This window comes from Heterodontus francisci, chromosome 38 (assembly GCF_036365525.1).
Source record: "Heterodontus francisci isolate sHetFra1 chromosome 38, sHetFra1.hap1, whole genome shotgun sequence".
Classification (NCBI taxonomy): domain Eukaryota; kingdom Metazoa; phylum Chordata; class Chondrichthyes; order Heterodontiformes; family Heterodontidae; genus Heterodontus; species Heterodontus francisci.
In genome coordinates this window covers 13,594,114-14,747,546 of record NC_090408.1, presented here as the reverse complement: position 1 = coordinate 14,747,546, position 1,153,433 = coordinate 13,594,114, and the positions used below count along the sequence as shown (strand labels likewise).

The 1,153,433-nt window shown below is 43.0% G+C and overlaps 4 protein-coding genes across 8 annotated transcripts in view; 2 read left to right on the top strand and 2 right to left on the bottom strand.

Moving 5' to 3' along the window:
* Positions 1 to 12,756: 12,756 nt before the first annotated feature.
* LOC137352307 (lamin-B3-like) lies at positions 12,757 to 88,581 on the bottom strand. The gene is made up of 12 exons (XM_068017593.1): positions 88,068 to 88,581; positions 78,911 to 79,067; positions 78,699 to 78,824; positions 70,511 to 70,681; positions 55,458 to 55,583; positions 51,149 to 51,369; positions 45,946 to 46,159; positions 45,218 to 45,325; positions 28,096 to 28,209; positions 26,578 to 26,706; positions 14,455 to 14,501; positions 12,757 to 14,148 (listed from the first exon to the last, which is right to left on the bottom strand). Exons 1-11 carry the CDS (start codon positions 88,412 to 88,414, stop codon positions 14,496 to 14,498), a joined length of 1,719 nt encoding a protein of 572 aa, XP_067873694.1. The 5' UTR covers positions 88,415 to 88,581; the 3' UTR covers positions 12,757 to 14,148; positions 14,455 to 14,495.
* Positions 88,582 to 188,498: 99,917 nt separating this feature from the next.
* Positions 188,499 to 912,370, top strand: adamtsl3 (ADAMTS-like 3). Of its 5 annotated transcripts, none has more exons than XR_010969700.1 (32): positions 188,499 to 188,760; positions 189,245 to 189,336; positions 253,950 to 254,069; positions 482,691 to 482,818; positions 501,212 to 501,257; positions 587,754 to 587,990; positions 602,993 to 603,119; positions 614,072 to 614,146; positions 660,382 to 660,539; positions 694,055 to 694,166; positions 694,976 to 695,114; positions 706,166 to 706,216; positions 723,610 to 723,814; positions 724,294 to 724,441; positions 726,389 to 726,473; positions 730,118 to 730,416; positions 737,251 to 737,380; positions 777,475 to 777,685; positions 779,015 to 779,194; positions 781,963 to 782,116; positions 783,539 to 784,655; positions 834,123 to 834,250; positions 844,894 to 845,022; positions 845,972 to 846,154; positions 848,442 to 848,561; positions 859,854 to 860,066; positions 867,058 to 867,241; positions 894,110 to 894,317; positions 896,554 to 896,663; positions 905,722 to 905,936; positions 906,216 to 906,763; positions 911,232 to 912,370. XR_010969700.1 is itself a non-coding variant. In XM_068017732.1 (31 exons), the coding sequence occupies exons 2-31, from the start codon at positions 189,277 to 189,279 to the stop codon at positions 906,329 to 906,331; spliced, it is 5,388 nt and encodes a 1,795-aa protein (XP_067873833.1). In that variant the 5' UTR covers positions 188,499 to 188,760; positions 189,245 to 189,276; the 3' UTR covers positions 906,332 to 912,370. The 5 variants fall into 5 exon arrangements, 3 of the variants coding, with proteins under 3 accessions (XP_067873833.1, XP_067873834.1, XP_067873835.1); XR_010969699.1 differs by having other exon boundaries at positions 908,140 to 912,370; XM_068017732.1 differs by having other exon boundaries at positions 906,216 to 912,370.
* A 34,949-nt stretch (positions 912,371 to 947,319) lies between these two features.
* Positions 947,320 to 1,026,575, bottom strand: saxo2 (stabilizer of axonemal microtubules 2). The gene is made up of 4 exons (XM_068017591.1): positions 1,026,423 to 1,026,575; positions 985,146 to 985,325; positions 950,459 to 950,661; positions 947,320 to 949,181 (listed from the first exon to the last, which is right to left on the bottom strand). The coding sequence occupies exons 1-4, from the start codon at positions 1,026,458 to 1,026,460 to the stop codon at positions 948,196 to 948,198; spliced, it is 1,407 nt and encodes a 468-aa protein (XP_067873692.1). The 5' UTR covers positions 1,026,461 to 1,026,575; the 3' UTR covers positions 947,320 to 948,195.
* Positions 1,026,576 to 1,026,702: 127 nt separating this feature from the next.
* efl1 (elongation factor like GTPase 1) overlaps positions 1,026,703 to 1,153,433 on the top strand; it is a 348,427-nt gene continuing 221,696 nt past the window's right edge. Inside the window, exons 1-12 of the mRNA XM_068017730.1 lie at positions 1,026,703 to 1,026,802; positions 1,032,456 to 1,032,559; positions 1,046,270 to 1,046,337; positions 1,049,213 to 1,049,297; positions 1,050,167 to 1,050,300; positions 1,050,628 to 1,050,765; positions 1,069,135 to 1,069,349; positions 1,090,152 to 1,090,275; positions 1,091,610 to 1,091,689; positions 1,099,095 to 1,099,231; positions 1,103,976 to 1,104,098; positions 1,133,061 to 1,133,160. Of these exons, the coding sequence (XP_067873831.1) occupies positions 1,032,469 to 1,032,559; positions 1,046,270 to 1,046,337; positions 1,049,213 to 1,049,297; positions 1,050,167 to 1,050,300; positions 1,050,628 to 1,050,765; positions 1,069,135 to 1,069,349; positions 1,090,152 to 1,090,275; positions 1,091,610 to 1,091,689; positions 1,099,095 to 1,099,231; positions 1,103,976 to 1,104,098; positions 1,133,061 to 1,133,160 (1,295 nt within the window). The 5' untranslated portion in view covers positions 1,026,703 to 1,026,802; positions 1,032,456 to 1,032,468. The remainder of the gene's footprint in view (positions 1,026,803 to 1,032,455; positions 1,032,560 to 1,046,269; positions 1,046,338 to 1,049,212; positions 1,049,298 to 1,050,166; positions 1,050,301 to 1,050,627; positions 1,050,766 to 1,069,134; positions 1,069,350 to 1,090,151; positions 1,090,276 to 1,091,609; positions 1,091,690 to 1,099,094; positions 1,099,232 to 1,103,975; positions 1,104,099 to 1,133,060; positions 1,133,161 to 1,153,433) is intronic.

The window sequence follows — 1,153,433 nt, the reverse complement described above, 5'->3', positions numbered from 1 at the left end:
GAATATAAGAGCAGGGAGGTTATGATGGAGCTGTATAAAATGCTAGTTAGGCCACAGCTGGAGTACTGTGTACAGTTCTGGACATCACACTATAGGAAAGATGTGATTGCACTGGAAAGGGTGCAGAGGAGATTCACCAGAATGTTGCCTGGGCTGGAGCATTTCAGCTATGAAGAGAGACTGAAAAGGCTAGGGTTGCTTTCCTTAGAGCAGAGAAGGCTGAAGAGAGATATGATTGAGGTCTACAAAATTATGAGGGGCATTGATAGGTTAGATAGGAAGAAACTTTTCCCCTTAGTGGAGGTGTCAATAACCAGGGGGCATAGATTTAGGAGGTTTAGAGTGGATTTGAAAGGCACTGCCTGAAGAGGTGGTAGAGGCAGGAACCCTCACAACAGTTAAGAAGTATTTAGATGAGCACTTGAAACGCTATAGCATACAAGGCTACGGGCCATGTGCTAGAAAATAGGATTAGAATAGTTAGGTGCTTGTTGGCCGGCACAGACACGAAGGGCCGAAGGGCCTCTTTCTGTGCTGTATAACTCTATGACTCTATGACCAAAGAAAACTGCTGATTTAATTAACCTATTCAGTGATTTGTGTCCAACGTAAGCTTAAGCCTAAGTATGGTGCCAAAGTTGCTAAAACGAGCTGAGATCAAGATGGCAACAAAATAAGATGAGGCGCTACAACTATGGCAGACATTTTACAGTGGGTGGACAGGAGCCGGTCACCAACATAAAAGTCGGTAGCGAAGCTGTTTCCGCCTTGTCTGGGGATCTGTTCCGTACTTTACGGGGCCCCAGGCTTTAAATGTTCCAAGGTGGGACTTCCACCCACTTGAGGGAGGTAGTCCCGCCTCATTGAGCTGCCAGCCAATCAGCAGGCCAGCAGCTCTTAGCCCCAGCAGCGCCATCGGGAGCGGTGGCTACTCCTGGGACTACATATCAGCATGAAGACAAGATGCCTGGGGGCCGGGAAATAAGGTAAGTTTTGATTGCTTCGCCAGGGATATTGGTTGGGCCCTGGCGAGGCAAGGGTGATGATTTAGGGGAAAAGGGGCGGGTGTGTTGGGTCTCGGGGGTGGTTGGGGCAGCGAGGGCTGCCCTCCATTGGGCACACTGTGCCTGATAAACAGGCCCCCACCCCCCACCCCCACCCAAGACGACCAGAAGCTGCCTGCTTTTTCCAGGCAGCTTTTCCCGCTCCAGGATGCCCGTTTGCCTTGCGTAAAATCCGGATGGAGGCTGGCGAAGGCCCTTAAGTGGCTGTTAAGTGGCCACTTATGGGCCTTGATTGGCTACATAAAGGGGGGTGGAGGCGGGAGCGGGTCAGGAAAGCCTCCTGGAGCCTCCCACTCCATCTTAAACAAACCCACCCACCACCATCCGGCTTGCTGGGGTGGTGTAAAATTCCGGCCTATGTATGGCGGCTGTGGAATCACAAAACTGGAAAAACGTGATCGAGAGAGTGTCTGCATGTGAAATCACTCACACACTACAGGATCTTCATAATGTTCAAAATGAGCTCACTGTTACAACCACACCTGATCTCATGTTATGCAGCAACTGTATTGTCATTCCACACTCATCAAGGGAATGTTTGTCGATACAGCACATGAAGGACACCAGGGAATAGTCAAGACCAAACAACTCCTTCAGGAAAAGGTATGGTTCCCAGGAATTGACCGTATTGGTAAAGCACAAAATCATTCAGTGTTTGCCATGTCAATCAACCACGAAGTCAATTCCTCGTGACCCTCTCAAGATGTCTGAACTACCTCCAGGACTATGAATTGAAGTTGGCGTTGATTTTGCAGATTTGCCCACAAGTGAACACCTGCTCGGTATCACTGACGACCACAGCAGATTCCCAATCATGGAAATAGTTGTGTCAACTTCAATGAAATCAGCCCCAAAGCCTGACCAGATCTTTGCCTGGTTTGGAATCCCTCAAACGGTAAGAAGTGACAATGGACTCCCATTCAACAGTGATGAGTTCAATAAATTCGCAAACTACCGAGGGTTCACACATTCAAAAATTACACCCCATTGCCCAAGAGCTAATGGGGAGGTCAAGAGATTTATACGTACCTTGAAAAAAAGTGATATGTACAACTACAGCTGAGAGCAAGTCGTGGAAGAAAGAGGTATATTGCTTTCTTCACAATTACAGAGCGACTCCTCACTTGACTATTGGAAAACCTCCAGCTATGCTGATCTTTGCACATCCTATACATACATGTCCGCCTGAGCAACCCCGCGGAACTAACGATGAACAAATACAGGAACGCGAGCGAGAACAGAAGGATCGAATGAAAGTAAATGCAGAATGAAACATAAAGTTTAGAGCTACACCACGAAAGCCAGGAGATAAAGTACTTGTGAAATGTGATGGTCTTGTTGGAAAGCAAACAACCCCTTCCTTCCTTCTTCTTTGGCCTCCTTGTCTCGAGAGACAATGGGTAAGCGCCTGGAGGTGGTCAGTGGTTTGTGGAGCAGTGCCTGGAGTGGCTATAAAGGCCAATACTAGAGTGACAGACTCTTCCACAGGTACTGCAGATAAAATTGGTTGTCGGGGCTGTTACACAGTTGGCTCTCCCCTTGCGCTTCTGTTTTTTTTCCTGCCAACTGCTAAGCCTCTTCGACTCGCCACACTTTAGCCCCGCCTTTATGGCTGCCCGCCAGCTCTGGCGATCACTGGCAACTGACTCCCACGACTTGGGATCAATGTCACAGGACTTCATGTCGCGTTTGCAGACGTCTTTAAAACGGAGACATGGACGGCCACTGGGTCTGATACCAGTGGCGAGCTCGCTGTACAATGTGACCTTGGGGATCCTGCCATCTTCCATGCAGCTGACATGGACAAGCCATCTCAAGCGCCGCTGACTCAGTAGGGTGTATAAGCTGGGGATGTTGGCCGCCTTGAGGACTTCTGTGTTGGAGATATGGTCCTGCCACCTGATGCCAAGGATTCTCCGGTGGCAGCAAAGATGGAACGAATTGAGACGTCACTCTTGGCTGATATACGTTGTCCAGGCCTCACTGCCATAGAGCAAGGTACTGAGGGCACAGGCTTGATACACTCGTAGTTTTGTGTTCCGTGACAGTGAGCCATTTTCCCACACTCTCTTGGCCAGTCTAGACATGCGCTTGTTTATTTCTGCATCGAGAGACAGGTTACTGGTGATAGTTGAGCCTAGGTAGGAGAACTCTTGAACCACTTCCAGAGCGTGGTCACCGATATTGATGGATAGAGCATTTCTGACGTCCTGTCCCATGATGTTCGTTTTCTTGAGGCTGATGGTTAGGCCAAAGTCGTTGCAGGCAGCCGCAAACCTGTCGATGAGACTCTGCAGACACTCTTCAGTGTGAGATGTTAATGCAGCATCGTCAGCAAAGAGGAGTTCCCTGATGAGGACTTTCCGTACTTTGGTCTTCGCTCTAAGATGGGCAAGGTTGAACAACCTGCCACCTGATCTTGTGTGGAGGAAAATTCCTTCTTCTGAAGACTTGAACGCATGTGAGAGCAGCAGGGAGAAGAAAATCCCAAACAGTGTAGGTGCGAGTTTCACGCCACTCACGATAGGAAAGGGGTCTGATGAGGCACCGCTATGCTGAATTGTGCCTTTCATATTGTCATGGAATGAGGTGATGATACTTAGTAGCTTTGGTGGACATCCGATCTTTTCCAGTAGTCTGAAGAGACCACGTCTGCTGACGAGGTCAAACGCTTTGGTGAGATCAATGAAAGCAACGTAGAGGGGCATCTGTTGTTCGCGGCATTTCTCCTGTAGCTGACGAAGGGAGAACAGCATGTCAATGGTCGATCTCTCTGCTTGAAAGCCACACTGTGCCTCAGGGTAGACATGCTCGGCCAGCTTCTGGAGCCTGTTTAAAGCGACTCGAGCGAAGACATTCCCCACTATGCTGAGCAGGGAGATTCCACGGTAGTTGTTGCAGTCACTGCGGTCACCTTTGTTTTAATAGAGGGTGATGATATTGGCATCGCGCATGTCCTGTTGTACTGCTCCCTTGTCCCAGCACAGGCAAAGCAGTTAATAGAGTGCTGAGAGTATAGCAGGCTTGGCACTCTTGATTATTTCAGGGGTAATGTCGTCCTTCTCAGGGGCTTTTCCGCTGGCTAGAGAATCAATGGCATCACTGAGTTCTGATTTTGTTGGCTGTACGTCCAGCTCATCCATGACTGGTAGAAGCTGGGCTGCATTGAGGGCGGTCTCAGTGACAACATTTTCCCTGGAGTTCAGTTCTAGATAATGCTCAATGCAGCGGTCCATTTGCTTGCATTGGTCAACCCCTTATGACATCTCAAAAGGATGAATGATCACTGCTCAGCGCAGTTCGCAAATCATCACGAGAAACGTGTCATTCTTCAAAGCACTGAAAACACCACTTGCAAGCATCAAATCCAATTCCAACATTGACACCTCTGATGAAGAATATGAGTCAAATGATACTACACCTGATGTCAGATGATATCCTACTCGTGAGAGAAAACGTTCACCATACTTAAGCAACTATGTTACGAAATGAACTATTTATGTTTAAGTTTATTGTTTACACTTTTGGAAACAGACCATTGAAACATGTTATGCCTCTCATTTACTAAGAGGGGGAGGGATATAGTGTTTTGGGAATTGCATTGTGCCTTTTGTCTGCTTAAGGCTACCATATACACAGTTACCTGCAGAGGGAGTTGGAAAAGAAAGTATAATAAAGGAATTCATGTTTTTAACAGGATGCAGCCGTTCTGTGTTTCTTACTAGCTCTGGCTGAATCTTAGTCCCAAAAACTTCACAACGCTATCTACAGGGGATCTGAGACCAGTGTGAACAGGGCAAAACAACAGCCTGTCTCTTCAACAAATCAGATTGAGGTATGCAGAGTCTAAACCAGGAAGTGTACTTTAGAATATTTAATTCATTGTAAAATCAGTCACAGAAAGCAAAATAAAGAGAGGGAAAAAAGATGGGATTAAGAAAGAGATATAAGAAAGACAGAACAAAGAAGTTTTATAAGTTTTTCTTTTAATTTTTTAAAAATCTCCAGCAAGAATTAAAATCTGAATGAATGAGACTCTACAATTGTAAAATTAAACTTTCAGTTTATTGAAATTGAAGTGACACATTACCGCGAGGTCCTTTTTATAGTAGTCTTATTTTAAATCAAATTCTGAGAGCTCAGCATCATGTGAGTCAGCTACCATTATTTATGCTGATAAATCTGCTTTCTGTCATCTGGCAGAAAACTCATGGACCTGGGTAAAATTGTTTTCATTGCAAATGATACAATTCAAGTCAGTACTAGCTTCTATATTTAACATTATAAGATTTGTCATCACTTCCTGTTTGGCACATGTCTTACACTTTAGGCATTGTACATTGACCAATGCAACGTTCTCTCTCAACACTTTTCAAATGTCTGCATTCATCTAAATTTTAACATATAGATAAACTTTCTATGCACAAAAAGTTACCAGAACCAAACTGGCTGAAGGCTATTTCAACCAACAAAGCAAGGGTTGTAATCTCTCGCCTCACTGTCAACAAACTATTCAATAAACTCCCCCGGTGGTGACATATTATATCAGTTGAACTTTGTAGCCATAAAAGGGCACACAGCTAATCTGTAGCAGCAGCGTAATGCATGATGTTTCACATGCTAAATGATCTCCTATTCTCATGAAACAATGCATTGTTTCCCTTAACATGAGCAGCAGCCTGGGAAATTCACAAGTATTTTTTGCAACAGCTGGGCAACAGGCTGGATGGTTGTGAGAATTTGTTACTGATCTGAAAACTGCATAGAACAATCCATATAGCACCAATCACAGAGCATTATAAACACACTGGTAGCCTGAAAAATGTAACTTGATACAGTTTTTTTTTCAACCTATGTACATATAGGTTGGGGTGGCATAGTGGCGCAGTGGTTAGCACCGCAGCCTCACAATTCCAGGGACCCAGGTTCTATTCTGGGTACTGCCTGTGTGGAGTTTGCAAGTTCTCCCTGTGACCGCATGGGTTTTCGCCGGGTGCTCCGGTTTCTTCCCACAGCCAAAGACTTGCAATTGTAAATTGCTCCTAGTGTAGGTAGGTGGTAGGGAATATGGGATTACTGTAGGGTTAGTATAAATGGGTGGTTGTTGGTCGGCATGGACTCGGTGGGCCGAAGGGCCTGTTTCAGTGCTGTATCTCTAAATAAAATAAATAAATATCAATTTTTCCAGTGGCTCAAGGATCCTGCACTGCAACAGAAGAGGAGGATGCTATGTGGAGACATTATTTGTTTTCTTTTCATTACCCTCTTGGCCAGTTTGTCGGGCTGGCTGTGTGTCCAAGGAACAGTTGACCATTTTTACTTCAGTAGCAGTTGGACTTCTTATCCTTTTAGCTGTCCTAATTACAATTTACCTACTCTGGACCACTGTGAGTATCTTTTATAAATGCATGTGCAATTCATTTAGAAGTATATTTCTATACATATAGTAAATTCATTCTAGTGCTTAATGTTTTGAGAGCCACTGTCACAGGTTTATAGAAGATGCACAAATATCAAATTGCTAAGTAGGAGTTAACAGGACACAACTTGGATTTACAAAAATCTACTAAACTGATAAAGTGCAAAACTGATTTAAAACCTAATATACCTTTCTTACTTTCGGCTACAGGCTTCTTTTCGATACCACATTCGACGGCTCAAAGAATGGAGACGGATCAACCAGAATTTTAAATTGCTTATTCCAAAATCACAAGGGCTACTTAGCAACCAACCCAATCTTCTGGCTCGAAACTCGAGCATAATTGTTTCTAAAGAGACTATTGTCTAACTTTTTAAAGAACTTCCTTGAATGTTGAAGTGTACTCTGCCTGAAAGAGGGAGCAATCTTCTGGATTGTTATAGAAAATAATATGGATGTATTTTTGTCAATGTGAAGATGGGTGAAGAATGTAGATGAAGCAGTTGTACTGTGACTTTTCAATGAACCTTGCTAGTTTTAACCAGCCTTTCCTCTGCTGTATTTGTATTGATTTGTATTGGGGATTGTTTGCTATTACCATTTAATGGTAACAAAGACAAAGATGGATGTTAGAATTGGTGGGAAACCATCAGTTCCTTTTTTCTTTAGTGCACCAGTCCATGTTTTCCACCTACCAAAAATGGAAGTGAAATTCTTCATGATTTTTTGAGAATACTTATGTTATTTGATCAAGCTTATTAAGGTGCGGTGAATTAGTTTTCCGAGTAAAGTAATTTTCTCATGGAGGTAATTAAAATGACCAGGTATCAAGTATCTTGCCACTGGTGTTAATTTAGATATGGAGCCATTAAATTCTGGCATGATACATGGATTTTGCTGCAACAGGTATCTTGTCTGGCATAGGCTTAGCAATGGTGGGAGGAGCTGTCAGGGACTGCAATGCTCCATTAGACACTAACCACCCATCCACAATTGCCTTTGAGGCTTTCAAACAGTTTATTGAATGCTACACACTGGCACTTTAAACAAATGAGGGCAAGTCAAATAAGTTAAATACATAATTTATGTGAACCATACAAGCAACTGATATACAATTGTTAATATTTCATTTTAACCCTGGTTTCAGTTTTCCAAGCTCAATAGTTTGGTGATAACAAAAGAAGAGCTATTTTAGTTCCAATGCCTGTCGTTCTATAAAAGATACTTTCAAAGTCTGGAAATGGTTCACGCTGCTTAATTTCCTAAATTCATCAGCTAGATTCTAGATGATGGATTAATGACCTTGTCTGCTTTTTGTCCACTTAAGTGATTGCAAAGCCAATGAGGCTAATGAAGTCACATCAAATGAGCACACAGCAGTGGGCATTAAATAATTAGCATTGCTTTGCTGTTAAAATTAAACATTGAGAATGGTATCCTGGTTTAAGAATAAAAAAAGTAATGTGATATGTGGAATTGTTTTTTTGTATGTTTGAATAATGTTAACTGGAATGTAAATATACTAGCTACAAGGGCAAGGAACAATCTAGAGTCAAACATACTTAATTGGGGCAGGGCCAATTTCAGTGGAGTGAAAACAGATCTGTCCCAAGTAAATTGGTAAGATTGGCAGGCAAAACGGGACAATGGAGGAGGAGATGGTTCAGGTACAGTTGAGGTACATTCCAAGAGGGGGAAAGATAGGGCAAACAAAGCCAGAGCTCCCTGGATAATGAAAGAGATAGAGAGTAAGATGAAGCAGAAAATGTGGGTGTATGACAGATGTTAGGTTGATAATATAAGTGAGAACCAGGCTGAATATAGAAAGTTCAGAGGGGAAGTGAAAAAGGAAATATTAGAGGCAAAGAAAGAGTACACAAGAGACTGGCACCGAACATAAAAAGGAATCTAAAGTCTTCTCTGAGCATATAAATAGTAAAAGGGTAGTAAGAGGATGGCCAATTAGGGATCAAAAACGATCTATGCATAGAGGCAGAGGGCATGGCTGAGGTACCAGATGAGTACTTTTGCATCTGTCTTTTTCAACGAAGAAAATGTTGCCCAAGTCATAATGAAAGCGGAGATAGTTGAGATACTGAATGGGTTAAAAATTGATAAAGAGAAGGTATTAGAAAGCTTGACAGTGTTTAAAGTTGATAAATCACCAGTACTGGATTAGATGCATCAAGGCTACTGAGGGAAGTAAGGGTGGAATTTAAGGAGGCACTGGCTATAATCTTCCAATTCTCCTTAGTGGTGCCAGAGGACTGGAGAGTTGCAAATGTTACCATTGTTTAAAAAAGGGTGCAAGTATAAACCCAGCAACTGTAGACCAGTCAGTTTAACTTCAGTGGTGCAAAAGCTTTTAGGAACGATAATCCAGGACAAAATGAACACTCTCTTGGACAAGTATGGATTAATTAAGGAAATCTAGCACTGATTTCTTAAAGGCAAATCTTGCTTAACTAACTTGATAGAGTTTTTTGATGAGGTAACAGAGAGGGTTGATGAGGTTGAAGTAATGTATATGGATTTCCAAAAGGCGTTTGATAAAGTGACACATAATAGTCCTGCCAGAAAACTTGAGGCCCGTGGAATAAAAGGGAAAGTGGCAGCATGGATACAAAGTTGGCTGAGTCACAGGAAACCGAGAGTAGTGGTGAAGATAAAAGCAAAATACTACGGATGCTGGGAATTTGAAATAAAAACAAAGTGTTGGAAATACACAGCAGGTCTGGAAGCATCTGTGGAGAGAGAGAAACGGTTACCATTTCAGGTCTGTGATCTTTCATCAGAACGGTAGTAGTGGTGAAGAATTGTTTTTTGAAACTGAAAGACTGAAAGTGTGTGATCCCTAGAGGTAGGTATTAGGATGACTACTTAAAAAAAAATAAAATAAAGGGTCCAATTCTAAAGTGGGTGCAGGAACAGAGAGAGCTGGGGGTATATGTATGCAAATCATTGAAGGTGGCAGGGCAGATTGAAAAAGTGGTTTAAAAGGTTTGTGGGATCCTGTACTTTATAGATAAATCATTAATATATAGTGTGAATAGCTGGGGTCCTCGCACCGATCCCTGCAGTAACCCACTAGTCACTGCCTGCCATTTGGAAAAAGACCCATTTATCCCTACTCTTTGTTTCCTGTCTGGAAGGGCAGACTCTGACTGACACTAACCAGTCATGAACACCCTGAAGGTAAAGTCACTCACATGCACAGCACAACTCTGCCAAAAGTCCTGCATTAACCAAGTTGGTGATGAGTGAATCTAGTACAGTGCTGAACTTGGATATCCCTGAAAAGGGCTTTGGTAAAGAGGCATTCCAGCCATGACCCTGTAATGTTCATTCACATGCTGAAGGTAGATGTAATGAAACAGAGGTTGGTAGCTGCTGCTGCTGAAGCTTTGCACCTCCAATTGTAGTATGGCGTGTGTCTGTGCTGCAGTCAGCAGGATAGTGACAGTACATTTCCGTTTGATACTGAACATTCTGCTTTGTTGCTTCCGAGGTGCTCTTGGTATTGGTATTCATTAGCAAGGACTAAAACCTGCACTTGTCAGTTTAACAACCAACTGGTGACTATCCTCCTTGTGGGGAAGCTAAGCAGTAGAGCATGGCTACTCGACCCAAACCCGACAGGACCCGATGATGTGTCAGGTTTGGGTTGCTCTTCCGGGTCCGGCATTCGGGCTCGGATCGGGTCGGGCCAGGTCTGACACACACTATCACCCACTCTGGTACGTGGCTGCAATCTTAATGTACTTTTCAAACAACCTTTCAAGTCCAGTTACAGTTTTTGTTGCTTATCTGCACAAGCTTAAAAAGTGAAAAACAGAAGCTAGATTCTGAATGTTCTGGTGGTCGGGTCGGGTCGGGTCAGGTGTGGGAAAAAAATGAAAGGACTCGGGCCGGGTCGGGCTCAGGATGGATGTGGTTCCGTTGGGCCCGGGTCGTGTTTCATTTGCAGACGCGAGCCGGCCTTTACTAAGTAAGTCTCTTTGGGGGCAAATTAGATCCAGAATGACACATTTGGCAATGGGTGTTCAAAATTAAAACTTGAAAAAGGACAAGGTACACAAACTGTGCCAATATAAATAGGGGCGGCACAGTGGTTAGCACCGCAGCCTCACAGCTCCAGCGACCCGGGTTCAATTCTGGGTACTGCCTGTGTGTGGAGTTTGCAAGTTCTCCATGTGTGTGTGTGTTTCCTCCGGGTACTCCGGTTTCCTCCCACATGCCAAAGACTTGCAGGTTGATAGGTAAATTGGTCATTATAAATTGCCCCTAGTATAGGTCGGTGGTAGGGAAATATAGGGACATGTGGGGATGTGGTAGGGATATGGAATTAATGTAGGATTAGTATAAATGGGTGGTTGATGGTCGGCACAGACTTGGTGGGCCGAAGGGCCTGTTTCAGTGCTGTATCTCTAAATAAAAATAAAATAAACAACTAAATTGAGCAAACTGTGAATCTAACCCAAAACCTATGAACAAGAACTGGTCTAATTAGACAGAACATGAACCTTGGAGTAAGGAACGTAGTCCAATTGCTGTGGGGGAAAAAAAATTGAACTGGTGCTATTGTGTAGGTCACAGGAATAGAGAACCACACCACCAGTCTGCCCTCGCCCTGCTTTCTACACATTAAAATCACAACATTTCAAAGAATTCTTTTCCATTAAAGTGCTAATCTACAATCTTCAATTCCTAGGGGCATCACAAAATATTCAGCCAGTTCTACACACTTTGCTGCCTCTCCAGAATTGCTGTCATTCTTACCATGTGTGATACTGCAGATTTATGAATTATATGTGTTTGCATTGATGTTTGGCACTGTTATTTAAATTATACATGATACAACCAGTATAGAATAATGAAAACTTGACAGGTAGCCAGTAATAAATTCTGGGTCTCATAGGACACGTCACTGGAACCCATGGTTGTCCAACATCCGGCTCGCCAAAGGTTTCCATCCAATCCGTGGCTGAAAACTGGACGCAGGGCTATTCTGCATCCTCAGCGGGGGTCGGTGACTGGAGATAAAAAATTCCGCATCGTCAGAACAGCTTTTAAAGAAGATGGTGAATCAACTTCACAGCTGACAGATCCTGACATCAGGAACAGCAGTTTCTGAACTTCGGGCAGATTCTGAGTTTTTCTTAAAAGGCCGCTAGAAAACCCCGAATCTATCAGACGTTCAGAAACTGCTGTTCCTGATGTCAGAATCTGGCAGCTCGAAACTGACTTGCTATTTAAAAAAACTGATCAACCACCAGCTGAGCATTTCCGCTATCTGCAACTGTCTGAGACAGAGGGAGAGAAATTGGGATAGAGAGAGACAGAAAAATGGAAAGGGGGGCAGAGAGAGAGAGAGACAGAGAGGGAGAATGGGGGCAGAGAGGGAGAGAGAGAGAGAGAGAGAGAGAGAGAGAGTGTGAGTGTGTGTGTGTGCGCGTGTGAGAGTGGGGGGGAAGCAAGACAGAGGAAGAGAAGGGCAGAGGAAGAGAAGGGCAGAGAAAGCCTGGCAGAGAGAGACATCTATCCAGAATACTCCACATTGCTACATGTGTGTAAGTAAACACTGACTACTTGTGCAAGCAAAAACATGCCAGGTATCTAAATCAGTATCCAATATAGTGACCAGAAAGTAAGTCAATAAATTGGTCTTCTCATTTAAAGCTTCTTCACAAAAATGCACCTTCGTTGTTGTTTTGATGAATAGGAAGATAAATGTTTAATGCCTTTATCTTTCTGAAATTTTCTCACCGGCCCCCAATGTAAAACAAAAATTGTAATGTGGCCCCCACATGAAAAACGTTGGATAACCCTGCTGTAATCCATACATAAGGGAATGATGTGGATTTGAATCTCTAGATTAGTTTGAGCTTGGTATGCAAACCTAAGGATCGATTTTGTGTTAAAACTCATTTTTGTCAAGACCTTGCATGAAAAAAAACTTGCCCCCTCAGACTAGCATAGAATGGGGGCAGTGAGAACAAACCAAATCTAGTGATCGACACTACTGCTGGAGATTGGACTCTCCAATGACAAGCTGCTTGCTGGGATGTAGAACTATATTGGTGTGAGGATATTCAGTGACATAGCAAAACCAATACATAATTTCCACCAAGTTTAAGCTCCATATAAAAATAAGGAAAACAGAGGTAAAAATGAAACAGCACAGTATGAGAGAAAAGATATTTATTAATGTAGCAAATTTGAAACTTCAAGTTAATATTTCATAAATAATTTGAATACATTGTAAAATCCTCATTTACATAACAATTTATTCATAGGTACAAAGAATATAGAAAAAAGACACCCTAATCTTAAATCAATGACAACATATAAGCTCACTACAAGTGGATTTGTGCATCCAAGGCTGATTTTCATTTGTAATTCTTTTTCCTGGAATATGAGGGTGGGAAGGCAAGGGACAAGCAAGGACAGAAGAGGGGATTAAAAAAAGTAAAGTTGAGATTTTAGTAGGTAGTAGGTAACACACAGGCGGACAAGCACACAAATTTAAGAGCTGGCTGAAATTGAAATATCTGATTTCTGGCAAATGTTCATGAAGCAGCAATTTTTCATTAAGAGCTCATTGATTATTATTGCACTTGAAGTTTGTTCTTTAATTCCTGAAATTTTGAATAAAGAAATGTGTCACGCACATCCAAACACAACTTCTAAAAGGCGACAGCCGATAGATGGAAATTGAATGTATGTGTTGGGGAGGTGGCGGCACTAATCAAACAAAACTGACCCAAATGAAAATAAAATTACTGAGTTGAAACACTTTTAAAGGCCACTTCAGTTATATAATCAGAGTCTTCATATAATTTCTCCAGAGTTTATCACATTTGTTGGAGCAATTAATATTTTATTACACTTGTGCATCATTTTCATTTATACAGACGTCTAAATGAATAGCTAAAGTAAAAAAAAAGAAACTTTACAACTCAGCAGTATTTTGACAAAAATGTATGACGTGACATGACTTAATGGGACTCCATTAATGAGAACATCTATCTGAAGGAAAATTTACTTGGAAGGATTCATTTCTCTCGCATCTAAAATGGAAAGATTGACAGTTTCTATTAAGCAGAAACAATTTAGATTGGAGTTGCTAGCGTTGGCTCCATTTCAAGCCTGCACTGTAATTGATTCAATGTTGGATTACATTATGTGCTAAATAAAATAGTCAAAGTTTCAACTCGAGATATCCAAAGGACTGTGCTGTTATCCTCTGGAACGAATGAATGCTTAGTAGAGTTCTCAGAAACTGAAAGTATAAGTTAATTGTTTAAGTAGATTTTTAGATACATTGCTTTTTCACATAGTAAACAACTAAATTAATATAAATTTTTCTTGCACTTACAGAATGCTTCAGATCACCTTAAGAATGAATCTTTTTAAACATTACAGTACTCGGATAATAGAAACCTTTTGATGCCAAGATTACTTCATTTAATGAGGTGTTCAGCAGTCACTCATTTTTTAAAATCAAACATTTCTTCTGAAACTGACACAATTCTATGTTCCAAGTAATCATTAAAAAAAACTAAATCAGAAATACATTCATCTGCTGAAGGATTCGGCCCTGACCATCTGTGGCTTTAGCTGTTACATTATAGTACAGCTTGGGTCTTCATTCTCAGCATGACTCTGGAAACCAAATAGACAGCATTCATTCAAATGTATGCATTGAATTAAATAAAGGTTAAGATCTCTTCTAATAGTTCAGTTAGCAATGATAGCATGTAGCAGGATATTGATCATGAAACAAGAGGTTCAATTTCAGGGTTACATTGAACTAGATGATCTCAGCAGAAGTAGAATTAACAACTCAATTAGTTTCAGTAGCTTTTGATCAGTGGGGGAGGGAGGGGGGAGGGGAGAAATCAGCTAAAGTTTCAGCTTTTGGTGATCTCTGCTGGAAAGTGTGCAACCTACTTATAACTTCATACTTACACCCAAATTGATAAAGCAATGCAGAAAACAGTTAATGAGGATCACATCTAGTAGGAATAAATAAAACAAAATGAAATAACTATGACATCAGAAAAATATGCAAACCTACAGAAACTTATACATGAACAGAATTACCAAATATAAATACAGTTCCAGGAATCAGCCCTCCCCCCTCCAAACCCCAATGTTTTAATAAAAATTTTAAAAGGCATCATCGCAGTCCCGAAAAAAAAATCCAAGTAGTCTCTGGACACACAATGAGACAACTGAATGTTGCCTTTTTTCACAAATGGTATTTTACCATTTTAAAAACTCTGCATTTTTAACACCACTTGTAAAAGTACCAATGTTTATTGGTGATACAACTTAGAAATCGGGAAGCTTCCAGATTTTAAAATCAGGGAGCATGAAAATCACCAGAACAAAAAGCATGGTGAACAGAATTCATCAGATAGCTTCGAGCCAATAATTGATCCCTTCCAGTGACTTCTGACCATAATTTAATTTATTGCAGGCTGTGATCTCATCAAATCAAAATTATTGCTTTATAATTCACTCAGGCATTTTTATGCAGCTAGAATGTTCTAATATGAAACAAAAGTACCGTATGTGCTGGACCATAAGACACACTTTTTTCTGGAAAAAAAATTCACCGAAAATTGTTTTATGCTGTATGGTCCAAAGGTTACATCCAAATATTTCCTTTCAAAATCCTGGTGCATCTTATGGTCCGGCAAATCATCTTCTTTGGCCTCCTTGTCTCGAGAGACAATGGGTAAGTGCCTGGAGGTGGTCAGTGGTTTGTGAAGCAGCACCTGGAGTGGCTATAAAGGCCAATTCTAGACTGACAGACTCTTCCACAGGTGCTGCAGATAAAATTGGTTGTCGGGGCTGTTACACAGTTGGCTCTCCTTGCGCTTCTGTCTTTTTTTCCTGCCAACTGCTAAGTCACTTTGACTCGCCACTCGTTAGCCCCGCCTTTATGGCTGCCCGCCAGCTCTGGCGATCGCTGGCAACTGACTCCCACGACTTGTGATTAATGTCACAGGACTTCATGTTGCGTTTGCAGACGCCTTTAAAGCGGAGACATGGACAGCCGGTGGGTATGATACCAGTGACGAGCTCGCTGAATAATGTGTCCTTGGGGATTCTGCCATCTTCCATGCGGCTCAAATGACCAAGTCATCTCAAGTGCCGCTGGCTCAGTAGTGTGTATATGCTGGGGATGTTGGCCGCCTCGAGGACTTCTGTGTTGGAGATACAGTCCTGCCACCTGATGCCAAGGATTCTCCGGAGGAAGCGAAGATGGAATGAATTGAGACGTCGCTCTTGGCTGACACACGTTGTCCCGGTCTCGCTGCCGCTGTTCCATGTCAGTGCGTCATTTTCCCACACTCTCTTGGCCAGTCTGGACATAGCGGTGGAAGCCTTTCCCATGCGCTTGTTGATTTCTGCATCGAGAGAGGTTACTGGCGATAGTTGAGCCTAGGTCGGTGAACTCTTGAACCACTTCCAGAGCGTGGTCACCGATATTGATGGATGGAGCATTTCTGACGTCCTGTCCCGTGATGTTTGTTTTCTTGAGGCTGATGGTTAGGCCAAATTCGTTGCAGGCAGCTGCAATCCTGTCGATGAGTCTCTGCAGACACTCTTCAGTGTGAGATGATAATTTAGCATCGTCAGCAAAGAGGAGCTCCCTGATGAGGACTTTCCGTACTTTGATCTTCACTCATAGACAGGCAAGGTTGAACAACCTACCACCAGATCGTGTGTGGAGGAAAATTCCTTCTTCTGAAGACTTGAACGCATGCGAGAGCAGCAGGGAGAAGAAGATCCCAAACAGCGTAGGTACGACAACACAGCCCTGTTTCACGCCACTCAGGATAGGAAAGGGGTCTGATGAGGCACTGCTTTGCTGAATTGTGCCTTTCATATTGTCATGGAATGAGGTGATGATACTTAGTAGCTTTGGTGGACATCCAATCTTTTCTAGTAGTCTGAAGAGACCACGTCTGCTGACGAGGTCAAAGGCTTTGGGGAGATCAATGAAAGCAACGTAGAGGGGGATCTGTTGTTTACGGCATTTCTCCTGTAGCTGGCGAAGGGAGAACAGCATGTCAATGGTGGATCTCTCTGCTCGAAAGCCACACTGTGCCTCAGGGTAGACACGCTCAGCCAGCTATCAAAACACATTTAATGCATGTAGTTGCCAATCATGTTAAAATATCTTGTGACCTTATTCTTCTAAGGTAGCCATATTAATTCAAAAACACAAGCCATTTTACTAAAAACACAATGAACAAAAAGTGCACATTGTCTAGGTAAACTCAGAGGAGCAGACTGGGAATTAATAAATGGGAAACAAGGAAATGGCAGAGACTTTGAACAAGTATTTTGAATCCGTCTTCACAGAAGACCAAACAAATCCCAATAGTAGAAAATCAAGGAGCAAAAGAGAGGGAGGAACTTAAAACAATCACTATCACTGGAGAAAAAGTACGAGGAAAACAAATGGGACTAAAGGCTGAAAAGTTCCCTGGACCTGATGTGCTGCATCCAAGGGTCTCAAACAAAGTGGCTACAGAGATAGTGGATGCATGGGTTGTAATCTTCCAAAATTCCCTAGATTCTGGAAAGATCCCAGCGGATTGGAAAACTGCAAATGTAACACCTCTATTCGAGAGAGGAGGGAGACAGAAAGCAGGAAACTATAGGCCTGTTAGCCTAACATCTGTCATTGGGAAAATGCTAGAATCTATTAAGGCAATAGTAGCAGGACATTTGCAAAATCATAATACAATCAAGTAGAGTGAACATCGTTTTGTGAAAGGAAAATCATGTTTGACAGATTTATTTGAGGGCGTAACAAACAGTGTGGATAAAAGGGGAACCAGTAGATGTAATGTAGTTAGATTTCCAAAAGGCATTCAATAAAGGTGCCACATAAAAGGTTATTGCATAAGAACTCATGGTGTTGAGCATAATATATTAGAATGGATTGAGGATTGGCTAAAAGGAAACAGAGTTGGGTAAACAGGTCATTTTCAAGTTGGCAAACTAACTAGTGGGGTGCCACACGGATCAGTGATGGGGTTTCAACTATTTACAATCTATATTAATGACTATATTAAAGTTGTGAGGAGGACACAGAGTCTACAAATGGATATAGATAGGTTAAGTGAGTGGGCATAAGTTTGGCAGATGGAGTATAATATGGTAAAAAGTAAGGTTGTCCGCTTTGGTGCAAAGAATAGAAAAGCAGATTATTTAAATGGAGAGACTGCAGAATTGCAGAATGCTGCCGTACAGAGGGATCTGGGTGTCCTCGTACGTAAATCATGAAAAGCTAGCACGCAGGTACAGCAATTAATTATGCAAATGGAATGTTGCCCTTTATTGCAAGGGGGATGGAGTATAAATATAAAGCAGTCTCGCTACAACTGTACAGGGTGTTGGTGAGATCACACCTAGAGTGCTGCATACAGTTTTGGTCTGCTTATTTAAGGAGGAATATACTTGCATTGGAGGCAGTCCAGAGAAGGTTCACAAAGGTTGATACCTGGGATAAGAGATTGTCTTCTGAGGAAAGGTGGAGCTGGTTGGGCCTATACTTACTGGAGTTTAGAAGAATGAGAGCTGATCTTATGGAAATATGAAAGAATCTGAGGGGGATTGACAGGGTAGATACTGAGAGGATGTTTCCCTTCATGGGGGAATCTAGAACTAGGGGATACAGTTTCAAACAAGGGGTCTCCCATTTATGATGGAGAGGAGGAGGAATTTCTTCTCTGAGGACTGTTAATCTTTGGAATTCTCTACCCAAAGAGCAGTGGAGGCTGGGTCATTGAATATATTCAAGGCTAAGCTGGTCAATTTTTTGATCTAAAAGGGAGTCGAGGGTAATGGGCAGCAAGCAGGAAAGTGGAGTTAAGGCCACAATTCGATCAGCCATGATCTGACTGAATAGCACAGCAGGCTCAAGGGGCCAAATGGCCTATGCCTGCTCCTATTTATTATGTTCTTATGAGGACACCCTCAGCTATTTGTGCTAAACTATAGTGCTAACTCAAGAAACTGAACAATTTTTCATCTTGCCAGCCATATTAGGAAAATAACAGGAGACAATAAGTTTAGTTTAGTTTAGAGATACAGCACTGAAACAGGCCCTTCGGCCCACCGAGTCTGTGCCGACCATCAACCACCCATCTATACTAATCCTACACTAATCCCATACTCCTACCACATCCCCACATTTCCCCACCACCTACCTATACTAGGGGCAATTTATAATGGCCAATTTACCTACCAACCTGCAAGTCTTCTGGCTTGTGGGAGGAAACCGGAGCACCCGGAGAAAACCCACGCAGACACAGGGAGAACTTGCAAACTCCACACAGGCAGTACCCAGAATTGAACCCGGGTCGCTGGAGCTGTGAGGCTGCAGTGCTAACCACTGCGCCACTGTGCCGCCCTTCAAGATCAAGGAGTTGGATCATTTTTCCAAACAGGTTTATATTGGATCAGCCCAGCTTCCTTTGCGCAGCAGATTTCTTCCCCATTTGTTCCCAACCCAAGCCCCCATGAGCTGAATACCAGCCTCAAGAGGACAGGTACTTTGCCAGGCTCTGGAGAAAGAGTGGGGTAGTGAGATTAACTGCATAGTTCTTTCAAGCATCTTGCACATGCATGAGGGCCAAATGACTGCCTTCTGTGCTGCAGGATTCTACAATTCCAGAGCCACCTTCTTTATGATTGCTACCATTCCAATTTTTTTTCAATAAATGTGAAAGAGTAATCATGGTGACTCATTCTGGCCTTTCTCCCTTGAGGAGAAAATGCCTCCCCCTCCATGTACAGTCTTCAGTCATGCAGCCAAGACTGTTAACTCACGTTCACAACTATAAATCTCATACAAGTCCCATTATTCTGTGGTGTAGCTTGGAGCACAGATACATGGCACCACTATCACCCTTAATTTAAATACCAACTATTAGCTGAAGGGTTTTGCATAAAATGGTTAACATTTTTTTCGAACTTAATTTGATGACAAATACATAGAGGTGGGGCGGCGCAGTGGTTAGCACCGCAGCCTCACAGCTCCAGGGACCCGGGTTCGATTCCGGGTACTGCCTGTGTGGAGTTTGCAAGTTTTCCCTGTGTCTGCGTGGGTTTTCTCCGGGTGCTCCGGTTTCCTCCCACAAGCCAAAAGACTTGCAGGTTGATAGGTAAATTGGCCATTATAAATTGTCACTAGTATAGGTAGGTGGTAGGGAAATATAGGGACAGGTGGGGATGTTTGTTAGGAATATGGGATTAGTGTAGGATTAGTATAAATGGGTGGTTGATGTTCGGCACAGACTCAGTGGGCCGAAGGGCCTGTTTCAGTGCTGTATCTCTAATCTAATCTAAACAACTAATAACAGTGCTTTACTGAGAATGAGTTAATTGGTTTACTGTATAATCCTTGTATTCAAAATAATGACTTCAAACATTTACTAGCTGTCTTGGGACTGAATCACCCAGACTGGCCAAGAGGGTGTCGGAAAATGGTGCACTGACATGGAACACAAAAGTCCGAGTGTTTCAAGCCGGTGTACTCAGTACCTTGCTCTACGGCAGCGAAGTCTGGACAATGTGTGTCAGCCAAGAGCAACATCTCAACGCATTCCATCTTCGCTGTCTCCGGAGAATCCTTTGCATCAGGTGGCAGGACCATATCTCCAATGCAGAAGTCCTCGAGGTGGCCAACATCCCCAGCATATACACCCTACTGAGCCAGTGGCGCTTGAGATGGCTTGGCCATATGAGCAGCATGGAAGATGGCAGTATCCCCAAGGACACACTGTGCAGCGAGCTCGTCACTGGTTTCAGACCCACCGGCCGTCCATGTCGATGCTTTAAAGATGTCTACAAACGTGACATGAAGTCCTGCGACATTGACCACAAGTCGTGGGAGTCAGTTGCCAGCGATCGCCAGAGCTGGTGGACCGCTATAAAGGCGGGGCTAAAGAGAGGAGAGTCGAAGAGACTTAGCAGTTGGCAGGAAAAGAGACAGAAGTGTAAGGAGAGGGCCAACTGTGTAACAGCCCGACAACCAATTTTATCTGTGGAAGAGTCCGTCACTCTGGAATTGGTCTTTATAGCCACTCCAGGCGCTGCTCCACAAACCACCGACCATCTCCAGGCGCTTACCCATTGTCTCTCGAGACAAGGAAGCCAAAGAAAGAATAATCCTTGTATTCAAAATAATGACTTCAAACCTCTACTGGCTGTCTTGGGACTGAATCAACAAATGTTATCTTTTTATGTAGATCAGAATGAAATAAATTCATGGAAATGTGGAAAGAGAAAGTGGAATATCAAATATGTTGTTTGATAGAATGACAGAAGGGTGGGAAAGGCTCATTCACAAATACTGACTTAACAAAACTATTACAAAGGAAGACAATTGATCAAGTAGATAATTAGCATGACTGCAACAAATCTATTAACACCCCATTTTATTCCTTCCCACCTGAATGCAATTGTGCACACTAATTAAAGCATAACCTAGTCTTCCACCTCCCAATTCCAAAATACACCTGCATTGTTTGCACACCGGACAGTGGAAGTTGTTTTAAAAAATGAAGATCCCTCGTTGCAAAAACAATACCAAGAACAGAAGAGAAAAAAAAAGTTTTAACCCACATTTATGTGGCACATTTCATATCTTCACGATGTTCCAAAGTGCTTCCAATATCTTAAATACTTTTATAACGTGTAATACAGGTAACTGTGGTACCCAATTTGTGCATAAAGGTTTCACAAAGTGCAATGACAAATGATCAGGTAACTGTTACAGTGATATTTGCTGATGGAGGAAAGTTGGTCAGGACACCAGGAAATCTCCCATCTCTTTTTCAAAGAATGTCAATAGATCTTTTACAGTCACTAAGCAGGTGGACAGGACCTCTATTTAATGTCTCATCTGAAAGACAGCAACTCAGGCTGGCTTGAACCCAAAACCTTCTGACCTAGAGGCAAGAATGCAACCACTGAACCAAGGCTAAGTGGGAATAAACTTAGACTGTAAAGATCTATGGAAGGGAGGGGGGGGGGGGGGAGGAAGTAAGGAATTCAAATATTATTCATTCATGGGATATGGGCATCATTGGCAAGGCCAGCATTTATTACCCATCCCTAATTGCCCTCGAGAAGATGGTGGTGAGATGCCTTCTTGAACTGCAGCAGTCTTTGGGGTGCAGGTACGCCCACAGTACTGTCAGGGAGGAAATTCCAGGATTTTGACCCAGCGACAGTGAAGGAACAGCGAAATAGTTCCACGTCAGGATGGTGTGTGGCTTGGAGGGGAACTTGCAGGTGATGCAAGTTGCTTCCCTTGTCTTTCTAGGTGGTAGAGGTTGCGGGTCTGGAGGGTGCTGTCGAAGGCTAGGTGAGATGCTGCAGTGCATCTTGTAGATGGTATGCACTGCTGCCACAGTGCGTCGGTGGTGAAGGGAGTGAATGTTTAAGGCGGTCAACGGGGGCCAATAAAGCAGGTTGCTTTGTCCTGGCTGGTGTCGAGCCTCGAGTGTTTTTGGAGCTGCAATCATCCAGGCAAGTGTATTCCATCACACTCCTTATTCGTGCCTTGCAGCTGGTGGACAGGCATTGGGGAGACAGGAGGTAAATTACTCGCTGCAGAATTCCCAGCCTCTGACTTTTTATGTGGCTTGTCCAGTTAATTTCCTGGTCAATGGTAACCCCCAGGATATTGATGGTGGGGGACTCAGTGATGGTAATGCCGTTGAATGTCAAGGGGAGGTGGTTAGGATCTCCTGTTAGAGATGGTTATTGCCTGGTAGTTGTGTGGCACAAATGTTACTTGTCACTTATCAGCCCAAGCCTGAATATACTCCAGGTCTTACTGAAGATCTGGAAAGAATGAGGTATAGTAACAATGCAGTGAATCTCTATTCCAACAGGATACCAACAGGCACAATTTCACTCCATGTGTCCGCTCATCATTCACAAGAAGAACAAAAACAAAGAACAAAGAACAGTACAGCACAGGAACAAGCCATCGGCCCTCCAAGCCTGCGCCGATCTTGATGCCTGTCTAAACTGAAACCTTTTGCACTTCCGGGGACCGTATCCCTCTATTCCCATCCTATTCATGTATTTCTCAAGATGCCTCTTAAACGTCGCTATCGTACCTGCTTCCACCAGCTCCTCCGGCAGCAAGTTCCAGGCACTCACCACCCTCTGTAAAGAACTTGCCTTGCACATCCCCTCTAATCTTTGCCCCTCGCACCTTCAACCTATGTCCCCCAGTAACTGACTCTTCCACCCTGGGAAAAAGCTTCTGACTATCCACTCTGTCCATGCCACTCGTAACTTTGTAAGCCTCTATCAGGTCGCCCCTCCACCTCCGTCGTTCCAGTGAAAACAATCCGAGTTTATCCAACCTCGCCTCATAGCTAATGCCCTCCAGACCAGGCAACATCCTGGTAAACCTCCTCTGTACCCTCTCCAAAGCCTCCACGTCCTTCTGGTAGTGTGGCGACCAGAATTGCATGCAATATTCTAAGTGTGGCCTAACTAAGGTTCTGTACAGCTGCAGCATGACTTGCCAATTTTTATACTCTATGCCCTGACCGATGAAGGCAAGCATGCCGTATGTCTTCTTGACTACCTTATCCACGTGTTGCTACTTTCAGTGACCTGTGGACCTGTACGCCCAGATCTCTCTGCCTGTCAATACTCCTAAGGGTTCTGCCCTTTACTGCATACTTCCCACCTGTATTAGATCTTCCAAAATACATTACCTCACATTTGTCTGGATTAAACTCCATCTGTCATTTCTCTGCCCAAGTCTCCAACCGATCTATATCCTTCTGTATCCTCTGACAATCCTCATCACTATCTGCAACTCCCCAGGGCTTGATGGGATCTACCCCAGAATACTGAGGGAGGCAAGGGAAGAAATTGCTGGAGCCTTGACAGAAATCTTTGTATCCTCATTGGCTACAGGTGAGATTCCAGAGGACTGGAGAATAGCCAATGTTGTTCCTTTGTTTAAGAAGGGTAGCAAGGATAATCCAGGAAATTATAGGCCAGTGAGCCTTACGTCAGTGGAAGGGAAATTATTAGAGAGGATTCTTCGGGACAGGACTTACTCCCACTTGGAAACAAATGAACTTATTAGCGAGAGGCAGCATGGTTTTGTGAAGGGGAGGTTGTGTCTCACTAACTTGATTCAGTTTTTTGAGTAAGTGACGAAGATGATTGATGAAGGAAGGGCAGTGGATGTTGTCGATATGGATTTCAGTAAAGCCTTTGACAAGGTCCCTCAAGAAAAAGCAACTTATTTTCCCCGAAAGGAACCGGGCATCCTCAATATAAACCACTTAGATAATTTGAAAGACACAATTGGAACTTGCTGGAGCCCGTATCCTCGAAGATCCAGCAAACATACCAGGAGTGAATAAAACTGGATGTCAGAATTTTAGATTGTTCTTTGCCAAGATCATCAAAATTAGAAAGAGAAAGGAGTCAAAAACATCATTTTTGTTTTTAGCAGGGAGAAGAAGTGAACTACGTTATATAAACTATAACAAAATTGGATTTCTGAATACACGCCTCCATCTAAATCACAGTCTAAACACAAAACGTGGCTAGATCTGCTGAATAGGATATTTATACAACTAGTGAACAGGACATTATACAACACGAATCAGTCATTTGTTATTAGTTAACCTTACTCATTATGTAACCATGTCTCCTCTATATCACCCATGATATTTCCAACAGTAATTGCGTCTACGGCAGTATTGCCAGAAAAAACGTGGAATGTTTGCATATATATCAGCTCCCTTATTCAATCACAGCTGGCATGATCCAACATTCACTGACTTTCTGACTTAAAAGGAGAGAGTGTCACTTCTAAGCCAAGGCTGATTAGCAATAAGCACACCAGGGAGTGAAGCAGACTTTTTCCCCTCTTTCTTCCCCTTTCCAGAACTGTTGTTTTAACAAATATATCTAAAATTTTATGAATTTCAATTTAAACTGGACACAGCATTCACTAAACTCAACTGTTGTGATCCAAAGCCATCAGTGGAGTTGTTAAAATGCAGCCTCTTAGTTATCTCACAAGCAGCTTAAATAGCATGCATGTAACTGAGTCACAACACACCAGAAGATTCAATTCCTGGTGTTTCTGAGTTTGCTCTTCTGAGCTGGGTTGGCAGTAAGGACATGTGAAATTGGTCCCAGCATTATGTTCGAGGTTGTACAAATCAGTACTCAGCAATCCCCGTTACCCAGTGCATGTGGATGCTGTCAGTTGAGGACAGGATTGGGCTTAATTGTGATGTTCACTATGTGCAAATAATCTCCACTGTTGGGATTCACACAAAGAATGCTCTGTTGAGCAAGATACAGGTGTTGAATGACAGTTAATGTACCACAGTTTAACATGAGTCAGCGCTAGAAAATTATGGTCTGGATTTTCAATTGGGGTTAGGAACTGGAAATGGGGGCTGGTTCCGGGCCCTAATCCTGCATGGTGTACTTTAAGCACACGCAGAGGGATTTTCAAATTCTCAGCCAATTAATAGTCAGGGAGTGGACTCACTGTCCCTGAATGCTGGACAGCCAATGGGAGGCCCTGCAGCACTCCGTGATTGGCACCCCCACCGACTGAGGTGGGAGCAGCCGATCTGAAGCTGGAGGCTAGGTAAGTTTATTTGATTTTTTAAAAACTGCCACAGCGGTCTGGCCATAATCTTCAAGGGTCAACCCCTCCAGGGGAAGCCCAGCAGCTGCAGCCCGGCAGCTGTTATGGGTCAGGTGGCACGGGAACAAGGCCCTTTAATGTTAATCAGCCTCTATTGGCTGCCCTCCAGAAAGTGGCCTGATCTGACCCTGAGCCACTCATTCAAAAGGCTCCGGGTCAGGATCGTGGCAGCAAACTGGCATGGAGGCAGACAGCGCCAAAATGTGCATTTGCCCAACTCAGATCCCGACCCCAAATGCATTTAAAAATCCAGCCGTACAAGTTCACAATCATGAATTAAATTGGACTTCTCAATATTGATTTGAACCGCATTGGTAGCAGTTACTTTAGAGTTTTTGTGGGGCTTCCACTCAATAGCCTTGCTTCTGATTGCTATCCAAAGACATAACTAGAAATAACATGGTTATGCAGCAAGGTACAGATCATGCTCAGCTCCCAACTTTGTCTCCAGAACAAAATACCAAGGACAAGAAGAAACCTAGTGTCAACAATTCAGGGAATGCTTTTCTTATAACCTTGGAATAAATAGATCAAATAACAGAAAGGAGGAGAGTAACCGAAGTCACAGCATTCAACTGATTTTTCTGGAATGACTCGAGGTCTTTTTGAGAATCACAGAATCTCGCAGAGCAGAAGTTGCCCATTTGACCAAATATATATCCAATTCCACTTTGAAAGTCACTGCTGAATCTGCTTCCATTACCTTTTTAAGCAGTGCCTTACAGATCATCACAACTCACTGCATAAAAAAAATTCTCTCCTCATTTCTGGCTCTTTTGCCAATGTCCTCTGGTTACTGACCTTTTGCCAATGGAAATTGTTTCTCTTTACTTACTCTATCAATAACCTTCATGATTTTGAACACCTCCAATCTCCCCTCAACTGTCTCTGCTTCAAGGAGAACAATCCTATCTTCTCTGGTCTCTTCACATAACTAAAGTCCCTCATCCCTGGTATTATTTTAGTAAATCTCTGCTGCACCCTCTCTAAGGCTTCACCATCCTTCCTAAAGCTGTTTGCCTTGGACATCATGTCCAAAAGCTAATTTTATGCCTAGAAGACTATAAGAACAGCTTCTAGATGTGAGTCCTATTTCTGGCCCAATTTTATTGTCTAATTAGAAATACTATTTCAAATTGATCTCGTGTGTTATTTATGATCTTAAACATCATTGTGACAGGTTATTAAAATGGGGGCCAATAAATCTATTCCATTTAGCCACATATTCTAGCTTGCTCGGATTACCAAATTTGCTTTCTATTACAAATGCAAGATCACCAGCACCCTTTAGAGCTGCATTTTGTGCACCTGAAGATAAGCAGCATTCTCCTGAATAATCATACCGTTGGACTATACTGAATCCGCCGCCGAACGTGCTCACTGGGATCGTCACCGTCTTTGTCTCCGTCCTGATCTCCAGATTGACCTCCCAATATTCCTGGTATTTTCACAAGAGTCCATGTAGCCACCTCCTGTGAAATCAGCATTGTTAGTTGAAGTAGGGTTTTTTGGCCAAAAGGTCATGCATTCATCAGAACTAAGAAAAGGCTGAAGAGGGTCCCTTAAGATGCTATTATACAGGATTATAACATCTTGTTAAATTATCCTGAAGGAATTCTTGTCTGTTTTATATTTAAAAAGGGACTCTAGGCTTACGCAAGCCCATAAATGGATTCCAGCCCCACAATGATTCCAGTCACTGTAGATTTCCAATATAATTTTGTTTTTTTAATTTAACTTTGTGCAATGAGAATTAATTGCTCAAGGCTAATTTCCCACCACCCGACATCAAATTATGTGAAAAGATTACTTATTAGAGGCATCAGTTTCAAACATTTGCTTTTTATATTAGAAAGTTGCAAAATTTACAAAAGTATAAAATGGTACAATGTCCTGGTAAATTAAACAGGTTTCTTGTACAACTCAATGAACAATTCCACATTTATCTCAAAGGAATCATTTCTGCCTTAAAACATTTTAATCAAACTACTTTTGGTCATCTGCCCTAATATCTCCTTATGTGGCTCATTGTAAAATTTTGTTTGATAATGCTCCTGCAAAGTGCCTTGTGACATTATACGGTGTTAAAGGCGCTATATAAAATACAAATTGTTCTAGGAGAATCAGAAAAGTGGTTCACTAATTGAAAAAAAACAGGAAATTATTGGAGAAATCAAAATTCAAGTCAATAGCTGACCTCACATGCTTAACAAGTGACATAATGGAAATATTTCCATTTCAGGAGATTTACAGATTGTATTAAATCAGATCTATTAAGCTCCCAGGGTTTACATTAAAACAGTCAATGGTAATGGAGAATTTGCACAGGAATGTTTTGAAAATAGAACAAAATTCAGCTTTAAAAAATGCATGCTTTCCTCAGTTATACCTCTATAAATTCAAAGTTGATAATTTTCCAATTCTTTTCAAAAAAAGTTTTTTTTTTTTTACACCATCTCACCACCAGCTAAGAAAATATTACAAAGATACTTCTTTTTTGACTCAAGGCACCATGAATTTGCATCGTTACCAATTCAGCAAAGCATTCATACATTACACTTCTACTACTAGATGCTGACTGCATTGTGTAGAGGTTTAATCGTTAGCATTCTGCCAAAACAATTTTTTCCAAAAGGTTACTAAAACTTTTGGTGTCTGCCGTGGCAAATCAGAATGGTATGAAATGAGCAATGAGCCATCTTAAATCCGCAGATTAGTAAAGCGGACATTTAAAATGGAGTGATACAACTTTTAGTATTTAAGATTGTGTTACCGCTCACATACGGTGCATTTATATCAATATATTTTGCACGCACATCTCTCTGCTTCCATTACATTTACATAACACTTATTGCACACACCTCTTTATCAACATTGAGGACAGCCACCCGCACATCATCTCCTATTCCCCAAGATTTTTGGTTCTTCCACACTAAGTCATTTGGAGTACATTGGGCAATACTTGCAGCCCAGATCTAATACAAGGAGAGAATAGTTAAATTAGTTACTTCAAGATTCACACTAAAAAAATTTACATCAGTCAGAATTATGCATTTCAGCAAATGTAAAAGTAATTGTAGCAAAATCCATTGTCTTCATCCTTCCCAGCCCCGCCCCACCACAACCAGTCAAGAACTTCACAAGACAAGCGAAGACGGTCAGCACTCAGACTGCGCTTTTCGATATTTTCTTACATAAGTTTAAAAGTATCCATTTATAGAAGATGGATTAAAAGTATCCATTTATAGGAGATGGATTAAAAGTAGATTACCTTAAATATGCACCAGCATAGTGCATTCTGATGGGTTCTCTGGGTCAAAACAACCACTAAAGCATTAATGGAAACTGAATGTTATGTTAAACTCATTCATCTTATTATGCAAATTCCTGAAGTTACTTATTTTTTCCATTTATCAAATTCTTTGTGGCCCTCAACCGTGTCCGGCCCATTTCCTACACCTCTACCCTCACCCCTTCCCCTCCCTCCCAGAACCGTGACAGGGTTCCCCTTGTCCTCACTTTCCACCCCATCAGCCTCCATATCCAAAGGATCATCCTCTGCCATTTCCGCCACCTCCAGCGTGATGCCACTACCAAACGCATTTTCCCCTCCCTTCCCCTGTCAGCATTCCGAAGGGATCGTTCCCTCCGCAACACCCTGGTCCACTCCTCCATTACCCCCACCACCTTGTCCCCGTCCCATGGCACCTTCCCCTGCAATCGCAGGAGATGTAATACCTGCCCATTTACCTCCTCTCTCCTCACCATCCCAGGCCCCAAACACTCCTTTCAGGTGAAGCAGCAATTTACTTGTACTTCTTTCAATGTAGTATACTGTATTCACTGCTCACAATGTGGTCTCCTCTACATTGGGGAGACCAAACGCAGACTGGGTGACTGCTTTGCGGAACACCTCCACTCAGTCCGCAAGCAGGACCCTGAGCTTCCAGTTGCTTGCCATTTCAACACTCCCCCCCCGCTCACATCTCTATCCTGGGCTTGCTGCAGTGTTCCACTGAACATCAACGCAAGCTCGAGGAACAGCATCTCATTTTCCGATTAGGCACACTACAGCCTGCCGGACTGAACATTGAGTTCAATAATTTCAGAGCATGACGGGCCCCCCATTTTACTTCTATTTAGTTATTTTTTCTTTTTTCTTTTTTACATTTTTTACAATTTTTTTCTTTTGTTAATTTCATTTCATTGTAGGTTTTTCAGTTTGCTTACCCACTATTTTCTTTCATGTTTGTACTTGCTGCTATTCAATCCTCAGTTCGTTAACACCCTATTTGTACTAATGCTTTGTCTTTCAACACACCATTAACATATTGTTTGCCGTTGCTCCATGACCTCTTGGTCAGCTATGTGGCCTTGTCCAATCTACACCTTCTCCTTTGTTATCTCTTGCCCCACCCCCAGCTCACTTGCTTATAACCTTTGACATTTCTAATATTTGCTAGTTCCGAAGAAGGGTCACTGACCCGAAACGTTAACTCTGCTTCTCTTTCCACAGATGCTGCCAGACCTGCTGAGTGGTTCCAGCATTTCTTGTTTTTATTATCTTTGTGGCACTTGTTCTATTCATCATCAACTTTCCTCCCTGCAACACCCGCCCCCCCGAACTTTCCCCATGGCTGTCACAATGCAGTCCCTCTCTCTCTTCTGACTCTTCATTCACACTTAGATTGAAAGCAAAACATTATAAATATACAAAAGAGGGAACAGCAAGCCCAAATAACTGCAGACCACTAACTTCAGTGGGAGAATTGGCAGAATCCATTATTCCAGCAGAGTAAATGAGCACCTGAAAAAGTACAAACTCAGAGAGCGTGGGCATGGTTTTGGGAAAGGTAGCTGATGTCTAACTAACCCAATAGTCTTTATGGAGCTGAGAGTAGAATGGATTGTTGGTAGATGCAAAGATTTTCAGAGGGTATTTGATAAGGCTTCATGCAGCGATTAATAGCTGAAATTGCAGCATGTGAAATCATGTGGTGTAGTATAATATAATACCTTTTGTATACTACCTCTCTGTTGGGAGGTGTAAATAAAAAGTTTTTCCAACATGACTGCTCTCAGTTAATACCTCATGTTAGTTTTATTCTGAATACGCAACAGCAACATGAGGAAAGGATGGCACTGATTTTTTTTTTTGCATCTCATTCGAGCGATTACCGTTTGAAGAACATTCTGACACTTTTTGGAACTCCCAAAGTCGATTTTGAGGAAGTATGAGCAATTTGAAAGATCGCTTCGTGTGTCTGCAATTCATGTTCAAATATAACTCAGTGAGTACATAATAAAAATATGGCACAGAGGACATATTTTGGGAAAATGGGGGAATTCAACCCTAATAAAAAGAGGACTGGTGAAATTATGAACGAAGGTTACATATTTGGCTGCAAGCTAATAAAATCCTAAAAGATGATAAAGTGAATATTTTCCTGACCATAATAAAGCCGAATGCTTTTGAGGTGGTGTTTTATCAATGTTGCCTCAACTGTTGTAGCTCAACTGTTACGACCTGATAAGAAAGGAGTCTAGGTGTCCCTCTCAGCCTTCACCTCGTCTTACCGCAATGGGGTTTAATTTTAAACACACTGCGTTTTTAGCTCCCCTTGGTGAATCCATGTTCACCGCTTTCCAATTATAAGGCAAAGAAACCAGCACAAACAGGTTTTCTCAGGTTTAAAGAAGAAAAATTGAAATTTATTAAACTTAAACTCTAATTCGGTTAACGACTATCGATACACAATGTGCCCATGCTAGCATGCATTTGCGATACACACATGCAGATAGAGACAGAACAGAAGAAATAAAGTGGAAAAGTCTGAGGCAATCTCTGAAGAGGGTTTTGTTACGGTTCTTCGAGCTCACTGTAGAGTCCTTGATTGTAGGAAGATCTTGCTTTCCGTTGGGGCCCAGTATTCTTCTTAAACCTTGTTTGCTGTAGGAGACTTTTCTCTCCTGGAGTTCATGTGTCGTCAATGGATTCAGATGCTTGTGAGAAAGAGATGGGAGCAGGCAGGAGAGATCTTCGCAGTCCAGGAGCAAGCAGTCTTTGAGTTCAAACTGTTGGTACCATTCAGAAAACCCCAGGTTGCCAAGCAGGTTAGTCATGTGACTAACGGGTCTGACCATGTCTTAGCTCTGTGAATTGTATCATCTTAGCAGGGCCTGGAATGCGCTTCAAATGTCTGGTGCTCAAAGTCCATTGTGGGTTAAATGGATAAGGGAAGTAACCCCTCTTGTCCCTATTGGTATGTAAAATTCTTGCAGCCAAGTGGCTGGCAGCCCTTGAAACAGGCCTGCTCTTCTTTCCAGCAACAATTTAATGTTCACATGATGAAATTAATATGCTTCATTCTTGGATATAGCTCTTGGGGCAAAAAGGATCAAAGGATATGGGGAGAAAGTGGGAACAGGTTACTGAGTTGGATAATCAACCATGATCATAATGAATGGCGCAGCAGGCTCGAATGGACTACTCCTTCTCTGTTTCTATGTTGGAAGGTGGGGGTGGGGGGTCCAGCATGATACAACTAAGAACAAAATTGCACTTCGAGATACATTTCGTGGAAGGATGCAGTTGCCAAGTGAGTCTATTGCAGATTATATTCTTGAATGAAAGAAAATATCTAGTCACTGTGGTTGTGGTCCCAACTTAAAAGTCAACCTTAGAAATATGTTTGCTGGAGGTCTAAAGAACAGCAAAATCCAGGCCAAGCTTTTGTGTAAAGGCAATAAGCTGATGTGGAAGGAGGTCTGTGATGAGGCTACAGCCATGGAAATGGCAAGAGATAGCTTCAGATTGCAAGAAAGTTATTTTCCTGACCCGGATGGGAAGGTCCACTGGATTTCAGCAGGAAACAGGCAGCCAAGTTCACAGACTCAGTCAGAAATATAGAAGCTATCGTTGCCATGGTAGCCACCAACCAACTAAATGGTCCCATTTCCAGTCAAAGTGCTTTGGCTGTGGGAAATATCCAGACAGCATGCAGAAGAGGAAGTGGTAATGCTCCAGGTCACAGCAATGCATCAGGTCAAAGTCATGGCAGACCAAAAGTTAGATCAGGCTCCTGGAAGTTCACAAATGTGCAAATGATGGATATGGAAACAGAAGTTGATGTTATCGAGCAGGAAGATCAAGAGTTGTACTCAGTCAGAGGGCAAGGAAAACAGACTATGGATGTTGAGAGAAACAAGGCTGAAGACAGAATTCCAGCACCCATAGTAAAAATAAAAATCAGAGATTCACAACTCACATTAGTCATCGATACTGCTGCAGCTGCATCTGTTACCTTAGAAGAGTACAAGAAATCCCTAAGTCACATTCCCTTACAAAAAATTGGTGTGAAACTGACTAGTTATTCCAATAACAGTATTCTACTTTTAGATGAAGTGAGTGCAAACATGGAATACAATGATGCATCCCATTACTTACCATTGATAGTAGTAGGAGGGAACAAAGTCTCCCCGATGGGAAGAAATTGGCTTAAGAACATACATTTAAACTAGGCAGAGTTATTCACAGCAAGGGCAGTACTAAGTGGGATGAAAGGAGTGTGCGGTTTCTTGAATGACATTTTTATTAGCACTAAGACAGCGAAAGAACACATTGTAAGGTTCAACTAAATCCTGGATTAACTTCGAGAGTATGGCATTAAAGCTAAAAAGCACAAGTCTTGCTTCATGGTGTCAAATGTAACATGCCTGCGTCACCAAATAGAGGGTGAAGGTATCCACCCAGCGCAGGAGAAGGTTCAGGGGATTTTAAAAGCCAAGAGATCAGAGAAAGAAGAACTTAGAACATTCATAGGAATTGTTGTGTATTATTCTAATTTCATCCCGGACTTAGTGAATATGTTCACTCCATTTTATCAACTGCTCACAGATGGAATAGATTGGGAGTGGTCTGTGGAATGTCAGAATGCATTTGAAGAAGTGAGGCAAGTACTGACTAGTGATCCTGTTTTGATCCACTACGATTCCAAGAAAACATTGGTTTTAGCGTGCAATGCCTCACCACAGTGGTTAGGTGTGGTGTTCACATAATGGAAGACAGCGTGGAGAAGCCTGTAACATATGTTTCACGTACTTTAACAATGTCAGAGCAAAATTACTCAAGTTGAGAAAGAGGCTTTAGTGATAATATATGGTGTTACAAAGTTCCATAAATACCTGTATTTTGTTAACTGACCTTTTTGCTTCAAAAAGTAGGAAGTACTATTGTTTGCAATAGTACGGCTTCAGAGATGGGCATTGATTTTGATGGCCCATCAGTAGGATATTAAATATCATAGGTCAGCAGATCATGCAAATGCAGATGTTCTTGTGATTTCCTGTGAAGACTGATTCATTTTTAACCCAATCTGTTACCTAGAAATTACGTACACAAACTGCATGCCACTGTCTGCCAGAGAAATTTCTGAAGAAACGCACAAGTATGTGGTGATCAGTAAAGTACTCAATTACGTCATGAATGGCTAGTCTAAAGAATGTGATGATGAGAAATTGCAAGAGTATTTCACAAGCAGAAATGAGCCAAGTGTAGATCAAGGCTGTCTCCTATGCGGTTTAAGAGTCATGATTCCTCCAAGGGGGAGAGGTTTTTAGAGGAACATCATCAAGTGCATACAGAGTCTGTATGAAAGCAGTAGCAAGAAGCTATTTTTGGTATCCAAAAGGGAGATAGAGATATTGAAGAGTTGGTGAAAAGTCGAAGTGTGTCTCAGAATGAGAAATTGAGCAAAATTCCTTTTATTCCATGGCCAAACAGAAGAAAACCGTGGGAACGAGTACATATTGATTTCTTTGAAGCGCAAGGTAAAGAGTATTTTGTTTTGGTCAATAGCGATAGCAAGTGGATAAATGTTGAGTTTATGAACAATACCACAAGTGCCATAACTATTGAGGTTTTGAGAAGTTGGTTTGCAATTAATGAGTTGCCAGAAGTGTTGGTGTCAGATAATGATCCACAGTTTACGTCAGAAGAGTTTGAAATATTTCTGAGCAAGATGGAGTCAAACACACTCGAATACTACTGTATCACCCAGCATCGAATGGTGCTGCAGAAAAAAGTGCACAAATTGTGAAGAGGTCTTTGCAGAAGTATTTGCTAGATGACAAGCTAGGCAGTAATGCCCAGGTTTCTCTTTGACACAGGCTAGACAATTTTCTGTTCTGTTACGGAATAGCCCCACAGTCTACAACCGATTGCTCACCTTACCAGTTAGTGTTTAAACATGCTCCTAAGACAAGGTTTAGTTTACTTAAGACAGACATCAATAGCGAGGCAAGTCAAAATCATTTCAGAGTGAAGATGAGCCATGATACTCGAGGCATGAAACTTTAGTGCAGGTCAGAAGGTAATGCTGAAAAAGCACTGGAGGTGATAAGCAGTGGTATGCATTTGGAGTTGTTGTAAAACGACTAGGTGTATTCACATATCTAGTGAAGGTTGGGGAGAGACTCAGTATTGTGTAGATCATTTGCTTGAAAGAAAAATATCTGACAAAGGAAGAGCATGGGAAACGTCCTATAAAAACTCCCTTCTTAATAGCACTGTAGGTGTACCTACACCACATGGACAGCAACAGTTCAAGAAGGCAGCTCATCACCACCTTCTCAAGGCCATTTAGGGATGGGCAATAAATGCTGGCTTAGTCAACGATGCTCACAGCCCATGGAAGAATAAAGTCCTAGTTCCTACAGTTCCAAGTGAAATTCAGAGAGAAAGTGAAAGTCAAAGAATCTTTGATTAAGATTAATCAATCAATTTGTAATCATTCAAGCTGTATAAAATGCTAGTTAGGCCACAGCTGGAGTACTGTGTATAGTTCTGGGCATCATACTATAGGAAGGATGTGATTGCACTGGAGAGGGTGCAGAGGAGATTCACCAGGGTGTTGCCTGGGCTGGAGCATTTCAGTTATGAAGAGAGACTGAAAAGGCTAAGGTTGTTTTCCTTAGAACAGAGAAGGATGAGGGAGGACATGATTGAAGTATACAAAATTATGAGGGGCATTGATAGGTTAGATAGGAAGAGACTTTTCCCCTTATCGAAGGCATCAATAACCAGGGGGCATATATTTAAGGTAAAGGGCAAGAGGTTTAGAGGGGATTTGAGGAAAAAAAATTTCACCCAGAGGGTGGTTGGAATCTGGAACACACTGCCTGAAGGTATGGTAGAGGCAGGAACCCTCACAACATTTAAGTATTTCGATGAGCACTTGAAACGCCAAAGCATACAAGGCTACGGGCCAAGTGCTGGAAAATGGGACTAGAATAGTTAGGTGCTTGATGGCCTGCACAGACACGATGGGCTGACGTGCCTGTTTCTGTGCTGTACGACTCTATAACTATGACTCTAATTTTACAGACCCAACCATTAAGTGGAGTTGGTAGTCAAAGTTCAGGGTTGACACAATCTGTGATGTTGGAAGAGCAGAATAAAGCTAATGAAAATGGAAGATACCCAGACAGAAAGAGAAAGATACCAGACAGGTTAATTGCATGTACATAGGAAGGAAGGAAGGAAGGAAGAAGAAATAAGTTGTTCTTTTCAGTACTTCTTGGTGATGATATTTTTGTTAAAGACATACTTGTGATTACAGTAACAAGTGTGCAACTAAAGAGTGAGTGAGTGAGTGAGAGTTATACAGCACAGAAACAGGCCCTTTGGCCCATCGTGTCCATGCCGACCATCAAGCACCTATCTATTCTAATCCCATTTTCCCGCACTTGGCCTGTAGCCTTGTTTGCTATGGCGTTTCAAGTGCTCATCTAGATATTTTTAAAATGTTGTCAGGGTTCCTGCCTCGACCACCCCTTCAGGCAGTGTGTTCCAGATTCCAACCACCCTCTGGACGTAAAAAAATTTCCCTCTTAAACCTCCTGCCTCTTACCTTAAATCTACGACCCCTGGTTATTGACACCTTCGCTAAGTGAAAAAGTTTCTTCCTATCTACCCTATCTATGCCCCTCAGTTTCGTATATCTCAATCAGCTCTCCCCTCAGCCTTCTCTGCTCTAAGGAAAACAACCCTAGCCTATCCTGTCTCTCTTTATAGCTGAAATGCTCCAGCCCAGGCAACATCCTAGTGAATCTCCACTGCAATCACATCCTTCCTATAGTGTGGCGACCAGAACTGTACACAGTACTCCAGCTGTTGCCTAACTAGTATTTTATACAGCTCCATCATAACTTCCCTGCTCTTATATTCTATGCCTCAGCTAATAAAGACAAGAATCCCATATGCCTTCCTAATCACCTTATCTACCTGTGCTGCTGCCTTTAGTGATCTATGGACAAGTACACCAAGGTCCCTCTGACCCTCTGTACTTCCTAGGGTCCTACCACTCATTGTATATTCCCTTGCCTTGTTTGCCCTCCCAAAATGCATCACCTCACACTTCTCAGGATTAAATTCCATTTGCCACTGCTCTGCCCATCTTACCAGCCCAACTGTATCGTCCTGTAATCTAAGGTTTTCCTCCTCACTATTTATGACACCACCAATTTTCATGTCATCTGCAAACTTACTGATCATACCTCCCATATTCACGTCTAAATCATTAATTTACACTACAAACAGCAAGGGTCCCAGCACCGATCCCCGCGGTACACCACTGGTCACAGGCTTCCAATCGCAAAAACAACCCTGGACCATCACCCTCTGCCACTAAGCCAATCTTGGATCCAATTTGACAAATTGCCCTGGATCCCATGGGCTCTTACCTTTTTAACCAATCTCCCATGCGGGACCTTATCAAAAGCCTTACTGAAGTCCATGTAGACTACATCAACTGCTTTACCCTCATCTACACATCTAGTTGCCTCCTTGACATTCAATCAAGTTTGTTAGACATGATCTCCCCCTGATAAAGCCATGCTGACTATCCCTGATTAATCCCTGCCTCTCCAAATGGAGATTAATCCTGGCCCTCAGAATTTTTTTCCCAATAGTTTCCCTACCATTGATGTTCGACTCACTGGCCTCTAATTACCTGGTTTATCTGTGCTACTCTTCTTGAATAATGGTACCACATTCGCTGTCCTACAGTCCTCTGGCACCTTTCCTGTGGCCAGAGAGGATTTGAAAATGTGTGTCAGAACCCCTGCTATCTCCTCCCTTGCCTCACATAACAGCCTGGGATACATCTCATCTGGGCCTGGGGGTTTATCCACTTTTAAGTCCGCCAAAACCTCCTCCCTTTCAATGCTAATTTGTTCAAGTATATCACAATCCCCCTCCCTGATCTCTACACCAACATTGTCCTTCTCCATAGCAAACACAGATGAAAAGTAATCATTTAAAACCTCACCTACGTCCTCCGGCTCCACACAGAGATGGCCACTTTGATCCCTAATGGGCCCTACTCTTTACCTGGTTATCCTCTTGCCCTTAATATACTTATAAAATGTCTTGGGATTTTCCTTTATCCTGCCCACCAGTGTTTTTTCATGCCCCCTCTTCTCTCTCCTAATTACTTTTTTTTTTTAAGTACCCCCCTACACTTTCTATATTCCTCTAGGGCCTCCGCTGTTTTCAGCTCTCTGAATCTGCCATAAGCCTTCATTTTTTTCCCTTATCCAATCCTCTATATCACATGACATCCAGGGCTCCCTGGACTTGTTGGCCCTACCCTTCACCTTTATTGGAACATGTTGGCCCTGAACTCTCACTATTTCCTTTCTGAATGACTCCCACTGGTCTGATGTAAACTTTTCCTCCAAGTAGCTGCTCCCAGTCCACTTTGGCCAGATCCTATTTTATCATATTGATATCGGCCTTCCCACAGTTCAGGACCTTTATTTCCGGTCCCTCTTTGTCCTTTTCCATAACTACCTTAAATCATACACAGTTATGGTCAAACTACCTTAAATCTTACACAGTTATGGTCACTATCCCCCACTGACACTTCTGCCACCTGTCCGGCTTCATTCCCTAGGATTAGGTCCAGTACCGCCCCTTCTCTTGTAGGACTTTCTAGGTGTTTAAACCTCCTACCAAAGTCAATTGACTCACATTTGACTATATTGAACTTCATACACCATTTACATGCCCACTCTGCCAACTTGTTTGTCTTGCATTTGAGGCCTGCTACCTGACCCGAACCGGACGACGTGTCGGGTCGGGCCCAGTCCAGATTGAGTCGGGTCGGACACAAAACTTGTTAAATTTCAGGGCTTTGTTATTGTGTTTTGGGAAATGATGTACATGTACCATTTTACACTTACTGCATAAGTTGTTTTTTAACGTGGGGAGGGAGTGTGGTATATTGTAATACCTTTTGTATACTGCCCCTCTGTTGGGAGGTATAAATAAAGTTTTTCCAACATGACTGCTCCCAGTTTAGATTTCATGTTAGTTTTACTCTGAATACACAACACACGGCACGGACAGAAAAGTAATCAAAAGGAATGAGGTGGAGCGTATAATAGAAGCATTCTTGAATTAGCAGGAATTACAAGTGATGCCTCTCAGGGACTGGTGGACAGAGTCAATACAAAAGGATTTGGGAATAGAGAGAATATCCAGATTACAGAAAAGGTTATGCTAGGAGGTACTATGAAGAAGAGAGAAGAACATTACCAAATAATTAAGCAGATTCCTGGTAGATGCAGTACGAGGTTGTACATTTGAGGATAATAATGACATGGGATTTTAATATAAAATTAAAATGGCTAGGCTATAAAACAAAACGAAAGAGATGGATGAACTGCAGAAGATAAAAACAAAATACCGCTAGTTTTATACTGCAGTGGTCATTATTGCTTTCTGAGTACTGTGTTCAACTTTATCTTAGAAACAATACACAGTCCTTGGAGGGAGTCTAATGACCAATCACGAGGAGAATACCTGGGCTGAAAGTACTTAATTATGAGATTGCATAAGGTGACCAGGTTAACCAGTGGTCTGACTATGGTACTTAGAATAATAAAGAGAATTGCCTGGATAGATGGGGAACAACTCTTTAGTAGGCTGGCTGGGAATCCAAAATAATAATAAAATTAGAACTATACCAATTAAAAGCAAATTCCTCAGAAAAATTCTGACAATATTTCAGAAAATGTGAATTGCACTCAAGACATCAGAGAGCCATTTGAGGTGTTTAAGAAGGGAAATTGCTCTCATTTCCCAAGTAATTATCAATTAAAGAAATGAAAATGAGCAGAGATTGGAAGTAAAAAGAAAATAGTCCACCAAGCCGAACAAAATACATGGTAAACTTGATTAGCTGAATGGCCAACCATTGTTCACGTGTTTCTCACTTTTTGACAAAGCTGCTTCTGCTCTACGTCTCCTGATTTTACCGAGTGACTCTGATCAGGTTTCTTCAAACAGCTTAGCTCTATTTTTTTTTTTTAATTAAACTTCTATCTTGCAGCATGCAACAAGATGGTATCCAACATGTACCAAGTAGGAGACGATATCCAGATCATGTGGGAATCAGCTGTCTGGAATCCATGAGAACAGATGATTCGAGTGAGAAAGTGGAAGCTGGGGCTTAGGCCTGGAAGGGGTAGAGGGCTTACAGCCAGGAAAGTGTGCACGGGGCTGGGGTTTGAACCACGGCATATATCAGAGGAGCCCCACACCAATTTCTAGTGGTAGTTGCGGATGGCGAATGGGCATTTATGTCTGGGAGTACTTTGATGGAGCCGGAGCTCACTCAAGAAACTAGTAGCAGAGATAGGGCAAGGAGATGTTGAAAACCTTTTGGAGATGGGGTAGAAGAGCTTGTACATATTGCATAAGTGCAGAGACTTCAGAAAAGGCTTTGAAGAAGAGCTCTAAATGTGCATGGAAAGGCTTAAATTCAAAAAGATGAAGCATAGAAAACAGAGTGATATGCAAAGAGGGTGGAAAATTTGCAGTGGAAAATTGATGCAAGGCATTTGTAACAAGAAAGTTTTGTATCTTTTAAATGAAAAGTTTTGAATTTACCTTATAAAGCTTATTTTTAAGGGAAATATATACATAATATATCAGAGTAGGTACAGAATCGAAGGAGTTCAAAAGAGTATTAAAATTCTTTGACCGGCTTGATTGGTCCATTGTAGTGGCTCATGACTGGCTACTTAGGGAGTGGATTTTTTTTTTTTAAATTGAAAGATTTAGGGGGCTAAATTGGATAGCCCCCGAAAAACAGGCACGGAGATTGTGGCGTGCGATTAACTTGCAGCCATTGATTGCAATGCAGGCAGTACACCAACTTTGTGCTGCTTCCTCATTTGAATGATCTCTGCATCCAGTCAGCACAAACCTGCTATTCAATGGCTGGACACAATCAGCAGGGGGCTAATATTGTGAGTAGTAAGCACCACTTAATCTGACCTGGAAAAGTGTGAGGAATGACAACGCAGGAGAGAGAGCTGGCTCAAAGGTTTCCGCGCATTGCATTGGAGGTATTGATGGAGGAGATGGGAAAATATCCTGTATCCGCAGTGGAGCAGGTAGCTGTGGAAGGCAAGGCCAGGAATCATGCTGGAGGATCTGGATGCAGTGCCACAAGAGGTTCAATGATGTCATAGGAGTGGTCAAGGTCAGCGAATGCCTTTTCAAATGTCACATCCTACCTATTGCACCTGTAACCTCAGCCGCTGCTCAATTCGCCACACTCCCATCACTCCCCTACCAATAACCTCTATCAACAGACTCAATATTTAACTTTGTTACAATCCACTTTGGGATCAAACAAAAGAATAGCGTTCAAATGATCACAATGGGAAAAAAAATAAGAGATTTCACCTTATTTTGTATTTTAATTTAACAGTCAAATCAAAGTCAATATGAATTATACATTATAAAGTGGATAAAACAAAGTTAGACCTTGTTTTCGTTCAGGTCGCCTGCTAGTGGGCCATGGTGAATGTTCTATTGCAATTACGTCGACCGTGAGCTCACATATAGGCCAAGTGCCTTATGCCCAAAGAACAGGAGGGGAGATGAAACTCTGACTGACCAAAACTCCAAAGGCACAAAACACCAAATGCCGCCACTAATATTCTCCAGGCGAATCTCCAAAATGGTGCACTGCTCCCATCCAAACAGGTTTCCCAATCCAGTACTATTAAAAGCTGCAGACAAAGGTTGACATCCACACAAAAGGCAGATGTTCCAAAAAAAAAAAACTGGCAGCTTCACAGACTGACAAAAATTCTGATGATGATAGCCTTCCTTCAAACATAACGGACGAAGAGGACAATCTCCACCATAGCCTCCGAATACTATTAGATGAGGGGCCCCTGCCTTTTTAAATAAAAAAATATAGTAACCTTTATTGCAACATTAAACTATCCAATACAAGGCATCAGGAGTAAGGTAGAAGGACCTCTAGTTACAACCAGAACATGGCTCTTCTAACCTCTGTTATACCTAATGAACCGGACTTCCCTGTATGTGCAGTCCCTTATGCGTTGACTACATAGCTTTGCAGCATATTAACAATTTAGACTTTCATCACAACATTCTTTTCACCCTCACACACTTAGCGCGACTGCAAGCTTTACACCCACATATCACAGCTTGAACACACTGCCAGCTATTCAACCATGAGAGCCACATCAGCCAAACAGATGGCACAACATTCACTGACACACCTCCCTTTATCTTGCAGGACTTGCTGGCACACAACCCGATGCAACAACAGCTAACTGGAGGAGGATAGGCGTGCCTCTATGTCCAAACTCCCATGGAGGAGGCAATGCTGGCCATTATTGAGAGACTCATTGCTGAGGCTATGGCTAGCTGAGGGGCTGAAACCAAAGATGACGGTATCCTCATACCTAATCCTCCTTCTCACATCCCAATTCCCCCTTATCCCACAATCTCTGATTTGAAAGCTGCAGATGATGTAAGTATGCACCTATTACGCCCCCTCCTGCACCACAATCTTACCCTTGTGCCTTTTTCCTTCCATATCCCAAGTGCAATCAGGCCAGGCAGCAGAGGAACAGCAAGACGACAGTGTTGTAGGCTCAGAGCTCACTTGATTTCACACTCTCAGTCATCAGATACTGGCAATGCATGTATCTTAGAGGATAGAGCCGTGACCTGCACGTGGTGAGATATGGGCATACTGGCATGTGTGCATTGCTGGCTGGTCAGGGACAAAGACAGCAGAGGTTTCAGCTCACCGGAGGGAGCTGTCACACATATGTTCTCATCTGACTCCTCTGCAGCAGAACCTAAGAAATAAGAGCTGTAAAAGGCCACTGGCCTTTCAAACCTGCTCTGCCATTCAACACACACACGACTGATTATCTACCTTAACTAGGGATGAGGTACTTCAATTATGTAGATAGACTGGAGAAGTTGGGACGGTTTTCCTTGAAGAGAAGAGATTGAGAAAAGTTGGGATGGTTTTCCTTGAAGAGAAGGTAATAAGAGATTTAATAGAGGTACTCAAAAGCATGAGGGCTCTAGACAGAGTAGATAGGGAAAAACTGTTCCCATTGGTTGAAGGATCACGAACAAAAAGGCACAGGTTGAAGGTAACTGGCAAAAGAAGCAATAGTGACATGAAGAAAAATTTTTTCATGCAGCGAGTGGTTAGAATTTGGAATGGACTCCTTGAAAATGTGGTGGAGGCAGGTTTGATTGAGGCATTCAAGAGGGAATAGGATTGTTATCTGAAAAGGAAGAATGTGCAGGGCTCAGAGGAGAAGGCAGGGGAGTGGCATTGGGTAAATTGATCTTTCAGAGAGCCAGCACAGACATGATGGACCAAATGGACTCCTCTTGTGCTGTATCCCTTTATTCCCAAAAATCTATCCAATATGCTCAATGATTGAGTGTCCACAGCTCTCTGGAGTAGCGAATTTCAAAGATTCACAATCCTTTGAGTGAAGAAATTTCTCCTCACCTCAGTCCGAAATGCCCGACCCCTTAATCTGAGACCTTGACCCCTCATTCTAGATTTCCCAGCCAGAGGAAACATCTTCTCAGCATTTGCCCTGTCAACCCCCTCAAGAGTTTAGTATGCTTCAATTAAATCACCTCTCTTCCTTCTAAACTCCAAGGAATATAGGCACACTTTGCACACTCCCTCCTCATAGGGCAATTCCCTCATCCCAGGAACCAGTCTAGTGGTTGCACTCTTTAGGTAAGGAGACTTTGTGGCCTCACCAATGCCCTATACAACTGTAATGAGATTTCTTTACTCTTCTGTTGCAGCTTCCAACGTCTCAGTGCTGCAGTGGAAGCTCAGACTGAAGTCATGCAAGGTCAGCTTGCTGCCACGCAAGCTCAGACAGCTACCATCATGGCTGTAGATTACACTGTGCAAAAGGGCTTGCAGGACGTCACTGCAGGCCAGCACTCCATCCTCCAACAGATTACTAGGATTGCTGAGGCACTGCCCAGTAGCTCCATGCAGCATGAACCTGCTGCCCTCTCTCAGGAAGACAGTGCTCAACCTCCCACCCCACCTGGCTGTTGCCCGTCAGCCATCCCAGACCGCTTTCCCCCATGCCGAGATGGAGCCATCCTTCCAGGCTCAGAGCTGCTCAAAGATGTCCATCTGAACACTCCCTCACTGAAAGTCAGCAGCATTCCACCTGCCATGCCGCAGCCACTGCGGTAGTATTGCAAAGGAGCATTAGGATAAGCAGAGGCATATGCAAGACAGGATCTAAGGGAATCCACAAGGGTGATTAATTGACTTTTGTATGCATTATGGCATGATTTCATTTATAAATTTGGTTTGGGATGTTTATTTTGTGGTGACTTTTATTCTGCATTGTGGCCAAGTAACAGAGGGAATGCAAGATGTGGGACTTTTGGTGAATAGAGATTGTAGTTATTGGTATCGCACTCAGGTGAGTTCTTCACGGACATCCCAGGCAGAAAGGCACTGTCTAGGTTCCCTGCTCCCTTTTCCACTAGTTTGTCGTACTCGGCATGCCCTCTGCTCAAACTGGTGCACTAGCCTAGTAGTGCACCCATGTTTGGAAGCAAGTGGCTTGTGCAGAAGCTTTTAAGTCAGCAAAAATTCCTTCAACATGTCACACCACTCACTGTAGATTCTTGCAACTTGAAACAGCTACAGAAAGCACCAAGTACTTGTAGAATTGTAGCAACAACCAGAAGAAAATCAACTAGCAACCAACTTGTAAGTAGTTGATGATCCCTTTAAATAGCAATGGTGGAGTCCCACGCTGCTGCTGAAGGTGCATTGAACTGTGCGAGGTTATTAGAGGGTGTTGACTGCGGCTCCAAAATGGCACCACTGATGTTAAATTAGTGTTTGATCAAATGTCCATGCAATAAAAAGGAATCAGCATGATTCACACGCTATGTCCTTCCATGTCCCATGAACACTTTTTTCATGACAGATCTGCCTCTTGCATACACCTGGCAGACACTCACTGCACATACGCTAATGCCTAAATCAAATGTGTGCACCTGCCAGGATGCCCTTTTGGAGCACTAAGGGCACTCAGTATCCCAAAATGGGTACCAAAGAGTCCAATTTCCTGCCTTTTTTTGTAAAAGATAATGGCTTCTGATGAAATGCCAACATTCTACAACCTTTTTCCAAGCCCTATGAACATTTTTTTTCCCATGTCAGATACTTATTGAAAAAAAAAGCTAGGAAATAGATGCATGGAAATGATTACAAGATTAATTCATCTAAGTTGAGATGATGGTTGGAAACTCAGACAAATTCATTAGTTATCCTAATACCTACATTATTCACAGTACTCTGAGTGCAGATCTTCCATGCAGAAATTTCTCTTTCAATGTCAGACTGATTGTACTTTATGGAAACATATAAGCATTGTGTAATGCTAAAGAAAAAAATATTATTCAGGACTTCAACAAAATGCAACTGAAAAGGGGAAATGTGAACTTCTCAGTACAATTTTATGTACAAAATAATAAATCACATTCATTTTGTAGTAGAAGCAAGCAGTATGGATTGCTTCTGCATGGATATTTTATATGCAAAGTTCTAGGTTAATACTTACAGTTACTTCTTGCTTAGCTTTAAGTATATAACGTGCAGGAAACTTGTATCTAATCTCGGGCAAACCCTCAAATTGTTTTCTTATAGTCCATCCACCTATTGGCTGATCCTACAAGGATATTAATAAGTATCGTACTTTGAAATTCCTTGTAATGTATTAAAAAATAATAATTTGTATCCAATACTGATTTTTCACACACTACTTAAAAATACCTTTCATTAAAAAAGTAATTTGATCTAGTTTTTTTTTTGAAAATATATTTCAAACCTAATCATGGCTTAACTTAATAACTCACACCCAAAAATATTCAAACATTACATTTCAATAAGCTGTAACAGAAAATACTGTAAATTCAGAAAATAGCTTACAATTCTGTGTATTGTATTGGACAGCAGTGCCAAGGCACAACCTAGAGGTCACATTTAGCCCCCAGTTTTGTTACTTGTGCACGAAGACCTAATTGGTTAAACCTAATTGGGCCCAAGGATGAAAAAACATGCACTTGACCGATGCAGTGGCAGCTTTTTGCTGAAATCAGCAATACAGGTAAATACTTAGTCCTAGTACCAGAAATCCTTTTTAAAAAAAAAAGTTCTCTTTTGCTATTATCAGGAGAGAGTAAAGAAACAGTAAAGCAAGCCATTCACCTAAATGTGTCAGTGCCTTCAAATGCAACTACATTTTTGGTGCAGTAAAATAAAGGCAACTAACTCTAGATGGATCTTTACCTTATTGGAAATGTTCTTTAATTTGACAAATTTCCCTTTGCTGTCAATTTCTTCTAAAATAATTTTTCCTGTAGAAAACACATGTTCACGTGTTTCACAATTGCAGCCGGCAAGCTCAGCTTCTGACGATTTCCGTTTTTTTCCTCGAAATGAAGTGATGCGACTTGAGGGGCGTCCCACACTACGTGAAGATGGACTGGGAGTCAAATCAAGTCTGTAATATTGGACAATGTTGAAAAGGTAAATATTTTTGCTATGTGCAGGCTGAGCAATTTCACTTTCTACACAGTTTAATATTTCCACGGTGCATTGACAGACCAAAGTTCACTAAGAAATAAATCACATTACAGTGTGAATAATCTTCCTTGCACTTGGCACACAGTAAGAATTTGCACACCCATCATTTAATACTAGAGCAATTATTACACTTTTCAGTTCTTCTAACAAAAATTTTGATGCAGGCTCGGGCTATTTTACCATGCTGACTTTTCTACTGGAGCTATGTAGTCACTTCCCTCAACTTTCCACAGATCCTTTAGTATTTTCAACTTTTTTCTTATTCCCTTTTAAATGGTCTCATTGACTCAGCTTCAAGAGCCACTTGTGGTAAATTATTCTATATCTTGATCACTCTTGGCACAGAAAATATTATTCCTACTTTCTCCTTTATGCTTTTGGCACAAATTCAAAATTAAGGATTGATTTACTGATTAGTGGAATTACATGCTTGTTGAGTCTTTGTCATTCTTTGATGAAAGCAGGCTTCCTTAACTGTAGGAATCTGGCCATCCTTGCGTAATCTGAAGAAAGGTCTTCTATGCCTCTGTAATAATACAAAGATTACCCCTTCAACTGACATTCCCTCTCGCTTCTGTTATACTCAAAGGCTCGGGATTGTCTAACAACTCAGTTCTTTTTGATTGAAATAGCAGGATGAGTGAAGGGATAGTTGAGAGGAATCATGCTGAAGGATGTCATGATTTGAAGATGGAAGATCCTATAAAAAAAGGTACGTAATCCCACTTTCTTCGTCATTCTAAATTGTCATTATAAATGCAGGTCTTTCATTCTTATAGGAATCCCTCACATATTATAGGAACCACACCAAAATACCAGATTTGTAGTAGTATGGGATGAGCAGAAATTTCCTTCAACTAAATATTGGGAAGACAGATGCCATTGTCTTCAGTCCCCATCACAATATCTGTTCCCTTGCCACTGACTCCATTCCACTCCCTGGCAACCATATGAGGCTGAACCAAACTATGTATAACTTTGGTTTTATATCTAACCCAGAGATGAGCTTCCTACCACATCCACACCATCACTAAGACCATCAAATTCCACCACCATAACGTTGTCCAACTCTGACCTTGCCTCAGCTTAGCTGCTGCTGAAAACTTCAACCATGCCTTTGGCACCTCTAGACTTGATTTTTTTCCAATACACGCCTGGCCTAAGTCCCTACTTCTACCCTCCGCAAACTTGAGTCATTCAAATGCTGCAGTTCAAGTCCTAACCCACATCAAGTCCTGCTCATCCATCTCCCCTGTGCTCGATGACCTACATTGGCTCCTGATTAAGCAACGCCTTAATTTTAAAATTCTCATCCTCATTTTCAAATCCCTCCATGGCCTTTTCCCAATCTCTGATCTCCCACAGACCTAAAGCCACCACATGATCCCACAACACCCTCCAGGATCACTGCGTTCTGCCAATTCTGGCCTCTTGAGCATTCCTGATTTTAATCACTCCATTATTGGTGGCTTCAGCAGCCAAGGTCCAAAGCTCAGGAATTCCTTCCCTAAATCTCTCTACTTCTCTTTTCCTCTTTAAGCCACCCCTTAAAACCTACCTCTTTGACCAAGCTTTTGGTCATCTGGCCTAATATCTCCTTATGTGGCTCAGTGTCTAATTTTGTTTGATAATGCTTGTAAAGCACCTCGGGATGTTTTATTATGTTAAAGGCATTAAATAAATACAACTCTAGTTAGGATGCTCCAATCCCTGTTGCCAAAACAGATCCGCAAAAAACACTGTCTTGAGTATTAGCTCAATTTGGTGAAACTGCAATAGTAGGCTGTGCAATTGTTGTATAAGACACAGTCAATGGAAAGTGGATTTGAGAGAAGCCAAAAAAAGTACCTGTGGAATGGTAAGAATCGTTTTAAACTGGGTCCCTGGGATATTTACCAGTGAAATGTTACAATGCAATAGTTATCCCATGAGCTATTTCATCAAGTCATTCGAGGTCTTCTTACCATATGAAGTAAATAACCAATGAGACTACCTATAATCTTGGGCTTATACAAACCAAAGCTACCTTCTAGGTAAGAAACTTCAAATTACATTTGCAAGCAGTTTTAAAACGACTTATAAAAGGGACTACATTCAGTTATCAATCAGGAGTTAAAGGAGTTCTATTGAATGCAACTTTCATATAGCCCACATAAAGCCAAACCACAAAAGGGGGAGAACCTCCTGGACCTGATGCCAATGGTTCCGGAAAGGCAGTCTTGCCAGTCAAATGCATAAGAATGAATTGGGTTCTCAATGCAGCTCAAATAATCACTGCCAATATTCTGGAATATGGTGTCCACAGCAGGCAGAATAAACTCATCATACATCATTGAGCAAACTTCTGACACTTAACCTAATAAATTCACATAGTTTAAGTTTTCCTGGAGTGGAACAGGATATCAAGCATTGACTAGGGAAGATGCTACTGGACTAGAAACCAGAGGCTCCAACTAATATTCTGGGGACACAAGTTCAAATCCCACCATGGCAGCTGCTGGAATTTAGTTTAGTTTAGAGATACAGCACTGAAACAGGCCCTTCGGCCCACCGAGTCTGTGCCGACCATCAACCACCCATTTATACTAATCCTACACTAATTCCATATTCCTACCTGTCCCCACATTTCCCTACCACCTACCGATACGAGGGGCAATTTATAATGGCCAATTAACCTATCAACCAGCAATTCTTTGGCATGTGGGAGGAAACCGGAGCACCCGGAGGAAACCCACGCAGACACAGGGAGAACTTGCAGACTCCACACAGGCAGTACCCAGAATTGAACCCGGGTCGCTGGAGCTGTGAGGCTGCGGTGCTAACCACTGCGCCGCCCCAAATTTAAAATCAATTAACTAATAAATTTGGAACTAAAAGCTAGTCGCTGTAATGGTGACCATGAAACGACCAGATTGTCGTAAAAACCCACCTGGTTCACTAATGTCTTTTAGGGAAAGGAATCTGTCATCCTTATCCGGTCTGACCTGCCTGTGACTCCAGACCGACAGCAATATGGTTGACTCTTGAAATGCCCTCTGAAATGGTCTACCAAACCATTCAGTTGTACAAAACTTCGATAGAAAAGTCAACAAAGAATAAAACCAGATGAACCACCCAGTATCAACATAAGCAGCGGAAACCACAGCAGCTCACCCTGCCCAGTCAACCATGCAAAGTTCTGAGGATTTGTACCAAAATTGGGAGAGCTAGCTCAGACTAGACAAGCAACAGCCTGGCATAGTCATACTCACCAAATACCTTACAGCCAATGTCCCAGACACCTCCATCACCAACCCTGGGTATGTCCTGTCCCACCAGCAGGACAGACCAAACAGTGGTGGTGGCACCATGGTGTACAATCAGGAGGGAGTTGCCTTGGGAGTCCTCAATATGGACTCCAGACCCCATGAAGTCTCATGGCATCAGGCCAAACACAGGCAAGAAAGCCTACTGCTGATAACCACCTACCACCCTCCACTCGGCTGAGGAATCAGTGCTTCTCCATGTTGACCATCACTTGGGTACCATGGGCACAGAATGTACTCTGGGTGAGGGACTTCAATGCAGCCATTCAAGAAGGCAGCTCATCACCACTTTCTCAAGGGCAATTTGGGATGGGCAATAAATGCTGACTTGGTCAGCAACACCCACATCCCATTAAAAAAAAAATCTAGAATTTGACCCTAAAATATCACTGAACAAAATAATTTTAGCTCTGCATGCAGAATCTACACCCTTTACCACCCCCCCCCTCCCCATAGTAACAGCTGATGACACCGCTCTATTCAATATTCTATAATGGTTGTGTACCTGTGGCTATATTTGCTTTGTGAGAAGAATCAAATGAACCTGACAAAGAAAAATCTGCAGTTTCAAATCTGAAGTGCAAGTGTTTATCAGCATAGCACTTTAAATTACCAAGCAGCTCTTCATTGGATTTAAATCATTTATTGTGAGGCCACCATGTTTCATGTTAAAAAATACTCTCAATATTTCTAGAGAATTTGGGATAGTGGTAAAGACAAATTGATGGAAGCCGGCTGCTGGCCAAAATGATCCTGGAATCTGATACTCGACATCAGGACTCAGACAGGATAGGGAATGGAGGACTAGCGCAGATTTATTTTAAAAATTCATTCTCGGACATGGGCATCTGTGGCGAGGTCAGCATATATTGCCCATCTCTAGTTGCCACCAACTAGATGGTGGTGGACTACCTTCTTCAACCAATGCCGTCCATGTGGTGAAGTTACTCCCGCAATACAGTTATCCAGGAAGTTCCATGAATTTGACCAAATCAGGATGGTGTGTAACTTGGTGGGGAACTTGAAGATGATGGTGATCTCATGCACCTGCTGCCCTTGTGCTCCGAGGCGGTGGTCACTGATTTGTGAGGCCTTGTTGAGGAAGCCATGGCGTGTTGAAGTGCATTTGTAGACAGCACAGGACACACTGCAGCCATGGTACACCAATGGCGGCAGGAGTGATGGTAAGCCAGTGAATGGGGCAACAAGCAAGTGGGCTGCTTTGTTCTAGATCGAATGTCAAGCTTCTTGAATGTTGTTGGAACTGTACCTGCCCAGGCAAGTGGAGAGGATTCCATCACACTCCTGACATGTGCCTTGTAGGTACTAGAGGGCTTGGGGAGTCAGGAGTGGAGCCACTTGCTACAGAGTTCCTTTAGATAGAGATTCAGATTAGGAGAGAGTAAGTGCATAAATTAAAATAAGAAGACTTTGTAGAGAATTATAGAATGTAGTCTCATGCTGTGACTGTAGAAGGAGCAATGCTTAACAGTAACATGGAAATAAGTACCTCCTTCAAATAGTTTGAACAGGTTAATTTTGCTTCGGATAGATCGTTAAGCGATGAAACTTCGCCAAAATCAAATAAACAAGGAACTTACCTTTGTTCCTCTACCTCCAGCATTTTTCTGTAAGCGTTTATCTCCATGTCCAATGCCAGTTTCACATCAAGTAGTTCATTATACTCATCCAGCTTCACCAACAGTTGATCGCGAATTTCAGCAGTTTCTTGGTCCTTGTCTGCCATCTGCTTTTGGTTAGCTGTCTTCTCACGATCTAACGTCATCTCCAAATCCTGAACTTTAGATTGCAGAGCAGAAATCTGAGAAAATTAGAATAATAAAAAAGGGAATTATAAGAAAAAGACAATAACAAAGAAAATCAGTTTGCTACAATGAGAAACCTCCTCCCAAAACAAAGCTTCCATCCTGCTGGGATATTTAGATAGTAAGTGGGAAGATTCAATGCAAGAAGCGATAGGCAGAAAGGCTCATGACTTGACAGGGGACAACAGCAAGATCTTAGGCTATTGTCACCGACATCTCAACGACAAACAAATTATGATTCCATGTTTACTTGTGGGAAGGGGGCAAGGTTCATTTCTCTGGACTTAAACAGTATTTGATAGGTGTAAAATTTCTACTTAGTCACATGTCCACTTATATTCTATGGGCCCGACATCACTTTTAAGGGTACAAATATGGAAATCATCAGATAATTGATCATTCTGGAGGAAATTCCCTTTGGTAATTATTTACCACAACATGCTCATTAACTTTACCTGAAGAGATATCAACATTTCTGATGAAAGGTCACAGACCTGAAACGTTAACTCTGCTTCTCTTTCCACAGATGCTGCCAGACCTGCTGAGTGATTCCAGCATTTCTTGTTTTTGTTTCAGATTTCCAGCATCCGCAGTATTTTGCTTTTATTATAGCCTGACATCTGTGGTGGGCAAGTTGCTGGAGTCTATAATCAAGGATAGGGTGACTGAACACCTAGAAAAATTTCAGTTAATCAGGGATAGCCAGCATGGATTCATAACGGGAAGGTCATGCCTGACAAATCTCATTGAATTTTTTGAAGAGGTGACTAAGGTAGTGGACAGGGGAATGTCTATGGATGTTATTTATATGGACTTCCAGAAGGCATTTGATAAAGTCCCACATAAGAGACTGTTAACTAAGGTAGAAGCCCATGGAGTTGAGGGCAAATTATTGACATGGTTAGGAAGTTGGTTGAGTGGTAGGCGACAGAGAGTGGGGATAATGGGCAAGCGCATGGGTAAGGCTTCCACTGCTATGTCCAGACTGGCCAAGAGAGTGTGGGAAAATGGCGCACTGACACGGAACACAAAAGTCCGAGTGTATCAGGCCTGTGTCCTCAGTACCTTGCTCTACGGCAGCGAGGCCTGGACAACGTATGCCAGCCAAGAGCGACGTCTCAATTCATTCCATCTTCGCTGCCTTCGGAGAATACTTGGCATCAGGTGGCAGGACTATATCTCCAACACAGAAGTCCTTGAAGCGGCCAACACCCCCAGCTTATACACACTACTGAGTCAGCGGCGCTTGAGATGGCTTGGCCATGTGAGCCGCATGGAAGATGGCAGGATCCCCAAAGACACATTGTACAGCGAGCTCGCCACTGGTATCAGACCCACCGGCCGTCCATGTCTCCGTTATAAAGACGTCTGCAAACGCGACATGAAATCGTGTGACATTGATCACAAGTCGTGGGAGTCAGTTGCCAGCATTCGCCAGAGCTGGCGGGCAGCCATAAAGACAGGGCTAAATTGTGGCGAGTCGAAGAGACTTAGTAGTTGGCAGGAAAAAAGACAGAGGCGCAAGGGGAGAGCCAACTGTGCAACAGCCCCAACAAACAAATTTCTCTGCAGCACCTGTGGAAGAGCCTGTCACTCCAGAATTGGCCTTTATAGCCACTCCAGGCGCTGCTTCACAAACCACTGACCACCTCCAGGCGCGTATCCATTGTCTCTCGAGATAAGGAGGCCCAAAAGAAAGAAAAGAAAAGAAAGAAAAAGAAAAGAAAGTCCGATTGGCAGGATGTGACTACTGGTGTCCCGCAGGGGTCTGTGTTGGGGCCTCAATTATTCACATGATTCATTACCGACTTGGCTGATGCCATAGTAAGTCATATATCCAAATTTGCTGATGATACAAAGTTAGGCGGCATTGTAGACAGTCTAGATGATTGCATAAAATTACAAAGAGATATCGACAGACTAGGTGAGTGGGCAAAACTGTGGCAGATGGATTTCAATGCGGGCAAGTGTGAGGTTATCCATTTTGGAGCAAAAAAGGATAGAGCAGGTTACCTTCTAAATGGGAAGAGGTTAAGTACAGTGGATGTCCAAAGAGACTTGGGGGTTCAGGTGTATAGATCTTTAAGATGTCACGAGCAAGTGCAGAAAATAATCAAAAAGGCTAATGGAATGCTAGCCTTTAGATCGAGAGGATTGGAGTATAAAGACACAGAGGTTATGCTGCAGCTGTACAAAACCCTGGTTAGACCCCATTTGGAGTACTGTGAGCAGTTCTGGGCACCACACCTTCGGAAGGATATATTGGCCTTGGAGGGAGTGCAACATATGTTTACAAGAATGATATTTGGACTACAGGGGTTAAGTTACGAGGAGAGATTACACAAATTAGGCCTGTTTTCGCTAGAATTTAGAAGGTTAAGGGGTGATCCGATCGAAGGCTTCAAGATATGAACAGGAAAAGACAGACTAGATAATGATAAACTATTTCCACTGGTTGGAGATTCTAAAACTAGGGGGCATAGTCTAAAAATTAGGACCAAGCAGTACAGGAGAGATGTTAGGAAGCATTTCTTCAAACAAAGGGTGGTAGAGGTTTGGAACTCTACCACAAACAGCAGTTGAAGCTAGAACAGTTGCTAATTTTAAATCTGAGATAGACAGATTTTTGTTAAGCAAAATATTAAGGGATATGGGCCAAAGGCAGGTATGTGGAGTTAGGCCACAGATCAGCCATAATCTCATTGAATGGCGGGACAGGCTCGAGGGGCTGAATGGCCTACTCCTGTTCCTATTTTCCTATGTCCTATAACCCCTTTAAATCGATAACTGGAAATTAGACGCAATTTGAGTGTTCCACCAACACGTAGGCGGTCATGTGTCACCTTTGGCATGTTTCCGGCAGTTCCTGCAGCCATACTGGTGCCAAACGTCGTGTCCTGCACTCCTTTGGACCCCACCAGAAAGGCCGAGAGGGGGGTTTTGACGACTGGGCAACTCTCAACCTCCATAAATTTGCCCAGGCATGCGCCATGGAGAGGTCACTCCAAAATCACTGACCACCTCCAGGCGCGTATCCATTGTCTCTCGAGATAAGGAGGCCCAAAAGAAGAAAGAAGAACCAACACCAAGTTAGAGACAAATGAATACAGGATATGACCTGAACCAGGCCTTAAATCCCAGCATCATTAGAAAGAGTGGGTGTAAAGAGGAGGCTGTCCTTTGGCGATTCTATTGTTACTGTTGGTTATTTATTATTCACTGGCTGCTGCTCCTTACCGAATGAATTGAGGAAATCCACAATCTTTTTAATGCTGCTGGTGATAACCTCAATGTCCACCCTGTTGGCCCAGTCCCTGCACAGGATCATTCTGCCCCACCATGTCTTAAGCATGACGATAACCCGACCCAAGCAGTAATCTTGCATTACCTGTCCAAAGTACCAATAAATCAAACAAGAAGATTGGCTAGATCGAAGTCACAATTGTGAGTTACACAAAGATTAGTGGCCAGGCAGGCAGGCAGCACATTGAGACGATGGATGAAACAAGCATTTCCACTTGTTAGTTCCAGTGGCCTCCTCGAAACCTTCTCATGGACCCCGAGGTAGCTACGGCCCCTGGTTGAGAACCCCTGTACTGGATTATCCAACTTCTTATGATACATTAAAAAAAAAAGAACTCTAATATAGTAATATGTGGCAGGCAATGCTAATTAATATCCAAAGAGAATTAGAACTTCTGCTGATAGTAATCAGAAGGATTGGTAACTAGATGACACAGCTTTATGACAACTGGCAAAAGGATCAACGGCGAGTGAGGAAATAAAATTTATGCAGTGAATTATGATCTAGAACGCAGTGCCTGAAAAGGTGGCAGAGGTAGGTTCACTAGTAACTATCAAAAAGGAATTGGATATATACTTAGAAAAAAAAAAGAGAAATTTTTAGGGCTATGGGGAAGGCACAGGGGCATGAGACTAGCTCTGCCAAAGAGTCAGCATAGACACAATGGATCGAATGGCCTTCTTTTCCGATGTATGATTCTCTAATCACCATTTTCATGTAAAACATTTTTTCCAAGTTTGAAACTTTGGATATATTCTAGAGAATAAATTGAGGTTTTACCTGATTACGGCATTGCTGAAGTTGAGATGTTAGTGTGTCGATCCTCATTTTTGCTGCGTCCATGTCTTCCTTTGCAGCACTAGCAAAATCGCTGTTCTTTGCAGCAGCCAGCTGGGCACTTTCAAGCTGTAGTACGTGGAGAAAGAGAAGTGACCAGCACATTCTGAACAGGTCAAGGTCCTCAAGGTAGATGAGCTCATGATTTTTTTTTTTTTGCTGAAGTAAACTACTAATTTTCAAATTCAAAACACTTTCCAGCAGTTCTGTTCCTAGATTTATGCAGATTCCTGCAAAGACCATGGAATAAAAGATTTATTTTTGCAGGGAAAGAAAGTGAATTGCTAGTTGTGAATGGTATACAATTATAAAAGTTGTCAATTTTAAAAGTGACACAGGTCTGACAACATACAATAGTGACAACACTTCAAAAGTACTTTATTGGCTGGTGAGTGCTTAGGGGCATCCCGAGGTCATGAAAGGCACGTTTTTCTTACCTAGTGGAACCACTGCTTTAGCTGTATAAGCTGTGGCTCAGTTGGTAGCAACTAAAACAAATTATCTGATCATTCTCTCATTGCTATTTGTGGGACCTTGTGTGCAAATTAGCTGCTACAATTTCTACACTCTTCTTGGGCCTCCTTGTCTCGAGAGACAATGGGTAAGCGCCTGGAGGTGGTCAGTGGAGCAGTGCCTGGAGTGACTATAAAGGCCAATTCTAGAGTGACAGACTCTTCCACAGCTGCTGCAGATAAAATTGGTTGTTAGGGCTGTTACATAGTTGGCTCTCCCCTTGCACTTCTGTCTTCTTTCCTGCCAACTGCGAAGTCTCTTCAACTCGCCACTCATTAGCCCCGTCTTTATGGCTGTCTGCCAGCTCTGACGATCGCTGGCAACTGACTCCCACGACTTGTGGTCAATGTCACAGGACTTCATGTCGCATTTGCAGGTGTCTTTAAAGCGGAGACATGGATGGCCGGTGGATCGGATACCAGTGACAAGCTCGCTGTACAATGCGTCCTTGGGGATCCTGCCATCTTCCATGCGGCTCACATGGCCAAGCCATCTCAAGCGCCGCTGGTTTAGTAAGGTGTATATGCTGGGCATGTTGGCTGCCTTGAGGACTTCTACATTGGAGACACAGTCCTGCCACCTAATGCCAAGGATTCTCTGGAGGCAACCAAGATGGAAGGAATTGAGACGTCGCTCTTGGCTGACATACGTCGTCCAGGCCTCGCTGCCATAGAGCAAGGTACTGAGGACACAGGCTTGATATACTCGGACTTTTGCGTTCCATGTCAGTGCACCATTTTCCCACACTCTTGGCCAGTCTGGACATAGCAGCGGACGCCTTTCCCATGCGCTTGTTGATTTCTGCATCTAGAGACAGGTTACTGGTGATAGTTGAGCCTAGGTAGGTGAACTCTTGAACCACTTCCAGAGCATGGTCGCCGATATTAATGGATGAAGCATTTCTGACGTCCTGTCCCATGATGTTCGTTTTCTTGAGGCTGACGGTTAGGCCAAATTCGTTGCAGGCAGCCGCAATCCTGTTGATGAGTCTCTGCAGACACTCTTCTGTGTGGGATGTTAATGCAGCATCGTCAGCAAAGAGGAGTTCCCTGATGAAGACTTTCCGTACTTTGATCTTCGCTCTAAGACGGGCAAGGTCTGATCTTGTGTGGAGGAAAATTCCTTCTTCTGAAGACTTGAACGCATGTGAGAGCAGCAGTGAGAAGATCCCAAACAGTATAGGTGCGAGAACACAGCCCTGTTTCATGCCACACAGGATAGGAAAGGGGTCTGATTAGGCACCGCTATGCTGAATTGTGCCTTTCATATTGTCATGGAATGAGGTTATGATACTTAGTCGCTTTGGTGGACATCCGATCTTTGCTAGTAGTCTGAAGAGACCACGTCTGCTGATGAGGTCAAAGGCTTTGGTGAGATCTATGAAAGCAACATAGAGGGGCATCTGCAATTTCTACATTACAACTGTGATTATACTACAAAGGCCCGTCATCAGCCAGAAAGCACAATTTGTGAAAGGTGCCATATCGATGCAAATTCTTTCTACCTTGTCCGATGCCAATTTTCGTAGATAGACCTGCATTTATAGAGCACTTTTCACAACCACTCTATAAAGCACTTTATAGCCAATGACGCATTTTTGAAGTGAATTGTAGGAAATGCGGCAGCCAAATTGCACACAGCAAACTTCCACAAACAGAAATGCAACAATGACTAGATAATCTATGTTCGTGATGTTGATTGAGGGATAATATTGGACAGGACATGGGGAAACCCCCGTGCTCCTTGAAATAGTGCCATGGGATCTTTTACGTCCATTGAGGGCAGACATTGCCTCGGTTTAATGTCTCATCCTAAAAACGGCACCTCTGACAGTGCAGCATTCCCTCAGTACTGCACCGGCGTGTCAGACTTGATTTTTGTGCTCAAGTTCTGGAGCGGGACTTCAACCCAGAACATTGTGATGCAAAGGCGAGAATGCTACCAACTTCCCTTTGCTCCATATCTTTTCCCAACAAAAAACTATTTACTTCAGCTTTGAATTTTTCAGTTGATCTAGTTTCAGCTTTTTGTGGGAAACCCTTTGTGTTAAGAAGTGCTTCCTTGTATCATCCCTGAATAGGCCATCTCTAAATATTAGGTTATGCCCCCTTGTTCGCAATCTCCCCACGAACAGAAATAGTTTCTATTTATCCTACCAAATCTATTAATCATCTTAAAGACCTCAATCTTCTATACACAAGAGACTACAAGCCGCCTTCCCTCGTATATCTAATCCGTAGAGTCCAGATATCATTCTGGTGAATTTGCACTGCATTCTCTTCAAGGCCAATACAACCTTCCTGCGGTGTGGTGCCCACAACTGATCACTGTACTCCAGATGTGGTCTAAGCAGAGTTTTATACAATAATAGCATAATCTCCATCCCTTTGTATATCAACCCCCTTGAGATAATTACAAACACTCCATTAGCCTTTTGATTATTTCTCAGAATAATGTACACTGAGCACTGGTTCCACATTCATATGGTCTAAACTGTAAGCATGCTGTTTGTTGTTACTTGAATCTCCATTGTATTATTCATTTTCTTTGCCTATAGCTATCACACAAACTGATTAGTCAGTTGTGTGTACATAGGTAGAGTTTCAAATACGAACACACGAATTAGGAGTAGGAGTAAGCCACCTGGCCTTTTGAGCCTGCTCTGCCATTCAATAAGTTCATGGCTGAACTGATTGATCCAATTTCCCAACTACCCCCGATAACCTTCCACCCCCTTATCAAGAATCTATCTACCACTGCCTTAAAAATATTCAAAGACTCTGCTTCCACCACCTTTTGAGGAAGAGAATTCCAAAGGCTCATGCCCCTCAGAAAAAATTTCTCCTCATCTCTATCTTAAATGGGCAATCCCTTTTTTTTAAAAAAAAAACAGTGACTCCTAGTTTCTAGATTCTCCCACAAGGGGAAACATCCTTTCCACATCCACCCTTTCAAGACCTCTCAGGATCTTATATGTTTCAAACAAGTTGCTTCCTACACTTCTAAATTCCAGTGAATATAAGCCTAGCCTGTCCAATCTCTCCTCGTAAGACAACTCGCTAATTCCAGGTATTAGTCCAGTAAACCTTCTCTGTAGTGCCTCCACGCATTTATATCCTTCCTTAAATAAGGAGACCAACACTGTACATAGTACTCCAGATGTGGTCTCACCAATGCCCTGTATAGCTGAAGCATAACCTCCCTACTTTTATATTCAAATCTCCTCACAATAAAAGATAACATTCTATTAGCTTTCCTAATTACGTGCTGTAACTGCATGCTAACTTTTGCGATTCATACACTAGGACACCCTCTGCAGATGCAGATCCCTCTGCATCTCAGAGCTCTGCAAATCTCACACCATTTAGATAATATGGTTCTTTTTTATTCTTCCTGCCAAAGTAGACAATTTCACACTTTCCAACATTATACTCCATTTTTCAGGTCTTTGACCACTCCCTTAACCTTTCCCTTTGTAGCCTCCTTACATCCTCTTCACAAGTGACTTTTCTACCTATCTTTGCGTCATCAGCAAATTTAGCAATCATACCTTCGGTCCCTTCATCTACATCATTTATATTGTCATGGTCCTGTGGTTATTTTTTTCGGAATATGCGGTTTGCCTTTAAAGTTTGCAAGGGATCAGTATTGCTTTAAGAGCCGGCAAGCCTCAGGAGTTATAGAAAAGTGCATTTTCGTTGCCTTAGTAACAGCCATTTGGAAACAGCCATTCAAAGGGTGCATTCTCAATACCATGGAAACAGCCACTGGGAATGAGCCTGATGCAATACATTTGTTTCAATTCAGTTTGAACTGGCTTTTAGTGAGACAGTTTGACCTAACAGAACACACTGACACAGACAGAAGACACAGCTGTGCTGTCAGAGCCTGGAAAAAGAGCTCTCAATCATTTAAACTGAAGGAATAGGAATTTAGTCTGTGTAATAATTATCTCTCAAAATTCTGAGGAAAAAAAATCAAGCCAAAACAGAGATCTCTGGTAATTTAAATTGAAGAAAGGGAGATTAGACTGTGACAATCTTTTATCCCTCAAAAACTCTAAAGTCAGATTGATTCTGTTGGAAGTGTTTGCAAGTCGTTAATTGTTGAAATTCACTGGACTTCGAACAACATGGACTGTAAATGTGCAATGACTCTAATTTTTCTATTTTTAAATGTTCATAGTGGTTAAGAATTTAGTTCTTTTAATTAAAAGAGTTAATTTGTTGATTTAAAGACACCTGGTTTGGTTAGTCTCATTTGGGGGTTAATAGATGTTACAATTTTGTGGGTCTTTCTTTAATTTGGAAAGTTTTTAAATGATATGTTAGCCAATCTGTGGAGCGACAGGATTGAATTAACAGTGCGTTGATCCCACCACAATAAGGATCGTATATTTTGATTGGGGGCTTTGACAGGGGTGGTCTGTCGTAACAATATAAATTGTAAAAAGTGGAGGCCCCAGCACAGATCTCTGTGGCACACCACTCGTTATATCTTGCCAACCAGAAAATGACCCACTTATGCCTACTGTCTGTTTCCTGTTAGCTAACCAATCTTCTATCCATGTCAATATGTTACCCCCTACACCATGAGCTCTTATTTTCTGCAATAACCTTTGATGTGACACCTTATCAAATGCCTTCTGGAAATCTAAGTACATTACATCCACCAGTTCCCCTTTATCCACAGCAAATGTAACTCCCTCAAAAGAACTCCAATAAATATGTTAAACAGGATTTCCCTTTCACAAAACCATGTTGACTCTGCCAGATTACCTTCATTTTTTCTAAATGTCCTGCGAGAACGTCTTTAATAACAGCATCTAACATTTTCCCTCTGACAGATGTTAAGCTAACTGGCCTGTGGTTTCCTGCTTTCGGTCTCCCTCCCATTTTAAATAAAGGAGTTACATTCGCTATTTTCCAATCTAATGGAAATAAAGTAGAAACAAAGATTACATTACTTCTTCAGAATATTCAGAACAGTAGAACCAGAGAACATGGCCCGTGTTTGAAGGAGGGTAAATTAAACACTAATTTGAAGATTTCAGTGAGTGAGTATTAAATCCATAGAACAGACTCCTGAGGGTTATAGTGGAAACATAGGGCTGGATTTTGCCACTGAAGTGGAGGCAGGATAGAAGTTGGATGAGCTGGCAAATTCACACTACAGCATGGTATAGCCATTGCCCAATCTTTTGGCGCCTCCGCACGATTTTTCCAGAATCAGCTTCTTGGGGAGGACGACAACCAATCGGTAGCGGCAGCCAGGCAGTTAGCCCAATTAACGGCCCACTTGGGAGCAGGTTCAGGAGACCACTGGGAAGCTTCCGACACAGACCAACATTCCCCCCTTCCCCAACCCACCCCCCACTTAGTCAAGATGCCAATGGCAGCTTGGAGGCAGCCTCCTCATGGTAAACTGTAGTAGGAGCATCGAGGCGTTATCCCACTGGCTCCAGGAAGCGGCCACAAAAGTGTGAAGGCTGCAGTGTTGGCCAGAACCCTTCATGTGGAGGAGTTTCCTCTCCACAATCATGGCCCTGCAACCTGTGAGCCCTTCACATTTTAGTATATTAATAAGGCTTCCAAGGGCTCCCCTACCTTCTTCAGCAGCGCCCACCTCCGCCAGTCGGCTTGCCGTTGGTCCAGTGTTGCGGGCTATTCAAGTGGGCCTCCTGGCTTGGGAATCTGCCCACTTTCCTTAATTGGATGGTGAAAACTGAGACAGCCTGTCAATTGGCTCCTCCCAGAAGACTCCATAATTGGACAACAACTCCATTGTCATTCTATCTTCTGACTATAAGGATTATAGAACAGACCTTGATTTTTTTGGTCTAACAATTCCTGTGCTCCCATGTTTAGGCAATACACTTCCTACAAATAAATGTAATCTGGTTTCAGTTGGATCATATTTTAATAACCATGAATAACTATGAACATAGAACATAGAACATTACAGCGCAGTACAGGCCCTTCAGCCCTCGATGTTGCGCCGACCTGTGAAACCGTCTGACCTACACTATTCCATTTTCATCCATATGTCTATCCAATAACCACTTAAATGCCCTTAAAGTTGGCGAGTCTACTACAGTTGCAGGCAGGGCGTTCCACGCCCCTACTACTCTCTGTGTAAAGAAACTACCTCTGACATCTGTCCTATATCTATCACCCCTCAACTTAAAGCTATGTCCCCTCGTGTTTGCCATCATCATCCGAGGAAAAAGGCTCTCACTATCCACCCTGTCCAACCCTCTGATTATCTTATATGTCTCTATTAAGTCACCTCTTCTCCTCCTTCTCTCCAACGAAAACAACCTCAAGTCCCTCAGCCTTTCCTCGTAAGACCTTCCCTCCATACCAGGCAACATCCTAGTAGATCTCCTCTGCACCTTTTCCAAAGCTTCCACATCCTTCCTATAATGCGGTGACCAGAACTGCACGCAATACTCCAGGTGCGGCCGCACCAGAGTTCTGTACAGCTGCAGCATGACCTCGTGGCTCCTAAACTCGATCCCCTTACTAATAAAAGCTAACACACCATATGCCTTCTTAACAGCTCTATTAACCTGGGTGGCAACTTTCAGGGATTTATGCACCTGGACACCAAGATCTCTCTGCTCATCTACACTACCAAGAATCTTCCCATTAGCCCAGTATTCTGCAATCCTGTTACTTTTATTTAAAAAGCCATTTATACATTCACTGTTTGTTTGACTGGGTTGAATAAAAAAGACAGGCTTGCATTTATATAGTGCTTTTCACAACCACCGGATATCCCAAAGCGCTTTACAGCCAATGAAATGCAGTTACTGGTGTAATGTAGGAATTAGTGATTATTGCAACATGCAAGTATATTATGCATTAAAAGTCTGAGTAGTCATTTACTCATTAACGGAAAATTAAATGGAGTATGATACCAAGTCTTTTTCGCCCAAATGTCAACGGAGAGCTGTTCAAAACATCAAGTTCTGAGGACAAGTGCCAATTTTAAAGAAACTATGGGCTAGCTTTTCTGTGACATCGGGCCTACATGAGGGTCCCGAGGCTGCTCGTGCCCTCAGTATGTGCACCCTAACTGGCTGCCTCCACGCTTGCCATTCTATTGAGGACAGTGGGTGAGTCCCAGAGAGCCTGCAGCAATATCAGATTAGCAACTGGGAGAGGTGGGCACTGCTGAGGCAGGCAGGCTAGCACAAGGGGGCCTCATCATGGAGGCACCCTCGGCTGCCTGCATCGATGATGATATATTAAAGAGGCCGGAAGCCCCTCCGCAGGTCTATTCTCGGACGGGGCTGTGACTTTTTATTCCCATGTCCAGGTCAGTGGGGCATGGAGCCTCGGATGGTCCCCTGGCCCGCCACCAGGAGGCTGCCTTAATTGAGCTGGTGGCCTTTGCACAAAGTGGGGAGGAGGGGGCTCCACGCCATTAAGATACTGGCACAAAAGTGCCCTAAGTGAGGCCTTAATTGCCCTAATTCAATTTAAGAGTCAGAAATGTTCAGGATGGTGACATGATCTGTGCAACTCTGCAAGCCATTTGAATATTGTAACCAATAATAGGTTCTGTCTATGGGCAATAATCTTTGATTCACTGCTGCATGACATCCACTGAAGACCATTGCTCATACCTTTTAGTGTGAAATAGCAAGTGCTGTTCAGCAAATTGTGATTGTGGCTTCAGACCAAAGAACCTTAGATTTTCACTTTACAACTGTTGAAGGCAATAGCTTAACTAATGGTAATGCAGTGTTAAAACAGCCTTCGTGTCACTGAATGACAAATGGTTAAGGTGTCAGAGGCACACATAATTGTACCGCACATATTTTTCTAGGATTGACCTATTATTTATATCAACTAGTTTTGTACTGAAAAAGGAAGGCAATGATTGAGCGAGGTACTTGGCTTCTCATTTTGCATGAAAATGAATGTCAAAACTTTTATCCTTGTGAAGTATCCAAGTCTCTGATAGATTACAGCCAAGGACATTACATTCCATAGTCAGACAAGGCAGATTCAGACTAGGGGATTATAGAGGGGCTAGATTTTCCACTCAGAAGTAATAAATACAATTAAAGTATATTTTTGAACTAGCAGTAGCACAAGGCGTGGAATAACCCCCTTAATAATCCCTCCCCAGTGATCAGGGTGTGAAAATTTATTGCTATGTATTTGGGAGGAGTAGAGGTTTAAACTAAGGGGAGAAACAGATAATCCCAGCACATGGCTTTCAAACCAACATAAAACACTGAGAAATGAGTTTGCACCTTCATTATTTTCATATCAATGTCTGAATAAATCAAGGGCAAACAAAACCAAATATTTTTTCTCTGCTGCCCAATAGTGGAGTATCAATGTAAAAGTTGTATTAAAACATAGGCATTTTTATAATCAAGACCCTAATAAAACCGTCCTCTCAAACATCAGTGGGAAAATATGGACCTTGTCAACAGGGGCTACATAGCATGTTCATTAAGTATACAGAAAGTGACTAATGCTATACTGATGACAAGAAGAATTCACAGAACCCTAAAAACCTCCCAATTTCACAGCTGATACCACTGCAAGGTGATACCATACCATAATGTGCTAAAACAGATAGCACTAGAGCACCAAGAACAGTTCTGCTCCAAATGCATCTTGATTCATTCATAAGTAACAAAAAAACACAGCAATACATAGAGCAACAAGTAACGCTATAGTTCCAGAGTCAATTCAAATTACTTTGCTTCTTATCCTATCTTCTATCATTGCTCTACCTTCGTGACTTGATGCATTTGTTTCTGGCTTTCTACCTTTCCTGTGATCCACTTCAGTGTCCCTATGTGTGTCTGCGACTGATAGTCTTCACACAGCTGATTTATCATTCCTGCACCTCTGGCTTTTCCAATTCTCCAAAATATCTGTTTCTACAATGCAGGTCACACAGATTTTATATTAATACAGACGTGGAATTGTACTCATTCTGCCCAAGAATAGGAAGGGCTATTTGATTAAAGGTGGACCTCCAACTAGAATGGCAGACTAGACTGGACAAGACAATATTTTTAGCCCGCTTTATAAAAGTCAGCTCTCTCTGTAACAGCATCGTGGGAGAACCTACATACAGACTGCAGAGGTTCATGAAGGCAGGGCTTACCGCCATCTTCAAAAGAGCAACTAGGGATGGCCAATAAACATGGACTTTGCTGGTGATGCCTTTATCCCAATAATGAATATTAAAAGAAAATAACAAATTGAAATAATTTTCCAAATATAACATGTACCCAAATATGCACTACGATTTTCATGATCGAAGACTCAAATTTGTCTCATCACCATGAATAATGCACATCTAGATTTTTGCAATATTGGTCTCTTATTGACAAACATAGTGAGCAAATCTGACTAAACTAAAGGGTCTGTCCCATGCTAGTTTGCTGAACGACTGGCTCCCATCCTCACTCAAAATATGTCATACTCCTCAAGTAGACCAAATGAGCCAACAGGGTTTATCCATCTATCGAACATAGCACATGACACACAGACAAGGTTCTCAGGGCAGCAAGGCGGAATTCTTTGTACTAATGGTTGGAGTTAACATTTTTAACTGTTAACAAGGCAGAGAAAATAACAAGTTACATGGCAGCTTTCAAACTTAAGGTGACAGAAGTTTCTGAAAACCATGGTAAACAGAGCTATAGCTGTAGAGGAGCTGTGTAAACCAAAACCAAATCATATTAACCCAAACAGGAAGTTAAAGGAGAAGGGGCGGCACAGTGGCGCAGTGGTTAGCACCGCAGCCTCACAGCTCCAGCGACCCGGGTTCAATTCTGGGTAATGCCTGTGTGGAGTTTGCAAGTTCTCCCTGTGTCTGCGTGGGTTTCCTCCGGGTGCTCCGGTTTCCTCCCACATGCCAAAGAGTTGCAGGTTGATAGGTAAATTGGCTATTAGCAATTGCCCCTAGTATAGGTAGGTGGTAGGGAAATATAGGGACAGGTGGGGATGTGGTAGGAATGTAGGATTAGTATAAATGGGTGGTTGATGGTCGGCACAGACTCAGTGGGCCGAAGGGCCTGTTTCAGTGCTGTATCTCTAAACTAAACTACTTGAGAAGAGTGATTCAGACACAGCTCCTGTACACGTAAATGAATTTTTAAAAAATCTCAAGACTTAGCTTCTTGAAAATTAAGTTTATAAATGCCAAAAATTAATAAAAGCAAGAGACAATTCTCATTTGTGCCTTAGAAACAAGAAGAATTTAGAAGAAATACCATGGAATTGCAACATTTCTAGTAGGTATGTGTAATAAGTCAACGTGTCTGGAAAAGATGCTTTTGACTGGCTGCAAAAAGGAAATCCCATTTTGATTTGTTACCAAGTATAATGTGTAACCCAACTTCTAGCTAAATGTTTTAGGGAAACATTTATATTATATGTGGAAAGTTATGGTAGCATTCACTGCAGGCAATTTCCTCAGCAGATTCTCCTGATCAACTTTGTCACAAGATTAGGAGAAATCCCATTTTCATGGTGTTTCCATCAAAATGACAGTGATCATTCAGAAGAATCCTTCAGGGAATTCCAGGCACATATCTTTAATCCCAAGGAAACTGGCCAATGTAAACATTTAGGTGTGGCATGAATTATGAATAAACTGTAAATGAGTCAAGTTAAGGAATGTATTTTATTGAATAGCCGGTTTGTCTCCCACACTGCAGAAGAGTATCACTATGTTGGTGAATTTTATTCAAAATTGCACTACAGTAATGGTGCATCGACAGTGTGTGCTATTATGGAGCAGGATCTGACTTGGATCTGTATAGGACATCGGCTTTGCCACTTCCAACTTGCCACGGTTCTCACTACGGCACGTTCAAATGAGTACTTAATCAAATTTTGGCGTAATTTACTACTGGAGGATTGGTGAGCTCCGTGGTCTAATGTATGGCACGCGTCAACAATATTGTCATTGCACCGAATTCAAGGTCAATGAATCAAAGAGATTGTAAAAAGGACTTGGAACAACCTCTCAATCATCACAAACAATTCCGAAAGTCAGGACAAAGCAGAACTTCATCAATCGTGCTCACATGAGGCCCGATAAGATAATTACAAAGCCCTTAGATTGTAAATGTAGCAGTTGACTGCTTGGCGATCAATGTTATTTCAATCACCTGGGTGGACTTAGCATCTATTGCTTTTTTTGTAAAGGAAAAAGAATAGATCAGTGTTTAATGACACATGCACTCACTTAATCAATCACTATTATTTTCCCTTGGCTGGGTGGGAGCTGACAACAAACAATCAAGATCAGTACATGTTATACATTTGGAATCCGTCTTGGATATTCTCCCAGGTCCTGCGTCATCTGTCACTTCTGTAAGTGCACCAATTCCCTCAACATCAGGAGTTGATTTTGCTGCCCAATATTTAAATCAGTGGCTCTCAAACATTTTTGGCTAAAGGAAACTTTCAAATGCATTCGTAATCATGGACACCCTCATCTTAATTAAAATAATCATAATATGAAAGAACTGCATGTGAAGTGTGTTTTAATAATTCTTTTTAAGAAACCAAGTATTTCCTTGCAGATACCAGTTAGATAGGTGTGCCTGCTTCTCACTGCAGAGCCCGTCTATCCTTAGCAGGAGCTCGGAGAACAGGGGAGAGCAGAAGCACTGTAGGAGCACAGCACAAGAGCATGGAAGAGTATGGAAAAAGCAGGAACCCAGAGACAGCAGAGGAGAAATGGGAAGGGGAGGTGGTGAAGAGTGCAGAACACAGTGAGAACACTAGAGCAGCAACAGCATGTCTCCAGCCACCGCTCACTCACACTTCATGCAAATCCCCCACCCGCATAAGGCCGACCCTGTGTCGTGGACTCCCTGGAAGGTCTCTATGGATCCCCAGGGGTCCATGCTCCCATTCAACAACCACTGATCTAAGTGCACAAAAACATGACCCAGGAGTGTGACGATATGCTGCAGCACTGGTGACCATATTCTCTGCTCATACCATTGTGCACTTCTCCAATCTTCAGGAAGGCAAACTGATTCACAGATTAGTAAAAATATGAATTAAGTTTCTTTATTTACAGACAATAAGTGCATGCACAGCGTAACATTTATAGCAATTCTCACCTTATTTCAAACTACCCCAGTTCCTCCTCCCACCCAAAAGAAAACAAAATATCTCCCAGCTTGCAGTCTATGTAACACTTTTCTTTGGCCAACTGCATCACTGAATCAGACCAAGATTTCGCCTCTTTTCTTAAAGAGGCTGGTCAAAGCCTACCTGATTCTCAGCAGATCTCAACAATTCACCCGAACATGTGGCACTTTTAAGTGACCTCTCCCGACATGACATTTGCAGTTGGACCCAACTCAATCGTTACAGTGCAGAAGGTGGCCATTTGGCTCATCGTGTCTGCACTGGTTCTCTGAAAGAACAATTCTCTCAGTTCCATTCCCCCGCCTTCTCCCCATAACCCTGCACATTCTTCTTGTTTACATAACTGTCTAATTCCCTTTGCAACTGAACCTGCCTCCAACACAGGAAAGCCTTTCTCGTTCAGATTTTGGGCACTAGAGCCACTAATTAAATTGGCTCCAAGCCCTTCCAGAGTTGAGGCTTCTTCAAACTAGCTCCTGCAGGAACTCCAGAGGGTAAAATATACCAATCATTAATGAGTGAATATTTACCAGAAGCTTTTGACTAGGTGAATGGATTATCCTTTAGTTTCCATCAGATGAAGATAGCAATTTCAATGTTTGGTTCATTAGCTCTTGTGTAAACCCATTAACACACTTCACTTTGTCCCCAGCCCAGCTACCTCCATCAAAGTGGGAGAAAGGAATCTGAATCTTGGTGAATTAACATTTAAAGATAAAGCATAAGCGTGAAGTAACTGCTCTGAAAAGAAAACTCCGCTATATTATATTTATACATTATATAAGTTTACTTGATACGTTTTGCCTAATTATTTACATGCTAACTAGTTTCATGGTAACATAGTGGTTATGTTTCTGGACTAGTAATCCTGAGGTCTGGACTAATGATCTGGAGACTTGAATTCAAATCCCACTATGGCAGCTGGGAAATTTAAATTCACTGAATTAATTAAATCAGTAATGGTGGCCACGAAACTACTGGATTGCCATAAAAACCCAACTGGTTCACTAATGCCCTTTAAGGATGGAAATCTACTGTGCTTACCTGGTGTGGCTTATATGTGACTCCAGACCCACAGCAATGCGGTTGATTCTTAACTGGCATCTGAAATGGCCGAGCAAGTCACTCAGTTGTCAGCACCAGCTTCTCAAGGGCAATTAGGAATGGGCAATAAATAAATGCCAGCGATGCCCACATCCCATGAATGAATAAAAAGTTAATACATCTTCCATTACAAGACGGTCATTTTCTCCACATTTTGTCATGGTCCTGTAGTTTTTTCCCCCTGGGAATATGCGGTTTGCCTTTAAGGATCAATATTGCTTTAAGAACCAGCAAGCCTCAGGAGTTATAGGAAGGTGCATTTTTGTTGCCTTAGAAACAACCATTTGGAGACTGTGATTCAAATGGTGCATTCTCGTTACCATAGATACAGCCAATGGGAGTGAGTATCAAGCAATACATTTGTTACAATTCAATTTTGAACTGGCTTTTTAGTTGAAGACAGTTTGTTCTAACAGAACACAGACACAGAGGACACATAGGCAGACTGCTGTGGTGTTTAGCACCTGAAAAAGAGCTCTCAACCATTTAAACTGAAGGAATAGGATTTTTGTCTGTTAATTATTATCTCTCAAAATTCTAAAAAAGTCAAGCCAAAACAGAGATCTCTGGTAATTTAAACTGAAGGAAGGGAAGTTAGACTGTAACAATCTTTTATCCCTCAAAAACTCTATAAAGACAGACTAATTCTATTGAAAGTGCTTGCAAGTCGTTAATTGTTGAAATTCGATGGAGAAGGAAAGCATCACCTACTGCTGGAGTTGGACTACAGACTGTACTACTGTGGAAGAACCATTTTTTTTCCACATTGGACGGCTGTGAGGATTTCAAGTAACATTCTGTGAGGGCTTCAAGCAACACTGGACTGTAAATTTGCAAGGACTCTAATTTTTTCAATTTTTAAATGTTGTCTATATCTTCATAGTGTTTAAGAATTTAGTTCTTCTAATTAAAAAGAGTTAATTTGTTGAATTAAAGACACCTGGCTTGGTTAGCCTCATTCAGGGGTTCATCGATGGTACAATTTGGCTGGGTCTTTAATTTGGAAAGTTTTAAATGATATGTTAGGTGATCTGTGGAGCGACAGAATTGAATTAACAGTGCGTTTTTCCCACCACAATCAGAATCGTATATTTTGATTGGGGGCTTTGACTGGAGCGGTCGGTCATAACAATTTCTCCAAGCAATAATTCCATATGGCCAGAACATGACGAGTGTTTTGAGTGTTAGAATATTCTACAGAACTTGAGAGACAGTACAAGTTACCTTGGCATGAAAGTTTCTTTGCAATTTCTCCTTGTATTCTTTGATTTGTTCATACTGATCTCCCCTTAGCTGCTGAAGTACCTCAGCTAGTTTGCTGTCATATTCCTGTTGACTACCAGATTCGATTTCCCGTAGTCTATTTTCATGCTTCTTCTTGATTTCAATCAACTCCTGCATGAACAAACAACGCAAAGTTAGTCAAACAGTTCTGTGGATTCATCATAAATGTACCAAATGTGCGCTTTTAAAACAGGTTATTAAATATAAAAATGCACTATAAAGAACCTTCAGACCTCTAAAATTCTGACCATTTTTAGTTAATTGCTGGAATTTTCTACAAGAAAACTTTTTCAGCATGATGACACTGGATATTAAATCACCAATACCAGGCACTATGGAACGGGAGATGCAGATTAGGTTATCCACTGTACTTAATTGCCATATTGAGAAAGAAAGGAAAATTGGCAGCAGAATCAATGGACTATTGTGCTGATCTAGGAGCAGGTCACTCATCCATCATTCTGGTGTCATAAGAACTTCTATGCAGGGAGTGGAGGGTCAAGCGGGGCAGAGAGAGATGGATGTTAAAAAATATAATTATATTAAAAAGCGACCTTCATAATCCAGCAAATTGAACAAAATACAATTTGTTTAAAAATGCTCGACAGATAGCTTCCTCAAAAATCAGATCTTATTCTTTCAACACACAACTCTGCTGGTTCAAATAGGAAAAAATAAAATGTATCTGTAAACAAAACAAGTTCTTTTACCAACACAGTAAGCTAGGTTTGATGAAAAGAATCCAAGTCTACATCTTCTGGTCTGGGACCTTGTTGGTGTATGCTAGCAATGAGCACTTTCACCCCAGAGGTCACAGGAGCAAAAGTAGGCTCAAGGCACTGAATGGCCTGTTCTGCCATTTAATTAAACCATGCATGATCTGCACCTCAACTCCATTTACTGCCTTTACTCCATTTCCCTGGATACCCTTACTGAATAAAGATCTATTAATCACAGTCTTGAAAATTGCAATTAACCTCCAGCAGTCACAGCCTTCTGGGGAACAGTTCTAGATTTACACTACCCCATGTATAAAAGGGCTTTCTGATTTCACTCCAAAGCTCTAAATTTTAAAAGAATATGACCCCTTGTTATGAATTCCCTCACCAGAAACCAGTTTATCTATCTACTGTATCAAATCCCTATCATTTTAAAGACCTCAATTAGATCACCCCTCAGTCGTTTAAATTCAAGGGAATATAAACCACGTTTATGTAACTGGTTCTCATATTTAATGCTTGAAGCACTACTTTCATTCTGGTGAAAACGCACCATACTCCCTCCAAAGCCAATATATCCTTTTTGAGGGGTGATGCCCAAAATTGAATGCAGGACTCCAGATGGGGTCTGACCAAGCCTCTGCAGTAGCTTTTAGGAATTTGTGTACATGGAAATCCAAATCCTTTTGCTCTTTAAGTTTATCACCATTAACAACTAAAGTGGATGACCTCATACATTCCCACACTGAATTCTGTCTTCCACAGGTTTTTCCATTCTCATTTAAATTGCTCTATGTCCCTTTGTAACTTCCTGCTCCCATCTGCACAATGTACTGTGCCTCCTAACTTAGTCACCTGTCAACCTGGATATACAACTCTTTATTTGTTCACCCAAGTCATTAATACATGGTGAAAAGCTGAGGCCCCAGCACAAAACTTCAGAAACTTCACTCGTCAGATCCTGACAGAGAATTTTCTCTTTCACCCTACTTTCTGTCTTCTACTTCTCAACCAATTACAAATCCATGGCACAGGAATTTCTTGAATTCAGTGTATTTTCAATTTTGCTAACAATCTCTTGTATTGAACCTATATGAACTTCCAGGAGGCATTTTATAGGCAACATAAAACACCGAAATAGGTGCAGAAGTAGGCCTTATGGCCTCTCGAGCCTGTTTCACCATTCAATGAGATCTTGGCCGATTCTCTAACTCAACTCCACTAAGCTTTTAGGACGAAAACCATCAAGTCCTAGAGACTTGTCTACCTTAAGTCCTAATATTTTCTCCATTACCATTTTCTTAGTCCAGTAACTTCCCTCCTTGGCCTTATATTTTGGTTCCCTTGTACCAATGGTATTTTATCCTCTTCTTCCACTGTGAGGAGGGATGTAAATTGTTCATTCAATATGTCTGGTATTTGTTTGTTGTCTATTACAGTCTCACCGCCACCTACCTTTAATGGGTTTCCACTAGGTTTCATTGATTTTAGGTGATTGCCCAAAACCTGATAACCAGCACAAAGGATTGCAGAAATTTAAGTGCAAAATACATTCAATGCAATCTAAGTTTCCACGATCTTCTGTGCTAGTTTAAAAAACATCATGCTGGAAGCCAGCCCCGCTCACAAAACTGGGCATGAACCCTCCCCACCCGCCAAACTCACGGAAGAATTAATCATCATTGTGACTTTCCTCTAACTGCGCCCATTTACAGGCCTTCGAGGCTCTAAAAATTAAACTGATTTATTGGAGGCAAGGACACCAATCGGTATAATTTAAAAGTTTTTGAATGTAACTTAATTAAGCAATTACTGTGCTCCAACATAACTAGCAAACAGTTCTGTATATTTTTCTTCAAAAAAAAGACACTCAGTAATTTAAAATAGAGTTTCTCATGTGGTAGTGTCAATCCTGATTAAAAATGCTTAATTTTAGCTATATTAGTTGTTACGAGGATTTTATTTTGGTATTAAAACTTAGGATTTCAATGTTTTAAAAAAAAACCTGAAAAAGGATTTCAGTGGACATTGAAATACCTGCAAACAGTTGAACTTTATGGATGTTTTGAAAGGAAGTTCAACAAAAGATGAACTGGTAAACAAGGACTGTAATGCAGATAATTTCAAGGAAACCAGCAGGAGGTCGGTCTCAGAGCTACCCTCTGTTATGACAGGAGAGAATTTATAACTGGGCATGTGACCTGCTTCCGAAAGGTTTTGGTTTCAGTATGGAACTTTTAAAAGCCAGATGTTTGGACAAAAAGCAGGCATTTGAAATTTGATTTTGACCTGCCTGGAGATCAGAAGACGACCCAGAAAAAGTACTCTCTCTCTGTAAAGGAATCCTGCATTTCTAGAGAAGAAATGCTGAATTTCCAATGTGGCAGATTTCTATTGCTTCCTGTCTCTAAAGAATCCCTGCATCAAGTGTGGTTCCTGTTGCCTCCTGGGTTTAAGAAATTCTGAATATTGGAAGAAACCTTTTACGGCTGTACTGCTGCTGTAAGACCTAAAAAGATCCTTATTGCTGCACACTTGTGAGGCTGTCTACCGCTGAAGCTCTTTGAACGCCTACCCATCACAGACATCAACCTTGCCTGGAAAGACATCATCTGGCATCCAACTACTCGACTTTGGGACACCTCACCAAACCAAAGAACCTCCTTCCAGATCATGAAAGTCGAAGTTTCTTTTATTCCTTTCATTGCTATGAAACAGCTGTAAACCAAAATCCTTGTTTCCCGGTTAACCAGTTTTTGGATGCATGTGCATGAGGGCTAGGAAAAAATAAGGAGCTCTAATGTCTCAATTTATATATAGATTTACTTCATTATTGGTTAAGACTCGGTTTTATAATAAACAGTTAATTGTGTTGTAGATTGAAGAAACCTGGTTGGTGTGCTTTATTCAGGGACACAGAGTATCTGAAATAAAAGCAAAATACTGCAGATGCTGGAAATACTCAGCAGGTCTGGCAGCATCTGTGGAGAGAGAAGCAGAGTTAATGTTTCAGGTCAGTGACCCTTCTTCGGAACTGCGACACAGAGTATCTAATTGGCTGTTTTGGTAAGTGGGGAAAATTTATTGCTATGCTGTGACCTGTGGAGAAGTGGGACTGAATTAACAGCGCACTCCTCCTGCCTCGGTCATTACATAGTCAAATTGCACCATGTTACCACTGAAATGTATCAAGGAAGTATTTTTTTCAAAAAAGAAAAACCTATGTTCAACAAAAAATAACGTTTTAAAACCCTGCCCGATTACACTGGTTCATACCAGATTGTGTGTTCAAGGATATAAAAATGAGTTTGAGCAGAAACTCGAGGAAGAGAATTTCTCAAAACCCGTGCAATTTTGGGCACAATATATGCCTGAATCGCCAGCTGCACCCAAAGGAGAAACTCTACCCCACAGTACTTCAATCCTCCTGTTGCAACCTGCGTCTACCCTGGCCACATTCTGACAGCCATTCCATACAGTTGACAAATCACATTTGCACAACGTGCCTACTATGCCTTACCATCACTGTATTTATGAAATAAAAACAGAACATGTTTAAAATACTCAGCAGGTCAGACAGCATCTGTGGAGAGAAACAGTTAATGTTTCAAGTCGATGACTCTTCATCAGAACAGTATTATGAAAATTTTTCCTGTTAATTTTAATATCCCTTAAAGGTTTGCATATCCCTTTTTACAGCTCATTTCTTTCTATCCCTTTGGCTTTTTTTTGGAACTTGTCGAGTTCGCTGGATTTCCACTTTTCCTTGTATTTGCGTGAGCCTTTTCTTTTAGCTTATTATCTCTTACCTTATTTATTGTCCATGGTTGCTTAACTACACAAGTGGAGCTTTTGCCTTTGGAAGTTATGTACTGATCTTGTACAGTGAAACCTGTAAATTCAGGATACCCAAGAAGCTTATGTCAGGTGTCTTATTTTCAGGTACCCTTATTTTCAAAAGGCTGAATTTGTTGAAAATGCAAACACTAGGTGGCGCAGTACTAGGACATGTGCAAGTACAGCCTCTTCCACTGGAATGTCATTGTCTGCGACGTTCAGGCAGCTGCCAGGATTCAAGATGGCACCGCTCAATTTATCACAGAAAAAGAAATGCAACCTGCAAATCCACTCAATGGCTGCCATCGCCACCTCCATCCCACCCCCAACAGGCCCCAGCTCCCTTCTGCCATTGAGCTTCTCTCGATTGGTCCCTCCTGCGCCCGTCTTCTCACCGTTAGCGCCCCGCTGCCTTCCCTTAAGCAGTCGCTACAACATCAACGGTTCCCCCCTCCGTCAGCCCACACCTCGCCACTACTCCCCCCGACCCCCACACCCCGTTCTCCAGCCGCTCATTCCCCGTCTCCCCCCCAAGAAGCTAGCTCCAGGCTGCACCACTTCGCTCCTCTCGTTCATCAGAACAGTATTATGAAAATTTTTCCTGTTAATTTTAATATCCCTTAAAGGTTTGCATATCCCTTTTTACAGCTCATTTCTTTCTATCCCTTTGCCTTTTTTTTTTGGAACTTTTCCAGTTTGCTGGATTTCCACTTTTCCTTGTATTTGTGTGAGCCTTTTCTTTTAGCTTATTATCTCTTACCTTATTTATTGTCTATGGTTGCTTAACTACACAAGTGGAGCTTTTGCCTTTTGAAAGTTATGTACTGGTCTTGTACAGTGAAACCTGTAAATTTGGGATACCCAAGAAGCTTACGTCAGGTGTCTTATTTTCAGGTAATCTTATTTTCAAAAGGCTGAATTTGCTGAAAGTGCAAACACTAGGTGGCGGTGTACTAGGAACGCTACCGCGTTCAATCGTTTTCCGTACGCCACCCGAAGAAGCAAGTCGGGCTGTGTGGGGCAACGGGGCAAACACAGGAGCGAGTAGCAAAGAGGAGGGAAGTGGCGTGGCCTATAGCTAGCAGCTGGAGGGGGAAAAAAAAAAAGAGGAGAGGGAGCAGCTGGAGAGTGGGAGCGCGGGTAGTGAGGAGCAGGGAACAATTGGCCGAGAGAAGCAGGGGATCAGTGGTGAGGTCTGGAGTGAGCGGCTGGGGGGTGGGGGGGTGGAAGCGGCCGTTGGGGAGGAGCGGGAGGGGGAGAAACCGTCGAGGTCTGGAACGAATGGAGGGGGTGTGTGGGGGTGGGGGGGGGGGGTGGCAGGGTGTTGGGGAGTGGTAAAGGAGGAGAGTGGCCAGAGGAGCAGGAGTGAGTAGCTGAGTTGGGGGGAGTGAGTAGCGTGGATTGAGCTCCAGCCTCAAAGTCCCCCATTCAGCCAGAAAAGACAACGACTGCGATCGCAACGCAACCTCTGCTCTTTTCACTTTCAGAAACTCGCGCCGAAGATTGACACATGTGAACACCAAAGCAGCCGAGACGATCTCAGTGGAAAAGGCAGGAATTGATTTTGTTAAAATGAATACACTTCAACCTTGTGGCTGACTCACGTGTCAGACTGACTATCATTATTTATGGTACCTCAAAAGTTTCTCATGTGGGCGCACTACCATGGGAAATTTATCTGCCAGGCTTTTGGAGGCAGATTTCGGGATAGGAACCCGATTCCAGGAAACTGCGGAGTGATGTGATGTTCCTCATTACACTTTCCAGCTTCTATGGAATGGGGAGTTCTTCACCCAGCATCCACAGCAGGGAAACTGCTCTAAACCTGGGATAGGGCCTACTAGCATTCAGTTTTAGAGATGGAGTACTTTCTCTGCTGCTATGGGTGTTGCATAAGAAGATCTCCATTTTACAAAAGCTGCTTCTGTCATCCTCTGATACCTTGCATTGACAAGTGTGTCCCAAGTTTCAACTTGTAAACAGACTTGATGTATTGATGGCTGTCCATAGTTCGTAATTTGCAAGAGTCCGCGGTTTTAAGGTGCAGCTTGTGTCTATTACAACGTAAATTACTTGCAACGGTCAGCAAGTGCCAATTTTTTGCCGGTGTCACTGTATGGTGCCAAATATATCTTTGAACACTTCCCACTATTTGTCGGCTTATCGATTAACATTTCACCCCAGTTTATTGTGGTCAGTCTATTTCTCAACCAATTGAAATTTGCTTTACTCAAAGTTAAAACTTTTCTGTCTGTCTTTCCCTTCTCTCTCTCCAACCCAATATTAAATTCAATCACATTATGATCACTCTTTACAAGATGTTCCTCTACAATCAGATGGTTAACTAATTCTGTTTTATGCCTCATTAGTAAATCTAGTACGACCTGTTCCATCACCTGTTCTAAAAAAAACTCTGCTGGAAAACAGTCCTAAATATTGTTCTATTTGTTACCTTTATTACTTGAGCTGTTCTGCTTCTCCCAATCGATATAAAAATTAAAAGCACCCATCATAACCACATTGCTTCTGCACCCTAATCTTCATATTTATATGCCCCCCAGTATATCACTAGGTTAGCAAGCAGATCCTAGCAGTCATGCATTTGTTGCTGTTCCTTATTTATGCTCATACTGTTTATATTGCTTCTTCACCCTTACTGAAATCCTCTCTTTCTACTGCTGTAATTAGGTCTTTTACCAATATTATTCCCCCTCCTACTTTCCAAAGATCTAATAGCTTGTAATATTTCTCAGATGCAAAGCTGTTGGCCAAGTGGCTACAACGTCCAGAACATCATGCCCTTTAAACAGAATATATGCTTCTAACTCACTTGTTTGATTTCTTACGCTATGTGCAGGCATACAACAAAGTATTTGTGGCAAAGAAACAAGCCATTCGGCCCAATGTTTATACTCTACTCAAGCCTCCTGCTGCCCCTCTTCATCTGACCTTACTGAGATCCTTCTTTTCCTTTCTTTCTCAAGTTAATACAGCTTCCCCTGGAATGCAACTATGCTATTTGTCTCAACTACTCCCCGTGGTAGCGAGTTCCATGTTCTAACCACTCTCTGTGTAAAGAAGTTTCTCCTGAATTCCCTATTGGATTTTTTGGTGACTATCTTAGAGTTATTGATTCTAGTTCTGATCTCGCCTGTAAATGGAAACATCTTCTCTATGGCGACCCGGTCAAAGCCTTTCATAATTCTGAAGGCCTCACTTGTATCAGGTCCCCCATCTCACATCCGGGCACAAGTTTCCCAGACATTCACCAATGTTGCCCTGCACACGTACCCATAGGAAACGTCCTACCTGATTAACAAAATTCTGTTTGCGACTTTGTATTGGTTGTGCATGCTTGAATGCCTAATATAAAAAGGACAGCAAGGAAATCTGGCTATAGTACTTCTGTAACGTAAAGGAGGTGGGCGATTCTAGTCAACTGAGCCGTTCTGGAATTTAGCACAACTTCATGATCTTTAAACACAGCCAGTGCCACTGATCAATGAGAGTTGATCTTATCAAGGGATCTCGCACAAAAACAGTTGTAACTGCTTTAAACATCAGATGCATACCTTCGCATAAAGGCTTTTCTGAAAATCTAACTCTTCCTGCAACGTTTGTAGTCTGTTTGTCAAGTCGCATTTTTGTAACCTTTCATCTTGTAGTTGTGTTTTGGCATCATTTGCAATTGAATTAACCTAAAGTAAAATGAAACAGATAACATAAGTATCAATGTCTTTTTTGAGGAGGGGAGGGATCAAGGTTGCTGGTGCGCCAGGCTTACTTTTGCAAGCTGAACTTGGGCTTCAGACAGCTCTTTCTCCACGTTCCTCTTCTCAATCAGGTATGTTGCCACCTCAGCCTCTCTGGAATTCAGAGAACTTTCCAGGTCTCTTACCCGGGCCAAAGCAGATTTCAACTCCAATTCCTTTTTTTCATTTCTGAAAGAATAGAACATTACACACAGTTCAACTGATTTTCATTTCAATTATTTCTACTTGGACTGGAGTTAATTTATTTTACTAGTTCTAAAATTTGATATTAAAATCAAAGCACATCTGCTGCTTTTGTATCGAAGCAAAGGACTTGCAAAACAAAACACACTTCCTCACATTTAAAAAAAATCTTTCTTACAATTACTTTAAAAAGCACCTTTCAGCAGATCAGGGCTGCAGTAAAATTTGCACCCACAGATAACTAGAGGCCCAACTAATTTGCCTTGCATAATACAATGATAGCAGAGTTGCTGACTAGTTATTGTAATTAATCTCTCTCAATTAGTTTACAACACACATGACCTGGGAAAATGCAAGTGGTGGAGAGCTTTGACAAACACAGGTTCAAAGTCACCAGCTGCTTCCAAGCACGCGACACTGAAATTTCGCAGATATTGGGCTGGATTTTACAACAGACTGGTGGAGGGGGGGGGGGGGGGGGGGGAGAAACAGAACAGGTAAGTTTCTCTATGCGGGGTGGGGGAGTGGCATCATAGTAATTTAATTAGTCTCGGGAATGGTGGGAAGAGATAAAGCTTAAGGTGTGTGAACTTGGTGGGGGTTGGGGAGAGGGAAAATCATGTGCACCAGATAACTGTTTGGGGGTTGGGGGGGGTGTAAAAAAGAGGGCAGGTACTTAATTTTATGGTTATTGGGGGTGGGGTGTGGGGGGGGGAGGGGAGGGTCAGGATCAAACATTTAATTTTTTTTTTTAAATGTCTCTTTAAATTTTAAATTGCAACGTAGAGTTCAAAGCCCTTTAAAAATGGCGTTGGTAGCTGCACAGTGACGCCTGACTCCGTTGCCGGGACGGATTGCCCGCCCCCTCCACATCATCAGGGGGGTGGGGGGGCACTCCGCCCCGGCCATTTAAATGAGTCGCTGCGTTTAATATTGCAGCGGCTCTGAAGTACCGCCCGTGTGTGCAGGCCCCCATTATTTATGGCCACTGCCGATTTCAGCGGCGGCAATGTAAAATCCAGCCCACTGTATCCCAAAATGTTGTTTTCTGAAAGAAATCTGTTCGATCTGCATTTGAATTAATCGATATTAATGGCTTCCACCATCTCCCTATGGAGTTTATTGCACTGATTATTTCAGGTTCTACTGTTCTGGGCAAGACAGAATTTCTTATCAAGGTCTTGATTATCTCGTCCCTTTCAGATCCTACCAACAGCAATCATATCAGCTCGAAACCTTCTACTTTCCAGTCAGAACATGTCCAATAACAATCAGATTTTTTAATCCTCTTTCATCATTCCGATTCCTCTATTCTGTATCCTTTCAATTGTTGCAATATCTCTTTTTGCATTATGACAACCAAAACTGTATTCCAAGTGCAGTCATGCCAATGATTTATAAATAGGCAGGATTACCTCAATTTCAGCTCAATATTGAACGTTTAATCCATCCCATCTGATTTGCTTTACTCACTGCTGCTTAGCATTGTTGCAATACCATCAATATGCTGAATGGCTTGAAGCTAACATGCTCGAGGAATAAACAACAAAAGTAAATATAAAGTTTTGCGAAATATATATGTGATATGTAAACTAAAAAAACCTTTAAAAGGAATCATATTGATATACCATTTGTACATATTTTAATCTGCAAACAGGTTTCAATCAGCAGCTGGACCAGGGGGTCAGATGAATGTTCTACAAAAATATTTTGACTGCCTTCCCAGCAAAATGCCTGAAAAGCATCAATTCTGATGAGATAATGAGTGCCAATGGATGCTGTTATGAGTCAAACCAACTAGAGGCAGGAGGGCAAAATGCATTGCTTGGGAAGCAATTCCATATACATAATCACAAGCTACTTATGTAAATATGGGTTTATAATTATAGTTATAGTTATCATGAAACTGCAACTCATATGGATGACAAAATCCCATCAACAACAGAAATGGATGAGCTGGCAAACCTAGGACATGTTGAGATTTGTAAGCCCATGAACTCAGACACATCTATGAATAGATCAGTATGTCTACATGCATTTCCTGTCATCATTCCCCAAACCCCCCAACTCCATCATTATAAATTCCTCTTTCCATATTTATACTGGAAGCTGCCTCTTGGAGACTTGCCACTAGTGGCATATTGCCTCTAATGTGATGCTGCAGCACCATCACAGACAGAATGATGTAAATATAAATGTGACATGTATAATTTATGCCAAGAAATGGGGATACAAAAATTCACCTGGGGATTGCACTTGGGCTTAATTCTCTGTGTGTAAAGTCACATAACATTGACTAGCAAATGAAATCAAACCACAAAATTTAAATATGGAAATGACAGGGTGACCAGAGAATATGAAACAAGACTAGTTATATCAAAAGCTTAATAAATAGAATAGCCCATCAACTCTACGCTGCATCTTGGTAATGGGATAACAGTAGATTAGTGTACATTTCATCATTTCAGAACCCTAATTCTCCAAACTCTGCAAACAACTAAACAGAAAAATTTACTAAAGACTTTTGCTGTATTACAAACACCTTTGACGTATGTGTTAAAGTCATTTGCTATTTTTAGTATGGTACAGTTGTTTTTTGAAAATGAAAATCATGGACCCAGTTACATTCCACCATCTCATTAGCAACCACTTCAGCCAACAGAATCTGCAGTTAGAATGATGAAATAAAAAGGTGTCCAAATTAATCATTTCAACTGAATTGTGGTATATATGTTTTAGCAGGCTATTGGGCATTTGATTACATTTTACCAGCTGAAGAGGGTTGATAAGCTTTCTTTGGAACAGTTGTACTTCCACTAAGAGCAATGCAAGCTTAAGATTGGAACAATTACTTTGTTTTAAGTCCCGGAGTTTAGTCGGGTGCGCAATTGATCATCTAAAATTACTCACGGCTCTAGAGACAAACCTGCAACCATCAAATGTTGAATTCAGCAATAATCCAATCGAATTTGGAAGACAAAAGCTATTGTTGCACTCCCTCGTGTTCATAAGCAGCTGTATGAAAATGTCATGAGCTAACACAGTACTTTAATGGAAAGTCAAGTGACATTAATGGAACCAATCCCTTTTAAAAAAACAATCAATCAATGCCAGCTGTGGCTCAGTGGTGGTATTCTCACCTCTGAATCAGAAGATTGTAGTCTCACTCCAGAGACGTGAGCACATGGGATGCCCTGAAGTCATGAAATGTGCTTATATAAATGGAAGCACATAGGATGCCAACTTTAACCCTCTGAGACAACTAATTTAATTAGGTTAGAACAACATCATTCAACACATTTGCATGGAACATTCCAACTCTGGCCTAACTAATACCTTGTTCAAATTCAATATTGTTTCCTAGGTTTTTTTTATATTCAAAGCTCCTTTGCCTTTTAATGTTTAGTTGGCCTCTTTCTGTGCCTTAAACTTACTATGATTCTATGAATGTCTGCAATTCCACTCTTTATACATCTAGCAAAATAATGTACTTCACACTACTCTAAATTCAACTGAACCTGTTGCTAATCTGCCCATTCTGGAAACATGCCTGCATTCTTCTTCATGGCAGGCCATGCCTCGAATTTAGTATCAGAAAACTTCAACACTATTCTTCCTGAACCTGTGCCCAAATTATTGTTATAACTGGAATACAGTTAGCAACTGTAATAAAAAAGTGGGTAATTAAACTACAGATTTCTTTACTGCACAAGAAACTGATTCTTGTTGTAATTTGACCGAGTGTGGCATCAAGGAGCCCTAGCAAAAAACTGTGTCAATGGGAAATGGGGGAAAAATCTCCACTTGCTGGAGTCATACCTACAACAACAAAAGATGGTTGTGGTAGTTGGAGGCCAATCATGTTAGCCACAGGATATTGCTCCAGGAGTTCCTCAGGGTAGTGTCCTAGGCCCAACCATCATCAGTTGCTTCATCAATGACCTTCTCTCCATCGTAAGGTCAGAATTGGGGATCTTTGCTGATGGTTGCATAGCGTTCAGTACCATTCACAACTCCTCAGATACTGAATCAGTCTGTGTCCGCAAGCAACAAGACCTGGACAACATTCAGGTTTAGGCGGATAAGTGGCAACTAACAGTTGCACTACACAAGTGCTAAGCAATGACCATCTCCAACAAGAGAGAATCTAGCCATCTCCCCTTGACATTCAATGACATTACCATCACTGAATCCACCACCATCTACATCCTGGGCTTACCATTGACCAGACACTTAACCAAACTAGCCATATAAGTTATGTGGCTACAAGAGCAGGTCACAGACAAAGAATTATTCTGCAGCGAGTAACTCACCTCCCGACTCCCCAGAGTCTGTCCACTGTGTACAAGGCACAAGTCAGGAGTGTGAAGGATTGCTCTCCACTTGTCTGGATGAGTGCAACTCCAGCACCACTCAATAAGCTCAACACTATCCATGACAAAGCATTCTGCTTGATCAGTACCCCATTCAACATCACAACTTGCCAAGGCTCCTTCAATAGTACTTTCCAAACTCATGACCTCTGCCACCTAGAAGAACAAGGGCAGCTGGTGCTGTGGAACAACACCACCACCCGCAAGTTCACTTCCAAATTATACACTGTCACTGTTGCTAGGTCAAAATCCTGGAAACCCCCACCACCCCACCCCCCCCACCCCGCCCTCCCCAACAGCACTGGGGGTGTACCTACACCACGTGGACTGCAGCAGTTTAAGGCTGCAGCTCACCACCCACCGCCTCAAGGTGGGCAATTAGGGATGGACAATAAAGGCTGCCCTTGCCAGCAACGCTCACATCCCAAGAAAGAATAAAAAATTAATTCAGATTTTAAACTCCCCTGGTCTTTAATTGTGCTATAATCTTCATTGACAACTAGTAAATAATATACTCAGTAACCTCATATAAACAACCCTGTTGCAATGTCTATGTACATTATATACTAAATATAACCATTACTCAGTACCATTTTCTAAAATTCATACCTTTGGGCTTTCAATAATTATTACAGGTTTCTTCTAAAAAAAATACTCCTAGTCTTTGTTTCATCCTCAACTTAGTTTTCAAAATAAGAGTAGTTTTCTACTCAAATGACGATGTTTCTCTAAAATACCTTCAGAGTAATTTAAATTATTCACAAAAGTTCTATAATTCTAGCCAGATGGTTCCTGTAGAAAGAATATGGTAAAATAGATTGCCTTCTCACTTGTTAACGCACATCATGCTGTCCTCAGACAGATCAATGAGGAAATGACCACCACCCACATGAATTATGACACCAGGCAGGCTATTGAAGTTTAATCAAGGGGTACAGTGAGTGGGCGGGAAAGTGGAGCTGAATCCCAAGATCAGACATGATCATTTTGAATGGCAGAGCAGGCTCAATGGGCCATATGGTCTACTCCTGCTCCTATTTCTTGTGCTCAAGCATGGAGCCAATTCCTAATATCACACAGCTTGTAGTGTCTCACACAAAGACATGTAGATCGCAAGGACAGCCAGCACTCAATTTTTACATTTGCATAATACAGACATCTACATTCACAATACAATCACATACAAACCTGCATATCCCACACCTGTTCTATAAAATTACCATATCTGAATCCATCTCTCAAGTCTTGGCTTTGGTAATGTGATAGTTTCAACATCTAGCAACAGCTGTTGTCCTGCTTCGAAAGACCAGTTAAAAAGTGAAACTTCGTCTCAATACAAAACTCTCAACTTTACTTTCTGCAATTTTGAGAATTAGAATGTATATCAGCAAGTGCATCTATCAAATTAATTTTAAATGGTGAAGAATTAATTTTATTTAAAAAAGTTATAAAAAAGAGATCAAATGGAAGAATTTGGGACTTAATCATTTTGTACATTTAAAATAAAATATCAATATTCAAAGAAAGTTGAACATGGAAAACGTTGGGGAAAAAATGAACACTTTCCCCACAGCCAGTTCATGGTCCATTGCTCAGACCCATTAATCCATCATTCAATGGTAGGGTCAAATCTAGTTTTCCACTCTACCATAACCAACCAATAACTGCATTACCAATAAATGTCCTGAACCAATGATAGGTTAAGCTCTAGGCAAGGGTAGAATAGATAAATTTTACAAAATCATCACAAAGGAGTTCCTAAGAGTACTAAAAATGACCATTTGCTTAAAAAGAGAGATATTAATCTGCCAACTGGGTGGACCTTTAGACATGCCCATGGTGCATGGAACAATTAACACTTAACCCTTTCACATCTTCAGCAAGTGCTATAGAGACAATGATTACAGATATCACCACATAAAGGGTACAAGGAATGTAGTAGATATCTTGAAGGGAGTAAGATGGAGGCTGGCTTTAAAAGAATTTTTTATACTAGTTCTAACGAATTTGATCGGCCCATGCAAATTGACTATATCATGATGTCATTATTGTTATGAGAATCTCCTAAAAAAATTAGTTAAAAAGTATATCAGATCTCAATTACTATTACTAGTTTTCAGTGATTAATGCAATATTAGTTATGACTGGTTAATTCCATGCACATTAACTCAAACTTCACATGATGTAATGATTATAAGACAAAAAATGATAAGAAAGCACTTTTATCACTCACTGTAAAACAGCTGGTAAATATGTAACAGACTTGTTGACTTTCTCGGAGCACAAAATATAGTGCCATGCATGGAAATGTTACAAAAGCAAAGTCAACATGGAGATAAATAGCTCCAAGGGATGGCGTCAATTCTTCAAAAAGTCATCTTGGTGAACGATAAGGAGACAGTCCAAAGGGAACAGAATGTTCTCCACTTGGGAGCATTTTGAGAGTTAAAATGGGTGATTATCAGTGGGTATAGGGTAGACACAAAGAGCAGATATATACATGTTAGCAAGTGATTGAAGGAATGGTCCATTTTGATATGATAGGAATTGAAGAAAGGAACATGTACTTTCAAATCATGAAAATGAAGGGTGTTTAAATCTTTTGAATAAACTGAACAAGAATAGGGGCGGCACAGTGGTTAGCACCGCAGCCTCACAGCTCCAGCGACCCGGGTTCAATTCTGGGTACTGCCTGTGTGGAGTTTGCAAGTTCTCCCTGTGTCTGCCTGGGTTTCCTCCGGGTGCTCCGGTTTCCTCCCACATGCCAAAAGACTTGCAGGTTGATAGGTAAATTGGCCATTATAAATTACCCCTAGTATAGGTAGGTGGTAGGGTAATATAGGGACAGGTGGGGATGTGGTAGGAATATGGAATTAGTGTGGGATTAGTATATATGGGTGGTTGATGGTCGGCACAGACTCAGTGGGCCGAAGGGCCTGTTTCAGTGCTGTATCTCTAACTAACTAACTAATACACCATTTCAGGTCATTCCCTCCAAGGACTATGTTCAGCTTTGCCCGTTATAGACAATGCCTAACACACAACATTTCCTAATGACTGCAACCAACCAAAATCTTCACATCGAGTTCTGAAATATTCCATCCTTATACTTTCAGTCCAATTTCTAAAAGATATTTAAAAGCAAATTACTGTGGATGCTGGAAATCTGAAATAAAAACAAGTAGTGCTGGAAATACTCAGCAGGTCAGGCAGCATCTGTGGAGAGAGAAGCAGAGAGTTAACATTTCAGGTCAGTGACCCTTCATCAGAACTGAAGTTCTGTTTCAGTTCTGAAGAAGGGTCACTGACCTGAAACGTTAACTCTACTTCTCGCTCCACAGATGCTGCCAGATCTGCTGAGTATTTCCAGCATTTCTTGTTTTTATTTCTAAAGATATTTGTTAGTTTCTCTTTAAAAAAAGGAGATAATAAAACCAACAAATAATTTCAGAGCATGACGGGCCCCCCATTTTACTTTTATTTTTAGTTATTTTTTTCTTTTTTGTGTTTATTTTATTTTAGTTTGTTTCTACTGTGCCTACCCACTGTGTTTTTTTCATGTTTGCGCTTGTGGCTGTTCAGTTTTCAGTCCATTAACACCCTATCTGTACTAATGCTTTGTCTTTAGGCACACCATTAACATATTGTTCACAATTGCTCCATGACCTTCTGGTCAGCTATTCTGTGACCTTGTCATATCAAAACCTTCTCTTTTGTTATCTCTTGCCCAATCCCCACTTTACTTGCTTAAACTCCATTACATTTCTTATATTTGTCAGTTCTGAAAAATGGTCACGGACCTGAAACGTTAACTCTGCTTCTCTCTCCACAGATGCTGCCAGACCTGCTGAGTATTTCCAGCGCTTCTTGTTTTTATGATAAATAATTCTGCTATGACTCTTTCTTCATCTGCTACTCTGGGAGAAAATACATCTATTCTCTATTTTCATTTGCAGGTTGGCAGTTTTGTGCTTTTTTAGTTCACACAAACATCCAAGTTAAATAACCTGCCTATGTCCACTTTTGCAATGGTTCTCATCATCTTATGGAACCAAATTATATCCCCACTCAAAAACCCTCAGTGTCCATGTCTCTATAACTTTAAAGTCCCAATCTATCCAAAGTGCAGGCCTCCCAAAATTTGCAAATGTGGAATGAACAGTTTGTGACCATTATTGAATACCCTTTAGATACATCATTGTGTGCCATCACATTGACGTTTAGAATCTCATTTAGTCAACTGGCTGGTGACCACTTGACAATTCTTTTGATTTTTTTTTTTAAAAGGCTACGTGCATTTAAATCCTCTTGTGTTTCCTTTAGACTTTAAAAGTTCTACCAGGCAAATTTTTGAGAGGTTAAGGATGAAGGCCTTTTCCCAGTGGATTAGGAATGTCGAGGCCTGACTGTTGGAGATCCCATGTCTACCGGTTGGGTGACAAGAGCAACAACTATTAACTTAGTTCTCCACATAATTTGTCAATTTATATCACTTCCTACCATTTATAATCAGAACGGAGAAAATAAATGCTAACTTTTTGTCTGAAGGAATCCAACAGCTGGGAAGCACTGATGGGTTTCAATTGGGTTGAGGTGCCTGTATTGTTCTCACCTGCCCTGTAAGTTGCGGTGCTCCTCGTTGACCCTGTCCAGCTCGATCCGCAGCCGATCCCGCTCGCTGGCCGCCCTGTCCAGCGCCTTCCTGGTGTCGGCCAGCTTGGTCTCATAGCGGGAGCGGGTGATGCGGAATTCGGAGCTGTCCTCCTCTTGCGAGTCGGCCAGTCGCTGCAGCAGCGTTTGCTTCTCGTTCTCCAGCGAGAGGTTCCGCTCGATGCAGGCGGCGAGCCGGTCATTGAGCTGCTGCAGATCCTCCTTCTCCTGGAGCCGGCTCATGCGGATCGGGCTCTGCTTCACCCCGGAGCCCGGCCGGCGGTGCGGAGTGGAGGCTCTTAGAGCCATTTCCTTCACAGTTTGAGATCAGTTCTACCACCCAACCCGCAGTGCAACTGCATTAAATAGCTCAATAAAACACCGCTGTTCGTCACGGTATCTAAGATTAAAGGTCAGAAGTTGCACTTCCACCGAAGGCCATCATCACTGCGGCACGTCCAGACCAGACCCAAACAGAACATGTTTCTGTCTGGGAGGAAGGATAGGAGAGTAAGATCCCATTGGGTAGGTTTATATTGTGTCACATGGTTTTACTAAAGGATCTTCTATTCACCGTTAGACTGTTAGCATCGCTGCACCGTTTTAAAGTGTTATTTCTAACATGTTAAATGTGTTTGAAATAGAGTCAAGGATAATCCACGTGGTTTAAAGCCAACATTGGACAGATTTTGAGTGTGCCTATTTTTGACAGACGAGTAATGGGGAGTGTCATGAACAGGGAAACTCCACAATGCCTTGCCATCTGAGGAGGGAGCCCAGCTTCTGCATGTCTTTTCTCATCAAACACTTTGGGTTGCCACAGTGTCATCAAACAAAGCTAATCCCCCTCTTCGAGGGGCGCAACTAATAGTAAGTTAGATAATTTAAAAATCACAAAGCTTATCGAATTTAGTATTATTCCCTTTGTCAACTGTGCCCTCCAGTTCCTACGGTGCCCACCAGTCACAGAAGACCTCAAGCGTACCAGCATGTACCAACATGCTGCCTCTCCAGGACCACCCAGGTGTGGACAAGGCCATGGAAGATTGGGAGGCAGCCAGAGCAATCAGATTCTGGGTGTGAGATTTTAAGCTACCAGCTGTAAGCAAGATTTGATAATCACACAATTACTCCATGTAGCACCTCAGGACAAAACTTAAACATTTATTATTTCTAGTTTGCTGCCCCTGTTGTCACTGATATAAAAACAATGAAAAAGACTGCATTTATATAGTGCCTTTCATGACCACAGCATGCCCCAAAGTGCTTTACAACCAATGAAGTACTTTTGAAATGTAGTCACTGTTGTAATGTGGGAAACATAGAGCCAATTTGAGCACAGCAAGCTCCCACAAATAGTAATGTGATAATGGCCAAATAATCTATTCTGGTGATGTTTATTAAGTAATAAATGTGGCCAGGACACTGGGAATAACTACTCTGCTCCAACTTTGAGATCGTGCCCTGGGATCTTTTATATCCACCTGAGAGAGTAGACAGGGCTTTGGGTTTAACATCTCATTTGAAAGACTGCATCTCTGACAGTGTCGCACTTCCTCAGTACTGCACTGGAGTATTAGCCTTGATTTTTGTGCTTAAATCTTGAAATGGGACTTGACCCCACAACCTTCTGACTCAACAGTAAGTGTGCTACCAACTGAGACACAGCTGACACTGTAAGGTTCCAAATGACTGATTTTCTTCAGTTCTTAATTGTGTCTTATGCACTTTCACTCCACAAATGGAAAGCTGAAACTGTTTCATACCAGTGCTAAACATGAAACACAAATCAAGTGTGAAAGCTTAAATTTCCTGAAGTGAAGCAGAGAATTCCCTCCCTCAGGGAGTCTCTACTTCATTTCAGTGTTAGTCAGGCTCTGACACCAGTTTCTGGCTACATTTACAATATAACTGCAATGTTGGTACAAAATGGAATCGCTTTAAATTGTTGTCTAAATGCATCCTTAGTCTCAGCTCCCGGTAACTGTGGGAATCTCTCACCTATCAGAAATCATAGCTTTTGAGGTTTCCCCATATGTCAACCATTCACGTCTTAATGATTAAAAAATTTGATCTTCTGCTCAAGTATTTTTAATTATTATGAATCCCACTAGCACAGTGTTTTGTGCATGCATTTGAATACGTGTGTATGAAACTCTGGCACCTTCTACTTCACATCAATGGAGTTGATGGGCTGAATGGCTTTTCCCAATCCATGTTCATTTACTTTTTTTTATTCACTCATGGGATGTGGGCATCGCTGGCTAGGCCAGCATTTATTGCCCATCCCTAATGGTCCTTGAGGAGGTGGTGGTGAGCCGCCTTCTTGAGCCACTGCAGTCTTTGGGGTGTAGATACACCCACAGTGCTGTTTGGAAGGGAGTTCCAGGATTTTGACCCAGTGACAGTGAGGGAATGGTGATATAATTCCAAGTCAGGATGGTGTGTGACTTGGGGGAGAACTTGCAAATGGTGATGTTCCCATGCATCTGTTGCTCTTGTCCTTCTAGGTGATCGAGGTTTGGAAGGTGCTGTTGAAGGAGACGGTGAGGTGCTGCAGTGCATCTTGTAGATGGTACACACTGCTGCCACTGTGCGTTGGTGGTGAAGGGAGTGAATGTTGAAGGTGGTGGATGGGCTGCTTTATCCTGGATGATGTTGAGCTTCTTGAGTGCTGTTGGAGCTGCACCCATCCAAGCAAGTGGAGAGTATATCATCATACTTGTGCCTTGTAGATGGTGGACAGGCACTGGGGAGTCAGGAGGTGAGTTACTTGCCGCAGAATTCCCAGCCTCTGACCTGCTCTTGTAGCCACAGTATTTATGTGGCTGGTCCTGTTTAGTTTCATGTCAATGGTAACCCCCAGGATGTTGATAGTGGGGGATTCAGTGATGGTAATGTCATGGAACATCAAGGGGAGATGGTTAAATTCTCTCTTATTTGAGATGGTCATTGCCTGGCACATTTTGTGGCATGAATGTTAATTGCCACTTATCAGCCCAAGCCTGGATGTTGTCCAGGTCTTGTTGCATCTGGACACAGGCTGCTTCAGTATCTGAGTCGTTGTGAATGGTACTGAACATTGTGCAGTCATCAGCGAACATCCCCGCTTCTGACCTTATGATGGAGGAAAGGTCATTGATAAAGCAGCTGAAGATGGTTGGGCCTAGGACATTACCCTGTGGAACTTCTGCATTGATATCCTGGGACTGAGATGATTTTTAAGATGTCACATGAGTTATACTTTAAAAACAATATAGAAATATATAGAGATAAAACTGATAATGATGCAGTATGTGAAGGTAGTTGGTATGATTTGACAGATACTATGGAGTTTAGTTTTGATTCTTTCTGTGGTACATTCCGTGTCTAGTCCTATTATACATCACTTGTTTTGCAATTTCATAGCACATAATGGAAGTCTATTGGGAATTTGAAATGGCAGTTCTTTCACCAGACATTTCCGTGCAGTGCTAATGTTAGTCAGCTACAAAATTACTAAAATTCTCTATATTGTGAAGCACAGCAGTCTGTAATCTGTTATATATATAAAGTTATAATATGGAACGTGCACATTACAAAGTAATCTGTCAAGGGGCTGATCACAAACCTGGGGAGCAAAGTTTGTGTAGTCTATATTGTGACAAAAATGAAGCAATTTTGTATTAGACTTAGAATGTTGTTGGTTTCTTTAATTCCATCAAGGTATGTAAGAAAAAAACAACTTCAATCACAACAAAGATGCTGTGGTTTAGTTTGGTTACAATAGTTGCAGTAACTAATCATTTTATTTTATCCAAATGTCTCAGGGAGGGACCAAGCCATTTTCTTCAAAGATGAACATATTGTGAGATTGGCGCAAATTATTGGTTTAACAGTCACTTAAAGTTGTTTGATCCTGGTACTATTCTGGAAAATATTACTCAGCCTGACTGGATCAAATCAAGACATCTGCCTTTGGAGAATGGTATCAGGCCAGATAGCTTCTGTAGATGAGGATAAAATAAAAAGAACTGGCACATAAAAATACCTCGTTTAGCACAGCAGTTACAACTTTCAGCTATTTTCTAGTTACTCAAAGAGTTAAGTTTAATAACAATGGTAAGACTTTAGTGCGTACTCATTCTTTTTCTGTTTGATACATTTGTTTGAAGTTTAAAGCTCATATTACAATCTGTAAGGCACCAAATAATTGAGGAGAGATTTTTCGAAGCAAATCGCTCCTCCAGAACACCAGTTGACCCACACCGTCTACCCACCTTCTAATGTCTTCTAATAGTTGGAAGGTGGGGGACATCTGGAACCCTCTTCCACCAAAAGCTGTTGATGCTAGGTCAATTGAAAAGTTCAAAGCAGAGATTGATTGATTTTTGTGATACAAGAGTATTAAGGGATATGGAGACAAGGTATGTAAATGGAGTTCCAATGCAGATCAGTGATGATCTAATCAAATGATGGATCTGGATCGAGGGGCTGAATGGCATACTCCTACTCCTATATTCCTTCCTATGTACCTAACACTACGACCTCACATGTCTTCCTCCTACATAACTATGAATATGAAGATGACCAGCAAGCCAAGCAAATGAAAACTGTTTACTTTATCTCATGCACATTTTCTATTTTACAACTTTTTCTTCTCTTCATCCATGTGCAATCACTTTGTGCCTGGTAATGGGGGCCATTGACCTATTATAGACCTCGTACAAAGTTTTCGCCCTGTTGAAAGAGCGTGGGAGCTGTGAGTGTTATATCCTGGTGTTGGCTGGGGTAGCACCTGTTTGGGACCAATAAAGGCACTGGGTCAGAAGCTGGCAGGGGAGCAGGTGTGCTGTCATCCAGAGAAAGGAGAGCATGAGCCTCTGCCACAGAGCCAATGCCACTGTCATGGGGCTGCATTTCTACATTGCCTCTGCTTTATGTGAGAATAGAGCGAATGAGTGTTGTGATGCTCTATCTATGCTCTCCTTGGATTGACAGCTGGAGAGATGCTGGATCCCAGAGCCATGATGGCAGCCATCTAAGCACCTAGTGAAGCTGTCAGAGTTGAGACCGATGCTCGCTTATTGTGGGCCCCACTGCAGTACTCATAGAGTGAACTACTCATTCCACGATTGACTGAATAGTGTCCATGTGGTGCTGTGTAATCACACACAAGCTCGAGCTGGATTCCTCCGTGCTCTGTGCCATTGCATGCAAGATCTCTGGCAGGCTGCCTATTGTAGTTCGAAGGTGCTGGTGTATAGGGATCATTATATTGAAGTGATTTATGACTTTAACCCCTTATAGGGACTAAACCAAATCAGGAGTACATCCCTATGAATCTCCTTTAATTAAGTTCAAGCCAGACAAACTCTTACACATACTTATTTGGGTCCAAAGAATTGAACAAGCTTTCCCTCAAAGAATGAAAACTAAGAGAGAATATTACCATCTTTCGGATAGACTATTTTAATAATTATGGCTAAGTCATAAATATCCCAGATATTATAAGGGTCTGGGAATCTCTCTTCAATACATATCTCTCCACTTAAAGAGACATGGACTGGAATTTTACTGGCATTAAACGTGTCTCTTCGGAGGCGTCCGGATGGTAAAATGAAGCGCGATGACGTCTGGTTGTGTCCCCGGCGTCATTACGCGCAGATGTCATTTTACCAACGTTGAAAGTCGGGCGTGAGCGAGTCTGCGCTCGCCGCCCGACTGAAAGTAATTGAAAGGTAATTGAGGTCCTTTAGAAAGCAATTGACTGCAATTTTACGTCTGAGGTCTGATTTAACGTCCGTAAATCAGCTCGTGGGGTGTGTCGGCCAGCCGGCAGGTTCATAAGGGCTGCAGGCATTGATTCAGGAGGGAGTTGGAAGTACAATTTTCAGTTTTACTCTGAAATAATTCTAATGCTATTTGTATATCCTGACAAGGTGTGTGACTTGCAACTAGTGCTGAAGGAATCATCTGAACGTTCTGCACTGCTGATGGGGATTTATGTGGTGAAAGGAAGGGGATCTCATGAGCCAATCCTAACTGCTGGAAGCTAATACCTGTGGTCAGAGCATCTGGTGAGTAGTACAGCAATGGGAATTGTTCAATCTGGAGGTGGATCATCAGATAAGGAAGACCTTGCCCCTATGAGGGACAGAAGGACAAATGGGCAGGGGAACGTGCAACAAGCTGACCCAGTGCACCATCGTGATGTGGGAGGGAGAGCAGGTGGCAGAGTCATCCGGGAGCAAACACATGTCAGGATACGTGCCTACCCAGCAGGAAGGGCATACCGGCCGCGTCTGAGCTACCTGCAGCTGTCAGATCGCCAGTGCAGAAGATGACTGCAGCTGTCACGGGAGACTGTCACATCTCTTTGTGAGATGTTGGCAGTGGATGTTTCCTCAAACTGTATCGGAGACCATCCAATGCCGGTCGCTGTAAAGATTACAATATCTCTTAACTTCTATGCGTCTGGCTCATTCCAAGCATCAGCAGCAGACTTGTGCGGAGTCTCACAAGCAGCAGCACACCACTGCATCAAGGTTGTGACTGATGCATTGTTCCAATGTGCTAACCATTTCATCACATTCAAGCCGGACAACACTAGTCAGGCTGAGAGAGCCAGAGGCTTCAGCACTATATCTGGGTTTCCAATGGTACAGGGCGTGATTAACTGTACTCATGCGGCCCTCAGAACCCCAGCAGGCCAGTCGGGGGCATTATCTGAGGAGTTGCGAATGGAACTGAACACTATGTAATCATCAGTGAACATCCCCACTTCTGACCTTATGTTGGAGGATGTGCAGCAGCCCTGTTTTCAGCCACTGTTGGGGTCTTTTTAAACAAGTTATTTTAAGTCCATAAACAGTTCAAAAATAACTTTCCATCTGACGAAATTAATAGATCTTATTTTGGCAGGTGTGGTTTCCATCACACACTCCTGACTTGTGCCTTTTAGATTGTGGACAGGCTTTGGGGAGTCAGGAGGTGTTATTTGCCACAGAATATCCAGCCTCTGACCTGCTCTTGTAGCTGTCGTATTTATATGGCTGGTTCAGTTAAGTTTCTGGTCATTGGTAACCCCCAGGATGTTGATGGTGGGAGATTCAGCAATACTAATGCCGTTGAATGTCAAGGGCAGATGGTTAGATTCTCTCATATTGGAGATGGTCATTGCGTAGCACTTGTGTAGCGCAACTGTTACTTGACGTTTATGAGCACAAGCCTGAATGTTGACCAGGTCTTGCTATGTCCAGGTATGGTCTGCTTCATTATCTGAGGAGTTGCGAATGGAACTGAACACTATGTAATCATCAGTGAACATCCCCACTTCTGACCTTATGTTGGAGGAAAGGTCATTGATGAAATAGCCGAAGATGGTTGGGACTAGGATATTTCGCTGAGGAACTCCTGCAGCGATATCCTGGGACTGAGATGATTGGCTACCCACAACCAGAACCACCATCCTTTGTTCCTGTATAAGAACAAAGAAAATTACAGCACAGGAACAGGCCCTTCGGCCCTCCAAGGCTGCGTCGATCCAGATCCTCTATCTAAACATGTCGCCGATTTTCTAAGGGTCTGTATCTCTTTGCTTCCTGCCCATTCATGTATCTATCTAGATACATCTTAAAAGACGCTATCGTGCCCGCGTCTACCACCTCCGCTGGCAACGCGTTCCAGGCACCCACCACCCTCTGCGTAAAGAACTTTCCACGCATAACCCCCCTAAACTTTTCCCCTCTCACTTTGAACTCGTGACCCCTAGTAATTGAATCCCCCACTCTGGGAAAAAGCTTCTTGCTATCCACCCTGTCTATACCTCTCATGATTTTGTACACCTCAATCAGGTCCCCCCTCAACCTCCGTCTTTCTCATGAAAATAATCCTAATCTACTCAACCTCTCTTCATAGCTAGCGCCCTCCATACCAGGCAACATCCTGGTGAATCTCCTCTGCACCCTCTCCAAAGCATCTACATCCTTTTGGTAATGTGGTGACCAGAACTGCACGCAGTATTCCAAATGTGGCCGAACCAACGTCTTATACAACTGTAACATGACCTGCCAACTCTTGTACTCAATACCCTGTCCGATGAAGGAAAGCATGCCCTCTTGACCACTCTATTGACCTGCGTTGCCACCTTCAGGGAACAATGGACCTGAACACCCAAACCTCTCTGTACATCAATTTTCCCCAGGACTTTTCCATTTACTGTATAGTTCACTCTTGAATTGGATCTTCCAAAATTCTTCACCTCGCATTTGCCCTGATTGAACTCCATCTGCCATTTCTCTGCCCAACTCTCCAATCTATCTATATTCTGCTGTATTCTCTGACAGTCCCCTTCACTATCTGCTACTCCACCAATCTTAGTGTCGTCTGCAAACTTGCTAATCAGACCACCTATACTTTCCTCCAAATCATTTATGTATATCACAAACAACAGTGGTCCCAGCACGGATCTCTGTGGAACACCACTGGTCACACGTCTCCATTTTGAGAAACTCCCTTCCACTACTACTCTTTGTCTCCTGTTGCCCAGCCAGTTCTTTATCCATCTAGCTAGTACACCCTGGACCCCATGCGACTTCACCTTCTCCATCAGCCTACCATGGGGAACCTTATCAAACGCCTTACTCAAGTCCATGTATACGACATCTACAGCCCTTCTCTCATCAATCAACTTTGTCACTTCCTCAAAGAATTCTATTAAGTTGGTAAGACATGACCTTCCCTGCACAAAACCATGTTGCCTATCACTGATGAGCCCATTTTCTTCCAAATGGGAATAGATCCTATCCCTCAGTATCTTCTCCAGCAGCTTCCCTACCACTGACGTCAGGCTCACCGGTCTAGAATTACCTGGATTTTCCCTGCTACCCTTCTTAAACAAGGGGACAACATTAGCAATTCTCCAGTCCTCCGGGACCTCACCCGTGTTTAAGGATGCTGCAAAGATATCTGTTAAGGCCCCAGCTATTTCCTCTCTCGCTTCCCTCAGTAACCTGGGAGAGATCCCATCCAGACCTGGGGACTTGTCCACCTTAATGCCTTTTAGAATACCCAGCACTTCCTCCCTCCTTATGCCGACTTGACCTAGAGTAATCAAACATCTGTCCCTAACCTCAACATCCATCATGTCCCTCTCCTCGGTGAATACCGATGCAAAGTACTCGTTTAAAATCTCACCCATCTTCTCTGACTCCACGCATAACTTTCCTCCTTTGTCCTTGAGTGGGCCAATCCTTTCTCTAGTTACCCTAGATATATGAATAAAAGGCTTTGGGATTTTCCTTAACCCTGTTTGCTAAAGATATTTCATGACCCCTTTTAGCCCTCTTAATTCCTCGTTTCAGATTGGTCCTACATTCCCGATATTCTTTCAAAGCTTCGTCTTTCTTCAGCCTCCTAGACCTTATGTATGCTTCCTTTTTCCTCTTAGCTAGTTTCACAATTTCACCTGTCATCCATGGTTCCCTAATCTTGCCATTTCTATCCCTCATTTTCACAGGAACATGTCTCTCCTGCACGCTAATCAACCTCTCTTTAAAAGCCTCCCACATATCAAATGTGGATTTACCTTCAAACAGCTGCTCCCAATCTACATTCCCCAGCTCCTGCCGAATTTTGGTATAGTTGGCCTTCCCCCAATTTAGCACTCTTCCTTTAGGACCACTCTCGTCTTTGTCCATGAGTATTCTAAAACTTACGGAATTGTGATCACTATTCCCGAAGTTTAACATAACTTCTTCACTTTTAAATTCTACTCCACTAGAAACGAACTCCAGTCCTTTGCGTGTATGTTTGATGGCTTTGTTAACGTGCATTGCTACTTTTAATGATGTGTCAGTCTGTACACCTAAATCCCTTGCACCTCTACCCCACTTAGACTCTTAGTTTGCAAGGAGTGAGTAGGCTCCTTACTCCTCCTTTGGATCAGTCTTTAAATGTAGGCCACACCCTTGTGATCTTCATCTCTCACCTCTGCAGTCAGACTAGGATGCAAGCTCTCCCTTTGGCTAGCTACTTCCTGGACCGTTACATCCCACTGCACCCTAGCGCTCAGTGAGTCTGCCAATGGAGACTTCTCTCACCTAACCTCTAACATATGCGCAGTGCTTGACTTTGAGCTGGTGTTGCTAAAGTACAATCAAGTGACACAGTGCCATCTTCATGTCAGCTCCTCATCCTCTGGGTGCTCTATATTTTGTTGACTGAAAGTGAAGAGAGGAACAAGGATTAGTGTGATGGCTAAGCAGAGTCATCCCTGGTGAGACCCATCCCCACGATGTCTATGACTTGCTCTTTAAATGAGGAGAGGATCTGAATGGGATGTTTTGCCTTCTTCCGTCCTTGCTCCCTCCCTACTACTGTTTGCGAGCTTTGATTGGAAGAGTAAAGAGAGAATGTTACTGGTAGCCTTGTTGGAAGTTTTGTGATGTGCACATCCCAGGTTGAAGAGTAGTGCTGGTGTGCAAAGGGTGGCTGTGGTGTGATGGGCAGTAATAAAGAGAGTAGAAGGGGCAGAGTGTGGCATTAGGAGTAGACAGAGGTAGAGTGAAGAGTGATTCAGTGAATGGAGGTAAATGCTGGTACTTGGAAGAGTGGTGATGACAAGAACTTCAGATATTACAGGATTTAAGCAGACAGTGATATGAGATTGGAGTTAGGAGTTACCTTATTAACCTTGCTCAGGTTATTAAAAATCATCCTACATTAGAGCCAGGTCTGTGGGGTGATACTTCTGGAGCTGACACACATAACTACTTAAGCCTAAGTGTACCTCACCTTGAAGAGGTGCAGGCTGCTTTTAAATAGTGGCAGGAATGCCATAAACTGAAAGCTCCGATTAGGCAAGTTGCCAATGAACAGCGGGACTAACATTGGCACCCCGTGTAATTATAAAGAGGGCACCTGACCAATTTACAAGTCTTGCCCCACCCACAGTGACTAACCAATATTGGCCTGAAGAAAAGGCTTTACAGAAATTACAATATTTAAATCAATCCTTGATCCATGCAGATGACAATGTTTACTGTTGTCTTCAGAGTACATTTTCATCTTTACTGCCTATTGGAGCGTAGAGTGAAAAACCTGGTGGGGAGTATCGTGTGACTATTACAGAACCCGCCGAACCTTGCTTTCATTAGTTTACAGCTACTGTCATTTGATCCTTATCAGATTTCCCCCTCTGTTCTTGTCAAGCCCAGTACAGGCATGTCCTATTCACAACTTTAACCATGCACTATCGTCAGCACAGCATCTTCTGGAAATGAATTTTCCTTTTGTTTTAAATGAATCTCAATGGACTTTAAAAGTGGACATGAGTTGCAAAGATGGCCACCAAAGGTCAGGTGACCTTGCCCTGTGTGTTCAAGAACTGAGTCACTGTCTGAAACGACCAAAGAATACCTTCCAGACTAAGAGGTGTCATCAACGCCCATCTTGAAACCATAGGAAAAACCATAGAAGCATAGAAAAATTACAGCACAGAAGGAGGCCATTCAGCCCATCATGTCTGTGCCAGCCCAATAAAAACTAGCCACCCAATCTAATCCCACCTTCCAGCACCTGGTCCGTAGCCTTGCAGGTTACCGCACTTCATGTGCATGTCCAGGTACCTTTTAAATGGATTCACTCAGCAGGTCTGGCAGCATCTGTGGAAAGAGAAGCAGAGTTAACGTTTCGGGTCAGTGACCCTTCTTCGGAACAAGGGTTCCGAAGAAGGGTCACTGACCCGAAACGTTAACTCTGCTTCTCTTTCCACAGATGCTGCCAGACCTGCTGAGTGAATCCAGCATTTCTTGTTTTTGTTTTTGTTTCAGATTTCCAGCATCCGCAGTATTTTGCTTTTATTTTATTACCTTTTAAATGGGTTGTGGGTTTCTGCCTCCACCACCATTCCTGACAGTGAATTCCAGACACCCACCACCCTCTAATCCTTCTACCCATCACCTTAAATCTGTGCTTCCTGGTAATTGACTGCTCTGCTCGGGGAAACTCTATCTAGGCCTTTCATAATTTTGCATACCTCAATTAAGTCACCCCTCAGCCTCTCTGTTTTAAGGAAAACCACCCTCGCCGATCCAATCTTTCCTCATAGCTGCAACTTTCGAGCCCTAGCAACATTCTTGTAAATCTCCTCTGTACTCTCTCCAAAGCAATTATGTCCTTTCTGTACTGTGGTGACCAGAACTGTACGCAATACTCCAGGTGTGGCCTGACCAGTGTTTTATACAGTTCCAGCATTACATCCCTACCTTTGTATTCTATACTTTAGCCAATAAAGGAAAGCATTCCATATGCCTTCTTCACCACTCTGTATACCTGTCCTGCCATCTTCAGGGACCTGTGGACATGCACTCCAAGGTCACTCACTTCTTCTACCCTTCTCAATTTCCTCCCATTTATTTTGTATTCCCTTGCTTTGTTTGCCCTCCCCAAATGCATTACCTCACACTTCTCCAGATTGAATTCCATTTGATACTTTTCCGCCCAATTAACCAAACCATTGATATCATTCTGGAGTCTACAGCTATCCTGTTCATTATCATCCATATCGCCAATTTTTGTGTCCTCAACAAATTTCCCAATCATGCCTCCCACATTTAAGTCCAAATCGTTAATATATATCACAAACAGCAAGGGATTCAACGCTGAGCCCTGTGGAATGCCACTGGAAACCACTTATTTGCAAAAACCTTTTGTTTCCTCTTATTGAGCCAATTTTGGATCCAACCTGCCACATTCCCCTGTATCCCATGAGTTTCATTTTTCTAACCAGTCTGCCATGCAGGACCTTGTCAAATACCTTACTAAAATCCATGTCGACAATATCCACTGCACTACCCTCATCAATCCTTCTTGTTACTTCCTCAAAAACTTCAATCAAGTTCGTAAGACATGACCTTCCATTAACAACTCCATGCTGACTATCCCTGATTAATCCATGCCTATCTAAGTGGCAGTTTATCTTGTCTCTCAGAATTGATTTGAATAATTTACCCACCACCGAGGTCAGACTGACTGGCCTATAATTATTTGGCCCATCCCTCACACCATTTTTAAACAATGGTATAATGTTCGCAGACCTCCAGTCCTCTTGCACCTCGCCCGTATCCAGTGAAGATTTGAAGATGATCCTCAGAGCATCCGTTATTTCCTCCTTGGCTTTCTTTAACCTGGGACAACCTGGTGATTTATCCACTTTCAAGGATGTCAGACCCTCGAGTACTTCCTCTCGTATTATGCTTATCGTATCCAATACTTCACACTCCTCCTCTTTTACTGCAATGTCTGCATCATCCCTCTCCTTTGTGAAGACAGAGAAAAAAATCTCATCAAGAACCCTGCCCACATCTTCTGCATCCACTTGTAAGTTCCCTTGTACATCTTTGATAGGCCCTACCCTTTCCTTAGTTATCCTCTTGCTCTTAATGTACTGATAAAACATCTTTGGGTTTTCCTTGATTTTACCTGCCAATAATTTTTCATGTCCTCGCTTTGCTTTTCTAATTTTATTTTTTACTTCACCCTTGCACTTTCTATATTCCTCTAGGCTTTCTAAAGTATTAAGTTTTTTTGTGATTGTCATAAGCTTTCTTTTTCTGCTTTAACTTACTCTGTATGCTTCTAGATAACCATGGGGCTCTAGATTTGGCCATACCACCCTTTATCTTTGTGGCGACATGCCTACACTGTGCCTGTAGAATCTTGCTTTTGAATGTCTCCCACTGGTTTGCCACTGATTTTCCTTCAAGTAGCTGTATCCAGTCCACTTTCGCCAGATCATCTCAGTTTCATACAATTTGCCAATTTTGAACTTTTACTCCTGTTTTATCTTTTTCCTTTTCCATGATTATGCTAAAACTAACTGTATTATGGTCACTATCTCCAAAATGGTCACTCACTGCTACTTCATCCACTTGCCCAGCTTCATTACAGAAGACGAAATCTAGAATTTGTTCTTCTAACTCCCTCTCACTATTTGGGGGTCTATAGTACACTTCTAGTAGTGTGGCTGCCCCTTTTTTATTTCTGAGCTCAACGCATATGGCCTCAATTGATGATTAATTTAGCATATCATCCCTTCTCACAGCTGTTATTGATTCCTTAACCAATAATGCTGCTCTGCCTCCTTTTTTTAATCCCCCTCTATATCGCCTGAAAACTCTATATCCAGGGATGTTGAGCTGCCATTCTTGCCCCTCCTTAAGCCAAGTTTCCATTATGACAATGATATCGTGTTGCCATGTGTCTATCTGTGCCCTCAGTTTATCAGCTTTATTTACAATACTTCGTACATTTAAATCAATACCTTTTAACACTGCCAAATTCCTGTGCTGCACACTTATTAACCTTAGCTTCTTCTGTCTTTCAGAATCACTTGTTAATTTTCGACCTCCCGTTCCCTGCCCTGAAATTGTCCTATCTGAAACTGCCCTTAGGTTCTCATCCCCCTGCCAAATGAGTTTAGACCATCCCCAACAGCGCTAGCAAACATTCCTGCAAGGATATTTGTCCCAGTCCTTTTTAGGTGTGGACTGTCTAGCTTGTACAGATCCCACCTTCCCCAGAACCGGTCCCAATGCCCCAGAAGTCTGAAGCCCTCCCTTTTGCACCATCTCTCCAGCCACGCATTCATCTGGTATATTCTCCTATTTCTATACTCACTAGCATGTGGCCTTGGGAGTAATCCAAAGATTACTACCTATGAGGTCCTGCTTGCTAATCTCTTTCCTAACTCCCTAAACTCAGCCTGCAGGACCTCATCCCTCTTTCTTCCTATATCGTTGGTACCAATATGAACCATGACCTCTGGCTGTGCAACCTTGCCCTCCAGAATGCTCTGTAGCCACTCAGTGATATGTATGACCCTTGCACCAGGGAGGCAACATACCATCCTGGAATTACCTCTGCGACCACAGAAACACCTATCTGTTCCCCTAACTATAGAATCCCTTATAACTATTGCTCTGTTGTCTTTTCTCCTCCCTCCCTGCACAGCTGAGCCACCCACGATGCTCTGGTCATGACTCTCACTGCACTCTCCAGAGGAACCCTCTCTCCCATCAGTACTCAGAACTGAATACCAGTTAGAAAGTGGGATAAAGTCCGGCTGCCCGACCCGAACCTGACAAGACCCGACGACATGTCGGGGTCGGGTCGGGTTGCACTTCCGGGTCCAGCATTCTGGCTTGGGTCGAGCCGGGTCGGACATGCTCTGTCACAGGTAAGTGGCTCCAATGTTAATTTAATTTTTGGACTAGAAAGGTGGTTTTGTTACAGTTATTTTAAGCTTGTGCAGATCAGCAGCAAAGTGAAAAATGGAAGGTAAGTTGACGGAGGGCCGGGTCAGGCTCGGGTCGGATGTGGTTCTGTCGGGCTTGGGTTGGGTTTTTTTTTTGCAGATCCGAACAAGCTTTTAAAGTGGGATGCTCTCTGGGGACTCCTGCACTTGCTGCCTTGTCTTTCTTGTCGGTCCCTCTCTGCCTGTGCTCTCTTAAGCTCCGGGGTGATTACCTCCTGAAACGTGCAATCCACATAGTTCTCTGCCTTGCAGATGCACCACAGTGATTCTAGCCACTGCTCAAGTTCTGAAACCCGGAGCTCAAGCTTCTGCAGCCGGTGACACTTCCTGCAGATGTGTTTGTCAAGACACATGGTGTGTCAACGACTTCCCACATACCACAGGAGGCACATTCCATTTGGCCAAGCTGCCCTGCCATTACTAAGCTTTACAAACTAATTATTGCTAATGTAATAAGTCGAATAACTTGCCAGTTACTTGCCAATCAGCTTCTTCCCTGTACTATGGAGGCTAAAAAGGCAGAAAAGAAAAGTAAGAGATCAAAGATCACCTCCTTCCCCTAGTCAGTGAAATCCCTCACACACAATTCAGCCTCACACTCTATCCAAACAACACTTTCTAATTACTAATTATTAATAAATTACACTAACTAAAAACCTTAGTAGTACTAACCTTACCACTTAGAATTGAGCTATTTGAGTGTTTTTTAAAAATAACTTTTTTTCTCTCTCTGATTTTTTAAGTTATTTACAATAACAGCTGTAACTTATCAACCAATCAGTTTAAGGATTTTTCGTGATGTCACTGTTAGTTTTTTCCCCCACTTTTCAAACTCGTGCCTTCCTCCCAGGTCCATCAACTGCTGCTCCGCTCTTCCAGGTAAGTGAGGGTCTTAAGCCATGCTCTCAATTTTTATCTCCCACTCTGGTCCCGGTTCCTCCCAGGTCCGCCGACTGCTGCTCCGCCCTTCCAGGTCCGAAATGGAATGTTTTTTCTCCTGTAACAAAGAAGGTGATTGTCTTAAACCTCCTCAGGATGAATGTCTTAGAACAAATAAACAAATGTTGTTCCCTTGTTCAAGAAAGGGAATAGGGATAACCCTGGGAATTATAGACCAGTCAGTCTTACGTCGGTAGTGGGCAAATTATTGGAGAGGATTCTGAGAGACAGGATTTAGGATTATTTGGAAAAGCATGGTTTGATTAGAGACAGTCAGCATGGCTTTGTGAGGGGCAGGTCATGCCTCACAAGCCTTATTGAATTCTTTGAAGATGTGACAAAACACATTTATGAAGGAAGAGCAGTGGATGTGGTGTATATGGATTTTAGCAAGGCGTTTGATAAGGTTCCCCATGGTAGGCTCATTCAGAACGTGAGGAGGCATGGGATACAGGGGAAGTTGGCTGTCTGGATACAAAATTGGCTGGCCCATAGAAGACAGAGGGTGGTAGTAGATGGAAAGTATTCAGCCTGGAGCTCGGTGACCAGTGGTGTTCCGCAGGGATCTGTTCTGGGACCTCTGCTCTTTGTGATTTTTATAAATTACTTGGATGAGGAAGTGGAAGGCTGGGTTATCAAGTTTGCCGATGACGCGAAGGTTGCTGGAGTTGTGGATGGTGTGGAAGGCTGTTGTAGGTTGCAACGGGACATTGACAGGATGCAGAGCTGGGCTGAGAAGTGGCAGATGGAGTTCAACCTAGAAAAGTGTGAAGTGATTCATTTTGGAAGGTCGAATTTGAATGCAGAATACAGGTTTAAAGACAGGATTCTTGGAAGTGTGGAGGAACAGAGGGATCTTGGGGTCCATGTCCATAGATCGCTCAAAGTTGCCACCCAAGTTGATAGGGTTGTTAAGAAGGCGTATGGTGTGTTGGCTTTCATTAACAGGGGGATTGAGTTTAAGAGCCGCGAGGTTATGCTGCAGCTCTATAAGGCCCTCGTTCGACCACACTTGGAATATTGTGTTCAGTTCTGGTCGCCTCATTATAGGAAGGATGTGGAAGCTTCAGAGAGGGTGCAGAGGAGATTTACCAGGATGCTGCCTGGACTGGAGGGCATGTCTTACGAAGAAAGACTGAGGGAGCTAGGGCTTTTCTCATTGGAGCGAAGAAGGATGAGAGGTGACTTGATAGAGGGGTACAAGATGATGAGAGGCATAGATAGAGTGGATAGCCAGAGACTTTTTCCCAGGGTGGAAAGGGCTATCACCAGGGGGCATAATTTTAAGGTGATTGGAGGAAGGTTTTGGGGAGATGTCAGAGGTAGGTTCTTTACACAGAGAGTGGTGGGTGCGTGGAATGCGCTGCCAGCGGTGGTGGTAGAAGTAGATACATTAGGGACATTTAAGCGACTCTTGGATAGGTACATGGATGATAGTAGAATGAAGGGTAGGTAGTTAGTTTGATCTTAGAGTAGGTTAAAGGTTCGGCACAACATCGTGGGCCAAAGGGCCTGTACTGTGCTGTACTGTTCTATGTTCTAAGATGAGGCTAATCAACCTGGACCCCCACCATATTTGGAAAAGGAACTGTGAGAAGTCACATGCTGGGGCAGCCGTGTTGGTCTCCTTTTAAAAATCTTTAACATACCGACTGCAAATAAAAGCAGTTCACAAACAGACAAGGCAGAACCATCGTGCCTTAAAAGAACTGGAGACTGTAACAGCTTAAGGTCTCCTAACCTATTCTTTTTCAAGTCCAGCAGTACAGAAAACCAACCTCTTAGTAATAGGTCGACAAGCAACTAACTTCATGACCTGCTGAAAATCCACCTCTGAGAGAATCCTGCAACAACTTCGATATAATACTTTGACTATCGAATCCACCCGACTACATTTCAGGAGTGAATACGCCTTCTTCATCGGGCTCGCAATGCCTGCCTTTTCTACAAGACGAGCCAAATCACGTGACTTAAGAACTATTCCTTTGCTTGTGATTTGTTAAAGTGCACTATACTTTTTAACAGCTTTCTTTCTCAAGTGTGTGAGAGTGGTGAGTAACGTTGCATTAGACTTTCATGTTGAAAGTGTAAATAAAAATAATCCTCTTTATTTAAACCCACAAAAAACGTACTGCAGTTATTCAACTTGGCCATACACGTAGGGGTGAAGAAACACACACATCTTCCTTTTCAAAAAACACTGATTACAGATTTAAAAAAAGGAAAAGAACTGGGGTTTCAGTTCTCTCTCAATTCTGTCTGTAACAGCTCTGTTCAGGTGGTACTTAACACCCAGATGGTAAGGGGGGAAATCTACTGCTTGGAATCTTCAGCTGCAGAGATGGAATTAAAATCAGCTAGGACCCTCATTCCTGAATGCTCACGAAACAACTGAGAACTCGATAAATGAAGGATTTTTGGGATGAGGACATGATAACAAGTCTGATAAACACTGGCATGAACCAGTTGGCCTGTTTCTGTGCTGTACAGTCTATATAATTCCACGATCAGGCTCGAGTGTGGTACCCATGATGGAATAGATTCCTGACACTCACTGTCGACTCTTGGGCACGAAGATCAGGTGCCATGTTAGTTGAACTGTAACTCAATAGGAAAAATGATTTTTGAAAGTTGAAGAGCAAGGAGGAAAATGTTTAAGAGAATAAATAAATTTGAAAATGATTAGAATATTTAATTATTGTCATACAAACAAGTGCAGCTGTATTTTTGCATCCCAGATGTAATCCCTTGTCTAAATATTGCAAGCTGTCAACATTTGTGGTCTGTTCATTTAAAGCTGATGGAATGCACGCTTTTCTTTATTTAATTCTCAATCTGGAGGCTGTGGTAGTTAACTCACATCCACACAGCTGACTGACAGATCTAAATGTAAGCAAATACAGCAGAGTTTACTTAACTGTAGCTCAGCAATTAAAGGGAATTTGAAGTGTAAAAAAAATCCAGAAAGTTTATTTTGAGAAGGACTCGGGTAATACTGTGGAGTTATGCATCTTTAAATGTGCAGCAAGAACAAATACTTAGGCAGCTGAACCTTTGCAACACCAGAAAATTAATTATTTATCTATTCTGGAAGTTCCTTTAAAGAATGGAGCCACCGTTCTTAATTGATGCAGAGATAAAGGAACTCAATTGGAATGGACCACATATTGCCTGTTATATGCTTGCTGTTAATACTACAGAACTGCACCAATTTTGTTTTTTGTTTGAAACATCTTACTTGTAGAAAACCTGAAAATACAAAAACCAAGAAGCTTTCTATATTTTATCGATTGTCCTATTTATCCTATTTCCCTCAAGTAGCAAACAGGTGAGTGCTCACATAAATATTTGCAAGTACTGGCCATCAAACGTATCAGAGTGAATTAAAGTTCATTGATTAATAGCAGAATATGCTATAAAGGTGGGCAGGGTGCCCGCAAGACTGATGGCAGAGGGTACGTTTGATTCAAAGAAAGAAACACTTCAACCTGTGTAGCATTCTTCACATTCTCAGGATGTCCCTAAGTGCTTTACAACCAATTAATTATTTTTTAAGTGTTGAATGTGGGCAATCACAACAGCTAATGCAGGCAAGGTGCCACAAACAGCAAATAGATGAGTGATCAGAGAAATTGTTTTTGGTGGTGTTGGTTGAGAGAGGAATGTTGACCGGGGCAGTAGGACACCTGAAACAAAAAACAAAAAAATGCTAGAAATACTCAGCAGGTCAGGTAGCAACCGTGGAGAGAAAAACAGAGTTAACGTTTCAGGTTGTATTGCAGGAGGACATTTCTTTGCTTTTTATCAAATAGACATACACCTGAAAAGCAGGTAGTACTTTAGTTAACGTCTCATCCAGAAAACAAAATGATCAGTTTTGTTTTAGGCGCAGATAGAGTGGGAAGTGAGCCTGGTCAATATGGATGATCTGGCCTCATTTAAATATGAGTGGTGAGCTGCTAATGCCAATCACACTGATTTATAATCAGATTGCCATTTGGGAAGGTGGGAAATCCAAGAGGCCCACCACTTTTCAAAGCCAGCTTGCATCTCTTAAAGGCGTGGTGTATGGTTCATTGGCAGTGTGAGCTAAGTACATTTATGGAGCAGAGGCATAATGTCCACAGCTAAGTCAACCCGATTTTCTGATAGCGCAGTGGAGGAACTTATCGAAGAAGTCAAGCCAGGAATGTGTTCCCATTTCCCTCAAGTAGCAAACAGGTGCAACGAAAAACAAGTCAGCATGCATGGAGATGTGGCTGAGTAGGTCTGAGCCAGCAGCATTCCTCCAGTGATCTGGCTGCAGTGTCACAAAATGATTAATGGCCTTACCAGGACTGGAAAGGTAAGATTCTTCTACACACACCTTTTATTCTGAAGACAACTCTGCTTAACCACACTTTTCCCATAGCAGTATCAATCCTTCCCTCCCTGCTGTACAAGCATCTTCTCCAATTACAACAGAACACCTCATTATATATCCTTCTGCTCTCACTGACTCACTTAACACCTGCTACTGCCCTCAAAACTGGCAAACAACTTTCTGCTTTTCATTTGTTTGCACTTGGACTAATTCTCACATTTCCGTTAAGTTCTTTGACACTTCACACTGTATACACTTTCTTTCATCCAGTAACTTCCCTTCTTGCACACTATGTAAACCTGCCGCACAATATTTTCACAGGCCACATTCTATCCCACTTTGATTCTTCTTGCACACAACAGAAGGGAATCTGGAAGAAATGGGAGAAATATAGCTGTATTGTAAACTCTTACTGTAATGGTGGACACCTCTATTGATACCATTAAGGCAGAATCTGCAGTGCTGGAGATGGTTTAGGCTGGATCACCACAATTTCACACATTGTGCCTGTACTTGGACTCTCCACCCTAGGACTCGAGACAGACTGATGATCGCTTTCGTTCCCAGCTGGTTACATTTATAACACTTAGAATTGCCCCTCACTGATTTGCAAGTCTCTACGGTCTTTAGCTCAGGTAATAACTGTTGTGGAATATTTAGCTTGTCGGATCCCAGTGCTTGAGAAACTGCATAACTTAAGGTTCTGATCTCTTGATCAACCAACCAACAAATGATTACTTAACATTAATGCAGACACTACATTCATTATGTACTCTCAAACTAATTACCATTTCAGTAACATTTCATTTTCATCACCAATTCTCTATAACTATAGTCATGAGCTTTCCATAACATTTTAAATTTGTACTTAGATTAGTCAGTCTCCTCTGGTGTTGTAAATGATGAGTCAGATAGCAAGATTAATTTTTTTACCTGTCTGTGATGTCTCTTCTATCTCTCTTCTGTTCCTATTTCTCTCTCTCTTTCCTGCTGCTCCTCGTCATTTTGCTGCTCCCTCTTTTTCTTTCAGGCGGGAGGTGATAGGTAGAATGATGCACTGTGGTGGGTAGAAGGGAGTCAACGATGGCTGCAGGATGGATTGAGGGTGGAGTTTGGGAAAATTATGGGCCTTATCAACTTTCTTTCTGTCCCCTCTGCCAATCACTCACGTTACTTCCATCCCCTCACTTCCATTATTCCATCACCTTGGCCTGACTCGTAATTCTTCCACTTCTTCCCATGCCCTTACACCATTACTGGTCCTACTTCTTTCCCTTCAAAATACCTACTTCAGCCCTGTATCCTTACTCAATCACCTGTAACTCTTCATCCTCTTGCCCTCAATCCCACTCACTACCTCCAAGAGCAGGTGGGAGGAGGTTTCCTTCCTCTTTTCCCTCTCTCCATCCATTCTTCCCTTCCTACCAGTTTCTCTCAAAACATCTTTGTTTGGCTTGAAAATGTAACATAAAAAAAAATAGAATGAAGACATTTTCTGCCTGCCTTTCTCACTATCCATCTCTCTCTCTTTCTCATTTGGATCTCTAAATAACACCTGCAAGAAATTAATAATTATCTCTTGAACTGTTAGCAAAAAAAAAAAGACCATTTAGTTGGCTTCAAGCTTCAACTTTAAAAAACAAATGAGCTAACATTAACGTGAAGTTTCTTTCTCTCTCCTCTCCCTTTCCCCTCCCTCTCATCCTTTGTTCTGCTCCAGTCTCTCCCCTCTCAGCTTAATGTATTTTCGGATATTTATAAACCATCAAACAAAAAAGTTATAGATCTGCATTCAGAACACTTTCTTTCGTGCATGCAAGAACAGCCTATCATTTTTAATAAACTTTTTATCTCAAAGCTTTTAAATGTGGTCTCTTATTTTTCAAAATTATTTAAAGAAAAGCTAGTCAGTAGTAAGTGCTTGCAAATACTTTCAAATGACTCAAAAGACAACTTAGTGGATAAATCTAATATCGGCTGACAAGTCAGTGACAAGCCCGTCTCCGCAGGACCTAGGGAGCCATGCCAAATTTTTCGCTCCCCAGGCCCTTCATTGGCCTTGGGTGGGACTTCCACCTCCTTGAGGCAGCAGGCCGGCAGCTCTTAGTCCCAGCAGCACCATCGGGAGTGGTGGCCATTGCTGGGACTACACCCAGCCAACGGCAGAAAGAGGAAGGACAGTCCCGGAAAGCAGGTAAGTGTCCCTGGCGAGGCCCCAAAAAATCGGCCAGGCAATGTTGAGGCAAGGGGGGGTTAGTTAGAGGGGTTGGGAGGGGTGTTGTGCATTGGGGGATGGTTAGGACTTCAGGGGCAGCCCACCATGGGGTACAGGCTGCCTGATTAGGAGGGCTCCCTCCCCAGCCCGCAAGAAGGCCACCAGGTTTTACTTGGCGGTGTTCTTGGGACCTTTGCTAGCTGTGGGTAAAATACCTGCGGAGGTAGGAGGAGGCCCTGAAGTGGTAGTTAATTGGTCACTTAGAGGCCTTGATTGGCCTTGGGCAGGGGAGCTGTTTCTCGCCACCGCTGCCCCGCGTAAAATTGCAGCAGAGATGGGAAACCATCAGGAACGGCATCCTTTGTCTCCCACTCAATTTTTTGGCCCCTGCCCCTGCCACCAGCCCACTCGTTGGGGGGGGGGGGGGGGGGACGTAAAATTCCGGCTATTGTTTTGAAGTATGTACTCTTTATTCCCTTAAAGTATTTGGACATCAGAAATATCAGTTGCTGTAAAAGGCAGATGAAAAACATTCAAAAAGAATTTTGAGATCTTTGTGATCAGATTGTGCAATGACAGGGTAATATCCTTGAACTACAGTGAAACCTCTAAAAGCAGACACTCCCAAAAAATGAATATCTGCAAAAAAAAAAGACACTTATTGGCAGACCCAATTATAGATAAAATCCAGAAGAAACACTCTGATACCACAGACACTCTCAGATTACCAACACACCAAGTTCTTTTATAAATTAAAACACAGGAGATGTGGGTCAGCATAATGTGGTGGAGGGTTTAACGAAAAGAAACAGTTTTTGTGGAATGGGAAAATCTTTACCCAGCATCCATAGTGACAGAGAAACCACTCTATCTCTGGGATTGACTGCTTGCATAGCGCTATCCCAGGGATAGAGTGGTTCCTCCATTGCTGTGAATACTGGGTAAAGCAATCCCCATTCTACAAGAGCAGTTTCTTTCACAAAACCCGCTGCTGTCTCATGCTGACCTGCATGCACTGACCTCACCAGGCTCCTAAATCAAGGAAAGACATTGCAAACAGTAGGAAGGGCTGTCTTTTCCTGCCCCAGCGCTGCATTTTGTTGTATAAGATAGCAAGTATCGTGCGCCAGACAATGCAAGCAAGAGCTTTAACTGTGAGCTAACCTGTGAACTGTGACTGCCACCTGCAGGAGTAACAGATACTGCAAGTGCTTTTAGTGAATTTTTAACATACATCTGCCAAATCAAATTCAATATATAAAAGATGTTTCTGGCTTTAGTGCCTTACTTCTCAGTGATAGTCCCAACTGGTTCCTTATGCATAGCCCTTGTGGACATTATGCCCTGTCTGCCAACTCACGGGCACCACTTTCCACTTTTACTCCATTGCTTGTCTGTATTTTTTAATCTTGTATTTGTGATACACCACTTATACTTTTGTTGCTCTATCTTCATCCTTCTGATTCTGCTGCCTCTCTTTGTTCCAGAGCTGTTGCTTTCTTTGCTTACTGCCCATGCCTGTACCCCTCCATATCGCTGCTTTATGCACGCCTGGTTCCTATCAGTACTGACTTCCAGTCTCTGCCAGATTCACCATTTGTAACTTTATATACTTCTTGCGGATTAGTTACTCATTGTAATTGTCACTTGCTACTGAATATTTATTTTAATTTATACTTTGAATGGCTTGCTTGATCGGAGTATCATATTTATCACAAGTTAGCTGCTGTCACGGCAACATGTTATGTTGAATGATAATTTTTTTCAATCCACTGGCTGGAGACCTGAGTTTATATATTTTTTTAAGATAAAAGGTGATTTTGCGAGCAGCTTAAGATGGCCACCTAATTTACAACACTGTATCCTACAATGCAAGGCTTGTGAGGTTGGAGACGAAGAGTCTGTCCCATCCCAGCAAGAACCAAGACCTGGGAAATTTAAGGGAACTGCCTGTTCCCATTAGCAAGGCATCAAAATTATTACTTCAACAATGGAACCCTGGTTACAATCAGAAACCCCTTGAAGGAAATCATCTACATCGCTGTCTCCAAGAGACCCACCAAATCAGTCAACTGTCTCTTCAAACCGGAAGCCTCAGGATGACAGAATTCAGCTAGAAGCCAGCCAAATCAACTAACCCCACAGACTGTATACCTTTTTTTCCTATGAACTCTAACACGATCAGTCTACCCTTCCCCACTCTGTAACCTATTTGTGTATGTGTGTGTAAAAGTTGGAGCATAGTTTATTATTTTACTTAGTTCAGTTTAAGTGCAATAAAATCAACTTTATTCTTTGTGAAACTCAAGAAAATTAGTCCAATTAGTTCTTGTTATGATCATAGCGAGTAAATAATCAAATACCTACTGAATTGGCCAGTGTATCCACTTTAAAAAAGAATTAAAACTGTTGTGGTCAAACAAGGAGAAGAAAAGAGGGAAACCCTTCAACCCCTCCTCACCTGACCGTACCACTGTTCATAAAAGTGTTGGGGGATAAAGCTCAAACTATATTATGTTTACAGATAGATGACAGCTTTTGTTGTTACAGAGTGTAATAGCTTTGTTGTAAGTAGCTAACTGAGAAAGTTGAAGTCATTAACGCAGCGTTGAAAACCAGTGTGAAAAGGGGGTGTTGCTATTGTCTGAAGGTGCAGCCCGAAGCTCGGTGAAAATTGAACATTTGCCCTCACCTGTATAAGCTACTAAACTGTGAATATACTGGTGTAGGCTTGGTGTTTCCTCGGACCCAGATTGTTTATGCTGATCTACATGCATTTGCACCCGTAGTTTGGGCATATTCTGACAAGATTTGGAGGGCACTTAGATGTAACTTGACATCAGCAATATGGACGCGACCTTGAGCACGTTTTCAGGTCTAACTTCCGGGTTGCATTCAAGGAGGCAATTCCACATCATATTGTTTTTGTTGGCTCACAATTCAACATTGTGCTTTCTGACTCAACTTTCACATATGACCAAAAATCAGTTCTGAGTAGGTAATATACAAATCAAAAGAATATATTGTAAATCAATCCAGAAAACCAAGTCTGAACTGGAAGGAAAATCTATTAAGAAAACAACACTGAACCTGATATAATAAAAATTATTCTGAACTTGGTTTGAGCTCTATCTTGAATGTTCCCTCTGTTAAAAATTTGCAGATAATATTACAGCCTAATTTATAACTGAATAAACTCAAAAATAAAATTCTGAATAACATTCTCTCTCTTACTTTTACACTTGCCCATATGAGATGGAGTATTTCCTCCCAAAGCCTGTTAATAGCTACAACATGCATTGAACCGTTCCCTGGATCCTCTATTATTTACTACATACTGCCTCCCATCCCATTTTTTCTTGCTAAAAGAGCTCCGAGTCATGGGCAGTCACATATGCATCAAGCCGCTTATATGCTTTGCAATGCTGCTTGTACAGAAAGCCCTGAAATCCTATCTTCTGAAACTGTTTAAAAAAAAATCCCCACCCAAAGTTGATCTTCATCACCTGGTCCCCACTTCCAACTGTTTGGTCCCCTGCTTGAAGTCTTCCTTTTATTACCCTTTTATCCCAAATCCTGCTACTTTACCTGCTCACCAACCAGATTCCCTCATCACCATTCACCTGCTCATTGATTTGCCTTCATCTCCCCATTATTATCAAAACATCCAACCTTGTGTCACTTCTGCTTCTGCCATATCGGGATGAATTTTATTAGCATGCCACACTTCACGGTGGCGCGCTTTGAAGCCGGTGGCCTTTCCGATGATGTATAGGGGGTGGCCGTTCCATCCCTGGCAATGCCGTCTGGCGCAACCGTGCAGACGCCAGCACCATTTTTAAAGGGCTTCAAGCCCTTGACAAAAATTTGAATGTTTAAAGAGAAAGTACTTTGTTATTTAAAAAAGTTAAAAATCAAAAGCAGGAGGCCCTTTCCCAACCGCACCCCCCCCCCCCCACCTCCATGGTTGTTTTATATGCCAATATGACAGACATTAATTTTATTCCCATCCTGAACTTTCCCCTCCAACCTTGTCACTATTGCCCTTCAACCCCTTCCCACCATTCCCAAAGCCAATAAAAAAATGTTTTCCCTGCTCCCCCTCCCTCGCTCCCTGATTATTCCAGTCCTCCCCCCTCCACACCAGCGTCTCAATTCGGAACTCTGTATGGAGTTCTGAAGGCGCGCGAATTGTGGCCGATGGCCATAAAATCGCCGTGGGACGGCCGCTGGGACCATGTAAGTTCATTTCAATATTTATTCTGCTAATTTTAATATTGAAATGAAGGCCCCGCTGCTTGGCCACGGGGGCCGCACCGAGGCCTCGCTGACGCCGCTAATATGCAGTAGGGCCTTCTCAGTGTCGTGGGTCATGGTGGGCCGCTCCTGCAAGCTTTTTATGGTCCTCTCCGCCATGATCCGCGATATCGAGGGGCTGGTAAAATCTAGCCCATTACTTCTAGCTCACCTAACCTACCAGTAATGCCATGGGAGATCAACTAAGTTAAATAAAATATATGTACCATTCAGGATGAGAATTCTATCATTGCCACAAGATCACCCATGCATTCAAATTCCAGCAGGGGAAACAGTGGAGTAGTGGTAATGTCACTGGACTAGTAATCCAGAAGCCCAGTCTAATGCCCTGGGGACACAGGTTCAAATCCCACCATCGATTATTGTTGTTACAGCTAGGTGAGGAGGGGGTCACAGGCTCCCCTTCCCCTCCCCGTTTGACCACGACAGGGTTTATCCTTTTTTTTTTTGACACAGTGAGCGCTTGCCCCTGTTCCTCTAATATAATTGCCAAAGAATCAATCAGACAGGTTTTCTTGAGTTTAAACAAGAAAGATGCAAGTTTATTATTCTTAACACTTCAAATCAGTTAAAATTACTAAAAATACGCTATGCATTCAAGTACACATTCAGACAAGAATCGCACACACAAAAATAGATCACAGAGGGATAAACAGTTTTGGTGGTTGGAGTAGAGTCTGAAATAAATGGAATTTAAATACGGTACATCGGTCCCAGAGTTCTCAGTTCAAATTGTAGTCCTGAAGTCCTCGCTGGGCCACGTGCATGGTTGCTGGCTTGCTTCGCAGGGCTCCTGAAGGCAGAAGAGGGGGTTTGATCCTTCTCCCCTGTTGGCTGTGATGGTCTGACTGGACAGTGGCACAGTGGTCAACACCGCAGCCTCACAGCTCCAGCGACCCAGGTTCAATTCTAGGTACTGCCTGTGTGGAGTTTGCAAGTTCTCCCTGTGTCTGCGTGGGTTTTCTCCGGGTACTCCGGTTTCCTCCCACTAGCCAAAAGACTTGCAGGTTGATAGGTAAATTGGCCATTATAAATTGCCCCTAGTATAGGTAGGTGGTAGGGATATATAGGGACAGGTGAGGATGTGGTAGTAATATGGAATTAGTGTAGGATTAGTATAAATGGGTGGTTGATGGTCGGCACAGACTCGGTGGGGCCGAAGGGCCTGTTTCAGTGCTGTATCTCTAAAACAAAAAGAGAGCTGCTTCCTTGATGGCTTACAGTTATACCCCTCTGATGTCTGTGTGATAAAACTTACAGTCTCCCCAGAGCCTCACAAGCAGTCACATGACATTACCAAACCTCTGTGTTTTAATAGGGTCCTTCTGGAAGCTTCTGATATTCAAGGCTCTCCCCCTCAAGCTGTTCAATCCTACTTTAAGGGGGTTGGCTCTTTCAAAGTCAATGGGTATCGAAGGCCCTTGACAACTGTACTGATCAGACCATTTCAAATAATTTAATCAGAGAGCACCTCATTGTTCTGCCGAGGTTGAGTCAGTCGTGTTGTCTCCAGTCTGGTCTTTTGGTGTTTCAAATGTAAATTGCAGTGGCCATCTTGGCTGTCAGTGTCCTTTTTTTAAAAAAAAGCTAGTTGTAAAAATTTCCAGTAAAAGTCTCAGGCAAGGTTCCAACCAATGAAATTAATATTTCCCAATTTGGCATTTAGGGTTTTCGTGACATCTCTGTACCACACAGAATGAAATGCAGTGATGGGAGCATTTCATTACAGGAGTTGAAAAGAAAACAAAGGAAAACACACATTCACTTTTCATTCAATCAGAAATCTTGGAATTGTTGCAACTTGTCTGTTTTCTCTCTGCAGCAGCAAGGCTGATTTAATTGCCATTTTTTCCCTTGAAGTTTGTCTGGGATGGTTATGTGTTGTCCAATGGGTTTAACATTTATTTATCAATTTGTGATAACCTGGGGATGGGCATCTCAATAACCATGTGGTTGGGGAAGCTTGGTGTCTGCAAATTTCCATGATTGTCTCGGGTAGTTCTCCTGCATGCACAAGCTTTAACCCCTTAGCTGCTGTTTCTGCAACACTTCAGGTTCCCGTACCTTCCTAATTTCTCACCCTATGGTGCTATTGGGTAATAAATTGGTTTTAAGTCCCTGTGAGCTGTCTGAGATTTCCTCTGGGCCCTTGTTCTTGCTGGAGTCTGAAGTGAAGTTGCGGGATTTGATTAGCTTTGGGCTTGAGCCCTGATTATTGAACTCTGCAGTGGATAGATCCACCCTGACCTCACTTTGAGTGTTCTGGTGTCTTACAAGTGCTGCTCACTTCAGGGCATTTTTGTTTCCCTTTTCTCTTTACTGCAGGGAGGGTATCTTGTCTAATTCCCCCCTCCCCCATGTCCTCTGGGATAAGCGTGCTCACAGGCATCTGTGCAGCTTCCACTGCACTCCCCTGTGGCATTTTGATTAGATGTGGCATCACCCTCACTGGTGGTTTGCCTTTCTGGGAACTTTCCTTGTCCCCGTAAATGCTGTTAGCAGCCTTGGGAAGGTGCTTCTTTGGTCTGCATTTATGTAGGAGGGTAAAGGGTCTAATTTTTCCAACATTACAGAGTTTGCTGACCGGACAGAAGGGGGTTTCATTCGGGAATCCTCCCGGCCCTCCTTTAACCTGTCCTCACTGCCCTTTTTGTCTCCTTCCTCCCCAACTGTCTGCCAGACCTGTGCTTGTCTGTCCCCTTTTGTTTTCGGCAGGGGTCCCTCACAATTCACCAGCCCTCTGCTGGAGGGTTCCTCAGAAGCCAGTATAGGAATTAGGGGTGCAGATTTTACTGCAGGTTGGGGCTTCCTCACAACCTGGCACATGTGGCAAGTTTTATAGAACTCCACCACATCTTTGTGGAGTTTTGGTCATCAAACTGCTGTCTCATGTAGCCTTTGGTTTTTCATACACTTGACACGTACAGCCATTGTAAGCTCATGGGCCATTCTTAATATTTCTTTCTGGTCCTTTGGTGGCACCACTATCTGATGAACCACTGTCCACTCTGTCTGCAGGTCTGTGAGGAGAACTCCACTTCCTCATCAGCACCTCATTCTTTACACAGTAGCCATCAGGGACTCCCTCTGCTTCAGTTTCAGGTTGGGCAGCCTGTGCTAACTTCTTCAACACTGGGTCGGCTTGTTGAGCCTCAACTGGGGAGGATTGGTTTAACCCATTCCTTGGGTCCTCTAACTCCCCAAAGAAGGTTTCAGACAATCGGACAGCATGGTCAACCGTCTGCAGCGCCAGTTCAGTCTTCTTTCAGGGAGCTGGTTTGGTCATGGCCTGAGTCACCACACAATCAGGGGAAATGCAGGGGAGCGTCTCCCGCAACTGCTTCGTCTCCCTGATCTTCGGTCTCTCTACCACTACTGGGGAAGTGATCACCTTCGCTCCCACCAGATCATTACTCAGGAGCAGGTCGACCCCGTCCACAGGCAAAGTAGGAACAATCCCTACAGTCACCAGTCCCGAAACTAGGTCACACTCCAAATGCACTTGATATAAAGGTACGGGCATACACTGCCCTCAGATACCATTCACTAACACCTTGGCAATCACTGCACTCTCTGGGAAAAGGTCAAGCAGAAGGGATTGGGTGGCCCCTGTATCCCTGAGTATGACAATGGGCTTGCTTGCCTTACTTGAGGGGTTTGGAGTTACTCCCCCTTTGGATACAAAATCCTGATAACCTTCAGGGATCTTGTTAAACTTTCCGACACCCACAGCAGTACGTTTCCTTGGTCTTCCTGCTGTTGTAGTTAAAGCCACAGCCTGTTCTGCTGTGCTTTCCATCAGGGCCCTTCTCCTGCACTGTTCAATTGTGTCCTGATTAATCCTACAGGCTTTCCCATAGTTTCCAGCAGTCAGCTCGGAGGTGACCTGCCTTGTTACAGTGGAAACGTCTCCAGGCCTCGCTCCTGCTCTCAGCACTATCTTTTTTGGCCTGAGGAAGGCCCCCTGCATGTCCAGTTTTCCTGTCTCTCTCCCAGGACTGTTTGAGTTCCTATCACCTCCCATCTTTTATTCTTTTTGGGATTGTGGGGGTGTCTAGGGAAAGGTTTTTCTTGGGATATGGACTTGTAACTGAGAGAAAATTCATCGGCCAGAACTGCCTGGTCCTTTGAACCTTTTCATTCTCTACGTGAGTTTTTATAGAAAGGGGAAGAGAGTTTTTAAATTCCTTGAGAGGAATCACCTCTCTGAGGTTTTCATATGTGGGCTGTATTTTAAGTGCCCTTATCCACTAGTCGAAAGCCAGCTGCTTACTTCTTTCAAACTCGAGGGAAGTTTAATCAGGCTGCTTCCGGAGGGTTCGGAATTTCTGGTGGTATGCTTCCGGTACTAACTCATATGCCCCGAGGATAGCATTTTTAGTCAATTCATAGTCTGATGAAATTTCATCTGGCAATAGTGAATAAACCTCACGGGCTTTTCTTGTTAGCTTGCTTTGTAACAATAGGGTCCAACTCTTGGCTGGCCACTTGTAGGGTTTTAAAATGTGACAAAAAATGCTTCCACATCTCCCTCATTGAACTTTGGAATCAACTGGGAGAACTTTAAGAGCTCAGTCCTGAGTTAAGGGAAGCTTCCACACTGGCCACACTTTCACTAGGTTTACCATATTGCCCCCTATTTAATGCAAGCCACCTTAGCTCCCTTTCCTAATGCTCCTTCTGGAAAATTCTCTCTCTTTCCTTCTCCTCTCTCTCTCTTTTTCCCTTTATTCCAATTCCAATTCCCTCTGTTCTAATTGTATTTTAGCTAAAATTACCCTGTCTGAGTCTGGCTCCATACCTGTTTCTGAATCTTCAGGTCTGAGTGAAAAATGGTTGGCCACAAGTCTGAGGATTTCGGATTTCTTAGCTTTTGTACAGAATGTAAACCCAAACTGCCCAGCTACATTCCTCAGCTCTTCTTTAGATAGGACCTTTCATTTATCCCAAGTTACTTCACCCTGGCTTGGGAAGGTACTGGCCTCGGATGTGGACATGTTAGTATTCTAGCAGCAAAACCACAAGGAAAGCTGTATTGAAGACTTTTTGTGATAGGGATCAATTTGGTTTCCCATTTCCAACTTGCACGTGGTACTAGGAATAATCCGGAGATTACTACTTTTGAGGTCCTGCTTGCTAATTTCTTACCTAGATCCCTAAATTCTGACAACAGGACCACATCCTTCTTTCTACCTATGTTGTTGGTTCTGATGTGGACCACAACTGCTGGCTGTTCACCCTCCCCCTTCAGGATGCTCTGCAGCTGCTCAGTGACATCCTTGACCCTGGCACCAGGAAGGCAACACACCATCCTGGATTCATGTCTGCGGCCACAGAAACACCTATCTGTTCCCCTGACTATTGAATCACCTACCACTATCAATCTTCCAGTCTTCACTGTACCCCCCTGTGCAGCTGAGCCACCCGTGGTGCCATGGACTTGGCTGTGGCTACACTCCCCAGATGAAGCATCACTTTCCTCAGTATTCAGAACTGAATATCTGTTGGAGACTAAAATGCAATCAGGGGTATCCTGCACTACCTGCCTGATTCCTTTTGACTGCCTGGCAGTCACCCATTCCCTCTCTCCCTGCAAAGTCTAAAGCTGTGGGGTGACCACATGCATAAATGTGCTATCCATGTAGCTCTCATCCTCATGAATGCACCGCAGTGTCGCCAGCTGCCACTGAAGTTCCAAAACTTGAAGCTCAAGCTGCCGCAATTGACAACACTTCCTGTACAAATGGTTCTCTAGTATACGGGCAGTATCCTGGAGCTCCCACATAACACAGGAGGTGCACTCTCAAGGTTGAAGCACCCCTGCCATTTCTTTATTTATTAGTTGATCCTTTGTTACTGCTAAAAAAAACCTTATCAATACTACAACACCTTGGATTAATCCAGTCTTTCTTTCCCTCTCTTTATTTTGCTTTCTGTACCTGATTTGAAATTCAATTCACGATTCTAAACTTAGACTTCCTTGTTCAGACTGTGCATTGGTGAATTCTCAATCCATTAATCTGATTGGTCAAAGAGACATAACTTCTTGCCCTGTGCACACAAGCCCCAAATGTCCTGTAGAGGGTGTCGCATCATTTGGATCTCCAATTTACAGCAACTTCCACTGCAAAAGGTCATAGAAATTAAATGAGCAAAGGTAAATTTGGCAAACAATGGGCACTGTTTGTTCTCCAGCTTCAGTAAAAGTTTGGTCAAAGAGGAAGGTTTGAAGGACCATCTTAAAGAAGAGGAGAGAGGTGGACCAATCTCTTTAACCAGGCTTTAGTCACCCCACTTAATATCTCTTTATTGGCCTTGGTGTCAATTTTGTCTGATTATGCTCCTGCAAAGTCGAAGAGACTTAGTAGTTGGCAGGAAAAAAGACAGAGGCGCAAGGGGAGAGCCAACTGTGCAACAGCCCCAACAAACAAATTTCTCTGCAGCACCTGTGGAAGAGCCTGTCACTCCAGAATTGGCCTTTATAGCCACTCCAGGCGCTGCTTCACAAACCACTGACCACCTCCAGGCGCGTATCCATTGTCTCTCGAGATAAGGAGGCCCAAAAGAAAAGAATGCTCCTGCAAAGTACCATGGCATATTTTCTTACCTTAAAGGGGCTATATAAATGCAAGTTGTTGTTGTTACTCCTCTTGTCTTCAACCACCTTTGTAATCTATTCTTACATACACCATTTAATTACATTGTCTGCATTGAAGATTTGATATAAATGCTCCTTTTCACAGCTGCTTTCAATCCCTTTCCACTGAAACTGGAAAAATAGCACATTTTAAAACTAAAATTTTTAAATTATTGAGGAGTCAACATATTGATACAACCCTTTCTGTTTATGAACTAAGATATATTTCTGTTCTTTAGTTCTTCATTTCCATAAGATATGCATGCAGCAAGTGGCTTCTTTTATGCCAAGCAATATTTGAAAAGGAGCTATACAGATCATAATTTACATTCTTATGTTGTATTTTACTAATCATTAACAGCAAGTAATTATTCCAAGTAATTTACAAAAATTGTGCATTGTTTATAAATCTTAAAGTGGTTTGAAAATTATTAACTCCCTAAAGAGGTAAATATTACAGAAAATTCATATTTAGTCAAATAGATATGAGAATTGAGATTGAGGGTAAGGTAAATAGAATGAAATTAATGTTCAGAAAATTGGAAACACTGTGAGTCAGACATACTGACCTGTACATTCAGTTCTTCTGTCTGTACTCCCATTGAGCAAAGTTCTGTACCAGAATCTCACTGTATCAGGGCAATGACATACATGGTAAATATCCAGAAACTGGCAGCTTGGTTTATTATCTGGACCACCTGGAATAACTAGCTTTTGAGTCATTGTGCACTAATGGATTACAGCTGAGTTTAGTACAATGTGGAAAATGTAGACTGCAGTTAATTTGCATTCTAAGTAACATTACTGCTGGCGGAATCATGCCTTTATGAACAGCAACTTTGTTAACATTGCTACAAGCATAATGATTTCATCCTTTGTGTTGAAAATGGCATAGAATAGCTGAGCGTAACATCATTTGAAATAACACAAGTAGCCTTCAAAATGTTTAAAGTAACTGGGAACATATTTTCACTTGCAAAGCTTTCAATTAACCTGTCACTTACTTAAAATTAATTACTTACATTTTAACTGATTAAATTAATCCCCCCCCTCTCCCAAAGAAACAAAATTGACAGCTAACATTGATGAAAATCTAATCAGTGATATAAAGAACAGCTGTAAGAGGGCACGAGAGATCAGTTTCAAAAACAAATCAATGACAGAAACAATAATGCTTTCAAAATAGATTAAAGTTAATTTTAATCTCCTGAGATGTTTTCTTTTCCAGTTCAGTAAATCTGGAAAATCTCTTGTCCTTGACCACTTGGTGGGTGGAATTTTTCCAGGTCTGTTTTATTTGTATATTGGTGAATTTATGTGTATCGTGTTAATACTTTCCTGTGCTTCAAAACCACCTCGGTCAATGAAAAATATAATTTGTAGCATGTGGTGAAGGATCGAAACATTGCAACTGGGCTAAAGATGGATTTTAACAATGGCAAGAAAGATGCATAAATAATCTTTACACTGTCCAGAATAATATAGAAATAAAGAACTGTTTTCAGGAAACCTTAAAAATTACTTAGTTAATTTTTCTACCATTGTGAACCTAGCTCATTTGATATCGCTCTCCCCTCTGAGTCATGAGACTATGTGTTCAAGCCCCACTCCAGGACTTGAATTCATAACCTAAGAGGTGTTAGCTCAGTGAGGTACTGAAGGTGTGCTGCATTGTCTGTTGACTGAGGAAATTAAACCCAGGCCCTGCCTGTCTGTTCATGAGTGTGTAAAATGTTCCATGCACCATTCAAAGAGAAGTAGAAAGTTCTCCCAATATCCAGTCACATAATTATCCCTCAACCAATGTCACTATAACAGATGATCTGGTCATTTATCTTCACTGGTGTTTGTGGGACCTTACTTTGTGCAAAATCACTTCCTTTCATTACAGCAGTAACAACAACTCAACAGTAATTAATTGGTTTTGCAACACTTTTGGACACCCTGAAGTCATACAGGGCATTGTGTAAATGCAAATTCTTCTTTATGGTCATTATTTTAAACTGTACATCGTATGCTTATTTTGTATTAAATGTGACAAATATTTCTTTCTCAATACTAATGCAAAGACAACATAAAAATAAGAAATTCCACAGCATCATTCAGTATCTTTAAAATGGGTAAGAATGGCATCACAAAACAGTTTAAAGAAAGTTCTGCACAACAAATTACAGATTCTGTTTGGAAGAATGCAATAAAAGTAAGCAGGAATGCTTGGCTAAAAGTCACACATTCCAGTTCTTAGAAAATAAGCCAGACTAAAACAATAAATGTTGGAAATGTACTCAGGAAATTAGGCACTACACACCATATGTGAGTGGAGGAGAGTAAAAGCCCGGAAAAGAAAAACTGAGCAGACAAAATCCCTTACAAATCCTCCTTTATCCTTTCCAGGAGACACATTTGTCAATGTTATCTTCAATGAAGACCTTGGTGCACTGTTCACAATTATTTATTTTTATACTTTCTGGAGACTGTGCAGTTTAATTAAATGGAATACTTTTTAATGCTTGTAAAATATATTTTAATACTCAAAACCAAATCTCCCTCCCATCCAACCAGGTCATACATAATGTAACAAGAGCCGTGTTTCTCGTAGACTATCTTGCAAGAGCAGAGCAGTGACTGTCACTGATGCTGAAATCATGATATGGTCACTGCTGGAAAGTAAAGTTAGCTAGTGGCTACCTTTTAAAAAAAATTAAATCTAAAATCTGACACTTGAAAAATCAAAGCACCACGATATGTACAGGTCAACAAACTCTTCAAGCTGTTACCTTTATCATGTGAGCAAAAGGTAAATCACTGGTCCCCTCATTTTAGCACTTCTCCCAAAATCCCTCCTTGCTACAGTTGCTGCAGTTGTTAGTAACACACAATCTATCTGTTAAATGCTTTTTTAAGATGTGCAGTCTTTTGTAAATACCAATGATGGCTTCCTGATGCAGAATCCCCTAGTCTGATAATCAACACATATTATGAGTATGTCCAGCCCACTTAAAATAAATTTTATCTACAGCATAAGGCGATCACTGTATTCCTTAGCTACATAGTTGAGCAGTCTAAATCAGGAACACCTGATTGCCAGTGGATTATTATAGAGGAAGATCAATGGAAGAAATAGGAGAGGAGAGCACAGGAGCCGAAAGACCATCAGAGGTTGACTACCTTGCTAGAGAAGTTACATGGGCCTCATAAAACAACAGTGCTTCAGAAGCGTATGCTTCAAGTGGGAGGGAGTTACTGTGCTTTGTCAGAACAACTTACCTTATTGCGATCTCAAATATAGTAAACATCCTAAGGCTACACAGAGGGAAAATTGATGCCAAAGAGTTAGAAGAATAAGTTTGAACAGAGCTTAGAAAGAGGTACTTACATTTTGAGAGAGAAGAAGCTAAGCAGAAGGTGTAGGGAGGAAATTCCAAAGATTCAGAGTGAAACAGCTGTAGGCTCTGCCACTGATGTTGGAGCGGGGTGTGGGGTGGAGCTCAGGAGGCTAAGGTTGGAGGACCAAAGGAGAGGGTTTGAGATGTAGGAGTGGAGGAAGTTACAGCTCTTGGGAGGGACAAGGCCCTAGAGGGATTTAAAGACAAAAAACAGGATCTTGAATTTAATAAATGATGGAAGAGGGAAGCAGTAGAGTTTGATGTGGGCAGTGGTGATGGTGAATGGGATTTAGTATGGGGACAGAATGTGGGTCCTTAACTTTGGTTGGAAGGCCAATGATGAGGATATTGGAAAAGCTGAGTATGGAAATAATAAAAGCATAGCTAAGGGTTTGAGTTGTTGGAAAGATGAGTTCTTCTTCTTCTTTGGCCTCCTTATCTCGAGAAACAATGGGTAAGCGCCTGGAGGTGGTCAGTGGTGTGTGGAGCAGCACCTGGAGTGGCTATGAAGGCCAATTCTAGACTGACAGGCTCTTCCACAGGTGCTGCAGAAAAATTTGTTTGTTGGGGCTGTTACACAGTTGGCTCTTCCCTTGCCCTTCTGTCTTTTTTCCTGCCAACTGCTAAGTCTCTTAGACCCGCCACACTTTAGCCCCGCCTTTATGGCTGCCCGCCAGTTCTGGCGAACGCTGGCAACTGACTCCCACGACTTGTGATCAATGTCACAGGACTTCATGTCAAGTTTGCAGATGTCTTTAAAGCGGAGACATCGATGGCCGGTGGGTCTGATACCAATGGCGAGCTCGCTGTACAATGTGTCTTTGGGGATCCTGCCATCTTCCATGCGGCTCACATGGCCAAGCCATCTCAAGCGCCGCTGACTCAGTAGTGTGTATAAGCTGCGGATGTTGGCCGCCTCGAGGACTTCTGTGTTGGAGATACTGTCCTGCCACCTGATGCCAAGTATTCTCCGGAGGCAGCGAAGATGGAATGAATTGAGACGTCGCTCTTGGCTGACATACGTTGTCCAGGCCTCGCTGCCATAGAGCAAGGTACTGATGACACAGGCTTGATACACTCGGACTTTTGTGTTCCGTGTCAGTGCGCCATTTTCCCACACTCTCTTGGCCAGTCTGGACATAGCAGTGGAAGCCTTTCCCATGCACTTGTTGATTTCTGCATCTAGAGACAGGTTACTGGTGATAGTCGAGCCTTGAACTCTCAAGATGGCTCCCCTCCTGAGAGGGGAGTTTTGACGCTTGGGCAACTCTCAACCTCCATATATTCGCCTAGGCATGCGCCATAGAGAGGTCACTCCATAGTCGCCTCACAGTGACTGAAATAACACGGAAAGATGAGTTAATAGTAGAGGAAATGATGTAGCTTTGGTCGAAGTAAATGATGATGTTGCTGATGGATAGTGTTACGATCAGGTGAGGAAGGGTCGAAGGGTTCCCCTTTTGTCCCTCTCCTTGTTTGACTGCAACAGGGTTTATTTCTTTTTTTAAAGTGGATATGCTTGCCAATTCAGTGAGTGTTTAACTATTTACGTGCTATGATCATAAAAGAACCAATTGGACAGGTTTTCTTGAATTTAACAAAATAAGAGGTTAGCTTTTTTGTACTTAAACCGACCTAAGTAAAATAATAAACTCTGCAACTTTTACACACAGGCACACACACACACATACACTCAAGGTTCACACACACACATACACACACTCAAATAGGTTACAGAGTGGGGAAGGATAGCTTGGTCGTATTTGAGTCCAGAGCCGTAAAAAAAGGGTATACAGTCTGTGCAATTTGGTGACTCAGCTTCTGGGTGAACTCAGTGGTCCTGAGGCTTCCGGTTTGTAGATATGGCTAGCAGATTTGGTGGTCCTCCTGTAAACAGTGAATTGGATGAGTTCCTTCACAGGGTCGCTGTCTGCTGGAGTGATGGATTTTGGTGGTTACGGACAGCAGGCAGGGTTTGAAACTTGCAAGATGGACTGGAGAGAGAGAGAGAGGGACTCCACTTGTATCTCCTCTGCTCAGTGTCCAGTTGCTTGCCTGCTGCAGAGAGAGAAAACCCAGATTAAAATACACAGATGGTGGGCCTGTCACAAGATGGCTCAGTGTGCATTTCCTCTTGCAACTTAATTAGTTGATGTCTAGGAATTTCCTTCTCTCAACCAGAGTCTCATTGTTCAAGTGATTATCTTTGCATGCTTCATCTCCACTATGTTAATGTCCCAAGTGTTTGTCTTTAAATGTCTTGTTAATAGGGACTGGCTAGGTGATTCACTCCAAACTTCCCAAGTCATTGTTCTGCAGGGGACTGTCTAGACAATTCAACTCCCTCTCAATGCATTGGAATATAGGGGATTTTGATGCAAATTTCGGTGGCTATTTTAGCTGCTAGCAGTCAGTTTAAAAAAAAATTAGTTCAGGTTTACAGCCGATGGATTAAAAAATCATCATTTGGCATAGCACATGTCCGTGACACTAGGATATGATGTCTGACTCTCAGCTCAGATCAGGACACAGATACTTTCTCACATCAACTCTCCACTCTCTACTAAAGCCTTTAACCTCTGTGCCACTGGGTCTTTTCAGTCACCTGTAGCATCGGAACTGTAACAAAGCCATTTTTTGCTGTTGCTGTACCTACAATTCAACAGAATCCACCATAAGTAGCAGTATGCCAAATTTTCCAGGGTGTAGAAACATGCGTCCATTCAGGCACCATTTTACAAGTTCATAGTCATCTGAACTGAAAAGGATTTTATTTGATAGATTCAAGAATGGGGGTGTGATCATTGGCATAAAATTATGTTTGCAAATGCCAACTTTCCTGGGAGCACACATAGCACCTATATCTTCAGCCAATCAGTCCGTCCATAAAAGTTTGAAGATGGGAAACAGTTAGATTATGATGTTCTGGTAGACCTAGCATATCTCCAAAATCCTACTTGATGATCTTACTTTGCCCTTTTCCATAACCCAGCAATACATTAATAGAACAAAACAATAATGGTCACTGAACAGATCCTGGCATTCTGAAGTAATTCTTCATATACTTAGAGCAACTGAGAGGAATGTTACGACAGTCTTCAAGATAACTGTGCTGTGTTCTCCATAATATCGTAATAGGCAAAAGCCTCAACTTGGAAGATGCTAAAGGACTTGGTACTGGAGTAGGAAAAGGATATTTCGTCTTAGAGGCACCAGCAGGTGGAGATGGACTTCAGAAAGTACGACTAATACGCAAGACCATAAGAACATAAGAACTAGGAGCAGGAGTAGGCCATTCAGCCCCTTGAGCCTGTGCTACCATTTAATAAGATCATGACTGATCTGATTGTGGCTTTAACTCCACTTTCCTGCCTGCCCCCTGATAACTCTTGACTCCTTATAGATCAAAAATCTGTCTTTTAATGATTTAATTGTCAGAATCTTTCATGAAACAGTAGATGTGGCCTTTTAGGGGAGGCAGTGGAGTAGTGGTATTGTTACTGGACTAGTAACCCAGGGTTTTGCTCTAGGGACATGGGTTCAAATCTCACCACAGTAGAAGGTGGAATTTGAATTCAAATAGCAAATCTGGAATTAAAAACTAGTCTACTGATGGCCATGAAATGATTGTCGTGCAAACCCATCTGGTTCACTAATGTCCTTTAAGGAAGGAAATCTGCTGTCCTTACCTGGTCTGATCTACATGTGACTCCAGATCCACAGCAATGTGGTTGACTCTTAAATGGCCTGGCAAGCCATTCAGTTGTATCTAATCAAGGGCAATTAGGGATGGGCAATAATTGCTGTCCTAACCAGTGATGCCCACATACCATGAATACATTTTTAAAAAGTTGTGGTTCAGACTAACTAACCAATATTTTCCATGTACCAAACACCTGTTATGCAGGGCATCTTTATATGCTCTCTTAATATGACAATCGATAATTAAGATAAAGGAAAACAAATTGCTTGAATGTAGGCTTCTGTATTTGCATGGAAATCTTTGGGCATTTCTGTGAGGCTCTATTAAAAGCATTCCGTTTCACACACAAAGAGGCCAGTCAACTCTCTTGGGGCTAAGCTTGGGTTATGGTGCAATAGAGGCGATATCAATTCAGCCATCTATTAAACGTGCATTTGGATTTTCAATGGGAGAGATATATAACCGATAGCTGAATTGATATTGTCCATTTTACACTTTCACCCAAAGGCAAAATTACCTTCATTGTGTCTGTGCTGAACCGTGAAGTGCCTCTGAGATAACCACAATGTTAACTACTCCTAAGGTTATCATGGAGTAAATGTGTTGAGTGGCTCCAAGCTCTGGAAACAAGCCTGCTGAGATTTAAATTGCCCCTGATCTCATTGTCCTTTGGACTCAGGGAGATAACCATTTGTACCTGATCTGGCTAAAATATCCCTCTGTCAGTCACAGTTAATTGGCACATTCTCCAGGGCAATGCCTCTACCAATCAGAGTTCACTTGCCAACCAATCAGCAATCTCTTCTCATACAGTATAAATTTGTTGTTTTCCCTTACATTGATATTCTTGCTGATTGTCCTGATGAGTACAAAACGAAAAGCTTTGATGTAATGTCTCTATTTTCAGCAATGCTTATTGAATTCTTCCACAGGTATATTGTAGATAGGTATAGTTACAATGATGCAGTCCAAAGTCGCACTGTATTTTTATCAATCTGCTTGACAAAGTTCCATCGCATTTTCCTTGCACTATTGATATGTTGTCCCACATAGTCAACACAGGCCATTGCTCATTCACAAACTTAATGATGGCTAATGATCTCTGTACTTGCCGTATGTCAATGCAGATGGCAAGGATAATCTGACATTGCAGAGTACAATGTGGAGAACTCTTGCTCCATCACAACACAAACCTGCAAAGTGCATCACTTTGCATTATCCCTACACATTGTAGCATCTGTTCAGTTTTTTTTTAAATTTGTTCATGGGATGTGGGCATCACCTGCCAAGCCAGCATTTATTGCCCATCCCTAATTGCCCTTGAGAAGGTAGTGGTGAGCTGCCTTCTTGAACTGCTGCAGTCCATGTGGTGTAGGTATACCCACAGCGCTGTTAGGAAGGGAATTCCAGGATTTTGACCCAGCAACAGTGAAGGAACGGCGATATAGTTCCAAGTCAGGATGGTGTGTGACTTGGAGGGGAACTTGCAGGTGGTAGTGTTCCCATGCGTTTGCTGCCCTTGTCCTTCTAGTTGGTAGAGGTCGCGGGTTTGGAAGGTGCAGTCCAAGGAGCCTTGGTGCGTTGCTGCAGTTCATCCTGTAGATGGTACACACTGCTGCCACTGTGCGTCGGTGGTGGAGGGAGTGAATGTTTGTAGATGAGGTGCCAATCAAGTGGGCTGCTTTGTCCTGGATGGTGTCGAGCTTTTTGAGTGTTGTTGGAGCTGCACCCATCCAGGCAAGTGGAAGTATTCCATCACACTCCTGACTTGTGCCTTGCAGATGGTGGACAGGCTTTGGGGAGTCAGGAGCTGAGTTACTTGCCGCAGGACTCCTAGCCTCTAACCTGCTCTTATAGCCACGGTATTTATATGGTTAATCCAGTTCAGTTTCTGGTCAATGGTAGCCCCTAGGATGTTGATAGTGGGGGATTCAGCGATGGTAATACCATTGAATGTCAAGGGGAGATGGTTAGATTCTCTCTTGCTGTAGATGGTCATTGCCTGGCACTTGTGTGGTGCGAATGTTACTTGCCACTTATCAGCCCAAGCCTGGATATTGTCCAAGTCTTGCTGCATTTCTACAGGGACTGCTTCAGCATCTGCGGAGTCATGAATGGTGCTGAACATTGTGCAATCATCAGTGAGCATCCCCACTTCTGACCTTGTGATTGAAGGAAGGTCATTGATGAAGTAGCTGAAGATGGTTGGGCCTAGAACACTACCCTGAGGAACTCCTGCAGTGATGTCCTGGTGCTCAGATGATTGACCTCCAACAACCACAAGTTGGGACAATTGACAGCTAATGCTGAAACAGCAGAGTTATATGCAGATCTGTAAATCAGAACTTGGGGGTGAAGCATCATGGCTAATAATTGTGCTGGACCTCTCCCCTCTGCTGGTCAAAGGCACTTGCCTTTCCTCATCCATGTTTTGTGGCTCGCTCTGTATTTCTTCCTGAAAGCACTACAGTGATCTTTTGTCATCTATTACGTGAGCTGGAGGTATGTGGAGGGTACTGTGCTGTGAGAAGTTAATGGCAAAAGCCAACATTGGAATTGATGCTTTTCTGCAAAATTAAAAAGAATCACATTTTGCAAATTCAAGCAGCACTTTCAGAACATAACCGTCAAGATTACTCAGGTGCTAACGAAAATTATGGTTTAAGCTTCACAGTGGCGCAGTGGTTAGCACCGCAGCCTCACAGCTCCAGGGACCCGGGTTCGATTCCGGGTACTGCCTGTGTGGAGTTTGCAAGTTCTCCCTGTGTCTGCCTGGGTTTTCTCCGGGTGCTCCGGTTTCCTCCCACAAGCCAAAAAAGTCTTGCAGGTTGATAGGTAAATTGGCCATTATAAATTGTCACTAGTATAGGTAGGTGGTAGGGAAATATAGGGACAGGTGGGGATGTTTGGTAGGAATATGGGATTAGTGTAGGATTAGTATAGATGGGTGGTTGATGTTCGGCACAGACTCGGTGGGCCGAAGGGCCTGTTTCAGTGCTGTATCTCTAATCTAATCTAATCTAATTGCGAAATCTTAAGTTGATGTTGCACAGCATGACTTTGCACACGTAGTCCTGTTTTTGCCATACCTCAAACACAAAAATTTAAAGAGACACTTGTTTGTATTGGGTATGCTGCTCCCTCTGCTGCTCCTGGTCCTGTCAATTGAAGGCTATAAACTCTTGCAAATGACGAAATTATGCAACGAATAAAGGTGCATTGTACAGTTGCAATGTAACTGTCAACACAATGTCACCATGACACCATATATGGTTCCAGAAAATTACCTTCCTAGCTATGTTACAGAATGTTTTCTTGGCTGCAAAGACACTACTGTCAAGTCTTTCTATTTCTGCAATCTTCTAATTGCTTTTGAATGCATAAATACCTTGTGATATGTTGTCTGGCTATATCCATTTATTTCTATTGTTAACATCTTTACTTAAGTACTAATCAACTTCAAGTCAGTTTTCTTTCTAAAAGTAATTTAACCATATACTTTAACCAGCTGTTTCCTTTTCATTCCTACTTATAATACTATTCTGTAAATCATAGTAACAAGAATGGTTTCCTTTGGCAATTATCTTGAGGTCAATCATTTTCTCTAATCTATTTTTATATTCTGCAGGTATGTACAATGTGCACATTGTCGCCATTATCTTGGTTGACATTCCACAGTTGAGGGAGTGCTGCACTGTCGGAAGTGCCGTCTTTCTGATGAAACATTAAACCGAGGCCCCATTCACCCTCTCAGGTGGGCCTAAAAAATCCATGACACTATTATGAAGAAATGTTCTCCCTGGTGAGCTGGCCAATATGTATCTCTCAAACAAACCCTTAACAACAGATTATTTTGCCATTACAACAATGATTACACTTCAAAACAAAAGTACTCCATTGGCAAAATGGGTTCTTTAAGGCTACTGTCTCAACTTTGCCCAGGAAAACTTCACCTGTATTTTCCTCCCAAAAACTACCAACCCGATTTAAAGTCCACCTGTAACACTTAACTGCCCATGTCAGCAGGATCAAGTGGCTGTGCCAGTCCTTCTGATCCTTTCCATTCTATCTCCACCCCGCCCCAAACCTGCCCCAAGCAATTAATGCCACAATATGTTGTGGCAGTTGAGGCAAATACAGCCTGGAGGAGGATATTTTGTGTGTTCATACTGAAGGTTGGTGCTTCTTTACCTGCATAGCATTTTTTTTAAGTACTTTGGGAGTAGAGTCAGGACACTTACTGCTATTATTACTCAGCTCTGCTCAAAGTGCTGCTTGGCAGCCTAGACACTGATTTCCATATGGGAATATCTTTATTTTTGCATTATGAAGACAAGGAGTATGAGGACATTCAAGAGAAGAGATTAGATGCTCTTAGAGCCATGCAGCAGAGCAGGCATCTCTTCTCAGCATGTGGACTCCCACTCATCAGGATCTGGAACAGATCTTAACTTGGACTCTTCTGAAAGTTTGTGCTTCCATCCTAAGGCTATTGGGGAAATACATCAAATGCTGGCTGAAGTCTGGTAGCACATTCCCAACGGAAGAACCAATCCAGGTCACCAGTGCTTTCAATTTCTTTGCTTGTGAATTCTTCCAAGCAACATCTATTGGCCTGTGCCACATTAGCCAGTCAGCAGCTTACCACTACCTCATGAAGGTCACTGATGCTCTCTTCAGAAGGGTGGCACAATTCTTTTTCTTTAGAAAGGAACCGGAAAAGCAAAGAGAAAGAGCTAGCCAGCAATAATAGTCATCTGTCTTCCCTCAGGTGCAGAGAGCAATTGATGAAACTTGTGCCATTCAAATGCCCCTATGAAAACCCTATCTTTAGGAACAGTAAGAGCTTCCATTCCATCAACACACAGTGAGTGCACAGTGGTAATTACCAGATCCTATATGTCAATGCTAGATACCTGGGGTACTGCCATTACTATCTGCATTATTATGTCATGCACCAATTCACCATGCCAACCCCCACAGCCATGTATCAGTGTGATTGCTTGGTAACCAGGGTATTCCTCATAGTTGATGACTCCAAAGAGGCAGTCACAGAGAGACCTTGAGAACAGACGTAATGATGCTCATTCAGAACAAGAGGTGTCCTGGAGCAGACTATAGACATTCCAAAGTATTGTTTTAAGTGCCTGAATAAATCCAGTAGAACACGGCAGTTTTGCGTGGTGAAAGTCTCCAGGATCATTGCCGCATGTTGGTTGCTTCATTACATTGGCATGAAGAAAGGATAGCTGCTTCTGGAACTTGAAGGAAAGCAATGATGATGATGACAGCAACAAGGGGGAGGAAACATCCCTTGTCCCACAGCACAAGGATCGTGGGCATGATTTCCTTCCGGGTAGGGAAATGAATGTTGGGACTCTTTCTGGGTCCAATTAGCAGCCGTGTGGGCGGAATGGAGGCGGGACTAAGTGAGTACAGGCCCAATTTAAACAGACCAAGGCAGCCATTACTGTGACTGTTGTTTATCATCCATGATGCAAGCACCAGGGATTCCAGAAGAGAAGCAGAGGGCTGGAACACAGGGCAGCAGCGCCCTGCACGTCGCAGATGTTGACCTGGAGGTCCTCCTTAAGGCAGTGAGGGAGAGGCGGGAGATGCTCTTTACGGAGGGTGGTAGTAGAAGGTCACCCTCCCAAACCAAACAGGAATGGATTGTGGCAGCTAAGAACATGAGCAGATGAAGTGTGGTCAGGAGGTACTGGGTCCAGTGCTGGAAAAGGTTCAATGACCTTCTTCACTTGGGCAAGGTGAGTGCAATGACAGACCCTGATGACAGGCTGCTGGGTATTCAAACTCCAGCAGGCACACCAGCTGAGGAGACTGAACATGGGAGGAATGTGTGCACAGGGTACTTACTGACCCCTCAGGAAGGCGCTCAGAGCCATTGTGCTTTTGAGGATCTGCCAGCACTGATATATGCAGCTTCTTGTATCAATGAGCTGCTGGCATTGGCCATAGAGGCCAGCAGTGCCTTATCTCTCTCTCTCTTTTGTCCTTGCAGGAGGAAAGAGCACTTAATACCTGAGAAAGGGCACAGACCGGAGGAGGAGTGCCCAATCTACACATCATCAGCATCGTAGAGGAGGGAGCAATGGAGATTGCCAGGGTGGCTGACCATGAGAAAGTTGAGGAAGGCAAGATGGGCATCCCTGGTGGAGACAGTGAATAGATACGGCAAAGTGTAGATGAAGGGGGTGCAGTGCAATCCAGCCATCTGACAGCATTTCAAGGACTCAGCTGCTTTGGAAGCCTCTCCAAGGCTAGTTTTGATGATCTCTTCTTGTGTCTCCCACAGGTTCAGATGTCGAGAGGGAAGGACAGATTCCTGTGTCTGCACTGGGAAAAGTGCATCCAGTATGGTTCTCAAAGCAAGCACTATCACACCTTACAAGCTGAACTTACACCAGCTCAGATACGGTAACCTCAGTGGGTCCTTGCGTGCACTTAATTAGGGTGGCACTGTGTGAGGAGCATGTCACAGGTGAGCAGGAGGAGGTGAGAGAGGCTGAGCAGCTATAGGCAGTCCCCTCAGAGAATGGAGGACAGACACAGCCATGCTCAGCAGGGCGCAGATGCAGGGCCTCAAGAGTCACAAGAAAGGAGGCTCTACTTAGATCTGCAGCAATATTTGTTATGCTTCCATTTGTCAGAGGTACCTGAGGCAGTGCAGGGTCATGGGCTAAGAATGGAGGAGTCCATTCAGCTTAAGTGCACTACCATGGCTCAAGGCTTTGAACACATAAGCTCCTCCATTGACAGAGTGGTCAACCTCATGGACGCCCCGTGTGAGGAAGCACTCGGATTGCACTGACATTCACAGAATGCATGTCACACTCTATAGCATGGACTAGTCAGAGTCGCTGTTGGCACAGAGATGTTTGGAGGGAATGCCAGTTGCGCCCCAGCTGGTGCTCCCTCCAGCCTTCCAGAGCATCAGCCAAGAGCTGAGGCAGTCACCGAGGAGGATAAGAGTGCCACCCCTCACGAGGCACCATCATCATCATCATCAGCCTCCTTGGCCCCTCTGACTGAGGGAACATTTGTGCAGCAGGGCCGAGTGATGGAGGCTGTCCCTGCATTGATGCCAGTGTCGCAGTCTCTAGAGGCTCCCCCACTGGCACGTTCACGACAAGTGCATCTCAGCCACAAGCCGAGACAAGTGAGCAAACTGCCTCCACCTCATCTGAGGCCACAAGGGGAACACCACGCAGAAGCGGTGAGAGCTGATGCCACCGTGTCAGGCAGAGCACTGAGTTAGTCACTGGAGTTTGCCTCACCTGTAAAGGTGCACTTGTTGCATTTTTCAACACTATGTAAATATTAACACATGACGTCTGACGTGTGAACTTCCATTCTTTAATGGCGAGACAGGTAAGGAGGGATGAAATGGTAAAGGGAAGCAAGGGTCCTTGAAGGGGGCAGTGAAACTCTGGACAGACGTGCATCATTCATTGGTAGTAAGAGTGGATCGATTCCAGGCTGAGTCTTCAATGGAAGTATTTTCACAGGCAGCTCAATGTACGTTCTAGACCATGCTGTCCTGCTAGGTGAGAAGGGCTCAGATGAAACATGCCTGGATCAGATGATCCCTGATGCTGATGGCATTCTGATGAGACCCTTGAGTCCTGCGCAGGCCCCAGCTACTTCCCTGTGCTGTCAGGGCACCTCTATGCTCTGCATCTTACTCCTCCTCCTCTGATGAGCTGTGTCATTCCAGGGCCTCACCCTCTTCAAGGTCCACATCTTTCTGGAGGCCCATGTGATGGAGAGTGTAGCAAACCACCACAAAGTGTGAGACCCATGCAGAAGTGTATTGCAGTGTGCCTCCTGACTGATCCAGGCACCGGAACTGCATCTTCAGAAGTCCAATGGCCTGTTCAATGTAAGCACATGGCTGTGGTTGTAACGTCTCTGTGGCTCCATCTCGGGGTTTCATAAAGAGGTGAGTAACTATCTCTTCAAGAGTTAACTCTTGTTCCCTAGAATCCATCCATGTAGTTTGGGGGGTGGAATGAAGAGCTGTGGCACCCTGAACTGCCAGAGAATGAAGGTGCCATGGAAGCTGCCTGGAAAGCAAACACACACATGGAGGATGCTCTTGTTGTGGTTTCAGACTGGTTGAACATTGATGGAATGGAAGCCCTTCCTGTTGATGAATCTCACTGACTGGTCACTGGGTGCCCTGATGGCAATATGTGTGCCGTTGATTATGCTCTGCACCTGGGGAATCCAGCGATGGAGGCAAAACCTGCGAAGTCCCATCTGTCTGGAATTGAAAGTACTGTCCAGCTCTCACAAATAGTGACCAGCGAGATGCAGTGGTGTACAACCGTTTGTGAGTCACCACCAATGTCCACAGCTGATCCGTGGCAGGAGCCAGTGGTGAGGTAGTTCAAGGCTACAAGTGTCTTTGACGGCTACTGGCAGGGCATAGCAAGTGGCGCTGTGCGGTGTGAGGTCTTCCGCCAGGAGGGCACAAATCTCTGTGACCATCTGCCTGGAGAGTCACAGTCACCTGTGGCACTGGTTATTGGTCATCTCAAGGTAGCTCCTTCTTTGCTGGTACATCCTATGCTGGGGTATGGCCTTCATGACCATCTTGCCCCTCGTCCCTCTCAGCTGCCCTCCTGATGCCTGGGGCTCTGTCCTTCCTGTGCAGGATGCTGCTTATCGCCATTGGACCCGAAATCTGAGAGTCGTACTCCCATTGCCAGCTGCTGCCTTCCTTACACTCAGATGGACTCCCAATTGTGACTGGAAGACCCTCCTCTTATCCCCTCGTGATGCCAGAAGGGTGATGATCTCCTGCACTGCCCAAGCATGTAGTCAAGACTTTCCCCGCAGCTTATGCACACCCGATGGCATCTGTGGCTTGCGATGGATAGAAAATTGGTTGGCAGACAGGAAACAAAGAGTTGGAATAAACGGGTCTTTTTCCGAATGGCAGGCAGTGACTAGTGGGGAAACCGCAGGGATCGGTGCTAAGACCCCAGCTATTCACAATATATATTAGTGATTTAGATGAGAGAAATAAATGTAATATCTCCAGATTTGCACATGACACAAAACTGGGTGGGAGGGTGAGATGTGAGGAGGATGCAGAGCAGCTTCGGTGTGATTTGGACAAGTTGAGTGAGTGGGCTAATGCATGGCAGATGCAGTATAATGTGGATAAATGTGAGGTTATCCACTTTGGGAGCAAAAATAGGAAGGCAGATTATTATCTGAACGGCTATAAACTGAGAGAGGGGAATATGCAACAAGACCTGGGCGTTCTTGTACACAAGTCGCTGAAGGTAAGCATGCAGGTGCAACAGGCGGTAAAAAAGGCAAATGGTATGTTGGCCTTCATAGCGAGAGGATTCGAGTACAGGAGCAGGGATGTCTTGCTGCAATTATACAGGGCCTTGGTGAGGCCACAACTGGAATATTGTGTGCAGTTTTAGTCTCCTTATCTGAGGAAGGATGTTTTTGCTATAGAGGGAGTGCAACAAAGGTTTACCAGACTGATTCCTGGGATGGCGGAACTGACCTAGGAGGAGAGATTGAGTTTGTTAGGATTATATTTGCTGGAGTTCAGAAGAGTGAGGGGGGATCTCATAGAAACCTATCAACTTCTAACAGGACTTGATAGAGTAGATGTAGGAAGGATGTTCCCGATGGTGGGGGAGTTCAGAACCAGGTGTCATAGTCTAAAGATACGGGGTTAACCTTTCAGGACTGAGATGAAGAGAAATTACTTCACCCAGAGAGTGGTGAGCCTGTGGAATTCGCTAACACAGAAAACAGTTGAGGCCAAAACATTGTATGTTTTCAAGAAGGAGTTAGATGTAGCTTTTGGGGCGAAAGGGATCAAAGGATGTGGGGGGAAAGCGGGAACAGGTTACCGAGTTGGATGATCAGCCATGATCATAATGAATGGCGGAGCAGGCTCGAATGGCCAAATGGCCTACTCCTACTTTCTATATTTCTATGAAGTGAGTTTTGTGATGGTCAATTTGTCATTCGTCATCTAACTGTGTTTCAAGATTATAATTCAGTTTTTGGGTTTGGTTTGTTCGTTCTTTTGTTGGTGTCATCTTCTTCCCAGAAGGTTGACTGTCATGAATCTCCACCTCTGTCTGTCCTGTGCCGTCCTTACACATTCTGCATCAGTCAACTGCATCCAGTCCATTATATCTGTCATCCATTTTCTCCTCTGCTTCTCTCTCCTACATTTTCCGCTGATCTTTCCTTCCAATAATTATCTCTATCTACCTTGTATCTTTCTCTCTTTGATGGTATGCACTAATTTCCTCTTTTCTCCAGCATTTCCAGCACTTCCTCATCAGTCTTTCTGTCTGTGTAGGATATGCGGAACATCCTCCGATATGTCCATATCTCGAATGCATTCAGCTTATCAATATACTCTTTATTTGTTGTCCATGTTTCTGAGGCATATAACATAGATGACAAAATGTAGCACCTCAGCATTCTTTTCTTAAGATTCAGGGTCATTTTCTTTGATGTTAACAAGTCTTTCATTCTGACAAAGCTGGTCTTCGCTATCTCAATTCTTCTTTGGATCTCACAGTCAAATCTCCCATCATCTGTGATAATCTGCCCACGGTATGTAAACCTTTTCACTTGTTCCAGGACTTGTTTGTTTACCTCAATTTTCCAGGGTTCGGTCCCTGCTTATCACCATTGTCTTGGTTTTCTGCACATTCATTCATTATCCATATTCTCCACTCCTTGCATTCACTTTGTTCACAATTTCCTGTGGGGCCTCTTCTGACTCTGCAATCCGTGCAGTGTCATCTGCGTATCTCAAGTTGTTAATGTTCAACCCACCAATATTGCAACTTGGTAGATGTTCTATGTCTCTGTAGATAGTTTCAGTGTACAGGTTTCTTGGGGACATAACACAACCCTGACGCACTCCTCTGTTGATTGGGTAACTGTCTGGCAAGCTACTATCAAGTCTCACCACCACTGATTGCTTTCAATATAGATTCTAAATTATCCTTTTTTCATTTCTGTTAATTTCTAGTTTGTTTAAGCACTCCATTATTTTCTGATGGTAGACTCTATCAAATGCCTTCACATTGTCTATAAAGCATAGATACACAGGTTTTTGTAATTCCAGATATCTTTCGATCACTACTCTCAAGTTAAAGATGCCCTCTCGTTCCTTTCTTTGGTCTGAATCCTGACTGATCATCTATCTCTGCTTCTATAGATTGGTCATTTCTTACCAAATGATTATTAAAATCATTTATATCACATGGCTCATGAGGCTTATTGTCCTGTGCTCTGAACACTCCAGTGCTTTTGGTTTCTTTGGGACGTTAATGAACACTGACTGCATAAGATACACAGGTATGAATCCTGTTCTGTAAATTTTGTTGCAGAGGTCTGTCAGTTTCCCAATGCTAACACCATTCAGGGCTTTCAGGCATTCTGTTGGTACCTCATCGATTCCAGGTGCTTTCTTTGCTTTCATCATTTTGATCGCTGCACTGACTTTTACCTCTATTATCTCTGGTCCTTCTCTTCCCTCTGCTGGTAACAATTCATCTCTGGCTTCATCGCCGTGCAGCTCACTAATGTACTTCCTCCAATGTTTCTCTACCCTTTCTCAAAGAGAAGTTTACCTTCCTTGCTCCTTATACAGCCACTATTTGTGGCTATTTTCTTCTTTTCTGCAAGTGCTTTAAACTTTCTCATGCAATGCTCCCATATTATGCCTTTTCTCCAGTTCTTCTATTTCCTTGCAGTGGTCTTCATACCACCATTCCTTGGCTGCTATACATACTTTTCTTATTTGCCTTTCTATTTTGTCATATTTTTCTTTATTGTTCTTATTCTGTCTCCTTTTCTCTATCCTGTCTAGTATTTCGTCAGTCATCCACTCTTGATGTTTCCTGTTCTCTTTCTTTGGGACTGTCTCAGTAACTGCATATTTCATGCTCTGTTTCAAACTTTCCCAATGCCTTTCTGTTGTTTCCACCTCACTAAGATCTTGCACTGTTCCTTCCTGAAGTAAAACTTCATACTTGATAGTAACCACCGCAGCATACTTCTTCATCACATCTTCCCCTCTCAGTCTGTCTACGTTGGCTTGATTTTTCATGGGATTCCTTTTTGGGATTTTCTGCCTGATCTTCATCTTCATTTCAAGCAGGCAGTGATCTGAATTGATGTCTGCATCAAATAAGTGAAGGCATTCTTGATGCTGTTCTTGTATCTTTCATTGATAATCAGAAAATCTATTTGATTGCTGTGAACATCTCCTGGACTCTTCCAGATGTACAGTCTTCTTGGGGTTTGTTTGAAGAGTGTATTCAAGATGACCAAGTAGTTTTCCTCACAGAACTGTATCAGGCATTCACCTCTACTGTTCTTTGTTCCTAGTCCATTAGCACCTACCACATTTCCATGCCTCTCCACCAAGGTTTGCATTCAAATCATCCATGACTATCAAGATGTCTCCACTCCTCAGATGCTTTTTGCACCTCCTCATAGAATACTTCCCCTTCTTCATCACTGTGATCCTGTGTGGGCCTGTACCATTGTAAGCACACAATGTTCATTGGTTTCCCTTTAAATTTTGCCATAATCACTCTCTCTGATATTGGCCAATACCCCTGCAACGTTCTTGCTACCTTGTTTATCATCATTATTCCAAAGCCATTCTTACCTTCTCTCCCACCTGAGAAGATCATCACCTGCTTACGTTTATTTTCCCAGATTTCATCCATCTAACGTCTGCTAATCCTAAAATGCTGATGTTGAGTCTTAACATCTCTTTCATGCAGTTGTCTATTTTACCACTCTGGTACAGTGTCCTCACATTCCATGTTCCAATTTTCAAGAGTTCTTGTTTGGGTTTGAGAGTAGCATCATCAGATGGTGGCCTTTCTTCTGAGTTTGCGCTGCCCTCGTCATTCATTTGACTATTCCTACTTCCTAGCAAATCCTCTTCTTCCCTGTTCCTATGTAAGTTAGACATCTCTGCAGGGGCCCAGGTCTGTCTACATCACTAGCACTTTTTAAACTATATTCCATGACTAACTATGGGTGAATACTTAGTGAGTACTCTGACTCTTCTAAGGTGAATGGCCATTTGTCCTTAAGTGTCATGACTCTGCCCTAGATGTATCACACATTTTGCAGTTGCACTCTCTGAGCCATTGAATCTGAATAGCGAGTTCTTCTGCCTCAGCTGCCAGTCCAGGCTACGTGCACTTGAAAAGGGTGACGCCCCTTGAACAGCATCTTGTGAAATTGCTGCTCCCCTTCACGCCAGCTGAGGCGAGGTCCCTGGGTGTGCCCACTGGTGTGCACTACCATCTCCTTGGAGGCATAAGTAAGAGTTGCATAGCAACGGGAGACCAGTGCTCCTTGTCCACACCCATGCTGTCATGACAAGGGTACAAAGGGACTACTCCCCACATACTACACCGTAATTTTGTCAAAGATTCAGTTGACTGTGGTTTAGGGTTGTCAGCATAAAACCAATTTATCAACTATTACACTGTGGTAGCTTTCATGACAGTTTGAAAAACTATGTTGTCAATGTTTTACCGTGTTGTGAGGTTTTGACATTAGGAGCGCATCCCTCTTATCAGAAGCTGCCTTTATGTTCTAAGATGAGGCAAGCTTTTTCACTGAGGCTTCTAGTATTATAGAAATGAATATTTTTAACCTTTCAGGAAGATGAATCTCTTATTAAATTTTTTAATGCCTCATTCATAGAGAAATAATTATTTTAACCAGTCTGAAACTTCAGGGCAGTACTGATGAAGTGCTGCACTGCTGCTGTTGCCATCTTTCAGATGCCCCATCTGCTTTCTCAGCTGGATGCAAAAGATCTCATGGCATTATTTGAAGAAAAGCATGGGTGTTCTCCAACATTGATCACTCAACCAACAATACTATAACAGATTTATCTTAGCATCTTCCTCATTGTTGTTGGTGGGAGCTTGCTATGCACAAATTGACTGCCATGTTGATCTATGCTGCAACAGTGACTATGCTCCAAAAGTGCTTCATTGGTTGTAAAGCATTTTGGGACATCCTAAGGAAGTAAAAGATATTATACACAGATATGTTCTTTCTGTCATTATATCCTGAATTAAGCAAAGGTAAGAAAAAAGGAACATGTATGTTGGATCCCATTAGTTACACAAAGAGAGACGAAGTCCGACTGTAGCTTTCAGAAACTTTATTGCAGTACTTCTTGGTTACATCATCAGCAAAGCAAATTACAACAACACCTTTGCCTCCACCTTTCTCCGGGATGGTGCAGGGAAATCAAGCCTTTCTTATAGTTCTTCATACACATCAGTGATACCCCCTTTATGTTCCCAATTGGTTTACAAACTCTGCAGTTTCTTGGTGTCATGGCCTGATTGGGGTCCTGCCTTGTCAATTTGTTGCACCTCCTTACTCTAGCAGTTTCTCATCCCCCTTATCTCCTTGTGAACCGTTAGGCTGACTGTTTTACAAAGGGTTATTATTAAGCAGCCTGCAGCTGTCCTGCTAGTTTTGCTTGCTAGTCTACTCCTACCGATAAGCTGTCTGTGCAGCCCTGAAGCTATGAAGTCATTCTGATAAGCTGTCCCTATAGCACTGAATGGGCTACTATTAATTTCTGATAAGCTGTCTGCTGAAGCTCTAAAGTTAGTTTATTAGTAGTACATGATTGATTAATTATTTCACCTTAAATATTCCCATATTATTCTGTTCTCGAAAATTCTGTTCTCACAATGTGCAAGACTCGTACAGCAAAATTGGGAGACATACAGATGAGAGAGTAGACAAAAGGAAGCTTATAGAGAGAATGAGAAAGAAAAAGTGAAGAAAAAATAAAAACAGAAAGACACAGATGCAGAAAATTGTGTGATCTGTACAAAGAGACAACGATAAAAATGATTCAATGAAAATGAAAATCGTAAAATATACTTATCAGGTGGTTGAGCTGATATTGTGTGTTTTATACTATTATCGAAAGTCAAAATTACCCCCATTGTGAGGGCCGCAGAGGAAAAAAAGGAGAGCCTGGGAAAGAAACAGAGGAGCAGTTGCAGGAAGAGAGACATTTTTTGTGCCTGACCAATGCAACAGGCACACCACTCCTGTAACAAGAGTATATTGTGACAGAAACCACAATGGAAACATATTAATTTAGTCAAATGGAACACGACTTGAACTTTTTACTGGGCATTGAACATGACTTGTTTAAGAGGACCACAGAACTGAACAGCTAAAACATGGTTGCACATTTGCATTCTGACAGACAGTTGCATAGAAAGACAATGGGAGTGCTCACTGATTCAATTAGCGAGATGGGTTTTGTCAATAATGGTGATCAAAAGACATTGAGAGCCTCTGGCTTTGTAAGAGACTAACCTCCACCCCCACTGTGTGTGACCAGAGAACTTTTGAAATCAACAATCCTGTTTCAAACAAACAGCTGGTCACATGACTAACCTGCTGGTCAACCTGGGGACTTTTTGAATTGTGCCACACAGAAAGGACAGACTGCAGTTTGAAGACAAAAGAGAAGGAAGCCAGCTCCCTCTCTCTCTCTCTCTCAAGCCAAGTCCCAGGGAGCCACTGAAGCAACCTAAGCTCAAGACAGAGGACCGCTTCAGCCTTTGGGTACCAGGGAAGCAAGTTTGAAAGTGTGCATTAGGCCCCAGCGAGAACTACAACACCACAATTCCAACCAAAGACTTTACAGAAAAACTAAAGACAGTAACTGAATTCCATCTACTACTCCAAACCCTCCCCCTTTAATTCTCTCTCCTCCTCTGTATCTATTTGCGTGTGTGTTTATCTTGTATGCTTGCTAGCATGGTTGTGTTGCGTATTTTTAGTAATTTTAACTGAGTTAGAGTGTTAAGGCTAATAAACTTACATCTTTCTTGTTTAAACCTAAGAAGGCCTGTCTGATTGGTTCATTTACAATTACAATTAGAGAGCAGTGAGTAAGACTCACTGAGGTGAAGCTAAAACACCGTGTTTTTAAAAGTTAAATCCTGTTACGACCAAACCAGGAAAGGGGCCAAAGGGGAGCTTGAGACCCCTTTCTCACCCGGTCGTAACAGTATTCACTGACCCACCATGAGCAACACCATGGGAGATTTGCCAGTGTAACATATACCAACTGGATATATTCCAGTCCTTGAGATTACTTCAATTTCTACTCCAGTTTATTTTCAGTTCTTGGATTACTTTCCATTATGCTGTTCAATTAGATTTTGTTTTGTTCTCCCTTCAGTACCTGATGCCTGATCCCGACACTAACTATTCTCTCACTCACTATTATGCCAAACACTATACTTTTTCTTTCTATATTAGCTACAAATAACAGATTTCTCAGCTTGCTTTCAGTTAAACTCTAAATCCTAGTCATCCCCTCATTACTGCAACTTATTATAACAGTTGATATGCACCAACATCAGGGAATGCAGCCATTGAATTTCCTACTAATTATCCTTTCAGCTGGTAAAAGCTATTTCCCATTGATGGGCAGGAACCTGCAAGTAGAGAAACTTTAATCATTCCTCCACTGCCTTATTTATAGTGAACCATGTTGCCGGAATCCAGTTTAGTAATTAACTCTTCAAATTCCAATTGAGAGGAGCTGCCCCATTTATGCATTCAGCTCTGAGTAGACATCAAGAACATATCCTTTTCAGGATGTATACATCATGATCCAGCTCTTAGTGTACATTAACTGTACAAATATATGCCCATTACTTTTCTGCTTATGTTGTACAGCAGGCAGGGACGATGTGGCTGCAGTTGCTTTATATTGGATCCTGGTATAAAACTGAACAAAGGCTAGTTATGCTCTATGCTAAGATCAATTGGAATAATAGAGCCACAATCCCAGTTTATTTACTCCCTCTAGATAACTGAAACTTCTCTTTCCCCCTGTCATTCTAGCAAATCTCCTCTGCACCCTCTCCAAGGCCTTTCTAAAGTCTGGTGCCCAGAATTGGACATTGAACTCTAGTTGAAGTCTAACCAGCAGTTTATAAAGGTTTAGCATAACGTCTTGCTTTTATACTCTGTAAGTTTGATCCTGTAAGCTTTTCAACAGCTTTATCAACTTGTTTTGCCAACCTCAAAGATTTTTTTATGTTAACTCCAGGCTTTAAGCTCCTGCATCCCCTTTAAAATTGTAGCATTTAGTTTATATTACCTCTCTCCATTTTCCCTTCCAAAATGTATCACTTCACACTTCCCTGCATTAAATTTCACGTGCTGCATGTGCCTGCCTATTTCACCAGTCCGTCTACATCCTCCTGAAGTCTGCTACTATCCTCCTTACTGTTTACTACATGTTTGTAATCAACATGTTGAAATCTAGAGGAATTTGGTAGTGATTTTTCATCCGGAGTGAAGATCACCTTGTATAAAAGGTAAGCACTGTCTCGCATTGATCAGAGCCAAAGTGGTCTCCTGAACCAGTTTTGATTGCTTAAAGGGATTGGAAAGGAATTTTCCTGATTTTCCTCCCTAATTTTTCTTGTTTTTTAAAATCTTTTCCAGGGAGGTTACACAGCTTTCAGGGATGGGAGTGTATATATTGTAATGCACAAGGCATTGCTGTTCTCAGGGACAGGCTGGATGGATCAGTGGGTCATTTCCTGTCTGTCATTTTTTTTGTATGAATTCCTAATTAGAATGTAAGTTTAATTGAAAGCTGATCAAACATCTTTAGCGAAGTAACAGAGATGGTTGATGAAGGTAATGTGGTAGATGTTGCATATGTGGACTTTCAAAAGGCAATTGATAAATACCACATGACATACTTATTTGGAAAATAGAACCACATTGGATTAAATGTATGGTGGTAACTGGATACATAATTGGAACTTCCAATAGGCAATTCGACATGTACATGAAAAGGACTAATTGCAGTGTTATGGGGAGAAAATTGGGGAATGGGACTCAGTTGGATAGCTGTGTCAAAGCACTGGCACAGGCACAATGGATTGAATGGCCTTCTTCCGAGCTGTGGGGTTATATTATTGGGGAGGAACAGGCAACATGAGTTTAAACCACATAAGAGTAGGAATAGACTGGATTTTGGGTGATTTCTTCTTTTCCACAGGGAATTTGTTCGTCAGGTAGCATGATGAGTGATGACTATCAAGGTAGGAGATGGACTGGTTCCTGACTAGGGAATACATTGCATCATATAGAGGTTAAGTATCTTTATAGGTAACAATTGATCAATATGATCTCCTGGAATGCGTTTGATTACCAAAGGTGGCCAGAGAATAATATTAGAGTATATTTCCCCCTAATTGGCCCTAGGTTTTTCTGGGGGGAGGGGGGTTTTGCCTCTGTTATGACACGACCGCTCAAGACAAAGCCCCCAATCAAAATATACGATTCTGATTGTGGTGGGAGCAACACACTGTCAATTCAGCCCTGTCACTCCACAGATCGCATAGCATATCACTTTAAACTTTCCAAATTAAAGAAAGCCACAGCCGAATTGAACAATCTATTAATCCCCCAGAAAGAGGCGAACCGAACCAGGTATCTTTAGATCAACAAATTAACTGTTTATTCGAAAAATTAAAATCTTAAACACCACTAAGATAAAAACAACATTTAAAAAAAAAAGAAAAGAAATAGAGTCCTTGCAGGTTTACACTTCCCGATGATCAGTCCTCTGATTCAAAGTCCACTCACAATCTTTCAGGGTCCGATGAGGAAAGGAAAACATACCAACATCTGAAGCTTCAAAGTCTTCTTTCTTCCAGCGATCAACAACTCACAACCGCTTTCAAAAGAGTCAATCTGGCTTTAGGATTTTGAGGGAGAAACAATAGTCACAGTTTAAATCCTTCCTTCCATTTAAATTAACAGAGATCTCTGTTCAGTTCATGCTGGCCCAGCTGTCTGTCTACTAAAACAGTCTGTCTCTGCAAAAAGCCAGTTTAAAAGTCAATTGCAACATTGTGTATCGAACCTCAGTCTCTGAATGGCTGTATCCAAGACAACCAGGATGCACCTTCTGAAGCTGGTTGGTTAACCCTCTCCATATGGTTGTATCCAGGGGCAACCAAGATGCACCTTCTGAAGCTGGCTTGTTCTTAAAGCAGTACTGATCCTTTTCTGTCTTAAAGATACACCACATATTTCCCAGAAAAAAAGTATCATAACACCTCTCTCAGGAGATTTTATGACTGCATGGGTGGGTTGAGGGCCAAAGGGAGAAAGGAAGGAAGGAGTGTTCGGCGATTATGGGTGAGCCATAAGGATGGGACCAGCGGGTCTTTTCCAGCACATTATTTTCACATGCTGGTATGATTCTATGAACTGGCGATCTCCCTGTCTTTTCTCCTACTTTCTATGTAAAAAAGAAAACATTACACCAATATCTAGAATTGCTTTAACACGTTGACCCTGAATTTACTCGATATTTTTGATGAGTTTGTCCCTTACAAAGAAAGACTTGCATTTATATAGCACCTTTCATGACCGCAGAACACCCAAAGTGTTTTACAGGCGAGGAAGTACTTTTGAAGTGTTGTAATGTAGGAAACGCCGCAGCCAATTCGTCCCACAAGCAGCAATGTGTCATTGACCAGATAACCTTTTTTATGGTGATTGAGGGATAAATATTGTCCAGGACACCAGGGAGAACTCCCCTGCTCTACTTTGAATTGGTGCCATGAGGTCTTTTTAATATCCATCTTGAGAGCATAGAGTGGGGCCTTGGTTTAAGTTTTCATCTGAGAGACAGCACCTCTGACAGTGAAGTACTCCCTCAGCACCATACTGGAGTGACAGCTTAGATGAATGTACCAGCACATTTAGTGATGAATTCTGGGGTAAGACCCACTTCTGATGGATTTCCGCCCTGTAATAGGAACATTGTAGTTTCCGTCGCAATTTGGAGCCTCCCAGGTGTATGCAGCTGATGCTTCTGGGAGCTAATTATAATTTATTAAAATGAGGTTGGAAAACCATTGCAGGACTGGAGAAGTGGGATTTCAGCCTTTGGAATATTTAAAGCAGAGGTGGTGATCTGCAATAATCTGAGAAGGGTGGTGCAGGAAAGTATGATTTAGATTTTAGAGATACAGCACTGAAACAGGCCCTTCGGCCCACCGAGTCTGTGCCGACCATTAACCACCCATTTATACTAATCCTACAGTAATCCCATATTCCTACCACATCCTCACCTGTCCCTATATTCCCCTACCACCTACCTATACTAGTGACAATTTATAATGGCCAATTCACCTGTCAACCTGCAAGTCTTTTGGCATGTGGGAGGAAACCGGAGCACCCGGAGGAAACCCACGCAGACACAGGGAGAACGTGCAAACTCCACACGGGCAGTACCCAGAATTGAACCCGGGTCGCTGGAGCTGTGAGGCTGCAGTGCTAACCACTGCGCCACTGTGCCGCTGTATGATAGAGTTCCACGAAGGGAAGGAGTCTGGGAGTACTCATGGAGCTGTGATTTGACACCTGGGAGCACGCAGAATATTTTGTGGGGTATTGGTGATTTGGAAGTATTGGAGCTGAATGAGACCTGTGAACACTAAATTGTTGTGGGGAGGGGATGTTGGGTGCAAGGTTAGAACCAATAAGCACTTGAGAGGGAGCGGGTGTCAGTGAGCACTGAAGCAGTGAGGAGCAAGGATGCAATTAACAGTGGTGGGATTGGAGTCTATGATCTGTCTTAGGGAAAACAGTGAGTGATTAGGGTAATGGGAAGTGGGGGCACTGAGTCCTCAAAGGATATGAGTGCACTGAGCATACACGGAAAGGGGGTCACTACTAATTTAGTGAAGTAAAGGGCAGTAAGGGCACGTTTAGTGAATTGGTCACACCGCAGATTAGGATTGCTGAGGGAGAAAGGGAATGGGTGACCAAAAGGCAGAGAAAGAGCAGGAAGGCAGCGCAGGAGTCCCCTGCGGTCATCTCCCTCCAAAACAAGTATACCGTTTTGGATACTGTTGGGGGAGATGGCTCACCAGGGGAAGGCAGCAGTAGCCAGGTCCATGGCACCGTGGCTGGCTCTGCTGTTCAGAAGGGCGGGAAAAAGAGTGGAAGGGCTATAGTCGTAGGGGATTCGATTGTAAGGGGAGTAGATAGGCGGTTCTGTGGTCGAAAACGAGGCTCCCGAATGGTATGTTGCCTCCCAGGTGCACGGGTCAGGGATGTCTCAGATCGGCTGCAGAACATTCTAAAGGGGGAGGGTGAACAGCCAGTTGTCATTGTGCATATAGGCACTAATGATATAGGTAAAAAACGGGATGAGGTCCTACAAGCAGAGTTTAGGGAGTTAGGAGCCAAGTTAAAAAGTAGGACCTCAGAGGTAGTAATCTCAGGATTACTACCAGTGCCACGTGATAGTCAGAGTAAAAATGAAAGAATAGTCAGGATGAATGCGTGGCTTGAGAGATGGTGCAGGAAGGAGGGGTTCAGATTTTTGGGACATTGGGACCGGTTCTGGGGGAGGTGGGACTATTACAAATTGGACGGTCTACACCTGGGCCGGACTGGAACCAATGTCCTTGGAGGTGCTTTTGCTAACGCTGTTGGGGAGGGTTTAAACTAATGTGGCAGGGGGATGGGAACCAATTGAGGTCAGTTGACAGTAAGGAGGTAGTAACAAAAGCCTGTAAGGAACTAGATAATGAAGTCAGTGTGACTAAGGGGAAGAACAGGCAGGGAGCAGATGATGAATATAAAGGGACTGGTGGTCTGAGGTGCATTTGTTTTAATGCAAGAAGTGTAGTAGGTAAGGCAGATGAACTTAGGGCTTGGATTAGTACCTGGGAGTATGATGTTATTGCTATTACTGAGACTTGGTTGAGGGAAGGGCATGATTGGCAACTAAATATCCCAGGATATCGATGCTTCAGGCGGGATAGAGAGGGAGGTAAAAGGGGTGGAGGAGTTGCATTACTGGTCAAAGAGGATATCACAGCTGTGCTGAAGGAGGGCACTATGGAGGACTCGAGCAGTGAGGCAATATGGACAGAACTCAGAAATAGGAAGGGTGCGGTAACAATGTTGGGGCTGTACTACAGGCCTCCCAACAGCGAGCGTGAGATAGAGGTACAAATATGTAAACAGATTATGGAAAGATGTAGGAGCAACAGGGTGGTGGTGATAGGAGATTTTAACTTTCCCAACATTGACTGGGATTCGCTGAGTGTTAGAGGTCCAGATGGAGCAGAATTTGTAAGGAGCATCCAGAAAGGTTTTCTAGAGCAGTATGTAAATAGTCCAACTCGGGAAGGGGCCATACTGGACCTGGTGTTGGGGAATGAGCCCGGCCAGGTTGTTGAAGTTTCAGTAGGGGACTACTTTGGGAATAGTGATCACAATTCCGTAAGCTTTAAAATACTCATGGACAAAGACGAGAGTGGTCCTAAAGGAAGAGTGCTAAATTGGGGGAAGGCCAACTATACCAAAATTCAGCAGGAGCTGGGAAATGTAGATTGGGAGGAGCTGTTTGAAGGTAAATCCACATGTGATATGTGGGAGGCTTTTAAAGAGAGGTTGATTAGCGTTCAGGAGAGACATGTTCCTGTGAAAATGAGGGATAGAAATGGCAAGATTAGGGAACCATGGATGACAGGTGAAATTGTGAGACTAGCTAAGAGGAAAAAGGAAGCATACATAAGGTGCAGGCGGCTGATGAAAGACGAAGCTTTGAAAGAATATCGGGAATGTAGGACCAATCTGAAACGAGGAATTAAGAGGGCTAAAAGGGGTCATGAAATATCTTTAGCAAACAGGGTTAAGGAAAATCCCAAAGCCTTTTATTCATATATAAGGAGAAAGAGGGTAACTAGAGAAAGGATTGGCCCACTAAAGGACAAAGGAGGAATGTTATGCTTGGACTCAGAGAAAATGGGTGAGATTCTAAACGAGTACTTTGCATCGGTATTCACCGAGGAGAGGGACATGACGGATGTTGAGGTTAGGAACAGATGTTTGATTACTCTAGGTCAAGTCGGCATAAGGAGGGAGGAAGTGTTGGGTATTCTAAAGGGCATTAAGGTGGACAAGTCCCCAGGTCCGGATGGGATCTATCCCAGGTTACTGAGGGAAGCGAGAGAGGAAATAGCTGGGGCCTTAACAGATATCTTTGCAGCATCCTTCAACACGGGTGAGGTCCCGGAGGACTGGAGAATTGCTAATGTTGTCCCCTTGTTTAAGAAGGGTAGCAGGGATAATCCAGGTAATTATAGACCGGTGAGCCTGACGTCAGTGGTAGGGAAGCTGCTGGAGAAGATACTGAGGGATAGGATCTATTCCCATTTGGAAGAAAATGGGCTCATCAGTGATAGGCAACATGGTTTTGTGCAGGGAAGGTCATGTCTTACCAACTTAATAGAATTCTTTGAGGAAGTGACAAAGTTGATTGATGAGGGAAGGGCTGTCGATGTCATATACATGGACTTCAGTAAGGCGTTTGATAAGGTTCCCCATGGCAGGCTGATGGAGAAAGTGAAGGCGCTTGGGGTCCAAGGTGTACTAGCTAGATGGATAAAGAACTGGCTGGGCAACAGGAGACAGAGAGTAGCAGTAGAGGGGAGTTTCTCAAAATGGAGACGTGTGACCAGTGGTGTTCCACAGGGATCCGTGCTGGGACCACTGTTGTTTGTGATATACATTAATGATTTGGAGGAAAGTATAGGTGGACTGATTAGCAAGTTTGCAGACGACACTAAGATTGGTGGAGTAGCAGATAGTGAAGGGGACTGTCAGAGAATACAGCAGAATATAGATAGATTAGAGAGTTGGGCAGAGAAATGGCAGATGGAGTTCAATCAGGGCAAATGCGAGGTGATGCATTTTGGAAGATCCAATTCAAGAGTGAACTATACAGTAAATGGAAAAGTCCTGGGGAAAATTGATGGCCAGAGAGATTTGGGTGTTCAGGTCCACTGTTCCCTGAAGGTGGCAACGCAGGTAAATAGAGTGGTCAAGAAGGCATACGGCATGCTTTCGTTCATCGGACGGGGCATTGAGTACAAGAGTTGGCAGGTCATGTTACAGTTGTATAGGACTTTGGTTCGGCCACATTTGGAATACTGCGTACAGTTCTGGTCGCCACATTATCAAAAGGATGTGGATGCTTTGGAGAGGGTGCAGAGGAGGTTCACCAGGATGTTGCCTGGTATGGAGGGCGCTAGCTATGAAGAGAGGTTGAGTAGATTAGGATTATTTTCATTAGAAAGACGGAGGTTGAGGGGGGACCTGATTGAGGTGTACAAAATCATGAGAGGTATAGACAGGGTGGACAGCAAGAGGCTTTTCCCCAGAGTGGGGGTTTCAATTACTAGAGGACACGAGTTCAAAGTGAAAGGGGAAATGTTTAGGGGGGATATGCGTGGAAAGTTCTTTACGCAGAGGGTGGTGGGCACCTGGAACGCGTTGCCAGCGGAGGTGGTAGACGCGGGCACGATGGAGTCTTTTAAGATGTATCTAGACAGATACATGAATGGGCAGGAAGAAAAGAGATACAGAACCTTAGAAAATAGGCGACATGTTTAGAGAGAGGATCTGGATTGGCGCAGGCTTGGAGGGCCGAAGGGCCTGTTCCTGTGCTGTAATTATCTTTGTTCTTTGTTCTAAGCTCTCAAAGGGTCGTTGTGTGCTGGTGGCAATGAACATTTAGGGGGTGCTGAGCACTTGGGGGATGGGAGTAGAGAAGAACCACCAAACTCCGGAGCAGACATGTTAACTTGTTAATTCTGTGTCAATGGTTTGATTCTCTTTGGCCTCCTTATCTCGAGAGACAATGGGTAAGCGCCTGGAGGTGGTCAGTGGTGTGTGGAGAAGCGCCTGGAGTGGCTATAAAGGCCAATTTTAGAGTGACAGGCTCTTCCACAGGTGCTTCAGAAAAATTTGTTTGTCAGGGCTGTTACACAGTTGATCTCCCCTTGCGCTTCTGTCTTTTTTCCTGCCAACTGCTAAGTCTCTTCGACTCGCCACACTTTAGCCCCGCCTTTATGGCTGCCCGCCAGTTCTGGCGATCGCTGGCAACTGACTCCCACGACTTGTGATCAATGTCACAGGACTTCATGTCGCGTTTGCAGACGTCTTTAAAGCGGAGACATGGACGGCCGGTGGGTCTGATACCAGTGGCGAGCTCGCTGTACAATGTGTCTTTGGGGATCCTGCCATCTTCCATGCAGCTCACATGGCCAAGCCATCTCAAGCGCCGCTGACTCAGTACTGTGTATAAGATGGGGATGTTGGCCGCCTCGAGGACTTCTGTGTTGGAGATACGGTCCTGCCACCTGATGCCAAGTATTCTCCGGAGGCAGCGAAGATGGAATGAATTGAGACGTCGCTCTTGGCTGACATACGTTGTCCAGGCTTCGCTGCCATAGAGCAAGGTACTGAGGACACAGGCTTGATACACTCGGACTTTTGTGTTCCGTGTCAGTGCGCCATTTTCCCACACTCTCTTGGCCAGTCTGGACATAGCAGTGGAAGCCTTTCCCATGCGCTTGTTGATTTCTGCATCTAGAGACAGGTTACTGGTGATAGTTGAGCCTAGGCAGGTGAACTCTTGAACCACTTCCAGAGCGTGTTCGCCGATATTGATGGATGGAGCATTTCTGACGTCCTGTCCCATGATGTTCGTTTTCTTGAGGCTGATGGTTAGGCCAAATTTGTTGCAGGCAGCTGCAAACCTGTCGATGAGACTCTGCAGACACTCTTCAGTGTGAGATGTTAAAGCAGCATCGTCAGCAAAGAGGAGTTCCCTGATGAGGACTTTCCGTACTTTGGTCTTCGCTCTTAGACGGGCAAGGTTGAACAACCTGCCATCTGATCTTGTGTGGAGGAAAATTCCTTCTTCTGAAGACTTGAACGCATGTGAGGTTTGATTATATGCAGGTAAAGGGTGTTAGTTGGGGTCTGAGTTGAGCACTTCTAGGAAGACACTCACTGATACTGTTGGAGGGTTTGAGTGAGGAGCTACATTTTTGTAATCCTTTTACTCTGCACAACAAATATGAAACTGAACAAATACAGGCTCCAGCATTATCCTTCCATAACAAGCTTTCTGTAATTTAACATGGTAGCAGAGGATGGTTGCCTAAAGCTGAAGGTTGCAAAATAGGAAAAATATTTTTGGATAGAAAACTAAAATCTCAAGGGCTATTGTGGAAAATATATGGCAGAAAGCAAGTGAAAATTGTCAGGGTATGTTTACCCTCTGGTGTTCTGGGAGTCTGAACCATATGACCAGTGGAAGAATGAAGTGGATATGTGGACACGGGTTACATTCCTACCAAAGAGGAAACAAGGTATGGCCTTGGCGTTGTCAAAAGTAAAATCAGAAGTAAAGTGTTTTCTGAACTGGATGCTCGTCAGTTGAATACTGATGAAGAGTTGGATCTTCTGTTGGAATTCTTGGATGAAATTTACAAGAAAGATGACCTATTGAATGTGTAGGAAGAGTGGTCAGACTTTGATAGATTTCAGAAAACTGATGGTTATTCAATGGAGAAATATATCATGGACTTTAACAGACTGTATAAAAGATTGAGGAAATTCAATTTGGAGATCCCTGGTTCAGTGCGAGTTTTTAAATTGCTAGATTGTGCTAGGGTGTCACATATCGACAGGCTCCTGGTTCTAATTGGGGTTCACTTCTTGGACAAAGACTCACTGTTGGACCAAATGTTTGCAGCCTTAAACAAATTCCTGGGGAAACAACCATTTCCTGCAGTCCTGGTAGAACAAGCCGGGCACTCTGCGGTGATACAAAGAATGGAAGACTCAATGTTTACTAGATTTAGAAATAATCCAGATATTGGAAGCAGGCCTAACTATAATGGAAGAGTTAAAGACAGGAGGAGTGAGGATGAAAGCACCTTTAGCAGGTCTGACTATTACAGTGGAAGACAGAATGGGAACAACAATCATAGACGAATGAATCCCAGGAATGCCCAAGGAACAGTTAATAGGTGCTTCAGATGTGACTCAAAGTATCATCATGCAATGAACTGCCCTAAGCTGAGGGGCAGAATCTTTGAAGTAACACACAACACAGGAAATTCTGAGGCAGTAGAAGAAGATACAGATGGATCTGAATGAATTTTACTAGTCACAAGGAGTTTTAGTCCTGTGATGTATGTGTTGGTTGCGGATTCGTTCAACTGTGCTATACTGGATAGTACTTGTAAGTCGACAGTATGTGGAACTGATTGGTTACAGTGTTATCTGGATTCACTCAGTCCTGATGAACGATGCAAGGTTAAGGATTATAAACATACTACCAGTTTAAGGTTTGGTGATGACAACACATTGAAGTCACTGAAGAGAGTAGGTATTCCATGGAAAATAGCTGGGGTAAGCCACTTTATCAGTACTGATGTAGTTTCCAGTGAGATACCTTTACTGTTGAGCAAGCCTTCAATGAAAAAGGCACAGATGAAACTTGATATGAAGCATGATAAGGCAATTGTTTTTAGGAAGCCAGTGTATTTTCAGTTTACCCAGTCAGGGTATTATTAGATCCCCTTAACAAAACCTAATATTTCTAGTCTAGAGTTTTAAAAAATTCATTCATGGGATATGGGCGTCACTGGCTATGCCAGCATTTATTGCCCATCCCTAATTGCCCTTGGGAAGGTGGTGGTGAGCTGCCTTCTTGAACCGCTGCAGTCCATGTGAGGTGGGTATACCCACAGTGCTGTTAGGAAGGAAGTTCCAGGATTTTGACCCAGCGACAGTGAAGGAATGGTGATATAGTTCCAAGTCAGGATTGTATGTGACTTGGAGGGGAACTTGGTGCTGTTCCCATGCATTTGCTGCCCTTGTCCTTCTAGTTGGTAGAGGTCACGGGTTTGGAAGGTGCTGTCTAAGGAGCCTTGTTGCGTTGCTGCAGTGCATCTTGTAGATGGTACACACTGCTGCCACTGTTTGTCGGTGTTAGAGAATTATTGATGGCATCAGGTGTTACGAATCAGAGAGGTAAAAGGCAAATTGTCTGAAAGTTACACAGACAATTTGCTCACTCTTCCTGTCAGAGATTAAAAACCCGACTAAAAGATGCAGGTGTGATTGAAGAAGAGTATACGAGGATACTAGAAGAGATTAGTGAAAAGTGTGACATTTGTAAAAAGTATTGCAGGACAGTATCACGTCTTATTGTTAGCCTTCCTCTGGCATGTGACTTTAATGAGGTAGTTGCCCTGGATTTAAAGGTATGGGACAAAGACAAGAATATTTCATTCTACATTTTATAGGCCTACCTTTTGGGCCTCCTTATCTTGAGAGACAATGGATACGCGCCTGGAGGTGGTCAGTGGTTTATGAAGCAGCGCCTGGAGTGGCTATAAAGGCCAATTCTAGAGTGACAGGCTCTTCCACAGGTGCTGCAGAGAAATTTGTTTGTCGGGGCTGTTGCACAGTTGGCTCTCCCCTTGCGCTTCTGTCTTTTTTCCTGCCAACTACTAAGTCTCTTCGACTTGCCGCATTTTAGCCCCGTCTTTATGGCTGCCCGACAGCTCTGGCGAACGCCGGCAACAGACTCCGACGACTTGTGATCAATGTCACAGGATTTCATGTCGCGTTTGCAGAAGTCTTTATAGCGGAGACATGGACGGCTGATGGGTCTGATACCAGTGGCGAGCTCGCTGTACAATGTGTCTTTGGGGATCCTGCCATCTTCCATGCGGCTCATATGGCCAAGCCATCTCAAGCGCCGCTGACTCAGTAGTGTGTATAAGCTGGGGATGTTGGCCGCCTCGAGGACTTCTGTGTTGGAGATACGGTCCTGCCACCTGATGCCAAGTATTCTCCAGAGGCAGCGAAGATGGAATGAATTGAGACGTCGCTCTTGACTGACATACGTTGTCCAGGCCTCGCTGCCATAGAGCAAGGTACTGAGGACACAGGCTTGATACACTCGGACTTTTGTGTTCCGTGTCAGTGCGCCATTTTCCCACACTCTCTTGGCCAGTCTGGACATAGCAGTGGAAGCCTTTCCCATGCGCTTGTTGATTTCTGCATCTAGAGACAGGTTACTGGTGATAGTTGAGCCTAGGTAGGTGAACTCTTGAACCACTTCCAGAGCGTGTTCGCCGATATTGATGGATGGAGCATTTCTGACATCCTGCCCCATGATGTTCGTTTTCTTGAGGCTGATGGTTACGCCAAATTCATTGCAGGCAGCCGCAAACCTGTCGATGAGACTCTGCAGGCACTCTGCAGTGTGAGATGTTAAAGCAGCATCGTCAGCAAAGAGGAGATCCCTGATGAGGACTTTCCGTACTTTGGACTTCGCTCTTAGACGGGCAACTAGGCCTAGCAACTAGATTTAGTCTTTCTACAATAATAAATAGTAAAGATAAAAGTGTGATTATAGACAAAATAATGGAGAAATGGATATGGACTGGGCTTGGGGCACCAGCTAAGATTCTGACTGATAATGGAGGCGAATTTGCCAATGACGAGTTCAGAGGTATGTGTGAAAACATAAACATTATGGTTATGAATACTACAGCTTAAAGTCCTTTCCACAGTGGGCTTTGTGAAAGGAATCGCACAGTGGTTGATGAAATGTTACATAAAATCTTAGCTGACCAGCCAAACTGCAAGTTGACAACTGCCCTGGCTTGGGTGATTCATGCGAAAAATTCACTTCAGGTGGTTGGAGGATATTGTCCCTATCAATTGGTCTATGGGTGGAATTCCAAATTGCCTTCTGTACTGTGCGACAGTCCTCCTGTTTATGGAAACTGAACAAATGCATCTATGGCCTTAATGATACTTCCAGGGTGTGGTATTTCTCAGTGAGATTTGTTTAGTTCAAAATTGGTTGTGTTCAACTAAAAGCAGATCCTGCGATGTTTTATTGTTATCATAAAAGGAACCTTTCAGGCATCTTCATGATGCATGTTGATGATTTCTTATGGGGTGGTACTGCAGATTTTGAGAAATATTTTAATAAGATTAGGGCAGAATTTAAGATTGGGAGTCAGGCCTGTGGGGCCTTTAAATATATAAGTTTAGATATTAAGCAGACGAAGACTGGAATAAGTTTAAATCAGCAATCTTATTTAGAGAGTGTTACTCCCAAACCGGTTAATCATGTTAGGTCATCGCAGAAAGATGATGATCTATCTAAAGCCAAGGTTGCAGTGCTGGGCTGAAAAGTGGCAGATGGAGTTTAACCCTGAAAAGTGTGAGGTCGTCCATTTTGGAAGGACAAACACGAATGCAAAATACTGGGTTAACGGTAGGGTTCTTGGGCATGTGGAGGAGCAGAGAGACCTTGGGGTCTATGTGCATAGATCGTTGAAAGTTGCAACTCAAGTGGATAGGGCTGTGAAGAAGGCATATGGGGTGTTAGCGTTCATTAGCAGAGGGATTGAATTTAAGAGCCGTGAGGTGATGATGCAGCTGTACAGGACCTTGGTAAGGCCTCATTTGGAGTACTGTGTGCAGTTCTGGTCGCCTCATTTTAGGAAGGATGTGGAAGCCTTGGAGAGGGTGCAGAGGAGATTTACCAGGATGTTGCCTGGAATGGAGAATAAGTCTTACGAGGAAAGGCTGAACATTCTAGGCCTCTTCTCATTAGAACGGAGAAGGATGAGGGGTGACATGATAGAGGTTTATAAGATGATCAGGGGAATAGATAGGGTAGACAGTCAGAAACTTTTTCCCCGGGTGGAGCAAAGCGTTACAAGGGGTCATAAATTTAAGGTGAAGGGTGGGAGATATAAGGGGGATGTCAGGGGAAGGTTCTTTACCCAGAGAGTGGTCGGGGCATGGAATGCCTTGCCTGGGGAAGTTGTTGAGTCAGAAACTTTAGGGACTTTCAAACGGCTTTTAGATAGGTATATGGATAAAGGAGAATGATGGGGTATAGATTAAATTGTCCTTGACAGAGGACAAAGGATCGGCACAACATCGTGGGCCGAAGGGCCTGTTCTGTGCTGTATTTTCTATGTTCTATAATGAGCAATTATGAAGCTTGGTTGGTCAGGTAAACTGGTTGTGCTCTCAGACTAGGCCTGATGCTAGTTTTGACGTGCTGGAGTTAAGCACAGTGATGAAACATCCAAAAGTTGAGAATGTTTTAAGGGCAAATAAAACGTTAAAAAAACTAAATCTGGAGAAATGTGTGCTGAAGTTCCCATCCTTAGGTGACCCAAAGAACATGAAGCTAATAATTTTTAGCGATGCTTCACATGCTAATCTTGCTGATGGGTATTCGAGTGCAGCCGGCTTCATAATATTTCTGAAGGGTGAAAATGGGAAATGCTGTCCTTTAGCTTGGGAATCTAAGAAAATAAAATGGGTTGTTAAAAGCAAGTTAGCTGTGGAAACATTGGCTCTTGTGGAGGCAGTGGATATGGGGATCTATTTATCAAATATTTTGGGTGAAATTCTGAACAAGGGACTTCCTGAAGATAGGATACCCATTGAATGTTATGTGGATAATCGTTCTTTGTGGGACAATGTACACTCGACAAAAAGTGTGAGTGAGAAAAGACTAAATATTGACCTTGCTGGATTGAAACAAATGTTGGAGAGAAAGGAAATCTCCCAGCTTAAATGGGTAGATGCAAGCCATCAACTATCCGATTGTTACTCAAAAAAAATGCGAGTACAAAGTAAAGGCCTGCTCAGGTTGGGAAAAAGAACCCGACCGATCCACAGTGGACTCGAGCCCGACCCGAGTCCCTCCAATTTTGCCCCGAGCCCAACCTGAGCCTGAACCCGATTCAACCCAACCCGAACCCGACCCAACCATCCCTTTACTTACCATCCGAATGGGAAGCTCCACGAAGCTGCAGCGCATGCGTGATGATGTCATAGTGACATCGCTCGCTCACAGTGCAGACTCAGTTTTGTCCTGGACTCCCAGCTCAGGTAAGTTTTTTATTTTTAATACTTACTGGCAGAGCACTTACCGTGTGTGTCCGGCCCGACCCCGACACGGCCGACCCAGAAGAGGGGCCCGACCCGACCCGACCCGACTCGACCTGAACCCGACACATGTCACCGTGTTCGAGTCGGGTAGCAGGCCTTTAGTACAAAGAAATTGTTGGAGGTGCTAGAGGAGGGGTACCCAATATAGAATTAATTAATTTTGATTTATTTTGAAATGTTCTTTGAGCATGTTGCTACTTTGTGCATAATATGGAATTTATTTTGAAATGTTGTTTCAGCACGTTAATCCAAGTTGTCTTGTAAAAGAAAGAAGGGAATCTGTTAATGGTGTGTCAATGGTTTGATTATATGCAGGTGAAGGGTATTAATTGGGGTCTTAGTTGAGCACTTATAAGCAGACACTCACTGAGACTGGTGGACGATTTGAGTGAGGAGCTAAATGTTTGTAATCCTTTTACTCCACACAATAAATGTGAAACTAAGTAAATATAGGCTCCAGCATTATCCTTCCAAAACAGGCTTTCTGGAATTTAACAGACATAGGGCCCAGACAGTGTAGCATTACAGAAGGAAAGGAATGGCCACAGGGTGGGAACAGCAGCATTGACAGCAGGAATAGGAGAGACAGCTGTGACTGATAGATGGAAGTGGTAGCCAAATTTGGACAATTGCTAGCAGCAGTTAAAGCACAATTTGGAGAAGGTGTCAGGAGCAACAAAATGTATCCCAAATCTTAAAAAAGCAAAGGCATGAAAACTGCATCACTTGGCAAGGGAATAAGAGTTAGAACATACAAACATACGTATTAGGAGCAGAAGTAGGCCTTTCGGCCCCTTGAGCCTGCTCCGCCATTCAATAAGATCATGACTGATCTGTTGGTGTCTCAAATTCCACACTCCTATCTACCCCCAATAACCCTCGATTCTCTTGCTTAACAAGAATCTATCTACCTCCGTCTTAAAAATATTCAATGACCCCGCCTCCACCACCTTCTGAGGCAGAGAGTTCCAAAGTCGCACAACCCTCAGAGAAAAGATTTCTCCTCATTTCTGTCCTAAAAGGGTGACCCCTAATTTTAAAACAGTGCCCCTTAGTTCTGGACTCACCCACAAGAGGAAACATCCTTTTCACATCCACCTTGTCAAGAACGTTCAGAATCTTATAAACTTCAATCAAGTCTCCCCTCACTCTTCTAAACTCCAGTGAAAACAAGCCCAGTCTTCCCAATCTTTCCTCATAAGACAACCCACTTATTCCAGGTGTCAATCTAGTAAATAAAAGCAAAATACTCGAAATGCTGGAAATCTGAAATAAAAACAAGAAATGCTGGAAATACTCAGCAGGTCTTTCAGCATCTGTGGAGAGAGAAGCAGAGTTAACGTTTCAGGTCAGTGACCTTTCATCAGAACTGGCAAAGCTTAGAATTGTAATAGGATTTAAGCAAATAAAGCGGGGGTGGAGCAAGAGATAACAAAAGGGAAGATGTTGCTAGAACAGGGTCAGAGAGAATAACTGACAAGAAGGTCATGGAGCAAAGGCAAATGGTATGTTATTGGTGAGCTGACAGACAAAGGGCTGGGTTTTACCTCGGGCGGACGGGAGCTGGCCACCGACGTAAAAGTCAGTGGCGAACCTGCTTCCGCCTGGCCCAGGGATCCATCCCCCATTTTACAGCTCCCCGGGCTTTAATTGTTCCGAGGTGGAACTTCCACCCACTTGAGGGAGGCAGCCTACCTCGTTGAGCTACCGGCCAATCATCAGGCTGGCAGCTCTTAGTCCCAACAGCGCCACCAGGAGTGGTGGCCAATGCTGGAACTGCAGCCCTGCCGAGAATACGGAGCCAGGGCTTCAGGTAAGTTTAGTTTAGTTTAGAGATACAGCACTGAAACAGGGCCTTCGGCCCACTGAGTCTGTGCCGACCATCAACCACCCATTTATACTAATCCTACACTAATTCTATATTCCTACCACATCCCCATCTGTCCCTATATTTCCCTACAACCTACCTATACTAGGGGCAATTTATAATGGCCAATTAACCTATCAACCAGCAAGTCTTTGGCATGTGGGAGGAAACTGGAGCACCCAGAGGAAACCCACGCAGACACAGGGAGAACTTGCAAACTCCACACAGGCAGTACCCAGAATTGAACCCGGGTCGCTGGGGCTGTGAGGCTGCAGTGCTAACCACTGCGCCACTGTGCTGGTAAGTTAGGGTTGCCTCTCTGGGGTGATCAGTTGCATCCTGGCGAGGCAAGGGTGGTCGTGTGGCAGAAAGGGGGCGCCTCAGGTCCCGGGGGTGATTGGGAAGCGGGGGCAGTCCTCACTTCTGCACCCTGTGCCTGTTTGTCATTGGGCGGCCTTTTACCTCACCCGGTAAAATCCCCATGGAAACGGGCGAAGGCCCTTAAGTGGCCGTTAAGTGGCCACTTAAGGGCCTTGATTGGCCTAGGGTGGGCGGCCTGTTTCACGCCCCCCCCCCCCGCCCCCAATCACCATCCAGCGTGTTGGGGTGGTGTAAAATTCCGGCTGAAGCGCTAGTGCTGAGAGGGTGTTTATTGACAGAAAAATGAACAGCCCTGGCCCAAAGCACAAACATGAAAAAAAACCAGTGGGCAGTCACATGGTAAAAAAGTAGAATGATGAAACAAACTAAACTAAAATAAAAAGAAAAAAGAATAAAGAATTAAAAATAAAAAGGGGGGCGCATCATGCTCTGAAAAATCTAATAAACCTAGAGTGAGGATAATCTCAGGGTATCAGGATCTGAGGCATCAAAAGATTGGTATTTCATTTCTTCTCAGTGTTAATACATCACCTGAACTTGGTCCCTGTGGGAGGCCTGCTGAAGATCTGTGAACTGGTGTATGCATGCAAGCTTGAAAGCTATCTGAATGAAAGACTTAATGGAAGAAAGCAAGCTCCAGGAAATTAAACTCGGGTCAGCCTTTGCTGTAAAATTATTGGACAGATTTCCAACAGGACTTGTGCCATTATTTGGATAAGCTTAATGATCTGTTTTGTTGGTTTAATGTATGATTCTAACTCATGACTGTTAGGTTTCCCCACGTATATTCTCTATATCTTTGAATAAATCACCATGGTCTACTGAACAGGTGGTGGTTATTTGAGCCTATTAGATAAGCGTGATAACATTTGTGATGTTTTGTAGCTGTAACACTCTGAAGTGCGATTTACACAATGCATGTGTAATAATAACCACAACTTGCAATTATGCAGCGCCTTTAATGTAAACAAACATTCCCAAGGTGCTTCTCACCTTGTATTATGAAGCAAAATTTGACATTGAACCCATAAGGAGATATTAGGGCAGATGACCAATTGCTTGGTCAAAGAGGTAGGTTTTAAGAAGTGTCTTAAAGGAGGAAAAAGGCAGAGAGGTTTAGGGTGAGGAATTCCAGAGCTTAGGACCTAGGCAGCTGAAGGTACGGCCACCAATGGTGGAGCGATTCAAATCAGGAATGCTCAAGAGGCCAGAATTAGAGGGGCACAGATATGAGGGTTGTATGGCTGGAGGAAATTACAAAAATAAGAAAGTCTGAGGTCATGGAGGGATTTGAAAACAAGGATTAAAATTTTAAAATCGAGATATTGCTTAACCGGGTGCCAATGTAGGCCAGCGAGCACAGGAGTGATGGGTGACCGGGACTTGGAACAAGTAAGGACATGGAGAGCAGAGTTTTGGATGACCTAAGGTTTATGGAGGGTAGAATGTGGGAGGTTTATTCTCCTGCTTAGTAATGCCAAGTTATTCTTCCTTTTTCTCTTAGTTTTGCCACTTTAAGGGCCTCCTCCTGCCGTTGCTGGTGTATTACCAGCGGCATCCAGGCACTTTGTCAGCTGAGGGAGCCGCCCAGTAAAACCTGGCAGCCTCCTTGCAGGCCCGGAGTGGTGGGGGGACCTCTTGATCGGACACCATGTGCCCCGCAGAGGGCCCCACACAGCAGCACAAGCCACACCCGCTGGAGGAATTCCCCCCGCCCTCTTGATTGACCCCCACCCCCCTCTCCGGGGCCCAGCTGATTGTCCCCGGCAAGGCCTGAAACCCCACTTCCCTTTCTCGGGTCCAGCATCCCTCTTGCTCCTCAGGCTGGGTGCAGTCCTTGCAGTGGCCATTGCACCCACTGGCGCTGCTGGGACTGAAGAGCTGCCAGCTCGCTGATTGGCCAGCAGCTCTTGGTGGCAGGACTTCCTGCCTCAAAGGGATGGAAGTCCCGCCCAAGGCCAATTAAAGGCTTGGGCCGCGTAAAATCGCTGCGTGGCTTCCAGGCCTGGTGGAGGCGGGCTCACCAACTTTTAAGACGGTGGGCAGGGCCTCTGCCACCACATAAAATTCCAGCCGATATTTCGAGTCTATGACCATTCATCAGAATGATGGTTCATTGATCTGAAACATTAACTCTATTTCCATTCCCTCAATGCTGCCATACCTGCCAAGTATATCAGTATCTGCAATACTTTGCCCTTGTGCTAGTGTTTAATTCATTGCCCCTTCTCTTCCAGGAATGCCTTTTTTTAAATTTAGAGATACAGCACTGAAACAGACCCTTCGGTCCACCGGGTCTGTGCCAACCAACAACCACCCATTTATACTTCTCTTCTCTTTGGCTTCTTTGTCTCGAGAGACAATGGATACGTGCCTGGAGGTGGTCAGTGGTTTGTGAAGCAGCGCCTGGAGTGGCTATAAAGGCCAATTCTAGAGTGACAGACTCTTCCACAGCTGTTGCAGATAAAACTGGCTGTCGGGGCTGTTACACAGTTGGCTCTCCCCTTGCGCTTCTGTCTTTTTTCCTGCCAACTGCTAAGTCTCTTCGACTCGCCACTCTTTAGCCCCGCCTTTATGGCTGTCGGCCAGCTCTGGCGATCGCTGGCAACTGACTCCCACAACTTGTGATCAATGTCACAGGACTTCATGTTGCGTTTGCAGACGTCTTTAAAGCGGAGACATGGACGGCCAGTGGGTCTGATACCAGTAATGATCTCGCTGTACAATGTGTCCTTGGGGACCCTGCCATCTTCCATGCGGCTCACATGGCCAAGCCATCTCAAGCGCCGTTGGCTCAGTGGGGTGAATATGCTGGGGATGTTGGCCACCTCGAGGACTTCTGCGTTGGAGATACGGTCCTGCCACCTGATGCCAAGGTTTCTCCGGAGGCAGCGAAGATGGAATGAATTGAGACGTTGCTCTTGGCTGGCATACGTTGTCCAGGCCTCGCTGCCATAGAGCAAGATACTGAGGACACAGGCTTGATCCATCGGACTTTTGTGTTCTGTGTCAGTGCGCCATTTTCCCACACTCTCTTGGCCAGTCTGGACATAGCAGTGGAAGCCTTTCCCATGCGCTTGTTGATTTCTGCATCGAGAGGCAGGTTACTGGTGATAGTTCAGCCTAGGTAGGTGAACTCTTGAACCACTTCCAGGGCGTGGTCGCCGAAATTGATGGATGGAGCATTTCTGACGTCCTGTCCCATGATGTCCATTTTCTTGAGGCTGATGGTTAGGCCACATTTGTTGCATGCGGCCACAATCCTGTCGATGAGTCTCTGCAGACACTCTTCAGTGTGAGATGTTAATGCAACATCGTCAGCAAAGAGGAGTTCCCTGATGAGGACTTTCCATACTTTGGTCTTCGCTCTTAGACGGACAAGGTTGAACAACCTGCCCCCTGATCTTGTGTGGAGGAAAATTCCTTCTTCTGAAGACTTGAACGCATGTGAGAGCAGCAGGGAGAAGAAGATCCCAAACAGTGTAGGTGCGAGAACACAGCCCTGTTTCACACCACTCAGGATTGGAAAGGGGTCTGATGAGGCGCCGCTATGCTGAATTGTGCCTTTCATATTGTCATGGAATGAGGTAATGATACTTAGTAGCTTTGGTGGACATCCGATCTTTTCTAGTAGTCTGAAGAGACCACGTCTGCTGACGAGGTCAAAGGCTTTGGTGAGATCAATGAAAGCAACGTAGAGGGACATCTGTTGTTTGTGGCATTTCTCCTGTAGCTGGCGAAGGGAGAACAGCATGTCAATGGTGGATCTCTCTGCTCGAAAGCTGCACTGTGCCTCAGGGTAGACATGCTCAGCCAGCTTCTGGAGCCTGTTTAAAGCGACTCGAGTGAAGACTCACCCCACTATGCTGAACAGGGAGATTCCACGGTAGTTGTTGCAGTCACCGCGGTCACCCTTATAGAGGGTGATGATATTGGCATCGCGCATCTCCTGTGATACTACTCCCTCGTCCCAGCACAGGTAAAGCAGTTCGTAGAGTGCTGAAAGTATAGCAGGCTTGGCACTCTTCATTATTTCAGGGGTAATGCCGTCCTTCCCAGGGGCTTTTCCGCTGGCCAGAGAATCAATGGCATCATTGAGTTCCGATTTTGTTGGCTGTACGTCCAGCTCATCCATGACTGGCAGAGACTGGGCTGCATTGAGGGCAGTCTCAGTGACAACATTTTCCCTGGAGTACAGTTCTGGGTAGTGCTCCACCTAGAGGTCCATTTGCTTGCGTTGGTCAGTGATTGTGTCCCCTGATTTAGATTTGAGGGGGGGGTGGCGATCGTCTTGATGGTTGGCCCAAAAGCTCTCTTAATGCCATCATACATTCCTTTGATGTTTCCGGTGTCGGAAGCCAGCTGAATATGGCTGCATTTGTGTTGCCAGTAGTCATTTGCAGAGTGCCTGGCTGTTCTTTATGCAGCGCTTCTGGCTGCTTTAAGTGCTATGGATGTTAACTCACTGGGAGCTTTCTTGTAGTTCAGCTGTGCAAAGTGCTTAGCGGCTATGACAGGTTCCAGCTCTTCAAAGTGAGAATGAAACCAGTCTGCATTCCGCTTCACACGTTTGCGATAGGTGGTCATTGCTGAGTCACAGATGGCGTCTCTGATGTGGGCCTACTTGGTCTCTGCATCCCCTGTAGGGGTGTTTTGAAGGGCTTTTTCAAGTGAATTTAGAAACTTATGTAACAGCTGTGGATAAGAAATTCTGCTATTGTTGATGTGCGGGCGGCCCTTCTGCTTGGAGTGATGCAGCTTCTTTGGTTTGAGTCTAAACTTGCTGCACACCAGGGTGTAGTCGGTGTCGCAGTCCTCACTGTGGAAGCTGCGTGTGATTTGAACGCTGTTTAAAGAGACTTGCCTTGTGACGATGAGGTCCAGCTGGTGCCAATGACGTGATCTTGGGTGCCTCCAAGAAACCTGGTGACAGGGTTTAGTATGAAAAAACGAGTTGGTGATGTAGAGGCTATGATAGGTACACAACTCTAGCAGTCTCTGTCCATTCTCATTCATCCTTCCAATGCCATAGCGCCCAAGGCAGGAGGGCCATGAGTTGGCCCCAACCCTGGCATTAAAGTCCCTCAGCAGGAACAGCTGTTTGGTATTGGGATGCTACTAATGATATTATGGAGTTCCTCGTAGAACTGGTCTTTAGCTTCAGGTGGGGAGCAGAGTGTTGGAGCATAGATGCTGAGTAGGTTTATGATACTAATTTATACTAATCCTACATTAATCCCATATTCCCTACCACATCCCCACCTTCCCTTAATTCTCCTACCACCTACCTACACAAGGGGCAATTTACCATGGCCAATTTACCTATCAACCTGCAAGTCTTTGGCTGTGGGAGGAAACCGGAGCACCCGGTGGAAACCCACGCATTCACAGGGAGAACTTGCAAATTCCGCTCAGGCAGTACCCAGAATTGAACCCGGGTCGCTAGAGCTGTGAGGCTGCGGTGTTAACTGCTGCACCACTGTGCCACCCTTTGAAGAAGTTCAACTCTTATCTCCATTGGTTCTGAGAAATGTCATTAACCTGAAATGTTAATTCTGTTTCTCCATGTTTGATCTGATGCCATGAGACTTCATGAGGTCCAGAGTCGATGTTGAGGACTCCCAAGGCAACTCACTTCCTACTGTATACCACTGTGCCACCACCTCTGCTGGGTCTGTCCTGCCGGTGGGACAGGCCATACTCGAGGATGGTGATGGCAGTGTCTGGAATTTTGTCTGTAAGGTATGATTCCGTGAGTATGACTATGTCAGGCTGTTGTTTGACTAGTCTGTGGGACAGCTCTCCCAACTTTGGCACAGGTCCCTAGATGTTAGTAAGGAGGACTTTGCAGGGTCAACAGGGCTGGGTTTGCCGTTGTCATTTCCGGTGACTAGGTCGATGCGGGTGGTCCATCCGGTTTCATTCCTTTTTATTGACTTCGTAGCGGTTAGGTACAACTGAGTGGTTTGCTAGGCCATTTCAGAGGGCATGTAAGAGTCCTGTGGGTCTGGAGTCACATGTAGGCCAGACCAGGTTAGGACAGCAGATTTCCTTCCCTAAAGGGCATTAGTGAACCAGATGGGTTTTTACAACAATTGACAATGGTTTCATGGCCATCATTAGATTAGCTTTTAATTCCAGATTTATTAATTGAATTCAAATTCTACCTTCTACTGTGGTGAGATTTGAACCCATGTCCCCAGAGCAATACCCTGGGTCTCTGGGTTACTAATCCAGTGACAATACCACTATGCCACTGCCTCCCCTGATGCTGCCTGACCTACATTTTCTCTTTTCATTTCAACTATTGGTCATTGTTTGTGTGAAGAAATGTTTCCTGATGTCTGTCCTCATTTTTATAAATATTTGTTCTTGGGATGTGGGTAATGCTGATAAGGCACCATTTGTTGTCCATCCCTAGTTGCTGAAGGCCATTCAGAGTCTATCACATAGCCCAGGATTGGAGTCACATATTGGCCAGACCAGATAGGGGTAACATGTTCTCTTTCCTGATGGACATTAGTAAACCAGTTGGGTATTTACAACAATCCAGCAGTTTTTACAATCACTTCTTCTAATTCTAGCTCATAACTTACCAAATTTATGACTAGTCACAGTGAGATTTGAACTCATGATTTCTGGGTTGCTTGCCGAGTACCATAAAGTGACCATACCCTATTCTTCATCACCCTAAAACTACAAATGTGTCTTGCCTACAGATGAACATAATGAACATTTGTGTTTATCAGTAAAACTTATATTATTTCAGAATGAATACATAAACAGCTTTAATTACATTGTGGAGTATTGTGAAGGATGATGTAGCAAGGAAGGTAAAACTATTGAAAATATCAGCTTAATCCAAATTATATTACATATGCAAAACAGGCAAAGACTGCAGGAATGCATTTAAGGAGAAAGAAAGAGTTGTATATATATATATAGTGCCTTTCATGTCCTCAGGATGTCTCAAAGTGCTTTACAGTCAATGGATTACTTTTGAAGTGTCACAGTTGTAATGTAGGAAATGTGGCAGTCAATTTGCTTAGAAATGGTCCCACAAACAGCAATGCAATAGTGATCAGATAATCTGTTTTAGTGATGTTGGTTGAGGGAGATATTTTAGCCAGGACACCAGGGAGAATTCCCCTGCTCTTTGAAATGGTACCATGGGATCTTTTATGTCCACCTGAGAAGTCAAATGGGGCTTTGGTTTAACATCTCATCTGAAAGATGGACCCTCTGACAGTGAAGTCCTCCCTCGGTACTGAACTGCAGTGTCGTCTAGATTTTATGCTGAAATGTCTGGGGTGGGACTTGAATCCATAACCTTCTGTCACACAGGGAGAATGATACTCACTGATCCATGGCTGACACAAATGAAATCATCCCACGCTAACGTGTCTTGCTCCCATCTCATGAACAGAAGTGCTTTCCATTGCCTCCATGTTGATGAAGATAAGTTTTCTTTGTTTTAAACCTTTGTTTAAAACCTATTAGGTTTTTTTCAGGTGAAAGGACCCTCTTTGGTGCTCGTTCTAGGCCTCGGGTTGTAAGCCAGCTGTTCCTGCAAATGTAACAAAAGTGAGCAATAGTACAAGGTACATCCAATAACGCTGAAATAATGCAGCATTAGGTCAAGGCATTATCAATGCAAATATCATGAGATACCTCTTTTTAAAACTTCCAGCTTTCTTATGACATCTTTATTCCATTACATAATCCATGTGAGTGCAACACCATGACTTTCCATCATTAATTTAACAATTCCTTAAGCTATCACATTTAGGTAATCCTTTGCTATTCATTTTAAAGCAGACAGTATGCGCAGATGTTGTTACCTTTGTTGGTTGCTTCTATTTGTAGAACTGTTCCAAGATCGTGTCATTTCTCAGCTGGAGTTGGGATGCTCAGCAACCTACATCTTGACACTGTGCTTCAGAACCTCCTTGCCCTGAAATGATCATCCTGCTTATTAAAGAGGATATCAGTGAGGTTATCAGGTCAGAAAATTAGGCTTTGAAAACCAACAGCTCTGGCCACTGCTGCAACCTTCTAATATTCTCTTTGCACAGCTGGACTTTATGGCCAATTCACAATGATGCCAACGCAACAGCTTGGGCAGTGTGAAACTGGCCATTGATGCAGGAGAGATTTATGACTTGAAACAACATGAAATCACTGTGAGGAATCCCAAGCGATCTGCTCATCTGATCGATGGGTGCTAAACATGACCAGGAAAATGGAACATTTAACCCAAGGAAAGGAAGGAGAAAAAATATTAAGGACAAAATAGAAACAAAGAACATGGAAAGACTGTTAGGGTAGCAGGATATAGCTGCAGTCCTGCCAATGCAGGAATCTTAAATACAACTATGTGAAAAAAAAACCTTTCATTTATGTTGCTCCTTTGATATCCTCAGGATGTCCCGAAGTGCTTCACAGCTAATGAATTATTTTTGAAGTGTCGTCACTATTGTTGTTGCATAGGCAAACCATCAGAGAATGGCTGCTGAACAAAGCACAAATTAAGCTGGGAAAGAGGGAAAATAAAATCAGCACGCAAAGCACACCACATTTCCATCAGTCACCACCTGAATAGAGTGTTTCATATGTTCGGCCTCCCACATGAAAAGGATGCATTCCAGAACCTGAAAATGAAGAACCTAACTTGAACTCAAATTGAAGTTTGTTTTTTTTAATACTTGAAGAGGGACTACAGTAATTTTAATACATAAAAAGTACCTTTTCTTAATTTATTCATTTATATGCAAACCACATTCTTGGAATTTTAAAAATTAATCTTAAAACCTAGTGGGGAACCACAGGTTAATAACTTAGCCTTGTCGCTGTTGGCACCGGAGCTTGCTTTCATATCCACTGAAGTAGGAATATTATTGGTTTTTGTGGGTCAAAGGATTTACATTTGTTTATGGTTTGTGGCTGCCCACATATTTGGCTTTTGATTACACATTCCTACATTGAGGTCTCAATAGAACTGGTCTCTGGGTTTTTGAGGAAAGTCTTTTAATGTGAGTGTGCACATAAGATTGCAATCAGAACCTGTTGTAGTCTATGGTTAAATTGCTCTTTGCAGAGCCTCATGAAATTATCTTGCTACAAATTGCCCATTTGCTTAAAATTTTAAAATGCAGTAGGTAAAACAAACTAAAGTTTAAAATTCACAAGGCCCTCCATGGCCTCATTTTTCCCATTCTCTGTAACTTCCTCCAGTTCTACAACCCACTGAGAACTCTGTTCCTCCAACTCTGGTCTCCTGTGCATCCCTACTTTCTTTGCCCCACCATTGGCAGCCCTGCCTTCCCCTGCCTAGATCCTAAGCTCTGGAATTCTCTCCCTAAAATCTGTCTGCCTCTCCCTTGCTCTCCTCCTTTTAAGATGCTTCTTTAAACCTACTGCTTTGACCAAGCTTTTAATCACCTGTCTTAGTATCCCCACCTTTGGCTCTGTGTCAATTCCTCTCTAATAATGCTCCCTGATAGTGCCTTAGGATGTTTTCCTATGTTAAAGGCGTTATGTAAATGCAGATTGTGCTTGTTGCATATGTTTCTCTCATCCCTACATACAAAAAATACTCTTTAGAAGGAAGGAGAGCAGAGGCTGTGCAAATGTGCAGTCCTTGCTAAGGTTAGCTCTTCACAATGGTTTCTATAATGGTATTGCAAAAGCTGAGTTTGCCTTCTGATATTGTGTGCAAATGTACATGCCTGCCACTATGATCAGCAATGTGCCACCATGGGTATAGTAGTCCCCTTCCTGTTTTCAGTCTACTTATGCACAACAAATGAAATAGCTTAGGGAAAACATGCATGAGTCAATACAATAAGAATGTCTGAGCTTAATAAAGTATTTCTCCAGCCAAACTTGGCAAATTGAATATCAGCAATGCTGGGACTTCTATATTTAGGTAGCTGCTGTTATAAGGACCTATGTACACTATATCTATAAATTTTCATTTATTTCAGATTTAGGCTAAGTACAGCAGTGATGAAAACATCCATCAAAGCTTATTTTTATGAAATGAATTTCATCTGTAGAATGCCAGTGGCATGTGTACGAGCTTTCGCTGTGCAGTTTAAGATAACAATGCAGACGTCAAAATAACATTCTTTCCATCATCCACAGCCAGTTGTTCCACTGATATCAACGTTATCCAGAATTTGACAGTAGGAAGAACAGTTCTAAATCCGGGTTCATCATAGCAATCAGCTTTTTGACTCACACAACTGTTACAAAACATCATTCTTCTCTACTTTTACCTGTATTTGCACTAAAACACCAACTTCTCCTATGTTGGGTTATTAGATTTATTTTTTTATTTTCAACCATAAACACATCTGTTTAAATATCTTACTATGAAGCAGCAGTTTACTTCAAAGTAAACAATGGGCTGCATTTTAAGAACCCAACACCTAAATATTTGCGACCCACATGCACGGGCTGCACGTCGCAGAGCCGCCGTGATCCCAAATGTGACGGCTCATTGCCGAGTCCGGGGCGGCCCCCCGATGATGTGGAGGGGACGGACAAGCCGTTGCCAGCAACAGCGTCCGGTGCCAATGTGCAGGTGCCGGTGCCATTTTTAAGGGGCTTAGAGCCCTAACTGAGCATTTACATTTTTATAGGACCAGTTATTGTAAATTGTAAAATTGTATTGAAAAGTCCTCCCAGGCCCTCTCCCACTCCCCCAATGGCATTAAACTTCATTTCAGCCCTTCCCCCCCCACTCCCGGAATACCTAATGTCATTAAATGACCATCCGCCCCCTCATCCCCCACCACCACCAAAGTTCAGACACTTTGTCCTTTACCCCTTCCCATCACCTCCCCAACCAATCCAAGGAGTTTGGCCCCGCTCCCCCCCTCCCGCAATGAGAAAGGTTCCTCCTCCCCCCTCCCACAAGAGTCGCGTTTCATTTTCCCGAATGGGAATTCGAAGGCGCAGCAATGCTGGCCGCCTGAATGAAGATACCAACCTGCTGGCAGAATCGCTGTTCACTGCATATTCATGAGAAGTGAGTAGGCATTTACATATTTTAATGTGGCTCCCGTTGCCGAGCAGCAGGGCAGTCGCCACGAGGCCTCGCTGCCGAGATCAGTACAGGGCCTGCCGGCGTTGGGGTCGGTGGCGGGCTTCCTCCATTGCAATGTTTATTGCCCCCCCCCACCCCGCCACCATTCCTGGCGTCGGAGAGGCTTTAAAATCCAGCCTAATGTATTTCATTGAGCGCCAATTGGAATAACAGCTGAAGTAATGCTGTCAGAATATATTTAGCAACATGTTAGATGATTAAAATTTATATATGAGTTCATAATGCCAGTATAGAAGTTGTAGGGTTGTTGATAATTAAAGGAGCTTTTGTGCGAAGCCGCTGAGTCAAAATCCTGGAACTCCCTTCCTAACAGCACTGTGGGGATACTTACCCTAAATGGACTGCAGCGGTTCAAGAAGGCAGCTCACCACCACCTTCTCAAGGGCAATTAGGGATGGGCAATAAATGCTGGCCTCGCTAGCGACACCCACATCCCATGAATGAATTTAAAAAAAGTAAAAGTATACAATAATTCTACAATTGTTATTCATGAAAAGTTTAATCTTTTAATGTACACTTCACTGCAGTTAGATAAGACAAATAAAAGTTCATACCTGTTGGGTTGATAATGGCAAGAAACACTGCATGCATTCATGTTCCTCTGAATTTTTGTGCAAGAATTTGGATATGCACTTTGGCTTTGTGGTTTGGTAGCCACATCTGGTAAATAAATCATGATGGTGAGCATTGTAAAAATATGAAATGAATGAACTGAAGGATCCTTGCTCAAAACTCCAAAAATATAGTGCATAATAGATTTAGTACATTTCAAAGAAAAGTGAATAGATGAAAGATTAACATGAGTGGAATTGGCAAAAACTGCATGCTGGCAGATCTCTCATTGTGATGCTCACAGCTACTCCAAGACCTGGAGTGTAGTTTCTGATATTTACATCCCACAATGGTCTAAAGGCATATATGTCCACTGGTCACAGCTGTACAGTATGTTCATGGAAGCAAAGTAGTACTGGTTTAAAATGATTTAATTGTTCATTTATTCTTGACATCTCAAAAACCGTATTCTTTCCTCAGTTACGTACATGGTCAAAAAAAAAAACACCCTTACTTATGGTGAATTTGTAGTTTTTTGCTGAACTGTTGTTGTAGGATTATGCCAGGGATTTCCCACTACTAATGAGTCTCCAGTGACTGACACTTACAACAGGTGGTCATTTGCTATAGCCTCACGAACTGATTGACGAATGTCCAAATTCAGCATCAAAGCACCTCAAACATCCTCCTCTGGCCACAGTGAGAACATTAGCCTCTTTCTGAAACACTGGGAAACTTCAACACAAACTCAAAACTTTTACTTAATGGCTTAAACTAGATAAAACACAAGAGTTAAATCTGTTTATTTTTAGCAATTCATCCTTCTACTCCTGCCTCGCAGTTGATATTTATAACTTTTCTGGCTAGTTGTCATGTGATTTGGGTTATTACAGTACAGTTTAGATATTGTGGTTCCATAATCAGTGTGAAAGCTACAACTCCCTGGATACATCTCTTTCGCATACTCAGAATTTGTTCATATCATCTGGAAGTCTGGCTATTGGGTACTATCTTGTTGTAAGTTGAGGGACCCCGTACAGTGACAGAAAGGTACACATCCTACAGCAACACTTCATGACATGTAAACTTGGGTCTTTTACCTGATATATTGGTGCTTTCATAAGCTGTGCTATCTTCTTGCACATCTGTACCTGCTGATACTGGAAATCGTTTTGACAGTTTCCCATAAATTCCATTTCCTGTCTTCACATTTTTTGCCGTCTGCTGGTCTTTGCTAGCCCCCTCTTTGGAAATGTTCTCAACAGGTTTAAGAGGCTGCATCCCTTTATGGTCTGTCTGCAGACCTTTAAAGGCTGCCAACACGCAGAATATGTGACTCTCCTTCGACAAGCTCCCAGTTGGGGCCCAATCCATGCCAGAACTCACCTTGACTATTAAAGGAAGGCCAACCCGAGAGGATTCAGTGGAACTGGCCATTTTCTACATATACAAAGGCAAAGCTTGCAGTGAATCAGTCCCACAGCCTCAAGGCCAGGATCAGAACATTTTCTGTGTTGTTTAAAACATTGATCCTGAAAATCCATGGGATGTAACTCCAGCAGTTATGCCAGAATCATGCCATCCAATGTACTCCAATGCTGCCACAGCTGGAGTCCAGGAGGTCAGTGGAAGGGCATCTGATTTTCCTGGGGCTGGTGAGTGAAAATGCCAATACAGGTGGATCTCTGGTGCCTACTGGTACCAAGCAGCTGGAAAGTCTGGTGCCTCCCCAACACGGGAAAGCTTGTTTTGCCCTGTCCTCCCTTCCATAGACTCCAGTCAAGTGCCCTTCTGTCTCCTTGTAAGGAGCCAGTCAGAATTTTAAAAAAAATGTTTTGTCTGTTTAATGGTACCAGATAGAAATGCTAAATGCTTTAGTTTGAGAGTGCATGAAGCAGTTCTGCAGAATCCTGAGAGTCAGAATGACAGAAACTTGGCTATTCAGCACTTGTCTGCAGTATGCTCATTTTTTGCCTCTCAGGTGCCTTAACAGCAATTTATCTAATCAATTAACAGGCAAGGGCATAAATCTAGCTCTGCAAAGTAGGAAATTATAAGAAATGAAACTGAGCCCTGAATCCACTGATCCATTTCCAAAGATCCAAAGCATTAGAACCAAAGTAATAAAAGCCAATGCTGGAAATCTGAAATAAAAACCGAAAGTGCTGGAAATACTCAGCAGGTCTGGCAGCATCTGTGGAGAGAGGAACAGAGTTAATGCTTCAGGTCTGTTCCTCTCTCCAATAGAACCAAAGTATTTGCTCTTTTGTATGTAATCAACCTCTGAGTTTTGAAATCAGAAACCAAATGTAAATTATATTTCAATTCTTAAAAAAAGGTCTGCGTTATCTATTTGTGTAGTTTGTATCATAAAATGCATTTACATTAACTTGTTGGTTAGTTTGGTTTCCTTTGTTCTTGACACACTTTAGCTATCCAAACCTTGAGATTTTCAATTTCTGTGCAGGGGAATGAAACGTGCAGCTAAGATTAGCCATGAAGCTTTTCAGCAATTTACTGCTGAAAATTTCAAAATATCCTTTAGCTGAGGCTGCTCAGCTGCCGAGTGCAAACTGTTTAATAGATCAGTGATACCTTGTGGGATGGGTGCTTCATTCTTGGTAAAGCTTGCATTTCTCTGGCAATTCTTTCTTACCAACAGCAACACTGCACGAATGAATTTAACAATTGTATCACAATTCACATGGAACAGGTGCTTTGCCAAAGAGTTTACCTGCTCTTTCATTTAATTAATCTGGGGTGCAAGTAAATTCATACCTGAAAGCTCATTGACAAGCTACAGTACATTTTTCAAAAAAAAAAGTCTCAATTTTGCACTCCCCCTTTTAAAGGTGGAAATATGAGAAAAGGAAAATTTGGCAGTTGAAGCTTATCTCCTGGTTTGCCACCAGATTTAATGCTCACCTCTGTCATCAGTTTCATTGAGGTACATTGCAAAGCAGCCCTATATGTTTTGACTTCTCCAGTTATGCGCAGAACCTTCATGATTTGTACTGGTACAGTAGTGTTGCACAGAGGGTAGTGTCATACTTATGGTACCATAGCAGCATAGGAAGGAAGTTCAAATCCCACCATGGCATTTTGTTAATTAACTTCAAAAAATTTGTGAGCTAGCACAAGATTATTATAAATCCCAGCTGACCCACAAATCTGCCACCCATATCCAGTCTAATCTACACATGACACACTACATGGCTGTCTCTTAATGCTCTCTGAGATGGCTTGGAAGATACTCAATTTTGAAACACTCCCTCAGGAAGAAGCCTCACCCTCACCATTTCAGACCAATTAGGGTGGGCAATAAATAATGCCTTTCCCACATCCTGAGAACAAATTGAAAATGATAGGCCAGATTTTTCTGTCAAAATAATGGTGAGGCTAATGGCACTCAGTGTTATTTACGTGTAAATGGTACATCAATTTCAGGCCGGGGTAGGTGCACAGTCGAATGTGAATCGCCAAACTTGGCTGTCCGAGTTGCTCTGCTCTGCCATCACCTTCACGAAAACAGCATTTTGCTGTCTGTCTCATCGTTAACATAAATTGCACATTGTGAGGTTGCTGAATGTGCACAAACTAAACTCACCACAGACATTTAGGGCTACTAATTACAAGAGTAAGTACCCTTTTAATGGTGTGGTCAATGTTATTGACTGTCAATCAATGCCTTTGGCGCTGAAAATGAACTGTTACAAGTGTGGAGTCTCATTTATTTAGGTTATGAGTTGTTTTAGAAGATTATAAAAAAGTAAAATTTACATTTTTCCTGTCTCTTTTTTTTCCTTTCTCTCTTAATCCAATCTTTCTTTCCCTCTCTTTATTTCTCTTTCTGTACTTGATTTGACATTGAATTCACTCCTCTAATTCACACAGCTTCTCAGTTCTGCTGTTTATTTCACAATCCCACAATCTGGTTGGTTAAGGAAATGCCCTTGCTGGTTTCTCTGTTCACTCAGGTATCAGATGCCCCAGATCCCTCACAGCACTATTATCAGCTCACACTTTCAGCAACATAGTGTGCAAAACAATTTGTAAGGAAGGATGCAGGAGCAAGTCTTACTCACATTAGATGCCATTGATGCCTTGCCACAGCAAGTCTGACCTGATACATCTTGCATGTCATTGTTTCTTTTTACAAAATTGCATAAATCGTCAATGTTATTTGTCAGCAGTAACAGATTGTCCACTAATTTTTGCCCATGTTCCTAAAATTCCTCAATGGAGTAATGCAATTTAATGCATGTTAGCACACAGATCCAGCATGAACATTTAGTTTTGTCTTGATAAGATTTTGTTAATCAACAATTGAAGGCAAATGTGCAAATTTTCTCCCACTTGTCTTTAATCCCACATAACTTCAACAACATTCATTATGAAGATTGTGCTAAGATAATGCTGAATGTCACCAGATATTTAATAGAAACAGTGTGAAAGAGGTTGTAAAAGTAGCATGTGTAATTCAGCAAGTCGCACTTTCTGAACACTTATGAGGAAGAGGAGGAGGAAGAACAGAAGACCAAGGAAATCCAGGCCATAGAAGGAGAAATACCAGAACTCCCTGTTCTAAATGCCTCTCATCTACTGTAGGTCAAAGTGCTGGACCAACCATGCTGAGAAATACTATATGAGCAGGATGGACCTCATGAAGGAAGCTATAGATGAATTATGCCATCTCCTGCAACCAGCCTTGCAGCCAAGTAGTAAAACATCACTGCACAGCTAGTAACAGTAAAATTCACAATGATAAGCAATGGTTTTGACATCAGATCCTTCGAGGCCATGGCAGGAGACTTGCCAACGATCGGCCAGTTTATGGTTCACATCTGTATAATTGAAGTCACTGATGCTACATTTCAATGTACTGACATCAATATGCAGGCAGAGCAGCAGCGAGACACAGTTTATTTTTCCAACTATATGGCATTCCTATGTGAGAAACTGGTATTTATTACATCCATGTTGTCATTTGATCACCAGTGCAATGTTGCATTGTGTTCATCAGCAGAAAAATATACAACTTTGTGAAGCACCAAATAATGTGCAACCATTTCCCAAGAATTATGCATGCAGAGCAAGGTCCTACTAACAGTAAAAGAGATATACAACTAGCTAATCTGTTTTGGTGGTATTAGCTGAAGAAGGAATATTGGCCAGGACATCAGGCCCTGTTCTTCTTTCAAATGTGTTATAGGATCGATTACATCCACCTGGACAGGCAGAGGGAGTCTCAGTCTAACATCTAATCTGAAAAATGGGACTTTGGACCATGCAGTGCTCCTTTAGTGTTGCATTGAAAATGAGTCCATATTAAATGTTCAAGTCTTGAAATAGGTAGGGTTGCTAACCCTCCAGGATTGTCACGGAATATTCTGGATTTAAAGTCCAGGCAGAATCAACATGGTTTTGTGAAAGGGAAATCATGCTTAACCAATGTATTGGAGTTCTTTGAAGAAGTAACGTGCTGTGGATAAAGGGGAACTGTACTTAGATTTCCAGAAGGCATTTGATAAGGTGCGACATCAAAGATTATTGCAGAAAATAAAATCTCATGGTGTAGGGGGTAAAATATTGGCATGGATAGAAGATTGGCTAGCTAACAGGAAACAGAGTAGGCATAAATGGGTCATTTTCTGGTTGGCAAGATGTAACCAGTGGTGTGCCACAGGGATCTGTGCTGGGGCCTCAACTTTTTACAATTTATATAAACGACTTGGATGAAGAGACCGAAGGTATGGTTGCTAAATTTGCTGATGACACAAAGATAGGTAGGAAAGTAACTTGTGAAGAGGACATAAGAAGATTGTCCATTTTGGCAGGAAGAATAAAAAAACATATGATCTAAATGGTGAGAGATTGCAGAGCTCTGAGATGCAGAGGGATTTGGGTGTCCTAATTCATGAATCACAAAAGGTTAGTATGCAAGTACAGCATTAATTAGGAAAGCTAATAGAATATTATTGTTTATTGTGAGGGGAATTGAATACAAAGGTTATGCTTCAGTTATACAGGGCATTGGTGAGACCTTATCTGGAGTACTGTGTACACTATTGGTCTCCTTATTTAAGGAAGGATGTAAATGCATTGGAAGCATATCAGAGAAGGTTTACTAGAGTAATACCTGGAATGGGCGGGTTGTCTATGAGGAAAGGTTGAATAGGCTAGGCTTGTATCCGTTGGAGTTTAGAAGAGTGAGAGGCGACTTGATCGAAACATAGAAGATCCTGAGGGGTCTTGACAGGGTGGATGTGGAAAGGATGTTTCCACTTGTGGGAGAATCTAGAACTGTTTAAAAATAAAGGGTCGCCCATTTAAGACAGATATTAGGAGAATTTATTTCTCTCAGAGGTTCGTGAGTTTTTTGAACACTCGTTCACAAAAGGCAGTGGAAGTAGAGTCTTTGAATCTTTTTAAGGCAGAGGTAGATAGGTTCTTGATAAGCAAGGGGGTGAAAGGTTATTGGGGGTAGGCTGGAATGTGGAGTTGAGGTTACAATCAGATCAGCCAAGATCTTGTTGAATGGTGGAGCAGGCTTGAGGGGCCGAATGGCCTACTCCTGCTCCTAATATGTAAAGAAGCTGGCTGAGCGTGTCTACCCTGAGGCACAGTGTGACTTTCGAGCAGAGAGATCCACCATTGACATGCTGTTCTCCCTTTGCCAGCTACAGGAAAAATGCTGCGGACAACAGATGCCCCTCTACGTTGCTTTCATTGATCTCACCAAAGCCTTTGACCTCGTCAGCAGACGTGGTCTCTTCAGACTACTAGCAAAGATCAGATATCCACCAAAGCTACTAAGTATCATCACCTCATTCCATGACAATATGAAAGGCACAATTCAGCATAGCGGTGCCTCATCAGACCCCTTTCCTATCCTGAGTGGTGTGAAACAGGGCTGTGTTCTCGCACCCACACTGTTTGGGATCTTCTTCTCCCTGCTGCTCTCACATGCGTTCAAGTCTTCAGAAGAAGAAAATTTCCTCCACACAAGATCAGGTGGTAGGTTGTTCAACCTTGCCTGTCTAAGAGCGAAGACCAAATTACGGAAAGTCCTCATCAGGGAACTCCTCTTTGCTGACGATGCTGCAATAACATCCCACACAGAAGAGTGTCTGCAGAGACTCATCGAATGGATTGCGGCTGCCTGCAATGAATTTGGCCTAACCATCAGCCTCAAGAAAACAAACATCGTGGGACAAAACGTCAGAAATGCTCCATCCATTAACATCGACAACCAAGCTCTGGAAGTGGTTCAAGAGTTCACCTACCTAGGCTCAACTATCACCAGTAACCTGTCTCTTGATGCAGAAATCAACAAGCGCATGGGAAAGGCTTCCACTGCTATGTCCAGACTGGCCAAGAGAGTGTGGGAAAATGGCGCACTGACACAGAACACAAAAGTCCGATGGATCAAGCCTGTGTCCTCAGTATCTTGCTCTATGGCAGCGAGGCCTGGACAACGTATGCCAGCCAAGAGCAACGTCTCAATTCATTCCATCTTCGCTGCCTCCGGAGAATCCTTGGCATCAGGTGGCAGGACCGTATCTCCAACGCAGAAGTCCTCGAGGTGGCCAACATCCCCAGCATATACACCCTACTGAGCCAGCGGCGCTTGAGATGACTTGGCCATGTGAGCTGCATGGAAGATGGCAAGATCCCCAAGGTCACATTGTACAGCGAGCTCGTCACTGGTATCAGACCCACTGGCCGTCCATGTCTCCGCTTTAAAGACGTCTGCAAACGCAACATGAAGTCCTGTGACATTGATCCCAAGTCGTGGGAGTCAGTTGCCAGCGATCGCCAGAGCTGGCCGACAGCCATAAAGGCGGGGCTAAAGAGTGGCGAGTCGAAGAGACTTAGCAGTTGGCAGGAAAAAAGACAAAAGCACAAGGGGACAGCCAACTGTGTAACAGCCCCGGCAACCAATTTTATCTGCAGCAGCTGTGGAAGAGTCTGTCACTCTGGAATTGGCCTTTATAGCCACTCCAGGCGCAGCTTCACAAACCACTGACCACCTCTAGGCGCTTACCCATTGTCTCTCGAGACAAGGAGGCCAAAGACGAAGAAAGAAGAAGATGTAAAGATTAATTTCCTGAGAATGGCCCAGGACAAAAATCATAGGGGCATTAAAGAAATTGTTTTAAAATTTAATTTGAATACTTCCAATTATGAGTTATATCAATATTGGTGATTAATTGACTGTTTGATTGCTAAACCTCCAGGAATATGTCCAACCAGAGTGAGCAACCCTAGAAGCTGGGCTTGAAGCCATAACTTCTGACTGTTAGCACTTTAAACTAAGCTTCTTGTGAAGGAAAGCTATAGACTGTAATCTTCTCTGTAACTTTCTCCAAGCCTCTGAGATATCTGCGCTCCTCCAATTCTGGCCTTCTCCACATTCCCTAATTTAATCACGCCACCATTGGCGACCATGCTTTCAGCTACCTGGAACCTTAAATTCTGGAATTCCTCCCAAAACTTCTTCACCTCTTTCTCCTTCTTTAAGACATTCCTTAGAACCTAAATCTTTCACCAAGCTTTTGGTGATCTGTCCTAACATCTCCTTATGTGGTTTGGTGTCAAATTTTGTTTGATAACACTCCTGCGAAGTGCCTTGGAAAGTTTTACTGCATTATAGGCGCTATATAAATGCAAGTTGTCATTGTTGCAGCCCAACCAGCTTGGGTAAGGTGATAATTACCAAGTAGTGTGTGCACATAGTTCATTCATCAGGGTAAAATGCTTCCTCCATTGATTTCAGATATTTTGCAGCCTGTAAGATATATTGTACTTAAGGAATTATATTCATGAATATGAACCCTCCCCCCTGCTAGTGACCTTTGTTGACCTGTTACTGAAGTTCGACATACACCTGAAAATATCACAGAGGCGGGTGACTGGCCCTAGAGCTCAGGTGGTTGATGACTTGTGCACCGAGGGCTCATGGACCTCAGCCTGTCATCTGCCAGGTAAGTGCCAAATTCCATAAAACAACGTGTAAACTTATTAAATAGAAAGATAGTTCCTAATGTATCTGCAGTACAGCTCTGCACTTTTCTAATGACATCCCTGTGAGGGTTGGATAGAATTTGCTTTGTTTCTCCTGCAGTATGTGGAGGCTTTCATCGGCAGAGGGCGCTCACAGGATAGGCAGCAACTTCTGAATGGGAGGAAATAAAAACTAATGGATTAAAAAGAAAACCCAAAGCTGAATATTGTCGACATTCATGATCCCCTGTTAAGGTTAACGTGCCTTTAATGCATGCCAATGACTTGTAATTAAAAGGTGTGACAGCCTGCTGGAGCGGTACTTGATTGATCGCTGCTCAGTAAACTCGTGCAAAAACAGAATTAAACACCTCACTCATTCTCAAACATTTTTCCCTCTGCTGTTTTATGTAGAATTTGTTGAGAATGGGGAGCCTTGAAATGAAAATCTTTTAAAAACAAAGTTGCAGGGTGTTTTTTCTATTTTAAGTAGCTCATTAATCATTGACCTCTGTCAAACACCTTTCAGATTTCCCTTCCTACTTTTGCCTTTTGTAAAGTTTTCTATTCTTCGAAATCACCTGGTAAGGTTCTTTACCAGTTCAGGCTTCTGTATTGGTAAAGCAATTTGCACGGTTCAGTAATTACTGCCCGTTATAGTTTCTATTATAGCAGAGGATACATTTATAACTGTAATTACAGGGGAATTACACCAGTCTTTATTGTAAGATTTGTATTCAGATGTTTGCGGCCACATTTCCCTTCGCGTGACAGGGTGGATAAAAACGATCTGTTAAAGTTTATTAACCCTTTTAGGTATTGAATTGGGCGTCCATAACTCGGTATTGTAGTCACCATTAACTTTTATTTAATACCTCGATCGACAAGTTTCAATGTTGTCACATGGTATTCGCAATTTCAAGTTTTCTAACAGGTTCACAGCTGATCATTGAGTTCTCAAAGGTTTGATTGGGCACCATTGTCAAACCAGAATTATGTTAGTAAACAATCGACACAGTAGCATAGTTTGCCTCATTGTGTTGTTTTAGTGTCCTATTGTATCCAAAATAATATATGGATCTTCACCCTCTCCATTTAGCTTTTATTTGTTGATTAAACCCCTCTAAGGCATCTTAAATCAAATTATTTCATCAATGTAATCTGATAAACAGATTAGATTATGGAACTGATTTCATCCTTATCTGCTTTGGTATAATTTTATATAATACTTGTATGTTTATATATGTGATGCATACATTTTTAGTTGACATACAATTTGCGATTCATTGGTTATGGAAGATTGGGAATTGGATTACTGGACAAAGAACATACCAGTTATTAATGCCCTATGTCTGGGAGTATCAGGTGTTTTGTCTTTGTGAGCTGTTTACATGAATACAATGTTTAAATACATTGTTCTCATTAATTAATATATCAAGTTGTAAAAACCCACAGATCAGAGAAACAGAGAATCTTACAGCTCAGGAGGCCATTGTGGCTGTCGTGCCTGTTGTGGCTCTTTAATAGAGTTGTCCAATTTAATCACATACCCCAGCATTTTCCCCATAACCCTGAAAATTAGTTTTCTTCAAGTAAATTTTCAATTGCTTTTAAAAGTTCCTGAGGAATCTGATCCCACCGACCTTTAAAGTAGTGCATTCCAGGTTTTAACAACTCTGAATAAATTTCTCCTCATTTCCCTTCCAGTTGTTCGCCAATTTAAAAAAATTTATGACCTCTGGTTACCAACCCACTTGCCAGAAGAAATAGTTTCTCCCTACTTGCTCTATCAAAACCCTTCAGAATTTTGAATACCTCTCTTAGGTCTCCTTTAACCTTCTCTGCTCCAAAGAGAACAATCTAAGCTTCTCCAATCTCTCCATGTAACTGAACTCCCCCATCCCTGGTATCATCCTAGTAAATCTCCTCTGTACCCTCTCTAGGTCCTGACATTCTTCCTAAAGTGTGGTGCCCAGAATTGTACACAATACTCCAGCTGAGGCCTAACCAAAGATTTGTAAAGGTTTAACATAATTTCCTTGCTTTTGTGTTCAGTGTTCCTATTTACAAAGCCAAATATCCCATAAGCTTTCCTAACCACCTTATCAACTTGTCCTGCCACCTTGAAATATTTGTGACTATACACCCCCAGGTCCTTCTGTTCTTGAACCCACTGAAAATAGATTATGATGGTGTTCTAATGTAGGATTTAACCACCAGTGAAGCAACAAAGCTAAGAACATCACTTTGTAAATCTTCAGACCCAGAAAATGCAAACAGAACAAATCAGTAAACAAGAAGGATTAATTTATTGATTGCATATAGAACTTGTCTATTTTTTGTGCATATTAAGAGGTTGTGTGAAGAGCGATAATGGGTTAAATTTGTTTTATTGAAAACCTGGAAAAAATTATTAACAGGTGGAGGTAGTCTGGAAAACATTTCGGTAAAGTAATGAACCAAAAGATGTGAAAACAGTAAATGAAAAGAACTGCAAGTGCTGAAAATATGAAATAAAAACAGAAAAATAGTTGGTCCAAGCAACAGGTCATCACACCCGCCCCCCTGCTAGCAACAATGTGATCTCTATCAATCACCCAAAGCATTTCGTAAATAATAGGAGCAGTGTATGGTTTGCCTTTCAGTGATAAAATGTAACTTTCCCAAGTAGAAACACCAAGATTATTTTGCTTGGCCTCTACAAAAGATTTCGCTAATCTTAACAGCTATTATGAACTTTTTTATTTTGGCATTATTTTCAAATTAAAAGTTTTGCTCGATTCTCTTTTAACTGAACTTTAGACTAACAACTCCATTTTAAATAGAAACAGAAAATGCTGGAAATATTCAGCAGGTCTGGCAGCATCTGTGGAGAGAGATCCAGGGTTAACATTTCAGGTTGATGACTGATGAAAGGTTATTGACGTGAAACATTAACTCTGTTTCTCTCTTCACAGATACTGCTGGATCTGCTGAGCATTTCCAGCATTTTCTGATTTTATTTCAGATTTCCAGCATCTGCATTATTTTGCTTTTGTAACTCCATTTTAAAATAAGTTCATCAAATAAATATACAGTTTTTCATTAAAAGCACATACTTATGTCAATTTTTTTTTTGCTTTTTCAGATTGTGATAATGAGGCTGGAGAAACCAGGCCAAGAAAATTATTTGAAGGACTGAACTGCCAATAGCTTGTACTATTAATGCATAAATGTTATTAATTTTTTAGGCAAAGCAAAAGTTATTGCTAGGATAATAAAAACAAGAAGTTCTGATGAAGGGTCACTGACTTGAAACGTTAACTCTGCTTCTCTCTCCGCAGATGCTGCCCGATCTGCTGAGTATTTCCAGCATTTCTTGTTTTTATTTCAGATTTCCAGCATCTGCAGTATTTTGCTTTTATGTAAGTTATTGCTAGGGAATGGAATACTTTTGACTTGGTGCACCCATTGTCAACTTCAAGGATGCCATGGTCAGCTGCAGAGTAAAGCTTGTTTTACTCAGCCCAACCCATATGTTTCAGCACCATCTTCATTGGGACACTGCCATCATATCAGTTTTCATGGCAGCTGCCTATGAGCTTTCTGGGTGAGCTTGCCAAATCAGTACTGAATTATGGGCACTTTGGGACCATGCCTACTTGGAACTGACTGTCCACAGTATTGTAACCTATTAAAATTCAAAAAATATTGTAATATTTTCCATAAGTGTCCTAGAATTTTGACAGGGGGTGAATCATGAGGTTGACCTTGGTTAAAGAAATGTGTTAGTTGTAACTTTAAAACAAAATTTTGTATAGATTTAAATTTGACCAGAACTACACTCACCTTTCCTCCCTGATACCATTGTAAAATTATGGGACAATTTCACACAAAAAAAGAATTGAGTCACCCCAGTCCTGATGTGGTTGAGGAAGTTGGTGTGTAACTTAAATGCAGACCTGGAATAACTCGGGCAGGATTCTTAGTCTGTGCTGTTGGTTGAGCTCAGAGAAGTAGCAACAAGGGCTGCTAAGATTAGCCTGGGTATTCCTGGGTTCAAGGAAGGATAATTAGCTGGAGTTTGACTGCTGATGGGTATCCAATGACACACTGGAAAGTGAACACAGGATGATGCTCCACTGTTAGGCTGTTGTGGTTGATAACATATGAAAATGTCAGGGCTAATATACAGTAGTCAGCCCATGGGCAGAGTGTACTTGGTACCGTATCAGTTACTTAAGAATTAGATAAGGGGAAATACAATCTTATAAAGATTTATATCTATCCATTTATTCCGTTAACTCACATTCACTTCCTTGAAGAATGGATTATTGATTGGGCACGTTCCTTGCGGTGACAAACAAAACGATAGCTGGACAGGACGCACGTTGGTTAAAAGTAAGCGCGGTAATAGTGGAGCTCAGATTAGTTTTTGAATTTGTTTTTGAAATCCATATTCCTCACATCGTTTCGGGTTCAAGTGTTATTGCTGGTGATCTTGAACGTGTCGCTGCTGTTGCTGATCGGAATATTTTTTGACTTGTTTGGAGATAAGTTGGATTCGAGCTGCACTTTCTCCAGTACATCAGGGTTGGCGGGAGGCAAGAAGAGGACGGATCTGTGCAGTAACACCCACACAACTTCACTACAACTTCAGTATCCACTCCAACACTGGGGGAGCGCACGGTTTGAGGACTCGCCCCGGACCTCGGAGCTCCAATAGCCCAGTGTGCAGTTTAGACGGGTTGGTGCAGTTCTGGAGTAGCTGCAATGTAAAAGAAAAGGTGACAGTGATAGGTGGAGGAAATTTATTGCACTGCACTTTAGATAATTCGGCTGCGAATCTGTAGCCTTAGGAGCTGCTCAGTGAAGCCCCGAAAAATAAATGCATTGGTGGGAAAACGTCCTAACTCAATTGAAAGGTGAGAGTTTAGTGTTTTATTATAAATGGTTCCTTCTTTTTTGCTTGCAAGATTTTGGAATCGGTATCTAGAATGCATTGACGCACGACTGGCGGACGATTAACATGAGATTGAATGTCAAAGCCACTTATACATCTTGTGTACGTTAAAGAAATGTAAATGGTAAATTAATCGGGCAGTTTCACTAGGCATGAAGAGGCTCGGTGAGGGCGCTGATGCTTTACGAGTAGTTTCCAACCTATCTGATTATTGGTGGACAGTAAAACGAACACCTTATGAAAGCGAGAGGGAGCGCTCTTGATAATTTTTTTCCAGGTTCTGCACCACATCTGTAATTTTTTTTTTCGCCACTCTCAATCTGCGGGTTCTACGGACTGAAAGCAATCCTTACTTTTCATATTCTTTTTGCACCTTGTTTAGGGGATGAAATAGGATTGAGACACGGGCTTTGCTGAATTGTTTTTTTTTTAAATTTAAATCACAGGCTGAAAACAATTGGAAACCGAACTTTTGGACATGAGGTTAACCGAGCAAATACCCATATATACACTTCTCATTGTGTTTCCCAGTGTACAGGTACAGTTTCTCCGTTTGGCGTTAGTTTCCCCTCTTTTTTATGGGGAATTAAAACCTGCATTTTAAAGTTTTGCGTACAATGTTTACTGTTAAAATGACAAATGTATTGTAAGCTTCTGACTTATCAACGAGATAATTGTTTCTTGTAAAAGACGCGCCTGCCAGTTTTGGTATAATTGTGCACAAACAGCATAGAGGCTGCAACAGCGGTTGTACACAACTGTAGTTAGCTTAAAAACAAAACTTTAAAAAAAATACAAGAAACAAGTTCGTAGATTTATTTTTTTTTTGGGGGGGGGGGGGACGTATTAATACCAGCAGGGATGTTATAAGTTGTAATCTTTTTAAGGATTTCGATAAATTGATTGACACACGCTTCCAAGATTTCCCCATATCAGCATTATTTGGCAATCTCACTCAGAGAATGTTTGGTATGGGAAATTCAGAAAAATGTCTGATATAATAGATGCTGAGTTTAAGGTATGCGGTTGAGGTTTATGTTGGATTTAATGTACAGTTGAATTGGGTGACCTTGATGGTGACTGGCAGATGCCTGAATAGATTATGATAGCATTACATCCCATTTTGATAAAAATTAAAAATGATAACCATTTCAGTTTAATTGGTGGTGTTTCTTTGATCTGATAATGTTGCAGGCCCTCTTTTGGCACTAGTCCCTTACTTTGACTGGTCCAAGTTGGCAGCAGCAGGTTACACTGCTGGCTGCACATTGTTTTATTCTTTAATGCAGTGGAGTTTTCAACATGTACTTGAATGCATACGCCGAGCTCCCCTCACTGGTGTAGGGTTTTTCGAAAGAGTTGATATTTGTTTAGCACTTTGGGATTTCCTGAGGTCACGAAAGGCACTTGACAGCCAATGAGCTTTTTCTTTTAAGTGTGGTCACTTTCAATGTAGGGTTTAAGGTCACATGCAAAAGACAACACCTCTAACAGTGCAACCCTTCCTCAGTACTGCACTGAAGTGCCCGCCTTGATATTGTGCTCAAGACTCTGGAGTGGGGTTGGACCCAGGGCTTTCTGACTGAAAGGTTCTGAGTGCTATCACTGAGCTAACACTGACACCTTTAATAATTTTAAGAAAGGAATCTTGTCAGCTCTTTATTGATGTTAAAATGTATAGCCTGCCTAGCAATTTTCAAATATTGGCTTTGCATTGTTTGGAGTCATATTGCAATTGATGTGACAAATACCTTTTAGAGGTAACCTTGCAGTGCTTGTCCAAATTTGGATTATACCATGATCAGTGACAGATTAGAATTAATGTAATCAATATATTCCATTACGTTGCTGAAATTGCAGATTAGCTGCCCAATTTCTTTAGTTTGTCAGTTTGTCACTTTTCACACTTGAACAAGGGAAGGTGTAATTCCATGATCTGTGCCAATTGCAGGATCTTGTGCTCCCAGTGAGTATGGGTTGGAGGCAGGAGGCAATGTAGTTGTGACTCTCTTGACTCTTGGCTTCTCCTGCTGGGAGTCTATGGTGGCAAATTGTCCTTAAAATTATCATATACACATTTAAAAGTAGCAAAAGAGCACCAATTAGGAATAAATAGCCAGCAGAAACTGAGCAACTAAATCCCTCAATTTACTTTTCAAAAGCTGTAAACTAATAAATGTCATAAAACCAATCGATCAAATGAACATTGTCATGCAGAGAGTGGTTAGAATGTGGAACTCACTACAACAACGAGTAATTGAGGCGAACAGCATAGATTCATTTAAGGGGAAGTTAGATAAACACAGGAGGGAGAAAGGGCTAGAAGGTTATGCTGACAAGGTTTGATGAACAGGGGTGGGAGGAGACTCACGTGGAGCATAAATGCTAGCACAGACCAGTTGGGCTAAATGGCCTGTTTCTGTGGTTACATTCTATGTGAATTGTTTTTGTAATTTTCTCACGTTTTGGCTGTGATTTTCCCTTTTTTGCTCATCACATTATCCAACTGGAAGTAACATCGGTGAGATTAAAATTTAGGTGGATTAAAATATCATGACTTGCCTATAAAATTCTTCTTTTAACATGAGAAATTCCTGCAAGACATTTTCCCATGTAGGCCTGTGGTGCTGCCTGGAACCAGAGCTTGAATTGGAAAATTCACCTGGGCTCTGGGTTCCAGGGATTTCCAGTAACCAGAAAGATTCGGTGTATGTGAGAGGAATCATGGAAATTGTTGACTTTAATCCTGCTGCTGTGGAATGTACCATCTGGCAACCAGGTTGAAAAGACATAGAGAGTTCTACATTCTATTGGTAGGTGTGTGTGTGTGTGTGTGTGTGAGAGAGAGAGAGGTAATCCTGGGCCTTTGAACTATGTTACCAAGGAATGCACTGTGATAACCAAACAAAATATTCACAAATAACAAATTCAAGGTGCATGTGGCTCAGTTTGGTCGCATTCTTTCCTCTGCGACCAGAAGGTTGTGGGTTCAAGCCCCATTCAAGTCCAGGACTTGAGTACAAAGTGCAAAAGTTAAGGTTGACAGTAGTACTGAGAGAGTGCTACTTTCAGAGGGGGTGCTGTCTTTCCAATGAAACGTTAAACCGAGACCCCATCTTCTGTCTTAGGTGGACGTAACAGTTCCTGTGGCACTATTTTGAAGAAGAGCAGGGGTGTCCTGACCAATAATTATCCATCAATCAACGTCACTGAAACAGATTACCTGGTCATTATCACATTGCTGTTTGTGAGAGCTCTCTGTGTGCAAATTGGCTGCTGCATTTCCTACATTACAACAGTGATGACACGTCAAACAAGAGAACTTGGTTGGCTATAAAGTGCTTTGGGATGTTTTGTGCTCCTGAAAAGCACAACATAAATGCAATTTTTTTTAGTACTTTATATCATTTAAGCTATTAAATAAAAAGTCCGAGCTCTTCGTTGGTTGGGATGCAGTTATTTTATGTTCACGGGAAGCTGATTTTTGCCACAGGACAAGAGCAGGCTGTTTGAGCTGCTTCCTGCATCAGATGTAGTGACTCAGGTCAGTCATTAAGGCTGAGACCATGATTAATTGGTGAACTCTTCAGATAGTGGTCATTGGAGGCTTAACAATGGGGCAGAACCCCTTGGGCAATGCAACACCAACGCTAGCCCAACAATCACTTCATATAGAGCTGTAAATCCAATGTGGAAGTAGGCTGCATTTGCTGACAACATAACCACTAGGTGGCACACTTACTGGCACATGCGCAAATGCAGCCTCATCCACTGAAATGTCACTGTCTGCAACGTCTCAGGCAACTGCCAGTAATAAAGATGGCGCTGCTCAATTCGTCACAAAAAACAAATGAAACCCAAACCTCCTCAATGGCTGTGATCGCCACCTCCATTCCACCCCCAACAGTATCCCACTCCCTCTTGCCATCACGCTTCTCTTCACGGCTCTGTCCCACACCTGTCTACTTGCCGCTCGCTCCCCACTTCACCGCTGCCTTCCCTCAGCCACTCGCTCCCGTCCTCGCTGCGTCCCCCCTCTCGGCCAGTCACTCCTGCATCACCCCATCAGCCCTTGGCTGCTCGCTTGCCTCCCTGCTGCTTCAGTGGCTCGTTTCTTGCTCTGCCCCGGCCACCCCCGCTGCTTCTTCGGGTGCCGCGATGGCGAGCGATCACCTGGCATGGGGGGTGCGGGGGAACGAGTTGCATGGTTGGGTGGAGGGAAGCAGCAATTACGGGAGTCAGTGGCCAAAAGGTGGGAAGCAGCGAGGCCTGGAGTGAGTGGCCGGGGTTGCGGGGAGGGGGGAGTGAACAGCGTAGGGTGGGAAGCGGCGAGGGCAGGAGCAAGTGGCTGAGGGGGGTAGCGGCGAGGCCTGGAGTGAGTGGCCAGGAGAAGCTGGGAGCGAGCAGCTGAGGGGGGGGAAGCAGCGAGGGCGGGAGCGAGTGGCTGAGGGTGGTAGTGGCGAGGCAGGGAGTGAGCGGTGAGCAGACGGGAGCGGCAAATTGAAAGCGTCGATTGAAGCAGGGATGGCGGTAGGAAGTGGGGTACTATTGCGGGAATGGAGGCGGCAATCGGAGCTATTGAAGGGTGAGGGCGTCATTGCATGGTGACATCAGCGTGTGCATGCACGCATTCATACTGGCAAGCTGGCAAATGTTTGCACGCACTGATGACGTCCGCAATCACTCTGTGCATGCTCTGTGTTGTCAAGAGTCACTGGTGGAAGTAGTGGAAAGAAAAAGAGAGAAAAAAAATCTTAAATTACGTAAATATGTGTCACAGAATCACAGAATTGTCACAGTGTGGAAGGAGGCCATTCAGCCCATCATGTCTGCACCAGCTCTCCGAAAGAGCAATTCACTTAGTGCCATTCCCCCTCCTTCTCCCTGTAACCCTGCACATTCTTCCTTTTCATATAAAAGTCTAATTCCCTTTTGAATGCTTCACTTGAACCTGCCTCTACAGTCAGGCAGTGCATTCCAAACCTTAACCACTCACTGCGTGAAAAAGTTGTTCCTCATGTCGCTTTTGCTTCTCATCAATTATTTTAAAACTGTGCCCTCTCGTTCTCAGTTTTTTCAGAAGTGCAAAATTTCCCCCGATCTACTATGTCCAGATTCCTCATGATTTTGAATACCTCTATCAAATCACCTTTCAGCCTTCTCTTCTCCAAGGTCTTCTCCAAGGTCCTAATTTCTCCAATCTATCTTCATAACTGAAATTCCTCATCCCTGGAACCATTCTCGTCAATCTTTTCTGTACTTTCTCCAGTGCCCTCACATCTTTCCTAAAGTGCAGCACCCAAAAGTGGATGCAATACTCCAACTGAGGCCAAACTAGTGTCTTGTATAAGTTCAACATAATTTCCTTGCTCTTGTACTCTATGCCCCTATAAATAAAGCCCAGGATACTGACTGCTTTATTAACTGCTCTCTCAAGCTGTCCTACCACCTTCAATGACTTATGAACATATATACCCAGGTCCCTCTGCTCCTGCAATGCCTTTAGAATTGTATCCTTTATTTTATATTGTCTCTCCATGTTCTTCCTACCAAAATGAATCACTTCACATTTCTCTGCATGAACTTTATCTGCCACCTGTCTGCCCACTCCACCAACTGATCCTTTTGAAGTTCTACACTATTCTCCTCACAGTTCACAATGCTTCCAAGTTTTGTGTCATGATTAAGCTGCTGTGAGTTTGTGGTAAACATCAGTAACTGCCCTCCAGGGGAGGTTTATTGCTATTAGGAAGGTTTTATTCAAAAGAACTGACATAATGGAGCTAAATAAGCATATATATACATGATGTGACTGCTGCAGCGCCTGGGTGAATGAAACTTTCTGCATTAATTCAGCTCTTTCATATTGTTAATCTTGGTGGCTGTTCCCAGTTAGTTTTTTTCTGATGTCATCACATCCTGTTTCAACATGGATACCTCAAAAAGATGTAAATTATTATAATTGTTTAAGCACGTAGTATTAATGTAGATATTTCTCCTTGAAGCTACCATTTCTTAATTTGCATGACTGTTATTTTAGATGAAATGCTAATGCAACTTGAAACCGGAATAGTGCAATAACCTCCATGCAGTGCATTAGCAGTCACTAGACTTGTTACATTTATTAGATATGGTTTATCCTGACTATTTCTTTGAGGAAAAAGCTTGTTAAAGTGAAATCCTGTTAAGGTTATTGGGGCTTGTTGCTTGCAAATTCCAAGTAACAGCAGAAACCCATTGAAATTAATATGTGTTGGACTTCATATGCATCATTTAAAACTACAAGTTTCAGCTACTCCTTTGTTAAATGTTAAAAATTAGGACTTTATTGAAGTGGCACGGAGATGAACTTAAGTTGTAACGTAGTTTTTCAATTCCCTTCCAACTGTTTTGTCATGGTTGAAATGTGCATGCCTGAGGCAGATGTAATATGGTCAGGGGAATTTTATATTGGCATCTGTTATGATTCTGACATCACAGTGATAGCCACCTTATTTAAATTTCCAGTCTGTGCAATGCTGTTCTGATGTGACACATAATTCCTTTGCAAAATTCAGTAGCAACCTGAGAAAGATAACCGTGAAAGAGAAACATTGCATTCTATACTTGTACAGCTACAGTCTACATTCGGTTCTTTGAAGAACCATTTCTTTGAAAATTAAATGCAATATTAAATATCAGCACATACAACAGATGTAACATAAAACCAGATTATACTTGATACCGTGCTAACTAGCCCATTTCCCCCGCCCCCTCCAAGGTGTTGATATCCTTGCATCTGCCTTGTTGAGAACTGCAGTACTGTATTAAATTTTTGGGTTGAGTTGATTTGTAAGAATACAAACTGTAATTTTACCTTGGTTGAAGTTGCCCCAAATGATGCTAGCACAAGGAGCAAATGTTGAGAAGATTGGACTATCAAACTATTAGGGAGGAGTCATTGTATCAATGTGAAAAATGATATGTTATGCAAACGATTGATAGCTGTTCATATTGTCCATCAAGGAGGAAAGTGAATCTTGTAAAAAATTTCTTTCAAAAAGAGGACTTGGATGAGGTCACCTTTTGGGTCTAATTTTTTTCAGACAATGGTTGTGTAACATTACACTGAGAGTCACATCTGAAAAGAATAGCAAAGAGGTGGAATTGAGGTTCTAATTTGAAGGAACAATGACAATGTCAGTTGCCTCAAACATTCAGGGAATTGGTCAGGGCAAGGCATGTTGGGAGGAAAATCAGGAAGATGTTCAAGCTATGATGTAGAAACTAATAGGATGGTACTTGATCTGTCACTTTTCGCCATGCCGATTACATGGGTTTGGAGGAGAAACATTGGTTGTAAATGGAATGTGAAGTGAGATGAGGATGTAGAAAGATCAGTACGATGTCTGGAAACAGTCTAACTTTATAAGTTGTTGCTAGATATTTTGCTGGAACAATGAAAATAGCTCAGATGGAAAATATAAGCCATTATTTTGATCAATATATGTGTGGATTCCACACTCCTAGTGGGACTCTGGATTTTGTTGCAACCCTGCAGTGGCATTTGTCTGCCAGGCACTCCCTTTGAGTGAAATGGGATGCATGGGATTTGTGAGTTTGCTTTGCAGTCAATAAGAGTTGGTTTGGGGCAAAAATGGGATACAATTGAGACTCTGCACCAGTAACCAACTCCCAATTAATTTGTATTATTACGTATCTCAGCTAGTTTTTATCCTGTCTGGTTTGTGGGAAATACCTGTGTCAAAAGCAAGGTATCAGCACAGAAGAGAAGGTTGTTAGCAAAACACCGTAATGTGTGTGTGAAATCACAAGTGCAACTTCAAAATAAAGCACTGCAGTAGGAGGTGTAAAATTACAAGAAAACAATCTGCATGTTCTGACATAAGAAAGGAGAATCACATGCACAACATACTTTAACCAAAATACTTACAGAAAAATCTTATTCCGGAATTAGATATTTTAGTATAAGGTTTCAGTCACTTTTTCCCCAATATAACAATTTGTTATCAGGACCTTATATATTTTCTATATGTAAAAAAAAAGTCACCATTGATTATTAACTGTATAAAATAATTTAGTATTCTATTTTTTAAGTTCCTTTGCAGGTGGACATTTTATGATAGGTGGGTATTTTTACCAGTTGTAACTCTTTGGAGGCTGCATTGGAACAAGCAACACTATGGGCTGGATGTTGCTCTCAGTGGTGAACAAATGGCACTAGCTCTTCATTATGTTTACACTTGCTGACAAACTTTCTATTGAATTTTGCACTGGAACTTGCCATAAATTAAAGAGCAAAAGCAATGCAGCACCCTCTACAGGGGTTCTAAGACCTGTGCAAACTGGGCAAGCAATGGTGTATCTTCTTAACCAATCTGATTGAAGAATCATTCAATAAGCAGGATAGAGTCTGATCGAGGAAATGTCAGTTAGAATATTTCATTCGATGTCCATTCAGGTACAGAAAGAGAAACAGAGGCAGAAAGAAAGATGGGTTTGAGAGAAATTAGAGACAAAGGCCAGAATTTTACGCCACCTCGATGAGCGGGATGGTGGTGGGGTGGGGGGGGGGTGGGTGGGGGCAGGGGGGAAATGGCGTAAAATGGAGGCGGAGGCACCAGGAGGCCTTCCTGACCCACTCCCGCCTCCACCGCCACTCTATGCAGAGCGGTGGTGGCAAAAAACGGTCCGCTTGCCCCAGGCCAATCAAGGCCCTTAAGTGACCACTTAAGGGCCTTCGCCCACCTCCACGTGGATTTTACGCGTGGAAAGCGGGCATCCTGGTGCCGGGAGAAGCTGCCTAACGAAAGCGGGTGGCTTCTGAGCATCCTGGGGTGTCCCTCATTGTCGGGAACCCTGTACCCAATGGAGGGTCACCCCCGTTACCCCAACCACCCCCAAGACCCCCCAATCTAGCACCCTTGCCTTGTTGGGTGCCGACCGATTACCCCTGGCGAGGCAACCAAAACTTACCTTCCTTCCTGGCTCCCAGGCAGCTTGTCATCATGCTGGGCTGCAGTTCCAGCAGTGGCCACCGCTTAAGGTGGTGCTGCTGGGACTCAGAGCGGCTAGCCCGCTGACGAGCCGGCAGCTCTATTAGGCGGGACTTCTTACCTCAAGCGGGTGAATACCCCGCCTCATGACAATTGAAGCCTGGGGACCCACAAAATACAGGTCAGATCCCCAGGCGAGACAGATGCGGGTTCGCTGCTGACTTTTCTGTTGGGGGTCAGCTCCCATCCACCTAAGGTAAAATCCCGGCCAAAGAAAAATAATTTAAAAAAAATGAATAAGATCTGAAGGAATGAGACTCCACACTTATAAAAGTTAATTTTCAGTGCCAGAGAGATTGTTTGGCAGTAATTAAGACTTAAGCCATTAAAAATATACCTACACTGGAATGGACAAGCCCTAAGGTTTTCTAGTGAGTTTCGTTGGTATATATCTTATAAGTAAAGCAACTTCACACTGTTCCATGTATTTCAATGCCATGTTTCTCAATGGGATACCGTTCTCGTACAGCTTCTACAGGAGCAAGGAAAATCCAATAGCACCTTCCTGATTTCCACGTTTAACCCTACATGTGCAGTTGCTGGAAGTTGCTGTTTGATTTTTACTTTAGTTATGCTGGGCACTGTTAACCTCACCATTATTTCTACAGCTAAATTCAGCCCATACAGTTGTCCTTTGTATTCCTGCTGATGTATTTTACTTGGTCCTTTGTCTCTTGGTTCAATAATATCACATTCCTCACTGGGGTGTTGTTAGGATATAATGTAAAATAACATAATCATTATTGAGATGGTAGAGAATGTTGGAAATGCAATGTTTTGGAAGTAGGGATTTTTTTTTTTAATGAATACTCATTGATCTCCCATGGTGGATCAGAGATTACATTGTTGGATGAGGGTGCTGGGACATAGGAGAGGGCAGAATATATTTAGTTTTTGAAAGAATTTATAAAGAGGTGCAAGAAAAATTTGAAGAGGCAAGGAAGTAAGTATTTTTCATTAGCTAAAATTTCCCAGAAAGCAAAAATTATGAGAGCAAATGTGTCAGAAAATTGCCTGAAGTGATTGATGATCTAGATAGTTTTTGGCAGTGGAACTGAAGCATTTTTGATATTTTATGCATACAGTTAGTGTCAGCAGCAGCAATGATGTAAGCATAGTTTATTTTTGAGTGGCCTGATTAATATTAATGAGACACTGACCTATTACATTGTGAATCAGACTTTTCACAAATGTAATTCTCCAAAGAAGACATAACTAGGCATTGCACAGCATGGAATTGGTGGTTTGAAATCAAAGTTTATTTAATAAAGTGTATCATGTAAAGTAAGGGAAGCGTCATCAGAGAAGCAACTGACCTCTGAATGAATAATATCATTGAAATAAGCCACCATCCAAAAAATTACTATGTTATTTGATTTACCATTAATTAAGTTTAGAGGAAACTTGCATTTTAAAAGGCTAAGAACTATCTATCCCTTTGAGTTCCTGCACACACATTGTCCTCCTTATATCAACTCCAGATGGGCAGAACTACATTACCAGTAATTTGAATTGAAATGGTTCATACAAGGTAAATTCTGTAATGTAATGTGGTTCTTTTATGGAACAGATACATACCCAAAATTTAGGATGCTTGGCACTTCAAAAGGAATTTCATGAATGCTGAAATTGAATAGGAAAATTAAGTCTAGGTTATGCCCCCTAGTTAATCCTTAATTTATATTGTGACTCCCTTAGGACTTGTAAATGTCATGTCAGCATCACCTGTTGCTTTACATTCATAAGGCAATGTTCAAAGCTCAAGATTAGTCAAAAACAGCAGTATGAGGTTGGAGTATGTTCGTGAATAATCACCCTGGTCATATATTGTGCTTTGTTTACAATAGTCACGAAAAGAAACTAGGAGGAGAATGATATTTAAATTAGCCACAGCACTTTTTTCACATCCACCTCGGACAGGATTGCACTGTATAGCCTTTTTGCCCCATTGGGGTTGGCCTAATAGGGGCTGCATGTGTGCAGGAACTCATAAAGGGATAGTTTTCAGCCCTTTAAAATTTAATTTTGAAGTACGTTTTCAGTTCTTTTGCACTTTTTTATGAGTCTGGTTAATGTATTATTTCCAAACATATTCTGAATGTTCTTGTGATAACACATACTTAGAGAGATACAGCACTGAAACAGGCCCTTCAGCCCACCGAGTCTGTGCCGACCATCAACCACCCATTTATACTAATCCTACACTAATTCCATATTCTTACCACATCCCCACATGTCCCTATATTTCCCTACCACCTACCTATACTAGGGGCAATTTATAATGGCCAATTTACCTATCAACCTGCAAGTCTTTTGGCATGTGGGAGGAAACTGGAGCACCCGGAGGAAACCCACGCAGCCACAGGGAGAACTTGCAAACTCCACACGGGCAGTACCCAGAATTGAACCCGGGTCGCTGGAGCTGTGAGGCTGCGGTGCTAACCACTGCGCCACTGTGACCAACCAAAAACAGATAAATATTTGCTAATTCAATGAAATGCTGACAAACTTTAAGAATTTTGCAGGACAGCAAGATTGAAAATAAAAAGGACCTGAAAAATGCAGCTTTTGTAGCATTATAAGATGCTAGTTATGCATGTATTTGTGTGGCTATGTGCATACTTGAGTACAAAGGCAGGTGGAAGATAGCATGAGAGCAGGGGAATCAACCATAGAGTGGGATGGTATGAGCCCTGAGATTTGGGGAAGTGTGTGGCATCACTTTCCCTTATTCCTTCCATGCTCTTGGATACATTAATGCATGGGTTGGCACTTTCAAGCAAATCAGGGCTAGTAATTTCTGAGCCCAACCCCATTTCAGGTCTGTTCCTTATATTATGGGGTTTCCAGTCATGCAAGAAGACAAATGGTCCACAAATGTAAATTAAAGAAGGACTTAAACATTGACAGACACACACTCAACCTGCAGTCCATTTTGTGACTATGCAACTAAGCATTTATTGCAATAATTTTGTGTGTACAAATCTTTCAAGATGAATGTGCTAAAGCTTTCAATTGTAAGTTGTATCTTGAATGTGTACCCTGCTGGAATATGAGTAAGCATGATAAATAATGAAAGAGCTATAAGCTTGAACACGGACCTGTTATGGGCTAGCATTGGAGCAGAGTGGCCAGCCATACTTTGTGGCATGTAACTGGTATATGGCAGTCTTGCCTTTTTGGTTTCCTTAAGGTGTGCCATCCTGTAGTCTGTGGGTTGTACGAGTAACGTAGGAGACGCTGAGCCTGGAAGCCACCTTTTGGCAGGCATGTTTCCCCAGTACTTTGTGGGGAGGGTGTCAGGACTGGCAATCAGTGCAACCCTCACTCATCCCCCTGTTGTAGTGGCAGCATCACAACATCGCCAACCATCGTACAAGGAGGTACAGGCACTGCAGCACTTCATCACTTAAAAACAGACTTTTTTTTTTCCTCTACATTTATTTTGCCTTCCCTTGGTTTTTGCCAAACGCTTCTATTCCCAATGTAGCATTTGGAAAAGCTGAAAAATTAATTTAGTTTACTTGGAAATATCTTTTCCCCCCCATATGTGTCCACTTACCTATAATTGGCTGCATTTTTAAAAATGTTGCCTGCAGCCCTTTTAAGGGCTGATCAATTGTATAATTTGCTGTCCTTCTCTTTGGAGGGCTCAGAGCACCAGATCCAGTCTGGGACCCTGGCTTGCCTGGTTAAGGTCAGCTTTGGGAAATCTCATGTGTTTGGTCCTATACAATGTTGGCAAGTACGAAGCTCGCTGAGCTACAATATCCACTGGTACCCCATTGAGACTGGAAAATTCCCTCGACTGAAATGTGACTCAAATTGGGAACAATTCATAAAATATTAGGATTGGCAGTGAGATTTTGTTCATTTGCGGGAATGTTTGAATTTTCAGGTAGAATTAGTAATACTGATTGATTACACATATAAGAAAATGTACTTTGAAATTGTTCTGACCGAGGCTGGAGGAGTGCACTGTTTATTCTCGACAGGTCACAACATACATTTAAAATTTTCCCACTTCCCGATACAGTCAATCATAGGGCTTAATTTTGCCGGGCTCCCAACCTCAGAGGTTGTCTGGGAGAGGCCTATCACGGGCCTTGATGCCGGGAAGGCCCTGCCCATGTTACCGGTGGTGGTGAGGCCTTGTGGCAGCCCCCCCCACCAGCCCCCCCCCAACTCCCACCCCCCCCCCCCGCCACTTGGCGACGGGAGCCTCATTAAAATATTTTAATTTATTTAAATAAAAGAATAAATACGTATCTCATCACTCCAGCCGCCCCGCTGTAATATTCCGGCTGGTTGCCGGAACTCTCGCGCCTTCGGATCTCCATTCGGAGATCTGAGGTGGAACAGTGGTTGTGAGGGGGGAGCAGGTAAGTTTTCAGGGCGGGAGGGGGGGGGGCGGAGCGGTGAAACCCATTGCGATTGGTGGAGGGGATGGTGGGAAGGAGTTGAAGGTTAAAGGTTCTTAATTTTGAAGGGATAAGGTCGGGATTGCGAGGTTACTTTTTTAGGCGCGGAGAGGGTAATTAATAAACTGTTTCGTCATGCGGGGGGTGGGGTGGGAGAGGGGATTGAAACTTTGAATAACTTTCTTCTTTTAATTTCTTAGTTCATGTTACTTTAGCGGGAGGCAGTGGTGTAGTGGTATTGTTACTGGACTCGTAAACCAGAGACCCAGGGTATTTCTGTGAGGACATGGGTTCGAATTCCACCACAGCAGAAGGTGAATTCAATTAATAAATCTGGAATTAAAAGCTAGTCTAATGATGGCCATGAAACCATTGTCAATTGTTGTAAAAACCCATCTGGTTCACTCATGTCCTTTAGGGAAGGAAATCTGCTGTCCTTAGCCAGTCTGGCCTACATGTGATTCCAGACCCACAGCAATGTGGTTGACTCTTACATGCCCTCTGAAATGGCCTAGCAAGTCACTCAGTTGCATCTAGCCGCTACAAAGTCAATGAAATAGAGTGAAACCAATGGACCACCTGGCATCGACCTAGGCACCGGAAACGACAATGTCAAATCCAGCCCTGTCGACCCTGCAAAGTCCTCCTTACTAACATCTGGGGGCGTGTTCCAAAGTTGGGAGAGCTGCCCTAGAGACCAGTCAAGCGACAGCCTGACATAATCATACTCACGGAATCATACCTTACAGACAATGTCCCAGACACTGCCATCACTATCCCCGGGTATGTCCTGTCCCACCGGCAGGACAGACACAGCAGAGGTGGCGGCACAGTGGTATACAGTCGGGAAGGAGTTGCCTGGGAGTCCTCAACATCGACTTCAGACCCCATGAAGTCTCATGGCATCAGATCAAACATGGGCAAGGAAACCTCCTGCTGATTACTATCTACTGCCCTCCCTCGGCTGATGAATCAGTACTCCTCCATGTTGAACACCACTTGGAGGAAGCACTGAGGGTGGCAAGGGCGCAGAATGTACTCTGTGTGGAGGACTTCAATGTCCATCACCAAGAGTGGCTCGGTAGCACCACTACCGAGGTGGCTGAGTCCTAAAGGACATAGCTGCGAGACTCGGTATGCGGCAGGTGGTGAGAGAACCAATGAGGGAAAAACATATTTGACCTCGTCCTCACCAATCTGCATCTGTCCATGAGAGTATTGGTATGAGTGACCACCGCACAGTCCTTGTGGAGACGAAGTCCCGCCTTCACATGGAGGATACCTTCAACCGTGTTGTATGGCACTACCACTGTGCTTAAATGGGAAAGATTTTGAACAGATCTAGCAATGCAAAACTGGGCCTCCATGAGGCACTGTGGGCCATCAGCAGCAGCAGAATTGTACTCAACCACAATCTGTAACCTCATGGCCCGGCATATCCCCCACTCTACCATTACCATCAAGCCAGGACACCAGCCTTGGTACAATGAAGAGTGCAGGAGGGCATGCCAGGAGCAGAACCAGGCATACGTCAAAATGAAGTGTCAACCTGGTGAAGCTACAATACAGGACTACTTGCATGCCAAACTGCATAAGCAGCATGCAATAGACAGAGCTAAGCGATCCCATAAACAACAGATCAGATCTAAGCTCTACAGTTCTGCCACCACCAGCCATGAATGGTGGTGGACAATTAAACAACTAACTGGAGGAGGTGGCTCCACAAATATCCCCATCCTCAATGATGGGGGAGCCCAGCACATCAGTGCAAAAGATAAGGCTAAAGCATTTGCAACAATCTTCAGCTGGAAGTGCTGAAGCGATGATCCATCTTGGCCTCCTCCTGAAGTCCCCATCATCACAGATGCCAGACTTCAGCCAATTTGACTCACTCCACATGATATCAAGAAACAACTGAAGGCACTGGATACTGCAAAAGCTGGACCCTGACAATATTCTGGCAATAGTACTGAAGACCTGTGCTCCAGAACCTGCCCTGCCCCTAGTCATGCTGTTCCAGTATAGCTACAAGACTGGCATCTACACTGCAATGTGGAAAATTTCCCAGGTATGTCCTGTACACAAAAAGCAGGACAAGTCCAACTTGGCCAATTACTGCCCTATCAGTCTACTCTCAATCATCAATAAAGTGATGTAAGGTGTCAACGACACTGCTATCAAGTGGCACTTGCTTAGTGACGCTCAGTTTGGGTTCCAGCAGGGCCGCTCAGCTCCTGACCTCATTACAGCCATGGTTCAAACATGGACAAAAGGGCTTAACTCAAGAAGTGACGTGAGAGCGACTGCCCTTGACATCGAGGCAGCATTTGACCGAGTATGGCATTAAAGAGCCCTAGCAAAACTGAAGTCAATGGGAATCAGGGGGAAATTGCTCCGCTGGTTGGAGTCATGCCTAGCACAAAGGAAGATGGTTGTGGTTGTTGAAGGTCAATCATCTGAGCTCCAGGACATCACTGCAGGAGTTCCTCAGGGTAGTGTCCTAGGCCCAACCGTCTTCAGCTGCTTCATCAATGACCTTCCTTCAATCATAAGGTCAGAAGTGGGGATGTTAGCTGACGATTGCACAATGTTCAGCACCATTCGTGACTCCTCAGATACTGGAGCAGTCTGTGTAGAAATGCAGCAAGACCTGGAAAATATCCAGGCTTGGGCTGTTAAGTGGCAAGTAACATTCGCGCCACACAAGTGCCAGGCAATGACCATCTCCAACAAGAGAGAATCTAACTATCTCCCCTTGACATTCAATGGCATTACCATCGCTGAATCCCCCACTATCAACATCCTAGAGATTACCATTGACCAGAAACTGAACTGGGATAGCCATATAAATACTGTGACTACAAGAGCATGTCAGAGGCTCGGATTCCTGTGGCGAGTAACTCACCTCCTGACTCCCCAAAGCCTGTCCACCATCTGCAAGGCACAAGTCAGGAGTGTGATGGAATACTCTCCACTTGCCTGAATGGGTGCAGCTCCAACAACACTCAAGAAGCTCAACACCATCCAGGACAAATCAGCCCGCTTGATTGGCACCCCATCCACAAACATTCACTCCCTCCACCACCATCGCACAGTGGCAGCAGTGTGTACCATCTACAAGATGCACTGCAGCAACGCACCAAGGCTCCTTTAGACAGCACCTTCCAAACCCGCGACCTCTACCAACTAGAAGGACAAGGGTAGTAAATGCATGGGAACACCACCACCTGCAAGTTCCCCTCCAAGTCACACACCATCCTGAGTTGGAACTATATCGCCGTTCCTTCACTGTCGCTGGGTCAAAATCCTGGAACTCCCTTCCTAACAGCACTGTGGGTGTAACTACCTCACATGGACTGCAGCGGTTCAAGTAAGCAGCTCACCACCTCAAGGGCAATTAGTGATGGGCAATAAATGCTGGCCTAGACAGCGATGCCCACACCCCATGAATGAATGAAAAAAAAAATTAAATCGAAATGAAGGGCTGGAAGCTCTTTAAAATGTTGCCGGCACCTGCGCAGTGGCGCTGGACGCCATTGCCGGGGACAGAGCACCTGCCCCCTCTATGTCATTGGGCAGTGGACGGTCTGCCCCAGACTTGTAAATGAGCTACCGCGCTAAATATCCCGCGGGCAAATCCCGCACATGCGCCCTGCCCTCTTTGAAGCTCGCCGCCGAGATCGGTGGTGAGCTGGAAAAATTCTGGCCATGTGCTCTATTTTTCCCAGAATAGAACACACTAACCAGGTTTCTTTAATGAACAACAAAATTATCAGTTTATTATAAAGCAAGTCTTAACCAGTAATGAAGTAAAGCAGAAACACACAGATTAAATTTTTTACTTTAGCCCTTCACACTCACACACACATATGTACACTGGTTAACCGGAAAAAATAAGAGGGATTTTTTGTTTTAGAGCTCTATTACAGACAAAAAAACACACTTGGTCTGATTACTTGCTCATTTTTGAAGAAAAAGCAGATGAGATATGTTGATCCAAAACTGGCATATACCCTAAGCCTCCTAGCAGACCTAGCCAAGTCTTTTAGTAAATGCATGGGAACACCACCACCTGCAAGTTCCCCTCCAAGTCACACATCATCCTGAGTTGGAACTATATCGCCGTTCCTTCGCTGTCGCTGGGTCAAAATCCTGGAACTCTTTTTCTAACAGCACTGTGGGATCTTTTAGAACAGTTCTTTCTAGCAACATTGAGAATTAATTTAGCAGGCTTTCTTCGAACTTAGGAAATGAGATGAATTGACACAATGGACTTCTCAGAATCTTTTAGAGAGTTACTGGAAAACGAGATGCATTGTGGTCTTCTCTCCTTCCTACACTTCTTCAGCAGTAGGCTCCCTTTATCAGCCACTCACTCCAGAAGGTAAAACACACTGACACTACAATCAAAAGCTTGTGAGCTTTTCTGTCCTCTCAGGTGCATTCTGCTGCTCTCTGGCTTGTCCTATCAAGGGGCGCGAGTGTCACTTCTCTGCCCACATCTTCCCCTGTTACCAGAGTTCCTGTCCTATTTTTAACTTGAGTTATGTGACAACCAGTAAACATTGTTGCCAAACTAGTTCTTTCAGTGCCGTCTTGAAAAAATAACTGGTTCAACATTTATTCTGTTTGACTATGAATTCCTCAAAAAACCCCCAAAAAACCATCACTTCCATAACAAGATGTACAGAAGCAAACGTGAGCACAAAACCAAATCATTGAAAATGGGGCAGCACAGTGGCGCAGTGGTTAGCACCACAGCCTCACAGCTCCAGCAACCCGGGTTCAATTCTGGGTACTGCCTGTGTGGAGTTTGCAAGTTCTCCCTGTGTCTGCGTGGGTTTCCTCTGGGTGCTCCAGTTTCCTCCCACATGCCAAAGACTTGCAGGTTGATAGGTAAATTGGCCATTAGCAATTGCCCCTAGTATAGGTAGGTGGTAGGGAAATATAGGGACAGGTGGGGATGGGGTAGAAATATGGAATTAGTGTAGGATTAGTATAAATGGGTGGTTGATGGTCGGCACAGACTCGATGGGCCAAAGGGCCTGTTTCAGTGCTGTATCTCTAAACTAAACTAAAAACAAAACATTTTAACATATTCCTTACTGTATTTAGTGCATAATCTAGTTTTGTTTTAAACATTCTTAAGTTGAATCCATGAAATGCTTGTAAGTTCAGGGAAGCTTCAGGAACACCTGCCCGCTCCAAGCCCTAGTTGTTTCTGCCCACAGTTGCTTCATACAAGACAGTGATCCAACTATATCTCTATTTTAACTTGGGCCTGTGACCTGCTCTATCCATGTTCCAGAGCTGTTCATTCAACTGCTCCACTCCCTTGTCCCATGTTGCATTCCCTGTTCAACTGTTCCTCTCCTCTCCCCATGCTGTATTGTCCATTCAACCACAATAACTTGCAGTCTATACCAATCATAGTTTGTTAGAATTTCCTGTGCCTAGCAAGTCATTTTTTTTCCATTGCTGTCTGTCAAGAGTAAAATATTGGACTCTGATTGGTGTATCATCTTCCCTGCCATCCAGTCAATCATGGTTTTCCAAAATTGATATTTATAGTTGCAAATCTGTGACTGACTCGTCTTTCCTTAATTAGATGCACTTCTCATGGATGTGCCATTAGCCTGACTTGCAGCTCACTACCAGGAGGACCCATGGGCTGCCTTTCGTCTGGCTCCAACTCTTCAACCTGCCTGGCTTGGGTGGCCATAGCAGGAGTTATACCTTCACCGGTATAGCTCTCAGCATCATAGGGGCAGGGAAGCTTTTCTCCATGTCAAGGTGTAATCTCTTGAGCATATAGGCAGGAGAAGGGAAAATGGGGATGGTTTGAGTGGGAGTCCAAAGGCATGGTCAAAAGGAAAGGTTTTGATGAGGCTTTTTAAAGCAAAGAGGGCAATAAGTTGGAAAGATTTTTGAGGACAGAGGTATAATGGTTGAATAAGATGCCACCATTGTTTGAGCTGAAGGAGTGGGGGGACAAGGAGTTTCTTGGTGTTAAAGGAGTGGAGTTGCACATGGGATAGAGGCTGGAAAAGCTGACTGATGTAGAGTGGCATGAAATTCTGGAGGAATTTAAATGTGAGGATGGAAGTTTTCTCAAGTTAACTGGGGTAAGAGGGGCCACTGGAGTTTAGAGAGGCTGGGGTGATGGAATTGTGGGACTTCGTGCAGGTGAAGACTCGAGCTGCAGTGTTCTTGTAACTTTAGGGTTAAGGTGGCGAGATTGGTTCGATTAGTGTTTAAGCCTCTCTGTAATGAATGCATGGCTTTGATGGTGATGAGAGAGAGGAAATGTGGCCACGGTCAGAGAACTTGGTGTTGAGCAGCAGGAAGTTCTTCACTTCCTGATAGCCTGAGGTGATAGATGGGGAGGTTGCTGTAACTGAAACACGTTCTTGATTTCTACTTTAATGGAGCAATATAGAGCAAAGCAGCTAACTTCCGAGATTCCCGTGTGGGTGCCTGCGACGTCCCTGCTCCATAAAGCTTGAAGCTATCAGTGACTTTTGCTGTCACCAGTATGCTAGTGTGGATGGTTGACAGGCCCTGCATCTCTGCTTTGAATGTTCCTGCATATTGTGTTAAACTTGTGGAACGTCTGAATCACAATCTCCACACCAAAAGCCGCCTCACCATAAGCTTCCTCACAGAAATGGCTTCTACCCACTGTGTTTCTGGATTGTGCTCCTGTCTTCCGATACGGTGAGATACTTTGGTCACTGCACCCGTTCTCTTTGACAGAAGGCTGTGCTCTGCATTTCTGCTATTTCTGTGACAAGTTCTAATTCAAGCTCACTAATTCCTGTACAGAACATGATTTTGCATATATTTTTGTTGCCAGTCTTTCAACAAGGCCTTAAATTGGGCTGTTCAAACTTAGTACAAACATTTTTAGAGGGATGGGAGTCCTCAGAACTGCACTAATAGTCTGTTAATACTTTCTAATGTCATTACAATATTACAACACTTTCAAAAGTTCTTCATTGATTGCAAAGCACTTTGGGCTAGTCCTGAGGTCATGAAAGGCCCTATACAAATGCAAATCTGTCTTTCTATTACAGGATTCATTCTTTTTTGATAAAATCAGAGAAGACAGGTCCACAAAGTAGAAACTTGTTGCATTTTAATTCTTAAATGTAACCAGTGTCATGCCAAGAAATTCTATCAGAAGGAAACATTTCACTGCACCTATGTCCCACTGCCCTGGCGATGTGTTAACTCTTCCCTCCGACAAATATTAATTGGGTGTTTTTAAAAAAAACATACATCTGATAGGTTCACCATGTCTTTCATTGGTGTATTTAAGATTGCAAATTACTGTTAGGGAGATTTATGCATGAATACTTACCCTGTTTGTATGACATTCTGTTCTCTTCTGTTTTAATGTAGGTGTAAAAACTGTTCATTGTAAAGAGATTAATTCCACCACTAGAATAGCTGCAGAAGAAATGTTTTCAGATTGTGTGAAGCTTTTACTTGCAACTGCTGCCAACAGTAATTTCTAGGCTTTAGTAACTCATCATTGAAATTGGGAATGAAGAGTAAATTTTCTTGTGCTGTCACTAGAAGTCACTATTCAAAAACAGGGTCGAAACATAGATTACCAAAATGTTTGTATTATGCAGGATCTTGAAAAATGTGATTTTACAAACTGCTTTGGAAAAGTAGCTATTGATATTATTGCTGTGTTTGTGCATATGTTCAGAATGGTAACCTCTTACTTCTATCTTAAATTAAATTTAAGAACCAGTATTTTCTGTTTGTCATTACTGGATAACTGCGGAAAACAATTGGTAGTTACAGCAGATTTAATAGTCAGCAATTATTTTGGTTCCCTTGGCAATGACCTGTATTTGCCACCTGTCCTTGAATTATATTCGTGCAAGTTGAGGCCTCATCAAATGTGAGGTTTTATCATGCGGTGTATGGAGGCTTTCAGTTGAAGAACATTTTTTTTTGTTTTAAAGGATAAGAGTAATCCTTGAAGAGCACAATTTACATTCAGTCAAAAATCTGGAAGAAGTAAAGGCTTGTTGAGCGAAGTTCTGACATATTTGTTACCTCGAATAGAATGAAGAATTTATTTAAGTACAGTATTAACAGTTCTTTATTTGGGACCAGACAGATCTTTTCAAATGCTCTAATCATTAGCAGTGTTTAGAAACGAGAATTCAATAAGCAGCAGAAACTAGTTTTGTTACTATACCTCCAAGCATTTTATGGGACAAACTGTTAGCCAAAGACAGAGGAGCTTGGCTTTTTCAAATTGACTGGAAAAGATATTAATTTTACAGCTGAGTTGCATCAGAGGCTGGGGTAAGACAGCATCAATTTGACTCTTAATGTTTTTTGAAAATATTTCAGTCGCTGGAAAAAGTCTATAGGTACTGTACTTGCATTGTAGTTTAGGGTGCATAAAATTAGAAATGAATAGTGAAATATGCCAATTTTGTACTCTTGTTTTTAAATAGTGGTAAAGCCTCTAAATCTAATCATGGGTCATCCCATTAGAAGAGAGAGTGTGTGTGTGTGTCTGCATGATTACACTCACTACTTAGAGAGAAAGTAGGAGTGTGTTAACATGTTTTAACAGCTGCTGTTTTTTTTTAAGTAGTTACAGAAAGAACTCAAGGTGCTTTTGTGCTTCAAGCTATTACTGTGAAACATTTAAATGTTTAGATATAAAATCTTTTTGTGTGTGTATATTTTCCTCCCCAGCACAGAACATTAGTTCTAATGATTTTTACAAAAGGTTTAAGGCAATTATGGCAGTTAAGATGTATTTAGTAATGACAAAATTTTACATAATATATAATGTTCAACGATTGATATACAGTATGTGAAAATAGTTTCTGAATTATTCCTATGCAGAGACTTGTTTCAGTTGCACAGTATGCTGTACTAGAATGCTTTCCTGAGAGTAATAGGAATATCTGGTACTGTGCCAAAAGCTACAGGCCACGTTTAAAATTTGAGCTTAAACGTGCAAAACAACATAATGGTGCAATAAATATAGGCTTCAACAGGAATTAGACATTTTAAACAATGTAAAGGGGGAAAAACCTAGTTTTAAGTTCTTTGCAAGTTCAGAAATCTTGTTGAAATAATAATTAGATTAATGTTGCAAGTAGACTTGGAGAGTTGGAGACCTCTTTGGCAAATCTGAAGTATTGGAGCTTAAAGTTGCACTGTCTTGCTGAGGTGGCGTTTGGAGCTCCAATTGCCCCTGCTGTTACTGAGCTGGAGATAAGGTTGGCAATCCCAGATGTCTTTTTGTGATCCAGGAATTTTGGGATTCTATCTTGTAAATCCAGATGTCCATCGGTATGTCAGCTATCATTGCTTTCACCTTGCAGCCAGGACCTCTGTCTCTTGACCATTTCCACTCTAATATTTGTATGCATCTCATTTCATGACCAGATAGAAGTGTCACAGCTCCCAACAATATTCAGCCAGTACAAGGTGGCAACTACTTAACTCAGCTGCTCCAATAACGTGTCTTCTTTATTTTTATTTCTGAAGCCTGAGACTATTCTGGTGCCTGCTCATAAATACTTCTGGAGACTACAGTTCGTCATACCTCTTGTGTTAAAGATACCTTTCATATTTCCCTCAGTCGATCTCACAATCCAACAAAATCTTTATGGTTCTGATTCCTGTTCCTACTGATTTAAGTGAATAAGAGTTTTATTGTTGAATCTTTCTGCAATCCTGAGATTCTCAGGCTGAGCTGCATCGTCCCGACCAACATGCATGATACGACATTTATCTAAATTTAAATGCTATTTATCAAGTGAGGCCCACTCTACTAGTACATCTAAAAAGAATTATAGAGACATTATGGCACAGAAGGAGGCCATTTGGCTGATCTTTATAGAACACTCCAGTCAGTCCCACTCCCCCGCTTAATCCCCGTGGCCCTGCAAGTTTATTTCCCTCGAGTGCCCATCCAATTTCTTTTCAAAATCATTGTTCGTCTCTGCTTCCACCACTCTCTTAGGCACTGAGTTCCAGGCCATCACCTCTCGCTGTAAAAAAAAAATTCTTCTTCACATCCCCTCTGCATTTTTTGCCCAAAATCTTAAATCTATGTCCCTGAGTCCTTGTACCTTGCTAATGAGAACAAATTTTCTTTGTCTCCTGTATCTAAACCTGTCATAATCTTGTACACGTCTAGCAAATATTCCTTCAATATCCTTTGCTCCAAGGAGATCAACCCAGCTTCTCTAACCTAACCTTGCAGCTAAAATCCTTCATCCCTGGAACCGTTCTGGTAAATCTTCTCTGTACCCTCTCAGGGACCTTTACATCTTTCCTAAAGTGTGGTGACCAGAACTGGGCACAATATTTCAGTTGTGGCCTAACCAGGGCTTTATAAAGGTTCAGCATAACTTCCCTGCTTTGTACTCAACACCTCTATTTACGAAGCCCAAGATCCCATATGTTTTTCTAACCACTCTCTCAATATGTCTGGCCACTTTCATAGATTGGTGCATATAAAGCCACAGGTCCCTCTGTACCTACATACTCTTTAAAACTGTGCTAATAAGTCTGTATTGTCTTCCTCTATCCCTCCTGCCAAAATGCACCTAACACTTCTCTATATTAAATTCTGTCTGCTCATTCTGCTAGCCTATCTATGTCCTCTTCCTGTTGATTAGGTATCATTCTCACTGTTTGCCACAGATTCAAGTTTGATATCATCAAATTTTGAAATTTTTGCCCTATTCCAATATCCAAGTTATTTATACAGATCAAAAAAGCTGTGGTCCTAGCACCCTTGGTGAACACCACTGTCTACCATCCTGCAGTCTGAAAAACAACTATTTTAGATGTCTCTCTGTTTTTTGTCGTTAAGCAAATTTTTTTAAATTCAAGCTGATACTGACCCCCTTATTATATGAACCTCAATTTTCTTAACCAGCCTTTATGTGGTACTTTGTCAAAGGCTTTCTTAAAGTTCAGAAACAACATCCATTGCATTCTCTTCATCATTGCATTCTCTGTTACTTAATTAAATTCAATTAGGTTAGTCAAGAACGATCTGCCTTTTACAAATTGGTGCTGGCTTTCTGTAATGAACTTGAACCTCTCCAAGTGTCTGTAGATTTTCTTTTCCTTGATTATTGTTTCTAAAACCTTACCTACCACTGATGTTAAACTGAACAGCCTGTAGTTACTAGGAATGTCCCTTTCACATTTGTCACTTTCCAATCCTCTGGTACCCCCCTCTGTATTTAGGGAAGATTGGAAGATTATGGCAAGCCCTTCCACTATCTCCACCCTCACTTTCTTTAGCAACCTGGGATGCAAGCGATCTGGACCAGGGGACATATTCACTCTGAGCAAAGCCAACCTTTCCAGTACATCCTGCATATCGATTTTCACCCCATCCATTACCTTTACCATCTCCGCTTCCACTGCTATTTTGTCAACATTCTTTTCCTTTAGTAAATACGGATACAAAGTACTCATTAAGTATTCTAGCCTTGCCCTGCACCTCTAAGCGTACCTCATCATCTTTGTCCCTAATAGGACCCACCCCGCTCTTACTACCTGCTTACTATTTACATACGATAAGATCTTTGGGTTCCCTTTTATGTTGACTGCCATTCTATACTACTTCGCCAGTCTTATTTTCCTCTTCACTTCCCCTGTCAACTTAATGTATTTGACCTGGTTTTCGCTTGAAGAAGTCATCTGACATGCAACATACATCCTCTTTTTCTTTGTTTCATCATATTAGCTTCCTGATCATCCAGGAAGCCTTGGCTTACGTTCCAAACTTTTCACCTTGCTGGAATGAACCTAGCCTGCATCATCTTCTCCTTAAAGATCACCCATTGTTCCATTACAGATTTTTCTGCAAGTCTTTGGTTCCATTTTATCCTGGCTTAGATCTACTCTCATCCCATTGAAGTTAACCCTTTTCAAATTTAGAAGTTTTAAAAAATCTTTCATGGGATGTGGGCATCGCAGACTAGGCCATCATTTATTGCCCATTCTTAATTTCCCTCGCGAAGGTGGTGGTGAGCTGCCTCCTTGAACTGCTGCAGTCATGTGGTGTAGGTTCACCAACAGTGCTATTCCTTTTCTTGGATACAACTGAGTGGCTTGCTAGGCCATTTCAGAGGGCATTTAAGAGTCAATCACATGCTGTGGGTCTGGAGGCAGACATCAGATTTCCTTCCCTAATGGGCATTAGTGAACCAGATGGATTTTTACAGCAATTGTCAATGGTTTCAAGGTCATCATTAGACTAGCTTTTAATTCCAGATTTATTCATTCATTTCAAATTTTACCATCTGTTGTGGTGGGATTAGAACCCATGTTCCCAGATCATTAGGCTAGGCCTCTGGATTACTCATCCAGTGATATTACCACTATGCCACCACCTCCCACTTCAGATTAGTTCGACTTTAGATTATTCCTTGCTCTTCTCCATTACTAATCTAATCCTTATGATATGATGATCACTCATACCCAAATATTTTTGGATATGTTGCACTCCCTTACCACCTTAAGCCTTGCACATATTTTGGACTCATATACAAACTTATTTACTGTACTTTCCGTGCTGCTGTCCAGGTCATTATTAAAAACCATGAAGAGTAGCGGGTCTGGGACCAATGCCTGCATAACACCACTAGCAACACGTCTCCAAGCTGAATCACATCTGTTAAATGCAACTTGTTGGCTGCAGGATTGGAGCCAATTTCTAATCCAGTGTTTCAAATTTTTACTGATACCACTATATTCCATCTTGCAAAACAACCTAGTGTGAGGAACCTTATCAAAGGCTTTCTGTCTACTGGTTTGCCCTCATGCACTACTTTAGTGACTTCCACAAAAAAAATTAAATTTGTTAGGCATAACTATTTTTCAGAAGCAGTGTTGTGAATCTCTAATGGCCCCCTCCCTCTGAATGCTCTTAAGGGATATATTTTATGACCGCTTTTAGTATATTCCCAGGAATGGGTGTCAGGCTGATTGGATCTAATTTTCTGGGTCTGATTTTTTTTCCCCCCATTTTTTTGAAAATAGAAATTATTTCAGCTAATTTCCAGGTTAAGGGAATTATCCCTGACTTTATTTAACTATTGAAGATACGGGCAAGGGGCTCACAGAGCCCATGTTCGATCTGTTTAATCACCTTTGGAAAGAAACTATCTGTACTTGGAGTTTTATCAATTTTGAGCTTTCCTAATCTATCCATAAAGACATTATTATCTATTTTAATATTAAAGCTGTCCAATACAGAGCACCCCACCTCGGGAACATAAGAATCATCCACAGGAGTAAAGATTGATGTAAAATAGTCATTTAGCAGCTCAATCTGAGAATCCGTTTGAATCTTCCCTGCCGTATCCTTAGGTTTGGCTATCATTGCCACAGTTACCCATGATTTTCCTTTCCAGAGATCTGTGACCATTATGACCACAATAATGTCTACACATGCATTTTCAGTGGAGGTTACTTAATGATCTGGAGCAGAAACTGTAGCCACGGTTGTTTATGTTCCAGTAACCTAAGAATTTAAGGGAGTATGCTGCTCTGGGTGTGAATGACTAACTCAGTCTGCGATCTACTACTGTATTCTGCTAAGATTATATCAGCAGTGTGATGTTGACAATATTGTCAAGTGGACAAAAATTATGAGATCTTATCACTTTTTCCAAATACAGACATCTTAAATGTTAAGGGACTTTACTACACGCACGCATGGGCCGCAATTTTATGTTGGGCTGGAGACCCCGCCCACCAGCCTAAAAGTCGGAGGTAAGCCTGCCTTCGCTGGGCCTGGGGATCCGGGCCGGGAATTTCCGGTCCCCAGACCCTTAATTGGTCTTGGGTGGGACTTCCACCTCCTTGAGGCAGGTAGTCCAACCTAATGGAGCTGCCGGCCAATCTACGGGCCGGCAGCTCTTAGTCCCAGTAGCTGCTCTGGGAGTGGTGGCTGCAGCTGCAACTACTCCCAACTATCTGAGGCAAGAGGAAGGACGGCCCCGGAACTCAGGTAAGTTTTTAGTGCCTTGACGGGGGCAATCGGCCGGGCCCCGGCGAGACAAGGAGGGTCGGTTGTGGGGGTGGCGGTGGAGTATGGTGCATTGGGGCTTCAGGGGCGGCCCTCTATGGGGCACAGGGTGCCTGGTCAAGAGGCCCACCCACCCCTCCCCCGCAGCCAACCCACAAGAAGGAAGAAGGCACCTGGTTTGATTAGGCAGAGTTCTTGGGGACTTTGCCGAGCAGCTGCCAAGGGCAAAATACCCCAGGTGGTCCGGTGGGAGGAGGCCCTTAAGTGGCAGTTAATTGGCGACTTAAGAGCCTTGATTGGCCTGGGGCGGATGGGCCATTTCTTGCCATTGCCCCGCATAAAACTGCAGCAGGGGCAGGGGATCGGGAACGGGACCCCTCCCCACCTCCCACTCAATTTCACGCCCACCCCCCCCCAACCACCAGCCACCAGCCCACTCATTGCGGGGGGCCATAAAATTCCAGCCATGATCTTCAACAGCAGAAGTTTATTTTTCACGCAGTTCGTCTAACAGGGCCTTGTTAGTTTATAGCTCTGAATTCTGTCTTTACTGTTCCTTAAAGGTTAGTTTTTAAATGTGTATGCATGAAATATTACAGTTTCCTAAAAATAAACAGACTGACCATTTAGTCCATTATTTGAGATGTTCCCACTTACTCTCACACCTGTACTTTGGTTGAACTTTAAAGCAAGGCTTTGTCATAATAGGTTAAATCTCAGAAGGGTAATTAAATACCACTACAACTGTGTTTGTGATTGAAGATTTTTACTGAGTGTTCTGCAACTCTTAAAATAGTAGAATATCATCCGATGTACAAAACCCATAAAATCCCATCTGTTTGTGTGTTTAAAAAATACATTAAAAGAATTTTGCTAGAATCATGTTACATACTTTTATTTTTAAGAGACACTGACTTGATTTCAGTTCAATGCAATGATTTTGCATGTCTAAAACTAATGACATGTCTATCAGTAACATTGATCAGTTATACATTTTCCCCCACCACTTTTAAAAAAAAAACTATCAAACATTTATGTAATTATATTAAACAAATCTGAAATAGTTCAAGTGCAACCCTTCCACAGTTGATCTGTATTAAATGTAGATTATATAGTACAGGCAATGAAACAGCTTACAGCAAAAATCATGTCATCTGTACATGGTCGTTTACAATTAGTAATTTCCTACTGCAATAGGCTCCCCCATTTTCCTACAGCTTTATCGTTGAGTGGAAGTTGTTTTGCAAATTTACATGCGAATAGTTTTGCAATCATAGTATTGATTTAATGCTGTTCAAATTGATGCAAATTTAAAGGGGGTCTCATGGGATTTTATCCCTTAGACATTTCCAGGAGCAAGCTTTCATGCAGCTGTAGAGTAAAAGCAGCCAACATGCTTCACTTAATCTGGAATCCTAGCACAAGATGTTAATAAACCCTAACTGTACACATGCAGTAAGAGCTGGAAAAGAAGTAAATGTCTTTTGCATTTAAGAGAAGGAAGGTTGTTCCGGTCATCACAGATGAGGAATGCTTAAAATTTATTATTCTGAAGAATATGGCAAATGTCAAGGGAATTGCCATCTGTATATTTTATTGAAGATCTCTACTGTACGCCCCAGATAAAACACATGATCTATATTATCCCTACAAGCGTGACATTTATTGATTAGCCAGATTGAGTTGTTTTCCCTACAAGTGCAACATTTCTTTGGTCAATTCAATGATCGGCATCGTGCATTTTTAAAGAAAAACTCACATTTGAATTACCTTTCCACTGTTTCCATCATTCTGTTGTCCAGTTGTTTCAAAATCTCAAAGATCTTGGCCATGAGTATGAAATTTTGCTGCCAACTTTGAAAAAAAAGCTCAAACCTAAACTGCCGAGTTGACTCTGGGAATTCTCATTCGAGAATTGGTTGCTCATGGGAGAGAGCACTGTTTAAGCAAATTTACAGTTTTTGCAACCAAGCACTTGCAAAACTGAAGATTCCTTTCTTTAAATTTGAAATTGACCTGTTGTATAACATTAAAAATGAAATAGACATTGTGCGTTCCTTTTTGTTCAATGTTGTCTTTTTAAGTCGTTGCGCAAAACAGAATCGGTTAGCTCAAATGTGTGTTCACTTTTTTTAAAAATACAAGCGAATGATAATGCTGTATGATTTTTCCATGACTGTAGGTTTAAGGAAAGGGTCAGTTTGCCATCAGTGCCAGTGCTAACTGAGAAAACAGGTGTCGATTTAGGTTTAGTGTTGCCCTGATTTCAGTCCTCAAAAATTATACAAATGGCTTTGCCATACCAGCTTGCGTCATTTCATGGATTTTTCACTGGGAATGTGCTGATGGCATGAGGCTCGACAAAAGAGTTTTAGTGTGAACAGTTCTAAAGTTCAATTCCATCAGCACCTTCACAAGTTGGCTTTTCTGTAGTAATGCACTCAAATTTTGCTTTTTTTTGCGCGTTTATTTCTGATTACATGAGCTTCTGGTTTGGATTTTGACTTTTTACCTATTTGCAATTGTTTTGGGGAGTGGGCTGTATTTTGTTCCTTGGGAGCTGCAAATTAAGTTGTCACAACCACATTGGGCATCCTACTGGTTGCCCATTTCTCTTGCTCCTTTTGGCAAAGGAAGAAGGAGTTCAAGGGGCAATGAAAGGGTGATGTCTTTACACCTGAGGAGAAATGTCCACTCCTGCCTATCTACCCACTTTCTGTGGTTATACTGTGTATAATCTACAGGATGGGTTCTTGGGGGCCAAGCTTGTACTCTTTAGCCCTGTATCATGTCCATTGAGAAGCTACAAATAGAGCTGAACATTGATACAATGAGACACATGGCAAGCAGGATCCTGGTCAAGATATACCATTTATGTGCCGATGCTAGGGATGGATTGAAGGTTGTTGCCATGCAGCTTCATCATGCTCTGAAGACTTACTACACAGAAACAGGCCATTCAACCTGTATAGTCTGTACTTGTGTTTATGTGCCACATGAGCCTTCTCCTTTTCGATCTACCTCATCTATAATAGCCTGTATCAGTTGGTTGGATTTTTGCACTTTGGGTGTGTTCCTATGTTAAAGGTATTATGCCAATGCAAGTTGTTGTTCGTAGCTTTGCTTTAGACAGAGTCACTACTATGGAGCAGGTGGAAGAAAAGGCCCATCCAAAGCCATCTGGAAAAAACAGAGGTTGAATCTTGAGACATTTCTCCTGAACCACTATTGCAGATGGAAACAACTGTAGGTGAGCTAATATCCTGTTTTGCATAAACAGTTCTATTCACTTGTGCTGAATAAGGTGAACTAATACATTACACCTACTATCTGTGCTCTACTAGATACCAGTTCATTCCTCTGCTATTTAAATCTGCCCTATACACACAAAGGATTGAATTTTATGCTCCTCTGGAAGGAAAGGTTTTAGGGTTGTGGTGGGTGCAGATTAGCAGATAGGAGTCATCCGCCACAGAACCTGATGCCGTAATGCTGTGTTCCGATTTTGTCAGAGATGGCGAAGTGCCGTGGGGGCACTACCGCGACAGCATTGGCATTTACAAATGTTAAACACTCTTTAGCATACATCTGAATGCAATTTATAGCGATCTCACCAGGCGTTTGCAATCTTGTGTTGGACATGTGGTACTCATGTTCCTTCAATTTCACGTCTTTAAAGGCTGGCGGCACCGAGCCAAGAGTCCTTGGTGACTCAGAAGGGTCATTTACTATTGTTATCTAGAGGAAGTGGTTGGTTGGCAGAACTCGTCAACTGCATTGTCTGAGGGGGGAGTTGGGAGAACTCGGGAAGTGCAGAGGTGGTTGGCTTTTGGAAAGCCAGTGCAGGGCACTGAAATGTTTGTTTGCTCATGATGGCTCCCAAATGTTGCGGGTCCAACATCAATCCATACCATGGAGCTCATGTAGGATTCCTGGAACCAAAATTCAAACATCTCTTTGCCCAGGTTGGTAAACTTAACCTTTGAAGGAAGCCAAAGGTCTAAGGAGGATAGAGATGGATATGATGCACCCTGTTTTCTTGGATGCCCGTGCTGTGCTGAGGCGAATCTGCCAGATGCGAGCCCAAGAGGCAGCTACGGCACAAGAGGGGCCTCCCAGCTGTGAGCAGCAGTAGCTGCAACGCAACAAAGAGCACAGATACATAGCGCGTATATAGAACTCACCTAATGTACCTGTGGCTGTCCAGAGAGGCTGTCACAGATCTCTGCACACTGCTAAATGATGATTTGCAACCAATGGGTTTTGCTGATCATCCTATGCCTGTGGCCCTGAAAATTACTGTGGCTCTAAACTTTTATGTCTCTGGATCATTCCAGGGATCCACCAGGAACATGTGTGGGGAGGGGGCGTTTCTCAATCCCCAGTACACCACTGCATCAAGAAGGTGACCAATGCTCTGTTCAGGAGGATCGATGACTCTGTCGGGACAGATCTTGAGAGTCAGGCTGAGAGGGTCATTGGATTTGGGGCCATTGCCGGATTCCCACAGGTCCAAGGTGTGATCAACTGCACGCATGTGGTCATCAAGGCTCTCAAGGACCAACCAGCCACTGCCTTCAACAGAAGAAGTTTCATTCTATTAATGGCCAACTTGTATGCGACCACAGAAGACACTTCCTACAAGTGTGTGCCTGCTTCCTGGGAAGCTACCACAACGCATACATACTTCGGCAGTCCCATGTGCCACATCTTTTCACTCGACCTGTTTGCTATCAAGGGTGGATTCTCGTGGATAAGGGCTACTCATTGAGGACATGGCTTCTGATGCCTGTAAAGAACCCTAGTAATGATGCAGAACAGCATTACAACGCTTGCCACGGCTTGACCAGCGCGACCATCGAGCAGGCCATTGGTATGCTGAAGATACGGTTCTGCTGCATCGGTAGATCTGGTGGAACCCTTCAGTATGCCCCACAGAAGGCTGGATGCATCGTTGTGGCCTGTTGTGTTCTACATAACAGCACTACAGAGGGGGGAGGCATTGCAAGAGGAAGACATGTGGCAGTGTGAGACTTCCTCTGACAAAGAGGACACAAATGACCAAGCAGCCAATGAAGAACCTAGTAGAATGATGGAGGGCAGACATATTGAGCAGCGCAAATCAGAGCCTTATAATGGACCGTTTCCAAAATCAATGACTTGCAATGAATATATTTCTGACCAAAACTCACCCTCATGCGTGTAGTATCAGGTTTTCTGCCTCCGTATTATCTTGCCCTCCAGCATGAATGGCAACATCCAATTCAGCTAGTGCCCATGTGACATCATTTGAGTAATGAAACAATCATGCTCATTGGCATGTTAATGATGTCAGTAGTCACTTTGCCAGTGTGGTAAGGTGTTTGAGGGGATTGCAGTAGTTACACTCACACCATAGTGAAATGCGGTTTTCCACCAATGAAGGCTGAGGATTAGCACCAATGAACTTTTAATTACATTAAACATGAGAGATGTTTCACCTGTGAATACCCATGTGTGACGAGATGTCTTTTTTTATATGTTTGCATGTGCTCCTGCATGATACATCCTCTGTGATGGCAGCTGGACTGGAGGCAGGCTGCTAATCATGATGCCTCTTGGCTTGTGATGACTTTGGTGGGCGTCCTCTGGGTGCCTGAGGCCTGGAGGCCCCCAGCTGCCTGAAGGCTTCCTGCACTGGTGCAGACATGTACTCCGGTGTCGTGGCTGCTGAAGCTTGGCTCACTGGTGGAGGGGATGAGGAGCCAGTGTGCATATTCGATTGCCCTGAGGGGTGACCCGAGATGTGGAGCACAACCTCTCCTCCTCCCCCTCAAAGCTCCATGGAACCTCTCTGCTCACTGGAGAAGGACTAGGAGCTGGAGCATTTTCCCGCCTCCTGGAAATTCTCTCGCCCTGCCACTGCTGGGTGGATGTCATGGACAAGGCGAAGGTTTGCAGGTCAAGGTGTATCTGTGAAATGTGGCTGTCCAAGAGGGTTGCCAACCGCTCCATGGATGAAACCATGTGCTCATATGCCTGTAACATGGCAGTAGTCATGGCATGGATGGACTCCCCATGTCTGCTTAAGGCTACACATGGCCTCTGGTATCTCCGCCAGATGTTGCTTTACCTCTCTCTGCAACTCCAGCATGCCCAGTGCTGCCAGAACCAGAGGCTCGTCATCAGCCTGGGGCTCAACATGGGCCTGCTCACCCAGAGTCCTCCGACTGTCAGGAACCTCGGCTGTCTCAGCCTTAGCCAGCTGCCCGGGTGCGTGTGTGGTGCTCTCACTAGAATGTAAAGCTGAGCGGTTACCCACCAAGGTGAAAGTATCTGCGCTGGTGGAAGGTGCAGGAGAGTCATGGGATGATGCATCCACTGAGTGCTCCTTGTCCTCATAGGTTATCGTCAGTCTCTCGTGGTTTGTGGTCTCCTGCGAACAGCAACCTGCAAGATGCAATGCAAGCGACATAGGTGTGGGTCAGGCTACACATATCCCATTAAGGACAGCATGCTAGAGCTAACTCAGCATGACTGTTGCATGTTTATCTGATCGACAATAATCAGTCTCTTGCACTGGGACCCTGAGCTCCATGTCTGAGATGGTGCATCGTCTTTGGCTTCTAGCTAGTTCCTGTGCCGCATCTTTGGCTTGACTTAAAGGATGCAGGTTGGGCACTCCGCCACCGGTCCTGGCTGTTTCATTCCTGTTATGGGCAGATATTGAACATTGCCAAACATCAACATCACGATTCTACTTACATGGGCACTTCATCAGTGCCTGGGGGATGCTTTGCCTGGCATACTGACTCAATCTGTCATGGGTCTAACTTGGTCTAAAGCATTAACAAGGGGGACACATGTGCAGCCAGTCATCTGCCATCACTCTGCTATGACCTCCCTGTCTTTAAAATGGGAGTGACATCCATGTGGGATACCATGATGTGACAACCGGAACACACCAAGCAATTTTGGAACCTGCCAATTACCTTTGCTAAATACAGGATGTCAGTGATCCTCTTCCTATTGTTATAGCCAGGTGAGAAGGGGGTCTTGGGTTCCCCTTTCGCCCCTTCTCTGGTTTGACCGCAACAGGGTTTATCCTTTTTTTTAAAACAGTATTTGAACTTACCATCTCTGTCAGCGCTTGCTCCTGTTCCTCTAATGTAATTGCAAATGAACCAATCAGACAGGTTTTCTTGAGTTCAAACAAGAAAGATGTAAGTTTATTACCCTTGAGACTATTTGAGTCTCAAGTCCTCAGCTGAAGTTGTATTCCTGAAGTCCTCACTGGACCACGTGTACAGTGGTGGGATTGCTTTTCTCAGGGCTCTTGAAGGCAGAAAAGGGGTTCGATCCTTGTTCCCAGTTGTTGGCTGTGGCAGTCTGCAGCTTGAGGAGTTTCTAGTTGCAACCGGATCTTTTCGTGACCTTTACTGGGTAGAGAGCGAGAGACCTGATTTATTGATGGCTTTTCAGTTGCACCTCTCTGCTTTCTGTGACAAAACTTACAGTCTCTCCAGAGTTGTGCAGGCAGTCACATGACACTATCAAGCCCCTTTGTTCTGTTAATTAGGCTTTTCTGGAATCTTCTCTGAGATTCAAGGTGCTACACCTTAAGATGTCCAGTCACACTTGGAGGGGGTTGGCTCTTTCAAAGTCAATGGTGTAGATGGCCCTGACAACCATGTTGAAAAGGCCGCTCTAGGTAATTTAATCAGAGAGCACCCCATTGTTCTGGCTAGGTTGCATGAGGCTTGTTGTCTCCAGTTTGATCTTTTGGTGGTTCATATGTAAATTGCAGTGGCCATCTTGGCTGCCAATTTTTTAACAAAGATACTTGTAAGATTTTCTAGTGAAAGTCTAATGTAAGTTTCCAACCGATTAAATTAATATTTCCCATTTGGCATGTAGGGTTTTCATGACATTATGCTAGACCCAGTTTTATCAGGTGACCCACAGCTATTAACCTCCTCTGCGATCTCATCCAGGCTTGCTTTGTCAGGTGGGAGGACCTCTTCTTGCTGTCGCTGGGGAAAAGGACCTCTTGCCTTTCCCTTGCAGCCTGAAGGAGAATAAGCATGGAAGCATCACTGAAACATGGGACCAACCTTGCTTGGACCTCTGATATGACCAAAAGAATGCGCAGTGGGGCGGTTTGCTGAGTTTAAATTTTTTGGAAGAGCACAAAAGTGTTGCTTCAGTAGAATGCAGGGAGACAGTGAATGTGAGGCTGGCAGGCTTTTAAAGATGGTGCCAGCACCTCGTCCTACATTAGGTGACACTGTGAATGCCATTTCCATTTCTGCCCACGCCACGTGATTTGGGGGGGGGGTGGGGCGGCACAGTCACCTCCATTATGCAACAAAATGGCCGACCGCCATGTAATCTCGACAGCACGGCCGATCACGGGACAAGCTGGAGTGCCGCCATTATGCGCATCCGCCGGTGTGATTATTAAATTCAGCCCATAGTCTTGAATTTTTTTCTCAGCTAGGTTACATTTTATTTGTTCCAATATTGTGAGGTGCATCTGTGTTAGCCAGGGAGTCACAATCCCACATAGGCAACTCTTAGAATTTTTTTCAGAATTGAGGAATTTTGTTTATTGGTTTCATATGTTATAAATGGTAAATTGATCTGCCAATGTTCAGCTAGGGGAGAATACAAAATGGTATCTCAAAGCAATCTAACAATGGTTCTCCTATTAACCTTGTGAAATTAGCTGATTTCGGAACAGATCTGATCCAGTCCAGACTGAATAACTCTGTTGCAGGTTTTCAATTCTGGCCAACAATAGTATGAGTTCAATTTCTCCCTGTTGGCACAATTTTACCTACCATCTCTTTTTCTTTTCTTTTACGTAGATAGGGCCAAGGACATCAGCCAGCTTGGGCAGTTGTTTTCTTGAAACACTTAGACCCAGAAGCAAACTGCATCTGGCTAACTTGGTTGTAGAATGTTTTTCATTATGTTGGTCAGCAACCACCAGGAAAACTTGAAATCCATTTCACTGATCCCTTAACATAATGGGCCAATATACAGTTGATTTCTTTTTGACACCATCTGCAGTGTAAGTATGTGAAGTAATGCATATGCTTTAACAAAGCATTACTGTATTAAACTGACCGGTCGAGATGACAAGTGCTTTGATGCTGCGGTACTCTGCCAGCCTCTGCATTAACTCAGAGAATCCCATCCTTGTTCTTCTGTTTTGCTTTGACATAATGCACATGTGTATGAAGATTGAATGAGGAAAAATATTAGATAACCTGTTAGCTATGGTCTTCCTCATTCTTTGAATGGAGATCCATCTCTGGACACAACTGCCTCTCTTTCTGACTCTCTGCAACTTTACAAGTTCCTATTTGTGTGTTTTAAATTGCTTTCATACCAATGTGGCCTCTCTACTGCTACTGCCGTCCTCAAAGATCATTGGAAGTACAGAAGTGCTTGAGGCCTAATTTTATTTAATGTGCAAATAACTAAAAATTAAACAGCAGCAAAAATGCTGAAATGTCAGCTGTCTTATCTTATGCTTTACTACCGTCTTAATTTTTCTCCCACAACTTTATGCTGAGGAAAGGCTTGTAAAGGACCGCTAACAGTACAATTAATAGGCGGCAAATGGGCAATCAGATGCTTGAAATCCACTCGACTGGAAATACAGCAGAATTGTGCCAAAAAAGTTTCTAAGTGGGCAGGATAATGTTGGTACAAATGCCTACTTGAAACAGTTGGTGATGGCAGGGGAATTTCTCATGTTAATATTTATATGGGGGTTGTTGGGTCCTGAATGTGTTGTGCTGTACTTGTAGCAATAGCACCCCTGGATTAAAGAGCACCATTTTTAAAATGGGCATGATTTTTAGCTGCAGGTTAATTTAATAATAGCAGCAGAAAGGATAGTTTAAAAGTTTCTGAACTGTCCTTTTTTGTATTTCAATTTTTTTCCAAGTTGGTTCTTAGGTTCTTCCAATGGATATGAATTATTTATTTCTCTTCCCTAGCACCACGACTGGTGCCAGTAGGCTTCCCTATGGGAATTCCCCCTAATGGACAGGTCCTCCCCTTCTTTCAGATATATGGAGGGATGTAGGCTACGTGAGAGATGCTCTGTGCCACCTAATGGTACTTGCATTTGCACAGAATTTAACTTGAAAAATTATGAGCCATTGTCCAGGCATTTATGACCCCTGGGAGCAGGCTAGGAGGCAAGGGCTGTAAAATCAAGTAGGAGGTGGGAAAGTGCAGTGCCCATCGCCTACCCGCCCCTGCTGGTATTTCACCAGTGGCAGGGGAGGTGGCATTAATTAGTGGTCACTTCAGGGTCTATTCCCACTGGTATTTCACCAGCTGCAGATGGACACTTCCCCAGCTGAGGAGGCCGTCCAGTAATACCTGGTGGCCTCCTTGTGGGCTGGAGGTGCCCTCCTGATCGGGCATCCTGTGCCCCACAGAGAGCCCTCACACCAGCATACGCCACCCATGCTAAAACTAACCCCCATGCCTTGCTGTCTGACCCCCATTTACCTCTTTGAAGCTCCTGGTGGTGCTGCTGGGACTGAAGGGCTGACGGCCCTTTGATTGGCTGCCAACTCTTGAAGGTGAGACTTCCTGTCTCGGAGGAGTGGAAGCCCCGACCTCTTCCAATTAAGGTCCTGAGCAACGCAAAATTACAGTGTGGCTTCCAGGCCCAGCGGAGGCGGGTTCTCCCCAGTTTATCAACCAGTGGGCGGGGCTGCCGCTTCCTCGTGAAATCCCAGCCATTATGTCTATTAATGAGAGCATTTTCTCCTTTTGTTTTTTAAAAAAAAGGACTTAAATGATCAGCATGGCTATTTAACATTTTACTCAGAAAACCTTGATTTTTTTTTTCTTGTGCAATGTAAATATTTTGCAGTATTGAGAGGTTCATATGTGTTTTATTTTTTTTTGTATCAGAACACCTTAATTGAGTTTGAGTTCGAGTTCTGTAACTCCATCCACAGAATTGTAGACTGCGCAAAACAGAAACAGATCAGTCAGGCCAAAAGGTCTCTGTTTTTGCCCATTAAATACTTGAGTATAATTTTATGACTTTATGCTGCCAGTGGGAAATTTTACCCATCGAATGACTGGAAACAAAAACGTGGGTAATCTACAGTTGAACTTCAACTATGTGCTCCCTTCTAGTCTAATACCACTCTAATCCAGATATTTACCATTCTGTATTTTAGTGATACTTAACCTTTCCATAATAAGGGTGGCTCAAAGTTTCAACAAAAAGTGTAGTTTACAAATTTTGTAATGAAAAATCAGAAAATTCTTTCTCCTGGACCTGCTTGGCAACTCCTGCTAACGGTACTGAATTTCAGTTTTTTTTATACCAACTTTGTGTTGTTGAAGGCAGAGCGTACAAAACCAGGGAGAATTACCATTTTTTTTTTAAAAAAGCAATAAATTATAAATGAAGGAGCAACTGTGCATTTCAGGAGTTGTAGTGTTGATTTATAAGAATCTAAGACCAGAGTTGAGCATGCTTTGTGCTCTGAAATCCACTAGATGTTTCAAGTTTGTACTCAGACATGCAAACTTAAGCCTGTTCATGGATGCTGTCGCTTCCCAAGATCGACTGTCGTGAATAGAGATTTGCAAGTGACCTTGCCAAGGGAGCTGGCTTTTCCTTCTGATATTCCAATGTAAAATTTCGAGCAGATGTGCCACCTGAATTGATATGCCTTGGTGCTCTTTCAGAGTAGAGCTCATATTGGTGAGCAAGATGCCTTCGCGGCACCTGAATTTTGTTGTGGCCAGTAGGGAGCAGCTTAGCTCTACTGTCAACTTTACTCAAATTCCTTCTATTTCCACCACAATGGACAAGCCTGTGGACAGGGAAACCAATTGTATCATCCCAGGTTCTATACCATTTGATATCTCCAGGTTCTGAACTGACCGTACTTCAAACCTAGAATATTCTTCATTGTGTGGCTCAGGGAAATGTTGTATGTGTGTGGAGAGCTTTTCAGAATACCCACCTCTTGGACGTTTTGCTGTCCGTGACATGAGACAAACTGTGGCTGTAGGTGTGAGCAAGTCAGTTTCTAAGAAGGAATCTTCTGTGAAAACTACCAAGGCTGCAAGTAAAATATTAAAGAAGTGAATATCACCGCTGAGCCCTAGCATTCAGCAAACCCTGTTGAGACTGACTTCACGAAAACATTTATTCATGAGCTAAGAGGATTGGGGAGGATCCACATAATATATTAGGTTGTTTCAACCTACCCTTTCAAAGGACAGTGTAATCCTAGAAGAACAATATTTGATCATCAATGACTTTCTAAGCTGGCAGGCCTGTTTTGATTTTCAGCCAATCTCTGTTCATATGTGGTGTTTTCGAGCAGAATTAGAATCAGACGCGTAACATGTTCCCAACAACAAGCATGTCATGTTTAAAATCAACATTAAGGGCACTGTTGTCTGTGTTCATGGACGAAAGCCAGTGTTACTCCAAGTGGTTGAATGCTGTTGCACCTTGTGGGTTGCAATTCTCACATCAGAAATTCCTCCCTCTAGAAGAGATTGGAACAGGTAACCACAGGAGGTAATAGCTGTAAACAGTGCTAGGTGGGGGAGGAGTCAGGAGTGGAATCTTGTGCGGGGCTACGGGGTGGAAAGAGGGTTGTAATGGTATTGTGGAGCCACTGAGGCAAGTATCGCTGTAAATTGGGGAGGGGGAAAGGACAATCTCAGCATAAACTGGACAGAGGGGAAAAGAAGGGTGGCCCAGGCTAAAACTCTGGGACATGGGTTCGAATCCCACCACGGCAGATGGTAAAATTTAAATTCAGTTAATAAATCTGGAATTTTTTAAAAATGCTAGTCTAACGGTAACCATTGTTGATGGTTGTAAAAACCATCTGGTTCACTAATATTTTGGGAAGGAAATCGGCAGACCTTTCCTGGTCTGGCCTACATGTTACTCCAGACTCACGGCAATGTGGTTGACTCTTAAATGCCTGCTGAAATGGCCTAGCAAGCCACTCAGTTTCTCGAGGGCAAATAAGGATGGGCAATAAATGCTGGCCTAGCCAGTGATGCCCTCATCCCATGAACGAATAAATAAAAAAAAGCAGAATTTTAAATTGATTAGGAATGGGGAGGAGAGTGAGGTGGAAGGGAAAACAAAAGAAAGAGAAAAAGAAAGACTTACATTCATGTAGTGCCGCTCATGACAACCAGACATCCCAAAGTGCTTTACAGCCAATGAAGTACTTTTTTTTTTGACGTTTAGTCACTATTGTAGTGTAGGAAAAGTGGCAGCCAATTTGTACACAGCAAACTCATATAAACAGCAATGTGATAATGTTTTTGTGGTGTTGATTGAGGGATAAATATTGGCCAGAACACTGGGAATAACTCCCCTGCTCCTCTTCGAAATAGTGCCATGGGATCTTTTACATCCAGCCGAAGGTGTAGATGGGGCTTCGGTTTAATGCCTCATCCTAAAGATGGCAGCTCTGACAGTGCAGCACTCCCTCAGTACTGTTCTGGAGTGTCAGCCTAGATGGCTGTGCTCAAGTCCTGGAGTGGAATATGAGCCCACAACCTTTGACTCAGAGGTGCCACAGCTGACGCAAAAGGAGCAGTTTAATTTGCATAGAATGGGAAATGAACAGTGCCATTGTGAACGAGGGGTGAGAACAGAAGGAAGGAGTATTTCTTTGAATTGGGAAGGACTTGAGAAGACGACCATGTGTCCAGAACTAGGGTGGGGGGGGGGGGGGGTGGTGTGGGGGAGGGGGGGGGGGGTATGTTTACCACATTTCAACAGTCTTGCAACAGAGATTTCCAATTCCTATCCAACCATAGACTGTGATTTCACTGCAAGAAGTGAGGGAAAAAGAGCGGCAACCTTTGCCAGTCTTCCAGCATGCAAATGATGGCATGCTGGGTATCGCTCCAACTAAGCTATGATGACCTTGCACTGTATTTCACTTTATGTATCTTGTATGTTAAAGCCTATAGCTCTCGATCTTTTATGTTGTCAACGGTTTTTGAAGCCGTTGGTCAGTTTTTGCGAGTTTACCAGGTTGGCAAGGATGCAAATAAGCTTTAGGATGCAAAGAATTCTGAGATATTAATGTGAAACCCACAAGAGAGTTGGAACAGTGTCTCATCAACAACTTCTGTTTATATTGTGCCAAGACACTCAGACATGTTTCACACAGGATTGCCTCCCCCTTTGACATGTTGCATTTCTCCAATGATGTGGATATAAATATTCCAGGAGTACTGGCTTTGCTGCTACATCTCTGTATCCCTATGAATAACCAAACGTGCTTCCTATGGGTTTGGGAAATCTGTACAAAATGAATGTTTGCTCTTGGAATCTATCCTAAGTAGCCTCTAATTTCTTTCATCCTCCCTTCCAGTATGATTACCTCAGGGTTGTTTTTGATGACATGCTTGCATCAGCGAGTTTCTAACTCATTCCATGGTGTATGCTTTATGAAGCTGTTTGGGTGAAACCTTAACAAGGTCAGTAGCGACCTTGCACATTGCCTTTAATAATTTACTGTCACATAAAATGCTCAGACACTTTTAGGATTGTCAGTCTCTGGTCTCTTGCTCTAGCTATACCTGCTTATTTGAGTTGAAAAGTGGAATCATGAATTTCTCTCACCGTGACTTCATTGGGGAACATTGTTCATGAGAAGTGCATTTCAAAAAAAATTAGGGCACAGGTTGCATATAAATTTACCGGAGATAATGATTGGAAAATCATGTGCAATACATGTCTAGATTTCCAATATGTGCTACTGGTGGGTATGGCTTACACTGGCTGCTCTAGAGTAGAATTTTCGAAAGTTGAGTCTATTTCTGTTCCTTCCGATGAATATAGTAGATTTCCACCAAGCTTTCCAAATTTACGATAACCACCCTACTTAAAGCAAGTCTTCTGATGGGTTGCTGAGCCAAATGTTACTTTAAAACATTTTTTCCAGATGTGTTCAGCTTTGGAGGTTCAGAAAATAGTTTGGTTAATACTAGATGAATGTCGAATTAGCAGTAAGAGGCATCCCTCTATAATTAGACTATTTTACTTGAGCTAAAAGTGTACTCTATTTCAATCTCACTGCCCCATCCCACACCAACCCACCCTCAATCTCCCAACATGATGTGGATTGAAGGGAAGTTGTTGCAAGGAAATTACTTTCTTTCTTGCTCTCAGAACCCTAAATCTTGTTCTACATGGGAGAATACAAAAAGGCCTTGAGGTTCCCTTTCATTATAATCCAGCCTGGGTCACCTCAAAATTCTGCTCCGTGGATTTCTGAGATACAGATTTATACACAGTCTTCACCTAAGACATGCGTCTCTTTGACCCTTTCCTGAAGGCTGTTGAAATAATGTTATTTGGCAGGAAGGATTAAATAGTTATGTTGTAACGATGAACTGGCTGCAAAGGGAAAGTGGTTAAAAGGTAACGTAAGCCGAAGCCAAAGCACAAGTGAATTAAAGACTCCTGCAAAGACGCAGATTCATAATCAAATTCATAAAATGTTCTTTCTGTTGTTAACCCTTGAAAACTTGATTGCCAAGGATGGTGTGATATTGGGTCATTGTGAGGTATACCCACTGAGCTTTTTTATATATTTTTAATTAGGAGGGAGAAATTACCTGGCTTTTTTAAAATAAAAATTGTTCTTGGGATTTGGGTGACATTAGCAAGACTGAATTGGTTGATGGGTTGCTTTTGATTTTCCAAAATTCCCTACATTTGGGACCATTAGATTGGAAAATAGTGCATGTAACTCCTTGATTCAAAAAGGGCAGGAGACAGAAAGCAGGAAACTACAAGCCAGTTATCTTAACATCTGTCATAGCGAAATGTTGGAAGCTATTATTAAAGACGTTATAACAGGGCATTTAGAAAAATTCAAGGTAATCAGGCAGAGTCAACATGGTTTTGTGAAAGGGAAATCATGTTTAACCAATTTGTTAGAGTTCTTTGAAGAAGTAACATGCTGTGGATAAAGGTGGATGTACTGTACTTAGATTTTCAGAAGGCATTTGATAAGGTGCCATATCAAAGGTTATTGTGGAAAATAAAAGCTCATGTTATAAGGGGTAACATTTTGGCATGGATAGAAGATTGGCTAGCTAACAGGAAACAGAGAGTAGGCATAAATGGGTCATTTTCTGGTTGGCAAGATGTAACGAGTGCTGTGCCACAGGGATCAGTGCTGGGGCCTCAACTTTTTACAATTTATATAAATAACTTGGATGAAGGGACCAAAGGTATGGTTGCTGATGACAAAAAGATAGATAGGAAAGTAAGTTGTGAAGAGGACATAAGGAGGCTACAAAGGGATATAGATAGGTGAAGTGAGTGGGCAAAGATCTGACAAATGGAGTATAATGTGGGAAAATGTGAAATTATCCATTTTGGTAGGAAGAATGAAAAAAAAGCATATTATCTAAATGGTGAGAGATTGCAGAGCTCTGAGATGCAGAGGGATCTGTCTGTCCTGATGCATGAAACGCAAAAAGTTAGTATGCTGGTACAGCACGTAATTAGCAAAGCTAATAGTATGTCATCATTTATTGTGAGGGGAATTGAATACAGAGTAGGGAGGTTATGCTTCAGTTATATAGGGCATTGGTGAGACCACATCTGGAGTACTGTGTACAATATTGGTCTCCTTATTTAAGGAAGGATTTAAATGCATTGGAAGCAGTTCAGACAAAGTTTACTCGACTAATACCTGGAAAGTGCAGTTTTTTTATGAGGAAAGGTTGGACAGGCTAGGCCTGTATCTGCTGGAGTCTCGAAGAGTTAGAGGCGACTTGATTGAAACATATAAAATCCTGAGGGGTCTTGACAGGGTGGAATTGGAAAGGATTTTTCCTCTTTTGGGAGAATCTAAAACTAGGGGTCACTGTTTAAAAATAAGGGATTGTCTATTTAGGACAGAGGTGAGGAGACATTTTTTCTCTCAGATGTTAGTGAGTCTTTGGAACTGTCTTCCTCAAAAGGTGGTGGAAGCAGAGTCTTTGAATATTTTTAAGGCAGAGGTAGATAGATTGTTGATAAGCAAGGGGGTCAAAGGTTATTAGGGGTAGGCAGGAATGTGGAGTTGAGGTTACGATCAGATCAGCCATGATCTTATTGAATGTTGGAGCAGACTCGAAGGGCTGAGTGGCCTATTCCTGCTCCTAATTCGTATGTTCGTATTTATTGTCCATCCCTGGACACCCAAGGGGGGACCTCTTTCTCAACTGCTGCAGCCCTTGTGGTAATGGACCTCTCTTACTGGTATTCAATAGTGAATTCCAGGATATTGACTGAGTGATGATAGAACTGCAGGAATATGATTTGGAGGAGAACATGGGAGGTGATGATGTTCTCACAACATTGCTGCTGTTGTCCTTGGTGATAGAGACTTCAGGAGTGAAGCATGCTGTTGAAATAACCTTGTGTGCTATAGCAGTGCATCCTGTAAATTGTACATAATGCAGCCATAGAATACCAGTGGTGTGGGGGTTGGCGGGGGGCGGGGGGCGGTGGGCTTTGCTATTGAATCGAGCACTAATCAAATAAACTAATCTGTCCTGGATAATGTTGAGCTTCTTGAGTTCTGAAACTGCACCCATCTAGGAGGATAGTGAACAGCCCAACACACTGCTGGTTTGAAGGGGTCTGGAAGTGAGACACTCATTGCAGAGCATCCAGCCTCTGCCCTGCTGTTGGAGCCACAGGTTGGAATGGCTGGTCCAGTTCAGCTTCTGGCCAGTGGTGAAACTCAAGATGTTGGTGATGGTTCTTGAACAGTCAAGTGAAGTTGGCTGGACTTGCTCTTGTTTGAGATGGCCAGTACCAGGTACTTACATGACGTAAATGTTGCCTGCCACTTAGCAGACCAAGCCTGTATCTTAACCAGGTCCTGGGAATGGGTAGCTTTACAGCTGAGATGAGTGGTGAATGAAGGTGCAGCTATGGACCATAATAGCAAACATTATGGCAAAGAAGAGGTAATTAATGAAGCTGTTGCAGCTGGTTGGGCTGAGGATTTTCCCCTCGGCAGTGACATCTGGAGACTGTGATGTTTGGCCTCTGACAACCACTGCCATCTTCTGTTTCCATCAGATATGATTCTTTTCTCTCTAATCCCAACGATCAGTTTAGCTAGAGCTCCTTGGTGCAATTTTCAGTCAAAAGCTGCTTAATGTTCAGGACATCTTCTCTCTTCTCCTCTGGCATTCAGCTCTTGCATCCTGTTTGAATCAAAGCTGCAATGAAGTGTGGAGCCAAGTGGGTGAGGTAGAACCCAAACAGAGCATTGATGGGCAGGTTATTGATGATTGTGGTGTTTAGTGGGATGAATAATCACTCCTTCCATCACTTTTTACTGATGATTGGGAGGAGGCCAATAGATGGTAATTAGTTGGGATAGATTTATCCTGAGGCTTTTTTGTGAATATGAAACTCTTGTGTAGTCTTCCATATTGTAGGGTAGATGCCAGGGTCGTCATAATCATAGAATGTTTACAGCACAGAAGGAGACCATTCACCTGTCATCTCCATGCTGCCTCTCTGCAAGAGAAACTCAGTTATTCTCACTCCCCTGCTCTTTCCCCATCGCCCTGCAAATTTTTTCTTAGATGCTTATCCAATTCCCTTTTGAAAGCCACAATTGAATCTAGCTCCACTACACACTCAGTGCATTTCAGATCCTAACCACTCACTGCATGAAAAAATTTTACCCTCATGTTTCCTCTGGTTCTTCTATCAAGCACCTTAAATCGGTGTTCTCTGCTTCTCGATCCTTCTGCCAATGGGAGCATTTAGTCTCTATCTAGTGTCTAGACCCCTCTGATTTTGAACACCGGGACAACTTGGCTAGATCAGTGGCTAGCTTTGGTGCATTACAGTTGATGCTTCAGGACTGATGGCCTTTTCTGTGTCCAGTGCACTGAACTGCTGCTTAATGTCGCATAAAGTAAATTTAATTGATTTCTATGATAGTGCAGGATCATCTACTCGGTACATTTAGCTGAAGACACAGGCAAACACTTACAACTTGGGTGACCATGTGGGAATTGTACTGTCAAGTTCCCACATGATCATTTAGAAATAATACACATCCCTTGGCACTCATAGTTACATTTGTACACAATATCGACTCGAATTTATGACTTGCACCTGGTGAAGGCACACTTACACTTACTTAACCTATCTAATATATTTATGTTGGGTTAAGTAAATTGAAACTAATTTGGTTTGGGTCCCTCCATGATTAAAAGGATAACATTATCTCTTTAAGGATAATTTTTAGATTGATTCTTGGGATGAAGGGGTTGTCTTATGAGGAAAGGTTGAGCAAGTTGGGCTCTACTCATTGGAGTATAGAAGAATGGGAAGTAGTCTTATTGAAACATAAAAGATTCTGAGGGGGCTTGACAGGGTAGATGCTGAGAGGATGTTACCCCTCATGGGGGAATTTAGATTTAGGGGGTACAGTTTCAGAATGAGGAGTCTCCCTTTTAAGACGGAGATGAAGAGACATTTCTTCTCTCAGAGGGTCTTTAATCTTTGGAATTCTCTGCCCAAGAGAACAGTGGAGGCTGGGTCATTAAATATATTTAAGGCTGATCTGGACAGATTTTTGATCTTCGAGGGAGTCGAGGGTTATGGGGGGGGGGGGGGGGCAGACAGGAAAATGTTGATGCCACGATCAGATCAGCCATGATCTTGTTAAAGGGTGGAACAGGCTCAATGGGCCAAATAGCCTACTCCTGCTCCTATTTTTTATGTTCTTGTATTGCCTAGATTTTAACCTGATTTGAGGATCGGGCAAAGAGCATGAAGCTTTATTAACCCAGAGATGATGTTCCCAGGAAGGATATCTTGTTTCTGGGTTTCCTTTTGTTTGCATCAAAGTGTTGACAGTTACATTGATAGTGATGTGCATGAGCGCCAGCACAAACCAGGAATAGCAAGTAACTTCAGGAAGGCGTGCCACTGCTAACTGGGCAGAGAAACACACGACACCCAGATCTAAGCAGTATGGATATTGAGTGCTCAAGTCATGATCTTCAGGTTGCTTTGCGAGGTAGTCTGACTGTTGTTTCTCCGTTGTGCAAGCCGTTTCTCATTACTGTAGAATGTAGGTGAATTGGTGTACTTTCTGAATGACGTTGGATTCGTGTCAACTTGGTGGCAGCTATTATTTGTCTCCATTTTATCCCCTGGCATGGGGTCATCAGTTGTGTTGCATACAGTTCAACTAATCAACCACTCTTCATTTCAGATTCCAAATGATGCTTGACTTTTTTTTCTTGTATTTGCGCATTAGATGTGAGTGACATTTATTGCCTATCCCTTGTTGCTCTGAGGATAGTAAGAGTCAACCATGGGATGTGGAAGTGGATTTGCATGTAGGCCAGACTATATAGGGATGGCAAGTTACCTTCCTGGAAGAATATGAATGTAACAGTTGGGTTCTTACTCTAATCTGCTAGGTTTTGCGGTCACTTTTCTGGAGGTGTTCCACAAACTACCAGATTTTTCAAATTCGATTTGAAGTCAGGATCTCTGGGTTTCTACTTCACCACTATAATAACTGGGCTATCATATCCTTCACAATTATTTGTGGAGAACATCAAACCCAAACCCAAGTCACTGTCCATGAACTCTTGCCAGCAGGAGGTTATTCGATAGCAATTATGGGAGGAACTCATTCTCCCACTAGCCTAGATTGGGGACACTGAGACCAATTATAGCATTTGAACTGCCAGTATGGATAACTCTTTTTATATTCTGGACAAATTGAGGCTGTCCAATTTGATTTCCCTTGGGGCCCCTAATGATCATCAGAAAGAGAAGATGTTTATCCCAGTGGTCTGGAATAGACTCAAGACCAGGTGCCAGATGTGAAAAGGCACTGCGCTTAAATAATTGTACTACCAAGTTCCCATAAGATCACTTAGAAATAGCATGTAACCTTTGGTGCTCACACCCACGGAATATCAACTGTTAAGACAAATTTCGGATATTATTCATATTTACATCAGTGACTTCATTCTCTGGCATAGCATAAACTAGATGTTGGAATAAAACTTCTTGTATTCTACCTCAGCAGTGTGCTTTAACAATAACTGCCGACAGTAATTTCACAAGGCTTCACTACTGATTTAAAGCCTTTCTAGACATGGCCATAAGCTGAGGATGAGGCTATGGCATTGTAACCTTGACTATCTGACCCATACTTGTAACTTGTACCAGCAATAGCACTCCATAAGTGTCCCATATTAATCCTACTTGTGAAATTTAATCCACTCAAAGGCATCATCCATTTATTTTTAGTGAAAACCTAGAAGATGTGGGTGTTTATTTATTGCCTGTCCCTTGATTTTCTGAGTTCATACAGCTGGTGATGGATATCGAGAAATCATGGGTAGTGTAATTGGTAATTGAATATTATTGTTTGTTTATACAATGCATCCCAAACGCTTTACAGCCAGCGAAGTAATTTTGAAGTGTAGTCACGGTTGTAATGTACAAAATACAGCAGCCAATTTGCACACAGAAAGCTCCCACAAACAGCAAAATGATGATGACCAGATAACTGGTTTTAAGAATGTTGGTTGAGAGATGGGTTTTGTTACAGCCATATCAATAAATACTCTTCTTAATGTTGGAAAGATGCCTCTGATGATTTAGCAATCCCTTGGTGCTATACTGAAATGTCCACTTAAATATGTGCTTAAATCCTGGTGTGGGATACAAACTCATTTCCTTCGAACTTGGATGAGTGTGCTACCAAAATGAGTCAAACTGACAGCCGGGATTATGTGTGGCCCCCTGAGGTGGGGGGTGGGGGCATGGGGTATCGTGACAGGTGGTGTGGAATTGGCGGAGGACCCATCGCCTCCATGTCAAAGAACAAAGAACAGTACAGCACAGGAACAGGCCATTTGGCCCTCCAAGCCTGCACCGATCTTAATGCCTGTCTAAACTAAAACCTTCTGCACTTCCGGGGTCCGTATCCCTCTATTCCCATCCTATTCATGTATTTGTCAAGATGCCTCTTACAAGATGTCAAGATGTCACCAAGCAATCTTCCCAGGGGCGGGATAGGCGAATGATGGCCTTCCAGCCCAGAGGCCAATCGAGACCTTTAAGTGACCTATTAATGACCAATTAAGGACCTCTTCCCGCCGCCGTTGGGATCTCTCATTCGTGGGCAATTTGTGGCCCACGGAGGACCCCCACCAGGAACTACATTACACTGCTATGGTTGAATATCCATCTTGCTTTTGAAAATATTACATCAAAGTAATGACATCAGAACACAAGTGCTTGAAAGTCGATAATCTGTGCATAAATGGAGGGCAACAGCATTTTTCTTTTTGGTTCATTATAACAAAATATAGTTGGATTGCACAAGTATTTATGTTCGAAATGGCTGTCGATGAATAGCAAGGATTTTGACTAACATTGGAAATTTTTGCAGCTATAATAAAAGAAGTAAATGTGAATGAAGCCTGGATCTATTTCCTGAAAATGTTTATATAATTATAAGTCTAGGTAGTTAGTGCAGGTCTGTTTCCTGAAAGGTGTCTCATCTGAAAGTGCTTCCTGAGCAGTATTGCACTTCAGAATGTCACACTTTAGTACATCACCTCAAAGCCTCACATTTCTATATTGAGATTAGCTGAAATAAAGTCTTACCTGCTGAGCCAGCGATCAAAAAGGCAACTTTTCTGAATGCGAAAGGCAATTTAATTTAATTTATTAGAACCAATGGGGAATGAGTATGTAAATAGCAGAAAATGTGTTTCTTTCCAAAGGTACTCATCCCAATGTGGCAAATAATAAAAATCAAACAAACAAATCATCCAGATAAAGATGTAAACTTGGTTTGAGTTGTCTATATTTTTCAGCCAGCAGAAAATTTACTCATACAAACACCATAAACCATAATAAATAAATAATTCACTACCAAATACGACGATTTATTCATGCAGTTGCATGTGTGATGATGTAAATTTCTGGAAAGCATTTTATTGCAATGGCTTCCTTTATGTCAGGAGTCTAAGACTTGATTTGGAATATTTAAATGGAGCTCGAATGGCTTTATTGTCCATTTTCTTTCATCGACTGATGAACAAAGAACAAAGAAAATTACAGCACAGGAACAGGCCCTTCAGCCCTCCAAGCCTGCGCCGATCCAGATCCTCTATCTAAACATGTCGCCTATTTTCTAAGGGTCTGTATCTCTTTGCTTCCTGCCCATTCATGGATCTGTCTAGATACATCTTAAAAGACGCTATCGTGCCCGCGTCTACCACCTCCGCTGGCAACGCGTTCCAGACACCCACCACCCTCTGCGTAAAGAACTTTCCACGCATATCCCCCCTAAACTTTTCCCCTCTCACTTTGAACTCGTGACCCCTAGTAATTGAATCCCCCACTCTGGGGGAAAAAGCTTCTTGCTATCCACCCTGTCTATACCTCTCATGATTTTGTACACCTCAATCAAGTCCCCCCTCAACCTCCGTCTTTCAAATGAAAATAATCCTAATCTACTCAACATCTCTTCATAGCTAGCGCCCTCCATACCAGGGCAACATCCTGGTGAACCTCCTCTGCACCCTCTCCAAAGCATCTACATCCTTTTGGTAATGTGGCGACCAGAACTGCACGCAGTATTCCAAATGTGGCCGAACCAAAGTCTTATACAACTGTAACATGACCTGCCAACCCTTGTACTCAATACCCCGTCCGATGAAGGAAAGCATGCCGTATGCCTTCTTGACCACTCTATTGACCTGCGTTGCCACCTTCAGGGAACAATGGACCTGAACACCCAAATCTCTCTGTACAACAATTTTCCCCAGGACTTTTCCATTTACTGTATAGTTCACTCTTGAATTGGATCTTCCAAAATGCATCACCTCGCATTTGCCCTGATTGAACTCCATCTGCCATTTCTCTGCCCAACTCTCCAATCTATCTATATTCTGCTGTATTCTCTGACAGTCCCCTTCACTATCTGCTACTCCACCAATCTTAGTGTCGTTTGCAAACTTGCTAATCAGACCACCTATACTTTCCTCCAAATCATTTATGTATATCACAAACAACAGTGGTCCCAGCACGGATCCCTGTGGAACACCACTGGTCACACGTCTCCATTTTGAGAAACTCCCTTCCACTGCTACTCTCTGTCTCCTGTTGCCCAGCCAGTTCTTTATCCATCTAGCTAGTACACCCTGGACCCCATGCGACTTCACTTTCTCCATCAGCCTACCATGGGGAACCTTATCAAACGCCTTACTGAAGTCCATGTATATGACATCTACAGCCCTTCCCTCATCAATCAACTTTGTCACGTCCTCAAAGAATTCTATTAAGTTGGTAAGACATGACCTTCCCTGCACAAAACCATGTTGCCTATCACTGATAAGCCCATTTTCTTCCAAATGGAAATAGATCCTATCCCTCAGTATCTTCTCCAGCAGCTTCCCTACCACTGACATCAGGCTCACCGGTCTATAATTACCTGGATTATCCCTGCTACCCTTCTTAAACAAGGGGACAGCATTAGCAATTCTCCAGTCCTCCAGGACCTCACCCGTGTTTAAGGATGCTGCAAAGATATCTGTTAAGGCCCTAGCTATTTCCTCTCTCGCTTCCCTCAGTAACCTGGGAGAGATCCCATCCGGACCTGGGGACTTGTCCACCTTAATGCCTTTTAGAATACCCAACACTTCCTCCCTCCTTATGCCGACTTGACCTAGAGTAATCAAACATCTGTCCCTAACCTCAACATCCGTCATGTCCCTCTCCTCGGTGAATACCGATGCAAAGTACTCGTTTAGAATCTCACCCATTTTCTCTGACTCCACGCAAAACTTTCCTCCTTTGTCCTTGAGTGGGCCAATCCTTTCTCTAGTTACCCTCTTGCTCCTTATATATGAATAAAAGGCTTTGGGATTTTCCTTAACCCTGTTTGCTAAAGATATTTCATGACCCTTTTTAGCCCTCTTAATTCCTCGTTTCAGATTGGTCCTACATTCCCGATATTCTTTCAAAGCTTCGTCTTTCTTCAGCCTCCTAGACCTTATGTATGCTTCCTTTTTCCTCTTAGCTAGTCTCAGAATTTCACCTGTCATCCATGGTTCCCTAATCTTGCTATTTCTATCCCTCATTTTCACAGGAACATGTCTCTCCTGCACGCTAATCAACCTCTCTTTAAAAGCCTCCCACATATCAAATGTGGGTTTACCTTCAAACAGCTGCTCCCAATCTACATTCCCCAGCTCCTGCCGAATTTTGGTATAGTTGGCCTTCCCCCAATTTAGCACTCTTCCTTTAGGACCACTCTCGTCTTTGTCCATGAGTATTCTAAAACTTACGGAATTGTGATCACTATTCCCAAAGTAGTCCCCTACTGAAACTTCAACCACCTGGCCGGGCTCATTCCCCAACACCAGGTCCAGTATGGCCCCTTCCCGAGTTGGACTATTTACATACTGCTCTAGAAAACCCTCCTGATGCTCCTTACAAATTCTGCTCCATCTAGACCTCTAACACTAAGTGAATCCCAGTCAATGTTGGGAAAATTAAAATCTCCTATCACCACCACCCTGTTGCTCCTACATCTTTCCATAATCTGTTTACATATTTGTACTTCTATCTCACGCTCGCTGTTGGGAGGCCTGTAGTACAGCCCCAACATTGTTACCGCACCTTCCTATTTCTGAGTTCTGCCCATATTGCCTCACTGCTCGAGTCCTCCATACTGCCCTCCTTCAGCACAGCTGTGATATCCTCTTTGACCAGTAATGCAACTCCTCCACCCCTTTTACCTCCCTCTCTATCCCGCCTGAAGCATCGATATCCTGGGATATTTAGTTGCCAATCATGCCCTTCCCTCAACCAAGTCTCAGTAATAGCAATAACATCATACTCCCAGGTACTAATCCAAGCCCTAAGTTCATCTGCCTTACCTACTACACTTCTTGCATTAAAACAAATGCACCTCAGACCACCAGTCCCTTTGCGTTCATCATCTGCTCCCTGTCTACTCTTTCCCTTAATCACGCTGACTTCATTACCTCGTTCCTTACAGGCTTTAGTTACTACCTCCTTACTGTCCACTGACCTCCTCATTTGGTTCCCATCCCCCTGCCACATTAGTTTAAACCCTCCCCAACAGCGTTAGCAAAAGCACCCCCAAGGACATTGGTTCCAGTCCGGCCCAGGTGTAGACCGTCCAATTTGTAATAGTCCCACCTCCCCCAGAACCGGTCCCAATGTCCCAAAAATCTGAACCCCTCCCTCCTGCACCATCTCTCAAGCCACGCATTCATCCTGACTATTCTTTCATTTCTACTCTGACTATCACGTGGCACTGGTAGCAATCCTGAGATTACTACCTCTGAGGTCCTACTTTTTAACTTGGCTCCTAACTCCCTAAATTCTGCTTGTAGGACCTCATCCCGTTTTTTTACCTATATCATTGGTGCCTATGTGCACAACGACAACTGGCTGTTCACCCTCCCCTTTCAGAATATTCTGCAGCCGATCTGAGACATCCCTGACCCGTGCACCTGGGAGGCAACATACCATTCGGGAGTCTCGTTTTCGACCACAGAACCGCCTATCTACTCCCCTTACAATCGAATCCCTTATGACTATAGCCCTTCCACTCTTTTTCCCACCCTTCTGAACAGCAGAGCCAGCCACGGTGCCATGAACCTGGCTACTGCTGCCTTCCCCTGGTAAGCCATTTCCCTGAACAGTATCCAAAACGGTATACCTGTTTTGGAGGGAGATGACCGCAGGGGACACCTGCGCTGCCTTCCTGCTCTTTCTCTGCCTTTTGGTCACCCATTCCCTTTCTCCCTCAGCAATCCTAATCTGCGGTGTGACCAATTCGCTAAACGTGCTATCCACGACCTCCTCAGCATCGCGGATGCTCCAAAGTGAGTCCATCCGCAGCTCCAGAGCCGTCATGCGGTCTAACAAGAGCTGCAGCTGGACACACTTCCAGCACGTGAAGGAGTCAGTGAAATCAGCCGTGTCCCTGAGCTCCCACATTGAGCAAGAGGAGCTTGGTTTCTCCTGATTGGCAGCTATCAATGCATGTTGAGGCAAGAACCTACCATCTTTTGACATCACTGACTGTTCTGAAGTTTGGACTACCTTTTCTCTGTCTCCTTTCAGTGGCCTAACCCAGCTGTTCCCTTTGCTTGCTTCTCTGTTCTGATCCAGTTCAACAGCCCATGAGACCTGCCTCAGCCCTTTGCAGCTTGGCACTCCCCAAGCCACTGCAGCCCATCCAGTGTCATTCCTCGCCAAAGCACATGGGCATCTTCCCTTATCTTTTTGCTATATTGGCCTCCTCTATTTTAACATGTTGGAACTTTATTTTCTTCCCTGCGGCAGCTTTGGAGGCAGGGCGAGCATATAATTGGATGGGATGATGGCGGGTGGGGGACCCTGCCACCTCCTGCCTCCACCAAAATTAAATCCAGGGTGGGAAGTCCCTATGAATGGCCTTCCTTCCCCACTGCCAATTGAAGCCGTTAACTGGGCAATCAATGGCCAATTAAGAGCCTCATTCCACTGCCGCTGCCATTAGCCATGCGGTGGGTGGCTCTGTTGTTGCGCAGGAAGTATGGCAGGCATAACTGTGCAGGCTGCTTGCTGGCTCCAGCGTGGTGCAGCTGGGGGGGGTGGGTGGAGGAGAAAAGAGTCCCCTCATTAAAAAACACTTAGTGCCTGAACGAGGGACCCAGCATTGGGAAGAGAGCGTGCCCGCTGAGAGCCACCCAATGCCCTGGCTACTGACCCCCCTATACCCTCTCCTCCACAACCACCACCCCGCAAGACCCTTCCTGCCGTGACCTACCTCTGGCCTGGGTCCAGAATTGCTCCTGGGCCTCGGGTGGGCGGTGCACTAGCAGCAGTCATTGCCTGCACAGTGGCGCTGCTCCGTTAAAGACCTTCCAGCCTCTGAATGGCCGGCAGCTCTCAGAGGGCGGGGCTTTTGTCACCTGGTCCTTGATTCCGTGGAAATCCCGCAGCTGTCCAGTTAAGTACCTGATTGACAGTTGATTTTGCAGGCTTCCCACAGAAGAGGCGATGCGAGGTTCTCGGTTTGTTCTGGACATCGAGACCTCCGTCAGCTGGATAAAATCCTGGCTGTAGACTGTAATTGCCATTTAAAAAAAATTCATTCATGGGATGTGGGTGTCGCTGGCTGGCCCAGCATTTATTGCCCATCCCTAATTGCCCTTGAAAAGGTGGTGGTGAGCTATGTTCTTGAACCGCTGCAGTCCACGTGAGGTAGGTATCCCCACTGTGCTGTTAGGAAGGGTGTTCCAGAATTTTAAACCAGCGACAGTGAAGGAACGGCGATATAGTTCCAAGTCAGGAAGGTGTGTGACTTGGAGGGGAACTTGCAGGTGGTGATGTTCCCATGCATTTGCTGCCCTTGTCCTTCTAGTTGGTAGAGGTCGTGGGTTTGGAAGGTGCTGTCTGAGGAGCATTACTGCAGTGCATCTTATAGATGGTACACACAGCTGCCACCGTGTGTCAGTGGTGGAGGGAGTGAATGGCACCCCATCCACAAACAATCAAGCAGGCTGCTTTGTTCTGGGTGGTGTCGAGCTTCTTGAGTGTTGTTGGAGCTGCACCCATCCAGGCAAGTGCAGAGTATTCCATCACACTCCTGACTTGTGCCTTGTAGATGGTGGACAGGCTTTGGGGAGTCAGGAGGTGAGTTACTCACCACAGGATTCCTAGCCTCTGACCTGCTCTTGGAGCCACGGTATTTATATGGCTACTCCAGTTCAGTTTCTGATCAATGGTAGCCCCTAGGATGTTGATAGTGGGGGGATTCAGTGATCGTAATGCCATTGAATGTCAAGGGGAGATGGTTAGATTCCAGTCTTGCTGGAGATGGTCATTGCCTGACACTTGTGTGGCACGAATGTTACTTGCCACTTAACAGCCCAAGGCTGGATATTGTCCACATCTTGCTGCATTTCTACACAGACTGCTTCAGTATCTGAGGAGTCACGAATGGTGCTGAATACGGTGCAATCATCAGCGAACCTCCCCACTTCTGACCTTATGATTGAAGGAAGGTCATTGATGAAGCAGTTGAAGATGGTTGGGCCGAGGACACTATCCTGAACCACCACCAGATTGTTTCAACGCCTTTAGTCTGCAATTACAGTAGGAGATTCAGATTCTTGATTCCTTGAATTCTGCCCACCTAGTCCAAGTGCTTTCTTGTTTACCTGCTGGCTGTGCTTCCCACAAAAGTTGTTGGCCTATTTCCTTGTTCAGCCATCTTACTATATCAAGTGCCTCCTAGTAGACCTACTTGCTTACTCTTTCGATTGAAGGGCTTCTTGCTAGTTTGTTCTACCTTGAATGCTTTCCAGTCCTGCTGTTCATTGCCATCCCCAGCTTGGGTGCAGCTTGTTTTGGGCATCAGTCTGAGTTCTTACTAGCCTATCTGAAAGTGGAAGAAGAGAATTATGGAAGGCTGAAGGGAGTAAGGAAAAGAGAGTGAGAAGTGAAGAAATGCAAAAAAGAACAAATAGGTGGAAGCGCAAGGAGGCAAGAATGGAAGGAGCTGAGCCAATCCCCAAAGTCCTCTCGGGCTCCAAATTGTAATCCCGCCATGTTGCCAGATCCAGCCCTCCCACACAGTGTCCCTCATGGTTACTTCCTGATACAAACCTCTCTCCAGTTGGACATCTGATCCAAGAATTTTTATTTCTCAGAAGAGTTGTGGTGTTCATTTGCTACGTTCCAGCAAGTCTCTACTTCTCAAGGTCCATTTTTTCCCTTCATTTTTAAATTCTGTACGCTGCTGCTTGTTTTGTTTCCCATTCCAAACTGTAATGTGCTTTGCATCCTGCTTTCCCTCTCACTGCACACTGCTGTCTGTTTATCTCCCATATCCCAGTTTACCTCCCCTTCCCCTCAACCCCTGTTTATGATCCATTCCCTCCATTCTCTGCACTCCTTCAATTTTGCCTCTTGCACATCCCTGATTTTATATGCTCAGCCATTGGAGGCCATGCCTTCAGCTGTATGGGTATAGTGTATATGTTTAGACCTTCATTTCTGTTATCCATAACGTCAAATTTTGGCATGAGTTAGGGTGTTAGTGAATATCTTGAGGGACTTCTGTCCAATTATAAGGACTTGATTTTGTAATAGATGTTTAGTGTGGGCTATTACAAGTTCAAAAGCTGATCGCTGAGAACATGCATTGATTTGTAAAGGGTAAGCTATGTTTATTGAACGTGGTTGCATTTTTTGAGACAGCAACTAACATTTTTTTAAAAAGTTCTCCAATGTAAATGCAATGAGGATATCGGTACTTCGAAAATGAACAGTCCGAAAGGCTGAACCTAGGCTGGGTTGGAATTTCTTCCACCAATATTTGGATGCTTGTTGGGGGATGGGGAATGTTACATTTCTGGACTTCCAGAAAACATTCATCAAGGTTGACAAAAATGTGAGTGCATAGAGATGAAATCTATTAGCTTGGAATGGACAATTGGTTAGTAGGTAGGAGAGAGAGAGCAGGCACAATGGGTATGCCCTTAAATCAGCAGGATGTGACTAATGATGTCCTTCAGGGATCTGTGCTCGGGCCACAGCCTTTCACTATAAATGTCTTGAATGAAGGAATAGAGAGCCGAATGGCTAAGACGTCTGATGATGCTAAGTTAGCTGCCGCAGAAATAGTGTAGATGGGAGCAGAAAATTGCAAAGGGAGCTTGCTAGATTAAGTGAGTGGGCAAAAATTTGGCAGGTGGAGTTCAATGAAGGGAAGTGTGAATTTGCATCCAAGAATGATAGATCAGAGTATTTTGTTTATGGTGAGAAACTGGAAAATGCGGATGAGTAGAAAGCTTTAGCGGCCCAAAAGCGATAATCATGAAAAGCTAGTGACAGGTATACAAAGTCAATCAAATGGCTAATAGAATTTTGGCCTTTATCTCAAGGGGGCTGGAATACAAAGGGGTGGAAGTTATGTTACAGCTGTGTAGCACTCTGGTTAGCCCTTAGTGATATGCAGCAATTGCTGCTCCAAAGAAGTGTCCACTGTTTTCGGCTCCATCGACAATGGTGAGAACATCATCCTTGAGGGTTTGAGGGGAGATTCCAACTGCACCCTTGAGGCGATGAACTGCTCTGGTGCCTCACACAGCCTGGCGGTGATGAGGAAGATGAGGGATGTGGTTGGGTCCTTGGATTTGGTGTACTTACGATTAAATCTCCACCCTGACTCCAGTGCTTTTGCTTGCGTGAGGTCCGGAAGAGGAAAGTCCTGAAATCGACCACCTTTACATTTCCTGAGCATATATCCCCTGAAGTCTGGTGGTTTCCATGTGGCTGGCACCATGCTCAGACCACTGCCTGGTCTGAGTAATGCTGGTTTGCTCTGCTGGCCGGTGGAGACTGCATGCTGCACTTCAACAACCTGCTGCTGGAGGACGAGTATTTCCAGGACTCGTTCCATTGATTCTGGAGAAGGAAACTGGTGGCTTCCCATCCTCAAAGGTATAGTTTAAAAAAAAAGGAAGGCTCACGACTACATGCTCTTTCAGGCATATGTGAGGGAGTCAACCAGGAGACAGACTGCCAAGGTCGGATGATTGATTGACCTGGAATCCCGTCTCAATCATACCAAAGACCCGGTATTGTGGAATGTGTACAAAGAGAGTAAGGTCATGCTGAAACTCGTATGGTCCCACATGAGGTCACGGATCCAATTTCTGCAGGACCTATATCGTGACTGTCTCCCCTTCTATTGCCAGAAAAAGGCAGGGGTCCATAAGCAGCTATCGGGGCTGCTGGCCAGTGATGGATCCGTAGTCTTGTATCCAGAGGGCATCAATGCTCAGGCCTAAGCCTGTTACGGTAGTCTGTTCTCTCCAGATCTGTCCAGCAAGGATGCTTGCAGAGTTTTGCGGGAGGACCTGCCAAAAGTTGGCCTGGAAAGCACAAAGTGGTTCAATGCTTCACTCAGCCTGGCAGAGCTGACCGGTGTTCAAAAGGGAGAATTTCCCTAGGGCTGGACAAACCGACTAGTGCTCTTGAGCAGAAAGTACCCGGGGCTGGGCGGGCTGACCGTGGAGTTCCACAGGGCGTTCTGGAACATCCTGGCATGGGTCCTGGGGGTAGGTTTGGTGACCGGGGAGCTGCTCCTGTCTAGACATGGGGCCATCATTGTCCTGCTGCTGAAGAGGGGCAATCTCCACCTCCTAAAGAACTGGCTTGTGGTCTACCTCCTCAGCATGGATTGCAAGATTTTTGCTGGGAACACGTCTGATTCCCTTGGCACTTTGTACTACATTACAGAATGCCTGATTAAGGGTAATGGGCCTTTGCTTCACTTCAGGAGAGGATTGTATCAGGAATGTCCCATATCTGGGCTATTACATTTCATCTGCCTGGTGCCTTGTAGCTCTCGAGGAGGTTGACGGGTCTGACTCTGCACTGGCCTGGCATAGAGGTCGTCTTCTCGGCTTACAGTGATGACATGTTTCTCGTGGTCAAAGATCCTGCTGACTTGTGGAGGATGTGAGAATCCCACCAGCTCTTCTCCACCATGCCTTCCATGAGGATCAACTGGAGAAATGTTCTGGACTCCAGGTGTGTCAGTGGCAAGTGGAATTCGTACCTGAGGAGCTTAGGCATTTTGCCTGGAACTACAACCCACCTTCTCTACCTGGCAGTCCACCTGAGCTCTGCCAAGGAAAGCTGGCTGGCAAACCGGCAAGACCTGGAGGCCACAGTCAAAGCTTACCTGGGTAATGGACTGGATTGCTTAGAGTGCTGTCCTATAGTGGGTGAGTGGTGGTTGTAAACCAAGTGGTGGCCACTATGCTCTGGTACCGATTACTTACTTTGATCCTTCCCCCGACTCTGTCGCCAAGGTACAGAAATAGCTCGAAGACTACTTGGGCAATAGGCCTCTGCTCCGGCGCTGTGTCTCCTGCTTAGGGAGGGCAGTTGGCGCTGGGATGCCTTTGTATCCAGGTTGAACATTTCCACCTTCAGACCCTGCAGAGGTACCCGTACATCGAACATCCTCTTAGATGGTGTGCGCTGGCAATGTACTTCTTCTGCCAGCAGCACAGACTGAATTATGACACACGGCTCTTGTTTGTAAACTTGGGGTGAACCAATGTCTCCTTGCAGGAGCTGCCTGTCTTCTATGGGGAATTGATCAGAGTCTGGAACATGGCTGCTGGAGTTCTCTCCTGTCAGAAGCAGCTGCTATCCTCCAGGAACTGTTGCCAGATATCTGCACCTCCACAAGCACAGAATCATGTGGCTGGTGGTGGGCAGGTTCCTGGCTGGTGAAGTGGCCAGATTCAGGGACATACTGGATGGTGGAGGAGCTGGTTGGATATCTCTGGAGGAGCTGGCAGGGTGCATGTCCTTGGAGTGATGTTTGGCTGGCGGCCAAACATTAAAAATGGTGCCCAGTCCTGACTCCACTGGGAGTATCAAGGAGCTGAGGTGTTTGGAGCGATCTCCTTTGGATGGAAGTTCTCATTGGCACCATGCCCTAAAACCTTCCTCAGGAGCTGCGCCTCAGAACTCTCCTATGTTCTGCTTCGTTCTGTGTGGAGGGTTTTCCTGTACAGGCTGTTCCTGCATACCCTTCACCTCCTCACCCTTGTTTGCTATCCAGACATGCCTGGGTGTGCCATCTTGGCATCTGGAGGAGGCAGGGGGTCCCCAGGCGGGACCTCTTCCCCTTTTCCATTGGAGATTTTACGCGAAGAGTGTTGCACAGGGCAAACCCTGCAATAAATATTTTAAAAGATTCATAGACTCCTGAACTGTCTGCAATTTGTACGACCTGAAGGAGTCTGTATTTCATGTATACTTGGGGCTGGATTTTAAGAGCCCCCCGCCGATCTCGGCAGCTCAAGGGTGGGCCGCACACCAAAGAGCTGTCGTGATCTTGAGCGTGGCATCTCATTTAAATAGCCAGTGGCTCGGCGTCCCCAATCTCGTGGAGGGGGTGCGCTGCCCGTCCCCGGCAATGGCGTCAGCTGCCTGTGCACAGGCACTGGCGCCATTTTTAAAGGGCAGCTAGCCCTGCCGCCCAAATTAAATTTTTAAAGTCCTACCCCCCAAAATTAAATAAATTTCTAACGTCCTTACCCCCCCGCCTAACAATTACAATAACTATTTGCCCTTTCTCCTACAAAATACTTACCTTTTACATCTGACCTTCCCACCCCCAAACTTTGTAAACCTCTATCATGTCGCCCCTCCACCTCCGTCGTTCCAGTGAAAACAATCCGAGTTTTTCCAACCTCTCCTCATAGCTAATGCCCTCCAGACCAGGCAATATCCTGGTAAGCCTCCTCGCTACCCTCTCTAAAGCCTCCATGTCCTTCTGGTAGTGTGGCGACCAGAATTGCACGCAATATTCTAAGTGGTGGCCTAACTAAGGTTCTGCACAGCTGCAACATGACTTGCCAATTTTTATACTCTATGCCCCGACCGACAAAGGCAAGCATGCCGTATGCCTTCTTGACTACCTTATCCACCTGCGTTGCCACTTTCAGTGACCTGTGGACCTGTACGCCCAGATCTCTCTGCCTGTCAATACTGCTAAGGGTTCTGCCATTTACTGTATACCTCCCACCTGCATTAGACCTTCCAAAATGCATTACCTCACATTTTTCCGGATTAAACTCCATCTGCCATTTCTCCGCCCAAGTCTCCAACCGATCTATATCCTGCTGTATCCTCTGACAATCCTCATCATTATCCGCAACTCCACCAACCTTTGTGTCGTCCGCAAACTTACTAATCAGACCAGCTACATTTTTCTCCAAATCATTTATATATACTACAAACGGCAAAGGTCCCAGCATTGATCCCTGCGGAACACCACTAGTCACATCCCTCCGTTCAGCAAAACACCCATCCACTGATACCCTCTGTCTTCTATGACCGAGCCAGTTCTGTATCCATCTTGCCAGCTCACCTCTGATCCCGTGTGACTTCACCTTTTTTACCAGTCTGCCATGAGGGACCTTGTCAAAGGCTTTACTGAAGTCCATATAGATAACATCCACTGCCCTTCCTTCATCAATCATCTTCGTCACTTCCTCAAAAAACTCAAACAAATTAGTAAGACACGACCTCCCCTTCACAAAACCACGTTGCCTCTCGCTAATAAGTTTGTTTGTTTCCAAATGGGAGTAAATCCTGTCCCGAATAATCCTGTCTAATAGTTTCCCTACCACTGATGTAAGGCTCACCGGCCTATAATTTCCTGAATTATCCTTGCCACCCTTCTTAAACAAAGTAACAACATTGGCTATTTTCCAGTCCTCTGGGACCTCATCTGTAGCCAATGAGGATGCAAAGATTTCTGTCAAGGCCCCAGCAATTTCCTCCCTTGCCTCCCTCAGTATTCTAGGGTAGATCCCATCAGGCCCTGGGGACTTATCTACCTTAATGCTTTGCAAGACACCCAACACCTCCTCCTTTTTGATAATGAGATGACTGAGACTATCTATACTCCCTTCCCTAGGCTCATCATCCACCAAGTCCTTCTCTTTGGTGAATACTGATGCAAAGTACTCATTTAGCACCTCGCCCATTTCCTCTGACTCCACACATAGATTCCCATCTCTGTCCTTGAGTGGGCCAACCCTTTCCCTGGTTACCCTCTTGCTCTTTATATACGTATAAAAAGCCTTGGGATTTTCCTTAATCCTATTTGCCAATGACTTTTCATGACCCCTTTTAGCCCTCCTAACTCCTTGCTTAAGTTCCTTCCTACTGTCTTTATATTCCTCAAGTGCTTCGTCTGTTCCTAGCCTTCCAGCCCTTACAAATGCTTCCTTTTTCTTTTTGACTAGGCTCACAATATCCCGCGTTATCTAATTTAATCATTGAAGATGTTTAAAGCATTTGTTAGTGTGGGTAGAGCGAAACTATTCTCTCTGGTAGGAGAGTCCAGAGTAAGAATGTTTAATCTTAAAATTAGAGCTAGGCTGTTCAGGAGTGATGTCAGAGAGCACTTCTTTAAATAAAAGGGAGTCGAAATCTGGAACTCTTCCCCAAAAAGATGTCGAGGCTGGGCTTTAATTGAAAATTTCAAAACTGGGATGGATGGATAGATTTTTGTAAGGAAGGGGTATTAAAGGGTAGGGTACCAAGGTGGGTAGATGGAGTTAAGATAATGATCAGCTATGTCTAATTGAATGGCAGAACAGGCTCAGGGGCTGAATGGTCTATTCGTGTTCCTATATAAAACTGTTGGAGTTTACTAAAGCTATTTTGAACTGCTGCTCAACCCATGTCTATAACATTGAGACATTTTAATCCGGGAAAGGAGGAATGCCATTTGTAATGACATGATAATCCATGCTTCTGTTTGCTTTTATCACTGATGATTTACTGTAAGGTGTAAAATGGAAACTACATTTACATTTACACTTACTCCAACTAGCTTATTCCAATAAAACAGTAAACACTGCAATTGCAAAACAATAATTGTGTAGTTCAGACTCGGAGCCTGCATTTGAAATGTGAAGCTAAGTTTTCATTTTTGAGATGTTGGCTGGAATTTTATGTCTAGGCGGAGGTCCTGTCCATCAGCCAAAATGTCGGGGGGTGAGCCTGGCTCTGCCAGGCCTGGAAGTCATGCAGTGATTTTACGTGGCCCAGACCCTTAATTAGCTTGGGGGGGACTTCTGCCCCTCTGAGTCAGGAGATCCCGCCTCCAAGAGCTGCCAGCCAATCTGCGGGCCAGCTGTTCTTCCGTCCCAGTAGCGCCACCGGGAGTGGTAGCCACTGCTGGGACTGCACGTGGAAAAGGAGCAGCAATGGAGGAAGCCCCGGAATTAAGGTTAGTGTGTGGGGCCTCGCTGGGGACAATCGGCCAAAAATGACACCTCGGCGGGGCTCTGGAGAGGCAAAGGCAGGGGGTGGGGGGGTTAGCTGGGGAGATGCTCCAATGGGTGGCTTGTGCCATAGGGAGGCTCTCTCTGGGGCACAGGGTGCCTGATCAGGAGGGCCCCTCCCCAAGCCCACATGGTGGCCACTAGGTTTAATTGGGCAGCTTTCTCAGTTGGCGAAGTGACCATCCACCGCTGGTAATATCCCAGTGATGGCAGGAAGAGGCCCTTAAATGGAAATTAATTGGCTGCTTAAGGGCCTTAATTGGCCTGGGGCAGGTTGGCCGTTTTTCACCTCCCTACCGCTCATAAAATTGCAGCACGGGTAGGAAGGTGACAGGAACAACTAAAACTGCAAACTGTCATTGCCAGGCAATCATCATATTCAATTGTTTTTCAGATTGTATGCACATGACCTGCTTGGTATTCACAAACTCATTTTGAGCTTTAAGTATATCTTGAGACGTGACTGACCAGATACCTTGAAAGTAATTTCGAAGAGGAAATTGTGCTAATAATGATGGATGATATTAAGTGAAATGGGTTGACGTGACTGGAAAATTGGAGCTATTAGAATAATACCACTTCAAAAGTCTTTGTTAATATTTAGTTTCTGCAATGGAGAAAAAGAAAAATGTTATGCTTATTCATTCATTTTTTTTTTCAGGGAAATGGGGAACAATCACAGACTGTCTACTTCCTTCCCGAATTTGCACTTTCTCCACAGGGGAGTTTTCTGGAAGACACAACAGGAGAACAGGTCTTGACTTACCGCTACGATGATCAGGTCAGTGCAAGGTTTCCTGAAACAGCACTACTTTTGAACAAAGAGCAATTTGACAAAAGCCAGATGATCTGAAATCAGACATGTAATTATACATTCTTCAGAGAACTTCTCTGATCATTGGTAATGCATACGATTATGCTTAATTTGCATGTATACTTAATTTAATGTTCATCCAAAGTTCTATTTTTCAGAAATGAGCACTGAACGTCATTGTGAACTGATTCAGTGATGTTAATTACCATTGTTACTAAATTCAAGTGTTATATATTGAAATATTTTTTTAAAAGTAGGCCATAAATTTAGACTTTAGAATCAGCTGAACCCCACCTCGATATATTGCACAATTCATTTTCTCCTGCAAAAACATACCTCTTTGCCTTTTGAATCCATTATTATTGTTCCCTTCAATAGTTATACAAATCTGTTGCTCTTTGTGTTATTTAAAAAAAACTTGGACTTCCCTTTCAACTTATTCATTTGGAATGTGTGACCTTGGTTTCCTTGACCACAGTGAGAAATGTGGCTGAATCAAATTTTTCCATCGTCTTCAATTCGGTCATATTGATTTTTTTCTATTCATTCACAGGATGCGGGCATCGCTGGCAAGGCCGGCATTTATTGCCCATCCCTAAATTCCCTTAGCTGAGTGGCTTGCTAGGCACTTCAGAGGGACGTTAAGAGTCAACCACATTACTGTGGGTCTGGAGTGACATTTAGGCCAGACCGGGTAAGGACAGCAGATTTCCTTTCCTAAAGGACATTAGTGAACCAGATGGATTTTTAATACAATTCACTGTTACATGGTCACCATTAATGACACTAGCTTTTTATTCCAGATTTGTTTGTTGAATTTATATTCCCCAGCTGCTGTGTTAGGATATGAACTTCTGTCTCCAGGTTATTAGTCCAGGCCTCTGGATTACTAGTCCAGTAACATAACCACTACGCTACCATTTCCCAACCTTTTTTCAAAACTGAACCCATGCAATGTCCTTAACCTCTCCTCAAAACATAGATTTTCAATACCTAGAATCATATCAGTTCTTCTTGAGGGCAATGATATCTTTCCTACAATTGGGTGAGCAGAATTGCATATTGTACTCTCCATGGAAGTCTAAGCAACACCTTTTCCGGTAACAGTGTGGCTACTCTGACACTGTGGCCCACTTCTGTCCGCTATGCCAGGGCACCAGTCAGAAGAAAGAAAGACAGGACCTTTTACACAGAGTAACAGACTTGTGGAACAAGTTAGCGAAGAGATCTATTCATGTTTCTCTGTAAAATTAATTAAATGTACTAGGTATAGAGGTTCATAAAAACTGTTGGTACTATTGTTATACTTTCAAAAGATGCTAATATGGGAACTTCTTGGCACTAAACACTTTTGGAATTGAATGCACGTTAAAGTTAGATTCATACAAAATTGTTTAAATAATTAACAGAAATGCTTCAGAATGTATTTGAAGAAGGTCTGAAAGAAAAATGAGAATTGTTAACTCATGAGGCAATTTATTTCCTATTTAACTATGAAAGTATTAGTGCACCATAACAGTATTGATATAACTCAGGTAACATTGCTTACTGAAAAAAAATTCCCCAAAAATTAAGTTGACATTCTTGAGGTGAGCTAATTTTATATCTCCGGCTAGTTCTAGATAAGCCCCAGTTTCTGTGAGCTCAGATAACTTTAGAGATTTTATCCATCTGATTTATCTCAGAGTAATGCAAAGATGACACTGGTTCTAAATCAACAACTAGCTTATTTACAGCACTTTAAAATATCTCATTACTTTCAAAATTTCAGTACAATGTCTTTCAGAACACTGTTGTGTTTACTAGAGCATTCCAGTCTGCCTCTTTAGTTTCAGGTTCATAAACTCTTAAGCTCCACCCATCGGCTTAAGCAATCAAGCACAGTGAACGCTGATCAGTGAACAGACTAATGCAATCAAACCCAGATCAATTAACCTATTGAACACTGCAAATACAACTTAACCAGTGTTGGCAACCCTATTTTAGCCTCGTCCAGGACCAGGCTTATATTTCTTCAGGAAACAGAAGCTTCTCATAATGTATTTACCTCAGAATGCATGACCTGGGTAGTTACCATTAATGGCGACCAATTTTTTGGGGGGGATAAGATGTGATTAGTTATTTGTTGCAATGTGATGAGATTAGTTGATTTTGAGCGATGTGATTGGTAACCAAAGTGGAAAATAATCAATTAAAAATCAGGAAAACACAGACATAGCAAACCCTATGGACATAATAGACTTCAAAATATTATTCTCTTATAAATAGATATGTCGGGAGATGCGATGTAGATTATCAACAGCTTTTCTTGAAAATCATCAGTAAAATGACTTGGAGCCATAACTATTTCATCAAAGGCAAATTTTCCTAAAAAAAAATCCTTTTATTGCAATCTACACTGAAGCAAATCTACAGAATGACTGAATAAATCTGCCAACGGTACATGGTTGCTTTTGAATTGAAAGTTGTTAAACATACCCAATGGATGTTCAAATAATTGTGTAAAAATCAGCTTGGAATGCCCTGCTCAATTAACCTGTTCAGATCTTTGTGCAGAAGCAGGTGCTGACGTCAAACTGTTTCACTGTCATTGTGGGTTGGTGATATTTCACAGTGCAGTATTTTCAACAGAGGTTTGAACAATGATCACAAAATAAAAGCTTGCAATGATCTCTGCATTCTAATGATTTGGATATTGGAAAACTCTGCAATAGATGATCTGGGATTATATTTGCATGACATTTCATAATAGAGCAATGAAAATACCAATGTAATTAGCTTAATTTAAATATGGGCTCTTAATATTTGTCTTCGGTCGTTGAAATTTTGTTTCTTGGCAAAGGTTTTAATAAAGAGGAAGGTTTGTTTTTGACAATCTGAATACTTCATTATTGTGGTTATGTTATGGGCACCTAATGCTATATCTGAAATAGAGTTAAGAAAATGCCAGTCCATATTGAGTATTTTATCTTTCAGTAACAAAGCTGGTTAAAGAAGATTACATCCAACATTTTTTCCTTTTCTCTGACTCATGCCTGTAGTTGAATATGTCAGGAGGTTATTTCAACTTAAGTATCCATATTTCCATCATTTCACTGGAGTGTATATAGATCTAATTATATAAAGCAAATAATTTTAATGAAGTGAAACACAATGAAGAGTTTCCTGTAAATTTAATGAAGCAGAAGAAGAAAACTGGCCATTTATACTTGCATTGGTTCGTCTCTTATTGTGGGAATCAGGATAATGAAGACTGGTTTCCTATTGTACGTGAAGCATATATCGCAGTAGGCAATGAATAAGATACAGCTGCTATGTCAGTGGAGATTCTAAAAGAACTATGTTTCATATTATTTAAAGCAGCAGTCTATTTTTAATGCAGCAAGTCAGTCAGCATTCGTAAAGAGAAAAATGCAAGTAAACCTTTTGTGTGTATACCTTTCATTAGAACATCAAAATATGTTATCAGCAACATAAGATAAATGCAAGTGATGGGAACAAGTATGTAAACCTTGTGGCTCTGAGGCTACACATCCGTGCTACCCTACAAAGATAAAAGCTTGGACATGCTTGACCTTAGCAAATTCGTGACATGTTTTTGTCTGAGTCAGGTGATCACCTCAACAACAACTTTTATTTATGTAGCGCCCTGACGTAGTGCGACGTCCCAAGGTGCTTCACTGGAGCATTAGAAAACAAAATATGACATTGAGCTACATATGGCAATATTAGGTCAGATGAGCAAAGGCTTGGTCAAAGAGGTAGGTTTTAAGGAGTGTCGTAAAGGAGGTAGAGAGGCAGAGAGATGCATGGGGATATTCCAGTGCTTAGGGCCTAGGCAGCTGAAAGTGTGGCCACCAATGGTGATGTGATTAAAATCAGGGATGCTCGAGCCCAGAATTAGATGAGCACCACTGTGTTCGCCCAACTGTGTCACACACTTGGTGTTTTTTTTTCTCCCATTGTTTAACGTATTGTCTGTTTCCATTGAAATGTTTTTTGTCTCTCACTGTGCAAGTTTCTTTTTTGATAACTCCGCTTACCTCCCAACATTCCAAGAATCCTCGTGCAGTTTTAAAGTTATTTCACTTCTTCTAAAGTATTGCAGAGGTTTAACATTCTCTTGACCATTGATGTTATTTTGTTTCAGTTGACATCTGGTATTGCACCAGAAATTCAACTTTGGCTCTGGTAAATTTTATCTTTGGCGCTCTGTTGACACCAACTTTCAATTTCAGAATATGTGTTCAGTATTATGGATCCTTTAGTGTGTATGAAGCCAATCGAATGACCACCTCATTTATTAGGAGGCTACCCTGGTTTCAGTCAAGTCCAAGCCTCATTACTGCAGGTGGAAGTAACTTGGATTTCATTTCTGTGAAGAAACTCACTACCAGCTTCAAAGTCGGACTGAGTTAAATGCACAAAAAAAGCTACTATGTTTGGCGAAGGCGAATGGTCCAATTGATGGGAGGAACCAGCTGTCTTATTTAAGTCTTTTGGTGCTTGTAGGAAAAATGTTGTCCTGAACCACTCCATTTTACTGCCTGGTAGTTGATGCTACATGGGTCATGGACATCCAAAAGTATTTATTGCATTATCCATAGGGTTAAAGTGAAAAATTGATTAATGCAGTTGCCATCAAGCTATAGTCCCATTCTTAATGTGCTCTTTTGACCAAATTGGAGCTAATACTAAGATATCCACAAATTAACTTTGAATAAAATTCCCAGATAATTGAGCTTGTTTCCAGCGAAGCTGAATCTGCATGGGTCACTGTTTACTGGAGTTCAATGCATTGTCAGATCATTAAGTTCACTGCCTCGTTATATTGATGTTTTTGTGAAAATCATGGAAGATTGACACAAAACTGGGTCATTAAGAAACATTTGGGTAAACCTGGACCAGCTGCTTATGTAAAAGCTGAATGTGGAAATTATTGAAACTACTCAGGATTTGGACTTCAATGATTTGATTCATTGTGTGCCACCACATATACACGCAGTACACAGTTAACCAGGAAGTGATATGAGTGAGCTGCAGCCTTTCATTCAGTAGTTAGGACAGCTGTCTGACTAATGGAAAACATGGCCAGTGATACCATTTACAATACAATTACTTTTCTTCCCAAGGTGACCCCAGCTGTAGAGAGTACGGAATCTATGATCAGATCTATAGTACTGTGCTGTTCCCATAGCTAACTTGTTCAAATTAATCAATTTTTTTGTATCAAATGCAATGATTGATTTGACAAGTGTGGATTGTTGCATTTGTATTTACAGGCATCAGGTGATGTATTTGTAGCTAAGAGCTCCAAACCTCTGGAGGAATCTGTATAACTGTCCCAAATGCCTAGTGGGTGTTGACAAATATCTGGTGTACTACTGAGCCATACAGAGTGCAAAGTCTCCGGCTTGATTCCTGATCTAAGTTAATTTAACTGGTAGCTCAAATAGTACAATTGATTTGCATACCCTAGTGATGCTATGCTGTGACTCTTGCTCAAAAGCACGGATGTGTGGTGGTTGGTATAGATTGATTGGACTTGACTGTTCTGTCATTCATGGTTAAGTGGCCCATCGCCTCTTTTAAAAAATAAAAAGTTGGTGAGGAAAATCTATGATCTACTGCCAATTGAAGATACCATCAACGGTAATAATTTTTTTTTTGAAACAAGGATTGTATCTGGAGTTAAAAGGAATAAAATACCAGGCTTAATCTTTGTTACTGGATTAAGTTATTTTTACATAAGTCAGTTGAATCAGTGGTTTGGAGAGCAGAAAGCAAACAGCATGTGTTGGCCTGATGTGAGTTGCCTTTCTACAAGCAAGAATGTCTGACAATATTGCAACAATATGGCTTTCATTTCATTATGATTGAGGTCTAGATGTGGAATCATTCCTCAGTTGAACATGATGATATCAGTATGGGCTTAGTTGTGTTATTTATTGGACCCCAGTAGAGACAGTTATTGCTGTGTACTCCCAACACTGCTTTAGTGGAGGTATATAGCTTATTATATTGCCTCATAACCCAAAATGTTGTAGAAAGCTATTTGTAAACTTCTAAGTGTAGGACCTTTGGCCTTCCTCTGAAAAGCTGGCCTGATGTTACAGGTTTCGACATTGGTAATGGAATCTGGAAAATGCTAAAAAGCCTAATTACCTGCCTTCTACTTCTTTTGAAATGCGAGAATGGAAAGTAATGACTATTAATGCACAAACTGTGATCCTGAAATTTAACCACCATTCTGAAAATATTAACAATGAAATTGTACTAGCAAGAAATGTTTACACTTTATTGTCTGCTAGCACATCGATCTCTTTGCTGTGAAACTGCACATGGAGAATCAAAATGCAGTATAGCTTTCAGATGAAGCATAGTTGGAAGTCAGGAGATAATTGCAAATGTAATGCAGTTGCCATTTTGAATACCTTGATTTTTATTATACAGATGAAGAACAAAATATTTACCAATTTGGGGAGCAACACAATAGTTGTTAGAGCACAAGAATTTCACTTTGGTACAGCTTGAGATGCTAGGAAACTGAGGCATTACAGCACTGCCATTGGTGAGAAGGTGTAATTGCAGTGTGACTAGTTTACATTGGCAGTTTTCATTATGTATGTAGTCATAAGAATTTAGAATGGAAAAGTTGACTGTACATAAGATTTGTAACATTATATGAGGGAAAATATTAGAATCATAGAATGGTTACAGCACAAAAAATATTCTAATTCTAATTCTAATTCTAAAAGGAGACCATTCAGCCCATCATGTCCAGTTCTCTGCAAGAGCAACTCAGCAAGTCCCGCTCCCTTGCCTTTTCCCCGTAGCCCTGCAATTTTTTTCTCTTCAGATAATTATCCAGTTCTCTTTTGAAAGCCTTGATTGAATCTGCCTCCACCACACTCTCAGACAGTGCATTTTAGATCCTAACTACTCGCTGCGTAAAAAAAGGTTTTTCTTATGTCGTCGTCGCTTCTTTTGCCAATTACCTTAAATTGGTGTCCTCTGGTTCAGGGTCCGTCGGCCAATGGGAACAGTTTCTCCCTATCTACTCTTTTCAGATCTCTCATGATTTCGAACACCTCTATCAAATCTTCTCTTAATCTTCTCTTCTCCAAGGAGAGCAGCCCCAGCTTCTCCAATCTATCCACATAACTGAAGTTCCTCATCCTTGGAACCATTCTTGTGAATCTTTTCTGCAACCACTCTAATGCCTTCATATCTTCCAAAGGTGTGGTGCCCAAAACTGGATACAATACTCCAGCTGAGGCCGAACCAGCATTTTATACAGGTTTATCATAACATCCTTGGTTTTGTACTCTATGCTCCTACTGATAAAGCCCAGGATCCCATATGCTTTATTAACTGCTTTCCTAACTGTCCTGCAATCTTCAATGATTTGTGCACATATACCCCTAGAGCCCTTGGCTCCTGCACCCCCTTTAGAATTGTACCATTAATTTATATTGCTTTTCCTCATTCTTCCAGCCAAAATCAATCACTTCACACTTTTCTGCATTCGATTTCATCTGCCACTGATCAGCCCATTCCACCAACTTGTCTATGTTCTCTGAATTCTATCACTATTCTCCTCGCAGTTCGCAATACTTCCAAGTTTGTGTCATCACTAATATTGAAATTGTTCCCTGTATACCCACGTCTAGGTCGTTAATATATATATCAAGAAAAGCAGGGGTCCCAACACTGACCCCTGGGGTTCTCCACTACATACCTTCCACCAGTCTGCAAATCAAAGTTCACAACAACTGTCTGTTTCCTGTCACACAGCCAATTTCATATCCATGTACGACTGTCCCTTTTATTCCACAGGATCTAACTGTACTGACAAGCCTGTTACGTGGCTCTTTATCAAATGCCTTTTGGAAGTCCATGTACACCACATTAACTGCATTACCTTCATCAACTCTGTTTTACCTCATCAAAAAACTCAAGCAAGTTAGATAAACATAATTCACCCATAACAAATCCATGCTGGCTTTCCTTAATTAATCCATGTTTGTCCAAGTGACTATTAATTTTGTCCCAAATTATCATTTCTAAAAGCATTGCCATCACCAAGGTTAAACTGACTGGCCTGTAGTTGCTGGGCTTGTCCTTGCACTGTTTTCTGAATAAAGGTGTAACATTTGCAATTCTCCAGTCCTCTGGCACCACCCCCTGTACCTAAGGAGGATTGGAAGAATATTAAAGTTTGGCTGTGCCATTTTGCATTAAATACGTTCTCACGCCAATGTGGAATTGTTAATAGCAAAATGGTATTGATTCAATGGTACTGCTACCAGTTTAAAATGCTACAACTTTTATGTTTTAGAAAACACAATTCAGCACATGTTAATGTACTCAAGGCCGAATTAATCATCTTGGGATTGAAGTATCATGCAAAGGCATAATGGACCCCCTTCAAATTCCTCTTATTTTAACAGAGGCATTAACCAATTTAACTTAAATATATACAATAAATAGAGGAGCACAATTTTGATTCAAGCACATTAGATGTTAGTACAGTAATTTCACCAAGTGATTTTTAACTTGGTGAATGGTGTGATGTTTGTTTTCTCTGGATGTGGACAGTGCCGATAAGGCTGCTCATCCCTAGTTGCTCTGAGGTGATCATGGGCCTCTTTCCTCACCATCTGAGTGGTTTGTTTGGCCGCTGCAGTGGGAACATGTACTACAGTGTTGGACTGGAGTCAGGGTTGCTCCCCAATGAGAGCAGGGTATGATCAGTGAATTTACAAGATAGTTTTATGTGCTTGTGAATCTCTCATGCTGTGCACATTTCTTTAAATAGAATTACTGATTGGCGGCTGTGGAAAATGCAGACATATGTGGCAGTGGGTGAGATTAAAGAATTTTGCAAATCCTTTCTACACTGCAGCAGAGTTTTACAAATCATTTCTGTACAGTGTACCAGAGTGAATGATTCCAACTATTTCCTGCATTTACATTGTGTTTCTGATTAGTTATTTTCACTCCTGTGGATGTGGCACTTCTGTTGCAAACTAAATCTTGACTTTGTCACATCAGAAACCAAGGTACAGAGCCATTGTAGAAAAGTTTCAAACTTTTAAACTTTTTCATGTATGTTTTCAAGTCAAGTTTCTGAAGTAAAATTAATTGCATGTAATGAGATTTATGATAGAGTCCACTGGCAACAGTGGTACTTGAGTGATTTTGAAGAAATAAATCGTGCCAAAACAAATGATGAAAACTGGTTAGATATATCTAAAGTAATAAATAATTCAAATGGAATATATGCACAAAATACTGCCACTTTGATACATGTGCCGTGGATCTCATCTATAATCTAACAGATCAATAATAAATAAAACCTTTATCCAAGAATAACATGCTTGTAGCCATGCAGCAAAAACAATCATGAAGTGGGCAGGAGGAGTAGGTGGAGGGAATCTTTAGTTGACATAATCATTTGGTTCCAGAGAAACAAATCTATGTGCTTGTCAACTGCAATCTCTTTTCGTTTCATATTACAGCTAGCTTCTGTGGGAAATTTTCCTTTTGTGATGTTGTCAAAGATGCTCTGTTCCTTGCTGTAAGTGGCCATATTAAGAGTGACTGTTTAAAAAGGTGGTGCTGCCCAAAGCTTAGAGTCTTTCAGGGTGGGGTGAGCACCTAATAAATGAATTTATCCAGTAATTCAACCCCACCATAAATTAGTCCAAATAAGAGGTACAAAGCTCTCATTGTTACTTATACATCCAATGCAAAACACCTTGTTTTACCAGAAGTAATGGGTTGAATGTAATAATTATTAAGGAAGATTTGTAGATACATGAATATCTGAAATATAATCCAACTGAAGTGATGAGTGTTAAAACAAAAAACTTATTTAAAAAAGATTGTAGTTTAATGAGTTGTTTGTACAAGCATCAGTCAGATCATGAATACCATTGTTAAGTTTTGTCACTTAAAAAGGGGAAATAACATAAAGCACAAAGCCTTTGAAATGAGGGGCATGGGGCACACACCTATTTGAACCTAGTTTTTCTGAGACTTTGCTTTAAATCTTTAAAATCTGTTCTGGCAGAACTTAAAACTTCACCTTTACAAGTTGAAAGATGACTAACCAACAATCTCTACCAAGGATTTTTTTTTTTTTTACTTTTTGGAGTAGGGAAATAAAGAAGGAATTTTTGAAACACGATCCTGAAAGTACTCTACCACTTGTGCAACAGTTTTATTACCGAAAAGACGTGTACAACTCCATTCGAAAGTACCACAAACACAGATGAGAGCTGTTGATTCCCAAAGACAACCAATCAAATTAAAGTGGAAGAGCATGTGTTGATGTAATTTAGCATAGCTAAAATACCATTGTACTACACATTTAGCACCAAATTTGTGCATCATGAGTGTGAATTTTAATCGTATAATGTAAAAAAGACTACTATCAGCACATCTTGCCTGCTTCTGGGTGAATCAATAAATAGTCGAATTGATGGTGGAGTGACACTTTGGTGGTTGCGGTGTAAAATCATGGCAGGCTTTGAAGCTTTCATTCAAATATCTTGTTGAATTATATTGTACCTCATAGCAGCTCTGTAACTGGATCCATGGGAAACCCCTCGAACTGTATCGGGAAAATTTTATGTGCTGTAAATGTAAAAATGTAATTGGCATGACAATGAAATGGAAGGGTTGTGAGGCAACTCATGATTGTATAGAAGGAAACTGATCAGCTTTGCACTGTTTGCATTTTTTGACTTGATGCTGTTTTAAACTGTTTGGGAATGTAATTTTTACAGATTTTTATGAATAAAGTATATTTTGGAAATAAAACAAAAATAGCAGCTCTGTAACACAGGAGTCTGTGCTCTACGGGCTGTTCCCAGGGACGCACACCGAGAGAAACGTCAACTGCTGCTGGAGGACTATCAATTCGGTGAAAGACGCCCTTTGGTCTGCCCGAAACTTGCTGGTCTTCCAGCGCAAAGAGTTGTCCACGACCGAATGTTGCAGACTGGCACTTTCCAAGGTCCAGGACTACGTGCTGAGGGATGCACTAAAGCTTGGGGCAGCCGCAGCAAAGGCTCAATGGGGAAAGACCACAGTGTAAGGTCCCCCCACCAAGCTGAACTGAGGGGCTGGATCCATGGGAACTGTATTGGGAAAATTTTCATTTGCTGTAAAATGTAAAAATGTAATTGGCATGACAAATGTGAAATGGAAGGGTTGTGAGGCAACTCATGATTGTAATGAAGTAAACGGACCTCCTTTGCACTGTTTGTAATTTTTGACTTGGTGCTGTTTGAAACTGGTAATGTATTTTTTACAGATTTTTATGAATAAAGTATATTTTGGAAATAAAAAAAAATATATATGTTTGGTAACAAACAATGCAGACATTGATTTGAACCCTTACATGTTCAAGAACACTATACAGCTACAGAAGTCCAAGAATTGTAAAACAAATGTATATAATTGTGGGGCTCTGATCAGTGTTGTACTGCTCTTTCTCAGAAATGGTTGCTGAGGCATTTTGATTTTTGATACAAGCCACTCCCAGACCAGATTCCTTTTTCATTCTACACCACAGAGCAAAACGAGCATTAAAGTTTAGGTATAAAAACAGGAAACGCTGGAAATACTCAGCAGGTCTGGCAGCATCTGTGGAGCGAGAAACCGAGTTAACGTTTCTCTCACAACAGCCACTGCTAGACCTGCTGAGAATTTCTAGCATTTTCTGTTTTTATTTCAGATTTCTAGCATCTGTGGTATTTTGCTTTTGTATGAAGGTTTAGGTTTTTAAGAAAGAGCCAATCCATCAAACAAAAGATGAACTTTCATTGAATGTTTGCACATGTTGCATGATAAAATGATCCACACTGTCCTACAGCTGGCTGTCATCCACTAAACAAAGAAGATAATCTGAGAAACATCCTGTGATGTTTGAAATGTACATGAAGTCCCTATGATGTCCACCCACCATGGGAGGGATATGGAGTTGGGGGCAGTGCGGGGGTGAAGTGACTGAATAACAACGGACTGCCTCAAGCTGCTTATCTTTTCTTATTGGCACATATACAACTAATAAACCTTGCATGATCATTTAAGCTGCATTTAGAATTGGATAAGCAATACATCATATGGGTCCTGGTGTGAATTGACTTTGATGTACTTCATGGACCCGTGATCTTAATGTATTGTCATTGGCATCTTGTGCTGTTAAACTCTCGACCCTATGTGCTGCCATCTTCTGCAATATTTGTTCTGTTTTTTTGCCAAGTTACAATGCTTAGATATGATGAACAATAAGCCTGTTAAAACCCCTTATCAACTTCTGTCCCACTTGCAGTCGACACAAGTCTCTTGCCTTTACTTCCTAATATGCTGTGCATTTGATTGTATTGAAGTTAATTTGTCACTGATTCACTCAGGTACAAACCCATTTGATCTCAGACAAGGCTTTGGCTGACACCAGAGAGACCATAGTTTCCCCTCCCCTCCCCCGTACCCTTCCCCCCCACCCCCCCCCCCCCCGCCCCCTTTAGCTGAGTGTTAACTGTAAATTTAATTACTTTGCATTGGCAATGCAATTCCAGGTCATTTCACTGTACTGGATACATGAAGGATTCCAGCACACACTGTTGGGATGCCCCTGTCAGTGCTTTTCTTCCATTGTACCCTTGCTTCTCCTATGACCACCCTTCTCTTGAGTCGAGTTTTACTGATCTGTGTCTTGCCCTTGATTCACTGACCTTATTGAGTCTCACATGGCATTATAAACAGTTAAAGTAAAAGTAAACAGTATTAAAATAATACTCATGAATAGATTTATGATATTGCTGTACTTTATGACCAGACCAATCTTAAAATTGTGAAACCTCGGGGCTATGTGCTGATGCCCAGCATCTGCCTCACCAAACCTTTCCTCATCCTCTTAGGATGTCAATTGTTGCTTCTTCATTGTGCATTTCAGGATGATGCCACATGTATTGGCAATCTTCTCTATTGAATGTCAGCTTCACCTGTAAAGAGGGAAAAGGGGCAACTTTTGCTCACCGTGCCATTGGGCATTGAAGATGTATGCCTGTACCAGTATTAGTCTTCTGTGCACTTCGCCTAATCTTATCACTCTCATATTTACTCCTATATGGCTTTCTTTAAGTCTTCATGCGTGTTGGTGGTCATGTGTGCTCATTGGCAACTTGAAATCACCATATAATTTGCATATCTGCTGAGAGCTGCTGCATACCAGTAGATTACAAAGAAAAGCATATTTTTTTTTATATTCGTTCATGGGATGTGAGCAAAGCTGGCAAGGCCAACATTTATTTCCCATCCCTAATTTCCCTTGAGAATGTTCTTGATCTGCTGCAGTCCATGTGATGTAGGTACACCCACAGTACTGTGAGGAAGGGAGTTCCAGCATTTTAACCCAGCAGCGAGGAAGGAATAGTGATATAGTTTCAAGTCAGAATGGTGTATAACCTGAAGGGGAACTTGCAAAGCGCAACACCTAGCAACATGGCCTGCGCATTCCAGCTCCGGGACACTGAGAGCAAAAACACGTCTGGCGCACCTCAGCTCCGGGAAGCCGGGAGCAGTGATGTTTTTGAGGAGGAACAGAGGGCAACAGCAGAGGACAGCCCAATCCTTGCTGCCTACAAGACCGCCACCCACCCCCCCCCCACCCCCCGATGTCACCCCAGCGGAACAAACCCTGCATGAAAAACCAGGAGGGGTTTCTGAGCCCAGCGAACGTGAAACAGCTTGTGCACACTATGGGTATGCAGGAACATCCCGAAGGACTGGGACTAGCAAAGACAAATGGTATGGGAAGTAACAACTAACTTTCAAAAAATGGGTATAACGATTGCTTCAATTAATGTGCGCAGCATTAAATCCACTACGCGATGTGTTTCAACCTTGGATTACCTCGCCAAGGTCAAAGCCGACCGACTGTTTCTGCAGGAGTGTGGAATACCACACCTCAGCACCTACAGGCAGTGGTTGTGATGGTGGTCCCACGGGCCATCGATCTGGTCAGGGGGTAATGATTCCCGTTCCTCCGGCCTGGGTATTCTGCTGTGGGGAGGTAACTTCACCATCTCCGAAGTTAAGGAGGTGGTGGGCGGTCGCCTCCTCGTAGCAGACGTAATGTACAACAATGCTCCGCTCTGGTTGATCAACGTGTACGCCCCGGTTCAATGCAGCGAGCGGCTGACCATCTTCCAGCAGCTCCCACTGCTGCTGGCGACGTCCAAACCGGTCATCCTAGGCGGTGACTTCAACTGCATCATCGACGCAGCTGGACGATCCGGAAGTGACGACAGCAAAGTGGACGCTACGTCCAGATTCTGAATAGAAACAGTAAAAGATGCCAAACTGCACGACGTCTTCAGCAAACCTGCAGATGGAGCGCAGCGTGGTCAAGAACGGACAGGTCTGCCCGTTCCAGGATTGACTTCCTGTTTGTGTCCCGTGCTGTCACGGTTAGATCCACTGAGGTCAAGCCGGTGTACTTCTCCGACCACTGCCTCTTACTGGCCGACTGTCACTTACAGGACGACCAGCGGGTTGGCAGAGGGACGTGGAAGCTCAATGCTACACTGCTAACCCCAGAGAACGTTGAGGAACTCAAAAGGGATTACAAAGGTTGGAGGACCGTGAAACTCCTCTTTGAGTCTCCAGTTCACTGGTGGGAAGCGATCAAGGGGAACATCAAGAGGTTCTTCATCCACAAAGGTGTTCAGAGGGCGAGAGAGAGACAGAGGGAACTGTCCCGACTCCAGAAAAGTATGCAAAATCTGCTCCGGCTGCAGTCGATGGGGGTCGAGGTCAAGGAGGACCTCCATGAGGTAAAGAGCCAGCAGGCCTCGCTCTTTGCCACGGAGGCCTCCAAGATCATCTTCCGGTCCAGAGTCCGCTCCATTGAGCAGGATGAGACGTGCTCGCATTACTTCTTCCAAAAGGTACACAGAGAGAGCTCTGTTATCAGCAGCCTGAAGGAAGAGGTTGGCTCAGTAACGTCTTCGCAGTCCGACATACTAAGGATCAGCAAATCCTTTTATGCTGGGCTGTATGACGCGAAGCCCACAGACAGCAGAGCCACCCAGTCCTTCCTGTCATCTATCACAGAGGTCTTAGATGACAGCAGGAGGGAGAGACTGGACAAGCCGCTAACTCTGGATGAGCTGACAAAGGCCGTTGAGTCCTTCGAGACGAGTAAACTCCCAGAAGCAATGGCTTACCGGTTGAGTTGTATTCGGCCCTGTGGGACTGGGTCCGCCCGGACCTGCTGGAAGTATACGAGAGTATGCTCCTGGCCGGCAGCATGTCATAATCCATGAGGAATCATCACCCTCGTGTACAAGCGGAAGGGGGAGAGGGCAGAAATCAGAAGTTGGAGGCCCATCTCACTGCTTAATGTTGACTACAAGATTCTGTCCAAAGTCATAGCCAGTCGAGCCAAGTCTGCTCTGGAGTTGGTGATCCACCCTGATCAGACCTGTATTGCACCCGGCAGGAAGATCTCCGATAGGCGATTGTATCCCTGAGTAGTGTGAGGCTATGTACGGGACAGGAGGGTGGACGCCTGCCTCGTCAGCCTGGACCAGGAGAAGGCTTTTGACAGGATATTGCACACCTACATGATGGACGTGCTTTCCAAAATGGGGCTTGGGGGAGGGAATCTGCAATTGGATCCAACTGCTCTGCACAAACATCAGTAGTGCAGTCTCAAACAATGGGTGGGAATCAGAAAGTTTCCCGATCCAATCTGGAGTCAGACAGGGCTGTCCTCTCTCTCCGGTCTTGTTTGTTTGCTGTATTGAACCCTTTGCTGAGTCTATTAGGAAGGATGCGGGCATAAGAGGAGTGACAATCCCAGGCAGTGGAGGCACTCAGGTTAAAACCTCCCTGTACATGGATGACGTTGCTGTCTTCTGCTTGGATCCGCTGTCTGTTCGCAGACTGATGAGCATCTGCGACCAGTTCGAACTGGCCTCGGGAGCCAAAGTTAACCACGGCAAGAGCGAGGCCATGTTCTTTGGAAACTGGGCTGACCGATCCTTTGACCCCTTCACGGTCAGGTCAGACTACCTGAAGGTGCTGGGGATATGATTCGGAAGGGCCGGGGCGTGCACCAAAACCTGGGAGGAGCGAGTAGCCAAGGTACAACACAAGCTGAGCATGTGGGAGCAGCGATCTCTCTCCATTGTGGGTAAGAACCTGGTCATCAGGTGCGAGGCGCTCACGTTGTTGCTGTACGTGGCGGAGGTCTGGCCCATACCCCACTCCTGCGCTGTGGTGGTCCCCCGAGCCATTTTCCGCTTCATCTGGGGATCCAAAATGGACCAGGTCCGGAGGGACACGATGTTCAAACCTCTGGATAAGGGCGGGAAAAATGTACCCAACGTTGCCCTCATCCTGATGACTACCTTCGTGTGCGGCTGCATCAAGCTGTGTGTAGACCTCCAGTACACAAACTCCAAGTGTCATTACGTGCTGAGGTTCTATCTGTCCCCGGTGTTGCGAAGGATGGGCCTGGTCACATTGCCGCGGAACGCTCCATCCAGTTGGACTGTTCCATGCCACCTATCCTTCATGGAGCAGTTTCTGCGGAAAAACACCTTTGACCACCATCAGGCAGTGGTCTGCACGGAATGTCCTCAAGGCCCTCCGGGAGAAAGAGATGGTGGATCCTGTCGGATGGTTCCCCAAGCAGACCGCCAAAGTCATTTGACAGAATGCCTCATCACCAGAACTTTCTAACAAGCACCAAGATGTAGCTTGGCTGGTGGTGAGAACAGCCCTCCCCGTCAGATCTTCCTGCACGCCCGAAGTCTCACCCCCTCTGCACAATGCCCTCGAGGTGGCTGTGGTGGGGAAGAGACGGTTGCCCACCTCCTTCTGGAATGTGTATTTGCAAAGCAGTGGTTTTTGTTGAGGTTCATCCCAAGCAGCTCTGTAACGCAGGAGTCTGTGCTCTATGAACTGTTCCCAGGGACGCAACCTCGATAAACATCAACTGCTGCTGGAGGACTATCAATTCGGTGAAAGACGCCCTTTGGTCTGCCCGAAACTTGCTGGTCTTCCAGCGCACAGAGTTGTCCACGACCGAATGTTGCAGACTGGCACATTCCAAGGTCCAGGACTATGTGCTGAGGGACGCACTAAAGCTTGGGGCAGCCGCAGCAAAGGCTCAATGGGGAAAGACCACTGTGTAAGGCCCCCCCACCAAGGTAAACTGAGGGGCTGGATCCATGGGAAACCCCTCGAACTGTATTGGGAAAATTTTCATGTGCTGTAAAATGTATATGGCATGAAAAATGAAATGGAAGGGTTGTGAGGCAACTCACTCCTGTATTGAAGGAAACTGATCTCCTTTGCTCTGTTTGTATTTTTTGACTTGTTTTTTGGAACTGGTTTGTCATGTATTTTTTCCATATTTTTATGAATAACGTATATTTTGGAAATTAAAAAAAAGGAACTTGCAGGTGGTGGTGCTCCTATACGTCCGCTGCCCTTGTCCTTCTAGGTGGCAGAGGTTGCTGGTTTGGAAGGTGCTGTCGAAGTTTGGTGAGTTTCTGCAGTGCATCTTGTAGATGGTATGCACCATTGCCACCGTGTGCTGGTGGTGGAGGGTGCGCATGATTAAGGTTATGCATAGGGTGTTGATCAAGAGGGCTGCTTTGTCCTAGATGGTGTCCAGCTTCTTGAGTGTTGTTGGAGCTGCAATCATCCAGGGACAAGTGGAGAGTATTCCATCACACTCCTGACTTGTACCTTGTAGACAATCAACAGGCTTTAGGAAGTCAAGTGAGTTACACACGCAGAATTCCCGGTCTCCTGATCTGCTCTTGTAGCCATATTATTTCTATGGCTGTCTGAGTTATATTTCTGGTCAATGGCAACCCCCAGGATTATGTTGGTGGGGGATTCAGTGATGGTAATGCTATTGAATGTCAAGGGCCAAGCAGTTAGATTCTCTCTTGTTGGAGATGGTCATTGCCTGGCACATGTGTGGCACAAATGTTACCTGCCATTTATCAGCCCAAGCCTGAATGTTGCCCAGGTCTTGCTTCATGTGGGCAAGGACTACTTTTAGTTTCTGAGGAGTTGTGAATGGTAATGAACACACTGCAATCATCAGCGACTATCCGCACTTCTGACCTTAAGTTGGAGGGAGGGTTATACAAGCAGCTAAAGATGGTTGCGCCTAGGACACTGCCCTGAGGAACTCCTGCAATGATGTCCTGGGGCTGAGATGATTGGCCTCCAACAACCACAATATCTTCCTTTGTGCGAGGTATGACTCCAACCAATGAAGTGTTTTCTTCTTGATTCCCATTGACTTGCCTGTGTTTGACCTGATACCATAAGACTTCATGGGATCTTGAGTCAATGTTGAGGACTGTCAGGGCTACACCTCCTGACTGTATGCCACTGTGTGACCACCACTGGTGTAACTGTCCTGCCAACATAAAATATCCAGGAATGGGGGAGTCTGGAGCATTGACTGTAAGATATGATTCAGTGAGTATAACTGTCAGGCTGTGGCTTGATTAGTCTGTGGGCAGCTCTTCCAATTTTAGCAGAAGTGCCCAGATGTTAGTGAGAACTTTGCAGGGTTAACTGGGCAGGGTGTGCCTTTGTCATTTCCTGTGCCTAGGTAGATACCAGGTGGTCAGACTTTTCTGTGGCTTGATACAGCCGAGTGGCTTGCTAGGTAATTTTAAAATGTAGTTAAAAGTCAACCACATTTCTGTGAGTCTGGAGCCCCATATAGGCCGGACTGGGTAAGAACAACAGATTTCCTTCTCTATAGGGCATGGGTTATTCATTAATTGAATTTAAATTTCTCCAACTGCCGAGGTGGGATTTGAACTCCTCACCGGAGCATTAGACCAGGCCTCTGGATTACTAGTTCAGTAACACTGTACTACTGTTCCCAGTACTACTTTGCATTTCATTATTTCATCAGTAAAACGGGGCGGCACAGTGGCGCAGTGGTTAGCACCGCAGCCTCACAGCTCCAAGGACCCGGGTTCGATTCCGGGTACTGCCTGTGTGGAGTTTGCAAGTTCTCCCTGTGTCTGCGTGGGTTTTCTCCGGGTGCTCCGGTTTCCTCCCACAAGCCTTGCAGGTTGATAGGTAAATTGGCCATTATAAATTGTCACTAGTATAGATAGGTGGTAGGGAAATATAGGGACAGGTGGGGATGTGGTAGGAATATGGGATTAGTGTAGGATTAGTATAAATGGGTGGTTGATGTTCGGCACAGACTCGGTGGGCCGAAGGGCCTGTTTCAGTGCTGTATCTCTAAAGAAAAAAGAACAAGTGATGATGTTTACAGCATGACTTGACTTAATTGGATACTTGCTGTACATTCAGTAAAACATTGTTTAAGAATGTTTGCCACACTTTCAAACAGTTGCAGTTGTGGTTGTCTGTAAACAGCTTTCACACTATCTGTTGCTGCTTCCCATGCTCCTGATCTGTGCTATGGTGTTGTCACCTGGCTGGAAGACCATGTATGCCTGTTTTGTGCTGCATTATAAGTGTCTGGAAACCTGTATTGGAGTATCACATTTTGTGCTGTTGCCTTATGGTTGTCATTGCCTACTGATAATGCTCATTCCTCAGCTATTGCCATGAACCTTTCAGGTATTAAACACTACTGAAGTGCCTCAATATTATATTGAGGTAGTTATGAACCCTTATTGCAACCACATTGTGAGCGACTGCTGAGAATTTTGTGTCATAAAATCTTAGCTTGGTTTCAGCACAGGAGGAGACCATTTGGCTTGTCGTGTCTGTGCCAGCTCTCTGCATGAGCCACTCATTTAGTCCCACTCCCTGTCCTTTCCCCGTAGCCCTGCAACATTTTTATCCATACGCTTATCCAATTCCCTTTTGAAAGCCACAATTAAATCTGTCTCCACCACACACTCAGGCAGTGCATTCCAGATCCTGACCGCTCGCTGTGTAAAAAAGTTTTTCCTTATGTCGCCATTGGTTCTTTTGGTATTCATCTTATATCTATGTTCTGTTGGTTCTCGGCCCTTCTGCCAATGGAAACCGCTCTATCTATTCTTCTCAGACCCCTCGTGATTTTGAGCACCTCTATCAAATTTCCTCTCAACCTTCCCTCCTCTGAGGAGAACAACCCCACCTTCTCCAATCTCTCTTCCCTGGAACCATTCTCATAAATCTTTTCCGCTCCCTCTCTAAATCCTTTATTCTCTCCTAAAGTGTGGTTCCCAGAATTGGATACAGTTCTCCCATTGAGGCCAAACCAGTGTTTTATAAAGATTCATCTTAACTTCCTTACTTTTGTACTCTGTGCCTCTATTTATAAAGCCCAGGATATTGTATGCCTAATTAACCACTTTCTCAATCTGTCCCAACATATTAAAGGATTTGTGCACATATACCCCCAGATCTCTCTGTCCCTGCAGTCCCTTTCGAAGTGCATCCTTTATTTTGTATTGCTTCACCCCATTTTTCCTACCAAAATGTATCACTTCACACTTCTCTGCATTAAATTTCATCTGGCACGTGTCCACCCATTCTATCAGACAGTCTTTGTCCTCTTGATGTCCATCACGATCCTCCTTGTATTTCCCAATACTGCAATAAGAAAAAACTGAAGCTACTTCAACTTCATTGCTGCAAGCAGTACTTTAATTTAATGATGGATTTGACACATACTAAGGGTAATTTGTAGGTGCCTGCTTATGTAAAGGGTATCCAATTAGAATGTGTATAATACCTTGCTTATTCCCCAAGTTATCGATGTTGCTCTAATACATGGAATAAACTAGCCAATTCTGCATTCTACACTGTATATTCTGTTTATGCAGCTTGCACAGGCTTAATTTTATTTAAAAGTAAAGCCAACAGTTTGGTACCAAACATGTATCCTTTCCATTTATTACCAGCATTGCAGAAGTCAATCCGCTCCAGAAAGAAAGAAAAATGCAATTTTGAGCATAATATGGATTGTGTAAGAAAAGTCAATTTGTACTATAAAGATTCTTTCAGGTTCATTTCAGAATAGCTGAAAGTGTAACAACTTAAATTTTAATTTTTGACAACAGATTCCAGGAGGCGATAGCACATTAAACCTAAGAAGAAATTTCATGGCTGTGTGCTTATATATTGACACACACACGCACACAAATGGTTTATCAGCAAATACCTACAGAAGTTGACACTTAACATTTTATTATAAGCGACAAGAATTCAAATCTTGTATGTTGCCTGCAGTTTGTTCTGGTTGCATGGTGCGGCAGACAGTATGCCATTGTTAAAGGCTACAGTGGTGACATTGATAAGTTTCTGTTAGAAATAGAAAGTGACAAGTGCTGAAAGAGTTGAAGTATTTACTGTACAGCCCTGTGGACATGATGTCAAGTCCATGGGTGATTTTACATTTCCTGCTTGAGCTTTCAGGATTGTCAGAGTACGCATTAAATCTTCACCCATAAATCTCTTTAGCTCATTGATGCAGATTCTTGGGATATTTTGTATTGATTGTTACTTGTTCTGAAGGAGAGAAAGCACTGTTTGAAAATGTAATTTTTATTGTTCGTAATGCAACATCTTTGCAATGATGCATTTTCTTTTTTCTTTTTGCTACATTTTGGCAAAATATAGCCAAAATGAACTTTGTTCAAATATGAAGAAATGAAGGGTAATACCATTGTGAAGGAACAAAGCTTTACACAGTAAAAATTCGAGTCTTGTTGCTCTTTTCAAATCTATTCTGATGGCTGCCAGGGCCTTGTGAATCAAAATTAAAGTAGGAGGATATGAGGGTCCTGCAGCTAATTGGAATGAGCTGAGGTGATTCATTAGCAGTCGGCTTTATGCCTGTAGGTGTCAGTCTGTATTGGGGTTTACTACATATACTAAATGTTAGGCAATAGAAGATCAAGTTTCATAATTCCAAGCTGTAGAAAGTATAGAATAGTATCAAGTGAATCCAGTATCTATCAGCATTTCCTTGGTTAAAGAATAAACGATATCAGCAATGATTGATTGTCAACAGAATAACAAAAGTTAAATACCTTTTCCAATTCAGTGGCCAAAGCTGCAGTTTTGTATTAAAACACTTTGGCCATGGAGTTACACCACAGTGGCGCAGTGGTTAGCAGCCTCACAGCTCCAGCGACCCGGGTTCAATTCTGGGTACTGCCTGTGTGGAGTTTGCAAGTTCTCTCTGTGTCTGCGTGGGTTTTCTCCGGGTGCTCCGGTTTCCTCCCACAGCCAAAAGACTTGCAGGTTGGTAAGTAAATTGGCCTTTATAAACTGCCCCTAGTATAGGTAGGTGGTAGGGAAATATAGGGACAGGTGGGGATGTGGTAGGAATATGGGATTAGTGTAGGATTAGTATAAATGGGTGGTTGATGGTCGGCACAGACTCGGTGGGCCGAAGGGTCTGTTTCAGTGCTGTATCTCTAAACTAAACTAAACTGAACTAATAAGTACTGGTGTGAAGCACCTTGGGTAGTTCTGCTACGTTAAAGGAGTAATACAAATGCAAGTTGTTATTTGAAAGCTTTGAGTGTTCTGGTGAGTCATGCAAGTATTGTCCAATTTCGGGCATTTTTGTTGCCTTTTTCTCTTTACTGTGGGGAGGGTTTCTTTTCTAATCTCCCCCCATGTCGTCTGGGACGTTCCTGCTTGCAGATATCTGTCCAGCTTCCAGTGTACTCCCCTGTGGCACTTTGACTAGGTGAGGCATCACCTTCACTGTTGGTTTGCCCTTTTGGGAACTTTCCTTGTCACTGCAGGTTTCTGTAAATGTTTTTAGAAGCCAGGATAGGGTGCTCCTTTGGCCTGCATTGACGTAGGAGGGTGTGGGGTCTAATTATTCCAACATTTCAAGGTTGGCTGACCAGACAGTAAGGGGTTCCATTTGGGAATCCTCCCGGTCCTCCTTTAACCTGTCCTCATTGCCCTTTTCATCCCCTTCCTCCCTAACTCTCTGCCAGATCTGTGCTTGTCTGTGATAAAAACAAGAAATGCTGGAAATACTCAGCAGGTCTGGCAGCATCTCTGGAGAGAGAAGCACAGTTAACGGGCTGAATTTTACGCTGCCCCAGCGGGTCGGATGATGGCATGGGCGCGGCTTAAAATTGAGCGGGAGGCTCCAGGAGGCCTACCTGCCCTGCCCCCCCCCCCCCACCCCGGTGAACTTTACAGTGGTTGGGCGGGGGGAGGAAATGGCTCGCCCGCCCGAGGCCAATCAAGGCCCTTAAGTGGCAACTTAACGGCCACTTAAGGGCCCTCGCCCACTCCATGGGTATTTTACCCATGGCAAGAGGGCATGCTGGGTACGTGAAAGACCTCCCAGCGATAGCTGCCGGCCTTTCCGCGGCCGGTGTCGGGGGGGTGCATGGCAGTCAGGCACAGGGTTCCCTATTGAGGGCCGCCCCGCATCCTTACCCACCCCCGGGATCCAAGACTCTCCCCTCCCCCCAAACAACCACCCTCACCTCACCAGGGTACAACTGATACCCCCTGGTGAGGCAACCCAAACTTACCCACTCTCTCAGGTCCATGGTGTTGGCAGGGCTGCAGTCCCAGCAGTGGCCACCGCTCCCGGTGGCGCTGCTGAGGCTAAGAGCTGACGGCCCGCTGATTGACCGGCAGCTCACTGAGGCAGGACCTCCTCCCTCAAGCGAGTGGAAGTCCCGCCTTGGAACAGTTAAAGCCTAGGGATCTGCAAAAGTTGGCGGCGAATTCCCGTCCGCCTAGGGTAAAATCCAGCCCAACGTTTCAGGCCAGCAACCTTTCATCAGAACTGGCAAAGGCTAGAGGGGCGGCACAGTGGTGCAGTGGTTAGCACTGCAGCCTCACAGCTCCAGCGACCCGGGTTCAATTCTGGGTACTACCTGTGTGGAGTTTGCAAGTTCTCCCTGTGTCTGCGTGGGTTTTCTCCGGGTGCTCCGGTTTCCTCCCACAGCCAAAAGACTTGCAGGTTGGTAGGTAAATTGGCCATTATAAATTGCCCCTAGTATAGGTAGGTGGTAAGGAAATATAGGGACAGGTGGGGATGTGGTAGGAATATGGGATTAGTGTAGGATTAGTATAAATGGGTGGTTGATGGTCAGCACAGACTCGGTGGGCCGAAGGGCCTGTTTCAGTGCTGTATCTCTGAACTAAGATGTAATAGGTTTTAAGCAAATAAAGCGGGGGTGGGGCAAGATAACAAAAGGGAAGGTATTGATCGGACATGGTCACAGAGAATAACTGACAAGAAGGCCATAGAGTAAAGGCAAACGGTATGTTAATGGTGAGGTGAATGACAAAGCGTTAGTGTAGAGAGGGTGTTAATTGTCTGTGCTTGTCTGTCCCCTTTTGCTTTCGGCTGGGGTCCCTCACCATTCACCAGCACTCTGCTAGAGGGTTCCCCAAAAGTCGTTACAGGAATTAGGGGTGCAGATTTTACAGCATTTGGGGCTTCCTCACAACCTGGCATGTGTGGCAAGTTTTCCAGAACTCCAGTCGGTTTAGAGTGTTAAGAGTAATAAACTTGCATCTTTCTTGTTGAAACTCAAGAAAATCTGTCTGTCTGGTTTATTTGCAATTATATTAGAGGAACAGGAGCAAGTGCCTTCTGAGTTGGTAAGTTCAATCACTGCTAGAAAAGGATAAACCCTGTTGCGATCAAACCAAAGAAGGGGCAAAAGGGGAGCCTGAGACCCCCTCCTCACCTGGCAGTAACATTGCCTTTACTCCATAACCTTTGATTTCCGTAACCAACAAAAATTTATCAATCTTGGTCTTGAAAGTTTATTGTCTCAGTATCCACAGCCTTTTGTGGGGGGAAGGGGTGGGGGATGGGCTTGAGTCCCAGGTTTATATTACACTTTTGTGAAGATGTTAGAGGGGCTGAATGGCCTTTCTCACCGCACTTGGTGAACTCGAACAATTTTGTTTCACTGTCCTGACGTGCATCAATCAACACCATATCAGAATGCAAGTGTTTGGTATATTAAAAACAGAAAATGCTGGAAAGGCTCAGCATCCCAGGCAGCATCTGTGGTGAAAGAAATGGGGCTGAATTTTACAGGCACGCCGCAATTCACGGTGGCGCACTCCGATGGCGGTGTGCATCCCGCGTGGATGTGCCATCCCTGAGCCGTGATATTTCGTGCAGGGGCTCATTTGAATGGAGGGGCCGGAGCAGCCGCCCCTGATGACATAGAGAGGTGGCCGCTGGGCCACGGTGCAGTTCTTAAAGGGCTTCAAGCCCTGATAGGACATTAAAATTCTTAAAGAGAAAGGATGATGCAAGTTTAAGTATAACATGCCACAACATTCTCAGTCCCCTCACACACATCCCCAAGGAAGAATCGATGGATTTAATTGGACATTCCCCCCAACCCCCACCCCAACAAACTTTTGTGCTGATCCCAACCCTCCCCCCCCTCCCCCACCTGACCTTTAGCAACTTTAAACCTTAGCCTCTTCCCACCATCTCACCCCTCATGAATCAAAAGTGTTTCCCCCACTCCCCACCCCCTCCCCCGCCCTGAAATTTTCACTCCTCTTCCTGCCCTACTAGTGAATCACTTCGGAACTTCATATGGAGTCACGCGAGTTGCAGACACCGCCCGTAATATCGCCCTGGGACGGCTGCCCGGCCCAGGTAAGTTCATTAACATTTATTTTAATGCATTTTAATATTTAAATGAAGACTCTGCTGCCAAGCGTTCGGTGAGGGGGGAGTGTGCACCGAGCCCTTGCCGATGCTGGTAATATGCGACAGGGCCTTCTCGATGTTGTGGGTCATGGCGGTCCTCTCCTAAAAGTATTTTACAGGCTCCCCTCCCCCCCACGGCATCAAGGGGCTGGTAAAATCCAGCCCATGGAGTTAATGTTTCAGAGCAACGATCTTCCATCAGGACTGAATGTGTCTATTGATGTCTTTAGGCACAAAGTTGTTTTCATTGTCTCGGCACAGAAGATTTTTTATTAGAGAAGAAGAATAAACAAAATTCTCATTTTTATGCTTGCCAAACTGCAATTGGGCAAATAAATATTGAACATGATTAATCGGAGATCAGTCTTCTGCAATTTATTCTTGAGTCTTACGTGTTGGACTGTTCACTGACTAGGCCAGGCTTCATGGTTACCTGCTTAAAATAAAAGCAAAATACTGCAGATGCTGGAAATCTGAAATAAAAACAAGAAATGCTGGAAATACACAGCAGGTCAGGCAGCATCTGTGGAGAGAGAAGCAGAGTTAACGTTTCAGGTCAGTGCCCCTTCTTCAGAACTCCAGAACAGTTCTGAAGAAGGGTCACTGGCCTGAAACGTTAACTCTGCTTTTCTCTCCACAGATGCTGCCAGACTTGCTGAGTATTTCCAGCATTTCTTGTTTTTATTCGTGGTTACCTGATTTGTTTTCACCGTGCACTATTATATCAACCGGTTATCTTGTGCTCTGGAAACACCTAGCTTAGATTTTTAACTTTTTTTTCTTTTTTCAAATACCATCTCTTGGACTGAACAGATTCAAATTTATTTCTTCATTAAATGTATTATGCACCTAGTTGGTTCATACATACTCTGTGTGGATAGTTAAAATGAAATGTGTTTAATAGCCAAAGCATGTGAAATACTGTTGATGATATTAGTGGATGGATGTTTAGCAATATTCATATAACATTCTAACATAACCCCTTTAGAATGAGTTAATGGTTAACACTATACTGAAATAGTAGACAAAGTAATGTCACATAAGTCTGTTTAGAACTTATCTGTTAATATATTCGACAGGATGGACTGGCAGAATGCCCTGTTACTGTGCTGTATATGCTATGCCATTTCTCTACTGTCATTTTAAATTTTCATTTGAAATAGTCATGGGCTTGTATTCAGCAATCGACATTGAGAGAGAGTTTTCGAAAGCAAGTCTGATTAATCCGATTGTTAGGCCGTACCTGTTGTGCGAGAATAAAAAGCAGTTGCATTTAAATCTCTGATTTATTTCTGAAGTGGAACTATCTGAAGACTTGTACTGCTGGGCCATATATCTTAATGAAGGCAAATTTACTTCCTGTTGACCCGGCTTATTTCCTAAGGTTATGGATGATTGTGCACAAAATGTCAAATCTACTTCTGTAGATGGGGCTAAATGATGATTTCTAAATGGTCACTTGGACATTCAAGAGTCATCAGATTTAAAGTTGGGATGTAACATTGATCATAGCACTCAGAATACTCAAACTCCTCTTTTCACAAGTTAATGTTGCATGAATTTCAGATTTTTAAAACAAATAAATATATACTTTTTAAAAACAGAGAGGATTTTTTTCTCAGCTGCTTTCTATATCTTAGGAAAAGATATCTGGAAAGGAACTAGGACAGGTTCCAGCCACTGCCAGAGCCTTGCAGGACTTTCTATTTTATTCAATATGTTGCTGTTTGCTTCTTTGATAATTGAATTTTAACTAACAATGAAGTTATTGTTTTGTATGTAGAATGTTGTGTACTCTATTTCTGTTGAAATCAATGGATCAGTTCAACCCATGCTTGTTCTTCAATTTCAACAGCAGTACTTAGAGTCCAGCTGATTATTCTGCTACAAGAAATCTTTGTTGTCTGGCATCAGCCATGCGGTTTTTTCAATTGCAATAAATTGGGTTTTATCTATTCGTTACACAATGAATATAATTGAAAGTCTGCTTAAAACCCATCATTTCAGCTTTCAGTCATCTCTCTTGATTTCTCCATGTCTGTTTTCCCTTTCTATCTCCATTTCTGAAACACCTTGGGACTCCTTTACATTGGCAATATTATATAAAAACAAATTGCTGGTGGTGGGTGGTCGGACGTTTACCCGTGTGAATAAATGAATGAGGGAAAGAGATGTTGCAGAAGGAATTTTTGTTCTTTAATCACTTACTTTTATCAACAGTAATCCTAAAACATAATAAAGCAGATTTTTTTTTTAAGAAAGCATTGAGAGAAATTTGCACGGCAGAAATGTTCATTTATGTATTGAAGGAAGATGATTCATTTCTTTAGTCTTGGATTTTATGAATAGGGAATGACACAATCTACTGGATCAAATAGAACCCATTGATGACTAGTATTCTAAACATGCACAGTCCTGCTGAAGAGCAGCATAATGAGGCTTGTCAGCTCACTAGGACCGCAGTTGAAAGGGCTGTTGGTATGCTTAACTTGGTTCTTGAGTGCCTCCACCTTTCTGAGTTTGCTAAGGTATGATTGTTATAAGGTTTTCTGTATTTTAGTGCCTGTTGGGCTTCACAAACTAATTGAGGAATTGTAGAGCAGTGACCCAAAAAGAGAACAATCCGCATCTGTAATTGATTTATTTAACAGCATGTGCCTATTGTGGCTTCAGACCCTACTATGGGAGTTTGGGAATTGAATCAAATCAAGAAGTATTTCTTAAATTTATAGTTAGTGCTCTTTTTGAACATTAACTACTTTCAGTAATTAACTTGCACCCATTTTGCCTTGATCCAGTCTTTGTATCTTTAGGGGTGTTGGTAGGTCACTGTTAAAAGAAATAGCTGAAAACAAAACATAATTTTGTGGAAAGGTGAATACTTTTGAACAAAATCAGATTTAGTGATCCTTGTATGTTGTCCAAACAATCTTGCGGTTCCTAGGCCCTTTTTTCTTCCCCTGCTGGAATGACAAGATGTGGATGTCCAGCTCCTGTTGCTTCCATAGCTAATTGGTGTCAGACTCCTATTGAGATCAAGGCTCGCCAAGGGTCCTTCAACTGCACCTTCCAAACCAGCGACCTCTACCACCTAGAAGTACAAGAGCAGCAGACGCATGGGAGCACCACAACCTGCAAGTTCCCTTTTAGGTCACACCCCCATCCTGACTTGAAACAATATCTCCATTCCTTCACTATCATTGGGCCAAAATCCTGTAACTCACGCTTTAACAGCACTGTGGGTGTACCTACACCACGTGAACTGCAGTAGTTCAAGAAGGCAGCTCACCACCACTCTCTCAAGGGCAATTAGGGATGGGCAACAAATGCTGGCCTCACTAGCAACACCCACATCCCAAGAACAAATTAAAAAAAAACTCTCTCCCATCTGCAGAAAAATTGCTTACTTTGATGTTAGATGATGTTTGGCGGGTGCATCTGTGAGTTGTTTCAGAATACTAATAAGTGCTGTAGTAAGGGCGGCACAGTGGCACAGTGGTTAGCACCGCAGCCTCACAGCTCCAGGGACCCGGGTTCGATTCCGGGTACTGCCTGTGTGGAGTTTGCAAGTTCTCCCTGTGTCTGCGTGGGTTTTCTCCAGGTGCTCCGGTTTCCTCCCACAAGCCAAAAGACTTGCAGGTTGATAGGTTAATTGGCCATGATAAATTGTCACTACTATAGGTAGGTGGTAGGGAAATATAGGGACAGGTGGGGATGTTTGGTAGGAATATGGGATTAGTGTAGGATTAGTATAAATGGGTGGTTGATGTTCGGCACAGACTCGGTGGGCTGACGGGCCTGTTTCAGTGCTGTATCTCTAATCTAATCTAATCTAATCTATTCTCATTCAGTGCAACAATGGAATTATTCATTTACCATGAATGATAGTTATAAGGTACTGTTCTGTGATGTAATTGGATGGCTTCCAAGCCTAACAAGTTTGGGCCAACACCAGAATTAAAATGGTCTCTGTGCTGGTCCATACTGTGCCTTCCAGATACTTCGGTCTAATCTAAATTTCAGATCGCGGGAGATTCATTTAATTCTGAATAGTTGACTGACTTGATCACTCCAAGCTGAATGGGCTGTCTGCAAAAGTGCTAAATGTGTGTAGCTCAATTCAACCTGCTTTTGGACACTTGGACAACTTTTTTTTAAAAAAGAGAAAGACTTGAGTGCAAAGAACATAATGAGGCTTTTTACTGTCTCTGCTACTTCAAAGGATTGAAGATGTGGGATTCTTCATGGTAGATTTTAGATGACTCTTCCACAATACTACCAGTTTCAGAACAATTCTAGTCAAGAAAACTGTATGTGGCCTGGCTTCTGGACATGGTATGGGAGGCATGGAGATAGGGTTGATCAGATCATGTTGTATTTCTTAACTGTATGGTAAAATTTCTTTCTAAACATTCATGACTTTCAGTATATCTCACGTTTCACTTAGATTTGGCCTTTTAAGTCTGCCCTTAAGCTGAGCACAAATGCAGATCTTGATTCTCCCTTAAGTCTGTTCTGTGTGGGGTGAATTGAGTCAGCTAGCTGGGGGTTCTTCATAGGATTTTCTTGTTTCCCCTAACTTACATCCATTAAGGATAAGGGAAATTGAAAGAAGCACATTGAGAATAACCTGCTCTTTCTGTTTGAGAATAAAACAATACTTGCGAGTACAATTGATAGTTGTTAGGTAGTAGACAATTTTGACACCTGATAAATAGTTATCTGTACAAGTTTAGTATTTTTCTCCAGCCTAACAAATTGGAGTACAACATGGGTCATCATGACTTTAAGAAAGATCTGTTTCATCGTCAAAAATAATGATTGTAGTGCAGAAAGCCAAGGCTTATATTACTGCTTCTAAAAGTGAGTGACATTCTCACTATTTATTCATTCTCAACTAATCGGAAAGGCCAACTATGTGGAAAGGAAGATATGAAAGAGGTGGCAGAGTAAAGAATTTGAAATTTTAGAAGTTAGTATTTTATGTGTGCTTGATAAAGCGACTGTGGAGAAAATCGTTTCCATTGTGGGTGAGAACAAGGGAGCATAAATATAAGGTAGCTGCTAACAGATTAATTAAAGAATTTAGGAGGACTTTCATTTCACAGAGTGGTGAGAATGTGGAACTCGCTGCCCAACAGAGTGGTTGAAGCTCATAGCATTGATGTATTTAAGGAGAGGCAAGAGGCTTGATGCATGTATGAGGGAGAAGGGAATAGAGTGATCTGGGGACAAGATGGGAAGAGGTCATTTGAATTAATAAGAGTGGGAAGAAGATTGTGTGGAATATAATCTTGGGTATAGATCAGTTTAGCCAAGTAGCCTACTTCTGTGCTGCAGTTTCTATTTGAACGGTATGTATGAGTTATGCCAGGTTGAAATGTAGCCAGAGGGCTAGGTGAGACAGTGAGCAAAAATATGAAAAAATAGATGAAATTAAAGAGCTGGTTGTTGCAAGATTGTTTTCTGCAGCGTTGCACAGCGATGTTTTGGATCAGCGTGCTCTTCAGTGTGTGGGAGGTTTTTAACATTGTTAGTACTGTCCTCTTGACTCTCTCCACCATGCCATGGAACTGGCTCTGGTTATTGCCAGGGATAGTCTAGAGAAGATACCACCTCCTAATGTGCATATCAACTGCATGTGTGGGCCTTCCTCATGTATGATCACTTTTATACTCATATCAGCACTTTCTGTACTGATTTTTAAATTTTTACCCTTTCATTTAGATGCCCCTTGTGATTGACTTTTCCTTTATGCCTTTTTAATTTCAAGGAATTAATTATTTGAGCCTCTACATCTCCTTCTTCATGCTTTGAGCATCTTTGCAATGAGTGTATAGTCCCATTCCTTTCCACATCCCAAAATATGTCTCCTCATACTTATCAACATTGAATATCTGCTGTTTGTCTTCCCAGTCTGCTAACTTGCTTGTGTTTGCCAAAACCTCTACAACTGCATGTTTCACATATCTTGAGATTGTTCAAATTATCTAATTTTACTAAGAACAGAAATAGACCTTTGGGATACACTAACCGAACCCTTCAGTAACAGAGAAACACCTACCGCTTGGCTGTTTGTTCTCAGTCTGTTAACTAGTATGCTGTCTGTGCTGTTACAGTTTTTGTACCACATGTCTGAATTCTTGGAACAAGACTCTTGTGAAATATCTTTAGAATACTGCCTGAAAATCAGTATACATTATATGTGCTACATTGCCTTTATCAATTCAATGAGACACTTCTTCAAAATGAGAGTTTGCTTTTTAAAAGTTGTCAAAAATTATAAAATCAATGATTTTCTTTTTTAATTATCAGGACTGAGCTGGATCTCTGCTCCTAATGTGATGGCATCATTTTTTATTTGAGTTTTAGATGTATTTAAAAAGAAAAAAATCACATTGCGTCTTGATATGGTCACTCATCAGCATGCCTGCTGTAACTTAATACTTTGGGTTGTGTAAATACTGATCATCTTTAACAAACCATTTTTGACTTTTTGTTACTCGTGTCTATATTTCGTGTTGAACCCGAATCACCCATTTCTGTCCCTCACCATCTCCTCTTCTCCCACCTGTTCCCTTTGTCTTTACTTCTATTTCAGTTGATGTAGAATTCTTTTTGCCTTCTTGCTGTTCACTTACATTTACATTATTGTGAAACAATGGCTCCTTCTTTCACAATGTGTATTGAATGTTCTTGGAAAACTGGCAAGCAGCAACCTTGAGGTACTTCTTGCTAGAATATTCTGAGCAGTCACCCCCTACAGCACTGCCAAAGAAAGATAAGACAGTGAGGGAATGAGAGAGATTTCACACCAAACAGAGAATTTTTTACTGAAGAGATGGAAAATCCCACTAGGAGGATTTTCATAGTTCATTAATTTCAAACTTTAATACTTTAGGCACGAGATTGAGATGGTTTGTGGAATCATATGTTAAACATTTTCCAGAGAAAAAACGTTGATCATTATGTCATGTCAGGCAAAGTCACATTGTACACCCACTCCTATGTTATATGAAACTCCAAGACTTTAATTAGTTAACTTTAACTCATTAGTTAAAAGGTTTGAATTACTATAACATCAGTTACTTTTCTGAGTGTAGCATATATAAACTGTAGTCTCATTATTAAATTAGATCATTGATGCAGTAAAAAGACTTACTTTCGAATCATATACACAAAACTTTTGGCAGCTACACAAAGAAAAGTGAATGATATTTTGACCTTTGTCACCTTCAAAACAAAAGCTTGCCCACTTTCATCATTGTTAAATTTAGTGCTAATATGGGTTAGGTTACTTTGTATATTATAGTTCTGAAAGAGGTCTGTTGGTATAGTCTTTTTTTTTCCTTTACTGAGAGTATTTGACCTTTTTAAAATTCTAAATTGCTTTTTTATAGTTTCCATGGATTTCTATCATGATTTCCAAACTCAGGACAAAACCATTTTCCTGTAATACAGGAATTTGATAGTCACACTAATTCCTTGTCTAAATTTTGTTCTGAGGGTGTGTGTGACTTTGTTTATGTTGGATAGTTAGGGATTGGAATCAGCACAATAAACACTCTTCAGGATTTATTGCTAAATGTCTCTGGCATACAGACTTGTACTTGATGCACTTGTCACTGATGCTGTGAGATCTTATTGTTGGCTGGAGTTGAGGAGAATCACTGCAAACATTTTGGTTTCTGACTCCGTATACTTAGTCATATGGGAAAATGAACAGTGTGTGGTTTAATTTGGTAATCATTGTTTCTTCTTTGTATTATACTTGCCTTGTCTGAACATCTTGCTTTCCAGTATTTCCTTGTCAGGGGAACTGATTATATGTGGTTGAAAATCAGTAAATTTGAATATTGCTCAGTATTAGGTGACGTGATAACTCCTGTATAATTCATTCTCTCTCTCTCTCTCTCTCTCGATATCTCTCCCCTCCCACTCCCTCTCTCCCTTATCACTTGGTAGATTCACCAGGGTGTGAGAATGATGCTGAAAAGGGTTCACTATCTATAGCTTAATCTCTTCCAAATGTCTTAAACCGGCAAATTTGCAAATGCAAACTTGAAATTAACATTTGAACTAAAGTATTCCCACTTGCAAGTTCAGTATGCTGTTACTGTTTTTATTTCAACATGCCTTTTCTCCAAAATAAGCAAACAATGGACATGCCTTTACTTGCTCTGCCACCTTTCTCCCTGCCTGCTGACTAATTTGTCTTGGCGTCTATCTCCCATCGGAGGGGAAGAGGACGTCCTTCATGATGTTTTCTTGGTCAATGAGCATATCCACCACTGCATCTGCGTACCTGGGGGCCCCAATTTGAGTCACCATGCCTGCTGCTGCACAATTTCACAGTATGTAATTGTAAATTGCAACTTCCTTTTAAGGAGCTGCAGGCTGTCTTTAAGTAGCAGCTACCCGACTGGGTAACCCACCCTTCTGATCAGTGAGGTGCCTATAGTGAGCGTGCTTCATGCTATTAGACTGAAATGGGGCCCCACACTAGTTCCTTAGAGTAGGTGGAAAATACGCTTAACCCTCTGCCTGCCTGATGCATGTACGAAAATCACCCACAATATACAGAAGCAAAGCTGCATACGATTTTTGAGTTTCGTACTGTAATTAGTTTGTATCTTTCGGCATTTAGAAATCACCCTGAAAATAACTGGTCCCCTGAGGGAGACAAGAGTTCACCTTTTGACCGTGTCAGCTGTCTAAGGGTTTAAATTGCACACTAAGGGCATTTAAAGCTGGATTGGTGAAGTGGGGGGACGGAAAATTGCATTGGAACTGTCCGCCCAGAAATCCGATGCCGTGACGTGGTTCCAGACTTTGTCAGTGACAAGACAGCACGCCGCCCCGACGTGACAGGAATCCATTTTAAATTGCTGAGAATTTGATTGTAATGCACTTGCATTTAATTAACTTTGATTTAATGGTGGGCTTGTGATTTAGTGGACGGCGGGCGGCACTCACGTGTCTTCAGGCTTCCGACCATTAAAAGCTGGCGGCACTGAGGCGAGAGGCTTTAGTGCTGCAACAGAGAGGCAGCCATGACCAGGCTGCATAGGCGAAGATGGGGGTGTGGAGGCCATTGTCGCACTGTGTTGTTCTGTGCTCTGCAGTGGGGAGGGGTGGGGTCGGTGTATTGGACGGCGGGGTGGTATCAAGGTCCCTGGGTCTCGGATGGGGGTGTCTGGGTCTCGGTTGCTCTGCAAGGGGCGGGAGGGGTGTGCTTGGGTTTGGGGGCTGTATATCGGATGACCAAACTGCTGTGTGAAATGTTTGTTTGCCCAGACTGCTGGATGAGAGGGTCGGCTATCGGCAACAGTGGGCACTGAAGGCCATCAGGGAGTCTGCCAGGAGACTTTTCAAAAGTTCAGTTGCCAAGGCAGGGTCATCTCTGCATTGACAGTGCTGTGTAGGGCCCACTGGTCGCCTGGTATGGGTCTCATCCACCCTATCTTTCTGGACCCCTGTGGCTTGATGCAGCGCCTCCAACGGAGGGACGGCCAGGAGGCACCAGGCTGCTGCCAGGAAGGACCCACCTGTGCCATAAAGTGTACCAGACTCGAATAAGCTACCTCCAAATGTCTGAGTGCCATTGTCAGTGAAGTCTATAGCTCTCCAGGAAGGTCGTCACCGACTTATGCACCCCACTTCCAGCCACCATGATGCCCATTCAGAGAAATCAATAAAGACTCACCTCAATACATGTAGCCTGTCACCTCCTTTCCATTTGTGTTCCCTGACTTCCACTCAGCTGCAAATTCAGCTCGTGTCCGGGGGAGACCATATGTTAATGAGGGCCTTGGTTACATTGGCATTCCATTAAAGGGAAGAGTAAAGTCAGCAGCTCATAATTAAGGCATGATGGCTTTCAGACAATCATCATTAATGACTTACACAGAAGAACTTTATATTCATCAATACATGTAAGACGTCAGACACCTGTGATGTGTATGTCAATGGAAGCCAGTACTTACTCTCTTGCGTCGGGTCTGCAGTCTCTCCTTCTGATATGGCGCAGTCGCACTGTGTCCCTGCCAATTCCAAGGCCTCTTCCTCTGTTGTGCTGAGAAGCTGCAGATGCAGTATGCCTCTGCCGGATCAGGCTGTCTTCCTTCTGTTGTGGGCCCTGTGGTCCTGCAAAACTAAAGATGGAGATAATAAGACTTCGCAGTGAGATCAACGCAACTTTTCTGCTAGTGTCAGCCCATCGTCCCCGACTGGGTTATCAGATTATATTTCATACTGCTACATGTTGTCAGGGGAGTTAATGGGGGTGAGCTGTGAAAGAAGGTGGCCTATGGCTGAGATCCAGCCATGCATCTGTCAAGATGAGGTGATGCCTTACTCCCTCTGCCATCGCTGTGGTAGTGCCCCCCCTCACCATGCACCGTGTGCTGTTGCATAGCCACGCACTCAGTTATGGAGAGTTAAGGAACACTCACCTTGGCAGAATGCAAGAGGTCATTGACCCTGTTACGGCACTGCATCCAGTTCCAGATGGTGACCCCATGGCTGCTGACCTCCTCAGTGATCTCCATCTAGGCTTGCTTAGTCAGGCAGGAGGACCTCTTTTTGCCTTTGCTGGGGAAGAGAACCTCCCACCCTTTCCTTGCAGCCTGGAGGAGAATCTACAAGGAAGGCATCATTAAACCATGAGGCCACACTGTGTCTTGGCTCGGCCGTCCTGTGTTATCCTGTTCAGGGAGTTGGGGTCCAGGAGTCAGTCCAACACCATTCTCAGTAGTGCATTGAAAGCTGCAAATGACTCCAAGGTGGGAGTGAATGCACAGCTGGCCGGCCTTTAAATATGGCGCCAACACCTTCTCCAGAGTCATCTGATGCTGTAATCGGCAACTTGTCTCCGCCCCTGACGCGTGATTGGATAGGCCCTGTGCCTCCACTATGCAAAGTGGCTGTCCGCTGTGTGATCGCCGTGAGGTGGTCACTCACTTGGCACTTGGGAACGTTGCCCATTTTGGTGGCGGGCTCACTAAATTCAGCCCTCGGTGTGAAATAGACAAGTATATCTAAATTCTTTTTATGTTACTAAGAACAGAGGGAATCAAAACTGAGACAGGCCTATCCTCATTGCAGCTTTCACCAGTACAATGTTATACTGCATTATATACGAAAGCAGAAATCTGGTAAAAACATTATAATACGAGGCTGAAGTACAGTGGGTAGAATAACAGGAAAACTGAATAAATAGGAGCTCACAGGGAGCGTGTTAAGATGTTGTAACATGACTGAGAGTTTTTGTTGGCTTCGTAAGTTACATGGGCATGAAAAGAACATTATAAAATTATCAGATCTCCGATTCTGTGACTTCTCACAGTTGTCATTCTGCTGATCTTAATATAAGATAATTGATCTTATGTCACTTCAAACTTGAAAAAGGTTTATGTGTGTATATTCTGCTGCCACTATTGGGTTTCCTGTTTGAATACATCTTTTGTTAACATTACTGTGATGTTTTCTTACAATGCGCACTCTGCGTATTTCAAGATGTGTTTAAAATATGGTGATCTACATTTATAAGCTACTGTTCAACACTGCCATCGAAATATGAGATAAAAACAAGAAATGCTCGAAATACTCAGCAGGTCTGGCAGCATCTGTGGAGAGAGAGGCAGAGTTAACATTTCAGGTCAGTGACCCTTCATCAGCATATGAGATCCCTTTTGAGGTAACAGAAACCTCACTGTGCTGGTAAATGCTGAATTTTCAGTTGTACCATCATAGGTTTGTGTTGATACGTTTCCCCATGGTTTGTACAAGAATATTAATGTAGAAAGTGAAAGGAAAATTATAAAAGATAGGTAGAATAGTGTCCTGGACTAGTTTGTCATGTTTTACAGAGGTCAGACACCATTTTTCCAGAAACAAAAACAAGAAATGCTGGAGTCACTCAGCAGGTCTGGCAGCATCTGTAGAAAGAGAAGCAGAGTTAACGTTTCGGGTCAGCGACCCTTCTTTGGAACCGTTCCGAAGAAGGGTCGCTGACCCGAAACGTTAACTCTGCTTCTCTTTCCACAGATGCTGCCAGACCTGCTGAGTGACTCCAGCATTTCTTGTTTTTGTTTCAGATTTCCAGCATCCGCAGTATTTTGCTTTTATCCTACCATTTTTCCAGATTTTGTTTCCTTCACCCCACCCGTACTAATTAGCCTTAGTTTTTATCTTTGTTCATTGGCTTTCCCAGGAGATTACTTCACTGCTGGTTGGATCAGATGGCATTTTCCAGCATGTCATTTTTGTATTTTTTTATACTCATAAGTGGTGTGGAAGTTTGTTGATTTTTATTGAAATACATGTTTCAGTGTAGAATAAACATGACCGAAGGCAAAGTATAAGATTTTGGTAGAGCTGCTCCATCGCAAAATAATTAGTGACACAACGGGCAACATTAATGCAGTTTGTCAGTGAAACGAGCAGCAACATTGACGACGTTTTTAACTGAAACTGTTGAGCGGGTGCAGTGCTGGTTTTACATCCCGCCTGGTTTTACTTTCTGTTAAAGTCAATGGGGAGTGATATTGGGTGGAATGTAAAAGTGACATTCCACCCCAGCCCATGAGTTTCCATCTGTGGGGCTGAATTTAGTGAGCCTAGCAGTGGGCCCGCAAATGGGCGCGGTTCCCGTTTGTCATGCGGGCGGCTGCCCCACTGCGTTCTTGCAATGGGTAGCCATTTTGCATAATGGAAGCATGGGACCCCCCCCCCCCCCCCACACCCAATCACACAGCGAACCAGGTGGCAAGATGCTGAATATAGCATCAGGTGACCCTGGAGCAGGTACTGGTGCCATATTTAAATCACTGCTTGCATTTCTTCCTTGCAGTCACTTGCTGCTAGCTGCTCAGATCTGTGACCCGTTCTGCATTATTCTGGACCTTACCACCACCCCCTCCCCCCCACCACCCTGCAATCCCCTGAGGCAGATCCCGCAGGATGGCCGTCAAGACATAGGGTCGCCCCATGGTTTAGTGAAGCCTCCCTCCAGATTCTCCTCCAGGCTGCAAGGAAAAAAGCAGGAGGTTCTCTTCCCCAGTGATGGCAAGAAGAGGTCCTCCTGCCTGACCAAGCAAGCCTGGATGGAGATCGCTGAGGAGGTCAGCAGCCGTGGGATCACCCCCCGGAACTGCGTACGGTGCCACAGGAGGGTCCATGGTGAGTGCTCCACACCTCTCTTTTAGTAATTGTGAATGCTCACTCAGGAGAAAGTAGGACATGAGGAGGGTACCACTACAATGGCAATGGCAGAGGGGGTTAGGCATCACCTCACCCTGACAGATGCATAGCTGCATCTCGGCCATAGGCCTCCTTCTTTCACACCTCACCCCCCACTAACTCCCTTGAGCTACATGTGATACCCCAGTAGGGAACGAGGGGCTGACACTAACAGAACTGTCCTGTTGATCTCTCTGTGAAGTATGATTATCTCCATTCTTCCTCTTGCAGGACAAGAGGGCATATAACAAGGGTGAGGCAACATGAACAGGCGGAAGCATTCTGAACCTTCAGCCTCTCACCACAACTGAGTAAGAGGCCTTGGAATTGGCAGGGACACGGGGCGGTTGCGCCATATCTGATGGAGAAACTGAAGTCACCGTGCAAGAGAGGCAGGATTGGCTTCCATCGACATAGTTCACGCCTGGAGAGCCATGTCACGTATGGTTGGCATGCTGAGATTTTCACAGCCTGACCCACACATTTGGGATCTCTCATGCAGGTCGGCGTACGCAGGAGACTCCAGCTGAAGGGGGACAAATATCCACCTCTGGGGAGGAGAAGCGCTTTGTCCCATGACTCTCCTGCACCTTCTACTGGTGCAGACACTTCATCTCGGTGGGTTTCTGCTTGGCTGCAGAATCAGGGTCACAAGCTAGTGAGAGCATTGCACATGTGCCCAAGCAGCTGGCTGAGACAGCCGAGGTCTCCGACAGTCAGAGGACTGTGGATGGCTGGGCCCATGCTGAGTCCCAGGTTGATGATGAGCCCCCGATGTTGACAGCACAGAACATGCTGGAGTTGCAGGGAGAGGTAAGGCAACATAGGGCAGAGATGCCAGAAGCCATGCGCAGCCATGAGTGCTGCCATGTGTCAGGCATGTGAGTGCCTGGTTTTCTCTATCGAGAGGTTGGCCACCCTCATGGACAGCCAGATCCTATGGATGCGCAGAGACCTGCACACTATCATCATGGCCATTAGCTCAACACAGCAGTGGCAAGACGAGAGAAGGGCAAGCCACTGGAGTCTTCTCCAGCTACTCGACCTTCTCTGGTGAACAGGGAGGTTCAAGTGAACCTTGAAAGGGAGGAGGAGAGGCAGGCCTCCATCACTAGGCGCTCCCCGCAGGGCACTCTGAGTCTGGACACTGGCTCCTCAGCCCCCCCGCCACTGAGCCCAGCTCCAGCAGCCAATGCAGGAAATCCTCAGGCAGCTGGGGCCTTCCAGGCCTCGGCAGCCAGAGGAAGGCCACGAAGTTATGACAGGCCAAGTGGCAGCCTGATCAACAGCCTATCTCCAGCCCAGCTGCTAGCGCTGGGGTCACTCCTCATAGAAGCTCTCGCAAACATATAAAGAAAAGCAACACACTTGGGGGTTCATGGGTGTTTAATATCTGACATGCGAGGGTTAATATAAAGTTCTTTAGTTCAAGCTATGAATGTTCATTGTGAAAAATTGATTATTCTATCCTTCCTCAATTGTGAGCTGTTGACTTCACCCCTCCCCCTTAGTAGAATGCCAATGTAATCACAGCCCTCATTAACATATGGTCTCCCATGGGCACTAGCGTGTGGTTCAGCTGGGTGCGAAGCACAGAACATGAATGGAAAGGAGTTTATAGACTACATGCATTGAGGTGAATCTTTATTGTTTTTACTCTGAGTGGCCATCATGGAGGCTGGAAATGGGTAATTATGAGATTGTCTCTTGCCTCCTTGACCCGTCGCTCAATCTGCCTGGCCTCCGGTGCAAGGGCTTCAACATCTAGTGCTGTTTGCTCTTCTCCTGTCTCGGCCTCCTCTTTGTCGGTGGAGGAGTGATGCTCAGGCATCCCATCGCCTTGCAAGGCCTCCCCACTTTGCAGTGCTAGTTTCTGTAGAAACAGCAGACCGCCATGATAGGGTAGGGGGTGTCGTAGTGGTATTATCACTGGATTGGTAACCCAGAGACCCAGGGTATTTCTCTGGGGACATGGGTTCGAATCCCACCACAGCAGAAGGTGGAATTTGAATTTAATTAATAAATCTGGAATTTAAAGCGAGTCTAATGATGGCCATGAAACCATTGTCGATTGTTGTAAAAACCCATCTGGTTCGCTAATGTCCTTTAGGGAAGGAAATCTGCTGTCCTTACCTGGTCTGGCCTACATGTGACGCCAGACCCACAGCAATGTGGTTAACTCTTCCATGCCCTCTGAAATGGCCTAGCAAGCCACTCAGTTGTATCTAACCGCTACAAAGTCAATAAAAAGGAATGAAACCGGACGGACCTAGGCACCGGAACGATGCCGGGGCACCGGAAACGACAACGGCAAACCCAGCCCTGTCGACCCTGCAAAGTCCTCCTCACTAACATCTGGGGGCTTGTGCCAAAGTTGGGAGAGCTGTCCCACAGACTAGTCAGCAACAGCCTGACATAGTCATACTCACGGAATCATACCTTACAGACAATGTCCCAGACACTGCAATCACCATCCTCGGGTATGTTCTGTCCCACCGGCAGGACAGACCCAGCAGAGGTGGTGGCACAGTGGTATACAGTAGGAAAGAGTTGCCCTGGGAGTCCCCAACATCAACTCCGGACCCCATGAAGTCTCATGGCATCAGGTCAAACATGGGCAAGGTAACCTACAACTGATTACCACCTACCACCCTCCCTCAGCTGATGACTCAGTACTCCTCCATGTTGAACACCACTTGGAGGAAGCACTGAGGGTGGCAAGGGCACAAAATGTACTCTGGGTGGGGGACTTCAATGTCCATCACCAAGAGTGGCTCGGTAGCACCACTACTGACCGAGCTGGCCGATTCCTAAAGGACATAGCTGCTAGACTGGGTCTGCGGCAGGTGGTGAGGGAACCAACACGAGGGAAAAACATACTTGACCTCGTCCTCACCAATCTGCCTGCTGCAGATGCTTCTGTCCATGACTGTATTAGTAGGAGTGACCACAGCACAGTCCTTGTGGAGACGAAGTCCCGCCTTCACATTGAGGATACCATGCATCGTGTTGTGTGGCACTATCACTGTGCTAAATGGGATAGATTTCGAACAGATCTAGCAATGCGTAACTGGGCATCCATGAGGCACTGTGGGCCATCAGCAGCAGCAGAATTGTACTCAACCACAATCTGTAACCTCATGGCCCGGCATATTCCCCACTCTACCGTTACCATCAAACCAGGTGACCAACCGTGATTCAATGAAGAGTGCAGGAGGGCATGCCAGGAGCAGCACCAGGCATACCTCAAAATGAGGTGTCAACCTGGTGAAGCGACAACACAGGAATATCTGCATGCCAAACTGCGTAAGCAGCATGCGATAGACAAAGCTAAGCGATCCCATAACCAACGGATCAGATCTAAGCTCTGCAGTCCTGCCACATCCAGCCGTGAATGGTGGTAGACAATTAAACAACTAACTGGAGGAGGTGGCTCCACAAATATCCCCATCCTCAATGATGGGGGAGCCCAGCACATCAGTGTGAAAGATAAGGCAGAAGCATTTGCAACAATCTTCAGCCAGAAGTGCCGAGTTGATGATCCATCTCGGCCTCCTCCTGAAGTCCCCAGCATCACAGATGCCAGACTTAAGCCAATTCGATTCACTCCGCGTGATATCAAGAAATGATTGAAGGCACTGGACACTGCAAAAGCTATGGGCCCTGACAATATTCCGGCAATAGTACTGAAGACCTGTGCTCCAGAACTTGCCGCGCCCAAAGCCAAGCTGTTCCAGTACAGCGACAACACTGGCATCTACCCTGCAATGTGGAAAATTGCCCATGTATGTCCTGTACACAAAAAGCAGGTCAAGTCCAACCCGGCCAATTACCGCCCCATCAGTCTACTCTCAATCATCAGTAAAGTGATGGAAGGCGTCATCAAAAGTGCCATCAAGCGGCACTTGCTTAGCAATAACCTGCTCAGTGATGCTCAGTTTGGGTTCCGCCAGGGGAACTCAGCTCCTGACCTCACTACAGCCTTGGTTCAAACATGGACAAAAGAGCTGTACTCAAGAGGTGAGGTGACATTCACTGCCCTTGCCATCAAGGCAGCATTTGACCGAGTATGGCATCAAGGAGCCCTAGCAAAACTGAGGTCAATGGGAATCAGGGGGAAAACCTTCCGCTGGCTGGAGTCATACCTAATGCAAAGGAAGATGGTTGTGGTTGTTGGAGATCAATCATCTGAGCTCCAGGACATCACTGCAGGAATTCCTCAGGTAGTGTCCTAGGCCCAACCATCTTCAGCTGCTTCATCAATGACCTTCCTTCAATCATAAGGTCAGAAGTGGGGATGTTCGCTGATGATTGTACAATGTTCAGCACCATTCACGACTCCTCAGATACTGAAGCAGTCTGTTTGGAAATGCAACAAGATGTGGACAATATCCAGGCTTGGGCTGTTAAGTGCCAAGTAACATTCGTGCCACACAAGTGCCAGGCAATGACCATCTCCAACAAGACTGGAATATAACCATCTCCCCTTGACATTCAATGGCATTACCATCACTGAATCCCCCACTATCAACATCCTACGGGCTACCATTGACCAGAAACTGAACTGGAGTAGCCATATAAATACTGTGGCTACAAGAGCAGGTCAGAGGCTAGGAATCCTGCGGCGAGTAACTCATCTCCTGACTCCCCAAAGCCTGTCCACCATCTACAAGGCTCAAGTCAGGAGTGTGATGGAATACTCTCCACTTGCCTGGATGGGTGCAGCTCCAACAACGCACTAGAAGCTCGACACCATCCAGGACAAAGCAGCCCACTTGATTGGCACCCCATCTACAAACATTCACTCCCTCCACCACTGACGCACAGCGGCAGCAGTGTGTACCATCTACAAGATGCACTGCAACAATGCACCAAGGCTCCTTAGACAGCACCTTCCAAACCCGCGACCTTTACCAACTACAAGGACAAGGGCAGCAAATGCATGGGAACACCACCACCTGCAAGTTCCCGTCCAAGTCACACACCATCCTGACTTGGAACTATATCGCCGTTCCTTCATTGTCGCTGGGCCAAAATCCTGGAACTCCCTTCCTAACAGCACTGTGGGTATACCTACCCCACATGGACTGCAGCAGTTCAAGAAGGCAGCTCACCACCACCAAGGGCATTACCTTGAGCTTAACTAAGTGTGAAACTTTGTCAAATGGTTTTGGAAACCAGACTTTTTTAAAAAAGTGACATCCCAAGTGAAACATGTCATCAAACTTTCATTGTAGGGTACTAATATGCAGATAATCAATTTATCTCCTACTAATCATATCCTTTTTTTTTTGCACAGTGCTTTTTTTATTTACTTGTGTTCAAGATATGGGTGATGTTGGCAAGGCTGCATTTACTGCCCATCTTTAGTTGCCTTGAGAAGGTTGTGATGACTAGGTGTTCCTTGATGGCACCTTCCATCATTTTACTGATGACTGGAAGGAGGCTAATTGACCAGATTAGCTTTATCCTGTTTCTTTGTGGCTAGGTTATGCTTGGGCAACTTTCTACATTGTTGGATAGATGCCAGTGTCATACCCATATTGGAAAGTGTGGCGAGGGTGGCAGTTAGCCCCAGGGCACTACAGCAAGAATAATGGGCTTGGAGTTGCATCTGTCTGCTTTGTTGCCCTTTTCAAAAATAGGCACCAATTTAGTCTATTTTCAATGTAATGGTATCTCTCCAGAGCTCATCAGCTCCCTCAGAATGACCACCAATGACTCACAATTCTCCTCCCTATTCTCCCTGAGTACTCTCAGATAAACAGTATCTATCCCTGAAGGTGTATTTGTTTTGAGTGCTTCAGCCCAACAATGAGAATGGAAGGATGTCGTTGCTTTCATTCCTGGTCAGATGAGTGCACTGAGGATTTTGTACTGTGGGGAAAATGGATTTCATTGTTTGGTAAACAAAGATGCTGCCTATGAAGGTGGTGGAAGCAGAGACAATGATTGATTTGAAAAGGAAATTGCATGGGCACTTCAGGGAAATAAACTGTAGGGCTATGGGAAGAGAGCCAGGGAATGGGACTGACTGGATTGCTTTACAGAGAGCTGGCATGGACACAATGGGCCAAATGGCCTCCTTCTCTGCTGGAATGTCTTTATGGAGAAGCAGACGAGTTTAGGAACATGGGAATAGAGCGAAGCCATTCACTCGCTTGAGCCTGTTTTGCCATTCCATTAGACCACGGGTGATCTTCACCTCTTCCATTTACTCGTCTTTGCTCAATATCCCTTGATACTGATACTCAAAAAATATTTACTCAGCCCAGCCTTGAAAATTTCAATTGAACCAAAATCCACAGCCTTTTGAGGTAGAGTGTTCCAGACTCCCACTACTGGATGTAGTGTCTGTGTATGTGTGAAAAGATGCTTCCGATTTCACTCCTAATTTCCATGGTGCTCATTTGAAGATTATGTCTCCTTGTTCTGGATTCCTCCAGCACAGGACACAGTTTCTCTCTATCGACCCTAAAAACTCCTTTTTATTATATTAAAAACCTCTCTCAGATCACCCTCAACCTGCTAAACTCAAAACAATTACAAAGCAAGTGTACTCAACTTCTCATAATCTATCCCTTTCAAACCCTTTCCGAGGCCAGTATAGCCTGGAATAATCCAGATAGGATCTGACAAAGACTCTTGCACTATCCCTCACTTTTGAGCTCCAACCCACCTTGAGATAAAAGCCAACATTCCAGCAGTCTTTTTGATGACTCTTTGTGCAATAGCTTTTGGTGATTTGTGTATATGGACACCTCAATCCCTTTGCTCCTCGACAGGTCTTGGTCTCAAGAAAATATTCTGGATTTCTCTTGCTCGCATTTCACAATTCCCCACATTGAATTCAATTTGCCATAGTTTTGCCCACGCATTCAGTCTATGTTCCTGCTCCCATTTACACAACCTACTGTGGCTCCTAATTTACTTGGACAGACAACTCTCTACTCCTTCATCCAAATCATTAAGAATGAAAAATTTAGGTAGGGAGGGAATTGTAGAGCATGGCGTCTAGATGGCTGAAGGCAGAGTCGTCAATGTTGGGGTGATAAAAGAGGCAATGCAGAAAAGGCCAAAGTTGGAGGAGCAGATGAGGAGGTGTTGTAGGGCAGGAAGAGATTGTGAGGGGCAAGGCCATTAAGGAATTTTAAATGCATTGGATATATTTGAAATTGAAGATGTTGGAAAACCTGGACACAATGTAGGACAGCAGGAATAGATATGATGGGTGAGTGAAACAAGTTTTTTTTTCATTTTCCTTATTTTTTTCTTTAACTGGTGTGTGTGTACGTGTGTTATTTTAGACGGGTATACTTCCACATTTCAAACTGTGGGCTGGATTTGGCAGCCTGAAGGCATGGGCCGTGTGCCGCTGAGCTGCTGCAAGCTGCCACGATCTACCGCGTGGCGGCTCATTTAAATACTTAGATGTACCCCCACTAATCACATGGAGGGGGTGGGCTGTCCGACAACAGCCTGTGCATAGGCGCTGGCGCCATTTTAAAAAGGCAGCCAGCCCTGCCGGTTAATTTAAATTTTTTAAGTCATTCCCTCATCTCCCCTGTTGCAATAAAAATTCCATTGCCCCTTTCCCAACTCCAAAACCAAAAACATTAAGTATTTGCCCTCCCTACCCCCCGAAACGCTTATCTTTGCAATATGACTTCCTTCTCCCCCACACCCAGTCTGTACAAAGTTCACCCTTTCTCACATCCCCGACACTCATGACGATTATTTAACCCTATTTTCACTCCCCCCGTACGACAAATCTGATCTCCCCCACCCCTTCCTCACCAGTGTCGCGTTGGCTTTCCTCAGACAGGAAAGTGAAGGCCGGGAATGCTGGCAGCCGCACTGAAGATCGCGGAGGGCCTATATGATCCCAGTTAAGTGCATGTTAATACATTCATTTTATTCATTTAAATATTTAGATGTAGATCCCGTCACCCAGTGGTGGGGTGGCTGCCACGGAACCTTATCGCCACCAGGAAGATCGGGCCCAGCCCTCCCAGCGTCGGACTCCATGGCAGGCCTCTGCCAGAACAATCTTCCGTCTCTTGCGCCCCGCCCCGTGCCACGGAGCCCGATGTCGGGAGCCTGGTAAAATCCAGCCCTGTGTGGTAATAAGCTTTGCATCTTTGTTGAATAATTCTTGTTTTATAATAAATCAAAAATTTTGTTTATTAAAGAAAGCTGGTTGGCGGATTTTTATTCTGAAACGAATATCGATGAAGTATCGGAAACTGGGTACAACATTGGACTATACGTTGTGATCAGTGGAGTAGTGGAACGAGAGAAAGTCAGTGCATTCCTCCAACCTCAGTCATGACATTCTCCTTAATCATGATAACTTCATTTCTTTAGTTCCTTATCTTTCTTGAACACCTGGTATCCAGGAATATTTAGTACCCAATCCCTCCTTTTGTTGAATCAGGTCTCCATTATCGCCATGACATCATCTTCCCATGTGGCTATTTCCCTAATCAAATTATGATTCTTTAAGTGCTCTGTTACCACATTCCTAATAACCGATTCTAGCATTTGCCCATGATCTGACACTTCAACATCCGAAATTGGGGGCATTCTGCGAAAAATATCTGTCTCACACTCCCATTTCTACATCTACTGTCACAAGTACTTTGACTGACTGTCGTGTGGAGGATACTTTATTAGGAATAAACAGCTGCTCAGCCCAAATAGGACCACTCAGGTTGCGAATGTTGCCTTGTCACTATGGTCTGTGTTTCAGGTCTGGGTTTCAACCCCCAGCACCCACCTTAAATGGCCACAAACAGCTGGCAGGTCTTATATGGGCGTATGATCCAGGGCCACATCACAACTGAGGGGTGATGTATCACAATGAGCACCATGGCAACACAGAATCTGCAGGCTGGATAAAACACAGCAAAGTGGTACAGACTGTACACTTGTGTATGAGAGAGCATCACGGTAAGAATTAAAACCAAGTGCGTTGATCAAATCCATCCAAATCTTCAAAGATTACCTGGGAACATCTTAATTATTCCAGGGAAAGAAATCAGGAGTCATCATTGTAAAATCTGATTTCAGTGTGAACAAAGACAATCTCCAAATCTTTAGTCATCGAAAATATTTAATTCATTTATTTAGATTATTATAATTTATCGTGTAAATTAGTGAGGGAGCCATATTTAACATCAACTGCGCTATTGACAGACGGATAAATTGGACCTCAGCATGAATTCATTTTCAACTGTCCTTGCGAAGATTGCGGCGGCAAGTGAGAATTCTGAGCAGCAAATCTCAAAAACCATCCATGAGATAGAAGAGGGGATCAATTCAAGCGAAGACCATGAGCGACAAAGAGCCATGAAAACGACCTTACAGCTTCTGACAGTTTACTCGGAGAAGCTCGATGTCAGTAAGGGAGTGACTGAAAGTGTTGTGGGGAGTCTGATCGGAAGACTGATGCCAGGCTGTGCGGACTATTCGCTTCCCGTTAGATAGATGACCCTGGACGGGGTGTATATCAGCCTGTCCATTCAGTTATTGTATGCAGGGGCCAATTCTGATCAACAACAGGAGCAGCTAAAGGCTGTGAAAGCACTCCGACAGAGTTTGTCAACCCTGATGTTTCAGTCCTCCTTCACAAATGCTGTCAGATCGCAGAGGTCATTTCCATGTGTTTGCCCCATGACCAGCTGGGCAACTTGCTGTTCATGGTCTACAAGGAACTGTCCAACCAACACCCCAGCTGTTCCTTAGCAGCTGCTATGCTCATAAAAATCATCTTTATAAGGTGAGGCAGTGAACTTCGGGAGCAGGTCTTAAAGATCCTTCATATGCTCAGGGTTCAATGGGAATCCCTGTCTTACGAGGAGGTGAAATGTCAGGTTCTACAGAGCATTGCCATTTTGACCTCACACAACACGGCAGCAGTGGTATCCTGTCTCCATACCGGCTTCCCTTTGGACAAGTTCATCAGACATGTGTGGACCCTGGGAAAAAGAACCTGCCCTGTCAGTGGGAAGAGAACAGAGTATTCCATTGATGTATCCCTGGCTGCTGTCTGTGGGCTGAAGGAGATAATCTCGAATCCCAAATTGGCAGAGGCACTGAATATGTTATTCCCGTAGATATGCAGTGCCCTACTTGTTTCGTTAACCAGCTGTGTGAATGTATCTCTGAGCAGTGATTCTGCTTCTGAATTGCAGCAAAGAGAATTCACAGCTGAGTTTGAGTCATCTACAAGTAGGGATCTGTTTGACAACTGCGTGCAGGCACTGCAACTCCTACTAAATCAGACAACAAATCGAGATGTGTTTAGATATGTGCACAGAAATGGAGGATGGTACCTGATGGAGAAGCTTGACGAATTTGACCAAGGGGTTGTTCTGCTGGCCAGAGGAATCGTGGAACATTCTGGCTACACTCTGCATTGTATAGTGAGAGAACTGGCTTCTCAGATCCTTACGGCCCAAGACAGTCAGGCACTGACTTCGAAGAGCTGATAAAAGATCCCTGGGTTTCAGCGCTGCAGTTCACAACAGCCACCTTGGTGAACAGTTTATTAAGCTATCTGCAGATAGCTTCTCCTGCTACCCAGTTGCTGGCTGTCAGGGCCCTAGGAAATGTGAAATTTGGACCTAAGAGACGATCGCAGAGCATGATGCAGTCAATGACGAGCCTGTTGGGGAATAAGCAGAATCCAGATGTTCTAACGCTTGCAGTGCTGCCCTGCTTGCGTAAGATCATCAATCAGTCAACAGCAAACACCATCCAGCCCTTTCTGGATTCAATCCTCAACAGAATTCAGCCACTCTTCGGGGCAGAGTGTGGGAAAGTGCGGGCGGAAGCGTTCTTCCTGTTGGGCATCTTGACCAAGTGTGGGATTGGAGGATCCAGATCTTTGTTCTACCAGCAGATCCAGTCCAACCTGGTGCGTTTGTTGTTGCACTTGGATGGACAGAGTGAGGAGATCACCCGATCATGTAGCTTAACACTGCAGAAGATCTTCCCACTCATTGGATCTGCCAAGGGCTCCTCCATGATTGACAGATATCTAGAGGAGCCCAACTGCAATTACTTGAACTTCCTTAAACGCATATCACACCACTTGGTTCAAGATTTCCCAGACAGGGTGAATTGCTACACCATGGATTGCTCATCATTCTTCAACACCGACCAGGAGCAGCTCCGAGATCACGCCGTAGCCTTTTCAGCCACACACCAGACATGGTAAATGGTTATTTTTCAGGCTGGAGGATGGTAAATAGTGGTGTTCACCAAAGGTCAGTGCTCGGACCGCTGCTTTTTTGCAATATATTAATGACTTTTATTTTGGAATACAGAGTGGAGATTCAGAATCTGCCTGTGATAACAAACAGTGGCAAACCCTGAGGATGATACAGAACACCTGCAACAGGACCTAGATAGGCTAGCAGAATGGGCAGACAAGTGGCAGATGGAATTTCTTACAGAGAAGGAAAATGTGAACATGTCCACCTTGGCAGGAAGAATAAAACAGCAGTATATTTTTGAAATGGAGAGAGATTCCAGAACAGAGGGATCTGGGTGTTCTGGTACATGATTCACAAAAAGTTAGTATGCACATACAGCAAATGATTAGGAAGGCAAATGGAATGTTGTCTGTTGAGAGGTAGAGATAAAGATAAAGAAGAAAAAATGTGCTTATGGCAGATATCAGGTCAAAAATACTATTTGAGTAACAGGCTGAACATAGAAGGTCCAGAGGGGAAGTGAAAAAGCCAATAAGAGAAGCAAAGAGAGAGCATGATGAGAGACTGGCAACTAGCATTAAAATAAATACCAAAGTTTTCTACAGGCATATAAATATTAAAAGGGTGGTAAAAGGAGGAGTGGGGCCGATTATGGACCAGAAAGGGGATTTACACATGGAGGCAGAAGGCATATCTGAAGTATTAAATGGATACTTTGCATCTGTCTTTACCAAGGATGTAGATGCAACCCAAGCAATGTTGAAAGAGGAAGTAAGTCAGACACTAGAGGGGGTATAAAATTGATAGAGGAAGTATTAGATAGATTGTACTTAAAGTGGATAAAGCACCAGGACCAGATGACATGCATCCAAGGATGGTGAGGGAAGTGAGGGTGGAAATCGTAGAGGCACTAGCCATAATTTTTCATTCTTCCTTAGACTCAGGGATGGGGTGCCAGAGGACTGGAGAATTGCAAACGTTACATCCTTTTTCAAAAAAGAGTGTAAATATAAGCCCAGCAATTACAGGCCTGGCAATTTAACTTTGGTGGTGGGAAAACTTTAAAAAAAAAAAATTCAGGACAAATTGAATAGTCACATGGACAAATGCAAGTAATTAAGGAAAGCCAGCATGGATTTCCTAAGGGAAAATCATGTTTTACTAACTTGCTGGAGTTTTTTGAGGAGGTAACAGAGAGGGTTGATGAGGGCAATGCTGTTGATGTGGTTGACATGGACTTTCAAAAGGCGTTTGATACAGTGCCACACAACAGAATTTTGAGCAAACTTGTAGCTCATGGAATAAAAGGGACGATAGCAACATGGATACAAAATTGGCTGAGTGACAGGAAACAAAATGTAGTGGTTAATGGATGCTTTTCGGGCTGGAGGAATATTTGTAGTGGAGTTCCCCAGGGATCAGTGTTGGGACCCTTGCTTTTCCTGATGTATATTAATGACCTAGACCTTGGTGTACAGGGCACAATTTCAAAGTTTGCAGATGATCGGAAATTTGGAACAGTTGTGAACTGTGAGGAGGATAGTTAGAACTTCAAAAGGACATAGACAAGTTGGTGGCATGGACAGGTGAATTTCAATGCAGAGAAATGTGAAGTGATTAATTTTGATAGGAAGAACATGGAGAGACAATATAGAATAAAGGATACAATTCTAAATGGGGTGTAGGAGCAGATAGACCTGGGTGTATATGTGCATAAGTCATTGAAGGTGGCAGGACAGCTTGAGAGAGTAGTCAAAGCATACAGTATCCTAAGCTTTATTAATAGGGGCATAGAGTACAAGAGTAAGGAAGTTATGTTGAATTTGTATAAGACACTAGTTTGGCCTCAGCTGGAGTATTGCGTCCAGTTCTGGACATTGCACTTTGGGAAAGATGTGACGGCTTTGATTGATGAGAATGGTTCCAGGGATGAGGAATTTCAGTTATGAAGATAGATTGGAGAAGTTGGGACTGTTTTCCTTAGACTGTTTTCAAAATCATGAGGGGTTTGGACATAAAAGATAGTGAGAAACTGTTCTCAGTTGACAAAGGATCGAGAACAAGGCGGCACAGATTTAAAGTGTTTGATAAGAGAAGCAAAAGTGACATGAGGAAAATCTTTTTCACGCAGCCAGTGATTAAGGTCTGGAATGCGCTGCCTGAGGAGGTCATGGAGGCAGGTTCAATTGAAGAGTTCAAAAGGTTATATGAAAAGGAAGAATGTGCAGGGTTATAGGGAGAAGGCAGGGGAATGGAACTGAGGGAATTGCTCTTTTCGGAGAGCCACAGCAGACACGATGGGCCTCCTTCTGTACTGTGACGATTCTGTGCTTCTGTGATTCAGTTATTGCAAGGGGAATTGAGTATAAAAGTAGGGACGTTTTGCTACAGTTGTACCAGGCATTGGTGAGACCACATCTGGAGTACTGCGTGCGTGCGGTTTTGGTCTCCCTACTTAAGAAAGGATATTATTGCATTCACAGCAGTTCAGCGAAGGTTCACTCGACTGATCACTGGAATGAAGGGGTTATCTAATGAGGAAAGGTTGGACAGGTTGGGCCTGTATCCACTGGTGTTTAGAAGAATGAGAGGTGATCTTATTGTAACATATAAGATCCTGAGGGGATTTTGACAGGGTGGATGCTGAGAGGATGATTACACATCTGGGAGAGACTCGAACTAGGGGACACAGTTTAAGACAGTGATGAGGTGAAATTTTTCTGAGGGTTGTTAGTCTGTGAAATTCTTTTCCCTAGACAGCAGTGCAGGCTGGGTCATTGAATATTGTTAAGGCTGATTAAGATAGATTCTTGATTGACAAGGGAGTCAAGGGTTATAGCGAGTCGACAGGAAAGTAGACTTGAAGCCACAATCAGATCAGCCATGATCTATCAAATGGCGGAGCAGGCTCGAGAGGCTGAATGGCCTACTCCTGCTCCTAATTTGTATGCTCTTATGTTTCTATGTAAGTGTGAGGTAATATATTTTGGCAGAAGCGATAGGGTGAGGCAATGAAGACTTAATGGCAAGTTCTAAAGAGTTTGCAAGAACAGAGGGATCTTTGAAGGTGGCAAAACATATTGAGAGAGTGGTTAACAAAGCAAAAGCGATCTTGGACTTCATAAATAGAAGCATTGAGTTCAAAAGCAGGGAAGTTATGCTAAACCTTAATAAAGCTCTGGTTAGGCCCCAACTAAAGTAATGCATCCAGTGCTGATCACCAACCTTGAAGGATGTGAGAGTCCTTGAGAGGGTGCAGTGGAGATTTACCAGAATGGTCCGAGGGATGGGAGATTTTAGTTCCAAGGTTAGGTTGGAGAAGCTGGGGTTGTTCTCCTTGGAGCAAAGGAGAGTGAGGGGAGATTTGACAGAGGTGTACAAGATTATGGAAGGCTTAGATAAGGTAGACAAGGAAAAATTGTTCCCATTAACTGATGGTACAACAACTCGGGGACACAGATTGAAACCTTTGGCCAAGAGGTTCGGGGGAATGTGAGGAAGAATTTTTTTACACACTGAGCAGTCGAAATGGAAACAATCAATGATTTCCAAAGGAAATGGGATGGGCACTTGAAGGAAATAAACTTGCAGTTTAACAAGGATCGAGCAGGGGAATGACACAGAGAGCCAGCATGGATTTGATGGGCCAAATGGCCTCCTTCTGTGCTGTAAATGAGTCTAGGACTCTTAAAAAAATATCCCTGCTGCAGCAAGTGTATTGAGCGATTTGTCTAATATTTACCATTCTATGGTTTATTTTTGTAATTCTGTTAGGGCAGCAGGACATTAGCTAATGCAGTCCCGTTTAATGACTGTGAAAATATATGAAGCCCAAAATTCTGCTCTGTACTCCTGCTGTGGGCCTTTGCTTGCCAGACCCCATTGTGTGCTATTTTCCATCATCAATTTTAAAAGACCAGGAGCACCATAATGCTTCTCCAATTTCTATTCCCTGCAAGTGCATGAAAAATGGAATAATGGAATTTGGAAACAAATTGGGTGCCTGGGACCAGAACTGCTGCTCCTGTGGAGGTTAAAACACCAAAATGAATTGTTTGGCTCAAACTGCCTGTTTCCATTTTTTAATTCTGATACAATTGTTCGACCTTACTACACCTAGAGAATGTAGAGGCTGCTGTCTGCTGGGAGCACCCTTTTCTAGACATCTGGACACAACATGCCACCGACCCCCCCGCACTTACCCCTAACCGACCACCCTTGCCTCGCTGGGGCCCGACCGATTACCCCCGGCGAGGCATCCAAAACTTACCTGGACTCCTGACTCCATGTCTTCGACTGGGCTGCAGTCCCAGCAGTGGCCACCGCTCCCTGTGGCGCTGCTGGGACTAACAGCTGCCAGCCCGCTGATTGGTCGGCAGTTCAATGAGGTGGGACGTCCTCCCTCAATCGGGTGGAAGTCCCACCTTGAAACAATTAAAGCCTGGGGACCCATAAAATGCGGGACGGATTCCCAGGCGAGGCGGAAGTGGGTGCATCACCAACTTTTATGTCGGTGGCCAGTTCCCGTCCGCCCAACATAAAATCCAGCCTGGGGTGTAAGACTCGTAAACAGGGACTCTTACTTCCCTCTGAAGTTTGGACCCTGTACTAAGTATCAATAACATGATACAGACTCTGGATACAATTTCAACTTTATGTGGAAAGCCTTTATTAACCAATGAAACAATAGTATATACTTACAACACCAGTTGCATCCTTAGACCCACGTACAGGAGCTCATTCCCGGCTGGTCGGTCGACTGAACAAATTTTTCCACGTGATTCCTGTAACTGACCAAGTCACACTTCTCAGCTGCAACAACAATGGCCTTGTGGGCTATTGGCTTTATACCCCTTTCTGACACTGGTCCCTTGACATATAATGGAATATCTCGAATTGGGTCATCTGATTGGGTTTTAGTGCCTTATCAATCCCACCGTGGCTATGCAAGACCACTAGTAGGTGGTTATTTCCTGCCCTCAGTGGGGGTGGGAGGGGTGTCTTATGTGCATACCAGGAAGGAAACCACACATATTATTTGAGGCCGTTGTCTGCAAGTGTTGTTGTAGATTGAGCATCTGATGTTGTAATAGTCTGGGTCACCATTTTAATGACGTCCTAACACGTACGTGTGTGTGTGGGTGTGTTCAGTTTGTTCGTTTGTTCATGTCATCTTCTTCCCAGAAGGTTGACTGTCATGGATTTCCACCTCTGTCTGTCCTTACACATTCTGCAAAGGTCAGCTGCATCCAGTCCATTATATCTGTCATCCATCTTCTTTTCTACTTCCCTCTCCTACATTTTCCATCAGTCTTTCCAATAATTGTCTCTATGTGCTGTTGCTCTAATAATGTGACTGAAGTGTTGTGTCTTTCTCTCTTTGATGTTAAGCACTAATTTCTTCTTTTCTCCAACCATTTCCAGCACTTCCTCATTAGTTTTTCTGTCTGTGTAAGACATGTGGAACATGCTCTGATATGTCCACATCTCGAATGCATTCAGCTTATCAATACTGTCTTTATTTGTTATCCATGTTGTTATAAGTGAGGCAGGAGGAATGCACTGTCTTTTCTAGTTCTACGTCTCGACAGGTCAGAACATAATTTTTTTTAAATGCTTACCCAGTTACTGATGCAGTCAATCATATACTTTACTCTTTATCTCAGAATTTCTTTAATAAACAACAAAATGATCAGTTTATTCTAAAGCAAGACTTAACCAGCAACAAAGCAAAGCATTAACAACAGACTGAAATATGAAAGTTCCCCTTTTTAAATTCCCCACACACAAACACACACACATGCTGAAAAAGGATACAGAAATTTTCTCTGCGGAAGTCTGTTACAAAAAAGACAAAGACCACTTTGGCCAAATACTTACTAATTCTTGTAGAGAAAAGAGAAGATTCGGAAAGATGTCAGTTGTCCCTTTTTGGTCTGGCATCTCAAATACGCGTCAGACGGCTGTCACTGGGATCTTTCGAGAGCAGTTCTTTCCAGGCGACATTGAGGATCAGTTTGGAAGGCTTTTCAGGAGAAATGCAGCATCAGTTTCTCTATTTATTACACTTGATTCTCAGGAAGTTCTCAAAGAGATGGAAGAGAGTGAGCTGATGGTGGCTGCTCTCTTGGCTGGTTTTCTCCAACTGTCCTCAAAACAGTTCACACCCCAACACGCTGTCCAAAGCAAAACCAAAAACAATATCTCAAGAGTCAAGCCTCCTGACCCCCTATAAATCTTGACCTGTCACTTCTCTGTAAACATCTTCCCCAGGTCACCAAGGTTCCTGCTGTTCATTGCTTAAAGCACATGACATCCAGCAAGGCTGTTTTTAAACAACACCACAGTGTCCTTTCAATGAACTGTCAACAACAAAACAAAGTCCAGCTTCTGTGAAATCTTCAGCCTTCCAATGAATCCAGCTCCATTATTTAAATATAAGTCTTCAAAAACAAATACTTAACAAAAAGTATAGAAGCACTTTCATAACAATGGGCTGGATTTTAAAGCCCCTCTGCCATTGGGAATGGCAGGGGGTGGCAATGAAGATCAGTGCGGCAGAGGCCTGCCATCAACCCCAATGGTGACCGGCCTTGTGCCGATCTCGGTGGCGGCAGTCAGGCCTCATGGTGGCTGCCCCACCACTTGGTGATGGGACCCCATTTGGATATGTAAACTAATTTACGGACCTGATTTAATGAGGGTTCCATCACCTCCTTAATTGTTGCACTGATCTTCGTTCGGGTGGCTGACATGGCCGCGCCTTGGAATCCCCGTTCGGAGAAACGTGGCACAACACCTGTGGGCAGGGGGCAGGAATATTCTTTTTTTTGTGCGGGTGAGGGGGAATGGGGTGACATCGCTGTGGATTGGTGGGGGAGTGATGGGAAGGGGTGTAAAGGGCAAAGGTGCAGAAATTTTGATGGGGTCGGGGGAAGGTCAAATCTTCATTAAAAAATTCTGGGGCGGGGGAACAGCAGGAATGTTTTGAAATGCCATTGGGGGAGGGGGCAGTGGGCGTGTGAAAATGAATTTAATGGTAATTGCATTCTTTTTTTTGGTCATTAAACTGACCTGGCCCTTTAATTTTCAAATCTCCAGTAACGACTGTAAGTCCATTAAAAATGGCACCTGCGCATTAGTGCCAGACGCCATTGTTGGTGAAGGCTTGCCTGTCTCCTCCACGTGATCGTGGTGGGGGGGGGGGGGGGGGGTGGGCTCCGCGGCCATGCAATTGAGCCGTCGCATTTGAAATCACGGCAGCTTCTACTTCAGCGGCAGACTCTTAAATGCAACCCAGTGTCTCTGAGGCATATAACAGATGACAAAATGTAGCACCTCAGCATTCTTTTCCTAAGAGTCAGGGTCAACTTCTTTGATGTTAACGTCCTTCATTCTGACCAAGCTGGTCTTGGCTATCTCAATTCTCCATTGGATCTCCCAGTCAGATCTCCCATCATCTGTGATAATCTGCCCAAGGCATGTAAATCTTTTCACTTGTTCAGGACTTGTCCATTTACTTCAATTTTCACTTCTGGGCTTATCACCATTGTCTTGGTTTTTTTCACATTCACTCTTAACCCATATTCCATACTCCTTTGTTCACAATGTCTTATCATCTCTGCTTCAATAGATTGGTCATTTCTTTCCAAAATGATTATTAAAATCATTTTCATCACATGGCTCATAAGGCATATTGTCCTGTGCTCTGAACACACCAGTGCTTTTGGTTTCTTTGGGAGCTTACTGAACACTGACTGTGTAAGATCCACAGGTATGAATCCTGTTCTGTAAATTTTGTTGCAGAGGTCTGTCAGTTTCCCAATGCTAACATCATTCAGGGCTTTCAATCATTTTGTTGGTATCTCATCAATTCCAGGTGCTTTCTTTGCTTTCATCTCCTTGATTGCTGCACTGTATTCTGCCTCTGTTATCCTCTGGTCCTTCTCTTCTCACTGGTGGTACCAATTCACCTCTGTCTTCATCGTCATACAGCTCACCCCTGTTCAGATAAACTGTCTTTATTTTTAAAAAGTCCAATATGATCCCCAGCGATGATGTCTTCAGTCAGAATTCTTCTCCCTTTGTCCCGGTGTCCTCCGCACTCCCTGTTCCTACCACCCGGTGAGCTCCACACGCTGGTCCACACCACAGCTGGTTGCACTTTACTTAAAAAAACAGAAATGTAAGAAATATTAAAGATGCCTTACAGCATCGCAGAAATACAAGAGATATTAAAATGCCTTACAGCATGGAGACTCACTTCTGGGGTGGTTGGTTGTGTGCATGTGGAGGAGTCTTTAATTTGGTAGCTTGAATTATTGCATAATCATGTGTTGCCCTGTTACTGGTTTTTGCTGCACTTCTCTGCGCCAGCTCCAAATGGTTGATCATTCCTGCTTTAAAACATGATTTATTCCTATTCCATTTTGTTCACCTTAAAATTAGTTTGAACAAATGCATTTTGTTGTAAGATTAAAAAACGCTAATGTTATTTAGTAGAAATAATAATTGCAGGAGATAATAACTGTAGTTTGATATTAGTACTCAAAAATAGTTTTTTCTCAGCAGTGTTAAAAAATTTGTATGTGCTCTGCTTGAAGTATGCATGTGAAATTGATTGTTAGTGTAGGGCTTTAATGTGCCTTGACATCTGTTTTTAAATGCTTTCATCAATTTTGGACATGTGCCTCCCCATCACTATAAAGTGACTGGGAGATCAGCCTCTGGGCCAGCTACAACGTTAGTTAATGCAACATCTGGTATCTGAAATGCAGTTGGATCTGTTCTTCGCTGCACAGTAATAACAATTCAGTATTTGAGCCTGAAGCACAGTAACAGTGTGAGTGAAATGACAGTTTGCTTTGTGAGCGGATTCTGTTTGGAAAGGACAACTCTGTTCTTGGCTTGCCTGCTCTTGTCAGGAAAATGGAAACTGTTAGGAAAGTTTAGAAATGGTGATTTGATGATACTGCGGGCAGTTGTGGAATCATACACTGTGTCTTATTTGATCAAACAAGCCTCCAGGGCGTATCTTCTCCTTGGGGAGATTCTTTCCACTGGAGCAGAAAGGGAACTATTATGCACGGAGACCAGCTTTATACCCGATCCACGCTTTTAATAGGCACCAAATGGATCCTCCGTGTAGCTGCTGGGAGATGTACTGCATGCACCTGCACCTGGTGAAGTAGCTTACTGTATATTCAAGCAAAGCAATCCTGGGCAGTCGTTACTCATATAGAACATACATTGATAATTAATTCACATGCATTGTCAATAGAAGCTTTTACACACTTGCACTTTGTCTGTGAAGTTCAAAGAAGCTTTTCTGGTGAGGGTCTTTGGGCTTCTCCAGAAACATTCCTGATTCTGTTCAGTCCTATGTAGGGGAAGTTTCAGTAAGGTACACTGTTAGAGCTAATGTTGGACAAAATACTTTGGAAGATCGCATGTCTGCTGTGCACAATTTTCCATCTGTTGATTGCAGTTTGCACTGCTGCATTCTTCCAGTAATAAGTGCATATCATACTTGGCCAAACATATTATTTCATAGGTTTATGCTAAACACTTTTAAGAAATGTGCCATACTTCTTATAACTGATTTTTTGTGACATATAAACTTATTCTACTGCAAATCCTGTTCCTCCAGCTGGTGATTTGCAAATTCCTTTGGATACATTGAGAAAAACAAAAGGCTTCCATTTATCTAGCATCATTCATGATTTCAGGATGTCCCAAATCGCTTTATAGCCAAAAAAGTACTTTTTGAGGTGTCGTCACTGTGGTAACGTAGGAAACACAGCAGCTAATTTGTGCATCGCAAGCTCTCACAAGCAACAATTTGATAATGACGCGATAAAGCAGAAGTGGTAATGAGCAAGCTAATCGGATCACTTTAAAAAAAATCAAGTCATTTTTTCTGTGCCATTTTTTACCATAGAAATTGAAAATTTTTAATGTCTGAGATAATAACATAAAAAATTACATCTATCAAAATAAATTTGCCTTTCAAGTTTGTTTGAGTATTTTAGTAGCTTCATTCATATTTTACTTCAGCTTATTTCGGAAGTCTGAACTTGAAGTTGGTGTTTTAATCCATGGCTATCACTCTGAGCTTCAGTGAGATGCTTCAGTCTGAATGTTTGTGGCATACAGTTTCCCACCATACATCATCATGATTTTCTCACTGCAGTTGAACAGCTGTTTGTGCTGTGACAGGAGTTCTGATTGACTTTCTTCCAAATGATCCCAAAAGCTCACTGGGGAACAAACTTGCAAGTTTTTTCTTTATGTAATATTTACATTTTAACTGCTAACAGCTGCTGAATGAAACTACCAAAACCTCACCTCAGAAAAATCCAGATGAGAAAGAGAGACACACAAGCAAACAGTGGTTGTCCATTCTGTCACATATGCTTACCAAGTCAATAAATTTTTCCCTCAATTGAAAGTTTCTTGCGTCTTTATTTTGCTGCGATGCAGTGAAGGTTCTCTCTTTTTTTAGTCCAATGAAGACTCATAAGGCCAGATTTTGCAGTCAGCAAGTGAATCTATAGTAATTACATTGACCTGTAAGAAAGCTGCCCACAAAGATCTAGTGATCTCTGGTGTAGATTTTACCTTTCTTGCTGTTGATTTGAGTCTTTGGCCAAGTCAAGGGGATCTCCAGGCACTAGCAACAGTAATGCCATCAATTGGGTATGTAGCCAATCACATTAAAGTATTCTCACAGACAGCACAACAGGAAGTAAAATGCACTGATTATCATTCACTTTTTATAAATATTTTACGGAGTGAAATAAGTGATTGGGACTTGCAATTAAGAAGCTAAAATATCATAAACTTAAAAAAAAATTAAACTTGGAAAAGCCTGACATTACATAAATATAAAATTAGTTTTCCAGGGTTGCAAAGGTTGTTTAGCAGTCGTTATGACTTAGTACCCTGGAAAAAGCCCAGTTAGAACCTCATTAACTTTTTGGGTGAGTTTTAAGAGTATGATTACATCGTAAAAGAGTAAGTTCTCATCAGTTCATTGATTTCTATGTGACTCTAGTCTAGTTGGGGGGTGGGGGGTGCAGTGGGGGCGGCGAGGGGACTTCAACAGCACCACTATATGGAGAAGAGTAGAACCACTGACAATAACCTCTGGATTTCCACATTTAACTGCAAGTGTACAGAGTGCAGAAGTTGCTGTCCATTTCAGAGCAGTGATGATAGTGAGTGCTACAGGTTTTGCCATTGTTACCTTTGCAAAATCTGGGCCATAGTGTTACGTGGCAAAATATGCATCAGAAGCGAGATTAAAACCTTTCTGACCTGTTTTTGTGTGTGTCTGCGTGTTTGTGTGCGTGTGTCAGAAAGAGAGGCAAAGACTGGGAGAAAGGGGGTAAAGAAAAAGATAGTTAATGAGAGAGCAAGAATGAATAACAGCAGAAAACCAAGTCAGCTTGTTCAGGTGGAAGTAAAATATGTTGTGGTAATATTATCTGAAGAGCAGAGAATTTCGCACTGTGTTCTGGCCAATACTTATCTCAACTACAATTGGATGAACAAGATAAACTAACAGAGGATAATACTGAAATGACTGGGATAGTGAACAGATACTTTGTTCAGTGTTCACTGAAGAGACTAATCAAGAAATGACAACAGAAGTCATCAAGTTCAAATAGAAATAAAGGAAATATGGTTTCCATATTATGCCACGACCAGGTGAGAAAGGTGTCTAGGGGTCCCTTTTAGTCTGCACCTGGTCTTATTGTAACAGGGTTTAATTTTAAACACACTCTGTTTTGAGCTCCTCCTTGGTGAATCTTTGTTCACCGCTTTCCAATTATAAGGTAAAGAAACAAGCACTAACAGGCTTTCTTAGGTTTAACGAAGAAAGGTGAAATTTTATTAAACTTAAACTCTAATTTGGTTGACGCCTACGGATACACGATGCGCCCACGCTAGCATGCATACATGATACACACATGCAAAACACACATGCAAATAGAGACAGAAAAGAGCAGAAGAAAAATAGAGTGGAAACGTTTGAGGCAATCTCTGAAGAGTGTTCTTTGTTACTGTGCTTCGAGCTCGCTGTAGAGTCCTTGATTGAAGATATTGTTGGGGCCCAGTATTTTTCTTAAATCTTGTTCACTGTAGGAGACTTTTCTCTCTTGGGGTTCCTGTGTCTTTAGTGTGTTTTGGAGTTCTGTGAGAAAGAGATGGGAGCAGACAGGCAGATGGGATGTCTTTTTCAGTCCGGGAGCACTCTGCTTTCTGCCAGTTCAAGCACTGTCTCTCCAATTTAAAACTCCCCAAATTGGCCAGCAGGGTGGTCACGTTACTGATGGTTTGACCAGGTCTGTTCTCTGTATTGTATGGGAGCAGGGGATAGCTCCTTTGTTCCAACACTGTCTGCTAATATGCAAAGATGTATTTCCGGCCAGGGCCCCGGCAACGGACCTTTTCTTCTTCCCAACAACAATTTGAAATTTAATGTCCATGTGGCGAAATTAATGTGCTGCATTCTTGGTAGGTCGGGGTCTGTATGACACAGAAGCACTGACTATGATCTTCCAATCCTCCTTAGATACAGGTGTAGTGCCAGAGGACTGGAGAATTGCAAGTGTTACACACTGTCAGTTTAACCTCAGTGGTGGGAAAGCTTTTAGAAATGATAATCCAGGATAAAATTAATATCACTTGGAGGAATGCAGATTAATTAAGGAAAGCCAGCACCGATTTTTAATAGCAAATTGTGTTTAAACAATTTGAGTTTTTTGATGAAGTAACAAAGAGGGTCAATGAGGGTAATGTGGTTGACGTGTACATGGACTTCCAAAAGGTTTTTGATAAAGTGCCACATAACAGGCTCATCAGCAAAGTTGAAGCCCATAAGTCAGTGACAGCATAGCTACGAAGTTGGCTGAGTGACAGGAATGGTGAATAGTTGTTTTTTGGACTGGAGGACGATATATAGTTGGGTTCCCCATGGGTTGGTATTAGGACCAATGCTTTACTTGATCAATATTAATGATCTAAATTTCAAAATTTGCAGATGACACAAAACTTGGAAGTATTGTAACCCATAAGGAGGATAGAGATAGACTTCAAGAGGACATAGACAGGTTGGTGGAATGGATGGACACGTGGCAGATGAAATTTAATGCAGAGAGGTGTGAAGTGATATATGTTGGTAGGAAGAACGAGAGAGGCAATATAAAATAAAAGATACAATTCTAAAAGGGCTGCAGGAGCAGAGGGACCTGGGGTATATGTGCACAAATCGCTAAAGGTGGCGGGGCAGGTTGAGAAATCAGTTAATAAGGCATATGGATTCTGGGTTTTATAAACAGGAGTGTAGAATACAAAAGCAAGGAAGTTATGGTGAACCTTTATAAAACACTGATTTGGCCTCAACTGGTCTATTGTGTCCAGTTGTGAGCACCACATTTCAGGAAGGATGTGAAGGCATTAGAGAGGATGCAGAAAAGATTTATGAGAGTGTTTCCAGGGATGAGGAACTTCAGTTACATCGACAGGTTGGTGAAGTTGGGACTGTTCTCCTTAAAGAGAAGGTTGAAGGGAGATTTGATAAAGGTGTTCAAAATCATGAGGGGTCTGGACAGAGTAGATAGGGAGAAACTGTTTCCATTGGCAGAAGGGATGAGAACCAGAGGACACTGAATTAAGGTGAAAAGAACCAGAGGAAGCTTTTTTACTGCAAGTGGTTAGGATCTGAAGTACGCTGCCTAAGAGTGTGGAGAGGCAGATTCTATCATGGCTTTCAAAAGGGAATTGGATAATTACCTGAAGAGAAAAGATTTGCAGGCTATGGGGAAAAGGTTGGGGAATGGGACTGGCTGAGTTGCTCTCGCAGAGAGCCGGCACGGACACAACAGGCCAAATGGCCTCCTTCTGCGCTGTAACCATTCTATGATTCCATGAATTCCCTCCTGTCCTTTCCTTAGTCATCTTGGTTTTTAACTGAATCTCACTCCTGACATTTGTCATAAGCTTCCTTTTTCTGTTATACTTTAACGTTATTTCCTTTATCATCCAGAATGCATTAGCTTTGGATGCTCTACTTTTTCCTTTCAAAGGAATATGCTGAGTTTGTACGTGAACTCCCTCTTCCCTGAATCCCCTCATTGCTCCATTACTTCTTTACCCTGCAATCGACATTTCCAATCTACCACAGCTTAGGGTCCCTTCTTAAAATTACTGAAATTTGCTCTTCCCCAGTTGAGCATTTTTAACTTCAATATTTTCTGGTCTCTTTCTGTAAATTATTCTAAATTAAATTATGTTGTGATCACTGTCCACCAGATGATTTCCTATCGTAACACATTCCACTTGCCCCACTTTATTTCCCAGAACCAGATCCAATGCTGCTTCATTCCTTGTTTCACTGGACACATATTGATTAAGTTCTCCTGTACCCATCAGAAATTCCTCTCCTTTCCTATCCTTAACATATTTTTTAGACAGATTAAAGTTCCAATGGGATACCTCTATTTCCTGCCACTCCCAGTACCATAAAATAACAAACCATGTCATTGCCACTATTCTGGCTGGAAATTCACTTACAAGTTAACTGTGCCTAAGCTAACAGTATTGCATTCCCTTGAGTATAGAAGGTAATCCAATTGAGGTGTTTACGATGATTAAAGAATTTGATACTTTCTCTTTATCTACCCTATGTCTTATGGTGGGGAGTCCAGAACGAGGGGGTATAACCTTAAAATTAGAGCAGGTGTTCAAAGGTAATGTCAGGAAACACTCCTCCCCCCTCTCTCTCCCCCTGCTCTCTCTTTCCCCCTGCTCTCTCTTTCCCCCTCTCTCTCTCCCCTGTCTCTCCTCCCCCTTCTCTCTCCTCCCCCTTCTCTCTCCTTCCCCCCCTCTCCTTCCCCCCCCCAGTCTCCCCCCGTCTCTCCCCTCTCCTCCCCCTCTCTCTCCTCCCCCTCTCTCTCCTCCCCCTCTCCTCCCCCTCTCCCCCTCTCTCTCCTCTCCCTCTCTCTCCTCCTCTCTCCTTCCCCTGTCTCTCCCTCCCCCGTCTCTCCCTCCCCTGTCTCTCTCTCTCTCCTCCCGTCTCTCTCTCTCTCTCCTCCCCCGTCTCTCTCTCTCCTCCCCCGTCTCTCTCTCTCTCTCTCCTCCCCCGTCTTTCTCTCTCTTCTCCCCCGTCTCTCTCTCTCTCCTCCCCTGTCTCTCTCTCTCTCCTCCCCTGTCTCTCTCCCCCTCTCTCTCCTCCTCTCCCCCTCTCCTCCTCTCTCTTACCCCCCCTCTTTCTCCCTCCTCCCTCCTTCTCCCCTAACTCTCTCCTGACTCTCTCTTTGTCTTTCAGCTTGAACTACTTGTTGACGAACAAAAATAAGTTATTTGAAGCATTAACTGAAAACATTATCTTTGTGTTCCAGTTGTACTTGACTCACTTTCAAAAAAGAAACGGAGGTATTTCTATATACAAAGCCACAATTGTTCTTTTCCATGGAAAAAGTTAATTGTTTTGGAATTCAAAGGTAAAGAAAAGAAAGCACAGCGGTGCTGTGACTGCAGCCTGTCATATTTGATCTCCATCTGTTTATATTCCTCTCGGTCAATCCTCTGTTTTTTTTGATTAAAGTGTCGGAGATTTGTACTCGTCACAATTTTGAGAATGCAAAAGAAGCAAAATTCTGCTGATTCATCCTGGAAATTGTGCGCTGCAAATAGATTGATGGCTTGGGACAAAACCTGTTATCTTAATTGATTTCCTTCATTGCCTATGATAAAATTGTAATTAATAAAAGCATACCTCTGCCAATCAATTTGAAGTAAGTTGAATTGAACTGGAAGAAATTTTAATTCCAACCATCAACTGCCAGACATTGGGATATAATTCATTTACATATTTTGAATGTAAGAAATGTGACACTGAAATGTAACTGGTCTGATGCCAAATGTGACACATCAGGCTGGATTTTACAAGGCCCCCAACGTTGAGCTCTGTGGCAGGGTGGGGGCTGGAAGATCATTCTGGCAGTGGCCTGCCGCGGAACTCGACTCTGGGAGGGCTGGGGCCGATCTTCCTGGCGGTAGCGAAGCTCCGTGGCGGGCCCCCCGCTGCTGGGCAACGGCACTTAGATTTAAATATGTTGATAAGAAAATGAATAAATTAAAATACACTTACCTGCCATCTTACAGGCCCTCCGTAATCTTCGGCACTCCCGTGCCTTCACTTTCCTATCTGGGGAAAGTAGGCGCGACACTGGGGGGAGGGGAGGGGAGGGGGGGTGCGAAATGTAAAACTTCTAGTGCGGGGGTTGCGGAATGGGGTCAAATTATCGTCAATAGTGTAAGGAATGGTGGGAAGGGGTGAACTGTGAACTTTGTACAGTTTGGAGGGGGAAGGTCATATCTGTAAGGTAAGTGTTCTGGGGGAGGGGGGAGGACAGATACTTAATTTTCATGTTTTTGGGGGGTGGAGAAGGGCTGTTTAGAAATTTGATTTCAACAGTGAGGGGTTGGTTCCCTTTAAAAATTTAAATTAACCGGCAGGGCTGGCTGCCCTTTAAAAATGTTGCCAGCACCTGCGCACAGGCAGCTGACGCCATTGCCGGCGTTGGAGAGCCCACCCCCTCCATGTGATTGGGGAGGGGGTGGTGGGGGTGGGTCGACAGGAGTACTTAAAGGAGCCATTGCGTGGTGGATTGCGCGGCCCGCACATCCAGGCCATCTCTTTTGGCGGTGGATGCTTAAAATCCAGCCCATGGTGTGACAAAATCAAGTGATAGACATATCAATGCAAAAGTAAAATAATTGCAGATGCTGGAAATCTGCAATATTTTCTGATAGATATACTATCTTTACTATATAAATATATTGATAGGCATGAAACTGACTAATGTTTAACATCTGTCTGTTTCATTCCAGATGTCATACTTTGTATAAGATGATAATGAAGCACAACAGGGTAATCTTAATGGGGCTTCGTTTTCTATACTTCATTTCCTGTTGTTTTTCTGACCTTGCGATAACCTGGAGAAGTTATTGAGATAACAAGGAGCGTGAAGCAGCTGCCAATATAGAGAAAAGTCCAGCAACAATATTTTATTTTTAACCCAGGACCAATTCATACCTCTTCCTCACAGGGAGTAACCAAGCAGTTCTCTTAAAGGGACAGGCCATGGAAGGAGCTAAAACCTGATTATCCGTGAACGGGAGCTCAGCTAGCGTATTATACAAATTTGTCATCTGCTTGTAACAAATTATTTTCTCCCCTACCTTAATAGAGACATTAAACTATTTTTAAAAATTTGTTCTAGGATGTGGACGTCTCTGACTAGACCAGCATTTATTACCCATCCCTATTTGCCTTCGAGAAACTGAATGGTTTGCTCGGCCATTTCAGAGGGCATATTTTTAAGAGTCAACCACTTTTAAGAGTTGCTGTGGGTCTGGAGTCACATGTAGGCCAAACCAGGTTATGATGGCAGATTTCCTTCCCTAAAGGACATTAGTGAACCAGATGGGTTTTTACAACAATTGGCAATGGTTTCATGGTCATCATTAGGCTAGCTTTTTTTTTAAATTCCAGATTTATTAATTGAATTCAATTTTCACTCTCTGCCGTGGTGGGATTCAAACCCATGTCCCCAGATCATTAGCCTGGGATCGCGATTACTAGTCCAGTGACATTACCACCTCCCCTTTACTATATTAAACACTTTAAGCTGTCACAGAGATGGATTTGATAATGTGTGTCAAGTGTTCATATGGTAACAGTAATTCTCAGGCTTTTCTTTCAGTGCTACAGTTCAGACTTAAACATGTTTTTAGTGTGAGTTGTCGGTATGCACAAAGATCCACTAAAGCTTTTGTTATAACTCACATCAGCAGAGTGAAACGTGTTGAATAATGTTGAGTTAATTAAACAATTAAGCGCATTGTTTAGATATGAACAGGTGGAGTACTTATCCAAATATTATTAGCAGCAAAAAACCTCAGCAACTGCAACCACATACTGGAGGATCACTGGGACACTATCTGATGTGTACTGATGATGGATAGTTTTCCTGCAGATTTGAAACATTTTTGCCCAGTGCCTTAAAGTGCATCTTGAACTTAGAGGCCTGAATCTGAAGAAAATGGCAGCCGCCATGCATGGGCCCCACACTGCCGTGATCTTGCATCCAGCTGCCTTTGCTGAGACATGGTGACTGCCCCCCCCCCCCCCACCAATCACGTGGCTGGACACGGCCTCGGCGACGCCTTTACGGTGTCACCTGATAAAGGAGCAGGTGCTGGCACCATTTTTAAACGGCTGCCAGCCCTCCAAACAGCGCAACGTAATGCAGAGTTGACCCCTTCCCCACCTTGGTGACGCCAGCTTTCCCTGGACGAGAAAGTGAAGATGCGCGAGTGTCGCCGGTCGCACTGAAGATCAGGGAATGAAGGCAGGGATTGTTGTGGGTTACATTTTAATTAATGCATAGATATAGTTTAAATATGCAAACTTGGGTCCCGTCGCAGAGTGGTGGAGGGGCCGCCACGGAGCTTCCTGCCGCCGGGAAGATTAGGCCCGGCAATCCCAGCGTCTGGTTCTATGGTGGGTTGCTGCCGCTCCAATTCTCTGCCCCCACCCCGCCACGGAACCTGACGTTGGGCTGGGAACAAAATCCAGCCCATAATGTGTGTTGGATGTATGTGCTGTGTCAGTTTCAGGCATTGGACTGGAGCTAAAGCAACAGTTAACCCACCCTCTTGGGCATTGTGTGGTAAGTTGGATCTGAAATTGGCTCAGTGACAGGTAGCAAAGGGTAGTAGTCGACAAATGTTTTTGTGAATGGAAAGCTGTATCCAGTGGCATTCCACAGAGTTCAGTGTTGGGTCCCTTGCTGTTTATGGTATAAATTAATGATTTGGACTTAAATGTGGGAGGCATGATTGGGAAATTTGCTGATGGCACAAAAATTGGTCATGTAGTTGATCGTGAAGGGGATGGCTGTAGACTCCAGAATAATATCAATAGTTTGTTTGAGTAGCGGAAAAGTGGCAAATGGAATTCAATCAGGAGAGGTGTGAGGTAATGCACTTGGGAGGGCAAATAAAGCGAGGGAATGCACAATAAGCGGGAGGATATTGAGAGGGGTAGAAGAAGTGAGAGACCTTGGAGTGCATGTCCACATGTCCCTAAAGGTGGCAGGAGGTAGATAAAGTGGTGAAGAAGGCATATGGAATGCTTTCTTTGATTGGTCGAGGTATAGAATACAAAAGCAGGGATGTAATGCTGGAACTGTATAAAACGCTGGTTCAGCCACAGCTGGAGTATTGCGTACAGTTCTGGTCGCCACATTACAGGAAGGACATAGTTGCTCTGGAGAGGGTGCAGAAGAGATTTACAAGAATGTTGCCAGGGCTTGAAAGTTGCAGCAATGAGGAAAGATTGGATAGGCTAGAGTTGTTTTCCTTGGAACAGAGGAGGTTGAGGTGTACAAAATTATGAGGGGCCTAGATAGAGTAGATAGGAATGAGCTGTTTCCCCTAGCAGAGAGGTCAATTACCAGGGGACACAGATTTAAGGTGATTGGTAGAAGGATTAGAGGGGACATGAGGAAAACCTTTTTCACCCAGAGGGTGGTGGGTGCCTGGAATTCACTGCCAGGATCGGTGGTGGAGGTAAAAACTCTCAATTCTTTTAAAACGCACCTGAACATACACCTGAAGTGCTGTAACCTGCAAGGCTATGGACCAGATGCTGGAAGGTGGAATTAGAATGGGCGGCTAGTTTTTCGGCTGGCACAGACACGACGGGCTGAATGGCCTCCTTCTGTGCTGTAATTGTTCTATGGTTCTATTCTTTGGAGACAATCCAAGTCTGAGCTGCTTTAGCTTTGGCCCCATGTCTTTTATTCTTTGGTTATAGATATACCATTGGAAGGCATCGTAAAACTTCAATTTATTAAAATATTAACCTAGATTTAAATTTAAAGCTTCTTTATGTCCCGCGACAGAAATTTGTTGAGCTCGTAAATTTTAAAAAAAAGAGAAAACAATATTAGTTTTTACTGTAGAACAGAGTGAGCCTTGATCGTAAAGGTAATCATGCAATGTAAGAAAAAAGCTTGAATTAATGGAATGCATTTGGACTCTGTTCAAAGGATTAACATGCTTCCACCTGTCAATCTCGTGTTTCTAGAGAAAACTAGCCTACCATTATTGAGGGTAATCTGCCCCTTCTGATCTTTAAAAGCATCTTTAAATTTGTTTGGGTATTGCTCTGGAGTGATAGATTATGAGCTCAAACCTTCTAAACCACGGGTGACGGTGCTAACAACTAAGCCAAACTAACATTTTAAAGTTTCTTTTGAGTCAAAGACTTTATTTCTTCAAGATATTCCAAAGAGCTTCAAAACAAATGAATTTCTTAGTGTGGTGTAATCACTTTTATGTAATGGTAATTGGTAAACGTGCCAATGTTTGTACAGCAGTACCCACAAACAACAAATACATTTGTGACTAGATTATTTGCTTTTGGTTGAGAAACACATTTTGACTGTGACACCAGGAGAACTCACTGCTCTCCAAGTAGTGCCAAGGCATTTTTTAAATGACAAAAACAGGCAGACAGGGCCTTCCTTCATTTGTTGCCTCATCCAAAAGACCACACCTCCTGACAATGAGGCACTTTTTCCATGCTGCATTGAAGTGTCAGCCCAGATTATGTACTGTAGTCCTGGAATGGGGCTTGAATCCATAATGTTCTGACTTCTTCAAGGCATGTGTGCTGTGACTGAGCCAAGTTGACACTATGGGCCAGAATTTACTGTCAAAACAACAGCAAGTCTAATGGTGCTTGTCGATATTTATGGATAAATGTACAGAAACTTCAGACAAGGGGCAGATGCGCGGTTAAATGGGAATATCTAAAAATTGCCTTCATCATTAACTTTACGAAAATGCCATCTCGCCCTTAGCCCCTCCAGTTTTTTTGTTAGGGACTTGCTATATTTGTACATTAATTGCCTATTAGACCCATCACAGAAAGGTAAATCTTGTCATTACAAGAGTAAACATCATTTTAATGATGTGATATTGTCAATGACTGCCAATCAACTAGCACTGAAAATTAACAAGTGTTAGTGCAAGTGTAGAGTCTCGTTCCTATAGTTATGAATTATTTGAGGACATTTTAAGTTTATTTCAAAAAAATTTATCCTATCGCTGTTTCTTTTCATCCAAACTATTTTTACTTCTGTTTCTCTTTCTGTGTCTGATTTGCCATTGAATTCACCTCCTCTAATTCACACTGCTTCTCAGTCCTTCCTTTGTTTATTTCCCAATCCTTCAATCTGATTGGTTAAGGAGATGCCTTGTTCACGCAGGTCCCAAATGCCCTGTTTCTTTCACTGTGTTGTTAACAGTTCACACTTCCAGCAACATTATTTAAGCTGAAGGGTGCAGGAACAAGTCAAACTAATGGCAGATGCTACAGAAAATGCTGGTTCAATGTAATTCACATTTATGGTGCAAATACCAGAGTTTGACCAGCAGATGCATTATTATTACTAGCCAGCCAATACCTCTACTAGATTAAATAAAACAACTGCAACAACTTGTTTATATTGTGTTTCTAACATTATAAAATGCCCCAAGATGCTTCACAGAGGCATTATCAAACAAAATATAACAGCCTAAGGAGATATTAGGGCAGATGACCAAAACCTTGGTCAAAGAGGTATGTTTTAAGCAGTGTCTTACTTAAAGAGGGAAGGTGAGGTAGAGAGATGGAGAGGTTTAGGGAGGGAATTTCAGAACTTAGGGCCTCGGCAGCTGAAGGCACAGCCATTAATGATGGAGCGATTAAAATCAGAGGTGCTCAAAAAATCTGAATTCATGGAGTGCAGATATCGTGGGCTGGAGGAAGGTTTGTAGCGGACTTCCCCGGGGTCAGTGTTGGAATTCTTGCTTTTCCTAATATATATTAATGATCTAGACCTTGGTGTACAGGGCAGAATGTCAAAGTTTGTGGAAGATACGAAATTTGAAAGTGTTATGAACTGTGAGGAGGATAGTGTAGAACTTCAAAAGGACATAGACATGTTGGTGGAATGGGCGGACAGGTGGCAGATTAAGTTCAATGCGGAGAAATGTGAAGTGATTTTGGTAATAAGAACATGGAGAGACAATATAACATAAAGGGTACAAATCTAAAGGGGGTGCAGGAGCAGAGGGACCTGGGCGTATATGTGCATAAGTCATTGAAGTTGGCAGGACAGGTTGAGAGAATGGTTCATAAAGCATACAGTATCCTGGGCTTTATTAATAGGGGCAAAGCATACAAGAGCAAGGAGGTTATGTTGAACATGTATAAGACACAAGTTCGGCCTCAGCTGGCATATTGCATCCAGTTCTGGGCGCTGTGCTTTAAGAAAAATGTGAAGGCATTAGAGAGGGTGTAGAAAAGATTCACAAAATAGTTCCAGGGATGATGAACTTCATTTATGAAGATAAATTGGAGAAGTTAGGACTGTTTTTTCCTTGGAGAAGAGAAGGTTGAGAAGTGATTTGACAGAGGAATTCAAAATCATGAAGGGTCTGGACATCGGAGATAGAGAGAAACTGTTCCCATTCATGACAGGAACGAGAATGAGAGGGCACAGAATTAAAGTGATTGGCAAAAGAAGCAAGATCGACATGAGGGAAAACGTTTTCCACACAGCGAGTGGTTAAGGTCTGGAATGCGCTTCCTGAGAGTGTGGTGGAGGCAAGTTCAATTGAAGCATTCAAAAGAGAATTAGACTGTTATAGAAAAGGAAGAATGTGCAGGGTTCCGGGGAGAAGGTGGAGGAGTGGCACTTGGTGAAATGTTCATTAGGACAGCCGGTGCAGGCACGATGGGGTGAATGGCCTCCTTTTGTGCTGTAACAATTCTGTGATTCTGTAACAATTCTGTGACCATTCGCGAATCCTCAGATACTGAAGCAGTCGGTGTAGAAATGTAGCAGGACCTGGACAATATCCAGGCTTGGGCTGATAAGTGGCAAGTAAGAAGTGTCAGGCAATGACCATCTCCAACAAGATAGAATCTAACCATCTCCCCTTGACATTCAATGGCATTACCATTGTTAAATCTCTACAATCAACATTCTGGGGGTTACCATTGACCAGAAACTGAACTGGAGTAGTCATATAAATACCGTGGATACAAGAGCAGGTCAGAGGCTAGGAATCCTGAGGCGAGTAACTCACCTCCTGACTCCCCAAAGCCTGTCCACCATCTACAAGGCACAAGTCAGAAGTGTGATGGAATACTCTCCACTTGCCTGGATGAGTGCAGCTCCAACAACACACAAGAAGCTCGACACCATCCAGGACAAAGCAGCCGCTTGATTGGTACCCCATCCACAAACATTCACTCCCTCCACCACCGATGCAATGTGTACTATCTACAAGATGCATTGCAGCAATGCACCAAGGCTCCTTAGACAGCACCTTCCAAACCCACAACCTCTACCAACTAGAAGGACAAGGGCAGCAAATGCATGGGAACACCACCACCTGCAAGTTCCCCTCCAAACTACACACCATCCTGACTTGGAACTATATCGCTGTTCCTTCACTGTTGCTGGGTCAAAATCCTGGAACTCCCTTCCTAACAGCACTGTGGGTCTACCTGCCCCACGTGGACTGCAGCGGTTCAAGAAGGCAGCTCACCACCACCTTCTCGAGGGCAATCAGGGATGGGCAATAAATGCTGGCCTTGCCAGCAATGCCCACATCCCATGAATGAATAAAAAAAACAATTCTGTGATACAATGTTCACAGCAGAAGGCTGTAAAGTATCTAATTGAAAGTTGAGGTGCTGTTCCTCTCTTAATAATGCTTAACTTGATCTCCACTTCTCTTATAATATTCATAGAGTGCAGGTAGCAACAGCAGCACTCTCTCAACATTTAAACCACTCTACTGGATAGTGTGAAGCTGTGCTCAGAGGTTCCTTGAGCTTCAGACAACCTTTGAAATCAGGGATAACATTATACAGCAGAAATTCAGGGGTCTCTGGCTTTGAGAGACGGGTTAATTGCTGACTCCAGAGTTATACTGGAGATTTAGTGCTGCTGTAAACTGGAAAATGTGTTACAGAAAAAGTTGTAGTGTAGTGCATAGTATATAAGTGCAGTAAAGTGAAGGTCATCAGATTGGGATGAGAGGGTTGTCCTATGATGAGAGGCTGAGTAAATTGGGCCTATATTCTCTGGAGTTTAAAAGAATGAGAGGTGATCTTATTGAAACTTACAAGACCCTGAAGGGGCTTGACAGGGTAAATGCTGAGAGATTGTTTCCACCGGCTGGGGAATCTAAATCATGGGGCACAGTCTCAGGATAAGGGAACGATCATTTTGGATTGAGATGAGAGGAAATTTCTTCACAATTCTCTACCCCAGAGGGTTGTGGATGCTCCATTGTTGAATATATTTAAGGCTGGGATGGAAAGATCTTTGGTCTCAGGGAATCAAAGGATACAGGGAGGGCGGCGAGTAAGGGAAGTTAAAGCCCAAGATCAGGCATTTGAATGGCGGGACCAGCCCAACAGGCCAAGTGGTTTACTCCTGCTCCGATTTGTTATGTTCTTATAATGTACCCTAAATAATGTTTCATTTGTGAGGGTTTTTGATGTTGCCACTGAAAATCTTAAAATAAATATAAGATTGCAATTCCATAACCAATTAAGCAAATATAAAATGCACTATTGCTTATTTAAAGTATGTTTTTGTGACCAGAACAATTGTCTTCAATCTATTGGTATTTGTACAAGTAAAGTCACTACAAGCTGGTTACATGGGATGATTTGGTGTGTCCAATAGCTTCAACAGGGCAGCACAGTGGCGCAGTGGTTAGCACTGCAGCCTCACAGCTCCACACTGCCTGTGTGGAGTTTGCAAGTTCTCCCTGTGTCTGCGTGGGTTTTCTCCGGGTGCTCCGGTTTCCTCCCACAAGCCAAAAGACTTGCAGGTTGATAGGTAAATTGGCCATTATAAATTGTCACTAGTATAGGTAGGTGGTAGGGAAATATAGGGACTGGTGGGGATGTTTGGTAGGAATATGGAATTAGTGTAGGATTAGTAAAAATGGGTGGTTGATGTTCGGCACAGACTTGGTGGGCCGAAGGGCCTGTTTCAGTGCTGTATCTCTAATCATAATCATAATCAATTTACTATATTTCTTCTGTGTTTTTTGTTAGGGAGAATATTCTTGGTCTCCTTAGTTCCCAAAGTAGTGTGCTGGTCAAAGTCTGGGATTTTTACAATGAAAGTCTGGCAAACTACTTGCCACTTGTTTCCTAATCAGCAGATATTAGGTTTGTTAGCCTGCCATGCTACTTCCTACCAGGAGGGCTGGCTAGACATAATAGAAGGGTCACAAGTCCACTGCCATTGGATGTGAGTATCCCACTGGATGTCAACCCAGAATTTAGAGACTGAAGCCTTGATGTCCTGCTCACTGGGGCACTGATAATATTTATCACACCGAAGAACAAAACTGAATTAAACAAGTAATAAAAGCAAAATACTGCAGATGCTGGGAATCTGAAATAAAAACAGAAAGTGCTGGAAAAACTCAGCAGGTCTAGCAGCATCTGTGGAGAGAGAAGCAGAGTTAACTTTTCAGGTCAGTGACCCTCTTCAGAACTGGCAGATATAAGAAATGTAAAAGATTTTAAGCAAGTAAAGTGGGGGTGGGGCAAGAGATAACAAAAGAGAAGGTATTGATAGGACAAGGTCACAGAATAGCTGACCAGAAGATCATGGAGCAATTGTAAACAATATGTTAATGGTGTGCTGAAAGACAAAGCATTGGTACAGATAAGGTGTTAATGGACTGAAAACTGAACAGCCACAAGCACAAACATGAAAAAAACACAGTGGGTAGGCACAGTAGAAACAAACTGAACAAACTAAAATAAAATAAACAAAAAATAAAAGAAAAAATAACCAAAGATAAAAGTAAAATGGGGGGCCTGTCATGCTCTGAAATTATTGAACTCAATGTTCAGTCCGGCAGGCTGTAGCGTGCCTAATTGGAAAATGAGATGCTGTTCCTTGAGCTTGGGTTGATGTTCGCTGGAACACTGCAGCCATCCCAGGACAGAGAGGTGAGCATGAGTGTAGGGGGGGGTGTTGAAATGGCAAGCAACCGGAAGCTCGGGGTCATGCTTACGGATTGAGCGGAGGTGTTCGGCAAAGTGGTCACCCAGTTTCCATTTGGTCTCCCCAATGTAGAGGAGACCACATTGTGAGCAGCGCATACAATATATTACATGGAAAGAAGTACAAATAAATCGCTGCTTCATCTGAAAGGAGTGTTTGGGGCCTTGGATAGTGAGGAGAGAGGTGGTAAATGGGCAGGTATTACACCTCCTGCGCTTGCAGGGGAAGGTGCTGTGGGAAGGGGACGAGGGGGTGGCGGTAATGGAGGAGTGGACCAGGGTGTCACGGAGGGAATGATCCCTTCAGAATGCTGACAGGGAAGGAAGGGGAAGATGCCTTTGGTAGTCGCATCACACTGGAGGTGGCGGAAATGGTGGAAATGGCGGAAAATGATCCTTTGGATATGGAGGTTGATGGAGGTGGAAACTGAGGACAAGGGGAACCCTGTTGCAGTTCTGGGAGGGAGGGTAAGGGGTGAGGGTAGAGGTGCGGAAAATGGGCCGCACACGGTTGAAGGCCCTGTCAACCACAGTGGGGAGATTCCTCGGGTTAGGAAAATGGAAGACATATCAGAGGCGCTGTCATGGAAGGTAGCACCATCAGAGCAGATGCATTGGAGATGTGGAAACTGGGAGAATGGAGTCCTTACAGGAGGCAGGGTGTGAAGAAGTGTAGTCGAGGTAGCTGTGGGAGTCGGTGGGCTTATAATGAATATTAGTGGACAGCCTATCCCCAGAGATGGAGACAGAGAAGTCGAGGAAGGGAAGGGAAGTGTCAGAGATGGATCATGTAAAGGTGAGAGAAGGGTGGAAATTAGAAGCAAAGTTGATGATGTTTTCCAGTTCGGGGCGGGAGCAGGAAACAGCACCAATCCAGTCATCAATGTACCGGAAAAAGAATTGGGGGAGGGGGCCTGAGTAGGACTGGAACAAGGAATGTTCTACATATCCCACAAAAAGCCGGGCATAACTAGGATCCATGCGGGTACCCATAGCAACGCCTTTTACTTGAAGGAATTAAGTGGAGTTGAAAAAGAAGTTGTTCAATGTGAGAACAAGTTCAGCCAGGTGGAGGAGGGTAGTGGTGGATAGGGACTGGTTGGGCCTCTGTTCAAGGAAGAAGCAGAGAGCCCTCAGACCGTCCTGGTGGGGGATGGAGGTGTAGAGAGATCGGACATCCATAGTGAAGAAGGGGCGGTTGGGGCCAGGAAACTGCAAATCGTCAAAATGACATAGGGCATCAGAAGAGTCATGGATGTAGGTGGGAAGAGACTGGACCAGAGGAGAAAAGATAGAGTCAAGATAGGAAGAAATAAGTTCAGTGGGGCAGGAACAGGGTGAAACAGTGGGTCTGCTGGGACAGTCCTGTTCGTGGATTTTGGGAAGGAGGTAGAAGCAGACTGTCCAGGGTTGCAGTACTATGAGGTTGGAAGCTGTAGAGAGAAGATCTCCAGAGGAGATGAGGTCAGTGACAGTCCTGTGGACAGTCACTTGATGTTCGGTGGTGGGGTCATGGTCTAGGGGGAAGTAGGAAGAAGTGTCTGAGAGTTGGCGCTGAGCCTCTACAAGGTAGAGGTCGGTACGCTATACAACAACAGCACCACTCTTATCTACAAGTAAATTAAACAAGTAGTGGTAATGTGCCATACCTTGATAGCGAGGACTGTACATTAACTAAGATGCCAGAACTAATAATTCCGAGTTTAAAGCTGAAATATGCAACAAATCTCTCTCTAATTACAAGCCTATGGTAAATATTAATAGTAGCCGAGAGACTTGCCACCTGTTGTAGCTCAGCATGAAAGTAGAGACAGGCAAGTAACTGTTTCACAGCATCCCTCCAAATAATGCAATGTAACCACTGTTAGATGCTGATACTAGAAAACTGCAATTTGAACTTGTTAGACCTCATGCAACTTAAAATTGGTTTTAAAAGGACATAACTTGAAATCATTTTGGAGAAAGAGCATTGGAAGCTTGAGGGCACTCTGTCCATGTTGAGATTGTGTTCTACCGGTTCCTTCATGCACAGCCGAACTGCAAGGTGTTGACTGAGCTATTTTATAGTTTGTATGAGGGAATCTTGTCAACTCATTCAAAGTTCTTCCAAAGCATTTACTCAGCGAGGGAACGTCAAAAATGTTTGTGATGATTTTTCTTTGAATTGCCATCCAATTAGAAAAAGAAGCCAGTCATACTTTCAGAGGTATGAAAGCATTGCTTGCAATGCCTGCTGTGTGTTGATAAGACACTTTTGACGTAAGTGCTTAGGATATTAATGAATGAAAATATAAAGTCATGGGAAGTATTATTTGAAACTGCCGAAGGAAGGAGCAATTCAAGAATATTAGTGCCTGTATTTTTCAGCCCTTGGCAGTAGTTGGGGTGGCCCAGTGATTGTGTAATTTGTCCTTTCAACAAGGGTCTTGGCAACATGCTGCTGCTGTTAATGTGCGTTTTACTGATCTCAAGAGTGACTGTTTGTTTACTCTGGTAAGGCCTCCCCTGAAGGTTATAAGTGATACTTTTCTCTTTTGATTCAAGTTAGAATTTTTTACAGTTCATACAAGTTTTGTATTTGTATTGATTGTAGCACTTCAGCAATTTTCACTTTTTGAATTTATATTAAGGTTAAGTATTGATCCAGATGTAATATCACCCAGGTGATTGTGAATATTGAAAAATAACTGTTAGAAGAATTAGTAAAAGAATCCATTAAAATACATGAAACTATTCATATCCCAGGAATAATACAGATAAGTAGCAAAGTTTTTATGTCAAAGTTTTCTCCATTTACTTTAATGGTAAATCCGATCAGCAAACTTATTGTTTACAATGATTATCAGTGGGAAAGAGGTTTACACTTTTCAGGGATATATGGCCCTTGGCTTTTTCAATTGGGGCTTAATAAACATAATGCAACAGCTGCACAACTGTTATGAAGAGCTTACAGCTGAGAATTTTCTACATAGGCAGAAAATTTGCTGTGGAAAATGCAACTGTTAAAGCTTACAAAGTGTTTCAAAAAATAAGTTTTAACAGCCAAGATGACCAACACATAACCTTTTGTAAGTATAATTTTACTGCAATTCTATCAGCTCTCACATGGCATTGCTCACAGTAAGTTGAATAATGTGCTGTTTTCTGAGGATTTGTGTTCTTCCTTTTCATGCACATTGTATAATTAAACTAAGGTAAATATATCTCATTAAAGATACCATACTTTAAAGTATGCGCAGGCTCGGGTTGCTCAGCATTAAATTGTTTGGTCAGGGAACTTTGTAGATTGAAAACTGCTTGCCCATTTCAGGTGGGCAATCACAGGTTCTCAATTTTTGAAGATGGTTTTGCTCTGTCATGGGTCATAGAGGGAGTGCAACGGCGGCTCACCAGACTAATCCCTGGAATGGCGGGATTGTCTTATGAGGAGAGATTGAGGAAACTGGGCCTGTATTCTCTAGAGTTTCGAAGAATGAGAGGTGATCTCATTGCAACTTACAAAATTCTTTTGGGCGTGACAGGGTGAATGTAGATAGGATGTTGCCTCTGGCTGGTCAGTCTAGAACCAGGGGACACAGTCTCAGAATAAGGGGCAGGCTATTTAAAACTGAGATGAGGAGGAATTTCTTTAGTCAGAGGATGGTGAATCTGTGGAATTCTCTACCCCAGAGGGCTTTGGAAGCTCAATCATTGGGCATGTTCAATACAGAAATCAATAGATATCTGGATACTCATGACGTTAAGGGATATGGGGATAGCATGGGAAAGTGGCATAGAGGTAGATGATCAGCCATGATCTAATTGAATGGCAGACTAGGCTCGATGGGCTGAATGGCCTACTCCTGCTCCTTTGTTTCCTAAATTGATGTTTGACTTCTATGTGCCGTGACAATTTTTAACATTTATTACTGGCCATTATAATTATTGATTAAGGATTTTGTATAGGGTTCTCACTTCCTGTCTGGTACCTACTGAGTGTGTTGGCAGACCCACGTTAAACTACTGTCTACTCTGTTGCTTGCTGTCCAGGAGCAAGAGAGTTTTGCCTCCGGCCTGCAGATATGCAAGTGGGGAACTATCTTTATTGGTTACTAAATACATATTAAACTTGCTGCTATCTCTTCCCTTCGATCATTAAAATATTAAAAATGATGTTTGAAAGGTCCCTGAATGGTCCAGTAGATGGTGTGGCAACTTTTTAAACATGGCTTTGCATGGTTCTGCCATTATAGTGCAGTCAATATGAAGCCCAATCTGTCTGATATGACCTCCTGGAGGTTGTCTCACAGCTGTTGCTTGTGGCTACTTCAGGTGACTTTGTTGCAAAATTATTCTACACATTTTGTATCTATGGGTGTTTTAACAGTGTTATAGCACAGTTAACTTGGATAACTTTTCTTTCAAATGGCTGCACTCTATGGTGTAAATGATGACATTATCCTTACAATGTTGTAGACCCATTAGAATGTGGAGTTTTCAATTCTGCTGTCAGGAGATGGGAGGTAATTGTAGCAATGTAAATGAAGGGAGAGGGGCATGGCAAAGGGAGAGATGGGCTGGGTAAAGGAAGGAGAGTTTACAAGGGGCACCAGTATACTGACATCAGTCTCCTGCAAATTCAGCTAAAAGCAACAAACCTCCAAGTGTGTGATTTAACAAGATTTTTATCGTTTGAATAAGTAATGACCAGTAAAATTACTATGGCTCCCTGAAGGTTCCGTGACCTTTCCAGTCAATCACTGAGCCACATGGACCAAGATATTCTCGGGTTTAATCCTGGGTAAGGTACCCAAGGCCAAACAACACATGTGGGACATAATTGAAATAGGAATGAAAGTTTTCAGGAGGGAAGAGTAAAAGTGAAAATAGTTGTCACTTTCCTGTTTGCCGTAAATAATACTGTCATAGTAACATACAGTACCAAAGCTGATAAACTCTTAGGAAGTAGAGTGCATTCTCAAGTAAATGAGAATAGAATGATAAATAGCACCATTAAATTACTTGATAAAATGCGAAACCTCTATTATTTAACAAGTTGATTATCCAGGAAATGTGTGTTCCTTCTGCTGTGCTTTCTTAATCCTGAAAGGAGCTTAATTTAGAAATAGGAACCCAAACGATAAATATTCAGTGTCTTTTACATGAGAAGTGTATTTTTTCCTTCCTTTTCTTTCCCTTGCCTCTCTTTCTCAAGCCAGCAAATTATATGCTTATGTTGGGATACTTGGCATGGGAAGAGGTATTTAAACTTAAGGTGCATCTATACTGTCACCATCAATCTCAAATTAACCTTGTTTGTACTGGCTAGTTGCAATTTGGAGTGTTGGATCAAGGAAAATGTGTGCTTGTACGTATCGAGAGCACAGGTGGGAGAGTACACACACTCAATAAATTTAAATAAGCTCTGGGTACATTTGAAAAATGAGCACGGCCTTCATAATTTTTTAAATTATAATTCATGTGCTGTGAAACCCAAGTGGCATGACATTCTCTTCTCGAGGAGTTGCAAAAGTGCTCCCTTGAAATTCAGTTCGGTATCTGACTCTCGAGTTATACTGTATCTTTAGCATTGGTGAAAAGTATGAATATGTTCTTTATTAAGTGTTCTCATTTGCAAAGGAAGTTCCATTTCTTTTAACAGACTAGATATGAGCCAAAAACTTAATTGTGGCTTCTGTTTTACTCCGTTATCTTTTGAGATATCTCTAGAAAGCAGGGGATTTTATGCAGTTTTTGTCTCATCCTTTCATTGCTTTTTTATGATTTTGATATTGGTGTTTTCAAGTTAATGACAGAATAAACCTCAAATCTATAACAGGTGTTTGTTTTATATATTACATATATATAATTTGACCAGTGAAAATTTCAGAGTACTCCATCATGGATAATAAATATTCCAACTAACGCTGAATGTGAAAACTGAGCCTAATGAGTGTGTGGTTCCATTATATTACCTCTTCTTGGATAACTTATAGGCAAAACATCCTTAATTAAAAACTGATGCCACTGGCACTTGGCCTCTTCCTTGGCAACACATTTTTATTCCCCTCATGACTCTTTCCTGTGAGATCCTGTAATAACCAAGGGCCATTTCACTGAGTGTCCAAAATAAGTTGCCAACTATTTTAGCACTTGTGCTTTCGTACCCAGATGTTTCAAAAAATGTCAATTAATTGTGTTTACATTCTGCTACTAAGGTAATATACAACAGCTTACAACCATGGGTTGCTTTGCTCCATTTTGTGTTAAATCTTCTGTAAGTTGTACATTTTAAAATATTATTTTTGCCATTTACTTGGATTGTTTTACATTGGTACCTTTACCTTGAGAGTACAGGTAGGCTCCCAGATCCCAGGTCTCTGTATGTCGTGATGCCAGTTCTGGATTTAGTCAGTGGTGGGAAAGCTGCAAGGTGGTGTCGCCGCCCTGAAGTGACAGGACTGCCATTTGAATTGCTGAACAGGTAGTTGTAATACATTAGCGTGCAATTGATCACGATTCATTTGGAGGGTTTGGAATTAAGTGAATGGTGGCAGCCCTCAAGTGCCTTTGGAACCTCAGCCGTTGAAAGGTGACAGCACCAAGGTGAGGCCTCAGTGCTGCGATGGAAAGGCAGCCTAGATGAGCACTGGATAGGGGAAGAGGGGAGAGCAGAGGCCATTGTTGGCCTGCAGTGCTGTGCACTCTGTACGGGTGGGCTTGGTTTCGAGTGGCAGGACCGGGTGGGCTTGGTCTGGGGTGTGAGGGTTGGGTGGCCACAGTACTGGCTGACACTCAGCAAAGGTGGGCACTGAGGGTCATTAGCACGTGAGCCAAGGGGAGTAGCAAAGGCAAAGATGCCAAGGTCACTTCATCTCTGCAAGGACAGTGCTCTGGAGGCCTACTGATCAGCTGGCATGAGTCTCCTGCACCCAGTCTTTCTGGATCCTCGTGGCATGATGCAGCACCTCCAAAGGAGAGGGGCCTGGAGGCAGCTGCGCCCGCCCGTGAAGCTTCATGACGAGAGCGACAGCAGCCGGCCCTGCCAAGAAGGGCCCACCTGCACCAGAGAGTGTATCGGACTCAACTCAGCTACCTCCAAATGCCCGAGCAGCAGTGTCAGTGAAGATTACATCTCTCCAGGGAGGCTGTCATAGACTTATGCACCCTGCTGCAGGATGAGTTGTGATTCGGTGGTCACCCTATGCCAGTGCCCCTATAGATCACCATGGCAGTCGACTGTTATGCGTTTAAATCTTTCCAGGGACCTGTGTGGGGTCTTGCAGGCAGCAGCCACTGCTACATCCAGGAGGTGACCAAAGCCATGTTCAAGAGGGCTGGCAACTATGTGGATGACCAGATCGACCATGACAGTCAAGCAGAGAGGACCATCGGCTTCGGGGCCACTGCTAGATTCCCCCAGGTGCAAGATGTGGTAGATCGCACGCATGTGGCTTTCAAGGCTCCTATGGACCAGCCAGTCACCTTCATCAACAGGAAGGGTTTCCATTCCATCAACGTTCAACTGGTCTGAGACCACCAAAAGCATTTCCTGCAGGTGTCTGCCTGCTTCCCGGGAAGCGGCCATGACACCAACATACTTCGACAGTCTCAGGCGCCACAGCTTTTCAGACCCCCCCGCCTCGCCTTCAGGGATGGATTCTTCAGGACAAGGGCTACCTATTGAAGATATGGCTACTGATGCCTGTGAGGAACCCTCGTGCTGCAGCAGAGGAGAGGTACAACACTTGCCACAGCTCCATCTGAGTGACCATTGGCTGCTGAGGATGAGATTCCAGTGCCTTGCATGAAGAGGACATGATTGATCACCAGTCCTCAACTGACAAGGAGGATGTGGAGGAGGCTAATGAGCAGGATCTTGAACCCCTTGCACTGGAGGCCAGGCATATTGAGCAATGAGCCAGGGAGGCAAGAGACAGTCTCATAATTAGCTACTTCCAGCCACCATGATGGCCTTTCAAAGTGAACTCAATGAAGACTCACCTCAATGGATTCACTTTGTCGCCTCCTTTCTGTTTGGATTCTGTGTCTAGAGCCCAGATTAAACACACTCTGGCACATCTGAGATGATTACCAAAGGAGGGCTGTGCATACACTGGCAACCTTATGAGAGAGGAAGGGTGAAGACAGGATCTCACAATTAAGTCATGAAAGAATAAGCATTTTTCAACAGTGACTATGAACTGTAATACTGATAGAACTTTATAACACATTGCAAATGGCAAATGTCAAACACCAAACGTGTCTAGGTGCTTTTCTTAATATGTTTATGAGTACTTCTACGAAGTGTGACCCCTGTGACAGCAGCTGGGCTGGAGACAGGCTGTTGATCAGGCAGCTGCTTGGCCTGTGATGACATCAGCGGCCATCATTTGGCTACCTGAAGCCTGGAGGGCCCTGGCTGCCTGAGGGTTTCCTGCACAGGTCCATGACTCTCCTCGGGTGTCGTGCTAACTGGCGGAGGGGCTGAGGAGCTGCTGTCCACACTCACAGTACCCTAAGAGGAGTCTCCGGCTGTGAAGGTCAGCCGCTCCTCCACTCTTTCATGGCTGGCTTGAACCTCCCTGCTGACTAGAGAAAGACAAGGACCTGGAGAAGACTCCAGGTGCCTTGTCCTTCTCTTGCCTTGCCACTGCTGTGTTGAGCTCATGGCCAAGGCGATGGTGTGCAGGTCTGCGCGCATTTGTGGGATCTGGCTCTCCAAGAAGGTCGCCAAACTCTCTGGGGGAAGCCGTGTGCACACATGCCTAAGGCATGGCAGCACTCATGGCATGGATGGATTCCTCCATTGTCCACTCATGGCTGTGCAAGGCCTCTGGTAGCTGCGTCAGATGTTGCCATACCTTTTTCTGCAATTCCAGCATTCCCCTGTGCTGTCAACATGGGGTGGAGGGGGGTGGTGGGGGGGGAAGGAGGGGGATTGTTTGGGGTGGGGAGTGCTGGTCGTTAGGGATTGGGTTGATAGTGGGTGGGGCGGGAGTTGGTGGTCCCAGGAGCTACAACTCCAAGTCCAGCAGCAATCCGTAACTCTCTCAAAGGCTGCAATGCGAGCAGGGTTGGCAGTGCTTTAAATATGGCACCAGCACCTGCGCAGAGTCTTCTGACAATGCAATCCGTGCCTCGAAGCCCATCCCCGTCAGGTAAATGGATGGGCCCCGTGCCTCCATTATGGTAAGGGGCTGCCCGCCGCATGATCGTGGTTGGCTGGCCGCACATGTCTCAGGCGGCGACGGCTCCTGCTTTCGGGTCTGCCGCCAGGACCCACAATGGGAACACTAAATTCAGCCCTGCATTACTAGTTGGTACATAAATGTAATCAGGCAAATTTAGTCAGCTTTTTTTACTAATCAAATATATTCTGTAAAGATTTTAAATATTGGCAAAAAATGGATTCAGAATTAAGATATTTATTTCCACTGCAACATTCAATTGACCAAATGTGGGGATAAAGAGTACCAAAATTTGAATAACAAGTAACAGAATCATTTGGTTCGGATGTCTCAAGTTTTTTCGTTAAAATCCATTTTTTACATCCTGAAAAACTATCCATCCAAGAATGTCCAGGGAATTTTGCCAAGTTTGAGTGAGTCATTTCAGTTTATTCATGTTCCATAGTTATCTGCACAGTCAGTGAAGTTGAAGAAGCCTTGAGCTTCTGACACAATTCTCTTGGATAATTATTATCATCATCTCCATCCAAGTGGAATTAAACCTATTCTGGATTTTCTTGGCATTGAATGTGCAATATGAATTACTCAAATGCTGCTTATTATATGATCCATTAAAGGAATTGCCACTGCCTGTTGTGTTTCTGTCGGAAGAATGAAAATTGAAGATGCCTTGAAGGGAGCTATCTTGTTAATGGCCAGCGATTACAAATGATCCTAATCCCTAATAGGTCCTATCAAGTCACTTGTAAAGACTGTCAAAATTATCTGACATGTTTTCTGTGTCTGCATTTCTTAACCCAATGTTTCATAAACAGTATTGGGGTTGAGTTATTTTCTTAGCTAAATTTAAGGCTAAAGTTTAGTGGAATTTGTAATGTTTGTTCAAAGCAAACAGCTGTGTGAAATTTAAATAACAAAAGAATCTGTAACTGTCAAATAAAAGCAGCTTAAAGTAAAAGAAGAGCAGCCAATACACCAAAACATGGCTTCAACAGTTTATCCTTTTTTTCTCTAAATGACTGTGTATCTCACAAAAATATTGCAATGTATTTAGGAATACAACCTGTCTAAGCAAACATCACAAGAAAAGAAAAATCGAAGCAGTACTTTCCAACACTTCCTCCAGAAAAATGTGGAATCAAACCTAAATTTTCTTTGTTCATCCTTCGATTTCGGTTTGCCATTTTTTTTCCCTCAAATTTGGAGTTTTGGTTTATTTTTTTGCTCATCAAGTTGAGCAGCATGTATGCTGGGGAAAGAAAACAGTTTCAACTTTGGCCACCCCGTGTCAGCACCGTGCACTACCAGATCAAACATAACGCAGAGTCCCTCGGAAAACTCTCTGAAGTCTACCCCAGCAATTGGGTTGACGTTTTCAAATTTGCTTATCTAGCTCGATGGAACAGTACTTCCTGCAACACATTCCTTTCACACCCCTTCCTGTTGTGCTTTTTCTGTCACATTGTTTCCATCTTATTGACATATTTCACTTTGATGCAATGATATTTGCCTCTGATTTCATCCTGCAAGGTTGGTTTCCACAGTGGGCACAGCTGTTCCTCACTTAATTCTGACCCCGCTGTTGCTACCTGTGACTTCTCCTTGCTGCCACTCATCTCAGAACTAAAACTTCCCTCCACACTGTACTTCCCCATGAAACCCAGTCCATCCCCCTCCTTCCCCCAACTGTAAACCCTAATCCAGTCTTAATTCTGAGCCCCCAAACCTGCAAGCTACTCATCAAGAAGATTGAGGCATGGAATATTGGCTTTAAAGTGCTTTGGGACATCATGAGGTTGTGAAAGATGCTATATAAATGAAAGTTAATTCTTCTGTTTGATTTCCCTTCTCATTGGGATGTAATGGTGCAGGAGTGCTATCTTGCTCATTGAAGGAGTAAAGGGACTAAGTGCAGTTCACACTGGTGTGGGGCTGGTAGGTAGAATTCTTGCTCAGAATGTGGGGCCTTGAGTGTTGAAAACCTGCTCAGAGGCCAATGGGGGATGGCATGAGCGCTGAGGCGACAATATTCAGCTGCTGTCTTGGTGTCTTTCGGTGACCCGTTCTCTCACGGAAGTTATCTTCAAAGTGCTTCATGATAGTTCACAGGAGCTTTAAGAGCCTGGAAAATAAAGTATGATTTTTCTCTGCTGCTTTATAAGGTTTATTCTGCTACACTTGTGCACTTGGATTAATGAACTTACCAAGATGTCTACTGATACAAAAAGTTCATCAGTTGCTCTGCAATCATTGAACAATTGTCATTATAGGCAATTTATAACATTACAAGATGATAATGTCACAAAAGATACTTCTATGTAATTAAATTTACATGTAAAATTTCCATTTGTATTCTTGAGTGCAATTGTTACTTCTTTGCTCAGTCTCTGGGACTGATTTTAACTCTGTGCAAGTGAGTGGCTTTTGAATGAGTTAAAATCTCATCCTCTGTGTCTAAGAAGCTGATGCATGGATTCACCTGAGGCATAGTTCAACTCTACCGTGCCATTCATCTTAATCCTTTTCCAGACCACCATTTTCTATAGGTGCTCCTTCCTATACTGGTCTTTGCCACCTTCGACTACTGATCCCAATTGCTTTTCATTGCTCCCTTACAATCCACCATTTCATCTGGTTCAAGGCAGACCTTGCTTCTGTTTGCTGCTGTCCCATTATGTTCTCTCCAGTTGAACCTCCTAATTTTGTTGTCTTTTCCAGATTCCCCTACTCACTTTCCCAGGCTTCCTTATGCTTCCAATAATAGTTATTCAGCCCTCTCTATAATGTTTAGTTTAGTTTAGTTTAGAGATACAGCACTGAAACAGGCCCTTCGGCCCACCGGGTCTGTGCCGACCATCAACCACCCATTTATACTAATCCTGCACTAATTCCATATTCCTACCACATCCCCACCTGTCCCTATATTTCCCTACCACCTACCCATACTAGGGGCAATTTATAATGGCCAATTAACCTATCAACCTGCAAGTCTTTGGCATGTGGGAGGAAACCGGAGCACCCGGAGGAAACCCACGCAGAAACAGGGAGAACTTGCAAACTCCACACAGGCAGTACCCAGAATTGAACCTGGGTCGCTGGAGCTGTGAGGCTGCGGTGCTAACCACAGTGCCACTGTGCTGCCCAAAGTACCAAATGTACCAAAGGTGCCACCCTACTCCTCAACCTGATCAGACCCCCATGGCCCAGTTTGCCATACTCAAGAATGGCCACACTTAATCTACAACCCTGAGAGTTTCAGATTATGGCCACAGTCTGAAGTCTTCTGCCTTTTAAAGGAAGCATTGAAAACTCCCTCATCACCTCCAGACCCAAAGGTGTGACTTCCGCACCCATTCCCCCTCCCCCCACACGTTCATAACTCTCTCTCACCCTGAGATTCTTCATCAGGAATCTGATACTCTAGGATTGATCTCCCCCAACAACCATGATGATGATGATGACAATCACCACAGTGACAAAGACAACCACCACGATTTCGAGGTCTGCACCCACATTTAATGTAGAAATATGTCCTAAGGTGCTTCACAGAAGCATAATCACATAAAAGCCATCACTGAGCCAGACGACGTTTAGGAAGTGAATTCCAGAGCATGGTGTCTAGAAGAATGAAGACACAGCAGCCAGTGGTCGGGCCAGTGAAGTGTGCGATGCACAAGAGGTCAGAGCTGGAGGGACACAGATGTCTCAGAGAATTGTAGGAACAGGAGTCGGCCATTGAGCCCTTCAAGCTAGCTCTGCCATTCAATCAGATCATGGCTGATCTGTAAATCAAGTAAATTTACCTGCCTTTAATCCATATGCTTTAGTACCCTCCCCTAACAAAGATCTATCAATCCAGCGCATGCAAATTTCAGTTGACCCAGCACCCACAGCCTTTGGGGGAAGAGAGTTCCAGATTTCTGCCTTTTGTGAAAAGGTGCTTCCCGATTTCATTGTTAAGTGGCTTATCTCTAATTTTACGATTATGCGCTGTTGTTATGGATTTCCCACCGTAGGAAATGGTTTCTTTGTATCTACCATATTGAACCCTTTAACATTTTAACCACTTTGATTAGACCATGCATCACCATCTAAGCTCATGGAAATAAAAACATTTTTGCAAACAGTCCTTGTAATTTAACCCTTTAAGCCCTAGTATGATTCTGAAGAATCTTGACTCCTCCAAGGTCGTCATATTCTTCCTGAGTCATGTTGCCCAAATTTGAATGCAATACTCCAGATGCAGGGGGCATCAGCCAATTCGATTCACTCCACATAATATCAAGAAATAGCTGAGTGCATTGGATACAGTAAAGGCTATGGACCCCAACAACATGAGTGCTGAAGACTTGTACTTCAGAAGTAGCTACACCCCAGCCAAGCTGTTCTCGTGTAGCTCCAACACTGGCATATAAATGTCAAAATGGAAAATTGTCCACTTAAAGCAGGGTAAATCCAATCGGGCTGTTATTGTCCCATCAGCCTATTTTGAATCATCAGCAAAGTGATGAAAAGTGTCGTCAACAATGCTATGAAGTGGCACTTACTCAGCAATAACCTGCTCAGCAATGCTCAGTTGGGTTCCGTCAGCAGCATTTGGCTTCAGACCTCATTGCAGCCTTGGTCCAAATTTGGACAAAAGACCTGAATTCCGTAGGTGCAGTGCCCTTGACATCAAGGCAGCATTTGACCAAATGTGACATCGAGGAACACTTGTAAAACTGAAGCCAATGGTTATTCGGGAGAAAAGCCTTCACTGGTTGGAGTCATACCAAGCACAAAAGAAGATGGTTGTGGTTGCGGGAAGGCCATCATCTCAACCAAGGACATTACTACAGGAGGTTCTGAGAGAATACTGTCATGCAGGCCTCCACCTGCCAAGACTGAGCCACACATTATTTCGCTACATGAGCATTAAAATTTAAAATTGTGGCTGGGAAGAAAAGAGGGCCTATCACAAGGAATTGCAAAGCCCCCGACTGGAAAGACATTTGCATGCCAGCACACAGTGTTGGAACAAGGGACCCAGTCCTTACTTCCCCATTATACAGAAGAAGTGGTCAGACCAGTTTAGTCACGTGACTACCTGACGTGGAGTTTTTTGAGTTTGAACTTGCTGAGAAAAAGAAACTCAGAAGGCTGTTTGCTCCTAGACTGAGAACATCTCTCTCCCGTCTGCTCATCTCTTTCTCATGGAACTGAAGCCCCATTGAAGACACATGAACCCCTGAGAGAAAAGTCTCCTAAAGTGAGCAAGGTTTGAGAAGAATACTGGGTCCCAACGAAAAGCAAGACTGCGTACAAAAGCACTACAGTGAGCTCGAAGCACAGTAAAATCCCTCCTCAGAGATTGCATCAAACCTTTTTACTTCATTTTTCTTCTCTCTTCTGTCTCCATTTGCATGTGCGTATTGCGTATGCATGCGAGCGTGGGGTGTGGTGTGTATGTGTTAACCAAATTAGAGTTTAAGTTTAAGGTTTAACAAATTTCACTTTTCTTCTTTAAAACTAAGAAAGCCTGTTTATGCTCAGTTCTTTGCGTAATAATAGGATAGTGGTGAACAAGGATTCACCAAGGGGGAGTTCAAAACAGAGTGTGCTTAAAAATTAAACCCTGTTACAATAAGACCAGGTGAAGACAGTAAATGACCCCTAGGCACATTTCTCACCTGGTCGTAACAATACAAATACACAAATTAGGAGCAAGAGTAGGCCACTAAGCCACTCGAGCCTGCTGCGCCATTCAACAAGATCACAACTGATCTGATTGTAAACACAACTCCACATTCCCACCTACCCCCAATAACCTTTCACCCCCTTGCTTATCAAGAACCTATCTACCTCTGCCTTAAAGATATTCAAAGACTCTGCTTACACCGCCTACTGAGAAAGAGAGTTCCAAGGACTCTCAACCCTCAGAGAAAAAAATTTCTCCTTATCTCTGTCTTAAATGGGCTACCCTGTATTTTTAAACAGTGATCCCTAGTTCTAGATTCTCCCACAAGGGAAAACATTCTTTCAACATCCACCCTGTCAAGACCCCTCAGGATCTTATCTGTTTCATCAAGTCGCCTCTTACTCTTCTAAACTCCAGCGGTTACAAGCCTAATCTGTCCAACCTTTCCTCATAAGACAACTGGCCCATTCCAGATATTAGTCTAGTTAACCTTCTCTGAACTGCTTCGAACGCATTTACATCTTTGCTTAAATAAAGAGGTCAATACTGTACACTGTACTCCAGATGTGGTCTCACCAATGCCCTGTAAAGCTGAAGTATAACCTCCCTACTTTTGTATTCGATTACCCTCGCAATAAAAAATAACATTCGATTAGCTTTACTAATTATTTGCTGTACCTGCATGCTAACCTTTTGTGATTCTTGCAGTAGGATGCACAGATCCCTCTGCATCTCAGAGCTCTGCAATCTGTCACCATTTATATGATATGCTTTTTTAAAATTCTTCCTGCCAAAATGGACAATTTCACATTTTCCCACATTATACTCCATTTGCCAGGTCTTTGTCCACTCACTTAACCTATCTACATTACTTTGTAGCCTCCTTATGTCCTCTTCACAATTTACATTCCTACCTATCTTTACGTCATCAGCAAATTCAGCAACCGTACCTTTGATCCCTTCATCTAAGTCATTTATATAAATTGTAAAATGTTGAGGCCCCAGCGCTGATCCCTGTGGCACACCACTTGTTACATCTTACCAACCAGAAAATGACCCATTTATGCCTACTCTCTGTTGCCTGTTAGCTAACCAATCTTCTATCCATGCCAATGTGTTACACCCTACATCATGAGCTTTTATTTTCTGCAATAATCTTTTATGTGGCACCTTATCAAATGCCTTCTGGAAATCTAAGTGCAGTACATTCACTGGTTCCCCTTTATCCACAGCACATGTTACTTCTTCAAAGAACTCCAATAACTTGGTTAAACATGATTTCCCTTTTGCAAAACCGTGATGATTCTGCTGATTACCTTGAATTTTTCTATGTGCCCTGCTATAACGTCTTTAATAATGGCTTCTAATACTTTCCCTATGACAGATGTTAAGCCAACTGGCCTGTAGTTTCCTGATTTCTGTCTCACTCCCTTTTTGAATAAAGGAGTGACATTGGCTATTTTCCAATCTAATGGAACCTTCCCCGAATCTAGGGAATTTTGGAATATTAAAACCAACGCAGCAACTATCTCATTAGCCACTTCTTTTAAGGCCCTAGGATGAAGTCCATCAGGACCCGGGCACTTGTCAGCCCACAGCTCCAACAATTTGCTCAGTACCACTTCCCTGGTGATTGTAATTTTCTTGAGTTCCTCCCTCCCTTCCATTTCCTGATTTAGAGCTATTTCTGGGATGTTACTTGTATCCTCTATGGTGAAGACCAATGCAGAATACCTGTTAAATTCATATGGCATCTCCTTATTTTCCCTGATTAATTCCCCAGACTCACCTTCTATGGGATCAACACTCACTTTGTTAACTCTTTTCTTTTTCAGTATCTATAGAAACACTTAATGTCTGTTTTTATATTTCTATCTAGCTTTTTACCGTACTCTAATTTTCCCCTCCTGATCAATTTTTTAGTCATTCTTTGCTGTTCTTTATATTCTGTCCAACCTTCTGACCTGTCACCCATCTTTGTGCAATTAGAAGTTTTTTTCTTTAAGTTTGATACTATCTTTAATTGTTTTTGTTAACCATGGATGGTGGGTCCACCCCTTGGAATGTTTCTTTCTCATTGGAATGTATCTATTCTGTGTATTCTGAAATTTCCCCTTAACTGTTTGCCACTGTATCTCTATTGACCTATCCCTTAACCTAATTTGCCAGTTCACTTTCACTAGCTTTCATAATTGCCCTTATTTAAGTTTAAAATACTAGTCTTAGGCCCACTCTTCTCTCCCTCAAACTGAATATAAAATTCAATCATATTATGATTTCTGCTGCCTAGGGGCGCCTCCACTATGAAGTCAATATTGGTTAATTAATCCCACCTCATTGCACAGTACCAGGTTAAGTATAGCCTGCTTTCTGGTTGGCTCCAGAATGTGCTGTTCTAAGAAACTATCCTGAAAACATTCTATGAACTCCTCATCCAGGCTACTTCTTCCCATCTGATCTTTCCAGTCTATATGTAGATTAAAATCCCCCATGATTATCACCGTACCTTTCTGACAAACTTCCATTATTTCTTCCTTTATACCCGGTCCTACCATGTGGTTACTGTTAGGGGGCTTGTACACCACTCCCATGAATGACTTCTTGCCTTTAGTGTCCTCGGTCCAAACATCTTTGGCTGCTTCATCAATCACCTTCCCCCCATCAGGCCTGAAGTGAGGATCTTTGCTCATTGCGCAGTGTTCAGTTCCATTGGTATTCCTGAGATAATGAAGCAGTCCCTGCCCACATGCAGCAACACCTGGAAAAAATTCAGGTGTGGGCTTACAAGTGGCAAGTGACATTTGTGTCACACAAGTGCTAGGCAATGACCATCTCCAACAAGATAAGAGTCTATTCACCTCCTGTTGACATTCAGTGGCATTACCATTGTTGAATCCCCCACTATCAATATCTTGGGGGTGACAAGTGACAAGAAACATAAGTTGTGTGGGTACAGGAGTAGGTTAGAGGCTGCATATTCCATGGCAAGTGACTCACCTCCTGTCTCACCAAAGACTTTCCACCATCCATAAGGCACAATTCAGGAGCGTGATGGAATGTTCTCCTCTTGCCTAGATGGGTGCAGCTCCAATAATACTCAAGAAGCATGACACCTTTCAGGGCAAAGCAGCCTGCTTGACTGGCATTCTATCCACCTCCTTAAACATTCATTCCTTCCACCACTGATGCACAGTGGCAGCAATGTGTACCATCTACAAGATGCACTGCAACAACTCACCAGGGCTTCTTCGACAGCACCTCACAAACCCATGACCTTTACCACCTAGAAGGACAAGGACAGAAAATGCACGGGGACACCACCACCTGCAAGCTCCTCTCCGAATTGCACATCATCCTGACTTAGCAATATATTGCCGTACCTTCATTGTTCCTGAGGCAAAAACCTGGAACTTCCTAACAGAACTGCGGGAGTGCCTTCACCACACAGACTGCAGGAGGTTCAAGAAAGCGGCTCAACAGCACCTTCTCAAAGGCAATTAGGGATGGGCAGTAAATGCTGATGTTGGCAGCGAAACCCACATCTCATGAATGAATTTTCAAAGAAGATAGTTTAGAAAAATTATGACTAACATATCCATGTCTGCCCCTACCAGTTCTCCCAGACCTATGAACCCTGCTTGCACTCTAAATAACCCTGTTACCTACACACCGTGAGACCTCCCACCTCTGACACCTCAACACTTCTGTCCAACCTCCCTCCACCTGTAGCAAACGCTACATGTTCCTCAGAAAGTCTTCAAACTCTAATTAAATGGAGGTTCTGCATAAAATATTAAGAATTAGACTTTTTTTTATTCATTCATGGGATGTGGGTGTCGCTGGCTATGTCAGCATTTATTGCCCATCCCTAATTCCCTTGAGAAAGTGGTGGTGAGCTGCCTTCTTGAACTGCTGCAGTCCATGTGACGTAGGTATACCCACAGTGCTGTTAGGAAGGGAGTTCGAGGATTTTGACCCAGTGACAATGAAGGAACGGCGATATAGTTCCAAGTCAGGATGGTGTGTGACTTGGAGGGGAACTTGCAGGTGGTGATGTTCCCATGCATCTGCTGCTCTTGTCCTTCGAGGTGGTAGAGGTCCTGGGTTTGGAAGGTGCTGTCTAAGGAGCCTTGGTGCGTTGCTGCAGTGCATCTTGTAGATGGTACACACTGCTGCCACTGTGCGTCGGTGGTGGAGGGAGTGAATGTTTGTGGATGGTGTGCCAATCAAGCGTGCTGCTTTGTCCTGGATGGTGTCGAGCCTCTTGAGTGTTGTTGGAGCTGCACCCATCCAAGCAAGTGGAGAGTATTCCATCACACTCCTCACTTGTGCCTTGTAGATGGTGGACAGGCTTTGGGGAGTCAGGAGGTGAGTTGCTCGCCGCAGGATTCCTAGCCTCTGGCCTGCTCTTGTAGCCACAGTATTTATATGGCAACTCCAGTTCAGTTTCTGGTCAATGGTAGCCCCTGGGATGTTGATAGTGGGGGATTTAGCGATGGTAATGCCATTGAATGTCAAGGGGAGATGGTTAGATTCTCTCTTGTTGGTGATGGTCATTGCCTGGCACTTGTGTGGCGCAAATGTTACTTGCCACTTATCAGCCCAAGCCTGGATATTGTCCAGGTCTTGCTGCATTTCTATACGGACTGCTTCAGTATTTGAGGAGTCTCGAATGGTGCTGAACATTGTGCAATCATCAGCAAACTTTGCCACTTCTGACCTTATGATTGAAGGAAGGTCATTGATGAAGCAGCTGAAGATGGTTGGGCCTAGGACACTACCCTGAGGAACTCCTGCAGTGATTCCTGGAGCTCAGAGGATTGACCCCCAACAACTACAGCCATCTTCCTTTGCGCTAGGTATGACTCTAACCAGCAGAGAGTTTTCCCCTGATTCCCATTGACTCCAGTTTTGCTAGGGCTCCTTGATGCCATACTCAGTCAAATGTTGCCTTGATGTCAAGGGCAGTCACTCTCACCTCACCTCTTGAGTTCAGCTCTTTTGTCCATGTTTGAACCAAGGCTGTAATGAGGCCAGGTGCTGAGTGGCCCTGTCGGAACCCAAACTGGGTATCACTGAGCAGGTTATTGCTAAGCAAGTGCTGCTTGATGGCACTGTTGATGACACCTTCCATCACTTTGCTGATGATTGAGAGTAGGCTGATGGGGCGGTAATTGGCCGGGTTGGATTTGTCCTGCTTTTTGTGTACAGGACATACCTGGGCAATTTTCCACATTGCCGGGTAGATGCCAGTGCTGTAGCTATACTGGAACAGCTTGACTAGGGGCGCGGCAAGTTCTGGAGCACAGGTCTTCAGTACTATTGCCGGAATATTGTCAGGACCCATAGCCTTTGCAGTATCCAGTGCCTTCAGTCGTTTCTTGATATCACACGGAGTGAATAAAATTGGCTGAAGTCTGGCAACTGTGATGCTGGGGACTTCAGGAGGAGGCCGAGATGGATCATCAACTCGGCACTTCTGGCTGACGATTGTTGCAAATTCTTCTGCCCTATCTTTCACACTGATGTGCTGGGCTCCCCCATCATTGAGGATGGGGATATTTGTGGAGCCACCTCCTCCAGTTAGTTGTTTAATTGTCTACCACCATTCACGGCTGGATGTGGCAGGACCGCAGAGTTTAGATCTTATCCGTTGGTTATGGGATCGCTTATCTCTGTCTATTGCATGCTGCTCATGCAGTTTGGCATGCAAGTAGTCCTGGGTTGTAGCTTCACCAGGTTTACAGCTCATTTTGAGGTATGCCTGGTGCTGCCCTTGGCATGCCCTCCTTCACTCTTCATTGAACCACGGTTGCTCTCCTGGCTTGATGGTAATGGTAGAGTGGGGGATATGCCGGGCCATGAGGTTACAGATTGTGGTTGTGTACAATTCTGCTGCTGCTGATGGCCCACAGCGCCTCATGGATGCCCAGTTTTGCATTGCTGGATCTTTTGGAAATATATCCCATTTAGCACAGTGGTAGTGCCGCACAACACGATGGACGGTATCCTCAATGTGAAGGCAGGATTTCGCCTCCACAAGGACTGTGTGGTGGTCACTCTAATACAGTCATGGACAGAAGCATCTGCGGCAGGCAGATTGGTGAGAACGAGGTCAAGTATTTTTTTCCCTCTTGTTGGTTCTCTCACCACCTGCCACAGACCCAGTCTAGCAGCTATGTCCTTTAGGACTCGACCAACTCGGTCAGAAGTGGTGCTACTGATCCAGTCTTGGTGATGAACATTGAAGTCCTCCACCCAGTGTACGTTCTGTGCCCTTGCCATCCTCAGTGCTTCCTCCAAGTGGTGTTCAACATGGAGGAATACTGACTCATCAGCTGAGGGAGGGCAGTAGGTGGTAATCAGTAGGAGGTGACCTTGCCCATGTTTGACCTGATGCCATGAGACTTCATGGGGTCCAGAGTCGATATTGAGGTCTTCCAGGGCAACTCCCTCCCTACTGTAGACCACTGTCCCGCCACCTCTGCTGGGTCTGTCCTGCCAGTGGGATAGGACATACCCAGGTTTGATGATTGCAGTGTCTGGGACATTATCTGCAAGGTATGATTCCGTGAGTATGACTATGTCAGGCTGTTGTTTGACTAGTCTGTGCGACAGCTCTCCCAACTTTGGCACAAGCCCCCAGATGTTAGTAAGGAGGACTTTGCAGGGTCGACAGAGCTGGGTTTGCCGTTGTCGTTTCTGGTGCCTAGGTCGATGCCGGGTGGTCCGTCCGGTTTCATTCCTTTTTATTGACTTCGCAGCGGTTAGGTACAACTGAGTGGCTTGCTAGGCCATTTCAGAGGGCATGTAAGAGTTAACCACATTGCTGTGCATCTGGAGTCACACGTAGGCCAGACCAGGTAAGGACAGCGGATTTCCTTCCCTAAAGGACATTAGTGACTTTGTGGCCTTTAAGAAACAGAGCTCCTTCTTAGCTGAATAATGTATTATGCATTTCATGGTATGATGTTTTTATCCTTCTTCCTTCATTTGTTGGTGTCAGCTTCTTCCCAGAAGGTTGACTGTCATGGATCTCCACCTCTGTCTCTCCTGTTCTGCCCTTACACATTCTGCATAAGTCAGCTGCATCCAGTCCATTATATACATTCATTTTCTCCTCTGCTTCCCTCTCCTGAGTTTTCCATCGATCATTCCTTCCAATAATTGTCTCTGTCTACCTTCCGCTCTAATGATGTAACTGGAATATTGCATCTTTCTTTCTTTGATGTTATGGACTAATTTCCTCTTTTCTCCAGCCATTTTCAGTACTTCCTCATTATTCTTTCTCATTCGTCTTTCTGTCTGAATATGATATGCGAAACATCCTCCAATATGACCATATCTCGAATGCATTCAGCTTATCAATAGTCTTTTTGTTGTCCATGTCTCCATGGCATATAACATCGATGACAAAATGTAACATCTTAGCATTCTTTTCCTACGATTCAGGCTCGGTTTCTTTGATCTTAACACATCCTTCATTCTGACAAAGTTGATCTTAGCGATCGCAATTCTCCTTTAGATCTCACAATCACATCTCCCATCGTCTGTGATAATCTGCCCAAGGTAGATTAACATTTCAAATCTGTGACTTTTCATCAGAGCGTTCTGATGAAACATCACAGACCTGAAACGTTAACTCTGCTTCTCCCTCCACAGATGCTGCCAGACTTACTGAGTATTTCCAGCACTTTCTGTTTTAATATGTGAACATTTTCAATTGTTCCAGGACTTGTCCATCTACTTCAATTTTCACTTCTCGGGTTAGGTCGCTGCTTATTAGCATCGTCTTGGTCTTCGGATTCATTCTTAATCCCTGTTCCACACTCCTTCCATTCACTTTGTTCACAATCCTTCTAAAATAATATATTTTCTGATTCACTCTGAGTAATGACATGCAAGATACACTCTTGTGTCTAGTTTTGAGTCGATCATAATCCAGTGTCATACTTCAGATGTCACACTTGAATCTGTAACAGATGGAGAATAATTTTTTTTCCCCAAATGCCAATCCTGCTAAATTTCCTGACCTTTGGGTGAAGCCAGGAATTTTCAGCCACCTGCCAATCTACAGAAAAATAACACCCTTTCAATGACCTTAGGATATGCCTAAGTGGAATTGACCTGCCACTGACTTGAGTATTTAATTAAGTAGGTCTTGTGCACTTAAAGGGACACTGCTGATGCTAACCAGCAGAATAATACATTTGTATTTCTTGGTTATAGTGCTTCTTTCCTTATGAACTAGTGTATTCTCTAATTTATCATGCACAATACTTTTTAAGGAATGTCAGCTAGTGTGCCTGAATCTAACCTTAAAAAATAGCAGCACCCATATTATACCCCATGAATATTTTTCCAACACCAACCATCCTTAATGATACATTTTATGATTTAATGTTGGCAATGCAGTGCTTTACATGGTTTTACATATTAGGAATTTGGCTGCAAAAGTCAATAAAAAAGATAGTTGTTCCACCAGTGCTTGTGTTTGGGTTCTGCTGGTATTGGGATTCTTTTGTTAATTCGCAATGGCTGTTTTTGATGAGTCAGCCTAGACAGTAAATCTCAACATTTTCAGCTCTATGAAAGGTGTTGTAGTTGCGCCTGATGTCATCACCATGTGCAGTTTCTAGCAAGGCTTGTTGTAATTTAGGAGCAGAAATCTTGGTTGATTTATTACTCATCCACCAATGTGAGAAATATGAAACACATTAGATAGTTGGAAGGGAAGACTCTGGATTGGTAAACATCTGAAGGTGATATACGTAATTGTAATTTTTAAAAATTACATTATAAAATTAAATATTTATATGGAATGTTTATATTTTTCCCAGAAGACTGAAGTTGAATTCATATAAAAGCATATAAAAGTGAGGGGGAACTAGTAAATAAGGCCAGTAAGGCTAAGAGGAAGAGCAGGCAGGGAGATGTTGCTGAGCACAGTGGGACTGGTGGTCTGAAGTGCATTTGTTTCAATGCGAGAAGTATAACAGGTAAGGCAGATGAACTTAGAGCTTGGATTAGTACTTGGAACTATGACGTTGTTGCTATTACAGAGACTTGGTTGAGGGAAGGACAGGATTGGCAGCTAAATGTTCCAGGATTTAGAAGCTTCAGGCGGGATAGAGGGGGCTGTAAAAGGGGTGGGGGAGTTGCATTACTGGTTAAGGAGAATAACACAGCTGTACTGCGGGAGGACACCTCGGAGGGGTCATGCAGCGAGGCAATATGGGTGGAGCTCAGGAATAGGAAGGGTGCAGTCACGATGTTGGGGGTTTAATACAGGCCTCCCAACAGCCAGCGGGAGGTAGAGGAGCAGATATGTAGACAGATTATGGAAAGATGTAAAGGTAACAAGGTTGTAGTGGTGGGTGATTTTAACTTCCCCTATATTGACCTGGACTCACTTAGTGCTAGGGGCTTGGATGGGGCAGAATTTGTAAGGAGCATCCAGGAGGGCTTCTTGAAACAATATGTAGATAGTCCAATTAGGGAAGGGGCCGTACTGGACCTGGTATTGGGGAATGAGCCAGGCCAATTGGTCGAAGTATCAGTAGGGGAGCATTTCGGTAACAGTGACCATAATTCCGTAAGTTTTAAGGTACTTGTGAATAAGGATAAGAGTAGTCCTTGGGTGAAGGTGCTAAATTGGGGGAAGGCTAATTATAACAATATTAGGCAGGAACTGAAGAATTTAGATTGGGGCGGCTGTTTGAGGGTAAATCAACATTGGACATGTGGGAGTCTTTCAAACGTCAGTTGATTAGAATCCAAAATCAGCATGTTCCTGTGAGGAAGAAGGATAGGTTTGGCAAGTTTCGGGAACCTTGGATAACGAGGGATATTGTGAGCCTAGTCAGAAAGAAAAAGGAAGCATTCGTAAGGGCTAGAAGGCTGGGATCAGACGAAGCGCTTGAGGAATATAAAGAAAGTAGGAAGGAACTTAAGCAAGGAGTCAGGAGAGCTAAAAGGTGTCATGAAAAGTCATTGGCAAACAGGATTAAGGAGAATCCCAAGGCTTTTTATACGTATATAAAGAGCTAGAAGATAACTCGGGGAAAGGGTTGGCCCACTCAAGGACAGAGGAGGGAATCTATGTGTGGAGCCAGAGGAAATGGGCGAGGTACTAAATGAGTACTTTGCATCAGTATTTACCAAAGAGAAGGACTTGGTGGATGATGAGCCTAGGGAAGGGAGTGTAGATAGTCTGGGTCATGTCGTTATCAAAAAGGAGGAGGTGTTGGGCGTCTTGCAAAACATTAAGGTAGATAGGTCCCCATGGCCTGATGGCATCTACCCCAGAATACTGAGGGAAGCAAGGGAAGAAATTGCTGGGGCCTTGACAGAAATCTTTGTATCCTCATTGGCTACAGGTGAGGTCCCAGAGGACTAGAGAATAGCCAATGTTGTTCCTTTGTTTAAGAAGGGTAGCAAGGATAATCCAGGAAATTATAGGCCGGTGAGCCTTACGTCAGTGGTAGGGAAATTATTAGAGAGGATTCTTCGGGACAGGATTTACTCCCATTTGGAAACAAATGAACTTATTAGCGAGAGGCAGCATGGTTTTGTGAAGGGGAGGTCGTGTCTCACTAACTTGATTGAGTTTTTTGAGGAAGTGACGAAGATAATTGATGAAGGAAGGGCAGTGGATGTTGTCTATATGGACTTCAGTAAAGCCTTTGACAAGGTCCCTCATGGCAGACTGGTACAAAAGGTGAAGTCACACGGGATCAGAGGTGAGCTGGCAAGATGGATACAGAACTGGCTCTGTCAGAGAAGACAGAGGGTAACAGTGGAAGGGTGCTTTTCTGAATGGAGGGCTGTGACAAGTGGTGTTCCGCAGGGATCAGTGCTGGGACCTTTGCTGTTTGCAGTATATATAAATGATTTGGATGAAATGTAGCTGGTCTGATTAGTAAGTTTGCGGACGACACAAAGGTTGGTGGAGTTGCGGATAGTGATGAGGATTGTCAGAGGATACAGCAGGATATAGATCGGTTGGAGACTTGGGTGGAGAAATGGCAGATGGAGTTTAATCCGGACAAATGTGAGGTAATGCATTTTGGAAGATCGAATACAGGTGGGAAGTATATAGTAAATGGCAGAACCCTTAGGAGTATTGACAGGCAGAGAGATCTGGGCGTACAGGTCCACAGGTCACTGAAAGTGGCAACGCAGGTGGATAAGGTAGTCAAGAAGGCATATGGCGTGCTTGCCTTCATCGGTTGGGGAATAGAGTATAAAAATTGGCAAGTCATGCTGCAGCTGTACAGAACTTTAGTCAGGCCACACTTAGAATATTGCGTGCAATTCTGGTCGCCACACTACCAGAAGGACGAGGAGGCTTTGGAGAGGGTACAGAAGAGGTTTACCAGGATCTTGCCTGGTCTGGAGGGCATTAACTGTGAGGAGAGGTTGGATAAACTCGGATTGTTTTCACTGGAAGGACGGAGGTGGAGGGGCGACATGATAGAGGTTTACAAAGTTATGAGTGGCATGGACAGAGTGGATAGTCAGAAGCTTTTTCCCAGGGTGGAAGAGTCAGTTACTAGGGGACATAGGTTTAAGGTGCAAGTGGCAAAGTTTAGAGGGGATGTGCGAGGCAAGTTCTTTACACAGAGGGTGGTGAGTGCCTGGAACTTGCTGCCGGGGGAGGTGGTGGAAGCAGATACGATAGCGATGTTTAAGATGCATCTTGACAAATACATGAATAGGATGGGAATAGAGGGATATGGTCCCCGGAAGTGCAGAGGTTTTAGTTTAGACAGGCATCAAGATCGGCGCAGGCTTGTAGGGCCGAATGGCCTCTTCCTGTGCTGTAATATTCTTTGTTCTTTGTTTTTGTTCATACCATAACCATACAGGGCTGAGGATAACATGGTACTTTGGTCTGACGGCGGTTTGGGATCGCAAGAGAAAAAGCCACAGTTTCATTCACAATTATGCTGATATATTGCAGAAGAACAACCTGTTGGTTCTCGAGGGCAGGAGTGATAAAATGACATAAGGGATGATGGTGTCATTCCCAACTACTTTTGCCTTACAAGTACAGAAAGAAAAGATGGGTCTAGAGGAACTGTCAATGGCAACAGCAGAGCCATTCCCAACATCTGCTGTCCAAAAAAAATGGGAGTAATGGTTATGTTTTAGTGCTAAAGCAGCACTGAATATAATGCCTAAATAACATTTACATTGCTGTAAGGTGTGACATTACCATTGTTTTCTTTATCCTTCCCCTCCTCGCTCTCTTCTGTTTCCCTTGTGCTTTTTGCTTGCACTCTTTTGCCTGCACTCTCCTTTTCCTCTTCTGTACTACATTTCTTTCACTCATTCTCTCCCTTCCTTCTCTTTCTTTGTCTGTCTCTTTCTCCCCCTCCTGTCCCTTCCCTCACCTTTGCTACACAGACTCACTCACTCACTCTATTGGAACGAGTTGTTTCAAGCCTCACTGAGAATGAAATAAACATGTCTGCTTTGGAAGGAACACAGATTGTTAGTCAAGAGAATGTGGTGTTTTATTGCTGAACATGGTGTTCAATCCATCGACTAAAGTAAAATAAAAACAGATTTTGGGCATGACCTTCTGAGTTTACTTCCAAAAATCATAGAATGGCGTAACTTGTTTTCTTGGATACAATCAAGTAAAATATTAGCTGTTTATGGTATACCTAAGGCCAGACATTTGAAGCCTTTTTACGGGATAGGTCTTACACAGACATAGTAAAACAACTAAAAAAAATCATTTGGCAAGGTATTATTTAATATTTTCACACACAGTTTTATTGGTTTACCTTTCATCAAGTTCTTTCTAGTTTGGGGAAAGAAAATAATCATGATATTTTTGCCAAAGTACATTGAGATATAGAAATGCGATTCAAATTACTTTTATATGACAGCATTGTCATGGCGATTGGCTTTTTTTGATGATTTAAAACTACCAAGCAAAGAAAACAACGGAAATCTGATGTAAACTATAAATAAGCTGTGTGCATATATATCCTTTTATTTAAAAAAAAACTGCATTGTCTGGATTTATTGGATGATCGGCTTTCTAACTATTCTTATTTTGAAAAGCAATGTCCCAAAGAACGGGAAGATTTTATGCATTAGCGCTGTGGATGCAGAGGTCTGTGTAATGGGAGCATGTGTGGGAAATTTGAGTGCAGAGGTGAGTCTGCCTTGCACAGTTTTCCACCTGGTAAAGATAGTGGATGGAAAATTATATGCAGCGCATTTATATCGTGCTTTTCACAACCACCAGATGTCTCAAAGCGCTTTACAGCCAATAATGTACTTCTTGAAGTATAGTCACTGTTGTAATACAGTGCAATGACCTCCATATCTGAATTCCCAGTATGTGGTCTCATTGCACCAAGTGTTGCATTTGGAATATTAATTTGTAAAAATTTACCTGGATATGTATGTGCTGCAGAAAGGAGTTTCAGTCCCGTCTTGAAGTTTGTTTTAAAGACTACTTTGCCTACATTTGGATTAAACTAATCGGATCTTAGTACACTTTAGCTAGGCACAGGGAAAGAATATTTGTTGTTATTTCTTACCGTGGTGTTGCCCATGGAAAGTCAGGACAAAACACGTTTCTCTCAAGAGTGCAGGTATAGGTGTGGGGATCTGCAGCTTCAAGACCTTATGAAACGCCATCTACTGGTAGAAATGTCTGGCTGCTGATGTGGCTGACTGACAGAATGGTGATGCCCAAATAAGGACATGACAGACATCGCAAATTGAATATATTGTAGCTTAACTTTCCAAAAAGAAAAATGGTGAACTATTGAACAGTGCAGGGAAGAACATCATGGGGAAAATGTTTGTCTTCGACACTGGGGATTTAGCGTGAAGGAAATTGGTCAGGGTCCGACACTCCTAGTCACTAGTCAATTTCTATTGGACATTTCTATTGGAATTATGCCTTTGTGAACCTTGTGCAAGGACAGAGTTGGGTATAACTGTGAGGCCCCTGGAGTTGAATAGTTCGCCTAAGACACTCCAATTGGATTTGTACTTTTAAAAAAATGGCCACTGTAGGAAACTATTTAGGTATTTATAACCAGCTTTTCTAACCAGACAAAGCTTTCCTGTTCAGAGTGCTTGTTATAACATATGGAATGCTCTAAAACTATTCCACTGTCTTACTCTAGATATTAAGGTGTTCTGGCATTAAGGTTTTACATATTCAGGAATGAAGGTCAGATTTTTCTTCTCATAACATACTGATTTATGGAATGACTTCCTATAGGAACAAAAAATGATGTATCCTCTTTTTAAGAATAATCAATCTGCAGATCAAAGTATTATGATATGCTAATCACAACTGAGCAGTGGTCAGAATACTGATATTGGAAATTCTCGGTGTAATTAAATTTTTGAGTAATTGCAGCTTGTTTCAATGGAAGACTATTGCAAGCATGTCCTGCAAGTAACAAAGCACAAGGTTTTAGTAGAACAGAAGCTCTGAAAAGAGTAACTCAAAGGTTGAGAGGTTTCTGCCGCGCCTCAGCTCATCTGCTGCTGAAACCATCATTCGTACCTTTGTTACCGTGAGAAAGGACTATTCTAATGTTCTACTGACCAACCTTCCCTCTCCCATCCTCCACAACTTGAGCTCATCCAAAACTCTACTCCCATATCCTAATTTGCACCAAGTCCTGTTAACTCATTATCCCTGTTAACAGTGATTTATGTTGGCTCCTGGTCTGACAATGTCTTGTTTCGTAAAATTTCCATCCTTGTTTACAAATCCCTCCATGTTCGTGTCCCTTCCTATCTCTGCGCCCTCCTCCAGCCCACAGCACTCCTCGATCTCTGCACCATTCCCTGTTCTGGCCTTTTCTGCATCCCGGATATTCAGCATGCCACCATTGGCAGCTGTGCCTTCAACTGCCTCAGCCCTAAACTCTGGAATTTTCAGCCTAAACTGCTTTGCCTTCTCCTCCTTTAAGACGCTTCTTAAAACCTACTTCCACCTGTCCTAAAATCTCCTTATGTGGCTTGGTATCAAATTTTATTTGACAATGCTCCTGTGAAGCATCTTGGGATGCTAATTGAACTATATAAATGCAAGTTGTTGTTGTTTAACTGCCCAGTTTGCATTTCTGATAACTTAACCTGGGCAGATTGATTTGAGCTAAGTCAGCAGTCATTGGGCTTTAACTGGCCTCTGTGCCCTTGGTCTATAGAAGAGGTTTTCTTTCTTATATATTCATTCACTGGCTGTGAACATCACTGGCAAGGCCAGCTTCATTGGCTATCCCTAATTGTCCTTGACAAGCATTGGTGAGCTGCCTTCTTGAACCGATGCAGTCCATGTCGTGTAGGTTACACTGACAGTACTGTTAGGGAGGGAGTTCCAGGATTTTGACCCAGTGATGCTGAAGGAATGGCAATATATTTCCAAGTCAGGACAGTGTGGGATTTGGAGGGGAACTTTTAGATGATGGTGTTCCTATCTGTCTGCTGCCCTTGTTCTACTGGGTGGTAGAAGTCTCTGTTTGGGAGATTTAAATAAGTCTTGGCAAGTTGTTGCAGTGCATCTTGTAGATGGTACACACTGCAGCCACAGCATGCCTGTAGTGGAGGGAGTGAATGTTTAAAGCTGTAGATGAGGTGCCAATCAAGCGGGCTGCTTGTCCTGGATGGTGTCAAGTTCCTTGTATGCGGTTGGAGCTGTACACATCCAGGCAAGTGGAGAGTATTCTATCACAATCCTGACTTGTGCTTCTGGATGGTGGAAAGGCTTTGGGACTCAGGAGGTGAGTCATTTGTCAGAGAATACCCACCCTTTGACCTGCTCTTGTAGTCATAGTATTTATGTGGCTGATCCAGTTCAGTTTCTTGTCAATGGTGCCCAGGACATTTATGGTGGGGGATTCAGTGATGGTAATGCCACTGAATGTCAAGGGGAGATGGTTAGACACGCTTTTGTTTGAGATGATCATTGCCTGGTACTTGTGTTGCACAGATATTACTTGTCACTTATCAGCCCAAGGCTGGATGTTGACCAGGCCTTGCTGCATGTGGATACAGACTGATTCAGCATCTGAGGAGTCGTGAATGGTACTAAACACTGTGCAATCATCAGCAAAGAGCCCCACTTCGGATGTTAAGATGGAGGAAAGGTCATTGACGAAGCAGCTGAAGATAATTGGGCTTAGGACTCTGCCCGGAGAAACATCTGCAGTCATGTCTTGGGGCTGAGATGATTGGCCTCCAACCACCATATGACTACATCTGACTCCAACCAGTGTAGTGCTTTCCCCCGATTCACAGTGACTTTAATTTTGCTCGGGCTCCTTCGTGTCACACTTGGCCAAATGCTACCTTGATGTCAAGGGCAGTCGCCCTTGCCTCACCTCTGAAATTCAGCTCTTTTGGCCATGTTTGGACCAAGGCTGTAATGAGGTCTAGAACTGAGTGGTCCTGGTGAAACTCAAATTGAGCATCTCTGAGCAGGTTATTGGATTGAATTTGTCCAGCTCTTTATGCACAGGACATACCTGGGCAATTTTTCACATTGCCGGGTAGATGCCAACGATGTGGCTGGACTGAAACAGCTCTTAATAGAAATCTGGTTAGTTCTGTAGCACAAGTCTTCAGCACTACAGCTGGGATGTTGTTGGGGCTCATAGCCTTTGCTGTAGGCACTGTGCTTGGTTGTTTCTTGAAATCGTGCAGTGTTTCGTATTGGCTGAAAACTGGCTTCTGTGATGCTGGGGACCTCAGGAGGAGGCCAAGATGGATCGTCCACTCAGCACTCTGGCTGAAGATGGTTGTGAATGCTTCAGCCTTGCCTTTTGCTCTCATATGATGGGCTCTGCCATGACTAGATGAAACAGAACTGAAGAGCCTTAATCTAATCTGTTGGTTGTGAGGACACTTAGCTTTGTCTATAACATGCTGCTTCTGTTTATTGAGCATCCATTTAGTCCTGTGTTGTAGTTTCACCAGGTTGATGCATCATTTTTAGGTATGCCTGGTGCTGCTCTTGGAATGCGCTTCCACACTCCTCATTGATTTATTTATTTATTTAGAGATACAGCGCTGAAACAGGCCCTTCAGCCCACCGAGTCTGTGCCGACCATCAACCACACATTTATACTAATCCTACATTAATCCCATATTCCTACCACATCCCCACCTTCCCTCAATTCCCCTACCACCTATCTATACTAGGGGCAATTTACAAAGGCCAATTTGCCTATCAACCTGCAAGTCTTTGGCTGTGGGAGGAAACCGGAGCACCCGGCGAAAACCCAAGTGGTCACAGGGAGAACTTGCAAACTCCGCACAGGCAGTACCCAGAATCGAACCCGGGTCGCTGGAGCTGTGAGGCTTTTTTCTAAAATGTGAAATCCCTGTAACCTGACCCTATTTTTATTTAAACTCATTGAGTTGGGTTAGTTGCCAGGCTGGATTGTAATGGTAGAGTGAGGGATGTGCTGGGCCATGAAGTTACAGAATGCGATAGAATGCAGTTCTGTTGCTATTGGTCAGGTCTCTTGTTTGCAATGACTGACTGCAAAGATATTATGGATGAGAACTGGATCTGAGAGATCCCAATGGCAAAACAGCTTGTCAATGCTCATTGACTTAGCTTGCATACATAGGAGGACATTGGAACATTGAGCAATGGTGTAAAATGGACAATATTGAATTGACCATCCAGTATACACCCTGTCCTATTCAGCCTTCCAATTATTTCAATCAAAAGGAAAATCATGCATGTTGCACAATGGCGACCAGTACACCATCACCCAGTGTTAACATTACCCCCATAGAGTGCCCACTTGGATGAATTACTGAAAGTCTGTTGGCATCCATTAAACTCAAGAGCAGCAATTGCCTCAGGAGAAGAGGATAGAAAGTTGCAATAAAGATTCGCATTTACATCATTAAATACTCCTACCCGCATGCATGCACGCACATTATCATATTGGTACTTGCATTATCACAGACAGGGCACTGTTGTCCTAAGGGGCTGGATTTTACCTTAGGCAGACGGGAATTCGCCACCGACGTGAAAGTTGGTGGTGAACCCGCTTCCGCCTAGCCCGGGGATCCGTCGCGCATTTTACGTGTCCCCAGGCTTTAATTGTCCCAAGGCGGAACTTCCACCCGCTTGAGGGAGGAGGTCCCACCTCAGTGAGCTGCCGGCCCGCTGATTGCACTGGGAGCGGGGGCCACTGCTGGAACTGTAGCCCAGCCAAAGCCATGGATCCAGGAGGGAAGGTAAGTAGGGGCATGCCTCACCAGGGGGATCGGTCCTTCCTTGGTGAGGCTGGAGTGGTCGTTTGGGGGGAGGGGGGTGTCTTGGGTCCTGGAGGTGAGTTGGGAGGAAGGGGGGGGGGCCCTCAATCGGGCACCCTGTGACTGATTGCCATGCCCCCCGCCCCACCCTGTCCCGGGGCGCGGAAGGGTCGGCAGCTTTTGCTGGGTGGCCTTTCATGCCCCAGGATGCCCACTTGCCACGGGTAAAAAACCCGTGGAGGCGGGCAAGGGCCCTTAAGTAGCCACTTAATTGCCTTGATTGGCCTCAGACGGGCGGGCCATTTTCCATCCCCCGCCCAACACCGTAAACTTGGCCGGAGGCAGAAGGGGGGCGGGTAGGCGTCCCTGAGCCTCCCGCTCAATTTTACCCTGCCCCCACGCCACCATCCGGCCCACTGGGGCGGTGTAAAATTCGGCCCACAGTCTTTTCTTTTTGCATGCGCAGACTTTGTATAGTTGTCCATATAGGAGACTTTCTTATTTTGTCCATTTGAAATATTCCTTTCCTTAAAGGAATCTAGTGTCTGTAATTGATCTCTTTACGCAACTTAATAAATGCTCGAATCATCATATATTTGCTGGGTGGCCCAGTTGGAGTGTGCAGGAATTGAGATAGAATGTTCTATCTGTTTTTTGGCTCCCTGCCATATATAATTGACCTTTAATACCAGGGTAAATTGTTCTTGCAGCAAATCTGGAAGAGCTTTATTATTAAATGTAACTGCACCCTGTTGCAGATCCCTATTTTGAACTTGTGAATTCCACTATGCTCTTACCCAACCAATAGCATAAAATTATTGAATACCAATCATCTCCTGTCCTAGCGGGAATCATTTTTTAAAGTTTAACTGCTTGAATTTTGACTGCTGTGAAGAAAATTGTTAAAATGAGTAAAGCAAAGCTTTCAAATCTATTAAGATGAAAACCCCACAAGTGACTCCAAAAGTTCCATTCAACTTTACCTGACCGCAGCTGAGGATCCCTTTGAGTATTGTTGAAAAAATTAGGAAAATCAGGAAGTAGTGACTAGATCATGCCAAGTTTGAGTTTTAAAATTCTGATGACTGTCGGAAAGACAGAAAGAGGCAAGAAGTTGCATACTTCAGAAGCCTTGGCAAAAATAGACTTGGAGTCAAAGGCTGTGCAACATACGGAGCAGGAAGTGTGTGTAGCACTGGGGACTGTATTTTTTTTAAAAAGTAGTTTGGAGGCATACGTCTTCTGAACCATGCGAGGGAGGAATATGTCAGGATCAGAATTTCACTGGCGTCCAAAGGATTGCCTGATGGGATAAATTTCAATGCTGCTCGCAAAGGTCAAACAGAACGGAACAATGGAGGAAGGTTTTTTTGTGATGAAAACAGAGATTAGAGTTGGTGGCTAATGGTATGTGAAAAAGGTCAGCTTTGTTTTAGTAGAGGCAGTAATTGCATGTCAGAACTGAAGAAGGGTGGAACGGAAGATTCACACAGGTTGCAACAGATGACTTTGGCAAAGAACCAGAAGGAGTAACTGTTGGATTTTGTATTTTTTTCTCCCTGCTAATACTTTCCATCATTAGTCATGCTAGCTGCTGGAATTTAAAAAAAGCAACACACAAAGTGGTTGGTAAGCAGCGATGCGTGTTTTGAGCTCTGAATACTGGGTTGATTTGCAGTGGTGACCCCTCCACTCTTTCATTACCCCCCACACCCCTGTATCTGACTCATTCTCCTGATAGGAAGTTGTGAGCCAGGCTAATGACCTGTTCATGTAAAAAGGAAATTTGTAACAAAAACAATCCAGTGCACAATCTGCTGGATGCAAAAGCCGTGGAAGAACTGGGTTCCCTCTTGTGCTGCTGGATATGATAATGAAAGAATAATAAGAAAAATAAGATGGCATAGAACTGTGAGGACAGTTATTCCTTTGGGGTTCCAGACATGTTGTAAAGATGAGATGAGCATGGCCAACAAATACAAGTGCACCATCTCTTTGGTATTTGCCCACACTTGTCCCTACCTTGGGTCCGGTACTGTACATGTCAGTGGTGGCCTTATTTTCATGACCTCTGCTTCACCAGAGTTGTGCCGTCTGTTGCAAAATGACCTGCACTCAATTTCTGGATCAAGAACATCTCCCCAAAGAAATTAATGTTACTGCAGCATGATGTTTTCATATTAGCAGATGCATCCATAGAACCATAGAAACCATAGAAAAATTACAGCACAGAAGGAGGCCATTCAGCCCGTCGTGTCCATGCCGGCTGAAAAAACTATCCGCCTAATCTAATCCCACCTTCCAGTACCTGGTCCATTGCCTCGCAGGTTACAGCACTTCAGGTGCATGTCCAGGTACCTTTTAAAAGAATTGAGGGTTTCTGCCTCCGCCACCGTTCCTGGCAGTGAATTCCAGACACCCACCATCCTCTGGGTGTAAAAGCTTTTTCTCATGTCCCCTCTAATCCTTCTACCAATCACCTTAAATCTCTGTGGCATGGACCAGTGAGGGTGTTTAACAGTAATTATGAAGTTAGTATGCTGTTGAAAACCCAGTTACACATTAAGAAGTCATGAAGTCATTACGGCACAGAAGGAGGCCCAACCAGTCCATGCTGGCGCTCTGTAGAACAATCCAGTCAATTCCCTTCCTCTACTCCATCCCCGTAGCCCTGCAAGTTTATTTCCCTCAAGTGCCCATCCAATTTCCTTTTGAAATCATTCAACAAGGTGTAACTTTTTCAAGGGTTTTTACAATTAGACTAACAGCATAAAAGTGGAAGTTTTCGTCAGTGTGCTGTTTAGGGATTCTATTCTAGGGGGACCTCAACAGTGCACCATCTGGAGGAGCGTAGAATCCCTGACAGCAACTTCTGGTTTCCGTGTTATTCTGCGCCTGTGTGGACTCCCAAAGTTGCTGCCAGTTTCAGTGGAATAAAGATGGCAAATGCTGATGGTTTCGCCATCATTACCACTGTAAAATCTGGGCCAGTGTTGCGGGTCAGTGACTGTTTTCATCAGAATGAAATGTTCTCTCAAAAGATCATCAACCTGGAATGTTATCTCCGTTTCTCTCTCCGTAGATGCTGCTTGACCTGCTGAGCTTTTCTTGCATTTTCTGTTTTTATTTCCGATTTCCAGCATCTGCAGTATTTTGCTTGTGTAAAGCTGTTTCCATCCCTGGTTACAATATCTATTGGTGAGCCAGTAGCACAATCAAATTTTAAAAATGTTGTTGCTTCAATGATTTTTGGATAGGGCTGCTTCTCAAGGAGAGCAAGATTCTTTTGGCATCAGTTTACAGTCAACCATCTGCTGATGATTCTCTTTCCACTTATCTGCCACATACTATTGACAAAATTAAACATTTACCTTTAGCTCACAGAAACTTGCTAACTTTTAGATGAAACTCTCTCTGTAATGATTCTTCCCATATTGACCAAGGTTACAATACATTCTTTTCTTGCTTTGAAGGCTCACTGTCGGTCAGTTTGGCCCAGCCACAGTACTATTGTCTTTGAATCAGAAGACTTTGGTTCAACTCCCACTCCAGGATTTGAACACATAATCTAGCCTCATACTGCAGTGCTGTACTGATGGACTGCTGTATTACCTTATGAATGAAATTTTTATTCGAGGCCCTTTCTATGTGTTTAGCGTACTATTTGAAGACTAGTGCGAAGTTCTCCTCGTGTCCTGATCAAAGTTCACCCGTGAACATTCATCTGACAGCTGCTGGTGGGCATTTGCTGTTTGCAAATATACTGTGTAGTGTGAGGGAAACTTTTACATCTGCCAATGCAGGCAGACACAGCCTTGGTTTAATGCCTCATCCAAATGACAGCACCTCTAGTAATGCCGCAATGCCACATTCCTTCAGTACTGCACTGAAGTCTTAGCCTACATTATGTACTCATATGTTGGAGTGGGACTTGAATCCACAAACTTTGGACTCAAAGGCAAGAGTGTTACCACTGAGCCAAGGTTGACAGAGTGATCCCAAGATATGTAGCCAAATTGGCTGAACATGCATCACTAGAGCTTGTTGCTGAGGAAACCGTGCCAAGAATTAAACAGATTCAGTTGTGCGAGGCTGAGAGGGGGTTCACGAACTTTGCATGATGTAAACACCAACTGGCACTTAGGAGCCTTTCACATTCCTTGGTCTGAGAGCTCATTGATTCCATTGACATCAAAAGAACTGGCATCAAGACATGAACAACACATTGACACTGAGTTCTAGGTAAACTCAAGACTGAATGTGCCCAGTCCCTCCAAGAAGGTAACTGTTGGTATAGAAATGGAGACTATCTTCAAACACATACCTCAAATCTTAGTGATCCGGCTATCATTTGAAACGTTAGTCATGAAGTAGCCACTATTGTTAGATAACATCAAACCATAGTCCCTCAAAGACTGTCAAAACAAATATGCCCAATAGACATTGGAGCTATTCTGAATCATTATCCAAGAAAGCATGTTTACATGAGACTAGTTTTGACCTGGTTACAATTTCCTACTACACCATTCTTAGTGCAAGTTCCATCCTCTAATACATCAGCAGAGACCTGCTGGATTTGAGCAAGCAAAGCTGAGCCTGAAGAATTTGCCAGAGGAAATATAGAGCCCATTGGATGATAAATTTGACTGTCAGGGATTTTGCCGAATCTGTAAGAGTCATTCACGCTTTAGTGGGATGGCAGACCAGACCCTCACAGCCAATGAAATCCTATTGCCTCACTTCAGAAGTCCCCCAACTACCCATTGGGAATAAATCCTTGGGGAGAAGAGTGGGGAGGAAATTATAACTTGAGGAGGTGGATGAAGCTGGTGATCAAATGCCTGAGGGTGTATTATTGGATTAAAACTCCAAATACATAGAAGTGTCTTAACGCAAGTGCTGTCTAAAGTTTCAATACACTGAATCCAAGTTGCTCCTGCTTTAAAATTAAAGCCTTCATCTGGTTTTCACATAGAACATATCAGGCCATAGCACCATGGCTTGCAAGCACAAATGTTCAGGTTAGCATACATGGATTATACAATTCTAAAATAGACTTGAGTGTACATAGTCCATGGCAATTCAGCAGAACTTTTGCATAGTTGCTGACTTGACAATGGTATTTCTTTTCCCGGCATGAGAAATCCAGCATATTGGAGATGAGTTTCGAGGAATGAGAGGTGATCTCATCGAAACCTACAAGATACCTCAAGAGATAGACAGGGTAGATGCAGGTAAGATGTTTCCCCTGGCTGGGGAGTCTAGAACCTTTCGAGACAATTTCAAAATAAGGGGGAATGCCACTTCGGACAGAGATGAGGAAAAATTTCTTTACTCAGAGGGTTGTGAATCTCTGAGGGCTGTGGAAGCTCAGTCATTGAGTATATTTAAAGCAGAGATTGACAGATTTCTAAATATCAGTGACATGAAGGGATATGGGGATAGTGTGGGCAAAAGGCATTGAAGTGGATGATCAGCCATCATCTGTATTGAATGGCAGAGCAGGCTTGATGGGCTGAATAGCCAACTCCAGCTCCTATGTTCCTATGAGTCCTGATGTGCTCAACCAAAAGTTCAACTGGATGGATGCAGTTGATGGACAAATCAACCAAAAGGGTTATATCCAGGTTAGGGTGGTATTCCATAAAGTCCAGGAGCAGAATCTGCTCACAACTCCAAACAGCCACAAAAATTGGTAAGGGCATTTTTTTTAAAGTCAGTTGCTGTCTTGATCATTTTGTTCATGAGATATTGGCAAACCTAACAAGGCCACATTTGTTGAACAGCCCTAATTACCCTGAGCTGGTGGGTTGGCATCTTCTCCTTTGAACAACTACTGTACTTGAAATGCTGATGGTTCCATGATTGTGTTGGGTAAGAAATTCTAGGATTTTGGCTCAGTTATCATCAAGAAATGATGGTATATGTCCAACTCAGGATGGTTTGTGACTTAGAGGGCAATGCAGGACCATAGAAGTTGCCATATTTGCTTAGAAGTGCTGGGAAATTGAAGGTCAGGTATCAACATTTGCATCACATTATAACAATCCAGTCAAATAAATAAAAATTGGACACAAGATATTTAAATATATAAAGTTCCTCTCCAGAAATTATATTACAACAACTTAATTTATGCAGTTGGCTGGGCTTGGCTTTAGAATGAACCAATCAACTGTGAAGTTCTTAGCTTAGAGCTCCAGAAATGAAGCGAGATTCTTGCTGCTCCACAGACCATAATTCTAGTGACCCTTGACATTTCTTGGACTCTTTTCAGGTCGCTCAATCTGATTGAGAAATTAGCCTACTGTGGCGTACCTGCTGAGCTGTTTAAACTAGGCATGTAGCTTCCTTAAGGTTATTAATGAATGGATATTTGTTGTATTGGAATACTTATGTAAGGAAGTGTAATTTGCCCTATCATAATGCTTTTCTTGATCAGTTAGTTGATGGATGTGATTAGAAATTGAAATCCATTGCTTTGGTGATGAGGCTACAGTTTATAGAGTGACTTTCTTCTAATTTGAGCAAATTCAAGCAGATAACTAGAGGCGGACAGTAAACAAAAAAAACCTATGTCTCAACAACAGCTACTACTTGCATTTATATATCATCTTCAGCACAGTAAAACACCTCAAGGTGCTTCACTAGTGTTATTGGACAAAACTTGACACAGAGCCATGTAAGGAGATATTAGGACAGGTAACCAAAAGCTTGGTGAAAAGTAGGTTGTAAGGAGTGCGTTAAAGGAGTGGAGAGGGGTAGAGAGGCAGCAAGGTTTAGGGAGGGAACCAGTTGATAATTTTGTTCAAGGGTCAAAGCCATGTAAGTCTACTGTTGGGAGTAAGAGCAATAGACTTATTTTATGATATTGTTCTGCTAGAGCAAAACCTCATGTAATGGGCATGAATTTTCGGAATTTGGGCATTGGTCAGTGATCTGTGGAATTTTCCATCATTAAAATGAATGGATTTCTCTTGCAGCAGTTCTGCTGCTGCTTTCATGTACCTGAACATTATTGTTTGTTGAATTAGTCCTGAACATGAAGTAGATTTGTTTTGATTTAAATGCAAAGACTTGAATAGACAAATGTGAAGAAAACTTGCGATTTAGGTAAACCTCAATGAAGAAAGTCAGGGTGCTGCTGTAACCAATATGGTGAAGATTAATCTGCAACATAAAAAGTCCAAGGATATGCAAGATTTGCTTTATCTTGATAGCAGCCAATTTTCAGTCTCCTCGGATGTGTTTGCAATCTCGTTTTTGCATAAGTGTTATATAAATCAATTGTTACGATCAGGTGAAGAGGGGTCAAAGGGCTTTCTTTTCATTCCCTTTTCCTGTTTGACCACAACAGGTTTAATTTTTTAAAGTGGATATACTGGCCAATTCAGTAGATGTTTGGTTCCTGTTATGATCATAGCAACTCAGTAATCAATCAGACAGGTTTTTTTGAGTTTAACAAAGAAAGAGGTTAACTTTATTATACCTAAATTGAACTAATGAAAATCATAAACTTTCACTCACAGACTCAAACCAGAGGTTTATCACACACAAATAGGTTACAGAGTGGGGAAAGGTAGATTGGTTGAGTTAGAGTCCATAAATAGGTATACAGTCTGCGGGGTTTGGTGATTCGGCTGGCTTCTAGCTAAATTCAGTGGTCTTAAGACTTTTAGTTTGAAGAGGTAGATATCTGGTTTGGTAGGTTTCTCAGAGACAGTGATGTGGATGATTTACTCCCACGGGGATTCTGGTTGTAGTCGGAGTATGCAAAGGTAGTCAGTCAACAGGCGGGATTGGAAGCTTGCAAGCTGGAGTGGAGAGTGTGTGTGTGTGAGAGAGAGAGAGAGAGGTTCCCCTTTTTTTATTTCCAAAATATACTTTATTCATAAAAATCTACAAAAAAAAAATACATTACAAAACAGTTCCAAAAAGCACCAAGTCAAATAATACAAAGAGTGCAAAGGAGATCAGTTTCCTCCAATACAGGAGTGAGTTGCCTCACAACCCTTCCATTTCATTTTACATGCCATGTTCATTTTCCAGCAAACAAATATTTTCTGGCTACAGTTCGAGGGGTTTTCCATGGATCCAGTTCACCTTGGTGGGGGGGACCTTACACAGTGGTCTTTCCCCATTGAGCCTTTTGCCACGGCTGCCCCTAGCTTTAGTGCGTCCCTCAGCATGTCATCCTGGACCTTGGAATGTGCCAGTCTGCAACATTCGGTCGTGGACAACTCTTTGCACTGGAAGACCAGCAAGTTTCAGGCAGAGCAAAGGGCGTCTTTCACCGAATTGATAGTCCTCCAGCAGCAGTTGATGTTCATCTTGGTGTGTGTCCCTGGGAACAGCCCGTAGAGCATAGACCCCTGTGTTACAGAGCTGCTCGGGATGAACCTTGACAAAAACCACTGCATCTCTTTCCACACCTGCTTTGCAAAGACACATTCCAGAAAGAGGTGGGGTTCCCCCCACTTGGTTCTGCACGTGCCCGAGTCCGCTGCTTCTTGCTGCTGCACAGAAACACAAGCTTAAACCCACTGATGGGGAGGGGCTTGTCAGATGACAGTCACCCAGTGATTCAAACATGGTAGCAGTGTTTCTCGTTTTGCTAAAAGGAACAGGTAGTTCCCTTAAACTTCCTGGGTCTTGGTTCTTGCTGGGATGAGCAGCCATTCCGTCTCCACCTCACAGGTCTTGCAATGTAGGATACAGTATTGCAAATTAGGTGGCCACCCTAAGCTGCTAGCAAAGTCATCCTTCATCTTTTCTCTCAATTTTTGTCAAAAAATATAAATTCAGATCTTCAGTCAGTGGATTAAAGAAAATTATCATTCAACAATGCAAGTTGGCGTGACACCTTCCCATTACGTGAAATAAAATGTGATGACAGCAGCATTTCATTATGAGGTCGCAAACTGAAAAAGAAACTGTACACACACACTCATCAGTCTCACTATCATAGCCATGCTCTGGTTCAGTTTTTTTTTATACGGGATTGGGCATGAGCACAACTGAGGAGCTCCAACTACTCTGACTGGGCTCAAACAGATTGTGCTCCAGCATATACTGAATTTTCTCCAGAACCTGGGTCACTTTCCTAGGACCTAGGCAATCGGGATTTCGTTTTATGGGAATGGTCTCTCCTACATCCATGCCATGCAGGGTTAGAGTTTGCACCCTGGTCTGTCCGTGCTGTGAGTAGCCTTATTAGGGGTCTCTGTTCTGTATTTAAATAGGAGAGTATGGTGTCTAATTTCCCTAACATTTCAGTGTTAGCTAACCGGACAGTAGGGGTTTCAATTTGGGAATCCTCCCAGCCTCCCTGTAACTCATCCTCACTGTGACTTTCACCCTCCTGACAGATTTGTGCTTGTTTGTCCCGTGTCCGGCCGTGATACCATTTTTAACATATAGATGTGGCACAGCCTTTGCTTTTTCCTCTGATCTGGGGTGTCAATTTATCATTTACTTGGCTAATTCTCTTTACTGCTCTGTACGGGCCACTGAACCAGGCTTTCAGTGGTTCTCCCTGTATTGGTAATAGCACTAACACATGGTCTCTGGGCTGAAATGTTCTGGCCTTGGCATGTTTATCCGCCTGCCTTTTCATAGCTGTCTGGGAGGTTTTTAGGTGTTCCTGAGCCACCGCACAGGCTCTTGTAAGCCATTCTCAGAATGTGGAGATGTAGTCTAAGTGGGAAGATTTGTCCCTGTGTCGCAAAAACCTCTCCTTGATTAGTTTTACAGGACCTCTCACTTCATGTCCATAAACTAATTCAAAGGGACTAAAGCCAGTGGACTCATTGGGTTAGTCTCTGGTAGCAAACAGAAGAAATCTCAGCCCTTTGTCCCAGTCATGGGGTACTCATAGAAGTATGCCTTTAAGGTTTGATGGTACTGCTCCAAAGCCTGTTGCGACCCTGGGCGGTAGACTGAGGACTTTAGAAGTGTTATGCCCAGATTACACATGACCTTTTGAAAAATACTGGACATAAAATTTGTTCCCTGATCCGACTGGATCTCAGCAGGAAGCCCATATCAGGTGAAGAATTTGGTTTAGCCCCTCCACCACTACTTTGGCAGAGATAGAGGGATAGCCTCTGGCAATCGGATACCACATCCAATAATGATGAGAAGATACTGGTAGTCCCCTTTTGTTTTCGGCAGGGACCCCACATAATCTGCCAGCACTCTGCTGAATGGTTCCCCAAAAGCCGGTATGGGAAATAGGGGTGCAGGTTTTATTGCAGGTTGAGGCTTCCCCACCACCTAGCACATGTGGCAAGTCTTACAGAACTCCACCACATACTTGTGGAGTTGTGGCCAGTGAAAATGCTGTCTGATGCAGGCTTGATTTTTTCTATTACTGACATCTTCAGCTATTGGAATCCTGTGGGCTATCCTCAGTATGTCCTTATGGTACCTTGGCGACTCCAATACCTGGTGAACCACTGTCCAGTCTTCCTCTGCAGGTCTGTGAGGAGGTCTCCATTTCCTCATCATCACATCATCCTTTAAATAGCACTCAAACTCCCTCTGCCTTAGCTTCAGTTTGGGCAGTCTGTGCTAACTTTTTTAACCCTGGGTCGGCTTGCTGAGCCTCGACCAAAGAAAACCTGTTTAACCCATCCTTTGGATCCTCTAACTTCCCAAAAAAAGTTTCAGATAACCAGACTGTAGGGTCATTTGCCTGCAGTGCCAATTCAGTCTCCTCTGATGAAGATTGTTTGGCCATGGACTGGGTCACCACACAGTCAGGAAAAATGCCAGGGACCTCTGTCGCCCTGACCACTTTTGGTCTCTCTAAATGTGACCCCATCCACAGGTAAACTAGGGACAATCCCCACAGTTACCAGTCCTGAAACAAGATAGCACTCCAGGTGCATCTGGTATAAAGGTATGAGCACATGCTTTCCTCCGATACCGTTTACTAGCACATTGGCATTCAATGCACTCTCTGGGGGAAAGGTCATGCCTTTTCCCAGCAGAAGGGACTGGGTGGCCCCTGTATTTCTGAGTATGACAATGGGCTTACTCACCTCACCCGAGGAGTATGGAGTCACTTTTCCTCCGAACACAAAATCCTGGTAACCCTCAGGGATTTTATTATATTTTCCCACTCTCTCAGTGGTAGGTTTACCGGGTTTTACTGCCAAAGTTAAAGCCACAACATGGAGCTGCTATGCTTTCCATCAGAGCCCCTTTTTCTGCACTGGTCTGGTGTACCCTGACTAAACCTGTAGGTTTTCCCATAACTTCCAGCAGTCAGCTCGAAGCTTACCTGCCTTGTTACAATAGAAACATACAGACGTTCGGCCGTCACTTCCATTCTCAGCACCTGCCTCTTTAGCCTGAAGATGCCCCCCTGTGTTTTCAGCTCTCTCTCTCGCTCATGGCTATTCATCCTCCTATCACTCTCCCACCTTCTATCTTTTTCAGGATTTTGAAGGTGACTAGGGAAGGGTTTCCCTTGTGGCAAGGGCTTGTGAATAAGTGTATAATCGTGAGCCAGGATTGCTGCCTGCATGGCTCTTGGAACCTTTTGTTTCTCCACGTGTTTTTTTTATGGAAAGGAGAAGCAAATTTTTGAACTCCTCGAGGAGGATCAACTCTCTGAGGTTTCATAGGTGGACTCTGTCTTAAGTGCCCGTATCCACTGGTCAAAAGCAAGCTGCTTAACTCTTTCAAACACGAGGTAAGTTTGTTCGGTTTGCTTTCGGAGAGTTCAGAATTTTTGGTGGTACGCCTCTGGTACTAGCTCATATGTGCCCAGGATAGCATTTTTAGTCATCTCATAGTCTGATGAACTTTCATCAGGCAACAGTAAATAAACTTCATGGGCATTTCCTGTTTGTTTGCTTTGCAATAACAGTGTCCAGCTCTCGGCTGACCACTTCAGCTGTTTTGCAAGCTTTTAAAAAGAAACAAAAAATCCTCCCGCATCACCCTCATTAAACTGTGATATCAACTGGGAGAAACTGAACTGGAGTAGCCATATAAATACTGTGGCTAAAAGAGCAGGCCAGAGGCTGGGAATTCTGCAGCGAGTAACTCACCTCCTGTCTCCCCAATTCCTGTCCACCATCTACAAGGCACAAGTCAGTAGTGTGATGGAATACTCTCCACTTGCCTGGATGGGTGCAGCTCCAACAACACTCAAGAAGCTCAATACCATCCAGGACAAAGCAGCCCGCTTGATTGGCATCCCATCCACCACCCTCACTGTCGCTGGAACTTCCTTCCTAACAGCACTGTGGGTGTGACTACATCCCAAGAACTGCAGCGGTTCAAGAAGGCACCTCACCACTACCTTCTCAAGGGCAATTAGGGATGGGCAATAATTGCTGGCTGAGCCAGCGATGCCCACATCCCACGAACGAATACAAAAAACAACGGTGGAGGGATGGCGACTGGGAGAGCTTGGCTACCTGCTGCTGCCCTGGCTCGTGGCACCATTATATCAATGCCGAACACAGGGACAGTGAAGCTCAAGCTTCATCTAGAGTCATTATCACGCTTAACATTAGTTTGTTAAATGCCTTGACTAATCAGGGAACCACTGCAGTAACAATACTGCCAATGTTTAACAAATATTTTTCATCTGCGATGTGCTGCATAGCGTTTGCCCTGCAAAGATGAATTGCATTAGCAGCTCAAGAACAGGATGCCAAAGCCATGGCAGAACAAAATGACAAAAGTGACATGAGGAATTAGCTGCTGAACTATGAATCTAGAGAGCCAAGTGTGCTGGACATTGATTCAAAGTGCCATTTAGTGAATGCCAGAACTGCACTATTTATAATGCTGTGATCTATAGTTGCATAATAACCTTCCACAATCTACCTTCTCCTAACATTTTCCAGCACAGTTCCTCAAAAACTTCCAGCTTTTACAGAGCAGTATTGTCAACCTGTTGAGATTTTGATGGCCCGAACACTCCTCTATCATTGAGGCATGCACCATGGAGGACTCTGCAGCATCTGGCAGAAACAGGAACGCTCAAGTATGCGACTGCAGTCGGCAATTAAGGCAGTCTTTCACATTGCATAGATCTGGGTATTGGATTCATTCCTTTCTTCTCCGAACCATACAGTTACCAATTATTATATGCATGGCCCCAATAACTCATGTAGATGAACCTGTTCAGAAAGTATATTCTGTTTCAAGAAGACCATGATAGGACTGAATCCCTAAGTGTAGCAGTAGCTGTAGAAGAGTACTAGCTTCAACAAGCACCACGAATTGCTCTCCTCACATGTGTAATGTGACTCGATCCTGTGCTACCTTTAGCCTTACAGTCTAGTTCTTCTGATATGTGTAGCTATGTTACTGTTAAGCATAAGTGTTAGTTGTAAATCAGTCTTGGACTGCAGCAGTTCAAGATGGCAGCTAACCATCACTTCAAGGGCATTTAGGGATGGGCAACAAATGCTGGCCTTGCCAGCGACGCCCACATCCATGAAACGAATAATAAAAAGTCTTATGAGCTGTTGGCTTGCTTGGGTTCACTGGATGTAGCTGTTCCTTTCCAAAATAACACCACAAAGCAACACTTCATTTTCTTCATCAAAATTTCATCCTCCCAAAACCATGTTTAAGCACTACTTTCATTGCAGTATATTCCATTGCATATGTGACAATATTATGAATCCATTTTATAAATTGGTGTTTCCTAACTGGAGTCTCAGAGTATGGAAGTGCACATCAAGAAATTGCATGGAGCATCAGTGTCTGAATTCCCAATCTGCATTTCCGTCACTGCACTGGATACACAATGTGAACAAGAGTGTACTAGCCAAAAGCTTAGGCTATGCATCTGGCTTCACCATCCCCCACTTCCTCAATCCTGTCCTTCCCTGTCATTTCTCTGAAGTAGTGGTTCAAATTGCTTGGTATCATATCCTATTGCAGTCACTTTGTCCTGCAAGCAGAGTATTAAAAACACATAGGACACTGAATGTGTGATATAGTTGCACAGCTTAATTCACATTGTGCATACAACAAATTAGGGAAACATATTTTCTGTTGAAGTCCCTATAAGAATTATGTACACAAATTGCTGTGTAAGCTTTCTGATAGCGATTTAGCATACATTCTAAATGTTTCTGTGTAATATTCCATGCTCTGGTTCCGTGGCAGTACTGCATATAGAATCAGAGAATGATACAACACTGAGGGAGGACATTCAGCCCATCGTGTGTGTGTCAGTGCTTTGATAGAACTATCAAATTAATCTCATTCACTGCTCTTTTCCCATAACCCTGTAATTTTTTTCCCCTTCAAGAATGAACCCAGTGCTGCTATTGAATCTGCTTCCCCACAAAGAAATATGTTTCCTCATGTTGCCTCTGGTTCTTTTGCCAATCACCTTAAATCTGGGTCCCCTGATTACCCACCCTCCTGTCACTGGAAACAGTTTTTCCTTTTTTACTTTTATCACAATGATTCATGATTTTGAACACCTCTATCAAATCCCCTCATAACTTCTCTGCTCTAAGGAGAACAATCCCAGCTGTTCCAGTCTCTCCACATAACTGAAGTCCCTCAACCCTGGTACCATTCTAATGAATCTCGTCTGCCACCTCAGCAAGGCCTCGACATCCTTCCTAAAATGTGGTGCCCAGAATTGAACACACTGCTCCAGCTGAGGTCTGACCACTGTCTTAGAAAGGTTCAGCATAACTTTGTTGCTTTTGTACTCTAATCCTCCATTGATAAAGCTCAGGATCCTCTTTTTTTAAACAGCCTTCTCAACTTGTCCTCCCACCTTCAAAGATTTATGTTTGAGAACTCCAGGTTTCCCTGTTCATGTACCCCATTTCAAATTGTTCCATTTAGTTTATATTGCCTCTCCTCCGTCTTCTGACCAAAATGTATTACTTCACAATCATTCTTTTGTTAAATGTAATTTGCCACGTGCCTGCTCACTTCACTACTCTGTCTCTGTCCTCCTGAAGTCTTTTACTATCCTCATTGTTTACTACATATCTGAATTTTGTGTCACCTGCAAACTTTAACATTATTTTCTGAATGCCCAAGTCCAAGTCACTAATATATGTTAAAAATAGCAGAGGATCATAATACCAACCCCTGGGGAACACCACTGTACGTTTCCCTCCAGTCTGATAAACAGCCATTCATCACTACTGTCTGCTTTCTGTCCCTGAGCCAATTTTGTATCCATGCAGCCACTTTCCCTTTAATTTTGGGCTTTAATTTTGCTAAATAGTCTGTACAGTTAACCTACTCTTGCTGTTTATTATCTCCCAACATTAAAAGATTAAGCTGTTTTCAGAGAGGACCTCCTTTTACATGGGTACTCAGGGAAGAGTTTATCTCGGAAAGAGAATTCATGAACTCTGGCATCTTCTTGATGTCTTTCCAACTCCTGCAGGTGTAGGAGGCAGGATTCAAACTTTCTGCCATTACTTCCCCTGTGTGCTACACCAGGCACTTTGGGGAACAGATCCGTCTATTCCATGTATGCTTCCAGGAGACCTCCAAGCCTGCTCTGTAAATCTGAGGGTGGGATAGGCCGACAACGGACTTCCTGCCGAGAGGCCAGATGAGGCTCTTAAAAAGTGGCCTATTGACAGCCAATTAAGGGCGTCTTCCCGCTGGGATCTGTGGGCAGGGTGCCTTGTAAAACAAGGTGCCATCCCTGTAGGCTTTGTGGGGGGGGGGGTCCCTCCTCCGTGGGCAATCTGTGACCCACTTTACGCCCGGGGACCACCCTCTACCAGGACTGCATGACCACCACCTCACCCCATTCCCCCCCCACCTCACCAGGGACTTCTGGACTGCCCCCGGTGACCCTGCCTCACTTACCTGAGCTCCAGGGTTCCACCACTGGGCCTGGGTCTGAGGCCTCTGCAGTACCAGCAGTGGCCACCACTCCCAGCAGCGCTGCTGAACTGCTGGCCCTCTGATTGGCTGGCAGCTCTTGGAGGCGGGATCCCTGTCTTTGAAGGATGGGGATCCCGGCTCGTGAAACATCGAGCTTTAAAGACTGGAGGATCGCTCCGGGAGGCAAAAAGGCCGCGGCAGGGTTCCCCCACCTTTTCGGCCCGGTGTTGGGAGCCCCACCTTCTCCACAAAATCCAGCTCTTAATTTAATCCTTATTATTGCGCCAATCGTGATTTTTATTAAGAAAGAAAGATTTGCATTTATATATGAATATCTTATGGCTGTAAAGCGCTTTGGGACAATGAAGTACTTTTTGTCAGGTAGTGGACCAGTTGTCTGTTGGGGAGCACTTAGGTAAGAGTGATCATCGTATTAGAATCGTTACGCAGAAAAACAAGGATCGAATTAAGGTAGAACATTTAGATTGGAAAAGGGCAAATTTCAGTGCAATGAGAAGGGATCCAGCCAGGATAAAATGGAATCAAAGACTGACAGGAAAAGTTATAATGGAACAATGGGTTATCTTTAAGGAAGAGGTGCTTCAAGTACAGGCTAAGTACATTCCAACAGGGGTGAAAGGTAGGGGAACCAAAAACAGGGCTTCTTAGATGATGAGGGAGATGGATATTATGATGAAGCAAAAAAGAAGGATGTATGATGCATGCCAGGTGAATTCTTCAAGTGAGAACCAAGCCAAATACAATAAGTTGAGAGAATATAAAAATTGTACGTGGGAAGTGAGAGGTGGAATGCGGCCTGTTAGGGACAAAGAGGGTAATATATGCTTAGAGATGCAGGGCAAGGCTAATATACTTAATGAGTACTTTGCATCGGTGTTTACTATGGAAGAGGACTATGACAAAATATTGGTAGAATTGGAGGGAGTAGAGGCAATGGATTGGGTAAAAATTGAGAGTGAGGATGTACTGGAAAGGCTGGCTATGCTTATGGTAGATAAGTCACCTGGTCCGGACGACTTGCATCTCCCAGGTTGCTAGAGTGGGAAGTGGGGGTGGAAATAGCAGAAGGGCTTGCCATAATCCTCCAATCTTTCAATCTTCCCTGGATACGGGGGAGCGGGGTGGGGTAGGTGCCAGAGGATTGGAGAATGTCAAGTGTGACACCCTTATTCAAAAAACGGTGTAAGGACAGTCCTAGCAATTACAGGCCAGTTGGTTTAATGTCAGTGGTGGGTAAGGTTTAGAAAGACTAATTAGGGGGAAAAGATCAACAGAGACTTGGAGAGGTTTGAGTTAATTAAGGAGAGTCAGCATGGATTTGTAAAAAGCAGATCATGCTTGACTAATCTAATTGAATTTTATGATGATGTAGCAGAAAGTTGGTGAAGGGAATTGTTATGTTTTCGCTGGTTTTCTGGATATTTTATATATCTGATTTATCTCCGAGCAATGCAGAGATGACACTTGTTCTAAATCAACAATGGATTTATTTACAGTACTTTAAAATGTCTCAGTATTTACAAGATTTCATTCCAGTGTCTTTCAGAACACTCTTGTATTTACTAGAACTTTCCAGTCTCTCTTTTAGTTTGTGTCAAAATACTGGGCTTAAGTAATCAAGCACAGTGAACACTGATCAGTGAACAGACTAATACAATCAAACCCAGATCAATCAAACCATTGAACACTACAGGAATGCAATGGCTGTTGTCTTTAAGAAAGTGTTTGATAAAGTATGGCTGGGGAAGCCATTATAGTTCAATATCAAGCTTAACAATCTATTCAAGGGCTTCAGCTGATGCAGTGTGAATGATTGTGATTCCTCCAGGAATGGATCTCTCAGCCCACATAATGAACTCTTGTCCGATGGTCTGACTTGGATGGCCACAGTCACAATTTGAGCTGGTCCTCATGTTTCACTTGTGGAGCAAGTGGCCACATCTTCCCTGGCCCATCCTCGAGCAGTTGAGGGTTGTCCAGATTTTCTGTGGGAGGCTGAAACCTGGGACTTCACACTTGGGTCAGTTACCAGCTTGCGACTGGTGATGTTAACAGTCAACCAGGAGGTGCGCCATCGAGAGGTGGGGCTGTTGTATGTTTATAGGATGTGGAGTGTGTTCCAGTAGGGGCTATGAGATTTCAGGCGAGTGTATGGGGGAGACAGCAATCTTCATGTGGTCCTCCTGTTAAAGTAAGTTTTCCAAATTGAAAACCTTTGAACTAATACTGTCAAGAAGGCAATCGAATCCCGGTTACTGGGCTCCCAGTCCAAGCAGTAAAAATCCACTGGAAAATGAATTCTCTCAGTACCACATAAAAGGCTGGTTAAAAAAAATTGAGGCTCATGGAAGGTCAGCATCCAATTGGATAAAAATATTGGCTCAAAGATAGAAAACAGTGAGTCATGGTAGATGGTTGCTTTTCAGACTGGAGCATGGTAGACAGTTGTGTTCCCAAGGGTCAGTGCTAGGACCACTGCTTTTTTTGCTATATATAAATGACTTGGATCTTGGAATACAGAGTATAATTTCAAAATTTGCTGATAATACCAAGTTTGGAGGTGTGGCAAACAGTGAGGATGATATGAACTGCTTGCAATAGGACATAGATAGGCTGGCAGAATGGGCAGACAAGCGGCAGATGGAATTTAAAACAGACAGGTGTGAAGTAGTGCATTTTGGCAGAAGGGATAGAGCAAGGCAATATAGACTTAATGACGCAGTTCTAATGAGTGTGCAGGAACAGAGGGACACGGGTGCATTTGTAGGTGGCAGGATATATTGAGAGAGTGTTTAGCAAAGCATATGGGATCGTGGGTTTCATAAATATAGGTATTAAGTACAAAAGCAGGGAATATATGCCGAACCTTCAAAAGCTCTGGTTAGGCCCCAACTGGAGTATTGCATCCAGTTCTGGTCATCACACTTTAGGCAAGATATAAGGGCCTTTGAAAGAGTGCAGAGGAGATGTACCAGAATGGTTGCAGGGATGGGGGATTTTAGTTACAGGGTTAAGTTGGAAAAGCTGGGGTTCTTCTCCCTGGAAAAAAGGAGATTGAGGGGAGATTTAGTAGAGGTGTACAAGATTATGACAGATTTAGATAATTTAGACAAGGAAAAACTGTTTCAATTAACTGATGGTACAAAGACTAGGGGACACAGATTGAAGGTTTTGGACAGGATATGCAGGGGGAATGTGAGGAAGAATTTTTTTTACACAATGAGTGGTAATGACCTGGAACTTGTTGCCTACGAGGGTGGTGGAAGAAGAGACAATCATTGATTTCAAAAGGAAATTGGATGGGCACTTGTAGGAAATAAACTTGCAGGGCTACAGGGATTGAGCAGGGGATTGGGACTGGCTGGATTGCTTCAGTTGAGTGCTAGCATGGACTCGATGAGCCGAATGGCCTCCTTCTATGCCGTAAATGACTCTATGGCCGGAATTTTACCGCTCCCTACACGAGCGGGCTGGTGGTGGAGAGGGGGCTGTAATATTGAGTGGGAGGTGGGGGGGTGCCATTCTCGATGCCTTCCCCAGCCGCTGCAATTTTATGTGGGGCAGCGGTGGCGAGAAACAGCCCACCTGCCCCAAGCTAATCAAGGCCCCTACGTGGCCAATTAACTGCCACTTAAGGACTTCCTCCCGCTGCCACTGGTATTTTACCAGTGGCTGTCGGGCAGCTCATGCCCCAGAATGCTGTCAGGTCCTCAATGTCCTCAAGGCAAATCATTTCAGAAAACAAAATAGAATCAGAAAAAGCAACAGTTTGTTTTTTTGTTTATCAACGAAAGATTCAGATGAAGGGTCATCAAACTGAAACGTTAACTCTGTTTCTCACTCCACAGATGCTGCCAGACCTGATCAGTATTTCCAGCATTTTCTGCTTTTGTTATTAATCTGTATGTAGTTTTTTTTTTAGAAGAGCACTGAAGAAGTGATTACAGAACTTGTACATTAATTAGATGGATGTAAGGGCAGCAGCATAGAGGGATGTTGAGGCTTGGTTTATACTGAAGTTTCATCTGAAACTCCTTTTTTAAAAAAAAGTGGACTTTGATTATGTAGATCTGTTAAGGACCTCGGAACATCCCATATCGCTTTACAGCCAATGAAGTACTTTTGAAGTATAATCATTGTTGTAATGTAGGAAATACAACTGCTAATTTGCCAGGACCCACATATAATAGTATGATAATGACCAGATAACCTGTTTTCGTAATATAGACTGAAGGATAAATATTGACCAGAACACTGGGGAGAAATCCCCTGCTCTTCTAATTGTGGCATGAGATCATTTATGTCCCAGGTGCCTTGCCTCAACATCTCATACGAAGGACAGCACCAAGTTAGACTGTCATTTTGAAAGTCTACAATACAAAACTATATTTGTGGCTCCTCTCGTCAGAGAAACTGTAGGGATAAAATCTAAGAAATATGAAACTGAGTTTATGATGTGCATGGCCCATGTCATGGGAATGTTTGAAGTAGACATTATATTTTAAAAGTGGAGCAGTGTCCTAGATCCCAAGCACTGATATCCCTTGTCTTTGGCAGCACAAAATTCCAGCCAAAAAAAGTTTCCTGGGGCCTTCTTTCCTTGCTTTATCTCATTTGAAACTGGACTGGAAGGTCCACAGTTTTGTCACAATGAATCCCGTACTCTGTTTTCTGTTGCATGACTGAAGTTTTAAAAATGTTTTGCTGTATTATGCTGCATATAATGATAGAAAAAATGTAGTATTGATGTTATCACTGTGGATTTAAGCTGCTTCAGGTCAGATGCAACTGATGTAAATGAGAAAGCTGAGTACAGCTATTCTATAAGAAATATATATCTCTTCCTTTTGACACTGATATTAACTCTGTTTCTCAATTCATAGCAATAATGAAATCCAGTTCATAAAACTAAATCCCTGTTTAGTTCTAGTAAAAGGCTTTAGTTACCTTTATGGATAGTGGGAGTGCCCTGGCTCTCTAGCTGCCAATTGCTTTCTCTCATTTTCCAATGACAATTTCCAACGACAATAAATCTAACCACCATTGGTGTTGACATCAAGTTGCATGTTGTGTATATAATCCATCTGGAGCAAATTTGTATTTTCATTGTTCTTGCATGTTTCTTTCCCACTTTTCCTTCAAAGTGAAAACATTTAAATAGAGAGAAAGGAGCCAAATGCAACCGAACTGATTAACCTTACCACATTTAGATTTAGCAAGTCCACCTTAAAGACAAAAAAAATCCAATTAAGAAATTTGCAAGCTGTGCAATTCTCCACAACCTACTTTTATCAAATGTAAAAACGTAGTGTTGCATTACAAATTTTTGATCTGACCACAATAAGCATTCAGTAGTTGATCTTGACGTGATGAAAAAATATATACTTTTAATTAGCATTCTGCCTGGGATTGCTTCATTTAATTCTGTCATGGTGCAGAACCAGTTAGAAACCAGCTTCATTCAGAGAAATCCTGACCGGACTTAACTTGATAAAATGTTGCGATGATTTGTTGATCACTTGGCAGTTCACCTGAGGGAGAAGCCAGGCAACTCGATTCAAATACAAACGTGACCAGTGATTTGTTAAGATACGTGCCTAATCTATTTTTTTCCAGCGAACATGAAGTTACTTTAATGTTGATTGATTCTGGTTATTATTTTGTGGAGATTTATCAGCCTGCTTTGCTTGGATCACTGAATCTGTCTCGGAATTTTGAAGAAGTAAAAGGCTTTCTGGAATCTTAATAATGAATCTGTGTGAAATAAGCCATCTACTTCTGTAGTTAGTGAGATATAATGTTAATTAAGATTTTGCTTAGTATTGTAGTTGTGAAATCATTTGTATCTGATTTGTTACAAGAAACCTGTTAAGCTTACTACTATTGTAAGTATGTTACAATGCTAATATTTATTTGTTCATTTCATGAATTTGTTGGATAAGATCTGGTATAATTATTCTTTTACCTTTTGAAGAAAGGGAGTGTAATGGAGTTCATGGTTTGCGAGACCAGTAGTGGAGCATGTACAAGCTGTTGTCTGAATGGATGACTTGTTGGATGTTCTGTTAGGTACACTGACTCTGGTTTCAAAGATTGTTTTTTGAGACAGTCCCTAACTAAAAGTGAAACTAAAAACTTCACGGTTCTGGGGAGACAGAGTCATCTGACCAGCGCCATCCCCGGATCATAAGATTGGAGAGTTCAAGCAGGCTGCAGGCAGAGTTTTTCAGACAAGCTGCAGAGAGTGGGAGCTGGTCATTGGCCATTCTTTTTCATGCAGTCTAAAACAAGAGTCACAACATTCATGCTTTCCCCCTATTCAATTACCAAACTTCCAAAAGTAGGATATATTTCGAAGAAGTCATCTAAAATCACAAAGCACTAGATGGATTCCATATCGATGTCCCTGATACTGTGGCGCTTCAGGGCCAAATTGGAAAAAAACAAGTATTATGAAAAATATGCAGCCCAAAACTTTAGTGGTTCCAATCCTGAGATAAAATCCTGTAATGGAATTGAATACTTTGCTTCAGTCCTGAGTAACAGAGGAGGTCCCCATGGTTGGGAAAAGATGACTCTCACTTCTTTGTTATCCCCAGAAAGCCATGAGGTTGCAGAAAGACTATGGCACCAAAACGTTTGAAAATATTTCTCAATGGAAAAAGTGAAGATGATCACTTTGCCAAACATAATGCCTACGGAATTGTGTGGCAATGGAACTCAATTCTAGGCTAGTCGTGTTGCATCGACTATGTTAAATTCAAGGTTAGATTAGATAAATGGATGAAGGGATATGGGAAGAGAGTAGGTAAATGCGATGAAGACTGTTTTCTTACATGAAGTTAAGCACAGACTGGTTGAGTGAATAGGTCTAGTTTCATGTTGTGACTTCTCTATATAGAATTCTATATTTGTGTGTGTGTGTGTCTATAAATATGTAAATATATTTCTATGTATGCACCCAAATTTTACAGTTCTTGGTATCAAGTGTGTTGCTATGCGCAACAGGAAATCACTGGCATAATGCACAGCAAGTCAATGGAAGTACATCCATGATTTCCCCAGCATGAGTGTACTTTAATTCCTTTTAAGCACTCTTGCCAGTTGAAGCTCCATGTGAAAGTGTGAGTTTAGATTAGATTAGATTAGAGATACAGCACTGAAACAGGCTCTTTGGCCCACCGGGTCTGTGCCGACCATCAACCAGCCATTTATACTAATCCTACACTAATCCCATATTCGTACCACATCCCCACCTGTCCCTATACTTCCCTACCACCTACCTATACTAGGGACGATTTATAATGGCCAATTTACCTATCAACCTGCAAGTCTTTGGCATGTGGGAGGAAATCGGAGCACCCGGAGGAAACCCACACAGACACAGGGAGAACTTGCAAACTCCACACAAGCAGTACCCAGGATTGAACCCGGGTCGCTGGAGCTGTGAGGCTGCGGTGCTAACCACTGCGCCACTGTGCCACTTGTCTCTTGACATGTTAGTTCCACAGCTATGCTAGGAGATCTCCAACATAATTATTACCAAGTGCTTGGTGGAATATAAATGCATCCTAAATGTGATGAGGTGCTGATCACGGATACAACGAGATTTTGGACTATAAATGAATCATAATAGTCCAATTATAGGCTCACATTTATTGCATGAGGCTCTGTACCATCAGCAGGAGCTCAGAAAATTATCCTGAGATACTAACCAGGAGCCGTAGGTTTCTACAAAGTGCATTGTTCAGATTTCCAGAAGGTAATATTGTCACAAGTACTGGAGTTTCCATGGCTATGGAAAGAACTATCAATGCAGGGAATTACCTTTGGAATCACTCTGCTCCCAGATTTCACAAAATATGTTTCATTTGAGAAAGTACCTTCCATCTATATTGTGTTTTAAACATTATCTCAGAAGGTTGCCAAGACAGCCATTATACAAGCTTTTCAACCTGTAGGCAGAATTGGTTTTCCCAACAGGAACAGATTTCAGTTACAGTTTACATGAGATCTGAAATAATAGGAACATTTGCTAGTTTCCTTGGAATGGTCATGCTCCCAGGCAATTGTCGATCATTACATTCAAAAATTTAAGCTTTTTATTCACGTCCCAATAAGATACAACTTCAGGATCCTGAGGTTAATGGCAGCATCTATCTCTATAGTTGTGTGTTCACATCTCCCTGAGATATCAACAACTCGAGTTACTCTTCAAGTAGTCACATGATCACCGACCTCTAATGTGTGACTGATGGGTCATAGCAGTAATCTTACAAATGGAACCGTGCTTGCTGGTAGTGTATATTAGAAACTTTGGTATTGATTTCCCATGATTTTTCATCAATTGCCTTTGATGGACAGAAAATAATAGGGAGTAAGCACCTTGAACTCCTTTTGAACACTCCTGGCAGGCAAAGATCGTAGCTGAGAGTGTGATTTTGTAATATTATAACTTCAGTCTGTGATATTTTAGTTCTGCTGACATAATATACTAGGAGGATTCCAACATTTATTGCTACCACCTTCTGAGATGTTAGACCATGTACTGTGTGTGATGAGGAACTAAATTCAGATGCAGAAAGCTTTTTTGGGACTGTGGATCACAACACATGGACATTGTTACAAAGGAATAGAAACCCTCTGATTTTGTTAATTGTGCTATAATTGTTGGCGCAATTATCTAATTTTGACACATGGAACATATTTTAGTGCTAAAAATTCAGTTAAAAATATGTACTCATGACGCCATACTGTGAATCTCAATTTTGTATCCTAATAATTTTTTTTAAAAAAGAAGCATCTCTGTTTATATCATTTTTAAATGAAACCAAGATGGTTAATGTTTAATGTATCAGTATGCCTTCAGGCAGCTGCACAACAGATGTACTTAGACTCCTCTTTTAAACCAGAAAGTAATGTGAGTATATTAACGTTCCAGAATGTAAATAACAATTGTTGCATTTTATGAAGAGTGGCTGTATTAGACTGCTGGCCTTGATTGTAAAAATATTGGCAATGAGTAGGTTTTTTATTAATGTATGTAGTACATGTTTTATGCAGAACTTCTGAGACAATAAACAAGATTATTGTCTGCCTATTGTAAGTAATGTTATATGAAACCACACATTTTGTTGTATGCAGACTGGAGTCTGCTTTCTGCCACTGGCTATAAATATAGGGAAATGGTGTACAGATGTCAGGTTTTCACTGTAGTGAACAGATTGATAGCCTTGATGCGAATGCTCGCTTTCAGCTTGTGGAATTGCTAAATATTAAGCTCCCTATCCATGGTGTAAGTAGAACATTTAAATATTATAGATATTTAGAAGGGATGTGTCAGGTAAAAGGAGGCAGGGAAATTTCTCCAGTCTTTAACCTTGAAACACTATTTGCATGCAAGAATATTTGATTGTGGAATAATTGTGGAAATTCTTAGAATTGCTTACTTTTTTAAAAAAAATTCTGTTGGGATGAAGAGAATTTTGCTCCAAAGGACCTTACCTTGCCAGCTGGTGCACTAATGACATTGGGAATGCTTTTGGAGTAGGTATAGCCACTGATTGGTCACTGTAAGAAAAATCAGATGCAGCCACAATTGGTAGCAAGTAAGCTTTTTAAGCTCCACCCTGCAGCTGGGGTTCTAAGTACAGTGTGCCTGGATCTGCAGGCTTGGTTTCAACTTTCAGAGATGCGGAAGTCAAAGCCCACCTTTATCAGACCATACTTAAATATGAATAGTAATATACTTTGTTATGAAGTGGTCCCTGGATCTTCATGGAGTGAGATCCATAATCTAGAAAAATGGAGACCAGCTGTGGTACGACTTCATTCCTTGAGGACAGAAGAACATGGTGACAGGAGTAAGCCATTCAGCCTTGCAAACCTGTTCTAACATTCAGTCAGCTGATCTGTACCTCAGCTGCATTTATCCACCTGAGATCTATATCCCCTGATACCCTTACCTTGCAAAAATCTGTTAATCTGAGCTGTGAAAATTTCAATTGACCCAGTTTCCAAAGCCATCGAGGGAGAGTTCCAGATGTTCACTGCCTTTTGTGTGAAAAATTGCTTCCTGATTGCCCTCCTGTATGGTCTATCTCTAATTTTATGATTGCTTTTTGGCTCTGTATTCCCCTCTCCAAAGGAAATAGGGGCTGGAATTTTTCATTGGGCAGGCGACCCCGCCCACCAGCTGAAAAGTCAGTGTCGAGTCCACCTCTGTCTGGCCTGTAAGTCAGGCCGGATTTTCCGCTCCCTCGGCCCTTATTTGGTCTTGGGCTGGACTTCCACCTCCTTGAGGCAGGAAGTCCCGCCTGATGGAGCTGCCGGCCAATCGGCGAGCCGGCAGCTCTTCGTCCCAGCAGCACCACTGGGAGCGACAGCAACTGATGAGACGACACCCAGCCATCGCAAGCAAGGTGAAGGATGTCCCTGAAAGACAGGTATGTTTTTAGGGCCTCTCCGGGGCAAGGGCGGATCAATTGGGGGGCTGGGGGACTGTTGTGCGTTGGGGTGGTTGTGCTTTGGGAGCGGACCTCCGTGGGGGACAGGGAGTCTGATCCAGAGGGCCCGCCCCAGCCCGCAAAAAGACCTGGTTTTACCAAGCGGGATTCTTGAGACTTCTGCCATCTGGCCACAGAGGGTAGAATACCCGCGGTGGTGGGAAGAGGCCCTTAAGTGCCAGTTAATTGACACTTAAGGGCCTTGATTGGCCTGGGGCGGGTGGGCCGTTTCTCACCACCGCCACCCGATGTAAATTTGCAGCGGGGGCAGGAGGGTGTCGGGAAGGAATCCACTCCCCCCACTGAATTTTACGGCCCCCACCACGAGCCATTTGGGGGCTGTAAAATTCCGGCCAGGTTCTCTTTATCTACCTGAGTAAACCTCCTTTTCAATTTAAACACCTTGATTTGATCATTCCCCCATCTTCCAAACTCAAGGCATTAGAAACTGATTTTATGAAACCTGTCCTTATAACTTAGCCCTTTACACCCCAGTTTCGCTTGGGTGAATTTACACTGTCTTCTCACCATAGCCAGTATATCCTTGCTGAGGTGTGATGCTAAAAATGCAGCAGTCCAGATGCAGTCTGACCAAGGTTCTGTACGACCGAAGCATAACTTCCTCTGCTTTGTATTCCAGACCCCAGTATATCTTAATCTCCCTTGAGGCTGTGTCATTTATCAGCTGTCATTGAACATGAGAGCAGGTTGTTGACAACAGGCTCCGAGTAGTCGTTAACACTATCCAATATAAAAGAATTGGCATTTATGATTCTACTCGTGTTGGCAATTGACATTTTCATCAGTCTGTGCGATGCTGTTGGAATCCTCCTTCTGATGCCCCTTCCTGATAAATGTACTAAGTTGGATTTGTCTGTCTCTGTGAGCATCGTGACGTCATCATTTTATTCTCAAAGGTTAAAATACTTCAATACAACAATGCAATTATTTGACAATAATGTAAGAGTTGGTTAATGTTCCGAGCTAGGAACCTAATATCCAGTTAAAATTGAGCCTTGATGGAATGGTGTTGCCTTAAATCGCTGCAGTCCTTTGGTGATGGTGTTCCCATAGTGCTGTTCTGGGATTTTGATACAATGACCAGGAAAGAATGGTGATACATGTCCAAGTCAGGATGGTCTGTGACTTAGAGGGGGGACCTTGTAGGTGGTCCCATGCACCCTATGCTCTTTGTCTGTCTAGGTGCTGAGGATTGCGGGTTTGGGAGGTGATACAAAAGCGTGACATTCCTCTTTTTGGTTTATATCTGTCAAAATAGAGGCTGAGGGATATTACTAAAAGTAATCTCCAGAATACGTTTATGAACCTTTTTGAAAATTTCTAAATATTTTGTTGAAACAATACAGAATTCATGAGACATATATGGCTATTTCCATTTATGTAAGGCATGATATTTTCTTTGTATACATGCATTTTAATTTTGAAGCTGCCAATTCACATATATATATTATATAAAAAATAGTCATTTGGTAGTACAGAACTTGAGCCAGACTTCCTGCCTATCACACAAATGAGTAATATGATATATGAATTTCATGCTAGGGTGATGCTAGGTATATAGGCCATATGTCCCAAAGACTGACGGATCGTATCAAACAACATGTCCCTTCTGCTGTTCGCAATGGGCAAGGTACAGGCCATACCCAGCCAGCCTGTGCTTGCAAAACTCAAAACACAGTGTCCAACATTAGATGTGATTCTGCAATTGGACAATGTTTGCTAAATAATCCTCAGTATGATAAGAATTACACTGACAACCAGTTTAAGATTGTCAGTCAAGCTTGCAGTGCGGCGCATTTGCACATACTGGAAGCTACATATATTAATACACAGGGCCCTATTCTTTGTAGACAGAAAGAACATGTATACACATTGTGCCTATTTCAGCTAAACAAAATAAGTGACTGCCATTCGCTGGTTCATTCCTCAGCGCAATGCCTTGGCATATCAGAGCAAGCTGCCTGGTTTAAATTTCAAACAAAATTTGGCAGTTAACTATCAGCCACCATAAACTGGTGCATTCTCCATGCAATGCTCTACCAATCAGAGTCCACTTGCCAACTAATCAGCACCCTCTTCTGTTACAGTATAAATTTGTTGTTTCCCTTACATTGGTATTCTTGCAAATTGTCCTGATGAGTGCAAGCTGAAAAGCTCTGACAAAAGGTCTACTTTCAGTAATACACACATATATAAAAGATGTTAAATACTATGTCATTTTTATAATCTAGATCAGTGAAATGTGGAGAGCTCACTTTTTCAAAAGCATAAATCTTGGCATCATGTATGTTCTACATAGAATGATAATTAAACAGGGTTCTTTTCTGGGACAAAAGGTTTGTTTTAAAGACATGATATTGGCTATAGCTCTGTTCTGCTTCAAAGCATTTTTTGTGGAAAATGTGTCAAACTAACAATTATGGACTTTTACATCAAAGGGTATGATTAGTTATTAATAAGTGAGTAGATTTTCCATAGTTTATTTTGAAAGCTACTGATCTTACATTTTTCATTTCTGGTGACAGAAAATCATGACACATCATTTGATTAAAATGCTCAAATTGTTATGCTGTTTATCTTATTTAGCAAAAATTAAGAAATAAATGTACTTGCGTCTTCCTTTCTTGAGTAGGTTTATTTATTTTTATTAAGTAATTAATTTAATCAGTGAGTACTGTAAAATTCCATTCACGTGGAGCAAAGAGACTGGGTCGCAAAATAATGTGAATAAGATTGTCTTATTTTTGAAACTACATGCAAACTTTTGTTGCTTGCTCCTACTGCACACTTGCCATCATACATATTCCTTTTAGTGATAGAACAAGTGCAACATACAGTTACTTTGTGTGGATAGTTTAAACGCTTTGAGAATTAAAAGGTTGAAATCAGTGCAGTGATGAAAGCTTGCTGTACATCTGACTTTTTTGACCTGTTGAGTGTACAAGTACTTGCAGTTCAGATCAGATACAAGCTGATATTGTAAGGCACCTTTGTAATGATATGCACTTGTCATTTTGGCTTTGGTTCATAAAATAAAGTCTTGGTCCAGTAGAAGGTAATTTTGTTTTCTAAATAGTATAGCTTCTTGAACTGGTGGTCAGTTAGGATCAGTTTGTGCAGTGACTACATCAATGGAAGCTGGATTAAGATTTGTATGCACTTTCATATTAACTAATGATTCTTATATACTATTCTTAATAAACTTCATTAGTTAATTCTGGATTGATACTACTGTTACCCTACTGATTTGGCATGTTGATTGTTAAAGAAATAAAAAGAAAGACTTGCAATTATGTGGCACCTTTCACAATCTCAGGGCATCCCAAAGCACTTTACAGCCAATGAAGCCCTTTTAAAGTGTTGTAGAGAAACATACCAGCCAATTTGCGCACAGCAAGGTCCCACAAACAACAATGTGATAATTACCAGATAATTTGCTTAAGTAATGTTGACTGAGAGATAAATATTGGCCAGGACACCCGGGAGGACTTCACTGCTCTTTTTCAAAATAGTGCCAGGGAATCTTTTGCATCTACCTGAGAGGGTAGATGTGGCCTCAGTTTAACATCTCATCCAAAAGATGGCACCTCCGACAGTGATGCTGCATTGGAGTGTTGGCTTTGATTTTCTACTCATGTCTCTACAATCTTCTACTGCAACCTTCTGATTCAGAAGCAGAAGAGCTACAAATGAGCCATGGCTGAAATGATTTTAAAATATTTTAGTAAGCAGCTATATTTGTACACTACAGGCAGTATAGCTGAGTAAAAATAGCAGTGTGATGTTCCTGTCAATCATTGTACTGCAGAACATGTAACGCTGAAAGACCTGTTTAAGCAACGTTTCAGTTACATGTGCCAATGAAAATATCAGTCTCCTTTTGAATGACAGACCTGTCATTCTGAGAGTGTTGATTTAGATTGTGTCATTCATCAGTATAATTAAGAAGCAGACAAAAACTTACGATGCATGGAAGAAGGTTGGACTTCAATTAATGCTCTAGACTAAATTATATAGGGAAGGCTGTTCCTTGTTAAATCACGGTTAACTCTTAGATTGCTGGCAGTTCAGAGAAATTCTTGCCTCCCTGGACTTAACTGCTTTTGTAACCTTACTCTGCAACTGTACTGTAACCTGACCCCCACTAATACATTTAAAAGATCACTCAAACATCAGAAATGGCTTGATATGGTAATATTATCTAAAACTGCAATAGCAAATGTAAAATGCCATTTTTTTCCCTCAATGATTGATTTTCTTGGAGAAAATCAGTTTTATTTACCAGTCATTGGTTAGTAACCAATGATATCTTGAGTGTCTTTGGCATGTTATCCCTCTCATCCCTCCTTGATATCTCAGTGTCCTTTTGACTTTAAGCTGCTCTTCAGCTGCTCACTCATTGACCATTGCCTCTTTTTTCTGTTGTCCACTTCTGCAACACCTTTCAACAATCTATCTCCTGAATTCTCATTTTCTCTGGTATTTCAATGTATTCTCAAAGTTCCAAACTCATCACCCTTTTGTTTTTTTATATATATGTGGTTCAGTGATATTACCTGTAACCATAAGGACAGCTTCAATATCAATGCTACTGATAACCAGCATTACCTCTCTATTACCACTCTTGATCTCATGACTATTGTAGTGCTGTCAGACTGCCTTTCCAACATGGTCATATTTGAGCTAGAACTTCCTCTAACGAAACATCGGGAAATGAAAGACATTATTTTTGTTCTTGCCAGAAACACCACACTTTGGCCCCTGATTCTATCCATTTGCTTGTTCAAACTGAAACCAACAGTACTCAACATTGCTGCCTTGCTTGGCGCTCAGCAGAAATTCCAACCCCAGATCCATCCGATCATGAAGACCATCCATTGCCAATTTTAAAATAGTGCATACCTCCATCCAGACTTCAAATCCACTGTTTCGGAAATCTTCAGCCATAACTTTGTCCTCTCCAGGCTCAACTTTAATACCCATAAACACCCACTGGCCTCAGCACACAAAGTCCAACTCATCCTGGAATCTTCCACCCGCATCCTATTCTGTTCCTGGTGGAACCTGGGTTGTAAAAACCACTGTACTTATTTCTGCTGTTTGATAGTAAGCTATTGAAGTAATTCAATACAATATGAGTGGAGCTTGAGTGCAAGCATGCTAAGTACAATCCATTGGCAGAAGGTTTGGCTGTTTCTTTTCACCTTGCCTGTTCCTATAAAGCCATTCAACGTATTTCTGTACTAAGTGACGACGTGTGAGGTTTCTCTGTTGTCACTGTCCCAGGCATCATTTTCCACTTGCCCTGAGCTGCTTCCTGGTCTGTCTGTTACAAACATTGCCTCCCTATTGTCCTTAAACTCCTGCAGGGGCACTTCTACATAAGAATCAGCAAAGCAGAAGACTTTGCACCTTGCAGCAACCTTCTCTGACATTTTCAGATTGACAAACTTCTGAGATTCCTCTGAAATGATGATCTATGTTGTGTTTTTGTGGTGCTGCAGGCCTCGAAGATGCTATTTTTCACCTCCAAATGGTTGAGTGCCTAATGAGAACATTTCCAATGCCTGCAGCATGCTCTAATTATGTGGATGATTCTGAATGCAGAAACTATGGTGGGGTCAGCTCTAATATCATTAAGTAAGCAGACTTTCTAGGGCAGCACAGTGGCGCAGTGGTTAGCACCGCAGCCTCACAGCTCCAGCGACCCGGGTTCAATTCTGGGTACTGCCTGTGTGGAGTTTGCAAGTTCTCCCTGTGTCTGCGTGGGTTTCCTCTGGGTGCTCCGGTTTCCTCCCACATGCTAAAGACTTGCAGGTTGATAGGTAAATTGGCCTTTATAAATTGCCCCTAGTATAGGTAGGTGGTAGGGAAATGTGGGGATGTGGTAGGAATATGGAATTAGTGTAGGATTAGTTTAAATGGGTGGTTGATGGTCGGCACAGACTCGGTGGGCCGAAGGGCCTGTTTCAGTGCTGTATCTCTAAACTAAACTAAACTTTCTGCTTTCTCAGTAGGGATCACTCTCTGACAGAAAATCTTGGCTAAATTGTATTATTGCATTTACTTTTATAAATATGCCCTAGGTAAGTTCTGCCAGGCCATGCACCACCAATGGGCACAGTCTTGCACACAGTCATCACTGGTTGAAAAATTAGATGCGCAGACTCGCAAGCCTGAATTATTTCCAACACATAATTGGGGGCCAAATAATGGGTTTATGCCACGATCAGATGTGTCCTCATTTAAATGTTAACATTCCATTGTACAATTGTCGGCCTCGAATTTTGAGTTTTGGGTGAAGCTGTGCCTACAAACAGAGTTCCACCTACAAAAAAACTGGGTGCACAGGAGTCCTAAGGAACTCAAAGGCCTCCTAAAGCAATAACATGTCTTTATAATTTTTTTTCAGTTTTATTTTTCTTTTCGTGCAATTTGCTTCATGCGTTAGTTGGTTCTGGTCCATCAGCCCTTTTTTTGCATTTCCACTTGCTGCTAAAATTTTTCTTTTTTTTTAAGTAGCATTTGCTTTATCATGGTGCCTTATTAAGAGATGAGCATTGGGTACTTCTTTGAGGGTTCAGAACATACTACATAATTGGGATGAGGAAAAAGCTCATGTAGGGCCATTAAGAGCAGATGCAATATCCCTGAGATATTCTGGCCACATCAGTCAGTGTTCCAGGATCTGTACCTGGACAAGGCAGAGGAGCTCTGTCTCTGCCACTAAAGTGGGCTTCCTCTGAGTTGTCAAAAACACTGGAATGACTTTGTGCCAGTTGCTGTGCGGTGAGCTGCATACAACATCTGGATTGGGGACAGGTTTTCTCGTAGAAGTTAAGGGTACAACACCATGTATTTCCTACATTACAACAGTGATTACACTTCAGAAGTACTTCATTGGCTGTCGAACACTTTGGAAGGTCATGAAAGGCACTATAAAAATACAAAATTTTCTTCAGCATGAAGGCCATGGAAATAATGCATCTTCACAAGCTAACATGGGAGACATCTGTCACATAGGTAGTTTTGAGCACACATATGTATCCGGTAAATGACAGCTGAAGCACTCTAAAGGAATAATGCCTTTATTGCTTGTCCTATGATAAGAAGGAATCAGGAGGAACCAGTATTCACTGGTGGACAGGCTTCCTTTAAGTGTGATCGCATATGCTCCCCTTATGGGCATCAGGGCTCTTAGTAATACCATGATCTTCATGAACAGAAAGAGTTTTCACTGGTGATATTTGACCACAGAATTTGCATTGTAAACGTAAGTGGCTGTTATCCAGGAAGGAGCCATGTTATCTTCATTATCTGGCTATCCAAGGTTCCAGCATTATTAGAAGGGATGGATAACTCTTAAGGTCTACTTTTTGCTTCCTCATGAACTGTCACCACCAAAAATGTTCTGGATACTTTGGTATTTGTTTGCTGTTCCTTGGCTACCACCTCTACATGTACAAAGTACCGTGCCTGACAGTTCAGACACAATCAGAGCATGTGGAAAAAATCAATGATTGTTTGTAATGCTGGAAATGATACCACTTGTAGCAGGATGGTAGTTCCCAACATAGGTTTGTGCAATGCTTGATGGGCCCTACAAGAATTGTGTCAAAAGTGAGGACTGCACTCGCCTTAGCCATGCTACTGATCGCAATAAACATTTTTTAAATTTATAGTCAGGTCTGAGAATGTTGAATGACTGCACGGACAAGGTCGGAGAGCTCCCTTTCTGAAGGTGCCAAGTGCAGCTGGCTTTCAACCCGACCTGGTGCACAGTATTGTGACTGAGTGGTGATTTATGTAAACATCATGAAGCTAATGGCGCAAGGGGAGAGCCAACTGTGCAACAGCCCCAACAAACAAATTTCTCTGCAGCACCTGTGGAAGAGCCTGTCACTCCAGAATTGGCCTTTATAGCCACTCCAGGCGCTGCTTCACAAACCACTGACCACCTCCAGGCGCGTATCCATTGTCTCTCGAGATAAGGAGGCCCAAAAGAAAGATGAAGCTAATCTGATGCCCATGTTCAAAAAAAGGTACAAACAGATGAAGGGATCTATAATTTCCATTCCACGTAAAATAATGGGATTGATTGTTCAAATAATCTTAAGGATCATCTGTATAAAAATAACCTGGTTAACAGCAGTCAGCATGGATTCAAAAGGGGAAGATCTTGCTTGACCTCTTCTTTTTTTCTTTCTTCTTTTTCCATGGCGCATGCCTGGGCAAATTTATGGGGGTTGAGAGTTGCCCAGTCGTCAAAACCCCCCTCTCGGCCTTTCTGGTGGGGTCCAAAGGAGTGCAGGACACGACGTTTGGCACCAGTATGGCTGCAGGAACTGCCGGAAACATGCCAAAGGTGACACATGACCGCCTACGGGGTTCCGCTCCGGATTTTCTGTTAGGGTTTACTCCCTTAGCCTTGGTCTCTCCCGAGACGCCCACAAGGCAGTGGGGTTGTTGGGGCCCCTACACAGGTGTAGGTGTCCTACATAGGTGTAGGACCACTCTTTAACATTCCAGAGGAAATTACAGCCCTAACCAAATCTTAAACTTTCCAAAGGCTTCGATAAAGTTCCACATGATATATTATTGATTAAACTCAAGGACATGATGATTCACAATGAACACAGAGAATGGATAAGAAACTGGCTGAAGGCTTGGAAACAAGGGGTGGTGGGAAGGGACAAAGTGAGTGGGGTGCTAAGGACTCAGTGCTGGGACCACTACTGTTTGTAATGTATGTATATGAGCTGTTTTCAGAAACCCCATGTAAAATGGTCAAATTTGCATGTGATGTCAAACTAGATGGAAGGGTAGGATCAGAGAAAGCAGCTCAGAAATTACAGAATTAGTTGCAGAAAATATGTAAATAGGCTGAAGAATGGAAGATGAGACTTAATATAGACATGTGTAAAGTACTACGCGTAAGGAGAAGAGATAGACAATTCTCATACTTCGTGAATGATGTTGAAATAGCAAAGGATGAAGCAGAAAGAGATCCAGGAGTCTGAGTAGATTATAAAACACAGGAGGTAATGATCGAACTACATAGTGCTGAGGTGAGATTGTACCTTGAGTACTGCATCCAGTTCTGGACAGGAAGAAGAAAGAGACACATCCAAGCACCAGAGACATTGCAGAGAAGATTTGAAGTAAGACCAAGTAGCCTTCAGCTTGTCAGCTGAGAAAGAGATGCCTGATTCCACGCATAGCAGGGATAATATGAATGTTACTGAGTTTTCTGCATCTGAGAGGTGATTTTTACAAAGTTATACATGATTGTTCCAGTTAGAGAAAAAGTTTTTCTGGAATATTACTTCAAATGAAACTGTAGAAGTAAAAAACTGAACGCTGGTTCAAATTAGTAAAAGGTAACTTTAGGACTGACCTGACAAAATTATTCTTCATGGAAATGGTGATCAATATGCGGAATACACTTCCAAATAGAGTAGTGGAGGCAAAATCTCTGGAATAATTTCAGGAACTAAGATGGGGCAAATGACCTTCATCCATGCTCATCTCCTGATCCTGTGAACAATTGTAACTCCCTGTGTACACCCTGTACAGTGCATCATTTTTATAAGTTTATAAAGGCAAAAAGTATAACGGCCCAGATTTTGTAGTCAGCGGCAAAGGAATGGTGATCTTCGTTTGCTATGCTGATAGCTACCCACAGACTATTGTGGTCTTTTGAACGGTGACTTGCTGTCAAAGGGCATTTGATCCAGTGAGGTGCCCTCGATAGGGAATCTGTGGTGTGTGTGAAGAAGAAAAGCAATAGAGAGGCTCATCAACCAATCTGATTGAAGAATCCTCACTGTGAAATCTGACATTGGGGTCAAAAGGACGTCGCAACCCCATACTTGGGGAGGAGAAACAGTCAACTGGCAGTGATTTTCTCCAAAATGGCTGAAGTGGCCAGAGGGCAGGCTCACTATCCAATTAGCGAGTGGGCGGGTTCTCGAAGCTGAAGGGCCAATCGGAGGCTGTCTACCTCAGAAGGAGATGGAGCGAAAATCCTGTCTGCAGAGTCTAAACAAGGAAGCATAAATTAGATTTATTTCTTATTTTATTTTATTTTTTGATACAGCACTGAAACAGGCCCTTCGGCCCACTGAGTCTGTGCCGACCATCAACCACCCATTTATACTAATCCTACACTAATACGATATTGCTACCACATCCCCACCTGTCCCTATATTCCCCTACCACCTACCTATACTAGGGACAATTTATAATGGCCAATTTACCTACCAACCTGCAAGTCTTTGGCTGTGGGGGGAAACCGGAGCACCCAGAGGAAACACACACAGACACAGGGAGAACTTGCAAACAGGCAGTACCCAGAATTGAACCCGGTGCTAACCACTGCGCCACTGTGCCGCCCATGCATAGAAAGTAAAATAAAGTAATATAAACAAAGTGATTCCTGACAACGCTGGCCAGCGCCGACGTCATCAGGCTGCGCCGCGGTGCGCACATGCGCAGACGGTCTCCTGCTCTCTGCGCATGCGTTGCGTTCCGGCTTGCCAGGACCAGTTTGCGCATGCGCTGGTGATGTCATCGCGTTACGTCGTCTTACTCGGGCAACGCGCCAGGTTGGCCTCTGCGCATGCGCTTCATGCAACGCCACCGGATATTCACGCATGCGTAAATCTTCCGATATTCATGCACGCGTCAAAGCTTCGGCGCGAGTTTTTGAAAGTGGAAGGAGGAGAGGTTTCGTCGGGCATTTTCTCGCATTTTATCTCAATTATTTAGTCGTTTCGGAGATTTGCTTCATTTTTATTAGACAGAGGAGATTGTTCCAAGGTAAATTGCTCTGAAAACATTTCCATTGTCTGGGGCACTGCATGTGCTCCAGTCCCTGTTGTAAGTTGCTGTGTGCAGGCAGTACATGTACTCCAGTCCCTGTTGTAAGTTGCTGTGTGCAGGCAGTGCATGTGCTCCAGTCCCTGTTGTAAGTTGCTGTGTGCAGGCAGTGCATGTGCTCCAGTCCCTGTTGTAAGTTGCTGTGTGCAGGCAGTGCATGTGCTCCAGTCCCTGTTGTAAGTTGCTGTGTGCAGGCAGTACATGTGCTGCAGTCCAGCGAACAACCTTCCATCTAAACGGTCACTTTCGTTTTTGTAACGTTTCAATGGAGTGCATTCTGTATTTCTTATCTCATCTCATGTATCCCGTGTGGTCCCTTAATAGCCTTCCTGAACTTCCTGAACATATATATGCCTGCCTGTTCAAAGCTCCACTTCCCCCACCTGCGGTACCCTCTCCTTGCTGTTCAGTTACACAGTCACTTGTTCCTGCACCCATCCGAGCAGTGCACATGGACACACAGCCACCTCATGCCGTGTCCAGTGGTAGCACAAATGTGAATGCTCTTGCTGCGTACACAACTGGTGAGGTGGGAGTGCAGCCACATCATTCTCCATCCTCTGTGTTGCTTTAAGGCAAAGGTAGGTAAGAGTGAAAGAAATGGAAGGTGATGCTGATAGTAGTAGGCAGGATTAAATGGGAGCGTATGGGAAGGCGCAGGAGTAGCATAACCACTAGCAGGGAACAGCTGGGCTAAATGGCCTGCTTTATGTTCATAGTCCAAAAGAAATGTGCTTCTTTTTCCAGCACCCTCACATCATTCATGTTTTCCCTGAGAGCAGCATTGAACCATCACGAGACAGGGGCAGTTACATCATCCTGACTCCTACAGCTGAGGTGGGTACTAAGTGATTCATTGGCGGTGTTATCAGTACATGCCTATCCTGCAGAGCATAAAGCATGCGCAACAGTAATTTCATAGGAGGGAGGGAAGCTCTGACACTCCTGTTCTTTCCTTATTTCCTTTCATGTAAAACGTGCCCTTGAGAAAACAATCCTTGAGACTTAAGGTCAGCATTCAAGCAACGAAGGCAACTGGATCATGCTGCGGAGCTTGACACGATGTGGAAAGGAACCTTGCATTTATGGATGAAGTGGGAGTGCACATTGGGATGCGCTTGGGGAACATTCACCAAGAATAGACTGAGCTCAGACTCTTGTGACTTTGCCTTCTTCACATGGACAATACAGTAGTGGAATAGAGAGCCAAGCGTTCATTCACCACAAGGCTCTCCAGGAACAATCTCTTTAGCTGTGCATAGCAGAGACTCGGCCTGTCTGTCTCACGGGAATGCTGGACACAACACTCATGTATCCACGCACAGCAGTTCCTCGGATGCTTAATGAACTTAATAAAACTTCTCAATAACTAAAACCAGAATTGTTGAGGTTTTGTTTTGCATGCTATTTCCCCGACTTTGCAACTGCACTTCAGATATTCAACTGTGGTGGAGGGGTAGAGGGAGGGGTGCAGGTAGGGGGTGGAGGTAGGGGGTAGAGGGAGGGGTGGGTGAAGAAGGGGATGGAGGGCTGGGTGAAGAGGGGGTTAGAGGGGTGGGTGAAGAGGGGGAGGTTAAGAGGGAGAGGGGGAAGGGGTGGGGAGAGCGGGGAGGGGTGGGGAGAGGGAGCATGCAAAAGGCAGGGACCAGACAGTTGCAATGCCTGAAGTATTGTTGCGAAGTAGGGGAGAAAGCAACTGGGTAGGGGAGAAGGCAACTGGATTGGGCATCCGCAGCTGGAAGGAATGGCTGAATGGAGAGGGTCGGAAGCGAGAGGCCGTAGAGAGCCGCGGGGAGCGAGCGGCCGAAGACCTTGGTGTCGCCGGGTGCAGGGACTGGACGGTAAGTCTTTTGCTGTTGTGTTTATGGCGCATGCACAGAAAAAGGCACTCCTCTTCCGCTCCGCTGCTCCCCACCACCACTCTCCCCCCCCCACTCTCCCCCACCGCCGCCCTCCCCCCACCACTCTCCCCCACCGCCGCCCTCCCCCCCACTCTCTCCCCCCCCGCTGTCCCCCACCCTCCCGCTCTCCCCCACCCCCCCGCTCTCCCCCACCCTCCCCCGCTCACCCCCACCCTCTCCCCTTCCTCCCTCTCCCTCTCCCCTCCTCCCCCAGTTCTCCCCTCCCTCTTTCCCCCCTCCCTCCCTCCCTCTTTCCCCCCTCCCCCTCTCCCTCCCTCCCTCTTTCCCTCCCTCCCCCATCTTTCCCTCCCTCCCACTTTCTCCCCTCCCTCCCTCTTTCCCTCCCTCTTTCCCCCAGCTCCCCATCCCCCCGCTGTCACCGCTGGTCTCCCCGCCCCCCGCGCTGGTCTCGCCGGCCCGCTCCACTCTCTCACTCTGGCCATTGTATGCTGCCACGTGTTTGTTAGGTTGCCTCTGTGTGGTTCTTTGACCAGCGCCATCTTTAGTCCATGCAGCTGCTACAGTCGCAAGCTGTGACGTTTTAGTGGCACATGCTGTATTTGCGCATGTGCCAAAACAGCGCCACCTACCGCTGGCGTTGTCAACAAATGCAGTCTAATATAAAACATGCATAGAAAGTAAAATAAAGAGACTAAGAAAGGTGGATTAAGAGAGAGAGAGAGAGAGAGATAAATGAGTCAAACAGAAAAAGTATAAAAGAAAATAATTGAATTTGAAGGATGATGTAGCTTGTGGAGGAGCAGGGTAACTCAGACTGCAACTTCCAGATTTCCGTGGTTTACTCTGCATGTGTGTAATTTGGAAGTTGTTGTCCAATTTACTCCATAATAGTGGTGAGCGCAGTCAGCCTCACTGTTATTGTCAGTGCAAAATCTGAGCCATTAAGTGATGCACAAATTACTGGGTGGGTATATGCTGGAAATATGTGGAGCCACCACTGTGGGTTTTTCTCTTGCAAAAAAAAATGCACTAATCTATTGTGCACAAAATTTATATGCAGGATTATTCAGAAAGTAATTTATAAAAAGGTTCCTATCACTTTATCATCGTACCAGACTGACTGTGACTTTGAATTATACCATTCACTTGCCCAGTCTCATTTTTCAGTTTTTTTTTCAATCTCTGCAATAGAGAATAATGAAATGAAGACTGAACTCCTTCATCACTCAGTGCTAAAGCTGCTTCTTGAGCCACTTGAAGCATATGAAAGTGGATTTTAGTGACTTTGACTTCTGACTGCTGTGCCTGGAAGGGAATGCCTCCATCAGTAGCAAGGTACAATTGATGAAACTTGAGAAAATGCAAGTGGATAATGAAGAAGTTTGGTCGGCAGTACAAATAATTGGCAAAGCTTAGCATCAAGAGTTGTAGTCTGAAAACAATACTGGCCTGGAATGAAATCAATCGAAGTTACCATGAATTTACTCCAGATAGCAATACAATTTAATCATCATGGCTGGATTTCTGTTTCTCCAGACTGTCCTTGTTCCTTTCCTTTCCCCTCCATTTATAATCAACTCCACTTGCATTCTTAAGAAAATAAATTGATTGCATAAATATACTTAACAATAACAACTTGCACTTGCGTGGCATCTTTTTAATGTATTGGAAAAATATCCCAAGGCACTTTGTAGAGGTGTAATGCAAAAAAAATTGTGGATAAAACTTATATGCATTTGGATTATTCAGCAACCAATGAAACCTGAAAAATTGCAGAAATAGACCATTTTTAAAGAAAGCAGTGGAAACCAGCTGCATTTCAAAAATGCATATGCAGCTTGTAGGCAATACTCAAGTGTACCTTAGAGCTGCTGTGCCCTGTGCTCATGAGCAAAGAATGCTATACTAAAGAATTTTTAAGGGCTGTCCAATCATTTGAGCAAAAAAAAGTGTGCAACAGTGCAACATTACTGAATAGAAAGTGCTATAGATCTAATTGTACATGGTTAGTGCTACTGAAGATTGACTGTACCCAATAATGGGCTTAATAAGGCCAATTTAATTAGTTGAACACCAATCATGAAAACCTTTTGAAGAATTGTGTAATAAAGGGGACAATAAAAAGAGATTTATTGATCTCCAGATCAGATCTAGAGTTGGTGATGTTATTGTAGCCAAATATTTCAAAATATCATCACAACAGTGGCAGAAGTAAAAATGCAAAATAATTTTCTTCCCCAGTTTTCAGATACACTGACAATTGGCAGCTATCTCAGTGCAGCAGCAAGGGGTGGGGGTGAAAGCCTAGAGAGGATCTATTACAACAATCAGTTACCTGGAGATAATGAAGTCTCAGTGCTTGTGTAGAGTGCACGAATAGGTTGAACAGGGAGGATGTGACTGAGGTGGAATCTGAATGAAGATGAAAGAAATGTGGTAGCGGGGGTATTGCCTCATTTCATGAAGATGCCTTGGGTGTTGTGCATGTTTGTTTCTTCACTATTGCGAAGTTGTCAAACAGGCCATGATTATTTTGGACCCCATAGCTGGGTTCAGAAGCACCAAACCTGAGTGGACAAAGCAGTGAATTGTTTGCTTTATATGCTCCACAGTAGTTCTGGTTGAACCTTGTATGCCATTGTATTTATGTGCTGCTGTTTGGAAGTTTCACAGTGGAATCAACAGCCTGCTATAGAGGGATATATCAAACATTCCTTGTTCCAGTCCTACTCAGGGCCCCTCCCCCAACTCTTTTTCCAGTGCATTGATGATCATATTGGTGCCATTTCCTGCTCCCGCCCCGAACTGGAATAATTTATCAACTTTGCTTCTAATTTCCACCCTTCTCTCACCTTTGCATGGTCCATCTCCAACACTTCCCTTCCCTTCCTCGACTTTTGTGTCTCCATCTCTATGGATAGACTGTCTACTAATATTCATTATAAGCCCAACAACTCCCACAGCTACCTCGACTACACTTCTTCACACCCTGCCTCCTGTAAGGACTCCATTCCATTCTCCCAGTTTCTCCATCTCCAACGTATCTGCTCTGATGATGCAACCGTCCACAGCAGTGCTTCTGATATGTCTTCCTTTTTCCTCAACCAAGGATCCCCCCCCACTGTGGTTGACAGGGCCCTCAACTGTGTCCGGCCCATTTCCCACACCTCTACCCTCGCCCCCTTCCCCTCCATCCCAGAATCGCGACAGAGTTCCCCTTGTCCTCACTTTCCAGCCCACCAGCCTCCACATCCAAAGGATCATCCTCCACCATTTCTGCCACCTCCAGCGTGATGCCAGTACCAAATGTATCTTCCCCTCCCTTCCTCTGTCAGCATTCCAAAGGGATCGTTCCCTCCATGACACCCTGGTCCACTCCTCCATTACCTCCAACACCTCGTCCCCTTCCCACGGCACCTTCCCATGCAATCACAAGAGGTGTAATACCTGCACTTTTACCTCCTCTCCTCACTATCCAAGGCCTCAAACACTCCTTTCAAGTGAAGCAGCGATTTACTTGCACTTCTTTTAATTTAGTATACTGTATTCACTGCTCACAATGTGGTCTCCTCTACATTGGGGACACCAAACGCACTTTGCGGAACACCTCCGCTCAATCTGAAAACGTGACCCCAAGCTTCCAGTTGCTTTCCATTTCAACACACCACCGCCTGCTCTAAAGCCCACATATCTGTCCTGGGCTTGCTGCTCCAGTGAACATCAACCCAAGCTCAAGGAACAACATCGCATTTTCCAATTAGGCACGCTACAGCCTGCCAGACTGAACATTGAGTTCAATAATTTCAGAGCATGATGGGCTCCCAATTTTATTTCCAGTTTTAAATTTTTTGTATTTTTATTTTAATTTTATTTTAGTTTGTTTCATCATTCTTTTTCTTACCATGTGCCTGCCCACTGTTTTTTCATATTTGTGCTTTGGGCCAGGGCTGTTCATTTTTCTGTCCATTAACACCTTCTCTGCACTATTGCTTTGTCTTTCAACACACCATTAACATACCATTTGCCTTTGCTCCATGACCTTCTGGTCAGTTATTCTCTGTGACCTTGACCTATCAACACCTTCTCTTTTGTTATCTCTTGCCCCACCCCCGCTTTACTTGCTTAAAACCTATTACATTTCTAACCTTTGCCAGTTCTGATGAAGGGTCACTGACCTGAAACGTTAACTCTGTTTCTCTCTCCACAGAATGCTGCCAGACCTGCTGAGTATTTCCAGCATTTCTTGTTTTTACTTCAGATTTCCAGCATCTGCAGTATTTTGCTTTTATATTATTATGCTAATAGAGGATAGCTCAGCTGTTCTATGGGCCATCTCTCCAGGCATTGGAAAGCTGCAAATTTGGAATGATTTCCGGATACCAGGCATTTATATATATTATGATTATGTGGTCAGCCACCAGGTGTTGAATGGAAGCTCTTTTTATTTAAGCCATTGAGATGGTGTGTGGAGCCTTATTGTTCACATTGGGTACCATCTGTTATGTCCTGTATTCTTTGGAACCCTAGCATCATAGAAAAGTTTTGTACCCTATCCTATTAATAATTGCCTGTCAACGGGAAAATGATGTAAGTATTGCCCCTTGCAAACATTGCATCTCTCTTTTTGATACCCCTTTTCTCATGGCTGATTTGGCAGGCCACCCCTGAAAGGATTGGCATAAATCCTGAATGCTGTGGTAATCTTCATAGCTACAGGCCTACCAGCCCCTGTTTTAGACGTCGTCTGTATGTAAACCAAAAGGCGATAGCATAGTTTTTAAGCTATTCTTAAAAATTGAGTTCCAGCTTGTGTATATTTTGGAACAGGCCTTGATATTCCATTGTAATTTGCTCGCTGCATTAGCTGCGAGTTTTGCATATTGAGATATACTCATATGAAGCCTAGATAGTAAAGACAAGACTGACTCCTCCGATGTGCCTAGGTAATAGTGTGGGGTCTGTAATGGTGGGCCGAAGGGTACTGACAAGTAGAAATAACCCCAAGATGTTGTGACACCTGCATTTGATGTCCCTCATGAACCCATATTGCTCATCTGTTGTGCAGCTGTTTAGGAACTCGAAAAGGAATTCCCACTTTGTTTGCTACAAGTTAAATTGCTGCAAGCAACAATACTATAAGGAATTATGGGTTTTTTTTCATAAAAGGTGCAATCTTTGTCTTTAAAGTTAATAAAAGCAGCGTGGGTTGAGGCAGGGTGGTTTGGCCCACATATATTTTTTCCAATAATAAATCTTCTTTTCCATCATAGGATATCTGCATAATCCTATTTTCACTATTACTGCGATTCCTTATCCGTCCTCATCACTCTTAGTCACTCTGCAGCCTTTGAGATGGTTGACCACTTTTGTCCATGGCCTGCCCTCTGGTTCACCTCAATGGCACTGCTATTTCATTTTGCTTTCACTCATTCCTCTCTCAACATGGTTTCTTCCCACTCATCTGCAGATACCTTCGGCATGCCCAAGATCCCATCTGTTATTTACAGATTTTTCCATGGCTTCACTCCAACCTATTTGTGCAAATCCACCAAGCCAAATGTCCCAATTCTTACCTTCTGCTCTTCTGAGTCTGGATTACCTATCCCTCCACTTCATTCTCATTGATTAAGATTTTGTCATAGATTAAATCAATTTACCTTACTACATCTCTGCCCGATGTAGTTTCCTCAGAGCCAAATGTTTTCAACATGTCTTTTGAGCATCTTCATTATCCTTCTCACTTGCCTTTGACCCCATCCTGCTTCCTAGCAACTGGCTGCACTTGAATCAGAGTGTTCACAAGCTCAGTATCACATTTGTCCCAGAGATGAGCTTTCAACCATATATTGGGGAATTTTCAGATGACATAAAAAAATTTTCACCCAGTGGATGGTGGGTGTCTGGAATTCACTGCCAGGAATGGTGGTGGAGGCAGAAACCCTCAATTCTTTTAAAAGGTTCCTGGACATGCACCTGAAGTGCTGTAACCTGCAAGGCGAGGGACCAGGTGCTGGAAGGTGGGATTAGATTGGGCGGCTAATTTTTACAGCCAGAGCAGACACGATGAGCTGAATGGCCTCCTTCTGTGCTGTAACATTTCTATAATTCTATGATTCTATATCGCGCCATCACTAAGACCGCCTATTTCCACCACCATAACATCAGCCGGCTCTGTCACTGCCATAGTTCTGATGACAGGTCACAGACCTGAAACGGTAACTCTGTTTCTCTCCCTACAGATGCTGCCAGACCTGCTGAGTAATTCCAGCACTTTCTGTTTTTATTTCAGATTTCCAGCATCTGCAGTATTTTGCTTTTATTTCTGCCACTGTCTCAACTCATTTTCTCCTGAAACACTGATCCATGCATTTGTTACCTGTAGACTTGACTATTCTAACACACTCCTGGCCAGCCTCTCATGTTCTATCCTCCATAAATTTCAGGTAATCCAAAACTCTGCTGTCTGTAACCTAATTCACACCAAATCCCATTCACCCATCACCCTTGTGCTTGCTCACCTACTTTGGCTCCGGTTAAGCAAAACTTCAATTTTAAAATTCCTCCATGGCCTCACCCCTCCCTATCTCTGTACTCTCCTCCAGTCCTACAACCTCGGAGACATCTACACTGTTCTAATTCCAGCCTCTTTAGCATCCCCAATTTTAATTGCTCCATCATTGGTGGCCATACCTTCAACTGTCGAGGTCCTAAGTTTGAAATTCCCTCCCTAAATCTCTCCGCCTCTCGACCTCACTTTCCTCCTTTAAGACACTCCTTAAAACCTATCTCTTTGACTCAGCTTTTGCTCATCTGCCCTAATATCAGTGTCATATTTCATTTGACAATGTGAAGCACCTTGGGACATTTTAAAGATGTTATATAAATATTAGTTGTTGTTCTAAATTTGGGTCTGTTTTTGTTAAAATACAGGAGGTGACAGGGGAACTTGATGAAGGCATTTAAAGTTATGAAGAATTAGGACGGAGTACATAAAAACAGATTGTTTCCATTTGTTGAGGTGTTTAGAGCAAAGGGACATAGATATAAGAATAAATGCAAGAGATTTAGGACAGATAGCAGGAGAAAACCTTTCTTTTGCACAGGCTGTGAAATGTTCTACTAGAGTTGATGCTTGATATAGAGATCACATCAGTATTACAAATAAGTTAGATGGGTGATTGAAAGAAAGAGGAATAAAAGGGATTTGGGAACAGACAAGGCAGATGGGACTAGGACTAGTGCTCACATGGAGGATAAGCACCAGCATGGACTGGTTGGGCCAAATGTCTGTTTCCTTTTTGTAGTTTCTTTGTAGTTTGTCATTTCTGCTTGGTGTATGTGAAGTCTCTTCAGAATTTTCACGACATTAATGGCACTATATAAATGTACATTGCCAATTCTTTGCAAACATTTCTCTGTGTGAGCACAGTATTTTTTAGATCTATCTTTAATGACTTTGACTCTCCCTTTGCTGCTACTTCTTGCCTTGGACTTGTGTGTTTTGTTTACACTTGCTCTACATGTCCCGCCAGGTTGCCATAGTCGTGCGCACAGAATTTAATTTCCGTGTGATGTTTGTTGCTTCTGTAGCATATTTGGCAGCCTTCTGTCATACCAGAGAGGTCCTGCCATTTTTTTCCATAATGTGGTTTATGGGGGCATGCAATGTTACTTAGGGAAACGATTTATAAAAATGTTTTGTACAGCAAGCCAGATTGAATTTCTGGACATTCATTTTATGTGTTAGGTAGTTCATGAGCTGTGTCAGCAGGAGTTGAAGGAGCCTGTTTAGGGGTGTTTAACAATTGGTTGTACACCTCGCCCTGGCTCAATACCGACCTCCCCATAAGCCACACATTTTACAATTGGATGTTTCTGTCGGTCATGAATGCTTAAAAAATGGGAATTTATTCAATTTTTCCCAGAAAAGTAAGAGTAGAGCACTAGATTCTTGTGTTTCTTTTGTAGTTTTATGTAAAGCAAGCTCCATTTTAATCATGCAGGGTAACTTAAAATGATTTGTCATTTGTTTTCTTCCTTTAGCTCTTCTTCCCTCACAGAGTCATGGGTAAGTTGCTGAGCATGAAAGTGCAGTTTATACTGCTGCTTCCAAGATATATATTCCCATGTATCAGAGATCTGGACCTCAACCAGATCTGCTTGTCATCAAATGTCATCGAAGAACTTACGAACACCGAGTGCATCAATGTTTTCTTACAGACCAAATTTGAAACTTTCTAATTACTGTGGACCACAGGCACACCCTATGTTCATGCTAAAAGAATGCTTCAGAGATAATAATAGATAAATAGCCCCAAATAGCTGTTTCATTGTAGCATATGGCAGTGTACTTCCTAATGCACTTTGCCAAGCTATGAAGTGTTTCAACAAACTTACAGTATTGAAGATTAGAAATAACTATGGTGTTTGATGTTGTTCCAGTCAGTTTGTGATGGGAATTGATAAGAAGCTTTGATGCCTCAGCCAAAATATGTAAGGACCAAATTATTCACTTTTGATGCGTTAATACAAAAACCTAGCTGAGCTGAAACATACCTCATTCATTTTATCTAAATGTTTCATTAGGGAATCCAAGCTATTTTAAGATTAAAGTGAAAATATTGTAATTGTCTGATGATCCCTGTTAAATTTGCATGGAAAACAACTTGCCGCATAACTACTTCCTTTTGTATGATTCATTTGTGTTTACTAGCCAAAGGTAGAAGGCAAGTTAAGTAGATAATTGATGGTTTTCTCTTTTGAAATCTTAATTCAGGAATGTGCAGGTTATACATTCTTTTAAACTCAATTAATACAGTAATTCAAATTGAATTAACATTAATATTGTCACAATGGTGCACACTCAACTCTGCCAGATCTTTGGGTAAAGCATGTGGTTGTTAAAGGATTTTGTTAATCAGATGTGATATTTTGGCTGGCAGTAATGTAGAGAAGTGGTATCTCCAGTGGCAACCTGATTTTCCAATTGGCAGTAGTAATAAAAATGCACAGGCACCAGGTTTATCTACCCCTCCTCCCACTCTTTCACTCTCTTAGAGCTCAGTTAGAGTTCCAGTCAGAGCCTGGGAAATGGAGTGGCTCAGTGCTTTTTATCCAGTTGCTTTTTAATCTTTTGATTCCTTGTTGCTGGTGCTGTTGTCAACAGGCACAATGCGATTTGAATTTCTGCTTCATGCAATATATCCCACACCAAGTCCTGCTTACCGATCACCCTGCCCTTTGCTGATCTACATTATTATAGCTATTGTCTCAGTTTCCTTTGGCAAATGTTTGAAAGCAGCCTTTTTCAACCTTGTGAGGATTTCAAATTGGCAACTTAGATGTGTTTGACAGCACGTCAAAAGATGAAAACCATCACTATCCGCAGTAGCGACAACAAGCTGTGGTGGAAATAGCACATGTATAAAAGAGAAGTTTTCAGGTGGAGGTCCTGTGACAACTACTGTACATGTGAAGGTCTTGGAGGACAAAAGGAAAGGATATTATTTAGTCATGGCAAAGTCGTAATCTTGACGATCACTATAGATCAGTCTTCTCATAGTTCAGTCATTTTTGAAATGATGTCAGCACATGTGTATCGGAGGCGTTTGTAATTCTGTCACCAGATCTCTGTGAGCTCACTGTCTCTTCATCACTGAGAGTGGCGCTGGATGTGCTACTTATCTCCATGGCAGCCTCCTCTGCATCTGTAAGCTGGACTATTTGTGATGGCCTACCTCCAGTCCTGTTCCACTCCCTTGTATTTTACACTCCCCTCCTACAAAGGGGTGAAAAAACAGATCTGTGAGTGAATGAAGGTGAGCTATGTCCCCATGAACGCAGTGCTTTCGATGAAGGTGACCGAGATAGATGCATCCCGTTGCATAAAGATTGGGGTGAGTTGCAACCTTGGATGGATAGATGGGAGCTGATGAAGTGCAGAGAAAGTGAACAATGGGTGCTGCTGAAAGTTGAGTAGATGTGAGCAGTGATGTGATGCTGTCTTGTAAAACGTTCGCTGTGAAAGGATGGGGGTAGGGGGGAGCTTAAAACACAGGATGCAATTGAATCAGCAAATGCACTCGCTTTTCCTGACTTGTTTCGGTCATTAAACCACTTCCTTCATTATATTAATGACTTGACCACAATGCTGCTGTTGCTCACCTCCTCAGCAACCTCCAACCACACCTTATTGATGAGAGCTGAAGGTTTCTTTCTCCCTATGCTGGGGAATAGTTTGTCCCGCCCTCCCTCCTGACTGCATCCAGTGCAATTCCAGTGAGTTATCACTGAATCTGGGTGCTGACCTTGCTCTATGTTCACCATCCATTCTGAACACCTCCAATTTCCATTTGTGGATAGTCTCTTTAAATGCAGATGAAATTGTGTCATGCGGGTGCACATCACGTCCACTGTTGCTGCTTGGAGACATGAAACCTGGAAGTCGAAATTAATACAGTTGAGTTAAGATTGTGGATTCCGACCTGCTCAATTGACTTCTGGGTTTTCCTAGGCAATTTCAACACTCCTCACACCCTACCGACACCCCCCTCCCCACCACCACCCCTCCCCACCCCGTCCCCGCCACCCCGTACCCTCTCGGCACAGAAGCCACCTTCAGATTAATATCGGTGACTATGTAACTCTATGTATCATATATCAGAAAATCGCAGCTTGTGATTTTTTGATGAATGCCACTGGTGGCTGAAGTTCCCACAGCCAGCCAAACCTGCAGTCTTGAGATGTAGAGTAGACCCTTTGTCAGAACTCCTTGTTAAATGGTGTCATAGACACTCAGCATTATAACTGGTTCTACTATGTAAAACTATATTATGGTTATCTAATATTTAATTTATTGCATTCAAATTGACCAGTTTAAAAAAGGTTGTGCATTTCTCATTGTTTCAGTGGCTTTTCCAGACTGTGACGTCAGTTCCTTTTAATCGCAGAATTGGTCAAGTTAACATTGCATGATGGATAAAAATAGAATAAAAATTAGTGTTTTTTTTAATGCTATGTGTACCTTTTAATATTGGAACCTAGAATGTGCAGGATTGGAAAAGACCATTGTAGTTAATCCAGTGTTACATTGAAATCTTGCCTCTAACTATATCAGTTCACTGGTTTGGTGGCTTGATACAACAAAATAAAATCTATGATTCTTGGTTGAAAAGGTAGGCAATGATGTATTGTGTTTCTTTGTTCCGAGAGTGAGCAAGAACCTTGCTCCAGGAACCCTGCTAATGTTGCTGTCACAATTGTACAAAGTGGCTTAAGTTAACTTCTGATCTGTGTTTTCCTTCCACTGATTATCTTTTCTTAGCCACTCAGCTAATAAGAAATATTAGGCTAATATAAATTATATCCTACCATACTACTTCAACATGAATGTAATTCTTGTCAGTCATATCATAAACGCACACTGCCTTGGATGTGTTTCATCATATCCATAAGCTACAATTATAATCAAAACATAATTTCACGGTACATACCTCAGCCAGAACCTTCTGAAAATTTGTCTGTGTTTCCATATGTTGACATGCTGATAATTTTCCTAACACTGAATCTGTGCCATACTAATTATGGACAATGGACTTGTGGCAATAATCACCTTTATGCCTATTTCCCAGTCCCAGTTGGTCTGATCTCTGGAAGTGATCAGCAGCAATTAAATGTTCTTAAAAAATAGGAAACAATAAATTAGAACAAGGAATTTTTCAGCCTCTGTTGCACATTACAACTTCAACCATATACTGCAGCAACTCACCAAATCTCCCTCGACAGCACCTTTCAAACCCACAACTTCCACAAGCCAGAACGACAAGAGCCACAGATACATGGGAATGTCACCACCTGTACCAAATGGAGTGCAGCGATTCAAGAAGGCAACTCCCCACTACCATCTCAAGGGCAACTAGGGATGGGCAACAAATGCTGGCTTTGCCATTGATGCTCACATCCCATGAAATAATTTTTTTTAAAAAAACTACCAGTAACCAAGTTCAGAGCAGGTTTATGTACATATTAGAATGACATTGCAGCATGAAGAAAAAAATGGACATACAGCAGGAGGGAAGAACAGAATTAGGAAATGGGGCCTGCATGATTTTGCCAAGCATTGAAAAGATTCCAAATCTATTTCTAATGAACTTCAACACCCACTAAATTCTCCTCATTTGGTGAGACTTTGAAAGCAATCCAGATGGAAGTGTGGCAGAGGGATTTTGGGAATCAGTTCCAGAAGGCAGGGACATGGTGGCTGAAATTGAGTGCAGACATAAGGAGCAAGGAGTGGGCCAATGTCAGTGGTCTTTCAACTGCCCTGTTGTCTGAAAATGGGCATAAGGAGAAAGGTCTATGGTCGAAGAATATCTTTACAAAGTGGAAGATTCGTCCTTGAAAAAGTATGTTGTTGAATTCTCAGAACTTTAGAAATATACTGCCAGTAATAAAACCTTATCAATATTGTAGGAAATGCAACAGTAGCATTACCACCAAACTTATAGATTCTCCCCGGATACATGAGAATGATAGGGAATTACTACTGTCTGTTAGACAAGGAAACAGGATGTTTCAGAATGGAGCAATAGAGAAGCAACTCGTATTTCAATTTTACTCTTTTACCAACTTTGGCAGAGAAAATGCCAACCAGCAGTGGCTTTTATGTGTCTGAGACAGTTTTATTTATTTACTTGAATGAATAATTTATTTCCTTTTGCAACATGAGTTTCAATTCAAAGGAGGAATAGGAATTTGTACACAGGGCATGATTTTGCCAAACATCAAAGAGATTTCAAATCTATTTAGTAAGAACTTCAACACCCACTAAATTCTCCTCTAAAATAGCCATCACGTTTGGCAGACATTGTTTTAAATTAGAAACAAATTGTATTGGTGGACAGTTTACAGGAAATAATCATTTTAACCTGACTAGATGTTGAGTCTATTTCACTGACGCAGACACCACACTGCCAGGCAAGTAATGTCACCGACTCCTTTAAACTAAAATTGTTAATTCTTAACTCACTTATAGTTTTGATATTCATTTCAAGAGTAAAAAAAATCTATGTATGTGGCTTTGATTTAGGTTATTTCAAGCAGTGGGAAATTTTGTCCTTTGCCAAGTTTGTGTGGTGCACTTTGATTGACCTATACCACATTAATTTCACAGTGGTTTTACCTCAGTAATACCACTTCCAAAATTGTACATCCTGTTTATGAGCAATTGTGATGAGAAGCATATAAAGACGGCAGGAATGGAGAAATTTGCACCTTTTTTGGGCATTTTTGTGACAAGTTGTGGTGACAGTTGAAAGGATGTGTCGTTAATGTAGGTTGTAATTTTTAACACAATGGCTCTTTCATTCCAATTACAACTCAAAACTGTGGTATGTTGAGTATAGTTTGTATATATTGGTAGTGCACCAAGTTCTTTCCAAATACTAATATTTATTTTTTCAAAGTACAGAAGGTGCCAAAGAAAAAAACATCAGAATTAAAATGTCAAAGACCCAATTCTAGTTAGTCAAATTTGTAAGAAGACTCAAATGAGACATGTAATATTGAATAGCTGAAAAATAAGAGCTTGGAATAGAAAAAAAAGTAGACAATAAAAGGAAACAAAAAGGTATTTTTAAGTGAAGTGATATATAAGGTACTGAGAAAAGGGGGAGCAAGGCAAAATATGCGATAAAAACAAAGTGCTGGAAATACTCAGCAAGTCTGGCAGCATCTGTGGAGAGAAAAACAGAGTTAACGTTTCAGGTCTGTGACCTTTCATCAGAACAGAAATGAAATGTGGTTGATGACACAGCAATAAAAATTCAGGTGAAAAGACGAAATATTTTTTTTTATTCATTCATGGGATGTGGGCGACGCTGGCCAAGCCAGCATTTATTGCCCATCCCTAATTGCCCTTGAGAAGGTGGTGGTGAGCTGCCTTCTTGAACTGCTGCAATCCATTTGGGGTAGGTACACCCACAGTGCTGTTAGGAAGGGAGTTCCAGGATTTTGACCCAGCAACAGTGAAGGGCTAGATCTGTTCGGAATCTATCCCATTTAGCACGGTGATAGTGCCACACAACACGATGGACAGTATCCTCAATGTGAAGGCGGGCCTTGTCTCCACAAGGACTGTGCGGTGGTCACTCCTACCAATACAGTCATGGACAGAAGCATCTGCGGCAGGCAGATTGGTGAGGACGAGGTCAAGTATGTTTTTCCCTCATATTGGTTCCCCCACCACCTGCCGCAGACCCAGTCTAGCAGCTATGTCCTTTAGGACTCGGCCAGCTCGGTCAGTAGTGGTGCTACCGAGCAACTCTTGGTGATGGACATTGAAGTCCCCCACCCAGAGTACATTTTGTGCCCTTGCCACCCTCAGTGCTTCCTCCAAGTGGTGTTCAACATGGTGGAGTACTGAGTCATCAGCTGAGGGAGGGCGGTAGGTGGTAATCAGTAGGAGGTTACCTTGCCCATGTTTGACCTGATGTCATGAGACTTCATGGGGTCCGGAGTCGATGTTGAGGACTCCCAGGGCAACTCCCTCCCTACTGTATACTACTGTGCCACCACCTCTGGTGGGTCTGTCCTGTCTTGCAATGGATATAAATTAGAAATATAATTTAAATAATATTTTTAATGTTCATGACAGGAGGAGGATTATAGACAAATTAATAATAAATCAGGGAGTGACAGAATTCTCAGCTCAGTAGTGGTTAATGGATGTTTTTCAGGCTGGAGGAAGGTTTGTTGTAGAGTTCCCCAGGGTTCAGTGTTAGGACTCTTCCTTTTCCTGATATATATTAATAACCTAGAACTTGGTGTACAGGGCACAATTTCAAAGTTTGCAGATGGTACGAAACTTGGAAGCATTGTGAACTGTGAGGAGGATAGTGTAGAACTTCAAAAGGACGTAGACAAGTTGGTGGAGTGGGCAGAAAGGTGGCAGATGAAGTTCAATGTACAGAAATGTAAAGTGATTCATTTTGGTAGGAAGAACATGGAGAGACAATATAGAATAAAGGATACAATTCTAAAGGGGCTGCAGGAGCAGAGGGACCTGGGTGTATAAGTGCATAAGTCATTGAAGGTGGCAGGACAGGTTGAGAGAGCAGTTAATAAAGCATACAGTAACCTGGGCTTTATTAATAGGTGCATAGAGTACAAGAGCAAGGAAGTTATGTTGAACTTGTATAAGACACTAGTTCAGCCTCAGCCAGAGTATTGCGTCCAGTTCTGGATGCCACACTTTAGGAAAGACATGAGGGCATTGGAGAGAGTACAGAAAAGATTCATGAAAATGGTTCCAGGGATGAGGAATTTCAGTTATGAAGATAGATTGGAGAAGTTAGGACTGTTCCTTGGAGAAGAGAAGGCTGAGAGGTGATTTGATAGAGGTATTCAAAATCATGAGGGGTCTGGATCGAGTAGATAGGGAGAAACTGTTCCCACTCATGAAAGGATCGAGAACGAAAGGGCACAGATTTAAAGTATTTGGTAAGAGAAGCAAAAGTGACATGAGGAAAACTTTTTCACTTAGGGAGTGGTTAAGGTCTGGCATTGCACTGCCTGAGAACGTGGTGGAGGCAGGTTTAACTGAAGCATTCAAATGAGAATTAGACAGTTATATGAAAAGGAAGGATGTGCAGGGTTATGGGGAGAAGGCAGGGGAATAGAACTGAGGGAATTGCTCTTTAAGAGAGCCAGTGTGGACACTATGGGCTGAATATTGTGAAATTTGTGAAATTCCACTTTTCATGGGCATTTAACAAGAACTTTTTATCAAAACAGTGTGCAGATAGAATTAGAGGACAAGTAGCAAATAACACATGAGAAATATTGGGGCAATAAAAATGTCATGGCAGTTGCTGGGAAGATGGGCACTGGTCTGCATAATGCGCTGCTGGTTATTATGCCCCAGTTGCACATTACTAGAGTGGAAGGCCATGCAATTCATGAAGGCAGTTTGATGGAATCTACAGGGGCACATGGATGTGGTCAGTGATACCCTGAATAGCCTCCTTCTGTACTGTCAAGATTCTGTGATGTGAAAGAATGAAAATAAAATCCCCAGATGTTATAGGCTGGTTGATCTGATGTTGATGGTAGTCAGCACTTTTGAATTATATGTTATACAGTTTCTGGCAAACTGATTTTCTGAATGTACACTGTTGGAGGCTGTTTATCCCCTAACTGCACATATTGGAAAATCAAATGCAGTATTCCAATAATGCTAGCACTGGGAGAAGCTCTGGATGTAGTCAGTGATACCCTGGACTTGGAAAGGAACCTGCAATCTGTGTTTAGCCTTTTTGCTTCTATTTAACCATGGTGAAGATAATAAAAGTGTCTGCTTTAGTAAATTTGGCTTCGGTCACCTGCTTAAGCAAGCAGGACCTGCAGACTGACGAATGCCAAAGGCAAAGAAGTTCAAGGTAGCAGTCACCTTGTTCTGCATTAGCGGTGACATAGATAACAGGTTATGTGGTGACACAGCTCTGTGACATCTTCGATCGAGAAGCTCCTCAGAGAAAAACGGGTACGTTGTCATGGGTCCACTGACTCTGCTGAACTGGTGAGGATTCCTTTGAACATTATTTCTTCTATTTGTTATTAGTGAAAGAAATAGCTTGCATTTATATAGCACCTTTCATGGTTTTGACACCATGCATTGCTGGTAAGTTGTAATGCAGGAAACGTGGCAGTCAATTTGTGTACAGTTGCAGCTGCTTGCTCCTTCCTCCTCCTTTAGCTAAAAAGACATTGCCAGAAGAATCCTCATAAAGAAAAATGGTGTTTCCAAAAGTCTCTTAATAGTCCAGAACATTGTACAGCCACTGCCAATTGTGAAAAAGGCCCACAGTGTGATACGCAAATTATCTCCCTAAACTTTACAGCATTTTGATTGACTGACAGTAAGTAAGGAGTCATTTCAAAACTACTTGCAATGACCACCTCCTGACTTACACCACCCAAGCTTTGTGGGCGGGTTGACTAACCAGTGGTTGCAGTGCAATTAGAGATGAAAATAAGGCTGCCATCTTTACTCCATCGTTTGGCCCTGATTGGCAAAAATTAATGAGACCCTTGCCTATTTCTAGTGGGAGCTCTTGCCATATAGATCAAAGCCTGCCTGGAATATGCAGCAGGTAGACAACCATCGGTAAGTTGATGGGCCAATTTTTAACTCACTCTTCCCTCACTTTGACACATAAATGGGGTGGTAATGAGATAAAAGTTGCCCCTTGATTGCATAGCGTTTATATTATAGTAACAGCTGTGTGAAGCTGTCTTCATGTTGCTCAAGATCCTTGTCCATTTAGAGATGGGTGTCCTATTGCTCTGAATCTATAGTTTTGGGTGGTTAATGGCTAAAATGGGTACTTAATACGATTGTTGCCACTGCTGTATGCTAGTCTATCAACAAAAAAAAATCAGTCTACGTAATTCAATGTCTTGTGCATAGTGCCATCACACATTCAATCATTGAATGATGTGTTAGGTTGTCTGTAGCAGAGAAAAAGAATTAGAAAGGTAATTTAAAAGTTTGTACTGGTATTAGGGACCTTATATTTCAGAAATATGTGGACACAATGTCCATGATTTTCTGGCAGTGAATGGCAGATGACCCAAAAGCACTCTCATGGAGATTGGTTAGGATGTGCAGGATGAATTGGTCTTCTTTCCTGCCTCCCCTGTACTTGAAGAGTTTCCACTAATCGGGATTGGAAGCAAAATAGGCTGCTGTATTTTGTGTGGGCCGTTAAATAGTGTCAGTGTCAAACATCTGTTGCTCTAACACGATTTAGCAGCAACGCAACTGAAGAAAAATCTTGCCTATTTCCTTTTCTGTAACAAAAATATTTTCAGCATAATCAGTGTCTGTTATCTGCTCATGGGAAATGCAGCAAGAGTTTCAAATTTAAACTTCTGCCAGTGTGATTGAAAACTGATTTCCTTCAAAGCACAATATAACAGGAGAAGAAATTGTCATTCAGTAATCAGATTGAACTATAAAACAGCTTTTTATGTTGATTCAACTTGTGCACATAGTTTCCCTGACCAGTTTGATTGTTTTCCACTTTTTAACCTGCAGGTTTAGTTTTAAAGTGGAAAATTTTTACTAAAATGTTTGTGTTTATGTTTAAAGATTCGGAAAGTTTCACATTTGTCAAATTTTTCAATTTTTCTCCGGGATAGAATCGTAGAAAATATGGCCAGGTGTTTACCGGCACGCACTGAGCCTTGATTTTGGGACCCAATATGGTTCCCAAGCCCATGAGGTCCTGCGGTGGGATGATGGCGGCAATTTTACTGGTGGCGGGCAATTAAGAGGCCGCTGCTGGGACCACCATCCCATTAAGGACAGCAGCTTGCCTCTCCGAGCTGCCAGACCAATCAGAGGGCGCGTTGCCCTGCAGCATGGCAACGCCACCAATTGCGGCGGCCGCTGCTGAGGCTGCAAGGGGAAATAGAAGGCTTCTTCATACTGAGGCACCCTCGAAGGGCTGGCAGAAAAAATATTGATGTGCCAGGGCAGACCCTGCCGATGGAGGGATAAACCCTCTCGTGGTGCAGTCAGGGCCCACCATTGCTGCCACTGACCCCTCTGTGGGCCATGGAGCCTCCTGAAAAGAAGACCCCACCCTCTAGCAAGCCACTAGGAGGCCACCTTGATATAGCTGGTGGACGCTTCATGCATTAGGGTGACTGTTCTGATGCCGGTTAAATGCCTGCTGGGTGGTAAAATAGCGATCAATAGGCTAATTAATGACCCTGGTTGGCCGCATGCCTCGAGTGGGCAGGCGGCCAAGATACTGCCATTCCCACCTTTGGTAATATCCAATGGCTGCGTAAACACCTGGGCTTCCTTCCCGATGCCTTCCGCCGCCATTTTGCCCTCCCGCCTCCCACCCCATCTCCAAAGAACTGGTAAAATTCCAGCCTATATTTCAGAGGGAAGCCATTTGACCTTTACTGATGTTAGTTCACCTAGTGCTGTAAACTCTCATCCCAATTCCTTCACTTCCCCGTATCTTATTATATTCTTCCTTTTCAGATACTGGCCTTTTTTTTTTCTAATGTTGTATTCTTTACCTTTTGTAACTCCTTGTGCTAAGGCACTCCATATTTGTGAAAACATTTCTTCGAGTCTCCCATTTTGTTCTTCCAGTGATAATCCTCAATCTATGCCTCCTTATTGCTGATTCACCAGCCACTGGAGTCAATCTTGCAATATTTGTACCTCTCAAAACCTTTCATGGTTTTGATAATTTCATGGATTTGCCCCTTAACCTTTGCTTTTCTCGTGAATGTCACATTTTTTGAAATTTTCTTCACAGCTGTAACTCTTTCCCTGTATAATCCTACTGAAGCTTCATTGTACCTTTCCGCAGCTCCAATATCCTTTAAATAATGCAGCTCCTTCAACTGCAAGCTTTGCGTGACTCAATCAATTTCTATTACATTCTCAACATTATTTCATTGCTTTTATATCTATTGCACCAATGCATAAAATTCTAAAACCTATACACCTATTCTATCTTAACTTTCTTCCTCAGAGGTCTGTGTGAGTCATGGCCCTTTGGTCTCTGTTCCTTCACTCTGCTCAGGTTCTTATTATTTAAGTTATATTTTCTTTCCCCAAAATGTACCAATTCACAATTCTCTGAGCAAACTGTATCTGTCATTGAGCTGCACACTCTACTAACTTGTTTTAAATCTTTCATGGATCTCCAGAATACCATCTTAGTTTGCATACTCCCTCATTTGATTGCCTAGCCATCCCCATATCCATGCAATTACCTTCTCCCTTATACTATGTCCCTTAGTTTTTGTACCAAATGTGGCACCCCATCAACCAGCTTCTGAGGCTCCATACATTCCCACAACTTTCCCTTTTCTTCCATGTGGATTCCTCAAAAATGTAATTGTCAGTTAAGCATGACCAAGCATTTAAAGCCGGGCTTGGGTATAAATTTAAAACCCGACCTGGGCCCGACCCGACCACAGCCAACCCGAACCCGAGCCCTTTAATGTTTCTTCGTGCCCGACCCAACCCGACCCGGCACGAACCTCCTTCATCAGTTCTGGCAGCAGGCTATTCTCGCAGCTGGACTTGTGGTGAATCATGGGTAAGCCTGATCCTGTGACCTCCCGGAAGCAGTGCCCAGCCCGACCTCACCCAAGCCCAAATGCTGGACTCGGAATTTCGACCCAAACCCGAACCCAACACATGTAGTCGGGTCTAGTTGGGTTCAGGTTGGGTTGCCAGGCTTTACTAGCATTTACAAATCGATGCTAACTGTCTCATTAAGCTTATGCCCTTCTCATAGCTGCCTAATTTCACCATGTATTATGAACTGTAGAAATTTACTTTCAACCCAGACAAACTCTTTGGATTAATAATAATTATACCTTATAACACCCTACCACATTCATTCCTTCTGTAGCAAGCACAAACATATCCACCATAGAGAAGTAAGATAGTTTGATGAGAACAGGCCATTAATTATGCTCTGGCCTCTGGGGAATTCTCAATATGCAGAAATTGCAAGGGGAATATGATGAATTTGTTTGCTCTGATGAACAGTGCCTCAGTAACTTGCTAGATGCATCTACATTCCATTGATAGAAGTTATCTGCAGATAGGATTTGAGCCAATGGTGCAACTTTTTCACTGCCTCCTTGCTAAAGTGGAGCCTATAAGGTTTTCTTTGGGGTGTTCCTAGGTAAGTGTGACTGGACCTATAGATAATGGTGCATGGGTATCACTGGTTCCTTTGACCCTAACTTGCATTCCTGCTTTCATCACAAAGAAAGGAAGCTCCATCAGAATTTCCATGCCCTGAAATTTACTTGCAGTGATGATGAATCTCACTGTCAAAGATATGGGACAAATGCCTCCAAAAAATAAACACGATGCCAGAGGGGAGGAAAAAACCCAAAGAATTCAGCTGTCACAAACTCAAGGTTAAAGTTCATTTTCACATGCGTTGCAAATAAGCTGCACTCAGCAATGAATGTCTCATGCTGATTGTCCATTTCATATGAGTGAGTGGAGTGCACAGTGCATTCGGTGTATAAAAATTATGGAAGCGCATTTAGATGAATTTCATTGAGTTTCACACGTGTCCATATTGAAGTGAGATTCTTACTTTTTTTGCTTGCCTGAAGACCATTCCAATGTGGTGCCACCAGCCCTTGTCTACTGTAATAGATCAGTTATATAGCTTTTCCCAGTCAAGAATAATGTATGAGATTAAGAGTTCACATCATTAATTAGATACAAATTTATTGCATCTGATATTAAATTGGATGTACCATATGTGCAGAGTTAAATCAGAATCAAAATTAATTGTTGTCAAGACTGATGATCTGATCAAAGAGTTAAGTGTGCATTGTTTTTATCTGAAAATTGAATACATTTATCATAAATTCCACAAAAGATTCATATACTCAGAAACAAACATGCATTTTTCAGACAACCGGAACACTGATACATATTTTTACATTTAAAAATGTTGCAGCCAAAAAAAATGTTTGAGAGGTAGGCGTACTTACAATTGTGTACTTCCTTTCACAACCTCAGGATATCCCAAAGTGCGTTACAGCTGATGAAATACGTGTTTGAAGTGTAGTCACTGTTGTCATGCAGGTAGCACGGCAACCAATTTGCACACTGCAGAGTCCCTCAATTAGCAATGTGATAATGACCAGATCATTTGCTTTAGTGGTGATGTTTGAGGAATATTGGATAGGGCACCCAGGAAAACTCACCCTGCTCTTTGATATAGTGCCATGAGTTCTCTTCCATCCACCTGAGAGGGTAAATGGGGCCTCAGTTTTAATGTCTCATCCAAAAGATGCACCTCTGGCAGTGCACTGAATGTCAGCCTAGATTTTGTGCTTAAGGTTCTGGAGTGGGATTTTGAACCCACAATCTTCTGCTTCTAAGGCAAGGGAGCGACCACTGAGCCACACTTGACACCAATGTGGGTGCATATCTAGGGCTGGATTTTGTGGCGTGGCAGGGCTCCCAGTGCTGGGCCGAAAAGGCGGGGGGCTCCCCGCCTTTCCATGGTCTTGCGTTATTCCAGCATTTAAGTTGCTGGCACTGGATCCCTGTTCCTTTAAAGATGGGAATCCAGCCTCCAAGAGCTGCTGGCCAATCACAGGGCTGGTAGCTCAGCAGTATTGGCAGCGCCACTGGGAGCAGAGACACTGCAGAGGCCTTGAACCCAGGGCCAGTGCTGGAGCCCCAAACCTCAGCTAAGTGAGGCGGAGTCATCGGGGCCAGACCGCAAGGCCTGGTGAGGGAGGGTGAGCATGTAGGGGAGGGGGGGTCCAGGGAAGTGTTTTTTCTCCTGGCAGGGGTCCTCCGTGGGCGACACATTGCCCAGGGAGGATGGATTCCCCCCCACCAAGCCCACAGGGAGGCACCTTATATTACTGGGTGACCTCAGCACTTGGCTAAATCCCAGCGGCAGGGTGGTGGCTGTTAATAGGCTACTTAAGGACCTCAATTAGCCTCTGGGCAGGAAGGCCATCGTCAGCCTTTCCCAACCCTGACAAAATCGCTTGGCGATGGGGAGGCGATGTGCCCTCCGCCACCACCAACACCACCCCACCCCCTGCCACCCGTCACAATTCTATGGGCACCCCTAACTCTGAACCCACCTCAGGGTGGCTCATAAATTCCAGCCCCTGAAGTGAAATATTCATGTGAGTTTTTAACTTCAAGGTTATCTTCTCTTTCATTATGCTTCACTTTATTTATAATGAAATTAGAGTTTGAACATTGCATGATTAAATCAGCATTGGTCATTTGATTCTGATCTCAGGATGTTTCATGGTATTCCACTCTTACTTTCTAAAGTTCCATATGAAAGGTGTACATTGGCCAGTCATGAAATATGGTAAATGTCTTTGAAAGTAGATCTGATGGTATAATTTGTCAGTGGCAAGACAGAAGATCTATTATGGTTAAGTCTATCCAGTATTTCCACATAACCAATCAATGAACAAAGTATGCATGTCACAAAGAGTTTCCTCTCGATTTATTACACCTTGACTGGGGCTACATGCAAAACACTCAAAGAATTTACAGCTGATTTAGAGCTTAAAATCCAAGCCTGTACTGCAGCAGGAGAAATGGTCAAAATGCAACTTATAACTGGAACTAGAGTCGCATTAGCATTTGTGAAGATGAGCACACAAAGCAAGTTTCCAACAAAGTCTAACTGCATGGTGCATGTTCACTTACCTTATGCACATATTCCATTATCTGAACTTTGCCCCTGTCTCAGCTCATCTGCTGCTGAAACCCTCATTTGTGCCTTTGCTACCTCTAGACTTGACTATTCCAATGCACTCCTGCCTGATCTCCCACATTCTACCCTCCGTAAACTTGAGGTCATCTAAAATTCTGTTAGCCTTGTCTTAACTTACACCAAATCCCATTCACCTATCACCCCTGTGCTTGCTGACCAACATTGGCTCCTGGTCATGCAGCATCCTGATTTTAAAATTTTCATCCTTGTTTTCAAATGTCTCCATGGTCTCGCCCTCCTTATCTCTGTAATTTCACCAACCCTATGAGATGAGATTCATCAATGTCCTTCCTTCCAATTCATCTAATTCTGGACTCGTGAGCACCCCTGATTTTAATCGCTCCATCATTGGTGGCCGTGCTTCAGCTGCCAAGGCCCTAAGCTCTGGAATTCCCTCCCTATGCCTCTCCACCAAGCTTTCCTCCTTTAGGACACTCCTTAAAACCTACCTCTTTGAGCAAGTTTTTGGTCATTTACCTTGATATTTCCTTACGTGGTTCGGTGTCATGTTTTGTTTTGTAATGCTCCTGTGAAGCGCCTCGAGACATTTTGTTATAGTAAAGGTTCTATATAAATACAAGTTGTTATTGAACACTACTTCTTTGCTTGCAACAGGAATGGGTAAACCTGCATGAGCTCTACCTGTCCAACATCAATCCCATAGATGTTTTTGAAGTGGCCTTCTGCAAGTCCTGAGTCAGCAGAGGGGGTCGACAGAGTCCAGACAGAGGCCTGTAAGCTAGCGGTAGTGGTGATCATTCTTGTTCTGTCTTCACTAACTCACTCATGAGGATCAGGATATTAGTTTTCTTCAGGGTAGTGTCCTCGGCCCAACCATCTTCAGATGATTCATCAATGACCTTCCTTCCAACATAAGGCATAAGGTCAGAAGTGAGGTTGTTCGCTGATGATTGCGCAGTGTTCTGTACCATTCACAACTCCTCAGATACTGAAGCAGTCCATTCCGGCATGCAGCAAGACCTAGACAACATTCAGGCTTGGGCTGATAAGTGGCAAGTAACATTCATGCCACACAAGTGCCAGGCAATGACCATCTCCAAAAAGAGAGAATCTAACCATCTCTTGACGTTCAACGGCATTACCATCTCTGAATCTCCCCACCATCAACATTCTGGGGTCACCATTGACCAGAAACTTAACCGGACCAGCCACATAAGTACTGTGGCAACAAGAGCATGTTAGAGGCTGAGAATTCTGCTGTGAGTAACTCGTCTATTGACTCCCCAAAGCCTGTTCATCATCTACAAGGCACAAGTCAGGAGTGGGATGAAATACTGTCTGTAATATAATATAATATAGTGGACATTGGGTTGTTACTGGGAAGATTATGTAAATAAACTATGCATCATCACAGCAAGTGATGTAATGTAATCTGTGTAGAACCTCGTGGAGCGTTATAGATGAAACCTTATATGCAAAACGTGTAGAATAAACTCCCATTATTTTAACCGTCTGACTCTTATATATTCTGTACTAAGCTTTGATAGTTATTACAGAATATTAAACTCTCCACTTACCTGGATGAGTGCCACTCCAGCAACACTCAAGAATCTCAACACCATCCAGGACAAAGCATCCCGCTTGATCGGCACCTCATCCATCATCTTAAACATTAACTCACTTCACCATCAGCACACAGTGGCAGCAGTGTGTGTATTATGTACCAGATACACTGCAGCAACTCACCAAGCCTTCTTCGACAGCATCTTCCAAAGTCACGACCTCTGCCACCTAGAGAACAAGGGTAGCAGACGCATGGGAACACCACCACCGGCAGGTTCCCCTCCAACTTGCACATTATGCAGACTTGGAACTATATCACCATTCCTTCACTGTCGCTGGGTCAGATTCCTGGAACTCCCTTCTGAACAGCACTGTGGATGTACCTACGCCACATAGACTGCAGTGGTTCAAGAAGGCAGCTCACTACCACCTTCTCAAAGGTAATTCGAGATGGGCAACAAATGCTGGCCTGGCCAACGATGTTCACATCCCACGAATGAATAAAAAAAATTAGAAGCGTACATTCCAGCATATCGCCATGATGTACAATAATCCCTATTTGAAGGAATGTCTTACAGCTCGCATTCGAGCATCCTTTCCTTCTGTTTCTGTCAAAAAAAACACCCAACCTGCCATATAAATGGACCAAGCTACAGCCTGCATCACTCAATCCAACCATTGCAAGCATCCAACACAGAAATCGCCACTACAGGAATTTGAATAGTCTGTGGAGAGTACATCACAAGATATGGATGAACAGGACTATGTGGTGATGGCAAATCGAATAACTGGGGCAGTAGATAGGGCTTAAGAACAGTTGCCTGCTCATTCTGCTGCCTGTGTTATGAGGGAAAATGAAGAGGTTATTTGCTCTGATGAATATTTCGATTACCTACTTGAGGATTGGTTCATGCTTTTTCTGGTAGCTTGAATAGATCCCAAGGTTGTGGTGACTTTCGCTGTCACTACTGTCCCTGTGGAAGGAGTTGTCCACCAACCAGATTTCAGCAGATGACCTAACTTATTTTTAGTCTCCCTGGTGAAAAAAAGCTTGTGACCTCAGCTTCCCTTAGGTCTTCCTGGTTAGTTGTGTTGGGATCTCTTTTGGTAAGGACAGGTACAGGGAGCCCAGATCTGGAATGAAGAAATGAGTCTTCCATTCCTCATTTCATCCTCTTCAAAAAAAAAATCTACTGGGGATTGCCATGTTTTAATTATAGCAAGTAAAAGGCTTGCAGTCAAAATCTAGCAGCCCCCAAAGATGTGGAAAAAAAACACCCACCGATCAAATCTCCTGCATTTCAAGAATTTACAATTAACCTTCTCAAAGCCCAGAATGTGCTTGGTCTAAGCTGAGAAAATCAGAGGTACAGAGTGTGCGTTCACTTAAGTACAATTTCTATGGATATACGTAACAAAATGAAGCTTTTGCATGGAATGTAGGAGACTGGAAAATTAAGTAGTGCAGGATTTGGGCAAGAATGCAGTGATAAAGTTCACTGCCCGATTCCCTAGCTTTTCTCTCGTTCTGTATTGGCACAAATGGTACTGCTACTTGCACTGAAAAAGTGTACAGTGTTATCCTTAGACAGTCACAGAATAGAGAATTTGTGTGAAGGAGTCTGAAGCACTCCCTTTCCTCTACTGGACTCATTTGTTAGAGCTGAATAGGGACAACATTTTCTGTTGGGTCGTTAAATTCATCATGTATCTGGGCATTGCAGTAGTCTGTTATTCCAGCTGCATCACAGATTTAAACTAAGATCCTTCTGTAAATAAGCATCAGGAAGACCTTTTTTTGTGGCAAGCTTAATACTTTCATTTCATGGACAGGCAAGCAGCACAAAAATAATTAATGCCTTGACTGAACTATCTCCCAATTAAATGCGCTATCAAATCCACCATGGCAGCTGGTGGAATTTAAATTCAATTAATTAATAAAAATTCACTTAATTAATAGAAATCTGGAATTAAACGTTAGTCTCAGTAATGGTGCCATGCAGTTATACAGGGCTTTGGTGAGACCATATCTGGAGTATTGTGTGCAGTTTTGGTCTCCTTATCTGAGGAAGGATGTTCTTGCCATGGAGGGAGTGCAAAGAAGATTTACTAGGCTGATTCCTGGGATGGCATGATTGACGTATGAGGAGAGATTGGGTCGACTAGGCCTACATTCACGAGAGTCTAGATGAATGAGAGGGGATCTCATAGAAACATATAAAATTCTAACAGGACTAGACAGGCTAGATGCAGGGAGGATGTTCCCGATGGCTGGGGAGTCCAGAACCAGGGGTCACAGTCTCAGGATATGGAGTATGCCATTTAGAACCGCGATGAGGAGAAATTTCTTCACTCAGAGGGTGGTGAACCTGTGGAATTCTGTACCGCAACAGGCAGCAGGCAGAAGGAGATAGATATATTTCTTAATGCCAAAGGGATCAAGGGATATGGGGAGAAAGCGGGAACAGGGTACTGAATTAGATGATCAGCCATGATCTTGTTTGAATGGCGGTGCAGGCCCAAAGGGCCGAATGGCCTTCTCCTGCTCCTATTTTCTACGTTTCTATGAAACTATCATCGATTGTCATAAAAACCCAACTGGTTCACTAATGTCCTTTAGGGAAGGAAATCTGTTATCCTTACCCAGTCTGGCCTACATGTGATTCCAGACCCACAGCAATGTGGTTGACTCTTAACTGCCCTCTGTAATGGCCTAGCAAGCCACTCAGTTCAAGGGCAATTAGGGATGCGCAACAAATTCTGGCTTTGTCAGTGACACCCACATCCCAGGAAAGAATTTTTTAAAATGTTTTTGAAAGTACACAAATCAGTCCATTATCACATGCATATTAGAATTTATTTTCAGCTCAGCCAGCAAAATGGAGCTGGAACCCACATACTCTGATTCGAAGGCAAGAGTGCAAACCACTGAGCCAAGGCTGACATTGTGAAATTCCTTTACTGTTGCCCCTGTAAAGTTCCTAATTTCTGTGCAGTCCAGAGTCTGTGATAATGAGTTACTTCCTCTTATGAATGACATTATAGTAAGTAATGCAGCTGATTTTCTTAAAAATTCAACAATATTATAATGCCATTCTTTGTACAGCACTTCAATAAATGGCCAGTCTCTGAAGCTTGCCCATATATTCCTGGTTTGTGCAAAGAACGACAAGATGTACAACACAGAAACAGGTCATTCGACCTAATTAGCTGGCAATAGGGCGGCACAGTGGCGCAGTGGTTAGCACCGCAGCCTCACAGCTCCAGCGACCCGGGTTCAATTCTGGGTACTGCCTGTGTGGAGTTTGCAAGTTCTCCCTGTGTCTGCGTGGGTTTCCTCCGGGTGCTCCTGTTTCCTTCCACATGCCAAAAGACTTGCAGGTTGGTAGGTAAATTGGCCATTATAAATTGCCCCTAGTATAGGTAGGTGGTAGGGAAATATAGGGACTGGTGGGGATGTGGTAGGAATATGGAATTAGTGTAGGATTAGTATAAATGGGTGGTTGATGGTCGGCACAGACTCGGTGGGCCGAAGGGCCTGTTTCAGTGCTGTATCTCTAACTAACTTAAAAAAAAATAGTTGCAGCTTTACCCTGCATACCATCAGCATAACAACCATTGTAATTTCTTTCATTAGATAAAGGAAAAAATAAATTTTATTTATATTAATAAAAAAGACTGGCTGTTAAATTTACACCAGTAAATTGGCACTATGTGCATGACTTTCTGTCCATAATGTATGGGAAATCATGGGCATCGTACCTGCGGTTTTTCAGAATGTGTGTGTGTGATTGCTTGGCATTGGTCACTCAGTATTTAGTCCTCTGTCCTCTGAGTTAATCATGGTAAGATAGTGAGCCATGGATGGCATCCACATGTGAACAGATGCTCCAAAAATTGCGAATTGGCAACTCACTAGACATTGCTAAGATGGAAAGAATGTCAAACAGAAGTAAGAAGAGACCACAAGTGCTGGAATAAATCTGGATAAACTCTTCAAGGTGCAGAGGTATGTTTTTTGTAATAAATCCCAAACCGCTTAAGCCTGGATCCATCAGATAGCCCAGTTGTCGCATACTACATGCTACATATTTAGTGTTTACAGTGGGCTTTTACACTGCTGTGTAGAAAAGTAATTTAAAAAAAAAATCAGTTTCTATTTAACCAAATAAAAATTGCAGCTTGTTCCTCCCAACCATTTTTTTCACTCAAAGTTTGAACCTCAATTAATACTGAGTCTGTGCAAAGAGTAATTTTACTTCCAATGTGCTTCCAATGGAGGGGAAGCTCATCCTCAGAAGAACACATAACTAAAACCCTGGCACATTGTGCTTGACATTAACAACAATTTAAACTTATGATCAGAAAGTCCCGTGCAGCCTACTGGAATTTTTGATGAGCGTTCTCAGTTGCTGAAACTCCTTGCTGGCAACACAAAGCTGAAAAATTTCCCAATAATATTCATATACATATTTTTGTCCATTGCCTCCCCTTGGTCTGACCTTCGTCCCCTAGCAAGCTATTGATTATTGTTAGTTATAGTTTGATAGCTTCCCAGCCAGTTTAACGCATATTCAGAGAGCAATTTGACAAGAAGAACTACCCAATATTCAGGAAAGTTCATGCGTGTTGCATTCAGCACTTTCTCTTCAAAAAAACCACACAATTTAAAGGGATTGTTGAGTGAAGTCTCACACGATCAAAAAGTGTTCAGATCGAACCACAGATTTTGTGCTCTTTTCCTACAGACGCCTCTCTACTGAAGGTGTTTCCTATTCTATATTTAGGAATTCTTCTATTCGTGAATAGTCATGAGCTGAATGAATTGTGCTATAATCTGAGAGATCTCTCCTTGCCCTCATTCGGATTGATGGATTGTCAAACTAAAGATGTTACTTGTGGTGTTGATGGTGATGAAGATATCTGGCAGTATTATTCTTTACTCTGGGCTGACAGTTTAAGGGTCAATTCACTCTGAAGGCAACAGTATCAAATTACAGTTTCTTTTTAAAACCATAAAGAACAGATATTTAACAACCTTCTAGATACTTGCAAGGGACAGTTTTTGTCATTCGTGAAATGAAGTTACGTGTTCTTACTCCTGATTCTATCTGGATTACTGATTCGGGAACTTTTAAAACTCAAGTTTGGAATTACCTGATTGTTATTTCTTCATTTCCTTCTTCTTTTCTCTTATTCTATGATGTGGAATTTGACCATTCACCTTAGTTTCTCAGTAAAGATGTCATGCTTCCTTTGAATTTTTTTATATATACAAAAAAGATGCTTAAAACACATAATATTTAATTAAAAGGCAGATTTGGAGCTGATCTAATTACTGACTGACATGTGGGTTAAACAGTGGTATGCAGATAAGTGATTGAAAAGCAGTAATCTCCTTCTGGATTTCACACCATACTGTAAAGCATGATATCAAAGCTTCATTAGATTATAAGTACCATTTGAATTATGAGATGAGATTGCAGCCCTGGAGATAACATTTATGTATCATGTATTTTCATATGTACTGTAGAAATTATGGATAGTATTATATGATTTTCGCTCAATATTCTTCGTAGCAAGTATCATACAGTATAGTTATCTAGTTCTTCCCTGGCCCTGAACATGCATTTTCTCTAGTTTCTCTCCTATCTCCCTCCATGCCTTCTTCAAGCTCATCTTGTCCACGAGACTCACCTCGTGCTCCCTTGATGCTATTTCCACCAAACAGCTGTACACCCAACTTCCCTTCCTAGCCCTCATGTTAAATTATATTGTTAATGGTTCCCTCTCAGGTACTGTCCCTCTCTCCTTCAAATCTACCATCATCAACGAACTCCTTAAAAATAATCCACCCTTGACCCCTTTGTCCTGGCAAACTATCGCCCCATCTCCAACCTTCCTTTCTTCTCCAAAGTCCTTGAATGTGTTGTTACTTTCCAAATTTGTGTCCATTTTTTCCATAATTCCAGCTTTGAATCCCTCCAATCGGGTTTCTGCCTCTGCCACAGTACTGAAACGGATCTCAAAGTCACAAATTAGATCCTATGTGACTGCGACTATGGTAAACGATCCCTATGAGTGTCAGCCTAGATTGTCAACATTTATATAGTGCCTTTAACACAATGAAAAGGCCCAAGGTGCTTTACAGAAGTGAATATTAATCAAAATGAGACACCATGCAGCACAGTGATATCAGGCCAGGTTACCAAAAGCTTTTTGAAAGACGTAAGTTTTAAAGAGCTTGATAAAAGAGGAGAGAGGTAGAGATGCGAAGAAGTTCAGGAAGGACATTCCGGAGCTTAAAGTCTAGGCAGCTGCAACCACAACCTACTGACTCGGAGGCGTTACCACTAATGCTTCTCTTCTATGAAAATCTGGCAAGAATGAATGATTCATTTGGCTTTGTAGTACTTGTTGGTTCATGAAATGTACATTTGACACACTGAGGAAGTTGATTACTTGAGTCTCTGCTGGCAAAAGCAATATTTTTCTTTGCTAACTTGTATTTGGCAATTTATACCAGTGCATTTTCTAGCTTTACTATTTACTACCAGATGTGTGGTGATGTAAAACATCCAGAAATATGCTGCTTTTCTCAAAGTCTAACATGTGTCAATTGTCTTTTCAGTTGAGGTTTTATTTCTTTCAAAATTAGGCCTTTAAAAAAATACTCACAAACAATATGTTAGGGGGTGGTGCAGGAATAGCGACACAAATCTTTGAAGATTGCAGGACAAGATGTTAAGGCTGGGGTCTTTGACTTTACATATAAAAGGAAAGAGTACAAAAGAAAGAAAGTTATACCCTTTTGAGTATATATATGCCTCAGCTAGAGTATTGTGTTCAATTCTGGGCACCATACTTTGGAAAGGATGTGAAAGCCTTCGAGAGAATGCAGATATTAACTGGAATGATACCAGGGATAAGGAACTTCATAAATTTGGAGAGATTAGAGAAGCTATGATAGTTCAAAGAGTAGAGAGTAGGGTAATTTTAATCAAGGTGTTCAAAATTATGGAGGGTTTTGATTCAGTGCATAGGAAAAAAACTGTTTCCACTGTCAAGAGTGTACCCAGAGTACACAGATTTAAGGTAATTATCAAAAGAACTGGAGGGAAGATGAGAATTTTCTTGTACAGCAAGTTGTGATCTTGAATGTACTGCCTGAAAGGATGGGAGAAGGAGAATCAAACAGTAACTTTCAAAGAGCTGACACAAGTGTGATGGACTGAATGGCTTCCTTCTGTGCTGTACATGATCCGACAGTGCATTTTTAAAAACTACTACTACAAGGACAAAGTTAATTTTGTATTTGTGTACAAATATTTGCAGACCAGTTGAACTAAAAATAATAACAGCCGATAGTGTCTGCAACAGACTGAAAACATCTGCCTCCCAGTGCATTGTTTCCATTTTAAGATGGGAGTAAAGCACCTTGCATGGCATTAGGCTCAGCGATGCAGTTGGTAATATCAGTGAATGAACGCATGCTTTGTGGATATAACATTCTCCTACCCACCGTTTTAATAATGGAGGTGTTAACTCATTTAAAATAAACAGGTTAATGCTGGCAATATAATAGCAGAACACAGGCATGTCAGAGGAATGTGTCAGTATTTGCCCATGAGATTGTAAACTAGCACTTAAATTTAGTTAACCTCATACTAGAACTAAGATTTAATCTCTATATATAAATAAGTTGACCAGTAACTTTGAGAACAAAGTTCAATTCTTGCTCTGAAATTATTCTAGTTTTGGGTCCAGCATTGGAATGGGAGAGTCCCTTTCCCAATCCAGCTTTGGGAAGATCGAACCCCTTCCTTCCATTTCCTAGACTTAGTGGAATGGACAGATCTACTAGGTGAATCATTGATGGAATGTTTCGCATTCAGATGCAATTACATAACATACCCTTAAGAACAAGAGTGGCGGGTAATAAATGAGGTGGTAAGTCAAAACAGCTCGGGTGAACAGTAAGTTTTTAAATCGGGCCAATTTTTAATAAATACTTCTGACTAATGGTTGCATGTGGTGATGCTGTATATTGAGTTGGTCAGTATCATTTTATACCCGTAGCAGTGAGGAAGAATCAAACTTGTAAAATAAAAAGCAGGTTCAGCTTGGGTTTGTTTTGCTGCTCACATTTAAAAGAAAAATAATGGTGGAAGTAAGCTTCAGGATTACTTCTTTAATAGTTTTTATGCTGAATGAAAATTGTGCTCACACACAATTTTGATAATGTGAATGGAAGTTATTAGCACCAACTCCAGTCTCCATGCAATCTCTCAATACCTGTTTTCAGTGAAGCAAACTAGAGGTACTTTCCTAGACAAGTGATTCATGTGCCATTGCCCAGCCTTACCCTAATGGGTTTCTTTTGCAGTGGTCTCATTCCATTTCTCAGAGGCACAACCCTGCTTTTCTGTGGTCTCGTCAACCAACTAAATTTACCGCCGTCTCTTCAATAAAACGTCCACTTGTTTTCCTGGATGTCACTGTTAACCAGAATCAGTCATCACCACCTAACCGTGCATCCTTCCAACCATTTATTTTGGCTCTTGAGAGCATTTGTTTCCTTGCAAGGTTTCACTGAGCTTTAATGTTCGGTAACTGGTGAATTACTGAAGTATGTGCCTTTAATTTTGGGAAACTTACGTCTGGTTTAATGTTCATACTGGTTATTTCAACAATTCTCTAAGGTTTATGAAGAGAACATCAACTCCTTACTCTGAGCCACCGACATTTACAATTTATATTTGAAATGTATTGGTTGCACATATTCTTGTAAGTATGGGTTGCAGTGTGAATAATGTAACCCAGGTATACTGTGTGGGTTTTTTTTAGACCTAATGCAACAATAGGAACCTGTTGTTGTCTGACAGTGCTCAGAAATACTGAGGTCTAGACATTTCTGACTGCCTGAATATAAAGGGCCACATACATCTTTCTGGAAATATAATGGCGAGTTCATGACACACTGTCATTAATACACAAATCGGCCTGCATATACACCATGAACATAACATAAGAAATAAGAGCAGGAGTAGGCCATAGGGAAGGGAGTTTCGGGATTTTGACCCAGCAACAGTTAAGGAACAGCCATATATTTCCAAGTCAGGATGGTGTGTGACTTGAAGGGGAACTTGCAGGTGGTGGTGTTTCCATGCACCTACTGCCCTTGTTCTTCTAGGCGATAGAGGTCATGGGTTTGGAAGGTGCTGTTGAAGGATCCTTGGCGAGTTGCTGCAGTGCATCTTGCAGTTGGTACACACTGCAGCCACTGTGTGCCGAGGGTGGAGAGAGTGAATGCTTAAGGTGGTGCATGGGGTGACAATCATTCTGTGATCTTGCTATCCTCAGTCCCACCTCCAAATGGTGTTCAACATGGAGGTGTACCGATTCATTAGTTGAGGGAGAGTGGTAGGAGGTTTCTTGCTCATGATGCCATGACACTTTATGGGGTCTGGAGTCATTGTTGAGGACTTCCAAGGCCCCTTCCTCCCAACTGTATACCACTGTGCCGCCACCTTAGGTCAGTCTGTCCTGCTGGTGGGACAGGACATAGCAAAAGATGGTGATCAGAGTCTGGGACATTGACTGTAAAGTATGATTCTGTGAGTATGACTGTCAGGCTTTTGCTTGAGTAGTTTGTGGGACAGCTCAACCAATTTTGGCACAAGTCCCCAGGTATTAGTCTGGAGGTATTTACAGGGCCAAAACGACTGGGTATGCCTGTGTTGTATCCAATTGCTAGGTTGCTGCTGTGTGGTCCATCTTGTTTTATTCTTATTTTATTTTTCCATAGCGGTTTGATACAACTGAGTGGCTTGCTAGGCCATGTCAGAGGGCAATTAAGAGTCAACCAGGTTGCTGTGGGTCTGGAGTCGCATGTAAGCCAGACAGGGTAAGCACAGCAGATTTCCTTCCCTAAAGGGCATTAATGAATCAGATGGGTCTTTACATATATTCAGTAGTTTCATGATCACCATTACTGAGACTGGGGCCAGACAAGGGCCGGAGTTTTACGCCCCCTGCCCGGGTGCGGGCTGGGTGGTGGGGGGGGGGGGGGGTGCATAAAATCAAGTGGGAGGTGGGTGCTGTTTCTGTCGCCTACCCGCCCCTGCTACTGTTGTACCAGCAACGGGGCAGGTGGCAAACGGCCTGTCCACCCCAGGCCAATTGAGTCCCATAAGTGGCCAATTACTTGCCACTTAAAGGCCTCCTCCTGCTGCCGCTGATATATTACCAGTGGTGGACAGGCACTTCAGCAATACCTGGTGGCCTCCTTATGGGATGGGGGCTCCTCGTTATTGAGCACCCTCTGCCCCATGGAGGCCCCCACTCCCCCCAGCAGCAGAAGCCACTCCTGCTGGAACACCTTGTCCCCTCCCTCTCGATTGACCCCTGCCCCACTTCACCAGGTCCCAGCCAATTTTCTCCGTCAAGGCCCAATCCCACTTAGCTATTCCAAGGGTGACGTCCATGTTGTTCCTCTCGTGAAGTGCAGTCCCAGCAATAGCCACCATTCCTGGTGGTGCTGCTGAGACTGAAAAGCTGCCGGCCCTCTGATTGGCCTGCAGCTCTTGGAGGCGAGAATTACTGCCTCAGAGGGGCAGATGTCTTGACCGAGGCCAATTAAGGGCCTGGGCCATGTAAAATTGCTGTGTGGCTTCTAGATCCAGCAGAGGCGGGCTCGCTCCTGACTTTTTAGCCAGTGGGCGGGGCCACCGCCGCCACGTAAAATTCTGGCCTGTTTTTTATAATACCAGATTTATTTAATTACTTGAATTTAAATTTCCCCAACTGCCTTGTTGGGATTTGAACTCATGTCTTTGGAGAGTTAGTTTAGGCTTCTGGGTTACAGAAGTAACTAGTGCAATAACATTACCACTACACTGGCATTCCCACTCACCCGTTCTATCCTCTTTGACATGTGATATTTTTCCCTTTAATTATTTATCCAATTCTCTTTTAATGTTACTATGAATCTGCTTTGACCACCCTCTCAGGCAGTGCATTCCAGATCACAACAACTCACTGTGTTTTTTAAAAAAAAGGTTCCTCATGTCACCTCTGGTTCTTTTGCCAATCACCTTAAATCAGTGTCCTCTGGTTACCGACCCTTCTGCCACTGGAAACAGTATCTCTTTGTTTCTGCGTATCAAAACCCTTCATGGTTTTGAAAGCCTCTATCAAATCTCCTCTGAACGTACTCTGCCCGAAAGTGAACAACCCTACCTTCTCCAGTCTCCACGTAACTGAAGTCCCTCATGTTGCATGATTACTTTTAAAAGTGAGGTCCCTTTAAGATCTTAGTATGCTAATGAACTAAGTACCAGGATGCAGTGATGTGACTCAGATCCAGAGTCACTCTGCAACTGTAACACCTAGAGGCAGGTTCTGTAAGTAGTTAGCTCTGTACTTACTTTATTTTTTATTTATTTATTTAGAGATACAGCACTGAAACAGGCCCTTTGGCCCACCGAGTCTGTGCCGACCAACAACCACCCATTTATACTAATCCTACATTAATCCCATATTCCCTACCACATCCCCACCTATCCCTATATTTCCCTACCACCTACCTATACTAGGGGCAATTTACAATGGCCAATTTACCTATCAACCTGCAAGTCTTTGGCTGTGGGAGGAAACCGGAGCACGGGGTGGAAACCCAAGCGGTCACAGGGAGAACTTGCAAACTCCGCACAGGCAATGCCCAGAACTGAAGCTGTGAGGCTGCGGTGCTAGCCACTGTGCCGCCCATAAATAATAGCCCCTTATTATTGTTATTTACGTCATAGAGAGATACAGCACAGAAACAGGCCCTTTGGCCCACTGAGTCTGCACTGACCATCAACCACCCATTTATACTGATCCTACATTAATCCTTTTTCCCTCTCACATCCCCACCTTCCCTCAATTCTACTGTATAATAGTTTAGCTGTAATAAACTGGTTTTCAGATCTTCAGCATAACTGGACTTCAGGCATCTCATTTATGTTGCATCAGATAACATAAAAGAACTCATTACATGGTGGCAGCTGTGGTGAGAAGACAAAGTCTAGGCTTGAAGACCACAGGTAAAACAGCTTTGAAAACGACCCTTCCTGCAGCAACTGGAAAGAAAGTGAAGGAAATAAGTACTGGTTCAAACAGTTAAAAAAAGGCTATAGAAGACAGAGCAGAGAATGACAGGCTGCAGGTAAATCAGGTGAGTCATTGTGCTAAGGCCAAGGGACACTGCTTTTAAAAAAAAACTCTAAAGTGCTTAAAAAAGTGATTTTTTTTCAAAAGCTCCTTATTAAAAAAAGAGTAAAACCTGAGCCCCCTCCCAGGCTGATCGAGGTTGGCGCCATTACAGGAGGCATCCATTATACAAAACATGGTAAAACCCCTAACTCTGCAGAACATCATCCACGCAGCCAAATTTTAGGAAAAACCCATTAAACCACTCGAGCATGAATAAGAGCTTCCATTCACGAAGCCACAGTAAAAAAAAGCATTATAACCACTTGAGTATGAAGAACATTAACAAACTATAGCAGCTAGTGAACAGCTGTGTAAACAGACCAGCTTAAGTGCTATATGAAAAAAGCTCTTAAAAAAAGCAATTGAACTGCCTATTGAACAGCCGTGTCAACAGAATAGGCTTAAGTGCTGGATTCAAGATAAACACAGCACTGCAAAACACCTGATCCTGTCAATCAAAGCAGCTGGTCTAAATAACAGGGAGTTTCTTAAAGGGGAAACGGTGCAGAGTTATAGAACCAAGTCTTAAAAAAACAAGTTTTAAACAAAAGAACAGCAAGAATATGGATACCAAATTTCCCAGAATGAACTGACAAGCCTTGGATATCCTATCTGAGTTCCAGCTGTTCAAAGAATGCAGTTATGCTTCACAGACCAAGTAATTGCAGAACCAGAAAAACAGGCTGTGAAAATACTAATAGCCGATGCAAATGAGGGATTACACAGAACCAATAACTCGGGCATATCTGATGAGGAGTAGAAAGATCCCACCAAAGATATGGAAAGCGATGGAAGATCAGCTCCGATTACGAGTGAATTTTAGAATTCATCACCTGGAATTGATGTCCTACAGGCAACAGCCACAGGAATCAATGGACCAGTTCGTCAGGAGATGCCAGAGTAAGGGCAAAAAATGCAATTGCTCAGAAACTGAGATGTCAGAGCGACTAATGGAGTTGGTAATTATATCAACACCCATTGAAGTGTTTCAGAAAGACCTCTTGGGGACAAAGAAAGGTCACAGCATTGATGTACTGCTGGAAGATGGCAGCAAATATGAAGCCATTGTAGCTGGACAACAGTACCGACAGCACCAGGTGTAGCCAACAGTATCAGCACCATAACCAGGTCAAAAAGGGCAAGCAAGCTATGTGGTAAGTGTGGTTGGTCTCACTCACAGCAAAGTTGACCAGCATTTCAAGACCAGTGCAAGGCGTGGGGTGCAAAATGACACTGGGCCCGTCTGTGCAAGAAGTCTGGCTGCAGCCAGACGCAGCCAGATGTCACAGCAGGACACGGACAAACAGGAGACAGGTGCAGCAACAGTGGCAATGAGAGCTCCAGAGACCTGTGGAAACGCAAGCCGTTACACGTGGTCCACAGCTAAACAGACCTGAGACAAGATTCAACCAGGGGTCAGAAGACGAACAGGCATGGGTAGGCGGTGGCGTAGTGGTATTATCACTGGACTAGTAACCCAGAGACCCAGGGTATTTCTCTGGGGACATGGGTTCAAATCCCACCACAGCAGAAGGTGGAATTTGAATTTAATTAATAAATCTGGAATTAAAAGCTAGTCTAATGATGGCCATGAAACCATTGTCGATTGTTGTAAAAACCCATCTGGTTCACTAATGTCCTTTAGGGAAGGAAATCTGCTGTCCTTACCTGGTCTGGCCTACATGTGACTCCAGACCCACAGCAATGTGGTTAACTCTTACACGCCCTCTGAAATGGCCTAGCAAGCCACTCAGTTGTACCTAACCGCTACGAAGTTAATAAAAAGGAATGAAACTGGACGGACCACCCGGCATCAACCTAGGCACCGGAAATGACAAAAGCAAACCCAGCCCTATCGATCCTGCAAAGTCCTCCTTACTAACATCTGGGGGCTTGTGCCAAAGTTGGGAGAGCTGTCCCACAGACTAGTCATGCAACAGCCTGACATAGTCATACTCACGGAATCATACCTGACAGACAATGTCCCAGATACTGCCATCACCATCACCGGGTATGACTGTCCCACCAGCAGGATAGACCCAGCAGAGGTGGTGGCACAGTGGTATACAGTAGAGAGGGAGTTGCCCTGGGAGTCCTCAACATCGACTCCGGACCCCATTAAGTCTCATGGCATCAGGTCAAACATGGGCAAGGTAACCGCCTACTGATTACCACCTACTGCCCTCCCTCAGCTGATGACTCAGTACTCCACCATGTTGAACACCACTTGGAGGAAGCACTGAGGGTGGCAAGAGCAGAAAATGTACTCTGGGTGGGGGACTTCAAAGTCCATCACCAAGAGTTGCTCGGTAGCAGCACTACTGACCGAGTTGGCTGAGTCTGAAAGGACATAGCTGCTAGACTGGGTATGCGGCAGGTGGTGGGGGAACCAACACGAGGAAAAAACATACTTGACCTCGTCCTCACCAATCTGCCTGCTGCAGATGCTTCTGTCCATGACTGTATTGGTAGGAGTGACCACCGCACAGTCCTTGTGGAGACGAAGTTCCGCCTTCACATTGAGGATACCGTCCGTCGTGTTGTGTGGCACTATCACCGTGCTAAATAGGATAGATTTCGAACAGATCTAGCAAAGAAAACTGGGCATCCATTAAGCGCTGTGGGCCATCAGCAGCAGCAGAATTGTACTCAACCACAATCTGTAACCTCATGGCCCGGCATATCCCCCACTCTACCATTACCATCAAGCCAGGAGATGAACCCTGGTTCAACGAAGAGTGCAGGAGGGCATGCCAGGAGCAGCACCAGACATACCTCAAAATGAGGTGTCAACCTGGTGAAGCTACAACACAGGACTATCTGCGTGCCAAGCTGCGTAAGCAGCATGCGATAGACAGAGCTAAGCGATCCCATAACCAACGGATCAGATCTAAGCTCTGCAGTCCTGCCACATCCAGCCGTGAATGGTGGTGGACAATTAAACAACTAACTGGAGGAGGTGGCTCCACAAATATCCCCATCCTCAATGATGGGGGAGCCCAGCACATCAGTGCGAAGGATAAGGCAGAAGCATTTGCAACAATCTTCAGCCAGAAGTGCTGAGTTGATGATCCATCTCAGCCTCCTCCTGAAGTCCCCAGCATCACAGATGCCAGACTTAAGCCAATTCGATTCACTCCGCGTGATATCAAGAAACGATTGAAGGCACTGGACACTGCAAAAGCTATGGGCCCTGACAATATTCCGGCAATAGTACTGAAGACCTGTGCTCCAGAACTTGCCGCGCCCCAAGCCAAGCTGTTCCAGTACAGCGACAACACTGGCATCTACCCTGCAATGTGGAAAATTGCCCAGGTATGTCCTGTACACAAAAAGCAGGACAAATCCAACCTGGCCAATTACCGCCCCATCAGCCTACTCTCAATCATCAGTAAAGTGATGGAAGGTGTCATCAACAGTGCCATCAAGCGGCACTTGCTTAGCAATAACCTGCTCAGTGACGCTCAGTTTGGGTTCCGCCTGGGCCACTCAGCTCCTGACCTCATTATAGCCTTGGTTCAAACATGGACAAAAGGGCTGAACTCAAGAGGTGAGGTGAGAGTGACTGCCCTTGCCATCAAGGCAGCATTTGACCGAGTATGGCATCAAGGAGCCCTCGCAAAACTGAGGATATGGGAATCAGGGGGAAAACCCTCCGCTGGCTGGAGTCATACCTAGCGCAAAGGAAGATGGTTGTGGTTGTTGGAGGTCAATCATCTGAGCTCCAGGACATCACTGCAGGAGTTCCTCAGGGTAGTGTCCTAGGCCCAACCATCTTCAGCTGCTTCATCAATGACCTTCCTTCAATCATAAGGTCAGAGGTGGGGATGTTCGCTGATGATTGCACAATGTTCAGCACCATTCGTGAGTCCTCAGATACTGAAGCAGTCCGTGTAGAAATGCAGCAAGACCTGGACAATATCCAGGCTTGGGCTGATAAGTGGCAAGTAACATTCGCACCACACAAGTGCCAGGCAATGACCATCTCCAACAAGAGAGAATCTAACCATCTCCCCTTGACATTCAACAGCATTACCATCGCTGAATCCCCCACTATCAACATCCTAGGGGTTACCATTCACCAGAAACTGAACTGGAGTAGACATATAAATACCGTGGCTACAAGAGCAGGTCAGAGGCTCGGAATCCTAAGGCGAGTAACTCACCTCCTGACTCCCCAAAGCTTGTCCATCATCTACAAGGCACAAGTCAGGAGTGTGATGGAACACTCTCCACTTGCCTGGATGGGTGCAGCTCCAACAACACTCAAGAAGCTCGACACCATCCAGGACAAAGCAGCACGCTTGATTGGCACCCCATCTTCAAACATTCACTCCCTCCACCACCGATGCACAGTGGCAGCAGTGTGTACCATCTACAAGATTCACTGCAGCACTGCACCAAGGCTGCTCAGATGGCACCTTCCAAACCCGTGACCTCTACCAACTAGAAGGACAAGGGCAGCAAATACATGGGAACACTACCACCTGCAAGTTCCCGTCCAAGTCACACACCTTCCTGACTTGGAACTATATCGCCGTTTCTTCACTGTCGCTGGGTCAAAATCCTGGAACTCCCTTCCGAACAGCACTGTGGGTGTACCTACCCCAAATGGACTGCAGCGGTTCAAGAAGGCAGCTCACCACCACCTTCTCAAGGGCAATTAGAGATTGGCAACAAATGCTGGCCTAGCCAGCGACGCCCACATCCCATGAATGAATAAAAAAAAAAATTTCACATTGTGAACCTGACATATCGGGCTGGATTTTAAAGCCTCTCCGCTGCTGGGAACGGTAGCAGGCGGGGGTGGACGGGGGGTGGTGGCAATGAAGATTGCAACGGAGGAGGCCTGCCACCAACCCCGATGGCGGCAGCCCCTGTACCGATCTCGGCGGCGAGGCCTCCTGGCAGCCGCCCCACCGCTCGGCGACAGGACGCGCCTTAAAATATGTTAATGCCTTCTTACCATGCAGGCCACAAACATTCAGCCACCACGTTGCAATCTTCATTCTGGCGACCGGCAATGCTGCGCATTCGAATTCCTGTTCGGGGAAACGAGGTGCAACACCTGTGGGGAGGGGGGAGGAGATGATTTTCTCTGTGCTGGTGGGGGGAGCGGGGTTAGAATGCCTCGGATTGGTCGGTGCGGGGTGGGGCGGGTGATAGGAAGGGGTAAAGGACAAAAGTTCAGAACTTTTGTGGGGGGGCGGGGGAATATGTCAAATTTTCACGTTAGGGATTCCGGGGGGGGGTGGGGGGAAAAGGGCTGGAATGTTGTGATATGCCATTGGGCAGTGTGGGAGAGGGCATTGAAAACTTATTTTATTCATGTTTATAAAAATAAAGTCCAATGTACCTTTAAATTTTAAATGCACATTGAGGGCAGTAAGCCCTTTAAAAATGGCGCCAGACACTGTTTCATGGCAATGGCTTGTCCGCCCCCTTCACGTGATTGGGGCGGCGGCCGCCCCGGACATGGTAATGAGCGTTTGTAATCACGGTGGCTTCACAACGTAGTCCCCGTGCGTGCAGGCCACATTTTTGTACACACGCTGCCTATTTTGTTGGCGGAGTCTTAAAGTGCAGCCCATCATGTTGATGAAGTCAGACAACCGGAAGCTTTCACTGCTATTAACATCATGTGCCCAAATAAAGCTGGCAAGCATACACTTAAGGTCAAGATTGACACTGGCACCAGTGCAAATATTCTACCAGTCCGAATCTTCAAAAATATGTACCGGAGTCATTGGAAATCAATGATACAATCAATAAATGCAAAGTTATCTGCAAACAACGGGTCACCCGAACACGCACAAGGCAATGCAGCTATGGCGAGTTGGCATGGACACCACAAACATTCTGCCTAGTAGACACAAGCGGATCAGCAGTGGCAGGACTACCAGCGTGTAAGGACCGCAACAGCGTGACTATCCACAAAGTCACCAATGTACCCATTACAGCAGAAGAGACCAAAGCATGACCTACAGCAAATATACCTGGACAGGTTCGATGCCACAGGAGATTTCAAAGGCGATGCCATACTGCACCCTCAGAGACGACGCAATTCCATCAATCGAACCTCTCAGAAAGCGCAGCTTGCACGTACAAGAAAAGCATAAGCACGAGCTAGATAATATGTAACGCAATGGCATAATCCGTCAGATGCATCATCAGACAAACTGATGCAGCCCAATTACATGCATACCGTAGAGGGATGGAGCAATCAGAATGTGCCGAGATCCAAGGTGTCTAAACTTCTCCTTAAAGAGATGCCCCCACAAGATTCCAACACAAGAGGAATTGATTCCCAAGTTCACAGGAGCCAATTTGTTCTCCAAGTTACATGCTAAACATGGATATTGGTCGGTACACCTAGCTAAGGAATCTCAAGAAGTCACCACCTTCAGAACGCCATTTGGAAGATATTGCTTCCAGAGACTACCCTTCAGCTTATCTGTCAGTTAAGATCTGTTTCAGCAACATAGGGACAGAATTATAGAAAACGTGCCTGGCTGTATGTGCATTGCTGATGATATTGTGGTAATGGGCAAAACCAAAGCAGAATATGATTAAAATCTTCACTCACTGTGAAGGGCTCATTTTTAACAGCAAGAAATGCCAGGTGAATGTCAGTCGGATCAATTTCTTTGCTCCATTTATTTCGGTTGCACAATCCAATCTGACCCAGGCAAAATCGAAGATGTAAGGTATATGGTTACCTCACAAGGAAGAACTCCAGAGACGTCTTGGATTTTTCAACTTTTTGCGACCATACATTCCAAATTTTTCTGACAAAGCATCATTGCTGAGAGAGCTCCTAAAGAAAGACATACCATATGTTTGTTTGAGTCTCTCAAACAAACATTGTCAGCAGAAACCTGTACCCTGCAACACTGTGATCCAAGAATGAAGAAAATCTTGGAAGTTGACCCCTCACAGAAAGGACCAGGAGCATGCATCCTCCAGGATGGCAAAACAATTGCATTCAGGTCCAAATGTTTATACTCAGCACAGTCCAATTACTCAAACATAGAGCGTGAAACACTTGCTGTAGTGTTTGGGATTGTAAGGTTCTACACCTACTTGTTTGGTAAGCAGTTCACAGTGGAAACTGACCACAAACCACTGGAGATGGTCTGGCACAAACCATTGACAAGCGTACCACCTCGACTACAGCGACTCTTAGTGCAAATACAGGGGGTACGACTTTGACGTCTGCTACAAACTGGGTACCAAAATGGTCACCTCGGATATGCTGAGCAGATTGCCAAACTCAAGCAAGAATGAAATAGTTCCACTGGATCTACAAGTGGACAGCACGGATATCGAGGTGGACGATGTGCTCAAAATCGATTTATTGCATTTTGGTCAGCACAAATGTGACCAACTACAATCAGAAACAGCCAATGCCCCACAACTGAAGGCACTGTGGAGAGTCATCATAGAAGGATGGCCTGATATGGTAAAAGAGGTGCCAGAAACCCTCAGATGCTTTTGGCCTTACAGAGGTGAACTTGGTATCTTGAGAGGCATCACCTTCAAGGAAAACAAGTGATTATGCCCAAAGCTATTCAACAGGACATCTTGTCACAACTTCACCAAGGTCACATGGGCATAGAGTGAACAAGACGACTGGCATGAGACACTTTATTGGCCAGGAATGAACAGTGACATCGAAAGGTTAGTGAGGTTGTGTGAGGCATGCCAGAGCCACCAGCCACAACAACGCAAAGAACCTCTACACCCTCACGAGATTCCGTCAGACCCTTGGTCCAAAATTGCCACTGACCTGTCTTCCATTAATGGAGATGACTTTATCTTAGTCACTGATTATTTCTCCAAATTTCCAATTATCAGACAGTAAAAGACACTTCAAGTGCAGATGTCGCAGACACATTGTGCGCCATATTCAGTCTATTCGATGCACCTGAAGAAATTATTTTGGAAAATAGGTCACGGTATACGGGCAGACCTTTCAGGGATATGTGCACCAAATGGCGCGTAAACCATTTGATGTCCTGAGAACATTACCCTAGATCTAATGGTCTTGCCGACCAATTGGTTTGCACAGTCAAATCAGTTACACTGAAGTGTAGGACAATGAAACAAGATTATTGTGTTACCATGCTCCACTTCAGAGCAACACCTATGGATATGGGCTTACCGTCACCAGCAGAGATCATGTTGAACAGACAAGTGAGAACGATTCTGCCAAACCATCATCTGGCCAAATTCTGCGAGATTTAGATTTTAGATTTAGATTTAGAGATACAGCACTGAAACAGGCCCTTTGGCCCACCGAGTCTGTGCCGACCATTAACCACCCATTTATACTAATCCTGCACTAATCCCATATTCCTACCACATCCTCACCTGTCCCTATATTCCCCTATCACCTACCTATACTAGTGGCAATTTATAATGGCCAATTCACCTATCAACCTGTAAGTCTTTTGGCTGTGGGAGGAAACCGGAGCACCCGGAGGAAACCCACGCAGACACAGGGAGAACTTGCAAACTCCACTCAGGCAGTACCCAGATTTGAACCCGGGTCGCTGGAGCTGTGAGGCTGCGGTGCTAACCACTGCGCCACTGGAAACACTGCTTGAAAAACAAGGGAGAATGAAGATGGTGCATGACCGACTTGCAGGAGCGGAACTACCTCAGCTACACATCGGAATAAGGTCAGGGTCATACACCCCACAATGAGAACATGGTTACCCACAGAGGTATCCAAAATTTGCAGTGAGCTGAGGTCCTATGAGATTACAACACCTAGCGGAGCGGTGTTGAGACCGAACCATAGCCAACTAAGGGAAGTGTGCAATACTCCAACGGCACACAGCGGACTCAAAAGAGCACACCCCGATGATGAGGGTGTGACAGAACAACAGGACAACAACCGACACATTGACAACATGCCTGCAAACCAGAAACAGCCAAGGGTGAAATCCACAGAAGGTTATACCATAACCAGATCTGGTAGAGTTGTCAAATCACCGGAACGATGTGTGGACTCTTAAGCCTCTGCATTTGTAAAGGTCGCAATCTCTATCCATGTGTAAATAATTTTGATGTTATATGTTTTTACTTTTAGCATACAAGGCTTATCTTTGGAAAGAAAGGGGATGTCATATGATTGCTATTAAGAGTGATGTCCCTTTTAAATCTTAGTATGCTAATAAGCTCCATATTAGGACGCAGTCATGTTACTCTGATCCAGAGTCACTTTGCAACTGTAACATCTTGAGGCAGGTTCTGTAAATAGTTAACTCTATACTGTATAATAGTTTAGCTGTAATAAACCTGCTTTGAGATCTTCAGCATAACTGGACTCCACGGGCTGAATTTTATTAGCGGGCTGCAAATCAAGGCAGTGATTTCAGGCACGGATGCGCCGTTGCTGAGCCCCCACGATATTTCACCCAGGGGCTCATTTAAATGGATGACATAGAGGGGGCAGCCGTTCTGTCCCCAGCAACAGTGTCCGGAGCCACCGCGCAGACGCCGGCACCATTTTTAAAGGGCTTCAAGCCCTTAGGAAAAAAATGAATTCTTTAAGTTAAATGTATGTGCATTTTCTTCATAAAAATAGTTAAAAGATGGAGGCCCTTTCCCAACACCCCCCACAATGTTCTTTTTATTGGCCTACATATCAAAAGTTTATTTGATTCCCAACCCAAACTTCCCCTGCAAACTCGTCACATTTGCCCTTCAACCCGTTCCTACCATCCCCACAGCCAATAAAAAGTGTTTTTCCCACTCCTCCCCCCTCCCACCCTTATAATTTCACTCCTACCCCCTCCCCACCAGTGTCTCGTCTTGAATCCCCAAACAGGATTTGGAAGGATTGCGACTTCCGGCCACCAGCCGCAATATTTGGTATGGGACGGCCACCCAGTCCAGGTAAGTTCATTAGCGCTTTTTTTGAATAAATTTGAATAGGCAAATGAAGGCTGCGCCACTTGGCGGTGGTAGGGCCGCACCGAGGCTTCACCGCTGCCGGTAAAATGCGGCAGGGGCTTCTCGGGCCTCTCCTGGAAGAATTTTTCGGGCCCCCTGCCACGACTCCCAATGTCGGGGTGGGTGGGGGACAGTAAAATTCGGCCCCGCATATCTCATCTAATGTTGCATCAGACAACAAAAGGACTGATTACACCTCATCCCTGGTACCATTCTAGGTAATCTCCTCTGCACCCTCTCCAAGGCCTTGACACCCTTCCTCAAGTGTGATGCACAGACCTGAGCACCACTCATCAGCTGAGGCCTAACCAGTATTTCATAACATCCTCTATTAATAAAGCCAAGATTCCATATGCTTATTTAACAGCCTTCTCCACTTGTCCTGCCACCTTCAAAGATTTGTGTACATCGACCCCCAGGTATCTCTGTTCCTGCACTCCTTCAAAATTGTAGCTCTGTCATATATCTCCTTAACCCCCTTTGCTCTAAGGTGAACAACTTCAGCTTAGCTAGTTCCTCTACTGCACTGTAGTCTCCATCCCTGGTAGCATCTTAGTACATCTCCTCTGCAACCTCTCTAAGGGCATGACATTGTTTCTAAAATGTGGTGCCCGCAGTTGGACACAATGCTGGGGCTTAAACAATGATTTATAAAGGTTTAACATAACATAGTTTATTTTGTGCTCCAGGCCTTTGTTTATGAAACCAAGGATCCCATCTGTTTTTTTAAAATTGTGTTATCAGCTTCTCCTGCTACCTTCAAAGATTTGAGTGCAAATACCCCGAGGTCTCTCTGTGCTTGAACTCCCTTTAAAATTACACTCTGAAGAGAATATGGGTCAGAGACTCCATATTTCCTTTCAACAGACCTCCCTCACCAGGAGCACAGAATCTGTGAATTCACTGATCCCGTGCTCCAGGATCATAGAGTGCCAGTCACAGTGAATGCCCTATTGCAAAATATGATCCAGTTTCGAATAGTTGGCAGTTAAGGTCCTTATGTACGAGAGAGTGAGAGAGAGAGAAAACTGTGGTAGACGTTTATAATGGGAAGGGTGCATTATCCTTTAAAGAAATTAAGTACAGAATTTAATTTAAACTTAAAAAAATCACTGTCTCCATGCAGATCTGAATAAAGTAATGACAGGCTGCTATTTATAATGAGTGGTTCAAGGTTTTAGGCTTAATAATCTAATTTTATAATTAAAATTAAATAGTTTTGAAACAGCAAGACCATGTTGAGTGGGAGGCTCACATCAATGAATCTTAATGACGTTTAACTTGGTATATCAGTTTTCCTAATGCTGTTATCTTGCTAGTAATTCTTGTTATCTGATACTTTGTTCTTCCTTTCTAGAGATCGGACATAATGTTCTTTTTAACCTTTTTTTGTCTCTGTTTATTTTTTTCACCTTACTTGTTATCTTGCAATAAAAATGATTTAAAGAAATACTGCAGGAGGTAGGTACTTAGAGTTCATCCTTATGAGTAACAAAAAGGATTTTAATTGGACAGGCAACTTCATGATTGGGCTGGGGTGTTCACCGCTCAATGACCCTTTCATTAGTTCCACTTGATTGAGTAGCAATCCACTCTTCCCAATTTTGAAAGAGAACGGCCTTAGTAAAGATTTTGATTTCTTTCAAATTGAGCATTTGTCAAGATAGGAAATTTGAAGTTTGGTCCCTGCAGTGTGTCACTCCATTTCTATTTGTGAAAAATAGTCAGCAGTCCACCAATTTGAGGGTTCAGATTTTGCAGTCGTAACGAGGGTGAATTTGTCAGCGTTCGCCGTCATTAGTCCTCTGAAATTGACAGCAACGTCTGAAGCCCGCACATGCACAGTTAAAAACGGAAATCCAGAAGTTGCTGCGGAGATTCTACGCTCTGCAGAGCGTCATTGCTGATGTCCTCCACAGACTGCTATTAGTGCTGCTGCAAAAACCCTTGTAAAAGTTACTCATTGTTGAATGAGGTTTATAATTGGATTTGGAACAATATACTAACTTCATAATTACTGCTGAACAGCCTCACACGGCACTGAAAAGCTAATTTTATATTTGTGGAATGTCCAATTTCTCCATTATGATAAAAACAGTTACATTTATTTTTTTAAAAAAAAGGTTTGTTTATGATATTTCAGACTCAGCCTTAATTTCATGTGTATGCCCCAATCATTTATTTTGCTGACTAAAATTTTAATTGAGTGGAAAATTCAGTGCATTGTGCTTCCTGATTTGTTGTCAGTGAGAATACTTCAGTGTGACTGGCTGCTTACCCCGTTTGATGATATCATTGTTGCTGGGTGTCTGGAGATCCCATTGACTTGGCACCAGATTCAAACTGACATCAGGAAAGGGGAAATCCAGGCCACAGAGACTGCTAGATCTTTGTGGGCAACTTTCCTCAAGGTCAGCAACGAGTGCCATCACTTCACTGCTGACTGCAAAATCAGGGCCAAAATGAAAACATAAGTCTGTTATATGTGGGCTTTAATGAATCAGGTTGCAAAATTATGGTTGAATAGTCATCAAATCTTCATTCCATGAATGAATTTTAAAAAATGCCAGAGGCAGAAAATTTATTGAAGGTAAAAGCCCAAAAAGCAACAGCTCTTTTTCCCGATTTCCTTCGCTCCACTATTGGCGACTGTGTACTCAACTGTCTAGGCCCAAAGCTCTAAATTTACTCCCTAAATCTTTCAGCCTCTCTTTTAAGATGCTCCTTAAAATCTACCTCTGTGACCATGGCCGGAATCTTGTGCGGCAGCAGGGGCCCCACCCACCGGCTTAAAATTCAGGGGCAAGCCCGCCTCTGCTGAGCCGGGAAGCCCTGCAGCAATTTTGCGTGGCCTAGGCCCTTAGTTGGCCTCGGGCGGGACTTCCCTGGTGAGGGGGCAGGTGCTGCGGCGGGGGGCAGCTTGTGTCGCTGAAGGCCCCCCATTGGGCATAGGGTGCCCGATCAGGAGACCCCCATCCAGCCCAGAAGGATGCTGAATGATCCTCAGATGCTGAAGTGCCCAGCAGCAGCAGGAAGAAGCCCGTAACTGGCAGTTAATTGGTCACTTGGGCCTCAATAGGCCTGGCGCAGGCAGGCCATTTTCAACCTCCCCTGCTGCTGGTAAAATGACAGCAAGTGGGAGCGGGGGGGGGGGGGGGGTAGGCAATGGGAATGGCAACCCCACCCACACCCTGCCAGTGCCCACTTGATTTTATGCCTCTCTCCCCACCTGCAGTCCACTCCCAGTGGTAAAATTCTGGCCCACCTATCCTAATATCTCCTTGGATGGCTCTGTGCCAAATTTTGTTTGCTGCTCCTGGGAAGCGCCTTGGAACGTGCTACTATGTTAAAGGTGCTTTAGAAATGGAAGTTGTTATTTGTAGCACCATACTGGGAACCCAGTTGGCCGCTGTGTTTATCTGCAGTAACTGTACTTCAAAGAGCAATTGAATTGGAGGTGAAACACTTTGGGATGTCCTGAGAGACCTGATAAGGCAATTTATGAATACAAATTCTTTCTTTCTGGCTAAGTGCTTTCTAATGTTAGAAAGGCTGAATGATCAGAAAAGTTGCTTGTGTAACATGGAACATAGAACAGTACAGCACAGTACAGGCCCTTCGGCCCACGATGTTGTGCCGAACCTTTAACCTACTCTAAGATCAAACTACCTACATACCCTTCATTCTACTATCATCCATGTACCTATCCAAAAGTCGCTTAAATGTCCCTAATGTATCTGCTTCTACAACCACCGCTGGCAGTGCATTCCACGCACCCACCACTCTCTGTGTAAAGAACCTACCTCTGACATCTCCCCGAAACCTTCCTCCAATCACCTTAAAATTATGCCCCCTGGTGATAGCCCTTTCCGCCCTGGGAAAAAGTCTCTGGCTATCCACTCTATCTATGCCTCTCATCATCTTGTACCCCTCTATCAAGTCACCTCTCATCCTTCTTCGTTCCAATGAGAAAAGCCCTAGCTCCCTCAATCTTTCTTCGTAAGACATGCCCTCCAGTCCAGGCAGCATCCTGGTAAATCTCCTCTGCACCCTCTCTAAAGCTTCCACATCCTTCCTATAATGAGGCGACCAGAACTGAACACAATATTCTAAGTGTGGTCTAACCAGGGCTTTATAGAGCTGCAGCATAACCTCGCGGCTCTTAAACTCAATCCCCCTGTTAATGAAAGCCAACACCATACGCCTTCTTAACAACCCGATCATCTTGAGTGGCAACTTTGAGCGATCTATGGACATGGACCCCAAGATCCCTCTGTTCCTCCACACTACCAAGAATCCCGTCTTTAAGCCTGTATTCTGCATTCAAATTCAACCTTCCAAAATGAATCACTTCACACTTTTCCAGGTTGAACTCCATCTGCCACTTCTCAGCCCAGCTCTGTATCCTGTCAATGTCCCGTTGCAACCTACAACAGCCTTCCACACTATCCACAACTCCAGCAACTTTCATGTCATCAGCAAACTTGCTAACCCAGCCTTCCACTTCCTCATCCAAGTAATTTATACAAATCACAAAGAGCAGAGGTCCCAGAACAGATCCCTGCGGAACACCACTGGTCACCGAGCTCCAGGCTGAATACTTTCCATCTACTACCACCCTCTGTATTCTATGGGCCAGCCAATTCTGTATCCACATAGCCAACTTTCCCTGTATCCCATGCCTCCTTACTTTCTGAATGAGCCTACCATGGGAGCCTTATCAAACGCCTTGCTAAAATCCATATACACCACATCCACGGCTCTTCCTTCATCAATGTGTTTTGTCACATCTTCAAAGAATTCAATAAAGCTTGTGAGGCATGACCTGCCCCTCACAAAGCCATGCTGACTGTCTCTAATCAAACTATGCTTTTCCAAATAATCATAAATCCTGTCTCTTAGGAAACATAAGGTTTTGTTATCCAACCAGCAAACTACTCACATATCTTATATTTTCACCAATATATGATGAATAGTTGGTAGATTGAAATGACATGCCTCAGGACTGTTACTATGTAAGAACGTTGCAGCATAATTTCAGTATATAAAAAAAACTTGCATTTATAAAGTGCCGTTCAGGACCTCAGGACGTCCCCAAGTGATTTTACAGCCAATTAAGTACTTTTAAAGCATAACCATAAGAACATAATAAATAGGAGCAAGAGTCGGCCATTTGGCCCCTCGAGCCTTCTCTGCTATCCAATAAGATCATGGCTCATCTGATCATGGCCTCAACTCCATTTTCCTGCCTGACCCCTCAACCACTGATGTAATGTAGGTACTTAATGCACAGCAAGGTGCCAAGAGCACTATACAGAAGTTTGTTCTTTAAATAGTGAAATATACTGTAAGTACAAAAATATATCTTGAGTCACTTAAGCTATTTTTCCACAACAAATGGTTTGAATCAACAAGCTTTTAACCAAGTGGTTTAGAGACGGCACTTTGCAATTGTGAAGGAACTTTGGCAAGGGTTAGAGGAGCAATCCAGCTTTGATCATCTGAGTTCTCTTTTGGAATCACTTGAAGTTACTAAAACTAGCTTTTATCAACGTACTCAATAAAAGAAACAGTTGTATATTCTATTGGGTGCCAGCTGGAAAGGCATCTATGAAAATCAAGAAGTCAGGGTATTGAATGGGCAACCATCAAATGTTGCATTGCCAGAAGGATTCAAACTGGGATGCCGCAGTGATTTATGTTTTACCCAAATGGCTGACATTGAATTCATTGAATGCTTCAATGATAAAATCTCATCACATTATTTCCTATGGATTTTTTTTCCCTGCGCCAATTTTCCCACCCCTCTGTTCCTGGAGAGTGTTAACTAATTTCTACGGTACAGTTTTGAAGGCTGCAGTTGCTTAATGATAGCTCAGACAAGTGACCATTTTTCATGTGGGAAGTATCAACGGGGAGTTTTAATAGATTGCTCGAGTGTTCAGGCATCACCATAAGCTTGATTGCCAGGATCACACAACAGCACAAACATGCACCTCCAGCATGGTTGCTATTAGAGATTAGGGCTGGGATTTTACTGAGTTCCCGACATCGGGCTCTGTGGCGGGGGTGGCTGGAAGATTGTTCTAGCAGCAGTGGCCTGTCACGGAGCCTGCGCGGTGAGTGCTGGGCCCGATATTCCTGGCAGTGGCATGGCTCCGTGGCTGCCCCCACCGCTGCTGGGTGACGGGACCTGGCTTTCCAGATTAATAAAATGAATACATTTGAATAAAATTAAGAGCAATCTTACCTGCTGCCCAGGATCTTCCAAGCAACGATCGGCACTCATGTGCCTTACCTTCCCATCCTGGGAAAGCAGGCACCACTTAAAGGCCTGCTACCCAACCCAAACCAGACGGGACCCGACAGCATGCGTCAGGTTTGGGTCGGATCGGACTTCCGGGTCCGGCATTCGGGCTCGAATCAGGTCGGGCCGGGTTGGACACACTCTATCACCATCTGAGGTAAGTGACTCTAATGTTAATTTACTTTTTGGACTTTAAAGGTGGTTTTGTTACAGTTATTTTAAGCTTATGCAGGTAAGGAACAAAGTGAGAAACGGAAGGTAATTTAATGATGGTCAGGTCAGGTCGGGTGTGGGACATAATGGAAGGACACTGGCCGGGTTGGGCTCGGGGTCGAATGGGGTTTTTTTAGATTAGATTAGAGATACAGCACTGAAACAGGCCCTTCGGCCCACCGAGTCTGTGCCGACCATCAACCACCCAGTTATACTAATCCTACACTAATCCCATATTCCTACCAAACATCCCCACCTGACCCTTTGTTTCCCTACCACCTACCTATACTAGTGACAATTTATAAAGGCCAATTTACCTACCAACCTGCAAGTCTTTTGGCTTGTGGGAGGAAACCGGAGCACCCGGAGAAAACCCACGCAGACACAGGGAGAACACAGGGTTCTGTCAGGCTCTGGTCAGGTCTTATTTGCAGACCCGAGCAGGCCTTTAGCACCACTGTGGTGGAGAAGGGGAGATTTTAAGATTATTAGTACAGTGTTGGGGGGCAGGGGGGAATGGGTTCTGATCTCCATTAATAGTGTAGGGGAGGGTGGGAAGGGATGACCTCTGCACTTTGATCAGTTTGGGGGTCGGGGGAGAGAAGGTCAAGTGTTGCAGGTAAGTGTTTTAGGGGGGAGAGGGCAGCCAGTGCATTTAGTTGTTATGGGGGGGGGCGGGGGGAAGTTGCGATAGTTTTTTGTGCGTTACATTGTGGGGGAGGGGGTAGGACTTTAAAAATTTTAATGAGCCCACAGGGCTGGCTGACTTTTAAAAATGGCACCAGCGCCTGCGCATAGGCAGCTGGCACCATTGCTGGCGTTGCAGAGCCCGCCCCCTCCTCGTGATTGGGGGGGGGGCCTGACCAGCACATTATCCTGGGCCGCCGCGAGGTAGATCGTGGTGGCACGGTGGCGTGGACATTTTCTTCGCCCGCCACTGGGAGCATCGGCGGGAGAAGAGAATCGAACCTGAGGAGTAGGATTCCTAATCCACCCCTCCTAACACAATGGCACTGTCTAATTGTAATGACATGGCAGTGTTAGCTTTTTTGTACATCATGCTGCCAAAATGCAGGTTTTACATCAGCACCCCAGTGCATCACTCATCATATTTTTAAAATAAACCTTGCTTCCCCATATACTCGTGTTTCTTTCCAAACATAAGACTTTACAGAACCAGATGCAATCATCTCTGTTTGTCAGGCAGTTCCCAAAGATCAGAGACCCATAACCTCACATCGCCCCTGAAACTGGCAATTTAAAAAATGTTCTTTCGGTTACAAATCTTATTCTGGACATTCGGAATGCCAGTTATTGCATAAAATACCGTTTGAAATGTTTTGTCCAAGTATTTTGAGGGATTTGCTTGGTTCATCTCTCTTTTATGGACTGTCATGCACACGAAAGGAACAGTTATGAACTAAAGTGAACTGGAGAAATTATGTACTGTAAAAATGAACTGGTGAATTAAACTCCAAAAAATGGACACATTTTGCTGCAGACAAAATGGAGTAGGAGGTCAAGTGACTCCTCCTGTACTACAAATATACATTGTGTCTTTTGGAGACTAAATCCATCATCACGTCTGAGCTGGTTCTGGGCAAGGCACATTAAAATGCTAAAGAGGCCATTCAATGCTAAATGGCTCCTATCTTCAAGAATTGGGTTGACAAAGACCTTTACAGTCAGGGCGACTCCGGATTCAAAGCCAAGGTACTAAGTGGGACATAGGGGAGATGGTGGCGTAGTGGTCACTGGACTAGTAATCCAGAGCTCAGGCTAATGCTCTGGGGACATGGGTTCGAATCCCACGATGGCAGATGGGGAAATTTGAATTCAGTTAATAAATCTGGAATTAAAAAGCTAGTCTAATGGTGACTATGAAACCATTACTGATTATTGTAAAAACCTACCTTGTTCACTAATGTCCTTTAGGGAAGGAAATCTGCCATCCTTACCTGGTCTGGCCTACATGTGACTCCAGACCCACAGCAATGTGGTTGACTCTTAACTACCCTCTGAAATGAACTAGCAAGCCACTCAGTTGTACCAAACCACAAGCGCAGTTCAGCAGTTCATGAAGGCATCTCACCACCACCTTCTCAAGGGCAATTAGGGATGGGCACTAATCCTGGCCTGGCCAGTGATGCCCACGTCCCACAAATGAATTTAAAAAAAACAATTTATCAAGTTAAGTCACATTCAAACCCTATTGTGTAACAACGGCCCCATGTTCAAAAACATTGTATGAACACAGCAAGGAAGAGCATCTGTGGCCACCTGACCTAAAACAAACTGATAAAGTTTTTCCTTAAAAAAGGGATTTCTCTGAAAAGACAGAGAGAGAGAAAACCAGCAACTGAGAGATCCATTCCAGCCAAGAATAAGACCCTGGCTGTAACATCATTAAACCACTCAAGCAGAGACTGAAAAAGGTGACTTTGAAAATGCCCCATCTGAGAAATTTAAAGCAGATTGTCCACTGACACCAGAGGAATCTGCAATACTTCAGAGACCCAAGAAAAGGAACACCAGGCCTGCATTGCTGTTAAAATTTCCTCCCGGAAAACCAAAAAGGTTTCAAAGTGAACTCTTTTTACCACAATCAGACTTCAATGCATGTTATCTTCTAACCTCTGTCTTTTCTTGTGTGTGTGCATGCATGTGACAGTGTGGGCTGAACGTTACCGCCCCTTGACGCCGCGGGTCGCAGCGCAGGGGCTGGTAAAATTCTGTCGGCAGAGGCCCGCCTCGACCCGCGACGTCGAGAAGGGCCCACCGCATATTACTGGCGGCGGTGGGACCTCTGTGCAGCCTCCCCGCCAGCTGGCGGTGGGGCCTTCATATACATATGCAAATTACATTAAATGAGATGCAAATATACTTACCTGCAGGCGGTGGCCATCCCATGCCGATTTTACGACCGCCGTTCGTGCTTCACGCGCCTTCGGAACTCTGTATGGAGTTCCGAGGCAAGAACCCAGTGGGGTGGGGGGTGGAATAAAATATTAAGGGCGGGAGAGGTGGGGGAGTGGGAAAAAGACTGTTCATTGGTTGTGTGAATGGTGGGAAGGGGTTAGAGGCTAAATGTTAGAAGGTTGGGGGGAAAGTTCAGGAAGGGAATAAAGCATTTTTTGACAATAACTGCCACTTAAATAACCATGGGGGGGGGGGGAGGGGGTTGGTTGGGGAAGGGCCTCCACACCTTTATTAATTGTTAATAACAAATCTCGAATTATACACCTGTAAAACTTAAAGTTAATTCTAACGGCTTAAAGCCCTTTAAAAATGGTGCCTGTGCCGTGGCATCGGACGCCGTTGCTGGGAATGCAGTGGCCTTCCCCCCCACATCATTGGGGGCAGCCACACCGCCCCCTCTATCTAAAAGAGCCCACACACGTAATATCACGGGGGCTACTCGGCGGACCTTCCGTGTCGGCGCAGAGTGCACGCACGATTAAAATTCAGCCCTGTGAGTGATTGAGGTTGCTAACATTTTCAGGTATTGCTTAATAGTTATCTTTCTCTTTAAACCAATGAGGAAACCTATTGTTTGTCCGTTTATTTGACACTTAAAACACTCGGGGACTAAAATACTATTTTTAAAAAAGCACTATCTGCAGTCATTTGGGAGGTGAAACATGGAAATGGCCCACACCATTTCCTCTCTGTCCATAACAGGATAGTCTCCCTCGGCTGGTTGTTCGGGATTGGTTGTTTTCATGAGCCCTTAGCAGTTTCCACACTTCTGATTCATACATTTCATGGAATCATAGAAAAGTTACAGCACAGAAAGAGGCCATTCAGCCTACCATGTATGCGCTGCCTGAAAAAACTAGTCACCCATTCTCATCCCACCTTCCAGCACCTGATCCGTAGCCTTGCAGATTACAGCACTTCAGGTGCAGGTCCAGGTACCTTTTAAATGAGTTGAGGGTCTCTGCCTCCACCTCTGGGTGAAAAGGTTTTTCCTCATTTCCCCTCTAATCCTTCTACCAAGGCCCTTAAATTGGTGCCCCCTGTTAATTGACCTCTCCTTTAGGGGAAAACAGGTCCTTCCTGTCTACTCTATCTAAGCCCCTCGTAATTTTGTACACCTCAATTATTTCACCCCTCAGCCTCCTCTGTTCTAAGGAAAACAACCTTAGCCTATCCAATCTTTCCTCCTCGCTCAGTTTTCAAGCCCTGGTAACATCCTTGTAAATCTCCTTTGTACTCTCTCCAGAACAATTATGTCCTTCCTGTAATGTGATGACCAGAACTGTATGCAATACCCCAGCTGTGGCCTAACCGGTGTTTTATCAGTTCTAGCATCACATCCCTGCTTTTGTATTCTATACCTTGGCCAATAAAGGAAAGCATTCCATATGCCTTCTTCACCACATTATCTACCTGTCCTGCAACCTTCAGGGACCTGTGGACATGCACTCCAAGGTCTCTCACTTCTTCTACCCCTCTCAATATCCTCCTGTTTATTGCATATTCCCTTGCTTTGTTTGCCCTCTGGAGTCTACAGCTTTCTTCTTCACTATCAACTATACAGCCAATTTCCCACCTCTTTATTAATGAGTTGGTGCTTTCTTTTTAAAACTTTGAACCATCAGCAAACTGTGATGGTGAAAGTGTGATATTAAAGGAAGTGTTACACAACAGGCAATGTCTGCAGGGGCAGGGTCTTTAATATATGACATATTAAGCAGATCCTCTGTGGTGTTGCACATCAAGTCAAATGATGTGCTGTTGGATAAGAACTGGATTATGATTCTTACTTTATTTCTCTTAAAAGATTGTTGAAAGACATTTGTCAAAAGCTGCAAGAATTGTGTCTAGAAAAAAGATTGCCTGTAATTACAATTATAGGAAGAGAAGTGTGACACATGTGATGTGATGGGCGGAAATATGCATATTTTAAATATATTACTAGCATATTCTGTGGCATTGCTTAGAGTAAACCGGATGATACACTATATATACAGACAGGATTGCTACAAAATATAATGAGTAATGTCTAATTCTATTCCTAAGGTGTGAAATTACAGGACATTAATGTCATACAGCAGGAAGTACATGCATATGTCAGATTGAAGTGAGCATTACTTTAGTTTGTTCTCATGGTCCATTAACAAGCTACAGACTTTATGGGTCTCGCTGTGTTCACTGATCTACATTGGCTTCTGGTCCGGCAATGTCTCTATCTTAAAATGTGCATTCTTGTTCTGAAATCCCTTCTTGGCATCGTCCCTTCCCTTACACAGTAACCTCCTCCGGCCCTACAATCCTCCGAGATCTTTGTGCTTCTCCAATTCTAGTGTATCCACAATTTTCTTCTCTCCATCATTGGTGCCTATGCCTTCAGCTGACTAGGCCCTCTCTACCCCTTTCTCTCCTTTAAGACATGCCTTAAAACTTACCTCTTTAACCAAGCCTTTGGTCCCATGTCGTAATATGACTTTATGTAGCCCGATGTCAAACTTTCTTTGGTGACGCGCCTGTGACGTGGCTTGAGACTTTTTACTATGTTAAAGGCACTTTCTAAATGAAAACTGTTGTTGTCTAATATTTCAGCTCCTGGAGAATTGGTATATACAAAGTGATTGGGGATAATTTTCAACTTTGTCATCTCAGCCATTAACTGATGGATCAGATCATTTGCCCAGTGCCCATTTTGCCCAACTTCTGGCAGATTCTACACCTAAAGAAACAAAACATGTGTCCAGAGGAGTCGTGAATGGCAAAATAATCAACAGCTGATGCATGAAAGCAAGATCAACAGAAAAATAAGATTAAGATTAAAACATGCTAAGTAAAGGAAACAAAATGGGGACAATGATTATGGTCTGAAATTATTGAACTCAATGTTTAGTCCAGAAGGCTTCAAGTGCCTAATCAAAAGATGAGGTGATATTCCTTGAGCTTGCGTTGAGCTTCATTGGAACACTGCAGTAGGCTGAGAAGAGAGAGGGCAGTGTGAGAGCAAGGTGGAGAAATAAAATGGCAGGCCACTGAAAACTTGTAGACTGAGTGAAGGTATTTTGCAAAGCGGTCACCCAGTCTGCGTTTGGTCTCCCCGATGTTGAGCAGACCGTATTGTGCGCAGCGAATAAAATATAATAATTGAAAGAAGTACAGGTAAATCACTGTTTCAGCTGGAGGGAGTGTTTGGGGCCTTGGACAGTGAGGAAAGAGGAGGTTAAAGGGCAGGTGTTGCATCTCCTGCGCTTGCATGGAAAGGTGCCACAGGAAGTGGAGGGGGTATTGAAGGTGATAGAGGAGTGGGCAAGAGTGTCGCAGAGGGACCGATCCCTTTGGAATGCTGAAAGGGGAGGGGAAGATGTGGTTGGTGATGACATCGTGCTGGAGATGGTGGAGGATGATCTGTTGAATACGGAGGCTGGTGGGGACAAGGTGAATATATCATGGTTCTGGGAGGGAGGGGAAGGTGTGAGAGCAGAAGTCTGGGAAATGGATTGGACACAGTCGAGGGCCCTGTCAACCATGGTTGGTCGGGGGCGCTGGTACGGAGTTCCTTGCTTGAGGAAAAAGGAAGATATATCAGAAGCACTGGTGTGGAAGTTTGCATCATGAGAACAGATGCGACAGAGATGGAGAAATTGGGAGAATCTAACGGAGCCCTTACAATAAACAGGGTGTGAGGATGTGTAGTCAAGGTAGCTGTTGGAATCAATGGGCTTTTCGTGAATATTTGTTGGTAGCCTAGCTCCAGAAATGGAGACAGAGAAGTCAAGGAAGAGAAGGGTAAGAGTCAGAGATGGACTGTGTGAATGTGAGAGAATGATGGAAATTGGAACCAAAGTTGATGAAGTTTTCCAGTTCAAGGTGAAAGCAGGAAATGGCACCGGTATAGTCATCAATGTACCGGGAAAAGAGATGAGGGAGGGGACCCGGGAATGACTGGAACAATGAATGTTGCACACATCCCACAAAAAGGCAGGCATAGCTAGGACCCGTGTGGGTATCCATAGCAACACCATTTATTTGGAGGACGCGAGATGAGAAAGGAGAAGTTGTTCAATTGAACTTGTCTTCCATCAGGTGGAGGAGGGTGATGGTGGATGGAAACTGGTTGGACCTGTGTTCAAGGAAGAAGTGGAGAGCTCTCAGGCTGCCTTGGTGGGGGATGGAGGTGTAGAGAGATTGGACGTTCATGGTGAAATGGAGAGGGATAGGGCCACGAAATTGGAAACTGTTAAAGTGACAGAGGCATCGGAAGAGTCACGGATGAGACTGGACAAGGGGCAAAAACATAGTCAAGACAGGAAGAAATCAGTTCAGTGGGGGAGGAACAGACTGATATGATAAGTCTACCAGGGAAGTCCTGTTTTGTGAATCTTGAGAAGGAGGTAGAGGTAGGCTGTTCAGTGTTGGGGGACAATGAGGTTGGAAGTCATGGAGGGAAGATCTCCAGAGGAGATGAGGTCTGTGATGCTCTCGGAACCAATGGTTTGATGTTCGGCGGTGGGGTCATGGTTCGGGGGAGGTTGGAGGAATGCTCGGAGAGTTGGAGTTCAGCCTCTGCTAGGTAGAGGTCAGTTTGCCAGACAACAGCACCACCCTTGTCAGTGAGTTTGGTGGATTGTAGACTTGCTTTCTATGGTTTACCATGTATAAGCAGATCTCTGTGGGTCTACAGAGATCAGCGCTCCTGTTTGAAAGTTTGAGCAAGAGAGCAGTATATGAGCCTTGCGCTCCCAAAACACATTGTAGTGTCAGAACTGCCTATTGTAAACATATAGCTTGGACATGGGTACATTACTAAAACATTTTGATATAAAGTAGCAGAATTTTATGCCCCCTGCCCCCCAGCAGCAGGTTAGAGGCTGGGGGTGGGGGGGTTGGGGGGCGTAAAATCGGGTAGGAGACAAGGGGTTCCCGTCGCCTATCCCCGCCCCCTCGCCCTGCTGCTGTTTTACCAGCCCGCCCCAGTCCAGTTGAGGCCCTTAAGTGGCCAATTACTTGGCACTGCTGCTGGTATTTTACCAGCGTGGGCCAGGAACTTCAGAATCTGAGGAGGTTGCCCTGTAATACTGGTGGCCTCCTTTTGGGCTCGGGGCCGGGGGGGTGGGCGGGGTGCCCCCTCCTGATCAGACACCCTGTGCTCCACACAGGTGCTCCCAGCAACACATGTCGCCCCCTGCTGGAGCACCTCCCACCACCCTCCTGAGCAACTTCCACCCCCCTCGCGAGGTCCAGCCGATTGTCCCCGGTGAGGCCCAAAACGCTCGCCCATCTTTATCGAGGCGGAAGCCTCTCTTCCTCTTCACACTGCGTGCAGTCCCAGCAGTGGCCACCACTCCTGGTGACGCTGTTGGGACTGAAGAGCTGCTGGCCTGCCGATAGGCTGGCAACTCTTGGAGGCGGGACTTCCTGCCACATAGGGGCAGAAGTCCCGCCCGAGGCCTATTAAGGGCCTGGACCACGCACAATTGCTGTGTGGCTTTCCGGCCCAGCTGAGGCAGGCTCACCACCCCTCCCCCCTCCCCACCCCACCCTTCTTTAAAGCTGGTGGTGAGGCTTCCGCCTCCACGTAAAATTCTGGCCTATTTTTATTATTAATTCACCCTGGAAACTTTTTACAGGAAAATATTCACTTCAGATAATATGGCACTGATCAGATTTGAAAATTGTAATTATTTTGGATTATGACCATAATATGTATAGCATTTCCATTTGTCATGTTTTGATTGTGTCTTGATTTGAATTTGGAATAAGCGATATCGTGGATGACAATGTATTTTACTTTTTGTGATTATGTCAGGTTATGGAGACCTTTTACTGCTCATACTCACAATTGAAGGAAGTTCACAGTTCAAGTAAAAACTTTAAAAAGCCATATTTTTAACGCCAGGCGTATCACATTCCTTCTGTACAGAGTAACTAATCTTAGGACCTTGTACATCATTGTTGACAGACACAACACTGAATTCTGTTTAAATGAGGAAGTACGGGAACATATTCCTTTCAGCTGTGTGTGTTCACAATTATTTCTATTTTAAGTATTGACTTAGAAGTGATCCACTGGGATTTTCTTCACCTTATTTTAAGGATAGGAAAAAGTTGTATAATAAACTTTGTCAGCACTTGCAGGCAGCGAATAAGCAGAGCTGAATGCAGCATGTTAATATTTTATTATTAACTTTGTATAAACAGGATTAATTCTCCCTACACTGCTATCGTAGGTCACATGATTCATTCTCCTATAGTAATACTAGTGGTGCTTTTGTAACGGAGGAATTTGATGGATTGTAAAGTCTCCCAGATCTGGGGAGGGGTAATTTGTCTGTCATCGGACCAAATACTATAAGGAAAATAGGATCAACCTTTAGGGTTGCTGGGTCTCAGAAGCAGCTTTATTTCTGAACTGGCAAAGGATTGATTAATTTATTGAAGTCCTGAAAAAAATTACTGCGACAAGGGAGAGAGCCAAAGTGAGTGAGAGTATGAGAAAAATGATACTAGATGGATTTATATATACCGAGTACAAAGTTCTTAAATGATGTAAACAATAATAGGAGCTTTAAACACATTTAGCAGCAGGAGCTATTTTAAGCACTGAAAAGTTCAAGGATAGTTTCAGGTTGAAAGCTAATGGAAGAAAGTTGCCTGGGTTACTCTGTGTATGAAAGAAATGTACTTTATTTTTGTTTTAAATTGGTAACTGTAAAGAATTCCAAATGCTAGTTCAATATTGACTATGCCACCCAAACAAAAGACTTTAGTGGGTGTTTTCTTGCAATATGTAATGTCCAAAATTCTAACAACCCAAAGTGTAAACTTGCTTGAAGTGAGGGGGCTTCTCATTGTTCACATATTGCGTCAAATAACAGCAATCCACCTGGACATTCTTTTCCCCACTTTTCCTGTTGCGTAGCAGCACTGAAAAAGGCACAGACACACAGCCTCCAACAAATCAAAGTAAGGAAGGATTTGAAACAGCAGTCAGAAAGCAAAGTCTGGCACCCAATCCCCTCGGCAGTCAGCAGACAGTCAACCCATAAATTAGAAGGAAACGCTGTGGTGTCATATCCATCATTTTGTTTTTGTTGAGTTGAAAGGTGGAATGTTTGAACTAAAAATGATAACAGGAGTCCATGGGATCTGAGCAGTTTTGTATGTTGTAATGAAGCGTCCACTATAGTCAGTGTTTCAATCAATTGGTATAAAATGCACTGTAACTAAGCATTTTATAATGAGGGATGGATGTGGTTTTCATTAATCACCTCCCGTGACTATGAAGGAGTGGGTTAAGTGCTATACAAGCAAAGAAAAACATTTTAGAAGATAAATGTTATATATTTGTGGGCCTGGAGTTTCCACTAGGTTTTGTGGACTTCTTGGCAGGATTTCCCTGACATTGGTCGGTGCAAAAGATTGCAGAATTTTACTCTCCAATAATGTTCAGCACAAACTCACATTTCCTGATCTTTTGCACTAGTTTTAAAAACATTGTGCGGGAAGACAGCCCCTGCCACAAAACTGGCCACGCCCCCAAGGTGAATTAAATATCATTGGGAGTTTCTACTAGTTGCATTTGTTTCCACGAGGAGGCTCCAAACATTAAGCTGGATCCTTTGGACACAACATAGGTATGTTTTGAAAGGGTTTGAATGAATTTTTATTACTGTTTACCAAGGAACTGTCTACTGTACTCTTTTTGGAAATTAGTTATGTATATTTTTTCAAATCTTATGAGGTAAACCCAGGGAATTGACTGCATCATTTTCCATAGGTGATCTGGTTTAGGACCATGATAGTGAAAGAAAGAGGTTGCATTTGTATGGCACCTTATCACATTTTTGGTTGTAAAACCCTTTGAGATATCCCAATGAATTAATTCTGAAGTGCAGTCACTTGTATTTATGTAGCTACATGTAGCGAAAAGTTTGCAAATACCTGGGCCAGAATTTTACACAGCCTGGGAGGCGGGGTGGTGGGGTGGCGTAAAATTGAGTGGGAGGCGGGGACAGCATTCCCATCACCTACCCACTTCTGCTGGTATTTTACCAGTGGCAAGGGAAGTGGCAAACAGCCCGCCTGCCCCAGACCAATTGAAACCTTTAAGTGGCCCATTAATTGCCACTTCAGGGCCTCCTCCCGCCTCTGGTGATATCTAGCCAGCAGTGGATGGGCACTTTAACACCCGACCAGGCTGCCCAGTAATACCTGGCATCCTCCTTGTGGGCTGGGGTAGGCCCTCATTGTGCCCCACAGAGGGCACTCCCAGCATTACAGGCCGCACCTGCTATACAGTCCTACAGTCCGACCTTCACCCCCCTTGCCAGGGCCCAGCCAATTGTTCCCAACGAGGTCGATCTCGATTCCCCTTCCTGAAGGGGCAACATCCATCATGCTCATCTTGCTGGGTGCAGTCCCAGCCATGTCCATCGCTCCTGCTGGTGTTGCTGGGACTGAGGAGCTGCCGGCCCTCTATTGGTCAGCTGCTCTTGGAGGCGGGACTTTCTGCCTCTGAGGGACTGAAGCCTTGACCAAGGCCAATTCAGGGTCTGGGCCACGCAAAATTGCAGCATGGCTTCCAGGCCCGGGGGAAGTGGGCTCTCCCCTAACTTTTTAGCCGGTGGGTGGGGCCACAACCATAATGTAAAATTCCGGCCCTAAGTTTCACAAACATTTTTTCCCCAAAAATACTTTATTCATAAAAATCTGTAAAAAAAAATGCATTAAAAAACAGTTCAAAACAGCACCAAATTGACATTCCAAAAAGTGCAAAGGAAATCATTTTTTTTCAATACTGGAGTGAGTTGCCTCACAACCCTTCCATTCCATTCTACATGCCATGTACATTTTACAGCAAACTCATTTTTGGTGTATACAGCCCAAGGAGTTTCCCATGGGTCCAGCCCCTCAGTTCACTATGGCGGGAGGACCTTACACAGTAGGTCTTTCCCCATTGAGCCTTTGCAGTGGCTCCCCCAAGCTTTAGTGCGTCCCTCAGCACGTAGTCCTGGACCTTGGAATGTGCCAGTCTGCAACACTCGGTCGTGGACAACTCTTTGCGCTGGAAGAACAGCAAGTTTCGGGCAGACCAAAGAGGGTCTTTCAATGAATTGATGGTTCTCCAGCAGCAGTTGATGTTTATCTTGGTGTGCGTCCCTGGGAACAGCCTGTAGAGCATAGACTCCTGTGTTACAGAGCTGCTTGGGATGAACCGCGGCAAAAACCATTGCATCTCTTTCCACACCTGCTTTGCAAAGACACATTCCAGAAGGAGGTGGGCAGCAGTCTCTTCCCCACCATAGCCACCTTGAGGGCAACGAGTGAAGGGGGCGAGACTCCGGGCATGCAGGAAGGATCTGACAGGGAGGGCCCTTCTCACCACCAGCCAAGCTACATCTTGATGCTTGTTTGAAAGTTCTGGTGATAAGGCATTCTGCCAAATGACTCTGCTCGGGGAACCATCCGACAGGATCCACCATCTCCTTTTCCCGTAGGGCCTTGAGGACATTCCATGCAGCCCACTGCCTGATGGATTGGTGGTCAAAGGTGTTTTCCCGCAGAAACTTTCCCACGAAGGATAGGTGGTATGACACGGTCCAACTGGGTGGAGCGTTCCGTGGCAATGTGGCCATCCTTCGCAACACTGGGGACAAATAGAACCTCAGCATGTAGTGACACTTGGTGTTTGCGTACTGGGGCTCTACGCACAGCTTGATGCAGCTGTACACGAAGGTGGTCATCAGGATGAGGGCGACGTTGGATACATTTTTTCCACACTTATCCAGAGGTTTGAAAATCGTGTCCCTCCGGACCCGGTCCATTTTGGTTCTCCAGATAAAGCGGAAAATGGCTCTGGTGACCGCCACAGCGCAGGAGTGGGGTATGGACCAGACCTGCACCACATACAGCAACAATGTGAGCACCTCACATCTGATGACCAGGTTCTTACCCACAATGGATAGAGATCGCTGCTCCCACATGCTCGGTATATGGTGTACCCTGGCTACTCGCTCCTTCCAGGTTTTGGCGCATGCCCCGGCCCTTCAGAACATATCCCCAGCACTTTCAGGTAATTTGACCTGACGGTGAAGGGGACAAAGGATCGGTCAGCCCAGGTCCCAAAGAACATGGCCTCACTCTTGCCGTGGTCAACTTTGGTTCCCGAGGCCAGTTCGAACTGGTCGCAGATGCTCATCTGTCTGTGAATGGACAGTGGATCCGAGCAGAAGACGGCGATGTTGTTCACGTACAGGGAGGTTTTGCCCTGAATGCCTGCGCTGGCTGGGATTGTCACCCCTCTTATGACTGCATCCTTCCTAATGGACTCAGCAAAAGGTTCGATACAGCAAACAAACGAGACAGGGGAGCGAGGACAGCCCTGTCTGACTCCAGATTGGATCCGGAAACTTTCTGATTCCCACTGATTGATTGAGACTGTGCTACTGATGTTTATGTAGAGCAGTTGGATCCAATTGCAGATTTTTCTCTCCAAACCCCATTTTGCAGAGCACGGCCATCTTGTAGGTGTGTGATATCCTGTCAAAAGTCTTCTCCTGGTCCAAGCTGATGAGGCAGGTGTCCACCCTCCTGTCCTGTACAAAGGTGATCGTATCCCTGAGTAGCGCAAGACTATCTGAGATCTTCGTGTCAGGTACAGTGCAGGTCTGGTCAGGGTGAATCACCAACTCCATAACAGACTTGACCCGACTGACGATGACTTTGGACAGAACCTTGTAGTCAACATGAAGCAGTGAGATGGTCCTCCAGTTTTTGATTTCCGCCCTCTCCCCCTTCTGCTTGTAGATGAGGGTGATGATGCCTTTCCTCATGTTTTCTGACATGCTGCTGGCCAGAAGCATACTCTCGTACACTTCCTGCAGGTCTGGGCCGTCCCAGTCCCACAGGGCCGGATACAACTCAACCGGTAAGCTGTCGCTTCTGGGAGTTTTACTTGTCTCGAAGGATCTGACGGCCTTTGTCAGCTCATCCAGAGTTAGCGGTTTGTCCAGTCTCTCCCTCATGCTGTTATCTAAGACCTCCGTGATAGATGACAGGAAGGACTGGGAAGCCATGCTGTCCATGGGCTTCACGTCATAGAGCCCAGCATAAAAGGATTTGCTGATCCTTAGTATTTCGGACTGCAAAGACGTTACCGAGCCATCCTCTTCCTTCAGGATGTTTCACAAACAGCAAATAAATGAATGACCAGTTGCTCTTTGAGATTTAGATGAGGGACGAATGTTAGCCAGGAGACAGAGAATTCCCTGCTCCTCAAAGTGGTGCCATGGGGTCTTTTATATCCACCTGAACAGTGGAATTAATCGCCCAGACTTAGCAGTAACAATAGCGGTGAGGCTATCAGTGCTCATCGTTATTATGGGATAAACTGTACTGCAGATTCTGCTGTCCACACATGCAGATAAACTTGGAAATCCAGAAGTTACTGTCAGAGATACTTTGCTCCTCCACAGGGTGCAACTGTTGCAGTTGTTGCCAATAGACTTGGCACTGAAATGATTGCAACAGAATGAGCTTGCTGTACTTGCTCACTAGTTCTGCACTAAAGATGGCTGAAAAAGTTGAGGCTGCTGCAATCAGGAGTAAATGAGTTTTTAACAGCACGATAAGTGATGAGTTGAAGTTTTTTTCATTGCGAATTGTCTTTTTACCTTTTCTGACTTTTTTTTCACTCTTAATCCTATCTCAATCTTCATTCCACTTCCTGTACATCATTTAAATATAGTTTAGTTTTCCCACTTTATACTTGCTGGTTTGGACTCGCGGCTCAGTGAGGATTTTTCAGTCTGATTGGTTGAAGAGCGTGGCTGTTTCTTGCCCTGCTCACACATGCGAACGTTCCCTGGTAGAGGGCACCGCTCTGGACACCCGATGAGAGGAAGTCTGTCCTCCAAAGCTGGTCAGATCTTTGTGGGCAGTTGTCAACGAGGTGAATGCGACGAGTGTTGTTCCTCCGCCACTGACGGCGAAATCCAGGCTACTGTATCATCCAAAAGACAGATCACATTCCAAACCTCAGCAATGATGCTAATCTCCAGCAAAGCTTTGATCACTTGCTTTACATTAGTATTGTTAATAATGAAGAAAAATATTTTTCTCTGAAAGAGAATTAATTCTCGCTTTTCTCATGAAGCTATATAATTATATAATATTGTTATAATCCATAACCGCCTCTGTTCTATATTGATTTACCGAATCATTATATAATGTAGGTACATCAAGTAGGGATTCAGTAAAGCTACACAGAGCATCACCTTGGACTAGGGTGGCCATTCGTCTAGTTTTATACTGGACAGACTGGTTTTCAGGTGGTCTATTCCCTGTCCGGATTCAATTTGAACTGGACACCTTATTGTCCAGTGTTTTTATTTTGAAGCACTGGCCTCTAGGGAAGCACTTATAATTGAGGTTATTGGTCATGCCTGTGCATGTGAAAGCCCAGCCCATGGCCACCGTAGCAGCCCTGCAAAGATTCTATCGGGCCTATCTATGTGCGTATCCTTATGACCCTCATGCTACATCACCGCGTCGCTTGCTCTTGAGTAGCTGCCATGAGGAGATATACAACAGCAGCCTGGTTTAAAAACTCACCATGTCTGTCTGTGCCTTGTTCCTATTCTCAAACTGGATATTGCTGCCCATAAAATGGATCAGGCTACTAGGTACCTGTGCACACAGTTCCTCATTAAAAGCATCACGCTTTTTTCTTCACCTGCTTTAGTTCACACAAAGGTTCATTATAAGCTGGAAATGTACAAGCTTCCCAGGTTTAGCTCACTCGAAGAAACTAGGTTCATTATGTAAGATATTCTCACTTGTTTGGGAAAAAGCTTTAAATCAATAGTTGTTTATTTTAATAAAAAGGTGTGCAAATGCATGTCTGCATGGGGGTTGGCAGGGATGTCTGATATTCTTGAGGTCTGTCAATGGCCATCCAACCTTGGACTTTCTGGCCTGGATTTTGCGGTCAGTGCTGTCCAGTGACCTCAAAGGAAGCTGTCCACAAGGATCTAGCAAGCTCTGTGGTGTGGATTTTAGCTTTCCCGATATTATTTTTATTCTGCCACCATCTATAAGGGATCTCTGGCATCTAGCAACCCTGATTTCATCAAGCAGGCTGAGCAACCAATCACAATGAAGAATTCTCACAGACAGCAAATCAGGAAGTAACAAGCAGGTATCATCATTCACTTTTTATAATTTTACAGAAAATGGAATAAAAATTGGGACATACACATGGTTGAAGCTGAAGTATCGTAAACTTTTTTTTAAACAATGTTATTATTTTAATCTATCAAATTTTTATCACAGAATGGAGAAATTTAACAATCCACAAATATAAAATTACTTTTTCAGGAACAGAGAGGTGGTTCAGCAATAATTATGACTTAGTATGCCATTTAAAATCCCAGTTACACCTCATTCAATGAGGCATAACTTTTACAAGGATTTTACTGTGAGAATAATCCCGTAAAAAGTGGAATTTCATATCAATTCATTGATTTTCATCTGTGAGGACTTCAACAGCCCACCTATGGATGAGCAGGATATCACTGACAGCAACCTCTGAATTTCTGCATTCAATTGCCATTTCAGGCTGGATTTAATGCCCCCCCCACCCCACCACCCCGGAGATGTGCTAGAATGTGGGGGCCCATAGAATTACAATGGGAGACAGGGGCTAGAGTACCCGTCACCTTCCCATCACAACAGATGAAGGCGGGACGTGAATGAATGAAGATGGCCTTGCCATCCTGAGGCCAGTTGAGGCCCTTAAGTGGCTCTCCTTGCCTTTTCAGCCCAGCGCTGGGAACCTCACCAGCATGACTAAATCCAGCCCTTCGTATATCTGGGGGACCACATGTGTAGGAAGTGCCTCCAGCTGCTTCAGCTTGAGCTCAGGTTTTCCATACCAGAAGGGTAGCTGGAGTCACTGCGGAGCATCAGGGAGCAGGAGAGTTTCCTGGATTGTACTTTCCGGTAGTTCGTCACCCCACAGGTTAGTAGATGGGTGGCCATCGAGAGAAGGAGGAAGAGGCAGGAGGTGCAGGAGTCTTTGGGGTGTGTGCCACTCTCAACCCGATACTCGGCTTTAGAGACTGCTGTAAGTTATGACACCTTGAATGAGTGCAGTCCAGGTTATGGCACCAATGGGGAAGAGACTGCACAGCAGGGAAGATCAAAGAATAGAAATGCAGTCGTTTAGGAGATTCCATAGTTAGGGGGACTGAAAGGCATTTCTGAAACCATCATCATGAGTGTCGCATGGTGTGTTTCTCCCCTGGTGCCAGGGTAAAGAACATTGTGAGGGATGGGAGTGGGCCAGAAGTTGTGGTACACATCAGTACCAACCACATAGAGAGGGCAGGTATTGAGGCCCTACAGTCAGATTATCAGGAGCTAAGGAGGAAGTTAAAGGAGGACCTTGAAGGTAGTAATCTCTGGATTACTGCCAGTGCCACCTGTCAGCGAAAGTAGAAATAGGAAGATAGAGAGGATCAATGCGGGGCTTGAGACATAGAGCAGGAGGGAGGGCTTCAGATTCTTAGGACATTGGGACCAGTTCTGGGGCAGGAGGCACCTATTCAAAAGGGACAGGTTACACCTCAACAGGACTGGGACCAATGTCCTCAAAGGGAGGTTCAGTAGTGTGGTTGGGAAGAGTTTACATTGGCAGGGGAATGGGCACCAACATATAAAAGTAGAAAAGAGGAATATGGTGCATAAAGGAGTGAGAGTGTTGGATCGTGCTAGAGAAGGAAGTAGTACCATATTAGATATGAGCAGATTAAGAAGGACTGTGAGGAATAGTGTGGTGAATAGGTTTGGTGAGTTACAAGCACAAATAGCTGTGTAGTGATATAATGTAGTGACAATAACAGAAACTTGGCTTAAAAATGGTGAGAACTCATTGCTTAATATTCAAGGATGCAGAGCGTTCAGAAAAAAAAATATAGGGAAGGCGGGGATGTGGGGATAAGGGAATACATGATAATGTTGGAAAGGGAGGATGCCCTTGAGGGGGCAAAGACAGAATCCATTTGGTTAGAACTGAAAAGTAAAAAGGATATGGTCAGACTACTGGGAATGTTCTATAGGCCTCCAAACAGTGAGAGAAGAGAGATAGAAGAGAAAAACTGCAGGAAAATGACAGAGATGTGCAAGAAGTATAGAGTGATGATACTTGGGGACTTTAATTGCCCAAATATCGATTGGAATGATGTTAGAGTAAAGAGTAAGAAGGGGGAGGAATTTTTGAAGTATGTTCAGGAGAACTTCCTTGACCAGTATGTTCTCGGTCTCACTGGGAAGGAGGCATTGCTGGATCTCATGCTGGGAAAGGAGCTGGGCCAAGTGGACAAGTGTCTGTGGGGGGAACACTAGGGTAAGTTGATCTTTGTGTCATAAGGTTTAGATTAGTAATGGAGAAGAGCAAGGAACAATCTAAAGTAGAACTTCTAAATCAGAAGAGGGCTAACTTCAATGGGATGAGAGGTGATTTAACCAGGGTAAAATAGAACTAAAGAGTGACAGGAAAAGCTGTAATAGAACAATGAGCAGCCTTTAAGGAGGAGATGTTTCAGATACAGGCTAGGTACATTCCAACACAGGCAAAACGTAAAGGAACCAAAGCCAGGGATCCTTGGATGACGAGGGAGATAGAGGATATGATGAAACAAAAAAAGAGGGTGTATGATGCATGTCAGATGAATTCTTCAAGCGAGAACCAGGCTAAATACAATAAGTTGAGAGGGGAAGTGAAGAGGAAATTAAAACTGGGAAAGAGAGAATATGAGAACAGAATGGCAGTTAACATAAAAGGTAACCCAAAAGTCATCTACCAGCAAGTAAATAGTAAGTGGTGGTAAGAGGAGGGGTGGGTCTTGTTAGGGACAAGGAGGGTGATAAATGCTTAGAGATGCAGGGCAAGGCTAAAATACTTAAGAGTACTTTGTATTGGTGTTTACTAAGGAAGAGGATGCTGACAAAATATTGGTTGAAGTGGAGGTAGTAGAAGTAATGGATGGCATGAAAAGTGATAGGTAGGATGGACTGGAAAGTCTTAGAGTCGATAAGTCACCTGGTCCAGATGGCTTGCATCCCAGGTTGCTCAATCAAATGGGAGTGGAGATAACAGAAGGGCATGCCATAATCTTTCAATCCTCCCTAGATACAGGGGGAGATGCCAGAGGATTAGAGAGTGGCAAATAAGACATCCTTGCTCAAGAAAGCATGTAAGGACATTCCTAGTAACTACAGGCTGGATTAACATCAGTGGTGGATAAGATTGTAGGAATAATATCCCGGAAAAAAGTCAGTAGACACTTGAAGAGGTTAGGCCATAAATAGAGGATTGTGTCCAGTACTGGTCACCAAACTTCAGGAAGGATGTGAGGGTTCTTGAAAGCGTGCAGAGGAGATTTACCAGTATGATTCCAGGGATGAGGGATTTTAGCTACAAGGTTAGGTTGGAGAGGCTGGGGTTGTTCTCCTTGGAACAAAGGAGAGTGAGGGGAGATTTAATGGTGATGTGCAAGATTATGACAGGTTTAGATAAGGTAGACAAGGAAATGCTGTTCCCATTAGCTGACGGTACAACGACTAGGAGATACAGATTGAAGGTTTTCGGCAAGAGATGTGGGGGGGATGTGAGGAAGAACTGTTTTTACACAGCAAGTGGTAATAACCTGGATGTTTTAAAAATAAAATTGGATGGGCACTTGAGACAGATAAACTTGCAGGATAATGGATAGAGCAGGGAAATGGGACTGATTGGATAGCTCTGCAGAGAACCAGCATGGGCCTGATGGGCCAAATGGCCTCCTTTTGTGCCATAATGACTCTATGTGCAGACAGCAGAGGTTGCTGTCAGTTTCGCAGAATAATGCTGGTGACTGCTGGCAGTTTCACCATCACTACAACTGCAAAATCTGTGCCTATGTTATTTGATATAATAGATTAACGATTGTTTTTTTCCCTGTGTCACACCATCAGTTCCTCTTTTAAAAATAAATTGTATATAAAAAGAATTGTAAGTAACATCAATACTGTCTAGATCTGTCCAAGGCGGTTAGTTTATGAGTACTTTTTGCTTCAGTATTAATTGCTGAGGACATGACAGTAGAGTTACTATTTTGACAGTGAGAGAGTTGAATTAACAGAGAAGCAGTCAAAAACACAGGAAAGATTTGGCATTAAGTACAATTTCATCTGAAGCGCTCTCTGCTATTCTTCACCGTGAGTGCTAAATGATGACAGTGTGGCCTATGCATTAGTTGGCACTGCACCCATTGTTCAAACATAAAAGGAATGCATAAGCTTTCACTCTGATGAGCGGTGCGTACATTCTGGTCCTGAAGTGCACCACCCATCATAATGGCAAAAGCTCTAGTAAAGGTACCAGGGCCATGCAATAACAGGCATTAGACCTTCTGCATGTGCAAATAGGGGGCCTGGCACCTGTTTTGAGGACCTCATCCAGCTTTCACACTGCGATGTGTATTCTTGGGTACTCAGCAGCCAAACTGACAGTCCGCAGAGGGATGCCACCTCCAGAAAGATATGTTTATATTTTTTGTTTGCCTTATAGTGGAGCTGGGAGGAACAGGGTCCACGTTATGCGTGGGCTTCTGCCTGTTGCCACTTATCCCTCTTCCCCACCCCTCCCAACCCCTGCCCGCCACAACATCCCAAGTGGACGCAACCCAATTACAAGGCCTGGGTTCCAAAATTAGAAAAAGAAAAGCATTTCTTCGCACTACTGTACTTGACAACTTTTCCAAGCTAGTGTCCCTTAATATTCAGTACATACAGCTAAACAGAATGTTTCTTGTCAATTATAACACACATGACCAAACTCAGGGAAGTTAGCCGCCTTTGCATTTTTTTTCAAAGGCATCTTTAGTGCACTTATCCAGACGACCATCATTTTCATCAAGGTCTGGGTTAAAAACTAGCCCAGACTCAGCGGATGTACGTTTTCTCTCCACCCTATGCAGATGGTTTTGAGTCCAGGTTAAATTTTTAGTTTCAGTTGAAAAGGCTGCACGTTGGCTGCTGATGGAAATGCCTTCTGAAGTTGGAATTTGAGGCACTTTAACACAGGACTGATGCTCTACATCTGACCATTCCACCTGGGAGTGCTTGATTTTGGTAGCCCAAAATGCAATAAAAGTGATTGATTCCCAATCATTGATTTCCTTTGGAGTGGGAATTTTACAAGAATTATTTCAAAAGAGCGTTCTGAAAGAATGTTGTTTCTCAATTGCATTGTTGCAATGAAGTGTTGAGGAAAGGAGGTTGAGGGATTGAAATTTCCAGCGTTAACCCTTCTTCCATTTTTTATAAATATTTATTTTTCCTGGACTACTAAGGCAATGAATTGTCTGTAACCAAGAGAGAAGGCAGGGAACCTACTTACAGGCTTTTGACAGTGTAACTGAACCAACAGGAAGGGGACAGGGTATATGACTCCCTAAATTTCTCTCTCTCCACCATAAAAGCAAATGACCGAGCTAATTTATTTTGCTTATTCATCATATTGTGTATATTGTAAGTCGGCACAATTTCTTAACCTGCTGCAGTGCTGGAGGCTATGTATGGAATACATTATACAAATGGAGGGGTTAGTATGTCATTAAAGAGGCAGTAATGTATGTAGTAATTTGCAATTTGAATGAGGCCAGGACTGTTGGCTTTGAAAGCTTGGAATGACTGAGCATAGAACCCAATATGAACAGCAAGAATATCTTTGTTAAGTGTCAGCTTCTGGATCTTAAAACCGCTACAAATTAGGCAAAACCAAAGAAAACAATTTTGGGGTTAATTTGAGCTCCTGTTCGAAACCTAAAATTTGCCTCCCAGCAAAAATGTATACATGTTGTTTATCTCAGCAGTTGCAGCCAAAAGTGTTTCATTTAAGCGCTTATTTACCAGCTGTTTTAGCCCCTACATCATTTCATTAGCACAGTCTACATGCTGGTTCTGATTGCCCTGCTGCCCGTGAAAAGTGCTGTCTCTTGAGGCCTTTTGATGATGTGCAGGTGCAATAGCTTGCTGGGAACCTCAACCAGTAGAATGGAAAGCTTTTTAAATTAAATGCTCAAGAATTATAGCTGTTTATAAAATCTAATGATTTTGTGCAAATCAAAATGTCAACACTAAAGCATAAATGCAAATTTTGCAAGAAAAAAGCTGCAATCGATTTTAATTTCCAGACTGCAATCAGTGGTTGCTAAACATTTTTCTTCAAAAGCCAAATTACATGGCGAGAGTTTGAAAGGCTGCATTTGTGACCTGAACAGGAACTGCAACCCCTTAGCCTGAGGCAAAGCTTCTTTCAGCCATTAATAGTGGAAGGGATTTTTGTTTTTGTTCTATGACTTGAGAGGGATTTAGGAATTGCCCCTTGCACTTGATTTAAGTCCAACTGGTTTCTGATACTTCATTTATGATTCAGAAGCAGCTCTGCAATATGATCCAGGTGTTTGTTTTCCAATATCACCATCTTCTATACAGTGGGGCAGATTCTGGCAACACCAGAGCAATTGCACAGGATTTCTTGCAGTTGTTTGAAGACGGAATTCATGTCTTTATCATTCTCAATGTAGACCTTCAATAACATCAAATAGAACTCCTTCCTCGCCAGCAGTATAAATCTTGCACTTGTGAGCTAAAAGCTCAATCTGTCAGTGGGCAGAATAGAATGGCAGTTTTATCGAGGAAAAAGCATGGCTAACTCCTATTTATCTTGCTCCTTGTGATGTTTTCTCTCTAGAGGCAATAAACAAAAACCATGTTGTGAGATAATATTTCTTCCTCAGGAGATGTCAATGCCGCCTCATAAATATAACAGCAAGGCTGTCTCAGGAGAATGCACTGTAATATAAATAGGATATCGATTGTAATTTGATGAGAAGCTTTGTTCTCAAACTGGGTTCCTGAAAAGGTGGCTTTGAGCAAGTCATCTGTTTATTAATAAAACATTGATGGATTATGTGAGTGAGCTGCCAACAAAATACATCATTTAGGAGTGCCAAAGAGTATATTTTGTAGATTAAAGACTAAATGACCTATTTTAAAAACTACTATATGAAAGGCATATTATCTCTCTACTATGCTACTACAGAATGATAAAGCTAGGATCCATGCTATAATTGCCCACATGGCAAATTTTGACTACAGTTCTGCAGTAATGCACAAATTATGTAGAAATTCAACATGGAAACAGACTGTTTGGCCCAACCAGTCTGTTTCGATCTTTATCTTTTATCTGAGCACAGTATTAATGTCGCTTGCCCATTCTGTTCCTGTACTCTTCATACCCTATTCTTCCAATCTAACCTATCTAACCTATTCTTAAATGTTGACCTGAGAGGCGCCATTAAATCAGGGTCAGGTGTTTCCCCACAGTGAGCGAGTGCAAATTATCCTGGACAAATCACATACACTTCCTTGTGTCCAACTGGAGTTTCTCTGGCTCATAGAACAATTCCAAACATTGAGAAACCAATGTAGCAATGCAATTTTCTTTAAGAAGCACTGAACAAGTTGAAATACAATCCTAAAATAACAATAGCAAATTAATAAAAAAAAAAGTAGGCTATCTCTGTCTTTCCTTCAGTTTGTACGTCTGCATAGAAAAATCAGTACATTATTGTCGCTAACTACCTTGAAAAACACAAAGTAAATCTTACTTAAGTACTCTAGAGCCAATTTTATTTTTGAGTTTGGTTAATTGTCTTCCTGCATTAATTCTGATTTCTGCATTTTCACTCCTGTATCCACCCAGCAGTAAGTTAAAATCTGTCGCAAAAATATTTTATATTTAGCATTTTTAAGTAATATATTTCATGCCTTTCCTGCAGCTTCTTGCAGTAGGGATCAACTTAGACTGACAGAGCATCACAGATATTTTTACATATCACAGTTAATATTTTTTAAAGTTTGTTACTAATGAAAATGCAGTACATTAAAGAAAAAATCTTTATTTGGAAACAATGGTAAATTCATCAAATTATTGTACTGATTATTGAAAATTCTTCATGTTCTGATACATGATCACTATTGAATGTACATATTTGGATTTACTTTGATTCCCAGCATTATAAAGTAAAAAGTTACACAAATTTCATAATGAAACACATGCAAAGGCTAAGTTTTAACTGCAAGAAAACCAAAAGTTCTGGCACTAAACATATTTCTTGACTTTAGAGAAGGCCACTGCTATTTTAATATCTCACTAACAATGGACTGGATTTTGCAGTAAGTGGTGAATAAATGGCTGGCACATTGCTTGCTCTTGCCTGTGAAACTCTATGGGTTTTTGCACTGGAAGTAATTGTCAACGAACTTATGCAAAAAGGTGTAGCACCCTCTACAGCTGTGTGAACAAGACAAGCAACTGTGTATCTCCTTAACCAATCAAATTGAATAATCATTAATGAGCAGCACAGGATCTGAACTAGGAGGTATCAGTTAGAATAGTGTACTCAATGCCAAATTAAGTATAGAAATCACAATAAAGAGAGGGAGAGAGAGACAAAAGACAAAGAAAAAGTTAACAAAAATTAATTTAAAAAAAAATCTCCAACAATAAATAAAATCTGAATGAATGGTCAGTGCCAAAGAGGTTGTTTGGTAGTAATTAAAGCTTACTACACCTTTAAAAAGGAACTTACACTGGAATGGATAAGCCCTAACCTTTTCTGACAAGTTTAGGTCATGTCTATGAGGTAAACACAGAAACTTCATGCTGTTCAATGTCTTTCATAGGGGAGCCAGACAGTGAAATGCTATATTTGGGAAGCTCTTGGAGGCATGTTGCATCTAGGTTAGAAACTTCTGGACTTCTGCGTTTAGCTGTGGGTGCATGGTTGCCGGAGATTGCTGTCTGATTTCCATGTAGCTAATTTTATTTCAACTGCAAAATCTGACCCAGTATGTATTGAATGGGTACCAGCTAAGAGGTCAGAAATGCAGTGTTGAAATCTCGAGCATTGGTCAAAGATCCAGAGAAGAGTGTCACTTGATCTCTGCTGATGAAAACCACTGCAATACGTGGCAGTACGTTAAGGCCCTGGGTTGGTTCCCTGCAGTAATAGATGTATTTTCAGAAATTAATAGCAATGTGTGAAATATAAAAGTCAATATTTGGTGAGAACCCACAAATATTTAGGGTAAAGCTGGTATGTATCGTATTATTTGCTGTCGTTGAAGAAAAGCAAGGGGTGAAAGTAATGGCCTAGTGCGTGTGTGTAATTTTGTACTGAAATAGTGCATTGAAGAGTGCCAAAGAATAAGTACAAAAATGTAAACTGGGTGATGTGAACAGCTAAATTATTTCTTCTCCGTCATTAGTTAACGCACATTAAAATAGTGATGTAGCAGCTCTGTCTATACATACCAACTACCTGAAATGTTCCTTCCAACAGTTATATCACCTCAAACATTTAGAATGCATGTATAATTCTAACATGGTATTCTTGCCAAATGTCGTTCTCGGTTTCAGAACACTTTGGTTTGGTATCAAATTTTACAATAAAGTGCCCTTTTTAGTGAAATCCTCGAAGAGCCCAGCATGATCATGTTCTTGACAAATCATAGTACACTTGCACATAATATTGGGCTGCAATTTCCTCATTGTGTATACTCATGTGAAAACAGTGAAAGGCGTAAGTTGGAGCGGAATGCTGTTGGACCATTCATAAATTGGAAATTAACAAGCCTCCACCTAGTCTTGAGATAATTTTTAATGAGGGAAATATGGTTCAGATTCCCGCCTGAAATGGTTAATATCAATTAACACCTCTTTTTTTAAAAAAAAAGTTTCCAGCATATGTAATTAAAAGTACATGTAGTTGAAGATTTCTATTGATAAATGCAAATAACACTGAAAAATGCTTTTTGCAACATGAGCATTTGGAACATTGGAAATGGTGAAGCCAGAAACATCACTGGTGAATAATGTGGGCTGCAAGGATAGGTATTTGTGATTTTTACCTTTGAAATTCAGCAATTTTGAGTAAGACCATATGAAATGGATCAGGTTATTCCTCACTGAAAAGCTTTCTTAGCGAAAAATTTATTGCACTGACATATAAGGGAATGTTTGAGTGCTCGCCCACGGAAAGTTAACTGGCTTGCTGTAAGTGTGGAGCAGAAAGTGACGGGCAGCATGCCAGCAACTTTTCAAACCATGCTCATAGCAAGCCAAGTACCCTTCATGGGTCAAGACTTGGAGAAGCTACCCTTCAAATCAAAATACAACATTAATGTCATTATGTTCATACTGTATCATAGATACCTTACAGACAACTGGAAGGATTTTCCCTCTTTTATGAAGCACGGTGGTGAACTTATTCAATGTTATTTTACTCTCTTGATTTTATAGACATCAAGAATCACACGTTCAGATGAGGATAAAGATTCTGGCTGGGATGCATGGGGATCTTGGAGTGACTGTTCCAGAACGTGTGGTGGAGGAGCCTCCTACTCCCTGAGACGATGTTTAAATGGCAGGTGAGAACAAAATTGTTAAGTCGGAAATAGTTTACATAACACCTTATCACATGTCTCTCAAACATTTTAAAATGCTTCACGTGCATTGAGTTACTTTGAAGACAGTAACTGTTCTGTAGGCAAACAGGCAGCCATTTGGTGCACAACAAGATCCCACAAATAACAATTAGATGAATGACCAGTTAGTCTGTTTGTGGTAATGTTAGTTGAGGCAAGAATGTTGACCAGACTGGAGAGATTTTTGCTCTTCTTAAAATAAGGACCTTTAATGCTTACATGAACGAGCAGATTTAATGCCTTATCGATTACATTGCTGAAACCCATTGGAGGAACCATTGGAGGATTGTACTGATTCATATTGCAGTTGGTAAATGACCACCAGCATCATGTCATTCAGGTCAATGCCTGTTTCCTAGGCAGTGGGCACAATGCTTTCATTTTATGACAATCATCTGTCCAGGCTTATTTGAGTGTTAAAGCAAGAATGGCTTCAAAGAGACTGAGATTATCGGCTTTTCTAACGGTTGAAGACACATTGCAGCAGCATGGATGGAAGCAAAGAGAAATATAATGAGTCACATGCAGTTACCAAGATCATGGTCGGGCATTTCATCCACATCTGAAGTGGAACTGCACGTGTCTCAACAGATTGGGGGGGTCGGGTAGGTTGGAGAGGGAGCCTTGCAGTGTATCTCCAAGGTTATCATCATCTACTGTATGCAGCAAAGCTTTGCAATACCAAAAAGGCCTAACTTTAGAGGGTATGGAGGATAAAAAAAGGCAACCAAGCACTCATTGAAGAGACATTTAATGAAGTACATGAGCTGTCCTTTTAAGGAACCCTCCTAACCAAGAAAATGCTCGTAATTTCTCAACTGATAACAATGCCTTCCATTTTTTCTTTTTTTATTTGTTCATGGCTGCGGGCATTGCTGGCTATGCCAGCATTTATTCCCCAACCCTAATTACCCTTGAGAAGGTGATGGTGAGCTGCCTTCTTGAACCGCTGCAGTCTTTGGGCTGTAGGAACACCCACAGTGCTGTTACGAAGGGGGTTCCAGGATTTTGACCCCGTGGCAGTGAAGGAAAGACAATATATTTCCAGGTCGGGGTGGTGTGTGGCTTGGAGGGGAACTCGTAGGTGGTGGTGTTCCCGTGCATCTGCAGCCCTTGTCCTTCTAGGTGGTAGAGGTTGCAGGTTTGGAAGGTGCTGTTGATGGAGACTTGGTGAGTTGCTGCAATGCATCTTGTTATATGATTGTTATGACCAGGTGAGAAGGGGTCTAGCGGTATCCTCTCAGCTGTTGCCTGGTTCAACAGGATTTAATTTTAGAAACACTGTATTTTTAGCTCCCCCTCAGTGAATCCTTGTTCACTGCCCCGATTGCAAGGCAAAGAAATCAGACAGGTTTCCTTAGATTTAAACAAGAAAGGTAGAAGTTTATTAATCTTAAACTCTAATCCAGTTAAAGACTACAAATATGCGACGTGACCATGCTAGCATGCATACGTGATAAACACACACGCAGATAGAGACAGAAAAAGTAGAAAAGAATAAAGAGGAAAAGTTTGAGGCAATATCAGGATTATAATTACAGTCTTTTGTTGCCAGTAAGACCTGTTGTTGCCAGTAAGACCTGGGGTCCAATTCATGCTTCAACCTGTTTCGATGTCGGAGTCGTTTCTCTCTTGAGGTTTAAGTGTCTTCCGTGGGTCTGGTGACATGGGAGAGAGTGAGAGAGAGAGAGAGAGACAGTCAGGAGAGAGGCTTCCTTGTTCCAGCTTCCGTTGCAAACTGCCTCTCAATTCAAACTGTCCTGTCTCTAGTTCAAAAATCCTGGATCAGCAGGTTAGTCATGTGACCAGCTGGTTTAACCAGTCCTGCATTTGTGGATTTCAAAGCACTCGTGGGGTGGGGGAGGTGTAGGGCTGTCTCTTAACTCTGACAAGATGTGGATCAGTATTGCCCAGCCCAATCTCTTTTAATTGAACAAGTGAGCAATTCTTTTGTCTCTTCAAGCACTGTCTCTTAGTACGCAAATGTCCTTCCAGCCTAAATGTTTGGTGATCTCTTTAACAAGTCATTTCTTCACTCCAGCAACAGTTTATAATCAATGTTCATATGACCAAATTAATATGCCTCATTCTTGGTAAATGGGGGTCTGCATGACATGGTACACACTGCTGCCACTGTGTGTGGGTGATGAAGGGATTGAATGTTGAATGGTGTGCCAATCAAGCAGGCTGCTTTGTTCTCGATGGTGCCAAGCTTCTTGAGTGTTGTTGGAGCTGCACCCATCCAGGCAAGTGGAGAGTATTCCTGACTTGTGCCTTGTAGATGGTGGAGAGGCATCGGGGAGACAGGAGTTGAGTTACTCACATCAGAATTTCTGGCCTCTGACCTGCTCTTGTAGCCACAGTATTTGGTCCAGTTCAGTTTCTGGTCAATGGTAACCCCCAGGATGTTGATAGTGGGGGATTCAGCAATGGTAATGCCATTGAACGTCAAGGGGAGATAGTTAGAGTTTGCTGCCTCCTTCTACATGATCAGAAAGAAACTGTGGACACGCTTCAAATACATTGCACCAATTTATTCCCCTACTTTGCATAATATGTAATGCGTAGACATTCTTCTCTCTAAACCCCACTGACCTCATAATGCTCTACTTTGTGCTAGGGTGTTGTATAATTCTTACTCTTAGCCTGCAACCTTCAAATGTTTCTGTAGTGATAGGATTAAGTATGCTATCACGCTGCTGGGTTTTAGTGGGAGCCAGTTTGCATTCAGGTAGTCATAATATATCATAACCTTAAAAGGTTATTCAAGAAGGAGATTCAATCATAATTATTAGGGAATTGAATATACAGGTGAAAAAGAAAATTTTGCAGGGATGCGGGACTAATTGGATAGCTCTTTCAAAAAGCTGGCACAGGCACGTTGGGCTGAATTGTATCTTTCTGTATAAGATTCTATGTGCTAACCTTGTGCTGGATCCTGAGATTGCTCAACAACTAAATCCCAGCATATGGACAAATGTGGCTGGTTCAGTCTGCCTGCTTTCTGGCAAATTAATTGTCACTTTTGCAGGAGGACGCAGATAGACCAATGCATGGCATTGAGATTCAACAGTGTCATCTGTGGCTTCTCTTGCCACACCCCTGCTACTGGATATTCCTTTGGCATGCCTGATCTGCATGGGCAACAATGAGGCCTTTGTGGCTTTGCCTGAAGATTCCACTCAATTTTGTCCCCAGCCTGTTGAAGCCAGACAACAAAGCCTGCCTTGGAAGGGCCGTTGTAGTAACAGTATTGGTGTTCACAACAGATACTTGCACTGTCACACTGGAGTGTTTGCTGCAGCCTGCCCTGGAGCTAACATCAAGTCTGTGGTGGACTGGAATCTGGAGAAGCCTTCCAATATGACTGCAGAGATGCAGCTAATGAACTTTTCCACACTCCAAGCCAGATCTTGCATGGTATTTTGGATACACTCTAGAAACGGGGATCGAGCGGGGGAGTGGGACTCCATGGAGAGCTGGCATGGACTCGATGGGCCGAATTGCCTCCATCTGTGCTGTAAATGACTCTAGATAATGATGCTGCTTAGCCAGTAATCTTTTATAAGCAGGCCTGATATGTTTCCAATCTCTCGTAGCTCAGATGAGGTAGGAACTGAATTGGCTCTTTGGACAGAGCCTCCTGTTTCCCCACTGCCATCATTCCTTGTTCTATTCTCATGTTTTCACTGAATGCTATTTCTTCAAACTAACTACCCACATCCTCTGGGGTGGGAGTAGCTGTGCTTCTGCTCGTGACAGTTGGTCAGAATGGTGCAGGGTGATATGAGGTTGAACAATTCAAAATATGTCATGGAACGTAAATTGAAAACATTATTATCCAAGAAAGCAAAATTTATTCTAAGTGTTTTCTTATTGAAAAATATATGGTCAGCTTGATACATAAAATACTAATGCATTACAAAAAATTGCCCTTATTTTGCCCTGGTGCCCTGTTATAGACTTATGAAAAGTGGACATTCTGGCAGATTGCCTCCTGATCACTTTAATCAAAGATCCTCTTTATTGATCTCTATATCGTATAAACCTGGGGGAATAGTACCCACTGTATGATGTGACAATATAAAGCTAAAAAATAATGTTTGGGTAGACTATAGGTTTGCTTAGGGAGATCCTACAAAAGACCATCAGTTGATAGATCATGACCTGGGAGAATGTATTATGCATAAAAGCTTGAAGCTTTACTAAGCCCGTGCCACAGCTTTAGCTGTGCAAACGTCTCCAGTTTATTTGTTTGGATAAGGTCATGAACCGAGACTACTCTGTGGTTTACTCAGAGGGGGAAAGAATGATTGGTTACACCAGACTGCAAATCAGGATGTTTAATCATCAGCCAAGGAAAGAAAAGCCAAAATCTAACATATTTGTTGGGTCTCCTTGAGTTCCACCCATCTGCTAAGCAGTCCGTTCTTTCAACGATATAATAAAAAAAATTGCAAAACCAGACAGTAAAAATGCAGCTTTGGGTGCTGGTGTTTCAATTTTATTTGTTTTACATCCTGATTCATGCACTGTTTTATATTCTGATTCATGCACCACATCCTGATTCAGGCACTATCAATTGCCAGATTCTCCCAGTAATTTCCCTCTTGGACTAGCTGCCACCTGAAATGCAAAGGGAAACAAAAAATTCCGCACTGACAGGCACCTGGCCTCTGCTCAACTGTTAACAGCCACTGTCCTGCATTGAACCCCCTTTCTGCTCAATGCCTTGGTCTTTCTGTTAGCAGGATTACTTCAGCCTGGTTGCAGCTCTGCAGCATGTGGGAGCTCCTGAATGCCAGTGTGATCCAGGGTATGCACATCTGCAGTAAATGTCTGCGGCTCAAAGAGCTACGGCTCAGAGTCATTGAACTGGAGTCCGGACTTCAGGCACTGCAACACATCAGGGAGAGGGAAAGTACCAGGAGGCGGTCACACCCCTTAGGATAGGGTCTTCTGATTTGGTCATTGGTCACGCACAGGTGAGTGTGGCTGCAGCTGAGGCAGGTAAGGGGACCCAGAGGGCAGGAGTGCAGGAGCCTCAGCCTTTGCGATTGTCCAACAGGTTTGAGGTTCTTTCAGCTTGTTTGGATGAGAGTGGGGGCTGCAGGGTGGATGAGCAACCTGACCATGGCACCATGGTACAGGAAGCCATTCAAGTGGAGGGAGAAAAACAGAATTTAGTGGTAGTAGGGGACAGTATAGTTAGGGGGACTGACACTGTTCTCTGCAGCAAAGAGTCCAGATGGCTGTGTTGCCTGCCCCCTGGTGCCAGGATGCGAGACATCTGCTCAGGGCTGGAGAGGAACTTACAATGGGAGGGGGAGGATCTGGTCGTCGTGGTCCATGTAGGTACCAAAGACATAGGCAGGACAAGGAAAGAGGTTCTGTATAGTCAGTATGAGGAACTAGGCAACAAATTAAGAAGCAGAACCTGAAAGGTAATAATCTCTGGATTATTACATGAGCCACGTGAAAATTGGCATAGGAAAAATAAGATTAGAGAAATTAATGCGTGACTCAAAGACTGGTGTGGTAGAAGTGGGTTCTGGTTCATGGGGCACTAGCACCAGTATTGGGGAAAGTGGTGGCTGTACTGTTGGGACGGTCAACACCTGACCCGTGTTGGGGCCGGTGTTCTAGTGAGCTGCATAAGGAGGGAATTAAAAAGGGTTTTAAACTGAATAGTGGGGGCAATGGATCAAATTTGGGAAGATATGGTAAATTAAGGAGTAGAGACAAAGCAAGAGAGAAAGGTATTAATATGGGAAATGATAAACAGACTGTGAGAGGAAGGGACAGAGCACACAAATCTAAGAGTAAATCAACAGATAAGGCTAGATGTTACAAAAATAATAAAAGGACAGAACTAAAGGCTCTGTATCTGAATGCACGTAGCATTCAAAACAAAACAGATGAACTGCGAGCGCAAATAGAAATTAATAAGTACAATCTGATAGCCATTACAGAGACATGGCTGCAGGATGACATAGATTGGGACCTGAATTTTGAAGGGTACATGGCATTTAGGAAAGACAGGAAGCTTGGAAAAGTTGGAAAAAATGTGATGTGGCTAAAGGGAAACCGGTGGATGCATTGTACTTAGATTTCCAGAAGGCATTTGATAAGGTTCCACATCAAAGGTTATTGCAGAAAATAAAAGCTCATGGTGTAGGGGGTAACATATTGGCATGGATAGAAGATTGGCTAGTTAATAGGAAATAGAGAATATGCAGGTACAGCACATAATTAGGAAAGCTACTAGAATGTTATTGTTTATCACGAGGGGAATTGAATGCAAAAGTAGGGTGGTTATGCTTCAGTTATACAGGACATTGGTGAGACCACATCTGGAGTACAGTGTACAGTACTGGTCTTCTAATTTAAGGAAGGATGTAAATGCATTGGAAGCAGTTCAGAGTAGGTTTACTAGACTAATACCTGGAATGGGCGGGCTGTCTTATGAGGAAAGATTGGACAGGCTAGACCTGTATCCACTGAAATCTAGAAGAGTAAGAGGTGACTTGATTGAAACACATAAGATCCTGAGGGATCTTGACAGGGTGGAAAGGATGTTTCACCTTGTGGGAGAATCTAGAACTAGGGATCACTGTTTAAAAATAAGGAGTCGCCCATTTAAGACAGAGATGAGGAGAAATTTTTTCTCTCAGAGGGTCATGAGTCTTTGGGATTCTCTTTCTCAAAAGGCAGTCGAAGCAGAGTCTTTAAATATTTTTAAGGCAGAGGTAGATAGATTGTTGATAAGCAAGGGGTGAAAGGTTATCGGGGGTAGGTGGAAATGTGGAGTAATCAATTCAGCACTTATTGAATGGCAGAGCAGGCTTGAGGGATCGAGTGGCCTACTCCTGCTCCTAATTCGTATGTTCATAGGTCTGTCCGACAGCAAATTGTAGCAGATAGCATGGATCTAGATCATGAAATTCAAGTTGTACTGTTTTTGTATCCATATCGAATGATGCGACTTAAATACTGGAGGAAATGGGCTGAGGTCATTTCTGGAAAACCACGTATGATTCTAATAATACTTCTGAATAATAACTGACAGTAATTATTGCTTCCGAGTCAGATCATAGTCACAGGGCTCTTGTACAATTATCAGACCTCATCACAGGATGATTCCACATCTCCATCTAGACTGTATTTTGTTAACTCAAAGCCCCATCTACCCCCTCAAGTAGATGTAAAAGATATCATGGCACTAATTCAAAGAAGAGCAGGGAAGCTCTCTAAGTTCTGCCAAATATTTATCCCTGAACCAGCATCACTAAAACAGATTATCTGATCATTATCGCATTGCTGTTTTTGAAACCTTCCTGTGTGGAAGTTGGTTGCTGCATTTCCTGCGTTACACCAATGACTACACTTCATTTGCTGTAAAGGACGTTCCGAAGTTGTAACTTGCTTCAAAGTGAAGTGAAACAGTTGTATATTTTCCAGCCTTTTCCCTGATGTTGTATATCGTAGCAGCATAGCCAATAGATCAATGCTGATACAGAATTAACATTGACCAAATCTGCAGAACTGTATATGTTATAATCAGTTGTTGGAATTTAATATTTTTGCTTGCAATAAACACACTGAACAAGATAATTTGTACTCCTTGACTTGCCAAGTGGTATACTCAAATTGTGAACTCAGCACCACTTTGTAACTAAATGGTTCTAAAGGGCAAGTTTTAATTTCAACACCTTCCAGTCTTCAGTTTAGGGAGGTTCAGTTTTACAGAATGGAATGTGAAGATTGTGCATGTATAGCATTTTTACATTTTATGAACAGAAATATTTGCAACTGTTGTTAATCCCAGAGTTCTGGTCGAAATGAATATGATATAAAGATATGAGAGAGGAAGAAGTCAATCCAGCCAAAACCTTTGATGGTTTTTATTTGGAATTGCTAAGTAAGAAAGTAACCATTAATTAGAGCAGTTATGAACTTCGGCTTCTAGTTCATATCAGTTCCAGATAAACACGTGCCTGATCCATTATACATGTTCCATTGTTCACTTTGTAAAATCCTTGATCCAAACCTAGCAATTAAGTTTATTTTCCAATTATGCATTTCATCAGATTCAGCACTTAAATGTAGTCAATTTGCTACCAAATACCACAGGGCACTAGTTCAGCTCCCCAGTGATTGCGGATAATAAGAATATTAAGCCAAGTGTGAAAAATGTCCATTGAACCCATTTGCCCCACTACAATGGAGAGCGCATATATAATTATTTGATCATGAACTCCTCTCCCTCTCCCAACCTCACTCCCAGTCACTACTAACATCTCCTACTTCCAAATTCTTTACTCTACCCCAACCAATGATACTGAGTCACACAGACTGGAAATGCCATATTTTTGCTGAGCTGGCTGACCTTAATCCAAAGTGACAGTGGGAGCATTAAAATTGGTCTGTTTCCTTGGACGAGGAAGTGGGGGAATAGCAGCCTAGGCCACCTGCTCTTAATCACCATCCAGTTATACCTGTTGAAAAGTGCAAGTGTGGTCTTTGGGTGAGAACATGGTTGGCTTAGGCTGTGGTCAAATAATATGCTGATGCTTATCTCGGCTCACACAGGAATAAAGGCCAGGTACAGATGGTTGTTGGTGTCCAATTAACATTAATGCTCACAGGAGAGGTGGAGACATAAAACAATGGGCCGAATGGCCACCTTTTGTGCCATAATGACGCTATGACTCCTTGACTCTATGACTAATGAATATTATATAAAGTACACTTTATTTAAGCATTCTAAGTTGCATTTTTATAGTTTGAAATAAATAAACTGTGATTTTTTTTTTCTTTGGCCTCCTTATCTCGGGAGACAATGGGTAAGCGCCTGGAGGTGGTCAGTGGTGTGTGGAGCAGCGCCTGGAGTGGCTATAAAGGCCAATTCTAGAGTGGTAGGCTCTTCCACAGGTGCTGCAGAAAAATGTGTTTGTCGGGGCTGTTTCACAGTTGGCTCTCCCCTTGCGCCTCTGTCTTTTTTCCTGCCAACTGCTAAGTCTCTTCGACTCTCCACACTTTAGCCCCGCCTTTATGGCTGCCCGCCAGCTCTGGCGAGCGCTGTCAACTGACTCCCACGACTTGTGATCAATGTCACAGGACTTCATGTCGCGTTTGCAGACGTCTTTAAAGCGGAGACATGGACGGCCGGTGGGTCTGATACCAGTGGCGAGCTCGCTGTACAATGTGTCTTTGGGGATCCTGCCATCTTCCATGCAGCTCACATGGCCAAGCCATCTCAAGCGCTGCTGACTCAGTAGTATGTATAAGCTGGGGATGTTGGCCGCCTCGAGGACTTCTGTGTTGGAGATATGGTCCTGCCACCTGATGCCAAGTATTCGCAGGAGGCAGCGAAGTTGGAATGAATTGAGACGTCGCTCTTGGCTGACATACGTTGTCCAGGCCTCGCTGCCATAGAGCAAGGTACTGAGGACACAGGCTTGATACACTCGGACTTTTGTGTTCCGTGTCAGTGCGCCATTTTCCCACACTCTCTTGGCCAGTCTGGACATAGCAGTGGAAGCCTTTCCCATGCGCTTGTTGATTTCTGCATCTAGAGACAGGTTACTGGTGATAGTTGAGCCTAGGTAGGTGAACTCTTGAACCACTTCCAGAGCGTGGTCGCCAATATTGATGGATGGAGCATTTATGACGTCCTGCCCCATGATGTTCGTTTTCTTGAGGCTGATGTTTAGGCCAAATTCATTGCAGGCAGCTGCAAACCTGTCGATGAGACTCTGCAGGCACTCTTCAGTGTGAGATGTTAGAGCAGCATCGTCAGCAAAGAGGAGTTCCCTGATGAGGACTTTCCGTACTTTGGACTTCGCTCTTAGACGGGCAAGGTTGAACAACCTGCTCCCTGATCTTATGTGGAGGAAAATTCCTTCTTCAGAGGACTTGAACGCATGTGAAAGCAGCAAGTGATTTAATAGTCTAAATAATGGGTATGACAGCATAGTGGTTATGTTAGTGGACTAATAATCCAGAGGAAAGGACTAATGATTGGGAGATATGAGTTCACATCTCTCCATGGGAGTTGTGTAATTTAAATCCAGTTAATTAAATAAATCTGGAATTAGAAAGCTATCATCAGAAATGGTAACCACGAAACTACAAAATTGTTGCTGAATACCCATCTGGTTCACTCATGTCTGTTAGGGAAGAAAATTTGTGATCCTTACCCAATCAGACTCCAGATCCACAGCAATGTGGTTGACTCTTAACTGTCCCCTGAAATGGCCTAGCAAGCCGTTTGGTTGTGGCTCACCGCCATCTTCTTGAAGGCAAGTAGGGATGAACATGAAATGCTGGCTTTGCCATTGAAACCACATCCCACAAATGTTGAGTTCTGTAGAAATCTTGACCCAGACAAAACATTTTCTGGGAAATTAGTTATGCATTTGATTATGATTCAGCTGTAGTAAGTTGTGAACTGAGTCCCTGGACTGTGTTGTTTGAACTTAATTGCATTGGTTGAGAATTTGATGCTTGTTTGGACAGCAGTGATGACAGCAGATTTAGAGAAGTCCACATTACAGACTTGCTCACTTTCCTAGCTGGAGGGCAATGTTTGATGGTAAATGGACGCTTTTGGTGAAAAAAAGAAAAGAAAAACTGACAAATATGAGCTAAAATAGAACATAATTATATTATTTCTGTGTGACGCAGTAAAACATTAAAATGACTTGCATGCTTGTGTAGTATTCAGACTTTTCTCCAATCTAGTTCATACTCTTCAGATTATTCTACCAAACTGGGGCCCAAAAAGCCTGTGCTGCTTTTGGTGAAGTAGCAACATAACTTGGGCATGCCATGTTATCAGCAGATCTGCCTGGCAGAGGTGCTGCATTTAAAGATGCCAAAAGCTTGGAATTTATTCTTTTTGGGATTTTCTCACACCAAGTCCTGTTTATCCATCGCCTTGTGTTTGCTGACCTACATGTCCCCTAATCTGGCAATGCCTCGATTTTAAAATTCTCATCCTTGTGTTCCAATCTTATGTCTTATGAGGAAAGGTTGGATAGGCTAGGCTTGTATCCGTTGGAGTTTAGAAGAGTAAGAGGCGACTTGATTGAAACACATATGATACTGAGGGGTCTTGACAGGATGGATGTGGAAAGGATGTTTCCCCTTGTGGGAGAATCTAGAACTAGGGATCATTATTCAAAAATAAGGAGTCGCCCATTTAAGACAGAGATGAGGAGAAAGTTTTTCTCTAAGGGTCGTGAGTCTTTGGAATTCTCGTCCTCAAAAGGCTGTGGAAGCAGAGTGTTTACGTATTTTTAAGGCAGAGGTAGATAGATTCTTGATAAGCAAGGGGGTGAAAGATTAGTGGGGGTCGGTGGAAATGTGGAGTTGAGGTTACTATCAGATCAGCCATAATCTTATTGAATGGCAGAACAGGCTCGAGGGGCCAAGTGGCCTACTCCTGCTCCTAATTCGTATGTTCATAATCTGTCGATGACCTTGCTCTTCCCTATCTCTAACTTCCTCCAACCCTACAACCTTCCACCACCTGAGACTGTGTGCTTCTCTAATTCTGGCTCATTGCATGTCCCTGATTTTCATCGCTCCATCATTGGCAGTCATGCCTTATGAAATGTCCCTCCCTAAAGCTCTCTGCCTTTCTACCTCTCTCTCCTCTTTGAAGTCGCTCCTTCAAACCTACCTCATTAACTAGGCTTTTGGTCAGCTGCCCTAATGTCTCCTTACATGGCTTATCAATTTTTGGCTGATAACTCTCCTCTGAAATTCTTGGGATGTTCTAGTATGTTACCCATGCCTTATAAGTGAAAGTTGCTGTTGCTCCGAGGGAGCAATGTGACCAGGCCATTCAGTCTCAGTATGTTGCTGGTTCCCCCAAAGGTCAGGGGCAATAGATGCCGTGACAGAAAGTAAAGGAAGCAGCCACAGAAACTACTTGCAGCATTCACACAAGATGAGATGAAGGGTGGTTTCTGGCATAGCACTTTGCTCTTCCAGCGAATATTGGCATCTGTTTGTAGGAGAAGTTCGCCCTTAACCATCTTGAAAGAGTCTGATCAGCAGCAGAACTTCCAAGCCTTTTCCCAGTCAACAGACAGAATGAAGATGGTCCTCAATTGTGGTTAGAGACTGCAAACTAAATCACCATCTTCAAGGGCAATTGGGTTTGTGCAATAAATGCCAGCTTGCCAGGAACTTTCGCATCCCATGAATGAATAGAAAAAAAGTCCATTAAGAGAGTAGGCAAGGAGAGCTTGGTGTCTTTGTGTGACCACAAGGTTAGTGCCCTTTTTTTGCCTAATCTTATTGCTCTCTTTGCAAGCTCACTCATTCATTAAATGCTGGCATATAGTACGGCTCATCAACATGGGATGCAAGGTCTTGGCCTTCATTAAAAGCCTTTTCATATAGTAACCAATGTAATGCAGTGCACTTACATGAATCAACCAATCTCAAGTAACATACAAAATTCAAAGCAATAGGTGCCATTTGCTCCACACAGAAGTTTAGAAATATCCAAACCAATGAACTTGGACAGTGAGGCATTGAAGTGAGCACAAGGCGATGCATACATAGTGAAGAGGAGAAAATTGAAGTAGCAGCTGAGAAAACTAAACGAGGCTAACTTTAGATTTTCCTCTGCTGCAGAACCCATGGTGCGAATCTCATGGGAGCTGCCCATAGAAGAAATCTTGCTAATCAGCAAAAACACTTCTTGTAACTTTTTGATTATATTTACAACATTTTTTAGGATCTGTCAAACAATGTCAGAACAACTGGTGCAGGACAGATTCATAAACCTTCAGGCCACTGTGGAGTGCACGGCAACTCCATATCCATTTGGGGTGGATGTCCTGCAGGCAGATATGCAAATTCCAAGGGCAGCTTCTGTTGTTGCTGCGCTGGAGTTGTTGAAATCTTGGCTACAGTCCTCAGGGTTTCTCTTCGGGCAAGGAGACAGCCTACTGGGGAATTGTTAAAACTCAGCTAGCCAGGCAGTGAAGGATCAAACTGAAGACTAGTCTCTATACACTGAGAAGCTTTTATTTACAGAAGCACACATATTCTGCAGTTCCAATCTAACAACCACAGTTTCAGCCTACTCCTGTCTGTATGAGCACCGATGAGTTCCCCAATTAATACCCACCCTTACAATTAATGGATCAATTAATGAATCAATCAGAAGACTGATTGCAGATGTGAAATTTTTCAAGAGCTATCCAATGACCTGTTCCAGTGCAGAAATCTGGACATGCTGAAGGACAGCCTGAAATTTGGACTGGAGGAAGCTATGTAATAGTGTTCCCCAAGGGTTGGGATTAGGACCACTGCATTTCTTGATCTATATTAATGATCTAGACTTTGGTGTGCAGGGCACAATTTCAGAATTTGCAGATGAAACAAAACTTAGAGGTATTGTGAACTATGAGGAAGATAGTGATAAACTTCAAGGGAACATAGGCTGGAGGAATGGACAGACACAAGGCAAATGAAATTTAATGCAGAGAAATTTGTTTTTTATTTGTTCATGCAATGTGGGCATCGCTGGCCAGGCCTGCATTTAATGCCCATCCCTAATTGCCTTTGAGAAGGTGCTGGTGAGTTGCCTTCTTGAACCGCTGCAGTCCATGTGGTGTAGGTACACCCACAGTGCTCTGAGGAAGGGACTTCCAGGATTTTGACCCAGTGACAGTGAAGGAATGGTGATGTAGTTCCAAATCAGGATGGTGTGTGGTTTGGAGGGGAACTTGCAGGTGGTGTTCCCATGCATCTGCTGCCCTTGTCCTTCCAGGTGGTAGAGGTCATGGGTTTGGAAGGTGCTGTCGAGGGAGACTTGGTACGTTGCTGCAGTGCATCTTGTATATGGTACATACTGCTGCCACTGTGCATCGATGGTGGAGGGAGTGAATGTTGAAGATTGTGGATGGGGTGCCAATCAAGCAGGCTGCTTTGTCCTGGATGGTGTTGAGCTTCTTGAGTGTTGTTACAGCCACACTCATCCAGGCAAGTGGAGGGTATTCCATCACACTCCTGACTTGTGCCTTGTAGATGGTAGACAGGCATTGGGGAGACGGGAAGTGAGTTGCACACTGCATAATTCCTAGCCTCTGACCTGCTCTTGTAGCCACAGCATTTATGTGGCTGTTCCAGTTTAGTTTCTGGTCAATGGTAACCCCCAGGATGTTGATAGTGGGGCACTCAGCGATGGTAATGCCATTGAATGTCAAGGGGAGATGGTTAGATTCTCTCTTATTTGAAATGGTCATTGCCTGGCACTTGTGTAGTGCTTATGTTACTTGCCAGTTATCAGCCCAAGCCTGTATGTTGTCCGGGTCTTGCTGCGTATTGACACAGGCTGCTTCAGTATCTGAGGATTTGCGAATGGTGCTGAGCATTATGCAGTCATCAGCGAACATCCCCACTTCTGACCTTATGATGGAGGGAAGATCATTGCTGAAGCAACTGAAGATGGTTGGGCCTAGGACACTATCCTGAGGAACTCCTGCAGTGATGGTGGAACTACAACAACCACAACCATCTTCCTTTGTACTAGGTATGACTCCATCCAGTGGAGAGTTTTCCCCCGATTCCCATTGACTCCAGTTTTGCTAGGGCTCTACAATGCCATACTTGGTCAAATGCTGCCTTGATGGCAAAGGCAGTCATCCTCATCTCATTTGGTAGGAAGAATGAGGAAAGGCAATATAAAATAAAGGATACAATTCTAAAGTGGGTGCAAGAGCAGAGCGACTCGGGAATATATATGCACAAATCATTGAAGGTGGCAGGGCAGGTTGAGAAAGTGGTTAATAATGTATATGGGACATTAGGCCTTATAACTAGAGGCATAGAGTACAAAAGTACAAGGAAGTTATGGTGAACCTTTATAAAACACTGGTTCGGCCTCAACTGGCCTATTATGTCCTATTCTGGGCACCACACTTTAGGAAGGATGTGAAGGTATGCAAAATAGATTTATGATACTGATTTTGGGGATGAAAGATTTCAGTTACTTGGATAGATTTGGCAAAACTGGGGCTGTTGTTCTTAAAGAAGAAAAGGTTGAGAGGAACTTTGATAGACGTGTTCAAAATCATGAGGGGTCTGGAAAGAGTAGATTGGGAGAAACTGTTCCCATTGGCGAAAGGGTCGTGAACCAGAGGACAATGATTTAAGGTGATTGGCAAAAGAACCATCGATGACATGAGGAAAAACTTTTTCACGCAACGAGTACCTAGGATATGGAATGCACTGCCTGAGAATGTGGTGGAGGCAGATTCAATTGTGGGCTGAATTTTACCAGCCCTCTGGAGATGGCCTGGGAGGTGGGAGGCCTTGTGAAATGGTGGCAGAAGGCACAAGAGTGGAGCTTGACGTCTTCCCACCGCTTCGGCATATTCCCAGTGGCGGGAGGTTCAGCAGTGCACCTGTCCACCAGGGCTCAATTATGCCAATTAAGTGCTCAGTTAAGGGCCATTTCCCACCTCTGGAATTCTACCAGCATTGGGAAGTGCTGCCACTGTTTGGGGAGACCACCTGTTTAAACCCTGGCAGCCTCCCGGAGGTTTCCCAAGGTGGGGTTAGGCCCTCTTTTATGGCTGCTCCATGGCCCACAGAGGGGCCCCCTAGTGGCAATGGCTGCCCCGCAGCTACTGCACCACCACTGGTCACCATTACAGCTGCTACACCAGACTGACCACCACCATGCACCAGGTGCTGCCAGAGAGTGGGTGGGAAAGGGCTGCCAATGGCCATCTCAGCAGGAGAAGGAAAATTCAGGTTTGGTCAGGGAGGCAATATATGAAAGCTGGCACCTAATGTCTAAGATTGAGCCATTCTGGGTACTGCCTGTGCGGAGTTTGCAAGTTCTCCCTGTGACCGGGTGGGTTTTCGCCGGGTGCTCCGGTTTCCTCCCACAGCCAAAGACGTGCAGGTTGATAGTTAAATTGGCCATTGTAAATTGCCCCTAGTGTAGGTAGGTGGTAGGGAATATGGGATTACTGTAGGGTTAGTATAAATGGGTGGTTGTTGGTCGGCACAGACTCGGTGGGCCGAAGGGCCTGTTTCAGTGCTGTATCTCTAAATAAAATAAATAAATAAATTTGTATTATGTCCACCTTACATGTTGAGCAGTAGTGGGAGAGAAGTAACCTCTCCAAAACTGTCAAATTGTTTGTCGAAGCAATTACTATCCATTTTCATGGAATATAGGTTTAATGAACCTCTTGGATGAACTTAAAGAGCCGTCACATAAGGTAGAACATTATAGATCCAAAAATTAAGAGTTATAGCTTGTTTGATTGATCCTGTACTCTCACAATGCATGAGTGTGACTGCCATGGATGAGTGTGGCACTGCAAAATAGTCCTTAAGCAAGACTCTGGCAATGTTTGCAAGGTGAGAAATCAACATTCATAATATGAGAATGAGACTTGAACAGATTTTCATCCTGCACACTTGCATGGTACCACATCCACTGAGTTATTTCAGCTATAGCTTGTCCCTTGGCACGACTTTCAGTGAAGCAAACTGTATTCAACTATATAACGAAACAAAGCTGGGTGGGAGTGTGAGCTGTGAGGAGGATGCACAGAAGCTCCAGTGTGATTTGGACAGGTTGAGTGAGTGGGCAAATACATGGTAGATGCAGTATAATGTGGATAAATATCAGGTTATCCACTTTGGTGGCAAAAACAGAAAGGCAGATTATTATCTGAATGGTGATAGATTGGGAAAGGGGGAGGCGCAACAAACCTGGGTGTCCTTGTGCACCAGTCGCGAAAGTAAGCATGCAGGTGCAGCAGGCAGTTAAGAAGGCAAACGGTATGTTGGCCTTCATCGCGAGAGGATTCGAGTACAGGAGCAAGGATATCTTGCTGCAATTATACAAGGCCTTGGTGAGACTACATCTGGAGTATTGTGTGCAGTTTGGTCTCCTTATCTGAGGAAGGATAGTCTTGCTATAGAGGGAGTGCAGCGAAGGTTCACCAGACTGATTCCTGGGATGGCAAGACTAACGTATGAAGAGAGATTGGGTCGATTAGGCTTGTATTTGCTAGAGTTTAGAAGAATGAGAGGGGATATCAAAGAAACCTACAAAATTCTAACAGGGCTGGACAGACTAGATGCAAGAAGGATGTTCCCGATGGTGGGGGAGTTCAGGACCAGAGGTCACAGTCTCAGGATAAGGGGTAAGCCATTTAGGACTGAGATGAGGAGAGATTTCTTCACTCAGAGAGTGGTGAACTTGTGGAATTCTCTACCACGGAAAGCAGTTGAGGCCAAATCATTAAATATATTGAAGGAAGAGTTAGATGTAGTTCTTAGGTCTAAAGGGATCAAGGGATACGGGGAGAAAGCGGGAACAGGTTACTGAGTTTGGATGATCAGCCATGATCGTATTGAATGGTGGTGCAGGCTCGAAGATTTTTGTTTAATTTGAAGCTCACCATTAGGTAACAGATTGTCCCTGTTTTTACCTTGGTTTACATTTGTTACTGCAAGTTTGTAGTGCATTCTTGTACTACAAGAATGTTGGTGTTGATGGCTGGCTCCACAACTCCTAGTTTCTGAAACTGGGGATGTGTTTAGTTAATTTAGCATTCGGAACTGCTTGCATAATGAATAACAAGAACAGTAGTTTCTTGTGTAACAGACTGTTTGACAGAAAAACTGATTATTCACTATAATCTTGGACAGACTTGAAACTTTTTTCAAAGGAAGTTCATTTTAAAAGGCATAATTGCGATGGGTACATGAGATAAAATGGAAACTAATATATTCTGTTGTATGTCCTTTAATGCTGGCTAACCATGCATAGTAGATTTATCCAAAAGAATTGTCAGCATAGAAGGAAATTTTATTTTGCCAGTGAACATTTGATCATGATAGTTGTAGGAAATGTTTGAAAAAAAAAGTTTTATAAACTCAGCCTTTCAGGATTGACTGTTTGTTCACGCTCAGTGGGATTTCAGTCAATGACTGGTTTCATTATGCAAAAGCCCTGGCAGGTATTTTCTACTAATGTTTTGACAGGTGAAGCAAAATTTAGCTTGATTCAGAACCAGAGTGAAAGCCCTTGTCAAGAATGATTTCATTTGCTACACTAGGCTTATGGTCTTGGCTGAAGACCCAAATTTATTAGTAGTGAAGAGCATTAAAAATTATCAGGGATTAGAGGATTTTGACCATGGAGCCTTCCTTTGTTGAGTCATGTGCATATGTTAAAACTAGTTTATAATGGGAGCTTTTGTAAAGCGTTTGAAACATGTTTGTTTAATGCTTTGAAAGACTGTTCTCTACGTTATTTTTTTATTTCCTGTCTCTCAGGCGCTGTGAAGGGCGGAACATTAGGTACAAAACCTGCAGCAATGTGGTAAGTACTGAATAAAATGCATCTGATTAGTAATTATATGTGAATTACTACACTCTTTACTGCTGTTGTAGATGGAGAAATTACACTGAGTGTGTTTCCTTTTGTGTGTGTTTTGTTAGTATTCATGATGTTAGCATTTATGAATAAAATAATTTTCCAATCCCTCACTGAGAACCATTTACTGATAGTTTGATGGTTGTGGCACCGTAAAAGTGGAATTATCCAATAATTTGAAAGTTGGTTCCATTTCACCAGATTACTGCCATTTTTTCCCTGCCCGCATCCAACAATAATTTCTGGCATTTGTGGCAAGCAGCAGCACATTTTCAGGTGATTACATAGAAATGGATAAAAGTGATACTGTATGCTCTTATTTCCAGCTCAGTTGCATTTATGATATATAAAATGAGCATCCAGGGCAACCAGACCTACAACCTACTTAAATCGCAGGTGGATAAGGTCACAACAATTTATTACTATTATATTACGGGATCTTTCCAGAGCTTCCAAACAATGAATATTGATTCCTAAACAACTAAAACTGGCTTTAACTGCCTAGTGTAACAGAGTGAGAGAGGGATGATAAGTGAGCCGTAAGCTTTTGAAACTCTGTATCCGTGATTGGGGTACAACTTTAAGAAGTTATCTAAAATGTTGGAATAACCAAGGCAAAGTGGTATAGCTTTAAGAAATTATTGGCCTTAATTGTCTTTAATTAGGAATAACTCCTAGCCCGTAATGATAAAAGGTAGAGAAATAGTTCAGCTGGGGAGAGGAAGGAACTCCGAGTGAGAAAATGTAGGCTGGTTAGTAATCCCTGTTAATTTCTTGTTCATCGCTGCACTTAAAGACACAATCGCTGTGGGTGAATAAACCTCATCTGTTTTAAGCGTGTCTAATTGACAATTAGTGCCGAGGCCTGCTTCACCTTGCTACAATAGGTACATGGAAAACTATGATGGCATCAGCAACATTTACCGAGTAACTGTGTTTAATGCAAGATATGGATGCATTGTTTGCAAATTTTCAAGGATGCTAGGAGTCACAGGTTGCATATGTGTGTGACCCTCTATACTCTCCTTTTCAATAGTACAATATATGTCAACAGGAAAAAAATCCACTCCTTCAATGTGCATCTTGTTTGGAGGTAGTAGCATTACATTATGTCATTTGCCTGGGTGGGAGTGATACAATACTTACTTTTCCAGACAGTCTCCTATTTCGGCATGTTTTGATCCAGAAACACAATTCTCAGGATGACCTCTGAGAGTAATCATAGTTGTACCGTGCAACCATGATGACATTTGTGTGGTTTTTCAGGATGTAAGCTTATCACTGGTATATTAAAGTCCATTATACTTATGCTTGGAAGAATAATTCAGCACACCATTGATGCTCTGAAGAGATGATTCAGGTGCTGGATCAATCTGTAATTAAAATTAAGCATTTTTGTCAGTTAGATTATTCATAGAATTCTTTCTTGCTGAACAGAAAAATGTGAAAAAATCTAGAGTAGTGATAACGGGGGACGTCAATTATCTGAGTATAGGTTGAGACAAAAACAGTACAAAGGACAATGAGGGGTGGAATTCCTGAAATGTGTACAGGAGAACTTTATTGATCAGTGTGTTTCTGGCCTAACAAGGAAAGTAGCAGTGCTGGATCCAGTTCTGGAATGCAGTAGGGCAAATGGAGCATGTTTCAGTGGGAAAATTTGGAAAACTGTGATTTATTTTTGATCTTTTTAGGGATGTGGGCGTTGCTGGCTAGGTCAGCATTTATCACCCATCCCTAATTGCCCTTGAGATGACAATATCATTCGGTTTAGAGTAATTGTGGAAAGAGTCAAATCCTCTCTGGCCACAGGAGACGTGCCAGAGGACTGGAGGATAGCGAATGTGGTACCATTATTCAAGAAGGGTGGTCGGGATAAACCAGGTAATTACAGGCCAGTGAGTCTAACATCAGTGGTAGGGAGACTGTTGGAAAAAATTCTGAGGGACAGGATAAATCTCCACTTGGAGAGGCAGGGATTAATCAAGGATAGTCAGCATGGCTTTGTCAGGGGGAGATCATGTCTAATCAATTTGATTGAATTTTTCGAGCAGGTGACTGCATGTGTCGATGAGGGTAAAGCAGTAGATGTAGTCTACATGGATTTCAGTAAGGCTTTTGATAAGGACCCTCATGGGAGATTGGTCAAGAAGGTAAGGGCCCATGGGATCCATGGTTATTTGGCAAATTGGATCCAAAAGTGGCGTAGTGGCAGGAGGCAAGGGTGATGGTCGAGAGTTGTTTTTGCGATTGGAAGCCTGTGACCAGTGGTGTACCGCAGGGATCTGTGCTGGGACCCTTGCTGTTTGTAGTGTACATTAATGATTTAGACGTGAATATAGGAGGTATGATCAGTAAGTTCGCAGATGACATGAAAATTGGTGGTGGCGTAAATAGGAGGAAAGCCTTAGATTATAGGACAATATAGATGGGCTGGTAAGATGGGCAGAGCAGTGACAAATGGAATTTAATCCTGAGAAGTGTGAGGTGATACATTTTGGGAGAACTAACAAGGCGAGGGAATATACAATGGATGGTAGGACCACAGGAAGTACAGAGGGTCAGAGGGATCTTGGTGTACTTGTCCATAGATCACTGAAGCCAGCAGCACAGGTAGATAAGGTGGTTATGAAGGCATATGGGATGCTTGCCTTTATTAGCCGAGGCATAGAATATAAGAGCAGGGAGGTTATGATGGAGTTGTACAAAACGCTAGTTAGGCCACAGCTGGTGTACGGAGCACAGTTCTAGTCGCCACACTACAGGAAGGATGTGATTGCAATGGAGAGGGCGCAGAGCAGATTCACTAGGATGTTGCCTGAGCTGGAGCATTTCAGCTATGAAGATAGACTGGATAGGCTGGGGTTATTTTCTTTAGAGCAGAGAAGGCTGAGGGGGGACCTGATTGAGGTACACAAAATTAAGAAGGGCATAGATAGGGTAGATAGGAAGAAACTTTTTCCATTAGCGGAGCTGTCAATAACCAGGGGGCATAGATTTAAGGTAAAGGGCAGGAGGTTTAGATGGGATTTGAGGAGATTTTTTCACCCAGAGGATGGCTGGAATCTGGAACACACTGCTTGAAGAGGTGGTAGAGGCAGGAACCCTCACAACATTTAAGAAGTATTTAGATGTGTACTTGAAACGCCATAGCATACAAGGCTATGGGCCAAGTGCTGGAAAATGGGATTAGAATAGATAGGCTCGATGGCCAGCACGGACACGGTGGACCGAAGGGCCTGTTTCTGTGCTGTATAACTCTATGACTCTATGACGCTAATTAAAGGTGAAGTTACACAAATGAAAGAGGCCTAATTTCAGTGAGTTGAAAAGGGATCTGGCCTAGGTGGAATAGAAACAATTATCAGGTAAAACAGTATAACGGATAACCTTGAAGGAGGAGACGGTTTGGGTACAGATCAGACTCATTACTATAAAGGGGAAAGGAAGGGCATCCAAAGCTAAAACCCTCTAGATGACTATATAAATTAGGATTCAAATGAAACAGAAAAAGGAGGCAAATGATAAATGTAAGGTTCATAATACAGTAGAAAATCTGGCAGAATACAGAAAGTGCAGAGGAGAACTGGAAGAGGAAATGAGGAGCAAAGAGAGCATATGAGAAAAGATTAGTGGCTAACATGAAAAGGAACAGAAAGTATTTATAAACATGTAACAAGTAAAAGAGTGTAAGGACATCAGTGCAGGATCTGCTTCATCACTGACACGTCCTCCATCATAAGGTCAGAGATGGGAATGTTCACTGATGGTAGTACGTTGTTCATATCCTTCACAACTCCTCAGATAATGAAGCTTCTGTGCCCACATGCAGCAAGATCTGGATAACATTCAGGCTTGGGCTGATAAGTGGCAAGTAATGTTTGTGCCAGCCAGTGATCATCTCCAACAAGAGAGAAACTAACTATCGTCGAATCCCTTACCATCAAAATCCTGGGGGTCACCATTTAGCACAAACTTAACTAGATGAACCACGAATTCTTCAAATTTGCAGAACCTGAGGGAGTTACATGTGCTGTGGATAAAGGGGAACTGGTGGATGTATTGTACTTAGAATACCAGAAGACATTTGATAAGGCGCCACATCAAAGGTTATTGCAGAAAATAAAAGCTCATGGTGTAGGGGTAACATATTGTCATGGATGGAAGATTGGCTAGCTAACAGGAAACAGCGAGTAGGCATAAATAGGTCATTTTCATTTGGCAAGATGTAAGGAGTGGTGTGCCACAGGGATCTGTGCTGGGGCCTCAATTATTTACAGTTTATATAAATGACTTAGATGAAGGGACCGAAGATATGGTTGCTAAATTTGCTGATGACACAAAGATAGGTAGGAAAGTAACTTGTGAAGAGGACATAAGGGGGCTACAAAGGGATATAGATAGGTTAAATGAGTGGGCAAAGACCTGGCAAATGAAGTATAATGTGGGAAATTGTCCATTTTGGAAAGGAAGAATAAAAAAGAAGCATATTATCTAAATGGTGAGAGATTGCAGAGCTCTGAGATGCAGAGGCATCTGGGTGTCCTAGTGCATGAATCGCAAAAGTTTAGTATGCAGATACAGCATGTAATTAGGAGAGCTAATAGAATGTTATTGTTTATCACAAGGGGAATTGAATACAAAAGTAGGGCAGTTATGCTTCAGCTATACAGGGCATTGGTGAGATCACATCTGGAGGACTGTGTACAGTACTGGTCTCCTTATTTAAGGAAGGATGTAAATGCGTTGGAGGCAGTACAGAGAAGGTTTACTGGACTAATACCTGGAATGGGTAGCCTGTTTTATGAGGAAAGATTGGACAGGCTAGGCTTGTACCCACTGCAATTTAGAAGAGTAAGAGGCGACTTGATTGAAACATATCAGATCCTGAGTGGTCTTGACAGGGTGGATGTGGAAAGGATGTTTCCCCTTTTGGGAGAATCTCGAACTAGGGGTCACTGTTTAAAAATAAGGCGTCACCCATTTAAGGCAGAGATGAGGAGAAATTTTTTCTCTCAGAGGGTTGTGTGTCTTTGGAATTCTCTTGCTCAAAAGGTAGTGGAAGCAGAGTGTTGAAACATTTTTAAGGCAGAGGTAGATAGATTGTTGATAATCAAGGGGGTGGAAGGTTATCGGGGCTAGGTGGAAATGTGGAGTAATCAGTTCAGCCATCAACTTATTGAATGGCGGAGCAGGCTCGAGGGGTCGAGTGGCCTACTCCTGCTCCTAATTCATATGTTCGAATGTTCTTACTTATGTAACACTCACCAAAGATGAAGCGTTCAGCTGCAGAGGGGCTCAGCATTGCTGATATTTAAAGGGCCAGGCACCCAACTTGCAAGTGAAGTGAATTTGAAAAACCTCTATTGCAAAGTGTCTGGAAGCACTGTGGAGTGTTTTTGGAGGTCATTTTTGTGAGTTCCTGGATTTGGCAGGGAGTGTTGTTGCATCCTCATAGGTAGGGCAGAGGATTAAGTGGCCTGTAGATACACAGGCTGCAGTGGGTATGGATGCTGCAGTTGCAATGCCTTTGGGTTTGCAGGATGATAGAGACATGGAGCAGAGGCAGCGAGAGGGCAAGCTCAGTATGATGCCCTCTGCCATGTTGGAGCCGAACTCTTCCGTGCTCTTAACGATGACAGGAGGCTGGCAGGCCAGTCAATTCACTTAACAGTCGGTGTGCATACCCATCAGCGTTTTCCTGAATGCCACCCCATCGAGGTCCGCTGTAGCAGAACTCGTCTGCAACCTTGCCCTCCAGTGAGCTGGCATGCAAACCATTCTTTACCCCTGGCCTGGCTGCAGCCCATTCATGCCTGGTGACTAATCATGTACAGATCCCAACTCTATCCTAGCCTCCAGTGTACTTGCAGTGCCAGTATCTGAGCTGGTGGCTGTGACTGTTAGATCAAGTGGCAGGTTCTCTTCATCAAAGCAGTGCCATCTCTCTCTCTCTCTCTCTGAAAGCAGAAATCAGAAGGGAAGGTTGGGTTGAGAGAAGTCGAGAAAGCAAGAGGTCTATGTTCACATCTGCAACTTGCTCAACATGCCAGATAGCAGGATGACCAAGCTGGGAGTTGAGAAGGGGCATAAGCCAGGAACGTACCATCATCCTCAATGTTAACAGCAACACCAGATGCCCTGGACTCTGTCGCAGTTGGTCTCATGATGCAGAGAGCCATCTCCATAAGGCTCGAGATGCAAGCATCCTTGTCCCTCACCGGCTCTGCTCTGTTTGCTTCTATTGCCTGCCATCTTGTCCTGCAAGAGAGAGGGAGGAATGTTATGGATTGTGTAGCACTGTGTTTGGGTGATGTGCCTGCCATAACTGAATAGAAATACAGAAAGATTTATGGCTCAGAAAGATTTGGCCAATCATGAAAAAGAGCTATCCAGTCTAATCCCACTGTTCAGTTCTTGGTGCATAGCCCTGTTGGTTACTGCACCTCAAGTGCATGTCCAAGTGTTTTTTTTAAATGTGATGAGGGTTCTGCCTCTACGATTCTTTCAGACAGTGAGTTGCAGATCCCTACCACCCTCTAGTAAAAGAATTACTCCTCAATTCCTCTCTAGATGGGCCAAATAGCCTCCTGTACTGTAACCATTCTATGATTCTGTCATTTACTTTAAATCTATGCCCCCTGGTTATTGACCTCTCTGCTAATGGAAATAGTTCCTTCTTATCCACTCTATCCAAGCCCCTCGTAATTTTATACATCTCAATTAAATCTCCCTTCAGCCTCCCAGCTTACCTGGGAGCGGAGTGGAGCGGCGGCTGGCGGACCTACGTGGCAGCTGATCCGGAGCAGTGGCAGACTCCCTGTATCTCTCGGTGCGCACTGAGACTCGAAAAGAGGAAAAAAAGCTTAGTGACGTTACAGGAATTCTGCAAGATGATTGGTTGGATAAGTAACAGCTGTTAGTGCATTTAAATTGCTTAAAAAGAGGAAAGTTTAATAAAAAAATCTTAAGTGATAAGGTGAGTAGTACTAAAGGGTGTTTTTTTTTTAATTAGTGTAATTTATGAAGGACATGAGATTGTACTGGGTAGTGTTTGGAGTAGAACAAGGCCCCTAGTGTAATTAGTACTTTTTAAAGGGAGTGACTAATTAATTTAAAGGTAAGTCATGGCAGGAGAGCTCGCACCCGTGGTATGCTCCTCCTGCGCTATGTGGGGAATCAGGGATGCTTCCAGTGTCCCTGACAACCATGTGTGCAGGAAGTATATCCATCTGCAGATACTGACTACCCGCATTACAGAGCTAGAGCAGTGGATGGATTCACTGTGGAGCATCTGCGATGCTGAGGATGTTGTGGATAGCACGTTTTGAGAGGTGGTCACACCGCAGGTAATGGCAGCACAGGCAGAAAAGAGATGGGTCACCACCAGGCGGAGTAGTAGGCGCAGGCAGGTAGTGCAGGAGTCTCCTGTGGCCGTATTCCTCTCAAACAGATATACCGCTTCGGATACTGTTGTGGGGGATGGCCTCCCAGGGGAAAGCAGCAACAGCCAGGTCCATGACACCAAGGATGGCTGTGCTGCACAGCAGGGGGAATGAGAGTGGAAGAGCTATAGTGATAGGGGATTCTATCGTAAGGGGTACAGATAGGCATTTCTGTGGCCGTAAACGTGACTCCAGGATGTTATGTTGCCTCCCTGGTGCTAGGGTCAAGGATGTCACGGAGCAGCTGCAGGACATTCTGAAGGGGGAGGATGAGCAGCCAGAGGTCGTGGTACACATTGGTACCAATGACATATGTAGAAAAAGGGATGAGGTCCTGCAACAAGAATTTAGGGAGCTAGGTAGAAGATTAAAAAGCAGGACCTCTAAGGTTGTTCTTTCTTTCTTTTGGGCCTCCTTATCTCGAGAGACAATGGATACGCGCCAGGAGGTGGTCAGTGGTTTGTGAAGCAGCGCCTGGAGTGGCTATAAAGGCCAATTCTGGAGTGACAGGCTCTTCCACAGGTGCTGCAGAGAAATTTGTTTGTTGGGGCTGTTGCACAGTTGGCTCTCCCCTTGCGCCTCTGTCTTTTTTCCTGCCAACTACTAAGTCTCTTCGACTCGCCACAATTTAGCCCTGTCTTTATGGCTGCCCGCCAGCTCTGGCGAATGCTGGCAACTGACTCCCACGACTTGTGATCAATGTCACACGATTTCATGTCGCGTTTGCAGACGTCTTTATAACGGAGACATGGACGGCCGGTGGGTCTGATACCAGTGGCGAGCTCGCTGTACAATGTGTCTTTGGGGATCCTGCCATCTTCCATGCGGCTCACATGGCCAAGCCATCTCAAGCGCCGCTGACTCAGTAGTGTGTATAAGCTGGGGGTGTTGGCCGCTTCAAGGACTTCTGTGTTGGAGATATAGTCCTGCCACCTGATGCCAAGTATTCTCCGAAGGCAGCGAAGATGGAATGAATTGAGACGTCGCTCTTGGCTGGCATACGTTGTCCAGGCCTCGCTGCCGTAGAGCAAGGTACTGAGGACACAGGCCTGATACACTCGGACTTTTGTGTTCCGTGTCAGTGCGCCATTATCCCACACTCTCTTGGCCAGTCTGGACATAGCAGTGGAAGCCTTACCCATGCGCTTGTAATCTCTGGATTACTCCCGGTGCCACATGCTAGTGTGTTTAGAAATAGGAGGATAGAGCAGATGATTGCATGGCTGAGGAGATGGTGCAGGAGGGAGGGCTTTAGATTCGTGGATCACTGGACCTGTTTCTGGCAAAAGTGGGACCTGTACAAGTTGGACGGGTTGCGCCTGAATTGGAATGGGACAATCATCCTTGCTGGGAGGTTTGCTAGTGCTGTTGTGGGGGTGGGTGGGGGGGGGTTAAACTAATTTGGCAGGGGAATGGGATACAGAGTGGAGGTACAGTAGGGGGTGATATAGAACAGAAAGTGAGTTTGTCTGGAAGGCAGAACAAATATAGACTTGGTAAAGCACAAGTGAAAAATACAAGGTTGGATTGCATCTATTTCAATGCAAGGACTCTTATTAGTAAGGCAGATGAATTGAGGGCATTGATTAGTACATTGGATTATGATATTGTTGCTATCACAGAGACATGGTTGAGGGAGGGACAGGACTGGCAGCTCAATATTCCAGGATATAGAATCTTCAGGCACGACAGGGGAGGGGATAAAAGAGGAGGTGGCGTTGTACTGTTGATCAAAGAGTCAATTACTGCAGTAAGGAGGGTTGATATCTTAGAATGTTCCTCAAATGAGGCCATTTGGGTAGAACTTAAAAACAAAAAGGGGGCAATCACTTGGCTGGGTGTGTACTACAGGCCTCCAAACAGTCAGGGAGAGATAGAGGAGCAGATATGTAGGCAAATCTCAGAGAGGTGTAAAAACAATAGGGTAATAATAGTAGGGGATTTCAACTTCCCCAATATTAACTGGGATAGTCTTAGTGCAAAAAGCTTAAAGGGGGCAGAATTCTTAAAATGCATACAGGAGAGCTTTTTGAGCCAGTACTTAGAAAGTCCTACAAGAGAAGGGGCAGTACTGGACCTAATCCCAGGGAATGAAGCCGGTCAAGTGGTAGAAGTGTCAGTGGGGGAGCATTTTGGGGATAGTGACCATAACTCTAAGATTTAAGGTAGTTATGGAAAAGGACAAAGATGGACCAGAAATAAAGGTACTGAATTGGAGGAAGGCCAATTTCAATATGATAAAACAGAATCTGGCCAAAGTGGACTGGGAGCAGCTACTTGTCGGAAAGTCTACATCAGGCCAGTGGGAGTCATTCAAAGAGGAAATAGTAAGAGTTCAGAGCCAACATGTACCCATTAAGGTGAAGGGTAGGACTAACAGGCCCAGGGAACCCTGGATGTCAAGGGATATAGAGGATTGGATCAGGAAAAAAAAAGGAGGCTTACGGCAGATCCCAAGCGTTGAAAACAGTGGAGGCACTAGAGGAGTATAGAAAGTGTAGGGGGGCACTTAAAAAAGTAATTAGCAGAGTGAAGCGGGGACATGAAAAAACACTCGCAGGCAAGATAAAGGAAAACCCTAAGGCGTTTTATAAGTATATTAAGGGCAAGAGGATAACCAGGGAAAGAGTGGGGCCCATTAGGGACCAACTTGGCAATCTTTGTGTGGAGCCGGAGGACGTAGGTGAGGTTTTAAATGATTACTTTTCATCAGTGTTCACTATGGAGAAGGGCGATGTAGGTGTAGAGATCAGGGAGGGGGATTATGATATACTTGAACAAATTAGCATTGAAAGGGAGGAAGTATTAGCCTGTTTCAGCAGGCTTAAAAGTGGATAAATTCTCAGGCCCAGATGAGATGTATCCCGGGCTGTTACGTGAGGCAAGGGAGGAGATAGCAGGGGCTTTGACACAAATTTTCAAATCCTCTCTGGCCACAGGAGAGCTACCAGAAGACTGGAGGATAGCGAATGTGGTACCGTTATTCAAGAAGGGTAGCAGGGATAAACCAGGTAATTACAGGCTGGTGAGTCTAACATCAGTGGTTGGGAAACTATTGGAAAAAATTCTGAGGGACAGGATTAATCTCCACTTGGAGAGGCAGGGATTAATCAAGGATAGTCAGCATGGCTTTGTCAGGGGGAGATCGTGTCTAACAAATTTGATTGAATTTTCCGAGGAGGTGACTAGATGTGTCGATGAGGGTAAAGCAGTAGATGTAGTATACATGGATTTCAGTCGGGCTTTTGATAAGGTCCCGCATGGGAGATTGGTTAAGAAGGTAAGAGCCCATGGGATCCAGGGCAATTTGGAAAATTGGATCCAAAATTGGCTTAGTGGCAGGAGGCAGCAGGTAATGGTCGAGGGCTGTTTTTGCGATTGGAAGCCAGTGGTGTACCGCAGGGATCGGTGCTGGGACCCTTGTTGTTTGTAGTGTACATTAATAATTTAGACGTGAATATAGGAGGTATGATCTGTAAGTTCACAGATGACACGAAAATTGGTGGTGTTGTAAATCGTGAGGAGGAAATCCTTAGATTACAGGAGATATAGATGGGCTGGTAAGATGGGCAGAGGAGTGGCAAATGGAATGTCATCCTGAAAAGTGTGAGGTAATGCATTTTGGGAGGACTAACAAGGCAAGCGAATATACAATGGATGGTAGGACCCTAGGAAGCACAGAAGGTCAGAGGGACCTTGGTGTACTTGTCCATAGATCACTGAAAGCAGCAGCACAGGTAAATAAGGTGGTTAGAAAGGCATATGGGATATTTGCCTTTATTAGCCGAGGCATAGAATATAAGAGCAGGGAGGTTATGATGAAGCTGTATAAAACGCTAGTTAGGCCACAGCTGGAGTACTGTGTACAGTTCTGGTCGCCACACTATCGGAAGGATGTGATTGCACTGGAGAGGGTGCAGAGGAGATTCAGCAGGATGTTACCTGGGCTGGAGCATTTCAGCTATGAAGAGAGACTGAAAAGGCTAGGGTTGTTTTACTTAGAGCAGTGAAGGCTGAGGGGGGGTCATGATTGAGGTGTACAAAATTATGAGGGGCATTGATAGGGTAGATAGGAAGAAACTTTTTACCTTAGCGGAGGGGTCAAGAACCAGGGGGCATAGATTTAAGGTAAGGGGCGGGAGGTTTAGGGGAGATTTGAGGAAAATCTTTTCACCCGGTGGGTGGTTGGAATCTGGAACGCACTGCCCGAAGAGGTGGTGGAGGCAAGAACCCTCAAAACATTTAAGTATTTAGATGAGCACTTGAAACGCCATAGCATACAAGGCTATGGGCCAAGTGCAGGAATATGGGATTAGAATAGTTGGGTGCTGGATGGCTGGCACAGACACGATGGGCTGAAGGGCCTGTTTCTGTGCTGTATAACTCTATGACTCTATGACTGTGTTCCAAAGAAAACAACTCTAGTCTATCCAATCTCTCCTCACAGCTAAAATTCTTCAATCCTGGCAATGTCCTCGTAAATCTCTTCTGTACCCTCTTTATCGTGATCACATCCTTCCTGTAATGTGGTGACTAGAACTGTACACAGTACTCTTGCTGTGGTCTGACTAGTGTTTTATACACTTCTAGCATAACCTGCTAATCTTATACTCTCGACTTCAACCAGTAAAAGAAAGTATTCTGCATTTCTTCTTGACCATCTTGTCTACCTGTCCTGCTGCCTTCAGGGAACTCTGTTCCTCTACATTTCTCAGAATCCTACCATTTATTGTGTATTCCCTTGCCTCGTTAGTCCTCCCCAAGTGCATTACCTCACACTTCTTCAGACTGAATTCCGCTTTCTACTTTTCTGCCCACCTGAACAGTCCATTGATGTTTTCCTGCAGTCCACAGTTTTCTTCCTCATTATCAACTACATGGCCAATTATCGTATCATCTTCAAACTTCTTAATTGTGCCCCCTACACTTCAGTCTAAATCATTGTTATCTACCATGAACAGTAAAGGACCCAGTACTTAGCCTTGTTGAACCCCACTGGAAGCAGCCTTCCATTTGCAAAAACATCCATGGACCATTACCTTTTGCTTCCTGTCACTGAGCCACTTTTGGATCCAACTTGCCACTTTCCCCTTGATCCAATGAGCTTTTCATTTAATGATAAGTCAGCTACATGGGACCTACCATCACCAATCTTCCTTGTTACTTTCTCAAAAAATTCAGTCAAGTTAGTCAGATATGGCCATCCCTTAACAAATCCATGCTGACTGTCCTTGATTAATCCATGCCCCTTTGAATGACAATTGATAATGTGTCTCAGAATTTTTTCCAATAATTTGCCCATCGCCAAGGTTAGGCTGACTGGTCTGTAACTACTTGGGCTTTCCTTTTCCCCTTTTTAAACAACGGTGCAACGTTAACAATCCTCCAGTCCTCTGACACCACACCTGTAGTCAGAGAGGATTGGAAAATGATGGTCAGAGCATCTGTTATTTCTTCCCTTGTTTCCCTGGGCAGCCTGGGATACATTTCATCTGAGCCTGGTAGTTTATCCACTTTCAAGGATGTTAAACGCCTTAATATTTCTTCCCTCACTATGTTTATCCAATCCAATATTTCATACATCTCCTGTTTAACTACAATACCTGCTTCATTCCTCTCTTTTGTGAAAACAGACACAAAATATTCATTAAGAACTATACCCACATCCTCCGCCTCCACACACATTACCTTTTTGGTCTCTAATTGGCCCTACTTTTTCCTTAATTATCCTCTTGCTCTTTATGTATTTTTAAAACATCTTTCAGTTTTCCTTGATTTTACTTCCCAATAGTTTTTCATGCCCTCTGTTTGCTTTCCTAATTTCCTTTTTAATTTCACCCCTGCACTTTCTATACTCCTCTAGGCTTTCTGAAATATGAGCTCTTGTCATCTGACATAAGCTTTCCTTTTTTGCCTTATCCCACTCTGTATGCACTTTGACGTTCAGAGATGGGGGCATGGGGGGTGGGGTCTGGATTTGGGAATCCCACCCTTTTTCTTTTTGGGAGCATATTTGTTCTGAACCCTCTTTAGCTCCTCGTTGAATGTTTCCCACTGCTCTGACACTGATTTATCTGCAAGTAGCTGTTTCTAGTCCAATTTTGGCAAATCACATCTCAGCTTAGTAAAATTGGCCTTTCCCCAATGTAAAATTTTTACTGTTATTCTTTTCCATAATTACTCTAAATCTAACTGAATGATGATCACTACCACTAAAATGCTCTCCCACTGACGCCCCTTCCACCTGCCCGGATTCATTCCAAAAACTAAGTTCAGGACTGCTCCTTCTCTTTTTGGGCTTGCTATGTACTGTCTAAAAAGGTTCTCCTGAATGCGTTTTAAGAAGTCTGTATCCTTGGTGCCTTTTACACTGAACTTATCCCAGTAGTTGAAATCTCCTACTATTACTGCCCTTTTGTTTCTGCACTTTTCAGCAATTTCATGATGCATTTGCTCTTCTATCTCCTTCTGACTGTTTGGGCATCTATAGTATATTCCAGCATTGTGACTGGCCCATTTTTGCTCCGCAGTTCAACCCATATGGCTTCATTTCATGCTCCTTCTAGAATATCTCACCTCCTCACAGCTGTGATTGTTTCTTTAACCAATATTGCAACTCCCACCCCTATCCTGTCTGAAAACCCTGTAACCAGGAATGTTGAGCTGCCATTCCTGTTTCTTCAGTCATACATCCAAGTTCTATCAGTGCCCTCAGCTCATCTGATTTATTCACTAGACTCCTTGCATTGAAGTATATCCCATTAATCATAGAACAACTAATTTGTTGTCTATTTTCTAGTCTTTATTTCCTTGACGTTCAATACTTGCTTACTAATTTTCTGCCTTCTATTTCCAGTTTTGTTTCTCTTCCTTCTGAATCTACTCTCAGGATCCAATTCCCTGCCAAGCTAGTTTAAACCTCCCCAACAGCACTAGCAAACCAAGCTGTTGGTCCTGGCCCCATGGTGGTGCAACCCATCCAGCTTGTGCAGGTCCCACCTCCCCCAAAACTGATCTTAATGTCCCAGGAATCCCTCCTGCACCATCTCTCCAGCCACGCATTCACCTGCACTATCCTCTTATTTCTGTACTGTATCACATAGCACTGGGAGAAATCTGGAGATTACTACCTTTGAAATCTGTCTGGAAGCAGTGAGAGGTGGGTGTGAGGCTGGCAGCATTGGTAGGTGTGTGAGGTGAGATGGAGGTTAGGCTGAGTCCTGAGTGCCGGGAAGTGCTGCTCGGTGGGTGATACAGGTGCGGTGCAGTGAGATGGTGTGGTGGGTAGAAGATGTCATGTAAGGATGCATTCACTGATGTTGGCCACCCACGTAAGGTCATTCAACTTCTTGTGGCACTGTTACTGGGTCCTCAAGTCCAGATTCTGCTTCCTGCTGCAATCTCTTCTCAGGGCGGTCCCTGAGGGTCTCGTAGCTGCCCATGGAACCATCGCTTGTCTCCTCCTGTCCATGTCCCCCACTGAGGCCTCCAGCACTATATCCATGGCCCTGAAGGCCTCTCTTTGCCATGGTGTTACATTTCCTTATTTAGAATTGCAGCAACATTATTCAGCAGGATCTTGTAATTCAGTGCAGCTTCCCTTTAAGAGGGACAGACTGCCTTTAAGAACAGAAGACTGGCTAAATCAGCTGCTCAGCTCCCTGCTGAACGCAGAGGCAGTTAGCAATGCAGGAGCTACTCGGCCCAATGCTACCATCAGGTAAGTGAGGTGGCAGCACCAAATATACCTGCTGTCCACCTCCACTGGAACTGACTGGGACAGGTTGCAAGTCTCGATGCCTGCATCCGGAAAAGGGGGAGAAACAATTTTAATCTCTTAGAGATCATAATTCAAGACAAAATCAATTGTCAGTTGGAAGGACAAAGGTTAATAAATGACAGCCAACATAGATTTATTAAAGGCAAATCTTGTCTGACAACCTTGATGAATTTTTCAATGACATGACAAAGAGGGTTCATGAAGATAGTACAGTTGATATTGTGTATATCGACTTTCAGAAGGAGTTTGATACAGTGCAACATAATAGATTTGTTAGCAAAAATGAAGCCGATGGGATTAAAGGGTCAGTGACAGCATTGATACAAAATTAGATAAGAAAGAGGCTGTAAATAAAGAACAGTGATGCAGTATTTTGCTTTTATAACAGTGATGAATGATTGTCTTTCAGACTGGAGGGAAGTACACAGTTGGTGGTATTAGGACCACTGCTCTTTTTGAGATATAAATGACCTGAAATTGGATGTAAGGGTATAATTCCAAAGTTTATGGATGACACAGTGCTTGGAAATGTAAACAGCGAGGAGGATAGTGGCAGACTTCAAGAGGACAGAGACTTGTGAAATGGGAAAACACATGACAGATTAAATTTAAAGCAGTGGACTGTGAAGTGATGCATTTTGGAAGGAAAAATCCAGAGAGGTAATGTAAATTATATGGTAACATTTTAAATGGTGTACAAGAACCAGAGAGACCAGGGAGTTCTCATTCATAAAGCAGAGACCAGATAATTGCATGAAAGAACTGTAGATATGTAAATATGCGTGGAGGTAGCAGAGACCAGAGGATCGCAAGAGAGGACTGAAGTTATAAAAACAGCACAGCAGCAGCAAAAAACAGATTATTGTGGGAGAGAACTGAAGATATACAAAACAGCATGGCAGCAGCAGCAGAGACCCAGAGCACTGCAGGACTCAAAAGAGGATCATAATTCAACAACAACAAAAAAATCACAGAGTGATGTTCCAAGATAGAAGGCAGATGATTGGTTGGTGAGTATTGCAGCTTGATTTTTGATCTTTAAGCTAGGAAGATGAGTCGAACTCAGAGCTTGGAATCTGTAAATTACGATTAACTTATTTAAGTTAATAAACTAGATAAACTTGTTTTACATGTAAGTGTCACACCAACGTGCTATGTTGAATGATAATTCATTAAACCATTGGCTGCAGACCTGAATTATTTTTATTTAAAGAAATTGAAAAGGAACAGATAAAAGGTGACTTTGCTAGCAACTTAAGGTGGCCACCTAATTTGTAACACGTTATCCTACATTACAAGGCCTGCGAGGCGGAGACAAAGTGTCTGCCCCATTCCAGCAAGAACCAAGACCTGAGACATTTAAGGGAACTGCCTTTTCCCATTAGCAAGGCATCAAGACGATCACTTGAACAATGGGACCCTGGTTGTGGGAAAGGAATCCCCAGACATGGGCTGTTTTAGTTGCAAGAAGAAATACACTGCCAACTACCATGCTTGAATCACTGGGCGACTATCGTGTGACAGACCCCCTCCCCACAGCAGCCCCTGTCTTTTAAGTGCAGCAGACTGATAAGCATCTGGACTCTGACAACTGCAGACCCAAATGAGGGATCCCTCCATTCTCTCTCTTTCCTCATTCCAGCTTGCAAGCTTTGAACCCTGCCTGCTGACTGACCACCTCTGCATACTCTCGCTGCCACCAGAGACCCCTTGGAGGAAATCATCCTAATCGTTGTCTCCAAGAGACCCACCGAATCAGCCATCTATCTCTTCAAAGCAGAAGCCCCCGGACTACACAGACTGTACATCCCTTTTTCCATGGACACTAGCTCGACCAGGGGGAGGCGGTGGCGTAGCGGTATTGTCACTGGACTAGTAACCCGGAGACCAGGGGTATTGCTCTGGGGACATGGGTTCAAATCCCGCCACAGCAGAAGGTAGAATTTGAATTTAATTAATAAATCTGGAATTAAAAAGCTAGTCTAGTGATGGCCATGAAACCATTGTGGATTGTTGTAAAAACCCATCTGGTTCACTAATGTCCTTTAGGGAAGGAAATCTGCTGTCCTTAGCCAGTCTGGCCTACATGTGACTCCAGATCCACAGCAATGTGGTTAACTCTTACATGCCCTCTGAAATAGCCTAGCAAGCCACTCAGTTGTATCTAACCGTGACAAAGTCAACAAAAAGGAATGAAACCAGACGACCACCCGGCATCGACCTAGGCACCGGAAATGACAACGGCAAACTCAGCCCTGTCGACCCTGCAAAGTCCTACTTACTAACATCTGGGAGCTTGTGCCAAAGTTGGGAGAGCTGTCCCACAGACTAGTCAAGCATCAGCCTGACATAGTCATACTCACGGTATCATACCTTATAGAGAATGTCCCAGACACTGCAATCACTATCCCAGAGGTGACGGGACAGTGGTCTACAGTAGGGAGGGAATTGACCTGGAAGTCCTCAACATCGACTCCGGACCCCATGAAGTCCCATGGCATCAGGTCAAACATGGGCAAGGTAACCTCCTACTGATTACCACCTACCGCCCTCCCTCAGCTGATGACTCAGTCTTCCTCCATTTTGAACACCACTTGGAGGAAGCACTGAGGGTGGCAAGGGCACAAAATGTACTCTGGGTGGGGGACCTCAATGTCCATCACCAAGAGTGGCTCGATAGCACCACTACTGATCGAGCTGGCCAAGTACTAAAAGATATAGCTCCTAGACTGGGTCTGCGGCAGGTGGTGGGGGAACCAACACGAGGGAGAAACATACTTGTCCGTGTCCTCACCAATCTGCCTGCTGCAGATGCTTCTGTCCATGACAGTATTGGTAGGAGTGAGCACCGCACAGTCCTTGTGGAGACGAAGTCCCGCCTTCACATTGAGGATACCCCCCCTCATCGTGTTGTGTGGCACTATCACCGTGCTAAATGGGATAGATTTCAAACAGATCTAGCAATGCAAAACTGGGCATCCATGAGGCACTGTGGGCCATCAGCAGCAGCAGAATTGTACTCAACCACAATCTGTAATCTCATGGCCTGGCATATCTCCCACTCTACCATTACCATCAAGCCAGGAGATCAACCCTGGTTCAATGGAGAGTGCAGGAGGGCATGCCAGGAGCAGCACCAGGCATACCGCAAAATGAGGTGTCAACCTGGTGAAGCTACTACCAGGACTACTTGCATGCCAAACTGCATAAGCAGCATGCAATAGACAGAACTAAGCGATCCCTTAACCAACGGATCAGATCTAAGCTCTGCAGTCCTGCCACATCCAGTCGTGAATGGTGGTGGACAATTAAACAACTAACTGGAGGAGGTGGCTCCACAAATATCCCCATCCTCAATGATGGGGGAGCCCAGCTCATCAGTGTGAAAGATAAGGCTGAAGCATTTGCAACAATCTTCAGCCAGAAGTGCCGAATTGATGATCCATCTTGGCCTCCTCCTGAGGTCCACAGCATCACGAATGCAAGTCTTCAGCCAATTCGATTCACTCCACGTGATATCAAGAAACGATTGAAGGCACTGGATACTGCAAAGGCGATGGGTCCTGACAATATTCCGGCAATAGGACTGAAGACCTGTGCTCCAGAACTTGCTGCACCCCTACCCAAGCTGTTCCAGTATAGCTACAAGACTGGCATCTACCCTGCCCAGGTATGACCCTGTACACAAAAAGCAGGACAAGTCCAACCCGGCCAATTACCGCCCCATCAGTCTACTCTCAATCATCAGTAAAGTGATGAAGCCCTTCGACCCCTCCTCACCTGACCATAGCAATAAGTAACAGGTCTTTAGTTATGTCTGGTAAGTTTAGTTAGTCTAATAAATAGAGGCATGGCAAGGTATCTCAGTCTCGTGGAGTGCACATCTTGTGCCATGTGTCCGGAACAACCACATGTGCAGGAAGTGTTGTCAGCTGAAGCAGCTTGAGCTCTGGGTTTCAGAGTTTGAGCAGCAGCTGGTGTCACTGCAGTGCATCCACAAGGCTGAGAGTTTTGTGAATAGTACATGTCTGGACGTGGCCACCCCACAGCTTAAGGGTTTGCAGACAGACAAATAATGGGTGACTGCCAAGCAATAAAGGAGGACCATGCAGTTATTGCAGGAGTCTGCCAGGTGTATCTTTCTTTCCAACTGGTATTAGTGGTGAGAGTGATGTTTTATCTGGCAAGTGCAGCCAGAGCCAAGTCCACAGCATCATGGGTGGCTTAGCTATATGGCGGGAGGCAGAAGGAAGATTGCGAAAGCAATAGCGATAGGGGATTCTGTAGTTAGGGGAACAGGGTTGCGTTTCTGCAGCCACAGATGTGAATCCAAGATGTTGTGTTGCCTCCCTAGTGCCAGGGTCAAGGATGTCACTGAGCGGCTGCAGAGGACTCTGAGGGGGGAGGGTGAACAGCCAGAGGTTGTAGTCGATATTGGTACCAATGACATGGGTAGAAAGAGGGATGAAGTCCTGCAGGTACATTTTATAGCGAGCTAGGAAGGAGACTAGCAAGCAGGATCTCAAAGTTAGTAAGATATGGCAATAGGAAGATAGAACAGATGAATGCATCGTGGTGTAGGAGGCAGGCCTTCAGATTCCTGGGATATTGGGACCAATTCTGGGAGCAATGGAAACTCTACAGACCAAACAGGTTGCACCTCAACAGGACTGGAGCCAAGGTCCTCGCAGAGCAGTTGTTACTCCTATTGGGGAGGGTTTAAACTAACGTGGCAGGGGGTCGGTACCAGGATTTAGCATTAGGAAGGATAATCAAGATGCACAAAGGATTGGGAGAGGCAGTTAGCATGTGAGTAAGAAACAGTAAGGTATTAGGTGAGATCAGACGAAGAGGAAAAACAGTAAACTGTACTTCAGGTTTACAGTGCATGCACATAAATGTACAGAGCGTAGTACATAAGATTGGTGAGCTGCAGGTGCAAAGAAGCAGATGGGAATATGATGACATGACGATAACGGTGAACTGTCTCAAAAAGGAGATGAACTAGGTCTAAATATCCCTGGATGCAGGGTATTTAGGAAAGATAGGGAAAGGAAGAAAGGTGGCAGTATTGATTAAGGAGAATATTACAATGTTGGAGAGAGAGAATGTCCTGGTGAAGTCAAGGGCAGAATCTATTTGGTTAGAGTTAAGAAACAATAGAGGTGTTAGTTCATTACTGGGTGTATTCTATAGGCCACCAACTAGTGGGCATGGCTGAGGTACAAACTGAGTACTTTGCACCTGTCTTTACAAGGAAAAAGATGCTGCCAAAGTTAAAATGAAGGAGGAGGTAATTGAGACACTGAGTGGGCTAAATATTGATAAAGAGGAGGTATTAGAAAGACAGACTATACTTAAAGTTGATAAGTTGCCAGGACCAGTTGGGATGCATCTGAGGATGCTGTGGGCAGTAAGGGCGGAAATTGCAAAGGTCCTGGTATCCTTCAATCCTGCACTGATACAGGAGTGGTGCCAGAGGACTGAAGAATTTCAAATCTTGCACCCTTGTTCAAAAATAAGTGTCAGGATAAACCCAGCAAGTACATGCCAGTCAGTTTAACCTCAGTGGTGGGAAAGCTGTTATAAATGATAATCTAGGACAAAGTTAACAGTCACTTGGACAAATATAGATTAACTATGAAAATCCAGCACTATTTATTTAAGGCAAGTTGTGATTAACTAACTTGATTGAGTTTTTTGATGAGGTAACAGAGAGGGTTGAGGAGAGTAATATGGTTGTTATGGTGTACATGGACTTCCAAAAGGTGTTTGATAAGGTGTCACAGAATAGCTCATCAGCAAAGTTGAGGCCCATGGAATAAAAAGGACCGTAGTGACGTGGATTCAAAGTTAATTGAGTGACAGGAAACAGAGAGTACTGGTAAACATTTGCTTTTTGGATTGGAGGAAGGTATATAGTGTTTTTTCCCAGGGGTCAGTACTCGGACCGCTGTGTTCTTGATATATATTAATGACTTAGACTTGGGTGTGCAGGGCACAATTTCAAAATTTGAAGAGGACACAAAATGATGAACAAAATGTGGTACATGGCAGATGAAATTTAATGCTGTGTAATGTGAAGTGATACATTTTTGTGGGGAGAATGAGGGGAGACAATATAAACTAGAGGGAGTGCAGGGACAGAGGCACCTGGGTGTATATGCACAGTTGTTGAACGTGGCAGGGCAGGTTGAGAGAGTGGTAAGGACTTTATAAATGGAGACATAGAATACAAAAGAAAGGGAGTTCTTAGGAACATTTATAAAACTCTGGCTCAGCCTTAACTGGAGTATTGTGTCCAATTCTGGGCACTGCACTTTAGGAAGGAGGTGGAGGCATTGGAGAAGGTGCAGAAAGGATTTACGGGAATGGTTCCAGGATCAGGGATTAGGGAATTGAGTTACATGGTTAGAATGGAGAAGCTGGAGTTGTTCTCCTTGGAGAAAAGAAGGTGGAGAGGAGATTTGATAGACGTATTCATAATCATGAGGGGTTGAGACAGAGTCGGTAGAGAGAAAGTGTTCCCATTGGCGAAAGGGCTGAGAACCAGAGGACATAAGGTGAATGGCAAAAGAATCAATGGCAACATAAGGAAAAAAAATTTTATGCAGTGAGTGGAATGCATTGCCTGAGAGTATGGTGGAGGGAGATACAATCAGGGTTTTCAAAAGGCAATTGGATAAGCATCTGAAGAGAAACAAAATGCAGGGCTATGAGGAAAGATTGGGGAATGGGACTAGCTGAGTTGCTCTTGCAGAGAGTTGGCACAGATGTGATGGGCCGAATGGCCTCTTCCTGTACTGCAGGCATTCTATGATTCTATGGTAAATCTTTGAAAGTGGCAGGATGAGTTGATGAGGCTGTTTAAAAAAGCATACAGGTCCTTCGATGTATAAATTTATATGAGGCATTGAGTACAAACGCAAGGACCTATTGATAAACCTTTATAAAACACTGATTAGACCTCAGGTGGAGTACTGTTCAATTCTGGGCACCACATTGTAGGAAGAAAGCCTTAGAGAGGGTGCAAAGGAAATTTACCAGAATGGTCCCAGGGATGAGGGATTTCAGTTATGTGGAGAGTCTAGAGAAGGAAATCTGTTCCTTAAGTTGTTCAACATTAACTTAGTCAATTGATTTATAGCCTGAGCCTTGGTCTGAAAGAGTATATATTTAATCTGTTTGCAAAACTGAGGAGATCACATGGTGGTACATTATAGCATTCCAGAAAGCCAGCTAGTGAAGGATGGAATCTTTACACGCTTCAATAAGCATTTATTTACAGAGTTATACTTCACAATCATACGTCTCCATGCCCAACAACCACAGTTTCAATCTGTGTCTATTTATAGCGGCACAAGTGAATCCCCAGTTGATGCCCACCGCTGTATACAATTGATATACAATTAACAGATTCCCTTCTTTCTCCTTAAATAAAAATTAGAGTTCATATGTACAACCAAAATTCCCAAATAAATTAAGTCAAAGAACTCCATATTCTGTACAAAGCATTACATTACAAGATGCCCCTCCTCTAGAACTCCTCACACTTTCTTCCTATATACGTTTCTTTTGTTGATGACTTGCATAAACTCATTTAATTTTAGTGATTTCCTTTCTCTCCAACATTGTTTCAAGCAAACAAGATCAATCCATAATCTTTTCTCACTCACCTTTTGTAGAGTGTACATTATACACATGAGCATTTGAGGTACAAGATGTCTCGTTTACTTCTATCAGCTGCTCAGAGTCAGAGATTTTGTAATTAATTCCATTTAAGTATGAGGAATGAGCCTTAACAGTTTGATTGCCATGTTTGATAAGTACTGTCTTACCATAATGAGCTATTATCTTACTAGGGCTTTTCATTTCCTATGACCCTCTCTTTTATAATACATCTCCTGAATTAAATTTTGCCCCATATGGCCTTATACGATGGCTCAGCGCTCTTCGAATTTTCTCCGTGACTTAAGAATTGATGAAAGACCGTATTCCTGCATGTAAAGCATTCAAATCTGCAGGAAAAAAAAGGAACTCCTTGTAGTAACTTCTAGAGCAGGTGGATTATTGCACAGTACAGAAGGCATTTTGGGATTTCACCCATTTTTTATGGGGAATATATCTTCCAACCATCTCGAATGAATTGTTTGCATGAACCGCCCATGTCAGGGCAGTTGTCAACTTGCAGTCTGGTTGATCAGCTAAAATTTAATGCAGCATGTAGTTTATAGAGTCTGCGAATATCACATTCATTACAGGACTAAAATTCCTTGTGACCAGTATCATTTGTCTGCATTCGTGATTATCTTCATCCTCTTCCTCAGAATTCTCTTCATCATGTGTCATTTCAAGGACCCTGCCTCTCCACTTTGGGGAGTTCGCCACATAATGATATTTCAAATCATACTTGAAGCATCTAATAACTGTTCCTTGTGCCTTCCTGGGATTCATTCGCCTATTATTGCTGTTCCAATTTTCTGTTCTGCTGTAATAGTCAGGTCTGCTAAAGATGTACTCATCCTCATTCTGCTTGTCTTTAATCCTTCCATTGTATTGACACCTACATGCTTAACTGGACCATTTTGAAATCAGGTAATCATTGGGCCCTCTATTATTTGTGTCACTGCGAAATGTTCCATTTGTTCCATGAAGGCGGAAGGAAATTATTATTTCCTAAGAATTTTTTCAAGGCAGCAGGCATCTAATCCAACAGGATCTCCCTCGCTGAGAACTGAACACCAGTTGGAACCAGGCACCTGTCCATATGAGACACCTTAGCACAATCCAGCAATTTAAATGCTAGTACTGATTCAGGAATCCCCAAATTGTATTTATCAATCTTTTATAAAGTCTGTTGAAGTCCACGATATATTCTTCCATGGAATGACCTGTTTTCTGAAATCTATCAAATTCTGACCATGCCCCATAGGCATTTAACAGATCATTTTTCTTACAGATTTCATCCAAAATCTCCAATAGAAGGTAAAAACCTTCCTCACTATCCAACTGATAGGCATCTACCTCACTAAATACTTTACTTCTGATTTTATTTCTTGCAGGAAGCAGCAACGCCAGGGCCATACCTTGTTTCCTCTTTGGTAGGGACACAACCTATGTCCACATATCCACTTCATTCTTTTGCTGATCATATGGTTCAGACTCAGAGAATATCGGAGGATAATCATACCCCAATAATTTCTACTTGCTTTCTGTCATTTTCCACAATGGCCTCTAGGATTTTAGTTTTCCGTCTGAAAATGTTTGAGTTTCCAACCTTCACCTTTAGGCAACCATCCACTGCTACCATTGTTAATATTCCAGAAAGCCAGTTGGTGAAGGATGGAACTGGAGACAATGTTTAATGCTTTTAAACAATCTTTAAACACTTTTGTAAGCATTTATTTACAGAATTACATATTACAGGCATACACCTCCTAACCAAACAACCACACTTTGTCTGTGTCTATTTATAGGGGCACAAGTGAATCCCCAGGTATTGCCCATCACCTGCATACAATTGAACACAATTAATTTACAACTAACAGTTTATGATATATTCTAGTAAGACAGAATATTCAGTCACTTGATTTCACTACATTTACGTAGATATTGGGAAGATAAAGACTAACTGGTTCATTGGGTGACGTAAAATTCACTTGTGGATATAGTCCTTGCCACTGAACTTGACTTTTATATCTAACATAATATGCGACATTGACTATATAGTCTCCTTATGTTCTTAGAATAGAAAAGGTTAAAGGAAGATTTAATAGAGGTGTTCAAAATGTTGAGTTTTGAAATAGTTGATACAGAAACTATTTTCTTTGGCAGAAGGGTCAGTAATCAGAGGACATAGATTTAATTGACAAAAAAAAACAGACGGTGGAGGCGGTAGGGGAAATTAGATTTTTTTACATAGCGAATTGTTGTGATGTGGAATGCAGTACCCCCCAAGGGTGATGGAAGCAGTTTCAACAGTAACTTTCAAAAGGGAATTGGATAGATACTTGAAAAGGATACATTTTCAGGGCTGTGGGGAAAAATCAGTGGGAGTAGTGTTACGACCGACCACTCAAAACAAAGCCCACAATCAAAATATATGATTCTGATTGCGGTGGGAGAAACGCACTGTCGATACAGTCCCAACCCGCCACAGATTGCCTAACATATCACTTTAAACTTTCCAAACTAAAGAAAATAACAGCCAAATTGATTCATCTATTAACCCCTGAATGAGGCGAACCAAACCAGCTGTCTTTAGATCAACAAATAAACTGTTTAATTAAAAAATTGAAATTCTTAAACACTACTAAGATATAAACAACATTTAAAAAAAATAACAAAGTCCTTTCGGATTTATGCTCCTGCCGAAGCAGAATCTTCCAATGTGGAACAGTCCAAGGTTGCTTGAAATCCTCGCAGCCGTCCGATGGGGGAAAAAAAGGTTCTTCAACAGTAGAACAGTCCGTAGCCTAGTTCAGCAGTTGAAGTGATGCTCTTCTTTTTCCAGCAATGAACACAGCAATTACAGTTCAGTAGTTAAAGTAATTGGTTATTTTCTTTTAAGAAATTAATCTGGCTTGACTTTTCAGAATTCTGAGAGTATAATAAATAGGGTTTAAACAGACAGAGGGAGGGCTCTCTCTTATTTCCTTCAGTATATGCTGGCAGACAATCTGTGTACCTGAGTCTGTTAGAACAGTCTGTCTCCACTAAAAGCCAGTTCAAAAATGTAATTGCAACATTGTATATCCGGTCCTTGGTCTCTGAATGGCTGTTGCCAGGTAACCAGGATGCATTATTTGAAGCTAGTTGGTTCCCTCTCTGTCTGGTAGTATCCAACGGCAACCAAAATGCATCATCTTAATAATTTCTGAAGCTTGCTTGTTCTTAAAGCCGTACTGATCCTTTTACAGCTTTAAAGGCACACCGCACACTTCCCAGAAAATTAAAAAAAACTGCAGGATCATAACAGTAGGACTAACTGGATAGCTCTTTCCAAGAGCCAGCACAGACACAATGAGCTGAATGGCAGAACCCTGTGCAATATTATCCTCTGAACATGCTACATACACAGTTAAGGTCAGTGACTGCTCACTGTCCCTGCAGGTTTTGTAGAGTACACATTACAATCTGGCTTAGATTATTAACAGGTCTGTGTGGTTTCATGGGCGTCATTATGCTTGGATGGGGCCTGTCTAACAGACTGTTAACACAGGTTTGTGAATTAAGCCGTTTTCATTTATTCATTTTGGTCACGTTCAGTGGCTGGGACAAAAGAAAAATACTGCAGATGCTGGAAATCTGAAATAAAAACAGAAAATGCTGGAAATACTCATCATGTCAGGCAGAATCTATGGGGAGAGAAACAGAGTTAAAATTTCAGGTCAACCATCTTTCTTCAAAACTGGGAAAAGTTAGAAATGTAACAGGTACAGTGGCGAAGAGATGTCTTTAAACTTCATTGTAAATGTCAGATTTTCTTGTGTGGACAAATGCTGTAGGTGATTGACAAGCTGTGAATGACTGTTAAATACAATTACAACAGTTGTCTCCTGTCCTTTGTTTCTGTTTATCTCTAAAAGATATTGAATGATTTATCTATAGCTGACATTATGCGAGTCAGTAGTCAGTTTGAAGCATGCAGGAAGGCAGAGCTAAATCAGTGGCTCTATAAAGTTCATCAGATGAGTGAGTGACCATGTTTGTCATGTTATGTTGAGAGCTGATAAAGAAGTATCTTTTTTGCTTTCACATTTCAAAAATAATAAGGATAAGTAATTTCTGTAAATGTACTGTTTGCATCAAATACTGTTCCTTAAGCTGTTTAACATTAAATAAATTAGTCTATTGATTTATAGCCTGAGCCTTGGCCTGAGAGAGTGTATATTCTCTGTTTACCAAAGATGAGAAGATCACATGGTAGTATATGATATATTCGAGTAAGGCCGACTACGGTAGCAAGGATTCACTTTTCACTCACTTGATTTCACTACATTTACTTAGATATTGGAAAGATAAAGACCAACTGGTCCATTGTGGAATGTAAAGTCCATTTGTGAATATAGTCCTTGCCACTGAACTTGACTATTCTATCTAGCATAATATGGGACATTGGCAAAACAGAACTGCTCAGGAGCTGAGGACTATTTGTGTTGCATGGCGTACAACATTGACTTAAAGAGGCCTCGTTGTGAAGTTCTTGAAGGAGAAAAATCCCCATGAACAGAAAGGGATCAGTAAGAGCAGCAGCCATTGCCTGAAAACACGTAGAGAGAACTGTTTCCAACTCCAGAGACATTTGTGCCATTCTTGTACATGGACCTTCTCTTGAATAATATAACTGGTCAATGCATTAATTATCATTGGCATATCTCTCTCCAGAAAGATACCATCCTCTGCCTGCCCTTTATCTCTGTGCAACAACTCGGAAAAGAAATGAAGTATTTTTTTTTTACTTGAAATCTGTTCCTTGAAATCTAGTTAGCACATTAGCAATTTAAAAATCAACTGCAGTTTTGTGTGATCAGTTCAGTCTGTATATGACTGACAATTACTTTTGTAAACATGAGTGATCTAATATTCAAATTCTGGAAAGTCCTATAATTGCTTTGGGATATTAAAAAAGCTGTTCTGTTTAAATCAACAAGTCGACTTGGAAAAAATTCTGAAACTCCTGGAAGAGAACTCCTGAGTCATTTCCTAATTTTCAAGGGTCAATTTGGGTTAATAAAGACTTCCTTGGCCAAGAAAGACAGAGACAGAAAGTTATTTACAAAGTGTTGACTGAAGTCTTAAAGTTCAAAGCTTTTTATTATTTTGTCTACTCGAGCACTGTTTTTATGAGAATGGAGGAAAGTTCAGGGTGATTTTGATAAAGGTGTTTAAAACTATGAAGGAATGGGGCAGAGTAAATAGAAACAGATTGTTTCTGATGATGGATAGGTACAGAACAAAGATACATAAATATAACATTAAGTGTAAGAGGGAACAAACCAGAATTTTTTTTTTTGCACAGAGATTTGTGAAGCTGTGAAATGCACGACTGGAGTAGTGTTTGAAGCAGAGACCGTGCCAACATTTAAGAATAGATTGGATAGGCAGGAAACGGGAATAGAGGAATATGGGAATGTGGGTGGAAAGTTAGGGCAACTGCTCATATGGAGGATAAACACCAACATGGACTGGGTGGGCAGTTTCTGCTTTGCAGTTTTTATATGATTCTATGCAATCGACAATGTACTGTATATATGTAATTGCATCTTAGAACGTTAGATAATTTGCTGTTCATTGTACAATAAAATCACAATGGAGCATGCCATTGTAGACTTTTCTCAAGCTTCAGCTATGAAAAAAATTTCTCTGCAAATTGCTGGAAGTGCGAGCTGAAAACAGCGCAGCGAGGGCAACGGGTATCTGGGACCTTGGAGAGTGACGGGACCAATAGTTTAATTTCCTTAACCAATGAACTTTAAAGATTGAGAAAGAAGCAGAGGAATAACAGAACAAAATCGAGTGAATTAGAATCAAATCAGGTACAGAAAGAGAAGGAAAGAAAAATTGGACTGAGAGAGAGAAAAAAAGAGACAAAGGAAAAGTGAGGATAAAAATTAAACATAAAATTTTTTTAAAAACCTCTTGTCACAATTTACTGCCTGCAACAATGAGACTGCACAGTTTCAATTGTTCCCTTTCTGGACTGGAGAAGTTGAGCAGGATTGCAGGGACACAACTGCATAAGAACCCATTTAATGACCAGATTTAAGTACCAGCCCTAACTTTCTGTGGTGAGTTTAATTAGCAATTAATGGGCAAATGCATCAATTTCTTTGAACTCACGGGGAGGTTGATGGTGAGCTATAATTTTTGCGACGTTAATGGCAACTTGTCCAACAATTGTGATGATTTGCAACTCATGGGCTATCTCTTCCTCACCACAAATTGCTGAAATTACACAATTTGCACATTAACAACAATATTTGCATTAATCTCACCATTATTTTGTCAGCACATTTTTGCCCAGTATCTTAAACTTTAAACGAGATCTGAAGTGATGGCCTACTGCTTTTGAAAACTGGTGAGAGGTCCAATGGAGCTATGGAATAAGTTCATGTAACTTATCAGACAGGGTCTGCTGGGTGAATTATTGAAAGCTTACCTAGATCACAAGGAAAGGATAGACTCTGAGAAAGATACAAGGAATTGGGATTCACCCGTGAGAGTGATCTAAAATATGAGAACCAAAATAATATGACGTCAGAAGGGTAGAAACAACCTTATTTCCTGCTAGCACATGCAAGTAACTTCACACCTTTCAAGGAACAAGTGTCTCTAAATAAAGTAACTTTTTAATAATTTTAATATGAAACTATAACGTTTAGGTGCATGGTGTTTGTGACCATGGTAATTCTCCTTGGTATCACAGGTCAGATTTAGCAGAGCCGCAGGGCTCCTAGCTGAAAAGGTGGTGGGAACCCTGCCTCGGCAATTTGGAGACCCCTTGTCCTCGGTTCTATTTAACGGTGCCCAGGCAATTAACTTTCTGGCATCAGGATTCCCGTCCCTTTAAAGAAGGGGATCCTACCTCCAAGGGCCGCTGACCAATCAGTGGGCCAGCAGCTCAGGAGTATTGGCAGCACCACCGGGGGTGGTGTCAGTACTGCAGGAAGCCTGGGAACTGGACCCAAGGTAAGTGAGGTGGGGTCACTGGGCCAATTTGGCAGTCCCCGGCGATGGGGTGATGGAGGGTGGGCATTGAGTGCAGGGGTAGGTGGGTTGTTTTCCACCAGGGGGCCTTCGGTGAGCCACAGATTGCCTACAGAGGTGGCCCTCCCCAAGCCTACAGGCAGGTCGCCTCGTTTTACTGGGGGATCTCCCCACGTGGCATCAATTGGTCTTTGGGTGGGAAGGCCTTCACTGACCTATCTCGGCCCTGACTAAATTGTGGTGCAACAGGAAGGGGATGGAGCCTCTGCCCCCTCCCTCCACCTCCTGTCAAAATTCTATGGCCCCCCCCCAACCCACACCCCACCTCTTAGCCCACCTTCTTACTCTTAAACCTAATCTTTTGCTTCTCTTAGGTGCTACCCCAATGTAAGGCTGCTGTGTTGTAGTAGAAGACTGGTAACTGAGATAGCTCTCACCCAATGACAGCTAAGACATAAGAACATAAGAAATAGGAGCAGGAGTAGACTATATGACCCCTTAAGCCTGCTTCACTGTTCAATAAAATCATGCCTGAACTTCTGCCTCAATTCCACTTTCCTGCCCACTCCCCATATCCCTTAATTCCCTGAGAGACCAAAAATCTGCTCATCTCAGCCTTGTATATACTCACCAATGGAGCATTCACAATCCTCTGGGATAGATAATTCCAAAGATTCACAACCCTCTGAGTGAAGAAATTTAAATTTTACAAGTGGCGGGGGAGGTGACAATAGACCCACCCGCCCCAGGCCAATTAAGGCCCTTAAGTAACCAATTAATTACCATTTAAGAGCCTCCCCCCGCCACCGCTAATATATTACCAGCAGCAGACGGACGGCTCAGCACCTCAGGAGGCCACCCAGTAAAACCTGGCGGCCTCCTTTTGAGCTGTGGGGTGGGGTTCCTGATCAGGCACCCTGTGCCCCACGGAGGGCCCCCCCCTCCAACAGCACAAGCTGCCCACACTGGAGCACCTCCCCCTCCCCACCCGCCTCACCAGGGCCCAGCCAATTGTCCCTGGCAAGGCCCCAAACACTTACCTCAATTATGGGGCCGCTTCCATTGCTGTTCCTCTCGCTGGGTGTAGTCCCAGTAGTAGCCACCTCTCCAAGTGGCGCTACTGGGACTGAAGAACTGCTGGCCCATTGATTGGCTGTCAGCTCTTGGAGGCAGGACCTTCTGCCCCAGAGAGGCAGAAGTCCCACCCGAGGCAATTTCATGGCGTGGCATCCAGGCCTGGTGAAGGGGGGCTCACCTCTGACTTTTTGGCCAGTGGGCAGGACCTCTGCCCTGACATAGAATTCCAGCCAAATTCTCAGTGTCTACCTTGTCAAGCGCCTTCAAAATTTTTTATATTTCAATGAGATTACCTCTCATTCTTCTAAACTCCAGAGAATATTGACTCAGTTTACTCAGCCTCTCATTATAGGATGACCCTCTCATGCCAGGAATCAACCTAGTGAATCCTCACCATACCACCTCCAATGCAAGTATATCCTTCCTGAAATCTGGTGACTAAAACTGTGCAAAGTACTCCAGGTGTGGTCTTACCAAAGCCCTGTGTAATTGTCGCAAAACTTCTTTATTCTTGTACTCCAATCGCCTTGAAGTAAAGGCCTTTTGCCTTTCTAATTGCTTGCTGTACCTGCATGCTAACTTCCTCTGTTCCTTGCACAGGTACACTCAAGTCTCTCTGAATGTTCGCGCCTTTTTAAAAAGTGTTCTTATTTTTATTCTTACTACCAAAGTTAGTAATCCAGATTTCCCCACATTATACTCCATCTGCCAGCCTAGAACCATAGAAAGGTTACAGCACAGAAAGAGGCCATTCAGCCCGTCATGTCTGCATGGCTGAAAAAACTAGCCGCCCATTCTAATCCTACCTTTACAGTAAAACTACTCGTCGCCTTGCAGGTTACAGCTCTTCAGGTGCAGGTACTTTTTAAATGGGTTGAGGGTTTCTGCCTCCACCACCATTCCTGGCAGTGAATTCCAGACACCTACCACCTCTGGATGAAAAACATTTTTCCTCATGTCCCCTCTAATCCTTTTACCAATCACCTTAAATCTGTGTCCCCTGGTAATTGACCTCTCTGCTGGGGGAACAAGGTCCTTCCTGTCTACTCTATCTAGCGCCCTCATAATTTTGTACACCTCAATTAAGTCACCCTTCAGCCTCCTCTGTTCCAAGGAAAACAGCCCTAGCTGATTCAATCTTTCCTCATAGCTGCAGCTTTCAAGCCCTGGCAACATTCTTGTAAATCTCCTCTGTACTCTCTCCAGCGCAATTATGTCCTTCCTGTAATGTGGTGACCAGAACTGTACACAATACTCCAGCTATGACCTAACCAGCCTTTTATACAGTTCCAGCATTACATCCCTGCCTTTGTATGCTATACCTCAGCCAATAAAGGAAAGCATTCCATATGCCTTCTTCACCACTCTATCTACCTGTCCTGCCAACTTTAGGGACATGCACTCCAAGGTCTCTCACTTCTTCTATCCCTCTCAATATCTTCCTGTTTATTGTGCATTCCCTTGCTTTATTTGTGCTCCACAAATGCATTACCTCACACTTCTCCGGATTGAGTTCCATTTGCCACTTTTCTGCCCACTCAACCCAAACCATTGATATCATTCTGGAGTCTACAGCTATCCTCTTCATTATTAACGACACGGCAAATTTTTGTGTCATCTACAAATTTCCCAATCATGCCTCCCACATTTAAGTCCAAATCATTAATATATACCACAAACAGCAAGGGAACCAACACTGAGCCCTGTGGAACGCCACTGGAAACTGCGTTCCATTTGCAAAAACATCTGTTGACCATTACCCTTTGTTTTCTGTCACTGAGCCAATTTTGGATCAAACTCGCCACAATGTTGTGCCTTTGTTTAAGAAGGGTGGCAAGGATAATCCAGGAAATTATAGGCCGGTGAGCTTTACGTCAGTGGTAGGGAAACTATTAAAGAGGATTATTTGGGACGGGATTTACTCCCATTTGGAAACAAACAAACTTAGCGAGAGGCAGCATGGTTTTGTGAAGGGGAGGTCGTGTCTTACTAATTTGATTGAGTTTTTTGAGGAAGTGACAAAGATGATTGATGAAGGAAGGGCAGTGGATGTTGTCTACATGGACTTTAGTAAAGCCTTTGACAAGGTCCCGCATGGCAGACTGGTACAAAAGGTGAAGTCACACGGGATCAGAGGTGAGCTGGCAAGATGGATACAGAACTGGCTCAGTCACAGAAGACAGAGGGTAACAGTGGATGGGTGCTTTTCTGAATGGAGGGATGTGACTAGTGGTGTTCCGCAGGGATCAGTGCTGGGACTTTTGCTGTTTGTAGTATATATAAATGATTTGGAGGAAAATGTAGCTGGTCTGATTAGTAAGTTTGCGGACGACACAAAGGTTGGTGGAGTTGCAGATAATGATGAGGATTGTCAGAGGATACAGCAGGATATAGATCGGTTGGAGACTTGGGTGGAGAAATGGCAGATGGAGTTTAATCCGGACAAATGTGAGGTAATGCATTTTGGAAGGTCTAATGTAGGTGGGAGGTATACAGTAAATGGCAGAACCCTTAGGAGTATTGACAGGCAGAGAGATCTGGGCGTACAGGTCCACAGGTCACTGAAAGTGGCAACGCAGGTGGATAAGGTAGTCAAGAAGGCATACGGCATGCTTGCCTTCATCGGTCGGGGCATAGAGTATAAAAATTGGCAAGTCATGTTGCAGCTGTACAGAACCTTAGTTAGGCTACACTTAGAATATTGCATGCAATTCTGGTCGCCACACTACCAGAAGGACGTGGAGGCTTTGAAAAGGGTACAGAGGAGGTTTACCAGGATGTTGCCTGGTCTGGAGGGCATTAGCTATGAGGAGAGGTTGGAAAAACACGGATTGTTTTCACTGGAATGACGGAGGTGGAGGGGCGACATGATAGAGGTTTACAAAGTTATGAGCGGCATGGACAGAGTGGATAGTCAGAAGCTTTTTCCCAGGGTGGAAGAGTCAGTTACTAGGGGACAAAAAAAGAAATGCTGGATTCACTCAGCAGGTCTGGCAGCATCTGTGGAAAGAGAAGCAGAGTTAACGTTTCGGGTCAGTGACCCTTCTTCGGAACTGACAAATATTAGAAAAGTCACAGATTATAAACAAGTGAGGTGGGGGTTGGGCAAGAGATAACAAAGGAGAAGGTGCAGATTGGACCAGGCCACATAGCTGACCAAAAGGTCACGGAGAAAAGGCAAACAATATGTTAATGGTGTGCTGAAAGACAAAGCATTAGTACAGATTAGGTGTGAATACACTGAATATTGAACAGCAGCAAGTGCAAACCTGAAGAAAAACAACCTGAAAAAAACAGTGGGTAAGCAAACTGAACAAACTAAGATGAAATGAAATAAATGCAAAAAAAGATTGTAAAAAATGTAAAAAGGAATGTAAAAAAAAATGGAAGAAAAAATAACTAAAAATGAAAGTAAAGTGGGGGGCTGTCATGCTCTGAAATTATTGAACTCAATGGTCAGTCCGGCAGGCTGTAGTGTGCCTAATCGGTAGATGAGATGCTGTTCCTCGAGCTTGCGTTGATGTTCACTGGAACACTGCAGCAATCCCAGGACAGAGATGTGAGCATGAGAGCAGGGAGGAGTGTTGAAATGGCAAGCAACCGGAAGCTCAGGGTCCTGCTTGCGGACTGAGCGGAGATGTTCCACAAAGCGGTCACCCAGTCTGCGCTTGGTCTCCCCAATGTAGAGGAGACCACACTGTGAGCAGCGAATACAGTATACTACATTGAAAGAAGTACAAGTAAATCGCTGCTTCACATGAAAGGAGTGTTTGGGGCCTGGGATAGTGAGGAGAGAGGAGGTAAATGGGCAGGTATTACACCTCCTGCGATTGCAAGGGAAGGTGCCCTGGGACGGGGACGAGGTGGTGGGGGTAATGGAGGAGTGGACCAGGGTGTCGCGGAGGGAACGATCCCTTCGGAATGCTGACAGGGGAAGGGAGGGGAAGATGCGACTGGTAGTGGCATCACGCTGGAGGTGGCGAAAATGGCGGAGGATGATCCTTTGGATATGGAGGCTGGTGGGATGAAAAGTGAGGACAAGGGGAACCCTGTCACGGTTCTGGGAGGGAGGGGAAGGGGTGTGGGTAGAGGTGCGGGGAATGGGTCGGACACGGTTGAGGGCCCTGTCAACCACAGTGGGGGGAAATCCTCGGTTGAGGAAAAAGGAGGTCATATCAGAAGCACCATCATGGAAGGTAGCATCATCAGAGCAGATGCGTCGGAGACGGAGAAACTGGGAGAATGGAATGGAGTCCTTACAGGAGGTAGGGTGTGAAGAAGTGTAGTCGAGGTAGCTGTGGGAGTCAGTGAGCTTATAATGGATATTGGTAGACAACCTATCCCCAGAGATGGAGACAGAGAAGTCGAGGAAGGGAAGGGAAGTGTCAGAGATGGACCATGTAAAGGTGAGAGAAGGGTGGAAATTGGAAGCAAAGTTGATAAAGTTTTCTAGTTCGGGGCGGGAGCAGGAAACGGCACCGATACAGTCATCAATGTACCGGAAAAAGAGTTGGGGGAGGGGGCCTGAGTAGGACTGGAACAAAGAATGCTCGACATATCCCACAAAAAGACAGGCATAACTAGGACCCATGTGGGTACCCATAGCGACACCTTTTACTTGAAGGAAATGCATGGAGTTGAAGGAGAAGTTGTTCAATGTGAGAACAAGTTCAGCCAGGCGGAGGATGGTGTTGGTGGATGGGGACTGGTTGGGCCTCTGTTCCAGGAAGAAGCGGAGAGCCCTCAAACCATCCTGGTGGGGGACGTCCAATCGCTCTACACCTCCATCCCCCACCAGGATGGTTTGAGGGCTCTCCGCTTCTTCCTGGAACAGAGGCCCAACCAGTCCCCATCCACCAACACCCTCCACCGCCTGGCTGAATTTGTTCTCACATTGAACAACTTCTCCTTCGACTCCATGCATTTCCTTCAAGTAAAAGGTGTCGCTATGGGTACCCGCATGGGTCCTAGTTATGCCTGTCTTTTTGTGGGATATGTCGAGCATTCTTTGTTCCAGTCCTACTCAGGCCCCCTCCCCCAACTCTTTTTCCGGTACATTGATGACTGTATCGGTGCCGTTTCCTGCTCCCGCCCCGAACTAGAAAACTTTATCAACTTTGCTTCCAATTTCCACCCTTCTCTCACCTTTACATGGTCCATCTCTGACACTTCCCTTCCCTTCCTCGACTTCTCTGTCTCCATCTCTGGGGATAGGTTGTCTACCAATATCCATTATAAGCTCACTGACTCCCACAGCTACCTCGACTACACTTCTTCACACCCTACCTCCTGTAAGGACTCCATTCCATTCTCCCAGTTTCTCCGTCTCCGACGCATCTGCTCTGATGATGCTACCTTCCATGACGGTGCTTCTGATATGACCTCCTTTTTCCTCAACCGAGGATTTCCCCCCACTGTGGTTGACAGGGCCCTCAACCGTGTCCGACCCATTCCCCGCACCTCTACCCTCACCCCTTCCCCTCCCTCCCAGAACCATGACAGGGTTCCCCTTGTCCTCACTTTTCATCCCACCAGCCTCCATATCCAAAGGATCATCCTCCGCCATTTTCGCCACCTCCAGCGTGATGCCACTACCAGTCGCATCTTCCCCTCCCTTCCCCTGTCAGCATTCCGAAGGGATCATTCCCTCCGCGACACCCTGGTCCACTCCTCCATTACCCACACCACCTCGTCCCCGTCCCAGGGCACCTTCCCTTGCAATCGCAGGAGGTGTAATACCTGCCCATTTACCTCCTCTCTCCTCACTATCCCAGGCCCCAAACACTCCTTTCAGGTGAAGCAGCGATTTACTTGTACTTCTTTCAATGTAGTATACTGTATTCGCTGCTCACAGTGTGGTCTCCTCTGCATTGGGGAGACCAAGCGCAGACTGGGTGACCGCTTTGCGGAACATCTCCGCTCAGTCCGCAAGCAGGACCCTGAGCTTCCGGTTGCTTGCCATTTCAACACTCCCCCCTGCTCTCATGCTCACATCTCTGTCCTGGGATTGCTGCAGTGTTCCAGTGAACGTCAACGCAAGCTCGAGGAACAGCATCTCATCTACCGATTAGGCACACTACAGCCTGCCGGACTGAACATTGAGTTCAATAATTTCAGAGCATGACAGCCCCCCACTTTACTTTCATTTTTAGTTATTTTTTCTTCCTTTTTTTTTTACATTCCTTTTTACATTTTTTACAATCTTTTTTTTGCATTTATTTCATTTCATCTTAGTTTGTTCAGTTTGCTTACCCACTGTTTTTTTCAGGTTGTTTTTCTTCAGGTTTGCACTTGCTGCTGTTCAATATTCAGTATATTCACACCTAATCTGTACTAATGCTTTGTCTTTCAACACACCATTAACATATTGTTTGCCTTTTCTCCGTGACCTTTTGGTCAGCTATGTGGCCTGGTCCAATCTGCACCTTCTCCTTTGTTATCTCTTGCCCAACCCCCACCTCACTTGTTTATAATCTGTGACTTTTCTAATATTTGTCAGTTCCGAAGAAGGGTCACTGACCCGAAACGTTAACTCTGCTTCTCTTTCCACAGATGCTGCCAGACCTGCTGAGTGAATCCAGCATTTCTTGTTTTTGTTTCAGATTTCCAGCATCCGCACTATTTTGCTTTTATTTCAGTTACTAGGGGACATAGGTTTAAGGTGCGAGGGGCAAGGTTTAGAGGGGATGTGCGAGGCAAGCTTTTTACACAGAGGGTGGTGAGTGTCTGGAACTTGCTGCCAGGGGAGGTGGTGGAAGCAGATACGATCGCGACGTTTAAGAGACATCTTGACAAATATATGAATGGGAAGGGAATAGAGGGATATGGGCCCTGTAAGTGCAGAAGCTGTTAGTTTAGGCAGGCATCAGGATCGGCGCAGGCTTGGAGGGCCAAATGGCCTGTTCCTGTGCTGTACTGTTCTTTGTTCTTTGTTATTCCCCTGAATCCCATGGACTTTTACTTTTCTGACCAGTCTGCCATGTGGGACCTTATCTTACTTACCTAACTAAAATCCATGTAGACAACATCCCCTGCATTACCCTCATGAGTCCTCCTTGTTACTTCCTCAGAAAATTCAATTAAGTTAGTAAGATATAACCTTCCCTTAAATCCATTCTGACTATCCCTGATTCATCCCTGCCTTTTTAAGTGACAGTTTGTCCTGTCTCTCAGAATTGATTTCCAATAAATTGCCCACCACTGAGGTCAGACTGACCGCCCTATAATTATTTGGCCTATCCCTCTCACCCTTTTTAAACAACAGTACAACATTCAAATTCCTCCAATTCTCTGGTACCTCTACTGTATCCAATGAGGATTTGAAGCTGATCCTCAGAGCATCCGTTCATTCCTCCCTGGCTTCCTTTAACAGCCTGGGATACAGTCCGTCCAGCCCTGGTGATTTATCCACTTGCAAGGATGTCAGACCCTCTAGTACTTCCTCTCTCATTATGCTTATCATATCTAATATTTCACACTTCTCTTTAGCTACAATGTCTGCATCATCCCTCTCGTTTTTGAAGACAGAGACAAAGTACTCAGAAAGAACCCTGCCCACATTTTCTGCATCCACACATAAGTTACCTTGTACACCTCTGATAGGCCCTACCCTTGATAAAACATCTTCGGGTTTTCCTTGATTTTACCTGCCAATATTTTTCATGTCCTCTCTTTGCTTTCCTAATTTCCTTTTTTGCTTCACCTCTGCACTTTTTCTACTCCTCAAGGCTTTCTAAAGTATTAAGTTTTTTGTGACTGTCAAGCTTTCTTTTACTGCTTTATCTTACCCTGTAAGCTTCTAGATAATCAGGGGGCTCTAGATTTGGCAGACCACCCTTTTTCTTTGTGGGGACATGTCTACACTGTGCCTGTAGAATCTTGCTTTTGTTTGCCTCCCACTGGTTTGCCATTGATTTTCCTTCAAGTAGCTATATCTAACTCACTTTCTCCAGATCACCGCTCAGCTTTGTAAAATTTGCCTTCCCCCAATTTAAAACTTTTACTCCTGTTTTATCTTTGTCTTTTTCCATAATAATGCTAAATCTAACAGTATTATGGTCACTATCTCCCAAATGATCACCCACTGCTACTTCATCCACTTGCCCAGCTTCATTTCCTAAGACTAAATCTAGAATCGCGCCCCCTCTTGTTGGGCTTGTTACGTGCTGGCTAAAAAAGTGCTCTTGAATGCAGTTCAAGAATTTTGAGCCATCTGTGCTCTTCACACTGTTTGTATCCCAGTTGTTATTTGGGTCGTTGAAATCCCCAACTATTATTGCCATATTGCTTTTGCAATCAATAATTTTCCTACTTTTTTGTTCTTCTATCTCCCTCTCACTATTTGGGGGTCTATAGTACACTCCCAGTAGTGTGGCTGCCTCTTTTTTATTGCTGAGCTCAACCCATACAGCCTCATTTGATGATTTGTTTAGCATATCATCCCTTCTCAGAGCTGTAATTGATTCTTTAACCAATAATGCTGCTCTGCCTCCTTTTTTTTATCCCCCTCTCTATCCTGGCTGAAAATGTTATCTCCAGGGATGTTGAGCTGCCATATTTGCTCCTCTTTAATCCAAGTTTCTATTATAGCAATGATATCATGCTGCTATGTGTTTATCTGTGCCCTCAGCTCATCAGCTTTATTTGCTATACTCCTTGCATTTAAATAAATATATTTTAACACTGCCAAATTCCTGTGCTGTACACTTTTTGACCTTTGCTTCTTCTGTCTTTCAGAGTCACTCACTAATTTTCTGCCTCCTGTTCCTTACTCTGAATTTGTCCCATATGAAACTACCATCAGGTTCCCATCTCCCTGCCAATCTAGTTTAACACCATCCCCAACAGCACGAGCAAACCTTCCTGCAAGGATATTCGTCTCAGTCCTGTTCAGGTGTAGGCCATCTGGCTTAAAGAGGTCCCACCTTCCCCAGAACTGGTCCCAATGCCCCAGATATCTGAAGCCATCTCTCCTGCATGATCGCTCCAGCCACGCATTCATCTGGTGTAGTCTCCTATTTCTATACTCACTAGCACATGGGCTTGGGAGTAATCCAGAGATCACTACCTTTGAGGTCCTGCTTGCTAATCTCTTTCCTAACTCCCTAAACTCAGCCTGCAGGACCTTTTTCTACCTATATCATTGATACCAATGTGAACCACGATCTCTGGCTGTGCACCCTTGCCGACCAGAATGCTCTGTAGCCACTCAGTGATATCCATGACCCTTGTACCAGTGAGGTAACCTAACATTCTGGAATCACATCTGTGACCGTTTCCCTCAACAACAGGTATACCGTTTTGGATACTGTTGTGGGGGACGACTTACCAGGGGTAAGCAATGGGGTACAGTTATCTGGCACAGAGTCTGTCCCTGTTGCTCAGAAGGGAAGGGGGAAGAGGAGCAGAGCATTAGTCATTGGGGACTCCATAGTTAGGGGAACAGATAGGAGGTTCTGTGGGAACGAGAGAGACTCACGGTTGGTATGTTGCCTCCCAGGTGCCAGGGTTCGTGATGTCTCGGATTGTGTTTTTGGGATCCTTAAGGGGGAGGGGGAGCAGCCCCAAGTCATGGTCCACATAGGCACCAACGACATAGGTAGGAAGAGAGATGGGATTTAAGACAGAAATTCAGGGAGCTAGGGTGGAAGCTTAGAGCGAGAACAAACAGAGTTGTTATCTCTGGGTTGTTGCCCGTGCCACGTGATAGCGAAGCGAGGAATAGGGAGAGAGAGGAGTTGAACATGTGGCTGCAGGGATGGTGCAGGAGGGAGGGTTTTGCTTTCCTGGATAATTGGGGCTCTTTCTGGGGTAGGTGGGACCTCTACAAACAGGATGGTCTTCACCTGAACCAGAGGGGTACCAATATCCTGGGGGGGAGATTTGCTAGTGCTCTTCGGGGGGGTTTAAACTAATTCAGCAGGGGAATGGGAACCTAAAATGTAGTGCCAGTGTACAGGATGTTGAGAGTAGTGAGGTCAGGGATAAGGTTGCAAGGACGCAAGAGGGCACTGGCAAGCAAGAACCTGGTTTAAAGTGTGTCTACTTCAACGCCAGGAGCATCCAGAATCAGGTGGGTGAGCTTGCAGCATGGGTTGGTACCTGGGATCTCAATGTAGTGGCCATTTCGGAGACATGGGTAGAGCAGGGGCAGGAATGGATGTTGCAGGTTCCGGGATTTAGATGTTTCAGTAAGAACAGAGAAGATGGTAAAAGAGGGGGGGGTGTGGCATTGTTAATCAAGGAGAGTATTACAGCGACAGAAAGGATGTTTGAGGACTCGTCTACTGAGGTAGTATGGGCCGAGGTTAGAAACAGGAGAGGTGAGGTCACCCTGTTGGGAGTCTTTTATAGACCTCCAAATAGTTCCAGAGATGTCGAGGAAAGGATAGCGAAGATGATTCTCGACAGGGGCGAGAGTAACAGGGTAGTTGTTATGGGGGACTTTAACTTTCCAAATATCGACTGGAAATACTATAGTTCGAGTACTTTAGATGGGTCAGTTTTTGTCATGTGTGTGCAGGAGGGTTTTCTGACACAGTATGTAGACAGGCCAACCAGGGGCGATGCCACATTGGATTTGGTACTGGGTAATGAACCCGGCCAGGTGTTAGATTTAGAGGTAGGTGAGCACTTTGGTGATAGTGATCACAATTCGGTTAGGTTTACCTTAGCGATGGGCAGGGACAGGTATATACCGCAGGGCAAAAATTATAGCTGGGGGAAAGGAAATTATGATGCGATTAGGCAAGATTTAGGATGCGTAGGATGGGGAAGGAAACTGCAGGGGTTGGGCACAATCGAAATGTGGAGCTTATTCAAGGAGCAGCTACTGCGTGTCCTTGATAAGTATGTACCTGTGAGGCAGGGAGGAAGTTGTCGAGCGAGGGAGCCGTGGTTTACTAAAGAAGTTGAAGCGCTTGTCAAGAGGAAGAAGAAGGCTTATGTTAGGATGAGACGTGAAGGCTCAGTTAGGGCGCTTTAGAGTTACAAGCTAGCCAGGAAGGATCTAAAGGGAGAGATAAGAAGAGCAAGGAGAGGACACGAGAAGTCATTGGCGGATAGGATCAGGGAAAACCCTAAGGCTTTCGATAGGTATATCAGGAATAAAAGAATGACTAGAGTTAGACGAGGGCCAATCAAGGATAGTAGTGGGAAGTTGTGTGTGGAATCAGAGGAGGTAGGGGAAGTGTTAAATGAATATTTTGCGTCAGTATTTACAGTAGAGAAAGAAAATGTTGTCGAGGAGAATACTGATATTCAGGCTACTAGGCTAGATGGGATTGAGGTTCACAAGGAGGAGGTGTTATCAATTTTGGAAAGTGTGAAAATAGATAAGTCCCCTGGGCTAGATGGGATTTATCCTAGGATTCTCTGGGAAGCTAGGGAGGAGATTGCAGAGCCTTTGTCCTTGATCTTTATGTCGTCATTGTCGACAGGAATAGTGCCGGAAGACTGGAGGATAGCAAATGTTGTCCCCTTGTTCAAGAAGGGGAGTAGAGACAGCCCTGGTAATTATAGACCTGTGAGCCTTACTTCGGTTGTGGGTAAAATGTTGGAAAAGGTTATAAGAGACAGGATTTATAATCATCTTGAAAAGAATAAGTTCATTAGCGATAGTCAGCACGGTTTTGTGACGGGTAGGTCATGCCTCACAAACCTTATTGAGTTTTTCGAGAAGGTGACCAAACAGGTGGATGAGGGTAAAGCCGTGGATGTGGTGTATATGGATTTCAGTAAGGCGTTTGATAAGGTTCCCCATGGTAGGCTATTGCAGAAAATACGGAAGTATGGGGTTGAGGTGATTTCGAGCTTTGGATCAGAAATTGGCTAGCTGAAAGAAGACAGAGGGTGGTGGTTGATGGCAAATGTTCATCCTGGAGTTTAGTTACTAGTGGTGTACCGCAAGGATCTGTTTTGGGGCCACTGCTGTTTGTCATTTTTATAAATGACCTGGAAGAGGATGTAGAAGGGTGGGTTAGTAAATTTGTGGATGACACTAAGGTCGGTGGAGTTGTGGATAGTGCCGAAGGATGTTGTAGGGTACAGAGGGGCATAGATAGGCTGCAGAGCTGGGCTGAGAGATGGCAAATGGAGTTTAATGCGGAAAAGTGTGAGGTGATTCACTTTGGAAGGAGTAACAGGAATGCAGAGTACTGGGCTAATGGGAAGATTCTTGGTAGTGCAGATGAACAGAGAGATCTTGGTGTCCAGGTGCATAAATCCTTGAAGGTTGCTACCCAGGTTAATAGGGCTGTTAAGAAGGCATATGGTGTGTTAGCTTTTATTAGTAGGGGGATCAAGTTTCGGAGCCATGCTGCAGCTGTACAAAACTCTGGTGAGACCGCACCTGGAGTATTGCGTGCAGTTCTGGTCACCGCATTATAGGAAGGATGTGGAAGCTATGGAAAGGGTGCAGAGGAGATTTACTAGGATGTTGCCTGGTATGGAGGGAAGGTCTTACGAGGAAAGGCTGAGGGACTTGAGGTTGTTTTCGTTGGAGAGAAGGAGGAGGAGAGGTGACTTAATAGAGACATATAAGATAATCAGAGGGTTAGATAGGGTGGATAGTGAGAGTCTTTTTCCTCGGATGGTGATGGCAAACACGTGGGGACATAGCTTTAAGTTGAGGGGTGATAGATATAGGACAGATGTCAGAGGTAGTTTCTTTACTCAGAGAGTAGTAGGGGCTTGGAACGCCCTGCCTGCAACAGTAGTAGACTCGCCAACTTTAAGGGCATTTAAGTGGTCATTGGATAGACATATGGATGAAAATGGAATAGTGTAGGTCAGATGGTTTCACAGGTCGGCACAACATCGAGGGCCGAAGGGCCTGTACTGCGCTGTAATGTTCTAATGTTCTAATGACCACAGAAACGCCTGTCTGTTCCCCGAACTATAGTGTTACGACCAGGTGAGGAAGGGGTCTAGCACTCCTCTTTCAGCCTTTTCCTCGTTTGGCTGTAACAGGGTTTAACTTTTAAAATACGGTGTTTTTAGCTTTCCCTCAGTAGGTCCTTGCTCACTTCTCTCTAATTGTAATTGCAAAGAAATCAACCAGACATGTTTTCTTAGATTTAAACAAGAAAGATGTAAGTTTATTAACCTTAACACTCTAACTCAGTTAAAACTACTAAAAATACATGACGTGACCATGCGAGCATGCAGATGCAATAAACACATATGCAAATAGATACAGAGGAGGAGAAAAAATTAAAGGGGAAAAGTTTGACATAGTGGATGGAATTCAGTTACTGGTTTTGGAGTGGATGTAAAGTCTTTGATTGAAGTTAAGTTTTGCAGTTCTTTTTGGGGCCCAGTGCATACTTTCAGACTTGTTTCACTGGTACCAGAACGTTTTCGGGAGTCTTCTGTCTTGAGGCTTAAGTTACTTCCATGGGTCCCTGGAACTTTGTAAGAGAGAGAGAGAGAGATGCTTTCTTCTTGAAGTTCAATTGCAGTCTGTTCCTTTCTGTGTCAAGCACAATTCAAATAACTACCCAAGTTGACCAGCAGATTAGTCATGTGACTAGCTTTTTGTTTGAACTAGCCTCGCCTGCAAGGTTTGTGGATTCCTCCAAGCTGACCAGACACTCTCAGTGGAGGGGATGTGAGGGTGGTGGTGGTCGGTGGGGGGGGCGGGGCGTGGGGAGGGGGCGGGTGGAATGCTTGCTCGAACACAGTCAATGACTCTCAATGTCTCTGGATCATCACTACTGATAAAACCCATCTGGCTAATTGGATCAGGGAGTACTTCCATTGTCTCTTTGGGCAACTGTCTCTCAGAATGCAAATGTGTAGCCATGTTTTTAGCCACTCAGTTCTGTGGTCCTTTTAAACAAGTTATTTCAATGTCCAGTAAACGTTCAAAATAATGTTCCATCTGACAAAATTAATATGTTTCCATTTGGCAGGTGTGGTTTCCGTCACACCTCCACAGCCGGCTGAATGAAATGCAACATTCGGAGGAACATTCACTATAAAATGGAAAGAACAGCATGTACAGGAAAGCACACATGCATTTCCCTCATTCATTCTCATTCATTCAGAAATCGTAAAAAGTATTACAGTCTGTCTTTCCTTTGTACCAGTGCTGCTTCAAACTGCCCCTTGTCTTGAGGTAGGGTCTGAGATGGTTATGTGTTGCCCAAGGGCCTTAAATTTTCTTTACTATCAGCCTGCAATACGTTGGGAATGGGCATCCCAATAAACATGTGATTTTTGACCAGGTTTGCAGTTTGCACAGTTCTATGATTGTCCAGGGTGCTTTTGTTCCTGTTGAGGTCTGCAGGGGGAGGGTTAGATTTAATTAGCCCTGGTTTGGCATTCTGATCATGGGAGTCGGCAGTGGGTGGATTCACTCTGATCTCTCAGTGCTTTGAGTCATGCAAGTGCTTTTCACTTTAGGGTATGGTTGTTTCTCTTTTTTTTTAGAGATACAGCACTGAAACAGGCCCTTCGGCCCACTGAGTCTGTACCAACCAACGACCACCCATTTATATTAACCCTACAGTAATCCCATATTCCCTAACACCTACCTACACTAGGGGCAATTTACAACGGCCAATTTACCTATCACCTGCAAGTCTTTGGCTGTGGGAGGAAACCAGAGCACCCGGCGAAAAGCCACGCGGTCACAGGGAAAACTTGCAAACTCCGCACAGGCAGTGCCCAGAATCGAACCAGGGTCCCTAGAGCTGTGAGGCTGTGGTGCTAACCACTGCGCCACTGTGCCGCCCTTTCTGGCTGGCCTTGAAGGCAGCTGGAACTTTCCTCAACAGATGCTGAATTGGTCTTACCCTCTCATCTACTTTGAGATGATATTTTCCAGGAAGACATCATAAACCTGTAAACACATCATTGTCCTCCTCTAGGATCTGTTCTGGGGGTCAATGGTTTAGTGTGTTGCGACACTTTGCAAATCTCTTTTTGCACGTTGAGGGATACCAGTCCAAGCATTAGAATTGCTCGGGCTTAGATGAGTGGCTTTTGCTTGCCGCCTATGATCTGGAATTCAGATCCTGGTTCTTGTCATTGCATCGGGCTCTCACAGTAATTTGTCCTCTTGGCTCTCGTACTTACTTTCGAGGGCTTAGTTTTTGGATCACAATGTTGAGCCACTTCACACAGGTCCATGAAGGAAAGGTTTTCCCCTGGGGAACCGACTTGTATATTCGAGAAAACTCATCAGCCGGAACTGCGGCTTGCCTCACTCTATGAACCTTTTGTTCCTCCACATGGGTCTTTATGGAGAGGTGGGGAGAGAGTTTTTAAATTCCTCTAGCAAAATTATCTCTCTAAGGTTTTCATAGCTGGGCTGACTTTAAGAGCCCTCAACCACTGGTCTAAAACCAGCTACTTACTTCTCTCAAACTCCAAGTAAATTTGATCAGCTTGCTTGCTGAGGGTTCGAAACTTTTGGTGTTAGGCTTCCATGCATACGCGATAAACACACATGCAAATAGATACAGAGGAGGAGAAAGAATTAAAGGGGAAATGTTTGAAGTAATAGATGAAGTTCAGTAACTGGTTTTGGGATTGGATGTAAAGTCTTTGATTGAAGTTAAGTCTTGCAGTTCTTGTTGGGGCCCAGTGCACACTTTCAAACTTGTTTTGCTGGTACCAGAAGGTTTGCAGCAGTTGTCTGGCTTGAGGCTTAAGTTACTTCCGTGGGTCCCTGGAACTTTGCATGGGCGGGTGTTTGGAGGAGAGGGTGTGGGGTGGGGTGTGCGGGGGGTAGGGTGGTGGAATGCTGGCTCTTCCACAATCAATGACTCTCAATGTCTCCTGATCATCACTATTGACAAAGCCCATCTGGCTAATTAGATCAGGGAGTACTTCCATTGTCTGGGCAACTGTCTCTCAGAATGCAAATGTGCAGCCAAGTTTTCAGCCACTCAATCCTGTGGTCTTTTTAAACAAGTTATTTCAATATCCAGTAAACGTTCAAAATAATGTTCCATATGGCAGGTATGGTTTCCGTCACAATAAAATCTCCTACCAATATTTCTCTGCTGTCTTCTCTCCTCCCCTGCATAGCTGAGACACCCATGGTCCTCTGGTCATGACTGTTGCTGCACTCTCCAGTGGAACCCTCTCTCCCATCGGTATTCACAACTGAATACCGACTAGAAAGTGGGATGCCCTCCAGGCACCCCTGGACTACCTGCCTTGCCCTTCTTGTCTGTCTGGCAGCCATCTATTCCATCTCTGCCTTCGCTCTCTTAAGCTGCAGGTTGACCACCTCCTGAAACATGCTATCCATGCATCTCTCATCACCACAAATGCACCTCAGTGACACCAGCTGCTCCTTGAGTTCCAAGATTTGGTGCTCGGGTTTTTGTATTTGGTGGCACTTTATGCACATGTAGTTGTCCAGGCCATGGGTAGGGTCCTGGAGTCCCCACTTAGCACAGGATCTGCATTCAATGGGTCTGAGCAGTCCTGCCATGACTCAAATTATTTCGTTACTGCACTAAAATTGGAAGTTAAGTAAACACAATAAAATGGTTATAAATAGAACAAACAAATGAGTAACCACCTACTGACTACTGATAGTTTAGCTTCTACATGGCAGATAGACTTAAATGTTAGAGAAAAAATAAAAAGCAGCAAAAAAAGTAAATAAGAAAGTAAGAAAATACCTATCAGATACTCACCGACTAGCTCCCTGTGCCTCGCTGCTCTCTCTCCCCTCTCGTGCTGTTTGTCGCTCCGAAGTCTCGCCCAACCAATCACCTACCTTTTTCCCTGTGATGTCACCCTTGATTTTTCTTTCCACAGACTGGCAGCAGTGGCAGCAGTAACAAACCCTGCTCCTCTTTTGCTGTTTCCTAGTGAACTCTCCTGCTCACTCTCTTTTTCTCTCTCAATTAAATTAATGTTTTTCTTAATTTATTTATAGTTCCCCTCCTTACCGAAATACCTCACTTACCAAACTCCTTTCTTTACACTCTGTGCACTCAAGCAGCACTCGGTGCAGACAAGCAGCAGTAACAGACCCCTGAATTTATACTCTCTGAAAACAATGATGAATCAACCTTGCAAGAGCTCAGAAGCCAGTTTAAGCTAGCTACCTAACTAACTAGCTACAGTTACTCTGAGAGCCTGTATATCCCTGTTTAAAACTGTCAGAAATTTAACTTGCCCCTTGACTTAAACAGTAATTTTAGTAAATTGTTCTTTATTGTGATCATAAATTCCAGTATGTAGTGCCAGAGAACATCATCAATCTCTAATGCAATGTTTCATGCCGTCTCCATAAATCATTATCCATAACAATATCCACCGTAATGTTGCAGAGCTGCTCTTCGATTTCTCTGTTCTCCTCATTCTCTTCGGTGGACAGAGTACACTGTCGGATAATAACTTCCACCAGCTTCTTTCCTCTCTCTAGCCCCAAGTAATTGTGACTGGCCATAGTGTATATTAGGTTGGCAAGTATTTCCTTCACTCTGTTACTCTAGAATCAGAGCAGATGAACGGCCTTTCCCTAGTGTGAACTCACTGGTGTGCCAGCAGAAGGGATGATTGTGTGAATCCCTTCCCACACATGGAGCAGGTGAACAGCGTCTCCCTTTGTTGTCCACTTACTTAATCTGTCATATCTCTTTGCAGCCTCTTTGTGTCTCCCTCACAACTTACATTCCCACCCAACTTTGTATCATCAGCAAACTTAGATACATTACCCTCGGTCTCTTCGTCTAAGTCATTAATGTAGATAGTAAATAGCCAAGGCACTGAGCCTTGCGGCACTCCACTAGTTAAAGCCTGTCAACTTGAAAATGCCTCGTTCAACCCTATTTTCTGTTTCCTGTCCATTAACCAGTCCTCTATCCATGTTAATGCATTACCCACACTTCCATGAGCCCTTAACTTGCATTTATCATTTTGTGTGGCACCTTATTAAATGCCTTTTGGAAATCCAAGTATATGATATTTACATCTCCCCTTTATCTACCCTACAAGTTACATCCTCAAAATTCTCAAATAAATTTGTCACACATGATTTCCCCTTTATAAAACCATGTTGACTCAGAAAATCACAGTATGATCAAAGTTCATTGTTAAGACTTCCTTCATAATATGTTCCAGCATTTGGGCTAACTGGCAGGGAAAAATATAACACGAGAGTAAACTAGTCAGGAATATAAAAACAAATTGTAAGAGCTTTGACAAGTGGATGCATTAGAAAAAAGGGAACATAAAAACATAAGAAATAGGAGCACGAGTAGACAAATTGGCCCCTCAGCCTGCTCCAACAGTCAATGTGTCGTACTGGCCTGTAGTTCCCTGTTTTCTCTCTCCCTCCTTTATTGAATAGTGGTGTTACATTTGCTCACTTCCAATCTGATGGGGCCATGTAGAATCTAGGGAGTTTTTGGAAAATCTGAACCAGAGCATCCACTTTCTCTGCAGCTACCTCTTTTGGAACATGAGGATGTAGGGTATCAGGTCTTGGGGATTTGTTGGCTTTTAGTCCTTTAAGTTTCTCTAGTACTTTTTCTCTGCTGGTATAAATTACCTTTAGTTCCTCAGTCTTATTAGTCCGTTGGTTGCCTTCTTTTTTTGGTGTGTAATTTGTGTCGTCTACTGTGAAGACAGACACACAATTTTGTTCAACATCTCTGCCATTTCCTCATTCCCCATGATAATTTCTCCTGTCTCTGCCTCTAAGTTTTAGTGTTTACTCTAGCTACTCTCTTCCTCTTTATATAATTGTCAAATCTCTTAGACCTGATTTTATATTCCTGGCTAGTTTAATCTTTTTTTTCCCCTTTATTATCAACTTTCTGGTCGCCCTTTGCTGATTTCTAAAACTCTGCTAATCCTCAGGCTTACTACTATTTTTGCAACATTATAAGCCTCTTCTTTTAATTTAATACTATATTCAACAGTCCAAGTAGCCACAGATGGATCTTTCTCACTGAATTTTTGTTTTTTAATAGAATATGCTTTAGTTGAACAGTTTGAACCATTTCTTTAAATGTGTCACATTGTGTATTTCCCATTTTAGTCTATTTACTCAATCAACCTAAGCCAGCTCTCTCCTCGTACCAATGCAATTGGCTTTGTTTAAGTTTAAGATTCTTTTCCGGGCTTGGAGTATGTAGCTCTTAAACTTAATATTGAATTCAATTGTATTATGATAATTTTATCCCAGAGGATCCTTTTACTGTGAGATTACTAATTAAACCTGCCTCATTGCACAATACCAGATCTAAAATAACTATATCCCTAGTTGGTTCCACAACATATTATTTCAGGAATCTGTTGTGAAAGCATTCCACAAACTCATCTCCCAGACTACCTTTGTCCGGTCTATATGAAGATTAAAGTCCTCCACATTATTACATTGCCTTCGTTACAAGCTCTAACTATGTCTTGCTTAATGCTTTGTCCAGTGGTACAACTACTGTTAGGGAACCTATAAACTACTCCCACCAGTGTTTTCTGACCTTTGTTTTTCTTAATCTCCACCAATACTGATTCCAATTCCTGATCTTCTAAGCCAAGACGCTTTCTTACTATTGTCCTTATGTTATCTTTTACTATCAGGGCTGTCTCTCCTCCTTTTCCATTCTGCCAATATTTTCAAAATGTTCTGTACCCTGGAATATTTATTAGCCCAGCCTTGATCACCTTTAGCCACGTCTCTGTAATAGTGATTAGATTGAAACTATTTATCTCTATTTCTGCTGCTAGTTCCTCTATTTTACTACAAGTGCTCTGCGCATTTGGATAAAGAGCCTTTCTTTTTTTTTACTGCTATTCTTAGCATAGACCTTATTCACTGATGCACTATTATTGTTAAACTCTCAGTCCCTTCCCACCCCATTGCTACACTGCTCGATTGCCTTGACTTTTCTCTTTAGATTTCTAAATCTCCCTTCATCTGAACCCTTTCCCCCAACTCTTTTAGTTTAAAGCCCTATCCACAGCCCTAGTTATATGATTCTTCAGGACTCTGATCCCACCTCATGAGATGGACCTGCTACACGCTACACCTCTTATATTGTTGTCGAGATACCTTGGCTTTGGGATCTTTCTGCCACATGTGTAGGCATCAGAAGAGACTGGCATGTGGCATGTGCTACCATCCTGAGAGATGGCACCATCATCACTGCTTATTTCTGCCATACCACTAACTCTGGGCACTGGTACAACATGACCACTAATCTATAGGAAAGCAGACCTAATAGTATCAGTTAAGCCCTACCTCATGGTTGTCTGTAACCAGTTGGCAAGGCTATCAAAGCCAGAAGAGGCCTCCACTGCAGATGTCCTTGAAGCTGCCACACACTTCAACGTGAACTGCTTTGTTGTTAAACTAGCTTGTAAAGTATTTCTCATTCTACTGTGAATACAATCAACTGAACTATCATCTGCAGCAATAAAAGCAAAATACTGCGGATGCTGGAAATCTGAAACAAAAACAAGAAATGCTGGATTCACTCAGCAGGTCTGGCAGCATCTGTGGAAAGAGAAGCAGAGTTAACGTTTCGGGTCAGTTCCGAAGAAGGGTCACTGACCCGAAACGTTAACTCTGCTTCTCTTTCCACAGATGCTGCCAGACCTGCTGAGTGAATCCAGCATTTCTTGTTTTTGTATCATCTGCAGCACCCTGGTATAGCCGACAGTGCCTGCACTGACATTTGATGCTCTGCAGGGATTGCTCTTTTGGCATCAAGAGGCATAAAATCTAGCTCCCCAGGTACTGTCGCTGAGAAGCAACTTCCAGACACCAATGTTTTCCCTCTGATGCCTCCTTGCTGCAGCTGTGTGTCACCCAGTGCAACCCTCTCTGACTCTCAAGGTGGACATTTCCAAGCCAATACCTGAGAGAATAGTGTGAGTGTAGGTGCATGCTGTGAACTGCTAACAATGTTGCATGTATTGTGGAGACTGTATCTTCTCCCTCTGGTGCACAAAAAGGGAGACGAGGTTTTAGAGTGGTCCCCTGAGCAGTGGAGCTCGTGTTGCTTTCAGTAAAAAGGGTGAACTCAGGGATTTTCATGACAATAACGTCAACAACAACTTTTATTATAAAAACTTTTAACGTAATAAGATGTCCCAAAGCACTTCACGGGAGTTTTATAAGTCAAAGTTTGACACCGAGCCACTTAAGGAGATATTAAGGCAGATGACCAAAAGTTTGATTAAAGAAGAGGTTTTAAGGAGCATCTCAAAGAGGGAAAGAGAGGTAGAGAGGCGGAGCGGTTTAAGGAAGGAATGCCAGAGCTGAGGGCCTTGGAAGCTGAAGGCATGGCCACCAATGGTGGGGCAATTAAAAATTGGGGATGCTCAAGAGGCTGGAATTAGATGAGCATTAAACTCTGAGGGTTATGTGACTGGAGGAGATTGCAGAGATAGGAACGGGTCAAGCCATGGAGGGATTTGAAATCAAGGAGAATTTTACAATTGGCATTGCTTAACCAGAGGCCAATGTACATGAGCAAGCACAGGGGTGATGGGTGAATTGGACTTGGTGCGAGTAAGGATATGGGCAGCAGAGCTTTGCATGATGTCAAGTTTACGAAGGTAGAATGTGGGAGGCCGGCCAGGTGTGCATTAAATAGTGAAGTCTAGAGGTAACGAGGCATGGATATTAGTTTCAGCAGCAGATGAGCTGAGGCAGGGTGGAGTTGAATGATGTCATGGAGGTGGAAATATGCGATCTTTGTGATGGCACGGATATGTGATTAGAAGCTCATGTCAGGGTCAAATATGACACCAACTTGCGCACAGTCTGGTTCAGCCTCAGACAGTTGCCAGGGAGAGGGATGAAGGCATTGGAGAGATGATATAGTTTAATGACGGTTAATGTGGGCACAGTAGGATGAGAAGGAAAAGAAGCAGATTGGCATCATGAACCCACAGGGTGCTGGACAAGAGAAAACCAAGATCCATCTAGTTTGCTTTCTACCATCTTGGTAGTCGCATAATACAACTATGATGGAGCTGTTGACTGATCATGGTCACTCACCCTGCTACTTTCTCTAACTGCCTCCATGCCTCCTACCCCCCCCCATTGTCCACCCCATCCCCCACCCTGGGAGTTAATTTGCCACCTCCTCATAGGGCTTGAAGGATCAGTTGTCCTCAAAAGGAAGCAAAAGGGACAATTTGCCTTTTGTTCCCATAGCGCAGGGTAAAATTAATTCTCAGCATGCAGACCGTAATGGATGTGTTGTTTGCTTTTAAAAGGCAATCCTATTCTATGAAAGATATTTCAGTGAGCAAGTGGTCAATTTATGGAACAGATTCCTGAGGGAGACAATGAAAGCTAGTAGTATTGATTCATTCGTGTGCAAACAAAATAGATTTTTCAGAAAATATCATTTTGGGATGCAGCAATTTGAGACATGACATGTAGTAAGTGTAGCATCCTTTGGAGGAAAAAGATGGCTTTGGACCAATGGTTCCCAAAACTCTCCATCATGGGAGTTTTCCTGTTGTCATGTCTGCATCTGAGATAGACTAATTGTTAAGAGTATTGACATGATTAGACCAACTTCATTATAGTTGTATCATGAAACTAGCAGGATGGTAGAAGGCAAATTAGATGCAACTTGGTCTCTTTGTGTCTAGCATTTCTCTGTGTTCCTATGCTGCAGGTGAAGGGTTGGGGTGTAGAGGACACTACACTATCTTATGGACATTAACACAAAGCAGTTGAAATACTTTGAATATGAGGGACAATACATTGTAAGTGATGAATATGATTGGTACACAGCCGTCATTGACTGTCTCCTCTACTATTGCCTGACTTAGTAAGGACAGTAAAGCTTTTCCTGCACTGAGTGGCTCCATGCAGCATTGTTAAGTACATACTCACTTCTATGGGCAGCTACCCTTGAAGGCCTGTGCTACTTAATGCCAAACAGCATCTACCTGCTGTGCAACAGATCCACAACTGCAGCAGTGAGCACCGGGACTCACTGTCCTCTTGCTGACCTGATGGACAATGTTGGAACAACATTTCTTTCAAGCAGTAAAACTGTTTCTCACGAAGCCGTGTTCTGAAAAGTTGCTACGAGTCTCTAATACCTCAGCTGCACAGTATTCCCCAACCCTCAGCAGACAGGCTCCCAATCAGAGGTGTTTATGACACCTAGAGCTTATTCAAGGTATTTTAATGTGACAGCCTGGAAGCTATGGTTGGTTCAGTGCTCATGATGTTGGGCAGTTGCGATTCGTGCTTTGCCTCCTTCACATCTAATCAGAGAATCTACGCTTCAGCGTTTAACTGCTTTGCAGATTAGTCATGAGAAAACTATGCACTTTCAAAATCAGTTTTTTTTTAATGGATTGCTATTTTATAATGCTTTAAAACTCTAGTATTCATGGGTAGCAGGCACTAGATAAATTTTACCAAAAGTGCTTGTCCTCCAAGTGAATGATAAGCAGACATGCAAACAGATTATATATACATAAATAGTAATCATTGTTGGAGTACTCAAAGTATTTTGCTGATTGAAGGCTGTCGCAACACTGCATGTGTGAGGTTTACACTGATACCTGCTTTTGTGGTGTATGAAGGATGTGCACTGAAATGTACCATTGGTAGAAGCTTCATCTAATGGATGGTCCTCTACATTCTGCGGTGCTTCCTAGTTTTTTGTTCAGGCCTGCAGGCCATTGCCTTCAATTTTCGCCCATTGGTGAAAACAAGGGGAGAAGATTGTGGATTGTTTTGCTGCACTGTTGTCTGCTTTGGAATGTGCAGAATTCCATTCACTAGCAGTCAATTACAATTTTTATTTACATTGATAAAGGTCTGTTGGTCTTTTATTAATGTTGAGGAACATAGAATTACATAGAAACCAATGATTCAGCCCAACAGATCTATACCATGAACGTCCTCGAACCCAGAATATAAAGATGGTCTGCTGAAAGAGTTTTCTCTTCGCATAACTAGTGTGAAGCTGAAGCAGTGTAAGTAACTAGATTGATTGATGATTGATCAGATCAGTTGCTTTAACACGCATCTGTGTAAGTTTGATGTCAAAATGTGAGCAGCATGGAGTTAATAATGTGTGGTTAGTAAAGTTAGTTCAGTAAATGTCTTTGTGATGCTTGTGTAATTGCTAAGGTACATATTTCCTTTTGCAAAGATTGTCTTGGTTGTCTCTTAGAATTTACTTTTTCCATTAAACAAAGGTAGGCTGGAGTGCGTCACAAGGAAGAAATGCGTCAGGATGTTTAAATAACCTCATCAATTTAAAGGCCAAAGTTCAAGTAGTTTATCAATGTCTTGTGAATTCAGAGATGTATTATGCCCTTGAAATGAACTCTAGGCTATCTTTTTTTCTTTACTTGTGTGTAATGTATACACAGTTGGAGTTTGTGGTGGGTTTTTTTACTCCACTTTTGGCCAGTCTTGTTTAATTGCCAGTAGAGGGTGTCATGGTTGACACTGGTAGATGGCAGCCCCTTGTGTTATACCACATGATTTGATTTGAAGGGCTATTGGGCAATGTGATCATCAGGGAGTCTCGCTCATCAGGAGTGCATACTGGAAATTGGGGATTTTGCTGCCCAAAATGTTGCAACATTTTTCCATCCATGTTAACAACATGCAGGTTGAGGCTCCCAACTGGGAGTGTACAGTCAGAAAATTGTCCCTATTGAGTTTTTATTCCACTGCATTTCATAGCGAGTAGCATACAACTTAGGGTAATATTGAACTAGTTTTGCATTCAAGGCAGTAATTCAGGCCAAAGCTACAATTACAGGTATAGTCAAGGAGTTTATTAACATCACCTGAACCTTGAGATGTGTGACTACCTGGAAATGAATCACATTTGTCTCCACAGTGCAAGAAAAATTAAGACGACAGCTGGTAACTTCCTCAACATCAAGCACCCGCAACCACAATGCCACCACAAATTGTGAATCACACTGAATGATGTGGAGTTTTATTTTGCTCTTTGCCTTTATGTAGGGTTTGTTAATCTGTTAATTGTGTATCAATGGTTTGATTATATGCAGGTGAGGGGTGTTAATTGGGGTCTTATTTGAGCACTTATAAGCAGACACTCACTGAGACTGGTGGAGGTTTTGAGTGAGGAGCTATATGTTTGTAATCCTTTTACTATGCACAATAAATGTGAAACTGAGTAAAGATAGGCTCCAGCATTATCATTCCATAACAAGCTTTCTGGAGTTTAGCATGGTAGCAGAGGATGGTTGCCTAAAGCTGAAGGTTGGAAACTTTTTTTTTGCATAGAAAACTAAAATCTCATGGGCTATTGTGGAAAATATGGCAGAAAGCAAGTATAAATTGTCAGGGAATGATTACCCTCCAATGTTCTCTGAGTCTGAACCATATGACCGGTGGAAGAATGAAGTGAATATGTGGACACAGGTTACATCTCTACCAAAGAGGGAACAAGGTATGGCATTGGCGTTGTCACATACAACCAAAAGTAAAATCAGAAGTAAAGTGTTTTGTGAACTGGATGCTAGTCAGTTGGATACTGATGAAAGATTGGATATTCTGTTGGAATTCCTGGATGAAATTTGCAAGAAAGCTGACCTCTTTAATGTGTATGAGGCATGGTTAGATTTTGATAGATTTTGGAAAACAGATGGTTATTCAATGGAAGGATATATCATGGAGTTCAACAGACTCTATAAAAGATTGAGGAAATTAAATTTGAAGATCCCTGGTTCTGTTTTTAAATTGCTAGATTGTGCTAGGGTGTCACATATGGACAGGCTCCTGGTTCTAACTGGGGTTCAGTTTATGGACAAAAGACTCACTGTTGGATCAAATGTCTGCTGCCTTAAAGAAATTCCTGGGGAAACAGTCATTTCCTGCAGCCCTGGAAGAACAAAGAAGGCACTCTGCAGTGAAACAAAGAATGGAGGACTCAATGTTTACTAGATTTCGAAATGATCCAGATGCTGGAAGCAGGCATAAGTACACTGGAAGAGTTAAAGACAGGAGGAATGAGGATGAAAGCACCTTCAGCAGGTTTGACTATTACAGCGGAAGACAGAATTAGAACAGCAATTGTAGGTGAATGAATCCCAGGAATGCCCAAGGAACAGTTAATAGGTGCTTCAGATGTGACTCAAAGTATCATTATGCAATGAATTGCCCTAAGCTAAGCGGCAGAGACCTCGAAATAACACCTGACAGAGAATTCTGAGGCAGAAGAGGAAGGTACTGATGAATCTGAACAAATTGTACTAATCACAAGGAGTTTTAGATCTGTGATGAATGTGTTATTTCCAGATTCATTCAACTGTGCTGTATTAGATAGTGCTTGCATGTCAACAGTATGTGAAACTGAATGGTTACAGTGTTATCTGGATTCACTCAGTAATGAGGATCAATGCAAGGTTAAGGAGTATAAATGGACGACCAGCTTTAGGTTCAGTGATGACAACACATGGAAGTCACGGAAGAGAATAGTAATTCCATGTAAAATAGCTGGAGTGGGCCACTTTACCAGTACTGATGCAGTCTCTAGTGAGGTACCTTTACTGTTGAGTCAGCATTCAATGAAAAAGGCACAAATGAAACTTGATATGGAGCACGATAAGGCAATTGTTTTTGGGAAGTCAGTGAATTTGCAGTTTACCCAGCCAGGGCATTATTGTATACCCTTAACAAAACCTGATGTTTTTAGTCAGAGTGTTAGAGAAGTATTGATGGCATCAGGTGTTAAGAATCAGAGAGACAAAAAACAAATTGTCTGAAAGTTACACAGACAATTTGCTCATCCTTCTTGTCAGAGATTAAAAACTCTGCTAAAGGATGCACGTGTGATTGATGAAGAGTATACGAGAATAATAGAAGAGATTAGTGCAAAGGGTGAAATCTGTACAAAATACTGAAGGCCGCTATCACGTCCTATTGTCAACCTTCCTTTGGCATGTGACTTTAATGGATTTAAATATATGGGACAAAGACAAGAATATTTTCATTGTACATTTTATAGACCTAGCAACTAGATTTAGTCTTTCTACAATAATAAATAGTAAAGATAAAAGTGTGATTATAGACAAAATAATGGAGAAACGGATAGGGACTGGACTTGAGGCACCAGCTAGGCTTCTGACTGATAATGGAGAGGAATTTGCCAATGACGAGTTCAGAGACATGTGTGAAAACATGAACAATATGGTTATGAATACTGTAGCTGAAGGTCCTTTCAGCAATGGGCTCTGTGACAGGAATCACGCAGTGGTTGATGAAATGCTGCATAAAACCTTAGCTGACCAGCCAAACAGCAAGTTGACAACTGGCCTGGCATGGGCAGTTCATGCGAAGAATTTACTTCAGATGGTTGGAGGATATAGTCCCTATCAATTGGTCTATTGGTGGAATCCCAAATTGCCTTCTGTGTTGTGCGATGGGCCTCCTGTTCTCGAAGGAACTACAATTAGTTCCATTTTTTCTACACATTTGAATGCTTTACATGCAGGGAGACTGGCTTTCATCAAGGCTGAGGTCTCTGAGAAAATTCAGAGAGCTCTGAGGCATCGTATAAGGCCATCTGAGGTGGAATTTATTTCAGGCGATTTGGTGTATTGTAAAAGAGAGGGTCTGAGGGAATGGAAGGCCCTGGCAACGTAATCAGACATGATGGTAAGACAGTAGTTATCAAGCATGGAAATCAAACAGTTAAGGTTCATTCCTCACGATTAATCATGGTTGATAACAAAATCTCAGAATCTGATAGAGGGAAAAGAGGCTGCTTGTACCTCAAATACTCACGTGTTTTGTTATGAAGATCCTGGGGAGCTGAATACGTTAGATCAAGGGTTGGGTAGTAAGTGATTGATCATGACGCTTAAGAAAGAGCTATCGCATCCAAAGGCCAATTGGCCCAAGTAGCTAAAATAAAAGCAAAATACTCTGCAGGTCTGGCAGCATCTGTGGAGAGAGAAGCAGAGTTAATGTTTCAGGTCAGTGACCCTTCATCAAAACTGGCAGAGGCTTGAAATGTAATAGGTTTTAAGCAAATAAAGCAGGGGTGGGGCAAGAGATAACCAAAGAGAAAAGAGACAAATGAAATTTCCTGTCAGAAAGAGCAGAACTTCTTCAAGGTAGGCATTCCTGGAAAAGAAGTGGCAGTCCCAAGAAGGTACTTGGGTACCATATATTCCAGAAGGGTCGAATAAATGGAGTGTTGCAACAATTGTGGGACATGCAGGAAAATCTACAGGCAAGTTTAAATATTGGTTAAATGTTCAAGATGATGGCCAAGAAGGAAAGTCCATGGACTGGCAGAATGGAGTGAAGGAGTAGAGGGTAAGAAAGCACAATGCAAGTTCTAATAGTGGGTCTGAAAATGACTCTTGCATAAGGAAGCGATCATGTACTGGAAAAAGAGACTCTGATAATGTGCGAGGGAGATCTTCTAACAGTAGTCCCAAAAGACATCAAAGTGCTAATAGAGGGTGTAGTTTGAACAGATTCCACAATAAAACTAAGGCTGGAGAGCAGTCTCGGAATAGAACGAGCAGTAGAAGTCCTCTTGACCGTGAAGGTTTCGTGGCTGCCAATAAACTTGAGGATAAACTAATAAGAGAAGCAAAGCATAAGGAATTAGAGAGTTGGAGAGAGTTTGGAGTTTATTCTAAGGTACCAGATAGGGGAAAGCCAGCCTTGTCACATAGATGGATTTGTACTGAAAAAGTCCTTCCCAATGGAACTTATTAGGCTAAAGTGAGGCTAGTTGCGAGGGGTTTTCAAGAATGACTGGGTGATACTGATGTTAGAGTGAACTCTCCCACAGCCGGAAAAGTAATCTTAAAAATCTTTTTGCCTCTTTTGGCCACATATTCATGGGAATACAGATCCATTGACATAAAAGCTGCATTTCTGCAAGGTGATACTTTTCAGAGAGAAGTGTATCTAAAACCACCTAAAGAGGCAGCAGATACAGAAGGAAAATTATGGAAACTGAACAAATGCATCTATAGCCTTAATGATACTCCCAGGGTGTGGTATTTCTCAGTGAGATTTGTTTAGTTGAAAATTGGTTGTGCTCAACTAAAAGCAGATCCTGCGATGTTTCATTGTTATCATAAAAGGAAACTTTCAGGCATCTTTATGATGCACGCTGATGATTTCTTATGGGGTGGTACTGCAGATTTTGAGAAATGTTATTAATAAGATTTGAACAGAATTTAAGATTGGGAGTCAGGCTTGTGAGGCCTTTTAAATATATTGGTTTAGATATTAAGCAGGCTAAGTTTGGAATAAGTTTAAATCAACAATCCTATTTAGAGAGTGTTACTCACATCCTGGTTAATTGTATTAGGTCCTCACAGAAATATGATGATCTATCTAAAGCCAAGATTGAGCAATTGTGAAGCTTGGTTTGTCAATTATTAAACTGGCTGTGCACTCAGACTAGGCCTGATGCTAGTTTTGATGTACTGGAGTTAAGCACTGATTAAACAGCCAAAAGTTGCGAATGTTTTAAGGGTAAATAAAACTTTAAAAAAACTAAATCTGGAGAAATGTGTACTGAAGTTCTCATTCTTAGGTGACCCAAAGAACATGAAACTAATAATTTTTAGTGATGCTTCACATTGTTGTGATGGTGCTTCTGTATTTTTTGTTAAGTTTTTTTTTTGAGAACTCATGTATTTTAGAATTATGAGCACTGTTTTATTTGGGAAAACTGAAAGGGATTCCAAGGATTTTTTTCACTGGGGTCATTGAAGGGATACTGAGAGGTCGTGTTTATAAACAATTCTTACTGGAAGTCACCTTCTTCAGATAAGTACCCAGCGGGGGTCCTTTGACCTGGAGGAGATGCTTATGGAGAAGTGGCTGGCCATGATTTATAGGGGTCAGGAGGCTTGACTCTTGAGATATTGTTTTTGGCTTCACATTGGACAGTCAGTTGGGGTTTGGACGGTTATTTTGAAAGGAGTTTTAAATCAGCCTGCCAAGGACAAACCCCAGCTCAGCCTTTTCTATCTCTTTGAAAAGCCTGTCAGCTTTTCCATCTCTTTGAGAAGCTCTGAGACGTGAGTGTAAGAAATAGAGAAACTGATGTGAATTCCTCCTGAAAGGCCTGCCAGAAACCCCTGTTGCCACATTTCCCTGGAAAGCCTATCAAACTGATTTTCAACGTCACCTAAAAAGAACTGTTCTCAAGATCTCAGTGACAGCTGTCTAAGCGTATTTGGGATGCCAAACCAAAAATGGACAACTGACATCTTTCCATATCTTCTTTTTTTTTCTTCAAGAATTAGCAAGCATTTGGCCAAAGTATTCTTTTTTGTCCTTTTTTTTGTACCAGTGCTCTAAAAAGAAAATCTCTATATTTTTCAGTGAACCGGTGTGTGTGTGTTTGTGTGTGAGAGAGGGGCTAAGGTCAAAGGGCACTTTCATTTCACTCTGTGTTTTAACATGCTATGCGTCGTTACTGGTTATGTCTTGTTTTATAATAAACTGACAATTTTGTTTATTAAAGAAACCTAGTTGGGGCATTTTATTCTGGGATAAGAGTAAAGTCTATGATTGACTGTATCAGTAACTGTGTAGACATTTAAATATATGTTATGACTTGTGGAGAAGTGGAACTAGAAAATACAGTGCACTCCTTCCACTTTGGTTATTGCAACAAGATAATCTTGCTGATGGGTATTCAAGTGCACCTGGTTTCATAATATTTCTGATGGGTGAAAATGGGAAATGTTGTCCTTTAGCTTGGGAGGCTAAGAAGATAAAAAGTGTTGTTAGAAGCACTTTAGCTGCAGGTCTTTTGGAGGCAGTGGAACATAGAACATAGAACATAGAACATTACAGCGCAGTACAGGCCCTTCAGCCCTCGATGTTGCGCCGACCTGTGAAACCATCTGACCTACACTATTCCATTTTCATCCATATGTCTATCCAATAACCACTTAAATGCCCTTAAAGTTGGCGAGTCTACTACTGTTGCAGGCAGGGCGTTCCACGCCCCTACTACTCTCTGTGTAAAGAAACTACCTCTGACATCTGTTCTATATCTATCACCCCTCAACTTAAAGCTATGTCCCCTCGTGTTTGCCATCACCATCCGAGGAAAAAGGCTCTCACTATCCACCCTGTCCAACCCTCTGATTATCTTATATGTCTCTATTAAGTCACCTCTTCTCCTCCTTCTCTCTAATGAAAACAACCTCAAGTCCCTCAGCCTTTCCTCGTAAGACCTTCCCTCCATACCAGGCAACATCCTAGTAAATCTCCTCTGCACCTTTTCCAAAGCTTCCACATCCTTCCTATAATGCGGTGACCAGAACTGCACGCAATACTCCAGGTACGGCCGCATCAGAGTTCTGTACAGCTGCAGCATGACCTCGTGGCTCCTAAACTCGATCCCCCTACTAATAAAAGCTAACACACCATATGCCTTCTTAACAGCTCTATTAACCTGGGTGGCAACTTTCAGGGATTTATGTACCTGGACACCAAGATCTCTCTGCTCATCTACACTACCAAGAATCTTCCCATTAGCCCAGTACTCTGCAATCCTGTTACTCCTTCCGAAGTGAATCACCTCAAACTTTTCCGCATTAAACTCCATTTGCCATCTCTCAGCCCAGCTCTGCAGCCTATCTATGTCCCTCTGTAACCTACAACATCCTTCGGCACTATCCACAACTCCACCGACCTTCGTGTCATCCGCAAATTTACTAACCCACCCTTCTACACCCTCATCCAGGTCATGTATAAAAATGACAAACAGCAGTGGCCCCAAAACAGATCCTTGCGGTACACCACTAGAAACTATACTCCAGGATGAACATTTACCATCAACCACCACCCTCTGTCTTCTTTCAGCTAGCCAATTTCTGATCCAAAGCACCAATTCACCTTCAATCCCATACTTCTGTATTTTCTGCAATAGCCTACCGTGGGGAACTTTATCAAACGCCTTACTGAAATCCATATAGACCACATCCACGGCTTTACCCTCATCCACCTGTTTGGTCACCTTGTCAAAAAACTCAATAAGGTTTGTGAGGCACGACCTACCCTTCACAAAACCGTGCTGACTATCTCTAATGAACTTATTCTTTTCAAGATGATTATAAATCCTATCTCTTATAACCTTTTCCAACATTTTACACACAACCGAAGTAAGGCTCACAGGTCTATAATTACCAGGGCTGTCTCTACTCCCCTTCTTGAACAAGGGGACAACATTTGCTATCCTCCAGTCTTCCGGCACTATTCCTGTCGACAATGACGACATAAAAATCAAGGTCAAAGGCTCTGCAATCTCCTCCCTGGCTTCCCAGAGAATCCTAGGATAAATCCCATCTGGCCCAGGAGACTTATCTATTTTCACACTTTCCAAAATTGCTAACACCTCCTCCTTGTGAACCTCAATCCCATCTAGCATAGTAGTCTGTATCTCAGTATTCTCCTCGACAACATTTTCTTTCTCCACTGTAAATACTGACGAAAAATATTCATTTAACACTTCCCCTATCTCCTCCGATTCCACACACAACTTCCCACTACTATCCTTGATTGGCCCTAACCTATCTCTAGTCATTCTTTTATTCCTGATATACCTATAGAAAGCCTCAGGGTTTTCTTTGATCCTATCCGCCAATGACTTCTCGTGTCCTCTCCTTGCTCTTCTTATCTCTCCCTTTAGATCCTTCCTGGCTAGCTTGTAACTCTCAAGCGCCCTAACTGAGCCTTCACGTCTCATCCTAACATAAGCCTTCTTCTTCCTCTTGACAAGCTCTTCAACTTCTTTAGTAAACCACGGCTCCCTCGCTCGACAACTTCCTCCCTGCCTGACAGGTACATACTTATCAAGGACACGCAGTAGCTGCTCCTTGAATAAGCTCCACATTTCGATTGTGCCCATCCCCTGCAGTTTCCTTCCCCATCCTACACATCCTAAATCTTGCCTAATCGCATCATAATTTCCTTTCCCCCAGCTATAATTCTTGCCCTGCTGTATATGCCTGTCCCTGCCCATCGCTAAGGTAAACCTAACCGAATTGTGGTCAGTATCACCAAAGTGCTCACCAACTTCTAAATCTAACACCTGGCCGGGTTCATTACCCAGTACCAAATCCAATGTGGCATCGCCCCTGGTTGGCCTGTCTACATACTGTGTCAGAAAACCCTCCTGCACACACTGGACAAAAACAGACCCATCTAAAGTACTCGAACTATAGTATTTCCAGTCAATATTTGGAAAGTTAAAGTCCCCCATAACCACTACCCTGTTACTCTCGCTCCTGTCAAGAATCATCTTTGCTATCCTTTCCTCTACCATCTCTGGAACTATTTGGAGGTCGATAGAAAACTCCCAACAGGGTGACCTCTCCTCTCCTGTTTCTAACTGGATATGGGGTTATATTTGTCAAATATTTTGGGTGAAATTTTGAACAAGGACATACTAAAGATAGGATATCCATTGAATGTTATGTCGATAATCATTCTTTGTGGGACAATGTACACTCTACAAAAATAGTGAGTGAGAAAAGACTATGTATTGACCTTGCTGGATTGAAACAAATGCTGGCGAGAAATGGGTAGGTGCAAGTCATCAGCTTTCCAATTGTTTCACAAGAAAAAATGCTAGTACTAAGAAATTGTTAGGGGTGCGAGAGGAGGGGTGTCTCACAATGTAATACTTTGTACCTATTATGCAATTTATTTTGAAATGTTGTTTGAGTATGTTAATGAAAGTTGTGTTGTAAAAGAAAGAAGGGAATCTGTTAATCTGTTAATTGTGTATCAATGGTTTGATGATATGCAGGTGAAGGGTATTAAATGGGGTCTTAGTTGAGCACTTATAAGCAGACATGCACTGAGACTGGTGGAGGGTTTTTGAGTGAGGAGCTACATGCTTATGATCCTTTTACTCTGCACAATAAATGTGAAACTGAGTAAAGATTGGCTCTAGTATTATCCTTCCATAACAAGCTTTCTGGAATAAAAACAAGAAATGCTGGAACCACTCAGCAGGTCTGGCAGCATCTGTGGAAAGAGAAGCAGAGTTAACGTTTCGGGTCAGTGACCAAAGTTCCGAAGTTTCGGGTCAGTTCCGAAGAAGGGTCAATGACCCGAAACGTTAGCTCTGCTTCTCTTTCCACAGATGCTGCCAGACCTGCTGAGTGGTTCCAGCATTTCTTTTTTTATTTCAGATTTCCAGCATCCGCAGTATTTTGCTTTTATACAAGCTTTCTGGAGTTTAGCAGGGTTGACTAAACTGGTGCACATTTCCTTACCACATATTAGGTCTTGGACCCCCCCCCCTTACTTTTGCCCACTCTGTTCTTCCACTGTCCACAACCCAAAATCTTCTCTATGGTCTTTCCCCTACCTGACACATTACCTCACCCACCTACTCCTACCCAAGAAAAGGAGGAAAAGAAGATTAAAAATGCAAAAGATGGATAGAGGAAAATCTCAAATAAAATCAGAGAAACTTAGAAAATGTCAATGCTGGATAAGACCTTAAATCCAACTAATCGACTTTCCTCCTCTGCCAGTAAATGATGTGTTTCTCTCCAAGCCACTTTTCTAATTTGACCTTGAAATCTAAGCTACTTCCTTCTACAAACTCCCTTGGTAAAAAATACAAAAACTGGCCTCCTACATTCCTCGCCCTCTTTGTTTGATTGTGCCTATTTGTTTCAATAATGAGAAGAGGATGGAGACAAAAATTGAAACCAAAACATCAACATGAATGAGAGTAACCATTTAATCCAACTTGCTGCAAACCAAATCATGGGACGTATTCTAGGAGTAGAAAAAATTCTCTATTCATAGATTCAAATAGTGGATTTTTTCTCTTTTTAAATATTCTTCCTGCATGATACTGCAGCGAAGCTGTAATCAGCAACATGCTTTCTGACGTCTGCAAATGAAGCTTCATAGTTCACTGCTAGATGATCCGCAGGAATGACCTCCAGCTTTTCCCTGTTTCCTGTGGGAAAATGGTTCAATACCACTAATAGTGCAGCTGACAATAGGAGCTCCAGGTTTCAGAAAATATGGCTGCGAATCCAGATCTTTGCACTAGGCTGCCACATATGTTGTTTTCTTCATTAATTTATTTTCCCAGTTCAGCCTCTTTCCAGGGTTTCCCCAGATTAAGTTAATATATGGAATATTTCAGATACCAGTTGAAATAACTTTTTTATTAATTGAATGCCAAGATTAGCAACTTTCTTCGAAAGGAGCATCTTGCACACAAACCCATTGAGTTAACTGGCATTGTGTTACATTCATTGGGTGCAGAATGTAGGAAGAAATCACCTGGGGGAGAAATCTCTCCTTCAAAGGATTTGTGATGGCATGACATTGCAACATCAGAGGGCCTCCCCCATCCCCCAGCCACCCTCAACCATGAACTCTTCACTTGATCGCACTCCACATAAGGCAAATCCTGCCCTCACGAATCAAATTGTTGATGACTAGGTCTGGAGAAATAGAAGCTCCCAAGAAGGTTTACAAATATGGATTAGATTCAAGATTCAGTCATTATTATTATCTAAGCAAGTTAAGCCGCCAAAAAGAAACTGAAATGAATGACCAGTTAATCTGTTTTTAGTTAAAAGAACATTGGCCAGTTCATCCTACTTTTCAGTGAATAATGCTTTGCGTGAGTTTATGTCTAACTGAGTAGACTAATGGGGCTTTGGTTTACCATTCATTTGAGAGCATTTCTGAGAATGCAGCATCAAGTTAAATTAAGTCTATTCAAGTCTGTATGGGGCATGAACCTGTAACTTTTAGTCAGAGAAAAGAGATTCAGCAGTGGCTCAGTTGGTAGTATGCTTGCCTGTGTCAGAAAACTGTGGGTTCAAGTCGCAATCCAGAGACTTGAGCACATAATTCAGGCTGACACTCCAGTGCAGTAGTGAGGGAGTAGTGAGGCAGTAGTGAGGGAGTTCTGCACTGTCTGAGGTATCATTTTTCAGATGAGACGTTAAACTGAGATCCCGCCTACCCTCTTGCATGGATGTAAAAGATCCTATGGCAGTATTTGAAGAAAAGGGGGAAGAGTTCTCCAGAAAAAGCAGAATCTGGTCATTATCTGAATGCTGCTTGTGGCTGTCACTTTTCCCTAAATTATAAGAGTGACTTTAATTGGTTGTAAAGTGCTGTCCTGAAGACGTGAAAGGTGCTATATAAATGCAAGTTCTTTCTGATACCAACTGAACCGAGTTGGCTGGCTCTGTATTCGCAATGACTCGCTTGAGAGAGGCTAAAGATGTGGCCGTGAGATGGGTTCTTGCCTTGAGGTGGCAGTAATAAAGGACACATTTGATTTAACCAATAGATAAGATGCAACTGGATAAGTAGCTTACCCACAGTTTGGGAGAGAAATGCAATGCTGCACTAATGTGCCTCCTGCCTTCCTGTAGTCATGTGACCTCTACTATGAGGCACTCACTGCAGGCATCCATCAGAAGACAGTTTAATAGAGAGAGAGGACTGGATTTTAAGAGCCCGCTGTCAATCTCGGCGGTCAGCTCAAAAAATGGCGGCCCCATGTCAAAGAGCTGCCGCAATCTCAAGCACGGTGACTCATTTAAATAGCTGGGGCGGCCTGCAAACCCCCAACCCCAATCTGGTGGAGGAGGTGGGCTGTCCATCCCCGGCAATAGCGTCAGCTGCCTGCGCCATTTATAAAGCCCTGCTGGCATATTTAAATTTTTAAAGAAATAGTCCCCCAAAATTCAATAAATATATTTATTGTCCTGCTTTTGCACCTGCTGATAGCAATTACAATAACTATTTGCCCTTCCCCCCCCCCCCCCAAAACACTTACTTCTTACATCTAACCTTCTCCCCCACCCCCCCAGCATTGATAAACCTACTTCCTCCCCACTCCCCACCATTGTGGCGCAGCGTTTCCCCGGACGGGGATCTGAAAGCACGGGAGTGTCGGCTGCCATGCCGAAGATCGCACCGGGCCCTCAAGATCGCAAGTAAGCGTATTTAAATTTATTAATGTTATTGATTTGCATATTTAAATTGTGGTCCCACCGCCAGGAGGATCGGGCCGGGCCCTGTGAGATTAACTCTTACACGCCCTCTGAAATGGCCTAGCAAGCCACTCAGTTGGACCTAACCGCTATGAAGTTAATAAAAAGGAATGAAACTGGACGGACCACCCGGCATCAACCTAGGCACCGGAAATGACAATAGCAAACCCAGCCCTATCGACCCTGCAAAGTCCTCCTTACTAACATCTGGGGGCTTGTGCCAAAGTTGGGAGAGCTGTCCCACAGACTAGTCAGGCAACAGCCTGACATAGTCATACTCACGGAATCATACCTTACCGACAATGTCCCAGACACTGCCATCACCATCCCCGGGTATGTCCTGTCCCAACGGCAGGACAGACGCACCAGAGGTGGCAGCACAGTGGTATACAGTAGGGAGGGAGTTGCCCTGGGAGTCCTCAACATTGACTCTGGACCCCATGAAGTCTCATGGCATCAGATCAAACATGGACAAGGAAACCTCCTGCTGATTACCACCTACCGCCCTCCCTCAGCTGATGAGTCAGTACTGCTCCATGTTGAACAGCACTTGGAGGAAGCACTGAGGGTGGCAAGGGCACAAAATGTACTCTGGGTGGGGGATTTCAATGTCCATCACCAAGACTGGCTCACTAGCACCACGACTGAATGAGCTGGCCGAGTCCTAAAGGACATATCTGCTAGTGGCACAGTGGCGATGGGTGGCACAGTGGCGCAGTGGTTAGCACCACAGCCTCACAGCTCCAGGGACCCGGGTTCAATTCTGGGTACTGCCTGTGTGGAGTTTGCAAGTTCTCCCTGTGTCTGCGTGGGTTTCCTCCGGGTGCTCCGGTTTCCTCCCACATGCCAAAGACTTGCTGGTTGATAGGTTAATTGGCCATTATAAATTGCTGCTAGTATAGGTAGGTGGTAGGGAAATATAGGGACAGGTGGGGATGTGGTAGGAATATGGAATTAGTGTAGGATTAGTATAAATGGGTGGTTAATGGTCGGCACAGACTCGGTGGGCCGAAGGGCCTGTTTCAGTGCTGTATCTCTAAACTAAATTAAACTAAACTAGACTGGGTATGCGGCAGGTGGTGAGGGAACCAACAAGAGAGGAAAACATACTTGACCTCGTCCTCACCAATCTGCCTGCCACAGATGCATCTATCCATGACAGTATTGGTAGGAGTGACCACCGCACAGTCATTGTGGAGACAAAGTCCTGCCTTCACATTGAGGATACCCTCCTTCGTGTTGTGTGGCACTACCATCGTGCTAAATGGGATAGATTTCAAACAGATCTAGCAATGCAAAACTGGGCATCCATGAGGTGCTGTGGGCCATCAGCAGCAGCAGAATTGTACTCAACCACAATCTGTAACCTCATGGCCCGGCATATTCCCCACTTTGCCATTACCATCAAGGCAGAAGACCAACCCTGGTTCAATGAGGAGTGCAGCAGGGCATGCCAGGAGCAGCACCAGGCATACCTCAAAATGAGGTGTCAACCTGGTGAAGCTACAACACAGGACTATCTGTGTGCCAAACTGCGTGAGCAGCATGCGATAGACAGAGCTAAGCAATCCCATAACCAACGGATCAAATTTAAGCTCTGTAGTCCTGCCACATCCAGCCATGAATGGTGGTGGACAATTAAACAACTAACTGGAGGAGGTGGCTCCACAAATATCCCCATCCTCAATGATGGGGGAGCCCAGCACATTAGTGCGAAGGATAAGGCAGAAGCATTTGCAACAATCTTCAGCCAGAAGTGCTGAGTTGATGATCCATCTCAGCCTCCTCCTGAAGTCCCCAGCATCACAGATGCCAGACTTCAGCCAATTCGATTCACTCCGCATGATATCAAGAAACGACTGAAGGCACTGGACACTGCAAAAGCTATGGGCCCTGACAATATTCTGACAATAGTACTGAAGACCTGTGCTCCAGAACTTGCCGCGCGCCTAACCAAGCTGTTCCAGTACAGCTGCAACACTGGCATCTACCATGCAATGTGGAAAATTGCCCAGGTATGTCCTGTACACAAAAAGCAGGACATGTCCAACCCGGCCAATTACCACCCCATCAGCCTACTCTCAATCATCAGTAAAGTGATGGAAGGTGTCATCAACAGTACCATCAAGCGGCACTTGCTTAGCAATAACCTGCTCAGTGACGCTCGGTTTGGGTTCCGCCAGAGCCACTCAGCTCCTGACCTCATTACAGCCTTAGTTCAAACATGGACAAAAGAACTGAACTCAAGAAGTGAGGTGAGAGTGACTGCGCTTGACATCAAGGCAGTATTTGACCGAGTATGGCATCAAGGAGCCCTAGCAAAACTGAGGTTAATGGGAATCAGGAGGAAAACCCTCCCTTGGCTGGAGCCATACCTAGCGCAAAGGAAGATGGTTGTGGTTGTTGGAGGTCAATCATTTGAGCTCCAGGACATCACTGCAGGAGTTCCTCAGAGTAGTGTCCTAGGCCCAACCATCTTCAGCTGCTTCATCAATTACCTTCCTTCAATCGTAAGATCAGAAGTGGGGATGTTTGCTGATGATTGCACAATGTTCAGCACCATTTGTGACTCCTCAGATACTGAAGTAGTCCGTGGAGAAATGCAGCAAGACCTGAACAATATCTAGGCTTGTGCTGAGAAGTGGCAAGTAACATTCGCACCACACAAGTGCCAGGCAATGACCTTCTCCAACAAGAGAGAATCTAACCATCTCCCTTTGACGTTCAATGGCATTACCATCACTGAATTCCCCACTATCAACATCCTAGGGGCTACCATCGACCATAAACTGAACTGGAATAGCCATATAAATACCGTGGCTACAAGAGCAGGTCAGAGGCTAGGAATCCTGCGGCGAATAACTCACCTCCTGACTCCCCAAAGCCTGTTCACCATCTACAAGGCACAAGTGAGGAGTGTGAAGCTCGACACCATCCAGGACAAAGCAGCCCGCTTGATTGGCACCCCATCTACAAACATTCACTCCCTCCACCACCGATGTACAGTGGCAGCAGTGTGTACCATCTACAAGATGCACTGCAGCACTGCACCAAGGCTCCTTCAACAGCACCTTCCAAACCCGCGACCTCTACCAACTAGAAGGACAAAGGCAGCAAATGCATGGGAACACCACCACCTGCGAGTTCCCCTCCAAGTCACACACCATCCTGACTTGGAACGATATTGCCATTCCTTCACTGTCTCTGGGTCAAAATCCTGGAACTCCCTTCCTAACAGCACCGTGGGTGTACCTACCCCACATGGACTGTAGTGGTTTAAGAAGGCAGTAGACCACCACCTTCTCAAGGGCAATTAAGGATGGCAATAAATGCTGACCTGGCCAGCAACGCCCACATCCCATGAATGAATAAAAAAAAGAGGAAGGGCAAGAGGGGAGCCTGAGACCCCCTCCTCACCTGGCTGTAACACCACTTGGAAAGCTGAGAGTATGCATCGACCCAGAGGATCTAAATAAACCTCTGAAGAGATCTCACTGCCCCATGCCAACCATCAAAGGAATTTTGCCACAACTTGCAAAGGCAAAAATCTTTGCTACCCTTGATTCGAAGGATGGTTACTGGCAAGTGAAGCTGGATGAAAGCAGAAGCTTTCTAACCACATTCTGGATGCTGTTCGGGTGATTATAGATGGGTACGTATGCTATTTGGCATTTCCACAGCTCCAGAGGAGTATCAACACAGACAGCAAGAGATAGTTAATGATCTTCCCAGAGTGGAAGCTGGTTTATGGATGCAAAGACACAATGGAAGAAGCCATTGCTGACCTCGATCAAAATCTCGTGCAACTGCTAGACAGAGCTTGCCAGATGAACCTGAAGCTGAACAAGAAAAAATTACAATTAAAGATGCCCGAAGTCAAGTACATAGGTCATGTTCTGACAGCAAAAGGTCTTCACCTGGATCCTGAAAAAGTGAGAGTGGTAGCAGTGATGCAGCGACCAACAGCTGTAAAAGCAGTCTAATCATTGGTTGAATTTGTCAACTATTTAGCAAAATTCTTGCCCAATTTGTCTGGGGATTGTGAGCCAACTCACTGCCAAGGATGTGCAGTGGTATTGGGGCACAGAACAAGAAGTACCGTTCACTAAAATCAAGCAGCTAGTGTCATGAAGACCCCCACTTGCCAAGAATGAGGCATATTAATTTCATCATCTGAACATTAATGTTGAACAGTTGCTGGAGTGAAGAAATGACTTGTTTAAAGAGATCACCATACATTTGACTGGAGGACATTTGCATACTAAGAGACAGTGCTTGGAGAGACAAAGTAACAACTCCCCGGTCCAATTGACCCAAATGGATTTTGATCACCAGACACTGAAAGTGTAAGAAAGCTCGCATTCCAGTGTCTGCTAAGATGGAGAATCCACAAGTGCAGGAGTGGTTAAACCAGCTGGTCACATGACTAACCTGCTGGCCCAGGACAGTTTGAAGACAGACTGTAGATTGCAACTGAACCTGGAACAAGAGTGCCCGCTCTCTTGCTTTCTAACAAACCTCCGGATGCACTGAAGTTGCTTAAAACTCAAGAGAGAAAAGACTCCTATATCGAAACAAGTTAAAGTGTGCAATGGGCCCCAATGACCGGCAAGACATACTGGCAACCAAAGATTCGACATCAAACTCAAAGGACAGTAATTACAGCCCAGCTGTTGCCTCAAACTTTTCGCCTTTATTCTTTCTACTTTTTCTGTTCTATCTGTGTGTATGTTTATCACATATGCATGCTAGCGTGGTCACGCCACATATTTGTAGTCGTTAACCGAATTAGAGTTTAAAATTAATCAACTTCCACCTTTCTTGTTTAAATCTAAGAAAACCTGTCTGATTGATTTCTTTGCCTTACAATTGGAAAGCAATGAACAAGGATTCACTGATGGGGAGCTAAAAACACAGTGTTTTTAAAATTAAACCCTGTTAGGAGTAAACCAGGCGAAGGCTGAGAGGGAACCCCTAGACTACATTCTCACCTGGTTGTAACACTAGTGACGGCAACATCAGTGGTGAAATACTATGATGTAAATGATGAAATCACCCTGCAGTGTGATACCAGCAAGATAGGACTTGGAGCAACCCTAATACAGCAAGAACAACCGGTTGCATTTGCATCCAGGGCGTTAATGCAAATGGAACGGTACTACGCTCAAATTGAGAGAGTGCCTGGCCAATGTCTTTGCTTGTGAATATTTTCATCAATACCTACTTGGAAGAGACAAAGTGACAGTCGAGTCTGACCACGAGTCATGTCAAAGCATTTTCCTTAAGCTGTTAAAGCGTCTGCAAAGAATATTACTCTGATTTTGGAGATACTATCTGGATGTGACATACAAGCAAGGGAAACAGATGTACATTGCTGACATGCTGTCGAGAGCAGCACTCCCTATGAAGAAAATAGAGGATGCTACGATTGAGTATGAAATCTTCGAGATCCAATGTGAAGCTGCAGGTCGACATACTCTGAAAGTCATCAACCCAGCAGAGCCATTTAAGCTGATAGAGAAGCGCCTTGCCCAAATCGAACAAACTACCCAACTAGGTGCAACTCTCCAAGAAGTAGTGATGAAAGGATAGCCTGAAAGCATCAAGGACACTCCTGTGGTCACAAGAGCATATTGGGCTTACAGAGATGAATTGACAGCCCAAGATGGCATCTTGTACAAAGGAAATAGAGTCATTATCCCCAAGGAGTTGAGAGGAGAGATGCTAAAGCGCATCCATGCAAGCCCCCCAAGGAATTGAGCCAAGTCTGAGGAAGGCAAGAGAAGTGCTCGACTGGCCAAGCATGAGTAATGAAATCAAGGACCACATCAGCCAGTGCAGTGCATGTAATGAGTACCAAGCTAAGCAAGCTAAGGAGCCGCTGATGACACATGACATCCCAGACAGACCATGGATGAAGCTGGGAGTAAACCACTTTACTCTCACAGGTACTGATTATCTTGTCACCGTAGACTACTATTCTGACTACTGGGAGGTAGACCAGCTGACTTCAACGACTGCTGGTGAGATTGTAGAATGCCTGAAAGCATACTTTGGTCTTTACAGCATTCCAGACATTGTGATGAGTGACAATATCCCTCAGTTCACAAGTGAAGAATTCAGCCACTACAGAAAGGATTGGGAAGTTCAACACTATACTTTATCTCCACACTGTCCCCTGTCAAATGGAAAGGCTAAAGTGGCAGTGGAAATCTCCAAAGGAATCGTAAAGAAATCAAGCAAATCCAGCACAGATGTACACAAGGCAATCCTCAGGTGGAGAAATACAGCTATTGAAGGCATGGTACAAAGACTAATGTCACACCGCACCCAAACTACTCTTCCAATCGCAAAAAAGCTACTGAAGCCAGAAGTAGTAACAGGTGTGAGTGAAAAAATCAAGGTGAAATGACTGAAAGCCAAGTTTCGTTTTGACAAAACTGCCAAACTATTGCCAGAATTGAACATCGGAGAACCAGTCAGGATACAAACCTTCAATACTCTCAACAAGAGTCAGCCCAAGTGGCAACTTGGGGTCTGTGTAGAGCAGTTGTCACCTCGATTGTACACAGTGGAAGTGAACGACCAGATATATTGTTGCAACTGCAGGTACATACGCACATCTGGAGAAACTGTTCCATTACGGAAGGCGGACAACGATCAAGAAGATCTGAACTCACCATCTGCACAGACCACAGATCAACCATCAGTCCCAGAGGTCCACATCACACCAACAACGGATGTGGAACAACAAGTTACCTTGGCAACAAGTGACATGGGAACTACACTCCCTAGAGAAGAAAAACCACCCAGATGAACAGCCAAAGACAACGCGCACGCATGCCATTAAGGCATGATTTAAAGACTATGGGCTGGATTTTACAGGCCCCCCGACATTGGGAATTGTGGCAGAGGGCCCGGAAAATGGCTGCGGGAGAGGGCCGCCAGGGGTCTCCAAGCTGGGAAGGCCTGGCCCCATACTGTCGGCGAAGGCGAGGCCCTGTAGCGGCCCACCCTCCCACGGATTGGCATTGGGAGCAGCATTTACATAATCAAAAAAATGCAAATTAATGAATTAAATACTTACCCGCTGTCACCGTAGTGGCAGCGGCCGGCACTCCCGCGCCTTCGGATTTCCATTCGGAGATCCAATGTAGGTCACTGGTGGGGAGCGGGGAGCAGATAAGTATTTCAGAGCAGGAGAGGAGGAGTGGGGTCAATCTAATATGATTGTTGGAGGGGATGGTGAGAAGGGTTAAAGATAAAAGTTTGTGAACCTTGTCGGGGGGGGGGTGGGTGGGGAAGGCCAGGTACACAAGGTGAAGTATTTTGTGGGGGGGGGAGGAATGAACTGTCTGGTTATTGGTGGGGTGGGGGGGGTGGGAGAGGGACCAGAAACATTAAATAAATGTTTTTAATTCATTTTAAAATGCATATTTTTTTAAATATTTAAACAAAATGGTCGATCTGGAAGACCTTTAAAAATGGCGTTGGCGCCTGTGCATTGGCATCAGGCGCTGTTGCTGGGGTTGGACTGTCTGCCTCCATATCATCCAGGTGGTGGTACGCCCCAGGTATTTAAATGAGCCACCACGTTTATTATCGCAGCAGCTCCACGTCGAGCGGTCTGCACAGGCGGACTGCCATAGTTTACATCTACCGCCGATCTCGTCAGCAGAAATGTTGGCAGTGGACATGTAAAATTCAGCCATATGTGTGCAATGCATGTGCAGAGACTGACAAGAATAACAAACTGCTAAAGCATGAGAACAGTTGTGTGCATAGCGGGTAACTTGGGCAACTCACAGTGTAAATGATAATGCATGCAGTTTTTTTTGTATGAAGGGGGGACGTTTGGGATAGAAATGCAATACTGTACTAATGTGCCTCCTGGTGACCTTTACCATGAGGCACTACTGCAGTTATTTATCAGAAGGCAGTTCAAAAAAGACATAGTACAAGCAAGACTGTTGTCCTGTGAGCTCGTAACACCCATGGTCTTAGCACCATAGGAAACACAGCATTGGTTTGAATTTCTAAGTGACTTCACCCTATCTGCCTAGTTTGTTAGGGTGGAATGAGCATCTTTGGAGTGCACGTGCCTATCACTGTCATGTGTCACGAAGGTAAGGCTAAAGGTTAGGGATGACTGTCTGCTGCCTTAGTTGAAATGGTGTCTTCATCCTGGATCGCAATCATGAAAAGGTCCAAAGGATGACATGAAGTAGATTCTAGATGAAATCTGATTCTCACTTACCACTCTTGCTGAAACTAAAACTATTATGAATATGTTTGTTCAGGTGAAAAAGCAGAAGACTGGTTAGAATGATATTTGGGTTTCAATTTGAGATCAGATGTGAACAATTTGAATGTATCCATTCAAATGGGCCTGTGCATACATTTCTCAGTTAAATACAAATCTATGCATGTGTATGCAGAGTTCTTATATTGGAGATAGCTAGTCCCAAAATCCTTAGTAAACTCTCTGAATACTTGAACAACAGTGAATTCTAATGAAAAGTATTGGATTAATATTGCTGCGTGCAATGATTTATTGACTCATCAAATGTTCTGTAGAATGTCTCCCTTAAGATCACAATATGCTACTTCCAATTAGATAATTCTTCTATGAAGACTTTTATCGTTAATCTTTATTATTGTCCTTGCCAAATTTATGTGCATTCTTGTTGGATGGTGTCCAGATTGGAAGTAGTACACTATCTCAGGCTTCTTATTTTCTGGGTTGGATTTCCTGCTTGAGCACACAGTATATTAAATGGTAGTTAAACATTTAACCTCACAGAATCATAGAATTGTTACAGCACTGAAAGAGGCCGTTCAGCTCATCGTGTCCGCACTGGCTCTCTGGAAGAGAAATTCCCTCAGTCCCATTCCCCTGCCTTCTCTGCATAACCCTGCACATTTTCATACAGCTGTCTTGTTCCCTTTTGAATACTTCAATTGAACCTGCCTCCACCACACTCTCAGGCAACGCATTCTAGACCTTAATCACTAGCTGCATAAAAAAGTTTTTCCTCCTGTCACTTTTGCTTCCCTTACCAAATACTTTAAATCTGTGCCCTCTTGTTCTCAATCCTTTCACGAGTGGGAACAGTTTCTCTCTATCTACTCTGTCCAGACCCCGCATGATTTTGAATACCTCTATCAAATCACCTCTCAGCTTTCTCTTTTCCAAGGAAAACAGTCTTAACTTCTCCAATCTAGCTTCATAACTGAAATTCCTCATCCCTGGAACCATTCTTGTGAATCTCTTCTGTACTCTCTCCAATGCCCTTGGACGCAGTACTCCAGCTGAGGCTTAACTAGTGTCTTATACAAGTTCAGCATAACTTCCTTGCTCTTGTACTCTATGCCCCTATTAATAAAGCCCAGGATACTGTATGCTTTATTAAATGCTCTCTCAAACTGTCCTGCCACCTTCAATGACTTGTGCACTTATACACCCAGGTCCCTCTGCTCCTGCACCCGCTTTAGAATTGTACCCTTTATTCTATATTGTCTCTCCATGTTCTTCCTACCAAAATGAATCACTTCACATTTCTCTGCATTGAACTTCATCTGCCACCTGTCTGCCCACTCCACCAACTTGTCCATGTCCTTTTGAAGTTCTACACTATCCTCCTCACAGTTCACAATGCTCCCAAGTTTCATATCATCTGCAAACTTTGAAACTGTGCCCTGTACACCAAGGTCTAGGTCATTAATATATAACAGGAAAAGCAAGGGTCCCAACACTGATCCCTGGGGAATTCCACTACAAACCTTCCTCCGGCCTGAAAAACATCCATTAACCACTACTCTTTGTTTCCTGTCACTCAGCCAATTTTGTATCCATGTTGCTACCATCCCTTTTATTCCATGAGCTACAAGTTTGCTGTTGTGTGGCACTGTATCCAATGCCTTTTGAAAGTCCATGTACACCACATCCGCAGCATTGCCCTCATCAATCCTCTCTGTTACCTCCTCAAAAAACTCCAGCAAGTTAGTTAAACATGATTTTCCCTTATGGAATCCATGTTGGCTTTCCTTATTTAACTTGCATTTGTCCATTTGACTATTGATTTTGTCCCGAATTATTTTTTCTACAGGTTTTCCCTCCACTGAAGTTAAACTGACTCCCCTGTAGTTGCTGGGCTTATCTTTACACCCTTTTTTGAGTAAGGGTGTAATGTTTGCAATTCTCCAGTCCTCTGGCACTACCCCTGAGTCGAAGGAAGACTAAAAAATTATGGCCAGTGTCTCTTCGATTTCCAACCTCATTTCCCTCAGTATCCTTGGATGCATCTCATCAGGCCTTGGTGTTTTATCTACTTTAAGTACAGACAGCCTATCTGATACTTCCTCTTTACCAATTTTAAACCCCTCAAGTGTCTGGCTTACCTCCTCTTTCATCATTGCCTGGGTTGCATCTTCTTCCTTGGTAAAGACAGATGAAAAGTATTCATTTAATACCTCAGCTATGCCCTCTGCCTTCATGCATAAATCCCCTTTCCAGTCTCTAATCGGCCCCACTCCTCCTTTTACCACCCTTTTAATATTTATATGCCTATAGAAAACTTTGGGATTTCCTTTAATGCTAGCTGACAGTGTCTTCTCATGCTCTCTCTTTGTTTCTCTTATTTGCTTTTTCACTTTCTCTCTCGACCTTCTATATTCAACCTAGTTCTCGATAGTATTATCTACCTCGCATCCGTCATAAGCATACTTTTTCTTCTTTATCTTAATCTCTATCTCTTTTGTCATCCAGGGAGCTCTGGATTTGTTTACTTTTCCCCTTTGAGGGAACATACTTTGTGCCTGAACTATCACTTCTTTGAAGGTAGCCCATTGTTCATCTACCGGTTTTCCTGCCAACTTTTGACTCCAATTTATTTGCCCCAGCTCCATTCTTGCCCCATTGAAGTTGGCCTTCCCCCTAGTTATTTATTCTTACTCTAGATTGCTCTTTATCCTTTTCCATAGTCAGCCTAAACCTTAAGATGCAATGATCACTATGCCCTAAATGGTCTCCTAATGATACTTGATCCACTTGGCCCACCTCATTCCCAAGAACTAGGTCTAGCAGTGCCTTCTATCTTGTTGGACTAGCAACATACTGTTGTAGAAAAGTTTCCTGAACACACTCCAGGAACTCTTGCCCCTCACTGTCCTTTACACTACTATTATCCCAGTCCAAAACTGGATAATTAAAGTCCCCTATTAAAACTACCCTATAAGTTTTGCACCAGTGTAATTTTCTTGCAAATTTGTTCCTCCATGTCCTTCCTACTAGCTGGTGGCCAACAGACAACACCGAGCAGTGTGGCTGCACCTTTTTTGTTCCTCAGCTCTAGCCTAATTGATTTTGTCCTTGACTGCTCTGGGACATCCTTTTTCTCCAGCGCTGCAATGCTCTCCCTAATTAATACCGCCACCCCTCTCCCCTTTTTTCCCTTTCCTATCTTTCCTGAACACCTTGTATCCAAGAATATTTAACACCCAGTCCTGCCCTTCTTTGAGCCAGGTCTCCGTTAAAGCCACAACATATTTCCACATGGCAGTCTGTGCCTGTAGCTCACCAGTCTTATTAACCACACTCCGTGCATTCACATACATGCACATTAACCCTGATTCAGACTTTATTACTTTAATCTTTGCCAATTTTAAAAAAACTAGTATCAAGAATGCATAACTTGTATGTTTACGTAAAATTGGGATTCGTAAGCGTTCCCTGAAGCTAACGCGCCACCAGTAACCCATCTTAAAACATCAGCCAGATTACTGCTTAACCAGATGACCTTTTCACCAGTGTTCCATTTGATGCATAAAATGGCAAAAGCCTTTATTTACATATCTTGGCATCAGAGCTCACATGCGTATGGCAAGCCAAACTGTACAAAGGTATTTATCCAAACAGCCAGTATAAGATGTGCATATTAGCCCAATCCACACGTGGTGCATACAGCTTCTTATAGAAACGGGTGGAGAGCACACACGTCAATTTCTAAATCAAGGATTGGCGTGAAGGAAAGGTGATGTGCTCTCCATGGTGTGAAGAAGCAACATCGATAAGTAGAGGGTCAGACAAGTGTGGGAAAGCTTGTCTGGCCGTGAGCATAGGGTGATGTATTTAGATAATGATCGGCCATGATCATAATTCATGGCGGAGCAGGTGCAAAGGGCCGAATGGCCTATTCCTGCTCCTATTTTCTATGCTTCTATAAGCTAGAAAGCTGTCTATTGAAAATGGCTGACTTGAAGAAAACTGGAGTGAGATACGGACTAAAGAAGGTATGATTGCTACTGAATGGAATCTAAATGTCAACAGGATCCCTGTTCAGTCATTTTGTGATTCAAGCATTACAGATTTGGCTATACAGGAAAGGATAACTGAGGAGAAAGCAAGTGAATTTCTGTCACTTGCCTCCCTGGGGAAGATAATACAATCAGTTGCTACATGGCTGGGTAATGCTGTGCAGGAAAGGCTTTCAGTTCTGCAAACTGCTGTATCAGTGCCACCTGCAAGAAAGACTTCAGGCACACAGGTACTGAGCACAGTAGGAGCATTTCAGAGGAAGGATTACACTGATGAGCAGTACTGAAGTTCAATTGCCAAGACTGAATAACAGATGGCTTCAATAACTTTGGAAACAAACTGCAGAGAACAATTAGTAAGGGATTCAGAAACCTTGCGGTATGGTAATGGTCTCTGGCAGGTAGCTGCTCTCAAGTTGCTGCAGTCTTGCTGCACCTTCCTCAGAACAAGCCAATGGAGAAGCTTCCACAAGAAAGTCTGACGGCTTGAATAAGGCAAGCTATTTTTGCCATGCAAGTGGTTAGCGTCAGCTGTATGTAGGAGCCGGTGGCCAGTTGAATTGCAAGCAGGACACGTGATCTCTTTGAAAATCATGCATTTGCTTTTTTCACCAGTACAGCTTACACAGATAAGCTAGTACATGTGAGTACGAGGAGAATCACAGTGGCACGTCATGTTGAACAAGCAGTGTATTTTAATTAAAAACAGAAAGCGCTGGAAATACTCAGCAGGTCGGGCAGCATCTGTGGAGAGAGAAACAGCGTTAATGTTTCAGGTCTGTGACCTTTCATCAGAGCTTGCTTTTCTTTTAGTGTATTTTAATTCTTATCTTTAATAAAGAAAGACATGAAATACCACTTCGAACTAAGTAGTCATTATTTTCTTTCTGCACCTTTAAACTCTTGTAAAACACACATGATGAAAGTCCAAAAATAGGCTTTAGGGAAAGAGCTCCCTGATTATAGCCTGGCAAACCAGTTATATCTCCTTCAGTTGTTGCTCTGCTTCTGCTAGTTCCATATGATGTTCTTCATACTCATGTCCCGTGGCTTGTGCCTGTACATTTTTCTACAAACAGGCCTCTACTTCTTTCCACAGTTATGTTAAGCACGCAGTGGCTGTCATTGAGCAAGCTCTCCGGGTATATTGTAGAACACTCTAAAGATTTGAAGCATTGTTTGATTTGGCATATGTCTACCTTGCAAGTGTACATCTTTGTAGACTTTGCGGTGGGCGTTTGGATTGCATAGTAGTGGCACAAAAAACATTTGGTAATCCTTAACCTCCAAGAGGTCAGACAGTCATCCTGCCGCCCTGGAGTAAGTGATGTTCTTAATATAGGATGCGTGGCATTATATGGATGTAGTGCATTCACACACCCATAAATCTCTTGAATGTAATCCCTCCTCTCTTCAAAAATCCCAAAGTGTGGTATTCTTATACACATACTAGAATGCAAATCATTTGCAAGAGGCTCAGGAATAATGGAACCAAATTTTATTCAACTACTTAGAGTATAACATATAAATTAAACCACAACAGGTATGAGAAGAAATGCCAAAAAGCATTGGAAACAGTAAAACTAATCCTGAAGCAAACTTTTGGAAACTTCAAGTTCATAATCATCAGCAGATTTGTCAACTGGAGTAGGCAAGTTGACATTGCCCAAGTATTACCTGGTGTCCATGTAATAGTTACCATCAATGTGGTCTTACACCTAATTAAATTGAGGCTCGTCATTCTTCCCCACAACATAATCTTCAGTGGCATCCAAGAGGCTAGATGTGCAGCATACCTCAAATTTGTTAATAGTTCCTGAATCCAGTGCTGTTCACACATCCACTATTTACTGAACTATTAGTTTCACTGTTTAGAGTCTGCATATGACCTCTAGGAGTGTGTATTGCAATACATCCAACTAATCTGTTTCAATTGTACAGTGGTCTTTATGTGTTTGTTCCTGTTGTATTCAGCAGCTGCAACACAAGCTCCTGTGGACCCTCTAAAGATGATTTTGACATCAGATAGTCAAGCTCATAATAATTTGTCGCTAATTTCAATGATTTTCATTTCATGCTCTTGAAGGAGAAGAATTTCTTAATGTTGTAAATTCAAGTTAATGGATGTAACAGACCTCTAAGTCGTGAAGTATAGCATATAGCATCCCAAAACACTTTACAGCTAATGAAGTACTTTTGTAGTGTTGTTGCCGTTGTCATGTGGAAATAATGGCTGCCAATTTGCACACAACAGCAATGTGATAATGACCAGATTATCTGTTTTTCTGAGGGATAAATATTAGGCAAGACGCCAGGGATAACTCACGTGCTTTTCTTTGAATAGTGCCCTAGGCTCTTTTACATCCACCTGAGTGGGCAGGCGGGGCCTCGGTTTAACAACTCACCCGAAAGACACTCTGACTATGCTGCACTCCCTCAGTACTGCTCTGGAGTGTATGCCTAGATGTTGCACAAATTCCTGGATTAGGATGAACTCACAACATTTTGATTCGGAGATGTATGTACTGTCATTGACCCATAGCTTGTACCTAATAGAGCCACAGAAAGTAGAATGTATAAGATAGAAAATGTTGATGTTGTTGTTTGTAATCTTCAAATAAAGGAAATACCTTGGAGCTTCACATGATGGGAGTTCATATTGGGTATTTATGTGGGGAAGTCAGCATGCACAATTTGTAGCCAACACAACATATGGCTCTTCTTTGTGAGTATATCCAACACTTGAGTGTCTCCTTTGTGTGCCAGTAACCAAGACATAGTCTGACCAAAACATTGTTATTCAGCAATGGTTGGGCATGTTGGGAGCAAAATTGGATAGCCCCCAAAAATGGGCGTGGTGATTAACAGGGACCTAACCCGTGCCTGTTCCTTCCGATGCAGGCAGCACGTAAACTTCATGCTGCCTGCTGATTTACATGATAGCTGCATGCAGCACAATGCTAAACATGCAGCTGAGTGGCTGGATGCCTGAGCATGGGGCCCAAATTCATATGAGGCTAGCACCACTTAAAGCTATCCCGCCCCCCCCCCCCCCCCACCCGCCCTCTTAAAGGGGAGGTGCATTTTGGCTGGAGCGGGTACTGGAAATGGCTGGGAAGACATTCTGAGAAGGAACAACACTGACTAATGGCACAGCAGGGGCATGGAGTGTGCTTCACCTCACCTTCACACACTTAGCACTGCGGCAAGCCTCAAGCCCATATCTCGCAGCTTGCACATATTGCCAATAATTCAACCAAGACAGGCACAACAACACTGCATCACCCTCGCTGTCTTTTGCAGGACAAGAAGGTGCATAACTGAAGGCAGCAGAACCCAACCAGTGGGGGACAGGCACAGCCACATGACCATCCTCCATGGCTGGAGACAGTGCTTTCCATCATTAGAGTGGCCATGGCTGAGGCTGTGGCCATCAGTGGGCCTGAAACCTTTGAAGATAACTGTATGCTTGTACCTAATCCTCCTTCTCACATCCCTCATCCCACAATCTCTTCTGATTTACAAGCTGCACATAATGTAAGCATATACTTCTTACTTGACCCCACTCCCAACACCACTACCCTACCCTTGTGCCCTTCTCCTTTCAGATACCCAAGAATTGCCACCTGGCCTGGCAGTGGTGGATGAACAAGAGGTGGAAGAGCAGGAAGACAGTGGTGAAGAATAAACATTAATTCTATTTGCTCTTGCAGCCACCAAATTGACACAGCACGTACTTTAGAGGATAGGTTAGAGAAGGGCTCTGCACATGGTGAAACACTGAGCATGAGTGGTCTACAGCCAAGGCAAGGGGAACATAGGTGCCAGCTTGCCAGAGGGTGAGGTCGCACATGGGTTCTGCTGCAGAGGACTCAGATAATTGGGTGGGCTCAGTAAAAGGCTGATGGGTATGCACACGGAAATGCTTGGTGCATTGACATGCCTACCATGTCACTGTCAAGAAGCATGGAGGAGTCCAGCACCAACCTGGCACAGGACTTAGTGCAGAACTTGGAGTCCATCCTTTGCAATGTGGAAGTGGTAGCTAACTCCACGAAAAGACTTGTAGACTCAACTGTGATGCAGCATCTAATGGCCAATGTCACAGCTTCCATAGCAACACAAGCAGAAGGTACCCAACATCTGGGTGCAGTAGAAGTTCAGACTTGAGTAATGCAGACTCAGCTTGCTGCCATCATAGCTGGGTACCAGTGTTCAAAGGGACTTGCAGGGTCTCACAGTAGTCCAGCAATCTGTTCTCCAACACGTTGCTAGGATTGGATTGCTGAGGCACTGCCCCGAGAGAGTGGCAATGCAGCAGACCAGAATGAATCTTAACAGGTTTTCTGATAAGTACTGCAGGGCTCCTGCAGAGTGGCTCAGGCAGCAGAAATGTTGTTTGAACACCCCAGTGGTCTGTTTGATTGCATTTCATATGGCAGCATAGCTTTCGTTATATGCATGCTGCTCACTTGTGCGTGCTTCACGCACTGGAGTCATGTATCGGGTGGTCAGCGGATAGCTCTCGTCACCAAGTAGCTACTTGCTCCTTTGTCGTAGTGGCTCAAATGCAGATGGCAAAGTGGACTTCTGCAGAATGAAGGCAGTATGACCGCTACCAGGACATTGGGCATTGACCTGCATGATCTTCTGTGTGTAGTAGCAAACCAGCTGGACATTGAGGGTGTGGAACCTTTCTTGGTTGTGATATGTCTCAGAGTTGTCATGCAGTGCTTGCAAAGTGACCTGCATGCAGTTAATAAAACCCTGCACCTTTAGGAAGCCTGCAATCCACAAGAAGCCACGTGTTCACTCTGCCTGCTTCTGTCTGGCAAGAGAGAATGAAAGGTGTTCAGCTCTCTTGGAATACAGAGCCTCAGTGACCTCCCTTATGCAGCAGTAGACAGCAAACTGGGTGGTGTTGCAAATATCACCTGCTGCATCCTGAAAGGAGCCCCACGCACAAAAGTTCATGGCCATGATCACCTGAGTACTTGTCATTGATGTAAATTGGGAAGTAAAATAGCTCCAACACCAATCCCTGGGGTATCAGTTCTCTACACCCCCCTCCATCCCAACTTCTTTCTTCTAATGAATACCTGTTGTTTTCTACGCAACTAATTCCTCATCAATTTACAATATTTACCCTGAATTCTCACATCATTCAGCTTAACTAGTAGTCTTTCCTGTGGAACTTCATCCTAAGCTTTCTGGAAATCAAGTAAACATGTCACAAGGCACTCGATGGTAACGCATCTTTTAGAGAATTTTGGGCAGAGTTAGCATATCCATAGCTAATGAGAGTCTCTGTGTGGAAAAAGCCAGAGAAACAATAATGAATCAAATGATTAAATATCATACAAGATGTATGAAAAAAGGATGGAATCAATATTTTTATGAGGTGAATTATTCGGAGGGGATCAGAATTAAAAGGTTAGCAGTTGCCCGCATATTCATTTTGGCTTCTCCTTCTCTCTCTCTCCCCACGCCCCTACACCCTCTCAAATAATTTGAAATGCACAGTACAACACCATTGCTGTTTGGAAATAAACTAATCTACTAAATGCTATTGTTGACATTGATTATTGGCTCCCAATTAAGTTGTCTTTTTAAATACAATGATGCTAAAATTGATTACAGTTTGGTATATAGCTTAGTGTCTCTGCTAAAATAGAGCAAAGAGCAATTTCAGAGACATTGACTCTGAGCACCAATCATCCACACTTCTTTAAAACCCAAAATATTTGTGTGGCTTTTTCTTTATTTCCTATGATGCTTTCTATAATTCAACATCTTTTAAAAGCAGTATTTTCTGCCAATATTGCTTTTTTGAACGAGGTGTGGAAAAAGTTTGAGCCCAACATACTTAGTTTATTTATGTACCATTAAATCACAACTTTTCTGGTATACCTCAACCTTAGAGTTGATTTGCAATATGGACCTTGGCCCATCAGCTAGCTTTCTCAGTATTATATTAAGCATTTGTGCTGTAAACTCCCACAGTGTCAATTCAAGGCCGGTATGTTGTTTATTTTTACATGAAGTAAAAACACAAAGTAAAGTACAGTGTGCAAAAACTTTGATTTTTCTCAAGTTCACTTTTCATTTTATTCTCTGCTTCAGGATTGCCCCCCTGAGGCTGGTGACTTCAGGCACCAGCAGTGCTCTGCGCACAATGATGTGAAATACCAAGGACAGTATTATGAGTGGTTTCCCCTCTACAATGATCACGAAGCTCCATGTGCACTGAAGTGTCGGGCCCGGGGAACATCTTTGATTGTGGAGCTATCACCAAAAGTACTTGATGGTACCCGATGCAACACTGAGTCCTTGAATATGTGCATCAGTGGAATTTGTCAGGTAAGTTTACATGCCCTTCTGTGATTACCAGTAGTAATTTTGTGCTTTCAAAGCAGATTTTTATTGGAGACAGTCCATATTTACAGAAAGTTGTGCATTAAAAATAAGATATTAATTACTAGTAACTGCAGAACTGACATATGTTTCCTAAACCTTTGTCCGTTTGCCTGGCAAAAACATATACTCTTAAATCTTGCTACTCTTGTCCAAACATCTTGAGAACAAGAAACAATATGACTGTGAATATTGCTTTCAAAGATTTTACCACAAAAAAATGTTGCTTTAATTTCTGATTTATGGCCATTTATAATAATATCCCAAATCATCATAAAATTATTCCCTTTTCTTTAGTGTATTTCCTCCCATTTACCCATAACTAATAGGATAGGTTGGAGATTTGCTTCTAGGTCAATATTACTATATGGTCATAAGAACATAAGAAATAGGAACAGGAGTAAGCCTTTCAGTCCTTCTAGCCTGCTCTGCCGTTCAGTAACATCATGGCTGATCTTTTAGCTCAACTCCACCTTCCTGCACTATCCCCATATCCCTTGACTCCCTCAGAGTACAACAGTCTATTAATCTATGTCTTGATAAAACTCAGTGTCTGAGGATCTAAGCCTTCTGGCTACAGAATTCCCATTGAGTGAAGAAACTTCTCCTTATATCATTCCCAAATGGTAACCCCTTATTCTGAGAATGTAACCCTAGTTCAAGACCCCCCATCCAGGGGAATCATCCTCCCAGCAACTATCCTGTCAAGCCCCTTAAGAACTTTATATGTTTCAATTAAATCACCTTACATTCTTATACATTTTATGTACTGTAGGCCTCCTCTACGCAACCTCTTCTCACAGGACAAACCCTTCATCCTAGGAATCAGTCCAGTAAACCTTTGTTCCACTCCTTCTCAGGTACATATATCCTCCCTCAGGTAAGGAGAACAAACCTGTACACAATACTCCAGATGTATGTAAGAAAAGCCTGAGACCTCCATTCTTCCCTTACTCTGTAGTAGAGTGATTGGTCTTGGTTCGGGGGCTCACTGTACCCGCATGTCTAAGTTTAGAAAATTAATCCTATGGAGTATCGTGGATGTCATTCCACCTTTTTTTAAAGTTAAGCCTAGCTGAAGGACCAAGACCATTTTGCAAGACCCCAGGGTGATGGCATAAGTCAGAAAGTAGTGACTAGTTGATGTCATAGAGCTATAACGGCACAGAAGAAGGCCATTTAGCCTATCAAGTCCATGCCAGCCCTCTGTAGAATCAGTCCCTTTCCTCCTCTCCATCCCTGGAGCCCTGCAAGTTTATTTCCCTCAAGTGCCCATCCAATTTACTTTTGAAATCGTTCGTCGTCTCTGCTTCCACCACTTTTGTAGGCAGCGAGTTCCAGGCCATTACCATTCACTGTGTAAAATAGATCTTGTTCTCCCCTGCATCTCTTTCCCAAAAACTTGAAACTGTGTCCCCTAGTCCTTGTACCATCAGCGAATGGTCTTTCTTTGTCTACCTTATCTAAACCTGTCATAATCTTCTACACCACTATCAAATCTCCCCTCAATCTCCTTTGCTCCAAGGAAAACAACCCAGCTTCTCCAACCTAAGTTTGTCGCTAAAATCCCCCATCCCTGGAACCATTCTGGTAAATCTCCTCTGCACCTTTCAAGAACCCTCACGTCCTTCCTAAAGTGTGGTGACCAGACTAGATGCAATTCTCTAGTTGTGGCCTAACCAGAGCTTTATAAAGGTTTCGCATAACTTCCCTGCTTTTGTACTTATGTTTTAGGTTTAAAGCCTGAAGATTGTAAGTTCAAGGAAGTGTTGAGAGAGTTTCAGAGTTGCAATGTTCGACTCCTGGGAAAGGAAAGTAGGAGACAATGCGATGTGTCTTGATCTTTGTGAATGTAGGGAAGAGTGGTAGTTTGTAGGATGGAATGGTTGAAGCTTAGAAATAACAGACAAACTGTTGAGGTGAATGCTGATTTATAGTAGTACTGATTTTACAAAAGGATATTGATATTGACAATGCAGAAACTGAGACAAGAAAAGTTGTCGTGGAGAATGAGAGAGAGAGAGAGAGATTGGAGGCTAGAGGTCCCCGAAGGATTGCTACTCTTGTTTAGGAGCACAAGAGAGGTGCTCAAAGAGTCATCTTGGAGGAGAAGCAGTACTTAAGTCTTGAATAGACATGGGTTCTTTAGAGAGTAAATAGTTATTGAGGGTGAAAAAATGTTTGGCACAAAGGGGGAAACCACAGGTCAGTAAACATATTGAGGCCAAGAATATTGAAAAATGAAGGATTAAGGGTGGGACCATCAGAGGTAAGAAGCTGTACCTCTAGATTGGACCCATGAGAGACATGAAGAAACTGAGTAAATTTTCCGCTTGCATGCTTCTGGCTTGGAGCCTGCTGGGAATGCAAATCAGGAAATTGTGCATTCACAGCCCACAATTTTCTTTCCAATAATTTTAAATGGATGTAAAATCATGGGTTGTCTACACAATTTACTGCGGTATGCTCCCAGTGGACAATACTCTGTGCCAGGAGCTTGCAAGTGGAAAATTGACCCTTGTGTCTTTGTAGAATTTAAAGAAACAAGGTTTTCTTTGCTCCATTAAAGGGCATGTAAGAGATGCACAACTGCTCTGCAACAGGAGCAAAGATTGTGTTTTCAGTTGCACAATCTTAAAAAGCAAACAACTGCAGAGTGCACATCATTACAAAAGTGAGCAGATTTGGAGGATGAGTGGAAGAGGCTATTAATATGATGGAATGGAGTGGAACAGAGAACAAAGCGCAGCTTGGGGGAGTCCTTAAGTTACTGACATAAGATTCTGCAGATGAGGTATGAACTGAGGCACAGGTGGAGCAATTTAAGAAGAAACTGAACAGGCATGAAAATAACTACATTAGGATGCCGTGCAATAATAATTTGTTCAGTACTGCCCAGCATCAGAGCCTTTTTAGATGTCCAAGCCAACAAATCTATATATGTACATCCAATGCCAAAACCATGGTTTAACAGTTGCCAACACTTTTCCCAGAATAGCTTCTCTTAAGAATGGTCTTTCATGATGTACAAGGCTGGCTTCTTGTAACAGTTCACATTCAAGTGAGGCCCGACCATGAAAAAGCCTTGGGCCTCTTGCGTACCACCTTAAAGTGGGCAGTGAGATCACTGCACCCCTCGTCCATCCAATGCACCACCTTTATGAAAATTGTCCCCGATATATCTGACACAAAATATTACTACACAGCAAAAATGTGATGTCACCAAAGTGAGAAGACTAAATGATGAAAAGGAAATCATGACGAGGGTTTGTGATGTCTTTGTAGAATTATACTGTCTAGAAAGATGCTGCTGAGCCTCTTGTGCCTGTGCAGACCTTTGATGGAGCTATCAATTATTCCCACTCCCCTGCTCTTTTCCCCATAGCCCTGAAAATGTATTCTTTTCTTGTATTTATCCAATTCCCTTTTGAATGTTACTATGAAATCTGCTTCCATCATCCTTTAAGGCAGAATATTCCAAATCATAACTCGCTGTGTAAAAAAAAAACTCCTTGACTCCCTCCTGGTTCCTGTCTTAAAGGAGAAAGTGCCCCAAAAAGCACCCTGCGGGTGATCCTTACTTTAATGTTCAGGCAATGAATGAAAAAGAGTTGCTTTTTGTGAAGCCATTTCCATTTTGTTCTCCGCCTTATTGTAAGACCTTTTTTAAAATCAACAGTTAGTGGTACTTAATCCATTTAAGGTTGTAAATGTGAACTGACACATTGCAGTCAGGAAAGAAGCTCTTCCCTAACCTGAAAAATAAACTATGTAGAGCTTGTAGCTTGACAAAGAGAGTGGTAGTTTTCTTAACATTCGCTGTACTCCGTAAAAAGGAAATCTACCTTACTAAGAAGCTGTGCATCATTGATTCATTGACAAAAATAGAACAGGCATTTTTCACATGGTATTTATTGTTTTGCTCTTTATTACTGGCTGTCAGTTTGCAGTTATGGAATTCACTCGGCAACATTTTTCCATGGTGCAATATTTAGATTCGATTAAGCATGCCTTTGAGTAAATGTCTTTCTGCATCTAAATGGCCTTATTCAGTTGTAATTCAAGGGACACAAGGTTAGTCTTTTGTTCGACACAGCCACTGACCTGAATAATTCAGTAACTGACAACTGGCATTTGATTTATAAATAGTAACTTAATTCTGCGATTGTGACTTAAATGCTGAAGGAGGGTTATTTCTGATGAATAGCAGAGTGCATTTATGTGTGAGAATTGTTGAACAGGAATGCACAGTTGTCTCCAGATTTTAGTCCCTCTCATTCCCAGGCATTTTGTATTTTTCATCAGTGACATTAAACAGACATCTTTATTGTCCCAAGCAGAATGCCAGAGACAGCATACGAACATACATGTGAAGATACGAATTAGGAGCAGGAGTAGGTCACTCAGCCCTTCGAGCCTGCTCTGCCATTCAATAAGTTCATGGCTGAACTGATTACCCCACATTTCCACCTACCCCCGATAATTCCACCCCCCTGCTTATCAAGAATCTATCCACTTCTGCCTTAAAAATATTCAAAGACTCTGCTTCCACTGCCTTTTGAGGAAGAGAATTCCAAAGACTCATGACTCTCTGAGAGAAAAGATTTCTCCTCATCTCGGTCTTAAATGGGCGACCCCTTATTTATAAACAGTGACCACTAGTTCTAGATTCTCCCACAAGGGGAAACATCCATTCCACATACATACAGCCAAGACCCCTCAGGATCTTGAATGTTTCAATCAAGTCGCCTCTTACTCTTCTAAGTTCCAGCGGCTACAAGCCTAGCCTAGCCAATCTTTCCTCATAAGTCAGCCCACCCATTCCAGGTATTAGACTAGTAAACCTTCTCTGTACTGCCTCCAATGCATTTACATCCTTCCTTAAATAAGGAGACCAGTACTGTACACAGTACTCCAGATGTGCTCTCACCAATGCCCTGCATAGCTGAAGCATAACTTCCCTACTTTTGTATTCAATTCCCCTCATGATAAACTATAACATTCTATTAGCTTTCCTAATTAAGTGCTGTACTTGCTAAGTAATCATTTGCGATTCATGGACTAGAACACTCAGATCCCTCTGCATCACAAAGCTCTGCAATCTCTCACCTTTGTGTCATCAGCAAACTTAGCAACCATATCTTCGGTCCCTTCATCTAAGTCATTTATATAAATTGTAAAAAGTTGAGGCCCCAGCACAGATCCCTGTGGCATCACTTGTTACATCTTGCCAACCAGAAAATGACCTATTTATGCCGATTCTCCGTTTCCTGTTAGCTAACCAATCTTCTATCCATGCCAATATGTTACCCCCTACACCATGAGCTTTTATTTTCTGCAATAACCTTTGATGTGGCAGCTTATCAAATGCCTTCTGAAAATCTAAGTACAATACATCCACCCTTTATCCACAGCACATGTAACTCCCTCAAAGAACTCCAATTAATTGGTTAAACCTGATTTACCTTTCACAAAACTATGTTGAATCTGCCTGATTACCTTGAATTTTTCTAAATGCCCTGCTATAACGTCTTTAATAATAGCTTCTAGTATTTTCCCTAAGACAGATGTTAAGCTAACTGGCCTGCAGTTTCCTGCTTTCTGTCCCCTTCCCTTTTTGAATAAAAGAGTTACATTTGCTATTTTCCAATCTGACGGAACCTTCCCCAAATCTAGGGAATTTTGGAAAATTAAAACTAACGCATCAACTATCTCACTAGCCACTTCTTTTAACACCCTTGGATGAAGCCCATCAGGACCAGGGGACTTGTCAGCCCGCAGCTCCAACAATTTGTTCAGTACCACTTCCCTGGTGATTGTAATTTTCTTGAGTTCCTCCCTCCCTTCCATTTCCTGACTTACAGCTAATACTGGGATGTTATTTGTATCCTCAATCATGAAGACCGATGCAAAATATCTGCTCAACTCAACTGCCATCTGCTTATTATCCAATATTAATTCCCCAGACTCACTTTCTATAGGACCAACGCTCAGTTTGTTAAGTCTTTTATTTTTTAAATATCTATAGAAACTCTTACTGTCTGTCTTTATATTTCTAGCTAGCTTTCTCCCATATTCTAATTTTACTTTCCTTATCAATCATTTAGTCATTCTTTGCTGTTTTTTTATATTCTGTCCAATCTTCGGACTTGCCTTCCATCTTTGCGTAATTTTAGGCTTTTTCTTTAAGTTTGATACTATCTTTAACTGTCTTAGTTCACCATGGATGGCAGGTCCCACCCTTGGAATTTTTCTTTCTCATTGAAATGTATCTATTCTATGTATTCTGAAATATCCCCTTAAATGCCTGCCACTGCATCTCTATTGACCTATCCATTAATCTGATTTGCCGGTTCACTTCAGCTAGCTCTGTTTTCATGGCCTCATAATTGCCCTTATTTAAATGCCAGCCCACATTCTTAGAATGAATTTAGTAAAAAAGCAAATTTCAACATGCTTATCATTTTACCTCCACCTTATCTGTGCAAACTTCTCCAGTCCTGTATTCCAGTTTGCAACCTGTGCTCTTGCAACTCTGGTTTTGTGCAGCTCTCCCCCTTGGTTCAAGGCCCTCCATCTATTATGCCTGGACCTCTGGAATTCTTTCCCCAAAGCTCTTTGCCCTGATACCCTTCCTCTTTCTTTCAACAGCCTCCTCCTATGTCCTTGAGCTTGTTTTCTCCAAACGTCATACTCAGTGGCCACCATTTTAACCAGATACGGTAGTGTCACAGTTATTGTATTGGATTAATAACACGGAGCTTCTGAGTTCAAACCCAGCTATGGCTAGATGTGAAATTGAATTCAGTAAATCTGGTAATTAGTGGGCCAGCACTGCACAGAAATGATCATGAATCTGTTGGCCTATTGTACAAAATCAGCTAGTTTACTGTTTTTCAGGGAACTGCATCTGTTGCAGTTTTACTGCAAATAGGAGAGGACTGCTGGAGCGCTTAGTCGCCATCTTTGTCCATGATTTTTTAATACTGTCTGTCTAAACTTACACATTATGGTAAGTTAGGTGAGGCACAAGGTGGAGGAAGGGCCCAACATGATTATTGCCTTATCCTGACACTGTGCGCCCATTTAGATTCCCTAGCCAGGGAAAACAACTTCTTAGCATCAATCTGTCAAGTCCCTTCAGAATCTTGTATGTTTCAATGAGATCATCTCTCAAGCTAAAGCTTTAATCTAACTTAATGGAGAAAGAGGTGGGTGCCACAACATTTTGGCGTCATCTACAATTTTTGCTGTTTGTCCACATCCTATAAATCCCCATGCACTGAGTTTTGGAGCTCAGTTGAGTTGTCAAGGAGAAAAGCATTACTGTAAATTAAAAAGTTGGAACCAATTTCAAAGTGAGAATCCAAATGTATTTTTTGTAGCTCAAGCTTCAAAAGCCTCTGTTCTAATTATATAAACTAACTAAAGGAATTCTCATTATGCTGATGCCATAAACTTCAGTTGAGGAGTTAACATTAACTAAATCAAGATTTACATACCTTACCTGTCGAGGATAAAAGCAAGGGGGTGAGGATTTCTTTGCCACAGTTGTCATAGTTTTAATGACTGTGATACGAAAAGACATTCTTATGAGTATAGTGTAGTGTCATGGGAGCCTACATGTGTGGCTGTACTTTGGCTTCAATGATGAGTAAAATTGGACAGGGTGTAAAACTAGTGTTGCACTCAATCCTGTGAGATTTCTAACAGATGGGTTAGGTTAAAATTGCCCCCTTGGAGTCAACTAATTTGGAAAAAGAAACCCTTTACTACTGAGAGGAGACATGTCTGAACTCTGAAAGAAGAGAATGGTCAGACATTCAGACAATAAGTGGCCATTGGTTTTAATATTCCTATTCCAGGAGTTCCTAAAATGGAATGGTGATGTGGGGAATTGGAAAAGTATTGTGGTATCTAAAGACTTTTGTTTTGAGGGACGGGATATGATTTGCTCTTTTTTTGTGAAAGAAAATTTTCTCAGATATTGAAATGGACTTTGTAAGTGTTTAAATATTTTTGATTGGTTATTTTGAATTGCATGTATTAAGCCATCGGCATGTTTTTGTACCCTTTAGACATGTCAGACATTTTCCCAGACATTCCAGATACAAAACTTTAAATTATATATTTTCCTCCCATTATATTTTTTCTAGGCCTCCTGCTGTCATGATTCATTCTTCCTTGTGATGGTGTGCAGGGTGATTTATTCCCAGACTGGCTTGGCAATCTTGGCATATAACTGACCAGTCAAATTCAAATATAAAAGCAAAATACGGCAGATGCTGGAAATCTGAAATAAAAACAGTAAATTCTGGAAATACTCAGCAGGTCAGGCAGCATCTGTGGAGAGAGAAGCAGAGTTAACATTTCAGGTCTGTGACGTTTCATCAGAACTCAAATTCAAACTCAATGTAAAATTCTAACCTTGGATCGCTTGCCTCTAGTTATCATCCTCCAGCTTTCAGTTCAGGCATAGCCAATGCTTAATGCTAGTTCAAACAATAGGGCTGAGATCAGAAAAGGCCTAGGTTTTCCATTTAGTAGAATTGGGACTTCTACCCAATTTTCTGGCCTTGAGTTCAGTTGTCTCATTTTGGTAGGTCCCTCAGGCTCTGCCGAAGAGTCCACTGGAATGGAGGTGTAACAGGCCTCAGAGGCCTTTTGCAATATATTGGTGGGCACTTTGAAGACTGACGATGAAAAATGCGTAAGCTGTTTAAACTTTAACTGGCCTGTCGAATGCCCCTAATAGAATCAGATGTCGGTGACTATTAAAAGCCCTTTATGTACAGCACAAATGGCAGGAAATACATTGGATGACATGTACAATTACAGTACACCCTTCATTTCAAGGCAAAAGTTCAGTGGTTTAACATCACATCCAATAGACAGCCCCTATGACAATGCAGCTCTCCATTTGTATTGCACTGTATTGCCAATATTGTATGTCACCTGTCACTTTCATTAGGAACTTGCAGAAGCATGGGGGTGGGCAGGAATCAATATAGCTTGATTGGAAAATCATAGGCAAGAGCTTGCATCCCACCATCCAGTGCCACAGAGTACTGCTGTGTAATTAAAGGAGTCACTGAAATGATTTGCATCCATTGGCATTAACTTACACACAGCAATGGAGGGAGCAGATTGACAAGTGTGTTTCTACTCCAAGCAAATGGCTTAAGGGATTTCTAATGCCGAAATAATACTTCACGACTCACTATAAGTCTGTGTTTATGCTTAATTCAGATCTGTGCTTCAGGTTTCCTCAATTTTCAGATCAGAAAGTAGAGCTTGAAAATTATAGTATGCTCATATAGAAATGCTTAATGTATTGGTATCAAATTTGTCTCCATTATTTTAGCAGATACGTTGTTCAATTTATTTTAAATACACTTACGATGACACAGTAATTAGGGGCTCTCTTTAACTAGCTAAAGTTGAAATCTAGTAAGCTCAGTTTAACTCATATTTTGAGTCATTATGCTATAAAATGAACCCTCCACAATGGACACACAATTAAAGGATTCCCAACTGTTTGTGGTGGATCAAGGTTTAGGCATTTTTTTTTTTAAAAGGGGCAGATCAAACTGAAATTGCTTAAATAACAGAAATTGCATAGTGTGTCCCCTCTCATTCTGTTTATAAGTCTCTGCATGGTGAAATTAATCTAGCTTCCATAAATTAAAATGAATGTTATTCTTCAAGACACTTGGTGGATTTTCTAACTATTCTATTTGGATTTGATCTTATTACTTTCTTGTGGTTACCAAATTCCATTTTCACTAATTACAAGCCATGACAGGTGTCATTTTTTAATTATTCATTTCATGGGATGTGGGCATCACTGGCCATGCCAGCATTTATTGCCCATCCCTAACTGCCCAGGAGAAGGTGGTGGTGAGCTGCCTTCTTGAACCGCTGCAGTCCATGTGGGGTGGGTACACCCATTGTGCTACTACGAACTGTAGTAATTCTCAGGGCTCTGTTACATCCTTGAATAATAAAAGGATTTAATAGACTGTATCATGCACAGGTCAAAACTGAGGAAGTAATGCTTCAGTTGTACACAGCCTTGGTCAGACTCCATCTGGAGTATTGCTTTCAGGTTCGGGTATCGAACCTCCAAAAGGATATCATGGTCTTGGTGGGGATACAAAGCAGATTCGCCAGAATTATACCAGGACATAAAAGCTTCTATAAACTGGGCTTGTATTCTCTTGAGTTTAGAAGGTTGAAGGGTGATCTAATGAGCTGTTCAAATTGATAGATAGGTAGACATAGCAAAAATATTTCCTCTGGTGGGAGAATCCAGAACAAGAAAGCGTAATTTTAAAATTAAAACTAGGTTATTTAGGAGTGAAATCAGCCCAGATAGTGGAAATCTGAAACTCTCTCTAAAAGGCTGTGGATGCTGAATCAACTGAAATGTTCAGGGTTGAGAGAGATTTTTGTTGGCTAAGGATATGGAGCAAAGTTGATTGATTGTTCAGGTACAAATTAGCCATGATCTAGTTAAATGGTGAAACAGACTCGAGGGGCTGAAGCATCATCAACAAAATGATGGTAGGAGACATTTATTCACCAATAACCTGCTTACTGATACCAAGTTAGGGTTCTGTCAGGATTATTCAACTAAATGCTTCATCACAGCCTTGAACCAGAGATGACACAAGAGCTGAATGCCAGGAGAAAAATGAAAATAGCTATTCTTGATCCAAAGACAGCACTCAACGTGCCTAGGAAAACAAGAGCTTGCATTTCTGTGGCACCTTTCATGATTTCAGTGCACCCCAAAGCATGTTACAGCCAGGGAAGTACTTTTGAAGTGTTATCTCTTATACTGTAGGAAATGGAGCAGCCAATTTGCTCACAGCAAGATCCCACAAACAGCAATTAAATAATTGACCAGATCATTGTTTTTAGGTGTTGGTTGAGAGGCAAATGTTGGCCAGGGCACAGGAAAGCTCCTCTGCTCTTCATACTGCTGTGGGATCTTTTCTGTCCACAGGAGAGAGCAGACAGGGCCTCATACCTCTGGCAGTATAGCATGTTCTAAGTATGCACTGAAGTGTTAGATGTGCATGCACCCACAGAAGCCTTACAGAGCTGAAGGAAATGGGGTTCAAAGGAAGATGGATGTGGTGGTGGTTGTCAGTGGCCAATCACTGCAGGGGTTCCTCAATTAAGCAGCCTTTACCCACTCATCGTCAGCTGTTCAAATAATGAACATGTCTCCATTATAAGGGAAGAGTGGCACTATTCATTAGTGATGGAGGTGTTCAACTCCATTCGCGATTCTTTAGATTATGAAGCAGTATATGCTGGCCTACAGTGGAAACCAGGAAAAATCCAGACTTGGGCTGACAACACACACATAATACTTGCACCACTTAACTGGAAGGTAATGGTTATCCCCATAATGATAAAGCCTAACTATCTTCTCAAGCTTCAACAGCACCACCATTACCAAGTCCTCCACCATTAATATGTTGGGTGTCGTCAGTCACCAGAAGCTTAACTGGTCTAGTTGTTTCAACACAACAGATACAAAAGCAGGACAGAGGCTGAGTACTTTGTGATGACTGGCTCATCTCTACCCACAAGACGCAGGTCAAGAGTTTGATGGAATACTCACCACTTGCCTGGCTGGATACAGACATAGCAACACTTAAGAACCTCTGTACCATTTATGATGGAGTAGTCCTGTTGATCAGTGCCCTTCCACTCGACTTAATATCTGCCCCTCAACCATCAGTGCGCTCTGGCGGCAGTATATATAAACTGCTACATGTATGATCTACAGGATGTATTTCATCAGCTGCCAAACCTATTGCAGCACCATATCTATCCCCTGTGACTTCTACCAGCAAGTAGAACTAAAGTAATAATGTTGTGGCACCAGTCTCCAGCTTCTTGATTGACCTGTCAGTCAAAGATATCAGCATCCTAATCTGCAGCCAGTGCCCTAAATAAACTCACTATTCATTTCAAGAATACAGAGCAGTTACACCTTAAAGGCGCACACTACTGAATTCTATTCATAATGTCCTGTCTTCCTAAAACTGCTCCTCCTCGGATTTATGTGAGCATTGTCACGAGAGACGTACTAGTGGTTAATTAAGAATATATTTGCTGTATTAATCTGTGTTGTAAAGAACACTTGGGTGCCTCTAAAGCATGTGAATGGTTGTGAACGAGCTGAATAGCTTTTTGGGGAAGATGGACTATTTTAACCAAAGTAAACAAAAAAGTCATCCAGCATCCTTCTGTGGTGAGAATTGAATATGAAACTGGAATATGTACCTCAGTATTTTAGCAAACTACACCCAAAATATGATCAGAATATTCCTTTACATTGTGTTTTAATCTGGTGTTTGATTTACTTGACTATATAGCTGCATTATTCATACCAAATTTGGTGTTGTCCGATATGTGTGCATTTTTAGTCCCAGAATTCAGCATTAATATCAACATTTCACTGTTCTTTCTGTCTGCCTCTGCTGTGCTGCCTCGTACTGCTTCTTTCACAGACTGATAGGCAATCTGCTCGGTTCACTTCAAGCCTGGAAAATGCTGTTGAATGTGGGAGGGAGGCTCGAGAAAGGGAAATAAAATGGGGGAAAAAAGTAACATCAAGATTTTTTGGAAAATGTACGATGGATGGTGAATTTTGATGGCTATTTTTGAATTCAGCAACTATTCTTAAAGCAAACAAGAGAAGCTTCATTATGTAAAAACTACAACTGCTACAATCCAGTCCTTTGGAGCCAAGTCATGGGAAGAAATAGCTTCAGGTGCAAGGAACATTATGACAGATGGGACAATTTTAAACCTTCTGTATGTACTCCTGTTCAGTAGCAGTAGGACAGTGATTTTGAGCGCTGACACTATTAGTACTTTCAAAATAGCAGCATTTTATTCCCCAAATTATCAGCTCAGGATTCCTGCAATGTCTCCCAATGGATAATATGGACATAGGTTCATCCTTTTTAATATGGTCCATTGGTGCTACCAGCAGTTGTTATTTCCCTCCAGTGTTGTGCAGGCCACAGTTTAGCAGGACAGTTAGATACGTCACTGGAGAGGTACCATAGCTATTATAATACACTGACATGCTTAGTAGCCTAAAAATTATCGTTTGTGATGTTTGCAACACGTTTCCAGAAAAAACTGTTCCAATCCAGAAGAGTTAAAAACTGTAAGCAGTATTTGTTGTACTATCTGTATGTAACCACATGAAGATGAAGATCTGACAAAGATAAATTCAACACTTGTGTACAGGTGCCTGACATCTCATATTTACTGTTCTGTATAATATTTTGCATTGTGCTTTTGCTTCCAAAAACCTGCTTAATTGTAAATAAATCGAATCAGAACATCCCAAAGAGTTTAAAGTCCAATCAATTCCCTTTGAAAGTTTGTTATGGAGGCAAAGATGGCAACTGATGTATGCACAGTAAGATCCCACCGAAAGTAAATAAGTGAATGGTTGAAAGTGAATTATTGGCCAGGACACCCAGGAGAATCCCTGTTCCACTTCAAGTCATGTCACGGGGTTTTTGTGATAGAAAATTAAACAGGCAGACAGAAAGTTGCTTTAATATTTCATGCACAAGATGGCACCTTCGACAATGCTGCTCTAGTTTGTAATTCATGTTCAGGTTTCCTGTTGGACTGTAGTTATACTAGCTTAGTCCAGTAGTGTTTAAAAGATGCAGGTTTCGATTCATAAGCGACACAGTCATTCTTCTCAAGCTGTTTACACGAGGAGTAAAGTCTTTGTCAAAAAACCTGAGCTGTAACAGCATGCTCTCGTTGGAATCACTTCTTTTTCCATTTTTGTTAGTCTTAGCAGCAACATTAACCATGTTTTTATAGCCTGTAAATTACTCTGAGCAGTATTATTGTACTTATCACTTAACACCTAAGGCTGGAAAGTGCAGTAAGTGATGTTATGGTATGTGCATCCAATATGTTCGTATTAAATTCCTTCCTCCACTGTCTTGAGTAAAGAAAATGAATTAGTGCCTCTATCAAAGGAATTTCATACAAACAGACTGGGTGCTCAGACTTTAATATCTCATAGTAATTTGAGGGATTATGTGCCATAGTATTTTATTAAACTGTAACAGGGTTTAAAGCTTTATTTTATATTGTTTTGTTAAACCCAGATGATTCAGAAAGAACAAGCCTGTATTTACATGACATTTTATCAAATCCTTCGGATGTATCAGAGTGTTTCACATCAGGTGAATTACCTTGTGAAATGTAATTGTTATTTCGACAACTGCTGCAGCCAATTTGTGCAAAGCCAAGTCACAGACAAATAAACAGCTCATCTGTTTTTGGTTGAGGGAAGAATGCAGGCAAGGATACTGGGGAAACTTTCTGCTTGTTTGTATAGTGCTGTGGGATCTTTCACATCCACCTAAATAGGCAGTAGGGGCCCTCGGATTAATACCTCATTAGAGAAATGGTTCCAAGCAATGGCACCTTTGGCAATGCAGCACTCTCTCCAGTACTGCATTGGAATGTCAGTCCTAATTATAAGCTTAGGTCCTGGTGATGGGCTCAAATCCACATTTATCAAAATAGACTTACAAATTGCTGGCAATTGGGCTTGACCTGGACCACCCCATAAAAATGTGTAACCTTATAGTAAGATGAAGGCTCGCTTGAAGGTCCGTGTAGCAAATGAATTCATTTTGCATATTTGCTACAGATTCTTTGACTTGTTGTATAATGCTGTGAAATTCTCCAGAAATTAAACCATACTTTAGGCATTCCAAACAAATTAAGAGTGAAATAAAGTGAGCTGTGCTGTGACAGAATGAGGCCAGCTTCAAAATGTAAAGGGTAACATAAAAATAAACAGAATTCCTGAAACCTGAGCTTGTGTACTGTCAGCTTCAGCTTTCTCTTGACTGTGATGTTGTTGTTGGCAGGTGGTTGGCTGTGATCGGCAACTTGGGAGTAAAGCCAAGGAAGACAACTGTGGAGTTTGTGCAGGCAGTGGTTCAACATGCAGACTTGTTCGAGGACAGTCCAAATCACACGTATCTCTTGAAAAATGTGCGTCTATGATTTTATGTTAACATTTTTAAGTCACCTACCTATTAACAAAACATTTATTCTGCAACCTCAGTCAGCACAGTGCATGAGATTTATTATAAAAGGAAAATTATTGATAATGCTCTTTCAGCTTGTCTGTTGCTTAATGCTTCTCTTAAGTTTGTCCAGCAGCCTAGTGGGTAAAGGCGCTGCCAGGCTTGGCACTGAGCAGTGCAGAATTGAAAATTCCAACTTTGGTCTTCTCTATTGAGTGAGCACATCTCTGTGTGGGAGGGAATGATTGGGATGGGGATTGGGAGGGGTGGGTGAAGTGAATGAGGAGGATGTTACCATTGGCCTTAAAATCCTGGTCTGCTATCCAGTGACTCCTGAAAAATATTCATGTCTACACATTGGGTAAGAAAAGGAATCAAGGTGGACTGTGATATGTGCAGGCTCACAGAACAAGAAAACTTGCAAGGTACTAAAGGACTACTTTTGCCATACAGCTGTACACTAGCACGAGTCAGTGCCTGCAGGAGAAATGGGGGAAAAAATGGCCAAAAACATTTGTTAACTCTTTTTGCATTTTTATGGCATAACACATATACAATGTCTCACCGATGCAGGTGGTAAATAAGTAAACAATGGAATCAAATTTTCACCACAGCGTCGCCGGAGTCTGATGGAACTACTCTGAAAATGCCTGGGACTAGGATATAATGTGTCCTGGTGTTAGTTAGGAAATTTCAGTCAGATCTGTAAGGAGTACAGCAACTGCCTGTTTCTACAAAGCTGCTCATGTCAGTGGGATTCTGTATTTCTGTATACTGGGAGTTCTTGCTTCTCTTGCCCCCATATAGCAGTGACATGACGTGGGACTGTGGCCTGATGACTTTTCAAGCCCAAATGTTTAAGAACGTTATAGTGTAAGTGAAAGAATATTCAAATGAAACACTATTTTGAAGGGATCTTAGCTTGTACTCAGAATGGATTTGCAAACATGTGTTTAGTTTTTGTTAGAACACACACACACACAGCCTGTTTTTTTTTGTATGTCTGAGAAGAGAAAAAGAACAATGTTCTGATTACATATCTGTGGTTGCTTTCTGTTTGATCTTCTATAAACTTTAGAAAGTGCATTAAGCTGCAGCCAACTAATTAACAATTAGGAAAAATCTGTGCTAATTGCTTACACCTGTGAAAGATTCCAATTTCTGAGACACAGAAAGACAGGGTTGAGAGAAAGTTGGGCAGGTAGTTTCTTTCCCCATTCTAATTTGATTTGTTAACACAAAAGGTTTCAATTTTGAAAGCACTTTGAGGAAAAAGAACCCGACCCGAACCTGACCAATCCACAGTAGACCCCAGCCCAACCCGGCCCGAGTCCCTCCAATTTTGCCCTGAGCCTGACCTGAGCCTGACTCGACCTGACCTGAGCCTGACCCTTATCCCTTTACTTATCTTCTGACTGGGAAGCTCCACGAAGCTGCAGCGCATGCGTGATGACGTCATAGTGACATCACTTGCTCACTGCGCAGACTCAGTTTCGTCCCAGCTCAGGTAAGTTTATTTTTATTTCTTAATACTTACCAGCAGAACACTTACAGTGTGTGTCCGGCCCGACCCGACCCGAGCCCGAAAGCCGGGCCCGACATGACCCGAATCCGACACGTCATCGGGCCCCGTCAGGTTCGGGTTGGGTAGCAGGCCTTTAATTTGTGTGTCTGGTGCAGCTAATTTTCTAATCAATAGTGACCTACAGGATGTTGACACTGGTGGATTCAGCGGCCCGCTTCATTGGCACAGTATCCACTACCTTAAACAGTCACTCCCTCCACCACTGGCACACTGTGGCTGCAGTACACACCATCTGCAAGATGCACTGCAGCAACTCTCCAAGGTTCTTTTGACAGCACCTCCCAAATCCATGACCTCCATGACCTAGAAGAACAAGGGCAGCAGGCGCATGGGAACACCATCACCTGCAAATTCCCCTCCAAGTCACACACTGTCCTGACTTGGAACTATATCGCCGTTCCTTCGCTTGTCACTGGGTCAAAATCATGGAACTCCCTCCCTAACAGCACTGTGGGTGTACCTGTACCACATGGTCTGCAGCAGTTCAAAAAGATGGCTCACTATCACCTTCTTGAGGGCAGTTAGGGATCGACAATAAATGTTGGCCTCGCCAGTGATGTCCACATCCCATGCATGATTTTTTTTTAAAATCTTCTCTGAAGGAATTTTTTTTTAATTCATTCATGGGATGTGGGCGTCACTGGCTAGGCCAGCATTTATTGCCCATCCCTAATTGCCCTTGAGAAGGTGATGGTGAGCTGCCTTCTTGAACTGCTGCAGTCCATTTGGGGTAGGTAGACCCACAGTGCTGTTAGGAAGGGAGTTCCAGGATTTTGACCCAGCGACAGTGAAGGAACGGTGATATAGTTCCAAGTCAGGATGGTGTGTGACTTGGAGGGGAACTTGCAGGTGGTGGTGTTCCCATGCATCTACTGCCCTAGACAGAGAAGCAGGACAGAGAGGAAACAAAAAGAGTTAAGGGGTAAGAAGCAGAAAGGAAGAGAAAGAGGAGGAAGGAGCAACACAAACCCATTTGAGATGGATAAGAGTCAGTTTCATTCCTAAATTCCAATGTGCAACACCAGAAAAAATTGACTCATAATATATTTAAAGCAGTTTGTGCTGTGCGTGTTTTGTCCATCATGCTGGCTCTCTACAAACTGAAGTGTCACATTCGCTCAGGTTTAATTTTTGTAAAATAGACAAATCACAACTCAAAAGGTTGACATAGTCACAATTAGTAAATAGCGAGCAGGAATGGAAACCAGGGCAGTCAAAAACAGAGAAAGGAAAAGACAAACCAAACAAATAACTCAAAGTACTTTTCTTTCAGCTGGCGTTTCCTCCAGCGAGTCAACTAGATACATATAAAAATTAAATTTATAACCTAACAATTTACCTATAAAATTTCCTAATTTGTCTGTTAGAAATACAGTTATTAAATGTTGGGCCCTGTGGCCTTACCCCTGTCATCACAATTGCAGCAGAATATTTCAACTCCCTCCTGTCGCTGACCAGGCTTTCCGTAGCTGAGGGTTTTAAACTCAGCACCTCAACTAGTATTTTGGTTGTGACCAGCACAGACTGAGAACTGAAGCTGGAATCTTTTGGTCACTATGCTTTAGTATTACATCAGGACTCTAGGCTATCAAGGAAGCTCAGTCCATTTTTAAGCTAATTAATTTTTAATTCCTGGCTCTTATGTAACTTTCTTTCATGTGGTTTTTCATCTTAAATTCTGGGTTATATGATAATCATAGAATCATACAATGGTTAGAGCACAGAAGGAGGGCATTCGGCCCGTCATGTCCATTCCAGCTCTCTGCAAGAGCAGCTCAGCTAGTACCACTGCCCCTGCCCCCAACCTTTCCTGCAGCACTGCAAATTATATCTCCTTAGATAATTATCCAATTCCCTTTTGAATGCCACAATCTACTCAGCCTCCACCACACTTTGAGGCAGTGCATTCCAGATCCTAACTACAAGCTGCGTAAAAGGTTTTTCCTCATGTCACCTTTGGTTCTTTTGCCATTCACCTTAAATTGGTGTCCTCTGGTTCTCGACCCTTCTGCCAATGGGAACAGTTTCTCCCTATCTACTCTGTGCAGACCTCTGATGATTTTGAACACCTCTATCAAATCTCCTCTCAACCTTCTCTTCTCCAAAGAGAACAGCCAAAACTTCCCCAATCTATTCACGTAACTGAAACCCCTGATCCCTGGAATTATTCTCATAAATCTTTTCTGCACTGTCTCTAATGCCTTCACATTCTTTCTCAAGTGTGGTGCCCAAAATTGGACACAATACCCCAGTTGAGACCAAATCAGTGTGTTATCAAGGTTCGCAACATAACTTCCTTGCTTTTGTACTCTACGCCTCTATTCATAACTCCCAGGATCCCAAATGCCTTATTAATCACATTCTCAACCTGCTTGCCACCTTCAATAATTTGTGCACATATATTCCTAGGTCCCTCTACTCCTGCACTCCATGTAGAATTGTATCATTTATTTTATGTTGCCTCTCCTCATTCTTCTGACAAAAGTGCATCACTTCACACTTCTCCATTAAATTTCATCTGCCACATGTCTGCCCATTCTACCAGCCTGTCTATGTCCTCGTGAAATCTGTCCCTAACCTCCTCACAGTTCACAATACTTCCAAGTTTTGTGTCATCTGCAAATTTTGAAATTGTGCCCTGCGCACCCAAGTTTATGTCATTAACATACATCAAGAAAAGCAGTGGTCCTAATAACCGACCCCTGGAGAACCCCACTCTTTACCTTCCTCCAGTCAGAATAGCTAACATTCACCACTGCTGTCTGTTTCCTGTCACTCAGCCAAAATCGTATCCATGCTGCCAATGCCCCTTTTATTCCATGGGCTTCAACTTTGTTGACAAGCCTTTTATGTGGCACTTTATCAGATGCCTTTTGGATGGTCATGTACACCACATCAACTGCATTACCCTCATCAACCCTCTCTGATACCTCATCAAAAACATCAATCAAGTTAGTTAGACATGATTTTCCTTTAACAAATCCATGCTGGCTTTCCTTAATTAATCCACATGTGTCCAAATAATTGTTAATTTTGTCCCAGAGTATCGTTTCTAAAAGCTTCCCACCATGGAGGTTAAACTGACTGGCTTGCTTATCCTGGGCTTACCCTTACACCCTTTTTTAAGATTTGCAACTCTCCCGTCCTCTGGCACCATCCTCGCATCTAAGGAGGATTGGAAGATTATGGCCAGTGTGTCTCCAATTTCCACTCTTACTTCCCTCAGTATTCTCAGATCTACCAGATTCGGTTCTGGTGACTTATCAACTTTAAGAGCAGCTAGCCTTTCTAATATCTCAGCTGGGATTTTGTTGAGCTCCTGATGTAAGGCTCCGTGGTTTTGGTGGTTGGGGGGGGGGGCGTTGCGGGTGGGCAGGGGGGTGGGGTCTCGGAAAATCGTAGTGGCAGCAGCCCACCACCGAGCCCGACGGCGGGATTGCTGGGCCTAATCTTCCAGGCGGTGGCAAGGCTCCGTGGCAGCACCCCACCCCTCCACTCAGCAACGGGACCCGACTTTAAATATTTAAATAATGACGATGAATAGATTTAAATACCATTCACTGCGATCTTACTGGCTTCCCAGGATCTTCCATGCGACGGGCAACACTCACCCGCCTTCACTTTCCTGTCCAGAGGTTCAACTCTGCCCTTTTTGTGATAGGTCTGGCAGCCCTTTAAAAATGGTGTCAACGCCTGTGCAGAGGCAGCTGACACCGTTCACTGTGTCGCTGAGGCCACCCTCACCTCGTGATTGGGGGGGCGCGGCCCGCCCTGCATACTTAAATGAGCCACCGTGCACTAGAACGTGGTGGTATTGCAGTGCGTGGCCCATGCATGCAGGCCGCCATTTTTTCCACCCACCGTTGCCCCTGGCAGTGGGAGAATAAAATTCAGCCCCTCCTCTTTATAAACTTTTAGTCCATCTGGTGTCTCAACTCCCTCCTCTTTCACTACGACTTTGGAAGCATCTTCTTACTTCGTAAAGACAGATGCAAAATACTCATTTAGTACCTCAGCCATGTCCTCTGCCTCCATGTGTAAATTCCCTTCTTATACCCTAATTGCCTAACCCTTCTTTTTACTACCTATTTACTATTTATATGCCTCTGGAAGACTTTTTGATTCCCTTTTATGTCAGTTACCAGTCTCTTCTCATACTCTCTCTTTGCTTCTCTTACTTATTTTTTCACTTCTCTGAACTTTCTATATTCAGCCTGGTTCTCATAAGTTTTTATCAAGTTGGCATCTGTCATACGCCCCCTTTTCCTGCTTCATCTTTCTATCTCTTTCGTCATTCAGGGAGCTCTGGCTTTGTTTGTTCTTCTAGCTCATGGGAATGTACCTCAACTGTGCCCAAAACAGCTCGTCTTTAAAGGCAGCCCATTGTTCTGTTACAGTTTTGCTTGCCAATTTTTGATTCCAATTTACTTGGGCCAGATCCGTTCTCACCCCAATGAAATTGGCCCTCCTCCAATTAATTAATTTTATGCTGGATTGCTCCTTGTCCTTTTCCATCGCTGACTTAAACCTTATGGCACTATAATCACTGTCGCCTAAATGTTCCCCGACTGACCCACCTCATTCCCCAGAACCATCAAAACCAGATTCAAAAATTACTCCTTCCTCATTGGGCCAGAAACATACTGGTATAGAAAATTCTCCTGAACACACTGCAGAAACTCTTACCCCTCTTTAGTCTTTACACTATTACTATCCCAGTCTATATTAGGATAGTTAAAGTCCCCAATTATAACATAGATTTTGCACATCTCTCTAATTTCCATGCAAATTTGTTCCTCTATATCTTTCCCACTAGTTGGTGGCCTATAGAATACACCCAGTAGTGCAATGGTACCTCTATTGTTTCTTAGCTCTAAGCAAATAGATTCTATCTTTAACCCCTCTAGGACACCCTCTCTCTCCTTAATCAATACTGCCACTACTCCTCCTTTATTTCCTTCCCTATCTTTCTGGAATGCCTTGTATCCAGGAATATTTAGTACCCAGTCCTGCCCTTTTTTTGAGCTAGGTCTCCATTATTGCCACATCATATTTCCAGATGGCTACCTGCACCTGCAGCTCATAAACTTGATTTACCACACTCCATTTGTTTACATACATGCATTGTAAACCTAATTTAGACCTAATTGCATTCCCTCTTATTCTGACCCACCTAATGCCTTACTATTTCTTACTCCAGTGCGATCTGTGTCTCCCAATCCTTTGTTGGCACCTTGTTTTTGCCTGCCGAATGTTACATCCTGGTTCCCATCCGCCTGCCAATTTCGTTTAAATTCTCCCCAACAGCACCAGCAAACTGCCCTGCAAGGACATTGGTCCCGAACATGTTGAGGTGCAACCAATACGATCTGTACAGGTTTCACCTCCCTCCTGCACCATCTCTCTAGCCACACATTCATCTGCTTTATCCTATTTTTATAATCACTCGTGTATGGCACTAGAAACAATGTTAAAAATCAACAAAGATTCCACAAGATTCCTCTATTTTTGGATTAATTCCTTCATGATTCTCCAAAGTAAGTTAATCCTATATCACAAGATAATTCTAAAGTTGATAACTATTTCAATTAAGTGCATATCCTAAATAACATTACTTGTTAAAGACAAAACATACAGTGAGCCTTACATTTATTACTCATTATCACAACTATTTTTATTGTTGCTCTAAAGACAATTTTTTCACATTGATTTTTCAGTAAGTTTACATATTGAGTAGCTGAGCTATCCAGACTGGGAGGGCCCAGGTTTGATCCCTGTTCCATGTTGTTAGATAATGAAATTCCAGTTGGCGGCAGGAATGGTACAATTTACTACCTTTTTCCCGGGTTTGGGGGAGCAGAAGAGAAAAGGAAGAGAAGTCAAGCCGCCTGCTTCTGATCGCTCTGCAGCAAATCATGATGAAAGTCTACACGTGTGTGAATGTCAGAAAAATGCATAATTTGTCTGGAACCTACCAACAAATCAGTCTCTTCAGGAAGGAAAGAGAATGAATCTAGAACTGGAAAGTAAAGAAATAAAATAGATGCACAAGTGACTACTTTTAGGTCTACATTAAGTTGTGGAACAATGCTTAACATGTTCTGAAATTCATCTTTGAAAGATTCAAAACTGCTCAGTGCCTTTAGAAAAATGAGAGAAAAGAATAATTTCAGGTTAATGGGAAAGTGTTTGTCTTTGTTATCCTGCAGGAAGATTTCCAGCCAAATTTGATGTGACTGGAGTCCTTATTTTTAAAAAGTAGCTTAAAAATAAAGATGGTAAATAGTGACTGCCAGAGCCACATAATGTTCTAATCAATTAGGTTGTGTAGGTGGACAGACAGGCCATGGGTTGGAGCTAAGAAGAAAGCCATCAAGGATGTAGAAGACATGGAACTGTTTCCAGTCTTGAAAAACATTGACATTTTTCATTCATGAGATCACTAAAAATACTCTTTATGCTATATCAGGCTGAAATTTAGCCTGAAGCAATCCTGCTGTAACACTGCAAAGATTTTCTGACTTTTTGGTCTGTCCAGATGATTAACAAGATCCTTATTGTTAAATATCCTTATTGTTAAATGCCACCTGGAATTTGTAATAATTCAGGCATTTCATTTTTATACACGGAATGTCTATTCCAATTGTAAATAGAGAATGGTGTCCAATTCTGTCCATCTGTCGTAATCACATCAATCCTTGCATTCTCTCTGAGGTGACAAGTTGTACAATTGTTAAGTCACATGCAATCCAAACTGGTGTGATAAAGCAATCAATGGTAGGGAAGCATTGGGTCCAAAAATGCCAAGCATAGAATGATTTTCAAGCTGTTCTAAATTTACAGTGTAGCTTTATTATTCTTTTGCATTAATTGGCTCCATGGCTAGTGTTATATTCTTGCTAGAAAACAGCTAAGATGACTGTATGCTGTGTTCTGCTTTAGTGACACTGTTATGCAAGTGCTATTTTTAAATTTTTTTGAGGATTCATATTTTAGAATTATGTACATTCATTAATTTGGGTAAACTGAAAAGACTCCCTGGATATTTTTTTTTACAAGGACAACTTAGAGGTCTTGTTTGAAAACAAATCTTTACTGGATATCACATGCTTTAAGCTCAATAAACAACAGAAACCTTGGTGACTTGGGGGAGATGTTTACAGAGAAGAGACATGTCACAATTTATGAGGTTCAGGAGGTGGTTTGGCTTTTGAGATATTGCTTTGGTTCAGTTGGGGTGTGGACTGTGTTTGAAAGCAGCTGGAGATCAACCTGCCAAGAGAGAAGCACCCAGGTTGCCTCCTTCCTTTTGTCTCTGTGCAACGCTGTATATTGAGTGTGTGGGAGTTAAAAGCCCCCGGTGACATATTTCTCCTGAGGAGCGCCTGGAAAGCTTGCCAGATTAATTCTCAATGCCACCTGAAAAGAACTGCTTCAGAAAAGATCCCAGTGACCCATCTACTTGTACTTGGGGAGGCGGTGGCATACTGGTATTGTCACTGGACTAGTAACCCAGAGACCCAGGTATTGCTCTGGGGACATGGGTTCGAATCCCACCACAGCAGAAGGTGGAATTTGAATTCAATTAATAAATCTGGAATTTAAAGCTAGTCTAATGATGACCATGAAACCATTATTGTAAAAACCCATCTGGTTCACTAATGTCCTTTAGGGAAGGAAATCTGCTGTCCTTACCTGGTCTGGCCTACATGTGACTCCAGATCCACAGCAATGTGGTTGATTCCTACATGCCCTCGAAATGGCTTAGCAAGCCACTCAGTTCAAGGGCAATTAGGGATGAGCAATAAATGCTGGCCTAGCCTGCGACGCCACATCCCATGAAATAATTTTTTTTAAAACTCAGATGCGAGACTATAAGCCATTTTTGGACACAACGTATCTCATCCATTTTCTTCAAGAATTACAAATATTTGGCTAAAATATTCTTTTTTAGTCTTTTTTTTGTAAAAGAGCTCTGCAGAGAAAATATCTCTTTTCTCTTTAACCAGTGTCTTTGTGAGTGTCTGTCTCTGTATGGGGGTGGTGGCATTTGAAAAGGGAGCTTTCATATTTCAATCTGTGTCTTAATGCTTTGCTTCATTACTGGATAAGTTTTGTTTCATAATAAGCTGATAATTTTGTTGTTTGTTAAAGAAACCTGGTTGGTGTAATTTCTTCTGGGATAAAGAGTAGAGTATATGATTGAATGTATCGGTAACTGGATAAACATTTAAACATATGTTGTGACCTGTGGAGAAGTGGAACTAGAAAAGACAGTGCACTCCTCCCACCTCGGTTATAACAACACCTATATAATAACTTATGTATCTGAACATACATTGAAATTTGATTCATTTTAATACATTTTAATCATACCAAAACATTAATCATTTTGAAACATCTTAACCTGTTTAGAATATTTTTTGGGATATTTTAATCCCTAAAGTTTTTAAAGTTACTTTTTAAATGCAATGTAAACACAACTTTATTGCCATAAAAGTGCCATGTACTTACAACCTCCTGGTATGGAATTTGGCACAATATCAGCCTTGCTAAGTGCTGTGATGAGTGAAAACAGAAATGGCAACCTCAGCACTTAATGTCAAAGGTAATAACTAGCAGGAGCAGCAGGAATTTGACAACTTTTTTTTCATGTTCATGGTTGTGGCAGCAAAACTGGATTTGAACTTTTTTTCTCCAAAAGCCATAATTAAGCAGATGGATGATTAGTGATGCAGTTATCTAATCAATTCCCAGAATTTTGGATATTAACATAATCAAATAATAGTTATCGCATGTTGCAATCCAAAGCAAACAAGGTTATTTTCACGAAAGCTTTACCATTCAACACTGTTAAGTAAAGCACTCATCAATAGTGTCCCAAAATTAATGGTTGACTGACAACCTCACAAGTTATTTGTATCTCGAACGTGCTGAACCTAGTTCTTAAAATGTACAGATCATATACATGATGTCATCTGACTTTGGTTCTTTTAATCTGTTAAATATATGGCAAAGCAATCATTGCTAATGAGTTATTGCAAATCATGCTGTCACTATTTGGATTCAGTAGGTACTTAAGCTGTAGAGTGAAGCCACAGACAAGTTCTGGCTTAGGTTGATCCCTCGTGTTCTGGGTAGGAGCCAGAATCAGATTCAGTGTAGTATGATGTACAATCATACTTTTTGACACTTGACAGCTCACGAGCAAAACGAAGTGTCATGCGAATATTCAGGGCTAAAAGCAGTTCAGTGTGATGGATTAATAAATGCTAACTGCTAGATGATGCACATCAGACACGCAACTGATTTTCATTTCTGTAACTATTCAGTGGAAGACACAGTGATTGCAGTTCCATATGGGAGTCGCCACGTGAAAATCACAGTGAAAGGACCTGCTCACCTTTGTAAGTTTAGTTTTAAAATGCTTTTTCTTGACTACTTACAATAGAGAGATATAAATAAATCTTTAGCAATCATCAATAAATACAGTATAAAAGGAAAATTAGGATTTGCTTCGTGTGCTTCCTTAATCTTGAACAAATGCTGACTTTTATGCTGCCACTTAATTTTGAATAAGCCATAATCCTTTATTGCTTTCACTAACTAGGATAGTTGTATCCTTACAAATAATAGGAACCGTATGAGTGTTTCGACAAAGGAGCATCTTCAAATGTAACCATTATTTTCTACACTCTAACATAGTGAAAAAATACATGTTGGTGTTAACAGTAACTGTGATAGTTGGGAAAGTGGAAATGTCAGTACATGGAAACCTGTTAACAACAATTAAATAACTTAAATCAGTTTTTATTTCATTCATTTGATGCATTCTGTAATTTTTGTATAAAACCTGCTAATTTCACACATGTAGAATGTTATGTTCAGTAATTATAAACTCCAGTTTCCATAAAAACTCATTGTTTTCTGCCTTAAATCTGCACCATCAAAAATTTGAATCTCTACTTAAATGAATTATTGGAAAAAATATACAGTTCTTAAATTGTTCAGATGTTATTTGTTGACATTTCAATTTTTCTGATCTGAACTTTTGATTTTCTGATCATTTTGCAATATAACCTTCTCCCCATTGTTTCAAGTCCCACATTATAGACTTTTCCAAGACTGACAAAGCAACTGCATGACCTGTTACCAAGGCTCTGGCAATGTCGATTCTAAGCCTGTCCTGGAAAGGCTCTAAATCCTGTCGGAATATATTTCTCCCTCATCATAACTCTTCCAAACAGCCAAACTAGCTAAAATAAAAACAGAAAATGCTTGAAAACACACAGAAAGCCAGTCAGTAACTTTGGAGAGAGAGAAACTGAGTTAACGTTTCAGGTCGATGACTTTTATTTCCGATTTCCAGCATGAACAGTATTTTGATTTTGGTTTAGTCAAAATAACTATCTAGGAACTTGCAATTTGGAGAAGTGAGGTAGCACATAATTTACCATTTACCAGAGCTAACTGGGCAGCAAAGAGTGCAAATTGACCAGAGTAACCCTCTTCACAGTTGATTGCCATGGTTTGAATTTCCATTTAACAATTGCAATAAAACTTGGAAGAAAAATTTCATCAGTTTTTCAGAAGCATGTTATTATATATACTGAAAGAAGCATGGAGAATGTCCCTCTTTCTTTTTCATGGCTAGATTATGGTCATCCAAGCATGTTTTCAAATGACCTTTTATGAGCGCCTTGAACAGGGTTGCCCAACCATTTCGCGTGGGGGCCACATTATAATTTTTGTCTTACATAAGGGGCCGGTGAGACAATTTTGGAAAGATAAAGGCATTAAACATTTATCTTACTATTAATGAAAACAACAACATATGTGCATTTTTGTGAAGAAGCTTTAAATGAAAAGACTAATTTATTGACCTACTTTCTCATCACTATGTTGGACACTGTTTTAGTGAGATACCTGGCTTTTTTGCTTGCACAAGTAGTGAATGTTTGCCCGCACACTTGTAGCAATGTGGAGTATTCCAGATAGATGTCCAGCTGTCAAGAGTGATCTAGGTCACTCTCCCTCTGTGTGAGTGTGTGTGTGTCTCTCTCTCTCTCTCTCTCTCTCTCAGTGTTCTCCCCTCTCTGTGTTCTCCCCCGTCTGTGTCATCCTTGCTCTCTGTCCCCCCTCTTTCTCTCCCTCTCTCTGCCCCCTCTCTCTCTGCGCCCTCTCTCTGTCCCCTCTCTCTGCACCCCACTCTGTTCTCCCTCCCTCTCTCTGCTCCACTCCTCTCTCTCTTTGTCCCCCCTCTCTCTCGCTCACACTACCCTCTCTCTCTCACTGTACTTTTTTCTCTCTTCCCCCTCTCTGTCTGTGGTCCCTCTCTCTCTCTCTCTCTGTGGTCCCTCGCTTTCTCAATCTATCTGCCCCCCCCTTCTCTCTCTCTCTCTCTCTTGCACCCATCTCTCTCTCTCTGGCACCCATCTCTCTCTCTCTCTGGCCCCCATCTCTCTCTCTGCTCCCCTCTCTCTCTCTCTTCTTCTGTCCTCCCTCTCCTTCTCTCCCCCGTCTCTCTCCCCCTGTCTCCCACTCTGACAGTTGCAAGGAGCGGGAGCACTCAGCTTTGTAGTTGGTCAGTTTTAAAAAACATTGCGCTGAATTTCACAGTTGACAGGCGTTCAGAGCAGGAACAGCAGTTTCTGAGCTTCGGACAGCTTTGGGGTTCTCCAGCGGGTTACGACTTCTTTTAAAAGCCCGCTGGAAAACCCTGGAGCTGTCTGAAGTTCCGAAACTGCCTTTCCTGCTCCCAGCACCTGTCAGCTGTGAAACTGACAGCGCAATGTTTTTTAAAAAGCCGGTCTGAAAGAAGAAGACAATGGGAAATTTCTCAGACCTGAAATACGTACGTGGGCTGTCTGTTGGACAACCCTGGGCTTGAGAAAGAAGAGGGTGATGTTAAAGACATATCTATTGCAACCCTCTATGTCTGTTTGGCTGAGCTTCATGCTGCATTTCTGGCCTCGATACCTTTCATTTGGTGATTACTGCTAGTTGTCCCAAATGCAATGACAGTTGGTAAGCAAATTTAATGCAGCAATTAATTATTACTATTTCCCAAAAGAAGTGCCAAAGCTTAAAACTCTAGATCAGAGTTGTCCAACAGCCTGCGAGCCACAGTCTGGCCCGCCAAAGGTTTCAATCCGGCCAACCAATAATGGTGTCCTTCATTCCGGCCTACCAATTAAGGCGTGGGCTTTGTTCAGGCCTGTCAGTCCTGGTGTTGTCAATCATGGGCACTGGTCAATAAAAAGCATTGGGCGAGGTAGATGAACTCAATGAGGTGGTGGTGAAGAGGGGAACTCAAGGTGTTTGTGGCAGAGAAAGGAAGTTGGAGTCGGTGGAGAAGGGAAGCCGGCGGAGAAGGGAAGTCAGAGTCGGCGGCTGTGGAGAGGTGAGCTTGAGGAGTCGGGGATGTGCGGGGTGAGTGAGCTTTAGGAGTCAGGGGTATGGGAGGATGAGCTCGAGGAGTTGGGGGTGTGGGGGGGATGTGAGTTTTTGCTCCTGGTTCATGGCGGGTATAGGGAAGAATTGCTGAAGAAAATCTAGTCATTTTTTAAAACCCAGTATGCCCTATTTCTTGTACCCAGATCAGAATCATAGATATTGGCCAAGGTTTTAGTTGTGTGCTAGGAAGTGTCAACCAGGGAAAGCATAAGACTTGTTGGTAGTTTTCTAACCATTTGGAAGTTAAGAGTCACTTCCCTCATAGATGGCACGAATACAGCAAGAAAAGGAAGATTGAAGTTGAATGTCGAGCATTCATACGCTCTTGGACCAATGATTTTTTTTTATTAGCAAGTAAATTTCTTAATGCCTTTGTCTTTCATAATTTGCTCACCGGTCCCCCAGGCCAAGCAAAAATCATAATGTGATCCTCTGCCCAAAAAAGTTGGACAATCCTGCTCTAGATTATATGTTTGACCATCTCAGACTAGGATTGTGAATGCATGCCATGCTTTACTTAAGCAACTATTTCAACAGATTATAATGCTAAATGCACATCCTAAATAGGCTTATTTTATTTTTTATTTTATTTTATTTTTATTTATGGGCCTATTAATCTCAGACGATGCTAATCTTGATTCCGCCAGTACCTTAAATGGTAACCATTCATGCCACAATCTTGATACCTGATTCTGCTAAGCATCAGAATCATTTCCAGGTTCCAAACCCCCTCCCTGCACACCCCCCCCCCACTCCCGTCCCACAGTGTCAGGATCACTGATGCAACGCTATTTTGATATGAAAAAGCCCTAATTGGTCTGGAGGCAAGTTTGGTGCCCAATTCGTGGTGCCGGAGGCTGCCTGGAAGCAGAAACTGTCTGCGAATGACAATTCCTAAAAGGCAGACGGCAGCCGTAACTAGGCTTTCTGTTGCCTAGCAGAATGGAGCAGGCCGGAAAGCAGAAGGCCATCAGTCTAGGGGTCCAAACAAGTGCCCAAACACTCACTAATCAGATAATTAATCTGCTCTTCTCAAGCAATGGCAACTTTGTGCCACTGAATTAGCACCTCACTTTGACTTTCCCTTTTGCTTCAAGACTTTATATTAGCAGCAACAATTGTTACACCAATATGCTTTCTTGAATGATAGTTTTCTTTGGTCCACTGGCTGGAGATCTGAATTTGTATTTTTTAAAAGACAGGCTGTCAGCAAAGTCATCCTTTCAGCTTAAGATGATCACCTTATTTGCAACACTGTATCCTACATTGCAATGCTTGTGAGAAGAGAGATGCAATTTCTGCTAATATCACAGCAAAAATCAAGACCCAGGAAGTTTAAAGGAACTACCTGTTTGCTCAGCAAGCAAAGAAATACTGCTAAATGCTATGTTTGATGACTGAGTGACTGACATGTGCCAAACCCCTCCCCGTCTGTAGCATTTAGCTGCTTTCTTCTCTGCAGCAGAGGAGAAGCAACTGGACTCTGACATGAGCAGACCCTAAGTGGAGGTCCTCTCTCTCTCTCTCTATCTATCTGTCTATCCCAGCTTGAAAGCTTTCAAATCCTGCTTGTTGACTGACAACCTTTGCATACTCTGGCTACAATCAGAAACCCTGTTGGAGGAAATCATCCACATTGCTAGCTCCAAGAGACCCACCAAACCAGTCATCTACCTCTTCAAACTGAATGTCTCAGGAACAGTGAATTCAGCTAAAAGACAGCCAAATCACCAAAACCCACTGCCTGCATACGTTTTTTTTTATGGACTGTATCTCAACCAATCTACCTTTCCCCATTCTGTAATCTATTTTTGTGTGTGTAAACCTCTAGTGCGTGTGAAAGAGTGAATGTTGGCATGTGTTCATTATTTTTATTAGTTCAGTAACCTCTTTGTTAACTCAAGAAAACCTGTCCGATTGGTTCTTGTTATGATCACAGCAAGTAAATATTCCAACTACTGAATTGGCCAGTACATCCACTTTAAGAAAGACATAAACCTATTTGGTGGTCAAACAAGGGGAGGGAAAAGAGCAAAGCCCTTCAACCCCTCCTCACTTGACCATAACGCATTAAATAATGTTTCCCTGCTGTGCTCCCGACAGCTGTGCACAAACCCACTTGCCCTTCTCTTTCTTAGATTTGAAAATTTCTTTCTGTCCCTCTCCGGTGCGTTAACAAGCTCTGCAATGAGCTTAAGAGTCAGTTAATTGGAGGTGTGCAGGTTGCCGTCTCCCTTGCTCTCCCTTTTGAAAATTGTAGTGCGTCACGGAGACGTCGGAAGACTGATGCCATCCGAAAGCGTTATTTTAAACCACGCCCGCACCTGACCTCATCCCCACGGGTGATTGAAAATCCAGCCCTAGCTGTGGGTGGGGTGAGATCTCTGATCTGATTGAGTCAAAAATCTCTCTTCCCCCTCTGAGTTGCAGAATGTGATATTGTGACCAATGTACAATGAATGATTCAGTAAAATGCTTTGAAAGTCTGAATGAGAATTTAACCATTGGGTCATATACCTTACTGAAAAGATCTGCTAAGCCAAAGAAAGCAGCGTCACGGATTCTAGACAACCCATTTGAAAAAAAACAGCCTTGATAGGGACAGGGATTTTTTTTTTCTTTCGCTACATTGTTGCATATTGAATGCAAAGGATAAATGATAATTGAGGTTAATTATGTAGGTTGCTAAGCTAAATTATTGGAGGATATCTTGAGGACATTATCACTTAAACTGCAATGTGTCAAGAGGATGCATGGGTCAAATCAGCAGCAAAGCATCTGCTATTATTTTAACCTTGTTTTGGGGCATTTGTATATTTCAAAGGAAGATGGTATTATAGTTTTTTCCAGATCTTTTCCCCATTCAGTATAATGAAAATTCCATATTTTTCCTTTGCAAATAATACTGATGTGGAATATATAAAAGCATTCCAAATAAATACAATAATGGGATAATGACACGGAACTATGTTGGGGTCACTGAGCAGTTTCTTACTGTAACTTTGACTGGAGACTGGCGAACACCCAAGAAAATGGTGGAGGTTGGTTGCGCTAGATCCTTGGCCATTACTGAGAGTTTCCTGATCTTATAAGGGTTAAAACCTCTGTCTAGCCTTGACAATATAATTGACAGTAAAGGGGCAGATCTGGGGCAGGAACTGCCTATGTCAGGGTTCTGTTCCTTAGGCTGGGACCCAGTGTATCAGTGGAGGTAAGTAGGCTGAGTGAAATGAAGTGCATCTGCCTCCTTGTGGGCCTGAGTGGATGACTGGGTTTGGGCACCCCTGCTATTGGCAGGTAGAGGCTGAGATTTCTGGGTGAATTAGGTAGGTGTGCATCACACATGTACTGCGACTGGTCCATGTGCTTGACTGCCTGGTGCTAATTAGATGCTTTCCAGTTTCTCTTGCATACTCCAGTAGGATCAATACAGGTAAGAACTATGGGCACAATCCTGCTGTCATTGTTGGGATCAGGTACAAAGGAATTTCAGGCCAAATATGCTTATCTAAACTATCTTTTTCTTTTCTGTCTGTTTACTATAGGGTTTTACATAGAATTATGTGGAATTTACAGCATTATTTGCCATTTGATCAAACAGTTCTATGCCATTGTTGTACTTCACATCAGCCTCCTCCCATCCCTCTTCATCAAACCCTATCAACATATCCTTCTATTTCTTTCTCCATATATGCTTCATACATTCTTACCACACTTTGGGTAACGAGCTTCTCCTAAATTCCTTATTGGATTTGTTATTGACTATCTTGCATTTATAGCCCCTAGCTTTTGACTCCTCCACAAATGAAAACATTTTCTCTACGCCTACACTATCAAACTGCTTCATAATTTTAAGCAGTTCAGTTAGATTACCCCTCAGTATTTTCTTTTCTAGAGAGAAGAGCTCCAGCCTGTTCAGCCTTTCCTGATAAATATAACCTCTCAGTTGTGGTATCATTCTTGTAAATATGGTTTTCTATGTATTCTCTCTCTTGCCATGTTGTCTTCAATGTGAGACACAGATTGCATTAGATATTTCCCTTCTGGTTGCTTCTGTTCTCTCCCATCTTGATAAGGTTGGCTCTGATGATAGTTTTCACTCTTTGATGTCTTTCTTCCCCCAATTAACCTGACCTAATTCTGCCTGTTCTTTTTCTGCAAAATCCACTTCTTTAAATCTGTTTTATTCATCTTCCCTCTATTTCTGTTTTTTTCCTCTTCACTTGCTCTGTATCTCACTTTTATGATGTCTTCCTGTATTTTGTTCTCCCTCATGTATTGAAGTCTATCTCCACCAATCAGTTCACAACACAAGGCTCTGGCAGCTGGCAAAAACTCACCAATAAATAGTTCTTTTCACAATTCAGATGACATTAACAGCTCATTACTTCCTTGTCACATTGCAAGTATTTCAGGATATTTCCATTAGTTTATGACTGTCAGGTAAGCACTGATTTCAGTATTCTAGAGTGCATTAAAAAGGCATGTTCAGGATATTACTCCTCCCTTGCATATGCTGTGTAGATTGGGAAAGTATAGATTTTTTTGATTTACCTCGGCATGCACATTTAGCAGAAATAATGTACTAAGTTTCTATCTTATTACATAATATTTTCTTGATTTGGATCATAGGATTGGGCAGGAATTATAATTTTAAAGTTTAAACAAAAGTTGCTGTTAAATACATGTTTTTTTTTAAAAGACTTTCAACATCAAGATATTGCAAAGCACTTTATAGACGATTAAGCACATTTTAAGTTTTGTTACTGTTGTAATGTAGGGAACACAGCAACCGATTTGCACACAGGGTCACACAAACAGCCATGTGATAATGGCCAGATAATCTGTTTTTGTGATGTTGGTTGAGGGAAAGATTTTGCCAGGACACCTGGAATAGTTCCCCTGCTCAACTTTGAAACTGTGCCACGGGATCTTTTATGTCTATCTGAGAGGGTAACCAGAACCACAGTTTAATGTCTGTTCCAAACGATGGCATTTCCAGCAGTGTAGCACTCTCAGTACTGCCCTAGAGTGTCAGCCTGCATGATGTACTCAAATCTCTGGTGTGGGACTGAACCCACCACCTTCCGACTCAGAGGTAAGAGTGCTACCTACTGAGTCAAAGCTAACACAGTGACAATATGTTGTATTTTATCAGCATCTATGATATTTTTCAACATTAACAACAATAACATTGAGAGCAAATGGCCAAGGGAGTAAAACTCGACAAAATCTGGAGTGAAGTCCCATTAGGCGGTTTATGTTCCTTCAAGCTAGCACCTTCTGGCAACTCCTGCAACTGAATAGCCCCAGATATATAGGCTTTCATCTTTTCTCTGGATACCAGCCTGTGAGGTCGAGAGGTGGGTACAGATGCTAAGCAAGTCTGCACCTCCTAAAACCATGTCTAAGCAGCAAGCAAACAAAGAAAAGTAACTTTTTGCTTGGAAGCTGGAATGTGAGGACTATGTGCCTTGGCATGAACAACAAGCCACATTCCACAGCAAGTGTACACAAGATGGCTCTGATTGACCGTGAACTACACAAGCTCTACAAGAAACCCGATTAGCCAACACAGATTCTATTCATGAGGCCAATTGCACTTTCAACTGGCGTGGAAAGAGCTCTGAAGATCATCATGAGCATGATGTAGGTTTCACAGTCAGCAACTGGCTACTGCAGACAATTAAGCCACCAGTAGCAACCTCAGAGTGCCTCTTTTTCCTGCAGCTATCATCTGATGGAGGCACAGTCAACATCATATGTGCCTACACACCAACTCTGAATACCAGCATCTTAGACAAAGAGCATTTGTATGACTCCCTAGGTGATGTTCTGAGGAACATCCCAAATGGCGAGAGGCTATTCAGCCTGGGTGACTTCAGCGCATGACAGTGATTCATGGCTGACGTACCTCAGTCATCATGGGGTGGGCAACATCAACAATAACAGACAATGCCTTCTTGAGCTCTGTGCCCTGAACGAACTCTGCATCACCAACATCTTCCAGGGCAGACATAGCCACATGGTATCATGGCATTACCCAAGTTCTGGATCGTGGCACCAACTAGGCCTAGTTATCTCGAGGAGGCACAATCTGCCCAGTGTTCTCCAGACATGCACCTATCATAGCGTAGACTGTGACACCAACCATTCTCTCATCAGAAGCAGAGTGAAGGTACAGCACCGAAAGTTCCCCAGCTTCAAACACGATGGCCCGCCACACATCTACATCCCTTGCATAAGCAATGATGCTAAATTCCAGCACTTCGCACTGTCGATAGAATGCTTGCTACACACCAAAGCCTTAAAAAGGAAGCACTGATGCCAATATCGATGCAGCTTGGAAGTCACTAAGCTCAATCATCTATGAAGCAGCAGAAACATCATTTAGTAAAGGCGGAACCCACAACAAAGTCTGGTTTGAGACCTACTCAACTGGGATGATATCTGTCATTGAAGCAAAAACCAAAGCCTAGATGATGCATGACATAAATCCAACAGCTAAGACACTGCACGACCTGAAAGTAGCTAAGACAGCTGTGCAAAAGACAGGGAGATACTGCACAAACACTGGATCAACTTATATCAAAAAATCCAAACTGCCTGTGACATACTAGGATCATACTTATATGACTCTATTTATTTGCAGACCAAGTGTACACAGAGGCATAGTGTGGTTTCCGTGCTAGCAGATCTACTGTGGACATGATCTTCTCTATAATGCCAGCTACAAGAGAAGTGTAGGGAACAGAGTATACTCCTTAACCTTACTTTTGTAGATCCCACCAAGGCATTGGACACTGTCAGCAGAGCAGGGCTCTACAAGATTATGGGGAAACTTGGCTGTGCACCAAAGCTCCTCAGTTTCATTCGCTCCTTCCATGACAAGATACACTGCACTGTTCAGTTTGATGGCCCCACTTATGACAGCTTTGGAGTGAAAAATGGAGTGAAACAGGGTTGTGTCGTAGCCCCACTCTGTTTGGTATCTTCTCCTTCATGCTCCCAGCTGTTCCCTTTCCTGCAGATATGAAAGGAGTCCAATTGCACACGAGGTCAGACAACAAGCTCTACAAGCTATCAAGACTGAAAGCGAAGACAAAAACACATCACTCCCTGATCAGGAAACTCCTCTACGCTGATGATGCTGCGCTAGTTGCCCACACAGAGGCCGGGATTTTATGCTGGCGACCGAAGTCTCGCGTCGGGAAAATGCGCGCTGAAAACACCGCGTTGCCTCTTTTGTGGAAGGCCCACCCAATCTAGTGCCAATCTGGCACTTAGGTGGACGGTGGCGGCACGGAATCAAGGATGCCGGCAACAGAAGTCCCACCCTTGGAGAGCTGCCGGCCAATCAGAGGCACAGAGGCAGTGGCTGCTGCCAGTGGAGCACCTACCCGAGGCCCAGGAGCATCGCTGGACCCAGGCCACAGGTAGGTCAGGGTGGGAGGGGTCTCGTGGTGTGGGGGTCACAGGGGAGGGAAGTGTAGGGGGGTTGTTAGCAAGGGCAGGGGATGGCTCTCAGCGACCCCTCCCCCCACCCCCTTCCCGATGCTGGGTCCCACGTTCAGGCACTAAATGCCTTTTAATAAGGAACATCCCCCACCCCAACCCCCCACCCCCTGGAGTTGGGAAGCAGCCTGCACCTTTTTCGTGCCATGCTTCCCGTGCGGTGACAGGGCCACCTGCTGCATGGCTAATTGTGGCAGCGGTGGGATGAGGCCCTCAATTGGGCACGAATTGCCCAGTTATGGACCTCAATTGGCAGTGGGGCGGGAAGGCCATTCACAAGCCTTCTTACCCCGGACTTAATTTTGGCAGAGTTGAGATCATCATCCACCATCATCCCACCCGATTTTATGCTGTCCCCACCTCCAAACACGCCGTGGGGGAGAGCATAAAATTCTCCCTGAAAACTCAGCCACAAAGACTCTCACATGCCTGCAACTTGTTCTCCCTGACTATAAGCATCAAGAAAACCGTGGTCATGGGACATGGTGTTGTATCTCCTGCCCTGATCACACTAAATAACACCCTACTGAAAGTAGTTAGCAAATTCTTCTACCTCAGGTCCATGGTGACTGATAGACTGTCCCTTGATGCAGAGTTCGATACACAAATAGGGAAAACAGATACCACTTTTGGCTGACTCATGAACGCGCATGGGATATAACACCAAGCTGACCCTTAGGACCAAGCTGAGGTTTATAAAGTCTGTGTTCTCAGCACCTTGCTGTATAGCTGTGAAACAAGGGCGACTTTCAGTTACCAGAAAAAGAAGCTGAACAATTTCCATCTCCGCTGTCTGCAGCGCATTATGCATATATCCTGGCAGGACAAAATCATAAATGTGGCAGTCCTTGCAAAGGCAGAGTTCCCAAGTGTGTTGGCACTAATCAAACTGAGATGGCTTCGGTGGATTGGGCACATCTTGGGATGGTCATATACCCAAGGACCTTCTGTACTGTGAGGTAGTGGGAGCCAAACGACCAGTGGGGTGCCCAAAGCTCAGCTTCAAGGATGCTTGCAAGCATGACATGAAGGCCCTAAACATCGACTATCGCACCTTGGAATCACTAACTAACTAAAGAGAGAAATGGTGACATCTATTGTGGGCTGCCATGCACAACCACCCAACCAGTGGCTACAGCAGGTTGGCAACAGGCGCCAATGCTGAAGGCAACAACCCAAAACATCACCTGGCCGCTTCAAGTGCGGCACTTGTGGCAGAACCTGCCTTTCAAGGATTGGCCTTCACAGCCATCAGCAAAAGTGCACCATATGAAGACACCCATCTAAATGTATTGTTTGCTGTGTATCCATCATCTTTTGCAGATGGAAGGAGGCCAACACACATGATATTTTTACCTAGTGAAATGTCGTCTTAGTTGAATATCTTCGATATTTTGATTTAAACCAAACACTATTTTCAGCTGGAAAATTTATGAAATGTATGAAACATTTTCAAGGGAAAAATCAGCAGGAGATATAGCATGTTGGAGTACTTCAAAGTGAAATAAGGAAACATTGGGTCCAGGGCTGCACAGCACTGCAGCTCACATAGTCTGGACTGTTCACTGTTCTCCTACCTCATTTCCTAACTTTTCAGGAAGTCTGTTTTTAATTTATACTCCGATTATTGAATTTAATAAAATTATGTGTGAATGTTTTTGCTCCGATGATATATGATATTAAATATATGGTATTAAAAATATGAGGGCAATTTTGTGGGCAAAACCTCATGAGTATATACGGTGTTATATATCTTGTGGGCTTCCAAATTCAGGCAGCTAAAGAGCAGCGCAAGAGATCAGCAAACATCAACGTTGTCCGAAGTCACCATTTAACCAGTTATTTGGTTCATTAGCTAACCGCTGATTAACCAGTTAGTTAGATTCTGCAGCTAACCACCGAATAACTAGTGAGGTAGGTTCTATACCTAACTAATAAAGGGCATGATCCATTTCAACTCTCGGAAAACACAAGCCATATCAGAGAAATGGAGAAAAGTGCACAGGCACTTTGCCATAAATGGAATCTGTTAATAAGTCTCAGTTCTGTGTAACAGGGCAGTCTGTATGTTTGACCAAGGGGAAGATATTGAGCTTATCATCAATCCTACAGTATCTTACCAATTCATTTGGACACTGCTGTCATGTCTAATATTGCTTCACATTAATTTTTGGTGCTTGGTTCCATGTGATGTTGGGACAGCTGCAAGGCCAGGGCAATAGTATTACGTGATGCAATCTCCGTTAAATCCAACAATGATCTTAGTAGATAAGATCTTATCAAAGCATCAGCTGTGTGGCCACTGATGCTGAATGAAATCAGGAATCATCATTCCGAGGTTCTATTGGTTACCTGAAATGCTAAATGTATTTGCTAAACAGGCAGAATATTTTTTATCTGCCCTGAAGGGCTTTCTTTTGCCTGCTATTCACTGGATACACATCTGTAGGAATCTCCCTCTCAGATGCCCAGTTTGCATCAGTAAAATAGTCCACCTGCTCTCTTTCTAGTTCACACAGCAAATCTCAATGTGCTATTGGAAGGAGTAACACTGAAGGATCTTCCTTGTGGTATTATTCAGTGAATCTCTTTGAAGAACTAAAGCAGGAGGCATCAAATATTTTACTGACTTATAGAGTAGGATGGAGACTGAGTGATGCTTTGAGTGGGTAAGGAGGTATGTCAGGGACACATAGCTGTTGGATTATGTGGAGGGATCAGCAATAACGGCCTGAACATTAAAGTGAAGATGGCTTCTAAGCCAGGAGCAGGAGGGGCATACTATTCCCCTGTAACGAGAGGAAGAAACCTGCTATTCTCACGAAGAAGGCTAGTTGGAGGTGGTTGAGGAGGTGAGCAGCAGGAGCATTGTGTTCAGGTCTTGAATGCAGTACAAGAAATGATTTAATGATCCAACCAGGGCAGTAAAAGTGAGTGCTTTTGCTGATTTACTTACATCTCGTGGTTTAAACCCCCTCCCCTTCACTCTGTCTTTTTAAGCATACTCCGTCATATCACTGCTCACACCTGCTCAACTTTCAGCTGCATCCAACCTTCACTTTCTATGCACTTGTTCACTTACCCATTTAACCATCCACCATTGCCACTCAACCCCAATCCTTTTGCAATGTGATGCATTTGTCTCGTTGTAACCCTCACTGAATGCACTGCATCCATCAAGTGAATGTCTCACCTTCATTCACTCACAGGTCTGTTTTCTTCACCTCTTGTAGGAGGAAAGTGCAAAACACGAGGGATTAGACTGGAGGTGGGCCATCACAAATAGTCAGTTCAGAAATGCCAAAGGTAGATGCCATAGAGATAAGTGGCACATCTGTGTTTCCCTCAATCAGAGATGGACAGATGAGGTAGTCACAGCTAGCTGGTGAGAGAATTACAAATATCTCTGGCGCGCACATGCTGACTTTATTTCACCGATGACTGAACGATGAGAAGACTGATTGTCGAGAATTAGTTCATATCTCTTTCTTTTGTCTTTAGTTTAGTTTAGAGATACAGCACTGAAACAGGCCCTTCGGCCCACCGAGTCTGTGCCGACCATCAACCACCCATTTATACTAATCCTACACTAACCCCATATTCCTACCACATCCCCACCTGTCCCTATATTTCCCTACCACCTACCTATACTAGGGGCAATTTATAATGGCCAATTAACCTATCAACCTGCAAGTCTTTGGCATGTGGGAGGAAACCGGAGCGCCCGGAGGAAACCCACGCAGACACAGGGAGAACTTGCAAACTCCACACAGGCAGTACCCAGAATTGAACCCGGGTCCCTGGAGCTGTGAGCTGCGGTGCTAACCACTGCGCCACTGTGCCGCCCCTATGCACTAAGGCCGCTCCTCAATCTAAGGCAGACCTTCAAACTAAGGCAGCCTCTCAAACAAATGCAGCCCCTCAAACTTATGCAGCCCCTCAAACTTATGCAGCCCCGCAAACTAAGGCCAACCCTCAATCTAAGTCAGACCCTCAAACTAAGGCAGCCCCTCAATCTAAGGCAGCCTCTCAAACTAAGGCAGACCCTCAAACTAATGCAGACCCTCAAACTAAGGCAGCCCCTCAAACTAATGCAGCCCCTCAAACTAAGGCAGCCCTTCAAACTAATGCAGACCCTCAAGCTAATGCAGCCCCTCAAACTAAGACAGCCCCTCAAACTAATGCAGCTCCTCAAACTAATGCAGCCCCTCAATCTAAGGCAGCCTCTCAAACTAATGCAGCCTCTCAATCTAAGGCAGCCTCTCAAACTAAGGCAGCCTCTCAAACTAAGGCAGCCCCTCCAACTAATGCAGCCCCTCAAACTAAGGCAGCCCTTCAAACTAATGCAGCCCCTCAAACTAAGACAGCCCCTCAAACTAATGCAGCTCCTCAAACTAATGCAGCCCCTCAATCTAAGGCAGCCTCTCAAACTAATGCAGCCTCTCAATCTAAGGCAGCCTCTCAAACTAATGCAGCCCCTCAAACTAATGCAGCCCCTCAAACTAAGGCAGCCCTTCAAACTAAGGCAGCCCTTCAAACTAATGCAGACCCTCAAGCTAATGCAGCCCCTCAAACTAAGACAGCCCCTCAAACTAATGCAGCTCCTCAAACTAATGCAGCCCCTAAAACTAATGCAGCCCCTCAAACTAATGCACCTCCTTAAACTAATGCAGTCCCTCAAACAATGCAGCCCCTCAAACTAATGCAGCCCCTCAAACTTATGCAGCTCCTCAAACGTATGCAGCCCCTCAATCTAAGACAGCCCCTGAATCCAAGGCAGACCCCCAAATCTAATGAAGCTCCTCAAACTAAAACAGCCCCTCAAATTAATGCAGCCCCTCAAACTCATGCAGTCCCTCAAACTCATGCAGTCCCTCAAACTAATGCATCCCCTCAAACTAAGGCAGCCCCTCAAAATAAGGCAGACCCTCAAACTAATGCAGACCCTCAAACTAATTCAGCCCCTCAAACTAAGGCAGCCCCTCAAACCAATGCAGCCCCTCAAAAAAATGCAGCCCCTCAAACTAAGGCAGCCCCTCAAACTAAGGCTCACCCTCAATCTCATGCAGCTCCTCAAACTAAAGCAGCCCCTCAAATTAATGCAGCTCCTCATACTAATTCGATTAGAGATACAGCACTGAAATAGGCCCTTCGGCCCACCAAGTCTGTGCCGAACATCAACCACCCATTTATACTAATCCTAGACTAATCCCATATTCCTACCAAACATCCCCACCTGTCCCTATCTTTCCATACCACCTACCTATACTAGTGACAATTTATAATGGCCAATTTACCTATCAATCTGCAAGTCTTTTGGCTTGTGGGAGGAAACCGGAGCACCCGGAGAAAACCCACGCAGACACAGGGAGAACTTGCAAACTCCGCACAGGCAGTACCCGGAATTGAACCCGGGTCCCTGGAGCTGTGAGGCTGCGGTGCTAACCACTGCGCCACTGTGCCGCCCCACTAATGCAGCCCCTCAAACTAATGCAGACCCTCAAACTCATGCATGCCTTCAAACAAATGCATCCCCTCAAACTAAGGCAGCCCCTCAAACTAAGGCAGACACTTAATCTCATGCAGCTCCTCAAACTAAAGCAGCCCCTCAAACTAATGGAGACCCTCAACTAATGCAGTCCCTCAAACTAATGCAGCCCCTCAATCTAATGCAACCCCTCAATCTAATGCAGCTCCTCAAACTAAAGTAGCCCCTCAAAATAAGGCAGCCCCTCAAACTAAGGCAGCCCCGTGGGCCTTCACATGGATCTGCATGAGGTTGATTCCTCCGAGGACCTCATTCCTCCTGAGGGTGCAACGTCACAGGATGCTCAGCCCTGCGCCAGCACAGATACTCGCACTTGGGTAGGTTCACTTAGAGAGTTAGTTGGGTTTTCACCCAGCGATTCACAAGTGAACATGAGCAGATACTGGTGGCAGGGACAGCTGTGGAAAGTCCACATTGTGGGGGGTGGTGGGGGGGGGGAGGGGAGGTAGGGTGGGGGTGGCGGGTGCAATCATCTCCAAGATCTGCTCAGCTGGACACAGATACCGGATCCTGGGGGCATTCATTGAGAAGGAGAATGCTAGAGGTACATCAGCAACTTAGCCAGGTACTGACAGACATTTCACGCAGGCTTTCCACAATAGCGGAGAGCAGTGTTTCCTCCGGTTTCTGATCATTGTGTGTGGCTGGCTTGTTGCACTGTGTGGTCCCTTCTATGATTGATGCGCAACTACGCATGTGTGCATCCTAAAGGGAACGTTGCTTGTGCACGGCCTCTTTGTTCCCTTCATGGCACATTGCCGATTGTTGTGTGGCTGCACGCCCGCACAGCTTAGAGGGAACATTGGCAGAGTGGATGGAGGAGCCCAACACAAACACGAGTGCATAGGTGGTGCAGGCAAATGCGAGAATGTCTGCCATGGTGAGTGCCCGCCTCCATGGAGCTTGAAGTATGGCTCTCAAATGAGTGCAGACTTTGGATGCCAACATGTCTGCTGACTCAAACAGGATGTCAGATACCTTTTCCCTAGCCTTATAAACATGTCACTGATCATCACAAAGCTGATCTGCAGCAAGGGGGTTGGAATGATATGGTGCTGGCCCAGGACAGGGATGATGGCAAAAGGGGACATGCAAGTGGGAACTCCAGTCCAAGTACTTCCACTTCTCACCTGTTGAACCACGCCTCTCCCGCCCCATTACCACTGCCCTCAGCCAGTACTTCACACACTGCCTCATCTCCTGATGGCCAAGTCTGCCCCTGAACAAATGCAGTTGGTGCAGCTTTTGGGCTCTGAAACCCAGAGGGCATAGAGTAAAAGTAGCCTAACAGTCAGAGCAGGGATCTGAGCAATCCATCTCTACCTCTACTGTAGCCACATGGGATGCACTGCAAATAAACAGTAGGAAGTGTCTTTATCTTTCAGAGCATTGAAGTCATCCTCCATGTCCTCCTGCTCCTCATCATCCGCCTTGTCATCCGCCTCCTCCTCATCATCCACCTTATCATCCGCCTCCTCCTCATCATCCACCTTGTCATCCGCCTCCTCCTCATCATCCACCTTGTCATCCGCCTCCTCCTCCTCCTCGTCATCCACCTTGTCATTCTCTTCCTCTTCATCTGACTTGAGGTCATCCTCCACTTTGTCCTCAATGTTCTTCTCATGCAAAGATGAGTGATGAGCACTTTCATCTTCCTCCATCTGTAATCCTCTCTGCTGCACAATGTTGTGCAGGATTCAGCATACCATTATTACTATCTGCATCCTCGTTGATGATTGCTGAAAGGCGCCTCCAAACCTTTCTAGGCTCCTGAAATGCATTTTCAACATTCCAGTTGTTTGCTCTATGAGGCACCTGGAGGTCATGTGGCTCTCATTGCAGAGCTCCTGCGCATCATTGGTGAAGTTCCTTACAGAGATCATGAGTCAAATTTGAAGGGGGGATCCCATGTCTCCGACAAGCCAGTCCATAAGTCTGCTTCCTGGAACGAAAAGGTCTGGAATGCTGGCCTGCTGCGTGACAACTCTCATAATCTGGCTCACATCTGCGTGAATCTTTTCTTGTGGTTGCAAACAAGTTGTCCATTGATGGAATAATATCCTTTCTGAATGATTGAAACCTCCTGAATACTCTGGTGGATCTCAAATTGCCATATGTGTGCAATCAATGGCACCCTCTAACTGTGGAAATCCAGCCAGCGAGGTGAATGCAAGTGCCCACTCATTCTGGCTATTGTCATCACATGGCAAATTTACATAACTCCCAGCCCTGGCAAACACTTCATCTGTCGTCACCTGCCCTATGCATTTATGTACAACAGACTGTGAGAATCTCTGGTATAATCCTGCAGGGAACCAGAAGCAAAGAAATTGAGGGTGGTGGTGACTTTCACAGCTGCTGGTAATGCATCTCCTTACTTAAGAAAAGATATAATTGTATTGGAATCAGTTCAGGGAAGGTTCACATGGCTGATTCCTGGGATGAGGGGGTTATCTTATGAGGAAATGTCGGACAGGTTGGGTCTGTATTCATTGGAGTTTAGAAGGATGAGAGGTGCTCTTATTGAAACATATGAGATCCTGAGGGGACTTGACAGGATGTTTCCCCTTGTGGGAGAGACCACAACTAGGGGGCACAGTTTAAGGATAAGGGGTCTCCCAATTTAAGACAGAGATGAGGAGAAATGCTTTCTCTCAGAGGGTCGTGAATCTGTGAAACTCTCTTCCCCAGAGGGCAGTGGAGGCTGGGTCATTGAATGTTTTTAAGTCAGAGGTAGGAAGATTCTTGACAAACAAGGGAGTTAAAGGGTATCAGGGGGTAGGCAAGAAACTGGAGTTGAGTCCACAAACAGATCAGCCATGATCTTATGGAATAGTAGAGCAGGCTCGAGGGGCGGAATAGCCTATTCCTGCTCCTAGTTCACACATTCGTATGTTCATAAGTCTTTGCCCTCATACATTTTAATATATATACAATCATTTTGACTTCACATACTACCCCATCTCCCCTCAAGTCTCTGACATCACAGATTCAAATGGTCAAGAGGCTTTGCGACTGTCCCTGATCGTGTTCTTGTCTGACTCGGAAGATAAGTAGTCTTTTAGTCTTTCTTGTAAGTCTTGCTTGACGACTTGCATAGCCTTTACCAATGATTGTAGTATCCTGTTGTCTCTGGGTTTCTCTGTCATCATCTGTTCTTCCAGATATATGACTGGCTGCTGCTTTTGAGGCATAGGTGTAAGGTTTCTCCTATTTCTACGTACAGTGTCCTCAGAAGTGTGTACTATATACAATATTGGATGAACATCATCTCTCTGGACAAGTCTATATTCACATTCTAGATCTCATATCCCTACCTTCTCACTGTCTTTTAACCTTGGCAGGTTTCTAGTATGAAATTGTTTATTATACTCACAAGCTTGTTGGTTCCTACATACGAACATATGAACTACGACCAGGAGTAGGCCATTCAGCCCCTTGACCTGGCTCTGCCATTCTATAAGATCATGGCTGACTCAACTCCACTTGTCTGCCTACCCCCAATAGCCTTTGACTCCCTTGTTTGTCAAGAATCTGTCTACCTCTGCCTTGAAAACATTCAATGACCCCGCCTCCACCGCTCTCCTATAAGACCTCTCTTTGTCTTTAGCTTTTTTGTGGTCTTGTACTTCAGTTCTTGGATGTAGTTATCTGGGAAACATGGGAAGATGAGTTTTCAGCTTCCTGCCCATCAACAGCTCTGAAGGTGAAAGTCCACATAACAGTGGAGTAGATCGATAATTCAATAATGCAGTTGGAAGATGATCATTCTTCTTCAACAACAATTTAATAGTTTGTACTCCTCTCTCTGCTTCACCGTTCGCTTGAGGGTAATGAGGGGCACTTGTGAGATGTTCAAATCCTCACTTCCTCGCAAATTTTATGAAATATTCATTTGCAAACTGTAGTCCGTTGTCTGACACAACCGTCACAGAGATCTCCTGTGAAGCTCTAATAACAGATTCTGTTGTTGTTGAGTACAATTTTTTCACTTCTATCCACTTTGAAAAATAATCGATCACTATCATGTAAGATTTTGCTTAGTACATAAATCCATTCCTAGACATTCCCACAGTCTGGTTGGAAATTGTGTAGTTATCAGAGGTTCTCTCTGTTCTGGTCTGTATACCGCACATCTCTGACAATTCAAGATCATACTTTCGATGTGTTTTGATATTCCTGACCACCAAACTGCTGGTGGAGCGCGAGCTCTACATTTTGTAATTCCCATGTGGCCTTGATGAATTTTTGTCAAGATATCTGATCGAAGTGAACTTGGAATGACTAGTCTGTAATTATACTCCAACAAATCATCTATGATTGTGAAGTGTTTCCTGAATTCAAAGAAAATTTTCCTTACTTTCCCATTACGTTCCTGTGGTCAATCTTTTTCACAATTTTATTTTGGCGTATCCATATACATTCCTCAACTTGCTTTTAAGTGTGATGAATTTCTTGTAGTTTCTATGTACTTGCCAGCCACTGTGACCCTGTGTACTGTGAATATGATTCTATCTCTTCGACAAAGTTAACACCCTGTTGTGTTGGATGGTCAACAGTTGCTCTCGACAGTGTATCTGTGGAGGTTTGCATCTTCCCTTGTACATATACCATCTCATAGGTATATCTCATCAACCTCAATCGGAATTTCTGAATTCTTAGAGATATCCTTGTAAATTTCCTTCTCCTCTAGTTGGGAAATCAGGGGTTTGTGGTCTGTCTCAATAACCATTTTCAGGCCAATAGTGTAATCTGCAAACTTCTCGCAAGCCCACGTGACTGCGAGTGCTTCTTTTTTTAATGACAGCATACCTTGTCTCTGTCTCAGACAAAGCTCTAGACCGGTCTTCGATATCTATTTGGCTGTTCCTGAAAGAGGACTACCCCCAACCCTGTAGATGAGGTGTCGGCTGCAATTATAGTCAGAAATGAAGGGTTGCAGAGTGCTAATATCACTGTTGAAACTAGCATCTCCTCAATTCTTCAAAAAGCTTGCTCTTGATGTGTGTTCCAACACCAGGCTTGATCTTTCTTCAAAAGTTGTCTTAATGATTCTGTTGCCTGCACCAAATTGGATAAAAACTTTACCTACTGGTTCACCATTCCTAGGAATCTTTGGAGATGTTGGACTGTAGTTGGGATACAGAACTCACTACTGGCTGTGTTCTGTTGTGGGTCTACCATTATGCCCTTACCACTCATAATATGGCTTAAGAATCGAATAGATGTTTTCGACAATTCACACATCATTAAGAGTCAGCCCTTCTTCTTGAAGACGATGTAGAGCTGCTTTGACTCTCTGGTCATGTTCATCGACTGATTCTCTATGGATCAGGATATTGTCCATGTGACAAATCACCCCTTTTAGACCTTGAAGAATATTGGACGTGGTTCATTGGAAGATTTCTGGTGCCGACGATATACCGAATGGTAAGCGATTGAAGCAAAATCTTCCAAATGTTGTGACGAATGTTGTAAGCAATCTTGACTTCTCGTCTAACAGAAATTGCCAGAAGCCTCGGTACGCATCATGTTTCATGAACATTATGCTTTTTGATAGCTTTACCAGGCTTTCATCCACCAAAGATATTGGATAAATTTCCCTTGCCACAGCTTTGTTAAGCTGTCTTAAGTCCACACAGATACAAATGGTACCATTTGGTTTTGGGACTGTAACCAGAGTTGAACACCAGTCTGTTGGCTTCGTGACTGGAGAAATGACTCCCATCCTGTTCATCGCTTCCAGCTGATGCTGAACTTGATTCATAAATGGGTGTCTTCCTTGGTTAAAGACACAGTCTTGCATCTTCTTTCAATGTTATACTATACACTGTCTTCAGTCTGCCAAGACCCGAAAATAGTTTTGGAAAGTCTTTGCTTCAAAAAGGCTTGAAATGGAATGGCTTTGCTGCAAAGCGATTGTTGGACTCTGGCCATTTAATTTCTTCCACTCTTTCAAGTTGATATAGGTCTAAGCATGCTCTTCTGCTTAACAATGAAAATTCTTGATTTTTCAAAACGTACAGGGTTTTCTTAATCTACCTTCCTTTATATTGGAGAGTGGCTTGCAGCTTTCCTTTGACCTTCAGTTGTATCCCTCCAGGACCTTGTAACTTAATATCTGCTGGTTGTAAGGAATGTCTCATCAACTATGGCTCTTGGTCTGAGAAAACCCTGACACTTGTATCTGTGTCCAATTTAAAATTCGTAATATGTTCATTGACATAAATATCAGCCATCCAGAATGCCTGATTGAGGTCGTTAATTTTCTATGGGAAGTCTCTTATTTTTTCTTCCACTGGGAATCGGTGCAACTCATTCGCAACTCTGGGCTGGATTTTACCAACCCCCTGACGTCAGCGGTCATGGCGGTGGAGGGGTGCCCAGAAAAAGGCCTCCGGGAGAGGCCCACCTTGGGCCTCAATGCCAGGAAGGCCGGGCCCCATATTGCTGCTGGCAGCGAGGCCTCATGTCAGCCACCCTCACTGCTCAGCAGTGGCATCAAAATTTAAATATGTAAATGTATTTAAAATAATGAATTAAATACTTGCCTGCTCCTGCTGTCAGTCCCAGTGCCATATCAGTGGCGACGGCCGGCACTCCCGTACCTTCAGGCAAAACACCGATGGGAGGGGGGGAGCAGGTAATTTTTTAGGGCGGGAGGGGAGGGGAGCAGGGTCAAATGTTTTTGATTGGTCCAGGGGGTGGTGGGAAGGGGTAAAGTTCATAGTTCATGCAGTTTTGTGGGGGAAGGTTGGGAACACAAAGTAAGTTTTTTTTGTGGGGGGTGCGAAGGCAAGTAATAAATGTTTGGGGGGCTGGTAGGAGAGGGTCGGGATAACTATTTAATTTTTTACGCTGATGTTTCTTCAAAAGGTTACATTAAAGTGAAGGGCTGGAAGCCCTTTAAAAATGGTGTTGGTGCCTGTGCAATGGTGCCTGACACCGTTGCCGGGGGCAGACTGCCCGCCTCCTCCACGTGGGGGTGTGGTCCATCCCAGCCATGTAAATGAGCCGCCGGGTTTAATATCGGCGGCGAGTTTGTAAAATGCAGCCCTCTATGTGCGAAAGCTTTTTGTCTGGCACCTTCGTGAGAAGAGGTCTTGCTCTGGCACATTTTCCCATAGCGGCCTGTCTTCTTGAACTTAAAGCATTCCGTTTTACTAGCAGGACACTGATCACATCTGTGGGTTTTTCTGGCTCAACAGCATTGACAAGGTTCCCCGGTGTCTTGCACCTGTGTGTACTTTCATGTCTACAATGTTTTTCCCCTCTTGGGCTTGAGGAATTGTACTGTCGTCAGATTCTTTCCGTTGCAAGGCTTCCATTCAGTCTGCAGAATGGCTCTATTTTGTCTTCTGACTTCTGTCTGTTGCACAATCTGAATCGCTTTCTCCAGAGTCAGATCCTCTTTTGGCTGGAAGAGATCTGATAAAGACTTGTCAGCTATTCCAACTACTATACATTCTCTAATCAATTCTGACGTTCGTGCTCCGTATTTACATCTGAAATAATATCCCAGTGTTGCCAATGATTAATTCAGACCTTCATATTAATGCTAGGAGCACAAAAACTGCTGCAACTACATCTCAACATTTCGAATGAATCCAAGAAATCTACAGCATTCTTCATGCACTACTTTTTCTGCCCCTGGAACTCCATTGCAGAAAGCTTTTTTTGCTCAAAACTCTCTTTGCATCAGTCTGTTGATGTGCCAGTGCATCTCCTTCCACATCTTCCTGTGCCCCAGCATTCATGGTCTTTTTCCTTGATACAGATGTCTATCGCCACATGCTGTGGCTATACAGTCTGTACGGAAAGGTAACTTTTTAATACAAAAATGCAGAACTGAACAAAGCTACTTTATTTATGGAATGCCATTACTATTGATAGAAATGCTGATTGAAATATGTATTTTGAACCCAAAACTTGCTGCTGTTTTTATTGCTTTGAATCAATATAGTTTGAGAATTCACATTTCTAAACTGGAGACTTGCCCAATATGTTTATTCTGACTATCTTCAGATGAAGAAACCACTTGAAAGCATTGCTATAGTTCAAAATTTGGTACCATTCCAGTAATATATGAGCCAGACAATGTAGAACTGGTGTACTATGACTATCCAATTGACAAGTGAGCAATAAACTACTGATTGGTTGTCAGTGGAAGACTTACCCTCAAGCTAATATCCAGAGCTGTAAATCTAACACCTGTGGACCATCCTAATAAATATCAGATTTCAAGCTTGACGCACTAAATAGTTTAAAAATCTGTAGTCAGCGAGCTTGAAAAAAGTCATAAAAATGTGATGAATACATTTAAAACCTAACTGATTTTCGAAAAATTAAAATTAATTCTGACAATGCCAATGACATATGTAACCAGATGAATATATCGCTTAATAATTTCACCAGAGTACTAAATGCAAGCTGACATCTGTAGTTAGCTGTTGAGCCTCCATGTTCAAGTAAACTCCAAGAGCACGAGCTCCATGGCTGCATATGGACCCGAGCCCAAGGTCCCATTAAAATATGCAGGCCTGCATTGGATGGGTGGGGTGGGGGGTGGTGTTGGTGGTGGGGGGTGGTTGGTGGCAGGGGTTGGGGCTCTTTGGAAGAATTTCAAACATAAAGTTACAAAATTTTTCTGAAGTATTTATGTACTTAGAATGGACTTAGTGGAAGATACTTGCTGGTCACTGATTTTTGATTGGTAGCTTCTCTCAACCTGCAGTGAAATAGTTTTTGATCAATTTACCTTTAGTATTGCTGAAAATAGAGACACGTTGTCGAAGTTTTTTGTCTTGCACTCATCAGGACAATCCACAAGAAAGCCAATGTTAGGGAAAACAACAACTTTATACTGTATGAGAGAGAGTGCCGATTGGTTGACAAGTGAACTCTGGTCGAGGCATTGCCATGGAAAATGCACCAGTTTACGGTGACTGACAGTTAACTGCCAAGCTTTGTTTGAAATTTAAACCAGGCAGCTTGACTCTGATTGGTCAAGGTATTACCCTGAGGAATGAGCCAGCGAATGACTGTCACTTATTTTGTTTAGCTGAAACAGGCGCAATATTTGTACATGTTCTTTCTGTCTGCAAAGAACAGGCCCTATGTATTAATATATGTAGCTTCCAATATGTGCAAATGCACCACACTGCGAGCCCTACATACAATCTTAAATTGGTTGTCAGTGTAATTCTTAGCACACTGAGGATTATTTAGCAAATGTTGTCCAATCGCGTGGAATCACATCCAATGTTGTACACTGTGTTTTGAGTTTTGCAAGCACAGGCTGGTTGGGTACAGCCTGTACCTTGACTGTTGCGCACAGCAGAAGGGACATGTTGTTTGATACAACCCATCAGTCTTTGGGACGTACGGCCTATATACCTAGCATCACACTGGCATTGTATATATAAGTCATAATCTTATTTAAGGAAAAAATAGCTTGCATTTATATGGCTTCTTTTACACCTCACGTGGTCCCAAAGCATTTTACAGCCAATGACATACTTTTGAATTGTAGTCACTGCAGAATGTAACAAATATTTAAATTTGTAGGAATCCTGTTGACAGGTAGTCTACATTTGGAGTATAGTTTCTGATATTTACCGTGGTCCTGCAGCAAGTGACTGATTTTAGGATTAGGATTGTTAACTTTTTCATAATCTCATTTGTGTGATGCTTTTGAGAGGTGTGACATTTCAATTCCACAGAAGACTTTTAACTATATAACTATCGTCAAATTAATTATTCATTATCTGGTGTATATTTTTTAAAAACATTACTTTTTGTTTTTTTGCTTTACATTGATCTTTATTTCCATGTTTTTCAATGAAAATGATAACTAGGACTGAAATTGCTTCATCATGTACGGTATTGATTGTGATTGGTAATGCATTTCTAGTAATTCCATAGTCGTGGGCTTTAATAGCACATCGTTGATGGTAATTACTAAGTGCCCAAAAATCAACAGGGCCATTTATGCTGCCTTTTCTGTTGGAGGCAGCATTTTCACCAGGTGATTAGATGGAGCACTGACCTCACTATACATTGGAGATGCAGTTCCATTGGCATTGGTCAAGCACAACTCCTGCGTAACATGGGAGTCATTCCTACATTACAACAGTGACTACACTTCAAATGCACTTTATTGGCTGTAAAGCACTTTCGGACATCCTGAGCTTGTGAAAGGTGCTATATAAATGCAAGTTTTTCTTTTCTTTCCTGCCTCTGCTGAGAAAATGAATATTGCAGGAGCAGGCCTTTAAAAAGCCTGGAATGCCTGAAGATTTCAGCAGGTAAGAAGCGAATAGGCTGCCAGACTGAATTCACTGTGTGTGTAACAGATGGCTTGTTGGGATTTTGTGGCACTTTTTAGTGCATGTTTTAGGTTTTCAAAGCATTTGGCTGTAAAACATTTCTCCTGATTTCTTTCAAAAAAATTATTTTTCTCAGCATCCACCAGTAAAAGGAGTCATAGAGTCTTTTACGGCACAGAAAGATGCCATTCAGCCTATCAAGTCCATGAACATCGGAGAGCCACTTTCAGCAGAGAACAAGTCCATGAACGGAAGCCTTGCATTTATAAAGCACTGTTCACAACCATAGGGCATCCCAAAGCCCTTCACAACCAGTGAAGTACTTTTGAGATTTAGTCACTGTTGTCATGTAGGAAACACAGCAAGGTTCCACAAACAGCATTGAAACAAATGACCAGTTAAGCTGTTTTAGTGTTATTGGTTGAGGGATAAATATTGGCCAGGACGTAAACAAAGAATTCCCCTTAAATAAAAACAGCAATTGCTGGAAATGCTAGCATCAGTTTTGGAATGGTATCTTCAAAATCAGTGTCAAAGGCAGGTATTGAAGCCCAACAGCATCTAAAATTGGTTCTTACTATATAAAAGCACAATAAATCCATATACTGCCATTGAACCATGGAATTGCAGGCTATCTGAGCCAGCTATATTTTACAGTTTTGGGGGTAATTTTCACCTTCACTGCTTGACAATAAACTGGGAGAGAGGATCACACCCTTGTTGCTAAAATAGTCTGAGATTATATTTTCTATCAAAATATGGAAAGTCAGTGTATAATAACTCGAACAATTTTGTAAAGTGTAGATGAGTAGAGCAACCTTGCTGCCCATAGATACAACTCCCTAAAGCTGGCAGGGTAACAACAACTTGCATTTATATAGTGCCTTTTAATGCTGTAAAATGTCCCAAGGAACTGCACAGGAGCCACATGAGCCGATATTAGGGAGGATGCCCAAAAGCTTGGTCAAAGAAGTAGGTTTTAAGGAGGGCCTTAAAAAAATGAATGAGCAGTGGAGAGGTGAAAAGCTTTAAGGAGGGGATTCCAAAACTTATGGCCTTGCGGCTGAAGGCACAACTGCAAATGGTGGAGCAATTTAAATCAAGGATGCGCAAGAGGCCAGAATTGGAGAATTGCAAATTGATAAGGTGGTTCAAAATGTATATGGGTTACTTGGATTTACAAATGAGATCAGGCTAGAACTTTATAAATCACTGGTTAGACAAGCTGGAGCATTGTGGATAATTCTGGGTACCATACTTCAAGAAAGATGTAAAGGCCTTAGAAAGGGTACAGAGAAAGTTTACCTCGGAATGTTACCAGGGATGAGGGAGTTCAGTCATGAGATGTTGAATTTAGTACTGTTCTCCTTGGAACAGATAAGGTTAAGAGGTGACATGATTGAGTTTTTCAGGATGTTGAGAGGTTTCAAGAGAGTAGATTTTTTAAAAAAGCTGTTCCATCTGGAAAGTGGGTTAATAACCAGAGTTCATAGATTTAAAATGATTGGCAAAAGATCTAGAGGGGAGGCAAGGAGAAACATTTTCACTGAGTTGCAAGGATATAGAATGCTGCACCTGGAAAGCTGGTGGAAGCTGATTCCATGAATAATTTTAAAATTGAGTTGGACTGGTTTTTGAGAATGAAGAACTTACAGGGTTATGGATAAAAACGGATTGTGGGACAAAGCACAATTGCTCTTTCAAAGAGCCAGCACAGGCATGACAGGCCGAATGGCCTTCTTCTGTGCTGTAAGTTTTTATGATTGTATGACTCTAACCTAATTTTACAAGTCCATGCTCATATCAAGAATAAGATATTATGGATTACTTCAGTCATGTTGATCTCTAAATTTATACATATACAACGAGCAACAGTGTGATGGGTAATTAGAATATTTCAGCTCCAATTTTGTTCCTGCAAACCTAATTAAATTGAAGCAGTGATCTTGCGTATCATGTCCATGGTATCCATCTGAAAGGAATGATATATAACTTGCCCTACTTGGAATTAGACTTGGAAAGTTTAATGTGGCACTATTTGAGATGTACTGGAGAATGTGCTTTTTTATACTGGAATAGGATATCATGTAGCACATTATGTTTTACAATATCGATAAACTCCCATGGCTTTACTCATGGGCAAAAAAAAGAAATTGCCAGACATATTTTCCACTCTTGCAAGCTGCGTATTGAGATTTGAACTTGGCAAAATCACACACAAGCCCATTGACCAAGGACCAGCTTACATCCTTCCTCAAAGTGTCCCTATATTGAGACCCCACATTTTCTGCATTTAAAAGAAAGCTGGTTTCTGAACAGCAGTCATTTGAGAGTTTGTCAAAAGCCCTGTGAAGTGTGCCGATACATCTGGAGGAGTCCGTTCCCCTCATATGCTGCTAAACTGAATTGCAATTCAGCATAGATGGAGTATTTGGCAGGCCCAGAGCCATCTGCAGCACATCTGGACCATTCAGGCCCCATCCACTCAAATTATAGTAGATGTGCCAGAAAGCAGGCAAGAACAGTTAATACTGTAAATACATACGTAGTGGAACCAAATACATGGTCATCTCATGATGTGGACTTCCATGAAACCCAGTAGACCGCTATCTCACTTATGACTTGCCACTGGGAGAGCATTTGGAAGGAGCACGAGATGGGATGCTGGACAGAACATACAGTGGCGCAGTGGTTAGCACTGCAGCCTCACAGCTCCAGCGACCCGGGTTCAATTCTGGGTACTGCCTGTGTGTCTGTGTGGGTTTTCTCCAGGTGCTCTGGTTTCCTCCCACAAGCCAAAAGACTTGCAGGTTGGTAGGTAAATTGGCCATTATAAATTGCCCCTAGTATAGGTAGGTGGTAGGGAAATATAGGGACAGGTGGGGATGTGGTAGGAATATGTGATTAGTGTAGGATTAGTAGAAATGGGTGGTTGATGGTCGGCACAGACTCGGTGGGCCGAAGGGCCTGTTTCAGTGCTGTATCTCTAAACTAAACTAAACTGAATTATATAGAATACACGTTTCATATGTTATCTCCTAGCAGCAGCACAGGCTACATTGTGTGTTAGCTGTTTGTAGACGTTAGCAGAAACAATTTTCAGAAGATATTTAGAGCAATTTCATTGGCTCCTGGTCTGCCTCTTGTTGGTAGCATTTTGCTGATTCTGGATTGGAATTTCTGGATTTCATGGTAGTTTTTATTCTCACATGCGCATTTCTCATTGATACATTCCTGAATTACGGGTTTTGAGTTCCATTACATAGGTGACATTTGGAACACACATTTCATATCGGGTACAGCATGGTTGGAAGCACGGACATGTGGTCATATGGTTTGTGTGTCAGCTGTGGCTCGGTTGGTCGCACTCTTGTCTCAAAGTCAGAAGGTCATGGGTTCAAATCCCATACCAGGACTTAAACACAAAAATCAAGGCTGACAGTCCGGTGTGGTACTGAGGTAATGCTGCACTGTCGGAGGTGTGGTGTCTTTCAGATGAGGTGTTAAACTGAGATCCCATTTGCCCTTCCAGGTGGGTGTAAAAAGATCCCATGACACTATTTTTAAGGAAAGTAGGGGAGTTATCCCAAGTGTCCTGGATAATATTTACCTCTTAATTAACATCACAAAAACAGATTATCTGGTCATTATCATATTGCTATTTGTGGGATCTTGCTGTGCACAAATAGGTTACCATATTTCCTACATTATAAAAGTAACTACACTTCAAAATACTTCATTGGCTGTAAAGTGCTTTGGGATGTCCTGTGGTCATGAAAAGCGCGATATAAATGCAAGTCTTTCTTTTTGATTGGGACATGATTGTACATATGGTTTAGATAAAGGGACCTACTATAGTCCTAGACTTTTGAAAGAGACCTCTGAAGAAAAAAGTTAACAAAGATGATGACAGCAATGAAAAAGAAATGGACAAGGGCAGTATTCATGCAAAATATGTAAGTTAATGTATTTTATTATGTGAGACGCTTCATTTTGAGCCTAGTGTTTTTGAGTTTGTGGCTGATAGTTTATTGAAAACAGATTGGTTTGAGCTTTTTATACAGTGATAATAGTTATCGGGCTTTGACTTTCAAAATATTATTGGTAAGTGAAGAGGTGTGGCAGAGGAAGTGTGTTGATGACACACTGGAAATAGACACAGTCAGGATCCTTGGAAAACAATACTTCCGAGTCTCCCAGGATATTGCTGAACGTAAATCAGATGTTATGTTCTTGCAAGGGACTTGGTGCTGCAATGTGGAAGTGAAAGAAAGGTGCAAAACTCCAAGGAAAACAACAATGACTTGCACTGGTAATGTAGTCAAACGTCCCAAGGTACAAAATCTGACACCGAGCTACAAAGAGATATTGGGGTTTGATGCAGGTGTTAAGGACCAATGTAAGGAAGAAAAGAGAGGTGGAAAGGTTTAGGGAGAGATTTCCAGAGCTTAGGGTCTAGGCAGCTGAAGGCAGTGCCACCAATGGTGAAGCAAAGAAAATCGGAGGTGCTCAAGAGGCCAGGATTTGAGGAGCACAGAGATCTTGGAGGATTGTAGGAAACAAGTGCCTTAAAGCTCTGCCCAGAGACAATGAATAAAGTCTTTTTTTGATTGGCACTTGGAAGATCAATAGTGTTTCCCTTACTCACTTTCGCTGTATAAAGAAATCTTTCTGTAAATATTAAAGTAAAAATGATACATAGCAGGTCTGTATGTGAAGGAAAAATGCAGATTAACATTTTAAGTGGTGTGGGGCATCATCAGAACTGAAAATGATAAAGCCGAGCGCAAGAAATACATTGGTATGTTAATCACAAAGAGGAATAATGGGCTGATTGCAAATTGCACGGGAAACATTAGACAATGGAAAAGCTTTAAAAGAATAAAAGGATGCACAAATAGCTGCGGCTGGAAAGACGTAGGAGCATGCCCACAAACGCTTCATGCAAACGCAGGACATCTGAAATGAAAACAGAGAGTGCAGTCAAACCATTGGGTCCAGAAAAGAGAAAAAGAACAAAGTAACTCCACAGGTAAAAATCAATCCCCTCACTGTCACTGCATTCTGATAAAGGACTGATACCCAAAACATCGACCCACCTTCTCTCCCTGCACAACAACAAATCCCCTCTGCATCACCAGCACCCCATGCTGTGCAGAAAATGGAAGAAGTAACAAAGGTCTGAAATCACTGTTCAGATGAGACAGCTACAGGGTTTTCAAGAGAAGGATGAGACACTGGGAGGAGTTTTAATTTCAAAGAGCAAGTGGGTTTGGGAATGGGTAGGTGGTTAAAAGTGGTGAAATTGACAGTGCATCGGGAAGCTGGCTGCAATACCGCTGACCTCAACATTTAACTGCAGCACTTTTGGCTGCGTGCGAGAAATCCCCTCAGGAGAGCCGGGTTGCCAATTTAAATACATTATTAGCTCATTAACAGCTCTTTTAATAGAGGTTTTCAACTTTAATTGTGGGTGCAGGGGTTTCCTGGAACTCACCAGTGAAAGCAGGTGAGAAGACAACAGCAATTGCGGGGAAGGTGAAGAAATGACAGGCAAAAAAATCCCATAAGTATTGAGACCTCACACCTGCTTCCTTGTCTAACTGAAAGACATTTACTTATGAAACAACAGACTTAGTGGCTGGCTCCTTGGAAACAAGGGCTATCCACTTAAAATGTGGCTGTTGACACCTGTGAGGAGTCCAAGCAATGAAACCCAAGATTGCTACAATCCAAGCCGTATGACAGTGGGATATGTAATAGAGCAAGCAATCTAGATACTGAAGATGCGCTTCTGGTGCCCTTCAATACACACCAGGCAGGGTCTCAAGAATGATCGTGGTGTACTGCACTCTGCGCAATAGCGAGGTTTGGAGCTGCAGGAGGAGCAATGTGCAGAGTGCATTGCTGCTTCAGAGGAGGAGGAGGAATATGATGTGGCCATGGTACTCACAGCAGTGCACCTTGCTGCCCAGGATGCCCTCATCATGGCACAATGTATTTTCGTTGCACCCATCTGGCAGCCACATGGTGAACCCACTTGCCTCCCCCAACACAAAACAATCCTACAATCAAAAAAGCATCTCTATCACAGACGCCCAATGATCGGCTTCAAGTCTTGCCTTACCATTCATCACAATGGAGAAGGCAACTTGCCAGGCAGCAGGCAAAAAATAGGTAATATGAGAAAGTGGTAGAAACAATTTTTATGTGTCTCAAAAAATAAACAGAATTTAACCTTTTGTAACACACACATTTACATACCCTTCTGTAGCTACAATTTTTAATCTTCATTTTTCTGCTACGCCTACATGGTGTAACCCCAGTGGCTTCAGCAAAGGGAGAGGCAGGCTGCTCAGATTCCTGCGCTGACTGCTGAGATGTTCTTGACCGATGTCCTCTGGGTTTTGGAGCCTGTGAGGGCCCCGCCAAAGACAGTTCCACCTGCACCTGTGCAGGGGCAGACTTGGTCATCAGTACACAAGCCAGCATGTGGCTCACTGACTGAGGGGAGGAAGGAGTAGGGGCAATGGATGAGAAGTGAAGCGCTTTGAGTAAAATCCCTGTTTCCATCTCCCCTATTTACATCTTCTCTCTAATAGCCCTTTCGCATTTTGCAACTAGCAATAAATTGGTCACGAAACATGCTATATAAATGCAAGTTTTTTTTCTTCTTTCCTCTGAGGCAGGCTTTTTCCTCTCATCAGTAGGTAAGATTATCTCCCTGCGGGCCATTACACACCACAGCATCAAGTCTAGGAAGGCATCTGTGAACTGAGACGCAATGCTGTCACATTGGGAATCCATTAGTACAGTTGCTTCCTCTGTTTCCCCACATGCACAGTTCTTCAAATGTCATCTTTGCAGTGTCACTTTCAATAGTTCAGCTGAAATAGACTCATGTGAGTCATTATCACGCCTGCTTGCATTAATTAGTCAGGAAACCTGGAAGTCAGATGCAAAGTCACTGCCAAACACTCTGCTGAAACTTCTGGGTTCCCCACTCGCACCCCATGGGTCAAAATGCTAAAATTCCACCCACTGTCTCTGAACCTTGCCTTGAGTGTGGTTGGAGCACTTGTATTTATGTAAATAACTGTTCTCTCATTCTCCATATTACCAAAGTATGGCACAGATGATTTTAATCAATTCCTTCCTTGCTTGTTATTTTGTGATTTATAACTTCCATCTACCATTTCGCTTCAAAAATTGCCCCTTTTAAATGGGAAAATTACAAATGTAACTCCATTATTTAAGAAAGGTGAGAGACAGAGAGAAAGAGGAAGATAAACTGAGAAATTATAGACCTGCTAGTCTAGCATCTGTGTAGAAAGTTATTTGAATTTATAATTAAGGACAGAGTGACAGGGCACTTGGAGAAATTTGAGCTGATCAGAGAAATCCAACATGGATTTATAAAGGATAGGTCATGTCTAATGAGTGTAATTGGATTTTCTGAGTAAATAACTAAAGTTGTGGACAGGGGAATATCTATGGATGTAGTTTATCTGGACTTACAGAAGGCGTTCAATAAGGTTCCACATAAAGGACTGTTGCTAAAATTAAAGCTCATGGAATTGAAGGCAAATTATTGATCTGGTTAGGAGATTGTTTAGGTGGTAGAAGAAGACAGAGAGTAGGGACATTGGGTATGTACTCAAATTGGAAGGAAGTGACTGGTTGCGTCCCACAAAGATCTGTGCTGGGGCCTCAGCTATTCACTATATTCATTAATGACTTGGATAACTAAGTAGAGAGCAATATAGCTAAATGACACAAAGATTGGTGGTATAGTAAGTAGTGTGGACAGGAGCATAAAATTATAAAGAAATATTGATAACGTGAGTGGACAAATCTGTGGCAGATGGATTTCAACACGGGGTAAGTATGAGGTCATCCATTTTGCACCAAAAATGATAGATCCAAGGATTTTTTAAATGGTGAGAAGCTAAGCTTAATGGAAGTCCAAAGAGACTGAGAAGTCCATGTACCCAGATCACCAAAATGTAATAGTGAATTATGGAAGAAATCTAAATGGCTAAAATAGCCTTTATAACTAGAGAGTTAGAATATGAAGGAGAAGAAGTTTTACTATAGCTATACAAAAACCTGGTTAGACCCTGTCTGGAGTAATGTGTACATTTCTGGGCACTGCACCTTAGATGGGATATATTGACGTTAGAAGGAATGCAGCACCAGAATGTTACCAGAGTTCCAAGGATTAGTTTATAAGAAGTGATTACATAAACGAGGCTAATATTCACTGGAATGTGGAGGTTAAGAGGTGATTTGATTGAGACTTTTAAGACTTTGATAGGAATTGATAGGGTAATGGAGAGACATTTTTCTACTGGCAGGGTTGGGTCTGTGGCGCAGACTCTCGGACAAGGGATCTGAACCTTAAAATCAGAGCCAGGCCATTCAGGAGAGAAGTTAGGAAACACTTGCTCACGTAAAGGTGCTGGAAGTGTGGAACTATCTCAACAAAAAGTAGGAGATATTAGCTTAAATAATAATTTTAAATCTGAGATGGATACATTTTTGCTAGCCAAGGCTATTAAGGGATATGAAGCCAAGGCACGTGTATGGAGTTAGGATACAGATCAGCCATGGTGGTATTGACTGGCAGAAGAGAGTCAAAGGTCTGACTGGCCTTCTCCTGTTCCTATGTTCCATGTCTCTTCCATTTAAAAGAAAGATAATTTTGTGTTATAAAACTCACCTTCCATTTTGTTTTCATATAATCTAGAAAATAAAACGGCACCTTCTCCTTCTTCTTTGGCCTCCTTGTCTCGGGAGACAATGGGTAAGCGCCTGGAGGTGGTCAGTGGTTTGTGGAGCAGCGCAGTTGTGTTACACAGTTGGCTCTCCCCTTGCGCTTCTGTCTTTTTTCCTGCCAACTGCTAAGTCTCTTCGACTCGCCACACTTTAGCCCCGCCTTTATGGCTGTCCGCCAGCTCTGGCGATCGCTGGCAACTGACTTCCACGACTTGTGATCAATGTCACAGGACTTCATGTTGCGTTTGCAGACGTCTTTAAAGCGGAGACATGGACGGCCGGTGGGTCTGATACCAATGGCGAGCTCGCTGTACAATGTGTCCTTAGGGATCCTGCCATCTTCCATGCAGCTCACATGGCCAAGCCATCTCAAGCGCTGCTGACTCAGTAGGGTGTATAAGCTGGGGATGTTGCCCGCCTCGAGGACTTCTGTGTTGGAGATACGGTCCTGCCACCTGATGCCAAGGATTCTCCGGAGGCAGTGAAGATGGAATGAATTAAGACGTCGCTCTTGGCTGACATACGTTGACCAGGCCTCGCTGTCATAGAGCAAGGTACTGAGGACACAGGCTTGATACACTCGGACTTTTGTGTTCCATGTCAGTGTCTTAGCTGCTAAGCACATTGCACTGCTGAACTACGAGAAAGCCCCCAGCGAGTTAACATCCATAGCACTTAAAACAGCCAGAAGCGCTGCACAAAGAACAGCCAGGCGCTGCGCAAATGACTACCGGCAACACCGATGCAGTCATATTCAGCTGGCCTCAGACACCAGAAACATCAGAGGAATGTATGATGGCATTAAGAGAGCTTTGGGCCAACCATCAAGAAGATCGCCCCCCTCAAATCTAAATCAGGGGACACAATCACTGACCAATGCAAGCAAATGGACCGCTGGGTTGAGCACTACCTAAAACGGCACCATCATTAGTATTATTGCCTTAAAAATGTAGGCATTGAATAAAATAAATAAAGTTTTTGGTAAGCAATGATTGCTTTCAAATCCTCAATATAACCAAAATGAAGCATGCCTGCTCTTATAGCCAGATGAAAGACACAAGAGTTTAATCATGTCATTATAAAATATGCCATTAAAATAGTTGTATGTTTAAAAAAAATCAGACTTGGATATTTGAGCTTGTGAAAGGGAAAAATGACATGGGAAAGATTGGTTGTTTTGTTTGCTTTTTTATAGATAGATTTTCATCACTTCTGAGCTCTAACTTTCTGCAGCTGAAAGGATCTTTCAAAATATTATTAGTTTCATCAGTCTAGTTTCTGCCTTTTTATTAGACTTTTCCACATTTCATAGAGAAATGTGTTGTTTGGGTGAGTTAGAGATTCTGCAGCTTTATAAAAGCAGAATTGTTATGCCCTGTTTTAAGAAAAAATATTACTGAGACTGAATTAGAATGACTTTTATGACATTGTATTCTGAGTGATTTAATGATCAAATTCTATGATGCTGTCCATTCTGCCAAGTAATTAGTTTGCATTTGTGCTACTTTTTTATTTGAAAGATCTAACAGAAGATATAGACGAGTGTTAGAAAATGTAGTGATCGGAATGTATATGATATTGCAGGTGCTTATTGGCTTGTATGTGTGTGTTTGTAAATACTACAATATGATCATCTGGTTTGTGTAAGTCATTAAATGTGGCCTCGTTCATACTACTTTATCTGGCAAATGTGTAAACGAAGTATGGAAGCAATCTTTTCAAAAACATGTTTGTATCTGTAAATATGGTGGGTTTTTTTTAATAGTGCAGCCAAGTTGAGTGTCAATGTCAGTTATTATAATAAAGTTACACTGTTTTGGAGTTTGTATCATTGGGTAAAAATGAAAACCACTATGTTCATAGCTAATTCCAAGAGTACTTTGTAATTGGATCTAGTATGTATCTGCCATTATACTGCTCATACCGTCAGCGCCTGAAGGAACATGTTCTTGCACAGAATTAGTATTAAAGCTGTGATTTCAATAGTTATTTTTGTTTTTACAAAATTAAATTGCACCCCAATTTATCCCTGAAGAAAATCTCAATTAAATCATGTTCTAATAATAAGTCTATTATTGTTTGTACACAACATCATTGCTGCCATTTAATCTGCCTATCAAGCTGTGTTCAATGTACTGTGATGACATAATTGTAACTTAATTTTATTTAGTAATAGTTATTCAGATCCATGTCCCATTTTTAGTAGATATTTTACTTCAAGAATAGTGTTCTGTGTTCTCTTTTCCCCCTACTTTGTGCCTATTTTTTTCCTTTCTTTGTCTTTTTCTCCTCTCTGTTCCATTTGTTTATAGCCTGTGTGTATATCAGAGGTTGGCATTTTTGTAATTCAGTGTCAATGAGAGAAACTAAAGGCAGTAGTTCATGTAAAATATCTAATCCCAGTTTTGGTAACGTCTGTTTGACAGATCAGCTGTGAACAGAAGATATAAACACCTGGAATAGGGGTTTAGCTGAGTTTTGCAGATAAAGTAGAAATGGCCTGCAGTCTGCCTTATAGAGAATTGTTCCCATGGGCTTCCACTTCCTTTGAATGATGGCTGCATTCAGTTTACCAGTCAGTCCATAACATTGGCATTTGTTACTTTGAGGTTTTCATGTAGTTCATATTGCTGGGATCATTTTACCTGCCCCCAACTCCAGCTGAAGAGCTGTGATGTACACAGGCCCCCCCACAGAAGCTTTCCTATGGTTCACCAGTGCAAGTTCCCCCCTAGCTGCACAGTCTTCATTATTCAGCCTGTCTCTTCAATTGACAAGACAGGAATGACTTATGCCTTCAGTTGAGTACATTGTTATAGCCAGTTGCATTTAACATCTGCACATTTCCTTTCACACAACAGACTTTGTCTGAAAGAGACAAAGCAGTTGCTTAACTAAGGTAAGAGCATCTTCCAGAAAGGGAGGGAGGATAAAGGAAGAAAATAAGAAAAAAAAAAGAAAAATCGTATGTAAGTATAAAACTTCAAGAAAGGCGATGTAAATAAAATTAATACTTCTGATTGATTTCACCGGGATTAGCTAGTGGACTACAGTGATCTCTTTTTATATTCCTGTGATTGATGGTTTAGGAAACAATAGACAACCCCTAGATTACTGATCAATATTTTGGGCACAGAGGCTCTAAGCTTCAATTTCACAAGGTGGTTAGTTAACCATTCGAGGTTGCTTTTCAAAGGGACTTGAGTCAATGGGGGGAATTTTTATGCTGGGGGGTCTCGACATCAGGGAGATCGACACCAAGATCCCTGCGTCCCCTCTTCTAGAGAAGGTCTGCCAAATTTAGTGTTAGTCACGCACTTAACTGAACAGCAGCAGGCCTTCCGTTGGATTAAGGGACCCATTGCCAGAAGTCCCGGCTTTGCAGAGCTGCTGGCCAATCAGAGGCTGGTAGCTGCAGCGCCACCACGGAGGCAGTGGCTGCTGCTGTAGCTGCAGCAACCAGAAAATGAGGAGCACGCTGGAACCAAGCTTAAGGTAGGTCAGGGAGGGAGGGGTCTACCGGGGTGGGGGGGCTCACAAGGGAGGGAGGAGGGGGGTCGGCAGCAAGGGCAGTGGGGTGGTCCTCAGCAGCAACTCCCCTTCCCGAGGCCGGGACCCTCATTCAGGCACTGTGCCTTTGAATGACGGACCCCCGCACCTCCCCCAAAGGCCTGGAAGCAGCCCGCACGGTTTCTCGTGCCATGCATCCCATGTGGCGGCAGGGCCGCCTGCTGCATGGGTAATTGTGACTGAACAAGAAGAGGCCCTTAATTAGGGGTTAATTACCCAGTTAAGGGCCTCAATTGGTGGCGGAGTGGGAAGGCTGTTCACAGGAGACCATGAAATTCCATCCAATATTTTCAATGGCGAAAGACTATAGAATATATTAATTGTATATAAATAAAAACAAATCATTCTGAGAATGGAATAATATATTCCCTTAACATGCATGTAAACCCATCATAAAGGAGGGTTTTCACTTTTCTTCTGTACAGGGCCTGTACTGCGCTGTAATGTTCTACGTTCTAAGTGAGTTAAATGTTCTCGTCTGTCAAAAGTATTCCTGGAGTTCAATGGCCTAATTTTGCCAATATGATTTACAGTTGTCTTGAATTACTGGAGGTGTGCAGCCATGAACATTGTGTAATTTTCTCCTTGTGCCAAGAGTGTGGCAATGCTTCATAATGTATCACCAGATCTTCAAGCAAGCATGGAGCACCATGGTTATTCCTCAGGATCCAAGGATGCCCAACTAATACAATTGTACTTATTAAGTATTAACGTATTCAAGAAATGGGGAAGGCAAAGCTACTCGCAGCTGAGGAGCTGAAATTGCAGGAATGTTGACTTTTTAAATTGCTCCCATGAGGTAGAGCTTGTGCTACTGAAGTTGAGTACTCAGGAAATTAGCTGGGGGGAGGGGAGCTTCGAAGCTAAGTCCACCAATTATAATGAACCATCCTGATTCAGCTGGAAATCTAAGTGTGCTGAATTTTAAATCTGCAAGTTCGCAGGAGCTAAAGGGGGAAATGGTTTTGTGAATGAAAGCTGTCAGTTGCTGCTCCCATTCCTGGACCTGGGAAATTGAAATCAGTGCAGGGAGCAAATCACATTTCAACAGCTCACTCTGCGGATCACATTTCAAGCAGAGATTGGAAGTTAAGATCATACAGGGTTCAGCACCATACAAAGCAGCCAACCTGTAGCTCCAGACTTGTATTGACATTTACAGAAATTCAAAACGGGAGGCAGTGCTAGACCTCAACAGGCTAGAGAAAGTTGTGGCAGACAAAGTCAACAAGACCAAGGTCCAACCTTGTGTAGATTCATCAGGCGAAGTCACATGCTCCATTTTTGAGAAATATGGCTGGTAACTGGGATACCTCCGAGAACAAGCAATTACCAAGATTGTGATTTTGGAGCCATGACAACACTCTATCATCTACTAATCTCTTGAATGAGTCGTTGCTGTATGTTTTCCCTTTCAATTTCTTCTCATGCTAAGCATTCTTTGTGAGATGGAGTGAAGAAGGCATTGCCATTTTTGTATCAAACCATTTTCAGAGTTTTAAGAAATTGGCCTGAATTTTATTTGGGCACCACACTCTGCGGCAGCGCCCTTTGAACTCGGTGGAGTGCTCAGATTCAGCAGTCACTGCCGAGCCCCCACGATATTTTGCACAGGGGCTCATTAGCATCACTGTTTCGAGCCGCTCCCCCCACCCCCCCCCCATATTCCATGGGGAGAGGCGGGACATCTGGCTCAGTGAGGAGCCTTTTGACAGCTGTGCAGCAGGTGCTGGGGCCCTATTTAAAGCGTCCCAGCACCTCCTTCCTGATAGCTGTCAGAGAAATACTTACCTGTTGAAGAGTGGGGCTGCTGTCAATCTGGCAGCAAAGCAGGAAGTGCTGTAGGAACTCAGCAGGTCAGGCATCATCTGTGGGGAGAGAAGCAGAGTTAATATGACCAAGTTCACAGACCTGAAAGTTAACTCTGCTTCTCTCTCCACAGATGCTGCCTGACCTGCTGAGTTCTCCAGCATTTTCCGCTTTGCTGCCACATACTTTCCCTGCTGTATCTCAGTGTCCTGTGAAGTTGCGATCCTCTTCTCCCACTCAAGTGTAGCATTCCTTTTTGTAGGCATGCGGCACCTGGATGAATAATCTTAATTTTGCACATTCCAGGATGAGACTTAAATGTACCATAAAAGACAAATACACAACAGAAATAAAATTATAATTGAAGAATATTTACATACTATGGGCTTCTAATCATCTGAGTGTGAAAAGCTGCAGACTAATATGCATTTGCAATCTGTATTTTTTTCTCTGCTAACTGTTATGTGAAAATACATGCAACTGCAAAATGTTAAAAAACAGGAAAATATGTTCATATTCTAGCTGCATTGCCAACTAGAAATATTACACCAATAACTATGATCAGCTGCTGCGAAAGCAGTGTGTTCGTGAACATACATTGATGTCTAATAGTTGAAAAACCATGACAACAGCACAGATTTCCTCAATAGTCCTGCATTGGTTTTCAAACATATGCAAAACAAACCTTGCAGCCAGAAGTTAGAGCAGTTACATGGTGGAGTTACCTTTGCATTTAAAGGACCACACCAAAAGCTGAGGATGGCAGAAGGCTACTCCAGAGTGGCCCCACAGTGCAGCGAAGCCTCCCTGCTCATTCTCCTCCAGGCTGTACTGGCAAGATGGGAGGTCCTTTTCACCAGCGATGGTAAGAAGAGGTCCTCGCGTCTGAACTAGGTAGTCTGGCTGGAGATAGCAGACGAGGTGAGTAGCCATGGGGGCCATTCGGCACTGAAGGGTCCAATGCCGGAAGGGGATGAATGAGCACTCCCCCAGCCAGCTGGGGCCCTCTAGGCCTCATGCACACAGGAAATGCACGCCAAAGTCATCCACAGCCAAAGGGGTAATCAGATCAGCAGCATTCCTCCAGTCAGGCTGCTAGTGCAGAGATTGCACCTTGATGGGGCACTTGCAAGCTTTTCCAGAGAACACACTTACACAAATGGGAATGCACGGGTGTCACAGCAATGTAAATACACCTTTCACTAAATGTTTCTCACCAACCCGTGTGTCCTTTTTTCTGTGTGAATGATATGTGCCAGCATGTAGCGCCAATGTCACATCCCTTTGGACCGTTGGCCCTTCAGGAGAGCCAACGAATGCAATAACATCATTGCCATGCCACCATTACTCATCAGCGTCTCCACAGATGCAGTGTCATGGACATTGGCTCAGTCAGCTGCTGCCTGTAATGGTTGATACAGGGATGCTGCAGATGTGGACTGCCACACAGCAGGTGAGTGAAGATAATATGTGGCTTGCAGAGCTTATGTCGGTTCCCATGGAGCAGAGAGCCTTTGTCTGATAAGCCACTGCCATACATCCCTAGCTCACTACTAGCCCTGCATGCAGCGCCTGGGTCCCATCTGCCCTCCTATGCCCCTTTCCTGTTGTAGGTCCTCAGCGTCCTCATGGTCCGAGGAGGAATCCTGTTAAAGTCCCCCTCCGTTATGCTTGGCCTGCCCCCTATTGGGTAGGTAGTTGTGCAGAGCACAACAAGCAGCAAAGAAAGGAGCTGGCCTTTGCAGGTCGTAGTACCGGGCATCACCCTATCCATCCAGGCATAGGAAGCGCCCTTCAGCGTGCCGATCGCCTGCTCAATGGTGGCTCTTGTAGCTCAGTGGCTGGTGTTGTATCTCTCCACCGCAGCAGTGTGGAGTCTCTCATTGGTGTCGGGAGCCATGTCTGCAAGGGGTGGTGCTTGTCTCCAAGAAGCCAGCCCTCCATCTGAGCCAGTTAAGTGAACATTATCTTTTAGTATCAATTGAACTTTCAATTTTGAACCTGCCTAACTCAGGTGTAAAAAGTTGACCACACATATTTTAAGAGGGCCAACTTAGTAAGGCAGGATTTCCTCTCAACACATCTTACATCTGGAAAAACCTCTACTATGAAACTTCATAATGGTTCGTGGAAGTAGTTTCAATGCACGTGTGAGGGTAATAAGTGGGGTGTGATATCCTAGTAACTTTTGTTTAATTTTAAATGTTGAACCAGGAGCTTTCACTTGACTCTTTGAGAGTTCATACTGTTGCAATTTCTGCTTGTCAATTGTTATTTAGCAAGATTGTCAGTTGGGAAAACCCTACAGATTCCAAATTCCCAAAAGTCATCTGGAAAGTAAAGCTGTTGACAGAAACCTTGAATCTGGGGTTTCAGAGTTTTTTTTAGCAGACTTTTATCAGTCCTTCGAATCCAGGGGCTTGTATAATCCCAACTTTCTTTCACTGTTTTGGCAAACAAAATTAGAGAGATTTTTGGTACATAATTGCATGTGGCATTGTTCATGGTCAGATTATCCTTTTTTTTTTATACTGGCTGAACAGGTCTGAGGGACAACAGCTGCAGCAAAAACTATACTGGCACCTGGATAAGCCCAGGGTAGAGTAGCAACATTAAAAATTCTTACTTCAACCCCAATTTGCATGTGAGTAGTGGCATCCCACTGTCTTTTGGCCAGCATTCTCAGGACCCAAGTCAAGATGGAAGCGATCTGAGTGCCAGCATAAATGTTATGATAAAAACGCAACTTCCTATTCAGCCTACTACTGCCCCATTTACACAGGACAGAGGCAGTTAAAATCAACCCTGTCAAGTGTGTACTGCTCCAAAACACTATGTTCACGTTAGATGAGTGGAATGCAGAAGTTTCATGAACAGAGATCAATAAAATACTTGAAAGTAAACTTAATCGGTTAAAAATGTGAAAGCAATTTACCTACAACTGAAGAGGCTGCAGCTATGGCAAGAAGCTTTGATCATCAGACTCTAGAGCTATACTTGGTGATACAGCTGATCCTGACATGACAGGGACTGTGACAGCTCATTGATCAGATTAAAATGAGACATCCAATTCAAAACACCACCTACAGGCGTGATGGGGAATGCTAACTGGATATTTTAATGTAGCAGATTCCATCGGAAATGTTTACAGAGCAGTTTTCAAATGAGTGCATGCGCCACAGAAGAATTTTAGTTTATTATAACATTATTTACCATTGGTGGCTGTGTCTTCAGCTGCCAAGGCCCGAAGCTCTGGAATTCCCTCCCTAAATATCTCCATCTCTCTACCTTTCTTTCCTCCTTTAAGATGCGCCTTAAAACCTACCTCACTGACCACGCTTTTGGCCATCTGCCCTAATATCTCCTTACGTGGCTCAATGTCAAATTTTGCTTTATAACGCTCATGTGAAGCACTTGAGATATTTTGTTACGTTAAAGGCACTATATAAATACAAGTTGTTGTTGTAGATAGGGCAGAGCAGTTTTTGAACTCCATTCATTGTTTTCCCAAATAAAATTGTTTGATTTTTGTCACCTGTCTCAGGAAATCATACAGTTTTGTGCACTATCTCATGTTTCTTAAATTGAGGCAAAAAATGTCACTTAAATGATGTGTAGTGAAGTTTAACTTTCACGATACGTAGCACAAAATATTTATGAAAATCTGAGCAATAGTTCAGATCTAAAATAAGAAAACTGGGTGCGAATTTTAATTTTATCCCGGCAGAAAACGTACAGGATCTGATCAGCCGCCTATTTTACTTTTCGAAGTAACATGGGGCTGGAGTGAGGGTGATGTAAAATGGGAGGAATGAACCAATCACATCAGTTTCCTGTTAGGTGGGTTAGGTTAAAATTACCCCTAAGGAATGAGAAAAGGTCATTCACCCCCGTTAGTCTTTCTACACCACCGATTTCATCTCTTGAAGGAAATCTTTGCATTTTTCCTCATGGATTCCCAAAGGAAATTAAACAGCAATCTAGAATATCAATTTCTCATGAAGGAAAATCTTTGGGTTAACCTATCAACAAGCATACATTTGGGGATTGGAGTAATGGAATGTTTTCTTTGTGTAACCCCCTCTCTCAACAGATAGGTCATAGCCTATTCTATTTGTTTATTAGCTACCACTTGGGCTAACATACACAGGACTATGTTCAAATTTATCTGGAAGGCAGCTATCTGAAGCACCTTATATACATTCAAAAGTGTAATTGTCTTAATGACACAACAGGAAGCATTGCAGGACTGTAATATTTGATGTGCTCTGCTCATGTAGTTCTAAAGGATTTCACTACCAGTTGTTATATTTCTATTTGAAGAAATTAACGAGTGAGAAAAATTGTTTGTCTATAGAATATGTTCCCTAAAAAAAGTGAAAGTGTCTACATCGAAAACTCACACCCAGTTCCTGAATACTTTTTCTGAGCTAGTGCTCTTTTAATTTGTGTGTCTTACCTTGTTCATAATATTAATGTTTTGAGTCGTCCAAACTACAAATCCAATTCAGAGCAAGCCCTTCCACACAATGGGCTGGATTTTGTTGAGGTCCCAACGTTGGGATCCATTGGGGGGGTGGGGGGGTGGTGGCGGAAGATTGTACCAGCAGCGGCCCACCATGGAGCCTGACACCAGGAGTGCCGGGCCCAATCTTCCCGGTGGTGGCGAGGCGTGTGGCGCACCCCCTCCCCCCACCTCCCGCTGGGCGACAGGACCCAATTTTGAATATGTAAATTAAGAAAATGAATACATTTGAATAAAATTGTCAGCGATCTTGCCTGCTGCCCGGGATCTTCCAAGCAGCAGCTGGCACTCGCGCCTTCACTTTTCCCGTCCAGGGAAAGCTGGCACCACCAGCGAGGTGGGGAATGTGGGTACTTAGGATTTTCAGTGTAATATCGGGAGGGTGGGGGTGCAGGGGGGTGGTGTGGTACGGGGTTAAATGTGCATTAAGAGTGTAGGGGAGGGGACGAAGCGGTGACCTCTGCACTTTGAACAGTTTGTGGGGGGGTGAGGTCAAGTCTTGCATGTAAGTCTTTTTGGAGGTGGGGGGAGAGGGCAACTATTATCTGCAAGTGTTATTGGGGGGGGAAGGAGCAATATTTTTTATTGCAGTGTACTGCAGTGGGGTATGGTTTTAAATATTTAAATTTAGTTGCAGGGCTGTCTGCCCTTTAAAAATGGCGCCAGTGCCTGTGCACAGTCAGCTGACGCCGTTGCTGGCGTTGCAGAGCCGGCCCCACCACGTGGTTGGGCAGAGCCCTACCGGCGTATTATCTTGAGCCGCCGCGCAGTAGCTCATGGCGTGCCTCTCAAAAGGCCATGGTGCTTGGACAATTATTTCCCCTTATGAGGAGATGGTAGTGTTTTACTTGTATGTAAGTGTTGAACTTTCAAAGTTTGAAGCGAACCAAAGCTATGGCAGAGAATCCAACATTCTACAGACACTGTGCTTGAGCTTTTGTGAATTTCCATTAATTTATGATCTATCAACATTACTCCATGAACATATTTAGAAAACTGTAACTGCTTAGTGTATCTGTGAAAAAAGAACATTTCATAGTTTGTTAAGGAAAACATGTCGAACAAAGTTGGAAGGTTACAAATGTATAACTATCTGAAACAAATTTATTTCAGATATAGAATCAAAAACTCTTCAAGGACGTAAAGGAGACCACAACCTAAATGCTTCAGGAACATCTGTCATTGAGAATACCACAGTCGAGTTTCAGAAAAGTTCTGATAAAGAAGTTCTGAAGATGCAGGGCCCATTAGGCGCAGATTTTATTGTTAAGGTAATTATGTAAGTTTTGCTATTCCTTAACTTATAAGCATAATTTACTGTGCAACTGTCATCTTCAAAGTTATGTGATCAGTATGAGTCTAAAGAGCACTGAAACCATAAGGAATAGTCAGCAGGATTTTGCTGTAATGGGTCATATGTTACCTATTTTGGGTGGCACTTGGGGAGATAAGCAAACTAGAGGATGAAGGCCATACACTGTCCGTAAATTTACTTGGATTTTCAGCTGGTTTTGACAGAATTCTTTGTGAGAGTCAAAGCTAAGGTTTATGGAGTTAATGGCAAATTAGCTAGCTGGACTGAAAACTGAGTTGGCAATAGAAAGCAGAATATAGTGGAATTTGGACATAATTCTGTCTGAGGGGCAATGATTAGAAGTTGAACAGGGTTCCATTTCAGATACCCTACTATTTAAACTATTCTAAATGATCTGGAGGAGAAAACTTCTGATAATAATCATGAGCAATTACTGATGATATCAAACTATATGGCCAGGCAACAAAAATAATGAAGATAATTAGCATTCAAAAATATCTGGACCAACCAAGCTGATTGAAGGAAGAATCCTTGAATAATGTTGATGTAATCTAATGTACACTGGAATGGAAAACAGCAAATTTTCTCACAGTGTGGAGAAGAAAACAGTGGGCTGGATTTTACAGCGCCCTGACATCGGGGCTTGTGGCGGGATCTGCATCTGGTAATGTAAGGCAGAACATTGGTGGGGTGGGAGGAGCAGATAAGTTTCTCAGTGCAGGGGGGTGGGGGAGTGGGGTAAAACTAATTGCATTAAAGGTTAAAGTTTGTGAACTTTGGTGGGGGAAGGTCAGGTGCACAAGGTAAATATTTTGGGGGGTATAGGGCAAAGAATGAATTGTTTGGTCATTTGAGGGGGGTGGGAGAGGGGCTTGAAACATTTATTTAATTTGATTGAATAAATTCTAAGTGACTATTTCTTTAACAATTCAAGTTAAATGTAGGGGCTTGAAGGCCTTTATAAATGGTGTTGGTGCTTGCACAATGGTGCCTGACGCCGTTGCCGGGGACGGACCACCCACCCCCTCCACGTGATCGGGGGGTGTGGTCCGCCCTGGCCATTTAAATGAGCTGCCACATTTAATATCACGGCAGCTGCGCGACAAGTGATCCGCGCGGGCGGACCGCCATAGTTTACGTCCGTTGCTTATCTCGATGGCGGATATGTAAAATTCAGCCCTGTGTGTTCATTGCTCCATTGTAGCACTGTTGCCTGTGACTTAGAAGGGCTTGATCATATAATCTTTGTTTACACTTCAATGTAGTACTGAAGGAGTGCTGCATTGTCAGATGAGACTTGAAACTGAGGTGCTGTCTGCCTGTTCAATGGACATAAAAGATAACAATAGGGTGAGGAGGTTTTCCTGATATCCTGACCAACATTCCTCCTTCAACCAACACTACCAAAAATAGATTAACTCATCATTTATTTTTATTGCTGTTTGTAGGACATTATCTGCCAGTTGACTGCTTCTATATGTACAGAACAGCAACTATATTTTTAAAATATCAAATCATTGATTCTGAAGCATTATAGGATATTCCAAGGTTGTAAAACGTGTTATGTGAATGGAGATTCTTTATCTTTCTTGCTTGTGATTATTGGCCACTCCTAAATAGCTCGACTTTAGCTGGAAGCAATTATCACAAAAGAGAATCAAATCCAACTCACGGACATTTCGCTACACATCAAAAGAAGTTATTCTCATATCGAGCAAACTTGAGGCTATATTCGGATATTATGCACAGTTTTTTGACATCTGCCCTTCAAAAAAAAATACTGAAGGGTTCAGTATAGAGTGACAAAGTTAATGCCAGGATTTGAGCCCAATCTAAAAGAAAAAACTCAAAGCACTAAAGTTGCTTTCATTAGAAGAAAGAAAATTGAAGGAAAATGAAATCCATGTCATTAAAGTGCTGAGAGGAATAGACGCCATGAATATAAGCAGGTTTTTTTGATTTCACTGTAAACACAGAATTAGTGTTAACCTGTACAAACTGAGATTTGGGATTGCAAGAAACAATTTTTCTCAGTTAAGTGGTAGATGTGTGGATCAAATTGTGAGCAAATACAGGTTGACATTGCCTACTTCCTTAAAAAAGGAGCTGAATAAATAACTGGTTGGATGTAGAATTAGATGTGATAGAGATAACCATATACCATGTAGTCAAATTCTCCACAGAACACAATGGCCCTCCACTATCCATAACTGAATGCAGTACATCGGATGGAAGTTTTGGAGCAAAAGATGGAGAATGAATAGTGTTCATGCAGAGCAGCGAGCTGAAGCTGAATTGTGAAGTGTAAGCAATGATGTGTGGACATTCTGGACCTCTGCTTGACTGCCTTTGGAGATTGGGAGCGATTGTGAAGAAAGAAAGACTTGAGTTTATATAGTGCCTTTCATGACCTCAGGGCATCTCATAGTGCTTTACAGCCAATGAAGTGCTTTTGAAGTGTAGTCACTGTTGTAATGTAGGAAACACTGTATGAAGCACTTTAACTCAGCAGATGAAATAGATGGGGTAGGGTAGACTCTACAATAGGATATGTTGTACATGGTTTGTGAATGGAATGAGTTTGATAGACAATGCACTCAATGCCTGTTACAGAACTTATTTGAATTACAACAACAAATGCTGAGTAAAAACTACAAAGGTAAAAATTACTGTTATTATTGTGAGCATTCAATATGCCCGTACCCCATATGTCGATCATGCAAAACAGCCAATTCCACGCTAATGACTCCTATCATCAAAAATTGGGCTAGAAAAGGCTTTTTCAGAAAGACTGTCTCCAATGTCAAGGCCAAGATATTAGGTGTGAAATAACACCTATTTATCAAAATGGACTGCATTCAGATGCCATTATGTAACAATGATCCCCTCATCCTGTGACATTGTATGAACATCCCAGGGAAGAGCATCTTGAGTCACCTGACTGAAACCAAAATCTGATTAGTTTTTACCTTAAAACACATAATTTCTCTGAGAGTGTGAGACAGAAAGCCATTCTAGCTGTGAGATCTATCTAGCTAATCAAGGACCTCTGCCAGCGCCCCCTTTAAACTACTGAGGCAGAGAGATTGCAAGGTGACCTTGAAAAGTCCCCATCTGAGAAATTGAACCAGGATTTCCACCACCAAGTTCGGGCTGAGTTTTAACCAAAGGAGTCTGCAACACTTCATCAGTTCCAAGACAAGGAATATTCAGGCCTGCAACGCTGTTAAAAAGTCCTTCTGGAAAACCAAGAAGGGTTCAAAGTAAGCTCTCTTTAAAAAAAAATCAAACTCTAATTGCACGCTACCCTCTGCTCTCTGTTTTTTTTTGTGTGTGTGGATGTGTGTGAATGCATGAGTGGGTGAGTTTGTGAACATTTTTGGGTATTGTTTTAATAAATAATTATCTTTCTTCTTTAAACGTACGAGAAAACCTGTCGTTTGTCTGCCTATTTGACCCTTAAAACTCTCAGGGACGAAACATTATTTTTAAAAAGAAAAACAATCTGCGGTCAATTGAGAAGTGAAAAGTGGAAGCCACCCATGCCCCACTTCCCAACAGTCCGTAATAGTTTGGGGTCTCTTGAGCCGGGATTTTGAAACTTTAGATTGACGAGTATTTTGAAATGGGAGGGAAATTGATCCCTATAATTGTAAAGATTAAATAAGCAGGTTTTCTTGTATTCTTTTCTTCTTTACAGTACTAAAACACTTAAAGGCATGGCCACCTTCGACACAAAAGCATTTCTGGAGCAGGGAGAGGTATCATGAGATGCCTTAAATCAATTAAGTATTGAAGACTTAAAACCTGTAGTTACCCAGGTGGGAGTATCTTACAGGCAGAAAGTAAAGAAACCTGAGATCCTTAAGAATATAGGTAGTCATTTGAAAATTGCACCAAACCAGAAGAAGCAAGCATGGAATATGAATCTGACAAGATAACCCTAGCTAAAATATATGCAGACAAGGAACTTGCCATGCGAAAAATGGAATTGGAGTTTCAAAAGGAAAAAGAGGAAAGTGAGATGCAAAGGGAGGCAGCGGCGAGGCAATTTGAGTTAGACAAGCTGAAGGAGCAAGGATGGGATGCTACCAGCAATTCAAATATTGGCCTCAATTTGGACCATAGCTTAGATGTTATGAGACTCTCACGACTAGGGCCGAAATTTAATAAGGAAGCGGTCAAGTTGTATTTTATCTGTTTTGAGAAAATTGCTACCGGGTTAAAATGGCCAAAAGAATATCGCACCCTCCTTTTATCAGGCGGGTTAGTGGGGCGAGCTCATGAAGCCCATTCCGTGTCATTGGCGGAAAGTTCTTTCAATTAGGAACAAACTAAAACTGCTATTTTGAATGCATTTGAGTTAGCCCCCTGAAGCCGATCATCAAAAATTTAGAACTATTAGGAAAAGACCTGTTTGAACCTTTATCGAATTTGAGAGAATTAAACACATGGGCTTTCGATTGCTGGTTAAGATCTCTAAAAAAAAACTTTATTATTCATTCATGGGATGTGGGCATCGCTGGCCAGGCCAGCATTTATTGCCCATCCCTAATTGCCCTTGAGAAGGTTGTGGTGAGCTGCCTTCTTGAACCGCTGCAATCCATGTGGGGCAGGTACACCCACAGTGCTGTCAGGAAGGGAGTTCCAGGATTTTGACCCAGCAACAGTGAAGGAACAGCGATATAGTTCCAAGTTAGGATGGTGTGTGGTTTGGAGGGGAACTTGCAGGTAGTGGTGTTCCCATGCATTTGCTGCCCTTGACATTTTAGGTGGTAGAGGTTGCAGGTTTGGAAGGTGATGTCTAAGGAGCCTTGGTGCATTGCTGCAGTGCATCCTATAGATGGTACACACTGCTGCCACTGTGCGTTGGTGGTGGAGGGAGTGAATGTTTGTGGATGGGGTGCCAATCAAGTGAGCTGCTTTGTCCTGGATGGTGCTTTGAGTGTTGTAGGAGCTGCACCCATCCAGGCAAGTGACTTGTGCCTTGTAGATGGTGGACAGGCTTTGGGGAGTTAGCAGGTGAGTTACTTGCCACAGGATTCCTAGTCTCTGACCTGCTCTTGTAGCCACAGTATTTATATGGCTACTCCAGTTAAATTTCTGGTCAATGGTAGCCCCTAGGATGTTGATAGTGGGGCATTCAGCGATGGAAATGCCATTGAATGTCAAGGGGAGATGGTTAGATTCTCTCTTGTTGGAGATGGTCATTGCCTGGCACTTGTGTGGCACAAATGTCACTTACTACTTATCAGCCCAAGCCTGGATATTGTCCAGGTCTTGCTGCATTTCTACACGGACTGCTTCAGCATCTGAGGAGTCACGAATGGTGCTGAACACTTTGCAATCATCAGTGCTGAACATTGTGAAATTAGAAAACTCTTATGAAAATTTGAGAGAGGTAATTGTATTAGCTTCACTAATTTCCTTTAGGGAAAGAAATCTGTTGTCTTTACCTGGTCTGGCCTACATGTAACTCCAGAAGTATAGGAATGTTGTTGACTCTTAACTGCCCTCTGAAATAGCCACTCAGTTCAATGACAGCTAGGAAAGGGCAACAAATTCTGACCTGTAAATGACACCCACATCCCATGAAAGAATAACAAAAATTAAAAATAACATTCCCATTAACGTAAGAAGCCGTATTGAGGAACAAGGGACTATAAGGGTGAGAGAAGCTGCTGTAATGACAGATGCCTATGAGCTTACACGTAAACCCTTTACTCTTCCATAATAATTCCCAGAGGTCCAGGAAGGACAGAAAGTGGGATAGTGACATAAGATGGGGTGCTAGTGAAAGGGAAACTAAAAGTGAGAATGCAGGAAGATCTCTACAAGTCAGGAAAGAAAGTGCAGAAGGTAGTCATATTTTCCACAGACCCGTGTGTTCCTATTGTAGCAAAGCAGGGCACGTGAAAGCTGACTGCTGGAAATTGAAGGGGAAGCCAGTGAGTTTTGTGGGAGTTCACAAGGCTAGCAGAGAAAAGGGTGTCCTAGCAGATAGCAAGGCAGACCGGCCTGTGGCCCTAATCACGGAAATGGACCCCTCAAAGATTACCACCATAGGTGTGGCAGAAACAGAAAAAATTCCTGAGGGTTACCAGGATTTTGTTTCAAATGAAAAGGTGTCCCCGAACCCTCTAATGAGACAGGCAAGTCCTTTGTCCTGCTCAGAGATACAGGCACCACTCAATCTTTAATGCTGGATAAAGGCATGACCTTTCCACCAGAGAGCTCGCTAAAGTCGAAGGTTCTGGTAAAAGACATTGAAGGCAGGTACATATCTGTGCCCCTATATTGGTTCCACCTGCAGTGTGACCTGATCTCCAGACCAATTACAATAGGGATTGTTGCTAGTCTGCCTGTGGCCGGAATAGATTTGCTGCAAGGCGATGATTGGCTGGAGGTTGCATGGTAGCAGCCCCAGTGGTCTTAGACCAGCCAAAGGAGGCCAAGGAGACAGAAAAAATACAGGAGGAAGTCTCAGGAATATTCCCTGACTGTGTAGTAAACAGGTCCATGGCTAAGCAAGCTCTGCCAGAGCGAGCTGAGCCAGTAATTCAGCCAGATGACCGTCTGGTCTGGCTGGCTGAAACTTGTTTCGGTAATTTCAGAGAGGAGAAGGAGGTGCACAGTGGGTCCTTCCTGATTGAAGCCCTGCAGGCAGACCCTGATTTATGAAGAATAGCTCAGACCGCCTGTTCTGAGGCAGAGACAGAGCAAGTGTCTGAATGCTACTACTTTAAAAATGGGCTAGTAATGAGGAAATGGAGACCTCCGCAGTGACCTGCAGAGGAGGAGTGGACAGTGGCCCACCAAATTTTAGTTCCCCCTAAGTATCGTAGGGACATATTCAAGATTTCCCATGAAATCCCAAATGATGAGTACGTGGGTATTTGAAAGACCCAGGGATGGACAAGCCGACACTTTTACTGGCCTCAAATCCACAAGGATGTGGTTAAATTTTATAGGACCTGCCAGGCTGTTGGGAAACCACAACCTGTAATCAAACCTGCTCCATTGATTCCCATCCCTGCTTTCGAGAAACCCTTCAACAGAGTTCTGGTCGATTACGTAGGACCTCTACCCAAAAATAGGACAGGTTTCCAATATGACCACCCAATTCCCAGATGCTATACCCTTGAGGAAAATGACAACTAAAGCAATAGTCGAGGGGCTGACCCAGTTTTTCACCCGATACGGACAGCCCAAAGAAATTCAATCTGATCAAGGAACTAATTTCATGTCCCAAACATTCCAAGAAGTCATACATAGCCTTGTTATCAAACAGATGAAATCATCAGCACAATCCACAGTCACAAGGGGCTCTGGAATGATACCATTAAACCCGGAAAAACCATGATCAGGGCATATTGATGTAGGCAATGATTGGGATAAAGGGTTCGCATTTTTTTTTCTGTTCGCGACCAGAGATTCGCCAAATGAATTCACAGGCTTCAGTCCATTTGAATTGGTTTTCAGACATGAGGTGAGAGCCACCCCCCCCCTGAAATTGATCAAGGAACGATTCTTAGATCAAAGGGAGGAAACCTTGTTGCTAAATTATGTATCCACTTTTCGTGAGAGACTTTTTCAAGGCTGTGTTATAGCAAAGGAATACCTGAAAGCCTCTCAGAAAAACATGAAAAGGCAGGCAGACAAAAAGGCTGCAGCTCTAGAATTTAAAACAGAGGACCAGATCTTGGTACTGTTACCATTGCAGGTCAAACCCTTAAAAATGCGATTTAATGGCCCTTACAGTGTAGGAAAAAAGTCAGTGAAATGAGCTACCTGTTAACACACCAAACTGGAGGAAAAAGCAAAGACTGTGTCACATAAATATGCTAAAAAAAACAGTCGGGAACCAGATCGACCAGTGAGTGTATGTCAGGCAGTGCGAAAGTGGAGGAAGACAACACTAGTGAAGTCAAGCTAGGAGAGGAAGGGAGCCCAGAAAATTCTCAAATTGTATCTCCTCCTATTAAATTTAATTTAAGGATATCATATTTGATCTAAAAACAAAATGTGTTGGAAATACCCAGCAGGGACAAACTGGGTCATACCTCTCTAACTATACATGAACTAGATGTAGGAGAGCCCCAGCTATAAAACACAACCCTTATTGACTGAGCCCCGATAAATTGTCTCAGGTCCATGAAGAAATCCAATATATGCTGGACAATGATTTAATTGAACCCAGTCAAAGCAGCTGGAGTTCACCCATTGTACTAGTCCCCAAACCTGACCGATCAACCAAACTTTGCATTGATTACCACAAATTTAATGCAGTAACCCGAACAGGCTCATACCCAATTCCCTGTATTGAAGACTATATTGATTGAGTAGGAAACTCCACCTACATCAGTAAAATCGATTTATTGAAAGGATACTGGCAGATTCACATCACCACTCAAGCAAATGAAATCTCCGTGTTTGCAGCCCCTAATGGCTTATTTCAATGGAAAGGTAATGCCATTCAGTTTGAAGAACGTCCCAGCAACATTCCAGAGACTAATGAACCAGGTAGTAGCTGGTTTAAACAATTGTGTCATCTACCTGGATGACCTGTTAGTTTACAGCGATACCTGGGAAGACCACTTGAACCATTTACGAGAACTCTTTAAGGGTCTACAGCAAGCTAATCCAGTGGCCAATTTAGCAAAGAGCGAGTTCACTAAGGCAAAAGTAACCTATTTAGGCCACATTGTAGGCCAAGGTCAGGTTTTGCTAAGGGTAGCAGAAGTGCAAGCCCTGATAGATTTCCCCATTCTCAAGACTAAGAAGGAAATCATGTAATTCCTGGGGATGTGTGGTTTCTACAGAAATTTGTCTCCAACTTCAGCACCCTAGCTGCACCCTTTCGGGAAAAAGTCTGTAGGCACATGGACAAATGCGAGTTAATTAAGGAAAGCCAGCATGGATTTCTTAAGGGGAAATCATGTTTAACTAATTTGTTGGTGTTTTTTGAGGAGGTAACAGAGAGTGTTGATGGGGGCAATGCTGTTGATTTGGTGTACATGGACTTTCAAAAAGCATTTAATACAGTGCCACTCAACAGACTTGTGAGCAAACTTGTAACTCATGGAGTGAAAGGGACGGTAGCAACATGGATATGAAATTGCCTGAGTGACAGGAAACAAAGAGTAGTGGGAAATATGTGCTTTTTGGGCTGGAGGAAGGTTTGTAGTGGAGTTCCCCAGGGATCAATGCTGGGACCCTTACCTTTCCTGATATATATTAATGACCTAAACCTTGATGTACAGGGCACAATTTCAAAGTTTGTAGATGATACGAAACTTGGAAACATTGTGAACTGTAAGAAAGATAGTGTAGAACTTCAAAAGGACATAGACAAGTCGGTGGAATGGGCAGTCAGGTGGCAGATGAAGTTCAATGCAGAGAAATGTGAAGTGATTCATTTTGGTAGGAAGAACATGGAGAGACAATATAAAATAAAGGGTACAATTCTAAAGACGGTGCAGGAGCAGAGGGACCTAGGTGTATATATGTATAAGTCATTGAAGGGCAGGACAGGTTGAGAGAGCAGTTAATAAAGCGTACAGTATCCTGTATTAATAGGGGCATAGAGTACAAGAGCAAGGAAGCAATGTTGAACTTGTATAAGACACTAGTTTGGCCTCAGCTGGAGTATTGCGTCCAGTTCTAGGTGCTGCACTTTGGGAAAGATGTGAGGGCATTGGAGAGAGTACAGAAAAGATTCAGGAGAATGGTTCCAGGGATGAGGAACTTCAGTTATGAAGATAGATTAGAGAAGTTCGGACTGTTTTCCTTGGAGAAGAGAAGGCTGAGAGGTGATTTGATAGAGGTATTCAAAATCATGGGGGATCTGGACAGAGTAGATAGAGAGAAACTGTTCCCGCTAGTGAAAGGATCAAGAACGAGAGGGCACAGATATAAGTATTCGATAAGAGAAGCAAAAGTGACATGAGGAATACATTTTCATGCATCGAGTGGATAAGGTCTGGAATGCACTGCCTGAGAATGTGGTGGAGGCAGGTTCAATTGAAGCATTCAAAAGGGAATTAGGCAGTTACATGAAAAGGAAGAATGTGCAGGGTTATGGGGAGAAGGTGGGGGAATTGCTCTTTTAGAGAGCCTGTGTGGACACGATGGGCCAAATGGCCTCCTTCTGCACTGTAACGATTCTGTGATTAACTGACTTATTAAAGAAAAATGTAATGGTAGTGTGGTCAGAGAGATGCCAGATGGCTTTTGAAAAATTGAAGGCAATTTTAACAAATGACCCTGTATTGGCAATCCCCAAATTTCAACAAATCCTTTAAGGTGGCTCCTGACGCAAGCGATGTCGGAGTAGGAATGGTCTTACTCCAAAATGACAATTCAGACCTCGAGAGGCCAATTGGCTATTCTTCAAAAAAACGAACTAAACACAACGCAAATATTCCACAATAGCGAAGGAGGCATTGGGACTCCTGCTCGCTCTTCAACCTTACAAAGTCTATGTAAATAACGGACACAAGATATTCAAATCTATACCGACCACACCCCCTAACATTCCTAGAAAAATTCAAAGTTAAAATTGCCAGACCATTTTGACGGAGCTTACTTCTCCAGCTGTTCAACTTGAAAATTGTACAGATAGCTGGGAGTTGCAGATGTACTGCCCAGAATCTAAACACTGTACTACCAGAAACTTATGAAAGAATCATGACTGAAGATCTGAGGAATGCATGGGATGAATGCGTGCAGATGTGTGCTATCCTACATCTTTCTGTCAATCAAGAAACAACAAAACATGAAATACCAAGGTATTTCATTTTTTCCCTTTTGCGGGGAGGTTACACTCACAGAAAGGAACAATGCTGAAATGTGAAATGAACTAGTGGAATTATGAAATAAAAGTAAACTGTTGAACTAAGTTACAAGAAAATCAACACTTTGCAAACCGGCAACATGGAGGGAGAGGTGAGGTGATCCTCTCCTGCACTGCCAATCAGCATGTTTGGAGACGGGATCATTATTAACATCTGGAATCACCTTAAGAAGGCACATAGACATGTAAAACAGCCCATTCCATGCTAACGATTCCTATCATCAAAACCTGGGCTAGCAAAGGCTTTTGCAGACAGACTGACTTCAAAGCCAAGGCCAAGATAATAGGTGTGAAATAATAGGTGTGAAATAACACCTATTTATCAAAATAGACCACATACAAATGGCATTACGTAACAATGATCTCCACATCCTGGGGCATTGTATGATCACCCCAGGGGAGAACATCTTGAGTCACTTGACTGAAACGAAAATCTGATTAGTTTTTACCTTAAAAGATATAACTTCTCTGAGAGGGTGTGACAGAAAGCCCTTCCAGCCAGAGAAGCTGTGAGATTGATCCAGCTAAGCAAGGAGCCCTGCCAGCACCTTCTTTCAGCCACTGAGGCAGCGAGACTGCAAGGTGACCTTGAAGAATCCCCATCTGAGAAATTGAACCAAGACTTCCACCACCAATTTTGGCCTGAGTTTTAACTAAAGGAGCCTGTGACACTTCTTCAGTTCCAAGACGAGCAACATTCAGGCCTGCAACGCTGTTAAAAGTTCTTCCTGGAAAACCAAGAAGGTGTCAAAGTGAACTCTCTTTACAGCAATCACACTCTAATTGCATACTTCCCTCTCCCCTCTATCTTTTCTTGTGCATGTGAACACAAGAAATAGGAGCAGGGGTAGACCATATGGCCCATCAAGTCTGCTCCAACATTCAAATCGATCATGGCTGATCTTAGGATTCAACTCCGCTTTCCCGCCTGCTCCCCATATCCCTTGATTCCCTGAGAGACCAAAAATCTGTCTATCCCAGTTTAAAAGTTTTCAACAATGGAGCATCCGCAACCCTCTGGGGTAGAGAATTCCAAAGATTTACAACACATTGAGTGAAGTAATTTCTCCTCATCTCAGTGTGGATGTGTGTGACTGTATGAGTGGGTAAGGTAGCAAACATTTTCTGGGGTTGGTTTAATAAACAGTTATCTTTTTTTAAAACCTATGAGAAAAATTGTCATTTGTCTGTTTATTTGACACTTAAAGCACTCAGGAACTAAGCACTTTAAACAAAGCACAATGTGGTTTTTTTGAGAGGTGGAAAGTGGAAGCCACCCACACAGTCCATGACAGCATAATAATTATGTTCCTCCTCCATGATTCTTAGGCAGGGAGGGAAAATCAATGATATGAGACATTTTGGACCACTCTTGAACAGGATTCGGAGAACCCTGGGAATAATTAATGACCTGGGTAGGATTTGGAGAGTAGCTATAAGGGGGAGAGGAGGAAAAGGTAAACCCTTAAACAAGAAATCATCTTTGGTTCTACCAAAGCCATACTTTGGATGCCTATTCCCCCTTGTAAGCCAGCCTCCAAAGTTCAAAATTGCTCACTTTCTTGAATATGTTACATAAAATAAAAATTGGCTGCGGTTTATGTGATGGCTCAACTGCAGTCTCAGGGTTCCTATGTCTGAACAAACTAATCAAGCTTGGCTTCTACTATTTGACATGATTAGAACTGCTTCATTGTGTTACAGCCATATAACACACTTTGCCAACTTTCCTACGAATTAATATGGTTAGAGAATAAAACTTGTGCTTACTTCACTGCATGTTGTTGTATTTTTGGGTAATTACACCAGATAGGTCCACTTATGGGAGTTGGACCCCAATGTCCATTAAAAATAAATGTGTTCACATTGATACTCAATGTCCAGGTAAATGTAGCAACACTGATTTGTTCATATAGCATGTGCCAATCGTACAATCTCCTCACTTTTGGTAGGCAGAAGAATGTCAGACTGTGGCTCATTAGCAAACAGATTTAATAAGAAATAGGTAAAAGAACATTACCTATGTAAAAATTGTATATTGACATTATTTACATGCTTTTAGTAATCTATGTCAAAATAGCAACGATGCATGTCCTGAGTGGATAATCTATGTAAAGCTGCCTCTCAAAACACATTAAGATACCTCTTATATGGCTGCTTGCGACCAAGGAGCCCTACTTGGGTTTGTACACCTGACAGTTTTAGACCAACATAAAATGGTACAGCCTACAGTTCCTGGCTATGGATTTGTTTGTCAAAGGGTTTTCAAAGAATAAAGGCCCTACCCCACTCCCAAACCTGATTGATGTTTTCTATACAATATTATCTATCAATCACACGTGTTACTTTATAAAGATCCCTGTATGTGAACCATACAGGATGTTTGAATTGAATGAATCAGTTCCAAGCAATTTTATCAGAAAACTACCACAGCTATCTTGGATACTGCTGGACAGTCATTAGTATATTAAATCCACGTTTTTGTTCCACAAGAACCAAATAGTGATACATATTAATACCGCCAATATGCCAAACTATAAGGTATATTTTGTGCAGTTTGTAACGTTCTCTCTCTTTGCCTAACTTTAATCCTGTGCGGAAAGGTGGAATTTAAATTCAATTAATTCATTTTAAAAAAATCTGGAATTGAAAGTTTGTCTCAGTAATGGTGCCATGAAACTATCATCGATTGTTGTAAAAACCCATTTGATTCACTAATGTCCTTTAGGGAAAGAAATCTGCCATCCTTGCCTGGTCTGGCCTACGGTTGACTCTTAACTGCTCTCTGAAATGGCCTAGCAAGCCATTCAGTTGTTAAGGGCAATTAGGGATGGGCAACAAATGCTGGCCTTGCCAGTGACACCCACATCCCATGAAAGAATTTTTAAAAATCCAATAAATAATCCATCATAACCATAAATACTTATTTTTGCCATACTTGCTATAACCTGAAAACTAAAATATGTAAGTATTGAACCTACATTTATCTAACAGCTTATCACATCCTTAGATTGTCCCAAAAGCAAATACCTCACATCCAATGAATTATATGGGAAATATTTCAGTCTTGTTGGCAAATGCAATATTACAACAGTTATACAGTTACACCAACAGCAGGATAGTTTTTCATTCATTCTTGGACTATGGGCCTCGCTAGCAAGTCCAGCATTTATTGCACATTCTTAGTTGCCCTTGAGAAGGCAGTGGTGTGCCATCTTCTTGAACTGTTGCAGTCTGCTCGATTGAGTTTTCCAGGATTTTCACACAGTGCCAATGAAGGAATGGTGAAAAATGTCAGCATGGTGGGTGGCTTGTATGGGATTTTTGAGCTGATGGTGTTTGCATGCATCTGCTGCCCTTCTCCTAGATGGTGTCCATCATGCCTTTATGAAGGGTAGTGTTGACATCTTTGCAGAACAGGGGTTAGGAAAGCGGAATGTGCTTGATCCAGCAGTCTCCTGGGTAAAACCTTTCTTACGTATTATCGTGGAGTTGGTTTTCAAATTCTACACAACAGCCTAGCTGTTGGACACGGACATTATTTTTTACTCTTGTGAAATTAATACCATGGCACTGAAGGAAAATAGGATTTCTCAAGCAAAAACATTTTAATATTATCTCTTTAAAAATGCATTCAGTTTTGGTCCACAAATTGTTTCCCACTATTTAAGATAAACACTTTTATGCATGCATAGATTGGAACAGAGCCCTCAAATGTTTTGGGGATCTGCAAGCAGAATGAGTCTTCGCGGAAGACGAACTCGGCCCTTAGGAATTGTTAAAACACAAATCAAGCATGATGAATTTTTAAAGATTCATTAAAAAGTTATCAATACCATAATCTCACGTTCAAAAATTTGTTCACAACTAGTAAACATAATTTGGTACATACTTCAGCAGAACTGAACAAGAGGAAAACACACAGTAAGGAAATTAAATGCAATTGGCCTGTTCCAAGTGAGATTTTTTTCTGAAATAATGTATTTGTGATCATATTACATTCAAAATGTCTTTTCAGATTCCTGTATAAACATTAATATGTTTTAATTCATCTGCTAAATACTGCTGTAAAATGAAGAGGATGTTTAGTATTTGAAGCACATTAAATGAATAACTTTATTATCATAATATTTTTATAATATGAACTTTCAACATTTAGTTTTCATTATTGATATCTTTACATGGATTTAGTAAGAAATTGGCACTTGCCTTGTGGTTTGTTCCTTACAATGGGCTCAATGGAAAAAAAGTCAAATAATCTTTTCCTTTCCATCAAGGCCTCTCGTCTCAATATTTTATACACATATTATTGAACCTTGCATGACATTAAAAATATTTTCCTGTAGCTGTTTCTCTTGCCCAATTTATAATTACTTTTTCTTTCTTCCTTTCTAGCACCCTCTTTCTCTTTTTCCTATTCTTTCTCTCTTCCTCAGTTTTCCTTTCATTCCTTCTGTAGGATGTCAGGCATTTTCCACTCATTATCATTGTTATCTGCATATTTGTCACCCACTCTGCCTCTTCCTATTTCTCTAAGGCTCGCATTCTCTCTATCTTCACTCTCAAGTATGTCCCTCATTCTTTCTGTATGCCTCTCACACACTTTCTCTCCCTCGGTGTCTTTTTTTTCCTCACTCATTTCCTTTCACTTCATTGGAACAAGACTTGAGATTCTGATCCTCAGGTAGCCAAAGAAATGTAGGAGGGAGGGAGCTGATGGGAAGGAGGGGAAACCATGAGCTGGGGTAAGATGCATTTGGCTCTGGGTTGAAAGCCATTTTTGTCGCCTTCATAAGAACATAAGCAATAGGAGCAGGGGAAGGTCATTCAGCCCTTCAAGCCTGCTCCGCCCTTCAGTGAGATCATGGCTGATTATCTACCACAACTCCACCTTTCCGCATGATCTACGTATACCCCGGTCTGTTAGTATCCAAAGATCTGTCACTCTCTGTCATGCTGCATCTGGAGTTTTAGCCTGTATTAGCACTATCCCAACTGCGAGCTGCTGGAACATCCATGTCAGGTAACTTTGGGCCTGGGCTGGATAGGAATGAAAGGGAGATGTGTGACTCAGGCTTATCTAGGATAGGAGATAGGAGTGAAACCCTGGGGCTGGTCAGGACTTAGGAACTGGACCCTGGTGGGAGGGATGCAGGACGTGGGGACATAATTTATAATTTTATTATTGATTAATCACTTACAGCATAGTAATGGATGGAAATACTCATTTGTTCTGTGAGAATTATGCAGATAAACTCAGTTTAAAATTGTTAATGGACAACATCTGAAAGAGTTGCCACAAGTTTCAGTAACATTAAACAAACTGGACAGTAAGCTCTCTGAACATCTTTCAACTATAGCAGTATTTATTCTTTCCTAAAAACCATGACAGGTGGAATTCTGCAGTCACTTAGTTTCCAGACACAAAGGACAGACAACGCAATGTTTTTTGAACAATATAGATAATATGCCGATGTAGATGACTGCTACATTTAAAATATATTAAGACAAACTATAATTTGAACTGAAGTGAGCTCTCAAATCCCAGACGCTGATCGTTTCATTTGGCAGCTGCAACAAGCAGAATACTTGCATAAGAATGATGACTGCATTCTTTGGACTTCTTTCAAAGTTTCCTGTAATTCTGTTCTCAATGTACCTGAATAGTTGACCTCAAAGAACAGCTAAGGCTTGGCCATGGGCTTTGTTGGAACTTTGTCCGAACCAAAGGCAGGTCTTAATTAAATTTTTCAAATCACTCAATATGCCCACAATAGAAAAACAAATTGGCCTCAATATTCCTCTCCCTGGTTGGCCCAGTTTCAGAAAAGACTCAGCATGCCTGAAATATGTTGCAACTGTTGCCTGCCAGAGCCTCAGAGTGCCTGCATTTGGTGGGTTAGGTCATTTTCATAGTCTGGTTGCAACCCCATTGCAGGCCTGTCTTCAGATATGGCCTTGAGGCTAAAAATGGGGCAGCTGCAGATTGCAGAGGCTGTAGCACCAGGACTGGCCATTGGTCTAGTGGCCATCTGGATGCCATTGGGAAGCATTTGGGAGGTATAAATAAAGAAAGGTTCTACTTGCCTCCTTGGACCTTCCTTCCCTTGCTGCGTTGGCTGCCTTAGACCCTCCAATAGGAGATTTGGTTGCATGCGAAAGGAACATTCCTGCCTGCCTGGATCTGACAACTGCTGCATTTCCTCTCCATAGCACCTGGAAATTGAATATTCCACAGGTGCTACAGAAAGAAGTATTTGGGCCACATTGTAAATTGCATTGAAGTAGTTATTTGCAGCAGCCTGGTTAATGACTTCATGGGAAAACTAATGCCAGATTCTTCTGCTGGTAGTCTCACTCATTCTTCCCAATGAACGTGCATTGCCAGTTTTGACTAGATTGGCCAATGAATGAAATACTTCCTGGGGACTTCCATACTTCTTGATGATGCCTTGCAATGAGTCAACTGAAAGGTTACATTGACTACGTCATGGCTCGGTGTTCCAGCAAGATACACTCCCAAGCAAAGGAGGATGAGGACAGTGGACAACAACTACAACAACAAATGGCATTTATATAGTCACGTTAGTGTAGAAAAACATCCCAAGGTCCTTTTCAAAGGCATCATTAACAAATAATCAGAAGGCTTTGTTTTCAACAAGTGTGAGTCATAATTGCTAGTTAGCAACTTTGGACTGCATACCAGAATTTACTTAAGAAGCAGCAACAGATTATGGAATTTTATGCACAGAAAAGACCATTTGGCCCATCAAGCATTTGCCAGCATTCTAAAATCCACTTAATCCTGTTCCCCAGTCAATTTCCCATATTTTTCAAAAAGTTATCCACTTCCCTTTTAAAAATAATTCACAGTACTGCTAGAAGCAATATTTTTAGAAAGCGGTCGCAAGTCCAATCCTTTTGAACTCGACCAGCTCAGCCAATCCTCCACCTAGAGTGCATTCTGTGCCTGTGCTATTCTCAGTGCTTCTTCCAAGGGTTACTCAACATGGCGGAGTACAGATTCACCAGCTGAGGGAGGGTGATAGCTTGCAGAGGGTTTCCATGCCTTTGCATCCTTTGTATATTTCTGGTCCAATAAAGCAATTTGTAAATTGACCCCTGAATACACAAGTGCCAGTTCTATTAAATAGCTTCATATCGTCTGTAAATTAAGTTTTTGTTAAGTTAAACCCTCATTCTCTCATATGAGTTCCATACTTGTGAAGTCACAGGCTAAATAGTTAACACATAACCATCTTCAAGAGTATTAAATGTTACTTAATGGAAACTGTAACTTTTTTATTAACGGTGCAGAAACATGTATTGTAGTCTACTTGGAACACAATTCTGTTATTAATTCTACAAAGATTTCAGCCCATATTTAGGAAAAGTTTTCACAGTGCCAGAACCTGAGCTGTATTTTAAACCACTTACATAGTTCTGACAGCACACCTCAACATTGCCAGCATTACACTGCTTCAGCGTACATCTTCTGTTAACACCTAAACTGCCAAATTAGCATCCAGTTGTCAGTAGTCATTCCATCCTCCACCTCCAGAAGCACCAAGTGCTTGGGAAACATGGGAGGAGTTGGCTGAAATTGGGCAACATCAGCCGGCCCCCACAGTCTTGGATGTGGCTGATTTATGTACAGAGCCCTCCAGCTCATAGCCAAGAGAGGTCAGGGGAACTATAATCTCAGCAGACTATCAGGGAGGCCCCGCAGCCAGACGACATACTTATTTCTTCCACATGGAAATCAATCAGAAGAAGTTGTAGGTTCAGTGTCATATTTGAAACCAAGCACAAACACCATGGGCCAGTCCTGTGCCAAATCAAGCTGCCAACATTCACAATTACATAATAGAGAAAATAAAAGCCCTGCATGTGAAGTTGTGTTTATTTCTTTGTCATTGGTTACAAAAAAGTATAGCAAGATCCCAGAAAAAATATTGAGATAATGATAGACTGTTTAAACAATTGAGTATGAAAGCGTTGGAAAAGGTAGTTTAGCCACAGTTGCTTGGTGGATATAGTTTTCCACTTTAAGAAATAGTGTTGCTGTGGTACTCTTTGGATAAGGTTTGGAATTGGTGCTTGTCTACCAGTCTGGGGGTCATAACATGGCATTTGGGCAAGGTAGGGTGATAGAAAGTACAGCCAGGTGGGGAGAACTCAGTAAGGAACTGTGTGTCTATACCTTTGAGCCAAGTGTCAGTGAAAGCCAGGATGTCAATGCAATTGTCCACAATAATTTGGGGATGGCAAAGGCCTTTTTACTAAGTGAATGGATATTCTGAAGGGAAACATAGAGGAAGGTAAAGTGAATAGGAGAGGGAGGTGGGTTGTTGGAATTAGCCCCGACTGGGCAAGTTGGGTGGGAAGGTCAGCAAGAGAGGAGGATGGGGCAAGGCTGGATTGCATATACTTTAATGCAAGGAGTCTTACTAATAAGGTAGATGAATTGGGAGCATTGATTAGCACATGGGATTATGATATTATTGCTATCACAGAGACATGGCTGAGGGAAGGGCAGTACCGGCAACTCAATATTTCCAGGGTATAGAATCTTCAGGCATGATAGGGGATGGGATAAAAGGGGAGGTGGTATTGCACTGTTGATCAAGGAGTCAATTACTGCAGTAAGGAGGGATGATATCTTAGAAGGTTCCTCAAATGATGCCATATGGGTAGAACTTAAGAACAAAAGGGGGGCAATCACTTGGCTGGGCATGTACTACAGGCCTCCAAACTGTCAGGGAGAGATAGAGGAACAGATATGTAGGCAAATCTCAGAGAGGTGTAAAAATAATAGGGTAATAATAGTAGGGGATTTCAACTTGCCTAATATCAACTGGGATAGGCTTAAAGGGGGAGGAATTCTTAAAATGCATACAGGAGAGCTTTTTTGAGCCAGTACATAGAAAGTCCTACAAGAGAAGGGGTAGTACTGGACCTAATCCGAGGGAATGAAGCTGGACAAGTGGTAGAGGTATCAGTGGGAGAGCATTTCGGGGATAGTGACTGTAACTCTGTAAGATTTAAGGTAGTTATGGAAAAGGACAAAGACGGGCCAGAAATAAAGGTACTGAATTGGGGGAAGGCCGATTTCAATTTGATAAAACAGGATGTGGCTAAAGTGGACTGGGAGCAGCTACTTGGAGGAAAGTCTACATCAGGCCAGTGCGAGGCATTCAAAGAGGAAATAGTGAGAGTTCAGAGCCAACATGTGAAGGGTAGGACCAACAAGTCAGGGAACCCTGGATGACAGGGGATGTACAGTATTGGATCAGGAAAAAAAAGAGGCTCATGGCAGATTCAGAGTGCTGAAAACAGTGGAGGCATTAGAGGAGTATAGAATGTGTAGGGGGGTACTTTAAAAAGTAATTAGGAGAGCGAAGAGGGGACATGAAAAAATATTAGCGGTCAATATAAAGGAAAATCTTAAGGCGTTTTATAAGTATATTGAGGGCAGGAGGATAACCAGGGAAAGAGTAGGGCCCATTGGGGACCAAAGTGGCAATCTGTGTGTGGAGCCGGGGGACATAGGTACGGTTTTAAATGATTATTTTTCATCTGTTTTCACTGTGGAGAATGACGATGTAGGTGTAGAGATCAGGGAGGGGGAATTGCAATATACTTGAACATATTAACATTGAAAGGAAGGAAGTATTAGGTGCTTTAGCAGGCTTAAAAGTGGATAAATCCCCAGGCCCAGATGAGATGTATCCCAGGCTGTTGTGTGAGGCAAGGGAGGTGATTGCAGGGGTACTGACACAAATTTTCAGATCCTCTCTGGCTACGAGAGAAGTGCTAGAGGACTGGAGGACAGCGAATGTGGTACCATTATTCAAGAAGGGTAGTAGGATAGACCAGGTAATTACAGGCCAGTGAGTCTAACATCAGTGGTCGGGAAAGTATTGGAAAAAATTCTGAGGGACAGGATAAATCTCCACTTGGAGAGGCAGGGAATAATCAGGGATAGTCAGCATGGCTTTGTCAGGGGGAGATCATATCTAACTAACTTGACTGAATTTTTCGAGGAGATGACTAGATGTGCAGATGAGGGTAAAGTAGTTGATGTAGTCTACATCGAATTCAGCAAGACTATTGATAAGGTCCCGCATGGGAGATTCTTTAAGAAGGTAAGAGCTCATAGGATCCAGGACAATTTGGCAAATTGGATCCTAAATTGGCTTGGTGGCAGGAAACAGAGGGTAATGGTCGAGGGTTGTTTTTGCGAGTGGGAGCCTGTGACCAGTGGTGTACCACAAGGATTGGTGCTGGGACCCTTGCTATTTGTAGTGTACATTAATGATTTAGACATGAATATGGGAGGTATGATAAGTAAGTTCACAGATGACACGAAAATTGTTGGTGTTGTAAATAGTGAGGAGGAAAGCCTTAGATTACAGGATGGCATAGATGGGCTGGTAAGATGGGCGGAGCAGTGGCAAATTGGAATTTAATCCTGAGAAGTGTGAGGTGATGCATTTTGGGAGGATTAACAAGGCAAGGGAATATACAATGGATGGTAGGACCCTAGGAAGTACAGAGTGTCAGAGGGACCTTGGTGTACTTGTCCATAGATCACTGAAGGCAGCAGCACAGGTAGATAAGGTGGTTAGGAAGGCATATGGGATTCTTGCCTTTATTAGCCGAGGCATAGAATATAAGAGCAGGGAGGTTATGATGGAGCTGTATAAAACGCTAGTTAGGCCACAGCTGGAGTACTGTGTACAGTTCTGGGCGCCACACTATAGGAAGGATGTGATTGCACTGGAGAGGGTGCAGAGGAGATTCACCAGGATTTTGCCTGGGCTGGAGCATTTCTGCTATGAAGAGAGACTGAAAAGGCTAGGGTTGTTTTCCTTAGAACAGGGAAGGCTGACGGGGGACATGATTCAAGTGTACAAAATTATGAGAGGCATTGATAGGTTAGATAGGAAGAGACTTTTCCCTTAGCGGAGGGGTCAACAACCAGGGGGCATAGATTTAAGGTAAGGGGCAGGAGGTTTTGAGGGGATTTGAGGAAAAATGTTTTCACCCAGAGGGTGGTTGGAATCTGGAATACACTGCCTGAAGTGGTGGTAGAGGCAGGAACCCTCACAACATTTAGATGAGCACTTGAAATGCCATAGCATCCAAGGCTACGGGCCAAATGCTGGAAAATGGGACTCGAATAGTTAGGTGCTTGATGGCCAGCACAGACACGATGGGCCGAAGGGCCTGTTTCTGTGCTGTATGACTCTATGACTCTAAGTTGAGGTTGCTGCTTGTATGGAGGTGGCAACAGGTTTCTTGATGGGCCCTTTGAGAATGTCAAGAGAGGCAGGGAGGCTAGCTATGGGCTTTCAACTCATATAGAACACTATTTTGTGTACAGCAGCCCAAGCAGCAACATGGATTTAGTTGATTATCCCTTGGACCCTGGGAAAGCCAGCACACCAGTAGAACTGTGTTGCCCTCGTCCATGGTGAAAGGTATGAAATTGTTGGCCCTGCTGAAGTTTGCAGCTCTGACCTCCTTGGATTGTAAGAGGTTTCTAATGTAGGGATTTTCTGAAACTTGATAAATGACAATGAAAGCGTTTAGAATTACTTCACTGTAAAAATACAGTGGGAGGGTTTGACTGCAATGCTTCTCTGTATATCATTAATCTTAATCACTAGTTTAGTGCTACATATCATGATGCTGCCAGTGCTAAAGAAATAAAATTAAGACCACAGTTTTTAAAGTGTAAATTCTCCACCTTTAAGATTGTTCTTAAAATATATTTTTCAGCAAGATTTTAGTCACCTCTCCTAATCCCACAGTTTCTTCTTACTTCTCTCTCTCCCTAAGGTGCATGGAGACATTTTTCTACATTAGAAGATGCCATATAAATACAAATTATTACTGTTACAATTTCTTCAGAATATTTCTGATCGTACTCTATTTTTGTTGTAAGGCTGCTTCTCTGATTTACTCTTATTGACTTCAATAGGCATATTGCAAAGAATAGAGCAATCTTATCTCAGTTTTAACAGATCTACTAAAAGCACTTCTCCATCCCCCGTTTGGAATGGCCAGATGTACTCCATTGTCTTTTACGATTCTGTGCTTTACTGTGCTCCTTCCTGAGATTGATCTGAACCATATCTTCTACATTCATATATGATGGAAAATGGAATTGTTATGATAGCAACTTACTGTTGCCTCTTTTCTAGCCAATTAATAATCCAATTACAACTTCCTCTTGGATATTGAGGACTTTTCCTACAGCTATAGATGGAATCTCCAAAGTCCATCTCACAGACCTCTGTTTTCCTCCTCTACCTTGCACCAGTTTTAAGTTTGCTTTCCACAAAGCCCCAACGAGTGAACTGACTACATTTCAGATTCAGCTCATTTTAGTGGCCTGGACAAGTATAATTTGGGAGTCAGCAGTTGCTCCAAATTAGGGGATGGAAATTGTGTGACAGTGCAAGCTTTCATGAGCATCATCTTCCAACTGTGAGTTGTGGATAAATGTCACATGCTTAGATTAAATGGCTTACTTTTGAAATTTAATTTTGATTGGCTTTTTTTTGCTGCTGATCCTTCTGTAATGAATGAGTTAAGAAAAAATATCAAGTGTTTCTTTTCCCTGAAGGATATGGGACTATATGGATAGCTTCTTCAGAGAGCTGGTAGTGTTGTGATAGGCCAAATGTGATTCTGTAGCAACTATTGTAGGCTGCAGTGTTACACCAACCACCTCGTTCTCCAAATAATTATTAATTTACCTATCATAGAAATGAATCAAAGCTTGTCTGTGGAGCATCATACTTCAAAAGTAGTCTTTACACTAGGGTCATCTCACCACAGTAAGATAAAAAAAAGTTGTGTTTGGCTCAAAGATGATACTGATAAAAGACCAAGCACTCAAACCATTACTTGTTAAGCAAATGATGTTGGTTTGTAATAACAATAGTTTGTTAAGCTAGGAAAAAGCATGAATTAGCACCAAGAGCTGAAAAATCAAACGAACACCATTTCCATTTCTTATATAGGTAGGAAAGAATTACACATCAGAAAGCAGTAGAAAGCCAGCCAATTAAACTAGATTCAGTCACCATGTTTGTTGCTAAACCAATCTGTTAAATCGTTACAATCCTACAGAAGCCTGCCTACCTGTTAGAACCTTTCAATACTTCACTTGTTTATCTGGACTTTGTTGCTTGATTTCCCTACCTTACCCCCATGCTTAATATTGTGCAATCTCCTCTGATTAAAGTGAGCGCACCAATCACTCCTGTTACTTAAGTACTAAAAGCAAGGAACATGAACCAGAATCCAGCCATAAAATCAACGTTACAAATATCCTGTGCTTATATTTGGAACATAACACCAGTAGGAAATTGCATTAACAGCAATACTGGGACAGTTCGACATGAATAAACTCCAGTGAACTTTCATTCCTTGTTTTTAAATTGGCACCTAAACTTAACGACTTTAAATTTTCTCTCCTGACAGTATCAAGCTATATTTTACTAAGAATAAATCAAATGATGTTGCAAAGTGCTATTAAATTGAAGTTAGCATATGCATATGACGGGATGTAAATATACTTCAGGTTGAACTCTCGGTTGAAGTATGTATGTGGAAGTAAGAAGTAGCATGTTCAAAGTGAAGGGAGGCCCCTACTATGCAACTCTAGTGTAAAGGGAAAGGAGCAGAGAATGTGATTTTAAACCAGATATCCCAAATGTCTGCAGGATGGGTCGGAAATTATTGACTTGCTCAAATCGGTTTGCTCATTCGGAGAGCCGGTGCAGCCACAATGGGCCGAATGGCCTCCTTCTGTTTGTAATAATTCTCTGAATTGGTTACATATGAGTTAAATTTAAAAGTGCAAAGAAAATTAACAGTCACAAAAGCAGTCACACAATTTCTGTGCTGTAAAATCCTGTACTGCCCAGCCTTATGATTAAGTAATATCTGCATTTAAAAAGCTAGTTTGCCCACAGGGTAATCACAGCCTGGAAATTGCTGCTACTCCCTCAATGCTGTTCACCTGTCCATTAACCCCTGATGCTGCAGTATTTTCAGTCCTCTGCAAAGTGTGCAACCTCTTGCCTTTGCACTAGGCTGGACAATGAAGTCTGTGTACTGCTGGCTGGCTGAGCAGTATTTAATTGTCCTAAGCAGCAACTTTTAAAATGCTACATTTTCTCGGGGGAGGGCAGGGGTTGACATTCTGTAAGTTGGGACCTACTTCAAAAAGAACTCTTAATTCTGATGAATCAAGCACCTAAGCTGCTGATCTGGAAAGTATAGGAAAAAAGAGAGAGCTGTAGTATATGGGTAAGGAGGGCTGTCCTGCATGGGTCAGATGGCACTTTCTGCAAAAGCATTTTGTGCTTCAAGATGCCAGTAGTATGCTGAATAAACCTGTGTTTTAGACCTGGCTGTATCTTTGCTCTGCTCCTGGCTGCTGTGAGAGTACAGTTGGCAGGACTGTAAAAGGTAGCCTTGGTCTCTCAAGAGCTATCCTAATGGTCTGCATTATCCTTCAGATAACTTTGCCACAGATGACTCACAATTTAAAGCTCATTGGTACTGTGTAGAAGGTGGGTACTTAAAGAAGGAAGGGACTTACATTTATACAGCATCATTCAAGACCTCAAAACATCCCAAAGCACTTTACAACCAGTGAAGTAATTTTTTAAGTGTTATCACTGTTCTAATTTAGGAAATGTGCCAGCCAATTTGTGCAAAGCATAGTGCCATAAAACAGCACTGAGATAAATTAGCAGATTTTTTTTTTTAGTGATGTTGCTTCAGGGATAACTATTGGCCAGGTCACCAAGGGGATCTCCCCTACTCTTCTTCAAAACAATGCCATGGCATCATTTACATCCACCTGAGAGGACAGACAGGGCATCGTTTAATGTTTCATCTGCAAACCAACACCTCCAAGAGTACAGCACTTCTCAGTACTGCATTTTCCCACAAGATACAGTGATTTTGATCACGGGATGGAGCAGAACCACTCTCTGTTCATGCAGACCATTGTATCATTCCTAAAGGTCTGAACGGCTGTGCAAGAGACATCAATCACCCTCTGTATGTTTTGGAAATTCAGCAGTCCCATGAAATTGGGCAGCCTTATGTTTCTGTTGCTGTTCATTGGGAACATATTAGTCAACTGTTCCACACATTTTTGGACAGCAAACTGGCTAATTCTACTGATGTTCCATGTTCTAACTTGGAAGGAGCTGGGGGCATGAAAACGTAGGGTCACAATCACATGGACAGCTATTGGCAGCTATATTTAAGTTGGCTGCAGGTCTACATGATTCAATTGGTGTGGCTCTCTAACTGCATCCTCGCTGAAAGTGATCCTCCAGAAACTGCTGTCCTCAGACCTGTAAAGGGTTGCCATGCCAAGTGATGCAGACTGTCCCTCTCTGGTGCCATTGACAGAATTTCTCTGCTCCTGCTTATTATCTTCCACTAAATCAAGTGATTGAAAGCTTTTTTTTTCATGTTCTGTGAACATTCCACCTAAAAAAATGGATTGGCTCTGCCATATGAAGTTTCTGATCCCAACATGCACGAACAAACTGAACTGTAACACCTGTTGTGTTTCGATGAGATTAGTGTATCACATGGGCAACTTAAAAAGATGATGGCCCAGATTTTGCGGTCGTAATGACAGCGAAGAAGTTGGTGTTCACTGTCATTACATCTCTGAAATTGACAGCAACTTCTGGTGTCTGCACATGCACAGTTAAATGCAGAAATCCAGAAGCTGCTGTCAGTGATTCTCCGCTGCTCCATAAGGTGCGTTGAAGTCCCCACAGACTGCAATCAATTAGACATCACTGAACTGATGAGAACCTGCCCTTTTACACTATTGGTCTCACTGGAACAAATATTAGAAAAGTTACGCATTAATGAATGAGGTGAAACTGGGTTTTTAACGGCATACCAAGGCCATAATTAGTGATGAACAACCTCTTTGGCCCTGAAAAAATTATTTTATATTTGCGTTCCACAGGGCTTAGTGTTGGGTCTCTTGCTGTTTGTGGTATATATTAATGATTTGGACTTAAATGTGGGAGGCATGATTGGGAAATTTGCTGATGACACAAAAATTGGCCGTGTGGTTGATAGTGAAGAAGATGGCTGGAGACTCCAGAATGATACCAATGGTTCGGTTAAGTGGGCAGAAAAGTGGCAAATGGAATTCAATCCAGAGAAGTGTGAGGTAATGCATTTGGGGAGGGCAAACAAAGCGAGGGAATACACAATAAACAGGAGGATATTGAGAGGGGTAGAAGAAGTGAGAAACCTTGGAGTGCATGTCCACAGGTCCCTGAAGGTGGCAGAACAGGTAGATAGAGTGGTGACGAAGGCATATGGAATGCTTTCCTTTATTGTCCGAGGTATAGAATACAAAAGCAGGGATATAATTCTGGAACTATATAAAACTCTGGTTAGGCCACAGTTGAAGTATTGCGTACAGTTCTGGTCACCACATTACAGGAAGGACATAATTGCTCTGGAGAGAGTACAGAGGAGATTTACAAGAATGTTCCATCAGGATTGAAAGTTGCAGCTTTGAGGAAAGATTGGATTGGCTAGGGTTGTTTTCCTTAGAACAGAGGAGGCTGAGGGGTGACTTAATTGAGGTGTACAAAATTATGAGGTGCCTAGATATAGTAGACCCGAGGAAAACGTTTTCACCCAGAGGGTGGTGAGTGTCTGGAATTCACTGCCGGGAATGGTGATGGAGGCAGAAACCCTCAACTCATTTAAAAGGTACCTGGACATGCACCTGAGGTGCTGTAACCTGCAAGGCTACGGACCAGGTGCTGGAAGGTGGGAATTAAATGGGTGGCTAGTTTTTCGGCCGGTGCTGACGCGATGGGCTGAATGGCCTCCTTCTGCGTTGTAATTTTTCTACGGTTCTTGGAATTTCAAATTTCTCTACTACGGTAAACATCCAAAATTTTGTATTTATTTTAAAGTTTATGATATTTCACCTTCTAGTTAATCCCATGTGTATGATCCAATCATTTATTTTGCTCCCTTTAGAATGATATTTAAAAATAAAGGATAGTCAATGCATTTTACTTCTTGGTTTGCTCTCTGTGAGAATACTTAATGACATTGGCTGTTTACCCTGCTTAATGACGTCACTGTTGCTGCGCACCTCGAGATCCTCTTGACTTGTCACCAGATTCCAACTACCTTCGGGAAAAGGGAAACCCATGCCAGAGAGTGGTTGAACTTTGTAGGCCGCTTTTTTGAGGTCAACAACAAGCACCGTTGCTTCACCACTGATGCAAAATTGGGCCTTAAACAACTCAAAAAGATGTTAACTTTGCAGACTGCACCCTAGAGTACTTCTAGCATTCCCCCAATTGGCATACCAAAGAATGATAGCACAAGAAATATAAGACTGGCAGAAAGCTGGCAAACCTCAGGTTCCCCTGATGCTGCTTGCCAGTATTACTGATAACTGCTGCCGAACACTTTAGGCCGATTACAGTTTTTAGGTTCCAATATGAAAAAAGTGAGAAACGTGAGAATATAAATGATTATAGGGTAGAACTAAGCAGGAAAGCTGATTACTAATTAGATTGGGATTTCCTGCACAATCCTGTCTGAAATGGCATAAGATAATAGGGGAAAATCAGGTAGTATGGTGTTCCTGTTCTGACCTCTATTTCCCATCCCTCCTAGGTATCCTTTCCTGACCCACCATTTGTAAATTACAGTGAGGAGCCAGAGCCTGGCAAGTCATCCCATTTCCCAGCCTTCAATTAATGAATCCTTTGACCCCAGAGGGATTTCTGCCATATACTGATGGGCTGGCAAGGTGTGTTGTCGGTCGAGATTACTGTTGGAGATGCCTCACTCTCAGTCTCTGGTCATGACAATGCCATTCCCCTAAGACAGGGGTTTTTGTGGATGCCGTCAATTTATTCCACAGAAGTAAACAACTTTTCTAATATAAAAGCAAAATACTGCGGATGCTGGAAATCTGAAACAAAAACAAGAAATGCTGGATTCACTCAGCAGGTCTGGCAGCATCTGTGGAAAGAGAAGCAGAGTTAACGTTTCGGGTCAGTGACCCTTCTTCGGAACTGACAAATATTAGAAAAGTCACAGATTATAAACAAGTGAGGTGGGGGTTGGGCAAGAGATAACAAAGGAGAAGGTGCAGATTGGACCAGGCCACATAGCTGACCAAAAGGTCACGGAGCAAAGGCAAACAATATGTTAATGGTGTGTTGAAAGACAAAGCATTAGTACAGATTAGGTGTGAATATACTGAATATTGAACATCAGCAAGTGCAAACCTGAAGAAAAACAACCTGAAAAAAACAGTGGGTAAGCAAACTGAACAAACTAAGATGAAATGAAATAAATGCAAAAAAAGATTGTAAAAAATGTAAAAAGGAATGCAAAAAAAAGGAAGAAAAAATAACTAAAAATGACTAAAAATGAAAGTAAAGTGGGGGGCTGTCATGCTCTGAAATTATTGAACTCAATGTTCAGTCCGGCAGGCTGTAGTGTGCCTAATCAGTAGATGAGATGCTGTTCCTCGAGCTTGCGTTGATGTTCACTGGAACACTGCAGCAATCCCAGGACAGAGATGTGAGCATGAGAGCAGGGGGGAGTGTTGAAATGGCAAGCAACCGGAAGCTCAGGGTCCTGCTTGCGGACTGAGCGGAGATGTTCCGCAAAGCGGTCACCCAGTCTGCGCTTGGTCTCCCCAATGTAGAGGAGACCACACTGTGAGCAGCGAATACAGTATACTACATTGAAAGAAGTACAAGTAAATCGCTGCTTCACCTGAAAGGAGTGTTTGGGGCCTGGGATAGTGAGGAGAGAGGAGGTAAATGGGCAGGTATTACACCTCCTGCGATTGCAAGGGAAGGTGCCCTGGGACGGGGACGAGGTGGTGGGGGTAATGGAGGAGTGGACCAGGGTGTCGCGGAGGGAACGATCCCTTCGGAATGCTGACAGGGGAAGGGAGGGGAAGATGCGACTGGTAGTGGCATCACGCTGGAGGTGGCGAAAATGGCGGAGGATGATCCTTTGGATATGGAGGCTGGTGGGATGAAAAGTGAGGACAAGGGGAACCCTGTCACGGTTCTGGGAGGGAGGGGAAGGGGTGAGGGTAGAGGTGCGGGGAATGGGTCGGACACGGTTGAGGGCCCTGTCAACCACAGTGGGGGGAAATCCTCGGTTGAGGAAAAAGGAGGTCATATCAGAAGCACCGTCATGGAAGGTGGCATCATCAGAGCAGATGCGTCGGAGACGGAGAAACTGGGAGAATGGAATGGAGTCCTTACAGGAGGTAGGGTGTGAAGAAGTGTAGTCGAGGTAGCTGTGGGAGTCAGTGGGCTTATAATGGATATTGGTAGACAACCTATCCCCAGAGATGGAGACAGAGAAGTCGAGGAAGGGAAGGGAAGTGTCAGAGATGGACCATGTAAAGGTGAGAGAAGGGTGGAAATTGGAAGCAAAGTTGATAAAGTTTTCTAGTTCGGGGCGGGAGCAGGAAACGGCACCGATACAGTCATCAATGTACCGGAAAAAGAGTTGGGGGAGGGGGCCTGAGTAGGACTGGAACAAAGAATGCTTGACATATCCCACAAAAAGACAGGCATAACTAGGACCCATGCGGGTACCCATAGCGACACCTTTTACTTGAAGGAAGTGCGTGGAGTTGAAGGAGAAGTTGTTCAATGTGAGAACAAGTTCAGCCAGGCGGAGGAGGGTGGTGGTGGATGGGGACTGGTTGGGCCTCTGTTCCAGGAAGAAGCGGAGAGCCCTCAAACCATCCTGGTGGGGGATGGAGGTGTAGAGCGATTGGACGTCCATAGTGAAGAGGAGGCGGTTGGGACCAGGAAACTGGAAATTGTCAAAATGACGTAGGGCGTAGCGACTGGTAGTGGCATCACGCTGGAGGTGGCGAAAATGGCGGAGGATGATCCTTTGGATATGGAGGCTGGTGTGCGACTGGTAGTGGCATCACGCTGGAGGTGGCGAAAATGGCGGAGGATGATCCTTTGGATATGGAGGCTGGTGTGCGACTGGTAGTGGCATCAACTTTTGATGGCATTTCCTCCATCAAGGGTCCCACCACCCTACTCCGGTTGCCCGAGTTACCCAGGCTGTTTGCCACTGCCCAGGGCTCAGTGGAGGCATTTGCTGGCTGTACTGACTTACCATATAGCATGTTTTAGCCCGACAATAGCAGAAAGACACCATGTTATCCTGAAGAAGAAGATGAAGAGATGGCATAATATCACACCTAGGAACCACATGGGCGAGAACAGCAAGGAATAGAGATAAATGAAAAAGGCATAAGGAGGGATCCATCCTACAGTGGATGAACACAGCCTAAATGATGATGATGATGATTGACCCCAGAGACCATGAGAAGAGGGGTGGCAGTAGTCCTTCAGACAACAGCAGAAACCCATCTGATTTCCCTTTTGGAAGGAGATCATCCATTAGTTGTCACTGTTTCCTTCCAGAAGGTGTCACACATCGTTACTTTCTTGGGCCTCATTCAAATCCAATATCTAAGGCTGACAAGTTCCTCTTGAATGTTCAAGGCTCTTCTGTCCAGTTGAACTGGTCCCACCTCTCCATGGGCTGCAACGATAGTTCTGCTGCACCACCGCCAGCACTTTTCTCCATGGCAGTGAAGGACACCCCCTAATTGCCAGGGATACCACCCTGCACAACGAATGATCCCGACACTAGGAAACGGGTTGGGGCCATGGCAGGGATGGGATGGTGGGCAAAATCCCTTCCGCGAGCCTCCTGTTGCGGATTAAGGAAAATCCAGTTTATTATTTCTGCAAATCGCACTCATTCGTGAATGAAAATTGGTAAAGCAAAATCCCTTAACTATCTCTGGTGACCTCACAAAAAATAATACCACATCTAATGTTAAGTAGCAGTCATTTTTGCTTGTCAGAGTTGCATGTTTAGAATACTTGTTAAGACATTTACGAAACACCCAGGCTGAGCTGTGTGTAACTTGCATCTTAAATCCGCCACAGAAAAATATAAATGAAAGACAGCTTGGTGTAAAAAAAAAAGAAAAAGAGAAAATGCTAGAAATACTCAGCATCTGTGAAGAGAGAAACAATGTTAACATTTAAGGTTGATAACTTTTTGTCAGAACTAAACTTAAGGCTTCTGTATGGAGACAATGTTTGGACAACGGAAACTAAATTTCGTGGCCAAGAGATTTTGCTTTGGTTGCAATCAGCAATCCAGGAGCAAATTGCACTCAAAATTGCACTAGTTTTTAAAGAGGTTTTTTTGGCTCAGGGTTCCACTCAAACTCATTTGCATATCAATACCTAGAATCTGGCATTAACTAGTGCAATCAGGAAGCTGATGTAAAATTGCCTTTTAAAAAAAGTTCCTTGATATATTTAAGAATGATGCAGTTTTATTAATATGGCTGACAGTCGGCTGATCACAAAAAATAAGTATTTTTAATCGTGTCTTGACCACAACCTGTGAGTAACCCGATTTAAAATAACTGAAAATAACCTTTAAAAAAAAGAACCATTTACTTATTATGTTGTTGTATAGTAATCAGTTTATTAGTGAATTTAAAAATATATATAAAAGCTTTTAAAATATGTTTATTGTTTCCTTGCACCTAAATAAAAGAGCACTTAATTTTAAGAGCTCCTTTGATGGGACTCTAATGGGCATAGTTAGCGAAATCTTCCAGTTGTGATTAATTCAATCTGGGGACGTGACCAATTCTGTGGGTGGGGCCACCTTCACAATGTTTTTTAAACTAGCATCAAAAAATTGCAGAAACTCGATTTGGACATAATTTGTGTTTGAAATTCCTCAATCCTTTTTGCTGGTTTGGGCCATTTTGGGCAAATTATGGTGAAGGAAGCCAGCGCAAATGTCGTGGAAACTCCAGGCCAGTGGTTTTATATACCAACTCCTCTACCTCAGAATTCCCAACCACTAACTCAGATGAATCATTAGGTTATTCTTTGCCTATCTAAGGCCCTCTGTCAATATCTGACACAGTTTGAATGAGCAAGCATAGTTAATCAACATATTCTTCATCAAAGCTTTTTGTCTTGCACTCATCAGGACAATTCGCAAGAATACCAATGTAAAGGAAGCAACAATTTTTTACTGTATGAGAAGAGTGCTGATTGGTTGCCAAGTGGACTCTGATTGGTAGAGGCACTGCCATGAAGGATGCACAGGCTGTTTCAGCTAAACAAAACAAGTGAAAGCCATTTGCTGGTTCATTCCTCAGGGCAATGTCTTGACCAATCAGAGTCAAGTTGCCTGGTATAAATTTCAAACAAAGCTTGGCAGTTAACTGTCATTCATCATAAACTGGTGCATTCTCCATGGCAATGCCTCTACCAATCAGAGTCCACTTGCTAACCAATCAACACTTTCTTCTCATACAGCATAATTTTGTTGCTTCCCTTACATTGGTATTCTAGTGAATTGTCCTGAAGAGTGCAAAACAAAAAGTTTCGACAATATGTCTCTATTTTCAGCAATACTCAAGTTCTGTACTACCAAACGACTATTTTCTTCATCCTTTGTTACAGACTAGGTACGTTTCTTCGAGGGACAGTATAGTCCAATTCATGTTCTATCAACCAATCAGCCACCAGTGGAGAGAAACCGATTTCTATCCATGTACTGCGACTTGTGGGGGAGGTAACAAATCATTTCAGAAGTCCTGTGTGTTTTTATATATTGACTTTTTTTTTAAATGGAGCCTATCTTCAAACCTTTAATATTAAGGATAAGTACATTTGTGTCCAAAACATTTTTGTTCTTCCTTTCCCCAGTTTTTGCCCCTCTCTCCTGTTGAAAGTGTTGACTCTTTGGTGCTCGGCCCCTAGCAACTCATTCAAGTGGCCCTTCATGTCTGTGTTTGGCAGTAAATATCAGCGGACTGACCATGGGGGGTGGGGGTGTTGGGGGGGGGGGGGGGGGTGGGGGTGGTGGAGAGAACACATTGGGTGGCAATTTTAACCTAACCAGCCCATTGGGAAACCTCCAGGATTCGATGCAACACTGGGTTTACACCCTGGCTGATTTTGCTGTCCAATGAATTCAGTTTCAAGACCAGGAAGTTAGATCAAAATTGCCCCTACTGTAGCCAAACCTGATGGAGGCTCACACAGACTTCCAGCAACAGTGATTAGATAGTGATCAGGAATGGGAGATCTAGCAGATTTTCCCCTTCCTAACCAAGGTTCTATTGGTGCAATTGTGGTATCTTACCATTGCAGTTGAGATCAGCTAACTCCGTGTGATTGGTTGATTGTATCTAGGAACTTTCTGCAGAATCTGGGGCTGTTTTTGTCCTTATGACTCAACCACCTTAACAATCTTTGCCAAGGCGGGGGTGGGGTTAAGGGGAAGCCCCCTATTTAAAAATGTATCACAAACGTTAGTTTACAGCCAGTATCCATATGAGGTGTCTCATTTACCAATTATTTTTATCCATCTCTTTTTAGGTTATCAGCTTAGCTCTGCAGAGTGTGTGGATATACGTTCTGGTCGTGTTGTTCCTGAGCATTCCTGCAATTACTATCCAGAAAATAAAAAACCCAAGCCCAAACTACAAGAGTGCAATATGGATGATTGTCCTTCCAGGTGTGTTTACGTAGAACGACAGAAATGGTGAGGATTCACTGTGCAGAGTTTTGCAAGCCGTGAGCGTAGCTTGGAATCAGGGCTGTGACTTTGTGTAATGTTGATTCTGCACCCCTGCTCACAGCTAGAAAAGGCTCGATGTCAGTATTGGATCCTCATGATTTCTGCTCTGTACTGACTTTTATCGCCTGCCAGCAAGGAAATTAACTTCTTTAATTGTTAGAGACAGTTTAAAATGCAAGAGGTTAGAATGAAGACCATGGAACAAGTAGGAGAGATGCTGAATAATTAGATTTATAAATCTGAAATAAAGTACAGGAACACAACATGTAAAATAAATCAAAATTCTGCAGATCTAAGCTAGCTTTTATAATGGCACCATTTTAGTTCAGAGTCCAGGAGACTGGCGCCTAGTGTATAAACTACTAAATCAGACTCCTTTAAAAATGTCTCACCACAAAATAAAACACTGCATGAGTCTGCCATCAGTATAAGGGGTTTTTAGTTGTGTGAATGCAAGGAGATGCCCCACTGACACCGGTCTCATGGAATCCCATCTTAAGCCAGTGCCAACAGAAAAATGGCACAGATCAAGCTACCAGCAGTAAGAAGTTCCTTTATCGCTGTGGCTCCTTATCCCACCCTCTTTAACAGCACCATAAACATGAAAAAGGCTTCAATGGGACATATGCCAGTCAGAGTAAGTGATATGCAGCTTCTATGTAAGGATGGAAAAGCACCAGGCTTATTCTGCTCTGTTTATGAGGATCTATAAAATCTGAGCCTTTCATGAATATGTAAGCATATACTTTGGTGTGGGGGATGTGCAGGAGGGGTGGGTGGGGGTGGGGGCAGAAGGGACTTGGCAAAGGGACCGTAATTTAAATATTCAAATAAATTAACTCACCTGCATTAATGAAGTTCCCATCGCCTCCTGAAGCGTCGCCACAATCCTCAACCTAGTGGCCGGCACTGCCGCGCCTTCACATCCCCGTCCCAGAAACATGGCGCAACACCTGTGGGGACGGGGGAGGAGGTAAGTTTCTCAGTGTGGGAGGGGGGAGCGGGGCCAAATTCTTTGGATTGGTGGGGGAATGGCAGGAAGGGGTTGGGGGTTGAAGTTATTAAAGGTCGGGATCTGCAAAAAGCTTTTTGTAGTGGTGGGGGGGGGGGACATGTCCAATTTATTAATCGATTCTTCCTTGGGGGTGTGGGTGAAGGGAGTGAAAATGTGATACCGTGTTTAACTGCACTTTTCCACATTCTTTGACTTTAAAAATGCGAATGTACCTAAAGGGCTTGAAGCCCTTTATAAATGGTGCCAACGCCTGCGCAGTGGCGCCAGACACTGTTACCGGGTATGGCTGGTCCATCCCTCCATGTCATCGGGGGGGGGGGGGGGGGGTGTGGGCGGTGGTGGTCCGCCCTGGCCATGCTAATGAACTGCCGCGTATAAGATTGCGGTTGCTCTGCGAAGTAAAGCCCGCGTGTGCGGGCTGCCATCTTTTACGGCCGCTGCCGTACTCGCCAGCAGCAGCAACATAAAATCCAGCCCTTTGCTGTACAAGTTGATGATATACATCCATCCATTTAAGTTTAGTGATTTCCTTTCTCTCCAGCATTTGTTTAAAGGTAGCCAGGTCAATCTGCAACCCTTTCTCATGTACATTTCTCAGAGTGCACATTATCCCACAAGGGACGATTATCTACCTAACATTCAATGTATATACTATCTTCAGTAGACCCATCGTACAGAATCTCACAAAAATCGAATCTCAGATCCACTGCCTCTACAAAAGACAGTGTTTCAGCAGCCAAAGTTCTTTTAAGAACACTATTTTTTTTATTTTCTTAGCTTTGCAAACTAAAGGACATTTCTCATTTTCATCCATAAGAAATTTTGTGAAACCAGCTGCACTAGAATACCCATCAAGAAGATTAGCATGTGAAACATCACTAAAAATGACTAGCTTGATATTCTTTTGGCCACCTAAGGATGGTGTTACAGCCAGGTGGTAAGGAGTATGGGTGGTTCCATTGTTCACCTCCCAACTGACTGCAATCCTGTTTTGTTTAAAATGATGAGTTAGCCCCTGAGTGTTTTAATTGCCAAATAAAAAGACAGTGACAGGTTTTCTCATAGGTTAAACAAAAGATAACTATTTTTACATGATTCATGAAATGGTCACAATTGCACCCACACACACATCACTCACACACACAGGCACACACACACACGCGCGAATAGATGGACAGAGAGGAAAAGGGTAAGTGGTTTGAAGTGAGGTAGGTGTTCGGGTTCATGGTAAACCTGTTGAATCTTCTCGGTGGACAGTTTATTTTAAAGTTGCAGGCCTGGGTGTTTGTAGTTTTCTAGTGGTTAAGACTTCAGACTGTAGGCAGTGGTCACTTTCAGTTCTCTGCTGTATCAAGTTGAAGTACAGAATTCGTAGCAGCTCCTTCCTTTTGTTGGCTGGACATCTTTTCACAGCCCTTGGTGGACTGATTTTCTGTGATGTTCTTGTGATCGCTTCCCTGCTCTCTCCAGAGAGCTACCTTTTAATGTAAAAATCTCTTGCATTAGCCTCTGTTCGGAGACACATGGCCCCCTATCTCATTTGTGACCACAGAATGGATCAGGATGTGGCTACTTCACAGAATCACAGAATTGTTACAGCGCAGAAGGAGGCCATTCGGCCCATCATGTCTGCACTGGCGCTCTGAAGGAGCAGTTCCCTCAGTCCCATTCCCCTGCCTTCTCCACATAACCCTGCACATTCTTCCTTTTCATATAACTGTCTAATTCCCTTTTGAATGCTTTTAATGTTTTATTTGCCCTTAAAACATTCTTGATTTTAGTACTCAACTCCAACAGGTCAAAACTAGCATCTGTGGAAGAGCCTGTCACTCCAGAATTGGCCTTTATAGCCACTCCAGGCGCTGCTTCACAAACCACTGACCACCTCCAGGCGCGTATCCATTGTCTCTCGAGATAAGGAGGCCCAAAAGAAGAAAGAAAGAAAACATTCTTGATTTTAGTACTCAACTCCAACAGGTCAAAACTAGCATCTGTTCTAGTCTGAGCCCACAGCCAGTTCAACCAACGAATCAAACTTTGCAATTGCTCTGCCTCTTCTTTAGATACAACATCATCTTTCTGTGAGGGCCTAGTGCGATTAATCAGGGTAGGAGTGACACTCTCTAAATAAGATTGTTGATTTAAAGTTATTCCAGACCTACTTCTGCTTAATATCTAAACCGATATATTTAAAAGCTGCACAAGGCTGGCTGCCAATTTTAAATTCTACTCTAATCTTATTAATAACACATTTCTCAAATTCCGCAGTATTACCCTGTAAGAAATCATCAACATGCATCATAAGGATGCCTGAAAGTTTTCTCCTGTGGTACCAATAAGACATTGTAGGATCTATTATTTTCAGCAAAACAGATCTTGCCAATAAATACTAGACTCTGGAACTATCATTTAGGCTGTAGATGAATTTGCTTAGATTTCATAGCTTTCCTTCTGCATCTACAGCCTCTTTGGGTGTTTTCAGAAACACTTCTCTGCAGAAAGGTGGCTTTTATGACAATTGATCTACACTCGCTTGACTATGTGGCCAAAAGAGCTAAAAAGATTTTCAAAATTACTTTTCCAGCTGGGGGAGGGCCCACTGTGACATCTGTATCACCTGGTTGCTCTTCAAAACCCAAGCAACTAGCTTTGCTTTAACCTTGAAAGTCCCAACTGCAAGGACTTTTTCAGTACGAATCTATCTATGTGAAAAAGCTGTTTGCCCCAATCTCGTACCTCAGAATAAACTCAAAACTTTCTCAAACGATCTAATTCCCATTGTTTTGCTTCTCCTATTGTTTATCTTCAAGTTTATTGACATCTACCAAATCTTCATGATCATGAGGACTTCTGCAATTAGATCCATTTTGAGATTGTACTGGGACCTTTATTTAATTATCTGATCTAATCAAGCTATGGCTTCTACTTGCACTTTTATGTTTGTCAAGACTATGACTGCAAGATCTCCCTCTTGCACTTTTTCTGATCTGTGATTGGTTCTGATGCAAGTGTCACTTCTGGATCCACTATTAGTACTTACACTGCTCTTTCTTACTCTGCAGTCTTGTTGTACAGGCCCCCTAAAAGTAACCAGAAGGTAGGATGGGGTATAAAGGAAAAAATAATGGCAGCTTGTCGGAAAAGTACCAAGATAATTATGGAGGATTTTAATCTACATATAGACTGGAAAAATCAGATGGGCAAAGGTAGCCGAGATGAAGAGTTTATAAAATGTTTTCAGGACAGTTTCTTAGAAAAGCACATTCTAGAGCCAACCAGAGAGTAGGCTATATTAGACCTGGTATTGTGCAACGAGATAGGATTATTTAATGACCTCACAGTGAAGGCACCCCTAGGCAGCAGCGATCATAACATGGCTGAATTTTACATTTAATTTGATGGAGAGCAAAGTGGGTCTATGACTAGTATTTTAAACCTAAATAAGGGCAATTATGAGGGCATGAAAGTGGAGCTAGCTAAAGTGAGCTGGCAAATTAGGTTAAGGGATAGGTCAATAGAGATTTAGTGGCAGACATTAAGGGGATATTTCAGAATGCACAGAATAGATACATTCCAACGAGAAAGAAAAATTCCAAGGGCAGAATCAACAACCCGTGGTTAACTAAAACAGTTAAAGATAGTATCAAACTTAAAGAAATGCTTCTAATTGTGCAAAGATGGGTGGCAGGTCAGAAGATTGAACAGAATATTTTTTTAAAAAGCAAAGAATGATGAAAAGATTAATAAGGAGGGAAACATTAGAGTACATGAGAAAGCTAGCTAGAAATATAAAAACAGTTAGTAAGAATGTCTATAGATAATTAAAAAAGAAAGGAGTTAATAAAATAAGCATCGGTCCTATAAAAAGTGAAAATAAGGAGATGGTAGATGAATTGAACAGGTATTTTGCATTGGTCTTCACCATAGAGGATACAAGTAACATCCGAGAAATAGCTAGAGAAACCTTTCTTAGCTTCCAACCTTTACTTTTAGGCAACCATTCTCTGCTACCATGTTAATATTCCAGAAAGCCAGTTGGGGAAGGATAGAACTACAGCCAATCTTTACACATTTTTATAAGTATTTATTTACAGAGTTACACATTACAAGCAAGTACCTCCCAGCCCAACAACCATTGTTTCAATCTGTGTCTATTTATAGGGGCACAAGTGGATCCCTGGTTAATGCCCATTACCTGCATACAATTAAACTAAATTCATATATAATTAACAGTCCCAGCACAAATATTATCCCCCATGTAACTAGCCACCACTAGCAAAATACCACAATCCTGAACTACTCTAGATAGTACTTTGTGAATAGACTGATTGTATTAACAGATGTGCCTGCAAAAATCATGGAAGTAACAACTCTAATATTGTGTAAATTAATGTTAAACTGAGTTTCATTTCCTATATTAATAAGCTTGGACTAGAGTTTAGCAACCACTGTCGTGTGGAACTTTAATTGTAATTTGGCATCCTGGTATAATTACTGTCGGGAGTAAGCTCATTTCTGCTAGCAAGTGTGCATTGGGGTTAAGCATTGTCAAAGGTGCAGTGTATTGCTAGCCTACTAACCACTATTGCACACCCCATTTCCTGACTCTGTCAATATTGTGGTTAGTGGTAGTTTTGGGTCAAGCAGTAGTACATTCTTGTCTTTGTAATGTATGGCGGAATCTGGACTTATACTCAAGGCCCAGGTGTGTCTTAGTTTGCTTCCTTTTTTATTCTTTAACGGAACGTGGGCGTCACTAGTTAGGCCAGCATTTATTGCCCATCCCTAATTGCCTTTGAGAAGGTGGCGGTGAACTGCCTTCTTGAACCGTTGCAGTCCTTGTACCATAGCCCAACCCTCCTGAATCCCCATTACCCCACTCAGTTCTTCCAGCTAATCCATTGCTGCTGCCAAACCCCATTTCCCCACCTAGTGCTTCCAGACCCAGTCTATCTCTCCATGCTCCTACCATTCAGCCCCCCTCCACTGCAACTACCCGAGCACTTCCATACACCATTCTACTCATTGCTTCCTAATTAGTGCAGAGCACAGCATTCCCAACCCATAGTGTATGGTGCCCTCAACCTGCTCTCTGACTGTGTACATGTCCCAAGTCTCCCAAACCCCCACAGCCTTCTGAGTTCTGTCAGTATCTGGACTGCATCTGAAAGGCTCCCATACCTCTAGGAATTTGCAGGTTGAAGAACCCAACTCCCCAGATGTCACCAGGCCGCACTCCTATTCCCACACCTGCACCCCAGCTTCTCATGAGTGCTGCCAGAGCACAGCAGCCATCAACGTCCTACCAGACTTTAGATTGAAATTGCATTATGCTCTCAGACTCCAGTGATTACATTCTTCATCTTCCACAATTACTCCCAACACCAGTGCATCCCACCTCCATTCCCATTCTGTGGCCCCTCTTCCATCCACTGTTGCTCCAAATCTAACATATCACAGTTGCAGCCCCCGGTCTTCCTATCCTTGACCCTTCTCCCAAGCTCTCTTTCCTCTCAGCTACCCATGTTGTTGCACCTCTCCCACAGTTTGTCTCCACCCCCACTTCCATGCAGGGGTGAGGGATTACAGTTATGTGGATTGACTGGAGAAGCTGCAGTTATTCTCCTTAGGGCAGAGAAGGCTGAAGAGAGATTTGCTAGAAGATTTTTGAAGTGTTTAGAATAAGTAAAGAGAGAATGTTTAGTTTAGTTTAGAGATACAGCACTGAAACAGGCCCTTCGGCCCACCGAGTCTGTGCCGACCATCAACCACCCATTTTTATACTAATCCTACACGAATCCCAGATTCCTACTACATCCCCACCTGTCCCTCTAATTCCCTACGACCTACCTATACTAGGGGCAATTTTATAATGGCCAATTAACCTATCAACCTGCAAGTCTTTGGCATGTGGGAGGAAACCGGAGCACCCGGAGGAAACCCACGCAGACACAGGGAGAACTTGCAAACTCCACACAGGCAGTACCCAGAATCGAACCCAGGTCCCTGGAGCTGTGAGGCTGCGGTGCTAACCACTGCGCCACTGTGTTTCTAATAGCAGAAGGGTCGATCATCTGAGGGCACAGATTTAAGTTGATTGGCAAAAGAATCAGAGGCAACCTAAGGAAAGACATTTTTACGCAACAAGTGGTTAGGATTTGGAATGTACTGCCTGATAGGGTGGTGGAAACAGATTCAACAGTAGCTTTCAAAGGAAATTAGACAAATACTTGAAAGCAAAACAAAATTCAAGAATATGGGAAAAAGTGGGATAGTGGGTCTAACTGAATTGCTGTTTGAAAGAGCCAGCACAGACTCCCTGGGCCGAATGGCCTCCTTCTGTGCTGTATTATTCTATAATTCAATGCTGGCTCCTATCCATCTATGTACAATTTGGTATTGGGAATGGTAACTGATAAATACTAGGAGTAATTTCATGAAAAGTTGCTGTTGGTGCAGAGCATTGCTAATGATGAGAATGGAACTACAACAATCCAGCCCCAGTTCTTTGGCCTGAGTTGTTTGCCAGTGAGGGTCTGAGTTGGCAACAAAACCATTGAGTCCATTGGTAAAGGAACATGTATGTGTGATACACTGACACTGGAGACATATAAAAGAGAGAAGCGACACAGGTGACATGTTAACAATCAGAAATAGAGACGGATAGAGGCAAATACCACAATGAGTAAAATGAGAGGCGACTGAAGGGAAGGAGAGAGAACAGCACACAAAATAATAAGGGATTGTGAAATTAGCAGAGTGACAGTTGCATGGAGAGATTTTTTTTATCCATAAATGGGAGATCAACTGTACTGTAATCTTACATAATACAGTGCTTCTGTCACTTTAAAATAGTATATCCTCCAACTCATCATGCGCATTGACACTGCTAATGCACTAATATTCATGAAAAAGAATCCATATGACACAGGGTTTTGTCCTATTGCTTATGAGATGAGAATAAAAGCTGGTGTCAGTGTTGGTACTAATATATATTTTGTATATTAGAAATGATGGTCCAGATTTTGCAGTCAGGAGCTAAGTAATGGCGTTTGCCGTTCACTGTGCTGACAGATGCCCATTGACTTTTTGCAGTCTTAAGAGAGGTGACTTGCTGTCATCAAACACCTGGTCCACTGCAGGATCTTCTACAGGCATGTGTGAACAGGGAAAGCAACACTCTGGCCTTTCAACCAATCAGTTTGAAGAATCCTCACTGAGTCCACTGAGTCTAAACCAGGAAGTATAAATTAGATTTAAATCATGTACAGAAAGCAAAATCACAGAATCACAGAATTGCTACATGGCAAAAGGAGGCCATTCGGCCCATCATGTCTGCACGGCTCTCCGAATCAGCAACTCGCCTAATGCCATTCCCCCGCCTCCTCCCCATAACCCTACACATTCATCCAGTATAATTCCGTTTTGAATGCCTCGATTGAACCTGCCTCCACCACACTGTCAGGTAGTACGTTCCAGATCCTAACCACTCGGTGCGTGAAGAAGCTTTTCCTCATGTCACTTTTGCTTCTTTTGCCAATTACTTTAAATCTGTGCTCTTTTGTTCTCAATCCTTTCACAAGTGCAAACAATTTTTCCCTATCCACTCTGTCCAGACCCCTCATGATTTTGAATACCTCTATCGAATCTCTTTTCAGCCTTCTCTTCTTTAAGGAAAACAGTCCCAACTTCTCCAGTCTATCTTCATAACTGAAGTTCCACATCCCTGGAATGATTCTCCTGAATCTTTTCTGTACTGTCTGCACACCGTCACATCTTTCCTCAAGTGTGGCGCCCGGAACTGGACGCAATACTCTAGCTGAGGCCGAACTAGTGTCTTATACAAGTTCAACATAACCTCCTTGCTCTTGTATGCTATGCCTCTATTAATAAAGCCTAGGACACTGTATGCTTTATTAACTGCTCTCTCAACCTGTCCTGCCACCTTCAATGACTTATGCACATATACGCCCAGGTTCCTCTTCTTTTGCACATGATGGACCGAATGGCCTCCTTTTGCACTGTAACAATTTTGTAGAATTGTACCCATTATTTTATATTGTCACTCCATGTTCTTCCTACCAAGATGATCACTTCACATTTCTCTACATTGAACTTCATCTGCCACTTGTCTGCCCATTTCACCACCTTTTGAAGTTCTACATTATCCTCCTCAGAGTTTACAATTGTTCCAAATTTCATATCATCCGCAAATTTTGAAATTGTGCTTTGTACACCAAGGTTTAGGAAAAGCAAGGGTCCCAACAATGACCCCTGCGGAACACCACTGCAAACCTTCCTCCAGCCCAAAGAACATCCGTTAACCATTGCTCTCTGTTTCCTGCCACTCAGCCAATTTCGTATCCACAAGTCTGTTGTGTAGCACTGTATCAAATACCTTTTGAAAGTGCATGTATGCCACATCCACAGCATTGCCCTCATCAACCCTCTCTGCCAGGTCTTCAAAAACCTCCCGAAAGTTAGTTAAACATGATTTTCCCTTAATGAATCCATGCTAGTGTTCCTTAATTAACCCGCATTTGTCCATGTGAGTATTGATTCGGTCCTGAATTATTGTTTCTAGAAGCTTCCCCACCACCAAAATTATACTGACTGGCCTGTAATTGTTGGGCTTATCTTTACATCCTTTTTTGAACAAGAGTGTAACATTTGCAATTCTCCAGTCCTCTGGCACCACCCCTGAGTCTAAGGAAGACTGGAAAATTATGGCCAGTGTCTCCACAGTTACCACTCTTGCTTCCCTCAGTATCCTTTGATGCATTTCATCTGACCCTGGTGCTTTATCCACTTTCAGTATCGACAGAGAAGGAACAACAAATGAGATTGAGAGAGAGGAATATGAAATAGACAGAAAGAAAAAGTAAAAAAAAAATTAAATGATGTATAACTGAGGCTCGCCACCTGTAAAATTAAATTTTCAGTGCCAGAGAGGGTGTTGGCAGTCATTATGACTTAGCATACTGTTAAAACTTCACCTGCACCTAAATGCCCTAACTTTTTCTGCCATGTTTAATGGGTAACTAGGGGGTAAGTACCACAACTTCACACTTTCAATGCCGAGTCTAATGGAGAGGTACTGTTATAGTGCAGCCTGTGGAGGAGCTGGATAACTTGGACAACAACTTCCCAATTTCTGTGTTTAACTGTGCAAACTCTGAAAGTTACTTTCCGAACTTACTCCATAATTACAATGAGCACTGTTAGCCTCACCATTATTCTCAAAGCAAAACCTTGGCCAATGAGTTCCAAATCAGTAGGTACTGCTGTTAACTTAGCCTTATAGAACAAATAGAAGATAATGGCACACAACCTATTTTCAGAGAATAGATCTTATTGAGGCATGTAAGATGGTTAATGATATTGAAAAGGTATCTTAAAATTAAACCACCAGAGTAGAAACTTAATAAAAGGCAAATTTAGGACTCAGGTTTTTCTTCACACAAATAGGACCAATATTTAAAATGAGTTCTCAGACAGGGTGGTGAAGGTAAGAATCATGGAATCATTCATGAAACAATTGGAAGCTATAATGGAGAAACTGTAAGGTCTTTCGAGATGGATTAATTAAGAGCAAAATGGCCTTCCTGATATATAATTATCCTGTGAATTGATGCACATGTTATATTTTACATATTTATTACTATGCAGAGTATAATGGCTCAGTATATTCTCTGATATCCAAAATGGTGGAAACGTTGCTTTTCTGTGCCAGCATGGCTTTTTTTGTTTTCTGACATCACCTCCTTAACTACACTGAACATTTATCCTGCCACGTATAGCGTATATTACAGGTGCTAATAGCAGGTAGGACAGTGTGTACTGTTATAAATAATGGACAGCCAAGCCTAGTTTTTTTATTTAATTGCAAAATTCATTTTAAAACTTTTAAAATGTGAATAAATATTAGAATCTCAATTTATTTTTACCTAAATTAACTTTTTCTCTCCTGCAGTGATGGCTTCAAGCAACTTGCAATTTATGATCATTTTCAGCCACTTCCTCGGTAGGTATAACTCCATACAGTACACTGAGTTAATGTAAATATCGAATTATAATCAAACACTGTAAATACAATGCAATTGTCAACAGTTTACAGAACTAATAAATTTTTAGGGTCAAAACAAACAAGAACTTGGTATTAAATTGGTATCAGAGACTATTTTGAAGGTATAGCAAAGAACAAAGAACAGAACAGCACAGGAACAGGCCATTCTGCCCTCCAAGCCTGCGCCGATCTTGATGCCTGTCCAAACTAAAACATCTGCACTTCCGGGGTCCGTATCCCTCTATTCCCATCCTATTCATGTATTCGTCAAGATGCCTCTTAAACGTCGCTATCGTACCTGCTTCCACCACCTCCCCCAGCAGCAAGTTCCAGGCACTCACCACCCTCTGTGTCAAAGAACTTGCCTTGCACATCCCGTCTAAACATTGCCCCTCGCACCTTAAACCTACGTCCCCTAGTAACTGACTCTTCCACCCTGGGAAAAAGCTTCTGACTATCCACTCTGTCCATGCTACTCATAACTTTATAAACATCTATCATGTCGCCCCTCCACCTCCGTCGTTCCAGTGAAAACAATCCGAGTTTATCCAACCTCTCCTCATAGCTAATGCCCTCCAGACCAGGCAACATCCTGGTAAACCTCTTCCGTACCCTCTCCAAAGTCTCCACATCCTTCTGGTAGTGTGGCAACCAGAATTGCACGCAATATTCCATGTGTGGCCTAACTATGTGTGGTTCTGTGTCTTGATTTATTGACATGTTTATTCATTATGAAATCTTTATTCAGAATTATTTACTTGCAGTATATCACTTTAGTTAGTTTTCCAGTTATCTTCTCTCTTTCCTGATTTCACTGAGTCACAAACCAACCATGGCTAAGGTGGGTAAATTGCTAGTGAGTCTCTAATCGAACCCCTCTGAAAATGGCTACAAGAAATTATGCCATGTGATTTTCCCTCCTTTCTCTTGCTCGTTCCTTCAATTTTGACTTATCGCATTTCAATTTCCCTATTTCACAGTTTCTTAATCTCTTTCTTGATTACTGCTTTGTTGGTTCAAATTTATTCTTGCTGTACATTTCCTAGGATTGCCCTTTGGTGGATCCTGTTGCACTGCCTTTGGCCACGAAATCAATTTTGTTCATTTCCTGCACTATTCCTGGGCCCACCTACTCGTGTCAAATTAAAGCATTAATGTGGTAAACCTGGTGCTTACACTTAGATGCAATCGCAATCATAGTTCACATTGTTATATTTGTTCACCACATACAAACATACAAACTAGAAGCAGGAGTAGGCTCTTTGACCTCTTGAGCCTGCTCCATCGTTCTATAAGATCATGGCTGATCTGTTTGTGGACTCAACTCCACTTTCCTGCCAACCCCCGATACCCTTTGACTCCCTTCTTTGTCAAGAATCTGTCTACCTCTGCCATGACAACATTCAATGACCCTGCCTCCACCGCTCTCCAGGGAAGAGAGTTCCACAGACAAAGGACCCTTTGAAAGAAAAAAGTTTCTCCTCGTCTCTGTCTTAAATGGGAAACCCCTTATTTTTAAGCTGTGCCCCCTAGTTTTAGTCTCTCCCACACACACCACAACGTAAGGATCTTAGCCATGAGTCTGTAAGTTTGTGACTGCACCAGAAATTCAGCTAGCATTATTTGGAATTTGTGGATCTTTTATTCTGGTTGTACCAGAGGTTAATAGAGGTGCTCAAATCGTGAAGGGTTTTGATAGATCGAATAAGGAGAAACTGTTTCCTTTGGCAGAGGGGTCATTAGCCAGAGGATACGGATTTAAATAATAGGCAGGATTACCAGAAGTGATATGAGGAAACTTTTTTTTATTTTACGCAGTGAATTGTTGTGATCTGAAATGCACTGTTTGAAACTGTGATGGAAGCAGATTTAATAGTCACTTCAGAAAGAGGATTGGATAGACAGTTGAAGGGGAAAAAATTACAGTGCCACAGGGAAAGAGCAGGTGAGCGGGACCAATTAGATAACTATTTCATGGAGCTGGCACAGGCACGATGGGTCGAGTGGCTGCCTTCTATGCTGTATCACTCTATGGTTCTGAGAGCCAATTTTCCTCCTGGTTCCCAGGGCATTTTACAAAGTGTATTGGGAACAGAGGATAGTCATCAGAAAATGATGTACTGACTGTGGCAACACTGACTATTCAATATACTTCCAAACACCCCCAGCATCACCTTAACCCATAAGCAGCTTTTGCTCCTCTGGCTCTGCAGGGTGCAGCTTTTCATCCAGAATTGGGCTAGTAAATTCATTGGAGATCCCTCTCCTTCACCGTAAGTACGGCAGTAAGCCCATTGGAGCATATAAACTGGGTTTTTGCTATACTTTGGCTATGCTTCAGTGATGGAGCAACTTCAAGAAATGCTCCACACCTGGAGTGTTTGCAGTTATTACAGCAACGTTTAAGCAAGGTTTCCTCTTGACAATCGGAAAACGTTTACTGAATCGTTTGCTAAGTCATTTAACTATATAGTAGGTGGTGTACATTATATTTTAGAGTAACGTTAGATTGAAGCCTTCCATCCAAATAATGATCAGAAAGTTGTGGACTTGGAAGTACAATTTTACAAAGTGCATTTCCGTAGGGTTGAAATATCCTTAATCGATGTATCATGAGGATTAAGTAGTTTTTAGAATTCACATGAGATTTCTTACCCACATTATTTCCGATTGCATTCAAATAATCAAATTGTTCTTGCCACATTTTACCCAGCATTGCATCAACGATAAATAAGTTGCTAGGAGTGAATGCTCATATATTTCTCTGGTGCTATGTTCAGCAATACCGAAAGCTCAATTAAGATAGTTATTTGTTTTCTGTAAAGAAGATACTAGGAAAGTTGGTAATGAAATAACAGATAGCTAAACTGGTAGAATGCAGTCTTCAGTGCTATAGTCTTACAGATCCAAATTTAGGCCATCTAAATATTAAGGTGGAAATCTGTGTTGGCATGCTTAACATGTGGCTTCCCCAGAAATCATAAAGATTGGCCAAATTCTTGAGGCTTGTGAAGGCAAAGACTCTACAGGGTTGATTATCTAGCATGAAATGGAATGTGCAATACTTGAGAAGAGCGGCTCCGCTAAAATAGAAAGTTCCAATTTAGCCTGAAGGCCGTGCATCAAAGAAGCAACCACTGATAAATTATATTTGGGACACTTGAGTACCGTTTGTGAGGCTCACGTTACAGGGCACGAGGACAAAGCTGTTTTCTGAAGTCTTAACAGTTTTACCAAACTATTCCACTGATGACATTAATGTTTTCTTTGAGTTATTGATTCGTTGGAGGCCTTGCATATAAATGGACCCCAATGCACAGATGACTGTTGGGTTGAATGTCTAAATTTATGGCATTTAAGTGGTGTTTGCTATATTTCCTACATTACATCAATGACTACACTTCAAAAGTGTCTCATTGCCTGTAAAGGGCTTTGGGATATCTGAGATTGTGAAAGCCATTATATAAATCCATGTTCTTTATTTTTCTTTTTTTCTATATATATTGCAGTTTAAGGCTACAGTTAGCCTGTTGTAGTGTACAATTAGCAATTGACATTAAAGGTATCAGTGGAATATCTTGAAATTTATATATACTGTATTTATTTATTGCTGAATGAAGCATTACATTGTATTTTCAATATACAACAGATCATGAGAAGGAAATGTATTTAATATGTATTAAATGTTAGATTGCAAGAAGTGTTGCTTTGTTCAGTCTATTGATACCTCCTACCAAAACAACCCCAGTGAACTTTTTCTTTTTATACAATAAAGCTGACTGGTTTGCTTTGCACCATTCCAACTTACTTCTGCTGAAACTGAGAATAAAGTTTAATTGTATAATTTCACTAAGCAACATGATATCAGAAGTGTCACATCTAATGGCATATTTTCTGCATCCTTGCATGTAGTCAGGTATCTTACACGCTTCGATCGCACTTTGGAAAATCGCAGACAGTAAGGCTGCAATTTTCTGATGATTGCCCAGATGTTCAAAGTACCCCGTACTCTACAAGGCACCTTGTACATGTGAGGATTTGTGTGCTGATTTTTCTTTGCTTTGCACCTGAGGAATATTTATTATTAGAAGAAAAACACAGGAAAATGGACAGAGGTGCATGATGCTGTCCCCCCTTGCATTGCCCAGGGATTTCCGGAGTTTTCCAGTTGAGCACCACTATGTTAATGAGGTGGCCAGGGGCATTCCTGGGCCACCCACCTCATCTTCCTTTTCAATTCCTAATTGGGCAGCCATTTTGAGGGGCATTGGATGCTAGGAAGGAATTTGATCCTGGTTATAAGCACTATACCAAGGCCATATATTGTGAAGATCAAATTAGATTTTTTTAGATTAGAGATACAGCACTGAAACAGGCCCTTCGGCCCACCGAGTCTGTGCCGAACATCAACCACCCATTTATACTAATCCTACACTAATCCCATATTCCTACCAAACATCCCCACCTGTCCCTATATTTCCCTACCACCTACCTATACTAGTGACAATTTATAATGGCCAATTTACCTATCAACCTGCAAGTCTTTTTGGCTTGTGGGAGGAAACCGGAGCACCCGGAGAAAACCCACGCAGACACAGGGAGAACTTGCAAACTCCACACAGGCAGTACCCGGAATCGAACCCGGGTCCCTGGAGCTGTGAGGCTGCGGTGCTAACCACTGCGCCACTGTGCCGCCCTCAATGATGTGAATTATGATGTGAAAATTATTTCTGTTTTACTATTCTTAATCCTTGATTTAAATTACCCTTGTATGAATCCCAATCATTCAAATTTTTAGACTTTAGTGTTTTTACTTGTGCTTGTGTTTTTAGGTTCCTTCTGTAGTGTTTGATTGATCAGGGTTTGATTGTATCAGTCTGTCCATTATCTGTGTTCATTGTGTTTGATTGCTTCAGCCTCTGGGTGGAGCTGCAAGGTAAAAGTGAAACTAAGACACAGCTCGAAGCTTCCACAAAACACACACACTGACTGCTCTGGAAGACATGTACTGAAATTGTGTAAGAACTTTTATAATTAATGTGTTGTAAATAAACTAGTTGGTGATTTGACACAAGTGTGATATCTGCATTGCTCTGAGATAAAATCAAATATCAAAACTGAATCCAGTAACAATACAACAAAAAACGTTGCGATGAGGATGATTCAACAAAATCTGATATCAGTTCCAGAATCTTTTCTTCTGTCGCCCTTATGCTGGGAGCAATGGATTTTGGGGTTCAAGACCTAATTGCTCGGTCTGGGAATTGATAGCCCAGATTTAGCAGCAAACTGTAAGAAAGCAATACTTGTACATTGTTTAGGAGCAGAAGGACGGCGTATCTTCGAGCAGCTCACAGAAGATGTGTATACATTTGATTCGGCGGTGAGTGATCTCAAAAAATACTTCAGGCCAAAGAAAAGTGTGATGATAGAATGATACACATTCCACCAGAGATCCAAGGACATGGTGAGCCCATTAAACAATATGTGACAGCATTGCAGCAATTGGCAGCTACGTGTAAACTTGGCACATTAACCAACAAGCTAATTGATGAGCAATTAATTGAAAAGACTTCAATTCCATGAATTAGGGAATATCTCCTCATGGAGGATGATGATTTAACCATGAGAAAAGCCATAATCTTAACAGTCCAGATCGAATCTGCCATGTTAGATTCAAAGAGTTTACACACACATGCACCTTTGGACTCAGGGAGGCAGACATGGCTTGCCCAGCCAGCTCCAGTGCAAGGGTTAAGGACAAGAAAACCTTGGCAACCTCATCAAAATGTGCCCCATCATGGGCAGTTACCTGCAAAAATGTGCCCAAATTGCGGAAATGCCCATCAAGTCACAATGCCACGTCCAGCTCGAGGGAAACAGTGTAACTCATGTTTAAAGTGGAACCACTTTGGAAAGATGTTCAGGTCATCAAAGAAAAAGACTTAATTGTTTCGACATGTGGAGGAGTCTCTTCCTGAGAGTGAGGTACAACATGTATTTATCATCAAAAAAAGTAAAGCACCAGGTCACTTTGCGGAGTGCTCAGTTGACATTGCAGGCATCTCAGTGTCACTTCTTATCGATGTTGGCACGAAAGTATCTATTTTGAGTGACAAGCTCTACCATCGGTATTTTTCGCAATTTTCTCTCACTCCTGCAACAGACACTCTTCAAGTTTGTGATGACACTATCATTCCAGTTTCAGGGACGATCACAGTTCCAGTACGCTACAAAAACCTTGACAGCTTCACTTTCTATGTAGCTAAAGGCTGAAGCCTTATGGGGGATAAACCTTTTCGATAAGCTGAGATTCAGACTCGTTGACCCCACCAGAGCACACATTAATGGGTTTGATAATGCAGATTCTACATGCCAGTATCCTTCCTTATTTACTGGATTTGGGGAGATCAGTGGATACTGTCATGCTCCTCGCATTGACACATCAATTCGACCGGTTTCACAGAATTTGAGAGGGTTGCAGTTTGTAATCCATGCTGAGGTGTCACAGGAGCTGAACAACTAGCAGCAGATGGTGTCATTAAACGAATCGACTCATCGCCGTGGATAGCAAATCTAGTCATTGCAGGACGGAAAAATGGTGAAGTGTGTTTCAGTACTGCAGAATGCCATTTTTTATTCATTTGTGGGATATGGGCATTGCTGACAAGGCCAGCATTTATTGCCCGTCCCTAATTGCCCTTGAGAAGGTGGTGGTGAGTTGCCTTCTTGAACCGCTGCAGTCCATGTGGGGTAGGCACACCCACAGTACTGTTAGGAAGGGAGTTCCAGTATCTTGTCCCATGGACTATGATCAGCACCTAGCACATTCCAGAAGATAGTTTCTTCAGTCTTGTCGGATGTTGAGGGGATGCTCAACCTACTTGATGACGTCATTGTCCACGAAAGGGACAAAGCTGAACATGATCAATGATTATCAGCAGTGCTCACTCGACTTGTAAAACACAACTTCACGCTCAACGCTGATAATGCATGTTTACTGCACCCGAGATTGACTTTCGAGGTTACAGAGTGGCAGCAACTGGAGTAAAGCCTACACACTCTCTGACTGGCAAGACACCGGCCAAACTTATGATAGATCATAACTTTCGCATGCTACTGACCATTCTTAAGCCATCACTACCAGTTAACAAGAATGTCAGAGTACAAGCAGATGAAATCGCAAAGCGACAAGATAAAACAAAAGCATACTTTGCCAAACATACAGGAGCAAGGGAACCCCAATTAAAGTCGGAGATTGGGTTCAAATCAAATGGTCACATCACGACCTCAAACATGCTTCATCAGTATCAGGTCCTAAGCAGATTAAACGTTTGCTCGGTACAAAAGCTTATCTGTTGGATGACAACAGCAAATGGAATGTGAGACATTTGATAAGGAGCAGGGCAGGATATTTTGAGAATAGTGGTTATGAGGATACATTATCTTTTCCTATGAATTATATTGATAATTCGCCTCACTGAGCTGATCAAACAGATCGACAACCTGAAATTTGTAAATCTAATCGAAGACCTAAGAGACCTTCATAGCGCAAAGACTATTTCTGTACTTAGAGAAAACTGACAAGTTGAACACTAAGAAATAACTTGATGTGTATATGTTTATTGTTTAGAATACTTTCTACCTTCCTTATTAAGCCCTTGTTTAAGTCTTGCTATGTTTCTGTTTTATTAAACAGAATATACCTTTTCACCCCTCCTCCTACTTAACTTTTACACAATCGCCCATTTTACATGTTTTGCAAGAAAGCAGTCCATAATTACCTCAGTAAATTTGTTTTCAGACCTCTTTTCTGATATTCCCTGATTCATTGACCCATGGGGATAGTGAAACCCCCCATATTTAGAAAATTATGACCCTCCAATGATATATCAGATTATTTAATCTGTTTATTCCTTCATTTGGGTGCCCCAGTGTTGGCAGCCAGAATAAAATATCCTTGTTAAGTTGTCAAGAAAACAAACTGGGCTGCATATGCAAGGTCATTGTCGATGGCGTCTGCGCCTTTAGCTGTGTAGGTCCTAATCTCTAGAATTCCCTCCCTAAACCTCTCCACCTCTCTTTCCTCCTTTAAGATGCTCCTTAAACCTACCTCTTTTGATCACCTGTCTATTATCTCCATCTGTGGCTCAGAGTTAAATTTTGTTTGATAATGCTTCCATGCATTATCTTATTATTATTGTTATTAAGAGTCTTGGACCTCTTTTACTACAGTAAAGGTGCTATTTAAATGCAGGTTGCTGTTGTCAATGTCTCTGTATTGTTGGTTGTGAAATAACATCAATAGGTGGGGAGCAGAAGACTGTGCCAATTCACATTGCAAGCTGGAGTGACTGGGTTCATATCACAGCTTTGGCTGATAGCTACACTTGAACTTACATTAAATAGAAAGCTGTTTCAGTCAGGTTGCAGATAAAACACTAAACAGATGAGGTGCATATTGCTTATTTAAAGGAAGGATTTGTTGGTAGGAATTGCAACTGACATTGATCTTCAGTTAATCTGCCAACCAGCCCCAGAATGATATTGAAGAAGGTCATGAGGATCTGTGTAGAACCTATCTGCCCTTTAGTCAAGTGCATATGAAGTACAGAGGCAATAAATTCTGGGATAATACACATCTTCTCATTTACTACCAATCAATTTCAATATCTGCTTTTAGTCATGTATGATATGAATAAGAGAAAATATGGATAATTGCAAGTAATTGCTGTGTAACATATTATAAGGAAGAATAATACGATGGGTATAATGTTACTCTAACCAAGATATTTTTCTTGCTAAGTGTACCAGAATACAATTCTACATTTTGTTTTTAACAACTAGATAATGTTGATTATTGCTGTTTCTATTAGTATTTCTTTCTGTGTTTAGATTTCCATTAGTGACCTGAACTAATGTGGCAGGCTCGCTTTTTAACTGCTCTTTGTCAGTTACAAAGTGCTGACAGGCTTGTTATAAAAATGCTCAACAGGAAATCAGATTTAAATCCTTTCAGTTGCTGCTAACAATTTTCTTTCAGTTTGTTTCTTTGTTGTTTGGCGTTTTGAAACCACTCTTCATTTCTCCTGTCCTCACCACTTGAGTAAATCAATCTAATTCAGAATGATCTTGCCTCTAATTTAATTAACAGTGTTTTTTTCCATTTAAGGTCTTGTTGTGGTATATCTTTTTTGAATATTTGACAAAGTGGAGTGGATTGCAAATGTGCTGCCCTCAGGCAGAGATGGCTTCCAATCTTACTTGTCTTTTGTGTGTTGCAGCTGTTTCAGATGTTTTGTGCATTTATGATTTCACCAATCCAACTTAAATAGTTAGGCTCATATGATTATGTTTGAGATCATTTGACATGAAAACAAGTGATGACTTTTGACCATAAAGTTTAATATTCATCAGTGTTATTTGCATTTAAAATTTGATTGTTATCTTTGCTTATTCACTGTTCAATCATTTCTTCACTTATTAAAGTGTCTAATTTCATATTAAAATACTGTAATAAAAGAAAACTATTGACAAGTAGATGCAGTAAAACAGCCCAAATGGATGACTCTATTTCACCCAAGAAAGAATCTTTGTTGACACATGAAAGCTCCTGTTGTCTGCTCCCTCAGAATAATACCCTACTCACCTCAACAGAAGAACTTATTTGCTTGATTCCACATATATTATTTGCAGTATTTCCCATCTCCTCCTCAGTGGTATAATGCCAAGAGTGTTTCATTACTTAAGTCTTCAATCCCATTCAAAATGCTATGCTAGACCACAATCTCCTGGGACAAACATTTATATTTCTATTTTTTTTCTGTTTATTTTTCAAATAAAATGTCTGTACAAATTACTGAAACATTCATGTTAATTTCATATTTGATTTTATCACTCGAAGCATTTTTGGGATTTTTGCCTTAAAAAATTGCTCAAATAAGGCATTTTAATTGGTACTGGTTAGATAGTGAGTCCAAATTGTAATAAAATATGTAACTAATCTGATGGGAATCAATCTGCTAGCTTGTAGAACTAAATGTATTTAAGCAAGTGGATTATATGTATAAAGGAAGTTATTGTGAGATATTATTCAAACGAAGAAAAAAGACTTAATTTTATATAGCGCTTTTCACAACCACTGGATGTCTCAGTGTTTTACAGCCAATGAAGTACTTTTGAAGTGTAATCACTGTTGTAATGTAGAAAATGCAGCAGCCAATTTGCACACAGCAAGCTCCCACAAATGTGATAATGGCCAGATAATCTGTTTTTTTGTAATGTTGATTGAGGGATAAATATTGGCCAGGACATCCTGGATAACTCCTCTGCTCTTCTTTGAAATAGTGCTATGGGATCTTTTACATCCACCCGATCAGGCAGATGGGGCTCTGCAACTTCATAGTCCATAATGCATAGAAATCAGGCTAGGAAAGGATTAATAACATGAAACAAGACTATATAATAAAAAGCATGCCCTGTATTGTCTGGAAATCACCCTGTATTATCATACCAATTGCATAATCACTCATATCAAATTTCTTCCTCTGTAATTATAACTGGGGTGTTAACCTGTTTATTTTACAGAGAGGAATTGATTGCAAATGTGTTCAGATTTTTCCAGTTTTCATTGCAAGTGTGGTCTCTATTCATTTGTAAACAAATTTGGTCTAATTTTGCTCAAAGAAAAGAAAGACATGCATTAATATATCAATTTTCACAACCTCAGGACATTGCAAAGTGCTTTACAGCTAATGGAGTACATTTTTGAAGTGTAGTCACGGTTGTAACGTAGAAAACACGACAACCATTTTGTGCACTGTGAGGTCCTATGAACAGCAATATAATCATTGACCAGATAATATTTTTAGATGCTGAGGAGGTTTCTGCAGCCAAAGCAAAGTAGGAAATTGCAGTCTACAATTTTGGAGCCATTATATGCATGTCAAAGAGGAACAGATATTTTTAAAAGAAATCTTTGGTTCTTACTAGCTTTTCTTCTCTTTTAAAAAGGTCATTTGTTAACAGGCTAAGTCCTGCAGCAAGCAGGACAGGACAAATCTGGAACACAGGTTCTTTTAGCACTGCTGTCATTATCATGATGACTGGCTTACACAAGGATATGATTATGTTAGTTTTCCCTGACTGTGAAGTAAAGATTCCAGATGTTCCTTGGCATCCCAAGTAGTGTCCAAACAGAAAATTAACAAGAAACATTCCGCACAGTGGCAGACACATTCAAATGGCAGCCGTCCTGCAGCTGAAACTCAGACCATATGAGTTGTGAGGCATTACTCTGCTACCTGTTTATCCTACTACTTTAACCAATATTTAACCTCATAATCATGGGTTATGGGTCTTTCCAATATCCCCAAGAATTTATTGCTGACTTTGCACTGTGCTCCATAGGTAGAAATCAATTCTATCTAAATAATTTATCATACATATTATCTGCACCTTGTTGTACAAGTTCTGCTACAAGCATTTAATCTGATGGAGGTTAGAAGAAATCTGCTTGTAAATAAAACTCTGTTTTGCTCAGATTAAATGATCAGTATTCCTTACTTGTTGTAGTTGCTGAAACTGGAGGTTTGGTCCAGTTGGTAGCATTCTTAACTCTGAGTCAGAAGGTCATGGATGCTGCCCCACTGCAGACTTCAGGTGCAGTGTTCAAGGCATGCAGCATTGTTGGAGGTGCCAGTTTTCAGATGAGACTTTAGAACCAGATCTCAATATCCGGAGAAGAGCAGGGATTGCTGGTGTCCTTAAACAAAACCACCAAATGGAGATATATAGTTGGCAGGGCCTTCGACTGTGTCTCACACTTCTGCCTCAACCTTCCCCTTCTTCCCAGAAATGAGATGAGGTTCCTCTTATTCTCAGCTTTGAGCTCACATTCAACTGACCATTCTGTGCAAGTTCTCCTATCTCCAACACACGATGCCACTACCGAACACATCTTCCCTCCCCTTTCAGCATTCCAAAGGGACAGTTCCCTCCATGACACTCTGGTCTACTCTTCATCACCCACTCTCCTTCCCATGGCATCTTCCCATGCAAGCACAGGAGATGCAACACTTCCACTCCCCACAGTCTAGGCCCGCAAACACTCCTTCCAGGTGAAACAGCAATTTACTTGTACTTTCAACCTAGTATACTGTATTTGCTGATCACGATGCAGTCTTCTCTACATTGGGGAGACCAAACACAGTTTGGGTGATCACTTTGCTGAACACCTCTATTCAGTCTGCAAGTGTGATCGTGAGCCTCCAGTCACCAGTCATTTTAATTCCAACTCTGACCTCTCAGTTTTTGGTCTCCTACAATGTTCCAATGGAGCTCAACAGAAGCTCAAGCAAAAGCACTTCATCCTTCGATTAGGCACTTTACAGCCTTCTGGACTAAACATTGAAGCATTCCGGAGTTTTGGCCTCTCACCCCAGCTGAAGAAGAGGTGTTAGAATTGGCAGCTGTGCCATATCAGAAGGAGAGACTGGACTCTTTGCACAGGAGAGTGAGGATTGTCTTCCATCGAAATACAGATCACTTCTGGAGACCCACAACATGTATGATTGACATGACGAGGTCTGCACAGACTAACCCACACATGTTTTAATTCTTTCATGCAGGCTGGCATCCACAGGAGACTCAACCAGAAAGGGGTCAGACATCCACCTCTGACGAGGAGGAGCACTCATGACTCTTCTGCACCTTCCACCAGCGCAGATACTTTCACCTCGGTGGGATTTCGCTCGGCTGTAGAATCAGAGTCATCAGCTGATGAGAGCACTACACAGGGGCCCGGCAACTGACTGAGGCTGATACAGCCAAGGCCTCCAATAGTCGGAGGACTGTAAGTGGCCAGACCCATGCTGAGCCCCAGGCTGGTGACGAGCCTCTGGTTTCAACAGCACAGGGCATGCCGGAGTTTCAGAGAGATGTATGGCAACATCTGGCGGAGATGCCAGAGGCCATGCACAGCCATGAGTAGACAATGGAGGAGTCCATCCATGTCACGAGTGCTGCCGTGGCTCAGGCATGTGAGCGTATGGCTTCCTCCATCGAGACGTTAGTGACCCTCATGGAGAACCAGATCCCACAGATGCACACAGACCTGCACACTGTCGCCTTGGCCATGAGCTCAATGCAGCAGTGGCAAGGCAAGAAAAGGACAAGGCACCTGGAGTCTTCTCCAGCCCCTTTCCCTTCTCTGGTGAGTAGGGAGAATCAAGTGAGCGTTGAAAGGGAGGAGGAGAGGCTGATTCCTACAGCTGGGGACTCCCCTCAGGGTGCTCTTAGTGTGGACAGCAGCTCCTCAGCCCCTCTACCAGTACCAGTAGCTGTGTCAGGAAACCCTCAGGCAGCCGGGACCCTCCAGGTCTGAGGCAGCCAGGGGATAGCTGTCAAAGTCATCACAGGCCAAGGTGCAGCCTGCCTCCAGCCAGCAGCTAGTGCTGGGTTCACACCACATAGAAGCACTCTTAAACATAGATAAAGAAAAACACCTAGACACACTTGGGGGTTCATGGGCATTTGATATCTGACATGTGATACTTCATATTGTTACGATCCGGTGAGAAAGGCGTCTAGAGTTCCCTCTCAGCCTTCACCTGGTCTTACCGTCACAGGGTTTTATTTTAAACATACCGTATTTTTAGTTCCCCATTGGTGAATCCTTGTTCACTGCTTTCCAATTATAAGGCAAAGAAATCAGCACTAACAGGTTTTCTTAGGTTTAAAAAAGAAAGGTTGAAATTTATTAAACTTAAACTCTAATTTGGTTAATGCCTACAGATTCACAACGCCCCCACACTAGCATGCACACACGATACACACATGCAGATAGAGACACAACAGAGCAGAAGAAATAAAGTGGAAAAGTTTGAGGCAATCTCTGAAGAGGGTTTTTGTTATCGATCTTTGAACTCACTGTAGAGTCCTTGATTGTAGGTAGATTTTGTTTTTCATTGGGGCCCAGTATTCGTTTTAAACCTTGTTCACTGTAGGAGACATTTCTCTCTTGGGGTTCATGTGTCTCCAGTGGATTTGGAGTTCCATGAGAAAAAGATGGGAGCAGACAGGAGAGGCTGTGATGAGCCAGCCCGGCGAGGTCTTTTCAGTCCAGGAGCAAACAGACACTCTTTTTTCAGAACTGTTTGTATAATTCAGAAAAACCAGGTTGTCAAGCATGCTAGTCATGTGACCAGCTGGTCTGACAACGTCTGTTTGTGGATTCGGCCATCCCAGCAGTCACCCTGAAATTTGAGCTCCCTCACCTTCAATGTCTGGGGCTCAAAGTCCATTGTGGGTTAAATTGGATAAGGGAAATAACCCCTTTGTCTCCATAAGCACTGTCTGTTAATATGCAAATGTGTTTCCAGCCAAGGTCCTGGTGATTTTTTTCAAACAAGTCCTTTCTTCACTTCAGAAACAGTTTTCAAATCAATGCTCATGTGACAAAATTAACATGCCTCAGTCTTGGCAGGTCGGGGGTCTGCATGACAATGTAAAGTTCATTTGTTCAAGCAGTTATGAACAGGTAGTTTATCTGTTTTTTTCTGTGAACAAATTTCTCTGTTTTTTCAATCACCAGTCCGTAAATAGATTATTGATTGAAAATGTCTTCCTTCCCTTAAACCCTAATAATAAATGACTGCATCAACAATATGGTTTTTAAAGTTAAAACAAAAAAGTCAGGTTTATTAACACACTCTTAAACTCGGGAAGGGATTTAACTTTGCCACACGCTTACAAACATTTAGGGAAAGGTTAAAGGCATAAAAAGGCAAGGACATTTACTAAATAGAAACTTAAACTACCATGAATTTCAGTTAAAACTAGTGTCCGTTAAATTAGCAGAAAAAGTCCAAAAATTGGAGTTCACCGATTAGAAATGCTAGGTAGAGGAAGAAGTCGCTGAGAATAACTCAATTGAATAACTCAATTTTTCTTCTTCTGGCACTCTTCGATATAAATAGAGGCAATTAGATTGCTGAAGTCACCTTCTTTTGGATGGAGAGGAAACTGGTAGACTTTCCTGCTGTTTCTGCAGCTTGTCTTGTTGATTTCTCTTTCTGGATTTTCCAAAGTGTGGCTCCTTTTAATTTTTCTTGTTGAAAAAGAAGAGAAGCCTTAGAGAGGCTTCAGGCAGGCTATGGCTTCTTGCAGTGAGCTCTCAGGGAAGGCAGCACATGGCAGCTGTGTAAAAATACAGGCTGTACCCTCAAACAGATAGAGTGTCAAGTCCAGGCAGGTTGGATAAGGGTTTCCTGGGTCCTAAAGCTAGACCCTTTTCAGATTGCTGTCCCACCTGACCTCTCTCCTCCATTTTGACAATCGGAACATAGAAGTACAAACTTAAGCATGATGGATATAAATTGCAAGGCTTCCCCACTCTGCAGTGCTAGACTGTGTGGTGTACAGCAGACCACCAGTTAGGGCCATACTGCAGGGCTTCACTGGATCAATCTGGGCAGCAGGATCTCATCTTCAGCAGCCCAATGGCCTGCTCAATGGTTGATCTTCTGGGGCCGTGGCACGTTTGTAACCACTCCTCCACTGCATTGTGAGGGTCTCTCACAGGCTTGAGAATCCAAGTCTTCAATGGGTAGCTCTTGTCACTGAGAATCTGTCCCTGAAAGTGAGCAGGGAGCCTGAAAAACTGTGGCAGCTGGAACTGTTGAAGTACGTAGGCATCGTGGCTGCTTCCCAGGAAGTGGGCACATAACTGCAGGAAACACTTTCAGTGGTTACATACCAGTTGAACGTTGATGGAATGAAAGCCTTTGCTGTTGATGAATGTGGCTGGCTGGTCTGTGGGAGCTTTGATGGCCACATGCATGCAATCTATCACACCTTGCACTCGGTCCAGTGACACGCATAGTCGACGGCTCTCTTGAACATTGCATTGGTCAGCTCCTTATTGCAGCGGTGTCCCTGGTGGATTCCAGGAATGATCCAGATACGTAAAAGTTCAGTGCCACAGTGATCTTCAGGGCCACCCCCAAATCCCACAGATCGCAACTCATCCTGCAGCAGGTTACATAAGTCAGTGACAGCTTCCCCGGAGAGGTGCAGTCTTAGCTGACAATGCCCCTCAGACATTTAGAGGTAACTGAGTCGAGCCTGCTACACTCTCTGTTCAGGTGGGCCCTTTTTGACATGGCTGGCTGCTGCTGCTCTCGTCTGGAGCTTCAAGGGCTGGCGCAGTTGCCTCTTGACCCTCCCTCTGTCAGAGCCACTGCATTACACCACAGGGATCCAGAAAGACAGGGTGTATGAGATTCATGCAAGGTGACCAGTGGGCCTCCAGAACGCTGTCGAGGCAGAGCCGATCCTGTCCTGGCAACTGAACAGTTGCTATTTTTCCCGACAGAATCCCTGATGGCCCTCACTGCCCACCCGTGCTGATGGCCAACCCTCTCATCCAGCAGTATTGGCAACCGCACATCTCACCCAAAAGTTCGTTCACCCAAAACAGCCACTCAAACTCAAGTGCTGCCCCTTGCTGAGCACCCAAGACTCTGCACCCCCCCCCTTGCAGAGCCCCCAAGACCCCAGCCCCCCTTGCAGAGCGCACAGCACTACAGTCCAAAAATGGCCTCCGTACCCCCCTGTACCCCTATGCGGTGCTGCCCATGGCTGCCTACCTGTCACATCACTCAGGCCTTGCCTCAGTGTCACCAGCTTTCAACGGTCGTGAACCTGAAGGCACATGAGGGCTGCCCGCCGTCCATATAATCCCAATCCCAAGCCCCCCCACCCCATTAAATCGAAATGAATTATATGCAAATGCCTTGAAATTAACTGCTCAGCAATTTAAAATACATTCCAATCGTGTTGGGGTGGCTATACCACCTTGGTGCTTTCCCGCCGCTGACTAAATCTGGAACTGATGTCACGATGGCAGATTTCTGAGCAGATGCTTCTGACACAATTCTCCGTCCCCCTACGCTACCATTCGCACTTCAAACGGCTGCTCAAAACTCTGCCCCCATTGAACAAGATGCTTTGCTGGAAACAGCATCTCAGAATAAGCCTTAAAGTTAAAGTTTGTGAGGTGGTAAGTAAATTAGTTTTACAAATATTCTCACTGAAAAGCTCATATCTTTTCAGTAAACGTTTTATACTTTTTAACCTGACATCAGTTATGTGACGTATTGCCTTAGTGAATTTGCTTTATTACTGCAATAGGTGAGGCACTGTTGCATTCTGGTTGCACCAGATCTGCAGTGATCATCAGAAAATGTACTCCAGGTTTTGCCTCCCAATGAGTAATATCAGGGAAGGTCTTCTATTACACGTTAAATTTATTCTGATGATGTTTATCAGACCATGTTTTATTTTACCAGCTGGGAAAACAACCCTTGGACTGCGTGTTCGGTTTTCTGTGGAGGTGGAGTACAAACCCGAAGTGTTCCTTGTGTTGAAGAGAATATGTACGGTGAAATTATTCCAGTAGAGGAGTGGAAGTGCATGTACGCATTTAAACCTACAGTAATTCAAAACTGCAACCTTTTTGACTGCCCAAAATGGATTGCCATGGAATGGTCACCAGTAAGACGAGTTTTTTTTTAGCTCTTTACTGTATAATTTTGCTGGTTAATCAGTTATCCCGGCATAAATTACATCTGTTAACAGCTCAAATTTTCCAACTGGTGTTATTTATATGCCGGTGATATCCCATTTGGCTTTCTGCCAGTGTTAAAGTTCTCCAGTGGTAAAATCTGAGCTCACATTTTGAATGATTAAAACCAGTACTTCATTTCTATTATAAAATGTTGATAACTGTAAGAAATGGACAGTCAATAAAGTGAGCCTTAGTTTAATGTTAATATAAGTATTTTGGAGAGAGGATAAAAATGCAAACTTAAGTTGTTTCACAGCTGATTGTAACATGTATAATATAAAACTGTAAAACTGTACTGAAATATCCTTTTTTGTAGTGTAAATGAAAAACAACAAGATTGTTTTAACGGCTGATATACACTCTTTGTGAACAAGAAGCTGGTAAGAATCTCTGTGTTTTCTTACAGTGCACAGTAACATGTGGTCGAGGCCTGCGTTACAGAGTGGTACTATGTATAGACTACCGAGGACAACATACTGGGGGCTGTAACTCACAGCTGAAACCGCATATAAAGGAGGAGTGCACTGTGCCAATTCCATGTTATAAAACAAAAGGTAACTTTATAACAAAATGCCTTCATTGCTGTCTGTATGGCAACTCTATTCCTCCACAATCTGCTAAATGAGAGAAATAATTTCTTCCCATTGTTGGGAATCATTAAATATTGTAATCTTGTGTACAATTAAATACTAAGATCCAACAGCAATGTTTTTAGTAATTTTGTCCATTAAGGGCCACCAGCTAATTGTTTTTTTTTTAAAGTGTTATCTATATGCTATCCCTCAGCAACATCATCTGTAAATATTCTGTCAGCAGCAATCTGCATGCCATTATCACCTAACTTTACCTCTCCTCTGCTACTTTTGACTTCCCAATTCCCTTCACGCTGTTTCAACATCAGCAAGATAGAAGCCATCCTGGTCCACTCTGGTCAGAATTTGAGTTCTGACGCAGGGTCATTGACCTGAAATGTTGGGCTGGATTTTATGTGCACCCCCTCAGGAGGGGCTGAAGTTGGGGGTCACAGAGAATTGTGACGGGGGCAGAGGCCCGTCGCTAAGCAATCTTACTGGGGTGGGATAGGCCGCTGACGGCCTTCCAGCCCAGAGGCCAATTGAGGCCTTTAAAGGCCTATTAACAGCAAATTAAGGGCCTCTTCCCACTGCCGCTGGGATCTTACCAGTTGCAGAGGGGCCTCTGCCAAATGGGGAGTGCACCTTGTAAAACGAGGCGCCCTCCCTGTGGGGTTAGGAGGGAGGGGTCGTTGCTCCATGGCCAATCTGTGGCCCACGGAGGACCCCTGCCTGGAACCACTTCACCACCCCACCCCGGGACACCCTTCCCCCTGGACTGCACGATCTCCCCCTCGCCACCCCTCCCCTCGGCCTTCCAGACTGGCCCCAGCAACCTTGCCTCACCTCACAGTGCTCCTGGGTTCCAGTGCTGGCCCTGGGTCCAAGGCCTCTGCAGTACTGGCAGTGGCCACTGCTCGCAGTGGCATTGCCGATACTGCTGAGCTGCCAGCCCTCTGATTGGCTGGTAGCTCATGGACGTGGGATCCCCATCTTTAAAGGGACAGGGACCGTGGCTCATGAAACTTCGATGTAAAAACACATGTAAAAAAAGCTCCAGGGCTCCCCCACATTTTCGACCCGGTGCCGGAAGCCTCACCTCCTACAGAAAATCCTGCCTGTTAACTCTTTCTTTTCTCCATGGATGCTGCCTGACCTGCTGCGTATTTCTAGCATTTTCTGTTTTAACATCATTAGACACTTTAAAGTCCACCTCCTAGTGACCTCCTCAAAAAATCAACTAGTTTGGTCAGACACGTCCTACCCTTCACAATTCCATGCTGGCCCTCTTTGATCAACCGATAGCTGTCCTAGTGCTCTGTCTCTCTGTCTTTAATGATAAATTCCATTAACTTCCCTACAATTGATATTGAACTGACAGGTCTATAGTCACCTGGTTTCTCCCACCCTTTTTACATGATGCAATGACCTTTGCAATTTTTTAATCGAAGCACAATTCTTATTATATACTGAAGGCAGGAATTCCATATGGATGTATGATGCATTTGTATGAGTGTAACTGCAAGGCCTCTAGCGTTATCTGTGTGATTCAGTAAATATGCCACTGGTATCCTACTGAGCTGCTTTTAGGGTGAGATAAATGAACTACGATTATTAGAGAGCCCAGAGGACTAGTCAAAGAAATGATAATCAGAGTCCAGAGGGGGGGGTAAAAGAAGTCTCAGCGCTCCTTGTTCTATGGATAATAACTATCCCATGGGAATATTAACTCATGTTATCCTAGAAAATGTCTCAGTAGGCTGTGTAACTGTTTGATTTAAAATGCACTGTAACATTTTGAGGACGTCAATTGGGGAACTAACATGATTAAACTGACAGAAAGGAATTTTTAATTGAATAGTACAATGTAATTATTGTTTTGAATGCGTCTGGGGACCCATGGGTTTGATATATGTGTGGTATTTCCAGAAAAACTTCCTGTGGAAGCTAAAGTACCCTGGATTAAGCAAGCACAGGAACTGCTGGAACCTAGAGCTGCATCTGAGGAGCCAACGTGAGTTCATGGGTTCTCATTTTCACATTATGCTTAATGCAGTATTTGTTTAATGGACACCTTTGAGTCTCATAAAAAATTGAACTTGTGCAGCATGGTCTAATGGTCTGCAATTTGTACAATTATATACTGGTCTTTGAGGATTAAACATCGGGCTGGATTTTCCCACAGCTTCGGGACCTTGGTGTAATAATCAAACGGCAGTTCCGAGTCTGCATTTACCGGCAGTGCGTCCAATGGCACAATCTTCCTGGAAGAAACCTCCCAATCAGCCACCTCCACCTCCACGCCATCCTATAAAGGGCAGTGGGAAGGCTCTCTGTTGCCAACCCAATCAGAGGCTGGCAGCTCTGGAGCCTCAGCAGCCCCACCAGGAGAGGTGGGCGCCTTAACAAGGAGGCGTCCTCGGAGGCATGTATTTAAAGTTAATATTATTAGGGGCAAAGTTGTTAGACCCCTCGAAGCAGAGGGAAAGACCCCCCCCCCACCAGCTGCATCATGTGAGCCACGGAAGCAGCCTATCTTGCTTGTGGCCCCATCATTGTGGCATGGAACCTCCAGCTCTGAAATCCAGCCCCCTCTATGAGATGGTGGCCTTTGCGTGCAGCAGGGGCCACTGCACCAGCAGCAAAATGCCAGTGTGCCCACAAAATCGAATTTAATTCTGTGTGCAATCAGCTTAATTGACTGCCTGCCTCTGTGGTGTGAGCAGCCGATCCAGGTCTCGGCCCGCCAATGGGAAACCTCTCTGCTGGTGGGAATGCGTCAGGGAACTGTCCCGACACGGCTCCCCCCTGTTTTCCCGGCCCCTCCACCTCCAAGCCTGCAATTGGAGGACTGGGAAAATTCAGTCCATCATTTTTACTTCCAATAATCTGTTACTTTTGGAATTTAAGGCAATTGTTTTGTTTTACTTCAAGTTGATATTTATTGATGAGGGGTGATTCTGATTCGTAATTGAATATTCCATTTTTCAGAAAACGCTGTTTCAGTGTAATGATGTTCCTCTTCAGGCCTCCAAAGCTGTTTATTACATCCTTGTTCTGTATTCTGTTGAAAACATGGATAAGCTTATTGCATTCTTAAAATCAGACAAAGATTTAATCAGAAGCTACATTCAGAAATGTGCAGAAATGCACTCTGATCTTTATTAGATATAGAGTTGAAGCTATAGAAGACCAAATGCTGTCAATTTATGCATTTGTAACCAGGATGTCAAATTGACTCGTTGAGAATTTATGTATACCTGAATTTTGCTTTCTCTACCTAATTTAATGTTGAAGTAAATACGCTAGCTGACACTTCCTGGTTCAGACTCTGTGCTGCTCATTAACGATTCTGCAATCTGATTGGTTAAGGAGACACACAGTTGCTTGTCCTGTTCACGCAGGTCCAGATACTCTGTATAACGCACTGCTCTTTCTCCATTGTTGGCTGAGGTGAACATTCCAGTCCGAAAACCCAAAGAAAGTCGAGGGGCAAGTTTCAGTGTAACAAATGTCTGGCAGAAGAAATAGTTGAATAGCTAAAGAGCTGAACCAACATATGAATTGACAATCTTTTGGCCAATCTTGATGCTCCTCAATGTAAAGCATGCTATTGTATACTTTAACACTTTGGCCTCAACGTATCAACTGTTGTCTCTCAGGTCAGGCACAGCATAATCAATACAAGGACTTGTTCCATGTTCAGTTATAGGCCTCTCATATTTGCAATCCCCAATCCCGGTGCAAAGTCCGACCAGTGCGTTGTCCCTGCTGTGCAACAAGCAAGGATTCAAAGAGGAAAATTGAGCCATTGCTTTTTAATCTTTTAAGTATGAAAATGTTTTCTAACGGTCTGCTCACAACAGAATTACAGGCAGTTGGCACTGAGCTGTGCATCAGATTGTGACTCCCATGGGAAATAATGTCTGTAGTGCAGAAGTGACATGTAGTTCAGTAGCTTAAACATTCCATCATCTCGAGATCTTATGGTGAATGAGCTTTAATGTGCCAGCAAACCTTCACCGTGCATCAAAGTAAGTTAAATATTAAGAACAGCCATTGACTGATTTAAGGAAAGACATAATGAATAAGAGTGAGTGATGGTAATAAGGGCTGAGTGTAGAAGTAACAAGAATGCATTCCTGAGAATTTTGGTGGGCTGTTTTTAGACACAGTGGAGCTAATCCAGATCCATTTGTCAAAATCTTGAAGATTTACATTACGGAACATTGACGATGTTTAACTTTCAGAAGTTGTATTTCACAATCCTTTGTCCTAGTCCTAGTGGATCGCCTCTACTTTACCAAGAATGTACTTTTGTTGCGTGATTTTGTACAATTGAATGCCATAAAAGTATTTTATTGAGCCGGAAGGATTTTTTGAGGAGGTGAAAATATGTATAGTATTTGGCCCCATTTTTCTGGATGGTTCCTTTTCAAAAATTAACATTTGCTTTGTGCAACAGAGACTTAATTCAGTAGTTTCAATAATAAAGTGTTGAATCTATTGTGCGACATATTGTAAGTACAGGGAGCAGGACTGCAAAGTTACAACATACCGCAATCTAGTGCAAAGGTAAAAGGACAAGCTTGTGTCTCATTAACCAATCAGACTGAAGAACTGTTAATGAGTAGTGCAGAGTTTGAACAAGGAAGTGAGAGGTAAAATAGTGAACTCAATGTCAAATTAAAGTGAGGGAAACAAAGACTGGATTAACAAAGATAAAGTCAGAAATAAAAGTTAAATATATATATATTTTTAAAAAAAAATAAAGATCAACAATAACTAAAAGCTGAAGGAATGAGATTCCACGATTGTTAAAGTTAATTTTCAGTGCCAAAGGGGTTGTTTTGCATTAATTAGGACTTACCAGGCCATTAAAAGAGTACTTAGACTGAAATGGACAAGCTCTAACTTTCTGTGGCAATTTTAGTTTGTATCTAATGTTAGTACAGGGACTTCATACCATTCAATACATTTGAATGGGGAGCCAGGACAGTGAGATGCTTTTTCCACACACCTTTTGGATCAGCAATGTATCTTGGATACCAGATTCCGGATTTCTGTGTTCAACTGTGTACATCACTGGAAGTTGCTGTCTGATTTGCACATAAATGACAGTGAATGCTGTTATCCTCATCCCTCTTTCTCCAGCAAAATCTGTTTGTTGTACTGATCAAGCTGTTGGGAAATTGTGCCTAAAGCAGTTGCATTTTAGGTAAAGAACAGATTAGGATGAAGGTTATTGTAAGCAGCTCTTATCAGGCTCCTCTCTCTGCAACTTCAAGAGAGGTGTCAATGCCCCAACAATTTACCTTAATCATAATTTCAGAGGCACATTTCTCAACTTGGCTTTGGCCTAGCATCTGCTACCAGAAACTCATGACAAACATCAGAAATTGTGGCAACACCATGCAGGAGATGAATCAGCCACAGGCTCTAGGAAATGAAAAGGGTGAAGAGAGGTTCAATGAGGTGTTACTGCCAACCAGAAAGCAGCACCATGAGATCATTGGCTGACCTCAGACTGTCACTTGTCAAAATCTTGTGGGGCTTTGATAACTTGTGTGAGGTGGCAGGGGGCATAAGTATTATAAAGTGTAATTTACAAGCTGCACTTTGGACAGTAATAGTGATTACCTTTTTGTACATTCACAGGTTTATTCCTGAGCCCTGGTCACAATGCAGTACTTCATGTGGAATTGGCAAACAAGCGCGAATAGTCAAGTGCCGTGTTCTGCTTTCATTTTCTCAAACAGTGGAGGAGCTTCCAGATGAGGAATGTGAAGAAGACAAGCCACCCACTGAGCAAGCTTGTTACTCTGTGCCGTGTGATGGTACTACTGCTACATATGAATCAGAGGTGGCTCACTATGATCGTGATGACAATGAGATGGAAGAACATTTTGACTGGGAATATGAAGGTTTCACTCCATGCTCAGCTTCATGTTTAAGAGGTATTTCTTTTTAATAACTTGTTGTTGAGCTCTTAATTCTCTTCAGTCCTGAAACTATGCTAGATGGCACTAGTGTACAATAATTTCTTCTTTCCATTGCTTTAGCAGAAGCATTGGGCTGGATTTTACCAAGCCCATGACATCGGGGGTGGGCAGAAGATGGTTGTGACAGAGGCCCACCAGGGAGCTTGACACTGAGAGGGCCCGGCCTGATCCTCCCAGTGGCGTCGAGGCTCCGTGGCAGCCCCCACGCCGCTGGGTGATGAAACCTGCATCGACATATTTAAATCAACAAAATGAGTACATTAACATAAACTTACCTTCAATCCTCCGGGCCCTCTGCAATCCTCAGTGCAGTGGCCGGCACTGCCATACCTTCACTCCCTGTTTGGGCAAAGCCGGTGTGACACGAGTGGGGAGAGGGGAGGAGTTAAGATTTCCAGTGCGATGGGGGGGAGGGGATGGAGTTGAGGGGGGTGGGGTCAAATAAATGTAATGAGTGTCGGGGATGGTGGGAACTTTGTGCAGTCTGGGAGGGGAAGGTTAGATTTAAAAGGTATGTGTTTTGGGGATGGGAAGTGCAAATAGCAAATGTAATTGTTATTCGGGGGGTGGGAAAGGGGCGTGAGAATCTTATTTGATAAATTTTGGGGGGGGTGGTTCCTTTAAAAATTTAAATATGCCGATAGGGCTAGCTGCCCTTTAAAAATGGCACCAGTGTCTGTGCACAGACAACTGACGCCATTGCCGGGGACAGAAAGCCCCCCCCAGCCCAGCAGGCCGCCCCGGCTATTTAAATGAGCCACTGTGCGAGAGACTGCGGCGGCTGTTTGGCATGTGGGCCGCCATTTTTGAGCTCACCGCTGGCTCTTGGAATCCAGCCCATTAACTCAAATTAATGTCAGCAGACTATTTGATCACAGGAAGCATCGCAATGCAGCCCAACCTCCGCACCTGTATAATTTAAGGAATGGTCAGAAGGTAGTGATTCGGAACGTGAGTCCCAGCTGCTTCTCCTCTCCATCGGTGCAGAGACTCATTGTAAAGGCTCTACCAGATTCTTTAGCAGAGGACATGGGGTGAACCGAAGACTGATCATGGTTCATGTGACTGAGTTTTTCACTGGATGAGTTCAGGTGGACATGCTGCCTTACCTTTTTTTAAAGTTAATGTTGACATGCACTCTGGACTTTGGTTCCTCCTCTAGTTTGTCGGTAACAGAAAGATAGTAAAGCAATCGCTAATTCACGATGAATTAAACAAAATTAAAATGGATCACAAGGTGAAATACACACCTTTTTTGGGCTCATTGTTTATTGATATTGATAAATATCAAAATAGCAGGTCGCAATATATCCTATCTATCTGATGGTGCATATTATCTCTAGAGATTACAGCCTGGAAATTATTATTTCCATGCAATTAAGGGGTTAATATTTCTTAAAGTTTTTGAGATTTACCATGCTCACTATTAAACCTTCAGTTTTACTGTTACCTGATGCTGCATTCAAACATGTACTGCAACATTGGTAGATAAGCCAATGAAGTAGTGGAAACAATAATACTGATCGTCATCTGTATAATGCAATGATGAGACATTTAAGCAGGGCTGTTGAGCCCTAGGTAACTGCTTAGTGAACAATATTACTTTTTTTTCCCAAAATATACTTGATTCATGAAAATGTGTAAAAAAAAACACATTACAAAACAATTCAAATTTGACATTTCAGAAAGTGCAATAATGATCAGATTCCTTCGATACAGAACATGAGGTGCCTCACAACTCTTGCCATTCCATTTTATAAAAAATGTATATTTGCATTACACAGCAAAAACATTTTTGGTGCATACAGCGTGAGGAGTTTTACATGGGTTCCAGCCCCTCGGTTCACTATGGCAGGAGGACCTTACACAGTGGTCTTTCCCCATTGAGCCTTTGCAGCAGCTGCTCCAAGCTTTAGTGCGTCCCTCAGCACGTAGTCCTGGACCTTGGAATGTGCCAGTCTGCAACACTCGGTCATGGACAATTCTTTGCACTGGAAGACCAGCAAGTTTCGGGCAGACCAAAGAGTGTCTTTCACCGAGTCGATGGTCCTCCAGCAGCAGTTGATGTTTATCTCGGTATACGTTCCTTGGGACAGACCGTAGAGCACAGAGGCCTGTGTTACCAAGCTGCTCGGGATGAACCTTGACAAAACCACTGCATCTCTTACTGAGGAATGGAACATTGCTGAGGGAAATGATCCTGATTTACTGACCCACTACTGGAAGGACTCAGGAGGGGAGAAAAACCACACTTTATAGAAACGGTGGCCAACTTTACTTTCTCTACCATGCTCCCAACATGTACCTGCACGTCAGGCAAGGGAGGAGATGGCAATAGGGTGACTACATTAACTAGGACCACTATACCAGAATAAAGATGTTCGTTCTCAAGAAATCTGCGGAGGTAATTTTAAAAAAAACTGATCCCTAAGACAAGCACCTGTCCCAGGCACGCATGTAAGGTAGTCCTCTCTGCTACCAGTTTAAGCTTTAATGCTGTTGGACACTATAGAATAAGTTTGTTACCTAGATGCAAAGCCACTATAATAAAAGTAGGGCAAAGAATGCATTGTTTGAATGGGGACACTTAGGACAAACTTAACTGGTACAAATAAGAAGTGATGTGGTAACTTATGCAGAGCAATGACTGTTAAAGGAGCTGTACACAAAGAAGATGCATCCACAATTTGTAGCCCATGCCAGGCCCCTGAAGATGTGCAGCCAAGGTACATGGTTACTCTACATACTTTTAATACTTCCCCCCACAACCACCTCCCCCTCCCCCCACCCCCGCCATGTTCTTCTGCTCACAGGACAAGATGGCTTTTAATTGCCATGAACAAATTGTTATTGGCTAAGAGGCACATAATAAACTTGTTAGCAAATTGAATTCCATGGAATTAAAGGGATGGTGGCTGTATGGATATGAGATTGGCTAAGAGACAAAAAGGAGAGAGTAGTGGTGAACGGTTGTTTTTCAGACAGGAGGGGAGTGTGCAGTGGTGTTCCCCAGGGTTTGGTGTTGGGACCACTGCTCCTTTTGATAAATGCATAATTTCAAAGTTTGAGGATGATAAAATTTGGAACTGTACTAAACAATGAGGAGGAGAGTAAGAGGCTGCAGGAGGATGTGAACAGACCAGTAGAATGGGCAGAGATGTGGCAGATGAAATTTAGCACAACAAATTGTGAAGTGATTAATTTTGGTAGGAAGAATGAGGAGATGCAATATAAACTAAATGATACAATTTTAAATAGAGTGCGGGATCAGAGATTCCTGGGGGTTTACGTACAAAAGCCTCTGTAGGTGGTAGGACAAGCTGAGAAAAGTACTAGAAAAGGATGAGAGATCCTTGGCTATATAAACAGAGACATAGTGGGGAATTTTATGCTGGCGGTGGGAATCTTGACATCTGGGGAAACCGACACTGAGATCCCTGCGTCTCCTATTTCCAAAAGGCCCGCCAAATTTAGTGACAATCAGGCACTTGACGGGACATCAACAGGCCATCCATAGGATTTAGGACTCCATCACTGAAAGTCACAGCCTTGCAGATCTGCCGGCCAATCAGAGGCCGGCAGCTGCAGCGCCACCGCGGAGGCAACGAGACACCGAGGAGCAACGCTGGAACCAGGCTCAAGGTAGATCCGGGGGTGGGGGGGTGGGGTGTGGTGTCGGCAGCAAGGGCAGGGGGTTGGCCCTCAGCGGGGCCCTTCCCCCTTCCCAATGCCAGGTCCCTCATTCAGGTACTAAGTGCTTTAGAACGAGGACCCCCCCCCCCCCCCCACACCCCCAACCCCACTCCGGAACCGGCAAGCAGCCTGCATGATTTTTTGTGCTGTACTTTCCATGTGGCAACAGGGTGGCCTGCCGCACGGGTAATTGTGGCTGCAGCAAGAAGAGGCCCTTAATTGGGGGTTAATTACCGAGTTAAGGGCCTCATTTGGTGCTGGGGCAGGAAGGTTCCACCGTGCCACCATCTCACCCAATTTTATGCATAATCAAAAAGGCTAATGGAATGCTAGCCTTTATATCCAGAGGATTAGAGTATAAAGACACAGAGGTTATGCTGCAGCTGTACAAAACCCTGGTTAGACCCCACTTGGAGTACTGTGAGCAGTTATGGGCACCACACCTTAGGAAGGATATAATGGCCTTGGAGGGTTTGCAACGTAGGTTTACAAGAATGATACCTGGACTACAGGGCTTAAGTTACGAGGAAAGATTACACAAATTAGGCCTGTTTCCGCTAGAATTTAGAAGGTTAAGGGGTGATCTGATTGAAGTCTTCAAGATATTAACAAGAAAATACAGGCTAGATAAAGATAAACTATTTCCACTGGTTGGAGGTTCTAAAACTAGGGGGCATAGTCTAAAAATTAGGGCCAGACCATTCAGGAGAGATGTTAGGAAGCACTTCTTCACGCAAAGGGTGGTAGAGGTTTGGAACTCTCTCCCACAAACAGCAGTTGAAGCTAGAACAGTTGTTAATTTTAAATCTGAGATAGATTTTTGTTAAGCAAAGATATTAAGGGATATGGGCCAAAGGCAGGTATATGGAGTTAGGCTGCGGATCAGCCATGATCTCATTGAATGGAGGGACAGGCTGGAGGGGCTGAATGGCCTACTCCTGTTCCTATCTTCCTATGTTCCTATGTTGTGCACTCCCCGCCTCCAAAGCCGCTGCTGGGGAGAGCATAAAATTCCACCCATAGAGGACAAAAAAAGGAAATTATGCTAAAACTTTATAAATCACTACTTTGGCCCCACTAGGGTATTGTGGCCATTTTTATGCATCACACTTTAGGAAGGGTGTCAAGGCCTTAGAGAGGGGGAAGAAGAGATTTATAGGAATGCTACCAGGGATGAGGAACTTTGCATTTATGTGGAGAGACTAGAGAAACTGGGGTTGTTCTCCTTCGAGCACAGAAGGTTAAAGAGAGATTTGGTAGAGGTGTTCAAAATCTTGAAGGATTTTGATTAAATAAATAAGGAGAAACTGTTTCTAGTGGCAGAAGGCTCGGTAACCAGAAGCCACAAATTGAACGTAATTGGCAAAAGAACCAGATGTGACATGAGGGAAAAAAAATTACGCAGCAAGTTGATATGATCTGGAATGCACCACGGCTCAAAAGGGCGATAGACGTAGACTCAGTAGTAACTTTCAAAAGGGAATTGTATAAATACTTGAAAAGAAAGAAGCTTGCTAGGCCATGGGGAATGAGCAGAGGAGTGGGGCTAATTGGATAGTTCTTTCAAACAGCAGGCACAATTGACCAAATGGCCTCCGAGTATTATTCTATGATAGAGGAGGTGGCTTGTAGCAATTTAAACCAAGCTACTTAGAAAGAGGCTGTCTTTGAAATCATTAACTGTGAGATCATTGAGGGTGTGAGGGACAGTGAAGTAAGAGGCTTCTCCAGGATTAGGGTTCATGCAATTATATTCATGTCATTTAATGTCTTACTGAGTGAGCAGCATGCAGACACATATTCAGCTATAGTGACATCAAAGGGCATCATGTGAGGGGAGTCGTGCCTAAAAGTGGTTACTTGATATAACAGTTTGGCATTTCACCTCCAAATTCCCCTCCGTGTCACGCACCTTCCCAACTTGGACAGATAGCACTTCACCATCCTTCAAAATCCTGGAACTCACTACCTCACAACACCATGGAAATACCTTCACCACACAGCCTGCAGAGGTTCAAGAATGCAGCTCACTGATACCTTCTCAATGGCACCAAGAAATGGGCAATAAAAGATGGCTTTGCTGATGACAACCCTTATACCGAGAATGATTTTTTTTTAAATTCTTTTCTTAGAAATGAAAAAAAAGATTCCTGCCAAAGGGGACAGCCTGGAACCAGCCAGCACTTGTTGAATAAAGCATCAGTGACCTTCCTGTCACATCTTGTTGCAAGCATATCTTGTTGAAACATAAACATAGAAACATAAAAAATAGGAGCTGGAGTAGGCCATTCGGCCCGTCGAGCCTGCTGCACCATTCATTAGGATCATGGCTGATCATCAAACTCAGTAATCTGTTCCCGCTTTCGCCCCATACCCTTTGATCCCTTTAGACCCAAGAGCTATATCTAACTCCTTCTTGAAAACATACAATGTTTTGGCCTCAACTGCTTTCTGTGGTAGCGAATTCCACAGATTCACCACTCTCTGGGTGAAGAAATTTCTCCTCATCTCAGTCCTGAAAGGTTTACCCCGTATCCTTAGACTGTGACCCCTGGTTCTGGACTACCCCACTATTGGGAACATCCTTCCTGCATCTACCCTGTCAAGTCCTGTTAGAATTTTATAGGTTTCTATGAGATCCCCCCTCACTCTTTTGAACTCCAGCGAATATAATCCTAACTGACTCAATCTCTCCTCACACGTCAGTCCTGCCATCCCAGGAATCAGTCTTGAGTAATCCTGGAGCAATATCAATCCAATTTGAAGATTTTTCCCCACCCTCTGATATTGAGAAATAGGAAACAACTCGTAGGCTTTTGTTTCAAGTGTATGAACCTCAATGGTGTAAAAATTGTACCCAAGAGTTCAAGTCATTAAGAAACACGTGCGAAGATGTGGTTTATTGCATTGGATTATTTAGTAAATAATGTGGCGGATGTGTTTTACATCATTTATATTGGAAGTTTTTATGGTATACTATCTAGAAGTTATTTACGATCCTATCTTATTTAGCATTGAGTGTCAGGTAATCAACATGTACTGCCTGTATGCCATTCCTGATTCCTTTAATAATTCTATGTTTATTTTCACCACCAGGGAAACAGGAAACGATAGTCATGTGTCGTAACAAATATACACAGGAAAGTGTGGATGATAGTTTGTGTGACAACTTCAAACGGCCTCCGCATATGGTTCGAGCTTGTGGTACTGAGCCTTGTCCTCCCAGGTATGTTTCGTTCTTCACTTCTGGGAAACAATCTTTAAAGAATTCACATGCTTTGTCTTTTGAAATTCATGTTCTAGACGAAATGAGAAGTATATTCAATTAAATTAGATGAGTCTACAGTGTTGTGAAGGGAGATACGTAGGTGCTTATTATTGTCTTTCAGTCCTCTGCTATAATCTTGGGCTGTAGTTTTGAGGCAGAATAGGAACAGATGTTTTGTATGAAACTCCTTGTAGCCTGCAATTCTTTGGATGTCATTGAAATGGAAAATCGTGATCTGGGATTTCCCCCGTTAATCCACTCTGCCGCATTGGAGTGCCAGGGTGGCGTCCTGACAGATAAACTGCCAATTCCAGTGGAGTTTCTGATGCCAAGCTAATCTGCATATTTTTGGTGGTCTGAGATTTCGCTACCAGGGAGGTGAGTGGTGGAGGGGGCAGGGGTGGCAGCGAGGGTGTGGAGAGAGGATAATTGGTGACAGAAGCTGCTGAGGCAGGAAACCTGCAGTTGGAGCAGTTTAAAGGACCAGGCAGCAACACCGATGACAATTGTCCATGAATTTTGCCTGCATTGTCCCTTTAAATTGTGTTTAACATTCCACCTGGCCTGGCAATGCGAGAGCTAACATTGTTTGCATCCAGCATTCCTGAGCTGACAATGATGGCAAGTATAACGTTTGGGGCGGCACAGTGGCGCAGTGGTTAGCACCGCAGCCTCACAGTTCCAGGGATCCGGGTTCAATTCTGGGTACTGCCTGTGTGGAGTTTGCAAGTTCTCCCTGTGTCTGCGTGGGTTTCCTCCGGGTGCTCCGGTTTCCTCCCACATGCCAAAGACTTGCAAGTTGCTAGGTTAATTGGCCATTATATATTGCCCCTAGTATAGGTAGGTGGTAGGGAAATATAGGAACAGGTGAGGATGTGGTAGGAATATGGGATTAGTGTAGGATTAGTATAGATGGGTGGTTGATGGTCGGCACAGACCCGGTGGGCCGAAGGGCCTGTTTCAGTGCTGTATCTCTAAACTAAACATAACAAGGCTCTGTTATCATTGCTCCATTTGAATATACTTATTCGTATTTAGACAGCTGCTACAGTTATAGCACAGAACATGCGGACATACGAATTAGGAGCAGAAGTAGGCCATTCAGCTTCTCGAGCCTGCTTCACTATTCAATAAGATCACAGCTGATCTGTTTGTGTTTAGAATTCCACACTCCCATCTACCCCGATAACCTTTGATTCCCTTGCCTAACAAGAATCTATCTACCTCTGCCATAAAAATATTCAATGAGCCCGCCTCCACCACCTTCTGAGGCAGAGAGTTCCAAAGTTACATAACCCTCAGAGAAAAAATTTCTCCTCATCTCGGTCCTAAAAGGGTGAGCCTTAATTTTAAAACAGTGCCCCCTAGTTCTGGACTCACCCACAAGAGGAAACATCCTTTCCACCTCCACCTTGTCAAGACCGTTCAGGATCTTATAAACTTCAATCAAGTCTCCCCTCACTCTTCTAAACTCCAACAAGCCCAGTCTGTCCAACTTTTCCTCATAAGACAACCCGCTCATTCCAGGTATCAATCTTGTAAACCTCCTCTGAACCGCCTCCAACGCATTTACATCATTCCTTAAATAAGGAGACCAAAACTGCACACAGTATTCGCGATGTGGTCTCAGCAATGCCATGTATAACTGAAGCATAACATCCTTACTTTTATTTTCAATTTCTCTCATAATAAAGGATAGCATTCCATTAGCCTTCTGAAGGAGGCCATTCAGCCTGCCGAGTCCACACAGCTCTCAGCAAGAGACCCAACAGAAAGGTAGAGGCAAATACAGGCTACAGTATCTGCCTCCAAGCACCAGTTTGAAGTCTAAAACAGTTTTGAAAGGATACACGAAAGATCCAGTACCAGTTTGTTTATGACATTTAAGGCTATTGGACACATTCAGCAAGACTACACGCACAAAGTTAGGGTTTCTCTTGGTTGTTAGTCCATTAGCATAGTAACTAGCCTATTCTTATAAAAACAAAGTTTTAAATGAAAATATATAAAGGTTTCTTTTAAAGCCAGGATTAATAATGTTTACTTAAATAATCAGCTATTAATGTTTGGGTACCATAGACTGTTTGAAGACAGGGCTGTCAAAAGGTCTTTAACAGCATGGGGTAGAGCGTTTGAGCTGCAGATAGTACAGGATGTTCACTATTATGCTACAGTGTGATGTGATAAGACATTGACTTCTGGCCCCCAGCCCCATGAATTCCTCAAATGGTGAATCAGTCCAATCCCAAGGGAAACCAGTGCACGGATACCAGCCATTTCCCTGAGGAAGGGGAATATGTGATACGCTTGTACCTCCTAGTGACTGGTCTGTTACATAACAGCATTATTTAGGGCCTGAGAGCAGATTTCTTGCGTACTCTGTCATGTGGACACGGTGCAGCTGAACTAAGTAAACAGGGGAAATTGAAAGGTGGTTTCCTTTAGAACTAATTTCTGTAAAATTAGCAGATACACTTGGGACCTTGTAACCCTTTCAAGTAACCAGAAATATAGTTGTGGTAGGAACTGTAGAATAGTATTCTTCCTAATTTTTATGATTGTTTATTTTTTCTACTGATTTGCCTTCAATTTCTCTTCATTGGAATGTGGCCGGTTGGAAATATCCTTGAAATTTGTGGTTACAGTTTTCAGTAGTCATGAAGGACCAGATTTTCCTCTTCTGTGTTAATTAGGAAGAAATTTATCGAGCAACTTATCAGGCCAGTACATCTCAAAGCAATTCACATGTAAAAGTTATTTTTGAAGCATATAATTTAAACAGGGAGGCTGCTCTAATGGAAACTTGTAATGAACTTTTCTTTTAATTACTGCTCTGGCACTCGCTCCCTGAAAAACTCAAGCAGAATTGTATACAGGGGAAGATATAAATGAAAAGTGTGTTCTGAATTACAGAACAGTCTTAGATCTAGTGCTGTACTGAAAGACATCGGACAGAATTTTATCTGAACAGACCCACACACAGCGGTGGGGGTGAGGGGCTGGTAGCAGGTCAGGAACGTGAGGTTTGCTGCCGCTCTTTAACTCAGCTGCAGTATTGACATCTTACTTTTGGGTTCCCAACCAGTCAGAAGAGTGTGGGCACAATGACACCCTGCAGTTGGTCTTTAAAGGATCTATTTAAAGGGACCCTGGTAGGGGTCAGAATGGCTGCAGGAAACCTTGATTGTGAAGGCTTGTGGAGGCAAATAAATGGAAGGAAGATGTGGGAAGGCTACCCAACTTGTGAAACTTAGATTTTAAAAAAACGGAGGATCGCTCTGGGGCAGTTGGAGGGGTGGGGGGGTAGCACGAAAAGGCAGAGGCGGGCTTTCCCCTGTCTTTTCAGCGTGGCGCCAGGAACCCCGCCTTCAACACAAAATCCCTGCCAATATGAGTGAGCAAGTGCTTGAGAGAGGGGCAGTCGTGGAACGTCCTTGCCGTGGCGCAGGGCACTCCAAGCTCTGCTCAGCTGGGTGTAGATGCTGAGCCTCTGGGGTCATCTATGACCAGGGCACTCCTGGAGCAGCAATGGGGAGTGTAAATGCTTCCGTCAGCATTTCCAGAGGCAGTGCGTACCCTTGGCGAAAGTTTGTAAGAGTCCATTTATGTAAGAGCATGAGTGCCCTGATGGCTCAAGCATTTACGCTGGTGCACCTCCAGGGAAAGATTGGCCACCTGCACAGAGAATCAGTTGTGGTAGGCCACCAAGTCCATGCTGGACCAGACCAATGCCCTGCATACTCAGTCTGCCACTTTACACAGGTGGAGGAAAGCTTCGCCTTGGTGGCTGAAGACCTCACTGAAATGCAGCCAGGTGCTCTCCAGCTCTTGGCTAGCAGGGGAGTGCAGGTTGGCCATGAGAAGGAAGATGGAGAAAGGGCAGATGACAGTGGGGACTCTTCTCCAGGTGCTTCCACTTATCATCCCTTGCTCTTCCACCGCCCACCCCACCCATGTGCTGCCTCCTGCCCTGATGACTGAGTCTGCCCCTGTACAGGGGCAGGTGGGACAGTCTTTGGCAGGGACCTCATGGGCTCCAAATTTCAGAGGATGTCCGCCATGGGCACCTGAGCTGTCAGAGCAGGGGAAGGAGCAGACTGCCTCCAGCTGTGCTGAAGCCACAGGGGTTCCACCATGTAGGAGTAATAGGAAGCAGATGAGAAAGACTTATTAATTGCTCAAGGGGATTTGCTTGAGTGTGTACAGCAATGTTTGTGGTGTTGTGTTAAGTTTTATTTCAATGAATGAAACACTTTATTTGAACTCCTCATTCTCTTGGCCTCTACTTTGTTGCATCTCCCATTCATTCCAGACAGTAGCCTTCAGGTGGATGGTATGACCAGTTTTTATGAAGAGGAAAGGGTGTGAATGTGACAGTTGGACTTTTGACTGCTGGAACAATTTGTGTTGTAGCTGGGGGGTCGGCCACAGGTCAGATGCCCTCACACACTCTGAATAGGTAAAGTGTGCCTGTATGAGGCCATCGTGGGCTTCTCTAGCAGCCAGGTGAGCAACTGCAGGCACCAGGTCCACATTTGGCTCCTCCTCCTTGGAGGAGGAGGATGCCAATTGGTCTGCACTTCCTCTTCCTGCATCTCCATTCTTCTTCGCAGCACAACGTTATGCAAGGCACAGCAGACCACTTTCATTCTGGAGACCCTTAATGTTGCATTATAAAAGGCGCCTCAAGATCTGTTGAGGCATCTGAATCGCATCTTCAGCAACCGAATGGCTTGCTCAATGATTGCCTTTGTGGTTATATAGCTCCTGTTGTGTATCTCCTCCAGTTTACTTGTCGGGTTCCCTACAGAGATTATCAATCAGGTCTTCAGAAGATAGCCTTGTCTCCAAGGAGCCAACTGCCGAATCTGAGTGGAGGTGTGAAAAATTGTGGGAGATGTGACTGCAGCAGAATGAATGAGTCAAGGCAGCTCCCAGAATATCTTGCACAGACATGTATGATCACCTTCTGGTGGTCACAAACGATCTGAACATTGAGGGAGTGGAATCACTTCCAATTGATAAATACTTCAGACTGATCTGAGGATACCTTGGTTTCTGCATGTGTGCAGTCAGTGGCTCCCTGTACCTGTGGGGATCCAGCGACTGCAGCAAATGCGAGAGCCCTCTGTGCCTGACTGGCCTCATCCATGTCAAAGTGGACATAAGTGGCGGCCTTGGCAAACATGACATCAGTGACCTGGGAGAAACACTTGTGGGCAGCAGATCATTGGAAGAACTGCAGGTGAAGAAATTGAGGGCTGTGGTAACCTTGATGGCCACTGGCAATGCATTCCCACCTGGCCCACCTGGAAGGAGGTCTGATTCCAGGAGGCTGCAGATGTAAGCAACGACCTGCCGCAAAAGCCTGAGCCTCCTGAAGCACTGTTGCTCCATCATGTGGAGGAAGCTGATCCTCTGTCTCTATGTCCTGTGCAAGGGGATATCACCTCCTTCAAGCTGGAGCTCTGTGTCCATCCCCTCTGCCCTGTGGGATACCATGTGGCTGCGGGGAAGGCAGCTGTTGTTGCTGCAGCTGTTGGTGTTGTTGCTTCTGCTGCAGCAGTTGGAGTGGCTGCTCCTGTTGCTCTTCATCAGAGGTCCATGGTATAGCTAGGTAAGTTGCTCCCATGCTGCAGGGGAGTTGAGATCAAGGTGAATAAAGTCCAAGGTAGGTGAAATGACTTCCAAAAAATCGGAAATCATCTTCAGTTAGTGAAATCAGGCTCTCAGAACAAGTCCTGTGAGCACGAGTCTTTCAGTGAGGCTGGCTACAAGCTTTCCAATTTCGCACGTTAAAGGCTTCCCAGCCTGTCAATTTCATCGAGCAATGACTCCCTGCTGTGTTGTCACCTTATTGAGTTCCACACAGCTCAGGAAACCCATGAACTGACAGTTAAAGCCAGAATGTTGTGTTAAATCCTCAGTTAATTGCCCATTTCCATACTTTAATTACTTACCCGACAACTCCATAGGGGTTTCCCGCTTGGCTGCAAACCTACCTGGGTTAAACATGGAAGTGGGCGGGATCATGTCAGGTTCCCGAACCAATGCTACTTTTCGGGGATTTAGCCTCATACCCACACCTGAACCTGAACCTGCTCCCCGGCCCAACCCCACCGCGCACCCCGCCCCCCCACCCCCCACTTCTTGGCAGTTCAAATGTTGTCCCAATTTTCACTAGGTGCTGGAGGTGAGAAGGACAGCAAAGTTTTCAGTTCCATAATAAGCAGTGGCTTTTGATGATTATTTCATAATTCTACAAGAATTGAAGAAGAGGGTTTCGTATTGGAAAACAACTTAATGAACAAATTGCTCTAGAGCACAGATCAACCACAGCAGACATAGTGGTGTTGCTGAGTAGCTGTGTAAACTTTGCAGGTTCTGTCAATGATCCACACTGCATTGCCAGTGGCAGTGAGCATCACCACCATGCTCAACTTTTATGATTCGTGGTCCTTTCCAGGTATTCACAGGGGCTCATTGCTATAATAGCTATTTCTGTATTAAGATGATTAAAGCCAAGTTGTGCCAGGCAACAACAAAAACTTGCACTTATATAGCACCTTTAATGTAGTCAAATGTCCCAAGGCACTGGGCATGATCTGACAACAACTGATATTACTACAAGTGATCTAAAATTTGGCCAAAGAGATAGGCTTTCAACAGTCCTTAAAGAAGCCAAGAAAGGTGGAGAGCCAAAGAGGTTTGGGAAAGGAATTCCAGAGCTTAATGCCTCAATGGCTGAAGGCATGACTGGTGGGGTGAAGAGGATTTATAAGAGGCCAGAGTTGGAGCAATGCAAAGTTCTCAGAGAGGTGTATGGTTGGAGGAGGTTACAGATATTAGGAGCCACCAAAAAACATGCCAGCAGTTACAGCTTTCCACATTACAACATTCAGTCAAGGTAAGGGGCATGATTGGCATGTAGTGATTCATGTGTCTAAGAGCATACCTAAATAGGAAGACAATTTCTGGTGAGCACGAAAGCTTACACCAATGCAGAATGTATATATACTGTAAAGTGGGGCGGTGATCGATTTTGCTGTCTGCCTGATGGGCTTGCACAACTCAAATTTCTGGCTCCTATAAAATACTTTCACACAGAATGTGCAAGAGCCTCATTTCAGTAATCAGATATGCAAATTAGATTTTTAGCACCATTAATATGAAAGTTAAAAGAATGCAGTAACATTCAACATGAAAGTGTGAATTTGGGGGTGTGTCATGGTGCCAACCTCGAGCTGTGAGGCCAGTGAGAGTTTTACCAGAAAAATCATCAGCAAAGTAATAGAAGGTGTCGTGACAGTGCTATTAAGCAGTACTTAGCAATATCCTGCTCAGTGATGCTCAGTTTGGGTTCTGCCGGGACACTCAATTCCAGACCTCATTACAGCCTTGGTCCAAACATGGACAAAAGAACTGAATTCCACAGGTGAGATGAGAGTGACAGTCCTTGACATTAAGGTAGCATTTGACCGAGTACGGCATCAAGGAACTCTAGCAAAACTGGAGTCAATGGGTGTTAGGGAGAAAACTCTCCACTGGATACCTAACTCTAAGGAAGGTTGTGGTTGTGGTTGTTGGAGGCCAATCGTCACAGCCCCAGGACATCACTATCACTGCAGGGTTTCCTCAGGCTGTCCTAGGCCTAATTATCTTCAGCTGCTTCATCAATGACCTTCCCTCCATCATAAGGTCAGAAGTGGGGATGTTCGCTGATGATTGCACAGTGTTCAGTACCATTCGCGACTCCTCAGATACCAAAGCAGTCTATGCCCGCATGCAGCAACAGCTGGACAACATTCAAGGTTGGGCTGATAAGCGGCAAGTAACATTCGTACCACACAAGTGCCAGGCAATGACCATCTCCAATAAGAGAGAATTTAACCATCTCCCCTTGCTGTTCAACAATATTACCATCGCTGAATCCCACACCATCATCATCCAGTAGGTGACCATGGTCAGAGGCTGGAAATTCTGTGGTGAGTAACTCACCTCCTCACTCTCCAAAGCCTGTCCACCACCGACAAGGCACAAGTCAGGAGTGTGATGAAATACCCTCCTCTTGCCTGGATGAGTGCAGCTCCAACAACACTCAAGAAGCTTGACACCATCCAGGACAAAGTAGCCCCTTGATCAGCACCCCATCCAACACCTTAAACATTCACTTCCTCCACCACTGGCACACAGTGGCAGCAGTGTGTACCATCTACTCATCAAGGCTCCTTCGACAGCACCTTCCAAACCTGCAATCTCTACCACCTCGAAGGACAAGGGCAGCAGATGCATGGAAACACCACCACCTGTAAGTTCCCTCCAAGCCACACACCATTCTGAGTTGGAACTATATCGCCGTTCCTTCGCTGTCGTTGGATCAAAATCCTGGAACTGCCTTCCTAACAGCACTGTGAGTGTACCTACATCACATGGACTGCAGTGGTTCAAGAAGATGGCTCACCACCACCTTCTCAAGGGCAACAAAGAATGGGTAACAAATACTGGCCTTGTCAGCAATACTGACATCCCAGCAACGAACAGAAAAAAAGAAAAGCTTGATTTAACTGAATATGTTTGACTTAATCCTACTGTTGGCAAGGGCAAAAGGATGAGTACAGATAATGAGGCATCTCACATGAGTAGGCAGTTGGTTGAAGGGGAACATCTGTGGTTGAGATTCTTCTTCATGTCCCTGCCGAACTTTGTCTGCCTTTGTCTCTGCAAAGCTCCCGCCGTCTGTGAGATACTTTTGCCTCTCTAATTCTGTCCCTGTTTCTTGTGGTGTTAGTATGGTGTACCCGCAACAGCATACCCAGCATTTCCATTAGGGGCTATTAGTGAAATTCCTCCTGGTGGGTACCCTACTGGGAGTCTACTATCTATTTATTATGTCTCAATCCAGGGGATTTCTTGACTGCTCGAGCTCTGTCCCAAAGAGATTAATTCCAGCCAATGTGTGTGTTCCAGGCATGTCAGTGCAGTACACTGAAAAGTGATTGGTACTGCACTAAATTGCCCATGCAAATATTAAGGTGTTGAATTTTTCCCCATCTGGGAACATGGCCTCTTCTCAGCAGAAATTGCATTCATCGTCTTAGCCATCTCTGTCTCGGCAGTCCTGACAGCTGCTTAACGAGACTGCCATTCAGAAGCAGAAATGACATACCTCATGGCCATGATTTCCTTCAATGAAACCTCCTGGGTTATCTTGGAAAAGGCAGCTGTCCTCACTTCCCCTGGGAAAGTACAGACTTCTGGATCATTTTGCCACAGCTCGCAACAAAACCAGATGAATCGGAGATCTTTCAGAAGACAAAAATTGCATACCAAAGCAGTCTATGCATCTTTGACCTCTGCACTCCCACAATATGATGCCAGTGAGGGCGCCTTGGGAAAATCCAGGGAGGTCCCTTCTCTGTGCCAGAAGCACAAAATGTGCCCTGCAAATGGTCTTATGTCTCCTTTGTGCTTTGAAAGGAATTTCAGCCTCAACATTTTAAAGAGCTGTAAGGTTGGACCTCCAGCCATGTTCACCAGAAAGAAATATTACACAAAACATTTTTTCACTTCATCAATGCAGGTTTTAGCAGCTCCTTAATTAGATGTTGTGTAGATCGATGCAATTTTCTGTGACTCTTGCTGTTTATACATTTGTGTTCCTATGTTTGTTTATCTCCTTGTAATTCAGCTAGACGTCCCTAATGGCCTGTACAGAGGAAAACTGAAGGAAACATGGTTTTTAGATCACTGACACAGATGGAATGAAGCGTTGCTTTGGCAGCCACATCAGTAACAGGACAGAAAACTTGAATTAAAGCACATAGGGGTTCGTCTCCTCTGATAACTGTCAGGCACAGGCATTGCCTTAAATCACATTTGTGATACAAAAGCATGCTATGGTGGATTTTGGAAATCTGAAACAAAAACAGGAAATGCTGGAAATACTCATCAAGCCAGGCAGCATCTGTGGAGAGAGAAACCGTTAACGTTTCAGGCCGATGACCTTTCATCAGAAGCCATGACATTGGAATATGGCTGACCCTCGACTGAAACACTCACACCAAGGATTTGTCTATTGATGGCCTGGCAAAGACAAAAGCTCTAACATATTCCATTTGTGAAGCCAATCATGAGGAAAGTTTGGTTATTTTCTTTGGAACAGAAGAGGCTTCGGGGAGATTTAATTGAGGTGTATAAAATTATGAGGGACCTAGATAGAATGGATCAGAAGGCCCTATTTCCCCTAGTAGTGAGGAAAATATACAGGGGGCATAGATTTAAGATAATTGGCATAAGGATTAGAAGGGAGTTGAGAAAATGTTTTCACCCAGAGGGTGGTGGAGCTCTACAACTCACTGTCTGAAAAGAGTGGGAAAGGCAGAAACCTTCATTGCATTTTAAAAAATACTTGGATAGCACTTGAAGTGTTGTAACTTACAAGGCTACAGACCAAGAGCTAGAAAGTGGTGTTAGGCTAGGTAGCTATTTTTCAGCTGACACAGACACAATGGCATCTTTCATTTCCTATGTTTCAAAATTAACTCAGCTCGTAAGTGAATTCATTGCTAGTGAAAGTACCTTCAACTAGTGTCCCATTCTTGAAGATCGTTATTAATTCTTCTAAAGAAATGATTTTGCGGTAGAGTTATTTACTAAATTGAGTGGGGGGGGGGGGGGGAGTGAGTGGGCATAGGGTAGGGAGGATAAATACAGACATTTGCCATAAGAACTGTCGGGAGTCAGGGATCTTAAATTAGACAAATATAGGACACTCTTTAGCCATTCCATTTCCATTATTGACCAAGGGTTTCTGCTCCCTTATGATGGATCATCAAGATTTCACTCTAGAAGAATGCAGAGGCAACCTCTCTAAAAAGGATTGCTCACCTACTGAACAGCACAGAAAATTATCAACCGTGAAATAAATTACCCAAAAACCTGATAGCTACTGGAAACAGGCTGAATACATTATTGAAAATTCTGAGAGTTCCAAACGTCTGACTTTTATGTCTCTGCTAAGTTAGTTCAGAGCCTGTCTTTTATTGGCGTTATTGATAGTCCGCATATATAATTTAAGTTAGTTCAGTACATAATTGAAAACATCACTTCATATTGCTCTTGTTAACACAACTATAATGTCTGCTGTCTTTATTTTATCTACAATCGATGCATTTGACCAGAAATCACTTTTGAAAGAGCAACTGTGTGGTTTTCTATGAATCCAGAAAACTTACATGTGAGAAATTATTTAACTGCATTACATAATGACACAATAGAACCAATCATCTTTTTCAATGGTAAAGAGGTGTAGGACTCCGAAAGAAAGAACTGCCATTTATATAGCTTTTTTCACTGCTTCAGGATGTTACAACGTGCTTCATAGCCAATGAAGTACTTTGGAAGTACTGTTGTAAGGTAGGAAATGTAGCAATCAATTTGCACACAGTGGGTCCCACAAACAGCAATGTGATAATGTTGTGATGTTGGCTGAGGAATAAATATTCAGAGTGATTACTTGGAAGACGTATCAATCCTTCTGCACATGCTGTGCATGCGCACCCATTTTGGCACTGTGGATACACACTCATTCGGTCACACTCGTACATGCACCTAGACTGCAGAGATTCAACTGCAGAGGAAGTCGGAAGTTGGGCCTGCTGACACACGTTGCTTTGCTGATCTGGAGCATGCAACTGCCTTGTCTTGTCTTGCCTGAAGCTGCTTGCTGCCTGAAGCGTGCGGAGTCTGGGGCCTGAAGTTGCTCCCATTGTTTTGGTCTCTAAAGTTGCTTTCTGGTTGAATCTTGGTACCTTTGGCTGCATTTTGCTTTGTAGTTAACCTCAATAGTAATTCATAGTATCTAGATTGGTGCTTTAATCATTAACTTCAATAGTAATTCGTAGTAGTGTTGTTAGAAATCAATCTTTGTGCTAAAATTGTGGATTTATTGCTGCTCTAATCACAGTAGTGCAACTATTAGAAAGCCAGGGATCACCATTGTGATTAAAGCAGCAATCAATCCACAATGGACTCATGTGTAGCACTACAAATTGCAACAAACTCACCCATAGCTGCTATGATTACAATTGAGGTTAGCATGCAACTACTCTGAACTCTCACAATACTGCTGTATTGGCCAAGGATGTCAATCTGTCTCTGGAACATGGAAAAGTGAAGGAAATTAAATGGAACAACAAATTTGCCCAACCTGATTAACTGAACTGCTATTTGTGGCTTTTAAAACACTAATTTATAGATCTGAAGGTATTAGAACCAAAATATTTCCTTTTTTTAAAAATTCATTCTTAGGATGTGAGAGTTGTAGGCAAGGCCAGCATTTATTGCCCATCCCAAATTGCCCTTGAGAAGCTGGTGGTGAGCTGCCTTCTTGAACTGCTGCAGAGCATGTGGTATAGGTACACCCATAATGCTTTTTTCTGTAGCGGTTTGATGCAACTGAGTGGCTTGCTACACCATTTCAGAGGGTAGCTAAGAGTCAACAACATTGCTGTGGGTTTGGAGTCATATGTAGGCCAGACCAGGTAAGAATGGCAAATTTCATCCCCTGAAGGACATTGATGAACCAGTTGGTTTTTAGGACAATCTAATAGTTTCATAATGAGACTAGAATTTTATTCCAGATTTATTAATTAATTGAATTTAAATTGCCCCAGCTGCTATGGTGGGATTTGAACTTATGTCTCTGGAGCATTAATCTGGGTCTCTGGATTACTAGTCCAGTAAACATTACCAGTATGCTACGGTCCCCCTTTTGTCTGAAATCAACCCTTGACTTTTGAAAACAGCGATTAAACTAAGGGGCCTTTTTTCCTCTCCATGTGCTGAGGTTTTTACTCATCCAAGTTGAGAAGTGACAACTTCACCATATCTTCCTTTATTTAAAATGATGCAGCCTTTGGGCTGGGGATTGAGGCTGTTGGCTGTGGTTCGACAACAGAAGGAGGCTGAAATTAGGGACCATCGTTCACCCAATAAAGAGTCAGAGTCATAGACTCCATCGTTCACCCAAAAACGACTGCCACCAGAATAAAAAAAGATGCAATCACTTGAAGACAAGTGACTGTAGGTAGGGACAAAATTATTTTTAAGTCTTTCCAAAGGCTGTATGGGTTAAAAAAAATGTGGCTACAAAAACAGTGGGTGTTTAAACAAGTTTGGAAGCTGGAAGCAGAGCCTGTGGTCGTGATGGAACAGAATAGCACACTGCTTGATGACTGACAAAGTGGAGATCAAACAGTGCTGTACCTCTCCACCCCTGTTGCTGTTAAATGGCTGATCCTGATCTACAGACCTGTCTTGGCCTCCAGTTCTTTCCTGCTTGATGCTTGGGCTTTTCTAGTGTCACTTATACCTACCCAATCACCAGAATGTCTTCTGCTCCTGACGTGGCTCAGCACTTAGCTTTCCATGTTTCCAAAGGATGCCTCTACCTGGAGACATGGACCAATTATTGAATCGCAATGGAACAGAGCACTTTGATATATTTTATTATGGAGTTTACACCCCTCTTGCCAGGTCCCACCTTCATGTCCTCTTTTTCTACACTTACTCCTCTCTTACTTCACCCACTCCTTCCTCTTTTCCCCTTCTTTCCTCCTGTACTCCTCCATTCATTCCTCCCTTAACAGTGCTCACCTGGTTTTCCATGCATTAATTTAAATGACTGGAGAATTTAAGCACTTTGTTCCACATGTGCTGTCCTCCTTCCCTGATTTTCCCCAATCTCCTTCTCCCAGGTGATCCCTTATACCCAATGCAATAGGAAAATATGCCCATGATGGTGTTAGCAGTAAACAGTAACTTGCTTGGGTTATTGTCGTAACCTTTTGGTAGAATGTGGATTTGTCAATTTCTGGAATATATAAAACGTAAACACTCTTACTGCATCAAAAGGCACTGAACTAGTAATCCAGAGGCCCAGGCTAATGCCCTAGGGACACAGGTTCAAATCCCACCACAGCAGTTGGTGGAATTTAAATTCAATTAATGAATAAAAATTCAATTCATTAATACAAATCCGGAATTGAAAGCTAGTCTCAGTAATGGTGCCATGAAACTATCATCAGTTGTTGTAAAAACCCATCTCATTCCTTAATGTCCTTTAGGGAAGGAAATCTGCCATCCTTACCTGGTCTGGCCTACATTGTGACTCCAGATCCACAGCAATATGGTTGACTCTTAACTGCACTCTGAAATTCCCTAGCAAGCCACTCAGTTGTCAAGGGCAATTCGGAATGGGCAACATATGCTGGCCTTGCCAGCAATGCCCACAACCTATGAAAGAATGAAAAAAAAATTCCCAACCCTGGCATAGTGGGAGTGGAGGTGGGGTGCCAGGAAAATAGCAGGGAGCCACATCAGGAAGTTTCCCGAGGTGGGCCGGCATGTGGATCAGCTGTCCGCTGCGTCAGTCCAAGTGCCGATTGGAGCCAGAGGCACCATCCCCCAAAGGGGGGGGGGTGGGGGTGGGGGTTGGGCGACGACAGCAAAAGCCGCACCCAGTGCAGGGGTTTCTCCTCTGATCTGAGGGGCCTGCCCTGCTTGGCCCTGCTAAAAAAGGAAGCTTTCCTGTCAGAGATTTAAATGCATGTTGGAAATTTGGATGGCCCTCTAATCATCTGCAGCACCTCCTCAGATTTAATGTTTCGTCTTGACAATGGGGACTTTTTAATTGAATTATTGACAGTGAATGAGAACACAAGGATGTCCCTAAATGAAAACAAATAGAAATACACCAATAAAATAAAAATAATTGCTTTTCTATAGCGCCTTTCACAACCTCAGGATGTGCCAAAGTGCTTTACATCCAACTGAGTACTTTCGAAGTGTAGTTGTTGTTGTAATGTAGGAGATGTGGCGGCCAGTTTGCACACAGCAAGATCCCACAAGCAGCGATGTGATAATGACCAGATTAAAGGCCTGCTGCCTGACATGAATCCGACGGGACCTGATAACACGTGTTGGGTTCAGGCCAGGTCGGGTCGCTTTTCCGCATTCGGCTTTCAGGCTCAGGTCGGGCCGGGTCTGGGTCGAACACACGCAGTAAGTATTGCATTTTGCTGTGCTGGTAAGTGTCAAAAGTTGAAAAGCCTACCAGAGCTGGGAGTCCAGGACGTCAAGGAGGGAAACTCTGAGTGCGCAGTGAGCGAGTGAGCGTCTCTATGACATCATCGTGCTCATGCTGCAGCTTCCTTCAGATTTGGAATGGGAAGGTAGGTAAAGTGAACATTCCGGTGGTCGGGTCGGGTTGGGTCGGGCTCAGGTCGGGCACGGGAAAAAATGGAGGGACTCTGGCTGGGTTGGGCTCAGGTGCTATGTGGTTCTATTGGGTTCGGGTCGGGTTTTTTTTCCCTGACTTGAGCAGGCCTTTAGACCAGATCACTTTTTTTAATGATGTTGGTTGAGGGATAAATATTGATGAGGATAATGGTCACATTTTGACACACATCTAAATTTCTGTGTCACACTTAAGTAAAAAACAAAGGAAATGAAAGAAAAACAGAAATCTCCTGCTCCCCACAGTCCTGGGTCCCTCCAACTTCATATATACATATATTTGATCATCTTTGATAAAGTGTGAATTTTGATTTGTTGATTTGCAGCTAACTCTGTGAATAATACTTTCCAGAGCTTCATTTCCTCTCCATAAACTTTGATCATTATACAGTAGCCTGATGATAAATTGATATTGTAATACTGAGACAGGAGAAAAAAATTCTTTTGAAGAGCAAAATTGAAACAGATGATAGCTATAAGTTTGTAAATAGATGAAGTGCGAATTGAAGAAAAGACAACCGATTCAGTAGCACATTTTCAGTCTTATCCATCGCCATCGAATATCAGCAAGAATATTTGTAATCAGTGTCGGTTTCAATTTCCTCTTGGCAACCTTGCTTTGACGGGGTGGCACAGTGGCGCAGTGGTTAGCACCGCAGCCTCACAGCTCCAGTGACCCGGGTTCAATTCTGGGTACTGCCTGTGTGGAGTTTGCAAGTTCTCCCTGTGTCTGCGTGGGTTTCCTCCGGGTGCTCCGATTTCCTCCCACATGCCAAAGACTTGCAGGTTGATAGGTTAATTGGCCATTATAAATTTCCCCTAGTATAGGTAGGTGGTAGGGAAATATAGGGACAGGTGGGGATGTGGTAGGAATATGGGATTAGTGTATGATTAGTATAAATGGGTGGTTGATGGTCGGCACAGACTCGGTGGGCCGAAGGGCCTGTTTCAGTGCTGTATTTCTAAAACTAAAGTCATAGGAGTGTAATAGTCTGCCTTTTTCTGGAATTTGAGTAGCACTATGTACCCACTAAGCCGGATAGAATGATTTGTGTCAGCAAGCTGTGATATTTGTCTTTGAGTTTTGAAAGATGGCTCATCGATCAGATTGTCCATTCAAACGTAATTAGAACTCATCAGTAGTGAGAAGAATGTTCTCCTATGTTTAGTCAACTGTCTCACTGTAAACAAAAAGTCTTCCTCAGTGATGTGATACCTAGATCACTTCTAGATTGGTGTTGAGCTTGTCCTACACATTAATTATCTGATGACATGTTCAGATCTTCCAATTGCTTCCTACATCTTCTATGGAAAAAAAGCAATCGCAAGGCACTGACACAACAGGTAGCAGTCTTTTTAAAGTCTCTCTCCATCCGCCGTCCCCCCCGCCCCGCCCCACCTTCCCCACAACGCCCAGCCACCCAGCTTTCCATTTCCCCAAATGTGGAACTAAGCTATGGTATGGTTCCATCACTGGCTCGTCTTCATCGATGAGCCTAGTTGGTGAATGGGTCAAGGGACCTCTCAACCATGGAAGGATTTCAGCTGAGCCCTATCTGTGTTATTTGCAACAAGTTCAGTAGATGCCATGTCGGAGTGGGAAGTCTCGGCTGATTTTTCTATCCCTTGTTCAGGGACACTAAGGTAAGTTTTAGTAGCCCCATCAAAGCTAAGATCAGTTTTCTCAGATGTAGAACCTGGGCCTTCCCTGATCTAGATCATTCAATGCCACATCTGGCAGTACTGAACCACTAGCTGAGCTATTCAAAAGTCATTTGACTAGTTTTCTGTTTCAAAACTTATCTGGATCAAAAGATTAATAATTGCTAATAAGCCACAGCCTCTTCATTCTGGTATCATTCCTGTCATTCTTTTTAGCACCTGATCCCGTGATTCAATATCCTTTTTGTAATATTGAGACAAGAACTATATACACTATATACAGTACTCCAAATGTGGTCTCTCATTGCACATTTATCTGTGTGCTTTCCCCAGTTTCTATCTGCTCAGTTGTAAAGTATCATTGGCTCAAATGTGATATTCATAAAACAATCAGATAGAAGTGTGATGCCAAAGTGTAACAGACTGGCTAGATGCCAGCATATGTGACCTGTTCTAATTTCTTGTTCTTTGTTTTCTTAAGCATTTCACATTGAACACCTCAATTGGGAGAGTACTGTTGCAGTAACAGTATATATGCAGGGATTTCTGTCAGTTGCTGCTTTCTGTTCTGCTCTCATTAAATATAGTAGAGAAGTTCACAGTAGAATTCCTTGCTTATCCCTACAGCTGTCTTCAGACCACACACTTTGTTCCTGTTATGTGGTATTGTGTTCACCCCCTCTACTATATGGCCTCTGTTTGTTTGCTGCGTATCCTTCATGCATTATTACAAATATCTTCACTCTCTTAAAATTGGAGGCATCACTTTTTTTTGATTCTTTCTGCTTACTGTTAGACTTTTCTTAATGATCCCTCTCTCTGTATTGGATTTTGTTTTAATTTTCGCCCCTTCTCTTCCCTTTCCAGATCATGCAGATGCTTGCAAGGAGTATTGGTAACACCATGACCTCTAGCTGCCTCTGTATACTGACTTTGGGTCTAGACAGTAAGGGGGTAATTTTAACTTGTGGGCAAGAAACTCATGGGAACAGTTGGGATGCAAATTTTACACTCAACCCGATTTCACTCTCCAGTGACTGCAATGAAAATTAAAATCGGACATGAAACAGAACATGAAAGGTTACTGACGTGAAACATTGACTCTGTTTCTCTCGCCACAGATGCTGCCAGACCCGTTGAGTATTTCCAGCACTTTCTGTTTTCATTTCAGATTTTCAGCATCCGCAGTGTTTTACTTTTATTCTTATTGAGGGTGTTTGAGGACTACACTGGGTGTTTATGAAGACTCCCCACACACCTGCCATCTCCATTCCTCTCCTGCACTCGGCGGTTGCTCAGCCACTGCAGAGGTGAGACAATCACCTCCGTCCAGCTCCAGCATCCGCACTGCACATGCTCCAATCACCGCCCACACTGCACATGCTCCAATCACCGCCCACACTGCACGTGCTTCAATCGCCGCTCACACTGCACATGCTCCAAGCACCGCCCGCACTGCACATGCTCCAATCGCCGCTCACACTGCACATGCTCCAAGCACCGCCCGCACTGCACATGCTCCAATCACCGCCCACACTGCACATGCTCCGAGCACCGCCCACACTGCACATGCTTCAATCGCCGCCCACACTGCACATGCTCCAATTACCGCACACACTGCATATACTCCAATTACCGCGCACACTGCACATGCTCCAAGCACCGCCCGCACTGCACATGCTTCAATCGCCGCCCACACTGCACATGCTCCAATTACCGCGCACACTGCACATGCTTCAATCGCCGCTCACACTGCACATGCTACAATCGCCGCCCACACTGCACATGCTTCAATCACCGCCCACACTGCACATGCTCCAAGCACTGCCCACACTGCACATGCTCCAATCACCGCCCACACTGCACATGCTCCAATCACCACCCACACTGCACATGCTCCAATCACCGCCCACACTGCACATGCTTCAATCGCCGCCCACACCGCACATGCTCCAATCACCGCCCCCACTGCACATGCTACAATCATCGCCCACACTGCACATGCTCCAATCACTGCCGGCGACCTACTCAGAGACTGTTGGTGAGCTACTAGTCTTGCGATCAACGTTTTGGTGACCCCTGGCATAAGGACTCTGTTGCCACCATCACTATGTTGCTCCCTCTTCAGCCAATCTGGTTGGGAATGATAAAATTATTTCTTAGGTGCACTCAGTGCCTGCATATCATTTAAGATTAGGACTTGAATATATGCCAACCACCAACCAGTGATGACAGCCAGTGTCTCAGGGGCCTGCACAGTATTCACTGCTATAAGTCAACACAACTGACGCCCTTCTGTTGCACCCCACCCAGTTCTCATCATGGTCCTACTGAATGTCCAGTCACTAGTGCACTCCTGTGTATAGATCCCACAGCTGAGGATCAAAGCCTTTATTGTTGTAGTTACCAGACGGCAAACAGTGAGATTTAAAACATTGCTGCACATCAATATATAGGTTTAAATGGAAACATTGCAAAGAAGTTATTGTGTAATTACTATAAAAGTGCATTGGTGTGCTGAAGTTATGCCAGAGCTATGGTAGTTTAATATGAAGCTATCGAGCTGTTTGGGGAACAATAAATTCACTTGACTCCTTGGCGTAAACACAAAGAGCTGGATTTCAGGCCCCAGTCTGGTATTCATTTAATAATTTAACACATAGTTACAACCATGTAATGCATATCAAATTCCCGGTTAACAAAATAAAACCTTGTTTCTGGAGTGAAAGTGAGAGACTTGGGGTTATGTTGTGCTCATCTCTTTAGTATATTAGTGACAGTTTTCAACTTATATGCATGTGTCAAGAATTAATATAATTGGATACTGTGGAAAAAATTTTATCTGGCAGTAACAAGAGTTTTACAGATGGAAACCAATCTTTCCAAGTTATTTCTGCATTTTTTTAAACTTGTAGTAATATAATGTTGTTTGATTCTCATCCATTACTGTTGGATACAGTACCTGTAGCTCAAGTTGACAGTTGAAAATGGAAACCCACGGAAAGCAAACCTAGTTTAGTCCTTTCCCCTTTTTTGTAACATCTGCCACCCTCCGGTCCTTTGGCATCACTCCCATATCTAAGGAGAATTGAAAGATTGTGGCTAAAACATCCACTGTTTTCACCCTTAGTACCCTCAACAACCTAGGATATATCTATCAGGATCAGGTGACTTTTCTACTTTTAAGTGCTACCTACCTTTAAGTACCTTCCTTTATTTTTATCCTGTCCAATTTCTCTACTACTTTAGTATGACATTGACAACACTGTCTTCTTTAATGAAGACTGATGCAAAGTACTCATTTAGTACCTCAACTATGCCCTCTGCCTCCACAAGAAGATTTTCTTTTTGCTCCTTAATTGGCCCCATCCTTCCTTTTAATCTTTGCCTAATTTCTCGGGCCTTAATTTTCAATCCCTGTTAAATATACAAATTATGCCATTGGTCTGGAGACGAGCCAATGCAACATCATTGTTCAAGAAGGGCGAGAAGGATAACCCAGTTAACTATAGAGCAGATAGTCAATGGCCGTTAAACTTTTAGAATCCATAATTCAAGATAGTTAATGGGCATTTAGAAATGCATATGTTAGTCAAGGACAGTCGTCATGGAATTCTTAAAGGCAAGTCCTGTTTGACCAATTATTAGGAGCTTTTTGAAGAAGTGACCAATTGGATAGATAAAGGTAATGCAGTAGATGTAGCATAAATGGATTTTCAGAAGACCTTGGATAAGATATCTTACAGGAGGCAAGCCAGAAAAATTCAGAAGTAAGTTGCAAGGTGAAACATAACAGCATGGGAAGGAGTAGTTGCCAGACAGGAAACAGAGAGTTAGGGTAAACTGGTATTGCTCAGATTGGAGAAGGGTCAGAGGTTGTGTACCCCAGGAGTCGGTGTCTGGTGCACTTTTGTTCTGGTGTGTGTATAGAGTATTTGGGCATAGGGAACGTAATCTTGAAATTTTATGGTAACGCAAAAGTAGAAGGTTTGGCAAGCAGCAAGTAGGATTATAAAAGACTTCAGTTAGAAGAATGGACAGACAGGTGACAGGTGCAATTTAATATAGCTAAGAGTGAGGTAAAATATTTGGAGGCAGAACGAAAAATTGGTGTAAAAACTCAATAGAAATAAACTAAATGAACTCCAATTTGCAGATTGAAATAGCTTCACACCTAGATAGATGGGTAAATACCACAGTCACAGAAATAAATGTGTTTAAGCGAACAATTATTTCAGTCCCCAGTCTAAATAAATAGAAGAAAGCAGCTAATGTAACCTACATGACAACAGTGACTACACTTCAAAAAATTACTTCATTGATTGTAAAGCACTTCTGTATGTCCTGACATGAAAGAGTCATAGAGAAATACAGCACTGAAACAGGCCCTTCGGCCCACCGAGTTTGTGCCGACCATCAACCACCCTTTTTTATAGTAATCCTACAGTAATCCCATATTCCCTACCACCTATCTACACTAGGGGCAATTTACAATGGCCAATTTACCTATCAACCTGCAAGTCTTTGGCAGTATATAAATGTATAGAAAGGCGGTATATAAATGCAAAGCTTTTCTTTAACCAATTAGAATGCATTACAAAATATAAAGAGTATGGGTCCTAATAGTTGTGGTACTTAGAGGCCATGATTTCAAATCCTGCTATGGCCAATTGTGAATTTAAATTCAATAAACCAGAAAATGACTTTGAAAGCTGCCTTTTTGTCATAAAAACCTGATGTCCTTCACAAAAAGGAACCCGCAACCCCTCCACAGTCTGGACTGCAAGTGACTCCGGTCCTACAGTATGTTGTTGACTCTTAGGAGGTAATTTTAATCTATTCGCGCAGTGAGAAACTGGCAGGATCACATCAGCCACCCAGTCTATTCCACTGAAACTGAATCAGGTGGGCGGTGTGAATCGGGTGGGGGCTGAATTGATGGCTGATCTGATTGCCTCAGTTTTCCACCGGACAAGTTCCGTTAAATTTACCCCCTTAATGTCTTCTGGGCAACAAGGGACGGGTAATAAATGTTGCCAGTATTGCCCACAGTCCAAGGACAAATAAAATTAGAAAAATCGTATGTCATATAGCATGCTGACTGCTCATTTTTGATTTATTTTTAAGTTCTTGATTATTGATTTTTATTTTAGCTTGCTTTTTGTCCAATGATAAGATATCCACTTATTCTGATTTGTTGCTGTTGTCAAACTCCCTCCATGACCCTCTCCTCCTTTCTCCCTCCGCCTGTTAAAAGTTTCTCAAAACCTTTTAATTTTTAAACCATGCTACCAATCAGCTCTCCAAAATCCTCTATTCCACCTTACCAAAATGTTTTGTCACTGTGAAGTGTCTTAGAATGTTTTACTATGTTAAAAGGGCTACATAAATGCAAGTTCTTGGTTTACGATAGGGAATAAGAGCCAATCAGCAAATGAGGCAGGAATTGTGATGTGATGGACGGGAAATGCATCTTATCAAACTGACTCCATGTTGAAGGCAGATATCACATGGTGTTACTTACAGTGGCTTGAGTTGTACTGTTATACAATGGCAGGGTTATCAGGAAATTAGTTTCAATTAGAAGGATGTTTGAAAGAGATGTGGGGCGGGGGGGGTGGGGGTGGGGGTTGGGTGGGATTTTATGCCCTTCCCCGAGGTGCGTTTCGAGGTGGAAAGAGCATAAAATCGGGTGGGATAGTGGCAGAGGTAGACCTCGTCACCATCCCTCCTCCGCCAAAATTCAGTCCAGGGCGGGAAGGTCTGTGAAAAGGCACTTACTGCTTGACCGGGAAACCTGGCATCGGAAAGGGGGGCGGGGCCCACTGAGAGCCATCCCCTGATCTTGCTAACGACCCCCATACAGCTCCCTCCCCTGCTACCTCCACCCCGAGAGACTCCTCCCGCCCTGACCTACCTGTGGCCTGGGTGCAGCGCCCCCACCCCCCCCCCCCCCGGGTCTCAGGTGGGTGCTCCAGCGGCAGCAGTCACTGCCTCCATGGTGGTACTCCTCAGTGGAAAAAACTGCTGACCTCTGATTGGTCAGCAGCTCTCCCAGGATGGGACTTTCGTTGCTGGGGTCCTTGATCCCGTGGAAGGCCCGCTGCAGTCCACTTAAGTGCCTAATTGGCACTAGATTGGGCAGGCTGCCCACAAAAGAGGCGACATGGGGTCTCTTTTTCCAGACGCTGAGAACCCATTGCCAGCATAAAATCCCAGCCATGGTGTTCTGCCTCTCTCAACCTGATGAAAAGTGAAGGAAGTCTCTCGTTGGTTGCACTAATAACCGCTTGTACAAAAACTTTACATGCCACTTAGCAGCAATTTAATCAAAGTCAAATTTTTAATAGTCTCAGTGAGCTCTGTCCTTGCCGATTATATAGGTAGCTATTATAGTAACGAGCTAGAAACAGCTTCAAGAAAAGGTGAGCAAAAAGATGTGCAATATGAGGCAATTAAATTTACATTTTTCTCCAATTCCCCCTCTGTGTAAATCTCTGCCTGATTATGTTTCTTCTCTCTTGTATATTTCCCACACACTTTCTATCTCTTTTATAGAATCTTAGAATGAGACAGCCATTCAGCCCATTGTGCCATTGCCAGCTCTTTGGTAGAGCTATCCAATCAGTCCCACACCCCTGCTATTTCCCTGTGGCCCTGTAACTTTTTTCCCTTCAAGTTCTTTCTGTCTGTGCATGCCCTTGTTTCACAGTCGGTGTATTCGGTGTAACTTTTCAACAATTTCGCTCTCTGTTCATCTGTCTTTCCCTCACTCAGCCACTTTTTCTTAAGAAATGTTCCTAATGTTTGTTTCTCTCTCTGTCTGTCCAACTGACCCACACAGACACTGACATACAGACACAGACACAGACACATGCACACAGACACACACAAACAAGCACACACAGACACACAAACACACAAACACATACAGACACGCACACACAGACACACAAACACACACAGACACGCATACACAGACACGCACACACAGACAAACACACACAGACAAACTCTCTCACACACACATACATAGTCACACACATAGTCACACACAGACTCACACAGACACACACACAAACACACACTTACACAGATACACACACCCAGACACTCCCTCTCAATTTTGGGCTGTATGTCCCTCACCTGCCAAGTCTGTCCTTTTCTGTCTGTGGAAAATAAGTAATTTTCCTGTCAAAAGTTATCATGTAACACATTGCAAAATTCATTCTCTAACTTGTTTTGAAATTTTTAGAAGAAGCAAAACCATAGGGCAGGATTTTCCGGCCACGATGGGGGCAAGTGCAGAAGTGGGCGGGTGCGAAAATGAGTGCCGATTTGGCAATGTCATTCCTGCCTCCCTCAATTTTTCTCAGGACAAGGAAAGGCAGGACTCAGCTCAATATGGATACGTGGTCAATTGAGCTTGCTGACTAGCTTGTTGTTAGCTCATTAAGGGCCAGTTTGGAATTTTGGTGGGGGTGCAAGGTTGCACAATGGGTCAGGAACAGTCCATATACAAGGAGGCAGTAACACAGTGGGGAGGGGCACTTAGCCATTGGCACACAGGTGTCGTCAGGTGAGCAGACGCAGTGGAGCGAGTGATCTGTACACCCTCGGGGAGTGGACAGCATCATGACCCTTCAGGGATTGTGGGGTCAGAAGGGGAGAGGTCCATAAATCATTTTGAGTGAAGCTGAGCACAAGTGGGGCAACAGCTGGACTTGGGACTAAGGTTTTCAGAGATTGCGTTGAGTAGTGATGAGGATCAACCGGGGATAGGCACTGGAATGTTGCACCACGGACGTTTGACAAAGATATTGCGCTGGATTTTACTTTAGGCGGAAAGAAATTTGCCACCGACGCAGAAGTCGGTGGCTAACCCGCTTCCACCTGGTCCGGGAATCCGTCCCGCATTTTATGGGTCCCTGGGCTTTAATTGTCCCGAGGCGGGACTTCCAGCCACTTGAGGAGGAGGTCCTGCCTCAGTGAGCTGCCGGCTAATCAGCGGGCCGGCAGCTGTTAGTCCCAGCAGCACCACCAGGAGCAGTGGCCTCTGCTGGGACTGCAGCCCAGCCAACGCCATGGGGGCTGGGAACGAGGTAAGTTGGGCTTGCCTCACCAGGGGGATTGGTCCTTCCCTGGTGAGGCTGGAGTTGTCGTTTGGAGTGGGGAGGGGAGGGCGTATTGGGTCCCGGGGGCAGTTTTGGGAGGCGGGGGCGGCCCTCAATCGGGCATCCTGTGCCCGACTGCCATGGCACCCCCCCCCCCCCCCAAGCTATCGCTGGGCGGCCTTCCACGTCCTCAGCATGCCCGCTTGTGGGCGAGAGCCCTTAAGGGTCTTGATTGGCCTTGGGCGGACGGCCCGTTTACATAACACAGCCTTTAACCTTGTTTTTTTAAAATAGCCTAGCTGCCAGGTTATTTTAAAACACAAGGTCAAAGGCTTGGAGTAGGAGTGTCCAACCTTTTCACATCGGGGAGCCAGATTACAATTTTTGTCTTACATCTTACATAGGGGGCCGGTGAGACAATTTCAGAAAGATAAAGGCATTAAACATTTATCTTACTGTTGTTACAACCAGGTCAGAAAGATGTCTCGGGTTCCCTTTCAGCCTTCACCTGGTCTTGCTGTAACAGGGTTTTATTTTAAACACACCATGTCTTTAGCTCCCTCTTGGTGAATCCTTGTTAAGTGCTTTCCAATTATAAGGCAAAGAAATCAGCACAAACAGGCTTTCTTAGGTTTAAAGAAGAAAAGTTGAAATTTATTAAACTTAAACTCTAATTTGGTTGACGCCAACGGATGCATGACGCACCCAGGCTAACATGCATACGGGATACACACATGCAAATCGAGACAGAAAAGAGCAGAAGAAAAATAAAGTGGAAAGGTTTGAGGCAATATCTGAAGAGTTGCTGTTACAGTTCTTCGAGCTCACTGTAGAGTCCTTGATTGTCGGTAGATCTTGCTTTTCGTTGGGGCCCAGTATTCTTCTTAAACCTTGTTCACTGTAGGAGTCTTTTCTCTCTTGGGGTTCATATGTCTTCAGTGGGTTTTGGAGTTCCGTGAGAAAGAGATGGGAGCAGACAGGAAGTCTTCTTCAATCAAGGAGCATTCTGCTTTTTGCAGGCACTCAGTTCAAAACTGTACAATTCAGAAAAAAAGCCAGACTGCCAAGCAGGTTAGTCATGTGACTAACTGGTTTGACCACATCTGTTTGTGGATTGCATTGGAGCAGGGGATAGCTCCTTTGTTACAAACACTGTTTGTTAGTGTGCAAAAATGTCTTTCCAGCCAGGGGCCTGGCAACCCCTTGTCACAGGCCTTCTCTTCTTCCCAGCAACAATTTGAAATTTAATGTCCATGTGGCGAAGTTACTATGCCTCATTCTTGGCAGGTGGGGGCCTGCATGATACTATCAATCAAAACAACAAAACAATATGCATTTTTTGTGCAGTAGCTTTAATGAGGAGACCAATTTATTGACTCACTTTATTGTCACTACATTGAACGTTGATTTAGTGAGATACCTGGCATTTTATTTGCCCACACACTTATTGTAGCAATGCAGAGTATTCCAGATAGATGTCTGTCTGTCAGGAGTGATCTCGATCGTTCTCTCCATCATATCTCTGTGTGCCTCTCCCCCTCTCTCTCTCTCTCTCTCTCCTCCCTCTCTCTCCTCTCTCTCACTCTCTCTGTTCCTCCCCCTCTATGTACCCCATCCCTTTGTGTTGTCCCCGGTTCTTTGTGTTGTCCCCCCTCTTTGTGTTGTTACCCACCTCTTTATGTTGTTCCCCCCTCTTTGTATTGTCCCCCCCCTCTTTGTGTTGCCCCCCCCTCTCTTTGAGTTGCCCCCCCCCTCTTTGAGTTGTCCCCCCTCTCTTGGTGTTGCCCCCCTCTTTGTGTTGCCCTCCTGTCTGTTTTGTTTCCTCCCCTCTCTGTGTAATCCCCCCCTCTCTGTATCGTTTTCCTCCCTCCCTTATCATCCCGCCCTCTCTGACCCACCCACCGTGTCGTTTCCCCCTCTGTGTCATCCCCCTCCCTCTGTACCATCCCCCCTCTCTATGCCATCCCCCCTCTGTATGTCACACCCCCCTGAGCCGTCCCCCTCTCTGTGCCGTCCTCCTCTGTGTCGCCCCGCCCCCCTCTATGTCGTCCCTGCTCTCTCTGTCTCCCTCTCTGTGTTCTCCCTCTCTCTCTCTCTGTGCCTCCCGCGCTCTCTGACAATTGCCGAGAGCGGGAACAGACAGCAGAGCAGCTTTGTGGATGGCCAGCTTAAAAAAAAACACCTGCCAGTTTCATCGCTGACTTTGGACAGCTATGTGTTTTTCCTGTAGGCGTTTATAAAAAAATCAGAAACTGCTGGAAAACCGCAAAGCTGTCCGATTTTCAGAAGCTGCTGTTCCTGTTTTCAGTACCTCTCAGCTGTGAAACTGGTAGTTTACATTTTTTGTTAAAAGCCGATCTGGTCGGAAAGAAAAACCAATGATGCATTCCGAAATCCCAATGTAGGAAATTTGCCATTTGGTGGAAATTTCCATCTCTGAAATTACCATCATGGACCTCAAAATGTTTTTTTTACCACGGACACTGGTGTCTGTGTACAGGCGCATTGCTGACCCCTGGGATCAACATCCTCAGCAGGAGAGGCAGAACCCTGGGCAAGAGGAGGGCAGAGGAGTGGAACAAGGGGCAGGAAGACAACAGAGGCCATACCCCCACAGCATCATGTGTATCACCGAAGAAGAAGCTACCTGGACATATCAGAGAGCTAGTGCCACGGGAGACTGTGCCCATCTAGGCAGATGGTCATTGAGATTTGTGCCCTCATAGTGGAAAACCTCACATCTCGCAGTACTGCTCACCATGCCCTTGCAGTAGCTATCAATGTCACTGTGGCTTTGAACTTGTTCGCCTCTGGCTCATTCCAAGGATCAGCAGTGGACCTTGGTGGCATCTCTCAAGCAGCAGCAGCACACCACTGCATCTCCAGGTCACTGATGCCCTGAAACAAATGGTGCCTCACAGGCACAGGGAGCAGTGGGATTCGCCTCCATCGCTGGATTCCCACAGGTGCACAGCAGCGATTGCACTCATGTGGTCATTAAGGCAACAAATGAACGGCCAGTGAGATTCACCAACAGGAAGGGCTTCCACTCCCTCAACATTCAGTTGGTCTGCAACCACAGTAAGAGCTTCATGCACGTCTGTGCTCACTATCCTGGCAGTTGCCATGATGTTGTCATCCTTTGGCAGTCCAGGGTGTTGCAGCTCTTCTTTCCACCCCCCAAACTCCGTGGATGTATTCTAGGGGACAAGGGATGTCCCTTGAAGAGATGGCTACTCACCCCTTTATGTGACCCTTAGACAGAGCTACAGAGGCACTACAACCGATGCCGTCTGCTCACAAGGACTACCATCGAGCAGGCCATCGGGCTGCTGAAGTTGTGGCTCCTGTGCCTCAACCGGTCAGGTGGTGCCCTGCAGTACAATCCTCCAAGGGACTTGCACATTATGGCTGTCTGCTGTGCTCTCCATAACATGACCCTCCAGAGAGGAGTGGACCTTGAAGAGGGTGAGTCCCTGGAATGAGACAGCTCATTTGCGGAAGAGGAGGAGCAAGAGGTGGAAGAGGAGGAAGAGAGAGACTCAGAGCAGCCAGATGCCCAGGCTGTGCAGGGGGTGGCCAGGGCCGGCACAGGACTTGGCCTCATCAGGATGGCATCAACGCCTGGGCACACCTGATCCAGGCACGTTTCAGCTGAGCACTTCTAACCTAGCATGCTCTGGAACTCACTTTGAGCTGCCTGTGAGAACACTTCCATTGAAGACACAGCCTTGAATAGATCCACTCTTACTGCCAATGAATGATGCCCATCAGTCCCCCTTTGCAGACTTTTGCTTTCCTTCATCACTTCTTCCCTCTTTTCCAGTTACGTCATTAAAGAATGGAAGCTCACACATCTGGAGACATGTGTCAGTGTTTACAGTGTTAGCAGAAAGTAACAAAGTACATAATAACAAGTGAAGTAAACCCCATTGAATCATTCAGTGCTTTGACCAACACAGTGACACTCTGCTTTTGGCCACTTTTGCATGGTGCTCCCCTATGGGTTCGGATGAGGTGGAGGCAGCCTGGTCACTTGTCTCCGCTTGCGGTTGAGATGCCCATGGCAGCCGTCCTCATTGTGGCATCAATGCAGGGGAAGTTTCCATCACAGGACCCTGCTGCAGAAATGGTCCCTCAGTCAGAGGGGCCAAGGAGGCCAATGTTGACAATGGCACCCATGAGGGGAAGCTCCCTCATCCTCATCGGTCACTGCCCCAACCCTAGGATGGCACTCTGGATCGCGGGAGTGGACCACCAGCTGGGGCACAACTGGCATCGACTCTGTGCATCCTTGTGCTATCAATGCAACTGGCTTGGGTCAATGATACAGAGCGTTGAATGCATCCTGTGCATATCACTGTGCTGTTCCTGCATCTACTCATGTGGCTGTCCATGAGGTTGGCCACTGTCTCAACATAGGAGCTCATGTGTTCAAAGCCCTAAACCATGGTGACACACATGAGCGGAAAGGGAGAAAGAAAAACAGTCACAGGTACCTTTCAACTTTCCAGGAGCTTTTCAACTACTTGTCTTTGCTTTGGACGTAAAATACAATGATTTAAAATTCATCTTTACCTCGGAACTCAGCTTAGAATGGCATTCACCTAATGTTTTTTAAAAGGTAGGCGCATTGTTCTGGTGTTAAGTAGTAATCATTGGTTTTGATTGTCTTGTAAGTCTCAGAAAAGTTGCATTGAGCAATTTGGTAAGTTTAATCTTCTGGCTGCCTTTACTTGTAACCCCCAAGGAAGTCTATTAGAAATTCTCCAACTCATCCGATCTCTCGAGAAACATTTCTGCAAACTTTCTCGGTGACCACAAAGTGTCAGTTGCCATCCTCAGTATGTGTCCAAAGTCACAACAGGTCGGGAGCAACCAAACTCAAACAAAATTTATTCCTATTAACATGTATCACTTTACACATTATACACATTGAGTTGTTGTGACCTGGAATGCGTTTCCTGAAAGGGCATTGCAAGCAGATTCATTGGTAACTTTTAAAGGGAAATTGGACACAGACTTGAAAAGGAAAAATTTGCATGTCTATAAGGAAAGAACAGGGCGAATGGAATTAATTGGATAGCTCGTTCAAAATCGGCACAGGCATGATGGTCCAAATGGCCTCCTTCTGTGTCCTATGATTCTATGATCATTAAAATCCATAATCCTGTTCTTAACCAGATACCCAATGGAGGATGGTGGTGTGGTGGTGAAGGGGGTGTGGGGGGGTGGGGGGCAGTGGAGCGGTGGGTGGGGATGGGATGACTTTGGTCTCGGAATTTGAGAATGCATCTGCTAAATGTGCCTTAATGTGAAGTTGTATAAAAGTGAAGATTCTGCTCGCCAGACTCCCACTCTGTGATATTCTGTGCACTAACTTTAATGAACATAAAATCACAGACTCAGTATGTGAGATCTGCCCCGGCATGCACCAGGAGTAGGCACTGCAGAATTTTTACTCCTTAATTAGTTTGAAATAATAATGTCAGTTACTGGGTAAGCACCGTTAACACTGAGATCAAGCTTGTTATAAAGCAATTTGACAGAGTTTGCATCACATTCTTAAGATATGAATTTAAGTATCAATAAAGAGGTAGTACTGGAAAAATTAATTGGATTGAAAGCTGATAAATCCCCTGGACCAGATGAGCTACATCCCAGAGTATTGAAGGAGGCGGCTATCGAGATAGTGAATGTATTGGCAGTTATCTTCCGAAATTCTATAGATTCTGGAAGGGTTCCTGATTGGAAAGTAGCAAATATAAACCCACTATTTAACAAGTGAGCAAGAGAGAAAACAGAGAACTACGGACCTGTTAGTTTGACGTCAGTAGTAGGGAAAATGTTAGGGGATCTATTATAAAGGATGTGATAACTGGACACTTGGAAAATAATGATATGATTGGTCAGAGTCAGCATGAATTTATGAAAGGGAAATCATGTTGGGCAAACCTGTTGGAGTTTTTGAGGATGTTACTTGTAGCATAGACAAAGGAGAACCAGTCAATGTGGTGTATTTGGATTTTCAAAAGGCTTATGATAAGGTCCCACACAGGACAAAATTAGACCACATGGGATTGGGGGTAATATCCTGCAATGGGTTGAGAATTGGTTAACAGACAGAAAGCAGAGAGTAGGAATAAATAGATCCTTCTCAGGATGGCAGGCTGTTACTAGTGGGGTACCACAAGGGTCAGTACTTAGGCCACAGCTGTTCACAATCTGTAAATGATTTGGATATGGGGGCCAAATGTAATATTTACAAATTTGTTGATGACACAAAACTAGGTGGGAATGTAAGTTGTGAGGAGGATGCAAGGAGGCTTCAAGGGGACTTGGATGGGCTAAGTGAATGGGCAAGAACATGGCAGATGGAATATAATGTAAATAAGTGTGAAGTGATCCGCTTTGGCTGAAAAAACAGAAAGGCAGAGTATTTCTTAAATTATGAGAGGTGGGAAGTGTTCATGTCCAAACAGACCTGGGTGTCCTTGCTCATGAGTCACTAGAAGCTAGTATGCAGATACAACAAGCAATTAGGAAGGCAAATGGTATGTTGGCCTTCATTGCAAGGGAATTTGAATAAAGATGTCTTGATGCAATTGTATAAAGCCTTGGTGAGACCGCACCTGAAGTATTGTGTACATATTTGGTCTCCTTATCTAAGGAAGGATATCCTTGCCATGGAGGGAGTGCAACGGAAGTTCGCCAGACTAATCCCTGGGAAGGTGGGATTGTCTTATGAGGAGAGATTGCAGAAACTGGGCCTGTATTCCCGAGAATTTCGAAGAATGAGAGGTGATCTCATTGAAACTTACAAAATTCTTAAGGGCGTGACAGGGTAGATGTGGATAGGATGTTTCCTCTGGCTGGTGAGTCTAGAACAAGGGGACACCGTCTCAGATTAAGGTGCAAGCTGTTGAGGACTGAGATGAGAAGGAATTTCTTTCGTCAGAGGGTGGTGAATCTGTGGAATTCTCTATCCCAGAGTGCTGTGGAAGCTCAATCATTGAGCATGTTCAAGACAGAAATCGATAGATTTCTGGATACTAATGACATCAAGGGATATAAGGATAGTGGGGAAAATGGCGTAGAGGTAGATGATCAGCAATGATCTGTTTGAATGATGGAGCAGACTCGATGGGCCGAATGGCCTACACCTGCTCCTGTTTCCTATGATCCTCTGATCCTAAGTAGGAAAGATAGATACGATGCCTGTTCAGAGCTCGTATTAACACATTGGAGAGAATGGAAATTTCCTCAAAGTGTCTGGAAATGGAAAAAAAAGAGATTTATTGTGGAACCTGAGACAAATGTTTAAAGTTGTCAACGTTTACCACTACTGTGTTGGTTATGCACGTCAAGGCATGTACAACCATTTCTGTAGAGACAGCTAGTGAGATAAAAACTAGTAGCACAAAATTCTGTTTAAATGTTGTGTGAATAATTATGCACAAGTGATCTTCATGGGACTATTGAATTATATTATAATGACTGATATTGAACTTGTTAGTAGCGTCGCATGATTGAATTTTGCTTTCTTTACACAATATCAGCATTCCAATTGAACACCCTAAGAAGATACAGGGTGTGAATTTTGCATTGGAAATAATGGTGAAGCTCTGCTTTAAAGTAAGTGCAACCAACAGCTAGAGTTGTCGGTTCATTGCTGACTGCAAAATCTGGGCTCAGGTGTATTCATAGGTAGAACATACGTGAAAAGGTAAAGTGTCGCTGAGTGGGAAAGATGCAGTGGACTTGGATGATGCTGACCTCTCCCCATGATCCTGTAGCCTCTTAGTGTTACTGATCTGCATCAGCTTAGAGAGGCAACAAAAGTTATATGTTTTACCATGTCGTAAATTAAAACTCACTCATTTATAGAAGTGCTGCAATTGCTCTTATTTTCAACAGAATCTCACCAGAGTTCAAAACAAAAAGCCATGGAGGCATGCACACCTCCATTGTCATTCCACTCCCTCACTGGTCATTTCAGATCTCACGTTATAAACAAGTTTAATTGCATTAGTTGCGAGTGCAAAGTGCAGCTGGCAAGACTGGAGTTACATCGCAGGTTGCATTCTGTCTGCCAGACAATTCTGCTACATGGAAGCGATTTTGTTAATATAGGAAGACAGCAGATGGCAGCGTCTACATTCTCTGATGATTAAAAAGATTCTAATGCATAAGGCAAGATGCAGCAGATTCTGGAAATCTGAAATATAAACAAAAAGTCCTGGAAATACTCAGCAGGTCAGGCAGCATCTTTTTTTTTAGAGATACAGCACTGAAACAGGCCCTTCGGCCCACCGAGTCTGTGCCGACCATCAACCACCCATTTATACTAATCCTACACTAATACCATATTCCTATCACATCCCCACCTGTCCCTACTTATTTCCCTACCACCTACCTATACGAGGGGCAATTTATAATGGCCAATTAACCTATCAACCTGCAAGTCTTTGGCATGTGGGAGGAAACCGGAGCGCCCGGAGGAAACCCACGCAGACACAGGGAGAACTTGCAAACTCCACACAGGCAGTACCCAGAATCGAACCCGGATCCCTGGAGCTGTGAGACTGCGGTGCTAACCACTGCGCCACTGTTCCGCCCACTGTGGAGTAACTAAAAGTAAAGGGAAAGGTCTACAGTTTTTTTTAATATAGTAGGTAGTGTTTCTTTAGGGAATCAAGGTCCCTAGTGTAAATAATCTAATTTTTGGATAATTTAAGGGGATAAATTAAGGGTCAGTCATGGCAGGGCAGATTGGCAATGTGGAATGCTCCTCCTGTGCAATGTGGGAAGTCAGGGACACTTCCAGTTTCCAGGTCGAACACGTGTGCAGGAAGTGTCTCCAGCTGCAGCTACTCGGAATCTGCGTTTCGGATCTAGAGCAGCAGCTGGAGACACTGTGGAGCATTCGCGAGGCTGGGATCATCGTGGATAGCATGTAGAGGGAAGTGGTCACACCGCAGGTAAAGACTGCTCAGGTAGAAAGGGAATGGGTGACCGCCAGGCACAGTAGAAGAACTAGGCAGGTAGTGCAGGAGTCCCCTGGGTCCATCTTCCTATCTAACAGATTTTCCACTTGGATACTATTGGGGGAGATAGCTTCTCAGGGGAATGCAGCAAGAGCCAAGTCTGTGGCACCACGGGTAGCTCAGCTGCACAAGAGGGGAGGAAAAAGAGTGGAAAAGCGATAGTGATAGGGGATTCTATCGTAAGGGTTACAGATAGGCATTTCTGTGGTTGCAAACGTGACTCCAGAATGGTATGTTGCCTCCCTGGTGCCAGGGTCAAGGATGTCTCGGAGCGGCTGCAGGACATTCTGGAGGGGGAGGGTGAACAGTCAGAGGTTGTGGTACACATTGGTACCAACGACATAGGTAGAAAGAGGGATGAGGTCCTGCAACAAGAATCTAGGGAGCTAGGTTGCAGATTAAAAAGCAAGACCTCAAAGGACCTCTGGATTACTCCCGGGTGCCACGTGCTGTTGAGTATAGGAATAGGAGGATAGAAAGATAAATGCGTGGCTGATGAGATGGTGCAGGAGGGAGGGCTTTAGTTTCGTGGATCACTGGGTCTGTTTCTGGCAAAGGTGGATGGATGGCACCTGAACCGGAACGGGACCAACATCCTTGCTGGGAGATTAGCTGGTGCTGTTGTGGGGGGGGGGGGTTTAAAATAATTTGGCAGGGGATGGGATATAGAGCGGAGGTACAGTAGGGGGTGAGGCACAGTCAAATATAGAAGAGAAACTGAGTCAATCTGGAAGGCAGAGCAAATGTAAAAATGTTAAGGCACAAGTGAAAAATGCAAGGCTGGATTGCATCTATTTTAATGCAAGGAGTCTTACTAGTAAGGTTGATGAATTGAGGGCGATGATTAGCACATGGGATTATGATATTATTGCGATCACAGAGAGAGGAGGTGGTAAAAGAGGAGGTGGCATTGCACTGTTGATCAAGGAGTCAATTACTGCAGTAAGGAGGGTTGATATCTTAGAAGGTTCCTCAAATGAAGCCATATGGGTAGAACTTAAAAACAAAAAGGTGGCAATAACTTGGCTGGGAGAGTACTACAGACCTCCAAACAGTCAGGGAGAGAAAGAGGAGCAGATATGTAGGCAAATCTCAGAGAGGTGTAAAAATAATAGGGTAATAATAGTAGGGGATTTCACCTTCCCCAATATCAACTGAGATAGTCTTAGTGCAAAAAGCTTAAAGGGGGCAGAATTCTTAAAATGCATACAGGAGAGCTTTTGAGCCAGTACTTAGAAAGTCCTACAAGAGAAGGGACAGTACTGGACCTAATCCTAGGGAATGAAGCTGGACAAGTGGTAGAAGTGTCAGTGGGGGAGCATTTCGGGGATAGTGACCATAACTCTGTCAGATTTAAGGTAGTTATGGAAAAGGACAAAGATGGACCGGAAATAAAGGTACTGAATTGGGGGAAGGTCGATTTCAATATGACAAAACAGGATCTGGCCAAAGTGGACTGGGAGCAGCTACTTGTAGGAAAGTCTACATCAGACCAGTGGGAGTCATTCAAAGAGGAAATAGTGAGAGTTCAGAGCCAACATGTACCCATTAAGGTGAAGGGTAGGACCAACAAGTCCAGGGAACCCTGGATGTCAAGGGATATAGAGGATTGGATCAGGAAAAAAAGGAGGCTTATGGCGGATTCAGAGTGCTGAAAACAGTGGAGGCATTAGAGGAGTATAGAAAGTGTAGGGGGGTACTTAAAAAATAATTAGGAGAGCGAAGAGGGACATGAAAAACACTGGCGGTCAAGGTAAAGGAAAATCCTAAGGCATTTTATAAATATATTAAGGGCAAGAGGATAACCAGGGGAAAGAGTAGGGCCCATTAGGGACCAAAGAGGCAATCTGTGTGTGGAGCCGGAGGACATAGGTGAGGTTTTAAATGATTACTTTTCATTTGTGTTCACTATGGAGAAGGACGATGTAGGTGTAGAGATCAGGGAGGGGGATTGTGATATACTTGAACATATTAGCATTGAAAGGGAGGAAGTATTATCTGTTTTAGAGAGCTTAAAAGTGGATAAATCCCCAGGCCTATATGAGATGGATCCCAGGCTGTTATGTAAGGCAAGGGAAGAGATTGCAGGGGCTCTGACACAAATTTTCAAACCCTCTCTGGCAGCAGGAGAGGTACCAGAGGATTGGAGGACAGCGAATGTGGTACCATTATTCAAGAAGGGTATCCAGGATAAACCAGGTAATTACAGGCCAGTGAGTCTAACATCAGTGGTTGGGAAACTATTGGAAAAATGTCTGAGGGGCAGGATTAATCTCCACTTGGAGAGGCAGGGATTAATCATGGATAGTCAGCATGGCTTTGTCAGGGGGAGATCGTGTCTAACTAACTTGATTGAATTTTTCGAGGCAGTGACTAGATGTGTAGATGAGGGTACGGCAGTTAATGTCGTCTACATGGACTTCAGTAAGGCTTTTAATAAGGTCCCACCAGGGAGATTGGTTTAAAAGGTAAGAGCCCATGGGATCCAGGACAATTTGGCAAATTGGATCCAAAATTGGCTTGGTGGCAGGAGGCAGAGGGTGATGGTCCAGGGTTGTTTTTGCGAGTGGAAGCATGTGACCAGTGGTGTACCACAGGGATCAGTGCTGGGACCCTTGCTGTTTGTAGTGTGCATTAATGATTTAGACGTGAATATAAGAGATATGATCAGTAAGTTCGCAGATGACACGAAAATTGGTGGTGTCGTAAATAGTGAAAGCCTTAGATTACAGGATGATATAGATGAGCTGGTAAGATGGACGGAGCAGTGGCAAATGGAATTTAATCCTGAAAAGTGTGAGGTGATGCATTTTGGGAGGACTAACAAGCCAAGGGAATATACAATGGATGGCAGGACCATTGGAAGTACAGAGAGTCAGAGGGACCTTGGTGTACTTGTCCATAGATCACTGAAGGCAGCGGCACAGGTAGATAAGGTGGTTAGGAAGGCATATGGGATACTTGCCTTTATTAGCCGAGGCATAGAATATAAGAGCAGGGAAGTTATGATGGAGCTGTATAAAATGCTAGTTCGGCCACAGCTGGAGTACTGTGTACAGTTCTGGGCACCACACTATAGGAAGGATGTGATTGCACTGGAGAGGGTGCAGAGGAGATTTACCAGGATGTTGCCTGGGCTGGAGTACTTCAGCTATGAAGAGAGACTGAAAAGGCTAGGGTTGTTTTCCTTAGAGCAGTGAAGGCTGAGGGGGGACATGATTAAGGTATACAAAATTATGAGAGGCATTGATAGGTTAGATGGGAAGAAACTTCCCAGTAGCGCAGTGGTTAGCACTACAGCCTCACGGCTCCAGTGACCTGGGTTCAATTCAGTGTACTGCCTGTGTGGAGTTTGCAAGTTCTCCCTGTGTCTGCGTGGGTTTTCTCCTGGTGCTCCGGTTTCCTCCCACAGCCAAGAAGACTTGCAGGTTGGTAGGTAAATTGGCCATTATAAATTGACCCTAGTATAGGTAGGTGGTAGGGAAATATAGGGACAGATGGGGATGTGGTAGGAATGTAGGATTAGTATAAATGGGTGGTTGATGGTCGGCACAGACTCGGTGGGCCGAAGGGCCTGTCTCAGTGCTGTATTTCTAAAAAAAAAAAAATTTTCCCTAAGCGGAGGGCTCAAATACCAGGGAGCATAGATTTAAGGTAGGGGACAGGAGGTTTACAGGGGATTTGAGGAAAAAAAATTTCACCCAGAGGGTGGTTGGAATCTGGAATGCACTGCCTGAAGAGGTGGTAGAGGCAGGAACTCTCACAACATTTAAGAAGTATTTAGATGAGCACTTGAAATGCCATAGCGTTCAAGGCTACGGGCCAAGTGCTGGAAAATGGGATTAGGATAGTTAGGTGCTTGATGGCCAGCACAGACACGATGGACCGGAGGGCCTGTTTCAGTGCTGTATAACTCTATGAGAGAGAGAAATGATTCCTGAAATGTTAACTTTGTTTCTTTTCTCCATAGATGCTGCCAGACCTGCTGAATATTTCCATCATTTTCTGTTTTGATTAATAAGACTCTGTTAAGGTTATAACATGCACAGAAATTCCAATAGAATAGTTGTACATTTTTTCAACCTGTTTTCATACCAGATCCATTAGAAGTAACTCAGTGTGACGCCCCCAAGCAGTGTAAGGTGGTTCACTGGGGTGCACTGCAGAAACACATGTGTATCAGGCTTTCAATTTACACTGCCATTTTTGTGGTATTGAGTACCACAAATGCTTTGCATCAATGCCAGGTGGAAAATGTAACCTCAGTCTTTATTACACAACTAGTTATGTGCTGCTACGGTTGGAGAAATTTCCAACTTGGAACACTTGTTCCACCACGGGTGGTAACGTTTAATTTCTGATGCCGACAGTTTTACTTCTTTTGTCAGCTGTGGCTGGTAGCAATTTTGCCTGAGTCAGAAGGTTGTGGGTTCAAGCTCCACTTCAGAGACTTGAGCACAAAATCTAGCTTGACACTTCATGCAGTACTGAGGGAGCGCTGTACTGCTGGAAGTGCTGTCTTTCAGATGCGACATTAAACTGAGGCCCAGTCTGCCATCTCAGGTAGACATGTGAGATCTCATGGCACTACTTTGAAGATGAGCAGTGATGTTCTTCCTGGTGTCCTGGTCAATAATTATCCCTTAAGAAACACCTAGAAACAGATTATCTGTTCATTATCATGTTGCTGTTTGTGGGAGCTTGCTGTGCCCAAATCAGCTGCCACATTTCCTACAAGTGACTACACTTCAAAAAGTACCTCATTGCCTGTGTTTGTGACGTCCTGAAGCTGTGAAAGGTGCTATATAAATGCAAGTCTTTTTACTTTTACTTTTTGCAGAAAAAGCAGATTCTTCAAAGGGCCATCAAAGTAAGATCAAAGGGAGATGATTAAATTGTGGAATTACCTGATTTGGAATCCTAACATTGTTCGAATCACTGCTGACCATGTTTGCATTCTAAAATAAATTTTATATCAACACATATATTATTCATGTATATATATATAGAGCACTCCCTTCCAATAACATAACAAACAACTACAAAGTATTCCCTCTAGCAGTATTGTTAAAACACACAAAGCAGAGCAGCATATATTTCTATGATTAATTCCCTATTAGCTAAATAGTATATTCATATATTGGAGTTTTTGAACCAAAATATAAGCATATACACAAATTAAAATACCTGATGATAATGGCCCTGAGCAATTAGTTCTTTCAAAGCTAAAATGTTGTGATATAAAACAATTTGGTCCTCCCATTTAGGATCTGTTTCTAAGGCGATTAAAGAGGAATTAGATTTTGTAATGCTGTGATTTGCCAGCCCTCGTATTTTGGTTTTATTTAATTAAATTTTGTTGTCCAGGTCTCAGGACAGCCTATCTCTTGTGGGATCAATTTTTACTAAAACCTGTGACGGCCCATTGAGAACAATTTAACCAACAGTTCAGAAGTCAAAATATCGCTCCTGCCCCTTAATATCTTGAAACAATGCAATATTAACTAGCTGAATTTCTCCTCAGCACAGCTGCACACAGTTTGGAACAGTGAGCAGGAGATTCTGTTCATAAGTAAGTTACAGAAATTCATCTGTTTCTTTTTTAAAAGTGACTGAGTTCCTCTTCAGTGGCCAAATGTGAGGTCAGACATGACCTTTATCTTTTTTTTTAAACCAACGGTGAATTTGAACTCAGGCCTCCAGAGTGAAAGTTGGCCAACAGCACCACCCAGATTTTCATTTAATTGCAGGACTGTTGCTGATTAGAGCTTCCACTGCAAATTATCAGCAAACTATTAAAAATAATCTGAGTTTAAGAGAGCCTGCATCAATTCAGTTCATGTGTTGGTATCGTGTTCTGCATGAAACTGCAAGTAATGCCCCTCCCACATTTCTTCAGTAATTTACTGTGTAATTTCTTCCACTTTATCAGATGGGATACAAGACCATGGAGACAATGCAGTGCTACTTGTGGAGTTGGCATACAGACGAGGGATGTTTTCTGTAAACGTATGATAACACACGTTATTGAAGACTCCATCAAGGTTGCTGATGAGGAGTGTTCAGATCCAAAACCTCCCGAATTGCAGGCCTGCAACCAGTTTGACTGCCCTCCGTCATGGCATAAGGGAGAATGGCAGCTGGTATGTGAAGTTCTACTAAGTTGCCAAAAAAGCTATTGTTACCAGAAACATGCTGTTTTCAGATCCTGACAACAGTCAATTTAAATATTCTAATTTCTCTGTCAACAATTGCAGATTTGTAGTTGGTACTTCACACATACAAAGTAAAGAAGGTACAAAACTCAGATTATTCTAACCCCTGATGATATTGGGGGCAATATTAATCTGGCCTGCCCATTGGGAACCTGACTAGATCAGTGCAACGCTGGTTTTACACCCCACGTGATTTTACACCCCATTGAAGTCAACAGACGTAGTATTGGGTGGGCTATAAAACTAGTCCTGGACCCGGTCTCGTAGCACTCCCCCCCCCCCCCCCCCCCACCACCCCCACCCCCCACCCCATGTGTTAGGTTAAAATTACTCCCATAATCTCAGGCTGATCAAAGAGTCTGTTTACACAAAATGATCATTTGCAATTGGATCAAGTTGATCCAGGCTGAATGCAGGATCTTTGAAGTAAGCAACCAACTCTGCTATAGCCACTACATTTACCAGACACTATCAGATTGCCAGTGCAGGGGTTTATTTCTGGGAAGAAATGGCTGAGGATTCACTGGTTCACAGCCAGCATCAGGAGATGATGGCTACTCCAAGTTAATCTTGGAGTAAATAACTCCACTGTCATTTACACTGGAAGTACTGACATAAAGCAGCTACAGATTTAGAATGAACATAAATTTGAAACTGAATCAGAAAAAGGAAAAGCCGATTCGAAGGTATCATTGCAAAAAGGAAAGAATTATCCTGAAAGACAATGAATGTGGATCTTCTGAAGTGACCTTGAGAGAGAATATTATGATGTAAAATGAAGTCTGGAAAAAAAAATTGTTTGAAGCAATCAGAATGCATTATGCTCAACACACCATAAGCTACACTATAGTTGAACAAATTATGTATTATGCATTATTGCTATTGACAAGTTTGCCATACCTTTTGTATGATGTAACCTCGAATAGTGTAGCAGATACGTCATAAGATATTTAGTCTAAATGGTGATCTGATATTGACCCCATTTCGAAACTCTTTGCCAGTCTGGAAATATAGTTTTCTGGAAATTTCATGTTTAATGCTTTGGTGGGAAAATTGCAGTTTTGTGAATAATACCAGAGGCTGTTGATCAATAATTGATTCGTGCATATTAAAAGGTTAATCAATTCATTTTTAATTGATTATTCTTTACATATGCTCTTTAAGATTCCTAATATAAAAGCATAGCAAGCAAATTCAAAAATGTTGGTGCACCCCTTCTGACAAGTTTATCTTCTCTTGTGAAATCTTTTGTTGCAGTGTTCACACACATGTGGAAGAGGGGTGCAATCTCGCAAAGTCACATGCAAACAGCTTTTGACTGATGGTAGTTTTCTAAGCCTTGCTGATGAGTTTTGCCTTGATCACAAGCCACAGATTCAGCAAACTTGTGCTAGCACTGATTGTCCACCACACCTGGCGTTAGGGAAGTGGTCCAAGGTAAACAGCATTAAAGCAACTCGACAACAAAAAAAGTGCTTTCTCATTGTGTCTCTGTGTATGCATGCTTTTTGTTTGACGTATGCTTTATGTTTGAGCTTGCGCCTCTTGAAAAGTTCATCATGTTTATGTCTTGCAGAATTTTTCTGCATTACAGTTAAGGAACTGCCACAGAACATATTCATATTCTGCTAATGATATTCATCAATATTGCAGTTTAGTAATCTTACAACTCATTGGCATGGACTTGGATTGTACAAAACAAAACTGTATTCCACTGTAATATAGTGAGATCTTACAGCAGTAACAACCTGTATTGTATAGCACAATTAGTGTAGCAAAAACAGTTGCCATAGAATAATAGGAGAATATTTATTGGAGGTGACTGGAGGATTCTCAAAGGGTTACGTGTTGAGATCTTTGAAGGTAGAACATGATATAGACTGGTAGCATCTTTAGGGGGAGAGTTGCTGAGAGCAGGACCATAATGGCTTGAATGCTGTCTCCCTGAAAGAGAAAAATACAAGGGAGTCCAAAGTTGGAAGAGCAGAGGGTTCTAGCTAGCACGTAAGGCTGCAAGGAGATTGCAGAGTCAGGTGGGGTGAGACCATGAAGAGGTTCATAAACAAGAATGAGGATTTTAAATTCAATGCATTGGTAGAATTGAAATCAATGAAGTTTGGCTAAAACAGGGGTGATAGGGGAGCAGAGCTTTATGTAGCTGGCAGAGAATTGGATGTGGTGGGACCTGTGAGGAAACCATTGGAGACGTGAACCCTGAAGGTGATTGAGGCATTGAAGAGTGTTTTGGCAGTGCAAGTGAGGTGAATACAAAAGTGAGTGATGTTTTCTAGGTGGAAATAGGCGGTCTTGGTGATGGAAGGGATATATCAGCTCAAAGTAAAATACCACAGTGAGGTTGCGTCCAATTGGATGCAGTCTGAGTGAGCAGCCAGGAGAAAACCCAGAAGGATGGCTTTAATCTTGCCATTTTCAAAGTGGAGAAACTTCTAGTTCATTCATGATGTAATGCCAGACAATCAGCCCAACAGCACAGTAGTGGCCATGGAGGCAAGAATAATGGCAGAAAAGCTGAGCTGGCATCATCAGGATAGAGGTGTACAAGATTATGACTGGCTTATATAAGGTAGACAAGGAGAAACTATTCCCATTAGCTGATGTTATAAGGACTTGGGGACACAGATTTAAGGTTTTGGGAAAGAAATACAGGGGGATTGTGAGGAAGAGCTTTTTTACACTAAGTGGTAATGATGTGGAGCTCACTGCCTACGAGGGTGGTAGAAGTGGTGGCGATCAGTGATTTCAAAAGGAAATTGGATGGGCACATAAGGCAAATAAGCTTGCAGGACTACAGGGATGGAGCGGGGGAATGGGACTGACTGAATCTCTCTAGAGAGGGATGGCAAGAACTCGATGGGCCAAATGGCTTCCTTCTGTACCATAAGGACTCTGACATATAGAAGTTGGTTCCACACCAACAGCTGATGTTGCCAAGAGCCAATATTGAGATAAGAAATAAAAGAATATCACATTCCTTCAGAGAGACTCTATATCAGAGATATACAACCTGTGGATTTAAAGCCAACGAGCCCTGGTAATCTTGCCCTTGAATCCTGACCCTACCCTGGAAAGGACTGATCTTAGCACCACTGCCTCACAAAATCATCAATCTTAACACCAAGATCTCATGTTGTTCTCAGCAATTTGAGACAAATGCAAATTCATGGTAAATTGGAATAACATTTTTGAGGCTTCATGCTATGTATGTTTGGTCCCCACAAAGACAAAAGCTTAGACTCCCCTTCCCTAAGTTACGATGTAAGGACTGAAGGAGAAGTCATTGCAGGAGATATGCTAGTTATATTGAGACAGTTAGGAATAGAAGTAAGACAGGGTTCTGGAATAGAGATGGACCATGGAGGTAAAACAATGGAGGAGGAAGGAGGGGGTCAGCTGTGTTAACTGTTATAGAAAGATTGAGGCAGATGAGAAGGAGTAACATACCACTGTTGAGTCACAAAGAATGTCATTGCTGACTTTGATCAAAGTTGGTCTCAGTGCTATCGGCAGGTTGAAAATTGAATTGAAAGAATTCCATCATGGAATCTTGGAAGAGGTAAGTGCACAGCTGGTTGGTGCCAACATATTCAAGGACCTTTGACCTTCAAGATGTTGGTTTGGGAGGATGATTAAGGGTTTTTCAGGAGAGGTGATCATTGCAGTTGTGAAGAACTGGGGAACAGTGTGTGAAGGAAGGAATCTCTTGGCAAAGTCAAGGAAACCAAGATGGTCAGAAATCAGGACAAGAGAAAACTGAGGGCATATAGAATCATAGAATGGTTACAGCACAGAAGGAGGCCATTCAGCCTGTCATGTCTGTGCCGGCTATGGACATAGAGTGAGACATGCGGAAGAGATGGACCTCCTGAGGGATCAGGAGAAAATACATCTGGTCATAGCTGGAGTCAGAAGAGGACTGATGTAAACTGAGGTGGAGGAGGCTTTGGCAACAAGACAAATAATCTTATTACTGAGATGCAAAAATCTATGAGCTCCTTTCACAAGTTCAGCAATTCAAAATAATTATGAAGTGGATAACTGTTTCAGTTGAACTAATCTGTTCATATATTAATTAACCCAGATTTAGTTGTGTGTAATTTAAGTACTCTTCTAAAGACTGCTGGCAGTAGAAAGTTAGATGAGTGATAGTTCAGTAGAAACAGTTTTTATATCATCATTTGTTTCAGTGTTCTGTAAGCTGCGGTGAAGGAATCCAGAGCAGAGAATGGGTCTGTCGCAGACTCACAACAGCTGGCCAACTGGTCACAGTAAACCGTGCATTATGCAATGACCTCTCCAATCCACCAGTGATGCAGGCCTGCAGAATGCCTGCCTGTAAAAGTAAGTGACTTATTTTAATACTTGACCCCCATTGCGCCCCCCCCTCCAAGAGTTATCTATACCCAAATCTATATCTTGTGCTAATTGTAGACGAAACAGGCAACAAATAAATAAAGCAGCAGAAATAACTGATACCGAGACTGTTATGTTCTAGCCCACAGTAAGGTACTGGTATTTTTAGGCCGTGGTAATACAGTGCTTACATTCACATTTACGAAAATGTTCTTTTCATTAAGTAAAATAGATTTGTGTTGCTTGACAATTATTTTCCTGGAAGATTACCAGCTTTCATGTGCCAAACGTCTGCAAGCTCCAACGCTTGAAGCAGGTCCAATAGATTTTAAAGAGCTATTGCTTACATTTAAAAAAAAAACACATGAATAACTTCATATGTGTGGATTCCAGAAATACATATTTGATACTTTCCAACTTTTTCATGTATCCTGTGCTTATCAAGATGATCATTTTCAATCCTGGGAAATACATTATTCTCTTTTTTTTTTCTCACCCAGTACAGTGCATTGTCGAATCAGCTTTAACATAGGCTCAGTCCACACTGGAATTTCCACTGCACTACCCCAACAGTACCCACATTTTTTTGACATGTTTTCAGTGTAGCAAATTTAGCCTGTTATTTTTTTTTAAAAGCAACTTAAGTAAACACTTACACTCACTTATGCTTTTTAACCTGAGTCCAGAACAAGCACATGGATAATTCTATGTGCTTTATTTCCCTAAAGAAATTAATTGCCTTGCAGACAGAAACTGATACACTTCATGATAAAGACACCAATACTGTGCTACCATCTGAGAGAAACTTAGTGTTTGGTCCTATCTCCAACTCACATTCCCTTTTGCATGTCCTTACCCAGGAGAGAGGGATTGGTGAATTTTCCATCTAGTACATCCGTTTTTCTTATTTTTTTCCCATTGTTATGGCTTCTGTAGCTAAACGTGTGGTCAGATAATCTACTGCCAACTTTTCACAGATTCCACACTGTTGGTCATCCTTAAGGAGTCACAGAAAAGTGGCTTTGGTCATCAGATTTAGCATCAACCTACTGCATCTAACACAGTGATTGTTATTGCCAAGTAAATTGAACAAAGGTTTTGGAAAGGGGTGAAAGGACGAGGTCTCTTAATAAAAGGAATAAATCATTAATAATGCACCTTCATTTTTTGCTACTCTTCTTTTGAAGGTATATAATTTTAATAACCTTTGTGGGGATATGGGGGAAAGCGGGAACAGGTTACTGAGTTGAATAATCAGCCATGATCATAATGAATGGCAGAGCAGGCTCGAAGGGCCGAATGGTCTACTCCTGCTCCTATTTTCTATGTTTCTATGTTTTACTTAAATATTAGCAGAAGCTGTTTCCTATTTTGGACAATTTTGTTAACATTTATTTGTGTATTTTCTAGAGCTTCGAAAGAATGCAAAAACAAAGATTCCACAAAAGCAAGCTAATCGTGACCCTCAAATTCTCAGCATCCACAGAGTCTATATTCAAACCAGACAAGAAAAACGTATTCACTTTAGTATAGGTGGACGAGCCTATTTGCTTCCAAAAACCTCCATTGTGATTAGATGCCCTGTAAGAAGATTCCAGAAATCATTGATCAGGTGGGAAAAAGATGGATACCATCTACAAAATACAAAACAAATTGGAATCACTAAATCAGGATCGCTGAAAATTCACAGCCTTGAAGCGAGGGATATCGGCGTGTACAGTTGCATTGCGGGTCCTACTCAAGACACCTTTGTCCTCAAGTTGATTGGCAATGATAATAGGTTAGTTGAACCACCCACTTTCACTAAAACTAAGACACGACAAAGTACTGGGCCAGAGAAAATGAGTCACAATGAATCTAACAGACTGGAAGATAAATGGACTCAAATGCGCAAGATGTGGCAAAGTTGGAGCAAAAAAAATGAGTTCTATGTGGATGATAGCCAAACATATGATCATGTTTTCCTGCGCCTACTTGGAAATCATTTGGTTTCGAAAGGAAAGACTAATTTTGCAGAGTTGTATGATTCTCAAGAGCTTTATGATAAACATCTTGAAAGTTCTATTTTCCAAGGAGCCTATAGTATGGATACTGTACAGTTTGAAGCAATCTTACGAAATATAAGTTTATGGATTGAGTCTGGTGAACTACCTGAAGATTTTGCTTCACAGCTCATGTATCAATTAGCAGCTGAAGTGGCTAGACCACAACCAACTGTAGAGAAATGGAAGGTGCCTCTTGATGATAATGCATCAAACTCAAAATTATTAGATAAAGCTCCTAACACATCAGAAATTTATGTCAATAAAGACATACGTCAACAGAGGGAGAAACAAAAACCTCCTATTATTTTGAGAAAGAAACAGGGTCCTGTGCTGCCACAAAGAAATGTCAGTATAGCAATTGGAACCCTGGCATATCTGGCAGATAATACTGACAGCATAACATTAGTTTGTGAAGCTGTTGGAGTCCCTGAGCCAGAAGTTACTTGGACAAAGGATGGTGCACCAGTGAAATTTAATAAAAGGTATGGCGAGTGTATGTCACTCCTTATACATTAATATCAATGAAAGCTTTATTTCAATAAGTGAACTTGTGTTAACTTAGCATTTTTTACATATTCATCCTTTGCATCAATGACTTTGTACTCTACTGCATGTCAGAGCTGTCAGTAAACCAATCAAAGGGCATTTGTTTGAACAATTTCTACGCTCTATGTCTTTCATTTTAAAACCTATAGATCTTTTCTGACAGGCAAGAATATGCCTTTTTTAACTGATGGAAACCACATTCTGTAAAATCAGATATTTATTTAAAGGAGAACCTATAATGTAAATGTTGAGACAGATATTTCAATATTTGATTTTACAACATTGATTCTAATAAGTTGTACCCAACATCTATAAGCTTCAGTAAACAATGCAATGTTGAGCATTGGATCCATCAGCAAGAGATCAATGATATCCTCCTCTCCTAAAACTTTATGCCAGGATCTGTTTAGATCAAGCATCATGTTATCCCTTGTGTGTGTACTTGCAAAGCCATTGTCATCTTTCAATGTGTGGAGCCATTCAGCCCACGAGTAAGAGAGGAAGCTTGGAATGTTTTGAGCAAAGATTGAATTTGCTGCCATTGATCTGCAGTAACAAATGGTTTTTGCTAAGAAAATGCAGGTGTAATGGATCATCATTGTTAGTTGTACATTTGAAGGCAGCAAACTGTTGATCATTTTCTAGATTTGTGTATTTTTTCTATTGACATCAGTAGAGCTAGAGCAAAGGATATTACAGCTTGAATTTAGGATGTGATGTGGAATGCAGGACAGGATTGAGGATGCCAAAAGATATTAAGAGTCTAGTCCGACTAGGATCAGCTGGTTTTCTATGAGAAACATTTTACATCTCGTGCATATTGCCAAGTCTCATTAGAAAACCTGCTGCATACAAGTTCAGTCTGAGGTTTAATACTTAGCAGTCTGCCAATGTAAGACTTTCTGCATTAGATTATTTTCCTTTGCACATGATTCTGAAGTTTGAGAGATTTCAGTGGGTGCATCAGAGCAGCTATAAAACTTTTTTGGAAGTCTTCAAACTTTTTTTACTTTATAATTTGTGTTGATATAAAAAGATGTTTCTTCACTTGTACATGCAGTTTTGTCCTAGATAAATCCAGTATTGGGTCTAGCCTTTGCTCTGTGACCTCCGCCGACATTTGGTTTGTATAATACTGTGGCTCAGTAAACAGGGGGAGGAGCAACTGCAGGGTATAGGTAAACATTCCTCATCCCATCAATTTGGGGATGCTCCAGACCCCTTGAACCTCCTTTTCTCCTATCTGAGTCGGCTGCATTGTCTTATGTACATGAGGAAGAAGCATTAGAATGAGGTTAAGGCACCTGTTCTATTAGTTATTGACAGCTGTGTCCCAATGGCAGAACTCTTGTCTGAATCAGAAGGTTGTGGGTTCAAATCCCATTCCAGGTATTTGAACTCAAAACATAGGCTGCCATTCGAGTACCATACTGAGGGAGTGCTGCACTCTCGGAGGTGCCGTTTTTCAGATGAGATATTAAACCAAGATCCCATCTGCCTCTCAGGAGGATGTAAAAGATTTTGGGGCACTATTTTGAAGAAAAGCTGTAATTTTCTCCCTAATGTCCTGGCCAATATTTATCCCTCAACCAATAACTTAAAACAGATTGTCTGGTCATTATCAGATTGCGGTTTGTGGGAAGTTGCTGTATAAAATTGGCTGTCATACTTTCTCCATTACAACAGTAACTGCAATTCAAAAAGTACTACATTGGCTGTGTTTGTGATATTCTGATGTTGTGAAAGGTGCTATATGAATGCAAGTCTTTCATTCTTTGGTTCTTTACTGTAGATTCACTTTTTAGCAGAACTGTTAGGTTGTGCATTTGCCATTCAGTAAGCTGTAAATGTGAAGTGACATTTCAGTATAGTTCAAATTACAGGTGCCTTTTCCAACCTGCAATTGGTGAGGTGAACAAAAATGTTGTTTTTTCAGTGTGTTTTATTTTAATGTAATGTTTATGATAAGCAACTCTATCGATGGCAGGGGTGATGCCAAGTTAAATATCTCCTGAAGAGAGGATTCTGGTTGAGAGTTGTCACACTTTAACAGTTGGACATTAAATTTCTGAGCTGGTAGTGGACAATAGAATTTGGTTCAACCTGGATCTCTCAATGTACTTTATCATAGTGAGGGAACTCACTGATAAGAAAACAAGGAGTTTGAGAAACTAGCATTTCAAATGTTCCCTTGAAAAGTTATGCTTCATCTGAACCAAAGATGCATTAAATCATTATTTCCAATATTAGCTTTTTATTTTGTGTATATGTGGCTGAATGCAATTAATGGAGTTATTTTGAAAGCAATTATGCAATGGGCAATTTATCCAAAAGTAAATTTATAAATATTTGAGTAGCAATAGAACAAGAGGTAGAAACATACCCTACAAAGTAAGGGCAATGAGGTTGTTCAAGATAATTTGTTTGAATTCTTGCATTGTTTGTTCCAGGACTTTCCATTACCATAAACGACACTGCCCATAATTATTAATGACAATTACTAGATCAGATCTTGTTCATATGTAGCAGTGCACCTTTAGTGTGGTTTGGGGTCGTCACGGAGGGAACAGTGATGAAATATGAAATGAACTGGAGGAATTATTAAATAAAAGTCAGTTGTTGAATTGACTACAAAAAAGGACACATTTGAGGCACAGACAAGATGGAGTAGAAGTCAGGTGACCCCCTCCTGTACTGTCAATAAACATGTTTGTCTGTTGAAGACAAAACCCATTATCCATATCTGAATTAGCTTTGAGGAAAATACATTGAAATTGAAAACAGCCCATTCCAAGCAAAGAACTCCTATCTGCAGGAATGGAGCTAACAAAGACTTACAGACAGATTGTCTCCACAGCCAAGATTAAGATAACAGGTGTGTAATTGCTCCACTTTAGCAGAATGGACTATATTCAAGCACCATCATGTAACCATGGTTCCCAAATCTTGAAGCAATGTATGAACCACCGCCGGGGAGAGATTCCCTTAATCGCCTAACCAAAACTCCAACCTGACAAGTTTCTACCTCAAAAGGTGTCTCTCTGGAGAGAGGAAGAACAGTGAGAGAAATCCTTTTCCAGCCAGAACAGCTGTGAGACAGTTCCAGCTAAGCAGGAGCCCTGCTAATAACATCTTTTAAAGACTGCAGCAGAAAAATTGCAAGGTGACTTGGGAACTCCCCATCGCAAAAGTGAACCAGAATATCCACCATTGCCTGTGGATTGAGGCTTAACCACAAGGAGCCTGTGATACTTCATCCTTTTCAAGACATAAACATTCAGGCCTCCACCGCTGAAAGATTTCCACCTGAAAAACGTCTAAGGCTTTTTAAAACAACAAACTCTTTTGCAACAATTGGATTCTAATTGCATGCTACCCTCTACTCTCTATCATGTGTGTGTGTGTGTGTGTGTGTGTGTGTGTGAAGTTGTGAGCATTTTTTGGTTGCTGTGCATAAAATAAATATTTATTTTTTAAAAACTTTTTTTAAAACACTACCTGCGGTCAGTTGAGAGGTGAAAAGTGAAAATCACTCACACCACTTCCCACCTGTCCATAACAGGGTGTTTGCCACACTTCCATGACAACAATTTGCCCATCACAACAATACAGCAAAATTACTGAAACTTTGGCCTGGATTTTACAGTAGTAATGACAGCGAAACTGTCAGCATTAATCATCATTCCTTCATGAAACTGACAGCAGCTACTAGAGATCACTCATACACAGTTAAAGATGAAAAGCCAGAAGTTGCTGTCAGTGATTCCTTGATTCTCCATAGGGTGCATTGCTGAAGGCCCCACAGATAGAAATCATCTGAAATCACTTGAACTTACGTGAACTTCCACTTTTACACTATTAATCACACTCTAAAAACCCTTGGAAAAAGTTACACCTTGTTGAATGAGGTGTGACTTGGGATTTCAACAGTATACTAAGTCATAATTACGGTTGAACAGCCTCTCTGGCCCTGAAAATCTTATTTCACATTTGTGAAATGTCAAATTTCACCACTATGATAAGAAATTCCATGGATTTTTAAAGTAATAAAAATAATTTTTAAAGTTTGTTTATATTTCAGCTTCAACCTTAATCCCATGTGTGTTCAAATCTTTATTTCCTCACTATAAATTAATTAAAAAGTGCATTATAATCAATGCTTTTTAGTTTCTGGTTTTCTATCTGTGAGAATACTTTAATGAGATTGGTGCTTTAACCTACTTGCTGACATCACTATTGCTGGACACCAAAACTCACCTATAACTGATGGTAGAATGAAATCAATGTCGAGAAAGGTGAAATCCACACTACAGAGATGACTAGATCTTTTTGGGCAGCTTTTATCGAGGTCAATAGTGAATACCGTTACTTTGCTGCTCACTGTAAAATCCAAGCCAATATGTAACGCATGATCGATACTAAAAATATTGTGCTGCTTCCTAATTCTGGAAGATCCAGGGCTCTTAGATATAATGGGCTGGATTTTAAGAGCGAGCTTAAGAAATGGCAGCCCACCTGCGTGGGCCGCATGCCAAAGAGCTGTTGTAATCTCAAGTGCGGTGGCTCATTTAAGTAGCTGGGGCTGCCTGCCTCCCCATCCCCAATACTGCGGAAGGGTCGGCTTATCTGGCCCCAGCAATGGTGTCTCCTTCCTGTGTGCAGGCACTTGCACCATTTTTAAAGGGCAACCAGCCCTGCCAACTTAAATTTTTAAAGTCCTATACCCCTCAAAATTAAATAAATACATTTCTAACACCCCTTTCTCACACCACCAATAACAATTATAATAACTATTTGCCCCTCCCCCCCAAAAAACACTTACCTTTTACATCTGACCTTTTCCCCTAAAATTGCACAAAGTTTAAGGTTCAACCCTTCCCACCATCCTCGACACCCATTACGTTTGTTTGACCCCATCTCTTCCCCCTGCTCCACTGCACTGACAAACTTATCCCCTCCCTCCTCCCCACCAGTATGGTGCCGCATTTCACCGGACGGGGTTCCGAAGGCGCGGGACTGCCGACTGGCACAAGATCACTGCGTGCCCTCAAGATTGCAGGTAAGTTTATGTAAATTTATTAATTTGTATATTTAAATTACGGTCCCATCGTCCAGCAGCGGAGGAGCTGTCACGGAGTCTTGCCACCCCCAGGAGGATCAGGCTGGGCCCTCACAGCATCGAGGTCTGTGGCGGGCCTCATCCGGAGCCATCTTTAGGCATCCCCCGCCACGGAACCCATCGGCTGGGGGAGAACAAAATCCAGCCTAATATTTGTAATACTACATACCTACCACTTTACAATATTTAAGATAGCTTAATCAAGATGATGTATTTTGGAATAAATATTGAGGCAATATAAATTAACTGGTGCAATTTAAAGAGGATGCAGGAACAAAGAAACTTGGAGTTCACATACACAACTCTTTGAAGGTGGCAGGGCAAGTTGATATGGTTGTTAGAAAATACACAGAATCCTAGGCTTTAAAAATAGATGCATAGCGTACAAAAGCAAAGAAGTTATGCTTAACCTTTATAAATTACTGGTTATAATTCAGCTGAAGTCTTGTCCAATTCTAGGCACCACTCTTTAGGAAGGATATCAAGGCCTTGGTGAGGGCGCAGAGAAGATTTGTCAGAATGATACCAAGGAGGAAGTACTTCCGTTATGTGGAGGGATAAGAGTAGCTGAGATTGTTCTGCTTGGATCAGAGTAGGTGAAGGGGTGATTTAATAGATGTGTTCAAAATTATGAGGAGTGTTGATAGAATAGATAGTGAGAAACTGTTCTAATTGACATCAGGTTCAGTAACCAAAGGGCAAGATTTAAGGTAATTGTCAAAACAGGAGATCTTTTGAATATACAACAAGTTGTTATGATCTGGAATGCACTGCCTGAAAGGGTGATGGAAGGGTGATTTCAAAAGGGAATTGGACAAATACTTGAAGGAGAAAACTTAGAGGGTAGGGGGGTAAAAGCAGGACAGTGGGATTAACTGAAATAACAGGCATGAAGGACCAAATAGACCCCTCCTGTGCTGCACAATTCTATGGTTCTATGCTGTTCTTCCCTCAAAACCTTTTCTCAGTTATTTACATGATGTTTGCTTATTTCTCTGCCACTAAAGCTAGATTTTCATTATCAGGATAATCTGCTGTTTCCCCTCAGCCCTCACTCACCTGTTTAGATAATGATGAAAGGATATTTTTCTCTTTCCTGCACTGGATTTATAATTTGTGCTGAAGCTGTGACTGGAGGACCTGTTGAAATTTATAGTGCAGGAGGAGGGCCTTTGCGACATCGTGACTTTGCCAATGCATTCCAATGCTATTCTTACTGCCCTCACTCACAACAGCATTGCATCTTCCTCTGTTTCACTTCCTTAGCTCGTGGAGAGCTGTACCAGAAACGTTCACTCTGCCGAGTCTGTGCTGCAAATATTTTGAACCTGTAGTCAAGTGTCATGGTCTTACGTAGCTGCTTAACTATCAAAATGCCTCAGGTACCCTTCCATTCTCACCCTCAGAGACATTAAAAAAAACTCATCCTAAACAACACTGTTAACTCAGAACTATTTAATAGCTTACACTGTGTACAGTGCCAAGAAAGTTATTAAAATCATGGAATCATAAAAACTTACAGCATAGAAGGAGACCATTCGGCCTGTCCTGTCTCTGCTGGCTCTCTGAAAGAGCACTTGTGTTTTGTTCCACATCCCTGCTTTTTGTCCACAACCCTGTAAATTCCTCATCTTTGTACAGGTTCAGCTCCCTTTTAAAATCAGTGATGGAGTCAACTTTCACAACCTTTTTCAGGTAAAATTTTCAGGTCCCAACAACTGAGTGGTAAAATAATTCTCATTCCCCCCTGCCATCCCAGCCCTGTAGATCTCTTGCCAATGATTTTGAATCTGTGATCTCTAGTTATTGACCCATTCATGAGAGAGGATAATTTTTGTCTCTCAATTCTTATCAAAACATCTTACTATCTTGAAAACCTTTATTAGTTCACCTCTTAACCTTTTCTGTTCCAACCTTTCTTCATAACTGAAGTCTCTCATCCCTGGTAACATCCTGGTATGTCTCCTCTATACCCTTCCTAAGGCCTTTACATTTTTCCTGAAGTTTCCTGCCCAGAATTCTCTACAAGACTCCAGCTAAGGCCTACCCAGTAATTTATAAAGTTCCAGCACGACCTCTTTGTCGATATTTGTTACACCTCTTGGACCTCATAATTGCTTGTAAATTTTCTGCCCACTTTTCTTGTGATGGGGTTACTACGGTACTCTGGGTATTCTAGCTTCAAGGAAGAGAGAGCTACAACTCTCATGATGCAATTCTCACTCACATGCCCAAAATATATCCATAGTAGCTGGAAATTTGTCAGCATCCTAGATCCAAGTGAAATTTCCAACTCAAGCCACAGCCTTCAGTCAGAAGGGCAGCTTCCAGTAAAAAGTGCTTTGTGGGCAGGTTTTGTGACTTTTTTTCACAATTGTGCAACCTTTTTATGTGTTGCTCTCAGACATGTTATTTCCAACTCTGTACACTGGCCTGAGTGAATGTTGGTTCAGCACAGCATGAATAAATTATTGGAGCAATTCAGTTCAATTTGTGGTATGGACTAGTTCCAGATTACTGGTGCTTGTTGACTGGAAGCTCCCTTCCCCAAATCGTGAATGGATCAGGTTTTTGATGGGCTGTAACATTCTTGTGTGGAGCAGTAGGCAAGGGAGGATGGGGGTTGAGGGATGTTCAGGTTGTTCAAACACCAACCAAACTTTTTTTTTAATCAGACCATATCTTCTTTCAAATAAACGTGTTCAAGGTCATCTGATCAAACACAGGAACATTGGGTATTCCTCCAGAGCCTTCAGTTCAGCAATTCAGTCCGTGAAAACTTGTGCTATTACTTGTTCAGTGGGATATTGAGATGAATAATAAAGTTATTGATGGACTCGTGACGTGTAACCACTGCATGATAATTATGCTATAGACTTTTTGTCTGACATGACTGTTTGATTTTTCATTTCATTTGGTTTACTCGAACTGATAGATTAATGTTTCTAATTGAAGCTTATTGTGAAATTCTTCCTTGAAGAGTAGACCTTTTGAAGTAGTTCTGTTAGGCCTGGCATCTTCATATCCACTCTCCCAAAAAAGTCCTGCCCACACTGCTGTACCTACTGTGCAAATATATTTATGACAGCTGGGTTAACAAAAGGTACTAGTGATTGAGCAAATTGTAATTTTTCATCCTTTGGAATTGCGATGAACCTGAGGTGACAGAAGTTCAGACTAATGTCTTTGAAAATGTGGCAATGTAGACGTGAGATAGAAGCAGCATTTTGAATTATATAAATGGATGTATTATTTAAAGAAGTTCTTGCATTTATGTAGCACATTACAAGTCCTGAGCATTTTTCAGCCAATTATTTACCTTTAGAAGTGTCATTTACTGTTCATTTTGTCGACGTGTGCAGCAACCAACTTGTACACGCAAGATCTTGCAAACGTCACATTAAATAAATGAGATATGAATCTATTTGTGTGCAAATATTGAGGCTGAATGTTGGTCTGCACACTGGGAGAACTCCTTGTTCTTCTTTAAAAACGTGCCGTGGAATCTTTTACACCACTTCAACAGACAAGCACAGCCTCAATTTTACAACTAATCCAAAAGACGACAACTCTGACAGTGCTGCACACAGTACTGTGCTTCAGCATTAATATTGATTGTGCTCAAAAGCTGGAATTGGACTTGAAGTAGAAGCTTCTGAATCAGAGGCGAGAGCAATTATCTGCTCATCAAAACACTTTACCATGAGAATTGCAAATGTTAGACCCTTGTTCAAAAAAAGGGTGTATGGATGAGCCCAGCAACTATCGGCCAGTCAGTTTAACCTCAATGGTGAGAAAGCTTTTAGAAACGTTAATCCGGGACAAAATTAACAGTCACTTGGACAAATGTGGTTTAATTAGGGAAAGCATCATGAATTTTTGCTTGAGCTTTTTTGATGAGGTAACAGAGAGGGTTGGTGAGGGTAATGTGGTATACATGGTCTTCCAAAAGGTATTTGATAAAGTGCGACATAACAGGCTTGTCAGCAAAGTTAAAGCCCTTGAATAAAAGGAACAGTGGCAGGATGGATTTGGTTAGCTGAGTGACAGGAAACAGAAGCTGTTTTTTAAAACTAGAAGAAGTTATATAGTAAGGATTCCTAGGGGTCAGTTCTAGGGCCACTGCTTTTCTTGATCTATATTAATGACAGACTTGGGTGTGCAGGGCATAATTTCAAAATTGTAGATGACACAAAATTTGGAAGTATTGTGAACTGTGAGGACGAAAGTGATAAACTTCAAGAGGACATAGACTGGTTGATGGAAAGGGCAGACAAGTAGCAAATAAAATTTAATGCAGAGAAGTGTGGTGGTACATTTTGGAAGGAAGAATGAGAAAAGGCAAAATAAACTAAAGGATACAATTCTAAAGGGGGTGCAGCAACAGAGCAACCTGGAGGTATATGTACACAAATCATTGAAGGTGGCAGGACAGATTGAGAAAATGGTTAATAAGCCATATGGGATCCCGGGCTTTTTAAATAGGGGCATAGAGTACAAAAGCAAGGAAATTATGGTGAACCTTTATAAAACACTGGTTTAGCCTCAACTCAAGTATTATGTCTAATTCTGAGCACTGCACTTTAGGAAGGATGTGATGGCATTAGAGAGGGTGCAGAAAATATTTACGAGAGTGGTTCCAGGGATAAGGGACTTTAGTTACATGGATAGATTGGAGAAGCTGGGGTTGTTCCCCTTAGAACAGAGAAGGTTTACAGGTGATTTGATAGAGGTGTTCAAAATCATGAGGGGTCTGGACAGAGTAAATTTGGAGAAACTTCCCATTGGCGGAAGAGTTGAGAACCAGAGGACACTGATTTAAGGTGAATGGCAAAAGACTGAAAGGCAACATGAGAAAAAACCTTTTTACGCAGTGTGTGGTTAGTATCTGGAATGTACTGCTTGAGAGTGTGATGGAGGTAGATTCAATCATGGCTTTCAGAAGAGAATTAGATAATTATCTGGAGAGCGAAATGTTGCAGGGCTACAGGGAAAAGGCAGAGGAGTGGGACTAGCTGAGTTGCTCTTGCAGAGAGATAGCATGGACACAGTGGGCCGAATGGCCTCTTCTGTGCTGCAGCCATTCAATGATTGTGTAACAGTTTCAATTCAACAACCATTGGAAACAATCGTTCACTATTTATTCTCAAAGCCTTTCATAATTTTAAAATCCTCTATTAGATCCAGGACTAAGAGGATTCTGTAAGGACAAGCATGAGGAGAGGAGACTGAATGATGGTCTGATCAAGGTGATCAAAATGATGAAGGGATTTTATAGAGTAAATACAGAGGAACTATTTCCTCAGGAACGAGGGGGCATTATCTTAAAATTAGACCTCGGCCATTCAGGAGGGAAATCAGGAAGCACTATTTCATGCAAAAGGTAGAGGAAATCTGGAACTGTCTCTTCAAAAGTCTGTGGATGCTGGGGGACAATTGGAGCATTCAAGACTGACATCAATCGACTATGGTTAGCTTAGGTCATCAAGGGATATGGAGCAAAGGCAGCTAAATGAAGCTGAGATACAAATCAGCCATGATTTAATTAAGTGGCAGAGTAAGATTGAGGGACTGAATGGACTATTCCTGTTTCTATGTTCCTGTGTAGATTCACCACTCCAGCCACCATGTGTGATCCTGTGAAAAAAAACACTTTTTCAAGCCTTTCTTTGAAACTATAAGTATTAGTACAATTTTTAGATACAGCTCATTTAATGGAGTACCTAGAACTGAACACAATCCTGTATTATAAGCTATTGATTTCCTGTAGACTTGCTGAATATTATGGGGTCATTGTAGTGAGCACGCACTGTTGGCAGGAACCTCGCCAGTCTCAAGCATGTATCAAAAAAAAAAGTCAGTGCATGCTGTACTAATTGTTGCGATGATTCCACTCCCCCAGTGTCAGCTCGGAACATTATCCTTGATGTGCACTGTTTTGGATGGTGGTTCCTATTCAGAAATTTGTCAAATGTAAACTGTAATAGTGAATGAATGTGTTATAAGGCACTTGCTGCTATCCACCCCCCAACCCCTGGACTTCGTCCCTTCCCATTACGGGGTCCACATTGAGGAGCTGGCCAACTCAGGTGAACAGAATGGCTTGAAGGTACTGGAATGCCCTCTAGTGGCCATTGTGGATTAATTCACCACTGTTTCTCCTTCATCCACGGCAACATTTAACAATTCTTTTGAGTGGCTTTCCCATCCTTTTCAACCTGGAAGGTTATTTTAATCTTATCTGCAGTTATCTTCATCTCTCTTTGCTCCGGAAATTTTGTTTTCTTCCAGTTAATGACTTCTTGCACCCTAAATCTATTTCAGTGCGAAGCTCATGGGCAATGAAATGTGCCTCCTTAGCCCGGTTACTCAGCGCTATGAGTGCTGTTTTGACTCTAAAATGGTGCATGTGCGCGCTTCTGGTGTTAGACACACCGGATGCTATTTTGGGGAGAGCATTAGCATGCTCACAGGGAGTGTCTGCCTAAAGTACGTTGAGTGGGCAGATCATGATGTCAGTCAGCAACAGGAAGGACCCCTGCCCCCCATCCCCCCATCCCCACCACCAACACTATTTACAGGGATCATCAACTACTTTCAGGTTAGTTGCTGATTGATTTCTACCAGCTTTTGCGATTGTAGAAATGTTTGGTGGTTCCCAGAGGTGTTTAAAATTGTTAAAGTCTACAGGGAATGGTGTGGCACGTGCTGAAGGACTTTGTCCTGACTTTAAAGATTCTGCATGTACCATCTGCTTCCAAGCATGGGTTCAGTAGTATGCATTCTCCTTGGATTATAGCAATACAGGGAGAACAAGCAGAGGCGACACAGAGAAGGACAAGCTGCTGGAAGAGAGGAGAGGGGAGGAGGAGGAGGAGGAGGAGATGGGCTCTCAGCAGGGGGCCATATCCATCCAGGGTGTTCAGAAAGCAATTGTCCCACCTGAAGCTCGGCGAGAACCAGTGTGTCAGACGTCACTGCATGCCAAATCTGAGATGAGTGGCAACCGAGAGAGTTTCTATTCCCTCAACATCCAGCTGGTGTGCGACCATACGCAGCATATCATGCATGTCAATGCCTGGTATCCTGGCAGCAGTCATGATGCCTTCATTCAGAAGCAGTCCACTGTGCTGTCTGCATTTCAGCCACTATGACAAACCAGAAGCGGGCTACTGGGCAACAGGGGCTATCCTTTGATGACGTGGCTCATGAATCCAGTGCACAACCCACGCACACGTGGGCAGCATGTATGTAACAAAAGCCCTGCTGCCACGCAAAATGTGATAGAGCAGACCATTGGGATGCTTAAACAATGCTTCCACCGCCATGGCTGCTCTGGAACAGCCCTGCAGTACACGATAGAGTGAGTGTCAAGAAGTACAATGTATATTAATGACTTAGACAAAGAGACCGAGAGTCTTGTATCCAGGTTTGCTGAATGGTGGGAATGTAAACTGTGAGGAGGATGCAAAGAATCTGCAAAGCGGTACGGGGAGATTAAGTGAATGGGCGACAAGAAGTGTTTGGTGGTTCCAATAGTTTTTTTAATTTGTGAAAGTCTACTGGGAGTGTTGTGGCATTTGCTGATGGAGGATAATGTGAGGAAGTGTGAGGTTATTCATTTTGATAATAAGAATGGAAAAACAGAATATTTTTTGAAAGGTGTGAAACTTTTAAATGCCGATGTTCAGAGAGGCTTGGGCGGACGTGTTCAAGGAACACAAAGTTATCAGGTAGAGCAAGCAATTAGGAAGGCAAATGGCATGTTTGCCTTTATTACCAGGGGACTGGAGTACAAGATGTCTTGCTACAATTGTATAAGATTTTGGTGAGACTGCAACTGGAGTACTGTGCCTATTTTTGGTCTCCATACCTAAGGAAGGGAAGACTTGCCTTGCGGGCGGTACAGCAAAGTTTCACTAGATTGGTTTGTGGGATGAGAGGGTTGTCCTATGATGAGCGGCTGAGTAAATTGGGGCTCATACTCTCAGGAGTTTTGAAGAATGAGAGGTGATCTCATCAAAACATACAAGATTCTGAAGGGGCTTGACTGGGTAGTCACTGAGAAGTTGTTTCCACTGGCTGGGGAATCTAGAACACAGGGGCACAGACTCAGGATAAGGTGCCGATCGTTAGGACTGAGATAAGGAGAAATTTCTTCATTCCGAGGGTTGTGAATCTTCGGAATTCTCTAACCCAGAGGGTTGTGGATACTCCATCATTGAATATATTCAAGGCTGAGATAGATTTTTTAAAGTTCTCAGGGTATCGAGGGATATTGGGAGCAGGCAGGAAAGTAGAGAAGGAGATAGAAGATCAGCTGTGATCGCATTGAAGAGTAAGGCAGGCTCGGGGGGCCAAATGGTTTTGCTCCTATTTCTTATATTCTTGTTTGCCCTGGTCTGCTACATGGCGCATAACCTCAACATCATAAGGGCACAGCCCTTGTCACCAGCTATATGGAAAACAGCTGAGGAGGAGGGGCAACCAACACAGCCCCATTCTGACTGGCTGGCCGTGATTGGCTTATCTGACTGCGTTACCATTAAACACAATGCCAATTCTACTTTCACCAACAGTCCCACACCTTGGGCTGAATTTAATGGGGCCACCACAATGCGTTCGAAGGCGGGAGGCCAATAGAATTGCGACAGGAGGCATGGGGGCGGAGGATCCATCGCCTCCTCGTTGCAATGCAATTTTGTCAGGGGCAGGAAAGGCCGAAGATGGCCTTCCCACCCAGAGGCCAATTGGTGCACTTAAGTGGCCTATTAACAGCTGCTTAAGAGCCTCTTACTGCCGCCACTGGGGTTTAACCAGTGGCGAGAGGGCCTCCACCATACAGGAAGGCCGCCCAGTACAATGAGGTGACCTCCCTGTGGGCTTGGGTGGGAGTAGCTCTCCTCGGTGGGAAATCTGCAGCCCACAGAGGGCCCCCGCAGGGAAAACCTGCACCTCCCTGAGCCATCCTCTCCTGCATTAAATGCCCACCCTCACCAGGACCAGCTGTTCCGGCCCCGGCGACCTTGCCTCACTCACCTTGGATCTGGGCTGCCGTGCTGGGCCTGGGTCCAAGTTCTCTTGCAGTATCGGCAGTGGCATTGCTCCTGGTGGTGCTGCAGATACTGCTGAGCTGCTGACCCTTTGATTGGCCAGCAGTTCTTGGAGGCAGGATCTCCATCTTTCAATTGACAGGGATTCTGGCGTTGGGCTTTTAATTGGCCCAGCACAAAAGAATCGCGCCGGGGGCGGAGAGGGGGGTGTTGGTGGTGCAGGGGGGTGCAGCTCCAGTTGGCTAATGCGGGATTCTCCCTGCCTTTTCAGCCCGGCGCCAGGAGCCCCACCGTGGGCACAAAATTCAGCCCCTTGCCTTTCCTCTCTTGCCGACCATCATAGTGCTGGTTTGTCCAAGACAAAATAAACATTGCAAACTAAGTTTATTAATGAAACCATGCTATATTGCATACAAATGTTAACTAATCACCCTCGTGCATTCCCTTAGTGTCTGTCTTCCGTGTGCCTTTGTCTATCCATGTGCTACTATGCTGCGCTATCCCACTGGCTGCAGCACGGCTGGTGGAAGGCTGCTGACTTTCAGTGGGGGAGACTGCAGATGGCCTTGCACGATGTCATCGAGCAGCTCTGGGCCAGAAAAGCTCAGCTTGAGACTGCAACATCATGACAATGGTGGCAGCAGTCTGGGAAACAGCAAGGGCACTGGTAGAGTGACAGTGGTGGGAGGTCAAATGCTGTTGTCTTGCAAGAGGTTCATGCTCCATGGAGCCACTGCCACCCCAGCAACCCCACTACCCTCCCTCCCCACCTCCGAGGTGGTGTCTCAGCAATCCTAGTAATCCGATGGAGGATAGATTGCTGGATTGTTGTGACACCCAGCCCCTTTTGAAAACTGGTATCTGCAGCATGATGGCAGCAGTCTGAGCTTGCTTTGCAGTAAGCTGACCTTGCATGGCTTCAGCATGAGCTTCCACTGCAGCACTGGGTAGCTTCAGCTTGTGTTGCAATGGAAGCTGAGACATTGGCCATTAGAACCTGCAACATGGTTGGCACTACAAGTGCACTAATGGAGTTGGCCACCACTTCCATGCTGGAAAGAAAGGGTTCCAAGCATAAAGCAAAGCCCTGTGCAAAGTTGGTGCTGACCTCCTCCATGCTCTCTGGCAAGCTTTCCAATGCACCAAGCATTTCGCTGTGCATACCCATTGTTCTGTAGGCCGCCTCATTGAAGGCCTCATCTGAGCTCGCTGCGGCATAACTTGTGTGCAATCTTGCACTCTGGTGAGCTGGCACATGTGCTGGCGGTAGGTCACTTATACCCAGTGTCTCATGACATCCAGATCCCTCCTCCGAAGTTATCCTCGAAAGTATGTGCAGTGTCGGTATCTGAGCTGGTGGCTATGAGTGCAAGAGTGAGTGAATGTTTCTTCTTCATCACTGCTTCCTGCTTTTCCACCTCTTGCTTTTCTGCTACTGCCTGGCCAGCAACTGACAGATTCCTCACTCAGCTCCTGGGTTTGGAGGTGATGTATGAAGCATGCTGTAAATAAGAGTAAAAGATAAAGTTACAGATTTCCAAAACAAGAGGCCTCCCTGCCAAGCTCCTGTTGAGAGAGATTTATGATGTTTTGAACTCTAATTAATGAATTAATTAATGTGTATCTGAATGTTTATGTGTATCTGAAGGGAGAAATGCACAAGGGTGGGGTAGTGGTAGGGGAGGGGCTGGCACAGGAAGATAATTAGACCATCTGCAGCTGTAAATCAGTCGAGATTGTGGGATGAGGGGAAGTTGAATGTGAGAACGAGGATCAGGCATGAGGATACTATCATTAGCTTCAATTGAAGCATTCAAAAGGGAATTAGACTGTTATATGAAAAGGAAGAATGTGCAGGGTTACGGGGAGAAGGTGGGGGAATGGCATGAGGTGAATTGCTCTCTCGGAGAGCCAGGGCAGACATGATGGGCTGAATAGCCTCCTTCTGTGATTCTGTGATGGTTTCAGCCCCACTGCTGACCACTTAGTCATAGCCATTCCAATGATGGCGACCCACTGTCTCCTACATGGGGGTAAGGACACACCACAAATCCAAACCAGTTGTAACTGGGCCACTTGAACCAGTTGACCATGGAAATTTGGGCAACTGGACCAGTTGTACTGGTTCCAGTTGACCATTTGTACTTGTTCCAGCTGAAAATTATATTTGTTCCAGTTGAAAATTATATTGGCACCAGGTGAGACCAGTGAACCTCATTCCAGTTGGAAATTATATTGCTTACAGTTGTGACCAGTTAGACTGGTTTCTGGCTCAACTCGTTCCATTTGAGACCAGAGTATAAATTTGTGCAAAGTGTTAAGTACGACCAACAAGTGAAAATTACCTATATGGTAAATCCTGTGGTCATGCAGTGAAGCTAAAAACGCTCTTGACTGCACTATTCATTTCAAATTTTATTGTGATGCAGAAGAACACAAAACTCAGTTAAATAGCAAAAAACAAATTAAACATAGTACAGAAATCAAGAAATAAGTGAACACAGCTGTTAAAGTGCAAAAACATTAAATTACAGCTGCAATCAAAATACAAAACTTAAACCTTAATTACATTTGACGGTTCACTGGATGTTGGTCTTCTATTGAGGTCTTGTATTTTCTCAGCAACTGACAGATTCTTCACTCAGCTCCTGGGTTTGGAGGTGATGTATGAAGCATGCTGTAAATAAGAGAAAAAGATAAAGTTACAGATTTCCAAAACAAGAGACCTCCCTGCCAAGCTCCTGTTGAGAGAGATTTATGATGTTTTGAACTCTAATTAATGAATTAATTAATTACAGACTACATTACAATAGTTCAGTCTCACTCAATGACTTAAGTCATTATGGACTCAAGTTGAGCACTGCAACAAATGTCATAATGATCCATCCTTCTGTTGAAACCAATGTTTTGAAAATTAATTATAAGAATAATTACCTTGCCATCAATCGCAGCAAACAACTGCTTGCTGGCCTCTTCATTCTCCATAAGAATTGGAGCTTGCTGACTCTGCCTGGTTGGTGCTGGGGGTGCAGGCATATCTGACTCTGTTTGCTTGTGTGATGTTGGGGGTGCACCACCACACCTAGGCATGTCCTATTCTCTTGCTGCAACATGAAGAAAAATAATTGGCATCATTCATATATCAGACTTGCGAGGCCATTTGAGCAACTCCAATTTACTCCATGATCTGTTTCCGATCAGACAGAGCTATAAGGTCCCTGACCCTAGCCAAATTCTTGGACAAGTCAAAACGGACAACAGACAATGGTTTTGATGCAACAAGTTAACAGAATAAATGCTTAAAGAAAATACTTAACAATAGATGATAGTAGACACGCCACTTTCAATCCTTGCTCCTCAAAGCTGCCTGGACATAGGTGATGTTGTCTTCAGTCCTTCTCTGATATCTTCTACTCTGGGTTCTTCTTCTCTGTGAATCGTCTTCTGTGGTTCTTGTGTCTCTGACTCTGCCTGTACTGTGGTTTGACCCTGCTTTTTTGTATCTTCCTTTTTTTCAGAGCTGCCAAATGTGCCAAAGTGCAAATTCTGTGCAGCTTGCCCTTCCTGCCCTTATAACAATTGATAATGTTTTCCTAAGCTGATTGGCTTCTCCTGTCTCACCCCAGACTTACTGACACCATCTTCCAACAGAATTTCCATAAAAACTAATACAACAATCCTTTAATTTTTCATAATTGACTTGAAACATATTTTACAGGCTTTTCAATCAAAGTGTGAATTTAAATATATTTACACCTTTTTAATCAGAACATAAATTTAAACATATTTTACACCTTCTCATAGAGCTGTATTAGAGAAAGAGGTGCAACAGTGCAGAATACAGTCCAATTCAATGGATATCATGCAGGCAGCTCTGCAGAAAAAGATACAAAAGCAGGGTCAAATAAAAAAAAACACACAGGCAGAGACAGGGACACGGGGCATTTTTTTTAAACTGTAGGCAGTCTTATTAGTTTGATAAAGTCAATCAGTTGAGTTCAACTGGATTGACTATCAGTAATATTTTCCAGTTCAAAGATTCTGCTTGTCAATGGGTTATGTGTTGAAGCAGCTTTATATCAACTGGTTCCACTTAATTCCAACTGGTTCCACTTTATCTGCCAACCGGTTCCAGATGAATCAGTCGGCAAACCACTTCGTACCAGATGAGCCCAAATGGTTCCAGTTAAAGTTGACTGGGCAACTGGGAATACCAAATAGTTACCAGTTAAGATTGCCAGTTATTCCGCTGTATCCAGACAACACCAGTTGAGACCAAAAAGACCAGTTAAAACCAATTGACATTTCCAACTGGCTTCACATGGTTTGGAAATAGGGGATGCAGCCATGCCAGTCTGTTTCCAGTTAGATCCTGTTGCCTCCAGTTAAGCTCCATCTTGTCCTGCAAGAGAGAGGAAAGTATGTCAGTGAGAGTGGTGCAATGTGTTTGCGTGTTATGACGGTCATGGTTGAGCAGTTGACTGTGTGTGCAAGCTGAGATATGTGTGTGTGACTTGCAGCAATGCAATGTGTGAGAGTGAGGTGTAGCTATGGATTTTAGTTATGAGTCCTGATTGGAAATTATTTTATATGAGTGATGGGGGTGTTGAACAGTGCGTGAGGCTAGTGATGCTGTTGGTGGGATGCAGCATTTGAGGATGAATTCACTGCCCTTGACTACTCGTGTGAGGTCATTTAATTTATTGCTGCACTGCATCCGGTTCCTTGGGGCTAGTCTCCTGGCATTCACCGTTATGGCTATCTGCTCCCACTGCCTTCGCAAAGTTTCTCTGTTGGGCCTCCTGACCCCCTATGGATAGATCTGATCTATCCTCCTGACCAACTCCTGCACCAAGGCCTCCATTGCAGTGTTAGAAAACCTTGGAAACACTCTCTGCCATGTTGTGACATTCTTCTGTCTCTCCCACGTCAGGATCAGTTGTAGAATGACTTCCAGCACCTGCTATAATCGGAATGCCCCTCCCCTTTAGGAGGTGCAGTCTAGCTTTAAGTAGCGCAAGGTAGCCTTAACGCATGCTAGCCTCTCAGGATTTTGAGCCCCCAGCTCAGGAGTGCAGCCACTCAACAGTGCTTAGTACTGGCTGCACTCTATTTTCAGCTGAAGCAATAGTGCAGGGTAATCTTGTGTAGCGATCGCCGCAACTGTTTTTGGGTCCTGTCAACTTTTGCAGTCTTGACCATCTTTTACGTATTTCTTTGCATTGCAGGTACTATTATGACACTATTATCAATACCGTGTCTGATTCATATGAAACTTCCATCCACTTGTAACTTTTCACTATGGGCCTGAACAAAAAAGCCACAAGCACAACAACCCACAGCCTAGGTGGGAAAGATAGCAAAATTTGTACTGTGATATTTTTGTTTTTGTTTTGTGGGATGTGGGCCTTGCTGACAAGACCAGTATTTATTGTGCATCCCTAATTACTCTTGAGAAGGTGGTGCTGAACCACCTTCATGAACCACTGCAGTCCATCTGCTGCGGGTACACCCACAGTACCATTAGGAAGAAAGTTCCAGGTTTTTGATCTCGTGACAGTGAAGGAACGGCAATATAGTTCCAAGTCAGGATGGTGTGTGGCTTGGAGGAGAGCTTGCAGATGGTGGTGTTCCCACGTGTCTGCTGCCTGCTAGATGGAAGAGGTCACAGATTTGGAAGGTGATGTCGAAGGAGGTGTGGTGAGTTGCTGAAGTGCATCTTATATATGGTACACACTGTTGCCACTCTGCACCAGTGGTGGAGCGAGTGAATGTTTAAGGTTGTGCATGGGGTGCCAATCAAGCGGGCTGCTTTGTCCCGCAGCGCGAGCCTCCTGAGAGTTGTTGGAGCTGCGCCCATCCAGGAAAATGGGGAGTATTCTGTTACATTCCTGACTTGTGCCTTGTAGATGGTGAACAGGCTTTGGGGAATCGGAGATTTTCCTCGGATGGTGATGGCAAACACGAGGGGACATAGCTTTAAGTTGAGGGGTGATAGATATAGGACAGATGTCAGAGGTAGTTTCTTTACACAGAGAGTAGTAGGGGCGTGGAACGCCCTGCCTGCAACAGTAGTAGACTCGCCAACTTTAAGGGCATTTAAGTGGTCATTGGATAGACATATGGATGAAAATGGAATAGTGTAGGTCAGATGGTTTCACAGGTCGGCGCAACATCGAGGGCTGAAGGGCCTGTACTGCGCTGTAATGTTCTATGTTCTATGGGTAACTCGTCATAGAATTCCCAGCCTCTGACCTGCTCCTGTAGCCATAGTATTTATGTAGCTAGTCCGGTTCAGCTGGTAACATCCTGGTAAATCCCAGGACATTGATAGTGGGGGATTCAGTATTGATAATGCTGTTAAATGTCAAGATGGTCATTGCCTGGCAATTAAGTGGGCAAGTAACATTCGCACCACACATCAGTCCAAGCCTGAATGTTGTCCAGGTTTTGCTGCATATGGACGTGCACTGCTTCAGTATCTGAGGAGTTGTGAATAGTACTGAACATCAAACAAGCATCAGCAAACATCCCCACTTCTGACCTTGTGATGGAGGGAAGGTTATTGATGAAGCAGCTGAAGAGGGTAAAATTTGACAGTAATGTCACTGTGTTTGCACCATGTTCAGAGCTATTATCATGATAATGGAATGAAGAGGGATCTAAGTAGTGCCTATGCACATAGGAGCTGAGGTTAAACCTGAATCATTGTATCCATCGAAAATAAACATAGACCAGGTTACCCCCACCTGACCTATCCCTCCCTTCCCCTGCTCTGTCAGCATGGTTATGACCTGTGTCCAGTGCTGGATTGTATAAAAGCACCCTATAAAGGACTCCAGGCTCAAGAGGGTGCTACGTACCTTACTGCATTATCTCCAACATGTGAGATAGTTTAATCGAGCCTATCCATTTGTTCAGTTGCAACATAGCATGGTTAACACTTAACAGCTACTGGTTCTGATGAACTGTGACTTAATTATATCGACTTCACAACAGAGAAACAGGCATTCAGCCTAACAGGTCTATACCAGTGTTAATGCTACACATGAGCCTCCTCCCACTCTACTTCATCTAACCCTCGCAGCATAACCTGCTATTCCTTTCTTCACCCTGTGTTTATCCGTTTTCCCATTAAATGCATTTATGCTATTCGTCTCAACTACTCCATGTGGTATCGAGTTCCATATTTGAACTGCTCTCTGAGTAAACAAATTTATTTTGGATTCCTTCTTGGATTTATTAGTGACTATCTTGTATTTAACTGTAAAAACCCTCAACCTTCTCCTATAGAGAAAAGAGTGGCAGCTGGTTCAGTCTTTCCTAATATTTATAACATCTTAGTTCTGGTATCATCATTGTAAGTCTTTTGTGCTCCTTCTATATTCTTTTTGTAATATGAACAGAACTGTACACACTCTAAGTCTGGTCTAAGCAAGGTTCTGTACAAATTCTGCTCAATTAACATACATCTAGATTCAGAAATACACAGACTATCTTGAAACCTCTAGAAAACCTTATTTGAGGAATGATGAGCTTTGATAACATACTTAAAACATCATTCCGCTGCCAAGTGTTCTAGTCTACATGTGATAATGAAGGCCAGCTTATAATGTTACACTAGCAGACACACTCCTTTATCAGTGCTTTATGGATAACAAATCAAGCTGTTATTTCTTAATGTTTGTTTTGCTACACGATTTCCTATAAAGTCTTGTGTGGAAAAATCGTTAGGCTTCGTGCTCCATTTGTTATTGGGGCCTTATGAATGCTCACTCACTCACTCTGCCTTTTTCCTTGGTACTTTGTCTTCATCAAACTTTTTAGCAGTAGTTGACCCTTTAAATGTGTCACAGGAAGGAATCTGAAGCTACTTCAGCGAGAGAGTAGATAACTGAGCTAGGCCATGAGGGGAAATGAGTGGGAAAGTGATTTCTTAATATCGAATTATCTGTAAACAGTACAGTCTTACATAGGACTTTTATACCTCTTTATTATGTACACAGCTGTGAAGAAATTAGCCTGGGGAATCATAATGTACTAACTTAAAAACCCTTTTTGGTCCATCAATATCAGCAAGACTTTTTTTATTAATGTTTTTGAAGTAAGTTACTAAGGTGTAAACTAACATGCATTGTGATGTTGACCAGCAGCTCCTGTTTTTCAGTCTGCTTCCAATATAATTCCAACAATACCAATATAGCTCAGACTGTGCAAAGTCAACATTTTATATCAAAAATAAAAGTGCCAATAAAAAGACTCTCCATTTTCGATGGTGAAAAACCAAGGTCAGTGTTTATTTCTCAGTTTGTCACACTTGGTAGCATTCTCACCTCTGTGTCAGACAGTTTTGTTCTCAACCCCCAATCTGGAATTTAAACATATAATTCTTTATCATGCAAAATTACCAGGATGGTAGAAGATTGTCTATATGGACCTCAGTCTTCTTTCATCCAACAATTCCTATGTAGTCTGACTAAGGCAGTGCTGTACTGCCGATTGAGTTGTCTTTCAGCTGAGATGTTAAACCTACATCCCATCAGCCTGATTTCAGAGGCATTAAAGGTCCTATGAATCTGGGAATTGGGGGGAAAGCTCTCTGCTGGTTAGAGTCATTACCTAACACAAGGAAGATGGCTGTGGTTGTTGAAGGCAAATCATCTCAGCCCCAGGACATTGCTACAGGAGTTCTTCAGGGTAGTGTCCTAGGCCCAACCATCTTCAGCTGCTTCATCAATGACCTTCCTTCCAACATAGGGTCAGAAGTGGAGATGTTCACTGATGATTGCACAATGTTCAGCACCATTCGCGACTCCTCAGATACTGGAGAAGTCCATATCCGCATCCAGAAAGTCCAGGACTGATAAGTGGCAAGTAACATTCATGCCACACAAGTGCCAGGCTATGGCGAGGTATTGGGACAGCAACCCCTTCCCACGCTGCAGAGCCTTCAGTTCAATAGTTAAATAAATTTAAATACATGCAAAAACACATACCTAGTCCCGACGGGCGTCCCACACCAATATTCCAGCTGGTGGCCAGAACTCCCACGAGAACAGCAGCGAGTTAATAAAATTCAGCCTTCTGTTTCCTGTTAGATAGCCAATCTTCTATTCATGCCAATATGTTACCTACACCATGAACTTTTATTTTCTGCAATAACGTTTGATGCAGCACCTTATCAAATGACATCTGGAAATCTAAGTACAGTACATTCACTGGTTCCCCTTTATCCACAGCACATGTAACTGCCTCAAAGAACTCCAATAAATCGGTTAAACATGATTTCTCTTTTACAAAACATTGTTGACTCTGCTTGATTACCTTGAATTTTTCTACATGCCCTGCTATAACACTTTAATAATAGCTTCTAACATGACAGATGTTAAGATAACTGGCCTGTAGTTTCTTGCTTTCTGTCTCCCTCTCTTTTTGAATAAAGAAGTTACATTCGCTGTTTTCCAAACTAATGGAACCTTCCCCGAATCTAGGGAATTTTGTAAAATGAAAACCAACGCATCAACTATCTCACTAGCCACTTCTTTTAAGACCCTCCAGGGGGTTGGGATTCATATTGTCACTAATTTCACTGCGAAAGTAGATGTGATTATAAAGAGGTAAAATGCTGTCTTTTCACTAAAATTTAGCACCAGCAGATTGAAATCCCTGATCAGTCCTCTCAGCATAATGAGAATGAGTGATCTTAACCTTCTGACTTGTTGGGTGGAAATCCACAACATTGTAGTTTAGGACAAGTTGATGCTTGATGGTAACATTTGGCAGTTTCCTTACATGTTTTACTGGAGCGAGTCAGGAGCAACAGAAATGGAAAATGTACTCTCAGATTATTTCCCAGATCTAACAATGCATCACCCTGGGTGGCTGAGGAGGTTAACGATCTCCTACCCTTTCCAATGTGTGGCACAAGGGCAGAGAATATAATACATCCAAACCAGCAGTAAATTCTACTGCCTCACCCTTCCAAGCAACAAATATTTTCCAATTGTTATTCCTTTGTGTCTTTTGAACACTTGGGTTGTATTTCTCAGGGGCCAATGACAAATTTCTACCGGTGCTACCATAGAAAATCCCAGTTGACAGAGCAAATTATGATGAGTTCCAACTCTTTCAAGCTAAATGGAATGCTGCAAACTTTGCACTTTGATACATCTCAACATAAATGGATGTAAACTGTGATTATTTTTGTAGGAGCTGCTTATTTTACTGGGGTTGATTTCTAGGCAAGCACAGCTATAGCGACTTACTGCGAGTTTTAAATTAGAATACTTGTAATACAGTAGGAATGTTTCAGAGCTGTTGAAAGGAAGGCAGGTGTATTATACAAATACATAGTGTGTGAGTCATCAGTTCTTTGTAACTACAGTAAATGTATAGATGACTGAATTGCGGAGCGGATTACAGAAGATTTAGAGTTTAAAAAACATGCATTAGCATGAAACTATGATCTCAAACCGTTTTTTGGGAACTTGTTTTAAATGTTTACTTTTCTCGTCCTTCATGCCTTCTGCATAATTCATGTGAATCAAAACAGTTCAAAGTGATACAACAGACAAGGTCAATGAGGGAGCTCTACTAGATAACTCTCACCCAAGCAGTCAACTTTAACCCAGTCATCGGGAACTTATACACTATCCTGGGAATCTGCTAACTAAATATTTAGATCTGTCTGAATGTTGGCATTTCCTTAGAATAGGAAGAAGAGATTAAAACCAATGATATGGACACTGTGGTAATATTTGGATACAAGCCAACATTGTAAATTGACTTTGCTCTTAAGAATTTAACTGTTAAGGAATGCCCATTAGAATGAGTCATGTAATGAAGTTACATTACTTTATATGGGTTGAGTTTTAAAAGACATAGGGGGGAATTTTAACCCCCAAAAATGGGTGGGTTTGGGTCGGGTGAGAGGTTCAAGTGTTAAAAATCTGAATCCCAACTCCAACCTGTCCACTGCGGTTTTAATGGAGGCAGGATCGGGTGGGAGAACTGGGGGGTGGGCAGCCAACCCATTCAGGAGGCGGTTTGGCAAGTCAAATATTATAATGAAGCTGTGTGCCTTTATGCACCATTTTGAATTTAACTCTGATGGTTGGGTTTCCTGAGCCTTGGGAAAGCTAGCAGTTACAGAGAGGCTCACCTGCTGGATCCAGGGGAGCTGCCTCACCAAACCCCTATGATTGGACACACCCTTTGAACCCTTCTGATCTCCCACCGATCCACCCTCAAGGCCTCAGATTTCCTTTCTCCTCCCCCCCACCATTATCTCCTCTCACCCAAGCCCTTCAATTCATCCCCTCCCACCTGAAGCTTCCGACCTCCAAATCCCACCACTGAGGCCTTTGGCCTCTGATCTATCCCTCCCTCCACCCTTGGGGGGATCTGTAATCCCTCAGGCGTCCAACCATCCTGCCCCCCTCCACCAGCACCACCACCCCACTCCACCCCCAGGTCAGGGCTTTGATTTACCTGTTCCTGCAGCCTTTTCTCCAACGTTTCCTGCCATACTGGAAGCCAAGCCTTTCAATCATGCTGATCTCCAGGCAGGGAACCTGTCTATGATGTCACACACTTGCTGTGGAGATAAAACTTCTGCTAGTTACCACGCACCCCTCCCCCCCCCACCCCCAACCCCTGCCTTTCTACCTCCCAGTGAGTGAAGTAGTTAAAATTCTCTACAAAGGTTTTAATTGACACTGTCTTAATGTAATGTACCAAATCTTTGTAGATATGGAGACAGAACGAAGTTGTATCATTTTTATTATGATGACGTGATGTGCAAGTAATGCAATTTATTTTATCCCAAGTTACAGCATTCTGTTGTGTGTTCATAAGGAAGAAAGGTTTAGTCATTTATCATTGAGCTCGATGTCACTTCAAACTTTTCATTTGCAACAACAAATTGCATTCAGAGAGTGTTGCTCAAACTCAACAGTACACTGATGGGGCAGTGATTGGCCAGATTGGATTTGTCCTGCTTTTTGTGGGCAAGACATACCTGGGCAGTTTTCCACATTGTCTGGTAGATGCCAATGTTGTAGCTGTACTGGAACAGCTTGGCAAAGGGCACGGCTAATTCTGGAGCACAAGTCTTCAGTACTATTGCCAGAATGTTGTCAGGACCCATAGCCTTTACAGTATCCAGTGCCTTCAGCCGTTCCTTGATATCACATGGCTGAATCGAATTGGCTGAAGGCTAGCATCTGTGATGTTGGGATCATCCACTCAACACATCCGGCTGAAGATTGTTGCAAATGCTTCAGCATTGCCTTTTGCACTGACATGCTGGGCTCTCCCATCATTGAGGATGGGGATGTTTGTGAAAATGCCTCCTCTGGTTAGTTGTTTAATTGTCCACCACCATCCCCGATTGGATGTGGCAGGACTGCAAAGCTTTGATCGGATCCATTGGTTATGCAATTGCTTAGCTCTGTCTATAGCATGTTGCTTCTGCTGTTGAGCATGCATACAGTCCTGTGTTGTAGCTTCAACAGGTTGGCACCTCATTTTTGCATATGCCTGGTGCTGCTCCTGGCATGCCCTCCTGCACTCTTCATTGAACCAGGCTTGATCCCCCAGCTTGATGGTAATGGTAGAGTGGTGGATCATGAGGGTCATGAGGTTACAGGTTGTGTTTGAATACAATTCTGCTGCTGCTGATGGCCCACAGTGCCTCGTAGATGCCCATTTTTGAAGTGCGAGATCTGTTCTGAATCTATCCCATTTAGCAAGGTGGTAGTGCCACACAACACAATGGACAGATTCCTCGGTGTAAAGATGGGACTCTGGTTCCACAAGGACTGTGTGGTGGTCACTCCTACCAATACTGTCATGGATGGATGCATCTGCAACAGGGAGATTGGTGAGAGTGAGGTCAAGTAGGTTTTTCGCTCTTGTTGGTTCTCTCACCACCTGCCACAGGCCCAGATATATCCTTCAGAACTCAGATTAGTCAATAATGGTGCTACTGAGCCACTCTTGGTAATGATCAAGTGAGAGAGGGACGTCAGTGGTAATCAGCAGGAGGTTCCGCGAGACATCATGGGATCTAGACTCAATGATGAGGACTCCCAAGGCAACTCCCGCCCGACTGTATACCACTGCGCCGCCACCTCTGGTGGGTCTGTCCTGCCGGTGGGACAGGGCATATCCAGGGATGGTGATGGTTGTGTCTGGGACATTGTAAGGTATGATTCGGTGAGTATGGCTAAGTCAGGCTGTTGCCTGACCAGTCTATGGGATAGCTCTCCCAATTTTGGCACAAGCCCTCAGATGCTCATGAAAACGACTTTGCAGAGCTAACTAGGCAGGGTGTGCCGTTATTGCTTCCGGTACCTAGGTTGCGCCAGGTGGTCCATCCTGTTTTTTTGCTCTGTTTTCCCTTTTCAAATTTCTGTGATGGTTTGGTACAACTGAGTGGCTTGCTAGGCCATTTTAGAGAGCAGTTAAGAGTCAGCCATATTGCTGTGAGTCACATGTCAGCCAGATAGGGTAAGGAAGGCAAATTTCCTTGCCTAAAGAACATTAGTTAACCAAATGGTTTTTTACGACAATCTGTTAGTTTTATGGTCACCATAACTGAGACTAGATTTTAATTCCAGATTTATTAATTAGTCGAATTTAAATTCCACCACTTGCCATGGGCCTGCAATGGCCTGAGTCTCTGGATTATTAGTCCAGTAACCTTAACACTATGCCACTCTTCCCCACAAGGAAGATGATTGTAGTTGTTGGAGGTCAATCATCTCAGCCCCAGGGCATGGCTGCAAGAATTCCTTGGGATGGTGTCCTAGGGCCAATCATTTTCAGCTGCCTCATCAATGACCTTCCCTCCATCATAAGGTCAGAAGTGGGGATGTTCGCTGCTGATTGCATCGTATTCAGTATCATTCGCAATGCCTCAGACACTGAAGCAGTCCATGTCCATATTGCAACAAGACCTGGACAACATTCAGGCTTGAGCTGATAAGTGGCAAGTAACATACGCGCCACTCAAGTGCCAGGCTATGACTATCTCCAACAAGAGAGAATCTAACCATCTCCCCTTGACATGCAATGGGCATTACCATCGCTGAATCCTCCACCATCAATATCCTTGGGGTTACCATTGATCAGAAGCTGAACCGGACCAGCCGTATAAATACTGTGGCTACAAGAGTAGGTCAGAGGCTGGGATTTCTATGGCGCATAACTCACCACCTGACTCCTCAAAGCCTGTCCACCATCTACAAGGCACAACTCAGGAGTGTGATGGAATAATACTCTCCACTTGCCTGGATGAGTGCAGCTCCAACAACACTCAGGAAGCTTGACACCTTCGAGGACACAGCAGCCCACTTGATTGGCACCCATTCACCATCTTAAACATTCACTCCCTCCACCACTGGTGCACAGTGGCTGCAGTGTGTACCACATGCTAGATAAATTGCAGCAGTCACCAAGCCTCCTTTGATAGCACCTTCCAAACCCGTAACTTCCATCACCTAGAAGAACAAAGACAGCAGATGCGTGGGAACACCACCACCTGCAATTTCCCCTCAAAGACACACACCAGCCTGACTTGGAACTATATCACCGTTCCTTCAGTGTCACTGGGCCAAAAACCTGGAACTCCCTCCCTGTAGGGTGTAGGGTGTACCTATACCAGATGGACTGCAGAAGGCGGCTCACCACCACCAGAAACATTAACTCTGTTTCTCTCTCCACAGATGCTGCCAGACCTGATGAGTATTTCCAGCACTTTCTGATTTTGTTTAACTTTGCTCTGACTTACAGGCCTGATAACTTGCTACTTTAGATTGCTGCTATAAACTAGGTGCAATAATGCATTTGAAGAAGAAAAAAGCCTGCAAGCAGAATCTTCCATTCAAACTGCATCCTTACCTTTCCTCCAGGTGTCTGTGGAAATAAAAATACAAAATAAGCACATAACTCATATTAAGATGCTATCAATTTGTGGGTATTGTGGAGCTGTTCCATTTTCGACTTCCTCTCCACTCCATCCCAGTGACATCAGGTCCATCCACCAGAGCAACTCCATTCATTATAGTTGAGGTGGTAAACTTCAGACCAAACTGGGAACCTGTCTGAACCCGCAGATTTTTTTCTTCCGAAAATATACTTTGTTCATAATGTTTGTAAAGTACATTATATAACAGTTCAAATTTGGCATTACATAAAGTGCCATACAGATCAGTTTCTTTCAATACATTTGCCATTACGGGTTATATGTACAGTGCATATTTACATTTCATGTTGTGTGCCTTAAATCCAAATCCTGGCCGTCACAAAGCTCTGCACCAGGAGTGCTGAAGACAAGTCTTCATCTGATTCATTCTTATCAACACATCCTATATGTATATATTCACACAATCTTTCATTCCCATTTGTACGTTATTTCCATTAGGTGATGGAGCCCACGGTTTGCGTGATTAGTGCGGGAGCGTGTGCGAACTGTTGTCTGAATATATGACTTGTCGAGTGTTCTGTTAGGCGCACTGACCTCGGTTTCAAGAGTTGTTTTTTTTTTCTGAGACAGACCCTAACTGAAAGGGAAGCTAAACCTGAAACAGAAACGAAAACAGCAATTGAAACTTCAGGTTTCTGGGGAAATAGAAATGGTCTGAGATGAAAAGGACACAGAGCTATCCAAGCTCAGATCACCAGGAGTGGATTTCAGACAGGCTGAAGAAGTAAAGTCTGGATCCAGAGGCTGCTGCAGCTGTTGCTGTTACTTAAAGTAACTGTTTAACCAGCTCCAGCCAAAAAGGGCATAGGGTTGTCACGTAAGGGCTCGGATAAAGGTAATCCTGGTATATCTTTTTTTTATTCATTCATGGGATGTGGGCATCGTTGGCTAGGCCAGCATTTATTGCCCATCCCTAATTGCCCCTTGAGAATGTGTTGGTGAGCTGTCTTCTTGAACAGCTGCTGTGCATGTGAGGTATGTACATCCACAGTGGTGTTGGGAACCAGGATTTTGACCCAGCAACAGTGAAGGAATGGCAATATAGTTCCAAGTCAGGATAGTGTGTTATTTGGAGGGGAAATTGCAGGTGGCGGTGTTGCCATGCATTTGTTGCCCTTCTCTTTCTAGTTGGTAGAGGTCGCAGGTTTGGAAGGTGCTGTCTAAGGAGCCTTGTTGCATTGCTGCAGTGCATCTTGTAGATGGTACACTTGTAGATGCTGCCACTGTGTGTCGGTGGTGGAGGGAGTGAATGTTTGCAGATGGGGTGCCAATCAAGCAGGCAGCTTTGTCCTGGATGGTGTTGAGCTTCTTGGGTGTTGTTGGAGCTGCACCCATCCAGGCAAGTGGAGAGTATTCCATCACGCTGCTGATTTGTGCCTTGTAGATGGTGGACAGGCTTTGAGGAGTCAGGAGGTGAGTTACTCGCCACTGGACTCCTAGTCTCTGACCTGCTCTTGTAGCCACAGTATTTAGATGGCTAGTCCAGTTCAGTTTCTGGTCAATGGTAGCCCTTAGGATGTTGATAGTGGAGGATTCAGCAATGGTATGCCATTGAATGTCAAGGGGATATTGGTTAAATTCTCTCTTGTTGGAGATGGTCATTGCCTGGCACTTGTGTGGCGCGAATGGATCCATGCCATCAAGACTGTTGTGAGCAGAGCTGAGGGGGCTCTGGAGATGTGAGCCCTTTTGGATGAAGACCATACCCCTGGGGATCGCATTGAAGGAGAACTGCTGTCGGATGAGAATCGATGGCTGCATCTTTGAAGAAAGAAGCTGGAGATCTACCTGAGGAAGTTCAGAGCTTGAGGAACTTTGTGGGTGTAGTTGGGGCTCTGAATGCTGAATGGACTGCCCAGTAAACTTGTGAGATCCATCTTTGTTGTATATGATAATTAATGTGCAATTTGTAATATATATTAGACCTTGATTTTTCTGTTAACTCATTATGTTTGTGTTGATTTTGGTTTGATTGTTGAAGTCAAAGTTATAAAAATGAAATCTTGTCCTTTGTTTTTTCTATTTGGGGCAATACGGTAAATTCTGTTCCTTTGGTTTATTGATCTCCACGGGTATCATAATAATAATATATAACATGCAGAATCCTCATTCACATACAGTCCCCATTACCAGTACAACTTTTTGTAGATTTTCCAACCATAAGTGTTGATCCTGCCAGTTACAGAATGTGAAAGGAGGGACCAGGAAATCAGGCGTGGAATCTCTTTCACCAGATCCCTGAAGTTATCACAACTAACCACTTAAACCAGTCTGAAGTCCTCTTGCACAAAGATCTTAATTTAAATATTAGCTATGGTTGAGGCAATGCTCAAGAGCACCAATGCATTCCCTGATTTTCTCTTGGGCAATGTGCTGTGCATTCAGTTCCACTATATAAATGGACAGTGAACGTCAAACATATTGTAAGTTCAGCAAATGAATTCCCAGAGGGAGAGCTAGCTGGATGATAAGATGTCATGCAAATGCAAGTGCTTCTTTTACTTATTTCATTATTTGCCAATAATAGTGTTCAGAATTATATTTAGTGCAATAATTGTGACTCTCTTGAGTTCTGAATACTTTAAACTCATGTACTTGGCATGCTTTGGCTGCAGGATCTTCTGTCCTCTTCTATCCTTGCTCTCTAAGTTTCAGTTAGAATTGTAAGCCGTGCATTAATGTGTGTAGATCCTGTATTTTATGATTAGCTTATGGTTTTCTTTCTGCAATGACCTGCTATGCAGAATCCAAACAAGGTATTGTCCTCAGTCCAGATTTGAAAATCAATCTGGTGCCACCCATGGGAATTGTTTAAGTGTTTGCAGGCTCAAAAAATGCCAGTCCATAAATCATAATCTAAGAAAGCTTTTCTAACTTTTACCATCAATATAGCTGAAAACTGAGCCACTGAGTTACAATCTACCAATTTCTTAGACGTACTGTAGATCTTATTTCAATTTTAAGTATCTCCTTGACTAATCTTATTACACTTATTTGGTTTCTGTTTCTCAATAATAATACTGCTGTTCAGTAAGTAGTGTTTGCAATTTCTTTTATTCCCAAGTTGCAGTCCTCAGTCATAAGTTCAGTCATTGATGGCAGTTTTCTGTTCAGGGTTACATAAACCAGACTTTCATGAGGCTCATATATCGCATCTATAGATGTTAATAAATAGGATTTTATTAATATGAGATCATAGTAGTCGGCTGCCATAGTGAATTGCAATCTGTACTGTATGTCCTTTACAGCAGGCTGAATTCAAGGGTAGATTCCTTCAAGTATAGAAGATTAAGGGGTGATCTAATTAAGATAACTAAAGGATTTGATAAGGTAGATAGATAGAATCTATTTTCTCTGGTGGCGGGGTGGCGGGTGGAGTCCAGAACAAGGGGACACAACCTTAAAATTAGAGCTAGGTCATTCAGGGCTGATGTCAGGAAGCACACAAAGGGTAGTGCAAATCTGGAACTCCCTCCCCCAAAAAGCTTTTGAGGCTGGAGGTCAACTGAGGATTTCAAAACTGGGATTTATAGATTTTTGTTTGGCAAGGCCATTAAAGGGTACTGAACCAAGGCAGCTAAATGTTGTTAAGATACAGATCAGCCATGAGAGGAACAGGCTTGAGGGGAACATAGAAAGGAGCATAGGAACAGGAGTAGGCCATTCAGCCCCTCGGGCCTGTCCTGCCATTCCATGAGATCATGGGTGATCCGCGGCCTAACTCCATATACCTGCCTTTGGCCCATATCCCTTAATATCTTTGCTTAACAAAAATCTATCTCGGATTTAAAATTAACAACTGTTCTAGCTTCAACTGCTGATGATACAAAGTTAGGCGGCATTGTAGACAGTCTAGATGATAGCAGAAAATTGCAAAGAGATATTGACAGACTAGGTGAGTGGGCAAAACTGTGGCAGATGGATTTCAATGTGGGCAAGTGTGAGATTATCCATTTTGGACCAAAAAAGGATAGAGCAGGGTACCTTCTAAATGGGAAGAGGTTTGTGGGAGAGAGTTCCAAACCTCTACCACCCTTTCCATGAAGAAGTGCTTCCTAACATCTCTTCTGAACAGTCTTGTCCTAATTTTTAGACTATGCCCCCTAGTTTTAGAATCTCCAACCAGTGGAAATAGTTTATCTTTATCTAGCCTGTCTTTTCCTGTTAATATCTTGAAGACTTCAATCAGATCACACCTTAACCTTCTAAATTCTGGCGAAAACAGGCCTAATTTGTGTAATCTCTCCTCGTAACTTAACCCCTGTAGTCCAGGTATCATTCTTATAAACCTATGTTGCACTCCCTCCAAGGCCAATATATCCTTCCGAAGGTGTGGTGCCCAGAACTGCTCACAGTACTCCAAATGGGGTCTATCCAGGTTTTAGTACAGCTGCAGCATGACCTCTGTGTCTTTATACTCCAATCCTCTCGATATAAAGGCTAGCATTCCATTAGCCTTTTTGATTATTTTCTGCACTTGCTCGTGGCATTTTAAACATCTATGCACCTGAACCCCCAAGTCTCTTTGGACATCCACTGTACTTAACCTCTTCCCATTTAGAAGCTACCCTGCTCTATCCTTTTTTGGTCCAAAATGGATAACCTCACACTTGCCCGCATTGAAATCCATCTGCCACAGTTTTGCCCACTCACCTAGTCTGTCAATATCTCTTTGCAATTTTATGCTATCATCTACAATGCCACCTAACTTTGTATCATCAGCAAATTTGGATATATGACTTACTATGCCATCATCCAAGTCGTTGATGAATAATCTGAATAATTGAGGCCCCAACACAGATCCCCACGGGACCCCACTAGTTACATCCTGCCAATCTTACCCATTATCCCCACTCTCTGTTGCCTACCACTCAACCAATTTCTAACCATATCAATAATTTGCCCTCAACTCCATGGGCTTCTACCTTAGTTAACAGTCTCTTATGTGGGACTTTATCAAATGCCTTCTGGAAGTCCATATAAATAACATTCATAGACACTCCCCTGTCCACTACCTTAGTCACCCCTTCAAAAAAAATTCATTGAGATTTGTCAGGCATGACCTTCCGTCCTGAATCCATGCTGGCTATCCCTGATTAATTGAAATTTTTTCTAGGTGTTCAGTCACCCTATCCTTGATTATAGACTCCAGCAACTTGCCCACCACAGATGTCACGCTAACTGGTCTGTAATTTCCTCTGTCCTAAGTGGCTTTCCCCTTATTTTGAAATTGTGTCCCCTGGTTCTAGACTCCCCAAACAAGGGGAAACATCTTAGTTGCATCTACCCTGTCTATCCCTTTAGGTATTTTGTAGGATTCAATGAGATCACCTCTCATTCTTCAGAACTGTAGAGAATACAGGCCCAGTTTCCCCAATCTCTCTTCATAGGACATCCTGCCATCCTGGGAACAAGTCTGGTGAACCTTCATTGCACTCCCTCTATGGCAATATCCTTCCTAAGGTAAGGGGACCAAAACTGCACACAATACTCCAAGTGCAGTCTAACCAAGGTCCTATACTCAAATCCTCTTGTGATAAGGGCTAACATACCATTAGCCTTCCTAATTGCTTGCTGCACCTGCATGTAAGCTTTCAGTGACTTATTGACAAGGACACCCAGGTCCCTTTGCACATCTACACTTTCTAATCTCTCACTATTTAAAAAATACTCTGCACATCTATTCCTCCTACCAAAGTGGATAACCTCATATTTTTCCACATTATATTCCATTTGCCACGTTCTTGCCCACTCAGTAAGTCTGTCCAAATCCCCTTGAAGCCACTTTGCATCCTCCTCACAACACACATTCCCACCTAGTTTTGTGTCTTCCGTGAACTTGGAAATACTATATTTGGTCCCACATCCAAATCATTGATATATATTGTGAACAGCTGGGGCCCAAGCACCGATCCCTGCAGTACCCACTAGTCATAGCCTGCCAACGTGAGAATGACCCATTTATTCCTACTCTCTGCTTTCTGTTTGTTAACCAATCCTTAATCCATGCCAGTATATTACCTCCTATCCCATGTGCTTTAATTTTGCTAACCAACCTCCTGTGGGGGACTTTATCAAAAGCCTTCTGAAAATCCAAGTATACCACGTCCACCGACTCCCCTTTATAAATTCTGCTAGTAACATCCTCAAAAAACTCCAACAGGTTCGTCAAACATGATTTCCCATTCATAAATCCATGTTGACTATGCCCAATCAGATCATTATTATCCAAGTGTCCATTTATCACATCCTTTAGAATAGATTCTAGCATTTTCCCAACGACTGATGTAAGGCTAACAGGTCTATAATTTCCTGTTTTCTCTCTTTCTCCCTTCTTAAATAGTGGGGTGACATTTGCGACCTTCCAATCTGCAGGAACTGCTCCAGAATCTTTACAATTTTGGAAGATGATCACCAATGCATCCACTATCTCCATAGCTACCTCTTTCAACACTCTGGGATGTCGAATATTAGGTCCTGGGGACTTGTCGTCCTTCAGCCCCATTAATTTCTCCAATACAACCTTCTTACTAATACTAATTTCCTTCAATTCCTCATTCCCCCTAAACCCTTGGATCTGTAATTCTGGGAGATTTCTTATATCTTCCTCAATGAAGATAGAAGCAAAGTAAACATTTAGCTTCTCTGCCATTTCTCTATTCCCCATTATAAATTCTCCTGACTATGCATGTAGTGGACCCACGTTTGTCTTAGCCAAACATTTCCTTTTTACATATCTGTAGAAGCTTTTACAGTCTTTTTTCATATTTTTTGCTCGCTTGCATTCATATTCTATTCTCCCTTCCTTTATCAGTTTCTTCGTCCTCCTTTGCTGTATTCTAAAATCCTCCCAATCCTCAGGTTTACTACTATTTATAGCAACTTTATAGGCCTTTTCTTTTAATCTTATACAATCTTTAACTTACTTTGTTATCCACAGCCTTTACTTTTGGGGTTTTTGTGCCTTGAAGGAATGTATAATTGCTGTAAAATATGTAATATTTCTTTAAAGACTATCCATTGCCTATGTACTATCATACCTTTTAATATATTTTCTCAATCCACATCAGCCAATTTACCCTCATACCTTCATAATTTCCTTTGTTCTAATTTAACACCCTGGCTTCAGATTGAACTACCTCACTTTCAAACATAATGTAAAATTCTATCATATTATGGTCACTCATCCGTAAAGGTTCTTTTACAAGAAGATTATTAATTAGCCCTTTCTCATTACATAAAACTAGATCTAAAATAGCCTGTTCTCTAGTTGGTTCCTCAACATACTGCTCTAGAAAACCATCCCTAACACACTCCAGAAAATTGTCCTCCACAGCATTAGTGCTCATTAGGTTTACCTAGTTTATATGCAGATTGAAGTCACCCTTGATTACTGTATTACCCATGTCACATGCTTCTCTAATCTCTTGATTAATGCCATGCCCCACACTACTACTACTGTTTGGTGGCCAATAAATAACTCCTACCAATGTTTGCTGCCCCTTGCTGTTTCTTACTCCACCCAAACAGATTCCACATTTTGTTCTTCCAATCTGAGATCTTCCCTTATTATCAGTGCAACAGCACCTCCATTTCCTTTTTGCCTGTCCTTCCTAAATGTCAAATATCCTTGAATATTTAGTTCCCAGTCTTAGTCACCCTTGCCATGCTTCTGTTATGGCAATTAGATCATACCCATTTACCTTTATTTGTGCCTTTAAATCATCTACCTTGTTGTGAATGTTGCGTGCATTCAGATAGAGTGCCCTTAACCTTGGCTTCTTGACATTATTCTGCATTCTAAGCCTAGTTGATGCTCGCCTGTCTTCCAATGTCACTTGCTTCTTTTCTACCTCCTGTTACCCGCTTTACTTCCTTCCAGTTTGAGCTACCCCTCAGGTTCCCAACCCCTGACAAGTTCTTTAAACTCTCCCCAAAATCACTCGCAAATCTCCCTGTGAGGATATTCGTTCCGGTCCTGTTAAGGTGTAGCCCATCCATCTTGTACAGGTCCCACCTGACCCAGAACTGGTCCCGATGCTTCAGAAATCCGATGCCCTCCCTCCTACACCAATTCTCCAGCCATGTGTTCAATGGATCAATCCTCCTATTTCTATGCTCACAAGCACGTGGCACTGGGAGTAATCCTGAGATTACTGCTTTGGAGGTCCTGCTTTTTAATTTTCTTCCTAACTCCCTAAAATCTGCTTTCAGGACCTCATCCCTTTTCCTATCTATGTCATTGGTACCAATGTGGACCACAACCTCTGCCTGCTCCCCCTCCCCCAGAAGGATGTTCTGCAGCCACTCCGTGACATCCTTGACCCTGGCACCAGGGAGGCATCCTGGAGTCACGTTTATTGCCACAGAAACACCTATTTTATCCCCTGACTATCAAATCCCCTGTCACTATTGCTCTTCCACTCTTCTTCCGTCCTTTCTGTGCAGTTGAGCCACCCATGGTGCCACAGACTTTGCTCTGGCTGCACTCTCCCAAGGAACCATCATTCGCACCAGTATCCAAAATGGAAAACCTATTAGCAAGCAAGATAGACTCAGGGGACTCCTGCACTTCCTGCCTAGTTCTCGTAGACTGCCTGGCAGTCACCCATTCCCTCTCTGCCTGCATGCTCCTAACCTGCTGTGTGACCACTTCCCTAAATGTATTATCCCCTTTTTTTCTGCCTCGTTGATGCACAACAGTGACTCCAGCCACTGCTCGAGTTCCAAAACCCGGAGCTCAGGCTTCTGCAGGTGGTGACATTTCCTGCAGATGTGTTCATCTAGGGCATGTGGTGCGTCCATGACTTCTTGCCTACTGCAGGATGGACATTACACTTGGCCGAGCTGACCTGCCATAACGTAACTTTAAAAACTTTTTATTACAATGAGAAGTAAAATAACTTACCAGTTACTCACCAGTGACTTTCTTCCCCTTTACCGAACAGAGAGTCAGCTACTGGAGGCTGAAAAAAGGTAAAAGAAAGAAAGAAAGAAAGGAGCCCCTCCCTCACACACCAAACTCCCACTTTACACTCTGTGCACTCAAATTTATTTTCTTCTTAATTTATAGCTCCCCTCCTTACTGAACTCCCTCAATTACCAAATTCCCTTCACAACACTCTATGCCCTCCAGCAGCATTCAGTGCAGACATGCAGCACTGAGAATCCCCTGAATTTATATTCTGAAAACAATGCTGTGTCAGCTCTGCTAGAGCTCTGCTACAGCTCAGAAACCAGTTTAAGTATCGACCTAATTAACTAGCTACAAATACTCTGAGTGTTAGTCTACCCCTGTTTAAAACTGCAAGAAACCTAACTTACCTCTTAACTGAAACAGAAATTTATATTAATTGTTAGATGTAAGCTAAACAAAAACTAGTCTTGAGAGATTAACCCTTAAAATTCACTCACTTACCAAACTCCCTTTACACTCAGTGCAGACATTAACTTATTAACTCACTCGAAAACCCCACACAACATTTAAATGCTACACAGTGTTCTCATTGAAAAGGCATTCTTGCAGTTAAAAGTCCCAAACTCTTCCTAGCTGAATGGCCTACTCCTGTTGCTATGTTCCAAAAGTGGAGCATATACTCGATGGTACCAAGTATACTCACTCTATGTAGATGTAGATTTAAGATGAAGAGTGATTCCACAATCTGGCACACATTGGGAATGTATCTCTGGAAATTGCATCATGCTTTGTTCTCATCAACATATCTTTCATTTATATACATACACACAAAGGTCGCAATCCTTTGCTCTCAGAGGTGAAGACACATTTTAGGGCAACAAGGCTCTATGATCAGTCAGGTGACTCCTTATGCGTCTTCCCCAAACCTTCAGTTTATATTTTTAATCCCAGCATCAACTTCGAAAAAGATGCTTTCAATGTTCTTAAGATGTCTTAAATCATCTTTACCTCACAGTTTGTTGGGTTTGCATCCATTTTCTGCCCACTGTCTTTCAAAAATGTTTTTTGGTATTGTTATGAATGCTTGGCTTTGTAGTGTGGTTATGTTTTAAGAACTGTGACCTTTAATGCAGTGTAAAATGGACATTCAGAGAAAACATGTGACCTCACACAAACTCTGCCCAGAGACAAGCCAGGGATCTTGGGTGCCATGAGAGCAAGGAGCCCAGATCAAAGACACTTTTGAAAGCAGGATGCAAGGTTGTAACATCTAAAGGACAATGGATTTCGCTCTCCCAGACTCTCAGATTGTAAGCAAGGAGCCAGGGGCTCTCAAATGTAGACTTGAATTGCAATTTTTAACACCTGGAAACAAAGGAAGGCCCAGGTGGTTTTGCTATGGTCAGACTTATGGGCCGGAATTTTACGCCGGATGGTGGCATAAAATTGAGCGGGAGGCTCCGGGAGGCCTTCGCAGACCACTCCCGCCTCCGCCCCACTTTACGTGGGTCAGGGGGGTGAGAAACGGGCCGCCCGCCCCAGGCCAATCAAGGCCCTTATGTGGCCACTTAATGGCCACTTAAGGGCCTTCGCCCGCCTCCCCTGGTATTTTACCCGTGGCAAGCGGGCATCCAGGAGGCGTGAAAGGCTGACCAGTGATACTTGGCGGCCTCTTGGCACAACGGGGGGACCCTCACAGTCGGGCACAGGATGCCCAATTGAAGGCCACACCCGCTTCCCCAACCATCCCCAGGACCCGAGACAACCACCCTTGCCTCGCCGGGGAGCAACTGATCTTCAGTCGTGGTTCCATGTTGTTGGCTGGGATGCAGTCCCAGCAGTGGCCACCGGTCTCAGTGGCGCTGCTGGGACAAAGCTGCTGGCCGATTATTTGTCTGCCTCCCTCAAGCGGGTGGAAGTCCCACCTTGGAACAATTAAAGCCCGAGGACCTGTAAAATGTGGGTCAGATCCCCGGGCTGGGCAGAAGCGGGTTCGCCACCAACTTTTACATCGGTGGACAGCTCCCATTCGCCTGGCGTAAAATCCAGCCCATGGTCTCTGAGAATTGTCAAAGGCAAGCTGCTATTAACCTTTGTTCTAGATAAATTCAACAGGCTTTCCTAGGTCTGGCAACTGAAAGGAAGACACGAAGACCAGCAGTCAGCTGTGCAGCTGAGAGAGAGAGAGAGGCCAGTAGACTTTTCTGAGAAATAGCTGCTCTCTGATCACTGATACAGCAAAAGGCTGCTAAGCTTTGAACTTGGTTCAAAAGTTGAGGTTCGCAGAGGAGGAAAGAACAATGGGGTCATCAGGGAGTGCTTTATTAACAGAAGTCCAGTCGAATGAGCTTGGAAAAAGTAAATGAAGAGGACGTTGGCTTTGAGAAGGACACTGGGAGATCTAATCCATTGCAGCTGGGAAGAGTTCTGGACTTTTAACTGCAAGGAGACCTTTTTGATGAGAACACTGTGTAGCATTTAAATGTTGTGTGGGATTTTCGAGTAAGTTAATAAGTTAATGGGAAATACCTTTCTCTGTAATTTAGTGTATTAGCTCCCTACTAGGTACTGTTCACAAATAGTCATTTGGTAGTACAGAACTTGAGTATGGCTGAAAACAGCGACATTTTGTCAAAGATTTTCATCTTGCACTTATCAGGACAATTTGCAAGAATACCGATGTAAGGGGGGCAACGAATTTATACTATAAGAGAAGAGAGTGCTGATTGGTTGGCAAGTGGACTCTGATTAGTAGAGGCGTTGCCATGGAGAATGCACCAAGGTGCCTGGTTTAAATTTCAAATGAAGCTTGGCAGTTAACTGTCAGTCACCATAAACTGGCGCATCGGCATTCTTGTGAATTGTCCTGATGAGTGCAAAATGAAAAGCTTCAACAAAATGTCTCTGTTTTCCACAATAATCAAGTACTGTTTAGTTAATGTTGATTTTTAGTTTAGTTGTTATAGTAAAAGTTGTAAAATGTGAAATCTTGTGTGATTCTTTAGTTGGTCATTGGGAAGTTCACATCTCTTGTTTCAAAGTTCGCAGTCTCCACTGAAGTCGTGACAGCGTCATTTCCTTCAGCTACTGTAATCTTCATTATGTTGCTCACAACCCTTGTTTCAGGTGTCTGATGGCAAGTTGGCAGATTGCTGGATATATTTAGTATTTCGTGTATACATGCACAAGCATTGCCTGAGAAGGCTACAATATATGTTTCAACAGGGAATCAATGGCAAATTGTAGGTGTGTCCAAGTCTGGTTCTGCCTACCTCTAGAACTCCGGTCTGGTATCAATTGATAGCATGTCTGCCATTTAACTGACCCTGTTACTGAGGAGTAAAAACCAATGCAAAAATGGCACAATAATAACATAAATTCTTGAAGCATCCTATACCCGGCATTGCATCGCTATTTTGGCTTCTATATACTCAGAGATGCCTGAGTCCCATGTAGTTAGCCCTAGTCATTAACATCAGATTCTCCTCATCAGTTGCAGTTAACGTGATGGTTTTTATTTTATTCTTAGTATGACTACCTAACTGCAGTGATTCTGTGTCTAGCAATTGGTACTGAAATGGAATACCTCAGTTATATCAGTCCCTCCAAGGTCTCCTATCGTCCACTACCTCCACTGGATGCTGCATGTATCATCTATACGACTAAGACCTATGTAAGAAAGAATAACTTGCAATTATTTATCCACTTAACACATCCCCAGAATGTTCCAAAGTGATTTGCATGCAATAAATTACACTTGAAGCGTAGTCACTGTTGTTATGTAAGCAACTGTATATACTGTATCCATTTGCTTAAATGTATGTACAGAGGATTCTATATATCTAAATATACAATAATTACATGATCAAAAATAGGTATTTATAGCCAAAAATCACTTTGAATAGAAAGCCAGAGCTATTTGGACTATGAATGTGTACACATCTATCAATGCTACATTTTGGCCCTCATCAGGAAATATTCTAAAGTGATGAGGGGAAGGTTTTCCCCTCCTAACTTGTCCTCTGCCCATCCACCCCCTCCCCGACAAGACTGGCAAATGTATCCTCTAAGGAAAGTATGATTACAAGTGTAAGTGAAGATTGTTACATGGTTGTTAAATTTTCAACGTACCTCAGTCGGATGCAAATCACTTTGGGACGTACTGAAACTGTGAAAGGAACTATATAGATACAAGTTCATTTGTTCTTAATGTGAATTTGAGACTGCTGTCTCATAAAGTAGCCACTGGACATTACTGAAAAGATATATGCTGTAGGTTTAATGGCAAGATAATACACATAACTTTGCTTAAACATGTTGACAAAAACAATGTACTGAAATTATGAAATTACCAAATGCACAGATAAGATAACAGATGTTATGGTCTTAGAAATAATACAGAATTAAACTATTAGCAGGAAAATATATATTTATCATGTGAAAACAGAGATTTTAGTGCTCTGCTGCTGCAATTAATGCTCAATGATCTACTTCATAACTTACCACAGAACACTTAACAATTGCAGCATTCTTTTTATTGTGAATCATTTAGTTTTTATGGTTGGGGGTATCCTAGTGGTACTTATAAAAGTAAATTCACTGACCCCCGCAGAGAGCCATATTCAAAGAGAGAGTGAGGTCAGAATCGGTGCTACAGTGTTGTAACGCTGTCTCCAACCTGCACTCAGACTCATACGGTACCTTCACAATACTTAAAAGAAAACATTGAAAACCAGGTAACTAGTAAATTGTAGAGAATATTGCAGCTGATATTACCAATACTCCAAATTTCCAAGTTGCCACCATATTTGATGCTTCTTGTTGAAACACTTGATGGAAATGGAGTTTATGTTGGCTCAATTCATAGCTGATTTTAGGGTTTATGTCCAGTTCTTGGCAGTTGTCAAATGTTTAGTATTTTTGTATTCACCGTACTGAGTGAAATGCTTAAAGCTGAATTGTTTAGCAATCGGCTAACGTTTACCAAGTCAGGTCCTCAGGAACAGCTTTCCAGTTTTACTGTTTCTGTAACTGGGTAACATTCCCCAGTAATTTGCTGCACCATATATATCAGTTTGGTTGGACAGTTACCTTTCTGTAAATCACTTTTTTCCACTCATTGCAAAGGAGAGTTCAACAAATCGAATGTAACAAAGCAAAATACCATTTTTGTATTGTTTCAAGTGGAGTGAGATTCATTCACTGCAAACTAAAGACTCTCATTCTTGAGTAAGCTTTTAAATCTCTAGAAACAGAAAATTCCAGTTACAGATGTTTAATATTCCTCCATTCCTCAGTTGCCCAAAGCCAGGTGGCTCAATGGATATTTTTGAAGACCTAAGCCACCTGTCCCCATAAGAAATTGTGTACAATTTATTTTTTATTGGATTGTCTTAGCAACAGAATGTCTCATATTAATAGCAATTAACAACATGAGAAGGAACAAGAGCTGCTTACATTCACACTTCAATGAAACAATTAGGTGTGCTGCTCTTTCACAAGTCAGTAAGAAAGCAATTGTGAAGCTATAAAACTCTGCACATGCTCTCTCTCACTCCTGCACGCTGTTTAAGTATTGCTACTCCATTAAACTGGAACCAAATGCATGTCTAATAGTTTTGACACCTGATCAAGCAATATACATTAGGTAGACGGTTTTTGAAATCCCGCTGTAGTTTATCTAATACTGCACATTTCACACTAAAATGACACAAAATCTGCCTTTTGTCATAATGTTTTTCCAGCGCTGTAGTAAAATACCTAATATATTGTATATTGAGTTATAGAGATGACAAGTCTCTATTTTTAATTAAATGAGTATGTTTTTGTTTCATTCTTTCCAAGATCAGATTTGACAATAATATCATTCTTATATTCCAAATCTTAGTTGTGGCTATTTATGACCAGGTGAGAAGGGGTCTAGGGGGTCCCTCTCAGCCTTTGCCTGTTTAACCATAACAGGGTTTAATTTTAGAAACACGTTTTTTTCGCTCCCCCTCAGTAAATCCTTGTTCACTGCTCCAATTGTAAGGCAAAGAAGTCAGACAGGTTTCCTTAGATTTAAATAAGAAAGGTGGACATTTATTAATCTTAAACTCTAATCCGGTTCCCGACTATGAATATGCGACGCATACATACACGATAAACACACACGTGGATAGAGACAGAAAAGTAGAAAAGAATAAAGGGGAAAAGTTTGAGGCAATATCGGGATTATAATTACAGTCCTTTACGTTCATCTGTAAATCCTTTGGTTGCCGGTAAATCCTACTGTTCATTGGGGCCCAGTTCATGCTTCAGCTTGCATCGATAGAAACATAGAAAATAGGAGCAGAAGGCCATTCGGCCCTTCGAGCCTGCTTCGCCATTCATTGTGATCATGGCTGATCATCCAACTCAGTAACCTGTTCCTGCTTTCTCCCTATACCCTTTGATCCCTTTAGACCCAAGAGCTATATCTAACTCCTTCTTGAAAACATACAATGTTTTGGCCTCAACTGCTTTCTGTGGTAGTGAATTCCACAGGCTCACCACTCTCTGGGTGAGGAAATTTCTCCTCATCTCAGTCCTGAAAGGTTTACCCCGTTTTCTTAGACTATGATCCCTGGTTCTAGACTCCCCCATCGGGAACATCCTTCCTGCATCTACCCTGTCAAGTCCTGTTAGAATTTTATAGGTTTCTGTGAGATCCCCCCTCACTCTTCTGAACTCCAGCGAATATAATCCTAACCAACTCAATCTCTCCTCATACGTCAGTCCTGCCATCCCAGGAATCAGTCTAATAAACCTTCGCTGCACTCCCTCTATAGCAAGAACATCCTTCCTCAAATAAGGAGACCAAAACTGCACACAATATTCCAGGTGTGGCCTCACCAAGGCCCTGTATAACTGCAGCAAGACATCCCTGCTCCTGTACTCGAATCCTCGCGCTATGAAGGCCAACATACCATTTGCCTTTTTTACCAACTGTTGGATCTGCATGCTTACCTTCAGCGACTGGTGTATGAGAACACCCAGGTCTCGCTGCATATTCCCCTCTCTCAGTTTATACTAGCTACCCTCCAATCTGTAGGAACTGTTCCAAAGTCTATAGTATCTTGGAAGATGACCACCAATGTATCCACTATTTCTAGAGCCACTTCCTTAAGTATTCTGGGATGCATACCATCAGGCCCTGAGAAGTTAGCGGCCTTCAATCCCATCAATTTCCCCAGCACCATTTCTCTACTAATACTGATTTCCTTCAGTTCCTCTCTCTCACTAAGCCCTGTGTTCCCCATTATTTCTGGTATGATATTTGTGTCCTCCTTTGTGAAGACAGAACCAAAGTGTGCATTTAGTTGGTCGGAGTCTTTTCTCTCTTGAGGTTTACGTGTCTTCCATGGGTCTGGTGGTTTGGGAGAAAGCGAGAGAGAGACAGCCAGGAGAGAGGTTTCCTTGTTCCAGCTTCAGTTGTAAAACTGCCTTCTGTTCAAACTGTCCTGTGTCTCATTCAAAAACTTGGATCAGCTGGTTAGTCATGTGACCATCTGTTTTAACCAATCCAGTCTTTTGTGGATTGTATCATCTTAGCAGTCACAGGAATGCGCTTCCTTACGCCTTCAATGTCTGGTGATCAAAATCCATTCGGCTTAATTGGATCAGAGAGTAGTGCTTTGTCTCCACAAGCATCGTTTCTTAGTATGCAAATGTCCTTCAGTCAAAGGTCTGGTGATCTCTTTAACAAGTCACTTCTTCACTCCAGCAACAGTTTAAAATCAATGTTCATATGGTGGAATTAATATGCCTCATTCTTGGCAGGTGGGGGTCTGCATGACACTATGTTATGAAAATACTAATCTGTGTTATGGTTATTTTTCTGAGTCCTGGACCTATTCCTGCAAGTGTGTGCCAAAAGTGACAGTGTGGATTTTTCGGGGGGTTTTATTTAAGTTTCAGAACCACATCTAAAGTGCAACTTTACATCTGCTCCTTAACAATAATCATTGTAAACAATAGGGTTTTTAGTGGAAAATTAAGTTGAATCACCAGGATTACTGATGTCTTTATAATTTTTATTAGCGACCAAAGATAGTCTGATACGCAGTAATGAAATCTGAATATGCCTGGTAATGCAATGGTTTATTTCTTGGTCCGTGTTGTATATTTCTATGTCATGTGATGGACTATTGTTATATGCAAAGCTATTCGCATTACTTTAAATGGTTCCAATATCTCTTTACACTCAAGCATACAAATCATACATATTAAATCCCTAAACAGAAAGTAAATCAAATTGAAGTATTTGTGAAGAATTCATTTGTACCATGATTAATTTCATCCAGTCTTTGCTGTCTATCTTTTGGGGTTTTATCTTGCTCTCTCTACCTGTCCCTTTGCACCAGAACTAATCTCCCAGCTCTAATACTAATTTCTGAACACTTGTCCTTTGTTGCTTGCTTGCTCTCTCTCCCCTCACTGTCCCCCTCTCTCTCTCTTTCTCCCTCCCTCTCTCTCCCTCCCTCTCTCTCTCCCTCCCCCCTCTTTCTTCCTCTTTCGCAACTCCTTTACCAGTTTCTCCCTGATTTTTTAGTTTAGTTTAGAGATACAGCACTGAAACAGGCCCTTCGGCCCACCGAGTCTGTGCCAACCATCAACCACCCATTTATACTAATCCTACACTAATCCCATATTCCTACCACATCCCCACCTGTCCTTATATTTCCCTACCACCTACCTATACTTGTGGCAATTTATAATGGCCAATTTACCTACCAACCTGCAAGTCTTTTGGCTTGTGGGAGGAAACCGGAGCACCCGGAGAAAACCCACGCAGACACAGGGAGAACTTGCAAACTCCACACAGGCAGTACCCAGAATCGAACCTGGGTCGCTGGAGCTGTGAGGCTGCAGTGCTAACCACTGTGCCGCCCCACTTTTTCAAGTTTTGTTCATTCTGGCATTGTTTGCTCATTTTGTGTCACCCTGGTTCTATTTTCTAAGGTTTCTGTTTTTCTCACCACATGATCTGCCATTGTTGCCTGTTCCTCCCTAATCTTCCTCTGATTTTATTTTCTCCGTGTGCTCCTTCCTTGTTGGTATCTGTAATAAACTGACTCCCTGTAATCTAAGCAGCTGCCTAAACAGCATCTGTGCAATACTAGAAAGCAATTTCACACAGTATAAAGATATACCTCATTGGTGCCACCACAAAGGAAATTCCCCCAAGTTATCTTTGTAATCCATACCTGGAACAGATATACAATCCACTATTTAAGTAGATTATGTGGCCCAGTGTGTCTCTAGATAATTTTTTGGTAAATCACTGTTCACAGCTTTGAATTGTTTATCAATATCATGAAAATAATTAGTTAATATGTAGTGGATTATAATCTTAGCCCCTTTTGGTGGCAATCCCGGATTAAGTGTACTTCTCAGATGATCACTTTCAATTTAAGCTTGAGAAAGACAGATCCCAAAAGCTCTTGAATGGGTCTGAAGGACTCTCCCCAAAAGAAAGGAGCCAGCTGAGAATATTACTGTCCTCCAGATACCCTTTTTCACACGTTTCAGCCAGATTATAAAAACCCAGATATTATGACAGTCTTGGAATTTCTCCTCAGTCATGTACCTCCCCACCAAACAGTGTACAGAGATAGGTTAACAAGTTAGCAATACAGAAGACTATGTGAGGCAATATAAGTTCTAATTTATAAAAAAGTTTATTAAAGAACCAAACATACAATTCACAGTTGAGGAGACAGTCAATAACAACATTAATAGTTCTAGGAAGAGATAGAAAGTACAATCCTGTTTCTAGTAGAGGATCCAATTTTTTAATCTAAATATTGTTACAGTATGATATTTGAGTAGGACCGCCATCAATTATTAAAGTTGCATTTACCTTAAATCCTGAACTAGAAGACTACAGAGTTAGAGAGATACGTCTGTTCCAGTTAAGGGGAGAATTATCATTGCCTCACTTCAATAGTCGTACTGTTACCATGAGAGATGTTGGAGCATGTCCACGAATGCTTCCAATATACTGTTTATTCAAGTTGCATAATTAATTTCTTATGTATGGGGGTAAGTAAGTTACTGTAAGTAAGTTCATCCTCCTTAATTTCCCAAATAAAGCTGTATAAATATTAATTTTTAGGTAAGTCCATCCTCTTAGATTTCTAAGAAAGCCATGCTGCGAGCCTCGTAATAGTCAATTTTTCAATAGTTATCTGTCTTTTGTGTTTGGTTACTTTTGTCAAAAATTAAATTGTCTGTGGTTTAGGGCTATCACCATAAAACCGTCTTATTAACTATTACACTGTGGTAGCTTTTGTGACAGTTTGCAAAACTATGCTTTCAATGTTTTACCATGTGGTGAGGTTTGTGACATTAAGGAGTGAATCCTCCTTATCAGAAGCTGCCTTTATGGTTCTAAGATGGGGCAAACTTTTTCACTGCTACTCATGTCCATTAGTATTATAGAGATGAACTTTTTAACCTTTTAAGAAGATGAACCCTTTTTAAATTTTTTAATCCCTCATTCATAGGAAAATAACTCTTTAACCTTATAACCTCTCATTATGGCTGGATTCCTTCACAAATATTTAATATTATTTAAAACTGATTTCAAAAATGTTGTACATTTAAGCCCTAAAGGCAGTACAGAGAAGGGCAACAAGGCTGATCACTAGTGTCAGAGGACTGAGTTATGAGAAAAGTTTAGAAAACTTTAGACTCTTTAATTTTGAAAGGAGGTGAATGAAAGAAATTGCCATAGTGGTGCTAAGTGGAACATGTTTCAAGTTAGATTGCAATTAAGACCCAGACAGACATGGGTATAAATGATAAAATGCAATTCAGGACCTGTCAAGAAATATTTCTTTAGAGAAAGAATGATTAAACCCTGATCTGGTCTACTGCAGCGGATTGTGAAGGCCATTCGAGAGGTGGGTGGATGCTGTGAGAGGGATAGATTGGCAGCTTATGTGAAATGATGTGCTAAATGAGTGGAATGGTGCAGGGAGGAGTGATTGGAGGCTTCTTTGCAAGGGTGTGCTGGTTTGGCCAAATGGATTGAGGAGGGAGAGACTGGACGTTTTTGTGGATGGATGTGCTCGCTAGGCTGAGTGATGTGGAAGATGTGCAGATTGTAGGTTTCTACATTTAAAAAGTGTGCAAAACGTTTCAAATTTTGTGGGAAGGGGTGATTTGAGTGATTGTATGGAAGTAAGTGTTTATTAAGTCAAATTCTGTGGGATAGGGAGATTGGAGATTTCTTTGGAAGGATGTGCTGAATAGCTTAAATGACCTCCCTCATCTGTACTTACATTTATAATTTTATAGGATATTACTACTTGGTTCTGCAAGGCTTCAGATCCAGAATGTCACAAACCAGGATGCTGGTCTTTACGGATGTACAGTAACCAGTGAACTTGGAACAGATATTGAAACCTCATTACTATTGTATTCAGGTAAGTTAAAAATTCATATTTTATTGAATTGAAATGCTAACTTAAAAATCATTTTCTAGAATTATAGAACAGAAAATTCTACAAATTTTCCAAAATAATTGAAAGAGACCGTTGATTCTGTTTATTAAATCCGTATAAAATTTACATATGCTAATTTTAGTGCCTCTTCATCAGATTAGCAGCTAATTCCATTTTTCCATTTCTGAATAAGGAAGCAGCCCACTGTGTGAGATCCGGAAATTGTAAACTTGTCTTTATTTTGCCAATCGTTTCCTCATAAAAACGACATATTATATTTTCTGAATAGTTTAGAATGTATTTTCATTTTGGGAATTGCACAACAACTTGCACTTACATAGAGCATCTCCCAAAACTCTTTATAGCGAGAAGAAGAATAGAAGATTGGGGCAGGGATCAATACTAATATCCAAGAGGTTGAATGTAAGGAGGATTTTGACAGAAGGGAGGAAGGTAGTTTATTGATACAGTTCCAGAACACATTGTAGCCAAAAATGGAACAAAGGGCTCGATTTTGTTGAAGTCCCAAAGTCGGGCTCCGTGGCAGGGGGAGCTGGAAGATTGTACTGGCAGCGGCCCACCACGGACCCCGCGCCAGGAGTGCCAGGCCCAATCTTGCATGTAAGTGTTTTGGAGGTGGTGAGTGGGCAACTATTATCTGTAAGTGTCATTGAGGCGGTGGGGGGGGGGGGGAAGGGGCAGTATTTTTTATTGCGGTGCAGTGCGGCGGGGCACGGTTTTAAATATTTAAATTTAGTGGCAGGTCTGGCTGCCCTTTAAAAATGGTGCTAGCACCTGCACAGGCAATTGATGCCATTGTCGGCGTTGCAGAGCCCACCCCCACCACATGATTGGAGGAGGTGGGGGGGGTGGTGCAGCCCGACTGATGTATTATCTTGATCTGCCATGCAGTAGATCGCGGTGGCAAGGCGGCTGTGCGGGCCGCCATTTTTTTCACCCGCCGCCGCTCCCGGCAGCGGGAGAATTAAAATTCAGCACATAGAGTGGGAAGGGCTGCAAAGGAGGCCTGAACCAGAAGAGTGGAACATAGGAGCAAATGAGATTACAGATCTGGAGAGATATAAGGGCATGGAGAAATTAGTTGATGAGGACAAGGACTTCGAAATTGATGCATGGGCAGATGGGAAGCCAGTGAAGGCTGACAAGAACAGACCAAACCACATTAGCTTCCAATCCACCCACGTAACAACTGAAAGGTTCAGTCTGATGGGACAACGTTAATTTCTTTAGAATCATTCATTCTTGATGTTTTCTATTCATTGCATCATTAAATGTCTTGACACATGGACACATAGCCCTGATGAAATCAAGCTAGGATGCAAACATTTAATGCAGGGGAATGGGACTTAGTGCAAGACAGGTTGGACAGGATGCAATTCATGAAGGGCAGAACACAGCATGCCATCAAATGGGACATTGGAATAATAGAGCTGGCAAAGGCATGGATAAGTGTTGCAGCAGGGTTGGGGAGTATTGCAGAGGATGAAATGACTTCTCTTGGTGATGGAAAGAATGCATATAGTTAAATTTGTAATGGCTGATATAAATAAGTGTGTAGTAACCTTGGCGAAAAGCTTAGGCATAATTTATTATTACGGACATGACAGAAAACGGTTCTCCCATTGCCGATTATTAACTGCAATTAATTGTAATCAAATGTCCCTTATGGTGATGGATGATAGGACCACTGATGCAGTGTAATTTGTCTACAGGAGGACTCAACAAAATTCATTAGCATCTAGATCTTTTTCCCACAGCCTGGTGGCAAAATCTATGGTACAAATTCTATTGTCTGATATGTCTGTATGATTATGAAAAGGCAGCAGAACACAAACAAGATAGGCTTCAACCTATGAGTGTTCTGGTGGAATAGGAGAAGGGGCATGGGTGTTGGACATGTTGCACACTGGGGCAAAAATTTGGGAATGATCCCAGATCCACTGAGGTTCTGCCACATGCACCCTAAAGTCCAAATTGAGGTTGGGAGGGGTGCAGGTCTTCCAGCCAGCCTCGTTAAACCTGCTGGAAGTTTCAGAGGTATCTGCTGGGCTAGCTCTTATTAAGCATATCAATTTTTATTTTACTCTTCAGTTCTCTTTGGTCTCAGTTCCCCCATTGGAGATGTTAAGTGCCACTCCAGGTTATGGCAGCACCTCTGTTGCCATTGATCAGGTGTAGGGCCACCCGCTCTGACTAGAGAGACGGCCCTGTTGCTGCAATTTAAGATGGGATGAGCGTCTTTGGCTTCAGGCAGACAGGGATTTTGCTCCACCGCACTATCACCATGAAAGCAGGGACCTGGAATTTTGAGGCCATTGGTTTTAGAGGTAAAGAATTGGGGTGATTTTAACCTAACTTGCCAGGTAAGAAAGCTACAGGATCGAGGGGGTTCAATGGGGAATAAAATCAGGTGGGGTGTAAAACCAGTTTTGCATCCAATTCCAATAGTTTCCTGGCTGTTAAAATTGCCCCCGTTATCGGTGAAATGGTGGTGTTTGTTATTGATTTTGTCATTTTCATGGGTTATCCGTCCCTTCAGCAACACAGTTGCGGGTTGGGTGGAATTTTATGCTCTCCCCTCAACAAGGCAGGGAGAGCATGGGGCAGATTGGGGCAGGGATACTAATATCCAAGAGGTTGAATGTAAGGAGGATTTTGACAGAAGGGAGGAAGGTATTTTATTGATAATGTTCCAGAACGCATTGTAGCCAAAAATGGAACGAAGGGTTCAATTTTGTTGAGGTCCCAAAGTCGGGCTCCGTGGCAGGGGGAGCTGGAAGATTGTACTGGCAGCGGCCCACCACGGACCCCGCGCCAGGAGTGCCAGGCCCAATCTTGCATGTAAGTGTTTTGGAGGGGGGAGTTGGCAACTATTATCTGTAAGTGTAATTAGGGGGGGAAGAGGCAGTATTTTTTATTGCGGTGCAGTGCGGCGGGGTACGGTTTTAAATATTTAAATTTAGTGGCAGGTCTGGCTGCCCCTTAAAAATGGTGCCAGCACCTGCACAGGCAATTGACGCCGTTGTCAGCGTTGCAGAGCCCACCCCCACCACGTGATTGGAGGGGGTGGGGGGCGGCCCGACCGGTGTATTATCTTGATCTGCCATGGGGCGGCACAGTGGCGCAGTGGTTAGCACCACAGCCTCACAGCTCCAGTGACCGGATTCAATTTTGGGTGCTGCCTGTGCGGTGTTTGCAAGTTCTCTCTGTGACCGTGTGGGTTTTCGCCGGGTGCTCTGGTTTCCTCCCACAGCCAAAGACTTACAGGTTGATAGGTAAATTGGTCATTATAAATTGTGCCTAGTTCAGGTAGGTGGTAGGGGAATTGAGGGAAGGTGGGGATGTGAGAGGGTAATGGGATTAATGTAGGGTTAGTATAAATGGGTGGTTGATGGTCAGCACCGACTCGGTGGGCTGAAGGGTCTGTTTCAGTGCTGTTTCTCTAAAAGAACAAAAAAGAAAAAAAGCATTTAACAAGGTGAGATGGCGGCTGGGGGCCTTGCCTCCACCCCAATTAAGTGTGTGGCGGGAATGCCCAAAGACGGCCTTCCCACTCCACTGCCAATTGAGGCCCTTAAGTGGGCAATTAATACTCAATTAAGGGCCTCATCCCACCCCAATATTAGCCCAGCAGCGGGTGGGCCTTTCACCACGTGTGGAGCACGTCAAGCAATCCTGTGCAGGTTACCTGCGGCTTCAGGGGTGTGGGGGGCAGGGGCGTTGGGGGGGTCCCTCGTTAAAAGGCACAGTGCATGAATGAAAGACCTGGCATCGGGTCGGAGGGAGGTAGAGGTTGGGCTGCTGAGAGCCACCTACCTGCCCTTGCTGCCGAGCCACCCTTACAGCCCTCTTGCACCTCCCCTGTGACGCCCACCCCACAAAATCCCTCCCGCCCTGACCCACCTGTGGCCTGGGTCCATCGCCTCCAATAAGTCCATTACTGCCCGCAGCCACCACCTCTACGGTGGCACTACTCAGTAAAAGAGCTCACAGCAGCCGGGACGTCGGTCGCTGGGGAAGGCCCACCTCTGTCCACTTAAGTGTCTAATTGGCACGTAATGCGACAGGCCTTCCCCAGAGGAGGCAATGCGGGGCTCTCACCAGCGCTTCAGCCAGTGGCCAAGACCCCGTCGCCCACATAAACACACCCCCCCCCCACCCCCCCCGCCAAATGAGTAATGTATCAAGTTGTAAATTGGAAGATTTAGTGTGATGGTGACAGGTGCCATTCTTGAGATGGTTTTTATTTTGAGGTTTTCCACTTGTTCGACAACAACAACTCATTTTTATATAATGCCTCTAACATAGTAAAATGTCCCAAGGCATTTTACTGGAGTGTTATCAAACAAACTATGACACCGAGCCATGTAAGAAGATATTATGGCAGGCAAACTAAAAGTTTGGTCAAAGTGGTAAGTTTCTATTGCACTTAACATATCCTGACGAAAGAATTCAGCCTGTTTTTACACAATAGCAAGATTAGCTTCCTGCATGTAAACACTTTGCAATTTGAGGAGACCCATTTAATTTAAAATAATGCACCAAGAAATTGCATTTAGTGTTAGTATGCTCACTTGTACACTTGAATTTCAAAATTCCAAGTAAAGTACATCAAAAATATTAAATTTTTTGGCAAAAATAAAAACAGAAAATGCTGGAAACACTCAGCAGACCAGGCAGCATCTGTGGAGAGAGAGAAACAGGGTTAATGTTTCTGGTCAATGATCTTTCATCTCTTCACAGATGCTGCCTGACTTGCTAAGCATTGTCAGCCTTTTCTGTTGTTTAAACAAACATGTAATCCTTCAGATGGACTTGGGAATGTTCTGCTTGTGTTTCAGATTTCCAGTATCTGCAGTATTTTGCTTTTGCTTTACATGTCGTGGCTACTCATGGCTAGTGTTTCAGCCATGATGGTAAACTGTACAGATTCACCAACTCAAACTTCAACTGCAGTAGTTATAGGAAAGCTTGGAATGCAAAAAAAACCCCTGGGAATCTTTGTAAATCCTATCTGGCATGGTGTGTTGGCATTGAAAAGCGCTTCTCGGTTTTCCTACTTGGCAGTCAATGTAGGAGGAGGGAGCCGGTGTCTTGGAATGCTTAGTTCCACTAAGGCTACAATGAAGTCACTGAGAACCCCTGTTTATACAGTCTGTGGCAGGTTCTGGTGAGTTTTAATGTTTTGCTAAGTACAGAGAACCCCCAGAAAAGGAGTCAAACTGGCTCGATAACTGGAGTGAAAGGTTATATTCTCAAGGCATCTTTCAAGAAATCAGAGCTTCTTACTAAGCTTGTTGGGTCAGGTTTAAGTTCACAAGGTTGGGTTTGTATATAAACAAGTCACACTCAGATCAATGCAGCACCAGCCTCTGATGTACTCAGTGACGATACCCAGACTAATGGGGATAGCATCATACAAGCAGAAAGACTGTGAGAGTAGTCGGTTACTGATGCCCTCAATAAGGCTGCCAGGGTAGCAGCCCCTCTCCATCGGTTACACAGATCTGCGTACCTCAACATCTCATCGTTTCTGTGGGCCTTCAAACTATGCCTTTTGATCAGCGGTAGCGGTGATAGTGCGAGCCGGGGGCATCCGGGAAGGTAAGTTTCACTATAAAGTACTTACCTCGTGATTCGGCGGACGCAGACACGGGGACTGCTGGGTAAGTGAACTTATATATTCGGGCAGTGGCTAAACCCGAAACACTACACGTGTAGTGTCTCCCACCCATCCTCCTCCTCTAACCAAAAAAAAAGGACTCTTGTGTGGAGGGTTTGGTAAGGTAAGGTTTTCCTTTATTTTTTTTATTCTCTGTTGTCAATTTAGAGCAGAGGGGATGGAAGCTAGGGCAGTTGCATGCTCCTTTTGCAGGATGTGGGAGGTAAGGGTCACCACTTGTGTCCCTGCTGACTTCACCTGTGAGAAGTGCACCCAACTCCAGCGCCTCACAGACTGCGTTAGGGAACTGGAGCTGGAGCTGGATGAACTTCGGATCATGCGGGAGGCTGAGGGGGTGATAGAGAGCAGTTATAGGGAAGTACTGACACCTAAGTCACAGGATAAAGGTAGCTGGGTGACCGTCAGGGGAGGGAAAGGGAATAGGCGCACAGTGCAGGGATCCCCTGTGGCCGTTCCCCTCAATAATAAGTATACCGTTTTGGATATGGTTGGGGGGGACAACCTACCAGGGGAAAGCCACAGCGGCCAGGTCTCTGGCACTGAGCCTGGCTCTGCGGCTCAGAAGGGAAGGGGGGAGAATAGGAGAGTGATAGTGATAGGAGATTCAATGGTTAGAGGAACAGACAGGAGATTCTGTGGGCGCGAACGAGACTCCCAGATGGTATGTTGCCTCCCGGGTGCCAGGGTCAGGGATGTCTCGGATCGAGTCTACAGGATTCTTAAGGGGGAGGGGGAGCAGCCAGAAGTCGTGGTACACATTGGTACCAATGACATAGCTAGGAAAAGGGATGAGGACCTGAAAAGCGAATATAGGGAGTTAGGTTGGAAGCTAAAAGGCAGGACGAGCAGAGTAGTAATCTTAGGATTGATACCACGTGCTAGTGAGGCTAGAAACAGAGAGCAAGTGCAGCTGAACACGTGGCTACAGAACTGGTGTAGGAGGGAGGGCTTCAGTTATGTGGATCATTGGGATACCTTCTGGGGAAGGTGGGACCTGTACAAGAAGGACGGGTTGCATCTGAACTGGAGGGGCACCAATATCCTGGGTGGGAGGTTTGCGAGAGCTCTTCGGGAGGGTTTAAACTAGTTTGGCAGGGGGATGGGAACCGGAGCTGCGGAACAGTGGATGGGGTAGCTGTTGAACAGGCAGATACAGAGTGTAGAGAGTCTGTGAGGAAGGTTAGACAGTTGACAGGGCAAAGTTGCAGCCAGTATGATGGGTTGAAGTGTGTCTATTTTAACACAAGAGGTGTCAGGAATAAGGGTGATGAACTTAGAGCATGGATCAGTACTTGGAGCTACGATGTTGTGGCCATTACAGAGACTTGGATATCACAGGGGCAGGAATGGATGTTGGATGTTCCGGGGTTTAGATGTTTCAAAAGGAATAGGGAGGGAGGTAAAAGAGGTGGGGGAGTGGCATTGCTAATCAGGGATAGTATAACAGCTGCAGAAAGCGAGGTCGTCGAGGAGGGTTTGTCTACTGAGTCATTATGGGTGGAAGTCAGAAACAGGAAAGGAGCAGTCACTTTATTGGGAGTTTTCTATAGACCCCCCAATAGCAACAGAGACATGGAGGAACAGATTGGGAGGCAGATTTTGGAAAGGTGCAGAAGTAACAGGGTTGTTGTCATGGGTGACTTCAACTTCCCTAATATTGATTGGAACCTCCTTAGTGCAAATAGTTTGGATGGAGCAGTTTTTGTCAGGTGTGTCCAGGAAGGTTTCCTGACTCAATATGTAGATAGGCCGACTAGAGGGGAGGCTATGTTGGATTTGGTGCTTGGCAACGAACCAGGCCAGGTGGCAGATCTCTCGGTGGGAGAACATTTCGGTGATAGTGATCACAACTCCCTGACCTTTACTATAGTCATGGAGAGGGACAGGAGCAGACAGGATGGGAAAATATTAAATTGGGGGAGGGGGAATTACAATACTATTAGGCAGGAACTGGGGAGCATAAATTGGGAACAGATGTTCTCAGTGAAATGCACAACAGAAATGTGGAGGTTGTTTAGGGAGCACTTGCTGCGACTGCTGGATAGGTTTGTCCTGATGAGGCAAGGAAGGGATGGTAGGGTGAAGGAACCTTGGATGACAAGAGATGTGGAACAGCTAGTCAAGAGGAAGAAGAAAGCTTACTTAAGGTTGAGGAAGCAAGGATCAGACAGGGCTCTAGAGGGTTACAAGGTAGCCAGGAAGGAACTGAAGAATGGACTTAGGAGAGCTAGAAAGGGACATGAAAAAGTCTTGGCGGGTAGGATTAAGGAAAATCCCAAGGCGTTCTACACTTATGTGAGGAACAAGAGGATGGCCAGAGTGAGGGTAGGGCCGATCAGGGATAGTGGAGGGAACTTGTGCCTGGAGTCGGAGGAGGTAGGGGAGGTCCCAAATGAATACTTTGCTTCAGTATTCACTAGTGAGAGGGACCTGGTTGTTTGTGAGGACAGCGTGAAACAGGCTGATATGCTCGAACAGGTTGATGTTAAGAGGGAGGATGTGCTGGAAACTTTGAAAGACATGAGGACAGATAAGTCCCTGGGGCCAGACGGGATATACCCAAGGTTATTACGGGAAGCGAGGGAAGAGATTGCCGCGCCTTTGGCGATGATCTTTGCGTCCTCACTGTCCACTGGAGTAGTACCAGATGATTGGAGGGTGGCAAATGTTATTCCCTTGTTCAAGAAAGGGAATAGGGATAACCCTGGGAATTATAGACCAGTTAGTCTTATGTCGGTAGTGGGCAAATTATTGGAGAGGATTCTGAGAGACAAGATTTATGATTATTTGGAAAAGCATGGTTTGATTAGAGACAGTCAGCATGGCTTTGTGAGGGGCAGGTCATGCCTCACAAGCCTTATTGAATTCTTTGAAGATGTGACAAAACACATTGATGAAGGAAGAGCAGTGGATGTGGTGTATATGGATTTTAGCAAGGCGTTTGATAAGGTAGGCTCATTCAGAAAGTAAGGAGGCATGGGATACAGGGAAAGTTGGCTGTCTGGATACAGAATTGGCTGGCTCATAGAAGATAGAGGGTGATAGTAGATGGAAAGTATTCAGCCTGGAGCTCGGTGACCAGTGGTGTTCCGCAGGGATCTGTTCTGGGACCTCTGCTCTTTGTGATTTTTATAAATGACTTGGATGAGGAAGTGGAAGGCTGGTTTAGCAAGTTTGCCGATGACACGAAGGTTGCTGGAGTTGTGGATAATGTGGAAGGCTGTTGTAGGTTGCAACGGGACATTGACAGGATGCAGAGCTGGGCTGAGAAGTGGCAGATGGAGTTCAACCTGGAAAAGTGTGAAGTGATTCATTTTGGAAGGTCGAATTTGAATGCAGAATACAGGCTTAAAGACAGGATTCTTGGTAGTGTGGAGGAACAGAGGGATATTGGGGTCCATGTCCATAGATCGCTCAAAGTTGCCACCCAAGTTGATAGGGTTGTTAAGAAGGTGTATGGTGTGTTGGCTTTCATTAACAGGGGGATTGAGTTTAAGAGCTGCAAGGTTATGCTGCAGCTCTATAAGGCCCTGGTTAGACCACACTTGGAATATTGTGTTCAGTTCTGGTCGCCTCATTATAGGAAGGATGTGGAAGCTTTAGAGAGGGTGCAGAGGAGATTTACCAGGATGCTGCCTGGACTGGAGGGCATGTCTTACGAAGAAAGGTTGAGGGTGCTAGGGCTTTTCTCATTGGAACGAAGAAGGATGAGAGGTGACTTGATAGAGGGGTACAAGATGATGAGAGGCATAGATAGAGTGGATAGCCAGAGACTTTTTCCCAGGGTGGAAAGGGCTATCACCAGGGGGCATAATTTTAAGGTGATTGGAGGAAGGTTTAGGGGAGATGTCAGAGGTAGGTTCTTTACACAGAGAGTGGTGGGTGCGTGGAATGCACTGCCAGCGGTGGTAGTAGAAACAGATACATTAGGGACATTTAAGCGACTCTTGGATAGGTACATGGATGATAGTAGAATGAAGGGTATGTAAGTAGTTTGATCTTAGAGTAGGTTAAAGGTTCGGTACAACATCGTGGGCCGAAGGGCCTGTACTGTGCTGTACTGTTCTATGTTCTATGTTCTTGGAATTTTTGGTTCTTGGGAACAGGCTTTTTGTCTGTGAATAAAAGCCACCCTGGTTGTGCGTAAAAAGCAGCAGCACATTTGGAACTGCTACACAACGTGGCTCTTAGAACCACAGCCGACATAGCTCAGTGTATAAAAGCAAAATACTGTGGATGCTGGAAATCGGAAATAAAAACAGTAAGTGCTGGAAATACTCAACAGGTCTGGCCGCATCTGTGGAGAGAGAAGCAGAGTTAACGTTTCAGGTCAGTGATCCTTCTTCAGAACAGTGTATAGTCAGTGTACAGGACCATGCTTAAGGTAAACTTCCACAAGTTCATTTATTTTGAAACTTACTACAAGGTGAGTGGACTTTCAGTCAGAGCTGCGATGTTAACTAGATACTGAATGTGACACTGAGATGTGAGCCAAGTCTAGGCAAAGATAAGCACCTAGGAAGTTTTACTTTGTTAAAGGCACTATATAAATGCATGCTGTTGTTGTTGATAGTTCATACTTCAGCACCTAGTATGTGGAGCAAGCATGGACATTTTGGAGGGACAGCCTCTTTGTGAGTTATTAAATGAGATACATGTTCATTTTTCTCCAAAGAGCAACCTGTAACTGCAGAGCAGCAATTATATTCATTACTGTTTCAATTCAAAGATTGGATTTAAAGGATTGCTGAGCCTTGTAAAGGCTTGCTTTGGCCATCTTTCTGTTTTTATTTAAATAAGCACAGTTAACTTTGCATTTGCCTCATTGTACAGGAGTATAAGTGACCACTCATGGAATTAATCTATTATAATGTTTCAACTTTGTAATTTATGCAAATTATGATTTTTGATGTGTTACCAGAAACCCCGGTCATCAGATTTTCCAGAGAAAATGTCACAAATCTTACAACATGGCATTTAACAGCACCCGTTGGAAGTGCTCTATTTGCCAGACTCGGGGCGATGATCACCATTACTTGTCCCGTTGAAGGTGAGTGAAACAGTTGGGATTCTTTGCAACATTTTTTTGAAAAGAGTTTGTATTATATGTTTAATTAATTGTAAAATTTTACAGCACGGAAGGAAGCCCATCGAGCCTTGTGCCATCGCTCTGAAGGAGCCATCCAATTAGTTTCATCCTCTCCACCTTCCCAGTATCATTTAAAAAAAACTTTTTTCAATATTTAGTTACTTTCCTTTTAGCAGCTAATATGGGTGCTGTTTCCCCCACTGTTTCTGAGAGGGCACTCTATCCCCTAACTATCCTCTGCAGAAAATAAATTCTCCTTTCCATCTGTTCTTCTGGCATTGATCTTAATTTATTCCCTCTAGTTACTGACTCACCAACCAATAGAAATAGTTTTGTTCCAATTTGCCTTTCTAAAATCCCTGATAATTCGAAGAACTCTATCAGATTGTTGAACATTCTGATTAACCTATGTTACAACAGTGACTACATTTCAAAAGTACTTCACCTTGGGACATCCTAAGGTTGTGAAAATACTGTATAATTACACGTCTTTCTTTTTAATGCTTCACAAATTTGTATGGCATTAGTCTGTCTCATACTTACAAGAACATATTAACTGCTAATATCACCATAAGTAATTGCATTTTAAAATCATATTCCGTGCAACTTGAGCAAAAAGTGAGTTTGGGTCATGTTCCATTCTATAACATGCTGTTAAAACGCAGCGTGAATTAAGATGCTAAATAGAAACCTACATTTGTAAATATGAATTTCATGAGAAATAAAAGCTGAAAATGCTGGAAATATTCAGCAGGTCTGGCAGCACCTGTGGAGAGAGAAACAGAGTTAAGGTTTCAGGTCGATGACCTTTCTTCAGAACTGCATGAGAAATACTTTCCTTAGAAACATGGTGTCATGAGATTTTATTAGAGTACCTAGAGAGTCAGTAATGTGTTCTTTGTGCCAACAGGTGTGCCTGAACCAAAGGTTACATGGCAAAAGAAAGGTGGTTTGTTGGGTAACAATTCTGTTGTGCTTCAGAATGGTTCTCTGGTGCTGATGAATGTGACACTTAGAAATCGTGGAACCTATGTGTGTATAGCCACAAATAATATTGGACAAGCAACTGTATCCACATTTCTTAAACTAGCTGGTAGGTTTTTCATATTATTACTTCGTGCAGCATGCCATGATTTACAAAAGGAAATATAGGCAATATGGTGGGATATCGGTTTGTAAGTTGAGGGGTGATAGATATAGGACAGATGTCAGAGGTAGTTTCTTTACTCAGAGAGTAGTAGGGGCGTGAAACGCCCTGCCTGCAACAGTAGTAGACTCGCCAACTTTAAGGACATTTAAGTGGTCATTGGATAGACATATGGATGAAAATGGAATAGTGTAGGTCAGATGGTTTCACAGGTCGGCGCAACATCGAGGGCCGAAGGGCCTGTACTGCGCTGTAATGTTCTAATTCTAATTCTAATTCTATCCATTATCCACTGGACCAAATCGGACGGAAAGTCATTCCCAGACTACTCTTATGTGCTTTACAATGGCCAGTTTTAAAGTGGTATTAGCAGAGACTTGGATCAGGGTTGGGGATCAAATCAATCACCTGCCCACTTACCCATGGACAATGTATGCAGTGATAGAACAGAGAAAGGGGAAACAATGGGCTCGATTTTGTGCAGGAGGCAGGGATCCCAGCACGGGACGGAAAGTCGGTGGGAACCCTGCCTCTGCATTTTTTTCAGAACCCTGGAGCAATCCTCCGGTCTTTTGGAGTCAAAGTTTAAGGAGGCGGGATCCCCGTCCCTTTAAAGACTTTAAAGGGCCGGGAATCTCGCCACCAAAAGCTGCCGACCAGTCAAGAGGGCCAGAAGTTCAGCAGTATCGTCTGCGCCACCAGGAGCAGTGGCCACTGCTGGTACTGCAGAGGCCTTGGACCCAGGCCCAGCGCTGGAACCCCGGAGAAGAGGCGGAGTTGCCGGGCCCAGCCCGGAAGCAGGTGGGGATGTGAGTGTTCGGTCCAGGAGGAGCGGGGTCCTGGGGGGGCACAGTGGTTCCCGGTTTGGGTTCTCCGTGGGCCGCAAATTGCCCACAAAGGTTGCTCCCTACCAAGCCAACAAGGAGGGTGCCTCATTTTCCAAGGCAAATCCACTATTAAGATCCCAGAGCTGGCAGGAGGAGGCCCTTATTTGGCCTCTGGGCGGAAAGGTCATGGTTGGCCTATCCCGCCCCCGAGAGAATCGGAACCGGGATTCCTGGCGTTGAGTTCCATGGCGGACAATTCTGCCCTGATTCTCCGCCTGAGCCCCCACCCCCTTCCCACCCCTGCCACAAAACCCACCATCGGGATGGGAACAAAATCCAGCCCCACAAGTTTAATAAAATAATTTTAAAAAACCACTGAGCCTCAGGAAGTCACTGAATTAATGATGTAACATTCATAACTACATAACTGTTATTACATAAGACCCATGATGTTGAGTCCATCCTTTTTGTGTAGTTCTGGGGTTTCTGGGCCCGGCAACTCCACCTCACCTACCTCTTCTCAGATAGTTTGGTCTGTGAGGACTGCGGTAGTAGCAGGGGCTGTCGTGGTTGAGGTTTTCTAGCAGCAGAGCAAGCGAGATCTGAAAGGCTAAGTACCGTCTTTTCCCTATAGCCGCTACTGCACTGAAAGGCCCCAACAATGGAAGCTATTGCTGCTGCTGCAGGCCTGGTGCAAGCAGGCTTTACTGGGGGTACATCCAAACCAAGATAATGACCTGATCCACCAAACTTTGTTATTGTAACATCTGAATAAGTAACTGCATTTTGCGCAACTAGGAAAATTGGCCTTAATATCTGTTGTCCCTCAACTACAGGCTATGAAATGTTCCTGAAATATTACTAGTTTATTTATGATATCGATATATTTGTGCTTATGCCATGTGATTCTGAGATGGACTTTCGTGTCAGTGAGTTCTGGACAGATTATACCCTGTGTAATCTCCAGAAGAGCAGAATGGCAGGACTAAAATGGTAGAGACATGGGGCTGAATTTTCGCTTTGGGGGCAGGAAATAGGAGCTGACACTGTTTCCAGGTCCTAAACCCATCTCAGCTGCTGGGGAAAACAATCATTGACCTGGAATCTTGACCTATTAAATGGAGCATTTTGCAAATGTAAATTGATCAATAATAGATTGTTCCATCTAAGTTAGTGAGAAAAGTATCTGCAACAGTTTGATTCTTTGTCAAAGTGCACCTCCTATTAGCCAGCCAGAAAAATGTCATAGAGAATGTCCCATGGAGCACATTGTTGCCTTGGCCTTCCTGGTGAAGAAGAGAATATTGTACCAAGAAGCAAGAGTGGGAGAGTTAGAGATGAAATTTGACGAAAAAGATAATGGAAAAAAATCTCTCAACAGATTCTTACTTAAAATTTTCATTTAGAGCCAAGAAATGTTCTTCCAACTGCGGCAATCCGTCAAATCAAGGGAAGAAAGCGGGTCTTAATGGCATCGCAGGTTGGCACGCCAGTTACAGTTAAACAAGGAGATGTGTTACGTATAGGTGGGTTTGTGTTTCTCTTTCTCCAAAATGTACAGTGCATCAGTGACGGCCTGCTTTCAATGGTTTATGTTTAAAAATATTAAATTTGTCAATGTACTTTATGGGAACAATTAATTAAATTAATTGCTAAACCTTTCTGTCTACTAATTACACTGGTCTGTTTTTAGAATCCAACTTTCAAAGCTTTTTGCCTCTATGGAAATAAATGTCTCGAAAACCTCTGGGAAAAACTTATGCAGCTAGTTTGTAACACTGGGGCAATCTTTGATGTAAATTAGTTCTAAATATTTAAGAATGGATGCATATCTAGATGGAAAGGTAATTAGCTAATAGCACTCAATTCTCCAAAGCCTATTTCCATATAATGCAAAGCTCCAATTACAGACTTGGGTATATACAGAGAGATAGCCTTGTGGTGGGATTGGATAATTTTGTGTTGCTGATGGGAACATTTGAAGGCAAGTGACAGAATCGAGGAACAAATGTATTTGTGCACTTTGGAAAGACTTAAAAAGCATTTTAGCACATTGGCAGTTGTTGCCAATATATAAAGGGGAGCAGTAGTGAGCAAAAATGAAGGGAAAGGAAATTCAATATGCAGGCACAAATCTCAAAGTACTGGAGGAGGCTAGCAACTGCCCCTGTTTGATAGTCCTGGAGTCGAGGTGCTGCTCCCTGAGACAGTTATGAGGAAAGTTACTCTGTTTGCAACTTTGCAACACCAATCCGATATGTTAGCATTGCAATATACCTGGAAGCAGTACCTCTGTCTGCAGATGCAGCTGTGAGGGTGCTGCCAGGTTTTAATTATTCATTCTTGGGATGTGGATGTTGCGAGCAAGGCACAGTTCAGTACAATTGAGTGATTTGCTAGATCATTTCAAAATGTCAACAGTCAACTGCACTGGAGTTATTATAACACCACTCTTATGTTCTTTGAATATTATAATTAAGATCCAGTGTATTTTAAGACTGACGCTGCCTTTGTTTCAAATTTATACTAAGAACATAATGGAGGCAATTTTACTGATCTTTTCCCCTCCGGGGCATCCAATCACTGGGTGAATGGATGAAAAAGAGTGTTTCAGTCCGCTGTGTGGATCCCTGTCCCCTTTGCATTGTTTGGAGTTTCTTAAGGGAAAATGAACAGGGTCAACACTTGCAATAGGCACAGGCTTAATGATGTTGTGATGTTGAGGCATGGAAGTTATTCTTATGTGTCAGCTTTGGCTCAGTGGTAGCTTTCTCCATTCTGAATCAGAAGGGTATGAATTCAATACACACTGCAAACACTTGAATGCATAATTTAGGCTGGCATTTCAGTCTAGTACTGAAGGAGTGCTGTACTGTCAGAGGTGCCGCCTTTTGGATGAGTTGTTGAGCTGAAGCCCTGTCCGCCATCTCAGATGGACGGAAAAGATCCTACGGCACTAGTTGAAGCCGGTGTCCTGGCCAAAATTTGTCCTGCAACTAACATCACCAAAAACAGATTATCTGCTTATGTATCTTCTTGCTGTTTGGTGGGATCTTGCAGTGCGCAAATTGGCTGCCCTGTTTTCCTAAAGGACGACAGTGACTACAAGTGCTTTGGGAGGTCCTGAGGTTGTGAAAGGTGCTATATAAATGAAAATCCTTTCCTTTCCTTTTCCCAGTCCTTCCTCCTCAAGTTCCTGCTCTCACGGCCATGGGTCTAGGGCACCCGCAATCCTGAGCAGTGGGGGCTTGTGCCAGCACTCATCTCAGATCAGACGGTCTGAGGAAATAAGGCAGCAAAAGTTGAAGAGGAGCCCCAAGGTAAATTTAAAGTCTTTTTTGCTGCTCACAGTACAACTCGAAGCCATCATCTGCTGCTCTCCAGGTCAATGGCCAGAACTCAGCTGTCGGCCTCTCAGATGTCAAGCTGAGGTTTTCAGCCCTGTTTTCTAGTGCCATGCTCAGCCAGGAGGAGTTGGCCTGCACCAGGGTATGCCCTCAGTTATTGGCATCAATTGAGAGGAAATTTAGGACAGGCACAGAGCTACAGTGTCTATTCAGTCCAGACAGTGGGTCGGGAAAATCAATGCAGTGTTTTTTTTATTCTTTCATCCCTAATTACCCTTGAGAAGGTGGTGGTGATCCCCCTTCTTGAACCACTGCAGTCCACCTGGTGTAGGTACACCCACAATGCTGTTCGGAAGGGATTTCCAGGTTTTGACCCAGCAACAGTGGAGGAACGGCGATATTGTTCCAAGGCAGGATGGTATGTGACTTGGAGGGGGACTTGCAGGTGGTGGTGTTCCCATGCATCTGCTGCCCTTGTCCTTCTAGGAGATAGAGATTATGGGCTTGGAAGATGCTGTCGATGGAGGCTTGGCGAGTTGCTGCAGTGCATCCTGTATATGGTACACACTTCTACCATTGTGTGTCAGTGGTGGAGGGAATGACTGTTTAAGGTGGTGGATGAGGTGCCAATCAAGCGGGCTGGTTTGTCCTGAATGGTGTCGAGCTTCGTGAGTGTTGTTGGAGCTGCACTCCTCCTGGCAAGTGGAGAATATTCCATCACACTCCTGACTTGTGCCTTGTAGATGGTGGAAAGACTTTGGGGAGTCAGGAGGTGAGCTACTCACCACTGAATTCCCAGCCTCTGTCCTGCTCTTAGACCCAGTATTAATGTGGCTGATCCAGTTCAGTTTCTAGCCAGCGGTAACCCCCAGGATGTTGATGTGGGAGATTCAGCGATGGTAATGCCGTTAAATGTCAAGGGGAGAAGGTTAGATTTTCTCTTTTTGGAGGTGGTCATTGTCTGGCACTTGTGTGGCGCGAATGTTACTTGCCACTTATCATCCCAGTGGCCGTGGTGGAATGCAAACTGAGCATCAGTGAGCAGGTTATTGCAGTGTAAGTGCCACTTGATAGCTTCCATCTCTGCTGATGTTCGAGAGTAAATTGATGGGACGGTAATTGGCTAGATTGCATTTGCCCTGCTTTTTGTGGACAGGACATACCTGGGCAATTTTCCACATTTTCAGGTAGATGCCAGTGTTGTAGCTGTTCTGTAACAGCTTGGCTATGTGTGCCGCAAGTTCTGGAGCACAAGTATTAAGTACTATGGCCAGGATGTTATCAGGGCTCATTGCCTTTGACGTATCCAGCGCCTTCATCCATTTCTCAATATCACATGGAGTGAATCAAATTGGCTGAAGACTGGCATCTTTGATGCTGGGAACCTCAAGAGGAGACTGTGATGGATCATCCACTTGTCACTTCTGGCTGAAGATGGTTGCAAATGCTTCAGCCTTGTCTTTGGCACTGACATTCTGGGCTCCCCCATCATTGAGGATGGGGATGTTTGGGGTCCTTCCAGTTAGTTGTTTAATTGTCCACCATCATTCATGACTGAATGTGGCAGGACTGCAGAGCTTTGATCTGACCCGTTGGGGATCGCTTTGCTCTTTCTATCACATGCTGCTTCCGCTGTTTATCATGAATGTAGTCCTGTGTTGTAGCTTCACCAGTTTGGCACCTCATTTTTAGGTATCCCTCCTGCTATTCCTGGCAAGTTTTCCTGCACTCCTCATTGAATCAGGGTTGACCCCTGGCTTGATGGTAATGGTAGAGTGAGGGTTTTGCTGGGCATTGAAGGTCCCCCACCCAGGTTGTGGTTGAATACAATTGTGCTTCTGCTGATGGTCCACAGCGTTTCGTGGGTGCCCAATTTTGAGCTACCAGATCTGTCTCGAATCTCTGCCATTTAGCATGGTGATAGTGCCACACAACACGATGGGCAGTATCCTTCATGTGAAGTCGGGGTCTTCATCTTCACAAGGACTGTGTAATGTTCACTCTTACCAATACTGTCATGGACAGGTGCATCTGCAACAGATAGATTGGTGAGAGTGACATTTTTCCACCTTGTTGATTCCCTCACAACCTGCCGCAGACCCAGTCGAGCAGATATGTCCTTCAGGACCTTGCCAGCTCTGACAGTAGTGATACTACTGAGCCACTTTTGGTGTTGGACATTGAAATTCCCCCACCCAGAGTAAATTCTGTACCCTTGCTACCCTCAGTGCTTTTTCCAAGTTGTGTTCAGCATGGAGAAGCACTGATTCATCAGCTGAGGGGGGGTTGTAGGTGGTAATCAGCGGGAGGTTTCCTTGCCCATGTTTGACCTGATGCCATGAGACTTCATGGGGTCCAGAGTCAATGTTGAAGACTCCCAGGGTCACTCCCACCTGACTGTATACCACTGTGTCATCACCTCTGGTGTGTCTGACCTGCCAATGGGACAGGACATACCCGGGGATGGTGACTGCAGTGTCTGGGACATTGTCTGTAAGGTATGATTCCGTGAGTATGACTATGTCAGGCTGTTGCTTGACTAGTCTGTGGGATAGCTCTCCCAATTTTGGCACAAGTCCCCAGATGAGGAGGACTTTGCAGGGTCGACAGGGTAGGATGTGCCGTTGGTGTTTCCAGTGCCTAGTTCGATACCGAGTAGTTCGTCCAGATCTACAATAACACAACCACAGAATCTATAACTTTTCATGTAGTTCAAAGATTGTCATCACTCTGTATGATTTTCTCTTCTTTGGCCTCCTTATCTCGAGAGACAATGGATAAGCGCCTGGAGGTGGTCAGTGGTTTGTGAAGCAGCGCCTGGAGTGGCTATAAGGGCAATTCTAGAGTGACAGGCTCTTCCACAGGTGCTGCAGAGAAATTTGTTTGTCGGGGCTGTTACACAGTTGGCTCTCCCCTTGCGCCTGTCTTTTTTCCTGCCAACTACTAAGTCTCTTCGACTTGCCACACTCTAACCCCGTCTTTATGGCTGCCCGCCAGCTCTGGCGAACGCTGGCAACTGACTCCCATGACTTGTGATCAATGTCACAGGATTTCATGTCGCGTTTGCAGACGTCTTTAAAGCGGAGACATGGACGGCCGGTGGGTCTGATACCAGTGGCGAGCCCGCTGTACAATGTGTCTTTGGGGATCCTGCCATCGTCCATGCGGCTCACATGGCCAAGCCATCTCAAGGGCCGCTGACTCAGTAGTGTGTATAAGCTGGGGATGTTGGCCGCCTCGAGGACTTCTGTGTTGGAGATACGGTCCTGCCACCTGATGCCAAGTATTCTCCGGAGGCAGCGAAGATGGAATGAATTGAGACGTCGCTCTTGGCTGACATACATTGTCCAGGCCTCGCTGCCATAGAGCAAGGTACTGAGGACACAGGCCTGATACACTCGGACTTTTGTGTTCCTTGTCAGTGTGCCATTTTCCCACACTCTCTTGGCCAGTCTGGACATAGCAGTGGAAGCCTTTCCCATGCGCTTGTTGATTTCTGCATCTAGAGACAGGTTACTGGTGATAGTTGAGCCTAGGTAGGTGAACTCTTGAACCACTTCCAGAGCGTGGTTGCCAATATTGATGGATGGAGCATTTCTGACGTCCTGCCCCATGATGTTCGTTTTCTTGAGGCTGATGGTTAGGCCAAATTCATTGCAGGCAGCTGCAAACCTGTCGATGAGACTCTGCAGGCACTCTTCAGTGTGAGATGTTAAAGCAGCATCGTCAGCAAAGAGGAGTTCCCTGATGAGGACTTTCCGTACTTTGGACTTCGCTCTTAGATGGGCAAGGTTGAACAACCTGCCCCCTGATCTTGTGTGGAGGAAAATTCCCTCTTCTATCAGCCAGATTAACACATGAAGATTCTCACTTTGATATAGAAGATTTCCTTAACACCTTTAGCCATTGTTACCACATCCTGCAGGTGCATGCAGCTCAGGTGCTTTGTCATCTTTATCTAGCACAGCCACGATTGGCCAAAAGGCCTCCTTCCCCGTTGTATGATTCTGTACCTTTTTCTTTGATGCTGAAGTATGGAGATTGTTATGAAAATGCTTCTATATTTTTAAGTATTTATTGAGGACTCATGTTCAAATTGTGGAGATGGATTCGTTGGAAGGCTGAATATTTTATAAATGCTGGATTTTGTTTTGTTATTGACAGTTCACTGAAAGGACACTGAGTTGTTATTTGAAAACAACCTTTTCTGGAAATCATGTGCTTTAAGCTCAATAAACAACAGAAACCTTGGTGACCTGGGGAAGATGTTTACAGAGAAGCCACATGTCAAGGTTTATGGAGCTCAGGAGGTTGGCTTTCTGTTTGTGTTTTCACTTCTGAGATATTGTTTTGGTTCAGCTGGGATGTGAACTGTTTTGAAGACAGTTGGAGATCAACTTGCTAAGGAAAAAACACCCAGCTCACCTCTTTCTCTACCTCTTTGAAGACACTCTGCAAAGATCTAGTGTGAGAGAGCTAAAATCCCTGGTGCTGCATCTCTCCTGAAAAGCTGGGAAAACCTGCCAGATTAATTCTCCATGCCGCCTGAAAGAACTGCTTTAGAAAAGATTCCAGTGACCTGTCGCCATATACCCGGACGCCAGATCAACAGGGATGACTGACATCCTTCCATATCTCCTCCTATTTTCTGTAATACTTTAGCAAGTATTTGGCCAAAGTATTTTTTTGTCTTTTTTTTTGTAATGGAGCTCTGCAGAGAGAATTTCTGTATTTTTTTCAGTGTGTGTGAGTTTGTGGGCTGACAGCGGCGAGGCACACGCGCGAGATATGCTCAGCGGCTCATTTACATGGAAGGGGCAGACCTCCCACCCCTGATGATGTAGAGGGGGTGGGAGCTCCATCCCCAGCAACGACGTCCGGCCCCGCCGCACAGGTTCCGTCACCATTTTTAAAAGGCTTCAGGCCCTTTTGTGTCATTTAAATTTTTAAAGTCACAGTTTTAAAAAAAATAAAATTAGCCATTTATTCACAATTCCAATCCCCTCTCCCACCCCCCACAATGACTAATCAGTTTATTTTTTTGTCCTCTCCCATCCCAAAAAAGTAAACTCTTGATCCCAACCTTCCCCCCCAAACTTTCTTTACTTTAACCCTCAACCCCTTCCTACCATCCCCTCCACCAATCGCATTAGTTTTTGCCGTTCTGTCCCCCGCCCCGCACTGAAAACTTCACTCCTCCCCGCTTTCCACCAATGTTCCGCCTCGGCTCTCCAGGCGTGGGAATTCTGGCAGTCGGCGGAATATCAGAGCGAGATGGGCGTCACTACAAGGTAAGTCTTTATTCATGTTATTTAAATCAATTAACATATTTTAGCTAGGTCTCCATCACTGAGTGGCGGGGAGGCTGCCGCAAGGCCTTGTCGTCGCTGGTAATAGGGGGTGGGGCCTCCCTGGTGTCAAGGCTCGTGGCGGGCCTCTCCTGGAAATATTTTCCAGGCCCCCTCGACATAACCCTCGACATCGGGGGGGTGGTAAAATCCAGCCCTGTGTGTGGGATTTAAAAAAGGAACTTTCATATCTCAATCTGTGTTAACGTTTTGCTTCAGTTCTGGATAAGTCTTGTTTGATAATAAACTGACAATTTTATTGTTTATTAAAGAAACCTGGTTGGTGTATTTTATTCTGGGATAAAGAGTAGATTATATGATTTATTGAATCGGTAACTGGGTAAACATTTTAAAAGTATATGTTGTGACCTGCGGAGAAGTGGAACTAGAAAGGCTGTGTTTGCTGACAATGCACCCACTAGGTGGTGCAGTACTTGCACATGCACAAATGCAGGCTCTTGAACTGGAATGTCAGTGTCTGCGATGTTCAGGCAGCTACTAGGATTAAAGATGGCGCTGCTCAATTTATCACAGGAAATGCTAATGGCTGGATCGTTCCAGCAAACTAACCTTACATTAAGTTGGATGGAAGCCCAGTAATATGCTACTATGTAGTTATAGGATACTAACTGTAATCCTCAGATCCATTTAATATTCCAGTGATCCTATTAAATACAAAAGGAATTTTGATTGAATTTCCATTGGAAGATAGTGAATTGGCACCTTGATTGATGGAAAAGAAAATCGGACAGAGTATAAAATGTGCTGCCAAATCATTATTGTGATTCATTTATATGATTGACCAGGACTGATTTCACCCAAATGCAACTACTAGCTTCCGCCCCACCGGCCGCTTTCCGCCCTCAGCTGCTTGCTCCAGACCTCGCTGCTCCACCCCCCCACCCCACCCCCCCCCCCCCCCCCACTCCCCTGGCTCGTTGTTTTTCCGCTCGCGCCACTCCGTTCTCCGATCTCTCGCTCCGCGCACCCCCCCCCCCCCACCTCCATCCGCTAGCTCTAGGCCACGCTGCTTCCCTCCTCTCAGCCACTCGCTGCCACTTTGATCAGTCACCACACGCCGCCCAAAGAAGCAAGGCAGGCTGCAAGGGTTGACATATGAGTGAGTGGCCGAGTGGAGGAAGCGGCGCAGCATAGAGCTAGCGGCTGGAGAGGGGTGGGTGGCGGGGAGCGAGCGGCCAGAAAGCAGGGTGCCGTGAAGCGGGGAACAATCGGACAGGGGAGTGGTGGGGGGGCGGGTGCGGGGGGAGCAGCGAGGTTTGGAGTGAGTTGCCATGGGGGGAGAGCTCCAGCCTCAAAGTGTCCCATTCAGCCGCTTCCTCCAGTCGAGTGAGGGGCTGGAAACCCGATGATGCTTTAGCGCTATGCGCGAAGATGGTCCAGGCGCAGATATACGATGGCGTTGGTTCTGCGCGATGACGTCATCCCGCACACACGCCACTTAGTCCTGGCAAGATGTAGCTGCACATGTGCGCAACCTGGCACACTCATAACGTCAGCAGGCCGCTGCGTTGTTAGGAATCACTTTGGACTAGAAAAGACAGTGCACTCCTCCCACCTTGGTTGTAACAAGATTTCTGATTGGTGTAGTTTTGCAGTACATTGCAAACATTTTGCACAGTTGGCCTGGCTATTATATTCCAAAGCAATAGAGATAGTAAACTCATTATTGAGACACATTCAATGTTTTTCCTGTGACAGTGTGTTTTGCACCTGGTTGTAGCAGTGAATTGTTGCCATCTGTGGGTCATAACCCAAATCCTCCAACAGCCATCTGATCATTGTAATCTAAAGTTACTGGCGTTGGATGAAGGAGCTGTGTGTTGACCTCGTATGTTGCACATTCCTATTTAACATCCTTTGCTGTACTTTGGAGACAGCTTGCACATTGAATAGAAGCACTTACAGTTGATGTATGCCATTAGGTTGACTGTAGGTGACCTTACAACTATGTGAGTACAATTGATTCCACTCAGGATCTTGGAGAAACAATGCTGTAGAATTGTTGCTGCCTCTTTAACAGTTTATCTACTTTACAAAATCTATAATCCTGTGAAGCCTCGAGTACAGGTCGCACATCAAATTCAAGTGATGGGAGAAATGTTCCAAACGTGGATGATCCAATACCACAGATTGACTGATTTATTACTGAGGACATTCTACTGTTACCAGTTGACAAACTTTGGTCATTGTCTCATAGGAACATAGGAGCAGCCCATCGAGCCTGCTCCGCCATTCAATATGACCTTGGCTTCCAGCTGAAATCGGTGCAAGTCATTTAGGTATTTGGAAAATCCAGCGTGGCTACATTTAATTGCATCATCCACCAATCAACAGTCTTGATCATTATTCTATCAAGATGCTGTTTCCAGTGTTGTCAGACCATTGGCAAAATTACTCAAGCCCAAAAACTTGCTCCTTTATTTGGTTGGCAATCTGGAACTCACCATTGAAAACCTCTATTTGTTGGATTTTAGCAAGTTTGGAAAGAACCACACCGTTAACATGTTTAGTTTTACTCTCAATACTTTCCTCAGGTTCAACATCACCCATAAGTGACTCCGTCACTGCCAAAGACTCAAGAGTGTGCCTGTACCTGCCCAATAGCTGGGTAACTTGCAACAAGCACACATGTCGATGAGAGAATGCTCTTTGCTGTATCTTCGTGTGACCTTCGTCGACTTCAGAAGGAATTCGGGGAAAAAAACTTAACTAGACCTTGTTTAGGCTCAATACTGCAAACAGACTTAATAAATAGTAAATGAATTAGTGAACAGACCAATTAAAGACTGTAGCATTACAGTCATTACAGGTTTAACCATTGATTCCCAACAGATTAAAAAATAGCAAAAAGTTGCTTCGGCTACATTGAACTGCAATGTAAACTGGACCAAACAAACGGTCCCTGAATATTAGCTATTATGTGGGGATCTGTTTATCTATCTGGCTTTAAACTGATCATCCAATTTGAACAGGAGAGACTGAGACTTTTTTTTTATTTAACAGTGATCAGGTCAAAGGGAATTAAATATGTGTCCCTTAACCTCAGAAAGAGTTCCAAATGAAAGTATCTACAGATAAAATGCATGAGATGTTTGTATTTGAATTGAATGTTTTCACCTCCTTCCTAAGATACCTGGCCGATGGAACTATTGATCAAAGAAAGCTGAACTGGTTTCAGTAAATGGCTTTTACATAGTGGCAGTAAGAAAGAAAAGCAAATGCCATGATGCATTGTAGAGAAAAAAGCTTCATTTTTCCAGCCATATAATACAAATATTGTTTAAATTGAACTGGAGTGGAAATACTAGTCACTACTGAACCAGCTTCTCTCCAGAAAGAGCTATTGATGGGTTCCAGATCCATGCATACTCGCAGCACTCCAGTCCCTCTGTAAAGTGCCCATTCTTCCCGAGTGAGCCAAGGCAGTAAGTCTGAGAGCATGAAAGAAGAAACCACGACTAAGCCCAATCATTTCCTCTTCCAGCAACAGCTATAACATGCATTTATATAACACTTTTAACATAGCAAAGCAATCCTAGATGTAATCTTTAAAAACAAGTTAATTGAGCCAAAGAAGGAGATATTAGGAAGGTGACCAAAAGCTTGGTCAAAGAGATCAGTTTTAAGGAGGGCCTTAAAGGAAGAGAGAGTGGTGCAGAGGTAGAGAGGTTTATGGGCAGCATTCCAGACCTTAGGGCCTAGACAGCTAAAGGCACAGCTGCAAAATGTTGGGGCCAAACAAGGGTGATGCACAACAGACCCAAGTTAGAGGGGAGAAATTGTATTTTTCATTGCATTTGTTGGGGAATTGTTTGGATCAAATAGAAAAGAAATGAGCTATAGCTACTCATACAATCTAACTTTTCCTTATCAATGTATTTTTATCACTTGTGGTTCACAATATCATTGCCTTAATCTTCATGATACAAGCATTGCTATAATATGTAAATTGTATTGTAGATTTGCATTTTATACTTAAAGAATCTTTATTCAATTTTAGTGCAATGTGTTGGTCTGCTTTTTGAGAAATACCATTACACTTTTATTGCATGTATTACATATGTTTTTGATCTAAAATTAGTCCATCAAACTTGTTTCCTAGGCTGTCCAGTGTCTGCGAAACACAAAATGACTATTAGCTGGTATTTCAGGAATCAATCCATTCATATGGTCCCTGGACTTAAATACAAAATGTTGGCCAGGGGACGAGTCCTGGAAGTGAACACGGCCTTTGAGAAGTTGACGGGGCAGTACAAATGTCTGGCTTCCAATAATACTCACTCGGTTTCTGCCTCAGTGAGTGTGAGCTACGTAGGTATGCTAAGAATTTACCGTATTTACTTATTGCTTTTTATCATTCATCATTTTAATTAGCATTTGTGGGGGGAGTGTGTTAGAAGAGCTGAGCCTTTTATGAATTGTTACAGAGAGGTTTGAGTAGTGGGAGACATTAGAACCTGAAATAACAATTATATATAGTGTTGGTCAACGGATCCTGTATACAACATAACATAATTATGCTACAATGTTAATTCTCTTATTTATGTCTATTGCTCACAATCAATGCTTCTTCATTACTTTCCGTACACCAGTCTTTTTCATGCATCTTTTTCTTTTAGTACATTTCCCACTCAGTATGCTTTTCACAGACTTTGTCTCTTATTCTGTCTTTGGGACCATTAAAGTGACTATCAAGTACAGGTGCCCAGGTCTACAGCACAGTCCAATGCAGCTGGCTAGTCCAAAAGATGCTGGGAGCCTGCACACGTGGTTCATTAGGGTCACTAAAATATTTATCCAAGCATCTGTTCCCAGTAAAGGAGCTCTAATGTTTCAGTAGAACCACCCAGCTCACCTGTTCTGTACTTGGACCATACAGTCTCATAAATAAATAGAGTTCTCCTCACAATCTGCACTAAATTGTATTTTGGATAAATAAATAAAGTTTTGTCCCTTACATTAACACAATTGTATCTATAATGCAATAACAGCAGCATTCCATTTCTTCCATTCCTGTCTGTCATGTCACACTCTGTGCATCACACTTTTTAATTTTTTCAAATTTCATGTTCACAAAACAGCACCAAATATGAAAAGAAATAGTAAAGTATTCTACAGGCACATGCATAATAAAAGAAAAATCAGGAGAAGGATAGGGCCACTGAGGGATACACATGATAAGTTCACAGGTAATAATGGCGAAATGGCAGAAATATTAAATAATTAGTTTGCCTCAGTGTTTACCTGGGAGACTAAATATTGAGCTGGATTTTGGCTTTGGGAGTAGGAAACAGGAGCCAGGATTGTTTCCGGGACCCAAACCCACCCCCGGGACGGAAACGGTCACTGACCTGGGATTTTCATGGAGACGCCCCCTTAAATGGCATGAAGGCAGGTTTAGTTTAGAGTTTAGAGATACAGCACTGAAACAGGCCCTACGGCCCACCGAGTCTGTGCCGACCATCAACCACCCATTTTATACTAATCCTACACTAATCCCACATTCCTACCACATCCCCACCTGTCCCCTATCCAATTAAGGGCTGTGGGCAGGCTGTCGATCAGAGGCCTTCCAGCTTGAGAGGAACAGCAGGCTGCAGTAAAGGATAAGGAACTGAGAGGGCACTTCAACACAGAATTGCCCTCGCAACAATTTCTTAAAGAATTATGTAAAAAACAGAAAAGGCAGCTGGGCCACCGGTGTAGGGGGGAATCCCAGTACAGTGTGGCCTTTGGCTGCACCTGCACCAGGCAGGCAGGGAGGGCCTGTAGGCCCGCCTAGACTGCTAGCACCCACGGCTTGCTGATGGGTGCCTGCCCCCAAGCAGTTGAACTGCCCCCTGTTGCGTTGGGAAACTGGAGGCTTCCTGTCATCTCCTTAATAAGTGAGCCTAATTGGCTGCCACCTTGTGAGGGCGGGCAGCCCTGCCGGAGCCTGAGCTCACCATGGCAAAAATGGCCGATGCCGGCAGCAGAGTCAGGAAAACGGCACGCTGGCTGGCACTGGATTTTTGGGGCCCATCCGCCACTGTTCCCGAACACGCCAGGATCTGAAAATTCTGTTCAGTGAGTATGACATTAGATGACGAGATCAGAAAAAAAGACCATTTAAAATATAAGGGAGGAGATAGTTTATAAACTAATCAAACGTAGAAGGGATGGAATCCCAGTCCTGATGAATGGCATCCACACATATTAAAAGGAAGTTAGGGGAGAGATAGCAGATACACTGGGCAGGATTTTTGCACCCCACTGAGGTCAGAAATGGAGGGGGATTTGACCCGCAAAATCTGGATTCGGCCAACGTGCCGGTTTCCTGATCCCATTCCCGGTGTCAGCCATTTTGGCTGCAGCTGGTTGGAGGCCAGTATGGCTACCCACCCCCACACTGCAGGCAGCCAATTAGGCTCATTAAGAGCCATATTAAAAGTAAATTAAGGAGGCTGACTGGGATTTTCCAGTTGGCCTCCAGTTTCCTGATGTGATGGGTGGGCAGATAAACTGCCTGGGGGAGGGCACCCAGCAGCAGGCCGGGGTGCTAGCAGTCTAGGCAGGCATACCAGTCCTCCCTGCCATCCTGGGTAGGGGTGCGACCAAAGGCCATCCTGTAGAGGGATTCCCCCACCCCCTCCCACTCACCCCCCCACAGTAGTGACATGACTGGTTTTTCTATTTTTTAATTAAATTTTTTATAAAACAACTGAGAAGGCACCTTCTTGTTCAATCGCCTATCTCCATGCCAGTTAAGGGGCACCCCAGTCAAAATTGCAACAAATGATTGTTTCCCCCAGGGGAGGGTTTGGGAACCAGAACAGTCCCAGCTCCTGTTTTTACCCCAAAGTGAAAATTCAGCTGACTTTTTTATATATATGCATTTTATATATATATATATATATATGTATAAATTGACTAAAAATGGGAACAGTGCCTGAGGACTGGCAGACAGCTAATGTGATTCCTATGTTTAGAACAAGTCCAGGGAATTGTAGGCCAGTTAGCTTAATGTTGGTGGTAGGAAAGATACTCCAAGGAAATCTTAACTCAAAGATGTAATGGCAAAATATCTAGAAACTGTAAATATAAAAAAGAACAGTCTGTACGGATTTCTAAAGGGAAGGTCATATTTGACTAAGCTTATTGAATTCTTTGAAGAAGTAATCGAGAGTAGTGAAGTAGATTTGAATTTTCAAAAGGCCCTCGATAAGGTACGACATAGTAGACTCATGATGAAGGTCAGAACATTTGGAGGAAAGGAACAAGTAGCCGAATGGAAAGCAATTTGGCTACAAAACAAAAAACAGTGAGTAGGGGTTAAAGGCGGTTACTCAGACTGGCAAATGTGGGAAGTGGTGTTCCACAAGAAATTGTGCTGGGAACAATTTACCTTCATAATTTGGACTCTGGAATTGGAAGTACAATTTCAAAATTTGTGAATGACACCAAATTGGAAGGTATAATTAATACAGAGGAGAACTACAATAAAATAGAGGAAGACATTGATAATTTACAAAATGAGCATGTAATTGGCATATTAATTTCAATGGGTAAGTGTGAGGTGGTACATTTTGGTAGGAAGAATAAGGAGTCTACATACTCCTTGGAAAATAACTGTCTAAATGGGTAGAGGGATCTGGGGGTACAGATACACAAATCACTAAACGTAGCGACACCAGGTTAATAAAGCCATAAAAAAGCAAAGCAGTGCTTCCATTTCTAAAGGAATAGAATTGAGAAGCAGAGAACTTATGTTAAACTTATATCGAACTTTGGTTAGACCACATTTGGAGTACTGTGAACACTTCTACTCTCCATTGTTGTAAAAAAGAATGTAGAGACATTAAAGCTTTACCAGCATGATACCAGAACTGAGAGGTTGTACCTATCAGGAAGATTGAACAGGCAAGTCTATTCTCTCTAGAACAGTGAAGTTTGAGGAGTGGCCTGGTGGATTATGAAAGGGTTTGATATAGTGTAGATATAGAGAAGATGTTTTGATTTGTGAGCGAGACCAGAATTAATATAAGATCGTAATATTAATTAAAGTAGTTACTAATAAATCCAATAGGGAATTCGGGGAAAAACGTCTTTATCCAGAGTTTGGTCAGAATGTGGAACTCACTACCGCAAGTAGTAGTTGCAGCAAATAGCATAGATGCATTGAAGACAAAGCTAGATAAACACATGAGAGAGAAAGGAATAGAAGGATATGCTGATAGGGTGAGATGGAGTAGGATGGGAGGAGGTGCATGTGGACCAGTTACATTAGAATGGACCTGTTGAGCCAAATGGTCTGTTTCTATGCTGTATATACTATAAGATTCTATGTAAATCAGAGCATAGTAACGAAAGAAAGAAACCTGCATTTATATAGTATCTTCCATGATCTCAGGAAATACCTCATCATATCAAAGCAATTAATTTACTTTTGGAATATAGCCATTGTTGTTATGTAGGCAGATGTAATATCCAATCTCCAAACAGCAAGGTTTGATAATGGTTGAGGGAAGAATGTTGGCCAGGAGAACTCCTGCTCTTCACATCTTTAAATAGGGAGATCTTTTCTGTTTAACTAAACAGATGAATGGGATCTAAATTCAGTATCTCACTAGAAAGCTGTTCTGACAATGCAGCACACCCTCAGTACTGCACGAAGATATCAGCCTAGATTCTATGCTCAAATCCTGAATCCACAAACTTCTGGCTTAGAGTGCTGCCAACTGAATGAAAGAAAATGTAAAAATCAAAGGTGAGCAAAGTGACCGGATGGCAACCAATGAGAAAACACATACAAACAGTCGGAAGAACAAACCAATAAGCAAAAGGAAAACTAAGAAGTCAATTATCGCTCTGAAAATCCATTTTGTTTCTGGAAGGGAGGGATAAAGTGTAAGACACGACTAGATAAAATATAGTTGATCATCCAGGGATGAAGTGAAGAGCGTAGGCAGGTCAAGGCCCCATATCCCTTCAGCCAGAGCCAAGCAAGCACCGAATGCAGCATTAAAACAGAATGGGGAGAAAAAAATAGCAAAAGTTGATAAGGCCAAAACTAGAAATTGGATGATAAATGAGGTCCTTAATAGGATGGAACAAAATGAAGAGGGGCATAGGGGAGAACAACAGGTCAGGAGATGGGGTTGCTGACTCCTGTTAAAGTAATTATTTTTGTGACTGAAGCTTTGCAGCTCTTTTTTTCTGCTTTTATGGCTTGTCAAATTCTTCAATGGCATTCAGTTATTCCAGTAACTGCACACATATTTTCCACAGCTGTAAGTTGGTAAATTTTACCATGCTTTTGTGAAGATTTGGTGCAACAGGGATTTTGAACAGCAATAAATTAGCATCACACCTAATTGCCACACTTGAGAGTTTCAGGAAAACTAACGAATTGTATATTCTTTAATATAGGGTGACCAAATGACAACTTATGAGCCATAGGTTGTCCCAAGTCTTGACATTCTGGCCCATAAATCCCCAGAAACTCAGTCCTATTTGTCTTATGTTCCTTATTTGTTAATTTATCCTGTTTGAAATTGAAAAGGGATTTCTTAGTGCTGCTGCATCAGTGATGCATAAAGCCTAAATCAGAAAGCTAAGATTCATTAGTCTCCACCGCTTGAGACATACACAATTAATGGGAATATAGATTTAACTTTATATGTGGCACATGAGATTCCTAAGCCACACAGAGAGAAACGACTGCAGCATGCCTGCATTATAACTGATTTTAGCTCTGATGTTTAGGTTACCTTGTGATACATGGTCCAAAATCTTGTCTTTACCGCCTGAATGTTGAGCACTGAGTGGCGCAGTGGTTAGCACCGCAGCCTCACAGCTCCAGTGACCTGGGTTCAGTTCTGGGTACTGCCTGTGCGGAGTTTGCAAGTTCTCCCTGTGACTGCGTGGGTTTTCGCCAGGTGCTCTGGTTTCCTCCCACAGCCAAAGACTTGCAGGTTGATAGGTAAATTGGCCATTATAAATTGCCCCTAGTCTAGGTAGGTGGTAGGGGAATTGAGGGAAGGTGGGGATGTGAGAGGGTAATGGGATTAATGTAGGATTAGTATAAATGGGTGGTTGATGGTCAGCACAGACTAGGTGGGCTGAAGGGCCTGTTTCAGTGCTGTGTCTCTAAATAAAAAAAAAATAAACAGCTTGGGTGGAACACAACAGGAAAATTTGGCTGGGAGGATTACATGTCAGAATCAGAGCCCGCCTAAGTTTCCTGCTATTGAAATTCATGATTCAATCAGGGAGATGCGATCCTTTCCTTCCTGCACTCGGCTTGGGAAATTCTTAACGACCAGGCTATAAAGATTAAAAAATCTACCCCATGGTGTCTTAGGAGCAATTCTGTGAACATCACTCATAATAGGTTCAGGTCAGGGCTATATTATTGTCTCCAACCTACACTCACAGTGGAGTCTCACATTACCCCTCTCCATCATTTACAGCTGCATCTAGAACACATGATCTGATATATCCCTTTTTTAACTCATCAGATTGAGGATATTTTGATACTTTATCGGGTTGAATGTCGCATGTGTCACCTACAGTGTAATCGCCCTCGACTCCACTCTAATGATATATGTTTTTCCCCAGGCTCATGGGAGCCCAATATCAATGTAAATGGCTCCAAGTTACAGCATGGAGTTGATGGTACTGGGGAATGAAACACATGTACAACAATAGGTGTGAGCTACTGCCAGTTCAGTTACTCTGTGAATGTTGAGCATCATCACTTCCCACAACAGCCATTTGAGTGAGATTGCTAATTAACATCAATATTCAGGCTAATTTAGAAGCAGTTGGAACAACCTGATGCTATTTAATAAACCCAACTAAGAATTTAATAAACCCAACTTCCACCCAAACAGCCTTGGCAGAGTGCATATCCGGGTCCCAAGGTATAGATCACCCAGTGCTTTGCAAATGTTACTGTAATATTGTAATTAAAATAAACACGATTGGAAGTGTATTGTGAGTCTTAAACTATTAAAAACAATTACAAACAGGTTTTACTTATGATTTTATTATATCTTACAAAAAAATCAAATGTTATCTCAAATTGAACCTTTTTTCTGTTTGTACAATTTAACATCATAAAACTTGTGTTTATATTTCCACATTCTCAACAAGATCTAATTCTTATCTTGTGTCTTTCAATTTTGAAGCTTCAAGCTTGAGTGTTATGCTTCCAAAAGTCTGAGAAAAATGACCAAATCAGAATTATAACTAAGTGATTCTGTGACAAAGTTTAAATCCTCTCAGAAGTCACTGTTAATGATTTTTTTAAATCCCCAAAACAGATTTCATGTGGGCGCCTGGTGACTGGACTGCCTGCACAACAACCTGTGGCAATGCAGGAGTCCAGCATAGAAAACTGCTCTGCCTGAAAACTAATGGCATTGAGGTGAATGAGTCAGTATGCTATGAGCTTCCCAAACCTCCCTTAGTTACTGAACTGTGCAACACACAGGACTGTCCAGCCAGGTAAGACTGAAAGAGAACCATTTTTGTTCTTTTTGTGCAAGTATTCCTGCATTAGTTTAGTTCTAACCAATTAGGTATGCTGGTTAAGTTCCATTCTCAGGTGCATGGCTGGAAATAGGGCAAGCTATATCAAATTGCTAATACATAACCTCAGAAGAGGGCTGATGGCACACACCATGGGAACATGAAAATTAAACTTGGTAAAATGCACATGGGGGGTGGATTTTAATCCTAGCCATCCAGTAAGAACATAAGAACATAAAACTATGAGCAGGAGTAGGCAATTCAGCCCCTGGAGCCTGCTTCGCCATTCAATACGATCATGTCTGATCTCATCTCAGCCTCAACCCCACTTTCCTGCCTGTTCTCCATAACCCTTCAACCCATTACTAATTAAAAATCTGTCTATCTCCTCCTTAAAGTTACTCAATGTCCCGGCATCCACCGCACTCTGGGGTAGTGAATTTCACAGATTCACGACCCTTTGAGAGAAGTAATTTCTCCTCATCTCTGTTTTAAATCTGCTACCACTTATCCTACAACTATGACCTCTTGTTCTAGATTGCCCTACCAGAGGAAACATCTTCTGTACGTCTACTTTGTCAATCCCCTTAATCATCTTATATACCTCAATTAGATCTCCTCTCATTCTTCTAAACTCCAGAGAGTAAAGGCCTAAACTGCTCAATCTCTCTTCATAAGACAAACACTTCATCTCTGGAATCAATCTAGTGAATTTCCTCTGAACTGCCTCCAATGCAACTACATCCCTCCTCAAGTAAGGGGACCAAAACTCCATACTCCAAACGCAATACTCCAGGTGCGGTCTCACTAATGCCTTGTACAGTTGCAGCAACACTTCCCTACTTTTATATTCTATTCCTTTAGCAATAAATGCCAAAATTCCATTTGCCTTCCTTATTACCTGCTGCACCTGCATATTAGTTTTCTGCAATTCATGCACGAGGGCACCCAGATTCCCTCTGCACTGAAGCACTCTGAAGTTTCTCTCTATTTAGATAATAATTTGCCTTTCTATTCTTCCGACCAAAATGGATAACCTCACACTTATCCACATTAAACTTCATCTGCCAAATTTTGGCCCATTCATCTAATCTATCCATATCCATTTGTAAATTTCTTATTACTTTATTGCAACTCACCATCCCTCCTATTTTAGTGTCATCTGCAAATTTGGCTATAGTACCTTTGATCTCTGCATCCAAGTTATTTATATAGGTTGTAAATAGTTGGGGCCCAAGGACCGAACCCTGTGGCACCCTACTAGTTACATCTTGCGAAACAGAAAAGGACCCATTTATCCCGACTCTCTATTTTCTGTTGGGTAGCTAATCCTCTATCCAAACTAATAAATTACCCCTAACCCCATGTGATCTTACCTTGTGTATTAACCTTTCGTGTGGCACCTTATCAAATGCCTTCTGGAAGTCCCGATATACGACATCTACAAGATCCCCATTATCCACTTTACTTGTTACATAGAGTCATAGAGTCATACAGCATAGAAACAGGCCCTTCAGCCCCCCGCATCCATGCCGACCATAATGCCTATCTATACTAATCCCACCTGCTGCATTAATTCCATATCCCTCTATGCCTTGCTCATTCAAGTACCTGTCCAGATGCCTCTTAAATGTTGCTACCGTTCCTGCCTCCACCACCTCCTCAGGCAGCTCATTCCAGATACCCACTATTCTTTGTGTGAAAGAATGATCCCTTTGATCCCCTTTAAACCTCTCTCTCACCTTAAATCTATGCCCTCTAGTTTTAGTCACCCCTACCATGGGAAACAGACTCTGGCTAACTACCCTATCTATGCCTCTCATAATTTTATATACCTCTATCATGTCACCTCTCAGCCTCCTTCGCTCCAGGGAAAACAGACCCAGTCTATCCAATCTCTCTATAACTCAAGCCCTCTAAACCAGGCAACATCCTTGTGAATCTTTTCTGCATCCTCTCTAGCTTAATCACATCTTTCCTGAAGTGTGGCAACCAGAACTGCACACAGTACTCCAAATGCAGCCTAACCAATGTTATGTACAACTGTAACATGACGTCCCAACCCTTGTACTCAATGCCTCGGCCGATGAAGGCAAGCATGCCGTACGCCATCTTCACCACCCTGTCTACCTGTGTTGCCACTTTCATGGAACTATGTACTTGCACCCCAAGGTCTCTCTGCTCAAGAACACTCCCCAGGGCCCTGCCATTCACTGGAACTTTCCAAAATGTATCACTTCACACTTGTCTGCATTAAATTCCATTTGCCACTCCCTTGCCCACTTTCCCAGTCGATCGATAACCTGTTGTAACCTTAGACAACCTTCTTCACTGTCTACTATACCACCAATTTTGGTGTCATCTGCAAACTTACTAATCATGCCCCCTGCATTCACATCCAAGTCATTAATATATATGACAAACAACAGAGGGCGCAGCACCGATCCCTGTGGCACACCACTGGTCACCGGCCTCCAATCTGAAAAAACAACCCTCCACTACCACCCTCTGCCTCCAATCACCAAGCCAATTTTGTATCCAATTGGCTAGCTCACCCTGGATCCCATGTGTTCGAACCTTCTGGACCAGCCTACCATGCGGTACCTTGTCAAAGGCCTGGCTAAAGTCCATGTAGACAACGTCCATCGCCCTGCCCTCGTCAATCCTCTTGCTCACCTCCTCAGAAAACTCAATCAAATTCGTGAGACATGATTTCCCACACACAAAGCCATGCTGACTATCCCTAATCAGACCATGCCTTTCCAGATGCATATAAATCCTGTCTCTCAGAAGCCCTTCCAATAACTTTCCCACCACTAATGTAAGGCTCACCGGCCTCTAGTTCCCTGGCTTATCCCGGCTGCCCTTCTTAAATAAAGGCACAACATTAGCTATCCTCCAGTCTTCCGGTACCTCACCCGTGGCTAACGATGATACAAAAATCTCTGCCAGGGCCCCAGCAATCTCCTCCCTTGCTTCCCATAGCATCCTAGGATACACCTGGTCAGGCCCAGGGGATTTATCCACCTTACTGCACTTCAAATTCAAAACCTCCAACACCTCCTCCTTTGTAATGTTGATATCCTCCAGGATATCGGTGTTCCCTCCCTTGAACTCACTAGCTTCCATGACCTTCTCCATGGTAAATACGGATGAGAAATATTCATTTGAGACCTTGCCCATTTCCTGTGGCTCCACACATAGATTGCCACACTGATCCTTAAGGGGATCTACTCTCTCCCTAGCTACCCTTTTACTCTTAATATACTTATGGAATCTTTTAGGATTCTCCTTTATATTATCTGCCAGGGAAATCTCATGGCTCCTTTTATCCCTCCTAATTTCCCTCTTAAGTGTAGTCCTACATCCGCTATACTCCTCGAGAGACTTACTCGATCCCAGCTGCCTATACCTGACATATGCCTCCTTCTTTGTCCTGACCAGACCCTCAATATCCCTCATCAACCAAGGTTCCCTAAACTTCCAGCCTTGCCCTTCCATCTAACAGGAACATGCCGGCCCTGAACTCTTCCTATCTCACTTTTAAATGCCTCCCACTTGCCAGACGTCCCTTTACCTGTAAACCGCCTCTCCAATTCAACTTTTGAGAGTTCTTGTCTGATGCCATCGAAATTAGCCTTCCCCCAATTTAAGACTTCAACCTGAGGACCAGTCCTATCCTTTTCCATAACTATCTTGAAGCTAATAGAGTTATGGTCACTGGTCCCAAAGTGCTCCCCCACTGACACATCAACCACCTGCCCATCCTCATTTCCTAAGAGGAGGTCGAGTGTAACCCCTTTTCTAGTAGGGCCATCCACATACTGCTTCAGAAAACTATCCTGGACACACTTAACAAATTCTTCCCCATCTGATCCCTTAGCACTAAGGCAGTCCCAGTCAATATTAGGCAAGTTAAAATCACGTACCATTACAACCCTATAATTCCTACACCTCTCTGTGATTTCCCTACATATATGCTCCTGCACTTCCCTCTGACTATTGGGGGGCCTATAGTATAATCCCATCAAAGTGATCACCCTTTCTTATTTCTACGTTCTACCCACATGGCCTCGCTGGACGTTCCCCCCAGGATATTCTCTCTAAGTACTGCCGTGATGTCCTCCCTAATCAATAGTGCAACTCCCCCTCCTCTCTTACCTCCACCTCTGTCACGCCGGAAGGATTGGTACCCCGGAACATTGAGCTGTCAGTCCTGCCCATCCCTCAACCACGTTTCCGTAATAGCTATAATATCACAATCCCATGTACCGATCCATGCTCTGAGTTCGTCTGCCTTACCTGTAAGCCTTCTTGCATTAAAGTAAATGCAGTGTAGCCTATCAGACCTTCCACGCTCCCTGTCCTGCCCCTGCCCGGCCTGCCTACTGGACTTGCTTACTTTAACCTCTACATTTGCCTCAACTATCTCATCAGAGAGACTACTACTTTGGGTCCCACATCTTCGAAGAACTCTAGCAAATTAGTCAAACGTGATTTACCCTTCATAAAACCATGCTGACTCTGATGAATTGCATTTTGACTTTCTAAATGTCCTGTTATTACTTCTTTAACAATGGATTCCAACAATTTCCCAACAACAGATGTTAAACTAACTGGTCTATAGTTTCCTACTTTCTGCCTCCCTCCTTTTTTGAACAAAGGTGTTATATTAGCATTTGTCCAATCCACTGGAACCTTTCCTGCATCCAGGGAATTTTGGAATACCATACCAATTATCATTATCTCCGCTGCCACTTCCTTTAATACCTTAGGATGTAGGCCATCAGGCCCTGGGGACTTGTCTGCCTTCAATCCCAATAGTTTGCTCAGTACTTTTTCCCTCGTGATGATGATTGTTCTAAGTTCCTCCCTTTCTATAACTTCTGCATTACATTTTTGGGATTGTACTAGTGTCCACTACCATGAAAACTAAGGCAAAATACTGAATTAGTGTCTCTGCCATTTCTGTGTTCCCCACAATTAACTCCCCAATCACATCCTCCAAGGGACCAGCATTCACTTTAGCTACTCTCTTCCCTTTTATATACATATAGAAGCTTTTGCTATCCATTTTTATATTTTGCGCTAGTTTTCTTTCTTAATTTACCTTTGCTCTTTTTCTTACTTTTTTAGTAACCCTTTGTTGATCTTTGAAAGTTTCCCAATCTTCCAGCCTGCCACTGGCCCTTGCAATATGGTATGCCTTAGATTTTGTCTTTATGTTATCATTAACTTCCTTGCTGAACCGTAGATGCTTTCTCCCCCGCTTACAATCTCTTAAAAAAGTGCTTCTGTGAAGGCAAGTGAACCGCTGTGGGAAGAAAAGGGTTGAGGGGGAAGAGTTCCTTTGTAAAGCAGCCCAACTTTTAATATTTAGTCAGCTATGGGCATATTAGGTTTGTAGGGATGGGAGGTTGCGAAAAGTATTAAAATTTTCAACACTACGATTGATAGGTTAGGTTAAGGGTATCAAGGCAGGTAAATGGAGTTGAGTTGCGGGGCCTGTATGACCTATTCCTGTCCCTAAGTCCTTCTGTTCTTATCACAGGGAGGTCCACTATGTACATTATCTGAGACATCCTCAAAGATGGGTTTGTTAGAGAGAGTCTTCCCCTTGTAAATCAAGTCATCTGCTTATTGAGTTTTTCCTATACTGATTCCTCTGGCTTGCCCTTTCTGTTATTTATCTGTTGCTGATGTTAGCCCGATGGCCTGTTCTTCCTTTGGTCAGATTTGCAACCTGCACAAAACTTGTTTGCTTCCATTCTGGGGAATCTTACCAGTGCTAATAATTCCTTCTTGACGTTTCCACAGATTATCTCCCTGTTTTCCATTAGAATTCTCAAATATCCCATTTATCTTGTTACGACCAGGTGACTAATGTGTCTAGGGGTCTGTTACTGTCTTTACTTGGTCTTATTGTAACAGGCTTTTAATTTTAAACACACTGTGTTTTGAGATCCTCTTTTTGTGAATCTTTGTTCACAGCTTTCCAATTATAAGACAAAGAACCCAATTCACACAGGTTTTCTGAGGTTTAAAGAAGAAAGATGAATTTTTATTAAAACTTAAACTTAAACTCTAATACGATTAATGCCTACAGATATACAATGCACCCACGCTAGCATGAACACGCGATACACACATGCAAAGAGGAAAGGAAAATATAGTAGAGAGGGGTTTGAGGCAATATCAGAAGTGTTTCTTGTTTACTGTACTTCAAGCTCACTTGATTGTAGGTAGTCTTGCTGTTCGTCGGGGCCCAATGTTCTTAAACCTTGTTCATGTAGGAAACTTTTCTCTCTTTGAGGTTCACGTGTTTTCACAAGATTCATTTCCATGGGAAAGAGATGGAGGCAGGCAGGACTGGAGAGGCGGTTCTGTTCCAACCGGGAGGACACAGCTTTCTCAGTTCAAATCGTCTGTTGAAAGTTCAAATGCAAAACCTCCGTCAGTCAGTCAGTCAGTCATGTGACCAAAACTGGTCTGACCACTTCTGTGTATTGGGGAAGCAACGACTTGGTCCCCATTGTTCCAACACTATCAGTTACTATGCAAATGTCTTTCCAGTCAGGGGATGGCACTTTTAAGTTTTAATGTTCATGTGGCAAAATCATGTGTGCCTCAGTCTTGGCAAGTGGGGGGTGTTTGCCTGATAATCTGATTTTATTTACTTGTTTGAATCCCTTTGAACCTATCAAGAACCTCTTCCATATGGATTTTCAAATCTTCTAGAGCTATTATATTCCATTAAATTAATATAATATAAAGGGCAAATAACGTGTAGCAAATTAATAGAAGAAATTACAGTCAACATTGTTATCAACAACATCAACAACTTTTATTTATATAGCACCTTTAACATAGTAAAACATGGCGTCCTCGAGCTCTGATAAGCTGGCCCTCAAAGTCTAGACAATTCTTATTTGTTGGCTTCTCCTGTTTGAACTTTGTAAGCTTGGAAATTTGGAAGAATGTGTTCTTCAGCTCACTTTACCTTTTTGGTGGATGAATTCTAAATCAAAACACTAAAGTTAGCAGCAGCTTCAGTTATCTGCAAATCAGTGGACACCTGCATTGAACCTTTATAGATGTGGCCCCTAAGGCTCAGTGGTACATACCTATGTGCCCCACAAATACAAAAGCTTCGACACACTAGGGGAGTTTTCTCCTTCACTGCTCTGGAAGTAAATGAGCTAAATAGATTGCCTGCCCATTATAGAACCCTACTGATCCTCATTGCCATTGAGATCATTGGAAATACAAAGAGGGTGGGTTCTGTAATAGAGAGGAGATCCACTTAGCCAGTTTACTCTGCCACTCCTCCCTCAACCACCCCCCTCCCCAACCTCCGTCACTAAATACTTACATCAAATTCCTCACTCCATTGGAGAACCACTTATCTTAAATGCTTTAATAGTTTAGCTAAAGTGGCAGGTAGAATTTGGTCCCTGTTCTGTTGGGGTTCAATCACAGCACTGGAGTATTAAATACTGAACAGGTCACCTGTGTAATCTTGGCAATATACTTAAGAAGTCAGTTGTATGTTATCTTATCTGGATCCTTTTTTTTAAATAAAATGCAAAAGATGTATGTCTGGCCCCTACCGCTCTGTTCTTGTCTTGAGAATCTCTTTGACTGCCCTGCTCTCCCTCCTGTGACTCTCCCTTTTTGCAGTGTCTCTCTGACTGCCCCAGGTCCTGTTCTGCTCCTGCGCTAAGGAACCTCATTGACTGTTGCAGACCCTTTCTGTTAGCCAGTACTAATTTTCTGACTTTGCATTTCCACCCATTCTCACCTAACAGGAGCACATACAGGAAATTTGGAAGGGCATTGCAAACAATTGTCCAACATTTAACTTGATGATTGAAAATGATCCCCACCCAAATAGTTCAATGTCAGAAAATTACCCCTGTAGGTATCTTAATGGCACTTTTTAAGTAAAATATAAGAATACTGATTGAGTTTTCTCCATTTGAAATCTATTCATAGCATTGTTTACCATGTTACAAATTGGCTGTCTTACACTGCCAGCAGGCAGAGCCAGAGAAAGTGATGGACTGACATTAATGTGTTAGCTCTGACATAACGAGGAGATAACATAATGCCCGAGAGACTGATGTGCTTCATAACATCCATTGAAATTGGGACTATCTACTCAACAGTGAGAGTCAGGGCCTCTGCCTTGGTTAATAGCATTGCATCTGGTAGATTTCAGTCTGCTGGTTGCAAAGACTGGATGCTGTATTTTCCTCTGAAACTAAACATAAGGTGGGATATGTTTCCGTGCAAATGTGGAAGCTCTTGGAATTTTGGAAGAAGTTGGGATAGTGCCATGAAGATAGGGTATGTATTTGGCATGATTGAGGCAGCATTATTAAATTTCCTTACAAAACATTCTTTGGGCTTTGTGATTTTTTAAAGTCACAAAATCCTGACAGTATTGTGGGAGTATCTTCACCTCATGGACTGCAGTCGTTGAAGACAGTGGCTCACCACCACCTTCTCGAGTGCAGTTCAGGATGGGCAATAAATGTCAGCCTTGCCGGTGATGCCCACATTCTGAGAATGAGTTTTTTTTAAAAACATGCTTGTGCCTTCTGATTGCTGTTAATCATGTGATGCATTATTTGCACCCACCCAGAGTCAACTTCATTGATATAGTGTGGGTGAGAGCCCAGTCTATTTTGCACCTGGCTTTGGGAGAAAATGATGGAGTGGTGCATCACGCGATCTCCCTGTTTGATGGCTCACAAAGGAGAGGGTAACAAGGGAGATGTCTCTGTTTGCCACTCCGGTGCATTTTCCTCGTGCCTGGAAAGAAAACCTGAGGGTGTGGCTCACCCTTACTGTCACTAGCAATGACAAGCCTGTGGTGCGTATTAACTGCAGGTGTCCTTGTAGCAGGAGCCACAGCTATTGCAGTGTGAAGATCTGTGCAGCCAGCTCAGTAATTGTTAGGTAGGTGTGCTTCCATCTGTGCGTGGCAGGTACCAGTTAGAGGTAGCAGTCTACCTCTGCTGCAGGCTGACCCACGTGATATTCCTCAATGTGATCTTTTCCTTATATTATTTGGAGAAATAGGATTCCTATTGGGAAACCCATTGTCCCCTGATTTGTAGGAAATAACAAAAAAATTGGCAATACCAGAGCACTCAATACAAACCTCCTGACCAATTAAGAGGAAACAAATATGAGGTTCAAAAATAGCATCAATTTGCTGCTACCACCTTTATTATTGGGCTCTTCAAATACACTTCTGTAAACTTCACAGTTCCTAGCAACCCTTTTGCATGGGTGGGGAGATGACTGAATGCCGCACGAACATAAACACTGGGAAGCTGCATGGACATCCAAATGACAACCTCAGAGCCTATTTTTCATACAATTAACTCTATGTTGATGGTTACTTCTGCTACCAGTTCTCTGCCAGACTGGAAAATCGGATGGAATGCTAACTGGGGATACGTCTGCTGTAACAGATCTCTGCCAAATTTTCCAATAGGTTGCATTCGCTTTACACCCGTGAGTTGATAGTAACTAATCGAAAAATTCAGCCTAATGCATCCAGAAGTTATGTGTCAGACTATCACATTTATGTGGAGCACCGCAAACTGATGGGACTCAGCTTTGAACTTTTGCTGTTCTGTACTCAAACATTGTTCCAATTTAAGATTTGTTTTGGTGCAATATATTTTTAAAATTGGACCTTAACAGTCAGTGAAAACCTATCACCTCTAACATTGACACAGATCTTTTCATTTAGTAACCGTTGCACAATGTGTGTGGAGATCATTAATCCTACTCAGTGAACCTTTATACTATTTTAAGAAAAATAAATGACAATAGTTTCTTCTGGATAATCTGTATACAAATGCTTTTCTGCTGTCACATATTCTTATGCCAAACATTGGATTTTAATTTTACCCGTATGTATTTTTTTCTGAACTTCACTCACAGTGCTAATTTAATATGTTGATTTGTCAGCATGCCTTTGAATGTCCCTCAAGACTCTTTGTACAGTGTGTTCTTTCATGCTTGCCTTGTGTAATAATCTGAACTCCAGCTGTAATGAGCTATTGGTTCCAACCCAAGTTTAAACCTTCCAGAGCGACTTCCAAATTTGCTGTGACTCTAATGTGAAAACCATGTTACAGGTGCTTTTTAGGATGTAAGAGAAATTAAATTGGAAGTGAAACTCAGAAAAAAGTCATGTCATCGTTTTGACAACCTGCTGGTTTTACTGCATTTCAGCCTAATTTCAGACCATCTGCTTTATTTAACTTACAATCTTAAAAATCCATGGTGTTTTATAACATCTCATTTGTCATTTAAGTGGAATGACGATGCGATGGTGTGAAATATGGTAGCGGTATGATGTCTGTAATATAAGTGAAATCAGCCACAAGAATCACAACCATCAGAGCTTTAACTGTCCATTTTCTGCTTCCTGATTAGTGGGTAGAACAACGCAGTTGTTGTAGTAATCCATTTATTCTTAAAGATAGTTTAAGTAAAACAGCAAACCTTTTCAGGACTTTTATATTGTGTGAAACTAGTGCTTGATCCGTTGGATTTCTGATGAGCAGGTCCCACGCAGATGGCTGCAAGCCAATTGTAAAACCACAGGGATCACTTAAGACCAACTCCAGGGAAGATCTGTTTTTGGTAGGCTGTCAGAGATGTGCGGAAAAAAAGACAAAAGAAAGAATTGGAGGTATAAAAGATAGAAACTGTGTAATAGGAAGACAGAGAGAGTAGGCAACATACAGTAAAGCAAATGGAGACAAGGAACAATGTAGACCACAGAGAGAAAAGTGAAAAAAGGCATCAGAGACAAATGCATGCAAATTGAATTGGTGCATTCCCAAAGCCCAGATGGTAGCAGCAGAAGACCCTAACTAAATGCTACAAATCTGGGAATCTAATAGAATTCCAGCTCAGCTCCCAGAGAAAGGGGCAACTCAGTGAACAGGAAAATTGTATCAGGACTCTTGAAAATAAAATAGTTTTGTGATTTCTGGGAGGTTTCATTATGTCTTTAGTAATTTATAAACTCAATTAAAGGCTGGCTCAGGTCTGCAAATGAAATCCAACCCGAGTCCGACAGAACCACATCCGATCCGAGCCCAACACGGCCCGAGTCCTTTCATTTTTTCCTCCGCCCGACCTGACCATCACTTAACCTAGCTTCCATTTTTCACTTTGTTACTTATCTGCACAAGCTTTAAAAAACTGGAACTAAACAACCTTTCTAGTCCAAAAAGTACATTAACATTGGAGCCACTTACCGGAGGTGGTGATAGAGTGGGTCCGACCCGGCCCGACCCGACCCGATTACTGGACCTGGAAGTGCGACCCCACCTGACCCGACCCGACACATGTCGTCGGGTCCCATCGGGTTCGGTCGGGTAGCTATGCTGTAAACTCAATTGCTCAAAAAGCAGCGTTCTACTGCAAGAAATTGGAAGAAACCTTTTGGAGCAAATAGTTTGGTCAGTTTTGTGGTAGTGGCTAGTTCTTGAATGCCAGATTTGGCAAAAGAATTATTGGTATTTGGTTGTTGTGCTGGTGGTTACGAGTTTTTGTTTGATAGCTCTTCTTCCCAATGAATGAAACTGGTTTTTTGATTGGCTCACATTTATTTAATAGGATATTTGAGCACGTTAGTCCACCTAGTTTGTCAGTGTCAGCCTCTGCTTAACTGATTGACCTCTGAGTCAGAAGGTCATGGGTTCAAATTCCATTCCAAGGACTTGAGCACATGATCCAAGCTGACACAGCAGCACATTACTGAGGAAGTGCTGCACTGTTGAAGGTCTTTTCAGATGAGACGTCAAATCAAGGTCCCATCTGCCCTCCCAGGTGGATGTAAAAGATCCCATGACATTATTTCAACAAAGAGCAGGTGAGTTCTTTTGGCTTCCTGGCCAATATTTATCCCTTAACCAAAATCAGTTAATGAAACAGAAACACATTTATCTCATTGCTTTTTGTGGGATCTTGCTGTTCATAAATTGACTGCCACCTATCCCTACATTGCAACAGTGACTACATTTCTAAATGCTTCATTGGCTGTGAAGCACTTTGGAATGTCCTGAGTATATATACTATATAAATTAAATTTCTTCTTTCTACGTTCAGAGCATTTTCACTTTTTTTGCATTTAAGTTTATCTGAAGGAACTAAAATTGAAGGGCAAAATCATCCTATGAGTGTTTTTTGCATCCATTTTACTATTCACAGTAAGCTAAGCCCTACAATAGATAACTTACATTTTACTATGCATATGTTTCTATAACCAGGCAATTGGAATAGCATAAACAACCATTGTCTCTCGAGATAAGGAGGCCCAAAAGAAAGAAAGAAAGAAACAACCACAGCAGCTTGCATTTATATAGCAGCTTTAACATTAGAAAAATGTTCCAAAATTCTTCCGAAACAAAAAAAAAGAAATTCAAGCAATATTTTCTATTTTGCACTGACAGCCTACCTAGCACTTGGTTGACTGAGACTTTATCTATGCCCAGAACAAGAAGGTTGTATTTATTGTTTAGAGTTGAATCTTATACAGCTCAAGATTGGCTCAGAGTTCTGATTTTATAAAAAGTTGTGTGTTGGCCAAAAAAACAAAAATGTGTTGATAAATGGGAAACATCAGGCAATCAAAACAACTGGAAAGCATATTTCCAAACCATTCCCAATATAAAAAGGCCCTGTTGTCAGTTCATCAAAGGTACAAGTCCAAGATCAGTTCCAAACTGCAGGATTATTAGATAGACTCTAAGGACTGGTGAAAAATTGCAAAAATATGTTTCCAACATATGGACCTGACCAAACTCCCCCTTCATTCTGAGAAGATAGGGTCCCATGCCTCCTTTTATGGATATTGCCAAATCGGATCTGTCACCCAAAATTCAAGATCAGGTACCAAATGTTCCATTAGGCTCCAGCAACTCAATCAGCCAAATGAAGAATCACGCACAAGAAAGCTCAATATGTTTGAAAAGCTGAATCATAGAAAATCTAGTAACCCCAAAGGCACAGGTTGTTGGTCTCTCAAAGCACTCTTTGTGTAACCAGCTGCTCCCTTGCTCATCTATTTCAATTAATGCTGTCGAATGGTTTCCCAAATCAGTAGAAAGCTACAAACATCATGTGCAACCACAAGAAGGGGTCAAAGTCAGACTCTGATAACTGCGTGCCAGAATTTCTACTGCCAATTATGTCAAAATTCTTGAAAAGAATAGAGAATAAGAAGCTGTTACATGATTTCAATCTCAATAATTTAATGTCCGGTTGCCAATTTGGCAACAGAGCAAATCAGCAATTGACGTTCTCAATTTCATGTTCCAAAAATGGAGCTGCTTTTTTAATTGCCAAGCATAAAGGTTAGAGCAGTTCCCCTTACATACAAACATACATATGAACATACAAATTAGGAGCAGGAGTAGGCCACTCGGCCCCTGGAGCCTGCTCCGCCATTCAATATGATCACGGCTGATCTGATTGTAATCTCAACTCCACATTCTCACCTTAGCCTTAAATGTTGTGCTGCCATCTAAAGCCTAGCTACCGACTCAAACCCGACGAAACCCGACTACATGTGTCGGGTTCGGTTCGGGTCTGTATTCTGCGTCCAGCATTCAGACTCAGGTTGGGCTGCACTGTGCTGTTTTGTTTCGTATTAGAACAAAGAACAAAGAACAGTACAGCACAGGTACAGGCCATTCGGCCCTCCAAGCCTGCGCCGATCTTGATGCCTGCCTAAACTAAAACCTTCTGTACTTCCGGGGATCGTATCCCTATATTCCATCCTATTCATGTCAAGATGCCTCTTAAACATCCCGATGGTACCTGCTTCCACCACCTCCCCCGGCAACAAGTTCCATGCACTCACCACCCTCTGTGTAAAGAACTTGCCTCGCACATCCCCTCTAAACTTTGCCCCTCTCACCTTAAACCTATGTCCCCTGGTAACTGACTCTTCCACCCTGGGAAAAAGCTTCTGACTATCCACTCGGTCCATACCACTCATAACTTTGTTAACCTCTATCATGTCGCCCCTCCACCTCCGTCGTTCCAGTGAAAACAATCCAAGTTTATCCAACCTCTCCTCATAGCTAATGTCCTCCAGACCAGGCAACATGCAGGTAAACCTCTTCTGTACCCTCTCCAAAGCCTCCACGTCCTTCTGGTAGTATGGCGACCAGAATTGCACGCAGTATTCTAAGTATGGCCTAATTAAGGATCTGTACAGCTGCAGCATGACTTACCAATTTTTATACTCGATGCCCCGACTGATGAAGGCAAGCATGCCATATGCCTTCTTGACTACCTTATCCACCTGCGTTGCCACTTTCAGTGACATGTGGACCTGTACGCCCAGATCTCTCTGCCTGTCAATACTCCTAAGGGTTCTGCCATTTACTGTATACTTCCCACCTGCATTAGACCTTCCAAAATGCATTACCTCACATTTGTCCGGATTAAACTCCATCTGCCATTTCTCCGCCCAAGTCTCCAACCGATCTATATCCTGCTGTATCCTCTGACAATCCTCATTATTATCCGCAACTCCACCAACCTTTGTGTCGTCTGCAAGCTTACTAATCAGACCAGCTACATTTTCCTCCAAATCATTTATATATACTACAAGCAGCAAAGGTCCCAGCACTGATCCCTGCGGAACACCACTTGTCACATTCCTCCATTCAGAAAAGCACCCTTCCGCTGCTACCCGCTGTCTTCTATGACAGAGCCAGTTCTGTATCCATCTTGCCAGCTCACCTCTGATCCCGTGTGACTTCACCTTTTGTACCAGTCTGCCATGAGGGACCTTGTCAAAGGCTTTACTGAAGTCCATATAGATAACATCCACTGCCCTTCCTTCATCAATCATCTTTGTCACTTCCTCAAAAAACCCAATCAAGTTAGTGAGACATGACCTCCCCTTCACAAAACCATGCTGCCTCTCGCGAACAAGTTCATTTGTTTCCAAATGGGAGTAAATCCTGTCCCGGAGAATCCTCTCTAAAAATTTCCCTACCACTGACGTAAGGCGCACCAGCCTATAATTTCCTGGATTATCCTTGCTACTGTAAACCGTGGTGCGGAGTCAACTCCCCCTTGTCCCCTTTATTTCCTATACCCAGTTGATCCTGGCCGTCACGTGGGACTGAAGTCCTCTTAATTCAGGCTCAGGCTGAGTATTTGGGATATCAGGTTTCAAGACAGCCACCCTCCAGCTTAATCCACAGCTACAGTTACTGGCTTAGTACAAAGAGGAGGAACTCAGTCCTTTCTTTAACTATCAATTTACTTTATTCACGTTGTTGTACAATGTAAGAATAAGGCTTATACACTTAGTTAGACAAAAGCATACAACTCCCACTGAGTTATACAGTTAATAACAAAACTAGCTAGAATTCATAAGCACACCCACTAGGTTCCTCTGACCTTTCCCTGACCAAGTCACAGAATACAAAGGATATTACCCAAAAAAGGGAGAGTTAACGCTGGCCAGGTGTTCCGTTCTCTCTCTCTCTTATACGTTGTCACCGCGTTGCTCACGCATGGTCCGCTTCCACAATTGTTGATCTCCGGAGTTTTCGCTGGCTCTATGCTCAAAAATCTCTATTCTTATCCTATTGCTTATCTCTCCAAATCTGAGCTGTATCATTCCGGTTGGCTTAAGCTTGCTCACCTCGTTCACAGCTTCTCTTAATTGGCCCAGTCCCAAAGACCCCGGTATCACACCGTGTCCAAATAAGGCCCTTTTCCTGTGTCCTGTCCTTTGTCTTGTCCCATAAAGTAATTAGTTCAAACTGGTTTTTACCAGCACAGGCCAGTGTCCGAGCTCCAGGTTACTACAGGTCAAACAATCCCAGCAGTTTGTAACTGATTCTGTGTTTCTTACAGCCCCTGGCCAACACTACCCTTCTTAAACAAAGGAACAACATTGGCTATTCTTCAGTCCTCTGGGACCTCGCCTGTAGCCAATGAGGATGCAAAGATTTCTGTCAAGGCCCCAGCAATTTCTTCCCTTGCCTCCGTCAGTATTCTGGGGTAGATCCCATCAGGCCCTGGGGACTTATCTACATTAATGCTTTGCAAGACACCCAACACCACCTCCTCTTTGATAATGAGATGACTGAGACTATCTACACTCCCTTCCCTAGGCTCATCATCCACCAAGTCCTTCTCTTTGGTGAATACTGATGCAAAGTACTCATTTAGTACCTCACCCATTTCCTCTGGCTCCACACATAGATTCCCTTCTCTGTCCTTGAGTGGGCCAACCCTTTCCCTAGTTACCCTCTTGCTCTTTATATACATATAAAAAGCCTTGGGATTTTCCTTAATCCTGTTTGCCAATGACTTTTCATGACCCCTTTTAGCCCTCCTGACTCCTTGCTTAAGTTCCTTCCTACTGTCTTTATATTCCTCAAGGGATTCGTCTGTTCCTAGCCTTCCAGCCCTTACGAATGCTTCCTTTTCTTCTTGACTAGGCTCACAATATCCCACGTTATCCAAGGTTCCCGAAACTTGCCAAACTTATCCTTCTTCCTCACAGGAACATGCTGGTCCTGGATTCTAATCAACTGACGTTTGAAATACTCCCACATGTCAGATGTTGATTTACCCTCAAACAACCGCCCACAATCTAAATTCTTCAGTTCCTGCCTAACATTGTTATAATTAGCCTTCCCCCAATTTAGCACCTTCACCCAAGGACTACTCTTATCCTTATCCTTGTTTTAATCTACGATTTTATTCTGTTTCAATAATATGTTTGTTATTTTCAATTCGGGTTGACCCGACTGGGGCCCGGGTCAAGTTCAGGTTGGCTGTTGTGGGTTTTAATTTTAACTCCGAGCCAGGTTTTACTGCCATCTTTAAGGGATGCTTGGTCTACAAAACTCATGTAACCCTTTTACTCCCACCTAATGTAAATTGAAAGCAGCAGATGTTGGCGTCATCGGAATTTTGAGGCAAAATATGCCAACTTAAATATCACTGAAGGATTTCTAATAAAACAGTATTGCCTGTTTTAGTGCTTAATTTCATGGTCCACAAATGGAGTGGCTTCCTCAGTGCCAAGCAGTAACCCCTGACATTCATTGACTCTTCAATCGTCATTTTATCCTAAATATTGAGAAACTAATGTTGTGCGCCAATGCTAATGAACTGCTGATCTGGCTGCAGCATTGTTTCAGAGGGCTAAACTATTAGTAAGACAATAAATGAACATTCATCATCTTATCTCTGCATTGGGATTAGAAGAATGGTTGGCCCCATATTGCTTCTCGCATTCATCGGGAACCTGATAAGTTTCACTAAGAAATTTCTACACTGGTTAATTCCCGGTCTGAAAAGGAGTTAATAACAAAAGCAAAATACTGCAGATGCTAGAAATCTGAATGAAAACAGAAAATGCTGGTAATGCTCAGCAGGTCTGGCAGCATCTGTGGTTCAGGTCAATGACCTTTTCATCAAAATTGAGAAATGAGTTAATCAGTTGAAGGAATGTCATATGAATGTGTTAAGCTTTCATATGTTAATATCATGAACAGTAATTTCAAGCTACATTTGAAATGCTTAGGGAAACTAAGAGATGCTGATAATGCAAAATAACAGCATAATAACACATAGTGACGACAGTGGAAGTAAAGAAAGAAGGAATGATCGCATTCATATAGCGACGTTTGCAACCTCAGTTCGCTCCAAAATGCTTTACAGCTAATGAAATACTTTTGCACTGCTGCAATGTAGGAAACAAAGGACATACTTGCATTGGAAGCAGTTCAGAGAAAGTTCACTCGGCTGATTTCTGGGATGAGGGATTTGTCTTATGAGGAAACTTAAGCAGATTGGGCCTATCCTCACTGGAGTTTAGAAGATTGACAGGTGATCTTATCGAAACATATAAGATTCTGAGGGGATAGATGCTGAGAGGAAGTTCCCCCTTTTGGAATCTAGAACTAGGGGGCACAGTTTCAAATTAAGGGGTCTCCTATTTAAGATGGGGATGAAGAGAAATTTCTTCTGAGGGTCATTAGTGTTTGGAATTCTCTTCCCCAGCGAGCAGCTGGGTCATTGAGTATATTCAAGGCTGACTAGGGCAGATTTTTGACCTACAAGGGTGTCAAGAGTTATGGGGGGGTCAGGCAGGAAAGTGGAGTTAAGGCCACAATCAGATCATTCATGATCATACTGAATAGTGGAGCAGGCTTGAGGGGCCTAATGACCTACTCCTGCTCTTATTTCTTATGTTTTTATGTTCTTATGTTATGGCAACTAATTTTCACACAGCAAGGTCCCACAAACAGTAGTATTAGTGTTGCTGAAAAAAGAGACATGCTGTCGAAACTTTTCATCTTGCACTCATCAGGACAGATGCAAGAATGTCAAGTTTCAAAGGGAGCTACAATTTATACTGTATGAGAAAAGGGTGCGAATTGTTTGGCAAGTTGACTCTGGTTGAGGCATTGCCATGGAGAATCCACCAGGGAACTATTGCTCCCCACGCTTTTGTTTAATTCAAAAAATGCGCAACATCTGGACATGTTCCTTTTACCTGCAGAGGGCAGGTCCCAGTGTATAAATATACGCAGCTTCTAGCAAGCGTACATGAGGTACATTGTGAGCCTGACTGATAATCTTAACTTGGTTATTAGTGTAATTTTTAGCAATCTTGAGATTGGACAGCACTTACTAAACAACCATCGAATCACATCTAATGTTAGACAAAGTTTGAGCAACAGGTGAAGCTAGCCATTTCACACTGCTACTATGCAGTAGCAACACAAGTGGTATTTTCCACTGACAGATGCTACAGTCAAGCCAAAAAGACATCCTACCTACCACTCAAATGAGTAATATGGTAAATGAATTCCAGCAAAGGTGCGATGCCAGATACGTAGGCCGTACATCCCAACGACTGGCAGATCGTATCAAACAGTATGTCCCTTCAGCTGTTCACAATAGGTACAGCACTGACCATACTCAACCAGCCCATATTTACAAAACTCAGAACGTAATGTCTAATGTTAGATGTGATTCTGCGATTGGACAGCACTTACTAAACAATCCTAAGTGTGCTAAGAATTACACTAACAACCAATTTAAGATTATCAGTCAGGCTCGCAATGTGGATCGCTTACGCTTGATAGATTCATACACAGGGACCTGTCCTCTGCAGGCAAAAGGGACATGTCCAGATGTTGCAAGCATGGGAGACAATAGCCCCCTGGTGCATTCTCCATGGCAATGCCTTGACCAATTAGAGTCGACTTGACACCCAGTTAGCATCCTTTTTCTCATGCAGTATAAATTGTTGCTCCCTTTGAAATTTGGCATTCTTGCACCTGTCCTGATGAGTGCAAGATAAAAAGCTTCAACAGCACGTCTCTTTTTTTCAGCAATACTCAAGTTCGGTCCTACAAAACGACTAAACAGTAACATAATAATTGCCAGATAATCTGTTTATAGCTGATTGTTGAGAGATAAATATTGGCCTGGACACTGTGGAGAACTCGCCTGCTCTTCTTCTAAATGGTGTTAAGGGATTTTTTTATGCCTATCTGAGAGGGCCAATGAGACCTCAATTTAGCCTTGATCTTTCAGCTGGTAGCTCTCTAGCCTTTGAGTCAAAAGGCTGTGGGCTCAAGTCCCATTCTAAGGAGTGAAGCACAAAATCTAGGCTAACATTCCTGTGTAGTGCTGAGGGAGCGCTGCACTGTCGGAGGTGCCGCCTCTTGGATGAGATGTTAAACCAAGGCACTATCAAGTAGCTGTAAAGATTCTATAGCACTATTTCGAAGAAGAGCTGGGGAGTTATCACCAGTGTCCCGGCTAATATTTACCCCTCAAACGCCATCACAAAAACAGATTATCTGGTCATTATTACATCGCTGCTTGTGGGAGCTTGCTGCCATGTTCCCTACATTACCACAGTGACTACACTTCAAAAGTATTTCATTTGCTGTAAGGTGCTTTGGGACATTCTGCAGTTGTGAAAGGTGCTATATAAAATGCAAGTCTTTCTTTAACATCTCAACCATTAGGTAGCACCTCCTCAGTACTGTCAGCCCAGATTTTGTGCTCAAGTTCCTGGAGTAGGGCTTGAACATACAGCCTTCTGACTTAACAGCAAGAGTGTTACTACTGAGACACGACTGTGTAGTCGATTTCATACGTGCATAAGTAATAAAAAGCAGTTGAAAAGCATACATTTCACATGACCTGCAATGGAACATTCTACTTCATGGGTTTGTGCAATTCTTGACAATTATGGATGTAGTGTGTGAGGGAATAGGGAGAATGTCTGATCGGCCAATGCCTATGGGACTCAAACCAATGACTATCTGGTTAGGCAATGCAAGTTAGAATTGCTAACCAAACAGAGAACCTGTAGTAATACAAATTCAATTGCTAAAAACATTAACTATTTGTATAATAAAATAAATCTCTGGTATTGTTGTTATTTAACATGAGCATCATGGAATTGGCAATATTGGTTCATTAGAAATATTCCAATTGAAGTTAACATACTTTGCCTTAATGCAGGGATGCACTTTTGAGATAGTATTAGGTGTGAGGAAATAAATAGCTATGTCACGCAGAACAGGCATGTCATGAAGATGGGCGACACAACACTCAGCTGTAGATTTTGGGGTTTTCAGCATAAAACCTATTGTCCACATTCTACACCCAGCCTTCAAATGATCTGTAGTCACCCATGACTTCCTGTTAACTATGTGTGACTTAAGAAACTACTGCACTGAATGGGAATACGGAATTTTGACTTACTGGACCTGAGTTTTTGGTCCCGCTGAGGGCGGGAACTGAAGTGGGCAGATGATGAAAATACCTGCACCAGTCACCTACTGGTTTCCTGTCACCATAGTCACTGCTGGCGTTTCCTCAGGGCAGGGGGAGGCCAGCTCTAAGACCCTGCCCGATTCTCAAATGAGCCCAATTAAGGTAGTTGAAGAGCTCATTGGGAGCTCATAGAGAGCCATGTTGAGATTTTGGTGGGGGCACACAGGCTGCACGCTGGGTCAGGAACAGACCAGATGCATGGCCACCCCAAAAAATTAGGTGGGCGCATAAGAGGGAGAGCAGCTCAGAGGGGTTTCAACCAATGGCATACTCGGGTGTGCACAGGTTGCGGGAAGAGTGTTCTATATGTGCTCAGGCTGTGCAGGGTGTTGTCATCCTGATGGTATCATGGGGGCATAAGAGGAGGGGGAAAGGCTTCCAAGTACAATTAGGCAGCCACCTGAGTGAAAGGAAGGAAGCAGCTGGCAATGGGAGCACAATTCTCATGTTTCTGATCCAGTAGCAAGGAGGAGTGACATGCTCCACAGGAAAGGCAGAGCCATGGGCAGAGGAGAGGGACTGGGCAGGAAGGTCACGGAAGCCATACCCGTAGAATAGGATATATTGCCAAAAATGGAGCTACCTGGAGCTGTCGGAGAACCAGTGCCACAGAAGAGTGCAACTCTCCAGGCAGACAGTTTACAGAGATTTGTGCCCTCGTCACAGAAGACCTCACACCTACAGCACTGTCTGCCATGCCCTGCCAGAAGCCATCAAAGTCATGTGGCCTTGAACCTCTTTGCCTCTGTATATTTCCAAGAATAATCTGCGGATATTGGTGGCATCTCTCAAACAGACGTACACCATTGCATCTCATAGGCTATTGATGCCCTATTCAAAAGACAGTACATTCAATTACAGACAGATGGGGGCTCGCAGGCGCAAAGGGCAGTGGGTTACGCCTCCATCCTTGGATTTCCCCAGGTGCAGGGCATCATAGATTATACCCATGTGGCCATCAAGGCACCCAGTGACCGGTCAGTGAGATTCACCAACAGGAAGGGCTTCCACTCCCTCAAAGTTCAACTGGTCTGTGACCAAACAAGAGCTTTCTGCATGTGTATGCTCACTTTCCTGGCAGCTGCCGTGACTCCTTCATCCTACAGCAGTCCAGGCTGCTGCAGCTCTGCATTCCAACCCACAAACTACGTGAATGGATTTTAGGGGACAAAGGATATCCCTTGAAGAGATGGCTACTGACCCCTTTAACGACAACATGAGACAAAGCCACAACCAAAGCCATCTCTTCATAAGGACCGCCATCGAGCTGGCCGTCGGGCTTCTGAAGATGCTTCCAGTGCCTAGACTGGTCAGATGGCATCCTGCAATACTCCTCCATTTCTTGGGTAGTCCCTTGGTATCAAGGATGACTTGCTTCCATTCCTGTTCGATGGGTTCGGAGATGGCTGATAAGTCCAAAGCATAACCTGACGATTCTGCCAATGAAGGGCAGGTCAAGCTTGAAGGGTGAGGTAGATGAGTGATTTTGGAGGTTTGCCCACCCTCCAATGCCTTGATTTAGCCTCTGCATGTTCCCGACAAAGTCCCTCGATATACGATGTCTTCCTGAATGAGCTTTCTCCATCTAGGATGGTCACGAGCCAGGGACTCCCAAGAACCGATGGGGATGTTTGATCTCTTCAGGGATGCTTTGAGAACATCTCGAAAGTGGTTCCGCTGTCCTCCTGGGATCTCCTGCCACAACCAAGTTCTGAGTAGAACAGCTGCTTCAGGCGTCTGGTGTCAGGCATGTGAACGACATGCCCCGCCCAACAGAGCTGGTTTTGAGCGATTAGCACCCCGATGCTGGGCAGTTGGCTTGGGGAAGGACAGTGCTGTTAGACTGCCTTTCTTGCCACTGGATTTGGAGAATCTTGTGAAGGCATATCTAGTGGTATTTCTCCAGTGCTTTGCGGTGCTTTTATTTAGAGATACAGCACTGAAACAGGCCCTTCGGCTCACCGAGACTGTGCCAACCATCAACCACCCATTTATACTAATCCCATATTCCTACCTCATCCCCACCTTCCCCTAACACCTACCTATACTCGGGGCAATTTATAATGGCCAATTTACCTATCAACCTGCAAGCCTTTGGCTGTGGGAGCGAAGGAGACCGATGATGATGGTACCCTGTGAGGTGGCATGCTCATCCTCCTCAGTGACTGCCCCAGCCCTTGGCTGGCACTCTAGATGGCCAGAAGGAAGCACCAACTGGAAGGCAACTCGCATCCCTGCCAAACATTGTTGCACCATCAGTGCCACTGACAAGTCAAGATAAAATAGTGTGGCAGGCATTCTGTGAATATCAGTGTGCAGATCCTGCATGCAGTCCAAGTGCTGCTGCATATGGCTTTCCATGAGATTGGCAACTCAATGGTGAAGCTCCTGCATTCAAAGCCCTGAGCATGGTGGTGCACATAAGCTGAATGGACTCTTACATTCTCAGCCCATGGCCCTGCAGTGCCTCGGGAAATTTGTCATATGGGGGCACATTTGTCGCTGCTGATCTAAATAGAACTTCCTTTCTTGTGATTCCTGATGCCCTGTAACTGTGCCCAGCTGAGCAGGGCTGTGTCTGTCCTCCATCTTCCGATGGGGACCACCCACAGCTGCCTCTGTCTATGCTGCCTCCTCCTGCTCACACGTGCCATGCTGATCATCCAGTACCACCCTATATACGTGCACAGGGACCCACCAAGGTGATTGTATCTGAGCAGATGGAGGGTGCGCTTATAAAGTGTGATAGTAATTGCACTGAGGTCTCTTCTGGTAGCATGTGCGCAGGTGCAGACACAGGAATCTGTCCTTCTGCCTTGCCAGTTGAATCTGTGGGAGACACAAAAAGAGATCATGAGAACTAGCCTTGGAGAGCCAAAGCCTCTACATTGTTGAGGCTTCCCAATGCAGCTGAGTCTTTGGCATGCTATTGGATGGGTTGGAATGCACTGTATCCCCTTCATCTACTCATTGCAGTATCTATTCACCCTCTCCAGCAGCAATTCTCATCTCACCTTCCACGTCTTGCTCGGGGTCAGCCACCTCCGTTGCTCCCTCCGCCATGACGATGTGTAGGTTAGGCATTCCTCCTCTAGTCTGCACCCTTTCATGGGCATTAAGTGGCCTTTTCTCATGCAAGCATAAAAGAGAGAGAGAGACAGAGAGCACTGCTGGCCAGTGTTGCCAATGTCAATGGCTCAGAAACACAAAAATCTGCGTCTATCAGTGCTGGCAAGTCCCCAGCAGCACTATGACTCTGAGCCTTGCTGAGGAGTCAGTAAGTACTCAGCTGGTTTGTCTGTTGGAGGTTGGATACCCATAGGACTGTCATGAAGGTCAGGCATTGCTGTCACCTTGCCAAAACAAAGAAAGTCATCAACTCTTTTCCAGCACTGGATCCAAGTCCTCCTGACCACACTCCGTCTGCTCACATTCTCAGCCACCTCTATCCATGCCTGCTTGGTTTGGGAGGGTTGCCTTCTCCTGTCACCCACCTGAAAGAGAACCTCCCTCCTCTTCCTCACTGCCTGAAGGAGGACCTCCAGGTCTGCATCTGCAAAGCAAGGGGCAGCCCTGCGCTGGGTTCTAGCCATTTGCCTCTCCTGCTCCATGAGCAATACAACAATTCCATGAGTAAAACGGCAACCACAGTACTGGTTTCCATGGTTTGTTTAAATTGGGCCCACACTCTTTCAATCCTGCCTCCATTCCCACCCCTGTGGCTCCTAATTTTTTGCCAAATCCACCCTCTGGACAATTAACAGTCCCCCCACCCCACCCCCATGAAAATCAGGGTGGGATCGGGACCCGGAAATGGTCCCAACGTCTGTTTCTTGACCCCAGAAGGAAAATCCGGCCCACTTATTTTGAATGATGTGATCCTATCACTGGTGTTTTAGTTCCAATGAGCACTACATTTGGCTCCCTATCTTATGAACTTGTATTACATTATTCAGTGCCAATTTGACTAACTCATTTCAAATAAACAAGTTATGATTTTGTTAACATAGTGAGTAGGTTAACTAGTTCAGCAAAAATAATGAAAATTCAAACTTTGTTCGTGCGTGATAACACAGCCACCATTTACTTTTTTGCCATTTGTACATGTCTCCAGAGAAATGTGAGCCATTGTTAATGCAAGATACAAAAGAGGCCCGTTTTGTCTGTTTACAAATGTCCCAAATTCGATAATGAGAGAAGTGGGGCATATCCTCCAACCAGCCATGGTTGCCTCAGGCCCATAACACGTGCATCACCATAGTTGTCTCACAGTTTATCGCAGCAACTTTAAGTCATCTACCCATTTACAAACGCAACTGTGTTCTTTAGTAAGAGTAAACGACAGACCTTGGCTGCATGCCTGTTGAAAGCAATATAATTCCTTTTTCACATCTGTAAGAGTGAGTTGTCATACACAAGTTGCTTTTGCCTTACAATCCTGCTGCTCAGATAGGCTGTTTGGTATGAGCAATCTCGAGACAGAGTGAGAGAGAGGCAGTGCTGATACCAGATCGTTCGGCAGCCTCTCTCATCTTAGTATTTGCCTCTGGTTTAGAGAATCTGGACCGAATTTTCATTGGGCTGTGGAGGTGAGTGGGCCGGCAATTTGTTTTGCTGTTGGCCAGTGTGCCTGTTTGCCAGCATGTTCCTGTCTCGGGCCATTTTGGAATAGGCTGCTTTGGGGAGGTGAGGGCTCCCCACCCACAAATGGTGGGTGACCACTTAAGCCAATTAGGGGCGGCACAGTGGCGCAGTGGTTAGCACCGCAGCCTCACAGCTCCAGGGACCCGGGTTCGATTCCGGGTACTGCCTGTGTGGAGTTTGCAAGTTCTCCCTGTGTCTGCGTGGGTTTTCTCCGGGTGCTCCAGTTTCCTCCCACAAGCCAAAAGACTTGCAGGTTGATAGGTAAATTGGCCATTATAAATTGTCACTAGTATAGGTAGGTGGTAGGGAAATATAGGGACAGGTGGGGATGTTTGGTAGGAATATGGGATTAGTGTAGGATTAGTATAAATGGGTGGTTGATGTTCGGCACAGACTCGGTGGGCCGAAGGGCCTGTTTCAGTGCTGTATCTCTAATCTAATCTAATCTAATCTAATCTAAAGGGCCTATTATGCCAACTGGAATTTTCCAGGCAGCATGTGGGTCCCCCAGAGGCTAAAACATGGCCGATGAATGGAGGTGGCCTCCTGGTGGCGGACCAGGGGACCAGCACTCCACCATTAAAGTTAAGTCCCCACCCCACCACACCACATCCGCGATAACCATAGGGCCACAGCTGCGGCCACAGGCCACCCTTTGGAGGGGGCCACCCTCCACAATTACAGTCTGGCAGCTATGGCCACTTTTTATTCTAACATCTTGAGGATTCTTCAGAGGGCACCTCCATCTTAGGCGCAATCTCTTTCACCTACCTACATTGGCAGCGCCCACCTCTGATGGTGGGACTGCCAATCTTTCAGTGCAGGATGGCCTCCTATTGCCCCTCCATACTCGTGAGCCCACCCTCCCTCCTTAATTGGACGGCAAATGCCCATCTGGCCACTAATTGGTCACCTCATTGAAAATCGCATCAGTGGTCATGTGCCGATACAGCATCGGGGTTGGAACCTGGCAACGGTCCCAACCCTAAAATAAAAACTCTGCTCTCTGTGTTGTCTTCATAGATAAACCACGTAGGTTGTCAACACCATCTTTTATCCATTTCTGATTCATACATCAGTCAGTGCGTGAAGATCACAGACAAACTTATTTGGGTATAAATTTTGTTCTATTAGAAATCAAAGCGCTCTTGGCCAACAGTAGGTCGATAATTAAGCTATAACTTCCTTTCCTCGGCCTGTTTTTTGACAGTATAATGAAATAATTTTGTTGAACAGGATATTTATTTCAAAAAGATATCATAAATACATAAATACTTCAAGTCTTGATTAAGCTAAATTCTCTATCTCCAGATGGGTTACGACTACAGTGTCAGAGTGTTCGGTCTCATGTGGGAAAGGAGTCCACAAACAACGGGTGACATGTGAGCAGCTAACAGCCAATGGGACAATAAGAATGTTATCCCCAATGTTTTGTGCAGAGGAGGCGGAACAACCCCCCGAAGAAGAGGACTGTTTATTGCAGCCTTGTGCAATGTGGAAGAGTCCGGCATGGGGAGAGGTAATGATATAGTTCTCTGCTAAGAATTATTTGCTGCTCTTGATATGAATGATGATCATGATGAAGAATGAAATGGTTTAAGTTCTGCTGAGGCCTAATTTTTAGGGCACTGGCCCAAGCTCTTGTGTGAAATTCCTATGCTGACCTGACTTCATTTTTTAAAATAATCACCCCTCAAATTTTTTCTCAAGTGGGTTACTATGAGTGAAAAATAGCAGAACTTCGATCCAAAGGAATTTTCTGTGCAGTATTTAATGACATAACTAAACAATTATCAGTCAAGTATAACGCATCTCAGAGTTAATATTTCCTGCAGCACTGTTTTGGGATTACAGGTTTGTAACCCCCAGCAGGTGATAAACTACCTGTAATTCAACACCTATGGGTAGATTTTTGTCTTTACCATCTGGGCAATAAGCATGACCTGGGAGCAGTGCACAGAAAAATATAGGATGGGGAGGATCTCATGCCTGCTGCAGACTTGTCTGATTCTCCTTCTATTAAGTAAACTGGAAGGAGAATCAAGCAGGTTCCGTTACTGATATGCAAGTCTCTCTGCCACTTTTTTGCTTCTGTGCTCCATGCAGGTCATACGTCAGGCCCAGGCCGTAAAGATGGACATTTATTCCATCATCTTGTTGGTGGAGTGACCATTTTATCAGAAGTTGCCTTTGGGTTTACACCAACGTGGGTTAATCAAGCTCTGGTGGTAATTTTGACTTTGGATGGTAATGTAACTTGAGTGATATCAAATCTGTGGCCCTTTATTCATCTCTCTCAATGGGCAGCTGATCCATTATCACCCATTTTACACAATCAACCAAAGTTACAATTATTGTCTGTATGTGTACCAGAGGACTTGGTTGTTTTGCATCTTAAATTAATCATCAGCAATGAAAATACAACTTTCAGTTTCCCCAAGCTGTATTGAAATGCAAGCATTCAATAGTGTTGAAGAATACATAACACAGGGAAATAAATTGGCCATGATGTTATTTTGCTGTAAAAGAACAGCTGTTGGCTAAGGTATCGGAAGTTAATATGTTTGGGTGGGAGGAAAATAATACATCTCCTTTGAGATATTGCTGATATGGTGTTACATTATGTGTCATGTCCTGGTCTTTGTTTTCCGGAGAACAGTGATGTGAATTGCTGCTTCCACTCTTACCCTTTGAGCAGTTGCCTATATGCAACAGTAAAGTGTAAATCCTGATCTGGTTACACTGGCGCTCCATGATTCCGCAGTCACAGAAACCATTTGGAAAGAGGAGTTTTCTCCATTTACTGTATCGGAATCAAAGCCTGTGGACATGGTATTTTGATTGGGGTGGAGTGATGCCAACTGTTTAATCCCATTGCTGAGCAGCACATCATTCATACACTCTGTACCTTGTGCAAATCCCGAGCAGTTGAAAGCATGCAAGGTGTGAAATGCATGGGAATTAACAAAGTGCAAATCAATAAGCATTAGAAGATTGGCCTTTCACACAATTCTGGTTCAGAACACTGGGTATTGGTTACCATCTGCATAAGGCCTGGCTGTATTTAACTCCTCGCTGTCATGCCATGTGATGTGAGGTGAGACTGCCAGATGTTAAGTATCACATATTAGTGAGTTAAGCTCTGTAACACCACCATCACAGTAAACTGCTTTTAAAATGTTTCTCTGAGCAAATGCCATTTTAGCACTATTATTACAGAATATTTGGAAGTAACTATTCTATTGAGACAGAGATGTTCATTTGCTAGAGAATCTGCATTCTGTTGGCACAATGTTTTGGTTGAGTTTGGCAAAGAAATTTGACCTTAAGGTGCCCCAAAAGTTTAGAGGCCCTGCCTAAAGTTCAATAGAAAGGAATAAATAACAAATTCACGCCAAGGAGGCAAATAGAACAAGCAAAAAAAAAAGTCTCGGAAAAATATAAAGTGAGTGGTTCCAATTAAATTGATAATTATACTGGAATCCATCCCTATTTTGGCTAAATGATGAAGCGGGCAGGGGGGAGCAGGACTCTAATGCAACTAAATATGTAAAGATCCAAGAGTATAACAGTACGCTTCAACTTTGTATTGCTACTTTGGCATGTTACACCCACTGTGAATCAATATGATTATTGCTACTACAACAGGTACTACTAAATTCCTGTTGCACTGTCAAAAACCAAATTCCTCCAAACTTGGAGAAAGCACCATTTTCAGAAGCATCAACAATTCACTTCTTTGTCTTGTTTGACAGTGTTCTGGTCGTTGTGTGGGTCACAGTATCGCTGTGCAGCATCGTCAAATTGTGTGTCAATATTCAAATAGAACTTCAACTTCAGAATTCACCTGTGCCAAAATAAAGAGGTATTAAGCAATTAAGAGAACACAATTCTGTAGTTTGTGACATTTCCACTGTGTAATATTACCAGTTATGTGGCAAAGTTGTTGGAAATTATTTATGGATGGGATTGAATTGTTTTGATTTCTGATAATTAAATATCAGAAGTATTTCTAACTACTTCAAACAATAGCAAAAAGACTGTTGAAAGTGAACTTTGCAATATCGCTGATGGTTTCAAATGGAGGAAATGAATTTCAGTACCTGCTTCAAATTATACAATGGCTATTAATATGTATTCTTATGTATTTCTTAAATGATGAGAGGTTGTGAAGTGTTAATGTCCAAAGGGACCTGGGTGTCCTTGTTCACAAGTCACTGAAAGCTAACATGCAGGTGCAGCAAGCAATTAGAAAGGCAAATGGCATCTTGGCCTTTATTGCAAGAGGATTTGAAAACAGGAGTAAAGAAGTCTTACTGCATTGTATAGAGCCTTGGTGATACTGCACCTGGAGTATTGTGTACAGTTTTGGCCTCCTTACCTAAGGAAGGATATACTTGCCTTAGACAGACTGCAATGAAGGTTCACCAGATTGATCCCTGAGATGGCAGGATTGTCCTATCAGGAGAGATTGAGGAGGCTGGGCCTATATTTTCTAGGGTTTAGAAGAATAAGAGGTGATCTCATTGAAGCATACAAAATTTTTACAGTGCTCACAGGTGGATGTTTCCCCTGGCTGGGGAGTCTATAACCAGGGGACACAATCTCAGAATAAGAGGTAGGCCATTTGGGTCTGAGTTGAGGGGAAATTTCTTCACACAGAGGGTGGTGAATCTGTGGAATTCCCTACCCCAGAGGGTTATGGAGGCTCAGTCATTGATTATATTCAAAGCAGAGATGGATAGATTTCTAGAGGAGCACAGCGGGAGCGGAGGTTTAAAAAGCACTCCAAAAGCCCAGATCGGAGACCGGAGACACAGACAGAGCGAGAGAGAGGAGCATGGCAGGAGCGGAGTGTCGTCACAATCAACAGTGAGAGCAGGGAAACAGAGAACCGCCAGGCTGAGTATACAGGTAAGCTTTTAATTTAACTTAATTTAAATCAAACATAGCATCAAACATCACTGGCAAGCAGGTAGGTTTGGGAAGAAGCTACCTGTTTGGTGAGTGTCTGGTAAGTAATTAAGGTCTATTCTAATCCAAACATTTAAAATAGTAAAGGAACTGGTAGTAAGCTTAATAAAATAAATAATTGAATAAAATAATTAAGTAGTTAATTAAAACACATTAAGGATGGCAGGACAGGTGATGTGTCAGGGCTGCAGCATGTGGGAGCTCCTGGATGCCATTGTGATCCAGGGCAAACACGTCAGCAATAAATGTTTGAGGCTCAAAGAGCTTCGGCTCAGAGTCACTGAACTGGAGTCCGAGCTGCAGACATTGCAACATATCAGGGAGGGGAAAAGTTGCCTAAACATTTTGCGCCAGGAGGTGGTCACACCCCTTAGGATAGGGTCTTCTGATTTGGTCAGTGGTCACGGACAGGAGAGTGTGGCTGCTGCTGAGGCAGGTAAGGGGACCCAGAGGGCAGGAGTGCAGGAGCCTCAGCTTTTGTGATTGTCCAACAGGTTTGAGGTTCTTTCAGCTTGTTTGGATGAGAGGGGACTGCAGGATGGATGAGCAACCTGACCATGGCACCATGGTACAGGAAGCCATTCAAGTGGAGGGAGAAAAAGGAATGTCGTGGTAGAAGGGGACAGTATAGTTAGGGGGATTGACACTATTCTCTGCAGCAAAGAGCGAGAGTCCGGATGGCTAAGTTGCCTACCTGGTGCCAGGGTTCAGGACATCTGCTCAGGGCTGGAAAGGAACTTACAGTGGGAGAGGGAGGATCCAGTCATTGTGGTCCATGTAGGTACCAATGACATAGGCAGGACAAGGAAAGAGATTCTGCATAGTCAGTATGAGGAACTAGGCACCAAATTAAGAAGCAGAACCTCAAAGGTAATAATCTCTGGATTATTACCTGAGCCACGTGCAAATTGGAGTAGGGCAAATAAGATGAGTGAAATGAATGTGTGGCTCAAAGACTGGTGTGGTAGAAGTGGGTTCTGGTATGTGGGGCACTGGCACCAGTACTGGGGAAAGTGGCGGCCGTACCATTGGGACGGTCTACACCTGAACCATACTAGGGCTGGTGTTCTAGTGAGCCACATAGCTAGGGAAGTAGAGAGGGTTTTAAACTGAATAGTGGGGGCAAGGGATCAAATTTGGGAAGATATGGTAAATCAAGGAGTAGAGACACGGCAAGAGAGAAAGGTATTAATATGGGAAATGATAAACAGACTGTGACAGGAAGGTACAGATAAAGCTAGAGGTAGAAAAATAATAAAAGGACTAAACTAAAGGCTCTGTATCTGAATGCATGTAGCATTTCAAGCAAAACAGATGAACCGAGAGCGCAAATAGAAATAAATAAGTACGATCCGATAGCCATTACAGAGACATGGCTGCAGGACGACATAGATTGGGACCTGCATATTGAAGGGTACATGACATTAAGGAAGGACAGGAAGCTAGGAGAAGGCAGAGGGGTAGCTAATGAAGGTATTAGCATGATAGAGAGGGATGACCTAACTTCAGGAGACCAGGATAGAGAAGCGGTTTGGGTAGAGATGAGAAATCATAAAGGCAAGAAGTCACTTGTGGAAGTGATGTACAGGCCACCTAACATTCACCACACTGTAGGACGGGGTATAAAGAAGAAATAATGGCAGCTTGTCAGAAAGGTACAGCGATAATTGTGGGGGATTTTAACCTACATATAGACTGGAAAAAGCAGATGGGCAGAGGTAGCCTAGATGACAAGTACTTAGAATGTTTTTGGGATAATTTCTTGTAACAATACGTTCTGGAGATAACCAGACAGCAGGCTATACTAGACCTGGTATTGTGCAATGAGATATTAATGACCTCATAGTTAAGGCACCCCTAGGCAGCAGCGATCATAATATGATTGAATTTTACATTCAGTTTGAGGGAGAGAAGAGTGGGTTCAAAACTAGTATTTTAAACTTAAATAAGGGCAATTATAAGGGCATGAAAGCAGAGCTAGCTAAAGTGAACTGGAAAATCAGATTAAGGGACAGGTTAATAGAAATGCAGTGGCTGACATTTAAGGGGACATTTCAGAATACACAGAATAGATACATTTTCAATGAGAAAGAAAAGTTCCAAGGGTGGAACCCGCCATCTGTGGTTAATTAAAACAGTTAAAGATAGTATCAAACTTAAAGAAAAAGCTTCTAATTGCGCAAAGATGGGAAGCAGGTCAGAAGATTGGACAAAATATAAAAAACAGCAAAGAATGACTAAAAGATTGAAAGGAAGGTAAAATTAGAGTATGGGAGAAAGCTAGCGAGAAATATAAAGACAGATAATAAGAGTTTCTATAGATATTTAAAAAAGAAGAGTTAACAAGTGAGCGATAGTCCTATATAAAGTGAGTCTGGGAAATTGATAATAGATAATAAGGAGATGGCAGTTGAACTTTGCATCAGTCTTCACTATTGAGGATACAAGTAACATCCCAGTATTAGCTGTAAGTCAGGAAAGAGGGAGGAACTCAAGAAAATTAAAATCACCAGGGAGGTGAACAAATTGTTGGAGCTGCGGGCTGACAAGTCCCCGGGTCCTAATGGACTTCATCCTAGAGTGTTAAAAGAAGTGGCTAATGAGATAGTTGATGCGTTAGTTTTAATTTTCCAAAATTCCCCAGATTCGGAGAAGGTTCCATTAGATTGGAAAATAGCGAATGTAACTCCTTTATTCAAAAGAGGAGGGAGACAGAAAGCAGGAAATTACAGGCCAGTTAGCTTAACATCTGTCATAGGGAAAATGTTAGAAGCTATTACTAAAGGCATTTAGAAAAATTCAATTTAATCAGGCAGAGTCAACGTGGTTTTGTGAAAGGGAAATCATGTTTAACCAATTTATTGGAGTTCTTTGAAGGAGTTACATTTGCTGTGGATAAAGGGGAACTGGTGGATGTATTGTACTTAGATTTCCAGAAGGCATTTGATAAGCTGCCACATCAAAGGTTATTGCAGAAAATAAAAGCTCATGGTATAGGGGGTAACATATTGGCATGGATAGAAGATTGGCTTGCTAACAGGAAACAGAGAGCAGGCATAAATGGATCATTTTCTATTGGCAAGATGTAACGAGTGGTGTGCCACAGGGATCTGTGCTGGGGCCTCATTTTTTTACACTTTTTATAAATGACTTAGATGAAGGGACCAAAGGTATGGTTGCTAAATTTGCTGATGACACAAAGATAGGTAGGAAAGTAACTTGTGAAGAGGACATAAGGAGGCTACAAAGGGATACAGATGGGTTAAATGAGTGGGCAAATGCCTGGCAAATGGAGTATAATGTGGAAAAATGTGAAATTGTCCACTTTGGCAGGAAGAATAAAAAAGCAAACTATCTAAATGGTGAGAAATTGCAGAGCTTTGAGATGCAGAGGGATCTGGGAGTCCTAGTGCATGAATCGCAAAAGGTTAATATGCAGATACAGTGCATATTTAGGAAAGCTAATAGAATGTTATCATTTATTGCGAGGGAAATTGAATACAAAAGTAGGGAGGTTCTGCTTCAGCTATACAGGGCACTGGTGAGACCACATGTGGAGTACTGTGTACAGTACTGGTCTCCTTATTTAAGGAAGGATGTAAATGCATAGGAGGCTGTACTGAGAAGGTTAACTAGACTAATAACTGGAATGGGCGGGCTGTCTTATGAGGAAAGATTGGACAGGCTAGGCTTGTATCTGCTGGAATTTAGAAGAGTAAGAGGCAACTTGATTGGAACATATAAGATCCTGAGGGGTCTTGAGAGGGTGGATGTGGAAAGGGAGAATCTAGAACTCGGGGTCACTGTTTAAAAATAAGGGATTATCCATTTAAGACAGAGATGAGGAGACATTTTTTCTGTCAGAGGGTTGTGAGTCTTTGGAATTCTCTTCCTCAAAAGGCAGTGGATGCAGAATCTTTGAATATTTTTAAGGCCGAGGTAGATAGATTCTTGATAAGCAAGGGGGTGTAGGTTATCAGGGGAGGTAGAAAAGTGGAATAATCAGTTCAGCCATGAACTTATTGAATGGCGGAGCAGGCTCGAAGGGCCAAGTGGCCTACTTCTGCTCCTAATTTGTATGTTCATATGAATGGCAGAGCAGGCTTGAGGGGATGAATCGCCTAATCCTGCTGCTATTTCCTATGTTCCTATGTACTAACAAATGTATATCGATATATTGATTAGTGTATTTGATATCTACTATGCAATTGATATATTAAGTGGATGTGCATAAAAAATTTGAATATGTACTATGGATATCTACATGATAGCAATCAATCATTTCAGATGTCATTCATAGCATCTGGTCTCTCTGCTGGTGAGGTCACTCAATTCCTTGGTGAGGTGTGAGGTGGGTGGTGGAGCCCCTGCCACAGTACCGAAATGGCTCTTATCAGAGTCACAAATGATATCTTATGCAACTGTGACGAAGGTAAACTATCCCTCTTTGTCCATCTCGACCAATCTGTAGCCTTTGACCAGGTTGACCACACCATCCTTCTCCATCGCCTCTCCATTGTCGTCCAGCTGGTTGGAACTGCACTTGCCTGGCTTTATTCTGATCTATCTAATCATCACCTGCCTATCACTTGCAATAGCTTTTCTTCCGGCTCCTGTACTGTTAGCTCTGGTATCCCCCAAGGATCTATCCTTGGCTCCCTCCTATTTCTCATCTATATGCTGCCCTTCAGCGACATCATCTGACAGCAGAATGTTATTTTCCACATGTATGCTACTGCTCCACTGTTGCTAAATTATCAGACTGCTTATCTGATATCCAGCACTGGATGTGCAGAAATTTCCTCCAATTAAATATTAGGAAGACTGAAGCTGTTGCTCTCAGTCCCCGCTCCAAAGTCCATTCCCTAACTACCAACTCCATACTCTCCTTGGCAACTGTCTGAGACTAAATCAGACTATTTGCAACTTTGGTGTCATATATGACCCCGAGATAAGCTATTGACTACATATTCGCGCCATCAGTAAGACTGCCTATTTCCACCTCCGTAACATCTCTGTCTTAGCTCATGTGCTGCTGAAACCTTCATTCATATCTTTGTTACTTGTTTATTCCAACGCACTCCTGGCTGGTCTCCCATATTCTGCAAACTTGAGATTGGCCAAAACTCTGCTGCTCATGTCCTAACTCGCACCAAGTCCCCGTGCTTGCTGACCTACATTAGCTCTCAATCAAAAAATGTCTTGATTTTAAAATTCTTATCCTTGATTTCAAATCCCTCCATGGCCTTGTCCCTCCTTATTTTTATAATTGTCTCCAACCCCACAATCCTCCAAGATTCTTTAATAAAAGCAAAATACTGCAGATGCTGGAAATCTGAAATATAAACAAGAAATGCTGGAAATACTCAGCAGGTCTGGCAGCATCTGTGGAGAAAGAAGCAGAGTTGATGTTTCAGGTCAGTGACCCTTCATCAGAACTGACAATTATTTGAAATGTAGGGCTCTCCGCCTCTTCCTTGAACAGCCGCCCAACCAGTCTCCCTCCACCACCACCCTCCTCCGCCTGGCTGAACTTGTTCTCACATTGAACAACTTCTCCTTCAACTCCACTCACTTCCTTCAAGTAAAAGGTGTTGCTATGGGTATCTGCATGGGTCCAAGTTATGCCTGTCTTTTTGTGGGATATGTCGAACATTCCTTGTTACAGTCCTACTCAGGCCCCCTCCCCCAACTCTTTTTCCAGTACATTAATGACTATATCGGTGCCGTTTCCTGCTCCCGCCCGAAACTAGAAAACTTTATCAACTTTGCTTCTAATTTCTACCTTTCTCTCACCTTTACATGGTCCATCTCTGACACTTCCCTTCCCTTCTTCGATTTCTCTGTCTCCATCTCTGGGGATAGGCTGTCTACTAATATCCATTAAAAGCCCACTGACTCCCACAGCTACCTCGACTACACTTCTTCACACCCTTCCTCCTGTAAGGACTCCATTCCATTCTCCTAGTTTCTTCGTCTCTAACGCATCTACTCTGATGATGCTACCTTCCATGACAGTGCTTCTGATATGTCTTCCTTTTTCCTAAACCGAGGATTCCCCCCACTGCGGTTGACAGGGCCCTCAACCTTGTCCGGCCCATTTCCCGAACCCCTACCCTCACTGCTTCCCCTCCCTCCCAGAACCGTGACAGGGTTCCTCTTATCCTCACTTTCCAGCCCATCAGCCTCCACATCCAAAGAATCATCCTCCGCCATTTCCGCCACATCCAGCGTGATACCACTGCCAAACGCATCTTCCCCTCCCTTCCCCTATCAGCATTCCAAAGGGATCGTTCCCTCCGCGACACCCTGGTCCACTCCGCCATTACCCCCACCACCTCGTCCCCTTCCCACGGCACCTTCCCCTACAATTGCAGGAGGTGTAACACCTGCCCATTTACCTCCACTCTCCTCACTATCCAAGGCCCCAAACTCTCCTTTCAGGTGAAGCAGCGATTTACTTGTACTTCTTTCAATGTAGTATACTGTATTCGCTGCTCACAATGTGGTCTGCTCTACACTGGGGAGACCAAACGCAGATTGAGTGACTGCTTTGCGGAACACCTCTGCTCAGTCTGTAAGCATGACTTCGAGCTTCCGGTTGCTTGCCATTTCAACACACCCCACTGCTCTCATGCTCACATCTCTGTCCTGGGATTGCTGCAGTATTCCAGTGAACATCAACGTAAGTTCGAGGAACAGCACCTCATTTACCAATTAGGCACACTACAGTATGCCAGACTGAACATTGAGCTTAATAATTTCAGAGCATGACGGGCCCCCCATTTTGCTTTTAGTTTTTTTTTCATTTTTCTTTTTTATTTGTTTATTTTATTTTAGTTTGTTTAGTTTTTTTCTACTGTGCCTACCCACTTTTTTTTATGTTTGTGCTTGGGGCCAGGGCTGTTCATTTTACAGTCAATTAACACCCTCTCTGTACTAATGCTTTGTCTTTTACCACACCATTACCATACCGTTTGCCTTTGTTCCATGACCTTCTGGTCAGTTATTCTCTGTGACCTTGTCCTATCAACACCTTCTGTTTTGTTATCTCTTGCACCAGCCCCGCTTTACTTACTTAAACCCCATTACATTTCTAATCTTTGTCAGTTCTGATGAAAGGTCACTGACCTGAAACGTTAACTCTGCTTCTCTCTCCACAGATGCTGCCAGACCTGCTGAGTATTTCCAGAATTTCTTGTTTTTATTTACTCCAAGATTCTTTGCTCATCTAATTCTAGTCTCTTGACATCTTCGATTTTAATTGGTCCACCATTGGTGGCTATGTCTTCAGTTGCCTCAGCTCCAAGCTTTTTCCTCCCTATACTTCTCTGCCTCACTTTCCTTCTTTCAGACATTCCTCAAAACCTACCTCTTTGACCAAGCTTTTGGTTATCGGACCTAATATTTCCTTGTGTGGCTCAGTGTCATTTTAGTTCTATAATGCTCCTGTGAAGCGCCTTGGGACATTTTATTATGTAAAAGGCACTATATAAATGTAAGTTGTTGCTGTTTGCCCCTGATATTAACTGGGTCACTTCTTTTATGGTGACTGACGAAATCAAACTGCCTTTTTAAGTTGCTTGGATTTTTGACGGGTGTTCAAGGATTGCATTCAGTGATCTATCAGACCACGGGTTTATGGCAACTGAATAAGTCAAATTCTGATTTTATCAAATGGAATTCCTGAGGAGCAAATTTCCTTATGGTGGGAGAAGCCCCAAGAAAATTCCCAGCCTGGGATTTTCCTGTGAATTTTGCTGGTGATTTAGGGATCACATTCCACAACTCTGTCCATTTTGCTATGTGCACTGCAAATGGCATTGATGGTGAGGAAATCTCCCAAAGCCTTCAGATCCTGCAAATGGTCCCACATGCCTTTTTGAAGGATCCAAACTGTCAGCCCACTCTTTCACTAATCATTAGTAATAATGTGTTGCAATCCACAGGCCTGTCTCTGCGAGACGATGTAAATCAAATAGATGCAATGTGCAGTGGAGAACAGGACCGTGGAGACAATGTGCAGCAACATGTGGAAATGGTTTCCAGTCTCGACGGGTAGCTTGTATCCATAAGAAAAATAACAAAGCTGTGGCTGATCAGTATTGTGGATGGAAGAGGCGGCCAATCACGTGGCAGCGTTGCAATCTAACTTCTTGTGATAGTAAGTACGTTTCTACCTTGCTTAGTAGCAAAAATAAAAATTATATTTCTTACAACAAAGTGAACAATTAACTTCAAACATGGTACAGCAAGAAATTCAAATCAAAAAAAGAGCAGCTTTCAACCTATCTTTGCTTTGAATGTGCACAAATTCTAATCTGTTGGGAACTCATTACAGTTTTCTTGTGTGATAAAACTATGGCAAATGAAAAAGTGAATCATATTTCCATTCTTCACCCTGATGATGTCAGTTATTTAGATTTGGATGCGTTGCTTTCAGCTTCTGAAGGAGAATGTATGGACACAACACGCTACTGTGCACTTGTGAAACGTCTGAGGCTGTGTCATCTGAACACCTACAAGCTGAGGTGCTGTGATTCCTGCAGGATTCTTTAATTAATATACACCACCGCTTGCTGGCTCGTAATCAATCTGTAATAGACTGTGAATGGATTTATACAAAACTCCGTGTAGGTGAACTGACTGCAGTTGAACCAGGAAGATATTTTAATATTGTTGTAAATCTGCTTGTACATACAGAAGTGCACAAAAGGTTTCCTTGCTCTTTGTTATGTTAGTCAAATATGTACTGGCTGATTCTTAAAGCAAGAGCTTCTCAACAGTTCTGCTTTTCAATCTAATATGGATTTGTTGGGATTTAGTGTCTATATTTTTTCTGAGTTACAAGAGATGTTTTTTTAAGTTACATTACAGAAGTTGGTATGTGAATTATTTACTTCCACCTGAGGCCAAAACTTTTTCTGAATGTCCAAGTGGGCTGACGTTTCACAGTTTTACAGCGAAGACCAGGAAAATCTTTCAACTCAGGTGAGTTATTGGCAAGAGTGTTTATCCCTTTTTATTACTGTAAATCACTTTCATTTCACATCCGATATTACAGATATTTTTTTAAGATTTAGGTATGTAGACAAAAACGAACACAAGAGAATAAAGCATTCAGTAGTTTAGGCCTTTAACTTGTAGCTGCAACTGCTAATTCACATGTGTTTGAACATTAGAATAAATTAAGCAAACTCTCTTCCTGGTGGGAATCCCACATTTGTAGGAAATACAGCCAGAGAATTGAGTTATGGTGGGGCAGGCTTATCTACCCTGTGCTGCCTTCAAGCAAGGATTACCCTCAGAGTCAAAGAATTGAATTTATTCTGTTGTTCTTGATTGGAAAGAAATAACACAAGTCAGTTACAGATAAAGCGTGCTTGGTGAGAAACATTTAAAGGCTGATCTCACCCAGCATCTGTCTTTTTGACTGCCGCGTTCTATTCTTAATGCAAGCAAGTCATTTATCAGGGTGTTGTCTCCAGCTGGGATGTCTAAGTTATAATGCGGTGTTTCTTGCAGTTTTATGCATTCATGTCTCAAGGTGCCCCTTCAAAGGAAAAGCAGGAAACCGCTATTAATGAAATATTTAACAGAGTAACTAGTTGTAATATGTAATTAGTGGTACAAGTGCATTTTACATTGCACTTTAAATATAGAAGGAAATATTCAAAAAATGCAAAACCTTCCTTCCTCTGGACAGTCTCAACCACTTTCAGTTATATTGCTAATAGTTGACCCTTTACTGTTAACCTAATGTTGCTGCAGAGACTTGGGGCCTCAGCTTTACTCAGATATGTAATGCATATAATTCCCAAGACTAATATAGGTTAGAATCAGTGTGTGGGAGTTTTCTGTGGCAGCCCATTATAAAAACCACATGCAAAAAATAGTTCCTGCATTTGTTATTAGAAGAGTAAGTTTTACCAGCCCTCTATGTTACGACCGAGGCTGGAGGAGTGCACTGTCTTTTTCTAGTTCCACTTCTTCACGGGACGCAACATATATTTAAATGTTTACCCAGTTACCGATACAGCCAATTACATACTCTATTTTATTTCAGAATTAAATCCACCAACCAGGTTTCTTTAATAAACAACAAAATTATCAATTTATTATAAAACAAGACTTATTCAGTAAAGATGCAAAGCATTAACACACAGATTGAAATATGAAAGTTCCCTTAAATTAGCCCAACACACACACACACACACACACACACACACAAGTTAAAAAAAAAGGAGTTTTCTCTGCAGAAATCTCTACAAAATAGACAAAAAAAAAGCTTTGGCCAAATTCTTATGAATTCTTGAATGAAAAGGAGAAGATATGGAATGATATCAATTGTCCCTTTATTCTGGCAGCCCAAATACGCATAGAAGACAGTCACTGCGATCTTTTTGGAGCGGTTCTGTTCAGGTGATGTCTCGGATTAATCTGGCAGGCTTTCCAGGAGAAATGCAGCATCAGGGTTTGTCAGAGAAGTGGAGAAAGGATGAACTGGTTTTCTCTCTTAGTAGGCTGACCCCCAACTGACTCAAAACAATATCCAAAACAAAACCAACTCTTGACCACCATAAATTTTGACATGTCACTTCTCTGAAACAACTCCCCTAGTCACCAAGGCTTTTGCTGTTCATTTAGCTTAAGGCATGTGACATCCAGTAAGGGTTTGTTTTTAAACACAGTTCCCCAAGTCCTTTCAGTGACCTTTTCATTTAAAAAAAAATCCAGTATCTATGGAATCTCTTCAGTGCTAAATGAATCCATCTCCACAATCTCCAAACACGAGGCCTCAAAGAAATATTCAAAAAGGAAGCATTTTCATAACATCTAGGCATGGGATTGGTGGGGGGGGTTGTAAAATGGCAGGGGCAGGCGGGTGGGTGGTGTGTCCGTTGTCCTCCTGCCTCCATGCCATTTTACCAGTGCCCTCCCACCGAGAGGCCAATTGAACCACTGAAGTGACTAATTAAGTCATCTTCCCACCGCTGCTGGAATTTTACCAGCAGCGAATGGGCTCTCCACTGCATGGGGAGACCACCTGGTGAACCCTGGTAGACTCGGCAGAGGGGCCCTCCTCTGAAAGCACTCTGTGGCTCACAGAGGGGCCCCCGGCGGCAATGGCCACCCCCGCAGCAACGGCTGCCCCCATGACAACTACTGCCCTCATGCAAACATACCCCCACCCCCTCGCCGGGGCTTGTCTGACTGGCCCTGGCACCCACAGACCCCATTGGGTGATTGGTTGGGTGGCCTGCTTCCAAAGCATCCTGTCTTCTAGGCACAGTCCCAGTAGTGGCCACAGCTGCCAGTGGCAATGCTAAGCTGTTAGCCCTCTGATAGGCTGGCATGTCCTGGGGGGTAGACGGCTGACCTTTAAAGGAACGGCAGCCCTGACTAATTAGTTGCCTAACAAAGGTAAAATGTAGCCGGGGGTCCCGCAAATGGCTGAGGAGGGATCGTCCTTGGCTTTCTGGCCCATCGTTGTCCGGACCATCTGGTGCAATGACAAAATTCATCCTATATATCTGACATTTTCAGTGTAGAATATTTGTGATGATTATTTACATATAAAAATGACTGTATGATCATGATTTTATGAATTGTAAGCCCCAAATAATAACTAAAAATGCAATGTGTTTACTTTCCAAGTCTTCTGAGAAAGTAACTAATCGAGTGAATCAATTGCACTCAGACACTTCAGATTCTCTGTGTTTTAGAGATAATATTCAGGGGCCAACTGAAAAAAAACCTAAGACTTTCCTGGTAACTCTTTGTAAATTGTAATTTTAAACATAGGGAATTTCTGTTTGGAACTGGTCACCTGAAACATTTGCCCTCAAAGTAATACTAAAAACGATTCTGGTAAGAACTTGATAAATTCTCAAAAAGGCTCAAATTTCAGTGTTATTTTCAATATGTTAGTGCAGTCTGTAACGTTTTCACTTTCTATACCCCAATTTTCAGCTATTTTATCCTTTATTTTCAAAAGGACCCTTGTTCCACTACAATTCTTCAGCCAAGGAACAATTCACCAAGTAAAGTGTTTCTAGGGTGTGTTACTGGGCCGCTGTGTGAGATGTACTCAAAGTGACTCACTCTTTGATCTCTCTTATCACTTTTGGCATTAATCTTTGCCTGGCATTTCCACTCACATCCCTCCCCCCCCTCCCCCCCCCCCCCCATACCAAGTTCAGATTACTTGCTATGTAGAGAACTAAGTCCAAATCTCCCCTTATCTCAATATATATCACAACTATATGCTCCTTAATTTAAGCCTTGATTCTTAACAGCCTGTGTTTCTGTCAAGCATTGATGTATGTGTAGCCTTAGTGGGCTTTATTAAAATGCATATTCTGGCTACAATAAAGATGACAGAATATTTAATTTTATTATATGTGAGTCAAATGTGAAATGCAAAGTTTTAAGTAACGTAGCAGAGAAAAACATTTCTAGATCCATGTTTCCTCATGCCATCCCTGAAGAGCTCTGTATAGCGTTTAATATTATAGAGCAGATGTTACCACTGGTGCTTCAAATACATGTTATTGGGGAGTAATTTCTCTGAAGCTTCCAAGAAATTCCATTTACCATTGTGTAACAAAGTTAGAAACATAATGCCAAATCTAGATTTTGCTACTTTTATATATTACAATATTCTAGTATTTTTTTTTGCAATTAATAAGAGGCAAGGATTCAAAAATATCTCACTATATAGTGTCAAATTACAATACTGCAATTTTCTTGCTGAGCTTTGCTTGCGAAAGGGATCCCTTTATATAATGTTGGTACTCAAATATAAAAACAAAAGATACAATGAGTCCTCTACATTGCCTGTACTTTCAGTTTAAGAAATTATTTGTTGATAATTACTAAAATAATTGAAAATCTGGATAAATGCAGAGGAAATACGTTCAAAGGGATTTACAATAATCTAGTAAATGCATAGTTACAGAGGTAATCATGCAGGGTGATAAGTCAATTTAGATGTTTGTTATGATAAATTAGAATGTCAGTACCAAAGGATTTCTGTAGCTCTGTTGACAAATAATTAAAGTATGTGTTCAGCAATAGACATATCTTTAAGTTGAGTTTAACAGTATTATAGGCGATGGAAAACATTTATTGTCTGTTCATGTACAGTTGTGCATTGATGAGTGCTCCAATTATGTTCCTGTATACAGCTGTTTTAAGTTGGTCTTTTCCATAAAAAGGATACAAGGTACCTGGGGGAATACCCTCTGATTTTACATTCTCTAATCATTAATGGGTCTTGGCCTTTTGCAAAAGATTGTGCATAAATTAAGGAAAAATAATTGTAACATATTACTTGTACATATTTATTTCCTGTTAAGTGCAATACTGAATGCTGTATATTGTGTGTTATAAAGAATATTTTTGTTGGGACTTTTATTTTTTACTACCAAAGCTTCTGTTTTAAATTGCTTTTCAGTTTCTATTTAAAGTTACAATGCTTATTGTTACAACAAGGACTTGCCAAATTTATCTAAGTTACTTCCTCCTTCTTCAGACATAGAAACGCATACTGCTTGATAATGGAATTATCCCAAGGTCAGATTTTATGTCTATTTGCCTATAATTGTTACTATAATGTAAGGGTGTCCAAACTCCATCCCATGGGTTAGACATGTAGCCCTTCACCCTTGGAAATCAGGCCCTCCAAAGACTAGACAACAAAGTCCTATTTGTGCTTATGTTTCCTATTTGCAGATTTATCTGAATAGAATTCTGTGGTCCTGGGGATTTGGAAAGCATTGATTTTAGTGATAGATCAATCCTGAATCAGAACACCAAGATCTGAGAGTCTCAGCTTTTTGAAAATGTCCTTTCTGCTCTAATTGACTCCTGGTCCTTCAGTACCTCAAATATAAAATGTTCATTCTGAAGTGTTTAATCCCTTCCACAGTCTCATCCTTTCCTATCTCTGTAACTTTCTCCCACCACCACAAACTCTCTGTTCTCTGATCTAGGTATCTTAAACACCCCCACCGCCCCCCCCCCCCCCCCCAACCTTTCCTTTGCCCCACCATTGGCGGGCGTGCCTTCAGCTGTGTAGGCTCCACTCTCTGGAGTCCCCTCTGTAAATACATTCTGCCTCTCCAGCTGCATCTCCTCTTGGCCAAGCCTTTGGCTCATCCCTTTTAATTATCTTATACTTTGACCATTTTTTTGCTACACCTCTGTGAATCACTTTTTTTTTACATCAAAGGCACTATATAAATGCAAACTGTTGGTTATTTTTCAAATTTGTACATCTCTTTGGTACACATGATGAGGCCCATGAAGATGTTTGGACACCCCTGCCATAATATGGAGCAAGTTTTGGTTGTGCCTAATGTTTCCAATATTGCTTCACAGCTCCTTGCCGTTAGAGAGTTGTGATTCCAGAGCCATTGAATATTCATATATTTTGTAAAATTCGCTTCAGCTTACAAAATTACAATAAACCCTCATTGTATTGCAAATATATAATCATGGAAACAATATTTGTGCTGTGTATGTAATCCAGGTTTGTGTGTGACTAAGATTTTTTTTACTGCAGTTTAATAAAATTGAATTTTTAACCACCAATATCTATTTTCTAATGAATTTAGAAAATGTTGTTGTCATCTAGGAATTGCTATTCCTTCAGACATGTTATGAATTTGTCTGCCCATTATTGCATTGCTCAAATTTGTTCATACGTAATTCTTACCTCAAAAATAGTTTTCATCTTTCGGAAGAGGTCTTATTGATAGATGATCTTCTCTCCCAGTGCTGGATTAGTGCATGTGTACTTGATCAGTTGGAAGGGGAGCACAGGTCATGCTCCAACTTTCTTCATAGATGCTGTCAATTCTATTTCTGAGCATGAATGAGTTAAAACTAACTCCTGTTGATTATCAGTAGACTTGCTCTGTGTCTCTCTTTCAGGAAGTGACTTGCTATGAAATTAAATGTAATTATTGCACCTAGATTTTTCTGGCAGCTGCTGCAGTAGATAAAATATGCTCAGCAGAAATTTGTAAGGCAAGAGAAAAATCCACCAACGAATGAGGAAATTAGAGTTTCCTTCATTATTCAATTTAACACTAACAAGCCACATTAGTAAAGACGCTACTGCGCATTCAGGGGAAACTTCATTTTTCTTGTAAATGGCCTTATTGAGAAGAATTAGGAAGTAAAATCTTAGCGCTTTCTTCTACTTTTTGAGATTGGAAACTCTCTAAGAGTTTTCAGAGATTAAAGCTTAATTTCCAGGACACTGCTGCAGACAATCAGGAATAAAGTGACAGGGGCATTAAAAAAAAATTCTATTTTTCAATTTCTTTGAGCACTTCTGGTTATTAGTTATGGATTGAAGTGGAGAAAAAAATGGCAGTTTGCCTGACAGTCAAGAATCCTCCAACTGGGTAATTTAAAGTCTGTTAACTTTCGAATTGATGTGGAAAAGCTGTGCATCGCAAGGCTGGTCATATCGGGTGACCAATGGCAGGTGTGTACAGGTGGGACATTATATGATGACACCTCCAGGAATACATCCAACCAGAGTTGGTAAATCCAGATATGCATCTGAATCTAAACCAACAGATGGATTGAGAAGTCTTTCATATGTAATGTAATTTAAAGGTCCATTCTCTCAATTCAGATCCCAGTAGACAACAACAACCTATATTTATATAGCACCTTTAATGTAATAAAATGTCCCAAGGCACTACACAGGAACATTATAAAACAAATTATGACACTGAGCCACATAAGAAGATATTAAGTCAGATGACCAAAATCTTAGTCAAAGTGGTAGCTTTTAAGGAGTGTCTTAAAGAAGGATAGAGAGGCAGAGAGGGAGGGAATTCCAGAGCTTAGGGCCTAGGCAGCTGAAGGTATGGCCACCAATGGTGGAGTGATTCAAATTGGGGATGCTCAAGAGGCTAGAATTAGAAGAGTGCAGATATCTCGGAGGGTTGTGAGGCTGGAGGAGACACAAAAATAAAACATAAATCTGCCCATTAATTAGTGTCCCTGTTAGTGAAGGAGACTAAGAGCTGCTAATATCTACAGGCCTGTCTGCCACATTCTCTGCATAAGTCCACAGGAATGCTGTGAAAGGCCTGAAAATTGGGCTAGATCCTGGGAACACCAGGTCCTGGTCTGTCCTCCCACCACATTTCCAGCTAGTGATGGAAACTTGGTTTCCTCCAAACATTGTTCCCTGCATCTCACACATGGTCTAGCCCATGGAAGGATTTCCCGGGCAGCTAAAGAGCCTAAGTGGACCCCTGAAGAATTGTGCCTGCTTTCTGATCACATTGGACAGTTTTACAAATGCAGAGAATAGGGCCTTTAAAAATTGCACTTGAGGGCCTGGGTTGAAGTGGAAGTAAGATTGCTAAATGTCCGTCTTTGGGCATGAATCTCCTGGACCTGGATTATTCTCCTGCTTACTGCTGCCGATAAATCGGGATAAAACATGACATTCTGTGCTTTGTGCCTGCACACTTTCCTTTCTCGGACTGCCTGCAGATTTGCATGTAGAAAGTTGGAATGTGGAAGCCATGCTGCACACAAACCACGGAACATAGCACTCGTTCATCGCTGAGCAGGTGAGGCTGGTGTGGGTCAACCTGATCCAATGTTTCAGATACTGATACACCATTGTTGAATGTCACCAAGGCAGTTCTGACCCTAACTATAACCTTAACCCACGGACATTGATTAACTAGCAATGTGTCCTATGGTTGATATGCAGCATAGCCACCTCGTTTCCCAAGGCTCGGTGAATTCCTAAGGTTTACCTTCCATCTGCAATTTAAACAGACCTACTCAATTTACATCGAGGAAGTAAGAAAATGAGACATATTCACCAACTTTGACAGTAAAACAGCTCATGAGATTCATCAAAATTAGTAACAAAGATTAAGGCTATCAGCTCTGGCTGTTTCAGCTCCAGACACACAATATGAATGCATTGGACCAAATGTCAAAGGTCAGCAACATACCTCGTAAAGGGACAGCATATCAGTAAATGGTCCAGTACTTAAAGGCAATTGCCTGTCTCCCGGTATTATAATGCCATTTGTGTTTGTTTTTTTTTCCATTCCTAGTCACTGAGTCTCGCTGTCCAGTAGTTCCCCTGGCACTGACACTCACTGGGGTACAGTTCTCCTGGCATTGACTCTCACTAAGGCACGGTTCCCCTGGCATTGATTCTCACTGGCGTATGGTTCTCCTGGCATTGACTCTTACTGGGATACAGTTCCCTGGCATTGACTCTTACTGGGATACAGTTCCCTGGCATTGACTCTTACTGGGATACAGTTCCCTGGCACTGAGTCTCACTGGGGTACAGTTCTCCTTGGCGACTCTCACTGGGGCATGGTTCCCCTGGCATTGGCTCTCACTGGCATACGGTTCTCCTGCACTGATTCTGACCGGGGTGTGATTCCCGTGGCATTGATTCTCACTGGGGTTTGGTTTCACAGGCACCAGCCACTCCCTCGTGGTCATTCTTCATGCGAGAGTCTGGACAACGTCACATGATTTAATGTCTGTCCAACCAGAGGTGACAACCTGAATCTATGTTTCTAATTCAGATGAATCTGATTTGTTATTTTACTGTCAGAATTGATGAATACTTCCCAGTATACTTAATAAACCTTGTCCTTTTCCCCTTCTTGATCTCTGTTTCACATCTTTTACTGTTGTTGATCGACAATGAGTCCTTTACACACACCGGTCTTTGCATATTTCTGAACTGCATGAGGCCCAGTACCTGATTTTCCACCACATTCTGCACAACAGCTCCCTCTGGTGCCACAGCTGAGATGCAGCATTACACATGCAAATCTGTGCCTCTCTGTTATTGAATCATTTGACCCATGGTGACTCTGCCAGCTCTTTGGTGGAGCTATCCAATTAATCACACTCCCCCTACTCTTTCCCCATATCGCTGCAATTTTTTCCCCTTCCAGTATTTATCCAATTCTCTTTTAACTGTTACTGGTGAATCTGCTTCCAGTACCCTTTCAGGCAGTGCATTCCAAATCATAACAACTCACTGTGTAAAAAAATGATTCCTCATGTGACCTTTGGTTCGATCACCTTAAATCTGTATCCTCTGGTTATTGACCCTTCTGCCACTGGAAACAATTTTTCTTTGTTTATGATTTCAAGCCCCTCTATCAAATCTCCTCTTAACTTTCTCTGCTCTGACGGTGTCCTATCACTTCGAGATACAGAGCAATGGAGGTCCAGCGTGTCATGCTGATGCACTTACTATTCAACTTTATTTCAAATATTGTTATCATAGTATAGCTTGGCAACTTCTTCAAGAGAACATTAATGAGTAAATATATTGAACAAGTGAACAAAAAACATTTTGACTAACTATAATACTTTTTTATGAGCAAATATTATTTGATAAGAATCTATACTCATTCACTATACTTTTGTTTTGCTATCTGATGCAACCATGGCAGAGGTGTACGTACATGGAGGGTAGGTGAGAATGATTGAGCTTGACAATCAAATAGTGCCTGTTTGTTCATTCTCTATGCTGATGCACGAAGAACAGGCAAGCATTTGAAGGGCTACCAGTATCTGTGGAGCCAAGCCTCTGCATGACTCATATCCTACATGAAAACAGATGTAAGACAGGATAATTAAGGTGCGAGAGCATTTCAATTAACATAGATGGATTCTTTATATTGGCAATTCCGATTAATAAAATATATGAAAAAAGTGTACTCTTTCAAGATTTCTCATTGGCCATAACTATAGCACTCTTAAAAAGACTTTCTAGCAATCTCTTTGGCTAAATCTGATCAGATGACCATTTGTACCATGTATAACCGACACCAGAGGATGAGATTCAGCAGGAAATTGCTTGGACAGAATTGTTGATAGTCCCTGGGAACCATGTGACTGCAAAATCTCATCTGCCATCAGTTTGAGGGAGTCGCTTCTCATTGCTCCATGTATCCTTATGGCTGCAGCAAGGGGTTACAGCTGGAAAAAGTGACATTCACAAGCACTTTTCAACTATTTTTCTCTTGGGCTACAATGAAGTTCCCTTCCGGAATGTGTTACCCAGTGCTATGTGAAGCGTGTGAACCAAAAGGGGAGGGTTCAACATTTTCTTCTCAATTGTTATCAAATTAATGGAAATGAGTAGATATTCCGTGGCAGTGCCTATGGGTAGCCTGGGAGATGGAATGCAGATTCTGACATTTGCAATGATCTAGTTGCAGCCTAAACATGATGGTGGTTTGCCCATCATTGTAATAAGATCACAAAATAAGTACAGATGATAGAAACCAGTTCATCCATTGAGTTCATCCTTCCAATTAAACTTGTGGTCTCCCAATTGCATAATCAAACTATTTCTTGAATGACTCCAGAAGTTTTTCAGCTGTGTTATCGAAAGTTATATAGAGCTTACAGCACAGACACAGGCCATTTGGTCTGTATCGGCATTTATGCTCCATATGAGCCCCATACCACCCCTCTTTATCGAACCATGTTGGCACGTCCTTTCTCCCTCCTGTCCTTGTCTAGCTTCCCCTTAAACACATCTCATAGTCATAGAAAGATGCAGCACTGAAACAGGCCCTTCGGCCCACCGAGTCTGTGCCGACCATCAACCACCCATTTATACTAATCCTACATTAATCCCATATTCCCTACCACATCCACACCTTCCCTCAATTCTCCTATCACCTACCTACACTAGGGGCAATTTACAATGGCCAATTTACCTATCAACCTGCAAGTCTTTGGCTGGGGGAGAAAACCGGAGCACCTGGCAGAAACTCACGCGGTCACAGGGAGAACTTGCAAACTCCGCACAGGCAGTACCCAGAACCGAACCTGGGTCGCCGGAGCTGTGAGACTGCGGTGCTAACCACTGCGCCACTGTGCTGCCCATTAATCCCATTTTTTTCCCTCTCACATCCCCACCTTCCCTCAATTCTCCTCCCACCTGCCTACACTAAGGGCAATTTTTACAATGGCCAATTTACCTATCTATCCACAAGTCTTTGGCATGTGGGAGGAAACCGGAGCACCCAGAGGAAACCTACGCGGTCACAGGGAGAACTTGCAAACTCCACACAGGCAGTACCCAGAACCAAACCCGGGTCGCTGGAGCTGTGGTGCTAGCCACTACGCCACTATGCCACCACATATATGCCATGTGCTCCAACTGCTCCTTGTGATAGCATGTTCTGCATTCTTGATGCTCTTTGAGCATAATAAATAGGAGCAGGAGTTGACCATACAGCCTGTCAAGCCTGCTCCGCATTCAATATAATCATGGCTGATCTTCGGCTTCAACTCCACTTTCCTGCCTGCTCCCCATATCCCTTGATTCTCTGAGAGACCAAAAATCTGTCTATCTCAGCCTTAAATATATTCAACGATGGAGCATCCACAACCCTCTAGGGTAGACAATTCTAAAGATTCACAACCCTTTAAGAGAAGAAATGTTTCCTCATCTCAGTCCCACATGATCGTCCCCTTAACCTGAGACTGTGCCCCCGTGTGCTAGATTCCCCAGACAGGGGAAACAATCTCTCAGTGTCTACCCTGTCAAGCCCCTTCAGAATCTTGTATGTTTCAATGAGATCATCTCTCATTCTTCTAAACTCCAGAGAGTATGGACACAATTTACTCAGCCTCTCATCCTAGGACAACCCTCTCATCCCAGGGAGCAATCTAGTGAACCTTTGCTGTACCACCTCCAATACAAGGATATCATTCCTTAAATATGGAAATCAAAACTGAACATAGTATTCCAGGTGTGGTCTTACCAAAGCCCTGTACAATTGTAGCAAGAGCTCTATATACATGTACTCCAATCCCCTTGCAATAAAGGCCAACATGCCATTTGCCTTCCTAATTGCTTGCTGTGCCTGCATGCTAAATTTTTATGTTCTTGTACAAGTACACCCAAGTCCCTCTGAACATCAAGTTTCATGCCTTTTTAAAAAATTCTACTTTTCTATTCGTCCTACCAAAGTGAATAACTTCACACTTCCCACATTATATTCCATCTGCCATCTTGTTGCCCACTCTCTTAACCTGTTTATATCTCTCTGCAGGCTCTTTGTGTCCTCCTCACAGCTTGCATTCCCACCTAGTTTTGTATCAGCAAACTTAGATATATTACTCTATGTCTCTCCGTCTTAGTCATTAATATAGATTGTATATAGCTGAGGCCCCAGCACCGATCCTTGCAGCACTCCACTAGTCACAGCCTGCCAACTTGAAAATGTCTCATCTATCCTACTTTGTGCTTCCTCTCCGTTACCCAATCCTCCATCCATTATCATCCCCAACACCATGAGCCCTTATCTTGTGTATTAGCCTTTTGTGTGGCACCTTATCGAATCCCTTTTGGAAATCCAAGTATACTACATCTATTGGTTCCCCTTTATCTAAATTGCTAGTCACATCCTCAAAAAACTCTAATAACTTTTTCAAACACAATTTCCCTTTTGAAAAACCATGTTGACTTTGTCTAATCATACTATGATTGTCCAAGTGAATTGTTAAGACTTCCTTAATAATAGATTCCAGCACTTTCCCGACAACTGGTGTGAGGGTAACGGACCTGTAGTTCCCTGCTTTCTCCCTCCCTCCTTTCTTGAATAGAGGTGTTACATTTGCTAACTTCCAATCTGCTGGGACCAGTCTAGAATCTAGAGAATTTTGGAAAATCATGACCAGCACATCCACTATCTCTGCAGCTACCTCTTTTAGATCCTGAGGTCCTGAGGATTTGTCAGATTTGTGTGAGGACATTTCTCCTGAATTCCTTATTGGATTTATTTGTGACTATCTTATATTTATGACTCCTAGTTTTGGTCTCCCTCACAAGTGGAAGCATTTTCTCTATGTCTAATCTATCAAACCCATTCATAACCTTAAAGACCTTGATCAGGTCACCCTCAGTCTTCTCTTTTCTCGAGAAAAGAGCCCCAATCTGTTCAGCCTTTCCCAATAAGTATATCCTTTCAGTTCTGGTAACATCCTTATGAATCTTTTTTGCACCTTCTCTAGTGCTTATTCATAATATGGAGACCAGAAGAGTGCACAGTCAGTGTCTAACTAAGCTTCTATATAAGTTTAACGTGAGTTCTTTGCTTTCCAATTCTATCCCTCTAGAAATAGGCCTCAGTGCTTGGTTTGCTTTTTTATGGCCTTACTAAACAGGGCCACTACTTTTCTTGATTTCTGTATTTGTGCCCCTACATCCCTTTGCTTCTCTACCGCATTATCCAAGCAGTATGTGGCCTTCTTGTTCTTCTTACCAAAATGCACCACCTCACACTTAACTATATTGAAATTAATTTGCCAGTTACACATCCATTCTGTAAATTTATCCCCTCAGAACAGATCAGTGTCTTACTGACACTTAGCAGGGAAATTTTACTTACCTGACCCTCAGAGAATGGATCGACCAGAAAGTTTTAACTCCACAGCGTGTCAGTGACGTCACTGTTCGGTTCCCCAACTAGAGAACATAAGAAATAGGAGCTGGAGTAGACCATTGGACCTTCGCACCTGCTCCACCATTCAACAACATCATGGCTGATCATCTACCTGAACTCCACCTTCCCGCATTATCCCCATACCCCTTAATTTCCTTAGTCCCAAAAATCTTTCAACCTCTGTCTCAAATATGCACAATGATTGAGCATTCACAGCTTGCTGTAAAGAATTCCAAAGATTCATACCCCCTTGAGTGAAGAAATTTCTCCTCATCTCAGTCCCAAATGGATGATCCCTTATTCAGAGACTGTGACCCCTATGCTCTAGATTCTCCAGTCAGGGGAAACATCTTCTCAGCATCTCTCCTGTCAAGCCCCCTTAAGAATTTTACATTTCAATTAGATCACCTCTCATTCTTCTAAACTCAAGGGAATATAGGCCTAGTCTACTCGATCTCTCCTCATAGGAAAATAACCTCATCCCAAAAACCAGTCTAGTGAACCTTTGTTGCACTCTCTTTGGGGCAAGTACGTCCTTCCTTCAGTAAGGAGACCAAAACTGCACACAGTACTCCAGCTGTGACTTCACCAAGGGCCCATATAATTGTAGTAAGATTTCTTTAGTCTTATACTCCAATCCCTTTGTAACAAATGCTAACATACCATTTGCCTTTGGAATTGCTTGCTGCACCTGCATGCTAACATTTTGTGATTCATATACAAGGACATCCAGGCTCCTCTGAATGCAAACGTTTCCCAGCCTGTCACCATTCAAATTGTTATTTTATTTTTCTCTTGAACCATTGCAGTCCATGAGGTGAAGGTGCTCGCACAATTATGTTTGGTTAGGAATTCCAAGAATTTGTCCCAGTGACAATGAAGGAATGGTGATACATGTCTATATCAGGATGGCAGGGGACTTGGAGGTGATGGTGTTCAAAATGTTCAAATTGGGATTTGACACATATGGAAGCATTTTAATTCAATTTTTGAAAGTTGTTCTTTGTTGTTATAGTTCTTAATATGAATCTGCTGGTAATTCAATCGTAGTCAAAATCAGTAGCCTGCTGTAAAAGGCACAGTAAAACTATGAATCTTTCACAATTCATAGCAGCACATTGTTGAGCTAGTTATGTTGCATTTTTCCATTATTTGCCTCCAGTTCTCACTCACCTGCTAATGGTAATGATTCACGCTGGGGCGCAGTTTCACCAATACTCAGAACCTCCACTAGCTGCTCTTCAAGTGTGAGCTTACACAGTGATTGCGTGGCAACTGGATAAGAGCTCTATCCATATGTAAATAGAGTTCTAACACTTGTTTGATGGCCATTTTACTGCATCGCATTGCCCTGAATGCAGCTGGTGTACATACAGCCTAACCTCGGGTTCTCAAAGAGATCGATGCCGATCGCCACTGGAAACTAAAGTAAATTTTGTGATATATACTGACCTGAATGTGGAATTGGGACAAGCAGAAGTGATCCCCTGGCCACATTAGGGCTCTGAAGACTGCTGCTAGCTACTGAATAACTCTCTCCTGATCACTGCTCTGCTCTTCCCTGTGGCCCACCAATCGCTCCTCCACAACTTACTTGAAGGCTGGCAACGTAGTGGCCTGAAACTGCAAGTCTTTTTGCCGGTGAGCTACCTGGGGATGCCCAGCAAATGTCTGCAGCTCATTGGCCTCCTGTAAATGATCCACCACAGGGATCAATTCAATCTGTAGGCCCACATATCTGTATTAAACTTACTGCTCTTACCGCTCTGGAAACATAGTGAGACTCCTTAAAAGTAAAGTATCACTTTGGTTATTTTATTGATTGTGTGTAGGAACAATGATAGCGCCACTGGAAGCTAATAAAGAATGTGTATTTGTCTTGGACTTTTCACTTTCTCACAATATTTCCAAGTGCTTCACAACCAATTAATGTCTCTGCTGTTTGTAGGTAAACGCGGTCACCAATGTGCACACAGCAAGACCCCACACACAGCAATGAAATAACATCAAATGCATAAAAGAGATATAACCGTGAAACTATGATATTAATTCAATAATGCAGAAAATCAAATATAAAATTCTTCAGCATTATTGCATATTTGTGTCATGTTATTTATTAGAGCCATTTGTTCATTTCAGCTTTGTTAGTTTTCATAACTCTGGTAACCGAAAGATGAACAAAATATTGAAAGACCAAATACTAATCAAATTCATAACAGGCGTCTAAGCAAACAATATGGATATAATTTATAAAATGTACAGCCTGGAGCCTGCATAAGTTATTGGTGATAGTATGCTAAATATATTCAATATTTTGCTCCCAGAGGTTAAATATTCCATCCCAAGTTTTTATAATGAATTTCTTCTGGAGACATTTAGATCCAAATTTTAATATTAATAGGGCGGCACAGTGGCGCAGTGGTTAGCACCGCAACCTCACAGCTCCAGTGACTCGATTCTGGGTACTGCCTGTGCGGAGTTTGCAAGTTCTCCCTGTGACCGCGTGGGTTTCCGTCGGGTGCTCCGGTTTCCTCCCACAGCCAAAGACTTGCAGGTTGGTAGGTAAATTGGCCATTGTAAATTGCCCCTAGTGTAGGTAGATGGTAGGAGAATTGAGGGAAAGTGGGGATGTGGTAGGGAATATGGGATTAATGTAGGATTAGTATAAATGGGTGGTTGATGGTCGGCACAGACTTGGTGAGCTGAAGGGCCTGTTTCAGTGCTGACTCTCTATGACTCTAATGCTGTTCAAATCATTCATTCTCCTTTCACACATTTTCTAATGTTACACAATTAATTTTATAATCCTCGGGCATTGTAACAGCAGTTGTAGCTAAACATCAGTTTGTAAAGGCTAAACAATATCTAACTTTATAGTTTCGAGTGAACAAAATGCACACATCGACCAATGACTCTTCACAATGCAATGTGATCAACCTGCCCGTATGATGTTCCTCTGCTCACTATTTTAATAGAGGGGTTTACCCACTTAAAATTAAGATAAGGTCATCAAAATTAATGATGGACAGAGATCAGAGATTTAAAATATCTTTGCTGATTTGAACCAGATGCCCCTGCGATGTACCATGGCATCTGATTTGCTTTGTTAACCACAGTCTCACATTAATTGCTTTGAGGGATGATCAACAACTGCAACAACTTGCATTTATATAGAGTCTTTAATATAGCAAAACCTCTCAAGGGTTTAACAAGGCGTTATCAAGAAAAGTATTTTTGACACTGAACCTGAGAGGGACCTGATATCAGGACAGATAACTCAAAGTTTGATCAGAGGTAGTTTGTAAGGAACTTCCTAGAGGAGGAAAAAGACATAGATCGTCAGAAATGTTTCGGGAGGGAATTCCAGAGCTTAGGATCTTGGCAGCTGAAGGCGCGGCCGCCAACGGGGTGCTCGAGGCCAGAATTGGAGGAGTGCAGATATCGCAGAGGTTTGTAGGGCTGGAAGAGTTTACAGAGAGGATCGAGGCCATGGAGGTCTTTGAAATCAAGGATAAAAATGTCAAAATCAAGGCATTGCTTAACAGGGAGCCAATGTAAGTCAACGAGCACACGGGCTTTGGGTGAACAGGACTTGGTCCAAGTTAGGACATGGGCAGCAGAGTTTTGGATGATCTCAATTTTGTGGAGGGTAGAACATGGGGAGCTGGCCAGGAATGCGTTGGGACATTCAAGTCTAGAGATAACAAAGGCATGAATGAGGGTTTCAGCAGCAGATGAACTGAGGCAGGGCAGAGCTGGGCAATGTTACAGAGGTGGAAATAGACAGTCTTAGTGATGGCCCGGATATGTGGTCAGAAGCTCATCTCGGGGATAGAACATAGAACATTACAGCGCAGTACAGGCCCTTCGGCCCTCGATGTTGCGCCGACCTGTGAAACCATCTGACCTACACTATTCCATTTTCATCCATATGTCTATCCAATGACCACTTAAATGCCCTTAAAGTTGGCGAGTCTACTACTGTTGCAGGCAGGGCGTTCCACGCCCCTACTACTCTCTGAGTAAAGAAACTACCTCTGACATTTGTCCAATATCTATCACCCCTCAACTTAAAGCTATGTCCCCTCGTGTTTGCCATCACCATCCGAGGAAAAAGACTCTCACTATCCACCCTATCTAACCCTCTGATTATCTTATATGTCTCTATTAAGTCACCTCTCCTCCTCCTTCTCTCTAACGAAAACAACCTCAAGTCCCTCAGCCTTTCCTCGTAAGACCTTCCCTCCATACCAGGCAACATCCTAGTAAATTTCCTCTGCACCCTTTCCAAAGCTTCCACATCCTTCCTATAATGCGGTGACCAGAACTGCACGCAATATTCCAGGTGCGGCCGCACCAGAGTTTTGTACATAAATATGACACCAAGATTTCAAATAGTCTGGTTCAGCCTTAGACATTTGTCAGGGAGAGGGATAGATTCAGTAACTAGGAAACAGAGTTTGTGATGGGGACCTGAGACAATAGCTTTGGCTTCCCAATATTCACTCGGAGGAAGTTCCTGCTCATCCAGTACTGGATGTCAGACAAGCAGTCTGACGATTTAGAGACAGTGGAGGAGTTGATAAAGGGGTTGTGGTGAGGTAGAGCTGGATGTTGTCAGCGTACCTTGAAAATTGATGCTGTGTTTTCTAATAATGTTGCTGAGGGGCAGCATGTAGATGAGAAATGGAAGGGGGCCAAGGATAGATCCTTGGAGGGAGCTAACTGAAAATGACTTTTAAAAAATGTATAGAGCCATTTGCTAGTTATGTCGGGGTACAGTAATCAGTTTCCTAGTAAACAAAAATTATATTGAAAAGTTTTTAGTATGTACCTATTAGTGTCCTGATGCCCAAAAGATTCAGCTTAATTTTTGGAGCCCCCTCAAAAGGCCTGTAAATGAATGCAATTAGCAGAAATTCCCAATGGTAATTATTTCATCCTCGGGGCACGGCCAGTTTTGTGGGCAGGACCTGCTTCTAGCAATGATTTTTTAAACTGGTGTAAAAGATCACAGAAACTCGGCTTGCGCTGAACGCAATGTATGCTTAAATGTTTGCAATCTTTTGTGCTGATTTGCCGATTTTAGGTAAATTGCGCCAAGAAAAGCAATCAAAATGGGACTCCAAGCCTTAAAAACTTGAAGGAACAATTATCACCTGCAGGAATGAGAGTCCATGGTTTCAATTGTAAGCTTTCTGGGCCAGAGAGGTTGAGTGACATTTCAGGAACAAAAGGATCCAATATGGATCATTAAGTACTAAACCTAACTTTCTGCAGTGAGTTTAATTCATTTGACAGCGCAAATGCAGCAATTTCTTGAAACTCATGGGGAGGTTGAGGGTGAGCTGCTGTTTTTTGCAAGGTTAACGACACAAATTATCCAACAACTTGTGGCCATTCGCAATTCAGAACATATCTCTTCCTCACCACAAATTGCTGGGTATTTAAATGCTAATGACAGGGTGCACATTCAACTATTTACCCAGCAAATTCTGGGACAATATTTTTCATATTCTGTACAGGAGACACCTGACCACAGAACCTTCTTGTGGTATTTCTTGGAGACCCCATTGCCATATAATGTGTAAACAGCGTAAACAATAGAGGACTGGAAACAGATCCTCTGAGAAGCTCCAGTAGTCACTGGCCTCCTTACAAAGCTGTCTACATTTATCATCATATTCTGCTTTTGATGCTTAGCCAGTTTTCTGACTATCCAGCTCTTTTATCAGTGATGCAATGCATTTTTGCCTCCTTTTAAAAACCACAATGTAGAACTTAATGAAAAGTTTTTGAAAACCCACATCGAGATTATACCTACTGGATATTCCTCACCCAGTGTCTCAAAATAATTCTAGGATAGTTGTAATGCATGACTTATTGCTTTTAAAAGCATTCAGTTTTCCCCTTATGATGTTAGTACCCTTTGATGGAATCTCATAAGATACTTTGCACAATTCTTTCAGTTCTGTATGCCAGACAAACTGATTAATCCTCATCCAATTTGACAATTTGAGAAGACTTCTGTATTAAAGATGTGATTCTATGATCTCAGAGGGAAGCTCTGCTCATAGGAACTGTTGGTCATAGAATTTTCGTTACAATATTGTTACGACCAGGTGAGAAAATTGTTTAGGGGTCCCTCTCAGACTTCACCTGGACTTACTGTAACAGGGTTTAATTTTAAACTCACTGTGTTTTTAGCTCCCCCTTTGTGAATCCTTGTTCACTGCTTTCCAATTATAAGGCAAAGAAACCAGCACAAACAGGCTTTCTTAGGTTTAAAGAAGAAAAGTTGAAATTTATTAAACTTGAACTTAAACTCTAATTCAGTTAATGCATACGGATACACGACGCATCCCACACTAGCATGCATACCCGATACACACATGCAAATAGAGACAGAAAAGAGTAGAAGAAAAATAAAGTGGAAAAGTTTGACGCATTTTCTGAAGAGTTGTTGTTACGGTTCTTTGAGCTCACTGTAGAGTCCTTGACTATAGGTAGCTTTGTATTGGGGCTCAGTATTCTTCTTAAACCTTGTCTTCTCAAGTTATTTGCTGTCGGAGACTTTTCTTTCTTGGGGTTCATGTGCTTTCAGTGGATTCAGAGGCTTGTGATAAAGCGATGGGAGCAGGCAGACGGGAGAGGCTGTGGTGAGCCAGCCAGGAGAGATTTTCTCAGTCCAGGAGCATTCTGCTTTCTGCCCAAACTGTTTGTACAAATTCAAAAAACTCAGATTGCCCAGCAGGTTAGTCATGTGACTAGCTGGTTTGACCATGTCCATTTGTGTATTCGGCCATCTTAGCAGTCAACCTGGAATGCAAGCTCCCCCACCTTTAATGTCTGGTGATCAAAAGTCCATTGTAGGTTGAATGTGTCAGGGAATGGCTGCTTTGTCCTTCCAAACACTGTCTGTTAATATGTAAATGTCTTTTCCAGCCACAGCTGATCTGTTTAACAAGTCCTTTCTTCCCTCCAGTAACAGTATAAAATCAATGTTCATGACAAAATTAATGTGCCTCATTCTTGGCAGATGGGAGCCTAGCATGACAATAGCATAGCCTTTTCTCCAAACTGCGATCATGATTTCCTTGATGGGAGGCTGGAATCACAGAATCATCACTTTCTGTCAATATACAAGTTCAGTTTTTTTAGGAAATAACAAGAAGTTGTCTTTTCTTATTACATTTAATAATGGAGTCCAACTGTCATGATAATGCAAGCGGGTTCTCTGATTTGTAGATTAGTCAAGATGCAAATTATTGGCCCTTTGAAAGACAATAATTATTTATAAGGTACCAACTCATGCCAGTGTGTTAGTGAATTAACAAAATATACACATCTCAAAACATCAAGGGAGCTTTTTTCCAGAATAAATTCAAATTGTACATTATTCAAAGGAATTAAAAGGTATGCAAAATTAGTGCATGAAATGATTTAATTTGACGTATAACTTGAAAAACAAATAACCTATCATTTACCCTGGAGAATCTTGTTTGATTGTTAAAATCAATAATTTCTTAAATACAAGATCATTGAGAAGAATCTACATGATCATCAAATTACCCAGTTTTAACAACGAAATAATGATAGATATACAATTTAGGAACAGTCCTAACTTCCCCAGTTCCCTGCTTTACACTGCATCATCCAAGGAATGGAGCTAACAGCAATATTGTGAGAGGTCATCTCCCGCAAAATATCCATGAGAAACTTAATTGAAAGAAAATAAAAATAGCTACAAGGAATTTGAACTGCCTCTTGTGTTGAAGCAGTTTATATATTATGTAAGTCAAGCATGTTACTACTTGCTTCATGTATTTTTGCTTCTGTGTAATCATCTTACTTGTAAATACATGTGCCTAGTACTTTTGGCCTGAACATAATGGCATGATGGTGTGGTTTATCTACTTATGAAATAGACCAGAAAACATGCTGCACATCCCTTATAGTCTCTTGTATATTAAAGCATAATCAAGAGGAAATTGTTAATTTGGTGGCACGCTATTCCACAAACCATGCATATGCAAAGATTTAGACCTGTAAACTTCTGTTCTCCCCATTTCCATGCATTAATTGCAGTGGTAAGCGGTGGGAGGGAGGGGCATCGTCATGGGGGCAAGGTGGGAATCATTAAATGAATCTGTTCTTAGGCCCCTGTCTGTACTTCTGAACAAATTATGAAGTTTACAAAAATTTACACTGTCTACTAACTTAAAACATAGTGAAATATGCACATGTTCTGACACCATTATCCTCTCAGGACCCAATCAGTATACGATGATTTACATTAACTTGAAATTGTTCTTTTTTGGCATTTGTAGATTATCGACTCTTCTGTAGTTGATAAATGATTTCTCTATGCAAAGGTGTGTAAAGGATAGCTAATGTTTATGGTTCCCCAATAATACACTTAAAGGAAAAAGGCAGAAGAATAGATTGTGATGAGAGGAGAGGTGGAAAGCAAGAGGTGCATGTTTAGACCATCTGCAGCTTTTAAGTCAAGAAAGATTGTGGGATGAGGTGGAAGTGGGATATTTAGAAAGAGGATTAGATATGAGTCCTCTTCATTGGTTTCAGCCCTGCCACAGGTCCAGCCTCAATCATGGCTGCTCCAATTTTGGCAAGCACCATCTCGTCATAGGAACATAGTTACATAGCAGCATAGTAATAAGAGTAGACCATTTACCCCTTTGAGTCTGTTCTACCATTCAGTGAGATCATGGTTGATCTGTGACTTAATTCCATATACCCACCTTTGTGCCAAATCTATTAATACCTTTGGCTAACAAAAATCTATCAATTTCAGTTTTAAATGTAACAATTGATCTAGTATCAGTTGCCATTTGTGAAAGAGTTCCAAACTTCTACCACTCCTGTATGTAGTAGTGCTTCCTGTGGCACAGTGGCGCAGTGGTTAGCACCGCAGCCTCACAGCTCCAGCGACCTGGGTTCAATTCTGGGTACTGCCTGTGTGGAGTTTGCAAGTTCTCCCTGTATCTGCGTGGGTTTCCTCCCACATGCCAAAGACCTGCAGGTTGATAGGTTAATTGGCCATTATAAATTGCCCCTAGCATAGGTAGGTGGTAGGGAAATATAGGGACAGGTGGGGATGTGGTAGGGATATGGGATTAGTGTAGGATTAGTATAAATGGTCGATGGTCGGCACAGACTTGGTGGGCCGAAGGGCCTGTTTCAGTGCTGTATCTCTAAACTAAACTAAACTTCACTGCTGAAAGGCCTATCTCTAATTTTTAAACTATGCCCCTTGTCTTTGACTCCCCTCCAGTGGAAAGAGGTTTTCTCTGCTCTATCTGTCCCCTGAATATCTTGAAAATATGAATCAAATCACTCCATAACCTTTTGAATTCCAGAGACAAAAGGTCAATGACCTGAAATGTTAACTCTGTTTTTGGCTCCACAAATGCTGCCAGAACTAAGTATTTCTGTTTTTATTTCAGATTTCTAGCATCTGCAGTATTTTGGTTTTGAATAAAAACACCACCTGCATGTAGTCATATCCTGCTTTCAGCAGGGGGAGTTCTTAGTGCACACTACCCATGGATGTGATATCTGCATCTTGATAAGGCAAGAAGGAAACCATTCACACATATTTCAAGAGGCCATTGTCCACGAGTGTAGTTGTAGACAGGCTGTTTGATGTTTTAACAGCCCAGGCTACCACATCAGTGACATGTTCTGATTTATCTGTCTGTGTGTGTATGTGGGGGTCCTTGTTCAGTTACATTGTCTTTTCTTTTAAAAAAATCCAATACAAACCCCAGCGATGATGTCTTCAGTCAGAATTCTTCTCCCTTAGTCCCGAAGTCCTTCGCCTCCACATTTTTACCAACGGGTGAGCTGCACACACTGGTCCACACCACAACTGGTTACATTTCACTCACGAACAGAAATGCAGAAGATATTAACAAATGCCTCACGACGTAACAAAAATACAAGAGATATCCAAATGTTTTACAGCACCGACCCTTAATTGTATAATTTCACCTGCGAATATTATTACACTTCCGAATCTGATCCATTCACCTTATTCCGTCCCTCCAGTAACATTTTCACCCGCTGTTCTGCTCTCCTACATTTGCCCCAATGACATAGTTCATACATAATAAAAACAGGAAATGCTGGAAATACTCAGCAGGCCCGGCAGCATCAGTGGAGAGAGAAGCAGGGTTAACATTTCGGGTCAGTGACCCTTCTTCGGAACTGGCAAATATTAGAAATGTCAAAGGTTATAAGCAAGTAAAGCAGGGGTGGGGTAAGAGATAACAAAGGAGAAGGTGTAGATTGGACAAGGCCACATAGCTGACCAAAAGGTCATGGAGCAAAGGCAAACAATATGTTAATGGTGTGTTGAAAGACAAAGCAGTAGTACAGATAGGGTGTTAACGGACTGAAGATTGAACAGCAGCAAGTACAAACATGAAAAAAAAGTGGGTAAGCAAACTGAACAAATTAAGATGAAATGAAATAAACATACAAATAAATGTAAAAAAGAAAAAATAACTAAAAATAAAGTAAAATGGGGGGCCCGTCATGCTCTGAAATTATTGAACTCAGTGTTCTGTCCGGCAGGCTGTAGTGTGCCTAATCGGTAAATGAGATGCTGTTCCTTGAGCTTGCGTTGCTGTTCACTGGAACACTGCAGCAAGCCCAGGATAGAGATGTGAGCATGAGAGTAGGGGGAGTGTTGAAATGGCAAGCAACTGGAAGCTCAGGGTCCTGCTTGCGGACTGAGCGGAGGTGTTCCGCAAAGCGGTTACCCAGACTGCGTTTGGTCTCCCCAATGTAGAGGAAACCACATTGTGAGCAGTGAATACAGTATACTAAATTGAAAGAAGTACAAGTAAATCGCTGCTTCACCTGAAAGGAGTGTTTGGGGCCTGGGATAGTGAGGAGAGAGGAGGTAAATGGGCAGGTGTTACACCTCCTGTGATTGCAGGGGAAGGTGTCATAGGATGTGGACGAGGTGGTGGGGGTAATGGAGGAGTGGACCAGGGTGTCGCAGAGGGAAAGATCTCTTTGGAATGCTGACAGGGGAAGGGAGGGGAAGACGCGTTTGGTAGTGGCATCATGCTGGAGGTGACGGAAATGGTGGAGGATGATCCTTTGGATATGGAGGCTGATGGGGTGGAAAATGAGGACAAGGGAAACCCTGTCACGGTTCTGGGAGGGAGGGGAAGGGGTGAGGGTAGAGGTGCGGGAAATGGGCCAGACACGGTTGAGGGCCCTGTCAACCATAGTGGGGGGGGGGGATTCCGCGGTTGAGGAGAAAGGAAGACATAACAGAAGCGCTGTCATGGAAGGTAGCATCATCAGAGCAGATGCATCGGAGACGGAGAAACTGGGAGAATGGAATGGAGTCCTTACAAGAGGCAGGGTGTGAAGAAGTGTAGTTGAGGTAGCTGTGGGAGTCGGTGGGCTTATAATGGATATTAGTAGACAACCTATTCCCAGTGATGGAGACAGAGAAGTCGAGGAAGGGATGGGAAGTGTCAGAGATGGACCATGTAAAGGTGAGAGAAGGGTGTAAATTGGAAGCAAAGTTGATAAAGTTTTCCAGTTCGGGGCAGGAGCAGGAAACGGCACCGATACAGTCATCAATGTACCGGAAAAAGAGTTGGGGGAGGGGGCCTGAGTAGGACTGGAACAAAGAATGCTCGACATATCCCACAAAAAGACAGGCATTACTAGGACCCATGCGGGTACCCATAGCAACACCTTTTACTTGAAGGAAGTGAGTGGAGTTGAAGGAGAAGTTGTTCAATGTGAGAACAAGTTCAGCCAGGCGGAGGAGGATGGTGGTGGATGGGGACTGGTTGGGCCTCTGTTCAAGGAAGAAGTGGAGAGACCTCAAACCATCCTGGTGGGGGATGGAGGTGTAGAGCGATTGGACGTCCATAGTGAAGAGGAGGCGGTTGGGGCCAGGAAACTGGAAATCGTCAAAATGACATAGGGCGTCAGAAGAGTCACGGATGTCGGTGGGAAGAGACTGGACCAGCGGAGAAAAGATAGAGTCAAGATAGGAAGAAATAAGTTCAGTGGGACAGGAGCAGGCTGACACAATGGGTCTGCCGGGACAGTCCCGTTTGTGGATTTTGGGAAGGAGGTAGAAGCGGGCTGTCCGGGGTTGCGGGACTATGAGGTTGGAAGCTGTAGAGGGAAGATCTCCAGAGGAGATGAGGTCAGTGACAGTCCTGTGGACAGTAGCTTGATGTTCGGTGGTGGGGTCATGGTCCAGAGAGAGGTAGGAAGAAGTGTCTGTGAGTATGAAATAGTTCATACAACTGATACACAATAATAGGCAATTGTACAACAACGAGTGCGTGGGAGATAATTCTTATCCAGGGTGTATCTCGATATTACTTCTCCAATTCCATATTCCATCGCACAAGGATGGTTCTGGGATGTCATTAATCTCTTGCAAAATCTAGTTGTTCATTTGTTGGATTTGATAATAAGCTTTTTGTGATTTAATCATCTCCCCCCGAAACTTAGTCAAATGCTTAGGCAACGGGAGTGTGTCTGACCTAAACTTCTCCATGTACTGTCTCAAAGATCCCTTTAAATCATTCTTCATGTTAAGCTCAGTACTGTTCGGGCTAGAAATATTTACAATCTCCCTATTGCCTGTCCCTACATACCCTTCAGGAGTAAAACAGAGGTAGGTTCGGATATCGGGCACCATAAATTCCTTCCATGCTTGTACCCCTTTCCCTTAGTGGTTACACAGTATTCCCTTCCACCACATAGGCTGCCTGTGTAGGCTTCAGAGCCACCCTCGCAGCCTCCATGGTACAGTTAACCTCAGTAACAGTTGACTGGGCATGCTTTTCCAACCAATAGGGGTATCCCACCTTGTCCCTTCTGTCAGTGCACCCTTCTAACCTAGTTCCCGTCAATATGACTATCCCCCTCGATTACTCCTATGTTCTCTATTCTATAGACAGGAAAGGTGCTTCCCCCTGTGGCATTACCAGAAGGTACATCACCAAACCCATTATTTTGAAATCTTCCCTTTTACAATCTGTTTTTGCAGGATGTGCCTGCACCAAACCTCTGAGTTGGTACACAGTGATGTTGTTCTATCCCTCATCAATGTCTCCAGACGATCATTAGTCACCCAAGAGGGCACTTCCCCAGTGTGAATTTGCCTCAAATTTTCCCTGTCCTACTATACAAACCAGGAGTCTTACATAACACACATCATTCTAGGCAATCTGGTCAGAAATGTTCGTATCTTCCTGGATGAGTTTATTTATGGCTTTAGCATGGTCTTCCAAATGCTGTGCTGCATCCTTTAAATAGACTATCATAATTTGATCTTTCCTCAGCTGTGAGTACTGGTTGATATTCTCATTTGTAAGAACGTCCTTTAACCTTCCCTTGAAATCCCTTATCTCTGCTTCCAGAGATGCCAGGTCCAAACTATACACCAGCAAGATCCCAGTATTACAGACGGTAGCTGTGTCATTGATCAGCCCTCGCCTCCTCCTTCGGCTTGCCTCCTTTTGTTCTTCAGGGTAGTGTCCTAGGCCCAACCATCTTCAGCTGCTTCATCAATTATCTTCCTTCAATCATAAGGTCAAAAGTGAGGATGTTCGCTGATGATTGCACAATGTTCAGCACAATTTGCAACTCCTCAGATACTGAAGCAGTCCATGTAGAAATGCAGCAAGACCTGGACAATATCCAGGCTGGTACTGATAAGTGGCAAGTAACATTTGCGCCACACAAGTGCCAGGCAATGACTATCTCCAACAAGAGAGAATCTAACCATCTCCCCTTGATGTTCAATGGCATTACGATCAGTGAATCCCCCACTATGAACATCCTGGGGGTTACCAAACTGAACTGGAGTAGCTATATAAATACTGTGGCTACAAGAGCAGGTCAGAGGCTAGGACTCCTGTGGCGATTAACTCACCTCCTGACTCCCCAAAGCCTGTCCACCATCTACAAGGCACAAGTCAGGAGTGTGATGGAATACTCTTCACTTGCCTGGATGGGTGCAGCTCCAACAACACTCAAGAAGCTCGACACCATCCAGGACAAAGCAGCCCGCTTGATTGGCACTCCATCTGCAAAAATTCACTCCCTCCACCACCGACGTACAGTGGCAGCAGTGTGTACCATCTACAAGATGCACTGCAGCAATGCACCAAGGCTCCTTAGACAGCACCTTCCAAAACGTGACCTCTACCAACTAGAAGGACAAGGGTAGCAAATGCATGGGAACACCACCAAGTTCCCCTCCAAGTCACACACAATCCTGACTTGGAACTATATTGCCGTTCATTCACTGTCACTGGGTCAAAATCCTGGAACTCCCTTCCTAACAGCACTGTGGGTGTACCTACCCCACATGGACTGCAGAGGTTCAAGAAGGCAGCTCACCACCAACTTCTCAAGGGCAATTAGGGATGGGCAATAAATGCTGGCCTTGTCAGCGACACCCATATCCCAAGAATGAACAAATAAAAACCTGTTTGCAGGGACCAGACCCATCCCTGCTGGTCCTTATTCCATGTACCAACAAATTGTCCAATAACTTGACATATGGGCTCTGCTTCTTTCTCCCATATCACCTGGGCAACCCAATCTCTGTCGAATTCGACATCACTGGTACCACCTCATGGTGTACATCATGATATACCATTTTCCCAAAAGGTATCAATACTAAACCATTGTTTGGGCCTGGGGTTTGTTAGAGCCACTTCGCAGTACTATCTGTGCAATTAAAAGCCGTGGCTTTCACTTCCAACAAAGCGTCTTGTTGTCTCCCCTGGTGTCGCCATCCATACCCACCCTTTCATAGTCTAGCGTTCTCCCTCTCCCTGACTCTATTACACGCAGCTTTGGGGACATTTTCCCTCTTTTTGTTTCCATTTCTGTGATTTGTATTACTTAGATTGATATTCCTTTCGGTTCAACATTCGTTCATCCGCCTGCAGGTCACTTAACGTTAAGATCAATTTATATAATTCTTTTCAAATAAAACTTTAAAATTTATATTTATTCATATAAACCACTGAAATTATGTGAGTATGGCCTTTTGTTGTTTCCTTTAAATGTTTAAAATACTAACTCATATGAATGTAATTTTAAATTCTAATTTCTTGTTCCCAGAATACCAATTGCCACAATGCTGTGACAAATGTCCTTAAATTCTTGAAGCTGTTGGAAATCCCATTGCACTTGCAGCTGCCCTGTAACCTGAAAAAAAACAAAGGATCCATTCTGCTCGTGATCAAGTGGGTTAATATCCGACAAACCCAAAAAATTTAATTTTTTAGAACGCACAATATCTATAAAGATGTCTGGTTAACTTAAGCTGCTAGCAGAAAGGGTTAACTGTCTGCTGCTTTGAAAGAGGGCAGGACAAAAGCCCTCAGATTGACTAGTGATGTCATCGTCACCCTTTCTTTTTTTTAAAAAGAACAGAACAAAGCATTGCCATGTGCTCTGGCTAGTTTGGACTGGGTCTTTTTCCAAACAAAAGAAATACTGAATCTTTCCTATTAGACTGCTCTTTTTTCAAACTCTTTTTTTCCTACAGCTTCCTCAGATTTCAGAATGTTCTGCTTAGTATTTTTAAACCACTCTTTCTGTTTCTCCAGAAGTCCAAGCTCTCCATTTTTTTAAATCAAGCAATAAATGTCCTTTGACAGCTTAGACAAACCAGTTCAGCCTGTTTCCTTCTGAAAAAGAAAGTTTTTAAAAACTTTTACCAATTCCTTTTCCCAATTGTATCAGAGCAAGAACTCCGATGGTTCCTAAAAAGAAATTTTTAACTTTTGTGAAAAAGTCTCCAACGCAAATTCCAATTTACGCTGTTTAATACTATAACCGCTCCATACTAACATGTGTGAATTCGTATCCAGATTAGAATCCCCTCATGTTTAATAAACCCCATTCGAGTTGGGATCCTGGCCAACAATCCCACCTCAAATTTCATAACTTAAAATATCTACTTCAGGTAATTTTAAACTTCGCTTCCAATCCATCTCACAATTTTACTGTGAGTTTTCAAACTTAAAGTGCTGAAACTATTTCCACAAAACCACAAAGAGAAAACACTGAAGCCTGAAGCACACGAAACATCATCCACACAAAAAATCCATTTATTCCACACACAAGCAGAGAAAAATAGCATGTGCTTTTAAAAAAGAAAAACAAATTACGTTACTTATCTTCTTTCCTTAAACTTCTGAAGTGCCTGTAATTAAAACTCCAAACAAGGTTAATTCACAAGAAATATCTTAAAGTGTTTGGTCCAAAACAAATGGAAGCATGCTTGCACACAGAAGCCTGCTTCCACTCACAGTTCTTAAAGGAACAGAACACTATGACTTCTTACATTTCACTGCAGCTCTCTTCTTTTATCTGGGAGACATAATAGCACAATAAACCCCCAACACTAATTGCTTCCCATAGATCCACAACTTAACTTTACAGAACATTAAATTGATACAGGTACACAAAATAATCACATGCAGACTTTCATAACTCCATGCACCCATATGAATTCCTTTCATGAGTTTTAAACTCAAAGTGCCAAAGAACACATTAAAACTCACATATATATTATTACTAGAAGCTTGCTTTGCATTCTCCATTCTTACAACATTTGTCTTGACAACTTGAAACTTAGGTCAGAATTCAAACAGAAGCAAGCAAGATAAATAAATTACATTAGCGGTTTTGATTCCTTTTTTTTCAACTGCTTTTACCTTTCTTTTTTACAGAAACCCCTGACACCCTATTCCTCCTTATCGTCTGGGGGTTTCAGTTCTCTCTCTTCCTCTAGCTGTGTTATTAACCCCTTTACAACTGTTTCACAAACCCTAAGCTTCTTATCTCTCTCATCAAGCTCCTGACTAACTTTTACTGTCTTGGCCTCATAACTTCTGTGCTGATGCTGATGTGCCACCAGCCAAACTGCTGTTTCCAAGGCTCGCCTACAAGTGGACCCCTGTTCAGACCCGTACACCAGTTCAGCCCTTCCAGCTTGACGTGCACCCACTTCTATTTTAGAGGCAATTTCTCTGCCACGCATTTTGTGACAAGCCCGTCCAAAATCAGAATTGCCATTTCTTTACCTTTTGGGGTCCCTGATCGTGGTCTCCAGAAAACTGTAAGACCTTTAAAAAGGGGGTTTCACTTCCCTCAAAGGTCCTGACCCCGTATTGAGTATCAATCGCTTGAAACAGACTTTGGATACAATTTCCGCTTTATTTGGAACACCTTTATTAACTCACCAAGCAATAGTATATACTTACAACACCAGTTGCTTAGTAGATGTGCGTACAAAGAACAAAGAACAAAGAACAAAGAAAATTACAGCACAAGAACAGGCCCTTCGGCCCTCCAAGCCTGCGCCGATCCAGATCCTCTATCCAAACCTGTCGCCTATTTTCTAAGGGTCTGTATCTCTTTGCTTCCTGCCCATTCATGTATCTGTCTAGATACATCTTAAAAGACGCTATCGTGCCCGCGTCTACCACCTCCGCTGGCAACGCGTTCTAGGCACCCACCACCCTCTGCGTAAAGAACTTTCCACGCATATCCCCCCTAAACTTTTCCCCTCTCACTTTGAACTCGTGACCCCTAGTAATTGAATCCCCCACTCTGGGAAAAAGCTTCTTGCTATCCACCCTGTCTATACCTCTCATGATTTTGTACACCTCAATCAGGTCCCCCCTCAACCTCCGTCTTTCTAATGAAAATAATCCTAATCTACTCAACCTTGGACGGTGAAAAGCTCGAGGGACAGCGACTCATCTTTAGCCTTTCATTTTACAGCCTTCTGGACTCAAAATTGAGTTCAATAATTTTATATCATAATCTCTGTCCCCATTTTTTTAGATTGTTTTGCTGGGTTTTTTTTCTCTTGTTTGTTTCTTAATGCCTTTACATTGTGTTTGGAAGCTGCTATCCTGCCATTCACACCTCATCCAGACACATCTTTTGTTTCTTTACTTGTCCCATCACCACTCTCTTTGCCTCATTTGTCATTTAATCTCTCCTGCCCGTCACCCTATCACAGACCTTCCCTTTTGTTTTTCTTCCACCCTCCCACCTTTCACTTGCTCAAAACCAATTACTTTTCCAAATTTTCTCACTTCTGATGAAAGGTCACAGACCTGAAACATTAACTCTGTTTTTCTCTGGTCTCTGTAATTGTACTCTTTCTTTAATGAACAATTTTTTTTACAGTTGATGGCTGTTTTAACTCCCAAATTGCATGGGCATGAAGAGCTTATTGCAATACATAGGAGGGGCTACGCTTTCAATTTTCATCAGGCTCAACCCCATTTCCCCCCCACCCCCCCCACCCCAACCTCCACCTAAAGTATATGTGCGCTGGAGCTTTTCCACTCTGGGCATGTTTACAACACAGGCATAATTAATCTCCACATCCTTTACGTCCCGAAGGATGCGGAGGAGATTTCCAGGCATCGATGGTGGGAACTGAGGAAATGGCTTATTACCTGCACCCACTCTCCCCCACTTGCCCCCCTTCCCCCCTTCCCCTTCCCCCCCCTTCCACCCCCCTTCCCCTTCCCAGCTCCATTCTCTCAGCTCACCCCCCCCACACCCCCCTCCCCCCTCACAACCCCTTCCCAGCCCCCCCCTCGCACCATCTTCCCCTTGCACCCCCTTCCCCTGCAACCCCCCTACCCCCTTACAGCCCCCTTCCCAGTTCCCCCTCGCAGCCCCTTCCCTCCACCCCTCCCCCTCGCACCCCCTCCTCCCACCGGCATCATCCTACACCTGTGTAGGGGCCCTCCCAACCCCACTGCCTTGTGGGCGTCTTGGGAGAGACCAAGGCTAAGGGAGTAAACCCTAACAGAAAATCCGGATCGGAACCCCGTAGGCGGTCATGTGTCACCTTTGGCATGTTTCCGGCAGTTCCTGCAGCCATACCAGTGCCAAATGTCGTGCTCTGCACTCCTTTGGACCCCACCAGAAAGGCCGAGAGGGGGGTTTTGACGATTGGGCAACTCTCAACCTCCATACATTCGCCCAGGCATGCGCCTTTATGTGTTCTCGAGTCAGTTTCACTAGGTCCAAAACCCATCCACGTTCTTCAACTACAAAGACTGAAGTGAAGTGAAGAATTCAGTTTACACATTAGCCATTTTCTGATCTCCCATGGGCATAAGCCCAACCTTGGCCATTGGGTAATAATCTGTTACTTCATAACAAAAGAAAAACACTGCAGAAAACAGAAAATCTTGGAAATACTCAGCATCTGTGGAGCGAGAAACAGAGTAAACATTTCAGGTCGATGACATTTCATCAGATTTCTGTCAGAGTTCTGCTCACAATTTATGTATATTAAACCGTAATTACCTCTACAGCCTTCTGAACTCAACATTGAGTTCAACAATTTCAGAGCATGGCTGCCTTTTTTATTTTATTTTATTTTATTTTTTAACAATAGGCCTGTCTTAAACATGTTTTTCAGGTTTTTTCTTTTGGACAGAGCTGCCACTAACACTCTCTTTGGACTAATGCTTTGCCTTTTAGTACAACTATTAGCACTCCCTTTGCCTTTGTTCCGTGACATATTTGTCAGTTAATCTCTCCTGCCCTCTAACTTCCCTTTCATTCTTCTTCCACCTCCCCCTTTTCACTTGCTCAAAGCCTATTACATTTCTAACCTTTGCCAGTTCTGATGAAAGGTCACAGACCTGAAACGTTAACTCTGTTTCTCTCTCCACAGACCTGCTGAGTATTTCCGGCACTTTCTGTTTTTATTTCAGATTTCCAGAATCCACAGTATTTTGCTTTTATCTCCTGTCTTCATGCTTTTGTCAAGTTTTTAATGTCAGATTATCCCATTCTATATTTGTCTAACTTTTCCTAGTTCTGACAAAAGGTTATCGACCTGAAATGTTTACTCTGTTTCTCTCTCCACAGATGCTGCCTGACCAGCATTTTCTGTTTTTACTCCCAACAAGGCTGCTGCATTAACACAGGTCTTGTGATGCTCCATCCCCTGTCCTACATGTACTCTCTATCACCACACTTCAACTATTTCAGCCACATACAAATACCATTTATAGAAAGTCTCTTCCTCTTTGAAATCATTTAATTAACTTTAAGTAAAAAGGTACTGATGACTTCCGGGAGTGAGCCCGACTCAACCAAAAGAGATACTTGAATGGCATACGCAGGCTTCTCTCGTGTTCTTCACAACTGTGGTGGCGTCTGTATGGCTGGCAACTCTACTTGGATGTATTCCTGGAGGTTTCATTACATGATTTCCTACCTCCAACTGTCCCATCCAGTCAGACAGCCCCTTTTCCTAATTCCAACATTTTTATAAATGAATGTATTTTAAGGAAATTTAAAAAACACACACACGCACACACACACCAAATTGTTTTAATGCCGCAATGGTTTTTCTCCTGAGTTGCTACAGCAATGTCGGGGAGATACTCTTTAATTCCAAGAGATTCCAGGACAATTTTGGAAGGTTGGCAACCCTGCGTGTCTGAACTCTGGATTAGCCCTTTTTTTTAGGTTTCTCAATGAAAAGAATCAAAGGACAGTCACACATCTGTTGTGAAGTACAATCACACAATGATGAGCCACTAATGGTTAATAATGTGTAGAGGTGTGTCACCTTTTAACTTGAGCACTGCACAGCTTCATTCACTGCTAAACTATTGTGACTGATTGAGGTAAAAAAGGTTGACTAAGTAATTTTGCAAAATCCCATAATCCCTTGGTTTCTAGTTTGGTGGCTGCAGCTGAAGCCATAAAGGATTAAAATATATATCAGAGTTTTCGCAATTTCAACTCTGTTAAAGGAACTTATTTGCTTTCACCTTTTGCAATGTTATTGTAACAGGATTGTCTCCATTGTTAATGATGTTAAGGGATTAGTATTCCATTTCAAATCGCACCATGGCAGTTTGAGAATCTGAATTGAGTTTTTTTTAAATCTGGAAAGAAGTTGGTAGCAGGAACAGTCACCATCAAGATGTTGAGTTGTCATAAAAACACAAGTGATTCCTTTCAGGAAAGAAACCTGCCCAACTTCTCTGGTCTGGTATATATGTGGCTTCAGATCCACACCAACATGGTTGACTTGTAACTTCCCTCTGAAGTGGCCTAGTAAGCCATTCATTTATATCAAAGCCATCAAGAAGAAGGCCATAAATGCCAACCTTGCCAGCGATGTCCAAATGTCTGATACATTCTCTGAAAGTTCAGAAGTTTTCATTTTTGCAAAGCGCATATCAAAAATAGAAATCATCCTATATATCCCAAGGGTTTTGATAAAGCATATAGAGAGAAATTGTTTCTACTGACAGGAGGCTCAATAACCAGACACAGGTTTACAGTAATTGGCAGAAAAACCAGAGGGGAGATAGAGTAGAATTTTTTGTATGCAGTGAGTTGTCATCAGCTGGAATGGGCTGCCTGAAAGAGTTGTGGAAGCAGAATCAATACTAAATTTCAAACGGGAATTGGATAAATACTTAGAATCATAGAAGCATAGAATGGTTACAGCACAGAGGGAGGCCATTCAGCCTGTTGTGTCCATGTTGGCTCTCTGCAAGAGCAACCTAGTCCCACTCCCCCACCTTTTCCCCATAGCCCTGTAAATCTTTCTCTTCAGAGAATTATCCAATTCTCTTTTGAAGGCCACTATTGATTCTACCTTCAGTATCTTATATATATGTATTGTATTTGGGAGTCTCGTTTTGCTTAGAACAAGTCTATTGGATGTTGAACTTTTAGTCCTCTCCTGGTCCTGATTCTTTTGTGTGTCTGCTGACAGATTGATTGATTATTCTAATGGAGGTAGTTTATCTAGGTGTGAAATACAATATTGTGAAGTGTGATTGTTTCAGTATCAATTAAAACAATAGCTTTAACTGCCTTTTTGTGAAAAAAAAGAAATACTTGCACAAAGTAAGCAGTATTACGCTTTAAATTGCCAGGAGGATCTGTGAAATATCCAGGCTCCTGTGCCAGCTTTCCTCCTGATACTGAAACGAAGATTGTCACATTGCTGTGTTACACCAGGCTAGTTGTTCTATTTGTACTTGACAGTTTTAACCAGCAACATAATTTTTTTTGAAAAACTGCACATTGCAGCCTTCAACACACAAACGGCAGATTTAAAAAAATGTCTGTCGACTAGCAAATAGGAGTAATTTCATGGTGAGCTGGTGAGAGGCTAGTTAGGTGGCAAGTTCATCTGAAACAGACACAACTAAAAGGATTTACCTTATTAAAATGTTAGGTGCGGTATTAATGAAATCTAAACTGTCATTACAGAGTGCTCACGTACGCACACAATTATTGACAGTCATTCTTACAATAGTTTCAATGGGTTTAACCACTTGAGTAACTGAACTGAGCAGAATAGGAAAGTCAGAGTCCCAGTGAAAATAAAAATAAAAAGACTTGTCAAAAGTTACACTCTTTAGGAGACAGTCCTTCAACGTACTTCCAAATAGGTTAGATTTGTAAACTGTGTGTGGTGGAGCCAGATTCAACTGTGGCTTTCAAAAGGAAGTTGGATAATTATCTGAAGAGAAAAGATTTACAGGGCTAGAGGGAAATGCCTGGGGAGTGGGACTAGCTGAGTTGCTTTTGCAGAGAGCTGGCATGGACAAGACAGGTAGAATGGCCTCCTTCTGTGCTGTGACCATTCTATGGTAGCTTCTATCTATCCTCTCAGGCAGTACATTCTGGATCCTAACCACTCGCTGCATAAAAACGTTTTCCTCCTGTCACCATTTTTTCTTTTGCCAACTGCCTTAAATTGGTATCCTCTGGTTATGTAACCTTCCACCAATGGAAACAGTTTGTCCCTGTCTAATCTGTTCAGACCCCTCATGATTTTGAACACCTCAATCAAATTTCCTCTCAACCTTCTCTTCTCCAAAGAGAACAGCCCCAGCTTCTCCCAGTCCGGGATTTTATTCTAGCGACGGGGGTCTCAACATCCAGAAAGGCCTGCCAAATCTACTGCCAATCAAGCACTTAAGTGGACAGCGGCTGGCCTTCAGCAGGATCAAGGACCCCGTCACCAAAAGTCCGCCCTTGAAGGCAGTGACTGTTGCTAGAGGAGAACCTACCAGAGGCTGTGGAGCGTCACTGGACCCAAGCTACAGGTAGGGCAGGGCAGGTCAGGGGGAGGGGATGTAGGGGAGTCAGTAGGCACATCCTCTTCCCGATGCCAGGTCCCTCATTCAGGCATTAAGTGCCTTTTAATGAGTGACACCACCTCTCCCCCCACAATGAGCTGGGAAGCAGCCGCACAGTCTTTTGTGCCGTGCTTCCCCTTCAGTGACAGGGCTGCCCGCCACATGGCTAATTGCAGCTGTGGTGGGAAGAGACCCTTAATTTGGATTAATTACCCTGCCTCAATTGGCAGCGAGGCGGGAAGGCTGTTCACAGGCCTTCCTGCCCCAGACTAAATTCTAACGGAGATGAGCTGGTGGCGGGAACCCGCCTGATTTTATGCTGTCCCCGCCTCCAAACCCACCGTGTGGAGAGAATAAACTGTCCCCTCAACCTATCCACATTACTGAGCTTCCTCATCCCAGGAGCCATTCTTTTGAATATTTTCTGCACCCTCTCTAATGCCTTCACATCCTTCCGAAACGATGGTGCCCAGAACTGGACAGAACACTCCAGTTGAGGCTGAACCAGTGTTTTATACAGGTTTATCATAACTTACTTGTTTTTGTACTCTATGTCCCTATTTATAAAGCCCAGGATCCGGTATATTTTATTAACCACTTTTACAACCCGCCCTGCCACCCTCAATGATTTGTGCACATATACCCCCGCTGCTCCTGCACCTCTTTAGAATTGCACCCTTTAATTTATATTGTTGCTCCTCGTTCTTCCTACGAAAATGAATCATTTCACACTTCTGTGCATTAAATTTCATCTGCCACTTGTCCGACCATTTCACCATCTTGTCTATGTCCTCTTGAAGTCTTGAAAAGGATAAATTTGCAAAGCTATTTGGAAAGCGCAGTGGAGTGGGATCGTTGGACAGCTCTTTCAAAGAGCCAGCATCAGGTATGATGGACCGAATGGATTCCTTCTGTGTTGTACAATTCTATGTGCCCAGAGGGCCAGATTGGACTGTGTTATATGCTAATCTGCTGCGCTGTAGAATGATACAATGAAGGTTGATTTCATGTATGGGGTAAATGCCAATATGTGTGCTTGTGTTTGTGTGGGTGCAGAATTTCCAATCTTTTCTCAGGGAGAGAGCTAAAGCATCTTACTGCCTTGTCAGCTTTTTTTCATAATGGGCAAAATCTTCCTTGAATAACATATTCCATTATTAATGCACACATCAGCCAGAAAATTCAGGGGATGAAGAGATACTCTTTGAGTTGCAAATCTCCAGAACTTGCTGGACGATTTACTCTGCTCCACAGTTAGCTTCCCTGGATTTGCACATTGATTGCCCATTAAACTCACCGCAGAAAGTTTGAATTCATAATTAATAGCATGAGTACTCTTTTAACAACATGTTATAGTAATGCCAATCAATCTTTTCATACCAGAAAGGAAATAAGTTAAACTGTTGAGTCTCATTCCAGCAGGTAGTAGATAGTTTGAGATTTTAAAAGTGTCAAATTTTAAATATTTATTTTTTCTTACTTTCATTTCTGTCTCTCTTAATTCAATCCTTCTTTCCCTCTCATTATTTCACTTTCTGTGCCTGATTCCCTATTCCTTTTCAGATGTTCCTCTGTTTCTTTCTCAATCCTTAAACCTCATTGGTTAATGAGATAGACTGTTGGTCTCGTTGTCCACCAATATTAGCATCTCGCACTCCTAGCAAGTTACAGGGCAAAAATGTTCAAGATAAAGGATGCAGAAAAATGTCTAACAGGGTACATGATGAGATGCCCAGCTCCGGAACGATCTGGCTCATTGTTACAGTGAATGGGAAAGGAAACCTTTACACAGAAAGGTTAATAAGAATTGCGCCATGGTGAGATGGATGATGTAAGGGTTGGCTTGTTTCACAACAGTTTCTAAAATAGTTTATTACATTGTCAGAAAGAAAAAGGTGATCAGAAGGAACACGAAACAGCATATTTTGAGTCTGCGGGCTGGAATTTGGGCTGGAGGAGGGGCTTCTGGCACCAAGCTTAAAAGCCTTTTCGTGCCCCCCAACCACTCAGAGCAATCCTCCGATCTTTTTGAACCAAAGTTTTAGGAGGCGGGACTCCACCACTTTAAACGCTTTAACGGGCCAAGGATCCCGCCTCCAAGAGCTGCTGGCCAATCAGAGGGCAGACAGCTCAGCAGTATTGGCAGCTCCACCTGGAGCGGTGGCCACTGCCGGTACTGCGGAGGCCTCGGCCCCAGGTCCAGCAGTGGAATCCCGGAACAGAGATAGGTGAGGCGGGGTCCCTGCGGCTAGTCCAGAAGGCCCCGGGGAGGAGGGGGTGAGGGGTGGGGGATGGTCGTGCAGTCCAAGGGGAGGAGGGTCCCAGGGGGTGAAGCTGTTCTCGGTGGGCCATTCCATGTGCCACTCCATCACCCCCACAAAGCCCACAGGGAGGGAATCTTGTCTTGCAAGGTCTCCTCCCCATGTGGCAGAGGCACCACCCTCGCCACGGGTAAGATCCCAGTGGCAGCGGGAAGAGGCCCTTAATTGGCTGTTAACAGGCCACTTAAGGGCCTCAATTGGCTTCTGGGTGGGAAGCCCATGGTCGGCCTATCCCGCCCCCAGTAAGGTTGCTGGATGATGGGAAACTGACAGGCACTCCGCCCCATCACCCCCTTCACCTGTCGCGCTACGCCATGTTCCTCCTCCCCACCTCCGATTCCGCCTCAGGGGCCTCACAAAATCCCAGCCTGTGTGGGTTCTCTGTTTTCTATTGAGTACAAATGTAAAATTTCCACTATGCACAAAGTCTGCTTATACCAAATGGTTGGGGATTTTTAATGCTATTCAGGGATATTTTTTAAGTAAAAATGTTTAGCATTACAAGCAAGTAATTATAAGAAACTGCCTGAATAATTCAACTAATTGGTATGAAGTTGATAATTATTCTAAATTTTCCATTGATTAGGTCTAATTATTTGCAGCACAGAAGACACATAATCAAGGCTGGTGGAATCCCCAGTTTATTCCATAGTCAGGACAACTTGATAGTTCATGACTTACAAGTTACTAATCCCTATTATGCACGCTGTTGATGAACACATTTAAGGATATTTTCTTAAATTAATTGCGTTTTGTTAAGTAGTGATATGAAGTGTAATAAATAGAACAGTAATACCTCCAGTTGTGTCCGGAAAGCTCCTTTGTGCCCTTGCAAAGACCAGTGACTGTTCAAATTCAGAATTAAAACTTGGATTGGTTCATCCAGTGGAGGGCAAGTTGGCCACATTTCTGTTTGAGCTCTTTGTAAAACTGACGCTCATGGATGTGCACACATTCTACTCTAGTATTCTCTAAATTATAGGAGGTCAGCTGAATGTAACTTATAGTTTTGTGCAGTAATATAGCAATTTTTAAATGGTGATAAACAGGATCTATGAACATTTGAGTACTTGTGCGTTATCACATTTCCATGTGACCTTTATCACAGAGAAAATGCTCTCACTCTCTGTGGTTCACTGTTTTGCATGTAACTAGTTATGGGGAAGGGTGACTACTGAATTGGGAAAGTAGCAAACATCCTAAACTCTCCTCCTGGAGGTGTATATGGAAAGAAGCCCCTTCACCGACTCGACAACATCCCCCCCTAAGGAAGGTACAGGCTAATGTGAGAGGAGAGATGGGAGTACCATCACCAATGTCTTCAGATGCCCAAAAAATAACAAACCAAATTACAACCCTTCTATGTTCCTGCCCACTACTTCCAACGTGGAAATCTGAATAAAAACTGATGCCTCTCAACAAAGAAACACATAGAATATGTCAACAACACTTTAATGAACAAAAAAACCTAATTAATTTTGAAAATGATACAGAACTATTACTGTCATTTACTATCATATTTTCTTATCAATGCATTTTTCAGTGTAAGTATCAACATACAATTTTGAATACAGTCCTGCCTAGAAAATTCCTTGGTATGGTACAAAGTTAAAAATCAGACTTGTTACATAGCAATAAAGGGGTGGATTAGAATGCTTTCCAATAATTATCTGAAAATGTTTAAATCTTCTGTTTTTTATTGTGATTAACACAGAAAGGCACAATGTCATTTCAGTTTATGGTAATTCCACTGAGAAGTAGGGGAAATTCAAAAGAATCTATTGTGATGATTATGCAGTGTCCAGAAATATTAGGTAGATGATTACTGAACAGACGGTTCTGGGGTATAATTTATTGAGATTATATTTTTCATTGTGATTAATACACTAAAGACAGGAGCCTTATTTTATTCATTGTAAAGTTAGGAAATACCTGAATTATATGGGTAATTACAAACAGGGCAATTTTCAGAATTCTAAAGTAAGTGCTTGAATGTTCTGACATTGAATGGATAGTGGAACTGATTTATACTCAGGGATGTACATTGTAAGAAAGTAGTCACATTAAAGATACCTTGCTGTGCCTGTTTTAAATATATTAATAATACAATTTTTTAATGTAAACATCTGAATTTGAATTGAAAAAATATGTTGCTTCTGATAGTTTTAAGGATATACGTCTTTCATTGATGAAGTTGCTAAATACAATAATAGGCCAAGCTTCTTATTCACAGTCCCTGTTAGCATAATGATTGTGATTTGAGGGAGAAAAAAATTCAATGTCACTGCTTTTTTCAGAATAACACAAAGGCATTGGAATTTGTATTACACAATCTGTAAAGGTTTGGTACTGTCTAAGGAAAACAACATAATTAACATCAGAAGTTGCACTTGAAGACTTTAGGATGCTACAGCCACTTCTTTTGGATGATGCATTTCATTTGGCACTGCCAGATTTTCCTCTGATGCAGTTACTTTGTGGAAGAATCTATGACCACGTGCATCAGTGCTTTCATAGACATAGCCTGGGGGAGTAGGATAGCTTGCAGGACAGATTTCCAGCCTCTTTGGTATATATTCAGTACGATACAAGGTTCCACCATCAAATGGTGTTGTACTATGTAGAGGAGCATTTGTTGGTTTGAAGCTTTGAGGTGGATTAATTGGATGAGGGACATAATTAGCTTTAAAGGTTGTTAAATCATCAAACTTTGCATGCGGTATTCCTATTTCTTCAGCCCTTTTGATTATCTCTGGCTTCTTCATTTCCCATGATTTGAAGTCATCTTTCATTGTCGTACTCCCTTGAAAGGGAGCATGGATCTTTCTTGCACTTGCAGGTTTAAATGGAGCAGGTGGCTTGACTTTATGTCCAACATAATCAAGGTGAGAAGTGCTATTCAAATCCATTGGACCATCTGGTTGCACATAATCTGGATGTTTGTGGACATATGGCAAGGTAACAGGCCATGCCTGATAACGATCACGGAATTCAGAACTGCTATCAAAGGGTGCATCTGATCCTACCTTACCATGTTCAGGCTTGTAGCTTTTAGTAGGATCTCCATGCAGTCCCCTGTAATCGCGACGGTGAGTGGTAATACTGTCAAAAGGTTTGTCACTTGGTTTGTATTCATCTCTTGGTCTAACATATCGTTCCCCAAGCGGATGCGGAACATAAGCAATTTTGTGATTTGTTAGACCATCAAAGGGAACATCAGATATCTTAGGGGCATAGGGTGGTTTGAAACTCTCCGTTAGTGCATATCCCTTGGGACCATAGTCATCTTGAAATGTAGATGGATTTCCAAAACGTGCTGTAGGAGGGCAGTAAGCTTGCGGTGTTTTAGTCTTCCTTTTGGGAATGTCCCATAGTCGGTAATCATCTTTTTTAAAAAAAGTGCTAGTATATTAGCTAACGGCTTCGTAAATATATTGGACAATACTTTTAAGCAAATAGAAATGGGATTTATCATTGCTATTTTACAAAGGTATGAAATGTTAGTTAATATATCACACCCCAACTAGTTTTTGTACCAGCATTGAAGAAAATTGGAGGTGGAGGAGATGACAATGCTCATCAATCACAATGCTGAAGAATTATCTACTTAACAATTTCACATCGAGCTGTCTGAACAGAATAATACGTAAATATTAGTATTTAAACAATATCAGATTTATCTCATTTGAAAGGGTATATAAAATCATGTCTAACAGACATTGTTTGTTGTACAATGTATTCTCAGAGTATGTACATGATTTAAAGATACAGTGAGAATGATTTTAATCTCACTGCTGCCCTGCTTTTCAGTGTGAATTTGCCACTATTACTCAGAGATTAGTACTACTAGTAAGGAGAGTAGGAGGCTTAAGAGAGCCAAAATGACCATTCTTGAAGGAGGCTTCTCTTCTGAGGCATGTGGACCTCAATCAGGTCACTTTCAAAGAGAATTTCAAGGAATATATGGGTGGTGCTGATGCATCACTTCGTACCATTCAAAAGAGTCTAACTGTCAAACTTGTACCCCCAGGATACCATTGTACAACAAAGATTGTCTCAGTTGCAACCTGCAACAGAACAAGACTCAAATGGCTGTGAAATCTATTTATACTACTGCCATGGATGTTTTGTGATACACCAAACTCCAAAACTCGAAACTCCAAGCAATTGTGAATAAGGGTTTCATTCTATTCTCTTTGGAAATCACTGCAAACAATCTATTTTTAATTTGTTCTCGGGATGTGGATGGCAAAGTTGCACTTCATGTGTGTCACGAGTGCCTTATATTGTTTTTACAGCTGGGAGGCTTGCTAAACAACTTCAGAGGGTATTAAAAGTCAACAACATAGTGAGGAGTTGAGTTGTGCGTAGGTGGTTCTTCCTTGAACCCAGTTGGGTTTTTATGTCAATATGACAGATTCATGGTAATTTTTTGATGCCAGTTCACAAATTACCAGATGTTATTAATTTACTTTCACCCAAATGGCCATGGTGGTATTTGAAGTCACCATTCCGAGGTTGCTAGCCCAGTATCATAACCATTGCATTGTCATACTCATTTGCATAGGGCTTTCCAGTATTTATGACAGTTCAAGTGTGCAGGCTTTATTATGGCTGAGATTAGCAATTAAACTAAACATTTTCAATAATTTTATAATTTACCTTTGTATGTTGGTACGGTGTCTATTTTCCCTCCTTTCCCAGGTTTTGTTGGTGGAGGACGCATGCTTTCTGCGGGCTTAATTTGGTGAGGGCTGTAGTCTGTCTTGTAAGTTGTATGGTGATCTACCTCGCCAGATTTTGGTCTGTACTCATGCTGCAAACGCTCTGGTCGATGTGTAATTTCATGAGGTATATAATCTGTTCTGCAGATAGGGAAATAAAATTCAAATGTTATTGCAAAGAAGTATCTTTATTGCTTTAACCTCTTAACTATTTCTTTGGCAAAAGAATAGAAAGGCCTGACATTTCTAAAAATGGGAGAAAATATCCTCAAAACACCAAAGGAATCAGGGAACGCTTGGCTTTCACATATACAATTTGTGAGAGCTCTGTATTTTTAACACCAATGAAAAATTTGCATCCAATCATGACTCATACATAATAATGCTCCTTTCATGCTTCTCAAACAGCCAATAAGCCACTCAACCAGTAAGAATATAAGAATATTGTGAAATCCAGCTGGGGAGCATTCAATTGTTGGAGACAATGCATGAACAGCAACAGAGAAAAGGCTGTTTTACCTATGAGGCCCTGGTTGGCACAGCAATGGAGTGATGCAAGCATATTTTGGGGCGTGCAAGAAGTCACTTGGCATGGCAACGTATGACACACAGTAGCAACACATCTCTGCTACACAGAGGACATGGTAGGAGGCTCAGAAAAAGATGACTTGAATGATAATTACAAAGGGCATAAACATTACCGATTAAATAAATTATAATAAATATCAGCATAATAAATTGTAATATTTGCATGAGAGAAAGTCATACTTATAAAAGATACATATGCCAAAGCTTTGTACTTACACACAGAAATGTTAGTAATGGATTAGAAGTGAAAATAGCAAGGTTATGCATATGATCTTAAACATGATGGAGAGAGATTATACTGTATGAATGAATCTCCATGCATGAAATCACAATGAAGTATATTGCCTCATTTAAAAATAGTTATCAAAGTTCATCCATTTCTGGTTATGAGTAGCACCTGCCAATCAAAGTGTTCTATCCGAGGTCCCTCTGTTCAGATTCATGCCCCTCAAATTCTATAATCTCACTCCTATGGAAACTAGATGCTGTAACCGTGTTTGCATTTTTGATTAGTTTCACACCTCTCAAGCAGTTAACCAGCTTTCTAATCGCCATTTTCTGTGAAAGGGATTTCTTAGCCTGGTAGAAAGGAGAAGTGATGTCTCCCAGGGATCCATGCTGAGACATCATTGTTTACCATATATGTAAAGAATTTAGACTCAGGAATTGAAGGTCTGGCATCAAAATTTGCAGATGATACTAAATTGGGGCGGGAGAGCTCAATAAGATGGAAAACTGAACCAAAATAAAGGAAGGCACAAACAGACTGCAGAGTGGGTGGATAAATGGTAAATTGACTTCAATATAGGAAAATGCAAGTTGGGTCATTTCAATTTAAGGAACAAGGAGACTACTTATTCCTTGGAAGGTAAAAGCTAGATGGGATAGACGAACAAAGAATACTTGGGAATACACAAATCACTCGAAGTGGCAACACAAATTGATATGGTCATAACGAGTGCAAACAAAATGCTGGAGTTCATATCTAGAGTAAAACAGTAAAAAACAAGGAGACATGCATATAGCAGAGGATATATGGCACAGAAACAGGCCATTTGGCCAAACCAGTCCATGCAGGCATTTATGCTACACTTGAGCTTTAGAGTCATAGAGTTATACAGCACAGAAACAGGACCTTCGGCCCATCGTGTCTGTGCCAGCCATCAAGCACCTATCTAATCTAATCCCATTTTCCAGCACTTGCCCTGTAGCTATGGCGTTTCAAGTGCTCATCTAAATACCTCTTAAATGTTGTGAGGGTTCCTGCCTCTACCACCCCTTCAGGCAGTGTATTCCAGATTCCAACCACCCTCTGGGTGAAAAGAAATGCCTCAAATCCCCTCTAAACTTCCTGTCCCTTACCTTAAATCTATACCCCCTGGTTATTCCCACCTCCACGAAGGGAAAAAAATTCTTCCGATCTACCCTATCAATACCCCTCATAATTTTGTATACCTTAATCAGGTCCCCCCTCAGCCTTCTCCACTCTAAGAAAAACAGCCCTAGCCTGTCCAGTCTCTCTTCACAGCTGAAATGCTCCAGCCCAGGCAACATCCTGGTGAATCTCCTCTGCACCCTCTCCAATACAATCACATCCTTCCTATAGTGTGACGACATGAACTGTACAGAGTACTCCAGCTGTGGCCTAACTAGCGTTTATAGAGCTCCATCATAACCTCCCTGCTCTTATATTCTATGCCTCAGCTAATAAAGGCAAGCATCCCATATGCCTTCCTAACCACCTTATCTACCTGTGCTGCTGCCTTCAGTGATCTATGGACAAGTACACCAAGGTTCCTCTGACCCTCTGTACTTCCCAGGGGCCGACCATCCATTGTATATTCCCTTTCCTTGTTAGTCCTCCCAAAATGCATCACCTCACACTTCTCAAGATTAAATTACATTTGCCACTGCTCTGCCCATCTTGCCAGTCCATATATATCATTCTGTAATCTAAGGCTTTCCTCCTCACTATTTACGACAACACCAATTTTCGTGTCATCTGCGATCTTACTGATCATACCTCCTATATTCACGCCTAAATCATTAATGTACAATACAAACAGCAAGGGGGGTCCCAGCACCAATCCCTGAGGTACACCACTGGTCACAGGCATCCAATCACAAAAACAACCCTCGACCATCACCCTATGCCTCTTGCCACGAAGCCAATTTTGGAACCAATTTGCCAAATTGCCCTGGATCCCATGGGCTCTTAACTTCTTAACCAATCTCCCAGGCAGGATCTTATCAAAAGCCTTACTGAAGTCCATGTAGACGACATCAACTGCTTTACCCTCATCTACACACCTAGTCACCTCCTTGAAAAATTCAATCAAGTTTGTTAATATGATCTCCCCCTGACAAAGCCATGCTGACTATCCTTGACTAATCCCTGCCTCTCCAAGTGGAGATTAATCCTGTCCCTCAGAATTTTTTCCAATAGTTTACCTACCACTGATGTTAGACTCACTGACTGTAATTGCCTGGTTTATCCCTGCTACCCTTCTTGATTAATGGTACCACATTAGCTATCCTCCAGTCCTGTAGCACCTCTCCTGTGGCCAGAGAGGATTTGAAAATTTGTGTCAGAGCCCCTGCTATCTCCTCCTTTGCCTAACATAACAGCCTGGGATACATCTCATCTGGGCCTGGGGATTTTTCCACTTTTAACCCCACTAAAAATGCTAATACCTCCTCCCTTTCAATGCTTATTTGTTCAACTATATCGCAATCCCCCTCCCTGATCTCTACACCTACATCGTCCTTCTCCATAGTGAATACAGATGAAAAGTAATCATTTAAAACCTCACCTACATCCTCTAGCTCCACACACAGATTGCCACTTTGGTCCTTAATAGGCCCTACTCTTTCCCTGGTAATCCTCTTGCCCTTAATATACTTATAAAACGCCTTGGGATTTTCCTTTAACTTGCCCGCCAGTGTTTTTTCATGCCCCCTCTTCGCGCTCCTAATTACTTTTTTAAGTACCCCCTACACTTACTATACTCCCCTAGGGCCTCCACTGTTTTCAGCACTCTGAATCTGTCATAAGCCTCCTTTTTTTACCTTATCCAATCGTCTATATCCCTTGACATCCAGGGTTCCCTGGACTTGTTGGTCCTACCCTTCACCTTTACAGGAACATGTTAGCCCTGAACTATCATTATTTCCTTTTTGAATGACTCCCACTGGTCTGATGTAGACTTTCCTACAAGTAGCTGCTCCCAGTCCACTTTGGCCAGATATATTGATATCGGCCTTCCCCCAATTCAGTACATTTATTTCCAGTCCATCTTTGTCCTTTTCCATAACTACCTTAAATCTTACAGAATTATGGTCACTATCCCCAAAATGCTACCCCACTGACACTTCTACCACTTGTTCGGCTTCATTCCCTAGGATTAGGTCCAGTACTGCCCCTTCTCTAATGGGACTTTCTACGTACTGGCTCAAAAAGCTCTCCTGGATGCACTTTAAGAATTTTGCCCCCTTTAAAGCGTTTTGCACTAAGACTATCCCAGTTAATATTGGGGAAGTTGAAGTCCCCTACTATTATTGCCCTATTATTTTTACACCACTCTGAGATTTGCCTACATGTCTGCTCCTCTATCTCTCCCTGACTGTTGGAGGCCTGTAATACACTGCCATCCAAAAACAAAGGGATTGCCCCCTTTTTGTTTTATTTTGTGAGACAGCACTGAAACAGGCCCTTCGGCCCATCGAGTCTGAGCCGACCAAGAACCACCCATTTATACTAACCCTACAGTAAGCCCACATTCCCTACCACCTACCTACACTAGGGGCAATTTACAATGGCCAATTTACCTATCACCTGCAAGTCTTTGGTGGTGGGAGGAAACCAGAGTACCCAACGAAAACCCACGCGGTCACATGGAGAACTTACAAACTCCGCACAGGCAGTACCCAGAATTGAACCCGGGTCCCTGGAGCTTTGAGGCTGCAGTGCTAACCACTGTGCCACCCAAAACACAAAGAAGAAATGCAGTGTTCTACCCATATGTTTAAGTTCTACCCGTATGGTCTCATTATGGAACCTTCTAAGATATCATCCCTCCTTACTGCAGTAATTGACTCCTCGATCAAGAGTGCAATGCCACCTGCTCTTTTACAAGCACCGCCCCCCGCCACCATCTCCCCACCCCCTGTCACGCCTGAAGATTCTATACTCTGGAATATTGAGCTGACAGTCCTGCCCTTCCCTCAACCATGTCTCTGTGATAGCAATATTATCATATTCCCATGTGTTACTCAACACCCTCAATTCATCTGCCTTACTAGTAAGACTCTTTGCATTAAAGTAGATGCAATCCAGCCTTGCATTATTCACTTGTGCCTTAACAGGTCTATATTTGCTCTGCCTTCCAGACTAACTTAGTTTCTCTTCTATATTTGGCTGTGCATCACCCCCTACTGTACCTTCACTTTGTATCCCATCCCCCTGCCGAATTAGTTTAAACCCACACCCACCCACCCCCCACAATAGCACTAGCAACCTCCCACCAAGGATCTGGTCCTGTTCCGGTTCAGGTGCAACCTGTCCAACTTGTACAGGTCCCACCTTCGCCAGAAACAGACCCAGTGATACAGGAAGCTAAAGCCCTCCCTCCTGCACCATCTCTTCAGCCATGCATTCATCTGCTCTATCCTCCTATTCCTATACTCAGCAGCACGTGGCACAGGGAGTAATATAGAGATTATAACAATTGAGGTCTTGCTTTTTAATCTGTTACCTAGCTCCCTAAATTCTTGTTGCAGGACCTCCTCCTTCTTTCTACCTATGTCATTGGTACCAATGTGAACCCCGACCTCTGACTGTTCATCCTCCCCCTTCAGGATGTCCTGCAGCTGCTCCATGACATCCTTGACCCAAGCACTAGGGAGGCAACATTACCATCCTGGAGCCACGTTTGCAGCCACAGAAACGCCTACTGTACCCCTTACGATAGAATCCCCTATCAATATAGCTCTTCCACTCCTTTTCCTCCCCTCCCGTGTAGCTGAGCCACCCGTGGTGCCACAGACTTGGCTCTTGCTGCATTCCCCTGAGAAGCTATCTCCCCAAAAGGATTCAAAGAGGAAAATCTATTAGAGAGGGAGATGGACCCAGGGGTCTCCTGCACTAACTGCCTAGTTCTTCTACTCTGCCTGGCAGTCACCCATTCCCTTTCTGCCTGAGCAGTCTTTACCTGCGGTATGACCACCTCCCTGTACGTGCTATCCACGATGATCTCAGCCTCGCGGATGCTCCACAGTGTCGCCAGCCGCCGCTCCAGATCCGAAACGTGGATTTCGAGTAGCTGCAGCTGGAGACAGTTCCTGCAATGTGTTTATCCTGGACACTGGAAGTATCCCTGACTTCCCACATTGCACAGGAGGAACACTGCACGCTGCCGAGCTATCCTGCCATGATTTATCTTTAATTTACTCCCTTAAATTACCCAAAAATTTGAGATTATTTACACTAGGGACCTTGATTCCCTAAAAACCACTACTTACCACATAAAAAATTAGTAATAATTACTAGTAATTATTAATAAATTACACTAATTAAAAAAAGCACACTTTAGTAGTACTAACCCTATCACTTATAAGGTAGATTTTGAGTTTTTTTTTAAAAAAAGAACTTTCCCTCCCCTGATTTTTTAAAGTTATTTACAGGTATTAACAGCTGTTACCCACCCAACCAATCAGCTTACAGATTTCCCGTGATGTCACTGTAAGTCTTTTTTCCTGTTTTGAAATTCAAAGAGAGAGAGAGAGCCTGCCGCCACTCTGGTCTTTAGGTAGGTAAGGGCCTCGAGCCCCGCTCTCTTTATCCAGGTCCCGCTCCGTATCCGCCTCCTCTCAGGTCCGCCTGCCGACTGCCTCCAGTCTTCTCACCTGCTTGTCTAGCTAGCTTTTCACACTATTTGCTTCAACCACTACCTGTGGTCATGTGGTCCACATTGGTATCATTCTTTACCTAAAGTTTCTTCTGAATTCCCTATGAGATTGCTTGGTGACTCTTATATTGATGGCTTCTAGTTTTGCTGTTACTCATGAATGAAAACATTCCCTCTGTATCCATTTTATCAAAATCTGTTCACGTTAAATGTATTTAGAACTTTGATTAGACCACATCTTGGAGTGTGTATTACAAAAGGAAGCACTGGAGAAAGCTTTCATAATATTCATTCATGGGGTGTGGGCATTACTGACAAAGCCAAAATTTATTGCTCATCCCAGATTGCCCTTGAGAATTTGGCGGTGAGCTGCTTTCTGAAATGCTACAGGTGATGTGGTTAAGGTACATCCACAGTGATGTTAGGTAGGGAGTTCCAGGATTTTGACTGAGTGATACTGAAGGGACTGCAATAAAGTTCCAAGTCAGGATGGTGTGGGACTTGTGCAAGAAAGATTGCCATAGTTTGGCTGGTGATGAGAAGGGCTTTTCCTGTTAGATCCTTCCTGAATGCCCAGAGTTTCACCACCTCCACTCGCTGCCCTCGAGGCAGCTACGATGGGGAAGAAACCGTTACCCACCTCCTTCTGGAATGTACCTTTGCAAAGCAGGTCTGAAAAGGGATGCAGCTTTTGTTGAGGTTCATCCCGAGCAGCTCCATAATACAGGGCTCAGTGTTCTACAGGTTGTTCCCAGGGGGACACACCGAGAAAAACATCAACTGCTGCTGGAAGACCATCAACTCAGTGAAAGAGACACTTTGGTCTGCCCAAAATTTGCTGGTCTTCCAGTGAAAAGAGCTGTCCAATACAGAGTGTTGTGGACTGGCACATTCCAAGGTCCAGGACTACGTGTGTAGGGACTCAGTAAAGCTTGGGGCATCTGCCGCAAAGGCTGAATGGGGAAAGGCCACTGTGTAAGCCCCTCTCATTATAGAGTACCAAGAGGCTGGAACCCATGTAAAACCCCTCAGGCTATATGCACCAGATAATGTTTTGACATGTAATGTAAATGCACATTGTAAATATAACCTGAGATGGTAAGTGTAGTGAGGCACCTCATGTCTTGTTTTGAAATAAACTGATCTCTAATGCACTTTATGTAATGTCAAATTTGAATTGTTATGTAATGTACATTTTACAAATTTTGTGAATAAAGTATATTTTTGGAAAGAAAAAGAATAGATTTAGAAGAATATTACCAGAATTGAAAGGATGAAACTATTGTGAAGGATTAAGCAGGCGATCACTGGACTAGTAATCTGGTGGAATTAAAATTGAATTAATTAATAAAAATCTGGAATTGAATACTAGTCTCAGTAATGGTGTCATGAAGCTATCACCGATTGTCATAAAACCCATCTGGTTCACTTATGTCCTTCAGGGAAGGAAATCTGCTGTCCTTCCCTGGTCTGGCCTACATGTGACTCCAGACCCACAGTAATGTGGTTGACTCTTAACTGCCCTCTAAAATGGCCCAGCAAGCCATTCAGTTGTCAAGGGAAAATAGGCATGGATAACAAATGTTGGCCTTGAAACATCCCATGAAAGAGTAGAAAAATGGCTAGGGCTCTTTTCTCTGGAATAGAGAAGACTGAGAAAAGACCTGATAGAGGTCATTGCAGTTATAATGGGGCTTGATAGAATGGATGTGGAAAAACTATTTCCACTCATGGGTAAATCAGGAACAAGAAAGCACAAATATATTATAGCACTAATGGATCAACTAAAACTTTGAGAGATTTCTTTACACAGAGATTGGTGAGAATGTGGAACACTGCCATATTGAGTGATTGAAGCAGATCGCCTTGACACATTTAAATAGAAGTGATGCATACCTGAGAGAGAGGGGAATAAACCAATAAGTAGGGAGGGTGAAAAGAGGTAACTAAAATGAACGGAGGATCATGTTGCGTATAAGCACTGACATCGATCAGTTGGGCTGAATGGTCTGGTTCTGTGCTACAGATGCTACATGTTCTATGAATGGGATGTAAATACAATTGTGCAGTAACAAAATCAGAAAGTTCAAGCAATAGCTGTCCATACAGCTTGCAATATAGAGGTCTTTAAATAAAAAAGCCTCATTGCATTTGTATTTTGCATGCCATGATAGTACAGAAGAACTAAGGCAGAATTATGTGAGACTTGCTGAACTGACTCCATTCTGTGGAATTTGAAAGGATGATGGATTGTCTGCAATTGGTGAGAAATCAGCACCATAACTGCAGTAGTCCATGGCATCTAGTCTATGAAAGACATATTACAGCCATCTATCTGGGAAGAATCCTGGAACCTCAGATGCACATTGTACTCTCCTACAGGACATGAATGAACATAGAACATAGAACATAGAACATACAGCACAGAACAGGCCCTTCGGCCCACAATGTTGTGCCGATCCTTTGTCCTCTGTCAAGGACAATTTAATCTATACCCCATCATTCTCCTTTATCCATATACCTATCCAAAAGCCTTTTGAAAGTCCCTAAAGTTTCTGACTCAACAACTTCCCCGGGCAAGGCATTCCATGCCTCGACCACTCTCTGGGTAAAGAACCTTCCCCTGACATCCCCCTTATATCTCCCACCCTTCACCTTAAATTTATGACCCCTTGTAACGCTTTGCTCCACCCGGGGAAAAAGTTTCTGACTGTCTACCCTATCTATTCCCCTGATCATCTTATAAACCTCTATCATGTCACCCCTCATCCTTCTCCTTTCTAATGAGAAGAGGCCTAGAATGTTCAGCCTTTCCTCGTAAGACTTATTCTCCATTCCAGGCAACATCCTGGTAAATCTCCTCTGCACCCTCTCCAAGGCTTCCACATCCTTCCTAAAATGAGGCGACCAGAACTGCACACAGTACTCCAAATGAGGCCTTACCAAGGTCCTGTACAGCTGCATCATCACCTCACGGCTCTTAAATTCAATCCCTCTGCTAATGAACGCTAACACCCCATATGCCTTCTTCACAGCCCTATCCACTTGAGTTGCAACTTTCAATGATCTATGCACATAGACCCCAAGGTCTCTCTGCTCCTCCACATGCCCAAGAACCCTACCGTTAACCCAGTATTTTGCATTCATGTTTGTCCTTCCAAAATGGACGACCTCACACTTTTCAGGGTTAAACTCCATCTGCCACTTTTCAGCCCAGCACTGCAACCTATCCAAGTCCCTTTGCAGACGACAATAGCCCTCCTCGGTATCCACAACTCCACCAACCTTTGTATCATCTGCAAATTTACTGACCCACCCTTCGACTTCCTCATCCAAGTCGTTAATAAAAATCACAAACAGGAGAGGACCCAGAACTGATCCCTGCGGCACGCCACTGGTAACTGGGCTCCAGGCTGAGTATTTACCATCTAAGACCACTCTCTGCCTTCTATCAGTTAGCCAATTCTTAATCCAACTGGCCACATTCCCCACTATCCCATGCCTCCTGACTTTCTCCATAAGTCTACCATGGGGGACCTTATCAAATGCATTTGAAGGAGATACCCTTCAGGAGCAGTATGCACACAGAGACAAAACAAGCAGCCAATTAATGGGTACAGTAGCATAGTGGTTATGTTGCAGGACTAGTAGCCCAGAGCCACAACGAACAATCCGAGACACATTAGTTTATATCCTGCCATGGCAGCTGGGGAATTTAATTTCAGTTAATTAAATAAACCTGGAATAAAAGACTAGTATCAGTAATGGTGAGTATGATAAGGGAGCATAAAGCCCGTCTAGCTTACAAATATCCTTCAGTAAAGGAAATCTGCTGTCCTCGCTTGGTCGAGCTTATATGTGACTCGAGACCCACAGCAATGTGGTTCACTCTTAACTACCCTCTGATATGATCTAGCAAACCAATCAGCTGTATCAAACTGCTATGACAAGGTCTAATAAGAATAAAACCAAATGGACCAGACGTGACAGAGGAACACTCAACCAAGTTAATTCTCACTAACATCTGGGGACTTGTGCCAAAATTGAGAGAGCTATCCCACTGGCTAGTCAAGCAACTGTCTGACACAGACATACTCACAGAACTATCCCAATGTCCCAGATTACTCTATCACTATCACTGTCAGTGGGACAGGACGTACCCACCAGAGGTGGCAGCACTCTGGTATACAGTTAGGAGGGTGTGGCCTTCAGAGTCCTCAATATTGACTCTGGACCCATAAAGTCTCATTGTATCAGATCAAACATGGGCAAGGAAGCCTCCTGCTGCTGCCACAGTACCAAAACAGCTCTTATCAAAGTCATAAATGACATCCTACGAGGCTGTGACAAAGGTAAACTTTCCCTCGTCTTTCTCAACTTGTCTACAGCCTTTGACATGGATGACCTCACCATCCTCCTCCAAAGCCTTCCAGCTGTGTGGAACTGCTCTCACCTGGTTCCATTATTATTTATCTAATTGTAGCCAGGAAATCCCCTTAAATTGCTTATTTTCCTGCTCCCGCACCGTTACCTCTGGTGTCTGCCAAGGATCCATCCCTGGCCCCCTTCTATTTCTCATCTACATCCAAAAGCACAGCATTAGTTTTCACCTGTATGCTCATGAAACTCAGCTCTACTTCACCACCACTTCTCATGACTCCTCCACTGTTGCTAAATAATCAGATTGTTTATCGACATCCAGTACTAGATGAACAGAAATTTCCTCCAATTAAATATTGGGAAGCCTGAAGCCATTTTTTTCTGTCCCTGCTCCAAACTCTGTTCCCTAGCAACCGACTCTATCCTTCTCTCTGGCAACAGTCTGAGATTAAGGCAGTCTGTTTGCAAGCTTGGTGTCACATTTGACCCTGAGATGAATTTGCGATTTCATATTCGTGCCATCAGTAAGACCACCTATTTCCATCTCCAGAAATTCACTCAACCTCGCTGTCTCAGCTCATCTGCTGCTGAAACTGTCATTCATGCCTTTGTTAGCTCTAGATTTGACTATTTCAATGAACTCCTGCCTGGTCTCCCACATTCTACTCTCTGTAAACTTGAAGTCATCCAAAACTCTGCTGCTTGTGTCTTAAATTGCACCAGGTCCTGTTCCCTATCAACCCTGTGCTCGGTGATCTTCATTGGCTCCCAGTCAAGCAAAGTCTTGATTTTAAAATTCTCATCCTTGTTTTCAAATCCCTCCATGATCTCGCCCCTCCCTATCTCTATAATCTCCTGCAACCCCACAACCCTCCAAGATATTTGTTCTCCTCTAATTCTGGCCTCTTGTACATCCCTGATTTTAACCATTCCACCATTGGTGGCCATGCCTTCAGTTGTCTAGGTCCTAAACTCTGGAATACCTTCCCCACACCTCTCTGCCTCTCCACTTCACTTTATTCCTTTAAGACAATCCTTAAAACCTACCTCTTTGTCCAAGCTTTTGGTCATCTGACCTAATATCTCCTTTTGTGCCTCAATGTCATACTTTGTTTTATAATGCACCTGTGAGTTGTTGCTGTTGATTACCGCCCACTGCCCTCCCTCAATTGATGAAGCAGTGCTCCTCCATGTTCAGTATCACTTGGAAGAAGAAGTGAGGGTAACAAAGGTGGCACAGAATGTTATCTTGGTGGAGGACTTCAATGTCCATCACCAATAATGACTTGGTAGCACCGCTAGTGACTGAGGTGACCAAGTCCTAAAGGATATAGCTGCTGACTGGACCTGCAGCAGGTCGTGAGAGAACCAGTGCAAGGGAAAAACCTACTTGATCTCATCCTTACCAATTTATCTGTCACAGATGCATCTGTCTATGACAATTTAGGAAGAAGTAATCAATGCACAGTTCTTCTGGAGATGAAGTTCCTTCTCAACAGTGAAGACAACCCTTAACATGTTTTGTGGCACTATCACCATGCCAAATGGAATAGATTTGGAACAGATCTAGCAGCTCAAAACTAGGCATCCAAGAGGTGCTTTGGGCTATCAGCAGAGCAGAACTGTATTCCACCAGAATCTGTAACATCATGGTGGTCAGTTAAACAAATAATGGGAGGAGGAGGCTCCACAAACATTTCCATCCTCAAGGCGGAGCCCAGCATGTCAGCACAAAAGATAAGGCTGAAGCATTTGCAACCATTTTCAGCCAGAAGTGCTGAGTGGATGATCCATCATGGCCTCGTCCTCCTAAGGTTTCCACTATCACAGAAGTCAGTCTTCAGCCAAACTGATTAATTCCTCATGATATTAAGAAATGGCTGAGTGCAATAGATACAGCAAAGGCTATGGATTCCAACAAATTCCCAGCTGTAGTATGGAAGACTTGTGCTCCAGAACTAGCCACACCTCTAGCCAAGCCATTCCAGTACAGCTAAAACACTGGCACGTAACAAACAATGTGGAAAATTGTCCACCTATACCCAATCCACAAAAAGCAAGAGAAATTCAATCTGGACAATTACTGTCCCTTCAGTCTACTCTCAACTATCTGCAAAGTGATGGAAGGTATCGTTGACACAGATATCAGGCAGCACTTACTCAGCAACAATCTGCTTACGGATGCTCAGTTTGTGTTCCAGCAGGACCACTCGACTCTAGACCTCATTACAACCTTGGTCCAAACTGACAAAGGAGTTGAATTCCAAGGTGAGGTGAGAGTGACTGCTCTTGACATCAAGGCAACATTTGACCAAGTGTGGCATGAAGGAGGCCTAGTAAAATTGAAGTCAATGGGAATCAGGGAAAAACTCTCCACTAGTTGGAATCATGCCTAGCACTACAGGTGATGGTTGTGGTTGTTGGAGGCCAATCATCCCAGGAGTTCCTCAAGACAATGTTCTAGGTCCAACCATCTTTAGCTGCAAATTCAATGACCTTCCCATTATCATAAGGTCAGAAGTAGGGACATTTGCTGATGATGGCATGATGTTCAGTAACATTCACAAGTCCTTAGATAATGAAGCAGTCCATGCATAAGAACACCACCACCTGCAAGTTCCCCTTCAAGCCACACACCATCCTGCCTTGGAACTATATCGCTGTTCCTTCACTGTCGCTGTATCAGAATCTTGGAACTCCCTTCCTAACAGCACTGTTGATGTACCTACACCCCAAGGACTGCAGCGGTTCAAGAAAGCAGCTCACCACCACCTTCTCAAGGGCAATTAGGGATGAGCAATAAATGCTGGCCTAGCCAGCAATGCCCACATCTCATGAACAAATAAAAAAAGTGCTCATCTGCAACAAGACCTGGACAACATTCAGGCTTGGGCTGATAAGTGGCAAAAAACATTCATGTCACAGAAGTGCCAGGCAATGTCCATCTCCAACAACAGTGAGTCTAACCACCTTCCCTTGACATTCAATAGCATTATCATCGCTGAATCCCCACCATCAACATCTTGGGGTTATCATTGACCAAAAACTTAACTGGACTAGCCACCTGAATCCTGTGTCTTCAAGAGCAGGTCAGAGGCTGGGTATTCTACTGCATGTGATTCATCTCCTGACTCCCCAAAACCTTTCCACCAAGGTAGAAGTCAGGAGTGTGTTAGAATACTCTCCACTTGCCTGGATGAGTGCAGCTGCAACAAAAGAAGCTCAACACCATCCAAGACAAAGCAGCCCACTTGATTGGCACCCCATTCACCACCTGAAACATTCATTCCCTCTAACACTGGCACACCGTGGCAGCAGTGTGTACAATCTACATGATGCACTGCAGCAACTCGCTAAGCAACTTTGACAGTACCTCCTAAACCCTTGACCTCTCATTCATTCGTTGGTGTCATCTTCTTCTCAGAAGGTTGTCTGCCATGGATCTCCACCTCTTTCTGTCCTGTGTTGGCCTAACACATCCCACATAGGTCAACTGCATGCAATCCATCATATCCGTCATCCATTTTCTCCTCTGCTTCCCTCTCCTACATTTTCCATCGATCTTTCCTTCCAATAATTGTCTCGGTCTATCTGCTGCTCGAATGATGTGACTGAAATATTGTATCTTTCTATCTTGGATGTTGTGCCCTAATTTCCTCTTTTCACCAGCCATTTCCAGCACTTCCTCTTTCTGTCTGTGTAGGATAAGCGAAACATCCCTCCTATATGTTCACATCTCAAAGTCATTCATCTTATCAATGGTCTGTTTGTTGTCCATGTCTCTGAGGCATATAACATAGATGACAAAATGTAGTACCTTAGCATTCTTTTCATAAGATTTAGGTTCAGCTTCTTTGATGTTAACATGCTCTTCATTCTGACAAAACTGGTCTTGGCTATCTCAATTCTCCTTTAGATCTCACAATCACATCTCCCATCATCTCTGATAATCTGCCCAAGGGATGAGAACCTTTTCATATGTTCCAGGACTTGTCCTTCTCCTTCAATTTTCACTTCAGGGGTTAGGTCTCTGCTTATCACTATTATCTTGGTCTTCTTCACATTCATTCTTAAGCCATGTTCCACACTCCTTGCTTTCACTTTGTTCACAAATTCCTGCACTGTCTCTTCTGACTCTGCAATAAGTGCAGTGCCAATCTGCATATCCTGTGACCTATACTGCCTAGAAAAACAATGACAACAGGCACATTAGAACACCACCACCTTCAAGTCGCGCACCATACTGACTTGGAAATATATCCCCATTCCTTCATCATCACTGAGTCAAAATCCTGGAACTAACAGCACTGTGGCAGCACCTTCACCATACAGACTGCAGCAGTTCAAGAAGGCAGCTCACTTCCACCTTCTCAAGGGCAATTAGGGATAGGCAAAAAATCTTGGCCTTGACAGCAATGTTAACATCCCATGAATGAATTTAAAAAATACTGCTAGTAGGTTGGAAATAGTGAAGAATTGGCAGAAAAGGAGGAAGTGAGAAGAACAGATTATTCTGTACTAAGAAGCACTGGTTCCTGAACTCTTGAATGTGCCAGGATAGCTTAAATTGGAGCAAGAAAAGTGATAGGGCTAGTGTAGGAGCCCAGAAAGCTATGGAGGCAAATGGAAAAAGTTACATTAAAGTTGCAGAACATGCAGGGAATTGGAAGAGAGAAATAAACTTGTGCCAGAGTACTTAAAGATGGTAAAAATAGTAAAAGACTTTTACCATATCAAGCAAGTTACAAAATAATGAGGGGCATTGATAGGATAGATAGGAAGAAACTTTTTCCCTTAGCGGAGAGGTCAATAACTAGGGGGCATAGATTTAAGGTAAGGGGCAGGAGGTTTAGAGGGGAGTTGAGGAGGAATTTTTTCACCCAGAGGGTGGTTGGAATCTGGAACACACTGCCTGAAGGGGTGGTAGAGGCAGGAACACTCACGACATTCAAGAAATATTTAGATGTGCACTTGAAACGCCATAACATACAAGGCTACGGGCCAAGTGCGGGGAAATGGAATTAGTTAGGACGGATGCTTGATGGTCGGCGCAGGAGCGTTGGGCCGAAGGGCCTGTTTCTGTGCTGTAAAAGTCTAGACTCTATGACTCTAAGTAGTAGATGGTACCTCAAATTCAGAAACCGGGTGAAATAGTTCTATGGTATAAGGGTAAAAAGTGTAAAAATTGAAAAACATTGGTTTGCTTAGATTGGCAGAGAGGATATTTGTGACAATGTCCTGGTAAGGATACAGGGACATTTGTATGATAGACCATGCAAAGGTTAGTGTAGAACCAGAGGACAATGTGGATGCATGAACCAGATAATTCAAATGAGTATAGAAGATATCTGAGTTTTTTTTGTAGGAAGAGATGTAGAGATACCATAACTGCAATGCTGAATCTGTAAGAAATGACTAGGAAAGATAAAGAACACATATCCCCCTTACCACTTGCAGCATTTCACAGAATCACAGAAGAGGCCCTTCGGTCCATCGAGTCTGCACCGATGCATTAAAGACACCTGACCTGTCTACCTAATCCCATTTGCCAGCACATGGCCCATAGCCTTGAATGTTATGACGTGCCAAGTGCTCATCCAGGTACTTTTTAAAGGATGTGAGGCAACCTGCCTCTACCACCCTCCCAGGCAGGGCATTCCAGACCGTCACCACCCTCTGGGTAAAAAAGTTCTTCCTCAAATCCCCCTTAAACCTCCCACCCCTCACCTTAATCTTGTGACCCCTCGTAACTGACCCTTCAACTAAGGGGAACAGCTGCTCCCTATCCACCCAGTCCATGCCCCTCATAATCTTGTACACCTCGATCAGGTCACCCCTCAGTCTTCTCTGCTCCAGTGAAAACAACCCAAGCCTATCCAACCTCTCTTCATAGCTTAAATGTTCCATCCCAGGGAACATCCTGGTGAATCTTTCTTGTCAGGGGTGACAGGGAGTGTATAATACATCCCCCTATTTATATGCAACCATGTTATAATGCTATGGAAATGACAGAAATACATGATGAAATGTATCTCCCATCATTTGCATCATAGAAACATTGGGTGCCAGGGATGCATGTTTGCTCCTGGTGCAGTTTTGCTAGAACAGCAGAGGGACGGCATTTCAATTTTTTTTAAAAGGAAGAAAGCCCTGATAGTCAATTGCAGTTTTTTTTTAAAATCACTTTGTTAATGTTGCTAGGGCTCACTGAGGCTGCTGGCCTCACTAATAACCACCCACACCTTGCAGTGCCTGGAGGAAACATGCAAATCAGGGAAGAAGATTGGCCAGAGTCAGGAATGCAGCTTTGTGATGGGCAGTAGTTGCACCTCACCAAAGTTCCATGAGATGCTGCAAAAGAGCTGAAAATCCTGGTCCAGTAATTCCACATTGAATCCTTGAAGACCAAGATTATGCCCACCATATGAGGAAAAACACAGAAAACGAAGGCTGAAGAAAATGGACATTGATGATGGAACATAGGAACATAGGAAGATAGGAACAGGAGTAGGCCATTCAGCCCCTTGAGCCTGTACCGCCATTCAATGTGATCATGGCTGATCCGCGGCTTAACTCCATATACCTGCCTTTGGCCCATATCCCTTAATATCTTTGCTTAACAAAAATCTATCTATCTCAGATTTAAAATTGACAACTGTTCTAGCTTCTACTGCTGTTTGTGGGAGAGTTCCAAACCAAATGGAAAGATGTAAGCGCTGCAAAACTGCACACTCAGCAAAGGGGACTATGAAAAAGAGGTGAAGAGACACACAGCTGGAGGATGATATATTATGAAATGCAAAAAGGCAAGTGGACAAGGCTGAAGTCAATATTTTTGTGTATTTACAGAAGCTAGATCATCAAGGCACCATAGAAGTAGAAGCTGCAGGATTTTTCAAAGCTAATGTTTAAGGAAGATGCTGGGTATCAACATGGGAGCAGAGAGTGACTATGATAAGAAAGTGCAGCCTGCATTAGGAGAATTTAAAATATGTAGTGGCAAGAAGACTCCAGTGAACAGGCATGTAGATTGATGGTTAACATCCACTGAAGGTGATAGAATGTGCCCTAACTAGTAAACCATGTGGAAGGTCAAATGTAAGGTGGTGGAGTGCCTAGTGCTGAGTCAAAATCATGGGTTTTCCTGAGATTGCCCTCATTTCATTACAACTGTCTGGATTGGACCTGCTGGGAACATGTAAGTGAAAGATGGGAAATACAACACAGCTATACCTCTTCAAGGCTGTAGCTGTTGTTTAAAGGGGCTTATTCACTGCTGCTGGGCAGAAAACTCATAGATAACCTTTACTTTCCACTGCTGTTTCATATTTTCTCAGCAAGAAGTGCAGCAAAAAAAATGCAGACTCTCCTCACAGGAAGAGTGTACAAACTATTTGGCAAAAGGTGCTGGACCCATTAAATGTTACATGGAACAGTCAAGGGATGGCACAGTGGCGCAGTGGTTAGCACTGCAGCCTCACAGCTCCAGTGACTCAGGTTCAGTTCTAGGTACTGCCTGTGCAGAGTTTGCAAGTTCTCCCTGTGAACGTGTGGGTTTCTGCCAGGTGCTCCAGTTTCCTCCCACAGCCAAAGACTTGCAGGTTGATAGGTAAATTGGCTGTTGTAAATTGCCCCTAGTGTAGGTAGGTGGTAGGAGAATGGTGGGAATGTGGGATTAATGTAGGATTAGTATAAATGGGTGGTTGATGGTCGGCACAGACTTGATGGGCTGAAGGGCCTGTTTCAGTGCTGTATCTCTAAATAAAATAAATAAATACTGATGCGAAACAAAAGTTATTGCTTCAAGAAGTTTGCTAAGCTAAGGTTAGCCAGTGTTCCACTATACTCAAGGACTGAGCAGATTGCACAAGTCGCTGTTGGCTGCTCAGCTCTCAGTAAACAGCTCTTATCAAGATTCACTTGAGTGCCCATACAGCAAAAAGACACACCTTGGGCTCCTGCCACTTCAATTTGGAACTACAATTGCAATTTCTATTTGGAAAAATGAATTTGCAAGCTACTTGTGTGGTGCAAGTTCATTTATGCACACACAGGCTGCGATCAAGAGCGGATTCTTGGACATTACTTCATGTGCTCTTCAAATTTCCAACACTTCATTCGTACTTTCTGGCTTGCAGAAGAGATAGGAGAAAACCCAAATGGAAGCACAGCAACAAATTTTAGATTATCAAATCAATTTGATCAGGTTATGCTCAACATCCTGGAAATGCAGAAAATACCAGTGAGGCTGGTTATACTTTCTCCACTCATTCGCCTGCAAACATTACACCGCATCATTAAAATACAAATTAACTATGTAACCTCTGTTTGAAGGAGTATCTTGCAGCTACCATTGTATTTATTTCTCTTCTGGTTCTGCAGGTGAATCCCAAGAACCAGCTGCCAGTTGCAGAACCAGATCTATCCCAATTGGCTCTCACTACATAATGCTTTTATTACTGGTTCTGTTTTTAGTTGCTTCTCAACATTAGAAAGTAGAACACATAAAACACACGTCACCATTAAGCAAAAGTATTGGGATAAAAATCGTTAGTCATACTAATCACTTTTAAAGAATTATATTTAGGTAAATTGTGTTCCAACTACACCCAGTTTTCTTCTGACACATAAGATACGTTTTCAGCAGATAAAAGGATTGGCATTTGAGTTGATTTAGTGTTGGGGACAATGTCAATGAGGGTGTTTTGAGGTAGTGCAAAGCGCACATATGGAGAGTACTGCTAGTGCATCAGCTGATGTGGCACTTGGCTGAAGGTTGCCTGTATGAAAGCCTGCTATCTGGTTCTTGTTGTCTGAAATGGCAGCTCAGAATAGATATCTTCTGACTACAGCCTTGCTCTGCTCTTATCTATGGATAGACTCACCTTTCCTCCACTTGGTCCATTAATAGATCACCCTAGATGCAAAATTGTGGAGCATGCAATATATTCTTGGAAACCGTGGCAAGACAATATAAGATATCAGATATAATATGAGTTCTGATGAAAAGTCACTGACCTGAAACGTTAACTCTGCTTCTCTCTCCATTGATGTTGCCAAATCTGCTGAGTATTTCCAGAACTTCTTGTTTTTATTTCAGCATCTGCAGTATTTTGCTTTTATTATATAAATATAAGATGTCTTCTGATGTGTTCCCTCGATCTGGAAGTGCTGCTTCAAAATGCCTACAGTGTGGCCGATGATGAACCCAGTGGCTCATGGGCCTTGCTGTGCCTTCATTCTACTATTATTCATGGTTGACATGAGCAAAGACTGAAAAATGTATCAATCAGTCATCTTTGTTTTCTGCTCAGGCACATAGGAATTTATCAAGAAGATGGTACCAGGAATGCTGCTTGAGAAACAGGCATTGACCAGCATGTTCTTGTAATGCTAGCCACTAGCTGTCTGAAGACTGATGGAATTGAAGCCCTTGTATTCATGAAGGGGATATTATTATCCACAATAGCCTCAGGGTTACACACCATGGATGCTCTAAATGAAGTGGATCATCCCTTGGAATCTGACCTGCAGCAACCAAGGTGTAACATCTAGATGCACTACTAGATCAAAGTGAACAGTGCACTAAATATCTACACGATTGAGTCTTTTCAGGAGCAGGACATGTTGCTGGGGCCAATTAGAATGCAGTTCACTATTACATTACAAAAGTCACAGATGGTCTGTTTCAACATACATCTGCATACACAAAGTTTAACACTGGAATGCAGGGGCATGTGGAGAGGCAGGCTTAATTTTCTTGGGATGTGCTGCATCCCTAGAATACAAGCCTCCATTGATTGCACTCACATAGCCCATGATGATTCTGTAGGCAACGCCCTCCCTTTAATCAACAGAAAAGGTTCATGCTATATGGACATCTAGATGGTATGTGACCAAAGGTTCATGACCTTTTCTTGTGAAGTGCTCATGAAACTCATTTTTTATGCCTTGAAGCATTCCAGTTATTTGAGGCTGCAAGCAGTGTACAAAGTTGGCTAAGAGAGATATAGGTTACCTGCTGCAAATTTAGCTGATGAAACTGATGAGAACTGAAATTTCTGCCCATTTTGTTTAGTTTGAAGTGACTAGGATTAAAGTTCATGTTTCCTTCTTTATTAAGCTTCAAAATGGAAGCTCGGAAATCCATCGCTGCATGAACAAAACAAGGTTGCAGATCGGGAACTTAGTTAACATAAAGGTCCTTTGTTAATTATGTTGTGTTGAACCATGCAGTGGGCTTTAGCAGGTGTTTGAGATACAGATGATGTGTTTTCATGTGATCTTTTTTCAGATATTTTGAAAGTGATCGAGAGCATAGTCTTCAAATGGATTAAACTGTAAATTGGTACTCTTCAATCCTTTTGAAGATGTGCAGACTCATGCGGTGCATGACTCATATATTCTGTATGTAATTGCTCATCCCAAAATATGAATATTGAATAAACGGTCTATTGCACATCGGAGAATGTAAGAGGCAGCTTTCTAAAAAGGGCATATGAATGCTTTGCAGAATAAAAACAGAAAATATTGGAAATACACAGCAAGTCTGGCAGCATCTGTGTAGAGAGGAAGAGAGTTAACAATTCAGGTCTGTGACCTTTCATTAGAACAGTGCTTTGCTTTTATTATTATTAATGCTTCATGGTTCCAGTTCACTTATGTAAGGAAGGTACTGTACAGAAAGTAACATCTGTTTCTGTTTTTATACATGATTTTATTTGTAAATAATAAATCAGGCCAATAGCTTTAGTAAGGTTTTTGTAATGTGGTTTTTGTTTTGCTGCTTGAGATGACAGGTCAATGTGATGTTTTTTAAAAATATTTTAGAAAATAAATTCATCCTGTAAATGAATAAATAAAATAGAAAATAGCTATGGTATTTGCTGTGTGGTTTCTTGTTCACCGGTAAGTGATTCCAAAGGTCAGCTGTGGTCCTGCATGTATGCATTCTACAAACAGTCTGTAATATTTAACTTTCTTTCTTGTTGTGTCCTTCCCTCATCACTGTTCTACGTAGGCTCTGGCTCGAGAGTCGAAAACCTTCAGATCTTCAGGGCTGCATGACTCTGGTATCTAGAAGATGTTTCATCATTTGGGATGCCTCTTTGCAGTCACAGTCAACAGAATTCATTTGGCTGTATCCTCACTTCTGCATAAGGGCTTCACAGAGGTAGACACCAGTCCTGCAGAGATTGAGACACAGCCAAGTGGCCCATTTTCATTGGTTCTAATGCAAGGGATTCCTGTGGGTCATTAGACAACTCATGTACCTTCGTCTGTAGATGTGTTGACCAAACAGCAAGGCGGATGCTATGTTTGTTACAGTCTAGGGGCTGGATAGTATGTAAGAAGCTGCTCCTCGATTTTGTTACTGGCTCTTTCTGGAAGAGAGGATGTGAGGGTCATTGGTCTGCTATGTTCATTCTACTCTTGATGTAACTTGCCTCCTTAAGACAGGTGGAGCAAAACTAGCAATCAGGTAATGATCGTCCACTTCAGGCAGAGAATAGTAGCTCTGCAAGCTGCATTGAGCATGGGATGCCACTTCTTGTTAAGGAGAGAGCATTCCCAGATTGGGCAGGTATTTCAGCTGCTGAGTGACACAGGGCAAGGGCAGTCGTTCATAATGTTCTCAGGTCAGTTCCCATTTAGGGCTGGATTTTATGGGGCCCCTGAGGTGAGGTTAGAGGTGGAGGGGGCCCATAGGATCGCGACAGGTGATGGGCCAGAGAGCAGATCACCACCTGTTGCCACATTTTGCAGGGGGCAGGATACGCCGATGATGGCCTTCCCACCCAGAGGCTAATTGAGGCCCTTAAATGGCTTATTAGCGGTCACTTAAGAGCCATTTCCTGCCGCTGCTGGGTTATAACCAGCTGCAGGGGACGCCTCTGCTATGTGGGGAGGGCGCCTTGTAAAACAAAGCACCCTCCCTGCAGGCTTGGTGGGGGGTGGGAGTTCCATGGGCAATCTGTGGCCCACGGAGAACACTCGCCGGAAAAACCTCCACTTCCATGAACACCCTGCCCCTGGACTTCACAGCCATCCTACCATTCCTCCCTCACCAGACTGGCCCCAGCAACCCCTCCTCACTTACCTGAGGTCCAGGGTTTCAGTGTCTCCGCGTGGTACTGCCGATACCGCTGAGCCGCCGGCCCTCTGATTGGCCGGCAGCTTTTAGAGGCGGGATCAATAGAGGATCGTGTGGGAGGGGTGAAAAGGCTGAGGCGAGGATCCCTGCCTTTTCAGCCTACACCTTCAGAAGATCCAGCCCTTAGAGATGGCCAGCTTTCATAAGATGTTGTTTCTGGCTGCCATCTTTGCCTTTACTTTGATGACATAATCTGTAAAGCTTAGGTTGTGATCTAAAATTACTCCAAGGTATACTGGCTTAAAGTTGTGTGCCAGTGTTTTCCCATACCAATGTATGTTAAGTTCTCACTTTGCATCTCTATTCCTAAACTGAAAAGAACTGATCTGTGTCTTATCAGGGTTAACCTACAAATGATTAATCGCACAGTCGTTGGTTAGCTCGTGGGATTCGCCATGGGCATCTCTGCTAGATTGAGGGATTGATCCTGAGATGCTATGCGCAAGTCATTAGCATTAAGGAAACTTCTGGTATGTGGATGAATGGGCTGGTATAAATATTGAACAGCAAGGGTGCGAGAACACTTGAGCAAAACCATTTCTCTGGCTGTGTCATCTGCTTCGCTTGTCATTTAAGTCAATAAAGAAATGTCTGATGTCCAGCATGTTGCTTATCAGCTCAGTCAGTCTGCATTCGGTTATTTGGAAAAAAATGTGTGCAAGAATCTGATAGTGGACAATGGTATGTGCATCAGATAAAGCCACAAAGGCTGTGCCTATTATTTGTTCTCTCGCATAGCCATCCTCAATTAATTGGGTGAGATTTAGAGGTTGGCTTGTGCAAGATTTCCTTGTTCTAATTCCCCACTTATTTAGGGATGAGGTATTCATCTACAAAGGGGTCCAAGCAATTTAGGATGAGTGTCTCGAACAGTTTGCAGCTATGGCATAGCAGGAAGATTGGCCTGAAGCTCTTAGGGCTTTAGTTGGATCTTTGCCTGACTTCAGAATTGCTACTATTCATGCTCCTCTCCCTAGCTTAGGAATCTTGTTGATTACGAAGCATAATGTATTAATATGTTATGAGCATGATATCATTAAACACCATCTTGGTGTCTGTCCTGCTTTACAAGATCGTCCCAATATTTTGGAAATGAAATGGATTGAAGTGCAAAAATTTTGGTGGCAAATGGCAGTAGAGACCGTGATGAACAAAATAAGCCAACTCTCAGTGACCTACCTACTCGGATGAAGATTTTTGTCTAGATTGTGTTGAATTGCATTGTTTCTGAGAACTTGTGGCTGCATTCAGTTGAATGGATTCTGCAGGGTTCTAGTGTCCATTGATTCCATCGACTGACTACGCTGGCTTTGGTGGGCTGGATTTTACCAAGCCCATGAGGTCGGGCTCCGTGATGGGCCGGCCCAGGGGATGGTGCCAGCGGCAGTTTGCCATGGAGCCAGATGCCAGGAGGGGTTGGCCCGATCCTCCCGGCAGCAGCGAGGCGCCGTGGTGGCTCCTTTGCCGCTGGGCAACGGGACCGACATTTAAATATTTAAATTAATGACATGCATAAATTTAAATCAGCTTACCTTGAATTGTCTGGGCCCACTGCGATCTTTAGCGCGGTGGCCAGCACTCCCATGCCTTCAATTCCCTATCAAGGGAAAGCCCTCGTGACACTGGTGAGGAGGGGGGAGCAGTTAAGATTTTGAGTGAAGGTGTGTGGGAGGGTTGGCGAGGTCAAATAAATGTAATGGGTGTAGGGGATGGTGGGAAGGGGTGAACTTTAAACATTGTACAGTTTGGGCTGCGGGGGTGGAAAGTCAGATTTAAAAGGTATGCGTTTGGAGGGGGGATGGCAAGGACAAATAGTTAATGAAATTGTTATTGGGGGGTGGGAAAAGAGTGTTAGAAATTTATTTAATACATTTTGGGAGATGTATCTTTAAAAATTTTAATATGCTGGCAGGGCTGGCTGCCCTTTAAAAATGGGGCTAGTACTTGCACAGAGGCAGCCGACGCCATTGCCGGCGATGGACAGCCTGCCCCCTCCACGTGATTGGGCGGACCACCCCGGCTATTTAAATGAGTCGTTGCGTGGGAGATTGTGGCAGCTCTTTGGCATGTGGCCCGCCCATATGGGCAGCTATTTTTTAAGCTGGGCAGCGGGCTCTTGATGAGTTTGATTAGGCTCATTTAGCTTCTATATCAGTGTTACAAACAGCCATAGTAAAGTGTTTACTGGGTCACTGTTACATTTGAAAATGGGAAAAAATGGCTACATCGGAAGGCTAGGAATGTATGATGGAGCTCGAGAATCATTCAGTTCATACAGTAAAAGAATGGACATGTTTTTCAGAGTGTTATGGAATCTGCTGTGCAAGACCAGTGAAGAAGCAGCTGCAGACCATTATCTGAAGAAATGACTTGCCAAATGAACTATTAAGTGCTATGACTTTCAATTCAAAGCTTGTGTTTTTTTTCTGAGACAGTCATTTACTGGAAAACGAAACTAAACGCATTAGAGTTCTGGGAACACCAAATGGGTCCTATCCAGTTTAAAGCACAGGTCACAGAATCATGTGAGAGAAGTGTGACCAGGGCTATTCAAGGATCAGATTACAGATCAGCAGAAATGAAACAGATAGCTGTGTGTGTGTGCGTGGAAGAAAATAGCAAGCAGTTGTTTCAAAAAGACAGGCTACAGCCTGAGGCAATTGGCCTCCAGCAGCTGACCATTGGCGAATATGACTTATGGCAGCTGTTTTCAGTGACTTAAATAGTTATCAGTGAAACCACGCCGTCAAGACTGTTGTGGGAAAGGTAGAGGTTTTTCAAGAGGCGACAAGATCAAACCGTTAAAGGGAAGATTGCATCACATGCTATCAACAGGACATCATTACTTCCGTATCTACATCCTGGAGGACAGGATTTGGAAAACTACCTGAGGAAGTTCCTGATTTTAAAGAACTTTGTGACGGTTCATTGCTGATAGGACTGCTTAGAGGACTTGTGAGGACTATCTTTGTTGCATTTGATAATTAACATGTAAATATATAAAAATATAAACATATGGACTGTGATTTAACTGTTACTTCATGTTTAATTTATGTTGGATTTAGTTTGAGTAAGTAACATTTATAAAAGTGAAATCTTGCCCATTTGTTTTTTGTTTTCTAAAGTGGGGTAAGTTGGTGGATTCTATTCTTTTGGTGATCTCCATGGGGATCATAACAAGAACTAATAATATATTAGAACTCAAAGGTGAAAATGAAAAGGATCAATAAGGCAATTCTTGAGTACAACAAAGCAATTTTGCTGATGGAGATTGGCTCGGATTTGTAATAAACTTCTTTCTCCCAACAAGGCAAAAGTTAAGCCATTCAAAATAATTATCACTAAGTTGGAGGAATATTTTAATCATTAGACACTAGAAATAGCAGAAAACTACAAATTTAGAAATAGAAATCAGAGAGGTAGCGAAACAGTTGGCAAGTACATTGTGGCACTGAAAATTTTATCACTGCTTTGCAACTTTGGTACATTCTTAGACCTTGTATTACGAGACACATTTGTTTGTGGATGGGTGGATGAAAGAACTCAGTCAAAGTTACTAAACACACAAAATCTTATGTTTGAGCTAGCTTATAAGATGACATTAAACAATGCTCAGGAATTTCATCCTATGCCAGTGACTAGTACAGCTTCTGTTCACTGTCAGAAGGCTCTGCCAAGTCTAAAGCGGGGAGACCTGATCAGAAAAGTGCTCTTGATCAATGTTTAATTACTTGTTATTGGTGCAATGGCAACCATATGGCACAGGCATGTCAGTGTCTCCACCGTTCCATAGCTTTTGGCAGCTGTGTTTTCATCAAAAGGTATGAGGCGTGACAGATCCATTGGAAACGTTCGCAAACCTGCATTAGTTTTCTCCTGTCTTTGCAAAACAGTTGTACATTCAAATATTGGATGCCTTTGCAATTCACACATGCAGCAGTCGTCTCCCAGGAACAACCGCTTGCACTCTAGGGAACTCAGCAATGACGGTGACGTCCACAGACCTTGATGCATAGCTGTCCTCATCTACAGGTAAGTGGATGAACTCATTGGCACAAAGAAATAGGACAGTGGTCACCTCTTCAATACAACTATGGGTCGCAGACTGTAATATGCCACATATGTCGCCCGTTCATCCCTGGACGACGCTGGTAGGCAATCTATCAAGTGCAACGTTCAGCTTGAGGGAAAATGGCATGGGTGACCCACAAAACACAAGTAGATGCAGGATCATAGATTTTTCTGTGACCATTTCATGGTAGATCCTTATGCGTCTCTGGCATTGCCTCTCTGACATCAGAAGGTCATTTCTCCTTGTCCTGAGGATGCGATGGCATGTCAACACCCATCTTCAATAATGACATTCCTGCATGTTGTCAATCGCAGCATCCTCACCTTCCTGTTCTTCCAGTTACTGACGTTCAGCCATCATGCGTTGAGGGAAATGATCCATCCTTAGTCGCTCCATAAGCTCATCTTTCTGTGATATTAGAAAAGTTAGGGTCTGACACCCATGTCATTGCAGCGTTGCAAATGATGAAGTGAGCAGAATGTTCAATGCAGCCTACTGCTGCCAGACAGCCGAAACATCCAGGTAATCTGCAGTCTTTTTTTTCTGTGCCTTAGAGATGCAACCAGGTTGAGTACCCACCCACAATCATTTGTCTCCTCTCACTCGCCTTGCAATCCTCGAGTGGCCACATGGTTTACATCATCGATTGAGAAAATGGTGTGGGTGCAATTTAAGGCAAGTCTCCTCACCTTCCAACCTCCTCCTGCCATCTTCCAGCCTGAACCCATTACCGTCAATCCACCCAATGTAACCTTAAACCTTCTTTCCGTTACCAGTTAACCTCTCCCCATTACTGTGCACAGTGTTATAATCACTTTATTCAAGCCGTCCCTCCCCCTATTCCTGTTAACATTGAAATGCCCTCTCTGACCCTTGATCCTCCTGAAATCAAACTGAATATTACTGCCGAATCCCCTCCCCTCCCTATGATGCCTAAAGTACCCAACCTTAAGTCTTGACCTTCCCCCTACAGAATCCATTTGCCCCCATTGGGAGTGACCATTCGGTCTGCCAGCCAGTACCCTTAATTTACCCCCCCCCTCAAATCCCCAATGTTGACAGCACTCATCCCTCATGTTCTTCTGATGACTGTAATATTCAAATCCACCCAGCAACCTCCCACAGCCAGCTTCAGCAGCACAAATAGCTACTACATACCCTGGACACTCCCGCCTCCCTCCTCTGCTCCTCCATGCACCCAGTAACTCCACCCTTGGTTCTCCCCACCTCCCTCCACTACTCCTCCATGCACCCAGTAAACCTACACTTTGTTCTCCCCTCCTCCCTCCCCTGCTCCTCCATGCACCCAGCAAACCCATACTTGGTTCTTCTGCCTTTCTCCCTGATACTCCATGACTGTAACCCCACCTTTGGTTCTCCCCTCCTCCCTCCCTGCTCCTCCATGTAGATCTCGTAACCCCACCCTGTTATCTCTGAATAACCTCCCCTGCTCCTCCATGTAGATCCATCTATGCCTTCGCAGCCAGCCCCGGAGACGAATTGCCCTTGCTGGTGGCGAGCCTGGGGGCAAACATCCATTCCAATGCTTGTGTTCATTTTGCCGATGAGTTCAAGAAAGAAAAACACTGTCCTCTGACTCAACTGCACATAGCCGACTGTTGCACGCCACATTCAAACAATCATGAACTGGGTGGTATATGTATAGCGCTCACTGTTCACTTAATCTGCAACTCATCGGCAAAACGAACACAAGCATTGGAATGGATGTTTGCCTCCATGCTCGCCACCAGCAAGAGCAATTCATCTCCGGGGCTGGCTGCGAACGCATAGATGGATCTACATGGAGGAGCAGGGGAGGTTATTCAGAGATAACAGGGTGGGGTTAGCAGATCTACATGGAGGAGCAGGGAGGGAGGAGGGGAGAACCAAAGGTGGGGTTACAGGATAGAACTAAGTGTAGACTAATGAGTATTCATGGCATGCAAATGAATGCAAAGCTGCAATCTGCCACTGTGCGTAGGGAGCCCTGGAATACTACAAATACACCGCCAACTTTATTTCAGTAAAAAATTCTGCCGTTGGAAATCCAAAGAAACACTTCCCGCCTAACTTAATCACCCCACACGCCACAGATTCTGCTGTTGCAGGGCTCATAAAATTCCATCCCATGTCTAATCTGAAGTACTTCCTTTGAGTTGACTGCACAGTTGCAGAACACTGTACATGTTCATCATTACTGACTTTTAATGATGCTTTAACAAACAAAATGTGCCTCCTTCCCATATTTTTTGCCAATGTTTATTAATCCATTTTGACACGGGTATAAATATTCAGAGCAGCATTAAAAGTGGATGAAGTTTGCCTGCACTCTAGATGCATTTTGGCCTTTTTAATTAATTTATACTTTCAATATTACTGAACTGAGAAAAATATGGGTCTAGATTTGAATTTGTAAATAATTTAGCAGAAATTAATTTTGCATTTTTCTCGATTCAAAACTGTGAGGAGTATTACATTTAGAGGGACAAAATCACAAAAAAAATACTCTTTGTGTTGTGGGCTCTATGGATGCCCAAACAGTTTTATAAAGTTACGCTTTAAGTATTCCAAAGAAAATACTATTCCCTAGAGACATTTTATTTGCCTTATATTTAAAAAAGGCTTGATAATAGTAATTGTGGATGAAGGTCACAATTCAAGGGATAAAGCATAAAGTGCCATAATTATAGTAGCACAGATAAATAGGATCAATATAAGAACATAAGAAATAGGAGCAGGAGTAGACCATATGGCCCCTCGAGCCTGCTCTGCCATTCAATATGATCATGGCAGATCTTCTGCCTTAACTCCATTTTACTGCCTGGTCCTTATATCCCTTGATTCTCTGAGAGACCAAAAATCTGTCTATCTCAGCTTTAAATATATTCAATGATGGCGCATCCACAATGCTCTAGGGGAGAGAATGCCAAAGATTCACAACCCTTTGAGCAAAGAAACTTCTGTTCATCTCAGTCCTAAATGATCGGCCCCTTATCCTGAAACTGTGCCCCCCTTGTTCTACATTCTGCAGCCAGGGAAACAACATTGCAGTATCTACCCTGTCAGGCTCCTTCATAATCTTGAATGTTTCAATGAGATCACCTCTCATTCTTCTAAACTCCAGAGAATATAGACCCAATTTACTCAGCCTCTCAAAGGACAACCCTCTCATCCCAGGGACCAATCTAGTGAACATTTGCTGTACTGCTCCAGATGCAAGTATATCCTTTCTTAAATATGGAGACCAAAATCAGTATTCCAGGTGTGGTCTCACCTAAGCCCCATACAATTGTAGCAAAACTTCTTTATTCTTGTACTCCAATCTCCTTGCATTAGAGGCCAACATGTCATTTGCTTTCCTAATTGCTTGCTGCACCTGCATCGTAACTTTTTGTGTTCCTTGTACAAGTGTATCCAAGTCTCTCTGAACATCGACATATACAAGTTTCATGCCTTTTAAAAAATATTCTGCTTTTCTATTCTTACAACCAAAGTGAATAGCCTCACACCTCCCATAGTAAACTCCATCTACATCCTGTCGCCACTCTCTTAACCTGTCTATATCTCTTTGCAGCCTCTTTGTGTCCTCCTCACAGCTTGTATTCCCACCTAGCTTTGTATCATTAGCAAACTTAGATACATTATTCTTTGTCTCTTTGTCTAAGTCATTAATATAGATTGTAAATATCCGAGGGCCCAGCACTGATCCTTGCGGCACTCCACTTGTCACAGCCTGCCAAATTGAAAATCTTTCATTTATCCCTATTCTCTGCTTCCTGTCCATTAACCAATCCTCTATCCATGCTAATATATCACCCCCCCAAATCCACGAACCCTTGCTTTATGTATTAACCTTTTGAGTGGCACCTTATAGAATGCCTTTTGGAAATCCAAGTATACCACATCTACTGGTTCCCCTTTATCTACCCTATTAGTTACATCCTCAAAAAACTCTAAGAAATTCGTCAAACAGGATTTCCCTTTCATAAAACCATGTGGACTTGTTCTAATCATGGTATACCTTTCGAAGTACATTGTTAAGACTTCCTTAATGATAGATTCCAGCACTTTCCTGACAACTGATGTCAGGCTAACTGGCCTGTAGTTCTTTGTTTTATACCTCCCTCCTTCCTTGAATAACTGTATTACATTTGCCAACTTCCAATTTGCTAGGACTGTTCCAAAATCTATGGAATTTTAGAAAATTATATCCAGCGCAGCCACTATGTCTGCACTTATCTCTTTTAGAACCCTAGGATGTAGGTCATCAGATGCTGGGTATTTGTTAGATTTTACTCCCGTGAGTTTCTCTGCTGATATTAATTACCCTAATTTCCTCACTCATATTAGCCCCTAGGTTATCCTCTATGTAACCTGTGTCTTCTACTGTGAAGACAGACACAAAATATTTGTTCAATGGCTCTGCCATTTCCTCATTCCCCATGATAACTTCTCTTGATTTGCTTCTAAGGGACCAACATTTACTTTAGCTACTCTCTTCCTTCTTTATACTTGTTGAAGTTCTTACAATCTGTTTTTATATTCTTGGCTAGTTTACTCTCATTCTATTTTTTTCCCCTTTTTATCAACTTTTGGTGTCCCTTTGCTGGTTTCTAAAACACTCTCAATCCTCAGTCTTACTGCTCTGATTAAAAACCTCTGATTTTAATAGAATACTATCCTTAACCTCCTTCGTAAGCCACGGATGAATCTTTCCCATTGAGTTTTTGTTTTTCAATGGAAACATTGAACATTTTGAATTGTTTCTTTAAATATTTCCTACTGTTAATTTACCACCATGACTTTTGGTCGATTTACCCAATCAACCTTAGCCAAATTTCTCCTTATTGGCTTTGTTTAAGATTCTTGTTTGTGATTAGACTATATAGTTTTCAAACTTAACGTGAAATTCAATTATATTAGTATCACGATTTGCCAGTGGATCCTTTACTATAACAGTACTAATTAACCCTGCCTCATTGCACAATACCACATCTAAAATAGCTTTATCCCTGGATGGTTCCACAACATATTGCTCCAGGAAACTGTCATGAAAGCATTCCACAAACTCATCTTCCAGACCAACTTTACCAATTTGATTGATCTAGTCTATATGAAAATTAAAGTCCCCCTAAACTATTACAATTTGTTACAAGCTCCAACAATTTCTTGTTTAATGTTCTGTTCAACAGTATAACTATTGATAAGGAGCCTAGAACTATTCCCACCGGCATTTTCTGACTCCTGTTATCCCTAATCTCCACCCATACTGATTTTACTTCCTGATTTTCTGAGCCAAGATCCTTTCTCACTAATCCTTTAATGTCAGGGCTACCACTCCTCCTTTGCCATTCTGCTTGTCTTTTGAAATATTGTATACCTGGAATATTTATTCCCAACCTTGGTTGATCTAAACCATTTATCTCTATTTGTGCCACTAGTTCATCTATCTTATTGTGGATGCTTCATGCATTCAGATAAAGTGACTTCAATTTTACTTTTTTACTACTATTCCCTGGATGAACCTTACTCTCTGATGCACTATTACCATTAAACACTCTGTCCCTTCCTGTCCCACTCAATTTGTCTTTACCCACATCAATATACTTTTCTATTGCCTCAGCTTTTATCTTTGAATTTCTAAATCTCCCTTCACCCAAATGCTCCTCTCCATCTGTTAGTTCAAAGACATTTTTCCCTACACTGACCATATTTGCTGGTCCATGCTTATGTTTGTACGCTCTGTCCCTTCCTGTCACACTCTGGTTACCATTACCTGTATCGCTACCTTGCACTATTGCCATGTCCTTTCTCTTTAACTTTCCAAATCTCCCCTGACATGAACCCTCCCCGCGACTATTTAGTTTAAACCCGTCTGTACAGCCCTAGTTATATGACTTGCCAGGACACTGGTCTCAGTGTGGTTCAGGTGTAGACCATCCCAATGATACAGCTCCCTCTTTCCCCAGTACCCATGAATCGAAACCCACTTCTCCCCCACTAATCTTTGAGCCACGCATTCAACTCTCTGATCTTATTTACCCGATGCCAATTTCTTTGTGACTCAGGTAGTTCTGGTGATCCTGTGTTTTAATTTAGCCCCTAGCTGCTCATACTCCCTCAGCAGAACCTCTTTCTTAGTCCTACCTGTGTTGTTTGTACCCACATGCACCATGACAACTGGATCCTTCCCCTTGCACTTCAAGTTCTTCTCCAACTCCATGGAGATGTCCTTAACTCTGGTACCAGGCAGGCAACACAGCCTTTGGGACTCAAGCTCTCAGCTGGAGAGAACAGTATTTATCCCCCCAACTATACTGTCCCCTACTATAACTCCATTCCTTTTTACTCCCCACCCCCCCACCCCTCCCGAATGGTCCCTGTACCACGGTGCCATGGCCAGTTTGCTTATCCACCCTGCAGTCCCTGCTCTCGTCCACACAAGCTGCAAGAACCTTGAACCCGTTGGACAATTGCAGGGGGCAAGGCTCCTCCATTGTAACCTTCTGGGTCCCCAAACCTGCCTCACCCACAGTCACACCCTCCTGTCCCTGATCATGGGCCAAATCAGAAGTGCCTAGCCTAAGGGTTGTGACTGCCTCCTCGAAGAAAGTGTCCAGGTAACTCTCCCCTTCCCTGTTGCATCGCAGTGTCCAAAGCTCAGACGCCAGCTCATCAACTCCGAGCTGCAGTTCGTCAAGCTGCAAGCACTTATTGCTGATGTGGTTGCCATGGATCACTCTGGTGTCCACCAGCTCCCACATGCTACAGCTGCAACACATCACCTGCCCTGCCATCTTTATTGTGTTTTACTTAACTAATTAGTTTAAACTTTACAAATATCACTCAACTGCTATCTGTAGTTAGATTAAGTAGTTTAACTAGTTAAGCTCTAAATTTAATACAATGATTATATCTCCCCAGTACCGGTTTAAACTACTGTACCTGTTTAGAGGGATAAAACCTTAAAACCCACCAACCAATCACCTACCTGGTCACCTAATTAATGTCTTTGAACACTCACCAGCCACTGGAGACTGAAAAAAAGGTATAAAAAGCAACATCTCCTTCCCCCTCAGCACCAAATTCCCAATTTAGCACTCATTCCTCGTCACACTCAATCCTCATTATCTCCATTCTGTGCTACCACATATAGGGCTGGCTTTTGAGCTGGAGGCAGGTCTTCCAACGCTGGGCCAAAAGGCAGCGGCAGTGGGAAAAGGCCCTTAATTGGCTGTTAATAGGCCACTTACGGGCCTCAATTGGTCCCTGGGCGAGAAGGCTGTCGTCGGACTATCCCACCCCGGGAAGATCGCTGGCCGATGGAGAGGAGATGAGCCTTCCAACCCGCCACCCCCCACCTCACCACCTGTCACTTTATTCCATTTCCCCCTGCCTCCGACCCGGCCTCAGGGGGCCTCACAAAATCCAGGCCATAATTTGTGTATTTGATATGATTGACTAAACAATTGCTTTTCCCCATCGATGCGTGCCTTAGAGATATCCATTATCTTAAGACATTTACCTAAATGTTGAGGTTCCTTCCATTCTGCCACGATTGGACAGAAATTCACGTTTTGGTCTAAAGCTCTCCCGAGGCTTGATACCTCCGTACGCAGGGTATTTATCATGGTATTCAGTCAGCAGACAAGGCTTCAGAGTCTTGTCATAGAATCCTAATGGCTGATGTGGACAGTGATGCCGCCTGTTAAATGAAAAGGAAATAAGGTTTACTTACTGACACAGATTTTTTTTGATGTTGAACAGGAGAGAGAATAAAACTAAGTTTTAAAATAAATATATTCAGTGTATTTAAATGGTCTGCAATGCTGTCACATAGTGTTAGAAAGTGAAGCCTAGAAATTACTTATTTTGTTGGTATTAATTGATACCAACAGAGCTGGCGGGCAGCCATAAAGACAGGGCTAAATTGTGGCGAGTCGAAGAGACTTAGTAGTTGGCAGGAAAAAAGACAGAGGCGCAAGGGGAGAGCCAACTGTGCAACAGCCCCAACAAACAAATTTCTCTGCAGCACCTGTGGAAGAGCCTGTTACTCCAGAATTGGCCTTTATAGCCACTCCAGGCGCTGCTTCACAAACCACTGACCACCTCCAGGCGCGTATCCATTGTCTCTCGAGATAAGGAGGCCCAAAAGAAAAAGAAGAATTGATGATCACTTCACAGAGGAAATACCCCACAAGGTTTATGTTATGAGCAAAGTGAAATGTTATCCAACTGTGCTAAATATTAAAAACAGCAACTGCGTTTTCTATGCTCATATCGCTAAATTAAATGGCAAAGCAATGTTAATGTACAGGGAGATGTGCTAGTCCTGTTGGGGAAGGTTTAAACTAAATTGTCAGGGAGATGGGAACCTAAGAGGGAGCTCAGATTGAAGGGAAGCAAAACTGGTAATTTGTCAGGGGTGTGGGAACCAGGAGCAAGTATCAGAGAGTAATACCAAGGTGCACAGAATACTGGGGGAAATACATAGCACTGGAGTAGGGAATAATAAGTTATTAGAAACATAGAAAAATAGGAGCAGGAGTAGGCCATGCGTCCCTTCGAGCCTGCTCCGCCATTCAATACGATCATGGCTGATCATCCAAACTCAGTACCCTGTTCCCGCTTTCTCCCCGTATCCCTTGATCCCTTTAGCCCTAAGAACTATATCTAACTCCTTATTGAATATATTTAATGATTTGGCCTCAACTGCTTTCCGTGGTAGAGAATTCCACAGGTTCACCACTCTCTGGGTGAAGAAATCTCTCCTCATCTCAGTCCTAAATTATCCTTAGACTGTGACCCCTGATCCTGGACTCCCCCACCATCAGGAACATCCTTCCTGCATCTAGTCTGTCCAGGCCTGTTAGAATTTTGTAGATTTCTATGAGATCCCCTCTCATTCTTCTAAACTCTAGCAAATACAAGCCTAATCAATCCAATCTCTCTTCATACGTCAGTCCCATCATACCAGGAATCAGTCTAGCGAACCTTCCCTGCACTCCCTCCATAGCAAGAACATCTTTCCTCAGATAAGGAGACCAAAACTGCACACAATACTCCAGATGTGGTCTCACCAAGGCCTTGTATAATTGCAGCAAGACATCCTTGCTTCTGTACTCGAATCCTCTCGCTATGAAGGCCAACATACCATTTGCCTTCTTAACTGCCTGCTGCACCTGCATGCTTACTTTCAGCGACTGGTGCACAAGGACACCCAGATCTCGTTGCACCTTACCCTTTCCCAATCTATCGCCATTCAGAGAATAATCTGACTTTCTGTTTTTGTCACCAAAGTGGATAACCTCACATTTATCCACATTATACTGCATCTGCCATGTACTTGTCCACTCACTCAACCTGTCCAAATCACACTGGAGCTTCTCTGCATCCTCCTCACAGCTCACACTCCCACCCAGCTTTGTGTCGTCTGCAAACTTGGATATATTACATTTTATTCCCTCATCTATATCATTAATATATATTGTGAATAGCTGGGGTCCTAGCACTGATCCCTGCGATACCCCACTAGTCACTGCCTGCGACTCGGAAAAAGACCCATTTATTCCTACTCTTTGTTTTCTGTCTGCCAGCCAGTTCTTTATCTATACCCCAATCCCATGTGCTTTAATTTTGCATGCTAATCTCTTATGTGGGACCTTATCAAAAGCCTTCTGAAAGCCCAAATACACCACATCCACTGGTTTTCCCTTAACTATTCTACTAGTTACATCCTCAAAAAATTTCAGTAGATTTGTCAAGCATAATTTCCCTTTCATAAATCCATGTTAACTTTGTCCTATCCTGTCATTGTTTTCCAAGTGCTCAGCTATAAAATCTTTTATAATGGACTCTGCAATTTTCCCCACTATTGATATCAGGCTAACCGGTCTATAATTCCCTGTTTTCTCGCTACTTTTTTAAATAGTGAGGTTACATTAGCTACCCTCCAATCCATTGGAACTGTTCTAGAGTTCATAGAATTTTGAAAAATGACCAGCAATGCATCTACTATTTCTAGGGCCACTTCCTTAAGTACTCTGGGATGTAGATTATCAGGCCCTGGGGATTTATCGGCCTTCAATCCCATCAATTTCCCTAACACCATTTCCCTACTAATACTGATTTCATACAGTTTTCCTTCTTACTAGACCCTATGTTCCTCAACATTCCTGGAAGGTAATTTATGTCCTCCTTTGTGAAGACAGAACAAAAGTATGTATTTAATTGGTCTGCCAGTTCTTTGTTCCCCATTATAAATTCCCCCGTTTTTGACTGTAAGGGACCCACATTTGTCTTCACTAATCTTTTTCTCTTCACTTATCTATAGAAGCTTTTACAGTCAGTTTTTATGTTCTCTGCAAGCTTACCCTCATACTCTATTTTCCCCTTCTTAATCAATCCTTTTGTCCTCCATTGCTGAATTCTAAACTGCTCCCAATACTCAGGTTTGTTGCTTGTTCTGGCCATTTTATATTTCTCCTCCTTGGATCTAATACTATCCCTAATTTCTTTTGTAAGCCATGGTTGAGCCACCCTTCCCTTCCAGGAATGAACAATTGTCATAATTCATCCATGCGCTCTTTCAATGCTAGCCATTGCCTATCCACTGTCAACCCTTTAAGTAACGTTCCCCAATCTATCATAGCCAACTCGTGCCTCATACCTTCATAGTTTCCTTTATTTAGATTCAGGACCCTAGTCTCGGAATCAACTCTCTCACTCTCCAACCTATCCACTGTCAACCCTTTAAGTAACGTTCCCCAATCTATCATAGCCAACTCGTGCCTCATACCTTCATAGTTTCCTTTATTTAGATTCAGGACCCTAGTCTCGGAATCAACTCTCTCACTCTCCAACCTATCCACTGTCAACCCTTTAAGTAACGTTCCCCAATCTATCATAGCCAACTCGTGCCTCATACCTTCATAGTTTCCTTTATTTAGATTCAGGACCCTAGTCTCGGAATCAACTCTCTCACTCTCCAACTTAATGAAGAATTCTATCATTTTATGGTCGCTCTTTTCCAAGGGAGCCCGCACAACAAGATTGTTAACTAATCCTTTCTCATTACACAATACCCAGTCTAGGATGGTCTGTTCTCTAGTTGGTTCCTCAACGTATTGGTCCAAAAACCATCATGTACGCAATCGAGGAATTCCTCCTCTACAATATTATTGCTAATTTGGTTTGCCCAATCTATATGTAGATGAAATTCACCCATAATTACTGTTGCACCCTTATTGCATGCATCTCTAATTTCCTGTTTAATGCCATCCTCTACATCACTGCTGCTGTTTGGGGGTCTATATTCAACCCCCACCAACGTTTTCTGCCCCTTGGTGTTTCTTAGCTCCACCCATACAGATTCCACATCAGGATTCTCTGAGCCAATATCCTTCCTCACTATTGTATTGATTTCCTTTTTACTAACAACGGTACTCCACTTCCTTTCCGTTTTTGCCTGTCCTTCCTAAATATTGAATACCCTTGGATGTTCAGTTCCCATCCTTGGTCACCCTACAGCCATGTCTCTCTAATCGCAACTATATCGTATCCATTTACATCTATTTGCGTGGTTAATTCGCCTACCTTATGGCGAATACTCTGCGCAATGCCTCTAGGCTTGTTTTTTAAATATTCTTAGTCATCTTAACCCTATTTGTTTCTTGCCCTCGATTTCTATGCCTTCCCCTTCTGCCTTTTTGTTTCCTGTCTTTTGTTTCTATCCTTGTTTCCTCCTCCTCAGTCTCCCCGCTCAGGTTCCCATCCCCCTGCCATTCTAGTTTAAATCCTCCCCAACAGCACTAGAAAATGCCCCTGCGAGGACATCGGTTCTGGTCCTGCCTGGGTGTAACCCGTCCCACTTGTACAGGTCCCACCTTCCCCAGATCCAGTCCCGATGTCCCAGGAATCTAAATCCCTCCGTCCTGCACCATTTCTCCAGGCACGCATTCATCTGGTCTATTCTCCTGTTCCTATACTCACTAACATGTGGCACAGGAATTAATCATGAGATTACTACCTTTGAGGTCCTGCTTTTTAATTTAGCTCCTAACTCCTTAAATTCATCTTGCAGGACCTTATCCCTTTTTCGACCTATGTCATTGGTACCAACTTGTACCACGACCACTGGCTGTTCACCCTCCCCCTTCAGAATGTCCTGCAGCCGCTCCGAGACATCCTTGACCCTAGCACCAGAGAGGCAACATACCATCCTGGAGGCTCATTTGCGGCCACAGAAATGCCTGTCTGTTCCCCTTACAATTGAATCACCTATCACTACGGTTCTCCCAGTCTTTTTCTCCCTTGCTGTGCAAGGTGGGGTTAGAGTAAGGGAGAAAGTAATAAAGTCTGAATCAGGGTTAATGTACATGTATGTGAATGCATGGAGTGCAGTTAATAAGACTGGTGAGGTACAGGCGCAGATTGCAATGTGGAAATATGATGTTGTGGCTTTAACAGAGACCTGGCTCAAAGAAGGGCAGGACTGGGTGTTAAATATTCCTGGATCCAAGGTGTTCAGGAAAGATAGGAAAGGGAAAAAAGGGGGAGGGTGGCGGTATTGATTAAGGAGAGCATTGCAGTGCTGGAGAAAAAGGATATCCCGGTGGGTTGAGAACTAAATCAATTTGGCTAGAGCTAAGGAACAAAAAAGGTGCGGTTACATTGTTTGGTGTTGTCTATAGGCTACCAGCTAGTGGGAAGGACGTGGAGGAACATATTTGCAAGGAAATTACAGAACGGTGCAAAATTATAGGGTAGTTATAATGGGGGACTTTAATTATCCAAACGTAGACTGGGATAATAGTGGAGTAAAGGACAGTGAGGGGCAAGAGTTCCTAGAGTGCGTTCAGGGAAATTTTCTACAACAGTATTTTGCTAGTCCAACAAGAAAGAAGGCACTACAAGAACTGGTTCTTGGGAATGAGATGGACCAAGTGGATCAAGTATCAATAGGTGAGCACTTAGGGGACAGTGATCATTGTATCATAAGGTTTATGCTGACTATGGAAAAGGACAAAGAGCAATCCAGTGAAAGAATAATTAACTGGGGGAAGTCCAACTTCAATGGGGTAAGAATGGAGCTGGGGTGAATAAATCAGATTCAAAGCTGGCAGTTGAACAACGGGCTACCTTCAAAGAAGAGATAGTTCCGGCACAGTCAAGGTATGTTCCCTCGAAGGGGAAATGTAGGGCAAACAAATCCTGGATGACAAAAGAAGTAGAGATTAAGATAAAGAAGAAAAAGTGTGCTTATGACAGATGCCAGGTAGAAAATATTATTGAGAACTAGGCTGAATATAGAAGGTCCAGAGCAGAAGTGAAAAAGCAAATAAGAGAAGCAAAGAGAGAGCATGAAAAGAGACTGGCAGCTAGCATTAAAGGAAATCCCAAAGTTTTCTACAGGCATATAAATAGTAAAAGGGTGATAAAAGGAGGAGTGGGGCCAATTAGGGACAGAAAAGGGATTTATACATGGAGGCAGAGGGCATAGCTGAGGTATTAAATGAATACTTTGCATCTGTCTTTACCAAAGAAGAAGATGCAACCCAGGCAATGTTGAAAGAGGAGGTAAGCCACACACTAGAGGGGTTTAAAATTGATAAAGAGGAAGTATTAGAGAGGCTGCCTGTACTTCAAGTGGACCAGATGAGTTGCATCCAAGGATGTTTAGGGAAGTGAGGGTGGAAATCGCAGAGGCACGAGCCATAATTTTTCAGTCTTCCTTAGACTTGGGGTGGTGCCAGAGGACTGGAGAATTGCAAAGGTTACACCCTTGTTCAAAAAAGGGTGTAAAGATAAGCCGAACAACTACAAGCCAGTCAGTTTATCGGTGGTGGGACAAATCCAGAAAAAATAATTCAGGACAAAATCAGTAATCAGATGGACAAATGTGAGTTAATTGAGGAAAGCCAGCATGGCTTTCTTAAGGGAAAATCATGTTTAACTAACTTGCTGCAGTTTTTTGAGGATGTAACTGAGAGGGTTGATGAGGGCAATGCTGTCGATGTGGTGTACATGGACTTTAAAAAGGCATTTGATACATTGCCACACAACAGAATTGAGAGCAAACTTGTAGCTCATGGAATAAAAGGGACGGTAGCAACATGGATACAAAATTGTCTGAGTGACAGGAAATAAAGAGTAGTGGTTAATGGATGTTTTTCGGGCTGGAGGAATGTTTGTAGTGGAGTTCCCCAGTGATCAGAGTTGGGTCCCTTGCTTTTCCTGACATATATTAATGACCTAGACCTTGGTTTACAAGGCACAATTTCAAAGTTTGCAGATGATACGAAACTTGGAAGCATTCTGAACTGTGAGGAGCATAGTGTAGAACTTCAAAAGGACATAGACAAGTTGGTGCAATGAACAGATAAGTGGCAGATGAAGTTCAAGATAAATGTGAAGTGATTCATTTTGGTAGGAAGAACATGGAGAGACAATATAGAATAAAGGGTACAATTCTAACGGGGCTGCAGCAGCAGAGGGACCTAGGTGTATATGTGCATATGTCATTGAAGGTGGCAGGACAGGTTGAGAGATCGGTTAATAAAGCATACAGTATCCTGGGCTTTATTAGTAGGGGCATAGAGTACAAGAGCAAGGAGGTTATGTTGAACTTGTACAAGACACAAGATCGGCCTCAGCTGGAGTATTACATCCAGTTCTAGGCGCTGCACTTTAGGAAAGACGTGAGGGTGTTGGAGAGAGTACGGAAAAGATTGATGAGAATGGTTCCGGGGATGAGGAATTTTAGTTATGAAGATAGATTGGAGAAGTTAGTACTGTTTTCCTTGGAGAAGAGAAGGCTGAGAGGTGATTTGATAAAGGTATTCAAAATCAGGAGGGGTCTGGATAGAGTAGATAAACAGAAACTGTTCCCACTCGTGAAATGATAGAGAATGAGAGGGCACAGATTTAAAGTATTTGGTAACAGAAGCAAGGGCGACATGATGAAAAACTTTTTCACGCAGCAAGAAGTTCAGGTCTGCAATGCATTGCCTGAGAAAGTGGTGGAGGCAGGTTCAATTGAAACATTCAAAAGGGAATTAGACTGTTATATGAAAAGGAAAAATGTGCAGGGTTATGGAGAGAAGGCGGTGGAATGGAATGAGGGAATTCCTCTTTCAGAGAGCTAGTGCGGACACTGGCCTCCTTCTGCGTTGTAATGATTCTGTGATTCACAAGCTTTACATGATATTCATAAATAAAGGAAGTCAGTGGAAATGGTAAAATATATGGTAAATAAGGATTCGACAGTGCACAAGCAGCTTCCCCACATATTTTGTTGCATCAGATCTTTTTGTTAATAGCATAATATTTTACTTTGCCCTGGCAAATACAATGCCGTAGTCACATTTGCTAATACATCTTATATTTTCAAACCAATCATCTTTGTGATTCCTCTAAGTGAGACTGTCATGTTTCACATTGAATTGTGGGGCAATTTTGAGATGTGTTTAGATGACCCAAACTCATTTCACTTGGGGGTAAAAATTCCAATGCACCACTCCTTGGTACATGCTGGAAGTGCAAGTTGCAAAATTGTGGTCTTCCAGACAGAAAATGCTATATTGCCAAACAGTAGAATATTGGAATATTTACTCCTTACAACAGCTTGCCTTTACATAGTGCCTTTAATGTAATAAATTGCCCCAAGGTCTTTCACAGGAGCATTATCAGACAAAATGTGACACTGAGCCACATAGAGAGATATTAAGACAGATGACCAAAAGCTTGGTCAAAGAAGTAGGCTTTAAGCAGTGACTTAAAAAAGGAGAGAGAGGTGGAGAGGTTTAAGGAGAGAATTCTAGAGCTTTGGGCCTAGGCAAGTGACGGCACAGCTGCCAATGGTGGAGTGAAAGAAAATCAGACGTATGGAAGAGGCTAGAACTGGAAGAGTGTAGCGATCTTAGTGCCATTACAATCATCAAAGGAAAGGGATTTTCAGTCTGGGCTGGATTCCAACCTAGGTTCCAAAAGGTGAAAAGACAGTCGTCTAACCCACTATGCCATGCAGCTCCCTAGGAAAATACTAATTTTAAAAAACTGGTTTGTAGAGTTGACAGAGAAACTATGAATAATTACAACAGATTAACAAAATGGTTGAATTACATTACAAATTAAATGTTAAATTAAATGACCACAGTACCCATGGAAACATATTTCTTCACAAACTGTTGAGTATAATTGGATAGACAAGAGCGTTCTGTATCAAGTGAACTAAAAAGCATGTATAGTAATTAATCATAAGAGTGCAAAAATAAATTAATTTTGGACTTGCTTGTGTTGTCATATCAGTTATAATTAAAAGTTCTTGCTGTTTTATGCCAATCATGACCAGCTTTAATTTATGCTTTTGCAAATGCTGAAATTATTTGGATCTATATCAGATTCTTTATTCTGATAAAAAAAATGTAATGTTGAATAAAATGTATAAAGTAGTGACTTCCATATATAAATTACCAATTTGCTTGGCAACGTCATCAGCAGTGGTGTGAAAGGAGGTGGTCGCATAAAAGTTTAATGCCATGGTCACTATAACCACAATGGCATGTTTGCCACTGTGGCAGGTGAAGCTCCAGTAAGCAGCACAACTCAGCAATTGCCTCTTTATTGAATCGTAAGTAGTAAAAACAGTTCTTTTATGCTATGCTCAAGGAATTTGTATTTGGGTCAATGAGTTATAATGTAAGTACTGGCTATCTGCAGGTGGGTGTCAATGCACTTGCCTCTCCTCCCTCCTCGAGAATCATTCTCCTTCTTCTTCCAACCACACAACCACTGGCAGAATGGAATCTCTGTAGGTGGCACAATGCACAACTGCAGGGGTGAACTGGTGACAGTAGGAATATGGCCAAGGGAGGTGCACACCAAATAAGAGAATTGAAGGAATACAGAAGGCCAAGAGAAAACAAGCTGCAAGCACATAGATCAGTATCTAAATCAAAAAAGGAAGTTTGCATTCAAGTCTCATCAATGTGATATTCTATATGGTGAGGTTTGTCAACAGACCTCCCAGTACCTGTTTAGCACAAGCACTCAATGAATCAACAGCAGTATTGCAAAACATCATTGGGAATTTGGAGTGGTAATAATTTGCATTCATTAATTTAAATTTTCAATATGTTGTGACACCAACGCACATACATAGCATGGCCTAAAAAAGTGACATTCTTCTATATCCTCTGGAGTCTGAACTTCAGCTGTGAATACCTTCAGCTGTCTAAGTCCAAGCTCTGGATTTCCCTCCGTAAACACCTCAGTCACTCTCCTCCTTTAAGATTCACCTTAAAGTCTACTTCTTTGACCAAGCTTTTGGTCACCTGTCTTAATGTCTCTTTCTTTGGCTTGGTGTCAATTTTTGTCTGATTACATTCTTAAGAAGCACCTTGGAAAGTTTTTCAATGAAGCTCAACATAAGCTCAAGGATCAACACCTCATCTTTCGATTAGGCACTTCACAGCCTTCGAGACTCAGCATTGAGTTCAACAATTTCAGATCATAACCTCTGCCCCCAGTTTTTTGGATGACAGCTGTTGGTAATGACTCTGCTATTCATATTTACACCTCCTCTAGACACATCTTTTGTTTCTTTAAATAAAAGCAAAATACTGCGGATGCTGGAAATCTGAAATAAAAACAAGAAATGCTGGTTCCAGCAAGAAGTGATTCCAGCATTTCTTGTTTTTATTTCAGCTATTCTGTGACCTTGTCCTATCGCTGAATCCCCCACTATCAACATCCTAGAAGCTACCATTGACTAGAAACTGAACTGGAGTAGCCATATAAATACCGTGGCTACAAGAGCAGGTCAGAGGCTAGGAATCCTGCGGTGAGTAACTCACCTCCTGACTCCCCAAAGCCTGTCCACCATCTACAAGGTACAAGTCAGGAGTGTGATGGAAAACTCTCCACTTGCCTGGATGGGTGCAGCTCCAACAACACTCAAGAAACTCGACACCATCCAGGACAAAGCAGCCCGCTTGATTGGCACACCATCCACAAACATTCACTCCCTCCACCACCGACGCACAGTGGCAGCAGTGTGTACCATCTACAAGATGCACTGCAGCAACGCACCAAGGGTCCTTAGACAGCACCTTCCAAACCTGCGAACTTTACCAACTAGAAAGAGAAGGGCACCAAATGCATGGCAACACCGCCACCTGCAAGTTCCCCTCCAAGTCACACACCTTCCTGACTTGGAACTATATCGCCATTCCCTCACTATCACTGGGTCAAAATCCTGGAACTCCCTTCCTAACAGCACTGTGGGTTTACCTACCCCACATGGACTGCAGCGGTTCAAGAAGGCAGCTCACCACCATCTTCTAGAGGGCAATTAGGAATGAGCAATAAATGCTGGCCTGGCCAGCGTCACCCACATCCCATGAATGAATAAATAAAAGCTAACTTGCTTAAAGCCTGTTACATCTCTAAGATTTTCCCAGTGAATTTTTGGACCCCCTTGAGGGCTGAAACGGAGGCTGACGGGGCCCAAACGTACCAGTACCGGCTGGCACGCTGGTTTTGTGATACTGTTCCCTGATTGAGGCCAATTAAGGCAGAGAGCTCATTAAGAGCTTGTTAACTCGGGGAGTTGAGAATTTCACAGGAGCACACAGGATACACACACTGTCTGTGGCAAACCAGATGAAAGGAGATGGGTACAGAGTGGGAAGCAGTCATGGCCGCTCCAGGGAATTACCCAGAGGCATAAAAGTTTTAACAGCGTAGAGGAAGACTCAGTCATCGGGAAACAGATGCCCTTGGCACTACGCAGGTGGTGGGGCGAATGAGCAGTATGCACTTGGGCAGTGCCATAGGAGACTGCGACTCTGCAGGCAGATGGTCAGACATCTGTGTCCTTGTCGTGGAAGATGTTGCATCTCGCAACACTGGTCGCCATGCCCTGCCAATAGCTGTTAAAGTCACTGTGGTCTTGAACTTCTTCACTTCTAGCTCCTTCCAAGGATCAGCTGCGGATCTTAGTGGCATCCCACAGACGGCTGCATACCATTGCATCTTGCAGGTCATTGATGCCCTATATGCCAGAGCCGGACAACACATTCATTTCACGAGAGATAAGACCTCACAGGGACAAAGGGCAGTGGGTTTTACTGCCATTGCTGGATTCCCCTAAGTGCAGGGCATCATCAATTACACCCATGTAGTTATCAAGGCACCCAGTAACAGGCAAGTGAGATTCATCAGGAAGGGCTTCCACTGTCTCAATGGTCAGCTGATTTACAACCACAACAAGAGCTTTATGCATGTGTGCACACACTTTCCTGGCCACTGCCATGACGACTTCATTTTTTAGCAGTCCAGGCTGTTGCAGATCTTCACTCCACCCACCAAATTTGATGGATTGATCCTAGGAGACAAATGATATCCCTTGAAGAGGTGGCTACTCACCCCTCTACGAGAGCCCAAGACAAAGGCACAGAGGTGATACAATGAAAGCCATCTGTTCACCAGGACCACCATTGAGCAGGCCTGGCCCATCCAAGTGGCACCCTGCAATACACTCCTGCAAGGGTCTTGGTCATTGTGCTCTCATAACATGGCCCTCCAGAGAAGTGTGGATCTTGAGGACGCTGAGGCCCTGGAACCAGATGGTTCATTGGAGGAAGAGGAGGAGCAAGTAGAAATGAAGGGGGAGGATGCAGAACACTGAGGTGCCTCAGCTGCATAAGGAGATGGCCAGGCATGGCATGTGAGTGAAAGTTTAGGAAGGATGCCATGAATGTCAGGGATCTTTTGATTCAGGAGCATTTCAACTGAGTCCATCTGACCCAGGATGAAGGGCACGAGATGCAGTAGACTCTGAGGTGACTGTCCCAACACATCTATTAAAAAAGAAGGATGGAACATCTAAACTCTTACCAGTGATGGAGGATGCACACCTACGAAGAGCCTTTTCCCTCTCTTTGATCACACCTTTGATCTCCTTCACCACCTCTTAACACTTTTTCTGTCACACTGCAAATAACAGGAGTCTCAGACACGTACCTTGAATTGTGATTATTTATAAAATGGTAACAAAGGGAAACAGGGCACATAGACAGTAAGAAGACACTTCAGTGACCCACTCAGTGCTCCGTGCGATGCAGTGGCCTCTGTGCTTGGCCACTCCTATGAGGTGCTCCCCTCGGCCTCAGAGCAGCCTGTTCACTGGTCTTTGCCTCCAGCTGAGGTGCATATGGCGGTCGTTCTCATCATGGAGGTGCTAGTGGGGACATCTCCAAAGCTGGCTACACCAGCATCATTGCTCTGTTACTTGGCAGCCTCTTTCACCTGGCCCTGCTGCACAGAGGTTCCCACAGTCAGAGGAGCCAAGGAAGCTCAGGTTGATGAAGGTGCCCTATGAGATGTGGAACCCTCATCCTGCTCCATAACATCCTCAGCCCTTGTCTGGTGCTCAGGATGGCTGGAGAGGTCACCAGCTGGGGTATAACTGGCATCGACTCCCGCCACCTCTACACCACCAGTGCCAGTGACCACTCCAGGCTACACAGTATAGCATGCATCCTGTTCATGCCAGAGCACTGCCCCTGCATCCACTTATGCTGCATAGGCTCTCCACAAGGTTGGCCACTCTCTCTATGGAGAAGCTGATGCACTCAAAGTTCTGAGCCATTGTGGGCACACATGAGCTGGATCAACTCATCCATCCTCAGCCCATGACACTGCACAGCCTCAGAGAACTCAGACAATTGGGAGCACATCTCCTGCTGCTGTTCCAGATACAGCCTGTTTTCTTGTGACTCCTGAGGCCCTGCATCTGTGCCAAGCTGAGCAGGGTGTGTCTGTACTACCTCCTCCCACAGCTGCTTCTGCCTTTGGCACCTCCTCCTGCACACTTGTTCCATGCTCCTCACCCAGTGCCATCCTATCCAAACACACACAAGGACCCACCAAGGTGAGAGTATGTGCACTGGTAGATGTCAGTTGTGATTGTGCTTCTTCGGTAGCAGAGGGAGGGGAAGAGGGTGTACTCGGGAGGATGCCTATACCTGTGGGAGAATCAAGAAGAGATCATGAGAACTAGTCTAGAGGAGCAGAAGCAACTGCGGTGCTGAGGCTACCCAATGCATTTCATTGCTCAACATGCTAGCGGACAGGGTGGCTTTCACTGCAGCCCACTATTGAGCAATTCACCCTCTGTAATCACCATCTGCACCATGGGTTCCCATCTCGCCAGACCCAGATTCCTCCTTGCCTGTGTTCCTGGTTATCTGCCTTGCTGTTTCCTCATTGGCATTATCCTTTGGTAGTAGGTAACACCACTGCCCATCATTACCCTATCCCACGCGTTTTGAGCCTGTTTCTTCAGCAACGACAAAACAGAGAAAGATAAGGCACCGGTATCCTCTGTAGCCAATGGCATCTATCCCTATCCATTAGAAGCTGCATGGCTCAGTGCTGAGAGGTCCTCAGCAGCGCTTTGGCCCTGAGCCATTCTAAGGGGTGAGTAAGTGGCCTGGGCATAGAGCCCTTCCATGTTCAGGAGCAGCATGCTCCCTGAGGGTCCTCTGGTGGTGTGTCTGCTGGAGGGCGCAAGTCCTGCGACCTGTACTGAGGCCTGGGGGTAGCACTCGCTTTGCCAGAGCAATGGATGTCATTGAACCTCAGCATGGATCCATATTCTTCTATTAATGCTTCTGCACTGACAGTGGCAGCTCCCTCAACCCAGGCCTGTTTAGTTTTGGTTGGTGGCCTCTTGCCTGCAACCCTTCAGGAAGACGACCTTGCTCCTTTCCCTCACAGCCTCAAGCATCACCTCCAGGCTGCTATCCAAGAGCCGGGGGAGGGGACTGCCCTCCACTGACTTTCCAATGTCATCTTTGCACACTTCAGTCCACTCCAATCCTCACAGAAGGTCTCCTGCTAACTTCCTTCAGATTTAAACAGCAGCCTCAGTGATGGCTGCCATGAAGATTTAAATTGGGCCCGCTCTTCATCTGGCCCAACTCCGCCCCTGACCCCACAGCCTCTAGTTGGCTGCCAAACCTGACTCCAATCCAATTTAGGGGTGCCCTCTGAAAATCATGACGTTAATCTACTTCCCCGCCCAACGCCGCCCCTCCCCCACCCCCCCAACCCGGAGATGGGTTCAGGACTCGTAAGCAGTCCCGACATCCGTTTCCCATCTCCATCACAAAAATTCAGCCCATTCTCTGTTTCTCCCTCCACAGATGCTGCCTGACTTGCTGAGTATTTCCAGCATTTTCTGTTTGTATTGCATTGCCTCCTACCTTGATTTCCCCATCTGATTGTGATGCCTCCCAGCCCAATACTTGCTCTGTTGCAGTTTCTCCTAGCCCAATTCTCCCAACTAATTGTGCTACCTCCCATCCAGACCTGCAACCATATTTTGTGCACTCCTGCCCCACTTTGCTGCCCCCTAGATCTGATCCTCCCACTAGATCTGGGATGGCTCTCTCCCAATCCTGCAAAATCTGCTCACACTCATTCAACAGCTTTGGACACTGCCTCTGCTCATGTCAGCTTGGCAGACCCAGGCCCACACTCTCCTCTCATTCTCAGCTCTAGGGTGCAAATTCATTTCCTGTATTTCTTTTAGAATTGCATTTACAAAGAAAGATATATAAAAGAAAACCAATCCTTTCAATTTTTTAAACATATGCAGATACAACTCAAAAAAAGTTTAAAACACTTACATGATGATAAATTATTTATTTCATGCCCAGTTTATTAAGCCAGTAACACAATATTATAAATGAAACATGTAGGTGGTTCAAATCAGCAAGCTGTTTATAGGCTGTACACGCATTAAAAAAAAACTCTACATTTCCTTTGATTATAGCCATTTATAATGCCTGAGCAGCTGTGATGAAAAAGGAGTTGCTTTTTACTTAAATATATTAAATAAGCATATGCAAATTATAAAACTGTCATTTCAACTTGTTACTAATCCATCATGATACATTAAAAATTGACATTCTGTTAGAAGACTAATAGTGAACGAGGGATTTGAGGTAGGGTTGCTGGCACTTTGATGCTTGTCAATTTCCCATTTTTCTTTGTGTAACCATATTTGGCACATCAGATTTGCATTTTACATATCTGGGGAGTGCTCGTTGCTTCTGGGTTTGGAAAATAAAGCTCAAGTTTGCTAATAATTATTTCTTTAGGCTTACCAATTTTAAATATTTTTTCCTGCTTTACTGACAATCTCAAAAATCCATTGAAAAAAAATGTTTCTATTGTTGTGTTCATCTAAGATGTTAAATTGTAAAATGTGCTAAGCATATGAAAGAACTAAGTATGACATTGGAGATTAATTCCACAATTTATATACTTTGTATTGAATACTATTTTTCTTCTACTCAAACATTTCTATTGATGAAAAAACAAACTCAGTGTCAACACACTAGGTACAGTAGTGTAGTGGTTATGATTCTGGGCTAGCGATCCAGAGATTATCAATTCAAATTCTACCACAGCAAGTGTAGGTATTGAATTCAATAAATCTAGTAATTAGTGGGCTGACAAAAAAAAAGAAAGCTGCTGGATTGTTGTAGTAACTGAAGTGGTACTCCAAAGTCTTTCAAGGAAGGAAACCTATCTGGTTTCATCCTACCCACGACTCGTCCATGCTTTGTGCTTAACTCCTATTGTGCTCTGAAGTGGCCGAGCAGGCTGTTTATTTCTATAAACTGGGGAAGCCAATAAGTATTACTTTGTCAGTATCATTTTGAGAACGGGGTGTCAGTCTTGACTTAGCAGCACTCTCACCTCTGTGTCACACGGTTATGGGTTCAAGCGCCATGCAGGCTGACATTTTACTACAGTAATGAGGGAGTCGTTCGTATGAGACATTAAACCTAGGCCCTGTTTGCTCTCTCAGATGGATAGAAAAGATCCCTTGGTATGGCACTTTTTGAAGCAGAGCTGGGGTGTCCTGGCCAACATTTAGCCCTCAATCAATATTACTAAAATAGATTATCTGGTTATTTATCCCATTGCTATTTGCAAGACCTTACAGTGCATAAATTGAATACCACGTATCCCTAAATTACAACAGTAGCTACACTTCAGGAGTACTTCGTTGGGATATCCGAAGGTCATGACAAACGGATAGAAATGCAAGATTTTTCTTCTTAAAAAATGCAGCTTAATCCTATATTAATGTGAATTATTAATACTGCTATATCAAAACCACATCTGATTAGAACAGACCATTAAGAAAACTTGGTTATAATACAGCATTGTTATAATTAATTGGCTTGTCTTTTGTTTCACTGAAGTATATTCACAGATGGTGTCCCCAGCTACACAATGACAACATGGGTCTGGGCAGGAATATTGGACACGATGTGAAAATAACAGAGGACATGGAGCTGATTTAACCCAATACACTCAGTATCGGATAGGGAGGCAGTGTTACCTTCCGTGGCTTCCTATGGGCCCTCTTGTTTAGTTGTAAATTTTCTTTCCATTCTACAGAGGGTGTTTCTCTGTGCCTTCAGGCTAACCACAATAATTGGGCAGCAAGAGATGAAGAGAACTTGGGCAATTGTCCTCATCAGTAAAATAAACCTTACTCTCTCCATTAGCTCTCCAATTTGCCCATTCCACAGCAAAATTGACCACTGATTGATATTGCTGGCACTTACATCCCTATTAAAAAAGAGCAAGTGTGTGATTCATTCACTATTTTAATTGCAGTCTTTTTTTCTAATTAACTGCTAAATAGAGTTTTGCAAGTTGCAACAGCTTCCAAACTCCGAAAATGCTATGAGTAAACTGGTTGGTTTTATGAATGTGCTAACAATTCTCTCCTTACTCTAATATAAAAGCAAAAAACTGCAGATGCTAGAAATCTGGAAGAAAAACAGAAAATAGTGGACAAACTCACAGGTCAGACGGCATCTATGGAGAGAAACAGAATTAATGTTTCAAGTCAATCAGAAACATTGGGAGGAATTTTATGCACTTCGATCCTGCCGGAACAGCAGAACCATTTTGAGAGGGGAACTCGTTTTGCTATTAAGCGGGCTTTGCCTGGTTTCTTTCCTAGAGCAACAGCATTAGCATCCCGCCTCTGGGCTCCCCAAACAATTAAAGAGGGCATGCAGGATGACGCGTCCATTCTGCCAACGGAAGGATTTCTAATTAACGGGACCATGTATGGGTTCGAAGTGCTCAGGAGTACTTGGATTTTTGAGGCTGTAGCAACCACAGAAATGGAGAGGAAACCTGGGCATTTCTTTATTTCTACTGTATTGTCTATGTGACAGGCATTCAGTAGAAGGTGGCATCACAGATTTGGCCATGGTATCTCACATATTTTTAAATATGGAATACACAATGAAGGTTTGAGATGATATCAATGTGCGGGAGCCTAGAAATCCTTCTGGGAGAGGCCTGACATGGGCCTCGATGCCGGGAAGACCCTACCCCATTTTATTGGCAGTGGCGAGGTCTCATGGTAGCCTCCCCACTGCACAGCGGAGACTTTAATTAAAAATGTTAATTAAATTTAAATGAATGACTGATGACTTACCTTGTAGCGACAGCTGTCCCACACTGATATTCCAGCTGATTGCCAGAAGTCCCGTGCCTTTGGATCTCCACTTGGAGCAAAAATTACCACATAACGTTTTACTACAAGTATGATGCATTGGAATGAAATATCCTGCATACTGCATACATGGCACTGATGTCATGATAAGATTCTTCTTCTTTGACCTCCTTGTCTCAAGAGACAATGGGTAAGCGCCTGGACGTGGTCAGTGGTTTGTGAAGCAGCGCCTGGAATGGCTATAAAGGCCAATTCTAGAGTGACAGACTCTTCCACAGATGCTGCAGATAAAATTGGTTGACAGGGCTGTTACGCAGTTGGCTCTCTCCTTGCGCTTCTGACTTTTTTCCTGCCAACTGCTAAGTCTCTTCGACTCGCCACACTTTAGCCCCGCCTTTATGGTTGCCCACCAGCTCTGGCGATCGCTGGCAACTGACTCCCACGACTTGTGATCAATGTCACAGGACTTCATGTCGCGTTTGCAGACGTTTTTAAAGCGGAGACAAGGACAGCCGGTGGGTCTGATCCCAGTGACAAGCTCGCTGCACAATGTGTCCTTGGGGATCCTGCCATCTTCCATGCGGCTCACATGACCAAGCCATCTCAAGCGCCGCTGGCTTAGTAGGGTATATATGCTGGGGATGTTGGCTGCCTCGAGGACTTCAGCGTTGGGGATACGGTCCTGCCACCTGATGCCAAGGATTCTCCGGAGGCAGCAAAGATGGAATGAATTGAGACGTTGCTCTTGGCTGACGTACGTTGTCCTGGCCTCGCTGCCGTAAAGCAAGGTACTGAGGACACAGGCTTGATACACTTGGACTTTTGTGTTCTGTGTTAGTGTGCCATTTTCCCACACTCTCTTGGCCAGTCTGGACATAGCAGTGGAAGCCTTTCCCATGCGCTTGTTGATTTCTGCATCTAGAGACAGGTTACTGGTGATAGTTGAGCCTAGGTAGGTGAACTCTTGAACCACTTCCAGAGTGTGTTCGCCGATATTTATGGATGGGGCATTTGTGACGTCCTGTCCCATGATGTTCGTTTTCTTGAGGCTGATGGTCAGGCCAAATTCGGTGCAGGCAGTCGCAAACCTGTCGATGAGTCTCTGCAGACACTCTTCAGTGTGAGATGTTAATGCAGCATCGTCAGCAAAGAGTTCCCTGATGAGGACTTTCCGTACTTTGTTCTTCGCTCTTAGACGGGAAAGGTTGAACAACCTGCCACCTGATCTTGTGTGGAGGAAAATTCCTTCTTCTGAAGACTTGAACGCATGAGAGAGCAGCAGGGAGTAGAAGATCCCAAACAGTGTAGGTGCGAGAACACAGCCCTGTTTCACGCCACTCAGGATAGGAAAGGGATCTGATGAGGCGCCGCTATGCTGAATTGTGCCTTTCATATTGTCATGGAATGAGGTGATGATACCTAGTAGCTTTGGTGAGCATCCAATCTTTTCCAGTAGTCTGAAGAGACCACGTCTGCTGACAGGGTCAAAGGCTTTGGTGAGATCAATGAAAGCAACGTAGAGGGGCATCTGTTGTTCACAGCATTTCTCCTGTAGCTGTCGAAGGGAGAACAGCATGTCAATGGTGGATCTCTCTGCTCGAAAGCCACTCTGTGCCTCAGGGTAGACATGCTCAGCCAGCTTCTGGAGCCTGTTTAAAGCGACACGAGCGAAGACTTTCCCCACTATGCTGAGCAGGGAGATTCCACGGTAGTTGTTGCAGTCACCACGGTCACCCTTGTTCTTATAGAGGGTGATGATATTGGCATCGCGCATGTCCTGTGGTACTGCTCCCTCGTCCCAGCACAGGCAAAGCAGTTCGCACAGTGCTGAAAATATAGCAGGCTTGGCACTCTTGATGATTTCAGGGGTAATGCAGTCCTTCCCAGGGGCTTTTCCGCTGGCTAGAGAATCAATGGCATCACTGAGTTCCGATTTTGTTGGCTGTACGTCCAGCTCATCCATGACTGGCAGAGACTGGGCTGCATTGAGGGTGGTCTCAGTGACAACATTTTCCCTGGAGCACAGTTCTAGGTAGTGTTCCACCCAGCGGTCCATTTGCTTGCATTGGTCAGTGATTGTGTCCCCTGGTTTAGGTTTGAGAAGGGCAATCTTCATGATGGTTGGCCCAAAAGCCCTCTTAATGCCATCATACATTCCTCTGATATTTCCGGTGTCAGAGGCCAGCTGAATATGACCGGATAGGTGTTGCCAGTAATCATTTGCGTGGCGCCTGGCTGTTCTTTGTGCAGTGCTTCTGGCTGCTTTAAGTGCTACGGATGTTAACTCGCTGGGGGCTTTCTTGTAGTTCAGCAGTGCAAAGCGCTTAGCGACTATGACAGGTTCCAGCTCTTCAATGTGAGATTGAAACCAGTCTGCATTCCGCTTCACACGTTTGCCATAGGTGGTCATTGCTGAGTCACAGATGACGTCTCTGATGTGGGCCCACTTGGTCTCTGCATCCCCTGTGGGAGTGTTTTGAAGGGCTTTTTCGAGTGAATTTAGAAATTTACGTAACAGCTATGGATGAGAAATTCTGCTAGTGTTGATGCGTGGGAAGCCCTTCTGCTTGGAGTGATGCAGCTTCTTTGGTTTGAGGCTAACCTTGCTGCACACCAGGGAGTGGTCAGTGTCGCAGTCCACACTGTGGACTGTATTAAAACAGTATTAAAATATTGGAATAAGTATTGTAGTAGGTATTAGGGACCGTTACAAGAAGAATGTTGATTAGCTCTCCCTGCCAATATTAACTCTGAGCGCTGTTCTGATACTGTTTTAAGTAGCATCTATGCTCGTGTAAAAGCCAATCTTGTGCAAGTCAACCCATGACTTTAGGCCAAAAAATCTTGAACTTTTCATATATCTCATGGAAAAGTAAAACTTAACTTTCAGAGTGCAGACAGAACATTCTAATCATGCACTCGTATAAATATGCAAACATTCAGCTAGGACCCCTATATTTTTTCAATATGGCGCCAAGGAAGAACAACAAATATACAGCGCAGTTTCAACTAAAAGTCGATGCATCTGCAGAGAAGGCAAATAATTGTGCGGCAGCAAGAGAGTTCCAAGTATCCGAGAAGAATGTCCAAGAGTGGAGGAAGCTTTTCAAACAGCTCATGAAGATGCCAAAGAATAAAATCGGGGAAAGCCTAGCCAGTGGCCCCAATTAGATGGTAAATTTGTAGAATGTGTCAGTGAACGCTGCCAGAATGGATACATAGGGCTGGATTTTGTGTAGAAGGCAGGACTCCCAGCGCCAGGCCAAAAAGGCCCGCCTCTGCCTTTTCCTGCACCACCACCCCCCGCCACCCCAGAGTGATCCTCCGGTGGTTTCCTATCAAAGTTTCATGAGACGGGATCCCCGTCTCTTTAAAGACGGGCTGGCAGCTCAGCAGTATCAGCAGTGCCACCAGGAGCAGTGGCCATTCACAGCACTGCAGATACCTTGGATCCAGGTGTAGCGTTTGCTCCCCGGATCAGAGGTAGGTGAGGCGGGTCACCAGGGCCAATCCAGAAGGCCCTGGCGAGGGTGGACTGGGGGTGGTTTTGCAGTCCAGGGGGAATGTGATTCCTGGGGGTGAAATGGTTTCCAGTGGGGGTCCTCCGTAGGCCACAGATTACCCATGAAGGAGGAACCACCACTGCCCCCTCCAAGCCTGCAGGGAGGTCGTCTCATGTTACCAGGCGACCTCCCCTCGTGGGGTGAGGCCCCCGCCACTGGTAAAATCCCAGCAGCAGCAGGAAGAGGCCCTTAACTGGCCATTTATAGGCCATTTAAGGGGCTCAATTAGTCACTGGCCGGAAAGGCCATTGTCAGCCTATCCCGCCCCCGGAAGATCGCATGGTGATGGGGTGGTGACAGGCCATCCACTCCCCCCACTCCGCCACCCCATCAGCAGTCACGATTCTCCGTGTGTCACCTGCCTCCGGCCCTGCCTCAGTGGGACCCATAAAATTCAGTCACAGTATCCGATGCATCCATCCGATTCTACGCCCTGAAAGAAGCAAAGAAACAATGCATAGCATAATTTAAGACCATGCTGAATGGTGTACCAGGTTCATGCAGAAGCACGATTTTGTACTTTGCCAAAAGACTATTTCACAGCTGAATTTGACAACATACGAATTTGGAGCAGGAGTAGGCCACTTGGCCCTTCAAGCCTGCTCTGCCATTCAATAAGTTCGTGGCTGAACTGATTACTCCACATTTCCACCCACCCCTGATAACCTTCCACCCCTTTGCTTATCAAGCAAGAATCTATCTACCTCTGCCTTAAAAATATTCAAAGATTCTGCATCCACCACCTTTTCAGAAAGAGAATTCCAAAGACACACGACCCTCTTGAGAGAAAAAATTTCTCCTCATCTCTGTGTAAGATGGGCGACCCCTTATGTTTAAACAGTGATCCCTAGTTCTAGATTCTCCCACAGGGGGAAACATCTTTACCACATCCACCCTGTCGACCCCTCAAGATCTTATACGTTTCAATCAAGCCGCCTCTTGCTCTTCTAAATTCCAGCAGATACAAGCCTAGGGAGGGCTTGGGGTGTAGGCGGGAGGGCTTCAGCTACTTGGATTATTGGTCCCCTTACAGTTCAGATGCAACCCATCCTTCTTGTACAGGTCACCTCTGCACAAGAAGAGATCCCAATAATCCAAGTAGCTGAAGCCCTCCCGCCTACACCAGCTCTTCAGCCACGCATTCATTTGCCTTATCCTCCTATTCCTACCCTCACTAGCACGTGGCACAGGGAGTAATCCTAAGATTACAACCCTAGAGGTCCTGCTTTTTAACCTTCTGCCTAACTCCCTACATTCACTTGGGATGTTACTTGTATCCTCAATAGTGAAGACTGATGCAAAATATCTGTTCAATTCATCTGCCATCTCCTTATTATCCATTATTAATTCCCCAGACTCACTTTCTATAGGTCCAACACTTACATTGTTAACTCTTTTCTTTTTTAAATATTTATAGAAACTCTTACTGTCTATATATTTCTAGATAGCTTTCTTTCGTACTCTAATTTTACCGTCCTTATCAATCTGTTAGTCATTAGAATTAGGATTAGAACATTACAGCGCAGTACAGGCCCTTCGGCCCTCGATGTTGCGCCGACCTGTGAAACCATCTGACCTACACTATTCCATTTTCATCCATATGTCTATCCAATGACCACTTAAATGCCCTTAAAGTTGGCGAGTCTACTACTGTTGCAGGCAGGGCGTTCCACGCCCCTACTATTCTCTGAGTAAAGAAAGTACCTCTAACATCTGTCCTATATCTATCACCCCTCAACTTAAAGCTATGTCCCCTCGTGTTTGCCATCACCATCCGAGGAAAAAGACTCTCACTATCCACCCTATATTTTTCTTTCTTTTCTTTTTTCTTTTGGGCCTCCTTATCTCGAGAGACAATGGATACGCGCCTGGAGGTGGTCAGTGGTTTGTGAAGCAGCGCCTGGAGTGGCTATAAAGGCCAATTCTGGAGTGACAGGCTCTTCCACAGGTGCTGCAGAGAAATTTGTTTGTTGGGGCTGTTGCACAGTTGGCTCTCCCCTTGCGCCTCTGTCTTTTTTCCTGCCAACTACTAAGTCTCTTCGACTCGCCACAATTTAGCCCTGTCTTTATGGCTGCCCGCCAGCTCTGGCGAATGCTGGCAACTGACTCCCACGACTTGTGATCAATGTCACACGATTTCATGTCACGTTTGCAGACGTCTTTATAACGGAGACATGGACGGCCGGTGGGTCTGATACCAGTGGCGAGCTCGCTGTACAATGTGTCTTTGGGGATCCTGCCATCTTCCATGCGGCTCACATGGCCAAGCCATCTCAAGCGCCGCTGACTCAGTAGTGTGTATAAGCTGGGGGTGTTGGCCGCTTCAAGGACTTCTGTGTTGGAGATATAGTCCTGCCACCTGATGCCAAGTATTCTCCGAAGGCAGCGAAGATGGAATGAATTGAGACGTCGCTCTTGGCTGGCATACGTTGTCCAGGCCTCGCTGCCGTAGAGCAAGGTACTGAGGACACAGACCTGATACACTCGGACTTTTGTGTTCCGTGTCAGTGCGCCATTTTCCCACACTCTCTTGGCCAGTCTGGACATAGCAGTGGAAGCCTTACCCATGCGCTTGTTGATTTCTGCATCTAGAGACAGGTTACTGGTGATAGTTGAGCCTAGGTAGGTGAACTCTTGAACCACTTCCAGAGCGTGGTCGCCAATATTGATGGATGGAGCATTTCTGACATCCTGCCCCATGATGTTCGTTTTCTTGAGGCTGATGGTTAGGCCAAATTCATTGCAGGCAGACGCAAACCTGTCGATGAGACTCTGCAGGCATTCTTCAGTGTGAGATGTTAAAGCAGCATCGTCAGCAAAGAGGAGTTCTCTGATGAGGACTTTCCGTACTTTGGACTTCGCTCTTAGACGGGAAAATCCACCCTATCTAACCCTCTGATTATCTTATATGTCTCTATTAAGTCACCTCCTCCTCCTTCTCTCCAACGAAAACAACCTCAAGTCCCTCAGCCTTTCCTCGTAAGACCTTCCCTCCATACCAGGCAACATCCTAGTAAATCTACTCTGCACCCTTTCCAAAGCTTCCACATACTTCCTATAATGCGGTGACCAGAACTGCACGCAATACTCCAGGTGCGGTCTCACCAGAGTTTTGTACAGCTGCAGCATGACCTCGTGGCTCCGAAACTCGATCCCCCTACTAATAAAAGCTAACACACCATATGCCTTCTTAACAGCCCTATTAACCTGGGTAGCAACTTTCAGGGATTTATGTACCTGGACACCAAGATCTCTCTGTTCATCTACACTACCAAGAATCTTCCCATTAGCCCAGTACTCTGCATTCCTGTTACTCCTTCCAAAGTGAATCACCTCACACTTTTCCGCATTAAACTCCATTTGCCATCTCTCAGCCCAGCTCTGCAGCCTATCTATGTCCCTCTGTACCCTACAACATCCTTCGGCACTATCCACAACTCCACCGACCTTCGTGTCATCCGCAAATTTACTAACCCACCCTTCTACACCCTCTTCCAGGTCATTTATAAAAATGACAAACAGCAGTGGCCCCAAAACAGATCCTTGCGGTACACCACTAGTAACTAAACTCCAGGATGAACATTTGCCATCAACCACCACCCTCTGTCTTCTTTCAGCTAGCCAATTTCTGATCCAAAGCTCTAAATCACCTTCAACCCCATACTTCAGTATTTTCTGCAATAACCTACCGTGGGGAACCTTATCAAACGCCTTACTGAAATCCATATGCACCACATCCACTGCTTTACCCTCATCCACCTGTTTGGTCACCTTCTCGAAAAACTCAATAAGGTTTGTGAGGCACGACCTACCCTTCACAAAACCATGCTGACTATCGCTAATGAACTTATTCTTTTCAAGATGATTATAAATCCTGTCTCTTATAACCTTTTCCAACATTTTACCCACAACCGAAGTAAGGCTCACAGGTCTATAATTACCAGGGCTGTCTCTACTCCCCTTCTTGAACAAGGGGACAACATTTGCTATCCTCCAGTCTTCCGGCACTATTCCTGTCGACAATGACGACATAAAGATCAAGGACAAAGGCTCTGCAATCTCCTCCCTGGCTTCCCAGAGAATCCTAGGATAAATCCCATCTGGCCCAGGGGACTTATCTATTTTCACTTTCCAAAATTGCTAAAACCTCCTCCTTGTGAACCTCAATCCCATCTAGCCTAGTAGTCTGAATCTCAGTATTCTCCTTGACAACATTTTCTTTCTCTACTGTAAATACTGACGAAAAATATTCATTTAACGCTTCCCCTATCTCCTCTGATTCCACACCCAACTTCCCACTACTATCCTTGATTGGCCCTAATCTAACTCATTCTTTGCTGTTTTTTATATTCTGTCCAATCTTCTGACCTGCCTCCCATTTTTGCGCAATTATAGGCTTTTTCTTTAAGTTTGATACTATCTTTAACTGTTTTAGTTAACCACAGATGGCAGGTCCCACCCTTGGAATTTTTCTTTCTCGTTGAAATGTATCTATTCTGTGTATTCTGAAATATCCGCTTAAATGTCTGGCACTGCATCTCTATTGACTTATCCGTTAACCTGATTTACCAGTTCACTTTAGTTAGCTCTGCTTTCATGTCCTCATAATTGCCCACAACAAGGTCACTGAATTCTACTGATCTATACTCATACATCAAGAGAAGAATGGTTAAGTTTTGGCTTCCATTGGCAACATGGGCAAAACCCATGAATTTTTATATGCCGGCAAATCGAACTGTTCACAAAATTAGAGAAAAAACAGTACTAGTTAAGACTAGTTAGATGTCAACAAGCCCTTCAGGAACACCATCAAACATAAGTGCTGCAATTGGATGCTAGAGGAAGAGAAAACATTCAATAAGGGAGGCAGTATGCTCCAACACGAGCGAGTTTGTGTGAATGGCTTGTGGATGCTTGGAATGAGCTCAAAACCGACATTATCATGAGATCTTTCAAGAAATGTGGAATTTCCAATGCAGTGGATGGTAGAGAGGATGCTTATTTGTGGAATGATGAAGATGATGATGGCATAACTGCTGTTGATGACGATCCATATGATGATAGCATTCAAGCAGATGATTGGGATAAATTATATTCAGAGCTGCAGATGATGACAAGAATGATTTTCATTCAGTTCTAACTGGTTTTTGTTATTAATTTGTTCCATTTACTGTAATAAAAATTGTATATGGCGTTTGTTTAAATTTATTTAGAGATACAGCACTGAAACAGGCCCTTCGGCCCACTGAGTCTGTGCTGACCAACAACCACCCATTTATACTAACCCTGCAGTAATCCCAACCAGCTACCTACACTAGGGGCAATTTACAATGACCAATTTACTTATCAACCTGCAAGTCTTTGGCTGTGGGAGGAAACCGGAGCACCCGACGAAAACTCACACGGTCACAGGGAGAACTTGCAAGCTCCGCACAGGCAGTACCCAGAATCGAACCCGGGTCCCTTGAGCTGTGAGGCTGCTGTGCTAACCACTGCGCCACTGTGCCGCCCACTAAATGAGTTTACACTAATTATTTCTGTCTCCATGATGACTATTCTTTTATTAATAAAAATTTGTAAATACGATCTAATGCAAAAGTCGAGTCGCCCCAAATTTTATCCCTAAAAATTGGTTTCAAAAATTCGACTTTTACACGAGAATATAGGGTAGCTCAATACTGAATTTTTCAGTGATTTTGAATTTTATTATAAATTAAATGGAGAGGATACCATTGTGTTTTATTTAACAGTTTGTATTGTGCTAGGTACTGCTTATTAACATTCATCAGGAATATTGTGACATCATTATATAAAATATCTCAGGATTCTGTGGCTGAATTCACCATTTATTAGGGCATGGTTAATTGGGCCTATTCTGAAAAGCTACCTAATCCATCTGCTGACAGTGTTATCAATTGCCAATAATTCTGATATTATCACATCTGTTATATTTTTAAAAGTTTTGTGAGGAAAATAATAGTATATAATGCATGTATTATTGGCCCAGAAACACCAGGAAATGAATTAAAGGTTGTAATTCTATCTTAGGGATCATATTACATTCATAAATCATCTGAACTGCTCTGTCGAGCTTCATGGTGATATTTGAATATGGAGATAGTATTTCTACCTTCTAATTTGATCCCTGATATCTACTATTCTCTTTTCAACTATGAATGAACACAAAACAAAAGTGGCCAACAGCGACTTTAAAACTTTCTTCCACTAAAATATATATTCTTTCCCTCGGCTGGGTAATTCTGGGCTGGAGCATGGCTTCTAATGTTTTCTACAGTTTCACTGCAGCTTAAACAGAACAGTAGCTTGCTCCTCATGACAATACAGCTAATTTACTGAAACAATACATCACATACCCGACAAGGTAAAAATATAGATGACACTGATACCAAAAGATGCAGGGACTCACAGATACAATAAATGTAGTACCAATTAACTACTGCTTTAAAAAATTTGCTCATGATGCAAATAATGTTGTTCTTATTCCTTCCCCAAACCTCCTACTCCCAGCTATTTAAAGAAAGAAAGAACTTGCATTTGTATAGTGCCTTTCACAAATTCTGGATGTCTCAAAGCGCTTTACAGCCAAATTAAAATTTTTTTTACATTGCTAGGTATTGCTTATCCATCAGGACTATTGTGTCATCAAAGTTACATCATCAACATTACACTGAAAAATATACTTTTTGATCTGCCTCCACAGTGTATTTGCACAAGATTCAAGAAATTTAATTTACGTAGAATTACACAGAATTTACATAGAATCTGTGCTTGTGCTTATGCTGTACGTGAGCCTCCTCCCACCCTACTTCATCGAACTATATGTCCTTCTCCCTCATTTGTTTATCTAGATTCCCCTTATATACGTCTGTGTTATTCACCTCATCTACGCCATGTGGTAATAGTTCAAATTCTGATGACTTGTTGAGTAAAGAAATTTCTCCTGAATTCCTTATAGGATTTATTGGTGAATAATCTTATATTTATGCCCCCCAGTTTTGCACTCCCCACAAGTGAAAACACCTTGTCTACATTTAACCTATCAAATCTCTTCATAATTTTAAAAACTCTAACAGGTCCTCTCAGTTTTTTCTTTTTTAGACAAAACAGCAACAGCCTGTTCAGTTTTCCTAATAGCTGTAATCTCTCAGTTCTGGTAACATCCTTGTAAATCTTTATTGCACTTTCTCCAGCGCTTTTATATTCTTTTTGTTATATGGAGACCAGAACTATGCGCAGCACTTGAAGTGTGGTCTTCTCCCTTCTTGCTCTTTTTTCATTTTCTCAGCTATTTACATGATTATAAAACAACCTTAGGTGGTAGATCTTTAGTTCTAAAAAAGCTGTCATTGCTGTAGAACTGTGGGGTTTTACCTACCTCTAATCTCCAGTGATTTGGTAGTCATTTACCATTGTCATGCAGGCCCCCACCTGCCAAGAATGAGGCACATATATTTTGCCACATGAACATTGATTTTTAAACTATTACTGGAGTAGAGAAAGAACTTGTTTTAAAAAAAACCTACCAGACCCTTGACTGGAAAGGCATTTGTATAGTAACAGACAGTACTTGGAAAGCAGAAAGGGGCCACCCCCTGCTCCAATTTAATCCACAATGGACTCTTGATTACCAGACGTTGAAGGTGGAGAGGCTAGAATTCCAGGTTAACTGTCAAGATGGCTGAATACACAAACAGATGTGGTTGGACCCAGTTTAGTCACAGGACTAATTGGCTGTTGGAGCTTTTTTGAATTTGAACTTGCCACAGAGTTTTAAAACTCAGAAAGCTGTTTGCTCCTGGAATGAAAAGACCTCTATCCTGTCTGCTCTCATCTCACTCTCACCAGCTTTGGAAACCATTGAAGACATATGAACCCCAAGAGAGAAAGGTCTCCTACAGTGATCAAGGTTTAAGAAGAATATTGGGCCCCAACGAAAAGCAAGATCTACCTACAAGCAAAGAATACAGTGAGCTCGAAGCACAGTAACAAAAACCCCTCTTCAGAGATTGTCTCAAACCTCTCCACTATTTTTCTTCTGCTCTTTTCTATTTGCATGTGCGTATCGCGTATGCATGCTAGTGTGGGCATGCTAACGACGTGTATCGTAGGCATTAACCAAATTACAGTGTAAGTTTAGGTTTTAATAAATTTCACTTTTCTTCTTTAAACCTAAGTTTGTGCTCATTTCTTTGCCTTATAATTGGAAAGCGGTGAACAAGGATTCACCAAGTGGGATCTCAAAACACAATGTTTTAAAAATTAAATCTTGTTACAGTAAGACCAGGTGAAGGCTGAAAGAGACCCGTAGACACCTTTCTCACCTGGTCGTAACACCATGTTCTAGGCTTGATTGACTGACTGACTTTGTCCACAATATCTAAACTCCACTGAGCCCAATTTTAACTCTGTGTAAGTGAGTGGGCTTTGAGTGAGTCAAAATCAAGCCTGCTAGCATATCAAACAGCTCTGTCCAGTCCCTCTCAGTTTTAATAGCTTACACTATACAAAACTCAAAATATTTTTTTGTTGTTTTCTTGTTGTTCCTGCCTCACAGTTGTTGCTGACAAGTTTTATTATCATGTGATGCTGGTTGTTATGGTGCATTCTGGATATTGTTCCATAGGAGGAGGTGAAAACTACAATATTCATGATGTATGCATCTCTCTCGCTCTTTCACACACACATGCACAATTGTCAACAAGAGCTAGAATTCTGTATAGAAAAATGAAAATCACTTTATTTTTATAATAATTTTCCACTCTTGCACCTCATAGTTGCTATTTGTAATCATTCTACCTGTTTGTCATGTAGTTCATTGGTGTTCACTGTAGCTCAGTGTGAGATACAGGGTGGAAACTGCAAAGCCCATGACACATGCACACATCCATGGTTCACACACACTTTGTCAACAGGACTGAGATCTACCTTGTTTTAAAATATTATGTGCTAATTCATATCATCAGCCTGTAGTTTTCAGTGACAGGTATCAGCAGTGGAACAGATAACATGCTTGTACTTTTACATAATTAGAATCAACTTGATTTTGCTTTAGAAAACCATCAGAATCATGAAAATTTTTAAAATATCCTTTATTGGTCACATCAGTCTCAGCTGTCTTATTTTTAAGTCCTATAGACAAACTGCAGTCCTTGTGGGGATGATGCTCCCACAGTTGCATTAGGTAGGAAAATGCAGGATATTGACCCAGCAATGATGAAGGAACAGTAATATATGTCCAACTCAGGTTGCCGAGTGACTTGGAGGGAAACGTGAAGGATGACAGTGTACCCATGGCTTTGCTGATCTTGTCTTTCTCTGTGCCGGAAGGAAGGTTTTGCTGAAATAAGGAACTTAGTGAGTTGCTGTAAATAGTGCAAACTCCAGCCACAGTGCATTGGTGATGGAAGGGTGGATATTGAGCCTGGTAACAGGATGCCAATCAAGCAAACTACTCCATCCTGGATGGTATTAAGGTTCTTAACAGTTGCTGTAGCTGATGAATATAGCACCACACTCCTGATTTGAACCATAGACAAATGGTGGCTAGGCTTTAAGGGGTCAGGAGCTAAGTCACTCATTGTGGAGTACCAGCATCTGCCCTGCTCTGATAGTCATGGTGTTATATTTGACTGGTCCAGTTATACCTCTGCTTCATAGTGATCCCAAGATGTTGATAGGGGCACTTGGTGATTCTGATGCCATTGATTCTGAGGGGAGATAGCTGGGTTTTCTCTTGTTTGATTGAGATGACCATCCAGCTAATAACTACATTGAACAAGCATAATTTGGTTGTTTCATTCTGTCACAGTGTTATGAAGCTGTAATTCTGTACATCTATTTTATATCACTGTAGGAAATACTTTACAACTGTCATACACCACATGTGAAACCACCAGGGCATTGGTCTTCAGTTTGTTCCTTACTGTCGTTAGCTATTATTGAGGAATGTTAAGGAAATCAAAATAGATGAATCTGTCATACTACACTGTGCAATGTGAAGAGAAACAAAAGGTTACAAAGCTGCTAAACATTGTCTATAATGGTAGAATATATGATGCTGGTATTCATGAGTCACATGGCAGCGGTTACCAAGCTTTTGGTTTTCATATTCCTCTGTTTCCTGCTCTCTATCATCTACTTATTCTATACTCTGTGTGGTAGTCGATTATTGCCACATTGCAACAATGTAGTCACTGTCATTAGTTAGCGTTTCACTGTCGTTGCACCTTAACTGTAATGTTAGTCTGCCCTAACAACACAGTCTTAACAACACACCATAAATAATACCTTCAATTTATTGCTCTGTAAATACTTTGCTTATTTGTTAAACATTTGGGGACAATAGAGACATATCTGTCCAGTATCTAGTTACTTTATCTGTTGCTATCTAAAATACAAACTTTTAAGTTACTTCCTTTGGTGAATGGTGTATCGGGCGGGAGTTTCTGCTTGGCTGTGCAGTTTCTTTATCAGTGAAATTTACTTGAATTCAGTCACACAAGCACACAAGATTGAGGAATTTCAAGTGCAAGTTACTTTAGTGCATTTCTGTGCACTTTAAAAGGAGTCGCGCTAGATGTCTACCTGGACCACAAAACTGGCCATGCTCCAGATTGCATTAATCACCATAGTGAATTTCCGTTACTGGTGCCTGATTCTAGTCCTCCAAGGAGAGGATCTTAAAAGTAAAGGACACTAATAGGCACGCTTTAAAAGCTTTCAAGTATATTTTTTAAACTTTCTGAGAAACTGACTGGCACCAATGTAACTAATAAATGGTTCTAAAGGACGTGGAGGCTTTGGAGAGGGTACAGAGGAGGTTTACCAGGACATTGCCTGGTCTGGAGGGCATTAGCTATGAGGAGAGGTTGGAAAAACTCAGATTGTTTTCACTGGAACGACGGAGGTGGAGGGGCGACATGATAGAGGTTTACAAAGTTATGAGCGGCATGGACAGAGTGGATAGTCAGAAGCTTTTTCCCAGGGTGGAAGAGTCAGTTACTAGGGGACATAATAGGTTTAAGGTGCGAGGGGCAAAGTCTAGAGGGGATGTGCGAGGCAGATTGCGATCTGAATCAAAGCTTTTTTGGGGGGGGAGGGGATTGGGCTTATTAATGATTTGAAAGCTCCTTGGGGTTATGGGTGAGGGGAGTGAAGATGTAATGTAATGTGAAACTTAAATTTTACCACTTCATTCCCTTTAAACATTTCTTCTGAGGGCTTGAAGCCTTTAAAAAATGTTGCCGGTGTGGCGCGGTGGCGCCAGACGCTGGTGCCAGAGATGGAGCGTCCGCCCACCTACGTCATCAGGGGCAGCAGCTACACCCTCTCCATTTAAATTAGCCTCCGTACAAAATATCGCAGGGGCTCAGTGATGGCACATCCGCGCCTGAAGACCGCTGGGATCAGAGTGTGCAGCAGCAATTTGCGGCGTGCTCATAAAATTCAGCCCTTGGAGCCTAATGAAAGCAACCATCAAATGATGGCAGTGTACCTCTCCAGGCTTGTTTCAGAATATTTATAATGTCTTTTAAGGAGAGGAAATGGCCTTCAGCAGGACACTATTGAATCACAATATTAATGGACAACTGGTGGTATCACTCATCATACGTCAGTGGACACATTGGGGTAGAATTTGTCTTCACTGTTTGGCTGTTAAACAGGCAGGTTCAGCAAATGATGGATGATCTGTTCCAGCACATATCCACCGTCCTCCCACCCTCCCCCCCCCCCACAAAGATTAAATGCTATCTCATTGTTTTATAAAGACAGGAATGTTATAATCCATGTAATGAAGAATATATTATTCTGCTAAGGTGGAGGGGCCTACTACATAGCATAATCCTTTAACACGATATGGTCATACTACTGTAGATAAAGCATAAAGATATTTTATGCTTTTAAGTAATGTTACCACATCGGTTGGATACTGCTTGTAAACCTGTGGCTCTTCCTAAGATTCCCAAGTAGATAAAAAAACAATAGCACTTTTGATACTTTGAAGTGACATGTGAACTGACGGACAATACACTCGATGCCAAATTTTATATCTTTGCAAATCGGTAAAATTTTACAGAACATACTCATCAACATGTTGAGAGTGGATCCTTCCAATTATCTTCTGCACCCTAGAGCTTGCTAGCAAAGTGGTTCTTTCTGCCCATGGGATGCGTTTAGAAAAATGTACTCTGAACACTAAGCCAAGTGCTTCTGCACTGTTACACTTTCAAATAAATTACTGAGTATGATAAGAAATAAAGGTAACAGATATTAAGGCTCTAAAGGACAGTATTAATGTATGAATAAGATTTACTGGTAAATGCAGATTATTTTGCTTCCAGAGGGTGAATTTTTTGTGTTCTGGAATCATGTAACATTGCCATCTATGGCCCAAAAGATGCATTCAGGCAGCTCTACACATCGACAGTTTCTTCAAAATGAACCTACAATAATTTTTTAATGTACCTTAAATATGTACCTTAAATCTACAACACTGGCATCTACCCGGCAATGTGAAAAATTGCCCAGTTATGTCCTGTATACAAAAAGCACGACAAATCCAACCCGGACAATTACTGCCCTATCAGTCTACTCTCAATCATCGGCAAAGTGATGGAAGGGGTCATCGACAGTGCTATCAAACGGCATTGCTCAACAATAACCTGCTCACTGATTCTCACTTTGGGTTCCACCAGGGCCACTCAGCTCTTGACCTCATTACAGCCTTGGTCCAAACATTGACAAAAGAGCTGAACTCCACAGGTTAGGTGAGAGTGACTGCCCTTGACATCACGAGAGCATTTGACCGAATGTGGCATCAAGGAGCCCTAGCAAAACTGGAGTCAATGGGAATCAGGGGACGAACTCTCCGCTGGTTGGACTCATACCTAGCACAAAGGAAGATGGTTGTGGTTGTTGGAGGTCAATCATCTCAGTACCAGGACATCACTGCAGGAGTTCCTCAGGGTATTGTCCTAGGCCCAACCATCTTCAGCTGCTTCATCGATAACCTTCCCTCCATCATAAGGTCAGAATTGGGGATGTTCGCTGATGTTTGCACCATGTTCATCACCATTCGTGACTCCTCAGATACTGAAGCAGTCCGTGGCCAGATGCAGCAAGACCTGGACAACATTCAGGCTTGGGCTGATAAGTGGCAAAAACATTCACACCACACAAGTGCCAGACATGACCATCTCAAACAAGAGAGAATCTAACCATCTCCCCTTGATATTCAAAGGCATTACCATCACTGAATTCCCCACTCTCAATATTCTGGGGGGCGTTACCTTTGACCAGAAACTGAACTGGACCAACCACATAAATACTGTGGCTACAAAAGCAGATCAGAGGCTAGGGATTCTGCAGCTCACCTCCTGTCTCCCCAGTGCCTGTCCACCATCTACAAGGCACAAGTCAGGAGTGTAATGGGATACTCTCCAATTGTCTGGATAGGTTCAGCTCCAACAACACTCAAGAAGCTCGACACCATCCAGGACAAAGCAGCCCGCTTGATTTGCACCCTATCCACCACTTCAACATTCACTCTTTTTACCACTGACGCATAGTGGCGGCAGTATGTACCATCTACAAGTTGCACTGTAGCATCTCACCAAGGTTACTTCAACAGCACCTTCCAACCCTGCGGCCTCTACCACCTGGAAGGACAAGGGCAGCAGATGCATGGGAACACCACCACCTGCAAGTTCCCCTCCAAGCCACACACCATCCTGACTTGGAACTACATCGCCATTCCTTCACTGTCACTGGGTCAAAATCCTGGAGCGCATCAGGAAACTGGCTTCAGGTTTTACTGAGGCAGGACAAGGGTTGTATAGCCAATCTGCTCCCAGGAGGGGTGGGGTGGGGGGATGTGGTGGAGATGTGGTGGTGTTGACATTTTAAATATGTTAAAGAGGCTGAAAGCCTTGGATGTAACTGGTTTTTCATGTTTAACTGTATCAGGCAGGTTTCCCAAGCCTCAGAAAACCTGGCAGCTGCTTTGAGGTGAGGGCAGCCTCGGGGAGAAGGCAAGTACCTGCACAGCAGTAAGCCAGGAGGAGCAGCAGTGCTTTCTCCAAGCTGCCGAAAGCAACCCTTACCATCACCACCACCCCTCCCCCCCCCAATACAAACCACCCCCCATGATCAGACATCCACTGGGTCAGGGATCTGACCTGCCTGGTCCTGCAGCTTCATCTGGAGCGCTCCCCACCCGATTGGAAGTCTGTCAATCAAGCTGACTTTCTGGCAGGCAACATGTCAAGTCCAAAAGCCACACACTATGGAGTTTAAACTCAACAGCATGCTGGAAACTCGGATTACTGGGTTTCCTGGGTGCTATCAGATGCCGCTGCTCCCAGTACTTCAGCAATTAAAAGTTCCCCCATAAAATCTAAAGGATTATGTAACAACCTCAGTCAATTAATAGGTGTGACTATTTTTAGGGGAATATATATAGATGTATACAAGTAAAGAACACATTTGCATTTACACATAAGGACATCCCAAACATCTCACATCCAATTAATTACTTTTGAAGTGCAGTCACAGCTATGTAAGCAAATGCAGGAGTCAATTTTTGCATTTTAAGGTCCCAAAAACAATAAATGAGATGAATGGTCAGTTATCAGCATTTTTGGTGACTTTGTTTGATGGAGGAGTGCTGGCCATGTCAGTTATAGCTGAAGCAGATTTGTGCGGCTGAATTTTCTCTGCGGGGGTGGGAAACAGGTCAAGACTGTTTTCGCATCCTGGACCAGCCCCTAGGGGGAAATACCCATTGGGATTTTCACAGAAGTACCCCCTTAATTGGCATGGAGACAGGTTCTCTATCCACAAGGTAGGCGGGCAGGCTCTCGAAGCTGCTTGAAAGGAGCAGCAGGCTGTAATGGCAGGAAATTAACAGAGAGGGCACTTCAACATGGAGGTGCTATCTCACCAACTTTTTAAAAACTTTAATTTTAAAATGGTTCTATCAGCCAGGACACCGCTGTGTGGGTGAGTTGTGCGGGAGACGGGGCTGCCCCTCTACAGTGTGGTATGTGACTGCACCCGCACCCAGGCAGGCAGAGAGGGCCTCGAGGCCTACCTGGAGCACTGGGCCCCTGGCCTCCCACTGGGGGCCCATCTCCAGACACCTAAACTGGCCCTCACAGTGCAGGAAACTGGAATATGACTGGAAAATTCCTTTAATTGGCCTTGACAAGGCTCTCCATGAGCGTAATTGGCTACCCACCCCCGATCCCACCTCCTCAAAAATAGCACTGCCAGGAATGGCTTAGGGAAACTGGCACACCGACTGGTGCTGGTATTTTCGGACCCTGTCCACCTTTGTTCCCGCCACCAGCGGGGCCTGAAAATCCTACTTATGATCTCACAAGGAAGTTGTTGTGACATCATAAAATTTACTGTGAGAACATGAATCGTATTTCACCATAGTATGTGTAACAGAATGTCTCCTCTCCACCTCTACTATTTACAACTCATTCAGAATATCACAGCTCACATTCTCACCTGCACAGACTCTCACTATTCTGCTATTCCCATCCTTACCAATTTCCAATGGCTGCCCACGTACCAGTGAATTGTTTTTAAGATTCTTATCTTTGTTTTTAAAACTATTGTCTCACTCCACCTTCCCTCAACAATCTTTTCTAATAAAATGACCCCATATGAAGGGCCTGTTTCAGTGCTGTATCTCTAAATAAATAAATAAAAATACCCTCCTCTGCACCTCCAATTTACTCTTTTTTGTCCACTTCTTTCATTTGACCATCAGTGGCTAATTTTGCAGGCACTGGAACACCCTGTACAATCACTGTGCTGTGCAACTTCCCTTCTTGCTTTCAAAAGCCTCCTAAAAATCATTCTCTTCAACCCTGTCTTCACCTTACCTTCCAATTTATTGCCTTTCGCTAATGAGTTTGCAATTTTCTGCCTCCCTATAAACTTCCCAGAGACACCTTTCTGTTTATGAAGTGCTGGAATAATATCTTGCATTTATATAGTATCTATAATGCAGAAAATATCTGAAGGAACTTTACAGGGTAAGGGGGAGAAGAGAACATTTGCCAGATAAAGTCATGGATGCCTAGCCATGATTTGAGTTAGGAGAGCTAAGTGAAAGCTTTGAGTGAAAAGATGGGCTTTGAGAAAAGTGTTGAGTTTATATTGGATATTGTCATAAATCACTACAACCCTTACGTGGAGGTGTCATTGGATATTGTCGTACATCCTTTACCTCTAATACAAGTTAGAGTAGTAGGAAACTCCTAAAAATGGTTGTTTAATACTCTTTATTAAATCATCAATGAGTTAATAAAATGTATCCCCTTGCATGCAGCCTGTATGAGATATAGGTGCCAATTATATTCACATACTGAGGAGACTCCCTTCAGGAGATCACAAATGCATTGTCTTGACTGCTTACACTAGCCTCAGCAAGACTAGATTAAACAATTCTCAGTCACTACAGTATGTTGTATTTTTATACATTTCACAATTTAGGACAAATGTGTGTAGCATATGTTGACATATTCTGTGCGTATGCTGTTGATACAGGTGCTATCTTTTAGTTTAAAAATAGCTGTTACCTGTTGTTGTGCACGCCTTTGATGTCTTATCTCTTCCAATCTTTATTGCAAAATAAATATTTTATCTTATCTACACTGGAGTTCATTCAACAATCAACATTCCTTCTTCACATTCCCCCCTACTGTGCTAAAGGCCTATGGTGTTTATCTGAAGTGTATTTAAACCTCACAACCCTCTAGATCAGTATTATATCATGCTATACAATTAATAATCTATATGTGCCAATCTTTATTGAAGTTTTTTTAAGGTGAAGGGAGAAGTGGAGATGCAGGGAGATATAGAGAGGGACTTACAGAAAGCATGGCCAAGGCCACTGTGAAAACTCTATCTTCAATGGAAGGGAAAGGTGAGGGCAGGATACACAAAATAACAAAGTCGGAGGACTGATGCTTGCTGTTCTATACTGATCTCAGGTGGACTTGATGCGACACCTAATTTTGAGCCCATCTCAGTTTTGAGTGTCAGAATTTGTTTCAGCTTCAAAATAATCTATAAATTATTTCCTTTTTTTCTGATCTTGCAGAGGAGACAAAAATTTACATTAACCTGCCAATCGACAGAAAAACAATAAATAGATTGACTTCAGGATACCCTGCTTCCTATTTAGATCAATCAGAATTTGTGACCTTCAAGAGACATAGATTCACCTGAGCAGCAGGATAATATATTTTGCATTACATAATGCTTCTGTCTTTAAAAACATCACATCTTCCAATGCAACAGAAGATGTACTTTTTTCAATATGTAGCCTTTTAATCAGAATGAGACAGAATTTTAAACTTGTTCCAAGACAATAAATTAAGACGTGATTTCTGGAGGCTGTACCTGACACCAAGAGAGAAGAAAAGCACTTGTTGCAAAGGATGTTAAACAAAATAATCACAGCTAGTGATGGCAGGCAGCATTTACAATGTAATGCAAACATCAATGGACATCTACATTTACAGTTGTTTCTGTTATAGTCAAAAACATTAAAATCAGTTCAGGTCAAAAATAATAGTAATACCTCTAAAGCACTTTAAATTTTTCGGCATTATAGAACTGTAGGTTGTTCTAAATAGGGTAGGGTTCAGCCAATTAATTCCAGATTTAGCTATTCCTACACAGTCACTGTACTTCAAAGTTGTGTGAAGAGGCATTTCAACATGATAAGGTACTATATAATTGCAAGTGGTATTTAATTTAATCATAACATGATTTATAAAAAATGTAATGTACCATAGGTGCAAAACAACTACAGTTGCAAGCTAAATCCTATCCACTATTGAAATTATAAGTAAACCAATATCAATTTCAGCAAATAGTACAAACTGAAATCCCAAAATGTTTCCTGGACTATTGCCTCAAATAGAGTGCCTCCGAATAATTGGAAAAGGAATGTCAAACATTGTTTTGTGAGGAAAAGAAGAGATAGCTGTAGACTCCAGAATGATATCAATGGTTTGGTTGAGTGGGCGGAAAAGTGGCAAATGGAATTCAATCCAGAAAAGTGTGAGGTAATGCATTTGGGGAGGGCAAACAAAGTGAGGGAATACACATTTAGTGGGCGGCACAGTGGCACAATAGTTAGCACCGCAGCCTCACAGCTCCAGCAACCCGGATTCAGTTCTGGGTACTGCCTGTGCGGAGTTTGTAAGTTCTCCCTGTGACTGTGTGGGTTTCCACTGGGTGCTCTGGTTTCCTCCCACAGCCAAAGACTTGCAGGTTGATAGGTAAATTGGCCCTAGTGTAGTGTAGGGGGATGTGGAAGGGAATATGGGATGAGTGTAGGATTAGTATAAATGGGTGGTTGTTGGTTGGCACAGGCTTGGTGGGCCGAAGGGCCTGTTTCAGTGCTGTATCTCTAAATAAATAAAACAATAAATAGGAGGGGAAGAAGAAGTGAGAGACCTTGGAGTGCATGCCCACAGGTCCGTGAAGGTGGCAGGATAGGTAGATAAAGTGGTGCAGAAGACATATGGAATGCTTTCCCTTATTGGCTGAGGTATAGAATACAAAAGCAGGTATGTAATGCTGGAACTATATAAAATGCTGGTTAAGCCACAGCTGGAGTATTGCATACTGTTCTGGTCACCACATTACAGGAAGGACATAATTGCTCTGGAGAGAGCACAGAGGAGATTTACAAGAATGTTGCCAGGGCTTGAAAGTTGCAGCTATGAAGAAATATTGGATAGGCTAGGGTTATCCGCCTTAGAACAGAGGAGGCTGAGGGGTGACTTAATTGAGGTATACAAAGTTATGAGGGGGCTATATAGAGTAGACAGGAAGGACCTGCTTCCCCTAGCAGAGAGGTCAATTACCAGGGGGCACAGATTTAAGATGATTGGTAGAAGGATTTGAGCAGACATGAGGAAAATCTTTTTCACCCAGGAGATGATGGGTGTCTGGAATTCACTGCCCAGAACAGTAGTGGAGGCAGAAACCCTCAATTCTTTTAAAAGTTACCTGGACAGCACGTGCTGTAATCTGCAAGGCTACAGACCAGGTGCTGGCAGGTGGGATTAGATTGGGCGGCTAGTTTTTTCAGCTGGCACGGACACAATTGACTGAATGGCCTCCTTCTGTGCCATAATTTTTCTATGGTTCTATGGTTCATAAGCTCACAGGAATTGCTAAGGTATGATGCTAAGGTCCAACTTGACCTAGAGATCCATCTGCCAATAAATTCAAGATCACTTCTGAAAGAAAGATGTGCATTTATATAGCTTCTTTCATGAAAGGCTGTTATAAACGGGGTAGCCAATGCACAGCAAACAGCAACGAGACAATGACCAATCTGTTTTAGTGATGTAGATTGAAGGATAAGCTTTGACCAGGCTGCTCTTTTTTGAATAGTTCAGTAGGATCTTTGATGGGAGGATTTAACATCTCATCCGAAAGACGGCACCTCTGACAGTGCAGCACTCCGTCGGTACTGCGCTGTCAAACTGGATATTGTGCTCAAGACTCTGGAGTGGGTCTTGAACCGACAACCTTTTGACACAGAGGTAGAGTGCTATTCTATTAAATGAAACTGGAGCTCTGTCACTTGGCAGGGTTTCCCTGCTCAACTTACCCACAGTTACAAATCTCGCAGATGCATTTTCGGGTCATCTTTACCGCTGTTTTTTAAATCTATATTTTATATAAATATATCTATATAAATACTGGTTTGCCGGCTAGACTCGTTGCATGGTCGGCGACAAGCAGGAGCTGGTTGGAAAGCAGCTTGACTCGCAGCTCAGCGCTGCTGCCTTTATTGTGTCAAGACCGTCTCCAGGCAAGCGACCGTTACCCGGCAACCGCCGCGTCCTGGCAACGGCGCAGCGCCAGCCGTGCGTCAGGGGTCAGAGGGTGTAGGCCCGAGCAGGCGCGTTGGAGCCTTCCGGTTGTCAGTGAGCTCGCATTCGATTCCTTGCAGGCGTCTGCGGTAACTGGACTCCGGGGACTGTCTCGGTAAGCGAGTCGCGCTGTCACCGCCCCTGTAGCCAGGGCTGTGGATTCACTCTAACCCCCTGTCGGTTTGTGGCCCATGTGGGGCCGGGGCCGGGGCCGGGGCCGGGGCCGGGGCCGGGGCCGGGGCCAGGGCCAGGTTCAGGTTCAGCCCCCTTTCCCCTCACCCCCTGTGCCCTGGCGCTGGGTCGCTGCCCTGCAGCTGTCTTGCTTGCGCAGCCCATTCTCTGAGGAGCTCAGGGAGGGTCAGGAGCACCCACTGCCTTCATCATTAAGAGGGAGACAGACCGTGCTGGGGCCTGGAGCACTCACCATGTGAGGCTGTCAGTGCCAGCCTGCAGCATGGTTGGCCTCCGTCTGACGCTTCCTTCTGTGTGTGCGCGGCCAGTCCCAGCTTCAAAACATGCAAGGCTAGGCCTGTCACCCAGCTGTCATTTCTCTTTACTGAGCCGAGGCTCAGTGGGTAGTACGCTCGCCTTTGAGTCAGAAGGATCACCCCCATTCCAGGGTTTGATCATATAATCCAGGTTCACACCCAGTGCAGAACTGAGTTGCTGCCTTATCGGAAGTGCCTTCTTTTGGATGAGGTGTTAAACCCACCAGCCCACACAGGTGCATGCAAACAATCCCACAGTGCAATTTGGGGGAAAGCTGGGTAATTGTCCTCAGTCTTCTGACAAAATTTATCCCTGATCAACATTATTAAAGCATTGCGTGGTTGTTGTCACATTGCTGTTTGTGGGACTTTGCTGTGCGCAAATTGGCTGCTGCATTTCCCACATTACAACAATGACAAGACTTTATTGGCTGTAAAACACTTTAGGACATCCTGAGATTGTGAACGTTGCTATGTAAATGCCAGACTTTTTTTTATTATTCGTTTGTGGGATGTGGGTGTTACGGACTAGGCCAGCATTTATTGCCCATCCCTAATTTCCCTTGAGAAGGTTACCTTCTCGAACTGTGAGTTACCTTCTTGAACTGCTGCAGTCCTTGGGGTGTAGGTACACCAAGTTCGGAAGGGAGAGCCAGGATTTTGACCCAGTGACTGTGACGGAATGGCGATATAGTTCCAAGCCAGGATGGTTTGTGGCTTGGAGGGGAACTATCAGGTGGTGCCCTTGTCCTTCTAGGTGGTAGAGGTCACGGGTTTGGAAGATGCTATCGAGGAGCCTTGGTGAGTTGTTGCAGTGCATCTTGTAGATGGTACACACTGCTGCCACTGTGCATCGTTGGTGAAGTAAGTGAATGTTGAATGTGGTGGATGGAGTGTTGAGCTACTTGAGTGTTGTTGGAGCTGCACCCATCCAGGCAAGTGGAGAGTATTCCATCACACTCCTGACTTGTTCCTTGTGGGACAGGCGCTGGGGACTCAAGAAGTTAGTTGCTGCATAATTCCTAGCCCCGACCTGCTCTTTTAGCTACAGTATTTATATGGCTGGTCCAGTTCAGTTTCTGGTCAATGGTAACCCCCCTGCCCCTGCCATCCCAGGATGTTGATAGTGGGGAATTCAGCGATGGTAATGCCATTGAATATCAAGGGGAGATGGTTGGGTTCTCTTTTGTTTGAGATGGTCATTGCCTGGCACTTGTGTGGTGCCAATGTTCTTGCCACTGATCAGCCCAAGCCTGAATGTTGTCCAGGTCTTGCTGCATCTGGACATGAGCTACTTCAGTATCTGAGGAGTCACGAATGGTGCTGAATGTTGTGCAATCATCAGCGAACATCCCCAATTCTGACCTTATGCTGAAGGGTAGGTCATTAATGAAATAGCTGAAGATGGTGGTGCCTAGGACACTACCCTGAGGAACTCCTGCAGTGATATCTTGGAACGGAGATGCTTGACCTCCAACAACCACAATCATCTTCCTTTGTGCTAGGTATGATTCCAGCCAGTGGAGAGTTTTTCCCCTGATTCCCATTGACTCCAGTTTTGCTAGGGCTCCTTGATGCCATACTAGGTCAAATGCTGCCTTGATGTCAAGGGCAGTCACTCTCACCTCACCTTTGGAGTTCAGCCGTTTTGTCCATGCTTGAACCAAGGCTGTAATGAGGTCAGGAGCTGAGTGGCCCCGGCGAAACCCAGAGTGAGTGTCAGTGAACAGGTTATTATTGAGCAAGTGCCGCTTGATAGCACCGTCGACGACGCCTTCCATCACTTTGCTGATGATCGAGAGTAGACAGATTGGGCAGTAATTGGCTGGGTTGGATTTGTCGTGCTTTTTGTATACAGGACATACCTGGGCAACTTTCCACATTGTTGGGTAGATGCCAATGTTGTAACTGTACTGAAACAGTTAGTGGCGTGGCTACCTCTGGAGCGCAAGTCTTCAGTACTATTGCCGGAATGTTGTCAGGGCCCATAGCCTTTACAGTATCCAGTGCCTTCAGCTTTTTCTTGATATCATGTGGAGTGAATTGGATTGGCTGAAGTCTGGCATCTGTGATGTTGGGGATCTCAGGAGGAGGCAGAGATGGATCATCCACTCGACACTTCTGGCTGCAGATGGATGCAAATGCTTCAGCCTTGTCTTTTGCGTTGATGTGCTGGGCTCCCCCATCGTTGAGGCGGGGATATATTTGGAGCCTTCTCCTGTCAGTTGTTTAATGTCCACCACCATTCATGACTGGATGAGGCAGAACTGCAGAGCTTAGATCTTATCCATTGGTTGTGGGATCGCTTAGCCCTGTCTATTGCATGCTGCTTCTGTTGTTTGGCATGCAAGTAGTCCTGTGTTGCAACTTCACCAGGATGACACCTCATTTTTAGTATGTCTGGTGCTCCTCCTGGCATGCCCTCCTGCAATCTTCATTGAACCAGGGTTGGTCCCCTTTCTTGATGGTAATGGTCGAGTGGGAGATATGCCAGGCATGAGGTTATAGATTGTGGTTGAATACAGTTCTGCTGCTGCTGATGGCCCACAGCGCCTCATAGATGCCCAGATTTGAGTTGCTAGATCTGTTCGAAATCTGTTCCATTTAGCACGGTGGTAGCGCCACACAACACGATGGTGGGCATCCTCAATGTGAAGATGGGCTTCGTCCCCATAATGATTGTGTGGTGGTCACTCCTACCAATACTGTCATAGTTAGATAGATTGGTGAGGACGAGGTCAAATAGGTTTTTCCCTCTTGTTGGTTCCCTCACCACCTGCCGCAGACTCAGCTCAGTCAGTAGTGGTGCAGCCGAGCCGTTCTTGGTGATGGCCATTGAAGTCCTCACCCAGGGTAATTTTATGTCCTTGCTACCCTCAATGTTTCATCCAATTGGTGTTCAACATGGAGAAGCACTGATTCATCAGCCAAGGAGAGGGGAGCGGTAGGTGGTAATCAGCAGGAGGTTTTCCTGCCCATGTTTGACCTGATGCCATGAGACTTCATGGGGTCCGGTGTCAATGTTGAAGACTCCCAGGGCAACTCCTTCCTGACTGTATGCCACTTTGCCGCCACCAAGTTCCTCTAGATTCACATTTTATTGATTGGGAAAAGCTGTCACATAAGCTGTCATCAGTTAATAAAAATCACTGCTAGTGGAAGGCTTTGGCCCACTGGAGGCAATCATCCTATAACAGTGGTGCTCCAACTTCTTTTGTTGAAGGACGCTTTTTCAAATGGATTCATGCTGATGGACCCCCATCTAAATTACAGTACTATATGAAACTCATGATATGCAAATGCTGCATGTCAACAGTGTTTTTATAACTCTTTTAAGAAAATGGGTATTTACTTACAGATATCAGTGAAATGGGTGTGTCTGCTTCTCGCTGTACAGTATGTAGTACTTAAATATTTAAAATCTCCCCTCTCTTGAACAAGGCTGAACTCCCCTGGTGCCCACCACCGGCCTTGGTAAGTGCATGTCTACCTGGTGATCTTTGTGTTTATCTCAGCACTCTTCCATGCACGCTCCCTTCCTAGGTGAGACAGCCAGCTCACTCTGCCCCGCACATGTGGTGGCCACATTCCATTCCCGCCACCCGATTCGCGCAAAGCCCACCTTTGGCTGCAGCTCAACTATTTTGCGGACCCCCAAAATGTCTTTTTGGATATCGATTTGAGAAATATTGTCCTATGGTTTTATGCAGATTCTGGAGCTAGTTTCCAGTGAGAGGGAAACTAGATCTCAGGAATAAAGCGGTGCGTGTCTTTTGGGCAGCCTGGACTACAGGATGCCCAGCTGCAAGGGGCATGGAGAGAGAATAGTGCTCCAAAAATATAGTGAAAAATCCAAAAGTACTATTCTGGTTTTGTTGGTTATGCTTTTAGCATTTAAGGACATTCTTTTACATCAAGCGTAAATTATTGTTTCCTTTGGTTTCTTCTATGTTACAAATACATCAAAAACTAACTGCTGTATTTTTGCATGTGATCAAAGGGGGCCTTAAATATGTCACAATGGAGAAATACAATTTTCCCATTCCTTGTCAACCACAAATATTTGTTTTAATCAGGCAAATTACTGTGAGGATAATAAAAATGAAAATACATTTTCATGGTCAGAACCCTGCATGATTGCTCCCTCCCCACTTTTGCCACTGGAATCAAAACTAGATCTTTATGCTCACCGCTCACTTGATGCACTTACTGACTGTACCTGCTTTTGCTATTGCACTGATTGCAAATACACGGACGTTCTCTTGGATTTGCTCAAATAAGTTCTAGTCTATGCTGTATCACTTTAACACATTCCAAAGAAACCAATCAGCTTTGGTTTCCTCCACCAGTACATTGGCACACCCTCTCTGGAATTAAAAAGAATTAAGTGTCTGATGCAGTAACTCAAGTGAAATGTAGTCTGATGAGTACAACAGGAGAGAAACTGAGGGTATGAGGACGCATTATATATAGAGATAGTGAGAAATAACAGTAGCATGGAGGCTAGTTGCGCAGAGCAAGTTATACCAACAACCTCAGACTGTCTGAGAGAAAGTAAAATATGGCAAAGGGAGAAAGAAGAAGAACTGCTTGCATTTTGATGGTGTTTTTCACATTCTTGGGCATCCCAAAGTGTTTCACGGGCAATTTATTACTTTTGAAGTGTAGTCAATGTTGTAATGTCGGAAACACAACAACCAATTTGTATACAGCAACAAGATAGTGACCAGTTAATCTGTTTCTGGTAGTGGTGTTTGTTAATTGATATGGGCCATACACTACTACTTCATGGACTTGTAACTATTGCTGTGGGAGATGCACTATTATTCCAAGTACCTGCATGTGTTGATGTAGGTGGTGACTATTACTCCAAGGACCTGCAAACATTGCTGTGAGAGATGCATTATTATTCTATAAAAATTCATGAATAAGGCATCTGATATACTGGAATGAGTTATGTGACATCATATCGTTTGTTAGGATGTCACAATACAGCGATAACTAATGTGCGCCTGTCCTTGTCAACTCATCCTCACTGATTCTGGCTACTACAGCAGTCAGTTGCTCCTTACTAGTTTGTTTCAGCCTTGGGTTTTTCATCAGTTTAAAATATAAGTTTTACACATTACTAAAAGCAATATCATGGCCCCTATCCTTTATGCATTTATGGCATTCCTTTGTATATGGCATTCTGAATGTAAAATATGACACTTCAGAATATATAGCTTGTATTAATAAAGGAATGTACAGTACTATAATTTTATTTTTATATTGTTACAGAATCAAATTCAAAATGGGTCATACTAGTTTGGAACATATTATTGATCTACAGAAGAATACTGCCAACATCCGGAATATCTGTATAGTAGCACATGTGGACCATGGTACGATTTCTCTTTAGATTTAAAAAAAGCACTTGTTAGTTCACATTACCTCTCCAAAATAGCAGTAAATATGTCCAGTGGAGAGAGCACCAATTTCCTGACGTGATTAGTCTTTATGTTGCTTGGGTCTATCTCCTTGATACACTTGTAACATGTGAACAGTATGTTTTTAGATCTGTTCCTCCCGGTTTGGTTCCACGAGCCAAGTAGAAACAGCGGAAACATTAACATTGCTTGTTTTAATATAAATTACATTTAGCTAACTTTAATGGATCAATATCAGACAATCTGAAAGGGTAGAATGACATGGCATTTCTAGGAAACATTTAAGGCTATGTTTACATGTGTTTATACATGTTGATAAATAGGCACGATGTCTATAAGTTAGTAGGTGCAGATTGCTGTACGCAGCCATGTTAAACTTGATTTTAGGATCGAATACATAAATGTCATCACTAAACTAAATTAGCATCTTGAAGATTGTAAGTTGTTTTTGGTTGTGTGTTGACACTTTAGATTGTGGGCTTGATACTTTAGATCAGGGGTTCTCAACCTTTTTAATTCTTTGGCCTCCACCCCTTTTATTTATTTAAATATATAAATGAAATAATTATTTTTGTTTTAATTATTTAATGTGAGACTTGTTGGTGCTGGGCAAAAATTCTGTCAAGATGTGGAGGTATCTTCAACAAGCACAAGTGCATGTCATGCTCAGTGTTGGTCCTGGCTTGGTTATGCTTAAGTTAGTAGGTCTTTGTGGTGTGCTGCATGGAGTGGGGGTGGGGGTCATGGTGCGGTGGACAGCCTATCAAAACTGATCAACTAAAAGCTAGATATAAATAATCTAGGCTAAGATATGGCAGAGCAGGTTGTGTGACTGGACTGCAGAATGTGGGAGTTTGTGGACAGTGAGACTGTCCAGAGTGCACACATCTACAGTAGATGTCTCTGCCTCGAATCTCTCAAGCTCATAGTCATTGAGCTGGAATATGAGTTGGAGGCAATCTGACACATGGGAGGAGGAGCAATCTGGACAGTTTGGTCCAGACTTTGGTCACACATCATAGGGAGGTGCAGGTTCAGGCCGAGGTTGGTGTGACCGATTCGTGTACAATGAGAGGGAATCAAGGTAAGATAGAAAATGAGAATCCACAGAAACTGCTCCTATTCAACAGGTACAACATACTTTCTACCTGTGAGGATAAGGATAAAGACTGCCAGAAGGAGAGCCAGAATGCAAACCATGGCACCTTGGAGCAGGAGGCTATCCAAAGTGGGGGGTGGGGGGTGGGGGCGGAGGAGGAGGAGGAGGAGGAGGAAGAGAAGGAGAAGTGTAATGTAGTTGTAGGGCATTCAATAATTATGGGGATAGATAGCATCCTTTGTAAGCAGGATTGAGAGTCCTGCATAGTATATTGCCTTCTTGGTAACAGGGTGAGGGGCATTTCGAACTGGCTTGACAAGATATTAGAGAGGAAAGGGGAGGATCCAGTCATTGTAGTCCATGTTGGGATCAACAATGAAGGGAAGAGTAGGCAAGCAGTCCTGTTCGGAGAGTACCAGGAACTAGGAGCTAAATTAAGAATAAGGCCTCAAGGGTTATAATCTCTGGATTATTACCCGAATCACGTGCAAATTGGTGTAGGGATAAGCAGATTAGAGAGGTAAACTTGTGAATGAGGGAGTGATGTGTGAAAGAGATGTTCCATTTCATGCGATACTGACACCAGTATTGGGACAGGAAGTACCGTTGCGATGGACTCCACTTGAACGGGTCTGGGACCAGGATCCTAGTGAAAAGGAAAAATAGCACGGCCACCAGGATTTTAAACTAGTACACGGGGGTGGAAGGCTCAAATGGAAAAGGTGGAATCAGTATTTGTTCAAAAACAAGCAAAAATGAAGAGAGTAGAGTAACAGTCAAAAATTATGCCTTAAACATGGGTAAAGGGAAAACTAAAAGATGTAAAGTGATTAAGCTGGGAGAGAGAAATTAAAAACAACATTTGAGTAAAATATTAGAACTGAAGGAGATTAGGGTGGGTGGCTCTGATAGCATTATTTATACAAACAAGTGGAGTATAAGGAACAAATCGAATGAACTGCAGGCTTAAATTCAACTTGGAGGGTATGATACATGGTAGCCATCCGTGAGAAGTGGCTGCAAGATGGTTAGGACTGGGAACTAAACATACCTGCTTCTAGGGTCAACAGTAAAGCTGGGGAAAATGGTAGAGGGCAAGGAGTAGCTTTAGTAATTAAAGATGAAATCACCACCTCTCATTATATCCTCCCTTATCATTGTGAAGAGGCAATGGAGATGTTATGGATAGAATTAAGAAATAGAAAAGGATTTAAGACTGCAGTGGGAGTTAGAGGCCTGCTTTAGGTCGGGAAAAAGAACCCGACCGAACCACAGCGGACCCGAGCCCGACCTGGCTCAAGTCCCTCTGATTTTGCCCCGAGCCTGACCCGACTTGACCCGACCTGAGCCCGACCCGACCATCCCTTTACTTACCTTCCTGACACCGAACCTGCAGGAAGCTGCAGTGCATGCGTGATGACGTCATCGTGACGTCACTCACTCACTGTGCAGACTCAGTTTTGTCCCGGATTCCCAGCTCGGGTAAGTTTTTTAATTTAAATACTTACCAGCAGAGCACTTACCGTGTGTGTCCGGCCCGACCTTGACTTGGCCCGACCCGAGCCCGAAAGCCGGATCTGGAAGATGGGCCCGACCAGACCCGAACCCGACAGATGTCGTCGGGTCCCGTCGGGTTTGGGTCGGGTAGCAGGACTCTAGTGGGAGTTGCGTCCAGCAACCTGGTAACAGCCTTGAAGGAGTAGATTGCATACATGTGGAGATAAGACAAGCATGTAGTAAAGGCAGAGTGGATTTAATGGGGGATTTTAATTTTCATATAGATTGCATTTTGATTATAGATGGATGAACAAATTAGCACATATCACAGAGGTAGTGAATTTCTCTGGTGTGTCTGGGATAGTTTTCTGCAATAGTATGTCCTAGAACGTAATGAGCAATGAGTCAGATTTAGTTAACATTTTGTGCACGAACATTTTTCTAATGGCGATCATAATATGATTGAATCAATGTAGTGTTTGAAGTGAGAAACCTGCAATAGCTACGAAGATTCTAGATTCAGGTCAGGCTGACTTCAATGCAATGAGACAAACACTGTCCACAGCAAACTGGGCAAATCGGCTCATGGGTAAAATGACAGAAGATCAGTTGAAGGTGTTCAGAAATAACTTAATATGATACAGAACCAGTTTATACTCCTTAGGGGCAAGAGCTCTACTTTCTTAAAAAAAGCCACGAATGACTAAAGATGTAAGAGACAAAATACAACTAAAAGAGTGTTTAAAATGCAAAACATAGCGCAGATTCTGGCAAATTAGAAAGGTACAAAGAACAGCTAAGGATGATAAAACAGATAGTAAGAGCGAAAGCAAGGGAGAATGAAAAGGAACTTGCATGGGATATTAAAATTAACCCAAAAATGTTTATATTTATGTTACGGAAAAGATAAGGATGGCCAGATGCAATGTGGGCCCCTTGAAAACTGATGTGATACTGTCAATCAAAATAAGGAAATGGCAGACACGCTGAATAATTACTCTGCATCAGTATTTACAGTAGAGGAAGATGTCAGCATGCTGGAAATCTCAAGAAAACTAACACTGAATCAAGGACAGGGACTCACCAAAATTAATATAAGCAAAATATTATGGGCGGCACAGTGGCGCAGTGGTTAGCACCGCAGTCTCACAGCTCCAGGGACCCGGGTTCGATTCTGGGTACTGCCTGTGCGGAGTTTGCAAGTTCTCCCTGTGTCTGCGTGGGTTTCCTCCGGGTGCTCCGGTTTCCTCCCACATGCCAAAGACTTGCAGGTTGATGGGTTAATTGGCCATTATAAATTGCCCCTAGTATAGGTAGGTGGTAGGGAAATATATAGGGACAGGTGGGGATGTGGTAGGAATATGGGATTAGTGTAGGATTAGTATAAATGGGTGGTTGATGGTCGGCACAGACTCGGTGGGCCGAAGGGCCTGTTTCAGTGCTGTATCTCTAAACTAAACTAAACAATAATGAATAGAGGACTGGCACTAAAGAGTGACAAATTCCCAGGAACAGATGGTTGCCATCTTCGGGTGTTAAAGGAAGTAGGTGAGAACATTACAGATGCCCTAATGATAATCTTCCAAAGTTCTCTTGATTTGGGAACCATTCCTTTAGATTAGAAAATTGCACATGTCACTCCACTATTTACGAAAGGTGAGAGAGGAGAACCAGGGAATTATAGATCCGTTAGTCTAACATCTGTTGTCGGGAAATTATTCAAGCCTATAATTAAGGGTAGGGTGATTGACCAGCTTGAAATTTTTCAGCTGATCAGAGAGCGCCAGCATGGATTTGTAAAGGGTAGGTCATGTCTAGAAAAGCTAATTGAATTTTTGGAAGAGGTGGCTAAGTTAGTGGGCAGGGGAATGTCTATGAACGTTATTTATATGGACTTCCAGAAACTTTTGATAAAGTCCCTCATAAGAGATAGTTGAAGTTAAAGTCCATGGAATTGAAGGTAAATTATTGACCTGGTTAGGAAATTGGCTGCGTGGCAGGATACAGAGAGTAGGGTTAATGGATAGGTTCTCTAATTGGCAGGATGTGACTAGTTGTCTCCTGCAAGGATATGTTGCGACCTCAAATATTTATATTTATTAATGGCTTAGATGATGGGATAGAAAGTCACATATCCAAATTTGCCAATGACACAAAGATAAGCGTTATTGTAAGCTGTGTAGAAAACTGTGGTAAGCGGATTTTTATTTAGGTAAATGTGAGATTATTCACTTTGGACCTAAACAGGTGAAAAGCTAGTTTCAGGTACATAGCTTATTAAAATATCATGAACAGGTACAGAATATAATCGGAAAGCCTAATGGAAAGCTGGCATTTATATTTATAGGACTAGAATACAAGGGGTTTGAAATTATGCTTCAGCTGTACAAAGCCCGAGTTAGACTCGATCTGGAGAACTGGGAGCAGTTTTAAACACTACACCTTAGGGAGCACATATTGGCCGAGAAGGGAGTGTAGCTTAACCAGAATGATACCTGGACTCTTGGGGTTAAATTATGAGGAGAGATTACACAAACTAGGGTCTCGTTCCCTGGAATTTAGAAGGGTAAAGGGTGATTTGATTGAAGTTTAAGATCTTAAGAGGAACAGATAGGGTAGATTGAGAGAAGGTATTTCCACTGGTTAGGGAGTCTAGGACTAGGGGCCATGGTCAAAATTAGAGCCAGACCTTTCAGGAGTGAAATTAGGAAACACTTGTTTAACAGTGGTTTAAGTTTGGAACTCTCTTCCACAAATGGCAATTGATGCTAGATCAACTGTTAGATTTTAAATTTGAGATTGATAGACTTGTGTTATCCAAAGATATGAAGGGATATGCGGCAAAGACGGGCAATGAAGTTAGTTCACATGTTAACTGTGATCTCAATCAATGATGGTACAGGCTCGAGGAGCTAAATGACCTACTCCTGTTTCTATGTTCCTATCACCGAGGTTGGTGGAGTGTTGGCGTGGAATTGGCAGACTGTCACTGAATCTGATAGAGAGTTGATGAAACTGATAATGTTTTGCATGTCTGTTACTCGCGAGCCAAGCAGAATGTAGCTGCTGCAACTGGGCGTTGTCTCCTTAACAGCATTGCGCTGGATCGATGACCATGAGCCCCTGGGGCCAAGCAGTGGTTTCCAATTCCTCGTGTCCTGGGGCCTAAAGTGATACTGTGCTTGTGTCGGTCAGTGATTTGGGCTTGAAGGTAAAACATTGTGCCCTGGATGTTGTAACCTTTGGGGATTGGGATCAAATTTACTTTAAATTGACTGCCTGGTGGTTACAGGGAGCCACTGTGGACCCTTTTGAAATCTTTGTGCAGACCCCTGGTTGATAATCCCTGCTGTAGATTCTGGGTCTGATTCTTTAGATTATTGAGTCACAATATTTGAAGAATTTCATGCTGGTATAGTTGTTAGTGATAAATGTGTGTCAGGAAAACGCGACAGGCCAAATGTGAAATATTAATTCATCAGTAGGAAACTTACATCAGACTTTTTTTTAGATTATGATTAGAGATACAGCACTGAAACAGGCCCTTCGGCCCACCGAGTCTGTGCCGAACATCAACCACCCATTTATACTAATCCTGCACTAATCCCATATTGCTACCAAACATCCCCACCTGTCTCTATATTTCCCTACCACCTACCTATACTAGTGACAATTTATAATGGCCAATTTACCTATCAACCTGCAAGTCTTTTGGCTTGTGGGAGGAAACCGGAGCACCCGGAGAAAACCCACGCAGACACAGGGAGAACTTGCAAACTCCAGGCAGTACCCGGAATCGAACCCGGGTCCCTGGAGCTGTGAGGCTGCGGTGCTAACCACTGCGCCACTGTGCCGCAATGGAAAAAAAATCCTACAGTTAACTTTAAAAAAAAAACTGGCAGCCAAGATGGCCATCGCAATTTACAACTGAAATATTAGATTAAACTGGAGACAAAAGTCTAACAAGAAGCCCAGCCAGAACAATGATTTGGCTAACTGAGTAGATTATCCAGATCATCCTTATTAGTAGGACATTCAAGTCATCCTGAGGCATTTATAAGTGGAGACGTCCCTCCAGGAAGTAAACACTGACAACACCACCTGAGAGAGCTTTTGGCTTTTAGCCTTTGGACCTAATTAAAAACAAAGGGGGATTGAGAGAACCATGTGACCATCCCTGAAAAAACTGGGAGTTTTGTTATACTCACAAGAGACAAGCAGTAACTGAGACTGCAGCAGCAGAGAAAGCTGCATGTATCCCTTTCTCTCTTTCTCTCTCTCTCCAGAAAATAGCAAGTTTGAAAACCGTCTGTGGCTGTGGACCCTCCAAGCTTACAGACTGCTACAGCTAGAGACCAGGGGAAGAGAGCCAACCTCAATCTGCCTCCAAGTAAACCCTGAGCTCAGGGGGCCAGCCACAAAGTGCACTTTGACCAGCCAAGATTACAAGAATACAAATCCGGTTGGAAGACCAGTGAATCATCTGGCCTCAGACTGTGTATTTAACTTTTATTTATTCTGAACTTTAATCCAACCAAAAACACCTACTTTCCACTTTGTGATCTATGTGTGTGATCCTCATGTGAATGTGTGCGTGAATGTGTAGGGTATTTTTATTTTTAAATCAGGGTTAGAGTATTAAGTAAAATAAACTTACTTCTTGTTTAAACTCAAGAACGCCTGTCCGATTGTTTTTTTCACGATCACGGTAAAGAAAAAAGTTAAAACACTCACAGAGGTGGTAAGCACAACCACTGTTTAAAAGGAATAAACTGTTGCGGTCAAATAAGAAGAAGCGCAAGAGGGGCGACTGTGGCCCGCTCCTCGCCTGGCCGTAACGTGTCACTAAAATAAATGTTAAACATGAGAGATGGGTTGCCTATAGTAACAGTGGTGAATCCATTTTAAAATACTGTCACGCCAATATATTTTGTTGAATGATAATTTTCTTTGGTCCACTGGCTGGAGATCTGAATTTTTTTAAAAGACAAGCTGCCAGCAAAGTCATCCTTTCAGCTTAAGATGATCACCTTATTTGCAAAACTGTATCCTACACTGCAATGCTTGTGAGGAGAGAGACAAAATGTCTATGCATTTCCCAGCAAGAACCAAGACCCAGGAAGTTTAACGGAGCTACCTGTTCTCTCAGCAAGCAGAGAAAATCCTGCTAAATACTATGTTTGAATGACTGAGTGACTGTCATGTGACAAACCCCTCCCCATCTGTGCTTTTTAAGCTGGTGTTTTTCTCTGCAGCAGAGGAGAAGCAACTTGGCTCTGACGTGAGCAGACCATAAATGGGGGTCCCTCTCTCTCTCTCGCTCCATTCTAGCTTGAAAGCTTTCAAATCCCGCTTGTTGACTGACCGCCTTTCCATACTCCGGCTATGTTCAGAAACCCCATTGGAGAAAATTATCAGCATCGCTATCTCCAAGAGACTCACTGAACCAGTCATCCCTGAACCAGGGAGACTGAGTGAGACCAGCGGTGTTTAAAAAGAGCAGCGACTGTGGGAAAGAAGGAGACTGAGTGAGACCAGCGGTGTTTAAAAAGAGCAGCGACTGTGGGAAAGAAGGAGACTGAGTGAGACCAGCAGTGTTTAAAAAGAGCAGTGGCAGCGCGCCTGAGTTTTGAAAGGGGAAGCCAACAGTGACATCACAGGAGAGCTGCAAGGTGATTGGTTGGTGAGTAGTAGCTGTTAGAATATCTTAAAAAATAAGGGGTAAGTTTTTTTTGTTGAAAATAAAACCTCTGGAGATAAGGTGAGTACTACTAAAGTGTTTTTTTTAAAGAATTTTAGATTGAAGTGGGTAGAACAAGGCCCCTAGTATAATTAGTACTTTTTAATTCAGGGAGTAACTAATTAACCTAAGGGTAAGTCATGGCAGGAGAGCTCAGCCCCGTGATATGCTCCTCTTGCGCTATGTGGGAAATCAGGGACGCTTCCAGTGTCTCTGGTGACCATGTCTACAGGAAGTGTATCCATCTGCAGCTACTGACTACCCGCATTACGGAGCTGGAGCTGCGGGTGGATTCACTGTGGAGCATCCGCGATGCTGAGGACGTCGTGGATAGCACGTTTAGTGAGGTGGTCACACCGCAGGTAATGGCTGCACAGGCAGAAAAGAGATGGGCGGCCACCAGACGGAGTAGTAGGCACAGGCAGGTAGTGCAGGAGTTCCCTGTGGCCATCCCCCTCTCAACCAGATATACCGCTTTGGATACTGTTGGGGCGGATGACCTCCCAGGGGAAAGCAGCAACAGTCAAGTTCGTGGCACCATGGATGGCTCTGCTGCACAGCAGGGGAGGTAAAGGGCTAGAACAGCTATAGTGAGAGGGGATTCTATCATAAGGGGTGCAGATAGGCGTTTCTGTGGCTGCAAACGAGACTCCTCCAGGACGGTATGTTGCCTCCCTGGTGCTAGGGTCAAGGATGTCTTGGGGCGACTGCAGGACATTCTGAAAGGGGAGGGTGAGCAGCCAGAGGTCGTGGTCCATATTGGTACGAACGACATAGGCAGGAAAAGAGATGAGGTCCTGCAAAGTGAATATAGGGAGTTAGGCAGAAGATGAAAAAGCAGGACCTCTAGGGTTGTAATCTCAGGATTACTCCCTGTGCCACGTGCTAGTGAGGGTAGGAATAGGAGGATTAGGAAAATGAATGCGTGGCTGAAGAGCTGGTGTAGGCAGGAGGGCTTCAGCTACTTGGATCATTGGGATCTCTTTTCGTGCAGAGGTGGCCTGTACAAGAAGGACGGGTTGCATCTAAACTGGAGGGGGACCAATATCCTTGTGGGGAGGTTTGCTAGCACTACTCGGGAGGGTTTAAAATAGTCTGGCAGGGGGGGTGGGACCCAAAGTAGTAGTCTCTCAGATGAGATAGTTGAGGCAAATGTAGATGTTAAAGCAAGCAAGTCCAGTAGGCAGGCCGGGCAGGGGCAGGACAGGGAGCGTGGAAGGTCTGGTAGGCTAAACTGCATTTACTTTAATGCAAGAAGCCTTACAGGTAAGACAGATGAACTCAGAGCATGGATTGGTACATGGGATTGTGATATTATTGCTATGGAAATGTGGTTGTGGGATGGGCAGGACTGGCAGCTCAATGTTCCGGGGTACCGATCTTTCCGGCGTGACAGAGCTGGAAGTAAGAGAGGAGGGGGAGTTGCACTATTGATTAGGGAGGACATCACGGCAGTACTTAAAAGTGAGTTAGGAAGAGTTCAGGACCGGAATGTTGCTGTTCGATGGAAGGGCAAGGCTGGCAAGCTTAGGGAACCTTGGTTGACGAGGGATAGTGAGGGTCTGGTCAGGACAAAGAAGGAGGCATATGTCAGGTTTAGGTAACTGGGATCGAGCGAGTCCCTCCAGGAGTATAGGGGATGTAGGACTACACTTAAGAAGGAAATTAGGAGGGCAAAAAGGGGCCATGAGATTTCCCTGGCAGATAAGATAAAGGAGAATCCTAAAAGATTCTATAAGTATATTAAGAGTAAAAGGGTAGCTAGGGAGAGAGTAGGTCCCCTTAAGGATCAGTTTGGCAATCTATGTGTGGCGCCACAGGAAATGGGCGAGGTCTTAAATGAATATTTCTCGTCCGTATTACCGTGCAGAAGGTCATGGAAGCTAGTGAGTTCAAGGGAGGGAACAGCGATATCCTGGAGCATATCAACATTACAAAGGAGGAAGTGTTGGAGGTTTTGAAGTGCATTAAGGTGGATAAATCCCCAGGGCCTGACCACGTGTATCCTAGGATGCTGTGGGAAGCAAGGGATGAGATTGCTGGGGCCCTGGCAGAGATTTTTGTAGCATCATTAGCCACGGGTGAGGTACCGGAAGACTGGAGGATAGCTAATGTTGTGCCTTTATTTAAGAAAGGCAGCAGGGATAAGCCAGGGAACTAGAGGCCGGTGAGCCTTACATCAGTGGTTGGAAAGTTATTGGAAGGGATTCTGAGAGACAGGATTTATATGCATCTGGAAAGGCATGGTCTGATTAGGGATAGTCAGCATGGCTTTGTGCGTGGGAAATCATGTCTCACGAATTTGATTGAGTTTTTCGAGGAGGTGACCAAGAGGATTGACAAGGGCAGGGCGATGGACGTTGTCTACATGGACTTTAGCAAGGCCTTTGACAAGGTCCCGCATGGTAGGCTGGTCCAGAAGGTTCGAACACATGGGATCCAGGGTGAGCTAGCAAATTGGATACAAAATTGGCTTGGTGATTGGAGGCAGAGGGTGGTAGTGGAGGGTTGTTTTTCAGATTGGAGGCCGGTGACCAGTGGTGTGCCGCAGGGATCAGTGCTGGGCCCTCTGTTGTTTGTCATATATATTAATGACTTGGATGCGAATGTAAAGGGCATGATTAGTAAGTTTGCAGATGACAGCAAAATTGGTGGTATAGTGGACAGTGAAGAAGGTTGTCTAAGGTTACAACAGGATATAGATCAACTGGGAAAGTGGGCAAGGGATTGGTAAATGGAATTTAATGCAGACAAGTGTGAAGTGATGCATTTTGGGAAGTTAAACCAGGGCAGGACATATACAGTGAATGGCAGGGCCCTGGGGAGTGTTGTTGAGCAGAGAGACCTTGGGGTGCAAGTACATAGTTCCCTGAAAGTGGCAGCACAGGTAGACAGGGTGGTGAAGAAGGCATATGGCATGCTTGCCTTCATTGGCTGAGGCATTGAGTACAAGAGTTGGGACATCATGTTACAGTTGTACATGACGTTGGTTAGGCCGCATTTGGAGTACTGTGTGCAGTTCTGGTCGCCGCACTACAGGAATGATGTGATTAAGCTAGAGAGGGTGCAGAAAAGATTCACAAGGATGTTACCTGGTTTGGAGGGCTGGAGTTATAAAGAGAGATTGGATAGGCTGGGTCTGTTTTCTCTGTAGCGAAGGAGGCTGAGAGGGGACATGATAGAGGTATATAAAATTATGAGAGGCATAGATAGGGTAGATAGCCAGAGTCTGTTTCCCATGGTAGGGGTGACTAAAACTAGAGGGCACAGATTTCAGGTGAGAGAGAGCAGGTTTAAAGAGGATCAAAGGAGTAAATTTTTCACACAAAGAATAGTGGGTATCTGGAATGAGTTGCCTGAGGAGGTGGTGGAGGCAGGAACAGTCGTGACATTTAAGAGGCATCTGAACAGGTACTTGAATGAGCAAGGCATAGAGGGATATGGAATTAATGCAGGCAGATGGGATTAGTATAGATAGGCACTATGGTCGGCATGGATGCGGTGGGCCGAAGGGCCTGTTTCTATGCTGTACGACTCTATGACTCTATCTACCTCTTCAAACTAAAAGCCTCAGGACCACTGAATTCAGCTAGAAGCCAGCCAAATCCCCCAAATCCTCAGACTGTACACCATTTTTTTATGGACTCTAACTCAACCAATCTACCTTTTCCTGTTCTATAACTGATTTGTGTTTGTGTAAACCTCTAGTGTGTGTTAGAGTGAAAGTTGGGCATTGTTTATTATTGTTATTAGTTCGGTTTAGGTACAATAAAGTTAACCTCTTTCTTTGTTAACTCAAGAAAACCTGTCCGATTGTTTCTTGTTTTGATAGCAAGTAAGTAATCAAACAGTTATTGAATTGGCCAGTGCATCCATTTTAAGAAAGACTTAAACCTGTTGTGGTCAGAGAAGAAGAGGGAAAAGAGGGAAGCCCTTTGACCTTTCCTCACTTGACTGTAACAATTGTGTGTATCACTTTTCTTATTTTATTGTATCTTTGCTGTTTCTTTTTCCTGCGGTTACTGCTGATGCTATCTGGCTACTGTATTTTTTTTTTCTTCTTTGGCCTCCTTGTCTCGAGAGACAATGGGTAAGCGCCTGGAGGTGGTCAGTGGTGTGTGGAGCAGCGCCTGGAGTGGCTATAAAGGCCAATTCTAGAGTGACAGGCTCTTCCACAGGTGCTGCAGAAAAATTTGTTTGTCAGGGCTGTTGCACAGTTGGCTCTCTCCTTGCGCCTTTGTCTTTTTTCCTGCCAACTGCTAAGTCTCTTCGACTCGCCACACTTTAGCCCCGCCTTTATGGCTGCCCGCCAGCTCTGGCGAACGCTGGCAACTGACTCCCACGACTTGTGATCAATGTCACAGGACTTCATGTTGCGTGTATGCTACTGTATATTGTGGGTAAATGATAGCATACTTTGTATCCTCTGTAAAAGCCTTCTTTCTCTCCCATGTCCTTCAAACAAAATAATCAAGAAATGACTGACATGATTTCCAATATAAGCCTGTTAGAAGTGGAAGTCAAGGTACATTGAGTCCCCAGGTTTTCCACTGCCCCTTTGCGATGTCATTTCTCGAGCTCATCTGTTTCTTCCTCCTTAAAATCACCTGTCACTGCCCATGCATCAGCGCATTCTGCTGATGAAACCCTCACCCATGCCGTTTTACCTCCAGACTTGACTACTGCTCGCAAAGCTGATAAGCCAACTTCCACCCTCCATAAACTGAAGCTCATCCAGAATCCTGCTGCCCGTTTCCTAACTTGCACCAATTCCTGGCCACCCATCACCCTTGTGCTTGCAGACCTACAGTGACTGCCAGTCCCGGAATGCCTTGATTTGAAAGTTCTCATTGTCATGTTCAAGTCCCTCTATGGCCCCTCTCCACCCTGTCTCAGTAACCTCCTACAATCCTCTGAGAACTTTGTGTTCTTCCAGTTCTAGTCTCTTGTGCATCTCCAAATTCCTTTGCCCCATCATTGTTGGCTGTGTCTTTAGCTGTCTAGGCTAAACTCCAAATTACCTCCCTAAACCTCTCCATCTCTTCCCCCATTAAGACTCTCCTTAAAACCTACTTATTCGATCAAGATTTTGATGACATGTCCTGATATCTTCTTTGCTTCTCTCAATTTTTATTTTTTGCCCCTGTGAAGTGCCTTGGGTTCGTTTACTATGTTAAAGGTGCTATCTCAATGCATGTTGTCATTTAAATAAGTGACTCATTAGAATATTTAGAAACATCTGTATGTTAAGTTCCAAAAGGAATAATTTTCTTTTGCTTGTAATAAACTTACATTTTTGTACCTAACGTAATGTATTACACACTTTTAGGAAAAACCACCTTAGCTGACAGCCTGATTGCTAGCAATGGGATTATTTCTAATCGACTTGCAGGAAAGGTAAGCTGCTAACAAATTAAGCACATTATGTACATGGATAAGATTCTTCTGAACAATTACTTTATCATTAATAGAATTTGAAGAAATGTTTTCTTACATGTCTACTTTACTATGTAGCACTTATGAAGTTCTTGTATTGTTGTGCAGACTAATGCTACTTTTTTGATGCATGCGTGGTGTATATAAATGTTGGTTCACTTGAGATACCAGGGCAGATTTTCAGATTCATAACCCGCGTCGAGTTGATGCACCTGCGATTTTTTTTTTTAGCGCATCAGCAGCAAGCAAGGATTTGGGATAATCTGCACTCTGGTCACATCTCATTACCTTTGTTTTGAAAAGTTTGTTTGATTTAGCTATGTACAGCACATTGTAAACCACAAGGGCACCAGATGTACCACATTGTAACTCCAGTAACTCCAGTTGTTTGTTCATAATTTCAGTTAAGTGCCTTGACTTACTGTACTCTTTTAAAAAAAAATTAAGCCATGCTACAGTCAGTTGGAGCAGTAGCACATGGTGCTGGTGACTGGTAGGATGCATGAAGAACTTCCTTGCAGCACTGAGCTCTAGGTTTCTGCTACATTTCGTAGGAGGCACAGAGCGTATGAAATGCATGTTCGTACAAGTAAGAGATAAAAATTGGAAGGAGAATCATCCCTGTGCTGTGCTCGAGCACTTCCTAGCAGCCAGTTCAGTGCAATATTGGCACACACCTAACCACCCTTTTAGCTACAATTGGTGGGTGACTAAGGGACTTGCAGAACATACAGGGTTTTTTCTTAAAAAGAAAATCAGTAAAAATAATTTATTGTGAATTATGTATTGCTGAGTATTTTAATTCAATATTAGTTGCATTTTATTGTTTGAAGGCATCTGCAGTTCTTAAAATATGTTTTGCATCATTGTGATGCTTTTAAAAAAATTGTTCATGGGATGTAGGTATCGCTGGCTAAGCCAACATTTATTACCCATCCCTAATTGCCCTTGAGAAGGTGGTGAACAGCCTTCTTGAACCATTGAACCATGTGGGGTAGGTACACCAACAGTGCTGTTAGGAAGGGAGCTCCAGGATTTTAACCCAGTGACAGTGAAGGAATGGCGATATAGATCCTGGTCAGGATGGTGTGTGGCTTGGAGGAGAACTTGCAGGTGGTGGTGTTCCCATGAATCTGGTGCCCTTGTCCCTCTAGGTGGTAGAGGTCGCTGATTTGGAAGGTGCTGTCTAAGGAGCCTTGGTGCATTGCTGCAGTGCATCTTGTAGATGGTACTCACTACTGCCACTGTGCATCAGTGGTGGACGGAGTGAATGTTTATGAATGGGGTGCCAATCAAGTGGGCTGCTTTGTCCTGGATGGTGTTGAGCCTCTTGAGTGTTGTTGGAGCTGCACCCATCCAGGCAAGTGGAGAGTATTCCGTCACACTTCTGACTTGAGCCTTGTAGATGGTGGACAGGCTTTGAGGAGTCAGGATGTGAGTTACTCGTCACAAAATTCCAAGCCTCTGACTTGCTCTTGTAGCCACAGTATTTATATGGCTCATCCAGGTCAGTTTCTGGTCAATGGTAAGCTGCCAGGATGATGTTAGTGGGGGTTTCAGCGATGGTAATGCCATTGAATGTCAAGGGGAGATGGTTAGATTCTCTCTTGTTGGAGATGGTCATTGCCTGGCACTTTGTGGCACGAATGTTACTTGCCACATATCAGTCCAAGCCTGGATATTGTCCAGGTCTTGCTGTATTTCTACACGGACTGCTTCAGTATCTGAGGAGTTGTGAATGGTGCTGAACATTGTTCAATCATCAGTGAACATCCCCACTTCTGACCTTATGATTGAAGGAAGGTCATTGATGAAGCAGCTGAAGATGTTTGGGCCTAGGACACTACCCTGAGCAACTCCTGCAGTGATGTCCCAGAGCTGAGATGATTGACCTCCAACATGCACAACCATCTTCCTTTGCGCTAGGTATGATTCCAACCAACGGAAAGTTTTCCTCCGATTCCTATTGACTCCAGTTTTGCTAAGGCTCCTTGATGCCAAACTCAGTCAAATGCTGCCTTGATGTCAAGGGCAGTCACCCTCACCTCACCTGACCTGTGGAGTTCAGCTCTTTTGTTCATGTTTGAACCAAGGCTGTAATGAGGTCAGTGGCTGAGTGGCCTTGGCGGAACCCAAAGTGAGCGTCACTGAGCAGGTTATTGCTAAGCAAGTGCCGCTAGATAAGACTGTTGCCGACCCCGCCCATCACTTTACTGATGATTGAGAGTGAACTGATGGGGTGGTAGTTGGCCGGTTTGGACTTATCCTGCTTTTTGTGTATAGGGCATACCTGGGCAATTTTCCACATTGTCAGGTAGATACCAGTGTTGTAACTGTAGGGTTTGAACAGTTGTACTCTTTAGACATTAACCGAGAGCATGTCCTTCTGAGGTTGTTGCTGAGTTTCCCCCTGTGGAAAGTGATATAAATATGTCCGGAAGTTAGTTAAGGGCTAATTATTGTTCTTAGAAGTTTCTCCTGAATTTGCAACTGCTTCTCCCTTTCCTTATTTATCTCTCAAACTTGTAAGTTCTCTTCAGGTCATTAAAAAAGTTGGAAATTATAAATTTTTTTCCATTTTTGTGTACTTTTCTGAGTTTTTAATTGAGATTTGTTGGTGTTTTATTCAAAATGTGATAACTGGCGAATGATTGACATTCTCAAAACATCCAAATAAGTAGACTTGGCCACATGTTGTCAGTTAATGCAACTGATCTGTACAAAATACAGTGAAATCTTGTGTAAAGAGTAAACCATCAGTTTAAATTGTACATTTGCTGTATAAGATGCATTGATGGTACTAAGTGCATGCTTTCCTTGCATTTGTCATTTATAGTTGCGGTACATGGACAGCAGAGAAGATGAGCAGATCCGAGGAATTACAATGAAATCCAGTTCCATATCATTGCACTTCAGTTCTGGTAAATCATTTCCAAGACTTGTGCACCACAGAATCGAACACCACAGAGGGAGGCATTTTGGGCCATTGTGCCTGTGCCGGCTCTTTGAAAGAGTTATCCAATTAGTCCCACTCGCCTCTTTTCCCATAGCTGTACAAACATTTCCTTCTTGCTTATTTATCCACCCTGTATTAATTTTCTGTAAAATTGTTTGGTTTCTAGTGACATCAATATTTTATTGTTTTCATATCTTCACATTCTTTCTTTGGAGAGAGTATTGTGGAGTAGTGGAAGAATTCCCAGGCTGATTAACAGTCTGACAAAACTGTGCCATTGGTGATCACTCATTTCTAACTCCCAACCAGATAAAAGAGTTCTTCCCTATTATTCTACCAAAATTTAAGAAGATGCTATTGAATTTCTTCTTAGTCTTCCCTGCTCCAATGGAAATTGTGCCTGTATCTAAAGTCTCTCCTAGTAACTCTTAAAGCAGATGTTTATCTTTTGGACAGATCCTTGAAGTTAAGGTCATTATGGAGTATAATCCTGGGAAATCTTGCTAAAACAAAAACTTCAGGCGAGCTTACCTGTTCATCAATGCATGCACAACTTTGATACCTGAAATGGTTAAGGCTGAAGAGGAACTCTGAAAAAACTCTGATTTGCTGAGAATGAGTGGTCACATAAGTCCTGTCAGTTGTTCTACTCATGTAATGATTGACAGGAATCCAGACTTAAGCTTGAAAATCACAGCTTTAAACTTGAAAACGTGGAAGCTTAAAGTATGGATTAGTGGATACCCAGTTGTAGCCTGGATTTGATTACTAAAAATGGCCCTTGAATATTGATATATGTTGAATTTTGATAACCTGATGTTGCTTGTTTTACAGATAATCAAGAATACCTCATCAATATGATAGATTCTCCTGGCCATGTGGATTTTTCTTCTGAAGTATCGACTGCTGTGCGCTTGTGTGATGGTGCTGTTGTAGTGGTCGATGTTGTTGAGGGTGTTTGTCCTCAGGTAACCTAAAGGAATAAGTAAACCTTGACCGTTGGCAGCTTTGAACTTACAGTAAATATGTATTGGAGTGTCAGTGCCTTCATGATGGAGGAAATTTGGCTAGGGACATTTCTTCAATACAGTAGTGTGTTTATTTGCTAAAATGAGTTCTTAATTTTCATAGGCACTATTGATAATATTTTAGCAGATTTTGCAGCTAAATAGAGTAGCAAGAATGCATCACCATGATTGTAATACTGAAATAACAGTTCAATTTGCTGTACTGTAAATGTTGCATTAATTCTTTCCAAATGGAAATCAGCAGAACTATTGCGGTTTCATTTTCAGACACAGGCAGTGTTACGCCAGGCCTGGTTGGAAAACATTCGTCCAGTTTTAGTAATTAACAAAATAGACCGACTGATAATTGAGCTAAAGCTGACTCCATTTGAAGCTTATATTCACTTACAGAAGATTCTAGAACAGGTAAGAAAAAGCTGCTGATATTTTATTGAAAATTTATTTTTGTGCAATTTCTGTTTCCATTCCCAGCATTAGATCCCTTTATTAGTCATCCTTCTTATAGTTTTCTGTATAATTTTACTGTACTGGGAAGCAAAAGAATAATTTGTTGTCTGTCAGTATAAAAGGCAAGGGTGAGAGCACTCGGGTAGAGGAGAATTTAAGATCGGGGGTACTTACTGGTCGTCGTCGTTGGGTTGATGAACTGCAGTATTGAGGCACATGGTGGAGACTTGGGTTTGGAACCATTCTTATCTATCTTGTAGCAGCCAGAGAATCACCTACAGTGGCTTTTCTTCCCCGTCTGCACCATTACCTCTGGTGACCCCAAGGATCTATCTTTGGCTCCCTCCTATTCCACATGATGCCCTTCGGTGACATCATCTGAAAGCTGTCATTTTCCACATGTACGCTGGCGACACCCATCTCTACCTCACTAGCACCTCTCTCAAACCCTTCACTGTCTCCAAATTGTCTACTTGTCTGACGTCCAGTACTAAATGAGCAGAAATTTACTCCAACTGAATATTGGGAAGACCAAAACCATTTCTTTTGACCTCTGCCACAGATGTTTTCTGTAGGCATCCATCCTTCTTCATGGCAAATGTCTGAGGCTAGACCAGACAGTTCGTGACCTTGATATCATACTTTTGACCTCCAGCTGAGCTTCTGAAGATACAAATGCACCATCACTAAGACCACCTATTTCTGCCTCCGTAACACCACCTAATTCAGCCCCTGCCTCAGCTCATCCACACCATTGTTGCCTCTAGACTTGACTATTCCAATGCACTCCTTGAGGGTCTCCCATGTTCGACTCTCTGTGAACTTGATGTCATCCAAAATTCTGCTGCCAGTGTCCTAATTCGCATCAAGTCCTGTACACCCTTCACCCCTGTGCTCGCTGACTTACATTGGCTCCCGTTTAAGCAATGCCGCAGTTCTAAAATTTGCATCCCTGTTTTCAGATCTCTCCACTCTCCTTCCTACCTTGTAATCTCTTCAAGCCCTCCAACCCCCTGAGATACCTGTGCTTCTCCAAATCTAGCCTCTTTGATGATCCTGTGCCTTCATCTGTCAAGGCCCTAACCTCCAGAATTCCCTTCCTAAACCTCTCTTCCTTACGTTAAGATGCTACTTAAAACCTACCTCTAACCAAGACAGCTTTAATATCTCTTGCTTTGGCTCGCTGTCCAATTTTGTTTGATAACGCTCCTGTGAAGTGACCTTGGGGTGTTTTATTATGTTAAAGGAGCTGTATAAATATAAGCTGTCGTTTGTTGTTGGAGGTAGGACCCGAAGTTACTTGGGACATGTTGGGGCTTGTTAGGAATTGAGAGGCGTCAAGGATGGAGATTTTGGAGTGGTTCAGAGAAGAAATCTGTGAACACTTGGGAGCAGGGTGTCGGAATCCTGAAGAGGGACATAAGCACTGTGAGGAGTGGAGAATCGGAGCACGAATGGAGTCTTCTAGTGACTGGGGGCAGGTGACACCATCTCTGCAGTCAGACCGAGCTCTAGCAGTAAAGAGCATAAGAAATAGGAGCCAAAGTAGACCCTTCAGCCTCTCAGCACCTGAAAGCAATGTCTGGAATGGCTGGATTTGGGGCCAGTCCAGATGCTAGCCTTGAGTATAACAAACACAACAAATTGCAGCCCTCTCTGGGTCTACTGCTTAGACCTGGCAGAATGGGAGTTTTGCCCCTGGTTTTCCTGCTCCGAGAGTGACATGGAGTGAATGGACCAAGAGCTCATCACGTTGGGCTCAATATTGTATATTGACAGAGTTTGGTTGCATGTGTTGACCCCTATGCAAAAAGGACTGAGGACTGGAGGCTTCGGAGAGAGGGGCAGGCCTGTTGGTGAAAGTTCAGCTGCTTTTCGGATTGGATCAGGAACTAGCAGTAGGAAAGAAGAACAGAAGGAAACTAACAGAACTGTGTGATTTGTATGCTGTGGAGGAATTGTGCCTGAAATATTTAGAAGAACAGCGAGCTCTCCTGACAGTAACAAAACATTGAGGCATTGATTCATTCATTATGTGATGATTAATTAGTTGTCTGTTGCAAGATTTACTTTGAAAGAAAAAGTCAAATTCAGGCTTTTGAGATGATTTCTGATTGATTAGTTTTGCCTCCCCAACAGAGATAATCTAAATATAATCAGTGACTTCAATATAAGGGAAAGCGAGATAAATAATAGTGAGAAAGGATTAGAAGGATATGCTGATAGAGTTAGATGAGAGGAGGATGATGCGGAACATTAATGGTTGCATAAACCAGTAGGGCTGAATGACCTGATTCTGTGCTGTAAATTCAATGTAATTGTAGTTGAAAAATATAAAATGGTAGCCCTAGGCAAGTAAATGCCCAGGATAAATATATTTGTCCCGGAATGCTGAGACAGACTAAGGAGGAGATTTGTGGAGCAGTGACAAAGGTGAGGAAATCATTGGACACTGATGGAATGCCAGTAGGTCAGAAACAGACTAATAAGCTGCCCATATTTTTTAAAAGAAGGAGACAAAACAGACGTAGGCCACTACTTGCTCGTGAGTCTTACTTCCAGTATGTGTAAAATAATGGAATTGATTATCCATTCAGTAAATCTGAGGACTATCTTTACAGAAATTACCTCATTTTGTGTCAGTGTTTGTTTGAATAACGCTCCTGTGAAATGCCTTGGAATGTTTTATTATGTTAAGGGGGCTCCATAAATGCAAGTTGTTGTTTCTGCAGAAAAGCAAGTTGTTGTAAACAACAGTCAGCATACACTCAGACAAGGAAGATCCTGCTGAACCAACCTTCCCAAGGAAGTGAGAACACAAGTGAATTGTGGAAAGCTCTTTGATGTGTTGTACCTGACATCTGACTAAAATCCCGAACGAAAGGCTATTATTTAAGCCTAAAGCTGTAAGGATTCAGGGTAAACTCTGGGAATGCATAAAAAATTTGGCTGTAGGATTGAAAACAGTGTATTTGTTAGAGGAATAAAAACAAAATACTGCGGATGCTGGAAATCTGAAATAAAAACAAGAAATGCTGGAACCACTCAGCAGGTCTGGCAGCATCTGTGGAAAGAGAAGCAGAGTTAACGTTTCGGGTCCGTGACCCTTCATCGGAACTGACAAATATTAGAAAAGTCACAGGTTATAACCATTTTTATAAGTATTTGTTAGAGGAGTTATCTTGGGATGTTTGTGGTGGGGGAGGGAGGGCAGATGTACTGAATGGGATGCCAAGGGCTTGGTGTTGGGGCGACTACTATTTCTAATTTACATAAATAATTTTGATTCAGCAACTTAATGCAAAGTGGCCAAATTTGCAAATGACACCAAACCAGTAGCGGAAGTAGAATCAGAGTAGGCAGCTCAGAAATTAGAGTGAGTTACATAAAATAAGTGGGCAACAGTATTGATAAATGAAATTTAATATATACAAGTGAAAATAGTGCACATTGGAAGAATAAAAAATGACGCACAACTTTATGAATGGATTGCATTAGCCAACGAAGAAGGGAAAAGAGGAGTGAGTCTTTAGCTTTGTTGAAGCAATCTGCCTTTGAGTGCGAGGGTGAAGGGTTCAAGCCTACTCCAGATAGCCCCAGTGAGTGGAGACTAGAATATATTTTCTAAAGACTGGGATGATATCCAGTGAGTTATTCACATCTGGATGGAGTGATCACTGACGGAATGGTATTCCTGCCTATGAGTCAGAGGAGTTGGGTTTGGGCCCCATACCAGACACCCATGGTGGATTGAATATCCACTGTAATACTGGGTTGGTGTTTGCTGTGCATGCTATGGTCCAATGGGTGTGGATGGTATCCCTCAATTGTAAAAGAGAGGATGGGGCTCTTTAGTGGTAGTTGCAGCCCACTTAAGAGAAGATTAAAAAAAAGTGAGGAAGACAATAGGAATCCACCTCACCTATTCTTCCCGTAGTAATTGCCTCGAGAATTTCACAGACCCTGTCCAATCAATGCAGAGTAGCAATCAGCAAGAAGTGTGGAACAATACAGTAAAGGAAGTTGCATAGATTTGATTCTAGTATTCTACTGTTTTGGCTAGTGCACTTTGAGTATTGTTAACAATTCTAGTCACTGAGACATTCAAGCAACAACAACAATTTATATTTATATAGTGCCCTCAATGTAATGAAACACCCCAAGGCGCGTAAAGGAGTTTTATAAAATAAAATATGACACCGAGCCACTGAAGGAGATGTTAGATCAGTTGACCAAAAGCTTGGTCATAGAGGGAGGATTTAAGGTGCATCTTAAAGGAGGAAAGCAAGGTAGAGAGACGGCGCAATGTTGGGAGGGTATTCCAGAGCTTAGGCCCTAAGCAACTGAAGGCACTTCCAACAATCGAGGATGCTCAAGAGGCCAGAATTAGATGAGTACAGGTATCTCGGAGGGTTGTGGGGCTGGAGAAGATTACAGTGATTGGGAAAGGCAAGGCCATGGAGGGATTTGAAAACGAGGATGAGAATTTTGACCGTAAGCCAATGTACGTCAGCGAGCACAGAGGTGATAGGTGAATGGGACTTGGTGCGAGTTAAGACACGGACAACAGTTTTGGATGATTTAAAGTTTACGTAGGGTAGAATGTGGGAGACCAGTCAGGAGCGCGCTGGAATAGTCAAGTCTACTGGTAACGAATATTTGAATGAGGATTTCCTCAGCAGATGAGCTGAGACAGGCGAAGTCAGGCAATGTTATTGACGTGAAAATAGGCAGTCTTAATGATGGCGCAAATATGAGATCGGAAGCTCATCTCTGGATTAAATGCGAACAGACTTGCTTAATCTCAGGCTGTTGATGGAGAGAGATGAAATTGTAGCTAGAAAATAGAGTTTAGACTGGGGACTGAAATTGATGGCTTCAGTTTCCCCAATATTTAATTGGAGGGAATTTCTGCTCATCCAGTAATGGATGAAAGATAAACAGTCTGATAATTTAGCAACAGTGGACGAGTCAAGAGAAGTGGTGGTGAGGTAGAGCTGGGTGTCATCAGCATACATGTGAGCACTAATGCCATGCTTTCAATGATGTCACCAAGGAGCAACTTGTAGAGGAGAAATCGGAGGGGACCAAGGATAGATCCTTGGGGATACCAAAGCTGATGTTGCGGGAGCAGGAAGAGAAACCGTTGTAAATGATTCTGTGGCTGTGATTAAATAGATAAGAATGGAACCAGATGAGAGCAGTCCCACCCAGTTGGACGACAGTGGAGAGACGTTGGAGGAGGATGATGTGGTTAACTGTGTCAAAGGCTGCAGACAGATTGAGAAGGATGGGGAGGAAATGTTTACCTTTGTCACAGCCACATAAGATGTCATTTGTGACTTTAAGAGCTGTTTCGGTACCGTGGCAGGGACAGAAACCTGATTGGAGGGATTCAAATATGGAGTTCCTTGAAAGATGGGCATGAATTTGGGAGGCAACAATATGTTTAATGGCTTTGGAAAGGAAAGGGAGCTTAGAGATGGGATGGTAGTTTGCAAGAAAAGTGAGGTCAAGGGTTGTTTTTTTTGAGACAGATGATGATGGCAGATTTAAATCAGAGAGCAACACCTGAAGAGAGGACAGTTAACAATATTGGCTAATGTGACCAGGAGGAGAGGTTGGGTGGTCAGCAGTTTAATGGGAATAGGATCGAGGCAGCAGGAGATGGGTCTCATGGACACAATGAGCTCAGAGAGGGCATGAAGGGAGGGAAACTAGAGAAAGATGCCAGTTCAGGGCTTAGGCATCGAAGAGCATTCGAGGAAGTTTGACCAAGTGGGCTACAGGAGGGACGCTGTAGAGACAGCGTGATAAAGAAGTCTATGAGCTATTCACAGTTACTGTTGGAAGCACCAGAAAAAGTGCAGCAAACAACCACAAGGTGGATGTCAAAGATATGAGTGAGGAAATCTGAAGGAACTTGGACCTTTCAACTTGAAGGGAGACTTCTGAGAGATGATAGAGAGATACAGCATTGAAACAGGCTTTTCGGCCCACTGAGTCTGTGCCGACCAACAATCACCCATTTATACTAATCCTACATTAATCCCATATTCCTGACCACATCCCCACCTTCCCTCAATTCTCCTACTACCTACCTACACCAGGGCAATTTACCATGGCCAATTTACCTATCAACCTGCAAGTCTTTGGCTGTGGAAGATAGGAACAGGAGTAGGCCATTCAGCCCCTCGAGCCTGTCCCTCCGTTCAATGAGATCATGGCTGATCCGCGGCCTAACTCCATATACCTGCCTTTGGCCCATATCCCTTAATATCTTTACTTAACAAAAATCTATCTCGGATTTAAAATTAACAACAATTCTAGCTTCAACTGCTGTTTGTGGGAGAGAGTTCCAAACCTCTACCACCTTTTGCGTGAAGAAGTGCTTCCTAACATCTCTCCTGAATGGTCTGGTCCTAATTTTTAGACTATGCCCCCTAGTTTTAGAATCTCCAACCACTGGAAATAGTTTATCTTTATCTAGCCTGTATTTTCTTGTTAATATCTTGAAGACTTCAATCAGATCACCCCTTAATCTTCTAAATTTTGCGAAAACAGACCTAATTTGGGTAATCTCTCCTTGTAACTTAACCCCTGTAGTCCAGGTATCATTCTTGTAAACCTACGTTGCACTCCCTCCAAGGCCAGTATATCCTTCCGAAGGTGTGGTGCCCAGAACTGCTCACAGTACTCCAAGTGGGGTCCAACCAGGGTTTTGTACAGCTGCAGCATAACCTCTGTGTCTTTATACTCCAGTCCTCTGGGCGTAAAGGCTAGCATTCCATTAGCCTTTTTGATTATTTTCTGCACTTGCTCGTGGCATTTTAAACATCTATGCACCTGAACCCCCAAGTCTCTTTGCACATCCAATGTACTTAACCTGTTCCCATTTAGAAAGTACCCTGCTCTATCCTTTTTTGGTCCAAAATGGATAACCTCACACTTGCCCGCATTGTCAATAATTTGTCCTCAACTCCAACCTTAGTTAATAGTCTCATGTGGGACTTTATCAAATGCCTTCTGGAAGTCCATATAAATAACATCCATAGACACTCCCCTGTCCATTACCTTAGTCAACTCTTCATAAAATTCAATGAGATTTGTCAGGCATGACCTTCCCATCATGAATCCATGCTGGCTGTCCCTGATTAACTGAAATTTTTCTAGGTGTTCAGTCACCTATCCTTGATTATAGACTCCAGCAACTTGCCCACCACAGCTGTCAGGCTAACTGGTCTGTAATTTCCTTGGTTCTCCCTTTCACCCTTCTTAAAAAGTTTAGTGATGTGTGCAACTTTCCAATCCAGAGGGACCACTCCTGAATCTAGGGAACTCTGAAAGACGATAGTTAGGGCATCTACAATGTGCTCCCCTACTTCCTTTAACACCCTCGGATGGAAACCGTCAGGTCCTGGGGATTTCTCACTGTTTAGTTCCATTAATTTCCTTGATACTGAATATTTACTTACATTAATTGTATTCAGTCCATGGCCCCTATTGGCTATTAATTTTGTTGGGACTTTCGGCAAGTTATCCTCGTTTTCAACTGTAAATACTGAGGCAAAGTAATTGTTCAACATGTCTGCCATTTCCCCATTATCAATGACAATATCTCCAGTTTCAGCTTTTAGTGGGCCTACAGTGCTCTTGACCACCCGTTTTCCCTTTATGTAACTAAAAAATTTCTTCTTATTGATTTTGATGTCCCTTGCAAGTTTCCTTTCATAATCTCTTTTAGTAGCTCTTATAAGCTGCTTTGTGACCCTTTGCTGGTCTTTGTATCGATCCCATTCGGCTGGATCTGTGCTGCGTTTTGCATTTTTGTAAGCCATTTCTTTTTGTTTTATACTATCCCTATTCTTTTTAGTTGTCCATGGCTGTTTTTTCTGTGAAGTGGAGCTTTTTCCTCTCAGGGGTATATACTTGCTCTATATTTCGTTAAATGTTTCTTTAAATATTCTCCACTGTTCTTCAGTCGTTTGACCCATTAACAGATCTACCCAGTTTACTGTGGACAGTTTCTGTCTCATCCCGGTAAAGTCAGCCTTACCCAAGTCTAAAATTCTAGTAGCTGATTCGTGCTTTTCACTTTCAAACGCTACCTTGAATTCAATCATGTTGTGATCACTATTTGATAAATGTTCACGCACAGTTAGGCTACTAATTAAATTTGGCTCATTACTCATAACTAAATCTAATATTGCCTGTCCCCTTGTTACATCTAGGACATATTGCTGTAGGAAACTATCCCGGACACATTGCAGAAATTCACTATCTTTTTGACAGGTGCTAGTCTGCCTTTCCCAATCTATGTGTAAGTTAAAATCCCCCGTTAATACTACTCTGCCTTTGTCACACACTTGCCTAATTTGTGCATTTATACAATCTAACACCTCAGAACTGCGACCGGGGGTCTATACACAACACCCATTACAGTTTTAGATCCTTTTCTGTTCCTCAATTCCACCCATAAGGTCTCCACTGGATGCTTTCCCCTCATTATATCCTCCCTCACCAATGAGGATATTATTTCTAATCAGTAAGGCTACTCCACCCCCTCTGCCATTTTTCCAGTCCCTCCTGTAAACTTTATAACCAGGTATGTTTAGTTCCCAGTCCCGACCATCCTGCAGCCACGTCTTCGCAGTGGCCACCACATCATAATTTTCCATTTGAATTTGCACCTGCAGTTCATCTCTTACACTCTTTGCATTTGTATATAGAACTCTTATTTGGGCTATACCCCCTAACCTGTCCCTCAGCACTGATGCTTTATTCGCCTGTTTATTACTTCTCTCTTCTGGTTTAACCAGTATACTTCTTGCAGTTTGGTAACAATCAGCCTCACCACTAACCTGCACTCCTACCTTCTCTTATAACTTCCTATTTTTCCATGTAACAACCCTCCCCCCCCCCCCCCCCACTAGTTAGTTTAAAGCCCTATCTACAGCCCTAGTTATATGATTTGCCAGGACTGTGGTCCCAGCATGATTCAGGTGGAGCCCGTCCCATCGGAACAGCTCCCTCCTTCCCCAGTACTGGTGCCAATGTCCCACGAATTCAAACCCATTTCTCCCACACCAATCTTTGAACCACGCATTTACCTCTTTAATCTTATTGACCCTTTGCCAATTTGCTCGTGGCTCAGGTAGTAATCCGGAGATTATTACCTTTTTGGTTCTGCTTTTTAATTGCCCCTAGCTGCTCATATTCCCTCAGCAGAACCTCTAACCTCGCTCTACCTATATCGTTGGTACCAACGTGGACCACGACAACTGGATCTTTCCCCTCCCACTCCAAGTTCCTCTGCAGCCCAGATGAGATATCCCGAACCCTGGCACCAGGTAGGCAACAGAGCCTTCGGGACTCTCGATCCTGGCCACAGAGAACAGTGTCTATGCCCCTAACTATACTATCCCCGATTACGACTACATTTCTCTTTTCTGCCTCCACTTGAACAGCTCCTGTGGGAGGAAACCGGAGCACCCGGCGGAAACCCATGCGGTCACAGGGAGAACTTGCAAACTCCGCACAGGCAGTACCCAGAACCAAACCCGGGTTGCTGGAGCTGTGAGGCTGCGGTGTTAACCACTATGCTACTGTGCCGCCAAAAAAAAGCATACATTTACATGGTGATAAAGCACATCACGGCCAATTAATTACTTTTGAACTTGTTGTGCTGTAGATAAATGGGACAGCCAAATTGTGTACAGCAAGCTCCCACAAATAGTATTGAGACGACTGACTAATTAATCTGTTTTTGGTGGGATTAGGTAAGGGATATGTATTGGCCAGCACACAAGCAAAGTGTACAGAATTGTTGAGGAACTGAAGAGGATAAATCTGGAATATAACTTTAAAATAAATTGCAAGAGTAGAACTAGGGGGCACAGGTTCATACTAATAAAAGACAAATTTAGTGCTAATGTCAGGAACTTCTTCACACATCGAGCGATCAACATGTGAAATAGACTTCCAGGAAGGGCTGTGGAGACAAAACAGCGGAGGTCCCAGAGGAGTATAGAAAGTGTAGGGGGGTACTTAAAAAATTAATTAGGAGAGCGAAGAGGGGGCATGAAAAAACAATGGCGGGCAAGATGAAGGAAAATCCCAAGGCATTTTATAAGTATATTAAGGGCAAGAATACAACCAGGGAAAGAATAGGGCCCATTAAGGACCAAAGTGACAATGTGTGTGTGGAGCCGGAGGACGTAGGTGAGCTTTTAAATGATTACTTTTTATCTGTGTTCACGATGGAGAAGGACGATGTAGGTGTAGAGATCACTGAGGGGGATTGTGATATACTTGAACAAATTACCATTGAAAGGAAGGAGGTATTAGCGATTTTAGAGGGCTTAAAAGTGGATAAATCCCCAGGCCCAGATGAGATGTATCCCAGGCTGTTATGTGAGGCAAGGGAGGAGATAGCAGGGGCACTGACACAAATTTTCAAATCCTCTATGGCCGCAGAAGAAGTGCCAGAGGACTGGAGGACAGCGAATGTGGTGCCATTATTCAAGAAGGGTACTAGGGATAAACAGGCCAGTGAGTTCAACATCAGTGGTAGGGAAACTATTGGAAAAAATCCTGAGGGACAGGATTAATCTCCACTTGGAGAGGCAGGGATTAATCAATGATAGTCAGCATGGCTTTGTCAAGGGGAGGTCATGTCTAACAAATTTTTTTATTAGAACATTACAGCGCAGTACAGGCCCTTCGGCCCTTGATGTTGCGCTGACCTGTGAAACCATCTGACCTACACTATTCCATTTTCATCCATATGTCTATCCAATGACCACGTAAATGCCCTTAAAGTTGGCGAGTCTACTACTGTTGCAGGCAGGGCGTTCCACGCCCCTACTACTCACTGAGTAAAGAAAGTACCTCTAACATCTGTCCTATATCTATCACCCCTCAACTTAAAGCTATGTCCCCTCGTGTTTGCCATCACCATCCGAGGAAAAAGACTCTCACTATCCACCCTATCTAACCCTCTGATTATCTTATATGTCTCTATTAAGTCACCTCTCCTCCTCCTTCTCTCCAACGAAAGCAACCTCAAGTCCCTCAGCCTTTCCTCATAAGACCTTCCCTCCATACCAGGCAACATCCTAGTAAATCTCCTCTGCACCCTTTCCAAAGCTTCCACATCCTTCCTATAATGCGGTGACCAGAACTGCACGCAATACTCCAGGTGCGGTCTCACCAGAGTTTTGTACAGCTGCAGCATGACCTCGTGGCTCCGAAACTCGATCCCCCTACTAATAAAAGCTAACACACCATATGCCTTCTTAACAGCCCTATTAACCTGGGTAGCAACTTTCAGGGATTTATGTACCTGGCCACCAAGATCTCTCTGTTCATCTGCACTACCAAGAATCTTCCCATTAGCCCAGTACTCTGCATTCCTGTTACTCCTTCCAAAGTGAATCACCTCACACTTTTCCGCATTAAACTCCATTTGCCATCTCAGCCCAGCTCTGCAGCCTATCTATGTCCCTCTGTACCCTACAACATCCTTCGGCACTATCCACAACTCCACCGACCTTCGTGTCATCCGCAAATTTACTAACCCACCCTTCTACACCCTCTTCCAGGTCATTTATAAAAATGACAAACAGCAGTGGCCCCAAAACAGATCCTTGCGGTACACCACTAGTAACTAAACTCCAGGATGAACATTTGCCATCAACCACCACCCTCTGTCTTCTTTCAGCTAGCCAATTTCTGATCCAAAGCTCTAAATCACCTTCAACCCCATACTTCCGTATTTTCTGCAATAGCCTACCGTGGGGAACCTTATCAAACGCCTTACTGAAATCCATATACACCACATCCACTGCTTTACCCTCATCCACCTGTTTGGTCACCTTCTCGAAAAACTCTAAGGTTTGTGAGGCACGACCTACCCTTCACAAAACCGTGCTGACTATCTCTAATGAACTTATTCTTTTCAAGATGATTATAAATCCTGTCTCTTATAACCTTTTCCAACATTTTACCCACAACCGAAGTAAGGCTCACAGGTCTATAATTACCAGGGCTGTCTCTACTCCCCTTCTTGAACAAGGGGACAACATTTGCTATCCTCCAGTCTTCCGGCACTATTCCTGTCGACAATGACGACATAAAGATCAAGGACAAAGGCTCTGCAATCTCCTCCCTGGCTTCCCAGAGAATCCTAGGATAAATCCCATCTGGCCCAGGGGACTTATCTATTTTCACTTTCCAAAATTGCTAAAACCTCCTTCTTGTGAACCTCAATCCCATCTAGCCTAGTAGTCTGAATCTCAGTATTCTCCTTGACAACATTTTCTTTCTCTACTGTAAATACTGACGAAAAATATTCATTTAACGCTTCCCCTATCTCCTCTGATTCCACACACAACTTCGCACTACTATCCTTGATTGGCCCTAATCTAACTCTAGTCATTCTTTTATTCCTGATATACCTATAGAAAGCCTTAGGGTTTTCCTTGATCCTATCCGCCAATGACTTCTCGTGTCCTCTCCTTGCTCTTCTTAGCTCTCCCTTTAGATCCTTCCTGGCTAGCTTGTAACTCTCAAGCGCCCTAACTGAGCCTTCACGTCTCATCCTAACATAAACCTTCTTCTTCCTCTTGACAAGCGCTTCAACTTCTTTAGTAAACCACGGCTCCCTCGCTCGACAACTTCCTCCCTGCCTGACAGGTACATACTTATCAAGGACACGCAGTAGCTGCTCCTTGAATAAGCTCCACATTTCGATTGTGCCCATCCCCTGCAGTTTCCTTCCCCATCCTACGCATCCTAAATCTTGCCTAATCGCATCATAATTTCCTTTCCCCCAGCTATAATTCTTGCCCTGCGGTATATACCTGTCCCTGCCCATCGCTAAGGTAAACCTAACCGAATTGTGATCACTATCACCAAAGTGCTCACCTACATCTAAATCTAACACCTGGCCGGGTTCATTACCCAGTACCAAATCCAATGTGGCATCGCCCCTGGTTGGCCTGTCTACATACTGTGTCAGAAAACCCTCCTGCACACACTGGACAAAAACTGACCCATCTAAAGTACTCGAACTATAGTATTTCCAGTCAATATTTGGAAAGTTAAAGTCCCCCATAACAACTACCCTGTTACTCTCGCCCCTGTCGAGAATCATCTTCGCTATCCTTTCCTCTACATCTCTGGAACTATTCGGAGGTCTATAGAAGACTCCCAACAGGGTGACCTCTCCTCTCCTGTTTCTAACCTCGGCCCATACTACCTCAGTAGACGAGTCCTCAAACGTCCTTTCTGCCGCTGTAATACTCTCCTTGATTAACAATGCCACACCACTGGTCACAGGCTTCCGATCACAAAAACAACCCTCGACCATCACCCTCTGCCTCCTGCCACTAAGCCAATTTTAGATCCAATTTGCCAAATTGCCCTGGATCCCATGGGCTCTTAACTTCTTGACCAATCTCCCATGCAGGGATCTGTTCTTACTGAAACATCTAAATCCCGGAACCTGCAACATCCATTCCTGTCCCTGTTCTACCCATGTCTCCGAAATGGCCACTACATCGAGATTGCAGTACCAACCCATGCTGCAAGCTCACCCACCTTATTCCGGATGCTCCTGATGGCATATATCCTTGGGTTTTGAAAGAGGTGGCTACAGAGATAGTGGATGCATCGAGGAGGTGACTAGGTGTGTAGATGAGGGTAAAGCAGTTGATGTAGTCTACATGGACTTCAGTAAGGCTTTTGATACGGTCCCACAATGGAGATTGGTCAAGAAGTTAAGAGCCCATGGGATCCAGGGCAATTTGGCAAATTGGATCTAAAATTGGCTTAGTAGCAGGAGGCAGAGGGTGATGGTCGAGGGTTGTTTTGTGATCGGAAGCCTGTGACCAGTGGTGTACCGTAGGGATCGGTGCTGGGACCCTTGATGTTTGTAGTGTACATTAATGATTTAGACGTGAATATAGGAGGTATGATCAGTAAGTTCGCAGATGACACGAAAATTGGTGGTGTTGTAAATAATGAGGAGGAAAGCCTTAGATTACAGGACGATATAGATGGGCTGGTAAGATGGGCGGAGCAGTGGCAAATGGAATTTAATCCTGAGAAGTGTGAGGTGATGCATTTTGGGAGGACTTACAAGGCAAGGGAATGTACAATGGATGGTAGGACCATTGGAAGTACAGAGGGACCTTGGTGTACTTGTCCATAGATCACTGAAGGCAGCAGCACAGATAGATAAGGTGGTTAGGAAGGCATTTGGGATACTTGCCTTTATTAGCCGAGGCATAGAATTTAAGAGCACGGAGGTTATGATTGAGCTGTATAGAATGCTAGTTAGGCCACAGCTGGAGTACTGTGTACAGTTCCGGGCACCACACTATAGGAAGGATGTGATTGCACTGGAGAGGGTGCAGAGGAGATTCAGCAGGATGTTGCCTGGGCTGGAGCATTTCAGCTATGAAGAGAGACTGGATAGGCAAGGGTTGTTTTCCTTAGAAGAGAAGGCTGAGGAGGGGACCTGATTGAGGTATGCAAAATTATGAGGGGCGTAGATAGGAAGCAGCTTTTTCCCTTAGCGGAGGTGTGAATAACCAAAGGGCATAGATTTAAGGTAAGGGGCAGGCGGTTTAGAGAGCATTTGAGGAAAAATGTTTTCACCCAGAGGGTGGTTGGAATCTGTTACACACTGCCTGGAGGGGTGGTAGAGGCAGGAACCCTCACAACATTTAAGAAGTATTTAGATGAGCACTTGAAACGTCATAGCATCCAAGGCTACGGGCCAAGTGCTGGAAAATGGGATTAGGATAGATAGGCTTGATGGCCGGCGAGGACACGGTGGGCCGAAGGACCTGTGCTATATAATTCTGAGACTCTAAAAATGCTGGAATCATTTGAGAAGCAATTGGATGCTGGATTGGGAGAGTGTGGTTCAGGAGGGATAGATTAATATGGGCTGATTGACCTTCCTTAGCTGCAATTATCTTGTGATCTTGTGAATTTACGTGAATGAAAAAATAATTAAAACAATTTGCATACCTTTGTATTTTACAGACAAAGGCCAGACGCACAACTTCAATTATATAGTTACTGAAATAATAATGGAAACAGCAACTGTCATTTGGTAGTATTTGTGGACTGAATCAAGCCTTGCAGGTTAAAGGGATAGAACTGGGAAAGCAAAGGGATGACGGAATGATCAAGAAATAAAAGGGGAAATAAAACTAAAAATTGAAGCTCAAAGTAAGACGATGAGAAGGGCACTGCAAAAAAAGGAATATGCTGATAAACCTTTTAAAGAACCCAAAGTGTGGAGTAAAAGGTTGAGAAAGAAAGGGAGTGTAACAGAGAAAGGCTTTAATGTTTTTTGCCACTGCATAAATGGAAGCTGTAGGTGAACATGCCTGAGAATTGGTTTTATTTCAACTTTTTTGATCATCAAAGATCCTTTCATACAATTCTAGTAATTGACAGTTAGCCTTGGCCTCAATTGTTTAAGGAGTAATATTGGGCAAGTGGTTCCGCAGCACACACATTAATAAGATTGAATACAGGATTAAAAACAAAAACTACCTGTCGAATAATATATTTATTTCTCTGCTTGTTCTAAGCGATGAAAGAGCATTTAAAAAAAAAATCTCAACAGGTGGCTTACAGATGACGACAAAATTAGAGTTGTGTAGTTTGCCTGATCACCTTTGACCCATGCAGGGTATGAACTTTTACACAACCCAGTATGAATTTGCAGATTATTTGGTATTGCTGTCCTGTGGGGTTATGGAACTGATTCATCACCCAGCCATGTGTTGCATTCAACAGCACAATAATGTTGAATCGTGGTACAAAACTAACTGATTTGCCAAGAAATGCATTTATACTCTGGTCTTTTAAAAAAAAACTTTCTTTCAGACCCCATGTAATCATTAAATCAGCGATTCGGTTTTACCAATCTGTACATTTAAAAAAAAGGGATTAAATTGCTAAAATGTATTGCTGTGCTGTACTTGGTGTAATTTGACCACAGATTGGCTCCATTTTATCTGAGTGTTACTCATTGGATAAGATCGGGATATTTTGCTCTTGGATCATAAATTCTATTCAGTAGGAATAAACTTGAAGTGGTTTGCTACACTGGAATTCTATTTGTGCCAGATTTGTGGTTAAATATGGACAGTCAATTACCCGTCTGTCTAAAGAAAAGAAGAAAGAATTTGCATTTGTATAACACCTTTCACATTCTTAGGATGTTCTAAAGTGTTTCACCATTAAGTATTTTTTGTATTGCTGTCATTGTTGTTATTTAGGCAAATGCAGCAGCCCGTTTCCATGAAGTGCCACAAGCAGAAAATTAATGAATGACTGGATAATCTGTTGTTAGTTATGTTGGCCAGAACGTTAGGAGAACTACTGCTCTTGTTTAAATAATGCGATGGAAACATTTATCTCCACTTCAGTTGGCAGAGTTGGCTTAATGTTTCATCTCAAGGATGGCACCTCTTAACAAAGTTGCACTCCCTTAGTGAAGTATCAGTTTTTTTTTTAGAGATACAGCACTGAAACAAGCCCTTCGGCCCACCGAGTCTGTGCCGACCATCAACCACCCATTTATACTAATCCTACATTAATCCCATATTCCGACCACATCCCCACCTGTCCCTATATTTCCCTACCACCTACCTATACTAGGGGCAATTTATAATGACCAATTTACCTACCAACCTGCAAGTCTTTTGGTTAGCCTAGATTCTATATGTCTGTAGTCAGGCTTGAACTTTGTCCTGTCTGTCTGTCATCTAAGAGGTACCCATAGTGCATGGGAAAAAGTAACCATTGCACTTGTTCCTGATCGGGTCAGCCACCACTGTTTATTAAGTTAATCATATTGATCCACTCAAATGTAGAAATACCAATCAGAAAATAGCAACTCACACAAACCAGTAAAACAGCAGATTTTTTTTTTTACAAAGTTACCAATAGGAAGCATCACTGTTCACAAAGCCAGTTAAATTACTTGAATAGATTAGTCTGGTTTCTTTGAGTGGCCAGGTTGTTTGCTCACTCAACCAACTATTTGCACTCAAATTGCCTCATCCAGGTAAGTGGAGCATATTCCACCACACTGCTGACTTGTGCTTTGTAGATGGTTGACAGGCTTTGGGGAATCAGGAGCTGAGTTATTTGCTGCAGAATTCCCAGCCTCTGGCCTGCTCTTGTATCCACAGTATTTATATGGCTGGTGCAGTTAAGTTCCTGGTCAATGGTCAACCCCTAGGATGTTGTTGATGGGGGATTCAGTTATGGTAATGCCATTTAACGCCAAGGGGAGATGGTTAGATTCTCTCTTGTTGGAGATGGTCATTGTCTGGCACTTATATGGCATGAATGTCACTGACCACTTATCAACCCAAGCCTGAATGTTGTCCAGGTCTTTCTGCATCTGGACACAGGCAGCTTCAGTGTCTTAGGAGTTGCAAATGGTGCTGAACATTGTGCTGTCATCAGCGAACATCCTTTCTTCTGACCTTATGATGGAGAGAAAGTCATTGATGAAGCAGCTGAAGATGGTTGGGCCTAGGTATCTTGAATGAGCTGGAGTGCTGGATTTAATGGGTGTTTTGGAGGGAGGATGGGTGAGAGACTCTTGTTTGATATAACTGTCTCATTGCATTGATGAAAGCCAAATTAGTTGACTCAGAAAATGGCTGTTTTCAGCACCGAGCAAGAGAAATGAAAAGGCCATGTTTGTTTAAATATTCAAAGCATTAGTTCACTTTTATACATAGGGCAGTCGAGAATTTTAGTAATTGGTAATAATGTTGGTAATTGGTAATAATTTAGATTAATGTTTTGGTATACTTTCCCACACTTTTCCATGGAAAATAATGGTAAGTTTGTAGTTGGATTAATGGCAAGTTGTATAGTTATTTTGTAGACAGACTTTTCAATTATACATCTTCCACACCATAGGATTATAACCGATCTTGTTTGGCACAGGAACAAGCACGTGTGATGAGGTTGCAGGTCAAAGGGCAGTGTAGTGGGGGCTGAGAATTGATATAACAGGTGTCCATCCCCATTTCCTCACAGTGTCTGGGAACAGGAGCAAAATCTAACGTGTAAATTCATGATCCCGTGCTATTATTGGTACAATAATATCAAAACCATAAGAATAATAACAGTTGTGACATTGCACTATTGTCAAACATCCTTTATTTTAATGTGGACGACACTTTTTTTGTCTTTAAAATGTTTTGGTGAGAGTGAAGAAATGATAAATTTGACAGGGTGAATTTCTTTGTGTATAGTAATGTGTGAATTTTTTAGGCAAATGCTGTGACTGGGAGTCTATTTACTTCAAAAGTGTTGGAAGAGAGAGCAGAGATGGAAATCGCAGCAAAGCCTAGTTCAGACTCCAAGAGCAGTGGACACATTTATCACTGGAGTGCTGGCCTGGAAGAAACAGATGATTCGCACCTTTATTTTGTCCCTGACCAGGGAAATGTTGTTTTTGGAAGTGCCATCGATGGCTGGGGTTTCAGGTATGGAGATCTTTTAACATTTTTTTTCTAGAAATATAGAAACTCTTGACTGGAAAAAAAAAAGGGTGTGAAATTCCGAGGGATTACCACTCGTCTCCCGCCATAACTCTGGCAGAGAAACAGTGTGAATGTCCATTTGGTTCACCTTCCTATTGTCCTATTGTTGTAGCAAATTATATATTTTTACTTCAAGTTGTTTGTCTAGTTTCGATATTGAAGTGATCTAAGCTACATGTCCCAACAATCCCTTGGAAAACTATTCAAAAAACTCTTTGTGAAGTAATGCTTCTTGCATCATGAAATTATTTTTTAAAATACACACTAAAAAAGTAAGCTCATACCGCTGCTCTATTTTAAGAGTGCTCATGTAAGTGCGTGTGCATTGTAAATCCTTATTTGTATATACAAATAATATTCATTTAAATGATGAGGGGAGACAGGAGCCACCAGGAAACAGTGCCATAAGAGATCGGGACCATGGTGCTCAAGTGATCCTCACTTGAACCCCGTTGTTTAGAAGTTCTTGTTTTAGAAATGCATCTCAGTTCTTTCTCTCCTGTTGTCAGTGCACCAGAAAAAGTTCCTCTTTACTGTTTTCATTTAGCACATTTATTTGGGATTTTAGACTCGCTTTTGTACTTTTCGGCATTTTTGCAGGAATGATTTATGGTTTTACTTAATAACAGTGACTGTGCTTCAAAAGAAATGTGTTCAATGTCAAGTTGTTTGTGGCGCCTGAGGATGTGATAAGGCACGTTAGAAATGTGACATTCTTTCCTTCCTTTTTTCATTCAACAGCCAAGGTCCTATGGTATATTACTTTCTGACTTTACTGTCGGTGAGTTCAGCTGATATGTATAGAAATTTGCTGCTAGTCTGACGTGTAAGGGCTTTATAACTGGAATGATTCTGGGCAGGGAAGGATTAAAGAAGACATATGAAATTCTATTTATACAGTGAGCCTGGAAATAATTGGGCCATGTCAAAATTCAAAACTCCTGCTTGAACTTGGTGAATTGGATATGTAAATTTAAGCATTGATCGTGCGTGATATAATGGATTTGAACAATTCTGGGGCATCAGCTGTGCAGCTGTCTGGAATTACTCATGATGAAGTGCTTGCAGCTGGCCTAATTAACATTACCAATCAATTTTAATCTGTTAGGTCAATAGTTTACTATGTTTCTTTGATTACACAAGTGTTTTTGTAATGAGTTCATACATGTATATTCATATTTCAATAAAATAATCTTTTTTCATTAGCAAGAATGATCTGTCACTTCCCAAAGGGAGTGCTGAGAAAAGTAGTGTCTAGGTATGTAGCGTTCATTAGTTCTTGAGGTGCAGCGGAGGAAAGAGAGTAAACTTTGTTGGAAATAAGGGAACTAGTGAAACAGAGGCAGTTGTGCTATTTGACTGGTATGCAACATCCCTAGCTCAGTAGTAGCACCCTTACCTCCTAAGTCAGATGGTTGTGGGTTCAAGTCGCACTCCAGATACTTGAGCACATACTCCAGGCTGACACTTCAGTGCAGTACTGAAGGAGTGCTGCATTGTCTGAGGTGCTGTCTTTCTGATGAGACATTAAACCAACAGTCTGTCTACTGTCTCAGGTGGATGTAAATTAACTAATAGCACTATTCAAAGAGGAGCAGAGAAGTTCTTCTGCTGTCCTGGCCAAATTCTGTTCATCAACTAACATCACTTAGGTAAAAAAAAAATGATCAGGTCATTTATCTCATGTGGGACTTTGCTGAGCACAAATTTCCTGCTGAATGGCCTACATTGCCAGGCAGTGACCATCTCAAACAAGACAGAATCTAAGAATCTCCCCATGACATTCAATGGCATTATCATCGCTGAATTCCTCACTATCAACATCTGGGGAGTCACCATTGACCAGAAACTGAACTGGACCAGCTATATAAATGCAGTGGCTACAAGAGCAGGTCAGAGGCTGGGAATTCTGTGGCGAGTAACTCATCTCCTGTCTCCCGAATGGCTGTCCACCATCTACAAGGCACAAGTCAGGAGTGTGATGGAATACTGTCTCCTTGCCTTGATGGGTGCAGCTCCAACAAAACTCAAGAAGCTCAACACCATCCAGGACAAAGCAGCTCGCTTGATTGGTACTCTATCCACCACCTTCGACATTCACTCCCTCCAGTACCGACGCACAGTGGCAGCAGTGTGTACCATCTACAAGATGCACTGCAGCAACTCATCAAGGCTCCTTCAACAACACCTTCCAAACTTGCAACCTCTACCACCTAGAAGGACAAGGGCAGCAGATGCATGGGAACACCACCACCTGCAAGTTCCCCTCCAAGCCACACACCATCCTGACTTGGAACTATATCACCGTTCCTTCATTGTCGCTGGATCAAAATCCTGGAACTCCCTTCCTAACAGCACTGTTGATGTACCTACACCCCAAGGACTGCAGCGGTTCAAGAAGGCAGCTCACCACACTACCTCAAGGGCAGTTAGGGATGGGCAATAAATGTTGGCCTTGCCAGCGATGCCCACATCCCATGGACCAATGGAAAAAAAAAGTTATTACTTCAGAACTACTTAATTGGCTGTGAAGCGCTTTGGGGAATCCTGAGGTTGTGAAAGTTGCTATGTAAAAGTAAGTTTGTTCTTTCAGTGAGAGTTAAGAGAGCTGAGATTGTTGCATGCAACCCCAGACTGGTGAACTCCAAGCGCGTGTGTCCAGGTTTGAATTGCACTTTCTGTATTTGCACTGCAAGTTTTCCCAAATGTTTTCCCAGTTTTGGCCACTGCGTCTGTGGAAAATAGAGAAAACTAACTTTGGTGATCGTTTCCCACAGCAATATGCCACTTATGTGCAGAAGATGACACAACATCAGTGGCACCTGCAGCAAATGCCCCTGGCTGCCATGCCATTCCAGTTGAGAATTAAGAATATGTGTGGGCTGGAGAGGGGGAGGAGAATGACTAGAAAAATGGGGGAACGTTTGGTTAACTCGATTCCAATATAGTGAAGCTGACCACCATCTATCATCCTGAGATGTCATAAAAACTGGTCGTCAAATGCGCAGTTAATTTAAACAATGTCGCTCTGAGAATTTTATTTGGAAGCCTGTAAAGCTGCACAGTGTTTTACAGCCTAGAGCTTTGCAGCGGAATCAGCTGAAAATGGTACATCAAATAGAGTAGAGGACTAATTGAAGCAGTTTTTACACTGTTAACTCCTCTTCCAAATAGCTAGAAGATGTGCTAAATTTTTTTACATGCTTTTCTAAAGTTAAAGAAACTCTCCATCATAGAATCACCATTGGGCATCCTGCAGCACAGTCAGATTGCTCTAGTCAGGACTATCCAGAACGATCACCCTCCTTGAATGGCTGGTGCGGGTCGATTTGAAGCAGGGTCAGTTCTGTGCTTTCCTTTATTTGTACATTCTTCAATAAGCTGTTTTATGCAGCTAATCAATTTATAAAATATATATAACTGCAAGATTGAATAATTAATGTTAATCTCATTTTGCATGGACAGATTGGTTTAAAGATGTTGGCCGAGAAATTCCAGATGGGCCTTTGCATCTCATGCAGTACAATGGGACCAGACTTCCACGTACCTGTTTACTATAATACTGGCCTCTTTCCAAATACGTGAGGAAGATACGTTAGCATAAAGGAGCAGGCATTCATTTATTGTACTCCCTGGATATCTCCAATAGGAGTGGGGATGGGGGTGGAGTGGGGATGAGGGTGGGGTGGGTGGGGTAATGAGCCAGTCTGGCCAGAGAGTGGGTTTTTCGTGCAGAAACCGTCCTTTTTCTAACATTGTCGCTTCCCCAAATGACAATCAATCTTACCTTTGGGATTATGGCATTGTAGGTAAAACTACGCTGTACATCGTGTGCCTACCTCAGGCAGATGTACTGGCCATACTGGTGGAACAGGTTGTATGTCTTGTGGAGAATAGCATCCTGCCCTTTCAGACTTTTACAGCGACTTCAGGATGGAAAAAACAGCCTTCCTCCTTCCCATTAGAATTCTGCATTGGAACCAGAGGCACCAAGTTCTGCACTGTATTCTTCCCCTTTACTTCCTCCTCCCCTCATCCCCCACCATCAGATGGTGCCTTTCACAATCTTAGGGCAATTAACTAATTTTTCAAGTGCGGTCACTGTTGTAATGTAGGAAATGAGGCAAACAAATTACGCACAGCAAGATCCCACAAACAGCAATTATAATAACGAGATAATCTGTTTTGTGATGTTGGTTCAAGGATAAATATCAGCCAGGATACCATGAAGATCTCAAATAAAAACAAAAAGTGTTGGAAATACGCAACAGGTCTAGTAGCATCTGTGAGAGAAGCAGAGTTGATGCTTAAGGTCTGTGAACTTTCATCAGAATGATTTTATTTTACCATGAAGATCTCCCTGCTCTTTGAAATAGTGCCGTGGGATTTTTGCATCCACCTGAGCGGGCAGGTAGGGCCTCTGTTTAATGTCTCAGATGAAAGACAGCACCTTCGACAGTGCAGCACTCCCTCAGCATCGCACTGGAGTGTAAACCTAGATAAAGTGCTCAAGTCTGAAGTGGGGCATGAATTCACAACCTCCTGCCTCAAAGGTGAGAGTGCTCCCAAATGAGCCAAGGCTGGCAGAAACCCAGAAGAATCTCAGGGCCCTTTAACAAACTTATATTTTGAACAGCATGCACTGCAATTGATAGATTGGTCGTACATAAATTTACATTGTATTTGTACACAGAGGTAATTCATAAATGATAAAGTGGGATTGTATAATAATAAAGAGGTCATTGCTCGTCTTTTGAGGGCATGTGTGCCAACCCAGCACGTTTTTGAACTGCACTCAATTAAAATTCATCAGTCTCGATTGTTAATGTTAAAATTAAATTTGTAATATTCTATTGAGTTTTTAATATTTAATTTGATGCATCCTTTACAGCCATCTTCTGCACAGCAAGAGAGCTACAGCTGATGCAATTGTACATATGTATAAAATGAGTTTTTCAGAATGTTAGTGAGAATGCCATAGTAATGGCATGCAGTACTGCATGCAACCAAAAGGTGGGGCAACAGTCTCATGGGTTGTTAAACCTATATTAGCTGGCAGTGATTCGTTCCTCCTCTTTGCTCCTGAATTCAGTATCCTGCAAATCATCTGTTGTGCTCTGGTATGAGTGTTGCTTCTTTTTCTTATAGATGAGATCTAGAAGCCCTCATTTATTGTCTTAATTAGCATTTTATCAGGCTCACTGAAATAAAGTTTTCAGTTACCAAAAATTATGACTGTTGAACTAGAATACTAAAAGGTTCAGTGTGCTGTTGCTACAGATGGAGCTCATCACCAGGAATGGAGAAAAGCTGTAAAAGGCCACAAAGACTGAGGCATAGTAGGAAAACAGAGATGTAAGAATAAACACTGTAATAGTTTCAGGCTGGTAAGTTCCTTTATGTTTCAGCTGATGAGATGGAATTAACTCAGCCGTGGCTAATTGGCAAGTGGAATTTTTAGTGCTACTTTGAAGGCAGGTATTTTTCCAAAAACTTAATTCATTAACCATGCAGCTGGTACTTTTCCCTGTTTAAATGATTGAGTGTTCATCTTTTAACTACAACAATTTGTAGGTTCACCACTTTTTACAAATCAAATCCATGTCTGAATGTATATATCAGCATTAATTCTTTTGACTTGATAAAGTTGGTTTACGGTCTGCAAGTGCTAATCACATTAAAACCCTAAGTCATCCATAGCTGTACAGCAACTGTTTTTTTTTTTTGCTTGTTTGATCATAGAAAGCTTATTTCAGCAGCCGTCATAAACCATATGGCACTGTCTTGTGATGCACAGTGTTACGTTGAAAATTGCTGTCTAATGCTGTTGCCTCAAGTTGCTCCTCTTATTTACTCCTGGCTTATGACTAAATAGAAAAACATTTCATCTGCAACCAGGTCAGATTAGAGTACGATCAAAATTGAGAAATGCTGGCAGAGTGATAAGGTATATTTAAACAGCAGGTACAGAATACACAGGTTTTATTCAGTAACAACAGTGAGATTTTCTGAAATAAAAACAGAAAATGCCTGAAATACTCAGCAGGTCTGTCAGCATCTGTAGAGAGAGAAGCAGAATTAACTTTTCAGGTCTGTGATCTTTTATCAGAACTGGCAAGTGTTAGAAATGTAGTTGGCTTTGAACAAGTGAAAATGGGGTGGGGGTGGGGTGAGTTGGGGGGAGTGGTGGGGAGAAGAACAAAAGGGAAGGTGTGTGATAGGGCAGGAGGCAGGAGAGATTAAATGACAAAGATGTCATGAGACAAAAGTGATAATGGTGTGGTGAAAGGCAAAGCATTAGTCCAAAGAGAGTGTTAATGACAGAATAATGAACAGCTCTGTCCGAAAGAGCAAACATGAAAAAACCCAAGTTTAAGGCAGGCTCATGGTTAAAAAATAAAATAATAATAAATGTCAGTCATGCTCTGAAATTGTTGAACTCAGTGTTGAGTCCGGAAGGCTGTAGAGAGCCTAATCGGAAAATGAAGTGTTATTCCTTGAGCTTGCTTTAATGTTCACTGGAACACTGCAGCAAACCAAGGACAGAAATGTGGGCGTGAGAGCAGGGTGGTGAATTGAAATGGCAAGCAACTGGAAGCTCGTTGTCATGCTTGTCATGCTAGGGCGGCACAGTGGCGCAGTGGTTAGCACCGCAGCCTCACAGCTCCAGGGACCCGGGTTCGATTCTGGGTACTGCCTGTGTGGAGTTTGCAAGTTCTCCCTGTGTCTGCGTGGGTTTTCTCCGGGTGCTCCGGTTTCCTCCCACAAGCCAAAAGACTTGCAGGTTGATAGGTAAATTGGCCATTATAAATTGTCACTAGTATAGGTAGGGAAATATAGGGACAGGTGGGGATGTTTGGTAGGAATATGGGATTAGTGTAGGATTAGTATAAATGGGTGGTTGATGTTCGGCACAGACTCGGTGGGCCGAAGGGCCTGTTTCAGTGCTGTATCTCTAATCTAATCTAATCTAATCTAATCTTGTGGACTGAACGGAGGTGTTCCACAAAGCGATCACCCCAATCTGCGTTTGGTTTCCTCAATGTAGAGGCGACCGCATTGTGAACAGCGAATACAGTATACTAAATTGAAAGAAGTACAAGTAAATCACTGCTTCATCTGGAAGGAGTGTTTGGGGCCTTGGATGGTGAGGAGAGAGGAGGTAAAAGGGCAGGTATTACACCTCCAGCGATTGCATGGGAACGTGCCTTGGGAAGGGGACGAGGTCTCGGGGGTATTGGAGGAGTAGACCAAGGTGTGGCGGAGGGAATGATCCTTTCGTAATACTGACAGGAAAGGACGGTGGGGGAGAGGTGTGTTTGGTGGTGGTATCACGCTGGAGGTGGCAGAAATGATGGAGGATGATCCTTTGGATGTGGAGGCTGGTGGGGTGGAAAGTGAGGACAAGGGGAACCCTGTCGCGGTTATGGGAGGGAGGGGAGTGAGGGCAGAAGTGTGGAAAATGGGTTGGACACAGATGTTCAGTGGTCTAACACTGACATTATGATCAAACCTGCTGAAAAGGGTGGTGCTGTTGTTGTCTGGCATACTGACCTCTACCTTGCAGAGGCTGAGCGCCAACTCTCAGACACTTCTTCCTACCTCCCCTGGACCATAACCCCCACCACCAAACATCAAACCACTGTCTCCAGGACTGTTACTGATCTCATTTCCTCCAGAGATCTTGCCTCTACAGCTTCCAACCTCACCCCACCCCCTTAAAACCTATTTCATTTCTAAGGTTTGCCAGTTCTGATGAAAGGTCACAGACCCGTAACGTTAACTCTGCTTCTCTCTCCACGGATGCTGCCCGACCTGCTGAGTATTTCCAGCACTTTCTGTTTTTATTTCAGATTTCCAGCATCAACAGTATTTTGCTTTTATTTTAGTGAGATTTTCTGTATTGTTTTGAAAATGTTCTTGGCATTTATCTGTGTTTTTGAAGGGGGTATGCGGTTCCTTTCTGTACTGTGTCCAGTGGATTAGGAACTTGCAACTTCCACATGATGGCCCAGTCATAGAAAACTAACCAAACTCACCAAACTTCAGTCAGAGCTTGACATCAATCCACTTCCACCTTACTTTAAGACATTCAAAACTTAGTGTGTATTATACATACTTGTGTATGACTGTTAACAATGCCCATTCATTTTTAACTCCATGTGTGTGGATCCTTGAAGGAGTTTAAATTTCTTCTTGTTTACCCTCTTGCTTATAGTATTAGAAGAATTTTGGCCATTATCTGCTCATATAACCCTTTCTAATTTTCTCTGGTAGACCTAATCTTGCTTTAATTGCAATTATATATTGATTAAAATGCATTGACATGCTCACAGTATGCAATGTGCATAGTCTAGTACATCTGTATAAGTGTCAATTTGACCTAATTGATAGCACTATCGTTTATGATTCAGTAATAGGTTCAAGCACCACTGTAGCACTTGAGCACACAATCCAAGCTGACATTTTAGTGCAGTACCAACGGAGTGCTGCATTGTTAGAGAGACAGTCTTTCAGGTGATTCATGAAATGAGGGCTCTCTCTATTTGGGTGTACGTAAAAGATCCCTTAGTACTCTTAAACAGAGGAGTCTTGGCTATTCCTTAACCAACAGAACAGGTTAGCAGGTCATTATCTCATTGCTGTTTGCGGAATGTAGCTATGCTCATTTGCCAAAATAACTGGAGTGACTTGAAATGCTTTAGAACATTGGAGGACATGAAAGGTGCAATATAAATGCAACTTCTTTTTTCTGTTGGTACTAATTGAGGGTAGTGGCAGTGGGTGCTGATTTGTTCCACTGTGCTCATCTGCTGTGCCAATACTGCTGGATTTTGATTGTACCTACAGGGTTTTGAAACCTTGTTCTGACATGGTGCAGCATATTACCAAGCGTTAGTGTTATGAGTAATGTGCAGACTGCTGTTGACATGCCAGTGGTAATGGCTGGGAGAAGGTACAATGTTGCAAATAATCACTCCTGGTTTAACCTGGGGGAGGCTATGATTTTCATAGACTGGAATTAATCTCCAGATTCTCAATCCACAATGATCAGGTGGGAGAGCCTCCTCAAGTCACCTCAGGAACATGTTGATGGGCTGTAGTTAGGAGGAAACATAAGAGCTTTCCCTTGTTAGAGTTAAGTTGGGAAGTTGCAGGGGGGAAGGCGGAGTGCCAGTTTAATGGTTGCAGATTTTCTGAATTTCAAGCAGCTGCTTCTTCTGTTTAGACTTGATATCTCTCCTGTCTTTTCTGCTCTGCTTCTGTATAATCTTGTAATTGGCCCAGAGGTCACCATTTCCCTTCTTTATAAATCTTTCTGCATGATATCTTTAATTTGTCTTGCTTCTTTGCAAGATACATAATTGTCCAACTTGCCTCCCATAATGTTTGGAATGGATGTTTTATTCTTGGCTGACTGAATCTGGAGTTGTGCCTCATAACTCTGAGGTCTGCCTGCCAGAAGATGTATGGTAGGGTTTGGTTACATGCCTGCAGAGTTTTGTAGTTCAGATCGGAAGTTATTGTACAGTGGTCACTATCGGCTAGTGGATCAGTTATTTCGACTCCTCAGTAGTTTGAGTGATGTACTAGAATCAATTCTAGAAGGGTTTCTCTTGTATTTTTAAGTTGTACATCTCCTTTATATTCTTTTGAGATTCAATTTTTCCAAAAAATGTTGTTCCTTTCGAAAACTTACTCAAATCTGCTTTGTTTATGTTGCTTGAACTGCTAGGTTATAACATTACTGAGAATAGTATTTGTATGCCTGCTGAGTTAACACTAGGTCAGCATTTTTAAGGATAAAACCAATTGTTAAAAATTTGCCTTCCTGTGTGTGTTATACTTCTGTCATTATGCATGAATTTACTGGACTTAAATGTATGTATCTGCATTTATGACTGAAATTTGGATAGGCCACTGGTAATCTATTACTGCAATTAAACAAAAGTCCTGATAAAGTTACTTTATTTCCTAACTCATAAATGCCAAAGAGTATCTGTTGTTTTACTCAGGGGCAGAAAGAATGGGAATCCTGCATGTTAATGGATGGCCAAACCAATGTAATTGCTGAAACTAGTCAGAAGGTGGTGCTGTGGAGTGAGTTGTTGAATTCTGTCTTCCAACTTTGTTGCTGGCTTGTTTATGAATTCATCAACTGACCTTGGGCAACGTTACAACAGTTCAGAAGTGGGAACCCTGTGTGACTTGCGCCTCCACCCCCATTCTCCGTGTAGGCTGTATCCATCTATGTGAAGTCTTGCATATAGTGTGCACTTGCTCTTGGTGTACCACTTACTTTACCTGTCACACTATTTCCAACTCTTCATTAATCAATTCTTCATTGATTAATGCAAAGTAAAACAGCGGCAAATACAAATGCATATAGAATATTAGAAACTGCGTACTTTAGGGAGCAAGCTATAATTTGTTCATATGTTATGCTGAATAATTTATCATTGTTAACTTTTATCAATGTTGTAAAACAAAAATAACTTATTTATATAGCACCTTTAACATAATTAAACGTCCCAAGGTGCTTCACAGGAGCAGTATAAAACATAATTAGACACCAAGCCACATAAAGCGACATTAAAGCAGATGGCCAAAGGCTTAGTCAAAGAGGTAGGTTTTAAGGGGCGTTTTAAAGGAAGAGGAGAGGGTAGACAATTGGAGAGGTCTAGCAATAGGTTGAGTTTTCATTTATCTTTTGCTTTTTAATTTAAAATTCCTTATGCATGTTATTTGGTTTTGAGTAGAAAACTGTCTAGGTAAGATTGTTCAGTGGTACAGCACATGCTTTAGAATGGAAGAATGTGGCCTTGAGTCTCTAATCCACACATATCAGGCCTTCTGATGCCAGGGAGGTTACACACATACAAAGGCACATACTCTCTCACTGTTATCCAGATGGTTTTTGTCTGTCTTAAATTGGCAGTAGCCCGAAAGCTTCTGGATTTTGAAATGGGAATTATGGGCAGGGAGGAATATCTGAAAGAGGAAGGAAGTAACTCCTAAAACCAACTTGTATTTGGAGGAAAAGAACCTTTGAGGTAGAAAACGGGATAAGCACCATGCATACAATTCTGTCCTGTGGATAATCCAGTAGGGAGTGACCTCTTGTCTAATAAAAATAGAAAGTGCTGGAAACACTCAGCAGGCCAGGCAGCATCTGTGGAGAGAGAAAAACAGAGTTAATGTTGCAGGGTGATTATATTTTGTCATACCTTGCCCAATATTTAACTCATTGAACTGTTCAGCTGTGGCCTGGAAAATAATTAAGAAAAATGTATTCTGCACTATCCCCCCCCCCACCCCCCACCCCCTCGCTCCCGCCCCCAACCCTAATGTTTTCTCCTTTCTTTGGAGGCAATGACTCTTGCTGGGCTGTGGGATCGTGGTTGCTGACAGCCCTTCATTACTTATTCTAGTTATTTTTCATGTTGAGCCTGTGCCGTGAGTGGTGGCATGCAGTCACACTGGGGAGCATATCATCCCTGAGCCCAATCCTTTCTGTAGCTCTTACCCAAACAGTTTCGAGGTCACTTGATAGTGATCCGGAGTTGGTGTCCTGTGTAATTTCCACCCCCAGTCACACCTGCAGCATTTTGCATAGATTGTATAGGAACAGGAGTAGGAAATTTAGTCCCTCAAGCTTGTTCCACCTGCCAATCAATGAGATCATGGCTGATCTGTGACATAACTCCATATACCCGCCATTGCCTCATATCCCTTAGTACCTTTGGTTAACAAAAATCTATCAATCTTAGATTTAAAATTAACAATTGATCTAGCATTGATTGCAGTTTGAGGAAGAGAGTTTCAAACTTCTACCACCCTTTGTGTGGAGAAATGTTTCCTAATTTCACTGCTGAAAGGTCTGTCTTTAATTTTTAGGCTCTGCCCCCCAGCCCTAGAGTTCCCAGCCAGCAGAAATAGTTTCTCTTTATCTAACCTATCTGTTACCCTTTATATCTGCAAAACTTTGTTCAAATCACCCCTTAACTGTCTAAATTCCAGGGTATAAAACCCTAGTTTATGTAATCTCTCCTTGCAATTTAACCCTTGAAGTCCAGGTATTCTGGTAAACCTGTATCTATACCTTTATAGCTAAGATATCTACCTACCTATGAAAAGTCTTGTATATGGTGTGTATTTACTTTCCCCATCACACTACTTCCAGCACACTTTGTTGATTAACTCAAAGTAAAACAGCAAGTATGAACTGAAGGCGTAGAGAAGGTGCAAATCAAAAGTGAGAAAATCAGCTAGAAAACTACCGATAATAAGCTACGATGGACTTCTGGTAACAGTCAATGCTGAATGACCAGCGATGAGAACCTGCTAGTAAAAAAAAGGAGGAAAACTTCTTAGCTTTCTCAAAAACAATTTCATGATTATTTCATCTGCCATTTGTTTCCACAGTTAATGGAATTTCTGATGTCCAAAATAAGGTTTTAAACAAAATAAAAATATTGAATTGCATACTTCACAGTTAACATTATTAAGTTTTCCCATATAATTGGCCATTTGTGTCTTAAAGTTATTATAACAAGGCCCCTCTCAAGACTTTGAATTTCGCTACAAACATGACTTTGTTTCCCCAATTCCTTGTCTGCTGTCGTCTGAGCATGTACGAAGTCCAGAATTTTCCAGCATGCATCAAGGCTATCTTCCCTCATGCTGAAACAGGTTTTCTGAGTTCCTTTTCTAACTTATTTGAAAATAATTTGGAAAATACATTTAACAGCGCTATTCTGGTGAAGGTTCACATTTAAACTATTAAATCCTCTTTAACTTAAGGGCGAAACCTGCTAGCACACGAAGTTTTTCTGTAAAAACATGACAACATACCCATTAACTTTAGGACTGTATCCTAACTTAGTAGGAGAAGGAAAATGAGATTTTTGTGATTGACTTCTAGACTGACTATCCAGAGTGTGTCAGCGACAAGCTAAAAATTGAATTTTAAAAGTTTTCTTTCTGTTCCTATTTGGAGACAGTTATTGTTTACAGAAATATATTCATATTCTCAGTAGAAATAGCAAATTGTCTTTCTTCCATATGTAACTGTGTTTGGCTTCCCAAACTGAAAACGAGATGAACTTAGGAAGCTTTTCTGAGATTATAATTGACAGAAGAAAGAAGATCTGATTAAGAACACCCTGTTCTCTGTTGTGCTTATGAGAATTCCAAAATAATCACTCTTTACCTAAAGATTGTTTATAGAGCTGTATTTGCTAAGGGAGCACTAATTAATGGTTTTCCAAATTCTTTCACAGGCAATGTGCACCCCTTCTCCCTTTTCCACCCAATAGTTTGTAGCCCAGGATCACCAGCAGTAAAAAGGAGGGCTAGGATCCCCCTCACAGAGTTGCTCAAATCCAACAACCATCCACTTCTGTATTGCTAAATACTAGTTACCGATGTCCATCCTAGTGTATATTGCTTACCATCGTGATATTTATCAAGGGGTTTGGAAAAAAGCTAAGAAATAAAAATTGAGTACAAAAGTTAAAGAGCATATAATGACCAAGGTTCGTGATTTGTGGTGTTCATAGGAAAAAATGGACAGAATCAGGGCATTTAATTCCCAGAACACACACAAAATCTAAGAATTCTAAGTAATAAAAATATAATTTCCCTTATTCAGTTACCATAAATCAGTAACCCTGTTAATATTACATTATGTAACTCACTGAGAATTGCCACAGATCAGCTAATATTCTAAAACTAATTTGTTCGGCATGCACTTTATTCAAATTCTTGGGTTGAAAATTGGCTAATATTCTAATTGTTCCCCTTAATTTATTTGTGATGTATGCAAACAAAACCACGTTTTGCAAATTATTGTTTTCTCCTAATTTCCTCCAGCAAATGTTTAATGTAATTGAAACATTAGAAGATGAAATATTTCACAAGAATGTGACTAACCTTAACTATCAATTATCTTTTGTCCCTTTGAGTATCTTAGTAAATGTTTTTACTTACCACCTCTTTCAAAGAGCTGGCTTTTGACTTTAATATGTTTTTCTCAGCACTATGACTGTGTAGCAGCTGAAGGGAAGTACCACAGTCTGAGCTTGTGCAGTGTGCAGTTTCCCAGGATAAATTGGTAGGACCTTGTTAGCCAAACTGGAATAGTGCTTTACTTGAGCCTTCGCCAGTATATAGTTGGTTATTTGGTCCAAACTATTTGAAGAGCAGCTAGAGGATAAATTGCAAAAGCTTTATTCAAGTAAATTAATTTTGAATGTCGAAAGATTGTCTTTGTATATATTGATACTGCTGTGGTATCTTAAGAATATTGGATCTGTTTATTTTGCAGAAACTAATGGGAAAAAAAATCAAAAACAATGAATTCAGTATCTTTTTGGAGTTCTCTTATAATGGCAGAATTGGGGGATTCCTTCGGTCTGTCAATACTGTTAGACACTGACCCTTCCCTCCCCTCCAGTGCTGACAGACCCAAGGAATCCACCAATGGACTAATTGTTTTTTATTCATTCATGGGATATGGGCGTTGCTGGCTAGGCCAGCATTTATTGACCATCCCTAATTGCCCTTGAGAAGGTGGTGGTGAGCTGCCGCCTTGAATCGCTGCAGTCCATATTACAACCTGATTCTGCCAAGTTACAGGACCCCAATCACGTTGCTAAACTCTAGCGTATGTTATCCTTCCTTTGCATATTATTAGCAAATCTGGTTTAATGTTTAGATTGAGAATAAATAACTTATTTTCTTAATTTTCCTCTTTGGGTCTTTGAGGCCTGGGAAAGTAAGGTGTTGCATCATGCACAAAATAAGCATTGGATATTACTTTGGAAGCCTCCTCATTGTGTGGGGCACATTGCCCATCAAGTTATACCTGGTCCTGGTTAGTATTTGAAAGCGGGAGAGATCTCCCACAATACAATCAGATTGGTCTCCAAAACACTATCAAAATAAAGCAGTCACAAACCATAGAGGAATCTCCAAAACGCACCAACATTCCAAAAGCAGTGTTAAAACATAATTAAAACAAAATGTTTCTTTTGTTTCACAATATTTGCTCAATTAAATTTTTGGTGAGTTTTTTTTCTCTGAAGAGAATCAGACATGTCTGCCATGGATGTGGCTGCTTCATGTTAGCTGTTCTAGGGAGCTGCATTTGTCCACAGTACAAAGAAGCCAAATGCTAAAAGCAGTTTTTATTGAGGCCTGCAGAAACAAGGATATTGCACCTTACTTGACCTGTTGTGGCCTCACTCTCTTCTGTGCTTACATCATGATGCTTTATGTGAATGGGTAAAATCTAAAATGTTTCGCTTACACTGCAGCATAAACAATTTATGGATCTTTGGCTCTCCAGTGGTGGCTGCATTGCTTCTCCCACTGCAAAGGGTCTGATTGGGTTACAGGGCGGGCGTGCTGCCAGAACCAGCTGACTGGTTGCTTGTTTATGTTTGTGTTGCTGCTAAATTGCTTGACCTAGATATCCTGAGCTGATTGATGGGGAAGCACCCTGTGCGGTGGAAAATTTAAATCTGCTGATTTAACTGCATGTAATATTGCAGAAAGGTAGGCAACTAGCCTCCAAATTCTATCACTAAGCCCACATAATCCCTGACTGATGTGAAGTCAATCATTAGCACTGGCAGAGGAGTCACTCCCCACAAGTCAGTGGCTTTACAATTAGCCACAACCTCACCTGCCCATTCTTAAATCCTGTTGCTGTTCAATGGATTATATGATGTGCCAACTCCTCCATTTGTGTCATAGTTTTTTATGGGATTATTTTGTAGGAGAAGCAATTGTTTTGGATTCAAAGTTAGGCCATTCAGCTCCTTACATGTGCTCTCTCATTCTATTAAACCATGGCTGATCTGTATCCCAACTCTATTTACCTTTCTTTGTCCTATCTCCCTTGATACTCTTATTCAACTATTGACCTGTCTTGAAAATTTATTTGACCCCCAGCACCCGCAGCCTTTTGAGGGGAGGAAGTTCCAGATTTCCACTGCCCTTTGCATGAAAAAGTACTTCCTGATTTTTCCCTCCTAAATGTCCTAGCTTTAACTTTAAGATTGTGCCCCCTTGTGTGGATTCCCTCCACAACAACTTGCATTTCGAGAGCGCGTTCAATGTAGTAAAATATCCCAAGAGGTATTACAGGGGCGTTATTGAGCAAAATTTGACACCACCCACATGAGGTATTAGGACAGATGACTAAAAGCTAAGCCAAAAAGGTTGGTTTTAATGAGCGCCATAAAGGAGGAAAGAGAGGTAGGGAGGCGAAAAGGTTTAAAGAAGGAATTCCAGAGCTTCGGACCTTGGCAGCTGCAGTCATGGCTGCCACTGAAGGAGCAATCAAAATTGGGGATGGTCATAAGGCCAAAATTGGAGGAGCGCAAATATCTCCAAAGTAATATTCAATGCTTATTTTGTGCATGATGCAACGCCTTACCTTCCCAGGCCTCAAAGACCCAAAGAGGAAAATTAAGAAAATAAGCAATTTATTTATTCTCAATGGAAACATTAAACCAGATTTGCTAATAATATGCAAGGGAAGGAGAACATACACTAGAGTTTAGCAACGTGATTGGGGTCCTGTAACTTGGCAGAATCAGGCTGTTATATGAGATTTAGTCCATTGGTGGATTCCTTGGGTCTGTCAGCATTGAGAGACCCAAGGAATCTCCCAATTCTGCCATTGTAAGAGAACTCCACAAAGGTATTGAATTAATTGTTTTTGATTTTTTTTCCCATTAGTTTCTGTAAAATGTGGGGCTGGAGGAGATTACAGATATAGGGAGAGCCAAGGTCATGGAGGAATTTGAAAACAAGGATGAGAATTTTGAAATCAAAGCATTGCTTAAACTGGGAGCCAGTGTAGATCAGTGAGCACAGATGTACTGGGTGAACAAGACTTGGTGTGAATTAGGACACAGGCAGCAAGCAGAGTTTTGGATGACCTCAAGTTTGCAGAGGATAGAGCATGGGAAGTTGGCGAGGAGTCCATTGGAATTGTCGTCTAGAGGTAAAGGTATGGATGAGGGTTTCAACACTGGATGCACTAAGTTGGGCAATGTTACGGAAATGGAAATAGATGGTCTTAGTGATGGCACAGATATGTGGTTGGCAGCTCATCTCAGTATCAGATATGACACCAGGGTCGTGAACAGTCTGGTTCAGTCTCAGACAGTTGCCAGAGAAAGGGATGAAGTAGGTGGCAGGGACCAAAGACAATGGCTTCTGTTGTCTTTAGATGATGTAAATTTCTGCTAATCCAATACTGGATGTCAGACAAGCAGTCTTGACAATTTAGAGACTGAGGAGGGGTCAAGAGAGGTGGTGCTGAGGTAAATATCGTCAGCATATATGTGGAAACTGACACTGTTTTCGGATGATGTCGCTGAGGAAAAGCAAATAATTGAGTCATGGGGGCTAAAGATAGATCCTTAGGGGACACCAGAGGAAATAGTTTCTCTGTATCTACCCTCTTGAATCACTATCATTTTAAACATCTTGATCAGTTTACCCTTCAACTTTCTAAATTCAAGATTGCCTTTTTTCAAAAGTGAAGCCAGGTCTCCCCTTTTACAGCACAAATAGCACTTGACCTCTTCAGACAAGAGTAACTTGTGAAGGTTGTGCAGAGCTGTGAAGTGTAACAAATGTGGTCAACCTGGTGTTCAGAGCAGTTCAGCAGTCCTGGTAATGAGTATTGCTGAGTGTGGGGCATAAATGATGTCACAGATCTTTGGGGATGTGTCCTCTTCTATTCCAGTGCTTGTAACTGTTTTGTGGCTTGCTCCTGCCCAGCTGAGTCAAATACATGCCTCACCGATCATACGATACTGAACAGCTCATGACAGCACATGCACAAAGAACAAACTTATACTGTGAGCCTGATGCAGCAGAATCGAGCAAGCAGATTACGGCTCCCAACAAGGAGGCCATTGAAGTAATTGACTGGCGGATTAGCTGATTTCCCAAGTGATAATTCTGCTGCTTCTCTGCTTTCTACCTTTTTATGAGCAGTAGAATCAGCACTCAGGGAATCAGCTCATGCGCCAGTGCTGGAAATACTCAGCAGGTCAGGCATTATCTGTGGAGAGAGAAATAGAGTTAAAGTTTAAGGTCGATGACCTTTTGCCAGAACTGGAAGAAATTAGAGATAGATTTTATGGAAGTACAGAGGCAGGGAAAGGAGGGGAAGGCAGAAAAGAACAAGAGGGGAAGGTCTGTGATAGGGTGGAAGGCAAGAGAAATTAAATGATAAAAAGGATGGTGTGGTCCAAGGCAAAATAAGATGGTAATGGGACAAGTAAAGAGGTAAAAGATGGGTGTAGAGAAGGCGTATATGAGAAGTGTCAAATCATTACCAACAGCAGCTGTCCAAAAAAAAAAAATAGATGCAGTGCTTATGATCTGGAATTGTTGAATTCAATATTCATTCCGGAACACACTAAAGTGTTTAATCGAAACTTGAGGTGCTGTTGCTCGAGCTCACTTTGAGCTTCATTGGAACAGTGTAGGAGGCTGAGGTCAGAGTATCACGGGGAATTAAAATGACGGGAGTCCCGAAGCTCAGGGTGATGCTTGCAGACTGAACGGAAGTGTTCGCAAAGTGGTCATCCAATCTCCGTTTGGTTTCGCCAGTGTAGAGGAGATCACATTGTGAACAGTGAGTGCAGTTGTAAATTGAAAGAAGTGCAAGTAAATTGCTGCTTCACCTGGAAAGGAGTGTTTGGGGCATGGATGGTGAGAAGGGAAAAGGGAAGGTGTTGCATCTCCTGTGCTTAGACAGGAAGGTGCTGTAGGTTGGGGGTGATTGAAGAGTGGACCATGGTGTCATGGAGGCAACAGTCCCCTGGTAATGCTGAAAGAGGTGGGGAGGGGCAGATGTGTTTTGTGGTGGCATCACGCTGGAGGTAGTGGAAGTGTGCAAGTGCAGGTGATACTTCGGCTGCTCTTTTACCTCCTCCCTTCCCACCATTCTGGGCCCCAGGTGAAACAGTGATTTATTTGTACTACTTTTAATTTAATATACATATTCACTGTTCAAAATATAGTCTCCTCTACATTGGGAAGACCAGACACAGTTTGGGTGATTATTTTGCGAAATACTTCTTGTTCAGTCCGCAAAAGTGACCCCGAGCTTCCAGTTGCCTGCCATTTTAATTCGCTGTCCCACTTCCACTCTGACCTCTCTGTCCTCAGTCTTCTACACTGTTCCAGTGAAGCTGAACATAAACTCATGGAATAGCCTCTCATCTTTTGATTGACACTTTCCAGCCTTCCTGACTTGTCACTGTGTAGAAATTTCAGAACATAACCTCTGCCCCATTATTTTGGCTGGCAGTTATTGGTAATTTGATCTCTTGGTCTGGCAATAACTCTAATTTAAATTTCTTAGCTTTGTGTTCAAATCCTTCCATGGCTTCACCCCTCCCGATTTCCGAAGCCTCCTGCAGCCCTCTGTGGTCTTTGCACTCCTCCATTTCTGGGGTCTTGCACATCCCTGATTTCTACCATTGGCCATGCCTTCAGCTGCTAGGGCCCTAAACTCTGGATTTTCCTCTCTATACTTCTCTGCCTCTCTACCTTTAAAAACTACCTCTTTGACCAAGTTTTTGGCCACTTTTCCCAATGTCTCCTTATGTGACTCAATGTCATATTTTGTTACTGATCAGGTGAGTGGTTCTCCAGAATTAACTAGAAGATTCTGTGGCTAAGGGTAACAAATGTCCCCAGTTTCTCCAACCCCCCCCCCCACACACACACACACACACCCACACACTTTCTGCCTTGCGCCAATGCTCCACCAGGTCCCTTTGAGTCCAGGACCAACTTTCACTTTGTTCCTTCCAGCCTGAGCTCATGCTTCCTTGCCAGCCCCCAGTTTTTTCTTTCATTTATGTTTATTCCAGCAACTCCAAGACAATATCTCTACACTCAATCTGACTTTTTCTTCAAATAAATGAAAGTAAAATTGGGCAGCCGATCGAGTAAGTTGGGTTAGATTTGCAGTGAAAGACAGCTTGCCTTTTTAATTCATTCTTTCAGGACTATGTGACCTGAAATACAGATGAAAGCTACTTTCCTCCCTGTTCTGACTCCTTAATATTCTCCAGTGACCAAAACTGGAAAATGCTGATGTTGGGTTAGCACAGGATTGGTCTAGGCTGTGAAGCCCACTATGGTTGAATACTCTGCAAACACACCATAGTCTCGTGTGAGGAGTAGGCAGGTATGAGCAGGATTACCAGAACCAGAGGAACAGTCTGGATCTGAGTCACTATTTTCAGGAGAGGAAGGGGACAAATATTAAAATTATTGACAAGAGTTGTATTTAAAATTTGTACCTTGTTTTATTATTCTTTCACAGTCATCAAGCACTTCAAGTCAGATTAAGTCGCCCTTTGCTCTGCCTGAAGCATCTGCCAGGGATGCAACCTCAATAGAGCAACTCCTACTGCATTATTACAATTTCTTTATTCGCCATTCTTATGACCTTTTGAGTAAGATTGTGATTTATGGACAATTTTGTGCTGTGTGCTTTCATCTGATCCATTGCGCCTGGATTTGAACCAGATTTTAAAGATGGTGTGGTAGCTACTGCTACACCCTAGGATAAACAGTATTTTCTTTTCTACAGCCTGGTGTGAATGCAGTATGTGACCCACTGTTGGTTGGTTCCTCAGTAGAAATTGATCAATAATGGTGTTAGATGAGGAAATCTTTTATTTTTGGTTGCAGAATTGAGCAGTTTGTCCAGATGTACAGCCAGAAAGTGGGTATTAGCGCAGAAGTGTTGCTGAAGACTCTCTGGGGTGACTACTATCTGAACACAAAGGCAAAGAAGATAATGAAAGGAGCACAGGTACGTTGTCTAATAGACTAAACGTAAACGTACATTTAAAACAAAGTAACAAGTTGGTATTTAGTCCTAGGCTGGCCAGGTTGTAGTTTTTTTTTGAAGTTCTACTTATCAGATGTGTACCAAGGCTATCTGAGCTTCTTAATGACTCTGGATAAATATTTATCTTGTTGCACTGATGATCCTAGATTTAATTGCATATTGTGTTGTTGGCAAACTTCTGCTGAAGTGGCAGTGGGCAGCTAGGCTCAGTGACACCAGGCTGTGATGGAGCAATTGGACAGATTTCCGCTGCTCCATTGCTATCTAGTGACTCCTGCCACAAATTGTGTGTTTGCATTAGGACAGTATTAGCTTGGCTGTGATGCTGCTATGGTCATACAGCCTGTCAGCATTCACGATCAGGCATCAAGCTTAAAAGATTGACCAGGTATTTCCAGCCACCTAAGGATGACTCATATTCAGGAGAAGGTGGTTGGAGGAGAACATCAGGAAGGTGAATCCCCAAATAAACAGAGAATGCTTGGCATTGCAGCATTCAGAAATGCTTAATGTAGTGCAGAAATAAGATTCGCTTGACAAGGAGAAAATTGTTGCCAAAATGCTATTTTTTAATCTAGCCTGAGAAGAAACATTCATTCCTATCTGGATTGAAAGTTCACAGAGATAAAAGCATGGTGTGACATTGCATTAGGCTACTCGCCTCCAATTCTGAACCGCTAAAGCTTTAAATTATGAAATTGTAATATCTTCTGGGCTCTTAAGGCAGCGATTTAAACCTAACTTCCCATGTGAGAATGGGTTGGTGCCCCATTTACATCCTGCTAGATTTAACTCTTGATTGACTGAAATGCAGATTAAATTTGAAGGATGGGGTGTACAATGGATGATGGGTGAGTTTAAAATTAGAGCTTTAATGTCTTTGCAAAAAAAAGTTACTATTTTCTAATGTAGAACCTTGGTTACAATTAAGATTTCAAAACTGTTTCACACTTCAGTAAAAAGCTGTGCAGCTCTCCCGTACGTTCGGATAATGTTTAAACAGATATAATCTAGAATTTCCATGTGGATTCTCCTGTTCTGCTGTCATAACGTTTGGCAGGTGGTTGACTTAATCAGCTAAAGCAGCTATTTGCGCTGTTTTCTGAGTTTCCACTGGTCTTCTACAGCAGTAGATTCTGAAAATCCTGGGAATGTTCTTCCTAGTCTGTGGTATGAAAGGTTCCTGGATTATTGGTAAAAATGTGTTTGTTTGGCAACTTTTAGAGCAGCTTTAAATCCTTTGTCAATTAGTTTAATCTTTCAATTAATTGAGATTGTTTTCTCTACTATCACAGTCAAAAGGAAAAAAGCCTCTCTTTGTACAGTTAGTGCTGGAAAACATCTGGAGTCTGTATGAGGCTGTAGTTGTGAGAAGGTAAGGAATTTTTCTTATGCCATTGTGTAGCTTTCATACACATATGAATAATGGTGATTGTTATCTATAACAGCCTTGGCAACATATGATGCAGTCTGGAAATATTCCATATTGTGGGTTTGTGATATTGGATGCAGGAGTTGAGACTTCTTTCATACCAGACTCTCTCAATTTTAGCAATTGCCCATCTTCTCCCTTAAGATCCTATTTTACAAACTTAGTCACTGAATCACTGGCCAAAATCAGTGCTCCATTAGAAAAGAGTCCTTTTAAAAGTCACATTCTGTAAATGCCCCTGTTCTGAGGTAGAGGTCAAATTCAATCATGTCTTGCTAATAATAGTCTGAATATCATCAATGTTAGTATGATATTCCTGTTCCTGCATACATAATCAGCTGCAGTGCAAAATTCCCACCAGGCAGATTTTTGCAGAAGTTTGCTCATTGACTTTGTCTTTTAAAGTGCAGGAATGTTGTGTCACAGCAACATAATCAATGTTCTTGCCATCAATTATAGCACTGTCACAATGCATTTATTTTCTGTTTGTCCACTGTTTCTGTTTGATCAGTTTCTGGTTGATTTGTACACTGTTCCATTCCATTCATTGCTGTTGCACTAGCTCTGCATAGGTGTCAATTCCTGTTCCATTAAAGTTATGCATTTGGAATTTAAGGACACACTCTTCAATTTCTGCTTTAGCAAAGACACAATGCAGTGTCAGTGCTATCAAGTGTTGCATCTGTTTATTGGCAGTACCAGTTTAAGCAGAATAAGCAATTGTCTGCAGTTGCTTCATACATGCTATAACCCTGGAATTCTCATGCATTAACGTGTATTTCGGATGCATGGCAATTCTAACACCCAGAGCAAATTAATCGCCCAAAAACTCAAATTTTATATTTCTTCTTGGCTTCACATCACACAAAATTGTATTGATTTTATTGGGATTTGCAGCATGAAGGAATTGGTTTCTTGTAGCCAACATATGACCTGTATGCTGACAAGCCATTAATTATTACATATTGGCTTATGTATGTGGCTAGTTCAAATGAATGCTCTTCATAAAAGTATGCACAAACCAAATGACATTGTTGTTGTATAAAAAAGGAAAGGTTGAATAGGATTCATGTTTCATCTTGGAGCTTAGCGGTGGTTTTATGTGACATTTTACAGAAGGGTAAAGAAGATTATGCATTCTGGCTGTGACATTTTTATACTGCTGCACATGAAGCATTGATGCTAAAAATAATAAAACATTTCTGTACTATTATATATGCTCATTAAGAATAATAGTCGAGTGTGACAGCAGAAATTTTTGTGGTTCATACTCATAATAGCGAACTGTTCTGCTTCAGTAACAACTATGTAATGAAGACTGGCAGCCACTGTCTCTTTCCTTAGTGAAAACAAAGCTTCTTTTGTTAAACCCTTGCACAGTTATAAGCACAGTATTTTGTGCCATGATTTTCTGTACACGGGATTCTTAGTTACTTCAGGTTTTCTTGTCTTACGTGTTGCTGTAACGAACGGTGAGTGAAGTATGAAAGTTTGCAGTGCAGTAACATAGATCGTTTGCACTTCTGCACTGTGTATAATGACAAGTCTTAATGACACGTATAATATCCAGAAATGGTGTGATGGTGCAGGATGTTTGAGCTCCATGTAGTGGCTGGATGTGGGCCTGTGCTTGTCAGTTCTTGGATTTTGTTGAATCATAGGAGAAATAGTGAGAAAGACGTTGTCACGGGGGTTCTGTTGAAAGGTCACAGAGCTGAAATTTTAACTCTCTTTCTCTCTCCACTGATGCTGCCAGACCTGCTGAGCATTTCTAGCATTTTCTGTTTTTATTTAATATTTTATTGCTGCGATGAATAGGAAGTAGTGTATTTACTTATGAACAGTATCTTGAGATTTTTAGATCATTATTAATACTTCTCCAGTGACCAAAAGAAGCTCAATATTGAGATTCTGGGGTTACATGAAGGCACTTTGAAAATCTGTATTATGGCCTGCCTGCATGCATTGCCCGCATGTTTGTATGAAGGTAGCACTTTGGATAAAGAGGTTGATGCAGACTGCCAAGTCAGAAAAAAGTTATTGCTGGCTGGTAATTTTGTTCTGGTTCAGGTGTCTTTGAATCATTCTCCAGACTAATCCAAAGCGAATGACCATGGCCGTGAATGTCTGTACATTCTTGTAAGGGCAGGATTTTGTGAACCCTTCAAATGATTCTCCATTTTTGGGTTGAGGTTGAGAAAAGCTGCCAACTGCTGCAACAAATATGTGCTCTTGGGTGTGTTTACAGAGTTTGGTTTTGATCAAAGCAGTACCCTTTTAACATTGCCTCAGTGAAACTGTCCAGGAAAGAGCTCATGGCATGTGTGCTTAGACACATGCTTTCCATACCAGTTCACTTTAAAATGTTTACAGTGTGGCCATTTGATTTTCTTTCTTTATCTGTTTTGCCCGATCCCTGTGACTCTGTTAGAGTCATAGAAAGTTGAAGGCACAGAAAGAGGTCACTTGACCCATCATCTCTGTGTCGGCCAAAAATAGATCCACCTATTCTAATCCCATTTTCCAGCATTTGGTCCGTAGCCCTGCAGATTATGGCACTTGAGGTGCATATACAGACTCCTTTTGAATGAGTTTGAGGGTCTCTGCCTCAACTACCCTTTCAGGCAGAGAGTTCCAGAACCCCACCACCCTCTGGGTGAAAAAGCTTTTCCTCGTCTCCCCTCCTAATTTTTCTACCAATCACTTCAAATCTATGCCCCCTCATCACTGACCTCTCTGCTAAGGGGAATTGACCCTTCACCTCCATTCTATCCAGGCCCCTCAAAATTTTGTACATTTCAATCGCCTCTCCCCTCGGCCTTCTCTGTTCCAAGGAGAACAACCCCAGCCTATCCAATCTTTCCTCGTAGCTGCATTTTTCCAGTCCTGGCAACATCCTTGTAAATCTCCTCTGTACCCTTTCTAGTGCAATCACATTCTTTCTGCAATGAGGTGACCAGAACTGCACACAGTACTCAAGTTGTGGCCTAACCAATGAGTTATACAGTTCCGATGAAGGGTCACTGACCCGAAACGTTAACTCTGCTTCTCTTTCCACAGATGCTGCCAGACCTGCTGAGTGGTTCCAGCATTTCTTGTTTTTATTCCAGCATAACCTCCCTGCTCTTATATTCTATACCTTGGCTAATAAAGAAAAGGATTCCATATGCCTTCTTAACCACCTTATTGACCTGTCCTGCTATCTTCAGGGATCTGTGGACATTCATTCCAAGGTCCCTCACTTCCTCTACACTTCTCAGTATTTTCCCATTAATTGTGTATTCCTTTGCCTTTTTTGACCTCCCCAAATGCATCATCTCACACTTCTCCAAGTTGAATTCCATTTGCCACTTTTCTGCCCGTCTGACCAGACCATCAATTCCTGCAGCCTACAGCTATCCTGCTTGCTATCTACTACACGGCCAATCTTTGTGTTGTCTGCAAACTTCTTGATCGCGCCCCCTACATTTACGTCCACATCGTTAATATGCAGGGGACCCAGTACAGAGCCCTGTGGAATGCCACTGGAAACTATTTTTGTATCCACTTTGCTGCATCCCTGGATCCCATGGGATTTTTTTTCAACCAGTCTGCCATGTGAAACCTTGTCAAAAGCCTTGCTAAAATCCATGTAGACCACACCAACTGCACTGCCCTCATCTATCTTCCTTGTTACTTCAAAAAATTTGATCAAGTTGGCCAAACAAGATCTTTCCTTAACAAATCCATGCTGACGATCCTTGATTAACCTGTGCCTTTCTAAGTGACAGTTTATCCTGCGTCTCAGAATAGATTCCAATAATTTGCCCACTACTGAGGTTAGACTGACTGGCCTGTAATTATCCTTCACTCCCTTTTTAAACAGAGGTATACGTTAGCAGTTCTCTAATCTTCCAGCACCATACCTGTATCCAGTGAGGACTGGAAAATGTTCGTCAGACCTTCTGCTATTTCCTCTCTTGCTTCTTTTAACAGCCTAGGGTACATCTGACCCTTGTGATTTATCAACTTTCAAGGATGCTAATCCCATTAATACTTCCTCTCTCCCTATGTTTTTCACATCTTTCACACTTCTCCTTTAAATACAATATTTGCATCATCCCCCTCTTTTTTGAAGACAGACGCAAAGTATTCACGAAGAACCATACCAACATCTTCCGCCCCTACAAGTTGGTTACCTTTGTGGTCTTTTATGGGCCCTACTCTTTCCTTAGTTATCCTCTTACTCTTAATGTATTGATAAAACATCTTTGGATTCATCATGATTTTGCTTGCCAATAGTCTTTCATGCCCTCTCTTAAGTTCCTAATTTCCTTTTTGATTTCACCCCTCCACTTTCTATACTCCCCTCGGCTTTCTGTAGTATTGAGTTCTTGGTGTCGGACATAAGCTTTCCTTTTCTGCCCTATTTTACCCTGTAGGCTCCTTGACATCCACGGGGCTCTAGATTTGGCCATCTCACCCTTTTTCTTTTTGGGAACATGTTTACTCTGAACCCCTTGAATCTCCCCTTTGAATGCCTTCCACTGTTCTGACACTGATTTACCTTCAAGTAGCTGTTTCCAGTCCATTTTCACTAAATCACTCCTCAGTTTAGTAAAATTGGCCTTGCCCCAATTGAGAACTCTAACTCCTGTTCTGTCTTTGTCCTTTTTCACAATTATGTTAAAACTGACTGAATTGTGATCACTACCACCAAAATGCTCTCCCACTGCCACCCCTTCCACCTGCCCATCTTCATTTCCTAAAACGAAGTCTAAAACTGCGCCCTCTCTTGTTGGACTTACTACATACTTAGCAACAAAGTTCTCCTGAATGCACCTCAAGAATTGTGCTCTCTCAATTCCTTTTACACTAAAACTATCCCAGTTAATACTGTCCTATTGTTCTTGCACTTCAGAGATTTGCCAACATATCTGCTCTTCTATCTCCCTCTGACTGTTAGGGGATCTATAGTATACTCCCAGCAGTATGATTGCCCCTTTTTTGTTCCTTAGCTCAATCCATATGGCCTCATTTGATGAACCTTCCAACAGATGGCGCAGTGGTTAGCACCGCAGCCTCACAGCTCCAGTGACCCGGGTTCAATTCTGGGTACTGCCTGTGCGGAGTTTGCAAGTTCTCCCTGTGTTTGCCTGGGTTTCCTCCGGGTGCTCCGGTTTCCTCCCACATGCCAAAGACTTGCAGGTTGATAGGTAAATTGGCCATTAGTAATTGCCCCTAGTATAGGTAGGTGGTAGGGAAATATAGGGACAGGTGGGGATGTGGTAGGAATATGGGATTAGTGTAGCATTAGTATAAATGGGTGGTTGATGGTCGGCACAGACTCAGTGGGCCGAAGGGCCTGTTCCAGTGCTGTATCTCTAAACTAAACTAAACTAAACATATCATCCCTCCTCACAGCTGTAATAGTTTCCTTGAGCATAATTGCCACTCCCCCCTCCTTTGTTATCCCCCTCCCTATCGTGTCTGAAAACCCTATAACCAGGAACGTTGAGCTGCCGTTCTTGTCCCTCCTTAAGCCATGTTTCTGTAATAGCTATGATATCATACTGCCACATGTCTATCTGTGCCCTCAGCACATCTGCTAGCTGAAGGCAGATTCTACAGTCTGCGCATGTGTGGTGTGAATACTTTCCTGGCATCAGCAGCATTGAGTTGGTGAAGCACCAAATCTAATGTTTGTAGAGATCTTCTAAAAATATTCTTAGCGGTGTTAGTAGACCTTCCCCATTCCCCATTCCCCACTCTTTTCTGTGAGGTCTCTGCCTGCCAACTCTGGACATATGATTAGAGGTTTTATCACATGACCTGCCACTTCTAATCACCATGGCCAGTTAAACAGCCTTTTTTCTACAATATTTTGATAACTAATCAATTTATTGTGTGCAGTAAAACAAATATATATTTTTAGTGGTTTTTTTTCCATGTTGCTCACAACAGTGTTCAGGACAGAACTCTGGTGACACCAGGACCATTATAGACAGTTGGCAAACCTACTCCTTTCCTCACTGACAGGCCCTGGGAATAAGCCAGTGAGCGCAATCCTACATTTCATCCCCCAGTTCTCCTAAACCTCAAGTTCTCCCTCTAGAGTGATACCAGATAACAAGACTCCTACACCCATGTTTCCAAACCCTTGCCACACTGCTAAATACCAGAAACCTATCTGCAATTACCATCTTACTGTACATCATCAGTTCTATTAATGGCAAAGGATTAAGGGTGTTCAAAGGGTTGCAAGGTGCATTCATTTATTTATGGCAGTTTCTTGTAAATAAAATTTTGTTTTGTTTGTGAATTTTAACTTTGGAGATACAGAACCTAAGTCGTGCCTTCCTGGGCCTGTAATTTAAGCCATTAATTTGAACTTTTAAGTCAATGACTGAGGGTGAATGCTCTCACATTGAGGAAAACTAATATCTTTTCCCCGAGGGGAATGTTTGAGAAGATTTGATACTGAACTAAGAAATTGTGGCTAGAGACATGCTTAAGGGAAGGGGCTGGTTAAGTATTTAAATGTGGAACTAATACTGAACTTCCATCATGGGTGGAAGAGAGGGAAGAAAATACATACTTGGTAATGTAAATAACTAGAAATGAGAGGTGCTTATGGAGGCAAGGACAAAAGTATTTGTAAGTTTTGTAAAGTGGTGGATAAATATTGTTACTGATGTATCCATGATGCCTATATCTTTCAAGTTAGTGTAGTATGAGATAGTTTTAACCTTAGCCAGTAATGCAAAATGCTGCGTCAGTAAATTTGCCATGTTATAGTGAGGGGAGAACCCTTGTCACAGTTACGCTGCAGCAGGACTGCGGTAAACATCAAAACCCACGCTTTGCATTCCAGACTACCCCATGAGCAGTACCATGGAAAATCTATTGGTACAGAGTCAAAATTTTATGTTTTTTTGTTTGGCTGTGGCACTGCAATGCTGGCTTACGTGATCATTAAATGAATATATTCCAGACAATACTTTCAGAAATTATATTTCAGAGCCTTTTCCTGCAGTCTGACATTTGCTAAGGGCAACAATCAAATCTAAACCTACCTGAATTATTTAATTCTCAAATGACCATGACTGTGCAAATGAGTACAGTGCACCATGATGTGGGACTGCTGGATGCCAAAATCAGCAATACCCTGATTTGAGCACTGAGCTAAGCATGAAATGCCAACAGGCTTTTTTTTGTAAGTATGCAATGCCCTCTGAACAGGCTTAGTTTTAAGCATTCGTCAAGATGAGAATTTTTATGAGCCTCTCCTTGAATATGCCTTTAAGGAATGAATGTAGCTGTCTTGTGCATGTTTGAAGCAATAGTAATCTTTTGTCTTGCTTTCTAGGGACAAAGAGAAGATTGATAAAATAGTGAATTCATTGGGTCTAACCATTTTACCTCGTGATTCACGTCACACAGATCCTAAAGTACACCTTAATGCTATTTGTACGCAATGGCTTCCCATCTCCCATGCTGTGTTATGTATCCTTTAATTATGTGATTTTATTTATTTTGAATTTTAATATTTAACAATACATGATTGGCCAAATTATTAGTGATTGTGATTGTAACTGCTGGTGAACTCATCTCTGTAACCTAAACCATGGTAAGCTAATCAAAGTGTCTCCTTTATTAAATTTAACATATAAACTACAAACTATCGAGCTTCAGTTTTAGAAGTAGGGAGAGGAAAATGTGGTGTAGTCCAGGGGTTCTCAACCGGGGTCCATCAGAAATAACCAGAGAATGTATAGAATGTGGGCCTTGCTCAATCCACCCACCCCCCTCTTTAATGAATATTTAAACCTGCGCTTGAGCGCCACGACCATTTGATTCAGCCAATGGCCAGTAACTGAGCTTGGCTGCTCACGCAGATGCAAGAAGGTTGTGACAGGGCGGCACAGTGGCGCAGTGGTTAGCACCGCATCCTCACAGCTCCAGCGACCCGGGTTCAATTCTGGGTACTGCCTGTGTGGAGTTTGCAAGTTCTCCCTGTGTCTGCGTGGGTTTCCTCCGGGTGCTCCTGTTTCCTCCCACATGCCAAAAGACTTGCAGGTTGGTAGGTAAATTGGCCATTATAAATTGCCCCTAGTATAGGTAGGTGGTAGGGAAATATAGGGACAGGTGGGGATGTGGTAGGAATATGGGATTAGTGTAGGATTAGTATAAATGGGTGGTTGATGGTCGGCACAGACTCGGTGGGCCGAAGGGCCTGTTTCAGTGCTGTATCTCTAACTAACTAACTAAAAAGTCTTGCAGCTGCAAGACGTCACTACACCTCTCACCAGCAACAAGTTTGACATTAAGTAAGTAAAGCAAAAATAATAAATATTTTTAATTGTATAACTACTTTTTATACAGAAAAAATACTTGCGTTAGAGGGGATCAGTGGGATTTTTATAACATGGGAGAGGGGCCCCTGGAGTAAAAAGTTGAGAACCCCTGGTGTAGTCCATTGAAACTCCATTGAATTTCTCAGTTTTGTTGCTTTGAACTGTTGATTTCAGGTTTCTAGTCAATAGTTACAGAACGATATTAAAAGAATCCTACTTGTACCTTGCCTGATCCCTTGAACATTTCTTGGTAGGGTTTGGTAATGAGCTGGGAAGAAGAAAATACATAAATTCCAGTAAAAACACAAAAGGAAGAGGGACCTGTGTAATGTCAAATTGAGCTCATTTCTACTTAAGTCTTGTCTCATGCATATTTATTAGATTAATGTTTATATTTGCATAAATGAGTCTGATAAACAGCATCCATTCTGAAGGAGATCACCATTTTAAAATAACCATCAAGATCATTCAGAATCACAAGAAGTCTGGGATCTGAAACTTGTAAATTGCTGAGCTATTGAGCATGTGCTATTGCTTTTGCTCTTCCACTTCACTGGCTTTGTTCCAGTTTGAAGAGGAACTTAGGAATTCCTGCTTCCATTGCTTAACTGTGCCAAATAAATTGGGAGCACGCCACCACATTTCATAGGTCAGAAATAAAATCAACCCTAAGGCAACTAAAACTGAAGTTGATTATCCTTCCTTATATCATTCATGTTCTGTGGTCTGGTCTTGGATGCAAAATCTTTTGGCTTTCAGGATGTAAATTTTCAAAAAGTATCTTCTTTGGATACAATGGCTGCAACATGTCTGGGTTAACATACCTGGGTTAATAGTTGGACTTAGTTTATGCTAACCCATACTTGGTTTGTAAGGAAGCTTTAGCTGCCTTCTGGACATTTTGGATTCTAAAATAACTTAGTATCACTTGTACCCTGGTGGGATTGGTACTGCTAGGTAGAATAGGGCAATAGGGTAGGTAGTAATTCAGCATGATGTGTTGTGGCCATTTGCAGCTTTGGAATTTACGGGTGAGCATCCGTCAACCTCGTGATGCACAAACACCCTTGGTGCATGACAACGTGATCGTAGTAGCCTGTATCAGTCCAGAAAGGCAATTGTGATTTATTGTATAACCTGGTCGGTCAACAGCTCCTTATCTGGTCTATTTTCTTTGTGTTGGGTTTGAACAAGGAAACTATTAGTCCTATCGATGTTTAAAGCAAGAGAAAGCCAAGACATCTTGGGTTGGAATTAAAATAATTGAATATATTGAAAGAGGAAATGGAATGGATGTTGTATGTATGGCTTTTCAAAAGGTGCTTGATAAGGTTCGGGATAAAAGGCTTGTTGATCAAATTAAACCATGTGATGTTGAAGGGAATGTGGCAACACAGATAGGAAGTTGGTTAAAGGACAAAACAAAGTAGAGATTAATGAATGTTTTTGTACTTGTCTGTTTGTGTCCCCCAGGGGTCAGTGTTCAGCCAATTGCTCTTAATATGTATAAACAATCTGGAATTGGGATTAATTGTGAAAATTTGTAGATGACACAAAAGTAAGGAGGCTTAGCTAACTGTACCAAGTGACTTCAAGAGGACATACACAATTCGAAGAAGTTAGCAGATTGGGCAGATTGATGTTGGGTTAAATTTAATAGGAGGAAATGTATACTAAATGGTATAACTTTGAAAGCAGTAGAGGAGCAAAGATACTTGGGTGTTCAAGTACACACCTTAAAAAAAAAGGACATGTTGATAAAGCTAAATGGGATCCATGTTTTATAAATATAGGCATAAAATACAAAAGCAAAGAGGTAATGTTAAACCTATACAAATCATTGGTTTGATCGTAGCTAGAATATATTTGTGCCTTCCTTGAGGTAGGATGACCACCGAGGAGAGGGTGCAGAAAAGATTCACGAAAGTGATACCAGGGCTGAGGGATTTTGGTTATGAGGAGAGGCAAGAGAAACTAAGACTCTCTTCATTGAAACAAAAATGAAGATATCTCATAGAAGTGCTCAAAGTTATGAGAAGTTTCAATAAAATAAATTTTTAAAAAACTAAATCAAGAAAAAACTATTTCCACTGGCCTGTGAACTGTAGTCGAAGATCATAAATATAAGGCTAGTACCAAAGGAATGAAGATTTAGTGGGGTGATTAGGAGAATTTTCATGCGGAGTTGTTAGATCTTGAAATACCCTTTCAGAACAGTGGTGACGGCAGAATCCATAATTGCTTTTAACATTTTCAGGCAGTAAATTGGATTGTTTTGGGTCAAAGTACTGAGCTAGGAACGGCATACTTGAAAACGTGATGTTGGTCCAGAGCTTCCGGATTTTGCTACAACATAATTATATGCACCCAACGAGTCTCTTTGCTATAAAAACAAGAAATGCTGGATTCACTCAGCAGGTCTGGCAGCATCTGTGGAAAGAGAAGCAGAGTTAACGTTTCGGGTCAGTGACCCTTCTTCGGAACTGACAAATATTAGAAAAGTCACAGATTATAAACAAGTGAGGTGGGGGTTGGGCAAGAGATAACAAAGGAGAAGGTGCAGATTGGACCAGGCCACATAGCTGACCAAAAGGTCACGGAACAAAGGCAAACAATATGTTAATGCTGTGTTGAAAGACAAAGCATTAGTACAGCTTAGGTGTGAATATACTGAATATTGAACAGCAGCAAGTGCAAACCTGAAGAAAAACAACCTGAAAAAAACAGTGGGTAAGCAAACTGAACAAACTAAGATGAAATGAAATAAATGCAAAAAAGATTGTAAAAAATGTAAAAAGGAATGGAAAAAATAACTAAAAATGACTAAAAATGTAAGTAAAGTGGGGGGGCTGTCATGCTCTGAAATTATTGAACTCAATGTTCAGTCCGGCAGGCTGTAGTGTGCCTAATCGGTAGATGAGATGCTGTTCCTCGAGCTTGCGTTGATGTTCACTGGAACACTGCAGCAATCCCAGGACAGAGTTGAGAGCAGGGGGGAGTGTTCAAATGGCAAGCAACCGGAAGCTCAGGGTCCTGCTTGCGGACTGAGTCTCTTTGCTAGATGGGAGAAGGGCATGGTTTAAAAAAGAAAATTAGGATTTTATTCATCAGTACCATAAAAGAGCCTCTTAAAATAGGAATGGGCAAGGACTGACAGGTGCCTGATTCTGTTGTGAAAATTAGAAAATTCTGGACAGTTGTCATGCCTTTTGAGCAGAATGGAAGTTGTTAACACAGTACTGTTATACCAGTCACAATGAATTAGTCAAATGCTTAAGCATTGTCTAATAAACTGCCAGTTATGCAGTCAAGAGACAAGAAAAGGGTAAATAAATAATATGGTGTGGCACTGAGCTATACAGACCACCAGAAGTAAGTGGACACATCTAATTTTGTGAGAGCACTTTTATTGGATAATTTATGGTTCGAAATGTGACATAGCAAAAGCAGCTTTAAAAGTATTAAAAATGCTTGAATTTTACTTCAGACCTAAAGATTTTACTCCAACAACATTAAGTGTACCTGCCCTCTGGGGGGAAACAGTGGACAATACAGGGACACGGTAGGAAACAATGACTTCATTCAAAGGACCCATAAAACTACAGAAAGTAAAATTGTACTTATGCTAATAAAGTGTATTATAATGATTAAGTAATCAAATGTGTAAGTAACCATTGCAGACGATTTGCATCCTTGCACATAATTCCAGACACTGATTTGCTTCTAAGGTGCCATTGAGAGTAAAGTGGAACTGTTTGATGACCATCTGCCCTGTCAACCATAAACAGTTGTTATGGTAGAATGTGAAATGGTTAACAAAAATCTGTCTTGGATGAGGAAGCATCCAGGTGAATCCATTGGTAACTTTGGAATTCCTTGACAAAGCACAACAGCAATGGTATGTAACAAACTGCCCAGCCCTTTGGATATTGCTGCAGAGCGGGTTGAGAAGCTCATGTGTGTTCGAAGCAGAAGATTCGATTCACTGCCTGCTCAAACCCAAGCCCTCAAACAAGGTAAATGGTTGTGTGTATTTCGAGAAGAACTTAAGTACAAGTTGGTGAAGAAACAACTGCATTGTGTTGAATAGTTTTCTTTATATTTTGGTATACTTGTCTGCATGCTGTTTCTTATTTTAAATTAATTTAAATTTATTTCTAGATTGCTGAATGAGTAACAAAAAATTAGTGTTGATTCTTACTCAGTTATTCAAACAGGCAGCAGTAATTCCTTGACTCATTAATATAACCATTTACAGTTGTCAAGTTTTCATTAATACCATGTTGACCATTATCAAATCAGTATTGGAACATCAAGTAATAAAGTACAAATTTTTCTCCTACTGGTGATGCTCTTCCATGGCAAAGCAGGTCAGTGACATTGTGAGATGTATCTGGGTTTGTTCAGGATATAATCTCCTGTCCCAGTGGGTGCTGTGATGTTCAGTAAAACCCAAACCTGTCCTGCTCTTGCACAGAAACCTTCATATCGTATCATATGTTGCATACATGCAATGGTGTTCAGAGTTTTATGGCCAGTTTAATCTGGCTGACATCATGTTTTTTATAGTACAGAAGGAGGCCATTCGGCCCATTGAGTCCATGTTTGATTTAGCTACATTGTCTCTCAAGCTGACAGTTAAAAAGAACATAAGACCAAAAGAAATAGAAGCAGGAGTAAGAGTATGGGCATACTTTACCAAATCATACCTTATAGCCAATGTCCCACACTCCTCCATCACCATCCCTGGGCATGTCCTATCCCACCAGCAGGATAGACCCACCAGAGGTGGCAGCACAGTGGTATACAGTCAAGGGGGAGTTACCTTGGGAGTCCTCAATATCTGGACCCCATGAAGTCTCATGACATCAGGTCAAACATGGACAAGGAAACGTCCTACTGATTGCCACCTACCGCCCTCCCTTAGCTGATGAAACAGTACACCTGTGTGTTGAACACCACTTGGAAGAAGCACTGAGGGCAGCAAGAGAACGGAATGTACCCTGGGTGGGAGACTTCAATGCCCGTCACCAAGAGTGGTTTGATAGTACCATTACTGACTGAGCTGGCTGAGTCTTGAAGGACATATCTGCCAGATGGGCCTGTGACAGGTGGTGAGGGAAAAACCTGCTTGACCTTGCCTTCACCAATCCAACTGTTGCAGATACATCTGTCTATAACAGTATTGGTATGAGCGACCACCACACAGAGCTTGTGGAGACGAAGTCCCATCTTCACACTGAGGAGTCTATCTATTGTGTTGTGTGGCACTGCCACTGTGCTAAATGGAATAGATTCAGAACAGATCTAGCAGCTCAAAACTTGGGCATCCATGAGGCACTGTGGGCCATTATCAGCAGAATTATTTTCAACCATTACCATCAAGCCAGGTGATCAACCCTGGTTCAATGAGGAATGGAGGAGAGCATGCCAGGAACAGCACCAGGCATACCTAAAAATGAAGTGCCAACCTGGTGAAGCTACAACACAGGACTACATGCATGCTAGACAGTAGAAGCAACATGCGATAGAAAGAGCAAAGTGATCCCACAACCAATGGATCAGATCAAAGTTCTGCAGTCCTGCCACATCCAGTCATGAATGGTGGTAGACAATTAAGTAACTAACTGGAGGAGGAGGCTCCACAAACATCCCCATCCTGAATGATGGGGGAGCCCATTATGTCGGTGCAAAAGACAAGGCTGAAGCATTTGCAACCATCTTTAGCCAGAAATGCCGGTAGATGATCCATCTCTGCCTCTTCCTGAGGTCCCTAGCATCATAGACGTGTTGCTTTGAGGAGCCCTAGCAAAAGTGAAGTCAATGGGAATCGGGAGTAAAGTCTCCACTGGTTGGTGACATACCAAGCACAAAAAATGGTTCTAGTTGTTGGAGGCCAGACATCTAAGCCCCAGGACATTGCTGCAGGATACCTCAGGGTCGTGTCTTAGGCCCAGCCATCTTTAGCTGCTTCATCAATGACCTTTCCTCCACCATGAGGTCAGAAGTGGGGATATTCACTGATTACACAGTGTTCGATACCATTCGTGACTCCTCAGTCCGTGCCCACATGCAGGAAGACCTGGACAACATTCAGGCTTGGGCTGATAAGTGATAAGTAACATTCGTGCCACACAAGTGCCAGGCAAAGACCATCTCCAACAAGACAGAATCTAACCATCTCCCCTTGACATTCAACAGCATTATCATCACAGAATCCCCCAGCATCAACATCCTGGGGGTTACCTTGACCAGAAACTTAACTGGACCAGCCATATAAATATTGTGGCTACAAGAGCAGGTCAGAAGCTGGGAATTCTGCAGTGAGTAACTCACCTCCTGACTCCCCAAAGCCTGTCCACCATCTATAAGGCACAAATCAGGAGTGTGATGGAATACTGTCCACTTGCCTGGATGAGTGCAGCTCCAACAATACTCGAAGCTCGACACCACCCAGCACAAAGCAACTCGCTTGATCGGCACTCCATCACCACCTTAACTATTCACTCCCTCCACCACTGGCGCACAGTGGCAGCAATATGTTCCATCTGCAAAATGCACTGCAGCAACCTGCCAAGCCTCCTTTGATAGTACCTTCCAAACCCATGACCTCTACCACCTAGAAGGACAAGGGCAACAGTTACATTGGAACACCACCACCTGCAAGTTCCCCTCCAAGCCCCACACCATCTTGACTTGGAGCTATATTGCCATTGGTTCCCTGTTGCTGGGTCAAAAACCTGGAACTACCTTCTTAACAGCACTATACCAGATGGACTGCAGCAGTTCAAGAAGGCAGCTCATCACCACCTTCTCGAGGACAATTAGGGATGGGCAACAAATGGTGCCAGTGATGCTCACATTCCATGCAAGAATTTAAAAAAAGGCTATTCGGCCTTTGAGCCTGCTCTACCATTCAGTACGATCATGGCTGATCTTCTACCTCAGCTACACTTTCCCACACTATCCCCATATCTCCTTAGCATCTAAGAATCTATCAATCGCTGTCTTGAAAATACTCAACAGTGGAGCACCCACAACTTGCTCCAGTAGAGAAGTCCAAAGACTCAAAATCCTTTGAAGAAATTTCTCCTCACTCAGTTCTAAATAACCAACCCCTTATTCTGAGACTGCATCCCCTAGTTCTAGGAAACAACCTCCCAGCATCTATCCAGTCAGATCCCTTAAGTGTTTTATATGTTTCAATTAGACCACTTCTCGTTCTTCTAAACTCTCAGAAATATATGCCTAGCCTACTCAATATTCTTTCTAGGACAATCCTCCCATCCCAGAACTCCATCGAAGGTAAGGAGACCAAAACTGTATGCAGTACTCCCGTTGGCTTGTGCGAGTGAGTTATCTGCATTTTGATATTGCTGCCTTTAATGGATTCTAGGATATTATGTGGTATCACCTGTTGGACCTTAAGGTAGGTTTAATGCATTTGGCCTATAATTATGTAAAAAATTATCTTAAACTGGTATACGTGTCATTGCTCATGGTGTGTCAGAGGGTTCAATGTTACTGGTGATACTGTACCACCCAGTGGCCGCAGCATCACTGGGACATGTTTACATAGGGAATTTCCATTATGGCTTAATATGTAAGCGTTTTCAATATTGAATATTGATATAAAAAGTGTGACCACAGCAAGTGAAGTTTGTGGACAGGAAATGTGTGCATACAGAATATTTTTGATCTTGTGCATAGTTAATTAAAAGGACAAGGAAATGCTAGGGGGAGTACCAGAACAAATTTTGAACAGGAGTTGCAGATATGCTTGATCATGGTTCCATTGTTGTCTGATTGGGATAAATGCTGGAGTCCATTATTAAAGATGTAATAGCAGAGCACTTGGAAAACAATGACAGGATCTGACAAAGTCAACATGGATTTATGAAAGGGAAACCATGCTTGACAAATCTACTGGAATTTTTTGAGGATGTAACTAGTAGAATAGATATGGGAGAACCAGTGGATGTGGTGTATTTGGACTTTCAGAAGGCTTTCGATAAGGTCCCACATAAGAGATTAGCGTGCAAAATTAAAACACATGGGATTGGGGTATGGTACTGACCTGGATAAAGAACTGGCTGGCAGACAGGAAACAAAGAGTAGGAATAAATGGGTCTTTTTCCAAGTGGTAGGTAGTGACTAGTGGGTACCGCAGGGATCAGTGCTAGGACCCCAGCTATTCACAATATATATTAATGATATTGATGAGGGAATCATCAATATATCCAAGTAATGTATCCAAGTTTGCAGACGACACAAAGCTGGGTGGGAGTGTGAGCTGTGAGGAGGATGCAGAGAAGCTCCAGTGTGATTTGGACCGGTTGAGTGAGTGGGCAAATACATGGCAGATGCAGTATAATGTAGATAAATGTGAGGTTATCCACTTTGGAGGCAAAAACAGAAAGGCAGATTATTTTCTGAACAGCGATAGATTGGGAAAGGGGAGGTGCAGCAAGACTTGGGTGTCCTTGTGCAGCAGTCGCTGAAAGTAAGCATGCAGGTGCAGCAGGCAGTTAAGGCAAATGGTATGTTGGCCTTCATAGCGAGAAGATTCGAGTACAGGAGCAAGGATGTCTTGCTGCAATTATACAAGGCCTTGGTGAGACCACATCTGGAGTATTGTGTGCAGTTTTGGTCTCCTTATCTGAGGAAGGATGTTCTTGCTATGGAGGGAGTTCAGTGACTGATCCTGGGATGGTAGGACTGATGTATGAAGAGAGATTGGGTTGATTAGTCTTGTATTCGCTAGAGTTTAGAAGAATGAGAGGGGGTCTCAAAGAAACCTACAAAATTTTAACAGGACTGGACAGACTAGATGCAGGAAGGATATTCCTGATGGCGGGGGAGTCCAGGACCAGGGGTCACAATCTAAGGATAAGGGGTAAGCCATTTAGGACTGAGATGAGGAGAGATTTCTTCATCCAGAGAGTGATGAACCTGTGGAATTCTCTACCATGGAAAGCAGGCCAAATCATTAAATATATTCAAGAAAGAGTTACATATAGTTCTTGGGGCTAAAGGGATCAAGGGATACGGGGAGAAAGCGGGAACAGGGTACTGAGTTTGGATGATCAGCCATGATCGTATTGAATGGCGGAGCAGTCTCGAAGGGCTGAATGGCCGACTCCTGCTCTTATTTTTCTATGTCTCCAATGACTAGGGAATTTTTTTAAATGTTGTTGATTGAGGGACAAATATTGGCCAGGGCACCGGGAAGAATTCCCCTGCACTTCTTTGAAATAGCGCCATGGGATCTTTTATGTCCACCTGAGAGGGCAGATGGGGCCTCGGTTTAATGTCTCATCCTAAAACCGCCACCTCTGACCATGCAGCACTCCCTCAGTACTGCACTTTGATGTTAATGGAATTAAATTTTCACCTCCTGGCTTTGAGGCTTCTAAAGTGGCAACTCCTGTACAACTGATGCATGTGGGCTGTTTGTATGCCACATTACAGCAACCGTGGCTGGAAGCTGAGGCTTGGAAAAGAATTATTGTGGTCTCGATGAAGGGAATTGCCATATGTTCTGCCACTTTTATACACTCGCATAGAAAAGATATTGATACATGTGAACAAGGAAAGTTTGGATAGTAGAATGTATACTTTAAAGCAATATGATACACTTCTTGCAGTAGCATGTAGTTTTACAACAATTGTATGCCAGAAAGTACTGGTTTTGTGGTTCACAACAACTGCATTAACTTGGCAACTGAAAAAGAAAATTAAAGGAAAAGAGTTAGGAATTTCAGTGGCTGCATTTCAGAAATTTCAAGAACTCTTCATGCCAAACTTCAGCGAACCTGCACGTCTTGAGAGCTTTATTAAAGTTCTGTCATACTTAGCAACGGTTTGTTGATGTACTGAGTTTTGAATTTTAGAGCAATAAATAATTCACATAGATACAGCAGTGAAATAATTTTCACAGTAGATTTGGCACTTTTAAGTCTGTCTTTTTTATGTAGGGTGTGAAAAGTTCAATCCTAGGTATCCGAGGAGCCTGTGTGAAGGTTAAACACCAACTTGGACTTGTTGGGCTGAATATCCTGTTTGTGTTTAACTTCTATATATTTGTATATGGATGGACTGTAGGTCCTTCCTGGGATCGCCAGTCATGCTATAAATGGCTAGGTGTGTAGTTAATGATTCCTGTGTCTTAAAGAAGCAAGGAATATGGTAACACTGTAGCTGTCTCTGTTGCTCCTGATGCTTGCTGAAAGGGGTAGGAAAAATTTTGTTGTAATGAAACTGGATGATGTGGTGATTAACCACTGCAGTGACTCCTGTGAATACCTAATAGTAGATTGTAAGATGAGCTTCACTGCCTCTGGTCGTACAGCGCAGATGATTTCTTGTCCCTGCAGGTCTCCTTGCATCGGGTACCATAAACTAACTCTCAGTGCCCTAACTCAGTTTAAGCATTGCTATTCCATGATGTCTAAATAGTTACCGTTAATGTGCAGCTGCTCCTAGGAGTGGTTTGTTCAGGCAGTGGGAAGTCTTATGTCGAGTTTAAACTCTCAGTCTGCCATCTCCTGAGGTGGCTAGTATACTGTGAAATAGCTGCTAAGATCCGTTGCCTATTCTCTGAGGCCCAAAGAATCCACCTGTGATGTATTGTGCAGGTACTTCAAAGCTGTCGTCTGTTACAAGAACGTGTGCTGCATGCAAGCACAGAACTCCATTTTTCTATATGCTGAAACCTGCAGCATTTTATTACGATAGGTCATTGTCATGCTAGGCCCCCACCTGCCAAGAATGAGGCACATTAATTTTGTCATGAACATTGATTTAAAACTGTTGCTGGAGTGAGGAAATGACAGATCAGCCTTGGCTGGAAAATACATTTGCATATTAACAGACAGTTCTTGGAAGGACAAAGGACCATTCCCTAACGCATTCAACCTACACTGGACCTTGATCACCAGGTATTGTGTGTAAGAGGAGCATTCCAGAGACTGCTAAGGTGATACAATCCAGGACTGGTTAGACCAGCTAGTCACATGACTAATTGGCTGTTCCAGGGTCTTTTGAACTAGCTACAGATAGTTTAAATGAAGAAAGACTATTTGCTCCTGGACTGAGAAGATCTCTCCTGTCTGCTCCCATCTCTTTCTCACAAGCCTCTGTATCCACTGAAGACACATGAACTCCAAGAGAGAAAAGTCTCCTACAGCGAACAAGGTTTAAGAAGAATACTTGGCTCTAATGAAAAGCAAGATCTACCTACAATCAAGGACTCTACAATGAGCTTGAAGAACCATAACAAAAACTCTTCAGATATTGCCTCAAACTTTTCCACTCTATTTTTATTCTGCCCTTTTCTGTCTCTATTTGCATGTGTGTATCACGTATGCATGCTAGTGTGGACGTGTCGTGAATTCGTAGGCATCGACCGAATTAGAGTTGAAGTTCAAGTTCAATAAATTTCAACCTTTCTTCTTTAAACCTAAGAAAACCTGTTTTTGCTGGGTTTTTTTGCCTTATAGTTGGAAAGCAGTGAACAAGGATTCACCAAGGGGGAACTAAAAACACTGTGTGTTAAAATTAAATCGTGTTCCAGTAAGACCAGGTGAAGGCTGAAAGAGACCCATAGACCACTTTCTCACCTGGTCATAACAGTCATCAATAAGACCTTAATAAGCAAGTACTTTAATCCTGTGAATGGCAGATATATTAGTTACAGTGGGTGGAGAGCTCTCTGGCACCAGTAATGGTAGAAATGGCCACACGTCCTTTTTGTTACTTACCTGCTTTTAATACACTTCTCTATGGCTGTTGCTTGTAATTTCCCAAAGAATAGTTATTTTAAAATTGAGTTCAGAGTGAGATGAAAGCATTTTGTGTGCATACTGATCAGTTTGGTTGACCACAAAGACTCTTGGCGAATTGTATTTGTTAAGGTCACCTTGACATGAAGAATAAGTTTAAATAAAAATATGCAGTTGAATGGAAACAACTTACCTCCACATATAAGTAATTGAAATAAGTATCTATAATCTTGCTATAGTCTTGGGCAATGAAGGCTGCCTAATTTTAAATTTGTTGTAGTGCAGAAATGGCATCATAATCTGACGAGTAAATTGATGAAAATATGATAAATTGTTAAAATAAGCTCTTGGCTTTACTAAGCAATGCTTCAGTGAAAATTGATGCAAAGTCTGGAATTTAACAAAATGCAGAACATTTTTCTGTTCAAAAGTCAACATTCCCATCTCGACACAAAATTGGTTATTGAGCTGTAAACGTTTATTCCTTGGTAAAAATCCTTTTGTGTTTTTATTTATTTCTCCAAGGAAGAGCTCAGGTTCCATTGGCCACTTATGTTAGTATTGGAACAAATATTAGTTGTATGATTGACCTTTAACCAAGGTATTGAAAGAAAGAAAGACTTGCACTTATATTGCGCCTTATCATGTCTCTGGGAAAGGCTACAAAGTACTGCACAAAAATTAGTTTTGAAGTGCAGTCACTTTTAATAAGTAGGCAAAGACGAGTAGCCAGTTTTTTCTCAGCAACTTCCCCAGAAACAGCAGCGAGAGCAGTGACCAATTATGCCTTTCCCTTGTTATTTCAGGGAGGGATGAATGTTGACCAGGATACCTTAGAGTCCCTGTTCTCCTTCAGATGTGGAATCCTTACTGTTTACATGAAAAGTAGACAGGGTTTTGAAATTGTATGATTTCTTTTTGAGATTTAAAGTTAACTACAGAATTTGGGAATACTTTTTTGTTAAATGTACAGTAGTTAGGCGAAATTCCTCAGATAATACTTCCATCATCTATAGTTCTTGCAGATTCAACACTATTCAAGTTTTTCTTCAGTTTTCCAATTTCAGTAAATTGAAGCTATGTAACCTCAGAGTTTTAATCACATATTTTGCTGAGTGCTCAGAATGTGTATTTATCTGGAAACTGTCCTATCATGGTTTGAAAAAGCGCAAAGAAACATTGCATGATAGTGATGAAGTATTAAAACATTATTTTTCTGGCTAGATTATTTATTTCAGAAATATGATTTCTGTACTTTGTAATCAAGGTCAGAACAATGGTCACTTTGATCTCCCAACACAGATCCTTCTCCTGGGGTCATGGCACAGTTTATGAGTAACTGTTCCTAATACTGAACTTTGCAGAATAAGAGTGCAAATTGAGGGTTTTTCAGTTGTTTGCTCATTAAAGCTAATGGATGGAAAATCATGCTGAGCACTGACCAGCGCCCCTGAATTACTGATATGTGCACCTATCATGTGTCAACCATGGCTCAGTGGCTCATAGCATTTTTGCCTCTGAGTCAGTAAGTGGTGGGTTCAAGTCCCACTCCAGAGAGTTGAGCACATAATCTAGGCTGGCATTTGAGTGCAGCTCGAAGAAGGGCTGCACTGTTGAAGGTGTTGTCTTTCAGTGAAATGTTAAATCGAGGCTCCGTTTGCCCCCTCGGGTGGATGTAAAAGATGCCACTGTGCTACTCGAAGAATAACAAGGTAGTTCTCACTGATGTCTTGGCCAATACTTATTTCTCAACCAACATCGCTAAAATAGATTATCTGGTCATTATAACATTGCTGTTTGTAGGACCTTGTGTGCAAATTGGCAGCTGCGTCTCCTACATTACAACAGTGGCTGTAAAGCTCTTTAGACATCCTGAGGATGTGAAAAGCGCTATATAAATGCAAGTTATTTTTATGTTGTGCAAAGCTGTTGGCTGATAGCACACATTTTTATGATTTACCCCATGCACTCTGACATAGACGTAAGGGATAATTGTCCAGTAGGGGAATATTGCTCGCTGGAAGAGCAGGATAGAATTTTTTGGTGAGTGCTGTGCACGGCTTACTATCCATTTTAAATGAACGGTGCAAGAATCACGATCACGCAGAGCATCTACGCGGATTTGCAATGTGCACTTCCAGCAGGTGAGGCTCCCTACCAGCAGCACCAAGATGAAAAGTTCTCTCTCCATTCTCCAGCCCTCCAGCTGTATGGAGTCGAGTTGAATGCTGTCCCTGATTTATACAGTTGAAGTTCAGTCACCATTCATCAAATACAGCAAATGCTCCTGAGTACTCTTGACAGGCAGACTCATTTCTCCAGTGGTACTGTTCATTGCAGAGTGGACTGTACTGAGAGGCTCATAGTAATCAAAGGATCATTTTCTTTTAAAAGCAATAAACAAATCCTGCATTCATTTCTGTAATTCATTGGCTGTAAAGTGCTTTGGGATGTCCTGAAGTCATGAAAGGTGCTTTATAAATGTAAGTCTCTCTCACTCGCTCACTCTCTTTCTCACTGTCAAGCTATATAAGCCTAGAAATTGAAATTTGAACATCATTAAAGGGTTAACCTGACTGTTGCTTAAAGTTTCCTAAAATTTTTAAGCATGTAGCGATTTCACAAACAGTGATGTACTGTGTCCTGTGGCACCCATGCAGGGAAGTGGCAGGGACTGTCAGCAGCACCAGAACCTGTTCTCAGTGCCAGGCTGCCATTTAATTCTGTGCAGTTGTGCAGCAGAACTGTGAACTTTGCAGTTTTACTGAACAGTGGAACTTCAAGGCAGAGGAAATGTAAAATTTGGGATGAGGCAGTGAGGGACAGGCGGGCTAATGCCCTGGCCCCCAACAAGCTGCAGGCATGGGAGACTGTAGCACTAAGGGCAAACGTTTCCCAAACCCGTAGGACTGGGAAGGATGTCAGGAAGATGGTGTCGGACCTAAAGAAATATATTAAAGAAAAGTAAATATGTGACTACTTTCTCATGTAGACATGCAATAAAGGCTATCCTGACAAATTTTTAATCCTTTTGTGCTGAACTAGGCTAGCTGGCACACAAAAGTTAGTCAGTGTTTTACTGGCATGAGAAAAAATCAGGGAAATGAATGCTTAGATGACTCAGGATACTTCTGTACAGGGGAAGTTACAAAGAGGAAGTGAATATGCTACTTTCATAGGCAGGTGCCAGCAACCGCACATACTTCACCCTCCTTTGGGAAGCTGTTGACGCGTAACCTAGGGAAGGTTGCTCAGGGGCGGAGGCAGCTGGTGCAAGTGCTGAGGACAAAGGAAACAACAAGTGCAGGAAGATTGGGTAAGTTGGAAGCCATAGTGTATTAACATGGGAAAAATCAATACAGGGAATAAACAAAGTTTGAAATAATACCTGTGTAGTTGAGCCACAGGAACACAGCTTCCAATAACTGGCATCAAGCAGTTTTTCCTGTAAGTAAATTAATATAGAAATGAACAATTGATATGTGAAATTGAAATTTCTTTTCCATCTCTCTTGCCTGGAGCACAATGTGGGAAAATACTAAATCTCCACATCCCTGTTTTGACACTGTTTCCGTAGCGAGGCTTTAGTCTTCCCAATATTTAATTGGCTGCTGCGTTTCCCAATATTACAGCAATGATTACACTTTAAAAGAACTTAATTGGCTGTAAAGCACTTTGGAACATACTAAGATCATGAAAGGGGATATAGAAATGCAGGTCTTTCAGGAATCCTAACTTTTGCCTCAGTCCCTTTCTCATTGCTTGAAGATGCAATGTATCAGGAGGCAGTAAAATCAAACTGGTTTCCTGGGCTATTTTACATTAACTATTGGATCAGACCTCTCACCATCTGCAAATGTTTTTAGCTCATCAGTGTAAAAGGGGCATGAGTGCAGTATTCCTGAGCTTCATTCTTATTTCATAAATGGCACACGAATGATGACAGGGTGTGCTTTTATTTAATTACATGATACCCACTGTCTGTCAAGCAACTATTGTGCTTTTTGTTCGAGTTTTTAAGCCTGGATCATTGGCACAATTTTGGGACTGTTGTAAACCACACTATGACTGCTAAAATAAAAGCAAAATATCGCAGATGCTGAAAATCTGAAATATAAGTAGAAAATACTGGAAACATTCAGATAGCACTATGAATGCTGCTGGTTGTATGGCAAGAACCTGAAAGAAGATGTGGCTTTTCACTTTACTCAGTATGACTACAGTTACTTGGATTAATCAGCTCAGTGCCTCAGACTTGGCTGCGTATCACAACCCTGCCAAGTGCCGTAGTTCAACATTCAGGAGTGAAAGTTGCGAAACCTCACTAGTGCCTCAGTGATCTTGAGATTACTATAACACTTGCAATGTGTAGGGCAGAGAGGGGCATTATGAGGTCAAAAATATGTAATTCCCCCACTTCTAAACCACAGAGAGATTTGGCAAGGGTTATGGCCTCTCCTGCCTCTTCTCCCCCCGCTCCCCCACCTTGCTTCAAATCCTGCAAGTGCCTGTAGTTCCTCTCCAGCTCTTTACAGGCAATTACTCTTCAGTTTATGGGGCCAACTATAGACCCAGAAAGGAATAAGAGGGATGTGTCATCTGAGGTTTTTGCGCACTTAATCCTAGATTTTTCTTGGTATCTGAGAGGTCAGATGCAGAAGATGGAAATGAAGATGGAAATGTGCTGTGCTTTAAATCCTGATGTACAAAAGCACTCGGCTCACCTAGGCATGGACCCATTTCACTCTCATACAGCATGTCTCATCGTCCTGGTGCGCAAGAGTTCTGGTATAAAGAATGGACATCTAGGGCTGCTCGGTGGCAGTAACTGTCCTGGACATTGTGGAAAGGACACAGTAATCTACAGGTAGCCACTTAACGTTTTCTTCAGTTGTTTCCCCCCTCACTTCATTGGCATTGCATTTCTCATTAGTTTTCATGTCAATTGATAAACAATTTATTTTCCCTTTACCCTTGCCACCAGTGGTCATCCCCCTGTCAGATGGCTTTGGGTTAGGAAGCCCCACAAAAGGATGTTGGGTGACTCAGGCTGCATGAGAGATGCTGAGAGCCCACCTGTCAGTTTCCCCTTCTGCATACAGTAGTGAAAGTGCAGTGCTGTGACAAACATTGGTATTGGCAGCGGCACTATTTCCAAAGGAAGCTGCAGAAGCAGCCTTTGGCTGCAATCCTGCTCAGAAATCAGGCGGATTGGCTGTGGAGAATGTGGGTAAATTCAGCAAGTGGAGCCTTGTTGCTTGGTCTGCATCTACCTCCTCATTCCCCCACTGGGACTGGCAGTGACCACTCCTCCACATGTGGTTTGTTCCATCTGTCCTGTCAGAAAACCATTATGGCCCAGATATCATCACTAAGTTATGCAAATTCCTGTATCACTAGAAGTATCCCGCTCACAGTGTGCTGCACAAGACAAGTCAGGCTGATCAGTAGCTGTTGTGGCCTAATTGGCTGTGCCAGCCACAGAGCCAACAGCCATATCTGCAGGTCCTGGCACACCGACCCTTGAGTGATCATTGGGAACTGTTTTCACAATATTGGGGTCGGTAGATAGGCAGACATAATGCTGTGCCGTGTGCTGCAAGGATACCAAGTGGCCTGAAACGTGGCTTCCCCTCCTTGTAGGCAAGCTGCAGTGCTCACCTATGAGGATGATGTAGTGGAGTGGTATAGAGGGAAGCCCTTCTTGCAACTAAGCAGCACTGCCTCCACTTCAGCAGACATCTAAAAGGGAGTCGGGTGCTGGGTTGCTCTGCGACTTGCTTATTGACTCATACCTGCATCATGTCTTTCCTTTTCCTTCATTTTCACCTGTCTCAATCTCTTCTCTTTAGGAAAGGAACAACTTGCATTTATATAGTGCCTTTCACGGCCTCAGGACATTCCAAAGCACTTCACAGCCAATGAAGTACTTTTGAAGTGTGGTCATTATTGTAGGGTAACGCAGGGGCCAATTTAAGCACAGCAAGGTCCCAAGGGATGATTTCCAGATTACCTGTGTTGAGTTGTTGATTAAGGGGTAAATATAAGGGCGGCACAGTGGCGCAGTGGTTAGCACCGCAGCCTCACAGCTCCAGGGACCCGGGTTCGATTCCGGGTACTGCCTGTGTGGAGTTTGCAAGTTCTCCCTGTGTCTGCGTGGGTTTTCTCCGGGTGCTCCGGTTTCCTCCCACAAGCCAAAAGACTTGCAGGTTGATAGGTAAATTGGCCATTATAAATTGTCACTAGTATAGGTAGGTGGTAGGGAAATATAGGGACAGGTGGGGATGTTTGGGAATATGGGATTAGTGTAGGATTAGTATAAAATGGGTGGTTGATGTTCGGCACAGACTCGGTGGGCCGAAGGGCCTGTTTCAGTGCTGTATCTCTAATCTAATCTAATCTAATCTATTGGCAAGAACACAGGGACGAAATCCCCTAAAAATAGAGCCATGGGAATTTCTATGCCGACTTTCTTGAATTTTCATTCGGGAGACTTCCAACACTGCAGCGCTCCCTCAATTTTGCACTATTGTGCCAGCCTAGATAATGTGTTAGTCTGTGGAGTGGGATTTCAATTCCCAACTTCCTGACTCAGGTGTGAGTGCTACCGATTGAGGCAGGGCTGACACATTAGGCTTGCAAAGGCTGTGAATAGGTTGAGATACTTTCAGAATTTTGGTCCCCCTATTGTAACACACTTTTTAATTCTCCTTATTACTTTACTTTTTATTTCTCACACCTAATGTGTTACTTAGATTCTTCCAATTCCACACCTGATATCCTAAAGAGCTGACTATAGAAAATTGGATGCACCAGCTCACTTCTGTTTCAGCCCAGCTGAAACCCAACAACAGCTGGTCTTGCACCAATGCCAAAGGGAGAAAATCTAGAAGTTAAAGCAAGACACATCAAAATGGATTCCACTCCTATAATGGGGCATATACTTAGTGAATACATGATTAGAGCAGAGAAATGTGCATAACTGCTGCCATCAGTTGGTGAAACGTCAAACTGCATGCAATGAACCGTTTATAAATTTAATTCAATTCTGAGATTAATATTCAACAAATTAAAGCCAGATGAAACAAAAGTTCCTAGCCCTTGTAAATGTATATCTGTACACACCAGCACTAGTAAATTAGAAACAGCAGTCTGGTACGGCAACAAGTTCAGATCCTGTCCATCTTTTCAGGACATAGGAGCAGAAGTAGAGCTGTGTCTCGAGCCTGTTCCGCCATTCAATTAGATTATAATAACATATGAATTAGGAGCAGAAGTCGGCCATTCGGACCCTCTAGCCTGCTCCACCATTCAATAAGATCATGGCTGATCTGTTTGTGTCTCAAGTTCCACACTCCCATCTACCCCGATAACCTTTGATCCCCTTGCTTAACAAGAATCTATCTACCACCGCCTTAAAATTATTCAATGACCCCGCCTCCACTACCTTCTGAGGCAGAGAGTTCCAAAGTCTCACAACCCTCTGAGATCATTTATTCTCATCTCTGTCTTTAAAGGGCAACCCCTAATTTTAAAACAGTGCCCTCTAGCTCTGGACACCACAAGACCCCCCCCCCCCCCCCCCCCACCCCAAGAAGAAACCACCATGTCAAGACCGTTCAGGATCTTACATACTTCAATCAAGTCTCCCCTCACTCTTCTGAACTCCAGTGAAAACGAGCCCAGTCTGTCCAACCTTTCTTCGTAAGACAACCCGCTCATTCCAGGTATCAACGGGCTCCCCTTTATCCTTGGCACATGATACTCCTTCAAAAAACTCCAATAAATTGGTTAAACATGATCCCCCTTTCATAAAGTCATGTTGACTATTCCCTTTCACCTTGAGTTTTTTGAATTGCCCAAATATAGCCCCCTTAATGATCAATTCTAACACCTTCCCCACGACAGACGTCAAGCTAACTGGCCTATGGTTACCTGTTTTCTGCCTCCCCCGACCCCCCCACACTTCTTGAATACAGAGGTTATATTTGCTATTTTCCAGTCTGATGAAACCTTTCCAGAATCTAGTGAATTTTGAAAAATTAACACCAATGCATCTACTACCTCATTTGCCACCTCTTTTAAGACCTAGGGTGAAGCCCATCAGGACCCAGGGACTTGTCAGTCCACAGCTCCATCAGTTTGCTCAGTACCGTTTCCCTGGTGATTGTAATTTCATCAGGTTCCTCTCTTGCTTCCACGTCCTGATATACAGCCATTATTGGAATGTTTTTTGTATCCTCTATAGTGAATACAGAAGCAAAATATTTGTTCATTTCATCCGCCATTTCCTTATTATCTACTATTAACTCCCCATTCTCACTCTCTAGAGGACTAACACTCACTTTACTTACTCTTTTCCTTTTTAAATACCTGTAGAAATTCTTGCTATCCATTTTTACATTTCTATCTCGCTTCCTCTCATACTCTAATTTCTTTCTCCTGATTACCTTTTTAGTCATTATCTGCTGCTCTTTATATTCTGACTAATCATCTGACCTGCCACTCATCTTTGCGCAATTATATGCTTAAGTTTGATGCTTTCTTTAACTTCTTTAGCTAACCACGGATGATGGATCCTCCCCTTAGAATTTTTTGTTATAGTAGGAATATAATTATCCTGAGTATTCTGAAATATCCCCTTGAATGTCTGCCACTGCTTCTCTGTTGATCTATCTCCTAGCTTAGTAACCTAGTTCACTTCAGCTAGCTCAGCTTTCATGCCCACATAGTTGCCCTTATTTAAGTTTTTATTTAAGTTTATAATACTAGTCTTATACTCGCTCTTCTCTCTTTCAAACTGGATGTAAAATTCAATCATATTGTGGTCGCTGCTAACTAGAGGTGCCTTTACTCTGAGGTCATTAATTAATCCTGTCACATTACACAATACTAAATCTAATACAACCTGCTCTCTAGTTGGTTCCAGAACGTGCTGCTCTAAGAAACTAAGAACGTCGTATACCCCTCAATTTTCAGGACCCAATCCTTGTCATCCTGCAGCCGCACCTCCATAATGGCTATCAGTGCACATTGAAGTAAATAAATATGATCTGTCAGTTAGTCTACTTTGTTATGAATGCTCCGTGCACTCAGATACAGAGACTTTAGTTTTGTCTTTTTATTATCTCTAGACTGGTGTGTTATTAGGTTTTTTTTCTCTCTGTCCCTTCCTGCCATTCTCTGGCTTTCATTTCCCATATTACTTTTCTACTCTCCTGCCTTGATTCTACCCCTTGGTTTGCTACATCTGCCCAGGCTTGATCCCTCACCCCCTTATATCTGCATCTTAATTCCGTCTACCCTTCTTGGTTCCGTAACCCTTAATTCGCTTGGCTACTGATCACAGTTCTGAAATTCTCACTTCAGCTAGCCTCAACAGCTTTTTGTGGGGGTAGTTCCAGATTTCTCCTCCTCAATGTGTGAAGAGTGCTTCCTGACAACACCCCTGAAAAGCTTATCTCTGTTTTTTAGGTTATATTTCCTTGTTCTGGACTGCATTAGATGCAACAGTGTCTCTCTGTCTACCCTATCAAGTCCTTAAATCGTCTTAAACACCTTAATTAAATCAACCCTTAATCTTGTATACTCAAGGGAATACTCACCGAGTCTATGCGTGGCTGAAGAGATGGTGCAGGAGGGACGTCTTTAGATTCCTGGATCACTGGGTCTGTTTCTGGTGAAGGTGGGGCCTGTACAAGTTTGATGGGTTGCACCTGAACCGGAACAGGACCAACATCCTTCCTGGGAGGTTTGCTAGTGCTGTTGGGGGAGGGGGGGGGGGAGTGGTTAAACTAATTTGGCAGGGGGATGGGATACAGAGTGGAGGTACAGTAGGGGGTGATGCACAGTCAAATATAAAAGAGAAACTAAGACAGTTGGGAAGGCAGAGCAAATATAGACCTGTTAAGGCACAAGTGAATAATGCAACAAAAACAAGAAATGCTGGAATCACTCAGCAGGTCTGGCAGCATCTGTGGAAAGAGAAGCAGAGTTAACGTTTCGGGTCAGTGACCCTTCTTCGGAACTGACAAATATTAGAAAAGTCACAGATTATAAACAAGTGAGGTGGGGGTGGGGCAAGAGATAACAAAGGAGAAGGTGCAGATTGGACCAGGCCACATAGCTGACCAAAAGGTCACGGAGCAAATACAAACAATATGTTAATGGTGTGTTGAAAGACAAAGCATTAGTACAGATTAGGTGTGAATACACTGAATATTGAACAGCAGCAAGTGCAAACCTGAAGAAAAACAACCTGAAAAAAACAGTGGGTAAGCAAACTGAACAAACTAAGATGAAATGAAATAAATGCAAAAAAAGATTGTAAAAAATGTAAAAAGGAATGTAAAAAAAAGGAAGAAAAAATAACTAAAAATGAAAGTAAAATGGGGGGCTGTCATGCTCTGAAATTATTGAACTCCATGTTCAGTCCGGCAGGCTGTAGTGTGCCTAATCGGTAGATGAGATGCTGTTCCTCGGGTCACTGACCCGAAACGTTAACTCTGCTTCTCTTTCCACAGATGCTGCCAGACCTGCTGAGTGATTCCAGCATTTCTTGTTTTTGTTTCAGATTTCCAGCATCCGCGGTATTTTGCTTTTATTTTAGTGAATAATGCAAGGCTGGATTGCATCTATTTTAACGCAAGGAGTCTTATTAGTAAAGCAGATGAATTGAGGGCGTTGAGTAACGCGTGGGAATACGATATTATTGCTATCACAGAGACATGGTTGAGGGAAGGGCGGGACTGGCAGCTCAATATTCCAGGGTATAGAATCTTCATGCGTGACAGGGGAGGGTGTAAAAGAGGAGGTGGCATTGCACTGTTGATCAAGGAGTCAATTACTGCAGTAAGGAGGGATGATATCTTAGAAGGTTCCTCAAATGAGGCCATGTGGGTAGAACTTATATTAAAAAAAAGGGCAATCACTTGTCTGGGAGTGTACTACAGGCCTCCAAACAGTCAGGGCAAGATAGAGGAGCAGATATGTAGGCAAATCTCAGAGGTGTAAAGATAATAGGGTAATAATAGTAGGGGATTTCAACTTCCCCAATATTAACTGGGATAGTCTTAGTGCAAAAAGCTTAAAGGGGGCGGAATTTTTAAAGTGCATAAAGGAGAGTTTTTTGAGCCAGCACGTAGAAAGTCCTCCAAGAGAAGGGGCAGTACTGGACCTAATCCTAGGGAATGAAGCCAGACAAGTAGTAGAAGTGCCAATGGGGGAGCATTTCGGGGATAGTGACCATAATTCTGTAAGATTTAAGGTAGTTATGGAAAAGGACAAAAATGGACCAGAAATAAAAGTACTGAATTGGGGGAAGGCCGATTTCAATATGATAAAACAGGATTTGGCCAAAGTGGACTGAGAGCAGCTACTTGTAGGAAAGTCTACATCATCAGGGAGTCATTCAAAAAGGAAATAGTGAGAGTTCAGGGCCAACATGTACCCGTAAAGGGGAAGGGTAGGACCAACAAGTCCAGGGAACCCTGGATGTCAAGGGATATAGACAATTGGATAAGGGAAAAAAAGGAGGCTTATGGCAGATTCAGAGCACTGGAAACAGCGGAGGCCCTAGAGGAGTATAGAAAGTGTAGGGGGGGTACTTAAAAAAAAAAAGTAATTAGGAGCACGAAGAGGGGGCATGAAAAAACACTGGCGGGCAAGATAAAGAAAAATCCCAAGGCATTTTATAAGTATATTAAGGGCAAGAGGATAACCAGGGAAAGAGTAGGGCCCATTAGGGACCAAAGTGGCAATCTGTGTGTGGGGCCGGAGGACATAGGTGAGGTTTTAAATGATTAGTTTTCATTTGTGTTCACTATGGAGAAGGACGATGTAGGTGTAGAGATCAGGGAGGGGGATTGTGATATACCTGAACAAATTAGCATTGAAAGAGAGGAAGTATTATCTGTTTTAGCGGGCTTAAAAGTGGATTAATCCCCAGGCCCAGATGAGATGTATCCCAGGCTGTTATGTGAGGCAAGGGAAGAGATAGCAGGGGCTCTGATATAAATGTTCAAATCCTCTCTCGCCAAAGGAGAGGTACAAGAGGACTGGAGGACAACAAATGCAGTGCCATTATTCAAGAAGGGTAGCAGGGATAAACCAGGTAATTGCAGGTCGGTGAGTCTAACATCAGTTGTAGGGAAACTATTGGAAAAAATTCTGAAGGACAGGAATAATCTCCACTTGGAGAGGCAGGGATTAATCAAGGCGAGTCAGCATGGCTTTGTCAGGAGGAGGTCATGTCGAACAAACTTGATTGAATTTTTCGAGGAGGTGACTAGATGTGTAGATGAGGGTAAAACAGTTGATGCAGTCTACATGGACTTCAATAAGGCTTTTGATAAGGTCTCGCATGGGAGATTGGTTAAGAAGGTAAGCGCCCATGGGATCCAGGGCAATTTGGCAAATTGGATCTAAGATTGGCTTAGTGGCATGAGGCAGAGGGTGATGGTCGAGGGTTGTTTTTGCGAGTGGAAGCCTGTGAACAGTGGCATACCGCAAGGGATCGGTGCTGGGACCCTTTTGTTTGTATTGTACATTAATGATTTAGGCGTGAATATAGGAGGTATGATCAGTAAGTTCGCAGATGACGCGAAAATTGGTGGTGTCGTAAATAATGAGGAGGAAAGCCTTGGATTGCAGGACGATATAGATGGGCTGGTAAGATGGGCGGAGCAGTGGCAAATGGAATTTAATCCTGAGAAGTGTGAGGTGATGCATTTTGGGAGGACTAACATGGCAAGGGAATATACAATGGATGGTAGGACCATTGGAAGTACAGAGGGTTTGAGGGACCTTGGTGTACTTGTCCATAGATCACTGAAGGCAGCATCACTGGTAGATAAGGTGGTTATGAAGGCAAATGGGATTCTTGCCTTTATTAGCCGAGGCATAGAATATAAGAGCAGGGAGGTTATGATGGAGCTGTATAAAACACTAGTTATGCCACAGCTGGAGTACTGTGTACAGTTCTGGTCACCACACGATACGAAGGATGTGATTGCACTAGAGAGGGTGCAGAGGATATTCACCAGGATGTTGCCTGGGCTGGAGCATTTCAGCTCTGAAGAGAGACTGGATCGGCTAGGGTTGTTTTCCTTAGAGCACAGAAGACTGAGGGGGGGACATGATTGAGATATACAAAATTATGAGGGGCATTGATAGGGTAGATAGGAAGAAACTTTTTCCCTTAGCGGAGGGATCAGTAACCAGGGGGCATAGATTTAAGGTAAGGGGCAGGTGATTTAGAGGGGATTTGAGGAAAAATGTTTTCACCCAGTTTGTGGTTGGAATCTGGAACACTGCCTGAAGGGATGGTAGAGGCAGGAACCCTCATAACATTTAAGAAGTATTTAGATGAGCACTTGAAACGCCATCGCATACAAGGCTACGGGCCAAGTGCTGGAAAATGGGATTAGAATAGATAGGTGCTTGATGGCCGGCAAAAGCACAATGGGCCGAAGGGCCTGTTTCTGTGCTGTGACTTTATGACTATGACTCTATAACCTGTCCTCAATTTAATCCTTTTAGCCCCCCATTCTGATAAATCTGTGCTGCACCCATTCCAAGGCCAATATATTCTTGCTGAGGTGTGGTGCCCAAAACTGAACAGAGCGGGCCAGATTTTAAAAGCCCACTGTCGCTCCCGGCGGCAGCTAATTTATATAGCCGGGGCATGTGGAGGGGGCAGGTTGTCCGTCCACGGCAATGGCGTCTGCTGCCTGTGCACAGGCACTGCGTCATTTTTAAAGGGCAGGCAGTCCTGCCAGCAAATTTGAATTTTAAAAGTGAACCCCCCCCCCCCCCACCAAAATTTGCAAAGTATATTTAAATAAATTTGTTTCATCTGGAAATTGAGGTCCTGTCGCCAGCGGTGGGGTGGGGGGTGCTGCCACGGAGTCTTGTTGCCACCAGGAGGATCAGGCTGGGCCCTCTCGGCGTCGGCCTCCAAAGCAGGCCTCTGCTGGAACAATCTTCCGGCCCCCTTCTCCCACCCCCCCCACCCAGCCCTTGCCACGGAGCCGAACGTAGTGGTTTTGGTAAAATCCAAGCCACCATCCTGAATTGGTCTAATAAGACCTTTATGTAACAGTAACATAACTTCCATCCCTTTGTATTCTGGCTCCATCAGCTGAAGGCCAACATTCTATTAGCCATTTTAATTAGTTTCTTTTTGTAGCTATCTTATAGCTTTTAGCGATATCTGTACTTGACTCCCTAAATTTCTTTGTTTCTCCACAGTTCCTCCCTTCTTGCCATTTAGAAAATACCCTTGATTTGTCTTTTAGGCCCAAAATGGATGACCTTGGATTTTCTCACATTGAACTTCATCTGTCACAGCTTTGCCCACTCACTTAATATGTCAATGCCCCTTTGCAGTTTTCTGCTTCCATCTATGCTGTTTTCTGTGTCACCTAACTTGGTGCCATTAGCGAACTCTGTATTCTTTCATCTAAGTCATTTATAAATATCGTGAAAAACTGAGGCTCCAATACAGATCCCTGGGCAACACCACTCGTCATATCCTGCCATTTGGAATACATACCCATTATTCTTACTGTCTCCTACCTCGTGACCAGTTTTCTGCCCATGTCAATAGATTGTCTCCAATTCCATGCACACTAATTTTTTGTACAGTCTCTATTTGGAACCTTATCAGATGCCTTCTGGAACTACATACAAATAACATCATAGACACTCCCTTATCTACCAAGTTAGTTACCTCCTCAAAAAATTAACAAGACTCCATGACTTATCCATTGCATATCCGTGCTGGTTTGCTGAGCCACATCAGTTCATGTTTTTTTTCCAAGTGCTTAGTCACTCTATCCCTAATAGATTCCAGTAACTTCTCCAGAGATGTGAATTTTTTTCTCTGAGAGTTGTGCAATTTTGGAACTCTCTGCTGCAAAAGATGGTGGAGGTGGGGTCATTGAATATTTTCAAGGTGGAGGTAGATAGTTTCTTGTTAGGCAAGGGAATTAAAGGTTATTGGGGGTAGATGGGAGTGTGGAATTCGAGACACAAACAGATCAGCCATGATCTTATTGAATGGCAGAGCAGGCTAGAGTGGCTGAATGGCCTACTTCGGCTCCTAATTCGTATGTTCGTATAACCAACATTAGACTATTAGACCGATAATTTCCTAGCTTGTCTCTCTTGTCCTTCTTAAATAGTGGGGTGACATTGGCAATATTCCATTCTAAGGAACCAATTCCTGAATCAGGTAAGCTATGAAAGATCATGACTAAAGCATCTACAATTTCCTCACTTTTTTTTATTCTTTCATGGGATGTGGATGCTGCTGGCAAGGCAAGCATTTGATGCCCATCCCTAATTTCCCTTGAATTGAGTGGTTGCTAGGCCATTTCAGAGGGCAGTTGAGTCAACCACATTGCTGTGGGTCTGGTGTTACATATAGGCCAGACCAAGTAAGGATGGCAGATTTCTTTCCCTAAAGGACATGAGTGAACCAGATGGATTTTTATGACAATTGATGATAACTCCATGGCACTATTACTGAGACTAATTTTCAATTTCAGATTTTTATTAATTAATTGAATTTAAATGTCGCCAGCTGCCATGGATTTGAACCCATTAGCCTGGGCCTCTGGATTATTAGTCCAATGACATCACTATGCCACCACCTCCCACCGTACCTTATTTTAATATTTAATCTTTTAATATCCTGGGGTGCAAACTTGAGTGCTGGAGATTTGTCTAACTCCTAAATAGTGTGGTGACATTGGCAATTTTCCAATCTAAGGGAACAATTCCTGAATCAAGCGAGCTATGGAAGATCATGAGTAAAGGATTGACAATTTCCTCACCTACTACTTTTAATATCCTGGAGTGCAAACTCAGGTGCTGAAGACTTGTTTATTGTTGTTTTCTCCATTACCCTTTTTTACTTAATAAATTCCCCTCCTTGATCTATTTTTACCTTTTCTCCTATCTGGTACTTTCCTCATCTTCCACCATGAAGACTAGTATAAAGCAAGTATTGAGCAAGTCTGCTATTTCCTGATTTTTGATTACATTATCACCTGTGTCTTTCCTTAAGGGGCCCACTTTACCCTTAGTCACCCTCTTTCTCTTAATATACTCCTTTAGTGTTGCCCTTCATATCCTGATTATCCTTTTTAATCTAGTTTATTTTAAGTAATTACATTATTCTTCTGTAGAATGGGCATGGAGATCAAATATAGGAGGATGATTCATGTTTAATAGACCTGTGATAAAGCAGGCAAAATCACACATTTTGATAATGAGGTTGTGCTTATGAGTTTGAGTGGAGACACAGCAATAAAAAGTTCGGAACTGTGAGATTAAAAAAGGACCAAATTGCATCCAGTTCTCCTCCTGGTCTGGTAGTCACATGATACAGTGATAATGGAGTTGTTGACTAATCATAGCAGTCAATCTCTATCAGTTAGTCTACAACAGGCCCAGAAATTACATGAGGAAAAAAGTCCAGTGGTGGCGAGGTTGGGGAACCATAGGTATATCTCAAAATGCTCATGTAACCCAAAATGTTATTTCCTGAAAGTTATCTATTGTACTAATTTATTGTGCAAGTAAATATGCAATGAACTTTGTCTATAATTTTATATTATGTGAAAACATTCTGGCCATTTTGATTCACTGACAGAAGTGCCCTCTGCGCTTACATAGCCATGGCTGCCTGTCACAAACCAGTCTCGCATCACTTAATTTAAAATATCTTTTTGATTAAAAATATCAATCAACTGTGAAAAGTGTTCTGAAATAAGTCTGTGTACAATTTTTTGATATAATTTCTAAATTCCATGGGGAAAGAAGAGAATAGAGATCTGGAATACGCTACTTGAAAGAGTGGTGGAAGCAGATTCCAGAGGACCCTTCAAAAGACAATTGGACATGCACTTGAAGAGGACTAGTTTGCAGGGTAATGGGGAAAATGTCAGTTTGTGGGACTAAGTTGGAAAGCTCTTTGAAAGAGCTGGCACAGGCACGTCAGGGTGAATGGTCTGTGCTGTAAGATTCTGTGATTCTGTGTTCAGAGATCTTCTCTAAGGAATTGGTGCAGCTTTACCACAGCCTATTTTCTTACCCTGAGCCTCACCCTCAGTCTCGTGGCTTGTCAGTCAGTCTGGGCGAGTTGTGCCTGGGATTGTAGATCCAATTCATTGTTTCTTTTGCAACTCACAGTATGCCTTGCCTTGTGTGCCACCTTAAACGAATGACCGTCTTTTCCTGCTCTTGTCGTTCACCTCAGCCAGTTGCTGTCTAGTGAAGTATTGAATCCAATGCCTGTTGTACTCTAAACAGCACACTTGTCAGTATAGCTACATGGGCCACAGTATCTGCTGTAGTGTGCGTTTAACATGAGATTATCATTGGGCATGCAAGGTGAACCTTGAACTGGATGTCAAGGTATTCTGTTGCCCATAGTAATTACCTTTAGTCAAGTGCACATCTCCATCATTATAATCTCAGTACGGCACTTCATCCAGATAGCAACTTGGCTGCTGCCCCACACTTGCCCTGTCATAGTGGCTCAGTCATAGAAGACAGAGGGTAGCGGTGGAAGGGTGCTTTTCTGAATGGAGGGATGTGACTAGTGGTGTTCCGCAGGGATCAGTGCTGGGACCTTTGCTGTTTGTAGTATATATAAATGATTTGGAGGAAAATGTAGTTGTTCTGATTAGTAAGTTTGCGGACAACACAAAGGTTGGTGGAGTTGCGGATAGTGATGAGGATTGTCAGAGGATACAGCAGGATACAGTTGGAGACTTGGGCGGAGAAATGGCAGATGGAGTTTAATCCAGACAAATGTGAGGCAATGCATTTTGGAAGGTCTAATGCAGTATACAGTAAATGGCAGAACCCTTAGGAGTATTGACAGGCAGAGAGATCTGGGCGTACAGGTGCCCAGGTCACTGAAAGTGGTAATGCAGGTGGATAAGGTAGTCAAGAAGGCATACGGCATGCTTGCCTTCATTGGTCGGGGCATAGAGTATAAAAATTGGCAAGTCATGCTGCAGCTGTACAGAACTTTAGGCCACACTTAAAATATTGCGTGCAATTCTGGTCGCCACACTACCAGAAGGACGTGGAGGCTTTGGAGAGGGTACAGGAGAGGTTTACCAGGCTGTTGCCTGGTCTGAAGGGCATAAGCTATGAGGAGAGGTTGGAAAAACTCGGATTATTTTCACTGGAACGACGGAGGTGGAGGGTCGACATGATCGAGGTTTACAAAGTTATCAGCGGCATGGACAGAGTGGATAGTCAGAAGCTTTTTCCCAGGGTGGAAGAGTCAGCTACTAGGGGACATAGGTTTAAGGTGCGAGGGGCTAAGTTTAGAGGGGATGTGCGAGGCAAGTTCTTTACACAGAGGTTGGTGAGTGCCTGGAACTTGCTGCCGGGGGAGGTGGTGGAAGCAGGTACGAAAGCGACGTTTAAGAGGCATCTTGACAAATACATGAATAGGATGGGAATAGAGGGATACGGTCCCCGGAATTGCAGAAGGTTTTAGTTTAGGCAGGCATCAAGATCGGAGCAGGCTTGGAGGGCCAAATGGCCTGTTCCTGTGCTGTACTGTTTGTTGTTCTTTGTCAGTAGGTGGAATGGGCAGACAAGTGGCAGGTGAAGTTCAATGCAGAGAAATGTGAAGTGATTCATTTTGGTAGGAAGAACATGGAGAGACAATATAAAATAAATGGTACAATTCTAAAGGGGGTGCAGGAGCACGGTGTATTTGTGCATAAGTCATTGAAGGTGGCAGGACAATTTGAGAGAGCGGTTAATAAAGCATATAGTATCCCGGGCTTTATTAACAGGGGCATTGAGTATAAGATCAAGGAGGTTATGTTGAAGTTGTACAAGACACTAGTTTGGCCTCAGCTGGAGTATTGCGTCCAGTTCTGGGCGTCTATTTGAGAGGAAAGACATGAGGGCATTGGAGGGAGTACAGAAAAGATTCACGAGAATGATTCCAGGGATGAGGAATTTCAGTTATGAAGATAGATTGGAGGTTAGGACTCTTTTCCTTGTAGAAGAGAAGGCCGAGAGGTGATTTGATAGAGATATTCAAAATCATGAGGGGTCTGGACAGAGTAGATAGCGGGAAACTGTTGCCACTCGTGAAAGGATCAAGAACAAGAGGGCACAGATTTAAAGTATTTGGTAAAAGAAGCAAAAGTGATATGAAGAAAAACTTTTTCAACAGCGAGTGGTTAAGGTCTGGAATGCGCTGCCTGAGAACGTGGTGGAGGCCAGTTCAATTGAAGCATTCAAATTAGACCGTTATATAAAAAGAAAGAAGGTACAGGATTATGGGGACAAAGCAGGGGAATGGAACTGAGGGAGTTGCTCTTTCAGAGAGCTGGTGCAGATGCGATGGGCCGAATGGCCTCCTTCTGCACGGTAACACTTCTGTGATTCAGTTACAGCCCAGGTCTGATCATTCTTTTAAATTTCAACAGATGAATTGTGTGTTGTTTTTTATATTGGCGTAGCAAATATCCACAACGCAGCACTTATTTCAACTCATCAGCTACTGCCTGTATCTGATCCTGCACCAAGTCCTGCTGCCCATCATCCCTGTCCTCACTATGCTGCATTGGTTGCCATTCTAAGCAAAGTAATTTGCAATTCTCATCCTTGTGTTTGAATCCCTCCATGGCCTTGCTCCTCCCTATCTCTGTAATCATCTCAAACATAGAATTCCCCTCTTTTCCAAACACTTCATTGCCCTCTCTGGCATCCAACCATTGACAGCTGGGTCTTTTTCTTTGTGGTTTTCTAACTGTTTTTAACGCGTGCCGCTGTGAAGAAATGTTGGAAATCTTTCTACAGTAAGGCATCATATTATACAGATTGTTGTCAAGTGTTGTGGGTATATTAATGGCATAGTGGTGCATGTTTAATGCATTCAACATCCCGAGTGTGAGTTGGGGTAGCAGAGGGTGCAGAGAAGCTATTCCAACTTTGCTTTGTTTTTTGGCTTGGGGGTCTCCTTCTGTGCAACTGTTGATCAGTGTGGTTTGTGCTCTAATTGGTATCAGCTCATCCCTTGCTCTGTAGGGTTGTGTTGCATAGTTTATGGGAGGGGACTTGTTGGATAGGGCTCCAGTTAAGGTGGGTCCTCATCAGTTTTATTGTATATTAGTTTAAAGTGGGGATGTTCAGATGAACATTTCTGATATGGCCTCTACTATTTCTTTGCCCTGATTAGATTCATTTTTCAAACTTCTAAACCTTAAAATGAATCTAAACTTGATATCTTTGACAGTTCATTCTTTTTCAACAACTCAGTGTATTGCAAAATAATTGTTCCATCCTTGTTTGTCCTTCCTTTTCTCTAAGCTTAGTACTCCAGATGTGGGTCGGTAAAAATTGTTCTTTCAGTTGGTTTTTCTCATCCCCTAGTGTTTATTCCCAAGGCTTTAAAATAAAATATGAAAAAAATGAATGCATCAGAGGTCAAGGCGACTCCAAAGGCCAAGCCAGAATATTTATGTGATCTCCTAAGTTTTGAACTATATACCATAAAATTGATTGGTAGCTTTTTGGATTACTGAGTAACTACTTCTGAGCTGTATTGTTTCTTAGAAAGGTCCTGTGTGCATTTTTTCTCTTGATCTGATTGTGCACTGGAGGATGACCAAATATTGCATAGGGAACTGTACTAAGAACTGGTCTGTTTTTAATGAGTGAACCAATCTTGCTGAGTTCAGCAATTGACCGGCTGCTTTATGCTTGATTTTAAAATAGGCTGCAGTTCTTGATGTAACACAGACTCTCTGTTTTATCTCTATTTCACTTATTTGGACAACTGTGCTCTTGTGGATTGTGCATTAAGACAGCAATTAGATTGTTCTTCTACTTCGAGTGAGAACTGATTTGCAAGATATTAAAATCTATTTTAAAACTGTAGATTTGTATCTTAGTATGTGTCATTTAAAAGAGAAAGTCAGCATAAAATGTAACAATTATTGTATAAAGTAATTTTCTGATAGCTTGTCAGAGACTGCAATTTACAATTGCAGGGAAGAAAATCACATCCCATTCTACAAACTACAGTCTTGTACCTTAGGGATGAAGAGCTGTTTCACTTGTATTTTCTCCCCCAGACTTTGACTTCACAAGCCTTTAATTTATTGAAGCAGTAACAACTATCATTTTTCTCTTTTATACATTCAGCATTTCTAGAATGCAAAAGTGATGAGACGGCCCCAGTCATCGTTTTTATTTGCAAGATGTTTGCTGTTGATTCTAAGGCTTTGCCCCAGAATAGGTTGAGGTAAGAGATGTTAATAGTCTTGTATAGTTTCTGCAGTTAACATTTCCTCATCCATTTGCTTGTTTCCTTCACCAATGAATGATTTTATAAGTTTTCATGTGAAATTTTGCAAATAATGTCTGAAGATTTAACAAAATGTGCTCCTATCATGATAATCATAAATATAGCAGTGAAGCGTATTACAAAGCCTTTGTAAAACCTGTAGGCTTAAACTTTCCAACTCCTCCCTGTTCATTTTTGGGCAGATCTTGAGGTGACAAATGCAGAAAGATAATTGGGGTTGTGCTCTGCTACCTCACCATTATTTTCGGATGGCTTGTTCCATTTGGATTCCCAGGACTTCATGCTTGAATTCCTCCAATTAGGTTTGCGGCCCGTCACGGTACTGAAACGGCTTTATCAAAGACAAATAAAACCCTATGTGAATGTGACAAAGCTAACCTGTCCCTCCTTGTCCTTCTCGACCTGTCTGCAGCCTTTGACACGGTTGACCGCATCATTCTCCACCATTGTTTAGCTGGGTGCGACCGTACTTGCCTGGTTCCATTCTTATCTATCTAATCATAGCGAGAGTATCACTCATAGTGGCTTCTCTTACCATTCCTGCACCATTGCCTCTGGTGTTCCCCAAGAATCTATCCTTGGCCCCCTCCTATTTCTCATCTACATGCTGCTGTTTGGCAACATCATCTGAAACCCAGCATCAGATTCCACTTGTATGCTGACAACACCAGCTCTACCTCACCAGCACCTCTCTCAACTCTTCCACTGTCTCTGTCCCTGTACTGAAAGAGCAAAAATTTCCTCCCAACTAAATACTGGGAAGACAAAAGCTAGAGTCTTCAGTCCCCGTCACAAACTCCATTCCCGAGCCGCAGACTCCATTACTCTCCCTAGCAACTATCTGAGGCTGCAGACTGTTAGCAATCTTGATGTCATGTTTGACCCTGAGGTGTGCTTTTGACAGTACATCCATACCATTACTAAAACTGCCTATTTAACCTGTTGTATTGCCCAACTCCATTCCTGCCTCAGCTCATTTGCTGAAATCTTCATCCATGCCTTCGTTGCCTCTAGACTTGATTATTCTAGTGCGCTCCTGGCTGGCCTTCCACATGTTACCCTCTGTAAGCCTATGATGCCCAGAATTGGACACAGTAGTTCAGCTGAGGCCTCACCAGTGGTTTATGAAGGTTTAGCATGACTTCTTTGCTTTTGTGCTCTATGTCAGTATTTAGAAAGTCTAGGATTCCATATGCTTTTTAACAGCCTTATTGATTTATCCTGCCTTTTTCAAAGATTTGTGTATGTAAACCCTCAGATCTTTTCCTTCACCCCTTGAAAATTGTCTAATTTAGTTCATCTTTCCTCTTCTCATTCTTCCTGCCAAAATGCAACACCAATTGCATTACTACCATTTGTTGTTTAAGTAATTCTTTGGAAAAAGGTTGGTCAGTTAACTAAGTATAATGTCTCATTTCAAAATCCATGCTGAGTGTCCTCTAATAGGTTACATTTCACTAAGTTACTACAAACCATCTGGAAATTATGCTCTTTATTGACTCAAACTAGAATTTTAGATTAGTTTTGCAAGAGTAATGGTACCTCTATTTGAACTGATTGGAAGCTGCAATTCCAAACTCTCTTGAAGATTACTTTAGTCAAAGCCTTATTACGAGGCAACAGGCTCAGTAAGTTGAAGGCCTTGGTATGGAACAGCATTATTATTTTTGGCACCCTTATTGACTGGTCCTTCGGATTCATCTAGAATATATATCTAAAATATTTTCTTAATGCCAATTCGGATAAAAGATTATTGTCCCACTGCTCACTGCTTCAGTTGGAATGTTGATTGAATTGTGCTTTATGTTTAACCTACAGAACAAATCCATTGTTTGCTTTCTATCAGGTAGTGACCAAACAGTAGTTTCGTGCATTTTAGATTCCAACTGCCTTGCAAATAGCCCAGAGGATAAATTAAAAATCATTCCACCCATTCCTGGGCAATTCTCAGTTCTCCTATTTGATAGTATTCACAAATCATTACAAATTGGACCATGCAACTCTACAACATAATGACAGAGGTGCCCTGCTACTGATGGTAAACTCTAGGAACTTCCCTTTTCCTAAAATGCATTGCTTTAGTATGCTCATACCATGGAAGAAAAGACAGATTGTCTGTCTTGGTAAGATCACTTTATTCTTTGAATGAAAGCATTCTTTGTATGCCATTGTCTAGCTTCTCCTACCATCTAGTCTTCCCTGAGTATTAAATTATCTAGCCCTCGGAAAGTGTCATGTAGCTAAGTTGCTGCAATCCAGGTCAAAATGAACTAACTTGCTGGTATTGTCTCTGTCTTTGTAAGCATCGCTCCAGGTGAAAATGTGACAGATTTACATGCTACGCAGGTGTTCCTTAGGAACCAATCAGAAGAGGGATGGTCTTTTATGCTGTGAGCCAATGAAGATGACCCTGCCAGGAAAGATACTTGATACAAGTGCTTTTAAAAGTTAACTTGCTATTAAAAAAAAAGTTATTGAATAATTTTATTTCCCACTTAAACACTATGGCAGGCCATAGCTGGAGTATTGTGGCCTGATCTGGGCGCCACATTTTAGGAAGGAGGTGATAACCTTGGAGAGGGTATTATTAGAGTGGTACTAGGGAGGAGGGACTTCAGTTTGGTGGAGAGACTGGAGAAGTTGGGATTGTTCTCCTTGGAGCAGAGAAAGTTGGGAGATTTGATAGAGGTGTTCAAAATCATGAAGGGTTTTGATAGGGTAAATAAGGAAAGACTGTTTCCAGTGGCAGAAGTGTTGGTAATCACAGGACACAGATTTGCAGTGTTTGTCAAAAGAGCCAAAGGTGACGTGAGAAAGCTTTTTTTTTACACAGTGAGTTATGATTTGGAATGCACTGCCTGGAAGGGCAGCGAAAACCGATTCAAAAGTAGCTTTCAAAAGGGAAATTGATAAATATTTGAAGGGAAAAAATTGCAGGGCTTTGGGGAAAGAAGGGAGTGGGATTAATTGGGTAGCTCCTTCAAAGAGCTGGCTTAGGCATGATGGGCTGAATGGCCTCCTGTGCTGTATCATTCTATGATATAATTAAAATATTTAGCTTTAAAAGTATATTGAATGAATAGTGTTAACAATGAAAGCAATGTGCTTGGGAAAATAGTTTCATTAAATGCTATCAAGTGCTTTTTGGAGAAATTTAGGAAAAACTAAATTTAAAGCTTGCAATGTATAAAATTGCAATGTTTCTCCTGAAATAAGGTATTATATAAGGTTTATATTTTTCGTAATCAAATATGCATTACCTTTTGCAGCGAGTATTTGTTTACAAACTTCTTTTGTGCCTAAAACTAAATTGATCTGCAGCTAGGAAGAGCATTCTGTATGTGGAGGTGGTAGTTTTGATTCTAGAACTTATACAATTCTATTTTGTTGAGATTGCACTTTGTTGGTTTACTTTGTTCATTATACAATGTGTTAGTTAGGTAAAATTCAACTAAAAAAAACACAGTGACTTTTGGACTTTTAATTTAATTTTCTTCCTAAATTTAGATGTGTTTTAAGATTTTAATTCTGAAATTTATAAATGCCAGTGCCAAAATGTAGATATGAGTATAAATACATTGAAGCTATATTTGGTGGAATTGATTTTTTTGGTGCAAAATTATAATTTTATTTTAATTTCTTTCTGATTCTTCGCCTGTGCTATATCTAACATAAAAATCTTGCACCCAGTGTCCGTATGTCACCTCAGAGGTCATCTTAGGAGTCACACTAACAAGTGTCATATGTTGTTAGATGCAAAATGATCTTGTAGGAAAATAGAAAGAAAATCCAATTGTTTTGCGTCATTTTTCTGCCCTTGGTAACTTGACGGCTGCCCAAGAGTTAGGAGCCGGATATCTGCAAGTAACTGCAGATCGACATCTCTCAGCGGTCATTTGCGATACAGTCGTCTTCAATTCATCTCCGGATGTGCCGATTATGATTACTCACCCCACATGGGAGTATCTGAGTGTACTTTTAAAGGGATCGGCCAGGTTAAAGGAAGGACTTTGTTTGTCCTTGAGATATCCTAAAGTGCTTCACAACTAATAAATTACTTTTGAAGAGCAACCATTATTATTGTGTTGGCAAACATAGCAGCCAATTTATGGACAGCACAGTCCCACAAACGGCAATAAGATAAATGATCAGTTAATCCATGTTGCTGGTTCCAGTTGAGGGAGGAATGTTGGCCAGGATACTGCGAGAATCCCCCATTCTTCTTTGAATAGTGCCATGGGATCGTTTGCATCCACATGAACAGGCAGGCAGATAATGTCTCAGCCAAAAGATAGCACCTCCAACAGCACAGCACTCCTTCAATGTTGCACTGAAACGCCAGCCAAGAGTATGTGGTCAAGTTGAGGACTGAGACTTGAACTCACAAGTGGTAGCACTGTCACCTCTACCACTGAGCCAAGCTGACATTGCGCTAACATAGAAACTAATCAGCTGATTAATCAACCTGAATTTTAACCCCAGGGGTTATGGTTACTGTAGCCCGGTGGTGTGGTCATAGGGGCCCTGGGATGGGAGAGGTTGTTATAGCCCCAGGGGGAGGTTGTTATGAGTAGGGCAGGATATCATCATGGCCCAGGTGGGTGGTGGTGGTGGTGGTTGGGTTTATTATGGTTGTATAACTAGGGCTGTAGAAAGGATTTTAAACTAAGTAATGGGGCGGAGGGTTCACGTGAGGGGAGATTTGGAAAGTTAAAGAGAAAGGACAAGGTAGGGAGTGGTTCAGTGTGACAGGAAGGGATAGAGTGTACAAACATAAAAATGCACAAGCAGATATGGGCAGAGTAGGGAAAAATGGCTTTAAACTAACAGAAGGGAGAGGAGGGGTCAGGTGAAGGGAGATTTAGAAATCCAAAGATAAAAGTTGAGGCAATAGAAAAGTATATTGATGTGGTTAAAGACAAGCTGAGTGGACAGGAAGGGGTAGAGAGTTTAATGGTAATAGTGCATCAGAAAGTAAGGTCCATGCAGGGAATAATAGTTAAAAAAAAAAGAAGTCACTTTATCTAAAGACACGGAGCATCCGCATTAAGATAGGTGAACTAGTGACACAAATAGAGATAAATGGTTTCGATCTATTCGCCGTTACAGAGACATGGTTACATGGTGACGAAGGCTGGGGAAATAAATATTCCAGGGAACAAAATATTTCGAAAAGACAGGCAGAATGGAAAAGGAAGAGTGGTAGCCCTGATAAATGATGACATGAGGATATTAATGAGAAATGATCTTGGCTCAGAAAATCAGGAAGCAGAGTCAGTGTGGGTGAAGATTAGGCATAGCAAGGGTCAGAAAACGCTGGTGGGCTAAGTTTATAGGCCCCCTAACAATAGTTATACTGTTGAACAGAGCATTAAACAAGAAATTCTTGGAGCTTATAACAAAGGCAATTAACTAATAGTGGGTGAGTTTAATCTTCTTATAGACTGGACCAATCAAATCGGCAAAGGTGGCTTGGAAGATGAGTTTGTAGAATGCTTTTGTGACCGTTTCCTGGAGCAATATGTTGTGGAACTAACTAGGGATAAAGCAGTTTAAGATCTAGTATTGTGCAATGAGGCAGGGTTAATTAGTACTGTCATAATAAAAGATCCACTGGCAAATAGTGATCATAATATAATTGAATCTCACATGAAGATTGAAAACGACATACTCCGATCACAAACAAGAGCCTTGCATTTAAACAAAGCCATTTATGGAGGTATGAGGGGAGAGCTGGCTAAGGTTGATTGGGTAAATAGACGAAAAGGTATGGTGGTAAATAAACAGTGGGAAACATTTAAACAAACAATTCAAAATTTTGGCAAAAACACAATCCATTGAAAAACAAAAACTCAGCAAGAAAGATCCATCTGTGACATACTAGGGAGTTTAAGGATAGTGTTAGATTAAAAGAAGAGACTTGTTTTTGCAACATTACTAGTAGTAAGTCTGAGGATTAGGAGTGTTTAAGAAACCACCAAAAGGCCACAAAAATGTTGATAAGGGAAAAAATAGAATGAGAGTAAACTAGCCAGGAATATCAAGTATACAAGTATATAAAAAGGAAGAGACTAAAACGTTGATTCATTAGAAGCAGAGACAGAAGAAATTACCATGGGGAATGAAGAAATGGCAGAGACATTGGGCAAATATTTTGTGTCTGTCTTCACAGTAGAAGACACAAGTTACATACCAGAAATAGAGGGTAGGGTAAACTAGGGGCTAATAAGAGTGAGTTAAGGTAATTAATATCAGCAGAGAAGAAGCACAGGAGAAACTCAAGGAAGTAAAATCTGACAAAACCCCAGGACCTAATAGCCTACAACCTAGCATTTTAAAGCAGATAGCTGCAGTGATAGTGGATGCGCTGGCTCTGATTTTCCAACCTTCTCTAGATTCTGGAACACTCCCAGTAGATTGGAAGTCAGCCAATGTAACACTGCTATTTAAGAAAGGAGGGAGGGAGAAAACAAAGAACTACAGGCCAATTAGCCTGACATCAGTCGTCGGGAAAGTGCTGGAATCTATTATTAAGCAAGTCTTAATAATACACTTAGAAAATCATTGTATAATTAGAACAAGTCAACCAGGGTTTTACAAAAGGGAAAACCTGTTGAATAAATTTATTAAAAGTTTTTTGAGGATGCATCTAGTAGGTTAGATAAAGGGAAAACCAGTCGATGTAGTATACTTGGATTTCCAAAAGGCATTCGATAAAGTGCCACTCAAAAGCTTAATACACAAGGTAAGGGTTTGTGGATTTGGGGGGTGATGTATTAGCATGGATAGAGGATTGGTTAATGGACAGGAAGCAGCGAGTAGGAATAAATGAAAGATTTTTGAAATGAAAGGAGAGCACTTAAAAAAAAACAGTGACAGCATCATACAAAGTCAACATGGATTTACAAAAGGGAAATCATGCAAGACAACTCTACTGGAACTTTTTGAGGATGTAACTAGTAGAATAGATAAGGGAGAACCAGTGGATTTTTTTTAAATTCATTCATGGGATGTGGATGTCAATGGCTAGGCCAGCATTTATTGCCCATCCCTAATTGTCCTTGAGAAAGTGGTGGTGAGCTGCCTTCTTGAACCGCTGCAGTTCATGGGAGGTCGGTACACCCACAGTGCTGTTAGGAAGGGAGTTCCAGGATTTTGACCCAGCGACAGTGAAGAAACAGTGTTATAATTCCAAGTCAGGATGGTGTGTGACTTGGAGGGGAACTTGTAGGTGGTGGTGTTCCCATGCATTTGCTGCCCTTGTCCTTCTAGTTGGTAGAGGTTGTGGGTTTGGAAGGTGCTGTCTAAGGAGCCTTGGTATGTTACTGCAGTGCATCTTGCAGATGATACACACTGCTGCCACTGTGCGTCAGTGGTGGAGGGAGTGAATGTTTGTGAATGGGGTGCCAATCAAATGGGCTGCTTTGTCCTGGATGGTGTCGAGCTTCTTGAGTGTTGTTGGAACTTCACCCATCTAGGCAAGTGGAGAGTATTCCATCACACTCCTGACTTGTGCCTTGGAAATGGTGGACAGGCTTTGGGGAGTCAGGATGTGAGTTATTTGCTGCAAGATTCCTAGCCTCTGACCTGCTCTTGTAGCCACAGTATTTATATGGCTACTCCAGTTCAGTTTCTGGTCAATGATAGCTGCAAGGATGTTGATAGTGGGGGATTCAGTGATGGTAATGCCATTGAATGTCAAGGGGAGATGGTTATATTCTCTCTTGTTGGAGATGGTCATTGCCTGGCACTTGTGTGGTGCGAATGTTACTTGCCACTTATCAGCACAAGCCTGGATATTGTCCAGGTCTTGCTGCATTTGTACACGAGCTGCTTCAGTATCTGAGGAGTCGTGAATGGTGCTGAACATTGTGCAATCATCAGCGAACTTATGACCTTATGATTGAAGGAAGGTGGTGTATTTGGACTTTCAGTAGGCTTTCGATAAGGTCCCACATAAGAGATTAGCGTGCAAAATTAAAGCACATGGGATTATAAGGTGCTGACATGGATAGAGAACTGGTTGGCAGACAGGAAACAAAGAGTAGGAATAAACGGGTCTTTTTCCGAGTGGCAGGCAGTGACTAGTGGGGTACCGCAGGAATCAGTGCTAGGACCCCAGCTATTCACAATATATATTAATGATATAGATGAGGGAATTAAATGTCATATATCCAAGTGCAGACAACACAAAGCTGGGTGGGAGTGTGAGCTGTGCGGAGGATGCAGGGAAGCTCCAGTGTGATTTGGACAAGTTGAGTGAGTGGGCAAATACATGGCAGATGCAGTATAATGTAGATAAATGTGAGGTTATCCACTTTGGTGGGAAAAACAGAAAGGCAGATTATTATCTGAATGGCGATAGATTGGGAAAGGGGGAGGTGCAGCGAGACCTGGGTGTCCTTGTGCACCAGTTGCTGAAAGTAAGCATGCAGGTGCAGCAGGCAGTTAAGAAGGCAAATGGTATGTTGGCCTTCATAGCGAGAGAATTCGAGTACAGGAGCAAGGATGTCTTGCTGCAATTATACAAGGCCTTGGTGAGACCGCATCTGGAGTATTGTGTGCAGTTTTGGTCTCCTTATTTGAGGAAGGATGTTCTTGCTATGGAGGGAGTTCAGCGAAGGTTCACCAGACTGATTCCTGGGATGGTAGGACTGACGTATGAAGAGAGATTGGGTCAATTAGGCTTGTATTTGCTATAGTTTAGAAGGATGAGAGGGGATCTCATAGAAACCTACAAAATTCTAAATAGTTCAGACTAAATGTAGGAAGGATGTTCCCGATGGTGGGGGAGTCCAGGACCTGGGGTCACAGTCTCAGGATAAGGGGTAAGCCATTTAGGACTGAGATGAGAGATTTCTTCACCAAGAGAGTGGTGAACCTGTGGAGATCTATACCACAGAAAGAAGTTGAGGCCAAATCATTAAATATATTCAAGAAAGAGTTAGATATAGTTCTTGGGGCTTAAGGGATCAAGGGGGAAAGTGGGAACAGAGTACTGAGTTTGGATGATCAGCCATGATTGTATTGAATGGCAGAGCAGGCTCGAAGGGCCAAATGGCCTGCTCCTGCTCCAATTTTTCTATGTTCCTATGATCAGTGTTGGGGCCTCAACTATTTACAGTCTATATTAATGACTTAGACAAAGAGACAAAGTAACGTATCTAAATTTGCTGACGATACAAGCTCAGTGGGAATGCCAGCGGTGAGGAGGACATCTCGAAGCTGCAAAGAGATACAGACAGGTTAATTGAGTAGGCAGGAGTAGGCAGCAAGGTGGCAGATGGAGTATAATAGAACATAGAAGCGGGAGTAGGCCATTCAATTAGATCGCGGCTGATTATCTACCTCAACGCCACGTTCCCACGCTATCCCCATATCCCTTGATGTCATTAGTATCCAGACATCGATTTCTGTCTTGATCATGCTCCACAGCCCTCTGGAGTAGAAAATTCCAAACAATTACCACCCTCTGACTGAAGAAATTCCGCATCTCAGTCTTAAATGGCCTACCCCTTATTCTGAGACTATGTCCCCTGGTTCTCGACTCACCAGCCAGGGGAAGCATCCTGTCTACATCCACCCTGTCACACCCTGTAAGAATTTTGTAAGTTTCAATGAAATCACCTCTCATTCTTTGAAACCCTAGAAAATTCAGGCCCAGTTTCCTCAATCTCTCCTCATAAGACAGTCCCGCCATCCTAGGGACTAGTCTGGTGAACCTCCCTCTATGGTGAGTATATCCTTCCTTCGGTAAGGAGACTAAAACTGTACACAATACTCCAGGTGCGGTCTCACCAAGGCTATATACAATTGCAGCAATACACTTTTACTCCTGTACTCAGATTGCCTTGCAATGAAGGCCAACATACTATTTGTCTTCCTAATTGCTTGCTGCACCTGCATGCTAGCTTTTAGTGACTTATGAGCAAGGACACCCAGGTCCCTTTGGACATCAACACTTCCCAAGCTCTCACCATTTAAGAAATACTCTCTCTCTCTTTTTTTCTATTAAAGTGGATAACATGACACTTATTCACATTATATTCCATCTGCCATGTTCTTGCCCATTCACCTAATCCTTCCAAGTCCACTTGAAGCCTCCTTGCATCTCCCTCACAACTTAAATTCCCACCTAGTTTTGTGTCATCAGCAAATTTGGAAATATTACAATTGATCCCCATATCCAAATCATTTATATAGATTGTGAGCAGTTGTGGCCGAAGCACTGACTCCACCAGTAACAGCCTGCCGTCCTCAGAATGACCCGTTTATTCCTACTGTCTGCTTTTTGTCTGTTAACCAATTCTCAATCCATTGCAGTTTATTAGCCCCCATCCCATATGCTGTAATTTTGTTCACTAACCTCCTGTGTGGGACCTTAACAAAAGCCTTCCGAAAATCCAAATACACCATATCCATTGGTTCTACTTTATCTATGCTACAAGTAAAATCCTCAAAAATCTCCCAACAGGTTTGTCAAACATAATTTACCTTTCAAAATTCATGTTGCCAGCTGTACAATGACGCTGTAATTATTTTCTAATGTGGGGAAGTGTGAGGTTATTCACTTTGTAAGAATAGAAAAGCAGAATATTTTTTAAAGGGTGTGAAACTTGTAAATGTTGATAAGAGAGACTTGTTTGTACTCATACAAGAAAGGTCTGCATGCAGGTACAGCAAGCAATTAGGAAAGCAAATAGCATGTTGACTTTTATTGTGAAGGGATCAGAGTACAAGAATAAAGAAGTCTTATTATAGTTGTACAGGACTTTGGTGAGACCACACTTGGAATACTATGTGCAATTTTGGTCTCCATATTTAAGGAAGGATATACTTGCATTGGAGGCAGTACAGAGAAGATTTACTAGACTGATTCCTGGAATGGGCGAGCTGTCTTACGAGGAAAGATTGGACAGGTGAGGCTTGTACCCGCTGGGATTTAAAGAGTAAGAGGCGACTTTATTGAAACATATAAGATCCTGAGGGGTCTTGACAGGGTGGATGTGGAAAGGATGTTTCCCCTTGTGGGAGAATCTAGAACTAGGGGTCACTGTTTAAAAATAAGGGGTTGCCCATTTAAGACGGAGATGAGGAGAATTTTTTTCTCAGAGGGTCGTGAGTCTTTGGAATTCTCTTCCTCAAAAGGTGGTGGAAGCAGTCTTTGAATATTTTTAAGGCAGAGGTAGATAGATTCTTGATAAGTAAGGGGGTGGAAGGTTAGTGGGGGTAAGTGAAAATATGGAGTAATCAGCTCTGCGTGAACTTATTGAATGGCAGGACAGGCTCGAAGGGCCGAGTGGTCTACTCTGCTCCTAATTCGTACGTTCATATGATCTCATTGAAGCATTCAAGAATTTGAAGGGCTTAACAGGGTGGATACTGAGAAGTTGTTTCCCCTGGCTGGGGAATCTAGAACAAGGGTGTACCATTTCATAACAAGGGGGCACAGTTGCAGAATGAGGGCAGATCATTTAGGACTGAGATGAGGAGAAATGTCTTCACTCAAAGGGTTGTGAATCTTTGGAATTCTTTACTCCAGAGGGTTGTGGATGAGCCATCATTGAATATAAGGCTGAGTTGGACAGATTTTTGGTCTGTCGGGGAATCGAGGGATATGAAGGGCAGGAGGGAAAGTCAAGTTGAAGACCAAGATCAGCCATCATCTTGAATGGTCGAGCAGGCTTGACTGGCTGTAAGGTCTGCTCCAGCTTTTTAAAAATGTTTTTACCATATGGTCCTGAAGGGGGTTGCTGTGGCAAGGTGGGAGTTATTATGTAAGGTGGGTGGGCTTATTTTGGCCCCGGGCAGGTTATTATGGCGAGGGGGAGGTGTGGTCTTATTAAGGCTCCGAGGGTTATTATGGGGGGCGGGGGGTTGTGATCTTATTCCGGCTCCGAGGGTTATTATGGCAAGGGGGGCTTATTATTGGGCCTGGGGTTGTTATGGCCAGGGCGTCTTGCCAGTGCAGTGTGTCAGCTTGCTGTTCATCTGCAGCACTCGGTTCTGAGTTAAAATCGTGCCTCTAGATTTTTTTGTAATATTAATCAAGACCTTGAGTGCTGATGTTTGTCGGTATACTTGATGAAACTGCAAATGAGCTATCTCCTTAACCCAGTGCTAAACTCTATTGCTGAATTATACACTATTTGGAAAAGGTTCCAGACAATCTGTGCTTTGACCCAAATAATGTTTTAAAACCATGTCAACCCTGACAACAACTAATACCCAGTCACTTAGGTCATACACAGTCTTGTGTAAATTTTCCAGAATAAAATCTGCCAACGAGTAAGTTAATCAAGGCAAAACCTTTTGTAATTATTTTCTACATGACCTAGAAATCCACCAAGATAAAATTAGAAACCCATGACGACGAAGAAGTTTTTAGTTTTTATTGTGTTTCTCTAGAGGAAAGAAACTGCAAGCAATGTGCAGTTCACAAAATGGTTTTCAGAAAATAGTCTTTAAACCTTCCCGAAACTCACATTTACATTCTTATTAATTTCTGCATAAACTTACTGTGTTTTCCCAGATAAAGAGAAGCTTGTTTTGGAACATGGTGAGTTGCCTAAATATAGGACATTGTTGTTTCAGATTGTATCCATCATCGTGAAAGTTAGACAATGGAAACCACAGTCAAAACAAATGGTGGTGAACAGCATACTTGGCAGTGCATAGCAGCAAGTCTGTCAGACTTGGTTCAGTGCCAAGTGTCACATTGTACTGATTGCATATTCAGCAGTAACCTATTGTAACTTTCTTGCATCCAAGTGTAGATACCTTCTTTCATAAATATTTGGCCAAGCTAGAAACTGATTTTAAAATAATTGTTCAGCAAAGTTTAGTATTAGTTTTGGCAATTTTTTTTCTCTTGAAGTATTCTTGAAATTCGATAATTTGATTCCTGTCACAACTTGACAAATATGCTGCATTTTATGCAGTTTCTGCCACTAACATGTGTAGCTGTGGATTTTTGTAAAATATAAGTTATCTAATTCCAACAGTTCTGTAACATCAGTTATGTCTCTTGTGGAAAATTTTTCAGCTGGTATTGACATCGACTATTTTGTCTGTTTTTGAAACCTATTAAGTGAAGCTGCAATTCGCCTTAATATTGTGCTAAAACACGATTAAATGCATAAAGAAAAACCTTGTTCCAATGTGTAATTGCTAAGGTTCCTTTTTTGTGTTTTTCTTTCCTTGTTCATTAATGCTGTAATTTAATATCTAGCATTTCTAGCTAAAAATGTGCTTCCACTTATCCTTGAATTTCGACTAAAGTACAATATCGCCAATTATTCCAGGAGCCAAACTATGGGATAAATTAACCAGAATGTACCTTTTAGGGATGCAGTTATATTGCCAGTCTCATGTCACATGTGCAACCGTTTCCACTGTACATTGATGTGCAAATGACAGCATAGCTCTGTAGTCAGGTTCCAACTGACTATGGAATGCAGCAATATGAGATACCCTTGGGGAAGCTATGACTGCTGAGCATGATGCCATGTGAAGTGCAAGCACAGTGCAGGTTGAGTTTTGTTTAAAATAAAAATTGAGCTAACTACGTTGCAAGTGCTAACCAAGTTTTTCAAAATTGTTTTGACGAAGTAGGTGTTTTCACCCCTGCTCTGGAAGCATTAAAATATCACTTGAGTCTAGCTTTGGACATGTGTCCATTCACGTGTGTAGTGTCCTCCTAGTAGCCAGAGTCTGATCCCAGGTGAGAAATACATCAGGGTTCTGAACAACTGAGGAGTACACTCTTCACCTTCCAGCTTCAGTCTGCTCAGATAATGTAATTGCACAGAATAGTGATCCCCATCCACCACCCCACCCCCTCAAACACACACATGCACATATATTAGAGTGTAGTGTTTTAATGGACTGTATCTGTCTATCTGATATTTTTTGAATGAGATTGGTAGTTGCCAAGTTCAGTAGTAACTTTGTGTTTATATATATATATGTATGTATATATAGATATATCTGTATGAATATATACTTTGTGAACAGGATTGAATTTTAGTTAGAACATGTTATTAATGCCAGGGAGAAAGATACTTGATTTTCTGTACCTTGGCAAAATGTGAACATGGTTTTCCAGGGTTGAGAGATCTAATCTACTGTGCAGTCCCCCAAGAACAATGTAGTGTATGGTATGGTGGAATACATTGCAAGTAGAAGATTATGTATTATACTATAGCATAGAACTAGGTTCAGTGACACGTCTGGAAGTACCAGATCAGCAATAAATTAGATCCAACGTAATTATATTAGTGACATTAATATGTATGCCCCTTCATTCCTATTCACCAATGGAAATGAAAATATATGGTTCGATGTGGAATGATATGACTTGGCATAATATCCAAATCGAATTGATGCTAATCAGAAATTGCCTTGCTGTGAGAGAGTCATAACAGTATTTAAATAGTGCACTTCCCACACTCCACTAATGAAGACTATATTTGGATTTGATTTGAGTGGCACATAACGATACCTGTCAGATTTGTGGAAGGATCCAGCTGTTAATTTAGTGCCTCATAATTTGAAAATGTTAATGCCCACATCTACGCCTGACGTAAGCTAAGACACTGGGCACTGAATTTTCATTGCAAGCTTAATTTCTGCTGATGAGAATGTACACATGACTAACTGTGGAAAGGTAAGTGGAGGATATCTTGCGGTTAGTTGTGTGTGTGTAGTAAACAGAAATAGTTCAAGTGGACCTTCACTGGTGCGCAGATGGATCTTGAGTCTTAAACTTGGAAAATTATTTTTAATAGAGCATTATCAAGCCTATTTTGAACAATATAACAATATATATTGTTACGATCAGGTGAGGAAGGGGTCTCAGGCTCCCCTTTCCCCATCTTCTCTGGTTTGACCACAACAGGGCTTATCCTTTTTAACACCGTGATTTAACTTACCACCTCAGTGAGCACTTGCTCCTGTTCTTGTACTATAATTACAAATGAACCAATCAGACAGGTTTTCTTGAATTTAAACAAAAAAGATCTAAGTTTTTTAACCTTATCACTCTAAGCTGGTTAAAATTACTAAAATACGCTATACATCCACAGCTACATTTACACAAGAGCCACACACACACACAAACATAGATTACAGAGGGAAAAACCGAGTTGGGAGGTTGGAGTAGTGTCTGTAATAAATGGAATTGAAATACAGTTCAGTAGTCTCAGTGTCTTTAGTTGAAATTGTAGTCCTGAAGTCCTCGCTGGGCCACGTGCACGATTTCAGACTTGCTTGTATCCTAATTGTTGGTTGTAGGGGTCTGTAGACTTGGCTTCACCAGCTGCAGCTTGAGGCTTCTCTGGATCTCTATTGGAGAGAGAGAGAGAGAGAGAGAAGTGTTGCCTTGATCGATTTCAGTTGCAGTCTGCCTTCTGAGTCACAACTCTCAAACTCTCAGAGTTGCACAAGCAGTCACATGATATGACTACCTCTGTTTTTTAAGGTTCTTCTGGAATTTTCTTTGAAATACAAGGCTCTCCCCTCAGGCTGCTCAGACATACTTGGTGGAGGGGGTTTGGCTCTTTCAATGTCAATGGACGACAGTCACCTGCCCAAAATTGTGTTGTATGGAGAGCTGACGGCGGGTAAAAGGAACAGAAGGGCCCCATGCAAACGTTTCAAGGACTCTCTGAAGAAGTCCCTCTCTGTGTGCCACATCGGCCATCTCCAGTGGGAAGCACAGGCCATAGATCGTGATGCCTGGAGATGCTACATCAGGAGTGCCACAGACACCTTTGAGATGAGCGAAGAACCAGCATGAAAGAGAAAAGGAGGAGAAGGATCGATCCGATTGTCCCCAGCAGCGACTACACCTTCACTTGTACCCACTGTGGGAGAATCTACTGCTCACGGATAGGCCTGACTAGCCACCAGCGGGCCTGCAACGGATGACTACAACCTTCCCAAAATGTTCATCCACGAAGAAATGCCAAGAGGGGGTGTCGATGGATTTTGATGACCACATTGATAAGGCGATCTCAGATAATGGGAGTCAGAGAGTACCCCATTGTTCTGGCTAGACTGAGTCAATCCTGTCTGTCTCCAGGCTAATCCTTTGGATTTTTTTCACATGCAAATGTTTGTAGCCATCTTAGCTGCTTTCTCTTTTTAACAAGTTATTTGTAACAATTTCCAGTAAAAGTCTCAGGCAAAGTTCTAATCAATGAAATTAATATTTTCCATTTTGCATTTGGGGTTTACATAATATATAGTTCAGATATTAAATTTGTTATTGCCAACTATATTGTAATCAATGTGCTCTCAATTTGATTCTGAAAACACAAAAATTCTCTAAAGTTGGGGTAAGATTATAAACCTGGCTCTTAATAAATGGGTTTAGTTTTGTTTGACAAAGAAGATCTTCCCTACTAATCTCACTGGCAACATTTTTTGTCATTGATTCAAGGGCAGATATTGATCCAAATTAACATAATATGAATTTAAACTACTATATTTGTTTGTAGAAGCCCTGCTAAGGGTTACAACTATTGCATTTATTTATTTATTTAGAGATACAGCACTGAAACAGGCCCTTCAGCCCACCAAGTCTGCGCCAACCAACTTGATTTGGAAAACTAATCCCACCAAACCTCGCAAAAAATCAAATTGTATTTGCTTTTCCATAGACATTTTGAACAGTTGTCATAAGGGCAGGGGTAGGTCACACGGCCCATTGAGCCTGCTCCGCTACTCAATACGATCGTGGCTGATCTTAGGCTTCAACTCCACTTTCCCGCCCGCTCGCCATATCCCTTGATTCCCTGAGAGACCAAAAATCTGTCTATCCCAGTCTTAAAGGTATTCAACATTGGAGCATCCACAACCTTTTGGGGTAGAGAATTCCAAAGATTCACAATTCTTTTAGTGGAGTAATTTCTCCTCATCTCAGTCCTAAATGATCGACCCCTTATCCTGACATTGTGCCCCCCTATTTTAGATTCCTCGACCAGTGGAAACAATCTCTGTGTCTACCCAATCCAGCCCCTTTGGAATCTTGTATGTTTCAATGAGATCGCTTTTCATACTTCTAAACTCCAGAGGGTATAGGCTCAATTTACTCAGCCTGTCATCATAGGACAACCCTCTCATCCTCGGGACCAATTTAGTAAAGCTTCGCTGCACCGCCTCCAGTGCAAGTAATTCTTTCTTAAATGTAGAGACCAAAACTGCACACAGTACTGCAGATGTGGTCTCACCAAAACCTTATACAACTGCAGCATAACTTCTTTATTTCTGTACACCAATCCCCTTGCAATAAAGGCAAATATGCGATTTGCCTTCTTAATTGCTTGCCGTACCTACACGCTGACTTTCTGCGTTCCTTGTTTAAGCACACCCAAGTCTCTTTGAGCATCAACACATAATAGTTTCACACGGAATCACAGAATTATTACAGCGCAGAAGGAGGCCATTTGGCCCATCGTGTCCGCACCGAAAGATCAGTTCACTCTGTGTCACTTCCCTACCTTCTCCCCATAACCCTGCACATTCTTCCCTTTCATATAACAGTCTGATTCCCTTTAGAATGCTTCAATTGAACATGTCTCCACCACACTCTCAGGCAGTGCATTCCAGACCATAACCACTCGCTATGTGAAAAAGATTTTCCTCATGTCGCTTTTGCTTCTCTTACCCATTACTTTAAATTTGTGCTCTCTCGTTCTTGATCCTTTCATAAGGGGGAACAGTTTTTCCCCATCTACTCTGCCCAGAAACCTCATGATTTTGAATACCTCTATCAAATCTCTTAGCCTTCTCTTCTCCAAAGGAAAACAGTCCTAACTTCTCCAATCTGTCTTCATAACTGAAATTCCTCATCCTTGAAACCATTCTTGTGAATCTTTTCTGTACTCTCTCCAGTGCTCTCACATCTTTCCTAAAGTGCGGCGCTGTCAGGCACCCCCCCACCTGCCAAGACTGAGGCAGACATTATTTCGCCACATGAACATTAAAACTTAAAATTGCAAGCCCTGACCGGAAAGACATTTCCATGATAACAGACAATGTTGAAACAATGGAGACTCTGCAGTTGCTCTCCAACATACAGAAGTGGTCAGACTAGTTTTAGTCACATAGTGTGCTGGCTGGGGCAGAGAAATTTAAGCCTCCAACAAGGGATGTGGAGAGACTGCTCCATATAAGGAACTAGTCACATAACTAACCTGAGCACCCTGGGAGCTTTTTAAATTTGAACACTCAAACAAAGAAATTGCCAGGCAGAACACCGTGTGCTCTCCTGGAACTAAGAACATCTTCTCTGCCTGTTTGCCTCCTATCTCTCAGGGAACTGAAACCATTGAAGACACGTGAAACTCAAAGAGAGAAAGGTTTGCCAAGTGAACCAAGTTTTAAGAATATTACTGGGCCCCAGTGAAACACAAGAATATAACTTCAATCAAGGACTACAGTGAGCTCGAGAAACAGTAACGAGATATTGCCTCAAACTGTTCTACTTATTGTCTCTTGTACTCTTTTTCTCCCTATCTTGCATATTTATATCGCGTGTGCATGCTAGCGTGAGCGCGTCATATATCCGCAGGCATGACCGATATTAGAGTTAAGTTTAAGGTTTAATAAATTTCATCTTTCTGCTTTAAATCAGAGAAAGCCTGTTTGTGCTCAGTTATTTACCTGATAATTGGAAACCATGAATACGGATTCACAAAAAGGGGAGCTCAAAATACAGTGTGTTTAAAATTAAACCCTGTTACAATAAGATCAGGTGAAGACAACAAGAGACCACCTGGACACATTGCTTACCTGGTTGTAACAGGCGCCCAGAACTGGATGCAATATTCCAGCTGAGGCTGAACTAGTGTCTTAAACAAGTTTAACATAACTTCCTTGCTCCTGTACTCTCTGCCCCTGTTAATAAAGCCAAGGATACTGTATGCTTTATTAACTGCTCTCAACCTGTCCTGCCACCTTCAATGACTTATGCACATATGTACCCAGATCCCACTGCTCCTGCATCCCTTTTAGAATTGTACCCTTTATGTTACATTGTCTCTGTGTTCTTACTACCAAAATGAATCACTTCACATTTCTTTGCATTGAACGTCATCTGCCATCTATCCGCCCATTCCACCAACTTGTCTATGTCCTTGCGCAGTCCTATACTGTCCTCCTCACAGTCCACAATGCTTCCTAGTTTTGTATCATCCGCAGACTTTGAAATTGTGCCCTGTACACCAAGGTCTGGGTCATTAATATGTATTACACCTCCTTAAAAAAAATCTGCTCTTCTATTCTTATGACCAAAGTGAATAACTTCACACTTCCCAACATTATACTCCAGCTGCCACCTTGTCGCCCATGCATATAGACTGGATTAGTCAAATTGGCAAGGGTAGCCTGGAGGGAGAGTTCATTGAATGTATTAGAGATTGTCTTTTGGAGCAATATGTTGTGGAACCAACCAGGGAGCAGGCTATTCTAGATTTGGTGTTGTGTAATGAGGTGGGATTAATAAATGATCTCATTGTTAAGGATCCTCTAGGGAAAAGTGATCATGGCATGCTAGAATTTCAAATTCAGTTTGAGGGCAAGAAGCTGTAGTCCCACACGAGCGTTCTGGAGTTAAACAAAGGTAATTATATAGGCATGAGGACAGATTTGGCCCGAGTGGACTGGGCAGGAAGACTACAAGGTAGGACAGTTGATGAGCAGTGGCAGGTGTTTAAGGAGATATTCAATTTATCCCAACTAAAATATATTCCAGAGAGGAAGAAAGATTCTAAGAGGGGGAAAAACATCCATGGCTAAGCAAGGAAGTTAAGGATAACATAAAGACAAAAACTAAGGCATACCATATTGCAGAGGCCAGTGGCAGGCTGGAAGATTGGGAAACTTTTAAAGATCAACAAAGGGTTACTAAAAAAGTAATAAGAGCAAAGGTAAATTATGAAAGAAAACTAGCGCAAAATATAAAAACAGATAGCAAAAGCTTCAATAAGTATATAAAAGGAAAGAGAGTAGCTAAAGTGAATGTTGGTCCTTTGGAGGATGAGACTGGGAAGTTAATAGAAGGGAACACAGAAATGGCAGAGACACTAAATCAGTATTTTGCTTCAGATTTCAGGGGGAGGACACTAGTACCATCCCAATAGTATCAGGTAATGCAGAGGTTAGAGAAAGGGAGGAACTTAGAACAATCATCACCACTAGGGAAA

Excerpts from the sequence above, each read along its gene's own strand:
- LOC137352307 (XM_068017593.1), bottom strand. The coding sequence starts at position 88,414 with ATGGCTCTAAGAGCCTCCACTCCGCACCGCCGGCCGGGCTCCGGGGTG. Across the intron at positions 79,068-88,067 it reads CACCGCAACTTACAGGGCAG|AAATGAAAAAAAGGAATTGG; the intron begins GTGAGAACAATA and ends CTATTCTTTCAG. Across the intron at positions 46,160-51,148 it reads CTGGAGGTAGAGGAACAAAG|ACTTGATTTGACTCCCAGTC; the intron begins GTAAGTTCCTTG and ends CCAATATTACAG.
- adamtsl3 (XM_068017732.1), top strand. The coding sequence starts at position 189,277 with ATGAGGTTAACCGAGCAAATACCCATATATACACTTCTCATTGTGTTT. Across the intron at positions 730,417-737,250 it reads CTCAGCTTCATGTTTAAGAG|GGAAACAGGAAACGATAGTC; the intron begins GTATTTCTTTTT and ends TTTCACCACCAG. Across the intron at positions 905,937-906,215 it reads CAATCTAACTTCTTGTGATA|CTTCTGAAGGAGAATGTATG; the intron begins GTAAGTACGTTT and ends CGTTGCTTTCAG.
- saxo2 (XM_068017591.1), bottom strand. The coding sequence starts at position 1,026,460 with ATGACCCGAAAATGCATCTGCGAGATTTGTAACTGTGG. Across the intron at positions 950,662-985,145 it reads GAAGGAACCTCAACATTTAG|AACAGATTATATACCTCATG; the intron begins GTAAATGTCTTA and ends CCCTATCTGCAG. Across the intron at positions 949,182-950,458 it reads CACCGTACCAACATACAAAG|ATGATTACCGACTATGGGAC; the intron begins GTAAATTATAAA and ends TTTTTAAAAAAG.